General features: G+C 42.3%; 5 protein-coding genes, 4 long non-coding RNA genes and 2 pseudogenes across 13 annotated transcripts; 5 read left to right on the top strand and 6 right to left on the bottom strand.

The window, feature by feature from the left end:
* Positions 1-19,038: 19,038 nt before the first annotated feature.
* Positions 19,039-28,986, bottom strand: RPP40 (ribonuclease P/MRP subunit p40). Its single transcript, XM_019710864.2, has 8 exons — positions 28,797-28,986; positions 27,036-27,180; positions 25,886-25,954; positions 24,351-24,446; positions 23,514-23,639; positions 20,983-21,178; positions 20,724-20,858; positions 19,039-19,590 (listed from the first exon to the last, which is right to left on the bottom strand). The coding sequence occupies exons 1-8, from the start codon at positions 28,917-28,919 to the stop codon at positions 19,392-19,394; spliced, it is 1,089 nt and encodes a 362-aa protein (XP_019566423.1). The 5' UTR covers positions 28,920-28,986; the 3' UTR covers positions 19,039-19,391.
* A 3,281-nt stretch (positions 28,987-32,267) lies between these two features.
* LOC141572158 (uncharacterized) lies at positions 32,268-116,990 on the bottom strand. The gene is made up of 5 exons (XR_012497338.1): positions 116,796-116,990; positions 110,065-110,115; positions 85,948-86,027; positions 61,248-61,360; positions 32,268-35,694 (listed from the first exon to the last, which is right to left on the bottom strand). It is a non-coding gene; the product is annotated as an uncharacterized LOC141572158 (long non-coding RNA).
* A 31-nt stretch (positions 116,991-117,021) lies between these two features.
* On the top strand, positions 117,022-119,267 carry PPP1R3G (protein phosphatase 1 regulatory subunit 3G). Its single transcript, XM_019710854.2, has one exon. It carries the CDS (start codon positions 117,557-117,559, stop codon positions 118,613-118,615), a length of 1,059 nt encoding a protein of 352 aa, XP_019566413.2. The 5' UTR covers positions 117,022-117,556; the 3' UTR covers positions 118,616-119,267.
* A 30,854-nt stretch (positions 119,268-150,121) lies between these two features.
* Positions 150,122-297,899, bottom strand: LYRM4 (LYR motif containing 4). The gene is made up of 3 exons (XM_019710853.2): positions 297,610-297,899; positions 262,189-262,309; positions 150,122-150,543 (listed from the first exon to the last, which is right to left on the bottom strand). The coding sequence occupies exons 1-3, from the start codon at positions 297,753-297,755 to the stop codon at positions 150,475-150,477; spliced, it is 336 nt and encodes a 111-aa protein (XP_019566412.1). The 5' UTR covers positions 297,756-297,899; the 3' UTR covers positions 150,122-150,474.
* Positions 297,900-298,126: 227 nt separating this feature from the next.
* Positions 298,127-839,148, top strand: FARS2 (phenylalanyl-tRNA synthetase 2, mitochondrial). Of its 5 annotated transcripts, XM_074335273.1 has the most exons (8): positions 298,127-298,729; positions 305,819-305,939; positions 410,908-411,521; positions 440,625-440,784; positions 459,541-459,672; positions 577,125-577,285; positions 643,338-643,489; positions 768,510-768,656. In XM_074335273.1, the coding sequence occupies exons 3-8, from the start codon at positions 410,931-410,933 to the stop codon at positions 768,652-768,654; spliced, it is 1,341 nt and encodes a 446-aa protein (XP_074191374.1). In that variant the 5' UTR covers positions 298,127-298,729; positions 305,819-305,939; positions 410,908-410,930; the 3' UTR covers positions 768,655-768,656. The 5 variants fall into 5 exon arrangements, with proteins under 5 accessions (XP_074191374.1, XP_074191373.1, XP_019566419.1 ...); XM_074335272.1 differs by lacking the exon at positions 305,819-305,939 and having other exon boundaries at positions 298,363-298,729; XM_019710860.2 differs by lacking the exons at positions 305,819-305,939; positions 768,510-768,656 and adding an exon at positions 811,946-812,226 and having other exon boundaries at positions 298,374-298,729.
* Positions 435,512-436,769, bottom strand: LOC141572157 (N-acetyllactosaminide alpha-1,3-galactosyltransferase pseudogene; annotated as a pseudogene).
* On the bottom strand, positions 470,069-514,066 carry LOC109434128 (pre-mRNA-splicing regulator WTAP; annotated as a pseudogene).
* A 19,754-nt stretch (positions 839,149-858,902) lies between the features above and the next one.
* On the top strand, positions 858,903-860,671 carry LOC141572410 (uncharacterized). The gene is made up of 2 exons (XR_012497773.1): positions 858,903-859,332; positions 859,952-860,671. It is a non-coding gene; the product is annotated as an uncharacterized LOC141572410 (long non-coding RNA).
* A 7,772-nt stretch (positions 860,672-868,443) lies between these two features.
* LOC141572409 (uncharacterized) lies at positions 868,444-888,635 on the top strand. The gene is made up of 3 exons (XR_012497772.1): positions 868,444-868,738; positions 885,685-885,796; positions 888,508-888,635. It is a non-coding gene; the product is annotated as an uncharacterized LOC141572409 (long non-coding RNA).
* A 120,053-nt stretch (positions 888,636-1,008,688) lies between these two features.
* On the top strand, positions 1,008,689-1,010,536 carry LOC141572156 (uncharacterized). Its single transcript, XR_012497337.1, has 2 exons — positions 1,008,689-1,008,928; positions 1,010,263-1,010,536. It is a non-coding gene; the product is annotated as an uncharacterized LOC141572156 (long non-coding RNA).
* NRN1 (neuritin 1) lies at positions 1,010,446-1,019,472 on the bottom strand. Its single transcript, XM_019710858.2, has 3 exons — positions 1,019,186-1,019,472; positions 1,014,801-1,014,945; positions 1,010,446-1,011,623 (listed from the first exon to the last, which is right to left on the bottom strand). Exons 1-3 carry the CDS (start codon positions 1,019,238-1,019,240, stop codon positions 1,011,395-1,011,397), a joined length of 429 nt encoding a protein of 142 aa, XP_019566417.1. The 5' UTR covers positions 1,019,241-1,019,472; the 3' UTR covers positions 1,010,446-1,011,394.
* Between the last annotated feature and the right edge of the window lie 44,573 nt (positions 1,019,473-1,064,045).

Raw genomic sequence — 1,064,045 nt, 5'->3', positions numbered from 1 at the left:
ATCACCATTCAAAATTTCAAAACTTATCTGTGAAGGGTTCTAAATGCAATTTGAAATTCTAATTGTTGAGCTTTGTTATTAGCCTGAGAGGAAAAAAAATGATGCTTGTCAGACCAACAATCGTCACATAATGCCTGTTACTGTTAATTTGGTGGCCCCCCACACCTCCCAAAGATTCAGGCCCACATATAGTCTCCCACATTGACTTAGGGCTTGGCCATGAGACCTAGTTTGGCCAGTGGGCCATTAGCAAGTATACTAAAATTCAGGGCTTGATAAGCACTTTCACACTGGGGCTTATCTTCCTGGAATGTTCCTTCTTCGAGTCCAGTCACCATGCTGTGAGGAGTTCCAAGCTGCCACACAGAGAGGACCCCGTAAGCAAGGCCCAGGTCATCTCCAAGTCAATCCCCAGTGTGGATACTGGATATATTCTCCAAGTCAGTGCCAGCTGTGGGAGTGAGGCCATTTTGAATCTTCTAGCCAAGCCACCATTATGCAAAACAAAAGTGTCTCACTTGGCAGTGGCAATTGGCAGTGTCATGAGAAATAATAGATTGTTATTTAAATAATAAATTGTTAAGCCAATAGACTTTGGGTGTGATTGGTTAATAAACAATGATATCTGAAAGAATTCCTTTCCATCTTCCCAATCTCATTTTGGTAGCCAAGCATGAATAAGGGAATTTGAGAGTGAATAACATAACTTAATGTTTAAAATCTCCAGCTATGGAATCAAACAATGTGTAATTTTTGTGCCACTGTTTGCTTAGTTATATAGTCTTGAGAAGATTACTTAATTTCTCTAACCTTATCTGCAAAATGACACATGCTTCAAGTGTTTCTAGTGGGCATTCATTGATAGAATGTATATAAAATGGTAGCCTGCATGACCACCACAGTAAGTGCTCAGTAAACGCCAGCTATTATCATGAAATCAAATATACTGGCTGGTACTATTATTCTGAGAACTTTAGAATGGATTAAAATGAAACAGGGGCCAAGTTTACCAGTTGAGGAAGGGAGGCAAGCTTTGGCATTTCAGAAGGCATTTTACACTCACAACTTTCTGTCACACAGGGACTCACGCGAGGTCTCTGGTCCCGCTCCCCACATAAGAACGCCACACATGGTGAGGCCAAAAAGGAACACCCACGGAGCCATAGGTAGGGGAGTCATACCACTATAGTCTCGCTGGCAGCTGGGTTGGAGACACAGGAAGCAGGAGCCACACTGTTCGCAACCTCACTGCGCCGCTTGCTAGATCAGCCACCATCTTCTTGCTAGGCCCCCATTTGCTGCTAGCGTAGCCATAGCAGTTATATTAGTGGCCAATGGCTCACTGGTCACAGCTGACGGCCATCCAATCATAGTTGATGGCCATTTACTACCCGAGCCAACACCTTTCCACGTGAGGCCGAGAGCCTGGAAACTGCACTCCTGGCTCTGTCCCCACACTCCACCCCTACAGGGTCTCACCTCACAATCTACGTGACAAGCGTCTTCCGCAAGGGGCCCTGTGCGAGGAGCCTGGAGGTGAATGCAATATCCCGGACACAGCCAGCGTTTCTCAGGGTACCACCAGTGCTTCTGGGTACAGCCAGACTTCCTGGGCTTCTTAGGGTACCACCAGTCTGCCCGGGCACAGCCAGGGCCTCTCAGGGCACTGCCACTCTCTCTGGGCACAGCCCGACTTCCTGGACACAGCCAGGGCCTCTCAGGGCACTGCCACTCTCTCTGGGCACAGCCAGACTTCTTGGGCACAGCCAGGGCATCTCACATTCTCCATGGCGGCCAGTCAAGACCCAAAAGCAAACATCCGCCAGTTCCACTACATGGTGGTATGTTCCCAAGCAAACAGTCAAGCGGTCCATTAAATTAGGGATGGAGCCCATTCACTATAGTCCATAGTCATTTGCCAGGGCTGTCCTGGGGGTGAGGGACGACTCTGGCCTCACCCGCATCTCCCACGGAGGACTCAGCAAGCGTTTCCTCCTGGGACTACAAGTCCTGCATCTGGGCTACCTCAGCAAGTACTTCCCAGCCCACAGGGCCGCAATGACCTTTGCTTTCTCTGGCCTCTGCTGGTTGGGGAACTGTCCACGTCTTCCCACCCCTTCATGAGGGTCCAGCTCTAGGTACTGAGTGCTCATAAGCACTAACTGCTCCACTGCCCTTTGGAGAGTTTTGGCTGGCACCGTACCCTGCTCGCTGTGTCACGCAGGGACTCATGTGGGGTCTCAGCTCCTGCTCCCCACATAAGAACATAGCACATGGTGAGGCCAAAAAGGAACACCCACGGAGCCATAGACAGGGGAGTCATACCACTATACTCTTGCTGGCGGCTGGGTTGGAGACACAGGAAGCAGGAGCCACACTGTTCGCAACCCATCTGACGGCCAACTAGACACAGCTGATGGCCATCCAATCACAGTTGATGGCCATTTACTACCCGAGTGAGCACCTTTCCACGTGAGGCCGAGAGCCTGGAAACTGCACTCCTGGCTCTGTCCCCACACTTTCCTTCAGGAACAAAGAGTTTGAGGCCTGTTAGAGGCCTAAGAGAAGCATGGCAAATTCTGGCTGCTGCTGGACCCGAGAGCCTGCCCTGCATTCTCAAGCCTCCAAATCTTACCTGCGTCTCTCACCCGGAAGACTGTGTCAGGCAGTGTGGCCTTAAAGCCAGGAAAGTCACTGGGATTTTACGGAATGCATTGCCTTGAGGCTGCCAATTGTTATTAGAAATAAGAGCCAGATGTGAGCTCTTCACAAATGAAAGGAAAGGGATTCAACTTACCTCATTTATTGAGGGAAACAAAGAAAATCTGCAGGAGTATAGTTTGTGTGTGTGTGTGTGTGTGTTTTCTGTGCCTATTTTTTTCTCAGAAAGAGCTCACAGATGCTAACAGAGTGAAAGCCCAGGTTCTGAGTCCCTGAAGTCCTTTCCATTTCCACCATTTCTCACTGAGGCTTTCCCTGTGAAGGGTGCTCAAGTGATTGTGCTCAATTTCAGCAGTTCCTTCACACTCATCTGGCTGCTGCTAATTCCTACTCTCGTCTCCCCTAGTCATATGGATATGAAGAGAAAGAAAAAAAAAATCAGTCCTCTGCCAAGTCCAAACACCTTTTTCCGTGAGTCCTAAAATAGAGACACTCACTCTATAAGAGCAACACACAAACAGCTATTCCATAAATGGGGCACAGGGCTATAATTAAGAAACACGTTATTTCTGTCAAGCACACTTGACCCCTGAACAATGAGGAGGGGTTAGGGGCAACAACCCCCCTGCACAGTCAGAAATCATGTATAACTTTTGACTCCACCCAAACTTAACTACTAACAGCCTACTGTTAGCCGGAAGCCTTACTGATAACATAAAAAGTCAACATATATTTTGTATACTATATGTATTATATATATTATTCTTACACTAAAGTAAGCCAGAAAAAAAGAAAATGTTATTAAGAAAATCATAAGAAAGAGAAAATACATTTATAGTACTGTACTGTATAGATACTGTAAGTTTAGGTCATCTGTTTACAAGATGAATCATCTGTCAATACTGACATTAATATTGTCTTATATGATACAAAACACTGTAGACATTATACATATTACTAACATTAGACATCAAAAATGAAAAGATAATGTGAAAAAATACATATTATAGGTACAACAAATCACACACTGATAACTGAGAAACAGCAATCTGCTACAGGTAGTCTAGCCTATACACTAGTGAATGAATTACTACAAAATTTTTATGGCATATAGTATTACAGTCATATTCATAATAGAGTATTAGAAACATTGTTACATTAAAAAACAAAACAAAACAAAAAAAACTTACCTATAATGATAGGCTGATACAAGTATCTCTAATTACCAGAGAGTGAGACATTCCTTTTGATAACGTAATCCTTTGAAAGCAGATTTATAAAACAGTAAGAAAACTAACACCTTATTAATTTTATGTTAAACATCACTCACCTTATACCTATGTAAAGATAGACTATCCACTTCTATACAAGTCTTATACACAATGTTGTATGCAATGAATGCTCTGTGATGAATACACAATGAATCTTTAGGCAATGATGCTGATGACACAGAAATGTGTCACACAGTCCTGGCTGTACACTTATTAGATTTTCACATGATGACACTCACACACCTATACAACAGGTAAATTTATTAACTCTACGGCATGATGATTATTTACTATTCATTAAGTGGAAATGGATCATCATAAGAGTTTTCTTCCTTGTTGTCTTTACATTGATTAGGCTGAGAAAGAGGAGGGTTTGGCCTTGCTGTCTCACGGGTGGCAGAAGCAGAAGGGGTGGAGGAGGTGGGACTTGACGGAAATTCATCATCATTTCTGACTTTTTTGCTTTCTCAGTTCTCTAAAAATGTGTCTATAAGGTACCAATCTTTCTTCCAGCATTTGCTTTAGTTTCAGTGTCTGTATCATAAAAGGGTCCATGTTGTAAAAGAAGTCAAAACCAGTCTTGAATAATGGGAACCCTTCTGCCAGATTGTCTAAATCAATCTGTTGTCTGGCAATGCTTCCTCTACGTCTCCTTCCTCATTGTCTGCCACTGGTTTGGAAGCACGTATCTCCATCAAGTCATCTTCCGTTAATTCCTCTGATGTGGTGTCTATATTAGCTCTTGAATTTCTCCAAGATCTGTAGCTTGAAACCCTTCATCCCCTACCCCCGGCCCCGGTTTTGCCATACGCACAATCTCTTTCATGATTTCCTGCGTGGTTTTCTCATAAATCCTGTGACATCATGCACCACATCTGAACACAGCGATTTATTTTTGGGGGTTTGATGGCATATACGGATTTGTCTATAATAATGACGGCATGTCCAATGAAGTAACCTTTCCATGATGTCCTCACTATTGGGGTTCTCTTCCATAGCACTGACAACTCTTTCCATGGGGTACCATGTGTCGGAAAGGTGCTTATGACCCCATGATATAGAGGCTGAATCAGAGATGTCGTGTTTGGGGGCAAGTAGACCACTTTGATGTCTTCGGTATTGAACTCATGGGGTTCTGGGCACTGTCCAAAACCCAAAGAACTTTCAAAGGCAGTCCCTTACTGGCAAGGTACTTCCTGACGTCAGGGACAGAGCATCTATGGAACCAATCCAGAAAAAGTGTTCTCATTATCCAGGCCTCCTTGTTATACAACCGAAAGACTGGCAGCTAGTGTTTATCTTTTCCTTCCCAGGCTCAGGGGTTAGAAGCTTTGTAGATAAGGGCAGTCCTGATTATAAGCCCGACTGCATTTGCACAAAGCAGTAGACTTACCCTGTCCCTTCCTGCCCTAAATCCCGGTGCTCACTTCTCCTCCTTACTAGTAAACGTCTTCTGTGGCATTTTTTTTTTTCCAGAACAGGGCATTTTATCTGCACTAAAAACCTATTTAAGCAGCTATCCTTTCTGCTCAATGATTTTCTTTATGGCATCTAGGAATTTATCTGCTGTCTCTTGGTTGGCAAATGCTGCTTCTTCTGTTATCATCACATCTTTTAAGCCAAATCTAGTACTAACTTTATCAAACCATTCTTTGCTGGAATCACATTTTCCAGCTTTAGATCCTTCCCCTTTCTTTCACTTTAAGTTATCATATAACGACTTTGTTTTTCTCAAATCACATTAGAGCCTATAGGTATGCCTTTCTTACAGCAATCCTGCACCTACATAAAAGTTGCATTTTCAATATGAAATTAAAAAGGTATTTCACAAAAAGTACAAGGTTTTCACACCTGCCGGTGTAACAGCTTCACAGATTCTTTCCTTTTTTTTTTTTTTCACAGTGGTCTCTATGCTAGATTTATCTTATTTTGAAATGATGGGCAACCACAGCTGCAGACCTCAATCTATAGTACATATCAAGAAATTCAACTTTTTCTTATAATGTCATGACTTTTCTCTGCTTCTTGGGAGCACTTTCAGCATCACTAGTGGCACTTCATATGAGTCCCATGGTGTTATACAAGGTTTATGGCATTGCACTGAGCATGACAAAAAATATGGGAGAACCATGAGAGATCACTTTTTACTGTGATACGCAATTTACTGGAGAGACCAGCAGCTTACACAGAGGTGATTAGTTAATTTCATGCAGTAATGATTTAATACTGCATCTTTACTTTTGTTCACCTTTGTCTCAATTGTGAATGGTACCATGTATGATTCGTGTTTGTGTGCATAAGTTTTGATACATTTTAACTTTTTATAATAGATTTGTGCATATTTTATGGTAGTAAATTATAAAATAGGCTAATACCTATTCATATTTTATGCATTCATGAATATGCATACCTAACTTTTTCAATATTTCTAGGCTATGCAGTTTATTTGCAAGTTTTTTCAAATTGTCACAAATCTCCAAAAACTTTTCCAATATATTTATTTTTTAAAAATCTGTGTATAAGTGGACCTGTGCAGTTCAGATCCATGTTATTCAAGGGTAAACTGTAATGTATTCTCCTAAGAAAAATTTCCACTCATCACTAGAGGAAAATGGCTTTTATCAAGCACTAACCAGAGAGTTGGTTTCTGCTGAGCAATGGCTTCCCAAACTGATAAGTGCAGCCCAGGGGATGAGAGTGTGGGGCTGAGAGATAGTAGCTCCAAGACCACACAGTTCCCAAGTGGCTTTCCTCCCCAGGGACAGAGTCCTAGCTGACCCGAGACTCCATTCCGTCCAGTATATTTATTCAGAATGGTCTACCATGTCAGCTTGAGCCAAAAGCTAACAAGGTCAAGCTAAAGACAGCAGTCCTTCTCAAATGTCTTTTCCTGAAAAGGAGAAGTTGTGTCATCAATTTGTTCTGTTCTCAGAGACCCCACGAATAACTACTGAGTGTAAACCAGATGTTCAATAAACATTGCAACAGACTAAAGTAACTTATGAGAGAGTGTGATGGTTCATTTTATGTTAACATGACTTGATCATGGGGTATCCAGATATTTGGCTAAATATTTATTTCTGGGTGTGTCTGGAAGGAGGTTTCTGGGTAGGATTAGCATTTGAATTGGGGGACTCAGGAAAGTGGATGGCCTTCCTTTCTGTGGAGGCCTCTTCCAATTTCATGCCACTGAGGGCATGAACAGAACAAAAAGGCAGAGAAAGGGAGGATTTGCACTCTCTTTGCCTAACTGTCAAGCTAGGATATTAGTCTTCTGCCATAGGACTGGGACTTACTGCATTGACTCTCCTCGTCCTCAGCTCTTCGGACTTGGACCAAACGATACCCCCAGTTCTCCTGCCAGCTTGCAGATGGCAGGTATTGTGGACTTCTCAGCCTCCATAATTGTGTGAACCAATCCACTCTAATAAATATTTATAATATATATCATAAATATATGTATTATATATAAAATAAAAAATATATTTATACATTATATATTAACATGTGTGTTCATTTTATATAAATATGTAAATATGTTCATTATGTATAATATATGTGTGTGTATGTATATCGGTAGATAGATCTAGATCTAGATAGATCTAGATATAGATATATGCGATTTGACAATTAAGTTCACAAACTCATCCTAGAAAAAGTGCTACATACCTCATTGCTGAATATCACTACAGTCACCTTCGAAGTACTCCCCTTGGGAAGCTATGCACCGATGCCAGCGCCTAGTCCACCCTTCAAAGCAATTTTGGAACTCTTTTTCTGGAGTGGCCATCAGAGCTGTCGTCATATTACCCTTGATGTCCTGAATGTCATCAAAATGTCTTCCTTTCAATATTTCCTTTGTCTTCGGGTAAAGAAAGAAGTTGTTGGGGGCCAGATCAGGTGAGTAGGGAGGGTGTTCCAATACAGTATTTGTTTACTGGCTAAAAACTCCCTCACAGACAGTGCTGTGTGACCTGGTGCATTGTCATGATGCAAGAGCCATGAGTTGTTGGCAAAAAGTTTAGGTCATCTAACTTTTTCACACAGCCTTTTCAGCACTTCCAAATAGTAAACCTGGTTAATTGTTTGTCCAGTTGGTACAAATTCATAATGAATAATCCCTCTGGTATAAAAAAAGGTTAGCAACATCGTTGCAACAAGTTTGTGAACTTAATTGTCCGACCTCGTGTATGATATATATAGATATAGATATATAGATATATAGAGATTATATATAGATACAGATATATAGATATAGATACAATCGACCGTTGAGTAACATGGGATTGAACTGCACAGTTCAATTGATCTGTACAGTCAAACCCAAGTTGTCCAAGGGTAAACTCCATGGCCTGAAATCTTGGGAATCCTTGTATTCGCAGGGCCGACTATAGTTATATGCAGATTTTCAACTGCTCGGGAGGTCAGCGCCCCTAACCGCCAAACTGTTCAAGGGTCAAATACTCGTACACATTCATATTTCCTATTGGTTCTGTCTCTTCGGAAAATCCAGGTAGCTTTGTGGTGGAAATGACACACAGGTTTGGAAGCAACACACCAAATGGTAGCAGAAAACCCCAACTTCAGGCAACAGGAAAACAAAACAATTTTTTTTTCAATTTTATAAGACATGAAAATAATCACATTTGACCTCTGGTCATTTCCTCAGAAATGGGTGGGTCACACTTTGCTTCTTGCTAAATAATTTAATTTGATCTATTTGTAAGATAAATAAAACAGTAACTTTGCACTCGAAAGATAAAACTTTGGGTGCAAATTTCTCCTAATCTTGATTCTGAAGCATATGTCTTGCAGTGGTCCTTCTGGTCTCCAAGTCCCAACAAATTACATGAAAAGAATTTGAGCACAATCTTAGCTCCTTAAAAGGGGTGCTTCTGGCATAGCTTTTTTGGTCCATTGCTGTGCTACCTACCATTTCCCCTGCTCCAAACTTAAGAAAACCACATTGATAATTTGCAGGGTTTTTTTCCCCTCTGTTTTCTGGAAATGTATTGACATCCATTCTTTGAATCTGTAAGTCTATTTTCCTGTTTATATAAATTCCTCAACTCAGTCTTTTAAAATCTCTTTATATCAGGTTCTTATTTTAATTTTATGTGGAAAATAGTTGAACATGGTATTAACTGGCAGATATGTATAGTCTAAAAAAACTAGTCAGCCCCAGATTATTCTAAAGAATTAACGACAATAAATCTTACTTCCAACTTCAACTGACACCTCCTAAGTTAAGTTCCTTATTACAACACTTCCTGTTAGTTGGCATGTACACTTACAGATTATAAGAACAACATACTGAAACAAAAACACCTCCTGACTTCCTGCTTGGGCTGGTGCTTTACATCGTGTTGGTGGAGAAAGAATGAAACAGCTGGAAGCTTTTGGTGATATATTGTCAAGTTCTAAAACAGCCCTGGAGGCCATTCTAGGTCCTTTGCAGTTCTACAACAATTTTTTAGAGAGAGAGAGAAAGAGAGCCTGCTGGGATTTTGATTGGAATTATAGTGCATTTATAGAATCTGTATTTTGGGAGTATGATATGTTAACAATACTGAGTCTTCTGACAAGGTATATATACCCCCATTTTTTAGGTCTTTATCATAGCAATATTTTATAGTTTTCAGTGTGGAGGTCTTTCACATTCTTTGTCAGATATATTCCTAAGCACTTTATATTTTTTATGTTATTGTAAATGTTGATTTTTAATTTCAGTTTCTAATTGTTGATTGCTAGCATATAGAAATACAATTAACTTTGTACATTGCTTTGTATCCCGCAAACTTGATAAATTCAATTAGTTCTAATACCTTGTTTGCAGATTCCATTGAATTTTCTACATAGACAATCACGTCATCTGTGAAAAAAAGATAATTTTATTTACTTTTGATTTCCAATCTGGAGATCCTTTATTTCTGTTTCTTGCCTAATTGCACAGTCTAGAATCTTCAGTACAATATTAAATAGACACATCCTTGATTTGTTTCTGATGTTAGGGGGAAATATTAGATATGATGTTCGCTATAGGGGTTTTGTAGATGCCTTTTATCACACTGGGGAAGTTTCCTTTATTCCTAGTTTGCCTTAGTTTTTATCAGAAATAGGTGGTGGATTTTTTCAAATGCTTGCTCTATATTGATTGAAATGATTACGTAAATGTTAAATCAGCCCTGCATTCCTAGGATAAAACCTATGACTATATAGATTGCTTTTTATTATACCAGCATTCCATTTACTACATTTTGCTTAGAATTTTTGCACTGATGTTCACAAGGAATATTGTTTAGTAATTTTCTTTTGGAATATGTTTGTCTGGCCAAGGTACCAGGATAATTTTGGCACCAGGATAATGTTGACCTCATAGAATCAGTTGGAAAATATTCCCTCCTCTTTGAGTTTTTGGAAGAGTTTGTGTAGAATTGGTGTTATTTCTCAAATGTTTGGTAAAACTTACCACTGAAGCCATCTGGACCTAGATTTTCATTATAGGAAGGTTTTATCTATTTCTTTTTGAGTAAGCTCTGGCAATTTGTTCTTTCAAGGGATTTTTCAATTTCATTTTTATCATTGAATTTCTTAGCATAAAGGTGTTCCTAATATTCCCTTATTATTCTTTTTAGTATATGTAGGATCTTTAGTGATCTCTCATTCCTTATATTCTTTTCCCCCCTCATAAATCTGGCTGGAGATTTATCAATCTTATTGACTTTCCCAAAGAACCAGCTTTGGGATTCATTGATTTTTTTCCTATGGTTTTTGTTTTTTATTTCATTGATTGCCACATCGGTTTTATTATTCCTTTTCTTCTTCATACTTTGATTGTAATTTGCTCTTATTTTTTTAGTTTCTTTTTTTTGCAAGAGGCATTCATTGAAGCACTTTATTTTTCAATTGCATTTTTTTAAAAAAATAAATGTTCATTTATTTTTGAATAGCTAAAATATACACATGGTTGAAAATACAAATGGGGTATATGGTGAAAATTTTCCTTCCCATCTCAGTCCCAGTACACAGTCCCTTCCACAGAGGCAAGAGATGTTATCAGTTTTGTGTGTTCTTTGTAGAGATATTTTGCACATATACAACCAAAAATCAAATGCACATATTCTCCTTTCTCTGTGTCTGTCTCTCCTCTGTCTCTCTGTCTCTCTGTCTGTCTCTCTATCTCTCTGTCTCTCTGTCTCTCTCTGTCTCTCTCTCTCTCTCTCTCTGTCTCTCTCTCTCTCTCTCTCTCTCTCTCTCTCTCTCTCTCTCTCTCTCTCTCTCTCTCCTTTAAAGAAGGTGCACACATTTACTTGGAAATGGCTACTTCAAGAAGTCAACTTTACCCCAGGATTTGGTATTTTACACTTTTCATCAACATGGGACACACTTGCAAAGCAATCTCTCTATTCTTTATTTCAATCACTTCAAGTTTTCCACAGTCATTTCAGTTTGGTCTGTGTGCTACCGGTGGCAATTTCTCCCATTTAAAAATATTTTTTCAAAATATAAAAACTGTCATCAAAGTCAGAGTTCTTTTTTTAATGCTATTATGTGGGTTTTTTTATGAAAAGTAAACTTTATATAAAGACTAACTCTAGTTCATTTTTAACTGTGCCTTCATTTCTATAAGAACTTCCTTTAGCATTAGGTAGAAAAGATTTGGTATTTTGAAACAAAGTTCTAATGTCTTCATGCCAGCTACATAGCTGGTTACTCATGTTTTACCATTTTACAATATCTGTTCATATGGGAGGGAAAGGTATTTTTGTTTAAAAGTCAAAATTTGCAAGGAAACAAATTTTCTCTGATATCTTACATTAATCTGTATATTAATCAATTTTCTCATACATTCAGCACTAAAGACCACATCTGTATAAACTTAGTAAAGATGCCAATGATTTCTGGAGATGAGATAGCCCACCTATCATTTTATGTATGAGAAAACCTTAGAAGCAGAGGTAGACTAAGGTCAGGTAAACAAGAAATACATGCTGAATTGGCTAGATATTCTCAGTCCTGTATTATGACTTCTGTAGCTAACCAAAACAAGTAACCTTTTTATCTCTGTCCATTGCATCCTAAAGTGGTTGCAACTATCTTTAAAAAGAAATTTTTATTTTTCAGTTACACTTCACATTCAATATATTAGCTTCAGGTGTACAGCATAGTGGTTAGACATTTATATACGGTGATCCCCTGATAAGTCTGGGACCATACATAGTTATTACAATATTTTTGACTATATTCCCTATTCTGTACTTGACATCCACATGACTGTTTTGTAACTGACAATTTGTACTTCTCAGTCCCTTCACTTTATTCACCCCTCACATCTGGCAACCATCAGTTTGTTCTCTGCATCTATGAGTTTGTTTATTCTGTTCTTTAGATTCCACATGTAAGTGAAATCATATGGTATTTGTCTTTCTCTGTCGGACTTATTTCACTTAGCATAAGACCCTCTAGCCTATCCGTGTTGTTGCAAATGGTAATATGCCACTCTATGTTATGGCTGAGTAGTTCATTGTATAAATGTACCACTTATTCTTTATTCAATTATCTATTGATAGACGCTTAGGTTGCTTCCATATCTTGGCCATTGTACAAGTATATGAAATGTCCTTCTTTCTCTCTTTTTATAGCCTTTGTTTTAAAATCTATTTTGTCTGATATAAGTTTTGCTACCTCAGCTTTTTTCATTTTCATTTCCATGAAATACCTATTTTCAATCCCTTTACTTTCAGTCTGTTACTTTTGATATGAAGTGAGTCTCTTGTAGGCAGCATATGTATAAGTCTTATTTTCTTCTCCATTTAGCTACCCTGTCTTTTGACTGGAGCATTTAATCCATTTACATTAAAAGTAATTTTTGATAGGTATGTAGTTATTGCCATTTTATTATTCATATTTTTTATCTTTTGTTCTTCTTCTTATAAATAAGTCCCTTTAATATTTTTTTGTAACACTGGTTTGGTGGTAATGAACTCATTTAGCTATTTCTTGTCTGGGAAGTTCTTTTTCTGTTCTTTGATTCTGAATGATAGCTTTGCTGGGTAGTCTTGTTTATAGATCCTTGTTTTCCATGACTTTGAATATTTTGTGCCAATCCCTTCTGGACTGCAAAGTGTCTGTTGAGAAATCAGCTGACAATCTTATAGGAGCTCCCTTGTATAAGGTTGGTGCAAAAGTAATTGCAGTTTAAAAGGTTAAAAATAACTGCAAAAAACTCAATTACTTTTGCACCAACCTAATAGGTAACTAACTTCTTTTCTCTCTTTTGTCTTCAACCTTTGACATTTTCAATATAATGTGTCTTGGTGTGGGCCTCTTTGGGTTCATCTTGTTTGGGACTCTGTGTTTCCTGGACTTGTATGTCTGTTTCCTTCACCAGGTTAGGGAAGTTTTACATTCTTTCTTCAAATACTTGCATGCTCTTCTCCTTCTAGTACCTCTGTGATGTGTTTTTATGCTTGATGTTATCCCAGAAGGGCCCTTAAGCTATCCTTTTTTTCTTTCTTTTGCTGTTCTTATTGGGTGTTTTCCATCACGTTGTCTGCTAAATTGCTTATTCAATTCTCTGCTTCATCTAATCTGCTTTTGATTCCCTCTAATGGATTCTTCATTTCAGTTACTGTATTTTTCATTTCTGACTGGTTCATTTTTATGGTTTCTATCTCTTTGTGTAAATTGTCACTGAGTTCATCTATTCTTCCAGTGTTTTGAACTCTTTATCTAGTAAATTACTTGTCTCCATTGTTTAGTTCTTTTTCTGGAGCTTTGTTCTGTTCTTTTGAGACATGTTTGTTTGTCTCCCCACTTTGGCTGCCTCTCTGTGTTTGTTTCTATGTACTAGGTAGGGATGTTATGCCTCCTGGTTGTAGTAGAGTGCTCTTATGTAGTAGGTGTCCTGTGGGGCTCAGTGGGACAGTCTGTCATCACCTGAACTGGGTGTTCCAGGAGTGTCTCTTCTGTGGGTTGTGTGTGCCCTACTGTTGTAGTTGAACCTTGACTCCTGTTGGTGCATCAGTGGGTGTGATTGACCCTTCAGTTGACTGGCTGAAAGGACTGGCCATGACTACAGTGGATGAGCTGTAATGTGGGGGCTGACCCCAAAGAGTGGGACTTGCTGTACCAGGGCTCTGGTGCCTGTCATATGTACACTTTGGGTATGTCATTTGTGGAGCTAATGGGTGGTGCTCTGGTGTGATCTGAAGCCGGTCACTGGGCGTGTTAGTTCTAGGGCCTCTTTAGAGGGGCTCTGGTGCAGGCCCAAGTCAGCCACTGCCTGTGCCCAGCCAAGGGCCACTTGGTAGTAGCTACAAAGTGATCTGTGGTAGGAAGCTGCTTGTGTTGGACTTAAGAGGCACCTAGGAGTGGCTATGCTATGAGCTGAGGCCTACTGCCATTAGTGCAGGGGACTGATTAGCAAGAGGCACAGGGCACACTGAGGCCAGACACTGCTTATTTGGGGTCTGTGGGCCTTTGAGACATTTTAGGAAAGTCCACAGCATGGGCTGAGGCTGGCAGCTTATGAGGAACAGCCGCTGAAAGAGGTTTGGGCTGGTCGTGGGTTGGGTAGGGCAGGTTCTCATGGAATCACCAAGGTGGGGCGAGTTGATGGAGACTCAGATTTGGTGCCCACCTGCACCTGCAGGCAGAGTGGGTGGAGGGCTCAGTAAAGAAATAGTGGCTCCCACCAGCAGTTTATTCTGGAGAGAGCTGCCCCTCCAGCCCTTGTCCTGAAGCCAGACAATTAAGTTCCTCCCCATATGTCCCTGGTGCTTTTCGAGCTGCTGCCACAGGGCTGGAGCTCAGAGTGAGTCAATCAGCAAGTAAGTCGATGCATGGGTCTTTTAAGAGGATGCCTGGGACTTCAGTAGCCCTCTGTCTCACCCAGACAGAACCCCTGATTTTCACAGCCAGATGTTGTGGAAAACCCTCTTCCCAGCACTGGTGGTCTGGGCTGGAGAGCCCAGTATGGGTCTGGGACACCTCACTCCTCAGGGGGACTTCTGCAGCTGAGATAGTCCTCCTGGTTCTTAACCACCACATGTGGCTGTGGAACCAGCCTGCTTTGCATTTCTGCCCCTGCTGCCAGTCTCATGTGGCTTCTTCTTTATATCCGTAGGTATAGTTCTGTTCAGCTCATCTTCAGTTGGTTCTCAAGGGTAGTTGTTCTGTAATTTCCTTGTAATTTTGATAGGAGGAGGCAAGCCCAGCATTTACCTACTCCGCCATCTTGATCGGAAGTGGAATCTGAAGTCACTGATTTGAGACCTTTCTTCCTAATAGATATTTACTGCTAGAAATTTACCCGAGTACTGCTTTAAAAGCAACCCCCAACTTCTGGTTTTTAAAAATTTATCTCAAATTACTTAAATATAGTTGGTATACAATATTATTAGTTATATTAGCTTCGGGTGTACAATATAGTGATTTAACATTTTTATACCTTATAGTGTGATCACCTAATTCTAGTAATCATCTGTCACCATGTAAACTTTTCACAATATTATTGACTATATTCCCCTTCACTTTTTCACCTACCCCTCACTCCCTCCCCTCTGGTAACCAGCCCTTTGGCTTTGTCTCTATGAGCGTTTTTTTTTTTTTCAGATTCCACTTATATGACACCATACGGTATTTGTCTTTGTGTAACTTATTCCACTAAGCACAACCACCTCTACATCCATCCATGTTGCTGCACATGTCGATTTCATTCTTTTTATGGCTGTGTAATATTCCATTGTGTGTGTGTTGCATCATCTTTACCCATTCATCTACGAAAAGATACCCAGGTTGCTTCCTTATCTTGGCTATTGCAAATAATGCTGTAATGAACATAGGGGTCAATATAGCTTTTTGAATTAGATTTTCTGTTTTCTTTGAATACCAAGAAGCAGAATTGCTGGGTCATAATAGCTCTTTTAATTTTTGCAGGAACCTCCATACTGTTTCCCACAGAGGCTGCACCAATTTGCAGTCCCACCAACAGTGTACAGTGGTTCCCTTTTCTCCACATCCTAGCCAACACATTATTTGTTGGTTAATAATAGCCATCCTGACTGGTGTGAGGTGGTATCTCATTGAGGTTTTGATTTGCATTTCCCTAATTAGTGATGATCAAATGATTTTCTAATTTCCCTTTGTTTTGAGTTGTGAGTTAGTTTCCAAATATTTGGAGATTTTCAAGGATTTTTTCTGTTATTGATTTCTAATTCAATTCCATTGTGGCTAAAAACATATTTTGTATGATGAATACTTTCGAATTTATTGAGATATTTTAATGGGCCATAGTGTTTATCTTCATAAATGTCCCAAGTACACTTGAGAAAAATTTGTATTCTGCTGTGGTAGGGTGGAATGTTCTGTAAGTATCAATCAGGTCAAATTGATTGATACTGTTGTACAAGTTGACTGTCCAGTTTTGCACATTTTCTACAAGTTGTTCTATCAATTATAGACAGGTACTGAAATCTCTGATAATTGTTTGTCTATTTCTCCTTGCAGTTCTATTAGCTTTTTGCTTCACGTTTTGAAGCTTTGTTATTAGGTGCAAAAACATTTAGGATTATGTCACTTAGATTTATTAATATACCCCATTATCAGTAAGAAGTAACCTTCTTTAATCCCTGTTAATATTCTTTGCTCTGGAATCTATTTTGATATTAATATAGCCACTCTAGCTTTCTTTTGTTAGCATGGTATATATCTTTTTCCATCCTTTTAACTTATTTGTATCTTTAAAGTACATTTTTTGAAGGCATAATATAATTGGGTTGCCTTTTTTTTAATTCAATCTGACAATCTGCCTTTTAATTGGAGCGTTTACACTATTTATATTTAATGTGATTAGTGATATGGTTAGGTTTGAGTCTATCATCTTACTTTTTGTTTTCTATTTATCCCATCTGTTTTCTATTCTCTTTTACTTCTTTTTCAGTCTTTTTTTGATTAATCAAATTTTTATGATTCCATTTTATCTTAGTTTAATAACTACAATTATTTGGTTTGTTATTTTAGTGGCTGTGTTAGGGTTTATAATATACATCTTTACTGTCTACGTTCAAATAATAGTACATCATTTCACGTATAGTACAAGAAATTTAAAATAGTATGCTTATATTTTTTCCCTTCTGGTCTTTAAGCTATTAGTGTCATTCGTTTTACTTTTACAGATATTATAAAGTCCACAACATATTATTATGCTTGCTTAAACAATAACCTTTTAAAGAGGTTTGAATAATAAATCATACAATCACCCATATTGTTACTATTTCCAGTGCTCCAGTGCTCCAGATCCCTTTGTGTAGATCCAGATTTCCATCTAGTATCCTTTTCCTTGTAATGCATGGTCTGCTGATGATAAAGTCTTTCAGCTTTTCCAAGTCTGAAAACATCTTTATTTCCTCATATCTATTATTTTGTTTTCAGCGGTATTTAGTCTACCATTAAGCCAATCCATTAAACTTTCAATTGCAATATTTTTCATTCCTAGACTCTCATACTTTTCCAAATTTGCTTGGTTATTTTTACACTCATGCTCTTTAATCCCCTTTATTTCTTTAAATATAAAATATACTTCATATTGTGTTTGGTAACTAATAAAAGTCATTGTAAGCCTGTTCCTTCTGTCCATTATTTCTGCTTGACTATTTTACCTGTTTGTGATTTTTTATTGTGAACTTATATTTCTTGAAACTATCTCTGAGTTCCTCTGGGGACAATCTGTTTTGCTTCTGCCCGTCACCTGGAAGGAACTAAAAACTTGGCATCACTTAAATTTCCAGCTTGAGGTACAAACCAAACACAAGGCCCTAGAAAAGACTGACTTTAAGATCATTGATGTCACCTCCAAGTTTGGCCAAAGCCACTTCCAGACTGTGGAGAAGAAAGCACTCATGGGACAAAATTAAGAAAGACAAAATTGCAAAGGAAAAAGAAGTTTAATATCAGGAACAGATTGTGCAGCAGGTGCTATCTCAATAAAAATTATTTTCTAGTGGGGAGGAGAGAGGAGAGAGGGTAGAAGGTAGAGGGAAGAGAGAAAGAAAAAAAAAGAAAAAAGAAACAAAGAAAGAGTGAAAGAGAAAGAAAGGGAGAAAAGAAATGAAAAGAAAAATTACCAGCTTGAGACTTTAGACTACCCAGGTTGTGTGAACAAACCTGGAGATCTACCAGTGGTGCCAAAAAAAATGTATACACATGACTTGTATTCATCTTTTGTTACCAGTACATATTTAGTATTACAATTTTAATACAATTTTTTCCTTTCTTAAAATGTGTATACCTTTTCTTGGCACCCTCTGGGAGTGTGTGTGTCTGTGTGTGTGTATGTGTGTGTGTGTATTCTCTAAGGGGAGGTATTTTTCCTCAGGACAAGCAATCTTCCTTGCTGTCCTGGGGGACAAGGAAGGTGACAGGGAGGTTTATTCATGGTTGATCCTTACTCTATCTTTTTGGGGTCTCAACTTTATGAGGTCTCCTATTAGCCCTTTACCTTGGGTGGGCCCTCATCTTTGTCTGCTATTCTACTGCCCCTAGCCCGACCCCAGGCTGTAAAAAGCTAAGTTCGATTTGACGTGTGGCAAAGATCCTAAGTGTAAAAAGTGGCATCAGTGCCCTAGTTACACCTTTGGGTTTCTATTACCATTAAATTTTTTTTATTTATTGAGTCTTTGAGAATTTTTTATTTGCAGCTCATTGATACATTTTAAATAATGGTTTTTGATATGTATTCCAGGAGTGTTAGTTGTTTTAAGCTAGTCCTTATCAGACATACAGCTGGAAAAACAATTCTTTCAACTTGTTCTTTAACAATATATATTAGGTTGGTGCAAAAGTAATTGTGGTTTAAAAATAATTGCAAAAATTGCAATTACTTTTGCACCAATCTAATAGTATTCAGCTATCCCTTCTGATCCAGAGGCAGGAGAGTAGAACACACACTTAGGAACCAGCTGACCTGAGATCAAGTCTCAGATACACAAACAGTGTGACCTCGATAGCTTATTTATACTCTGTGCCTGTTTCCTCATAGGATTCATGTGAGAAATAAATGAGGTAATATATGAACAACACTAAAGCAGAGACGAGCTCTGGTAAATATGATATGAGGATATCTTTTTATTATGTGAAAAAGTTGTAATCAAGTGCCTGAGTAACAGCATACATCTTACTCAATGGTCCCATAATCCCTGTTCCCTGGCCCACTCTACCATGCAGTAACCCATACCCCTGTGTTTATATTGACAGCGAGAAATCAACTGTGAGCTATTCACTGGGTGACAGGCCTAGCAGCAGTCACAGGATGGGCCCCAAGTCCAGAGCGTAATGCTAATAGATGCTAACCTAAGACATGACACCATAATACAAGCGTGAGTGAACACACAGTCCTTTTACCATTCAGAAATCTTAAAAGCATATACATAAATAAACATGACTATAAATTTTGCATTTTTATGGTGGACAGTCGTCATTTGCCCCAACAGCCATCTGAAGCCAATAGTCCTGATTATTAAAAATCACAAAGTTGTATAAATGTTCTCCTCCTTTTCGAAAACCATGTTCATTTTCTCTCCATGAAACAGGGCTGTCTGCAAAGCCTTGAACTGACAACGTAACCCAAGGAGCTAACTTTGGTTCATCAAAGTAGTGACTGAAAAAGAAAGATAATTCTTAACAAACAGGGAGAGTTAAGAATGTTCAGATTTTTTTTTTACTTATTTAGGATAAGTGATATTTCTGATGTTCCAATGAAGCTTGGACCTTAGCTTTTATTTATAAAAAAAAATAGGACATGCAAATTAAATTCCTGATGTTATATTGTGAATTCAATAAAGGTTAACCAATATACAATACACAAAACAAACTTTAGCTTTTCCTGCCCTCATTGTGGAAGATCATGTAGGATTCAAAAAGCAAAAAAGTATATAATATTTTCCCCCCCTTTCACAGTGCTGTTTTCAGAGTCTCTGTTAACTGAAACACTGCAGAATAATTTATCAGGTTTTTAAAAATTCAACGTTCTTATTGAAGAAAATCAAAGCATAAACTAATAAATATGAAAAAGAATGCTGGGTTTAAACAGGAAAACCCTCAAGACATCAATCTCAGACATTTTCAAAGTAAAGTCTGAGAAAACACTATTCTTACTTTGCAGTTTTTTCAATATGGGATTTGAGTTTCCTGACATTAGATACAACTTAGCATTTTATTTCCACATAAAAATTAATTTAGGAAATTATTTTATTTTATTTCCTATTTTATTTTATTTCCACATAAAAATTAATACTATGTTATACAATCCTGAGCATATTACTGATGCCAGTGATTCACAGGATGTTAGAGCTAGAACAGATCCTAGATATGATGTCGATTCAGAGATGGTTAACTCCTTTTTTGCACCGTTTCAAAATGAAACATTTTGCAGAACTCCAATATTTGAGAGACCATAATGTCTTCCACAGAGTATTGCTAGTTTCTTAGGTGGCATTGGAACTTCAATTGCACCAATATGGTCCGGGAGAACAAGAAAAATGAGCATATTGCTTTCAAGAAGCAGTTAAGCCCTGCTCTTTGTCTTTTCATAAGGCCAAGTACATGGCGATAACATTTTCCTATCACCACGGATAATTATGTCATTTAAGATGATAATGTTACTACACTGTGAGCCCCAGCAAGAAAAAAAGGGAAATGTGAGAGGACCCTGAAATTCAGAGCAGTAGCACTGTCCCTAAAATGTCACACTGGCACAGACAAGCAAGATAGAAAAGGCAAACGTGTTCTTACCACAGCTGTTCCAACAGGAGACATATCTTCTCTGGAAGTATGAAACCAGTGATTGTACACAAATAAGCTTTTGCCACCACTGTGCTTGGCTGAGGACAACAATAGGTTGATATGAAACTATTAGGCTCATTATTTCTGTCACAAAAAAAGAAGAGAAAACATTTATATCAGGCACATAATCACTTTCAAAGTACTAAGCCCCTATGAAAAACAAGAAGCCAGCCAGAGCCCTGCGAGGCGCAGGAGCTCTCATACGCACAGTTTAGCGTTACAGAAGACGGCACCCAGCCAATCGAGGAGCTCCCCAGCACTGCATGACACCTCCGGCTCTCCCCTGAGCTCACTGCTCTGCAGTACTGGGCACTGCAGATCTGTCACCGTGCTCACTGCTATTTTTGGCTGATGTTCATGAATTTGGTAATTGCAAAAGTATGACATCATCGATTCTTCTACACCTTAAAACAAACCATATAAGACCATTTGAATATTGTAAACAAGTTCCGTGAATCCCTAAAACTACCCCATCCCATCAGATTCAACCCATACTAGTATCATCATTTGTTGTAATAAGATAATTTCGACTTAATAAATAAAGCCAAAAGAAGTACTTATGTACAAATAAAATTAGTGAATTCTACAGAGGAGCATATTTGCACAATCTCTATAAAGGAAATGGAAAAGAAACAAAGAGGACAGAATCTCATTCAGGCTTGTTTTTGTAATCCCAGTAATCCAGTGTATCTTCAAGGACTCTCCAATAGCCCTGGAAGACAGAAACAGCGGTCCCCTCTGGATCAAAGGGCAGGCTTGCTTACTGTCTAGTCTAATGGAAGTAATGTCTCTTTCCCTCCCTCCAGGGCAAAGGTATAAAAGATTTGAGTTCCTTAAGCTCCAGGTTCCTCTCCTGTAACATAACCTATTGTGTGTGCGGCATCACCTGGCCCACCCTGTAGGAATTGGGACTCGGTGAACTGGTGCAAATACTGAGACTCTGGCCACTGAAACCAATGTGAAAAATTATGAGGTGTGATCAAAAGATATGGTGAATGTTTAAATTAAAAAATAATTATTATAGTAAAAGACACATTGCCATTACTCCCCCTCAAAATACTCCCCCTTGCTTCGAACACACATCCCATCATTCTTGCCACTTTCTGAAGCAGCTCTGGAAGTCCTCTTTCATGAGTGTCTTTACTTCATCCTCCATCATGACAACGCGATTTGTCACACATCACTTCTGGTATGGCAATTTCTGTCAAATAGAAACATTACAGTGTGTCCTCATCCACCTTATTACCAGATCTGGCACCGTGTGACTTCTGGCTTTTCCCCAAAGTCAAAATGACCATAAAAGGAAAATGTTTTGAATCGATTCAGGACATCAAGGCAGCCATGACAGTGCAACTAAAGACACTCATGAAAGAGGACTTCCAGAACTGCTTCAGAAAGTGGCAAGAACGACGGGATATTTTGAGGAGGATTAATGACAATGTGTCCTTTGCTGTAATAAATGTGGTTTGTTTTTCCAATTTAAACATTCACCGCATTTTTTGATCACAACTCATAAGTCTTTTGTCTCCAACTCAGGAGTTTCATGTCTTCTGTCAGCATCCACGAGACTGTGCAGGCTAACTTCTTACCCTGCAACGAGGGTAAAATCTCAGACCTTTCATAGTTCCTGACAAGCTCTTAAAATAATTAGGAATCTTAGGAACACACAGCCTTCCAGAACCCAATGCACAGATGGTTCTCAATGACGACTCCATGTGACTGAAGCGTCAGTCCACCTCTCTGCCTTCTTGGATCTCTACCGTAAGTAGAAGGAGAAGCACTGAAGTATTACATACCCAGGACTCATGCAAGCAACCTGGAGCACCCAGTAACCAGAAACTTCCCATTAGGGGTAGACAGATTGGCATATCTCTAAAATGGACCTATATGCTTCCCTGTCTCCAAAAGAGAATACTATGCCATCAGAATTGTGATGATCAGATTCATTATAATTTTACGATGGGCCAAAAGCACTTTTACAAGGAGCAAGGCACATGGCAATTGTAAGTAGATTAACATGTTTGGTGACCATGAAACTCTGAATTAAATTTAGTGTTCTAATCAATTAAAAACTGCAACAAATTTAATGTAACCTTTAAAATGGTATGGCTGCTTTTACTATGTAATAATGAATAAGAAGTATGTATATATAACTATCGTTGGTATTATTTGAAAACATTACAGCCAAGGCTGTTTGAGATAAGCTTGAGGAAGGAAGGGGAGAAACAGATAAACATTAGCTGCTCTGTAGCCACTCTCAAGATCTTTGGATCTACACATAACCCAAGGAGACGGAGGCAGATGGCTGCACCCATAGATTATTCTAAACTACCGTGTTTCCCCGAAAATAAGACCTAGCCGGCCCATCAGCTCTAATGTGTCTTTTGGAGCAAAAATTATATAAGACCCGGTATATATTGTTATGTTATATTTGTTATGTTTTGTTATATACCCACTCTTATAGTAAAATAACACTGGGTCTTATACTAATTTTTGCTCCAAAAGACGCATTAGGGCTGATGGTCCAGCTAGGTCTTATTTTCAGGGAAACACAGTATGGTTCTTGGGCTGTCAGACAGGCCAAAGCAGCTTCCTAAATAATGTTTACATGTATATATACATACTATCCCTGACCATAGGGATGAATCACTATTCAATTCTCCATTAATTAACAATTCTCCTTTAATTAACAATTAGATTTCAAAATCACTATATTATTTCATAACTTATTCTCCATACCTGTATGATGCAAAGCCAAAAGAAAATCAAATTTCAATGGTTTCTTTTCTTTGAAGGACCACAATATTCTTTCATACTTCTTAGAATCCGGCTTCAAAGATAAGTCCATCAAATCAATGGAAACAACTTAAAAAATGGAAAGAGGAATAAATATTTCATTCATATATAAACAATTTGCACTGAGGAAAAAGTGTTACATTAAAAAAAAATCAGAATTTTTGGAATCTTTATGGATAGTAAATATTACTTTGTTCTGTACTCTCTTTGGATTACCAAATCAAAACTTTGCCTTCAATGGGCATTTCTAGCATTGAGAACTAATAAAAGATGTTTTTAATTTATATTTTCCTAGGTCAAAGACCTAGGGCAGAGGTCCTTGGGAAGTCAACTCTAAGTAAGGAGGTGGTAGCCTTAACCAATGATGCTCAAGCCAGACACTGCCAGCAGAACCACATCTCCTCACTCGTAAGTACATTTCTACTTGTGATCAGGGACTTAGGAAAATCAAAGGAAATTCTTTATTGAGAACAAGTTATAGACTCTTACCTTGGGTTCATTACTTTGAATTTTTGACCCAAAACATAAATATCTAATGGAGCATTCCAATTCTATAACCTTTATAAGATGCAGCCTACAGCTTAAGAGAAATAGATACAACAGCTTTATCTTATCCTCTCTGAGGTCCAACCGAGAGCCGCTTGAGTCAGAAGCTTTAAAGACAAGAAGAACCCATACTTTTTCTGAACAATGAAAACAGAGGCAATTCAAACATTTAAATTTAAATTGCTACAAGATTACTACCTTGTTAGAAACTGATAAAGCAAGCATAATACTTACTAAATTTCATTATTTTTCTGCCAAAATACTGAGATGGATGACCTTGAAGTCCAGTTTCTTCATAAGTGTCTTTATCCAGTGATAAAATTAATTTCCCTATAAATTAAATAATAATTCTCATAAAAGAGATGTCAAATATATGACTTATGTTTACTGACTAAAAGAAAGCAAGGCACCCCCGCAACTAAGATTGAACACGGCACGATGAGCTGAGCTGCCGAGAGGCAGCCGGATGGCTCAGTTGGTTAGAGCGCATGCTCTTAACAAGGTTGTCGGCTAGACTCCCGCATGGGATGGTAGGCTGCGCCCCCTGCAACTAGATTGAAAAACAGTGACCGGACTTGGAGCTGAGCTGCGCCCTCCACAACTAAGATTGAAGGATAACAACTTGACTTGGAGCTGATGGGTCCTGGGAAAAACACACCGTTCCCCAATAAAGTCCTGGAAATACACACTGTTCTCCTTCCCCAGTAAAAATCTTTAAAAAAAAAAAAAAAAACAAAGAAAGGCAAATTGAGCAGTTAGGTGTCAGTGCAATAAATTGCATACAAAGATCTTATTTATAATATAAGGATTGTGGGGAGCCATGGTTGCAGTTAACTTGAAAGCCTTAACAGAATGGCTCAGTTTATACTTAACCTATTTCCTCCCACTGAGGCAATTGTCTCTGTCTGCATCTGGAGAGAGCTTGCATGCTGCTCAGGAATGTGGTGGGAGTGGCCAGTTCCCAAAACAGAAGGCTGATGCCTATCAGGGCTATTGATAAGATAATTACATTTGGGAGTTTCAGTAAATTTTGTGTCTCCTGTGTTAAAGTTAAAGTTTTACTGTTAACTAGGTAATGCATTTTTGTACTTGTTAAACTGCACGTCCACAGAAGGTATAAATTCTGGGGACAGAATAAACTCAGCGTCTCCAGGAACACTGGGGTCCGCGATCGCCATCATCAAAGTGTGAGTGCCTTTTTTCATTCCCACTCCCCTTGTCAGGAACCGTTCGACTCGTGGCGGCAGGCCCGCTGCAAGGATATTACTTATATACACAAATATCTTATTTATAATTGAAGGGTATTGTTTATACATTATACATACAAAGATATTATTTATAATAGTGAAACTAGAAATTTATTTAAGTTTTACTGAAGAAGGAATAAATAAGCCATTGTATACCTCTTCTTTGGCATACCTTCAAGGCATTAAAAATAGTAAATTAGAACTATATGCACTGATATGGAAAGATGTCTATGATATATAGCTTGGGGGAAAAGCAAATTGAGAAACAACATAATATGATGTAATTTGTTAAAAAAAGAAAAGCACCTTTACGTGTGTGTATAAATTCATAGACAATGTCTAGAAAAATGAACATTTACCTATTAACAACAGTTCCTTCTGAGAAAGGGAATGAGTTTGGAAGAAATAAGGATGAAAGGGGGATCCTTCACTTTATATACATCTGTATGATTTGCCTTCTTTTTTTTACAGTATGTATTTCTTCTATAATTAAACAAAAAAGAAAAAACTGAGTGTTGTTACCATTTGGCAGCAGGGCAACAGTATTATCTTCATCAATATTTGTATTGTATGTTAGTGCATAGCATGAACCTGTAAGAGAAAGCCCAGAGAAAAAATTAAGGCAAGGAAAAAAAACAACAATCAGACCTGCAAAAGTCAGATTATTTCTACGTGATAATAAATCATCCAGATCACTGCTCCAGCTCACTCAGTAAACCTAAAACCTGCCAATGCTAACCTGGAGAACATGAAAGGCCAAGCAGTTAGTTCAACCCCCGCCCAAGACCTGTTTGTATAAGCTGACTACCACCAAGCAGGAAATGGACTCAGGATGGCGTGTGTGCCTTGGGGATGCTGGCAGAAAGGCACAAAGTGGAATACTAGGTAAGTGTGCACACCTGAGAGGCACAGTTCCAGGTTAAAAATCAAAATGAGCCAGGAACTTGTGTAAAGAAAACTACTTAATCTCTCCCAGCCTCAATTTCCTCACCTGTAAAATGGGGATCATAGGCCTATTTCATAGAGTTGTGGCAAGGGTTTAAATTGGGTAAGATATGTAAAAGTGCCTACTATAGCCAGTGTCCACACTATTAATAATAAAAATGTAGCATCAAACTTCAAAACAGCTGCTATCCGAAACCAACCTTTCAGATATCTGTTGTAGGAACTACTGTGCTGCCCCGAAAATAAGACCTAACTAAAAAATGAGCCCGAGCATGATTTTTTGGGATGACATCCCCCGAACATAAGCCCTAATGCATCTTCTGGAGCAAAAATAAATGTAAGACCCGGTCTTATTTTTCAGGGAAACACGGAACTGGGAGCACACTGTTCTTTGCAGGCACACACCCAACAGCACCGAATTTCAATATACAGATCAAAAGGTTTCCTCTTCACTAATCTTTATTTTAAGATGAGGGATGCCTTCATGTTACAACACCCCCAAGCAACACCTGTGGACAAACGTCATCAGAAACCACCACCTAATGAAAGCATGTGGAAGAGCAGGGCGAGAATACTGAGGAATGGGGAGAGTAATGCATGTACTTGACCACACGGACTATTTCCGTAGGCCCGATTTAACACAAGAGAAAAATCCTTGTGTTGTGATGTGATCTAACCCTACTTCCTCATCTTGCCACGTTCATAGACACTGCATGGTTTTTCTTACCTTTCTTTACAAAGGTATTGATGAATTCATGTGTAATTAACTCATGAACAGGTAAATTCTTCACAAAGTAATAGGGTCCAGTTTCCGTGACCAGGTTTTTCAGTTCTTTTGACAGTATACCACATTCAGGAATCAGAAATGAAACCTATTGGAATGTGTAATATAAACAAGTTTTATTTTCACACAGGTCAACACCGAGGATTTTAGGGATGATATACATCATGAAGGCTGCTAACTATTCCCCCATAGAGTTCTACAAAACTCTTATTAATTAACTTACCAATCTCAGGAAAAGAAACACCTGACAATTCAAGTTTTCATTTCTGTATTCAAATATCGTATAGGAAAGAGAATGAGCCAAAAAAAAAAATTAATGGAAACGTCGTGATAATATATATATATATATTTTTTTTTATAAAGAAGCATTATAAATATGTCCTGTTACTTTTACTAATTTTTAGGCAAAATAGGACAACTGAATATCCCTAAATTTGTTTATCCTGGTACCGGGTTTGAATCACAGGAACTGTCTCTTAGAGCATAAGGAATTTACCCCTTCAGAACCAATTATTAGGAGGGTACATGGAAGCAGAAGTGCTCCTGGATGTTTCTATTTTATAGACAGAAAAATTCTACAGATCAGACCTGGCGAGTTAAGGCATACGTTCCTGACTACTATCTGTGAGGAGCTTTCCATCCAAAGCAGAGATACTAAACCTAACGGGTTTCACACGCTGCCCAAGGCTCCGCACATTGAAAATCGCTCTGTCAAAGCTGCCAACACACCAGTCTGTCCCTGAAGGGCCAGAGTCAGCACTTGTGTCTCTGAGAAACCGGCCAGTCGGGCCTGAGTGGAGATCAGGCTGATCAATTTAACGTGCTAAGGGCTTAAACCATTATCATCTTGAGATTGATTTTTTGGAGGTCTCACCACTTAAATGGGTTGGTGAAAACAGCCCAATAGACACCTGACTGGGAATTTGGGTTGTTCTCCTCCACTCACAAGAGATCCTGGATAAACCAATAATTAACCTCACTGAGATGCCTCGACTTTCACATCTGAGGAAAAGGCACCCCCGAGGGTGACATTTTCACGAAGCAACAACAGCCATTGTTAGCACCCTCGTAAAACTCTTGGTTGTGCTCGCTAGCAGGGCCACCACAGCGAACTTCTCCCCAAAGCTGGCGAAATGGCACAGTGTGTCTTGAGTACACATAGGGCAGCGGGCAGGCAAAGTGGAAAGTTTCTCAGATATCAATCCAGTTTCCATAAGTAGTTTAGAAAAGTAAGTCTTTATCTGGGCGTAGACTCCGCACGATGCTCTGAAAAATCCACAGGCACACGGGTGGGAGAAGGAATTAGGCGGTGGGGAAGAGGCGAGTCTGGTTTCCATGTGGGGAAAAAGCGAGTTGTACGAGGCCGGCCGGCGGCTGCACTTCGCAACAGTCGCGGCCCTGCCCCTCACATCCCTCCCCGGGAGGCTCTGAAAACGGGCCGGGGAAGGGACAGGAGTAACCTGCTCGCGGCGCGCACCGCCCAGGTCTCCCCCAGGGCCGATACCGCGCCCCTCGCGGCGCATCCTGGGAGTTGTAATCCGGCTGAGGCGCCAGCAACCAGCGCCGACCCGTTTAGACACTACAGCTCCCAGCTCTCCCGGCGAAGGCCCCGCCCCCAGCGCCGAGGGCGGGCCCGCCGCGCAGAGCGGAGTGCGGAGCTTCACCAGCCTCTCCAGCTCGCGAGCGCAGGGCGGCCCGACTCACCCTGTAATTATGGTAGTGCGTCTCCACAAGATGCCTGTGGCGCGACTTGTCGTGGCCGAAGTTGGATTTCTCGCAGACCAGCAAGTGCCGGGGTACCTCTCTCAGCCCCCGCAGGGTGGCCATGCTTCCCTGCCACAGAACCTCCGGGAGCCTGGCGCGCCGCCCCTTCCCTCCGCCCCGCCCCTGAGCCATGCGCAGTGCGGCCCGGCGGCGCTCTTTGAGGCCCACCCCCAGGTGGGAGTGGAGCTGGCGGTGCCGGCTGACCTAGGCTTCTTTCGGATCCAAGTAGAAACTCACTAACGGGTACCTGACACCGTAAGTTCGCTGAGTCAAATGGAATTACCTGGTACCTGGGAACGTGGAACTTGTCATTCCAAAGCCACCTTTCTCTCCAAACCCTCCATCCCTCCCAACTTCTGTCTCGCCATAAATCCTCCCTAGGAGCGCACCCCCACCTTGCTCTTCCCTAAAATGTTAAGGAAGTTTGTTTTGGAAAGTAATACCCAATTTCTGTTTTCCGCACTACAATAAGACGCCTTGGGAACCACTTTTAAGATCCCTTTTTAATTATCCTTCCGGAACCTCTTAGTAATTTGTTGCTGTTGGGGGTTACAGTAATAATTTATTTTCCATTTAATTTTTCTGATAAACTTCAAGTACTACCTTACTAGCTGCTTCTCAGACTGAAGTATGCACAGCCCCAATTCTGTGCAGAGAGGATGCCAAACAGCAGAATATGTGGTACAACTTTCTGGAGCATTAATTTTACTATAAAATTTGGAAGAACCCAAGTTAAGTAATTTACAAGGTAAGTATTAAAAGTTTAAGACAAAGTTGGAAAATCCCTTGCCAGTTGTGAGTAACCTGTGCCTGAAATATCAGGCTGTCTCTGAAAAAAATAAGGAAAACCTATTTTCAATGGAAAAAATTATAAGAAATAGCAAGTCAATTGAAAAAATCTACCAATTTCCTAAATCACAATACGGCACCTAGACATAAGCTACAAATATGATATTTGGATGTAAAATGCCTAAAACATTGCTTCTTGGTCACAACTGAGTATCAGTGGCCTCTCCGAAAGCAGCCACATCAGATAAGTTCATCTCTTTTGTTGATACTCCAAAGCTTTGCAAAGTGATAGTGTGATTCTGTATTTGGGAGCAAGATGAAGCTTTTCTAGCAAGCCACTAAACTAAGTTTTATTAAATTTTGAAGACTCAATATAAATTTTATATAGGTATATATAAATATCAGCTGAAAAATGTATTGAGCAATAAATACCTGCTGTGCAGTTTGGGTATTCAAAACACAGGGGTGTCTTTCCAGGGATACATTATTTGAGGATTTGTTCTGTGGTGGGGTGTGCCTGTATTATGAAACAGAAGGCAAAAGTCCATTTATTTTATAGATTAAAGCTGTAGCTTCAAGTAAATTTGGGCCTGAGGAGTCCTTTCAGCCTACCTTCCCAGAGTTCTGTGCCTGTAATGATCCCTGGGTACATTTCAAAATATTCCTTCTTGAAACACTTTCCTCTGGATTTTTGACACCCCCCCCATCTCTTGGATCCCCCCACACCTTACTCTGCTCCTGCTCCTCTACCAGATCTCTAGTGATTCTCAGCCCCCTTCTCTTCCCTGCGTGACCTTTCAGAATGATCCCGCAGTCTCACAGCTTTCAATACATCTATCTGCTGAAAACTGCCTGGATTCTCTTCCCTGTGGGGAACACTCAGGAGTTATGTCTGACTCTTCCCTTCACACCCTACATGCAATCCTCTGTTGGCTCTGCCTGCAACATGCATCCTGATTGCAACCTCTTTTGACTCTCTCCATTCCTACTACCAGTTTCAGCCACCTTCCTCTCTTCCTGGTCTGCTGCGAGGCACACCCTCCTGACCCTGCTTGCTGTCTTGCCCTCCTACAGTCTACCCTCCACTCAGCATCCAGCGTGATCTCTTGAACACATGAAAAACATGATCTATGCCACCTCCCTCCACCCCCCATTTAAATCTGGGGCTGGCTTCTCATTGCAGTAGAATAAAAACTTAGATAACCTGGTCCCTGCCCACCTCTGTGGCCGCCTACCATAGCCTTGTTCATACTATTGTGTGTCAGATTTCCTGGTTTCTAGAACTGAAAGCAACCTTAACTGATAAACAGGTATTAGATCTAGAGCATAGGGCATAGAAAGAAAACTCTGAGAGAGAATGAAGGGCCAGAAAAAAAAAAGGCTAAAAAAGGAAAAAAGCACAGGAAACAAAAACATAATAGATACAACACTATATAGTAACAAAATGATTTTGTTTTTAAAAACTAAGTCAACAGACTTGCAAAGAAATAAAAATACCTTTGTATTCTTAAAAAACATAAAAATATACTTAGTAAATCTAAAAGGGCAAAAATTTTACATACCACATTTTGGGGTTACAGTGCAATAAAATTAGAAATAACCAGAATTGAAAGATGCTCGACTCCTTGAAAATGTTGAAATACTCTTTTAAATAAATTAATTCCTGAGTCAGGGTGCAAATCCAAAACACAATTGCAGTCCTATAAATATATATGGAAATATAGCTAGCAATATGCAGTGGTGGAAGGAGAGAGCTCTTCAGCTCAGAAGCTCCTGGAGTGACCAAGTGCTGTTTTTCGGTGCCCAGCATCGCCCTGGAGACACTTAACATCGCCTCCTTACAAGTCGGAGTAACAGTGATGTCAGTGCTGGGAACTGACTTGCAGATGCCTGTAATAAATCAGAGGCTTCCGTCCTGCCGAACCTGAACTTGACCTCAGCACTCTTTCCAGTGCAGGGCTCCAGGCAGCCACCACAAATGGACCCTTATTAGTGTACAAAACCAAAACTGCCCTCTGATGGCACGCAGAGTGGAAACCGGATCTAGCAGCTGCAAGGGAAAAAACGAATGGCCCCCAACGATACTCCATGGTCCACCCCATGAGAGGACTTGAATCTCAGAAATTCTGCTCAAGGTGCAAAGTCAGACGGCATTTCCTCTCTCCTCAGCTGTCCTCCCTCTGACTGGTTAGAAATCGGTGAAGCACACAAACATTAAAAATGGCAACTCTGTAGGCTGTGTCAGTACATGGAAGTGTACAAATGAAGGAGTATTTTAAAAGCAGAACACTAACAATGTTATATATCAACTATATCTCAATATAGAGAAAAAGCAGAACACAAAGGGGTTGTATTGGGAAGGACACGCACGTGGCTTCAAAACCAGTGAAGTTGTATTTATGAGGCAGGTGACAGGTACAGGATATATATATATATATATATATATATATATATATATATATATGTATATATATATATATATATATAAAATATAATTTTGAATGTATGAAATAGTTCATAACTTTAAAATTTTAAAACAGTTTTATTGAGAAACAATTCTATACTGTACAGTTCACTCATTTATAGTGTACAATTTAATGGTTTTTAGTATATTCACAGATATATGCAACCAACACCACAGTCAATTTTAGGACATTTCATCACCTCAAAAAGGAACACCCTTAGCTACCACTCTCCTATCCTCCCCACTGTCCTCTCCAGGCCCTAGCAACCACTAATCTGCTTTCTATCTCTGTAGATTTCTCTTTGCTGGACAGTTCGTATAAATGGAATCATAATAAATAAACGTTGGTGACTGATTTCCTTCACTTGGCAGAATGTTTTCAAGGTTCATCTGTATGACAACATAATCAGTACTTCATTCCTTTTCTTGCTGGCACAATAATTTTTAAAACTGTTTATTTTCAATGCTGGTACTTGAGGAAAAAAAGCTTGACTAGAAGGAAATGGGAAAGATTAAGATTTCTCTGGAGGTTCTAAAGGATCTTAAACTACTTTCAAGATCTCTGGAGGTGGATGGCACTGGTGCTTATTCCAGAGTGTGACTGACTTATTCCAAAAGTGGAATACTAAGCTGTGGGGTGAATTTCTGATTCCCAAATGGATGCCAATGAGGTAGAAAGTGGTAGAAGAGTTATTTTACAAGGGAAGGAGACAAAAACTGATGAAAGAAAGCGATACAGCAGCAGGGATGAGGGAGGGAAGAAAGGCAGGAGGAGAGCTGCCTGAGGTAGAATGACTGGAGCTTTGAGCAATGGAACAATTAAAGTGGAAGAGTAGCTTGGGTGCAGACTTTGAGGGGAAGAAAGAAGGTGAGCTAAGAGCATGGGATGAGATAAGTCCCCTAGTTCTCCAACAGCTGGAGTCATTGCCCTGGGCTGCAGGGAGGGAGTGGTGTGCTGCAAGTGTAATTCTCAGGAGTGGGGGTCCAGGCCGTGTCCGTGTGTACATGGCCATCGGCAGTGCCAGGTGTGGGCGGGGCTTCCTGCCCATTGGAAGTACCCTATTCATTCATTCATGCAGTCATCAACCTCTGCAGTGCCTGCAGTGTGCCTGACACTGCTAAGGACCAGAGAGACCATCTTCTGTTCTTGCCTTCAAGGGACTTACCATCTCATAGGAACAATATTTATTTCTTTTCCACATCCCCACAGTTCCTGGAAGTGTATTCTGCAGAGAACGGGCAAATTGCAATTATTGTTAATAATTGAGGGAATGAAGCTTATTACATTCAGTTTTTACAAAAATGCAATATCTGAGATGTAGAACTGTATATCTTTGCCTCTTTAACAATACAGACAAAATAGAAAATGAAAAAACTAATTGTCCAATATTAAATGTTTACATTGATATCAATGGGAGTTTCTTTTTTTCTCATAAAGAGTATCTATGTACTTAGGAACTTTAGATGTTAACATGAAGAGGGGACAGGAGAAAAAGAAACCTATAAGTGACACATGCTTTATCATTTCCTTGCATTTCAAATTACTGTGATGATTAATAGATACATGCACTTACGGATCTGAAATGTTTTCACTGACGCATTTGTTTACAATTAAAGTGTGGGTTTCATCTCCTTTATTCCTCTTGTACTCAGTGCTGAGCAGCCCTCAAAACATTCCTACATGGAGTCTGGGCTTCTAACCCTAAAAATGTTTATTGGGAAAGAAAAAGAATGAAGTTGCCTTGAGTCAACTAACCTTGGTCAAAGTGCTTGCTTTACCTGAAGTGTGACTTCGTGTTTCTGTGATGCGTGGCTCCCTTCACAGCACACAGCCTTGTCTGCCCTGGATTCAGCATCCGTAGTCACATTTCAACACCATTGGCGGCACAGGGCACTGTCAGTCTAATGCTTGGTGTGGACTAAGTCTTGGAAACTTAAGGGATTTTTGGAAGTTATGGCCCTTTTTAGCAGTGCACGTGCCTGTGCAGATTAGGTGCAATGTGACTCTCAATTCCTCATGGTCTTTTTTCCTGGCTGCGACCTGCAATTGGTATTTCTGATAATAGAAACTAAAAATGCTGGCAAGCCACAGCACAGAAAGACAAATCCTCTGGTTTCTGAGGGCTGCAAACTTAATTTTGGCCTTGTTCTTTAATCACACTGGGGGAAGAAAGTCTAAGAAACCTGAACACAAGGGGTCCTGCAGCCAATCCTTGAGCTCTCCAAATAGTAAAGGCTTAAGGATGAGGACAGTGTCTCCACATGGCTGCAGCGCCCTGCGAAACAGTGGCGGGTCCTAGCACGATGTTGAAACGAGTGTAGGATAGGTATTTTAATATTAAACCTTCAACTTTAGGTTACATGAGCGAAAAAAGCTTTATTAAATCCTTTATTCACAAATGGAAACGATAAAACGACAAATGATTCAAAAATTTCAGATTTCATCATCTTCTTGCCCTCTGGTCTTCTGAGGAGGCAGCCTGAGGTTTGAAAAGGGAGGCAATCGTCTAGTAATCACATTAAAGAAAATAAAAAGAAACAAGTGAAATTGATTGTAATATTATAATTTAACCCAATATATCCAAAATATTATTTTAATGTGAAATCAATATAAAATTATTAATGAAATAGTTTACATTTTTTTGTGTAAAAAATCTTGAAATTCACTCTATTCTATACACCTAGTACATAATAATTCAGACCAGCCACATCTCAAGTGCTCAGTACGTGTGGTAAGTGGCTGCCACATTGGAAGTGCAGGTCTAAGGGCTGTCACTCCCCATGACTTCAGAGAGGTAGAGTTCCTGAACCCCCATCTCAGCCAGAGGTGAGGGAATAATTCCTCAGACCCAAGATGGAGAGAGACAGTGCCCTGAGAGGGAGCAGAGGGGTGCAAGCAGGAAGTTTCCAACGGATGACCACTGCTTCTTGGCGTGATTCCATTCCCCCTTTATGAGATCAGACAGCAGTGAAAGGAAGATGAGGCCCCAAGAGAAGGGAACCCCATGTAGTCAGATCTGTCCATGGCCTTGACCTCCAGAGTTCAGATTTGGAGGGAATAATTAAAGGTAAATTTCTTATTATGCAATCTGACCTTGAGCTCTAGAAATCGGACTCTTGTCTATTTCCTCCTGTGGCATGGGGTACTGTGAGAATTTAATTACATGCATACATGTTTACATGTATTTATGTATAACTCAAGAGATCCAACTTTAAATAAGGGGAAAAGGAAATCAGCATCTATAGGTGCCTGCTGTTAGCCAAGTAACTTGTAATTAACACATCGTTGAATCCTGGCATCCTGTCTGCAGTGGGTGTGTGTATTAGCTATGGCTGCATCACAAACCACCCAGTACTTAACTCGTTCATGACTGCGCGGGTCAGCAGTCAGGCTGGGTTCAGCTGGACCATTTTTTCTGCTCCCAGCTGAGCTACTTCATGCGTGTGTGGCAGCTGCTGGTATACTGGGGGGCTCTGCTTCTGGGGGTGAGCTGGCTGTCGACCAGGCACCACGGTTCTACTCCCAGTGGTGGCTCATCCTCCAGCAGGCTAACATGGGTTTATTCTCATGCAGATGGCTGGGTTCTGAAAGAGAAAGCAGAAGCATCTAAGACCTTTTCAGCCTAGTTAATCCAATGCTGGCACGCTGGCATAGCCCCTGCATTCTACTGGCCAGAGCTGATAAGGGCAGCCCTGATGCAAAGTGTGGGGGGACAGATTCTGTCTCTCACGGGGGTGGCTGTAAAGTCACATTGCAACAGGCATGAGTACAGGGAGGGACAAGCACAACTGTTGTCTTTGTAATCACTATCATTATTCCTTTTCTTGCAGACAAGGTGTGGGGGCGGAGCCCCAGAGAGTAGTTTCCAGGCTCTCGGCCTCACATAGACAGGTGCTGGCTCAGGTAGTAAATGGCCAACTGTGATTGCATGGCCATCAGCTGTGGCTAGTTGGCCGTCAGCTGTAACCAGTGAGCCATTGGCCACAATATAACTGCTGTGGCTACGCTAGCAGAGAGAAGGAAAGAGAAAGAATGGGGGCTAGCAAGAAGATGGCGGCTGGGCTGGCAAGTGTGGATGGCGGTTTGCGGACAGTGTGGATCCAGCCTCCAGTGAGAGTATAGTGCCGCCAGAGAGAATATAGTGGTATGACTCCCCTACCTATGGCTCCGTGGGTGTTCCTTTTTGGCCTCACCATATCCTGCGTTCTTGTATGGGGAGCGGGACCAGAGACCCCGCAGGCCTCCCTGCACGACAAATGGCGCAGCGAGCAGGGTCTCCCGCATGACACATGGCGCAGCGAGCAGGGTCCCCAGCATGACACATGGCGCAGCGAGCAGGGTACGGTGCCGGCCAAAGCTCTCCAAAGGACGGTGGAGCAGTTTGTGTGTATGAACACTCAGTCTGAGGAAGACCAGGAGGAGCAGCTGCCGGAGAGCTGGACCCCCGTGGAGGGGTGGGAGGACGTGGACGTTTCTCCCACCAGCACAGGAAAAGCCATGCAGCTGCTGCAGAGATGGAGCCCCGTGGAGAGGTGGAAAGATGTGGACGGTTCCCCAACCAGCACAGGCCGGAGAAAGCGAAGGTCGTTGCAGCCCTGTGGGCCGGGAGGTTCCTGCTCAGGCAGCCCGGATGCAGGACTTGTAGTCCCAGGAGGTAACGCTTGCTGAGTCCTCCGTGGGAGATGAGGGTGAGGTCAAGGTCGTCCTTCACCCCAGGACAGCCCTGGTGAATGACTATGGACTATGGGGAATTGCCTTCCATCCCTAATTTAATGGACCGCTTGACTGTTTGTTTGGGAACTGTTGTTAGTGGAACTGGGGGATATTTGCTTTTGTCTTTTGACTGGCCGCCATTGAGAATATGTAAGCACCTTGATTGTGAGTCGCTGTTGTTCCAGCAGGGTACCCTGAGAGGCACAGAGAGAGTGGCAGTGCCCTGAGAGCCCTGGCTGAGTCCAGGAAGTCTGGCTGAGCCCTGAAGATACCCTGGCTGTGCCCAGGAAGTCGGGCTGTTCCCAGAGAGAGTAGAGCCCTGGCTGAGTCCAGGAAGTTTGGCTGAGCCCTGAAGATACCCTGGCTGTGCCCAGGAAGTCGGGCTATTCCCAGAGAGAGTGGCAGTGCCCTGAGAGCCCTGGCTGAGTCCAGGAAGTCTGGCTGAGCCCTGAAGTTACCCTGGCTGTGCCCAGGAAGTCGGGCTGTTCCCAGAGAAAGTGGCAGTGCCCTGAGAGCCCTGGCTGTGTCCAGGAAGTGTGGCTGTTCCCAGAGAAAGTGGCAGTGCCCTGAGAAATCCTAGCTGTGCCCGGGGAAACTAGTGGTACCCTAAGAAGTCCAGGAAGTCTGGCTGTGCCCAGGAGTACTGGTGGTGCCCTGAGAAACCCTGGCTGTGTCCGGGAAGACAGGTGGTACCCTAAGAAGTCCAGGAAGTCTGGCAGTGCCCAGGAGTACTGGTGGTGCCCTGAGAAACCCTGGCTGTGTCCGGGAAGACAGGTGGTACCCTAAGAAGTCCAGGAAGTCTGGCAGTGCCCAGGAGTACTGGTGGTGCCCTGAGAAACCCTGGCTGTGTCCGGGAAGACAGGTGGTACCCTAAGAAGTCCAGGAAGTCTGGCTGTGCCCAGGCGTACTGGTGGTGCCCTGAGAAACCCTGGCTGTGTCCGGGAAGACAGGTGGTACCCTAAGAAGTCCAGGAAGTCTGGCTGTGCCCAGGAGTACTGGTGGTGCCCTGAGAAACCCTGGCTGTGTCCGGGAAGACAGGTGGTACCCTAAGAAGTCCAGGAAGTCTGGCAGTGCCCAGGAGTACTGGTGGTGCCCTGAGAAACCCTGGCTGTGTCCGGGAAGACAGGTGGTACCCTAAGAAGTCCAGGAAGTCTGGCCGTGCCCAGAAGCACTGGTGGTGCCCTGAGAAACCCTGGCTGTGCCCAGAGAGCCTGGCTGTGTCCAGGATATTGCATTCACCCCAGGCTCCTCGCACAGGTCCCTCATGGAAGACGCTTGTCGCGTAGATTGTGAGGCGAGAGCCTGTAGGGGTGGAGTGTGGGGGCGGAGCCCCAGAGAGTAGTTTCCAGGCTCTCGGCCTCACATAGACAGGTGCTGGCTCAGGTAGTAAATGGCCAACTGTGATTGCATGGCCATCAGCTGTGGCTAGTTGGCCGTCAGCTGTAACCAGTGAGCCATTGGCCACAATATAACTGCTGTGGCTACGCTAGGAGAGGAGAAGGAAAGAGAAAGAATGGGGGCTAGCAAGAAGATGGCGGCTGGGCTGGCAAGTGTGGATGGCGGTTTGCGGACAGTGTGGATCCAGCCTCCAGTGAGAGTATAGTGCCGCCAGAGAGAATATAGTGGTATGACTCCCCTACCTATGGCTCCGTGGGTGTTCCTTTTTGGCCTCACCATATCCTGCGTTCTTGTATGGGGAGCGGGACCAGAGACCCTGCAGGTCTCCCTGCACGACAAATGGCGCAGCGAGCAGGGTCTCCCGCATGACACAAGGTTTATACAACTGTTCCAAGTCAAGAAACTTGTCCAAAGCCCCAGAGGTAATAAGTGATTGGGCTGGGACTCAGGGTCAACTCCACCTGACTCCAGAGCCCATGCACCCCCACTAGACCATTTTCCTCCTGCAGCCTCCGTAATCATTTGGGGTTCTGAAGAAAGATGCTTCTGCAGTAGAAGCAGGATTCCTCTGAGATTTCAGTCCATCTAGTACCTGGCAGCACTGGGAGTAATCCCCTCGAGATACTGTTAGAATGATTGGAGAGAATTGGAACAGCTGATGACTGACTAGGAAACCAAGGCCTCAGCAATATAGTTTTCATTTCTAATCACAGGAGAAATGTGAAAACGTGTATCATGCACTCAACAAGTTTGCAAATTATTTTCATCCCTTTTTGGTATTTGTAGACTATTTATGATTTTCAACACAGACTAAATCAAACAACTAACTGTTCCTGAAACAACCTCTTACTCTGAAAGCAAATGACATAAAGATAGATCAACTGGCAGACATTTCCTCCTGCTACAATTTAGCCAAATGGCTGAGTAATCTTGAAGTAATCTTGAGTAATCTGTTCATTTTAACAGGACATAGCTGTTTTCTAAGACCCCCCATAGCACACATGGACATCACTTGCAGCTAATGCATTCCTACCCTGGATCTGCCGTTCTCAACCCTGGCTGCACATTAGAGTCATCTGGGGTGGCGGCTTTTAAAATTCCCCAAATCCAAGTTGCAACAGACGAGTTAAGTCTGAATCCCTGAAGTGGGGCGTGGGCATCAGTATTATCTATAGCTCTCCAGGTGGTTACAATGTGCGGCTGAGGCTGAAAACCACTGCTTTAACCAACATCTTTTGGTGAACTACTCGCAAATTGTTTATCAAGTAAATGTAAAAACATTTGCTGCTGACTTGTAGCCTTTCAGCCTCACCTGCATTACCTATGTACTATCCTTGCCAGGGCAACCTCTGCTACTTCAACACAGTTCAACCTGATTCAACCCAGTTCCACAGGTAGAGTGTACACTATGTGAAAGGCACTGAGTTAGGGGTTATGGCCTTGGTGGGCATCACTGGGGGGGGCGGGGGGGGAGAAGAGGCAGGACTTTTCTGGAAAAAAAAAATTGCCTCATAAAAAAATCAAAACCATTACACTTACCAAACTGAGGCAAAAATTGAGAGACCCTAGGGTGTCACCCAAGGGTTAGGACATTAATAAATACTTTGGAAATTTAAAATCCACCTGATGATGCTATGAGTGAACATGCTCCACTTTAAAATGAAACAGAACAACATGCTGCTGTTATTCTGAGATACTGAGTTAGGATTTTTGTGCAAATAGTATGTAATATTTAAATTTTTATTGATGTATAACATGCATAATGAAATATATGCAGAAATTATTCATGTAAAGCTCGATGAATTGTTACAGATCGAATACACTAGTGTAACCAAGACACATAGACCAATGGAATAGAATTGAGAACCCAGAAATAAAACCACATAAATATGGACAGATAATGTTTGACAAAGAAGCTAAAAACATACAATGGAGGAAAGGCAGCCTCTTCAATAAATGGTGCTGGGAGAATTGGATAGCCACGTGCAAAAGAATGAACGTGGACTGCTATCTGTCACCATGTACCAAAGTTAATTCAAAATGGATCAAAGACTTAAGCATAAGACCTGACACAATAAACTGCATAGAAGAAAACATAGGTACTAAACTTATGGACCTTGGGTTCAAAGAGCATTTTATGAATTTGACTCCAAAGGCAATAGAAGTAAAAGCTAAAATAAACGAATGGGACTATATGAAACTTAAAAGCTTCTGTACAGCAAAAGAAACCATCGACAAAATAAAGAGGCCACCAACTGAATGGGAGAAGATTTTTGCAAACAGTGCCTCCGATAAGGGCCTAATATCCAGAATATACAAGGAACTCATGCAACTCAACAACAAAAAAACAAACAACCCAATTGAAAAATGGGCAGAGGACTTGAAGAGACATTTCTCCAAAGAGGACATACAAATGGCAAATAGACATATGAAAAAATGCTCAACATCACTAATCATCAGAGAAATGCAAATCAAAACCACAATGAGATATCACCTCACCCCAGTCAGAATGGCTCTCATCAACAAGACAAATAGTAACAAATGTTGGAGAGGCTGTGGAGAAAAAGGAACCCTCATACACTGTTGGTGGGAATGCAGACTGGTGCAGCCGTTATGGAAGGCAGTGTGGAGGTTCCTCAAAAAATTACGAATAGAATTGCCATATGACCCAGCAATCCTTCTCCTGGGTATCTACCAAAAAAATCTGAAAACATTTATGGATAAAGACACGTGTGCTCCAATGTTCATTGCAGCTTTGTTTACGGTGGCCAAGACATGAAAACAGCCAAAATGTCCTTCGATAGATGAATGGATAAAGAAGTTGTGGTATACATACACAATGGAATACTATTCGGCGGTAAGAAAAGATGATATAGGAACATTTGTGACAACATGGATGGATCTTGAGAGTGTAATGCTGAGCGAAATAAGTCAGACAGAAAAAGCAGAGAACCATGTGATTTCACTGATATGTGGTATATAAACCAAAAACAGCAAAAGAACAAGACAAACAAATGAGAAACAGAAACTCATAGACACAGACAATAGTTTAGTGGTTACCAGAGGGTAAGGGGGGTGGGGGGTGGGAGATGAGGGTAAGGGGGATCAAACATATGGTGATGGAAGGAGAATTGACTCTGGGTGGTGAACACACAATGAGATTTATAGATGATGTAATACAGAATTGTACACCTGAAATCTATGTAATTTTACTAACAATTGTCACCCCAATAAATTAAAAAAAAAAAAAAGAGGAGCAACCTCTGATGTCATTTAGGTGTCAACCCAGTTCTTTGAAGTATTAAAATGTCTGTTATTTTATTTTATTTTATTTTTGTAATTTATTCCATAAATTAAATCATTTGTAGAAGTATCTCTTGGATATTCACAAGGATATAAAGTAGTCATCCACAGAAGAACTCCCTCATAGTCTATAACTCTCTAACACAATAAAAGAAAATAAGGCCAGGTAAAAATTCACTCATGTGTGTTTCCTTAGGGAATTGCAACTGTCATTTTTTTTTTTGAATTGTTGAATATAGCATTCAATCTTAACTAAAAACAAATGTAGTATTTAGAGATAAATTCTCAATTTGACATGTTAAATGGATTCCGAAGTGTTGACGTTTGTTTCCAGTCTGTCAGCAACCATTATTGAGTGCCTGCTGTGCATGGAACACCACCCTGGGATTGGTGAATGAGAGTATCTATCACACAATTTCATGACAAAGAATGTTAGAGTATAAATGTTTCCCGTGTGCTTTTACAGTTCTTTCTTTTTTATTTATTTATGTTTTATTAGTTTCAGGTGTACAAAACAACATGATTAGACATTTATGCCCCTCACAAAGTGATTACCCCACCAAGTCTACTACTCCTCTGACACTGTACATAGCTATTACAATACCATTGACTATGTTCTGTACTTTATATGCCATGACCATATATATATATATAATAGTAAGGCTGTCCTTATTTTAAAAGGGGAGTGTAATTTGGAATCTGACTTGTCAAAGACAGATATAAATTGTAAATGCCTCCAGGGCAAAATTTGGATCAAATGGTTCTTTTATCAACCAGTGAGTTTTTCTCATGGCTAAAATGTGTTTGTGTCTGTCTGTGTATCTCTATATGTGTGTGCTGTAAATGTGAGATAATTTTCTACCTCCAGATGGTATTGGTAGAATTAATTTAAAGGCAAGCACTTGTAAGTATTGGATATTTTTTAATTCTCAGAAATATAGAAATTAACTTAAATGTTATTCAAGTTCACATGCTCTAAGATTAATCTTTAATAAATAAAAGTTACTTAAGTTTGTTAGTTTAAGTAGAACAGACATATCTTTTGAGTTATTGATATTAAGTATAATATTTATATTTTCCTGGGTTTATAAAAAGAAGTTCATGTTAATAATTGACCTTGATGTCTATGAAATATGTTTCTAGAGGTTATAAAATGTCTTCATAAATTTGCAAAGCTAAAGAATGCTGATTGCTTACTTCTCAGTTTTCATTACAAATTGTGGTTTTGAGGGTTAAAAATATCTCAATATACGTAAGAATAACTTTGTGGTGTTCCAGAAGGACCCCTGGAACACCTCAAGAGACTTGGTTTTATGTTAAATTGGAAGTATGGGAAGCATTATAAAGTAAATGATAAAAAAATTTCCTGATGTATAATATATGGGTACACAATGGTTGTAAATTAAACAAACAGTTGAGGCTACGGGAAACCCAAGAGGACCACTTGGCTTTTCATGGCTCCCTGGCAAACCCCATTTTTTGGTTTTTACATTCCTTCATTCATCATAGTTCATTTAAGCAGGAATTAAATTAGATGAAGGAACTTATGAGTTGACATTATTGGAAGAACACAAAAACTTTAAGGATCATTGACTGCCACCTAGAGATTTTGTTTATTGGATTTTGTTTACATCAAGTAAAAGGCACTTTCCAACCTTGTTGGACCTTATCAGGCACCTAACCAAAAAAAGGACATCTACCCCTGTCTCTGACACTCGCCTCCACCCTACAACGGACATCAAAGACTCCTCTAAGATGAGAAGCCACTAATATCAGAGATAGACAGCTATCCCAAGACATTGACCAGACCTGTATATCTAGATTGATGTTTAACTCTAAAACCAATTGTTTGATTGTCTCTACCTGTCTACTAATGACATTAGTTAAAAGAAGAGTTGCACATGTTCTTTAGGCTTTCCTATGTAGTACATCTGTTTATGATTATTGAACATCTATAAGATAACTGTTAATTCTGTTTTTATGGCTTATGTAAATGTTACACTAGATGCAAAATACAAAAATAGTGAGACAGCAAAACTTGAATCATGATAGTTCACAGAATAGAAATGATCCAGTGTGATTCTTGCAATAAAGGATGCAAGACTTGACTGACTTCCATTTACCCATCCTTATTTTGGGAAAATCTGTCTTCAGTTCACTTCCCATGGTTACAGTATTGCCCCATCTCCAATGGCACACCATTTCACCAAGACGATGTTGACACTGGGTCTTCTAAGGAATGAGCCTCCATAGCACTGTGCGACCGCACTATCTGACCAAAAGATTGGTCATCAATGCAGCTTTCAAACTGGCTTGTAACCAAACGAGAGAATTGTAGAAGAAAAAAAGTGCTGTAATAAATCATAAATTCCTAACTGGCAGGTCATAGGGGTGATACGCCCCAGCCTATAACTTCTTTAGTGAAAGGTTTTTAAGTCTCGTCCATTGTTCATTTGGGTTAACACATCTTTGAGAGGCCGGAAAGAACATCCCTCAAAAGTGTAACCACGATCGGAGATCCGGATCAAAATGGCGGCATGAGGTGAGCCTCTGTAAAGCTCCCCTGGAATTTACAACTAATCGAACAACAATAACTCCACAAAGGACTCCCTGCACAGCAGACAGGCAAGACGAAGAGGCCCACTACGGAATTCACCTAAAGGTGGGTGAATCCCACGAACGGGGAAGGAGGGAAGGGAGAAGTGCAGAGATGGAGCCACGCGGGCGCAGGACCCAGACCCAGCTCAGTGCTCCGAGCTCGCTGCTTCCTGGAACTACCGCAGCTGCGGGAGAGGGAAGAACTCGGATTGTTAGGGCTCCGCTTATGGCCCACAGGGCTGAGGGGGCAGCATATAACACGGCTGAACCCAATGCTCACGGCAGAGACCTCGGAGCAAAGACTGAGGGAAGAAGGCTGAAAACGGTGGTTTAAGCCCTCACTGCCGAGCAGAGAACGGAAGCTTTAGGCACTGAGATAAGCCGCCCCCTCCCTCCCAGAACTCGCCCCACCCCCACCTGCCCGGTGCTAGAAGCGGAACAGTAGCAGTGTCAGATCAAAAGAACAGAATATTTGCTGTTCTGAAAACTGTGGATGGAGGACACAGATTCGTAGCCCGACTAGTTCCGGCAAAGGGGAGGGAGCTGTGGAAGCAGGACCGGCTGTGGTGGTGGTCACCGCCATTGCTCTGGGCCACCTCTCACAACTCATGCCGCCCCTGGCCCCACCTATCTGGGCAGATCCCTGCAGGAGTAAACAGAACCGATAAAACATATGGGCTCTGAATCTGGTGCAGGAAGAGTTTTGGAACTTCAAAAGCTCTCCACATACCCACACAGACACTGCACCCTGTGACCCATGCGAACTATTAACAGAGGAGAAGCCTGTCTCCCAGGGAATCCCCCCATTGTGTGAGAAGCTGGAATAGTGCAGAGAAAACAGAGCACTACCATGTGAGAGAGAGAAAAAAGGCTGCAGTTGGAGAGAAAATAAAACATTCTACCAACAAGTACTGGAAAACAAAAGAAAGACCTCCTCCTATCAACCTGTTGCAGAAGCCAATTCTATAGATGTCTAGGAAGAGCAATAATAAATCAGTAATTGCCATGAATAACCAAGGCAACAAGACAGCTCAGAAAGAAAGTGAAAAGTCTCCAGAAAAGGAACTTAAAGATATGGAAATATGTGACTTAAATGACAGATAATTGAAGATTGCAGTTCTGAAAAAACTCAACGAGATGCAAGAAAACACAGAAAGGCAGTTTAATGAACACAGAAACACAATCAAAGAACAACACGAGCATTTTACGAAAGAGATTGAAATTTTAAAAAAAAGAACCAAATAGAATTTCTGGAGATCAAGAACTCAATAGAAGAAATTAAAAATGAAATAACTAGCTTAGGTAGTTGAATTGACCAGATGGAGGAAAGAATCAGTGACATCGAGGACAGAAATCTAGGAATTACAAAGATGGAAGAAGAGAGAGATTTGAGACTTAAAATAAATGAAAGAACTCTACAAGAACTTTCTGACTCCATCAGAAAGAGCAATATAAGAATAATGGGCATACCAGAAGGAGAAGAAAGAGAGAAGGGAACAGAGAATATATTCAAACAAATTGTTGATGAGAATTTCCCAAACTTGTGGACAGTACTGGATCCTCGAATCCAAGAAGCAAACAGAACACCTAATGACCTCAATCCCAACAGACCTTCTCCAAGGCACATTATATTGAAGCTGTCTAAAATCAACGACAAAGAAAGAATCCTCAATACAGCCAGGGAAAAGAAGACGGTAACCTAAAATGGAAAGCCCGTTAGATTATCATCAGATTTTTCAGCAGAAACTCTACAAACCAGGAGGGAGTAGAACGAAATATTCACCCTATTGAAAGAGAGAAATTACGAGCCAAGAATAATATATCCAGCAAAGATATCCTTTAGATATGAAGGAGGAATAAAGACCTTTCCAGATATACAGAAGCTGAGGGAATTCTCTAATACACGACCTGCACTACAAGAAATACTAAAGGAGGCTATCCGACCACCATCAACAGGGACAATTTGTGGCAACTAAAACATAAAAATGGGGAGATAAAGGCCTGAACCGGAATATGGGAATGGAGAAAGAAAACGTGCTGAAGAAAACGGAATACTCTAAATATCAAACTTTCTTTTACATAAACTTAAGGGTAACCACTCAAAAAAAATCCGGAGCTGAAATACATACTGTAATAAAAGAAGAAACAGAGGGAAACATCATAGAATACCACCACACAGAAATAATAGACAACAACAAAAAGGCAAAGAAACAATGGAGACACAGCCTTACCAGAAAACTAAAGATAGAATGACAGGAAATCCTCACATATCAATAATCACCCTAAATGTAAATGGACTGAACTCACCAATAAAAAGGCACAGAGTAGCAGATTGGATCAAAAAACTAAACCCAACCATATGCTGTCTCCAAGAGACACATCTCAGCTACAAGGACAAGCATAGACTCAAAGTGAAAGGGTGGAAATTGACACTCCAAGCAAATGGTACCCAGAGAAAATCAGGTGTAGCCATAATGATATCAGATGAAACAGACTTCAGGTAGAAAAAGATAACAAGAGACAAAGATGGACATTTCATGATGGTAAAGGGAACTATACAAAAAGAAGACATAACAGTCATCAATATTTATGCCCCCAATCAGGGAGCACTGAAATATACCAAGCAACTACTAACAGAACTAAAGGGAGAAATTGACCAAAACACAATTATACTAGGGGACTTAAATACATCATTGACAGCTATGGATAGATCATCCAAACAGAAAATAAATAACGAAATAGCAGCCCTAAATGACACATTAGATGAAATGGACATAATTGACATTTATAGAGCACTTCATCCTAAAACATCAGACTATACATTCTTTTCTAGTGTACACGGAACATTCTCAAGGATAGACCATATATTGGGACATAAAATCAGCCTCAGCAAATTTAAGAAGATTGAAATCATACCAAGCATATTCTCTGATCACAAGGCTTTGAAATTGGATATCAACTGCAAAAAGAAAGCAGGAAAAATCACAAATACATGGAGATTAAACAACATACTTTTAAAGAACGGCTGGGTCAAAAGAGAAATTACAGGAGAGATCAAAAGATACATAGAAACAAATGACAATGAAAATACATCCTACCAAAATTTTTGGGATGCAGCGAAAGCAGTTTTAAGAGGGAAATTTATATCATTACAGGCCTATCTCAAGAAACAAGAAAAATCCCAAATAAATAACCTCATGTTACACCTTAAAATACTAGAAAAAGAAGAACATGTGAAACCCCAGTTCAGCAGAAGAAAGGAAATAACAAAAATCCGAGCAGAACTAAATGAAATAGAGAACAAAAAGACAATAGAAAAAATTAATATGACAAAGAGCTGGTTCTTTGAAAAGATTAACAAAATTGACAAACCCTTGGCTAGACTCACTAAGATAAAAAGAGAGAAGACACTAATTAACAAAATCAGAAATGAAAAAGGGGAAGTTATCACCACAGAAAGACAAAGGATCATCCAAGAATACTATGAAGGACTATATGCCACCAAATTCAATAACCTAGAAGAAATGGACACGTTCTTAGAAACATATAGCCTTCCAAGGCTGAACCATGAAGAACTGGGAAATCTAAACAGACCCATCACCAGTAACGAAATTGAATCAGTCATCCAAAACCTTCCCAAAAGCAAAAGTCCGGGCCCAGATATCTTCACTAGTGAATTCTACAAAACCTTCAAAGAGGGTCTAATATCGATCCTGCTCAACTCTTCCAAAAAATTGAAGAAGAGATAGTACTCCCTAATTCATTTTATGAGGCCAACATTACCCTGATACCAAAACCTGGTAAGGACAGCATAAAAAAAGAAAACTACAAACCAATATCTCTGATGAATACAGCGGCAAAAATCCTAGACAAAATTCTAGCAAATCGAATACAACAATGCATTAAAAAGATTATTCATCACGACCAAGTGGGGTTCATCCCCGGGCCACAAGGATGGTTCAACATCCGCAAATCCATCAATGTGATACATCACATAAACAAAATAAAGGACAAAAATCATATGATTATATCAATTGATGCAGAAAAAGCATTTGACAAGCTACAACATCCATTTATGATTAAAACACTTAATAAAATAGGTATAGAAGGAAAATACCTTAACATAATAAAGGCCATATATGACAAGCCCTCAGCTAATCTCATAATTAATGGTTAAAAACTGAAGCCCTTTGCTCTACGTTCAGGAACACGACAGGGCTCTCCCCTATCACCACTGCTTTTCAACATAGTGTTGGAAGTCCTTGCCAGAGCAATCAGGCAAGAGAAAGAAATAAAAGGCACCCAAACTGGGAATGAAGAAGTTAAATTATCACTCTTCGCAGATGACATGATGCTATATATAGAAAACCCTAAGAACTCCACCAAAAATCTATTAGAAACAATCAACGAATACAGTAAAGTTGCTGGCTACAAAGTCAACATACAAAAGTCCAATGCATTCTTATATACTAACAATGAAATCTCAGAAAAAGAAATACAAAAAACAATTCCTTTTGCAATTGCAGCAAAAAGAATAAAATACCTAGGAATAAACTTAACCAAGGATGTGAAAGACCTATATGCTGAAAACTATAAGACATTTTTGAAAGAAATTGAAGAAGACACAGAGAAATGGAAAGACATTCCGTGCTCATGGATTGGAAGAATCAATGTAGTTAAAATGGCCATATTACCCAAAGCAATATATAGATTTAATGCAATCCCCATCAAAATCCCAATGGCATTTTTTAAAGAAACAGAACAAAAAATCATCAGATTTGTTTGGAAACACAAAAGACCCCAAATAGCCAAAGCAATCTTAAGAAAAAAGAACACTACTGGAGGTATCATACTCCCTGACTTTAGCTTGTTCTACAGGGCTACAATAATCAAAACAGCATGGTATTGGCAGAAAAACAGACACATAGACCAATGGAATAGAATTGAGAACCCAGAAATAAAACCACACAAATATGGACAGATAGTTTTTGACAAAGAAGCTAAAAACATACAATGGAGGAAAGACAGCCTCTTCAATAAATGGCACTGGCAGAATTGGATAGCCACGTGCAAAAGAATGAAACTGGACTGCTATCTGTCACCATGTACCAAAATTAATTCAAAATGGATCAAAGACTTAAGCAAAAGACCTGACACAATAAACTGTATAGGAGAAAACATAGGTACTAAACTTATGGACCTTGGGTTCAAAGAGCATTTTATGAATTTGACTCCAAAGGCAATGGAAGTAAAAGCTAAAATAAACGAATGGGACTATATGAAACTTAAAAGCTTCTGCACAGCAAAAGAAACCATCGACAAAATAAAGAGGCAACCAACTGAATGGGAGAAGATTTTTGCAAACAGTGCCTCCGATAAGGGGCTAATATCCAAAATATACAAGGAACTCATGCAACTCAACAACAAAAAAACAAACAACCCAATTGAAAAATGGGCAGAGGACCTGAAGAGACATTTCTCCAAAGAGGACATACAAATGGCAAATAGACATATGAAAAAATGCTCAACATCACTAATCATCAGAGAAATGCAAATCAAAACCACAATGAGATATCACCTCACCCCAGTCAGAATGGCTATCATCAACAAGACAAATAGTAACAAATGTTGGAGAGGCTGTGGAGAAAAAGGAACCCTCATACACTGTTGGTGGGAATGCAGACTGGTGCAGCCATTATGGAAGGCAGTGTGGAGGTTCCTCTAAAAATTACGAATAGAATTACCATATGACCCTGCAATCCCTCCCCTGGGTATCTACCCAAAAAATCTGAACACATTTATACATAAAGACATGTGTGCGCCAATGTTCATTGCAGCCTTGTTTACGGTGGCCAAGACATGGAAACAACCAAAATGTCCTTCGATAGATGAATGGATAAAGAAGTTGTGGTATATATACACAATGGAATACTATTCGGTGGTAAGAAAAGATGATATAGGAACATTTGTGACAACATGGATGGATCTTGAGAGTATAATGCTAAGCAAAATAAGTCAGACAGAAAAAGCAGAGAACCATATGATTTCACTGATATGTGGCATATAAACCAAAAACAGCAAAAGAACAAGACAAACAAATGAGAAACAAAAACTCATAGACACAGACAACAGTTTAGTGGTTACCAGAGGGTAAGGGGGGTGGGGGGGTGGGAGTTGAGGGTAAGGGGGATCGAATATATGGTTATGGAAGGAGAACTGACTCTGGGTGGTGAACACACAATGGGATTTATAGATGATGTAATACAGAATTGTACACCTGAAATCTATATAATTTCACTAACAGTTGTCACCCCAATAAATTAAAAAGAAAAAAGTGTAACCACCCTCAAGAGAGCATATAATCTTAGCTATCCTGTAATCCAATGCTTTCTTACACTTTTATGTAATCTTCCTTACTTTCCCTTCATATTTTGAAATGCATAAAAGAAACTGTAAAATTGTTATTGTTCAGAATTTTTGAGATTTACTTCCTGGCAATTGTTATCAGTTTGGCTCAAATAAACTCATAATTTAAAAAAAAAATTTTTATCACAAAGAAATAAATGGTTGCAGCTTCCTAAACAAGTGGACATTTTTTTTCTCGGTGGTTAGCCTGGAAATGTATATAAAATAGTTCTACCTCATACTTGTTTTCTAAGAAACTTGATTGAGCTATCAGAAGATTGTTTGCCCTACAACAAACCACCAGAAATGCTTGTGGCTCCTGCTCCTCAGCAGCTGAGTGACCCTTGTACTCCTGGGGCCTGAAGGGACACAGGTGGAACCAGCCCCTGCACAGAGAGGCAGCCAAAGCAGCTGGGACCATCCAGTCCCTGCCCGCCCCTGGATGGCAGAAGGGACAGCGTTTAGCGGACCCATTAGGTGCACTTAGCATCAGGGAGCAAAAACTTAATACTGCATCACTCTGGCAATTTCCTCAGCTGAGCGATTCAAGCTGGAGACGGATCTGCTTGAAGTGCTCTGGCACGTAGTGTGGCAGCAGCTCCTCTTCCCTCTGACAGAGGGGGAAAAACAGAGTTTAAAGCATCTACAAAAGCCGAATGAGATATCCAAGAGGATGAATATGCCAAGCAACATAGAAACATTCTTTTTTAACCTAAAAAGACTAACCAAATGTAAAAGGAACATTTTAAAAAGTAAAAGGCATATTTGATCAACTCTCAGATTTCTCGAGATCTGCACCTGTGAGCTCCATCGGAAGTACAAGGAACGAGATGTTGGCCAGAGCTCGCTAACAAACTCCTTCCTACTGCAAGATGACATGTCTCTCCACATGACAATCTAGGGAGGCAGGGAAGTGACAAAGGAACCATGTGATCTATTCTCCATGGAGAGCCTGTCTGTCTCCCGCAACTGAACTCGGCGCCCGTAGTGGACATCTTTCTAAAAGGGACTACATCTCAGGGGCTGCAAGTCAAGCCCGGAAAGGCGGAGGAAAGGCGAGATTTCATCGCAGAATTGTCTGGGTAAAACAGCTAAATTTTCTCAAACACTGTACAAGTTTATCATATACTAGGTGTGACAATTAAGTTCGTGAACTTGTTGCAACGATGTTGCTAACCTTTTTTGAGATCAGAGGGATTATTCATTATGAATTTGTACCAACTGGACAAACACTTAACCAAGTTTACTATTTGGAAGTGCTGAAAAGGCTGTGTGAAAAAGTTAGATGACCTGAACTTTTCGCCAACAATTCATGGCTGTTGCATCACGACAATGCGCCAGCTCACACGGCACTGTGTGTGAGGGAGTTTTTAGCCAGTAAACAAATAACTGTATTAACACACCCTCCCTACTCATCTGATCTGGCCCCCAATTACTTCTTTCTTTACCCAGAGATAAAAGAAATGTTGAAAGGAAGACATTTTGATGACATTCAGGACATGAAGGGAATATGACAACAGTTCTGATGGCCATTCCAGAAAAAGAGTTCCAAAATTGCTTTGAAGGGTGGACTAGGCACTGGCATCGGTGCATAGCTTCCTAAGGGGAGTACTTCAAAGGTGACTATAGTGATATTTAGCAATGAGGGATGTAGCACTTTTTCTAGGGTGAGTTCGCGAACTTAATTGTCACACCTCATTCCTCCTTTGAGTCCTTGAATGTCTATTCTTCATACATTGGTAACTAGAAATTCATTTCAACAAAATGGCTCAACTGCACCTTCATCAACATGTTCAAAAAACTTACAAGAAGCAGAAGAACTAAGAAAGGGAAGGGAAGATGGTTGAGAAGTAGGAGGACCCACAGTTTCACATAACAGCACAAAAGAATTGTTAACAAACGCTTTGGGAGAAAATCATAGTCTCTTCCCTGCAATTATCCCTGAAAAGAGCAGTGATTGGCACATAAGGGGAGAGAAAGTGGAATAAATTCTAAATTAATTGGTGAAGAAAATAAATCCCAGAAGTAAATTGCCAACCAGTTTTAAGCAGGAAACATGTATATGCATTATCTTTACCTTTTTGAATAATTTTACAGCCCTGCACAATAGGAGCTGCTGTCACTGCAGAAGCAGGGTCAGCCATGAAAAGTCCTTGGCAAAGCCAGTTTCCTGCCAGCTCTTCCCTAAGGCCCAGCAGTAATGAGCTCTCCCCTCACTGGGTTAATCTATTGTGTACTATCAGGTGACTGGCAAGAAACCATGGTTAAAATTCTGGACGACGCTGTTTTCCAGCCTAGATGTTTCTATTTTAACAGAAACTCATGATAAAAAGTCTTCAAGAATTAAAAGTGTAAGTCTCTAATATGTGATTTGGGATATAAAAAAAGCAGCAAGAGGTCTTTCAAGCATCTCTTAAATCATGGTGTAAAAATAACCCTGTCTTTATAAGGTCAAGCCTTGGTATGTTATTGTGCAGAGCAGGGTAAATCCAAGATGGCGTGAAAGACGGGTTATATGCAACACAATCCTGTCCATCACAACTGTCAGCTTAAATAACTCAGTGGGTCTTTAAAATAAGTTGTGAAACAAAGAAAAGCTTTCTTGGGGGGGGGGGGGCGATGTTACTGATCAGAAGGAAAACTTCTAGAATTTTCAAAGCTTATAACAAATTATATGCCCTATTCTATCCTTATGTTATATCAGTTCCTCAATAAGTCTTTTAATTTTCAGCTTAAAAATACCTAACTGCTTAAAAAAAAAACACCCAGAATTCGGACACATAGAATTATTATTGTTTTAACGCAGATAAAAGTAATGACACACCAATGTCTTCCAAGTGAAAAGCTTTCAAACAAGACAATCATTTTTGGTCGTGATGGTGGTGATACGGGAGAACCCCCAACTATAGAAATTTTAAGTCTCCTTTTTCCTAGTTACTTAGCTTCTTAGCCCCTGGCCTTAATCACTGCTTAATTCAGTTTCTTAATCTTAAAGACTGCTCCTAGCCTAGATGATAGAATATCTCTCACCCCTGCTTCAGATAACTGCCCAGAAGCCTGTGATTAAGCCTGTTGACTGTAATCATTGTAGCCCAGCATTCTCTCCTGGCCTTTCCAGACCAAACTCCTGGGTAAACAACACCACCTGAGTAACTAGTTAAAGCCTCATGAAGCTAAAATGGACTTCACCTGGTGTCAGGAGCTCTGAGTCCTGCTCCTTGGGCCAGCGCTTTTAATCTATTAACCAAAATCTCTCTCTCTTCATCAAGGGGCCATTGGGATAAAAATGATGCCCCAGCAAGGCTTCCCGTGCACCCAGACCAACGAGGCCAACACGGTCTTCCAGGCGGCTCATGAGATCCCTTCCCCTCATCTAAGATCAGAGAGGGGAGAGTCCTGGGTATCCCTGATAGGCAGGGACAATGACCACATTCAGCAGGAAGCAGATACAGAAAAAGAGATCTCCTGTCCCTCAACTTGCCATAGAGGTTTATGGGGACCATGCTTCTCAAGGGACATAAGGCAGGCAGTCAGAGATAGGAATGGGGTCTCCAGACATTCCTGCACGTTCGACATGGCCTATGGAGAGCGACCGCCCAGAGACTTCCCAGAAACCTCCCCTCTATACCCAAATTTTCCCCTTATCTGCCATAACCATTAACCACTGTGAGGACACTAGAAAGCACAAATTACCTAACTAGACTAGACTGGTCACTCACACCTTCGCAGTAAAGGCTGTAACAACCATCATCTCACCTTAGCCTCATTATATGATCATTACATTAGGTTGATGCAAAAATAATTGCAGTTTTTGCAATTTTTAACCTTTTAAAACACAATTACTTTTGCACTAACCTACTAATGTCATGCATATGCCTGATATGAATATTAATATCATTATAACAGACAGAATTCTGGGAAGGAACATGTGCAGTCTAAAAAGATGAGGTAATAGCTTCTTGTCAATCACAGGTGCCAATCCAGTGGTCCCACACCAGGAGCGGAGTAGCCCACTCTAGAGAACAGAAAATAAAACCACCAAGCTCTCGCTAGCAGAGGGACCTTGAGCCATTTCTTTGTGCTCGGGCCCGCTCCTATCTCTCTGGAGTGTACTTTCACTTCTAATAAACTGTTCTTTCACCACTGTATTTCTGCGTCTCATTCAATTCTTTGTTAGAAACGCCAAAAAGCTGGACACTGCGCCAAGAAGGGTCTGTTCTCCAGTAACAGTAGAAGATGGGAGCTATCTCAGTGAACTACTCCAGAACAATCCAAATACTGATGAGTAACAAAGGAATTGAATCAGATGGCCACTTGGAAATCAAACTCCCATATCATCCCTGGAAGCATTTCTGGAACTTTCCCTTTGGACACAAGTTTTTGTCTTCAAAAATAGCAGACAGAACCCAAAACAAACCGCAGAGAGAGGAAGCTGAACCCTGCATGGACACACGGAGGGACTCAGTGCCAGAAGTCACATCTCCAGGAGCCCACAGGAGGAGGGCTTTCGTCAGGACCGCCCTTGTCCCACTCAGCAAGCAGAGTCCTCGGTGACATTCGGCTTACTGCTCCCCCCATTAAAAACAAAATGGAACTGCTAAGAAAGAATACGTTAAAACTTAAGTTCCTCATTAAAGCATGCAAAGCATCTCACTGTAAGTTCCACAATAGGCAAACAAATCTACTTGCCACCTGGCAAAACCAGGACTATTTAGTGAGAACGAGCTCTGTGTGTGCGTCACCCCATCACCAAGGAGTTTATGTTCAATGTGCCAAATAACCGACTTTCCTATGCATTGGCAAACATGCATTTGTTTTTATAAAACAGATTACACTCTATACTTTTATAACCCCCTTTTAAATACGCAGTGTTACTGCAATTATTTTACAATTCTTTGAAACAAGTTCGATGACTACTTTATATCAAATCAAAAGAACATGTTATAATTTATTTCACCACATTCCCATTAGACATTTAGGTCACTTTCCATGTCAATTTATGCTTATTTACATGAGTATTTGATGAACATCTGTCTGGCTCACCAGATTGCAACCACTGGTGTTTGTTTTTTGTCACTATTCTCATTCTGTAGCAGTACCTGAACCAAACCACACGGTCTGCAGCATCTGGTGAAAGAATGAATGAACCTATCCTTCAATTCTTGGCTCAAATCAACCTCATCCACAAAACATTTCTAATCCATCTCAGTTGTACACAGTGGTTTCTCTTCTGAAATTTTCCTGTAGTTCTTTTTTTGTAAATTCTTTGCAGGGAAAAAAGAAAAGAAAAGAAAACAGAACAAAACAAAATGCTATTTCTTAAGCACAGTTATGTGCCAGGATTCTGACTCTGGTAAAAGCTCAGGTTCTACTCTAAATGACCTCTCTGTCTCCTATGCCCGGGGACAGTCTAAGAGGACAGAAGCCTAAAGCACACTGAAGCTCACTGAATCTGCCTCTTCACTCTCTTCATGATATGATAAAATAGGTTTCAAGAAAATTGCTTTTTTATACATGGCTATCCAAATGATCTAGAACCATTAATTTGTTTTAATGTATTTTTATCACTAATCTACAGTACTTCCTCTGTCATAGGTCACATGTCCACATATGTGTGGGTCAGCTTGGGAGCTCTGATTTTTTTCCATTTGGTCTATTTTTTATTCTTGTTTCAATATTACTGCCCTAATTTCCATAGCTTCATATTAAGTCTTTATATCTATGGAGTAGTTTCTCTTCTCAGTTCTTCTTTAACAGTGTCTTGGCTTTTCTTGGCCCTGAGCATCTCATATAAATTTTAGAATCAGATAATCAATTTCCAATGTTAAAACCCTGCTGGGATTTTAATTTATTTAGTATTAATCTTTAATTGGATTTTATTTATTTTCACAATGGTCCTTTTCTCTGTGTCTGAGTTTTTCTATTATAATTATGATGTTTTGTAGGTGACGAGAGGAGGATTTCTAATTATCAAAAGCAGGCACAGTATTTTATGTAATTTTTTAAGTGTTAAACATGTGGTGCAAAAAGAAAGCCCTTTTAATTAAAGTTTATAGCTGGTCATTTGTTAACATAACAATCAAATCAAGATTGGTGGGTCTGTCTGGCATTTTATGGGAATATCCAAATCCTCGAAGGGAGGGACAGATGGAAGTCTTGATTGTTTCCACAGAAACAAACTATGGCAGGGTTCTCAAAACTCCTAGGAGTCCATGAGCATATTCTCAATGAGCCCAGATTTCTCAAAAGTATTTTTAAATGTCTCATTTTCGATGATACTTTATTTAAAAAATGAAGATAAACATATTCTAGATCTTCTAGATGACCTTTATTTTTATAAGCAACTTGCGTAACTTCTGTGCCCAAAATTACAATAAGGAAAGCCAGAGAACAACATGTAACATTCCTGATGTTTCCTTATTAAGAGTCACATATTCACCAAAAACCTGTAAGCCTCACTTCACCTCTGTTAATGAATGAAAATTCAACCCAGTAAATTTCAAGATCTAACTGGTTTTATTGAACAATTCATGAATTGGGCAGCATTCCATCTAGTGAACAGAGAAGTGCTCTGAGAAGTTGTGCAAAATGGAAGATTTTTATAGGCAGAAACTGGGTGGGACAAGAAAGTTATTAGCAAAAGAAAAGAAAGGATAAGTTCAGGCAAGGCCATCAACAGACATTGGTCTGCCAGTGACTATATCGAATGGGGTGAGTTTATGTGTCCCCAAGAGGGTACCGCAAACTGTGAGCAAGACCAAAGGCAGTGCCTTAGCCCAGGGGAAGTTTAGAAATTTTAAGTTGGAGGATCCCATTAACTCTCTCCATCTTGCCTGATGATTGAGGGTGATAGGGACAGTGATAATTCTGATAGCCCCTAGATTGCAAAGCTTTTGTTAAGCCTTGTATGATTTGCCCAGTGAAATGACGCCTGGATCACTGGAGACTGTGGAAGGTATACCCCAAGTGAGAAACATTTTCTAACCATTACTTTGCCACTGTGAGGCATAAACCTTGTGGCAGGGGACGGCTTCAACCCATCTGGGAAACATAACACAACAAGAAGAACAGACTGATAACCCACGCTAAGTAGCAGTGGAATGAAGCCCAGCTGCAAGTGTTCAAAGGCTCTAGGGGAGGAAGTTGGAGGCCTCTGGGGACAAAAATAGTTTTTCCAGGATTATGGAGCTGGCAGGTCAGACGTTGCTGGTAGACTGATTGTTTGCACAATTTTATAGAAACCACCCCACCAATGTCTGTCTATAATTTGAATCATCTTGAAGGCACTATGGTGGGTGAAAGAATGCAAAAACAAAAAAGCGAGTTTTTTCCCAGGAAGCCTAGAAGAACCAAGTGACAGCCTTGGGCTTCATTTAATTTGCAGTTATTGTTTACCCATTTTAATTTCTCTGATTCAGCGGCAGACTGTTGCTATGTTATAAGGACATCAGGATGGCAAAGCCTGGCAATGAGGGGCTATTCTCTGCAGAAGCAGAATGGACTTCATCCACGTGTGCTACAATCTGTATGGATTCGATTGCTTCTGCCTTCGCATGAAAGTCAGCCTAGGGCATCTCCCTGAAACTCAGGTTCAATCCTTTTTGTGTGAGTCTCAATTTTGATAACAGCAATTTCAGAAGGTGAACAGAATAGCAGTAAGAAGATCATTTATTGTTGTCCGTTTTTGGTTGGGGTCCCAGAGGATGCAAGAAAACCCCTTTGTTTTCATAACATCCCCAAATCATGGGCATATTGGCTATCAGTATTAATACTAACAGTTTGCCCTTCTGATAACTGGCATGCTCAGGTAAGGGCATGGGGCAAATAGATCTTGGCTGTCGGGATCTATAGGGATGCTGAAAAAGGCTGAACAAAGTTCTACAACAGTGAACCATTCTGAATCTGGCGGAACTTGTGGCAAAAGGGTGTTCAGGTCTGAAACAACTGGTAAATGGGGAATAACTATCTTATCAACAGCTCTCAAATCCTGGACAAATTGCCATCCTTGTCCATTAGATTTCCGAACTGGCAAGATTTGTGAGTTGCAGGGGCTAGTACAGGACGATTAGCACCTCAGGGAACAATTCTTCTACTATGGGTGTGAGCCCTTGTATCACCTCAGACTTGAATGGATACTGAGGTAATTTAGGGACAGGTTTAGTTATAGCTGAATCTTTCTAGATTCTGTACTTCTTATTCTTCCAGTGTCATTATTAGCAGTAGCCCATAGATTTTCAGGCTTGATTAAAATAGGGGACTTTTATTTGGGAGACCACCTCAGGGATAATGTAGATGCCTGATCTCTGCACTGTACACCTGAAGCTGAACAATAATGAATGCCAACTATAATTTTATACAAATATATATATATATATATATATATATATATATATATATATATATATGTGTGTGTGTGTGTGTTTGTGTGTGTATTTGTATGTATATGGTTACAAGAAGCGGAGTACAGCATTAGGAATAGAGACAGTGGAAATATAATGGCTCTGTGCGATGTCAGAGGGATAGTGGATGGGGGGAGAGGGGTTCACACAGTGTGAGGGATATAAATGGTAAACGTCTAAGTTTTGCTTTGTCTTGTGCACCTGAAACTAATAAAATTATATTAAAAAAATAATAAAATAGGGGACTTTTGTTGACATTCTTTGTTAATGATAAACTGTATGGGACATAAAAGATCAGGTTCTGGTTGGTCAGGAAATTCTAAGGTGAGATCTCCATTAGAGGCAAAATGTATTAGCCCTTTAAATTTAGAAAGATTTGAGAGTGTAATACTGAACGAAATAAGTCAGAAAAAGCAGAGAACCATGTGATTTCACTGATATATGGTATATAAACAAAAACAACAAAAGAACAAGACAAACAAATGAGAAACAGAAACTCATAGACACAGACAATGGTTTGGTGGTTGCCAGAGGGTAAGGGGGGTGGGGGGTGGGGGGTGGGAGATGAGGGTAAGGGGGATCAAATATATGGTGATGGAAGGAGAACTGACTCTGGGTGGTGAACACACAATGGGATTTATAGCTGATGTAATACAGAATTGTACACCTGAAATCTATGTAATTTTACTAACAATTGTCACCTCAATAAACTTAAAAAATAAATTTAAAAAAATTTTAGAAAGATCTCTACCTAATTGATTGATTGCAGCTGTATCACATGGCAAAAAAGAATATTTTTCAGTGAAAGGTCCCAGAGTCATTTGTACTGGTTGAGATAAAATTTCTCTCTGAACTTTATTAGATACCCCCACTATAGAAACCTCCTTTTTACTCTGAGGGATTTGTTGTCCTATGAGGGTGAGGTTAAAAGTAGAAATCAGGGCTCCAGTATCAACTAGAATTTGGCAAGATTTCCCATTAGCTTTCACTGTAGTTTCACAATGGCTGTTTAAGGGAATTACTGGTAATAGTTTACTGAAGAACTTACCAGAGTGCCATCAACTGTAGAAGGGCCCTCACGGGGGTCCTCCTTCCAAGGTAGATCTGAGGGCATTAGAGATGTATTTGCATAGGACCTTTGAGGGCAATCTCTTTTCCAGTGTCCCAGTTTACTACAGTGATCTTTAGACCAGTGTTTTGATGGTGGACCCTTAGTGGGGTTCCATTGCGGAGTCACTTCCATCTTATCATCTTTAGGTACTTCTTGTGCCTTCTATTTTTCATTAGCCTTTTGTAATGAGTCTTTTAATGAAGCTGTTTTGGAATCTTGAGGACTGTTGGATGCGTCTGCCTACCAATTAAAATCCCATTCTGTTTGTTCCACTTGGGAGCCCTTACTTTTAAATGTACTTCTTAAATGATCTTATTTATCTGGAACATTCCCCGTAATGGCCATTGTAATTCTAGGTTATTGTTAGTAAAATTTAGCTATCTTTCTATGATAGATATCTGCAGCTTCCGAGACTATATAGCTCTTCAACGTAAAATAAGCTGTTGTGCCGGAAGGTGGTGTGCACAAATCTTTGGATATAAAGAATCCCGGTTTTTTTTAGCTAGGCCTTTGGATCTCTCAGCGCCAGACTAATACCTAAGCTTTTTCCCCCCAAGATTCCCACTAACAACAGGCCTTTAATATAACAAAATTTTATTCATTTGACGCCTCCCACTGGACACTCTCCAGCTCAAATCCAACCCAGTCTGATTGCAGATACAATCCAATTTTTAAGTTAGACCCAGTCCAACTCCAACCAGTAACCACAAACCATTTCCTACATAGAATCTGGTGAAAGGGTAAAGGACTGAACCAGCAGACCCCAAAGAATGGGACTGAATGCCCACAATGGGCATTGCGGACTGATTCCAAAGAAATGGTAAGCTACAGCCACCACCAGCGTTCCCAACATGGAATCTGGGGAAGGATTCTAAACAATGGGGAGCTGCAGACTAAACCATCAGCAGTTTCCAGCATGAATCCAGGAGCAAACTCAAAGGCTGGGTTTAGACGTTACTACAGACTGGCCAGTAGAAGGCCCTGGGCACACCACTGCAATTTGCAGTGGGGACTAAAACAGCAGACTCCAGTAAGTGGGGACTGCAGACTGGAACTTGGGACAGGGATTCCAAACTGGGGAACTGCTCTGGGGACTGAACCAAGAGCTAGGGATTTGGAACCACCTGCCTACTAAGTCCTGGACTGGAAAGCCAACTAGATTGGGAGCCCGACACAAAGACTGCAGAATTCAGAACCAAAAGAAACTCACCAATGGCCCTCAGGAACAGCAGGAAAGACAGAAAACACAAAGGGGTTGTGGGTATCACGTCTGTGTTTCTCATTGCCCAGGAGTCTACTTGGGTCCCACCACTGCCATCAAATCTGTGAATGACAAAAATTCAACCAAATAAATTTCAAGATATAATTGGCTTTGTTGAACAATTCATGAATTGGATAGCATCTCATCTAATAAACAGAGAAGAGCTCTGAGAAATTATACAAAGTGGAAGTTTTTTATAGGCTGAAACTGGTATGACAAGAAAGTTATTAGCAAAAGAAAAGAAACAATTATTTTAGGCAAGGGTACATTTCTTGAAGGGAAGGGTGGCAGGGGGTTTTACCAGACAGATGACCTCACTAGTGTTGATCAGGGATTTCCAGACTGATTGGTTTAAGGTCACATAACTGGGAGGGGCTGACCCTGCAGTTAAATCTTGGTTTGTTGTCTTTGGGGAAAGTGACTCCACTTGGGCCTGTTGTTTCTTTTTTCAATACCTGACTGACTTGAAATAGCTACCAAATGAGGGCTTTAAGTTGTTAAATGTTTGTTTTCATGTATCAGTAAGCTGTAGAATCACTTACCAAACTTTAATAATAATTAACATTATTATTTTTATTGTGGTATAATTGATATATAACATTATATTCATTTTAGGTGTACAACATAATATTTGAATATATTGTGTAGTGATCCCCACAATAAGTCTAGTTAAAATTTGTCACCATGCATAGTTATAAAAAAATTTTTTTTCTTGTGATGAAACTTTTAAAATTTACCCTTAGGAACTTTCAAATATGGAATACAGTATTAACTATAGTCACCATGTTATACATCATATTCCATTACACTATTTTTTTTAAATATGAGGATAGATTACCACAATTAAAGTAAAATATATGTTTTGGACAATCTATTTGAGTCTTACAAAATTCACTAGTATGGCAAATATTTTAATTTCTTTCATAATAAATGTTAAACTTGTTATCCTGTGACTGATTGCAACAACCCTTTCCCAGGGCAGGCATGAAGCTGCCCAGATACAGCACTCTACCATGAGTCAGTCAGTGTCCAAGATTGAAATGGCCATTGGGCAATTGAATATAAGAGTGGCTTCCAGGTGAGTCTGACCACTAGCTCATTGCTTGGGGGTACAGGAGGTAGCTGTCTGGATTTTTCCCCCAGTGAAACTGCCCTGTGGTTCAATTACCTGGATGCTTACCTGGGCTGTTGCGGATTACACTACTAAGTTGGAAGCAATTAGGATGGGAGTGAGAATGGGGGCGGGGGGCATGTCTACTAATTACACAGAGAAATAGTCAGGGGGTCAAGGATGGGGAGACACTTTCGCTGTGGAAGCAGAGTACACAAACTGTCAAATACAGAAGCAGATTTGAGCAGGTGATAGCTCAAAGGGATAAATCCATGTCCGTTGTAAATAAAGTGATATTGAATATGAGTGGAAACTGTTCAGGCACATGCCAAGGATTGACTTTTGGGCTCAGTGTCCCTTGGTGTGGAAATGATGAGGTTATCATCTGTTGGACCTGATCTGAGGTTCAGTGCTCTGTGTAACAGGATTCCCCCCACCCAAGGAGTCTAGACCATTTCCAGTTTGAGGGATGAGCAGTAAATGTCAAATTATATTTGACATGATTTCCACAAGTGCACTGCTGAGACTGCTGCCAACAGGGTGCCCTCTCTGGTGCTGAGAGTAACAACAGGGAAGAGTGTCCTATTCATGGACTTTGGAGGTTTTAATGGAACTCTTTTAAAGGAACTGCTTTGTGAGCAGTGATGAATTTGCTGCAGAAAAAGTAAATTAGAACTGGAAGTAGGACAGGCTCTTTCACACTGGCCTGGGGCTGAGGAACTCAGGTGGATGCTGGCTGAGGCAATAATGAGTCTTGTGATGGAAACTGGTAACTACTCAGGGCTGTAGGGCCTGAGGTGTCATCATACATCGCTAGGTTTATGAAAGTCTAAAATCAATCTGATAATTAAAATGTCTACTGCTAATTATTTATAGTTGAGGGTTTTTTATTCCTTTAGTCAGAGGAAATGAGAGCAGGAGAGAAAGAAAAGGAAGGAAACTTAATGGACAACAAGACCATTAACTAGTAAAATTATCATCATGGAATTATTCTGAATCACAGCTTGCTTAAAGTTGGAGTTAAATTGCCATTTTTAATTTTCAAAGTGCTAATTTAGTTGCTTAAGTCCTTTCACTTATACTTAAATTAGAAAACATTAATGTAGGACTCTAGGACTTACTTTTGACCCTCACTCCACCCCTTTCCCCTACTCTTCATTGTTCTAAGAAAAAAACACAATAACATGTTGACTGAATATATACTATTTAAGTTCCAGGAAGCAGGGAACATGTCCGTCATGTTAACTGCCATATTCCCAAGCTTAGTACAATGTCTGGCACATAGTTGGTCCTCAAAAATAGTGATTGAACAAATACTGTTACTTTCCATAGTGCCTTGCTTCAAACTTCTAAAACAAAACAATACTAACAGCTTCGAAGTAACAGCAACCTCAGGTGAGCTTCATACTGAGACAGCATAGGGACTTGGGCCTGGGGCGGAAGGAAGAATGCTGGATAAGCTGACCATCACCCCATCACCCCCCTACACAAAAATGCAGAAGTAGCTGATTATTATTGCCCTTCTAACCGCTTGCTTCCACACAGATGTCGAAACCACTGTTCCAGTTGATCAATGTATATGACCTTCCAACCTTGGCGATAACGAGCAGTCCGCCATCTTTCCCCCACAGGGCAGATGCGAACATGGCCCCAGGCAACGTAGGCAGCCGCCTTTTTCAGAAAGCCCCCCACTTCAAAAAGCCCCCCACTTCAAAAAGCCCGCCTTTTTGCAAGCCCGCTTGTCCCCAGCCTACAAAAGCAGCCAAGCAGAGCCAGCCCCCTGCCAGTTCGGAGGACCCTCCTTTCCTCTGTGCTGCCTCCCTTGTGCCCGAGAATAAGCCTAGTAAGATCTGTCAGGAAATTTTTCTGGGGTTTCCTCTCGATTTCCATCCTGGGGAACCCAAGAACGGGTAACAATACCAGTTTCCCTAGTAGTGTTCCATATTTATTTTTAAAGTGGAAATTCATTTATTTAGATTAAGAAAAACAAATTAAAAATAAACAATGCTGTGGGCCCACTGATTCCATGTTCCAGGTATATCAGACATCCTTCAGTTTCAACCACCAGCATTCTGACAAAAGACACAGTGGCAATCTGTTTAGACATTCCATAAAGATAAGAGTCTGTTAATCCTTGCAGGCTTAGCCCAAACATTTAGAGTAGGTCAAAAGAAACAGCTAAATAGGCAAATCTTCTCAAAACTGGGGAGACGATGTACTTTGGAAACCTAGATCATAATGGGCTTTGAAAGGACCCTCCTTCAAATGATCCACCTAACTGTCTAGGCTTTAGTGTCTGTCTCTATTGAATCAGAGAGAAGCTCCCAGTGGTGTGACTTGAGTGTATCCCACACCCATAGGCTGTCTGAGAAAGTGGCTGTGCTTTCTCACCTTCCTGGCCCAAGGAGGAGGTGCTGGCCCCAAGGGCAGCTAATTTATAGGGTGGCCTCTGTCTTACGAGGAGGCCTGGTATGAGATCTCTGCCCAGCAGGAAGGAAAGTAACTATCTGAAACCGTCAGATCCTTTCTTTGTGGAGATTTGAATTTGAGACCTGTAGAGACTGTCAGCACTTGTTAGTCTGGGCAGGAGCATAGGAGTGATAGAAGTGGTGAGTCAGGACAAAGCACGTCCAACTCTTGTCTGCAGTCTCCATAACAGCAGCTCCAGGTCCAGGAGTAGCAAACATCTGGTCTGGAGGAGACAGAGCTGGTTGCTGGATCACAGAGCTGCTGCGAGATGGTCGGACCCAAAGCTGTCCTCAAATGAATGACCTTCCTTTCAGGCCCCATACAGCCTGGTGAGAGATGTTCCTGCTTTTTCCGTCCCTCGTATCTCCTAAGCTAACCTGGAAGAGCCTAATTATAATAACACATGTGTAAATTAAGGTCTCTTTGGTTCTAAAATTCTAGAATTATACTGAGCACAGTAAAAACTCCTTAATTCAGACCACTTGTTCCAAGTTTCTAATTATTTCATTTGGATTAAGCTAAAGTTCATTTTGCTTCAGCAAAATTTTATTATGTATAGCTCAAATTAAAAAGGAGCAGAGGAATTATTTAAAACAAGGTATTAATTTAATGTGTTAATCTAAAATTATTTTATCTATTTATTAAAAATGTATGACCCAGGGAACTTCACTTAGATAGAATGAATAAGCTTTATACTCTTTTTCCAACAAATTATTTACTAATCTTATCCATGGGTCAGGCTTTGTGCTAAGTAACCAGAACATAGAAACTTAGAATAAATCAAATATGGTATGGTACTGTATGTTAATTTAAAAAATAAAAATGCAATGTAAGAAATACCTTGGAGTGTTGGATTTTTGCCACCCCCATATGTATGTGTGTGTATATATAATATAAAACAATAAATATAATATATTCACATTCACATAATGGGCTTTTCCCTCAAGCAGCATAGAGACTGGTGGGGGAGTGAGACAAGTATATGAATGATTACACTGCTGAGATAGAGGTGTATGCATGGTGTGTTACCAAGCATAGAAGAGGAGTATCTCAGTCACTCTAAGGATGGGGTCCAGTAAGACTTCCTGGGAATAACAGGGGTTGAGGTTTAAGGATGAATCTAGGTGACTAGTTGGAGAGGAGACAGCACCCCAGGCAACAATAAATAATTCAGTGGGACTGGAGCCCACGTGGCAGAAATAATGGGAAGTACAGTCATTTCTCATTATCATAGTAGTTATGTTCTATGAACTTATTGCCAATACTGAATTAGTGAACACCAAAATATTCCTCCTTAGGCTGAGGTTCCTGGGAGCCTCTGGTCACAACATGTTTGTCAAAACCCTGTTGGTGTGATATAGGTTCATTTGCCAACATCTTTGTAAAAGAAGGCAGTCCCAATCAGCATTGAACACCTGCTCTTCCACATAACCTTTTCCTGTATGACACCCAGCAGGTGTTTTAAAAATTCTTCCACAGTTGCCAAATTTGAAGAGGCTGCCTCACCTGCAAGTTTAAAGCTTTTCACACCATATCACCTTTTGAAATGTGTGAGCCAGCCAGCACTAGTGGAGAAGGGTTTAATATTTTCCTGGCCATAAATTTCTTTGGCTTTCCTCACAATAACACTGCTCATTATGCTTTTTCAAATCAGTTGTCATTTCATGAATCCACAAATTTAGCCATTTTTCCGTTTTTTCCATAGCTTCATCACACGCTATGCAGTAGTTCCTGCTTACACACAGGGAATAGGTTCCAAGACCCCAGTGGATGCCTGCAACAGCAGGTAATACTGAACCCTATATATACTGTTTTTTCCTACACATACATAGCTATGATGAGGTTTAATTTATAAATTAGACACAGTAAGAGGTTAATAACAATAGCTAATAATAAAATAAAACAATTATAAAAATACACTGTGATAAAACATATGTGAGTGTGTTCACGTGTTTCAGGGGATCCCTTGCTAAAGTCTTCATACAGGCTAAATGCTTTCTGGAACAACACGTTGCTATCAACCGGAACGCGTTTTCCATTCAAGTCTTCCACCCACAAATTTAATGCTTCTTCCATCTTAACTAAGCGCTTACTATACAACGTGGCCATGACTTTTGCAGTTTGAGGTGGAACAAAAAAATTAGCATGAATTTCTTTTCCCTTCTTTACAATTTCACAGATAGAAGATTAGTTCTTACTGTAGATCTTAGCAACCTCAGCATGTGATTTTTTTTTTTCTTTCCTTATTAAGCATCACTACGCTTGTGCTTTGGGGCCATTAGCAAGTAAAATAAGTATCACATGAACATAAGCACTGTGTTACCATGACAGGCGACCTGATAACTGAGCTGGCTCTTAAGTGACTAACAGGCAGAGAGTGTCTACAGCGTGGAGATGCTGGACAAAAGGATGAATCATATCCTGGGAGGGATAAAGCAGAACGGCGAGAAATTTCATCACGCTACTCACAGCAGCCCATGATTTACCACTTGTGAATTGTTTATATCTGGAAATTTAATGTTTTTGGACCTTGGTTGCAGCAGAATTGGTGGAAACAGCAGAAAGCGAAACTTCGGATAAGGGGTGACGACAGTAGATGTTACTTTAGCGCTTTCTGGAGTGGCTTCATCTACAGATGAGTGAATTTCCTCTTCCTTTTCCCAGATGTACTATATTGTTCATTAACACTGAATCACAACCAACAGTACTGTAGCTCAGAGGTGTCCAAACTGCGGCCCGCGGGCTAACTGTGGCCCGCAATCCATTTTTTATTGGCCCGCAGCAAATTCCCAAAATATATTTAGTTTACTTAAATAAACCAGGTGAGGCAATACATACTTCACCTTGAGTGAGTGGCCTGGCTGTTTGTGTATTTTACCGCATATGGCCCTTGGTAAAAAACGTTGAAAAAAGTTTGGACACCCCTGCGTGTAGCTGATGTGAGACAAGCTGAATGAAGCTCATTGAACACGCGTCTGTTCTCCATAAGGCACGTCACAGCCTTCTTACATTTAGGAACGCTAGGCAGCACTTCAGCACTATGTTTGGGGGCCATTTTAAACAGTGAAGCCACCAACACAAAGTACACAAATATGAAAAATGTGGCACTAAGTAGACCATGAAAAGAACACATGTTTACAGTGTGAGCTGAAATGATAGCAGAGCGTGACCTTGTTGGATTGTTCTCATTGGATGAGTCAATTTTCCCCCCTCTCTGCACATGTCTGTGAATAACTGCAAAAGCACCAAGAGTATTGATTTGGGGGTTACAAACTAATGTTAGCAAGTCTGTAAATTCACAGATAAGGGATCTGCAAGTAATGAAGACCAACTGTAACACTAGAAAAGCAGATAGAGGCTTGTTACTAAGTGGGAAAGCTTGCTCTTGTCCCCAGAGTGATGCATTGCCACTGAAGGGTTTTTAACAAGAGGGCGATATGATCTGTGGACTTTTTCTAAATGTAAAGCTTGGTTTGAAGAGAGGAAGAGTGGAGCTGGGCTAGAAGATGGCTGTCTCCAAGTGAGGGGAAGGAGAATGAAGTAAGCCAGGGGCAGAGATTTGAGGGGAAGCTGAACTGCATGCCACTTGAGTCCACATCCGGTTGGATTGGGTTGCACATGAGTGGTGAGGGAGGAAGTGAAGATAACTGCCAGGTTTCTGGCTTCTGCAAAAGAGTGATGCAGGGTGGTGGGTGACAGCTACAGCCTTGGAGTCTGAGATGCTTGAGTTTAAATCCAAACCACTGCTCATTGGCAATGTAGCCTTAGACATGTTCCTTACCCTCTCTAAGCTTCAGTTTTTTTACCTCCAGTATACAGATTCTATATAATGGAAAAATAACACTTCTCAGAGTTACTTTGAGATTTAAATAAGTGTTGCTGCCTTTCACTTAAATAAGGAAAATAGGAAAAGAAGCAGCATCGGGGGTTGGAGGGAGAAGGAGCAGAGTCTGTTGGACACGATAAGTTGGACGTGCCTGTGGACATCCACGAACAGTATCCAGTCGCCATCTGATATGCTCCCAGAAGGCCGGGAGCAGAGCAGTGTGGGTGGAGACACACAGATGTGGACATTATCAGCAGGCAGGTGGCTGCTACAACCATGAAGAGTGGGTGGTGCCAGCAGCAAAGGTGAAAGGCGTTGTTGCCTGAGGAATTCCAACATTTAAGAGGCTGGGTACCTGAAACTAATTTAAAAAAAAAGAGAGGGTCTGGCATGGAGACCAAGAAAGCAAGAGGAGGAGGAAAACCAGGAGAGTGTGGGACGAGAATTCCCAGAGAGAAAGGGCTGAATTGGTGTTCTGAAAGCACCAGCTGAAAGTCAGAACTATTGAACTGAAATGGAACCAAGAGATCTTTTAATCTAATCCCCTTGTCTATCTCGACTGAGATTCAGACTGAGGTGAAGTGAGTTGCTGAGGCCACACGGTGATTTCATAGCAGGCTACCCTAATTCCTAAGGAGTAACAATGTACATTTCTCTAGCAAATATTCTAAACTTAAAATTTTTCCTTTTAAGTCACATAGGACTTTTTCCCAATTTGACAAAATTAGTGAGTTATTATTGAGGTGTGAGAACACCTACTAACTAACCTTTTCATGTACTAAGATGCTATATAGTCAACAAAACTGGGCCTCTTAGATCTATCTATAGAGTACACTTAATAAACCATGCTCTAAAATCTTTTAAAACAACTGGAGTCATAACTCATGTTAAAAATAAGACAACAGACCCAAATGGAGTCACTTATACTAAACTCCACATCACCAGATTGAGACTGAATTAGTTTCGGCTCTCCCAGAAATGGAATCTTAAACCAGTCAATCAGGGATCTCCTGGTCAGCACTGGTTAGGTAAGCTGCCTGACAGACCCTGAAGGATAGTAACCTTGCAATAACCCAGCAGAGTTTCTGCCTGGTATAACTCCCTTGTTCCCGCTCCCTTCTGCCTATAAAGTTTCTCATTTTGTACAGCTCCTCTGAGCTCCTTTTTATCTGCTACACTGGATGTTGCCTGATTCATGAATTCCTAAATAAAGCCAATAAGATCTTTAAATTTACTCAGTTGAATTTTATTTTTTAACACTCATCAAACTATATATTTCAATTTTAATGTATGTAAATTATACCTCAATAAAAGTTCGTTTTAAAACAGAGCAAATGAAAAGTTTAGCTGTTTCAACTAAAAAGTAATTACTTTCTAAGTTATTTTGTATACGAAGACCTAAGGGATAGAAATATTTGCATATTTGGAACTTGATCCTTCTTATAGCTTTGAGGAAACCACTTATGCCTGCCTCATTCTGTCTTGTTTTCCGTCACTATGAGACAGGAATAATGTTGCCTTGTAAGACTGCTCATGGATTATTAATATATGCAAAATTCTTGGATGAAAGTATTAAATACTTGATAAATATTGTCTGGTAAATATTATTTAACTACAGTTATAAATAATGACATTTTTAGAGCCAAGATGGAATTATAAATTATAGCCCATTGGAAAAATATACAAATATACGCATATAGATACCAGTAGGAAAAGAAAACCACAATTATCAATGAACAAAGAGATAAAATATCACTTTTACATAAAATTATTTTGATTAATCAATATAATAAAAATTGTATGACTGATCTTTTTTCACTTAATTGTGTAATGTCATTTGGTCTCTACCCAACTCAGATAAAATTGAACTGATGTAAATAGCCGGAAACTATAACAACCGCTGGTTTTTTTCTAATGAATAAAGAAAATAAATGATGAAATTATCCTGAAGTTCAGCCATTTTATTTATTCAAAATTAACTTCTGCTTCAGGAATCCAGGAGTATGCAGTGATAGAGCTTTGCATTTCTAGAGGAAACATTGCTATAAATCAAATTTGTCAGTCTCAGCATGATTGATACTTGGGGCAGCTGGATAATTCTTTGTACATTGTAGGGTGTGTAGCAGCATCCCCGGACTCTGCCCACTAGGTGCTAATAGCAGCCCTTACCCCAGTTTGTGACAACCAAAAAGTATCTCTAGACATTGCCAAATGTCCCCTGGCGGGCAAAATTGCCCCCACTTGAGAACCACCCCTACAGTAGCATTTCTGTGCATGAGTGGGCCCACCTTTACATGTCCTGGGGGCACAGGTCCATGGATGGCAGTGAGACTGAGTTCCAAACGGGCATTTCCTCAATGTTGGGCTGATGCAGCAGACTCCAGATGCTTGGACACCCCCTCTCCCCCAGCCAGGAAGAAGTAGAGGTGCAGTAGGGGCTGTTTGCATGGCACCTTGGATAGTTGGGGTTATAGGCAAGTCTTGTTTGCTCACGGCCCTGCCCAGGCCCACAGGACCCAGGACTCATCTCCCTACACTCTGCGGCTAGGACAGCCTTTTGTTTTTTCCTCAGTTCTCCAAAATAATTATCTAAAAAGTTTTCTTTATCATTAATTATGTTATAAACATGTTGACATTTTGCCAAACAAAACCTAATAAAAGATCTTTGAGTTTTCTATTTTCATACATAAAAACTTGAAAGCTACAGACTAGAGGAAAGAATGTATAGAGAAACATAAAGAAAGGGACATCATAAAGGAGGAAGGGATCTTAGAGCTGAGCTTCTAGCACTGTCACACTAGCCACATTTCAAGATCTCAGTCACTGCATGTGGCCAGTGACCGCCATATTGAACTGCACAGCCATGGAACACTTCTGTCACCACAGGAAGTTCTACCAGACAGTGTTGTCTCAGAGAACACCTAAGTCACAGGCCTTATTTTATAGATGAGTAACTAAGTCATAGGAGATGTATAAAATAACCTAGCTAACAAGAGACTCTGAGCTCGTGGCAGAACCAACTGGAAACCAGACCAGTTAAATTCACCTCCTGTGTTGTTTCTCCCATACGCTGCCTCACACTGTAGGCCCGAACTTCGAATACCACATGAGGTTTTGGCCACTGTAGCTTAAAAATGGGATCAGAGGTGGGGAAAGCAATTCCAAATAATTAGGAGGATGAATCAACTCTAAATAAAATTTTAATCCAGTTCAATAACCATATGTTACACACTTGCCGTGTACTAGGAACTTGACTTTAGATACAAAGTTTAGAAAAGAAAAGAAAACAAAAAACAATCCTGTCCTAGTGAGTGATACAGAATGAAAGCCACTCATTTTCAATACCAGGTAGTCATAGCAAAGATAAGGGTGAGCACAGGACCCAGCCTGGGGTGGGAGGGGTGGGGAAGGTGTGGTTTAGGGCACTCTTGCTAGAGGAGATAGCATCAGAATAAAGACTGGGGAAGGTACTCTGGAAGGAAGGAGCCGCTTGCCCAAGACACAAATGAGCAAACAAGGTGGTGGTCTGGGTGAGTTCCATGATTCTTTGACTTCAGTTCCACTCACCTGCTAACAGAACCCACATCTACATCTGAGGACAGACTACTGCCTCTGCCCACTGCCCACTCCCACGTGGCAGTCCTCCTGAAGTGGCATGTCTGGTGGGCCTTCCCTGCACATGCACCCACTCCCACCCCACAGCTTCCCCTCAGTGGCTTTTCATCCTCTATGTCTACTTTGCTCAACGGTGCTCCTACCCATGCAGGCAAAGCTTCTCTGGGGGACTGAGAACCGGCCTCCATCCCTCTCTCTCACACATGCACTCTACTATCATTAAGCTCTATTCCTTTTCTTCAAAAGTTCTAGAACCTGCTCCATCCCCCTTACCATCTTTGTTCCAGCTCCCACCATCTCTCTCTCTTTTTAAAAAAGTGAGACTTAATTCTCATACCAAAATATTCATCCTTCTAAAGTATGCAATTCATTAGTTTTTAGCATATTCACAAGGTTGTACAATCATCACCACTATCTAATTCCAGAACATTTCCATCACCCCCAAAAAAGTCCCATAGCCATTGTCAACACAAGAATGTCTAAACCTGTAGAAAAATTTTATAAGAGTTTGTTAGACTTTATTTAAGTCAAACAAAGGATGCAAGATCTCAACAGACTGTGAAAAAATGCTTCCCAGAATAAGAGTTATCACTTTCTTTTATACATGTGGAATTAAGGAAGGAATGCAGGGAAGATTACACGAACTGGAAGACAGCAAGGCAAGGAAATCTCTAAGCCTGGGTTATAGGATCATTCACAGAGTCATGTGCTCTTTGAGGGCAGTTACAGTTCCCAGGGGTCTGAAAAGTAGACATTTCAAGTGTGTGTTAGCCCAGATGCACAAAAATAATGGACAGGGCTTGCTTAAGATAAACTTCTTATTGTCCTGGGGCACGACTACCCACCGTGACCTGCCCAGTTAGGAATTTATGGTCGGATCACCCTGTGAGGTGACTTTGTGTTAGATTTATTACAGAGCCCTTTTTTGTCCACACCATTAGCTGTCACTCCCCATTCCCCCTCCTTGCCCCATTCCTCCTCCCTAATCTACTTGATGTCTCTGTAGATTTCCCTATTCTGGGCATTTTGTATAATGGAGTCATATAATAATACATGACCTTTTGTGACTGGCTTCTGTCACTCAGCATAATTCTTCCAAAGTTCATCCATCGTGTAGCACGTATCACTATCAGTACTTCACTCCTTTTCATGGCCGAATAATATTCCACTGTACGGCTATCCCACATTTTGCATATCCGTTTACCAGTTGATGGGCATTAGAGTTCTTTCTACTTTCTGGCTACTATGAATAGTGCTGCTGTGCACATCCCTGTACAAGTTTTTGCGTGGACATAAGATTTCTGTTCTATTGGGTATCCCATCATCTCTCAATCAGACAGTGAATGAACTTGGCAGTTTTCCCTGCCTCTAGGCTTATCTTCTCAATCCACTCTCGAATCTAAAATTAGAGTCTTTTAAACATGCAAATCTTCTAAGTGAGTCCATCAGATCATGCTGAGCGTGTACTTAAATCTTTCAATAACTTTCCACGGCACTGGAAAAAAATGCAAAATCACAAAATGCCTAATCTCTTTAACCTCATCTCGCAAGCTGGGCTGGGGGCAATTGGAAACAGCCTATTGTCTCACCCCACTTGCTTTTAGGTAAAGTGAGGTTACAGGGCCACCATGCATGAGCAGTTGCCATTGGTAATAATAACGTTTGTTTCTATCTTGTCCCCCAGCCATCTGCCTGAGGCACAACCTGGAGGGACAGGCTGCCCTGCTGCAGATGCTCATTCCTCTCCTAGGCCCATTTAAAGACTCCAGTCACGAGATCCAGACTGTTAGAGCTTACAGGGACCTTGGGGAGCATCCAGTCCGGTGATTTCCGAGCTGCGATGTGGGAGCCCCAGGCTGGGGAATGAAGGTCTTGAACTGAGTGGGCAGGGCTCAGTAGGATGTGTTTCCTGCTGCTTTTCATCCAAACACAACTTTTATCTGCTCAAAGGAGAAACACGGATTTCAAAACGAATTGATGTAATCCAACCCTCGTCACTTATAGATGCTGAAACCGAGGCTAAAGCAAGCAGAGCTCGTACTCCTCCAAGCTGGAGTCAGGAAGCTGCTCCCACCCCACAAGTGTCCCAGTGGCCCTGCTTCCCCATGATGTGTGGAGAGACAAGCAGTGCCGTCAGCCTACTTAAGGAACTCTCAAGTAGGAAATGGAACAGTTAAAGAGCAGGACAAATGCTACAGAGACAACAAGATGGCAAGCATTAAATCAAAGGTAAAAATAGAACAGGGCTGCCTCTTGGGGCCTGGGGGCAGAGGTGCAGGAAGAGAAATCATCCCACTAATGACTTGCCAGGCCCAGCAGGATCAGGCAGGAACTGCTGCCTCCAGAAATGTCATCACCGATGGAGAAGACGTTAAGTCATGTGACCAGGCTTTAAAGAAAGTTTGGGGTAGGGGGTCCCAGAAACAAACTTAAAGGGGAAGGAAAAGAAAGATGGTGCATGAATGTAACTGGAGGAGATTGGAAGGCGAGAGGTTGAGCTGTCATCCTCTGTTCCCATCCCTCTCAGCTCCGGACCCGGCCTGAGAGCAGCAGCTGTTGGAATCCAGCCGCAATTTTTCAAACCAATTAGGGAGACGTGTTGCTATCCCAGGAGGGAGTGTTGTCTGACTCTCCTGAGTCAGCAGGCTCAGACCAGGGCTTTGGGGGATGAGATCTGAAGGCTGTAATTGATCACTCCAGAGTTAAACATAAAAAGTAGCAGCTACTCTTTTGGCTTTAAACTGCTGTGAGGGGTGGGGTGTCTCTTTTCAACAGAAGTTTTCCATCAGAGGTGCCGGAGAGTGGCTTCCCTGCTGGTTTATCTATTTAGACACGCAGCATATTTTCCTTTTCATTTACACTGTCTCCTGCACAGTCCTCCTGTCCTGAATGCATCAATTAGCCGTCCCATTTGACAGAAGTAAGTTACATCTGGCAGGACAATATTGCTATTCAAAACAAAGAAGCCCAAATCTTTCTGGCTGAGAAACGTCGCAAGGACTGTGTGCTCTCTTTTAAACTTGAAACAGTCGCTCAGTGAAGACAATTGAGTGAAAAGATAGTAGTGAAATAAAGCAGAGAAAATGAGCCAAACTATCCCTTTTGGTCATTCTACAATCTTTAGACCAAAGGCTGGCTGGCTGTTCACTGTTTAATTTTCCTCCAGTTTGTCTGGCATTATGTAGATGTTTCCGGTGGGGAGGGGGAAGCCCTGATTTAACTTTGAACTTGAGATTCGAATAGGAAGGTCTGGGCTTGCACGGTTGGGAAGGAAAATGAAGTCAGAGCATCCACTGTCCTTAGGAGTCATCACCAGACTGCTCTCTCTTATAAAATATAGAAGCCAAAACTAATTTTTCTGCTTTTTTATAAAACTAGGATAGTAACAAAATCATCACTGACTATAATTTATGAAAACACATAGCTCAAAACAATGTAACCCATATAAACATGGGACTTCAATATGGCCCAGTCCTTGCATGGTGTCACCTTCCAAGAAATAGCTTGATATAAAAGTAAGGTTGAAAATAGTCCAAATCTGTATTTAGTCTCTTGAAGGAACTTTAAAGAAGAAACATTTTTTTCATAAGACACAGTAAGACATCTATAAAATGTTGTATTTCTTCATCTCTCTCTTTTCCCCCTCATCCCTCACAGTTTCCACCACAGCTCCCCAAGACCCTACTTCTGACACCCTCACATGTCTGATGCCAAGACCACATGTCTCCTCTTGCTCCTTCCTTCATCTCTTCTTAGCTCTTTATTTGATCCATAAATTTATTGTTTCTGGATTCTATGGTTTTCTTATTTTATTTTCTTATCACAGAAGTTCTGCACAAAGTAGATCCCAGGAGCCAGGAAATGATCTAACAAGACGGTGTGAGGTGGGAGGAAGAGAGGGGAGGAAGAAGGGTTCAAAGGTGTATGCGTACAATTTTGCGTTTCTCCCTTGTTTGATCTTTGTGGGCCTCTGCCAGGAGGGGAAACATTTTTATTGTGCCTCCCAGAGGGGCTTTGCCTCAGTCCTAACCCCACTTCTGTCTTTTCTCCTTCCAACTAATCAGGATTCCCCTAAAACCTCTGAAGACACACCCTATGGAGTTCTAACAATGTCTCACTTTGCAGACCAGGGAGCAAAGACACTTTATCATACAGACTTAATTTCTCCTTCCTCCGGGGTCTCTGTGTCTAGCAAGATGGCAGAAAACTGCACTCATGTCATTTCCTTCACAGGGGCCTTCAGCCACTAAGTGAACAATGCTGTCATAACTGGAGCTAAAGTGAGGGCATCTCCAATCCCTGAAAACCTGGAGGGGTCACTGGATTGGGGCCATCCATTCTGGGACTTGTCTCGCCCATTCTTTCCCACATAAACCACAATAAAGGCTCTTGCCAACAGTTCCTCCCTCTCCTGCCCCTGACCAACACTGGCACTTCTTCATGTGGCCCTCCATTGCATAGCATGCCCTCTCCTCATGGGAACTGTGAGTAATAAACTATCTTTTCAATGGTCATTATGTCCTGATCTGTTGCTCTAAGTATACCTCAGCTTTTTTTATTAATACATTTTTTTTTTAATAGCTGGGAAATCTCTCACCCCAATACCAGTGTCAGGAGGTGAACTTCACGAGGGTGGAGCTTGCTTGGCTCACTCCAGGATCTCTAAGTACACCCTGGTGCCTAGATCTGACCTTTGTTTGTTGGACTTGTTCCAGGAAGGTGGCCAGAGTTTCTTCCTTTTCTCCCTCAGCCCTGATTAGCTTAGACAAGAGTAAGAATTAAGCCTTTCTGGTTTATGATCAAATATAAGATTGATTAGGCATTTTTGGTTCTCAACTCTCCTACACTGACCTGACCTAATCACTTCTGATTTTGCAAACTTGGCTCTAGTATCACCCTGATGGAGGGAACATTTTAGCAGCCTGCCAATCTGAATACAAACACAAAGTAGTCTTTCCTTTTTATTGACACATAATTATGAATCCGATTTATAAGCTGCTGCTACTCTGCAATATGTTTTATCCTCTCTCCTAGGCAACGAGGAAGTGAGAGTTTCCACCTCCAAAGCAGGAATTTTAGTGACAGTAAGTCAGCAAATAATCCCTAAAGATGAACCTCATGTACTCATACAGGCAATGAATCTCTCTTCTTCAACGATCATCATCCTTGCCCCATTTCAGCGGTGTGCTCTCATCGTGACTCAACAGGCTGGTTGTATACTGCTATGTAAAGATGAATGGAATGTGTTCCATGTGAAAGAACAAGGTAAAAACCTCAGTAATCTGACTGATAAGGACTTCAAAGTAGTCGTTAAGATGCTCACTGAACTCAGAAGAATGGATGAACATAGTGAGAACTTTAACAAAAAGATAGAAAATATAAGAAAGCACCAAACATAAGTTACAGAATGAAAGAGTACAATAGCTGAACTGAACAATACACTAGAGGGGTTCAACATCAGACCAGATGAAGTAGAAGAATGGATCAGTAACCTGAAAGACAGGGCAGTGGAGATCACGCAAACAGAGAAGCAAAAATAAAAAGATTTTTAAAAATTAAAGTTAGCTTAAGGGACCTATGGGAAAACATCAATGTATAACATCTACATTATAGGGATTTCCGGAGAAGAGGTAGAAAACTTATTTGAAGAAATAATGACTGAAAACTTCCCTAACCTAGGGAAGGAAATAGACATCCAGCTCCAGGAAGCAGAGTTCCAAACAAGATGAACCCAAAGAAATCCACACAGAGACAAATTGTAATTAAAATGTCAAAAGTTAATGATAAAAAGACAATCTTAGAGGCAGCAAGAGAAAAACAACTAGTTATATACAAGGGAACCTGCATAAGACTATCAGCTGATTTTTCAGCAGAACATTTTCAGGCCAGAATATAGACAAAGTGCGGAAAGGAAAAAAACTTCCAATCAAGAACACTCTGCTTGGCAAGATTATCATTCAGAATTGAAGCAGATAGTTTTCCAGACAAGCAAATGTTAAAAGAATCCATCATCATTAAACTGGTCTGACAAGAAATGTTAAAAGGACTTAAGCTGAAAAGAAAAGGTAATAACTAGTAACAAGAAAATATATGAAAGTAAAAACCTCACTGATAAAAGCAAATATATAATAATAATAATAATAATAATAATAATAATATATATGTGGGTTAACCACATATAAAGCCAATTTGAAGGTTAAAAGACAAAAGCAGTAAGATTAACTATAACTATAATAATTACTTAAGAGATACACAAAAGAAAACACCCAAAATGTGACATCAAAAACAGAACATGTGGAGTAGAGGAGTAAAAATGAAGTTTTTAGAACACGTTCAAACTTAAGATGCTATCAACTGAAAATAGACTGATATATATATATATTCACCAAAAAAGTGTATACACATTCTAAGAAAGGAAAAAAATTTATTAAAATTGTAATAAAATGAATGACGTTAGCATTCATTTGATTAACACCATCTTTTGAGCAAACATCGTACTACACATTGCTACTGTAATTCAATTCAACTTCGAAAAGTAATACATAGATAACATCTCTTAAAATGTGTATATATTTTTTGGCACCCTGGTGTGTGTGTGTGTGTGTGTGTGTGTGTGTGTGTGTGTGTGCTATGCTGATGGTAACCATTTTGAGCAAGTGGTTATGTTACCATCAGCATAATTTTTTTTTTTTTTTTTTTTTTTGTGGCAACCAAAACTCAAAAAGGGAGAGAGTAGAGGCCTGAACCGGAATATGGGAATGGAGAAAGTAAGCGTGCTGAAGAAAATGGAATACTCTAAATATCAAACTTTCCTTTAGCATAATTTTAATACAGTTTTTTCCTTTCTTAAAATGTGTATACATTTTTTGGCACCCTCTGTATATACAATGGGTGTGCAAAAAATGTGTACACATTTTAAGAGATGTTATCTATGCTCAAGTAGTAGTTTGCCATAATCAGAAGTGTCTGCACGCTAATGCACCTCTTATAATTGCAGAAGTCAAACATGACTTGTATTCATCTTTTGTTATTGGTATATATTGAGTGTTACAATTTTAATACAGTTTGTTTCCTTTCTTAAGATGTGTATACATATTTTTGGCATCGTGTGTGTGTGTGCGCGCGTGCGTGTATTAGGTGAACCTCAGATAGCCTTAAAGCAAAATCGAAAATAAATACACAAAATACAACAAGAAAAGGATTTAAACATAATACTAAAAAAACAACTCTCCAAATCACAAAGAAACAGAAGAAAGAAACAGACAGGAACTATAAAAACAGCCAGAAATCAACCAACAAAATGGCAGTAATTTTATCAATAATTGCTTTAAATATAAATGGTCTAAATTCTCCAATCAAAAGACAAAAAATGGCCAAATGGATTTAAAAAAAAAAAAAAAGAGAGACCCAGCTATATGTTACCTACAAGAGACTCACTTTAAATCTAAGGACACACACAGACTGAAAGTAAAAGAACAGAAAAAGGTATTCCATAGAAATGAAAATGAAAAGAAAGCTTGTGTAGCTATACTTATATCAGACAAAATAGACTTTAAAACAAAGACTGTAATAAAAGATAAAGAAGGGCATTACCAATCCCCATCAAAATCCCAATGGCATATTTTAAAGAAATAGAACAAAAAATCAGATTTGTTTGGAACCACAAAAGACCCCGAATAGCCAAAGCAATCTTAAGGAAAAAGAACAATAATGGAGGTATCACACTTCCTGACTTTGGCTTGTACTACAGGGCTACAATAATCAAAACAGCATGGTATAGGCAGAAAAACAGACACATAGACCAATGGAATAGAATTGAGAACCCAGAAATAAAACCACATAAATATGGACAGATAATTTTTGACAAAGAAGCTAAAAACATACAATGGAGCAAAGACAGCCTCTTCAATAAATGGTGCTGGGAGAATTGGATAGCCACGTGCAAAAGAATGAAACTGGACTGCTATTTGTCACCGTGTACCAAAGTTAATTCAAAATGGATCAAAGACTTAAGCATAAGACCTGACACAATAAACTGCATAGAAGAAAACATAGGTACTAAACTTATGGACCTTGGGTTCAAAGAGCATTTTATGAACTTGACTCCAAAGGCAATGGAAGTAAAAGCTAAAATAAACGAATGGGACTATATGAAACTTAAAAGCTTCTGCACAGCAAAAGAAACCATTGACAAAATAAAGGGGTCAATCCTACAAGAGGATATAACATTTGTAAATATTTATGCACCCAACATAGGAGCACCAAAGTATATAACGCAAATATTAACAGAACTAAAAGAGAAATTGACAGCAATACAATGGGAGTAGAGAACTTTAATTAATACCCCATTTACATCAATAGATAGACCATCCAGGCAGAAAATCAATAAGGAAACATTGGATTTAAATGACATGTTAGACCAGATGGATTCAATTAATATATACAGACAGTCCATCCAAAATAAAAAGAATATACATTCTTCTCTAATACACTGAAGAGGTTTCTACACATTCCTTTGTCTTTCTGGTGTTTGTCCCAATCCATAATTGTTTGTATCTGATCTACTTGTCTCTGGAGCTCTATAAAGCTAATAATATGGCAGTGAAGATGCATTCTTGGATTGGACCTAGAGTGCTTATTTTAATCCAAGATATAGCTGAGCACCATATTTTAGATCGTAAACCTCACGTGGTTTACGCCTTAAAATGTTACCCACATAAATCTGAAAGTCACATGACCCTGTCTTGGTAAAGATGTCATAGTCAAAGCATCAACAATTTGACTGGCAAATATAACAAAAAAGCAATTTAAATTTTATTTGGGTTGTGAGTACATGTTTATCATTTTTTTCTTATTATATAGTATCAAATATCACAAAGTAGAAAGAGTTCTGGGTACACTGGAGTCTTGTTGAGTGGCTCTGTGCTCTGGAGAAAGTAGTGAAAGTACTCTGCTCCCTCCACCAAGAGATCCCCATTAGAGTCAGAAGGTTCCTAAAAACTCAGTCAGCATTAATCTCCTTAGATAATTTTCTACAATGTATGCGCTTAATAAATTCTGGGTGATAGAATGCCCTTGATAAGCTCAATATCTCTTAGTCTCAATGTCTATTAACGTATTTCATATTCCGTTGAGGTTATGAGTATCTGTATTTAAGATTGGTGTGGAATATAGATTATAGACTAAAATTTTAGTGACGAATTTTGATGATTCTGCAAGAACTTTTCCACATGATCACTCTTTTCCATGGCAATCTTGGCTCAGCAGAAAGACAGGCTGTATTTTGTATTTCCACTTTGTATTTGTATTGACCCTTTGTATTTCCAGTAATGTATTCCGTGTTGTCCATCATGGACCCCTACTTTACCTCATTCTATTTTACTTTACATTATATTTTACTAATCATTCCCACATGGACAATGATTCAAGGAGGCAGGTAGCAGCCCACAGGAGGGCAGGTGTATGCGAGTAATATGTATCTCAAGGGAGGAGAGCAATTGCTTAAAAGACGGTAAATAATAGCCTGAATGGGACAATAAGAAGGGAAAGATAGCCAATAGTCCTTTTGAGCTCATGGAATGTAGGAATAAGTGTGAGAGAATTAGCAGGACTTGCTACAGAGGACTGCAAGGGAAGCCACACCCTCATGGGGAGCAAGGAGGTAGAGCATCCTACAGGCAGAAAATTAGAAATGGAGTGAAGAAAAGGGGTTTCAATTATAATGTAAGGAATATTTGAGAGGGCTTGCTGCAAAGAAAGGTTTAAAGAGAAGACAGCATTGGGAGGAAGAGCAGTGGAGCAGTGAAGATCTCATGGGTATCACCCTTGTTAGGCAGGCCTGATATTTGTCTGGACACCAGACCTTCACCTCCATCTCTGGCTTCAAGGGCAGTGTTTTTCTGAAGTGAGAACCTACATCTTCCTCTCCAGAAACAACATGGAGCCCCTACCATTGCCCAAAATGAGAATTTGAGGATAGGATCCCCCTTCAGGCCTAAAGAAAAGTGAGGCACTTGCCCTCAGAGACCCAATCCCCAGGAGCACAAACTTGGCACCTAGGTAGGCTAATGTACACGATGTGCTGTGACTGAGAGTCCCTTGCATCCTGCTGACCCCACAAAACCATCCCCTGTCAACAGAGCACAAGAGCTGAGATTGTAGTCTTTACAATACATAGAACCTGACTCCTAGTAGCCATAGAACCTTCAACAGGTAAATTATTGGTGATTCTTGCACTCAGTTTCTTCATCTGTAACATGGGAAAAATACTAGCTTATTATAATAGTACAAAGTGTTTTTGAATAAGAACCTAATTTGGATCTCTTTTCCAAAAAGAAAAATTTGGGCAGTGGCAATCTTCTAGAATGTGGAAGTGTTGGCCTTCCAGCCATGGACATCCAAACTCTGCATTAATAAGCACTCTGAGGTTGGATGTCAAGGAAGATGGCAAAGAGAAACACAAGGAATTCGTATCCCCTCATAGACAACAATTGCACTGACAGAATCTCTGTAACTGTGTTGGAACTCTGACATCTACTAAAGGCTTGCAACATCTTGAATGTAAATTGTGATTGAGTTTGATCAATTTTAGTTCTCCATATAGTAGCATTCTACACCCACCAGCCCTGTGGCAAGTGCACAAGTGCCAGAAGCAGGTTGCACAAAGATTGCAGGAGCCAGGATAGGCAAGAAGAACCCAATTCTCTAAATAAAGGGGATCTGTGCTATGGTCACTGATGGTGGCTTCTGATTACAAAGGTGCAGGCAGACATGGTCAGCATTGTTGCAACCTTTATTGCCACTGTTACAAACCCTGCCTTCTCCAGCTGAAGCAACTTCCAAGGGATTTAAAAAACTGGCATTTGTTTTTGGATCCTGTTTTTCACCCTTCATATTTTCTTTTTTCTCCTTTTGGGAGCCAGACATTTAAGGACTAGGACATTCAAAAGCAACCACACATACAGAGGAATCTAGACAGGCACAGAACATGCCCAGAGAAAGATGCAGACTCAGAAACACCTGAGAAGACCTTAAGTTTACACTTCAGGTTGATCTCCAGCACAGAGGTACTGTACAATAATAATTTTAAAACAAAAATCAGCTAGGGGGATAAAATATATGGTGATGGAAGGAGAACTGACTCTGGGTGGTGAACACACAATGGGATTTATAGATGATGTAATACAGAATTGTACACCTGAAATCTATGTAATTTCACTAACAATTGTCACCCCAATAAATTAAAAAAAAAATCAGCTAGGGGGATAATCTGAGTTCTAGAGTTAACACATTATAAGATTCAAATGTCCAGTTTTCAACAACAACAAAAAAATCACAAGGCATATAAAGAAACAGGAAAGAATGGCACACTCAAAGTAAAAAAAAAAAAAAAAAAAAAATCAATAGAAACTGTCCCTGAGAAAGACCAAATAGCACACTTATTAGACAGATACTTTAAAATAACTCTCTTGAAGATGTTCAAAAAGCTAAAAGAAGATGTAGACAGAATCAAGAAAATTATGTATGAACAAAACGGAAATACCAGTGAAGAGATAGAAAACATATAAAGGAACAAAAAAGAAATTCTGGAGCTGAAAAGTATAACTAAAACGAAAAATTCATTGAAGTGATTTAAAATCAGATTTGAACAAGCAGAAGAAAGAATCAGTGACCTTGAAAATAGGACAATAGAAATTCTTGAGTCTGAGGAAAAACAACAACAAAAAGATTGAAGAAAAGTGAATAGAACCTAAAGGACCTGTGGGACACGATCAAGTGGACCAATATATACATTGTAGGCATCCCAGAAGAAGATAAAAACAGAGAGAGAGAGAGAGAGAGAGAGAGAGAGAGAGAGAGAAAGAAAGAGAGAGAGGCAAAGAGATTATTCGAAGAAATAATGGTTGAAAATTCCCCAAATTTGGTAAAGACATGAAAGTAAACTTCTAAGAAGCTTAATGAACTCCAAGCTAGAAAAACTCAAAGAGACCCACACCAAGACATATCAGAATCAAACTATCAAAAGCCAAAGAACATAGATAGGATATTGAAAACTGCAAGAAGGAAGTGACTCATCACATGCAAGGGATTACCAATAAGATTGCCAATAGATTTTTTATTAGAAAACATGGGGGCCAGAAGGCAGTGCGTTGACATATTCAGGATACTGAAGGAAAAAAAAGCTGTAAAACCAAGCGTCCTATAGCCAACAAAATTGTCCTTTATAAATGAGGGAGAAATTAAAGACATTCTCAGATAAACAAAGCTGAGGGATATTGCTACCACTAGACCTGACCTGCAAGAAATACTAAAGGGAGTCCTTCGGGTTGAAATGTAAGGTCACTAGACAGCCACTCAAAGCCATATGAAAAAATAAAGATCTCTAGAAAAGGTAAATACATGGAACCCTAATTCATTAACAGTTCCACAGAACACAGAACTAAGGAAAGAGGAATGGCTGACTACAGGGTAAAGCTTCTGGTTTCAGCCTCAGGGCCAATGATGCAGAGGAGAGGCATGAGGAGAGAGGGATAGGGGAACAGAGGAGGAAGAGAAGGGGAAAGAAAGCAAGAGAGGAGAGAGAGAGAAAGAGAGAAGGAAGGAGAGAGAAGACAGAGATAAGAAGGGTTGGGGAGAGGACACTCACTGGGGAATAAGTAGCAACAGAACTTTGGGAGAGATAGAAGTAGCAGATTTTTAGAATACTGTGGGGAGGACGCTGCTCTTAAATTTGGGGCAGTCATCTAAGCAGAGAAGGGCGCTTACTACAAATAGTATTAAATGCTCTAACATAATAAAGCAACATTCATTAAGAAATTAGACATTGAGCCAGAATCCCTGGGAAATTATGTATAACACTTTTAGTACTGGTCCCAAGTTAACTGTAGCGACATTTAATGCATATAGTTTCTCTTCTGTTTGAAGGAATTTCAGCCATTTTCAATGAATCCCTTTGTTGTCTTCATGAGTTCCAAGGGTAGGACCCTATTTTCAGTGGATACCTCTGACTTACTATTACAATAATAATAATAAAAAATCTAGAACCCAATATGGGCACAAATAGGTAAACAACTCTGCTGTCTGAATATGCCTTCACCAGAGCTTATATGTTCTGGTAATCCTTCCTCAAATTCTAGTAACAATGCCTGTGAGCTCACTAACTTGCAACTAACAGAAAATCATTGAAATGGCTTATTTCACATATTGTGTTTTTTAAAAAAAAATTATTATTATTTTGTTTTTATTGGGGAACATTGTGTTTCTCCAGGGCCCATCATCTCCAAGTCATTGTTCTTCAATCTAGTTTTGGAGGGTGCAGCTCAGCTCCAAGTCCAGTTGCTGTTTTCAATCTTAGTTGCAGGGGGTGCAGCCCACCATCCCATGTGGGAATTGAACCAGCAATCTTTATTGTTGAGAGCTCACGCTCTAACCAACTGAGCCATCCAGCTGCCCCTCCCCACAACTCAGCTGCAGCTCTTTGTCTTCAATCTAGCTGTGGAGGGTGCAGCTCACTGGCCCATATGGGTATCGAACCAGCAACCCTGTTGTTCAAAGCTCACATTCTAACTAGTTGAGCCATCTGGCTGCCCCATCAAATATTGAGCTTTTGAATCTAGTTAATGTCTTACCTTCACTCAAGAACTAAAGCCAAGATCACTCTGTCCTCTTGGATGTCATCTGGTCATGACTAGACTCCTAGTCTCTGTCTCTGCAGGGGTGGAGGGAGGAAGGAAAGAAATCAATACTCATTGCAGCATGCCTTGTCCCAGGCACTATGCTTCCACATATGTTTATGATTAATTGTTTCAACAACTCTGAGAGGTTTGCATTACAATGTCCACTTTCCATATGGGAAAACTGAGGCTTAAAGTGTTTGAGTAATTTGCTCAAGATCCCAGAGTAAAGAGATGGGAAAACCAAAATTCCAATTCAGTTCTGTCCTACTCCAGCGACTATGATGTTTTCACAGGAGGTTTGTGCTAACATCACCAAATCTTAAGCCCTTACTCTCAGCCTCAAATCATGCAGAGTATGTCTAAAGAAAATTCTGATAACAGCCTTATTCTAAGGCATGCCAAAGAGTTTTAGGAATGATACTTGGCTATGAGAAGAGAGGTAGTGATGGAAAGAAGAGCAGGCAAAATAAGACAAGAACTGATATGCTTTTACCCTGATAAAGTCAGTGTACCTAAGATTGTTTCAAATCTGTGTATGTTGCATTGTCAGGCCAAATACAAGATTTGGCTCAAATGCTAACTGACCTCTGTGCTGTCTCCACTTCCTACCCACCCCCAAACCCCCTTGGCTCAACTAAAAGGGTGTCATATGCCTAACTGCCATCTCAGGACCTTGTCTCCCTCCACCCCCATCTCACCCAGACAGAGATCTTCTAAAGTTAGAAAGGATCCTGAGCCAAGTAAGTTTCTGGCCAGCATGACAGAATCTATTCAGAGTTTAGATGGTGGCTTCATTTCAGGGGGCTGGAGGGGCAGAGCTAAAGGAGACCTACTAAAAGGTAACCTCGGAACAGTTGAAAGCCATGTGCATCCTGCCAGATGGACCTACTAGTATTACTCCCAGACCAGTGGTTCTTAATTGTTTTGGTCTTAGGGCCTCTTTATTATAACAATTGTTTTTGTTTTTGAAGACCCCCCCCAAGGAGCTTTTGTTCATGTGGGTTATATCTATTGATATTTACCATAATAGAAAATAAAACAGAAAAATATAAAATATTTATGTATTCAATTATTAATTGATTAAAAAACAATCCGATGTTAACATAAAAAAACCTTCCTTTATGGAAAAACCCTATATTTTCCAAAGCAAAGAAAATTAGTCAGAAAGGTAGCAGTGATTTATGTATTTTGCACATCTTTTTAATAATGAGCTTAAAAGAAGATAGCCATTTCTCACATCTACTTGTTCATCCAATCAGTTGTAATGTGTGCTGAAGGATATGAAGAAAATCCAGCCTCACACAGATACACAGTTGAAAAAGGGAGCAGTGTCTTTAATAGCCTCTTCAGATGACTGTAGACATTCTTCTTTGATACTACACCAAAACTCAATTAGATGTAGTTTCAGGTAGATATAATCTGGAATCTGAAACCCTGTCAATAAACTTTTCATACTTTGTTATACTACAACTGGTATATCTTGCAGTTTGCATGGATCTTTTACCTACACATGATTTTATAACACCATACATTGGTTGTTTGGAAAATATGAGTTCACGAGTCATGCAGATCTTTCAAGTGTCATACTTTTCATTATCCATTTTCAAGAATTACATTTGTATTTCTGATCAAGATGATGGAGTAGGTACATGCTGTGCTTACTGCCTCTCATGACCACATCAAAACTACAACTAAACTACAGAACATCTATCAATTGAGAATCATCTGAAGTCTAACTGAACTAAAGCCCCACAACTAAGAATATACAGACGACACTACCTTGAGACTCATAAGAGGGGCACAGATGTGGAATTGGCCAGTCCCACACTTGCGTGTGATCATTAAAAACCAAGATACATATCTCGGTTCCCCCCAGAAGAGCAAGGGATCCCAGGTTCGCCAGCCCAGGGTTCCAGTGCTGGGGAGAGAGGTCTCCATAACTTCTGGGTGTGAAAACCAGCAAAGATTCTAGAAGAATGAGACATGGGTGGCTGCAGTCACAGGCATTCCTTTTAAAAGGACCATATGTGGACTTACTTGCTGACTGACTCACTTGCTCTGACCTCAAGTGCTGTGGCAGTAGCTTGAAAGGTGCCAGGGACATAAGGGGAGTAATTGAATTGTCTGGATTCAGGGGAAGGGCTGGAGGTGCAGCTTTCTCCCGAACAGAGGAGCTGGTGAAAGACATTTTTTCTTTGTTGAGCCCTCTGCCCACTCGACAGCCAGATGCAGGTGATTGCCATATCTGAGTTTCCATCAACCTGGCTAGCACCATTTTTCCACCCTGCCCTAGGATTCCTTGAGATACCGCCCCACCCAACTTGCACTCCCACCCAAGCCACTTCCAGTGGCTTTTCCATACAAATGGTCTGTCTTGGCTCATGCTGCAAACTTTCCTAAAACTGTTCAAAGGTTCACAACACCCAAACAAGTAGCATCTAGATTTGACATGCCTAATACCTTTTGCAGAGCAGACCCAAGCCCAAAACTAGTAGCAGCTGGCCTTGGTTCATGGCTTGGCCTCTCAAGGCCCCTCCAAGCCCAGCATGGTGGTGATCACCTCTGGATTGCTCGGTGGTTCATGCCAGTTAGCCCCAGGAAGGGCAGAGGTTTCTGCTGAACTTGGCCTGTGGTGGGTCTCCTCCCAGGAGGCCCTGGGGTTGAAACACCTAATGGCCAGTTTTGGAATAAGCTGGAGCATCACCCAGCTACTTCCAAGAACGACACACCGAAAGGCAGACCAGACTGGGCAGACACCAGAGCCTGCTAAAGCAAATCATGTTCCCTAGAGTCAGCCCCTACAGCACAGCTCCTCCACTGTAGTCACAGGTAGGCCTCACAATGAATCAGCCCAAGAGTCAATCCTTCCCACTGATATGTAAACAGCAACCAAGACTCAACTACAACCGGAAGGCACACACAATCCACACAGGAGACATACATGAAGCACCCAGCTCAGCTGACCAAAAAGACTGCACCACCAGAGAAAATCAGGTGTAGCCATAATGATATCAGATGAAACAGACTTCAAGGTGAAAAAGATAACAAGAGACAAAGATGGACATTTCATAATGGTGAAGGGGACTGTACAACAAGAAGACATAACAGTCATCAATATTTATGCCCCCAATCAGGGAGCACCGAAATACACCAAGCAACTACTAACAGAACTAAAGGGAGAAATTGACCAAAATACAATTATACTAGGGGACTTAAATACATCATTGACAGCTATGGATAGATCATCCAAACAGAAAATAAATAACGAAATAGTAGCCCTAAATGACACATTAGATGAAATGGACATAATTGACATTTATAGAGCACTTCATCCTAAAACATCAGACTATACATTCTTTTCTAGTGTACATGGAACATTCTCAAGGATAGACCATATATTGGGACATAAAATCAGTCTCAACAAATTTAAGAAGATTGAAATCATACCATGCATATTCTCTGATCACAAGGCTTTGAAATTGATATCAACTGTAAAAAGAAAGCGGAAAAACACAAATACATGGAGATTAAACAACATACTTTTAAAGAAGGACTGGGTCAAAGAAGAAATTAGAGGAGAGATCAAAAGATACATAGAAACAAATGACAATGAAAATACATCCTACCAAAATTTTTGGGATGCAGCGAAAGCAGTTTTAAGAGGGAAATTTATCTCATTACAGGCCTATCTCAAGAAACAAGAAAACTCCCAAATAAATAACCTCATGTTACACCTTAAAGAACTAGAAAAAGAAGAACAAGTAAAACCCAAGGTCAGCAGAAGAAAGGAAATAACAAAAATTAGAGCAGAACTAAATGAAATAGAGAACAAAAAGACAATAGAAAAAATTAATATGACAAAGAGCTGGTTCTTTGAAAAGATTAACAAAATTGACAAACCCTTGGCTAGACTTACTAAGATAAAAGAGAAGACACTGATTAACAAAATCAGAAACGTAAAAGGGGAAGTTATCACGGACACCACAGAAATACAAAGGATCATCCAAGAATACTATGAAGGACTATATGCCACCAAATTCAACAACCTAGAAGAAATGGACAAGTTCTTAGAAACATATAGCCTTCCAAGGCTGAACCATGAAGAACTGGAAAATCTAAACAGACCGATCACCAGTAACTAAATTGAATCAGTCATCCAAAACCTTCCCAAAAGCAAAAGTCCGGGACCAGATGGCTTCACTAGTGAATTCTACCAAACCTTCAAAGAGGATCTAATACCAATTCTGCACAAACTCTTCCAAAAATTGAAGAAGAGACAGTACTCCCTAACTCATTTTATGAGGCCAACATTACCCTGATACCAAAACCTGGTAAGGACAGCACAAAAAAGAAAACTACAGACCAATATCTCTAATGAATACCGATGCAAAAATCCTAAATAAAATTCTAGCAAATCGAATACAACAATGCATTAAAAAGATTATTCATCACGACCAAGTGGGGTTCATCCCGGGGCACAAGGATGGTTCAACATACGAATCCATCAATGTGATACATCACATAAACAAAATAAAGGACAAAAATCATATGATTATATCAATTGATGCAGAAAAAGCATTTGACAAGATACAACATCCATTTATGATTAAAACACTTAATAAAATGGGTATAGAAGGAAAATACCTTAACATAATAAAGGCCATATATGACAAACCCTCTGCTAATCTCATAATTAATGGAGAAAAACTGAAGCCCTTTGCTCTACGTTCAGGAACACGACAGGGATGTCCCCTATCACCTCTGCTTTTCAACATAGTGTTGGAAGTCCTTGCCAGAGCAATCAGGCAAGAGAAAGAAATAAAAGGCATCCAAATTGGGAATGAAGAAGTTAAATTATCACTCTTTGCAGATGACATGATGCTATATATAGAAAACCCTAAAGACTCCACCAAAAAGCTATTAGAAACAATCAACGAATACAGTAAAGTTGCCGGCTACAAAATCAACGCACAAAAGTCCATTGCCTTCCTATATACTAACAATGAAATCTCAGAAAAAAAATACAAAAAACAATTCCTTTTGCAATTGCAGCAAAAAGAATAAAATACCTAGGAATAAACTTAACCAAGGATGTGAAAGACCTATATGCTGAAAACTATAAGACATTTTTGAAAGAAATTGAAGAAGACACAAAGAAATGGAAAGACATTCCGTGCTCATGGATTGGAAGAATCAACATAGTTAAAATGGCCATATTACCCAAAGCAATATACAGATTCAATGCAATCCCCATCAAAATCCCAATGGCATATTTTAAAGAAATAGAACAAAAAATCATCAGATTTGTTTGGAACCACAAAAGACCCTGAATAGCCAAAGCAATCTTAAGGAAAAAGAACAATAATGGAGGTATCACACTTCCTGACTTTGGCTTGTACTACAGGGCTACAATAATCAAAACAGCATGGTATTGGCAGAAAAACAGACACATAGACCAATGGAATAGAATTGAGAACCCAGAAATAAAACCACATAAATATGGACAGATAATTTTTGACAAAGAAGCTAAAACATACAATGGAGCAAAGACAGCCTCTTCAATAAATGGTGCTGGGAGAATTGGATAGCCACGTGCAAAAGAATGAAACTGGACTGCTATTTGTCACCATGTACCAAAGTTAATTCAAAATGGATCAAAGACTTAAGCATAAGACCTGACACAATAAACTGCATAGAAGAAAACATAGGTACTAAACTTATGGACCTTGGGTTCAAAGAGCATTTTATGAACTTGACTCCAAAGGCAATGGAAGTAAAAGCTAAAATAAACGAATGGGACTATATGAAACTTAAAAGCTTCTGCACAGCAAAAGAAACCATTGACAAAATAAAGAGGCCACCAACTGAATGGGAGAAGATTTTTGCAAACAGTGCCTCCGATAAGGGGCTAGTATCCAGAATATACAAGGAACTCATGCAACTCAACAACAAAAAAACAAACAACCCAATTGAAAAATGGGCAGAGGACTTGAAGAGACATTTCTCCAAAGAGGACATACAAATGGCAAATAGACATATGAAAAAATGCTCAACATCACTAGTCATCAGAGAAATGCAAATCAAAACCACAATGAGATATCACCTCACCCCAGTCAGAATGGCGATCATCAACAAGACAAATAATAACAAATGTTGGAGAGGCTGTGGAGAAAAAGGAACCCTCATACACTGTTGGTGGGAATGCAGACTGGTGTAGCCGTTATGGAAGGCAGTGTGGAGGTTCCTCAAAATATTACAAATAGAATTGCCATATGACCCAGCAATCCCTCTTCTGGGTATCTACCCAAAATATCTGAAAACATTTAGAGATAAAGACACGTGTGCTCCAATGTTCATTGCAGCTTTGTTTACTGTGGCCAAGACATGGAAACAACCAAAATGTCCTTCGATAGATGAATGGATAAAGAAGTTGTGGTATATATACACAATGGAATACTATTCGGCAGTAAGAAAAGATGATATAGGTACATTTGTGACAACATGGATGGATCTTGAGAGAGTAATGCTGAGCGAAACAAGTCAGACAGAAAAAGCAGAGAACCATGTGATTTCACTGATATGTGGTATATAAACCAAAAACAACAAAAGAACAAGACAAACAAATGAGAAACAGAAACTCATAGACACAGACAATAGTTTAGTGGTTGCCAGAGGGTAACGGGGGGGGGGGTGAGGGGTGGGAGATGAGGGTAAGGGGGATCGAATATATGGTGATGGAAGGAGAACTGACTCTGGGTGATGAACACACAATGGGATTTATAGATGATGTAATACAGAATTGTACACCTGAAATCTATGTAATTTTACTAACAATTGTCACCCCAATAAATTTAATAAAAAAAAAAAAAAAAAAAGTGCACCACTAGGTTACACAGGACATCTAATACATAAGGCCACTGTACTAAGACTAGGAGGCATAGCATCCCTATGTAATATATAGAACAAACACCGGGAGGCAGCCAAAATGATGAGTCAAAGAAACATGTTGCAAGTAAAAGAACAGAACAAAGCTCCAGAAAAAGAATAAAACAAAATGGAGACAAGCAATCTACTAGATACAGAGTTCAAAGCGCTGATTATAAAAATGCTCAGCAATCTTAGGGAGAACTTCAAGAACAAGATAGGAAACATTAAGATGAAGATAGAAAACATAAAATAGAAAGTCCAAAATAAAGACTATGAAGACTACATTAGAGAGAATCAACAGTAGATTAGATGAAGCAGAGGTTTGAATCAGCAATTTGGAAGATAAGGTAGCAGAAAGCACCCAATCAGAATAGCAAAAAAAGAAAAAAATCCAAGAAAATGAAGATAGTTTAAGTGGCCTCTGGGACAACATCAAGCATACCAACATTTGCATCTTAAAGGCACCAGGAGAAGAGAGACAGCAAGAAATTGAAAATCTATTTGAAGAAATAATGATGGAAAACTTCTTAACCTGGCATAGAAAATAGACATACAAGCCCAGGAAGTGCAGAGAGGCTCAAACAAGATGAACCCAAAGAGGCCCACATCAAGACACATCATAATTAAAATGCCAAAAGTTAAAGAAAAACATAAAATCTTAAAGGCTGCAAGAGAAAAGAGTTAGTTACCTACAAGGGAGCTCCCATAAGACTGTCAGCTGATTTCTCAACAGAATCTTTGCAGACAAGAAGGGATTGGCAGGAAATATTCAAAGTGATGTAAAGCAAGGATCTACAACCAAGATTACTCTACCCAGCAAGGCTAGCATTTAAAATTGAAGGATAGATAAAGAGCTTCCCAGACAGGAAAAAGGTAAAGGAGTTCATCACCACCAAACCATGTTAGAAGGAATCTTAGAGGGACTTATTTAGGATCAAGAAAAACATAAAGATAAAAAATATGAATAAATAAAATGGCACTAGCTATGTATCTTTCAATAATTACTTTAATTGTAAATGGATTAAATGCGCCAATCAAAAGATAGGGGAGCTGAATGTATAAGAAAACAAGACCTTTACTTATGTTACCTACAAAAGACTCACTTCAGATTGAAAGACCCACACAGACTGAAAGTAAAGGGATGGGAAAAGATATTTCATGAAAATGGAACTCAAACAAACAAATGAAGCTGGGGTAGCAATATTTATACCAGACAAAGTAGACTTTAAAACAAAGGCTATAACAAGAGACAAAGAAGGACCCAGTAATCCCACTTCTGGGTATTTATCCGAAGAAACCCAAAATGCTATTTCGAGGTGACATGTGCATCCATATATTCATTGCAGCATTGTTTACAATGGCCAAGATGTGGAAGCAGCCTGGGTGTCTGTTGATGGAAGAATGGATAAAGAGGAGGTGGTATATATATATACAGTGAAATACTGCTTTGCTGTGGAAGGGAATGAATTCTTGCCATCTGCGGTGACATGAATGGACCTGGAGAGTGTTGTGCTGAGTGGAGTATGTCAGACAGAGAAAGACAGGTGCAATGTGATTTCGCTTACATGTGGAATCTAAAGAACAAAATAAACAAACAAAGCAGAAACAAAGCAGGAACACTTTGGTGGTTGACAGATGGGAGAGGGTTTGGGAGTGGATGAAAAGAGGGAAGGGATTAAGAAGTACAAATTGGTTGTTACAAAGTAGTCGTGGAGATGTAGGGTGTAGCATAAGGAATACAGTCAATAAAATGGCGATAACTATGTATGGTGTCAGATGGGTACTAGATTTATCTGGATGATAGATGGGAAGGGGGTTGATGGGCAAGGTGAAAAAGGTAAAGGGATTAAAAAGTACAAACTGGTAGTTACAAAATAGTCATGAGATGTAAAGCACAAGGAATATAGTCAATAATATGATAATAATAGGGACTATAGTCAATAACATGATAGTCTAGTGCCAGGTGGGTACTAGACTAGTCTTGGGGATCACTTCTTAAGTTATATAAATGTCTAAGCACTATGCTATACACCTGAAATTAATATAAAGTAATACTGACTATTAACTGCAGTCGAAAAATTAAAAAAGAGGGAGAAGTGAGCGGGTATAAAAAGTTCAAATAAAACAAGTAAGTCATAGGTATGTAATATACAGCATAGGGAATATAGTCAATAATATTGGGATAGTGTGGTACAGTGTCAGATGGTTGCTAGACTGATTTATAGGTATATAAATGTTGAATAACTATTGTGTACCCCTGAAACAAATATAATATTGTTTATTAGCTATCTTTTAATAAGTCTTAAAAAATTAAATTAAAAAAATGAATTACATGCTCTCACTGCTGATCTCATCAGAAAATTTTTTAGGCACCGAGAAGTTGTCAAATATTCCTAAATTACAATGTTTCCTGCAGAGTGCAGATTTAAAAACTGATAACACATTCTTCCCAATGTTTTCCTTGAAATCAGAGACTCACTGATTTTCAAGAAAATGCCTAAATGCCGAAGTGTGAATGCTCATAGATTATCAGCCATTCTTTTGAAATGGCGTTTCATGGGAAAAGCAGCGAGTTTAACTCACAACTCAGCAACCACTGGAGTGCTTTTCCTTACGGCAGAAATCATACTTCGGTAGTAAAAGCACTTTAGGCGTGCTTCCCAGTTTGTCACACAGAATATTAAAAGTCATGTACTCGAGACTTGTGCAAGTTCTCACAAAGTGAAAAAGGGAAATAATGACTTAATATTGTTGTGAAAGTAGTCTTGACGTCATGAATCCACGTCCCCTTCCCCAGACTCTTAGAATCCCTCAGGCTTACACTGAGCACTGCTGTCCTACCCGGTAACGATTGCCAAGCACGGTGCGTGCTTTAACCTAAAGGGGGTGCTCAAGGCCTTCCTGATCTCTTGAACTCTCTCCTCCCTTGTCCACCCTCCATCCAGACGGAGGAACCCAAGAAGCCAGTAGAGAAGACCCAAAGGGACCCTGGCTTTAGAGCTTAAAGTTCTGTCACTGGACGATACCCTCACTTTTCTTCATTCAGTTATTGTATAACTCACTCATCTACATTAGGTTCCAAATACAGTAAATCTGTTTTACTCACTAAGGTTCCAAGATCCAGTATCTCATTCTTAAGTGTTCTCCCTCCAGGAAGGGTCCGAATGGGACTCTCTGTGCTTGGAAAGAGGAGAGCGCTGGAGCCCAATGAGAAAACGGGCGACTGCTGTGTTACGTGGGGTCACTATTGTAAGCAGGCGCTGCCCAGTGTGACAGAGGATGCTCCCTGGATGCTGCCAGCTCTCTGCCCAGACCCAGAGCCCAAACACCGCGTCCAAGCCCACTTTCTCCATGGGAACAAGGTGCTTTAGGGACATAGTGTTTAATTTACACCCCCATACTCAGCGGTCGATCTCCAAACCACAGCCTTGGTTCCAGAGGGAGTTGACCTGGAGGAGTTGCCACCTCTGCCACACACTGGTCCTGCTGCCAGCCTGGACACTCTCTGTCCTCATTGCTCTTTCAGTTTCTGGGCCTCATATGCATTGTGTGTCACTCAACAGAGGCATTCTTGGCTGGCACTCAGTGGGCACCCCCTTTCCAACCTATGACTCCACAGGCGACTCAGCTAAGTCTGCCTCCAGCTGTTATCTTTTCCTTTCCTCTTTCTTAGTCCCCTGCTATTTTTCCTGTTTTTTTTTTTTTCAATGTCATATTTGGTTTTACAGCTCTGTATCTCCACACTCTTCAAGCATATCAAAAATTTTTAATGGCTGCTGTTTGTTTTCCATTTTATGTTTCTACTTTAATTTCTTTTATGTTCCTTTAAGGTTAAAATTTCCTGCTTGTTTTCCTTAATGTTTTATTACCTGTTCTTAATCGCAAAAGTAATAAAAGTATATAATGAAAATGGAAAATGATAAAAGCAATGAAAAGCAAGCCAAACGTCTGGCCTCCTAATCCCTGTCTCCAGAGGCAACGGCATTAGCAGCATCTCATGTTTCCTTCTAGAAATTATCTATAGCATAACAAGTATACCCCTCTTTTAATGAACCCATAGAAGCATATTACATGCACAGTTCTGGACCTCTGTGTTTTCTTGTGAGCCCTCTCACTTGGAAATTGTTTTATATCAGCACGCAAAGAACTACCCTAATATTTGTAAGGGCTACACAAATAACATGAATTATGGATGTACATAATGTATTGACTCTGTCCTTTTTTTATGGAACAGGTCAGTTATTTCTGATCTCTTCCGATTACAAACAGTACTTCAATGAAATATGTACGTATACATGAGAGTGTGGGATCAAGTTCTAGAAGTATAATTGTTAGGTCAAAACAATTTGCTTTGAAAATGTTGGTAGATATTGTCACATTGCAGTGGACCAAGAAAATACAACATGCACTTTCCACGTTGTCCACTAACACCCAGAAACCACCTGTCATGTATGGCAACTCACGTCTCCCACGTGGAGCCGGACTGTTAGTCAATAGCTCAGTTCCAGCTGAACTGCCACCTCTGCCTGTAGAGCAGTGATTTCACAATTATTTGAATATTTTGTTGTATTTTTGCCCTTTTATAACATAAAGAATGAACAACTTTATAATAAAGAGGGTTGGTTCTATTTACAACACAAATGAGACAAATATAGAAATATGAGTTATGTCCCAAACTTGTGACTTACTAGGCTTAAGCAGGTCAAATGTGTGTTCATTAACAATAGCTAAAGAATAAGGGTTTGGAGGGGGGGTTTAAGTGATGAAAATATTCTGAAACCAACTATGATGATGGTTGCACATATCTGTGAATATACTAAAAAACATTAAATTGTACATTTTTTAATGGGTGAATAGTATGGTATGTGAATTATACCCAATAAAGATGTCTGCCTTACAATTACGTTTTTTTTTGTGCTTGGCTTCTTTCATTTAGCATATAATATTTTCAATGTTCATTCAAGTTGTAGCATGTAGCAGAACTTAATTTTTTTTTTTTGGCCAAATAATAATCCATTGTATGGATACAACATATTTTGTTTATCCATCATCTGTTGATGGACACTTGGGTTGCTTCCACCTTCAGCTATTGAGAATAATGCTGCTATGATATGGGTGCACAAGTTTCTGTGTGGACATATGTTTTTATTTCTCTTGGGTACCTATATAACTAGGGATGGAATTTCTGAGTCATTGGTAACTCTATGTTTAATCATTTGAGGAACCGCCAAACTGTTTTCAAAGCAGTTTCACCAGGTAAAAATCACCTGTTTAAAAACTTTTGTTCTCTTAAATGACTTTAGTGATAATCACAGCTATTGTTTATTTTGCCCTTACCGACTTGTCTGCCACTCGGGAGCGTAACCAGCCGTCTGATTGCTTGAGTCCGAGAAGATTCTCAGGACTCAGGACTTCCAGTTCTAAAACCAGGGAAGTCTCAGTCAAACCTGCAGGGACAAGTTGGTCCCCTGCTTTAGTGCTGTGCATATGTGACCCCATGAATCTTCATTTCAACCCTGCGAAGCTGGGTCTGCTCTCTTATTCATATTACAGAGGAGGAAAACTGGAGTCACAGTGTTTGCTTTGAAACTTCCAGCAGCATGGCAGATGAGAATGATGCAGACAGCCCCTCCTCTGCTACAACACATAGATTAATCCTCTATAAAATCCCCAGTAAATTATACTTCATAAAGTTGATTTTTTTAAGTTGGAGATAAAAGTATATAATTCCTCTTCTTTTTAATATATAACCAAGTTTGAATGAATGAAGCATAAACCTTTTTGTGTCAGAAATAGAGAAAACAGAACTCAGGTGGTGAGAAGCCCTGAGGCAGGAGTTTGCACTGCATACCAGCTTGAGGGGCTGAGGGCTGCAGCCAACACCAGGGTTTAAGAGACATGGTCCCTGGTCTGTGGCCCATCTATTGGAAGTGCTGGTGATGTAGGAATATTTCTGTGAGTGCCAGGATCGTGTCTTGTGAAACCGAAGAATGGAAGTGAGGACCAAGGAGAGGCAAGGAGTTGTAAAAGAGAATAGTTTATTAAAAAGCAAAGAAATGCAGCTCTCAAAATGAGAGGGGTTGCCCAGCATGGGGCAAAGGCTGTTAGTCTCATATCTTCCCTTGCCCGTTTGAAGAAGGGAACTGGCACCGTCTAATGGAATTCGTCTATCAGGCTTGCCCATCCAGAAGGGAATAGCAAAATAACCCACTCCTATCTATCGGATCTGCTCCATTTGTCTGGCCAAAAGAGATTTATGAGATAATTTATTAACCTCAAGTCGCATTAACGAACCCATTCTTATCTATCAGATCTGCTCCGTTTGTCCTGGAGTGAATGAGTTACTTCAGAACCTGGAGTTTTAGGCTATGGCTGTCTTTTGTTTATTCTACCAGGGGGCTTCTTGTCTACCTAACAACATGCTAACTAACCTGTCTCACTGGGGAAGCCTGCCCTTTCTTGGAGCTAGAGGGGGAACAGTGAGGCATCTGGGCCATATGTGGTGACTAGCAGGATGGGGTCTCAATCTAACTACCTACGCGCTCCAAGAATTGAAACGAGATATTAACACAAAAGCAGGTCCATTGCCAGTGAAACCCCCCGGAAGCACTGGCAGGAGGAAACCTTATATCCTTCTGTAATATAGCAACATTTTTACCAGCCACGGCTCACAGAACTCCAACAGAAAATTAAAAAATGAGTTTATACACAAAGAGTTACAAACCTCTTGGAGAAATGAACACTGGAAGAGAGATGCAACACCCAGAAACTAAATATTTACACCAATTGAGGATATCATAATATTTGTAATGCTCTAGAAATGGAAGTCTCATATGTGTGTACTGCTTAACTTTTGTATAATTAACTCTGGTACTTTTGTATGAAAGTTGGATGTTTAATACTAATATTTTACTTTTTTCTTCTTTATAATCCTGGTTTAAACTATTATTGTTTTAATTTCTTAATAGTAATTATTTTTCCTAAATCTCATGACCTCTCTGTATTTTTCTTCTCCCATCACTGTTTTATTTCATTTACCATTTCTTTTTAAGAAAGGCCTGAGGTAAGTGTGGCCAGGGGTATAACAAAGTACCACGACCGGAAGGATGGAATCTTGCTGACTGAGCCGCTGCTGAGCTGCCCATCTTCGCCTCATCCTTTCCCCTACTGAAAGCTCATCCTTTGTAAGGATGGTTCTAAAAAGCCAACAAACAGGAAAACAAAAGCGAAAACACCCTCACTTGCTACTTCCCTAGTTTTAGGTGACTCTCAGGACAATTATTTCTCTGTACAAATGGCACATGAGTGTCCGGCTCCATCAGTTGATTTTTGAAATTGTGTCATCGTGGGAGGAGCTGCATAGTTTTAGAATCTGTAATCTCCAATGAGTGTAACTGCTAGATTTTGGGTAAAATAAAGCCTGCCACAGCCAGGAGGGGAAGAAAAGGAGAAAGTCACGCAGGCAGAGACCTTGGTGGGACCGTGGAGCTGATGTCCTCATGGGCAAGAGAGCACGAAGGAGGGTGGCATGGCCAGCCCACCACCAGGCTTCTGAAACTGCTTGTTTGCAAACCAGCCTCCGATGAGTTCATTTCAATCTCTTGTCTTCCTTCTCAACAGTCACAGGAGGACCCTCTGTGGGCATTTCCCTTTCAATACAAAGTCGTCCTGAATAGGATTTTTGAAATGGGGTGAGGGGCAGCAAGCTGAGATTTTTTAGGGTGGCACCTAAAATGGCACCATCTAAGGAGACAGGAGGCCCCTGAGGCCCATGACCCCTGGCACCATGGGGCATCTCAGTGCAGTGGGAGATGGCTGAAACTGAGCTTTACGGATCTACTGTACCCCCGAGGGAGAACAAGGTGCTATTCTGGGGAGACACTGAACAGACTGATCAGACCCTGAACAGTCTTCTTCATCTCCCTGTTCACTCCAGCACGTTGGTAGCCTGACCCAGGAAGTGTCATGCCCAGTGTCTCAGTAACGGGCTAGACATGCTTTGCCTCCCAGGAAAGGAACTTGACCTGCAGGGCAGTAGTCCAGTGGGAGCTGCCTCTCCGTGGTCTGAAGCTATGCAGGGAGGCCCACGGCCACTTTCTTTCAGACCTGGTGGACTTTCCCCAGCCTGGAACCTCTTGGAACACTATGGCAGTTCATTCTCAATCTTTGTTTGGCCTTGAGGTGCGTGGGGACTGAGGGGACATGTTTTAACAATACATGCCTATAAGGGACCCAAATTTTAGAATATTCTTCATTCCAAAGTCGAGGTTTTGGAACTTTTGTCCTGTCTATTGGCTGGAAAATAACATTGGTAGAAATAAGGCTGACAACTCAATCTTCCCATGTTGCTCAGAGAAGTTGCTATTTCAGCGGGCCTTGATTTGGTTCCCTGGCAAATCAAATATCTCTGTGTTTGTATATTTATCTTTATTCATCTTTTAAAAATTTATTTTATTTTTAAAATAATTAATAAACTTTATTTTTTTAGAGCTGTTTTTAGATTTACAGAAAAACTGAGTGGAATGTGGCGAGTTCCCTGGCCCCTGTCCTGCTTCCTCTGTTATTAACATTTTGATTAATGTAGCACATTTGTTACAATTGAAAGCCAATATTGACACACTATTGTTAACTAAAGGCCATAGTTTAAGTTAGGGTTCATTCTTTGTGTTGTACGCCCAATGAACTTTGACAAATATATAACGCCATGTATCCACCACTACAGTATAAAATCCTCTGTGCACCGCCTGTCCATCCCTCCCCTACCCCCACTTCCAATCTCTGGAAACCACTGGTCTTTTCACTGTCTCCATAGTTCTGCCTTTTCCAGACTGTCATATAGTTTGAGTCATACAGTATGTAGCCTTTCCAAATTGGCTTCTTTCATTGAACAATATGCATTAAAGTCACCTTCATGGTTTTGTTTTGGTTTTTTGTTTGTTTTTGTTTTTGTAGCTTGGTTCATTTTTTAAATTGGTAAATAATATTTCATTGTGTGGACATGCCACAGGTGTCTATCTAGCCATTTACCTACTGAAGGACATCTTGATTGATTTAAAGTCTTGGCTTTAAATTTATTTTTAATTGTATAATTGAAACATAGAGTGTTAATTTCCTTGTTAGTATTCCACCTCCTCTAAGTTTACCACAATTGCTTGTGCATCTTTCTAGATATTTCTTATGCATTAATAGACATTTATGTACATAGAATGCATAAACTGTCTATTGTTGTGTAACAAAATTACCTGAACAATAATAAAAATGTACTGTTTCACAGTTCTGAGTGCTAGGAATTTGGTAGTGGTTTAGTTGGGTGGTCCTGACTCAGTTTCTCAGGAGGCTTGAGTGAAGAATCCTACAGTCATCTGAAGGCTTAGGTCCACTTCCAAGGGGGCTAGCCCCCATGACTGGCAAACAGGCTAGTAGCTCCACAGGCTGCCTGAGTGTTCTCACAACTCTGGCTGCCCCAAAGCAAATGACTCAGGTGAGAGAAGGGGCATCCTCACTGTCTTTTCTGACCTAGCCTCGGAAGTCACAGTCACTTCCACAACCTCCTGTTGGTTACACAGGTTATGGGGAGAGACCTGAATAGCAGGAGACTAATCACTGGGGACTATTTTGCAGGCTGACTACCCTATAGGGCAATTCATGGATTTGTTTTATGGTTCTTGTGGAAATTTTCACATTTGGAAAAAGGAAAAATGATACATTTTAATCAACTTAAGTTTTACCGATACACATAGAGTAACCAGTATGAAATCCAATGCCAGTATGTAGCAAACAATCTGTGTTGAAGAGTTTAATCCTCATAATAATGGAATAATAAAATTATTAAATATGAATATAAATGGTGGTTCCAAAAAAATGTATACAAGTGGACACTTTGGTCAACATTGCCCAAGCAGTATTCGCCTCAATCAGAAGTGTCTGGACACTGATGGTAACCACTTTGAGCATCTCTTGTCATTGCAGAAGTCAAATGTGACTTGTATTCATCTTTTGTTATCGGTATATATTGAGTATTACGATTTTAATCGCTTTTTCCTTTCTTAAAATGTGTATACATTTTTTTGGCACCCTCTGTAGTATGAGAGCTTAACATTTGTGTGAACTAATAAATACGTTAAGCTTGGATATGGGAATATTGCAGCAATAAATTAACTTCCGCATATTTAAATTTTTCTCACAAAACACCCTATATTTATCATAGTGTTGGATATACTCTAAGTTTAATTTTATCCCTTAAAAAAATCCCAATTTCCCACATTCTGATTTACACTAGGCTTAGGCTCATGCATTTGACCCCGGGCCTTGGGTCGTCAGACTATTTACAAACAGACATTTGCATTACAGTAATGTTGTCTGTTGGCCCACACAGGGTGTGAGGGCCAAGATAAAGCTGTATTGGGTTTTGAGATGAACGTCAAGCAGTGTCCAGAGGGAGCAGAGAAAAGGTAAACAGGGGGCAAGGTTCCTGCAGCAGCGCCAGAAACGGCTAGGACAGGAGCCACCCACACTGTCCCGCCAGTGCCTCGCCGACCCCTCCCCCCACACCGTGCCTGCCAGCCGCTGTTTACTGTCCTGACTTCACAGAGCAGCGGTATTGATCACGAGTGAGGGCAAACTTTAGAGTACAACAGCGTGATCATCCGGAAGAAAACTCACGTCAAAACACCTATGGTGTTTCCCATGTCCAGGGACAAATGTCGCATGACCTCTGGGCTTCGTTCTTCCACTGCGACGCTTTCCAATCATACACCCGGATCCTGATGTCTACACTGCCCACCCTGGGAGTTCAGGCCCCGCATACATTGTGTAATCAAATTGGGAAGGGGATCTTGGAACAGAGAGAAAGTGGGGGACGATGGGAGGCTAGAGGAAGAAAACGACTCAATCAACACATCTAACGAGTACCTACTATGTGCAAAGCTTTGTATTTTTCATAGCACGGTTCATTATCAGGTATACTTTTATTTAATAGGTTTTTGTTGTTGTTGTTTGTTTTTTGTTTGTATAGTGTTTGTCTTCCACTCCCAGACAATAGCATGTGAGTTCCCTGAAGGCCGGAATTCATGTCTATCTTGTCTACCTCTGTGTCCCCAGCATCTAGAAGAGTATCTGGCATATAGCACTCGTGCAATAAATCTGTGTCAAATTAGTAAATGAAAGCACTGTACTAACAGGTAGAAATAAGAAACAAGTACGTGCACCCACATATACTGGGCTCTGTGCCAAGCAATGTGCATGGGTTTTCCTCTTTAGGTGGGCACTAACATAATCCCATTTTATGGATGAGGAAACTGCAGCTGGACGGGTCCTGTAACCTGCAGAAATGGTGGCACTGGGCTTTAAACTCAGGTATTCTGTCTCCCGGTTCTTTAGTTCAGACCAAGCCTCCTATCCAACACTTTGGGAAAGTTATAAAGACCCATTATTAGACTATTAGACTCTCAACCACTGGAGAGGACTCTAGATTCTTTCCAGCTCAGAGACAGCACTGGAAGAATCTACATAACAAACCTCACTAAAATAACCCTTATCTTTCAATCAGTTTCCCCTATATACAGAGGGTGCCAAAAAAGAAAAAAAATGCATGCACATTTTAAGAAAGGAAAAAACTGTGTTAAAATTGTAATACTCAATATATACCGATAACAAAAGATGAATACAAGTCACATTTGACATCTTCAATTATAAGAGGTGTACAAAATGGTTACCATCAGCATATTTTTAATACAGTTTTTTCCTTTCTTAAAATGTGTATAATTTTTTTTTTTGGCACCCTCTGTATTTCCCTCCCCCACTATTTGTCATTCTTAAAAGAATAAATCCCTTTTCCTGTGTCTTGTTGCTTCTCCACAAATGTATTCTTCTTTGTTAAGATGGTATATAAGCCCATGTTGTAACTAGCCCTTTGAGTTACTCATCACCAAGTTTCTCCTGTGTGAATGCCATGCTTTATATGTGAATAAACTCTGTTTTCTTTTCTCCTGCTGTCTTTTGTCAACTTAATTTCTAAGGGTAAAAGAATAGGGTTTTTTTCTTTCTCTACAGCATAACTACCAGGAGGTGGGATCTCTGGGAGCCACATAGAAACGTCCTATCACAGTGCCATAGGATACCATCCTTCCTGTCTTGCCTCTGCCTGATGGGAACAGTGGGCCGTGGAAACACCCTGGAAACCATTCTGACACCAAAATAATACGTAGATAGACATGCAAGTAACTGCAAACCACCTAAACATACCCCATTAAACTAAAAGAAAATGGGTCCCCAACTCACCTGCCCCTCATCTGAATCCAAAAAGTGCCACTGGCCACTCCGACTCCACCTCACCTCAAGTGGCCTTAGCTTATTGCAGTTAAAATACCTCACTCTTGCAAATTTTACAAAGGCAGACTATGTGAATACATCAGAAGGGGTCAAAGAATACGTAAGCTCAGTAGTTTCACCATAAATCTGCCTCTGAGCAGAAGTCATCATTATTGACTAGGTTGATCTAGAAAACCGTCACAAAGGAAGTAAATTTGGAAATTGGTTAAAGACCGGGTAATTTCAACAACTGGAGGTGGGAGCAGGACATCACAATGAAAAGAGCATAAGTACTTTTAAGGGAAGACATTTTGGAAGAGTTTTTCTAGGGCCCTGGTTTTAAGACATGATGGTAATGGCAATGATGGTGATGGTGATAATGATGGTGATGATGGTGATGGTGGTGATGGTGATGATGGCAATGATGGTCATCTTGGTGATGGTGATGGTGGTGATGATGGTGATGGTGGTGATGGTGATGATGGCAATGATGGTCATGATGGTGATAATGATGGTGATGGTGGTGATGATGGTGATGATGGTGAGGGTGGTGATGATGGTGATGGTAGTGATGTTGTTTTGCTGTGGACTTCTTTGCTCAAATAAAATGTTGGAGAATCCCAATGTGCCAAACAGAAAAAGTGCAGTTTCTCAGCTAAATTTGGAGCAGAGGGCCTGGGGCCCTGCTGTCTTAGCTCACATCAGCCTGGGGAGCTTTGCAGAATATAACTTCTTAGGGGGAATAGAAGAGAGGCAGATGGAAAAGTGGTTAGAGTCAGCTGACATCAGGGTGAGGTGTCTGGACCATATTTAGTAGATTTATATACTTATTGTCAAAGCAGGGGTCGGGTAAGATTTCTCCATCAGGGTTGTGCCAACGACCTGGAGGAGAATCATGCTAGATGAGTAACAGTGATATGGAAAAGGACAGGATGGACCCTAAAGGCACTACAATAAAAGGAAGAATGGACACAGAAATGAGACCAAGCAGCCAAACATAACCAATAAAAGGAAAGAGTCAAGTGTTGCAATGAATTCAGTTTTTCAGATGCTGAATCCTACAATTGCTTTTTTAGATTTTTAAGATTATGGTAAAATATATATAACATAAAATTTATCTACAATTGTTTTTAGATTTTACTATCTTATAAAATTGAAAGATACTTACATAAGATAAAGAATTCAAACAGTATAAAACAATCCACAATGAAAAGTAAGTTTCCCTCCACCGTATACCCGCCCCCCCATCCCTTAGCTCCACTCCTCCGAGGCAGCCTTTGTTAATAGGATCTTTCCAGAAACACACCATGCATAGACAAGCAGATGTGTTTTGTATACATTAATTTTTTCCACATAAATATCCTGTCCTTTGTTTTATTGTGTGTTCATTGTTTTTCCCCACTGAACAAATCAACCAGGTTTGTTCTTTTGGGGGAAGATGATGAGAAGGAGAAAACTCAAAATTGTAAAGTTCAGAGTAAGCTGCATGTGACTAGAGGAAAAGCAGGCAGGGAGGAAATAGTCAACCTTTGGAGTTAGACCTTGAGCCAAATGCTGGTTCTGGGCATATTCTTTGACCTAAATCATAAAGTGGCATTTTTTTTTTTTTTTAATCTCACATGGTGTCATGGTTCTCAGTGCAAGAGAAGTCATATCACCACCCAAACAGGGGTGTTTGGAAATAGGGGTATGGATTTTTTGATTGTCACAATTACTGGGGCTGCTAGTGGCAGTATGAGGGTAGGGGCCATAGATGTTAAAGGTTTTAGTGTGTTTGCAGCAGACGGTCACAACAAAGAATTATTCTGCTCAAATGCCAATAATCCTCACATTGGAAACATCAATTTAGCAGCTCCATCACACAATTGCTTCAGGGACCTTCCATTTCCATGCTCCCTAGTTGGCTCACCTCTGATGGTAGCAAGGTGGCTGTGAAGGTTGTGGGTGCTACAGCAGTGTCCAGGGGAATAAGTAAGACCACATTTTCTCTTGCTCTCTTTTGGGAAAATGGAAACTTTCCTCAGAAGCTTCCTGCTCACATCTCACTGTTTGGGTTGCTTGCTCATTCCTGAACCAGTCATGGGCAGGGAGAGTGGTTCCCCTTAGATCACATGCTGTTCTGGAGAATAATGGGATGGGCTTCCCCTGAGATAGGGGCTGTGTACCTGTTAGAAAGGAAAAAGGGGCGATGCAGGCCACTACTTCACCAGCCGCCATAATAATCCTACAAGGAGATGCAGTTTCTTCATTGTGAGTATACAAGACATGTGGGCTGTCTTCCTTCCACCCTTCAAAGAAAGATGTCAAACCTGGTCATTTCCTGAATGTTTCAGTTCTGTCTCACACAGAAGAAAAAGGGAGCACTTCTGTGGCAAAGAGGTTGGGAAGGCAAATGAAGGGCCTCCCTCCCAGAAGCTGACAGAGGCTCCCTGAAGTCATGCAGACATATAGGCTGTTGTCAGTCCTGCAGGCATAAAGTTTCTTATTGTTACCCAGTTAGAATTATGTCATATACACCAAGAACTTAAATTTTTACACATTTATTTATGTTTGTAATCATCACTGGTATTTACAGTCATCCAAAGTCAGGTCAGAAAAATTACTAAATATAAGTGAAATGACTTAAAGGGGCATAAAATCTATAGGAGAATAAAAAGTTAACATTCTAAAGCTTGAAGTGTTAATAGATACGAAGTCAACTAGATTCTAGCAGTTGCTTTAAAATGTAAGGCTTAAATGACTGTGTTAATTTCAGGAAAAGTTTGATTGGGTCTTAGGCCAATCAGCTCTAGGTTGCTTACAAGTTACACTGAGAAAATATTATGCAAATCATGTTAAAATCCTGATAATTAGAAACATAAGTAAAATTAATTGACATGCAAAAGCCATAGAAATTAAGAATAAAAAAAGACAAATCTGTCTTGAAGGATTTCTTATTAACTCTTTATTTCCTTGTTTGTAAGAAGGTGGGAAGACCCCTTCTGACTTGGTGGCTTTTTTAAAACCACAAGTAACATGACTTGTCTTAAATGGGATTCCAGAGAGGGTTGCAATGGAGCACAGACAGTGGAATGCGCTAGAAACATGGAAGTACAAATTCTGGCTCAGCAAGTTTACTACCTGGGTAAATGGAGCAATTCATTTACCCTCCCTAGGCCTCCAAGACCTAGTATGGAGGCAAACAATAACAACTGTCCCATGGGGCTGTGTGACGATATGAAATGCTATAAGTGATTTTCAGCACACAGTGATCAGCAAGCATTAGCTGTACTAGATGTCGTTTTAGTCCTACCGTGTTTCCCCAAAAATGAGACCTAGCCGGACAATCAGCTCTAATGCGTCTTTTGGAGCAAAAATTTATGTAAGACCAGGTATATAATATTATAATATAATATAATGTAATGTAATGTAATATAATATAATATAATATAATATAATATAATATAATATAATATAATATAATATAATATAATACCAGTTCTTATATTAATTTTTGTTCCAAAAGACGCATTAGAGCTGATAGTTCGGTTTGGTCTTATTTTCGGGGAAATAGTAGATCTTCGGGGTGGCTGAATGGCTTTTGTTAAGCAAATCATTTGAATCTCTCCTGACTTTATTTTCTCTACTTTTGAAGCAAGTTAGTTGTACTAAGACCTCTTAGAGTTCCTTGATTGTATTAGAAGGCACACAAATAAGGAAAAATGAAGTAGACCAGAAGGGTCATGTTTTCTCAAATTCATTGCAAGTTTATTTCATTGCCATATTTCAGTTGTGTTGATAAATGGAGCCTAAGGTGCTATTGAATTTGACCCCCTCAAGTCATCAGGCATTTTTCTTGGAAGTTTCCATTGCTGCCTTTAAGTCCCTGAAAACTCACTGCGACTTCAACTTAAGCAAGGCAATCACTTTCGAAAAGCTAAAGAGCAGTTAGGGAAAATGTTTCTAAATTGTTCCTGCTCTTTTGAAATACTTTAAGATGTTAAGTATTTTTGAAATACTTTAACATATTATATACGGTGTTGGGAAGGAAGGGATTTTCCTCTACCCATTTCAGTTCTGTAACTGGGCCTGAGAATTAAAATGACAAAAGACAGAGTAACAAGAGAAAAACATACACGTTCTATTTCAGGTTAATATATTTACTTGTAATGAAGGTCTTTATATGTAAGAAAGGAAGACCCAAAGAAATATTAGGTTGGTGCAAAAGTAATTGCAGTTTAAAAGGTTAAAAATAATTACAAAAACCGCAATTACTTTTGCACCAACCTAATAGATTGGTCTGAGAGCTTATACATCATTTAAACAAAGAACAATATAACAAAACAAAGGGATGTAACAAAACAAAGGAAAGGGGGTCTGGGCTAAGGGTGGTAAATTGTGGGAAAGTAACTAGGAAATACATGGGGGAAACTAATGGAAAATAAAGGTTATTTTAGTAGGTTTGTTTGTACAGATTCGTCTGTGTAGACTCCTATCTCAGGTGGTAAGACTGTTCTTCTCTTTCTGGTACCAGGAAGACACTCTTCTCACAGAAAATATATGCCCTGCTCTCAGGTAGAAAGGAGAAGGGCAGAGAGCCCTTCCCACATTGGTTGTTTCTAAATTGCCCTCAGCTTAAAATAATCAATATGCCTGCTATGGTCTGAATGTTTGTGTCCCCTCAACATGTATAAGGTATTAGGAGGTGGGGGTTTGGGAGGTGATTAGGTCATGGGGGTACAGCCCTCATGAATGGGATTAGTGCCCTTATAAAAGGGAAACCAGAAAGTTCTTTGCCCCTTCCACCATGTGAGGACACATCGAGAAGGCAGCCATCTAAAAAGCAGTTCTCACCGGATACCAAATCTTCTGCAGCCTTGATCTTGGACTTCTCAGCCTCTGGAACTGTGAAAAATAAGTGTTTGTTGTTTATAAGCCACCCAGTCTATATTTTTCTGTTATAACAGCCTTAATGGACCAAAACAATGCCAAAGTAGCATATTTGGGGTGGCATATTCAGATTCCCTTCCTAGTTTCATGTTATATAAATAATATAATATTATTTATTGACCAGTTTAATCATCAAAAAAGAAAATCAATAGTAATCAAGGAATAATATTATGTACAGAAAGAGAGGTCTTAATCCTGAGGCACAGTCTCAAAGATTAAGATTCAAAAAAAATGTTTTAATTCCAGCTCAAATCTTGCCTTGAGTGAAAAGTTTGAGCAACTCAGTTTTCCTCTTTGAGCCTCAGCTTGCACATCTGAAAAATGTGAGCTTTCGACTAGCTGAGCTCTCTTGGGTCCTTTCTAATTTGTCTTGTTCTATCACAGTTTGGTGGTTTTAAAACACACCTGCGATTCCTTGTACACTCTCCCAACAAAAGGTGGAATCTAATTCTTCTCCCTTTGAATACACTGGCCTTAGTAACTCGTTTGTAAGGAACAGAATGTAACAGGAGGGACAGGGACACCGTGAGACTTCTGAGATTAGGCCATAAAAAGTGGTAGAGCTTCTCTATGTCTCTCACACTAAAGAAACAAGTTACAAGTCTGGCTGCCCAGAAGCCACACAGAAAGATGCCTGAGGAGCACCAGTAGTTCTAATCCCAGCAGGGTGGTTCTTCTCAGCCCAGGCACCAGACCGGGGATCTGATGATCCCAGCCCCAGGCTTCAAACTGCCACAAATGGAAAAGAGACAAGCTGAACCCAAAGGAGCCCTGCCTATCTTGAAGATTCGTTGCAAAATAAATAATTGCAAAATAAATGCTGTTGTTATTTTGAAAGGTGACTACATTTGGGGTGGTTTGTTATGTAGCAGTAGGTAACCAGAACTGATGGTAAAGCTAGGAGTCTCTGAATGTGTGGAGTAAATATTTTATCAGCCTAAGCACATGATATTTGAAATAAGACTAAACACATTTCCATGGTGTGGCCTACACGGGCTAAATTTCAAAGTTATTTTGCATGCTACATCATTTAACAATAGACTTCAAGAATCGGAACTCCAGAGAAGAGAAGACCTGGGCCCTGTCTCAGGTGGAAGTTTGGGGGACCGTGAACTGCAAGAGAAGTTGACGACACTCTATGTTGTGCTAGAGCAGAGCTGTGGGGCGGGCGCCAGACACCACCCATTGTGTGCACACTGTTCAGTAAGCCAGGGAGAGAGTCCCAAGTGCCAGAGTTGCTGAAAGCTCAGTCCTCAGACTCCCTTTTCTTCTGAGCGCTAGACCTGTATATCCCACTGTGGTGTAATAAAAGTATATATTTGGCTCTTGTTCCCAGTCCTGGCACAGAATTCCTAAGACACTTGAAATTTCCTGAGTGATAGGGGTGTCTTTTGTTATTTATAACAAGCCCGTTTTGATCACACCTATTCATGCTAATGAGATAACTTAGGGAAGAGCCTCTATACAGGGTTGGTCACCAGAAAGATCAAATGATTAGACAGTTGAAATTTTCAGCCCCATCTTCCAACCTCCAGGGAGGAGAAGGGAGCTGCAGATTGAGCTCTATGAAAACTCTTGAACAACAAGCTTCAGAGAGTTGCCATGTTGGTGAACACATTGATGTGCTGGGAAGGTGACACACCTGGAGAGAGCACGGGATCTCAGCACTCCTTCCCCCACACCTCGCTCTATGCATCTCTTCCATTTGACTGTTCCTAAGTCGTATCATTTATAATAAACTGGTAAACACAAGTAAAGTGCTTTCCTATGTTAGGGAAGAAAAACTTTTTTTCTGTCCTCTTAATTACAGTGGCTAGGGCCTGAGAGTTAAACTGACAAAAGACAGATTAACAGAAGAAAAGGTTTATTTCCTATGCACATGGGATCATTTGAAAAAAAAAAAAAAAAAAAAAAAGCAGTGAAAACCCAACAAAGCTGTTAGGCCTGGGAGCTTATATACAATTTTAACAAAGGGTGATAAATTGTGGGAAAGTGGCAAGACAAAAGAAAAGAGGTTTGGGCTTCTACAAGCATAGTGTGGGAAAGTAACTATATGGGAGAAACTACTAGAAGATAAGGACTATTTAGTAATGTTTATGGAGGTTATCATGTTCAATACCATTATGCAGACTCAAGTGAGTGTTACCTCCAGTGATAAGAATCATCTATGGTGATTAAGAGAGGAAGAAAAGAAAATAAAATTACAGGTCAATATTCTTGATGGACATAGATGCAAAAGTCCTCAACAAAATTTATTCAAGGGATGCAAGGATGATTCAACATTCACAAATCAATTAATGTGATACACTGCATTAATAGAATGAAGGGTAAAATTATATAATCACCTCAATAGATGCCGAAAGAGCATTTGACAAAATTCAATATCCATTTATGATGAAACTTTCAACAAACTGGGTATAGAGGGAGTGTATCTCAACATAATAAAGGCCATATATGACAAACTCACGGCTAACATCATACTCAACAGTGAAAAGCTGAAAGCTTTTCCTCTAAGAAAAGGAGGACAGTTTTCCTCTTACCACTTTTCCAACATAGTATTGGAAGTCCTAACCATAACAATCAGGAAAGAAAAAGAAACAAAGGCATCTAAATCAGAAAGGAAGAAGTAAAACTGTCACTATTTACAGATGACATGATATTATATATAGAAAACACTAAAAAATCTACAAAAAAACCTGTTAGAACTAATAAATAAATTCAGTAAAGTTTTAGGATACATAATCAATATAGAGAAATTTGTTGTGTTTCTATACACTAACAACAGAAGGAAAAATTAAGAAAACAATCCCATTTACAATTACATCAGAAAGAATAAAATACATTGCAATAAATTTAACCAAGGAGGTGAAAAACCTATATACTAAAAATTATAAGACATTAATTAAAGAAATTGAAGAAAACAAGTAAATGGAAAGATATTCCATGTTCATGGACTGAAAGAATTAATGTTGTTAAAATGTCCACACTGCCCAAAGCAATCTACAGATTTAATGCAATGCCTACCAAAGTTCCAATAGCATTTTTCACAGAAATAAAACAACCCTAAACTATGTGTGCAACCACAAAAGACCCTAACTAGCCAAAGCAATCTTGAGAAAGAAGAACAAAGGCTGAGACATCACACTCCCTGATTTCAAACTATAATACAAAGGTATAATTATTAAAACCATATGGTATTGGCATAAAAACAGGCACATAAATCAATGAAACAGAATACAGAGCCTATCAATAAACCCACTCATATATGGGCAATTACTTTACAACAAAGGAGCCAAGAACATACAATAGAGGAAGGACAGTCTCTTCAACAAATGGTGTTGGGAAAACTGGACAATGACATGCAAAAGAATGAAACTGGACCACTACCTTACACCATACACAAAAAATAACTCAAAATAGATTAAAGACTTGAACTTAAGAACTGAAAATATAAAACTCCTAGAAGAAATCATAGGTGGTGAATTCCTTTACATCTGTCGTGGCAATGATTCTTTTGGATTTTACACCAAAAGCAAAGGAAACAAAAACAAAAATAAACAAATGGGACTACATCAAACTAAAAAGCTGCACAGCAAGGGAAACCATCAATGAAATAAAATGGTAACCTACTGAATAGGAAAAAGTATTTGCAAACAATATATCTGATAAGGGGTTAATATCAAAAATATATACAGAACTCACATAACTCAATAGTACCCAGAACACACGACCAGGGAGACTGTGCCAGGGCCCCACAGGGCACCTACTACATAAGGCCACCTGGCCAAGACTGGGAGACGTAGCATATCTACCTAATACAGAGCAACAAACACAGAGAGGCAGCCAAAATGAAGAAACAAAACAATGTATCCCAAATGAAAGAACGGGAGAAAACGCCAGAAAAAGAACTAAACAAAATGGAGGCAAGCAACTTATCAGATACAGAGTTCAAAACAATGGTTATAAGAATGCTCAAGGATCTTAGTGAGAACTTCAACAAAGAGATAACAAGCATTAAAAAGGACATAGAAACTATGAAAAAAACAAAAAACAAACAAAAAAACCAAAACCAAAACCAAAACGTCAGAAGGGAAGAACACAATAACTGAAATGAAGAACTCACTAGAAGGAATCACTAGCAGACTAGATGAAACAGAGGACTGAATCAGTGATTTGGAAGACAAGATAGCAGAAATCACCCAACCAGAAAAAAGAAAAAAGAATTCAAAAAAAAAAAAAAAATGGGGACAGTTTGAGACCTGTGGGACAACATCAAGCATAACAACATTTGTATCACAGGGGTACCAGAAGGAGAAGATGGAAAGCAAGAGATTGAAAATCTATTTGAAGAAATAATGACTGAAAACTTTCCTAATCTGGCAAAGGAAATAGACATACACGTCCAGGAAATGCAGAGCCCCAAACAGGATGAAACCAAACAGGCCCACACCAAGACACATTATAGTTAGAATGGCAAAGGATAAAGAAAACTAGAGAATCCTAAAAGCAGCAAGAGAAAGGCAACTGGTAACTTATAAAGGAGCTCCCATAAGAATATCAGCTGATTTCTCAACCAGAAACTTTGCAGGCCAGAAGGAATTGGCAGGAAATATTCAACGTGATGAAAAGTCAGGACCTACAACCAAGACTACTCTACCCAGCAAGGCTATCATTTAAAATTGAAGGACAGATAAAGAGCTTCCCAGACAAGAAAAAGCTAAAGGAGTTCATCACCACTAAACCAGTATTCCCAGAAATGTTAAAAGGACTTCTTTAGAAGGAAAAAAGAAAAGATCAAAATTATGAATAATAAAATGGCAATAGCTACATATCTATCAACAATTACTTCCATGTAAATGAATTAAGTGATCCAATCAAAAGCCATAGGGTAGCTGAATGGATAAGAAAATAAGACTCTTACATATGCTGCCTATAAGAGACACAATTCAGATTGAAAGACGCACACAGATGAAAAGTAAATGGATGGAAAAAGATATTTCCTCAAAATGGTAAAAAGAAAAACAGAAAAAGCTGGGGTAGCAATACTTATACCAGACAAAATAGGCTTAAAAACAAACGCTATAACAAAAGACAATACCGCTTCAGGGTATTTATCTGAAGAAACCCAAAACACTACTTCAAGGGGACGTGTGCATCTATATGTTCATTGCAGCATAGTTTACAATGGCCAAGATGTGGAAGCAGCCTGGGTAGAAGCAGCCTGGGTATTCTTCCACTGATAGAAGAATAGATAAAGAGGAGGTGGTACATATATACAATGGAATATTGCTCAGCCAGGGAAGGGAATGGGGTCTTGCCATCTGCAGCAACATGGATGGATCTGGAGGGCATTGTGCTGAGTGGAGTATGTCAGAGAAAGACAGATGCAATGTGATTCCGCTTATGTGTGGAATCTAAAGAATAAAACGAACAAATAAACAAAACAGAAATAAATTCATAGATACAGAAAACATTTTCATGGTTGCCAGATGGGAGGGGGCTTGGGGATGTGGGTAACAAAGGGGAAGGGATTAAGAAGTACAAATTGGTTGTTACTAAACAGTCATGGGGAAGTAAAGTAAATCATAGGGAATATATTCAATATTATGGTAATAACTATGTATAGTGCCAGTTAGGTACTAGACTAGTCAGGAGGATCACTTCTTAAATTATATAAATGTCTATCCACTATGCTGTGCACCTGAAACTAATATAAAATTATACTGAATGTCAACTGTAATTGAAAAATTAAAAAGAGGGAAAGGTGAAGGGGAACATGAAGTTCAGATTTCCAGGTACAAAACCAGTAAGTCATGGGGATGTAATGTACAGCATGGGGAATACAGTCAATAATATTGTGATAGTGTGATACAGTGTCAGATGGCTGCTGGACTTATCATGGTGATCACCTCTTTAGGGGTATAAATGTTGAGTACCTATGGTGTACACCTGAAACTAATATGGTCTGCCAGAGCATAAGCTATTTTAGATATTACGCTTCCGTTAAATGATCTGGGTAGATTGGCTTTGCTTTTTATTTTTTCTGAAATAGTGGATCTATGTTTGTAGAATGTCCAACTTCTTATACAAATAACTGTCCACTGCCCACACACGTTTATTAGTAGTTCCCAAAGGCGGGCCTAGAGCCCAGCATCACCACGCGCCTGGTAGAAACACTGTGAGGCGCCACCCCAGAACTACTGGACCAGAAGTGTAGGGTGGGCCCAGCGATGTGTTTTCACAGGCCTTCCAGTGATGGCGATGCGCGCTAAATTTGGACAACCACCGACTTAGAGCAAAGTAAATCTTAAAATGAAAAACAGAAACAACAACAAAACACTTTGGAAGTCCCTCCGATTCCCAGGTTCCGCATTCCCTAGTAAGGCCCGAGAGGGACTCCCGCAGCCTCAGAGCGGCAGGGCCGCGACCTCGCAGTCCTGTTGCGCGTCAGGCCCCCACTCTCCGGAGCGTCCGTGGGGGCGGTGCGCTCGGAACTCGGAACTCCAAGCCCCGGCGGGAGGGAAAAGGGGAGGAGCGGGGACGTGCTCCCGGGCCCCGCGTGAATGGCCTCGGCAGTTCTCCCTCTTCTCCGCCCGTCCCGCCCCCCCCCGCCCCCCCCGATCCCCTCCACATACTCAGCCCAGGCCCACGCCACACGGCTTTCGGAAGTTCCCGGCGGGGTCTGGCTTCTGAGTAGGATTGGCGCCCAGCGCGCCCTGAGGTTCGCGGATGGACCGAAGAAGACGAGAGGGAGGCGCTCTATGCTCTCCGACCGCTCAGCCCGCCCGCCTCCCAGCTTTCCCGCAGGCAGGTTTCCCTTAATCGCGCCCCTGCCCCGGCGACTTCCTGGGTCGATGTGACTGCTGGGAGGGCACACCGGTCAAGACCTGTGGGCTAACTTTACGAGCCCACACGCCGTAAGACTGCTCACGCCGGTGTCAGCCAAAGCTGATCGCAAGTTCACACAGGAGCTCCGGAGGCAGGACCGCCGCTGGCCCCGCTGGGGTGGGAGGGAGGTGAAAGGGAGACCCCGACTTCCAGAAATCCGTCTCCCACTTTACGCCGGAGTATTCGGGAAACCTGCCTGCGCTGTCGCCCCGCGACACCTCGCTTTCAGGTGTTCTGCGGCCGCGCCTCCCCGCCCCCCGGCCCTCCCTCGTCCGGGGAAGGCTCAATCCCCAGGCTGCCTGGCCGGGAGCTGCCCCTGGCCGTCATCCTCCGCCCACTCCGCCCTGGCAGCCGCCGCTAAAACCCCGAGGCACCCATGTGGAACTGTGTTCTCCTCTGGAGCCCTGGGCGGGCGCTGCGCGCTGTCAACGATCTAAGGTGTTAAGTGTCCAGAGGAGTCTTGAGCAGGGGTTCGCGACCCGGACAGGTCCTGAGGCGAGACTGCTTCATGGAGCCCCAAGGGGCGCAGCCGCTAACTTTGGAGGCGCAGGGACCTGCGCCCATTGGAGACCCCCCGCCAACCGAGGAGCTGCCCGCCAGGAGTGCCCTCTGCATGGAGGGTGGCAGGGACGGCTGTCGCATAGCTGAGTCCGGGAGCCCAGACGCCGAGCCCTTGTCCCCACAGGAAGAGGCTGCCCTCCGGGAACAGGAGGAGCTACTGGAACATCGCCGCCGCCGCCGCGCGCGTTCCTTTTCGCTGCCCGCCGACCCGATCTTGCAGGCGGCCAAGTTCCTGCAGCAGCAACAGCAGTTTGCCCTGGGGCTGGGCGCGGAGGGCGGCGAGAGCGCGGAGGACTCGCCGCACAGCCGGCGTGGCTGCTGCGCCAAGTGCAAGAAGCGGGTGCAGTTCGCCGACACCCTGGGGCTGAGCCTGGCCAGCGTGAGGCACTTCAGCGAGGCGGAGGAGCCGCAGGTGCCGCCAGCTGTGCTCTCCCGCCTCCGCAGCTTCCCCTTGAGCGCGGAGGAGCTGCAGCAGCTCCCAGGCCTGATGGCGGCGGCCGCTGCCGCCGCGCCGCCTGCCGGGCTCCGGCCTGTCTTCGAGCTTCCCGGGCCCAGTGCCGCGGTCGAGCGCCTGCGGCGGCAGCGCGTGTGCCTGGAGCGCGTGCACTGCTCGGCGCCCTGGGGCGCGCAGGTGACGGGCTCTGGCCGGGTGCTGGGCTGCCCCGGGCCGAGGGCCGTGGCGGTGCGCTATACTTTCACCGAGTGGCGCTCCTTCCTGGACGTGCCCGCCGAGCTGCAGCCTGAGTCAGTGGAGCCCCAGCGGCCTGAGGCGCCGTCGGGGGAACCTGGGCCCACGGGTGCCGAGGAGGAGCCGGGCGCCGAACGCTTCCACTTCTCGCTGTGCCTGCCCCCGGGCCTGCAGCCCAAGGAGGGGGAGAAGGTGGACGCTCCGGACGTCGCCGTCCACTTCGCGGTCTGCTACCGCTGCGCACAGGGCGAGTACTGGGACAACAACGCGGGGGCCAACTACACGCTGCGCTACGCGCGTCCAGCGGACACGCTCTGAGCCCTGGGCCCGGCCCTCCGCCCCGCGACACCCCTGAGAGCTTCGAGGGACCATGGGACCCGGTGATTTGCCCGGACGCTTTGCCGAGCGTCGTCCACATGGAGCGCAGCGTGGAAGGAAAGGAAGGAGCCGCTCAGTCGTAAACTCGCACCCAGATAGATCCTGCGATCAAGCATGTGAGCCCTGGAAAAGCACCCAACCTCCCCGCCCCTTTTCCGGTTGCTCCTGCCTTCATAGCCGACCTCTTGAATTCTCCTCGTGTCAGAATGGAAAAGAAATCCTCAAGACTCTGAGCAGTAGTTTTCTCCAAATAAAAGGCACCTGACTCTTGAGCACGACTGTAAGACCTTGGGATATGTTTTTAACTGTAGACATCGTGTTTTCAGCCTTTGCAGCTTGCTGGAGACCCCTCCTCGGAAAGGACGAAGCATCCCGCCACATCACACCAAGGGAAGGCACTGGACTGTGGGTGTACGCTGGAGCCTTTCCCCCCCCCAGGGTCTGTTTCCCAGACACAACCTGATGGGGGCCGTGGCCTGCTGTCCTTTTCTCTTAACTGGGATCTGGGAGATGTCTGTCCAGACTTGACTTTATATTCTTGTGCCTTTGTGTACAAATGTCCTTTAAAAAAGTAAAGGCCACTTGCACATCCTTTTGTGCTGCAATTTATGTTTCAGCTCCTGGGGGGTTTGGGAGGTCTTGGCATATAGGCTCTCTTCTCAGCTGATGATGGGGCGCGGGCAGTTTAACAATAGTTAAACGACGGTATTTCCAAATTTCCTTTCTTCGATGCCTCCTCTCTGATGTGGAAAGGCCCAGATTGCCCAAACTGGGCAAAAATAAAAATGTTCTTTAAAATGTTTTGTCGAAGGGTTCCGTGCCCCGCCAAAATGAGAAGCTGGTGAAATGAAAGGCCCGGCTGGTAATCTGGTAGGGCTTGGCTGTGAGCCCCAGACCCAGACCGGTCCTCAGTCAGCCCCCTTTGTGTAGGCAGGACGCGTTAACAGCTGCTAGATTCCTCGGGGCTATTCGCAGTCAGGGAAGCTGGACTCACTGGCTGGACTCCAAGTGCAGGAGATGGGGAATGAAAAGCTGGCTTTCTGTCCTCCTTGGAGCCACAGTGGGTAGTGGTGACTTAATGGATAATGAAACATGCCCCGCACGTAAATGCTGCTGAAAACTAGATGGGTACCCTGCAAGCGGCAGGACTATGGGCACCGTGTCTGGTCACCCTTCACTCACAGCTGATGGCTGTGGATGCCAAGATGGAGTGGCCATGCAGGTGCAGGGCAGGTGGGGATCCTGGATGAGGACTTGGTTCTTTCACACTGTGGTCATCCCTTGGTAATTTGCCTTTCTTTAGTTCTCATATTTCCTGCATATGACTAGTATAAGCAATTTGCTTTGTGATGGTAATCTTTAAGGAGGGACAGGAGGTTTCACTGTGGTTCTACTGAGCAAGGGTAGGCACACTACCCTTTGGTTCATGGGCCAAAGTCAGCCTGAAACCTGTTCTTGTAGGGCCTGAGAGCTGAAAAAGGGTTTTACATTTTTTAAACAGTTGGGAAAAAATCAAAGAAGAATACTATTTTGCAACATATGAGAATTGTATGAAATTCAAATTTCAGTATCCATAAATAAAGTTTTATTGGAACACAGCCATGGACATTCATTTACATGACTGCTTTTCTGCTACAAGAGCAGAGTTGAGTAGATGTAACAGAGACCATATGGCAAAGTCTAAAATATTTACTCTCTGGACCCTTACAGAAAATTTCCCAATCCCTGCTCTAGAGAAGCAGCATTTTAAAAAACACTAGATGCTGAGAGTTACACCTAATAAAACTGTTACATTTTGGTAAAACTTGCCACTTGAGATATACGTCCTTTGGGTAAAGGTAGAACTGCTTGCATTCCTCTTGGTAATCTTGGTTAGGATGAACACTAAGACACGACACGTACAATTATCACTGTACTGGGGAGGGGAATCTACCTGTTGCCTTCTTTCATCTGTTAACCTGAAAATAAAAAGGCCTTTCAAAGTGAGGGGCAACAAGCATTTATTTGAGATCAAAGACTGGCTATTCAGGAAGCTCTGATTCAGGCAGAAGCCCAAACAGTGTTCCGATTAGGAGACAAAGGCAATGGATATTTATGAGAAAGGGAAGGGGGAACAGTTACATCATTAGAAAGAAGGCATTTCTATTGGTGCAAATAACATAATGATACTACTTCTAAACAATGTTTTTAATTTTCAGTCTAATCGTCATAACAGCTGTTTTCTTATTGTCCTTGCAAACAGGTCTTTGGGGCACAATGTTGCTTTAGGCCCAGTCCACAAGTCGTTTTGCTGTTTTAACATTTCAAAGGTTTGAGGCATAGTACCTGTGTAAGGCAGTGTCTCTGGCATGGCATCTCCTGCTCCATTTTAAAGTGGCTCCATTTATTATTTTTTGACATATCTAAGAAATAATAAATCGATGCCCCTGAAATATAGCACCCATCTGAATTAACATCAAGCTACAAAACTGCCAAATGTTTCCATGCCTCAAATTGGGACATCTTAAGCTATAAGGAATACTTAGTCGGAACTCTAGTTTACAGCATCCTTTGACTAGCAGTGTTTGCCAAAGTAATTGATTGTGGAAAAATTTTTAAATAACAACTTATTAGTGGAAAGCCATCAGAAGTTATGAATTATAATTTACACTTGGAGTAAAGCAGGTTAAAAAATGGTCCCATCGATGAAATAATGAATACTTAATTCACATATGCTTATAAAAACTTTACAATGATAGAAATGAGCAATTATTAGAATTATTTCATTTTTGTTACTAACTACAAAAGCAAGTGTGTCTCTCCATGCAGAGTTTGGTATTGGGTCTGGTCTACCATTTCCTTTTGAATAGTGCATTATTGCATAATAACAACACCTAGATACATTTTAGATGTTTCTTCTGTATTTACGAGTACATTTCAGTTGGAAAGTATTGATGAATACAGCCTATAACTCAGATTGAAATGCTGGTTTATAGGTTAATAATTTTGGATTGTTTTGGATTATTTAAAATAAAATTAGGATAAAATTAGAATCCCAATATAATGTTCAAAATAAAGATCCTCTTGTCTGGTATTTTTTAAAATGATAATTCATTAAATCTAGAATAACATAGATAAGAAATGGGTTTTTAAGAGGCATGTACAACAACTTTCTATTTTCATAAAATCTTGATTTTCAAACGTATATTTTGGAATTCAAACCTTTCATTTTAAAAGTACTTATTTCATAATATAACGAAAGTCTAACATGGCTGTTAGGAAAGGAAACCTAGCTTTGCTTTCCTCCAAATCTTGGAGAAAAGCTCTTTTAAGGTTTGGAATTGTATAAAATATTTTGAACTGCCTAGCCTTTCTGCACATGGTTATAGCCTTATGCCAGAATTGGCAATCTTCTAAATGTCAATTTAGTTCGTAAAGTGCCAACTTTCATTATAGACTGATAGCAAACATTTTGTAAAGAAATCTAAGGAAGTTAAAATAGGTTTTATTTGTTTTTGAAAAGTTAGTTTCAAAGGAAGGGTCAATATTGACCAGAGTAAGGAAATGTGTAAGAATGAATTTCCTGAATGGAATGAAAACACACATTCTAATCCAAAAAGCAAAATTCTCACAATGGCGGGAATTACTGTTGCTTTTTTTTTGGTAATGTTTACCTCAACTTGAATAAATGCAGGTCATTCTGCTTTAAAAATCTAATATCTTAAACATCTTGCCCAGCTCTAGTGATCAAAAACTAAGTTCTCAGCTCATTGAATGACCCTGATCTCCAGCAGACAGATTCCAGTTTCTTCCTTATGGGCAAGTGGGTGCATGGGTCACTGTGTCCACGGACGTTAAATGTGTCGGTATCTAAAGAGTTTATTAAGCAGCGGCTGGACATGTGGCAGTCTGTGTGTGAAACCAGCAGCTAACCGTAAACATGTTTGGATATCAGACCATAGAGTCTTGAGATGTAGATACAGGCTTTAACTGAATGTTTCAGTTGGCTTTGCAACGTAGCTTATTGTCAAAGGTTAAGAAAATATATTAGTCATGTTCTGAAGGCTGCCTGTAAAACAAGTTCCAGGAGAAATGTTTAAAAGTGTACTTTGTGGGTTCTGGAAAAATGGCGGCGTGAGGTGAGCCTCTGTAAAGCCCCCCTGGAATTTACAAAGAATCGAACAACAAAAACTCCACAAAGGACTCCCTGCACAGCAGACAGGCAAGACGAAGAGGCCCACTACCGACTGAAATCACCTACAGGTGGGAGATTCACGTGAGTGGAGGGAGGAGGAAAGGGAGAAGTGCGCAGACACGGAGGCGCGAGGGCGCAGAACGCAGACCTAGCTCAGTGCTCCGAGCTCGCTGCTGCCCGGAACTAACGCAGCTGCGGGACAGGGAAGAACTCGGACTGCTAGGGCTCTACCAGGGCTCCACAGGACTGAGGGAACAGCATATAAATGGCTGAACCCAACGCTCACGGCAGAGACATCGGAGAAAAGACTGAGGAAAAAAGGCTGAAAACGGTGATTTAAGCGCGCACTGCCGAGCAGAGAACGGAGCCTTAAGCAATGAGACTAGCCGCCTCTTCCCTCCCCTCCCAGAGCTCACCCCGCCCGCACCTGCCCGGTGCTAGAAGCGAAACAGTAGCAGTGTCAGATCAAAACAACAGAAAATTTGCTGTTTTGAGAACTGTGGACCACAGACACATTCACAGCCCAACTAGATCCGGCAAAGGGGAGGGAGCTGTGGAAGCAGGAGCAGCTGTGGTGGTGGTCACCGCCATTGCTCTGGGACACCTCTCACAATTCACCACGCCCCTGACCCCACCTATCTGGGCGGATCCCAGCAGGAGTAAACAGAACTGCTGAAACATAGGGGCTCTGAATCAGGAGCTGGAAGAGCTTTGGAACATCAAAAGCTCTCCGCATACCCACCGGGACACTGCGCTCTGTGACCTAGACGAACTATTAACAGAGGAGAAGCCCGTCTCCCAGGGAATCCCCCCATTGTGTGAGAAGTTGGAATAGTGCAGAGAAAACATAGCACTACCGTGTGGGAGAAGAAAAATAAGTTGCAGTTGGAGAAATAATAAAACATTCTACCAACAAGTACTGGAAAACAAAAGAAAGACCTTCTACTATCAACCTGTTGCAGAAGTCACTCCTGTAGATGTCTAGGAAGAGAAATAGTAAACCAGTAATCGCCATGAATAACCAAGGCAACAAGATAGCTCAGAAAGAAAGTGAAAAATCTCCAGAGAAGGCACTTAAAGATACAGAAATATGTGACTTAAATGACAGAGAATTCAAGATTGCAGTTCTGAAAAACTCAACGAGATACAAGAAAACACAGATAGGCAGTTAAATGAACTCAGAAACTCAATCAAAGAACAGCATGAGCATTTTACGAAAGAGATTGAAATTTTAAAAAAGAACCAAATAGAATTTCTGGAGATTAAGAACTCAATAGAAGAAATTAAGAATGAAATAACCAGCTTAGGTAGTAGAGTTGACCAGATGGAGGAAAGAATCAGTGACATCGAAGATAGAAACCTGGAAATGACACAGATAGAAGAAGAAAGACTTGAGACTTAAAAGAAATGAAAGAACTCTACAAGAACTTTCAGACTCCATCAGAAAGAGCAATATAAGAATAATGGGCATACCAGAAGGAGAAGAAAGAGAGAAGGGAACAGAGAATATATTCAAACAAATTATCGATGAGAACTTCCCAAATTTGTGGACAGAACTGGACCCTCGAATCCAAGAAACTAATAGAACACCTAGTTACCTCAATCCCAACAGGCCTTCTCCAAGGCACATTGTATTGAAGCTGTCTAAAATCAACGACAAAGAAAGAATCCTCAAGGCAGCCAGGGAAAAGAAGACGGTAACTTACAAAGGAAAGCCCATTAGATTATCATCAGATTTTTCAGCAGAAACTCTAAAAGCCAGGAGGGAGTGGAACCAAATATTCAAACTATTGAAAGAGAGAAATCATGAGCCAAGAATAATATATACAGCAAAGATATCCTTTAGATATGAAGGAGGAATAAAGACCTTTCCAGACATACAGAAGCTGAGGGAATTTTCTAATACACGACCTGCACTACAAGAAATACTAAAGGAGGCTATTCGACCACCATCAACAGGGACAATTTGTGGCAACCAAAACTCAAAAAGGGGGAGAGTAAAGGCCTGAACCGAAATATGGGAATGGAGAAAGTAAGCGTGCTGAAGAAAATGGAATACTCTAAATATCAAACTTTCTTTTACATAAACTTAAGGGTAACCACTCAAAATAAATCCAGAATTGAAATATATACTGAAATAAAAGAAGAAACAGAGGGAAACATCATAGAATACCACCACACAGAAATAATAGACAACAACAAAAAGGCAAAGAAACAATGGAGACACAGCCTTACCAGAAAACTAAAGATAGAATGACAGGAAATCCTCACATATCAATAATCACCCTAAATGTAAATGGACTGAACTCACCAATAAAAAGGCACAGAGTAGCAGATTGGATCAAAAAACTAAACCCAACCATATGCTGTCTCCAAGAGACACATCTCAGCTACAAGGACAAGCATAGACTCAAAGTGAAAGGGTGGAAATTGACACTCCAAGCAAATGGTACCCAGAGAAAATCAGGTGTAGCCATAATGATATCAGATGAAACAGACTTCAAGGTGAAAAAGATAACAAGAGACAAAGATGGACATTTCATAATGGTGAAGGGGACTGTACAACAAGAAGACATAACAGTCATCAATATTTATGCCCCCAATCAGGGAGCACCGAAATACACCAAGCAACTACTAACAGAACTAAAGGGAGAAATTGACCAAAACACAATTATACTAGGGGACTTAAATACATCATTGACAGCTATGGATAGATCATCCAAACAGAAAATAAATAACGAAATAGTAGCCCTAAATGACACATTAGATGAAATGGACATAATTGACATTTATAGAGCACTTCATCCTAAAACATCAGACTATACATTCTTTTCTAGTGTACATGGAACATTCTCAAGGATAGACCATATATTGGGACATAAAATCAGTCTCAACAAATTTAAGAAGATTGAAATCATACCATGCATATTCTCTGATCACAAGGCTTTGAAATTGGATATCAACTGTAAAAAGAAAGCGGGGAAAAAACACAAATACATGGAGATTAAACAACATACTTTTAAAGAAGGACTGGGTCAAAGAAGAAATTAGAGGAGAGATCAAAAGATACATAGAAACAAATGACAATGAAAATACATCCTACCAAAATTTTTGGGATGCAGCAAAAGCAGTTTTAAGAGGGAAATTTATCTCATTACAGGCCTATCTCAAGAAACAAGAAAACTCCCAAATAAATAACCTCATGTTACACCTTAAAGAACTAGAAAAAGAAGAACAAGTAAAACCCAAGGTCAGCAGAAGAAAGGAAATAACAAAAATTAGAGCAGAACTAAATGAAATAGAGAACAAAAAGACAATAGAAAAAATTAATGTGACAAAGAGCTGGTTCTTTGAAAAGATTAACAAAATTGACAAACCCTTGGCTAGACTTACTAAGATAAAAGAGAGAAGACACTGATTAACAAAATCAGAAACGTAAAAGGGGAAGTTATCACGGACACCACAGAAATACAAAGGATCATCCAAGAATACTATGAAGGACTATATGCCACCAAATTCAACAACCTAGAAGAAATGGACAAGTTCTTAGAAACATATAGCCTTCCAAGGCTGAACCATGAAGAACTGGAAAATCTAAACAGACCGATCACCAGTAACTAAATTGAATCAGTCATCCAAAACCTTCCCAAAAGCAAAAGTCCGGGACCAGATGGCTTCACTAGTGAATTCTACCAAACCTTCAAAGAGGATCTAATACCAATTCTGCACAAACTCTTCCAAAAATTGAAGAAGAGACAGTACTCCCTAACTCATTTTATGAGGCCAACATTACCCTGATACCAAAACCTGGTAAGGACAGCACAAAAAAGAAAACTACAGACCAATATCTCTGATGAATACCGATGCAAAAATCCTAAATAAAATTCTAGCAAATCGAATACAACAATGCATTAAAAAGATTATTCATCACGACCAAGTGGGGTTCATCCCGGGGCACAAGGATGGTTCAACATCCAAATCCATCAATGTGATACATCACATAAACAAAATAAAGGACAAAAATCATATGATTATATCAATTGATGCAGAAAAAGCATTTGACAAGATACAACATCCATTTATGATTAAAACACTTAATAAAATGGGTATAGAAGGAAAATACCTTAACATAATAAAGGCCATATATGACAAGCCCTCTGCTAATCTCATAATTAATGGAGAAAAACTGAAGCCCTTTGCTCTACGTTCAGGAACACGACAGGGATGTCCCCTATCACCTCTGCTTTTCAACATAGTGTTGGAAGTCCTTGCCAGAGCAATCAGGCAAGAGAAAGAAATAAAAGGCATCCAAATTGGGAATGAAGAAGTTAAATTATCACTCTTTGCAGATGACATGATGCTATATAGAGAAAACCCTAAAGACTCCACCAAAAAGCTATTAGAAACAATCAACGAATACAGTAAAGTTGCTGGCTACAAAATCAACGCACAAAAGTCCATTCCCTTCCTATATACTAACAATGAAATCTCAGAAAAAAGAAATACAAAAGCAATCCCTTTTGCAATTGCAGCAAAAAGAACAAAATACCTAGGAATAAACTTAACCAAGGATGTGAAAGACCTATATGCTGAAAACTATAAGACCTTTTTTTGAAAGAAATAGAAGACACGAAGAAATGGAAAGACATTCCGTGCTCATGGATTGGAAGAATCAACATAGTTAAAATGGCCATATTACCCAAAGCAATATACAGATTCAATGCAATCCCCATCAAAATCCCAATGGCATATTTTAAAGAAATAGAACAAAAATCATCAGATTTGTTTGGAACCACAAAAGACCCCGAATAGCCAAAGCAATCTTAAGGAAAAAGAACAATAATGGAGGTATCACACTTCCTGACTTTGGCTTGTACTACAGGGCTACAATAATCAAAACAGCATGGTATTGGCAGAAAAAGAGACACATAGACCAATGGAATAGAATTGAGAACCCAGAAATAAAACCACATAAATATGGACAGATAATTTTTGACAAAGAAGCTAAAACATACAATGGAGCAAAGACAGCCTCTTCAATAAATGGTGCTGGGAGAATTGGATAGCCACGTGCAAAAGAATGAAACTGGACTGCTATTTGTCACCATGTACCAAAGTTAATTCAAAATGGATCAAAGACTTAAGCATAAGACCTGACACAATAAACTGCATAGAAGAAAACATAGGTACTAAACTTATGGACCTTGGGTTCAAAGAGCATTTTATGAACTTGACTCCAAAGGCAATGGAAGTAAAAGCTAAAATAAACGAATGGGACTATATGAAACTTAAAAGCTTCTGCACAGCAAAAGAAACCATTGACAAAATAAAGAGGCCACCAACTGAATGGGAGAAGATTTTTGCAAACAGTGCCTCCGATAAGGGGCTAGTATCCAGAATATACAAGGAACTCATGCAACTCAACAACAAAAAACAAACAACCCAATTGAAAAATGGGCAGAGGACTTGAAGAGACATTTCTCCAAAGAGGACATACAAATGGCAAATAGACATATGAAAAATGCTCAACATCACTAATCATCAGAGAAATGCAAATCAAAACCACAATGAGATATCACCTCACCCCAGTCAGAATGGCTATCATCAACAAGACAAATAGTAACAAATGTTGGAGAGGCTGTGGAGAAAAGGAACCCTCATACACTGTTGGTGGGAATGCAGACTGGTGCAGCCGTTATGGAAGGCAGTGTGGAGGTTCCTCAAAAATTACGAATAGAATTGCCATATGACCCAGCAATCCCTCTCCTGGGTATCTACCCAAAAATCTGAAAACATTTAGAGATAAAGACACGTGTGCTCCAATGTTCATTGCAGCTTTGTTTACGTGGCCAAGACATGGAAACAACCAAAATGTCCTTCGATAGATGAATGGATAAAGAAGTTGTGGTATATATACACAATGGAATACTATTCGCAGTAAGAAAAGATGATATAGGAACATTTGTGACAACATGGATGGATCTTGAGAGAGTAATGCTGAGCGAAACAAGTCAGACAGAAAAAGCAGAGAACCATGTGATTTCACTGATATGTGGTATATAAACCTAAAACAACAAAAGAACAAGACAAACAAATGAGAAACAGAAACTCATAGACACAGACAATAGTTTAGTGGTTGCCAGAGGGTAAGGGGGGGGGTGGGGGTGGAGATGAGGGTAAGGGGATCGAATATATGGTGATGGAAGGAGAACTGACTCTGGGTGATGAACACACAATGGGATTTATAGATGATGTAATACAGAATTGTACACCTGAAATCTATGTAATTTTACTAACAATTGTCACCCCAATAAATTTAATAAAATAAAATTTAAAAAAAACTGTATTTTGTAGAGCGGCTGGTTAGTTCATCTGGTTAGAGCGTGGTGCTCTTAACAAGGTTGCCAGTTCGATCCCCACATGGGCCATTGTGAGCTGCGCCCTCCACCACTAGATTGAAACAACTACTTGACTTGGAGCTAATGGGTCCTGGAAAAACACACTTAAATAAATAAAACATGTTTTTTTTAAGTGTACTTTGCTTGAGATAGTAGAAAAATGTAGCTAGTTAAGCACAAAACAATGATAGCTTAAAAAGTAACAGTGGTCATGAGAAACTAAGTTTCTGCCTTTTGCTTTAAAGACAATGTCACTGATGCAAAAAATCTGAGATATTTTGCAGAATCTTGGTTTTCCTACTGTTATATCACCTGACCAAAGTGACAAAGGCACCAGACAAGATGACATCAGGAACTGAATTAGATAGACTAAGGAACACCACTAAGGCGTACACAGGAACTAACCAATCCACTTCATCTTCTACCCCTAATCCCTAACCCTCAAGCTCTGCTTTTCCAAACACTTGGGGAGTTCTGGCTTGGCACTCCACCAACAAACTGCTTTAATGTCTCCACTGCAAAGCTCGGTTTTCAGTATTTGGCTCTGCTGCGCATCGAGTGGGCGGATCGTCTTCTGTTTGCTGACAAATGGAACGAAGTGTCCCCTCAGAACCCTCAGGCTTATAAGTCAAGGTGACTAGCTGGTTTCAAGTGCTCACTAGGGAGGGCAGGATCCTACTCAGGGAGCCCAGAGAACTCTCCGGACGCGGAGGTGTCGCTGTCCACAGGCAGCGCGGCCACACCCAGGCAGCCTTCCTGCCGCACCTGGGAGTGGGGCAGTTGTCATCCATGAACCTTGGCCTTAGGGGTGGGGGACTTTCTCCTGTCAGATGGGCTGTGGGCTTCCCACCTGACCATGCCCTCACCTGCTCTGTCCTCCCATCTGCCCCAACCAGGGTGAGGGCTTCCTTGGTGAGCTGTGGTTCCTTAGTCTTCCCACAAGAGGTCAGCTCAGAGTGAATCGGAGACTTCTGCTTATTTCTGTTTTGGAGTTTTAGTGTTAGACCTTTTGTACATTATTTCATGAGTTTCCTAGATTTCTGCTTTCTAGCACAACAGTTTTTGCATATGGTAAATTTTTCATTACTTGACTCAGTCACGTGTTTCTCAGGAGTGTGTGGCTTGGAGCCACTTGGGGTGTTGTGATCTGTGTCACGTGTGTTTTGTCAGGAGTTCAAGGAACAGCTTTTAGGAGGAAATGAGATGTTTTGACTTTTTTGTGGCATCATGGAAAACAATCAAATGTACGTTTTGGTTCACGCAATGGGACACAGGTTTGTAGGTGAAAAGAGCACCATGACGTATGGTGACTTATCAAGCAACCTTGACAGTGAGCTGTTTGCAGTCCAGCCTTTGCCCAGCCAATCACCATAATGACAGGGCCTGGACAACCTCCAGGGGTCAGGATGTGCTCTTTGTAGTCACAGAGGCAAGGGGCTGGGAGCAGGGAGGAACCTGACCCACCTTTCCTCCTGCAGAGCAGTCCTGGGTAAATAAGCGGGCCTGTGTCTGGAAGCCCACTGGTAGAGGTTGACCCAGGTTTCTCTCCCGGACTACGTACAGGCACGTTCCACTAGGTGACCTGCTGTCCCGAGGTCTCTGGACCCCTTTAGCTGGCGGGGAGAACACCAGAATACAGCCCTCGGTGGCCCTTTAATCCTCCAAGGACTGTTTGTTGGAATGGTAAATACTAAACTTTAGGCTCACTAGGATTTAACTCCTTTGAATCTTTTAGGTAGACGTTGCATTTGTAGTTTGTGGAGTTTAGTTCTTTGACGTTGGCCATCTGTGAGCAGACAAGCAGACACATTTTGGCAAGAAAAGAATAAAGTCCCATTTCAGTTGAATGTAGATTTTTGAGTTGGCAAAGATCAAGCGTTTACTTTTGAGAGGTGCTAGTGAGATTTGTCTAGAGAATCTAACAGAAGAGACATCTATTTAAGTTGTGAGTTCAGAGGCAGTTCAACTGGGAAATCTACATATACACAAACACCCCTGAAAAGCAAAGTTATTTTAGAGTAATTTACAGACATTTAAAGAAATTGGCTGGTGTAATGTCTCCACGATTGTATTCACTCGTCCCAGTGATATTGTTGGCATTGCTCGGGTCCTCTGAAACTGGTATCTGGAGTCATTTCCCAAGGAGAGTCAAGAGCATCCTAACATTCTTGAAATGGGAAACTCAGCCTGAAAATCAATTGAATAAAGATTGAGAGCAGGTGGATTTTGTGAATGAAGCTCGAAACATTTAATCTCCAAGTTGAAAAATTCATGCACACATCCTGCAGATGGCTTTTCTGCAAATAGCTACACGTGTTGTGTTGAGGAAGAGTCCACTCCAGCAGAAGAGAAGTTCGTGGTCACAGAGAAACTAAGCCCTTCAAGGGCTGGCCTTGTGGTGCTCTCTGGAGGACACCTGGTTTCCACGCCTCCCTTGACGTCTTTGAGTAAAGAAGTCTTGTTATCAGGAGGCTGTTGTGCAGTTGAAGCGGCATCCTTGTGTACCCCAAGCAGGTGAAAGAGGTCATTGTTCCTCAGAGGAAGTTACTTGTTTTCTAATTTTCATACTATTTAAAAAGAAATGTGAGTTTATATTCAAAACTACTTTCAGTAGTCCAGAGCATTCTACTTGTATGTTCCTTTAGGTTTGATTAGGAGTAGTTGTGTTTTTATGCACCGACTTCAGGCATGTTGTTTTTGATATTACATTTTTCAGGCAGAAAACCCCGAAGCCTATGTATTACCCATGTCACAGTCAAGTGCAAACCCCAAGATTAATGGGGCATATTTGTTGCATTAGGATTTTGAATTTATAAATCGAACTGAGTCTGAAGGTCCCTGGGATACCTATAAATTAATATTAAATGGGTAACTGCAGCTATAAATGGATATTAAATTGCAGATAAGTGCTTAACATTGAAATACATAATGGGTTATTTTGGAAAAAAAAAAAAAGCTTAGTACACATTTAGGTCTGTGAGTCCCCACCTCTGCCCCGACCCACCACAGTCTGAACTAGAGGTGCTTCCATTACCAGATCCTGAGTTATTTCAGACTTTGCTGCTTACCAGAAAGTCATTAAAAATGAATTTATGTTTTGGTGGGACATGCCCTGAAAGACTAGCTTTTCTGGCAGAAGAAATAACATCTTCCAAATGGGTTGTACAAGCATTGAGCTCCAAGGCCAGGGGCTGCCCCTCCCCTGCAGGACCCCCACTATCTGGAGCCCTGAGAAGGTGGAGGCCATGGAATGTCTGCTTCCTGGGACGTGTCCTCTCCCAACCCCCGCAGACTCCAGCACCGCAGCAGTATGCTAAAGGCCACTGTGAACTTGAAGGCACAGCTTGCAAGCCTTTGCTTTTGGCACTGCCACATCCAGTTGGTTTGGAAGATCTTACAGACAGAGTCTTTACTATCCAGAGACATTTGTTATAGCCAAGGGTTTCGAAAATGATTCCGCTACATTCTCTGTAGGCACAGGTGTAAGAGGCAATGGTGGACGTGTGTGATAAATGATTCATATGTGACAGCAGAGGTTTGGGATTGCAGGGCAGGGAGGACCACCTTAATGGACAGTGGCTCCCTGGAGCGACAATGGAGTTTGTAGTAGCCCACAGCCCGATGTGGTTAAACTCCACTGCCACTGTAATGTCACTGTAATGCTCAAGTCATTTTCCCAGGGTCTGAACGTGCAGTGGCGCCTAACCAGGTGTGTGTCCTGAATCCCTGAGCTTTCCAGGGACACTGCCTCAGGAGGGCTCTGACTTGCCAAAGGAAGTCGATGTGGCTCCCAGCCCTGTCTGGGGGTGGGGGTGGTTGTCACACTGGAGCCAAGAAGATGGTCAGCATTTGTTGGCACTGTGTCCGCCCCTCCTTAACTGAAACCAGAGGGGGCTGAGGGCTCCTTCATCAGCCATGCAGCAGCGGCAAGAGTGGGCTACTATTTCAGACAGCATATTTTTATGTGATTACATTTACACCCCTCCTTCTAATAATGTGAGAAAATAACCTCATTAACTTCTGTTTTAAGATTTGCTTGAGAAATGTGCCTGGCAGGAAGTTTGGGATGAGTAACACATTTCTGTGACTGTGATTTTTGAAAGTGTTCATTTAATCTGAGAACTTCTGTAGTCAAAACCAGACTCCTGTTTCTCCTTAATTTGTAAAAGGATACTTAGTTATATCTTTGTGGTTTGAAAACGTCTTGTCAATTCTGAGGATTTTTTAAAAAAAGATTTTATTGGGGAAGGGGAACAGGACTTTATTGGGGAACAGTGTGTACTTCCAGAATTTTTTTCCAAGTCAAGTTGTTGTCTTTTCAGTCTTAGTTGTGGCAGGCGCAGCTCAGCTCCAGGTCCAGTTGCCGTTTCTAGTTGCAGGGGGCACAGCCCACCATCCCTTGCAGGAGTCCAACCGGCAACCTTGTGGTTGAGAGGACGCATTCCAACCAACTGAGCCATCCCGGAGCTCAGCTGCAGCTCAGCTCAAGCTGCCGTGTTCAATCTTAGTTGCAGGGGGCGGAGCCCACCATCCCTTGCGGGACTCGAGGAATTGAACCAGCAACCTTGTGGTTGAGAGCCCACTGGCCCATGTGGGAATCGAACCGGCAGCCTTTGGAGTTAGGAGCAGGGAGCTCCAACCGCCTGAGCCACCGGGCTGGCCCAATTCTGAGGATTTAAAAAAAAACTTTCTGTTTACTGCTCTGCTGCATGGTTATTTTTCTGTATGCATTAAACAAACAAACAAAAAGCTGAACCCAAAGTCCCAATTTGAATAAAGAGTGTAAAACAATTCTGTACTTTAAGAGCTATGATTGAATCTGGGAACATTTTTGGTGGTACCCCTGGGGAGGGGGTGCCGCTGGCGTCTAGTGGGGTAGAGGTGGGGGTGATGCTAACGTCCCACAATGCACAGGACAGGCCCCACACAAACACTGTCTGGCCTGACACCCTGAATTCATAGCATTATACCAACAAGGATTTCCTGATTTTGACAATTTAATGAGGTTATGAAGAGATGTTATCATTGGGGAAAGCTGCGTGAAGGATATACAGGAATTCTCTGCACTATTTCTGCAATTTCTTGTGAGTTTCAAAGCATTTCAAAATAAAAAAATTATAATAACAACAAAATTAAATTAAATTTTTTTTTTTTTTTAGGAAACCTACCACTGAGAAGTGTAGAAAGCGCTGTCAGGCACTGTACTAGTCCTCCCTCAAGCACACTGTGCTGCCAGGGCAGGTGACAGGTGTGGGAACAAAGCACAGGCTTCAGGTGAGCCAGGCCTGCACTTGACACCAGCTCCACTCCAGCTAGCTGTGTGCTTTGAGACAAGTACCTTTTCCTAGAGAGCATGAGTTTTCAAATTTACATAAAGGGAGGCAGGAATTCTTGCCTAACTAGATTGTTGTGAGCACAAAGGGAAACGATTTGTGAAGTGCCCGGCATCTTTGGTTCTCCTTTTCTTTTCCCTCTGGCCTCTGCCAGCTAGTTTCTGCTGATTCCATGCTGAGGATAAATGGCGTCTGAGTTCAGCAGAATGTAGGAAGAACAAGTGAATGTTCCATTTTGGGGAACAAATTTCAGTGGCCGCCAATGTGCTAACCAGATAAACTGTTCTTGTTACCTGGACAGAAAACATGCGATTTGTTTCCTGTTCATTTGCTGTGATGTATGTTATGCATACGTGTTGTTATGACATAATATATACAATATGCATATGTTCATCTGACTTATATCTGTTGCATTTCCTCATAATAGCTTCTGCAGAGATTATCTGCCCTCTCTTAAGGAGCTACTTTTGGGGGACCTCCTGTTTGCTGACTACTGTTCAGTATTGTTGAACATCCATTCTCTGCGACCCTGTGGCTTCTGTGACTGTCCTCTCCTGATTTACCTCCTCCCCCCAAGCTGCTCCTTGTCAGCCTCTTTCAAGGCTGATTCTCCTGTCTGCTACCTTGTCCTCCTGAAATCCTTTAACGCTGTTCTCTTGTAAAACTATGTCTAACTCTTTTTATAGGCCCTGCAGTGGCCAGCGTTCCCCTAGTCAGGTCATCAGAAATCTATCCATTCATTCAGCAAGTGTTGATGGAGCTCTTCCCATGAGGCAGGCTCTCACGGAGCTTGCATGTGGGATAGTCGGACCTTCATGTGGACACTCCAAATCTGCCTCTACAAGCACAGTCTCTACATTCACACCTCCACCTGCCTTTCTTCTCCGTACCCCAGCTAGCTCCACACATGAGGAAATGCCGTTTCATCAGTATATCGGACACTCAGAACCCCTGGGTTGGTACTGAGAATGTCTGGTAGGGGAGGGCTGGTAGGCCACGTAGCTCTGCCTGTTTCCCTTGGATGGGTCTCCCCACCCCTCACGGGGGATAGTGGGGGCCGTCACAGCAGAGCCGCGTCTCTGCCAGGAGCCTGGGCTGTCTGTCTACCCCTTTACATCAACCCTGTTCTCACACAAATACGCCTAACAACACCCAAGGACTGGGGCTGTTTGCGAGTTTCTACTGAAGCTGACTACACAAGAAACCCCATGACCAGCAACTCCACGCATGTACAGAAGTGTGTACATGTGGGCATCAAGAGACACAAGAATGTTTATTGCGGTATTGTTTATCACAGTAAGAAACTGGCAAGAAGGCATTGAACAGTGACAGCCAACTCATGGAAGCATTCACATTCCATCTGAGGCAGGGTGGACGGCCGGTAAGGGGGTTATAGATGCACACACGCTATCTCACATCCCCGAGATAGTCACCCCTTAGTGCAATGGTGGACAGAGTCCCTTGTATCCTAACTTGTCAGTTATGTCTCTCTGACTGAGGAGAATGCTGGATTTTTATTTGGTTAGATACCCATAGGATGCGATGCCACTTGCCTGGTTTATTTCCCTTAACCTAACAACTATCGGCTGGGAGCCAGGGTGGGAGACTGCTTGCCTCTCTTCCTCGTTGCTGAGGGGTTTCTCCCACATTGTGGCATCTTGCCCCACTCCTCACTGCTGCCCACAGTGCCCTGCTGGGGTTGGGAGCGAGTCACTGCTTGTGGAGTTCATCTCATAGGTTCTGAGGGTGGGTCGCCTCTCACACCTGTGTGGGGCCGTAACCTGGGCGGTGTGACACTGCCCTCACACTGCCCTGCTGTGAAGTCTCATTGGGAATATGGGCTTCTTTAACCCATTTGACTCTCCTATTTGGCAGCATTGTTCACTGTGGCCTACACCAATGATAAAGGTGGCATTCTGTCTCCACTGACCCTTGTTTTTCTTGTTTCTTAAATGGTGCAACACTTGGGCTGGGAAGAGGTTGGGTGCCATTTATTGGTCCCTCTTACAGACTCCAATACAACCCTGAGATAGGTATTACACTCATTTTATAGCTGAAGAAATTGAGTCTCAGAAAGGTTAGTAATGTGCCCAGTTAGAAAGAGACTGAGCTTGGATGTGAATCCAGAACAGTCTGACCCAGATCCATTGTTCTTTTTTTTCTTCTCTTCTTTTTGTTTATTAATTTCAGGTGCACAAGACAAAGTAATACTTAGACGTTTATCATTTATATCCCTCACACTGTGTCAGCCCCCCTTCCCCCATCCACTATCCCTCTGACATCTCAGAGCCATTACATTTCCACTGTCTCTATTCCTAATGCTGTACTCCGCTTCTTTTAAGTATGTACATACATATATATATATATGTATGTGTGTATGTATATGTATATGTGTATATATATAATTATAGTTGACATTCATTATTGTTCAGCTTCAGGTGTACAGTGCAGTGATCAGGCATCTACATCATCCCTGAGATGGTCTCCCAAATGGGACACGTGTCCATCAGATACCCTACAAAATCCTTACAACATTATTGATTACATTCCCAAAATTAATTTTCAAAACCCTGTGGCCGTCTTGTGGTTACTGACTGTTTTCTAATCCCCTCACCTTCCCCCTTATCCGCACGCCCCCTCCCATCTCGCAACCCTCAGTTTTTCCTCTATGTCTCCAAAACTGTTTCTGATTAGTTCATTCACTTATTCTTTTCTTTAGATTCCACATATAAGTGAGATCGTATGGTATTTGTCTTTCTCTGTCTGACTTATTTCACTTAACATAATGTTCTCTAGGTCCATCCATGTTGTTGCAAATGGTAAGATTTCTTTCTTCTTTATGGCTGCATAATACTCTATTGTATAAATGTACCACTGTTTCTCAATCCAGTCATCTACCGATGGGCATTTCGGTTGTTTCCATGTCTTGGCTCTTGTGTATAATGCTGCAATAAACATAGGAGTGCATAAAGATTTTTGAATTAGAGTTTTGGATTTCTTCGGATAGATACCTAGGAGTGGAATTGCTGGATCATAAGATAGTTCCATTTTCAGATTTTTGAGATACCTCCATACTGTTTTCCATAGTGGCTGCACCAATTTGCATTCCCACCAACAGTGCACAAGTGTTCCCTTTTCTCCACATCCGCCCAGCACTTGATGATAGCCATTTTGACTGGGGTGAGGTGGTATCTCACTGTGGTTTTTATTTGCATTTCTCTGATGCTTAGTGATGTTGAGCATTTTTTCATATGTCTATTTGCCATTTGTATGTCCTCTTTGGAGAAATGTCTCTTCAGGTCTTCTGCCCATTTTTCAATTGGGTTTTTTTGTTGTTGAGTTTCAGGAGTTCCTTGTATGTTTTGGATATTAGCCCTTTATCGGAGGCACTGTTTGCAAAAATCTTCTCCCATTCAGTTGGTTGCCTCTTTATTTTGTCAATGGTTTCTTTTGCTGTGCAGAAGCTTTTAAGTTTGATATAGTCCCATTCATTTACTTTAGCTTTTACTTCCATTGTGTTTGGAGTCAAATTCATAAAATGCTCTTTGAACCCATGGCCCATAAGTTTAGTACCTATGCTTTCTTCTATGCAGTTTATTGTGTCAGGTCTTATGCTTAAGTCTTTAATCCATTTTGAATTAATTTTAGTACATAGTGACAGATTGCAGTCCAGTTTCCTTCTTTTGCACGTGGCTATCCAATTCTCCCCGCACCATCTATTGAAGAGGCTGTCTTTCCTCCATTGTATGTTTTTAGGTTTTTTGTCAAAAAGTATCTGTCCATATTTATGTGGTTTTATTTCTGGGTTCTGAATTCTATTCCATTGGTCTATGTGTCTGTTTTTCTGCCAACCATGCTGTTTTGATTATTGTAGCCCTGTAGTACAAGCTAAAGTCAGGGAGTGTGATACTTCCAGTATTGTTCTTTTTTCTTAAGATTGCTTTGGCTATTCGGGGTCTTTTGTGGTTCCAAACAAATCTGATGATTTTTTGTTCTATTTCTTTAAAAAATGCCATTGGGATTTTGATGGGGATTGCATTAAATCTGTACATTGCTTTGGGTAATATGGCCATTTTAACTATGTTGATTCTTCCAATCCATGAGCACGGAATGTCTTTCCATTTTTTTGTGTATTCTTCAATTTCTTTCAAAAATGTCTTATAGTTTTCAGCATATAGGTCCTTCACATCCTTGGTTAAGTTTATTCCTAGGTATTTTATTCTTTTTGCTGCAATTGCAAAAGGAATTATCTTTTGTGTTTCTTTTTCTGAGATTTCATTGTTAGTATATAAGAATACAATAGACTTTTGTACGTTGATTTTGTAGCCAGCAACTTTACTGTATTCGTTGATTGTTTCTAATAGCTTTTTGGTGGAGTCTTTAGGGTTTTCTATATATAGCATCATGTCATCTGCAAAGAGTGACAATTTAACTTATTCTTTCCCTATTTGGATGCCTTTTATTTCTTTGTTTTGCCTGATTGCTCTGGCAAGGACTTCCAACACTATGTTGAAAAGCAGAGGTGATAGGGGACATCCCTGTCGTGTTCCTGAACGTAGAGCAAAGGGCTTCAGTTTTTCACCATTAATTATGAGATTAGCTGAGGGCTTGTCATATATGGCCTTTATTATGTTAAGGAATTTTCCTTCTATACCTATTTTATTAAGTGTTTTAATCATAAATGGATGTTATATCTTGTCAAATGCTTTTTCTGTATCAATTGATATAATCATATGATTTTTGTCCTTTATTTTGTTTATGTGATGTATCACATTGATGGATTTGCGTATGTTGAACCATCCTTGTGCCTCCGGGATGAATCCCCTTGGTCGTGATGAATAATCTATGTAATGCATTGTTGTAATCGGTTAGCTAGAATTTTGTTTAGGATTTTTGCCTCTGTATTCATCAGAGATACTGGTCTGTAGTTTTCTTTTTTTGTATTGTCCCTACCAGGTTTTGGTATCAGGGTAATGTTGGCCTCATGAATGAGTTAGGGAGTACTGTCTCTTCTTCAATTTTTTTAGAAGAGTTTGAACAGGATTGGTATTAGATCCTCTTTGAAGGTTTGGTAGGATTCACTAGTGAAGCCCTCTGGACCCGGACTTTTGCTTTTGGGAAGGTTTTGGATGACTGATTCAATTTCGTTACTGTTCTTTTGATCTGACACTGCTACTGTTCTGCATCTATCACTGGGCAGGTGGGGACGGGGCGAGCTCTGGGAGGGTGGGGGGGGGCGACTAGTCTCAGTGCCTCAGGCTTCTGTTCTCTGCTTGGCAGTGAGGACTTAAACCACCGTTTTCAGCCTTCTTCCCTCAGTCTTTTCTCCGAGGTCTCTGCCGTGAGCATTGGGTTCAGTCATGTTATATGCTGCCCCCTCAGCCCTGTGGGCCATAAGCGGAGCCCTAGCAGTCCGAGTTCTTCCCTCTCCCGCAGCTGCGGTAGTTCTGGGATGCAGTGAGCTCAGAGCACTGAGCTAGGTCTGCATCCTGCGCCCGCGCAACTCCGTCTCTGCACTTCTCCCTTTCCTCCTCCCCCACTTGTGCTATTCACCCACCTTTAGGTGAATTCAGTAGAGAGCCTCTTCGTCTTGCCTGTCTGCTGTGCAGGGAGTCCTTTGTGGAGTTATTGTTGTTCGATTAGTTGTAAATTCCAGGGGAGCTTTACAGAGGCTCACCTCACACCGCCATTTTGATGAAGCTCCTTAAACATTCTTATCATCAGTGTTCTGAACTCTGTCTCTGATAGGTTGGTTACCTCTGTTTCATTTGGTTCCATTTCTGGAGATTTCTTCTGTTCTTTTATTTGGGACATGTTTCTTTGTTTCCCCATTCTGGCTGACTCTCTGTGTTTGCTTCGATGTATTAGGTAGATCCCCTAGTTCTTAGTTCTTGCTGGGTTATCTTATGTAGTATGTGTCCTTTATATCTGACTTGCACTACTCTGTTCTTCTCCTCTGCGTGTGCTCCAAAGGTGACCCTTGTGTTGTGTATATTGTCCTATTTAAGAAGATCTTTAATTGCTTTTTGCTTGTGAGTAGGTGGGGTTAACTCCTAGGCTGACTAATTGTGAGACTTGGCTCTGCCCACTGCAGGGTGTTCTGCTGCGTGAGGGTTGACCACTTAAATGTGGTTTGGCCTCTATGGGCTCTTGTGCTGTAGAGAATTCCCTCTGGGTGTGTCACTTGTAAGTCAGACCCGGTAGTACTCTGGTTTGGTCTGGAGTTGGCCTCTGGGTGTGTTCAATCTTGTGCCTCTTAAGCTGGGCCCTGGTGTAGGGCAATTTCAGAACAAAGCAAATCACCAAGCACAACAACAACAACAACCACAAAGAAAAAATCAAATACAGTCACATATAAAAACAACCAACAACCCCCACTCAACACAGGCAAAGATATCAAAGATATAAAGACAAAACAAAACAAAACAGAAAGCAGCGCCAGTCTTGGCTTAAGCCCACCGAGTAATCTCCAGGTTGTCCTCTGCTGTACCAAAGAGTCCCCTGCGTATTGTGCAGTCAGAGCCGGTCACCTGGTGCCCAGAGTGACATTGAGACTGTAGATTTAGATGCGTGGGGCTGAGGGGTCTGGATGGTAGTTTCTACAAAGTCAGTGCAGTTTCTGCCCTTGCCTGCACATATGCGCACTGAGAGTAGCACCACCAGCCCTGTGTCCAGTTCTCCTGAGTCTTAGGGCACTTCTTCCGTGTGTGTGTGTGTGTGTGTGTGTGTGTGTGTGTGTGTGGTGGGCAGATTTCTGAGCTGCTGAAAGCCAGAGCTGCATCTGCGGCTACTGCTGACCCCTGGGAGTGCCTCCGCAGTTGTAATTGCCCTGCCCTAGGCAGGCCAGAAAGGGGGGGGGGGCTGGGGATGGAGGGGTCTTCTCTGTCCCAGCCCAGCCATGTCACACTCTTCCCACAGGCCAGAAAAAGTGGTGGCTGGGGGTGGAGGAGTCTCTTCTCTCCTAGCCTAGCAAAAATCACCACACTCTTCCCAGCCTCTTCCCTGGGTCAGAGCTGCACACCAGTCTTCCCAGAGCCTGAGCACTATGGCTCCTCTGTAATCTGACACCACTCCTCAGTTCAGGGGCCAGTTTAAGTTTCTGGAAGAGCGGGGGGAGGGGCCCAGGTATGGAGTTTGTGTCCTTTGTCCGACCTAGGGCTTAACTGGAGGTATCAGCTGAGGTATTGCCTCAAATGCTGTATATGCTGCCCCCTCGGTGGGAGAGATCAGCTGTGGGACGCAGGGAAAGAGCCCACCTCCTGGCTTTTGTGTTCTCTGTTCCATCCTGGGATCCGCTGCATCTCTGCAGCTGCAGATGTCGGCGGTGTTTCCACCACTGCAGATGTGGGTGTGTTTCCACAGCCGCAGATGTGGGCCGAGTCTCCACTCTGCTCCCTTCCCTCTTCCCCTGCTCGCCCAATTTGCCCACATTCAAGTAATCCTTGCACGAGTCTCTTAGCTGTTCTGGGTGATGAGCAGAGAGTCCTTTGATGGGTTATAGATGTCCCGTTTGTGATAAGATCTGGAGGAGAACTCAAAAAGTGCACCCCGCTGCCGCCATTCCTATGATGTCACTCCCAAATCCATTGCTCTTAATGATACACCGATACGACAAATGCAAACACACAGAAGACAGCATCTCTGCAGTTCATCCACTGGAAAGGAGATTTATGTGGTTCCTCACCCTCCTCGATCTCTCATGAGGGTGCAAGACATCTAAACCTCTTAATATCTGCACAAGGGCTCAACCTCCCTCCTTCCTACCTAGGTCCACTCATCAGAGTTCCAGGTCCCTACTTCTTCTGAAGCACTGACACTGGGACCAGGTCCCCTTTAGGGTGGGGAAATTACCTACTGAAAAATGGGAACTTCGTGCAGGCCTCCACCTGGCCCTGTATTTCATAAAATACATCATTGGTCAATGCTCCAAGCTGCAAGTCACAGAAACTCAAGCCAGCTTGAGTAAACAGGAGAATTTGTTTGATGGATACTGTGCTATCATGTGGAATTGAAAGGCAGCTGGGCCCTCTAGGGCCTGGAAGCCAAGAAGTATGAAGCTGTCGGAATCTGGGCCTCATCTCTGCTCTACTCTGCTCCTTCTCTCTCTGCAGCCTGGACCTCCCCTCTTCTCTCTCTGCATGACAGGTGGGAGATCACTACTCTGTACCTCCCAAGTCCATGGCACTTGAGTTCCAGCAAACAGCTCAGAGAGAACTAGAACTCTCACTCCTAGTTCTAAGTTTCTAAGAGAAAAACACGTGGTCCGCTTTGGGTCAGGTGTCCATCCTGTTCCATTAGCTGTGGCTGGAATTGGGGGTAGGATTATGATGTAAAATTGTTGTCCAGAGCTTTCGACTCCTGTTGTGAGGGAGCAAAGGGGGCTCTCACGAGATGGGCAGATAAGATACCCCCGTGTCTCTACTGCAAATTACACACACACACACACACACACACACACACACACACACACACACACACACGCGAATTGCAGACATACAGCGATACAGTGTATGTGGAGGTGCATTTGCATTGAGGGGCGTGTGTTGTTGCCCTAGCCTTATTATTTCAGTGAGGAGCAACCCCATTCACCAGCCTTTCAGGATCAAAATATTCGAGGTATCTTTGCTTCACTGTCACTCTTTATTCTGTGTACCCAATCTCTCATCAAGCCTGTCATTTGGAAATACCTTTTGGATTCAGTCTTTCCTCTACATCCAGTGTACTCCATCACTGTCCTCAGCCAGGCCTTAGTCTCTTTGCATCTGAGTTACTGCTAAAGTGTCCTGGCTGGCTCCTCACTCGTAGGCATTTTGTGTCTCACTACCCAGTTAACCTGCTTCATGCCACCCGTCCCTGGCTTCACAGCCCCCTTTCCCACCAAATAAAACTCAGACTCCTTAGACAAAAATTTATGGCTCAGGCAGAATTTCTCCTTTTGTATGTTTGCCCCATAAGTAAGGGAAGAATCCACATCTGGTCCATTTCTGCATCCCTAGTCTGACCGTGTTTAACTGAAGGATAATGCCCCTCACTGTTACTGCTTGCTTACTATATACCAAACATGGTAGATGATCTCATGTGCATTATGCATTTACAATCCGTCAGGAAGGCAAAGCTGGAAGATGACAGGATGAATGGCTTTCTGGGCTGTCTATAGCTGGGGCTACCTATGGACCTGCCCATACTCCTCAACAGGAAGCTCTAAGGAACCAGGACTCACCCCCTATTCCAGTGCGTGCTCACCTGTGTGCCTGCCTTGCCCAGCCCTCCCATAGGTGTGCTCTCCATCTCCCTGTCCTAACACTTCACTCCCACTCTGAGCTTATTCAAATGCAGGGAGCTCTGTGAGTTCTCTCCAGGCCATGCTGTTCTCTGACTCTCTTGGCCAGTCCAGCACTTGGTCATTTTCTAGTTGTTTTACACGTTACCTTGTCTCCCAACAATGAAGTCACATTCTCAGAGGGAGGGAGCGCCGGCTCACGCTGCACAGCACGCCTCCACCCCAAACCGCTCGCTCTTCCCTGAGGACATTCAGAACTTTTTTTCTTTTTTTTTTTTTAAACCACATGCCTGTTAGGAAGACATACGAAGGAAAGATTACTGATGGATAAGCAAAGATAGATATCCCTTTCTTGTTCAGCTGGGTCCAAATCCTTCTTTAGGAATCCCAGAAACCAGCAGAAACAGGGAGAAAAAGTTTCAGTTCAGAAAAAATTGGAAACACACTTGTTGGGTCAGACACCAGACCGGAGGCTGGTGAGGATTCCCAGGGGCCAAGGGCCCCTCCCGGGGTTCCCTGTACCTTTGCAGAGGGCCCAGAGCTCCACCCACCTAAAACAGCACGAAACCTCCACACAAGGCAAGACCACCAATGTCGGGGACTCGTCCTGAAATTTTCTGCTAATTAGTCCAAAAACTAACATTCAGAGGGCCTCAAGAATGGTTTCCTTTTGATTTAACAGGACTTGCAGGCTTTAGAGCTAGAAAGGTCACCAGGGGTCCTGGGATCTGTCCACCCTACTTTGACCCAGAAGGAGCAAAGGTCCAAGGTGAGGGGACTTAGACAGCATCACAAAGCCAATTTATGGTCCAGCAGGAGTCCCTCGTACCTGACGGCATCCCCGGGGAATTTGTTTACGCCATCCCCATCCCTCCCATCACACCGTATTCCTGTCTTCCAATTAAAAAAAAAAGTTTCCTCTTTTGTAGTCTTAGTTACTGATATATTGTTTTCCCCCTTTGAACAAGCTTCTAGTTACAGAGTCCCTCAAGGAAATGTAAGGCTGTGTTTTTACAGTGAAACATGCTACAATTAGGCAAATTAATGATCCTAAATATGCTCCATGTTTGAAGCAGGAAGGGGAGAGTGTATCTGGCAAATCTTGACAAGACACGTAGCATGATGTAATGTCGTAGTCCTCCATCACATATCCTACATGCGTTGTGTATATTACATACTGCACCTAAATGTAACACTCCTTTAAAAACTTAAAAACAATTATATTGTTATTAAATTGTCTCTGTATTCAAGACAGATAAGTCACATAACTTCACTTAGTAACTGATGAGAAGTTCTAGTGAAATATTTTAGCAATATTAAACTGACAGACGTGATGATACAATCAAAGTAAATAAAGTAACTTTCTGGCTGAAGATAAAAAAAGGTTTCTATTCGGTCCCATTGAACTTCCTAAGAAAGCTCGTCACATTAGTAGGAAAAGGATGCAGGTCATTTACAGGAAGCAGATTTCCGTGTTTTCCTGCTGACCCTTGGCAACAGCTTCTCTGGGACGTCCAGCCAGGATGCTTTCTGGCTGCCACGGCCACACGGGTCAGCAAGGCAGTCTGCTGAGTCTGAGAACACGTGCAGTTCCAGCTCCACTGGTGTCAACAGCTGCTTGTGTCTAATTTCCAGACAAGACACTGACTTTGTTTGCTCCTGCCCTTGTGGTGTCAGTGGTTCCCCAGGTAAAGAACACAGTTCATTCATCCCTGAGAGTTCTCCTTCTGGGTTCTTTTTGGGGTCTTTGGACTCAAAACTTTGCCCTTGGGCAAAAGCAAGAGCATCTATCTTACTCCCCAAATGGAGCCCAACATGAAAAGCAATAACCATGAAAGGATGCCTGAAGTACTAGTAAGGGCCACAGAACGATGGAAAAGCGACGACCCTATTGTTCTCAGAGGCGAGGTGAGCCACTGTCCCAAGATTCTGGGCAAATTGTCAGAGAAAAAGCCTGCTGTCATAAACCACTGCTTTCTCTATCAAGTTCCAGCTTTTTTCCAGGTCCTTCTGTGACAATTGGTAAATACTAGATTGGTGAGGAGGCGTTTGCTGACCTGGGATGCAGGGAGCCCACGTCCTGCTGCTGTTTCCATTTGTTTGTGCGACGAGCATCCTCAGGGGCTTCACTGCCTTTGTCTGCGTAACCTCCCCAGATGTGTCCGTCCCAATGAGCCAGACAATACGACCGCTTCCCGTGGCTTCTGACTCACACAGTGAGTGGGCTACTGTTGTGAAGCCATTGGCACAGTTTAAAAGCTTGGACTTTTAAGAAGTTCTCCAAACAGTCCATGTGGTTGTCTTCAGTGAAGACTTGCTCGTCTGGGTTCAGACCATATTCCTCAAGGAACTTATTACCCATGACTGTGAGTAGGTCCAAAAGTGCTCCCAATTCAAAGAGAATATTATCCTTGGTGTAGGAAATGCATTCACCTGCTTTTTGAGTGTTTATCGTTTCTTCAGCTACTGTTGTACTTATAGCCTGGCCTCAATACCTGAGATAGCCTTTCATCTAGAAGCAAATAACAGTTTACATGAGGTACTTAACCAAAAAACTCATTTTGTTATGAAACGTATTTGTGTACTTTCTACTTGTTAATTTATTAGCATTTTAGTTTCATTCTTAGAAACATGTTCTTAGTGTAACATGTAGACCAACCTTCCTCAGCTTTTAAAAACAATTTCTTGTCACCTTTTGCTAAACACAGCAAAATTTCCTCCTACTATCCCCGTCCCCAGTGATAATACATATCTATAGGCTTTACATATAGAGGGGGAGATTGGTTCTACAGAGAGGTGTGGGTAAAATCTCTCCATAAGGTTTTTTCAAATAGCTTTGCTCCAGTGGATTTATTCTTTTTCAGTAAAATTAATCAACAGAAATATTTTCAACCTTTGGAAGTAAAAGATAACTTTGTAGATACTAGTCTTTCTGCTTGAACTTGAAGTTGTTTGAAACTGGCAGGAGGAGAAAACTACAGTGCCACCTCCAGTGTTGCCTTGGCTGGTGGCCCCGTGTCTGCTGTTACCCCAGCCCCAGGCCTGGACTCCCCTCACACTCCCTGCACAATTCACATGCGCTCAGTCACCTAGTCCTGTTGAGCCTATTTTCTTTTGTCCCGTTTTGTTTTTACTGTACACCCTCATGAAGTCTGGTAGTTAGCAAGCCCTTTTGTCTGTAGGATACACGACACCTGTACTCTGTACTTGGGCTCTGAAGATATTTGTGGAAATGGCCCTACACAGGATACCCAGTTTTGACCCAGCTTGCCTGTGTACTCTTTGGTTTGCTGTGTGGCCCTGGAAAAGTAATCAACTAAGATATCCTAGATCTGAGTATTTCTTCTGCATTGTAACGAGCTACTCCAACACTCGGTGTCTTAACCAATACTTTATCCCACGTCTGAAGGGTGGCTGAAGCTGACTGAGATGAGCTGGACTTGGCTGGCGGCTGTGCTGGACCCTAGGTGTCTGAGGTCAGCTGGGTACTGGCTCATCCGGCCAGGCTCAGCATCTCTGGTCCCCCTTGGAAGAGTAGGCTGCCACAGCAAGTTCTCCTAGGGTGATGCCGACCCTATGTCACAACTGTCACCCTCCCAGGTGAAGCCACGACTATTTCCTGCCTGGATTATAGTGTTCAATCCATCCATCTCCCCACCCTCCCCCCAAAGTTGGTCTTCCTGCATCTCTCTCAATCTATTTCCCTACAATGTCACCTATGTGACCTAAGGAACTATTTTTTACAATGTGACCTTTTAAAAATATAATCATCCTGCTTAAAAACTTTAATAGCTGCTCACAGCCCTTAGGCCAAGGCTTCCAGAGACCTCCAGTGTGGTCCCCACCTTTCTACTCATCCTTACCTGCCGGCCACCCTGGGTTTCCTTTAGTTCCTCGCATCATCTTCTTCCTGATTCAGGGCCTCGCTTACGCTGCTCCTGCTTAGAGCGCTCCTCTCCCTACACTTCCCAACACACTCCTCCTCATTTAATCTTCAATTTGAATCTTCCTTCCTCAGGGAGGCCTTCCCTAGCCTCACTGTCAGGGCCTAGAGGTATTTCACCCTTTGTAACACTCCTTAGGTTTGTCATTTTCTCATTTAATCCCCTGCTGGACTGCAAGCTCTGTGACGGCAGGGGCTGTGTCTTACTGTCTCTGCCTGGCCCCAGCAGCAGCAGGCTGTTGGTCAATACTGAGTCACTTGAAAGACGAGAGCAAGGGGTACAGGGGCAAGAGCCTGGGTCTGCAAAGGTCTGGAGATGCTCAGGTCCTTCGTTTTCCCACCTGCAGATCTCGGGGTCAGACGAGGTGAACTATTGATGTCGGTCAGCTCTGACATTTCTGTCGTTTTTGCAGCCTTCACCCAGCCTGTCCCCTTTGCTCCCGGATGTCAGGTTGCCCTATCGGTTGTATTCAGAGACTTGAGATGCTGGGTGAGGTTATGGACGCAGGGAGTCAACAGTGAGTGTTCCTGGTGGCGGGGCGGTCAATGGAAAGCAAGCTACATCAAGTCCACGGTGACTTTCAGTTCCACCATCTAGGGAGCAGCCACCAGAACAGTTTGGCACCTGGCCATACCGTTTCCTGGGTGTTAAATCATTATAGCCAGACAACCAAGTGTTATCTCTGAAGGTCTAGAAAAGTCATGCTTGCCCAGTGGCTTTTGTCTCAGGAGAAGTTAATAGGAGAGCCAGCGTGGGTCCTTTGGATTGGGGAATCCTCAGTGTAGGGCTCTGCCTGCTGCACCTACACCTGATATTTGAGGATCAAGACCCCCCATTTGCGGCATTTGTCACTGACTTCTCATTCATGCCTTTCCACAGATTCTAAAGTTTTATCTGAGTAACAAAAGTTAGCTCCGTTTACTAAGGTTTCGGGCATGTTCAAACACATTCATGTGCTTTAATTAACATAAAGGCAACCTGCTGTTAGAGGCTGCAGAACAAGCTACGTTTGCTGGGTGCACTGCCTGAGACTACAATCTGGGGGGAAAGTCTCCTGTGGAGTTGTGAACCTGCTAGCAATTTGAGACTTGCAGGGGAGAGGTTTAAATCTAGACTTAGGGGTTTCCAAGTAGCAGCTGCTTTAATTTAGTATAACCAGAAGTGACATCTGTTAGCCAGCACCATTGGTGTTGGTGCTGAATGGCCAGATACCCTACTGATGCAGAATGCAAAGTGACCCAGGGCTGGGAGACTGCCCATGAGGCAGAGGGACGGGGAGGGCACATTTCCCACACTGCGGCATTCGCCCTCACTCACAGGCCGTTCTCGCACCGCAGCCCTGAGACTGCAGACTGTTTGGAGACAATCCGGACCCACCAAGAATTGCTTAGCATCAAGGTGTGTGAGAATTTATCCAAAGGCAAAAGCACCCGCGAGTCACAGGTTGCATGGCCAAATAGTGTGACTGCATGTTTTGTCTATTTTGAACGCACTGTTACAAAAGCTCCAACCCACAGATGCGGTCGGTGGCAGATGTGACCTTTTAACATGAGAGTGAGGATGTGACCCCAGACTTCATGCTCCACGCACATGACTGTGAGAATAAAATGATGGGGGGCGGGAGGCAGTTCAGTGACATGTAGGTGACACTCACAGCCTTTCTAGGACCTGTAAATATTTATGAGTCTGTTCCAAACCTATATACATAAGTAATGAATTTACTTAGTACTGTTTACAAAGGGAAACAAGAAATCACTCAGCGTTTGAGTCTCTCATAAAATCTCCAGAAGTAAGTTATTTAATACCTTTGCCCCATGTATTTCCAAGGATAAATGCATGCCAGTATCTTTCTTACCTGTAACAGACTCAGAGAGCAGAGTTTCTGGAGCTGGCTAAACACTAAAAACACTAGGAGGGCTTTAAAAATGTATAAATTACTGTGCTTCACCTCTCACTGAATCAGAATCCAAGGAGAGCAAAGCACCTAGAAATTGCTTGTAAAAACTCTCAAACCCTCCAGATGCTTCTGCCTCAGTAAGTGGACTTTGGGAAGCAGTGCGGAGAACAGCACTTCTTAAACTTCAGCACGCAGGGGGTCACCCCCAGTGACTGACGATTCTGCGGGGCCGTCCCCAGGTGTGCCCACCTACCTGCTGCCACCCTGTGGCTGCACTGGGCCCAGGTGCCAACCGCAGGGTGCACCCCCTACCTCCTCAGCCCTGCCCTCGAGCCCCCCTGCTGCTCCCTCCACTGTCCTCTACAGGAGCTGCGCCAGCACGAAATGGAAGTGCATTAATCACGCTGAGTGAGTCCAGGGTAGGAGCCTTAGGAAGACGATTCTGTTTATTGTCAAGGACCAAGAAACAACGTCTGGAGATGCTCTATACAAGCGATGAGCTACCACAGAGGGGCGGTTGGAGAGGAGACCCAATAATACGCAGCATTATTTTGAGTGAGCTCCAGCTCTTCATTCTAACACTTGAACCAAGGACAGAGCCACCCTTTCCCACTAAGGCTGCAGGAGAATGGAAACAGCACTGAATGTATCAGTTCCTGCAGGGCAAGCTGATGCAGGAGGCCACTCATGGTCTGTTGGGAGCCCACGTCGCAAGCACAGAATGGATGCTGAAGGTGGTCCACGGTTGCTGGTGGTGACTGGTGGTGTGGTCCTTAAGTTTTGGGCTTCTCTTGATTCTCAATGATAAGCTTGTTAGTAGAATACAGTTGGCCAATGTGAACCTGAAGGCAAAGAAAAGACACACATCAAGAAGCATGGGACTCCATTAGCTGTGAAAGATCAGAAAGAGTGTTTCTAACATTTAAGTGCAAATGTCTGCCCAAACAGGGCTGTTCCCTGCTGGAAACTGCACTGTGGGGCAAAGTGCGGTCACCAGATTTGCCTCTGCTAACTCCCTGCACCATCCCGCCCCCTCTCCCCTCCCGGTGAGAGCGAGTTAGACATCTGCACACTCATTCCTTCCCGCCTCTGCAATGGCAGCAGCAGCTGCTGCCTTGGCTTCAGGGGCTGTCCTGAGCTGGGGGAGACCATCTGCCAGGTTCCCCGCCTGGCGGCTTGTGGGCCAGCCACCAGGTGTGTGCACAGCAACTCCTCAGCTAACAGGATTTCCTTCCTTTAGAACGGTTCCTTCCATAAGGAAGGACTCAGCGAAAGCAGTGATGAGCTTGTCTGTGCTGGGCTAGGAAAGGGACGGCATCAAAGGGCAATGCCGTACTGGGCCACCTCCGGGCGATGCTGAGAGCAGCCTGCGTGTGCCCCGCCACCCGCCGCCTGTCCTGCCCTGCACTTTCCAAGTGTCTTTTTAAATTAAGTGTCTCAGTTAGTGCCCCAATTTTCCCATTGTCCCAGGTGGGTCCTGGAGCCATAACCTGGGGTCACAGCGGGCGACCTGTCCTTCCTTTGAAAGAAAAGGTATTCATAACCACTTTTCTCCAAAATCACTTCCTGAGTGATACCGTCTTAGGAATTAGTAGAACTGGTGAAGAAAGGGCTGAGTGTTAGAAAAGCTATCTGGATTTCAAAGCAGTTGAGCACGATCTGTGGGTGATTTGGGGTGAGTAACTGCTATTTAAGTAAAAGAGGGAAACTCTCAAAGGCAAGTGCAGACTCAAGGCACTCACATGGTTTTCCCCTCTTGCCTTCACATTCTACTTAAAAATGATGGCCCAGGAAGACGGGAGAGTACGTCACTACGAAGGTACAGTGTCGCTTTCACTGACCACGGCCCCAAAAGCTGTAGCTGGGTTTTCCTGTTTTCATGTCATTTGCTACTTTCCCGTCTCCCACATGCACAGGAGCAGTAACAGCTCACAGCACTGCTTTGGTGCTGGGGAAGTGAAGGAAGAGGTGAGGAAACGCCACGTCATCTAAAAAGAGCAAAAGTCCAGAGTGGAGAGTTAGGGGATGAGGCTGATCACGATCACGTAGGAATTCTCAGTTGCAAGAGAATTCCATAACTTAAAAACGGGGGTGGTGGAGAATGAGAACTCGGGCACAGCTCCTACAAAGCCACAGCCATGAGCTTCGCGCACGTGTCATGTCCTGCCTTCCTCTCGTCAATATGAAGGACGCACACGCCTGACGCCAGCGGACGGAGCGGCCTGGGGTCTGGACCACTCTGAACAGTGCAGTTACAAACTGCCCGGGGATGGAGCGTCGCTGGGCGGGGTTGCTCAGGGATCCAGCTACCATGGTGATGAGCGAAGCAGAAGGGCTTGTTTTGCCTCCCCCTTGACAACCTGGAATCGCTGCCGGGTGAGCTGAAGCCGTGTTTACCATGCTGCAGAGCGGAGGGAGGTCAGCAGCCTTCTCCACACTGGACAGCATACGGTTTTATGTTTATATTCTAACCTCAACTGACAAATGGGCCCACTGTCAATGAGTTTTAGAGGACAGGCTAAATTAACAATTATTTTAAAAGAAAAAAATTACTTTTTAGGGATCTCCCCCATAACTAATCTAGGTTAATAAAAACAATTTTATGTAACAGCTCAAATGATTCAGTTACCTGGGAGCTTGTTTCATATTTAACGGATTTCAGAGGATCCGTTAGGAACCCCTTAGAAGCATCTGTAATTCCATGGTCTATGAGTGCTTGACTGAGCTTACCATCATTTTGTCAAGGCTCTAGTGGCAAGCAGAAGTTCTGAGATGGTACAAGGAAAACGCTTTATTAGAGCTGTTCAAAAATGGAAGGGGCTGCCTTGGGAAGCTGTAATTCTGTCACTGTGAGGAGTAGAGAGTGAGCATGGAGAAGGCATATATATGCCAGACAGAGGTGGGACCAGATGGGCTCCTTCCAACTCTCAGCTTCTGTGACTAAAATGAGTGTTGCTAGGACCCAGCTCAGATACTTGTGGTAACGCTGGATGGTCTCTGAATGGCCCAGTGTCAACCCATGTGCTCCGTATGCTCTGACACAGAAAAAGAAAAGGGTGGGGTCCTGGAAAAACCCTGGGCATGGGAGTTAGGACCCCTGGGCTGTAGCCATCGCTCTGCCACTCAGTGACACTTTCTACCTTGTCCCTCTGGTCTCAGCATTCTCATCTGTAAAATGAGAGGCTATTCCTGAGTGATCTTTACAGCCCCTTGCTGCTCCAGTAGGCTTTGGGCCTTACACAAATCTGGCAGATGTCAAAAGAAGGACGCGTGAAGACCTTGGGCAAGTGTGGCACCTCCATAGTACAAGAGCCCTGGACACAGCTGGTGGGAACCTGGCCAAGAGACAGTCACTGCAGACAGGGAGGTGAGAATCAATGTGTTGCAGCAACTGGATGTGTGACTGCTCTCCTGTCGCCTCCTGAAAGGATGGCTTTCTTCCCTCTACCTACAGGCCAGCAATCCAGGAGATGAGTTAGGGAACTGCCCTCCCCACTCTGCAGCCCGTCTGGACCATCTGTACGGTCTGCACATAGGGCCTGTGTGAGGCGATGTGCTCAAGTTTATGTGTGTCCCTTCTCTGTCTGTCCCACTGCTCTGGGAGTCCCTCAGAGGCAGGGCTGGTGAACCACGCACGTCAGTGTCCTGGGGACATCAGGCCCAGCAGGTCAGTGGTGAGTGAATGAGAGGAACTGGAGCCAGATGTACTGGTGAGCTGATGGCCATGCAGGAAGACAGAGGCAGGGCAGGGCTCTTTCTCACAAGTAAAAGGCTGGTCACCTACAGCAGACAACCAGTAAATGCTTGTTGGGTGAAAGACCCAGCTAACCCTGGAGGAGGCCTGGGAGGGCAACTGCAGCCCATGTCATTGGGCAGACAAGGGTGAGCACCTTTTGTGCCGGACCCTGTGCTGGGTGAGATGTGAAGATGGGATTCCTCCCTCAGAAGCTCTGCATTTAGGGGCAGACCTAGCAAGGAGGGGGATAACTGCCCTACGGCTGGTGGGTGCTGGCAGAGGAACTCGGAAGGAGACGGGACTCAGCCTGGGGAAGGCGGGAAGGCTTCTCAGAGATGAATTTTAAGTGACGGCTCAGGAGTACAGTGGGCAGAGAAGTGGGAGCCAGGGGAGGGCGAGAAGCCCATTCCAGATAGAGGGAATGGCCCCCCCACTGAGAGATCCTGTGTGAAGGCACATCACATGGGCTTCTGGAGAATGTCAAAGACCTCACGGGCAGTGAGTGTGGATGGGGTGGGGGTAGAGAAGAGAGTAAAAGGTAGGCCAGGGCAGGTCATGGATGCTAACTCATTCTGAGGACAATTTTAAAATACTAAAAGTGGAAGACAGACCTACTTAGATTTGTTATTAAAGATCACTTTATTTCAGTATGAAGGGAGGAGCCCAGCAAGAGTGCAGGTGGAAGATGATTTTGGCTTGAACTAAGATGACAGAAAGTACCGAGCAGAGCAGGCCAGAGGACACTTGGAGGACATATAAAGGAGGAATCAAACAACAGTAAGGTCAGGAACGACTTGTGTGGGTGTGGTAAGAATATCACTCTCATGGCTGATGGGAGTGGGGGGAAAATGAACTAAGATATTAATGTTAATGATGCTAAGAGGGCATAAAGGTTAGTATCTTTCATCTGCAGGCCCCGTGGCCTGACATTTACTGTCCTCTGATGGCCGCCAGCACCCCTGCGTGCCAGTGCACTTCCCACTAACGGCCATGAGACCTTGGGTCTGGCAGCCGGTGTCATTGCTCAGGCTACTCCACCAGGATGGAAAGACACTCGATGCCCACCAAGCAAAAGCCCACCCACCTGGTGGGGTAGTGGGTGGAGCTTCCCTGGGTCCCCTCTCTCTCCTGGGAACACCCACCTCTGTGATACTCGGGTGGCCTTACGCTGTCACCGCTTGTGTGCTGCCTCAGCTCCTCTGCATGACTAGCGGTGACTGACGGGGAGTAGGAGAAAGGAAGGGCCCCCATTCTACCTGACTTAGCTACCTCACAGCAGAGGTTAGGACTGTGCCAGACACGTGGCGGGTGCTCAGTGAGTACTCGGTAACTAAGAAGACAGCGTCTGCTGTCCCTTGTTATAAGGACCTACGTCCACTCGTTCTAAACCGTGGACCTATAAGCGATTATGAAGTGCTTTGGTGGTGAGCTACTTGTGGGAATATGGAAGTGATAAGGGCAAGTGAATAAAAATAGTGCCAGGGCCGTTTACTGTAACAAGAACGTTCGCTCACTGTTAAGCAAAATCCAATGATTTAAATTTGGCCCAGCAGAAGGTTGAAAGTTACAATCCAAGGCTATAAGGGATTAACCCAGAGCAATTACAGAGGAGGCAAGGGAAATATGCGGTTCCTAAAGGAGGAGATATTAAAATGTTACCTCAGTGAGGATTAGAGATGCGGCAGTGAATGTTTGTGTAACTGTACTGCTGCAGTGATGGGGGCTGTGAGACATGTGAGCACGCAGCAGGGGGCCAGCAGGGACCAGCGCTGCAGTCATCACAGAGCATGCCGCTTCCCAGCTGCAGGTGAGACGAACTGGGCAATGGAAGCCAGGAAGTGCAATTACCAGCTTCAATTCCCGGTCCCTCCAGAGTCCCAGACTGACTTAAACAGCCACATCAGACCATTACCATGCATAAATGGATCATTAAAGCTGATCACACTTCTATAACCTTCAGGAGTTGGCATGAGAGTCCATTAGGAAGATACACAGATTACTCAACTGCAAGTAGATAGGAAGACTCGCATGGCCGTGAAACACTTACAAGCTCTGAGACTCATTAGACAAATAACCTGCTGGGGAGGAAGGAGGAGGATCCAAGAAAATAAAATCCGCAGTGTTTCAGGTTTTCACTGCTTCCTCATCTGAAGCCCTGCGCTGTCTCCCGTGCAGCACGTCTCAATCTGATTCAGACTCAGAGGAGCTGGGTTCAATCGCGTGGGGGGGGTGTGTGTGGGGTGGGGGCGGAGGCTGAAGTGGGGCCTCTGCTACTTCCTGCCATGTCACTGGGTCGTTATAAGAATCAAATGAGATACCAGACTGTAAAAAAATGTACCAGTTGCCCCACATACTTCCTGGGGCCCAGATACATTAAATGTCTTCCTGCTGTTGGGAGCATTAAATAGGAATAGTACCAGGCATGCAGGAAGGGCTTGTTAAATGTCACTTATGCGCGCGGCCCATCGACTGTCAAGTTGAATACCACAGGATCTCAGAGCTTGACCTCAAGGATCTCGAAGACTCACCCTCTGGCTGTAAGAGTCTATGATTTCGTAATTATTGAACCACTCACACTGTGGAGAGAAGGTATCAGTTGTGTCACAGACCACCACCTGGTTTTCAATTTCAGCTTCCTGAGCTGGATTTGAAGATGGACGGCTGAGCCCATTCTTTCCTCGACTCTGCCCAGGAAGGACCCAGGATGCTTTCAGATGCTCAGGGCAGCCTGGTGTGAGAAGGAGGGGCCCTTGACACTGGAAGTTACGGGAGAGACGCTGACGCCTGGCTTTGCTTGTGCAGCCCTGTTCCTGTTCTTTTCCCTTTCTGAGGATGGGAAAACCACCCAGGCAGGGCTGAGTCCTCGTCTGATGGGGGGAAAGTGCCAAATCTTGCCTCTGGTATTGTACTGATTATACTATTACTACTAAAAAATGATGATAATGAAAGTAAGAGAACATTTAATGAGCACTTACTGTATGCTGGGCACCATTCTAAGCATCTAATTAATTAAATTAACTAAAAGTATTTCATTAGTTTAGTCTCACAACTTTATGAGGAAGATACCATTATTATCATCAATTTACAGGCTCTCACAAGCAAAATCCATCTTTGGTGTTTAATCTTCATATTTGGAAAGAGTGTAATTGCTCAGGTGGGCCTGCCCTTCCATTTCCCATATAAGAAGCCAGCATCTAAGTGGATCATACTGAAAATTCATTGAGAAAACACAATAGCAACGGTCACAACAACAACAAAAATAACACACCTAGACATAACCTTCGTAAGAAATGTGTGTGATGTTTAGAAAGAAAACTAACACTTAGAAATATAAAGTAAGTTTGAGTGAAATGAGATATGCAATGTTCACGGAGAAACTGAATCATACAAAAATGTCAATTTTTTGCCAAATTAATTTATGTTTAACACAATAATAAAAATCCTAATGGGATTTTTTTCAGATATTTGAGAAAATGACTTTACAGTTTCTTTGAATGAATAGGAAGCCAAGAATAAGAACGAACACTTTGAAAAGGAAGATATTACAGCATTTTTGAGATACAATTAAAACAGTGTGGCACTAGCCTGAGAAGAAAGGAACAGAACAGGAGAGAGTTAGAAAGCAGACCTTATTACACGGAAGTAGTTAATACACAGAATCATATTTGGGGGTTCGGGGGGCTCCGCGTGAAGAGGCTTTGGTACCTACAACAGCTCTGACGCCTCCTACTGATCTCTGTGTCACTGATGTACTCTGCTCCTAATGCATTTATGCACCGTTTAGTAAGTTGTCCAGTAATTCCGGCCTTTCCAGGTGCCTTTATTTATCCTGTGCCTCTGAGCGCCTCCTTACACCCAGCTTGAGAGGCATATTTATAAGGTATTATTTTCCAGACATAACTACACTTGATAGGGGCTTTGGAAGGTCCCCCCAAACCTTTGAGCCACCAGTATAATGAATCTTTTTGTTTTTTTTCCCTTCTTCCACCCCCCTCCCACTCCAGTTCAAGCCGTTCTTTCTCAGTCTAGTTGTGTAGGACACAGCTCCCTGGGCCATGCTGGTGTTAGGAGCCTTGTGTTCCCCCCTGGCTGAGGCAGTCGGTCACCAGTCGTTGGTCGGCCACTCACAGCAGCTCACAGCAGCTCTCCCCGGCCACTCACTGCAGAACTCAGCAGCTTGTGGCAGCTCACGGCAGCTCAGCTCCAGAGAGAGCTGTTGTTCACAATCTTAGCTGTAGAGGGCACAGCTCACTGGCCCATGTGGGAATCGAACTGGTGACCTTGGTGTTAGGAGCTCGGCGTTCCAACCACCTGAGCAACTGGGCTGGCCACAATCTTTGACAGGAGGATTTCAGATTTTTTGCCTCCTGCCAGAGCACACGTTCTGTCACCTGTCACCTGTCCCGTGGAAGGTGAGCAGGATGTGTGTGCCCCTCCTCTGTCCTCTAACCATGTGGACACTTTCCACGCTGCCTGAGATTCACGCAGCAGTTCTCTCTGGTGACAGACACCCTGAGAGGAGACCTGCCATCACAGTTTGCGACCGTCAGGTTGCCCACAATAACAAACATTTTTCAAATAGACCATTTTATCATACTTTATGTTCCCTAACAATTTTTTTTAACGAAGCAAACTGAAATAGGGATACATGAAATGATGCAGAATTTTTTCAGTCTTTTCCATTTTGCAAGGAGAGGCATTATGAGACCTAATCTTATGACTAGAGGTCACATGGTCTTCCCACTAAAAATAGCTCGAAACACATGCTTTTTTCTTTCTTGAATCCAGTAGCCTAAGTTGTTTTCATAATGTTTACATATAACATTACTACTGTCAATTTTGACATCATTTTATACTATAGAAGAATGTCTGAAGTGTTCAAACTAGATTTTTGAACATCCAGTCAACAATTAAATGTACTAGCAGAGAAGGAAGGCTGGTTCAAAGAAGGCAGGGATGAGTTTCCTGCCCCCACACGTGCTCCACTTCCATTCAACTCTGTAAGCCTTGGATTTTAGATACTGGGTATTCCTAATGTGGGAGAAGTGGTGAGGAGTTGACCTTTTTACTTCCTTTGTGATGTTCCTGGCAGAGTGATGAACAAATTCAGATCTCTTCCCCAAGTCCCACATCACAGTTAATAAGTCATGTGTTTCATCCTTGCTTGTAGAGACACGTGAGAAACCAGATGCAAGAGTGTGTACTCTCATTAGCATGAGCACACATCTGGTTTACACATTGTCCCAGCGTGATTAACAGAGACTTCTTTCTCTCTCAAGGGTCCTGGCTTGGATCATAAATTACATGGCTGCCCTAACTCTTATCCACTGTTGTCAGATTTCTGGGCCATTCCATTGTTTTTCTGCATGTCTGATGTTCAGTTAAAAAAAAAAAGGCCTGCCATGTGGTAGCCTCTTTCTTTTGTATCCCAGGCCATCAGAGTAAAGGAAATCAAACTATTCAATGGGTCTCAGAGAACTGTGACACGAAAGGAGCCTGAAGTTGTGGATAGGCAGCAAGGGTTCCCATTCCAACAAGCATATTGTTTCCTCTCCAGGAACAAATCCTTTTTGAAGAGATACACGTGTAAGGCAGTGGTCCCTAACAAGGACTTAGCCCCAGAACCACAGGGTCAGCTTTCCAGAACACATGTGGCCCAGGCCCCACCCACTCAGGGAGTTTCTCACTGGGGAGGAGAGAGGGTGGGTCCATGCATGTCAATCATTCCCTTGCTTCTGATTGGCACTCTTCAGTGAGAAAGAGCATTTAATCTAAGGGGATTCAGGCTGAGCCTTCATTATTATTATTTAAAATTATTATCAGGTGGTTTTTTTTTTTTTTTTTTTAATGTTGTTTTTTTGCAGCAGGTGAATATTTTTCCAAAAAACCGGGGTAGATATGTACCCATGAGGTGCACTTTGGGTACAGCCCTTCCAGAAGGTAGAGTCATGGACTACAAAACCAGGTGGGGGAGGGAAGTGTCTCTGCACCTTATAATGCCACTTTAAGGTGCCACACTGTGACGATGAAGGCCAGGGATCGCATCTTCCTATCCTCTACAACCTGTTCTTTAGAGGTGCTGGGCACTGGGAATGATTTCTACAGCTGCTCAGGGAGGGCAGACAGTTAGTTATAAAACAGGAGACGGGGCTGGCTGTCCTCCTGCCACACTCACACATCGAGGGATGGGTGCAGAGCTAGCCACGGACCCCTGGGGTCAGCTGCGCAGCGCTGTAGTACTAAGGCCGAAGAGATGAAGGCATCCAGACACAAGCGTGCTGGTGTCAGCACCACAGTAACTGAGTCCCCAAGCCTTTCTGGGAACTGGGCAGAACTGAGGACCCAATCATAACGTCAGATTGAAACCTGGCACTGCTCCGGAACAGTCACAACAAGAGCTCAGGCATACCGCCAGCTGTCCCAGCAAAAGTCATGCTAGTGACTGAACTCAGTGCTTCGGTCACCACGACCACAGCTGCACGGCATGAATCCTGGCGGTGCTGCAAGGTCACACGGGGATGCAAGTGGCCAGGCTGCTATTCCCAGGATGGTCTTCACTATGTTTATCACCGGCTCAGGGGATATCGTTGACTGAGTTTCTGGGACAATCAGGAGGCTCTGTACTACTTTTCCCCTTTCAGGACACCTTCCTTTCTGGAGACATGCAGGACGGCTCTTATTTCATTTGGTTCTGCTTTGTCTCCCGCATCAGAGGACGCCTGACAGCATCACATACGTTGGGCAATGCAAAGTACAGTCACCCACGCGACTCGGTTTGGTTTGACACGTTCCTGACGTTGTGGGCTTGTAGGTTTGGGGAGAGCATTATCTGTCACCACCAGAGACTCATAACTTCCAGAGCAATGAACACAGCAGATCCAAAGTCCAGGTTACAGCACCAAAGAAGTGACACCAAACACTGAAAAGACTTTCCAGAGTATGAACCAGAAGCTACATGTCTAATTTTAAAAAAATTTCCTACTTTTGAAATGTGCTAATTTAGTGGCCTCTTTTATAAACTGGGTGAGGGTGACGATTTTTGTTACAAAGTCAGGAAGGAGCAAGTGGCCTCAGATGAGACAATGAGCATCCCCTCCCCTGCTGTGCTCACCCCTCTCCTAAGCCCAGCGCAGTTTCTCCAGAACAGTCTCTCTCCAGCCGTCCCACACTCAACAGTTTCTGACTGACGCCACGGCTGGTGGCAGGTGCCCTACCTCCAACTCGGGCTGACGTCATCAAGAAATGGTGGGGAACTGAAACAAACAAGAAATCACAGTCCACACATTTTCCGACAACATGCCCCTTTCCAGCTCAACATGTTTGCATGTCAGGACACACAGATCTCTCTTTCTTTCGAACAGTGGCCTTGGATCCCTTTGCTCCAGCCCCGCAAGGACCTGCTATGTGGCATTTGGGACATTAGATCAGACGGGCAGCAACATCCTCATCTTCCCAGGGGCTCGGGGGTCCCGGGAATGGTACTAAACCTTACACAACACTGGGTCTGACACACACCAACACATCTGATTAACCAGGCTGTCTCTGTCTCTCACTCAGAGGTCAGGCTGAAAAGAGCACCAAAATGGACATGAGACAAAAACATCATCGTGAACCAAAACGCCTGGCACGGCCTCAGAGGAAGCAGTGGGTCTAATACACTCAGTGGCTGTGCCTCACCAGCTCCAAGCCAGCACACCCTTCCCCATTCCCCCCAGCCATGAGAAGTCCAACAAGCTGCCGGAAGACCTCTAAAAGAGCCGGCTGAGGACTTCCGTAAAACGATGGCGTGAGGTGAGCCTCTGTACATCTCCCCTGGAATTTACAAACAATCGAACAACAAAAACTCCACAAAGGACTCCCTGCACAGCAGACAGGCAAGACGAAGAGGCCCACTACCGACTGAAATCACCTACAGGTGGGAGATTCGCGCGAGTGGAGGGAGGAGGAAAGGGAGAAGTGCGCAGAGATGGAGCCGCGCGGGTGCAGGACGCAGACCCAGCTCAGTGCGCTGAGCTCGCTGCTTCCCGGAACTACTGCAGCTGCGGGAGATCGGACTGCTAGGGCTCCGCCAGGGCTCCACAGGGCTGAGGGGACAGCATATAACACGGCTGAACCCAACGCTCACGGCAGAGACCTCGGAGAAAAGACTGAGGGAAAAAGGCTGAAAACAGTGGTTTAAGCCCTCACTGCCGAGCAGAGAACGGAGCCTTAGGCACTGAGACTAGCCGCCCCCTCCCTCCCCTCCCAGAGCTCGCCCCGCCCCCACCTGCCCAGTGCTAGAAGCGAAACAGTAGCAGTGTCAGATCAAAACAACAGAAAATTTGCTGTTTTGAGAACTGTGGACCACAGACACAAATTCACAGCCCAACTAGTTGCGGCAAAGGGGAGAGAGCTGTGGAAGCAGGACCGGCTGTAGTGGTGGTCGCCGCCATTGCTCTGGGCCACCTCTCAAAACTCACCCCGCCCCTGACCCCAACTATCTGGGCGGATCCCTGCAGGAGTAAACAGAACTGCTGAAACATACGGGCTCTGAATCAGGAGCTGGAAGAGCTTTGGAACATCAAAAGCTCTCCGCATACCCACCGGGACACTGCGCCCTGTGACCTAGACGAACTATTAACAGAGGAGAAGCCCGTCTCCCAGGGAATCCCCCCATTGTGTGAGAAGTTGGAATAGTGCAGAGAAAACATAGCACTACCGTGTGGGAGAAGAAAAATAAGTTGCAGTTGGAGAAATAATAAAACATTCTACCAACAAGTACTGGAAAACAAAAGAAAGACCTCTTCCTATCAACCTGTTGCAGAAGTCACTCCTGTAGATGTCTAGGAAGAGAAATAGTAAACCAGTAATCGCCATGAATAACCAAGGCAACAAGATAGCTCAGAAAGAAAGTGAAAAATCTCCAGAGAAGGCACTTAAAGATACAGAAATATGTGACTTAAATGACAGAGAATTCAAGATTGCAGTTCTGAAAAAACTCAACGAGATACAAGAAAACACAGATAGGCAGTTAAATGAACTCAGAAACTCAATCAAAGAACAGCATGAGCATTTTACGAAAGAGATTGAAATTTTAAAAAGAACCAAATAGAATTTCTGGAGATTAAGAACTCAATAGAAGAAATTAAGAATGAAATAACCAGCTTAGGTAGTAGAGTTGACCAGATGGAGCAAAGAATCAGTGACATCGAAGATAGAAACCTGGAAATGACACAGATAGAAGAAGAAAGAGACTTGAGACTTAAAAGAAATGAAAGAACTCTACAAGAACTTTCTGACTCCATCAGAAAGAGCAATATAAGAATAATGGGCATACCAGAAGGAGAAGAAAGAGAGAAGGGAACATAGAATATATTCAAACGAATTGTCGAAGAGAACTTCCCAAATTTGTGGACAGAACTGGACCCTCGAATCCAAGAAGCAAATAGAACACCTAGTTACCTCAATCCCAACAGGCCTTCTCCAAGGCACATTGTATTGAAGCTGTCTAAAATCAACGACAAAGAAAGAATCCTCAAGGCAGCCAGGGAAAAGAAGACGGTAACTTACAAAGGAAAGCCCATTAGATTATCATCAGATTTTTCAGCAGAAACTCTACAAGCCAGGAGGGAGTGGAACCAAATATTCAAACTATTGAAAGAGAGAAATCATGAGCCAAGAATAATATATCCAGCAAAGATATCCTTTAGATATGAAGGAGGAATAAAGACCTTTCCAGACATACAGAAGCTGAGGGAATTTTCTAATACACGACCTGCACTACAAGAAATACTAAAGGAGGCTATTCGACCACCATCAACAGGGACAATTTGTGGCACCCACAACTCAAAAAGGGGGAGAGTAAAGGCCTGAACCGGAATATGGGAATGGAGAAAGTAAGCGTGCTGAAGAAAATGGAATACTCTAAATATCAAACTTTCTTTTACATAAACTTAAGGGTAACCACTCAAAATAAATCCAGAATTGAAATATATACTGAAATAAAAGAAGAAACAGAGGAAAACATCATAGAATACCACCACACAGAAATAATAGACAACAACAAAAGGCAAAGAAACAATGGAGACACAGCCTTACCAGAAAACTAAAGATAGAATGACAGGAAATCCTCACATATCAATAATCACCCTAAATGTAAATGGACTGAACTCACCAATAAAAAGGCACAGAGTAGCAGATTGGATCAAAAACTAAACCCAACCATATGCTGTCTCCAAGAGACACATCTCAGCTACAAGGACAAGCATAGACTCAAAGTGAAAGGGTGGAAATTGACACTCCAAGCAAATGGTACCCAGAGAAAATCAGGTGTAGCCATAATGATATCAGATGAAACAGACTTCAAGGTGAAAAAGATAACAAGAGACAAAGATGGACATTTCATAATGGTGAAGGGACTGTACAACAAGAAGACATAACAGTCATCAATATTTATGCCCCCAATCAGGGAGCACCAAATACACCAAGCAACTACTAACAGAACTAAAGGGAGAAATTGACCAAAACACAATTATACTAGGGGACTTAAATACATCATTGACAGCTATGGATAGATCATCCAAACAGAAAATAAATAACGAAATAGTAGCCCTAAATGACACATTAGATGAAATGGACATAATTGACATTTATAGAGCACTTCATCCTAAAACATCAGACTATACATTCTTTTCTAGTGTACATGGAACATTCTCAAGGATAGACCATATATTGGGACATAAAATCAGTCTCAACAAATTTAAGAAGATTGAAATCATACCATGCATATTCTCTGATCACAAGGCTTTGAAATTGGATATCAACTGTAAAAAGAAAGCGGAAAAACACAAATACATGGAGATTAAACAACATACTTTTAAAGAAGGACTGGGTCAAAGAAGAAATTAGAGGAGAGATCAAAAGATACATAGAAACAAATGACAATGAAAATACATCCTACCAAAATTTTTGGGATGCAGCAAAAGCAGTTTTAAGAGGGAAATTTATCTCATTACAGGCCTATCTCAAGAAACAAGAAAACTCCCAAATAAATAACCTCATGTTACACCTTAAAGAACTAGAAAAAGAAGAACAAGTAAAACCCAAGGTCAGCAGAAGAAAGGAAATAACAAAAATTAGAGCAGAACTAAATGAAATAGAGAACAAAAAGACAATAGAAAAAATTAATGTGACAAAGAGCTGGTTCTTTGAAAAGATTAACAAAATTGACAAACCCTTGGCTAGACTTACTAAGATAAAAAGAGAGAAGACACTGATTAACAAAATCAGAAACGTAAAAGGGAAGTTATCACGGACACCACAGAAATACAAAGGATCATCCAAGAATACTATGAAGGACTATATGCCACCATATTCAACAACCTAGAAGAAATGGACAAGTTCTTAGAAACATATAGCCTTCCAAGGCTGAACCATGAAGAACTGGAAAATCTAAACAGACCGATCACCAGTAACGAAATTGAATCAGTCATCCAAAACCTTCCCAAAAGCAAAAGTCCGGGACCAGATGGCTTCACTAGTGAATTCTACCAAACCTTCAAAGAGGATCTAATACCAATTCTGCACAAACTCTTCCAAAAATTGAAGAAGAGACAGTACTCCCTAACTCATTTTATGAGGCCAACATTACCCTGATACCAAAACCTGGTAAGGACAGCACAAAAAAGAAAACTACAGACCAATATCTCTAATGAATACCGATGCAAAAATCCTAAATAAAATTCTAGCAAATCGAATACAACAATGCATTAAAAAGATTATTCATCACGACCAAGTGGGGTTCATCCCGGGGCACAAGGATGGTTCAACATACGAATCCATCAATGTGATACATCACATAAACAAAATAAAGGACAAAAATCATATGATTATATCAATTGATGCAGAAAAAGCATTTGACAAGATACAACATCCATTTATGATTAAAACACTTAATAAAATGGGTATAGAAGGAAAATACCTTAACATAATAAAGGCCATATATGACAAGCCCTCTGCTAATCTCATAATTAATGGAGAAAAACTGAAGCCCTTTGCTCTACGTTCAGGAACACGACAGGGATGTCCCCTATCACCTCTGCTTTTCAACATAGTGTTAGAAGTCCTTGCCAGAGCAATCAGGCAAGAGAAAGAAATAAAAGGCATCCAAATTGGGAATGAAGAAGTTAAATTATCACTCTTTGCAGATGACATGATGCTATATATAGAAAACCCTAAAGACTCCACCAAAAAGCTATTAGAAACAATCAACGAATACAGTAAAGTTGCCGGCTACAAAATCAACGCACAAAAGTCCATTGCCTTCCTATATACTAACAATGAAATCTCAGAAAAAGAAATACAAAAACAATTCCTTTTGCAATTGCAGCAAAAAGAATAAAATACCTAGGAATAAACTTAACCAAGAATGTGAAAGACCTATATGCTGAAAACTATAAGACATTTTTGAAAGAAATTGAAGAAGACACTAAGAAATGGAAAGACATTCCGTGCTCATGGATTGGCAGAATCAACATAGTTAAAATGGCCATATTACCCAAAGCAATATACAGATTCGCTGCAATCCCCATCGAAATCCCAATGGCATATTTTAAAGAAATAGAACAAAAAATCATCAGATTTGTTTGGAACCACAAAAGACCCCGAATAGCCAAAGCAATCTTAAGAAAAAAGAACAATAATGGAGGTATCACACTTCCTGACTTTGGCTTGTACTACAGGGCTACAATAATCAAAACAGCATGGTATTGGCAGAAAAACAGACACATAGACCAATGGAATAGAATTGAGAACCCAAAAATAAAGCTACATAAATATGGACAGATAATTTTTGACAAAGAAGCTAAAAACATACAATGGAGCAAAGACAGCCTCTTCAATAAATGGTGCTGGGAGAATTGGAAAGCTACGTGCAAAAGAATGAAACTGGACTGCTATCTGTCACCATGTACCAAAGTTAATTCAAAATGGATCAAAGACTTAAGCATAAGACCTGACACAATAAACTGCATAGAAGAAAACATAGGTACTAAACTTATGGACCTTGGGTTCAAAGAGCATTTTATGAACTTGACTCCAAAGGCAATGGAAGTAAAAGCTAAAATAAACGAATGGGACTATATGAAACTTAAAAGCTTCTGCACAGCAAAAGAAACCATTGACAAAATAAAGAGGCCACCAACTGAATGGGAGAAGATTTTTGCAAACAGTGCCTCCGATAAGGGGCTAGTATCCAGAATATACAAGGAACTCATGCAACTCAACAACAAAAAAACAAACAACCCAATTGAAAAATGGGCAGAGGACTTGAAGAGACATTTCTCCAAAGAGGACATACAAATGGCAAATAGACATATGAAAAAATGCTCAACATCACTAATCATCAGAGAAATGCAAATCAAAACCACAATGAGATATCACCTCACCCCAGTCAGAATGGCTATCATCAACAAGACAAATAGTAACAAATGTTGGAGAGGCTGTGGAGAAAAAGGAACCCTCATACACTGTTGGTGGGAATGCAGACTGGTGCAGCCGTTATGGAAGGCAGTGTGGAGGTTCCTCAAAGAATTACGAATAGAATTGCCATATGACCCAGCAATCCCTCTCCTGGGTATCTACCCAAAAAATCTGAAAACATTTAGAGATAAAGACACGTGTGCTCCAATGTTCATTGCAGCTTTGTTTACGGTGGCCAAGACATGGAAACAACCAAAATGTCCTTCGATAGATGAATGGATAAAGAAGTTGTGGTATATATACACAATGGAATACTATTCGTCAGTAAGAAAAGATGATATAGGAACATTTGTGACAACATGGATGGATCTTGAGAGAGTAATGCTGAGCGAAACAAGTCAGACAGAAAAAGCAGAGAACCATGTGATTTCACTGATATGTGGTATATAAACCAAAAACAACAAAAGAACAAGACAAACAAATGAGAAACAGAAACTCATAGACACAGACAATAGTTTAGTGGTTGCCAGAGGGTAAGGGGGGCGGGGGGTGGGGGGTGGGAGATGAGGGTAAGGGGGATCGAATATATGGTGATGGAAGGAGAACTGACTCTGGGTGATGAACACACAGTGGGATTTATAGATGATGTAATACAGAATTGTACACCTGAAATCTATGTAATTTTACTAACAATTGTCACCCCAATAAATTTAATAAAATAAAATTAAAAAAAAAAAAAAAAAATGAGCCGGCTGTGGTCATTGACTGTGATGGGCAGCATGTGGAGGGCAGTCACTGGACAGCACCTCTGCTTATCGTGACTCACCCCTACATATCTTAACCTGAACCATTAAGAGAGCCATCACCCTCCACAGGATCCCAAATTGTCAGGGTGTAGGAGACACTTAAGTATACGTGTTAAGGACTCCAGGGGATTCTCAGAAATGCCTGGGGAGGGGGACCACTGGAAAACAAGGTCCCTGCTGGCCAGGGGATAGGGCAAAGCTGATACGCAGCCAATATATGCCAGACTGGTTAAAATTCTGAATGACTTCCACACCATTGGTAAATGGCCACTGCTCAGGGACCCTCCCTTTGTTGTTCCCCCTCCCTCCTCCATGGTGTCTGCTCCTCACACTTGGGGTTCCCCCTCCCCCGCCTCCAGGATGCCTGGACCTCAGTCTAGCTTGGTGGGCTGCCGTCCTGTTCTAGTTTGGCCAGTTTTCATTCTGCCTGTCAATGTCTATGTCACTGGTGGTAAAGCACACTGAACAGCACACACGGGTAGGGACTTTGGGGAGTAAGCTTGGGCTAGTACTGAAAAGGTGTGCAGTTTGTAGTGACAGGCTGCTACGGATCATAATGCTCACATTTAATTCTTTGTTTCTGGCATTCTGCAGGGGGGGGGCGTGAAGACTGCTGAACAGAATGGCCTGTATTTTGCTCCAGGAAGTTATTCTGGATGAGGGAAAGAGGGAAGGCTAGAAGCGAGAGCGTGAAATGACACCACAGGTCTGACGAGGCAGTGGGTGGGCCTTCTTTTGGTGCCAGACCAGTGTGGTGGCTCCTTGGTATTCCTCAGCACTCACGGGTCAAGGAGAGAGCAGGGGAGCTTTGTCTTGCTCCACGTCCAACGCCCTGGTCCCTGGGGCTCTTGTAGGACGTGGGGAATTAGCTGACAGCTTACATGGCCTAGTGAGATCCCCAAAGCCCACGTACTGAACATACCTTCCAATTAACCATCCAGGAAGCAAAGAAAGGATTCCAGAGGGCTCTAACGACCCCCACAGAAGTATCAAAGTCAGTATCAGCACATCTCTCCTTTTACGCAGCAGCTGTGCTCACTACTATACACCATGTAAGTGACAGTGTGGATGAAATAACCAGGCCCTAAATAACCTGCTGAGGGAATCAGCATGCAAGGTCAACTGCCAGCTTGACTCCCTGATGGGGAAGAAGCCGGTCTCTGAATCACAGGCCACATATGCCCGCTGGCCAGCGCAGTGGCCAGGCACGTGGCTGTCCTGCCCCATCCTGCTTTCACTGCCACAGAGCAGGGCAGGGCACCACAGTGCTCAGCCCAGACTGCGGGGTGCCTGGGAGCCACAGCCAGCCTGGTGCAGGACCACCGTCCACGGCCCCATTGCTGGGCCCTCCTGGCTTCCCAGGAAGGAGGCAGCTGAGAGAGGAGCTCCCTGCAGCCGCCTCAGCCTCCTCCCACCCTCCCACCCGAGAAAATGGCCACAGCAGAAGATGCGATGCGACGTACAAATAATGGCTCTTCTCTGAAGGATAGGGGCTGTCTCTTTAAATTTGCTGTCTTCAACTGCTAAGGGGAATTACCAGGAAATTACTCTTCCTGCCCCAACTTTCTGCCATGGCTGATTTTAAAAAGAGCCTGCGACCATTCTATGGTGTTAAGGCACCTTCAGTCTAGTAGATGGGCCTTTACTTCACTTTCGTTTGCTTCAATGAAATCACACTAAAGCCATTTTATTAAGATTATGACCACTTCATAAGGTCATAATCTGTGTATAATAACTTCTGTGTATAATAACTACAGTAATAATTAATATCTAACTTTAAAGATTACAAAGTATTTATACTTTACTGTCTGATCTGATCCTTGTAAGTGAGCTAGAACAGGTATCGCCATCATCTCTACTTTACTCTTAAAAGATCAAGGGTCTAAGAGGCAAAGTCAATTTATCCAACATCACAGGGTTAATACTCAGTAACTTGACTTGAAGCAAATCTCTAAATTCTAACCCTTTAAATGACAGTTAATTCTGTGAGTACAGTATGGATTTTTAAAAACAGTATTAACAGAAATTTAAAAAACAACCATCATAATCCCACCTCCCCAAATCTGTTTTCATTTTTGCATACTAATTTTGTCATGTTTACATATAAACAGCTAAAAGTCATTGTTTATACACTACCATGGATATATACTATTTGGTGTTACTAATCTAGAATTCTAATACCAAATGCATTTTCCCATGTTTCTACATAGTCTTCACAATTATAATGTTAAACAGTGTATTTCAATAGGTCTACTCTGTCTCATTTTCAGTAGCATAGCTGAAAATTTAACAGTTGCAGACAAGGTTCGTTTATTTCTCTCTCCTCACTTTTTAAACATTTTGGAGAAAAGATTTTTTTTTCTAGAAAACACATTAATGAGTTTATGTTCCTTTTGTTTCCTCCTTTCTTTTCTACTCTTTTCTTTTTTTCCCCTTTACTTATGCATCGATTGGGCTAAAAGTATGATTTCAGAAATGCACTTCCCGCATAGATGGATCTCTGAGAAAGACTTTCTTAGTTCAGGAAAATGGGGACACATTTTAAGAAATCAACACAAATGCGTGAAAGCAGCCAGTTAATGCAGAATAAACAGCCTGGCTGACTTGGGCATGAGATCCAGCGCCCCTCCGACTAGGACGTCTCCCCTGACCCACATCCCCGCCTGGCTCCCCCAAAGCAGGCTCACACCCTGCTGGGGCTTCTCAAAGGTTGGTGTGTATTGAGATTTCCTGGGGGGCTCCTTGCCAAGCCCCAGAGGCTACTGAGTTAGCAGGGCTGGGACGAGGCCTTAGACTGTGCTTAGGAAAGCGGCCCTGTGGACTTGTGGCCTCTGGGCCGACGGTCACGCAGCTGGCACACCAGAGCGCCTTTGTATACTATTAGTTTCTCTGTCTCTGACATGAGGCTGTGCGCCTGTGACGTCAGGGGCTGTGCTGTTTCATGTCCCTAGCACCCAGGAGTGTGGAGTTAGCTTTTGTCCCTTTCCCTAATGAAACTGTATCCTTGTAGGACTCTGGACGCCAGGCCTCATCATAGGAGACTGGTGGGATAGCTTTCGTGACCTTGCCGACGCGGCTGGCACAGCCACGGCAAGGAAAGGGGCCTTGTCCCACCTCAGTCCACTCAACAGGTTGCTAGAATCCTCCCCCTGGGATCACACACAAGTTCTTGGCAAAGAAACGTCTGCGGCTTCATTACTCACTCATGTTGAATTACCTGGCTGAGCTCCAGCCCTCCCTTCAAAGCAGCCTGGAGTAGCCAGTCACTTGCTGTTGCTTCAACATGGCAGCTTGGATCTAAGCAGCTTGGGTCTGAGCCTGTGACCCAGTCTGTGAGCAAACACCCCATTAGCCATACCCAGTGCCTAGCATGGAATCTCAGTCAATCTCTGCTGAAGGAATGAGTGAATCCCAGGGGAAGGAGGCGCTTGTGCGAGGTCCCTGGGCCGGCGCTGGCGGAAGGGGGGCAGAACCAGCACGCTGGGCGGTCACCAGACAAACACTGAGCCTGACAGAGGAAAGCTTCTCCCTAGGCAGCCCTCTCAGGAGCATAATGCTGTGTAGGAATAAGACGCTCTAATTATACCCACAAGGTCTATAAAGACTCCCACATCTCAGGACGCAGCTCTTTTCTACAAAGAGAGACACGTGAGGGGTGGCTGGATAGGTCAGTTGGTTAGAGTGCGAGCTCTGAGCAACAGCATCGCCTGTTCGATTCCCACATGGGCCACTGAGCTGCGCCCTCTTCAGACTGAAGACAATGAGCTGCTGCTGAGCTCCCTGGTGGCTGGCTGGCTCAGTTGATTAAGAGTGCGAGCTCTCAACACCAAGGTTGCCGGATCGACTCCTGCAAGAGATGCTGGGCTGTGCCTCCTGCAACTAGACTGAAAACGGCGACTGGACTTGGAGCTGAGGGGTCCTGGGAAAAAACACACCGTTCCCCAATGAAAAAGTCCTGGAAATACACACTGTTCCCCAATAACGTCCTGTTTCCCTTCCTCAATAAAATCTTAAAAAAGAAACAAAAAGAGTGCCAGTTGAAGCCTTTGATGGTGGATCTCAGTGATAAAAGCTGTGCTCTGGGTTTTCGTTTTGACACTTGAGTGCCTAACTGAACGTGTTGTAAGTAGCTTAATGTGGACTGAGTTCTGATTTGCTTTTCAGTGCAAACAAGGTAGATGATCCATTTCTCTCATGATCGAGAGGAAGGGACCCTGACTCTGGGTCTAGTCCTGAGGACATGGCCTGGCCTGTGGGACAACGCGCTCTAGTACTGTTTGCAAAGACCTCACCCTTCTCCTTTCCTTTCCACACAGTTCCTTAATTCGAGTGATGTGATCCTGTCACTTAGCTTTGTAAATCTAGAAAACTGGAGAGTTTACCACAAACTTGAGCCCTTTAGGTATCAAGATCATTTCCTTTATTTGTGACAGAAATATTCCAAACTCTTCCAATGCACAATGAAGGGTCACAGGGAGCTGTGAGAGCACAGGCTTCCTCACCCGTGAAGAAAGTATATGTCCCTGTTGGTGGTGACCTGGACACAGCTGCCACCTCCACCAGCTCATCAGAGTGCCCAGGGGAACGGAAATAAGTCCTCTAAGACCACAGGGAGATTACAGTGCAGCCACTATAAGTGATCAGGTATTTGAAGAATGCAAACCACAGGCAGATACAGACAGCCAAGGGCACCATGTAAAGAATTAATAAAGAGCAAAGCTGCATCCGTGAAGCAGTTCCACTCCTGGGTGTACGCTCAAGAGAAACAAGAACATGTATCCACCCAAAAGGCGGAGAAGAATGTTCACAGCAGCACAGCTCACAACAACAAAAGAGTAGAAACTGTCCATCGATAGATGAATGGGTAAATAAATGTGCCATATCCATACAATGGATCCATGTAATGGAATATTGTTCAGCTGTAAAAAGGAAAGGGGTGATACATGCTACATCAAGGGTGACCCTTGAAAACATTATGCTCAGTGAAAGAAGTCAGACACATAAGGCCACATATGGTAAGATTTCATATCTATGAAGTATCCAGAATAGGGAAATCCATAGAGACAGAGTAGATTAGCAGTTGCCAGGGGCTGGGGGTGTGTGGGTGAGTAGGAGAGAATGTGGAGTGACTCCCAGTGGCTACTGGGTTTCTTTGGGGGTGCTGAAAATGTCCTAAAATTGATTATGATGATGATGGTTGCTTAAGTCTGAATATACTAAAAACCACTGAGTTACACACTTTAAATGGATGACTTGTATGGTATGCAAATCTCAGTAAATATGTCAAAAGATGTTTAGAAAAAGACATTAAAGATTCTGTGTTGACTGTACTTGCATTGTCCTACTGGCCATGTGGCTATTGTAGGACATGAAACAGCCTAGTCCAAACTGAGATGCTCTGCAAGCATAAAGTACATACTGGTTTTCCAAGAAGAGTACTGCGGTGGGTACGTTCACGCCCTGGGAGCGGGGTGCCCACTGCCGCTCTAGTCCCTGTTCCCTGCTGAAAGTGGGGGTAGCCAACTGTGCAATCACTGAGTTGCAAAATAAGGGTACCCGTGGCCTGACATATCCAAGTCTCTTCTTAGCTCACCGATTTAGTAAGGGCTAAATTAAGCTGCCAGGCTTGATAGGGCTGAACACAGCCCTTGAGGAAAGTCAAAGTTACGGGGCTGCCTGGCTGATCCACAGCAGATCAAAAGAAGCCACCTGTATTTTTTCCTACCTTTTCAGGAAAAGAAATCCTACCTGAAGGTTTCTGAGGCCACTTCTAATGAACTGTCACAAATAAGTGGATTTGGAGCTGATGCTCCCCCCGCTCCCACAGTCCTTCTGTGACTTGTCTTCTGGGCCCTCACTACTGCCTTCTGGTCTCCTCTCCTTTGCACACTTCCTGATGCTCTCATACAACTTTGGATGTGAACTGCTATGAGAGGGCTGACCAAGTTCACCAGTCCTGCTTTCACAACATCGCTGAGCGAGGCCCCATCTCACCTGCGTGACAGGTGAAGCTGCCAGAACCACGGCGGGAGGAGATGCTCCCCCAGAGACGGGGCTGGGGGTCCTCTCAGACAGCTCGCGCTCCTTTGAAGGCTTGGCTTTGCCTCCCCAAGGCCTCTGACGTGCAGCTCACATACACACTTGCTCAAAGAGAACCTCATTTCCCACAAAGGACTTCTCTTGTCATGAGTGGAGACATCTCCACGTCAGTGCTTAGAGGAAGGGAGCAGTCTCAGCCCTGCCCACCCCCTACCACACTCCCAAGACATGCAGGGTCACTGCATATGGACGCGGGGTGTCTCAGCACGGTGTCCACTCCACTCCTTCCTGGAGACGAGGGACGCAGGAGACAGTGGCATCGGGCTCATGGGCTCTCCAAAGGATTGTTGCTGTCACCAATTACCACAAACTGGGTGGCTTAAAACAACACAAATTCTCTACAGTTCTGGAGGCCCGAAGTAAAGAAATCAGTTTCTCTGGGCTGGAGTCACAGTGTCAGCAGGACTGCGTCCTCCCGGAGGCTGAGCGACAATCCGCTTCCTTGCCTTCTCCAGCTTACGGGCCACCTATTCCTCGGCTTGTGGCCCCTTCCTCCGTCCACCACCCCAACCTCTGCTGTCATTGCATCTCCTTCTCCACTTCTGCAGTCAAATCTCTCTCTGCCTTCTTCTTACAGGGACACTTATGATTAGTTAGGGCCCACCTAAAAAATCCAGGATAATCTTTAACTCAATTATATCTGCCAAGTCCCTTTAGCCATAGAAGGGCACATTCACGGGTTCCAGGGACTAGGACGTGGACATCTTTGGGGGCCACAATTCAGCCTCCCACACCTCACTGTAGGGTTTTTGTTGAAAACAAGATTCTCAAAACTTAAACATATTTTACTGTAGAAAATGTGGAAATATAGCTCTAGGCCCATCCTTACTTTACCAGCCACACTGAAGGAAGAGAGAAGGCAGAAAGCAACCCCAAAAGGGCAAGTCAAAGAGATTAAGCACCAAGGAGACACCAAAGTGAGGGGCATGGAGAGAGGGGAGGTTGTGCTCTAAAAGGTCTTTATTTCTATGTTGATTAAGCACTTGGAACATGCTTTTCTTATAGATTATGTTCTAAATATTGATTAGCTCTCACTAGAAAACCTAAGAGAATCTGAAATCTCTCTATTCAGAATATTAGAGAGAGGGATTCTGGGAAATTGGAGAGCTGAATATACTACGCTTTCCAGAGAATATACTAGTCTCTGCCTCTGAGACAGGCATGAAGCTGCCAAGGCCGGTAGAGCACCTGGTATGGGGGAGACCTTGGGTTGGGGAGTGAGAGCTGTCTGGGGACCATGCAGGGTCTGGAGACTGGCACTGGGGATTCAGTGTGATAGGAGGAGGTCTGTGGACCCTGAGGTCTGGCTGACACTGGTCTCTCGTAAGTGGGCTTTGGTCAGAGGGCTGGAGAGCAAGGCTGCTGCTCACTGTTCCTGAGGCTGGGAATGCATAAGGGAATCCGGGAGCAGGAAGACGGGCGGCTGCTGCCACTGCTATCCCACTGGTGGCCAGGAGTGGGGAGCCCCCTTTTATCCCTTCGTGGAACAGCAGCCACACAGGCACCGTCACAGCCAGACTCAACCTCCCTGAGAAGACCAGAATAACAGCACATGGAAGGGAACGAGGAGCGGAGGAGAATACTGACCCAAATGGCTCCGATAAAGTAAAGCTGCAGGGAGAGGTGACAACAAGTAGTATGCGACAAGAGCACTCAGAGAGACTCGGGAAGGAACAGCTAGTGGGCAATGAACAAATTATGAAATTCACGTATGTAGGGAAACAGGTTATCTCGATGGGGTATCCTTTCTCAAACAATAGCACCAAATGTACGCTTCTAATTGTAAGCACCCGGCTACAAAAGACAATCATCATGGGCATAGAAAAGCAGAACGGAATCCCCAAACTAATAAAAGAGGGTGAAAAAAATAAATGAATAGCCACTTGATAAAACTACCAAAAATCAAGAAGGGAAGGAGGGAAAACAAACTAAAATAATAGAATGAGATGGAAAGAGTAAAATCTATCAGCCATTATATGAAATGTGAATGGACTAACTGGGACAGATAACAAAACACCTATAACAAAAGTGATAAAGACTGAAAATCAAGAAATAAATTAAGATACCCGAGGCACATTTTGGGGAAAAAATACCAGTTTATATTAACATTAGACAAGGGAGAGTTGAACCCTAACAGCACTAAAGTGAATAATGAGCAACATTTATGAGAAAGATGCAGCAGGCGCAAACGTGTAAGCACTAAATGAGATAGTAGCTAAGTATGTAAAGCCTAAACGATTTGAAATGAAAGGAGAAACTGATAAGAACAAAATTATAGTGGAGAAGTTTGATATTCCTCTTTCAAAACTGAACAAAAGCCAGCACATTTAAAAAGTAATGACACAGACGAACAAGCTAAATACACACATGCACCTCCAGGAATATATTTTTTAGAAACTTGTCTATAAAATATTAACAAACAAGAAACATTTAGAAGAATTGATCAAGGATTTGGCCAAAGAAACCTTAAAAAGTTTTCCATTTCTCAAGTTAATTTACTTTTTATTAGATTTTCAAATTAGCAGCTATAGAGTTGCCCTCAGCTTTCTTTTATAGCATATTCTTAATATGTGATCATTAAAAATGACATTGTAGAAAAATATTTAATGACATGGAAAATAAATGTTGAGCAGGAAAATGAAAGCAAAATATAAATCGTAACTGAGAGGCAATTATTATATATCTTGGTCTCCTAACTTTGTCCCTAACGTGTATCTTTATCTTCAACCAGACAGAGATCCCTAATTGACAGATCAGGATTTATCAGCAGATCTTACATTTTAACCTGGTTTAACCCGAAGCAAGTTTCCACGATTGCACCCCACTCTTGTGGCTTTTAGGACAGCCCCACAGTGAAGAGAGGAGGCATTTTGCACCCTCTTTCTTAACCCTCCTGCCTCTCTGGGATTACATTTGAGGATCACGTGCTTTCCGTACTTAGCAATACATATTTAGGAAAGTACCACTTACTGGGCAGGTGCCAGTCCTAGATGCTTTACTTAGTGTCTCACTTAATTTTTACAAATACCCTATGTAATACTTAATCCTTATAGACATCTTATGGATGAGTAAATAGAAACAGAGAAATTTAGTAACTTGTTTACATTTTCACAGCTGGTAAATGAATTATGGAGCTGATGTATCTCCAAGTCTTCTGACTCCAAAATCTAAAACCCTTAAAAAATATACACATATATGTGTACACACACACACACACACACACACACACACACACACACACACACAGATTTATTCACAGCCAAGCTTTATTACTTTATTAGAGGTAAACAAACCTATCAAGTGTCAGGGCGTGAAAGGAAGGGAATAGCACCAACTCCTGGGTTGGAGATGAACCTGGGAAGATCGTTGGTGAAGGGAGTTTGGGTCTGTAAAAACTACGACCTTTGTACTACAACATACTTTTTAATTAATATTTTAAATAAAACCCTATGTTATTCAAACAGAAGAGTCCTTTGGTCATGTAGGGTGGGTTACAAAAGGCTGAGAAGATGGAGATGGGATTCCCAAGTTTTGTTTGTAGTTGTGCTTCAGGAGCATATCTCAGCCCCAGGCGTTTTCAAAGCTGAAAGCTTAGGATATTAACTGAATTAACATGGAGCAAAGAAAATCATAAGCCATCTGTCTCCTGGATCACAGAAAGAACTTAGCTTTGTGAAGTTCCATGGGGAGCAGCAAGTGAAGCGAAGGAGAAGACCCCACCCCCGCACATTGAACCTATCTGCACCTCTGCCAATGCCCAGAGCCAGCAGCAGTGGTGCTCTGACCCGAGCTCATGGACAGCTGGTCTCGCTGAGGAACCGGCATTTTCCTTCCTGAGGTAGGGAAGCAAGCACTGTTGACATTCGTAGAACCGAAGGCAGCACGACCCATCGTGCCTTGGAGCGTTCAGATATTCTGATGCTTGAACCACACCTAAGAGATTATGATTTACTTGGTCTAGGGTGTGGGCTGCATGTTAGAATTGGTAAAAATAGTGGTAAATATGTAACATAAATCTCACCATTTAAACCACTTTGAAGTGTCATTAATGACATTCACAGTGCGGTATAACCATTACTACTATCGAATTCCGAACGTTTTCATCACCATGAAAGGAAACCTCAGACCCATCTGGCAGTCACTCACCATTCTTTCTCCCTCCAGCCCATGGCATCCACTCATCTACTTCCTGTCTCTGCGGATTTCCCTATTCTGGACAGTTTGTGTGAACTGAACCATACAATATGTGGCCTGTTTCAGACCTCTTTCCCTGAGCATAATGCTTTCGAGGCTCATCCAGGTTGCAGCGTGTGTCAGCACACGCTACATTAATTTTGAGGCTGATTCCATTGCGTGGATACACCAGATTTGTTTATCCACTCTTCAGCCGAAAGACATTTGGGCTGTTTCTGGTTTTTAGTTATTGTGAATATTGCTGCTATGTACTTTTGTGTACAAGTTTTTATTTGAACACCTGTTTCAATTCTTCTGGAGTGGAATTACAGGGTCATATGGTAATTTTATGTTTAACTTACTTAGGAACTGCCAAACTGTTTCCACACATGTCAGGATTTTTTACAGCTCCCAGGTGACTCTAACATCTATCCAAGGTTAAGAATCCTGTTGGGTGAAGACCCAACTATCAATCTTTATAAGTGACAAAACAAAGATGAAATCAGCAAAATCCAGACACAAGAACTTATTTCTTCAGCAAATGAATTATGTTGAAAAACACAAGTGAGGGAAAAAAAAAATTATGGGTGAACCTATAAAGAAATTTAAGAGACATATCATCCAGAACCTTATTTGAATCTTAATTCAAATACACAGACACAAGAAGTTAAAAAAATTGTATTTGCGATATAATGTGAAATGTAAACACCGTATATTTGATATTAGGAATTATTATTAATTTCTTAAGCATGATGTTATCATAATTATGTTTTAAAAAAGAAGCTATGTTTTCAGATATATATTAAAATAATTTCCTACCAAATGTAAATTTTCTGAAAATAATATGGGAGGGAATATAGATAAAATACCATTGGCCATGAGTACATAATTATGAAACACGGGTGATGGGTACATGGAAGTCATTATACTATTCTGTCTACTTTTGTATATGTTTATATTTTTCCATAATAAAAAGTTAAAAAACAAACTGGTGCAGCCACTATGGAAAACAGTATGGAGGTTCCTCAAAAAATTGAAAATAGAACTACCTTATGATCCAGCAATAATTCCACATCTGACACACACACACACACACACACACGGATTTGGAGCTGATGCTCCCCCCGCTCCCACAGTCCTTCTGTGACTTGTCTTCTGGGCCCTCACTACTGCCTTCTGGTCTCCTCTCCTTTGCACACTTCCTGATGCTCTCATACAACTTTGGATGTGAACTGCTATGAGAGGGCTGACCAAGTTCACCAGTCCTGCTTTCACAACATCGCTGAGCGAGGCCCCATCTCACCTGCGTGACAGGTGAAGCTGCCAGAACCACGGCGGGAGGAGATGCTCCCCCAGAGACGGGGCTGGGGATCCTCTCAGACAGCTCGCGCTCCTTTGAAGGCTTGGCTTTGCCTCCCCAAGGCCTCTGACGTGCAGCTCACATACATACTTGCTCAAAGAAATAGTTTTTTTGACAACCAGACAAGGACTTCAAAGTTGGTTGTTACAGATAAAATCTGAGAGAGTTTAATCCCCAAAGATTAACATTAATGTTCACTGAGTGTCTGCTAAGTTCCAGACACCTGTGCTGAGCACTGTATATGAGGCGTGATCGAAAAATACAGTGAATATTTAAATTTAAAAAATTATTACAGGAAAAGACATTAATTCCCCTCAAAATACTCCCCCTCACTTCAAACACACTATCCCATCATTCTTGCCACTTTCTGAAGCAGTTCTGGAAGTCCTCTTTCATGAGTGTCTTTACTTCATTCTCCATCATGACACCATTCCATGTCACACATCGCTTCTGGTATAGAAATTTTTGTCAAATAAAAACATTACGGTGTGTCCTCATCCACCTTATTCACCGCATCTGGCACTGTGCGACTTCTGGCTCTTCCCCAAAGTCAAAATGATTCAGGAAATCGAGGCAGCAACGACAGAATAACTATAAAGACACTCACAAAAGAGGACTTCCAGAACTGCTTCAGAACGTGGCAAGAATGATGGGATAGTGTGTTTGAAGTGAGGGGGAGGGTGTATTTTGAGGGGGTTTAATGGCAATGTGTCTTTTACTGCAATACATTTAAAAAAAATTTAAACATCATATTTTTTGATACTGCCACATACATGTAACTGGGTGTCACCTTGTTAACATTCTTAGGAAACAGGTGTTAAAATCTCTGGTGTGTGGATGGGAAGACAGAGGAGATGGTTAGTAGCCTGTTCTAAATGACAAGAGCTGGAAAACCCCGACTCACCCATGCTGGTAGCTTGACAACTACAGAGTCAAAGTTCAAACCATCTCATCACCACGACTCTATAAACACGGCTAATGCATCGTAACTAGAACTTTGATCAACAATACACTTCAAAGTTAGGCAACAGAATAGCAAGTCCAATTCATGACATAGGTCACACTGGATTTACAGAAATACAAACTGGAGTTAGGAGACTGAGGAATATTATGTAAAAGTAAATGCTTGGTTTTAAAACCATAGCACTTTACTGTTTTTTGACACTTTTGATATAATTGTGTTTAATATCACATAAGATTTAAAAAAAAATAAAGTTTAACTAAAATTAGACTAAAATTAAAAAGCGTTTGGGAGAAGGGGAATTTATATGACGAGTACATCCAAACTACACAGGGCTTTAGCATTGACGGGGACAAACGATGATGTGTTCTAAGTATTTTGCAAAGCAGAGTTACTTCATAATGTTTTAAAGTCATTTCCAGTTTGCAGCTGAGGATCTTCATGGAGCATGGAGCTGGGTTTAGAAAAGTTACCTTGTGCTTCAACTTGAATTGCACTTGTAAACATGAGGCCTAGCATTTCCTTACTTGTCATATCTTAGGTTCTTATTGCCTCATTAAGAGTCTGTTAAAAATGTAACACGTGTACTTACAAATAGTTAACATGGTAAACTTCTCTATGTGTACCTTACCACAGTTAAAAAAAAAAAGAATGCAAATTTAAACCAAAACGTGGGCCCTTTCCTTTCTCCTATACTGTAATGTAGCAGCACAGTTTTCCTTATGCCAACTTCCACCTGCTAAATAATTAATCTAGTAGATTAAAAAGCTGGTTGACTTGCATTTAAAACATTTAGTTCTACATGTATTCAAACACTGCTGCTTTCCACAGATATCATACCAAGAACCTCCATGTGTCATCATGGTTACCTTTGGTTATATAATTAGTTTGGTCTTCCAGTGTTTCCAAATCTTTTTTCATGTCTGAAAAACCTATACTTTTATAAAAACTGAACATTTATCACATCTGTGGAATTAAAAAGAAGACGACACTATCTAGGGTCCAAGCCCTTCCTCGGAATGATGGGGATGGTAGAGATGGGTCCACTCATTTACAGATTTTCTAGTAAAAGGATGGTATCACACCGACAGAAAAATACACTGCCTTAGGTAATAGGATTTTAGCCTGATTTGCCACTGACCTTGCCCTTTGTGACGGTTAATTTAATGTGTCAATTTGAGAGGGCCAAGGGATGCTTAGATTAGACAGTTTCCGGGTGTGTGTGATGGTGTTTCCAGGCAAGATTCGCATTAGAACTGGATGATTCAGGATTAGATGGACCTCCCCAGGGTCGAGAGCCAGGATAGAACAAAAGGCAGAAGAAGGAAGAATTCACCCCCTTTTCCCTGATTGCATGACATCTTATTTCAGCTTCTCCTGCCATTGGCCTGGGATTTATATCATCGGCTCCTCCGGTTCTCAGGCCTTCGGACACAGAATGAATTACACCACAGGCTTTCCTGGGTCTCCATCTTGCAGATCGTGGGACCTTTCAGCCCCCGTGATCTTATAAGCCAATTCCTGTAATAAATCTCCTTTTAGGTCCAATTGGTCTGTTCCCCTGGAGAACCCTGACTAATATACCCTCTGACCTCGGGTAAATCACTGGGCTTCTCTGTGCTTCAGTTTTCTCAGTTGTAAAACGGAGCCTGATGATTTTCAAGGTCCCACCACAAAAACCATTCTATGATTCTATCATCCCACAGAGAGGAAAATATCTCAAATCACCTGGGCAGGAACTTGTAAACACAGGATTTCTTCTGTAGACTCACATATTCATATAGCAAAGCAGAATTAGCGTGCATAAAGGAACCTCACTATGTCCAAAAGAACACTAAAATCAAAACATTTGAAAGCCGAAAAAAGTTTAACTGATAATCTAATAGGTCTTTCATTTTAGAGCAGGAAAACTAAAACCCAAAGGGTCTGAAGAACATGTTCAAGGTCTCAGTGCTCCCGAGATACGGGCTGGAAGGAATTTTAGAGGTTGTTTAACTTAGGATTCTTAAGGTGGGGAGGGGAATTAAAACTTTCAAAGGGGTCTTTTCAAAACTTCTACCATTACCTCCTCATTCAGAATTACTGCCGTAGCAAATTCCACTACCACTGAAGCATGTGTATGAGGGTATTAAAAAAAAAAAAAGCCAATAATCACTGATTTAGAGCTCAGTCTTTTTTTCCTGGAGAGGAAACTGAGAGCCAGAGAGATTAAGACCAGGTCAAACTGCAAGCTGGAGACAGAACAAGAACTGGAGCCGACCCCCTGCACCCCCCCTCATCCATTGCAAACCCGCCCAGCCTACGGCACGCTACATGCTGTTTCTGGACATGAGTGGGGATGGGGTTCCAGACAATGAATTAGGCACGTATGGCAGACGGGTATTTTCCAAATCGCCCTACCACCACACGTGCTCATCTTACAGCATGACTTGACACTTCTCCATTGAGAGGAATTTAAGTTCTCTCTCTTTAAACCTGGCAGGTTCTGGAACTACCTTGACCAACACATCCTGACGGTGGAAGTGACATGGCATGCCTTTTAAGGCGAAGTCATAAAAGCAATAGGATTTCTGCCTGGCTCTGTCTCTTGGAATCCAGCCCCCACGTGTGAGGAAGCCCAGGCAACGTGGCGAGGCCATCTGTACCTGTTCTGGCAGACAGCCGCAGCCAGGCCCCAGCTGAGTCAGCATCAACTGCCAGACAACAGAGTGACTGAGATGACTCCAGCCCCAGCTCTGGTTCTCTAGGCTCAGGCCTAGTCACTGCGGAGCACTCTCCACAAGACATGCCCAGTCTGAAATCCTGCCTCACAGAGGCTGGGAGTGGTTGTAATGAAGATGGTTGTTTTAAGTCACTGTTTTGGGGGGGACTTATTATGCAGCAATAAGTAAACAGTACCCCAACTCCTTGGGTTCCCAGTCTTTGTTGGATTTCTCCATTTTCATTTCTACTATTCTACAATTCCATACTCACTTCTGCAGCTTATGGCTAAAGTGAAAGGACATCTGCTTTAGTTTTTCCCTCTAAACCTGAAACATGATTGTTCCCTCCATGACTTAACCTTTGCATTGGGAGATAATGTTAACTGATAACATTTTGGGGGACTTCCAGCCACACCCAGGTGTAAAGGACCCAGGATGCTTTAGCGACTCTGCTCCTAATTTCAGTGTTTGGAACGCCTTTGCCCAAAAGGAACACCGTCAGCTCGGGCTGCCTACCTACTGCAGATGTTTCACAGATCACCTGTACTGCGGCTGCATCACAGACCGTGTCCCATGGTCCCATCCTGTGTCCCTGGGTCACCAAGTGGCTGCACTCCGGATGTTCTTCATCTAGCCTTTCATGAAACTTCAAGGAGCTGAGATGCCACCTGTGTTGTTTCAGAGCTCCTGAGATGGCATGATGCCACTTCAATTTCAGAATGGCTCATGGGTGATGCTGGCAATGCAGTCTGAGAAGGTGACATCAGTTTGTGCTCCAAGACGCAAGGCCACACTGAAGATCTTCAGTTTGGGTAAGAGTCTGGTGCCTTGTTGGCACACCTGTCATTCAGGATATAACGGCCATTTTGAACTGATGTCAAAAAGTTACCAAATTATTCAACTATGTCTTATATAGGTGACCAAATTTACTGTCCGGTTTTGGTGACTCATGGCAAGTTCCAGAGTAAGGTTTGCCTACTGTAACTCATGTGAACTCAGGCTGATTTATGGGCAGGTTTTAATGCTGATACTAACAACTCTTGCTTCTTTGATGTAATATATATTGGTGACTGTGATATACAGATGTTTTAAGGTTGACAGCTGTGATAATAGGACCCATTCTGAAGACCAACTGAGTGTTGAGTCCTTGGCCTTGAGATGCAAGCTGGCCTGGGGCCTGATTTCAGAGGGCCAACATGTGCACACACCTGGTTAAAAGTCAAGATGAAGAAACTATCCGTCTGTTTGCTCTGTCTTGACAGACTTGTAAATAGTACTAGGGTTCTCCTTTGCAATCCTCAAAAACACAAGGCATTTCAGTTTTGGTGGGGGCAAATTTTACCTTAGAAAAACCTGAGTGCCAAAGGACTAGGAAGAGGCAAAAGGGACCTAAAAATACGAGTGACATTTAACAGCAAAAAAACCATCCTACCAGCAGATGGCAATAGAGGACTTTGTGAGCAGTTCTGGCAGCCAGTTCTGAAATGTTGGAAGGCAGCTTTAACAGCTATTGTATAAGTGATTTATGTATTTGGATTCTGCTCAATGTTATATATGCATTACTGAATAAAACATTCACAGTGTATTTTCCACTAGCAGCTGAGCTCCAATTCCAAGCTTCTGAGCCCCAATTCCCAAGGCTCAAAGGAGCCTCCGACATCAAACTGCTTTCCTCCCAGAATAGCTGCTTCATACCCCAGAAAAACAAATGCTTAGACAGAGAGGGAGAGATCTGATGTGACCGCATCACCGAAATGGCTTACCATGTATGTGTTATGGCAGGAAAAGTACATGTCTGTCAGCGGGATTCTCAAGGCAAAGCTGCCGGGGCTTCCCTGCGCTCCCACTGCCGCCACCGGCTCCCCTCCAGCTCACTGTTCTGCTCAGCACTGCCGCACTGACAGTCTCCGGCGAGCGGGCGGCTAGCTCGGCTGGGACAAGGAGAAGGAACGGCCTATCTGTGAGAATATGTCAAGTATATTCAAGAAAGGAATTCTCATACAGGGTACTGAACCATGGGGTTTTCTTTCTGTCCTGTACAGAGACCCCGAACACTGAGCTAGAACCACACTGAAGTGGCAGGTAGGTGGAGCTTGCTCCCAAGGCTGCCAGGCCACTTCCGGTCAAGCCTCTGCAGCCCCTTCCCACGTGGCTTCTCTGCCAAGGTTGCTCCAGATGACTTCTGAAGCCTCTGGCGTCTGATGGGCTTTGACGTGCCATCGTCAGAAGGGATGAGCCACACTGCCAGCATAAGCCCAAGTGTGATTTGGCTTGATGGGTTGGCCCCCAGAGCAGGAAACTCTCATGGAGAATGTGTTTGAGAAGCAGAATGGCAGGCTTCTTCAGGAGGCTTCTACAGAAAACACAGTGAGACAGGCAATCCCTGTGGTAAATGCCAACCTACCACTTCAAGCACACACCACGTTCGTGTTCTGGCTTTAGTCACTAGTATGTCTCATTAGTGGGAAGTCTGAGGCAAGCGTTTCCTGTTCCTTCTCATGCTTGCCTCCCCATTGGTCTCTATTTGAACAAGGGAAAGGAAATGAAGTTATGATAAGTGGAGATAATATTATCATTTCGCAGGAGAAAAAAATGAGGTTTATAAAGATTAATAAATGTGCTCCATTTACACGGGTAATATATGCGATGGAGCCAGGACCAAAAAGGACCCAGAACTAAAACCCAGAGTTTGACACCAAAGCCAGCGCTCCTCCTCACTGGGATGGTGAGGGCTGTGGGTGTGGCCTTTCTCAGCAACAGCTAAGGCCCACCTGCTCACAAGTGAAAAAAGCTTCACCTAAAGGGAAAGCAATATGACCCCAGTCATTATGAGAATAATAATAATAAAAAAATCACAGGAGAGATGGCTGCCAAGGAGGAAAAAAGAATAAACATTCCATTCCTTCATTCCTCATGCATATTGGTATGAAATTGTCTAAAATGTCAGGAAGGCCACCAATAAATACCTCTTTAATAAACACTCACTACACGTGCTCTCATTTATACCCATGGCTTTACTGCCAATGCCATCACAGTAGTGACTGGTAAATCTATGTTTCTAGACCAGATATATCTCTTGAGCCTCCAAACCAGCACATTCAATCTGTTGTCACCCCTGACCCTCAGCCCTCAAATCATCTCTTACTTGGATTAGATCTTCTACCTGGACAACTGCCTCCATGACCAACACTCTACTATTAATTCTTTTCATTACTTCACTCCACGCTAGCACGTACATTTGATACATGCTTCAAATATCTGAATCTGCCCTCACTGCGTATGGTGCTCAGCACACTGTATTCCTACCTGCCTACCTCACTGGACTGCGAGCTGCTTGAACACAGAGTGGTATCTCATTCACCCATACACTGCTAGCCCTGTAGCTTACTGGCAGTTTAGGGACATTTCCCCCCTATCAGCCCTATAAACCCATCTCTGTGAGATGAATGAATTGTACAAAGCACTGAGGGACCCCTTACTAACATCCCGTCCGTATGGAGATCAGACCTTACTGGGATTGAAGAACAGGCCTGTGCATTATCTTACATCCCACGTTCTCTCTCATGTCGGTATACTTAGTCTCATTTTTATCAGTAAGAAAATGCAGAGAAGTTAAATATGATGATTATCTAAGGTCACAAAGCTGGTAAAGGAAGAACCAGGATTCAAACCCAAGTGCTCGCTTAACTAGTGCTACTAGGCAATACCTGGAGTACGAGTTCAGTGCGGGTTCCGGGGCCCCACGTGAACCTGTTGTGGCTGGAGACTGCTGTTGTCCACTCCCAGCTGCCCCTTCCTTGTCTCCTTTCTTCTCAACAAAGCCCCAGGTCATTCAGCTCCCTGCAAGCCTCAGGGGAGACCGGTCTCTCTCCCGCCCCCTGGTGTGAATCTGTGTTGGCTCAAGCCAACCTACCTGACTACTGAATGGCTTGTGCACAATCATATAACATGACTTTGCTCAATGTGACTAGAAGGGAGGATGGCTAGAGACTTCTGGAAAAGGTATCCTCATTTTTCAAAAAAGACATGAGTCGGGGACTTTCCTGCTTTTTACTGTTGGATGTTACCAAGCTGGGGCCAGGAGGTCTATGGGCCACTGAATTAACCAACCCTAGACTTGTTGTGTCAAGCAGTCCCAACACATGCTCATGTCAGGGATTTGTAGGGAGACAGAGAACAGCAAAGATGGTTGTTTTGGACCAATTTACTGAAAAATGGAGCGGCATGTGAGAAGACAGCATGAAGACTGATGGAATGATCTTGCTACCATTTCTCCTTCCAGAGGCAGTGGCTTCACCTGGATGGGAGACGAACCCCTACAGCTCCCATCCAGGAGAAGCCATAACCATAGGAATTACTAAGTAGGTCTGAGGTTTATGCTTTAATGATGCTCCTGACTGGGCGACAGGTAAGCTTTGCTGTGAGGTTTGTGTTTGAACTATTTTTTTTTTAATTTATTTGCAATTTAAACATATATTTATTTTCTATATGAACTCTGTTCATTACCTGAACCAACTAAGGATGTGTGGGATTTTCTTTTCTTTAACCAGTTAAACTACTTCCAGGAAGTAAACGTGTAGTCAGAGTCTAGCTGATGTCATGACATTCTAACCTGAACTTGGGCACAGATACCTGGTTAGGCTCCTAATGAACAATCACTTCAGGATTTCAACCAAAATGCCAGTGACCACAAGTAGCAGAGTGTCCCCTTTCCCTGAGAACTGGGGATCAATGTGAAGTTACGGTTTAAATCATGGGTTATCAGTATCCAGAAAATACCAGGGGTGCCAAAAAATGTAGACAAGTGGACACTTTGGTCAACGTTGCTCAAGCAGTAGTTCGCTGTAATCAGAAGTGTCTGGACGCTGAAGGTAACCACTTTGAACACCTCTTGTAATTACAGGAGTCAAACGTGACTTGTAGTCGTCTTTTGTTATCGGTATATATTGAGTATTACAATTTTAATACCGTTTTCCTTTCTTAAAATACGTATACATTTTTTGGGCACACTCTGTATATTTCCCCAGGTTAAACAAAAAAAGTCCTTGGGTTACTTAACCAAATTTTATATTTGCTCACATGACTGTTTTATCAATGGATCACTTTTAATCTTTGAAGGAAGACAGGAAACAGGGATACAAAAATTCAGACATAAAATATTTCAATGCAGAGAAGTATGGCTTGCTTACCTTCTTCTCCCCAGTGCCTAATTTCTTGTTAGCAAGTAAAGTTAGGCAATGGTGAGATGGGGGATGAGTTACGCCCTGTCTCCCTGCTCCTGGCGCTTTTATTTTCCCAAAGAAATAGTGTGGAACTTTGTTAAGTAAAATTCTCCTGAAGCCCTGAAGCTCCAGGTCTCATTAATGACCTTCACTGATGAAAGCTGACTGTCTGACTTTTCTTTTGTAAATTAGTTGGCAGCTGAGGTTGTAGTGACTTCCTTCCCATGTGGACAGAGTGGCTGGAAGTGAGGAAGCCAGGACAAGAAGGCTTTTTAGTGACTCTTGGATTAAATGCAGCAACACAAAGGCTTTCTTCCAGTTCCTGGCACGTGCCCAGCTCTTCAGCACTCAGGGTCTCTTCCCTCCAGTACACCTGCCCTTCCCCACTTTCCCCTTCACTCACCTCTACTCATCGCCAGGTCCCAGATTAAATGCCACGTGCTCAGAGAACATATCCTTGGCTGGCGTCTCCTCAGGCAACCCTCCTTAACAGCACTTAATTCTGCTTATTGCGATATATTCACCTGTGTGCTTATCTGTTTAACACCTGTCCTCCCCGACTATGAGTTCCTGAGGGTAGGGACCGACCTGTATTCTTCATTCCTCCATGCCCTGCACTATACTGAGTAGGCAGTTACTGAAAACATGAAAACACGAAGACGCAAAGGCTGTTACAGCCCAAGGCTATCAGATGCTTGCAGTTTACCAGCGGGTGACTTCACAGTGCTGCCGTGGGCTGAGAGTCAGAACTCTGACTGTAGTCCTGACCTGTGTGTGTGCACTCGCACTGTGGCCCTGAGACAGTCACTGTGCCTTCTAAATGTTCTCAAGCAGGAAACATAGATGAAAGGAGAAAAATAACTATGGAAAAGATTTCCTTTTAATGAAAGAAACATTATCAAATTACTGGACAGGTAATAACCTTCACTGAGTGAGGTCCATCTCTCTCTCTCTCACTCTCTCTCTCTCTCTCTCTCTCTCTCAAAATCAAGAAAAATCAACTCTCCCAAACCAAACCAATAATAATTACTGAAAATGACAGCCTCTTATTTGAAATTATTTTCCATTTATATAGAAGATAAATAATGAAATAACTGCTAATTAAAGCTATAAATATACAGGCACCATCTCATTTATAATATACTTCCAAGTATAAAATTAAATGTGAGTTTTGGATTTTTTTTTTTTCAGAACTCAAGTTTCATTTCTTAATTATCTAGAATAGCTCCTTTAACAAAATTTCATTTTTTGGCATGATGTTTATTTGATATGATGAAACTGCACTTTAAACTGAAATTTTGTATTAATTATTACGTTTTTCAGGATTGTAAGACACCATATTCCAGGTTAATGATTGGTGAGTGATATTTAGCCAATTTAGCTTTCTGTTGGATGTACAGTCCTGAATGCTCATTAACAACTCAGTAAAACTTCATTAACCTGTGATATTTTCAGGTTTTCAAAATTATAAGTGAAATAGGTACTAATGTGGTGATACTAAATAATATTTAATAATATGTAGTGAGGATAATAAAAATGGGGACCTGAAAGAAACCGTGCTGTGTGGGGAAAGCCTGTAACAAGGAAGCACCACAACAGGAAGCCTTCCAGGAGAGGACCCACATCGCTCACTAATTCTCCCAGGTGCTGAGGACACAGGTACCACGGACTGGTGTCTGGCTTGTTATCTCAGACACTGACGTGGAGGCTAGGGAGACATTAGGTGGTTTAACCAAGGTCACAGAGCATATCACCACAGCTTTCTTAGATGTCGGGTTTCAAAGTGATAGCTCAAACCTCTGGCTGGGTCCTTACTGCTTATCCAGACATTCTCTAAGTGCTCTTCGTGGGTGCAGGGAAGAAAGAACCAGAAACTTCGAAATAATCCTCAGCAGCCAATTTACCGAATCTATCTGGCTACTAAATATCCCAGGATTATGACATACACGAAGGTTGGTGGAAAAAGTAATCTAAAAATCTTGGTATACCTTATCAAAAAAAATGTAGCCCCGAAATCTTTTATTGCTCTGGGGATTGGGGTATCACAGGGTTTTTCATGTCTTAAGGTAACTTTGGTTGAGTGGTTAGAATTTCAAATAAGCCTTCCCCTGAGTTATGATTGGAATAATAAAACTATGAGATAATCAAAATTTTGGAGCCAATGTTCTCTTAAAATTAAACATAAATATTTAGAAATGTAAAAATCAGGTACACAATTCCATTTAAAATCGTATGTGTGCATCCGCAGTACTAAGTCTGACACTCCTATCAATGGTTTTCTACAAGTAAAACATTCACCCCTTAAAAACAATGCTAAAAACGCTAGGATCAATGTGGAAAAGGGCAAATGTTAACTGTCACCCCCAGAATCAGAGGTGCACAGCAGCCTGCCTCTGCCTTAGTGCTTATTACTGACTTTCAGACACTCGCCCTCCTTTCAGGCCACAGTAATCTGGGGTGCAGAGGCGTCATGTGCCACAGCCCATCGGTCTCATTGTGACATGGGAAATCCTAACACACGTAAAAGCTCGGGATGCGAGCTCTGACCTTTGCTCTCCAAGTTTCTTGTGGCAAACTAAGAAACACTGAATCAACCATTTCTGCTCTCCTTGCAATTCTTTCTGTTGTGGAGTCTGATTTTGCCTGATTACAACACTTCTTTCCTTTCTCTATTTAATCAAGTCTGGGGACCAAAAGGCCATCAGACCTGGGCTCAAGCCCCAACTTGGCCATTTACTAGTTGGTTAAGTTATTTCACTTTGCTTCAGCTCTTTCCTAAGTAAAATGGATAGTGACTTCCACCTCACAGGAATGGGAGAACCCTGAGCACATACAAGCACTTCATTGCTAGCTATAAACATAACTATTCCTTCCCTGCGGTCTCTCCTTTGGCCATTGCAAAAAGCATATGAAGTACCAAATGCATACATGCTTTGAAACAGTAGAGCCCCAAATATTTACTAGTTCACCTCAACTCCCAGCCTCCAGGTTTCCCTCACAAGACAGCAGGACTCCTACCTGTTCAGGCTCTGACAGCTTTCCCCAGTTCTAGAACTACAGCTGAAGAAATCGCGTACATCTCAGGTTCAAAAAAATTGGAGTCCTCAAGTTGTCTCTCAAGCCTGCCCCTGTCCTTGGGTTTGGTTTCCCAGCGAGACCACTCTTATGAGATGCCACAGCTTTCTCTTCAGTGTCTCCACTCTCTTCCACAGTTTTGATCATACACTGAAGCCCCTACCAGCTCATTGCTGCATTATTGCAGCGGCTCCCCAACCAGTCCAGCTGACTCCTATCTTTTTTATCCCTGTCCACGTGAATATTCGCGAGACACGGTTAGACGCGACCTGTCCTTATTTAACTTCCTACTCAGATCTGAGTAGCTGCAAAATGCCTTTTCAATGGCTCTCCAATCTCTGCCTGACGCAGCTAACTTTTTACCTGGTATACCACCACTCTTTTACAGGTGTTGCTCACAGGGCAGAGAGCATATTTCGCGGCTCCTACCTGCCCACTGCTTTCTTTCTCCCACTAGCGTCCTTGCTGGAAATATTCTCCCCAGCTCACACATGCCAATTGCACCCATTTTTTAAGTCCTTGAGCAAATAGCTCTCTGAATAGAAAGTGCTTATCCTGCCCCAGATGATATATCACTTCCTGTTAAAAATTCTCCTAGCATTTTATTAGGAGGTGACATGATCTAACAGAAAAAGCATGGGCTTTGAAATGAGAAAGGCTTGTTTCCAAATGCTGGCTCAATATGCTAGCTGTACAACTAGGGGAAGATTATTTATTCTCTGAATGTTTGATCCCTTTTCTATAAAATGGGGTAATAACACCTAACTCACAGGAGTAGAGTGACAATTTAATTAAATGTAAATAAAGTTTCAAACTGAGTCCCTAGGCACACAGAGCCTTAATACAATGGCGGTGGAGTAAGCAAATAATGTGCTTGTCTTCTCCTGTGACCACATTAAAATTATAACTAAGTTACAGAACAATCAACATGGAGAATCATCTGAAATCTGGCTGAACAGTCTTATAACTAAGGATATAAAGAAGAGGCCATATCGAGACTTGTAGGAGGGGCGGAGATGTGAAACACCCAGCCCCATACCTGCTGTGGAGGATGAAAATCGGGAGGGATATCTCAGTTGAGGGGTTTTCCCCTGGAGAGGGGTCCTGGCCCTATACCAGTTCCCCAGTCCAGAGTACTAGTGCTGGGAAGAGGAGCCCCCACAACATCTGGCTGTGAGAAACATCTGGGTGGGATGGAAGGCTGCAGGAAACCCAGACGTCCTCTTAAAGGGCCCATGCACAGACTCCGTCGCTTGCTCGTAGGTACTCACCCTGGGTTCCAATGGAAGGACGGTGACTTGGCAGGCGTCAGAGACATATGGTGAGAGACTGAGTTGTGCCACTTCAGGGTGAGAACTGGCGGGACAGTGACCATTTTCCCTATGTGGGGTCCTTCTCCAGTACAGCTGGCAGGCAGGTGCCATTTTTCCTGTGTTGAACCATCACCCACACAGCCAAATCTGAATCTCATTGGTCTGGTAAGCTCTGCTCGCTCCACACTGGTGACTTCCTGGGACCCCTTTTCTCCCAACTTGCACAATGCTGGAAGTAATTTCTTGGCAAGCAGCCAGCCCTACCTGCATTGAACTCTTTCTTGGACAACTCTTGGGGGTCCAAGGGCCCCAGGTAGGGGGCGGCTGGCCTCGGTGTGCTGTGAGACATTTGCTTAGTAGCTCCAGGCTCAGGACAGGCACCAAACCAGAGTCTAACTAATGAAAACCATTTGTCCCACTCTGCCTCACCCAAATCGCGTACCACATGAAGCTTTATCAGCAGCTAAGCCTTATAGGAGCTGGCAGGCAGCAGCAGGTCTTGGGGTGTCCTGGGCTTTTGGTAAAGCTATCCTAGGACTGGTACTGTTGGTAGCTGTCCTCGGTTCACAGCATGGCCTCTATCACACGCCTCCAGGTTTAGCACAGGCAGTGAACAACTGCGGATCATTTTGTAGCTCCTTCCAGGTAGTCCCTGACCAGTTACAGGCAGTGGCTGACCTGGGACTGCACGAGAGCCCCTCCCAAGAGGTCTTAGAACCTCAGAGCCAACATACCTTACCTGGAAGTCGGCTTCAGACCACAGCAGAGCACCACACAATTAGCCACACAAATGGCTCACCCAAAAGGCAGTCTCAACAGGCACTGGAACCTGCTGTGGTGAATCCTGCTCCGTGCGGTAAGCACCCCTGCACAGCAGCCAATAAGCTGTGGACGTGGCCAAAGCCCAAAGCCAGTCAGTCTGAGTGTCAATCCCACCCTCTGATGTGCCAAAAGCAATTAAGGCTCAACTATAATAGGAGGGCACACACAACCCACAGAAAGGACACTCTTAGAGCACCTAGTACAGGTGACCAGGGAGACTGTACCACTGGGATACACTACACAAGGCCACCTGGCAAGACTGGCACACATAGTAGATCTACCTAATACATAGAAGCAAACACAGAGAGGCAGCCAAAATGAGGAAACAAAGAAATATGTCCCAAATGAAAGAACAGGAGAAAACTCCAGAAAAATAACTAAAGGAAATGGAAGCAAGCAACCTATCAGATACAGAGTTCAAAACAATGGTTCTAAGTATGCTCAAGGATCTTAGTGAGAACTTCAAGAAAGAGATAGCAAGCACAGGAAAAGGACACAGAAACCATAAAAAATAACCAGTCAGAAATGAAGAATAACTGAAATGAAGAATGCACTAGAAGGAATCACCAGCAGATTAGATGATGCAGAGGATCAAATCAGCAATTTGGAAGATGGGGTAGCAGAAAACAGTCAGAACAAAAAGAGAAAAGAATAAAAAAAATGAGAATAGTTTAAGAGGCCTCAGGGACAACTTCAACAACATTCGCATCATAGGGGTACCAAAAGGAGAAGAGAGAAAGCAAGGGATTAGTAACCTGTTTGAAGAAATAATGAATGAAAACTTTCCTAACCTGGTGAAGCGAATAGACAGACATACAAGTCCAGAAAGCACAGAGTTCCAAACAAGTTGAACCCAACAGGCCCACACCAAGACACATTTATAATTAAAATGGAAAAGTTAAAGACAGAGAGAATCCTAAAAGTAGCAAGAGAAAGGCAACTAGTTACTTACAAGGGAGCTCCCATAAGACTGTCTGCTGATTTCTCAACAGAAACATTGCAGGCCAGAGGGAGTGGCACAAAATATTCAAAGTGATGAAAAGCAAGGAACTGCAACCAAGATTACTCTACTCAGCAAGGCTATTATTTAGAATTGAAGAAGAGCTAAAGAGCTTCCCAGACAAGAAAAAACTGAAGGAGTTCATCGCCACCATACCAGTACTACGAGAAATGTTAAAGAAACTTCTTTAAGAAGAAGAAGAATGGGGGTGGGGGGGAAGAAAGAACATAAAGATGAATAACAAAATGGCAATAACTATGTATCTACCAACAATCACTTTACATGTAAATGGACTAAATGTTACAATCAAAAGATATAGGATAGCTGAATGGATAAGAAGACAAGGTCCATATATATGCTGTCTACAAGAGACCCACTTCAGATCAAAAGACACACATATGCTGAAAGTAAAGGGATGGAATAAGATATTTCATGCAAATGGAAACAACAACAAAAAGCTGGGGTAGCAATACTTACATCACACAAAATAGACTTTAAAACAAAGGCAATAATAAGAGACAAAGAGGGACATTACATACTGATAAAGGGATCAACCCAACAAGAGGATATAATCCTTATAAAAAATTATGCACCCAATATAGGAACACCTAAATATATAAAGCAAATATTGAGCAACACAGAGGGAGAGATCAACTTACATAATCATAGTAGGGGCCTTTAACACCCCTTGACATCCAGGGACAAATCTTCCAGACAGAAAATCAACAACAAAATATCAGCTTTAAGTGACACACTAGGCCACTAGGCCAGATGGATTTAATTGGTATTTTAGAGTATTTCACCCTAAAGTAGCAGAATATACATTCTTTTCAAGCACACATGGAACATTTCTAAGATAGACTGCATGTTAGGCCACAAAACACCTCTCAATAAATTTACGAAGACTGAAATCATATCAAGAGTCTTCTCTGACCACGATGGTATGAAACTAGAAATCAATTATGAGGAAAAAAAACTTAAAACACAAATACACAGAGGCTAAATAAGATGCTAATAAATAATGAATGGGTAAATAACGAGATCAAGAAAGAAATCAAAAGATACCCTGAGACAAATGAAAATGAAGAAACAATGACCCAAAATCTATGGGACACAGTGAAAGCAGTCCTAAGAGGGAAATTCATAGAGGGAAATTCAAGAAACAAGAAAAATATCAAATAAACAATCTAACTTTACATTTGAAGGAACTAGAAGAAGAACAAACAAAGCCCAAAGTAAGCAGAAGGAAGGAAATAATAAAGATCAGAACAGAAATAAACAAAACAGAGTCTGAAAACACAATACAAAAGATCAATAAAGCCAAGAACTGTTTTTTTGAAAAGATAAACAAAATTGATAAACTTTTAGCCAAACTCACTGAGGAAAAAAAAAGAGGACTCAAATATATAAAATCAAAAATGAAAGAGGAGAAGTGACAACTGACACCAAAGAAATAAAAAGGATTATGAGAAAATATTACAAACAATTACGTGCCAACATATTGGACAATCTGGAAGAAATGGATAAAGTCCTGGAAACATACAATTTTCCAAGACTGAATCAAGAAGATACTGAAAATCTGAACCAACTGATAACTACTATTGAAATTGAATCAATAATAAAAAACCTGCCAACAAACACAAGTCCTGGACCAGATGTCTTCACAGGTAAATTTCACCGAACATTCAAATAAGAATTAACACTGATCTTTCTCAAACTATTCCAAAACAATTCAAGAGGAGGGAAAGCTCCCAAGCTTATTTTAAGAGGGCACCATTACCCTGATTCCTAAACCAGACAAAAATGTTACAAAAAAGAAAATTATAAGCCGATATCCTTGATGAAAATAGATGCAAAAACCCTCAACAAAATATTGGTAAACCAAATTCCAAGATGTGAAAAAGATCACACACCATGATCAAGTGGGATTTATTCCTGGAATGCAAGGTTGGTTCCATATCTGCAAATCAATTAACATGATACACCACATAAACAAAATGAGCTAACAAAATATCATATGATCATATCAACATATGCAGAAGAAGCATTTGAGAAGATCCAGCATCCATGTATGATAAAAATTCTCAGCAAAGTGGGAATAGAAGAAACACATCTCAACATAATAAAGGCCACATACGACAAACCCACAGCTCACATCATACTCAAAGGGGAAAAGCTAAAAGTGTCCTCCTTAAGACCAAGAACAAGGCAAGGATTCCACTTTCACCACTTATGTTCAACATAGAAAAAGAAATAAAAGGCATCGAAATTGGAAAAGAAGTAAAATTGTTATTATTTGCAGATGATATAATACTGTAGACAGAAAACTCAAAGATTCCACCAAAAACCTCTTAGAACTGAAGAACGAATTCTAAAAAGCAGCAGGATACAAAATTAGTATTAAGAAATTGGAGACATTTTTATACACCAATAATAAACTGTCAGAAAGAGAAATTAAGAAAACAATCCCATTTACAATTGCATTAATAAATAAATAAATAAATAAACACACACAAAAAACCCAGTAACAAATTTAACCAAGGAAGTAAAAGACCTGTACTCAGAAAACTAAGACACTGAAGAAAAGAAACTGAAGATAAAATTAATGGAAGCATATACCGTGCTCATGGATAGGAAGAATTAAAATCATTCAAATTGATTGATTTGAGTTGTATTCAAATGTCCATACAACCTAAAGCAATCTATATATTCAATGCATTCCCTATCGAAATACCAATGGAATTTTTCACCGAACTAGTACAAATAATCTTAAAATTTACATGGAACTACAAAAGACCCTGAATATACACAGCAATCTTGGAAAAAAAAAAAAAAAAAGAACAAAGTGGGAGGTATCACGCTACCTGATATCAAAGTATACTTACAAGGCCATAGTAATCAAAACAGCATCATACTGGCATAAAAATAGACACATAGATCAATGGTACAGATTAGGGAGCCCAGAAACAAACCCACACTTATATGGTCATTTAGTCTATGACAAAGGAGGCAATAATATACAATGGGGTAAAGACAGTCTGTTCAACAAATTGTGTTGGGAAAACTGGATACATGCAGAAAAAATGAAAACTGGACCACTGTCTTATAGCATATACAAGAATAAACTCAAAATGGATTAAAGACTTAAATGTAACACCTGAAACCATAAAACTCCTAGAAGAAAATACAGGCAGTAAACTCTGACCCTGTTCTTAATAACATTTTTTTCTGATCTATTTCCTCTGGCAAGGGAAACAAAAGAAAAAATAAATAAATGGACTAAAACAAACTAAAACGTTTTTGCATAGGAAATCATCAACAAACTGAAGACAGCCTACTGAATGGCAGAAGATATTCACCAATGACACATCTGATAGGTTAATATCCAAAATTTATAAAGCACTCATCCAACTCAACATCAAAAAAACAACCAATCCAATTAAAGAATGGGCAGTGGACCTAAACAGACATTTCTCCAAAGAGGACATACAGAGATGGCCAAGAGACATATGGAAAGATGCTCAACATCACTAATCATCAGAGAAATGCAAATGAAAAGCACAATGAGCTATCACCTCACACCTGTCAGAATGGCGATCATCAATAAATCAAACCACAAGTGCTGGTGAGGATGTGGAGCAAAGAGAACCTTCGTGCACTGTTGGTGGGATTGCAGATTGGTGCAGCCACTACGGAAAACACTATGGAAGTTCCTCAAAAATTTAAAAACGGAACTACCTTATGACCCAGCAATTCCACTTGGGCGTATTTAACTGAAGAAATCCAAAACACTAATTTGAAAAGATATATGCACCCCTATGTTTACTGCAGCACTATTTACAATAGCGAAGATATGGAAACAACTTTAAGTGCCTGTCAATAGATGACTGGATACAGAAGATGTGGTGCATTTGCACAATGGAATATTACTCGGCCATGAAAAGAACGAAATTTTACTATTTGTGACAACATGGATGAACCTAGAGGGTATTATGCTAAGTGAAATAAGTCAGACAGAGAAAGACAAATACTATATGATCTCACCTATATGTGGAATCTAAAGAACAAAAGAAAAAAAAACACACAAAAAAACCAGAAACACACTCACAGATTCAGAGAACAAACTGATGGTTGCCAGATGGGAGGGGGATTGGGAGACAGGGTGAGAAAGGTGAAGGGAATAAGAAATACAAATTGGTAGTTACAGAATAGTCATGTGGATGTAAAGTACAGGGATTATAGTCAAGAATATAGTAATAACTACGTATGGTGACAGGTGGGTACTAGACTAATTGGGGGGATCACTGCATAAATTATATAAATGTCTAACTGCTATGCTGTACACCTGAAACTAATATAACTGTATGTCAACTGTAACCGAACAAGAAGAAATAATTAAAAAAATAAAAAGCTATGTAAATTAAATAAAAATGTATAAGCTTATTTTTCCATGGCCTTGTCAACTTTCACTTTCTGGGAGAGTTACCTGTGTTGCTATTTTATCCCCCTGGCTGGACCTTAGGCTGCAGGAGGGCAGGTCCCGTGGGACTTGCCGTGGCCCTCTCCAGCATCTGGCATAGCCTGCGAGACACAGAAGGTGATACACATATGCTAAGGAATGCAAGTATAGCTGTAATAGTCTTCCCAACACGAATCACTGTAATCACTGAGGATGAGAATTGGAAGGCACCTTAGAAATAAATCACTAGCAATTTCATTTTATAGATGAGGAAACTAAATCAACAGAAGTTAAATGACTTGCCTATGGTTAGATGCAAGTAAGCAGTGACACTCAGCTTTGTGCTTTTCCTTTTCCACCATGTTGCTTCAGTGATTAACTGGACAGTGCTGGCAGGTAGGTGACGTCAAAAGCATTCCTCAGGAAAATGCTACCGCCCATGTAACTTACGCCGCTGGGAGAAACAGCCACAGGGCATAAGCAATTTGTAATGTGACAACACATGTAGCATCTCAGTGCCTTGGCATGACACACTGGATTAAACGAGGAACCAGAACTGGCTTTTAATAATCTTTGACCCTTGTAATATAAGAAAAGTATATCCCACTGTATCTTCTTTGGTACAAATGTCCATTCTGAAGGCATGATGGTGGAGGTAAATGAAGGAGTAAATGAGGTGTCCCTTGTCTGGCTTGGACAGTTACGCTGCCCGTCCCTCCCTAGCTGCTCACCTCTTGTCTGCACCCTTCCTCCTACAGTCCCACCTTCCAAAAAGTCCTGTTTCCTCAATGCCCGAGTTCACTACTAGCCAATCTCATAACCCAGTTAAAACTAACATGGTAAGGGGAACTGCTCCCAGGCCATGAGATATTAATTGTGTCCTTCTGGAGGAAGCCGTCCTCTTTCAGTCTACTCCCTTAGAGGCTGGGTAGGGTTTTCAGGCCAGGTCACAAGGCGAATGTACTGTGGCTGAGCCAGCACGCTACCCACTGCCTCGTAGTGATGAACTTTCTGGCAGATGTAGAAAGCTATAAAGAGCTGATTACAATCAAGGTATCTGATTTTTCTCCAGATCATAGATGTAACAACTATGGACAATATGTGCTATGTCCTTAGTAGGATACGTAAGACCTGTGGGCTCTCAGGTTCGTTAAGTGAGGAGAGAGCATGACTCCCCTGCTCGGAGGTCCCACGAATGTCACAACATACTATGTTTTTCAGTTTTGTTTCTGTTGGCCCTTTGATAATCTGAAACATGACTAAGACCCCAGGCCACAACACAGTGTGTTGATAGAGATTGGTGGATGAGGTGTTACCATGAGTGTGACCATGGGCAACTCATTTAACCCGAGTGCCTCAGTTTCCTTTTCTGTAAAAGAGGGAATCATCAACAATACCTGTGTTACCTTCCTCACAGTGAGTAAAGGTGAACCAAACCATGTGAAGTACAATCGGACACTCTTGGTAAACCCGTGGTTTTCAACAGGGCTGCTCACCAAAATCATCTCTGTGGTCTTACAATAATATTCTGACGAGCCTAGAATCGGGACCCATTGTTATACGGTACTCCACAAATGTAAGGACGTACTCGTATTTCTAGAGCCATTCATGAACACTTGAATGAAATAAACATATATTCTGTGAATACAGAAAGATACAAGAGGAAAATTCTAATAATTCCAAAAGAGCAAACAGAGAGCTTGTCCCTTAGAAGCAGAACATCCCAGGGAAAAGCACTAAAATTGCAGGAATGAAGCCTGAGCGCACCCCACACAGGGGTACACAGGATGCTGGTTCTAAGTTACTGGTTCTACCCTAAATCCTGCAAAGAACACTACCTGTGACATGTTATCACAAATGCTACAATTTTTACCTAAGTTATAGAAAACCAAGAAAAACCCCGCTTATAAATTAGATGTTCTAAATCTTCAAGCTAATTTTAATCAATATCAATCTGAGTTTTAAATGACTTTCTACTGAACCTTCCTACCCCATCAAGTAATTATCAGAAATATTGATTTCATTCCATACATTCAATCTTACAAATTCATAAAATATTAGGTTATTAAGTTAACATAAAAAATGTAATGCAGTGGAATTAAATAGCAGAGGGAATGCCATATAACACCTGCAAATTGGGTCTAAATAAAGAAGACTTTTAATATACCAGTGACACCCCCTCCGCAGTCCCCAAGCCTTGGTGGGAGTGGGAAGGGAGGTTACGCAGGAGGATAATGTTGTGGGTAGAGTAGCACGTAGGACTTAAGATCATGCTGCACATAGATGAATCATCAGAAAACAAAACCCAACACCTTACTTTACATATTAAAAATATCAGATTCACAAGTATACAGGGATTTAACCCAAATTATATACCTAATGTCGGGGGGGTGGTGGCATCACAATTTGGGTCTCTTCACCCCAGGTCTAGTACTTTTTATGAACAAGGGTTGAATGGACGGAAGAGGAAGATATGGCAACACAGCTTCTTTCCTGTAGAGTCACGGAGCCCCATACACTGCCTACTGCTAGACTGACTGCTAATAACATCGTATAACACAGGACAGATTTCCAGACTTCATGTTTATTAGGCTAATGATTTCTCAGCGACCAAGACTACATACACAGAACGGAAGCTACTGACGCCGGTGAAGTCTGTCATTTTTTAATACTTGCGTATTCATGGCTGTGTGCATGTGTTTGGGGGGCAGCCACGCACACACGCGTCACTGAGTGCTCACAAACTTTTATATCAAGATGTGGTGGAAGCTCCTAGAAAACTGGGATTCTAATACTGGTTCTGCCATCACCTTGCTGTGTAGTGTTAGGTCTGTTTTCTTAGCAGCAAAAGGTAAATAATAGCCCTTCCTGGCTACTTGGAAGGTTAAAATGATAATGTACAGGAAGGAGAGCACTTCGGGAAGTATAAAGCATTAAGCAAGGTGTAACAAAACTCTGTGGTATGTTTAGCTCTCAGATGGTGTGTGTTCCAACGGATCACACACGCCCCCTGTGAGGTATCAGTTGATTACTACGGCTAAAAACATGGGGCACAGAGAAAATCCTTGAGACGTCTTTGGAGGCAGGCTGCACAAACCAGATGTTCTTGCCTCACAGTGAGTTCTCAGTGGCATGCAGATTTATCACCTTGGTCATTCCATAGTGGATTTTTCAACTGGACTGTATGATCTATCGTAGAGTGCTTGCCAAAACAGGAGATAAAGGTAGAGACTAGACAACTCTATCCAATCCAAGACAATGAAGCTACCCTGCTTGCTCTGACGAGGAAGACTATGCCCCCAAAATGCAGCCCGCACCCAGGATGAAAGGCAGCTGCCGTAAGCCACAGCTTGTGGCCCTTTCCCGGCCCTTCTCCGCAGTGGCCCTGTGGCCCTTCTCCACAGTGGCCCTGTGGCCCTTCTCCGCAGTGGCCCTGTGGCCCTTCCTCGCAGTGGCCCTGTGGCCCTTCTCCACAGTGCCCCTGTGGCCCTTCTCCGCAGTGCCCACAGAGCCTTCTCCACAGTGGCCCACGGGCCCTTCTCCGCAGTGGCCCAGCCGGCCCTTCTCTGCAGAGAGGCCCACAGACCTGGGGCAGCTGAATATCACTACGGTGCTTTGACCTGGTGTTGTGGGGGTTGTGAGCAGGAGCTCTGCTCATGGGGACAGAGGTGCTGCAAACTGATGGAATGAGAGCAATTATTTGAAACAGTGGTTTGGCCAGCCCAGTGGTAGCAGGAAGAACGAGCAGGAGGGAAAAGCAAAGATGGGCAGCAAAGGTGACCGTCAGGATCTGCCCCCACATCTTGGAGGACTTCAGTCTCCGGGAGGCAGGATGGGTGAGCTGCTGGGAATCTTTGTGGAGCTGCGGCATTTCTCTTGGGGTCGTTAAAATAAACCCCCATCCTGGATTCGTTCAGAGCAATGCAACCTTCTGAACCTCTTCTTGTCTGTTTCATGCAAACAGAAGACATTCTGGGTCCCCCGAGGGAGACAAATCTCAACTGCTGCCAGGCAGCCCTGACGTCCCAGAAGCAGCTGAACAGCTGCCTGCAAGCCATTACGGGCTTCAAATCACAACAAATGTCAGTAATATCACAAGATTTTCCCCAACCTCCCACTCCAGCCTAACGCCATCTTTTGGAAAGAAAAAGAAAAAACACCCACCCAGGATTTTGAATTTTGTCTTGTGAGTAAGAGTAAAGTGATGCTAAGTCTACCAGCCAGACCTTTCCCCTTTAAACTGAGATAAACAGCATAGAACTGCAAGTTCAGAGTTTGTGATCCTACAAAACAGAAAAAAAGCATTCTTTGTTCTCTTAAAAATCACATGAGAATCTGTTCATTTACAAACAGAGACTGAGTGAAAGCCCACAAACATGGGAAAGCATTTCCTCCTAAAGTATCAAGAAAACCTAGTCTGGCAAAAGTTATCACTTAATACCTACATTTCATTTTATGACTGATAATTTCATTTAAAAACATTTACGTGAATAAGAACTTAGGTATCTGGTAAGGACTATGATGCATTCCTCTGATAATCAGTACTTTATTACCAGGCTCAGGCTGCAATTTAACATGTGAAGGTTAATACACAGCAACTATTTCTCACATGACTAGATACTGAGTCATTATAACGTGTTCTTGTTATGAGCTCGGCAAAGAGGAAGCAACTACATAGTGTATCAAGTTAAAAAATACTGAAATTTTATATTTACAATGGTATCTCTTAACTAAGGGAGAAATCCTGCAGCTTACTTTAAAATAGAAACAACACAGGCAAATTCCCAGAGGTGGCATTTAGCAGTGAGGTTTGGTTTTCATTTCACCTGCTTAATAATGAAAACATGAAGGATGGCTCCCGATTTCTCCAAGATCAACATATTAATCTATTTGAAAAATGCCACAGGAGGCCGTTCCTGCTTTTCTTTTGAAGACAGATTCAGTTTGCTCTTGCTTACAATTGAATGTATCTCTCAATTTTAACAGTGCACGAACCAGAGCAGGGTAACATGAGTTGGATTTAAATGGAGCTTGTGGGAAAGACGGTAGTGAGAGTGCCCCAGCCGGCAGGCCCTGCTGCCATTCGTGACATCTGATGAAGAGAGGATACAGGTCTCTGAAAAAAGGGTCAGCACTGAACTCCATGGAGGCAAAAACACAAAGCATCCCCCACTGTTCGCTACTGAGAAAGAATCAGAGAGAAGGAAAGAAATAAAGGGAGAATAGTCTCCATTTCCCAAAAGCTTTATGTCTACATATACTCATTTATGTATGTGTTTATGTATGTATGTATGCATGTATAGGTATGTGTGTATGCAAACACATGTGTATTTTGTATGTATAGATGTTCCTCGACTTACAATGGGGTTACATCTCAATAAATACATCGTAAGTTGAAAATATCATACAAGGTCTGACAATTAAGTTCACAAACTCATCCTAGAAAAAATGCTACATCACTCATTGCTAAATATCACTACGGTCACCTTTGAAGTACTCCCCTTGGGAAGCTATGCACCAATGCCAGCTCCTAGTCCACCCTTCAAAGCAATTTTGGAACTCTTTTGTGGAATGGCCATCAGAGCTGTCATCACATTACCCTTGATGTCCTGAATGACATCAAAATGCCTTCCTTTCAATAGTTCCTTTATCTTCAGATAAAGAAAGAAGTCATTGGGGGCCAGATCGGGTGAGTAGGGAGGGTGTTCCAATACAGTTATTTGTCTACTGGCTAAAAACTCCCTCACAGACAGTGCTGTGTGAGCTGGTGCATTGTCGTGATGAGTTACTGGTGAAAAGTTCAGGTCGTCTAACTTTTTCATGCTGCCTTTTCGGCACTTACAAATAGTAAACTTGGTTAACTGTTTGTCCAGTTGGTACAAATTCATAATGAATAATCCCTCTGATGTCAAAAAGTCGCTAGCAACATTGTTGCAACAAGTTCGCAAACTTAATTGTCAGACCTGTTAAGTCAAAAATGCATTTAATATACTTTACCTACCAAACGTCAGTCTAGCCTACCTTAAATGTGATCAAAACACCTACATTAGCCTACAGTTGGGCAAAATCACATACCACTATGAATACACACAGAACACCAGCCGTTTACCCTTGTGACTGCATAGCTGTTTACCCTTGTGATTGCATAGCTGACTGGGAGCTGAGGCTCCTTCATGACAGAGGGGCATACTGCATATTGCTAGTCAGGGAAAAGATCAGATTCAAAGTACAGTAAATCCTCACTTAACGTCATCAATAGGTGCTTGGAAACAACAAACAACGAATCCAGTTTTATCATAGATTAATTGACATAAACAAGAGTTAAGTTCCTATGGCATATTTCTGGTCACGAAAACACCACCCAACTTCGAAGTAAAGAACCCAAACACTTCTAATATTAAACATTGAAATAAACATGAGCCACATATGCATTTCAGAAAGATGAATAAGAACAAGATAATCTTTTCCAACCCATTGGTTCCAGCTCAGCATCATGAGTATCTAGAGCCTGTCCTGGTACCTCAGGGTGCACGGTGGGGACCCACCCTGGACAGGACCATTGCAGGGCTCGCGCATGTGGGTGTGCTCGCTCGCTTGCTCGCTTAAACTGGGACACTAAGACTCGCCCAGTCACCTCATGTGTACCTCTTTGGGACACGGCAGGAAACTAGAGTTCCCAGAGAAAACCCACAGAGACAAGGGGAGAATGTGCAAACTCCATACAGTCAGTGGCCCTGGCGGAATTGACTTTTTTTTCCTATAAACATTATAATGAAATATATGACTTTGAATAAAATTATGTTATTTGAGGACGTGCTGTATGGTTTTTACTGAGTATGTTCTTCCTTTTGCATCATCTTAAAGTTGAAAAAAATCTAAGTCAATCAGAAGGTGGGCAGCATCTGTGTGTGTACAGATCGTGTAAGTATGTGCATACTTACATAGGTATGTTTTTATATAGATGCAAAAGTAATTAATCAATATTTCAAAGTATTTCAAGAAGCATAAGCAAATGTGGACAGAAAAACCTTGGGCAGGTACTCTTGGAATGAAAACTCCCCCTGAACATAATGTCACAAGCCAGCAATGATAACGATCTTCTTTTCCAAAGCACCTGCCAGAGTGAGATAAACTGGCTGTATGGAGGGTCTTCCCCTCTGGCCTACAGCTCTGAGGTTACTCCCGTCAAGCAGAAGTCTAAATAATCACTGCCATGCCCTTTGTAAGAGGGTCAAATTGGGAAGAAACAAAGATTTCTAGAGGCAACATGCCCATCAGTTTGAGCAGAGTTTTTTTAAGGTCTGTATTTTTAGTGAAATGTAGGTGGGAAGATGACACTTGCTACCCTCATTGTGTAGGTAGGTTCAGAATGTGACACCCAGCTGGGCCACATCAGGAAGTGGGGAGCACAGAAGTTCTAATGCCACTGCATGGGACAGTCATGGGAGCATTTTCAGCAGGGAGTGACAGGCCCAGCTCTGTGTCGGGGCAAGAGCCAGGTTGGAGAGGGCAAGGCTGACAGCAGGTGCCATGCTCATCCAGGGAAGTGTCACGTAGGAAGGCAGGTCAGTGTGCAGTCTGGAGAGAGGTGTGGATCAGAGACCCGTTCTGGGTGTTGCTACCACTCAAGTCATACCTGAAGAGGAGGAAAGGGAATTTGGGGGGCAGGCTGTGGAATGCTGGGGTGAGGAGATGAGCAAGGGGGTAATGGGGATGGACCAGTGTAACAGGGAGGCTAAGAAGGGGGTTATTCAAAAAAACAGGGCAAGAGTTTTTAAGAGAAATAGGTCAACACGTTGTCAAAAGCCGAGAGAGATCATACAAAGGATGGAAATTACTTATTTTTTTATTATAATTTATTCATGGCTCTTACAACCAAGAGGTCAGTGGTGACCTTGAAGGGCAGCATTTGAACTAAAATACTTTTAATGGTTCTTCACTGCCTACTATCCAAACCCATGTCAAGGTCTCAAAGAAAATCTACCCTTCAGCCGACGGGCGAACATACGTTAGGACATAAGTCTCCCATCTCGACATTTTGCTCGAGTTTTCCTTAAAATTCATACCCATCTTTACATCCCCTCAAATCACACCTGTGCTGTGAAGCTTTATGGGACCGCCTCAGTCCAAAGTTCTTGATGCTTCCTTTAACTCGAAAAGTATTTCTCTTAACATCTGACACTGGGCATATATCAGCATAGCCAGCTTGTTCAGCACGGGTGCCAGGCCTTGGAACTCCCTTTTCCTGGGGCTCACCTATTACCCCACATTCTCATTTCTCCTCTGCGACTTTCTCATTCTAAGTCACCATCTTTTCCTGGAATGTTTTTCTTTCTATTTTTTATCTCCTTCTGAAATCCCCTCTCTGAAACTTCAGCTTTCATGGCTGAACTTGTCAATGAAGAATCAGATTGCGGATGACTCATCCAGAAGTAATCTCCTATTTCTCTCGACTCCTTTAGCTCAGTGATGGCTAGTTTGCAAGTCTCACTAGTAAATGACATTGAATTTCGTGTGCCCACGTGCATGCAATCTTCCCTCCTTCTCAACCGGATTCTCAGCCACTGGAGAAGCAGCGAACTATAGGAATTTCAGTGTCTGACAGGCCTGGGTTTCACGCTCTTGGACTGGTTACCAGCCTCTTTGCATCTCCATTTCCTCAGCTGAAAAATGGAGGCCAGAATCCTGCCTTTGTAGGAGTGTGTTCTCAGCCAAGCTGAGGCATGAAATGACTTCCTGCCTGATGCCCAACTTATGGTGGTAACTGCTATTACACACGTTCCTTCCCTTTTCCCGTTCCTTCTTCTGCCTCCACATGAACTCAGCCATTAGTTTACAGAGATGAGAATGCTCCAAAAACAAATGAGCAAATGATCTAAATGAGAAGAACAGAATTACAGTAATGGTTGTATCCTGTATCTACAATATACAAAATCACAGCCTGACCTCTGTGGACTTCAGCTTTCCTCTTCCCATTAGACAAATAAAGAATATACTACTACTGGTCCTGTCCAACCTGAAAATGTTGAAAACGTGCATGGGATCACATGTATAATATGTCTAAAACTAGAAGAAATGGCTAAATTATGGAGTAAGCAAAATATTCCAAGTTACAGTTAATGGTATATAAATTTAAGTATTTTATTAAATATCAATATTCTGGTCTAGTGAATGAAAAACTATGTTAAGAATAAGAATCACGGTAAGGCTGATTTTAAAATTTTATTTCCTGTTGGGTCTTTGGATGGCAGGAGAGACAGGTAAAGGAACAGAAGAAATATAAGATGTAAAAAAAACAAACAAAAAAACTATTACCTAAATAATAAATCAGGATTTACTTTTAAAAGTTTTCCTTTATTTGCTTTTATTTAGATGTTCCTATTGAATTATCTTTGAACTGTTATATATAACCTTTTTTCTCCCAATATATCCCAACCTTAAATATATTAGATGAGTATAAAATAACCTTAGTGGTCAGCATTTGGACTAACTTATGAAATCAATTAGAGCAGTATAATACAAAATATTAAAATTTAGTATATCAATTATTTTTGGTTACTGAAGAGGAAAGTAAATGCTAGCTAATCACTGAAGAAAGCAGGAACAAAAGGCTGTATAAATTATGTAAAAAATTTTAGTGGTTATTTTCATCACAGTATATCTGTATTCACAATGGCATAAAAAAATAAAAATTAAAATGGCCACTACCACCGTGTTTCTCATTGGATGAAACTTGAACTCATTGGATGCCAGAGCTTTGTGCTCTCACAGTACTGACACACTTGAGTTACACTCATGCATTTTTAATCAGTGCAGTGGACTGAGGAGAAGGAAAGAGGGAGGACAGCGTGGACGCACTAACAATCGAGGCCTTCCTCGTCTGCAACAGCAGTGGGTGTACACTACTGTCAGTGAGGCACTCAGGATAAGTAGGAAGGCGGGAGGTCTTTCTCTTTAGAAAATCTGAGCATTTTCTTGCAAAGACAGTTTCACCACTTCCTGTTAGTCATTCCCAGGACTCAACCCTGGAAAGCAATTGTAAAAAGAATAAATAAATCCCCTTCCTCCCTAGTCAAGCCTAAACACAAATTTTGCAACCCAACAGAGTTGCTCTGTAGGGCAATCTGGGGGTTTGTTTTAAAGGTGCCCTAACTCAGGATTGCCCAGGGTCTCCACTCTGCCTGCGTGTCAGAATCACCCAGGGAGCTTGCAAACGTTCTAGGGTCCAGGCTGCACCCCAGACACAGACCCACAGCATGTTTTTAGAGCTCTCCAGAAGGTCCTAATTAATGACTATGCATTAGAGCGAATGCTTTAACTTGGTCTTGTATCAAGTTCACACCTGTTTCGTTTACCTAAAAAACAAACCAATATTCAGCTTAAAAAAATTTCCAAGCAGAGCACACAACACGCTTCCTTACTACAACTACCCCTGCTACTATGCGTCCCTTCACTATTTCCCTAAAGATGACACTAGTGACCAGCAATAACGAGCCTGATGTGGCTCTGTATCAGGGTGAGATATCCAGAGCTCAAAGATCGGGGAGTGTGTGTGTGTGTGTGTGTGTGTGTGCGCGCGTGTGGAGCAGGCAGTGCGAGTGAACAAGAGGGAGATCTGTTTGCTCACATGTCATGGTAATGGAGAAACTAATCTTTTTTAGGGTTACAAATATGTGTGAAACCATCTGGTGTTTCCTGCTGCTGCATCCGTTAGATTCTGCAGGTTCACATGTCCATGGCATCAAAACATCATGAGCCTGAAAAAGGTAATACTTAACGGACACTGAGTTCTAGTGTAATCACACAGTCCATTGATGTTTCATAAGCATACTGCTTTAGGATGTCAGCAGCAAAGAAGGACTAGTTGAATATGTGAATGACATATATATTCTCAGGCCCTCACCTTTTGTATTCAAATTTTTTATTCATTTTAAAAAACTGGTTTCAGTCTTGAAAAAAATTGATTTGTAGGAGTTCTTTATATATTCTGGATGTGAATATTTTTCAGACATTTTCTCCCATTCTGCTTTTTCATCCTCTTAGTAATGGTGTTCTTGACATAATTTTAATATAGTATTAATACTATATTAAAAGTAGTTTTTTCTTTTATGGTTCATACCTTTTGTGTCCCGTTTCAGAAATATTTGCCTACTCCAAGATGTTTTCTTCTAAAAGTTAATTTTTAAAAATCTTTCCCTCTTAAGTCTCCAATCCATTTTTATGTATGAAATGAGTAAGGGGTCTAGATACTTCTCGCTCCAAATAGCAATTGATTGAACAGCATTTACTGAAAAGGCTGTCCCTCTTCCAGTGCACTGCAGTGTCGCCTCTGCCATAAATTGGGTGACTGCATGTAAGTGGGTCTCTTTCTAAATTCTGTTCTGCTCCGTCATCAGTCAGCCTAGCCTTGCACAAATGCCATACTATCTTAGTTAGCAGAGCTTTAGAACATGTTTGTTTATGATAGCGGAAGCATTCCAGCATTCTTTTAAAGAAATGTGTTGGCTATTTTTGGTCCTTTGTATTTCCATGTTTATTTTTAATGAGCTCAGATACTGTAAAAAAAAATCTGTTCTGAATTTGACTGGGATTGCATTACATCTGTACATTAACTTGGAGAACACTGACAACTTTGTAATATTGGGTATTCCAATCTATAAACAAAATATCCCTCTATATACAAACACATGAAAAGGTGCTCATCTTCATGAGTCATTAGAAAAATTAAAATTAAATTCACCACATGCACTAGAATAGTTAAAATGAAAAAAGAAACTACCATGTGTTGGGAAGGATGTGGAACAACTGCAATACAGATTGTTGATGAAATGCATTTTGATGCATCCACTTTGGAAAATTGCTTGGTGGTTATCTTCTAAAAGCTCAACTCAACAGAGGCAAAACATATGATCTACCATTTCCATTCCTAGAATGACCATTTACTAAAACACAAGTACCAAACATTCATATTGGCACTGGTCAAAATAACTCGAAACTGGAAAGGATAAATACATTTTATGGTATAATTACCCAATGAAAAAAATACAGACGCCCCATCTACACCAGCATGTAATAATAAGGACAAATCTGTAACAGTATTGAGCAAGAGTAGCCAGATTCCATTTAAGGAAAATATAAAAAAGGAACACCAATCTATGCAAGAAGTCAGGATAGCGGTAATCCTTGGTGGGGTACGGTGACTTCAAGGAAATACATGGGGCTTTGGGAGTGATAATGTTTGCTTTCCAGATCTGGGTTCTGAGTACATGATGTCTTCAGTTTATAAAAATACACTGAGCTGTAAATATATGATATTGCACTGTATATATATATGTTTTTTTTAAAGTGTTTTTTAAAGGAATACATAATTGGGTTTTTCATTTTAAAAGTGATTTACTTTTGAACAATTCCCCCTCCCCATTTGTTCCACCCAGAGCATTTATATGACCAATAATCTAAAGGTAATTAAAAAAATACTAGAAAAAAACAGAGCACATTATATGTTCCACAGAAGCTTTCAAAATTAGAAATTAGTTTAAAAGCAGTATTTTTGGATATTTGAGCTTTCAAGCATGTTGAAGTCTTCGTAAGCATCTTATTAGAAACATTTTTCTCTACCTCTTTTTGATGAGAAAATGGAGAAATAAGATATGAGACACTTCCCGTTACAATGAGTTTGTCTTAATTTCCCATTCAAATCATCACTTACTATTGCTACCTGTTATAATGATTTGATAAGAGCTTTAGCACGGACACAAGCGTATGTTTGTGTTTATTTTTCCAAAGAATTGTACTATCATGAAAAATGAACAGCATCTTTAAGTGACCCCTTAGCATATTTTTGCCTATTAGCTATACTATTATTAACACTCAGTTGTTCTAATTTATTTTTCTACAGGTTTTTATTTTTATTTTTAATTTTTTGAATATCAGGGAATATTGGGGAACAGTGTGTTTCTCCAGGGCCCATCAGCTCCAAGTCATTGTCCTTCAATCTAGTTGTGGAGGGCGCAGCTCAGCCCCCCATCCCACGTGGGAATTGAACCGGCAACCTTGTTGTTGAGAGCTCGCACTCTAATCGCACTCTAACCAAATGAGCCATCCGGCCGCCCTGATTTTTCTACAGTTTTATGTCAACACTAAATTAATCAGTGGATGTAATTACAGAATTCTAGAAGATTCATTTTTAGATATGACACAACAAAATTTTCTAAAAACTTGTAACAAATGCTAACTTATTTCGTTTTAGTTTATTTCTAGAAAATATGCTACTGTTATTGAGCCTTATATTTCTATAATCCACTAAATGAAAATTTAAAATGAAACTAGGAATTATGGAAAAAGCTGAGATTGTTTAACAAAACTAGTATAGTAAAAGGATAGATAGACAATTTTAGTTTCTTGAAAAAAAAATAAAATTATAATACAAGTATAATTCAAGTTTCAATAACAAAAATCCTTATAGTGGAAGAAAATAAATTCTCATATTCTAGAATAGCAAGTGCTATGAAAGAACTATCTGAAGAATATTTTGTTCTATTATTATTTACTCCAGCTTTGATAATACACTAAAAAAATAAAAATAGAGTTTTTAACGAATACATTATGATAACCATCACTACACAGAGATTTGTGACAATGTGAAAGCCTTCTGTGGAAAAACTTTTTTTAACCACATTAAATTTACACAGTACAGAAGTTACCCAATATAATCATATCATGATCTAAACAGTGTGAAGCTGAGACAGTGACAGTTGTTTTAAAAAGCCATGTCATGTAATTTTCTGACCCAGTTTTTAAGATGTACAGAGGGTGCCAAAAAAAATGTACACACATTTTAAGAAAGGAAAAAACTGTATTAAAATTGTACTACTCAATATACCAATAACAAAAGATGAATACAAGTCACGTTTGACTTCTGCAATTACAAGAGGTGCTGAAAGTGGGTACCATCAGTGTAATTTTAATATAGTTTTTTCCTTTCTTAAAATGTGTATAGATTTTTTTGGCACCCTCTGTATATATCATGCAGTTAGTTATTCTTCATGTTTTTTTAAAGGTGTTTTATTGCCTCTGTTGTCCTGGGGGGTGCAGTAGGAAGTGGAGAAGAGAATGTTGTTGTCCCTAAGCCATTTCCTATTTGTCCCAATTTTTCCAGGATATCTGTTTGGGAGCAGAAGGGAGAAAAACAAGTTTTTTTACCCTGTAAGTAACCATACTGGGATGTACGTTACCACCACTAGATGAGACTCAAGCACGGACAAAGCAAAATACTGGTCTGAATTTCATATGCTTATTTTCCGACAGAGGAGGAAAAGTGACAAGTAAGGCACTCCTAGAATGAAGGAGGAATGAAATAATCATTTTTAAAAGCTCACTTGGATGAATAAATTATTGAAAACTGAGACCATTTGTACTTGAGTGAATAGAAGCTGAATTTATTTTGAGAGTTTGGTAATTTTTCTTGGGTATAATTTGTTACATTTAAGGGAGGCAAAAACAAACAAACACTCAAAAAACAAAACCCCATTCAAACCAAACCAAGCCAAGCCAAAAACCTCTGTAGCTGGAAACACTTAGCCGTACCGGGAAGAAGGAGAAAGGCCACACATCTATGGGGTGCCTCATACATAAGGGTCCCTTCTCCTTCTTACTGTGCATAAATGATAATAGCCTAAGGAGTAACTGGAATCCATGGTTGAAAGCAGCCAAGTACGCACGTACAAAACTGACTAAACCACAAAAATCACCTTACCACGGCATTCTGTCCCCAAATGCTACACCACTAGAATCTGACAAGAAATATACTGCTTACCCTGGGGAAGTGATTACTTCAAGATGGTGCTGTAAGTAGATACATGGCCACTGGCATTTAAACCTTTGTGGTAATTTTTAAAAAATGATTGGGGAGAAGCCACAGAAGTCAATTTCTGAAGAGTGCAATTTCAGAAATAGTAGACCAAAAAAAATTGTTCACAGAGTATATAAACATATACAGGTATGCCTTCACTCATTCAAAAAACACATCCCAATGACTCCATTTTTACAAATACGTATCAAAGTGCATTTTAAATAAACGAAAAGTGATTATGCTTCATTTAAAAAAGCCATAAAGTGACTCTTTCCTGAATAAAGGAAGAAGCCTTTGGTATGCGTGCAAATGATTTTTCCGCATTAAGTTACTCTTCTTAAGCCTGTCTACTTTTGTCACTACCTTCCCGCAGCCCACTTCTGTCTGAAAGATCACTTCTAATGCGACTCTTACTACTCAACCCAACCCATGCCAGGGCTTGTGGTATTTTATTCAGTTGGCATAGACTACCTTTCCCCATCAATTCTAACATTTTTAATGAGAAAAATCTTAAGTTTGTCTTTTTATTATAACAGTAATATATATAAGAAAGGCGTAACATTGAAAGTTTAAGTTTCCTTCTCTTTTGCCTCTCTGGTACCCACTTCCCAAAGCTATTTACTGTTCACAGCTTCTTCTGTCAGGAAGTGTGTTGTTCTGTGCCTGTGCAAACACACAGACACACAGCTGTCAATTCAAATCCACCTTTTTTGAGCTCCTGCACAGACGAATTCTCTTCCCCTATTAATTCTCCTATTAATAAGTGTACTGTCATGTACTGGCTTGTTTCTATTTGTCAACTAGTTTCCTCGCCTTTGTAACACTGTCTCCTTTTATATCTCTGATAGCACTTAGCATGGTGCTGGGCGCACTGTATAAGCTACAAAACACCTGTCCAATAATGTTCTGACATTCTGAATTATAAGCACAATTCCCTTCCTTTTCCTGCGTCTTCACACACAAACAACGCTGCCTCAGACATCTCTTAATGGCCTAAGAGAATGGAACTGGTTACCGTTGTTATTAGGAGCTGAGCTCTGATCCAGAAATCATTTCTGGAGAAATACCCTGAACTTTATTTGTAGCGCTGAATGACCAATATTACATTTTTGTTTGCTTATTTAAAATAGCTGGGTCTTCTGATAAAATACAGCTATAGATATATTTTAGATTATATATTTATATAGATTATATATTTAAAACAATAATTTTATCTTCTATCATATTATTGGAAAGGAACAAAGAAAATACCTTGTGTCAGAAAGCAAGGAAGTACAAAGGCTAAAGGGGCCACGGAAAGAGACAGAGGAACTGGGTAGAAAGGGTTAGCAGGACAATGTGGGACGATGTGAGCACCAGAGAGAATAATGATGGTAACAGATGACAGAACTTTGAATAAAAAAGCATCCATGGGTCTATAATGATACTCCAAAAACACAGGCGGAGAAGACGGTGGGAAGGAGGGAGCAGGAAAGAATGCCAGCTTCTTTATCGAATGCCAGCTAGTTAGTGAATCACGTTTTGCGACCACCTGTGTCATAATTCCTCCAGGGAAGGTCATCCCCAATACATATTAAAACCTAGATGCAGAGGCACTGCAGAACAGGATACTGACTAGGTCTCAAACATCACTTTCTAATCACAAGGACAGAAGGACATCTCACACAGACGGTCAAACTGAGCACCCCCATCATGGGACCCTCCCATCACTCATGGAGCATTCACGCCAGAAATGTTTTACCTCAACCTACGCATGAGGACAATAAGGCAAGTACAGACTGCGGGACATTATCCAAGACAATTGGCTTACACTCTGTAAAACTGAAATGTCACAAAAGATAAAAGTCAAGGGGGTAGTGGGGACAGGGGTGATGGTGGCCCAGACTTCAGGAGACCAAAGAAACATGACAGCAGTGGGTTGACCTGGATGGGAGCGGGGAGAGGGAGGAGTACGAAGGGGGAATATGGGTTAGTTTGTTGGACTGTATTTTACACCAATGGATCATCACCCATACATGTCGCGGATGGATACTGGTGTTGTGGATATGTAAGAGAATGTGCTTGTTCTTAACAAGACACATGCTGAAAAATTTAGGGGTAAAGTGTCTTTCGTGTGCGACTTATGTTCAAATGGTTCAGGAAAAAATATAGAGAGTGACAGTGACGAAGAAAGAGGGTGTGCAGATGAAGGGATGGAGCAAATGTGGGAAACACCAACAAATGGTCAAGCAGAGTGGAAGGGGTATGGGTTATCATTTTTTCGCTTTTATTTTGTAGTTTTGTCTCTCTCTTACTTGAACACCAAATTTTTTCACTTATACGACAGCAGTCAGATCTGATCACTTTGGGATTCAAAGGAGAGGCAAAAACGGGGCAGTTTTTAATGAGAATACAAGGAACCAACTCACACAAATAGCAAAAGGCATGAGCAAAACTTGTCAGGGCACCTGACAGCATCTGCAAGCAGATATCCCTTTAAAAATGGGGAATTACACTGAGATTTTAATGGTATAGTCAACAGCTTAACGAAGTAAATGGAACTGAATAGATAACTGTACCAGGTGAGTGTCGTGAATACTGAGTAGGTGGATTCACAAATACGAAATCTGAAATACTGAGGATCAAATGCATATGAAACACATAATTATTTCCATACCTACACAGCATACATTTCCCCCCAGTAAATTGCAACCTCTTTTTCAACTCTGAAAGCACTTCCTATGGTTGCAATTCACAATTTATAATTATATGCCAATGTGTAATATTTGCTTGCCTTTTTAGCAATAGTTTCTCTCACTGTCCTGTCAGCCCCACAGGAAAAATTCCAGTTGTGTTTTATCCGTCACCTTGCACTCTGCACCTGCTGTGTGACTTCCATTAGGTTTGGGGGAGAGAGAGATGACCAGAGTGAGACAGTTCCGAGACCAAGAATAACTGGTAGCTTTGAGAGAGAGAAATTTGGAGGAATGGCCAGAAAAGGTGCTGAGGAGGGGCATATACGGGACAAAGGACAAACATGACCACAGCCATGGTCACGGCTGGGAGGAGTGGCCAACAACTAGGCAGATGGAGGGAGCTGAACTTTAAGGGATTCAGTAAGGGTCATAAAGCAGAAGATTTATTTGGTTGCGATGTACGGGGCAGGCAGAAGGGAGAAAGGATTACAGGGTTCCCACCTGGAAGCTCTGAATGGCCAAAGGGCTCTGGATCTGAGAAAGGGGCAAGGTAAAGGCCCACATCCATCCTATTCATTTGAAAGCACGGGTTGCCACTGTTTCTCCAGAAAGCTTAATGGAAATCACAGACTGAGCCACGATAAGGTGGAACAACTGAATCCCACTGTCATCCTGTCTGGTTTTAGTTGGCACTCTACAAACTTGTGGTGGTGGCTACACAAACGGTGTCACACTGTTCAGAGCACTGACCTGGAATCAGTGCAGCTGTACGGGGAGGCCGGGGGCTCTGCATTCACGGTCCCTGGACTGGAATCCTGCCTCTGCTGCCAGACTAGCTGTGCGATCCTCTCTCTCTCTCTCTTGCTCTCTCTCTCCCTCCCTCCCTCCCTGCGTGCTCGTGCACCTCCTGTTGGTTCTGTTTCTGTGGAGACCCCTGATTAATACACTGGGCAAGGGAGGACTCAAGTAGAATCTACAGGTTCAACCACGAGTGACAGCGAGAAGAGGGTACAATTAACAGACGTTTGGAGGCCAGGAGGTAGAGCATGCTTTGAGAGAAAAATTATGAGTTTGGCTTTGGTCACACCAAATGGGACAGTGGGATACTCAATTAGATAAATCCTGCAAGTAGGAAAATGCACGAACAGATGGGGCAAAGTGAAGTATGTGAACATCACATATTCAAAATGTGGTCTCACTCAAAGGGCTCAAATAAATCTTTGGTAATTCACCGCCAAATTTAAGCCTAGAGTAGGAGCGGCATTCTATTGTTTGCAGGTTTATTTTCATTCTCAGTTATAATACTATAACAGTACAATATAAGATAGACTATATATGAAGGAGTATAAAATATTTCCTAGACTGGAACAGAAACAATAAATTAACTTCATTCTTAACTAGTATAAAAATGATAACAACTACAACTAAAACCAATAACAAAAATCTAGGAAGTAGCCGTAAGTCAAAAACTTCACTGGAGGCCATAGATTACATCTAAGAGGTGATGAGCTGCTGGCATTGGATATACACATACATGAATTTTTTGGGAGGAGTATTCAAAGCTTAGATTCACAAGGGATCTGTGACTCCAAAAGTAATTAGGTATAAAACAGCTTTTCTCACTTTATTCCTTTAAAATATGGTTATATGAATAACAAGATTTCATCTACTCTCATAGCATAGGAGTAACACAGTAGTAGAATATTAAAAACAAACACATACCCTCTCCTCCCAATTGGGCAAGTGTACAATCTCCTTACACTGGGAATAAATTTCGGCCTATCAAGTCTTTTTCCTGGAATCTATCCTAAATGAAGAGCTAGATAAGTGAACAAAGATATATTCCTCATGAGGATGTTCATCAGAGCATGGTTTAAAGCAGCAAACACTGGACGCAATCTAAAGGTCCAACAACAGGGGATCGGCAAAATGGGTGATGGGGATGCCTTCTGTGGCACCCTGTGTGCCCATTTAAAAATGACGCATGCATATCTTTACTGCCTTAAAAATGTAAATTCTAATTAGGAAATCATACAGTTAAATTGTAAATGATTAGCAGGATTGCAATAAATGAAAATATACATTCATATGTATCTATTTACAGAAGCAACATTCTGGAAGGAGATACATGAAAATAACAGCATTTCATGACAGAAGAATTATGAATAATTTTTCTTTCTCCCCATGTATTATAACTATGAATTATACATGTGATAAAAAGCAGTACTTATGTTGAACCAACTCTCCCAATGCCCACAAAATCCCTAATCATTCACCAACGTGATATCCATCTCTAGCTCCTATCCTCTCTCTGTCAGGCAAACCCTAAAACACTGCTTCACGAGAGCCCTCCATCTCTTCAGTTCCTGCATTTACAAGTATGAATCACTAAAGCTGTTCAGCATCTAGTACCTGGAAGACTTATTCTAGTTCATAGTTCCTTGTGACTGAGAAAGACACACCAATGTGAAAAATGAATGAAGGGAATGATGGGGGTAAGGGTGTGTGTGACAGTCAATGCTAAAGGAGAGCCAGACTTATTTTTATAATTAGGAATACATCTAGAAGTTTAAACTTCCCGCAGCCATAATATAAGAATCGATATCAGTTATTACCATTTTGCTGATGCTTGTTAACCAACTATAGACATTTTAAGAGTCCATAGTGATGACAAAGCACCTCCTTCTCTGGTAGAAACTCTGATAGAGCAAACTGGTGATTTTATGCCACTGTTGTGGTAGGTAGGTGCTGAGATATCCCCCTGGTTTTATCAAACATGGACATTTATACAGCATGTGTAAATTGTTTATTATTATTATTTTTAGGTTGAAGGGACCAGGAAAGAGTTATGAATGGGGGAAAACCTACGTGGAGGTAACCCATTTCTAGAACAGAACACTGTAAATCACCACTCCACTGGAATAGTCCATAAACCTACAGTGACATCACAGCCATGCAGGGACGCCTACAGGCCTGCAGTCTGTACTTGTAGCTGCAGGTTGTGTACTTCAGAAAAGATACTCCTGGGTCCACACACGATGAGGATCACAGGCTGTGGAAAGGAACTCCTGCCCACACCCAATATGGGCTGTGGAGACCCACTAACTGATTACTTCCTACCTGAAAGCCACAGGCTGGCAGCTGATCTAAAGGGCAGCAAATGAAAACGTGCTGCAAGCCTACGCACTCTCCACGCTGGGATAGCATGCAGAAGCATGGGCTGCTCCTGTGTGTAGAGAACCATCTGAAGAGCAGCAATTTTCAGGAAGTCCAGAAAAAGAAAAGGCTGAGAAAAGAGAATTTCCAAACACTTGGGGCGAGAGGAAGCCCTGTACTGTCTCAGAACAATGTTCCCAGGTCATGAACGTCTCCACTCCTTTTGCTTTGATGCCGAGTTCACACAGCTGCCCCTGATCCTGTTTTGCAATGGTAGAGGCCTCAAGGAGAAAGCCTCTCTTCCCAAGCTCTGATCATCAGGCGATCCCGACATTCTGGACTTGGAGGGCTCTGTGGAGTAGGGACCACACCACGTCACAAAGCACCTGGCTCAAAGGACTCTCCATCACCTCACAGACACTGTGCTGTGTGCCACGCACATAAAATACACACCAAAATCATTCTCATGCTCACAGTCAAAATGCTGACGTCTGTAGTAATTCTAAAGGGTCATGTTAAAGCACTGGGGAAATTGACATTATGCATTCCCACTTCTCACGTTACTTAGTTGTGTATGGCTTTTTAAAAATGGGCTTTTGATGATTTTCAGAAATAATAATTTTACCCCTTGCCCATCTCCCCAGATTATATCAATAAAACAGTATGGTATTATTTCAGCGACCTACAAGGATTGCACCCAATAGTTATGTTTTACTCCTTGGTGTTAGAAGATAAAAACAGTAACTTCCCCAAATGATGTGGAGGCAGGCTACACAGCAGCTCCTTTACTGTCATTAATCTACTTTCTAATTATATAGAAAGACATATTTGCCTTTGGCCCTGATTACATTGAAAATACCAGAAGTATCTTTGCCTTAATGTGCATTCTAGAAACATGAGTCCCCAAGTGAATTTGATCCATTAATAACATCTCTTTAACTACTGTCTAATGGCTTTTTGCTGACATGTAATAGAATATTTTATGGCTGTTTTCAACCATCTGTCCTTCTTTCCTTCAATATGCATTTGCCAGAGATGTAATGAAATTTCTTGTGCTTTGTGCCATTACACATTTGTTAATACCAAACACAGCAATTAAACACGTCAACCGTGTCCCACGCACCGTATAGGGAGCTATGCTCTGGGCACTGCTCAAGGAACTGGGACCTTCGGTCTGCGAGATTCTCTGAGGCTCCTCTGAGCTGGCCACGGTCCTGACCTGGGCCGCAGCGCACTCAGGGGTGTGCCCGAGATGTGCAGGGCCAAGGAGCCATGAGGTGTGATTGGCCCTAGAACAAGACAACTAGAGGCATTAAAGCTGCCATAGAGTTCAGTATAATGTTTAAAACTGCAATCCGTTCCTTTTAAATGAATGATAACTATATTTACATGTTTGAAATTCCACTCAATTTTGTTATTGGAGAGCAGTTGAATGCAAGAGGAATCAGTAATACATCATGTCATATTTTACATGTTTTTTTCACTTACAAATTTACTAGCTAATGAGTGTCTATTATGGGCTAGTCACCTTCTATGGCCAATTTCTCTGAGTTCTAGGGCTCATGTTTAAATACACATGCAAAAAAGAAATTCATCTGAGAAAGAATGTATGTTAAAGTAATGAACCACCTTTCAAATTATGTAACCTGCTTTCAGTAGAAGTTTCCTGGAGCTAATGGGCCAGTTCCTGACAGCACTGGTTGCTATGGAATAAGAGGCCCTGTGACGTGACACTGGAAGCCACAGACTGAAGGATCATTGCAAGGCCTGGCCAAACCGGGGTCCACGGAAGAGGGTCCTGGTGGCCACTGACGCCACTTCCGGCCGGAGCTCCAGGGTTCTGGGAGAAGAGAGCTGCGACCCAGGATGCACACTGAGAAAGCCACCGCCTCTCTTCAGTTCTCTACTGTCAGACCTGATGTTTTCCACGGTAGATTCTTTGGAAATGTTCCTGGCTGCTTCTGCTGTCTCTTTTTTTTTTTGTTAAGTTAGGGTAAAAGAGGAATAAAGTGTCTCCCACTAGCAGCTGCTGTGTTTAGAGCTTACAATGCAACTTTATAGGAAGCAATGAAAGCTCTATATAATACTGAAAAATTATTAAAATTTCATCTCCATTAAGATAAAAGCCACTAATTCCACCTCTCCAGGATATCTACTGTAGTACTAAGGAGTGTCACCTTTAAAAATTAATGACTGCCCTTAAAATGAAGATTACATCCATGTCGCCCCTCATGGCTTCACCCAAAGGTGATAATGAGTAGAACCTCAGGAACATATATCGCACAGGGAAGTTTTCACAAAGACTCAAGTTACAAAACTGAAAACGAAGACCATTCAGTATGTGTCATCCTGTTTGGTGTCCCTGGGACATTTCTTCTCCGAAGGAGGGGGCTACTTAAGCCTAGTTAATGATTAGTTCAAGAATAGTAGGAAGGAAAATAAAGCCTTAGCTTTAAATTAAATCTTTTCTTGGTCTTCCTTCTTCCCTATAATTTTTATTCTGTATTTACAGTTATAATTGGTATTGAAGGGTCCCCAATATTAAATTGAGGGAAATATATAAATATGTATTATCTCCCTCCAATTTTAAACAGATATCATGCTTAGGATAAGTTGAAATTCTAAAAAATATCGAGAAGAGTTGAGAATATAAAATACAAGCCAACCCTTCAATGTTATACAGCTAATTATTAAAGCTCCGCCTCTTAGCCAATTGGGCTTGAGAGACATCAGACACATAATTAATGCACTGAAATGCTGCCATTAATGTGCTCATTACGGCTGGAGGACGGATGCCCCCTATTTATTGAGAACCTAGAGGCTTTGAAATTATTAAGAGAAGCAGTATTTAGAAAAGGGGCATTCCAGACCCCACTGTGGAGATTTCCCAGGAGGATCAGGTGGTCAAAAATTAGCACAGCCAGAAAATGTGTTTGGCTGGCCCACCACATGGTTTTAAAACAACGTGAGCCAACATGTAAAAGTCCAATTTCACATTAAGTTGTGAAGTTCTAGAAATACAAAGACTTCATTCCTACTTTCAGTGGCAACAAACAGCTGTCCCTTAAAATGTACAAAAGCTTTCCGGGTAAACCACAGCTCCTTCCATTTCAATGTTTTATATATGCTTATTCAACCTTCTCTTTCCTGCCTGACCTAGTCTTTAAAAAGTGACGGGATGCAGGTGGTGGTCCTAGGCCCTTCTTCTTGAACAAATGGTGGTGGTGGTGGGGGAAGTAAGAGAATACAATTAGAATATAATAAGAGAATTATAATTCTCCTGAAGATTCCGGGACAAAGGGCTGTTGTAATACTAAGGAGAAGGATCTGTGTTTTTTAAATTAAAAATTTTTTTTTCAATTACAGTTGACATGCAATATTATATTAGTTTCAGTAATTAGACATTTATATAACTTAGGAAGTGATTACCCCCCTAAGTCTAGTGCTCACCTGGCATAGTTATTACATAGTACTACTGACTATATTCCCTGTGTCGTCGTTGTTTTAAAATATGGCCACAAATTTTGTGACACTCCTATCACTGAGAATTGAGGGGGAGGGTCCCACATCCTCATATGTGAAATAGAGCCTGTCACTGCTTTGACCAATAGAATATGGGAGAAATGATGCCATGTGACTTTCAGGGTAGGTCATAAAAGGCCACACACTAGTGCCTTATCCTCTGAACTCTTTGCTCTGTATTTATGACCACAGTGTAAGGAGTCTGAGGCTGCGACCATGTCAGGAAGCCAAGCCCTGTGGACAGGCCACATGCAGATGTTGTGTTCACAGTCACGGCTGGTGCCAGCTGAGGCATCAAAGCTGTGTGAGGAGCGTCCAGGTGATGCCGGCTCCCAGCCAGCTGGGTGACTCCCGCAGCTCAGTCTTCCCAGCCAGGCTAACATCAGGGCTCACAGACAAGCCACTCCCACTGTGCACCTCCAGAATTCCTGACCCACAGAGTTTGTGTAATAAAAATGGTGGTTGTTCCTCACTGTTAAGTGGTAGTGAAAGATTGCTGGAGCAGGGCCTATGAAACACTAAGAAAATATCTGAAATGGCTTCTTTTGTGCTACAAATGCTACACTCTGTTAGTATCTGCTGGGTGCTAAGCCTTACCCAAAGTTTTCAAATTGAATACTCAACAGCCTGCAGCCTGTCCCTCTTCCTCAGGAGCCAATGGGAAGGTTTTCACAGTTTTCACCTGATAAGTAGTATGGTTTATAAATACTTCTTGGCTGTTCTGTGCCTGAGGGGTACGGCAACAAAGAAGTTTGCTCTGACAGATTTGCCTCTGGAAATGAAATTTCCATCTTCATCTGGAATGCAAGGATAATGTCAGCTGATTGCCTATTTCACAGTGGTGACTATGTCAGGTTTCCAAAAGCGGGAGAATGGAATGTTATCTGTACTGGCATATAGGGAGAGAGGCATTACTTCTGAAACCTGCTGTGTATTTCCCCAAGTCGCCCATCACATAATTACGTAGAAGCACTGTTCTACATAGGAATATGCTTCTCCAATGATCTAAATGACCTGTTTCAGAAGCACTCATTTTACTTTGACTTGCTGGCTCCTTGAAAATATCTCTATTTCCCCTACTGTGTAAATGTCTTAAATGTGTGTAAAACACGAGAATGGCAATATAAAGGAAAAATATGGAAAATGGCTACTATGAGGATGGTGCAAAAGTAACTGCGTTTTGCGATTATTTTCAACCTGTTAAACCACAATTACTTTTGCACCAACCTACTACAATTTTGCCTTCAATAACTGAAGAACTATCAAGATCTCCCACTTCTTTGTGTGGTTAAGAGAGCTGTGCTCTTAACAGGTGTGACCGCTACTGAAATGTTTGGTTTGGCAGCAAAAAAAAAAATCACAGGTGATTTTAGAAACTTCTCTACTTTTCTCTGCTGGTTACAGTATCTTCTTCAGGCTGTCCTTAAATGGCATAGTTGATATATTCTTAAGGATCCCAAAAAGACATTTTCCATTACGGCGATAGGAATAACTGTGTCCTTGTTTTGAACTAAATCACCTGACCAGAAACCCTACCTGTGTCGTCAGGATGACTTCTTTCTGAGCATCGCCTGCCTCTTTAAGGGCACAATTCAGTGTCCTACAAGCTCACTGGGGCCAACACAATCATCATTTCAGTGCCAGATACTTGTTTAATTTATCTCTAGACCCAGACCCCCATGTGGTCTTGCTATGACATGTTGTTTCTTTCCTACTGCTCCGGCTTGAGGAAAACTTTAAGTTTTTTCTTCAATCTTTTTTTAGCTATAGCTGTCACATGTGTCCTTATGGCCCGGATTATTTCAATGACTAGCAAAAAATATAATCCAACTAGAGTCTTCATGTGCTCTAACTTATCTTTGAACAGTTTGAGGGGCTAAAAACAAGTTATCACACTGTAGCAGTGTCTGTTTCCTATTATTGCAAATAAGTCAGGCCAAATGCATTTATGGAGAGATGAGAAATAATTATTGGGAAATGAAGACACTTTTCAAGAAACACACTAGACGTCACACCTCCCTTAAGACTGTCATTTTAGGAGAGAATGAGTTCCAGGGACTGTGTCTTTGTTTTAAACACCTCCGGAAACCACTCCTCAACCTCGGCTCCCGCTGTACCCACAGATGCCACCACTTTTCATTAGGTATTTGTTTGTGAGAATGTCTATCTTCCCTTGAGACTGTCAGCAGCTTAACAGTAAGGACTGAAATTGTCCACTCAGCTCCTGTTCCTGGTGTCTGGCAGAACACTTGGCAACACAGTAGGTACTCAGTATTTACTGAATGAATAACTCATATATTCTTTTGCATACTGTCTGTGTTGACAAAGTTTCATTCTTTACCGGTAGATTTACCTTTTGGAAACAGTTAAAAGATTCAGAGACAAGCATAAACAAAGAGGCCATGATACTGCTCCATTTCCTTACGTGCACTGGAAGTTAACGCTGAGGGCGATTCTGTAAAAGAAGTTTATTGGAGTAAACGTCCAGGCCCTCAAGCGAATAATTTGAAGAGCAATATTTGAATGTAGAAATTCTCAGACGGCTCTTAAAAATCATTTTGCACTATTCCTAAGCATAATTTTTTTAAAAAATAAAGCTTTTAAAACTAAACTCTGTTTTCTGCAGAACTCTACGAGTATGGAAATAAACATTCACAAATCATTTATATCACTGTTTCTTAAATGGATATTTAAATATGGCTAGAGTTCATAGTTTGGCAATCTGTGATATTCTAAAAGGGACTGAAAAACAGTTAGCCTTTCCTTCTTGGCTTCCTGTTCCATATCCTCCTGTTTCTCTACATCGCAGCCTGAGGCAAAGCACCAGTCCAGGCAGAACTAGAAAGAGACAACCTTTTCTTTCCCTGGCTCCCATCTTCCTGTGGCAGTCACTTTGTGTGGAGGTGTAAACATTTCTTTCCCTAATGCCTACGGAATTCAGGAGTGTGGAAAAATAGGACAATGAGGACAGCGTAAAAGACAACCTGGACCAACGAAGAAGAGGGCGATGCCAAGGTACCGCTGGAAGTCCGGCACGCTGAGGATAAGTCGTTCTGCAAAGCAGCTCGAAGCAGACGTTACCGCGATTCAGGCCTGAAGCTGGATCTCCCTCTACATCCACCATTGTTTACTGAATACTTAATTAAATGCTAACTTTTAGTCCAAATGAATGTATGGCAAAGCTGATCCATTTAGAATTTCTTTTTAAAAAACTGATGTATAACATACGTATTAAAATGTACACATCATCAGTGAATCCAACTATCTTCATAACAGCTGAAAGCAAGTAATTCTCTTCTCTGATAACTTCCCAAAGGAAAAGTGAGTGAATTCACTTTTAGCATTAATATCAATCACTTCGAGAATGGAAAAAAACCTAAACAAATTTAATCGTCAACATTATTGTCAGTAATGTCTAAAGACATTGAAAATTAGAAAATAAAAGTTTTCGTTGTTTTGGTTTTTTTTTTTTTAAAGATCATGTACAAGAAAGATTTTATGTAGTTCCTGTAAAACGACACGAACAGAAACACCAACACTGGGCACCTCAAAGCAAGCTGCATTCTACCCTTGGTAAAAGTGGTCCTGAAAGTGACCTTCAGAGCCCGCGTGGTCACCTTGTTGGCCGTGGCCTCTTAACCGCCATGACTGTCTGTCACTCGGAGGGCGGTAACGCAACACCACAGACGTGTGGCTTCTAAACTACAGACATTTCTTTCTCTCAGCTGCGGAGGCTGGAAGTCCAAGACCAGGGAGCCGGCATGGCTGGGTTCTGGGGAGGGTCTCTTTTGGGCTGCAGATGGCGGCATTCTCCTTCCTGTGCCCTCACATGGTAGGAAGCACAGAGATAGAGAGAGACAGAGAGAGGAGGCAAACTCTCTGGAGACTCTTACAAGGGCACTAATTCCATTCACAAGGACGCCACCCTTCTGACCTCACTACTAATTAACTCTTAAAGGCCCCAACTTCTAATATCATCACATCAGGGGTTGGCGGTTCCATATATAAATTTTAGGGGGACACACACGTAGTTCATAACAGACATGGAGCACCACGTTTTAACTCCCATTGAGACAGCCGGTCAGTAATCCACTCCAGTGTCTAACAGCAGCCAAGTGGCTATAGACATTACGTATCTGTGCTCAGCTATTTCCATCTAACTTCCTGCCAGAGTCACCTTTTCACCGTTTTACTTTCCAGGGCTCTGCCCGTCTAGTGCTCAGGCAGAACCCTGAAAAGTAAAATGGTGAAATAACATGTCTGTGACCTGCTCTCTAGGCTTCTACTGATGCTTACACAATCCCCTTGGAAACAGAGGCACCAGCACATTCTCAGTTAGATACATGTGTCTATAGGTCCACATGAAAGCCTGTCCTTGTGTCCACATGGGCTCAGTGCTTCTGGAAGCAGGGACTGTGAGGTAATCCTCCCTCTTCTCACACCACACACACACACACACACACACACACACACACACTTCCCAACACTTACTCCTAACATCTGAAAAAAAGAGGTCAGTTAAGAATTTGAGATCTGCTCACAACCCCTATCAATCTCTGGCAGTCACATTTAAGAGAGTCATGGCTTGCCGAGGGTAACACTTCAACAAAGATTTAGCTGAAATTTAAATCAGCAACTACTTCCCTTGATCTCTTTTTTCCTTGGAATGCTGAGTGAAATATAAAATAAAAACACGGATTGCTGTCATCTAGGCAGTGTGGCCAAGACTAACGGAGGACTGGAGAGGATACGGAGGGGACCGGATGTGATCCCAGGCCGGGCTGGGGAATCAAGTAATTATGGCCCATAGAAAGGGGCCCTAGATCAGTCAGCAGGCCCATTACGCTTACTGCCCAGCCCAGAGAGGAAAACGACGGACCCTGAGCTGTGCAAATGTGACGCGGTTGTACTGCTGCCCTATTCTCAGGGTTGGCCTGTTCTCAGGGTGTAGCGCTGACCCAGGCTACAAGGGGAAGCCTAAGGTACAGAGCTGGAAAAAGAGAAAAGATGATGAACGTGATTAAAAGGTGGTATTTCAAATGAAGATTTCCTTGGCAAAGTTTTTTGTTTTTCCTAAATAGGAGAAAGGCTGAGGCAGCTGCCCTGTCCCACCCCTGCTCCGCCTGCCTAGAGGGTATTACCCTTTGGTCCCCGCCGGGGGCTGAAAGACAGTGCTGCCATCATTTTGGTGCCTTACTTTACAGAGAGCACCATGGTTTTGAAAGATTTTTTACATCCATTACCTTTTCTGACCCAGAGGGAAATGAAAGAAATGAATAAAATGGGTAGGGTTGAAAGAGTTTTCTCTGCTTATACTTCCCAGCTACAAATGGTTAAAATACAGTGAGTTCCTTTTAAGGAAGGGATTCACTGGCAGTTCAAATTTGCTGTTTCAAAGCTGAATAAAGCATGTATTTGCATGTGTACACACATGCGTGTGCATGGTTACGCATCCTTGTAAGATTAGAAAATGATAACCTAATTCATGTTCTCACTGATTTTCTTCTCACTGAGAATTAATGCACATACACCCCTCAATAATTCAAAGTCAGGGTATAATCTGTTTTTTTCTTTATTGCGATAAAACGTATAACACAAAATGTATCATTTAAACCACTTATTTAGAAGAATTTATTCATATTTTTTATAAAATTGTGGTTAATCATACATACAGTGATCACTTAACTGTTTTGTAAGTTCACGGTTCTGTGGCCTTAGGCACATTCATACTGTCGGGCAGCCATCACCACCACCCATCGCCAGAACGCTTTCTATTTTATCAAACTGAAACTCTGAACCCATTAATGAAGAACTCTCCGTTCCGTCCTTCTCCATTTTGTGTCTATCAATTTGACTATTCTAGATACCTCACATAAGTGGAATCATATGATGTTTGTCCTTTTGTGACCAGCTTATTTCACTTTGCATAATGTCTCAAAGTTCACCGTGTTGTAGCGTGTCAGAACGTCATTCCCTTAGAGGCTGAACAATATTCCATTGCATGTACATACCACATTTGTTTAGCCATCTATCTAATCAACTGACATTTGGGATGTTTCCGCCTTTCGGCTGTTGGGAATAATGCTGTTACAACCATGGGTACACAAATATCTCTGAGACTGCTCTCAGTGCTTTTGGGTATGTACTCAGAAGTGGAATTGCTGGATCATGTGGTAATTCTATGTTAACATTTTTTGAGAACAGCCATACAAGTTGTGTTTCATAATACCCTGGCCCATGATGCTTACAATACACTTTTGGCTACGGCTCTGCTTACCATTCATTTCTTACTGTGCTTAATCCTAGGCACGTGACTATGTCAGATGGAGCCTTATTATGCCAGCCACACAGGCTAATAAATTTCCTTTACTTCTAGGCACACATCACAGTTTCTCAGGTAGAAACAAACAATCTTAACACAAAACCACAAATGATGAGTCAGCTAAGTAAGATTTGCTTACTGGGCTAAGCTGAGAATACCAGCATCTTCCAGGAGATGGTTACTGATGAAATCTGAAGAGCCGATAACCCTAGAAGCCCCCATAAACCCTCTGGATTCCTCTGAAATTTAGACCACCTGCTGACTCTACCTTCTCTGGGCCACCATGGATGGCAGTGCAGATGTACACTGTGGCAGTCCCGACCCTCTTCCTAAACCTGTAGCTATTAGCTACTGATTTCCTTCCTTTGATGACGTCACAATCTAGCTCAGCTTTCCAGTCCACTCATTCCTCTGCCAGCATTTTAAGGCTTTTCAGCACCAGCACTACTAACCTTCCAAGCATCCTGGCTTACACATATCGCCCTCAAATCTAATGATTCTCATTGCCTCCCTAACGTCACCTACCCCTAGGTATGTTGCAGCTCACATCTCATTGACATGTCCACGCCCCAGGCTTTCATTCTACCTCCCATCCTTCGCTTACTCAGTCTGTCATCCCTGCGTGTGCTTCCTCCTGAGTGTGTCCTGTGGTTCATTGGTCCCTCCCATTCTCACAGCCCGACTGCCCCTCCCAGCCTGGGCCTGGTGACCGGTCACTGCAGTGATGTCTGCGTGGGTAACCCTGCCCCCCAGACTTCTGCTGCTGCATTCTCCCTGCCTATCCCAGGCTGGGGACGATGGCACCAAACTGTCTCCCTACCTGCTCCTGAATGCTGCAAAATGGGGCTGGTTTTGCTGATTCAACTTCAACGCTGTCATCTCCGCGGCACATTCTTAATGGGCTGCACTCATTTTCTCTACATCTACTTTCTACCTTTCTCTTCTCAAGCAACACATCTCAATCCTACAACCCAAACTTATACAGAGAGTTTTGCTCTTTACATGTTTTGAAAGGATTGGGACCATATCTGATGAATGAATTTTCATGTCAAGAAAAACAAAGGTATCAAAATAGAAATTGCTGCAATGTTTGATTACATAGTTACATGTTTTTTAACAGCCCCAAACACAAACCAGGTTGAAAGATGAATAACAAAGCAGGAAAAAGGAAATGTGAGGTTCTTCGGGGTCTCCTTTGCCTCAGTATTGTCCTACACGTCTCTGTATCCATTCTGTCCTCCTTCCCTTCTCTAACAGTATTTGAGACTCCTTTAGGAAACACATTCTCTCTGGATGCTCTTGGACCTGGCTCCATTGAGTTTTCTCTACTCTTTATTGTGTCTTTGATGATTCCTTTTACATTGGCTCCTTCTTCTTACTCAACAAACATAATAAAATCTTTACATCCATAAAAAACAGAAAAAACAAAAACAAACCCAAACCAAAAACAAACAAACCAGACAAACCCTTCGATCCATACCCAGACTCTCAAATAGTTGTTCTGTTCTTTCCCACTCTTTGCTACCAAACTTCCCTTGGCCTTTAATGCCTCTGCCTCAGGACTACTAGTTGGCTCTGTGGATTCTGTTCTCTCCCACTGAAATGGCCTCGGCTGCCTCTTTCCAGAAAGCTTCCGCTGAATGCTCCTTAAGTAATGGACAAGGGCAAACATCATGCCCTGAGGCTCTGGATGCTCTTTGGGGCCTCTCTGCCTGCTCCCTCTAGGCAACACAGCCCGGTCTCAGGGGTTCACCTCTTATCAGATGACTTCCAAACTTGGGTCTCCTGCCCTAACTGGCTTCTCAGCTCTAGGTCTGCATTTTCAGCTGTTTGCTGGATGTACCTAGAAGTTATAATGCTGGCATCTCAACTCGGTATGTTTCCAAGAGAACATTTCCTTTCTTCATGGGTCTTCTTTGTTCCCTGCTGCTAACAGCATTCCCATTGTACGAAGCGCGCACACACATACACACAGGCATGTGCACACACTGGCACTGATGTAACATAGAACTTTACCCATAAAAAGGCAGCTCAGATTGGTGACCACTGCCCTCACTGGGAATCAGGTGGTATCTATTTCAGGTTGCTGTAAACTCAGGTATTGTTTTTCTTTGCTATTAAAACTGAGACAGGTGTTAATTAATGTGACATTTCTGAAATCCTAGGATGTTGTGTAGAAATAACAAAGACTTGAAGTAAACCAAAAGTGTTGATCTTTTAGGTTTAAGTATAGTCATTGGTTTTGTAATGATTATTTTTGCATTGTTTTAGCTACCGTGTTTCCCCGGAAATAAGACCTAACTGGACCATCAGCTCTAATGCGTCTTTTGGAGCAAAAATTAATATAAGACCCGGTCTTATTTTAATATAAGATCGGGTATAATACAATATAACATAATATAATATATGCTATAATAATACAATACTGGGTCTTATATTAATTTTGCTCTAAAAGACTTCCGGCTTGGTCTTATGTTAGGGGAAACACGGTATTGTTTAAGGTGTTTGGAGAGTAAAAGAGGCAGCTATATTAGATTAGTAACTGATGCTTAAATTTATTAAGGAAATATAGCTTAGCTTTTAATCAGTGCTTGTATGTTTAGCAAAGATCCATTTTAAAATTTCAAGTGTTGGGTATCTAAGATTAATAAATAGATAATTAAACTGAGAATAAACTTATCTGTGGCCATAAGCCCCTAGATATGAAAAGGCAACGGATACTTCAGAGGCATGTCACACGTGTCTAGGGGTTCAGAGCCGCCCTCTATCTAGGACAATCCAGGTCTCAGAACCACAAGCCTGAGCATGCGTGTTTTAAAGAGGTGGTTCTGAGATGCAAACCACTGTTCAGACTCTGCCTTTAACCAGCGTGGTAGAACCAGTGTGGCTGTGTAACACTTACATAAGTAGGCAAATCACATTTGCTGGCTATCAGTGGACCCTCTATATTCTTTAGTTGAAATGCATCAATTTTCAAGGAGGCCATAACCTAAGAGTGAGGACTACGCTATAGAGATTTTTTTTGTAAAAAGATTTAGTCTGCATATATGCTTTATTTTTATAATCTTGTTGTTGAGACTATAATGAAAGCATACATCTTAGATGCTGAGAGAGAGTCCCTAGCACATACATGCTATTTTATTACTAAAGGCTTCTCTTCCTCTCTGCTTTTCCTGCCTGGTTTAGACTCTGTGGACAAACGTTAACCCATAGCGAATGTACATTTATTTAGAAACGTATCTAGGAGTTGGGTCTCCAGATGGCTAATTCAGAGCTTAGGGGCCATGGCTACCGGAGAGAGAAAGTAAGACATGCTGCTTTGTAATCTCTGCCCTTTCCTATGATGTGCAAAGGAAAGGTGCCCTGTGAGTCCCACCTTTGCACAGCATTTCCCACCTGCTGCTGGGCGGTAACCTTAAATGCTTAAAGGTGGGATTCTGCAGCTCTGAGTGGCATGTTTAATTCCCTTTTAACCTTAGTAAGTGAAAACAGGTTATAGTGTATCTAGCATATAAGAAACACAATACGTGGTAGCTATTAATAATTGTCATTATTATATTTGAAATTATTATTAAGTGAAACAAAGGTTTCCCTTCCCAAAGGGATCAACACTTACTAACATAGTTATTCTAAGAGATCCCAGTTGTTAAACAATTTCTGGAGAATGAGCCTACTACTGAGTAATTCTACTGAGCTTATACAATCTCCTATTCTGACTTTCACATCAGACCTCGTTTCTCTCTACTCCTACACTCCTTTTTTCCCCCTTCAGATCCACTAAATCAAGTACATAGTATAGAGGTGGTCATTTCTTATCTTTTGGCTATGTAACTTGAAATACACAAAATAGGCAGGAAAAAGAATCTGACAACTAAGTAAGAAATCCTGGATCTTATTTAAAGTTCTGCTTGATTTGTTAAGAATAGTAGAATCAAAAGTCTTATTTTTGGGGGCGGCTGATTAACTCAGTTGGTTAGAGCGCGGTGCTCTTAACAACAAGGTTGCCAGTTCAGTCCCCACATGGGCCACTGTGAGCTGCGCCCTCCACAACTAGATTGTAACAACTACTTGACTTGGAGCTGATGGGTCCTGGAAAAACACACTTAAGTAAATAAAAGCTTTTTTAAAAAAAGGTCTTATTTTCTTTTTTCTTGTGTATCAAAAGCTTTTACGGAAGGGGTTAAGGGGGTAATCTAGTTTATTTTCTTGTCCTCAGACTTGCTCAACTGAAGGCAAATGATTTTTCATATATATTCTTAAATGTCCACACTGTAGGCACTGCATATTAAAATAAACAAACTCCAAAAATCTAAAGCACGACACCAATCGTGAATGGCATGGAATTTCACAATAAATGGGTTCAAAATTATAACTGGATACTCTCTCCTTTCCTTCTTCAGAAGAGCTGTCTCTTTAAAAGAAAAACGTTATACTTTCCTTTTTCCCGTTACAAGGCAATACATATTAAACAACCTGGTGTTCACACTTCTATTAAGGCTTGATATTACTCTGTGGGATGCTGTTAAAAATCCTATGGAAACAAAAAGGAATTGCTTATATTTTATAAAGATCAACCTTATTAACATTTTAATAAAGTAATTTAAGCATCTGGCATTTAGAAAATGGTCTGGTTCTCCAAAGAAAATCAACAAGACATAAATAACTTGAGTTCTTTTTTTTTTTAAGGAAAAGGAGCCCCCTTTGATCATACATGCTACATTGTAGCATTCAATCATTCACCCACCAAACTGTGCCAAGCACCTTCAGTGGATCAGGCACTACTCTAAGGCCTCATGTTAAAGACAGTCTTTGATCTGAAGACGCTTCCAGAGGGCGATGCATGAACAGATGATCTGTGCAGATAACAGCAGAAAAACAGGGAGCTGAAAGTAGGCAAGTCGTACCTCCAATTAAACCTAGAAGGGCCCCTCCCTCAGGATGACACCCGAGTATGAGGTGTAAGGTCCCAGGCGGTCTCTGACCCCTGCCTACCTCTGAGGCTCATCACTGCCTCCTATCTGTCTTCACGAGTGCCCTTGCCTTCCAGCTAACTCCTGCTTGCTCCTTGGCCAGTGCTTCTGGAAGCCTTACCTCAAACTGTTTCTTCCTCCCCACCTCACGCCCTGAACTCCCAATGCCGGGTGAAAGTCTGACACAAAGGATAAATGTGTGTTCAGGAATGAGAGAATGAGTGAGGGAAGCTGTGCGGGTGACTAATCCATGACTGAAGGCTGGCCGTGATCAGGGCTGGGGGGATGGACAGCTTGAGCCTGGGAGGCGGCAGGATGGTAGGAAGAGCACAGGCATTTAAAACAGCTGCACAGGGGACTTTCCGAGGAGAGCACAGCTAGATTTTAGGACAGAGTCTAAGCTTCTGGAGATATACCAACAGATACTGGGAAAGAGATGGGTTTTGGCTTCAAGAGCTCTGGGTTGAAATAAAAAGTGAACACAAATACACACCTACTTTGTCAGAGATGAGCTGTATAAAGTCCACAGTATAATACTTGACACAAAGCAGGCCCTCGATAAGGCAAAACCTAATATAATATAAAATATAACACAACACAATACTATATGGTCTCTGCCCATAAGAAACCCAGGGTCCAGTAGGAGAAACAGACCCACGTGGAGGCTGACAAGACGGTTAAGTGGCTTCCTAAAGATTCCTAACGATCACGTGGCTGGTAAGTCAAGGGGCCAGAATCTAAACGAAGGCTTATGTGGTTTCCATTTCTGTGCTCAGGTGAGCTGTAAGCCTTGAGTGTCATGCTCGAGGGACACTCCTCACGGGGACAGACGTGTCGTGGTGGTGGGTGTGATCACAGGGAAAGAGCGGCTGCTGATGGAACCTGGAGGCATACCTGTGTTTTATGGGGACAGAGTGGGACAGGGCTGGCGGGAGGGGAGGAGAGACAGGCATGAGGAGCAAGCCATCAGCAGCTGCGCGGAGGGCCCGTCAGAGCAGTCAGATGCTGCTGAGATGTCTAACTGTTTGTGGCCATCAGGAACCTGCTTACCTTTGTAAGGCTGTTTCAGTACAGCTAGGACACAGTTCCCATGAAAGTGAGTGAAAGAGACCCTGAAGAAGTGAAAGGGAAAGAGCTGGGCAGGAGCTCGACCCGGAAGCAAAGAAGCCATTTCTGGACGTGGGAGACGGAATGTGCTCCAAGCAGAGTGCAGGGGACCCAGTCGAGAGGGAGAGGCAGAGGGTTCAGGAGAGCTGATGGCTGGAGAAGCAGGATTAGCAGGGTTCCAGAGGAGGAAACTGAGAGTAAAGCAGAACTGGTAACTTTGGTAAAAATAATGGCAGATTCTTTATAAGGTAAAATGGAAGGAACTGAAGATTTTCTGGACTGGTAAGTTTGATTAAGACAAAAACGTGTACTTACTCAGTGAATGGTACTGGAACGAGGGGTTGTCATTTGGGAAAAAGTTAAGCTGAACCCCTACCTCCATCCTTGTACCAAAATACATTCTAAATGCATCAAAAATTAAACATGAGAAAGTATGTATAAAAGCACCAGAAGAAAATACAAGAGAATTTCTGTAATCTTGGAGTGGGAATTTAGCATGATGCAAACTTCTAAGCCAATAAAGTAAAATGTAACTACATAAAAATTAAAATCTTCCATATTAAAAAATATACTAAACAAGGCCAAAAATATAAATGGCAAATGGGGAAAATATATTTGTAATAAATATGACAAAAAAACAAAACTTAATATCGAAAAGAAACACTCATGGCTAATATGCATACACTATCGTAACCTGCCCCATAACTAAAGAGAGACCACCTTTTATAAATTGGATTGAGAGATGAATACATGTGATATTCTCAGGCCTGAAGATTGAGGGTGAAACAGAGTTGCTGGGATGGTGAACTACTGGGCAGTGTGGTAACGTCGGGCTACATTTTCCATGGCTGGACCCTCGCTTCAGCTCTTCTACCTCCAAGCCTTTACCCTCCACAAAGACACAGGTACCAGGATATCTCCTACCGCATTGCTCGTGACAGCAAAAAGCTGAGCTCAACGTAACTGTCCAACAATAAGAGACCTGTTAGTTAAATTACAAAAGATCCATACTTGGAATACTACTCAGCCATTAAAAAGAAAAATGTTGTATGAAGAAGCTATAAAAGAGTACTTATGGTGTAATGCCATGTGTGATAAACAAAAAAGAGTATGTGCGTACGCGCGCGTGCACACACACACACAATCTCTAAATGCACAGGAAATTTCTGGAAGGCTACATGAGAATCTTAATATGTAAAATGAGATTTAGAGTCAGGAGAAGAGGGCGAGAAGAACTTCTTTTTGTTTTTAAAGCTTTTTATCTAGAGAATGTATTACTTAGATAAAACAAATTACAAGTAATTAAATGTAAATTAAAAAAAAAAGATCAAGTTACCCAAATCAAAGGGGCATTGTTGGCTATGTTTTCTGTTCCTCTTCACTTTAACATAGGGTAATGATAATCGTATCAAGTAGTGCTTAAGAGCTTGGGCTCTCTGAGTGTGAGTCCCAGCTCCCCTACTTACTAGAGTGACAGTGGGTATGTTAATTAACCACTACCTTTAGTTTCCTCACCTTATAGTTCTGGTTGGAAGACTAAATGAGAAAGTGCATTATGTAAATCATTTAGCATTGAGCTTGGTACAAAGTAAGTGCTCAATAAAGTGATCTATTATCATTAATAGAACACGTTCCTCTTGCAGTTTTCCAGGACCCTATTACATATAATTATTACTTGACTCTTACTTTTAGAATATAAAACATTATCATCCTATCTCAATTTCACAACAGCCCCATTTCTACTTAGTTTCAGAGAAATACCTGGGATTTGAAAGTAGATCTGACTTAAAGTTTCTCCCTCTCCATCATGGCTGTCTGAGGATCAACAAGCCCACCAGCCCGTATTTTCTGACATGAATTTATGTTGATGGTAAAATCCTAGGCATTAGAGGTCATGAAACTCCATTACTCCATATGGTACCATGTTTCCCTGAAAATAAGACCTAGCCGGACCATCAGCTCTAATGTGTCTTTTGGAGCAAAAATTAATGTAAGACCCGGTCTTATGTTATAGTAAAATAAGACAAGGTCTTATATTAATTTTTGTTTAGTTTACTTATTTTACTATAACATAAGACCGGGTCTTACATTAATTTTTGCTCCAAAGGATGCATTAGAGCTGATGGTCTGGCTAGGTCTTACTTTCACGGAAACATGGTATCTTGGACAGAGCAAAGCACAGTGCTATTTATAACTCAATTCTGTTGATGATCACAACTTTCCTTAAAAAGATTTTAAATTTGTCTACATGGTTAGTGATGATAGTACAAAGAGTTCAAAAAGCAGAAGACAGAAGAAACCCACAAAGATGGTTAAACTACCTGTCTAAGAAGTCAACACATGCTTCATTTAATCTAGTCAGTGTTGCCCCCAAATCTAGGCATTTCCATTAGAGTACTACTGTGGTTCAGTAATTCTTTAAATAACAAAAGTTGATCTGACCCAAAGAATGCTTTTCCTGGGTTAGAAAAGTAGAAAAGGTGATATTGGCATCTTTACCTAGTAAACAAGAGCAAAGAGAATTTACATAATTTTTCTAAGGTCCTTCACAGATCTAACGGCAGAACCAGAACTGAGTTCAGTCGTCTGCTTTCTAATTTACCTCAAATTTCACATAGAAGAATCACATTCTTCCTTGCTTTAATTTTCTTCATAGGACTTTCCTGGAATAAGTTCTGAGTTCGTTTTGGAATAACAAACTATTACACTAAACACAAAGAGTAGATACAGACAGTACTGGAGTCACAGTAAATTCCTTAATAGAGTCAAAGTAATTGATTTCCTTAAGATATTTTTTTTTTAAACAGTTTGGTTCAAACTGAGAATGCTCAACATTTTTAAATAGTTATGACTTCTAAGTGCCTATTTTAGCACAATGTAACTCTGCTCAGGAAAAATCCAATTAGAAGAAAATTCATTTGGTATTTAGCAGCTCCATCTCTGTTCTGAATTATATTAATGAGGAATTAATTGAATGTGATGGCTCTAATAGGCTCTGACATTGGAAATCTAACAGGATGTTATTTATTTAATTAAAACCACCCCAAACATTCACATGCAAATGTACACATGCACACCTGTACAGTATGAATAACTTGACCATCTCTCAAGTGATTGAAAACAACTAATTCCAGACATCGTTTTAAATCAGTCATCCTCCTCTGACATCTTTGGAAGCATTTTGGGTCAGATTTCCCTGGGACATATTGCAGTTAGAAATCTCCGTGCCATGTCTCAGCTGTCCAAAAATGAGTACTTGGAGAAAATGAAGCAGACACTGGAAGCTAAAATCCTATGTTTTAATGGCAAGTTGGAAGGTCAGCTGGTGATTTATGTAAGCTCAAAATCCCAATCTTTTCCTCAGTAAAGGCTGCTGAGAATTCACTGGCAAAATGTCCCATCCTAGCAAAAATAAAGATCAAAAACTTTCGGACTTGCAGTTCCCACTGTGGGGATGATCATGGGTTAGAGTCCCAAACGTCGCAATCTGGGGTCCCTTATCATGGTATACTCAAAGATGTTAAATGAGAAAGATATATCAGTGTTGTGGATTGGTCAGTCTAAGATTTTTAAAAAATCAGTTTTCCAAATTTTAAATAGGTTAAATTAGAACAACTGAATTGATGTAACTCTTATCAGGGAAAATTCAAGCCCTAAGTGCCATTCTAAAAACTGCCACACCCCTACACTGACTAGCATTTTAGTTACGGAGTACAACACGTGAGTTACTGATCATGAGGGGTGAAGCACGCACTGTGTACTGCGGATTACAGAGAGGCCACGGGAACACAAACTATTCCTGCTCCATTAAGAACTGAACATCCAAGATGTGATCACAAATGTTTCTTACCAACAATGGAAAAACTCCTTACAGTCTCACAACTGCAGGCATACCCCATTTGATTGAGCTTCACTTAACTGTGCTCTGCAGATACCATACTTTCATCAACATGGAGGCAAGACCTGCCGCCAGCAAACAGATTGTGGCTCGTGGAAGGCTCAGATGATCGATTAGCATTTTTTATCAATACAGTATTTTTAAATTAAGGTATGTACATTTTTTACACATATGCTATTGCACACTTAGTAGACTACAGTATAGTGTGAATATAACTTTTATGTGCACTGGAAAACCAGAAAATTGGGTGACTCGCTTTATTGTGGTGGTCTGACATGGAACCAGCAATATCTCTGAGGCACGCTTGCACTCATTAGAATTAAAACTCATGTCTGACTCTGTAGAATGGGGGAGTGGCTGAGGTGGATTTGCCGGGAGCAGTGTGGCTTCTGGGTCCACATTCTTAACTGCTCCAACACTGCCTCTCACCAGGTCACAGGGCTGGCCCCATTTCTGCCGTCTGGATGCACAGAAGACAGCGTCTAACCCTCCTTCATGTGAGGGGCTTTCAGGGATTGGAGGACAGACCTCCCAGGCCTTCCACATTAGCCTCCTTTTAAGCTAAACATTCTAAAGCCTTCAACTGCTTAAAAGATGGAGATTCAGTTCCTTGAAACCTAGGTCTCCCTCTCCGTTGGGATTGGTCAAGTTTGTCCCTGAAAGGTAAAGAGTCCGGCCACGGACTCCAACAGCCCTGGGTGTGAGTCCCAGCCTTGCAAAGTCACTGTCTGACCTGTGCTGGTAACTTCAGCTCACAAAGCTTCAGTTTCCTCTTCTAAAGCATGAGTTGATAACAGTTCTTCGTCACAGAAGTCCTCACTGTCTTTCCGTCCAAATTTCTTCGCAGGAAGAGCCTTGGCACAGCACATCACTCTTAGGGGAGAGGTGTTAGCATTCATTTGGATGGCGACGCTGAACTTTATAGGAATGTATTGCACTGGCTTGAGAAATAGCGCTCTTCTATATTCACTGGCATGATCTGACTCTTTAACCTAATCTTACATGGTGACACCCACTCAGTTCCCTGCCTCTTGCTGCAGTTCCACCTTCCTCAGAGGAAACAAATCCTCATAACAACAATTTGTAATACATCAAAATATTGACAGAAACCTCAAGCCCTAATGTCTGAAGATATCTGTGGGCATGATTTATGATAGAAGTTCCAATGTTATAACTTAGCAATTAGGAAATATTGATAAATGCAAACACATTATCGATGTCAATTACAAAAGCACAGGATTGATGAGCTTCCCACAGCGCTCTGACACAGGCAGTTAGAGAGTAATGCCCATCAATACACATCTAACCTCCACAAACGCTAAGGGAAATTAGGCTGTAGGAAACAAAGGGTGCTTTCACTTTAAAGGGAGATTATTTAAACAGATGAGCATCTAGTCCACAGGAATATCTTAACAGAACTTCAAGGAAATTCCTACAGAAAAAATAGCATGCTTAGTAGTGATTCATGAGGTAGGCAAGGAAAGTGTTCTCGAGGAGTCAGAATGTGACGCACTGACTTGTCTAAAGAGTGGGTCAAGTGCCTGAATTGGCTGGACCTGATTATATAAATGAAGAGTGTATGCCAAGCCAGAACCTAAAGAAAAAGGCAGTTTTTAGGGTAGTATCTTAGAATATATTTTTATATTCCCAGGTACCCTATTTGGGAGGACTGGAAAAGAGTCTGAGATTTATTTTAAATGGATGGCATAAGCAATGAAGGCTCCATTCTCTATGTATAGGGGGCAGGGAGGATTTGAGCCTGGGTTACTGAGAGAATGGAGGCACTGAGAACTTGTGAAAGAAAATAAGTTTTTAAAAAAGGAAAGGTAACTAAGTTTTGGCCATGATGGGTTTCAAGTGTTGGTAAAACACCCATGTGCCAAAAAACAACGACAAAAAACAAGCAAAAACACCCATGTGCTAATATCTACTGGACACAGAGGCCAACAGTAAGCATGACAAGAGAGGACCAACACTGATGTTTCAAGGCGTAAACTACATCAGATCTGTAAAGAAGAGCAAGGACATAAAAGAGACAGATTAACTAGTGATAAGGAGGTCTATGCTTTTGAGACAGCAAGTTTGAATTTCTGCAGGGAAAAAGAAAATCAACCAACATCCACTGCATGAAAGAACTCTATTATGAGGACCTGTGACAGGCAAAGCATATTACCCTCGTCCATCTGGGAATCTCCTTCTCCTCAGTCAAAGCTCAGGGAGAGCTACACAGAGCAGTGAAAGAGGGATTCTCATCCAGAGCTTCAGATGGTCTGAATTGGCCCTCAATACTGAGTCCCATTGCCTAATCAGACCCATCTCTTATAAGCACTGTCATCAGCAAGGGCTTGAACTGGTTCTCAATTTACAGAGAATGGAGTTTAGATATAGAGAAGGACTGGACTGAGGTTCATGTGGAGAAAATAAATAAATAAAAATGAAAAAAAGGGGCCGGCCCCATGGCTCAGGCGGTTAGAGCTCCATGCACCTAACTCCGAAGGCTGCTGGTTTGATTCCCACATGGGCCAATGGGCTCTCAACCACAAGGCTGCCAGTTCAATTCCTCAACTCCCGCAAGGGATGGTGGGCTCCGTTCCCTGCAACTAAGATTGAACGCGGCACCTTGAGCTGAGCTGCCACTGAGCTCCCGGATGGCTCAGTTGGTTGAAGCGTGTCCTCTCAACCACAAGGTTGCCGGTTCAACTCCCACAAGGGATGGTGGGCTGTACCTCCTGCAACTAGCAACAGCAACTGGACCTGGAGCTGAGCTGCGCCCTCCACAACTAAGATTGAAAGGACAACAACTTGACTTGGAAAAAAGGCCTGGAAGTACACACACTGTTCCCCAATAAAGTCCTGTTCCCCTTCCCCAATAAAATCTCTAAAAAAAAAATAAAGAAAAAATAAAAAAGAAGAAAAAATAAAAAATATCTTAACCTTCCTTAGAATGTTCCAAGAGCAATTAGGTCAAAGTTATCTTTCCAATCTAGATCTCATTGTTTTTATATATAAGAGGTATACACTGCACCACTTCCCATCCACTGGGAGGGCTATCATAAAAACGACAGATAATCACAAGTATTTTCAAGAAGGCGACAAAATCAGAACCCCTATAAACTGCTTACAGCAATGTACAATGGAGCAGCCACTTTGGAAAACAGTTTGTCAACTCCTCAAAAAGTTAAATACAGAGCTGCCATATGACGCAGCAATTCCACTCGTAGGTATAAGGCTCAAGAGAAATGAAAACATGTCCACACAAAAATTTGTGCCTGAATGTTCACAGCCGCATCATTCATAATAACAAAAATGTAGGAAAAACCCAAGTGTTCATGAACTAATGAGTAGATAAATAAAATGTGGCATATTTATACAATGGAATGTTATTTGTCATTCAAAAGAATGAAGTATTGATACGTGCTACAACATGGACAAACCTTGCAAACATTATGCTAAGTAGAAAAAGCCAGTCACAATAATAATTCGATTTATATGAAATCTCCAGAATAGGTAAATGCATAGAGATAGAAAGTAGACAGGTGGTTGTCAAGGGGTAGGGGAGAGCAGGTTGGGGGTAAGTGGGTTTATTGCTAGTGGGAACGGTGTTTCTTTTTGGGGTGATGAATGCTCCAAAAATGATTGTGGTGATGGTTGCACAGCTCTGAAGTAAAAGCCACCGAGTTCACACTTTACCTGGGTGAATTTTATGGCATGTGAATTCTATCTCAATAAAACTGTTAAAGAAGAAGGGCATACACTGAGTGTTCTAGCAAGCTGAGGAACACGACCTAGTAAAATCTACACAATATTGACCTTTACTGGGGAAGAACAGATTGACCTGCGAGACTGAAACTGTCCGAGTTTCATCAATGGGCTGACCCTTGAGGGGTCCTGGAGCTGAGAAAAATCAGACTAGGAAATTTCCAGAGAACTGCCTGAGAAAAATGTGGTGGACTAGCCTGGCCAACACGCCCAATTTAAGCCCTAACATCCAGTTCCTTTGAGAGCTAGAATATCTGACCAGTGCATAAGCATGTGTCATTGGGCCAGCTTCCAAAAGCTGTTGCCTTGTTATACTTCCATTGGTCTTGCAGCTGTCCCCAAGCTGACCTGAGAGATGGTGAGGACAGCCAGAGCAGCTGAGGGCTGTGGACAGTTGCACAACAGGCAGAGTAGATGCCATACTCTATCAACTATCTGGAAGGGCAGAACAAATTTTACAAGTATCTTTCTTGGTGTACAGCTTTATTAATCTTCTTTTCTTTCCATGTATTCCTCCTGAAAAAGGAGAAGGTGCATGACTTCCTGAATAATTTTACCTGTTCTTACAATGTGACTTGGGAAAAATGCTTGCTGAGAAGATACGAGGTGAGATCAAAAGATAAGGTGAATGTTTAAATTAAAAAAATTTATTATAGTGCGTGTGTGGCACTCTGTGTCTCTGGGGAGGCTGGAAACAAACAAAAATTTATTACAGTAAAAGACACATTGCCATTAATCCCCCTCAAAATACCCCCCTCACTTCGAACACACGTATCCCACTGTTCCTGCCACTTTCTGAAGCAGTTCTGGAAGCACTCTTTCGCGAGTGTCCTTACTTTCATCATGACAATGCTCCATGTCACACATTGCTTCTCGTATATAATAATTTGTCAAATAAAAACATTACGGTGTGTCCTCATCCACCTTACTCACCGGATTTGGCACCATGTGACTTCTGGCTCTTCCCCAAAGTCAAAATGTTTCACGACATCAAAGCAGCCACAATAGCGCAACTAAAGACACTCACGAAAGAGGACTTCCAGAACCACTTCAGAAAGTGGCAAGAATGATGGGATACGTGTGTTTGAAGTGAGGGGGGGTGGGTATTTTGAGGGGGTTTAATGGCAATGTGTCTTTCACTGTAATAATTTTTGTTTATTTAAACATTCCCTGTAGTTTTTTATCACACCTGTAGTTTTGGATCACGCCTCGTATAGGACATTCTTTTTGCCAGGGTTTATGTGACAACCAGAAGACCAGGATGAATGAAATACAATTTACATGAGCAGCAAACCCACAGGCATGCTAAAAAACACCCCCAAAAGAATGTTAAATAACTTCCCCGAGATGAGGCGTGCACTCCTGAGGAGATGCTTTTGCCGTTCTCCTGACACGAAGCCTTGTTATGCTGCTTGCTGTTAAGAATACTGTCTTGCAACATCAGCCCGAGCCAAAGAGCGCCATCGGGAGCACGCACTGTCTTTCTTGATGTGAGTGCGTGGGATTTTCAGTTGTGGTAAGAGCTTCATTGTTTAACCTATAATAGAACTTAGAGTATGAATGTCTGTAAAAGCACACTCAAATACAAATTATCCCCAGAACAAAGGGTTAATTTAGACAGATCTAGAGATCAGTAATCACAGAAGTCAAAGACAACTTGCCCACAGGACCCGCCTCATGGAGAACATGCCCTCTCAGCAGGGTGACGTGTGGGGTGCCCACTCAGGGGCACGCCCTAGTTCAGTACACAGGACGGGTTCCCAGCTGTGGTTGCACACTGCCATCACCTGGGCAGCTCTGAACATACTGGTGCCTGAGTCCCACCCCCGAGACTCTAATTCCATTGGTTGGGAACGGCCTGGTCATGGGGATTTGTGAGAACATCCTGGGTGGTTGGAACGTGCAGTCAAGGCCAAGAACCACCAACATCAGGTGCAAGCCCTGTCTTTGAAGATCCCACCAAGGCCAGGAAGCCTTTGGGCCCCCCAGCAATAGAGTTTAACACAAAAAGTTGGGTCGAACTAAATTCCAAGCATTCTAAAACATATTGGCACAAAACATTTTAAACTTAAGATTAAAAATTTCTTCCTCTTGGGGAATCATATCACAGTTGTTGTAAGATTGGTTATAGTTTTTCTTTCCAAATATTGCAAAGTGCTCGCTCAGACAATGGAAAACTTCCCCGTGTGTGATTTAAAGTATCTGAGGTGAATAAATGAGTAAACATGGGGATATGACATTCAATGCACGTGTCTTCACTTAAGTTTCTTTTTACTACAAGGACTGGGGGTACAAGAATCTGACAAAGCTTGGTACTGTGTGTACATACGTACGCATGGACAGGCATACACCCTCTTCCCATTTCAGCCAAACACGTGAAATCCCTGACAATGGCCTGGAAACACACCGAAGCCTCTAATAGCTATCACCCGGGGGGGCGGAGGATCTTACACTCGTTTTCTCTGAGTGAGTCATTTCACCGGGCAGGTTTACTCCTCCCTTCAGCCTTCTGCTCAGCTCTGGGTCTCCCTCCTCCTGGCTCACCTCCTTGGCTGATGTTTGCTGCCTCAGGAGGAAACACTATCTTTCAGACCCAGACAGCAGTAAAGGGCTAAGAGCTCCACAGGCTGGGGTTGCTGCCCCTCATTTCTCTCTGTGTGCACCAGAGGACCCAGAGCATACGATTCACGAGTCACGGGCTGTGCCTGCCTTCCCCAGAGCCCACTCTGACTTTGGGCACTCTCTGGCTCTCAGTTGAAAGGGGTTTCCAAAGCTACCAAAGTTATCTGAATCAAATTTTTATACAATTCGTTTTATTAAAATGCAACTGAAGGCTCCTACTATCTATCAGGCAACACGGTACAGTGATGGAGACCTCAGCTCAGAGCCTGGCTTCAACCAATACTGGCTATGCAGTACCAAACTCCTTAACCTCTTGGAGCTGGTTTAAATTCTCGGAGCCTGTTTCCTGACCTATAAAATGGGGAAACTTGCAGAGTAGCTGTAAATGAAGTGATCCAGGCCTGCAGCACGTAGCACACAGTAGGAGATAAGGAAATGTTAACCCCTTTAGTCTCCATAGTCAGTGAATAACCACACCAGAATTAGTTTTCACAGGTGTTCAATCTCCAATTACATTTTCTTGGTAATCCGAATTTTTATAATGGATTTGTTTAAACAAAACGGGGGTCAAGAACATTACCACATCTGATCTTCTTCCTATATTTCCAGGCATGTTTGAATCCCAGAAATAGAGATGTCCCACAGGGTAAAGGTGGGTAAGTTACATCACACTGAGCATCACCGAGTTCACAACACCTGTGTCAGCTCTGGGAACTGACAGGCAAGCAGAGCCCGACTCCTTATGCAGTACTTGGTTTCCTGGACTTGACACTGATTCTCCACTGGTCATGGACAGGTTGATTCCCCAACTTCCAACCTCCTCACACACAAACAGGGAGACTGTGAACCTTAGATCATCCCAAGAGGCTGCCAAAGGAAGACACAGGCAACGGAAGGAGTATAGTCTGACGTGGCAAAGGATCTTCTTTGTTCAAATCTTGGTCAAGAATTACTTACTCTAACAGGCCAACTCTCCCAAGAAAATATGAATAGACTGTCACAGTTTATATGAAAGAGGTCTCACAATTAAGTTCGCAAATTTGTTGCAACAATGTTGCTAACCATTTTTTATATCAGAGGGATTATTCATTATGAATTTGTACCAACTGGAGAAACAGTTAACCTAGTTTACTATTTGGAAGTGCTGAAAAGGCTGCGTGAAAAAGTTAGACGACCTGAATTTGTCACCAACAATTCATGGCTCTTGCATCACGACAAGGCACCAGCTCACACGACACTGTCTGTGAGGGAGTTTTTAGCCAGTAAACAAATAACTGTATTGGAACACCCTCCCTACTCACCTGATCTGGCCCCCAATGACTTCTTTCTTTATGCGAAGATAAAGGAAATATTGAAAGGAAGACATTTTGATGACATTCAGGACATCAAGGGTAATACGACAACAGCCCTGGTGGCCATTCCAGAAAAAGAATTCCAAAATGGTTTTGAAAGGTGAACTAGGCACTAGCATCGGTGCATAGCTTCCCAAGGGAGTACTTCGAAGGTGACCGCAATGATATTCATCAATGAGGTGTGTAGCACTTTTTCTAGGAAGAGTTCGCGAACTTAATTGTCAGATCTCGTATGTCAGGGCTATAGTTTGCCCTTAAAGAGAGAACTATTACAATTATGTATAGTTCTAATTATTGTTCCATGTTATGGATAAAATTTTGTTAGCTCAAGTAAGACTTTTTGCTTTGTTGATGAAAGTTATTCTGTAAGTAGAGTGAATGATACTGAGCCTCTACTAAGAAATTCAAGTATATGTAATTCAGCCCGTTAAAATTAAAGTGTAGGTCATTTGGCAACATTTTCTAAGCATTAGCAGCGTGTAAGGCACTGTGGGAAGGGTGGGGGTACACAGTCCCTGTCTTTAAGGAGACAAGGATAAAAAACCCAAATAACCTAAGAAGCCATGTGTGGAAATCTTACTACTTGTCTACCTTTTTGCAGCCACGTGTTTGAATACATACATGTGCGGTCTAACCTTTACCTGTCATTAGAAAACATGTTCTTCAATTACAGACCACTATTAGCCCCTTCTGCCCCTAGTCGGTATGTCATTCCAATGGACACTCCATAATGCTCAGGAATAGATTCTCTGAGGTGGGAAGACTCTAGAAACCTAAGGCGAATCTCACCCAAGCCCTGCCAAGTCACACCTTGTTCACCAGGTACTGCTCTGTGAATGTGAGTGTGGATGAAAGACAACCCTGGAATCACATCTCTCTACCTGTAAAGTCTGCTCAGCTTGCTGGGCCTACTAAGGGACTCCTGTTCTGAACTCCCCACCTCCTGAATCTGAGGGCACTTTTACTTATTCAAGTTAGGCATTCTGCAGTTTTCACTTCTGCAGTATTGTGATTTGTAAGAAATATGTATTTGGTCATTCGGATGACCAAAATCTATTTCTCACATATATTTTGTCTTCATCCACAATTTCTGACTCACAGCTCTGAAAAACACTTGGAATTTCCTAAGCATTGACAGTGATAAAGGTGTTTCCTTTGTTATGTTAATGAGGACTTTTGGAGGCACCTGAGGCTGGGGACTGGTTGCTAAGGGCGCCAACCATGTGATTAGAAGGTTGGAATGTTCAGTCCGACCCACCCCCCTTTCTTCCCACCTCCGGGAAGGGAGGGGCTGGAGACGGAATCAATCCTCAGTGTACAATGATTCCATCAACCATGACCACATGATGAAGCCCCCATAAAAACCCAAAAGGACAGATTCCAGAGCTGCGGGGTTGGTGAACATGTGGGGGTGCAGGGAGAGTGGAGCACCTGGACGGGGCATGGAAGCTTCCAGCCCCTTCCCACATGCCGTACCTTATGCATCTCTTCCATGTTATGAATCACATCCTTTTTAGACAAGTGACTTAGTATGTAACATGTTTCTGAGTTCTGTGAGCTGTTCCAGCAAATTAATCAAATCCAAGAAGGGCACCGTGGGAACTTCTGATTTAAGGCCAGTCAGTAAGAAGCTGACTGACAGGGAACCACCTGGACTCGTGATTGGCATCCTGAGTGGAAGGGGTGGTTGGGACCTCCAATTTGTAACCAGTCGTTCAGAAGCCTGGCTTGCAGCGGGCTTCTGTTGTGTGTGTGTGTGTGTGTGGGGGGAGGGTAGGTGGGGCAGGGTGGGGGGGTGGGGAGCAGCATTGTAGGACTGAATCCTTAACCTACGGAATCTGATTCTATCTCTGGGTACAGTGTCAGAATTGAGTTGAATTCTTTGGACACCCTGCTGGCATCCGAGAATTGCTTGTTGGTGTGGGGACTCCCTACCCCTCATGTTGGAACCGGGTCTGGAACCCCTATTCAATTTCCAAACACCAAATTGCTCTACCTGCTATTTTTATTTTTCTATAGCCTTTCTCTCATTCCATTGCCTAGCAGTCTGCAATATGATGAGAATGTTCAAAATAAGGAAGTAAGATTATGGGGGACTGAAATTCCCTTTTGCCTTCCTAGGTCTACTTGGTGGATACACTTTTATGGGCATGTGATAAATATTCACACAGAAACTGTCATTTGGAATTTAGTTTACACCATTCCACCTAAACCACTGAAAAGCACCTGAGACAGTCTGACCCGTAATACAAGTACCATATGCCAGGAGCCTACAGATTAGCAAAGCCTCCAGAAAGAAGCCAGTGTGGATGAGAACGGAGAACAGAACCGCCTGAAAGAGACACCCGCAGCCATTCCCTTCCCGCCCATTTGGAGGTCTGCAAGCAAACAGTGACACGTCTCCATTACTTGAGCACATACGTGTTTTAAAGACACATGGGGAGAAGGGTGAAGCCGCAGCCAGCTGTCTTTGACTTCTTGAGCATTTAACAGGCCAGGCACTGTGCTGCCTGCTTTACAAACACATTGCTGTCTTCTCACCTCCCTACAGAGTGGGAACACTTACGCCTCTTTTCCACAACAGGAGAATGAATTCCACAGCAAGTCATTTTCTTCAGTCCATAAAGCTAGGGAGTGAAAACTGGCTTTGAAACCATGCTTGTCTGACTCCCTTCATGCCTCCCAGTCCCTTCATGCCTCCCAGTGGGGCAAGAAAATGTGAAGAGTTCAACAGCCTTGCAGTACATTTTCAGAATTCGCTCCATCAGACCACCTTTTGTTTTCAGCTTATTCTGGCAGAGCGGATACACTAATTTCCAGGAGTTCATGGCTTCCTTTCTGGTAAGGGAGATGGCCACTTCCTCTACCAAAGCAGGTTTTTAGTTTGTAGGTTGACTACTCACTGGTGACAGCTTTGCGATTTCAGAGGGCGTTAGTGCGTTACCCCATGCTGTATGCACAAGGACACTAACAAGTACACGGGGCAGGGAGCCACACATGAGACTTCTGGTCAGAGGCCAGGTCTGCTGCTCATGATGAGTCAGAGGCAGAGCCTGGGCCAGGACCAGTCCTTCTGCGTTTCAGTTCAAATCCTTCTGCATCTTCCTACCAAGGTGCCTTGCCTTTATCAAGCATTAATAGCGTGCTTCCTGTATGTAGGAGGCACTGGAAATACCACGCTGAACAAGAAAACAACTGGGTCTCTCCAGAAGGGCAGAGGCTAAGGGCAGAGATGACTTAGTAACATGCCACTGCAAAGCCATGTCATAAATGCTGCAGTCACATGTCACTGCTTTGGTGGCCCAGAGGACAAGACTCAGCATGCAGGAAAGGGGGAGGAAGGACACTGAAGGCCTTCCCTGGGGAGCTGGTGATCGGGAAAGGGGTTCACTGGGTGCCTTGTGCTGGGATGGTCCAACGGACACGAGGGCCCAGGCCTCACAGATCCTGCAGTCCAGCTGCAGGCAGACTCAAGTGCTTGCAGGCAGGAGGCAACTGCAGTGCTGCCAAGGTAGGACGTCCAGTATGACTGCCCGTGGGACCGGCTCGGCAGGGGACAGAACAGATGCGAGCCAGCTGCGTTCCTAACAGTTCCCTAAACCATTGAGGATAGAACAAAAGAGCAGTCAACGTCTTATAGGAGAAAATGAGCTCAGTTTAAATAAATATTTCCAGTAGAAACTACTTTAATACAATATTACGGAAACCACGGACAGCTACAAACAGCTGCAAACTTTAATTAATAGCTGAGAGTTACTGAAAAAAGCAAAACACTAAGTTTGGCACTGTTAAGACAGAACCTCATTCAAAGCAAGAGGAGAATTTATTTCTTCTCTTTCTACAGTCTCCCTTTTCCCACCCCCATTTCTCAGGTTTGTTGAGTCCTAGAGAAGAAACCTCATTAGTAGATGAGGTTTGTACAATCTGTCACCTGTATGAAACGGGCAGCTCCTGTTCCCAGGTCACAGGCCCCTTAAGTCACCATGATTCGTGAAACATTCCTGCCATTACTGGGTGTTAAAAGCTTTTATGAAGTATCACCAAAGGCTTTTCTCGAATTGATTTCCCTGCTAAGGCTGACTTTTCTCGAATTGGTTTCCCTGCTAAGGCTTACATAACTCAGCCTTATGTAACCCAGTTACTCCCCCCACGTTCAACAAAATGTGTTGTCTGTGAGATCTGGGCAATCAAGTTTTCTTTTTAAATTCAATTTAGTAAATAGAGCAGGTCAGTGACATAACTCATCCTTGGTCAAAATCCAACATTCACAGGTATGTTTCTGGGACCTAACAATCATTATCAATTATTCTGAGAATCAGAAAATGTCAGGCATACAAGGGACCTGAGATAGCCATGGCACGACCCTGTCCTTACCTAGCGGAGGAAGCTGGCATGTGAGGGCTGCCTGCCAGCTGCCAGCAGGTTGGGAGCAGAAGCCCTCTCTACTGGCTCCTTGGCCAGCCAGCATTCAGGGACCGAGGATTTGCTGAGCTCTGATGGCACATCTAGACCTATAGGCAATTCCGGAATGCACTCACTTATTAGTGAAATTCAGGAATGACCTGTCAAAGGAACCCCTAGTCCAGTCTCAACAGGCTGTTAAATTTAGGTTTGTTAAATACAGCAGATTCATAAAGAAATTCTTGCCCTATTAGAGATCTTGGAAACCAGCACAGCCAATTTCTTACTTTTTATAGATGAGGCCTAAAGTGCTATGGACTTTCTGGTGATGCAATCGTTAATTTGTGATAGACATTGAAGGAGAATCCATATGACCTTGGATTTGGTGCTATTTTCACTACATTAAGGAGGTGAGATGGATGGGGAGGAAAGTACTTCTTAGGCTCTATAAAGTGGAAATGTTTGAAGAAGAAAATAATTAAAATACTGATTTAATTGTGTACTAGTTTAATAAAACTAAGGTTATTATAGTGCCACATCTTAGAGAATGTTTAAGCTTTTTGATTATTTATAACTGACCAATCCATAAAATGACAGCTTTATTTACCAGACTGAGGAAGACATAAAATTTCTGACACACCATTCGTCCCTGATATTTCAAAAATATAGCAAGTACAAAACTAACATTAACTTAAGAACGGTATTCCTTTGTCTTTAGTAGAAAAATTGAATGATAATAATGTTTTAAGAGAGATTAAATATCATGACTAAGGATAGAGAACTACTGAATAAGTGTTAGGATTTAAATTTAGGTGTATCTTGCTCAAAACGTCTTCTCTTACCAACCACTCTAATTATGTCTCTGAATAAAGCAACTGTTTTATATACTGACAGATGCATGAGGAGAAATCTTTCCAACTGCACCAATGAAACTAGCCTTCATATATATACACAGAGGAAACCCATCAAATTTGAAAAAATCCACCTGCAGTGTTCTCATGAACACACTGGACGGGGGGAGGGGGTCAGTATCTCCCTGCATCTCAGAGGATATGGTGCAGAAAACACAAATTAACATAAACAAGGGTGAGCCCCTTCTAGTACCCTTTTAGGAGATGTGACACTGTTCTTTGTCATCTTGGGAGAAGACGTTCTGCGTAAGCATGAGTGGAATTAACTCTGATTACTTGAAAGGACAAGCCAAGCGGTAAGGCACCAAAAGGTTTCCACTGAAGGGCACTTGGGTGACACTCGTCAGGAAGCGCACAGCTGGGGCAGCAACCTTCGGATCCACAGGGAAATTCTGAGCAAACACTTCTCAAATAAGGTGGCTGAACGCTAACAGTTTCAGATGGTGGTTTTGTATTTTTTCTTTTGAAGGCAGAGAGAGTGGGAGTGTTTTGTGAGACATTATAAAGCAGACCAGCCCCTAGGGATAAACTATTCAGGAGCCTCTAGAAGGGAAGCTGTTTGCTTCTAATAAAGAGTTCTAAATGAACAACTAGAAAACAAAATACACATTCTGCCTTCTCTCATTTCTGAGGTCTTGTTTACCTTCTGTCAAGATAAGGCCACCCAGAGTGTGATCCCTCTTCTAAGAACTAGCTAAAAAGTAAGAATAGATGTGGGCCCACCATTCTTTTAATTGTGCGTCTTTGGGAACAGTATTCAAACACACCAAGTCTAAATATCCTCCTTTAACACAAGGATAATAGCATCTTTCTTAAAAGGCTGCTGTTAGGAAAAACTGAGACAACATATTCAAAGTGCTGAGTACACAGTGTCAGCACACAGAGAAGGCACAAGGAACCCACTGACAACAGCACCCCCCACCCTCGCCACCACCCCCGCCACCACCACCACCAGCACCAGCACCAGCACCACCAGCACCACCTTCATCAATAAAACCAGCTCTTTACAGACGTGGGCAATAAGGCAGAGAAACAACCTGCCCAAGACCATACAGGACCCTGTTATCAGAAATGAGATTCGAAGTTCTGCCTCTTGCCTAGGAGATCAATGTCCTTTCTGCTCCCGTTGATATCTACTTCCACACTAGATGCTTCGGCAACAAAAAGTTCAAGGAATTAAATACTGAACAACTATAGAGGACTAGATGGGAGAAGAATAATACAAATTCCCAAATGAAACTCACGCAAAAGTTTTCTATAAATACATTACTAGTGCTTTCTTCATGAGCTCTTTTGAACATGGAAATATGCAAAAGATCTATTATTAGAGTTGAAAAATGAAGGGGTGAGAAAGGCTTCATTTGGAAAGGAAATGGAATCTTGTTTTGTGCATGTCAACCTTGGAGGAACCAAGCAAATTTAATGGGCAATCTTCAACTGAGAGGTGTTTCTTCCACAGGAATGCTGACTGTGGGATACCACTGCCCCAACTTTGAGGGTTTACTGAGATTCCTAGAAAAAGCAGAGAGCGAGGAAATTCTTATATAAAGAAGTCTTTTTATAGCTGCAGAGGAACTATAAACTGAACAGACTGAAAAAAATGAATGTCATACATAGGCCAAGCTATAAAACTAAACTACCCTTCTCAATGCCCTGCTTTCTTAAACTTTGACAGGAGCTGGAGGAATTTTTCATTTATATTGAAATAATTCATATATTGAAGGATATAGGGTTCACTTAGGGGGCAATCTGATCACCATATATAAATTTATGTTGATATTTTGAGGATTTTTATTAAAGTCTAAGACAGATACTTAAATTTCCTTTGCCTCTGACTGCCTTATTGTTTTTTAAACATGTAGATTGATCTTTTGATGTAGTCTTAGCTGAACTATGTAGATATAGAGGAAAGTACTACTGGGATACACTTTTAAACTCTATATATTTCTGTCCTATTAAATGAGTGAATAACAGATGGGATCCAGAATGGAGAGGAGGACTTTGTCTCCATTCAGTCAAATTTAGAAAAAAACAGGTTCTGATGGACCTCATAATTCCCTTCCAACTTTGCCTCCAGAAAGCTTATAGGGCCAATTCATAATTACATGGCCCAGAGTGGGTGCTCAGTAACTATTTAGGGAAACAAACTGTGCACGAGAACTGGAAGGTATACAGCGCACTTGATTTAGGCAGCAGACTGTGCTTAATGCAGCCGAGAAGCCAGTCGGGACCAGGGGGAAGTCAAATCTGAAGAAATGAGCTTCAGCATGAAGGTGGGGCTTGAGGACAGCATTTTCATCTTCCTTTTGCCTATCACTTAGGACGTTACTGCTTTACAACTGCTATTTCAGTTTCTTTGAAAGAAAATGTTCTGGTCAGAGATAATGTGCCGGTACTAGTGAGGCATCCCCTACCAGGATAATCCTAGTGAGGTATCCCCTACCAGGATAATACCGGTGAGGTATCCCCTACCAGGATAATCCCGGTGAGGTGTCCCCTACCAGGATAATCCTAGTGAGGTATCCCCTACCAGGATAATCCCGGTGAGGTGTCCCCTACCAGGATAATCCTAGTGAGGTATCCCCTACCAGGATAATCCCGGTGAGGTGTCCCCTACCAGGATAATCCTGGTGAGGTGTCCCCTACCAGGATAATACTGGTGAGGTATCCCCTACCAGGATAATACTGGTGAGGTACCCCCTGCCAGGATAATACTGGTGAGGTATCCCCTACCAGGATAATACTGGTGAGGTACCCCCTACCAGGATAATACTGGTGAGGTATCCCCTACCAGGATAATCCTGGTGAGGTACCCCCTGCCAGGATAATACTGGTGAGGTATCCCCTGCCAGGATAATACTGGTGAGGTATCCCCTACCAGGATAATACTGGTGAGGTACCCCCTACCAGGATAATACTGGTGAGGTATCCCCTACCAGGATAATCCTGGTGAGGTACCCCCTGCCAGGATAATACTGGTGAGGTATCCCCTACCAGGATAATACTGGTGAGGTATCCCCTACCAGGATAATACTGGTGAGGTATCCCCTGCCAGGATAATCCTAGTGAGGTATCCCCTACCAGGAAGGAAGAAGGTGAACACAGAGGTGCTAGCAACCTTAATAAAATCAATTTTCCCACTTTCCTTGTAACAGAAAGTTTAAATCAAGAGACGTTTTTAGAATTCGTGATGGTATAAATGCATAGCTGGCTTAAAACTTTGCTCATCTGCAGCCTAAACTATAGAATTCAGATCTTGGTGGAAAATGGTCAAAGAAAGCTGAACACAGAGTAGTTGTTCTAGAATGTATCAGCAAGTTTCTGCAAATGAAGAAGCAAGGGACAGATATGTATAGGAAATGCTGACCCCCAGAAATTCAGCTGTGGAAGTAGCCTTACAAATCACAGTATAATCCTTTCATGTTACCTGTAAGAGACTGAAGGCTCACAGATGCTCTTGCTCAAGCTTCAAATGACTTAAGCCTCCCACTCTCAAACACTAGTGTCTGAAGCATTTCATTGTATTTTTCCCAATTACAGGAAGAAAAAAACAAAAGATGACTAGCTATACAATTTTTTTGGGAGGGGAGGGAGATATTTTGTGTGTATTTGTGTGTGTGTGTGTGAAAAAAATACAGAAACCATCTTAAACATTTTAAGCGTACGGTTTAGTACTAAGTATATTCACATTGTTTTGAAACAAATCTCTAGAACTTTTCAACTTGCAAAACTGAAACTCTGTCCCCATGAAACAACCCCACTCTCCCCTGCTTCCCCCAGCCCCTGACCACCATCATACTGCTTTCTGTCTCTATGAATTTGTCTCCTCTGGGGACCTAATGTTAGTGGAATCACACAGTATTTGTCTTTTTGGGACTGGCTTATTTCACTGATCATAATGTCTTCAAAGGTCATTCATGTTGTAGCATGTGTCACAATTTCCTTCCTTTTTAAGGCTGAATAATACTCCGTTGTAGGTATACAACACATTTTCTTTATCAATTCATCCATCAGTGGAAATCTGGATTGCTTCTACTGCTTGACTATCGTGAATAGTGTATAATTCTCCTTATGTATTTTAAATGCCCCTAATGTAGGATGATTGACTTTCCTTTACTCCATTCAAAACTGCCAAGTAAATTTTAGAGATTCCCCCAAACTATCAAAACAGTACTTAAGCTAAGTGTATATACGAGGAGAGATAACAGGGCACACGATTACTTTCCCCAAAAGGACCTAAGACAATTCTACCTTTTTAAAGGCTATTCCAAAAGATGAGAATTCAGTTCTCGCTAGTCCTTTGGGCATTGGAGAAGATATTGCAGTGACTGACATGAGTGAAGACACTCATTGTTCACCAGCTTCTCATTTCACAACGGCACATTCAGAAGTTATTGGTGGACATTTCTCTTGAATGGTCATTTAAAGACTAAATCATAAAATAGCAAATACAAGTAAAAAATAGTTTCAGGGCCTCTCATCTACCATCACCCAAAATACCAATAAATCAGACACATTACTTTGCTTTTAGTGATCTACAAAAATGAAATTAAGTATAAGCTAAGAAACACTGAAAATGTTTCGCCTCACATATACACACACTCAGGTTAACAACATGCGTGCTGCCTGTAAGTAATATCAACCCTTTCCTACTACCGGTAATGGCTGTAACGTCTGCTCTAATCGCTTACAACCGTAGCTTCATAATTCTGGGTCTGATACATCCACAGTTTGAATTGCCTCACTTGAAAAAAAAACAAACCCACTAGCTTAAGAACAGCCAACATGCTATGAAATTGTCATCACTGAAAAGCTGCTGGCAAAACTGGTATGACTCAAAAACCTTATCACTGTTTAGGATTAGAAAATATCCAGTTTATCTTCTCACTGTACCACTACATACGAAAGTAACAATATATTTCTTCACCCAAATACTTAAGTTACAAATGAATCTAGTGTTTTTGGATTCAGCACTCAACCATACCTGTATAACCCATCACTGGTGGGGTAACCAAACATGATTTGGGCCTAAATTCAGGGCTCACTCCCCCGGCCTAATCAGTAGTTGGGAGGAACCTTTCAATACAGACTAGTTGTTCTTTTCTTCGATGTCATGGTTTTTACCTGGCTAAGTACCTATGAAAATGGTCTATAAAACAACTTTTACACACACACACACACACACACACACACCTTCTGTTTCCCAGGTTTGCTGCTCTGAGAATCTAGAAGAACTGAAGTTGCTGCCTTCAGAGGATGCACGCTAATGAACGCCGACAGCATCACACAGCTGTAAGTAAACCTGAATTTGCACAGATATATTGTCACCAGGTTTCATTAAGTTGCTACACATTCAGGGTCCATGGTTGTTTCCAATTCAAAGAGGCCTGGCAGACTGCAGAGCTGTAATAAGTGGGGCGATTAACTGCCAGTTATTCTGAGTAATGCCTTATAAATAGGAACCAGAAGAAGTATCTTCAGAACAGCAAAGTGGGACAAAGAACAAAGACAAAAGCAAAGTCTGGTTGACTTGCTTCTCTTTCTGACAACAAATCCCCACGGGGCCTGTTTGCCATTTGAGGTAGAAAGTCCGCAGGGACTTCTCTGCTGCCTAGACTGTGAGCGGTCGGCACAGCCCCCACGCAGCCTGGCTTCTGTGCATCCTCTCCCTCCGCGCGTCCTTTCTGGCACCACCAGGCACATACACAAAAGGCCTCGCCAACTTTTCTGATCCAATGGGAAGCAGGTAGGGAAGCCAGGTTTAGTGGCGGCTAGTCCAGAATGTTTTCAGAAGAGAAGAACTCACACAAGCTGCCAGGGTCAATCCGTCTTTACAGAACCACCTTATGTGGAAATAATGGAAGTTTATAGAAAGGTGGAAAAATGTCTTTGCTAGTTATAGGCTATAAGGTGACGTATATCGCTGGAAAGAGATTATAGATTAACAGACTAGATTATAATTTTCAGGGAGAGAGTTGGTACAAGAACATCATAAAAGGAACACGTGTATGTCAGGCTTCTATCCAGTGGGCCGTAGTTATGAAGAATGAACAAAAGGAGTATGACTTGCTCATAACGGAGAAAAACAATCTGTCACTTTACTTCTTGAAATTAGAGTAATCCTTAGGAGCAGTTTGAAAGGCTAGTAAGAAATACTGATGCTATCTAGAATCCCTCAGGGTTGCCACAAACAGGGATTAAGAATATAAAGGAAGAATGACCTCTGAGGAGAGGCTGAGCTAGGCTGATGTGGTCCTTAAACACCTTGGGAACAAAATGGGGGGATGACTTAGGAACACCTTTATCCTTCAGTTTTTACTGACTCAGTAGCTCACATCCTCAAACTTCTGAGTTTGCTCTATGGAATTAGAAGCCCTGAGCTCACATCTGGTCATGCGGCCATGGATAAGACATCCAGCTTTTTGCACCTTTTTTTCTCTACCCCGCAAAAGAAAAGAAAACCTTTGCTCAGAGACTCCTCTAAGAACTGCAAAATCGTACCACGCTTCTAGCTGCATCGTCAGCATCACAGCTGACGGAATTATCTGTAGAGAGCAAGAGCCACTTTGAAGACTGACCAGGAAGTAGGGAAGTAGGGGGCAGTGCTGGGGGGAGTCAGGTGGAGGATCTGAGTTTGGGTATTGCCTTATGAATGTGTGTGTCTGGCAGCTGCACAGGAGCCTGTGGCTTCCTCCTCTGTGGAAAAGTGATGCTCAGATCAATTGCATCCTGCTGATGGTCTCTGGGTCCAAGTACTCAAGTGAAGCAGGGACTTGATATGAAGGATATTACAGCGCATGAGGGTCAAGTTTCAAGATCCTCATTATATTTCCATTTTCCTCTCATGGTTCACTCTGCTTGAAGAAGAGGTTGTGGGTGGCCAGCAAGATACCATGATTTTGGTGGCAAAGACCCCTTGACTGTGGTGTATAATCTCAGGGGCCAAACTCTTCAGATATCCATTTAGTCCACAAATAATTATTAAGAGCCAACTCCATGTGGGGCTGTTCTCGGTACTCTGGATAACAATAATAGCAAGTGATTACTGGGTGCCAGCATCCTTCTAAGGGTTTTATGTTAACTCGTTTGGTCCTCACCATAACCTGTGAAGTTGGGCCTGTTCTCATCTGCATTTTCCACTAGGCACTGAGCGGTGAAGTGTCCGGTTCAGGTTCTGCAGTTAGGAGGCTGAATCAGGATTTGAACGCAGGCAGGCTGGCCTCAGGGCCCACGCCCTTGGGTACCAGGAAGCAGGGACCATCACAGGTGAGATCCCTGTCCTCACAGAAGAGGAGAAAACAGGCAGGGCCACAAGCAACATTATTTTCAGTACTGATGAGTGCTGTGATGAAAACTAAAGCAGGGTAAGGGGACAGAGTGACAGAGGGAAGGGGAAGCCCTCTGTGATAGGTGGAAGCTGAGTGAAAACCTGAGTGGAAATGGAAACTGAGCTATGGGAAGGTCTGGGAGAGCCTATTCCAGGCAGAGGGTGCAAAGGCTCTGAGATGGGAACAAGCTGGGAACATACTGGGGACATGAAGAAGGTAAATGACACAGTGTGAGGGAGACAGAGCCAGGGAGGACTTCACAAGGACCTCTGATTTCATCGTCAGGGTGCTACAAATTGAGCAGGGGTGCAACCTGCTCTGATTTTCCTTGTAAAAAAGGTCACTCTGGCAGTGTGTGACCAGACCACTTTGGGGGGCAATCAGGGAGGCAAGCTGGAAGGCTAGTACAATGGCCAGTGTGAATAAAGTACAGATGCTACTTCAGGTAGGATGTGGAGGCCAAGGTCAACTTACATCCGTTTAGAGTGAGGCGAAGTAAGAAACATTCATCAGAAACAGAGCTGGTGAATGTTATACTTGGATTCATGAACAGTCGTGATGTGAAAGGGAAGTGAACAGAAACTTCCCAGTTGGCCAACCAGCTTTCTGATGGATGAGAATGCTTCATTTGGCAGGGCCTCTGAGCAGGGTCTTCAGGGAAGACGGCATCACCTGCTGTGCGACCAGCTCATACGGATGCCATAGGGATGCCCTGCGCACGGGCCAGGCTGTCCTGGAGAGGGCCCCTGGGCCCCTCCACTGTTTTGTGTCTGCTTCAGTAGATTCCACTGGGGATGTCTGATGACAGCCAGTCTAGTCTTTTTGTCTTTGAGAGGCTAGTTTTAGCATTTCAAATGAAGGCACAGTTATGTAACAGAAGAAACGGTTAAACAGATGACTTACAGGTACTCTTTTCCTAAGCATTTCTACTCTGAACAACTTTACACAAGAAGATAAAACCAGCCAGTTTTGGAGATGCTTGCCAACTTATACATGGTAAAGTGCCAAAGAATTAAATCTTTTTGACTTTATGTAAAATAAGTACTCAGGCTGCTTCTTTATCCAAGTTCCAGTACTGAAGGATCCCATAAAATTCACCCACTGATGCCTGGAAAATGCCATCGTTCCAGAGTTTTCAAAATGGCAACTCATTTATCTGGTACCATCCAAGTATATGCAAATGTGCAGATCAGTTTTTTCTGACTATTCTATTATGTCTTCATGCCCTTAGTTAAAGATTACTTCCTAGGCTTGTCTGAATGGGGCAAAGTTATTCTATGGCTAGATAACTGCAGAACTCACAGAGGGTTATTAGAATCTGAAGTGTTATTCTAGAAGGGATTGTTTCATTATGTAGGCTATAGAACAAGACTTAATTTTGACATAAAAGGAAAACTACAGTTTTTAGTTAATATTGCTTCTTTTTTAATTCTGTTTAGAGTCAAGCATGAAGAAGAATATATGCCAGATATGATATGATAGAATGTCAGTCAAGCTGGCATCTCTTGATGATGTCAGGAAGTCCTCTGCAAAACACGAGCAGAAATTAGGAAAGTGGTAAGGGGCTTCCCCTACACACTTTATAGAGAAATTTACTGCAAGTGAGATAGAAAAACGAATAGAAGCAGAAATGGAGCTGATGGTGTGATTGTTGCTAAATCAAAGAAAATGAGTGAAAAGTATGATTTGTTTTTAGAGACTGAGAAAACCAACTGAAACAGGCTATTTCAGCCTTTGGCTATCTAATTAATTTTGCAGAAAGCTGGACATATCACACTACCCAGGAGCCTACACCGCTGCAGATGCTCTGCTCTGCCTCACAAGAGAAAGGCAAGTGCAAATCAAGGTGATCCCTGGCACCTCTAGGAGGTGACAATAAAACACACCTTCCAGGGTCCTTTACAGAATAAGTCCCAGAGCAGCTGTTTACACCATTTGTACCTGCAGATACACCTTTCATGTTGCAACAAAATTAGGTTCATCACCAGTGACCGTGTCTTCAAGATAGGGGCAACCTTACCTTAAGATTTCAAAATACTAGGAAATGTAGGATATTATTTATATTCTTTTAACATATGTTCATGTATAAATGTGTCATGTAATATATCTTACAAAGAGACAACATTGATTTTTGAAGCTTAAAGCATCAACCTTGAGTTAAATATGAGAACTCAGCTTCGTAAAAGAGTTCCTCATTAGATTTCCATTTTCCCTGCAAATCCTGGAAAGCTGATATGTTCCTTTACGTTTTCCTTGAATTCAATAAAATGATAAGTCATCTTTCTACGTCTACATTAGTCAAAGGAACAGAATTTCATGGTCCTGTGGTATAAATCATAAAAACCAAATGCAGCGATGTCCAATCCAGGGGGATGTGTCAGAATTTTACGCTTTTAATGAAAAACAGTACATCATTGAACCACTTACCTGTCGACGAATCATTCCCAGGTCTCTTTTGGCTTTATTCACTAGAGTCTGAATTTCTACAGGATCTTGTACATTCTTATTTTCTCTGAAGGCATCTCTTATCCTCCTGATAGCGTAAGTTCTGAATGAATTCAGGGAAAAAAAGGAAAGGTATCAGTGTCTTTGAAGCTATGCTTTTAAATGAGTTTAAAAGCTTTTCCTTAGAATTAACTATCTGATATTCTCCTATGGATAATCCACTTTGATCTTGGCGCCTCCATTACTATTCTGGGATGACTAAGCAAACATGTTTAGGGATATAAATCTCCCTGAAATAAGTCACGTATGAATGGCAAACTACTACTGACATGCTCCTCACATTACTGGTTCTTTATAGTCATTCACGTCTGTCTTCCCTCCATTAACACGAATAACTGAACCTTTCACGTACAGAGACAAAGCAAGAGTTAAGAGGTGCAGTGATGCACCCCGTGTGTAGGCACCACAACACTGGTTCACGCCAGACTCGGGTCAGCATTCCACTCCTGTACCCTTTCGGTGGTTTCTTCATCTTGTGTAACATATGTGAGGATTCCCGTCAGGATCCCACCCCAGGCCCAAATGGAGATCACACCAAAATGCTTTTCTCCATCTCTACAGTAAATACATGGACACACATAACACCCCTGACCCCATGTAAACTACATGCAGACAGGACAGCAGTTCAAGAACAAGGCTCTCAAATCAGACAGGCTTGGGTTTCAGTTCCTGCTCCAGCTCCTACCGTTTGTGTGAGTTTGGGCAAGCTTTCTAATATAACCCATGTTTCCTGGTCTGTCAAACAGCCACAATCCTGCCTACCTCTCAGGGCTGCTGGGAGGGATAAGCTTTACAATGGGTGTCTGGAATTTGGCACAGAACCTGCCGCAAAACAAACAAACAAAAAACGCTCAATAAATGAAAACTGTCCCTCTTCTTTTTGCTATTCTTTAATGCAATTAGTATTCGTCTCTCCTACGTCACTGTCACACCACAGTCTGGGCGTGGAGGGTACACTGGTCTGGGTAATCAGCCACAACAGATGAGCCAAGAGTCCTTGACTTGATATAGTCCCCAAATCAGACATGTGAGGTCGGGTAATTAAGTTCGAGAACATGTTGCAATGATGTTGCTGACCTTTTTTTTATATCAGAGGGATTATTCATTATGAATTTGAATCAACTGGAAAAACATTTAACCAAGTTTACTATTAGGAAGTGCTGAAAAGGCTGCATGAAAAAGTTAGACAACCTGAACTTTTCGCCAACAGTTCATGGCTCTTGCATCACGACAATGCAGCAGCTCACATGGCACTGCCTGTGAGAAAGTTTTTAGCCAGTAAACAAATAACTGTATTGGAACACCCTCCCTACTCACCCGGTCTGGCCCCCAATGACTTCTTTCCTTATCCGAAGATAAAGGAAATATTGAAAGGAAGACATTTTGATGACATTCAGGACATCAAGGGTAATATGACGACAGCTCTGATGGCCATTCCAGAAAAAGAGTTCCAAAATTGCTTTGACGGGTGGACTAGGCACTGGCGTCGGTGCATAGCTTCCCACGGGGAGTACTTCAAAGGTGACCGTAGTGATACTCAGCAATGAGGTATGTAGCACTTTTTCTAGAATGAGTTTGTGAACTTATTTGTCTGACCTAATATCAAATACGATTTTCTCTAGTCTTTGTACCATTGCAGATTGCTGTGCTCTTAACTTTAACCACCAGCAAACGAATCCATGTGAAAATATTAGAAATGTTTAGAAAGAGAAGAATGGAAATAGAGGCAAAGACAATGAGAGAAGGGGAATATAATCTCTTTGGGAGGTGGGGGGAGTGAGTGGGTGTCGGGAGATGGATACAATTTACTAGGAAATCTTAAAGAGGATTAATTTTGTTTTAGACAGACTTTTCTAAAATAAAAAGAAATTTGAAATTAAAAATTCAAATATCACATCCCTTTGCATTTAAAAGAAAGAGTAAAATGAAATTTTGTAACACTAAGAACCATAAAGGAGAAAGGACGACAGTACAGGAACTTTCATTTTTAGGATGGAAGCCACTGCCGAGACGTTCATCTTAATCGTCCGTGAACCAACTGGAGTATCTGCAGAGGGAGCTTGTGGGTGTTCGGTATCAGTGTTGGGCGACAATGACCGGAAGTGGACTCCTTGTATGAGATGCTTTATAACAACCAGGCTCATTCATTATAAAGCCACATGGGAGGGGTTTACTAATAGACTATATATTAAATATAAATTTTCCTCACATATAGCTGCTAATCTAATAAGATTTTAAACAGTAGCTAGGTAAGCTAAAAGCAATTTCTGGCATACTTTCTTGCACAGCATAATGGCTATTTATATGACACAATATCACTGTTCTTCCTCACATCCTCACACTCCACCAAAACAGTTTATTTTTGGTGGTGATGGGAGCAGAGAGGGGACAAAATAATTTAAATCTGGTATTTTGTTTAACATGTGGAATTAATTTTATAATAGGAGTTAACCTTGGGGAACATTATTTGTTTTAATTTTGTATTCAGGATGCTGCATGTGGGCTTTTTAGAAAAACAAAATGGGCAACAGTAGTCATTACTAAATTCATTTTTCTAAAAGCTAGTGACTCGCCCAGAATAGCTAGGAAAAAGGGTTATGGCTTAGAATACAAAGACCAAAGTTCTTCCAAAGTTTAAAGCAATTAGAAAATAGCTTAAGACAAGAGTTCATCACCACCAAACCAGTATTACAAGAAATGTTAAAGGGACTTCTTTAAGAAAAAGAAGGAAAAAGGATAAAAAATATGCATAATAAAGTAGCAATAATTACATATTTATTAGTAGTTACTTCCAATGTAAACGGATTAAACACTCCAATCAAAAGACAGGGTGGCTGAATGGATAAGAAAGCAAAACCCATACATATGCTGCCTACAAGAGACTCACAGACGAAAGACACACAGAGACTGAAAGCAAAGGGATGGAAAAAGGTATTTCATACAAATGGAAATGAAAAAAAAAGCTGGGATAGCAATACTTACAGCAGACAAAATAAACTTGAAAACAAAGAACAAGGGACCCAGCAATTCCACTTCTGGATATTTATCCAAAGAAACCCAAACACTGATTTGAAAAGACATATTCACACTTATGTTCACTGCAGCATTATTTACAAGATATGGAAGGAACCTTAGTGTCCATCTATCAATGAATGGATAAAGAAGATGTGGTACATATACATAATGGAATATTACTCAGGCATAAAAACAGTGAAATTTTGCCCTTTGCAATAATGTGGATGAATCAAGAGGGTATTATGCTAAGTGAAATAAGTCAAAGACAAATACCATATGATCTCAGTTATATGTGGGTCTAAAACTGAAATACATGAACAAACAAAACAGAAACAAACTCACAGATAAAGAGAATAAAATGATGGTAGCCAGATGGGAGGGAGGTTGGGGGTCTGGGCGAAAAAGGTGAAGGGATTGAAAAGTACAAATTGATAGCTACAAAATAGTCAGGGGGATGTAAAGTACAGCATAGAGAATATAGGCAATAACATTGTAATAACTATGTATGGTGCCAGGTGGGTACTAGACTTATTGGGGGGATCACTTTGTAAGTTATATACACAGAGTGCCAAAAAATGTATACACACTTTAAGAGAGGAAAAAAAACTGTTAAAATTGTAATACTCAATATATACTGGTAACAAAAGATGAATACAAGTCACGTTTGACTTCTGCAATTCCAATAGGTGCTCAAAGTGGTTACCATCAGTGTCCAGACATTTCTGATTACGGCGAACTACTGCTTGAGCAACGTTGACCAAAGTGTCCACTTGTATACATTTTTTGTCACCCCTGTGGAATCCCTAGTATGCGTAACCACTATGCTATGCACCTGAAACTAATATTATATTGATGTCAATTGTAATTGAAAAAAACAACACACCTACATTATAAGCAACCAATATACACATAAGCTGGGAAAATATATATAATTTTGAAAATCATATCACAAACGTATAATTCTCCCAACATTTAAAGAGCCACAAGAAATTTTAAGGAAATTACCAATAACCCAAGAGAAAATTGAGCAAAGGATACATAAACTAAAAATTGTCAGACAATAATACGCAAATAGTTGAGAAAGATTAGAAAGATGAAAATATATTTAGTTTCACTCCTAACAGAAATACAAATTTAAACTACGGGAAGATAAGGGTAAAAAAAAGGAAAAGCTTAAGACACTCAAAAATTTGTATCAGTAGAGCAGAGCTCAAGGTCCAGTGCTCATTATTCTGCTGTGTCTCCCCAATTTCCCTAAGGCCATACCTAAAGGAATGTAACTCTAGATCTTCAAATTACACGTGTCTAAATCAGTCAAAGTTGTTCACATTTTGGAGGCACCATTGACATGAATAATGTAATGGTTCCCTCCTCTCTTCCTCCTCCCCTTCCTCATCTAAAACACAAGGTGTAGTCCATTGCTTTGGGAACAGACATTGCATTGGGTGTAGGGAAAACAGAGTTTCTAGTCCGGCTGCCTCCCCGGCGCACCGGCAGCAAGGACTCGGTGGCCTGCTGGTCACGTGAGATGGAATGTTGAGCAGGCGCTGTCCATCCTGAAGATGCCGCTGTTTGTATATACGCTTATGTAAGCAGTTGGGCTGTGAGCCACTATTGCCTTAGCATGGTGTAAGAAGAGCTGGGCCGTTACACGAGGCTGGCTGTTTGCTGTGCCCATAGAGCTAGTGAATACAGCATGCCTACTCTGCCTTCGGCTCCACGCATCTTCTTCCAGCTCCCAGAGTCGCGGAAAACTTATGTACGGGGCCACCACCCACTCGGACACTGGGTCAGAACGATAAAACCACCACTCATGGACAATTTTTCAGTTGTATGAATTCTAATTTCAAATGATCATAATTTTGTGAAGGTAGTCATAAATCTGGCGTAATTTTCAAATTTTATAGAGGACAGCCCACCAATTATTTCAATCTTGTCCCTGTCCTGAATCTTATCATTTGCATTTTTTTCACTGCTACTAAGGTAAACCATTTATCCTTGAACACATTCTGATTATCATCCTCTTGACTCTACCACTGAGCTAGAACATTTCAAAGAAAAATGTACCGATTCTGCAATGCAAGTGGCAGTCAGCTGCTACTAAATGCCTACCGCATTGGGATGTCCCAATGTGAGTCAGATGCTGTCTGAAATAGGCGTGAAAAATGAACACGTAAATGCAACAGGACAGCAACAGCTACCAACTCTGAGAAGGCAGACGGCATCCAGACACAGCGAGGCGGTGCTGCTCACGGCCACGGCTCTCCCTCTGCCCTTCTGAGCTCTGCAGAGCTCCTCAGTGCTCTGTGCAGGAGATTCCATTTGCCTTTTCTCCTCCACCCCAACTGTTGCCCTTGGGTCTGCAGTTAGACCTCCAAGCCTCCACAGATTATTCTTATGGCTATCCTTTCACCATTGCAAGGTCAAACTCCTTTACGAGATTCTTTCACCATTCCAATTTCCCAGCCACAAAACAATACAGCAGGTGGTAAGGAAAGCTCTGTATTACCTGAAGCCCTACTTCCCTTTCTCCCAGAACCACTGACAGCCACATGCAAACCATAATACTCAGGGCCTCTGCAGCACATGGAGGCTCACACAGGCTTTAGTGCCCTACCAGCTGATATAATAGCCTTCATTTGTCATCCTTCATCATCACCCCATGCTGGTTTCTTTGCTTATCCATCCTGTAAAACCATCTGTGCCTTCTCCTCCTTCCCCCAACTCCAAGTCAAGCATCCCCGTAACAAAACCACTCAGCCTTTTCTATTGGCCTCTTTGGGGCAAGCTCCTTCAACTGCTTGAAAGGAGGTATTCTCCATCCACTTGCCTTAACTCCCAGGTGCCACGCCCCTGAAGACAGTGCTTCCTTCACAGCCATGAAAAGAAAGCCGCTAGCTTTGCCAGGTCTCCCTGCCACGGGGCTGAGAAGACAGGAGGGACAACGTGTTCTTGGGTCCTGCTGCTGCTTCCAGATTATCTGTTCACCCTTACACACTGTGAGGCCATGCTCCCTAACGAAACCGTGTTGTGTCTCCATGACACTGCTGCATGCTCACTTCTTGAGCTCAACTCTCAAGAAGTGTTTATAGTTGTTTCTTTGAAGGGAGAGTTCCACAGCTAGTTGGCTTCTCCTCTTGTTCTTCAGATCTACTAGCTATTTTGTCCTAGTCTTCTCTGTGGGCTAATCTTATTCTGCTGCCTTTTGTATGTTGTATTCTCTAGGGCTCTGTATTGTACCTCTTTTCTTTTTAATAAAATCTCCTACAATAATTGCATCTGTCTGTGCCCAAGGTTTCAACTATCATGCACTATGTGCCACTGGCTACCCAATCTTTCTCTAGCTTACACCTCCTTTCTGAGTTCCACATTCATATAACCTAACCTACTACATCTACTATAGGTTCTCCCACAGAACACTTTCAAAATGGAAGTCACTGTCTTCCTTTCCCTTTGCCCCCAGTGACTAGTATCTCCTTGCTAGGCAGGAGCATCTGCAAAGAGCCAACTGTGCAAGTCAGACTTTTGAGGATTCATCCCAAATTCCTTCCTTTCCCTTAATCCTCAGTCCAAATCTTGGGGCAGGCTCTAAACTCTCATGCAATACCCTTGGTGTGTGTGTATGTGTGCTGTATAATAAAACAGATAGTTATACCATTAGAGAGAAAGTTCAAGGACAATATGAAGGTCATAATTATTCTGGGCAAATTACAGACTGAGGAATAGTATTTGAAAGCTTCCTTCTTATGATTGTGAATTCCTGCTAGAATTTAAACCCCACATAGTAGGAACTTTTATCTTTCTTGTCTACCACTGGATCTAAAGTGCCTGAGTCAAAGATGGTGCTCAATAAACATTTACTGAATAAACTTATCAAAAGGTCATAGGCAATATAAAAAGCATCGGCAAGAAAAATACCAATAATCAATAAGAACACAACAAAGGATAAGAAACTGGAAAAAAAAAAGAATGAAAAGGGTTTGCAGCACAAAGAATGAAATAACCTCTGCAAGGTAAGGATTACAAAACTTGCCCTGAGAATTCATTAAGAAATAAGTATTGAATGCCTATTATGTAAGCACTATGAGAGGGGGTTGAAATCCACATATAAAGACGTGAAAGAAAAAACAGAAGCCATCCAAAGTGAACACAAAAGCGCTATAGAGACACTTTTTATGGATAACGTTTAACAGTTCTTATTTTGAGTTGGGATGGTGTTTTAGAAGGCCTATGTATGTGTCAAAGCATTAAACTGTATACTTAAAATGGACGCATTTTATTGTATGTAAATTATTCCTTAATAGATTGACTTTTAAAGAAAATTAAAAAAAATAGTATAGGAGTTATATTACATTTGCCCACTTAACAAAAACAAAAGAGAAAAAAAGGGAAAAACACAGAACAAAGACTGCAATGCCAGAGAATAATTATGTATAGCTGAAGGAAGGAAAAACTAACAGTTTTATAGAAACCAGAATAGAGGACAAACTAGAAAATCAAATCTAAAACAGAAAAATTAAATGAGTCGATGAAAAATGTTAAAAAAATTAAACTTCAGAACAAGCAAAGGGATATAACCTATCAATAATAAATGTGAACAAACTGAACAAAGTAGGTAATTAAAGTTAAAATGGAAGAAAATGTCTCAGAAGTGATTATAAAAAATTGAGAGGACTCAGTGAGATGTAACAACTGGAGGATAGTGCCAAGATATTTACTTATAAAACCCTGAACTCCAAGGCCAGAGACAAAAATACTTTAAGAAAGGATAAAGAAGGAACTTTAAGTAGATAACACTGAATGGAATATAGGTAATTATGCCCTCAGATTTCTATTTTCAAAATCCACAAAGAAAAGGGTGGCTTTCCACAGTCATGTGTAGTGCTTTCTTCAGGGTCAGAGGGATAGCAATATCTATGATTTATGGCACAGGTAACATGCACAGGGTGTTGTGCTAAGTATTAGATTTACATTACCTCGTTTAATCCTCACAAACGATGACCCAGAGATATTTAAAACATGTAAGCCAAGACCACATCCAGTAAGTGGCAGAGCTAGCTTCTGAACCCAGCTGACGACAGAGTCTGTGGTTTTTAACTCCAAGCTGTGCCTCTTCCAGAAGTTGATAAACTCTATCCAATCTTTGGTAAGTACTTGGTATAAACCATGTTGTTATTCATTTAAAAAGGCATTAAAAAAGTTGTCTCTGGCATCACAAAGCTTAGAAAGATCACCTTATTCCTGAACACTGCTTCAAGTGTTTCTACAAATAGTTCAGCAGCCAAGCATGTCTTAAGAAAAGACAAGTGGCTGAGAGCTTTATGAGGGAAAGAGCTATTGACATAAGCAGTAGGAGTAAGTGAAACACCTGAGTTTAATTGTTTTAAAAGGAGGACAGTGACCAGTGAGAAGGGTGTGTAGTGAGGAGGTGAAGTTACTCTCAGAAGACCCACTTTGGAGACCAAAGCTTCTCAGCTTGCGGGCAGCTGTAAGTAAAAACTACTACACTAACTTCCCTGTTCAGAACTCCCACATGGTTTTCCATTGCTTTCACAATAGGGCCGGGTGCCTCAGCCCAGTTTCCTCCTGCTTATTACTCCCACTCCATCACGCACCAGTTCCAACACGACCACCCATGCCAGCCATGTGGGAAGACCCGTAGTTCCCTCAGTTCTTTCTTCTTCAGTCCTCCTTCTCCTTCACGCCACGGAGCGACCTGGACTTCCGGGCTAACTCCTACCTATCCTTACAGACCGAACCCACTTAGAAACAAACATGGCAAAAGATACTGTCAACATGTAAACAGCATATATAAATTGAGCAGAAAGACAGCAAGACCACAGTCAGTAAATGGGCAGGAGGCATGAAACAACTCACAAGCGAGCATAAACAGCGACTCAGTTTAGAAAGACGGACAGCTCTAGATATGAGCGGTCAGCCTCAGTCATGATTAAAGAAATGCACATTTAAACAAGGTACAATTTTCTGTCCATAAAATTAGCAGTTTTTTTTTTTAAAGCAAAGGGCATGTTGGTGGAAGTATGAACTGGTACTTCTTTTGGGAAAACAGCATAATAACGGGTAATGGGTAATAATGATCATAACCTTTTATCCAGCAATTTGACTTTTTGTGATTCTACAGAAATAACCTCAACTATGTGCAAAAATATATACAGAAAGATGGTCATTTTGGAATTATTTATAAGCATTAAAAACAACCTAAATGTTCAACAAGGGAGAAGTGGCCACATAGATAATGATGTTATATAGCTTTTAAAATAGATGTTTCAAAACCATTGAGCGTCACAGGAACAAAAGCCGAGTGACAGAGAGCTGTGAGGAGAAAGCATTCCTGTCCCTCAGACACCTCACTCCTGCCCTTTAGTTCTTCTCTCTCGATACAGTCAGTTAGCAGCTTCGAGTGTAGCCTCCCAGAGACATTGGATTCCTATTAAAACCTCTAGGTGTGTATTTTTTACTTCACAAGTGGTACCATTCTAAACACACTGTGCACATTTTTCAACTAAAAAATACCTCAGTGATCATTTCATACTGATACAAATGGGACTCACAAATGGTTGGAGAGTATTCCACTGCACCGAAGAATGGTCAGGCATTTAGTCAGTCCTTTATTAATGAAGATTTACACTGTTTCCAGTCTTGCTATTACTAACAGTGCTGTAATCAATATCCTCGTTTACTACAGCAGGACACGCATGTGTATCAGTGGGATCAGTTCTTAGAAATGGAATTGGTAGGACAAATGCTATGTATATTTATAGTTTGGATAAAATACTCACAAAATTCTTTGTAGGGGTACCAGTGTGTGCGCCCACCAGCAATGTGTAAGGGCTGTTTCCCAACCCCTCTGCCAACACGATGTGTCTTCTACCTTTCTGGTCGTCACTAACCTAACAGGTGAAAAACAGCATCTCATTTTACTTTTAATCACATTTTTCTTATTATCAATGCTACTGACCACCTTTTCACAAGTTTAAAGCCACTTGTATTTCTGTTTGTATCCTCTGTCTTTTCTTAATTCAGCGATTTGTCCTTTGGACTGATTTGTAAGACATGTCTGTAAAAACGTGTCTAAGAAGCTGGCTCTCTTTGAGGAGTTGCAATATTCTCCTGGTTTGTCGTTTGGCTTTATTTATGATGTCTGTGTATTTTTGTCATGTATAAATGTTCAGATTTTATGTAGTCAAGTGTATCAATTTTTATGTTATAGTTCCTGTGTTACACAGCATACATACAAGACGTCTGTACTGTGAGATCACAAAAAACATTCACATATGTATTACTGAGAACTTTTATGGTTTATCTTTTTATGTTTAACTCTTTGATCTTTCTGAAATTTATTTTAGTGAAAGGTGTTTAGTATGACTCAAACCTCACCCTCTAATGTTATAATTTTATATTCAGGATGATCTCAAGTATGGAAAATATATGTACAGAAAATCTCCAAGGAAATGTAACAGCATGTTAACAATATTACTTTTGATTACTGAAGTTTATGCTTTTTAAATTACTGCAATTATCATTATTTCTTAATAATTTCCTAGGGATATAATGAAGTCAGTAATATACCACAATAAAGAAAAATCAGCAAGAGACAAGGTTCAATTTGTGGGAGAAGAGATTAGGGAAGGAAATATACTTTGATAAATACATATAGCCAGGAGAGATATATGATAGGGAATTAAACTTAAGTAGTGCCATGGGAAAGAGGAAGGAAGGATCAAGAAGTTTTTAGTAGATAAAAACAATAGGTTCTAAAAGTTTATTTTTAGACAGGTTATTTTGATGCTACCGATAGGGCAACAAAGTAGATAAGTCCAGTGGGCGACCAGAAATATGGTTTCGAATCTCAGGTGAGAAGGTCCAGGCTGGCAATAAACTTGAAAGTCATTGACAAGGAAGAGTGAGGGACGCCAAGCTGTGGGGAAGCAGCAAAATGAAAGGAGAAGCCAGGCTTGGACAGAGCCCTGGAGAAATAATACCAATATTTAAGAGCAGACAGAGGGGTCAGAGTAGAGGCAGGCAAGACAAGAGACAAGAAGGCAAACTTTATAAGCAGAAGGTGGATAAAATATCACCTGTCCTGGAAAGGGAACACAAGGCTGAAAAGAGCCCCAGTGAATTGAGCAGTTAGGCTGTCACTAGGAACTTAACGCAAGAACAACAGCAGCATATACTATCGACAACAATGTAGTAAATGTATGGAGAAAAAAAACGAACATTGTGGAAATACACTCAAATAATAATTGGGCCCAGGAAAACGTTCACTACATAATAAGAAAATATTTTAAAAATAAAATCTTGGGGATGTAGTTAGTCATACTTAGATGACATACAAAGTCATACTTACATAGCCTTATTAGTAATGAAATAAAAGCAGAGTTTAATAATTGAAGAACTTTTAACATTTTAGAATGGCAAAATAATATCCCATGACATACAGGAAACAAGGTATTTAAAAAATGTGTTGAAAAATTAAAAACGAAAAGATATCAGTGGAATCAGCTAAGGTAACTGAGTTTATTCTTTTATGTTATGGCTTCCGGGTCATGTCAGAAAACAAAATTATGAGGAGAACAAACATGAGGAGGACTGGCTGTTAGAGAAGAGGGCGTAAAACCATCAGCTCAGAAGTGGAGAGCATGAGCAGGCTCGAGATGCCTGGCGATGAGAAGGGTAATATCCACTAGGGTGATAGCAGTTCGCAAAACTGGGCGATTTTTCTCTAGCTGTTGCCTAGGTGCAGTTATGAAAAGTAGTTTACAGAAGTCTGAGTGAATCCACAGTTGCAGTTTTGACAGATGAGTGCAACAGAAGGGAGACAGACAAGCTTTCCAGGCCTCAAAGGCGGCAGTGCCAGGAATTTCTTGTCCTCTGGTAACCGACTTCAGAAACGCTATTCCCCTGCGCAGCCCCCTCTGTGGGCTTCAAGTCCTACGCTAAATGTTCAGTAATAAGCAATCAAAAAAATTATGGTAAATTAATGGACTATCTCTATTAAAATAATATATGAAAATTATGTACAAACAAGAAAAAGTATATTCAAAATACCGTGACCTAAGAAACAATTCTATATAACTGCAGATTTTAGCTAAGGGTCTATGGGGATTTTTTTAAAGTAACAGTCTCATAAAATACACACACACACACACACACACACACACTAACAACAGAAAGAAAGGCACCTGCATACTGTAGAAGATGCTCCCCTCAGGCTCTAGAGGAAAATTCAGGAACACTTCTGTACAGGATTCCTTTCTGGTGCTTAAAAACATTTAAGGTCTTTAACCTATAATTCATCAAAATTAAACTTCTAATTATAACTTGGATCTAGCCTCAGAGCCACTGACATTTTGTTGCAAACAAGATTTTTCAAAGTGTAAACCAATTTATCAAAGTAAAGGCCACGTGTAAAACGTGTCTAGCGCTTCTGCAGTCCGCATACAGATCAGCAGTGGTGAGGCCCTGGCTTCTCGCTCATTTGGTTTTAAACATGGCTATTTAGACAGCACGCAACCCTGCAGGCTGGACTGTGAGGGCGGGTGGCTGTGGCGAAGCTCCATAGTCCCGTCCGCACATATTCCTGGACTGAAAGAGGAACGCGTTCTTCATTTGTGGAGTCCTGCAAACTACTCTTGTGAGGGGAAAACAAAGAGCACACTCAAGTACTAACTGTTCTCATGTCCACACAGCCTCTTCTTAGGGATTGGCCAAATTTCTTTTAAAAGCATCACCGTGACATAAAGGCTCTGTGCACAGTGATGGAATTTCCTGGTTTCTTTCCACCCCCACCCCGCAACCTACCAGAAATGAGCTTTACCTAGTATCAAGAAAACTAGTTCAAGCTTTCATCATGTAATAAGGATTAAAATTAAAAGTTGCATTACAGAATATAATTCTTTAAATTTTATTTTAAAATTATAGTATGAACTGGCCAATGTAAAACGTGACCTTTAAATGATTTAAATTTTATGGAGAATATCTATCTACCTATCAATTAATTCTGGATTTCCTACCTTACGAGAGTAAATAAAGTACGAACAATGGAAATTCCTCTTGGTCATTAAATTCAAATTTCTTCATTAAAATTTCCTATCAGTGCTGCTTAAAAGGAGCCAAATAAAATGCCTTTTGTTTTGTTTCCTGCCATTAGTAACCAGCAAAAATAAACGAGCAGGAAAGGAAAGGACAGGGGACACAGATAAGTCACCTACCTTGTGGTCAACACATTTGGAAGGATAATTCACATAGCAGAAAAAAAAATACAGAGCAATTCTCTTTCCCCCTTCCTAGAATTTATGAATAGCAGAATATTTTTTGGTTATTCAGAAGAAAAAAAAATCTACATAAAAATACTTCAGATACATAGTAACCTCACTCATCCACAGGAAGATTAGAAAACAGCAGGTAAATAAAAAAGGCTGCAGGGTCTGGAACTCACAACTGCAGAGTTTGGTCAAAATCTTGGTGAGCTTCCCTTGAGAATCCTGGCTTGAAAGGACACGGGACAAGCTGGGTCGCTATTTCCTCAACGCCTGAACACTTGATTAATGGGGGGTGGGGGCGGGCCAAGGGAGCCCATGAGCTAACTTACTTTGCCTACTTGGAATGAAAGGATTCTGAACTCTGTCTGTAAATTTATGCAAATAAACACATTAATAAAAATGCTGGACTTATTGACAAAATCTGGTAGCCTCTTTAGAGGGCTTTAATTTTGCCTTTCATAGAGAAGAGGCATCTCTAAAGTTGTCAAATCAAAAATTCTTTGAATTTAAAAATGCAATTAACCTCTGTATCTCTGGGATGTCATAAGCAGCACAAAGCAGGGAATACCAGGCCCTACAATAAACGGAGGGTTGTTTTGCTCTGGATGCTGTATTGCCTTGAAACAAAGTTTGCTTGCTTGGCCATTCATAATACAAATAACTTGTTATTGTGTCTTGCGTCGAAGGTCAAAATGTTTCCATGTATTACATAATTTATTTCCATAACATCTCTATGAATCATCTAGTAGGTGTTCAGGTGTTAAGATTTAATTTCATTTTAAAGAACTTGAAAGGCTGAAGAAAACTGAGCAAACATTTACATTTACAAATTCTGTTACTGTATACCATACTACTTTTCCATATTAACACCGACTAAATAATATTAGAACAACTCTTGCCATTTATCTGCCAAAACAAAAAAGTATACATGGTAGGTCAAATTGAAAATAAAAATGCTGTTTGAAAATCAAATCTGATGATTCATATAAACGTAACTCTCCTCATTCTGCCACAGGCCTGGCAGCAGAAGTCATCACCGTGGGCACAGGACATCTCTGTCTGCACTGAAGGAACCTGGGCATGGGCTGTCCCTGTAATCTTCCCTGTCTGTAGTCACTACACAGGTCTGTGCCGAGGCTGTCTGCTTCACTGGATGGCCTAGCTCTCGCACATTCTCCTGGGAAACAGATGGCTCTCAGAGGTGCTGGAACTTTCTGGATACTTAAGAACATGCCTTGGTTTGAAGACATGGAAAAGACAGGCAACTGAATGTGATTTCATTGGCAGGAACCAGGATACTTACACGAGCATAAAGAAGGGCAGGGACTGGATGCACTCTGTTGCTAATAAAACTCTTCACTGTATCTCACTGGATGTTTGCATTTCAAATTTGATATTCTTCTCACTGATTCGGTCAAGGTCCCAGCAACTGCTGCTCTTTGGAGACTGACCGTAACTGTGTAGATACGGGAGCTAACTGGCAAAATAGGAACGGTTTACTCACCACTACTTGTATTTCAGCACAGAACACCTCAGGGGTCAGAAATCTGCAATACACTTTCATTCTGAGTTGCATGAAACTTATATTGCTTGGCCTAAACCCAAGGCCGACTTTTCAATACACATAAATGCTCAGAGCAAGAGGTATTTGGCTTCAGCACTGCTTGTAATTCCAATAAGCCCTGTCCAGAATCAACAAATGGCATGCTCACCATGGGTACTTAACAATCATTTTAATGTAAAAGAGCAGTGTAACTGAAACGAGTTCCATCTCCTGTAACTACCTAGCAAAATTTAAAAACTGTGCACCTTGCATTAAGAGGCACACAAGTGTGGTCAACTATTTACCAAAAAGAGAAGCCCTTGTCTCTCAGCCCATGTTCCACACACTGAGGTTCAGTCAGAAAGCTCTCCTCACTGCACTCTTCTGCAAACATGTTTCCTAGAAACATGCATATGATCAACAATGGCTGGTAGAAAATGGGTGATCTGGCATACGTGTGGAAAGCCTTCCAATGGCCTAGTGTGCTTTTTAGGAGCCGAAAGCAGGGGAAAATCCAGTATGACACGTGGATCAGTATTTCCGAACACGTGTTATGTGAAAACACTAGTATTCCCTCGGGAAGAGTTACAAAGAGTATTTGCAGTAAAGAACCCTGTAACGTGAGAAGACAAAGTTAGGCACCTACATTCATTCACAGAGCCTCTGCCCACTCCTCATAACACCAGTTACACTTTGGGAAATGCTGGTCTTCTATGTAGGCAGCTCCTTCATGGTGCAGAGGTTGGAGGCTGAAGTGTAGGTCCCAGATTTGTGGCAACAGTTCCCACAGGGAGGTCCTGCTCCTTCATTAAAGGCTATTTACAGAGCAGCATAACCAACCTCAACGCCTCCTCTCACAACCGCTAACAGATACAGAATGCTTACTACACACCAGGCACAGCTTTACTAGTCACTTCAGCTTTACCTCCTTTAACTCTAGCAACACAGCCTGAGAAGTGTCTTGGCTGTTCTTACATGTACCAGCTCCCATGAGTTATGGCAGCATCTTCAACACATTCCCCACCTCGTCCTCCCAAAAGGTCCCCTACCATACAGATCCCTCAGCCAAGTCGAAAGTCAGATCATGGTAATGAAGGGCATCAGAACATCCCACCCCCAAATATGCCACTTTGGCATTTGGTGTTTTGAACTGAGGGCAATCGACAAACAGCAGATGCAGGAAGGGCTCTCTGTCATCTTCCTTTCTGCCTAAAAACAGGGCATAAATTCCCATGAGAAAGGGGTCCTTCCAGTACCAGGAAAAGGAGACCATTCTTGTCACTGGAGATGGAGAGTCTCTGCTGAGATAAGTCTGCACAAATCGATCATACTAAAACAACCCTTATCTTCCATTAATTTCCCCCATACAGTATTTCCTAGTCTGATTCCCACAGTATCCTGCCCCTAGACGCCCAAATCTCTTTCCTTCTCCTAGTCACTTCCCAATTTATCACCCTTTGTTAAAATGATATATAAGTTCCCAAGTCAAATGGAGTTGTCATTTTTATATAAAGCCCCCACCCCCGCCAGCCATACAAAAATATTAACATGATATGAAGTTCACATGCATTTTCTTCTGTTCATCTTTTGACAGTTTAACTCAAAGGCTCCAGGCACAGAACAGAAGGGGGGGGGCAAAGGGACCCCTCCCCTACAGCAGTCTGTGGTATTGCTCAGGGGCTGTGAGAAGACGCTGCCCCCTGGATGGAGCCTGTTCTGACCTGAGAACCCTTTATCAGGCTGGCAATCGACAGCTCTGTTCCCAGCTTCTTCCTTTCACCCCTTCACTGTCATGAACCATGTTACTCTGCTTAAAGAAGAGTGGTCAAAATTTGATTAATTTCAAGTCCTATTTCTTAAAACAGCCTGTACCAAATGTTTTCTATCATGTTTTAAAAAGACCAAACAACAAAATAAAAACTCTGATTGTTATCTAAGAAGACTACATTTAGTACTGCTTTATATTTGAAGTATTAGTTTTTGGGGACTCTTCACCATTATTTAAAAATATTCTTTGTAGTTTGTACCTGATATCCCTGAGATGTGGAGAAAATACTTTTGTGAGATGTACTTATTACTCAAAGAAAAACCACTGGCTCCTTCATTCATTCTTTCATCCATTCAGCCACCAGATACTGTCAGGTACTAAAGATATAAATGGAAACAGGCCAGAGCTTTACAAAGCTCCTCCAGTCGGGGACACAGTACAGATTATTGTACATTACAACAGGAGGATACATGCAGTGCAGAAGAAGGAGGGAGTAACTCAGCCTGGGGTTTGGGAAGTCTTTTGGGGAGGCTGACATCTTTGAAGCAAGAATAGAACTGTACAGAGTGAAGAAGCCATTCTGCAAAGGAAGGCCAATGCTAGCTTTAGAATTCAAACTCCTGTATTTTTGTATGACTGGGAAAATGTCTGGGAAAGGAGTGAGAAAAATAGGGAATAAGGAATACAAAATTTTGGAAGGAGAAAAGAGGGAAAGAAAAAGACTACTTTAAAAAAATAATATGAGGCTTTTGGTATGGGATGTAATTATCTGGTAATATTTAGTTCCTAGATTAAGGGAGAAGGAAAATACTTTCTCAGTCAAGTTGTAGTTTCAGTATTCCAGCTCAGAAGCAAAATTCAGTTCCTAGAAACAGAACACATCCAGCTCCTGTGCCCCACGGCTCCGTGACAGCCCTGCCCCAGGCCACCTTCCGCTCTGCGGGCTGCTGTTGCTGCTGTTTCACAGACGCACCTTGTTTCTAGCATTGCCACTTCCGTCCTTGTACTGTCTACGCCAGGATTTACACACAGGTCTCCCAGGCTCTTCCGCTTTTCAAGACGGGAAGCTGGACCCTGCTCATGTGCACTCCCCTCCAGGCCACACTACAATGTGCACATAGCAGGGACTCTGCAACTACTTTTGAATTGAAAATTTTTATTTAATGAGAAAACAAGGAAACAAAAACTCCCACAAAATTATGTGACCCAATGGTAAATGCAAGATTTCTATTCCAATAGGAATAAAAATTCAACTACATTTAGCCAGAACTATACACATCAATACATTGATAGTCACTTTTTTTAACCTAACAAGCAATTTCAGATATTATTTTTATCTTTCACCTATTAACTACATGTTTGTATCTTTTCTTCACTATTCATGTAATAATATAATCATTACAGCAAATTATTAATATTAGACAGTTCTGGAAATAAGTTGCATATATCTCTAAGTACTAGCACACTACATTTCAACACTTGCTGTATTAGACATATAAGATATTTGAACACACAGTTGATCACCACAATTCTCTCCCGCAACAATATTAAGCTCATGGAGGTAAGGTACTTCTGAATACTTTCCACAGAAAAACAATCTGGTTGTGTTAGTCTTAAGAACGCAGTTCAAAGCCTGTTCTTTTACCTGTGTCTAAGCTTTACTTGGTTACAACGTAGTTTCATCAGAAAAACAGTGTTTACTGACTGACTACAACTGAAAAAGTTTGAAAATATAAAATGTTCTCACTACTTTTCAGATTACAAGCACATATACCGGCTTGGAAAAAGATAAAAACGTTATCAATATGTGAATGCTGGACTCTACCATTCTGAGGGAAAGTATGTCAACAAAACCGGAACCACTTGAGAAGAACAAAATATAGTAGACTATCTCCTGAGCAGAGAGGGAAAACCATTTTCCTATGCAGATATCCAGGTTTTAACAAACAAGAAGAGTGGTCTTGATAGTCAATAATGGCTCCGAGCTCAAGTTATTTAAAAAATTAGCCTTAAAATTTTCTGAAACATGTCTTAATTTTTGACACAGGTGAAGTGGCTCATAGCGCCAACTAACCTTACAGAGTAAACCAATTTCGTTACCTGGGGGTTCCTTTCAAAAAAATTTATTTGAATGTCTCATCTGAAAGCTATGCTGTTTAAAACAGATGGCCTGTCATATGAGCCCCTTAAAAAAATCTCTGAGGTACAGAACTGCAAGCCCTCCAAGTCCTTAGGGGTCTCTAGCTCTTTCCATGGTAAACCCCTCAGCTGAAGGTGAAGCTTTTGTTTTCTCCTCAGTCTAGATCTTATCTGGGAATATAACTTTACATCCAGTTATAGGTTTTTACAAAACCTATCAAAACTTTGACTGAAACAAGTACTATTTATGGAAGATTGAAGAAAAGGCAAGCCTTCTACCTATTCCTCTGGATACCTGAACCCCGTGTGTGGGCTGCACCAGGGGACCTGCAATCTCTGTCTCTTCCAGAACTGCTTTCCTCACTGTGGGCTTATTCTTGCCGTAATTAGCCAACACTGTGAGATGCCAGAGGAAGCTGCCCTGTGAAACTGGTTGCAGTTATGCGGAGGATGTTGCCCTTCATACAAAGAACCACAGGAGAAATTTCTTAGGTTTTAGTACCAGGAAGAGTTATGCCTCTAATCAACTGGCTGCTTTTTGCACAGGCTACTGGCAAGCTCAGAGTCAGACCTGAAGCTGTTCTCCTGACTGCCAAATATCCTATATTCTAAGAACTTGGTTCACTAACCTCATTCCAGGTCTAATTTTGATTTTCCTATCCTTATTTTCCTGATTTTCTCACTTAAAACACAGGCACAATCCTGACTCACTGGTTAAAAACGTATTAAAATGAGTTGAGAACAAAAGCTTGTTTTCAGTTTATTTCAGATAAGATGGGGTTCCAAAATTTCATAAATTGAAAATTTGAAACAATAGCGCTAAAAGATGGTAAGGTTCCCAGGCCAGTTCCAGGAAATGTAATTTAACACAAGTAAAACGATAATGCTAAAGAGAAGTTACTGTCATTCAAGATCAATTCTTAGGGTACTTCTGTATTTATGTTAAAAAAGAAATCTTTCTTAATAGAGGATTTGTGTGTAAAAAGACATATTGATTACTCAAACTCGCGTAGCCGCAAGATACATAAGTTAAGTCAGCTAACAAATTCGTAGGCATTAAATAAGAGAAAGTCCAAGGGCCTTGTAAATAATCCATATTTTATTCAGTCATGTTGGCTGACCTGCTCTTCTTTCCTTTCTTCATATAAACAAATAACTAACCGTAATTTAATTCAGTGAGAGTAGCAAAGTGAATAGATCTTTGATGAACAATAAAATGTTAATTTTATGATCCTATTTCGTAAAGCTTCTACATGATATGAAGCAAATGCAAATTTTCACTCTGGGTCAATTCTTAGTATTTCCAGCAGAAGAAAACAAACCTATTTGAATACCTGAATTTTATAAGTAAATTCAACATTATTTCATATAGATAAACATAATGTCTTGGACATAGTTATTCACAGTCCTAGACTATGGCTTATATTTACTTGGCTCTCATTCAACATTTATTCATTTCAATTCTAACTAGTTAAATTTTCTTGACAATTTTTAGCTTCTAAAGGAAGAACTTGGTTTCTGTTAACCCTCTGAGCTACTTTTCAATGACTGACTTCACATTGGCCCAATCAGATTTAGGCCTCAGAAAACCATTCTGGCCACGTGAAAGATGCTTGGTAGAATGAAGACCTACAGGCAGAGATGTCAGTAGAAGGCTATTATAAAATCCAGACAAACAGTGACAAGGGCTAACCGAGGTGATCACTGTTGGGACACACAATTCCTCCTGGTAAGAGAAGTATGTGAGAGAGAATCTGCTGTGCAAGACGGAATGACTATGGGTAAAGCTGGGAGGAAAAGTGAGGTGATTTCCAGCTTGAGAGCTGAATATCCAACGACAGGGAACACAGGAGGGTCGAGTTTGCTGGGAGGGCTGGAATCGGGTTGGGGTAGATGCAGTGTTAGTTCAGACACACTTAATCTGGTAGCAAACCCAGAAACTGAAGGAAGCCCTTGGAAAGAAGGGTTTGCAGGTGAGGGGAAAGGACAGACCGAGTGGTGCATCATCAGAGCACACAAGGTTGAAGCCCCAATTGCTGAGTGCAACCGGGGAGAATGTGAGGTTGGGCTGTAAAATACGGGGCCTCCCACGCAGAGGAGGGAGCGTGTCAGCACGTGGGGAGGAGACCAGGAGATGTGGTGGCCTCCAGGTCAGGGAGGGAAGGAAGACAACGATCTTGCTGAAAGCTAAAAACATGCCAAATGGGACAAATACAAAAAACGGAACAGAATTTGGCAAGCCAGACTGTAGGAGACAGAGGAGTGAACAGAAGCGGACAAAGTGGAGAGTGGAGAACACATGGGCCGAGAGCAGGCTGTCGGGGTCATACGCCCAACTGCACAAATCACACTAAGGTGCAGGGTCCCAGGCTCTGTCCGAGCAATCATGTCTCCCCACGAATCTGCCTTTCTGTCCTATGAGGTTCCTTCAGCACAGGCCTCCAGCCACTATTCTCGGCACCCCACAGGGAAGAGGGTGCAGCCAGGGGACAGAACAAGCGCATGAGCAGACAGAAGCCCCGGAGGGAGGCCGTGACCACGGCCGGGAGGAGTTCTGCACCACACTTTGGCTTGTGGCTCAGGAACATTTCTCCCTGTGAGGGCCAATGGCCCACGAAGTAGCCTGGGGCCAAACGAGGCTCCGCACCGCAGACCTTCCTTGCGAAGGTCCCCTTCAGGGAACCCACCAGCTCTGCCAACGCTAGCCTTGCCTGTACCCCACTGCCGAAGCCCTCTCCTTGGGCACAGTGACCTTCCCATCTTTCTGCTCATCTGGATTATTTGTTTCCTTCCCTCTGATAAAACCCTGCTTTCTATCATTCCTTTCTTTCCGCTTACTGCTACTCTGCAGACATATTTCTCACAAACACGGCTCCTGCTCCTCCTCTGCTGATTTCTGGACTATGGCATGGACCTGAGATAACTGATCTTCGAGTTACAAAATGGCACCCTTTGTGATGCTGCCTTAGGACACACACACAACACAAAATACTTCTGACACCTAAAACGAAGTATCGGCTAGGAACAACATCTATTAAAATATCAACTATGAAATGACAGTTTTAACCCCTTTCTCCATCTTTAAAAACAGGTGAGCATGCCAAGGGGCTGAAAACGTGGGGAGGTGAGGATTCTACAGCCCAGACATCCTGGGGAAGGATTCGGGGCTCCACTTCTCCACAGGCAGGGCTACGCACTCAGGAGCCGTATTCAACGTGGGCTGTAGCTTTGTGAGCGAGGTCAGACAAGGAAGGAGCGGCCGGAAAAGCAAAATGATGACCAAGGAAGTTAAAACGACAGAGTCCAAAGTCTGACCTGCGCTTTGCAGCCCAGGGGCAGTGAGCACAGAAGAGCCACTGTGACCTGGCACAAGCCCTGGACAGCTTGTATGTGCCTATGAGGCAGGCATGAGACCTCACTCGTCTGTCTCGTGTAAAGAAGCCCCCCAAAGATAAAGAGCTATACCTTCCTGCGGAGCCAGGTGGAAGCAGAGCAGGCTACCTGCCCCAAGTCAACACAGAACACAGAAAGCGTTGGCATAAGATTCAGCTGCCAACCCAGGTGCTACACCAGCTTATGTTTTAGGTTTGCTGCTTTAATTCTATGAGCTGCAGCGTCTTCATCTGCAAAATGAAGAAAATTTAAAGTACCTGCTTCACAGAGCTTTTATGATAATTAAATGAGATAACACAAGGAAAGGCCTAACGTATGTCTGGCCCATGGGAAATGCTGAAGTGAAAAAAGTGAAGTGAAGTGAGCTATTATTATTGTATTTGTAAAATGGAGTAATACTACCTATTTCATAGTGATTCGATATTAAATAATATAATGCATACTAATTCGCATAATGTATAGTTCTTAATAAGCAGCATATGACCAATCAATGTTAATTCATTCCACAGCCTCCCTTCCTTCTTCCCCCCTCAACGCTGGGGGATCCTGGTGAATACGGAACACATGTCCCTAAGGCAGTAAACAGCCACAGTGGCAAAGACAGAGTTTATTAGCATTATGACAGTTGTCAGCAGAATTTGAATGAAACCAATTCTCCCAATGCTTTTGATCCCTGGACTAAAACTGTAATTTAGCCTCAGCAGAGTGCAGAATTGGGTACAACACAGTTAGTGAGACCACTACGTCCAGGGAATTTACTAATCAAAAGTACTGGAAGGCTTTTGTTGTAACACAATCTTAGTAGAATGAAAACTCCACGAATAAAACTCTGATAAATTTTATTCCCTGCTGTACCCTAATACCTAGCACTGTGCCTGGTATGTAGCTCAACAAATATTTGTTAATTGAGTGACTATGGCTCGCAGGCACATGTTGTATATCAACGTCTTTGTCAAAAAGTTACTGTCCACAAGGATCAAAGAAAGGAAAACAGGCTGTGGACACATGTGGCAGTTTATGTGTTGGTGACACACTATAAAGTAACGATGCATGACACTGCTCTGACTCAGGAATACAGGTTTCTCCCACTATTCAAAAGAAGAGCGTTCCTGTGAAACCTCTCCTAAGCCAAAATGGCATAAAGCAAAGAAGCAACTACTACTAACTTATATGGACAATTTTTGGAGTGTTCCCAGTCCCAAAATTCCACGCATGCATGATGTCTTTACTTCATTCACCATGATTGAAAGGCTTAATTCCAGTTGTATGCTAAGTGTAACACCTTACAAGATCTCAGGCTTTTCTGATGCTTTAGGACACATCTTGCTAATGGATGCACAAAATGAATCGAGCTCAGGCAGCTTGAAGCTCTGGAGGCGCCACTGTCACTGCTCAGGGTGTGTGCTGCCTCCAGAATGGCTCACTGCAAAACCAACGCTTAACACTATTTCCGCTTTCCACCTTTGTTTGTAAAAGTGAAAATCCTCTTCGATCTCTTCCATTTAGCAAAAACAGGTTATGTTGTAGGTCTTTAGTAAAAGCAAAGTGCTGTAATTCAAACTTCCGAGAACAGGGGATGCCCGTACTGGAGATTCTAATAGAGCCCTTCATCTTTACCCAAGTCATAAAATAAGGTAATTTCAACCTCAATAAGACAAACTCAAATTTCTAAGTGCTTTATAGATGACTAAGCCTTCACATACAAATTCTCTCATTTAAAAATTTGCTGCCTTGCTTTCACTTTTTATTAGAGCCCCTACTATAGGCAAAGCCAGTGGGAAATTAAAAAAACATGAAGGGACCAGCAAATCTCTCAAGGGCAAATTCTAAGTTCTTCTGTCTGCTCCACCCACTACCCAGGTGTCGCCTCCCCCTCGTGCCTTCTTTCATCCACACTGTCCCATCAATCACTGCGGCAGACCTTCAGGCCTCTGTGTGACCCTGGGTGCAGATACTGGTCTCCAATCCCGCTGTCCATAGCTCCTATGTTTAACCTCTTGTCCATGTTAAAGACTTAAAGAACAGAAGTCAACCAGATTCTCTTTTCTCAGGTTCCAATATTCTGAACCCATTTGTCTTCAGGCTGGCAAATGAAACTACAAAGGAACAGCAAAATGAAAACAGGCTGTGCTGTTTGGAAAAAATGTCTTTTCTCCATTCTTAAAGAAGAAAAAATGGAGGAAACAGTAAAAATAAACACTGTGCCCCTCTTATTTGATAGGGGTTAGAAGGATGCAGGGAAACAATCCCCTGTAGCAGTTACATGCCTGAAATATGAAGGACAGACAATTAAGTTCGCAAACTAATCCTAGAAAAAGTACTACATACCTCATTGCTGAATATCACTAAGGTCACCTTCGAAATACTCCCCTTGGGAAGCTATGCACTGATGCCAGCACCTAGTCCACCATTCAAAGCAATTTTGGAACTCTTTTTCTGGAATGGCCATCAGAGCTGTCATTGTATTACCCTTGATGTCATGAATGTCATCAAAATGTCTTCCTTTCAATATTTCCTTTATCTTCGGGTAAAGAAAGAAGTCATTGGGGGCCAGGTCAGGTGAGTAAGGAGGATGTTCCAATACAGTTGTTTACTGGCTAAAGACTCCCTCACAGACAGTGCTGTGTGACCTGGCGCATTGTCGTGATGCAAGAGACATGAATTGTTGGCAAAAAGTTCAGGTCATCTAACTTTTTCATGCAGCCTTTTCAGCACTTCCAAACAGTAAACTTGGTTAAGTGTTTGTCCAGTTAGTACAATTCATAATGAATAATCCCTCTGATATCGAAAAAGGTTAGCAACATCGTTGCAACAAATTTGTGAACTTAATTGTCAGACCTCGGATATGAAGGTTTTCAGGTGATTGTGAACTAAAGTTAATTGCTAAAGAAATAATATTATTGCTAGTAGATGACTGCATATGTTAGTAGTACAGATTATGAAACAAGTAGCTTTTTGTACTTTGATTATTTTTAATTAAAACAAAGAGGCTATTTTCTTCTATATTAGCTTATATACTGGTTGTTCTGAACTTAGAAAATTCTTCTCAGTAAAACAGATATGTGAAGGGGAAAAAAGGAAAATTATGTGACTGTCTGGGGCCTACACATGGTAACCGCTAGTAGTTCATCAAAATCTTTTCACTTACACTTGTTAAGAAGCAGTTCCCCATACACACTGCATTCACTCATTCAACATTCCTTACGCTTTTGCGGTGTGTTATCCCTGGGGAAATAAAGTTGTCTTAAACATGGTCCCTACTGACTGCGGTGACAGTGTAGTGAAAAAGGTGCAGGGTGATGGGAGAACTATTTAACACGGCAGGATTTCACACGAGGCGTCTGGAAGACAGAGGAGAGGCTACCTAAATGCAATTTATACAGTCACCACAAACTGGTGCGGCCACTAGTGCCTGGTCTGCATGCTGGGGAGTGTGGTGAGCAGACACACACAGCGCTTGACCTGCTGGGCCTGCAGGCAGACTACTCCCATAATGACCAAGTACATGGAAGGGCCTTCCTGGGATGGTGTCGTGGTGAGGTCCACAGGGCTGTGAGAGCTTATGGGCCTGGGTTCAGGAGTGGAGCAGGGAGGGGTGACCTACATGAACGGAGAAGGAAGGCCTTCAGGACAGAGGAACGACAAGGGTGTGAGGTGGAAAAAAGGCCCATGTGGTGAGAGGAGCCCCCAGACTCCTCCAGGGAAGGTGACATGAAGGTTAGTAGAAGGTACTACTAACAAGGCTGGAGAGGCAGGGAACTGACCCTGCAAGAAGGAATGGCAGGTCATCAAAGGATTTGGGGCTTGATTCCAAGAGCAAGGAAGCAGGTAAAGATTTTTCTTTCCTTTATTTTTCTTAAAAAAAAAACCACAAAACTTTTTTTTTTTTTAAATAAGGGAGTAGCATGGGGTTGGGAGCTTTCAGAGAATTTATCAAGAGTTGATCTATTTGCCAAATTTTGAAGATTAGAAATTTGCTGTATAAGGGGAGGAAAGCATGTTTCAAACACAGGAATAAGTATGTGATCCCACGAAGGTAGAAAGCCCTGTGGCATCATTAGGCAAAGAGGAGAAGTTTGATCTGGCTGAAGTGAAAAGTAGATCAGAAGAGAGGAGGCAGAAGACGAGCAATGGCATGGAAGCTAAGAAGGAATTTTATTCCAAAAGCCATGGAGAGCCTTTGGGGCATTTTAATCAAGGGAAGTAGAGCGGCTGGGTGACAGCACACATGTTTTGAAGTCAAAGTCAAGGTTGTGGGTTCCAATCTTGCTCCGCTCCATACAAGGTCTTTAATTGGGATAAACTATTGTACTTCTTCCTCACAGATATTACCCTCCTACCGCGTTTAGCCCGGTGCCCAGCTCAGTAAGTTAGCTACCTGCATTTTAGAAACGTCGTGGTGAGAACACGCATGGCACACAGGGCACTGACAGCAGAATACGCACACAGCCATGTGGGTGAGGAGTAAGGATGGCTGTGCTGAGGCGTGGGAATGTAGAGGGGATGGGCCTGACAGGTATCCAGGCGGAATGTGTGGACCACACGGAGCCAGGTAAAGGAAAAAAGTCACCTTGGATGAATGCGCAGGTCCCAGCTCAGCACTGGCAGGTGCGGATGTGGAAGGAGATGTCCATTCACCACCTCTGAGGGGGACTTGCAGGAGGCAAGTGAGTAATGTGCTTGGGACAGGGGCCTGGGCTGGAAACAGGCTGGGAGTCAACACAGAGGTGAGCAACTGAAACCATGGATTGTTATAGAATTACAGGGAAAGTATGAACAGGAAAAAGAGGAAGGGCCAACCCCAAAAACATGGGGCGTATGGATATACCTTTAGATATAATATAGTTGCAAGTGAAACAAGTCCTTCCGATATGGGGAAGCAGAAGTGCCTAAACCAGGTGCTGCAGTCGGGATGCTGGGGCCCAGAGGGGCAGCGCCTGTGAGCCACGACCCTTTCAGGAGGCTGCCTGAGCAGGGTCTGCTCGAATTGCGTTATACACCCACTATGGAGTTCCTTCCTTTAGAATGTCAAGTTTGTGACTACAGCGTTAAGCTGCCACTATAAGGTGCTTACGACTTCAAGTCTCCACATGTTTCGAGGCCCTCCACAGTGCCGAAGTCTTTCCATCCTTAGTCTAGGAAGGAAAGCAGAACAGGAAACTCTCGTACATAGTGAGTGCGCAACAAAGATTTGTTGAATGAATGAATGAGAGACATTTGGACCAGGATAGAGGACCAACAGCTTTTTCTGACTCTAATGTGGCTGCAATGAACAATTTTCTCAATTTAGTTTTTTGCTTAGTAAACGGCAAAATGGGGTTTTAGATCAATGCTTCTGCCTACAGAAATGATTTCTGGTTAAAACCACATCACTCTCAGAGATCAGATTAGGGGAGTGGTAATCATAAAGGGAAAATACTTGTATTTATTCTCAAAACATGGACAGGATAAAAAGAAATGTATAAAGGCATTAAATGAATAATAATGCTAGAGTAATATTCATAATTATAATGAATTGATCATATGAGTAACTTCAAATAAACTAGGCCAAGAAGGGATACGAAACCCACTTTGAAAATTACCCCAGGCACAAAAGAATAAATATAAGCCTAATAGATACATTAATGACCTTTACTGAGCATAGCAGCCATGTAAAACAAATAATTACTCTGAGAACAGATACAATCAATTAACTGAATCCTGAACATTAACTAGCAAATTAGTAACATTAATATGTGAAAGATGCATAACTGGAGAAAGAAAAGTGAGATTAAGCATATACACAGTGCTGCAGATTAAGTCAACACCTATGGCCAGAGTGCTTCAAAATCCTGCCGGAAATGTTCAGATGCTCGAAGCTACATCACCGCACACAAAAATACTCAGAAAAAGGGGTTCTCTGGAGCTGGGACTGTCCCTGATAAGTGATGTTTCATCTGGAACGGCTTTTTCCCCTCCAGCTATATTCTCCTAACTTAAGTCTGAGTCATTCTCTTCAATCCACCTACTGAACCACTCACTGAGACGAGCTGATTCCTTCTCAGTACATCTCCAAACCAGTCCCTTCTCTCCTTCACTGTCACCACTGCTCCAGTCAGGCTGTCACCACCTTTTAACTGAAAGGAACTAATGCAATTACCTCCTAACTGGCCTCCATGTCTTTAGTCTCTTTCCTAGTTGGGTGATACAGCTATAAAAGGTGTATCTGGGGTCTGCTAAAACACCCGAATGGTTTTCTGTTGCTTAGGAACACATTCCAGCATCATGGCATCGCACCCCAGACTGTCATCTATGGTCCCACCGACATCACCTCTCCACCCTTATCTTCTCCCACTATGTGCCATCAGCACCACCAAACTGCTGGTAGTTCCTTATGCCCAACACCAACTATACTGTTTTTCTTTGTACCTGGTCCCCGCAGCTCCTGCCTTCCTTCATCAGCAAATCCCTACTGGATCTTTACAGCCCAGGTCAGCCCTTGCCACTTCTTTAACCTCAGTCTCCCTCCAGGGCAGGCTATGTTGTCCCTTCTGATGCTCCCATGACCCTCTGTTTGGACACTACCACCACACTGCTGTACAATTCTCAGTGAGTGCAAGCTCGTCTTGTACAAACATCATGTCCTGTTTTATCTATCTCCAGCACGGAGCAAAAAGGGCAGATGACCAACAAATGTCTGCTGAATAAAGGCTCAAAGCAACCTCGTTCTACTGAGACGTATTACAGTAATAGGGTTCTGATAAATACCTAGTACAGAACGTGGTTCGACAAGTTTAACTGAGTTGGTTAAGTGACTGCCAGCCACTGTAAATTTCAAAATTTGGCAGCTGGACTACCGGTATCAGAGATACCGATGTAGTAACCAATTTACTTCAGGCTGCTAAAATACAGACGTGATTTGGGAGTACCTACTGCGTGCCAAACATTCTGCTAGAAAGGTCTGTGACTTCAGCACTGTCAGTTTATAGATGACATACCAGGGATACTTATACCAAGGATACAGAACCAGGAGCTGGTTAACCTCCAATGTGAACCAAGGTCTCTTGATTCAAAGGCCAGAAATCTTTCCAAATCATAAATGCCTTGCTCATGATTCTCGTTCATAATGCTGAAAACAACAATTACAGCAAATTAGTTCAGGAACCACAATATTAGGGAAAGAAATAAAGGGGAAAAGAAAACAAAGGGGACGTTTTAGCATCGAGTCATTGCAACTTTCGTTCTTTTATTTGTCACGAAAGGTCATTTCTGTGAGCTGTTGTTCTTTTAATCTCAAAATATCTGAGTTAAATAAGAAAAACTATTATATTTTCAAATAGAATTCCAACAATGAATGGCTATGACGCCACACAGATAATCAAGATGTCACAACGATAATTATGTTATAACCGGCAATTGCAAATCTGCTCCTTTAAGCAGAGGAGGTCGACATCAGCTGAAGAAACCCTACTCAAGGCATCTTTATTACTAACCCCAAAAAAGCTAGGAGTACCCATCTTAACTTAGCTGATCTTGCTAAATCTAGAAATTCACAGCTCAGTTCATGTAACTTACCTAGTTTTACTACTTAATTTGATTTCTGAAGGTTAAAATTTTCCTAAATTGACAAGGTACCAGTTAATTGAGCAAATAAATGCTAAGCCATGTAAAACTCCACTTACTACCTCATGAAGTAGGATTCATCTCAGTGTCAGGAAAGGAGTCACAGAGAAGTGATAGGATACGAAGTGCTCTTCATCCACAACAAAGGAGGCACATGGCTATTGGTGTGAGGCATTAAGAGCCAGTCAATTTTCTATGATGCTCATGACAGCAGTTTTCAAACAGAATGCTTTGTAAATACACTGTGCATTAAGAAAAGTATTACCCTACTGCAACACAGAATAATTTAAAGATACTTAAGAAAATCTTTTGTACTTATAATTGCATCTTGTACTCTACTCCCCACTTTCTTATATTCGCTACCTTTATTTTCTCTTTGCTCGGATTCTCTCATTTATTATTTTTTAATTATAACAATTATTTCATTTTCCTGTGTTTTATTACATATATTCTTATAAGTTTTTAAAATGCTTTAGGGGCCAAGGTGAAGTATAAATGGAATTAAGTGCAATTTGGAAACTCACAAAAATTAAATTCAATAAATCAGCAATGACACATAGATCAATATTTATCATACCAATTTTTTTAACACTTCCCTCTATTGTCAAGAGTAAAAATGGGGTTATTTTTCCTCTTACAAATTTAGGCTGCTGAATATCTTAAATGTTTTCTTCTCTAAATTAGCTGTACAATTTTAACTTATTTTTCAAAACCATTATCATTTAACATGGCAGAACTTAGCCACCATAAGAGAATTTGTTTGTTTGTTTTTTTGAAATTTCAAGCATATTTATTGATAATGAATAATCCATCTTTCAAAAACGCCTAAGAAACTTTTTCATTAGCACAAATGAATTGCCGCTAGTTGTTGTGGGGCTTTGTACAAGGAAGGGATCAGGTAACAAGAGCTATAAGTAATTATAATTAATAATAATAATTAACACTTATAAAGTGCCACAGGCTATATGAGTTCAACAGTATAAATTCAGAACGAATTTCAGACATAACTTGGTGAGAACTCAGAAAATTAACAGTATTCTTTTTCTCTGTCTTTTCTCCCCCCTTCTCTGTGCTCCTGCATAGCCTGTGATAAAGAAGTTAAAGCAGCCTCCACAGAGAGAGATGATTTGTTCAACATGTCATGGTGAGCAAAATGATTTGGCTGCTTATAACAATTTCAGGGTTTCTTTGATTCCTCATAATATACACATACACTTCAAGACTTAAAAAGAGGGAGAATTTTTTACTGGGGGAAAAAACACCCTAATAAGCTCATTGTTAAGAATACCTAAAAGTAAAATGCAACATTCTATGCTCACGAACCTGACAGCTGTCCCAGGTGATATGTCTGTGTAGCTCTAAATGGAATCAAGGGATAAAAGACGAAAAAGAACAAGAGGATGCAATTTCCTATACATCTGCATCTTCTCGTTAAAGGCAGGTTACAGTTTGAGAACTAAGCAAAGGCTTTCCCATTGGGGAGGCTGCAGTTATGTTTATTAAAATGAAGAACATACTGAAGGATTTTAAGTTTTTAAATGAGAAGGGACGTACATAGTTAAAACTGAAGTGGAAGTTAGGGCTAGAGGATTGAAACAATCACTACAATGTTATATCTGTGCAATATGTGAATATGTAACTGACAACACATCTTTATGACAAGTGTCTCTTTAGTGCCTTATTTGAAAATGTCAATGTCCTCTTGTCACTGATGTTTTTTGGGGGAAGAAAAATGGTTAATCTTCATAAAAATGTTATTTATGTTACTATGTAATGGGTTTATCAATTCATTTAAAAATAATTGTTTTAAAATGTTTCAGCTTTAATTTCTAATACGATAAATATTGATAACTATGCCCCACCTAGACAGAGCTTTTGGGGGAACCCAGTAACATTGAACAATATAAAAGTATCCTGAGACCAGTAAGTCTGAGGACCACATTCTTACACTGTCTTCGCAGCTTCCAGTAGGGGCTCTTCTTTGGCCTTCAATTTTGATGTTCTCTAGAATAGCATCCAAAGCCACTAATTTTATTACCATGAACTAGGGTTTCTCAATCTTGGCATAACTGACGTTTTGGGCCAGATACTGGTTGTTTTGGGTACCGTCCTGTGCTTAGGAACACCCACAGTTTTGGGAACACCCTGGCCAGTAACTACTAGACGACAGAAGGATCCTCTGACCCAAGGTGTGACTACCAAAAATATCTCCTGACACTGTCACAAAAAATTGCCCCATTTGAGAACCAGTGCCCTAAATTGTCTTCCTGGAAATTTCACCTAACATTAAGATTTTAATTCCACCGATCAAAGAAAATTCTACTTGTTTGAGTGTCTATTCTGTGCCAGACACAATTCTGAACACTTCACATGAATTAACTCTTTAAACATCACTATTCTATGAGAGAAACAAATCATTAACTCCATTTTATATATTAAGAAACTGCAAAACAGAGAGGTGGAGTGATCTGCCCTGGGTCACACAGCAAGTGGGTGGGGATGACAACTCCAGCTCTGATTGCTACCCTGAGCTTTAGACTCCTGTGAATAACTACCTACCTCTGGGTATTCCAGGTGACATTCACTCAAGATGCCCCAAAAATTAACTCAAAAGTCTTCCCCTTATAAGACCAGCTATTTCTATATTTTTTAAGTCAATTAATGGCACAACTTTTACAATGAACCTCTCATACCTCACCTTAACTAATAACCTAGATGTCATTCTAAACTCTGCTGAAATCTCTTCTTTATTCCTGAATCCAATCATTCTTTGAGTTCTAACACTTTTACCTTCTAATTATTAATCAAATATATCTTTATCTCTATCTTCCACTATTCCTGCCCTCGTTAGGGCCCCTAATCTTTCCTCCGCACTATTGTAACCATCTCCCATCTGGTGTCCTTGTATCTAGCCTTCAGAATTGTCTTCTACATCGCTGTCAGTCTGATCTACCAAAAATGCAAATCTGGCCATGCCACTTATGGCTTAAAGCTCTTTACTGGCTGCCTGCTAGCTAAGAATAAAATCCAGGTTCCTTAGCATAGGCCCTCAAATATGGGACCCATTCCAACCTCAGTCTCATCTTCTGACTCACACTTTACTCTCCAGCACTATTCTACTGTTTGTCATTATCTGAGCATAATATGCCACTTCATGCCTTTGATCCAGTGTCACCTTCTGGGAAGCATTCTTGATTCTACACCCAATACATCTCTGTTGTAGCACTTAACAGTTTGAGAAAATGATTTCTATAACTGTATCCATAAAGGTCTGTAAAAAAATCCATTAATGGCAGGTGCTTTGCTGAGCCTGAAGCTCTCATCTTTCTACCTCCAGGGGCTGATCCGGCACTGGGTAAACTAGTCTTCAGATAATGGTTTTAGAAGCATTGAAGTAAAAGAACACATAGAAATAGAACCTGTTTAGATGGGGTTAGGAAATGTGGAATGAGAAGAATCAGGAAAACCTTTGTCCCAAGGTCATAACTGAGCCGAATCTTAAAGGAAGAGGAGAAACTCAAGAACAGGGTGAATAAAAGGCACGCCAGATAGAAGAGTACAGGGGAGGCGCTGTCTTTGAAAGCCACAAGACACAGCTTCAACACAAAAGGCCATATTTTATAACAACTAAGTTTATTATCTTAGGAGATACTACTAGCGGGAATCTCAGATTTTAGAAAACAGTATAAAATGATTACCAGATTCCTTTGGATAATACATTTATATACGGACAGTAAATTTAGCTCAAAAGCATTACTCAGTGCATAATTTGAACAATTATTTTCTACATATATATCACCTTATAGTGGCTCATTACTGAAACTCATTTTCAATTTCTGCCAACAGGTACAGCCTTAAATGACTTTCCTGAAGGTCACCCGTTTACTTGGCATTTACTCACTTGAAAAAACTTAGCCTTGTATGTAGATTTCATCACCTGGCTCATACGTCATTTCCAAATAGAATTCTAGAAATGGAAGGCTCCTTAGAGATGACATAGTCCAAAAGGCTCATTTTACAAGCAAGAAAACTGAAACACTTTGGCTGAGTAATTTGTCCAAGGTTCTATATTCTGAGGGCTCCCACTTAGACTTTTCTACACAATGCTGTCAGATCTACTGTCTCTTCAGTGTGTGACCCGTGTGTTGATTCCAGTTCTTGTTTATTCTCAGCAAATTTGAATGACAAAATATCTCCTTCCAAACGTGGTGGAAATGATTGTTTCCACTTATTCACTTGCATATTTGTGGGTTCCTTCAACAGACTTGGACAAGTTCTTGGTGTGAAGTACTTAATTTTTTGTTGAAAATTCCACCAGTATACCTACTATTTACAAACATTTCCTTCCAAAGCAAGTCATTAAGTAAAACCATACACTCCCATCAAATGTTTCTTTTAACTACTTGACCGGGTGGATATTTCCTCACCAGTGGGACCTAGATGTTGTTCTCAGATTTACAGGATGAGTCCTTTTTCTAGGCAGGTGTCTAAAAATTAAGACAATTACTGCTTGAGAGATTTAGTGTTTTATTTGATAACCAAAGCTGTACTGGGTCTACCCATCACAGGGCCTGCCAAAACATACAGAAGGGGTGTGTGTGTGCTCCCTAACCAGGTTTTTTCTAGAGGTAGGCTTTGCTCTTAGGAAACCCAATCCACAGGTTGACCAGTCATCAAAAGTGAGACCTGATGTAATTAAATGAGCTGGTCTTGTCAGATTCTTGTTTTGGGAATATTACTAAACAGAGAGGTAGTTAGAAGTCACCAAATCTAAAAGGATGCAGAGAAAAAGCGTAAAATACATAATGTTGGGTCAGAAGTTATACGGAAGCAGAAAGGAAAACAGAGGCTCTGAAGTTCATAAAAAATATAGCGAGTAAGAAAGAAGGAAGAAGGGGACCCAAGCGCATATAGGAGAATGTGGCAGGCATGGAAAAAGCTGTGCAGTACATTCAGGATGTAAGAGTTTCGACTCTCATTCTTCTCCTGCTAAGATCCTAGAAGTTGGATCTCCATCGGGTGAGATCATAACAAACATTTCAGCTCCTGGAAGTTTGTGACCTTTTTTCCTTTACCGCCTTCTGTGTCTCCTCCTTCCAACCCCCTTCCCCGCCCCCGCCGCCACCAATATCCCAAGTAGAACGGATTTGATTCTTGCAAGCGTAACAGCGAATTAAGACGCCTAGGAAATGGTAGAGACTTCAGCTTGTGTACACGTGCTACTGATTGGTCACTTCTGCCGTTAACTCTTCAATTCTGTGGGAAGTTCTATATATACAACAAACTGGTCCTACAACTTAAGCACTTGCAGCTTTCACGTTCATCCTTCCTATGGCAGAAACACATCACTAACCATGTTCCCAGAGCACGAACCACGGAATCCGACTTGGGGGGAAAACGTCAAAAGACTTATTCCCTCTGCTACAACGAAGGGCAAGCCCCCTGCTCTTCCCCGCGAGATTACAGCGGGCTACGCTTGCCCGCAGGGGGATGCTTTTGGCTCGCGGAGCCCTCCCGCCGCCGTTCTGAGGAAGCTGGCGCCGGACAGACGAACACCGCGCCCCCGGACCTCCCGGCCCCCGCGCCCCTGCAATCACCTGTAGTTGTAGGCGCTGAAATGCTTGCTCTCTCTCAGCATCGCCCGGTAGAGATCTAATACTTGTGCGCGGCTGGAGGCTGCCATTTTGGAAAGAAAAAAATAAGTGGGTCCTTTTCGCGGAGGTCCCGAGTTTAACACAACCATAAAATTTCGGCCTATGCAAAAACCACGAACGAAATAAAATGCAGTGAGGGTCTCTCGCTAGCGGGCTCGGGCCTCAGCCTAAGTGAGCACCCGCCCGCGCCTTGGGCCGCTGCGGACCGCGCCGGGCGTCGCGCGAGGCTACCGAGGCCGGCGCAGGCGGGTTTGGGGCAGCTAAGGGGGCGGTGCCCACGGGGAGGCGTTCCCGCTCGTCGCCCCCGCCTGGGAGTCTGCCTCCTGTGGCCGCGCCGGGAGCGGGCCGAGGGTGGGGAGCGGGAGGGGCCGCCGAAGAGCCTGGGCGGGGCCACGGGGCTGAGACCTAGGGGGCAACTGTGCACCGGTCGAGCCACGCTCCTCGGGAACGGAGGTCGGAAGCTCGAGCACCGAGGGCGTGCAGCCACTCAAGGACGGCCTTCGCGAACCGCCCGGGGTCATGGCGAGGGCACTGAGTCTCCGAGCGCAGCCCCAGGTTGCACCTCCGCGGGGCGCGAGGCTGCGTTACCCGGGTAACCGAGTGTGTGCCTTGGCGACGCCCCGCCCCTGGCTGCAGATGCCCCGCCCCTGGCTGCAGATGCCCCGCCCCTGGCTGCAGATGCCCCCGCCCCTTCCGCTGATGCCGCCCTCGGCGCTGCCTGAGAAGTCGTGCAGAAATCCAGCTTCCTTTAGCTTAGCCTTTGCGTTGGCTGCTCTCTGTCGTGGGCCCCGAGAGTGGGCAACTCATTAAACGCGGCGACGAGGGCGGGGTGGGCGCGCGTAGGCGACGGGTCAGGGCTTTCCTGGCGCTCCGGCTCCTTTCAGGGCTACCGGCGAAGGGGCCTCACGGGCAAGGTCCGCTTTCTTGTTAAAATGGCAGCGCCCGGCATGCTCCGAGTGTACCTGTGAGGTGGGGGTGAGAACTTTCCCTGGGAGAGTAAGCGAGCCTGTCGCATTTTAGAATTTGAAACAGCCCAGGTCTGGGTCTCCCGGGCGAGCGGTGGGTGAGTGCCGGTCTCGCTGCAGCGTGGGGTGCGACGTGGGCGGTTGTAGTGATGGGGAGTTACTTGGCTATGGGTTTTTCTGCTTGTGGGGTATTTGTTGAACTCGGGGGGGGGGGGTTGCTTTAGAATCATGAGCCTCCTAGAGTTTTGTCATTTAATAAATGCGTACAAAAGGTGGGGTGGCCTCGCTGTAGGCGTGGGTGATTAATTGGGGAAATTAGGCATCTAAGCACTCTGTTGGGGTCATTTCAGTCCCAAGGGAAGAAGCTGAGCAAGTTTTCTCTTGAAGCTTTTCGTGACTGAGTTTTCTCCCGTGGCCTTTCTCTGAAGACGTCAACTTTTCTGAATTACCATGTTACAGTGGTGGATAAAGTTGGTCGTTCTGGTCCTTGCACGAGGACTGGGCGCAGGGAAGTCTGATGCAGTTCTAGTCACTGTCTTTGCAAAGCTCTTGCGTTTGGAATCTTCCAGTGTGTTATCAACGTTCGGAGGAGCTACAGTTTTCTGCTCCCAAACACAGCAAGGAGTAACTTCATACGGAAAAAACAAGTTTCCAGTTTTCTCCAAGCACTGAGTTATGGTTTTGTTTGATCTCTTTATCTGGTTTTGAAATGACACTTGCTTTAAAAGCCACCTCGTATTCAAGAGCAGGAAACACTTCTCTGACCTTACCACTTACATATATATATATATATATATATATAATTATATTACTCGTTACAGTGCAATGGCAATTTTTAAAAATGTGGAAGCGAAAACACTTTTATTAAAATCCTTGTAAGTTTCCAATTTGATTTTTGTAAGGTCTCATACATCAGTGAGTCTCAAAATAAGGTTTGGTTTTTTTTCGGGGTAGTCAGATTTCTTTCACTTTCGCAGCTTGATAAGGTCATTGGGCAGGTCTTGCCTTAGGTATTGTTGAAAGGGCTTTTAATATTTTGAGTTTATCCTTTGGCATTACGTAAAGGATTCAAGACCAAGGGAATTACACATTATTATAGAGTAGAATCCACAGCGGTTTTCTCTTAATTTGTATGATACACTGTTGAGTGCTGATGATATAAAATGATGTGCCAGCACCCAGAAAAACTACATAGTGCAAGTTAAAAATAGAAAAAGCTATCAAAGTTAGAAGAAAAAAACATGAAAATTATTTTGCCTTGTTGTAAAATAGTGGGGATTGCATTATTTTATATTTTACTTTCATCTAGGAAATGAAATTGGAATAATTCTTGCTGTATACAATTGTTTATGTGTAATTATCAAGCAATTTAATCATTAATGTGTACAATTAATGTATCTAAATGACTAACGTTTTGTAATCAAATAAAACTTTTCAAATAAATATATAAATTTAGTTTGTTTGGGTACCCTAATCACCTGTTGGTACAAGGTTAGGAAAGGGGTAGCTTCCCAGTTGATTAAAGGTAAGTGCTCACAAAAATACTTTTATTTGACATAATTTACCATATGTTAGATATCATTGCCTTGAAAGACTAAGAAAAAATAATCTCATTCGAAAGCTAAATCTCTACTTTTGTATATCTTCGTTACAGAGATGACTATTTTCAATAATAGTTCTGTTTGAGGTTGAAAGTGGAATCGGGCTAGAAGCTGTGGATGGACATTACTCATATGTCTTTTAATATGCATGTATTCTAGGCTGAGTATTCTCTTAGGTAATGACTATAAACTAGGGGGTACCCATCTGCTACCAGTTAGGCTTCAAAATGTAAATATTTTCTTCATATTCACCTATATATGGCTATGAAATACCTGTAGTTCTTTACGTATCTATGTAAAATGACATGTTACTTTGTATTAAATTTAAGATTGCTAATGACCACTTTATGCTTTTTGAAGAGAAATTTCTCCAAGTATAATAAGCAATATAACAACAACTTACTATCTTTAGGCTTAAATATTAAAATGATGTGAAAAGAAAATCTTGTATAAATCAGCAACTCGATTATGATTTAGAAATCATTTCATTACTAATATGTATCCAAGTCTTTATTATACATAATCATTGTTTGATTTTATTCTTCATTCTAGTAAAGAATGAAGCTTGAAGAGACCTTGGACATCAGCTCAATTATTTTTACAGATGAGCAAGCTGAAGTCTTTTCCTGATTAATTCATTCAACATTTATTAAACATTCCAAGTGCCATACATTATATGAGGTGATGGAGTTCAATGATGGGAGTCTCCCTCACCTCCCAGAAACCAGTAGGGACCTAGATAAGCAAAGTAATAATTTATTTTTGACAGGTGCTATTATAGGGGTAATATTACCAAGCGTTAGGGGAGTATAGAGGAGAGACATTTGACTAGGAGTTTGACCTAAGGGGAGGCTTTCCATCACATTGTGTATATTCACAATGAGTAGTAAGACCCAGATAAAGAATGTGGTACGTTAGAGATTGTAGTGTACATTCAAAGCATGCGCGTATGAGGGAGCGTGATCTGTTCAGAGAACTTGAAGCAGTGGGAAGTGGGGGGAAAAGAGGGAGGAGGAAGGGAAGGGCCATCTGTGAGATCACAGACCTGATTTGCCCTGTATCTGCTTTATTTTAATGATGTTTCCTATGTTTTGCGGATTCATCATCTCTTATACATTGGCTAGTTCACATAAGTCAAGTAGAACTTAACCTCTGAGCTAGTGAAATATACATTAGTTATTCAGGTGTTGGTAGGCTTTTGTTTCAAACCATATTTTTGAATGCTATATTCCAATAAGAGTACTGAAATTCTATTTCTTTACCTCCGCATTCAACAGATAGTTGATCATCCTGCTAGTTCAAGTTGCTGTTCTTGTGGGTACTTGAGCATATAAATACTGTTCCTGTTTTCTAAGAGTGTAATTTAAATACAATTTGTATGTAATTAAAATATGGGGTTGAAAGTATTATACAAAGTCTTGCAAGGGAAGTACTGGTGAAGTGCTATGGGGTCTCAGAGCATGAAGCAGTCACTTCTATAGCTGATTCCTGGGCCACACCTCAGACCAGCAAAACATGGCTGAGGTCCAGGCTTCAAGGGAAGAGAAACACTGATTTGTGGGCATTGGGGGGCTTTATGGAGGAGGCAGAGTTGGTGCTGGGCTTGAGAAGATCTAGGTTTGAAGGAAATTATAGGATTTGGATGTGTGGCTGTGGTGGTAAGATGGCTACTTCAGGAAGAAGGTTTACCCTTGGAAAAGGTGAAGGAGAGAGGGCCTGAGTGAGGTCTAGGGAAAAATAATCTTGGCCTCAGGAAGGAACACTGGGTGGGCCTTGTCTAGAGACCGCATGAGGGTGAGTGCGGAGGTATAGCTGGGAGACACCAGCTGAGTCCTTGTATCAGCTCAGTGAGTACCTGCGTAGAGACCTGCTGGGAAAGCTGTTACCTCCACTGAAGGGAAGCGAAGCTGAGCGGTTCGGTTCTTTAGCCAGTTATACATCTAGGCAGCCGTGGGTGTGGGCCTGGGCCGCAGAGGTGATCTGCTAGCTGTGATGCTACACTACTGCTTCACAGAAGGTCTTCAGTGCCAGCTTTAGGAATCTGAGGTGACTTAGTTTTTCTTGGGTAGCATGGGTAAATTTTAGTCATATTTGAATTTTAATTGGATTCTCACTTATTTGTAAAGCTAACTGGTTTGTATAGGAACTATTAGAAATAGTCAGAGATTCTCAAACGTTGATTATTAGGCTAGCTTTTTAGTCTCAAGATAAATTTACATTTTTAAAAATTATGTCTCTGAAAACATTCAGTGCCTTTTTCAGGTTCTGTGTGTGTGTGTGTGTGTGTGTGTGTGTATGTGAGAGAGAAAGAGAGAGAGAGAGACATGCATTACCTCTTGGGGGGGGTGGCGGCGAGAGAGAGAGAGAGAGAGAGAGAGAGAGAGAGAAGCATTACCTCTTGGGGGATTTTCTGATTTCCATAGAAACTTCAGATCTGCTTAAGAAAAGCTGTTCTCTGAGAAATTTAGAAAGCTCCATTGATTGGAGGCAAAGGGTCCCCTTGTAGGCAGTAACAATAAGATTGACAATTTTTTTTGTAAAGTATCAAATGTCACTTCTAGATAACCTTTTCATTTTTAAAAAAAATAAATTAATTCTTTGCCTTCTAGAGGAAAGAAACCACCTTTTCCTATTACAAACTCCCACCAACATGAGAATTCTTTTACAGTGTATTTTATGGTAATATTCTGTACAGATCCTTCATTCTTCTTTTTCTTACTAGTTAATGAGGGATAAATTTTAGGGATGTTTTCATGTTGTCTGGATATTTTAGAATGATTTGTTAATCAAAGTAGTTATATGTGATGATAATGATAGCTATTATTTAGAGTTTATTTTCTCTTCCAGGAGAAGTGCCAGGTACTTTACAAACATCTGGTTTCAGTAATTCTTCTAAAGACAGATCTGAGGTAGTGATTGACTTCTGTGAATGGGGAGTAATATCTGCCATCTCTTGTTTGTCCAAGTCATTTGGTCATTTACAGAAAACATTTAGGATTTCCAATGCTGACCCTTTGTTTAGGAAAAAAACAGCCTTTGTTTTGCTAATCACAGCAAAACACTATGTCACTGTCTCAAGATAATACAATATTGAGTTTTGTGAAGTTAACTGATCTTTTGGAAGGACAATCTATCTTTGTAAAGGAAATACCTACAGTTCTTCCCTACCATGTGTTTCTTTCCTCTGTGTCGCCTTTGCTACTCACAGAAAACGTCACTTCTGATCACCAAATACGTGTTTTTTTCCCCCTCACACCAAGCACTTCACTGCAGTATGGGCTGAGTGTCCTAATATGTATTCAACTCAGTTCTGGCACTTACCTACCTGGAGGTAGCATCAGATTCCACAGGGTAAGGGCTCAGACAGTCCCCCCATTCAGATGCCAATCACAAGTCATAGGACCCCAGGTTGTGCACAACTGTCTGCTTCGGCTATGAAGTGGAAATTCCCATGACCCCTCTCCTCAGCTTGATTAATTTGCTAGAATGGCTCATAGAACTCAGGAAACACATTTACCGGTTTATTGAAGAATATGATAAAGGACGCACATAAGCAGGCACATGAAGAGATACACAGGCTGAGGTCTGGGAAGCACAGAAGCTTCTGTCCCTTCCCGGGGTGGATGTGGTCACCGACCCGGAAGCTCTCCGAACCCCGTACTGTTGGCATTTTATGGAGGCTTCCTCACGTAGGCATGATCAAGTATCAACTCCATTTCCAGCCCCCCTCCCTTTTCTAGAGAAGTAGGAGGCTAGGTTAAAGATTCCAAGCTTCCAATCATGGCTTGGTCTTTCTGGTGACTAAAAGAAGCCATCCAGGGAGCCACCCAGAGTCATTTCATGAGGACAAAGGATGCTCCTACTGCTCTTACCACTTAGGAATTTCCACGGCTTTTGGAGCCTTGTGTTAGGGATGGGTCAAAGACCAAATATTAGAATGAGCGATCCTCGTGGTATTCTTCTCAGGAAATGGCAAGGGTTGTAGGAGCTGGCCAGGAACCAGGAGCAGAGACCAATGTTTATATATTTAGTATGATCTCACAACCTTGGGTACAGGTACCTGACTCAGTCAGTTTGGATTACTATAACAAAATGCCGCAAACTGGGAGGCTTGGAAGCAACAGAAATTTAGTTCTCACAGTTCCGGAGGCTGGAAGTCTAAGTCTCAGTGTGTGGTGAGAGCTTCCTGATTCATAAGTGGTCTACTTTTCAAGGTGTCCTCGTATGGTGGAAGGGGTGAGGGATCTCCATCTCCCTGGGGCCTCCATTCTCAGGGCACTTAGTCCCATTCCTTAGGAGCCCTCACGATCTCATCACCCCCCAGACGCCATACCTCCTCATTCGGTTATCCTGGTTTGTAACTTAGGATTTTAACATGAATTTGGGGGACATAAGCATTCAGTCCATTGCAGGGCCATATTGAAGAATGTTACTAACAATAGAAACTAAACCAAGAATTCATGGTTTCTTTGCCACCATTATAGTGAATACTTTTATATAATTTAATATAACTTTTTAATATAAAAATTTATTAGCTGAGCACAATTGAAGCAATTCAGCTTGGCAGACCTGTATTCTGCATGGGTAATAGTGAGTTTGAGTTAACTAATAATTAAGAGTAATAAAAGCGCGGCCTCTGTGAAATGGATTACAGTAATATTGGCAGATTGTAATAACAGACTTAGCGTCAGTTAATGAGGATACATTTATTGGGGGAATTATCTTTATAACAGTTCCTGGAATTTTGGAATGCAGAGGAAAGTGAAACGAAGAGAAGTCATGAAGTAGAAAAAAGCTTGTCAGGCGGCATACTTCCTTCCTTCCTTGACGTTTTGAGTTATGGGAATTGTTACCTAATTCAAACCTGCGAGCACCTTGAAACAAGTGCCTGTACCTGAGCATTTATGTTAAGCCCTGTCAGAAATCCCATTCACACCTTGGCTTCCAGGTGCCGTGAGGGCACCTGCAGCCTCCTGAACCTGATGTGACAGTAGTTACAGTACGGCTTCCGTTTGTAGAGCCCCAGTTTTCAAAGAACGGCCTGCACTTCCCACGTTTTAAAGCCTCAGAGCAAACTGTCCTGGATTAATACGTTTTATGACAATGAGTATAGTTTCATCAGAAGTGTCGAAGCTGAGTCAGGGTGCCCCTGTTAGGAGCTTGTAGAAGTGATTCCATCAGTGCCAAGTCAGTGTTTCCTGAAAATCCTTTTCTGTGATCTCCAAAGCTGCTTGAAAATAACATGTTAAGTATAGTCCTGGTCTCCGTAGATTTACATCAATTAATGTCACCACACTATAGACAGTAATTTCCATGTCCCACCTACCCCCCAAACCTGCAACACTTTTGAATGAAGTCTAAACTTAACAGCTTGTAAAACCCAGTGAGTGTGACCCCTGCCCAGTTCTCCAGCCCCATATCATACCTTACTTTTTCTCCCTTGTGTATTTAGTTCTTTAGTTCTTATCTCTCCCTTCTACTCGGGGGCCTTTGCAAATGCTAACCCAGCTGTCTTTTCCGAATTCTTCAGATCTTCCTTTAAGAGAGACTCACTGAAAGGTACTTTCTCTCTCTCTTGTTTTCAAGGAGGGCGCAGCTCACAGTGGCCCATGCGGGAATGGAACCGGCAACCTTGGTGTTACCAGCACCATGTTTTAACCAACTGAACTCACTAGCCACCCCTGAACTAACTAGCTACTCCTGAAAGGTACCTTCTCAAACTTTAAGCAGATCTTCCTTTTTTAAGACGTCTTTTCTGAGCAGCTTTTCAGCCGAGATTGACTATAGTTACAAGTAAGGGAAAACTTAATTCCAATTGATTTAAAGCAACACAATGGCTTTATTGTCTCATGTATCTTGAAAGTTCAGAAGACAGATGGGCTTCAGGGTTAGTTTATTTGAGTGGTATAGCCAAGGATCTGGTTTTGTCCTTTTCGCTGTCTTCTCAATGTCAACTTTATCCTCAGGCCACACCACATGCTCTCTTGGTTGCAGAAGCCCACCAACAATTCTGAGGACGTTTCCAGAACATCAGAAGAGTGAGAGAGCTTCTGGACCAGGAGGGTCCATCCATCCTCTGTCACCTTATTGGCCCTAATTGAGTTGTGTGTTCATCTATCTTTGAACCAATAAATGTGGCCATGGCATAGGATTACAGATAGGCTTGAGCCACATGTCTGGAGGCCAGGATGGGGGTAGCTGCCCCCAAATTATATAGGCTGTGAAAGCTGGGGGATGGGGAGGTGGGCATGAGGGGTACACACAGTGAAACTGAGAAGAGGGACCCATTTTTTTGTAAAAGACAGCAAAGTTCACTACAGCAGTCTTGCCAGTTACACATTTCTTTGTGAGGTTATTTGATTATATTTTTCTCTGATATCAGGCTGTATATTCCATGAGGTCAAAGGCCGCGTCTGTTTTTGATTACAATTGTTTCCCCAACACTTTGCACCTGCTTTGCACATCTTAGATCAGTAAATACCAAAAGGAATCAATCACATAAGCTCTAAATTATTGGGTGTAAAAATTATTGGGTGACGGTAGATAAATGTTAATTGGCTATGAAAACCATACTTCTTCCTGGGCAACGGAACTTTGGTTTTGTTTGGATGGCCATGTGCTTAGTTCTTGACAGTCATTCGTAATGGACTAAAGCGGTACTGGTGATTCCATTCCCTTTTTGCCAGATACTTGGTTTTCCAACCTTTTTTATAGTCAGAGGTAACCGTGAGATATGGATCTGATTAATGAGACAAGGGAAAGTTGGCTGGAAGTTTTCTGGAAAATATTTTGCTTTCTATTCACAAAAGAGGACCTGTTTATATTGTCTCTTTTCTGCTTGGGAGGCTAATATGAGGTCTAATGCTTGAATCTCAGCAGCCATCTTGGAACCCTGAGGAGAAAGGCCTGAGGGAAAGGACAAAAGAATACTGGAGATTCCAACCTGAAGTCCTGACTTTTCTGAGCTGTGGAATGAACCCTGGAACAGGATACCTCCAGACTTAATGCTGAATAAAGAATAAATGTCTTTTTGTCTTAACCCGTGATTATTTGGGCTATCACAGCTCGACACATCTTGATATAGCACCAAAAACAGTTTCATTACTTCAACCTTGCCAAAAGTCTTTATTTAGAACTGGGTACACTTGGTCATTTAAGGTCTTTTCTCTATGCTACTTGTGAAGCTTTGGGATATTTTCATTTATTTTCTTCATAGAAATCTGTTATGTGTATACACAGGCTAAGCTGTTTTTCTACTTCAGGACTTTTGGACATGAAGGTCCCTCTCTGGTATAACCAGTCTTCTCCTATACTCTTCATTTGACTGGTGATTACTCAGCTTAAATGTCCCATCTTCAGCAGTGCGTTTCCTGGCCACAGTTTACATTGTACCTTTCTTTTACTATTCTCTGTTATAGCATTTTATCCTTTACCTTAACTTTTTATAATTTAAAATTATATACCTGCATAATTGTAAGTTTATGGTTGAATGTTGATTTCTTCCACCGGAAGTCAATTCCATGAGGACAAGAACCACGTCTGTTTTGTTCATCTCCGTAGGTGAAGTGCCTTGTGGGTGCTCAGTAAGCATTTGTTGAATGACTGAATGAAACAAATAAGACCAAAATCCTTAGATTTATGCATCTTCTATCTTGTCCCACCACCACCACCAATTTTAGGTAACATAGGATGGTCAGCCACAGCAGAGTTTGTTTCATTTGTTGAGATGACACTATTCCCTGATGGTCAGGGTTTAGGTTTAGGTTTTACAATGGGAGTAGTGTAGTCCTTACCATACTAACTGAGCAAGCATCCTGACAGTTTCTTTGAAGTGTGTGAGTATTTTGGATCCTTTTTCTCTTGTGTTAGGATTCATTCTAGAATTTTGCATTGTCTTGAAACAAACTTTATGTCAGACACTATTTTTCTAATTTGACGTGAATAGCTGCTGGTAGCGAACGTTTTCATGTTTTGGATAACCCTGGAAACATGGAAATGATTCTCGTTTTAGCAGGTTATTGTGCTTGGTTACTAGGCATGTTATTTAAAATAGCATTTAGAATCTCTTTTCTTTCTCAAAGAATAGTCTCAGGAGAGGCCATATGAATTATTGACACAAACTATTGACTTACAGTGGAGATCTTTTTCAATATAATTGTTTAGTTTCAGCAGGCTATAATCCTAGATTGTTGGTAATAGTTTTACTTTTTCTAGGGAGATTTATTGTGCATTTTTAAAGTGATTGTAAATGCTGTATGTATGTGATAGTAAGCAAGAAAACTGGACTAGGATTTTGTTGATTTGGTTACATTTCACAGCTTTCTTACAGCTTTTCTGTATCATTTTAGGTAAGTCATTTAACATTTGGGGGATGATATAATTTATTTCCTAAATCAGACACTTTGAGATGGATCATTGAAAGTGGGTTCTATTAAATAATGATGGTGCTATGATATAATGACGCTGGGCCAACAGGACCTGTCCCGGGGAAACCAGATGTGTGGTCATCCTATTTGGTACAATAGTTTGTGAGGATGTTCATCTGCACACCTGGTGTTTTAGGATGTTCCAGAATTAGGGAGGCCTTCCTCTCGTGACAAGGCCATAGATTGTTTTTTTGTAAAGAGATAGAAATTATAAGAACCAAGAGTCTGAGGCTCATCACAGTCTTTCATTCCCCTTTATTCCCTGCCCAGGATCCCTGCATCCTTGCAGCCCTCTGCCCAGAGGTGGGACTCTGTCCATAGTCTGGGTCACTCCGGATCTCTAATCAGCCCGGCAGCAATCGGAGATTGTGGGGGAGGGTGCGGTGCAACAAAGGTTCTCTGTGCTTTAGGGCTGAATCTCTGTGTGTCCTGCAGCCTCTCTGTAGGCTGTCCTAAGGTGTGGGAGGAAGGGAAGGGTTCTACTTCTTTTATTGCTTCACTTAATAGAGAAACTGTGGGCACATGATTAGATCTAACCACAATTTTATATTGCGTGGGCTTCTAAAAGAAAGCTTACCTGGGTAAGACAGTACCGGTCTGTTAACTCAGTCTGCCTGCGCGAGAAGGGACAGTGACCTCACGTCAGTGTTACGTGGTCCTGGCTCCTGGAACAACACGCTTTCCTGAGCATCGCAGAAGATGCTTCAAGTTCGTCCTTTCCAGCATTTTCTAATCCACTGCTGGGGATTGCAAAGACATCTGACATGCTTTCTTGGTTCTCATACTAATTGAAGTAGGCATCGTTACCCAAATTTTACCAAAAAGGAAACAAAAACTCTTGAGGATTAGAGAATTTAAATAAGTGGCCCTAGTTCACACAGGCAGGTTAGAGATTTGAAGTGAGGACTATTTGTTTTCAAAATGTTTGTTTTGTATTTTCCAGATTATACCTTGCCATATTTAATTTGGTGGTATGAAGCCTGAAAGCAGTCTTGAGAAACTGAAAAATAATTTACATTGAATTCTTATTTCCAGTAATTAGCATCCTCCTAAAGAGTGCCGTGTTTTACCTCTGGGTAAGCATTTATGTTCAAGTCCCAGTTGTCCAAGGGTTGGGTTAGTTTGCATCCTGTTTGGTTCTATTTTGAATTCTGTATACTTGAAAAGTATAATTAGTGTATTAATGCTTAAATAAATATGATTAGAGTGAGTGAACATTACGATGCATACAAAATATATTCAGTGCATATTTACTACTTGATCAGTAATTTGATGAAACTTGTGCTTTGGTTTTGTATTTTGCTAGAATCTCTCTGAACCTTTTTTCCGACTGCAGTATCAGTTTTTTTCCCCTCGCACTGCTATACTGCATGTTCTGCAACTTTAGGGTAAGGAATATGATTTTTAAAAGATTCATGGTCTTGTCAGTTAGCTCAATCAATTAGAACAGTGGTTTCCAGTCTGTGTGCCAGAGAACTATAGGAGCCACAAAAAGAAAAGGTTTGTGAATTCCTATGTTTCTATCATATGCCTGTCCTCCTATTTTTCAAACATATGCAGGTAGCATAGTGATTGGAAAAATATGCAGTGATAAAAACTACTGTGAGTCACTAATGCTTTTAAGTAATTTTGAATTGCACAGCAGACATTAAAAATATATGTCTGATCTTGTGGAGATTGGATAGTCTTTTAAAGTGAAAATTTATTCTCAGACTGAAATAGGTTGAGGACCCCTGGTTAGGTCACAATAATGCCAGGGTGTTTCTGCCATGTTAACAGTTATGTTTCCATCTCTCCATGGTTGCAGAGCACATTCCCACCCTCTCATCACTCAGTGGACATTCATTCTCCTGGGTCAGGTCACCCGTGGTTCCCACCCCTCTTTGTAAATACAAGGAATCAGTGAAGTCCATCTATCCTACCTCTAACTTGCCTCTAATTTTGTCTGTGCCGAGCAATCTATTATTAGCAGATAGATGCTGAAATAAATTATTTGATTGATTGTGCTTTGCATAGAATTCAATAAATATTTATCAATTGACTGGTCAATAATTCAATGGAATGTCCTACCAGTGCTGTAGTTTCATGATTTACTAATGTCCCTTGGTTTCCTTATTTCTTTCCCCTCAGAATTGGATTTTTTTCATGCTGCAGGATTCGTGTATTTGAAGCGACGTAATGTGAATTTTAAAATGTATGGCTCTGTTCTGAAAGCTCAGTTGTTTTTCTCCTTCACCTCTCTGAAGTTCCTGGTCCATAGCTCATCAGCTCCCATCTGCACTGAAGGAACAGTGCTTTGAGTGCGTATTTTGCAGGTTTGGGGCCAGATGCTTTGTGTGTGTCCTTATTTAATACTCACGACAATGGTATAGAATGAGGAGACAATAAATAGTACGCAATAGCTGGGATTTGGAGTTAAACACATTTTATTGACTGAACCTCTTCCAGACTTTCCATCTTAAGCACTTCTGTTACTCTGCTGAGCCTGCCTCTCAGCTGATTCCTGTTGCTACCATTGCTCCAGTGCTTTGTCCCAGCAGGACTTAGAATCCGTTGGCCTTTCTGTCTTTTTATTGTGCCCTGTCCCTCTCAGTGCCTTACTTTCCTCCTTACCTAGCCTAGGTTTTGGGTTCACTGCTTTTTAGAATACCATCCTAATTGGTCAGCTTCAGACTAGTTGTGGGTCCTAATTCTTTCCCTCCTCAGCTTTGTCAATGTGCTTTTATTTAGTAGAATTGGTTCACAGTGTAATGAAGAAGCATTGCGAACATGTATGTACACTGGCTGCCCACTGCATTTCTGCCAGTGATTTACTGGTACTGCGTATATGACTAGTATGTTGAACTAGCATGACCTGTGGGGTGTAAGTCAAACGCTCTGAATGAAAACTTCTTCCCTCACCCACTCCCCCTTCAAAGGATCCTGCACTGGGAAACGGTAGTGGTGTGTGTATGGCTTTTTTTCTTTCTCTACTTACCCTTTTCCCCTGAGCTAGCTTTACTACCACTTAGGCCTCTGCCAGATTTGAAGAGCGGAGCAAAGAGAAGAAAGGAGAATAAAGGGATACAGTGATTCTACCTTAGCTGGGTAGCTTTGCACTCTAGGTTTGACTGAATCATTGGGTATTTTCCTGTGTTCTTCAGAGGACCCGCTACTGGGTCCTTCCAACTTCAGCTTCCCTGAGGCAGGCGATTCTTTGGCTCACTAGGCTCCCGGTCGCCCCGGGTTCTTCTGAGGTTCCTTCCACAGAAGCCACTTTCATTGTTGGTGGTGTTTCACCTGCTAGGTGCTCGTCTGGGCAAATGTACAATGGCTCAGTGCTGGCTCTCCCCCTCCTGCCCTCTTGTGGTCCAGCAACTTCCTCAGCACCCCCTCTTGCTCTCTCGCGTCCCTGGGCCCCGCCTCAGGTGTCTGGCATTCCCCAGGAAGCGCTGATCACATTCACGACACCTCCCTGCGAGGAGTACACCTTAGCCCTCTCTCAACCATTCAGTGAAGTTCTGACTCCTGGAGCTGAGGGGGCAGACACTTCCCTTCCTTGGAGGCAGTGAGGCCAGAGCCTCCACTAAAGCTTTTTCTGAAGGAATCCTTACAAAATCTCTCTCCTTTCTCCACTCTTTTGGAATCTTCGGACTGATTATAGTCCTAGAGTTTTAGGAATAACTTTCACTAATTTCTTTTGTAAATTGTACATTTTGTTATGTATCATTTATTCAATTTTGCCTCATTTAAAACATAAATTTAATATCTTGCCTTGTTTTTCTAGAATTAATACATGCTCATATTGAAAAATCAAAATATGTTAATATTAGGAAAGTAGAGAAAGACATTTAAGCCGCTCAGGTCTTCTAATCTAGAAATAACTGTGGTTAATATTTGGTAATCATCATTGTAAACATGTCTATGAATTTTTATATGGATTGATGGAAGGATGGATGGCTAAAAAGTCCGTTATAAAGATTGGATCATATCACACATGATATGTTTAATTTTTAAAAATATGTTTAATTTTATTTAAATGTAACAGAAGAAAGAGAAATTATAGAACTGAAGGAGTTGTTGAACTTCAAAACAATCACCGAACACTGATGTTTGGGTCATTATGACTTTACTGACAGACTGTTCGATTTTAGCTGTATATACGGTTCCTTTGAAAGATGAAAAAGATGAATGCATTTGCATTTCCTCCTGTCTTTTCTTTGCTCTCCCCTTTCATTTGTTTTATTTTATGCTGTCAAGATAAACTTTCAGTTCTGTTAAGGTAACTCCAGTGGCTGTTTAGCCATACTCTTTGAAATGGTTTCAGTGCTCACCAGCAGTTCTTTCATAACAGTTTTCCCATTTCATGAATATTTACTTTGACCAATCATTTTTTTGTGGGGCCTAGATATTTTTTTTCAGGAAGGCTTTTCAGGAAGGGTCTATCAGTGTTTTGTCCTTGAATTCCTGTGTGTTTGAGACTAAGCTTACCATCATACTGAAAGACACCTTGGCTGGCCTTGAAACATGCCAATCTGACTTTTCTCTCTCCTTAGGTGAGTTGCTTCTTCTGCCTAATAACATGGAACCTGGTTGCAGATTTTATGCCTTTAACCACTCTACTTCCTTTCAGAGCCTGTGTGATGAGTTCGTTTTCTCTCAAGTTTAGTAACTTCACCAAGATATTGGTGTTGATCATTCCATTTTAATTTATCCTGGAGCATGGTCTGCTCTTGATTTGCAGATTCAAGTATATCTTAATTTTAGGAGAATTGTTTTCTCTGATGTGTCTATGAATAGTTTTTTGTTTGTTTTTTGTTCTTCAGGAGCACCAATAATGTAAAGGTAGATCTTTTATGTCTTACATATCTAGCATCTTCTTTCTGGTCATTTTTGTATTTTTATTCGTTTACTTTTCCTTTTGTAGGTGTTCTCGGACCTGTCCTCCCTGCCACTGACTGGGTTTTTTATTCATGTTTATGTGACATCTTGTTACTTCTAACAGGACACACATCTGTACTAGTTTCATTATTATTTTCTATTTCTTTAGCTGTACCAACTCAATTTTTATGTTTTGTTGTCTTAAAAATCTCTCTTTGGATGTTTTGTTTATCTTCTTTTACCTTCCTCAAGATCTTTTTTTCCCCTCTTTACTTTCTTAGATATTGGAGAACAATTTGAACACTTTCCTTGTTTCTTAGGGTAGTTTCTCTCTGATGAATATTTTCTTCATTTTTGCTCGTATTTTAAAGTTTGTTTTTATTTACCAGTTTCTATGGATTGTTCTTTTCTGGTATTTACTCATCTCTGGATCAAAGCAGTTTGTCTCTGCCAAAGAATAGCCGCTCTGCAGCTTCAATTTAGGTTTGGTTATTTCCTTGTCTGGGGGCGCCTATGTTATGGGTGTTCAGGTCAGTGTGGTTTATGCTGAAAGCTCTGTATTTTCTAATGTAGTTAGTGACTGCTGGGGTCCCCCCCGCACCCTGTCATCTTAACCCTAACTCCCTGTGGCAGTGACGCACAGGTAGGTTCCTGATACTACAGATGGCACATCTTTGCTGTTCCTTCTCCTTCAACTCCACCCCACCCTGAGGTCCACGGTGGTGTTTACAACACAGACACCTGTCATTATGTTCTTCCCCTAATTATATGGACTTAAGTTTCCTGTAGGATAAATGGTTGTTAGTTCCTCAGAATGTGGCCCCCACCTCCCTTTCTTTTCCTATCCATTATAACCCCTCACTTGTTCTCCTCTACATTCCGTTCATCCTGAACCACGCGCTCTGTCTCCTTCTTCATGCTCTGGTCGTCTGCACATGTGGTCTCCTCTGCGAAGAACCCTGCCATCAAGGTCGCTGGTGTGCTGGTAGATGTTTAATAAGCAATGTTTATTGGAGGGGTGCCTGACTTACAATGTTTGGCTGTGGTGGGTATAGTTATAGCCAATTTCAGGTGACTACCTATGAAAAACCACTGAATGTAGAATTGCACACAATCTCTGATGGTGTTAGCCATCAGTCACTGAAAATTAACTCTTTGTGAAAGTTTTTCTGCTCTCCCCCATGTTGAGTTAGTCACTTCCTCCCCCATCCTCCAAAAGCTATATTGTCCTGAGTTTCAGATGGAATCTATATATCTCTCACTCTGGCTCCCTGGTAGTCTGTGAGCTTCTTGAGGGGTATGACCAATTCTTCAGTAAGCCTTTAAATGGCCAAGTCAGTATCAGTGATGTTGGTTGTGATGTTTCAGATGGGAGCATGCAGATGGATCTTTGTAGACCTATTTATCCTATTGATAAAATAATGATGTGTATGTTATTTTCTTATATACCTCTTTTTCACTTCTTATTTTGGTCATGATAATATTTGTGTAAAATCATCTGTAATTTGCTAGATTAAAAGTTATATAAATCAGGTGGAAAACTGGCTGAGTTTTTTTCCTGTTAATTAATGACATTTCTAAATTGATGACACAATCTCAGCTTTTATATCATTTAGTTGCAAAAGTATTTGATACAGATTTCGTATGTGAGTCATAATTTAACATGACTTGTTTGCTGCTTAGTAATTGATCTGCACCTCCATTGAGTTCCCCTTTGAGACCTGGTCAGATGATGACAGCCCTAAGATTTTAAAGGATATTACAGTTCATTGTACATGAAAGAGTAAGAAATAAGCCTATGTCATTATTATTCTTACTCTTTTTTCCTTAATATATTTGTAGTAGTTTTGAGGTTTAGACATTGGGAATGTTGCATAGGACTTGAAGTCAGTATTCAGCAGAAATAAATAATCTGTGTCTCAATCTAGTTCTCCCATTTCTAAAAGGAAAATTACCAAAAGATACTTTTTTAGTGTCTTTTTTTTCATTAAGTTTATTTGGGTGGCGTTGGTTACTAACATTATGTAAGTTTCAAGTGTACATTTCTATAATACATCATCTGTGTATTGCATTGTGTGCTCACCGTCCAGTTTAGTCTCCCTCCCTGACCATAAATTTGGCCCCCTTCACCCTCGTCATCCTCCCCCATTCCCTTCCCTCTGGTAACCACCCTTTCATTGTCTGTGTCTATGAGTTTGTTTGTTCATTTGTTGCTTCTGTTTTATATTTCACATTTGAGTGAAATCATGTGGTTCTTGTCCTTTTCCTCTTGACTTATTTTGCTTAGCATATATTCTCAAGATTCATTCATGTTGTTGCAAATGGAAGTATTTCATCTTTTCTTATGGCTGAGTAGTATTCCATTGTTTATATACCATATTTTCTTTATCCAATCACCTAGTGAAGGATACTTAGGTTGTTTCCACATCTTGGCTACTGTGTATAATGGTTTTGTTCTTGTTTCTCAGGATAGCTTTGGCTATTCAGGGTTTTTTGTGGTTCCATACAAATTTGATGATGTTTTTCTTTTATTTCTTTGAAAAATGCCATTGGGATTTTGATGCCATTGGGATTGCATTAAATCTGTGTATTACTTTTGGTAATATGGCCATTTTAACTATATTGATTATTCCAGTTTTTGAACATGGAATATCTTTCCATTTCTTTGTGTTTTCTTCAATTTTGTTCAACCATGTCTTATAGTTTTCAGTGTATAGGTCCTTCACATCCTTTGTTAAGTTTTTTCCTAGTTATTTTATTCTTCTTATTGCAATTGCAAATGGAATTTTTTTTGCATTTGTTTTTCTGATATTTCATTGTTAATATCTAGGAATGCAGTGGATTTTTGTACATTGATTTTGTATTCTGTAACTTTAATTGTTTATTGTTTCTAATAGTTTTTTGGTGGAATATTTAGGGTTTTCTGTATAAAGAATCATGTCATCTGCAAAAAAATGAAATTTTACTTCTTCATTCTCAATTTAGATGCATTTTATTTCTTTCTCTTGCCTGATTGCTTTTGCTAGGACTTCCAGTACTATGTTGAATAACAGTGGTGAGAGGGGGCATCCTTGTCTTGTTTCTGATCTTAGAGGAAAAGCTTTCAGTTTTCACCATTGAGTATGATATTAGCTGAGGGTTTGTCATTTGTGGCCTTTATTATTTTGAGGTACTTTCCTTCTATACCTATTTTATCAAGTGTTTTAATCATAAATGGATGTTGTATCTTGATGGATGCTTTTTCTGCATCTATTGATATGATCCTCTGATTTTTATACTTTGTTTGTTGTAATGTGGTGTATCATATCCATTGATTTGCATATTTTGAACCATCCTTGTGCCCCTGGGATGAACCCCACTTGACCATCTTTTTAATGTATTGTTGTGTTCAATTTGATAGCATTTTGTTTAGGATTTTTGCATCTATGTTCATCAGAGATATTGGTCTGTAATTTTCTTCTTTTGTGTTGTCCTTGCTAGGTTTTGTTTGATATTAGGATATTGTTGGCCTCATAAAGTGAGTTAGAAAGTATTGCCTGTTCTTCAAATGTTGGGAGTTTGAGAAGGATAGGTATTAAATTCTCTTGGAATGTTTGGTAGAATTCACTAGTGAAGCCATCTGGTCCTGGACTTTTACATTTTGGGAGATTTTTCATGACTTTCAATTTCCTTACTGTTTGGTCTATTTAGATTTTCCAGTTCTTCATGATTCAGTCTAGGAAGGTTATATATTTCTAAGAATTTGTCCATTTCTTCTAGGTTATAGAATTTGATGGCATATAGCCTTTCATAGTATTCTTGTATAGTCCTTTGTATTTTTGTCATGTTCTTTGTAGCCTCTCCTCTTTCATTTCTGATTTTGTTTGAGTCTTTTCTCTTTTTTCCTTAGTGAGTCCAGCCAGGGTTTTGTCGATTTTATTAATCTTTTCACAGGACCAGCTCTTTGTTGCATTAATTGTTTTCTGTCATCTTTTTGTTCTCTATTTTGCTTAATTCTGGTCTAATTTTTATTATTTCATTCCTTCTACTGACTTTGAGCTTTGTTTATTCTTCTTTTTGTAGTTCTTTACGGTAAAATGTTAGGTTGTTTTTTTGAGATTTTCTTTTCTTTTTTCTTGAGGTAAGCCTGTAATGCTGTGCTTCCCTCTTATTATGCCTTTTCCTGCATCCCCCAAGTTTTGATATGTCATATTGTCGTCCTCACTTGTTTCTATGTATCTTTTGATCTTTTATTTCTTCTTTGACCCTGATATTGTTTGGTAGAATGCTGTTTAATAGCCACATATTTGTGTTTTTTCCCTATTTATTTTTGCAGTTGATTTCCAATGTCAAAGTATTGTGATTGGAGAATATGCTTAGTATGATTTCAGTCTTTTTAAATTTCTTGAGGCTGGTTTTGTGGCCCAACATATGGTCTATCCTTGAGACTATTTCATGTACTATAGGGAAAAATTTATATTCTGGGGTTCTGGGATGAAAAGCTCTGTAAATATTGATTATGTCCATTTGGTCTAATATGCCATTTAAAGCTGATATTTCCTTACTGATTTTCTGTTTGGATGATCTATCCATTGTGGTGAATGTGGTGGTTAGGTCCCCTACTATAACTGGATTTTTGTCAGTTTGTCCCTTTAGTTCTGTTAGTAGTTACTTTATATATTTTGGTGCTCCCATGTCGGTTGCATATATATTGTTAAGTGTTATGTCTTCTTGATGCATTATAAAATGTCCCTTTATCATTATAAAATGTCCATTTTTGTCTCTTGTTACCTTTTTTTTAAATCTTGAAATCTATTTTGTCTGATATAAGTACACCTACACCTGTTTTTCTCTGGATGTCATTTGCTTGGAATATCCATTTCCACCTCTTCAGTTTGAGTCTGTGTTTGCCTTTTCACCTGAGCTGTGTCTCTGAAGGCAGAATTTAACTGGGTTTTGTTTTTTAATCCATCTCACTATTCTGTGCCTTTTAATTGGTGAGTTCAGTCCATTTATATTTAGGGTGATTATTGATATATGAGGATTTCCTATAGCCATTTTATCTATTGTTTTATGGTAGCTCTGTGTTTCCATTGTTTTTTTTTCCCCCTTGTGTTTCTGTTTGTTATTTTAGTTTGGTAGTATTCTATGATTTTTTTCCCTCTGTTCCTCTTTTTTTTTATGTTATGTGTCTCAGTTCTAGATAGTTTTTGTGGTTACTATTAGGCATATGCAAAAGAAATTTATATATGTTCATAGTCCTTTTTCTTATTTCCATTTATGTTTGCAAGTTAAGTCCTTCCACTCTACCCTTTTACGTTTGTGTTGTCATAAATTATCCCTTTTATACTGTGCATTCATTTCCAAATTGCAGTAGTTATTGTGTTCTTTTTAAAAAAAATGCTTTACCTCTTTTAACCTTTATGTTATATTTAAGTGTTTAATAGCTTATTCTGAACAAAGGTTGCAATTTCCTGCTTTTGTTTTTTAGTCATCTTACATTTTTTTATCCTTTTGTCTTTTTGTTTCAGGTAGAAGAGCATCTTTCAGCATTTCTTGTAATGCAGGTCTTGTGGTGGTAAATTCCCTCAGTTTCTGTATGACTGGGAAAGCCTTTATTTCTCTTTCATATCTCAAGGACAACTTTGCTGGATATATTATTCCTGGTTGGTGGTTTTTCTCTTTCAATACATTGAATATTTGATTATACTCTCTCCTAGCTCGTAAGGTTCCTGCTGAAAAATCCAATGATAATCTAGTAGGGGTTTCCTTTATAGGTCACGATCTTCTGTTACCTGGCTGCCTTGAGAATTCTTTTGTTGTTGTTAATTCTTGACAGGTTTACTATAATGTGCCTTGGAGAAGGCCTTTTTAGGTTGAGATAATTAGGTATTCTGTTAGCTTCTTGGATTCGAGTATCTGGTTTTTTTCCATAGGTTTGGGAGGTTCTCATTGATTATTTGTTTGAATATGCTCTCTGTTTCTCCTGCTCTTTTCCTCTGGCTTACCCATTTTTTTGTTTCTGTTATTTTAATTTTTTTTATTGGGGAATATTGGGGAACAGTGTGTTTTCTCCAGGGCCCATCAACTCCAAGTCGTTGTGTTTCAGTCTAGTTGTGGAGGGTGCAGCTCAGCTCCAAGTCCAGTCATCATTTTCAATCTTAGTTGCAGGGGGCGCAGCCCACCATCCCATGTGGGAATTGAACTGGCAACTTTGTTATTAAGAGCTCACACTCTAACCAACTGAGCCCTTGGCCGCCCCTCTGGAAGCTCAGCGGCAGCTCGTTGTCTTCAATCTAGTTGTGGAGGGTGCAGCTCACTGGCCCATGTGGGAATCTAACCAGCAACCCTGTTGTTCAGACCTCGTGCTCTAACCAACTGAGCCATCCGACCACCCCCTCTACCCCCGTTGTTCTTATATTGCTCTTTCTAAAGGAGTCAGATACTTCTTGTAGAGTTCCTTTATTTTTTTATTTTTACTGTCAGTTGTCTCGTTTTTTCAATGTGAGTCATTTCTAGATTCAATCTTTGATATTACTAATTCTTTCTTCCATCTGGTCTGCTCTATTTCCTAAGCCCTCTGATTGATTCTTCATCTCACTTATTGAATTCCTTAGCTCCAGAATTTCATTTTGGTTCTTTTTTATAATTTCAGTTTCTTTGGTGAAGTACTTCTTTTCTCATCAATTTTATTTCTGAGCTCGTTGAATTGTTTTACTAAGTTTTCTTGTATCTTGTTGAGCTTTTTTTAGAACTGCAGTCTTAAGTTTTCTGTCATTTAAATTGCAAAGTTCTATTATTTTAAATTTTATTTTCTGGATATTTTTCATTTTCTTTACTAATTTCCTTGTTACTACCTTAGTTATTCATTGTGCTTGATGTATGATTTCTACGCCTGGGCATTTATGGGAATGCAATCTTCTTTTTAAGAGTTTGACCCTTCCCTGTTTAGCAGGTTGACAAGTAGAGGTCTTTTGTTTGTTTTCTAGTAGGTGGTGCCAAAGTGCAAGTTTTTGTTTTCTCTGATCTTGCTACTGTGGTTCTGGGGCCTCTGTGGGCAGTGGGGCGTCTGGGTGGTGTAACCTCCACCGTGGAAAATGTCCCATATTCCTTGAGGAGATGGGCTTCCCCTGCTTCCCCTTTATGACTTGGTGGCCGGGGTCTGGGGCGCCGGTCCCGGGTGTTGGAAGTTGTGGGATATGGGTTTCCTAGCCCGTGTGTTCCCGGTGTCACTTGCCTGTAGCCAGAAACAGCTTGCAAAGCTGGTCTGTTTTAGTTGTCCCAGCTGCCTCTACCAGGCTCTGCCATGATGGGTGGAGGAGGTGTGGGCGGCAGGAAGTGGGTTCGTGTGTCTGCAGCTCGGTTCTCTCCAGCGGGTTTAGCTGCAATGAGTACAGACCACTTAGGCTGCAGTTCTTTTCATTCCTTTCCTGGTCTGTGGAGTGAGAATTTCACTGCCAGGCAGGTCACAGGGGGATGGGGTGGGTGGACTTCTGCATCCGGGGAATCCTTTATCCGGTGCTGGTGGGCTGTGGAACTCTGTGCTTCTCTGCCCCGACCTTGGTCCGAGCCTCGTTGTGTGCCAGCCCTCGGGGTTGATTGCTGTCTCTGCCCCTCTGGTTTGCCAGTGGCGGGTGCACCCCAGCCTTCACTGCTGTCGTGTCTGCTGGGGCTGCAGCAAGTGCCAGACTTTGTGCAGCTTCTGTCTCTGTCCTTCCGCTTCCATCCTCCCGCGCTGGCTCTGATATACTCTCTTCCAGATGTCTCAATGCGTGGATCTCAGACGTGTTTGTGTTGACCAGGGATTCCTTTGATGAATTATAGCTCTCCAACTTGTTGTAACTTCCAGGGCAGAGACCTGCAGGTACTCTCAAGCCGCCATGCTGCAACGTCACTCTCCCGAATGTCTTTTTAACGGGTTGTTTGTGAATTTTTGCTCTCTGTGTTTAAGAGTTGTTTCATTCATGAAGAGGAAATACTTCAGAGGCACAATTTTTCAGAAATTGCACAACCAGAAATCAGAACATAGGCAGAGCGAGGGAAATAAAACCGGACTTATTGAACATCCACTTTGTGTTGTGCACTGTACCTTCGTTCCCACTTTTAGTTTTTATGAGAACTTTGAGAAAGATGGCACTAATGCCATCTCACAGATGAATGAGTTAAAGCTTAAAGAGTGTGTGACTTACTAAAATGTTGATGTTGGCATTTCAACTGAAGGCTGACAGCCACAGGGGTGTATTTGTTCTAGGATGTGGGTTCCTTCTTTGCCCCTTGGCTAAGTAGTTGGCCAAGGATCCATTCTTGTCTAGACGCAGGGGTGGGCTCGGGAACTGTTCTCCTTTCCTCTGACATTCAGATGCATCAGTTCTGGTTTGTTTTGTTTTCATTTGTTAGCAATTACTGGCCATTTTGTTTAACAAGTAAGATATAATCTTCTCCATCAGTTGACCATGAGAGATCTTTGTTTTTGGCTTCAGAATAAGATGAAGATTTTACTATAGCTGTGAAACTTTGAGAAATAATTTACTGCATGTGTCCTGTCTCTGCAGAGATGAGCTAAGGGCTGCTCTCTTCTTTATTGCCATGCGGATTGAGATTGCTGAGCAGTTAACCAGCCCCTCTCATGTTTGAATACCTGCCCTACTAGTTGTTTCATTTGTTTTTATTTTTTAAAGAAGTACATCTCTGAAATATTTTAATTATCATCATGTGCATCATTTTAGTCAGGCAAATAAGTAAAGCAACCGAATCAAGTGACATTGCTTGAAAGATAAGTTAAAAATCATGTAGGGAGAAATAGATTTTTTTCAAAAACAATTCTTTTATATGCTGCACAGTGACATAGAGGTGACAAAGAAAATGTCTGAAACTTAAATATGAAATAATTCTTTACAATTAAATCCATCATTTTATACATTTATCTTAATGTCAGTGAAAAATAACCAACTATTATGAAATTGGACAAAGTAAATCACAGAAGAACCAAAAAATCTCTTAAAAATACATCCAAGTGTGAAAAGGATTGTCCTCTTCATGTCTTCACATCCTTTTCTTCTGTGTGCTCACGTACAACATAACCGTTTCCTCTGGTAAGGGCATCCCCTACTTACTCCTCAGTTGTCCACTGACATATCCTTCAGTCTACTCCAAGGCTAGAACCATGTAGCCATCCAGGCAAGCCAGGACCCCTCAGTTATCCACTGCGGAATTTAATTTTACCACAACTGGTCCTCCAGTGACGTGCTCTCAGAAGTCACTGGGGTTTGCCTCCACAGACGGATTTTAACAATACTGATGAGAAATTTGGGAGGCAGGAATGCTGAGTTCTAATCCCAGCTCTGCTACTAGTTAGTTGTGTGTCTTGGATAACTCATCATTTCATCCCTCAAAGCCCCAGGTTCCTTACCTAATGGCTGGCATCTGGAGCCCCCGCTCTAGGTGCCCCACAAGCCTGGCCTCTGCTTGGCAAATAGGACAAAACTGAAACTGTACTATAATGGCTGTTTTACATCCACTCATATTAATCTTAGTAAAACCCTGATGAGATATAACGAGTGCCATTTTACATCTGGGCAAACTGAGGCTAAAAGAACTTTCACGAATGGGCCAAGAATACAGAGGTAGTTAATGGAAGTGGGATTTGAACTCTTACCTGCCTGTAAGCTCATGCTCTTCCTTCTCCTACAAACATCTGTCCCCTCATACTTACGTGTAGTAAAGAGACCAGGATTTGGGTTGTATAAGCAAACTCAGAGATCAGACGTGTCTCTTCTGCACTTGTATCCCTTTAGTTGCTCCCAGATCATACTAGCAGATAGATAGATAAACCTTAGGGTTTCATTAGCCCACGGGTTCCTTGTTCTGGCTTCACAATGCACACCTGAGAACCTTTAAAAACTATCAATATTCCACTTACATCAAGGCAATCATAAACTCTGGGCATGGGGCCCAGCAATAATATTAGTGTCAGGCTGCTTGCTAATGTGCCACCAGGATGGAGGACCTCTGTCGTCAGGCCCATGTCAGATGGCTGACTCATCTATGTTTACTGCGCCTGTGCAGGTAGATGTGCCATCACTGGCAATGCTGTGGACCAGCCCTGACTTTACAGGATGATGTCAATACCGTGAGGAAGAATAATAGTCACCTCACATGCCCACACCCAGGTGCTCCAGGAGGAACTTAGAGGACCGTGGGCTAGGTGTGTTCAGAGTTTCCCCAGGTAAGCCCCTTTTGCAGGAGGGAAAATAAATCCTGTACTAGAATCTTTCCTCCCTTAAGCAGCTCTTAGAATTGGTCCTGCCTATAATCCTGACAGTTAACATTACACCCAGACTTCTTGTTACCTGTTTAACCAGTCTTCTTGGGACATATGTGTCTAATTCTTTCCAACTCTAACAGCAAATCTATAAAGTAAAATCTAATTTTGCATATACAAAGGCCCGAGTTCATATCTTATCAGACTGGTATTAGCAAAACTTTATATAAATGGTGTGTAGATATTTTCAGCAGTCTTTTGAAAATAGCCAGTATTTCTTCTTTCTTTTTTGCAAAATAGTGTTTTTATTAACATTTGAATGATCTCAGTAATTAAAAAATGAAATTTTTATATGAAGAGGTATTTGTAATAAAAGTGATTTTATGGAGAAATCTAGATAATTTTAAAAATGATTATCTAAAGGTGCCATAGCTTTAGGGTTACATCCTAGTTGAAGTTCGGATAATACAAATAATCTTTTGGAACAGAAAGTAAAAAAATTAAAAAAAAAAAAAAGGAAATGGGTGTGATGCCAGATATTTTATGAACTCCTAGGCTGAGCTGAGCAACCCCGGACAGCTTGAGAACCAGTCTGAGAACTCCTAGCTTTGGCAGGGCTGGGGATTTATGAGTTGTCTGGTGGCTCTCCATCTTGGCTGCCCATGAGAATCCCCGGGAGCTTGTGAAACTGCTAGTGTCTGGGTTCCTCCCACGGTGAGAAGTAAAAATCTCTGGCAGGGGTACCTTACACATGTTTTTAAATAGCTTTGCAGGTAATTCTCATGTTCAGCCAAGATCAAGAACCACTGGCACCTAGGGCTGCCATCAAGATGTGTGACTGACAAAGGCATGTCATTGCCTGTAATCTGTAAAGCTGGCCTTTTGAAATCTTTGAGGGCAAAGACTTTTTCTTACTCTTTTCTGTTTCTAGCAGAAAACTCTTCTAAATGCATAGTAAATAACTGCAAATCAGTTTTATTACTTTTAAAGTAGTATTCCAGAATTCAAGCTGCTCTCCAGGTCAAACTGACTTTATTCCCCCAGACACACACAGGCCCATATATACAAATAGTAAAACAACGACTCACCAAAAACCAAACAGGCTGTTTTCAGGAGATTTAAAGCAGGACAAGCAGGCCCAACGTAACGGGAGTGGCTGTTGGAGCTGAAAGGAGCAGGAGATGTTGGTTTGTCCAGACACTCCCATGTGACTGGGGGCCTCTGAGAGGCTCTCTGCTTATCTAGCTGGTCTCTGTAAGTCAGGTAGCACGGGAACAGATACATGGTATTGTACCTTCAAATGAAATCTACCTGTGCTTCTCAAGTGCAGGCTCAGTGTAGTCCTGAGTTAACCTCACTCCGTACTGGGGGGTAAGGAGGAGTCATTTATTCTCTTAGGATGTTTAAGCCTAATTCATACAGAAGCTACTGTGTAATTAACTTTACCTTCCCGTTACTCATGGATGAAATGATGATTGCAGAGCAGGATAAACACATAGTAGTGGATTTGGTTTAATGTTACTCATTAAACCTGGTTGACAGTATTTTCTACAGATTAATTGGTACCTGTCACATGTAGATACTTGACTTTTTGAAAGACTTAAACCAAAACATTAAAGTAGCAGCATAGAATTGCAAAATAGTTTGTTTTCAAAACAAATTATTTTGCAATTCTAAGCTCCCACTTTATTTAATGTTGTTGGTATTTTTCAACTCTTATCGTATGGTCCTGAAATTGGCAGAGTATAGAACACAGCACTAGAAGGACAGAGGTCAGAGGGGCTCTGCCCCAGCTTATTGGGGTCGGTGACCAGATCATCTTTTCTACTTAAGTCCCTTCAGTTCAAAATGGAACTGAAATAATCTGTGCTCCCCTGTTCCCTACAGAGAGTGTAGAGATTAAGAACGTAATCTCATTACTCTGTCATAAACTGAATGGGCCCCAAGCCCCGTGCCCCAGAAACTTGCCTGTGTGGTCCTCACCCCAGTGTGACGGTGTAGGAGGTGGGGCCTTTGGGAGGCGATGAGGTGGAGGGTGGAGCACTCAGGAGTGGGGTCAGTGCCCTATAAAGGGGCCCCAGTGAGCTCTCCCCCCTCTCATCATGTTAGGACAGTGCACAGACTGCTGTCTGTGAACCAGGAAGTGGGCTCTCACCTGGCCCCTTGATCTTGGACTTCCAGCCACCAAGACTGTGGAGATGTGTGTCTCGTTGATAAGCTGCCAGTCTCTGGCATTGTGGTGAGAGCCGCACCAGCTAAAGCAGTCAGCCTTGGCTTCCTGGAAAAGAGAGGTGTGTGGGCACAGCGTGGTGGTGGTGCCGTCAGTGAGCTAAGTCTGACAGGAACATAGGTTTTAGTTTTTGTTAGTTTATTAAATTCACATCAGAAGCTTGTGCTTTCTTCAAAATACAGTAAAATGAAGTGTTTCTATAAGGTCTCTTAGTAAAAATTATAATGTAATGTTAATGGCATACTGTTCAGACTGACTCCTAGTTATTCCAAGATTTGTGCCTGAGAAGCTGCAAGCCAGAAGACCACACCATGTGGCTGAATGCGGACATAGGTCTATGGAGACTTACTGACCAAGGAGAGTCGCCGGTGGCACTGGTGGAGCGGTGGTGACCCGCCCGCAGGCTGGAAAGAAGCAAGGTTATGCAGGCACAGCAAACGGAGCATTCCGTGGGAGAAGTCATCAGGCAGGCCCTGCAGGCCCGCTCCCGTGCACACTGCGTCCCAAGAAGCTGGGAGACCTTGACTGCCGGCCAGCTCATCTGCCTGTGGGCCAGGTCCCTACACGTTCTTTATTTGAAAGAAGCTTAATTTTCATTACTGAAATGTGTTTGGGCAGAAATGTCTCTACCCGAGGGTTGTTACCGTGTTTCCCCGAAAATAAGACCTAGCCGGACAATCAGCTCTAATGCATCTTTTGGAGCAAAAAATAATATAAGACCCGGTATTATATTATGTTATATTATATTGTATTATACCTTGTTTTATATTATAGTAAAATAAGACTGGGTCTTATATTAATTTTTGCTCCAGAAGACGCATTAGAGCTGATTGTCCGGCTAGGTCTTATTTTCAGGCAAACACGGTATGACATGTGGATTTAAAATACATTCCTTAAGATGATAATTATTCAACCTCACTGGGTTTCTTTTTTTAGCTGCATTGGGCTTGTCTTCATTATGGCTAAACATTCAAAACCTGGCATGAGAAGTATAATTTTCACATTTGATCCTTAATTAATTTGGTATGAGAATGCAATGCCAAATACTTTTTTTCAATACCAAACATTTCACCTCTTTCCAGCAAGAGGTTCTATTCTAATCTCTCTGAAAGAGATGGAGCAGGAAGGGAATGGCCTAGATGGTTTGGCTCCCACTACCGTGTTTCCCAAAAAGACCTAACCGGAAAATAAGCCCTAGCATGATTTTTCAGGATGACATCCCCTGAACATAAGCGCTAATGCATCTTTTGGAACAAGAATTAATATAAGACCCAGTCTTATTTTCGGGAAACACTGTTTGTGTGGAGGAAGCTAGATAGCGTCTCCCAGCCACCCTTGGGAGGCCATGCATGTACCAGAGGACCAATGGTTCCAGTGTTAGCTCGGCTCTCCTGCCTCAGCTCTGTTCAGGGTCTTATGGGTGCACCCTGCAGTTACTTTGTGTAGCTCCTTGAAAGGGAAACTGACCTGTAATGAACACAGGCAGACACGTGCTATTAGACAGCGACTTGAGTTGAAAAGGCTGTGTGAAGATGAAAAGACAGTAGAATGACAAAGTGTGTGTAGGCGGGGTGAGTGAGTTGCTGGGAAAAAGCGTCCAAACTCCTGGACCGCAGAGGCACCGAGGGAGTGCTCCGTTTGGAGGTTCCTCTCTGTCCTGTCTGTTGAGGCTTGGGGGTGTTTTCAGCCCCTCACCTGTGAGCTGTCTGGGTGGCGGTGGCTGTGGGCCAGTGGTTCCCACTGCATTTCCTGGGAGAAGGATCGTACCCAGTCATCAGACCAGCGGCTGTATGATGCTGCAGGAAGTCTGCGTGGCTTGTCTGCCCTTGAAATGGACACTGCTCACCTTGTGATGAAAGTACCTTGCTTACCCATGTTAATAGAGGCATATGAGAACACAGCTAGTTGAAATTCACAGTAATTTAGAAACCTCATTTAAGCCCATTTTTCCTCTGCTAAGAAGTAACACAGTTAATTGCTCTTTCTGTACTTGCCCACTCAGAAGTTGGTGCTTCGAGAAATGAAAATGACAAAAAGGCAGGTGATTTAGAAGGAGAAGGTGAATTGCCTAGGATAATACATGGACTGTTGTCTGCCTTCCCACTGGAATAGATTTGGGTGTCAGTTAAATGCTTCGCTTGGTGTTTCAGCTTTAATGAGACAGCTGCGAAATACATTAAAATCACTTTCTAGAGCATGCCAAGCCCTTCCCACTCGAACACTTTGGTACTTTAATTCTCTTTATTTGGAAACCCTGTTTCTGTCCTTTTGAATGGTATATCTTTCTAGTTTTGGCTTAATGATTACTTCCTCAGACAGGCCCTCCCAGGCCACTTACCTGAAAATAAGGTCTTCAGGCCTATGTCTTATGTTTCTTTTTGTCTCCTACTTAAACTGTTAGTTTCACTCCCTGCCACGCCCAGCAGCTAGCACAGTCTTATAGTGGGAGCCCAGCAAAGATCTGTTGAATGGATGAATGAAAACACTGTGATTGCTTCAGAACCAAGGTACTTGGTATACAGGGCAGCTCTGCCCACTGGACTTTCTGTGATGATGGAAGTGTCTTCTGTGCTGTCCAGTGGGGCAGTCACCACCCACATGGGGCTCTAGAGCACTTGAATTGTGGTGAGTGTAGCTGAGGAACTGAAGTTTTGATTTTATTTACTTTTGATTCATTTAAACTTAAGTAGTCACATGTGACCAGTGGCTACTGTATTAGCACAGATCTAGAGGATGTGATTTTATTCATTTCCAGCATTTAAAAATGTTACCATTGAATATTATCCCATGAAACGTAGGGAATTTCTGAAAGGTGAAAGGCCTGAAAACAGCACCACGTGTGCAGTTCGTTTTATCACACACAATAGGTATGTTTCATGGTTTGAGATATATGGGAAGCTCTGCAGTCCTCAGTGAAGTTCTGTGGCTTAGTATTATCACTGCGTTTCCCTGCAATTTTTAATTTTTATTATTTTAATTGTATTATATCCCGTGGCTGCAGCTGTCCTGGGCTTTAGTTGAGGGAGGATTTAATCAAGTAATAAGGGCTGGGTGTATTTTGCATTCAAGCCTCCAGCAGTTTCCTTCCCATGACCTTGCCAGACGGTATATATGCAGCAGTGGCCTTATGACTGCAGAGCGTGGATCTGTCTTGGAGGCTAAAAGCTTTTTAAGTGAAAAGTAAGGTTAAGAAGAAGAAGAAGAGGGGCCGGCCCGGTGGCCCAGGTGTTTGGAACGCGGTGCTCCTAACGGTAGGTCACCGGTTCAATTCCCATATGAGCCAGTGAGCTGCGCCCTCTACAGCTAAGATTGTGTACAACAGCTCTCTTTGGAGCTGGACTGCTGTGAGCAGAGGTTGGTGTAAGCTGCTGTGGGCTAATGTGTGCCACGGTGAGCGGCTGGTGGCCAGCATGAGTGGCCGCTGGCCAGCAGCCATCGTGAGTGGCTGGCAGCTGTGAGAACTGCCATGAGCCGCTGTGAGTGGCCAACTGACCAACTGCCTCAGCCAGGGGAGCACAAGGCTCCTAATGCCAGCAACGGGCCGGGGAGCTGTGTCCTACACAACTAGACTGAGAAACAACGGCTTGAACTGGAGTAGGAGGGGGGGCGGCGGAAGAAGGGGAAAAAAAAAGAAGGATTAGCAGATTGAACTTTAATAATATATACTACTAGTACTTTCCAAGTGAAGGTAGAATTAAAAAATTAATTATTAAAGTTTACCTTGATACTTCATGTAGTAGAGCCATCAGATTTAAACTGCTGATCAGTAAACTAACTGCGGGTGTTTTGTTTCTGTTGTCTTATTCAAGTCTTGAAATTAGAAATGAAAAGAACTGGTAGTTGCATCTTTACTGTATTAAAAATAATGAAAACGTTTAAAAGTTATGTTTCATGATGGATTTTTTAAAATTGTGACAAATACATTTATATGTATAATTTACCATTTTAACCATTTTTACGTGTACACTTTAGTGACATTTGTATATTTACATTGTTGTAAACCATCACACTGTCCATTTTTTGGAACTTTTTCATTTGTCAAACTCTGTACCCATCGAGCAGTAATTCTCCAGTCTCCCCTCCTTCTGGCCCTCGGTAACCACTATTCTACTTTATGTTTATATGAGTTTGATGTTGAATTTTTTGATTCCATGAAATTCCAGTCATTATCTAAACCAATATATAATCCCGATAATCTGTGTGTCTACAGGGATCACCTCTTGTAAAATGACCTTGATCTAACTAAATGCATAATTGCCTCACATTGGGAAATGGTAGACCCTTCCTGCTAAGCACCATTTAGTCAGTGCTCCTAGCCATCACTAACCTTACATGCTCTCCCTGGGAAAGGTCATCTCTCTCGTTTAAAAAAAGTAGTAACTCCAGAAAATTACTTTTAAGTGACAGATGGTAAAATTGACTTTCTTGTGTATGTATGATCATGTGCTTGGTATTCCAAACTTTTTACCAGTCTCCATGAGAAAGGCAAAAGGAATCAGGAGCAGTTGTTTAAAATTTTCAATACCTCCTAACTCATCAGTATGATATCATTATTAATGCTGGGCAACTGTGCATAAATAAGCCATCTAATCTTACGGATTCGGGAGGCTGTTTGAGGCACTGAATGAGTAGCAGGAATTTCGACTGGCTCTTTGTTGCTGTGGGCGCATCACTGTGCTCAGGGGACTCGGGTGGAACCGGAGTGCAGCTCCGAGGGAGCGGCTCACCATTGGCATAGCTGCTTGGAAGAAAGCAGCGGAGGCACGTAAGGGCGGCCCTGAAAGAAACACACTGTTCTGCAGTCACACTGAGTGGACATAAGGGAAAGTTTCCTGAAGGAGCTGGCCTGTAAAACAGTGCGTGTTGAAGGCCTCACAGCATTTTAGCTGGTGCATATGGGGAAGGGAAACTTACATGTAATGGGCAAAACTGATGGGGAAGACCACCAGAGTTTAGGCTTATGGGTGGGGGAAACCGCTGTAGTTTAGTCCTTGGGGGGATTTCAGTTCAGCGGATGTGAGGTGGAGCCCTGGGAGAGAAGAGCCTGTGGGGAGCACTTTGATAGTGCCTTTTGAAGGTTATGAGCCTTTTAAAGGTTAGTAAAGGTGTGCTTTAGAAGGCAATTCTGGGCATGATGCTTATATATAAGGTAAATCAGAGAGGGTAATTATTTAAATAGGAAGTGGTTGAAGGCTGGTTTAATTATCTCGAAGGAAGATACTGAGTGTCTCTAAATTGTCGGTTGTGGTGAGAGTGAAAAAGGGCCAAAACGAATTCGCAGACTTTACAGTTTGAATGTAGGGAATGAAGGTTGGAGGAAGGTCAAGAGTGATGATAGTCACTAGGTTGTAATGCATAGTATATAAAAGGTATAAATGGAAAGTAAGCCTCTCTCCTGTCTCTGTCCCTCAGCGTTTACCACTTACACACTTTCTTATATTTGTGTGTAAATGCATAAGCTGTGTTTATATTCTTGTGAAAAATGCTGGCTACCATGCACAGTAATCAATACTGTGTTTTTATCAGTTAAAAATGTATCTTGGCTCTATCCGATGTCAATACATGTAGAGCTGCCTTAATCTTAATTTAATTAGCTAGTCCCCAATTAATAGAAATGTATTTCCTGTCTTTGGCTGTTACAAATCGTTAGTAAATATTCTTGTTCATGCATTTTGCACACATGCCAACGAGTATATCTATAGGCTTAAGTTACTACAGGTGGCATTGCTTGTTAAAGGAATGTGCATCTTAAATGTTGATAGATATTGACAGATTGTCTTCCATAGAGATTTTACCAGGAAGGCCTGCTTCTAAGACCCTCATAAGAATATAGCAATATGATCTTTCCCAAACTATAGATTAAAAAGTATCTAATTGTCATTTCAATTTCCATTTCTCTGAATGAGACTGAGCATCTTTTCGTAACTTTCAGAGGCATTCGTAATTCCTTTTTGGGGAACTTTCTGTCAGTAGCTGATTCCCATTTCTCTGTTTAGAAGTTGAACCTTCATGGAATGTTTATAGTGGTTTCTCATAACTCATGATTCTGGAGTTTTGGTAGATATATATTGGGATCATATTAAGACAACAGTCATCTATTATTTTATTAAGAGTTTGTTTTAATGATGAGTGAATGTTATATTTTGTCAAATGCCTGTAGAGTGCTGGGGAGCTGATCGGATGATTTTCTCCTTTGATCATTGGGTAAATTAGAGGACTAGATTTCCTGTCTTGATTCACCCTTGCGTCCTGTGCATGCGGCCCCCTACCACCTGCTCTGGCCGTGGCACAGTGTTTCCTTGGTGGTTTCTGGGTTCCGTTTGTTAATGTTTTGTCTGGGACTTTTGTGTATAATTCATAAATATCTTATGCATCACAACTTTTCAAAGATCACCAGTAATCTTTTAGTGATTTAATTACCCCCACACCTCATTTCTGCCTGTAATCCTCTAGTTTAATGTGGTATTTCACACCCTGACCAGTGTTTTCCTCGCACTTTCATGAAATGCTCTCCTTTCTTACCTTCTTGGATACTCTGAGCTGAGCTGTCAGCTCCCTGTTGGCTACTTCTCCTCCCCGTGCCTGCCTGTCTGCCCACAGCCTCCCTCCCCGACCCCCTTCGTTCAGAGTATGACATCATCACTGAGGTGACTGACCTGTCACATCGCTGTACATGTCCTCCTGCACATCCTGCCATCACCGCAGAAACACTGCATCTCAAATAAACCCATTCTTTACCCCCACCCCAACTCAGCTTCTCCTCTTGGCATACCTGCTTCTGTTTATTTTAATACTTCACGTTTTCTTAACGATCTTGCCTCTGGCATGCAGTGAAGGCCTTCTGTATGCCAGGCCCTGAGAAGCCAGGTAGCAAGCAGGGAAACTGGGAACAAGGAGGGCAGGCAGCAAATGTAGATTCCTTTTATAAGATACGTGATGAGATAGAGAAAGAGACATTGTTTGAGGGGTGAAGAGGAAAGAGGTTGCGGGACGCCTGATTGATGTGAGGTGGGGAAGTACTCAAAGGTGAGAGGTATCAGGTACAAGAATCCAAGAGGTTCAGAGGAGCATGGCCTCGGAGGTGACAGATGGGGTCCTTAGTGGGAAGGAAAGGAAGGGAACCTGGAGATTCTCTGAGAGAAAAAACGTGGGGTACAAGGATGGGGGGCATGTGTTAGTGACAAAGGTGGACTTTGGGTTTTGAAGAGAACAGACATTTTATGTCCTCTGAGAAGTTCTTCGTGTGCGCTCTGTGCACATTAGCCAAGTCCTGATCTTAGCTACGTCTGGTGGCCTCTCAGTCTGTAAGGGGGACGGGGACCATCAGAGGCTAATCTTCGCACATCGTGTGTGCTCCTAGTTATTCCTCGAAGTTAAGGCTACATCTGGAAGTACAATTTTTCTTCTGTTCAGGGAACACTTCTTTTCCTGTTGTTCTCTCCGTAGCAGTTTGGTATCAGGAACTTCAGGGCAGGTGGAGAAGGGGATTGGAGCCACAGCCGGCTGGGTAAGCTCATCGCGCAGTGTCACAAACCATTTAGGCCATGTTGGAATAGCTTTCGTAGTGACAGTATCTCTGTGTACTAGTAGTGAGCCATGCACCCCGGGGAGCAGGCCTCCCTCACCCCGTGTCCCCCTGAATTCCTTGCAGTCTCAGGCTGCTGCTGCTTTCCACAGGGCATCTTGACTCCGTTGTTTGCTCTGGTGTGGAGAAAGCTCGCGTATGGGAGTTAATGTTCTTACATTTTTCTCTCTCCTTTCCATTTGCGGTCTCGTCCACCTGCTTAGAGCACATGTGTCTCTCTTTCCACGTGCTAGCATTCCAGATACTGTGATAGCTGTGCCCTTCTATGTCTCTTCTTCCTCAGGCTAAACTGTTTTTTTGTTCCTCTTCCACGAAATACTTGATTTGAAGACACTCTACACTTTCCTAGGTATACTGTAATTTCTGTAGGCTTGCATTTTAAAGAGGACATTGGATTAATTAGTTTTAACGAGGGCACATTACTACCTTTCCTCTTGTTCATAAATAGAATTATAATCTGATTCACTCTCTGTGTTCACTGATAGTAGTTTATAGTGCTTTTTGTAAAGGCATTAAGAAATTTATAGTTCTCTGTAGAATAAAAGGTTCTTTTCTTTACTCATGGTCTGCCCTGTCACTCTGTCTATAGAAAATAAATATACATATATGTGTATCAGTGTGTGTAAGTGTAAGTATATACATCATTATGTGTAATATAATATATGCATAAACATGTATAAGAATATAGTATGTATAATTATGTGTGTGATACATAACATACATATAATATTTTATATACTATGTAATTATGTGTATAGACTATATTATATATGTTTGCTGTGTGTGTGTGTGTGTGTGTGTGTGTGTGTGTGTGTGTGGAGAGAGTGGGAAAGAGACAGAGAGAGAGAGAGAATAGTTTCCACATTTTAAATATTGGGTTGGTGCAAAAGTAATTGTGGTTTAAAAGGTTAAAAATAATTGCAAAAACCGCGATTACTTTTTCACCAACCTAATAACTGCCAAATTAATTTTGGTACTGCTTCAGAATGTTTGGAGTTCTAGACACCTCCTGGGTCCCGTTGCCCTGTCACCTGCGTGGGGAAAGCTGGATCTTGTCTGACCTCACTGGGGAAGAAAAGCTCCTGCTGAGCTCTGGCAAAGGAGATGTTTTTAGGTAAAGAGCCTGACAATGTCTTTTATTACGTGGGGAGATAAATTTGGTTTTGTGTTGATTCTTTCCCAAGCAAAGAAAAACAATTCCTGGGTTTGGTCAAGTCCTGTAACATGTTCTATTTGGTTTTGCACGTTGAGCCTGAGGCACCTTTGCCTAAGGTGGCTTCTCAGATGGCTTCCTGCGGATGTAATCGTGGGCTGTAGACTTGGTGTCAGAGGCAGTAGTGGTTTAAATGAAAAGGAAGTGGGGGAATGGGAAGATAGAGGATTTGAAAGCAGGGGCTTATGCTCATTCTCATCTTTTTCTCGTGTTCAGAACAGCTTCCCAGCGTGTCCTGAAGCCTTCCCTAAGCGGGTTCTTCTGAGCCGCCGTGTTCCCCTCCCTACCCGATTCCCTCCTTGGCGCCTAAGAGGAGCCATTTTCCGTGCCCACCTCTTCCTGCTCTCCCCTGCCCTCTCAGCTAGCCTGCCCCAGGCCTGGTGCGGTCCTACGGAAGGGTCATTCAGCCATCTCTTCCTCCATGCTGTCCCCACCTGCTAGCCATCCTCCCAAAGATTCTTCTAGAGTTGATCTGCTTTCTGTCAATGTCATTTCCTTCCTTAGAGGACCTTATAGTGTGCCACAAATTCTGTGTCAGAAATAGCTCTGTTTGTATGAGGGGTTAAGAGGAAACCTCCTCCTGAAGTGAGGAGGAAATTCTTTAAGGTGAGCTTACCCCAGCCTCCTGTGGCTCCAATACCCCTTCTCAGTAAGTGCTTTGTGGCCACACTTTTGGAGAATGTAAAGCTGTTCACTCTACTGAAGGAAGAGGACGGGTGCATAGAAATGAGACCGGAGAGTCCTCTGCTTATAGGAATATTTGATTTCCCAATTGTGGGTATCTGTCTGGTTCTCCTATAATATTTCCTTTTTCCTACCCTTTCTTGTCTTCTTTCTTCCATCCACCCTGCCTGGTTCCCAGAGCCCTCCTGATATTTATCAGGGAGTGTCACTGTGTCCATGATTTTCTTTCCCACTGTTCACTGGCAATGTCACAGTTATGACTGCGTGACAAACATTTTGTTCTCCGAGTCTTGCTTTTCCATCTTTGCTGAGCCCCGTGATTGTCTGTCGTATGTTGTCCAACCATCTGTCCTGAGTTTTTGCTGTCTTCTTCTTTCGGTTTCTAGTCAGTAGTTTGGAGCAGCTTCTTACGATGCCTCGTTGTTGGCCTGTTGAGAGCCAGGTTGACCGGTTGTTCTCTGAACTCTTCCCACCACTTATGTTTTCTGACATTGTATTATATAATGTGTTGCCAACCATTCCAAGACATAGTCATAACCTGTGGTTTTGCATATATGTAGCTCGAATCGCCCATGTGTGCTGTGTGGGGCACTGTGTTAGGTGTTGGCACTATGGGAGTGTGGTGGGGCAGAGTCCTGGTTCTCACACAGCTTACCTTATCCTCCGTGCAGTTTAACAACATACTTTTAAAAGAGAGGAAGGAAAATGCTGCTCTAGTGGCTCTTTAGTACAAAGAGCTGTCGGTTAGTCTGTGTCGTGACCTGACTGCCTCTGATTTCAAGCAACACAGTTATTGAGTCTGTTTTCTCAGTCATCAAATGGTGCTAATTTTAGGGCTGTTGTGAGACTTATATATACTTATAATTCTCTGAGCTACTTGTAGGAAGAGTTTAGATGGATTCATGGTACTGTTATTGTAGACTTAATAAGCCTCCAGTGTATGTATTTGATCTCTTCCACAGTACCTGAAACTATTTAGTATTTTAAAGTTGTAAACTTTTATTTATCTATATGGTGTCCACATGTAATAATATTGCTTTTCTCTTACATTATAATGAGTAACTTTTTACTAATAGATATAGATATTCTACTTACATTTAAATGTACAAAGATGAATTTTGACAGTTTCATATATAGCCTAAAATGACATAATTGACATTCACATGAAAATCAGCATTTAAAATCCTATAAAAGTAGCAAAAGCATCAAGTTATTTATTCTAGGTTGAACTTATAAGATATTTAACTCTCAGTGTTAATATTGTAAAGAGTATATTTCCCCCATTTGCTACATTTTCTTCATAATTGACATGCACTTAGACTAGGAGAATTTTGTTGGTTCATTCATTTTAACGACGATGACAGAATTATTAAAAATGTAAGAAAATTTTAATAAAATATTTTGATGACACATTTAATATATAACACAAATCAAATTCCAGATTTAAGCCAAAGGAGCAAGGTTTACTTTTGAATGTTAATGTTTAAACATTTGAGTATTCTATAGTTTCTATCATTTCCCTAAAGACTGGAAGTGGTAGACTTGCTGTGCAGTTACTAAATCAGGTACTGTGGTTTGAATTCTTACCGTATTTCGCTGTGTATAATGCATACTTGTTTGCCCAAATTTGTTTGGGAAAATAAGGATGTGTATGATACATGGGTAGTACTAATTCCGTACCTATATAAATGTTTTTAATTCTTTTATTTATGCTTATGAGTTAAAAGTGTAACTCTAGAAATCAATAATGATATCGTATGCAAAATAATACCCTGGAATACGATAATCAGTTTTGTTGAACCTACAATGAACTTGCAACGATGAAGAGTTCTTGGCCTTCTATGATCCGTAAATATCGTAAATTTGTTACCGGTGCATAAAATTTCTTGTACCTTGTATCTCTTCTTGTGTTTTGTAATTATTTGCTACGTAAAATTTCTTGTACCACAATGTTAAAAAAATGAATGTTATAATTCCTTTATAATACAAAAAAACCAAGTACCTAAATGTAAACAAATAAAAATTTGAATTAAAAAATTAAAACGAAAGATTTTTTTCCCTCAGAAAGTTGATGCCAAAAACGTGGGTGCATGTTATACACAGGAGCACATTATACACGGCAAAATACGGTATACAGTAGTACCTCAGTTTATGAACGTCTCCATTGACGAACGTTTCAGTTTATGAACGCTGTAAAATCGGAAGTAAATGCTTTGGTTTTCGAACACGCCTCGGAAGTCGGAACATGTCACGTGGCTTCTGCTGAGTGCAAGATCCTGAGACCTAGCTGTCGGCTGTTTTCCAACGTTTCAGAACTTGAACGGTTTTCTGGAACAGATTAACGTTAGAAAATCGAGGTACCACTGTATCGGGAAATCCAAGAAAGAAGGAATGCAGTTATTTTGTGCTTGGGTCCTTTTTAGAAGCTTGTTAGAAATTATAAGATTTTCAAGATTGCTATTAAATAATGGTGTTTTTATATATGAAATTGTTTTAAAAAAATAGGAAATAGCTTGCTGCATATTATGTTTTCTGAAATTACAGGAAAGTTGACTTTGGGTTTATCTTTATCATACTTAGGAAGGGTCAACAGAAGTCTTAGGGTCAGAGATTTTTTTTTAACCCATGTTTATCTGTACCAGCTTTATACCAACTATTATGACAAATGTATGGATGGAGGAAGGGCAGGCAGAAATACGTGACAACTTACTCTTTCTTCTACAATGGTTTCTCTAGTTACGTAGAAAACTTTCATTACAAAGCTGGCAGGTTCTGTGGATATAAGGTATGATATCTCAGTGATTACCTCTAAGTTACCACTGGGATTGCCGTTTCTACAGAGAAAAAGATCATCAAAGTAATATGGATTACTTTCATTGACAACTTAACATGCACAGTGTTTATTTCTAAACTTTTAAAGTCTGTAAACAAGATAGCCTAATTAAATCATACAGTTTTTCAAGAAGAACGTACTACTCATGGAGAATACGGTTTGGTTTTCCTACTTAAACTGCAAAACTCTAGGTTGATGTACTCCTGTTTGATGACCTGAGATTGGTTGGTGAGATTAAACTTAGTTGGTAATATTCTCCTTTATTCCCCTGGGGTGGGTTTAAACAATTCTGGAATGGAAGCTCTGTGCTAGTCTTAGGTGGAAAATTTCTTTCAAGATGTCTCCTTAACACGTTGCGTACAGTGGGGTTTAAATCCCTCGTAAAGATTCTCGTGATCCGTACGCAACGTGTTAAGAGCGTACACCATATGTAATAAGATCCACCTTCTCGCTTTTATGCACTTCACAGATAGGTGCAGAAACCTTCATGGCATGGTGTGTGTTCACCATTAAGAAAGGGCTTGATTGGTGTTTACTTGCCAAACGCCTAGTTATTTTGGTAAGTTCACTCTTACTGACATGATGTGATACAAGGAACTTGGTTTTATCCAGCATAAGAAGATGCTACTTAACTGAGTCTGTCATTTATCATTGGGATTGTAGTAGGACGCTGCTTTTGAGTAAACTGAGCATCTTTTAATCTTTGTCCCCAAATCTAACGGTGCTTAAAGCACTTCTCTTGAAGTCAAGGTCCCAGAGCGTTGGCTGAGAGGTGGCCGAAGTGGTCTAAGAGGCCAGTGGCAATTCCAACAGCCCAAGCTGTTAAATTTGGGAGAAAAACAAACAAAAAAGAAACTTTGACTTTTATAATGTGTAAGAGAATGAAGCCTGTGGTCTCTCTTATGAAACAACATTTCTTTTCTCTGGTACTGATATTCAGTGAGGGATTTGTCTATCATTTTTATTTTTTGAATTACATATTGAGTACATTGGTGACAAATAAACCTTCCTTGTGAATATCATTGGTTAATTTTGCAAATATGTGGTAGTTGTACACGTAAAGTTTAATAAGGTACTTTTCTATCCCGTGTATTCTAGTGGGAGAGCCCTTTCCGTCAACAACTACAACAAAAAACTGTGATATGGATGATCGTAGATAGGTGCACAGGTGCTGTACTCAGTGCTCCGATAAGCACTCAGCGCTGTGGGAGCAGAATGGAAGGTTCCGTAACCTGGACAAGTCGAGTTGGAGGAGGTTTTCTGGGGGAGGGTGGTGTTGGTGGAGGGGGGCGGTGGATGTCAGGATGAGCGAAGAGAGCGGGAGTGCTTTCCTTGAAAGGCTGAGGGAGCTATTTTGCATGGACGTGAGCTTCTGTATGGTTGATGTTTGTGGGGAGGTGGGTCAGCTATTCAGGAAATACATCATGAAGATAAAAGATTTTAGATTTTTCTGATGTGTTTTAAGCAGAAGAGTGACCTTATAAACCTAGACTAGAATTTGAGGTCATTTTTTTTTTTTTTTTTAAGATTTTTTTATTGGGGAAGGGGAACAGAACTTCATTGGGGCACAGCGTGCACTTCTAGGACTTTTCTCCAAGTCAAGTTGTTGTCCTTTCAATCCCAGTTGTGAAGGGTGCCGTTCGGCTTCAAGTTGCTCTTTCAGTCTTAGTTGTGGAGGGCACAGCTCAGCTCCAGGTCCAGTTGTCTTTGCTAGTTGCAGGGGGCGCAGCCCACCATCCCTTGCGGGAGTCGAACCGGCAACCTTGTGGTTGAGAGGACAGGCTCCAACCAACTGAGCCATCTGGGAGCTCAGCGGCAGCTCAGCTCAAGGTGCCATGTTCAATTTTAGTTGCAGGGGGCGCTGCTCACCATCCCTTGTGGGACTCGAAGAATTGAACTGGCAGCCTTGTGGTTGAGAGCCCATGTGGGAATCGAACCGGCAGCCTTGTGGTTGAGAGCCTGCGCTCCAACCAACTGAGCCATCCGGGAGGCAGCTCAGCTCAAGGTGCCGTGTTCAATCTTAGTTGCAGGGGGCGCAGCCCACCATCCCTTGCGGGACTCGAGGAATTAAACTGGCCACCTTGTGGTTGAGAGCCCACTGGCCCATGCGGGAACCGAACCAGCAGCCCTCGGAGTTAGGAGCACGGAGCTCTAACCACCTGAGCCACCGGGCCGGCCCAATTTGAGATAATTTTGACGGTAGCCTGGGGAGCTGGTCAGAGCCACACATATTGATTGGAGACAGAAAACTGCGTTCGTGGTGTGTGTTGGAAAGCTCGGTGAGAAATATGATCAAGGACTGAACTAGCAGCAGTGGAGGAGATGGAGAGGGAGACACAAGTCCCAGAGATTCGGGATTTAGAAGCAAAAGGGCCTTGGCAACAGATTGAATATAAGGAAGAAGAGAAGGAGGACTAAAGGGTGTGCTCCAGGGTAAGGGACTGAGTAACTGGTGATGGCAGCATTCATGTGTAGTGACTGTATGAGGGAGGCTAATCTGGCTGTGTTGAGTTTAAGATGCCTGAGGGAGACCCAAGTGGGGGAGTCCTGCAGAGGCTGGTGCATGTGTGAACTGCAGCTCGTTAGGGAGACGAGCTGGACAGAGATTTGAAAGGCCGTGGCATATAATTGGTAAGTGAAGGCAAGTATACTCAAAACTAGATGGGGCCACGGGAGGGTGTGTGGTAGAGGGAGAAGAGATCAGGGCCAAAGATGGAACTCGGGGGTCATTGACTCCTACGGCCGACCGGAGGGTGTAGGTCCTTAAAGGAGATTGAGTCGGGATGTTCAGAGAGGTGAGAGGAAGGCCAGGAGGAAGGCCGTGAAAACGAAGGGAAGGCACAGTTTGGAAGAGGATGTGACCAACAATGTCAGGTGCTACAGAGAGTTCAAGTAACATAAGCACTGAAAAGTGGCTAATGGATTGAGTAAATAGGGTGTCACTGGTGACACTATAGAAGATGGTTCCAGGGCTGTGGTACAGCAGAATCTAGAATTCATTGGGAGGAGAAGAGTGGATGAGAAAGTGGAGACAAGTGTTCAATGTTTAAGCCTCAGTGCCTTCTTGAGCAATCGAGAGGTGAGGCAATACAGAGGGGGCTGTATCTGGATAAAGATGTCAAGAGAAGGGGTGCTTTTTGTCTTAGTGGGAGAAATTTGGGCATTTTTATATGCTGAAGTGAATGAGCCATAAGACTTGCCTAGCCCAGAAGAAAGCTCCCTTTTCCATTGAAGTAGGATGCAAGTGGGTAAGATGGATGGAAGGCAGTGAAGATTGAGTGTGCTGCGAGGAGAAGAGGTTGGAAGGGTTATTATTTGGTCATTCTATATTTCTGCATAAAGAATGATAAGTTTATTTATTTTACCTTTGTTGCCTTTTTAAAAGTAATTTTTTATTTTTCAATTCCAGTTGACATACAAAATTATATCAGTTTCAGGTGTAGAACATAGTGATTAGACATTTGTATAACTTCTGAGGTCATCACCCTAATAACCTGAGTACCCATCTGACACCATACTTAGTTGTTGCAACATTATTGACTATATTCCCCATGATATTAATATATTTTATGTCTCCATGACTGTTTTGTAGCTACCAATTTGTGCCTCTTAATCCCTTCGCCACCTTCAGCCGTCTCCCCACCCTCCCTCCCATCTGGTAGCCGTCAGAATGATCTCTGTAAGGAGTGATAAGTTATTTAAAGCCAAAGTGAGCCATGTCATTTTTGTGGTGATGAGACTAGTTTCTAGAGCATAGAAACTTGGATGATTTTTAAGTCTTTAAACCCCAGTGGAGGAAAAGTTATTACTTAATAATATCATAGACATTCACTTTTATTGCAAGAATTTTGGTGGAAGACAAACTAGAAACTCCATGTGTTGCTTTTTCTTCTACAAAGGGTTTGCTCAAGGTATATTCCTGCCATTGTCATTTTGGAGCTTGAGGACAAAGAACTGTTACAGTGTGAATTTTTAGGCCCAATTTTGACCACAGTGAAGTGACTGTGAAGGCCAAAGGTCAAGAGTATGATTGGTTGGATGATTAGAATTCCTTTTAAAACAAATTAGAGGTGGCAGATGTGCCACTGGCAAAATATATTGCAAGGAAGTGAATCTCATAAGCATATAAAGCTTCTTGGATCATCAAAAGGTGTTTAATGTTTAAAATATAAATGGGCGTGCACGTACACACACACACACACACACACACACACACACACACACACACACAGGAATGACCAGCGCAGTTCCTGTCTGTGACATTTTACAATGTAATGTTTAGCTTGATCTTTCTGTTAAATAATATATACGCACTAGATTGGGTATGGTTTTAATTTTTAATTTAGAGACGGGTACCATAAGTGTTAAATGTAGTTATCAGTTCAATTTATCCTCTTCCTATATTTGTTCTTATATTTTGGGTCTTCTAGGTGATTAGATTTGTGATTGGGCATTTGTGTTTGAGATCCCTGGCTTGGAAGGAGACAGAAGGGGCGGGAAGGAAGCAAGGACCAGTGTTTAAGGGAAGGGACAAAGAGTTTAGTAAGGGACAAAGAATGGAGGATATGTGTGTGGGTGTCTGCTGTCTTGGAGAGGAGGGTAAGGCAGTGGTCTGTGGAGAACTAATATTTTTCAGGAATATGCCAGACGCCGAGCTATGCACATTCATGTATATTACATCTTTACAATAACTTTGGCAAGGTAGATTTAGAAATTATTTGTAGTTTCAAGTTAAAAATTGAGAGCAGGTAAGAAGATATAGAAAAAGAACTTCTAAAAGTAAAGAAAAATAGTGCTGATTGTTAGAGATGAACATTACTTCAGTGGTAGCTATTGTGGTGTTTCTATTGTGATTTTTTGAGGGGTAGAAGGTAGAGTCTGAGGTAGAGTCAAAAATGTTAAAGTTGGTTATTAAGTTGGATACATTGAGGCTAGGTGAACTCTACTTTTGTGTATGTTTGGAAATTTTCGTAATAGGTTTCATTTTTTTAAATGATTGAGCAAAGAAGTAGATTAGTCTTGATTGTCATAAAAAGTGAAAGTTATAATTATATGTGAGGTCTGACAATTAAGTTCATGAACTTGCCACCGTGCGCTTACGTTGGCAGCACTGTACAAACAGCTCGGGAAGGTTTCATAATCTTGGTATATCAGTGTCTCACAGCTGTGTTCATGTTGATGAGTGGTGGTGTCTTGCTGTGTGGCGTGTATTATTATTGCTGCATGGTTTTGTGTCCCGTCGCAAGAATGTCTGAGCTTGAATTAGAGCAATGAACAAACATTAAATTTCTTGTTAAACTTGGCAGGAGTGGAAGTGAAATCAAGGACATGTTAGTCCAAGTTTATGGGCATAATGCCATGAAGAAAATGGCAGTGTACAAATGGATTAAATGTTTTTCTGAGGGGAGAGAACACATCACTGATGAAGAGAGGTCAGGGAGGCCAGTAACAAGCAGAACTGATGAAAACAGTGCAAAATTCATCGACTTGTCGGCTGACTGTGAGAAACATAGCGGAACAAATAAACATTGATAGAGAAACAGGAAAATCTTAACTGAAAATCTAGGCATGAGAAAGGTGTGTGCAAAAATGGTCCCAAAGGAGCTCACCGATGAACAAAAGCAAAGAAGAGTCGAAGTTTGCCAAGACCTTTTGGAGAGGCAAGACGATGTTTTGGGCCATGTTATCACTGGTGATGAAACATGGATGTATCAATATGACCCTGAAACAAAGCGTCAAAGTGCACAATGGAAGTCAGCCAATTGTCCACGACCAAAAAAGTTCCGTTAGTCCAAATCAAGAGTCAAAACGATGTTGCTAACCTTTTTTGATATCAGAGGGATTATTCCTTATGAATTTGTACCTAATGGACAAACACTTAACCAAGTTTACTGTTTGGAAGTGCTGAAAAGGCTGCATGAAAAAGTTAGACGACCTGAACTTTTCACCAGCAATTCATGGCTCCTGCATCACAACAATGCACCAGCTCACACAGCACTGTCTGTGAGGGAGTTTTTAGCCAGTAAACAAATACCTGTATTGGAACAACCTCCCTACTCACCTGATCTGGCCCCCAATGACTTCTTTCTTTACCTGAAGATAAAGGAAATATTGAAAGGAAGACATTTTGATGTCATTCAGGACATCAAGGGTAATATGATGAGAGCTCTGATGGCCACTCCAGAAAAAGAGTTCCAAAATTGCTTTGAAGGGTGGACTAGGCGCTGGCATTGGCGCACAGCTTCCCATGGGGTGTACTTTGAAATTGAAAGCTGGATTTAACTTGAGGGAAATTTGGAGGGAATCAGTGGTAAGCATTGAGGACTTTTTTTTTTAATTCAGGGAAAGTGCATTTTCCAGCTTTATAAACAGGAGCAACAGCTAGGAAATGTACCTATTCCTTTAATCTCTGTGTGTATTTTGCTACGAGGATGTGCGTTCTCCTTCAGAGTGGTCACCCGGGGCTCTGTGGCATTCTGAAAATGGTGCCGTCCCAAGCGATGCTAGCTCAGTGGGGCCCACATGTCGTTCTGTTTGCCGCCTGTCTCCAGACTTACCATGCTTCTCTGAAAGGACAGACTGGGGCTCCTTGACCTGCTCATCCGGACAGGCCCCGTGGGTGGGTGAGCTTGTCCTTGCTGCATTGTAAGAAGGGGTCCGGGGTGTATAGGGCCTGCGCCCCTCTCCCAGGGTTGGGGTGAGTGGCTCATCCCAGTATAGCATCAAACAGCGCACCGTTATAGCTAGGTGTTGGTTGTAGACACAGACTCCCTGTCCCAGAGTATGGGGCCCACACTCACGCTAAGAGGAAGTCTCTCATCTGGACAGTAACTTTAGAATAATCTCCAAGTCGGTGGTTCCTAGCCGTGGCTGTGCACTGCAGTTACCCAGGGAACTTGAAAAAACAATGATGCCAGAGACCCAGCTCCAGAGATTTTGATGTGTCTGGTCTGGTGTGTTCTCTGGCCATTGAAAAATTTAAAAGCCTCACAGATGATTCTGATGTGTAGGGTCGAGGTCTAGGATCATGGCACCAGTTTCTCTTGAGTACCTTGTTCTTTGGGCTCTTACTAACATTTTTACTAGCATTTTACAGTCATATGTTTAGTGCTGGTGGCTGTAGCGGACAGGTCCACTTACCTGGAAGAGCCATGAATTTGGGGAATAGAGGAAGGACAGCTATTTGCTTGCCTAGATTTCAGTGCGAGTTCCAGGTCACTTTCTGAGTTCTCATGGCAGTTTCATTTTATAAACTGCAGACTGATGACATTTAAGATGACATTTCTGTAGTTCCCGAAGGCCTCTCCGTCAGACCCTCACTGCCTCTAGCTCGTGCACTGCTGTGCATTTCAACACTCAGCCACATCAGTGCTTTGGGAAATCTGGGCTGAACCACATGGTGAATCTGGAAGTTCTTTGGTTTAGAGGAATGCTTTGTCTTTTCCCCTCCCGAGCCCTGGGAGTTTGTTTAAAAAGACAGTGACGGCTCTGGCATTGTTCTCCCTGTGTTGGACTGTAGCTTTCAGAATATTTGGTTTAGAGTTCATCAAAGTTTAGAGATGAGATTTGGGCTTTGGAGAAACAAGTGCTCTCCTTTTCTTTTTGTTTTATAAATGAGCATTTAGATGTAAAATTTTACAGCTTTGTCCTTGTTTGTAGTATGGGTTTCCCCTGCCATCCTGCTATCTGAGTCTGGTGTCCCAATGAAACGTTTGGTAAGCCAGAATGGTGTAAAACAAAGATGCAGTTATCACTAACTTATATGGAAAAGTTTTGAGTGTTCCCAGATCCAAAAAATGTCCTACCCAGTTATACCAAATATACTTAATTGTGTCCAGATTTATGCTAAGTGTAACACTCTTATGAGCTCTCTTAGGCTTTTCTGATATCTTAGGACACAGCTTGCTAACAGGTGCACAGAATAAATGGGGACAGAGCCCAGATGCTCAGACACTGCTCAGAGCTCTGGGGCTTGATGCTGAGTGTGGTTCCTGGGAAGGAGCTCGGCAGGGCCGCTCTTGCTGCTCGGGAGGTGTGCTGCCTCTATAACATCTCAGACGCTGAGCGCTATTTATACCTACTCAGGTGTACATCACAGTGATTTAGGGTTTAGGTAGGTTAGGAAATGGTCCCCGCAGTGTCTAGTTGCCATCTGTTACCATACAAAGCCATTTCAGTGTTATTGACTATGTTCCCTGTGTCGTACATTACATCCCCATGACTTGTATTTCCTTCGGGTTTCTTTCGGTTAGTGAAAACAGGTACTAATGTACATCTTCCATAAACGCAAAGTAGCATAATGAGAACTTTCGAAAAGTGGGGGACACCCGTATTATACTGATGAGCTCTGTCAGCAGTTACAGTGGAAAGGAGGTGTGATCCGTGGTGCCTCTCCTGCTGTGGGTCTTTAGGGAACTCACGGAAGGGCAGGAAATGATCGGTCACTCAGTAGTTGAGGACAGGACTTCTTACACACGCCGGAACCGCTTCAGACATGGGGACAGCAGAGAAGTGTACATGTGTGTGTACATGTACATGGATGTAGTGTCAGTGTGTGTCAGTGTTATGCCACTTGTATTCATGCACAGCCGCTGACCAACGTGACAGAGAGGAAATTCAAAGAGAGGTTTTTCAAAGAGAGGCACATTTGGGTTTGACATGATATTCACATGTAGACAATTTCATAATAGTTGTGGGGACTGCACCGGGAAGGTAGCTGTCTTTTCATATGTGTGTGATTTCACCCCTTAGTTAATTACCTTGGTGACAGGTGTGTGTGGAGGTGGGAGGTCGAGCAAGCACTGTTTGGAGCTTTGGATTGTGGAGCTAAATGCGAGGGCACCTGGTCATTTCTCGTGTCTTAGAAAATGAAGGACTTGAAGGGGCTCGTGGATCGGTTGGTATGACGTTTCTAGCTCTCCTCTCATTTGTTTTCCCTGTCTCCTTCCCTCTATTCCCTGGTGTTGACCTCCAGCGTCTGATTAGTTACACGTCACTAGGAAAAGGTCAAGGGTTATAGCAAGGGGGCAATTAATTTCCTGTTGCCTTCATGTAGTTTTTAACATGCTGGATATTTGAAATGAAAAAGGCAGCAATGTATCAGCAAATGCTGTTCAAAACCACAGCCCATTGTTTTATGGAGGGAGTCCCGCCAGTTCCTCTTCTGTCCCCACCCCACCTCCTGGGCATTTCAAAGCCAGCATCATTTCTAAGGGAAACAATTCAGAAATGGTTCCTTTCTATCAATAATAGCTTGTGTCATCTTCATATAGGAAGTATAGAATCAAATATATTATGGTAGGATGGGGAAGGGCCACTAAATAACTATCCAACAATTGTGTTTTGTAAAACAACAAATGTCATTGCATTTTAATGGAAAAGGTGGATAACCTTGGCCCTGCCCTCTAAGTGTTTTCCGAGGAGCTGCTCTGCCGTTTATCTCCTTAGCCACACCCTCTCCCATAGTTACAGATCCCGCCTTCTCTCTCCTTGATGCCGTGGTGGCAGTTTCCTCACATCTTAGCGCACTTCCTCTTTGGAGTGCAGTGTTCTCTTCATGGGGCACCAACTGCTGCGAGTGTGGACCTTAGGATAGCGGAGTTTCAGGTCACCCCACACCCCCGAACCCCTGTAACTGGGACTTAAAGAATGTGCATGATGCAGATGCCTTTTCAGTCGGCCTGGGGGCGCCTGAGGACCTGCGTTTCTGATGAGCTCCCACGTCATGTCAGTGCTGGCCTGTGGACCACACTGGGGATAGCAGAGCTCTCCTCCAGAGGGCCGACACTCCAGAGAGGGGCCAAGGTGTTTGGCTTCTGTGCTAATACGGGCATCATAGGTAGCTAAGCAAGCAAGTGCTTCTGGCCTAAATACTCCTGGGGAGTCAGAATTTACAAAAAAGTCCCTGCTTACTATGTGCTAGTCATAGCCCTCGGCTTTAAAAATATACCCGATCCTCACAGTAGTGTTAGGAGGAAGGCACTGTGACTGTCTCTGTTTTACAGATGGGGAGACTGAGGCACAGAGTGGTTATGCAGGTTGAACAAAGTCCCATTAACCAGCAAGTGAAAGGGCGTGGTTTTGAACCCAGGCAGTCTGGCCTCGTCCCCGAGCTTTGAAAGGGTCACTGTGTGCTTCCTCTGTTTACGGTGGTACGCTTGCAGGAACGTGGAGTCAGGTTGTGGTTCCCACATGTGAGTGTGTTGGCCGGGGTGGTGGGGCGGCTGCAGACGGCCAGCTGAGCAGGTGAGATTGTGGTCGGTGCAAGAGGCCCAGCCACGGAGAGGGGCCGTGCTGCTCTGCGGAGCGCTGGCTGGGACAGGCCGCAGGCAGGGGGCAGGCGGCCCGTGGCTGAGGGGCAGAAGGGCACTGTGAACATAGAGCATCAGGTGCTGGGGTTTCCGTTCCTTGTTTCAGTTAAACCTTATAAGGACCTTGTGACACCGGGACACAGTTTACAGGTAAGGAAACTGAGGTGTAGAGAGACGTAGTCATTTTCCGCAGGTCAACAGAATAGCTTAGCATCATGTGAACTTGAAGTCCCTTCTGGCTGATTTCAAACCCTGTTTGTGAAATTTCTTTGCTCTGTTGCCTTCCCGGGCAGGGACTTGGAACAAAGTTAAGGTACAGGAGAGAGCAGGACTTGGCACTGGCACCGCAGTAGAGAGAGGTGCTTGGCCACAGGGATGGCGGTGGGAACCAGAGCAACACGGCAGAGAAGCTGCCACATGCCCTCAGTGCCGGCTGACTCAGTGGACTGCGCTCCGCTCCCTAAGCTCTCCCTTCGTAGGGGGTCCCCGGTGGGCCCCCAGTTTCAGTCAGTTTCCATGTGGCGCTTCCTGTTTGTTACCTAGGACACCTCCTCACCTCCGGCACCGTTCGTCCCCAATCAGCCCGGCAGAGGCCAGCCCTGCCCTCGCTGTCATGCCTGGTTCCTAGACACACGTGGTGGCTGCGCCGCTGCTGCTGCGCTCCATGCTGCACCGGAAGTGAAAGGTGGTTTCTGCTTTGCCCGTCTTTATGATTATTGCGTTTCTTGCCACCAACATTCCTCATGGCTACAAATGTGAAAAGCTGAGCTCATTGACTTTAAATAGATCATCTGATAGCCCCGTGTGACCCACATCCACTTCTGACACAGATAACTAAGCTGACAGCACGTGTGCTGTTTCTGGATAATTCTCTGCCTCAGGATGCGTGTAAAGGAGGGACCCGCCTGGGGTTAGCAGATGGGCACTGCTCGCTTTTGGCAACTGTTGGCAAGTCCGCAGCTCCTCCAGGTGGCTTCCATTCCCCATGGGACGGAGCACCCTTCCTCCCTGGATAGAGAGCTGGCTGTGCTGGCTGAGGGGGCCCCTTTTCTCTTTATCCTTGTGATCAAAGGAAGGTTTGCATTCCATTGTTTAAAAGAGATTATCTTTGAATGGTGGAAGCATGAGAACTGTATTACAAAAAGATAAGAAGTAGGAAGGGAAAAAATACCCCCATTCACCATTCTAAAACAAAGACCAGGTTCTCAGCTTTTCTTCAATGATTTTTACATAGTTGTACCTGTTGTTTTATATCCGCATTTCCGCTTATTGCTACATAATCTCCATCATTATTTTAATGGTTGCATAATATTCTGTCGTGATACTATGCTATTAATTTTTTAACTCTATTGTTGACATACACATTGCCTCCAACTTTTCACAGTTATTAAAAATACTGGGAGGCATAGCTGTGTGCATGTAGGTATTTCCATATCTTGAATTAGTTCCTTAGGATAGCGTCGCAGGTGTGGCATTATGAGGTCAAAGAGCGTGAACAATTTCCTGGCTTTCTAAAACATACTGCCAGATTGCTCGTCAGAGGAATGGCACCAATTGCAATGCTAACACATCTGTGTCCCAGGTGGCCAGCCAGGGCTGGGGGTGCAGCCTGTCACAGAGGAGACGAGGCAGCGGGTGTGCCTGTGTGTGTGTAACTCACTTGTTCATGTGTGTAGTGGTTTAAGCTTCAATGACACTCATATTATTCTTGTAATAGGGATATACTAGGCATCCAATGCCGACATAATCGTCACCCAGCTCAGGGCATTGATACAGCCGTGTGCTAGAGATGGAATACAGCAAGCTCTGTGCATTCTGTTTCCCTGGAATTTGACATCTTTAATGAGTTGGCAAAGGTGAATTGACAGGCGCATCCAGCCATGATGATGGGGCTCTTAGAGGCCCCTGCGTCTCAGGAATAACTAGTGATTTGGAAGGGAGGGCAGCAGGAGGGTGATGGGTGATACGGGTGGGGGCCCTGGAAGAGCCTGGGCATCTCTCTGCTCAGGAGCATGCCTGACCTGGGCAGCACAACTAACCTTGCCTGGTAACTGCAGTCGTTTGATGCTGAATGGCGTGCTTATGTTGAGAAGGATTTTGAGGTCCCATCTAGGCTCAGTAGGAAAAGTACTGTGATTCGTTAGCAATTTATTCCAGATCCTTGTCATTGCAATTTCCATCAATTCTTTGTATTTCCCATTGGATTGTGAACATTAAATGCCTTAGAGTAGGGCTGTACCTTTTAAATGAGTATTTTTTTCACCTGTCCCCTAAAGTGTGTAGCACATTGTTTTGTATATTATGTATGTAAGGGATGGTTTTGGGTCTTCTGATTGAATGAATAACGGAATGAATGAATGAAGGAAAGTAATACTTTATCCTCATGGTCCCAGGAGTTCTACCAAAGCCCTGAGCATAAGGAACGGGATCCCACAGTTCTTGTGCTCATGTGTAAAACCTGCAGCAGGTTTCACAGGGGTAAAGGAAGAGGAAATTTCAGCTGAGAAATTTAGGAAGGTAATGCCAGAGAAGGGCCTTGACTCATATATATCACCTCCCAATCCATGTTCTTGTTTGACAGATGAAGAAGCTGATCCCACGGAGGTCACACAGGTAGTGGCTGGCAATTGGGGACTCACATCTGGGTCTCGGTTCCTGGGCTGGTGTTCTTCCCACTGCGTCACGTTGGGGGAACTTGGGGACTTGTTTTGCTACTCCCATCCCCTGTGTTCTCAACAGATGTGTATTTGGAGTTTTCTCTGACAAATGCCCACATTTTTCCTCTGTTGCAGCTGCACAGAAATGTGTTTAGAGATTGTGACCTTGATGCAGTAGTCAGACTGGGGTCTAGAGCAGGAGAGGCCTTCAGGTTTGTATTGAGCACCGAGAGAGGGTGTGGGATCCAGATTCGAGTCCATACAAAGTCAAAGCTTTGCGTGATCTCTGAGTTTGAGTATCAACTTTGTTTTTAATTTCGAAGGAAGAATGTCAGTGTTATTTGTGGTCCATGGTTTGAGTGTGTGTTTGCCACAACTGTGATCCTAATAAAACTGTCATTATGGTCCAAATGCACAGAGTGGAGACTGAAGGTTGGCGAGGGAGCCTTAACTCTGAGTCTCTTGATTTCTCTTGTGTGACTGAAATCTAAGCCTCAGTGTTCCATGGGCTGTGTGGTGCTGTTTTCTCCTTTCTCCTCATAAACTTTCTCCCTGAATATGAGAAGCACATTAGGTTGTGTAGTTGCAATTCTGAAGCTGAAGGCTTTAACAGTGAGGAAATGCTCACAGTGAATGTCAAGTGAAACAACGGAGGAGACAAAGCAGGCAAGAGAGTTAACAGCCTACTGGTTCTTCTAACAGCCATGTGATGTCTGCCCTGGGATTTGAATGATTTGTAGATGACGGCAGCATGCTCGGTCCATGGTGGCTTGAGGCCCCTTGAAATTGGTGTTAGCCTCCTAAGCTGTCATAGTTACAGCTACTGGGTAATCAGGTTTGGAATTTATGGGCATTTACATTTCCGAGGACTTTTACTACGGTTCTGTAGCTTTGGAGTAGAAATGTTTGTCCTTGGTACGTCTGAATGGCTAATTTAATGCTGTTGGTGCTAGAGTATTTCAAACTGTCCCAGTGTGTAAACTCTGTCTTCCTGGCAGAGCACAAAGCTGGCCTAGTTACTCCTACCTGCGGGCCAGCGGACAGGATGGTTTTCTGTGCATCCCCTCTAAGGTGGCCCCATACTGTCTTCTGTGCCCTAACTGGGAATGTGGTTATACGGTAAAAAGAAGTGATGAGAGTCTTACTGACCTGCTGTTGATCAACAATTTGTTACAGCAGGCTGAGGTAGGCACCGCTTTTTTACTTTGTTTGGTCTCAAAGGGATTAAAATTTTTTCATGTTAGGAACTGTAAGCTTGTTCTTAAAAGTTGAGAAAATAAGGAAAAAATGAAAAGAAAATTTACCTGTTTCCTCTACCTGAATGTAAAGTAGTTATAACATTAAAATTTATTTTCATTTTTTTCTGTACATAATTTTTATGTGGGTAAAATTAGACTGTTTATGAAAAATTTACCTTTTTTTACTTAACACTTATTTTTCCTTGTTATTATATAATTTCCTTCACAGAAGCTTAATGTTTTCATTGAGAATATTTGCTGTTCTGTCAACATCGGCACCAGAGGCTCAGCCCTTTTTCATTTGTGGGATTTTGTCTGCCTGAGTCACGGAGACTGCCCTGGTAGACAGTCTCTTCACCCAGGTGTGGAGCTCCCGCTTGTCTTTGACAGTCATTCGCTTACACTTTTCTGATATCTTCTTAATTGCAGATGATCCTCTAGTGAGCTTTCTGTGAATAAAATTTTGTGTGTATGTAGGACTAAGTCTGTATTTCCCCAGAGTGGAATTACTGGCTCTGAAAAGGATAAACATTTTGATGTTACACACACACACACACACACACACACACACACACACACGTGCATGCAGTTTTATGTTTATTATATTTTATATTTTGTTTTGCACGAGTTAATAACAGTGATGTCAAATGTATGAAATTAACCATACACTACGTGTAATATTGGGTATTGTTGCTATTTAAGCTTTGTTAACTTGATAGGCAAAAAACAGCATTGAGTTTTCCTCTTGTATGAATTACCTCATCTTGGCTTAAAGTGGTAGGTAGGGAGGGGTGGCTCATGTCAGAGTCTTGGTGGGGGGGTGCATGTGATGAAAATCCAAAGCTGCCCTCCAGACTTGATGTTGACAGGACCCTACACGGTACTTTAGCTTTTACGTTGCCTGGTAGTTGGCAAGCACTCACCCTTCCCACATTGCTTCTGGAAATGAGAATCTTTTAGGACTGAAGTACAGGGAAGGTGTGAGATTTTTATTTTCATCAAAAAAATGGGACATGGATGTGAGAATTTTTTTCACTTTTTAAGAAGAGCCTGCAACAAAATTCTTCTTCTTCCATTATTTCTTTCTGCAATTTACTGAGTATGTTCCAGGCCAGGCATTCCCGGCTGAGAAAACCTGTGTAAAGACTTCAAGGCAGTGAGAGAGTGGTGTCCTGGGAAGAGAGGCAGGACGCCAGGATGGTGACGAGAAAGATCTGGGTGAAATCACAGAAGCAGGAGGGAGCCCAGCGATGCAGAGATTTATAGGTCCTGGAGGGCGCTGTGGAAAGCACCAAGGGGTTTGGGCTGCAGGGAGATGGTTCCCTGTAACTTTCTACAGGATCCTCTGGAAGAGGATAGGAGGGGCCAAGAGAGGGAGCAGTGACTCCTGTTGGATGCCTGCTGGGTTAGTTTAGGCTCAAGATTATGGCGGCCTACGTGCCATGCTTCTCAAATCATCTATGGGAAGGGACCACGATTTTTTATTTCTAATCTGTTGATGGATATGTTCATAAATCATGAGAAACACGAATTACCAGAAGAATATGACAGCAATGCCAAGTTGTTCCACAAGTATTTATGTCCTACTCCACTTTGTGTCCTTACCTTTTCGTAGGCTGGCATTAGGCATGCATCTGCGGACCACCCTTGAGCAGCCCCAGTGAGACCACAGCTCAGTACCTGATGCTGCATCGAGCACTTTCTGTGCGTGGAGCCTGGGTGCATTGTTAGCATTCTGTGCCTGGCACTGTGTTCTGCGTGCGATAAGCAGTGGGACCAGGAAGACACAGGGCCTCTCTTTTCTCAGCTTCTGTGGTCTAGTTGAATTAGAGCAGTGGATGATTCTGAGGCCTATTCTGCAGGCAGACTCCGTGGGACTTATTGGTGGATTGGACGTGGAATATTTAAGGGGAAGGAGGACTCCAGGCTGACGGGCAGGGGTGGGGGTCGTCTTTTAGACTTGGCTGGAGTGTGTGAGTTTCTTTCTAGTCTTGAGCTTCTATGTTTTAGAGAGTTGATATACTAATTTCTTAAAGGTAAAATAATTTATGTCCTGATGCAGATTTGATATGAATTTCCAGGGAAGAAATCTGGAGGCTGGGGATCGGGTGGGACCGAACCTTTTTTTTCAATTTATATCCCATTGTACCTTTTGAATTTGTACTATTTCTGTATATTACCTATCCAACAAAATGTGTTTAAAAATAACATTTTTATGACAACCAAAATGATAGAATACCTAGGTATAAGCTGGAAATAAGAAATGTGGAAGACATGTCTGATGAAAACTTTAAAACTATGATAGAAGAGTTACATGGAAAAAGGAAGAGTTTAGAAAAGAAGGCTTAATAGCAAAAGGAGTCAATTCTCTATAAATTAATCTGTAAAATTAATGTCTTCCCTACTCAAAGAACAGTAAGATTTTTGTTTTGTTCAGGGAGGGACTTGGCAAAATGATACAGACTTCACCTGGAAATAAAAATGTGAGAATCACCTGGAAAACTAAAAAGATAAGTAATGAGAGGCAACTAGACTTTCTGGATGTTAAAGTACATTATGAAGCTATAGTCATTTAAACATTGGGGTTGAATAATGTAAACTTCTTGTCACAGAAGAAGAAATAGGCAGACAGATCAATGGAACAAAATAGTGTTCAGAAATAAATCTGAGATGGGCCAGAAATTAGATTTGATAATGATGGTTTTCAAATCACTGTAGACAATAGCTTTGCCCATAATTTAAATATTTAGGGAAATGAGATTAAGCAAAATGCATTATCCCTGTTTCACTCATTACATCCAGGTAAATTCCAAGTTGATCAAAGATTTAAGCATAAAAACATGAAAAAGTAAAACTAAGAAAACATATTAATCAATGGAATGGTGAAGACCTTTACCTAAATGTCAAGTCATAAAGCAATGATTGATTTCATTATATAATTTTTTTTTTTAAAGAAAAAGAGAAACCTACATATAAAGGTAGTCAAAAGATCAACAACAAACTGGTAACATACATAACCAAGAAAGAGCTGCCTGTTACTATCTTAATTTTGAAAGAATTCATAGATAAAAGTAAAGAAAAAAATATCAATCCAATAGTGATTTTGTATGTGTGAATTGATAATTTAAGAAAAAAATACACAAATGCTATAGAAAAAGCAAATGAAAATGTGGAGCGTTGATGATTAATGGAAGTTATGTCAGTGAGGCACTGTTTTTGGCCAGTTTGGCAAAAAAAAGTTCTAAGTGCTCATGAGTGTTGGGGAAACAGAAACTCTCTATTAAAACATAAGATCCACTGACGATACCAAAATAGAATGCATGTGTCCTTTCCCCCAGAAATCCCATTAAAAAGTTACTCTTCGTCTGTACTTACACAGATTTTCTAAGATATGTGAACAAGGATGTATGTTTATTTCAGCATTATTTATCGTAGCAAAAACCTGGGAACAGAGTGCCTTAGTGAGCTACTGGTTAAATAAATCCTGTCACACGCAAATGATAGTATGATTTGTAGTTGTCCAAAGAGTGTGCTGACAAGTAAAGAATTCCAATATATGTTATTAAATGAGAAGCAAGATGTGTTACATGACCCAGTTTGTGGAAAGAATGAAAAAGAATATGTTTTATAGATAAAGTAAATGCAACTGTGTTTCCCTGAAAATAAGACGTAGCTGGACCATCAGCTGTAATGTGTCTTTTGGAGCAAAAATTAATATAAGACCCAGTACAATATATAATATAATATAATATAATATAATATAATATAATATAATATAATGTAATACTATGTCTTATTTTAATATAAGACCCAGTCTATATAATATAATATAATATAATATAATATAATATAATATAATATAATATAATATAATATAATATAATATAATATAATATATAATATAATATAGTATAATAAGACTGGGTCTTATATTAAGTTTGCTCCAAAAGATGCATTAGAGCTGATGGTCCAACTAGATCTTATTTTTGGGGAAACACGGTACAGTGGTTCTCCTCACCCTTCCAAAAAGGACCACAGTCAACTGTTAACTGTTATAGGAAAAGTGACAAAGTGACTAAGGTGGAGATTGAGGAGGGGTCCTGTTTGAAGTGTGTGTGTGTGTGTGTGTGTGTGTGTGTGTGTGTGTTTGTGTATGTATAGTATAGTATACTATTTGTGTAGTCTGTATTTATTATTTTTAATTCAACAGGGGTTGAGTATGAGATTACATGTCTTTCCTTCCTTCCTTCCTCCCTTCCTTCCTTCCTTCCTTCCTTCCTTCCTTCCTTCTTTCTCTTTCTTTCTCTTTCCTTCTTCCTCCCTCCTTCACTCCCTCCCCACTCCTTCCCTCCTTCCATCCTTCCCTTCCTCTTTTCTCTGTGTTAAAACATACAAACATCTATGCAAGCCCAGTAAGTGTTACTTAGAAAAAAATTTCCAGAGTTTTCCACATGAAACTGTTAACTGTCACAGGAACAGTGCCAAAGTGACTAAGAGATTGAGAATCTTGTGTATATATGAGGTGTGATAAGAAAAATACCTTGAATGTTTAAATAAAAAAAATTATTACAATAAAAGACACATTGCCATTAATCCCCCTCAAAATACTCCGCTTCGCTTCAAACCCACTTATCCCATCATTCTTGCCATTTTCTGAAGCAGTTCTGGAAGTCCTCTTTCATGAGTATCTTTAGTTGTGCTGTCATGGCTCAATGTCCTGAGTTGATTCAAAACGTTTACCTTTCATGGTCATTTTGACTTTGGGGAAGAGCCAGAAGTCACACGGTGCCAGATCTGGTGAATAAAGTGGATGAGGACACACCATAATTTTTTTTTATTTGACAGAAATTGCTGTACCAGAAGCGATGTGTGACAGGGACTCAGATTCACATAATTTGTTTATCCTGTCCTCTTTAGATGTATGAAACTCTCTTATGATCGAGACCTTTTCAGTTTGTGGCTTTGGTGGTTTAATTAGCTAAAAAGAGGACCATGAGCTTCTTTTTAAGCGTGGAGTGTAGGTGAGAACCTAAAGGTTTGGAAGTGACGGGAATAAGGGCTCCTGACGGAGCTAGCTGTCAAAAATGAAACAGCCACCCACCCACTGCTTTCTTCTACAGCTGTAATGCATTTCAGATTCATATTGGTACAATACATCCATTGTGGCCCTCAGAAATTGTGGGAGAGGGGAAATTTCCCTCTGCCCTCTTAGTTATTCCCGCTCGTGTAGTCAAAGTGACCTGAGATAGGTTAACAGGAGAAAATAACCAAATTTTGTTATGCATGTACATACAGGGTTCCATAAGAATATGGGACCCAAGGACAAATCTCAGTAGAGGCTTATTTGAGTTAAAGGGAATAAAGGGACACAGTGGTTTCGACTTACTAAGGGAAGCTGTGCAGTTCACAGAAAGAAACAGACATATGGTAAACCAGTTATTGCCCGGCCATCAAGAAGCAGTGGGACACAGGGGAGTCCAACAGACAGACTGTGCTAGGCTCCTCCCGGTCTGCCACACCTGGTTCATATTAAAATACAGCATCTGTGATGATAGCTCCCTTCCTGGAGTTGGTCCTCCATCTAAACGGAGCTGGGGGAAATGAAAGGTTCTTCCTGAGTCTTTTGTTTCTTAGAAATAACCAGCTTTAAATACTCAATATCCCAAAGAGGCATATTTTGGGGTGGCTAACTCCAAACCCCTTATGAATTTACACACTTTAAGTTTGTTTGGGGGGTAAAAGTTAGTTTAAATAACCTTCCATGCATCATAGGCTTTCTGAATGTTTATGGGTTTTATGCAGTGCACGTATATTCATCTACAAACCAAATTTAGGTACATCAAGCTCTTTGACTTCTAATGAGCTTTTTAGATGTACACAGTGTCTGAAACTTGTAGATAATTGAGAAGCAAGCAAATAACTTGGGACCATCATCTGGAAGCAATTCAGATTATGTATGAAGCAGTAATCCTTCTGAATGCTCCTTTAATTCAAAAGGATGGCAGTTTCATTCATAGTATTCCTTTATCTCCAGAAATTAAAGTGTAAAAATTTCAATAAGAATTTCTTCTGGGCTTTGCTTACTATTAATCTATAATAAGTCTCATAGCTTACTTTTGTGTAGTTTTTTTGTGTTTCGGAGGACTTTTTTTTTTTTAAATGCTTTCTCGCTTAGGCTTCATAACAGCGCTGGGAAGTAGACTGGGAATTCTCTTTGTTATCTGAGGACTTATTGTTTGACATTTGAGGACAATATTATCAACCTGGAAAATATGTTCACAATGATATAGAATATTAGAGTAAGACCGCAGGAAGTGCCAGGGGAATATCAAAACTTAAAGATTCAGCTCATTCCCACAGCTGCTGGGAATGTGCTCATTGAGGAGGGTTTTGAAAAGTTGGGTTATTCCCAGGATATGCTGTCAAGTGTGGGGCTTTTTCTTCTTGCCTCTTGTTCTGGGCTGTTACTTCCTAAAGAGCCGGCTGTCAGATTTTCAAGACTACAGTGCTAACTATTGATTGATCAATTTTAAAAGATCTGACCTGGGCTTGAATAAAAAGTCGAGGGGCTAATACGTGCAAGTTGTGAGTGCTGGAGGGAAGTCACAGACCCTTTCCTCGGGAGCTGCCGTCTGGTGCTTCCTCTGGGGGATGTGTGGTCACCAAGGTCGTCATGTCCCTGCTGCCAGAGAACTTGGTGTTTACCGGGGGCTACCATCAAGTCAATAGGCAGACCCAACACCTTGTGTTCAGTGTAGGGGAAGTTAGGCATGGCCTCTAACCCAGATTTTAGGATTCAGGGTGGGGGAGTGTGAATGAGTGAGTGAGTGAGTAAGTGTGTGTGTTTGGAAGGTGGTGGGAGTGCAAAGCAAATTTACCAACAAAATATAAATAGCCAACACCCTAAAAACAAACCTAAGCATTATTAACACAGATAATGGTTTATTAAAGGATTGTCTGAATCCAATGTTGGGAGTTCATCCTCCTCTGGTCTGGGAGGGATATTCCAGACAAATCCCTTGGCTCTTCATCGAGGTCCCAGGTTGCCCGTCTCCTGAAAGCTGCGATCAGGATTCGACCTTTTTAGCTGTGCTGAAAAACAGAGGCTGCCATCAGCTAGTTCTGTTCACCCAGCTACTTCCTGAATTACTGGTAGTGTTACACTCTGCTTTTGTGACTTGATTGGTTTGGGGTGTGCTGGGGCATTGGGAATTGTAAAGCTCCCCAGATTTCTGTGTGTAGCAAAATTTGGGAACCTCCAAGCCAATTCATAAAGGCCTTGTAATTACTGTGTTTCCCCGAAAATAAAACCTAGCCGGACAATCAGCTCTAATGCGTTTTTTGGAGCAAAAGTTAATATAAAGCCCAATCTTATTTTACTGTAGTAGAAGACCGGATCTTATATAATATGATATAATATAATACAATACAATACAAAGAATACAATACAATACAATACAATACATTACCGGGTCTTTTATTAACTTTTGCTCCAAAAGACGCATTAGAGCTGATTGTCTGGCTCGGTCTTATTTTCGGGGAAACAGGGTATGCTGAGGCATATGGATTTTATCCATAGAGACGTTTTTAATATTGAGGAGCCACTGAAGGATTTTAGTGTCTGATCAAGTGATTTACTTGGTCAGACAAGTAAATTTGGAAGATCTTGCTGGTTGTTTTGAGGAAAATGGATTGGGAGGCTAAAACTGCCGGCAGTGAAACCAGTTAAGGGGTCCCCGTAGAGGAAAGTGGCGTAAGGGAGGGAAGGCAGTGGAGAGGAAAAGAGGTGATGTGTCCCTGAGATACTGGTGAGATGGATTTAGCAGAACTTGTGATGGTTGGGATGGGGTGTGTGGGGTAGAGGAGAGTGACCAGTTGGCCTAGGTGGGTGGGAGCAGGGAGAGAAGCAATGGCGTGGGGGAGGGGTGGGTTGTTTCCATTTTTCAGCAGGGATCCCCAGCCCTGAAGGTTTCTCCTTCCAAGAAATAGCTAAGGAGGTTCATTACCTCTTTGTTAAGCACTGACCTCATTTGGTGAACTGCCTGTAGTCTGACTTCTCCTCAGGTAGAGCTCAGGTCTTGTTCCTCCTCATTGATTGGATGTTTTTTTCTTGAAGGATTAATCATCTTCCATACTCATTTGCATAAGAGATTTACTTAAGGGGGATCTCTCCACACTTGTGCTCCATGGATATCCCGGTGGCTGAGGGCTTACCAGTGGCTCAGTGCCATCTAAAGGGCTTTAGCTTCCTTTTGCAAGAAGGAGAGGTAGTTGGGGAAATAGAGATTTCATTACTCAGCGATATACTTGATTGAGAAGTTATGTTTTCTCTGAAAAGTCTCTGGAGAATTTGTGAGGCAAGTTCTGTATAGCAATCTGGCGTTTTTTGAGAAAGAAATACAATCTATATAACAAGATTTCAGTTGTGTTCTATTTTTAAAAAATCCAATATGCAGAAATCTTAAATGACAAGCAGCACATTCTGGGTGGAGGTTATTGGCTGATGATGATTTTGCTAATAGATGCTTGGCTTTGTGAAAAGATGTGCTTTGGGACTTGTTTACAATAAGGTTTCTATGTTCATTTAAATGACTCAGATTTCAGGAATAGTCTTTTGGCATAAGGAATAGTCTACCTGGGTATTATATAATCAACTAGTATTGTTATGAGAATTTTGGACAAGAATAAAGAAGGACTAAGGCCCCCTCGCCCCCACACAGTGCTGGATAATGTGAGATACGGAGAATCTTCCTTCACACACGTGCTATTGGACCTTTCGCTGTGACTGGAGCTTCTGTGTAAAGTTGTTTTGTCTCTTTCATTGCATGCCATGCCGGAGTAGTGAAATCAAACCCTGAGTGTGACATTTTGGTCTGTTGATATGAATGTAATTCTAACATCATAAATTATATGTAATGAAATTCACTACAGATTTATCTACGTAAATGAGTAAGTTTTGAAGCCAAAAATCTTAGAAGTAGATGGAAAATTCATTTGATGTTGAAATAAAGGAGCAAAGAGAAATTATCAAAATGTAATCTGAAAAATAAGAGAGAATCATATGATTTCACTAATATGTGGTAAATAAAACTGAAAACAACAAAAGAACAAGACAAACAAATGAAGAATCAAAAACTCATAGACACAGACAACAGTTTAGTGGTTATCAGAGGATAAGGGGGTGGGGGGTGGTAGATGAGGGTAAAGGGGATCAAATATATGGTGATGGAAAGAGAACTGACTCTGGGTGATGAACACACAATGTGATATATAGATGATGTAATACAGAATTGTACACCTGAAACCTATGTAACTTTATTAACAATTGTCACCCCAATAAACTTTAATTAAAAAAAAACAAACAGCAACAACAACTAACAATCTGAAAAATAGTAAGGCCTTAACATTAAGTATTTGCAGGGAAGTAATATCTCTCCCCACCTTTCAAAGAAAGAATAATGAACCAGCAATAAAACATGTAAGCATTGAGACCTACTGTTGGCAACATGTTAGTTTGAAAAGAATCTGTTTTATTGCTAAAGACTAGATTGATTTTTGGAAAGATAGGAGCAGAGGGCACCAGAATCCCTACCACATTTATGATGGGCTGGTTATAAATACATGGTGAGAGGCAATGACCATGATAAAAGACGATATAGGAAACTGCTTTATTTAAATGAAGTCGTCTCCCACCTGCCACCTTGCATGGCGACAACAAATGAGTCGTGGATGAGCATGTACTGTGGTGCGCACTCTGTCATCTTGTTAGGGCTTCATTATGGAGGGCGATGCTGGTGGCTGACCAGATGCTTAACTGCAGTCATAACCGACTAACAGAGCCATGGTCATGTGGGCTGACATCTGCTCGTAGAAGTTATTTATAAAGAAAAGATCGTTGTAATCAGAGCAGCTAGAGAGACTTAAATACCAGAGGTACTGCTCGGGACTCATGTCGGTGAGCGGCACTGCAGGCGGGATCAGCTGCTCCCCTAAGCGCTCGTCTGTCTGCATGTGTTCTTCCTGCGTGTAAATAGTGCTTTCACAGAGCATGCTATAAGCAAAATACTTGAAATAAACATAGATTTGTGCAGGCTTGAACATTATAACTAGGACTATAAAACTACGAAAACAACACATTAATAAACCAAAACATTTAACAGGACAAAGAGCTTGGAAGGCCATACTCCTGCCTTCTCAATAAGAAAATAAGCTCAACAAACTGAAAACCAACTCTTCTTAGATACATCAGAGAACTGAGGTCACAGAGTAGACAGCTGCCCTGAGAAATGGAGAGAGAAGTGGATACCAAGAATCAGTTTACCAGAAGCAGAAGTCCAGGAGCAGTGCCCCCATCCCCACCCTGACTGGCAGAAATAGTCAAACTGTAATAGGTGACTTAGTGGAGGCTTGTTATACACTAGCTTGAGAGTTAAAAACTACCAGGGCCCAGTATTGGGGTGTGTGTAGGGGTGCTCTATGCTTTCATGAATTTTACTTCTGGGAGTCCCACGAGAGTTTCAGAAAAATCCTATCCTGTTTCTGGAAGTGTGAGGGGAAAAGTAACCTTTTCAAAAATATATCCAGAGCATTCTGTTCTGCTTTCCTTAACAAAAGCTTGCCTTTAAAAGAAACTATTTTACCAAAGCTTAACAGGCTTGGCATTTACCAGAACCTGACTGACTTGGGGGATGGGAAATACCCAATTCCGGCTCCCTTTAGGTCTAGTCTCACCTAAGGGGGAAAAGGAATGCTGAGACACACTAGTGAAAAACGTAGCCCGGGTCACAGGCTCACTGAAAGACTGAGAGCTAATCATAGAATAGAGGGTGTCCCCTCCCCCAACACCTTATCACCACATCATTTAAGCTCCTGGATTATAACAGATTATAGCTAATAGAACTACAAGGCTCAGACCCTGTTTACGGGACAGCCAAAGGTGACAGGGAAAATGTGAACAAGGATACGAGAGGAAATTTTAGCTTCTGACAGCCACAGCTACAGCAGACAGTAAACACAGCCCACCTCCTGGCCAGGGAAACAGAAATCCTCACACTGAAGGCCGATTTACCTCAGTTCCTTGTGCACAGTACATCATGTCTGGCTTTCAACGGAAAATGCTAAGGCACACTCAAAGGCAAAGCACAGTTTGAAGAGGCAAATGAAGCATCAGAATCAGTCAGATATCATAGGGATATTTGAATGATAAGACAGGCTATTTAAAATAAGTATGATTAATATGCTTAAGAACTCTAATGGAAAAGGTGGGCAAAATGCATGAGCAGATGGATTCAAGCAGAGGGATGGAAAGTCTGGAAAGAATCAAAAGTTAATGCTAGAAATGAAAAATACTGTAACAGAAGTGAAAAATGCCTTCTGGCTTATCAGTAGACTGGATTGGGCCAAGGAAGCTGTCAGTGAGCTTGCAGATCTAGATTAAAGAAAGTTCCCAAACGGAAAAGCAAAGGGAAAAAGAGAATGGAAAATACCAGAACAGAATATCTAAGTACTGCCAACTACTAAAGATATAATATATGGGTAATGGGAATACCAAAAGGAGAAGAGACAGAAAAAGGAAAGGAAGAAATATTTGAGGTAATAATGACTGAGAAGTTTGATGACAGACATCAAACTGCAAATCCAGGAAGCTCAGAGTACACTATGTAGGCAAATGCCAAAAAAAATCTAGACATAGACATATCCTATTAAAAGAGGAATTCAGAACATATGGCGTTTCTTTCTTCATGTCTATAGAGAGTGAAAACCTACTTAAGAAATTTATAATCTTTAAACCTAGTGAGAAGAGCATTTTAGAGGAAATCATGAGGGACCCGTGGATAAACATGGGCCCTGAAAACAAGCCGGAACCTTGCGTGTATCTGCTCCCTGACTGTCAGGATCCTCGGCAGACTCAATGCTGTGCATGGGGTACTCGTGGGGAGAGAGCTGTGACTCATGATGAGCCTGAGGCATGACAAGGCAATGACCACCTGGTGGCTTCCGGGCTACAGGCACCCCAGCTGGAGGGCTTCACCGGCACTGTGAGTCCCCACCTAGAACGGATCCTACCAATAACTGCAGTCCTTTCCATCCCGTGAGACAGAGCCTGGGGCCGCTGCCAGCCCAATAGCAGTGCTGCCATTCCTACCTTTGCTTTGTTCCCTAACAGTCAGAGGCAGGGTGTATGGCCAGCACAGCAGCCAGAGAGACTGGAAGTCTTTTACCTGGCCTAGAAACGAAGAATGCACCCAGCCCAGGTCCCCCACCATGGCCCCACGTTCTCCCCATGCACTCACATCCCCAGCAATGGTGGTGGAGCCTCAGGCAGACCAGCTTCCTCCAGCTGTGTGTGCCCGGCCTGGCCAGACCAGAGGACTTGTCCTGTGGAGGATGCACTACACACTCTGTGGGGTCTTGCCATGGGGTTTAAATTAAGACTAGCTGGCACTTCCATGACATTCAGAAACACTGTGGTCAAAATAACCGTGAAGCTTAAGTTTATGGGATTGCCAGGAGACCCTGGGAAATGAGAGGCCAGCTCCTCCACCCACTTGTCAAACTTCAGAGACTGGACTTTTTTCCTGGGGCATTTCTCCCCTCTCCTGTTCATCTCTCTTTTCTTCTGTGTTCATGGGGAGGGGAGATGGTTCTATAGAAATATGGAAACATGATCTCAAAACATTTTTAATGGGTAAGCATTTAATATCTTATTTTCTGAGTTGCTTTTAATGATGGATTGTGGGAGGTGATTATTAATTTGAATAGCTCACAAGTATGCCTGTCTTAGAGAATATAGGATTGTCACTTTCTTGAGCAGATTGTATAGCAATGATATTAACCCCAATGAATAACAGTAGCATTTCCTATTGTCCATAGACTTTCTCTACTGTTCCAATTCATTTGAGCCGCAAATGCCCATTTAGCAGATTGGGAAATGAATGCTGAGGGCAGTTAAGTAGCTTGTTGACATTACGGAGCTAGTCAGTGGCAGAGCTTGTGTCCTAAGCTGTGCTCTCAACCGGTGCTCTGCCAGCTCCCTAGGCTCAGTCTCTGCTCGCTAGTGTCCTATTTTTTGGCATCCTTTTGAGATTGGTTATACTGTGCCTCTTAAAGAGATAATTCAGTTATACGAGAGATAAGATAACCAACCACTTAGTGTACCACTTTGCAGAGCTCCCTGTGCCTTAATTTATCTGCAGTCCCCTAAGTCCTTATCTGCAGAAAGAAGCAGGACACAGTCCCGAGTACAGATGTACCTCGAAAGGGTGGGAGAGCAATAAAACTTTCCAGCGTGCTGGAAGCGCTGCAGTGTGTGGGCTGTTGGTAGCCCGAGGTTGGTGCCTTGTAAGCCCTTCGCTATGCAAGCTGGCCTCCCTGGTGTCACCGCTTTTGAAGCAGCCTAATCTAGATCTAAACCCGAGGGTGGTGGCCTGCAGGGTGGCCCTCTGCTTCTCTCCTGCCTCTTTTCAAAATCCTTGCGAGTTAGAGAACAAATGCAGAAAGATGCTGTCAGGTTGAACTGTTGTTTATTTGAAATTCACTTGTTCAATTGCAAGAGCCCCTTTTCCTACCTGGCTCAACCTTCTCTATTAATGTACAAATGAATTTTTCCACCTAGTTCACTTTTTGACTCCTGAGGTGATATTAGGAGCTGGATGTGTATATAATATATATAGTATTTGTCAAACGAATGTATTTATTGGGTAGCTACTATGTGCCCGAATAGTGCTAGAGCTAGAAAGGTGAGTCAGTATAATGCTTGTCCTCAAGAAGAAAACACTAGTTGGAGATTCAGCCACAAGTATTTATGATGTGCCTGGACCCAAGCAAGTAATGAAGAAGCACCTCTACTCTTAACTGTTGAAGGTGCAGGTAAGTATGGCACTTAGTCCAGCCTGCAGAGGAGGGAGGTTAGGCTGCTGAAAAGTGAGGGAAAGTGAGACTTACTAAAGGAAGTGACGATTGAGTGGGTGAAGGGGTGGGAGTTTGCCATCTGAGGACTGAAGAGGGCAGGTCGGGCCTCAGAGCCCTAGACCTGAGAAGGATAGCAGGAGTCCTTTTCAGGAGTCCATTTCAGGAGTCCTTTTCAGGAGTCCATTTCAGGAGTCCTTTTCAGGAGTCCATTTCAGGAGTCCATTTCAGGAGTCCTTTTCAGGAGTCCTTTTCAGGAGTCCTTTTCAGGAGTCCTTTTCAGGAGTCCATTTCAGGAGTCCTTTTCAGGAGTCCATTTCAGGAGTCCTTTTCAGGAGTCCTTTTCAGGAGTCCTTTTCAGGAGTCCATTTCAGGAGTCCTTTTCAGGAGTCCATTTCAGGAGTCCTTTTCAGGAGTCCTTTTCAGGAGTCCATTTCAGGAGTCCTTTTCAGGAGTCCATTTCAGGAGTCCTTTTTAAGAGTCCTTTTCAGGAGCCCTTTTCAGGAGTCCTTTTCAGGAGTCCATTTCAGGAGTCCTTTTCAGGAGTCCTTTTCAGGAGTCCATTTCAGGAGTCCTTTTCAGGAGTCCATTTCAGGAGTCCTTTTCAGGAGCCCTTTTCAGGAGTCCTTTTCAGGAGCCCTTTTCAGGAGTCCATTTCCGGAGTGCTTTTCAGGAGTCCTTTTCAGGAGTCTTTTTCAGGAGTCCATTTCCGGAGTCCATTTCAGTCCTTTTCAGGAGTGCATTGCAGGAGTCTTTTTCAGGAGTGCATTGCAGGAGTCCTTTTCAGAGTCCTTTTCAGCAGGGGGATGTATGTGTCCTTTCACCGGGAAAGGTAGGGAAGCAGATAAGATCCCTGCTTTGGGGGAGCAGCAGAGGCAGACAGCCTACTTTACCCATGTTCTTGCGTGACCTGGAAAATAGACACTAATTGAGAAGATTTCAGATGCACAAACTCAGTGCTTTCTAGAAGATGTTCTGTAAAACACATGTTATTTGGATATTAATAAGTGTCATGTGATAAAGGGGTCCCAAGGTCAAATTGGTTCAGAAAATATAAATATCCATTGTAAATCTTTAGGGAGGGTGGAGTCCACAGTTTTCCAGAAGTTTTGGGAAGCTTTACTGAACATCTTGAGAGACTAGTGCTCAGAGTACACTCTGGGAAATGTCGTGTCAGCGCCCAAGTAGCATGGATGCCACCTGGCTTGGTTTCATAGGTTGTCTTCTTCCTGAAGGCATGTTTGTTCTTCCCGAGGTCAACAGCTAGGCAGGCTGGAGGAGGGCAGCTGCAGATGCCTTAGTGACGGGAAGATCCACGGATGAGAGGGAAAGCAGTTGGCCAGTTGAGTGACCTTCCATTTAACCCACTGCCCTCTTTTCTGTGCTGTGTATTGTAAGCTCTCAGCCCTCCAAAGGGCCAGTTCTACGCTATGGCTGGAAAGCATTTGCTCCTTCCTTCCCTCACTTCTTTGCATCCTTCTGGCCTCTTAAGGCTGTACAGAGACTGGTATAAATTTTTAAAGTCAAGAGCCACTCTTATGGGTGGAATAATGGTTGGTAGAAAGTTAAAATTCTTGATAGGGATAGGAGAGGTTGGGAAATTGATTTTGGTCCCTTGAAACTTGAGGAAATGGTGCTTTTTAAGAGTTCTGGTTTTCAGTGTCAAAGGAAGCTTGCTAAATTTTTTTGTAGTGAAAGCTACCAGAAGAGTCATCTCTCAGCTGTATTGGAAATGTCAGGGTTATGGGTGAAGGCTGGTCTTCCAGAGAGGATCTGACTTACTCTTGGCCTCCAAAGGGAGGAAAAGTAATAGATTTCTCCTGATTTCATTCCAGTACAAAATGACCATTGCCCCAGTTATTCTTCTGACATCAGTGTTAATTTCAGTAAGCTATGTGATTTATAGTTTTCATGGTGCTCATGTTATTTTAAAATCCCGTGTGAGAAAAGGTCTTAAGGGGTTACATAGGATTGTGCAGTGGCTTGATGTGTTCTTGCAGTTTGTAGAAGTTGCCTTTAGGGTGGGGAGGACTTGGACATGAGAAGGAAGGAAAGTGTGAGGAGAGATGGAGTGCCAGTGTGGGAGTGTTGAAATTTAGCCTTCTGGTGTGTATTTATCTTTCCCTCTTATGGTGGAGCCTGGCCTCTGTGCCCTGAAGGAGACAAGGTCAGGACAGCGCAAGGTTGGTGGGGGGAGAGCTTTGTTATCCACTTCGTGCCCATTAAGTAGGTGTCTTCTCTGTTTACTCTAGAACCACTTTTCATCCGTATGGAAATTCATCATATACTTTGCTTAACATTTGAAAGTTATCCTGTTTCTAAAATAAATCTCATTGGATGTTGGGACCTCCTGCTACCACCTTTCCCCTCTTCTCTTGCCCCCTAAATCCTTCACACACAATGACTTATCCTTAGGAGGTCATTAGAGATGCAGTAGAAAGTGCTGTAACATTTTCCTGGAATCATTACCAAAGTGTAATTAGGTACTTGCTCAGCTGCTGAAAAGTGAATTATGCCGCAGAAAAATAGAGCTACTCAAAATACACGATGTGAAAGAAAGTAAATGTCTTGAATTATTTTTAAATAATTGTTGGTATTGAAGCCTTGTGGTTTTTGTGTTTCTCTTATGGGAAATAAAAAAATCTTAGTAATGCATTAGTTTTAAAAGTGTCATATAAGGTTGAAGAAAATAGAGAGTTTTGTTGACCTGAATGAGTGATAATTCACACCTTTATTTCTGTCTTTTCAATTTGAGGGGTGGCAGTGGTGAAACGATGTTTTTATTGTGGAAAGGTACCTATGAGAATACGTACAGTGTGTTCACAAGGCATGAAAGTCTGAGAATCCTACTTTCTTCTCCCTTTCTCCGGTGTGGGCTAATGACTTGCGTTCATGGATTTCTCCTTTACACTCTCCCTCTCTTTGCAGATGACGTCACTGAGTTCTGCTAACCCCTCTGGTGAAATCAGAGCTCTTTAGATCTCACTTACTGCTCCGCTCCTGAGCTGCTGGCTCACATCTCCCTGCCCGGGATCAGGCACCACCACAGATGCACTGAGCGGCAGTGTCCCCAGGCATAGGGGACAGAGATAGCATTTAGGATGGGATGTGAGCTTTTACCAGAGTCAGACTCCTTGGTGAGGCCACTGTAGAGTCTGGAAGATCCTCTGGTTGCAAAGTTCATGGCAGGATTTTTGGCACGTCGCCTAGGTTGACGTGCAACCCTTTTGCATAGGTTTCTTCTGAACAAGACTAGCGCAGTGCTTGGCACATAACAGTGCTCAAGAAATAGCACTTTTCCTCTTTTCCCGGCAAGGGGGTCACAAAAAAAGAACTGCAGGGAAATTTCCAAAGAGAGACCAGTGTGTACAGCTGAGATGGATTAGGAATGTTCTGTGGTCGACGCTGATTTGAGCCAAGAATCAAAGGATAGATTCATTCATTCATTCATTCATTCATTCATTCAGTGCATGCTCCAGTCTACGTGGTATGTTTCAGGTATTGCTACAGAATGAGAATAGTGACAAAACAAAACAAAACAAACAACAACCCCTTTCCCCCCAAGGTTTGTAATCTATTGAGCCAGGCAAATGTTCATCAAATAATCATGTAAATAAATATAAATTGACATGGAAAGTGACCTAAATGTCTAATGGGAATGTAGTGAAATAAATTATAACATGTTATTTTGAGTTGATATAATGTAGTCATAGAAATTGTTTCAAAGAATCCTAAAATGATTGCTGTAACACTGGGTATTTAAAAATGGGACTATAAAAGTATAGAGTGTAATCCATAAAAACAAATATGTGTTTATCTATGTACAGGAAAGTTGGTTGTATAGCACATTGAACAATAGTTATGCCTGGTGATGAGATTATGAAGCACACAGCGTGTTCTCATTAAATAGTCCTGGTTTTGCCAGGTGGCAAGTAGATTTGTTTGTCTATTGTTGAACTTATAGTGAGATGCTTTGCATGCTTTAAGGAAGAACTTAAGTTTTAACGTATTCTTTCTTAGCAGTTCCATTTTGTTTTTAATGGGGGGAGCAGTAAGCCGAATGTCACCGAGGACTCTGCTTGCTGAGTGGGACAAGGGCGGTCCTGACGAAAGCCCTCCTCCTCTGGGCTCCTGGAGATGTGACTTCTGGCACTGAGTCCCTCCGTGTGTCCATGCAGGGTTCAGCTTCCTCTCTCTGTGGTTTGTTTTGGGTTCTGTCTGCTATTTTTGAAGACAAAAACTGGTGTCCAAAGGGAAGTGCTTCCAGGGATGATATGGGAGTTTGATTGTTAGTCTGCATTTCTCTTCATCTTAATAAGCGCATGCGTTATTAATCAGAATCTGGATTGTTGTGGATTATTTCTACTATGTTATAAGTGTTAGTCCCATCTTCTTTAATCCCTACCAAAAATAATTGTTTTTTTTTTTGAAAGCTTTTCTCTGGGAAGGCACTGCGGCGTTATGACGTCCATCAGCTTAAGACGACAATCATTCTATTTTTAGGTGGCTTTTGTTGTTGTTGTTGTTAATGTTTTGTGTTTTGAAGCAGCTGTGCATTTTCGAGGTGAAAATTAAAAATATTTATTATGAAGGTACTGATGATAAAGCCATAAGAATAGAATATAGCATATAATTTGTCAGAAGATGTGAAAATTCTGGAAGTTTTTTGTCTCATCTGTAATATTTTTTCTCTCAAGAAAGTTTTTTTTCCTTTATGTTCTATTACTTATTTTAAAGACCCAAAAAGTCACGTAAACTGATGTATTTCTAATGGACAAGATCATGTTGCATGCAACCCATCTTCCATTACATCTGAGACGTACCCTGCTTTGCACAATAACATACCAAGGCTTGGCCTCATGAGGACGGGGTGATTCTTCCATTATGATATAAGAGATGCTAAAAAGATTTCCTGAAGTTTTCCTTACACCCCAAATTACGGAAGTAGTGAGTTATGCTTTCCTAATAGACTTTTCATTATGAGTTTCTGTTGTGTTGTGAATGTCTAGGGTTGAAAGCCGTTGTCGTCCAGAATCTTAACCAGAGTTTCCTGCCAGCCATCTGAGGACAGAGCAGATGACCAGGTTGGTCTTATTACTGCTGGGCCTTCGGGAAGAGCTGGCAGGAAGCTGGTCTCACCAAGGACCTTTCATTGGGTGACCCTGGTTCTCCAGTGACAGCAGCTCCTATTGTGCAGGGCTGTGCAATTATTCAGAAAGGAGAGACGATAATGCACATACATTTTACCTGCTTAAAACTGGTTGGCATTTACTTTGGGGGTTTATTCTCTTCACCAATTAATTTATAATTGATTCCACTTTTTCTTCCCTTACCTGCCAATCACTGCCCTTTTCAGGGATAATTACAGGGAAGAGACTATGATTTTTTATACCGAAGTGGTTGTTACAATTCCTTTCTCCTACTTCGTGAAACTGTGGGTCCTCCACCTTCTCAACCATCCTCCCTTCCCTTTCTTAGTTCTTGTTCTGCTTCTTTTTTGAACATGTCAGTGAAGGAGCATTTGAACCATTTTGTTGAAATGAATCTCCATTTACCAGCGCATGAAGAATACACACTCAGGGACTGAAAGCAGGCTTGATAAACTGTGTATGAACAGTGTTTGAGAAATTGTAGCTGTTCACCCCGACAGTGTGAAGAAATGATGAAATCTCGCTTTTCCTCTGCCTTTCCGGGCTTGACTTGCAGCCCCTGAGATGTAGTCCCTTTTAGAAAGATGTCCACTACGGGCGCCGAGTTCAGTTGCGGGAGACAGACAGGCTCTCCATGGAGAATAGATCACATGGTTCCTTTGTCACTTCCCTGCCTCCCTAGATTGTCATGTGGAGAGACATGTCATCTTGCAGTAGGAAGGAGTTTGTTAGCGAGCTCTGGCCAACATCTCGTTCCTTGTACTTCCGATGGAGCTCACAGGTGCAGATCTCGAGAAATCTGAGAGTTGATCAAATATGACTTTTACTTTTTAAAATGTTCCTTTTACATTTGGTTAGTCTTTTTAGGTTAAAAAAGAATGTTTCTATGTCGCTTGGCATATTCATCCTCTTGGATATCTCATTCGGCTTTTGTAGATGCTTTAAACTCTGTTTTTCCCCCTCTGTCAGAGGGAAGAGGAGCTGCTGCCACACTACGTGCCAGAGCACTTCAAGCAGATCTGTCTCCAGCTTGAATAGCTCAGCTGAGGAAATTGCCAGAGTGATGCAGTATTAAGTTTTTGCTCCCTGATGCTAAGTGCACCTAATGGGTCCGCTAAACGCTGTCCCTTCTGCCATCCAGCGGCGGGCAGGGACTGGATGGTCCCAGCTGCTTTGGCTGCCTCCCTGTGCAGGGGCTGGTTCCAGCTGTGTCCCTTCAGGTCCCAGGAGTACAAGGGTCACTCAGCTGCTGAGGAGCAGAGACACAAGTATTTCTGGTGGTTTGTCGTAGGGTGAGCAATCTTCTGATAGCTCAAGCAACAGGTTCCTAAAAAAGATGCAGGAGAAATATTTTCCATGCATTTTCAGTTTAGCCATGAAAAAAATTGTCTGCTTGTTTAGGAGGGTGTCATGATTTTTGCTTTGTGATAAAATTTTTTCAATGATTATTTTTCTCATCAAGCACCGTAAGAAAGGACAAAATGCAAATTAACAAATAATTTTGATGTATGCAATACATGTGATGGGTGAATTAGCTACAAAACAATCATCACTGTAGTAGTAAAACATGAAGAATTGCCAGCTTCAAGAAAAAAAGTACAAAAGTTTAATAATAAAATGAAAACTATTTAAATATCACAAATAAAAAAATGAATATAAAAGCATACATTTTTAAGTATTAATTGGCAGCGATGACAAAAACCTCATAGTACTCAGTGTCAGGGACGTACCGTTGAGGTGACTTCTCACCTGCCGTCAGGAACCTTCATAGCTGCACTGTTTTGTATGGCTGTTTGTCCATACCACTTTACAGTTTAGATTACACATACACATTTTTGTTTTTGTTTTTTTGCCATGACAATCAATCTTCCATCTCATCCTATGTAACTGGAGAAACTCCATAGGAGATTGATACAGGATTGTTCGGTGTGGCTTTATGTCCTGTGACCATCAGGGGAGAGCTGATTGTCCCCCGTCCCTCTAATGTGTAAGACTCTCATTTAGGGTTTGCGCTCAGCCCCAGGGCAAGCTCAGGTTACTGTGCTGGTTACTGAAAGGACATTTGTTCGGGGACAGAACACTGATGGATGCTAGAGCAGGGCCCTGACGTGTTGTCAGAAAGGACACTTTCCATTTCCCTCAAGCAAATCATTAAAATCATGCACAAAGCTTTTGTGGCAGCTCTGCAGATGACACCTTGCCCACATGGCTGCTGTCCCCAGGCTCAAAATGGCAGCTTGGGGATCCTCCTGGAGGTTCTTATCTGAACATGTTGGGTTTGTCTTACCCTGACTGGCACCGGCAGGGACAAGAGATTGGTTGGGCCTGGGGTTGCTGAGGAAATAGCTGGGTTTTCTCCTTTTGCTGACTCCTCTACCCCTTTGTTAAAGCTTTGCATTCAGGGGATAACAGTCTTGTCACACCTCTGCCATTAGAAACCTGGCCTGGAGCATATGGGCCACATAGGGGACCTGAGTGTGCGCTCACAGCCAGCGTGCTCTGTAATCACTAATGTGTCTCCATGTGCAAGTGTCAGCAGATGCTCAGAGAACGGAGTGTGGGGAGCATACAACTGCTGTGGTGTGGATTGTTTTCTTCAAGAAGCAGCGTTTGGCCTCAGTGACCTACTGATAGACCCTTTGTATTAATTTATGTATCAGTCTCTCATAACTAATTCCAAATACTCTTCCATGAATTAAACTAATTAGTGCAGCTAACCACTATTGTAGTCAAATCCCGTATTAAGGGCCTTTGCTTGGAGATGCCCTTTGACTGAGTGATTTATAAAAACATAATCATGATAATGGACAAGCAGCTTAGGCGTCTCCCAAATGCAGCTGCTGCTTAGCCCTGATTCCTGTGCTGGAGTGAGCTCTCAGTGACACTCTCTAGGGAAAGTGTGCCTTTCTGAGTCAGCTGAGTTAACCCCCACCCTGGAAAAACAAAAACAACAACAACAGAAAGGAACTCACTTTTTAAATACTCTTTCATTTAGTAAGCATTATGCTAATGCACATTTTAAAAAGCTATTTAATTCCAAATCTACATATTTTGTGAACTTGGTTGATGAAGAGAAGAGTGCATGCGGAAGTCCCAGTGGCTGTGATCACTGCCCTTAGTGTGCTGTCCAGCCCTGCATCCCTGCCAGCAGCAGCTCTGACGCGAGCTTTCCTCCTTTTCTCCTTTCTTACTCTTTGTCCTGCGAGCCCTGGAAATTCATAATTTTGTTAAAAACCTGATAGGGAGCCTCTTCCCAGTTTCTTTTCTTATGGTTTGCGGGCAGGAGGCCCCTTAGCGCTGGCTCTCCTGGACTCTACTGTGAATGAATGTTGGTGTAACATTAACAAAAGAAAAGGTGTACATTTAGATATTTTAGAATCTAATCAATTCAGTATTTGAAAGTAATCTGCAAAGAGTAGGAATCCTCACGAATTTCAAGGACTCTTCTACTATATAAGAGCAGATCTGTCCCTTGTCTAATCTCTGAATAGGGTGAAGTCTCCACAATTGCTACTAAAAGTCAACTGCTAATGATTTTAAATACAACATTATTTCATTTAGTTTTCACAGAAACTCTGTGAAATGGTATTTTTTTATCCACGTTTTCCAGACCAGAAACTAAAGTCCTGAGAGGTAACGTGATTTCCTCAGGCTAATGGTCAGATTTGGGACGTACTGGATCTGGGATCCAAACCCAGGATGCTGTCATTCTGATGACTTGTGACAGGTGTGGAGCACCCACTACGTAGCAAGCACTGGGCTGGATACTGGAAATGGAAGAAAAATGAAACTGCCCTCACCTCAGGAAAGATGATGCATGATCTTCATTGGAACGCGGAGGAGATTCCAAAATGGCTTAAAGCACGGAATGAATGCCTGGCGTTATATTAGGCTGGCAGTGGTTTCCTGCCAACATGTGAAGTGCCGAGAATCAACAGGAAGAAGTATATGCTTCTAAAAAAGAAATGAGCAGAGCCGTAGAAAGGCTAATTGAAAGCATGGAATGTTAAGAAACTCACAGATTTATTTATGTGAAGTTTGGAAGATGCTACTCTAGCAGCTTCTGGCTGGTTTCGATGATTGATGATATGCCTCAAGTTGCTGAGCTACTCACATGATCTCAAGTTGCTTTATTTAAACCATGCTCTCAGAACACCTTACTTTTAACGCACCTGAATGTATACACCTGTGTTATGTTGGGTATAGGGTGTTTTAGAGTCATAGAGGAAATGAAGAAAGCAAGGGCACTATTACGCAGTTTCAACGCCGTTTATCCATATATTGCCCATGATATTATGCTGAGCAGCTAGTGGTAATGTGTGAAGGGTAAGTAGGGGAAATACATTTGGAGAGATGACTAGAATCAAGACAAGGGATGAGCCATATTAAAAACCTAGTGGCTCAGAATTAAGGCATATAGAAGAGCAGGTATTACTGAATTGCTTTTATTTAACAAAATGAATAATTCTTACAGGATGGACAATTCAGTTTGTGATCTTGTTGCAATGATGTTGCTAACCTTTTTTGATATCAGAGGGATTATTCATTATGAATTTGTACCAACTGGACAAACAGTTAACCAAGTTTACTATTTGGAAGTGCTGAAAAGGCTGCATGAAAAAGTTAGACGATCTGACATTTTCGCCAACAATTCATGCCTCTTGCATCACGACAATGGACCAACTCACGTGGCACTCACTGTCTGTGAGGGAGTTTTCAGCCAGTAAACAAATAACTATTGGAACAGCCTCCCTACTCACCTGATCTGGCCCCCAATGACTTCTTTTTTTACCAGAAGATAAAGGAAATATTGAAAGGAAGTAATTTTGATGACATTCAGGACATCAAAGGTAATATGACAACAGCTCTGATGGCCATTCCAGAAAAAGAGTTCCAAAATTGATTTGAAGGGTGGGCTAGGCACTGGCGTCGGTGCATAGCTTCCCAAGGGGAGTACGTCGAAGGTGACCCTAATGATATTCAGCAGTGACGTATGTAGCACTTTTTCTAGGATGAGTTCGCGAACTTAATTGACTGACCTCGTATGTCTTCCTTTTCTCCCCAGCAGTCTTGTGCATAGCTTTACAACGGTCCTACATTCCTGAGTAGAATCCATCTAGTACTTGCAGGATGTGTTCCCTAGATGCTTCTGCAGCAGTGACTTGCCTTTCCCTCTGCTCCAAAATGACTTTCTTCCCTTCTATCCCCCGCATCCCACATGCCCCATGTCTTGCCTCAGAAGTTCACTTCTTTGATGAGGGGTGTGGAATTGTCTGATCATCTCAGACACTAGATCCTGGAGTCCAGGGCACTTCATGGGTATTTTCTATGATACTTAGCACTCTGTAGCTTTTATTCTGTGTATTTGAGACATGTTTATAGATGTGTTCTGTTGCTAGTTCGTATTTTCGGTCAGTCAAACTGCCTCATTTGTTGAATGAATGAGTGAGAGTCTCCCTGCACTTTGGTGCTTGGTGCTCTGGAACATGCTTTTTTGCAATTTTCCTACATGGATCCAGAATTTACTATTCTTCCCTGTATATGCTGTTTTTCTCAAAAATATTATTTTCATAACGATCATGGTACATGCTTGTTTGCTATTTTCCCCTAAATGTGATTTTATTCTCAAAAATATCATCTTAACAATGATCATGACAAGTGGAATATATTCTTTTTGGGCTTCATATGTTGCTATTATAAACATGAGTTGAATCTAAAGGGATTTTTTGAAATAGTTTTTCCATTAAAATTTTTAAAAAGTTACTTTAAAAATATACCAAAAGGACCAGGGGGAAAAAAATACAAGATGGTAAAAATACAGATGTGGCCAAATCCAGGACTTTGTGACCAGTGGCAGGACTGTACGTCTCTGTCAATATTTTATATCCTCTAGTGAAAAATGTTCTCTAGGTATTGCCAATGTGTAACCCCTTAGGAACTGTCACTTCACTGGGAAAGTTTTATCTCACTGACAAATCATTTAATTTTCCCTATCAAATATTCCTAACCAGCTCAATCAAATATAACTATAATATTTTTCATCATGATTAGTGAGTAATAATAATGTTAATGACAATACTTAATGAGCCCTTATTCTATGCCTTTTGCATTTAATCATCAGGATAATCCATGGTTGTCACTGAGTTAGTTTTGAGGCCACATTTGTGGTAAAGTTTTTTGCCCTGTAAAACTGTCACCTGTATGATGTTTTTTCCATGACCTTGCTTTCTAAGCCTAGGAAGCAGCCTCTGCTACATTACTTGGAGTGAAGGCATGTGTTCCAGGGGTGAATGTATGTATCCTGGATATATTCCAAACTCATTATTTCTTATTAGGTCAAGGAGAAAATCCTAAGTAAGGGCTGCTCTTAGTGAAAGTTTAATCCTATTATACCGATGTGTGTTTTTATTCCTGAAATATCAGAATGCTTTATAGGAATTCCCACTTTCCTCCTCTGATCCCCATGATCCTGTGTAAATAAATGAATCCATTTAGTTTGAAACTATTTCCCTTAAAAATTAAAGTCAGGAATTTGATGTTTTAAAAAATCATTTTGAGCACACATTTCCTAATATTAGAAACCACCAACCATATCCTTAAAAGAGAGATGGAAGTGGGTCTCAGGAGAGGGGCTACATCCAGCCGCTTCTGTGGTGAGCATTGGGGTCATTCCCTGAGAGCCGTCTGTGTTCTCAAGTCACTGCTGAGCCAGCGTCTCTTCTTCCTGTCTGGGGTTGCTGTGGCTGAGATTAATGGCACAGTGGTGGTGGAGGAGCTGTCTGCCTGGGCCTGAGAGGGAACAGAGGACACGGAATGGATGGAGAAATGTTTTTATGGACTGAATTTCGCATGTGCACATCATTTCCCTTTCATTTGCCTGCTGTGTAGCTGTGTAGAGAGATTTTTTTTTTTTTTTTGTCCTGTGAGCGTTGTTTTGAGGGAAGCTTTTCCTGGGAGACAGAAGGTAGATTTTGGCTGTCTGTTAGCATTGTGTTCCTATAGCCCTAGTGGAACTGTGGTGGCAGCACTTTTTATTTTCATATTCCTGCCTTGGGTGTTGTCACTGATATCCAAAAATCCACTTTTATTTTTTGTTGGGTTTTATTACTATCTTCAAATATTCAAATATGTAATCTCAGCATCATATTTTAGGTACTCCAGAGTGAAGGAATTATTTGAATAAAGGCAAACCAAATATTTTATAAAATTCTAAAAATGAATCAGGGCAGTTTGCCCCTCTTATTTTGCATCACATCTCATCTTCAGAATGGTAAAATTGTCTATGCTGGTGTATTTTCTATTTCATTAAAAAAATTGCATGCTTATAACATTAATAGTGCAGTTGTTTATTTAGAGTACACCCATTTAGAATGTACTGAAAATACAATAGAAAAGACAAATGAAAGAGCCCCTAATTCGCTTTTTATTTTCTTTTAGAATTTGGTTTTTACTACTATATGCTATTTGATTGAATGATTTTGCCCCTTTTCTGTTGCCTTGTTTTTTAGGATATCAGATCTTGTGAATTGGTGTAAAGTAGCCTCTAGTTAGACAATCAGGAATTTCAGTTGTATTTGGGAAGCTTGATACATGTACCTTTTATTATTGAATGGGAAAACATTTGCTCAACAGTATTTGTTGAAAATACTGTTGCTACATAATAATTAACATAAACTTAGTGGCTTAATTCAACACCCATTTGTTGTCTCATGGTTTCCATAGCTACAGCTCAGGTGGGATTTTTCTTCAGGATCTTTCAAGGATGAAATCAGGGTGCTAGTTGGGCTACAGTCTCATGTGGAACTTGGGGTCTTCATTCAGACTTATGTCGTTGTTGCAGAATTCAGTTATTTGGACTATAGTATGGAGGTCCTATGCTGCTAGACGCCTCCTGCCACGTGTCCACTGCCACATGGCACCCGCCAGAGATAGTTCACATCTTATCTCTTTGCTTTTTCAAGGCCAGTGGGAAAATCTCTGATGCTTTCAGTCCTGAGCCCAGGGAAAGCCTGTCTTCTTTTAAAGGGCTCCTTTGATTGGGCCAGATCCACACAAGATAATCTCCCTTTTGATGAACTCATAATCAACTGATTAGGGATCTTAATTGCATCTAAAACCCTTTCACCTTTGGCATATAACACAATGTAATCATGGAACTGGTGAGCTTTTCCATCTTCAAGGGGAAATGATTATAGAAGGATGCGATCACTGGGGGTCCTCTCATGTCAGAGAGGAAATTTAGAAGCTGAGGATACAGTAAGTTTTTAAAGGATCACTCTTACAACTGTGTGGAAAGTAGGCTATAGCGGAATAAGGCTAGACCAGGGAGACCAGTGGAAGCAATTGTGGAATTTCAAGTGAGAGACATGGGTGGCTTAGATCAGGGTGGCAGGGGAGACAGGTAAATAACTTGGGATCAAGATTGTTTTGAAGGTAGAGCTAACAAAACTTGCTATGGATTCACTATGCAGTGTGAGCAAAAGAAATGAAGGATGACGTCAGGTTTAGTGATGTGATCCACTAGAAGAGTGAGGTGAGGAAGCGCAAAGTGGAGGGGACAGGAAAACCAGTAACTGAGTGTTGGATGTGTGAGGTTCGAAATGACTGTTAGATATCCAAGAGCAGATGCTGAGGCGGCAGTGGGTTAGTGGGTTTGGAGTGTAGGGAAAGAGGCTTTTGCTAGAGATACAATAATTAGAAAGTTTCTAGTTTGTGGTGATATTTACAGTTAGGAGATGGGTAAGATCACCCGGGCATAAATGTAGCTGTACAAGAGTGGCTTGAGGACTGAGCCTGGGGTTAATTCAATACTCAGAGCTTGGGCAATGAGCAGGGACAGCAAGTGAACCAGTCAGCAAGAGCTAGTGAGATCAGACACGACCAGGTGGGCAGCTGAGTGCTAAGAGAAGGACGTGCTTCAAGGAAAAGAAGGGAGCAACTGTGTCAAATGCTGCTGATTGTTCAAGGAAACAAACGAATGCTGAGATCCTACATTCGGGTTACTGATGTGGAGATTATTGATGAGCTCGGCAGGAGCTATGCTTGTGATAGAATAAACGCCTCATTGGAATGAGTTAGAGAAATGGGGGGTAGGAACTAGAGACATCAGTATATAACACTAGAGGCGTTTTGGGGTGAAAGAGTAGAGATTTATGGGGTAGTCAATTGCAGTGGGGTAGCTGGAGGGGCAGTTGGGATCAAGAGATGGATTTTAAAAAAATTGAAAATATATTAATTTGTATGACTATGTGAATAAAGTCTAAATAGTTCATTAGGAAAAAGTAGGAAAACCTAGCCTCCCAGCCCACCAAAAGACAAGGACGAGGGCGTTGAAAACTTATACTTTTACTTTCCACTTATTAGCCTTGTTAGGACTCTGATAGTACTTTTTTTATTTTATTTACTTAACCAAATCGTTACATCTGAATGGAACCTGCAGACCCAGTAATCCCACGTGTCCTTTCTGGATGAACACGTCCATCTCCCCACTTCTTCTTTGCTTCTCCCTCGTGGTTAGGAACATAAGAGCAAGGCTGACGGTTGCAGTGGTTATTTGTGGTTTGATTTATTTCCTACTTTACCCCATGAACTTTTGCTTATGATTCAAAATCATAATTTCCTTGGATGTACTTTATTTAAAAAGGTAACTGAAAGTGAACATGAACTGCCTTTGACCACGTTTTTCCATGGATTAAGAAGGGAGTAGAACGTCTAACTTACAAGTGTCTTATTTCGCTATGTCCTTATGGATCTTGGAATTCTCTGTCCATAACCATGAGCAACTGACAGTAGCTTGTGAGTAGCTAGAATAGGTGTCACAAGGCCTGTATAGTCTCCTCATAGGAGAGAGGCCTAGCAAGAGAAACGTACACGATATACTCAAGAGACCTAGGTTCTAATCCTTTGTCTGCCATCACAGACTGTTGTCCACTTTCATTCACAGCGTATTCCTGAGAAAGGGTTTAAGACTTTAATGTACACAAGTTAAACACACGGTTTATATATTCCCAGAGAACTAAAAGATAAATGTGTATTTTTATGTCCAACTGTTAAGCAATGTACATGTATTTTTAAAACAACATTAAAAATATGTTAAACTGAAAAGCAGACAGTTTTAGAAAGTAGTAATTTTGCACTTCCTATTTGGCTTTTGTCAGTATAGTACTGCCTATAGTCAGTAAAAAACATTTTCAATACTGTTAGAATTAAGGAGTTGTCCGTGGTGATTTTGGAAGGTGTAGAGCAGAAACACACGATGTAGAGTTTGATTTTTGCTTTTTTTTTTTTTTTTTTTTTAAGGAACTAGCTAACCTCTCTTGATAAATGATTCTGATCATTTATCAGAGTGTTTTGAGGGGGATTAATGGCATTGTGTCTTTTACTGCAGTAAACTTTTTAAATTTGAACATTCACCATATTTTCTGATTACACCTCGGTCGTAAGTAAATGAGACACCGTACTTAAATAATTGCACAAGTAAGCCTTGCTTGGAGTTGTTGGCTACTGTGCTTTACTGTGATGAAGTAGTGGGTTGTGTGTGTTCACCAGCTGAGGCGTGGGTGTCTCAGGCTCAGGCAAGATGGTTGGAATATGTCCCCTTTACACATTTGAAAGTGCTGATGGCGTGAAAGCTATGCTGTAAAGAAGTGGAGTCCCCATAAATGGTGTGATCTCTCTTGAGTCCTTGCTGGGTCTCAGTTTCCTCTTCTGCTGGATGACCAGGTTCTTTCCCAGCGTGATGTGAGTCTGCGTGGGATGTTCAGATCCTTGCACAGGAACTGGGTGTTCTGACTTAGTGTAATTTGAACAAGTTTATTCTAGTTGCATCTTTTTTTTCCCAGCAAGATACAGATTGGAAACTGGAATTTATTATTATTTATTTTTTACCTTTTTCTTTACTCAAATAATTCAAGGCAGCTTACAATAGGGATATAAATTTATAATAAAACATAAAAATAAAGAGGATGAAATAGAGAACTAGAAACAAGTGGAAAAGGAGAGCTATGCAGGACTGTGACGGATACGCTGAGCATTTGGGCCTGCAGGTGCTCGGGTGCAGGCGGGCAGAGCGGATCGGTCACTGACAGGCCAGGCGTGAGCTCTGCGATGGGCCCCGCCCGCCAGGAGATTGTCCCGTGTGCGGGGGAGGGCTTTGTCTCCTTCCTTGTCTAACCTACAGATTCTCATTCCTGTCCTTTTAAGACCATGGTGTTACTTTTACCCCTTAACAGTTTCAAAATGAAATTCACCTCTCCAGTCCCCTTAAAAGAATAAGAAACAGATAGTTAGAGCTCAGCAACGCGTGATGATGGCTACGAGTGAGTGTTGTGCTGTGTGAGGTGCCCCCCACCTCCTTTGCTGTGAGTCTGACAGCCCTGTCCTTCCATGCCTCCCTGTTAGAGGTCTCACTGTTTGTTTCTAGATATATGGTCACCTAAGTGGGTGACTAGGTTCAGTTCACCAAACGTCACACAAGCCTACGTTTCGTGTGTAACTTCAAAGCAAGCAGCCCCCGGGTCCAGTTTACATAAGTGAAATTGTGATTCAGAAAGGCCAGTGCAGCTGCTTCCTGTAGAGAGAGACTGGCATTTACGGTGGGCAAGGGCCTCATTCCCTGTGGGGACTGTTTGCTCCCTGGTCCCATTGCTGCGAAGGAGTGAGATGCGGAGCTGGAAGCAGTAAGCGGTACAAGCGACTTCACAGGCAGGGAGAAGTAAGGATTTCCAACAGCTCAGACCTAGTTGAAGGACGGCCTGAGGTAGACAGCAGGGGTCCTGGTTAGGTCAGGTGGCCACCTGGTCTTCTCCCTGTCCCGATTATCCCGTGCTGACCCTGGATACACTCTCTTTCCCTGTCTTCTGGACTGGAAGGCCAAGTGTTGGCAGCTGAGCCAGAGGTTTGGGAGGAGGCTGTGTCTTGTTAGAGCGAGTGGACAGAGGCACCGCGTCTCCTGGAAGCCTCTGTCTGCACTAAGGGACACACCGCACCAAACACCACATTCTGCTCAGCCCACTGGAAGCTATGCAATGACTGTGAATGATCTTGGTCTGGGTAACTGATCCACTTCAGTGGAGCAGCTGCTTTGAAGCAGATCTGGACTTCTGGGTCTTACCACCAGCACTTGGTTGCTATGGGACTGTAAACCTCGTTTTCCTTTTCTGTAAGGTGATATCAATTTTGAACTGTCACAATGACTAAATGAGATAATATGTATATATGAAGTGCTCAGTTAATGACTCAAGAAATAATAATCATGTCATTGTTGTAAATTATTCATCTGTTCTTCCATCAGACCTTTTGCAAGAGGCGTTAGTAAAAAGATAAGCGGCTTTTAGAGATATGTGTTCTTTTTTGCTCTACTCTAAAGGTGAAAAATCTTGAAGGCAAGCTGCAATTTTGATATTTGACAAATATAAGAAAGACCCAGGACTGCATGCATTGTGAAACTGGTAGCTTACCAGAGTCTGTCTAACAGGGCTCTTACCTCCTGCAGGTAAATTAAACTAAGAGAGGTGTCCTGATTCTACCAAAAGATCAACTCCAGGGTTCCTTGAAATAGCAGTTTACCCACACACACCTTCTCAAGCACGCTTGTATAAAAGAGGTTCATATGCTCTTTGTTCATAAAAGGTAATAGAAATTTCAGGAAGGGCCTCATTTTAGCTTAGTGTTTGAATTTTGTGTTTGACAATAGCAGATAATTAAATGTGCTCAACTGGCACAGGAAAGTGGCTGGAATTTTAAGAATGTTCCCTTCCTCCATTCTCCCACTTCACCCTGAGATTTTCACATTTATAATAATTATCTCCACAGCTTATATTAAGTTGTACAATAGAATCTGAATATTAAAACCCTCAAAATTCGAAAATAGGCCTATAATCTTTCACAAGCAGTTATGAAGAAAATGGACTCTCTGTTTTTGGAGCATTTTGTTGTATGAAGCACAGACCTTATTTTTCAAATACACTGTCACCAAAATAACTAGAAAATCTCATTTAAGACTCTTTGGGGTGCTGGGGATTGTGGCAGAAGGAAGAGTGAGCAGTGGACTGGGGGTACCTGGGTCCAGACCACCTTGCTGAGTTCCGGGGATGACCTTTCCCCTGGAAATGTCTTATAGCTGGACCCATGTTTTTCATCAGTAAAGTCAACATATGAAACCAGTTGGTCTTTCGTATCCTTGCCAGTGTTCTAGTCCCACGAGTTACTCAGCCAGTCCTGAAAAGGACAGGGCTGTCCTGCTACTCGTTGAAGCCCCTGGTACTTGTGTGGATAAAATTTATTATTGCCTCCAGCAGTGGTTTTCTGTTTGTGTGTGTTTCTTTGCATCGTTGGAGCCCTTACCATTATTTTGCCTGAAATGCCAGTTTATAAAAGTAAAACTGCTTTGGTATCATGAGGGCCTGTGCCCTACTTTTCTTATTTAATTTTTACCGCCCCCTCTTCCCTCTTCCCCCACACAGCATTGCCTGAGTCACTTCGATAGAACTCTAGGATTTGAAAATCCTTTTAGATGTACCTTCTATTCTTGATCCAATCATATTTTTACTTTTCTCTCACTTTTTTATTATGAAAATTTTCAAATATACAGTACAATTTGAAATTATTTTTATAGTGAACCTCAAAATAACCTCCACCTGGATTTTTATAATTAACATGTTATTATGCTTTCCTTATGACATATCAATGTGTCTGTCTCTCTGTTCATCCACAAGCTAATCCCTTTTGAGTCTTTTTGAGTAGATTTTAAAGTAACAGACTTTGCTTAAAATCTTTGCCTTTCAATTGTACGTAAATTTTACCTTTAAAAAAATTGTATTATATGCATTTGAGTTCTGACAAGTATATACCTGTGTAATTCAAAGCCCCTATCAAGATACAAAACATGACTACTATTTCAGAAGTCCCTTCATGCCCCTTTTGAAGATCAGTCTTCACTCCCACCTTGCAGAGGAAGACACTGTTTTGATTTTTTCCCCACTGTAGTCAGTTAATCTGTTATGTTATCTGACATAAAGGGAATCATACAGTATATACTCTTCTGTGACTAGCTTCTTTCATCATAATGTTTTTGGGATTCATCCGTGTTACTGTATGTATAGTAGTTTGTGGTGTGTGTGTGTGTGTGTGTGTGTGTGTGTGTGTGTGTGTGTAAAATGGTAGTCCATTGTATGAATATACCATTTGTTTATCCATTCTCCTATTGATGGATAGTTGGGCTATTTCTGGCCTGTTAGGGATTAAGTTATAATGAATGTTCTTATACAAGTCTTTTTGTGGACGTTTTCTCTTAGTTCAATACCTAGGATTGGAATTGTTGGGTCATAGGGTAGGTGTATGTTTAGTTCGGTAAAACATTGCCTGACTTGTTTTCTGAAGAGGTTATACCATTTTACACTGTAATCAACAAATGTTTGAGAGTTTTTGTTGTTCCACATCTTTGCCAATATTTGGTGTTGTCAGTCTTTTTAATTTTAGTTATTCTCCTGGAATAATAATAATAGTGGTATTTCATTGAGTTTAATTTGCATTCCCCTGCTGACTGTCGACGTCAAGAACTTTTATATGTGCTTATCAGCCATTTGTATTTCTTCTCCGAAGTGTTTGTTGAACTTTTTTGTTTGTTTTTAACTGTTTCTCTTTTTATTTGTTTTGTTTGTTTTGTTTATTTTGTTTGTTTTTAACTGTTTCTCTTTTTATTATTGAGTTATAGGAATTCTTTACATATCACAGCTGTCATATTCATGTTTTGCAAATATTTTCTCCCAGTCTTTGGCTTCCCTATTTTCTTAAAGGTGTTGTTGTTTTTGTTTTTTTAAATCTCTCTCTCTTTTTTTTAAATAAATGTTATTGGGGAATATTGGGGGACAGTGTGTTTCTCAAGGAACCATCAGCTCCAAGTCATTGTCCTTCAATCTATTTGTGGAGGGCGCAGCTCAGCTCCAAGTCCAGTCGCTGTGTTCAATCTTCAGTTGCAGGGGGCACAGCCCACCATCCCATGTGGGAACCCAACCGGCAACCTTGTTGTTGAGAGCTCACTCTCTAACCAACTGAGCCATCAGCCCCCACTCTGGAAGCTCAGCAGCAGCTCGCTGACCTCAATCCAGTTGTGGAGGGTGCAGCTCACTGGCCCACATGGGAATCGAACCTGCAACCCTGCTGCTTAGAGCTCGCGCTCCAACCCAGCTGAGCCATCCGGCCGCCCCAAAGGTGTTTTTTGAAGAATATGAAATTTCAATTTTCAAAAAACTTTATCTTATCAATATTTTCTTTAATGATTATTGCTTTCTATGTTCTCAGAAACCTTTGTCAATTCCAAATTATGAAAATATTCTCATACGTTTTCTTCTAAAAGCTGCATGGTCATTGGTTTTATGTTTAAGTCTTTGATGAATCTTGAATTAATTTATGTATACCGTGTGAGGTAGTGGCTCTGCTTTCTGGCCACCCCCCAACATCCTCTCTGCTTCTGCTACCCTGGCTGACTGGTCATTCCCCCAATGCATATAGGCTCATGGCAGTGTACTTGTGCATTCTGTTCTTTCTTCACTCCCTTCCACAAATATTCATTGAGTGCTTATTGTGTGCTAGATGCTAAGTGTGGTACTGGATGTGTAGTGTTGAACAAAATAAATAATCCATGCCACCGTGGAGCTGATAGTCTAGTAAGGAGAAATAGACATTAAGCAAATAAACACAAATGGTTTTATATTTATAGAGGTCTTATTTGTCCTTTAAAACTCACCTTTAGTCAATATTTAAAAACCAGTCACTGTAATCCACCATACCAGTAGGCAAAAGAAAATCATGTGATCATATCAACTGATACAGAAAAAACAACAACATTTGACAAAATCCAATACTTATTCAAGATAAAAATTCTCAGCAAACTAGGAAGAGAGGGGAACATCCTCAACTTGATAATGAACATCTATAAAAATTCTCTAGTTAGCATCGTATTTAATGCTATCAGACACAATGCTTTCTCTCTAAGATTGGGAAGAAGGTGAGGATATCTGTTTTCAATACTGTTATTTAACATTGTATTGGAAGTTCTAGCCACATCAATAAGATAAGAAAAAGAAGTCAAAGGCATTTAGATTGGAAATAAATAAATAAATAAATGTATCCCTATTTGCAGGCGATATGATTGTTTTCACAGAAAATCCCAAAGAGTATACACAAAACAAAACATGAAAAGAACCCTTCCCCAAAAACTAATTAGTGAATTCTGCAATGTCACAGGATATAACGTTAACAAATGAAAATTTATCTCATTTCTATATAACTGTTTTGTCTTTGGCTACTCCTGGTCATTTGCAGAATGTGAAAAAATTCACAAGACTCAAAGGAATAGAAGTTAGAAAGATTTTTCAAGAAGAAAGGCACTGGCAGAGAAGTTGCTGGGGTCACACAACTGCACCTGACTTCAGGTTAGCTTTTTCCTATATAGGAAAGGGTCAGTAAGTTTTCTACAGCTGGAGATGTGATGTAGACTGAGGTCATTTTATTTGACCTATGTTGGTTATATAACTAGTATAACTAGTTTCTTTCTGCACGTTTTTACCCAGAATGCATACAGAAAAACCCATGGGGTGGGGCGGGGAGCGGGGGAACCATAATGTTTATTTTATTTTAATTGTATTATAATGAGGCTAGAGTTCAAATAACGGACAGGCTCTTGCAGTTTAATAAGGCGTCAAAAACTGGATCACTCCTGTTAGGGCCTTATTTTCTCTTTCTAACGGTGTTTGGACAGCTTGATTTAGCTCTAGGGGGCGGTCCCTGGGGAGGGGATGCAGGCCTGGGCAGTCCTCCTTCGGGCACACTTTTATTAACTTTACTTCTGCATCATCATATACTGGTAACGAACATATGGGAACCAAAATCATGAACACAAAACTTACAATCACTCTAAAGATAATGAAATACTTATGAATATATTTAACAAAACATATACAGGATCTGTATGCTGAAGATTATAAAATGCTGATGAAAGAAATCAAAGACGAACTAAATAAATGGAGACACCGTGCTCACAAATTGGAGGACTTAACATAATGAGGATGTCAATTCTCCCTAAATTGCTGTGTACATTTAATGCAGTTACTGTGAAAATCCCAGCAAGGTTTTTGTTTTCACTTAAAAACATCTTTGATGAACCAGTAAAAATTAGTAATCTTATTAATTTTAAATCCTGCAGTACTTGTCTTTTTAGAAATATATATGTGTGTGTATGTTTATATAAACTTTTTATTTGAGAATAGTTTTAGATTTACGGAAAAATTGGGAAGATAATACAGAGTTTCTATGTATCTCACACTGTTTCACCTGTTATTAACATTTTACATTAAGTATCGTATATTTGTAATAATTAATGAACCAATGTTGATACATTATTATTAACTAAAGTCCAGTCTTTATTCAGATGTTTTTTACATAATGTCCTTTTTCTGTTCCAGAGTCCCATCCAGGATACTATATTACATGTAGTCATTTTGTCTTGGGCTGTAACAGTTTGACTTTATTTGTTTTTGATGACCTTGACAGTTTTGAAGAGTACCTGTCAGATATTTTGTAGAATGTCTCTCATGTGGGATATGTGTAGTGTTTTTTTATGACTAGTCTAGGGTGCTGTGTTTTTTTTGAGAACAAGCAGTGGTAAAGAGTCATTTTCATCACATAATGTCGTGGGTACGTGTTATCAGCATAGCTTATTACTGTAGATGTTGACTTTCATCATCTGGCTCAGGTGGTGTTTTTCAGTTTTATCCACTGTAAACTGAATCTTTTTCCCTCTTTTCCTACTGTGCTCTTCAGAACCAGCTTTTTGTATACAGCTTCTTCTAAAATGTACATGTCCTAGAACAGTTAAAGTAATCTCGAAGAAGAATAAAGTCAGTGAGATCACTCTATCTGGTATTAAAGCCTGTTGTAATGACAGTAAACTAGGCAGTATGTTATTGGTGGAGGGATAGGCACAGAATACAGAATCCAGGAAAAGCAATTCAATGGGGGAAGATTAGCCTTTTTAGAAAATGGTGCTGTAGCAATTGGACATCCATTGGCAAGATAATAAACTATGGCCTAACCCTCACTCTTTATATAAAAATTAACTGAAAATAGGTCATGGACTGAAATGAAAACTATAAATCTTTTTTAAAAAAAGTAGAAAATTTTTGGGATCTAGGCCTTGGCAAATAGCCCTTACATTTTACACTCAAAGCATGATCCATAAGAGAAAAAATTGATGAATTGGACCTCATCAAAATTATAGGTTTTTTACTCCGGTAAATATTGCTAGGAGATTGAAAAGATAAGCCACAAGACTGGGAGAAAATATTTGCAAACTACATATGTGATTAAGGACCAGCATTTAGAATATATACAGAACCTTCAAACGCAACAGTAAAACAAATAAACCAACAAAAAATAGTTCAGTTAGAAAATCGGCCAAACACATGCATGGACATTTCACCAAAGATGATCTGCAGGTGGCAAGAAAGCTCATGAAGAGATGTTCACCATCATTGCCCATCAGGAAAAGGCAAATGTAAGCCACAGTCAGGTATCACTACACACCTATCAGAATGGCTAAGATAAAAAGGAGTGACAACCTCAAATGCCAGTGAAGATGTGGAGAATGTACATCACTCATACACGGTTGGCAGAAAGTGAAAGGTACAGTAACTCTGGGAAACAGTGTGGCAGTTTCTTGTAAAACTAAACATGCAACTACCATGCAACCTAGCAGTTGTGTGCTTGGGCATGTATTCCAGAGAAATGCAAACAGGTTCACATAAAAATCTGTATGTAAGTGTTCGTAGCAGCTTTTTATTGATAGCCAAACCCCAGAAACAACCCAGATGTCCGTTAAAGGGTGAATGGTTAAACAAACTGAGGTATACACATTTATACTGTGTATACCCGTCAGCAATGAAATGGAACAAAGTGTATATACACGGCAACCTGCATGAGTCTCCAAAGAATTCAGCTGAGTGAAAAGATCCAATCCTAAGAGGTTCAATCCCGTATGATTCCATTTCTGTAACATTCTTAAAATTCTAGTGCTATGGAAGTGGAGAACAGATTTACTGGTTCCATGGGTGTTGGACGTGCTGGGGGAGGGAGGTGCGTGTGGCTGTGAAAAGGCAGCCTGAGGGCTCCTTGCAGTAATGGGAGCGTTCTGTCCTTTGTGTCAGTGTCAATATCCTGGTTCTGATATTTTATTATAGTTTGGCCAGGTGTTGTCACTGAGGGAAACTGGGTAAAGAGTTCATGGGTTCTCTGTATTATTTGTTACAACTTCATGGAAACATGTACTTATCTCAAAATTTGAATTTTTAATTTTAAAAATCACCTTAAAAGCGAATTCCTTTTTAGAACTGCGTTGTTTTCTAGCCTTTGTATAGTTGACAGTCACTGGCTTACTCAACATTTATGAAGTTCTGCCAAATTCACTGCTAGGTTTTGAAAATACAAAGAGTGAGGACAAGTCTGGATGTAAGTATTTGGGGTTCAGAGGCATGTAAGTGGGGGGCATCAGCCAGGGAAGATAACAGGGTTTCAGGACACCAGGGTCTTCCTTGCTTCACTGTGTTGTGTTGAATTCCATCCACACAGTTGTCTGTGAGGCTGAGAGATCCTGTGTGCGGCCGTCCTTATGCATCTTTGTATCCCAGGTACCTGCGGGCATATAAGAGGCGCGTAGTGCAAATATGCAAGATGCTTGGTTGATTGCAGGAGTATGATGAGGTTTTGGACACTCTACCCCCAAATATGGCTCCTTGGCATATTGAAAATGTTAAGCTGAAGGAATTTGAAAAAATGGCAAAAGCAAGAAGGTCACTCTGACCCCCCCACAACACACACACAAATACACACCCTTCTTCCCTGAAGGCAGGAGATAATTCTCCCTGTACCTGGAGGAAGGAATGCATTCTTATCACCAGCAACAGGGAATTTGGGTTGGAGAAATCTGTACAAACAAACCTTGTTAAACTAACCTTATCTTCCTGGTTACTTCACCACCATTTTCTACCCCTCGCCCAGCCCCTTGTCTTGACAGTTCTTCACAAGTTCATTTTCTTTGTCTAAAAGGTGTACAAGCTTCTGGCGTTTGTCACATCTTCTGGTCTTCATTGTCTTCTGAAGTATCCCATGTACATGTGAAAATTTAATAAAATTTATATGCTTTTCTTCTGTTAATCTGTCTTGGTCAATTTAATTTTCAGACCCAGCCAGGGGCTCTAAGAAGGTCGAGGAAAACTTTTTCTCCTCTGTAAATCTATGCTTGAGTTTAATGAAGGCACTACGCCATATGAACAAACAAAGTAAATGGATAGGGAGACATAAAATTAATGTTTTTAGAATACAAGAACATATCTTTTCACACTGCTATCAAACAGCTACTGGTTGGTGGACTTGAAATTTAGCAAACCCAGAAAAAAACCTATTTCTGGTATAGTCCTTATAATAGCTTATGGAAGATTATCAGAATTACTTTGCCAGAATATCGACAGAGGTTAATGGATTCTCCATAACCAGTTACATTTCTCCTCCTCCCCCAGTAGAAAGGCTCAGAGCATAAAAGCAGGGTGGGAGAAATCAGATGAGATGCCATAACCCCCAAAGCCGCTGTTAGTTTGTCATGTGTTCTTCCAGTAGTTTTTCTAGGATAAGAGACACATACATACATACAAAATACAGTATCATTGTATATGTATAATGTCCTAGCTGCTTCATCTGTCTTGTGACCATTGTCCAATGTCAAAAAGTATTTTCAGTTGCTGTCTTCTCTCACTTCATTGTGCCGTATTTATTTCACAGACCCCTTGGAGTTGGGGGCAAGCTGTTTCCAATGGGAATACTCACTGTTCCTTGTTTGGCTTTATTCGATCATTTCAAGGCCTCACACGTTTGCAATCCCTATAGAAAGACGAGGATACCCTGTCTAACAGACTAGATCTCTAGATCAAATACAAATTTGAAAACAGTTTTTGTTTTGTTTTTTCCATTTCTACGGTAGGTCAACAACTGCCGTGATGATCTTTGAGGGTAACTTAGATTTCTGGAACGGAGCCTTAAAAAAATTAGAGCTCCTCTTTCAGAAGATTAGCACTGATTTTTAAAATCTAAAATAATTAAAGTATGTAATGCCCACTTTGCTCAGATGTTTGCTTGCCTCTGTGTTGGTGCCCTGCTGTCTTACTGTGAAGGCAGACCCAGTGGGACCAAGGGAAGGCACTCGATGACAAGTGAAGGAGCAGAGAAGGCCTGGTCTGCAGTTGGCCTGCTGTGGCAGAGAAGGCCATCTGGCCCTGTTTCCTCCGCTGTTAAATGCCTGGTTGGTCTAGCTCATCTTCAGGTTCCCTCTGATTTTAAATTTTAAGTTTGTTCTGAAATGTAAGTAACTTGCTTAACTAGCCAATGAGAGAGGCAGCCATCCTTTCTGACGTTGGGCAGGCTGTGAAAGAATGGATCCCCAAACAGAAGGGGAAACCAGGCTTTTGAGCTTCTCTTTGCAGCTTTGTATTTTTTGAAAAGTATGTTGTAACAACAGTCACAGACATATATTCTAGTCTAAGTGATAAAATATTTTCCAAATCTCAACGTGTTACCATCTCCATCTTTTCTAGAGATTATTTTTCTACTCAGGGCATCCTTCTGGTGCGCAGGCCAGGTCTGGGAATTCAAAGCCTCTAAAAATTTCTTTAAAAATGGCCATTTCAGTCTTCTTGCACTGAAACCAGGCACTTTATTCCTTAGGTCTCTACCCATCCTCACTGATACTTAATGTTCAAGTCTAATGAATTTAGTGAACTATTTTGCTTCCTTATTAACGTCCAGTGGCGTGAAACCCTTAAACTCAGGGCGGAGGCACAGCTTTTTGTGCTGTTGTGACAAGGGAAAGGCTCTGCTGGGCCAGTGAAATCAAAGCACGAGGGAAGCAAACACTCAGAAGCTGTATGACTGCACAGAGTAACAGTAGCGTTTTCTAAAGGATGACTGTCATATTGATAAAAGTTTAAATTTTGTTTATAGCTTCTATGTAATGGTATACTAACATCGCAAAGTATTTCTGTACCAGTGGTTCTCGAACTTTTGGGGACATCAGAATTACCCCTAAGACTCATTAAGGCACTGACTGCTGTTTAATGTTATTTTCTCTGAGCAAAGTTCATAAAATTTTCAAACAGATGCGTGCGCGCGCGCGCACACACACACACACACACACTCTACAAAATAAAAAAGATGAAAAGGTTGTATGGTACAAGATTAGTCTCTCTCCCACCTCTGTCTCCCAGCCACCCAGTTTTCTTCCTTGGTGGCATCTACTGTTACCAGTGTCCAGGCATAAAACCAATCCTCGTTACTCATGGAGTCTGTGAATTGTCTTAATTGCTAAAATTTATTTGTAACCTCAAAACCAATACATCCGGGGCTTTCAGGGTCATTTGAAGACATGGACGAAGCTTCAAAGATTTTGATTCTCCCCATAGGAAATTCTTACCTGAGACTGAACAATGTGACCCTGGGCTTTCTTGTTTCAGCTTTCGTACTGTAAACAAGGATCCTTTTTGCTGTCCATTTAGTGCCATGTTTTTTGCATTTTTGTGCTTTGTGTTGGTGAATTCGCTGTTTGAAATGGTCCCAAGCGTAGTGCTGACGTGCTGCCTAGCTTTCCTGAGTGTAAGAAGGCTGTGACGTGCTTTACGGAGAACAGACCTGTCAGATAAACTTTGTTCAGGCATGAGCTACAGTGCTGTTGGTTGTGAGTTCAGTTCAGTGTTAATGAATCAGCAGTTTTTATTACATGGAATGTCTTTAAACAGAAACACACACTAAACAAAGTTATGTGCTGACTCGTTGACAAAAAACGTGCCCAGAAAAAACTAACTTTGTGTTTCCCCTCAGATCAATGGTTCAGTAGTTACCCATTCAGTGTTCTCAAAGATGTTATAAATTATAACTACTGCAGATAATGAAAATTGGTGGTGTATGTATTGTTTTCCTTTCCTTTCTATTTTGCAGTTTCATTGAAATGCTTTCAGGTACTAGCCGATCCTTAGAACTTACAAACTTAGAACTTAAAGAGAAGTGTGGAACTCTGCTTTTTACAGGGGAATTTTAATATGATTGGGACTGATTGGGGCTGATCGGAGCTGATGGAATCTTGGTATGTGGGCCTAAATTTTACCCTTCTGCCATCTTGCCAATATGTTAGTATGATATAGCATGCATCTAACAAACATGCTTTTTGAATTAAGAATGTAAGAGTGCTGCATGACTTCCATCCTTGGAAGTCGGTGACTTGCTAAGTGAACTTCAGTGCAATGCTTTGGTTTTTACTACTTTATCATTAGTCTGCTATGGGGAGAGGCTACAGCAGAGTAAATGCCACTGTGGGTTAATGAATGGTGTCTTAGTGAAACAGTAATGTGGAAATATGTACCATAGAGGTTTGTAATGGTGTTTACTCCGTTTGACTTAGAAAAACATTCCTTTTAAGGACAAAACCATTGCCCCTGTCCTCACGTAGCTTAAGTAAGATCTTGTAAACGGACTAGCGTCCTAACCGATGGGTAGGTACAGCTGAGTGTTTTATGTGCATAAGTATGTACGTGTAGGAAGCAGTTGGGAAGAATGAAGAGATGGGTCAGTTCTACCTGAGAAGAGTATGGGAAATAAGACATAGTTTCATAGAGATAAAACATCTCGGGAATTATGAATCATGTCAGTAGGATCATGTGTTTGAAAAGAAAATTTATGAGGAACTTATCAGGACTGTAGCTATTGAAAAAGGAAGGTCGGCCGGTATTAATCAGGACAGGGCAAGCAATGGGAACGGTGGGGGCAAGCTGGGACCAGGCAAGAGTCAGATTGTGTGGGCTGCCTCCCGTGCTTTCAGTCGGTAGGCATGGTGTTGCACGGAGTCGTACGAGGTGTGATCAAAAGGTACGGTGAGTGTTTAAATAAAAAAAATTATTCCAGTAGAGGACACATTGCCATTAATCCCCCTCAAAATACTCCTCCTCACTTCGAGCACACTTATCCCATCGTTCTAGCCACTTTCTGAAGCAGTTCTGGAAGTCCTCCTTCGTGAGTGTCTTTAGTTGTGTTGTCGTGGCTGCCTCCATGTCCTGAGTAATTTTAACTTTGGGGAAGAGCCAGAAGTCGCATGGTGCAAGATCCAGTGAATAAGGTGGATGAGTACGTACCGTCATGTTTTTATTTGGCAGAAATTGCCATAGCAGAAGTGATGTGTGACACGGAGCATTGTCATGATGGAGAATGAAGTAAAGACACTCACAAAAGAGGACTTCCAGAACTGCTTCAGAAAGTGGCAAGAATGATGGGATAAGTGTGTTCAAAGCGAGGGGGAGTATTTTCAGGGAGATTAATGGCAATGTGTCTTCTACTGTGAGAAATTTTTTTATTTAAGCATTCACCGTATTTTGTGATCACAACTCATATATGTCTTTCTTAGTGTTGTCATGAAGACCAAATGAAAGAAACAACAAAAAGAATGAAGAAAAGGCTTCAGAGAGGAGGTGATGTTACATCACCATTTGTAGGAGGGAACTATGTCAGGCTTTTCACCTCCACTTAATAATTGTGGAACCAAGGACTGGCAACGTCTCTGTGTGCTGTAACATGACACTTTCCTCCACGATAGCCATGACCTCAGAATTTTTTATACGGAACTTTATTTGGAGAATCTTAGATAAAATCAGTTTTTTAAAAACATTTAGGAGAAAATAATTTTTAACCTGGAGGCTGTTTCTTCTATTTAACAGTCATATTTCTAATTGCATAAAATAGTTTTTAATGTGGAGCTTAGTGGTTTGATTCAAAACAAGTTTTAATTTTACTTGCCATAGTCATCTGCTTGCTAAATTATTTCTGGGCAAACACTTTATTATTTTTCATTAGCTGAATGTTTTTTATTTTAAGACTATTATGCACATGCACATTAGGAAGATTATTATACAATTTTTTTTTGCTGAATCTAGTGGGTAATTAGTTAATTCTCCAGATATGGAATATGTACAACTATAGTAAATGCCTCTCATTAAAAACAAAAATAAATGATGACTAGTAGGTTGACTTAAGTTGAGATGCAGTTTTGATGTTTTGGTGTTTCACTTGACATTGAGGAGATGCTAAACAGCATAAAGGAAGAATTTGGTATTTGTGTGTGTGTGTGTGGGGGGGGCTGTGTGGGAGTGTGTGTGGCTGTGTGTGTGTGGATGTGTGTGGCTGTGTGTGTGTGTGTGTGTGTGTGTGGGTGGCTGTGTGTGTGTGGATGTGTGTGTGGCTGTGTGTGTGTGTGGGTGTGGGTGGGTGTGTGGCTGTGTATGGCTGTGTGTGTGTGGATGTGTGTGTGTGGCTATGTGTAGGTGTGGGTGTGGGTGTGTGGGTGTGGGTGTGGGTGTGTGGGTGTGTGGGTGGGTGTGTGGCTGTGTGTGTGTGTGGATGTGAGTGTGTGTGTGTGGCTGTGTGTGGCTCTGTGTGTGGCTCTGTGTGTGTGTGTGTGTGTGTGTGTGTGTGTGTGTGTGTGTGTGTTACTTTCACATGCAGTGAGAGGGATTTTTTCCCTTGGCATATTTAGGTAAGTATTCATTGACACTAATGGATGTTGGTAGCATGAACTTAATTTTAACTGATGATACTTTTCTCTAGTGAAAATAGTGAAGGTGGGGTTGGGAGTCCACCTGCAATTCCAAATCTGGTAATATCTTAGACACTTATTAATCAGTGTTCAAATTAATTTTGCAGGGTTTTTGGTCTGCCATCTTTTCCTCATGCATTTATTTAGTTACAGATTTTAACCTTTTGACTTATGACGACAAAACTGATTTCTCTTGGAAATGGGTACCATGATTTGTGTGTGTGTGTGTGTGTGTGTGTGTGTGTGTTTAAATCTTTAAAAAGTGTAATTTTTCCATTTACTTTTGTGTCCATCACAAGATACTTTTCTCTTGAGTACTCCTATATTTTTGATAATTAAGAAGCTCCTAGTATGATAATAATTTCAAATCTTTCATTCTTGAAAATTTGGCGTTTGTTAGCAAAGAGGCTCTGGCAGTCATTTCTCAACTGAATTATATTAGTGATGAAAAGACATCTCTTCTGAATGGAAACACGGTATTGTATATTCAATAATGATTATGTTTAGAATTGCTTTCCCTGCTCTTTTTTCCCCCCTTTGACTTAATTTTAATAAAAGATATTATCTACCCCAAAGGTTAATTATTACAAAAGGAGCCTGAAGTGCCAAGGGGTTTCTCAGGCTCTCAGATCCGTGGACCCTGGCACTGTCTCTCATTGGGCTTGCCCTCTGTGTGCCCCTGCCAAGTTCTTGCATAATTGTCTTGACAAATGGCGTCCTCATTAATATTGCAACTGGGCTTTTGCCAATCCCTGGAAGCCGTGTGCCCCGGGCAAAGTCCAATGCCAATTTCATGCTGGTGGCTTTAAGCCATGCCTTAAATACTTTGCTGAAACCAGTGATGGAGAAACAGTCATTTGAGGTAAACATTTCTTAAATGTATCCATTCAAGACAAGAGCTTTTGAGAGTGATAGGAGCTGCTGGTGTTTCTGAGCTGTAGACCATCCTGTGAACTGGAGCTGGAGCTGGAGCTTCCTGCCTTGGGGCTTTCCTGTGTCACCTAAGTACTCCAGAACCAATCAGAAAAACACATCCTGGCGAATCCTTAGAGAAAAGAATTTATTTATTCTCCTCAATGCTGCTAAAGTGCCCAAGGTAGAAAAGCAAAGTTGTTGTTACCAGTGCCTACGACAATTTCTAGGGGTTAGGTACTCAGGTGCTGTGAAAAGTAATAATTCTGTCTAAGTGGACAAAACTCAAGGAAAGACGATGGGATGCTCTTAGCACAACTGTGTGTTAAATGTTCTCCAGGCATTTCATGTTACTGCACGTTAATGATTTCAAACTAGCAACCATTTGACCCCGTATTAGTTATTCTCGACTGGAAGAGAGATATACATGTCCACAGCTGTTTACTACTAGGTTCATTTGGCATGAAAAGGGTGACTATATCTATTTTAAAATTCTAGGTCATTTATATTGATTTCAACCAAGCCAGCAGGAAATAACTTTCTGGTGCCCAGTTAGTTCCAGAATTTGTAGAAACGGTATCTTCTCTTCTTGTGCACATCCAAACTGGACTCTTAGAGATTTTATTCTTTGTGTATTGCACAAAACTTTCAGAATCACTCCCCCTCCATTGTTCTCCAAGGCAGAGCTCTCTAGCTAATGTGTGGGCTTGTCTGATGCCCGACTTCATGGCATGTGGACTTTTTCATTATAGTCTCGTCTCAGTTGGAAAGAACTCTGGCTCGTGTCACCAGGACCAGGAGCTGGGCTTGTGCATTGTACTTTGTAAGACATGTGCTCTGTTTGACCATGTTTCCCTGTGTTCTTGGCTTCTCTAACTCCTTTCTTTAGGCAATGGAAACCTTCTGCAGCCTAATCTCTCTGTTTCTCTAAAATGTAAAACATGCACTGATGTGGATTTTCTTGAATTCAGAACAGGCTTTTTCTACTAACAACATGATGTATTTTATTTCTCCAGTATTAATTACATTCCATTCTCTTCAGTGTCACTTATGAGGTTAAGAGAGGTGAAACCACTGTAACTGAACCCAATTACTCTTTTGCCATGTAATTAAAATTCTAATAACATGTTAACTTACCTATGTTGATACATCAGAATTAAAGAAAATGTTGTTTATGGAAGGACTCAAAATCATGGGATGGTTCCTTAACACTGGTGCCTGAGAACTGAAACATGGTTATGTCCTGGGAAAGAAGCCAAATGGGGCAGGAAAGCGAGCTTTCCTGGGCTGTGATCTAGACATGACATTGTGGGCTGTTAAGGGTTTTCCAGCAGAGAAGTGACGTGGCACATCTATATTTTGGAGGGGCCTCCTTGAATGCACAGTATGGAATGAAGATAAAGGTAGAGAAGCTGAGGGAAGGGGCCAGATTGGGGCCAGCTGACGTGAAATGGTAGCAGTAGGACCAAGGCAAAGCCGGGCTCACATCTCTTTTGCAATTCCAAAATCTGAAAAAGCTCTGAAAACAAAGTTTTTAATTCAGTTTAATTTTCTTTTTAATAAATGTGACAAAACTCATTTGTCAGTCAAATCTGAATGGGTTTTATGTGTGAATTATTATATTTCAGTGCTGGTATTGGTCATTGCTAATCCCTGTTGATTCCTGGTGTGTGTGTGTGTGTGTGTGTGTGTGTGTGTGTGTGTGTGTCTGAATTTAATTGCACTTTGGAAATGTTAAAAAGGTTAGATACAGCCTTGTGGATAACTGTCATTGGGGAGGGGAAGAATTCTTCCCCCGCTACCTTTCTTAAGTTCTTACAGCTGGACGAATAATAAAATTGACATAAGACTAGATTAACAGGAGAACAACCAATGTAATACACGTGCACAGGAGAATCATGAATGATGCTCCCTGAAATGATGAACCAGCCAACTTTTACACCTTTTAGACAAAGAAACAATATATTTGTGAGGCTTCAACAGGACAAGAAAAAGTACTCATTAGTAAGGAATCTAAGCAAGGTTTGGATTTTCATAGTGAGGAATCTAAGCCAAGTTTGGGCTTGGGTAGTAGATTGGCAAAGAGGGAAAAGTTTGTTTACGCAGGCTCTTTGATCATGAATTCCTTAACTCTAGCGATAAGGGTATCTCTCCCCCTTGGAGCAAGGAGAGCTGCTTTCAAGTGGGAGATTCATTTCCTGTGTTCAAAGGACAAGGGAGGGTCTGTGTGCCCTCTGGCTCCAGCTCCTTGTCAAGTAACATTAATTCAATGTAATCAGTGTACCATTTGGGATCTTTTGGGATGCCTACCCTGGGCCCCACACTGTCAACAGAAGAAATGGAAGCATCTGTTATTGTCATTAGCACCTATCATGGAATTATTATGAAACTGATGGTGGTGTATCTGTGAAGTATTTTATATGTGTGGCAGCCCCACCATGTACAACCTAAAGAAACTGAAAGGTGAGTATGGAATTTTTACAGGAACAGTGATGATCAAGAAGCAGTGACCAATAGGAAAACACTACACAGCCAGAAAAGTGCAAGTGTTGACTGTACATTAATAGAGAGGATTGGACAATGAAGAATTGAAAGTATGATTTACTGGTTATGAAATGACTTAGAAGATACCATAAAAACTGACTGTCAGAGATGAGTATAAATATTCAGAGATTGGCTGCAAAATTTCAAGAAGGTTCATGATGTAAAATAGCTGAAAGCCTGCAGTGAAAAGCTTTGCTTATTAGAAGCTAGTTTAAAAATCATGCGGATGGATTTGCCAAGATTGCATTCACTGAAAACTTTAGTCCAGAGAAGATCTGCACTGTGGATGAAGTAGCATTGTGCTGGACTCGGCTTCTAGAAAACGTTAAGGATGACTGTGGGGACAGAGCCCCCGAGAGTAGTTTACAGGCTCTTGGCCTCACATGGAAAGGTGCTGGCTCGGCTGTGGCCGGTTAGCCGATTGGCCGCTGGTATAACTGCTGCGGCTACGGCTACGGAGGAGAGCCGAGGATTGCCGAGGAGCGGAGCAGAGCCGAGCAGAGCCGAGCAGAGCCGAGCAGAGCCGAGCAGAGCCGAGCAGAGCCGAGCAGAGCCGAGCAGAGCAGAGCCGAGCCCAGGAGAGCCCAGGAGAGCCCAGGAGAGCAGAAGAGAGTGGAGGAACAGAGTCGAGGAGAGTGGAGGAGGAGTCGTCCGTCGGTTGGAGGAAAGGTGGACGGCAGGTCGCGCGTCCGTTGGGCCCAGCCTCCAGTGAGACCATAGTGGTATGACTCCCCTACCTATGGCTCCGTGGGTGTTCCTTTTTGGCCTCACCATATCCTGCGTTCTTATGTGGGGAGCGGGAGCAGAGACCCCGCAGGCCGCCCCGCCTGAAAAATGGCGCGGCGAGCAGGGTCTCCCGCACGACAATGACCAATGGGAAAGCACTGACTGGTGTTAAGGATACGACCCACCGGGCGATTCTTGGTGTGTCTGTGCAGCATGCACACTGCAGATAAAGTTGGCAGAGAATGGGGACAAAACACCTACTGCAGGGTGTGAAAGGTGTGTGCAGCTACGCAGGCGTTAATTATTTATGTAAGAAAAGAGGCAACCAGAGAAATATTTTCTGAGCAGTTCATGACTACTTCGTACCAGTAATACAGGCTCACTAATGGTAAGCTGCACGGGAAGAAAAGTGAACTTTGTTATATTCAACTTCTTATGAAAATTAATGTTTCTGACATTTGCCTACCTGTTTGACATCTGTAATAGAACTTGGTGACCAAGGAATTTTATTGCCGCCTGAAGAGAACCAGTCTACACACATCAAAAAACAGAACAAAACTGAATGTGCTTTAGTTAAAAGATTCCTTAGATTCCAAGACCTTCTGCGAGAACTCATCCTTAAAAATGTTGTTTATATATGACCCAGAAATTCCACTTCTGAGTATTTACCTGAAGAAAACAGAAACACTAATTCGAAAAGGTATATGCTCCCCTATGTTCATAGCAGTACTATTCACAAGAGCCAAGATAGGGAAGCAACGTAGATGTCCCTCGATAGATGAATTGATAAAGATGTCACACACACACACACACACACACACACACACACACACACTGGCATATTAGCAATCCAAAAGGATGAAATCTTGCCATATTCCATCTGGATAGACCTAGAGGATATTATGCTAAGTAAGGTAAGTCAGAGTGAGAAAGACAAATACTGTATGTTTCACTTATATGTGGAATGTAAAAAAAACCAAATGAACAAACAAAACAGAAAGAGACCCACAGATACACAGAACAAGCTGATGGCTGCCAGAGGAGAACGAGGTGGGTGTATGTGTTGGGGAAAAAGAACGTGGCATTAGGAAAATTGAGAAAGCCCTTAGATTTGCAAAGATATTGATTAAGGGCAGTGACTCTTAAGCCAGTTGGGCCAAAAAAACAAAAACAAAAAAAAGAGAGAAAGATTAAAGAGAGTATTTTTGACTCTTGTAAAAACTGCGGATACATTAACTCATTTATCCTCACATTTCCCTTATGAGACAGGAGCTATTCTAGTCCCCATTTTAAGGATGAGGGAACCCAAATGCAGAGGGCTAGGTGACTCCTGTCAGACAGATCAGTGCTGTCTGTCTGCTCAGGGTGTTGATCGCCTGTAGGTTGGGGAACAGTTCTGTTTACTGTGTTTCCTACCCCAACTACCAGCACGTGTGTCTCTCTCTCTCTCTCTCTCTCTCTCTCTCTCTCTCTCTCTCTCTCTCTCTCTCTCTCTCTCTCTCTCTCTCTCTCTCTCTCTCTCTCTCTCTCTCTCTCTCTCTCTCTCTCTCTCTCTCTCTCTCTCTCTCTCTCTCTCTCTCTCTCTCTCTCTCTCTCTCTCTCTCTCTCTCTCTCTCTCTCTCTCTCTCTCTCTCTCTCTCTCTCTCTCTCTCTCTCTCTCTCTCTCTCTCTCTCTCTCTCTCTCTCTCTCTCTCTCTCTCTCTCTCTCTCTCTCTCTCTCTCTCTCTCTCTCCCTCTCTCTCTCTCTCTCTCTCTCTCTCTCTCTCTCTCTCTCTCTCTCTCTCTCTCTCTCTCTCTCTCTCTCTCTCTCTCTCTCTCTCTCTCTCTCTCTCTCTCTCTCTCTCTCTCTCTCTCTCTCTCTCTCTCTCTCTCTCTCTCTCTCTCTCTCTCTCTCTCTCTCTCTCTCTCTCTCTCTCTCTCTCTCTCTCTCTCTCTCTCTCTCTCTCTCTCTCTCTCTCTCTCTCTCTCTCTCTCTCTCTCTCTCTCTCTCTCTCTCTCTCTCTCTCTCTCTCTCTCTCTCTCTCTCTGTCTCTCTCTCTCTCTCTCTCTCTCTCTCTCTCTCTCTCTCTCTCTCTCTCTCTCTCTCTCTCTCTCTCTCTCTCTCTCTCTCTCTCTCTCTCTCTCTCTCTCTCTCTCTCTCTCTCTCTCTCTCTCTCTCTCTTGCTCGCTCGCTCGCTCGCTCTGTTTCTTTCTTTCTCCCTTTGTTCCTCTGTCTCTCTGTGTTTCTGTCTCTCCCTGTCTGAGAGGTTTTTCCAGTTGTGGGGTCATGTTTGGTCTTTGTGTGAATCAGGCTGGGGACTCAGCACTCACAAAAGAAATGCTATTGATGCACTTGCTGATGCTTGAAATGACGTTGATAGATCAACATCAACAAATGCTTGGAACTGACTTTGAATTTTAATAATTTTTGAAAGTGAAACTGCAAAGAAGACATTGAAGGATTTCATGTTACTAATGAAACAATCATGTCACACTTCTTCTCAGCACATAGCTCATTTCTCATTGTAATTGTAACCCTTGTAATTGTAACTTCTAAGGACATCTTTTGTTATATTTAATTTCCAGTTCTGGAAATAACTTGCAGTGCCATCAAGGTGAAATGGGTGTCTTTTGTTATCCTTATAACCAGCCCTTTCCCAGCACACCTAATTAACATAACAAGGTGATGTTTGGCCAGCTCCTAGACAACCTGAGGAGGAGGGCTGGTTGCCAAGGGAACCAGCCAGCCCTCTGTGGAGGGCTAGAGGGAGGGGAAATTGAACTCTGTCACCAGTGGCCAACGATTTAATCAATCATGCCTATGTAATGGAGCGTCTTTTAAAACCCCGAAGAGTGTGGTTCCCAGAGCTTCAGGGTTGGTGAACACGTGAAGGTGCTGGGAGGGTGGTGTGCCCACCCAGGGCATGGAAGCTCCATGCCCCTCCCACATACCTTTCCTTACGTGTGGCTTCTATCTAGCCTTTCTTGCGTTACATCTTTTTGTGTTAAGGTGGTACAAAAGTAATTGCGTTTTAAAAGGTTAAAAATAATTGCAAAAACTGCAATTACTTTTGCACCAACCTAGTAATAAACTGGTAATATAGTAAGTAAAATATTTTCCTGAGTTGTGTGGGCCACTCTAGCAAATTTATTGAACTGGAGGAGAGGGAACCTCTGACTGATGGTCAGTCATCACCTGGACTGGTGACTGGCATCTGAAGTGGAGGAGAGGACCGTCCTGTGGACTGAGCTCTTACCCTGAGAGAGCTAACCTGGCTATCTTCAGGTAGGTAGCACGGATTGAGTTGACTTGCAGGCCACCCATCTGGTGTCTGTAGAGAACTGGAGAATTGCCTGGTGGTATTGGGAAACATGTATCAGAGCAGGTGAAAAATTCCCATAGGAGCACTGTAGTGAAAAATGTGTCCTCAGTTAATTCCTGTCCTTGGACGGTGAGGATGCAGTGATGAGAATAAGCAAGCAGGAGAATCTATTCAGACAGAGAGCATGTTGAAGAGACAGGAGATGGAACAGCGTTTTTCAAGGCCCCGTGTTGTGTTGCCCATCATCTGAGATGGGCATTTCAGGCCCATCGTTAGAGTCCTGAGTGAGGCTGGTGATGAGCAGGATGATATTACTGCGTTCCTTTTCTGAGATTCCCTGGCTTCCCCACACAACGAGCTGCAAATAGAGCATAGGTATTAGCTTAATTTGAACCAAGTTTTAGTGAATATTTTCTTTAGAAGTAAGAAAAAAATTAAAGCTAAAATACAATGTACCATTTCAACTTTAACGTATTGAAGACTTCATTAATGGGTCTAATTGAGAAACATTTACTTGGTATAGGATCTAGTAATATCAGTTTCCTAGAAAATTTGAATGTTTTGGGAAAATACCATGGAGTGTTTGGCACTGTGCTTATGGCAGTTGATTTGTAGCTAGGGAAAGAAAATCGGAAAGGCAGAGATGTTTTTACTATGCCAAGCATTCCACGTGCATCATTATAAAAAATAATCGCTTAGCTAGTCACTGAATGCAATTAATTAAACAGCTTTTGACAATGTTAATATTTATGCTGGCATTTATTCTTGATGTAATTATAAGTGGGTTTAATACGGGCCATTGAAGTGGCTAGAGCTCAACGCGGTAAATACTTTTAAGTAGCTCTTTCTGTAATAATAATTCAATTAAACCTTGAATAGTTCTTCCCAGGGTTTCTAAATATAGTATGCATGTATTTATAATATGCATGTATTTGTAGATATATATTTACATAGTTAAGATTATATCATACATGCAATTTTATGTCCTATTTATCACTTGGTAAGTATACAGTTATATCATTAAATCTCTTTGCAACCATTATACTTTTATGAGTGCATAATATTTCATTGTCTGGCTCCAGTGTAATTTACTTAATCATTCCCTTGTTGGAATGTTTATGTTTGTAATTTCTTTCTATTGTAAATCCTACTGTAATGAAACTTATTCGTGTTTTACTTCTGTCTTCATTTACATTATTCCTTGTGATATTCCCAGAAGGGAATTGCCCTGTCCCAGGGTCTGAGCAGCTTTAAGTCTCTTGGTAGAGCTGAATTGCTTCCTAGAAAGGCTGCGCCGTAACAGCCCCGCCAGTGGCACAGGGAGCTGCCATCACAGAGACACTTTCTTTCTACTCACACTGCTCAGCAGGAGCAAAAACATACTCTTGGCTTCCCCTTTATAAGTAAAAGTTCATGGGAGTTGGCCGTTTCCCCACCAGTGCTTAGTAGAGTAAAATGTGTGAACTGGGTGCAGTGAGTCAAGCTTCGTTTTTCTTCGTAGGAACTGTTCTTGGTCCTGCCTCTGAAGTTAATGGAATGCGCCTGAGCTTTGGTATGTTTGTGACCATCTGGGGGCCATGTTAGCTTGCGTGGCCCTTGGCAGTACGCTGACTGTGCTGAGAGAAATCGCTAGTCCGGTGGAGCTCCTGCACTGCTTAGTTTCTCCTTTACACCCAAGACTGAGGGAGATGGAAAGGGAAGACTGTTTAAACAGTTAGGAAATTAATTATTCTAACAACAAACATTTATTTGGTGTTTTACTAGTTCCCGTCATTGTGCTAGATTTATAGTGGTAGAGAACATTTACAGTGTTCTTCTCAGTATGGCCTTTTGCAGATAAGAACCCAGTGAATTCCATGACCGTATAATAGGATGCCTCAGACAGCTTTTTATTTTTATTAATTATTTTAACTTAATGTTTAAAATAAAAATTGTATGTATTGAAGGTCTACAATATGATGATTTGGTACATACATACATACATAGTGGCGTGATTTGTACAGTCAAGCTAATGAACGTGTCATCTCCTCACGTAGTTAACATTTTTTTTTTTGTCTAATGAGAATACCTGAAATCTACTCTCTCAGCAGATTTCCGGTATTCAATACAATATTACTAAGTAGAGTCACCGTGCTGTACATTGGTCTCTAGACTTACTCATCCTACAAACTACAACTTTGTACCCTTCGACCAGCGTCTCCCCATCCCCCACCTGCTTTCTGCTCTTTGCTTCTATGCATTCAACTTTTTTATATTCCACATGTAAGTGAAATCTTAATTGGACTTAACTTGCAGTAGAAAGAATTGACCTGGGCTCAGGCCACTGGGTTCTCTCATCACCTGTGACTGATTGACTGGCTGCACGTCCTCGGGGACACAGCTAATCTGTAACTTGGTTTCTTTATCTACAAAATGTGAGCTTTGGACTAAACGAACTCTGGGCCTTTCTAGTTTTCTATTTTTTTAAAATTTTGTTCTGCTGAAGATTGAATATCTCTCTTTACTTATGTAAAAGGTGAAATCCACACACTTTTTAGGAGCTACTTTGTATATTAAGGTATAATCACAGGAATAAGTTTTGATTGCTTTGGTTATAGAAATCCCATTTTTCTTATATGAGGGTCTAGGTCTGCCCTGTCCAATATGGTAACCACTAGTCACATGTAGCAATTTAAATTAAAATTAAATAGAATTAAATGCAATTAAAAGTTAAGTCCCTCAATTGGGCAATAAGTTAAGTGCGTTATGAACAGGATCAAATTTAATCCTGGTATTATGAGGTAGATATTATTTTCTGTGTTTTGGGTTGTTTGTTTTTTGGGTTGTTTTTTTTCAATTGGGTTGTATTTTCTGTGTTTTTATATATGAGAAACTTGATGGCCAGAAGCTCAATTAGTGGGTCCAAGGATAATACACAAGGATAATTAGTGCTGGACCTACATGAGTGTTCCTGCAAAGTGGGGTCTTTTATAACCCATTGTGTTGTGTTGATTCTTCTCACATTGGTCTCTGTACTAATGTCAGCACATTTAATATCCACATTTGTACTTTTATTACTTTTAGTGGCTCTGTAATCTATATTTGTGACTAGGAAGATGTGCTTTGTGGTGTGGAAGAAGTTTTTAGAGTTAAGCTAAAACAGGGCTCAGCAAACTTTTTCTGTAAAGGACAAGACAGTAAGTATTTTAGGCGCGTGGGCCATGCAGTCTCTGGGGCAGCTCTGCAGCTCAGCCTTTACAGTAGAAAAGCCACCACAGACAGTATGTAAACAAATGGACAACAAAACTTTATTTACAGAAACAGCACATATGCAGGTTTGGGTCCCAAGTTAGATGGTCTTTCATTTCCACCATCTAGGCTAATGTGTTTTATTTGATCTATTGATTTATTCATTCATGTATTCATTTGTGTATTTAAAATGCATTGCTGTATAAAACACATTGCTCACATAAGATAGAAGTTAAGATAGGTAAGTAAAGAGATGTAATTTGAATTTAACAGTCTTGGGTCTGTTTTGATTGAGAAGTATTTGAATTGCTCAGAGTTCTGAACTTTGTCCATAGGTAGGTGTATGAGTTTTTGCAAGTTACAAGGTCTATTTGTCTATTTGAGTCTTAGTTTGTTTGTCAAATGGTGAGAAGAATACTTACCTCACAGCTGTGGAAAGGATGACATGGAAGACCATTGTGCCAATAGAAGAATGGCTGTTGGTGGTAGTGTTATCTTCCTGGGTCGCTTATACTTTCCAGATGAATTATTTCTGACAGAGAAACTTGACAAAGGCACAACAAAGGAATTTACTTCTCAGATGGAAGTGAGAAAGCTATCACAGTCATTATTCTCTCTGTAAAAGATGATAACAGAAAAGAACCAATTTTTTGGGCAGGGAGGAATGACAGTGGGGAATATATACAGGGGCTGAAGAAACAGATTAACATTCTGAAAATGAGGACAAGAAAATGAAACTTTCTTTAGCAAACAAGGGGTGGAATAAGGAGAACAAGGAAGGGATGTAAGGATAGTGCCCACCTACGGAAACAGAACCTAGAAGTGGATTTGGATGTGTAAGGAGCTGGGAACTGAGAAGGAAAGGGAAATCAGGTGATGTATGAATAAGTGCATCGAAAGCACCTTTTCCAGAAGAATTCTGAACTCTGTGTGATAGCAAGAAATGCTTTTTTGTGTCTTGCCCAGGGCCCTGCGCTGGGTAGCTGACAGCCTATCAGTCCGACTTTGTGCTCAGATGTATAAGGCGGTACATCCATATTTAACATTCTCATCTACTGCAGTGACAAGCCACTGAACACCATGGATGGGAAGACAGATTTCAAGCTGAGCCAAAAACACTTTTGAAACATGTCTGACAAAATAGTGCCGTAAATGAATAAATCCCGAGATTTGTTGATTATTTTTGAAAACTTCTCACACGACGGCAGTCAGGAGCTGTGCACCAGCTTCTCGTACGCCGTCACACACAGCCATGCTGATTTCCTTGGAGCGAGGTGGTCTCAGTTTCCTTTGGGAACTGGGAGCGCTGTGCTACCCGGGTGCATATGGGATCCGTTTTTGTGGCCATCTGGAGAAATACAGTTCTCTCCTAATGCAGCCTAATGTCATGAAGTTATGTATTTTCTTGGTATGGTTTGGAGCCCTGGAAGTAAAATAACCACATAGTTGTATACTTTCAAGTAGCCCAATAGATAAAAGTTCCAAATTGGAGAAGATGGATTTGGGTTCATAGTAAATTTTTTATGAACACAGGGCTATGACATCTAAAGATTTTTATAACTGAAATCCCTGAGTCAATTTAAAACTTGCTTCTGTGACAGTGGGGATGGCACATATTTTCAGTGGTCCCCAACTCCTCAGTCTCTCCCAGTACCGTAGAGTTTGGTCAGCTCTATCTGGGTCTTTGTTACCTCATCTGTGACAGAAACGGCTTATAGTAGATGACTGTTTAGTTGACTTTCAGCTGTGAAATTTCATACTCTTCTTACTAAATTCTAGGCATTTCTGAAAGAAAGGTCTGGTCAGCACTCTATCTTCTGGCTGCTCTGAATCCCTTCTGAAGTAGGTTAGTCCTGCTCCTGGGTTATTATGGGTACATATTGCAACTTGCTGTTTTACAAAACACAAATGTAATTGGTGGGATGCCGCAGTGGTGTTAAGTTTAAATAACGTGGCCAGATGTAAGGATAAAAAAGATTTGGATTTATAAAAATAATTTTAGCTGTCCATTGGTATAGTCTATCCTTTTTTGTGATACTTCCTTAAGTTTTTCATTTTTATTGTTGAATACCAGGGGTACCAAAAAAAGTATATACGAGTGACACTTTGACCAACGTTGCTCAAGCAGTAGTTCGCCATAATCAGAAGTGTCTGGATGCTGATGGTAACCACTTTGAGCACCTCTTGTAATTGCAGAAGTCAAACGTGACTTGTGTTCATCTTTTCTTATCGGTATATATTGCGTATTAAAATTTTTATCGTTTTTTCTTTTCTTAAAATGTGTATCCATTTGTTTTGGCACCCTCTCTATATTAAACAAAAATAACCACCACCTAAAGTGGTGTATTTTGTTTGAAGTGTCAAAAGAACGTTGTTAATGTTACTTTGTATTGTAGCGAGAGAATCCAGAACTCATGCTCTGCCAAGGTAGGCAGAACTTTGTCATTGGAGGAAGGCAGGCAGGAATGGAGGCCGGTGGTTTCAAACGTCACGTCTGTGCTGTACGTCAGACACATGCATGTAGTCGTGCATCCTTTAATTAACCCTGCTAGGGCTCAACCACGTCCTGACGGTTAGCTGATCCCACTGAAGTTTTTTGTTCTAGAGTGTAGTCCAAATGAAAGGACGTTGTGACATTGAAAGTTTTATTCAACATGAGGGCATCAAAACGTGACACTGGAAATTCTCTTTAAACCCAAGGATCTAAATGGCAAGGGGCGGACAACTAGGCTTAGGGATCTGAAATTGACGTTCAGTATTCTTTTGATTTAGGGCAGTGAGTATGAAGCCGCTGTCAGCAGATGTCCTGAATCGGAGCTTCTGTCTGAGCGGAGGAGGTGGCGGGGAAGGACATGTCAGGACCGTGAGGAGCTGGTGGGAGGCGTGAAAAAGACACACATCTGCTTTCCTCAGAGTGAAACTCGTGTTGTGCTTTGCACGTGTGCTTTTTCCAGAACCCGTGAAAGAAGGTTCCACGATGGTGTGTTCGGCTCTCAGGAGAGTTGCCCACGCGCGCGTGTACCTGGTGAGGAAGGCGAGTGGCGCCCCCACGAGCCGCCGGCCCCTGGGCTCGGGGCTCGCCGCCGGAGGGGCGCCGGGGGGCGAGCTGCAGCTGCTGGGTAGGTCGTACCCGCGGGACGACTACAGCAACGTCTCCGGCAGAGTCCTCGCCTGCGTTGGCAGGAACCTGCACAACCTGCAGCATCACCCGCTGTGGCTGCTCAAGGAGAGAGTGAAGCAGCATTTCTACGCGCAGTACGTGGGCCGCTTCGGGACTCCGCTCTTCTCGGTCTACGACGACCTTTCTCCGGTCGTCACCACCTGGCAGAACTTTGACAGCCTGCTCATCCCAGTGGAGCACCCCAGCCGGAAGAAGGGGGACAACTATTACCTGAACCGGACTCACATGCTGCGGGCGCACACGTCCGCGCACCAGTGGGACCTGCTGCGCGCGGGGCTGGACGCCTTCCTGGTGGTGGGCGACGTTTACCGGCGCGACCAGGTGGACTCGCGGCACTACCCGGTCTTCCACCAGCTGGAGGGCGTCCGGCTCTTCTCCAAGCACGAGGTGAGTCCCGAGACTGCGTTGTTGCTGAGGGAAAGCGGGGACGTTTTGTTGAGGTCACTAGAGTTGATCTCGGTGAAAGCAGCACGGTTGCCCTTTGCATTCATGAAAGACCCGTCCTTGATGCCAGCCCTGGTACAGGCCGCGCCTCACTGTCGTTTGACTGACGGGCAGCCTTTTGTTTTCTCCTGTCTGCCCTCATCCTTGCAATACTCACTTGCCTTGCTCTGGTTTCTTCTTAAGAATGAATAGTCAGTGGTTCCAATTTACCCTCAATCCAAGACAGCTCCTGATACAAGACTGAAACCTGGGGTCAGGTTATTCCACTTCTCAGTTAGTAGAAATTACTCATGTGCTCCTGGTGTTAGAGGTGAATACATTGCTTCTACTACAATAGAGTGCGACGGGCCAGCCGTCACGAGTCGATGGGTTCCCGAATGGGGGAGTGGGAATGAATAAAAGACACTCTCACATATGATGGCGAACCTAGTTAACAGTAAAACTTTAACTTTAACACAGGAGACACAAAATTTACTGAAACTCCCAAATGTAATTATCTTATCAATAGCCCTGATAGGCATCAGCCTTCTGTTCTGGGAACTGGCCACTCCCACCACATTCCTGAGCAGCATGCAAGCTCTCTCCAGATGCAGGCAGAGACAATTGCTTCAGTGGGAGGAAATAGGTTAAGTATAAACTGAGCCATTCTGTTAAGGCTTTAAAGTTAACTGCAACCATGGCTCCCCACATCTCCCCCTTTTTTATTTTATATTTTTGAGATCGTGTCTGGCTTAGGTGGTCAGTACAGACATTTTCACTTACCCGTCATTGGATATCAATCATCAAAGCGATCGACTCCTGTCTTAGGTTGTAAAAACGCTTACTGATCATTACCCGTCATTGGCTACCGATCTCCTTTGAGGAAAGCCAGAGACAGCAGAGGCTTTTCCCAGGCAGGGGGAAGGGGAGGCAAGGCCTCTTCCCATATTTTTTTAAGGCAGCTCATTGGGGGTCCCCACTCGGTTTTGCCTGGCTTAGGTTGTATCTCCCTTGAGATATCTTACCCGTCTTTGGCTGCAAACCATCTTTTGGGGACCAGACAGAGAGACATGAGGTGTAAAACATAAAGATAAGCAAAGTCCTAAAAAGCCAGTCTTACAGGCTCTTCTTTCCTTAAGGAAAGACATGGGGGGACAGTCGGCTAGGCTGTTGTGTGACTACATCTCCCCCTTTTTTTTTTTTTTTTTTTAAGCATGAGAAACACAGAACATGTAGTTATTTCATTTACAGCCTGTCGGAGGGCTATTTGTCCACATCTGAGGACTATGTAAAACAAACAGAACAATAAACAGAATAGCAATATCCCCAGCAAACCCTCTACCCAAAGTCTTTATCCATTTAACAGGGTCTGAAGTGGAAAGTCCTTCTGCAGCTGTGGAAAGTGAGAGCTTTTTCACACCCTAGGGGCGTGGATGGGTATCTATAGATGTCTTCTCTTCTGTGGGCTGTCGCTCATGGTATGGTTTAACACCGACCAGGAATTTGCAAAGGTTTTTCTTCCAGACCTGGAGAAATACAAGCAAAGCCTCGTATTTTTTGAGGCACAATGGCCTGAGGCATTAAACAATATCCCAGATAAGAGTAAGGAGGCACTTGTTGAATTTTTTCTGGGGCTAGAACTAGCCCATAATTGTGGAGCTTTTTTTGTAAATGAGCAAAAGCAGCAAGCAACTTTGGTTCACAAGAGTGGGCAAGAAGTATGTCATCCATGTAGTGGATGATGTAAATATCTGAAAATGCCCTTCGGGTAGGTTTTATTGCAGCTGATACAAATTTTTGACATAATGTAGGGCTACTAGCCATACCCTGAGGTAGCACTAGCCAATGATATCTCTTAAAAGGTTTTTGTAAATTAACAGAAGGAACACTGAAAGCAAATCTAGGGCAGTCATCAGGATTTAAAGGTATAGTATAAAAACAATCTTTTAAGTCCAAAACAATTTTATATGTGATTTTGGTGTGGCTGTGGGACAGGGCAAGCCTGGCTGTAAGGCTCCCATTAATTTTATGGTTTCATTAACTTTTTGTAAATCCTAATTGTCTGATTGTCACAGGTGCTAAAACAGGAGCCTCAGGCTGTGGATCCAGCCCTGCAACTACACTTGGAGGAGAATTTAGTTGTAATCTAGGCTTTTATTTTGATTGAGATTTTAATAAAGGCCCAGTCTGTTGAGCCTTTCAAAGATAGGATATATTCCAAAATGCTCTGTGGACTCCCCTTGCTTGTGAGCTTCTTCACAAGCCATTTGAAGAGGGGATCGTACAACAGAGTCCGATCCTGGCTTAACATAACCTGGCGAAGGCTCAGCAGGCATTTCCCAAACCAAAGACTGCAGCGGAGGTCCCCACCTACGGGGCTCCTCAGGAGGTGGTGCAGAGGGATTAACTGTGGGGGGATCTTTACCCCGAGGATTCCATTGATCTCTAAAAGGAATCTGGGGACTCCGAGGACAATTTCCTCTGTCCACAGCAACTTTAAGCTCAATCAGCTGTCCCTGAATCTTTTTTAGCTGATCTGCAAAAGAGAGTGCAGTGCCTGCAGGTTGCTCATCTCCTTGAGCCATAGCCACTAAAGGAGAGTTTTTGTCCCTATCATATTTGACTGCTTTATCTTCTAATTTTTTTTGATCCTGAGGGTTTAAATCTTCCCAAGACTCGACCGGAGCTTCCTGACAAACAGGCTCTTTGTTAACTTTAAGAACTCCCTCTAACAACTTTGCGCCCCCTCCCTCCTTCTCTCTCTCTGCCGGAGAAGCGGCAGAAGCGGCAGATGGGAGAATTTTCTCGTTTTCAGCTTGTTTCACTTTCTCTAGCTTGCAGCCCTTTTGTTTAAGTCCATGGGCAGCATAATAATCTTGTAACTGTTTTTCCACCTTTCTTTTGCAATTTTTATAAAACTTGTCTAACTGTTCTCTGCTCACCCGACTGCCACGGGCGGTAAGCAACTTCTTAAGTCCTCTAACATACAGGTCCTTGCTGCTGGCGTGACCCATCCTTTTTCCCTAACTCGGCCCTTCTTTCAAACAAAGAAAAACACTCAGGTGTCCTTCTGGCCGTGTCCCTTGCGGGGCCAAATCCGTCTTAGCTAGAGGCGCGCCGGTATAATTCCCCGGCCAGGTGGGTTGTAAAGCCCAGTCGCCGTTATGCCGTATGACAGAACCGGAACCGCAGGTTAGGACCCAATCAAGCTCCGTAACACAAAGTCGTGGAGCTATCACTCACTCACACACTCATTCGACCGAGGGGACAGTGCCTTGCTCACCGTGCATCCACTGATTAGCTCCAATGAGCTGGGCCCTTGCCACACGGTGTTCCTCACTATTACCCCTATATTCAGTCCCTGTTCGGGCGCCACTTGCAGCGGGCCAGCCGCCACGAGTCGAACGGTTCCTGACAAGGGGAGTGGGAATGAAAAAAGGCACTCACACTTTGATGATGGCGATCGCGGACCCCAGTGTTCCTGGAGACGCTGAGTTTATTCTGTCCCCAGAATTTATACCTTCTGTGGACGTGCAGTTTAACAAGTACAAAATGCATTACCTAGTTAACAGTAAAACTTTAACTTTAACACAGGAGACACAAAATTTACTGAAACTCCCAAATGTAATTATCTTATCAATAGCCCTGATAGGCATCAGCCTTCTGTTCTGGGAACTGGCCACTCCCACCACATTCCTGAGCAGCATGCAAGCTCTCTTCAGATGCAGGCAGAGACAATTGCCTCAGTGGGAGGAAATAGGTTAAGTATAAACTGAGCCATTCTGTTAAGGCTTTAAAGTTAACTGCAACCATGGCTCCCCACAATAGAGGGGACTGGCCACCTCTTAATTGTTGCTATTGTTGAAGTATATGTTTGGGTGCATAGAGCCTTTCTGATCAGGAAACCTGATATTCTGGCCATTCTCAAGAGACCCAACTCATTTAATCTATTAGCTCATGTCCTAGTGTATTGTGTGCATCTCTCTCTCTCTCTCTCTCTCTCTCTCACTCTCTTTCTCTTTCTTTTTTTTTGCAAAATTTGAAAATCCCTAAAAGCTTGAGTCTATTTCCTAAAAACCTGCAACACCATTTGTCTTTTATTCATATATTTTTAAACTATCTCTGTTGTTATGTAAGAAACAAATGGAATTAAATAAGGCACAAGGAAATACTTTACTGCTGTAGCATTTCTTCCAAGCATGTTCATGGAAACAGGAGGAATAATGATCACAAAAGTCCCTTCTGCAAACACAAGCTAAGCAGATTGTTGGATTGAGAAAGGATAGTGTAGGCTCCTGAGGCTACCCAGTGACCACTGTTTTGTTGTGTTGACTAAGTCATGTTGTAGGAGGCAGCCTTTGTCCCAGGACGTGCTATTTTCCTGTGAATCTATGATGATACTACAATAGGTTACCTTTACACGAAGAGGTTACCGAAGCCTGAGCTCAGACTACTTAGATGAGCATTCTAACTACATGGAATATCTAGTTTCTAAGTCAGGATAATAACTATTAATAAGGATACAGATTTATTAGGAAACGAAAAGGAAATGAACAAAGACAGGTCAAAGTCTGAGAAATATGACCAAGTGATAGAATGTCACCTACAATTAACGTCCAGGAGGAGGAGATGTGATGCCAGTGATATGATGTCTGGGTCACGGCAGCGGGCAGGTGCTCAGCCCAGCTTACCTCATTAAAAAACAATCTGAAAAGGAAAGCGCTCACTGGTTTGTAAGGCTGCATGCCATAAAAGTGGCAGTGGAAGTGGCGAGACCGACACTAACATTTTAATGGAGGAAAAATCAAGGATGCCTTAGAAGGTGGAAAATAGGAAGAGAGGTAAGGAATTAATTCTTGTGTCGTATTTGTTTTGGGTCCAGTCTGATTTAGTGGGTAGCAGGCATGGCTAATCTAATCTAATAATGTGACTGTATATTCTGCTTATAGTTAAAAATAATTACACATGCACATATACATATATGCCTAATGTTATAGTTTGATAAAGTACTTCTGTGTTCATTGTTTCCTTTATTCCTCTTAATAAAAACCCTGTGAGAGGTTATTTCCACTTCACACAAGAGGAAGCTGAGGTCCTGGAAGGATTAGTGACTTGCTCAAGGATACCCAACCCTTTGGTGGCAGAGCCAAAACTTGAAATCAGGTTTTCTTAGTTCATTGACCATTCCACTGTATTCTGTTGCTTTTCATGGAGCTGCTTTGTAGGTGGGACCTGCTTATGACCCAGGTGGAGCTTTAGTTCCAAGAACGGTGTGGGGAGAAGGGGTGGTGTTTATTGAATTCCCAGCCTTAACTAAAGTGTTGGTTGTAAGTCTGACCTAATCTTAACTCTCAAAAGAATGTTTTTCCCTTCTTTCAGTTTATTCCCTTATGAATAGGATTTTTTTCAATAGTTTTAATCATTTAAAAAAATGATGTTTTTATCTTTTAAAATTTCCTGTTATTTAATAATCCTTACAATCATTATTTTAATCACTATAAGGTTATTTCAGCAAGAAGAAAAGTGAATACAGAGGTATGAGGTAAAAGAAGCAATGGTAAGCATCAAAATGGATCAACTATGACAATATATATTTTAGACTTGACCCTTGAACAACACAGGTTTGAATGACATGGTTTTATGTGGATTTTTTGTTTTTTTCAGTAAATACTGTGAATGTATTTTCTCTTCCTTATGATTTTTTAAATGATATTTTCTTTTTTCTAGCCTAAGCTTTATTGTAAGAATACAGTATATAATACATATAGCATCCAAAATATATGTTAATCAACTGTTTATGTTATCTGTAAAGCTCTGGGCAACAGTAAGCTATTAGGTTTTGTGGAGTCAAAAGTTTTACATGGATTTTTGACTGTGCGGGGGTCGGCACCCCTAATCCCCACATTGTTCAACGGTCAACTGTATTTAACTATTAATTGTGAAGAAAACCCTTTTGTGTTTTGAAAAAAGGTAAAATTTATCAGTAGTCACAAATTTAAATAGGTTGAGCTCACCAATTAAATACATACATTATCAGATTGGGCAGTTTTCAGTTACAGAAACGTGAACCAAATCCATGACAGACCTTGAAAATAAAGGGCAGGAAAAAGATATATCAAGCAAATACTTAGAAAGCTGGTACATCAATATTAATATTAGACAAAATAGAATTTATGGGAAGATGATAAATATGAATAAAGAAGGATAATATATCAATCAAGACGCTTTATGAATTAGTGATGTCAGTGTGTACAACATTGTAGCTTTAATATATAAACTAAAACTGAAGAAATAAAAGTTAAGTTTGACAAATTCATAATCGCTGTAGAAGATTTTAAATGACCTCAATCAAAACACCAATGGATTAAACAAACTGAGTAAAGATACAATCTGAAAAACATGATTAACAGCCTTGATTTATGTTTATTTTTAAAATTCTGTAACTATTTGTGTGTAACACACACACACAAATTCTATGACCAAGAGTTGGAGGTGTATCATCACATGGATTACTTAAAATAAATTTGTTTAGTTACAGTCTAAACAAATGTCAAAGGATCTATAAGGTAGATAGGACTATGTCTGAGTACAATGCAGTTCATGTAGAAAGCAGTAAGAAACTTTTCATATCCTCAGACATTTAACAATTCACAGCTGTGGATTCATAGGCTGAAGAGAAATACTACAACAAATTACAGATTATTTATCACTAGCCATCAATGAAAATACTTATTTCGAACTGCTCAGATGTGGGGGAAAATAGTCATTTTATTATGTAGAAACTCAGTAGACCCCATTTAAATAATATGATCACAGTTAGCATTAATAAAGGATAAGATGTAGTTAAAAAGGTACTTGAAGTATATTTAGTTTTAAATATATTTATTTAAAACCCTGAAAATCAATAAATTAAGTGTTCAATTTAAGATGCTAAAAGCAAGCACCATTGTTCTAAAAAAGTAGAAGGAAGTGGGTGTATAGTTTTTTTCCCCCCTTCTTCCCCCGCACTCCGGTTCAAGCCGTTGTTTCTCAATCCAGTTGTGTAGGACACAGCTCCCTGGCCCGTGCTGGTGTTATGAGCCTTGCGCTCCCCCTCGGCTTGAGGCAGTCAGTTGCCGGCAGGCCACTTATGTAAGTACATGGTAGCCCACGGCAGCTCACAGCAGCTCACGCCAACCTCTGGCTGCTCACTACAGCCCAGCTCCGGGGAGAGCTGTTGTTCACAATCTTAGCTGTAGAGGACGCAGCTTACTAGCTCATGTGGTTATCGAACTGGCGACCTCGGCGTTAGGAGCAGGGCGCTCCAACCACCTGAGCCACTGGGCCGTGCCTGTATAGTTTTTATAATGCCAAATCTTACAAAACAGATACAGCAACCAGAATAGCAAAATCCAGAACTATAGACAATATCTGTAAGACAACTGGGTGACAAGGTCTCCCTAAGATCTTCACAAATGGGTGGGAACTCACAACTGACAGAAGGAAGATTTGCACTGTGTCAGAACTGAGGTAACAGGAGGAAAGCAGGGGCCTGGGAAGAGGAGAGCTTCCTTAGGAGTCTCTCAGAGGACAAGCTTTAGACAACCACATTTACTAGAGGGGCTTTGACATTAAGTACTACGGTGTTTTCCCGAAAATAAGACCGGGTCTTATATTAATTCTTGCTCCAAAAGACGCATTAGGGCTTATGTTCAGGGGATGTCATCCTGAAAAATCATGCTAGGGCTTATTTTCTGGTTAGGTCTTATTTTCGGGGAAACACGGTAATAATACTGTTTACCGATGACTACTAATCTCACAGAAAGAGAGGCATTGAACCTGTGTGTCCCCTGATGGAAGAATACAGTGCTGACTAAAGTCTTACCAAGAAATATGGAACTGGATCCAATCAAAATCTAGCTCTAACTACCAAATCAATAGGAAAAAAGAGGACAGAGAAACATGTTAGGCCACACCATGGGGATGCAATAAGCGAAATCCAGCTTGTGGGCAGTTCTGTAGCAATGCTACCCAAGACATAATCTGCATAGTGAAATAAATAGGAGAATCCAAAGTAAGTGTTTGGAAATATTTCAGCAATGTTAAGTGTTTAGAAGTGTTTAAGCCATCATATACAAACATGTTGTCAGTGGGCTGCTTTGTTGAATAGCATACGTGTATGAACTGGTTCAGGTGTTCTTAAGTGCTCTTGGTTAAGTTGCTTGTGCTCAGTCTGTTTAGTAGTTATGTGCACTAGGACCATGTACCGTACTACTGTCTCTTCATCACAGACAGTTTGAGAAGCACTACTCTGCAGGATAGTGATTCCGTTCCTTCAAATAAAAGTGATGGAAATGGCACCTATAGAGTAAAAGAAATACAGATCAACCAATCACAAAGTATAGATCCCATCAAGAGAAAACATCTTTAAAGAAAAAGAAAATCGAGAACACTGAAAATTGAACACTGACTGAATATTTGAACTTAAGGAGTTTATTTTTTAAGGAATAATAATGGTATTATATTTTTATAAGTCATTTTCTTTTGGAGATACATATTGAAATACCTTTGAATGAAATGATTGGATGGTTGGAATTTACTTCAAAATAATATGGGGACAGGTGTTTGGGGATGAATGTAAGAGGATTGATTGGTCATGAAATGTTAATTATTGAAGCTGGGTGTTTGATGGATGAGGAATTATTATCATTTATATTTTTGCATATGTTTGACATTTTCCTAGATAAGGGCTAAAGAAAAAGAGTGAAGGAAAGTCTTGTGATCAGTCAATGGAAAAAAACATTTGCTGAATATGAACTGGATCCAGGAATTTTTGTAAGAAGGTATCAAACAGTCATGAGGTGATCCATGGTTTCTTGGGGAAGATAACTATTAAGATAAAAACAACAACAAAAAAAACCCAGGAGGCAGGAAATTTTAAACATAAGAGTATATATTGCATGCAATAGAAAACTGAAACCAATTAAATCTAGAATTAATAGCCCCTCCTCCATCAGTCTGAGATAATTTTACATGTGAGTTTTTACCATATCTGAAAGACTTGTACAATCCGTTTCAGAGGCTAGAAAAAGGCACTTGTCAAGCTCATGTTATGAGGTTAGACTTGTTAATATACAAACTAGATGAAAAAATTTAGAAGTTTCATCTTTTTGAACTTCAGATTCTTTTTAACGTGCAGATACAGAATTAAATGAAATATTTGCAAAAATTCAATTCCTTGGTATATTGTGTCCTACCATATTATTATTATACATGTATTATACCATATTAACTAATACAAGAAGAAAAAGCATGTGATCACCTCAGTAGATGTAGGAAAATAATTTGATGGCATTTAATGTTTTATGACATTAAAAAAGCATTGATGATATTAGTGATTAATGACAAGAACTTAGCGTACTAGGAATAGAAGGGAACTTCCTTAACATTATAGTTGATGTTTGTCAAGCACTCACAGCAGATATCGTAATTAGAGGTAAATCATTGTAAATATTTCCATCAAATTTAGCAACATTTCAGGATTATTTGCCATCACTGTGTCTATTCTTCATTGTATGGGAAGTTCTAGCTTATGCAGTAAACCAGAAAGAGAAATAGAAGGTATAAGAATTGGAAAACATGAGATAAAGCTGCTTCATTTGTAGATGGTCTACTTAGAAAAAGGAATAGAATATCCAGGTCGATCATTAGAACTAATAAGACACTTCACCAAAGTTGTTGGATACAAAGACAATGTAGATATGTTTTTTAATTACAAGTAATAACCAATTAGAAAATATAATTAGAATAGAATTTTCATTTGTAGTATTAACTAAATCTTTGAAGTATAATTGTTACAGGAGATGTTCAGGATATTTTTGGATAAAATTATTAGGTGATGTTAAAAGACATAAAAGAAGAGAAAAGGGAGAGATATATCATGTCCGTAGATTTGTAGGTAGGAAAACAATAACATGAAGATGGCAGTTCTTCCAAAATCAATCTATAAATTCAGTGTAAATCTAATCAAAATATCCACTGAGTATTCTGTAGAAGTTGAAGGGATTGATCTTCAAATTCATAGGAACAAGTTTAGGAATAGCCAGAACAAATTTTAAGAACAGCAGTGTAAAGGGACCAGGCATCAAGGATATAAAGTTCTAGTTATTAAGATGGTTTAGTGTTAGCATAAGGTTAGTCAATTAGAGGACCTTGAAATAGTTCTACTCGTATTTGGGAATTATCTTACTATAAAATGGAAGTGATGTTAAATAAGTGAATAGGTGATGGAATCCGCATGAATTGCTTTGAGACAATTATCTATATAGAAAAAAAATTTCTATCTACCTCTCACCAAATGCAAAATTCAATTCTGGGTAGCTTCACAATTCATTTGTGAAAAGGAAGTCTTTAAAAGTTAAAGGAAAATGTAAGAGATTATTATTATCACCTTGGGGGTAGAAATAATATTAATGTCTTAATATCTTTATTAATATCTTAAACCGAGAATTCCTAAACAAGAAAAATTCTTAATGGAAAAAGTTGTTCAAGTTGACTGCCTTAAGGTAAAACTTCTTCCTAATAAAAGACTTTATTGATGAAGTTAAGAGACAAACAGCAGGCTGGGTGGAGATACTTGCTGTACATAAAACTAATTGAAGATTAGTGTTGATCAAATAAAAAGGTCTCAGTAGCAAAAAAGAATCCAGTAGGGAAAAGTCTGACAATACCAAGTGTGGTTGAGTATGTGGAGCCACAGGAATGCTTTTGGGGAATGTAAAAACCCACACCTGAAATTCCACTCCTGTGTATATACCTGAGATATGTTCTTTTTTATTTTATTTTTTTTGACTTTTTTTTATTTTTATTGGGGAACAGTGTGTACTTCCAGGCCTTCTCCCCCCCCCGCCCCCAAGTCTAGTTGTCCTTTCAATCTTAGTTGTAGAGGGTGCCATTCAGCTTCAAGTTGTTGTCCTTTCAGTCTTAGTTGTGGAGGGCGCAGCTCAGCTCCAGGTCCAGTTGCTGTTTTCTAGTTGCCGGGGGCACAACGCACCATCCCTTGCGGGAGTTGAGGGATTGAACGGCAACCTTGTGGTTGAGAGGACATATTCCAACCAAATGAGCAGCATCTGGGAGCTCAGCGGCAGCTCAGCTTAAGGTGCCGTGTTCAATCTTAGTTGCAGGGGGCGGAGCCCACCATCCCTTGCGGGACTAGAGGGATTGAACGGCAACCTCTTGTTGAGAGCCCACTGGCTCATGTGGGAATCGAACTGGCAGCTTTTGGAGTTAGGAGCATGGAGCTCTAACCGCCTGAGCCACCGGGCCGGCCCCGAGATACGGTCTTAAGTGCTTATATCAGCAGGTAGATGAGAACGCTCATAGCATTAATCAGTATTAGCCCCAAACTGGAACAATTCTACCAAGAGTAGAAAAGATAAGTAAATTGTGGTATATTTATACAGTGGTATATGAGTGTCATATATCAGTGAAAACGAATAAACCAAAACTATGTACATCTATGTGAACGAATATAGAAAGGTAAAGAAAGTTATTGAAGCTTACATTGTATGATTGCAATTATGTAAAGTTTTAAAAAAGCGCAAGAATAACCAATATATTATTTAGGAGTTCATGCATATGTGGAAAAGTAAAGGAAAGCAAGAGAATAATTTAAAAATTCAGTTTAGTTACTTGCGCGAGGAGCAGCAAGGTGACCAGTCAGGTAGGGGCTGAGTGGGCCGCAGCTTTTGGTAGTGTTTTTTTCTGAAAATGGAAATGGGTGGTGAGCACACTTGTTTTGTTTTTATTATTCTTTAATCATGATATTCTTATACACTTTTTATGAATGATTTTTGTGTATTTTTTTAATGAAAGAGAAATGGGCAAAGAGCATTAACAGCCTATTGGTAGAAGTGACATGTGACTGGCCAATAAACAAGGACCAGCTTTATCAGTGAATAAGAACATGCAAATTAAAGCAGCCAGATACTATTTCAAACCCATTAGATGAGCAAAAATTAATAATCCTGACAATACCAAGTGTCTAGAAGAACCATGAATCTTATATCCTTCTAGTGGAGTGTATATAGTCACCACCTCGTTGTATAGTTATTTGGCAGTTTCCAATTAAAAAAAAATTGTATGCTCTGTGAGCTGGCATTTAAAAAAATATTTTTAAAAAGGTCATGGTTCATTTGTACATTAAGTATTTATAGCACTTAACATAATTAAACTAGAGGTATATATGTCAACATGGATGAGGTTTTAATACAATGTTGAGAAAAAAAGTAAATTGAGTGATATTAAACAATGATCTTTTTAATAGATATTTCAAAATATGCCCAACAACACATGCTGTCATTGTGTACTTGCTCACGGTCTCTGTGTGTCTCTCTGCGTTCCGCTTGCCCTAGCTCTTTCTTTGTGTCTCTCCACACACACAAATACACATACACAGATCACAACCACATGTATTTTTTTGTTAGGGTAAGTATGTAGGTTAGTGTGAAAAAACATGGGAATGATAAACACCAAAATCAAGACTGTGATTACCTGTGAGGTGAAGGGGTGAATGGTATCAGTCATCATCATTGTTTGCCAAAGATGCAAAATGTTATGATGTGTTGGAGTACGGAAGGATTTTTGTGACTAAAACGTTTGAGAACACTGTTCTATAGCTTCAAAACGAATGTGTTACAAAACATTTATTGAGATATTTATTTTGCAAAGAATAGCAGGTTTTGTGTGTTTGACAGACCCACCAGAGGGAGCCCATCATGTATCTATTTAATCTGATTTAAAAATATTGGTTAAAAAGTACATACCTGGACCAGGGCGCAAAGAAGTTGTATTTTTCTTTTGTCCCTGGCGATGCCTTGTCCTGTTTTACTAGCTGTGCCCTCTGCAAGATCCCATGAGCGCACTGCAGGGTGGGCAGGAGGCAGCCATTCTGTAGTGCATTCTTTACTCTTGGCTACAGTCTTTGTTTCTTTAGAGTATGTTCATTTCCCTTTGATGACTTCCTCTGGGTCAGATTTATCCAGGGTCTTTCTCTTACGTACACCCCTATGCAAGCAATATTTCTTCCTGAATTTAAGATTATTGATGATGAGCCTTCCTTTTTTTTTTTTTGCTCAGAAACGAAGGGGAATGTATTTATAGAAGCAATGAGTGAAGGTGTACAGAGAAGTAAGCTTTTGATACAGTTTTGACCACAGCCCATTACCAGAATACTTCATCAAGATGTCTGTGTCAAGTTCATATTCCATCCCACCCTTCCCCCTTTTAAAAAAATAGTCAGTGCCGTCCACCATTTTTTCCTATAGGAGTGTGGTAAGGGTTTCCTTCCATAGGTTGTGCTCCTTGCCTGTAATGGCTTACTTAATCCTGGTTGAGTGGATATCCTTCATTTTGAACAAGCCCTTTGAAATCCTTTGTGATTCATACTTATTAGAAAACCACTTTCATTTATGATTAGAAAATTTCACTTTTGTTCCCTTTGATATTCTCCCCCACTTTCCAGATGGTTCATTAGAACCCTCCTGTTTTTAGGCTTCTTTTTCCAAGCTTCCCCACTGTTATTCTTGCGGTTTTGCCAAGGGTAGTCTCTTTATTCCTGCCTTCTGTCCCGAATCACTTCTCTATCTTTCAGTGAATGACAGGGTTTTATTCTCCACCATGTGGTTATTGGGTTTCCTTAATAGCCTCATGCGGAGGGGCTTTACTGAAGCCGTTTTTATTTGGCCTTGATAGATTATAGTCAACCATGTTTCCCTGATCTCTTCTTTAAAATCTTTTAGGAGGGACTCCCCCGTTGAAGACACACTTAAATTGAAATGGTTTTAATTTTTAGAATTCTTTTCCTCTATCCAAATGTTTACTTAAGCATATCTCTTGACAGTGAAGTGAAAAGCAACTGGTCACAGCCAGGCGTCCACAATATATTGGATTTGAGTAGTACCTCATTATTGGAGGATGATAGGGGGGCTTGGAGAACCACATAAAGAGAGGCTGGTGCCTGTTTTCTGTGGTACAGCGCTTGCAGATAATTCTTCCTTGTGACAAGTTAGAAACTAACAGCCTCGTAACCTGAGACCCCATCACCGACCTATTTATTTATTTCCCATGGCCCTCATTGAACTTGCAGCACTCACTGCCTTGAATTGTTAGTTTGTGTGCGTCTGGTGTCTCCATCCAGTTAGTCAGTCCCTTAACGGGTGCCACTCTGCCTTCTTTGTGCATCCTGTCTCTAACCCAGGGTCCTGCACAGAGCAGCCATTGGGACATGTGGCTCTTGGATGTCTCCCTCGTTCTCGTCTGCCAGCTCCCGCCCTATAAAGATGGCAGCTAGCATTGTTGACTGCATGGCCATCCACCTGTCCGCTTTGCTGGTTGGGCGTTCTTAGCTGTGTCGCACGCTCCAGCCTTCCAGGGAAGCAGATGTAAGAGAAACCACACAGTAACTCCATCAGGGAAAGCTTAACATAAAGACTTATTAAGTACAGCAGAGAGGATTGGGGTAATGAGGGATTGGGTAGGAAGAAGTAAAGAGATCTCTAGACGGTACGGAGCAAGCAGATGAGGGGCCGCTGCTACCCCTAGGACTGACAGTGAGCCCCCCAAGGAAGCGCCCCTTCCCCTTCGTCTCGCTGTGGCTCCCTGAACGACACAGAGGTGATAGAAGTATTAGTGGTGATGGAATTGCTGGACATCCACACTGGCATTTTCTGGAAATCTACTCCCTGAGGTGCCAGGGAAAGCCATTTTGGGGGCGGTGTTTTGCAGGAAGTACTCTCCTGTGAAACTGCCTACGGGGGGACTTGGGGGAAGCATCTGGGTGCTGTGGGAGCCCTTGGGGAGCTGCGCGCTGCTTGCGTGGCTGGGCGTGTGCATCCAGCAGGAATCCCTTTGTGGTGTCTCTCCAGCGACCTCTACTGACAGAGTTTAACGTTGTGCCAGCAGGCAAAGGAAAAATATTTAAAGGGCCCAATTCAGTTTTTGCTGAGCAGTCAATGAAGGATTGATTTGTGGCCCAGAGGCAGTGCATTGATAACTGGCACAGTCAGCTCGCTCCCTTTCATGAATCTCTGTAAGTCTTTAGGGAGGTAGGTTATTAACCCAACAAATGGGTTGCTAGGGAAAGTCACATCTAGGGAGGCAAAAACATTTGTTCGTGATTCTAATTTTAAATTTCTGAATATAATTTAGGTGGTGGGAATGCTCTCTACTTATTGGCTCTTACCATGTAGACTACATAAAGGATAGAGGATGTTTTGAAGAGTCAAAACGTTGTGCTCCTGAACCAAGATAGCACCCAGAGAAAAACAGACAGTTTTCTCTGTATCACATTCCTCCAAGATCTCAGGAAAATTATTACCATTTATATCCAACATTTGCTGTCAGAGGCCAAGAGGGCCTCATTAGGTTTTACTGAATCCACATAATTACAGTAACAATACTTCTTATACTAGCTGAAGTGATGTGTGAAAGTAGCAAAAATATTTTCACAGTGATAAGTATGCTCTTTCCCGGCAGACTTCACACTTTGCTGGAGACCTCATTTGATTGCCTGGTGCACATTACCGAAAGCTACTTGTGTGGATGGTGTGGCAGAATTCACATTTTCAGCTTGGTAGGTGCAGGTGGAGTGGTAATGAGCCAGCCTCAGAACCAGCCAGCAATCTGTGACATACACATCCTATTGAATTGTGTGTGCAGATGCCTGAGTCTGCTCTAACACGTAAAAGATGACACTCTGCCTATTTCACTAATAGTGTGTGTCCTTTCACGGGAGTTTCGGTATCTTCTTTCTGAGGCTTTGTCTTGGAATTTACCGTCTCATGTCATCCTCCTGACTCATCCTGTGGTAGTTCTCTGTGAAACTGTAAACCAGTTAATATGAATGAATTGGAAAGATAAAATAGAGTTTTCTTAAACTAGACACATCATCTAAATACAATGATATTTTTCAGCTATATAGAGACTTTATACAATGTTGATAGCAGCATTTCATCATAGTAATGATTTCTAACCTTTTTTACCATTTGAGAATCCGCTGAGAGATTTGGACACCTTCCCCCTCCACACACACACAGGATTTTGTATGTAGTTAAGGATATTAGATGCTCTTTTATTAGATTAAGAAATTAGAAGTCGTTGTCAAGGAGATAGTTCAGTCTCCATGTCTGTAATTCCCAGCCCAAGTCTGTAGTAAATTGGAAAAGCGATTGTTCTTTATTCTCTTAGCAATTCTCTTTCTTTCCACTTCTGCTGCTGCTTTAGAATACTTCTCTTGGATCATGTTGGGATCCAGACTGGGGTCATGTTTGGTGCTGGGTTACATAAAACACAGCAGAAGTTAGGGTTGAGTGAGCGAGAAGGAGGAAGAAAAGGCGGCCTCATTGGGAATGACGAGGTGTCAGCTACTGGGATGGCCAGAGGATTGGGATCAAAGTCGAGTTCAAGGTCAGAGGCTGTGTAGGAACAGGAGGGTGAGGTGAGTGTGTTTCGGGGGAGCCAAGGGAACAGTTTCTGCCCAAGTCTGAGAGCTTCTGTCCTGGGCCAGGGAACCTTCCTGAGTAGTGACCATTCCAGATCCAAGAAATAGAAATAGTTTTCTGTGTTTAGAAACCTCATAAGGCACAGCGGGGAGAAAAGTTGCCTGGAGATGGGACTCGGGTGCAGAGCTGGGGAGCGTGGGTCTTGTGGGGAGCAGATTTTAACACACATCCATTGGAAAATGACCCTTGGAGGCCTGTTTTAGATCATTTTTTGTATATATTGTTTAAGATTTATGACCCAGGCTTAAATCAAAACAGAAAAGGATTTACCTTGGACAAATGGGAAGAATAACTTCTTCACCGTAAAAATTGTGGGTGAGAGACTGTTTCAGAGGGAATTTGGGTTACCTTTTTCAGGGTGATATTTTTCAGTATTTTTAGGACATGGACTCGTAGACAATGTGAAAGACTCCCCAGTTAAATTGTCCCATCTCTTTCTCCTGTTTAGTGCAAACAACTTGGCGATACCAATGATATGTAATGTCTCAGGGAATTTGGTGGTAGGATCATGGAGAATATGTAAATATCTGCTTTGGCAATAGTGGTATAAATGATTCTTATTTGAACTATAATGTCTTAAGTACAATTTTAAAATCTAGTTGTTAATGTTGATGCTATCGTGCATCAATATATACTATACTGTTTATCAAATAACCCACAAAAATTCATTAATGATGATAAAACTAATATTGATTTATTGTTAAAAGGCTCCACCTGCATTTGAAATCTACAACCAACCTAGAGTACCATTAAAGATCTATTGATAGTTTTCTCTTTGTGAATCGTGGAGATTCTAACTTTTCAAATGTGTTGCAGGGCTACAGGAGCTTTTTGGTGTTGTGCTCTGTTTCTAAAGGATTCTCTAGAAACAGAACAGATAGGGTGTCTGTGTGTGTGTGTGTGTGTGTGTGTGTACACATATATATGATTCATATAAAGAGCTTTATTACAAGGAAGCAGCTCATGTGATTATGGAAGCTGAGAAGTGCAGACCATGGAGAGCCAATGGTATAGTTTCAGTCCGAGTCCCAAGAACTGAGAAGCAGGAAAGCCAGCGGAGTGAGTTCTAGTAGGAACCCAAGTGCGAGCGGAAAACTGGTATCCCAGCTCGAGAGAAATAAAAGATAAAACATAAAGTGAATATAAAGTACAAAATAAATCATAAAGTAATAAATGAAAGGCAGAGGGAAAAAATTCTTCTTACTCAGCCTTTTACTCTATTCGGACGAGGCCCACGCACACTGGAGGGCCATCTGCTTCCCTCCGTCTGCCGATCCAAATGCTGATCTCATCAGGAACACTCTCAGAGACACATCCAGAAATACTGTTTAACCAGATATCTGGGCACCCGTGGTTCCCTCAGGTGGGCACATGAAATTAACCACCACACCATTCGTAGGCAGCCAGACTTCACAGTGGAACACTGAGAATCACTTCTAACGACTCCTTAATTTGTTCTGTGGGTACCACATTTGAGAAATTCCAGTAACCCACTTAGTTACTAATAAATAGCCTTTATTTGTACAAAAAAGTTTTAAAGTAAGGAATTATGCATTTTTTTGCCCTTCAGGATTGAATAAAAGACTTGGACTTTGGGTTATGAGCCCTTGGAGCCTGTCTGTGGGCCTTGGCTCATATGTGGAAAATGTTTTCAGTTACCAGTGCTTGTTGTTCTGGAAATAACACCAGCTTTTGGGCTGGAGAGAGGGGAGTCGAATCCTGGCTCTGCAGCTCACTCTCGGGGAAACTTAGATATGTTATTTATCCACTCTGAGCCTCAGTTTCCTTAACAAAACAGGAATAACTCCTGAGTTATGGTTAAATAACCCAAATGATACCTTGTGAGTGGGAGATGCTCAATAAATGTTAGTTCCCCTACCTATACCATTATATTTACCATGAAAATAGATGTCTGCTCTATTCCGATTACGTATAGATTTACCTGTATATCATCAACATGAATCAGATATCTCGTGGGTCTTACTTTTTAGGTATGATCTACTTTTTTTTTTCTTTTTTTTTAAAGCCACTGTAGTCTTTTCTGTTGATTAGTAATACGTCTTCTGTCATCTTCCTTTAGAGTAGGTGATAGAATTTAGATAGGTCTCTGTCCTGTTATATTTCACCAATTGGCACCGTGAGTGAGCTGTTTAGCCATCTGACTGAAGAAAAAATCGCAATCTCTTTCTCTCTATTTTATCTGTCATCATGGCCTAGGAAGAGGATGACAATAGATCACAATTTTAAAGTCGACAGCAGAATGGATTAAGTTTTCTCCTCCTTTAAATGATGGTTGTAGTGAGAACCAGTTCACACCATGACAGGGTGTTTTTTATAGTTGCCATTGTTGCTTTGTCCCTCAACACATCCAAACTCTGAATCTCTCATGTATTTTGTGTACAGCTTCATGTAACTTCCTAGCTTTGACAGATGGAAGTTTCTGATGTTTTCTCTGTATCGGCTAGAGGTTGGTAGAATATTAATCCACTTCCTTCTCCCATTGGTACCCCCAGGATTACCCCAAGAGAAGAAAAGTGCTGAAAAAATACTTGTCACGACATGTCAGAGTTAATAAAATCAGGCAAAACAACTGACCAGATTTCTAAAATACTCAGAAGCCAGTGGCAGTATCATTGGGGGGTCAGAGGAGGCAGAAGTCACTGATGATACTCTACCGACATTGCTGCTGAGTGCAACCTGGGCCTGCCAGGAAAACAGCCATGTGGAGTCACGTGGGTGCCAGCTTGCTGTCCTGGGGACATTTCTGACCCTGGCTTTCTGAGAATATGGGTTTTTGTCACTAAGCAAGGAACTGAATATATGGTACATTCAACTTGAGGTTTCTCTCATGGAGGCTTAAATGAGGGGAGGTTTGGAAAGACCATGTTGTCCAATGGGGACCTGTGTGAGTTTGGCAGTGAAGGTCTAGTGTAGGGGGTCCCCTGGGAAAACTGTCAGACTAAAACCATCAGAACTTGTCCATGTGAAATTTGAGCTTCTTGTTTTATATCGCATCCTTGACAGCCAGTATTTGGTTCAGCTGCCTGGCAAAAGTTGCCTTTTAACCACCAGTATATTTTTGTAGCATCTTTCACCACTGAACATTGACTGTTTCAAATCTCTTCCCTTACTTCACTGGCACAAAGTCTCATGTCAAGGAGAGGAAATAAGACAAGCAGCGGGGAGAAAACAAAGTCTGCTTTTGCAGCGAAAAGCTTTAATGTATTCCCTCCTCTGTGCTAATCTCTAACTTGATTAATTGGCGTGTGGTGTGTTACAGAAAATCCAGCGAATGACAAAACTGATTCAATATCAATTAGCTAAAACAGGAGCGGACTTCCCACAGAGACCCTAGGACAGAGTTGTATTTAAGTGGGCCCTTCCAAACACAAGTCTTCTCAAATGATGAACAGCAGAAGATCTCACTTAGGGCCCAGTTGTTTCAAGACATTAAAAACTGTGGAAATTAGCAGCTGAAATCCACTTGGATGAGTGTGCTATCCCTTTAATATGTCTGTTGATTCATCTCACTAAGACATCCCAATCCTTCCTCCAAAGTGATTTGAATACTTAATATTTGCTGAAATGCTTTAGTTGGATTTAAATAATGTAATTGAATTTGCTTGCTTTATTCGGGGGAAATGAAGGCTTGGGAATGTCTATGGTAAGATATGTGAATGTGCTTATTTTAGGAAGTGATTCTTACTTATTTCTCTGTCGGTGAATCAAGAATTAATAAGCATTGGGTCTGCCAAATATATGAGGCTGTATTTGTCAGAGGTACAGGCTTTCTCTGTCACTCTCCAGGTGACGGCTGGTCCCTGGGGCTCAGAGGTAATCTGCTTGGTGACAGGTTTTGGTTGAGCAGAATTGGATATAGATTGCCTTTGTATTCAGATACCATGTGTTGTTAGAAACCTCATCTTAAACTGGGGTGTTGTCAAATAACTTCCCGACTAAATGCTGTTCCTTTCGTTTACAGCCTAGTGAGAGAGACAGATAAACTAGAAACCCTGTACAGCAAAATCAGCACAAGGAAAGAGATGTGACCAAGGCACAGAAGAAGGAAACCGTTGTCCCTGGGGGTAATACTAGAAGGCTTATGAAAGCATCTTAAAGGGAAATGTGAGGTCATCCAGGCTGAGAAGGGGCGCTGTGTTCCAGGGAGGGGGAGGGGCAGAACTGAAGGCATGAAGCTACACAAGAATGTCGGGCGTCCTGCAGTGTGTACTGTGGAGTGGGTGGAGTGGGCGGTGGGAGGCAGTGAGGAAATGAAGCTAGGGAGAGAGGTATCAACCGCTTTGTGAAGGGCCTCTAGGCAAACTTATGGATTTGGGCTTTAGTTTAAAAAGAGTGAGAAGTCTTTAATAGTATTTATTTAAGCAATCAGACTGGCATTTTAGAAAAAAATTTTGTAGAGTAGTCTCTGTAAAGGAGCAGCATAGGCAATAATGGAAATGGTGAGACTAGTTAGAAGATTATTTATAATCATCCGAGAGAGAACCAATGCAGGCCAGGACAAAGAAATGGCGGGGATGCCGGGTGGACTTGAGAGTGTTAGGAGGTGGAATTTATTGGATTTGGTGGCTGCATGTGGGAAATGAGGGAAACGGAAAGGCAGCTGAAAATGATTCTTGGGTTGCTTTCTTGGTACCATTCCTGGGGTTGTGGGTCCCAGGAGAAGTGTGTTTTGGGGTAGCGGTCAGGAGAGTATGGTTAGGTGGAGGATTTGCAAATGGAGATGTCCAGTAGGCAGGTGCGTATGTGTACCTGGGCTTGGCACAGTCGGTCGTCTGGGGTGGAGATTTCCCTCAGTGTACATGGCAGTTGCAGCTATGAGTTTAGCTGCTTTCTTCTAGGGGAGAGTAGGCAGAGTTAGAAGTGTACAAAGCTGAAAATGAGGCCTGTGGAATATGAGTTATTTAGCCACAGGAAAGCCAGGAAAGAGAGACTGTGAAGAAGACCAAGAAAGAGTGACCGGCTTAACGGTGAAGAGAAGAGAGGGCAGTCGTAGTTGGAAATGGGATTAGTCTTTAAAGGGAAGAATTGAATATGTTCACTGAGGAGGAGGCCAGAAGAGATGAAAGGTATAGGAGACGTGGATGACTTCTCAGTAAGAACTTGGAGGAGACAGAAGGTGATGGGATTGGGGCATTCAGTTCGCTGGGAGAGGGGGTAGTAATGCCGAGAGCCCGACCAGAGGCTGGTGCCCTGTTTTCCCCCTAAAGTAAGGTAGGCATGAAGAATTGAAGCATGATGCAGAGGCAAGCGCATTTATGAATGGGAATGGAAGGCTAGAAGTCGGGGTTCTTATCTGATGACTTCTCTTTTCTCTGGAAGAAGGCAATACCATTTTTTCCCCTGTGAAAGCAGTGTAGGTGGGATGACCATTTTCAGGAGTGATTAGAATAGTCTGTGCAGTTAATTGGAGGGAACAGCTAATACTTCCTTCTCCAAGATTTTGTTCTCGACTCAGCGCATGCAAATGGGCAGTTCTAAATTAACGAAGTCGTTAAGGAGAAATGTGTGAAGCACCTGCTGTGTTCATAGACTATGATGGTGGGCCTTACTTTTTTTTTCTATACTGAGAAAATAATTTATTCAATGGTAAATCAGTTATATTTTTTAATGGTTAAAATTAATAATGGGAGCTTTAGTTTCTCCACTTGGGATTTAAATTTAAATGAATTAAAAAAAATCAAGATTCCCTCAGAAGTAAACATCAACCCTTTTCTATAGTCTTTCAGTATAGATCTTTGGTTTAGGACTTAAATCATTAACTTCACCTGCTCCACAATGGATCCCAAAATCTTGAGTTAGAGAAGCGAGAGTCCTAACTGACACATGACCTCTTTTCTCTTTTACAAAGCCCACTTCTTCAAGGTTTTTGTTGGTTTGGTTTTGTTTGGCCAGGTTGTGATATATTTTGGCAAGAAGTGAAGAGTTGGAAACACAATGCAACGGTGGAGAAAACGTAGGTTTCATTTTCTCAGAGAAGCCCATTGTGCTGAACATCAAGCCAGTGCAATGGTCCTTCAAATAAATCCCTTAAAACAGAAACAAACCACCTAAACTGGGACACAAGCAAAATATACATGCGCCTGCACATATATGCAAATGCTGCCTCTTAACTTCCTTTACACTGAGTTTCTTAACTTTAAATAATATAGAGGATTTTGTAAGTTCTCTTCGAGAGGGGAATTGAATGTTAAGCTGTTCAGTCATGAGGACTGGGTCTCCCATTGCTACCCCCTGCTTTCGATATAAAAATCAATTAACCATTTCATTAAATTGGTCTGGTTGTTACACCCTCGTAGTGCAGATGAGGCAGGGAAAAATGGGGGTAACTTGAAGGGAGGGCTTTTCCTCCAATCCACCCCTTGATATCAGCCCTCCAAGGGGGGCCTGATAGGCTGAGGGACCCAGAGTGTTGGAGCAGGTGGCAGCGGACTTGCTGATAACTGATTGTCATAAGGCCCAGGGAAATGCCTCTTCAGTCCACTGCAGGCTTTTGTCTTCTCTGACACCATCCACCTCCTCTGGCGAGGATTTGAAGACATAAGTTGCAGAATCTGGCAGACTCTATGCGATGTGGGCAAAACAAGAAGCATCTTCATGACGGCCCCCCCGCCCCGCTCTGGTTGTCGCGGGATTGAGGAGGCTGGACACCATTCGCATTGTCCCCCTGGCATTCAGTGCTTGGATCCATGCTGCATTTAAGCACCAACCTAACGTCCTGCGCTCCTCCCAGGTGGCACTGCTCCCTCTTTCTACTCTCTCTGCTATTTCATGGCAAACTCACTGTGAGGCTATGTTTTCACTTCCTGAGCACCCCCTGGCTCATTCAGATTCCCTGTGACTCCAGACATTCATGATAGCCACTGAGAATCTCCACCAATCTTTCGCACAGAAGCCAAACAACATTCAAAAAGAAAAGGACATGGGCTACAAATGGCCTGAAGCAATCTGCTGTTGAAACCATTTGAGGATTGCCAAGGTAAACTGTGTCCTCACTAAGAGTTCTGCTGCAAAGCAACTCTGTGTTGCTTTAGACTCAGCAAAGACAAGAAAACACTGAAATCGGGGGACTTGCCCACAATTGTATGTTGTTGCAAAACACTTCCCATAGCACCCTTTTCTACATTATCTGGCACATGTAGAGTGTTTTCTGGTTTTCGTCTTCTTTTTTTACGTTCAGCTGATAGTATTCCCCCCAAACCATGAATAGACACGAAATCACTGGGAACGCACGTCTGATTACCATGGGTTCATCCTCCTATATTACAACGCTTAAAGTTACAAGGAGGAATAGCATGTGTTTGCTGGGTTGGTGTTTTGTTAGTTTTTTTTTTTCTTTTTAAGTTAAAATTAAATGTTGCATTTCTGAGAAAGTAGCCACAATAATACTCTCTCAAATTTAGAAACCTACTGGCACAGTTTAAAGTCAGATATTATTTCTAACCAAATTATATTCTTTTATCTGCCAAGATATCTTGACAGTCTTAGTATCTGACGGCTGGCCTATGTGATAACCCCAGCAATATTCTGGGGATAAGATTTTATGGGTTTGTTGAGAAGGAAATACTTGTCCTTTTTCTTGTCCTGGAGGATTCTCTAGAAGACCCCTAGGTGATGTTTAGGAGCTGAATAGGGGCTTCTCCCAAACGCCCACGTGGTGATAAAAATCCCTCGGCCCAATGGAATGTATGCTGCGATGCCTTCCGCTTCCCATAGCTGGACTTGTTAGGGTCTACCTTGTACCACCAGGCTGTAGCTGAGCCACCAACTGGCCCAACGTCTCCACCCCAAAGGTGTCCTGGAAGAGCTGTCCATGCAGAAGAGGAAGTCGACCTCGTGCTGGATGTGGGTCACGCTGTGCTCCCCAACGGTCTTCATGCGCGTCATGCTGATGTCCTGCCCCCTCACCTCAGGCTGGATCTCAAACACTCTGAAGGAACGCAGAGGACCCAGCTGTACCGAGGGCAACCTGGACACGTCGTCCCCCGTGATGTAAAATATGACCTTGTGGCCAGCCATGAAGTGCCTGTTGGCGGATGTCAAGAGCTCCTCCAAATAATGCTCAGTGTACCTTCCGGTAGCAAAACCTGCCTCACCCACGGTAATCTTCTAAGATGGCCCTGTTGTGCGTGCCTTCCCACACAACTGGCGCCTTCCATCCGGTCACTGTCACAGCCCCTGTGGATGAGACCAGTCCGACAGCTGAAGCTCCTGCTCACTGGCTTCCTTCCGTCCTTGTCGTTGTCTGTCCTCTTCTTCCCCTTGGTGATTGTGGGTCCCATTCTTAAACCAGCTTGGAAACCACCAGTCCTTCTGACTGCCAGTTGTCACCGAGTTCTGAGTTTTTTGAGTGATACAGCCACAGGAAAGAGCCTTCTGGGCTGTTGCTATATTCCCGAAGCATAAGTTACATTTGAGACAACCAGCATTGACAATCACTTTTCCTTTGACATTTCATTATTTTCTCCTCATCGTCTCCTTCTCTCCCTGCAGTAAAAGGCAAAACCAGAAAGTTCTATTGAGCTTCGTCCTGCTCAAGGAGGCAGCGCTGGGAGGAAGGGAAGGTGCTGTGGTCCAACTGCTGATCCGCAGACGCAGGGCTCACTCGGGGCTGGACGGCGCCTCCGCTCCGGCCTCAGCGGCGCCCGCGGCTGTCGGAGCAGCGGCCACACGGCCTCCGCCTGAGCCCGGCCGCCGGCTGCAGGGCGCTCCGCCGGCCAGCGGGTGAGCCGGTGCTCCTTACTTTTGAGGTCACATCTGTTACACAGAGTCCTTTCCCATTGCTCCTAAGTTGATTAGACATCATGGTCTTCATTCTCAGTAAGAGTTTGAAATGTTACTGTTTGGGCATTAGTCTCTCTTGAGCGTGCTGACCTCAGTCACAGGGGTATATGACCCTGTATTCAATTTTTAAATAAAGTTTTTGTTATAGCATAGTTCTAGGATAGTTCTGGAAAAATTGCAAAGACAGTACAGAGTTCCTGTCTACCCCACAACCAGTTTCCTGTATCAATGACATCTTACACTACTATGGTATATTTGTCACAATTAGTGAACCAGTTTTTATATATTATTACCTATATTTATATTTATCTGTATTTCCAAAACTTCTTGCTGTGGCCTTTTCAATTATCTTTGGCAGTAAAAGGAGCACTTTACTGATAATTCAGAAACATGAGTTGAATCAGTAATTTGAACAATCTCCCTTACTGTGCCTTTGGAATTGTCTAATCCTAAATCCTGCTTCTTATCTCTTTGAGAAATCATGCAGTTGAGGGGGGGAGGGGGAGTCTGCAGAGAAGAATAAATATCAACTTGAATTTTATCAAGTCAGTATGACTCTGGTGTCAGTTATATGTGTTTTTAATTTAAAATGTATTATTATCTAGTAAATGCAGTTTGTCAGACAAAAGTCTTTTAAAAATGGGTTCTGAGGAATAAATGAACATGAGTGGTTTTTGGTGAAAAGATCGTACCCCATCATCAGCGATAACACAAGTTCCCTGTCCTCGTTGCCTGACTTTATACTGACCTATAATTTTTGAGCTATACAATTTGGACTTAAGTCTTTTCTGGTTAACATTATGTTTGTTTTACTAGTGCACCTTCTGTTTTCATTTCCCACTCAGCAGAACACAGAACTAGGAACCTCTTTTATTTCCTGTAAGAATCCAGTCATAACAAAGTCATTAATGAGTGATGTGGAATTTGCTGATAAGTTTTTTAAGTAAGAAGGAAGAGAGCATTTCTATCATGTAATCTGCAGTGGAATTATTCTGAAAAATGTTTGAATGAGCCTGTCTCTTCTCTCCAAACTTCCTTTCTGTTGTCTGGCACCCACTTTCCAGCCCCAGAAAATTTCAAAATCCTTCAAAAAGAAGCTGTTTAACAACTTTCTTGTATTCTATGGGCACCTTTGGGTTTTTACTTCCCAGCTGTCTTATGGTCCCACCACAAACCCCCCACCCTCTTATGCTCCCAAGTGCCAAGGAGTTCTCTTTCCTTGTTACTCAGAGCCTATTATTAAAATTTTTTTTTCCCGTCGAATTAAGCTGGTAATAATTTGAGTGGAATCCTTTCTAATACAGTCATACAGCTAAATTAAACATTTAAAAAATATCAGTTGCAGAAATGTTTTATGAACGTAGGCATCGCTTCCTTCCAACACAAAGCACATTTGGGTGCCATTACTGAGATTTTGCAGCTCCTCCTCTTCCCCCTTGTCTCCTTCTCTTTCTCCTTCCCCTGCTCCTTCCTCTTCCTTCCTCTTCTTACTAAAATGCTAGTTTGCACAGCCTGAGTTCAAAGCGATGGCCTTAAATATGGCTTTGTCACCACAATATTTTCCATTACCGTTACTGTGGATCGTGTTGTCACTTCTGATGCTACTTGTACTTGCACTGGACGTGGTTTGGAGCAGGTCTGCTGTTAGGGTTGGTCCCATAGGGCTTTAGACTTGAGCTCTGTGCCCTCAGGCCAAGATCCACTTAGGAACCTAAATTTAACTGAATCGGTGATGTTGTAATGGCTTATTGGCTTATGGACTGGTTAAAATTTCAAATGCTGTTGAAGTGACCTTAACGTATTTGTTTTAATGTTATAATGTTGAAATGCTTTGTAACTTGAAAACATGGTATCTGTTTCTGATTTACCTTACTAAATGTTTATTGTATTGACGTGGCTACCAAAATGTTATAGTTCCAGTACTTCCTTAGTTTGTTTAGGTTAGTCACAAAACAAACGTACGTTGTTTTTCCCTGTGAGATTAGGCTAGACCCCAAACCTGTTGCCCAGGCCCAGACACCTCCTCTGGCTGGGAGGTGGAATTATTTCACCGGCATTAAGTTAAAATGCAACAGCCTGGGCTCTTGTGCCTGTCACATGCCTAAAATATTCTTGTTGGGTGCCCTTGAAGGGCGTCGCCTTTTATGAGTCCCTGGCTATCACCGGGACCACTTGAATTAAGGTTTTATCTTGATTATTTTCTGTGCCATGGCCTCTTTTGAATTTTATAAAATGAACAACAATATCACAAAGCCACATCTTTTCCCTCTGGAAGGTTTCTTCTGAACCACTTTTGGATTTGAACCATGTTTCTTCTGTTTTCTCACTTGTATGAAAATTATTTATTTGTTCAACTTTCAAGCATTTCTTTTTTCTTTTTTGCATTTCTACTGCTGTTTTGCTTTGGTTCTCTTCTTTCCTTTAGTTAAGGAGGAAAGGGCTGAGATAACTTGCATTCAGCGCTGGTGTCATAATAGACACCATGGAATATCAGTCAGCCTCCCTCCACCTGATACTGCCTTGGGAAGTGGCTGTATATAGCACACAGAGCCTTCCTGTTAGTGATGGAGAGAGGGCATCATCCTTTAAGGCTGTTTATCTGACGCCCTACTTGGGCAGCCACTGTGGGCTGTTACTTTGGCCTCCTTTGCTGTGGTAAGCTGTCGCAACCAATGTTTGGGTTTTCTGTTGATAGATGTTAGATAGGCAAATATTCTCATTATATTTCTCAGGCTTTGTGCTGGGCTTTCTTCTGGCTTTGTGCTTTCTCTCTATTGTGTTATTTCTTCAGTGCCTTTAAGAATTTTTGTAGATTTATCAGGAGGTTTGGTTCTAATTATCCAGCCTTGTATTACTAGAAACAGCAGTGAATTTGTTCTTTCATTAATGTTTTTTACTTTTTATTTCGTGGACATCAGGTGGAAAGAATGGTAGACTCATTTGCTCAGTTCTCCTCCGAGTCAGTCTCCTAGCAGGTGAAGTCAGCTTTGTTGTCAAAGGTGGGGATGCTTTCTCTTAGTGGTAAAGCAGCTTATGAAGAATAACTGTGATTAATAATTATGGTTGTGATTATAATGTGGAACATGTATTTAGCCATTGCAATGGGCCAGGCACTCTGTGCTTTTAACGCATTATTTTCCTTAATTATTATAAGTGTCGTAATTGAGTGTTATTATTCCTACTTTACAAAGCATTACGTGAGGCTTGGCGGCCGTGTCACTTGCCAGAGTTTACCTGCCTAGTAAGTGACAGAAATGTGCTTCAGGCCCTTTCCGGGCTTGGAGATACAGGGTCAGCAAAGTGCAGCACACTTCCTGCCATCACGGACTTGACAGGATTTAATTCCTCGGTTATCCTTTTCACCTAGTTTCACAACACACTTTCAGGACACTGGGATGGTCAGGGATATACTTTTAGAGTCTGAAAGCCTGATTCACTGGTATATCCACTAACATCGAGGATAATGTGTCTTGTGAGGAAATGACTGTAACTTAGCGCAAAAGTCAAACGGACAGATCCTCAAAGATCAGAACAATCTTTTAATTTCCCAAACACTCCATTCCGTGGAGCAGAGTGCTTTCTTCAAAGTTGGGACTAAATGAATGTTACTGTCAGTACGTTCATCGGCTCGAAGACTCAATGGATTTTATTCCCACATTATGTTTTCTGACATAGACTGGCAAGGATACTATTTTTATGTATTGATATTATTCCTCTTGGTTTACAGTTGTTTGCTGGCATAAAGGATGGAGAAAGCCTGCAGCTCTTTGAACAAAGTTCTCGCTCTGCCCGTAAACAAGAGACACATACCATGGAGGCCGTGAAGCTCGTAGAGTTTCACCTGAAGCAGACACTGACCAGGCTTGTGGCACATCTGTTTGGAGATGGTAGGTACTCAAATGCCTTTGTCTTTGGGGGCTTACCTAGTCAGTAATTACCATCTTCCTGAAATCATTAAGGCTATTTGGATCTAGATTATTTTGGTCTAAGTTGTGGCTTAATGGTTTAGGTCCTCAGCGAGGTAGAATTTACAGATTTCCTGGTTCATACCATGTGAGGAGCAAGAGGATACGAAAATGGAATTAGCTAGAGAAAGAAAAAAACGATGATATCCTGTGATATGAATGATCATGGATTAAGATTAGGGTCATCAGTCAGGGGAAAGGGTCATCAGTCAGGAGAAAGTGTACAGACTGAGTAGTGTTATTATATAACTGTATTATCATTACGTAGGTCAGACTTGAAAAATGGAGCAAGATTCTTTTTTTTCTTTTTCTCATTTATTTATTTAATTAAAAAAAATTTTCAATTACACTTGACATTCAATATTACATTAGTTTCAGGTGTACAGCATGTGGTCAGACATTTATATAACTAAAGTGATGCCCCTGATAAGTCTAGTACCCACCTAGCACTATGCATAGTTATTACAATATTATTGGCTGTATTCCCTATGCTGTACTTTACATCCCCGTGACTATTTCTAACTACCAATTTGTACTTCTCAAGCCCTTTACCATTTTCACCCTGTCCCCCAACCCCCTTCCACCTGGCAGCCATCAGTTTGTTCTCTGTACCTATGAGTTTGCTTCTGTTTTGTTTATTTTGTTTTTTAAATTCCACACGTAAGTGAAATCATATGGTGTTTGTCTTTATCTGTCTGACTTATTTCATTTAGCTTAATACCCTCTGGGTCTATCCATGTGGGGCAAGATTCTTAACCATGTGAGTGCACTCAGAGGAAAATTTCACGTGTTTATATACTGATTACTGCTGTCAACAGCAAAAATATTAACAGTGAATTTCCTGGAGGAAGAAGAATAACATTTTTAAGAGCTGGACTCTCACTTAGTTACTTGCCCTCCATTATCTTTCCAAGAAAATTTTTGTTCGTGATACGTCCCCCTCCAACTATTTCTAACTTATTTGAGATAATATTTTGGTTTGTTTTTAGACAGCTGTAAGGAGAAGGATAGGAGATTTCCCTTAATGGTGACCTACAATTAAAACATGTTTAGAAGATAGAGGCCTAACATGGTTAGAATTCTCTTTTATTCTCTTATTTCTGTGAGCTTTTTAAAAGAACAGCTTTATTGAGGTATAATTGACATAAAATAAACTATACATATTTAAAATTTACAATCTGCTAAGTTGACATACAACAAACTGAATATATTTACACAATTTTATAAGTTTTGACATATGTATACACCTGTGAAACCACCAGCGGAATCAGGATAATAAACATCACCCCCAATAGCTTCCTTCTGTCCCTTGGTAATCTCTTCTCACTGTTCCCTGCATCTCCTCACCCCAGGCAGCCAGTGAACTAGTTTCTGTCACTATTGATTAGTTTGCACCTCTTAGATTTATACAAATGGAATTCTATAATGTACTCTATTCTTTTTTTTGCCTGGTGTATTTCACTTTGCATAATTATTTGGAGATCCAGCCATGTTGTAGTGTAAATCAAGAGCTCATTCCTTTTTATTGCTAAGCATTTCATTCCGTAGTTCCTTTATCCATCCACCCATTGATAGACGTTTGGATTGCTTCCAGTCTTTTACTATTATTACAAGTAAAGCTTCTAGACACATTCACACACAAGTCTTGGATGGACATGTGCCTTCATTTCTCTTCAGTAAATACACACACGTAGGAATGGAATTAATGTTATATGGTAGGTGTATTTTAATTTCCTGGGAAGCCGCTAAACTGTTTTCTGAAGTACTTGTCCATTTTATTATACATTCCTTCTCGTTGTGTATGAAGGTGCCAGTTGCTCTGCATCTTCAACAGCACTTGATATAGTCAGTCATTTTAATTTTAGCTCTTCTACATAATAAGAGTGTGGTGGCATGTCAAATAGCAGTCAACATATATAAAGAACTGTAAATAAACAAGTGGAAATCGACCTAAGAGAGAAGTGGGTGAACATGAAGGTGACAAATGATGTAGCTAGAAGGACTAATGAATACATGAAAAGATGCTAACCCGTATTAGTAATCAGGGGAAAGCAAATGAAAACCACCATGAGCTATCCTTTGTCATTTTTCACGTGTGAAAATACTTTTTAAGATCTAACATTTGTAAGTGTTGACAAAGATACACAAAAGTAGGTGTAGAAAATCGTGGTCCTGTGTAGGAGTCTCAGCTACCATCCCCCAGCTGGAATGTGAGTGCTCACCTATCTTGAGGCACATTTGTTCATACCTCCAGATTTCCCCTACCAACGTGTGAGCTCAAATATGTATTTTAAAGGATTCTTGTTATAATTTAGTAAGCCTCTGATGGATGTCCTGTCTTAGCAAGATTTGTGAGAATATCGAAACTTCCATATTAGCAAACATATAGTTCATGTAATATTTAAGAAACCGTTTAATAATTCTATATATTCTTCACATGTTTACCTTTTAAAAAAGAATACATGAACTTCATCTAGTTTCTTTCTAGGAGGTGGAGAATGGTTTTAGGGAAGAGGTACAAACCAGGCCTCAAGTGTGTTCTTAGTATTTCATTAAAATAAAAAGATATGAAATATGAAAAAATGTTATGGTTTGACAAAACTGAAAAGTGGGTACACGGAAATTTGCTATTTTCTATTTCTGTCTCTAGTTTTGAAATATTTCATATTAAAATTGTATAATGTAATAGTGAAACAGGTTTCAGATGTGACAATCCTTTTATAGCCGGCTTCGCTTTACTTTCATGATAAAAGAATTATGTTATTTTTAGCAGTAATATTGGAATGTAAGGAGATGGGCTGTGTTCAAGCCATTTTGAGGCAGGTTATGGTAGAGTGGATTTCTAGTATTTTAGGGAGATAGGGTTCCGTCTCTCGTAGCTTTACAAAGGAATTCAGGCTTATCTGAAATTGTCAGTCTATGGAGAGAATTATTAGAGTTCTCCTTGTTTATGTTTTGCTACACATTTCTACCATCAAATCATTTGATCTTTGGGAGGCTTAGAAACTACCTTATAGTTAGATAAGTGTTTCTGCATCGACAGGTAGGTAGCCTCCTTTCTCTAATGACTAGTGTTTCTGTTTCTCCTACTTTGTTATTTTCACCCCCACCCCACCCCCGAAACCCATTTAGTACCGTCAGCTCCTTCACCTGAGTTATTCTTTCTTACTCACTGGTGTTGAGTCACCTGTCCTCTACCCAGGACCCTTTCCTCGAGCTCATGCTGAGCCCTGGAGAAGGTGCCTTTGGTGGTCATCGCATCATTCTTTGGGGATGGGCTTTTAATTTCTGAGCAAGAAGCGCCACTGGTTTCCACCATGTTTCTGGCATCACGGTATTGAATAAGCTAGATGTAATCCCTGTATTCAGGGAGCCATGTATCTCAGATCCTCTCACAGGGAAACTAATGTGTCATGGGAGCGTATAGGAGAGGTGCCTCTTCTGGTGTTTGCATGTGCTCCAGGAAAGCATCTTAGTTGGGGATTGTCCGAGCTGACACTAGTCATTGAGAACAAGCAGAAAGCTGTACAGCCTTAAGGAATGAAGAACGGAATGGAAGAAAGTAAAACAAATGGTTAACAGAAAAATCTCATGACCACTGAGATACGGTAGAGTGGAATCAGCAAAATTAAAGTTCTCTTTCATCCGTTTATGCTGAAATCTTGAACAGGTCATGTAGTGCTTTAGGTCTTCATTTTCTAACTTTTAAAAGTCAAGATAGGGCCTGCCTGGTGACTCAGGTGGTTGGAGCGCCGTGCTCTTAAATGCCAAGGTCGCTGGTTCCATTCCCACATGGGCCAGTGAGCTGTGCCCTCTACAGCTAAGATTGTGAACAACAGTTCTCCCTGGAGCTGTGCTGCCATGAGTAGCCGTGGGCTGCTGAGTGCTGCCGTGGGCTGCTGTGAGCAGCCGACCAACCACCAGTGTCCGATTGCCTCAGCCAGGGGGAGCGCAAGGCTCATATTAGCAGCATGGGCCAGGGAGCTGTGTCCTACGTAACTAGACTGAGAAACAATGGCTTGAACAGAGTCGGGGCGGAGAGGCGGAAGAAGGGGGGGAAAGAAAGAAAATGCAAAAAAAAGTTAAGATAATAATCTTTCCCATGAGAATAAAATGAGATAACATGTGAAAGGTACCTTGTAGAAAGAAAATATTAAATAAACGTATAAATATGAAAAAAGTGAAGGAGTAAAGGAGGGAAGGAAAATTATGACTAGGCAATAAAAGCAGGGAGTGTAGGAAGAAACAGCACAATCAAAGTGCAATAGTTAAGGCTGATTTGTGTTAATTTTGTATAATGAAATGAGATGTAACTTTATATCAGACATGGCACAGCAAATTGGCGTTGACGGTGGTCTTCTCTCCGAGCACCAGCAAATATTTAAAAAGAGTATACCACACCTGACCCTGCAGTGATTGTGAAAATGACCCAGGGTCCTTGAAAATATTCAGTCCCTCAATATGGTCCTGGACTTTCTTTGTGTTAATATTTTAAATATTTGTATTTGAATAGATTTCAAAACCGTGGATTGAAGTGAAAGTTTCCAGGGAGCAGTTTTCCTTATAAAAACCATTTCTGCAGTGTGTGATTTTTCTGGCTGTGAAACCCATCACGCCATGGCCAAAAATCAAGAACCTTACCTTTGAAGCGGCAGTGAAGTTGTAGTTTCTCTACTTCAGGCAGACGTTTGCTTTATTTAAAAGGGACTACTGGCCCAGACTTGTGGGTTTCAGATTTCATTACAGATCAGAGTTGCTGTTTTATAAATCTCAAATTTACTTTTTGTTTATAAAACGGAGTGGATTGCTACAGGAGCAGCTGCCGGAGGGGCTGCGGGCGCTAGTTCTCGGGTGCATCCGCGTCTTTGGAACATCCGTTAAGATGCATCTGAGGGCAGACGCTAAGCAGGGCGGGAAGGTGACCCAAACCCAAGCCATTGTGAACTACGAGGGAGTGGGGTACGTGGTACAGACCACAGGCCTGGCAGTGTCTTCGGCACCCTCAAGAGAAGTGACACGTTTTTACTGAAAAAATTCCAGAGGGTCCGTTTAAGTTTTTTCTTTTTTTCTTTTTTTTTTTTTTTTAGTGGGAGTTCCTAGTTTTTGAAAAATGTCTTGGTAAACTTGTCTAGCTGCAAATAATCTGCATGTCATTTAGATGAATAATAGCAATAATAATGATGACAATAATAGTAATAATTAACATTGCCAAACACTGCGCTGAGCACTTTTGTAAGGATTTTTTTGTTTTGGTTTGAACTGTATCTATGATGTAAATATTATTATAATCTCCATTTTTCAGATGAGGGACCCTAGACACAGAAATGAAGTACCATGGGAGGATCACATAGCTGGGAAATATTTGAGGTGCAGTTTTAGCCCAGCCAGTCTGACTGAGCTCTTTTGAAAGGATGGAAAGCAATCATTTTAATGATATTTCTGAAACTGCGAGGCCTACGAAAGCCGTGGTGTTAACAATCGGGCCTCTCCCTCGGTCTCCTTGTGATGCCCCCGTACTCTGCCTCCCTCTCACTGGCTGGGGGGCAAGCCTTCTTTGCTCCCTCACACTCAGTTACATTTGGGGTATGAAAGATCATTTTCAAAATTTCAAATTCAATCTTTAATTAGTTAATGAATAGGAACTGTCTCCGCAGGCCTCAGAATTATTCAACTCTTTTTATATTTGCTTTTATAAATTTGTCTAAGCTTTTCACTTTAAAAAAATATATTATTAGTGTTGTATTCCTTTGTTCTCGAAAAGCAAAATTAAAAATTAGAACACACCATTTCCTTGTGGCAATTTGTTGTTATTACAGCTGTTTTCCTTTTAGGGTGTTTTTCCTCCTGTCTGAAGCAGTTTATTATTTTCTGCTAACATTTCAATTGTACCAGCATACCAAGGCTGATAGAAGAGAGGTTATCAGTGTATTAGAAAGAAATAAAATAACCTTTAGACTATTTTTGTGCTCGTGGAATTTGCTCTCATTTTTATTAACGTTTCTAAACCATTTCCCCTATATTTAGTACCATATTTGGCAGATATTTCTTTCAGAGAACCTAAGGTTGGGGGTTAGGATTCCTGACGTTTTAGTTTCACTTTCCATCCTTCAGGGTTTACAGCCTTCTTTGGCTCAATCTCTTTACTAAACATTGGCCTTTCCCTTTATAGAGCATGGGCCTCATGGCATAGATAACTAGTCTGAAGGAGCAATGTCTTGTGATCTAGGTATTTCGCCAGGGGCAAGTCAGGTCTCTTCCCTTTTGTTTAAAAGCACAAAAGGCTTGTGGTGGTCCTTAGAGGCACCTCCCAGTATCCCCCTGGCTGATGGGCCTGCCCTTAGCCTCAGCCAGGGCAGCCTCCTTGCTGAGGACATGCCCTTCTCAGGGCTGTCCACATCAGAGATTGGTTCTGGCAGGAATATGAAGGCCCAGTATTTGGTCTAACACCCTCCTACCTCACCACCAGCCCAGGGCAATCCTAGTGGGTTGTCTAAGCAGCAGAGTTCCAGTGGGGTGTTTCTGGAGCTTGATTGCAGTTCGTTGTCTTCTCCCTCTGCCCCAACCTGCCGCCACCCTCTTTCTGCCATAGGTGTTGATTCCCACAAAATGACCTGTTTGTCAGCCCAACCGCCACAGGGATTGATATATGGTCCCATTCAACTGAAACATTTCCAGGCTCTGTCCTTTGAATGCTGTTCTGGTCAGGAGTGAGGTCAATTGGTCTTGGTAATGAGGATCCCATATCTTCCATATCTTTTTATATTTTTCTCTATCTATGAATCCCTGTTAATATAAATGAACTGATTATAACTTGTATAAATGTCTAATCACTATGTTGTACAACTGAAGCTAATATGATGTGTGTCAATTGTAATTGAAAATATAAAAAATGTAAAAATGCAGTGAAAGTGGTTAAGAATAATAATTAGGTTAATAGTTGTTAGTTCTACTTTATTCCTAAAGTTGACAAATTAAAAAAATTAAGCATGTCACTTTACTAAGTTTTAAATCAGGTGTTTTGGGCTATCTGGGTCTGCCTTGGAGAGGCCGGTCTTTCTTAGAGCTGTCCTAGAAAACGAAGTAGCAAGCAGTTGTCGTATTCAGGCAGTGTTGGTGCCTCTGCTCACTGGGGCTAGGATGGAGGTCAGGCAGGCTGGTACAAACTGGCTGCATACTCCACCTACCTGAGCCTGGGGACCCCTAGCTATGCAGTGGGGATATGGAGTGCCTTGCACTGTAGAGGTGCTCAGTGGAAATAGATCATCACCTTAGGAATCAGATGGAGAGAGACATAAGACCCCCTTTTCTTTAGATGTCTGGTGAATGGAGAAATACTAGAGTTGACCTTTCTGGTCTAAGAAGTTGGTACAAGGAAACCTTGGGAGAAAGCCTGAGACAGCAATGGTTAAATTGAACTGGAATCCATTTTTTTCTTTCTTTCTTTTGTTTTTTGTAGTTAAAGTTTATTGGGGTGACAGTGGTTAGTAAAGTTACATAGGTTTCAGGTGTACAATTCTGTATTACATCATCTATAAATCACATGTGTGTTCACCACCCAGAGTCAGTTCTCCTTCCATCACCATATATTTGATCCCTTTTACCCTCATCTACCATGGAATACTTTTAAGAGGTGTGAAACCCATGATTCTGTGGATATTGGGAAAAGGATAGCAAATAGGTTCCCTACTCTAAAGAAATGAGAAGTTGAAATTGTTGGGGGTTTCATGTTAAATGAAACAAAATTATCAGGCCTTGAGTTACAGTGAAAAAAAAAGTACTTAAAATTTTAGGAATACTGTAATCAAGATGATTAATGTACCAGGAATGCGCCTATTTCATACTGTTTCTACTTATGTTGATCTTTCGGGTGGCTGGTAGACAGGTAACCCGGAAAACGGTAAGATTTACGGGAGAAGGAAAGTTCCTTCTCTACTCCTCAGGTTCAGAGAAAGCCCTAGAGCTTCATTCATTCCTGTCACTTCTCTTCTGGTCTCGCTTCTACCCTAGCCCATCCAAGGAGAGATAATCAAAGTGAGGTTAGGTATCTAAACTCTGTTATCAATCACTTTAAGTCCTTGGAACCCTTGACTTGCCATACTCGTTAACCACCTAACTTTGAATCGACTTGATAGCCTAATCTACTCTTTCGGCTTTTCCCTGTTGTAATTATGATCAGAGTTTGTAATTATGATCAGCCACCTTAGCTGGGTCACGGTTAGTAGGGATCTTTGTTATTACCTTCGGTCAGTTCACTGTACAAATCCCTGTCTCAGTTACCCCAGACCATGGACACTCTCGTCTGTCGGAGGATAAGGTCACCTGTTTCATTAAGGAAATTTAGGTGACTCGGTATGAACTCAATGCTTATGTGGCCTCTTGATCCCATTCTTCTTCCTTCCCATTCCATTACTTTCTCCGGAACCTGGCTTCATCAATTATCAGCTTAAAATGGGTTTCAGACTACTGTCTTAAGATAAAGCAAACAAATAAATGCCATCATTTAACCTTCCATTCTTCTTTGGAAGCTTATTCTCCTTTTCTTTCTAGCCACACATTCCTTCCTACTTCTGCCCAACCCAGGTTGTGTTGATTTTAGCTGTTTCTGTTGAGGTCACAATGGACTTCCAAATTGTAAAGTCCAAAGATTGAGAGAAGTGCTTATTATGGTGACCCTTTTCGCTTAGTTTTTTTTTTTTTTTAAAGTTTCCTTGAATTATAACTGGCTTCCAATAAACGAAGCATTTTAAAGTGTACAATTTAAGTTTTGACATATTTATACACATATGAAATCATCACCACAATCAAAGGAATGAGCATATCCATCACCCCCCAAGTTTCCTTGTGCCCCTTTGTCATGTCTCCCTACCACCGTTTCTGCTCAGTCTCCCTGCCACACCATGCCTAGGTAAGCAGTGATGTGCTTTCTGTCACTATTAATTCGTACGTATTTTCTAGATTTATGTAAATGGAATCCAAGGAAAAAAGTATTTATTCTTTGTTTGCCTGGCTTTTTTCACTCAGCAGAGTTATGTTGACCCATTTTACATCCCTAGTACAGTGTGTGGAAGTAGAAGTTGCTCGTCATCTTTGCAAATGCGAGGTCTGCTCAGTCATTTTATTTTAGCCATTCTCATAGGTGTGCAGTGGTAGCTGACTGTGGTTTTCACCTGCATTTCTGTGATGACTAATGATGCTGAATATCACGTGCTTACTTGCCATCCATGTTCCTATTCTTTGGTGATGTGCCCAAATCTTTTGCCCATTTGAAAAATCAGTTTTCCTATTATCTATTTTTGAAACTTCTTTATTTATTCTAGATACAAGTCTTTTGTCAGGTATGTGATTTGTCAGATATTTTCTCTGTCTGTGCCTTGTCTTTTCATTCTCTTAGCAGTGTCCCTCGAAGGGCAGAAGTTGTTAATTTGATGAAATGTAATTAACCTGTTTTTTCTTTTGTGGATTATGCTTTGATGTGGTTTCTAAGAACTCTATCCTAATCCAAGGTGATAAAGATTTTTCTGCTGTGTTTTCTTTTAAAAGTTTTATAGTTTTCAGTTCATTCTTAGGTTTGTGATCATTTTGAAAAATTTTGCATATGGTATGAGGTGTGAATTAAAGACTGTTTGCATATGGATATCCAGTTGTTCCAGCACCATTTCTTGAAATGTTCAACCTTTCATCACTTAATTGCCTTCGTACGTTTGTTCAAATCAGTTGACCACGTATGTTTGGGTCTGTTTTTGGACTCTCTATTCTGCTCCATGCATCTGTTATTTGTCTATCTTGATGTAATACTACATTCTCTTCAAAAATAGTAGCTTCATAATATGTCTTTAAAAAATGTTTTTTAATTTTTCAATAACAGTTGACATACAATATTATATTAATTTCAGGTCTACCACATAGGGATTAGATATTTATATAACTTATGAAGGCCTCACCTCAGTAAATCTAGTACCCATCTGAGACTATACGTAGACATTGCAATATTATTGACTATATTCCCTGTGCTATACTTTACATCCCCATGACTATTTTGTAACTACCAATTTGTACCTCTTGATTCCTTCCCCTATCTTCCCACCTCCCTTACCATCTGACAGCCATTAAAATGTTCTCTGTATCTATGAGTATGTTTGTGTTTTGTTTGTTTGTTTATTTTGTTTTTTAGATTCCACATATAATTGAAGTCATAGGGTATTTGTCTTTCTCTGTTTGACTTATTTCACCCAGCATAATGTTCTCTAGGTCTATCCAATTTGTTGCAGATGGCAAGATTTCATTCTTTTTTATGGCTGAGTTATATTCCATTGTATAAATGTACCACTTCTTCTTTATCCATTCATCTATTGATGGACACTTAGCTTGCCTCCTTATCTTGGCTATTGTAAATAATGCTGCAGTGAACGTAGGGGTACATGTAGCTTTTCGAATTAGTGTTTGAGTTCCTTTGCATAAATAACCAGAAGTGGAATTGCTGGGTCCTTCTTTGTCTGTTGTTATACCCTTTGTTTTAAAGTCTATTTTATTTGGTATAAATATTGCTACCCCAGCATTTTTTTGTTGTTTGCATTTTAATGAAATATTGTTTTCCATCCCTTTGGAAGATTTTTGCTTTTATTTTGCTCCCTTTTTCAGTTTTTCTCCCTGTTGTCTTATCCCACTTTGCTTATTTCTCCCCTATGTGGCTTTGCAGTTCATTCCACCTCACTCTCTGGGCTTGAAATCCAGAACAAAGGTTTACAGGGATCTGTCAGATGTTAATCAGTCCTGATTTAGGGCAGATCCAATACCTGTAGTGTTGCTCTCTAAGCCTACAGCTCTTCAGAGCTATAGCCCCAGGCTGTATTTGGTGGTAATTTTTGTCAGCCTTCTTTACCAGGATGGCGCTTATTTCAGCCCTGCATATGACTTCAACCTTTCAGCTTCTGTCAGATCCGCCGCCAGTAGTATATTACCCTGCAGCAGGCAGGCTCCTGGCTCTTCTGGTTGTGGGCTCCGAGCCCAGCAATCCCGTCTTGTAGCCCGTCTCACTCTTGCATTTCTGTTCTGTATTCTGGCCAATGGAGGTATTTCTCTTATAACTCTTTGAACTTAGACTATGCCTTTTTGTTTCTCTCTCTCTCTCTCTCTCTCTCTCTCTCTCTCTCTCTCTCTCTTTTTAAAAATCATGGTCATCATTGTCATGTATTAGAAGAACAAGGAAACTGATGGTACCATGTTGGTCTGGGCACCAAGGGCACTTTGCAATGGAAGCTGAATTAGTGTAGTTTTTCATGGTCTGCTCCAGTGGAGGGCAGCACAGGGCTTTGTGTCTCATCCGCCTGGTGTTGAATTCTGATCTTGGCATTTACCAGCTTTGTCAACTTAGATTAGACGTGTAAACTCTTTCAGCCACAGTTGCTTCATCTGCAGGATAGGAATACTGGTAATTACTGGGCAGTGTTTGTGTCAGCCTCACATCAGTGTAAGGATGGAATTAACCAAGGCATGGATTTTAGCACAGTGCTGTAGTAAATTAACAACAAATGTTGATTACCTTCGGAATGCAAGTTAAAAATGTTCGTTTTTCTTTATACTTTTATAAAAAGGTGAGAGATATTTTAGGTTATGGTCTGATTTTCAGTGATACTCAGTTCAAAAATCACCCAGTGAGTATTATCAGGTGCCAGGAACTATGCTAGGTTTTTACACACTTTTTTCTTGCTGAATTGTCACCAGAACTTGGTGAGGTAAGTATAATTTTTATTTTAAACAAAATTGAGCAGTGAGACGTTAAATCCCGTGCTTGAGGCCACTGGCCTTTGATCCCAGGTCTACACCAGGTTTGTGGAAGGTGGAGTGTTGGCCTCCAGCTTACAAGGCTGCCTCTGTCTTCATCCTCTGAATGGGTTGGGAGGAAGACTGGGAGACTAGAGCCCTGCAGTGTGGCTTCCCCCCAGGCCAGCTTGCTGTTACCTGTCCCCTTCCACTCCTGTGTGCTGGAGAGCGGTCACTTACCTTAGTGCCTCTGACCCTGTACCCAGATTTTGAATGAGGGGATATTGTGCTCCACTCCATTTCTCGCCCCACTGGGAGGTGGAGAAAGGATAGTATCTTCAGAGCCAAGCCCTATTCGAAGGACTCCTGTGTGGAGGAGTCCCCGGGTCACGGTCTGAACGGCACTTCAGCTCCCTGGAGGACTGATCGCTGTGGCATCAGTTACACCGTCACCGAGTGAGACAATTGCTAGCTTCTGTTTTCCCCCAATTACTTTGCATCTCGGCAAAGGGAGTCACTGACTGAAGGGGTGCTAACGTCTTGTGCTGTGGGCTGTGGACGTCCCACACCGGAGGCTTTTGCTATGCTCTTTCCCTGCCTGAGAGGGACAAGCTGGGGTTTGGCATTAGCTTTGTAGTTGCAGTGATTTTATTCCACTTAGCAGTCGGCAGTACCGGACTCCAGGGTGCATGGCTGTGTGGGTGCATGGGATAGACACGGTGCAGTAAATAGTCACGGTGGTGGCATTCGGGCTGCTAAGGCCTCCATAGGGGTGCGTTGTTAGCTGTGAATGACGTCAGGCTGCATGTGAGGTGGACTTTGGGGATGGAATCAACGGTCCCACAGAGGTGCTTCCGGCTTGACATGGCCTCCTCTTCCTCCTTCCTGCCAGCCGCAGTTGCTCAGTGCAGGAGACACTTGTTTCCTCTGCTGGCGGAAGACAAGGGATGGGAAACAGACAGCAGGGGTGAGGAAGGCAGCAGGAGTCTGGGTCTTGTCTGTGGAGCTCGGCAAGTGCATCAGCTGGGGGCGGGGGGGGGGGCGCTGTGGATGGAGGTCAAGCTGGTGGCCTTTTATCAGTACAGCCCTGAATCTTCACCTGGGACCTGAGCTCTCGTGTGACTCTTTCACTCATTAGTTGTGTGGCCTCGGCCCCTTGGTGATGGCAGTGCAAAACCGTACAACTCTTAGGATAATTTGGCAATATTTATTAAAATTATCAAAAAGCATTTACTCTTTGACCCAACAGGGTAGTTTGTTGTAGTGTCTTTTTCCATAGCAAAATACTTGGTGTAGTCCAAATGTGTATCACTGAGGGACTTCTTATGGGCCAGAGCCACTTGGTGGAACACCATGCAGGGTGAGAAAGAGAATGGGGGGTGCTGTATGTTTCCAGCTGGAAAGACCTCCAGAACATGTCATTAGTGAAAAAGCGTGCTGCCCAGTAACGTGCAGAGTGCTGTCTTTTGTATAAGAAAGGAGGGAAAATAGAGCTCCATGTTTGTGTTTGCTTACATCTGGCGATAAAAAGGAAACTCTAGAAGCTTGCCTCTAATGGTCCAGAAGGAGAGGGCTGGGACGGGGCAGGGATGTGAGACTTGTCACTGATGCCCCATTATACAGTGAAATGGATCCTTTCACAGTGTTTTGCTTTTGAACTCTGTGAACATATTACCTATTCAGAATTTTTTTTTTTTTTAAAGAAAGCTAGTAGAAAGATCAATATTGGGAAAGCTGGAAAAATGCCTGTATGTTGCTTGCTACATATTCAGTTTAAAGGGCTGTGGGGTCTTACTTAAACAGTATCAGAAGAGATAGGATTGTCAGGTGCCTTTGGCAGTGGCAGCCAGGTAATTTGCCCAGATTAGCTTGTGGTCATCTAATATGATCTCAGTTTTTAAGGAATTTATTTTCAGCTGGAGCGCACCCTCTGTCCTTTTCCCCTCCACCTTGATTTCCTTCCTACGTAGGGTGCGTGCTGTATTCTGTGTAGAAGCCGTGAGCAGCCCCACTGGATCACGGTGCTACATTCTACCATTTCTCTGATACCTGTGGGGGGAAAACTTACTGAAAACTTAACACGCAGCAGCAGTGATTAATTGTATATTTGTATAGTCTGTTTTAAAAATTATCTGCTCCAGTGAAGAGTAGCCTTGGCAGAATATATAAAATTACTGGTACAGGCTCTAGTTTGGGCCATCAGCTGTTTACAGATTAGATTCCGACACCTCTGGGACACAGTTCTGAGAGCAAAGTCCCATCTTTAAATATAAAGGGTATGGGAAACAGAGGAAGAATCCCTTAATGAGTCAGTAAGTCAGGGAAATGAAGTGTATTATGTTTGTGAGATCTATTATGAAGGTGAGTTGGGGGAAAGGTGGGATGACATCTATTTAATATTTACAATATGTCTGCGTGCTCAGGTACTGCAACGTTGCGTAGGAGTCAGGGATTGGTGGGAAGAGCCCCCGCCCACACACACGCTCACACACACCCCTGCACTATCTCCCTGAGTGGTCTTGGCCAAGTGTCAAGACGTCGAGAGGCTGGTACGTGGAGCAGGTAAGAAGCAGTGCTGCCTGTGACAGGTACGGCAGGTAGTAACCTTCCAGAGTACAGAGAGTTAGTTGTACCTCTTCCATCTGGGCTCACATGATTATCCTGAAGGAATTTTCACTACTCATTTCTGAGGGAATGCTTCTGGTGAGCTCTCCTCATTCTGGAACAGACTCACAATTCTCGTTCAGGAGAGGAAGTGGAGTCAGCTCCCAGAACTCCAAAGGGGATGTCTGTCTCTGAGAAGACCTGGCTCCTGCAGGTTCTTTGCTCAAAACCACTGGCGAAATCGCGGTCACTGGACACAGTAGCGGGGTGAGGCTGCAGGGGCTCAGAGAGGTTAGTTAGCTCGCCCAGGGTTTCACAGGAAAAAAGGTACAAATCTGAGACCTGAATCCAGGTTTGCTTTATTGTAAGGTGTTCTTTCTTCCACTCGGCTCTAGGCTCTTGGCTGTAATCTCACAAAGTTCTAAGGCGATTTTTAAAAAGTTCTGAGCTTCATTTGTAAGTATGCCTTAATAAATTATTATATCCAAACAAACAAAAAAACCAAAAGAAAGAAAACACTTTGGCATGCTTTTCCATTAGCTTTGTATAATACATGTGCATTTAATTTCCTCTATCACCTCAATAAGAGATTAGTTTAATGCATTATGAATCCGTGTGATTTGGAAATGTTTATTAAAAATTCCCCTCTATTAATGCATAACAGAAAATACATAGTTTTTATTGGGTTTTTTCACTGACTCCTGATACTTGGCATGTGAAATAAGCCATACTTAACAAGTTTTGAGCTGATTATTCAGTATCACATCTTTTAATACAAGATGAATGTCAAGATGCTTTTTTCAACCTGATATAATAATTCTTACTATAATTTTGAGGTTATAGGGAGAAAACAAGATGAGAGTGTATTTCTGGGGTAATATAAAAAAAAAAAGTATTCAATAAATAATTTTGTGACCAGTGATTTAAAAACTACTATTGTTAATGTGTCAATGTAACTGAAATTTAAATTGTTAGAATATATAAAATAATATGGTATTTTTGGCAAAAATTACACATTAATATAATTTACTTTGAAATAATAATTGTTTGTGTTTAAAGTAGGTCCACAGGCTTCTCAAAAATGGGGTTTTATAGATTTTGGCTTTTGCCTGTTGTTTATGTGAAGGAAGCAGAATTTAAGAACTGAAGGTATCCTTAAAGCAGTGGAACAAAGAAAATGATGGTCATGGACTTGGCATTCCTTGCAGGGTCGTATAGATTTAAAAAGGAAACTTTTAACAAAGGATCTGAGAAAGTGAAAAGAATTAAAAACTTCCCTGTTTTATTAAACAAAACTTTTGACAACCTGTGTTTTCTGTCTTACTTTCTGTGATATTATTACCAATGAGTTCTTCACAAATCATTAATATTAATCATCTTTGTGGATTCTGAAACCTTTTGACTGACTTTCTTGCTGTTTCCTGCTTTGCTGGGTGTAATTTTCGGTGTGATACAATTAAACTTTCATTGCTACTGAGAGATGCCTGTAAGATGATAGAGGAAGAAGAAACAGAGGGCTGTGGTGGCTGAGGTCTTAACCCAAAGAAAAACAAGAGTTGCTGCAACCAACATGTGGGAATTCAATCTTAAAAATGTATTCAACATCAAATAATTTTAATCCAAAGTTACAATTTTTTCTAGTTTCACAAGTGGTAAAGCAAAAGCCCGTTAGTCACAGAAGGTCCAGGAGAAGGGGAGAGATTGTCACATCGCTTTTCAGTTCAGTCCTTGTTCTGTGATGACAGCATCAGTGTCATCAGCTCAGATGGGTGTGTGTGGAGATTATCTTGTCTCTAGCGAGGCAGCTTACCATAGATGTTACGCAGGAGGGATTTAGTTTGGGCTTAATAAACATTGATAGCAGAATTACTTTAACAGCACTTATGACTATTTTGAGGGCTTATTAATATCTTACAGTTTTTTCTCTCCGAGTAAGGGTAACTTAAGATTTTACAAGTGTGTGATATAAAGCTGCTAAACTACGCGATTTATTTAGACTGTCCAAAGGAATTAAAGGGCATACAAAGAAAATTAATGTGTGTCGACCTCACTTATCTATGTTCCTTCCACGCACTTAGGTGATATTTAACATCGTGTTAGCCCTGACTACTCATCTTGCTTTGGTAAAGTATGAGCCAAGTATAAAAAGCCATGTGCACAAAATTTATTTTCTAAATTGTTTTCAGAAGTTGATTGGTGCTTGCTTACCAACCAGGAGTTATAAAAAAAGAATAAAAATTGTTCTGTCTGCCAGTCCTTCTGCACTCAGTTATATATCCCATTGTATCACACATTTCTGTTTGTCAGCAGGATTGTCTCTAGAGCTTTTTAATAAGAATATTCAAAGGGATAGTTTGTCCTAAAGATGGGCAATCAAACAGGCGTACAGATACTTTCTTCCTAGGACACAATTGCAAATAAACGGTTGCTGTGCACGTAGGAGCTTCTATACGGAAAAGTCTGGACTAGTTGGACACTTGTACGCATTTCCCCAGTGGCTTGTAAAAGGGCCAGCTTTTTCCCCAGTTAGAAAAACATGTCAGCCAAATCTACTCAGTAATAAAAGAGAAAGAACTAGTGATGTGTGCAACAACATGGTGAATCTTAAAATAATTATGCCGAGTGGAAGACGCAAGATTAAAAAAAAAGTAAATTCTGTATGATTTCATTTTTATAAAATTCTAAGAAACGCAAACTCATCTCTAGTGACAAAGGAGATCAGGGGTTGCCTGGGGATAATGAGGGTGAAGAGAAGATAGAGGTAGGGGTGATGGGCTGATAGGCAGGATTATAAAAGGGAATGAGGAAACTTTTGGGAGAGATGGATATGTTCTTTGTATTTACTGTAGTGACAGTTTCATGGATGCATCCACATGTCAACATTAATGAAATTGTACACTGTATGTGCAGCTTAATGTCTGTGTCTTATATCACATGTATAATAAAAGGGGGAATAATGTGTTTCTGTTCTCAACAGAAAATCAGTTATTCACTTGCCATAGAAGCAGGGAACTAGGAACATAAACGCAAAATAAAACAGAACAATGAAAGAAAAATCTACCTTTTGTGTTATTTGGGGCATAGGAAAGGTTCTGTCTCATAAGTTCGTTCCCATCTGAATTTTGATTTTTGAAATTTCTTTTTTGATGGGCAGGGAATTATGTTTTGTCAAGAGTAGGCGTTTTGGAGTCCGGCAGACCTGGGTTTAGGTTAGTCATATGCCAGCTGTGTACCTTTGGGCAAGATGCTTGATCTTTCTAATAGCTTTTTCCCTATCTGTGAAATGGAATGATAGAGGCATAGTAAATGCTCAATAAATGGAAACAGTTTTTGTTATTATTTTTATTTATTTCACAGTCTGATTTCCACTAGGTTTAAAATGCAAAGAGTCTAAGACAAGAAAACATAGAATTTGAAATTGATAGAGGGGCATGTTACCATGGAGAAACCAAATCAGGACTGCTGCCTGAAGGAAGAAGAGAAAGGTCATTACCCAGAGGGTGGAGAGCATGGCTCATTTGCCCATTGATCTCTTTTTTGTGTGTCCCTCACAGGGGGCACAGCTGGCTACCACCGCACTAGGTGACCTTGTCACCTGGTTTCTCTGCTTTTAGTAACCTCTGCTACTTGTAGGCTTGAATTGTGGGGAATTCATTAGTTTTTTCTTTTCTTAATAATATCATTGTTTATAAGTACCATATTTATGATTGCTTATGAGAAATTAATTCTGGTATTTAGCATGTACTTTATTTAGATATAAGTACATTTATCAATCATCTGTAGAAAAAATGTTTTGACTGTTTAAATGATTTGCTTAAATTTAGGTGGTCTTATTTAACTTTTTATTAGCTATAATAAAGTTAATTTAAAAATTAGTATCTACTTATGGAAGTAAAAGTTGATTAGTGTATCCTAAATGTTGTTGATATGTAAGTTTGAAGGACAATATAGTAAAAATATTTTTCTTTAACTGATAAGATGCCATTTTCACTTACAGAAACTAGCAGAAATACCTGCTTTCCCATGATCTTGACCTAATTTTTTCTCTGCCAGCTAGTTCCAAGGATTTGACAGGTGATTGGTTTGTTTTAGAGGGTCCTGGAACTGAACAAAGTGTTTTTCATATTGGAAATGACATACCCAGTTTTTGACAAGTTTTAAGATTTATTGTCTCCTCCAAACATGTTGGAAATTAATTTGTTTGCTATTTATTTTACTCAGAATGTAGTAGTTGGTGTCATTAACTGCAGGACAAATTTGATCACAAGAAAGGGTGGACTGCCTTTTAACAGTTTTCACTTGGCGTCTTTGCAGGACTGGACATTAGATGGATCGACTGCTGCTTTCCTTTTACTCACCCGTCCTTTGAGATGGAGATCAACTTCCATGGAGAATGGCTGGAAGTTCTTGGCTGTGGAGTGATGGAACAACAACTGGTAAATTCAGGTAGAAAAGAATCCATCATTTTACTTACAAGCTCGCGTCTCATTTAGCTTCATTTACATACTCATTTACCTACGCATTCATATCTTCCTGCGGGAAGCCTCACCATCTTTCTGTCCTCATTGCCCTCCAGACTTATCTCTGACACGTAACTTTGGAGGAACTTAATCTCTGCGTCTAATTTTGTGGTGGTTCTTGTTTTTGGAGATCTTTCTTGTCAGTACGTGGTTGTTAGATTTGTGATTCGTGATTTCATATTGGTTGATAGGCTGCTTTCTAATGTCCCCACTGGCAGTTGATGCATATCACATGAGTGCCGTTTGCCTTCCAAACCATTCAAGGACAAAGCCAATGCATAATCCCTTCTTGTTTTACTGAATTTGGAATAGTGTATTTCATCAATACAGTAAAACTCAGTATAAAAATACCCAGGCCTATAGCGCTCAGTTGTTTGCCGCCTGCAGTGTTGGGGCTCTTACCTGGTGCAGGATAAGTTGGAAGACGAGGTCTCTGATTAAATGCTACCTGCGTCTATGGGTACTTAAGAAAGATCTTTCCAGCTCCTCTCTGCAGGACCATTACTTAATGAGGATGATTATTTCTAAACTTAATTTCAGAGCTGTGGGTTTTTTAAGTCAACTATACTTAAATTTTAAAAAGGAGAAAAAAATAAACCCAAATCCTTAAGTCAACCAAGGTGAAAATATAATAAATAAATAAATTAATTAATTAGTTAATTTATTAGTTAGTGGAAATCTTGCAAAAATACCCCATTGGTCTAAATATATACCAATACTCACTTTTGTATTTGGCAGAGTTATGGTCACCTGTTCAAGCTCCCTTTGTAAGAAGTGTCAGTAGGGGCAGGTTTGAAGTCATCTAAAAATAGATAGAGATATGGCGTTTTGTAAGATGGAACAATACCTAGATGCGTGGATATCAAAAATATGAACATGTTTCCAAGTGATAAATCAGTTTTCCACACCAGTAAGTAAAATGGTATTGAAATAAACCATTGTATTTATATTACAAATAAAGAAAATCCCAAAAAAAGTCCCTATCTGAATTTAATTAAAAAAAATATTTTTTCAGAATTTAAGTCCTCCCTGGGAAATGGGTTGAGATTGGGCATTTGAGCAGATTGGGCTCATTGCATAAGCAGTAAGTGGAGCAGGAGAGATGCAAATTGCGAATCGCACTTCTCCCCCCACTCCCCACCCCCACCCAGTGCCCGTAGAAGGACCAGCTCTGTGGCCTTGGAGGGCAGTGGCGGTGGTTCAGGGTTGGTCACAGGGCTTCCTGCAGCAGATTGGAGAAGAGCAGCCCCTCCTGGTGACTAAGAAATGTGGATAGGCCATGGGTAAGGTCATGGGGTCAGAGAGTAAGAGTGCAGTGAGATGGAAGAGCTGCCGTGCAGTGAGGCGCAGGACTTGGTGTCACTTGGGCTGGGAGGTGGGAGACCGGGCCCTCCCCTGTTACTGGTAGGTAACCTCCGTCTGTACGGCCTGGACTCCGCCAGCTCACAGCTTCCTCTCCATTCTGCCGAGGAAGGCTTTGGGGAAAGCCCGGCACACTGCCAAATGCTGCTTGGATAGTTTTCAAATATTTGTAGATCTTTATTAGAGAAAAGGGAGCACAGAGGTCGCAAATTAGGGCCTATGAGTCAAAGTTGTGAGGCCTGGGTTTCGGGTCTGAAACAGCAGGATTTCTGCCAGTTGACAGCTGTGTGCTTCCCGCAGGTTGCTTAACCCTGCAAGCCTGATGTTGTCGTAGTTAAAATGGGTGGAGTGACACCGCCCTCAGAGTCTCCTTATGAGGATTAATGGAGGTGATTCATCTAATGTACGTAGCATAGGGATGGGATTGGCACCTGGTAAACATTCAGTAAAAATTAATTGCTAATTAAAAAAAATTCAAATGGTTAGAGCCATTTATCAACAGAGTCCCCCTAATAGGAAATACTTAAACAGAGGCTGTCCTACATTTCATAAACATGATTTCTAACCAATTGGAACTAGATTACCTTTGATTTTACTAATCTTAGTATCCATGATTCTCGATTGATTGGTTGCTTTTAGAGGGAAAAGGAAAATTAAGAGTACTGCGAAACAGAAAAACCAGCCAATCGATGTACAGACCTCTTAACAGAAAACACAAAATACTGGGAGCAACTATGTAAGATTTAATCTCTTCCTGAGTAGGAGCTCACTTCTGATACATGTGTGGTGTTTTTCTTTTGTTTTGTTTTCGGTTTGAAGGAGTCTGGGTGTCCCCCTCCCAGGAGTGCTCGGTGTCGGGCAGAGCTGGGAAGGCACATGGGGGGGTGATCAGTTTGCACGTCGCTTGGCCTTGCTCTTCCTTGTACATTTCCCAGCAGCCTTGATGGGTTTCCATAAGGCTTATTCTCACCGTACTTGGTTGAATATAGTTATCTGAAACAGGTTTCCAACTGATTACTGCACAGTAATGAGACTGCCGTTCTACAGTTAGAACAGCCATGCCAGGTATTCTTGAAGAAAATAGCAGAGTGAAGAAAAAGAAGACACCTAAGATGCAAATATGTTTGAGAGATTCACAGTGGTGGTAGGATGTGCTTTAAGTTGTTGGGAAATTGTATACATAAAATTTAAATATCTTATAAGAGAGAGAGAGACTAAAGAAAAGGAAGAGATGATTTTAGAAGAGAAATTCTGTGTGGGCTTTGCTGTTTGAGCTTGCATTTATTACGACCAAGTTCTGCTCTGTGTTCTCAGATTTGCATGGGTTTTGACATACTCGTATGTAGTTAACAATTTAAACCGTGTGCCTGGCAGTCACCAACCATAGGCAGTGTTGTAAGTACAGCTTATATTCTTCTTTCTGAGTTTATACGGCATGGGGAAAGGCTGACTATACACACTTTATCCCTCTAGTTCTTCATTTTCTTCCCTTCCTTCCCCTCCCCTGCCTTTTTAAAATGACTTCCAAGGAACAATAAACTTAATGGTTTTAGATTCTCCTTCTTTAAAGTTCTTAGAGGTGCAGAGGTAAGTGATGAAATAACTGGAAACCAAAGCAGCTGATGGAGCAGTGATACCAGCAGACATCAGTTGAGCCCTCACTAAATGTTTCGCATGTTTTCTTTTTCATGGCCTTGATCACAAGGCTCTGAGGTGGAGCTGTCATTATCCCTATTTCACAGAGCCTCGGAAAGGTGGTCGGATCAAATAGCTACATAGTGCCAATGCGACTTGCCAAAGTCTTTCTGACAAGTTAACCATCACGCTGTGCCACGTGAGTAGTAAGTTGCATGATTTTGAAGTGGCTAGAAATTATTTTCAAGTAAATTATTCTAACATAGAATGAAGAACTGCAACCAAATTAAACACACAACAGCAAACAAAATTCTTACTGGTTCTGTAGTTATTTGTTACCCCTAAAGAAGGGCAGCGCCACCATGTATTAAGTTGGTGCAAAAGTAATTGTGGTTTTTGCAATTATTTTTAACCTTTTAAACTGCAATTACTTTTGCACCAACCTAATATGTTATTCCTGTGGTAAAGTGCGTGTAAGTAAAAACATGAGATTCGATTGCTAATTTGAACAATGAAAACACTTCATTGCACATTTAAGCTGACTATGACACATACGTGTTTTTGTGCACAGAATAAGATCAGGCGCTTCCAGGTAGCTTGTAGAATTTTACTTTAATTCTTGTTTAAGTCACAGTGTCTTCACATTGCTTTCAGAGCCGTTGGATTTGGTAATTGGGAGGTGGGTGGAGGTGACTGTTGTCACCATGTGATTGTTTTTTCCTTGAGATGTTTTGAGGACAGTGCTGAGTCATGTGCCCAAATACTGCACAGCTCTCCCCAGTGGCTGACTCAGGCTGCTGATGACGGGTACGATAGTGTGTGGAGCATGAGCATCTCAAACTGCCACTGGGGTGACCGTGTGTCACCGTCATGCCAGGAAGGAATTTGCCATTTATTGAGCCCCTGTGAAATATAGAAGATGGTACTTAGGCCAGGGGGAGAAAATGCTCTATAGGGGAAAATAACTTTTTAAAAACGGAATCATCTTCCTTACCTCTTTGCTAAAATTTAAAAATGGACTTTTTTGGATAAAACTTGTAAAAATCTACATGAAACAGTTTCCAGTTTTAAACAGTCTTTTTTTTTGTTGTTCATTTGTTTGTCAAATATTTTTTTAATTCCCTCTAAGGCTATAGAAAAGCAAATAAGCGTTACCCTTGCCTTTGAAAGTAGCACAGACTCCCAGACATAAAATAAGTGGTTTATAGTACCATGTGGTGAATATTTGTAGAAGTGCAGTGAGCAGAATGGGAGGAAAGAGGGATTGGAGGAGATGTGCTAAGGCCTCGTCCTGGTTACACTCAGGACTGCATACTGTTGACAGAGGTATTTATAGTGTGCATCCCGGAATATGTTAGGTTCCTGTTTGCAAGTGGTTATGTGCTTTGCCTTTGCTCGGATGCTCAGTGGGCATATCTCATGCTTCTTTTCCTCCTATACAAGTATAAATCTGTTTCCAGTTCATTCCTCTCTTTGGTAGTCAGTCTCTACAGCCACACTTAACATCACTCAGTGGTACTGATCTAAGCTGGTGAACTTTTAGATGGTGTGGACCAAGACCGTATCAGCATTGTGTTATACCGGGGGTGCCGAAAAAATGTTTACAAGTGGACACTTTGGTTAACGTTGCTCAAGCAGTAGTTCGCCATAATCAGAAGTGTCTGGATACCGATGGTAACCACTTTGAGCACCTCTTGTAATTGCAGAAGTCAAACGTGACTTGTATTCATCTTTTGTTATCGGTATATATTGAGTATTACAATTTCAATAGTTTTTCTTTCTTAAAATGTGCATACATTTCTTTTTTTTTTTTGGCACCCTCTGTATATAAGCAGACATACCATTCCTATACTTAGCATCCTTTGTATGCGAGGCACTGTAAGGCAGACAAAGAGGACGGCACAAAAATCAAGATGATGTGATTTCTCCCCATAAAACTCTAATGTAGTAGGGAAGGTAAGATGATGTAATTAGAGCATAGGTGTTTACGTGCCATTCTTGAGATGGAGTTTTGGGAGATGTGAAGAGGGAACTCTTGTCTATCAGTTAAATCAGTGGAGGCATTGTGCAGGAGGTGGCATTTGAACTGGGTCTTAAACAGTGGTTGTCAGATGTGTGCCTAGTAATAAACTGGGAGCTTATTTAAAATGTCTGCTTATTGAGTGTCAGATTCTGTAGGTCTGGGGTGCGGACCAAGTTGTGAATTTTAAGCAAATACCTTGGATAATTCTTGTGAATGACCTGTATTCAGACCATGCCTTGAAAACGCTGTCTTTAGGATAGGTAGAATATTTTCCTTAATTTTGGGGTATAATTAAAGTTTTATGAACTACGTATATTTAAAGTGTACAATTTGATCCATTTTTGACATATAAACCTTCAAAATCATCATTATAATCAAGATATTAAACGTTTCCATCGGAACCAATGTCTCTTCGGGCCCTTTTTGTAATCTGTTCCTCTCTCTACCCTATCTCCAGACAATTGACGGGCATTTAGGTTGTTCCCAGTTTGGGGCTATTACAAATAATGCTGTTGTGAATATTTGTATAAAAGCCTTTGTGTGGACATGTTTCTATTTCTCTTGAGAAAAAACGTAGGAGTGGAATGGTCTATGAATAGCAAATAGATCAATGTAATTGAAGAGCGTTCAGCTCTTTTATGTTTACTGATTATTTTGGTCTTAGTATTCTATCAAGTTCTCAGAAAAGACTTAAGATTTTCTACTGTGGTTATGGACTTTTCTGTTTTGCTCTTTTATTCTATCAATTTTTCTTCAAGTTTTTTGAAGCTATATTATTAGGTGTATATACTTATATTACTGTTAGGTCTTCTGCATAAATTTTAGCATTATGAAATATCCATCTTTATCTCTGGTAATTTTCTTTTTCTTGAAGTCTGTTTTATTTACATTAAAATACACATTCTAGCCATACCCATCCCCTTCCTCGGTTACCTTTATGTTGTTTTAGGTACGTGTATTATGTCTACATACATTAAAAACTGTACCATTCAGTGTTAAAACTTTTTTCTTTAAATAATCATGGACTTTAAAGAACTTAATAGGCAAACAGTATTCTTCTATATTTACCTAGTTGTTTACCATTTCTCTTGTTCTTCTTTCATTCTTGAGGATCTGTGTTTTCTTCTGATGTGCTTTCCATTCAGTATGGAATACTTCTCCTAGTGTTTCTTTTCTTTTTCTTTTTTTTAAGATTTTTTTTTGCGGAGGAAAGGAGAACAGAACTTTTTATTATTGAGGAACAATGTGTACTTCCAGGACTTTTTCCAAGTCAAGTTGTTGTCTTTTCAATCTTAGTTGTAGAGGGCGCAGCTCAGCTCCAGGTCTAGTTTCCATTGTTAGTTGCAGGGGGCGCTGCCCACCATCCCTTGCGGGACTCGAGGAGTTGAACCGGCAACCTTGTGGTTGAGAGCCCACTGGCCCATGTGGGAATCGAACCGTCAGCCTTCAGCGTTAGGAGCATGGAGCTCCAACCGCCTGAGTCACCGGGCCGGCCCCTCTTAGTGTTTCTTATAGGACATGTCTGCTGGTGATGAGTTTCTTAGTGTTCCTTTGTCTGAGAATGTCTTTTTACCTTTACCATGAAGGATATTTTTATTGAGTATAGTATAGGATTCGGGATTGATAGATGTGTTTTCTCAACAATTTAAAAATGTTTGTCTTCTGCCTCTGTGGTTTCTATAGAGAAACTCATAATCATTTCATTCATTGTTCTCCTGTGTGTAATGTGTTATTTTTCTGTTTGTTCCTTTCAAGATTTCTTTTGTTATCTTTGTTTTTAGCAGTGTGGTGTTGATGTGTTTAGGTGCAGTTTTCTTTGAGTTTACCTGTTTTCAGATTCACTTACCTTAAATCTGTAAATTTATATATTTCATCAATTTTGGTAAGTTTCTGGTCATTATTTCTTTAGATAACTTTTCTGTTTCAATTTTTTTTTTCTTGTTTTTAAACATCCCGAACAGATTTTATTTGTCACCGTGAAAAGTCTGAATTTTAAACAGATTATTGGATTGGGAGCTCATATCCATCAGCTCATTTAACTTTAGCACCTGTCTCATCCCCAGTAGCTTTTCCAGAACTGCTACCTTCACCATGAAGCTCCATGAGTTTTCCCAGTTTAAACCTGGGCTTCAGTATTTTGACTTTTCTAACAGAGACATCATGGAGTGGATAAACAGATTGGCAAGCCTTTTCTATGTCTTTTCCAATGCTATCTGGAATCAATTTATTGACCACTTCTTTCAAATCATTTGTCTTCACCTCTTGGGTCATGATTTCCATCATCTTCTTCTGGATTTGGCAGCCCTGCTGATGCTGAGCATAAGAGGTTTTCCAAGTCTGATTGTTGCGTCTTTTTACTGAAACCAACATAGAAGAGATGGAGCAAATAAACATCGGTAGTCTTGACATCAACATAAGCTTCTATCATGATCGGCCATATTTTGACCATGGAGCACATTTTGTCACGGGTAAGATCCAGGCCATAGAAATTAGGCAGTTTTTGCCCTGAACATCCTCAGTAATTAACTTGAATTTCCTAAATGCAACGTCATCATTCTGTAGATCAGCTGGGCTCACATAAAAGACATGACCCTTGAGACCATCAGATGCGATTTTGGTTCCTTAAGTTTTTGTGACGAGTGTTTTCCCAAAATTTCTTACACTGAGCATAGCTGGAGCTTTCATATCACATTAATCTTTCTTAGAAAATGGGTCAACACTTTTTTCTTGGCTCCCTTCTTGGCACCTTTCATAAGGCACTTATTCTTGCTGACCGCCATGGTGCTGCTCCGAGAGCCAAAAGACTTTGTTTCAGTTTCTTCCTCCTGCGCTTCTGGAACTCAATTTGCACCCATAATTAGGTTTTTTATTTTTATTTTTATCCCAGAAGATTCCAAGACTGCTCATTTTTTTCTATCTTTTCTGTTTTTCATATTGGATAATTTCTATTGATCCATCTCCATGTTCATTGATTCTTTCCTCTATCATTTCCAACTTTGCTGGCCTAGTCATCAAATACATTTCTTTTAATTTTAGATTTTTTTTTTTTAGTTTTAAAAATTACTTAAAAATTTTAAAAAGTACTTAAAAAACTAATTATTTAAAAGTTTAGTTTTAAAAATTGGTTATTTTTCTTGTGTCTAATTCTCTGCTAAGAATTTCTGTTTTTTAATTCTCTGAAATGTAGTTTTCTTTACCTCGTTTAGTATAGTTAAAATAGTTGCTTCAAAAATCTCTGTCTGATAGTTCCAACATCAGGGTAATCTCAAGATAGACTTCTAATAAGAATTGGTAACCTTTTCCTTATTTTTTGTAAAATCATTTTGGATTGTATGCTGGACTTGCCAGTGGTAAATTGTATATGCCCTGTATTCTGTTATAATCCTGTGGTGACTGTTGGTATTTTGTTTTAGTAGATGATCAGCCTGCTGAGGTTTAGGCCTTGTTCTGACTTGCTTCCTGTGGATGGCGATTCAGATCTCAGTGGAAATCTTTGTGGTTCTGATCTGTGTGTGTCCTGCACAGGTGCATTGCAGGGGTTAGTCTGAAACTTGTTTGAATGGTACACATACATGTCTGTTCAGCTTTTCAGCTGTTACTGTGCTGGTCTGAGCCTGTGCTGTGTGTGTGTAGCTAAGGGATTACGTTACTTGTGTGGGTTGTATAAGGGCATCCTCTTTTGGGGTTCTCTCTGCTCCAGCTCACAGAAGTCCTTTACGTGTGTACTGAAAAACAGGTTTCTCTTTGAGTCTTAGCTGCCCTTGATGTTGTGCAGCCCTGAAACTAGGGCCCATCTTTGAAAACAAGCAAACAAAAACCCCCCATGAAATTAATCCTGTATAGGTTACTTCTCCAAGTTTTGACACTCAATCAAAATTTGTCCATTTGTTTACTTTTCAGAATACTCTGTTAGTTGTTTTGTGTACTTGTGCAGGGATTTGAGCTGTGATCAGAGTGAGGGATAGTGGTCTTATGCCCCTTAGTGGAGCTGAACAAACACTAGGTTGGGTTGTGAGGACACTCCAGGGAAAAGGATAATTGCATGACAACTGTGTGGCACCAGAAAAGTGTGGCTGTATTGGATCTACTGTGTATTTAATCCATCGACTTTATGAATCAGAAATAAGCACTGTGAATTTTTGAGGTAAAACAGCCAGATGAGACTATTAAGATCTGGCCAACTCTAGCTCTTTCTCTTCCTTCCTCTCTCCCTTCCCTTTTCTCTCTTCCTCTCTCCTTTCCTTTCTTTTATCCTAACTTTCTCCCTTTTTGAAGTCAGTCTTTCAGAGAAGCAAACAAATATGTATCAGCCCCGTGTGTAGGTTTTGCCTTGTAGTTGCTCCAGGAGGCATATTTTCAAGCTGTCAGAATAGAGATGTCTGTTCGAATAATACTTAGACTTTGTTCGTTTTCTCTTTTCAAAATGGATAAGATGGCGAGATTTTTTTCTAATATGAAAGCAATCTATAGTCACTGAAAAATTAAGAAAATAAAATGTAAAAGGAAAAAAGTAATTCCATTGTCACTTAGATAAAACTTTAAAATACACATATACAGAATGATCAGATATACCTAATAATATATATGTAAAATATGCATTTTACAAAAATAGAATTACACTTTGAATTTTTTTTTTTGCGTTACAATAAAAATCTTTATTTAGGTTTGGTTTAGCACAGGTTAAGATATACTGGAGTCACAGAGCAATATGCATTAATAGGGTACAACAGTTCATAAAAACTGAGTAACTAGGTACACAAATTTTTTAAACATTCAGTCACCTAAAGAGAAAATGCACAAATGTATGGTGGAAAAAACTGCATCTCACACTGAAACTACTATAGGACTCCATCAACAAGTCCAGCTTTTAGCGATGCAGTACTCTGCTGGGCAAACTTGGCAGTCTCAAACCCACATCTGCGCTAACAGGTCTCAATGGCGCAGAGGTCTACGGACAGCGTGCGTGAGATGCTCTCACACCACTCAGGTTCCAGATAGCCACAGGTTTATACAGACATCATTATGTTATACTTGAAGGAAAGATTTTCATTTACAACTTCACATTAACTCGTATAAAAATAACCTGACCCTATACAAAATGTCCTGTTAGCAACAGAGTAATTAACTGTTACCATATCCAAAGTGGCAGAGGTATTGAAGCAAAGGGGAAAAAACGAACAAACAAACATAAAACAACAAAAACACACCCACGAAAAATAAATTTTTTGTGACAAAAGTATGCGTTAATTTTCTGGACAGTATCCTCTTCCAAATTAAATGACACTGTATAAAAATTTGCTGGAAAAAATATTACAAAACTGAACCCTGTGCATTGACACTTGAGTCCAAGCCATTCTGAACATGGCGGGAACCCACAGTTTGGTGACCTTTCCCACTCCCTGTTTTCTCCTCTTGAGGGTCATGATAGAAGTGGTGTGTGAGCGTTTTCACTGCCCGTGGGAGAGTCTACACTTTCATAGCCTGCATTGAGTTGGTTTACTTAACTACTACCTCCTCTGCCAGTTCTCTCCTCCGAGCTGTTGGCGGCCTTATTACCATTTCCTGGAGAAAAAAGGCCAGTCATCTTCAACTGTGTCCCCCTCCCTGTGAAACCCAGACCCAGGTGACCGCTGCCAGGAGGACCTGCCATTACTTGGCCTGTGGGCCAGCCGAGTGAGTCTTTACCTGTGGTCTCTGCCTGTTCTACAGGCCCAGAAGCTGTAGTCCTGCTGGCACTTGGGGCTGGGGCTTGAGTCGGCTGTTGGTGTGTCTGCTTCAGTTGTTGCTGAAGAAGTAGAATTGTACTCTGCATACCCTCTACTTCGTCAAGTTGATGATGAAGTCATTCAGTTCATCCTGACTGCTTTTAAGCTCCTCACTATATTTCTTCTGTAAAGCCAACTCCGCTTCAAGCTGTGCAGTACAACCCTGGGACAGCTGCCTTCCAAGCCCTTGGTTCTCCTGGATAAGCATTCGACACTTCGCCGTTAACTTTATGCCTGTTTGGCTGTCAGGCATAAACTTCCAGGCACGCAGTTCATTTTGGGCTTGTTCCAGTTTGTCTTCAGTCTGTTCCAATTCACCTTTCATTTTTAGGAAAAACAAGTTGATCGCTGGGTCTACCATTGTTGATCTCAGCTGGGCCACATTAGGCTGCTGGATTTGAGGGGTACCCTCTTGCATCTCTTGCTCCTTGGTTGATAGTCGTATTACAAGGATGTTTTCCCTGCATGCAGACTCTGCTGTTGTTGCTTTAGTTTTTCTTCTCCCTTAAGCCAGTTACATCATTTGAGTGAAGATCTGTGTACTTGCCCTCCAAAGCTTGTACATATGCTTCATACTGTTCCCATCTTAGAATTAATTCATCTCGTGTAGTCTAATTTATCTCTTCTTTTTTTCTCTTGCACCTCTTTTGGTGTCATATCTACGTCTAATGCCCAATCTATGGTCAAGAAGATTTATCCCTATATTTTTTCCTAGGAGTTTTGTGATTTTAGCTCCTACATTTAGGACATTGATCCATTTTGTGGTGATTTTTGTATATGGTGTGAGTAGAGCTTCATTCTTTTGCATGTGGAAATCCAGTTGTTCCAGCACCATTTGTTAAAGAAGCTATTCTTTCCTCATTGAAAGATCTTGGCACCCCTGTTGAAAATCAATTGACTGTATCAGTTATAACAGATGTATGAGTTATAACAGATGTAGCAGTTTATTTCTGGACTTGCGATTGTGTTCCATTGTTCTGTATTTCTGTCCTCACATTTAGTACCGCACTGTTTTGATTCCTGTAGCTTTGTAGTCAGTTTTGAAATTAGGAAGTGTGAGTCCTCCAACTTTGTTTTTCTATCCGTTTTTTACTCTTTGCCATAAACATGCTCATGTCTCCCTATTTTTAAAAATTATTTTTCCTTAACTTTTTTGTTGAAATACTTTATCCTTATATTTTTCTCCACTTATCTATCTATCTATCTTCCTATCTTCCAATCCTTTATTGTAGCTATCAATCCAGTGTCTACCAACTTGTTTAAGAAATACAACATTATACAGTTGAAGGCCCCTATGTATCCCTCCTTGTTAGTATCTTCCTCTTTCCCTCCTTCCTGTGAGCAATTACTAATCTGAATTTTGCTTTACTATCTTGATTTTTATTATAGTTTTATTATAGTTTTAATATGTATTTTGTATTTTGTAAAACAAGTTAACTTTTGCTGGGTTTTAAACTTTAACAGATGGGATCCTTTCATGACTTTAGTTTTTCATGCAATATTGGGAAGTTCATCTATGTTACATGTAGAGTTTTAGTACATTCATTTTTCAGTGCTTAAATTCTGTTGGATAAATATACCAGTTTATTCATCCATTTATTAATGGACACTTCATTGTTGCCAATTTTTTTTACTATTACAAATGCTACTGCCAAACTTGTACATCTTGTACATATAGGTGTAGGGATTTCTCTAAGGTATATTTTATTTAGCAGTGAAATTGCTAAATCAGTACTTATGAGCATCTTTCATTTCATTGGATAGCACTGGATTCTTTCCTAAAACAATTGGCCCCTTTCTACTGACTTGAGCCTGTGTGAAAGTTCTTGTTGCTCTGCATTCTCATCACCACTTGACTTGCACAAAGTGAGTTGCACTTTGCCAGGCTGCTGAGTTTAAAATCGTATCTCACTGTGGTTTAATTTGCATTTGCCTAATTACTATTAAGGTTGAACACATTTTTATATATTTATCTGACACTTAATAGTTTTTCTTTTGTTCATTTTTGGGTGGCGGCTTACTTTTCTGTTTGCCTTTTTTTTTAATTGATTGGAAGAAATTCATCATTTTTTCTGAATACAGTGGTTTGTGTCTCTTCCTTTACACATGGGGGATACCTTCCAGGACCCCAGTGGATAAAACCACAGGTAGGACTGAACCCTATATATGAGGTCTGACAATTAATTTCGAGAACTCGTCCTAGAAAAAGTGCTACATACCTCATTGCTGAATATCACTACAGTCACCTTTGAAGTACTCCCCTTGGGAAGCTATGCACCAACACCAGTGCCTAGTCCACCCTTCAAAGCAATTTTGGAACTCTTTTTCTGGAATGGCCATCAGAGCTGTTGTCATATTACCTTTGATGTCCGGAATGTCAGCAAAATGTCTTCCTTTTAATATTTCCTTTATCTTCAGATAAAGAAATAAATCATGGGGGCCAGATCAGGTGTGTAGGGAGGGTGTTCCAATACAGTTATTTGTTTACTGGCTAAAAACTCCCTCGCAGACAGTGCCGTGTGAGCTGGTGCATTGTCGTGATGCAAGAGCCATGAATTGTTGGCAAGAAGTTCAGGTTGTCTAACTTTTTCAGGCAACCTTTTCAGTACTTCCAAATAGTAAACTTGGTTTGTCCAGTTGGTACAAATTCATAATGAATAATCTCTCTGATATCAAAACAGGTTAGCAACAGCATTGCAACAAGTTCGCGAACTTAATTGTCTGACCTTGTATACTACTTTTTTTCTTATACAAACATAGTTATGGTAAAGTTTAATTTATATATTAGGCACAGTAAGAGATTAACAACAATAACGAATAATAAAATAGAACATTTATAACAGTGTACTCCAATAAAGTTATGTGGTCTCTCACTCTCTCAAAATATTTTACTCACCGTTCTGATGATGATGATGTAAGATGATAAAATGCTATATTAAGTCAAAAAGTTTTACCTTTTCACTTCAAGGAAGGACTTATGGCTTTTTTTGGCATGTCCAAATTGCTAGTATGACTCCTCTTGTACTTTGGGGCCATCATTAAGTAAAATAAGTGTTACCGGAACACAAGCACTGTGATACCACGACAGCTGATCTGATAACTGCGATGCTATTCAGTGACTAATGGGCAGGTCATATATACAGTGTGGATACGCTGGACAAAGGGATGGTTCACGTCCTGGTGGGATGGAGAGGGACGCCCAAGCTTCCATCACGCTGCTCAGAATGGCGCACAATTTAAACTTAGGAATTGTTTATTTCTGGAATTTTCCAGTTAATATCTTTGGACTGAAGTTGACCATGGTAACTGAAACCATGGAAAGCAAAACCATGGATGGTGTGGGAGGAACTATTATACTAATCATTTGTCATTTTTATACATTACAATTGTATTCTCCAGGTTTGTGGCTTTTCTTTTTTTTTCTAAGTTGCTCTTTCATAAATGGAATATACATATTTCTTTCTTGAGTAGCTTTAGGTTTCTTTATATAACATCATTCTCCAAAATGTCACCTTGTCAGGGAATGTGAGTGGGTGTAAGTTGACAAGTTCGGCAACGATAACCCTTCTGCTTGTCATGCTTGATTCTGGTAGTTTGAGTCTCTGATGGTATTGCTATATCATTCATATTTTCAGCATGGGGATTCTGAAGATTTAATGGCTTTCAAACCTCTACCCTTTCTCTCCTAACGCTGTCAGTTTTGGTCCCACTGTGTTCCCCTTTTAGTTGGGAAGGTGTGCTCCAGACTGCGCTTGTTTGACTGAAAATGAAGCTTGGGGTTTGCTTGGTGACTGCAGCTGTACTGTTTGCACAGAATTTGATTTATTTCCTGGAATATTTTTTACTTCTTTCTAATCCTGCTCAGTATTTCTTTTATTGCAATGAAAGTAAAGGTGTTGGTAGCTTGATTCAAGTCGTGGTATGTGTATCCATTTCTGATATTTTTGCAGCTGTTATCATATGTGTTGCATACTATCTGAGGCATAATTGTTATGCATAGAATTCTGGAAAGCAGAGACTCTGTTCTGTGTATTATTTTCAATGTCTGAGGTCTTGTGTATTTGACAAATATAAGGCAATTGTCATTTAATTCCTCAGTCTTTCCCCCTTCAATGTAAACGGAATTTTCCATTGTTTTTCCAGCTGCTTTCCTTTTTCCTATTTTCTCCCCCATTCATGAGACAGTAACCCCAAGGATACAATCCAACTATTAGCTTTTGACACTTTAAAGCTGATGGAGAAGTTTGTGAGTTTCCAAATAAGAAGTTCGGAGTGGAAAGAAATGGACATTTGGCAATTTTGGATTGTTACAAATGGTCATTTCTTTCATCAGACTCCATTGTTGCTTCCAGTTCTCGCCCTACTCCTTGCGCTCTGCCTGTGACTTAAGCACTTTCCACTGTGGGAAGATTATACTTCCTCTGCTGTGCTGTTGTTTGGTTCGGCCACCTGACTACTTTGGCTAAAGGGACTTGAGCAGATGTAATACAAACAGAGACTTGAAATATACTTGGCAGTTGGTTTTGTCCTCTTCTGTTTCCACCTTTGTTCCAAGATGAACATGCGTCGCCTGCTGGTTCTAGAACAGTCAGAAGCATGTGGAGTGGACCTGAACCACCCCGGAGCCCGAAGCCCGTCTCAGTCTGGACCAGCTGAGCCCCAGCCCACTACACGTGGCTGTTACACACCACTGACATTTGTAGTGGTTTGTCTGTCGCAGTAGCTGTCTGATAAAATGTACCTTGCGGTTGTCCTGCATATTTTTTCTCAGCTTACCCATGGCTTAAGGTGTGCTGAAGAGTCTCTCTTCCAGTACAATTACACAGAATCCATTTATTTCTTTCGAGCTTTGTCCTTACTGCCTCCCTTTCTAGCATCGTGAGAAAGATGGTTTGACAAGAGCTTGACTTTTTCTCTTTTCCTCCCTCCCCGAGAAGCCATTGAAATAGATTCCCAGTATTTTAATTTGTGTAGTGGTTGTTCCCTAAGCTAGACTGAGATTGGGGGCGGGATTTATCTAGAAGGCCCTTCCCATTGGAGTTTTTTCAAATGCTGCTGACATGGAATATTGTGTGTGCATGTGTGTGCGCCTGCTTTCTCAGTATAACCTTTTTAGTGCTAGGTGTCTGACCTTAATGAGTCTCAGGTAGAAAACTCGAGAATCACTAGAATGAATGTAAGCTTCATGAGAACAGGGAATTTTTTGATTTTGATCACTGTTGTATTCCTGGTTCCTAGAGCAATGCCTGTCAACGCCATAGACACTCAGTATACATATTACAAAATGAATGATGGGCACATGAGTGGGTGTCTGCCCCTGCCTCACTCATCCTGATGTTTGCTATTCTTTCTCCAGGTTCATTGAAACAGTCAAATGTGGAGGGAAACTGTCCTGTTTCCCGGGCTGGCCGTTGGCCTCTCTGCCCTCAGCTGCTCAGTGCGTTCCTGAGTTAGCAGGAAGATGCCGAGGGAAGCACAAGGGCTTCCAAGAGAAGATGTGCCCATAGCCAACTGGAAGTCCTGGCCAAGTCCCGGGCTTCTCAGTGTCTTCATCTGTGAAATCAACCACCTAGGTGATACAGCCTCTAGGTTTCCTTTTAGCTTTTACATACCATAATTCGGCCTCCTAAACAAACCAGAGATGTTTTTAAGACTAGTAAAAACCACAGGAGAAGTTTTATTTTATAGCATCATATGGAAAACTGCATCCCAGCAGGACCGTGGTGTATGTGGTGGGTTAATCAGGTTTCTTCCTCACACCTCCTTAAAGAAATTCTCAGAGACTTAAAAAAGAAAAAAAAGGTGCTCATATAATTGAATTTTATTTAAACTATTTATGAAACTTACTTCATGGGATCATTGCAGCAGCTTTGCAGGCAGGTAGTGATGTGCTTTCAATGGCTCAATTTTATTTTCTTGCTTGCAAAAAAGCAATTTGGAAGTTTAGGAATTATTTATGGTACTGTGGGGATAAACACAATCTGCTAAGTTATTTTTCTGGTGTCATGATTTTTAAGATCTGTTTCTGTACGTTGGGCTAGAAGCAGTGGCTTCATGAAATGGCTATTTTGTTATGTCCATCGGCAAAATGAAGTAATGTCATTAGGCAAAATTTATGCCAGATTTTCAAATTGTGTTTTTCAGTTGGGGTAATTCAGGAGTTGGTCAAGTGTAGCAGTTCTCACAGTACATGAAGCAGAATACTGGATATTATTAGGTGTTTAACAGAAAACAAGATTTGATATCCAACTAAACGTGGAAAAGAGTAACAAGTTGAAAAAGTTCTATTGCTCTCTTTCAGGAAAGCATCTCTGAGCTAAGGAAGAAATAACTATGCTAAGAGATGGAGCGAGCAGCATTTCCTAAGCTTAGTTGACCCCAGAATCCCTTTATGAAAGGTCCTTTCTGTGGAGTGTATCTTAGGAAGGACACTGGGGAAATGCTTGTCCATTGCTGCAGGGTTGACAGTAAACTAGGAGGCGAATAGAAGTGTATTTGGCGGAAGTAACACCAAAGTATAGTAAATCTTCTTTTTTCATTTTACCTTGGTCAGTACCTTCAGTATGAGGGGAAGCAGCTGATATTAACATACAGAATCTAGAACACTCATTTGGTATTTTAGACTATTTGTCTGTGGAACCCTGGAAATTAAGGGTTGTGGGCTTTGAAGTCATTAGGAAGGAAATGCTCTCAAAATCCATTATTCAGTACTTCCATTTATTAGAATCAGCCTTAGCTGTCTTTGTCCACACCTTCAGCAAACGTTTTGTAAGTCTGATGTGGCAGGCCCCATGTTCGGCCTGCAGATACAGAGGTGGTTTCTGCCTGGGAGGGACTTCTGGTCCAGTGGTGGAGACTGACAGGTCATCTTCTGTGGCCCTGGTGCCGTGGTCATCTGTAAGGAGTAAAGGGTTCCCGGAGGGACTAGGTACGGCTTCACCGAGGTTATAATGCTTGAACTGAGCAAAAAAGATTGAGTAAACCTACCTAGTGATGGGCGTAGAGTGAAGAGGAAATCTCTCGGCCAAGAGCGTAGCTAGTGCAGAGACACGAAGAGTGGGAGGTAGTGCTCCTTCTTCTGGGACGACCAATTAGTCTTAGAAAAACCAGGGCACATGCGAGTCACGTGGAGAAAACTGAAGTCTCCTGGGTAGTGGTCAGCTCTAGAAGGGCTTGGAAGGCAAAATAAAAGACCCGAAACCTCATCCTTCCGGTAGTAGCACACGGTTAAAAGATTTTAAGTCGGAAAGAGACGTGGTCAGGTTTGTGTTTTAGAGACTAGTGTTACTGTGGACAGTGAGTGGAAGAAATGTCAGTTGAAAGGCAGGGAGACCAGGTGGGCAGTGCAGACTGTAAACGAGAGTGGGAGCTGACCAGGGGCAGGAGGGAGAGGGGGACCAGACTGGAGTGACTCAGGAGTTACCGCCAGGCCATGTGCACAGGGCCCCACTGTTGGCACGACGAAGAGGTCGTGGACGTGGCAGTCATAGTTGTGGCTGCAGCGGTCCCAGGTAGAACTGCCGCTCGGAACCTTTGGGTGTACCTCACCGCCATACGCCCTCCAGAGAATTAGAGGGGAATTTCATAGCCCCCCACCCCACCTTCTTTACCTTCAGAGGCCTGAACCATAAATAACTAGTGTAATTTCTTTCTCCTCATGGAGGCATTTTTTAAGAGAGAGGAGGCAGATCTCCTCTGAAGTTCAAGTAGCATTTCTGTTTTAAAAAGAGCCCTTCTGAATTGTGTAGGCTTCGAGCCCTACAAAACCTGGATGCGTTCCTGGATGAAATGCGTGTGCTGAAGATGGTTCTTACCTCTTGTACACCATTGTTCTGGCCGTCCTGGAACAGGCTTGCTCTGATCCTAGGCCAGGTGTGACTGCCCCTGGGAAAACAGCTGGTTGAGGAGTTGGCTACATTGGTTGTATGTCCCAGAGACATGCCTCTCACGGAGCACACCTGAGTGGTCTCTGTGTAGCTCCCTTTCTTTGGGTGTGGGACTTTGTAGTTGAGTCATTTGATTGAAGCCATTCTTCCTTGTCTGTGGCTGGTTATTTCTCTGTTAGCCCTTGAAGGTGCTGTGTGTTGGAGCTGCTCATTAGTTGCACTTAAATTCTTTGTCACTGGGGAAAAGGTGGGGAACAGAAAGGACGGGGTCTCATGGGACTTGCTTATTCTGCTCCTTACTGGCTACTGCTGCCTGGTTTCCGTGACCACTGTGAGGTAGATGTGCGTGTCTGTACAGAAAATATCAGCAGCTTTTGGCCAGAAAGACAGACCTGCACTGACAAATCTCAGTACCTAATCTATGAAACGAGAATAATAATATGTACCGCCTTGGTTTGTGATGAAGAGAAATGAATTCATGCATATAATGTGCTTAGCATGGCGTCTGGTGTATAGTAAGTGATCAAAAAGTATTAGATCCTTTCTCCCCTCACTTTAACCCTTCCATCCTCCATGGAATGTTAAAGTGGGACATCATACTGTGAATACCCTGAAGTTACTTGTCAACTTTTTTCACCATTTGTGTAGGGACATTTGGGGTGGGAGGACGGTGGGGCAAGGGAGAGTAATTACATTTTTCATTAGATTCTCAAAGAGTCCTGTGGCTTAAAAAAGTTAAGAACCATGATCTGGTCTAATACCCTTATTTTGTATATGAGGAGTTAATGTTGTCTAATGAGGCAATTTTAGTTGTGTGTGATGGGGAACCAGTGCAGATCTGATTTGAGAGGCACAGAATGATTCCTGACTAATAATGCCGTCTGCCTCAAGGTCCTTATTGAGACAAGTGCAGTTTGTTAGGTGAAAGCACCTGTTACCCAGGAGGGCGGAATATTCATCAAATGTTTATTGAGGGAAGGGTGAGGTAGGCAGGTAGCCGTTGTTGGAAAGGTGGATGCTTGGTTAGTGAGGATGAGTGAGGCAGAGCTCCTGTCTTCAAGGAGCTAAGGGTCTGATGCAGGAGATAGCACACAGAGCACACGGCGCCCCGGAAACGTGTTATCACACCACATGGAGAGCAGGTAGGAGTCAGCGAAGTTGCCCCGGAAGAGTTTACCTAAAAAGGTGTTACTTCACCTTGATCAGGCAGAATGCTTAGGACATTGCCGGGATAAGAAAAGATATGGGGCCTTTTTTGCAGAAAGGGCAGCATATTCAGAGATACAAACTTCTGAAAGATCTGGAATGTTTGAGGACAGGGAATTTCCATGTGATTGGGCAGTATGTGTGTGGGGCGAATCCAGAGGGGCCTGGAGTGTGATGGACGTTGTTTGCAAAGTTTAGGAGCATGGGCTTGATTATTGCAGCCAATAGGTATTTCTTTTGGAGGGTGAGGGATGGGCAAAGTAGAAGGCAGCCTGTCCGTGTACTATGTAAATTTATTTTCTAGGTAACTCATGCACTTAGGGGCTGGCGGGCAGATATGTGTGTGCACTCTTCCTTCCTCTGCTTTTGCTTCTGTCTCTCTCTCTCTCTTTCTCTCTCTCTCTCTCTTTCTCCTTCAGGTTTTTAATGAAAATACAAATGTATGCTCTGTTTCTTCCTTCCTAAGGAAAGTAGTATACTATGTTATTTTACAATTTTCTCTTTCACTTACTGTGTATTTTAGAGATCTTTGTAGGTTGGAGAGCATACTCATTCATATCCATAGATGCCTGCTTTGCCATTCAGCATATGAGCCATAATGTATTGAACCAATGCAGAGTTGGTGGCATTTTGTGTGGTGTCCAATCTTTTGCTATTAAAATAGTGTTTCAGTGAGTAGATGTGTGCACATGTCACATTTCATATGCAGGTATCTCTGTGAGATTCGTTTCTTGAAGTGGAATTGCTAGGTCAAAGGTTATATGAGTTTATAATTTTTATAGACATCATGCCTATCACGTGGCTCTGACAGATAACCACGTCAGGCTGCCTGTTTCCATTCCTCCCTGTGGTGTGCGAGTGCTTGTTTCCTCACACCCCACCAGCCTGTGTGTGAGCAGGCATTTGGGTGTTTGCCAATCTGACAGATAAAAACTATATCTAAAGGTCATTTTAATTTGTGTTTCTTGTATTTTCTTTTGTCATTATTTATTATTTACTTATTATTTTTATAATTCTGATATTTTATTTCTATTTGCATTTTCTTTTTATGTGTTTAAGAAGCGTTTCATTTTCTCTTCTATGAATAATCCTCATTTTTTTTCCCAGTAGAGATTTTTAAGTAGGGAAGTGATATGATCAGATTTAGTTTTTTTTTTTCCAAGAGAATTCCAGAACAGTGAAGAAGTGGTAATAGGAAGATAGCTGTTAATCCAGATCAGAAAATGCTGTCGTGATTTTTAGCAGCGACAGTAGAGACTGAGAAGAGAAGGTGGATTGCAAGGATATTTCTGGGGTGCACCAGCTGTATCTGTGTGTGGATTGGATGGAAGGAGGGTGAGCAAAAGGGAGATGCTGAGGGTAGTGCTGAGGTTGTCTCAGGGATTCATGGTGCTGTTTTACAGCTGGAGAGAGAAGGGTATGGAGGTTCTTTGCAGCTCTTAAGTTTGAAGTGCCTCTGAGACATCCAGGTAGACATATCTAGGAGATAGTTGGACATAAAAGATTGGAAAGTATAAGAGAGCTTTGTAAGAGATTTTGGCATTGTCAATGTTAAAATTAAATTAAGATAATGTAAGAGAATCACCATAGAGAGAGAAGAGAAAGGCCAAGGGATATAAGGTTTCAGAAAAACAAATATTCTCTGGGTTCCTTTATCCTTTGAAATCAGTCGAGTTCATTGGCATAAAGGGAGAATTTCCACGTGGTTCAGGTCTTCGTTCATTCATTCACTATTTACTGAACACCTGGTACTACCAAGTAGTGATAGAAATGTAAAGCTGGAGATGGTGCCTGCCTTCATGGATCTTACAGTGAGATGGAGAACGTGGACAGGTAATCCGCAGTTAAGGTGTAACAGACACTTGCTCTGAAGAAGGGCGTGCATCGTGCTGTGGGAACAGGGAGGTGGCATCTAGTGTGCCTCGGGGAGTCTTCAGAAAGGCCTCCTACTCTGAGACGTGAAGAATAAATGAGAGTTAGTGGTGAAGGGTCTGGGGAAGGGGAAGCAGGTTCTGGGTCAGGAGCGGCAAACTTGTTTCGTGAGGTAATGTTTTAGGTTTGGCCGTCTGTCTGGTCTCCGTTGCAGAGTCAGTTCTGCCATTTTGGTGTCAGAACAGCCATAGACACAGGTGAGTAGGTGTGTCCAGCTGTGTCCCAATAGAGCATTACTAGGGACACTGAAAATTTCATCGAGTTTTCACATGTCATGAAACAGTATTCTCCTTTTGATATTCTCAACCATTTAAACATGCAAAATTCATTCTTGGCCTGTAGTATGCTGGCTCCTGTTCCAGGCAAGAGAAACATGTTCAAAGGTCGAGGACAAGAGAAAGCACACGGGGGCTTCTTAGCTGGTCTGCCTGCCTCCGGGTCTCCAGTCTGTCCTGCATGCAGTCACTAGTTAGATCTAGGCCACCTCTCACTAGTTCTGTGCTCTCTGAATGACTTTCAGTGATTCTCCAGGAAGGTAATTGAGATCCCCCCTCATGGTCTGCTTTGGTTGCCTCAACTTCTTTCAGGAAAAAATTCTACTCCACTGATAGGAACATAGTATTTTAGATGACAGTCGGAGGTGCTGTAAACGCTGAGGGCTTCCTAGGTCACTGCTGCTTCCTATATATGCATACGGAGTTAGCTTTCATTCTGAGCTTTGTGTATGTTTCCTGGAAAAGTTGCTTTTGGATTAATTTACACATAAAAGTCCTATATTTTCATCTCATTTTTATCCTGCCACTTCAGGTAGAGGGAAATAAATGAAAAAGTCTTCATATGTTGGCTTCTGAGACTTTATTACCTTAGACAGCTTCATTATGTTTGTGGAAATCTAGTGTGCTTTGGAGGAATTAATCTAGCCTTACTCCAATCTGTGTATGTTTACACAGAGTGAACAAACATTGCATTACGTTCCATGAAAATTCAATTATTAGTCTCTTCAGGAAACATATTCTGCTTAGTATTTAATTCTCAAATAAGTCAGTATGATGGTTCTTGAACCGTCATAAGAATTTGGGATTTTGAGCTCACTGTTTACTCTTTTATAATCCCTGGAGATGTGGCTCGTTGAGACTTTTCATCACCACAGCCCTGGCCCTTTATTTGAGGTCATGGCAACATCTGTGTCAGTGGTATGGACTAATATATGCTATTATTCCTGCTAGATTTTTCTTGGAATTAAGAGAAGTAAAGTTAAGGCTAATTCTCTACACAATTAATATTTTATCTTGGAATCTACTGTGTGTGGAATCTATCTGGACTCTGTATGATGCTCACCTTACTGTTTCTTCCACAAGATTGTAACCTTCTTGAGGGTAGGAACCATACTTAATTCATATGTGTTAGTGGTTGCAATATTTAAGACTCCTGAAGAAATGCTAAGTAGGGTTTTCAGCAGGCAGCAATGGGGTGGGGTGTTCCGTGGCCAGGGGAAGAGCTGAGTCAGGCTGTGTGCCTCATAGCTTGCAGTGTTTGAGGAGCGAGGTGTAGTTGGTGTAGCACAGGATGGGAGTTGAGAATGGATCAGAAAGGTAGATTGGGGCCTAAACACAAGGCACACAAGGCACACAAGGCCATATTTAAGGGTTGGGAATGGGGAACCACTGGAAGTTTCTAAACAGAAATCATGTGTTGAGATCAGCGTGTCATATCTGGTGCTTCCCAGCGTGGCCTTTCACTGCCCCTCTAGCTTTCCCTCCCACTCTTATCTGTAGGTACTCCATGCTCTGAGGAGCTCTGGAATGTGCCTTGTGCGCTGTTCAGTGTTTCCCGACAGGACACTAGGTATTCCCAGCACTGCTTGTCAGAGTGTGCTGTAATTTGTTTATTGCTCTGCCTCCCCACTGTTCGTGAGCTGTTGAAGAGAGATCAGGCGTCTTGATTTCTGTGTCCTCAGTGCTTCATACACGCCTAATCTGTAGTAGAGACTCAGTAGATATTTATCGAGTGTGTGGATGGGTGAATGCATTTTGGCACAAGACTTCCACTTTGTACTGCAAGATAGATTGGATGGAGCGAGATGAGGCAGTGAGATTGGCTAGGGGCATCATACAGTAGCCTAGGAGAGAGATGGTGAATTGTATCTGTGGCAATAGAAATTCAAGGGCGGAAATGGATTCCGGAGACCTGAGGAAGCAGAGCTGACAGCAAGCAAACGGATCAAATGGGGGTCCTGAAGAAGCCCAGAAAAGCAGGAAGTAAAGATGGGGCCCCTGAAATGCACCCCATCCTGTCGTATTTTGTTGGGGAATGGGGAAGCCTCTCTGTATATATCTGATAATTCGCTTAACTGAGGATTAACTGCTTTGGTTTGAAAAACTCTATTACTGAAGGTTGCACAGCAGAGTAAATAGTGGAGTACTAAAGCATCCTTTGTTTAATTATTCAGTTTACTTAGCTCTAATCATAACACAGTTCTACAAAGACTATGTCTGTAAATATAGATATGTCTGGATAAAACAAAAATCGCAGGGCAAAAGGTAAAAGAAAAATAAAATTAGGAAAATAATAAAGGGTTAAGGTGGCACTAAAGAAGTACACATTTATGTCAGTTGCTATAAGGAGACACAGATTTGGCTCTAGATGCCTAATGGTAAAAGGAAAGTGGGAAACATAATTAATACTGTCTGCAGTGTCTGCAGGGTGAAAACATGCCCTTTTTTTTTCAGGGAAAGCACAAAATTCATGCCCATTGTATCATGGAAAGCTGAGAGAAAATCCCCCCTCATCTATGAAGCAGAGTATCTTTAAAACAATTGAATTCCATAACGTTCTTTATATCCCTTAGTCTTTTCTTACTAGTGTGATAGATTTTGATCTGCTCTGTTAACCATTACATGATTAACATGTAATGAAGTTAATCATGAAAGATCTGTAGAACCCAAATGCACAGATGATTTCCAAAACCCATTTTCTGTCTTTGACTAACTGCTCGTGTGATGAGTCAATACTTGCAAGCTCCCGTGTATATGGCATGTTGCCATGTTTTGATGGTACAGAAGTATGTAGGAATTTCTTTAGGAACTCACAGTCCCAGTGGGCAGTCTAGGTGTAAACACATGGCAAGTGTGTTACGTGCAAGAGTTGAATGAAATAACCACCCAGGAGAGCGAGCAAAGCAGTACTCGGTCCACTGCTATGTACATGCTGAGGCAGTAGATGAATTCCGAAGATGGAGAGACCAATGGCCAAAGGAGGTCTGAGAAGGGGGGATGAGCTTTCTAATGATAATCTCAATACTTGTATTATTGAGTTTATGCACTAAATTGGAAGTTGAATTACTATTTGCTTCTTCTAATAAATTTTGAATTTTAGTACAGCTTTTAGAAACATCATGTTCTTTTTGTTTTGTTTTGCAGAGAAGCGTGCCTAGTAGTTTATCAGTACCTTTGGGGTCACTAAATATGTCCTCCATTCCATTGGTGCGAGGACCCTGCTTTCTGCTGTCACTCCTAAATGCTGAACCAATAATCTTTTTGTCCTAATTTACATTCTTTTATTTCCAGTGGTTTGTACTGTTCTGAAAATATAAACATTTGTTTTTCAAGGGATAATCTTTTGACAGTCAAGTCTTTGTCATTCTATCTGTAATCTTTGGGTTTTCAGTGCTCTCAGGGCAAAGCCCAGCACCGTAGTGGCTGTGCCCTCCTGGTAGTGCCTGCTCTGGCTCTGGTCCTGACCCCTCTCTAGCAGCGCCAAGCCCTCCTGCCCCTGGCACTTGGATTCCTGCCACACAGGCCTTTCAGTTCTTCCTTGCTGCTCAGGCCTTGAAATAACATTCCTTCTGCCGGGACTGCCCTGGTCGGGCAGAGGACCCGACGAGGCCCCGTCATAGCACCGGCACTGCCGTGAGGTGATGGTGACTGTGCCTTCATTCCGTGGCCCCGATTCTTCCCCCTCCCAAGACCGTAAATGCCAATGGTCACCACCGACCCCGAGCCTCTCGCAGTGCCTGCTGAGCACTGATGATCACACTTGTTTTCCAAACAGTAGTGTCATTGTGAGGTTTCTGTCTCTGATCTCCATTCAAAACTCTCGTGATTATCGTTCATTTGTTATTTGTTTCTTAGCCTGCACATGGTTACCAAGCACCTTTTTGATTTTAAATCTTTGCAGAAGACTGCAAAAAGCCACTTCAAAGATGACACAAGTCTCTATTTGTTGCCTTTAAAAATATCTACACTTTTAGTGCCAAGGGAAGATTTTTGAAGCTTGGGTACATGTTAGTCCCCAGGGAGCCAGTGGGGAAGGCCAGACAGTGGGAGTGTTCATCAAGTGAGGTCTGATGCAGTGTCCTGAGCGATTGCAAAGGAGAGTCATGGCAGTACTCTCCGAAACCCGAAGCAGCGGCATTGTGAAAGCACTTTGTTGCTTTCCTTTCATTGACCTCAAATCAGGATGTTTCCCCCATTCTGCTCCCTGTTGGGTTTTGTTACCTTCATATTCTGTGTCATGGAGGTTCTTCACATTTTCAAAATGAAATTCTTTGGAGATCTATAAACTGCTGCTTTCTAATTCCATTGCTCTTAATGAGAGGGCACAGAAAATGCAAGAAGCTGTGGTCATGAGGGAGAGCAGAAAGCGCTTTATACCCGGTGTCAGGAGACCTGGATAATAGAGGGGATCCTTTGACAGCTCCAAGCCCTCCTTTCCTCGTCCATAAGAGGAAGAGATTGAAGATGCTGTTTAAGGTTGTTTATAGTCCCAGTTTATACTTGCCTACAGTACATCAAGTTTTCCTTGTTCATGTAACAAATTTTTTTTTGCTCGCCTACTGTGTGCCAGCTGCTCTCTAGGTGCTTGAGATAAGCAGAGTGTAAGCAGATCAACCTGCTCACATGGCTGGAGCTTGCGTCCTAGGGGCATTTGACGGTTTTGATGTTTACTCAGTACCAGCTTCATACAGTTCTGTGTGATTAAAGGGGTGTGGCTAGAGAATATGGTCAGTAAAGAGAGGGCATTTCTCATAGTGCCTGAAGGGCCAGCAGGGAGGAGGAAATATTCCTCATCCCTGTCGCTGTCCTTAAGTGTCCCCGCTTCCTGGAAGGTACACTGTCTCACAGCAGGGAGCACAGGGAGCCGAGGGGAGTGCCCTGCGTTGGCATTGTGTTACAAACTCTCCCAGGGACCAGAGACCAGAGACCAAACGAAGAGGCTGACAACTCCAGCATTAAACTAAGAATTTTTAAGGGAACTTCTATACAGGGCACATCTTGGGCAGAGGGAGGCCTAAAGAGTTATATAGTATAGGGTGGGATGGGTAGGGGTACTGGGGTGTGACCTGCCCCAGATAAGGGGAAAATGCCTAGTGTGCTTGTCTGGGGCCGGGCAGTGGCCTGTGCTGGAACCCGCCTGGGCATGGGGCGGGGTGAGGGAGGCCTTGATGAGACAGCCTCTGAGGGATGTTCAGAGAACAGTCTCTGTTCTGGACTGGATCCAACTGGCGGGTGTGGAGGGGTCAGGCAGTGGTCAGGCCAGGTCCCTCCTCCACACCTGGGGGAGTGTTTCCAGCTATTTGATTTAGTTTCCATAGTGGCACTCACTAGTGATCCTTTACGGTCTGCAAGACAAACACCTCCTTTGCAGCGAAGCTTTGAGCCACTCTCCTGCCCTTTCCCACTGTATCCTTGGCAGTGGTCAGGCGGGCGCTCGGTGTCCTCCAGCTCTCGGTGTCCTACTCTCCATCCATTCATATACATGTTCTCTTGTCTCCAGGCCATCGTGTGGTTACTCAGCTCATTGTGCTGTCTCAGCTCTCTGCTGGCAGCGTCACCCCCACCGTCAGGCACGCTGTGGAATAGCAGCGCTGTCACAGGCTGCTGCACGCCTCTCACTGGACACTTGACCACTAGGATCAGAGACTGCTTCTCCCTCCCTGAAGCCCCAGTCCTCGCTGTACTGTCCACACCTTGAGGGGAAGGCCTGGCTGACTTCTCTCCATCTCAGCCCCAGTGCCGGGTACAATGCCCAGCTTGGACCAGCTCCACAGAAATTGTTGAGCAGACTGTGGACTTGTTCTTCTGCGATATTTATTGTAGTTTCCCTCATAGTATGATTATTTGAGTGTTTTTTTAACCTGCTAGATCTGAGCTCCTTGACAGCAGGGCCTTTATTTCATGTATTTATTTATTAATCCCCGGAAGCACCTGGAGCCTGGGCTCAGTGAATATTTAATGACCTGAAATAAACACAGAATTGGATTCTTGGATAGTTACATTTGAGAGGTGGAAATAAGCATATGGTTTTCATTCCCTTTTCTCTGGGGGAAACTCAGTCAAAGAAAAAATAATTCATGAGTTGATGTCTCAGCCAAGGCTAAAATTTGGGGGGCGTAGAGGAGAGGTCAGAAATTAAGCAATGAAAGAGTACGATAATTTTGAAAAGCTTCCAAATCTCTCCCTTTATTTAGAAGTTGTTCCTACCGTTCACTCTCAGATTTGTTAATACAAATTATGCTTTGTTTGCTGAGAAGCCTCCTGACTCTGAACAGGTTTGCTTTGGCCTCAGCAAAGCCCCTGATTTAAGGTGGAGGTGAGACCCAGATCTCTCAGGCGTGGCTTCCCCGTGGCTGTCGTGGGTCCTCTGCCCATCACTCTGTGTGGGCCGCCATCAGCTCCAGGGCACAGCTTGTGCGTCTGTTCCTGCCGCCAGTGCCCTTGGCTCCCTGCCCTTTGGCGCCAGTTTGGCCTGACTCTGCTTGTCTGGGTTTAATCCTTTGTAGTCATTCAGAGCGAGGGCTGCTCATGGCTAGAAATGCCGCCCTGGCGTGGTTGGAAAGGGGTTTGGGCAAGAACTGGAAGGACTGTGTCTGAAACACCCGAGGCCCTGCCCTGGCTATGCAAGAAGCCCGGGCTGGCAAAGGTGGCCTCGCTGCCCGGCCCGCGGAGCTCTGCTCTCCAGGAGGGGAGCACTCGCCAGCTCCTTGGCCAGCCAGCCCAATGCCCTCTCTAGTCTAGAACGGCACGTGAATTCACAAGTGGAGAGGGCTACAGGCGATCTGGATCTCCCCCCTCTTCCAAATAACTACTGATCATAATGAGTTATTAATGGCATAAAGTCAGGAGCTTGTTGTCCATGGAGATCAGACCCATCTGCCCTGGACAGTTATCTAACCCATGGATGTTGGAGGCTGGCACTTCCAACCAGAAGCCTGCTAAGTGAGGACAGTTTTATTGTTTCTTCCACCTAGTCACAATGTCTGTTGTTTCTCATTCCTAAGAATGGCAGGGAATAAAGGATTATTTATTTCCCTTGATATTTTTCATTTCAAGAATCAACATGGGCAGATTTATAGTGTTCACAAACATGCTGGCAGCAATTTAATTGCGGTAAGAATAAAATTTCAGTCAGGCAAGTACAAATGTATCTGCTGTGCTGAGAAGGGCCGTCCTGTTAAAGGGTACAGTTCTACCCTGAAGACAAATTTTATCAGAGGTGGTGGTAGTGGTGTTTCTTGTTTTGTTCTCACAGATGCCTTAGACTAAAACATAAAGAATGAAATATATTATTTTGACTAAATGGAATCTTTCAGCTGGATGTGTTGCTTTGTAAAACTTTTGCATTTGTTTAACCTGTCATGTTTAACGGAACTGGTGAAACGACTGTCCCTGTGGACAGCAGGGAGGGAAGTAGGATTGGCTGAGAGCCAATGGATCAGTTTCTTAGACCACACTGCTTCCTGGAAAAACAACTAGTTCTATGTATTTTTTGAACTCCTGACTCTTGGATACTCCAGAAGCAAATTTGAATTTAGGCTATCTGTTTAACCTTTAGCTCAACATGTTGGTGTGTGTTTTCACACCAGCTGTTTTAAGTAGAGACAGTTGTTAGTGGCTACCTCAGGCTTATTTCAGGTCCTTTGTTTATCCCTGAAAACGAATTTATGATTTTTTTATTTGACCCCCAGTATATTGAAGTGTTGCTTTTATATCTGATCTTCTTCTGTCACTTTCGCTGCAGTTTTATTGGCATTTTTCTCCTCTTCTGTGCCCCTGGCATACAGTGACCGGCCAGCTCTGCAGATGAGAGTGGGGGCCCCCTCCGGTGCTGCCCTGCTGGCTCTGCCCAGAGCAGGAGGACATCCGTCTGTACCGAGAGGGCCTCGGCCTCGGAGCGAGAGGAAGAATCCATGCCATCTCCTTTTCTTCCTTCTTTACTCTTTTTATTTTTGAAGAATTTTATTCTTTTTATTAAAGTTTATTCACAGTTTAAGGAGTCAGATGGTTCTGTAAGGTTTTGTACAAATCGGAGCAATCCCCCGTGTGCCTTCCCCCTCCTCCACTCCCCCGCATGCCATTTCCTTCTCTCTGGAGGCGACCGGACCCGTTTCAGCTCCCACTGCTGATTCTTGGACATTATATCGCTAAGTAACATGCTCATACTGCTGCTTCTTGATTTCTTTCCATTTAAAACATTCTCTTTTAACCCTGCAATGTGAATTTACCATTTCCTGTGCATCCTAACACCAAAACGGGTGTCCTTCTCATCTCCCAAACTTGTCTACAGTTAGAGTATAATCTGGGATAGATCAGTACTTTGCATTAAGTTTTGTGACTACCTAAATGCTCTCTAGAGGTGAAATATTTAGTAAACTATGGTTATCTTTTCTCTCCTACACAGCCTTGTATTAGCTGTATTTTGTTTGCTTACTTTTTGTATACTTTTCGCTAATTCAGAACCACATTCTGCGAGTGGTCTGAACCTACTCTCCATCCATTCATATACATCAGGTTTTCCACCATTTCACCTTCCGGGCAGGTTGATTTCTACACTTAACGGGCACTCAATGGTCGTCTTGCTATCTCTCTTTGCCATAAACTTGGAAATGCCCTTTATGTCTCTTTTGTATGGAATACACTGCTTCGTGTGTCTTCCTGTGTATTACAATTAGTTAGGGGTTCAGTTGGAGGAGATTAAAACCACACTAGCTATTTTAAACAGAAAGGAATTTAAAATAGAAATTAGGTGCCGTCCAAATTACTGGAAGTCCTGGAGGAGGGGGCTTGAGGCTGGGCCTCCAGGGATGCCCAGAGCCACACAGCCGGCCTGACCTGTCCAGGGCGATGCGTCCTGTGCCCCGTTGGGATGGGAAGGAGTCAGGAGGCATCACTGGGACTGCTCCCTGCAAGAACCTTCTGCTGTAGCTGTAGTGTAAGGAGCAGCACATGCTGCAGCGATGGTCTCTTCATACCCGTGAAGCAGGTGACAGCTGGACACTGAACACTGGTAAGGAACCCACAATTCCTCATGCCGTGCTGACTAACAGAGAGAACCCAAGCTGCAGAAGGGTGGCCTCCACTCCCAGACCCCAGTCTTCCTTGAGTGTATCTAGTTGGAGGAACCTAATTTACTCAAAGCACCCAGTTGGAAGGGAGGCCAGGAAGTGTAGTATTGAGCTTTCTAGCCTCTGCCATACAGAAGGGGCCACAGAAGTGGATATGAATGCTGAGTGCCCTCTGCCACATGCACCACACTCGGCTGTTGGGGGGGGGGGGTGTTTCCTGTCTTGTTGCCACGCGCCTTCTCCTCCAGGGCCTTTCTGAGGAAGGGGACACTGGGAGCTGTTCCTGAGGCCTCGTCATGTACCCTGTCCTCACATCTGTCCAGTGATTTGTCAGGGTATTACGTTTCTGTGGAAAATCTTTTTCTTTTAGAATGTTGAACGTTGTCTTATAGAAATGTTCCTGTTTAGAATTCTGAAGACATTTTAATTTCTGATCATTTATTTCTGACCATTTTTTCCTCCCTGGGACTTAAATTTTTAAAAAAATTTATTGAGGAATAATATACATAACATAAAATTACCCACAGCAAATATATAATTCAAGCATTGGTTAGTAAATTTGCAGAGTTTTGCCGTTATCGATCACTACTATCCACTTTTAGCACATTTCCATTATCCCAGCAAGTGTCCTCCTGCCCGTTTGCAGCCATTCATGCCTCCCACCCCGCTTCCCCACCCCAGGGAACCTCCGCTCTGCTTCCTGTCTCTATAGATTTGTCTTTTCTAGACATTTATGGGCATGGAATCATACACTATATAGTCCTTTGCCCGTGGCTTCTTCCACTCAGCATAATGTTTTGCAGTTCATCCTGTTAGCATGTCACAGTAGTTTGTTCCTTGCTGTTGCCTAGTGTTGTATACATTTTGTTTGTCCATTCACCAGTGGATGGGCATTTAGATTACTTTCAGTTTGGGGCTGCTTTGAATAATGCTGCTGTGAACTTGCTTTTCATAGGCAAGTTTTTGTGTGGACATGATTTTATTTCTCTTCGGTAGACACCCAGGAGAAGAATTTCTGGGTTATACAAGCTTACGATTAACTTTCAAAGAAACTGCCAAACTGTTTTCCAAAGTGACTGTACCATTCTCCATCCCCACCTGCAATATATGAGGAGTCTAGTTTTCCTACATCCTCACCGGTACTTTGTATTGTCTGCCTTTTCGACAGACATTTCAGTGGGTGTGTCCAGGTATCTCATTAAAGTTTTAATTTCTATGTTTCTCATGAATAATGATGCTTAGCATCTTTTAATGTGCTTATTAGCCATTTGTGTATCATCTCTGGTGAAATGTTTATTCAGATATTTTGCCCATTTTTAATTGGGTTGTTTGTCATACTATTTAGTTGCAAAATTCTCTACGTAGTCTAGATATAAGATCTTTATCATAGAGATGATTTGCATATATTTTCTCCTAGTGTGTGGCTTGTCTTTTTGTTTCCTTAGTGGTGTCTTCCAACATGAAATAGTTTTCAATTGTGATGAAATCCAGCTTATCAAATGTTTTTCTTTTGTGGATTATGCTTTTGGTGTTGTACCTAAGAACTCTGTGACTAACCCAAGTCATGAAGATTTTTCTCTTATATTTTCTTCTTGAAGTTTATTGTTTTATTTCTTGCATTTAGGTGTATGACCCATTTTGATTTAAATTTTGTGTATGATGTAAATAAATATTCTAAATTCATCTCTTTGAACGTGGTATCTATTTGTCCAGAACTACTTGTTGAGAAGACTTGTTCTTCCTCATTGAATTGCTTTGGTAGCTCTATTGAAAATATATATACAGAACCACACAGCCTCGACATTTGAAATTGGGTAGTGTTCTTTTTTCCAAAATTCTCTGGGCTGCATTAGCTCCTTTGTATTTCAATATAAATTTTAGAATTGGCTTGTCAATTTTACAAGAAAAGCCTGTTGGGATTTTGATAGTAATTATATTGAATCTGAAGATCATTTTGAGGAAAATTGCCATCTTAAAAGTATTGCGTTAACACGGAATGTCTCTCCATTTATTTAGATCAGAGATTGTCAAACACTTTCTTAAAGGGCCTGGTAGTAAACATTTTTGTCTTGTGGCCCCTACAGTCTCAGTCATATCTACTTAACTCTGCCATTTAGTGGGAAAGTACTATGGACAATGAGCCGAGGGTATATTCCAATAGCATTTTACTTACAAAAATAGGAGGCTGGATGATGGGCCACAGCTCATGGATCTCTGACTTGATCATCTTTAATTTGTCTCAGCAGCATTTCATAGTAGTCAATATGTAATAATCTTGTACTTATTTTGTAAAAGTTATTTCTAAGTATTTTATTCTTTTTGATGGTGTTGTGAATGGAATTGCTTTCTTAATTTCATTTTCAGATTATTCATTGGTAGTAAATAGAACTATGATTGATTTTTATGTATTGATCTAGTATTCTTTTCCCTTGCCAAACTTGCGTATTGGTTCTAGAACGTTTTGTGGATTCCTGGGACATTTTAGGAACCTGTTTTCTTTTTGTCCCTTTGTTCTGAAACTTCACATTTATATACCTTGGCGTGGAACCACTTAAATCCATTATTTTGAGCTGACTTTCCTGTCATCTGTAAGAAAACTAACAGAGGAATTCCTTCCTTGAGTTTAGAGGGTTTCTGTTGTTGCTTGTCTTTGTAAGGAAAACTAAAAGAGCACAGTTATGTTATTATGACTCTGCTGAAAATATCATAGGAAAAATTACAACAGTAATAGATGTGATAAAACTTTAATGATACAGATTATATGTGGATTCATTTCTTGTTCCTGTGGCATAAATACATAAACAGCATTTGCAAAGCATGGTTGCTTAGGTATATGCTATTTATGAGCAGATGTGTTTTCTAAGAAAATGCCGGATTAACACACATCACACGTGCCATTTTTCTGTTGCGTCTGTGCACAAAAACTGCTTTTCTGATTCTGCACGGTAGAGTCCCTTACCAGCATGTTTCAGCCCTAGATTGCTTTCATTTTTCTTTTGGTTTATACTACTGATTTACTTGTCCCACTCCACGCAGTAATATCAAATTGGGAAAGGCCTTGTTAAAGGGAGGCGGATAGAAGAGTCTTTAATAAAGTTTTAATAAGGTAATGCAGTCATGTTCATACACTAAAGGTAAAGGAGGTCTTGTAAGGTGCAGGGAATTCATGCCAGACACTGGCGTGCTCCAAGATCCCGCCTCTGACCTTCAGCACACACACCTGGGGGTTACTCTCCATCTTTCTGTGAAGGCATGTGATAGTAAACCAGGTTGAATATGTTCTTTGGGGTCTAATTTTAGTGATTGTTGTTCACTCCTTAATTTGTTAACCAATTAATTAATTTATTCAGCAACAATTATTGAGCACCTGCTATGTGCTAGTTTCTAGAAATGCAAAGAAAAGTTAGCCCTGTTAAGAGGTAAGGGTTCCATTTGGGATGAGATAGAAATAGTTTCTCACGCTGCCACCCTGCCGAGCTTGCGAAATGGACCCTGACTCAGCAGAGCAGCTGGGTTGGCAGCAGCTGGCTCCACCATATGTGCGGGTCCCTCACTCCCATGGATGGACACTCATGACCTTGACCGGTCTCACGCCCGTCTTCAAGTCCGTCAGGGCAGTCTGGTGCGGTCATCGGGAGCCCTGGACTGTCTTCCAGCTTACCCCAAATCTTGCTCATTATTGAAGATGTATTGGGGTAGAAGGAGACATATTGGGAATATATTTGAGCCGAAAGAGCCTCTTCTGTCAGGCTTTGCTGAATCTACCAGATTGCTTTGTCCCTTTGTTCCTTCTCTGTTTCGAATAACCCCCACCCCTCACCTTATATCATTGTCATTGATGAGAAAATTCATTAATACTGCTCAACATTTTGTCAACCTATTAGATATCTGTTTTCCTCATCGATTGAGAAGCTCGTATAATACTGGGACGGTATATAGTAATTTCATGTAACTGCGACTTTACAGCAGTACCATCATCCCTCTTTGCTCTTTACAACGCTTAAAAGTTTTCAAAATGCACAGCAACCCCAAGCCAGAGAAAAAGACCTCTTCTGTAGATTAAGAAAAACAACAAAATACAAAACAAAAAACATAACTTTGTTTCAGAGAGCTCAGTGATTCAATCATGTATTTGCATTATTTAGCTTGAACAAACTGAAAATAACAAAATGGCCGTTTTTCTATAAAGAAGATGACAGCTCTTTTCTAGAGTCTTTGAAGGTGCAAACAGGAATAGTGCAAATTGCCGTATTGAGGCCTTTCGATTAAATATAAGGAAAGTTCTAGCCTGTGGAGGTTGGTAAAGACTGAACTGACTTACTGAGAGCTTGTGGAATTTTTTAGTTTAGTGACTAGATTTTCTTTTCCTGATATCAATTTAAATATAGCGCTCCTGAAACGAATAGATTTTTGGAACATCCTCTGACAAGACAATTTTAACCCCCACTGTCTCTCAAATCTGTTTATTGAGAAGCAAAAAGAAGGGGAGGAAATCTAGATTTTTAACTACTTAATTTTTTTGCAGTTGTGTAAAGGTGGCAATTGAATATTATTCTTTATCTTCAGAGACTATCTCAATTAAGCCTCTGTCAATTGAAAACGTAGATGATTGAGAGGAATTCTGACAAGAGAATTAGAAGGTGATTGTTGGGTGTGTGTGTGCATGTTTTGTTTGTTTATTTCTTCATTTTATGTTAACTGTCATTCATTTAAAGTTAACTTAGCCTGGATAACCTTTCAGGCTCATCTGCAGATTATATAGCTCATTTAAAATTTTGCTCATTGACTTCTTTTTTTATTTTTTAACTGAAGTTTATTGGGGTGACAATTGTTAGTAAAGTTACATAGATTTCAGGTGTGCAATTCTATACTACATCATCTATATCTCACATTGTGTGTTCACCACCCAGAGTCTGTTCTCTTTTCATCACCATATATTCGATCCCCCTTACCCTCATCTCCCACCCCCCTCACCCCCCTTACCCTCTGGTAACCACTAAACTATTGTCTGTGTCTATGAGTTTTTGTTTCTTCATTTGTTTGTCTTGTTCCTTTGTTGTTTTCAGTTTTATATACCACATATGAGTGAAATCATATGATTCTCTACTTTTTCTGTTTGACTTATTTTGCTTAGCATGTAATCTCAAGATCCATTCATGTTGTTGCAAATGGCACTATTTCATCTTTTCTTATGGCAGAATAATATTCCATTGTGTGTATATACCACACCTTCTTTATCCAATCATCTATCAAAGGAGCTCATTGACTTCTAACCACAACCAGACCAGCTCAGCACCTTGCGTTTGTAGGACAGCTATTGTATTAGCTTCAGACTACATCCCCGATTGATGTTCTGTTCTTATTTATGACTTTTTAAAGACCCTGCTAAGTCTTACCGTTTATCTATTTTATTCCCATTAACTCTGCACAGATGGACGCACCTCTTATTCTCAATTCATTGGTAACTTCTATAGCCATTTCAGCATAAGTGCTTCTATGGAAACCAATCCTTTAGTCTTTTATATTTGTTGGAAATTATTTGACAAGTACTAGGAGATACCTTTCTTCTCTCATATTAGAAGTTTTTTAGTGTAAGCATCCTTAGCATTTTTATTTTTTCAATTTTGACCTAAATGTCCTAAAGACCTTTTCACAGCCATATTCTTTTTAAAAAAGACGTTATTGATTCCTGTCAGAATTCTTTCCAGGTTTATAATGCTTCCCTTGTAGAGGAGTCAATCTTATCTTTAACATATCTCTTTACGCCCGTGGTTGGTAACCCTTAGTGGGATGTACCTGCCTCACTTTTCTGTTCCCTGCCTACTTCAAAAGCCTCACTTCTTACACCCACTCTCATACAGTTCTTTCCTTTCAGAGATGATGGATCTTGTCTAGCTCCCTGACTGCTCCTTCTCTCATTGCCTCTGTGACTTTACACATGCCATTCCTTCTGCCTATAGCCCTTTCCCTTTTCCACTTTCTCCCTTTCATTTCTGTTCATCCTTAAAGATTTAACCTGAACCCTCCTTTACCCCTCATTTGCAGAGTCTTCACACATCCTGTATCTGCCCACCTCCATTTCTGTTCCTGTTCCCATCGCAGGCCAGGATGGGCCTTTGTACGCTGACCCTTGAATGACACGGGTTTGAATGGTGTGCGTCCACCTGCATGCAGATTTTTCAGTAAATATGCACAGTACTGTAAATGTATTTTCTCTTGATGATTTTCTTAGTAACATTTTCTTTCTCCAGCTTACATTATTGTAAGAATACAGTATATGTTAGGTTGGTGCAAAAGTAATTGCAGTCTTTGCAATTATTTTGCACCTTTTAAACCGCAGTTACTTTTGTACCAACCTAATAATACATATAACATACAAAATAGGTGTTAATCGACAGTTTATGTTATTGGTAAGCCCTCTTTCCGGTCAGCAGTAGGTTATTAGTAAAGTTTTTGGGTAGTCAAAAGTTATACCCAGATATTTGACTGTGTGGGGGTTGCTGACCCTGAGCTCCACGCTGTTCAAGGGCCAACTGTATTTCTGCAATGCTCTTCCATACTTCTGTGATTTCTGAGTTTCTTTCCTATTTCCCCGACTAGATTTTGAGCTCCTTACAGGCAAAAACTGTGTGTTAATCAACTCTGTCCCCCCAAGCTTAACTCTGAAAATGTAATCTACAAATGTTTGGTGCAAGAAGGTAAGGTGTTGTTTATTTCAGTTTTAGATCAATACAGAGGATAGGTGCCTTCATAATGCCCTGATGATACCCTCCCATCCAGCAAGAAATTTTTCTCAGGCCTGCTCGCAAAGCGACTCATCCCTAACACAGCGATTCCCCAATCAGGGAGCTTGATACAAATGCAGGTCCCTCCGAACCTGACAGTCAGGCTGTGTGTTAGGTGTGTGGGGACAGAGTCCCAGAGAGCAGTTTCCAGGCTCTCGGTCTCAGGTGGAAAGGTGCTGGCTCGGTTATTAGATGGCCATGAGCTATAATCAGATGGCCATCCACTGTGGCTGGGTGGCCATCAGCTGTTACCAGTTAGCCATTGGCCACTAATATAACTGCCGTGGCTACGCTAGGGGGTTGGTTGGTGGGTTGGCAGAGAAGCGCATTGTGTGGCTCCTTGTGGGGACAGAGCCAGGAGTGCAGTTTCCAGGCTCTCAGCCTCACATAGAAAGGTGCTGGCTCAGGTAGTAAATGGCCATCAGCTGTGGCTAGTTGGCCGTCAGCTATAACCAGTGAGCCATTGGCCACTAATATAACTGCTGTGGCTACACTAGCAGAAAAAGGGGGCTTGCAAGAAGATGGCGGCTGGCAAGCACGGGCTGCAGTTAGCACGGCGGAGTGTGGGTTGCAGAGAAGCGGACGACAGGTTGCGAATAGTGTGGCTCCTGCTTCCTGTGTCTCCAACCCAGCTGCCAGCAAGAGTATAGTGGTGTGACTCCCCTATCTATGGCTCTGTTGGTGTTCCTTTTTGGCCTCACCAAATCCTGTGTTCTTGTGCAGGAAGCGGGACAGAGACCCCGCATGACAGGGTGTCAGGGACCTGCAGTCTGAAGGAGCAGCCCTGGTGACCCCAGTGCCGGGAGAACAGCCCTGGTGACCCCAGTGCTGGGAGTTGTCCGAGAGCCTTCTTCTGAGGAGTGCTGGGTCTAGGAATGGCTGTGCTGGCTCCTGTCTGGGGTCTGCGCTGCCTGTGAGGACAGGGACACTTCAGTCATACGCTGCAGTGGCCTCTTTCTCCACTAACAGGTCGGTGACCTTCATTGCAGGAATGGCAAGGGGTCAGTTCATGAACAGACGTGTCCCTGAAAAAGTGAATACAATTAAAAGTGTCATGAAAGGAAAACAGGATATTGGTAGTGAGTTCTTTTATACGTTGAATAGACTCCCTAATTTATTGCTTGTTAAGATGTCAATTTTTAAAAATTAGTTTGTTTAAATTATGTGAAATGTTTCTGTATGTGGTTTAACTTTTTTGAATTTAATAAATCTTTCCCCCAGGTGGCCACCTACTATTAACTAATGCTTAAATGGATATTTTAAGCTTTAAGTAAACACATTTTACTGCAGTTGAAGAATTACGATTGAAGCATCAGAAGCCCTAATTCAGGGCCATTTCATTTCTGAGAAGTTCTTCCCGATCATCGCCCAGGTGGTTTTTCACTGTAATACCGGAGAGTCTTTGAAACCATCCCTACCTGCTTGAGAGCTAATCACATTTGTTCATGAGGAATTTTTAGATGCTGAAATAAGGTACTGTAGATCTGAAATGTTAATAAAATATTCTTCAGTGAGTATTTGCCAAATATTTTATTTGCCAACTCTTCAAAACTTAGGTTTCCAATATTGACAGTCTTATTTTTCCCCACATGCTACATACCCCCACCAATAATCCCTAGCCGGACTACCAGTTCTAATGTGTCTTTTGGAGCAAAAATTAATATAAGTCCTGGTCTTATTTTAATATAAGATCAGGTATAATATAATATAATACTGGGTCTCATTAGTTTTTGCTCCAAAAGACGCATTAGAGCTAATGGTCTGGCTAGGTCTTATTTTCAGGGAAACACGGTAGTGTGCTTGAGCAATCTAAATTTTTCTAGTAGCTTCCACTTTCCCCTATAGAGGCATCTGGCATATCAATTAACCACCACATGGCCAGCTTTTCTCATCATAACATGAGAGTAAGAATTGCTATCTACGTTTATTTTGGAGGCTGTGAGTAGTCACGTGGTGTTCTGATCTCTTTCCATGAGATCGAATATCAGAAGAAAAGAACCTTCATTGTGTATAAGATAGTAACTATCAAATGAATATTAGTTTCACCTTTTCTCCTTCCTGTCTAAGCACACACCACCAGACGGCCCACAGGTGAGTCGCTTTTTAAGTTGGGGAGCTGTTGAGGCCCAGAAGTTCATGGGCAGTCCTGCTTTCAAAGATTGTCGGTTTTGAGAGTGTGCTTCTCAGTTTGGAGTTCATATCCATACTTGTTGCACTCACTGTCTGCATCTTTCTCTGGACTCTCATATCCTTGGGCGGCTCAACTTAGCTCCTTATTCAGAGGGCAGTGTTTTCATCCTTAAAATACCTCTAACACCTGGTATAGAGAAGGTCCTAAAAATATGGCCATTTTTTTCAGCGATAATCCTGACATATAGTTAGTCTTACCTTAGTTAATTCGATGAGTGCAGCTCTAAGAACTTGGTGAATTTATTTGGCAAGGTGTGGTTTCTCGTGGATTCATATAGTAGTTTTAAGAGCAAGGCTCTGGGCAAACTGCTCGGTCCTAATCTTCGCTCTGCATTTGCCATCTGGAAAAACTTAGACTGCCCTTCGTCCCTCAGTTTCCTTATTTGTTAAAATGGGGCTGATAATGCTAATGTTTATCTCTTACGGGTCTTAACAAGATTAAAAAAGATTACATATGGAAAACACTTTAGATTTTGGCGCACAATTAACTTTTGGTAAATGTTAGTTTGAAAATGATATTATTATTGTTGTTGTTATTGTTATTATTAATATAGTTCTCCAGACATCTCTGTTTCTTTATCAGTAAAATCAATGGGGTTGCACTGAAAGATTATTTCTAAGATTCCTTATGTCTTTGCCATTTTATAGTTCTGTGATTTTAGATATGCCTTGTCATGGTCGCTTTAAGGAAGTCACCAGAGGAAATGATAAGCCAGTTTTCAAAACATTTGATTTCTTAATGTGATTTACTTCAGAATTCCATTAAATACAACATACACTGTACAATGTTTATCACCCATTTTTCTTATTGAGAGATTGAGGCCGGTAGTAAAAACCAGCAGTCTCCAAATATCACAGCTGCAAGGGACCTGAGGCTCTACCATCTGCATAAAGTCTGTGACATTCTCAATCCAGGGTTTCTGGTGACATGTTACACACATCGAGATGAACTCTTTTCAAGAGCTACAATGTCGTGGAAACCCTGAGTGTCAGCAACATCCACATCAGTGATTTTCCTGGTGTTTCTCGTCCTGCAATGCACTGCAGAATAAGGCTCTCAAGCTGTGAGAGACTGCACATCTGTGCTATCAAAGCTGTCTTACTGTTTTAGAGCATGCCAGTTTCCCTGGCTTGTAGTAGGGAGAAACAAAAAACAAAAAACAAAAAAAACTTATCCATATAATGAAAGGAAAATTTGTGTGATGGTAATGTTTTATCTTATTACAATAACCAAATACCTTTTTTACATTCTCATCTAGTGTTTCATATTTAGAAAGAGAACTATTTAAGGATGATCTATAATATATAGAAAGAATACTCATTTTCTAAAACATAGTTTGACCAGAAATCTTTAAATCTGTTTCAAAGGGGGCCATTTCATTCATGAAATTTAATGTCATTTTGAATGCCACTATTTGATTTTAGCTTTCATTTTTTTCCTGTGTCTTCAGAATTGGTTAAAGATTCCCTACAGAATCACGAACCATTTTATTTCCTAACAGTTAGGAAATTCTTCAGAAAGGGATGCTGCAGTCTGTTCCTGTTGTTATACAAACTGATTGGAAAATAATAGTGAGAAAAGAATGAAAAGATAATATCATTTGTCTTTATGGGGTAATGTGTGAGAGATGTATTTGTGTAGTTCATATTCTCTTCAGAATAATGAAAGCGAAGGATTTCTGTATCTGGAATTTGTATCTGTAGATACGAGTCTAGATTTGCATTTGACTTAATGTCCTATAACTCCCTTATCCAGCTATTGTGCGACAGGAAAAATTTGAAAATATGTCTTCCTGACAATCTCGGTTTGTTGGATTCTAGTCATTTCAAGTCTCATGGGATTTGGGTCCTTGAAAAGCACCAGAGACTGACGTGAACCCCTTATACAAACGTCTTGCCAGAAACCTGTCTGTAGCCATTACTTCTTTCACTCAGACTGTTTCTTGGGGGCGCTCAGTGGCAGCCCCTCAGCCAGCTGCCCACATGGCAGCTATATGGCTCTCCCACGAGCGCCGTCACCGCCTGCCGCCCACTGCGGCCCCTTCCTGTGCAGAGCTGTGCTCCCTCTGCACCCCCTGTGCCCACAGCTCAGCACAGCTGCTCCTCTCTCCCATCTCTCGAAGCCCATGCACACTTCTGACTCCTCTGCTCTCTGTCCCTCCTGATGTCGGTTGAAAAGACTCAGTGATGGAGGTGACAAGTATCTAGTCCTGCCACTGGATCCTTTATTGTCCTTCTCCCAGACAACTGCGCAGGGCTGAGAAACCCCTTCTCCCCACTCCAGCAAGTCAGAATCCAGGAGCTCACTGTTAATTGGCGCCGCAGCAACTCACAGACCATCTGCGGGCTCTGGAATCTGGGCATGGAGGGTATTCTGCACCCTGCCCTGGTGCAGTAGGGTTTCTGTCAGTGCCCCTGACTCAGTACAAGGGTATACTGATGGTGTTCCATAAGAAACTGACAGGTGATGGATAAATATGTGGTCTTTTCTTCTAACAATAGAAGGTGTCGGTTTGGAGGAGAAAATTTATAAGATAAACAGAGTTCATAATTTTGGTTTTTCTTTCAGGAACTATTCATAGATTCCTTGATCAACAGCTGTGTTGAGTTCATTCTCCTCACAATGTGATTCTACTCAGTGTTCTTAATGGTTAACATAGCTTAATGCTTAACTCGATGGCTTTAGAAGATTTCAATGGCCTGGATTTGAATCCTCATTTTGTCACTTGTCTGCAGTGGGACCGCCCCACGATACTTATTCTCTCTGTGTCTCGTTCTCCTCGACCCCAAGTGGGAATAATATTGGTACTGATCTTATGAGTTATAAAAATTAAATAACGTTGCATGCAGGACACTTAGAACAGGTTCTGACTCAGAAAATTCACTAATTATTAGACTTTATTATTATTATTTAGTGTATTGTTATTGTTACTACTATGATTGCCAACGCCGTTCCAAAAGGAGTTAATTTTTAATCAGGAAGCAGAATTTCTTCAATATGCTGTCCAATTTCAGCTCCAAGCTGAACTTGTATTTGCAGTTGTTTAAATGTTGTTTAAGGGTCATCATTTATGTAATGAAGAAAAGGATTAAAGGGATGTTAAAATTGTTTTTTCATCTGTGCAATCTTTCGTTTATCACGATAAACTTCTAAGTGCATACAGGCACACACGTGGGTTTCTTCTGTAGTGTTACGCAATGTAGGTCTGGGTTTGTTCACACTAAACTCAGAAATGAAGTTGGGAACCAACTAGTGCTGCGAATTGTAAAACTTCCAAGAAAAAGAGGCTTTCTTTTTTGCCTGGCTCTTCTAGAAAACAGACCAATCAATAAGATCCTTTGATATCCTGCCTTTTCCCCTCCTTGTGCTAGGAGAAGGTGAGCAGGAAGTAAAAGGCTCCTTTTTTAAAATCCTTTTAATGTTCATTCACGATGCAAACTTGAGCACTTTGAATTTTCCAAGACCTTTTTACTCTTCTAAATAACTGTAGGTACCTTTGAACAGTCTTGGTGAAAGGCTATTCCACTGTAACAGCTCGCCTACCTGTTTTCTCTTCCTCTTTCCTTGCACCTTTCTTTCTGCACTTACTTACGATAAATGCCTGCTAAGCCAGAGTACAAGAATACTTGTTAGCACTGGGTGACCCCTCCACTGCACCCCTGTGAAAGGATTTCAGACACTGAGAGACTGACCTAGAAGCAGCAGTAGAGGGCGCTCGGCCCCTCATTTCATAATAATGGAGCCTGCACCAAGCATCTTTCATTTGAGGAGCTAAAAATGAATTGCACATATTAATTAAGTCTTGCCGAGACCTTGTTCAGTGTTATGTGCCTAAAATGAGTAGATCTTATTTTAATCTTGGGGAAACTGGGTATAAGGGGGAATTTCCCAAGACTCCAAAGGAGAGTCAGAATTTCAGTAATAACCCAGGAATCCTTCTTTTGCCTTTGCCTACTCTGACCAATATCCCAAATGTTCCTTCATTTAGGAAGAACCACAGGGAAAACCCAGGAGTTTTAATTTCCTCTTGAGCAGTTCCTTTAATGCAAAGTATATGAGACCTATGCTTTAAAAAAGTCAGTTACCCACAACACTGTATGACCTATTTTAAAATTAATCTTTTTTTTGTCAGATAGTTAATCTAGTGGCTCTTTGCTTGTAACCAACACAGACCCTTAAAAAAGGAAAATGAAAAATAAATAAATAGCGTCCCTGTAATCTGTGCAGGCAGATCATATTTTGTGTGATCTTGTTCTCTCCCATTATGTGGTGATTAGAGCAGGGCTTCAGTCGGCTGGAGGATTCCCCAAGGCAAGGTCTGGTCCCACCAGTGCACATGGCGTGCCCGTCTGACACCAGGGCGACTTGAGAATTGAGCCCTGGAAGCTGCAGTGCAGTGCAGCAGATGAGCACCAATGGTTGCCATGGAGATCGCTAATGCTGCTGCAACTCAAAGAAAGGGCACTTGCCGCAGCTCAGAAGCCGCCCGAAAACGAATGAGAAACAAGTGGGATTGAGAATAGGCCTCAGCTCCTTGTCCCACATGGAGTTTTAATTTCCTTTTCTTTCCTCTTCCTTTTTCGGAGAATAGATTGAAAACAAGGCTATGTTATAAAGCATACTCCGCACCCTCTGACCTCATGGCAGCCTGACATCCTTGCAATAGATGTATATTCATGACGATGCATGACTAATAGGACTGGGGGTGGGGGCCGGACGAGGCGCGTGCTGGCCCTTCTGGAGCCTGTGTGCCGCCTGTCACTGGGGTTTAGTAGGTACCTCGGGATTTGTCTGCAGCATATGCGCTGCTGTTAATGATTGAAAAATTACCACAACAATTAGTCACGGGTGGCTACAGGCAGGGCCCCCAAACGTGATGGACAATGTGATTAAATCCATGTATGTGACAATTAACTCTCCTGCAGGCTTATCCACCAAGGAGGGTGCCCGAGGGGTGAGAGCAAAGGGGAAGGAGAAGGAGGAAGAAAGGGATAACAAAAAGGCGCAGAGAGAATGATGCTGCAGAATGGATCAGATACAGCTGGCACGATTGGTCTTAATCTGATCCTGAATTAATCACAGTTTGATTAATCCTGGTTTTATTGCACCTTTCTACTGCCCATTTATTTATATCTCCCTTAATTTTATGGAGGCATGACTGATTAAATTCTGTCCATTCCATGTTTTTAAAAATTTTAAATCATGTCTCTCGATTGAAAGTAATGTTCTAGGTGGTCCAAGGTGCAATTATCACATAAAAGCTAAGCAGGCACCAGACACAGCATGTCATGAATCCCCTTATGTTTCACAGCTGAGTAACCCAGAATAAATATTTGTTTGCTCAATATTCTGCCTAAGCAGAAAAGAAGCTGTGTGATGTCATTCAGCTTGTTTATTTGGATGGAGGAAATAAGAGTACACACACACACACACACACACACACACACACACCTTGTTAAGTAAGAGGAACACAAATACAGTGTATGTCACATACAAAATTTTGTGCACAAGAAAAAACTGTTAATATTTGGATGAACTGTTTGCAAATATATATTTATAGCATAAAACGGTCATGTTATCCATAGATATGTTTATACTATTGTTTAAAATAAGAATAGTATGTACTGTTCTTATTTTGTTCTTGTTTTAGATGTTATTTTTGGTATTATTCATTTTTGTGGAAAAGACACTGCGTTTAAATAATGCCAAAGAGGTGGTAACACAAACCAGCATAAGCAAGGCCTCATGCTTTGTAATTCATGGACCTTGTGTGCACATGTGATTTCAGAATACCCCACTCTTAATTCCTAAGTGGGTATCTGAAGCTTTAGAAAACACTGAACTATATATACATATGGCTTTTCTTCTTTCTGTGTTCCTTAGGATTATTCCATTGCTCTTGTTTACTGAGTCATAGAAGACTCAGTTTTATTTTGTTTTGGTTTTTAACTTGCAGAGTAAAGTAGATGGGTTATCTGTGTTACTTGTATTTGAGCTCCATCTACCCAGGCATGTAAGGATAGAGAATCTGTTTGTGATGTGTGCAGCAGTGTCTCTCAACAAAGCAGTGAAAGAGAATAAGCAGACAACCCAGTATTTTACTGCTTTGGTGGCACGACACAGATGTTGTCCTGTTAGATACCCCTAGAAACTTGCGTCCCAAACTGCTGGTATCACCACCTTTTAGAGCACCAAGCAAGAAACCAAGTCTAGCTGTGGACGATTTGAGAACCGCAGGATTCCCTCGTTGCCAAATTTGTGCTCACCATGTCCGCCTCCCAATAACTAGGCCTTCAGTTCTGCCAGGAATTAACATGAAGGTAGGAAAACACTTCATTTATGAAATATCTTTTATACCTACCAGACCTAGGTAATAGCAGACTTCTTGAGCCACTGTCGCATTATTCTCTAATGGTACATGCTGCTGTCTATCTGTGTTTATTTCTTCTGGCGCTTTCATGATCAGGACCAGCCAGAGCTGTTGGTTCGTTTGTTTGTTCATTCATCGACTCATGTATTTATTACTTACTGAACAGGTGACATAACCCGGGCAATGTGCTCGGTACTTGAAGTGGAGATGAAGGTAGAAGATGGAGAGACTCAAACACATACCGAGGCTGCCAAAAAAATGTATACACATGACTTGTACTCATCTTTTGTTATTGGTGTATATTGAGTATTACAATTTTAATAGTTGTTTTCCTTTCTTATAATGTGTATACACTTTTTTTTGTCACTCTCTGTATTTTATGCGGAAGATGTGCTGTAAAGATAAGATATACACCAAAAGAACCATATGCAAGGTAGAAATTGGCAAGTGTTACAAGAGGAAAATTAGACACAGTGATGTGATTGTTTGCAGATGGGAGAAATTGCCTCTCCGTGGGTGCTGGAAGGTTTTGTGGCACTTGACTTGGTCTTTCAAGAGATTCACTCATAACCAGTGGTCAAAAGACTAGATTTCTTAGACAATTCTCAGAAAGTGTTGAATCGGATGTGTAGCCTTGAAAATAAGTATATTCTAGTTATGTGCAAGAAGGTGTGTGTAGTACTATTTAGAACATAACGACTTCAGTCCACAGCCTTCGAGGCCCTGCCTATCTTGCCCCTGCCTATTGCTCTGACAAAATCAGGCATTCGCTCCTTCCTTCAGATGTGAACCCTTATCTCACACCATATACAAAAATCAACTCACAATGGATTCCAGACTTAACCATAAGACTTGAAACCGTAAAACTGTTAGAAGAAGAAAACATAAGGGAAAAGCTTTTTGATGTTGGTCTCAGCAATTGTTTTTTTTTTTTTTGGATGACACCAAAAGCACAGGCAGCAAAAGCTAAAACAGACAAGTGGGGCTACATCAAAATAAAAAGCTTCTGCACAGCAAGGGAAACAGCAGAGTGAAAAGGCAACTCCCACATGAAGTGGGAGAAAATATTTTCAAGTCACTTATCTGATGGGGTAAATATCCAAAGTGCATAAGGAGCTCATACAACTCAATGGCAAAGCAAACAAATAACCTGATTAAAAAATGGGCAGAGGATCTGAATAGACATTTCTCAGAAGACTTACAGTGGCCAACAGGTACGTGAAAATGTGCTCAACATCACTAATCGTCAGGAAAATGCAAATCAAAACCTCAATGAAATCTTACCTCACACCTGTTAAAATGGCTACAAAAAAAAAAAAGGTAAGTGTTGGCAAGGATGTGGAGAAAAGGAAACCCTTGTACATTGTTGGTGGGAATGTAAATTGGTGCAGCCACTATGGAAAACAGTATGGAAGTTATTCAAAAAATTAAGAATAGAATTACCTGGTGACCCAGCAATTCCACTTCTGCGTATCCATCCAAAGGAAGTGAAATCAGGAAAAGAGATCCCTGCATTCCCATGTTAATTGCAGCATTATTTGCAATAGCCCAAATATGGAAACAACCTAAATTTCCATTGGCAAATTAATTGATAAAGAAAATGTGGTGTGTGTGTGTGTGTGTGTGTGTGTGTGTGTGTGGACAATGGACTAGTATTCAGCCTTAAAAAGAAATAAATCCTGACATTTGGAACAAGAATGAAATGAACCTGGAGGACATTATGCTAAGTGAAATAAGCCAGACACAGAAAGACAAATATTTCGCATTTTTACTTATATGTAGAATTTAAAATAGTCAAACTCTCAGAAGCAGAGAGTAGAAATGATAGTTGCCAGGGACTGAGAGGCGAGGGGGTGCGGGGAGATGCGGGTCAAGGGGTGCAGTGTCGTTTATGCCAGATGAGTAAGTTCAGGGTACAGCATGGTACTATAAAGTACTTGAACTTTGCCAAGAATGTAGATCTTAAGTCTTCTCACCACAATAAAAAACAAAATAGTAACTACATGAGGTGATGGATATGTTAATTAGCTTAATTGTGGTGATCATTTCACAATGCATATATGTATCAAAATATCAGGTACACCTTAAATAGTATATACAGTTTTTATTTGTCAATAATACCACATTAAAGATGGGGAAAATGGGAAAGGAAAAAAATAAGTAAAAAGAAAAAACATGACAAAAATAAGTATGGAATTTATTGTAAGAACACTGATTGTTATGGCAGCAACAGAGGCTTCAGGTAATTTCATTAGTCTGTTCTGGGACCAGATACTATCTAACCTGTCTGTCTACTCGTAGCTTTTTTCTGTTTTAAATAAAATTCTAAGATACTAGAGATAGAAATAATTTTCTAGATGATAATATAGCTTTCACATGTATGGTGCTTTTATAGATTATTTTCTCGGCCTGTTTTGGTAATAGTCAGGGACTGTCAATCCCATTTCATGAAATAAGAAGGCTAGAGATAGGGCAGTTAAGTGTCCTAATAATTAGTAACTGATGCACGTGTAGAACTTGAGCCTCCTATTTTCTAGTCCCTGGTGGGACCTGTTCATCTGTTAATCCCTGTCTGTGCTTCCAACACCAAGTAAAATAAACATCCAGAAGCGTAGGCAAGAAAAAAATGTTCAGACTGCCATAGTTCCCTCATGTTGACTGAGGGCACCCAGCTTGCAAGCGGAAGACAACAGCTGTCACCACTAAAATGGCTGATTCGGGTAGTAAGCTTGTTCATTCAGGGCAGCTTTCCCATCCGACCCCCAAGTGGGTGCTGGTTTGGCCTGTCTCATGACCTATTCTGAGAGACTGAATGGCCAAGTGATTGGAGTTTGGTCGTTGACGTCCGGTGGCCATATGCGTCCCAGGGCTCCCTGTTCTCAGCTATGACAGGGTGCACAGGCCCAGGGGGGAGAAAGCCTCATCCCAAATGCTCGTTGTACATGCAAATGTCTGTAGAAGCCTCCTGTCTTTTCTTGACTACAAAAATACGCCAATTATTGATACTATCACCTATTCATGTTTATTTTAATATGTGAAAGAAGTTTATATTATTTGTCATAGTAAAATGGTGACTTTCAAAGATTCGTTGTGGTAAGCTGAGTCTGCGTTTGCTGGACCTTGTGGGCGAACCTCTCACCACACTAAAGAAGGCTGGGCTTTCAGGGTGTGCTTGGTTCTCTGTATGTGATCCCTTTGTTCCGAAGTCCTCACTGGGGCCGCTATATTCAGCGTGTTGCCTACACAATACGATAGGTTTGTCTCTTTTCCTTGTTGGATAGTCATATGCTACTCATTCCATTCAAAATCTGTCATCTTCTATTCTGGTAGATGCCGTCATGAAAGAGGCTCCGTGACAGAATATGTCTTAGGGGTCTCACCAGGGATCCGGTTCTACTCGGCAGTCGTGTCCTTATGTGTCACCACTGGGCAGTCTCTTCCTGAAAACCCCGGGACAGGAAGGTCTCCAGCTACTCATCCAGTTCTGTCTCCCAGCAGGATCAAGCCATTTCTGTTATGTAGTTGTTTCTCTTTTCAATGTTATTGACCTTTCAGGTTCCCAATGTCTACTTTTCATAGTATATCTACAAAAGTTATAGCCTCGTATAACGATTGCTGTTACCGCTGAAATATGCATAATGAAACAGTTGCCAAAGCGCTGTGCCATGCTCGAGTTCAGCTGATACAGAACATATGAAATTCCAGAGTAATGTTAAAAAGCCTCTGGTTTGAACTAATAGTACTGACTACCTTACAGCTTAGTTGTAAAGGTGAACTGAGAACTTCAAAGCAGTTAAGTCTAACCCTGCACAGCCATGCCTACATATCCAGTCCCAGGTGGACACCAGCTGACCATGCGATTGCACCCTGTTCTCGTGTAGCCCTCTGCAGCCGAGGAACCGGAGGGAAGGGTGATGGGGAGAGCTAGGGACCAGTAGGCTGTTCTCTCAGATCTGTGGGTGTGGCTCCTCCACCTGCCCACTGTAGCCAGCAGGCGTCCAGCAACCCAGGATACACACACCTGCATGGTGTGTATCACGCACGCACACACACACACACGCACACGCACACCCCTGAGGCGGACTAGGCTGAGAAGGGCAAGTAATGGTTTGTGTACAATTGAAGAGGGCGGGTAGCTGGGAGACTCCCGGGGCAGTTAGCTCATCTGTTTACAGATAAAGTGACTAAAGTACCTGTAAGACCAAGACATGACGGGGATGTAGAGCGTCTGTGGCAGCTCTAGGGTCATATCTCCTGAGGCCAGGTCAGTGCGGCTTCCACTGAGTCCTGCCAAGGGCTCGGTGCTAAAGACCTTGCTGGGGCCCCTGGTTTATGCTGGTACTGTTGGAGGCAGATGCTTTTTCAAAGTTAATTTCAGGCTTTGCATTTAATTTGTTATAGTTGTCGTGATGAAATCTTGGGTTTTCAACATGCCAGTACACAAACCTCTGGTAAATGGAGTATATGAGCCATTAGGTCTCATTCTCTGACGTAGAAAGGTATAAGTTCTGGGTACAGAGCAGGTCATGAGTACTACTTCTTCCTTGGGCCTGGGGGACACCTGAGCAGCTGTGGCTGGGCTGTAAGGACCATGGTGCTGCTGGACCTGCCTGCAAGCTGCTGTCTCCCTGCTCCCTTCCCACCCAGCGTGGTGGCTACATTTATCAAACTGCAGAGAGAGACCCCATAATCTGTTGCGTATCTGGATATGCTCAAGGCGTTTGGTAGAAGAGTCCCAGAGGCCCTGTGAGTGACACAGAAATGTGGGCTGGGCGGAATAATGCATTTACTGAGATTTGTGTTTATTTGCACAGATATTCCAGAGTCTGGATTATCAGTTTCGTGTTAATCTGCAGGCATGTTTATTGGAGCAAGGCAGAGCTTGCCTTCAGACTTGTCTTGCTTCCGATGTCTATCACTGACTTTGATGAAGACACGTTTATCAAGTTGGCAGTTGACATTTGCCTGGGAGGGACAGCTGATATGATTAGTGATTTGATTTCGAGTCAAGAAACCTCGATAATCTGAAATGTGCCAGAAATAGCAGGGTGAAAAACAGTAAAGATAAATGTAAAGTCTTTAAATTTGTTTTAAAAAATTAATTGCACAACTCCAGGGTGGGAAGAACTGGAGGATGTAATTTGTCAAAAATTCAACATGAGTGAAGTTCATACAAGGCAGTGGAGAACAGGAGATGATATCACAGAGGCAACGTGCAGTTCAAGGGAAGTCTTAACGCTTAGCAGACCACATCTGGATGGTTGTACGGAAAAATCCCTCCGTCGCCTCAGATACACTAGAATTCAAAGATTGCTAAATGGTATGTCTAGTTGAATGTACTAAGTGAAAATATTTCATTGCAAGATGACATACATAACTTGTGGATAAACTATTTGAAACAGAGAAATGACTATTTCAAAACATGTCTTGGGAAATTGTTAAAAATTTAGAGAAAGCCCTGCCCTTTGCTCTCTGCTTCCTGTCTCTCTGCTACCCCCTACCAACCCTGACATGGAAACCTCCGCTACCACTGTTACTGAGAACAAGGCTACCAAATAGGTGTCGCCTTGATTTCTTTATTGACAAAAATTTTTATCCTCCTCGCCCCCTGCACCCTCATGTTTAACTGTAGGGTGAATGTAAAGTGTTTTAATGATTCCCTCTAAAGTAGGCTTCTCTCGGCTCTATAGAGAACTGTAAAAATGAAAACAAAAGCGTGTCTAGTTGAATTCATTCTACAAAATTAAAAATGAAAGCACTGTAAAAAAATTCTCTTTTGCAGTTAGCCTGCAGCTTAGTGTTTCCTGGCAGCAGGAAAGGGCGGTCAGTCCTTTTTGCCTGTCGTACACCTCCCTTTCAATTCCATCTCTCCCTCCTGGAAAGAAAAATATTCTGGCACGAGCATCTTTTCGTCGTTTCTGTTTAGAACGTGTGCCACCTGCCTCCAGGCCCAGGGGAGCCCTCCGTGTGTCCCTGCCCATGCACACCACATGGTGACATGCACACCACATGGTGACATGCACACTGTGCCAGGCTGACTTGCTAATTGCCTGGGGACAAGGGGAGAGTCGGCATCGGGAGGGGAGGGGCACCACAAAGCGTTTAGCCGCAGTCACCTACTTGTTTATTAGCTCGTTCAGGCGCCTGTGCTGTCAAGAAGGAGAAGAAAAGGCCTGGGCACATTGCAAGCTGTCAGTTGGACACAGAGTGTGAGTTATAATTACCGCCACAGTTTCTTTTCCTTCTTCTTCTTCTTTGGGTCCCCTGGGTTCATTATCCTTTGGCTTGGGGAGTGGGGAAAGTGACTCTAACCATTTATAGTCAGTAGTCCAGGATCTGTACCCATGTAGTTGACTCTTCAAAAGAAAAGAAAACTATGACATAATCTCTTATACCAGTGCCATTGTTTTTCAGAATCATGATCTTGGTTATTAACTGCTTTAGTCATGCACAGCTTTGCAAGAATTTTCTTTAAAATTTTTTGCTCATTATTTCAGCATATGCAGCCATTTTCTCCTAGGAATCTGGAGTGTCTGTGTGAGTGCATCTTCTCACAGGGATGCCTGGGCGGGTTGGAACGGCAGGCTCAGTGGAAAATATCCCCCTGCTTCCAAACACACGCTCCCAGTCTGCTTCATGATGCCTGAATTTCCCACTTCGAAAGGTGGCCCTCATGGCTTCTTGCTCCTCTGTTCCAAGTGTAAGAAGTGCAAGGATCCATGGCTAGCCCTGGCAGACTATCCGTGTAAGCTCCTTCTTGGCATGAATGAGTTCGTAAGACTTTTCTGAGTGGACATCTGGCCAGTGTGGGTGAGCCTCTTGAAATGCAGAGGGAGGAATGCCAAGGAGATACAGTCTTCTTTGAAATTCTCAAGTTTTTTATTGGTAAAATGTAAATAATAATGTCTGTCTCACAGGATTGTCAACTTAAATCTTTTTTGGAATCAGATGGGAAATAAATATCACATTTTAAAAATTCTAGGAAGTAAAGTGTTTTCCCCACATTTTTGTATTTCAGAAGTCAGTATTTGTCTTAACAATCTGTATCATCCTTCAATTATTTTGGCAGTATTATTTTCTTTCCTAATGGTAAATAAATAATAATACTGCAGCATCTTCTAATCAGCGACGTCTCAGGTTTGATGGAACAGGTTTACCTGATCGGGGCTGTTACTGGATTCAGTGCAACGACATGAGTAGTGCAGAGCTTTGCAAATGGCCATTCCATTCGGCTGGAACTGGGCCCTTGATCCTGCGCCTCGTTAGTGGAGGCATGAACATGCACAGAGGTTTGGAATCCTTCCTTGTGATCGATGTCTGGTGTGCCATCTCCTCCTTCCTGCCTGCCTTTCACTGGCTTACAGATGGTGAGCACCGGTGCCCCTGGGGGTGTGCTGGGAACAGGATTCCTAGAGGTGAAGGGCAGTCTTTGCCCTGAGGGAGTTCAGAGTCTAGTGGAGAGAGACAGACTGGTGAATACACACTTGAAAGTCATTGTGAGGGGTGTTGAGGCTGCTGGGGGAGCACAGAGAAAAACCATCCAGCTCTGTTGTGGGTGGGGAGAGCAGGACAAGCTTCAACAAAGACACCACTCAGGCTGAGGCCTAAAGGATGGTGCAGGGCCAGCCAGGGAAATTCACTGTTGGCACTTTGAAGAAATTAGGATAGGGGAAATAATGCTTGTTCTTGTGGGCAGAGAAGCCTGCCTTGGTTCACTGCCTTACCACCTCAGCCCAGCTCTGAGTTCAGCCATAGCTGTGCTGGGAAGAATAATGCAAGCGCAGACTCACCTCTGCTGCCACGGGTGCTGAGCAGGCCCCATGTGCAAGAGCTTCCGTGACGCGCAGGCCTCAGCTGAAGGAGCGGGAACTGATGGATAGGTGCCCCCAGCTGACAGTTCCTGCAGGTCTTCTGTGTGGTGGCTTTGAGCTCCTACTGCTCGCGGTAGCAACCTTACAGCACACCTTTGTTTTAGCTTTTCTTTTATCACTCTCCCTGCATCCTCATTCCATCTTTCAGGAGTTTCCTCCCCCCAAAACCTGCCTGCAGCAAAGTCTTTGTCTCAGGCTCTGCTTTGGGAGCAACCCAAACTAATTCACTACCGTGTTTCCCCGAAAATAAGACCTAGCCAGACTATCAGCTCTAAGGCATCTTTTGGAGCAAAAATTTACCTTATATTAAAATAAGACTGGGTCTTATGTAATATAATATAATATAATATAATATAATATAATATAATGTAATGTAATATAATATAATATAATATAATATAATATAATATAATATAATTAATATAATATATAATACTGGGTGTTATATTAATTTTTGCTCCAAAAGACACATTAGAGTTGATGGTCCGGCTAGGTCTTATTTTCAGGGAAATACGGTACTGAAATGATTTCCGCAGCAATTACTTGAAGCCTGTATGGAAAAGATTGAGAATATGCTATAAAACTGCCTGACCAAGTGGGTCTAAATGATGAAGAAGAAGAGTAAGTCAAGGAAGGCCGTTAGACAAAGACAGCCAGAGCTAACTAGATAGAAGGTAAATATACACATGCATTTCTGCGAGGTGTCATCAAAAAATATGGTGAATGTTTATATTTAAAAAAATTTATTACAGTAAAAGACACATTGCCATTAATCCCCTCAAAATACTCTCCCTCTCTTCGAACACACCTATCCCATCGTTCTTGCCATTTTCTGAAGCAGTTCTGGAAGTCCTCTTTCGTGAGTGTCTTTAGTTGCACTGTCACGGCTGCCTTGATGTCCTGAATCGATTCAAACCATTTTCCTTTCAAAGTCATTTTGACTTTGGGGAAGATCCAGAAGTCGCTTGGTGCCACATCTGGTGAATAAGGTGGATGAGGACACATGGTAATATTTTTGTTTGACAGAAATGGCTGTATCAGAAGCGATGTGTGACAGGGAGCGTTGTTATGATGGAGAATGAAGTAAAGACACTCACAAAGAAGGACTTCCAGAATCTTCCAGAATGGCTTTAGAAAGTGGCAAGAGTGATGGGATAAGTGTGTTCAAAACAAGCGGGAGTATTTTGAGAAGGATTAATGGCAATGTGTCTTTTACTGTAATAAATTTTTTTATTTAAACATTCAACTTATTTTTTGATCATACCATATAAGTCTTTATGTATTTCTGTATAATTTGTGTATTTATACAGAAACACGCAATTTCATTAGGTTTAATCCAAACCATCAAGGCCAGAATACTCCAGGTGAAACAGGAGATTTGGAAATTTAAATTGCCAAGTAAAAGTTCCAGGCAAACACATAAATAAGTGATTCAATTGTCAGATGGGCTAATGGGAGCATATGGAAGAAAGTGTTCACAAAATAACCACGAGTGAGTTTAATTTATGGTACCATGCAGGAATTTTATTAGTAATTAATAGAAATAACTTGGTAATGGTTTTATGACATTGGTGTATCACCAATGAGAAGTTAGAACAAAGTATGATCTCCCTCCTTCATGTATTTGAGTCTAGTAATCAGAACTGTGTGAGTGTACTAGAACTTTCGGTGATGATGGACATGTGCTGTCTGCCATCCCTGTGATAGCCACTAACCACATGTGACTGTTGAGCTTGAGTTGCACATGAATGCAATTGAGGAACTAGATTTTTAAATATTATTTGGTTTTGATTGGCTTGACTGGAAATAGCCACATGCAGTCACACTGGCTACCTTGTTGTACAATACAGTAAGTATAGAGCATAAGAGAAGGGTACAAAATACCAATGGCTCATATGTAACCTATAGAAAAATCTGAGGTAAAGCAATGGGCCCAGAGCAAAAGAGTTTAGTTTGCCAGACACTTCAGTCCCAGAGGCCCCTGCGGTCCCCACAGTCACAGGAGAGGTGTGAAGGACATCAGAGAGGAGACCCGGTAGCTGCTCATAGGCCGCAGTGAGTTTCCAAAGGATCTCAGTGGTTGCTTGGAGAGTGGTGTCCTCCTTCATGCATGCACCCGCCGGAGGCAGGTATCGGGGAACAAAGCTGCTCATACTTTTGAGGGGGCCTGGACTCCTAGGAGCTGTGTTCTCTTGATTTTCAGGGCCTCCTGCGAAAAGCCACCCTACCCTTCAGAGACTGCTCATGTTCCAGAAGCTGCAGACAACCCTGAAGGAGCACTGGCCCCACCTCCCCCTCTGCACCCACTTAACTTGCTGGAAAAAGAGAAGCTTTCTCCCAACGAGGGAGGAAACGCATGGCCTTAGCTATTCTGCTTGAATCAGTCAAGCTTAGGTGGTGCTCATACTTGTACCATTTGGTTTTTCTTCACTACATTTTTCTTCAGCTTCTATAGAATCTGTCTCATAGGTAAATCACTGGGCTTGAGTTGCCACTTCTTTGATGTAGCACTGAGCCCTATTGTGTCTCAGTTTTCTCCTTTGTACAATGGGCATCCTTGCTCATGCAGCTGCTTTAAGTAAAACATGAGGTAGTGAATGCAGAAGCAGTCTGTCAATGGGAGGTGTTGTTTTGGTGGCTGACTGCACGGACCTTGATTAGGACATATTTTGGTCAGCATTTTTTGCCTTTGCGCAGACTTGGATCACTTAAATACTGTATTGATAAATGCGAAAATGCTCACATGATGTGATTTTGAATGTCATGCTCATACTTTTAAGATGAAAACTGCAAACAGCCTGGGTGTGAACGCAGTGATTGTGGTGGTGAAAAGGGTAGCTCTAGGCCAGGGGTCTGTAGACGTTTTCCGTAAAGGGCCAGATAGTAACTATTTTAGGCTTTGTGGGCCATATCCTGTCTTAGTTGCTTCTTCTTTTCTAAAAGCCTTTTAAAATATAAAGCATATTATTAGCTCTTGGTCATACAGAAACAGACCCTAGAAACAGGCCTGTGCCCGAGAGATTGATGACCATGGTCTGTCCAGTCCAAAATGGTGGCCACCAGCCACATGTGGCTAGGAAAGTGTAAATTTATTACCATTGAAAATTTAATCAGTCACATTAGCCACATTGCAGTGCCTAGAAGCTACACGTGGCTGGTGGCTCCTGAATCGGACAGCACAGATACGGACACCAAGATATGGAAACAACCGAAATGCCCATCAATAGATGATTGGATAAAGAAACTGTGCTACATTGATACAATAGAGTATTACTCAGCCATAAAAAAAATGAAATCTTACCATTTGCAACAACATGGATGGACCTAGAGAATGTTATGCTAAGTGAAATAAGTCAGACTGAGAAAGACATATACTATATGATCTCACTTATATGTGGAATCTAAAGAACAGAATAAATGAGCAAACAAAACAGAATATACATCCTTTTTAAGTGCACATGGAACATTTTCCAAGACAGACCACGTGTTAGGTGACAAAACAAGTGTCAATAAATTGAAGAATATTGAAATCATATCAAGGGTCTTCTCTGATCACAATGGTATGAAACTAGAAATCAATTACAGGGGAAAAAACCCTGAAAATCATATGAGCACATGGAGGCTAAATAACATACTACTAAATAATGAACGGGTCAGCAGTGAGATTAAAAAAAAGAAGTCAAAAGATGCTTTGAGACAAATGAAAATGACCCCAAATCTATGGTACACAGTGAAAGCATTTCTCATACGGAAATTCATAGCAATACAGACATTTCTCAATGAGCAAGAAAAATCTCAGCTAAAACAATGAAACCTTACACCTAAAGGAACTAGAAATAGAAGAACAAGCAAAGCCAAAAGTGATCAGAAGAAAGGAAATAATAAAGATCAGAGCAGAAACAAACAAAATGGAGTCTAAGAAAACAGTACAGAAATCAATGAAACCATGAACTGGTTCTTTGAGAAAATAAACAAAATTGAAACATTTTTAATCAGAATCATCAAGAAAAAAAGAGAGAGGGCTCAAATAAATAAAATCAGAAATGAAAGAGATGTGACAATGGACACCACAGAAATACAAAGGATTACAAGCAAGTATTACAAATCATTATATGCTAACAAATTGTACAACTTGGAAGAAATGGATAAATTCCTAGAAACATACAATCTTTCAAGAAAGAATCAAAAAGAAACAAAATGTGAATCAAATTAGTACTAACGAAATTGAATCAGTAATCAAAAAACTCCCCACAAACAAAAGTTCTAGACTGGATGACTTCACAGATAAATTTTATCAAACATTCGAAGAAGAATTTACACTGATCCTTCTGAAACTATTCCAAAAAAAAAAAAAAAAACTCAAGAGGAGGCAAAACTTCCAAGTTCATTTTATGAGGCTACCATTACCCTGATTCCAAAACTAGACAAATGTCTTTACATTATAAAAAAGAACATTATAGGCCGATATCCCTGATGAACATAGGTGCAAAAATCCTCAACAAAATATTAGCAAACAGAATTCAGCTATACATTAAAAAGGTGATACACCATGATCAAGTGGGATTCATTCCTGGGATGTAAGTTTGGTTTAATATCTGCAAATCAATTAATGTGATACACCACATAAACACAATGAAAGATAAAAATCATATGATTGTATCAATACATGAAGAAAAAGCGTTGAAAAAATCCAGCATCTCAGGAAAGTGCGAAGAGAGGGAACACACCTCAAAATAATAAAGGCCATATATGATAAACCCACACTCAACAGGGAAAAGGAAAAAACATTCTTTAAGATCAGAAACAAGGATGTCCACTTTCACCACTTTTATTCAACTTAGTATTGGAAATCCTAGCCACGGCAATCAGACAAGAAAAAGAAATAAAAGGCATCCAGATTGGAAAGGAAGAAGTAAAGCTGTCATTATTTGAAGATGACATGATACTATATATAGAAAACCCAAAATATTCCACCACAAAACTATTAGAACTGATGAATGAATTCAATAAAGTTGCAGGATACAAAACTAATATTCAGAAATCCATTGCATTTTTATACACCAATGAAGAACTGTCAGGAACAGAGAGTATAAAAACAATCCCATTTATAATTGCATCAAAAAATAAAATACCTAGGAATAAATTCAATAAAGAAGGTAAAAGACCTGTACTTGGAAAATAATAAGACATTGAAAGAAGTTGAAGAAGATAAAAATAAATGGAAGCATATGCCATGATCATGGACAGGAAGAATTAACATCGTTAAAATGTCCATACTATCCAAAGCAATCTACAGATTAGTACAATCCCTGTCAAAATACCAATGGCATTTTGCACAGAACTGGAACAAATAATCTTAAAATTTATGTGGAACCACATAAGATGCTGAATAGCCACAGTAATCTTAAGAAAAAAGAATAAAATTGGAGGTATCATGCTACCTGGTATCAAACTATACTACAGGGTATAATAATCAAAACAGCATGGTATTGACATAAAAATAGACACATAAATCAGTGAAACAGAATGGAGAACGCTGAAATAAATCCATGGCTATATGGTTATTTATTCTCTGAGAAAGGAGGCAAGAACATACGGTGGCTAAAGACAGTGTATTCAATAAATGGTGTTTGAGAAACTGGACAGATACATATAAAACATGAAACTGGACCAGCAGCTTACACCATGTACAAGAATAGACTTAAAGTGGATTAAAGACTAAAATGTAAGACCCGAAACCATATAACTCCCAGAATAAAACATAGGCAGTAATCTCTGACATTGCTCTTGATAATACTCATATTTTTGTCTGATGTATCTTCTCAGGAAAAGAAAGCAAAAGAAAAAATAAACAAATGGGGTTACATCAAAGTGAAAATTATTTGCATAACGAAACCATCTACAAAATGAAAAGACTGCCTACTGAATGGAAGAAGGTATTCTCAAATGATACATCTGATCAGGGTGTAGTAATACCCAAAATTTATAAAGAATTCATACAACTCAACACCATAAAAACGAACAATCCAATTAAAAAATGGACCACAACCTGAATAGACATTTGTCCAAAAACAATATGCAGATGGCCAATAGACATATGAAGAGATGCTCAACGTCACTAAACATCAGAGAAATGCAAATTAAAACCACAATTAGGTATTACACATGTCAATATGGCTATCAATAAATCAACAAACAGCAAATGTTGGTGAGGATGCAGAAAAAGGAACCCTCACACATTGTTGGTGAGATTGCAAATTGGTGCAGCCACTATGGAAACGGTTTGGAGATTCCTCAAAAAATTAAAAGTAGAACTACCTTATGACCCAACAATTCCATTTCTGGGTGTTTACCCAAAGAAATCCAAAACACTAATGCGGAAAGATATATGCCCCCCTGTGTTCATTGTAGCATTATTTACAATAACCAAAATATGGATAATAATATTTTTTAGTAGCATTTTGACTGTATTTGGCCCTAACTTCTCATTCTCTTTTCCTGGAGTGGCACCGAGTTAACAATAATCAGGTACTACAGAAGCTGATTCTGTAGCCATCATTCAGTCTTTTCCTTATCATTGGTCATTTTTTGTCTCTTGCCAATTACGTGGCATAAACGTGGTAGTTTTTTCGTATTGCATGATTCTTTCTCTGCCCTTAAAATTTTCTCTCCTAGTATCTGCTTCATTCCACACACACATGCATTTTGTTTCCTGATTCATAATTTACAATCATCCCTAATTTTTGTTTCTGTCATGATATTACCTTCTTTCTCACTAGTTCCTTTTACACTCACTGCTTTTGTATTTTCCAGATGTCATGAGACTAATATTATTCTCCTAACACCTCAAAATGAAGTACTTGTAACAGGCAATTCTAGTACAGTGGTCTTCAGTCCGATTAGCAGAATTCTCATGAGGTTGTTGTAAAGATTTAATAAGTTAGTGTGTATGTCTTGGCTTTCCTAGCTTAAGAGATGAATTAAAGGATAGAGTCTGAAAAAGTAAAATGTATTATGCAAACATTAATATATTACCATTTAGTGCTGGTCTTATTTAAATGAGTATTTCCTCACAGATTTATGCTAAGCACAGATTTTAAATTCACTAGCAATAGACTCATATCAGCAAATATTTATTATCTGCTGGCTGTTGAGCATCGTACCACGTCTGCAAATGTCAAATGGCCGCTGGCATATTTTCATGATTTGCAATCTATTTTCTGTTCAAGTATTTATCAAGCTCATGTTCTGGGCACAGTGTTAGGCAGTAAATCTATGAAAATGAGTAAGCCAGGAGTCTTCCAGCCCGGAAGATCCCCGCTAGAGAGGCAGACATGGAGGCTGCAAACCCCCAGGTGGCATTGTTGAATGCAGCAGGAAATGTCCATGCCGAGCCAGAGGCGGCCTCCAGCTACGCGAGGTCAGGTCTGCCTCAGTATGCCAGAAAAGACCTCCTGAGGAGTAAAGTGGGAGAGAGTTCTGAAGGGCTAGGAGTTCACCCCATGGCCAGGGGAAGGAGAGCACATTCCAGAGTACGCAGGTAGGACCGTACACAGTGGAGTCTGTAACTAAAGTACACACAGTTTCTGTGTGCTTGTCTGTTGTTACTGGTGGGTGGCTGCTGTAAGAATAAAAAATGGCAGATTTTAGAGGGAGAGGATGGTATCTGATACTGTTCTATTTTGTTTTTGTAACTTGTGACTCTTTTCTTTATCTCAGCATTGACCCAGCATATTTATGTTAACTTTATTAGTGCATTTGCTTCTTCTTTTTTAGTGAGTATCAAGTGCATCTAGGACTATAGTAATTTCATTGTTTCACTGCCTGTGTTATGTAATTGGAGCCTAAATTAATGTAGCCTAGGAAGATACTTTATTCTAACTTGATAAATTCTGTGTTGCTAAACCAATTTGTTGTTTGTCCCTGCAACCTTCTGCCTATGTGATTTGCTTAGCGACTACAGCCCGGTGGCACTGCGCTGCCTTCCGCAACCCACACTCCTGTGCTGTCACCACCACTGTAAGGGTTTCAACTGTAACCGTGTGCCTGTGTGGAAGGTCCAGTGCTTGTGTCTCTTCTCCTGTCAGTGTGGTCTCAGTGGTCCACAGACCCACCTACAGCTTCCTCTCCATGGTCTTTTTCTCCTCCGGGCCCGCATGCTGTCATTTAGGGGTGAGCCACGTAGCACTCTCTTGTTATTTAGCTATTAGATAGTTGCTTTCATTCCCATTTGTTCCTCATCTCTTCAGTAAGATTTTAGTATTCTTGAAAGCAGGGATCACCGTACCTTTTAGCATAGTGCTCAGTACAGAACAATGTTTAAATACTACTTTTTTAAATGAATGAAGGCTCTGACAAAATCTTGATAGAATAACCACTTTTTGTTGTGTGGCTAGAGCAGGACTGCGGTAGAGTGACCTGTGAGAGGACAGCCAGTTAAACTCATCGTCCCTCTTAGTGACTTTATGTCTCCACCAGGACTCCCAAGCCCGGACTCAGGGGGTCTGACCCTTAGCTGTATTGCTAACTCGCTCTGCAAACTTGGATAGGTCACTTAATGTCTCTTAGCCTCAGTTTCCTCATCTGTATAGTGTGCGCAATAATATTACATATTTATAGTGTTGTTTTGAGGATTAAAAGACATAGTGAACAGAAAGCACTTAGGATGAGTATCTCTCACATTGAAAAAATTACTAACATTTTTGTTATATAGTACTAGAGATGTAATGATAATGAAATTACTTTATAAAGTAGAAAATGTTATACAAATATTTTGCTGTTACTTGCTTTTACTTTGTGGCATAAATGACTTATCTCTCTATATTATGAAAACTCTATTTTAATTTGAAGATACAGTGGACAGTGCCATCTGTAATGATGACAGTAAGAGTGTCGAGAATACCTAGGCATGGGCAGCCATTAATTGCAACCCACGTCAGAAGTTGAGCTTGGTCCATTGTTGGAGGCACTTCACTACTTCTTGCATTGCTTGTTTTTCTCCTTGTATTGCTTGTTTTGCTACTTTTTGAGTCAGATTTGGTTTTAGAACCTAGATTTTAGAATCTTAACATTTTTAAACGACAGAAGAAACCTTGGTGATCATACAGTCCAGCTATTGTTAACATTACAGATGAGGGTCAGAAAGTTCAAAAAGCCTGCCTGAGGTTCCTGTGTGTGTTCTCTGGCTCTCCACACTGCCTCGCTTCTAAGCCAACTTCACACGTTGACACCTCTGCTGCATTTCTTTGTCCTTGGCCTGATCTCATTCCCTTTGTGTCCTCTCATTCCTAATAAGAGCAAAGTCGTTTGGTTTGCCCTGTAGAGATGTGGGGACAGAGCCCCAAAAAGCAGTTTCCAGGCTCTCGGCCTCACATAGAAAGCTGCTGGCTCAGGTAGTAAATGGCCATCAACTGTGATTGCATGGCCATCAGCTGTGGCTAGTTGGCCGTCAGCTATAACCAGTGAGCCATTGGCCACTAATATAACTGCTGTGGCTACGCTAGCAGAGAGAGGAGAAAAATGGGGGCTAACAAGAAGATGGCAGCTGGGCAGGCAAGCGGAGCAATGAGGGTTGAGAATTGTATGGCTCCTGTTTCCTGTGTCTCCAACCCAGCCGCCAGCGAGACTATAGTGGTATGACTCCCCTGTCTATGGCTCCGTGGGTGTTCCTTTTTGGCCTCACCATGTCCTGCGTTCTTATGTGGGGAGCGGGAGCAGAGACCCCGCAGGCCTCCCGGCACAACAAGAGACTTCTTTCATGTTTGGGAGGGTGGTCCTCCAGGGGATGGGCAAACCACTGATTAGGTTCATGCCTGCTAATCCTCTTCTCTCTCTTCCCACTACCTTCCTTTTGACTTCAGGTTCCCCCTCTGTGGTACCTGTTGCATTTTGTCTTTCTTTACTTTCCCAGTGTCTCCTTTGCCATATTGCCTGCCTGAGTTCCCACGTTTGATAAATGAAATTTCAAATATAGTCTATACTGAGAGGTTATATTGTTTTCCTTTTTCTGTCCCTTTTCCCCATTCCCCCTAAAGCTAAAGTATTCATGGTACCTTAATGGTCTAAAAGGTCAAAAGAAAATTAGGTGAGGAAACAGCAATGGAGAATAACTCTATTACATGCCTTCTTATAATTCAAGTTAATCTTTCCCTTCTTTTTGACCCCTTTAAATGAACATGTTGAGCCATTTAAGGGGTAATTGCTCTTCTCTTCAGAACATATTTCTTAAAATGACTAGCTGTGAGAGGTTATGCATTCTGGTGACAAAGGTTGGCAGGGGTGGAGAACCTTGTTTTCCCTGCCTCTCTCTCATCACCTTCATTTGCTGCCCTCTCAAGTAATAAAATCTTTTGTCAACTATAGAAACTTCAAAGGTCAAAATTGTGACTCAGGTTAAGCACGGTGAAAATTGCAGCCACCTTAAATTAGAAAGCACATTTTTAGCTTTCGATTCAAGGTAGTATGCCAGCTGGAAGATGTTAATTTGTCATCATTTTCTGTCTGTGTTTCATCTTTTCTTTCCTTTTCTGCATTGTCATAGTTCTCTAACTTTATTATTTTTCTCTGTTATTCCCTCTCTTGGTAAGTCTGGGTTCCAGTGGAACCAGAAGAAATTGTACATGGGGCTTTGATATTTTGCCAACTGTTTTCTATAATTAAAAGTGAATTGGAAATGTGAACACTGCCTCTGTTCTGCCGATGCTTCTGGGGTCGAGTCTAATAGAAACAGGAAAAGGTGCAAAAAAAGAAACTGGAGGTAGAAAGAGGAAATGGAAGCCTTCTCGTCAGAGTAAAGGGTTCCTAATGGAACATAAACCCTTAAGCCTTTCGGCTAGCTATTCCAAATTTGTTTGTTTTGTTTTGTTTTGTTTTTTTATTTGGGTCAGAAGATCACCTGTTAAGTTTTATCCAAAATTAAGCCAGTAACACTGAGGTAGTAGTTCATGCCGCTCATGATTGGCTCTGTCCACACGAATTATCTTCCCTGGTAAAGTTATCAAGAGCAGAAACTTACACAGAACGCTTTAGCACCTGAGAGAGATTTTTATTTAAATTCTCATGCTCTAAGCAGGAATAATAAATAGATTACAACTCGTGTATCAGCCCTTACTGACGGGCTGCTCTGAGTACAGAGCTGACAAAGATTGCAAGGACTAGACTGGTGATTCTGTTGCTGTGTTACAGCAGTCTTAGTTACCCTGTTTCCCCGAAAATAAGACGTAGCCAGACAATCAGCTCTATTGTGTCTTTTGGAGCAAAAATTAATAGAAGACTTGGTATTATATTGTATTGTATTGTATAATATTGTATTATACCCAGTCTTATATTATAGTAAAATAAAACCAGGTCTTATATTAATTTTTGCTCCAAAAGACGCGTTAGAGCTGATTGTCTGACTAGGTCTTATTTTTGGGGAAACACGGTAGGCCTTATCTGAGCTGGCAGCCCTAACCTTCAAGAATACTTTTTCTTTTTTTATTTCCTGTGTTTTTGTGTGTGTGTGTTTTTTTTGTTTGTTTGTTTTTAATTCAAGTTTATTGGGGTGACAACTGTTAGTAAAGTTACATAGATTTCAGGTGTACAATTCTGTATTACATCATCTATAAATCCCATTGTGTGTTCACCACCCAGAGTCAGTTCTCCTTCCATCACCATATATTTGATCCCCTTTACCCTCATCTACCACCCTCTTCCCCACTTACCCTCTGGTAACCACTGAACTATTGTCTATGTCTATGAGTTTTTGTTTCTCATTTGTTTATCTTGTTCTTTTGTTGTTTTTGGTTTATATACCACATATCAGTGAAATCGTGTGGTTCTCTGCTTTTTCTGTCTGACTCATTTCGCTTAGCATTATAATCTCAAGATCCATCCATGTTGTCACAAATGGTCCTATTTCATCTTTTCTTACTGCCGAATAGTATTCCATTGTGTATATATACCACAACTTCTTTATCCATTCATCTATCGAAGGACATTTTGGTTGTTTCCATGTCTTGGCCACCGTAAATAAAGCTGCAATGAACATTGGAGCACACGTGTCTTTATGTATAAATGTTCTCAGATTTTTGGGGTAGATACCCAGGAGAGGGATTGCTGGGTCATATGGTAATTCTATTCGTAATTTTTTGAGGAACCTCCACACTACCTTCCATAGCGGCTGCACCAGTCTGCGTTCCCAACAACAGTGTATGAGGGTTCCTTTTTCTCCACAGCCTCTCCAACACTTGCTACTATTTGTCTTGTTGATGATAGCCATTCTGACTGGGGTGAGGTGATATCTCATTGTGGTTTTTATTTGCATTTCTCTGATCATTAGTGATGTTGAGCATTTTTTCATAATGTCTATTTGCCATTTGTATGTCCTGTTTGGAGAAATGTCTCTTCAAGTCCTCTGCCCATTTTTCAATTGGGTTGTTTGTTTTTTTGTTGCTGAGTTGCATGAGTTCCTTGTATATTTTGGATATTAGCCCCTTATCGGAGGCACTATTTGCAAAAATCTTCTCCCATTCAGTTGGTGGCCTCTTTATTTTGTTGATGGTTTCTTTTGCTATGAAGAAGTTTTTAAGTTTCATATAGTCCCATTCGTTTATTTTAGCTTTTACTTCCATTGCCTTTGGAGTCAAATTCATAAAATGCTCTTTGGACCCAAGGTCCATAAGTTTAGTACCTATGTTTTCTTCTATGCAGTTTATTGTTTCAGGTCTTATGCTTAAGTCTTTGATCCATTTTGAATTAATTTTGGTACATGGTGACAGATAGCAGTCCAGTTTCATTCTTTTGCACATGGCTTTCCAATTCTGCCAGCACCATTTATTGAAGAGGCTGTCTTTCCTCCATTGTATGTTTTTTTGCTTCTTTGTCAAAAATTACCTGTCCATATTTATGTGGTTTTATTTCTGGGTTCTCAATTCTATTCCATTGGTCTATGTGTCTGTTTTTCTGCCAATACCATGCTGTTTTGATTATTGTTGCCCTGTAGTACAAGCTAAAGTCAGGGAGTGTGATACCTCCAGCATTGAAGAACACTTTTTCTTAAACTCTCACACTACTGTTTTTCAGAAATTTGACTTTAAGCTCTGCAAAGGCAGGGGATATGTCTTTCTTTTCATCATTGCATCTTTAGCGCCTCAATCTGTGCCTGGCACATTTAAAACACTCAGTGAGTGTTTCATAAATGAATGAAATGATGAATGAATGAAATGAGAACCTTTTAAACATTCAGATTGTGCGTATTATTTTGACTTTAATCAGTGCATTCTAAAGTTAGGCTCTTGTTATACCTCCGTGTCGGGATAGGCTGGGCATAGGATTGATTCAATCCTGAAACCACTGGCCACTTCCATGTGGGAGGAGGAGTCCGGGCTCGCTCGGATAAGCGACATAAGCAGATCTGTAGCCACTGCCTCATGCTCATTCTCGAGTAGCTTTTTAAAATCACAAGAATTGCTAGTAGATTTTCAGATAAACAGTTGTAAGAGATGACCTCTAGAGTCTCTTCTAACTTTCTGGTTTTGTCTATAATTTCAACCTTTTGATTTCCTGTCTACTTTTAAGTACATACTATAGGGCAGTAAAATAGCCTCAAAAATACAGAAAAGGAGGAAAGAACGAGAAACAGTTTTCTCGTTTAATGAAATATCAACTGGAATCATGTGAAAATACATGTAAAGAAGGAATTTATTCATTGGACTTCCTTTTCCATATTTGGAAGCTACCAGAAGAGCTCTTTCATTGACAGTATGTCCTGTATTTATTTGTTTATTTACTTAACTTAGCACAATGATACGTATATATAGCATGAAGACTTCTGTGTTTCGGGTCATGACTTTACTGCAAGTACAAAGGTTTTGTTCTTAAATTTGGCAAAACATTTTTTTTTGCCTAATGTTCAGTTCTTTACATTCCTTTCTACAAATGGGAGAGAAAACTCATTTTGTTAAATCGTCAGTGACCTCTCCTCTCAAATTACTATGACCTGGTTTTCCACTATGATGTCACTCCCTCACCAGCTTATTCCTCTGCTGATGTTTTTCCAATTACTTTGGCCACACCACATCAAACTATATATTTCTTTTCCTTCTTTTTTTCTCTTTTTTTTTTCTTTGGTTGAGGTGGTGTTGTTAATTTCACTCTGCTTAATGTTCAGTTTCTGAATCTGTTGCATGTATTCCTGGTTGTTCTGTAGCAGAGCATGTTGCTCAAGTGGGTCATGTGTCGCTGAGATGTTTTTAGATAACTCGGGTGTTGGTCTTACAGGCGTCAGTCTAAGATTGTTAATAGTGAGACCTTATGAGATGTTTGGCGTTCAGAATTACTTTTTCAGCAAAGTTAGAAGTGTTTTGGGACGTTAGTGAATTTGCTCCATCTAAAAGTTGGAGATCTGTGTACCACATACAGGAGCTAGGGGGTGTATTAGTCTGCTAGGGCTGCTGTAACTGAGTCCCACAGACTGGGTGGCTTAAATAGCAGATTTGTTCCCTCACTGTTCTGGAAGCTGGAAGTCCAAGATCAAGTTGCTGGCAGGGTTTGTTTTCCCGGAGGCCTCTCTCCTGGGCTTGTAGAGGGCTTGTGTCTTTACATAGTCTTCCCACTGAGTCCTAAGCTCATTTTATAAGATCACTGGATCTGTGATTTGGGTCTCCCTCACTGGCCTCAGTTTATCACATTAGCTCTTTCAAGACCCTCTTTCCAAATACAGTCACATTTTGAGGTACCGAGGGTTAGGACTTCAACAGATGAATGGTGGGGTGCCTGATTTAGTCAATAACAAGAGTGAATAAACTAATCCCGTGACTGAACAGTGTTTGATGGAAATATGAGACTAAGAATAGCTCCCTTATAGGATGGTACTGAGTTGAGTATTTAAGTGAATTGTTGTGTGTGAAAATTTTGAAAACTTCCAAATTCCTGTAATAAGAATGGTAGTGTCATTATCATTCTTATATAACATAACAGTAAATATAATGGTTATTTTAATATAAAAATGATAGTGTTATTTGAAATGGCCGAATCCATGTGAGAAATGACAAAGTCTAAATGTATGATACCTTTTCCCGGAGTCCCAGAGAAACTGGTGTATGCAGACGAAGTCAGAATGTTGGGATGGGCTAGCAGTCAGCGTCATTGCAGCCATGCTGAGTTTTGAGCAGTTCTAAATAGTGGGTCCTTTTGCCAGTCCCGTTGAGACTGAAATTCTTAATGCAAAATGAAGGACCAACTAAGCAGTATTTTAAATGATTGTCATGGATTAAATATCAGAAAAGTGACTCAAAGGAACATTGTGTTCCTTTCCTAATAATAGAAATCAAAATGTTTCATTAAACTTGATTTCACACCTTTAGTAAAAAGCCTATATTAACTGTTAGCGTGGTAAGGAAGGCATTAACACTGAAAATGAATGGCAGTTGTGTCATTCAAGGTTTTTACAGTTTCCTAAATATATTTTAAATGTTTTCCTCGCCGTTATTCTGCTCAAGAGCTATAGATGTGGGTAGTTTTATTAGTCTTGGTTTCATTTTAAGTAGAATTTTAGAAAAATGTCTGCTTTAAAAATGTAATCCCTTAATTCATTCTCCTCTAGCCCAAATAAGTAATTCATTAACCTTTCATTGTAATGGGAACAAGAGCATCTGAAGACAATTAAGTGTTTTACATTATAGTTCATTGTGAATAAACAGAGTTTTCAGTCTCCTTTCCCCAAACTGCTCTAATGTAGGGATCGTGTGGCTAATTATAAAGCTCTAGAGCCAGTTTTGAGAGGGATGAAAATCTCTTTCAAACACATCTGCTTTAGCTACTGTGCTGGGGACCCCAGGGCATACGGGGGTCTCTCTGGAAGTGTTTAGGACTTAAATATTTGTTGAGTTAGGCAATTTGATATTTCTTGTAGTTTCACTGCATGGGGTTGAGGACAAATCTTAAAGGATAAGAAATGATTCTTATTTTTCTTGTTCACATTTTAGAGTTCTAAATTGGGACTACAACCTCCTCTGATAATAAAATAGTTGGTTCTGGTTGTCTTAGAAGACCTGTTTGTTTGGGTGGCAGAGTTTTTAGGCTCTTTCTTTCTTTCCTCTTGTCCTTGTCATCAGGCTTTGGGCTATTTCATTTTTCAGTCCTTGCTCGAGAGGGCCAACAGGGAGAAGAAACACCAAGGTGGAAGTCAGACCCGCCAAGTAAAACTGATTGACAGCAGGACTTCTGACCGAGCTTATTTTATAATACGTCTGAGAAAGCTAAGGGTGTTGAGATCTTTTGACTTTTGTGTTTCTTCTTTAGATTTTAGATTTTTAATGGAGGAATCTGTTTAGCTCTGTGTCCCTGAGCAGTGACACACCCACACCATTAGACATTGTCCAGTTTGATGGTTGGATTAGATTTATGAGCCTGTATTTTTCATTTTCAGTTTCCACAAAAGTAAAACTAGCTTGTCTTGCCTGCAGCTCACTCCTCAAAGCAGCTCTCACTCTGCCACCTTGCTCTTCGTCACTTTTCAGGTCGAATCTCTGTCTTTTCACAGTAGGATTACAGATGATGATAAGGTTAAGATTGTTTAGTTAGGTAGAGGAACTTCTCAATTAAATTGCGAGAACCTGGAACATAAATGTACCAGGCTGCTAGAAATTTAAATGCGGCAGTGGTGTTTCCACTGAAGCAAGCGGTGCCTTTTTTTTATTAAAGGAGTTTTGGGGGAGGCATGCATTGATGATGGCTGCTCCCAACTTTTCACCAGCAGTCCACCACCCTGGTTCTGGCCGAGGTGAACCCCAAGTGACCTGAGAGGTTGAAGCAAACACCTTTCTTCACACTGAAGCATCTTGGGAATAGAAAAGGTGAAACAAGTCAGACAGCACAGTACTTCCCTGGTGGTTTTTATTAGGGAAGTACAGGCACGTCTTGACTTCATGAGAGTCAGACTGCACTTGAGAGTCCTTCAGTCCTAACCCATGTAAACCAGGGCAACGCGGTGACAGCAAAGTGGTTAAGCCTGTGATTAGAAGGCTTGATTTCTAATGTCAGATCCACCACTAACTGGGTCTGTGACCTTGGAGCAAGTCGTTTCATCTCTCTGGGCCTCTACATGCTCATCCATAGATGAATGAATGACCCAATGGACTACAGCTAAGGATTGCTGCTTTTCAATTCTATGCGTTTAGAAAATTCACAGCTCCCCTAAGCTCCCCATAGAGTTCTCAGTAGTTTGCTGTAGTTTAAACTGCAGGAGATTTTCTCACAGTTTGCTTTCCTTTGGCTTTGGTGATGTTATTGCATGCAGAAATAGAAAACTGGTACCAAGCCATTTGTCCAGTTCAGTGTGCCAGAATATCTTTGATGAAATCATATGTTGCTCTTGTACTTTTAAAAACGAAGTCTGACTCAAACAGTAGTCACCAACTACTTAAACTTTGGATGTAGCAATGGCTGCATTTCCTATTAGTTTCATGTTGGCTTTCAGCTTTCTCTGTGTGATTGCTTCCTTCTTTATCAGGGCCTTCTGTGTCCCCTCTGCATAAGTGATTATAAGGGGCATCCGGAATTTTGGCAGAAGCGAATGGCAGTTGATCCAAGCTGCGGTCGCAATTCTAGGGCAGTGTCCTTTGCAAATGTGTTGTTTCATGAAGACACAGTTTTTACGTGATTCTTCACATCAGCAGTTTTGCCACTTGACATCGTGTGAAAAGCCTAATGGGTACGTGATCCAATTCTCTGTTATTCAGCTGTGCCGCCCTTCGCTCCCTCCTTTCCTCTAGGAAACTTTACTTTTTCCTGCTTGGAAAAGTATGTGTGGTACAGTGAGAAATTCTGGCCACTTGGGAACTGCATTTTTTTCAGCATCTTTGAGAAAGAGGCTGACGAGGAGGCTGAGAAAGTATTCATAGAAATGCTGCTTTTCTCGAGGCTGCTTTTAGCGGCCTGTGATTTTGTTGAAGCAGAATACAGACTAAATAAGATCTGAGGAGGAAGATCACACATTGAAAAGTGTCTCTCCTGGACAACCCAAGGAAAACCAAGGCTGGCTGAACCTCGAGAATGGGGCCCAGCCACGTGCTTCAGCTGGAGGCATCCTGAGGCGAATCTGTGACGTGTCCTTCCTGTGTGCCCATCACGGCAGCGCCCAGTGCAGGCCTGCCTGGCACCAGGTGGTGCCTCAGGGCAAGACCAGCTACTGTGGGTACGAGCACAGTCTCTGGAGAGGACAGGCCTGGATTTCGTTTCTGAGGGAGTCAGGGTGATTTGATTGTAAGCCATAGACACCAGTTCTGGCTAACTTAAATTTAAGTGGGGAAGGGTTCCAATGTGTTAAAAGGACACTTGAGTAATTCGTAGAACTGGCGTGGACTCAAACAGTGAGCCCTCAAGGTAGGAACCAGGGCAGCTCCAGTATCTAGGACAGCCTCTCTAAGGTGGTACCACTGGAGTGACCTAAAATAAAGCACTTTCTGTCCCGGTGACATTCATTCAAGATCCAAATCCCTGAGAGAGAGATGACTGGTCTTGCTTTGCACTTTTTTTGGGGTCATGGTAATTAACATAGACAAGGTGAGTTCACCCAAAGAAAATCGGGCTCCTTTATCAGAAGAAGGGGTTCAGATTGTTAGGCAGGCTAAACCAGCACGTGTGTGTGGTGTCAGTTAATCCTGCCACCCTGCTCCTTGGTATCTGAATCTTGGGTAAAACCTCAAAGACTTGGGTGATGCCACAAGTACCTCAGGAGAAAATGAGTCTGCTGAAGAAATAACAAACACCCATTCCGTATATGCTCACTGGAGCGTTAAAGAGGTAATTCCTGCAAAGCTCTTAGCATATATATGCCTTATAGTTATTAGGTTGGTGCAAAAGTAATTGCGGTTTAAAAAGAAATAATTGCAAAAACCGCAATTACTTTTGCACCAACCTAATAGTAAGTACTCAGTGATTTTCAGCTGTGTTAATTATGTTTTCTTAGCAGTCATTAACTGATGGGGTGACCCACACACAATTTGCTTAGATTAGGACTGTTCCATTTCATACCTTCTAAATGAACATTGTCTTGACTTCTCATTTTGAAAATAAAGTACCCTCATTACTGGTTGCATTAATATCAGCCCGGATGGGCTTGGGGAACCTCCGTGTGGGGGCAGAGCCCCAGAAAGTAGTTTCCAGGCTCTCGGCCTCACATAGACAGGTGCTGGCTCAGGTAGTAAATGGCCAACTGTGATTGCATGGCCATCAGCTGTGGCTAGTTGGCCGTCAGCTGTAGCCATTGAGCCATTGGCCACTAATATAACTGCTGTGGCTACGCTAGCAGAGAGAGAGAGAGAGGAGAGGAGAGGAAGAATGGGGGCTAGCAAGAAGATGGCAGCTGGGCTGGCAAGCGTGGATGGCGGTTTGCGGACAGTGTGGATCCAGCCTCCAGTGAGAGTATAGTGCCGCCAGAGAGAATATAGTGGTATGACTCCCCTACCTATGGCTCCGTGGGTTTTCCTTTTGGCCTCACCATATCCTGCATTCTTATGTGGGGAGCGGGAGCAGAGACCCCGCCGGACGCCCTGCACGACAAATGGCGCAGCGAGCAGGGTCTCCCGCATGACAAATGGCGCAGCGAGCAGGGTCCCCTGCATGACACTCTGCTTTGTACTTCTGGCTCTGCACTGGGGCCTCCAGCCGTATGTGAGGTGCATGTGCAGTGAACAGAGTTCTCGGTGAAAGCTGCATCTGACTGGCAATAACCTACCTGTCTGTTCTCAAGCCTTTCAAGATGCAGCTTATCCAACTCCGCCTTTTAAGGATGGCATGCAGGGTGGTCTCAGTGAAAGAGACTGCTCTGAGACGAGTGGCTGGGCAGTCAGCTCCTCCCAGCCCAGCGTGGGTACTGCTACCTGTGCCAGCCGGCCGTGCCCGGGCCCATTCCACAGCTTCCAGGACCTGTGAGTCACTGACCTTCCGCCAGCTTGAACAGTGAGAACTGGAACAGGTTACACAGGTGAAGTATGTGTAGCAAAGAGGCCGAGCAGCTCTGCAGTGAAGCCCATAGATACACAGAGGAGTGTTACCTACGTACGCCCTTGCTACAGCGGTTTGGCACCTGGTGTAGTGCATAAGTTTGAAGCTATTTTACTTTTCAGTAATTTAAAAAAATTTTCAGTAAACCCTTTGATAACAATTACGCTTCCTCCTCAAAAAAGTGCCGTTTTAAGGGAAAATGAATTGCCAGGTTTCCATTTTTCAAGGACCTTGATATTGAATGTGTAACCTGTCAATGTTGACCATTTCCATGAGGCCATCACAAGATCACTGACCCTAAGAAAACCCAACGAAAAATCTGGAAGCATTAGAAACTGTCCTAAAAATTCCAAATATGAGTGTTTCACACATGTACCATTTTTACATATTGTTTTTTGAAGAATGGCTTTTCATTTAGATCCAATAACTATTCTAAGTTAATTTCACTCATTTTGGAGTTCAAGTTTTCTTTATACACATGTAAAAACTATAGTTGTGGCTGTTAATAGCTTGGCTTCATTAGCAAGAGAACTTTACAAACAGTTATGTAAGCATGCCAATTTTATGTCAGTGTCATCTCAGATACTTCAAGTAGTAAAATAATTCCAATAGTTTTTAGTTGTCTTTTTTTCCCCTCATCCAATTTATGAGATCAAAGGAAAGCTTTTGGAGGTTCATTCTGTCAAAGGAAGCACATCTGACATTATTGTACTTGTGGTTGTAAATCCAATCCAAAATTCAACATTTGTGGACCAATTATTTAGTTTTGCTACAATAATATATTAAAATTTTTGTGGAGTACAGCGTTTTTAAAAAAGAACACTCTTAACTATATTTAGAAAATCGTTGATTATATTACTTTTAAAGGTTTATAAAATTAATATTAAAGAAGTTTTTCTATTTTGCTGTAATATACACGAACTTTTTTTTTTAGAAAGAATTTTGTTTTTGGAAATAGTTTCTGAATAAAGTGATTGTATATGTCCTTTAAAATAAGAAGATAGGTTTGTCAATAAGTGAATATTTCAAAAAATAATTATTTGTCACACCTGTTTTCACTCTCAAAATTATCTTGGTTTGAATGATAAATTATATGGATATTTTATTCATTAATAGCTGTGGTGAATCTTTAGGATTGAAAAATGGTGGAATTCAAAATGGCCAGGTGAGGTTGTAAAGGGTTTGATATCTGAGAAACTCATTCCCTCAGGAGTCCCTTCACCCGTCCTGCTTGCTGCTCAGTCATGTTGGGCCTCAGCTATTTCGCCCCCACACACCCCCTTCCACAACTGATTAGATCCACTGCATCCTAGACAGTTGGCAGGTGTGGTTCCCTGACCCAGGCTGAGGCAGTAACACATTTTGCCCAAGAATTTTGGATTTAAGACAACAAATAGTGCAGTTTCTTTTCAGTGCTTGAAGCTGTAGGATGTGAAGCTAGGGAGCATTTGGTAGCCATGCGTCTCGTGCTTTGGACTTGAGAGTCAGCAGACATTAAAAGAAGAAAGCAGATGCAGAATGAGAGGCAGGATAATATTTAATTTCTTGGGTGGAGTTTTTCCTGAGGTGCTCCTTAGGTTCCACAGTCACCTGAACATTTTTATGGTAAATTGCCCTTTTCCTATTGTAAATTCAAGTTTAATTGTTATCAATTGCAACCAGAAGAGTCATGTCTTATCGTCCTGAGTTTAAAGCAAGTTAAGAATAAGACATCAAAGAAGACAGAGGAAACAGAATGTCAACTTGATTTTTCCTAAGCTGATTGGACAATCTGGCTTTACATCTCTGCCCGAGAGGACCGTCAGTCACTTCCTTCCTACCACCTCTGGCCCTCTTCTCCAGCCCACCGAAGGGATAGGTGGGGAAGGCCTAACAGGCATAGTCTTTCATCTGGCTCTGGTGGAAGCTTAGGAAAAAAACAGATTCCTGCTGTTTGAAGTCTTTGAATAGATTAGCTGCATCCCATCCAGAAATATGGACCAGTCAGGAAACTTACTCCTTCAACAGGTGTTCAGTGATGGGCAGTGTGAGAGTTCAGAAGAGTTGCTCTACTAGGAATTTCTCTGCAGGTGGAAACACAAGGCCAGCAGAAAGGAGGGCACCCCACCACAAGTCTGAACTAAAACCTGAACCTAAACTCTCAAGAGTAATGCGTCCCAGTCTTCAGATGGTCAGGTAGGGCACGTGGGCCTGGGAAAGCCGGAGGGGCAGCCAATCCAGCCGTCCCCAATGTGCCACCTGTCTTAACAGCCATGCTGTGTTTTGTCTATGATTCTGCGAGCACCCTCCTCGTGTTTCGGTTGGGATCAGTAAATACACTTCCCTGATTTGTCTCTAGCACCTCCCACCACTGCCTGAACACTTCTAAGGTATCAGGCTGCTGAAGACGAGCATTTCCAAACGCAGGCTAAAACGACTCATACCTGTTGAGAACATTACTAACGATGTTTTGGAAATGGGAAGGATCTGCTTTTGGGGGTGGGGGGTGCAGATCAGATTTAGCTGATAGATGTGGCTACAGGTGAGAAAAGCCATCTGTTGTAGTGGTTGGTCATTTAGGCATCTATGAAAACAGCTAGATGAAAAAATCACTCTGAAAGTTCATGAACAATAAGAAAGGGGAAATCTGATTATAATGATAAATCTTTGGTGTTTCTTTGGTGTTGCTCTTGGCAACCCAGAGTTTTCCACAGAGAGAGGCTACAAAGCTGTGTATTTAAAGACTGCCCCTCTTTCCTGGATGTGTGTCTAGAGTAAATGGCTGTGATTTTTTAGGCCAGAATTACTTTTTTCCAGTTTTGCACACGCACTGCTGTTTATAGTTTCAGATCTTTCTAAAAACTGATTCGCACAGACACCTGACCTCTCCAACCATTTTCTGCCACCTACCGTCTCTGTGAATGCAGCACTCTCAACGTTTCGAAGACAGAGGTTTCAGAACTCGGCAGCCAAGAATCAAAGGCCCCTATCCCCTGTCAGTGTGGTTGGCAATAGTGGCTACTGGCCTCTGCCATGCCAGACCGTCTTTCCTGATGTCAAGGGTGGTCATGTTGGCTCCACTGACTTAGGAACTGGACACACAACTGCAGTGTTTACGTTCAGTCTCATTTGAGGTTTAAGGTATCATTTCCTACATAGTATGTTGTACCAATTCATAAAAAAGAAGCTCTGTTCCTTTTTTCCAGGCTGATGTTTAGCTCCTGTTGACTTACGTGGCTGAAAATGAGTTAGAAGCATCTTCCTTTTTATCTCTTCTTTCAGTTATTAATTTTTGGTACTTTCATTTATGTTTGAAAAAGCAGTTTGAAGTGAAAGTTCCCAGGCAAGAGGGAGTAATTGGTGGGCTGGGGTAGAAGACTGGGGGCTCACAAAGGTTTTAAGAAAATATCAGTACCTTTCAAGAGAGGCAGAAATTATAACTGGAGCTTACTTTTACAATTGCGGTCATATTCCAGTGGCTCAGCCTGGCAGCCAGTGACCTCTGCCACAATAGGTCAGATAATGGGCGATGCTGGCACATCATGGTGGCACATAGATAGAAAGAAGGCCAAGCAGAGAGCAGAGGAACGAAGAACAAGCAGAAAGCAGGGAGATCATTTTCTAGCCTTTCTCTCTTAGGGTTTTACAGCAAGGTTTTGTTATTGTGTGGACAACGCGGTAGTTCCCAGAACAGAGCATTTATAAACGTTCGTCCTCTTAGAGACCCGAGCATCCAGATGGGTGTCTGAGGTGGGACAGACTATGCCCCTTTGAAGGAACTGCCTTTGTGTTCCCAAATTCACAGCAACTGAGTAAGAGCTCTCTCTGGTTTTTCATATGCAGATATGGAAAGTGAAGAAGTCATTAGGTTTTATTAAAGCAGGGTATACTTCTGCATCTCACAATCAGGTATTTTTTTTAATTCTATTTATTACCTAGCACTGCAATATATATATATATCTCAAATGGGGACTTTATAAACTGAGGAGATAAAGGGCAAAAATGTGAAAACATTGAAAATAGTTCAGCACATGCTCTAAACCATAATTGCATTGTGCACTGAGACAGACTCTGCCTCCAGTTCACGTGGCCCACACGTGGAGATCTGGGATTGTTTTGGAAACCACAGCTAAGAGGCTCATCCTCCAAATACTTCTTCTCAGCAGAATCTCTCTTGTAGTCTTTGTCTTAATTTGCTTTTTGTCACCATTGAAATCTATAAGGTGAGCAGGTAACTCAGCAATAGAGGACCTGGGAGGGAGTGAGAACTTGGCGGCACGAATTGAATAAAAGGGCAGAATGTGGAGTAGCCACTGGGGAGTCTGTGGAGCAGGAGCACGTCCCACGGAGGAAATGGGCGCAGAGCTGGGGCAGCTTGTGGGCCGGGGGGACGGCTTGGGGTGTGAGCAGTGCTGAGTGGGCATGGGCAGGAGGGAGACAGACTTCTGTGTGACCTGGGGCCTGAAAGGCAAAATCAGGAAGGCGGCGTTAGTGGCATTTAAGAGCACGTTAGTCTTTGGATGTAGGATTGAGAGGATTCAACAGGCCATCAGAGGTGACAGCAGGAGCGATGTGCAGGAAGGTAGGAGAGGGAAAAATCTCCCAAAGCAGGAAGTGCAGCGAGGTTGAATCAATGCTGTCATTGAAAATTTGGGGATGAGGTGGGGTGGCGGGGGAGGGGCGTGTTATTAACTTGTGAAGCTTTTGGAGGAACAGGTGGCAGTATTTAGTGATAAATATAAGGTCAGAATCAGCAAACTTTTTCTTCTGTAAAGGGCCAGGCAGTAAACATTTTCAGCATTGTGGGCTGGGCTCCAGCTGGTCCTTGTCACTATTCAGCGCCGCCGTTGTAGTGGGAAAGCAACCAGATGACACCCAGGTGAATGGGCATGGCTAGACTGGGCCCAGGGAACATGGTTTCCGATCCCTGAGATGAGGGGTGAAAAAACCTTGTTAGCCCTGGGACATTACGTCTAGACTGGTAACCCTGTGACCAAGATCTCATTTAACTCCACCAAAATCTTTCTGAACACTTTCTTCCTGAGGCACCAAACATCCAGCATTGCCCAGTCCTTCCTACTTCAGCCTTCCTTATGTGGGACTCCGGGAGGACCCACTGCTCAGCTGCACCTCTGATAGATGGTTCCTAGCTTATGTTATGGAGCTGATGAAAATGTCATGAAGAAATTTCAGTGAGCACATTGGCAAAACGAGCTGATTGTGGCAGGTTTTTACAACTTGGATGGAGCTCAGAAAATGAGGGACCGACTTGTATTATGCAGGTGCAGGGAAAGTGGGTTCTTAAGGATAGTGCCAGGGGTCCTTATAACACCTGAGTGACTGGCGTTTGCAGGGGGCAGATGAGGAGCGAGAAAGGGATGTCGGGAGGGTAATACATCAGCCTGATTTGGGGCTTGAGGGCCATAAGGAGGGTAGGCAGGGCATCGGGACTGTTCTCGCAAAGTGGGCGGTTTCTTTATGTGGGTACCTGCTGTGGTGTACTGTTTTTTTTAAAAAACAGGTTACTGGGAAGAGCGTTATCCACAATACAATATCTATATATACCAACACATAACATATGTATATTCCTCTATGTGTTTATATATATACATAGTTCCTGGTTTATATTCCTTTCACTCAAAATACATCATGTTTCCCAATTTTGTTATTTAACGTGGCGCTCAGTCTGGTGGTGTTCCTGGTAATTTTAGTTTTTTGTGAGGCTTGCCAGTGTTGGGTTGGGGAGTACAGAGATTATCTTCTGATAGACGACCAGGATAGGCAGGAACCACAAGTGCTTTACAGGGGAGCAAAGTATAGGCTGGTTGGGTTTTTCTCCCCTCCCCCTTTTTTTAAAACAAAGATTGTGCCTCATTTTGTTATTTTTTTTTTTTAATTCAGTGATTCTATGCTTATCTAATGAGGGAAACGTTGCTGCTCTGTTTGCAAGCGTGGCAGATGTGTCCCAGGATCACTTAGGGTGAGTCCACTTGGCCCCTTTGCCTTCTCCTGGCGTGATGCTACCCTGTCCCGCTTCCTGCTCTGAAACCCTCTCAGCCATGGAGCTAAAGCAGTGTCTCCTTGTTTAGATTTCAAAGAGCACTTTCTCTGAACCTTTCCATCACCGTAGGACAGCCTGTCTTCCTTCGTCGTCTTTTAGTTCCTGAAGTCCCCCAAAGCAAAGCGTGTGGGCCTCGTACTTTGTAGACATGTAACGTTGGTTGAATGAACAGAAGGGCTTTTAGCTGTTTGAGGGCAGAGCCTGCGTCTCACTCATCGTCTTAATCCCTATGCCTGGTGGAGAGCCTAGCACATTAATCAGGATTTGCTGAAAGAGTAAATGAATGTATGGATGGTGAGACAAAGCCGTGAACTTGACCACACGTGGAGTGGAATGGGTTGTGAGCTTCTTTCTGGAGTCCTGCCACCATCCTCAGGTTCTTTTGGAGATTCACTGCCAAGGGAGCTGAACTCACAGGAATAATATCCAGATGAAAAGTGAGCTACTCTTTATTAACGGCCGGACACATGTCCAGGAGCCCCTCCACCTGTGATAGCTTTTCTTACAGGCGTGTTTGGGGCTGGAATCCAGTATGAGTCCCGCTCCCTCGCCTCACCTGGGCTGGTGTGGGCATGAGGATCGAGCGTTGTCGTTCCTTGTACCCTCCCGAGTCCAGAGAGGACGGAAGGTCCCTTTCCTTCTGAAGACACAGCGTCCAGGGGCTGCAGGTAAAGGCGTCCCCCATGGCCGCCCAGACGGCTGGGCAAAGCCAATAGATAGGAGGAACAGCAGAGGATGGAGGTGCTAACAGGAAAGACGATCAGAAGTCTTCATGGTGAAGACTTTCCACATAGGAAGAGATTTAAGAAATCCTAAGATTTTCTTGTAGATGAAAGTGAGGAGAATAAAAGCGTTGTGCTGCAGACAAATAACCTATAAATTATACTTAAATAACTTTCCAAATAAATATAAATCATGAAATTACAGAAAATCATTTTGATTTCATTATGTTACCATTAATAAATTTTAATTTTCAGGTGCATATGCCTAAAGGCCTCAAGGCTCTTAAACACACAATAATCAAAATGCTAATTAATCACAAGTGGGCGACTTTCTCAAATAACTAAGAAATTAAGTTATTAAGAAATAATACCCTATCTACAAAATAGAATAAAAGTGCTCACATAGACAAGAAACTTAATTATAAGCCATAAAAGCTAAAGGAAAAACAGAAGCGCCTCATTTCCTCGGCTAGGTTTTATCTCCAAATGTATTTCGGGGGAAGCTGAAGATCAGGGTCGTTTCAGAGGCCTGTGTCCCTAAGTAGGTCTTTCTCTGTCTTCCTTATTAAACTCACCCTCTCGGGCCTCTTCAGGCGGTTGAATCCTGACTAGTACATCTATTATATTAACTATTTCTTCCAGCTGTGAGAGGCCTAGAAGTCCGCTAAGCGTGCCTTTCATGCCTCCACGTGCCTGCTGAGAACCTTAAATAGGACAAGGGCAGTTCAGCGCTCGCTCGTGAAATGACACGAGAGACCTCTTTCCATGCATATCCGTTAATCAGAACATTTTGCATATATTCATTCAACAAGTTTCAGATTCATCTAAGTGAACAATTGAGCCCTCTTTTCTCTTTCACGAGGATATCTTAAGAGACTTAAGCCAAGTGCTTTGCCATAATCTAAATATGTTTATCCATGGATTTTTTTTTTTTTTTTGGTTTACCCACACATTCAACCACAAGAGACAATAAGAATGGGATATTAGTCAGCACTCCTAGTTTCAAGAGTCAGAAACCCAGCTAAAGCAGAAAAAGGGATTCCAGTTGCTTACACATATAGGAGGTCCGTGGGGTGGGCTGGCTTCCGATACAGCTGGATCCAGGTCACACAGCTAATTAGAGGTAAAGTCGGTGCTAGAATTTACTTCAGGTCCTCTGCCTCCCAGGGCAATTCTGTTTCCATTATGTGGTGCCACCTTTACAGTACCTCAATCAATAGCTGGTGAATTAAAAGCAAAATGAGACAAGAAGTTTACGTCTCCTCCCCAGGGCTGTTCTAAGAGGTTATTGTGATTTCACCTCTCCAGACCTACATAGTGCATGTTCCTGAAGGAAACCAGCAAAGGCTTTTGGGATTCCTCATGAAAGATAAAATTACTGCTCTCTGCCTGTATTCCACTTTGTGTCCTACGCAAAGGGAGATGATTTGTCCAGCAATGAAATGTCCCTCCATTTACTCTGCAGACATCATTTAGCATTTCCCAGGCTACAGATGCTGTGCTAGGCATTTGGGATACAAATGGGATGAAGACATTGACAACTGGAGGTAAAGGACAATTCAAGGAGAAGGCTAGTAAGCGTACAAATGTGATACCTTCATCTGTTCATTCTTTTAATCACATATGTATTAATCATGTCATAGGTGCCAGGAACCATGATAAGTGTCATTGGCATAACACATATGTGGGGAACTGCAAATAGTTGAGTATAGCAGGAATTCAGGATGCATGTGGGACAATATAGGAACCAAGGGAAACCTCCAGCATCGAATCACAGACACGTGGGGAAACCCTAGACACGTTTGACATGAGAACATCATGATCCGATTTCCCTTCTAGGAGCTCCAGTTGGAGGTGTGTAGGTTGGAGACAGTTGGGATTGGAGGCTGTGGGAATAGTTCCCAGGGAGAGGACAGACAGCTGTGCTAGGCAGTGGTGGTGGGGATGGAGAAAAGCTAATTCAAGAGAGAATCCAGAGGTCAAAATCAGCAAGGCTAGTGACTCAATGTGAAGACTGTGGGAGGGAACAATCACCTAGCTTCTGGGTTGCTGGCTGAAGGGGAGCTCATTAACCGAGATCGGAACTCTGAGGAAAGTAGCAGGGTTTTGTTCACGTTGTAGTCAGATTACCTAGAGTAGTGCCTGGCACATAGAAAAGGCTCACTAAATATTTTTGAGTGAATGCCTGCATATAACAAAGGGGATTATACACAGTTTTGTGGAAGTGTTACAAAGGGAATTCATCCTAATCCAATAAGGTCACAGACGGAGGACCTCCTGAGGAAGTCTGTTTAGCCTAAGGTTGAAGAATGAATGGGAGTTCGCTAGGGAGATGGAGTAGAACTTGGTAATGTGTTTGTATGTGACTCTGAAATTCCTTCTCGGAAAGTCCTTCTCAGGATCACCTGTCTTTTTGTTCTGGGTGCTGCCTCAACCCCCTCTCTTCTCCTGGCTTTGCCTCTTGAACTTCTGTTCCAGGAGCCTCTTCTGTCTGTCTAGGGAGACAGTGGGTTGGCCAGGGTGATAAGAATGGTAATGATTGTCATAGTAACTATCATTTATATAAGCAGTTTTGTTGCACTAGGCTATTTCAGCAGTCCTCAACCATAAAAGAAAAAAAAAAAACAAACAAGACTGCTGGGTCCTGAAGGCTTGGTTGCTTGCTGTCTGAGTTGTCACTTAGGCTCTAGTCAGGGTCCCTCCAGGGCCCCAGGATGGGGAAGGCTTTAGAAATCATTACCAATTCAAAGAGTCAAGAAGAAATGATTCTATGAGGTCCATTTTGTTTTTTTATTTTTCAGTTACAGTTGACATTCAATATTAGTTTCAGGTGTACAGCAGAGTGGTTAGACATTTATATAACTTATAAAATGATCCCCCTGATGACTCTAGTACCCACCTGGCACTATACAAAGTTATTACCATATTATTGACTATGTTCCCTCTGCTGTACTTTACATCCCCATGACTGTTTTGTGACTGCCAATTTGTACTTCTTAATCCCTTCACCTTTCTCACCCTGTGAGGTACATTTTAGCATTTTAAAAATCTATTTGTAGATCAGATGTGATATTTTCTCTTTATTCAGTTATCTGTGGTCTCCCTAGTTACACAGGTGCTAGGATGCTTACAGGAAAACACACAATACAGTACAATGGGAAAAAAATTAAAATAAGAAATAGGGAAATATATAAAATAAAATGAATCTAGAAATGTCCTAGCTGTGTTTTGAGTTTTAGAAAATTCTGTGTTGCAAATTCACAGATATTCAGCCAAATTCTTAAATGAAGCATAAGTTATCTGACAACCGTCTACTTAAAACAAGTTGTGTGAATTATAATGAAATTCTTTACAACTAAATGCACATTTTTAATGGATGGAAAAGTACGTCAGAGGAACATTAAAGAGACGAGAATCTTAATCGCAGAGATGTGAGCGGTCTTGCCTTGCGCAGTTACTCTGTCATTGGGAATGACCTAGTTTCATCCATTGTTTCGAAAGGCATGGCAGCATTTAAAAGTCTAAACATCTATGAAAATCTGTTGTAAATGTCTAATAAAAGTTTTTCAGTATGAACTTAAAATTACACATTCAGGAAATCCACCCCACAATTGGCTGCAACCATTCTGGCTGAAACACAATGTAATCATGCTTTCAGTTTGCAAAATAGCTACTGCTGTGAGCGGTTCTGCCGTGGTGAAGATGATTTTTTTTCTAAAATTGATGCTAATGCTAATTCTTTCCAAATGTTCCGGTACAATATTATACTGGCATCCCTATATATACAGTCAGGAGATTCAAAGTGTACCTCAATAATCATCCCCAAAATGGCATCTGTGGCTTTTAATTGAAAGATCTGTTATATGTATAGATAGGGAAATAATTGCAGCCAGTAGAATTTAAAGAGGTAACTTCTGACAGTAATAATGAAGACGCTTGTAGTTTTGGGGTAGGATGGTGCACTGATGCTACTGCTCATGGACGACGCATGAAGCCTGCTTGAAGCTCATGATAATTTGTCAACAGGAATTCCTCGTGGAGTCGTATCCCATGTGAAAAGAAAGCTAAGTCCTGGACTCAGACTGGTATAGCCATTTCACGAGGATATTGCCAATTTTAGGAAAAGTAATAGGTACTAAAATCCTGATTCAGCATTTGATTTTGTCTGTGCATTTTCTACATTGACAATGTTATGTCTTTAACCAGATTGTACACCTGATATATCTGTAATTTAATGTATATTTTATTATGTCATTAAAAAAAGTAGCATAAAATATTTTAAAGTAGATTTATATTTAGTAATTTAGAGTAATGTTAATTGTATTTGCCACAGTATTCAATTTCAAATTACATCTCCTTAGATATATAACTTAGTTTTCTGTTGGTTATTACTTAGAGTAATTGAGCATGAACTGCTGCCAGTGAAAAACAACCTGAAAATCTCGGTGACTTAGCACAACCCACGTTTATTTCTTGCCCTTATAGGGGCCTACCCTTTGTTTGGTGACTCAGCATAGCAGGTCCCTACCAGCCTCTCACGGTGCCATCCCAGTACTGGCGCCAGGGTTGGGGAGGGGAGTATGGAGGTGGCACACCCCAGAAGTCACATGTGCCACTGTTGCATGTGTCATTGGCTAGAACTTGTTACATGGCCCCATGAAACCATAGCATGACCAGGAGAAGCCCAAGGACTATTTGTTGAGCGGTCCATTCTCTGCAATATCGTCTTGAAAGGAATTGACAGCAATAATAACAAACAACTAGATTTTCAGTTATACAGGTTTTCTCTAATTTAAGTGGATTTTTACTACAAATTTGATTTGATCAATGTGAATTGCTGACACAACCACACAAGCAGAGCGGCATGACGGAACACTAAGGCCCTGGGCGTGTGGATATGGTGCTAGCTCTGCCTTAGCTAGTTTTGTAAATTTGTATTTATCATTTGAACTCTTTCTCCTATTTGCTCTTCATTTGTAAAATAACTAGGTCATAGCTAAGATCCCTTATAACTTCAAAATTTAAATTTCTTTATTCTACTCAAGCTATAAGATAGATACAATGTTTTCCTAAGTAGACTCTCCGTTGAAAGACAGCCAAAAACTGGATTGTGTATGTTTGCAATACATCTTTGCATTTTGTTGTCATCGTTGTTAGCCAAGTGTGTAAAATGTTCCTTCAGGAACCTGGAATGGAAATGTACAACTCCAATTTCAGTGGTACACACGCTACTGTGGTTCTTTCTTAATTCAACGAAGATTTAATTGTCTGTACAATGTCCAAGCATTTTGCAAGATGCTTGGGATATAAAAATGAGATCTGGTAGGACTTTGCTCCAGAGGAACTAGTATTCTAGGCATGGAGACAGACGTGTAGATGGCTGAGTTCGGTGCTTTGGGAAGTGTGAGGGTGCTGGACACGGGCTATGAGCCTGTCCTTGGTACAGCTTGGGAGGTAGGAAGGGCTGTCTGATCTCAGTCTCATAATACAAATATTAGGAAGTTTGGAGAAATAGAACAAAGGCATAAAAGAGCATGATACATATATGGGGAAATTAGCAAGACTCTTGTCAGGGCTCGAGCTATTCTGTCTAACCACGGGAGCCACTGGCCACATGTGGCCATTGGGTACTTGAAATGTGGCTAGTTCAAACTGAGATTTACTTTAAGTGTAAAACATATACGAGGCTACAAAAACTTAGTTTAAAATAGGAATGTAAATTATCTCATTAATACTTATTTATATTATTTACATGGCGAAATGAATATTTTAGATATATTACATTAAGTGTAATAAAATATGTTAATATAATTAATTTCACCTGTTGTTTTTTTCTTTTTCAATGTGGCCACTAGAAAATTTGAAATTACGTGTATGGCTTGTGTAATATTTCTGTTGGATGGAGCTGTTCTAGGGCATCCTTGTAAAGAAAGATGTGGCAGGAGCTGAAGATGTAGAAGGTGGCAGGAGTCAGCGTGTGCAGAGTCTTGGGTGCTCTCCTCTGAGCAGCTTAGTCTTTAACTAGTGAAATGGAGAACTTTATAGTAGAGTCACAGGGTCATGTGTGCATCTCGGTTTGCTCTGGGCTGTGTGGATGATGGTGCGCCAGGCTCTACAATGGAGACTGGCATACTGGCCAGAGGCTGTTGCAGGGAGTGCAATGTGAGGGTTACATAACGGCAGTGACAGTAACTGTGGAGACTGGGAGTTGGAGTCTTGGAATAAGGAGTCAAGGGTGTCTCGGATTTCCGTCTTGGGTGACTAGTTGGTGGAGATTTTGCATTTTGGAGAAGTGAGCTATGCATTGGGGAGGGTAACAGTGAGTTCAGTTTTGGAACTGTTAGTAGGTCTTCCTTGTGGCATAGTCAAAAGATGCTTGCGTATGTGAATGTGGAGCTCTGGAAGCTCAGGGCTGCAGAAGTCGTTTGGGAGTGAGCGAGTGGTGGAGAAAACAGTGGGATTCCGTGGGATTCCCCAGAGAGAACGGAGTGAGAAGCCTGGCAGGCAGAAGTGGTTGCCTGAGGAACATAGCGTTGCAGGACGGGCCAGAGAAAAATATATGAACAGCTATGACTGTAATTAATTCCATAATATATAAAAATATACAGTAAGTCCTCAGTGTGATTGATGGTTTTGGGAAACTATGACTGTGAAGAAAAAACTGCATAACAAAACCAGTTTTGCCATAAGCTGACTGATATATACGAGAGTTAAATTCCTACAGCCTATTTCTGGTCACAAAAACATCACCAAATTTATAAATAAAGACCTCAAAAAGACTTCTAATAATAAACATTGAAATAACCGTGAGCTATGCATACATTTAAGAAAGATGAGTAAGAACAAGTAAGATCATTTTTTTCCAATCCATTTATTCCAGGTCAAAGTTGTGGGTGTCCAGAACCTATCCTGGCAGCTCAGGGTGCAAGGTGGGTCCCACTCTGGACAGGACCATTGCAGGGTACTCGCCCGCCCGCCCGCGCACACACATACACGCTCACTCACACTCAGACTGGGGCATGGACACACGCCAGGTGACCTCACATGTACCTCTTTGGGATGTGGTTGGAAATCGAAGTACCCAGAGAAAAATCCATGCAGACATGGGGAGAACATGCAAGCAGTTCCACACAGACTGTGGCCCTGCATGGAAATCGATTTTTTTTTTCTCATCAACATTAGATGAAACGACATTATTCGAGGTCCTGCTATATCGCCATAATTGATTCCATAAAGGATCACTAATTTTTATCATAATTAATATTTTGATAATATTTGATATTTTTAACAATTATATAATGTTTATAACTTATAATTCCTATTAAAATTAGTTTCTAATTTGTTAATACTAGTAACAAAACTAATTCCTAATAAAATCTAATAGTTTGTAGCAGTTGCAATATCAGCACTTGCAATTTTGCAGGTTGACAAAACTTTCAAATTAATGGAAACTGATATAACATTTACAATGTATTAAGGAACCATTTTTGTACAAAACAAGAATGATTATTTAAAGGTAAAATTTTACTAATATGTTGATATAATAACATTGATATAATGCATAACGTGCACAATTCTATATCACATGAAAAGCATCATGGCAAAATTTTTCCAGAAGCTATGAATAGATGGTGACGAGGCTGTAGCCCCGAATAAGCAAGTAGTTGGCTGTCACATCCACACTGGGTTGTATGAACTGCGACGTGTCTAAGCAAAAGCTCAGAAAGCACCCATTGTAAGGGATGAATGTGTAGCGCTTCAGAAAGAAGGGTGCTATCCTCACGGTCAGAGCAGCAAATTAGCTGTAAGATCTGTGTTGTGGACTGAATGTCTGTAGCCCCCCAAATTCATACGTTGAAATCCTGATCTCTAATGTGATGGTATTAGGAAGTGGGGGCCTTTGGAAAGTGATTAGACTCCGCCTTCATGAATGGCATCAGGGCTCTGATAAAAGACACCCAGAGAATTCCCTTGCCCCTTCTGTTATGTGAGGACACATTGAAAAAAAAAAAGGCAGTCTATAAATCAGAAAGCAAGCCCTCAACAGACACTGAAATTGCCGGTGCCTTGATCTTGGACTTCTTAGTTTACAGAACTGTGAAGAATACATTTTTGTTGTTTAGAAACCACTGAATTTATGGTATTTTGTTACAGCAGCCTGAACTAAGATAGCTGGCTCTAGGAGGCAGCTTTGGATTTAGCATGAAGAGGCTCTTGTCAATGTTTGGGAAAGTGATCTTAGTGGAATGGTGTGGCAGAAGCCAGACTGCAGTTAACTGCACTGAGGGGTAAATGGGAGCTGAGGAAGTGAAAACGAGTGTAGACCACCCTTTTAAGAAGCTTTTCCAGGAGGGAAGAAGTAAAATGAAGAAGTAGAATAAGCTAGAAGCCGGTTAAGAAGGAGTACAACAGGAGAGCTTTAAACATGCTGACCCGCTAAAGAAGGGGTCATGGTTTGGACACTGTTTGCTGGGTGAGGCTTTGGCATGGAACAAAAATAGTAGTTCCCTCTTTATCCGCGGTTTCGCTTTCCGTGGTTTCAGTCACCCTCAGTGAACCACAGTACAAACAGATTGTACTGTGGACAATTTCAAAAGTAATTCACATTTTAAATGGGGCACCGTTCTGAGTCGTGTGATGAAATCTTGCCCATCCGCTCCATCCCACCCAGGACGTGCCTGACTCATCCCTCTCCAGTGTGTCCACGCCATAGACGCATGCGACCCATTAGTCACTGAGTAGCACCTCAGTTATCGGTTCAACTGTCACGGTATCACCGTGCTTGTGTTTGAATGACCCTCATTTTACTTAATAATGTCTGTTCACTACACTTCATCTTACCACAGAGGCATTTTATCATCACAAGAAGAAGGGTGAGCACAGTACAATAACATTTTGAGAGAGAGAAACCACATTTACTTAACTTTTATTACAATATATTGTGATAATTGTTATATTTTCTTATTAGTTGTTATTAGTCTTTTACTGTACCTAATTTATAAATTAAACTTTATCATAGGCATGTAGGTATAGGAAAAAACAGTATTTTTAGGGTTTATTACTATCCACGCTTTCAGGCATCCACTGGGGTTCGTGGAACATACCCCACAAATGAGGGAGGACTGCTCTAATGCTGTAACTTCTCCATCAGTCCTGAATGTTCCACAAGGTCAAGGAAGGGCACATATATAATAAAGAGCCACTCTGTGTTCCAAATATCCTTTTTCCCCCACTATATTCTTAAGGACAGTATGACTCTTTGAGCACAATCTTCTATGTAATTCAAAAAATAATGAAATATAATAAGGGTCCCATTGTTTTACCAAATTTAGTTGTCTGGTTGTTGATCCCATCACAGTGTTTATTATGTCTCACTGGATGCATCCAGGTGTAGCCTTAATGTTGAGCTACATTGAAAAAGTGAGTGATTTGTTCATTCATAACTTTATTGTGTTTCTTTGAGTAGGCAAATGTGATTAAAAGAGATTATTCGAGCTCGGAAGTATGAAGGTTAGCTATACCTTAGAATTCAGTTGTGCTTCCTGTCAAATACCATGGCTGACATTGGGGTTTGCCTGCCGAACAGCCCTGGCCAGTTCCCCACAGTGCCAGGCCGTTAGCAGTGTCCAGGGGAGGTGGGCAACAAAACCAGAAATGTGTCCGAGGATCCCTCAGGGCCCTGGGCGAGCAAAACCTGAGCATCATAAATTTAGGTCAAACACAAAGCATCCCGTTGATTGATTGTTGTGTTTTTTTAAAGAGTATTTTTATTTTGGGGTTTGTCAAGGCCCGAATACAGGCATTTAAGAAGAGATTGTGGTCCACGTAGTTTCTTGTGTTAGTCCTGGATTTTGCTGGGAATAACCATTCCTAGTTCAAAGCCGCCCAGTTAGAAAAGTACTTATGTCTCCTGCTTCCTTAGACTAAATGTGCGTAGTTATTTCTTTATATTTGGGAGTGTGTGAAGGAAGTGACCTGTTCTGTCCCTACCCATGCAGGGCACATTTTTTAAATTATTAAGAAAAATTTCAAGCATTCCACAATGTATAGAGAATAATATAATCGATGCTCTATTCAAATCATCAGCTTGTGAAAAAAGACATCACCAATACCACTGAAACCCACTGTGTCTCTCCTCACCCCTGGCAGCACTGCAGGAGTGTCCTGTGTGTCCACCTTCGTGCCAACATTTTTCATCATCTGACTAAAATGTTTGCCAGTTTGATGGGTGAAAAATGATGGAACTATAGTTTTCAAGTTACCCTTGGAGTTCCTAAGAATAGGTAACACGAGGATACGTTCTCAGAGAAATACAGCCCCAACAGGAAGTAAAGTATTGATTAAAAATTCATGATAAATTTACTAAGGTTGAAAATGAGAAAATATCGACATGTACGGATGTTAGTGAATCAGAGTATTTTGAATGTGCTGTTGGATTTTGATTGGTTACTGCGAGATGGATTTGGCTACTACCCCCACAGGATCAGGGTAGGCTTTCATTTGACAGATATCACTTAACAATAAGAGTGATAGCCATGGGTCTGCTGCTTTCCTGATAAAATCACACTAAAGATGAGCCCTGGCTCTTAGAAGCATTTTTAAACATACTCTTAGGAATTCTTAGAAATCCTTTCTTTCCTTTTGTAATTATTTCTGGTTTTCTATTTTGTTTGCTTCTCTCCTTTTTTTTTTTAACTTTTAAAATAAAATTTTTTGAAATGACTGGGTCCTAGAAGCTTGAACATCCTGCTGATTCTTCAGCTTTTCTCTAAGATTTGGGTTTTGCTGATGACAAGCAGTGGACAGGCAGTGGGAAATGGTCTGTGCATTGACGTTTAGTGTTGTAACATTCGGAGTTCAGAGTAACAGTGGACAATCGACGCTGAAGTTGAGAAGCAATATTCAACATATGATGTTGCTCTTGTACTAGCCAAAATATGTGGGGATAACTAATACAGCCACTGATGATGACTTTATGAGGGGAGAGGCAGGGTCTCGTCCACCCCCATCTGCCCCTTGTGGTCCATGCAGTACATAGGGTGTCCTCACTAAATAGCCATTGGGTGAATGCACTCCAGAGTTCCCTTTATTTTCTTCCTATAACAGAAAGCCCCTGCTTGAACTAAGAATTATAAGGCTGGAAAGGCTCTTCTAAGTATGCTGACCAAGACTTGACTCTAGCAAGGCAAGGAACTGACTGAATTCTGACATAGGCAAGGCTGGTGATGGTGAGTGTTCAGTATGGAGATTTCCATACCTCGTGACTGCACAGCCTCTCTCAGTTACGTGTTTTATGCTTAGGCATTCAAGGATTTAAAAAAAAAAATTATTTAAGCCAAATTCTTGCTTACTGAGCCTTTGCTCAGTAGAGGAACACCATTTTCTTCATAGCAATTTATAATTGGTTTACTCTCCACAAATCTTCTCCTTCAGAGCTTATGTGAAATGTTTATAATGAGTTAGCAAACTTATGTTTTTAGGACAATGAAGAGTGACACTGATCCCAAGAATTTGGTACTAATCAGAGGTTATGTAACGCTTTAGGAAGTCCAGCTTCCCCTAGCGTATCAGATGTGAGGGCTGATTAATAGTTAGCATAAGCTAGGCCATGCTGTGCTAACAGAGACAGCCCCTGAAATCTCAGTGGCTTAATCCACTGAAAGGTCGTTTCTCAGTCAGACAGACAGCAGTGTGGAGTCCTCCATCCACAGTTACGACATTTGGAACGTGTAGCTGCCGAGGTCCCTGCAGCAGGGAAGAGACAGCAGGGGAGTCTCTAAGGGTCAGACCTGGGGGCACATTCTCTCTGCTCAGATTCCAGTAGCGAGCAGTCATGTGACCCCAGTCTCTGCAGGGAGAATAGGGACACATACTTGTCTTGGTCACCTGGAAGATGACAGTGAAGCAGCATTTGGTTTTCACATAGCACTCTCCCACATAGATTACTCTTACTGGCCTAGATGTGAACTGGCAAGTTTGTGGATGAAATAGACAATCTGTATCATTTTCCAAGAAAAACTCGGCCAGTTTGGTCTGTCTGATTATCACATTATGTTAGAGAAGTTTCGTGTGCTTAGACCCAAGGAGTTGTTAGCTGTGCCAGCCGATACCTTATTTTTATCCAACCCTGTTCCAATGTCCTTTTAAGCTCCTCTCCATCTGTTGTACCTCTTACATTCTAGAGCCCTGGCTAAAAAATGCATTGGATTTGCTGGGGAAGAGTGAGCTATTTTCTTGGCTAAATGGATGAATTTTGGACAGGATTTAACAATGGAAATAAAGGGAACAAGAATGGAAAAATTGATCACATGTAATCTATATTCTTCTATTGCCTTTTTCTATTCCCCATTTTTTTCTGCTCAGTTTCACATTCCATGCTACTCTAACTTGGGTCAGGAGTAAAATACTTAAATACTTCAAGTATTTGCTACGCAGAGGCATAAGGAGGAGGCAAGAACAGGTGTGGCAACTGGGAAGCACAAAGAAGAGACAACTGAAGGAGGCCATTCGGGATGAAGGGAGAGAGAAGGTTCAAGTAAAACATATTTATAATACTGAGTTTGATGAGCTGGGCTCAGTGGAGGTGAACTTCTAAAATCGTTTTATTTTTCATGCCACTGCCTTCAACAAGTTCTGTCTAATCATTCTGCTTCATCCAGACTGAAGCTGCAAGGAGATCCCATAGCTGTCCAGGTCATTTTCAAGTGCAGCCTAGTCATGGCAAAGCTGCCATATTCCATCCAGCTGAAAGCTCTTTCCCTCTGTCTGCCCGGAAGAGGGACACAGGTTTGGAGTGTGGTGATGGTGGAGCAGGGAGCAAGCAGTCATGAAGGTTGGACAGGAGGCGAGGCGAGCAGGGGGCAGCAGTGACTTCTTCTCTCACTGTTAGAGTCGTACCTGCCGTTGGTGACATCTGGGTGTGACCGATGTCCAGGCGCTAACTTTTCTTCTCGTGGGGGCACTTTTGTGGTTTCCTTAGAGATTCCCCACTAATGACATCGACTGCAGGCCCCAGGAGTGGGTGCATCTTACCTGATGCTTGGGTCCCACCCCAGCATCTCAGTGTTCTGGGGTGACCTGTCGGCTCTGTGTGCCGAGGTCAGCTCATCACTATGTCACACCCGCGATGGGTGCTCTCAGGGTGGCCCACAGCCGGCTGCTTCCTGCGAGGGCCCATCTTGGCGACAGGAAGCTCATAGTCCTCCCTCTGATCCAGCACAGACCTGTTTTCTCCACGACGACACCCTGTTCCATGTGGTCTTCAGCCATTAGAGGTTTTCAGGTCAGGTGAGGGGTTTCCTCTATGTCCTCCAAATCCAAGAAGACACGAACTAAGTGTCTAGGTGGTCTCCTAAATCCCCCCACTTCCTTGATGGGGTCACTCCCTGTCTTCCCCAGGAGGGAAGGAAAGGCAGCCATCCAGTAAGTGTCCAAAGAGGCCATTTCTCCAAGAACACAGTGAATTCTTAGCTATTACGAACACAGCATGGAGGGGCTGATGAGCAAGTTCGTTTCACTGTCAGGGTGTCCAGTGTCCATCTTTCTTCGCCTCTGATCCTGACAATGGGAAACAGGCCATCTGACACTCTACTCCATATTCACTTCTGTTGCACCAACAGTGATGCCTGTGTGAACGTGAGGGGATTTGTTAGCATCCGATAGGAACCATTGGTTCCCAGTGAAGGTTCAGTGGCCAATCACAAGTTCAGAACGGGCACGTCCATTGCTCCTCTCCGTGTTCATATGTCCCCGGAACGGGGTGGTGATCGTTACAAGCTCTCATGGAGCCCGTCCACTGTTCCTGGCCGACTTCTGACCTTTACCTGTAATAATGTATATAAGCCTCACACTGGCTCCATGAGGCAGGTACAGTTAATTGTCTCCACTTTACAGATAGGGAAGTTGAGTCAGAGAGAGGTTAAATAACTTGCCCAAGGTCGCCTGGCTAGTGGCTAGTAAATTGTGCAGCCAGGATAGTCTGGATCCATAGTCAGTGCATTTCCCCTACCTGTTCCTCAGAATAGTAGTGTGTGATTGAGCTAAGTGCATAGGAAAAGGCTGCAGCTTCCTCAGAGCCCAGTTTTTCTCTGAGGAGACGCATGAGCCATGTCAACAGGACGTCACCCATTCCCGCCCAGGGAGGGATAAAGACCCCTGATCGTGACTTCCTTGGAGCGACTTGCTTTCTGAGTTTGACAGCACTTTTTTCTCAAGTGTGTACTTTTGTTTTCAATAAATCTCTTTCGCTTTCCTACATCTGTCTCGCTCTTGAATTCTTTCTTGCACAGAGATAGGAGCCCTGTCACCGTTGCTCTGGGTTGACATCCCCGTGAGCCTCCGGCGACAGTGGGAAACCAACAGGTGACATTTTGTAGTGTTACCAGCTGTATACAGTACATCTCCTACAGAGTGAACAAACAGTGCCGTTTAGGACTGTATTATAGGACATGGTCTGTGCTTTCTCAGGTTTTGTTATCAGTAGATGCACGTAACTGAGAGGCTCAGGCCCTGAAGAATTGTAGGGTGGACGGTGAGCTCATACCTCCAATCAACCCCTCGTTACTTCAGCTTCTCCAGGAATGTGCCCTCTACCTGTAAACACTCTGCTAGAGAGTTAAGTGCTGTACAGAAAACTGCGGGAGAGCCAGGGACAGGGACAGAGAACAGGGCTTAAGTTTTAAAATAAGGAAGAAAATGGGTTCAAAGAGCTTGCCAAGAAAGTCTTGGTTAATTTGTCCTTAAGCTATTTGGGAATAGATTGGATCAAGCTGTTTAGGTTTTGCTTAGAAATTCTCTTTCGTGTATTGATACTTGCCTTTGGCCAAGATTCTATAGGCCACTGAGTTGTGTGTTTTGACTAACAGTAATGGATGCCTCTTCTCTCTGGCAGGTAGTTAGTTGCTAAAGGGGATGGTGTAAAACAGCAAAGACCACAAATACCTATGTGACAGTCAAATTTTGACTCGGAGCAAACTGAGGAAGAAAACAGAAGTCTTTACAAGATACTACTATAGATCTGTCTTCTTTTTGGAAAGGTCAAAAAATACTTCCACAGCAGTGACACAGGCCAATTCACATCTATCCAATAATACTCAAAAATTTGTGTATTGACAAGTGAGAGTGACAGATGCAGCACAAAAGCTGGAAGTTGCAGATAGGAATTTATCTGGGAGTCTCTCAGCTCTCAGTAGAGGCAAAGAGTTGCTTCTCAGCTGCTTTTCCTTTGGGGGTGGGATGCACTTTGGTTTTTTGTTTGTTTTACATGTCATCTTTTAATTATGTTTTGGATAATGATGAAGAGAAATGCAATTTGGTTGTGAGAGTAAATCTTAGAAGGCTCAGTGGGTACTTTATCTATTTCTTAACACAACTCCCACCAGTAAAGACTGTTTCATTAATTGTCATTATTTGGGAATTATGGAATTAAAACAGCTGACATTTCTTTTATCATTCATATATTTAAGCGACAGTGGCATTACTTATTCTAAATTAAGTGCCATTCATGGTTAAAATAATTATAACTGTGACAAGAAATAGAGCACTATTAACTTTTATTGGGGAAAGCAATTTTTCTCATTGAGATACGAAAGCACACTTTTTTCAGGCTACCAGGTGGCAAGTATTCCTTGGTTTTGTAACAGAAAGAAACAAGTACATCTAACTTAGTACTTCAGGAATTTTAGCTATGGGTAAGCTGTTTAAAAGCCGCATCAGTGGGTTTTCATGTTCTCCACACTCAGAAAGAAAGTGGGCATCTTCCAAGGTGCTCATCCTGGTGCTGTACTGACGGACCTCCTCCCCCACCCCCCCTCTACCCCCCCACAGAGGGGCTGGCCCAGGGGGCTCTCAGCTGGAGCTGACCCTGAAGTCTGTGTTTCCCGGTCAGTGGCGCAGAGTAATAAAGGGCCCCTGGTAACTGTGGGAAGGACTGAGACCCTGCCATCTGAAGGCGTGGCCTCTGGGGCCACAGCAATCCTGTCACTGGGGCTCAGAGAATTTAGGAGTCCCTTTCCATTTCTGCTCCTTTCTTCCTGAAAGACATCAATTCTACTTCGTTGGTTTGCTTGTGGCCCAGTTTTGATAACTTGTTAATAAGGAAACTTAATGATACATTTCAACACTAACACCTCTGTATCATTTGACAGTTTCCTCAAGTAGCTATTATGGACGTGACTCATTTTATGAAAACAGTGTATGAAGATTCCACATTTATTTGAAAGTGATTATTGAGTTAATGACCATCATAGTGCACTTAAAATGCAATTTGGTGTTTTAAAAAGTCTCACCTGCAAATTTGGAGAATATATTGTTATCTGAAGCTCTGTATGCAGTTCAAGCAGTTAAAAACAAAATGCAACAAATAATCAAAAAAAGCAGTTTCTACCTCAAAAATGAAAAGTGACTGAAGCGAATAAACTGTTAGCAAGTCTAATTTTTGCTGAATGAAAACTTTGACTTTCAGTGTACTGCATAACAGTACTTAATTGTCTCAGTTCTAGGATCTTAGCTTGAAATGTGAGAGAAAGGGGTGAAAAATAGAAATACTGTATTTGGGGGCTAGTCAAAGGGAGATAAGAGGTGGGATATGAGTCCTTGGCTGATTATATTTAAGTCAGTATATTTAGATTTCAACTCTTCTTAAATGCTAAGCAAGAGATGACTTAATTCGCTTTACATTTTGAAAAGGTTCTGAATCACCTGTACTATTGCCAGTTTGGTCAATTTAACTCATTGCCTGTTTCTGCCTCCATGTGTTTGTGTTTGCTTTTACTCCCTCCCCCCCTTACCTTTTTAAACCCTACATGTCCTTTAAGACAACTCACCTCACCCTTCCAAAACATTCTTGTTCAGCCCACCTTAAAGTGACATCCCCATCTCTGAGGTTCCATAGAACCTAGTTTCTGTCACTCCTGGGACCTATCACATATGGATTTATAGGGATTCTCTCTCTCCTTTCAAAGTATGCATTCCTTGAGAGCATGCACTATGGAGCCACACGTGCCTGGCTTCAAGTTCCAAATCTAGCATTTGCTAGTTACTGGTTGACTAACCCAAGCCATTCCCAGCCCTGTTTTCCTTGGACATGTCCTAGTTTATAGTGTAAGATACCAGGCAGTTTTCCTTGCATGTAGGAGCAGCCAAGTGACAGTTCCGGGCAGTGAAATATAAGGAGAAGTTTAGGGGCCTCTGGGAGAGTTTTTGTTTCCCTATGAAAGCAACAGGCAAGAGAGTGATGCTCCCTCTGTCCTTCCTCTCGCCTGGAATATGGTGACTACAGGTGGACAAGCCACTTTGCGGTCATGAAATCACTACCATCAGGATGAAAACTAAACTAAGGAGGGGGGCGCACGAAGACAGGAAACGAGGCTCCTCGGTGCCATCCTTTAGCTGCTGTACCGAGCCTGGCAATAAATGCCCACCTCTAGAAAGCTTGTTATAGAACTGAAATGTCTATTATTCCGGCCACTCTTACTAGGATTGTCTGTGGCTTTCAGCCAGAGCTTTTCCAGTTAGCTATGTAATCTTGGGCAAGTTGGTTAAACTCTCTAAACCTTGGTTTTCTCATCTAGGAGCTAATAATAGTGACCTAACAGTATTGATGTGCGGATTAAATGAGATATTTTCTGATGCATAGTGAGCTGATAATTGTTTTTTCCAGCTGCTTCCTTCATACAATATGGTTTATCTGAAAGCATATACTGAAGGGTTTTGCACAAATATAAACACAATGAATATCTGTTGAGTGAAATAAATGATTATTAGAATAAACTAGTCAAGCAGACTTTGAAGATAAGTTATTATAATGGCTTCCCATAGACTTATTAGTGCTGAGTAGACAGTGGATAATCAGGGATAGCTAAGAGAGAGTGTTTTAAAAGTAGCTCTGAGCAATAAAACCAGACCCTTCCATAACAGTAGTAGGTTTAAAAATAGCAACAAATTCTAACCTAACCATTAATTCTTTCTCTACTCCTTAAGTTTAACTTGGCTTTGTGATTGGCTTTGGCTAATAGGTATAATGGTAAATTTGATGCAATCAGAAGTTTGAAAACTTCGCACATTGGAACTTGCCCTCTTACTGCAATTAGATCCCTACAGCCACCATGTACATGAGCCTGAGCTAGCTTGTTGGATGAGGAAAGGGAACCAAAGTATCCCAGCCGACAGGCAGCCAACACCAGACTTGTGAATGCCGGCTGAGCACATCTGCGTGAGTAAATCCAGTTGAAAACAGGAAAATCTTCCTCCGGAGCCCAGAATGCCAACCAATATTGAGCAAAATGAATAGTTGTCTTAAACCACCGAGTTTTGGAGTGGTGTGGTAGGCAGCAAGAAATAAGTGACATAAGGGTGGTTTGGGGACCCTTGGTACAGGGGGTAGATAGATGGGCATCATGTGTCTCCTGATGTGACGCCTAGAGGAGAGGAGGACACTGTATCACTTTTGCCATACTGCTTTTCCAGCTGGTTTCTAGAACCTGAATTAATCATGAAGAAACAGTAGACAATGTCAAATTGAGGAACATTCATAAAATAATTGGTCAGAATTCTCCAGAATGTCAATGTCTTATAAGACCAAGAAAGGCTAAGGAGCTGTTCCAGATTAAAGGAGAGGAGTGGTATCTAAAAGCAATATGTAATCCTAGACTGGATTCTGTACTGCAGGGAAAAAAATGCTACAAAGGCATTGTTGGGACAATTGCAAAAAATTAAAATATTAACTACAGATTAGGTATGAGTATTACTGATGTGAAATTTCCTAAGTTTGATAACTATGCTATGGGTACATAGAGAGTATCTTTATTCTTAAGAAATATACATGGAAGTATTAAGGGATAAAGGAGCAAGATATAAGCAATCTATTCTCAAATGGATTATTTGAGTAAGTTATTATAATATATAATTATAAATATACAAATAAATATAATAAAAATAACTGGTATAATCACTGCTACACTCTTTTGACTGGGGAACGCTTTTACAAGTGTCTTTAAGATTTTATGGAGTGTGCGCAGTCTTCTGTAGATTGTACCTTCCGGTGTGCTCAGGTAAAGTATTACACGTGGGCCCCTTGGAGCTTCTAAGAGTGAAACAAAAATCAGTGTTGCTGATCCTCAGCCCGTCCATGTCAACATACGGACCTCGTGTGCTGCCGTTTTCTCCTGTAGGGTGATTCCCACTGGGAGTTGAGAGTTCTTCTACTCTGACTTTTGATTGGTGGCCTGTGGTGCCCATCACAGGCCTCCAACTTGTTCATACTGTTGGTGTCTTGTGCCCTCATATTGGAGCACTTGGACAGAGACATACGTGGTCTGGAAATTAAGTTCAAGAACTGGTTGCAACAATGTTGCTAACTTTTTATATCAGAGGGATTATTCATTATGAGTTTGTACCAACTGGACAAACAGTTAATCAGGTTTACTATTTGGAAATGCTGAAAAGGCTGCATGAAAAAGTGAGACAACCTGAACTTTTCAACAACAATTCATGGCTCTCACATCACAACAATGCACCAGCTCACATGGCACTGTCTGTGAGGGAGTTTTTAGCCAGTAAACAAATAACTGTATTGGAACACCCTCCCTGCTCACCTGATCTGGCCCCCAATGACTTCTTTCTTTACTGAAAGATAAAGGACATATTGAAAGGAAGACATTTTGATGACATTCAGGACATCAAGGGTAATACGACGACAGCTCTGATGGCCATTCCAGAAAAAGAGTTCCAAAATTGCTTTGAAGGGTGGACTAGGCACTGGGGTGGGTGCATAGCTTCCCAAGGGGAGAACTTCAAAGGTGACCATAGTGATATTCAGCAATGAGGTATGTAGCACTTTTTCTAGGATGAGTTCGCGAACTGAATTGTCTGACCTCATGTACTGGTCAGTTCCCTTCCTGAAGGAAGTTAGTCACTAGGCACAGCTGCGTTCCTGTCCTTCCTGACTCCACCTGGGAGATGTGACATCGCTGCATATGGGCCTGACCATTGCATTTCCTACGTGGTCGTCTTTCTGAAGGAATAATTGACGTGTGTTGCATGCTGCCTTGTCAGGGTTATTTTTCTTCTCTGATGAGAGATGAAGTCGTCCTTCCCCCTCAGTAGTGCCAGGGTAATACATGTTAGTCTTTCTATGCTTTTGGGATGAATCTGTGTAGCGTCCTTTGCTTTAGTTTTCCTGGAATTTCCCATATGGTAATTGACACTTTCACTGGTTATTTAGGGTATTTATAAGTTTATGAAGATCCTGATTTCCATGTCTGGTGCTATCAAGACTTAGACTTTAGAGGAGGCAACTTGAGACCAAGATAAAAGCTTAAATTTGTCATTTGGAGTTCTGAGAGAAGGTTGTAAGAAGACCAGATTTCATGCAATAAGTTACCCATGTCTCCCCAGCATGGCCTGTCTTACAAATAGCTCTACGTGTTCTTCTCCCTGTCCTTTCGGTTTTGTGCATCTGGCGGTGAGAAGCAGAAACCATAGATGGCAGTGGTTTAAGTCATGCAGACTTCAGTTCATTTCAAAGACTGAGAAGTCCTAATGCGTAGGGTGCAGGGCTAGTTTGAAGAGGTCCAGGCTCTTTAAACTCACCCACCCCTCTCTCTGCAGCACATTGGCTTTCCTCGGCCAGCTCAGGAACTCTTGGGCACATACTGGCTGCTACAGCTCCAGGCATCACATTCTGTGTGATAGTGTCTAATGCACGAAGGAGGGTGGGCAGGGTTCCAGAGGCCCTTTACCTGAGAAGACACTCTCACCTAGGAGCATCCAAGCAGTTTCCTCTTGCCTCTCACTAGCCATGCCCTCCCTTAGACCAGTCCTTGGCAAATCGGGGAGCCCTCCATTGGGAGTACATTGCTGCCCAGACTGCAAAGGAGGTTGAATGGCTTCTAGGAAGGCGACCAACACGTCTACAACGCCCAGATTAAAGCTCACGGAGCAGAGCATGCAGACTCTTACGACGTAGATCCCTAGGGGAAACGAGACATCGACATGGAAGATCTCAGTGAACAAGACCCCTGGGAATTGCTTTAGGTACTATTGATTAGGATATGCACCGGAGACTGCTGTCTCCTTTACTTAATTGCAGAAAGCTGAAGAGGGGTGGTCCAAAGTGAGTTTTTTAAGATGGGCATTAAAGGGTTTGTGGTGGTTGTTGCAAGTGGATTAGAATGCAGTCTAACTCAGACTGTATTAAGGACCACTGTTTTCATGGTTTGTAGAATCTGATCCACAGTCTGCTCCATACCATGGAAAGTTTCTTTTAAAAGAGGTCTGCCTGTGGATCGTGTGAAGGACTTATTGACAGAAGAGTGTGGTCCAAGGATACATACAACTAGAAAAATGTGTCAGGCAGGAGATCGATCTTCGGGCACAGCTTGAAAAGTCAATCATGCAGTGGCAAGTCTCTGAGGAAACAGTACAAGAATTGTAGCTGGAAAGCAAGGGGTCAAGGACTAAGTCAATGGTGGAAAGAGAAGTTGGAGTTCATGTAGCTATGCTGGCCTGGCTGGGCCTGCCTCTGGATGTGCAGTGTCACCGCAGATACTGTGTGTGGGGCTCTTATTCCTGTGTGACTGTCATCATGATGAATGATCACGGAGGTGGAAGTGTTTGTTCAATACCACCACTAAATACAAGGCCCCCGGTTCACTCTAGGTCTGTGTGTTACTAGTCAGCTCCCGTTTGACAGGCATGTTTGCAGTGATAAAACCCCACATACACAAAAGTGTGAGCACCTACGTATGCAAGCCATTTTACGAGCTTTCACGGAGCAATGATCAAGTTGGTCAGGAAATTGGCAATCATGAAGTAGAAAGCACACAGGTGTACGTGGATCTTTCTGATGTTTTGAAATACTTTGAATACAGCCTCTCTAAGATAATGTCTGAACATGCAACATTCACTGGATATATATGAAGTCGGGGAAAAAAAGAACAACAACATAGATTTGAGTCCCAGTATCTGTGTGATCTGCTTAAATGACGTTTATTTTTCAAACATAGATGATGATACCAGCCCGCCATTCCCTTAGGATCACTGGGAGGATCAAAGTCTGGAGGAAATGGGAGAAATGCTTTGTAATTGGTACAGTTCTGGAGTACAGATGGTGCCAAAAGAATGTAGGCACATTTTAAGAAAGAAAAGCTATTAAAATTGTACTATTCAATATATACCGATAACAAAAAATGAATACAAGTCATGCATATACATTTTTTGGCACCCTGTATTATGAATGTTATAGCTCCAGACATCACAGATCATTCTTTAACTTAATGAACTGACATTTTCCCAAAATAACTACTACAAGTGATACTGAAAAACCTACTGTGTTTCCCCAAAAATAAGACCTAGCTGGACCATCAGCTCTAATGCGTCTTTTGGAGCAAAAATTAATATAAGACCCGGTCTTATTTTACTATAATATAAGACCAGGTATAATATATAATATATAATTAATATAATATAATATAATATAATATAATATAATATAATATAATATAATACTGGGTCTTATATTAATTTTTGCTCCAAAAGACACTTTAGAGCTGATTGTCCAGCTAGGTCTTAATTTTGGAGAAACATGGTAGGTTGTTTCAGTATTACTTGTAGCAGTTATTTCGGGAAAATGTCAGTTCATTAAGTTAAAGAAGTCCTAGAAATTAGCCCCTATTGACAGGGAAGGAAAAACATAATATAACAGAGAAATCTTTTTTCAATATGTAATAATTTAAAGTTTTAATTCGACCATTGGCTTTGCAACAAAACAACCTATGAGCAGAAACCTCAGGATGCAGGAGCTATTTGCATTTTAAGAGTTCAGTCATCGGAAGGAAAATGAAATAGAAAGATGGAATATTGAAGCAGAAGCAGTGATAGGATCCTAGGTCTCACGGAGCTTGCGACCGTGTGCCTGCTGTTCCCCTGTACAGAGTAAGCGCAGTGAACCGGGATGCAGGTAGATGAGTGAATTGAATATTCTTTTTCTCCCCGTTGTTCCTTTTTTGTGTTCCATTCTCTCTTTCCTGAGATGTCTTTTCAGAAATGCCGTCTCTAATAGCACTACTGTTACAATATCACCTTATAATATGATGAAATATTTCGCATATACAAAATTAAAGGGTCACTGCCTGTATTGAAAACTTTATTGTAAGTATGAAATTCTTCATAATACTCCCCATGTAAATGAAGCAAGTAAATTAAAAAGTGGAAAAATCTGTAAACCTAGCCTTCCATACCATTCACTCATGTTCTCGCAAATAATCTGAGCACTTACTTACATGCCAGACACTGTTTTTAAGCCTCGAGATGTAATAGTGATGAAAACCAGCAAAGATCCTGACTTCATGAATTATAGGCTGGCAGCAGAGTCTGACAGTAAACGACATAACTAAAATAAGTACAGAAACTTATAGTATCCTACAAGGTAACATTCTCTGAAAAAACAGGGCAGAGTAAGGGGCTTGTAAGGGCAGCCTCATGGAGAAGGTGACATTGGAGCGGAGATCTGATGCAGGTGGAGCCGGTGGAGGAAAGACCACTCCCAGGGGGCGTTACGTCGGAGCAGGGGTGCAGAGTTGGGTGTACCTGTGTGTCTGAAGGATCAAAGAGACCAGGTGGCCAGAGGAGAGAGCAGTTGGTGAAGTTGTTAAATATTAAACAAAATTATTTTGCAGTAGCTCGTATTTCATTGAAAGTTTATTTAAACTGGAACCTTAGTTAACTATTTATAAACCGAGCCAAGTCCTAGACTGTGAAGAGCTGGAAGGAACTTGAAATGCTCTAGTATTGCTATTCTTTCATTTTATGGGGCAAGAAGCTGAGGTCCACTGAAGTAATTGGCTGCATAATGGCTCAGTTTGGGGATCTCAGTGTTTTCAGAGATGGATGTGGTAATGAGGAAAAAAAAATGTTTTCCTTTTAAAAAGAAAATTTACACAGAAATTTTCTTCAAACTTTGTAAATGTTTAGCCTCTGTGAAATTTTGTTTTTATGTAGTAAAATGTGTAAAATTTTCCGTTTTAACCAAATTTAAATATACAATTCAGTAGCATTAATTGCATTCACAATGTTGTGCAACCATCACCACTATTTCCAAAATGTGTTCATCACCTCAAACAGAAACTATGTATTCCTTAAGCTGTAACTCCCCATCTCCCCCTCCAGCCCCTAGTAACCTCTAATACTGCTGTCTCCATGAATTTGCCTGCTCTTGATATTTCACATAAGTGAAATGAATACAACATGTATCCTTTTGTGTCTGGCTTCCTTCACTGAACATATCTTTTTCAAGGTTCATCCATGCTGTAGCATGTGTCAGAACCCCATCCCTTTTTAGGGCTGATAACAAGGCATTGTATGTATACACCACATTTTGTTTATCCATTCATCTCTTGTTAACGGACACTTGAGCTGTTCCCACCTTTTGGCTATTGTAAATAATGCTGCTATGAACATTGGCATACCGCTGTCTCGAGTTCCTTTGTTCAGTTCTTCTTGGACATACGTATATGTGTATCTATGTATCTATAAATATCTATTTATGTGTGTGTCTATATACAATATATAGATCTGTTGGTCAAGACAGAGAGAGAATTGCTGGGTCATATGGTAATTTTATGTTTAACTTTTTGAAGAACCACCAAACTGTTTTCCATAACAGCTGCACCGTTTTACATTCCCACCAGCAGTGCACTTGGGTTCCACTACGCCACGTCCTTGGCAGCATTTGTTTTCTGACTTGTTCGTTTTGTATTGTAGCCATCCCAGTAGGTGTGAAGTGGTATCTCGTTGTGGTTTGGGTTTGCATTTCCCTAATGACTTACGATTTTAAGCATCTTTTCATGTGATTGTTGGCCATTTGTATGTCTGTCTGCTTTGGAGAAATATCTATTCAAGTCATCTTCCAATTTTAAAATTGGATTGTTTGTTTTGTTTATTGAGCTGTAGGAGTTCTTTATATATCCCGCATATTTATTTATTTTTACGGCAGGTTTAGTTTCACAGCAAAATTGAGAGTAAGGTACGGAGGTGCCTCATATATCCCTGTCCAGCCTCCCCCATTATCAACATTCCCCATGAGAGTACAACATTTGTTACAATTGATGAACCTAAATTGACACGTCATAATCATCTAAAGTCTGTAGTTTACCTTAGGGTTCCCTGTTGATGTTGTATATTCTGTGAGGTTGGACAGATGTACAGTGAATGACATGTATGCATCATTCCAGTAACACAGAGTATTTTCAGTGCCCTAAAAATCCTCTGCGCTCTGCCTACTCATCCTGACTCCACCCTAACCCTGGACAACCACTGATCTTTTTACTGTCTCCAGAATGTCACATACTTGGAATCATGCAGTAGGTGGCCTTCTCAGATGGGCTTCTTTCACTTGGTAATACGCATTTAAGTTTCCTCCATGTCTTCATAGCTTGATAGCTCATTTCTTTTTTTTTTTTTTTTTTTTAAGATTTTTATTGGGGAAGGGGAACAGGGCTTTATTGGGGAACAGTGTGTACTTCCAGGACTTTTTTCCAAGTCAAGTTGTTGTCCTTTCAATCTTAGTTGTGGAGGGCGCAGCTCAGCTCCAGGTCCAGTTGCCATTGCTAGTTGCAGGGAGCGCTTCCCACCATCCCTTGCGGGAGTCGAGGAATCGAACTGGCAACCTTGTGGTTGAGAGGATGCGCTCCAACCAACTGAGCCATCTGGGAGCTCAGCGGCAGCTAAGCTCAAGGTGCTGTGTTCAATTTTAGTTGCAGGGGGCGCAGCCCACCGTCTCTTGCGGAAGTTGAGGAATTGAACTGGCAACCTTGTGGCTGAGAGCCCGTGGTCCAATCAACTGAGCCATCCAGGAGGCAGCTCAGCTCAAGGTGCCGTGTTCCATCTTAGTTGCGGGGGGCGCTGCCCACCATCCCTTGCGGGACTTGAGGAATTGCACTGGCAACCTTGCGGTTGAGAGCCCACTGGCCCATGTGGGAATCGAACCGGCAGCCCTCAGAGCTAGGAGCATGGAGCTCTAACTGCCTGAGCCACTGGGCTGGCCCTACTTCTTTTTGGTTTTGATGTCCTTTATTTTTCTTGCATAATTTCTCTGGCTAGAACTTCTCGTGCTGTGTTAAATAGAAGTGGTGATAGTAGGTATTGTTGTCTTACTCCTGATCTTAGGGAAAAATATTTCATTCTTTTACCATTGTGTATGATGTTAGCTGTGGGTGTGTTTTTTCCCATTACATAGCCTTTATTATTATTGAGGAAGTACACTTATATTCCTATTTTACTGAGCATTTTTATCATGAAAGACTGTTGGATTTTGTCAGATACTTTTACTGCATCAATTGGGATGACCACAGGTTTTTTTCCTTCATTCTATTAACATGGTATACTACTTTGAATTTTGAACTGCCCTTGCATTCCTGGGATAAATCCCGCGTGGTCATGGTGTATAATTCTTTTAATTTTCTAACGAATTTGAATTATTAGAAATTAATTGAGAATTTTCGTATCTGTATTCTTAAGGGCTATTGCTCTGTAGTTTTCTTTCAGTGAGCCCCTCTGAAAGTATATTTTATTATCCTTCATTTTAATTCGTCTTTCTCCATTCTTATGTTCAGACATTCCTGAACAAATAGGAATGTCTATTGGGAATTCCATTGCTTTGAGTAAGCGGCCAAGTATATGTTCTACCTGTCATTAATATAGTAAAGATTAGGAAGCAGGTGCATAAGGAGGCTAGGAAAGCAGAATATCAATTTGTTGATACTCGAACACCTTTATATTCTCATATATAGCACCAATCACAGGAAAAATTAAACATTGTGTATTGCATCTGAAAAATTGATGTGTTTTGGCTTCTACATGCAGTCTGCTTTAAATTATGTTTGAAGCAAGGATTTTTTTCCTCATAGTGTCCAAAAGTTAAATAAGTCATCGATCAAAAATTTTACATAAAGTAAATCTCCTTTTGCGGCTTCAGATGGAAGACTGAGAGTGATCTTCTCATTGTAGCAGCTTCTTTTAACTGGAAGTTAAGTCTGAGTCCATTTTAACGCCACGTGCTTTCTAGCCTTCAGAAAGGATTGGTATGAGAAGGTACATTTTCTTAGCAGTTGAGGGATTATCACTTACACATAACATACCGTTTGTAATTTTTAAAGTATTCTCCAATTCCTCACTTTCTTTCATTGCCGGACAGAAATATCACTGTATAATGTAACCTTTTCTCTATGGCTCAAGGTACCCACACTTGATCTGAAGGCGTGTAGGCTTCACTTGCCTTGGTTCAGCTCAGACACTCGTTTTTTTATAAAGACCTGTTTCACAGTCAACAACTGCCCATCCTCAAACCTTTCTCATGTGTGGTGATGTGACCTGTTCCGCACAGCACAGTAACTTTTCTAAGGACCTTTGGGGTGGAGGTTTGAGACATATCTCCACGTCGCCCTACCCCCATTGCCTTCCACAGACAGCACAGAGGTCCTGCACCTTCACAGATATGGTGTTGAGCTGTAACAACCGTTTCAGTTGTTCCCCAATGCTATTTACTGCCCATTGCAACCCACACCCACCGCAGCCATTCTCACTCTGAGATGCCCATCCCCGTGGGTCTCTGCTTTGGAGATGCAGACCAGAGGCCGTATGCATAGTCTTGAGCAGTGCTTTGGTCTCGTGTTTGCTAGTGCTTCTCTTTCTGCAGCTGTTGAGGCGGAGCCTGGCGGGCTATCTGCTGTACAAGGAACAACTCATGGGATTAGATGGTTTCAGGCTCTAAGATCAACTTGGTTTCTCCACTTTCAGACTGATGGTTCCTTACTGTTGTCCTCTTTTCTATTGCTACCCACCCCCTCTCTCCTCTTCTGCTTTTTAGACTTACCCATCCATTTACTGTTAGCTCACAATTAGTTTGCTTCCCTATATGGCCTGACCCTCTTAGAAAGATTTTCAGCGACAACAACAAAAACGAAAGTTTTTCCTACATGGGATGCTGAATTACATGTATCAGAACACCTAATTGCTACCCACCCTGAATATTCTGTTTAATTAAGGATTTTTTTCACAGTTTTCTCCTCTGTGGACTCCAGTTTACTGGAACCCTCCGAAATTGGAATGGGGAAAAAGAATTGCCTAAACCCCTGTCAGTCCTTGAGCACCTGGCAACAAATTACAGCTGAGGAGTGCCAACGATCTGAAAATTAGACTTGTCCTGGCTGACAGTATCTTTAAGTGTCTGGTTATTTATGGTTCACTTTCTTCCATAAAGAATTTGAAGTGCCGTATAAAAGTATGTACCAGAGGATAAAATAAATAGTAGAGATAATCAGGACAAAGAGGAAATAAGGATAAAATAAATAAAAGTGGGACAAAAGGCACACAGAGACATGTATCCTGAACCCTTGTACAGTTGTAGAGGGGACCAGCGTGGTTGGCTGTAAGCTTCCATGAGGCCAAAGTAAAGAGTGAGTTATGATCGATTATCTAACTTGGGGTATCCCTAAAATGAAAAACAATCCAGTTGTTCAGGAGAAATAAGCTTTTTGTGTTCCCATTTTCTTAGATCTGAATTCAATTTATTTCATAAGGTCTCACAGAAAAACTTGGTGATATAGCTATCAGCACCCTTTGACAAGGGGTTTCCTGCAAAAGCAGGGGTGCAATTCAGAAGCAAATCTAGATGGGACCAAACCAAAGTGTTTCAAAGGTAAAATTTGGTACAGCTCAGCAAATAGGTGTCATATCTTTTCTTGCACACTCCCATGGTACTTGATTGCCACAGGTACACTTTGTAATACAAATGATTGTTGAGAATCAGAGGTTGTGAACTGTGGCAGGAAGCTGCGGTCCAACTGCTCCCTGCTCCCAATGAAAGTCTAGTCTTTAATCTTTGACACACAGGGGGTTAGGCCTTCAGGTGGTTGATGGTCCCCTTGCTGGTCTTAGCATTGCATCCTCTCAGACAGAACCAGTCTCCTGTCTTCAGAAAAGGCCCTGGGCCCATCCTTCCTGACAGCCAGGTGGGACTGAGGCCCATGAGCCATGCACACGAGGTCTAACAATTAAGTTTGCGAACTGGTTGCAACGATGTTGCTAACCTTTTTTGGTATCAGAGGGATTATTCATTATGAATTTGTACCAACTGGGCAAACAGTTAACCAAGTTTACTATTTGGAAGTGCTGAAAAGTCTGCGTGAAAAAGTTAGATGACCTGAACTTTTTGCCAACAACTCATGGCTCTTGCATCATGACAATGCACCAGCTCACACGGCACTGTCTGTGAGGGTTTTTAGCCAGTAAACAAACACCTGCATTGGAACACCCTCCCTACTCACCTGATCTGGCCCCCAATGCCGTCTTTCTTTACCAGAAGATAAAGGAAATATTGAAAGGAAGACATTTTGATGACACTCAGGACATCAAGTGTAATACGATGACAGCTCTGATGGCCATCCAGAAAAAGAGTTCCAAAATTGCTTTGGAGGGTGGACTGGGTGCTGGCTTCGGTGCACAGCTTCCCAAGGGGAGAACTTCGAAGGTGACCCTAGTGATATTCAGCAATGAGGTATGTAGTACTTTTTCTAGGATGAGTTCGCGAACTTAATTGTCTGACTTCGTACAATGGATTTTTGTATATTGTGATCTTCCTAAACTCACCTATTAGTTACCTTAGGAATTTTCATATAGACAACCATGCCATCTACAAATAAAGATAGTTTTACTTTTTCCTTTCCATTCTGTTATTCTGTTTTGTTTTTTCTTTTGCTTTACCCTTTTTTCAACATCTTAGAACTCAGGTTAATAGACATAGAAATAGTGAGAGTGGACATTTTTGTCTTTAACTTGACACTGAGAGCAAAGCAACCAGTCTTTTCACATTGAGTATAATATTATTAGCTGTTGGTTTTTTATTATATCTTTTATCAGATTGGAGATGTTCCTTATGTTCCTCATTTTCTGAGTTTTTGTAATGAATGGATGTTGAATTTCATCAGTTGCTTTTTCTGTATCGTGTGTTTTCTTTTTTAATCTGCCTATATAATGAATTACATTGACTGATTTTTTTCATATGTGGAGCTTACCTTGCATTCCTGGGATAAATCCAGTTATGATGTAGCGTCCTGTCATGTATTGCTGGATTCAATTTGTTAATATTTTGTTAAAGATTTTTTTTTGTTTTTGTCTTCCATGTTCATGACATATTGGTTTGAAGTTTTCTTGTAATGTCTTTGTTTGGTTTTGGTATAAGGGTAATCCTGGCCTTAGAATTTTTATTTTCTTTCTGGAAGAATTTTGTCAAATTAGTACTATTTCTTTCTTGTGATAGAATTCATTAGTAAAACCATCTGGAACTCTAGTTTTCTTTGTGGAAAGGTTTTTAACTACATATTCAATATCTTTAATTAATATAGGGTATCTGTTTCTTCTTAATGATCTTTGGTAGTTTGTTTCTTTTGAGGAATTTGTCCATTTCATGTAGGTTGTTGAATAGTTGTTGATATAGTTAGCATAAGGTTATTCATAATATCCCCTTATTATCTTTCTAATGTCTCTAGGATCTGTTTTTTAATGAGGTTCTATCTTTTATTCCTGACATTGGCAGTTGTGTTTTCTGTCTCTCTTTTTCTTATTAATCTGACTAGCAGTTTATCCATTTTATTGATCTTTACAAAAAACTTGTTTTTGTTTTCATCATTTTTCTCTATTTTTCTGTTTCTATTTTATCACTTATCCTGTATCTCCCCCTTTGTTCTGCGTAGTTTGTTCTTAATTTTCTTTTGTTTCTCTAGTTTCTACAGGTAAGCTTAAATCATTGATTTCAGACCTTTCTTCTTCTCTAATATAAGCACTTAACACTAAAGGTTTCTTTTGAATCACAGCTTTAGATGCATTTCATGTATATTTATGTGTTGTATCTTAATTTTTATTCATTTCATGTATTTTCTAATTTTTCTTGTGATTTCTTCTTTGATTTGTGGGTTATTTAAAAATATGCTGTTTAATGTCCCAATATTTGGGGGATTTTTTTCATATATTTTTATACTGTTGGTTTCTGATTTATTTTCACTTCATACATAGGGCATTCCTTGTGAATTTCAATCCTTTAAAATATTTTGAGATTTGTTTTGTGTCTGAGAATATGTTCTATGTTAGCAAATGGTCCGTCTGCACTTGAAAATAATGTGAATTCTATTGTTGAGTAGTGTCATGTGCATAAGTTTATTTATGACAAAGGTAACAGGCAGTGATGTGTTGGAATTTTTTTTTGTAAGTTCTTCACTATAAACCAGTGCTCCCAATTTATCTGTAGTTTATAGTTGAATACTATGTTTCTATTATCTTTATTATTTTCTTGATGCTAAGTAATAACCAAAGTGCTAGTATTTAACTTGTAATGAAGCATATTTCCAACTGGACTTTGTACATCTAATTTTCTGGTTCCCTGAGTGTTCAAGTTCAACTAGAGTGAATGTGGATATGTGAAATAATTTTAAGTATTTTTTATGTTTTAGAAAAAAATAGTAACTGCAAAATAAAAACAACAAAATGTCAAATATGGCTCTTTGAGATAAGTCATACATTGTCTTACATATCTGCTGGTGACAGTGTTCAGATTTATGTTTTAGAAAGAAAATTGGTGGCACTATCACCAAAGGACTGGATAGGGAGACAGACTTGGGTGTGTCTCCAGGTGAGAGATGTTTGTTGAAGACGCAAGTCTGCAGTTACAGGGGGACTAGAATGAAGGGGTAGTTTTGAGAGAAATTCTGAGATATAAAGGTCTCTATCTGAAATGAGGTAGTGTTTGGAGTTAAAATTCACTGAGTAACTAAATGGATGACGATCCTATTCACCAAGATGGAGAAATAAGATGAAAAGCAGTACTTGGAGAAGGGGTGTTAGGGAGCCTTGGCGTAGGACAGTTTTGTCTGTAGAATGGCCAGGATAGTCAGTGACATGAAGTGGCGTGGCCTTTGGCATTATGACAGTTGATGTTACGGCATATATGAGGTGCTGCAATATAGAGGATTCACTCTGTTTTAAACTCTTAACTTCTGATCTCTTCTATCTGGAACCCTGCTTAGTCTTTATTTGCATCATTTTTATATCTTGAATATATGAACTTGTAGCAGCAGGTTAGTTAGCCTTAGTTTTACCATAATGGGAAATGTTTGTAATAGAAAGCAAACCCCAGAATGATTTAGCAAGGGAAATGTTCTAGTTACCGCTTGTTGAATAATAAAAAAAACTCCAAACTTAATGGCATAAGAGAGCTACCATTTTATTATCTGTGGCCACATATTCGGCCAGGACCCAGTGGTGAGGATTTGTCTCTCATCCGTAATACCTGAGGCCTCAGCTGGGAAGACTTCCGTAAGTGAAGTGATTCAGAGAGCTGGGGCTGGGAATCCTCATGGGTCTGCCTCACTCAAATGCCTCCCGTTAAAGCTAGGACAGCCTCTCTATATTAGAGCATGGCAGCTTTACCTTCTGAGAACATGGCAGCTGGTCCCAAAAGAATGTTCTAGAAGGTGAATCCTGAGAAGAAGTGTCTGGAGAGCAAGTCTTCCAAGAAAAACAGATGTTAGTTGTGTGGCTTTTTCTCATAATTTCAGAAGTCACATAGCATCACGTCCCCGCACTGAGATTCAAGGGGAACGGTGTTAAGGAATTTGAGGTTATTTTTTGAAACCCCTACAGGTATTGACATTGATTTTCTGGGTTTAGAAATGTATTGGCTCTTACAGAAAGAAAGAGACTTGATTCAGGCTGTAATGGGAACATGCAGATCCATTGTTACTAATCATGTGATTTTCCTGAAAGTTTGGCATCAGTGTGACAGAAGAGGAATAGTTTATTTTTCTTATAACCTCTTAAAAATAAACAGAAAACTTTGCTATATTTCATCTAGCCTTAAACGTTTCTATTATCTGAAATATTTCTTGTCGCTCTTTGTATAAACAGGCATATAGTATAAAGTCTCCCCATTGCCCTCCATTGCTAAGTTCTCTCCCATCCACCCCTAAATTAGAAAAAAAAAGCAAAAAAAAAGCTGTTGCTTTTAGTTTTTGAAACCTCTCACAAACTTTCATATTCCGTTGTATAGACATAACATAGTTCCCTATTGATGGACATTTGGGTTGTATACAGTCTTTTGCTATTATAAACAATACTACAGTAAATAGCCTTATATAGTCATAATTTCCCATAAGTAGGATACATTCTAGTAGTAGATAAAGTAACCAGATGGCATATGCATCTGTAATTTTGATGGCTACCCATATATTGCACTCCTTAGGCCAATAGGTGAAAACACACATAGGAACCTACCAGCAATGTATGAGTGCTTGTTTCCCTTGGCTTTGCTCTCAGTTGTTTTATCATCAAATGTTTTTAGCTACTGTGCCAAACTAGTAAGTAAAAAATGGTAACTTGGTGCATTTTTATCTTGCATTTTTCTTCAGTAAGCTTTTCATTTGCTTAAGGGTCATTTTTCTTTTGTTTTCTGTGAATGTCTTTATAGTCTTTTTGCCCTATTAAAAATTAGATTGTTGCTCTCTTCCTTACCTACTTTTAGGGGCTCTGTTATTTTTGTTCTTTCGTTAGAAATAGTTTTGGGGGATGAGAAAGCAAATGAGGTAAGTGATGAAAGGAGCAAAAGCTAAGATACTAAAAAAAATTGCTAGATGTTAAATAAAAATCAAATACCCTAAATCTGCTGCTCATTCAGTTACAGATATTGAGCTCTAGTTGTTTGCTTTTATCTAAAAATTATATTAATATCTTGAATATTTAATAATTGAGGGAAAAGTCTTCCTTACAAAGTAATGTTAACATTACCACCTATCTTTATTATTTTTTATTTGAAAAGACTGACATTTATAGAAAAAATGTTTTAAAAGTTATTTTAAAACTATTACCCATTATAATCCTTGAACACATTTTGTTCTTTTTGTTTTTTACATTACAATCTTAATTTGTACCTATATTACATAGCAGTATCATAGTACATATTCATTCTGTGATAGATATTTTTCATAATTTCTTGTAGTCTGTCATTTAATAAATATTCATATAACTATGATTTTTAGTAACTACATTAAAATGTACTGTAATTTTTAAGGCAGTCCCTAATTTGGGTTACTTAGGTTGCTTCCATGTTTTTGCTCTTATGAGTAATACTGCTCTGAGCATCTTCCTTCACTTATCTTTTTCATTTTGTTGAATTATTTCCTTGGATCAATTCCTGAGTGGCATCATTAGGATAAAGAGTATGAGCATTTTTATAGATCATTATATGTGTTACCATGTTATTTTTCCAAATTGTTATCAAAATACATAGTGTGACCAGCAATGAATGATGGTACTGGAGCCACACAATACCTGATGTGCTGGAACCGGGCCTCGGCAATGTCATTTAGAGAAAAAATTATTCTTCTAGTGGATAAAAAACCAGTATATCATGGTTATGTTAATTTTCATGTCTTTAATTAGCCACGAGCTTTTTAAAAAAGATTTCCATTCATCAATATAAATTACTCTCACGTATTTTGCCTCGCTCCTCACCTCTGTCTCAGGCAGCTGATCACTTGGTCAGGAGACGTGCACACATTGTCACGACCCCGTTGTTGGGTGGTGACACGGGTCCCTTTCCTCCTCCTCGCCTGCGTGTTCATTCTTACTCTGGGACGCAGGTGTGCTCTGCACTTAGCCAGACACTTTCCTTTCAGGCATTTTCCCTCCCACGACTGAGCCATCCTCCCCCTCTGCATCTTTCTTTTTGTGATCTCATGTATATTTTTATTCATTCATCTTTTAAAGAAATCATTCGATGAGGCTCACACTTCCCCGTGGCTTCTATTAACATACGTTTGTCCCTGTTATTCGTAAGTGGTAAATGTATAAGGTGGCATCACCTGGCCAGAGACAGGTCCTCCCCCGCGGTGTCTTACCTGGCCCAGCTGTGCACCATCTCTTTCCAGAGTCAACTCCAAACCTTCCTCTGCTGCGTCTCCATACCTCACTACTGAAGGGGTTCCTTCAGTCTGGAACATCCTTTTCCTTTTCTCCACATTTTGGACCCATACAGTTTTCTTTTTCTGGGTAACAAATTGATCTTATATTCGGTGGCTTAAAACATCACAGGTGTAATACGTCACAGTTTCCTTGCATCAGGAGTCTGGGTATGGTTCGACTGGGTCCCCAGCTCAGTGTCTCAACAGGTGGAAACAAAGGTGTCAGCAGGGCTATGTTCTCATGTGGAAACTCGGGGTCCTCTTCTGAGCTTCAGGCTGTTGGGAGAATTCATTGCCTCATGATTGTGGGAGTGAGGTTCCCGCTTTCTTGCTGACTGCGGGGGTCCGCTCAGCCCCTTGTGCTAGCCACGTCGGCTCACTTCTCCTAGGCAGCAGGGGAAGCTCTCTAGTTTGCTGAGATGGACTCTTACACAAAGTAACCTAATCACAGGAGTGAAATCCCACGTATGAGGGAGAGGCTTACACAGGGCACAGGGCTAGGAATCTGGAGGCTGTCTCAGGATCCTGCCCGTTCTTTAGTGTCGGGTTGAAATTATGTTCCTTCCATGAGTCTTTCCATAAGCTTTTCCAGCAGTATGAACTGCTGTCTCATCTCTCATACAGAGGTTTGTCTTCTGTCTTACTCTGCCTCAGGTAAGTGAGATAAGCACTCTGTGTTCACGGCCTTGCCGCAATCTGAACAGCCCTTCGGAGTGAGTGTTGTTAGACACGCACTTCACCTCGGCCTGCTCACTCTGTGTGGCAGAGGTAGCTCTTCTGAGTAAGACTTGTATTTGATTGTAACGGGCAGTTCTCGAAGCCTGACTTGCATTTTCTGAATGTTAACGGTTCACCATGGCATGTTTTCAACACATCTGCCTACTTAGTGAGCCACTTAGGGATTTTTTAACCTGAATGTGGTAGGCTAAATGTTTGAATCGGGGCAGACAAGGATCACAGAAAAATCATATCTCACAGGTAGGAACCAGGGCTTAAAAGAGCCTCGTATTTAATCAGAAATGAAAGACAGTATTAGAGACAGTCGCTCCAGAGTGGCTCACCGAGGGGAGGAGGGGCTGTGGGAAGCAAAGAAACCCTGAGATTAGACGAGGCCTCCCTGATGCCTGCACAGCCCCTCCCCTGTGTCTGGCCGCTGGTAGGCGCTCCCCTGATGTTGGCTAGTTACCAGGAAGTGGGAGGCGCCTGTGAAGTCTTGATGATTTTAAACCCATTGTTTTGCTTTGTTTCCTTATTGTAGCTGGTGCCCAGGATAGGATCGGTTGGGCCTTTGGCCTGGGATTGGAAAGACTCGCCATGATTCTCTATGACATCCCCGATATCCGTCTCTTCTGGAGCGAGGATGAGCGCTTCCTGAAGCAGTTCCGCTTGTCCGACATCAACCAGAAGGTGACATTTCAGGTACGATGACACTCAAGAATCAAGCCAATCATGATGCAATTGGTTATCAAGAACTGAGGGGGGAGTGTACTTGAAAAGAAATTTATTGAATTTAAAAATAATATGAATTTGAAGAGAGAAGTCTATAAACACACAAGAGTTCATAAACCTTCAGAAATTGTATGTGAGAAAAAGACATTCATCAAGCTCATTAGTCTAAGCAGAGAACCAGTTTGGGGCTTTGTTGATGACCATTTTATTATAATGAAATATCGATCTTCATATCTGATGATATTTTTTAAGTTTAGTTTTTCTGGTACTAATATAGACTCATTGGCTTTCCTAGGATTAGTGTTTGTAATTCATATCTTTTTTATCACTTCACTATTATTGCGTGTCTTTATATTAAAAGTGTGTCTCTTACAAACAGTATTGAGTTGGATCTTCTTTTAAATCCAGATTTAATTGAAGTGTTGACTATATCTTACATTTAATATAATGATGTGGGATATTCTTGGGTTTAAGTCTATCATCCTTTATTTCCCCCCATTTCCCCCTTTTTTATTTGGAAATTGAGGTTTTGTGGGGTTTTTTTTTTGTTTATCTGTTTGTTTGTATATTCCATTTCATTACCCTTACTGCTATTTAGTTTCACCATTCTGTATTACTTTTAAGTGGTTATTCTAGATTACAGTATGCATAATTAATTCATCACACTTCACCATGGGTACCTATTACACAACTTCATGAAACAGCTAATCTTACAATAGTGTAATTCTATTTACTCCTGCTTTTTCTATTGTCATATTTTACTTTTCCATATATTCTAATCCCACAGTACAGAGGGTGCAAAAAAAATGTATACGTATTTTAAGAAAGGAAAAAAACTATACTAAAATTGTTTTATACTGATAAAACAATTTATACCAATAACAAAAGATGAATACAGGTGATGTGTATGCATTTTTTTGGCACCCCGGTATATTGCTCTGTTTGCTTCATGTAGCTAATTTATCTTTTAAAGAAATTTAAAACGATATTGTTTTATATGTCCCTTGATATTTACCCCACATTAATTATTCCTTTCTGCTGATCTTGATTTTTTTCTGTGATTATTTCCTTTAAGCCTGAAGAACTTTTAATATTTCTTATAGTGCTGGATCAGTTTTCTCAGCTTTGGGTTTGTCTGGAAATACTTTTGTTTTACGTTTATTTTTTAGGAATGTTTTCAAAGGGTATAGGTGTCTCAGTTGTGAGATTTTATGTGTTTTTTTTTCTTTTCAGCTCTTAAAACATGTTATTTCACTGCCTTTATCTTTTTACTTTTGTTTCCAGCAGTTTGACCTACGTAGGATTTTCTGTCTATTATCCTGCTTGGGGTTTCATTGTGTTGGATTAATGTCTTTCAACTGTCTTTAAAAATTGTCATCTAACATTCCTTCCAACAATTCTACTCCACTCTTACTCTGTTTTTCCTATTCAGGCTGCAAATGCATGTATATCAGACCATTTGGAATTCTGCCATAGAGTTCTATGGCTCGGGGTTTGTTTTTTATTATTGATTTCTTTTTCTACTCTGTGCTTTATTTTGGATGGTTTTTATTGTCCTATCTCTGGGTTTACTAATATTTTATATTGTGTCTAGTTAACCATTAAGACCCTCCACTGTACTCACCAGTTTTACTACAATTTCTGCTTGCTGCCTTTTTAGAGTTTTTATTACTCTGATGAAATTCTCCATCTTTTCACCCGTTTTGTACATTTTCCCTTAAACTTTGTAGCATATTCATAACAGGTATTTTTAAATCCTTGTCTGTTAATTCCAACCATTAATTATCTATTATGATCTTTTTCTTCTTATGAGTCATATTTTTCCTGCTTTTTCGATTGTCTTAATTTTTTTTTAATTTTTATTGGGGAATATTGGGGAACATTGTGTTTCTCCAGGGCCCATTAGCTCCAAGTCGTTGTCCTTCAATCTAGTTGTGGAGGCCGCAGCTCAGCTCCAAGTCCAGTCACAGTTTTCAATCTTAGTTGCAGGGGGCACAGCCCACCATCCCATATAGGAATTGAACCGGCAACCTTGTTGTTAAGAGCTTGCGCTGAGCTGTCCGACTGCCCCTCCAGCAGTTCAGAGGCAGCTCACTGTTTTCAATCTAGTTGTGGAAGGCGCAGCCCACCATCCCATGTGGGAATTGAACCAGCAACCTTGTTCAGAGCTCGCACTCTAACCAACTGAGCCATCCTGCCGCCCCTCGAATGTCTTAATTTTTAAGTGTATTTAAAAGAACGCAGAAGCTGAAGGTGACTCGGAAAGCCTTACTCTTTTTCCTGTCAGGCAGCTAAGCTGACTACACCAGATATCTGTTCTAATCAGGAGTAGGATCTCCTATTTGATTTCCTCTGGATGGTGAGATCTGGCCCAGCAGTAGTTTGGGATCTGTGCATGTGAGATGGCAACATCTCTCCCTGCGTCCCACCTGGGTGCTATCTTCTTTCACACCAGTGCTTGCTACGCAAAAATATTATGGAGGAGAGTTGGCTGGCAGTGAGGGTGAGCTGTTTCTCTGTTTGCCAGCCTGCTACACCAGCCAGTGATTGGCTGATAAAAGTTTGGCTCATTTCTCTGGCAACGTTTCTTTACCAAGAGCAGGCTAGCTCTTCTGACAGCTCCTGCCGCTGTGGTGAAAGCCCTTTACCCTAGAGGGGCTCATCTCTCTGGAATTTCATTCATTTATACTTATGTCTAGATTGCTTCAATAGCTTTTATGACAGATAAGATTTTTAAATTTATTGTTTTCTCAGAGTTACAGTGGGACTGATTTTTAAATTTTTTTGCAACCTTTTGCATCCTAACCAAAAGTGGAGCCTCCTATTACTAATTTAATATATTTTTTTTATTAAATTTATTGGGGTGACAATTGTTAGTAAAATTACATAGATTTCAGGTGTACAATTCTGTATTACATCATCTATATATCCCATTGTGTGTTCATCACCCAGAGTCAGTTCTCCTTCCATCACCATATATTCGATCCCCCTTACCCTCATCTCTTGGCCTTTTAAAAGTTTCTCATCCCCCGCCCCCACCCTTTGGTAACCATCAGCTTATTCTCTATTTGTCTGTTTCTATTTTGTTTTGCTTTTTTTTATATTCCATATATAAGTGACATCATATGGTATTTGTCTTCCTCTGTCTGACTTGTTTCAAAACTGGAACCTCCTATCATTCATCTTTAATGGCCTTAAGTCCCTTTAAAAAAAAAAAAAAAAAAGTAAGCTGTTTATTTTTAAACGAGGGCCTTCTCAGTTAATCTGGAATAAAGCCCCAGCTAAATAATCAAAAGTAAAACCTGGCGAAGGATCTGCTTTTCTCACTCACTTTTTCATTAATTCAGCCATTTATTTAATTGGCAAACACGGATGTAAAACCAGCAGCGTGGTCCAGAGCGAGTGCTGTGCTCTGTGCTGGGCACACACACAAGTAAAACAATTGCAATCAAGTTAGTGGCTTGTGTACAATTTTAAGTGTACTCACAACTTTCTTCCCTTAGCACATGCAGAGATACCCCAGGAGAGACTATAGGCCTTTTGTATTGTGACATCTTAAAATTCTTTTCTGCCTTCCATGTTGAAAATCAGTGTATATGTACCTGCACTATTATATAATTAATATAGTTGCCTTTGTGTAATCAACTTAAAAAGTTCTGATTGGGCTGTAGCATCAAGGGGCTACGTTTTAAGTGGCCATAGAATTTGGGTGTTGAATACGCATTCACCATGCACACTGAGATGGAGTAGAGGCAGCAAAACACTACTTATTAAATGAGGCAATAAGTAAGATAGACAGAATACAGCAAAGTAAGGCAAAGAGTAACAGTGAGTTCTCACCACTTGAAGAGTGTTTCCAAGGCGCTGGGGAACCGAGACAGCGTCTTGGCTTCAGGTGTGTCCGGCGAGCGTCCCCGTTGGAGAGTTCCGACCAGGGCTCCCCCAGAACACTAATTATATAGGGTTTTTTCCAATAGATTACCAGTCAGGAAAGAGTGCTAGGCCATAACAATTACAATCAGGAAGGATGGGACAATGAATGACAAGTTTCAGGGTCATTATCTAGGGTAGAAGGCGGGGGGACATGATTCCGGCAGTTTCACAATGTACATGAGGTTACTACGGCCACAGGACAACCTACGTGATCCTCTTCATGCTTTCCACCTGTGGGTCAGCTATTGTTCAACCAGGGGGGCTGGCGAGGCCTTCCCGAGTGTACTCCTGCTGACTGGGGAGTCAGTGTCCGGGTGCCACCCAGATGGAGCGTTCCCCTGACGCAACAAGTGGAAGGCACAAAGGGGCACCTAACTCACATTATATTTACTTTACTGGGGCAGTTAGTATTTGGTTGCTGAAAAAGTATATGTCTGTAAATTCCTTTGTAATTTGTACATCACAGGGAGCTATTTCCTTATTATTCACTTATAATTGATATCTGTTAATTATGTTTGTGGTTAATTTCCTATTGCTGATATGTTACTACTAACCTAGTAGCTTAAAACAATGTGTCTGTATTACTTTAGTTGTGGAGGTCAGAATTTCAAAATCAGTGTGACTGGGCTAAAGTCAAGGTGTCGGCGGGGCTGGTCCTTCTGGAGATGCCAAAGGGGAGTCCATCCCCTGGCCCCTGCCAGCTCCTAGGGCTGTCTTCCTTCCTCGCTCATGGGTCTGTATTGCATTTTTCCCTCTCCTTTCCTCTGTAGTCACATCACCTTCTCTGAATTTTCATCTCCCTCTTACGAGGACGCTTGTGATTACATGGAGCCCACCAAGATAATTCAAGATAATCTCTACATCTCAAGATCCTTTCAAATCACATCTGTAAAGCTCTTTTTGAGTGTAACATGGTCACATATTTACAGGTTCCAGGGATTAGGACACGGACATCTTTGGGGAAGGGCCACTATCCAGCCTATAACATATACCTTTGTACAAAGTCGGACAATTCAGTTCGCGAACTCATCCTAGAAAAAGTGCTACACACCTCATTGCTGAATATCACTACGGTCACCTTCAAAGCACTCCCCTTGGGAAGCTATGCACGGATGCCAGCACCTAATCCACCCTTCAAAGCAATTTTGGAACTCTTTTTCTGGAATAGCCATCAGAGCTACCAGTCGTATTACCCTTGATGTCCTGAATGTCATCAAAATGTCTTCCTTTCAATATTTCCTTTATCTTTGGGTAAAGAAAGAAGTCACTGGGGGCCAGATCAGGTGAGTAGGGAGGGTGTTCCAATACAGTTATTTGTTTACTGGCTAAAAATTCTCTCACAGACAGTGCTGTGTGAGCTGGTGCATTTTGGTGATGCAGGAGCCATGAACTGTTGGTGAAAACTTCAGGTCGTCTAACTTTCATGCAGCCTTTGCAGCACTTCCAAATAGTAAACTTGGTTAACTGTCCAGTTGGTACAAATTCATAATGAATAATCCCTCTGATATCAAAAAAGGTTAGCAACATCATTGCAGCAAGTTCACGAACTTGATTATCAGACCTCGTATATTCCATTTTCTTCATGGCAGATTGCTTGCCTTCAGGTATAATACAGCAGAATTCGTTGTTAGGTATACGTAATACAGACAGTATGAAAATGTTTACAAATTTTCAACTCTTTGTATAGAGTGCTCATGGTTATTTATTTATGAGAAGAATAAGAGACTCAGTTTGTCACTTACTGTTACTGGCCTATCTTAAGAAGAATATTTAACGTGACTATAATACTATGCAAGACTCTTCCCCAGAGAGGGGGAGGAAACATGGGGTAAAAGGCCTGCTGGCAGTCGTGAACTTGTGGCTTCTCTGGCCAGGAAACTCTGGGAGCCACTGGGGACTCCTCTTGTGTAGGGCTGGCAGGAGGCAGACATTTCTCTTCTCTCAGCTCCCTCAGGCCCTCCTAGATTATGCTTCAGGCTCTGTTGGCTTCTCTGGCATCTTTCTCTGCATAGACTCCATGGTCTTGTAAATCCATCGAGCTGTGACGGCAGTCTTCCAGGTGCTAGCAAACTGTCTGATTTATATCACCCCCGAGGCCTCATCTCTGCCACTCTTTCTTGAAAACTATTGTTTAAGTCTAATAAGTAGAAAACTCAAGTTATTGAGTGGTTCTTAATTCTTGGGTTTTTATTTTATTTGTTTTGAGTTAAGTGCTTCTGTTTTGTGGCTCTCTTTACCCAACCTACATTGGTGCTTGACGTAAGTGGATGAGCAAGCAGGTGGTTTTTATCATGTAAGTGTGTCTTCTTCTGTACAAAAGATCTTGGTCCCCTACGCCAGCTCCCCATGCTGGGCTCATTCCGAATGTTTGGGCCCTTGTTGTATGTATTCCTGCCACCGCTCTTCAAGTAAAACTCGCTGTTTCCGTACATTCAATGGAATATTCAATAATCCAATTTTTAACAGATTATTTGTTTTTTCAGTTACAGTTCACATTGAATACTTTACATTAGTTTCAGGTGTACAGCATAGTGGTTAGACATTTGTATAAATCATGAAGTGATCCTCCTTGTAGTCTAGTACCCACATGACACCATACGTAGTTATTACCATTTTATTGACTATGTTCTCTATGCTGTACTTTACATCCCTGTGACTATTTTGTAACTACCAATTTTTATGTCCTAATCCTTTCACTTTTTTCACCCAGCTGCCCAACATCCCTCCCCTCTGGCAACCGTCAAACTTGTTATCTACATGAGTCTGTTTCTGGTTTGTTTCTTTATTTTGTTCTTTAGATTCCACATATAAGTGAGATCATATGGTGTTTGTCTTTCTCTGTCTGACTTATTTCACGTAGCATAATACCCTGTAGGTCCATCCATGTTGTCGCAAATGGCAAGATTTTATTCTTTTTTATGGCGAAGTAATATTCCACTATATATATATATGTACCACCTCTTCTTTATCCAATTGTCTATTGATAGGCACTTGGGTTGCTTCCATATCTTGGCTATTGTAAGTAACACTGCAGTGAACATAGGGGTGCATATATCTTTTTAAATTAGTGTTTTGGATGTCTTTGGGTAAATACCCAGAAGTGAAATTGTTGGGTCGTAAAGTAATTCTATATTTAATTTTTTGAGGAAATTCCAAAACATTTTCCATACTGGCTGTACCAATTTGCAATTCCACCAACACTACACAGCGTTCCTATTTTTCTGCATCCTCGCCAACACTTGTTGTTTGTTGATTTATTGATGATGGCCATTCTGACAGGTATGAGGTGATATCTCATTATGGTTTTCATCTGCATTTCTCTGGTGATTAGTGACATTGAGCATCTTTTCATATGTATATGGGCCATCTGTACATCCTCTTTGGAGAAATGTTTATTTAGGTCCTCTGCCCATTTTTAAATTGAGTTATTTGTTTGTTTTTCTGGTCTTGAGTTGCATGAATTCTTCATAAATTTTGGTTATTAAGCCTTTATCAGAGGGGCATTATGAATATCTTCTTCGATTCAGTAGGTTGTCTTTTCGTTTTATTGATGGTTTCCTTTGCAGTGCAAAAACTGTTTTCTTTTCTTTTTTCTCTCTCTTTTTTTTTTTTTTTTTTTTTAAGTAGTCCCATTTGTTTATTTTTCTTTTTTCCCCTTGCCCGAGGACAGCTATCAGAAAAAAATATAACTAACAGCAGTGTCAGAGAGTTTACTGCCTATGTTTTCTTCTAGGAGTTTTATGGTTTCAGGTCTTACATTTAAGTTTTTAATCCATTTTGAGTTTATTCTTGTATGTGATTTAAGAAGGTAGTACAGTTTCATTTTTTTGCATGTATCTGTCCAATTGTCCCAGCACCATTTATTGAATAGACTGTCTTCACCTCACTGTATATTCTAGCCTCCTTTCTCATTGATTAAATGACCATATAAGCGTGGGTTTATTTCTGGGCTCTATATTTTGTTCTATTGGTCTATGTGTCTGTTTTTATGCTGTTTTGATTACTATATCTGTGTAGTATAGTTTGATATCAGGTAGCATGATACCTCCAATTTTGTTGTTTATTCTCAAGATTGCTGTGACTATTCGGGGTCTTTAGTATTTCCATGTAAATTTTAAGATAATTTGTTCTAGTTCTGTGAAAAATGCCATTGCTATTTTTGATAGGGATTGCATTGAATCTATATATTGCTTTGGGTAGTATGGACATTTTAACAATATTAATTCTTCCTGTCTATGAGCAGAGTATATGCTTCCATTTATTTGTATCTTCTTCAATTTCTTTCTTCAGTGTCTTAGTTTTCCAAGTGTAGGTCTTTTATCTCCTTGGTTAAATTTATTCCTAGGTATTTTATTTTTGGATGCAATTGTAAATGTGATTTTTTTGTGTGATTTCTCTTTCTGACAGTTCATTATTGGTATATAAAAATGCAACTGATTTCTGAACATTAATTTTGTATCCTGTTATTTTACTGAATTCATTTATCAGTTCTAAGAGTTTTTTGGTGGACTCTTGGGTTTTCTTTCTATATAGTATCATGTCATCAGCAAATAATGACAATTTTACTTCTTCCTTTCACATTTGGGTGCCTTTTATTCTTTTCCTTGTCTGATTGCTATGGCTAGGACTTCCAATTCTATATTGAAAAAAAAGTGGTGAAGGTGGACATCCTTGTCTTGTTCCTCCTCTTTTTTTTTAATTAAAGTTTATTGGGGTGATAATTGTTAGTAAAGTTACATAGATTTCAGGCATACAATTCTGTAATACATCGTCTATATATATCACATTGTGTGTTCACCACCCAGAGTCAGTTCTCCTTCCCTCACCATATATTTGATCCCCTTTACCCTCATCTACCACCCTGTTACCCTCCTTATCCTCTGGTAACCACTGAACTATTGTCCGTGTGTATGAGTTTTTGTTTCTTCATTTGTTTGTCTTGTTCTTTTGTTGTTTTCAGTTTTATATACCACATATCAGTGAAATCATATGGTTCTTTACTTTTTCCGTCTCTTAAGGAGAGTGCTTTTTGCTTTTACCCATTGAGTATGATGTTATCTGTGGGTTTGTCATATATGGCCTTTATTATGTTGAGATACATTCTTTCTGTTCCCAATTTGCTGAGAGTTTATATCATCAATGGATGCTGGATTTTCTCAAACACATTTTCTGCATGTATTGATATGATCATATGATTTTTATCTTTCATTTTTATATGTGATGTATCACGTTAATTGATTTGTGGATATTGAACCAACCATGCATGCCAGGAATAAATCCCCCTTGATCGTGGTTTTTAATGTATTGCTGAATTTGGTTTGCTTATATTTTCTTGAGTATTTTTGCATCTATGTTCATTAGGGATATTGGCCTATAATTTTATTTTCTTGTAACGTATTTGTCTGGTTTTGGACATGGTAATGGTGGCTTCATAAAATGAGCTGCAGCTTTCCTTCCTCTTGAATTTTTTGAAATAGTTTCAGAAGGATAGGTGTTAATTCTTTTTTGAATATTATGTAAAATTCAGCTGTGAAGCAATCTGGTACAGGAGTTTTGTTTGTTGGGAATTTTTTTGATTACTGATTCAATTTAATTTGTAGTATTCTGTTGGCTCACATTTTCTGGCTCAAATACATCTGTCTTAGAAGATGATATGTTTCTAGGAATTTATTCATTTCTTCCAGATTGTCCAACTTATTGACATATAATTGTTCATAATATTTTCTTATAATCCTTTGTATTTGTGTGCTATCCATTGTCACTTATCCTCTGTCATTACTGATTTTATTTATTTGGGTACTTTCTTTTTTTCTAGATGAGTCTGGGTAAAGATTTATTAATTTTGTTTATCTTTTCAAAGAACTGTCTCTTGGTATCATTGATCTTTTGTATTTTTTTAAGCCTCTATTTCATTTATTTCTACTCTGATCTTTATTAATTCCTTCTTTGTATTCAGTTTGGGATTTTTGTTTTTTTCTGTTCTTATTCCAGTTCCCTTAGGTGTAAAGTTAGATTGTTTATTTGAAATTTTTATTGTTTTTTGAGGTAGGCCTGAATTACTATGAATTTCCTTTAAAACTACTTTGGCTGTGTCCCATAGATTTTCTGTCTAGATTAGTGTTTAGTGTTTAGTGTTTAAGTCATAGATTGTGTTTTCAATTTAGTTTGTTTCAAGATATCTTTTGATTTCTTCCTTGATCTCATTGTTAACCCATTCATTGTTTAGTAGCATATTATGTAGCATCTATGTGTTGGAGTGTTTTTCTTTTTTTGTAATTGATTTTTAGTTTCATACCATTTGTGTTCAGAGAAGATGCTTGATATGATTTTAGTCTCTTCAATATACTGAAACTTGTTTTCTGGCCTAACATGTGGTCTGTCTTGGAAAAAGTTTTATGTACACTTGAAAAGAGTGTATATTCTGCTGCTTTGGGGTGAAATGCTCTAAAAATATCAATTAAATTCATCTGGCCTTGTTTATTATTTTAAATCGCTCTATCCATTTTGATAGTCTGCCAAATCTGTCCATTTGTGTCAGTGGGGTGTTAAAGTCCCCTACTATGACTGTGGTACTGTCGATCTCTTCCTTTATGTTGTTCAATATTTGTTTTATGTATTTAGAAGCTCTTACGTTGGGTATACAGATGTTTACTAGGGTTATGTCCTCTTGTTGGATTGATTTCTTTGTCATTATGTCATGTCCTTTGTCTCTTATTATAGTCTTTGTTTTAAAGTCTATTTTGTCTAATATAAGTATTGCTACCTCAGCTTTTTTTCTTCCCATTTGTGTGAAATATCTTTTTCTATCCCTTTACTTTAAGTTTGTGTATTTCTTTTTATCTGTGGTGCGTCTCTTGTAGACAGCATGTATAGGGGTCTTGTTTTCTCTCTTTTTTTTTTAACAGGACCTTATTGGGGACAGTGTGTACTTCCAGGACTTTTTTTCCAAGTCAAGTTGTTGTCCTTTCAATCTTAGTTGTGGAGGGTGCCGTTCAGCTTCAAGTTGTTGTCCTTTCAGTCTTAGCCTTGAGGGCGCAGCTCAGCTCCAGGTCCAGTTGCCATTTTCTAGTTGCAGGGGGCACAGCCCACCATCCCTTGCAGGAGTGGAACCAGCAACCTTGTGGTTGAGAGGACGCGCTCCAACCAACTGAGCCATTCGGGAACTCAGTGGCAGCTCAGCTCAAGGTGCCATGTTCAATTTTAGTTGCAGGGGGCGCTGCCCACCATCCCTTGCAGGAGTTGAGGAGTTAAACTGGCAACCTTGTGGTTGAGAGCCCACTGACCCACGTGGGAATCGAACTGGCAGCCTTTGGAGTTAGGTGCATGGAGCTCTAACTGTCTGAGCCACTGGACTGGCGTCTTGTTTTCTTATCCGTTTAGCTACCCTGTGTCTTTTGATTGGAGCATTTAGTCCATTTACATTTAAAGTGATTATTGATAGATATGTCAATAGATATATAGTTATTGCCATTTCATTTTTTATATTTGTGTTCTTTTTCCCCCCTTCTTCTTAAAGTGCCTTTAACATTTTTTGTAATATTGGTTTGATGGTGATGAACTCTCTTAGCTTTTTCTTGTCTGGGAAGCTCTTTATCTCTCCTTAAGTTTTAAATGATAACCTTCCTGGGTAGAGTAATCTTGGTTGTAGGTCCTTGCTTTTCATCACCTTGAATATTTTGTGCCAACCGCTTCTAGTCTGCAACATGTCTGCTGAGAAGACAATCTTATGGAAGCTCCCTTATAAGTAATTAGTTGCTCTTTTTTTGTTGCTTTTAAGATTCTCTCTTTGTCTTTAACCTTTGCCATTTTAATTATGATGTGTCTTGGTGGGAGCCTTTTTGGGTTCATCTTGTTTGTGACCCTCTGTGCTTCTTGGACTTGTATATCTATGTCCTTCACCAGGTTAGGAAAGTTTTCAGTTATCATTTTTTCGAATAGGTTTTGAATTTCTTGCTTTCTCTCTTCTCTTTCTGGTACCGCTATGATACGAATGTTATTACCCTTGATATTTTCCCAGAGGTCTCTTAAACTATCCTCCTTTTTTTTTTTTTTTCACTGTTCCAATTAAGTGTTTTCTGCTATCTTGTCTTCCAAATCATTGAATCGATCCTCTGCTTCATCTAGTGTGCTTGTGATTTTTTTCTAGTGCATTCTTTATTTCAGTTATTGCAGTCTTCATTTTAGGCTGGTTCTTTTTTATGATTACTATTTCTTTTTTCTTTTCTTTTTTTTATTAAATTTATTGGGGTGACAATTGTTAATAAAATTACATAGATTTCAGGTGTACAATTCTGTATTACATCATCTATAAATCCCATTGTGTGTTCATCACCCAGAGTCAGTTCTCCTTCCAATGATTACTATTTCTTATTTGAAATTCTCGTTGAGTTCATCTATTCTTCCCCTAAGTTCAGTAAGCATCCTTATAACCACTGTTTTGAACTCTGTATCTGATAGGTTGCTTGCCTCTATTTTGTTTAGTTCTTTTTCTGGAGTTTACTTTATTTCTTTCATTTGGTTCATATTTCTTTGTTTCCTCATTTTGGCTACCTCTCTGTGTTTGTTTCTATGTATTAGGTTGGTCTGGTACGTCTCCCAGTCTTTCCTGGGTGGCCTTATGTAGTAGGTGTCCTTTGGGGCCCAGTGTCGCAGTCTCCTTTATCACCTGTGCCTGGAGCTCCAGGAGTGTCCCTTGTGTGGGTTGTATGTGCCTTCCTGTTATAGTTGAGCCTTGATTGCTATTGTCACATAAGTGGGTGGGATTAACTTTAAATGTGACTGCCTGTGAGGTTTTACCATGTCCACAGCTTACTAGTTGCTACATAGCAGGGGACTTCCCGCACCATCTGGCTCTGGTGCCCACTGATATTGCCCTTTGTGTGTGCTACTTGTGGAGCTATTTGGGTGGTACTCTGCTGTGGTCTGAAGTCAACCTCCAGGTGTTTTGGTTCTGGAACTTCTTCAGAAGGGCTCATGTGGAGGCCCAGGTCAGCCACTGACTATGACTGAATGGGGACAACCTGGTAGGACCTACGAAGCAATCCATGCTTGTTCCCTCCCCATGCTGGATCTGGAGGCATATGAGAGAGACCACACTGAGAAACAGGGGCAGCTGCCCCCATAACTGGGCCTGGGATAGCTCTGCAAAAAGCGTAGGGCATCCCATGGCCTGCTGCCACCTGCCAGCTCCTGTAAGACTCAGTCGCTGATACATCCTCCTGCGGTACGCGAGTTGGGTGAGGTGGGGTAGCAGAGTCACCAAAGTGGGATGAGTGGTGATCACCAGGTTAATGTAGATTCTGGTTTGGTCCCAGCAGTGAGCCTGGAGTTACTCAGTAAAAGTCTCAGAGCACACCGAAGCCAGCTGCCATCTGCCTGAGGCCCACAGACTTCTGAGTGTTTTCCAAGAAAGAGAACAATGTGGATAGTGCTGGCTGCTGGCCAAAAGAGCCTTCTGCATTGCTCAAGGTGCATTGAGCATGGTCCCAGGGATTCACTAGGGTGGACTGAGCCAAGTTCACGAGGCCATTGTAGATTCAGATTTGGTCATGTGGGGGAGGGCTCAAAACCAGAAAGATGGCACCCGCCTGCCAGCTGCATGGAAGGAGGATTCTAAACAGGTAAAATGGCAACTGTCCCTCCAATCCTTGCCCTGCAGCCACACAACTCAGTTGTTCCCCGTATGTACCTCCGCTGCAGCCCAGAGTGAGTGCCTGTGAGCGAGTAAGTCTGTGTTTGGGCCCTTTAAGAGGACATCTGGGTTTCCCACAGCCTTCTATCTTACCCAGAGGGCTGGAATCCCTACTGTTTTCACAGTAGACGTTGTTGATGCTCCTCTTCCCAGCACCGGTTCTCCAGGCTGGACCCTCTGGTGTAGTGCTCAGGTCCCTCACCCCTTCATGGGTGCGACCTCTTCAGCCAAGATTCTCCTCAGGATTCTAAACCTCCACATACAGGTGTGGGGCCAGCCTGTTTTGCATCTCTGCCCTTCCTACCAGTCTTGATACGGCATCTTTATATCACCCATTATAGGTCTTCTGTTCAGCAAGCCTTCAGATAGTTCTCCAGGTTGATTGTTCCATAGTTTAGTTGTAATTTTAATGTGGTCACGGGAGGAGGCAAGCACAGCATTTATTTACTATGCCATCTTGGATCTTACTCAATAATCCAACCTTTGTTCATTCTTTAAATGTTGTTTAAACAATCCTGAATTATGAATTCAATATTTGATTCTACACTGAGTAATACTTGTTATTGAAAATTATTCATTAATCAACATTGTAATTTTATTCACATATTTTACTTAACTGTTATTAATTTTATATGTGTCCATAGTTGCTCACAAGGTCAGTCCCTATTTGATAAAGTAATTCAGCAATGTTGATTGCTACCTTTCTTTCCAGTTAAGGAGGTTTATTGGCTGTCTTATGTGTGCACAAACTATATTTCTAATCCTAGATAATATCTCAAATACTTGTTACTGCAACAGGAATAGGTGAGCGTGGAAAGGTAGAAACATGCAAACTTATCATATCAAACCCTATTTAAGATCATAATAATCATAGTTAATGGTTAACACTCACTTAAGCCTTACTCTATGTTCAGCATTATTTTATAAGCTTTATATGTCATAATTTAGTCCCCTTAATATCCCTCTGAGTTTAGTTATTATTCTACAGATGAGGAAATGGTAGTTGTGTGGTCACTGTTGTGAGCACAGTGTTTTGTTCATTCAGGGCTTCAAAGAGCCATTTCCTAAAGTGTTTTCCTGAGTATAAAATTCATAGGTTGATTATTTAGAGCCAAAGGATTTAAATTTTTTAACAGACTCAAAGATAAGTATATAACTTATAGAAAAATAAGGCATTGAGTTTAATTATCTAATTTATGAATTTACTGTAACAAGCTACCTATATAAAGGCTTGTCAGTCTTTAATGTACAAATGAATCTTGTTAAAATCCAGATTTTGATTCGGTATGCTCAACATGGAGATTCTGCATTTCTGTCTAACTCCCAGCTGATACTGTTGCTGTTGGTCTCTATAAACCACACTTCGAATCTACATAATGGACAAAATTTTCATACATGTCAAAGCTCAGCTACCTCTCTGTGAAATCAGATGATAAAATGAAATAGTCTGACGAGGTGATTAAATTCACTTCCTCCTGTGTTGCACTCTAAATTTCAGTTTAATATAACTGTCACAATAAACAGATCTGTAATTTATGATACCTTTTGCACTCATCTCAAAAGTCTTTTCTTCTTGTCCTACATTTTGTTACCATGAATTTCAGAGTTGCTGTTCTGTTATACTTTTATTTTTATGAACTACCTAATGATTTCCTTCCTTTCTTTTTTTCCTTTTCTTTCTTAATTTTTTTTCTTTTTCGCTTACTCTCATTCATTCGTTCATTCATTTCTGTTTCTATTTGTCAGTGTGAGGGGACTGTGGGAATAAACTCATACATTTTAAATGCATATTTAAAAAATATGCTTAAGTCACAGATGTGTTTGTGTACTTTAAGTAATTTGTAAAGAGAAAGTGTTAGTATTGGAAATAGAAAAAAATAGATCTAGAGATGATGAAAGATAAGACTAAAAGTCCGGAGAATTTGGGCGGTATCAGCAGGACAGTAACTCTGATAGGGTCTTACATCAACTCGGATATCTCTGAGGTCAATCATTGATCGACTCCCCTGGGAAAACTGTGTCACAGTTTGTCCTCGCTCTTTCTCTAACGCCCAGCATCAGCAGTGAGTACTGTGTTATGTGAGAACTGGGAGTTTTTTAAGACCATGTTTGGCCATTTTCCATTATTTATGTCTCCTGGCAATCATAGTTCAGTGCATCATACTTTTATACATTAATTGCTTAGTAACTTATAATACTTGCCTTTGGTTGAGTCGTATGTGCAAGCCACTGAACTAAATACTTTGACTATATTGTAGTTTTCACTCAGCACAATCCAATGGGGTGGGCACTATAAACCCATTTTACAGATGATGAAACTGAGGCTTGGAACCACCAAGTAATTCAACCATAATAACTCTAAATTACAGAACTAGGATTTTGTCCAAGGCTGGTTCCAGAGAGCTCCTAATATTGAACTAGTAAACTATTGTTGCCTAGACCACAGCACTGTTCTGGAATCAGTAACATGAAATTGACAGTTCCTGACTTTAAGTTGTTTCCTTCCAATCTAGATTTATGAAGAGATAATTATAAAATACTAGGGAAATATAATGATGGAGCTAGATAGGTGAATGTAGAATGTTGCTGATACTGACCAGTGCATGTGGAGGTCAAATTTTTCTTTTTAAATCCTTTTTTTAGTAGTTAATTCTCTAAATCCTCCATGTTTCTCCAAAATTGTATTAGGACTTAAGTCTGTCACTTGTCAGTGTCCATTGCTTGGAATAGCTCCTAGAACTGGTTTTGCTGTCATTATCATAAACATTGTCTGATAGAGACTTAATGCAGGATTATGGAGTGTTTCCTCATTCTATTCCCAAATAAAACCAGTGGTGAGAATCCCCATCAGCTTCCTTGTGTTGCAATGAAATTAATGGAACTCAGACTTCTTCAGTGTTTCCATGTGCATTGTTCCCGTCTCATATAGACAAAAAGCACATCCATATTTTTCTTTCACTGGAAGAGGGATGCTTATCCCAGAAGAAACTAACAGAAAGAGGTAGAGGAAGGAGGGGGGAAGATGACCAGCCATAAAACCTTTTATATGTGCTCTGTAATCTTCATTGACTGCCAAATGAGGAGAGATGTAATGAGCAAGAGAATGGCCAAGTTTGTACTGGGAATCATTATAGAGCTTACGTGTGAAGCATTCATAACAAAGCCTACCACCTACTAAGCATTTCATCCGTGTTAACTGGTTTTCATATTTTCCCCAGCACCACTGTTGCTATCACCGCCATCACCATAACTACCTCAAAACATATACTGTGTGAGCACAGCAGCCACGGTCCTCGTTTCCTGGTCCTGTGTGCCCACAGTCTCCATCTTCAGTGTGCTTTGCCAGCATTGGTGGTACATGATCCCAGCTTTATGATGGTGGGGCACTTCATTTACCCACAGTCTATTGAGTTCTGTGGATTGTGCATTTATGGTGGCATTTTGCATGTATTATCTTGTGATCCTGGAAATGAAGAATGGTTACAGTAAGCAGTAATTTATATAGTGGATAGCTTAATTATTCTATCACTTGGCTGAATAATGAATCAGAGGTTTTCTTTCAATATGAGGGAAGAATTTATTTTCTGAAGGGCCTCCCTATGAGATTTATAAATTACATTTATAGGCTATAATTCACTACAAGGATAGTGAATTATAAATAGATAACCCTCCTAGACTCCATTTGGCAAAGTTTGAATTCCAGGTTCACTGCTGTTTGAGTATAAAATATCTATTTTGTATTTATTTTTATTCATTTTTAAAATGATGAAATATTCTAAACATACATATATTTCTTGATTTGATTTACTAATAAACAGGACTGTGTACCCTGCACCAGCTATCTACCTCTATCAAATATGCCAGGATTTTACCACAGATTCTTTTAAAGAGTAAAAGCATTAGAAATGCAGTTGACAAACCTGTGCCCAGCTGACATTCTCCTTCCTGCTTTCCTCCCCACTGGTGACCATTTACTTCAGTTTGATCTTTTGTGTGTATCTAAAAGCATTTTGTAGGATTGCTTCAAAATGTACATTACATAGCCAGAGTAGTTTAAAAATAGATATTCAGAGAAGTTTTATGAGGAATTTGATGAGTATATTCTAAAATTTATATGGAAATGCAGAGTGCTAGGAATAGGCAAATAACCAAGTTGAAGGATTTGTTTCATCTAATGTCATCTTTTTAAAAAGGTATAATCATTGTGGAAATGTGGAACTGATGCGAGACAGACGTATAAGCCCACGGAATATAGTAAAGGAGCCCAGATACACACCTCTGTATTGAGCTGCACTTGTGGTAACACCTGCACTAGGGAACAGAGGAGGGGGAAACCTTTTGTGCAAGTGAAGCAGGGATAATTGAGTATCCATCTGGAAAAACTGAAACGACCCCATATTCCTAATTATTCAAAAGTGAATTCAGGGGGTTTGTAGATCTAAATGTGAAAGGCAATTAATTAGCTACTGACTTCGAAAATGTTATTTTACCATGAGTGATTCTTTGATTCTTATTGGCGTAAATTGAATTGAGATTGAACTAAACGAACTGTGGTAATGTAAAATTAAAACCTAATTAAATGTCTGGTTTTGAAAGTTTTGAAATCAGTTTTTGGTTTTTTTTAAGTGGTTACTATAAGTTTTTGTAGAGCCTTTTATCAAATTAGAGATGTTTCCTTCTGTTTCTGGTTTCCTAAGAGTTTTTATCATAAATGACCTAACATTTATCAAACCTTTCCATATATTTTGAGGTGTTCTTGTGATTTTTTGGCTTTATTTTGTTAATGTTGTGACATAGTAATTGTTTTTGCATTAAACATAACTTGTTTGGAAATATATTATCTTTTTAATATATTTCTAGATTTGATTTGCAAATATTTAGGATTTTAAAATCTGTTCAGGAGTGAGATACGTCTGTAATCTTCTGTGCTGCTTGTGCTCTTACCAGTTTTTGATGTTAAGAGTATGCTATCCTCATGAAACAAATTTGGAAGTATTTCCTTTTTCTATTTTCTGGGAATATCTTGAAGGTTAATATTTGTTTCTTACGTGTTTGATCAAATTTACCAGAGAAAGTCATCTGGGCCTAGAGTTTTTTTCTGGGAAGTTTTTAACCACAGAATAAATGTTTTAATAGTTATTAGGCTATACAGATTTTGTTTTGTGTCAGTTTTGATTTTTTTTAGAAATGTGTCCATGTCATCTAATTTACAAATGTATCGGCATGAAGTTGTTTGTAATATTCTCTTATTATGGGACATTTTTTAAAAATATGTTTATTTTCTTTAGTCAGTGGTTAAGCACATTTACTAACATTTTATTAAATTTTGTGCTCCCTTTTTCTTAATACTAAACTGTCTCTTAGAATTTGCTTTTGTTCTTAATGAAGTACATTATATCCTTTGAACATTTTTTCTGTGAAGGATTGTAAATGGTAAACTCTTTATTCATCCCACTTAGTACTCGAAGGGCACTTTTGTTTAACTCTAGAAAGTCTGGTTTATTAGCTCTCTTTGAATAGTGCTTCTCCTCCATTCTCTCCACTACCTTTTTCTGAATCTCCTCTTAATATATTGGAGCTTCTTAGTTATAAGCCATGTATCTTAACTATTCTTTGATACTTTGTTTTTCTGTCCTCCTGTGCTGGTGAGTTTCTCAGTACTTTCTACCAATTTAATAATTTTCTCCAAGTTTTTTTGAACCTAAGAACTATTACCATGTTTCCCAGAAAAATAAGACCTAGCCGGACAATCAGCTCTAATGCATCTTTTGGAGCAAAAATTAATATTAGACTGGTATTATATTATATCATTTCATATCATATCATCTCATATCATATATCATATATCATGTATCATATATCATGTATCATATATCATATATCATATATCATATATCATATATCATATATCATATATCATATATCATATATCATATATCATATCATGGACCTGGTTTTATATTATAGGAAAATAAGACCGGGTCTTATATTAATTTTTGCTCCAAAAGACACATTAGAACTGATGGTCCGGCTAGATCTTATTTTCATGGAAACATGGTACTTTTTATTTCTAAGATCACTGCTTATTTCCTTTTGTGCTCCACCTTCTTATTTCATTGCTGCCTGGTTTTGTTTCCTAATCCCTTGCTTTTTAAAATGGTTGTATTTTGTTTAGCAATTTGAATATCTTTAATATCTGTATTATGTTATTCGAAAGTTTTTAGGTATTCTATAGTATTATATAGAATGAGTTCTGGTTGTTGATATAGTTGGTTGTGTTTCTGCTTATTACAATTTTTCAGTGTTTCAAAAATGTAGTTTTTCCAGCTCATTTTGAACATGTGGTCACTTTTTCCCATTTTTAAAATCACAAACACTCTGCTCATCCTTCCTTGTCTACCAGCCTTGTGTGGCCTCCTCCATGTGGCCCCAGCGTGCCCCAGTTGACAACTGGTTTTTTAATGGCATTTTAAAATGTCCCCCCTCTTGATTATATAGTCACCAAGTTAATGGGAGTTTGTTTCAAGAGACTGTATCTGCTTCTTTCTTTTTCTCTGGGCTTCTTTCTTTTTTCTATAAAAGAGGAGGTGATTCAAAGCATAAACTCATAGCAGCATCATGACAGGAAGTTGAAATGAGACCATGAGGCAATAAATTCCTTAACAGTTAGGGTTTTGGATGAGTCTGTCATTGTTCATCAGAAACCAAATTACATGGCATGTGTCTTGTTTGTTACAGTCCGCCTTTTTCCTGTCCTGACATTCATTGGCACAGCCCATTTCCCCAGATGTACCCAGCCTTCTGAACTACTGGTCACTCTGCTCTTTCTTCCCCATGCAACCAAAGCAGGCTTTTATGCAAATAAGTCAATCTGATATTCTTAAAGTAATAACCTTGACTCCACTCTAATTTGTATATGCATAGAAATGTATACGTATATGTTATGAAATAATATATAAAATATATGTGTACAATTGTGGTAAAATATACATAACATAAAATTTATGAATCATTTTAAAGTATACAGTTTGGTGGCAGTAAGTACATTCACATTATTGTGCAACCATCACTGCTATTTATTTCCAGAACTTTTTCATCATCCCAAACTAAACTCTGTAACCATTGAATAATTCTTTCCCAACCCCCTATCCCTCAGCCCCGGCAACCACCACTTCACTCTCCGTCTCTATGAATTTGACCACTGCAGGCACCTCATATACATACATCTTTTTTGACTCATTCTGTTTATCCATTCATCTGTCTATACACACTTAGATTGCTTCCACATCTTGGCTTTTCTGAATAATGCCCTGGTGAACATCAGTATATAAGGATCTCTTTGAGACGCTGCTTCCAGTTCTCTTGGGTAGATACCCAGAAGTGCAATTGCTGGATCACAGGGTAGTTCTGCTTTTAACTTTTTGATTAACTGTCACACTGTGTCCCACGGTGGCTGCACATCTTACCTTCCCACCGGCAGTGCACACATCCTTGCTAAAGTTACTTTCTGCTGTATTTTTACAGTAGCCATCTTAGGGGGTATGAAGTTGTATTTCCCTGGGATTTTGATTTGTATTTCCCTAGTGCTTAGTGATGTTGAGTATATTTTCATGTGTTTGTTGGCCATTTGTGTATCTTCCTTGGAGAAATGTCTATTCAGGTCGTTTGTTCATTTTTCAATAGGGTTGTTTGGGATTTTTTGTTGTTCTTTTTATATATTTTGAAAAGTAAATCACTTGTAAATTTTGCCATTGTCGTGCTAGCAAGAAATTACTGGCAATGCAAATCATAAGTGTCATGTATCATGTTTGAAAACTCTTCATATAACACACTTAGGCCATTACTGCCTACGAGATCATTGGTCTTATTTGCATGTGACTTTTGTCTATTCTTTATTATCTTATTTTTCTAGATATATATCTATTTTTGAGTATCACTTAGTGTTAACACTTTAGCTCTTGTATGTTAAGGTTCCCGAGGTTCAGACAGTAGAGTTGATTCTAGCAGTCTCTGCAAATTATTCACATAATTAGTTTATGACATACCAGTGTATCAGCCCCAACACCATTTTGGAGTATGTGCTGGGGAAGAATGGAGCTGGGAGTTAGAAGCCTGCGGTCTTACAACTGTTAATTAGTCATAGCTGTTTGTTTTGGGCCACTCACCAAACCACCCCATCATTAAATGTCTGCACTGGTGACCTGAGTCCAGTAGGATCCTCCCCGAGGCCGTTCCATAATCTGTGATGCTATGAAAGGGAGTAGGATTTCTTCATTTCCTCTGCTGCCCGCCTCAGATTACATTGCTACTCCTGATATTCATTTTGACTTAATTTTGCCAATTTAAAAAAAAAAAAAAATTGTTGTTATGAAAAGAGGTTATGACTGTTCCTGGGCCCTTATCCTTCAGAAAAGCCCTGCCAGATGGTATAAATGCCTCAAAATTGACTTTGAATTCTAGAGTCAAGAAGAGCAAAGAAAAGATGGTAATATGGCAGTGAAGGAGAACCAAACTTTAGTTTTTAAAGTCATTTCCCTTAGAACTGCCCCACGAGCAGTTTTCCGTCAGCTCCCTTCCGCAGGTATAAAAGTAGAGAGGTTTTCACCCTGGGCGTTTGCACTGCTTGCTGCCTCCGCCGTGGCCTAACTGGCAGTCTGTAAATACTACGGGTATTGAAGGATTCCTCCTCTGCTGGCTTGTGATTATTTGTGCTAACAGTGCGAACATAGCCTCTCTCTGCTTCTGTCTTATGTCTCTCTCTGTCTCTCTTACTGTCTTTTTCTATGCCATTTTCTCTTACTCTGTCTCTGTGTGGTTCTGAGCCAAGCTGGGCTGTCAACATAGCAAAGAGGAAATGGTCCAAGGCTGCATGGAATCCATAAAGGGAGTTATTTCCCTGCTGTTTGTTGAGGTGATGTATGTGAAATGTGACAGGAATTATCCCTGACACCAGAACATTATCCATGATTCATTCAGAAAACTTTCTGAGTGGCGGGTCCTGTTCTGGGCACTGGGGACGCAGAGAGAGTGAGTGCCTTGCCCGCAGGTAGCTCATGCCTTAGTGGAGGGGACATTCACGTGCATGAGGGCTTTGAAAACGGTAGTCCACGCAAGTCTGTACTGAGTGGGAGGCAGGGGGGAGGGAAGCGGGGGCAAAGGCCTGGACATGATACTGCCGTCATCTGGGGTCCGGTTTAGGGGACTTACAGGGGAGTGTTCTGATAGAGGGGAAGTGTGAACAAATTGTGGGATGTGAAGGCTGGGTTTGGATGTGCTCTGGAAGGCAGTTAGCAAGACCACAAACGTCACGAGCAGATTTCCACTGTAGACGGAGCCCACTTGTGATAATGGGAGGGACGGTGGGGGCCATGAGGCTAGGAGTGGAGTCTACTCTAGGCCGAGCAGTGTCTCGGGAAGAAGTGAAGTGAGACTGAAGAAGGCCGTAGTGGAGAGGCTAGAAGATAGGGTTTGGGCTCCAGACATGTAGGGGACAGTACTGAAACGTCTTGGAGCCGGGTATGAGCAGAGGTACAGACACCATGCAGGTTGTCGTCTAAGTGGAGATGCGACTCCCTTTGACAGTTAAAGGGTCCTCTGCTAATAACGGTGCTGCCGCTACATGTGCAAACCTGGGCAAACTGGGTGTTAAACATGTTAACATGTTAGGTGAAGGCAAGTGTGAAAGAGTCATTCCCAGGTCTCTGACTTTCAGGGCTGGGTGGATGGGAAACAAGTGACACACAGATTTGGAGAATTCTTAGGATTCGTCCCTATCACCATTGCACTCTGTTTTCGTCGTTGTCTTCGTCATTGTGCTGTTTGTTTTAATTGGCACAGTAGAGCGTATGGTTGCACATGTGGCCATGCCCAAGTGACCTCACGCCAGGCAGAATTAGAAGTCGGAATGGGGGTGTTTGTTGCGGGGGACGAGTCAAGGCTGCGTTCTGTGAGGGAAGTCCGGGGCAGGCTAAGACTGGGTGTGCGTGTCACCACCAAGCGCCATGTTGTGCTGAGGCAGTGCCAGGGTGGGTGCGGGGGCGCTGCTACGAAGAGGACAGAGTGGGAAGGTGAGCACATGAGATAGGGTGGAGCTTCCTGCAGGCGAGAGGCCCACATGACGAGGTGGAGGCAGATAGAAGAGAGCCGTTGGGGTCAGACGTCCAGTCTTTCTGTGGTGCCTGCTCAGTGTGGGGCTCTGGCTGATGCGACCTCTTGAAGGTGCTGTATGTAGATTCGTGAACTTGCTGAAATGGATGGTTACATAATTCCTAATCAGCATTAAAGGCTAATGTCAAATTATTACAAAAAAAGAAAGAAAAAAATCACAGTTGTTTTAAGCTTTCGGTGATCTCTTCTTTCGGAATATTTCCGTATGTTAGGCAGAAAATATTTTTATGTGACCAAAGACTGAAAATTGAAAGGAAAAATAATTAGAATCAAATATTTTAGTAAATACTATCCATATTTTGAATATTTGGAAGATCTTCCTTATGTGTTTATTTTGTTAGAAATGTAAAGAAAGAAGAGAGGGTGATACTGAAAGTTGGCTTGCATTACTGTTTAAAGCTTCAACACTCTTGAAGGTTATGGTATGCGTCTGTATTCTGGTAGGATGATTAAAACCATAACATCCTCTCCTTTTCTCACTTTTATGGATGTCAGTGTGCATCGTTAGCCTTGTATTACCATAACTTCTGTATCTTCTGAAGGTAATTCAGTTGCCTTCTTCCCAGATGCTGCAGATTTCTAGTTTTATAGGATTTTTTCCCTTCTCTCAGTTTCCCAATTATCACCTTGTTAGCTACACATTTGCTGCATAGAAAAATGTATCATGCCATTTAACCTTTCAAAAGAAAAAGGAGAAAATGGAAAGCACGTTTTGTTAATGGGCTTGTTCGTCCTCAGAGGAAGTGATGTCTCTGGTTCTGGAGCCTCAGTGTGATTGCTGACGTGGGGGAACCTGATTATTTAATAAATTCTAGAAGTGGAGCAAGGAAGCTTATTGACAGGCCCCTGGAGTCAGGGAGGACATGTGCTCGGGCATTGCCAGTGCCCGTTTCCAGTCCCAACCAGAGATCAAGCCCGATGAGTGAACGCTTCTTTCCATCAGTTGCTGCACGTTTCCCTCATCACTGTGCCGCTCCGCAATAATTCACATTTATCATCTCATCCTGTGATTACCTTTGTTTCCTAGTATAAGAGAAATAAAGAGATTTACCGACTGTTTCGTTTTCAGATTTCTCATGAAGACATGGTGACTTTACACTTAAATGATTATTCATTTATGTTATTTAGTTTCACATACTGCATCTATGAAAGGCAAATATGCAATCATTAGTATATAAATTGAAGTTGGGTACTGAACAAGTGAGGTAGAACCTGAAACATTATTTTTTGGCTAATTAGTTTTACGCAATCAGGGGAGAGCCTATAGGAATGTGTAAAACTGGGCGCTGGGCCTGTACTAACACAAGCACGTGTCAGTTTCATTTTCTGACTTAATTCATGCCTCCTTGTGACACACGGGTGCAGTGCCTTCATTTCAAAGTGATTTAGATGCTTACATAGCTGTCAGGTAATAATGGATAATTTAACGGAAAAGATTGTTGAATCATACAAGAAAGCGATTCTCACAGAAGCGCATAGAGCCTCCTGCCCTCCAAAGCCACAGAAGTTGAAAAGAAGACACTGTGAGACCTTGACTAGGAATCCCCAAGCTTGTCATTTCAGGGATGACTTTGAATCCCAAGCCCTCAGGTTATAACACCCTGCCCTCTCCCAGGCCATCTGATCACCCTCCTACTTGTCTAGGGGCTCTGGCTTGAGTTTCTCTGCCCAAGGGCACAGTTGCTCACCTTCCATAAATCAGACGAAAAGCATTTCCGTTGGACGTCACACATTTACTTCACAGCCACACCTGATGGCCCCACCGCTGTCCTTTGGCTGCAAGTCCCGCCTCTCAGCACCGTCCTGTTGTCCCCTCCGACCCCCACACGCCCGCCGGGCGCTCTCTCCGGCCCCCTGTACCCAGTCCCTTGCCCAGGCTTCACTTCGTGCTCCATCAGGCCCGGAGTGAGCCCTTGGTCTGCTGCTCTCAGTCCCTCATCCTTTTATTTCCGCCGGCTACACAGTCAAACCCCTCTCCAGTGTTAACCCCCAACTCCCTTTTTAATGTTGAACTTGCCTAATAGAATGATCGTGGCAGAGCTGCCTGACCCTTCTGCACATGTGTGATTTCCTGTGGGGAGTTCTAGCTTTGCGCCACAGCCTCTCCCATCCCCACCCTTGAACAGATAACCTCGTTGTATCACTGGAGAAAACTAAGGCCATCTACCCTGAAACCCCTCATTTCCCCTCTTCTTCACTTTGGACTTTATTCAGTTCTCTCTCCATCCTAGACCTACGCAGTCAGAATCGTTGGGGATGGGATCCAGAGATCTGCTCCTTCCCAAGTGCCCGGGGATGCTTATGTGGCCTAAGATGCGAGAAGCTCTAGCCAATACTGTTACAACAACAACCTGACTCCCTGACTCCGGGTTCTTCCCTTTCCAGCCATCATCCACATATCATGATGCTATTACCTTGTCTGAACATTTCCAGTAGTTCCCAGTGGCGTACTGAATGGATCTTGAACTGCTTAGTATGATATTCAAGCTTTCTGTTCGCTAATTACCCATTCCTGTCCTGTCTCCTGCCCCTGCCTCCCTCTGACAGACATGTAGGACTGTGTTCTCTGAAGTCAATTATTTATTGGTTCATTCGTTCCACAACTTTTTGTTGAGTTTGTTGTGACCCAGGCTGTATGCTCAGCCTTTGTGTTTGTGATGAAGACATAGTCCCCGCCCTCACTGAGATTTCAGTCATGCCTCTGCCCCATTGCTCCTTTTCAAAGGGCCCCTGCCCTCCCCGTTTCTCTCGTTGGAAACAGTGGCTATCTTTTACTGACTACCTGCCATGGCCAAGCAATGTGCTCCAGCCAGCCCTCCCTCCCCCCTCTGTCTCACATATGTGTTTGTGTGTCCACACGTGCATGTGAGTGTACATATATGTATGCATACATGTATGCATATGTGTATATAAATGTCTGCCAGTTTCTGTAATCCCAGCCACATGGCAGAGGTGCTGTTACGATGGAGACACTTGCAGTTTAGAGTCTTGGAGCTGATAAAAGTGGGCTCTGCATTTGGAACTGTGTCCTTCGACCCTGGAGCTTACACTTCTCTTCCCCATGTCCCATGCTCCTCGCTAGGCCATGGTCAGACATTACATCCACTCTGCTGTCCTCCCGTCCCTATACCCTCTCACCCCCCTTTATTTCAGTTTTTCCCCTAAACACTTTGTTTATTCAACAAATTCAACAAAATTCAAGTGCCTTTTCCGTCTTAGGCTTAATCATAGCACTTTCCAGGCTGTACCGTGGTTGGTCTTATTGTCTGTCTGCCTCTGGGCAAAGGCAACCCTTAAGTGCACTGGGTCAAGTTTCATTCCCTTTACCTTCAGTGCCCAGTGCTGGTTTTCCATGTCACGTTAATACAGTGCGTGGGGCACAGCCCAGTCAGAATGATACAAGGAAGCACAACTTTAATTTTCAGTTAAAGTGTACTTTCTACAGTCTGTGATGAAACATATTTGCTAACAAAGATCATGGTGAAAGTAGGAGAATGTTGAGCCTGCTACACAGTAAACCTGACACACTTTGTCCAGGGCTCTTCAACATCAGCATTTGTGTTTAAATGGTGAATATGCTAATTGCGTGTGCTACTCAGCTACTTTATTACAATCCTTCAGAGAGTGTCGTCAGACAAATAGGTCTAATGTGTGGAGCAATAATATTTGCAGTAGTAGAAGGTTGAGAACAACCTAGAACTCTGTCTAGAAGAGAGTGATTAAATAAGTTATGGGCCACTTGTAAAGGAAAGGCTGTATTTCAGTGAAAAGGAATAAGGTAGTTCTGTGTGTAAAATGAAACACAGAAATGATAGCATGCTCCCACTTGGATTCAGAAAAAAGTGAAAAATGTATACCATCTGAATTGTATTCACAGACAACCCCTAGAGGAATACATAAGAAACTCTTAACAGTCGTTGAATTTGGGGAGGCGAGTGGCTAGAGGTCCAGGTTAGGAGGGAGACATTTTTATTCCGTCCCCTTTTATAACATTTCCTTTATTTGCTGTGTGCATGTATTACATTTTTGGCTGTTTGTTTTATACTTGTGACTTTTTGTAACTTTTAACTTTCATGTAAATTCAAACTTAGAAGAGTTACAAGAATAATGCCAGGAATAATCAAATACCCTTCACACAGACTGTGTGTGTGCCTGTGCGCGTGTACCTACTGTTGATTCTCATTATTTGTAGTACTTACGTTCTATGTACTCACCCTGAACGCTGATTATCCAACTGAAGCTCTTGGGGGGAAATACAGGATTAGGTTCCTGCCAGCATCTGTCAAAACATTTTCGTCAACCAAGCAGTGCTTATCCTTGTTTTATGTGTATTTCTGTGTAAGGCACCTTATAGAACATGTGCTGGATTCATTAACATTAAGCTCATGACCAACAGCACTGTAACGGATACCTAACCAAAGCTCATCGAAGACGCGTCTGTTCTCCATAAGGCGTGTCACAGCCTTCTTACTCTTAGGAACCCTAAACAGCACGTGAGCACTATGTTTGGGACCATTTCAAGCAGCGAAGCCACCAACACAAAGCACAAAAACAGGAAAAATGAGGCACTTAGCAGACTTCGAAAAGGACACTTATTTGTAGTGTGAGAGCTGAAACGAGAAGGCAGAGCGTCGCCTTGTTCAGCCTCTGCTGAGAATGTGGGAGTCGGGACCCTCAGAGATTTCACCACTCTGCTCATGTCTGCCAATGACAGTGAAAATGCCGAGTATTGATTTTGGGGTTACAAGTACTTCTTAGGGAGTAGGCAAATTGCCAAATACAGACTCTGTGAATAATGATTTACACACATATATATACACACAATCTTTTATGAGATACATAATTATTATATGTAATATATATGTGTTTGGGTATATATACATACCCACTCCAAACATTTGAGATCAAGTAGCACACACATGCCCTTTTCTCCTAAATGCATTAACATATATTTTCTAAGAAAAAGAACTTTCCCTTACATAATCACAGTACAGTAATGAAGTCAGGAAATTTCATGTTGAATCAACATCTAATCCACAGCTTCTACTCACATTTTGTCAGCCTTCCTAGTCATGTCCTTTATTGCTATTTTCTTCCTGGCCCAGGATCCAAACAATTTTATATTTGCATTTAGTTGTTATATCTCTTTGGTCTCCTTTAATCTGGATTAATTTCTCAACATCTGTTTCCATTCTTTGAAAAGCACAAACAAGTTGTATAGTAGAGTGGGCTTCAATTTGAATTGTCTGCAGTTTCCTCATGATTAGATTCGGATTGTGTAGTTTTTGCAGGAATACCACAGAAATTATATTTTTTTCCCTTTTCAATGCATTTATCAGGACAAGCGTGGTGTCAGTTTGCCCCTATGTTGGTGGTGATAGCTTTGACCACTAGGTTAAGTTAATGCCTGCCAAATTTCTCTACCAAAAAGGTTCTTTTTTCCCCTTGTTTATAATAAGTAATTTATTTATAGGGTGATACTCCTAATTTCACTCACAGGTTTTAATGTTCATTAATGAATTGATACTGATATTGATAATTGAAATTCTCCTACAAGAACTTTCCCTTCTCCCTCATTTATATATTTATTCATTCAGTTATTCATATAAGAAGGATTTAAAGCTTCTTATTTTAGTCAGTGAGTTGAAATCCATTACTATCTTCTTTTTTTTGGAAACTTTTGTTTTCCCAGATTTGGCCAGGGGGAGCCCCTTCCGGCTGCCTCCTGTGTGCTTTTGATGTGTTTCTATGATTCTTAGACAACTGTTGTATTATCTGGAAGATTGGAAGTATTCTTGATAGCTGGATTCCAAGAATGGACACATGTGAAAACTCATGAAAATATACATTTACAATTTATGCATTTCACTGCATGTAGATTTTACAAAAGAAAAAGATTACACAAAATATTGAATTCCAGTCAGTAGGGTCTTTTTTTAAACAATGGTGTGGGTAATTCTGAAGCTATCTTCTATTTATTCTAGCTTGAGCAAAGGAGTAAATAATACTGAGGATAATGGGAATCAAGTTTTTCACTGTTGAAGAAAGGAATTATAGATACGGGAAAAGGAAAGAATAAATCCTAGTTGCTAGATTAGAATTCTAGGTGTTAATATAAATCATGAATTTTCAGATGGAAAATAAAGTGTGTGTGTGTGTGTGTGTGTGTGTGTGTGTGTGTGTGTGTTTCCCTCGCCCTAGCTCTGCCCACTTTGAGGGCCTACAAACAATCACACAACAGTAGCATGAGCACACTTAGTGCTCGGATCTGGGTTTCTAAATACCATTCTCCAGTAGAAGGAAGCAGGGCTTCTTAGAGAAAAGACTGAACTCATGGCTAGAGCAGGGAAAATGTAAGGTGAGCCTGGAATATGCCATTGAACTTGATGTGGTTTTGTCGTATTTGTTTTTCTCTTTGCTATAATTTCTGAAGGATTGAATTACTTTCACTTTTCCTGCTAAACTGCAGACTAAGTCTATAGGGAAACAAGACCGTGGAGCCTTTGCTAAGCATGGATCCAGAAAATAGGCTACAATAATATCTGTCAGTAGCTTTGGAAGAACAAATACATGTACTGTCATTGTATCTTTTGAAGTGTCCTCTTGCAGCTTTAATTTTAGTTGCTGTTTCCTGAAAGCTGATAGAACTTCCGTTCCATTTAGATAAGAATAGGTAGTGGTTAGGTCCCCTAGTGGCTGCCCAGCACCTTCTTCCTCAGCAGATTTGGTGCTGGTGTCCCAGAGCAAGTTGTCAGCTAGGACCCTAGCACCCCTACTCTCTAAGCAGCTGGGGAGGGAATTGGGGTGGACTGTGCTCAAACAGCCCCTTCCCAGGAAGTGCAAATGGCCGTAAAGAAACCAGTGTGCACGGGGTGGGAGGGTGCACAGTCAGGGGAAGTGGGCTTTGTTACCTTCGTAATTGAAAAAGTTATTTAAAAGGGACATACAAGGATAAGATAGTGGTAGGACAGGACCTCTGGAAACAGACTGCCTGAACTAAGTCCCAACTCTACTACTTACTTACTATGTGTAAGATTTCTCTGGGCTTGTTTTCTCGCCTGTGAAGCAGTGATAATATTAATTTCTACCTATAGGACAATTTTGTAAGGATCAGTCAGTTTAAACACATGTAAAATCCTTAGCACAGTGCCTGACATACAGTAAATGTTATATAAATCTGAACTATTAATATTATAGCTGTAATGTCCATGTGACTTTATTTAATAATGTATCTAGATGAGTATATTAAGTGCTTGTATATAAAACCTTCTCCTGCCTTGTTAGGAGTTATTAGGTTGTTTGCAAAAATAATTGCAGTTTTTACAATTTTTAACCTTTTTACCGCAATTACTTTTGCACCAACCTAATACTATATCTCCTTTAAGGTAAGAGTAAATGTACCAAAAACAAGTTTTTGACGGTTCTCACTTTTTACCAGAATGACTTTGCCCACCAAAAGGAAAACTGATGAGATTTTAATGCCTTTTCTCTGGATTCAGCAGGACCCAGTCGGTTTTCCCCCAAGCCAATGTTTTTCTTTTGCCTATTTGAGCATTCTTTCCATCCTGTGGGAAGAATAGGTGTGTGCCTGACCATCCGAATGCACCGTGTGTCTCAGTGTGTCCCTGATGATTTCTCTTTGCTTCCTTCTTTTCTGTATCCAGATAAATAATCACCAGGGCAACACTGTCACTCATTGATAATGCGAGGAAGACACACATACCCACAAGTCTACTTAAAAATAAAAGAGCATTTTTTAAAAAAATATTGCCCTCCCATTTGAGATCAAGTGATCATCTTTCTTTCTTTATCTTCTTTTTTTCCCCTGCCCTTGGTTTCATCTACTTTTTATTTGTCAGAATATTGGGCCCATAGAAAGAAAGGGTAGTTTTTTTATTGTGTTGCCCCCATTTTTCGTTTGAAGAGACTGAGGCTCCAAGGTATCCCTATGTCAACCAGAAAGACAACTATACAGTAACAGAGCAGCTAATGGCTTTCCCCAGCTGCAACCCAGATGCCCACATGGCCAGCTGCGTTGTCCACCATGCGGCTCTGCAGCCAGATGCTTAATCTTTCTACACCTCGGTGTCTTTATCTGTAAAATGGGCATATACCCCCCTTACTTACATGACAGGAGTAACTGAGTCCTTACCTGTGAAGTCACTTGTGTGCAGGGATGGGCTGGACAGTGCCATCCAGATATAAGTCATTACTGTGCTTCCGGAGACCGTTAGTCATGATGTGAACGCTGAGAAAGTCATTCTCAGGGCAAGAACTTCACCTTCCGGGTGCCAGGGAGCCCTCTTCACTTCCAAACAGAGTACTCATGTCTGTCTCTGTTGAGAGTCGTGGGTATATTAAGTGTCTGTCAAAATTTGCAGTGAGTGGAGAGCATAGGTTGCCAGTGCCCAGATTTGTTTAGTATAAAGGGTAAGTAGAACCATTGGGAAAATTGTATATTCATTGGTTCTGGAAAGTTATCCCTCAGTGTGCATAAAATTAGTAAGTCAAGTAGTTGGAATCACAGCAGCATGACAGAGTGGATAAGAAAACAAAAAACCGTCCTTGGTTGTTGTTTTGAAGGTGTGCAGCCTCACCGTGTGCGCAGTGACAGAGGGAAGCCATTCTCACAGCGCATTTGCAGCGTCCATTACTCCCCATCTGTTTATTGAGAGGCTGGTGTGTGCCCTGCCCTGGGTACTGTTCCTGCCTTAGAGAGTCCTGGTGCAGCTGTGGAGGGAAAGCCAGGGCTCGGGACGGTTTCAAACCATGTGACTGCACTTGACCAGGAGTGCAAGAGGGACTTAAGACAAACCATAACCAAGAAAAGGAAAAAAGAAAGAAAGGATGGTAGACCATAGTGGGCAGAACAATGAATTTCAAAAAGTGTTTATATGGGTTATATTTTGGGTTTTATTGAACAACAACAACAGATCAGTTTAAAAAAATGAAAAAGGAAAAAGAAAAAGCCCCGCCTTCCTGCGCAGCTGCTGAAGCAGCGGCCAGTTTTGTTGCTGAACCGTGTCCCACAGGGGGCCTTCTGGGCATCACGCGAGCGCAGGCAGTTCCCAGCCAGGTGTGTGCGTGATGCTGGGCGAGGCGGTCGGCTCTGCCGCTGGTACCGTTCTCCAGCGGACAGCTGCTCTGGGAGGACCGCTGCTAACGCCGAAGTGGCTTGCCAGGTGTCATGCCTGTGCCCACTGTGCCCACTGTGGGAGGGTGGCTTCTTCTGAAGGACCAGGCTCTTCTTTCCAGCGCACTTTACCAGGGTCACAGTGAGGTGCTTCCTGGTCAGCTTCCTACAGATGCTAACATTATTACTATGAATGATGAGTAACCTTATTAGGCACTAAGGTACCCACAGTGACTATGCTAAGTACTTTTCATAGAGTTTCTATAATCTTTATGATAATACCATAAAGAAAGTACTGAGTATTCCCGTTTTATAGATGAGGAAACTGAGATTTAGAGAATTTGGAAATTTTTCCTAAGTTACACAGCAATCAAGTTGAACTATGTGAAATTGCTTTAGGGGCAGATCAGCGCACTCAGTTGTTAGCAGTCCCATGTAATTCACTCTGATCGTTTGTAGCAGAGCCTTTGCTACCAGGTAGCCCTAAGCTTGTATCTGTATATTGATGTAAAACCTCTGTGGCTGGGCTAACTCATAATCAGATTTTATCCATCGACAAACATGACCTTTATCAAAGTTAAAATAATTTTTTTTTTTTTTTTTTGTATTTTGTACTATCTTTCAGCAAAGTAGCATAGTCCTTTATGTTAAAAGTGTGAGACATAGAATAATGAAGTTTGTGGTGTCACTGCTGACAAAAGAGTGCTCAGCCTGGCTGCTTCTGTGATGTAATATATTGGTTTCCTTTGGTGGCTTGAGTTTTTTCAGGGCAACCAGTGAAGCACACTTGAAGATGTTTGAGGCATATTAAAGGAGCGCTTAGCCAATGCCTAATGGGCTGTGAGAAATAAATGTGCCGCAGTGTCTGGTGTTTTCCAGCCCTCATTCATTCATCATTAGACCAGTGACACTGTTTAAACAAACATCTTACCGATGAATGAGTGTTCCCCGTGCCCAAAGCATACTTCCCATGCTTAAAAAAAAAGTCATTGTAAAAATGAATGGTTCAGGATGTCAACTGTATCACTGTTCTTCCTTAACAATTAGAGTCTAAAAGGAATGAAATTAGAGTAAAGAATATTTCTCCCTCGGTTACGTTCCCAGTTAGGTCTCAGACATCAGGAAATTCAGTTCAGGCCAACAGCGTCCATTTGAGCACCTGCTGGGGTGCATCCAGGTGAGAAACACTAGGCAGAACCTGCAGAAGAATTGCACATGCTTAAGTATGCCCCTTGGTGCCTCAGTTTCCCCATTTGTAAAAGGAATGAAGACAGCTCTCCTTGCAAGGGATTTCATCTGTATGTATGACCATTTAAACCTCCAGTGAAACATGGACGCCATTTAAATTATTAAGAAACAAAATTGGTCAGAAACAGAAACCAACTCGCTCACTCTCTCCTGTGTTTACAATTAGAGTAACTTGTTTAACAGATCCTCATATCACGCTTCCAGGAACTGTTCCAGCACTTTACATAAAAACCTATTACATAGGTGCTGTTAATATCCCCATGGTACAGGTGAGGAAACCGAGACCCACCCAGGAAGGTCCCACAACAGACCCACAGACACATGCTCTGAGTCAGGGGTGGGCAGTCTGGTTCATACTCGTACCGAGTGCACGTGGTGACCTCACAGGCTGCTGTGTCCTCAGCACAAGCACGGGGCTGTTTTCACTCTCGGGAAGCCTGTGTGGCATAGGTTCTCTTTTGTGCCCCTCAATGTGAGGCGTTTTGCACTTATTTCCTGAGGAAATTACTCTGGCTGCCTGAGAGTTAAATGGCTTTTACATCTAATCTGTGGTGGAATTAAAAAGTACAAAGATGGGGTTTTTTCAGGAGACATGTCTTTTCTGTTTGGAAGTCATGCTCCCCCACCTCGCCCCCCTTGCCCCGCCAAGTGTGCAGATGAGGGCACCAGCAGGCTGGAGTTTCTGCTGTCCAACTAAGAAGTTCCAGACAGTGTCAGCTCCCCTGTCCCAGGCTGTTGGTGCCACCCTCTTATCAGAAGTCTATGTTCCCAGCTTTCTTTTACTTTGATAACCCTATTCATCTAAGCTGTAAGACAGAAATAGCAGAGTTCACCAGACAGAAATTGGGCAATTTTTGCAACATCATCATCTCCCCCCACCCTTCACCCTCCACCCTCCACTATCAAAACAAACAAGCAGTCATCCATTTTCCAGCCATACTTCCAAGTGTTTATTACTCTCTGCATAGGAATTTCATACAGTTCAGCTGTGAGAGTGTGTGTGTGTGTGTGTGTGTGTGTGTGTGTGCGTCTGAATTTTAAATGTGTCCTTTGGAGAAAGACCATCTTAGGTTCTGTCAGTAGCACATTTCGTTGATGGTTATTTTTTCAGGATGTTTTTCTGTTAACCTTCCATAGATATGTACATGCTCCCAAATAGCATTTAATGAAGAAGTCTTGGAAATAAATCTCTGAAAACAAAAGCTACTTTATTTATCATCTGCATGGACAGCAGCCAGGGAAGCTCATCTGTAAAATGCACGATTAGTGACCAGAGGGCTATTTTTGTGCGTGTGCCTGAGCGGGGTAGGTATTGACGGTGTTAATAAAACCCTGGTTTTCAGTTCCCTCCTCTCTGATCAGAATAAGAATTAGGTTACATGGAAACTAAATGACAAGAGGTGGCAGAGGGAAGAAAAATACATTATTTTTATTACTGTAATATCCTTCTTCCCGTATTCTTTTCATACCAAAACAGGGTGCTAGAGATCTGTAGGAATAACTATATATAAAAAGAAAGCAGAGCCTTTTTTTAAAGCAGAGTTTTGTGGAGAAAATAAATATTTTTTTGTAGAATAAAAATAAAAACCCTCCATATTTCTTTTTTAAAGGCTACTGGTCCTTAGGATTGGTTCCTTGCTGTATTAAAGTCCTAGTAACCACAATATGACTAAGCCACGGTATTTATTTAGAAGCTTTGTTATAATACAGTCTCTGTAAACCACCACGGTGAAGGCATGGGGCTCAGCAACACGGGTGACTAAGTGGGAGCTAGATGACTAATCTTCAAAATATTGATCAATAAGAAAATAAAATGCGTTTAATATATAAACTGTATGGAACATAGTGTTTAATTTGCATATTAACATCTGGCAGGGCTTGGGGCGTGTTTCAATGAAAAGAGTGGGCTACCGTTCTGAACTGACTTGATAACTCCTTGACTTTTGTCAATTCATTTAATCTCTTTGGGCTTTGTTTTCTTCATCTGTAAAATGGGGATGCAACGATTTCTGTTTTACAAAGGTAGTATTGAAGAATATTTAAAACATTAAATGTCAAAATATCCTGTACACGTAAGAGTCTTTTTGATTACCTTAGTAGTATAGATGGATTACAGTGGTAGTTAATAGAACTTTAGATTAATAGAATCATAGCAACAAGATTTATTTTAGTTGAGACACTGCCTTCTCCCTCCCCTACCATCTTTCCTACCTTTTAGTTTTGCTCTGACTTCTGCCATTTCCCTTTCTAAGAGGAAGGAAACTCGTTTTTTCAGTGAAACTAATGGGTTCCCTTGGTGCTTCCTGCCAGTTCCTTCTCCGTGTTGCAGGGCTCTTTCCTCCAAGTCCTCCCTGCCCAGTAGTCACCAGTCGCCCACTAGGCGCCAGGATCTGTAGGTCCATTTACAAGGAATTCCATGTGGGGAACCAGCTGCCTGGCTGTGGTCCCTGCACAACCTGGTGGGGCCCTCACACATCTGAGTCACGGCTTCGTCTTAAGGCCACGTTTCCATATTCATGCCATCACCGTGGCTGACCAGCTCCTTAAGGAACCATTTCCAGAAATTAATATCCCATCAGATTTAACCTTTCTTGAGAGTTTCTCTTGACAATTTTAGGTTAGTCTTTACTGTGTTCTCTCTAAACTTACATGGAAAACTGGCCCTCGCTGCCCTATTCCTGTCGTGATGGGTGTGTTTCTCTATTTCCTAAGGAGCGGTATCTTATTTGTCTTTAGAATTGCTGTGTCTGTCACAGGGCCTAAGACATAGAGAAAGGGTGGTACAGAGCCTAGTGACCAGAGCCAGCCTGCCTGGGTCCCTCCCCAGCTCTGCTGCTCGCCGACTGAAATGATCTAGTTCTCTACAGTATGGAATGATATGCTAATTACATAACTACAATCCCGGCAAGTTCCTCAGCCTGTCTGTGCTTCAGGCTTCTCATGCACAGCGAGGGTTAACATGAGGACTGACAGAAGCTCTGGGCGGCTGGGCAGGCGAGCAGGCAGTATCTGGCGCGCAGAGCTCTCAGTCGTGGTAGGATGAGTGATATGGCAGCAGGGTAATGCGTGCGGATCGGGGGAGTAAGCTCAGGACCCTCACTTGTCTTTGGCAGTCGTCTTCTCTAGAACGATACAAGAAACTTCTTTTCGCTTGAATACAGTGAAAACCCTGTAGCTTTGCTTAGCTGTGTTGTGTTTTTCGGAGCCTCCCGATTTGTACACAGGCTGAATGAGGTCACCTCTGCAGACGCTGGACTGCAGCACTCTGCTGCAATGGCTCCTGAGTGTCAGGGGCAGCACATGGGAACATGTCGTCTCTGGGTGCACTAGTGTTTTCCTGGTACGATTCCATACACTGAGACTGGATGCACAGAGTCAGCAAAAGGTTTCATGAACATAGATGCTGGATATATATCCTTTTGGTAAATCACTTCCAAGTAGATGTTTTGTTTTTCTCCATTTTGTGGATGAGTATGTGTCACACAGCATTTGTGCCTAGATGCAGAATATACTTTTAAAATGGACATACATACAAATAAGGTGGTATATCTTAGTGGTTAGAAGCACACATTTTGGTGTTGAGCAGGCAGGGTTCACATCTTAGCTCTTTCCTAAATAGCACGTGACTTTGAGTGAGTCACTTCTGTAAGTTACAGTTTCTCCAGCTGTAAACTGGGACACCGACAGTACTTACCTCCTAAGGTTGTTTTTGGAGATTAAATGTCAAAATGTCTGAAAGGTCTTCCACTTCATTCCTATAAGTGCATGGTGAACGCTCAGTAAATGTTGGATAATATATTTACAATCAGCAGAGCTACCAAATTGGGTCCTAGTGTGGGCCAGTGCGACAGTGAGGAGCATGTATGTGTGAGTACTGTCCTTGTACAGTGACAGAAACAGCACGTTACACTAGAACGTGGCTCCCAATACGCTGTGCACATTGGAGTCTCTGGGGAGCTCTCAGAAGAGACCCAGGCCAGGCTTTACTCTGAGAGCTGGAGGTCAGGGGCTGGGGCACCAGCTGGCTGGATCAAGAACCTCTGGGCCGCAGCCTGAGCTCTGTGGGTAATGAGGTCACGGCCAACACCCACCTGAGAGCCCCTCACTGCAGGTGACATCTTGGTGTCACCTCGCACAGAGATCACAGACGTGCACTGGTTGATGGGGGCCAGGCTGGGAGTGCCAGTATTCACTCAGCTCTGTGCCCACGCCTGAGCAAACATTCCCAACAGCTAATCTGCTGATAGGGATTTCGGTAGGAGAGGAGATGACCACAGCAGATCCATTCCTCTCTTACCACTAAGTCCATGGATGTACTGCTGCCGGTCCCTCAGGTTTTACGTTAGCCAGTGAGAGTGCTGTTTGTAAACTCCTGACCTGTCAACACCTTGCTGTTTTTTGAGGGGGAAAACAGGTTTTGCTTCATTTTGCACTACAATGTCTTGTGTTACGAGCATCTCTAGACCCTTCTGTTTCACTAAATTTTAAGCTCCTTTTGAAGAGTGTCTATGTGTTACTCTTTTTAAATTTCTTAATAGTTGCTTTGCACATTGCAGGCACAGAGTGAAATACCTAGAGATTTGGATTCTCCGTGAGCAACCAGTAACCAGTCATTAAGATCAGCTTTGAAATGTATTCTGAGGTCATTAAATTATTCAGATCTGCCACATATAAAATATATGGAAATCTGAGGGAACAAATACAAACGTAAGATTACACTTTCACAGTAAACCCGGACTTCCGTTTACTGAAACTTTGGGAATGGATGCAGGAACACTCTGGTATTAATGCCACTGAAACTCAGATAAAGAAAACCTCACCCTTCCATCTTTTTAAACAAAAATATAAATTAATTTCCTGAACTTGGGGAAAAACACCATCCTTCAATCCAATTTAGTCATCTAGAGGTCACACTGAGACCTCAGGCCGAATAGCAGCAGGCGGGAGGCGACCCCGGAACTGAGTGATCCTGGACTTGGGTGATCAGTTTCTTGTATTAGAGAGTTGAGTGAATGCGACAGAACATCTTATGTTACCTCTACGAGTTACATTAACTTCTCTGAGCAATCGCTTTATTAGATCCTGTGGGGAAGACCACAGAGTCACGAGACGTGCCTTCTACTCTCACGAGGCCCCTACCTTCCCTCCTGCCGGGCCATCCCGTTGCCTGCCAGCCACGGCCAGCGGGTGTCCTGATTACATTATAGTTCGGATTCAACATACTAAACATAGTTCCTCTAGTCTTAGCATGTGGACCTTAAGCAACTTCAGCTACTATCTCCTGGATCTTGCTGATAAAATATCTTTGCTGAAGACATTTTTTCTTGCCCCAGGACCCCTCCCCTCCCATTCAGGCCATTGTACAATCATTAGTTTCAGATAGGCCCTCTTTTCATTCCTTAAACTAAGTTAGCTGATATTTAAATTAAATATTTAAATTAGCCCATTCTTACCTCCCTATCAACTTGTAAATTACTCAGGGAAAAGAATATTGTACTAATCTTGATGTCTGTTGTGTACCTTTCATGTTTCTTTGCCCATGGAGTTCAATAAATATTCGTTGAATGAATGAAGAACACAGAAAGATTGACGAGGATGGGTTGAGTGATGCCAAAATGTTATCAGACCATTTTTTTTTTGTAGACATTTGTATTTTTATATCCCTTCTCTAGCTTTTCTATAATGTGCCATTTTTGCTTTGATTGGCTTGAATCTTTAAGAGATCCAACCTCTACTATCTATCGCTTGTAATGTTTTTAAGACAGTTGAAAACAGTGGTGAGAGCTAACGGTGGAAAATTCACCATCCTGCCAGCCCTAAAATAGACTCACCCACCCACAGCCTCTTTCTCTGTTTATTGGATTTATCTTGTGCCTTTGCTTTGGAGCTGAGAGAGCATTTGCCAGTCACCTGAAGGGATCCCATATTTCAACCACCTATAGTCAATAGACAATAAGAGTGTCTCTGATGGTGACATATCCTGCTTTGGTTCTCTTCTCCCTTCCCTATTCCACCCCAGTCAGCATTCGCTGCCAGCCGCAGCAGACTCGACAGTGGGAGAAGCCCAGAAAGCAGGACGTGGCAGGTACATAGGCCTCGTACAGGTAATGGCTGACAGGGACCATCAATGCCTCTGGGCCAGCATAGCGCCTGCTCACTGCACTGCTCACAGCCTCTTCAGGTCACGGCAAGCTCTTCTGTCTCCTGCCTCAGCAGTCAGATCCTCCATCTAGCCTGGCCTGCCTCCCATCTCTGCTTCCTGCCTTCCCTTCTTGTCACAGTCTGAGAAAGCAGTGAGCCCAGCAAAGCCTTCCTGAGTGCTGCCACGGTTCTGGTTCATTAGCAGCACACAGAACAAGTGAGGAGGGCCCGACCGCCCTGCAGAATCCCGCCTGACAGTGAACCAGTAACAAGTGGATCGGTTCAAGGGAAGTTCACGGTTTTACACTCACTCTTCTGCCGTTTCTCCAGGAAGGTTCACCACTACAGCAACTCCTGCCCTCCCCAGCCTCCGCAGACTCTTTCCAAGCACAGGGACTCATGCCCAGTAACACAGTTAGTCAGCATCGTTATTCAGGGCCCAGGTGATACAGATAGGAGAAGAGATGCAGCGAAGAAATGCACCCCTCCAACTGAAACGAAAAGCCAGCGTTCTTCCGTATCCCCATCCTTTTAAGCCTCCCTCTCCAAAAAATAAACAATTAAATAAAAGAAATTCAGAACCTTGGTAAACTCTGCCAAAAGGAAATCACATCCTATCTGGTTTATCAAATTCAGGTTCTTCACACCTTCTGTCGGAAAAAAGATGGTCTCCATATCACCCGTCAAGTGAGGGTAACAGGAAGGCATTGCAAACCACTCAAATCCTCGGGTTATTTAGGGAGGAAGTTATTGAAAAATAGCCACTAGGAAAGTGTTTGCTTCCATTTCACTCAGGCTCAGGCTAAACCTCTTAGGATGCTGCAGGCAGAGGTGAGGCACTGGGGGCCGGAGGAGAGTGCAAGAACCCCATGCTGATGAGAACACGGGCTGTTTGCTGACTCAGTGCTATTTATCAAACACAATGATAGCCCCTCAGGGTCGCAGGTGGCTGGACACGCAGGGCTGAGACCCCAGGGAAGGACCTGCCCTGCGGCAGGACTGCGTGGCCCGGGCCTCCAGCCCTGGAAGAATGAAGCCCTCCCGATGTCATTCCCACGCCCCTCATCTTGCCTGGGTCTTGTCTTCTGACACCACTGAGGTTCATTTGGTAAAGGGATGGAAAGAAACTTGAGGGATCGTAGGTCTGGCATCTTTCTTTGCACTGATGGAGGTCCATTGGTCCAGGGCACAGTCCTTGGAGAGTGTTTCTTTGTTGGGTAGGACTTTGATGTTTCCCTAAATGAGCAGAGGATCTGTGTTTGACGCAACTTCGTTGTTTTCTGAGCAACGTATCAACACCCTTTGTCTTCATTTCTTTGTTTAGATTTATATTGTGAATTGATTATTCTGGAACTTATTTTTGCAGTTTATGAGAATTTGACACCATATTAGGGATAAGGGACCTCAAACTCTTGATAAATCTTTCTCCCTTCCTTCCTAGTATGTCATATTAGTCAGGGTCCAGGCAGGAGACAGAAACCACACCAGTTTTTTGTTTTTGTTTTTTTAATAAAGAAAAATTAATCTAAAGAAATGTTACCCTTTCATGGAGGTGAATGAAGAGTCAAAAGGAAATCACTAAGGTTTCATGGATATAGCAACTGCAGGACACAGCTGCCCCCTCTACGGCTGCGGGAACAGAGAAAGAGGTTGGAATTCATGAAACATAAAAACTTGGTGGAGGGGTCTCCAGCGGTAACACCCGAACCTCTGAGCAGGTCTCTGAGCTCAGAGTAGGAGTGCCAGCTGTGCTGGGGTGTCTGGGGAGGGTTCTGCAGGTGTTGCAAAAACTTCAGCGTGAATTCAGCTACTGCTACTGGTCATACTGGCATTACTGGGGTGCAGAAGCAGTATTGCTGGGGCCCCGGACAGCAGGGAGCCCGCAAGGAAGAGCCATTCCTTCTCCGTCCCCCGCCGGCAGCCTCCCTCCAGGGAGCCCCTGGCAGAGCAGAAATTCGGTTAGCAGAGGCCAGCACAGCCTCCCACAGCCAAGTGCAGGGAGTGGGTTTGGATCTGGGAGGCACATGCTGGGTAACGGACCTGGGAATTAAGTGCTTCCTTAGCCTTGGAGGAAATCGGAGGTCTCTCTCTAGTCACTCTTAGCTTTGAACATCCTGTTCTGTTTTCCTTCCTTTCCAGCTCCACACTTGACCCTTTAGCTCTCCAGAACAGAAGTCTATAAAAAGGCCCTCAGCAGTTCCACGTTTCCAGTTTGTAATCCCTTCTTCCCCTCTGCCAAGAGGGCTCTACCCCCGAGTCCTTTAATGTCTGTACCTACTGGAGAATGATGTCTCAGCCCTCCCTGCTAGTCACTTGTTCTTCACTGAAGCTTTTCTCTTCTCTCAGCATTTCCCTGGTGGTCCATCTCGCCCCTTCCCGCCTCATTGACCTGAGAACCCATGTCCCTGGTATTACAGGCAGAGGGAGGCTGTGGAAACCAGCAACCATGAAAAAGCCACAGTCTTTCTAATTCAATTCCACAAGCGCTGGTCATTTCCCTTCTGTGCCAGGAACCACTCTCATATAAAGGAGAAAACGTAGTCCCTACCTTGGAGACATTTTAAATCAGGTGACACAAGGAGATATGTCAACTCTTCCAAACTCTCCCCAGATTCCAGACCATAGTGATAGGCGCCCAGCATGAGGAGGTAGTCGAATTAGCTGGACCTGAGTTCAGATTGGGTGTGGCCACGCAGGGGCAAGAAATGCAGGAGAAAACACTTGGGTGTTTACTGTTCGCTTTACATACACTCATGGCTTTCCTCACAGCCCCACGAGGGGCTGCGAGCAGGATCCCTCTATCGAGTGGGAGGCTGGGAGAGAAGGGAGCAGCCCAAGGGCACAACTGGTAAGGGGCAGAGCTGAGTTGTACCAGCTGAGTGCCCTCCCCATGGGCTTCGTTTGAAGATGAAATGTGGCAATAGTGCCTGGCACATGGTAAGCACTAACTAAATGGTAAGCATTATTACGTCGTTAATTGGATGAGTTTTTTAGAAAAGCTTGTAAAACAAGAAGAAAGGGATAATTAATCCTACCTTCCCTTGTATGGTGTTTTGTAATTTATAAGGGTTTTTAATATATGTTATCGCATTTAATCTTCATGATAACTCAGTGAAGTAAGGATGTCCTTCCCGTGTACAGAGGAGTCTGCAGAGGCTCAGGGACCTGCCGCAGCTCAGGTAGGGACAGAGGGGCCCTAAGAGGCCTTGGGCGGCAGCTCGGCCATGGGGGCTTTCCATGTTTGGGGGGCCTTCAAGAAGGGGGCCCGTTGCTGGCTGTGGTGCGGTGCAGAGGATGAGACAGATATGGGGGCTCACGCACCTGTATTCACACCCCACCGCTACCATCGCCTGTGTACTTACTGTAAGCACTCAGCGTCTGCCCTTCCATTTCCCACCCACACAGTCTGCACAAGGCTGTCTGCCTCCCCACGCTGTGAGGGAGGCTGAATGGAAGTGAAAGACCCCGTGTCACGCACATGTAACCAGCACGAATCGTCGTTTGGGGAGAAAAGAAGAAATCTCAACAGTTGGTTTCATGGCCAATCCTATCCACAGAAGCAGTCTGATTCCCTTTGCATAAGGGAAATTCATCCTCAATGATTAGCTTGGAATATTACCTCTTGAGTGATAAGTGTTGCCAGCTCACAGCCTCAGCAGCATTGCCGAAGGTTTATTTGATAGAACTCTGAAAATCTTGTTTTTCCAACTCAAGTTAAACTTTTAAACTGGCAAGAAACTCAGGGTCCTTTTGAATGGGAGGAATTGTGATTTGAGTGGGGGTGACACCCGAGCCACCCTGGACGCCAGGACATGGATGTGTTCAGTGCAGATCTCTGCCTGTCCTCTTCGGGCCTCTAGGAGGCAGGGTGGCATGACTCGGGAAACCAGCAGAATCGAAAAGTTGGGTTGCACTCGGTCCTTTGGTTGAAATTTTCGGAAGGGCAAACCCCACTAATAATCTTTCTCAGGTTCCCCCTGCCCAACTTGGTTAAACCCAGCATTTCTCAGGTGTACTTGACAATGGCCCAGGTTTCTCAGGGCACCAGTCGTGACATGCTCAGGGACCGTGTTAATCAGACAATGGTGTGTGAGTTGCAAACTGCCGTCTCTTGCTGATGCAGAAGCTTGGCTCAGAGACTTGGCAGTTTATCCACAGTTAGAGAGAAGCAGAATCCTGGAACTCCTCCCTCTCCTTATGACAGCGTTTTCTCCAGAAAGTAATCAGTCACTATCTTTCTCTCTGTCACATTTGATATTTGGCCAGACAGCCAAAAACTTCTTAATATGCTCTCCCTGTTTTATTATTTTAATAAACTCATCTTACTGAGACTTTTACCTAACGGATGGGAGGTGTGTTTCTCCCTGGAAAGGGGAAGGTGATCTAATGGCCCCATTCGGGCTTTTAGCCATATTTCCAAAGATGGCTGCATCTGCTCACATCCCACAAGGAGCCTTCCCTCTGTGGCAGGGCCTTACCACGGTGTATGGATCACTTCTTATGGTCTCCTTCCCCTCTGGTCTGTGAGCCCTTTGGTGGCAGGGATGGTGTCTGAGTAGCCAGAGTGCCAGGATTGGCAAGACACATAGGAGGTGCCCGGTGAATGCTAGTTGTCTGCTCTGTTCTGCTGGCTGTCAGGAGAGTGGATTTCTCCATCAGAACTCTGTGTTCACATTCCATTTCCTTTGAACTAAGGCATCACCTCTGCTCAGTGAGCTTTATGCTGGGCTTTGTTGGACACTTTTGCATTCGGTGCAGAAGAAAAGAGTGCTTCACATCCCCCCAACATGGGACGTTGAACTCATTGTTTTTTTTGTTGAATACAAACAAACAGCTGGATTTTAACTTAAATTAAGAAAAAACAATTGCTTTTTAAAATGTGAGTGCATAAACTGGAGCCAGTATTTCCCTGCATTGCATAATTTCTCTAAGTAAATGACTAAGCATTGATATCCTTTTGCTTTAATTTTCTTTTTATCTAATTTCTGATGTTTAGAAAATAATGTGTTTAAGTAATAAACTATAGTATAGTGGATATCCATGAAACCACCACCCAATTACAATGACTGTCACCAGTACCTTACTTCTCATGTATTTCCTTCCCATCCCACCCCACCCCACCCCACCCCACCCTATCCTATCTCATTCCACCCCCCTGCCTCCTTTTTCCTTTCTCAGAGCAGCTACAATATTTTCTCTAAAAAATTTAGGTGGTTGCAGTTAGCTTTTTCGTTTGTTTATTTGTTTGTTTTGGGGGGTTTTTTTGTGTTTTTTTTTTAACTTTATTGGGGAACAGTGTGTAATTCCAGGCCTTTTTTTCAAGTCAAGTTGTTATCCTTTCAATCTCAGTTGTGGAGGGTGCTGTTCAGCTTCAAGTTGTTGTTCTTCAGTCTTAGTTGTGGAGGGCGCCGCTCAGCTCCAGGTCCAGTTGCCGTTGCTAGTTGCAGGGGGCACAGCCCACCATCCCTTGCGGGAGTTGAACCGGCAACCTGGTGGCTGAGAGGACGCACTCCAACCAACTGAGCCATCTGGGAGCTCAGCGGCAGCTCAGCTCAAGGTGCCATGTTCAATTTTAGTTGCAGGGGGCGCTGCCCACCCTCCCTTGCAGGAGTCGAGGAGTTGAACCGGCAGCCTTGTGGTTAAGATGCCCACTGGCCCATGTGGGAATCGAACCGGCAGCCTTCGGAGTTAGGAGCATGGAGCTCCAACTGCCTGAACCACCAGGCAGGCCCTGCAGTTAGCTTTTTGTTCCCTATCTATTTCCACCCTATGGCCAAAAGTTGATGTTGGACTGTTTTCTAGTAAAACCAAATCAATAAATGTTTGCAGAAGTAATTAGTCTAACCCACCTCCCTGGGCACTTCTGTCTCCAAACAGGATGGAGAACAGAGCTTTAGACACAGACACCGGGCAGGTGTCTGTCCACTAGGATGTTTTGCAGAGAAGCAACTGGAACAATGTTGATTCTTTGGCATTATGGGGTCAGGAAGAGATATTAGAACATGTAAGGTAAGGGTTCTGGCCTAAAAGGACCAGTAGATGGGTATGCGGGAAGAGGATGGGGTGAGGAAGAAAGGAAGAAGGTCAAATCCAAAGGTTTACTCTATGAAAGGCTTCCTGTGTGTAAGAGTCCAACGTTTTATCTTTACTCCAGTTTTGAACAAGCCATTAGAAACCAGATGTCGTAAGTTCTTCAGGTTAATTTTTGTTTTGCTCATTTTCTTCTGAACACTGGAATAGTCAGAAGGCCTGCTCTGTATGAACTCAGGCAAGTTCAAGTTCCTTTCTCTAGCTGGCCCTCAGTTTTACCTCCCAGCACATCCCCACCCTAACTGAATGGAGACGTGTACGGTTTGTGGTTAACATGAACTGGAAAAGAAATTGTGAGCCAGATCACGGAGTTCATGCCGTAAACATACACCATTTCGAGGTGAAATTTGTGGTTGAGGATTAAGAGACCTAGTTTCTCATTATGTAATTTTAAATCTAGGGCCTCCATTCACTTACCTGACACATATAGAAAGGAAATATCTGTTGTCTAGTAAACATGATTAACTGGGGGAAAAAATGTAATCGTAAAACTACATGTGATCTCACAAAATACAGTGGTTGCATAAGGCTGTGAAGATACAGACAGGAAGTTTGAATGACTGGGCAAAACGTCTACAAGTATTTCACTTCTAAGAGGGAAAACAAGAGTACAGAAATGATGTTTGCTGGCTCTAGAAAGGCTCAATTATTGAACCTGAAAAAATGAATTTAAGAGGTGAAGTATTTGATAAATTCTGAAGAGGTGATAGAGACTTGAATAGAAGATAGCAGTGCTCCATTTCTAGAGATGCTTATTTGATCAGTAAGTTTATTTATTCATTTATTATTTTCATTACTTGTTGAGACATAATCCACATACTATACAATTTATCCATTTAAATTGTGTGATTCAGCAGTCTTTAGTATATTCATAGAGATGTGCAACCATCTCCACAGTCAATTTTAGAACATTTTCATCACCCCAAAAACGTCTTCTTTTATTCTTATCAATTGTATTCTGTGTCCGATGCTCCGCCAGTGCTCTCAAGTAGGGGTCTGGGCTGCAAGTCCCTGCCCTCTCTGCAATTCCTTCTTTAACCAGAGGCACCTGTGATATTTTATTCGAACAAAGATTTGTAAGGCTTCCTTTTTTCTTTTATTTCTTAAGTTCAAAACTATTACATTCAGGCATGGCCTTGAATCCTGACTTCCATCCCTGAGGTCCCGTGGAGAATGAATGGCCTCAGCCAGGGGGGGAGCCCCCCACACCCACCCTGCTTACTGACTGGCAGAGTGCTCCTTTATTTGTCACATGCGTGGTGGTATGTGATTGGTTTCAGTAAAAGTTCTGGAGCTTTAAAGAAAATTGGAGATGATTCAAAAAGACTTGAAATTCTGTTTCTGCTCTTAGAATAGTTGTGGGGACCATGGTATAGAAACATGGGAAGTTAGTTCAACATACAGTTTCCAAAATGATTGTTCAACACTATTTTATTATGGGAATGCTTTGTTTTCTGTGTCTCTTCAAACGGAACTGAAATTCTATCAAAAGTTGAGAATTGTGGGGCACTTTTTAAAGTTTAGAATAATGCCTAGAATGGGTCTCCTGTGGTTTCTCGGTGAGGCACCAGGACAGTTGCTTGAGTCGGAGCTGTGCCCGCCTCTGACCAGTACAGCGTGTTCCTGGCCCTCAGTGACACTACGGAAGAATAAAAACAAAATACTGGAACAAAGTGAGGAAAACCTGTATCGTCAAGGCAGTGTGGAATCATGAGTTAGAACAACCTGAACTCGCAGAATACAAGCTGCCGGCCAGGTTTCATAAGCGGTTTTTGTTGTAAAATGAATAGATGGTGTTAAAATCAGGGCTATGAGACATTTGAGTGTAGAGCAAAGTAACTGATCAAGCATACTATTTTTACAGACAAAACTGATGTTTAAGTTAATTTACGTAAGAACACAATCACGTGGAATGTAAATAGCCTGGAAGTGCTTTTAAATCAAGATCATCCCAAAACTGAAGGAATCGTTTGAAAAGGAAATCTCATAGAAGGCACCAGAGGGATAAATGTTAGATTTGGTCTTATTTACACAATTATTAATTAGGCTGAATAGACGGCTTCTGGAAATAGTACTAGAAACTGAGCCATTTCCTATGAGCCCTTGGTTTTAAATGGGAGGCCTTAAAGCATAAGGGTTAAGAGTACAACCTGGCCCTGCATTTGTTCATGGCTCTGCCACTTGCTAGCTGTTTGACCTTGGGCTGTGACCCAGTTTCCTCATGGATACTGTGGGAACAGTCAGAGTGGCCGTCTCTTATTAGTACCGTGCTGTGTGTTCATGAGATGGTGCATGGACAGTGCCGAGCAGTCCCGGGCACACAGCTAGCACCCCATGCTTGGTAACTGGTAGCAATATAATCACAGTAAAATCCAGGGGGACATGTTCTGGTACAAAAAGAGAAGCAGTGCCCTGAGGCGCTGCAGAATAATCCTTTGCCTAAATTTGGTCATGGTTAAAAGTCACCTTGACAGTCTCAGAACTCTGTGGGGAACTTGTTGAGGAAGGATACCCTCCTGTTAGAGTGGCTGTCAAAATACTTTCTAAACCCAAAAAAATCTAAAACGTGTGTGTGTGTGTTTATGCATAGTGTGTATGTACATATATGTGTGTGTGTATACGTATATATATGAAATACACATATGTACATACACGCTATGCATAAACACACACACACACACACACACATATGAAATAACTTTGCCTAAAGGAAGGAAGACAGAGACTGAATAAACTTGACTAATACAGAAAGCCTGCATTATGGAGGGTGGTAATCTGTTATCCTGTGTCAGTAACATCAAAAAGAGAAGAGCATTTAAGTTAAGGGAAGATTTTGATGTAGAAACAAAGTTCATTGGACTAAAAGTACTATTATATTGCGTTGTGTTACCAACTGGCAGTGTAAGAGTCTCTTCCTTGAAAATATGAGCAGGTACAGGGGCCTGAAAAGTTTTGATTTTGTAATGGAAGGATAAGACGATTTTAACTTGGGAAGGTACGTGACATTTGTATTTTAAATATTGGGCGGGGGCGCGGCATGAGCCTGGAGCAGGAGGCCGGTTAGGATGGAATAACATTGGTAAACCAAACTCTCACTTTCTAGACGCCCCCTCCCCACAGTCACGTTGGCAAGCTTATGAGCTATAACTGGGCGTGGACAACTGTCAAAATCATGTATCAGTGGAACTGTCCAAATCAGTGTCTGTTTAGAAAATGATTGTGTGCTTTATGAACGGTATTTCGTGTCGTCTTCACTGCAGTTCGCTGAAGTAGGTGCTATCTCCACTTTATAGACTCAGAAGCTTAAGGTGAGTGAACATAGGCGAGTGAACATACCCGGCAAGGCCAGGGCCCAGGCCTGACTGATTCGGCTGGTAAAATACAGTGACCCACCTTTAGATGTAGACAGCTTGTCATTTACATAGACTGTGGAGAGAGGAGTAGCCAAAGGTGCCAGCTCCCACGGTCCTTGTCCCACATACCAGGAAAGGACAAGCGGAAACAAAGGCGCCATGCTGGTTTCCTAGCGCTGCTGTAACAAGACACCACCGGCTGGGGGCTTAAGCCACAGACATCTGTTGTCTCCGTCCTGGAGGAGGGAAGTCTGAGGTCAGGGTGCTGGCAGCTTAATTCTGTCTGAAGGGTGTGAGGAAGGATCTGGTCAGGCCTCCCCCAAACCTTCTGGTGGTTCTCCTGGAAATCGTCAGCATCCCTTGTCTGTACAAGCATCACTCAGTTCTCTGGCTGCATCCTCACATGGCTTTCTCCCTGTGTGTGTGTGTCTGTATTCAGATTTCCCCTTTCTATAAGGACACGTCATTGTGAATTAGGGCCCACTCTAATGACCTCATTTTAATTTGAGTACTTTTGTAAACACCTTTCTGCAAGTAAGGTTACATTCTGAGTTATTGGGGGTTAGGACTCCAACATAGTTTGTACAGGGCCACAATTCCATCTGTAACAGAGTGGACAATCAACACCAATTGTGAAATAACCTCTTGCTGAGGGGCCAGTTCTAGATTGCAGCTAACAGGATCTAGATCCGATGACTATTCTGAGGAGACTGAGGCAGGAGGCCTCAGGCCTCTTCAGAACCTTGGCGGCCATGACAGACCGCCTCATGGCAGCCTCCAGCAGACATCAGGAGGCGAGTAGGAGATGGCCTTTTGGCAGCAGCTCACAGGCCACGCATCCTTTCCAGGAGGATCACAAGGCATCCTGCCAAGACGGAGGGGAGCTGTGGTTCAAGGCTTTGCCTGTGTGGCCCATGTGGCTAATGCACACGATTGCCAGGGCGCCATGGTGGAGCCATTCCTCTCTATCATATACCTGGCAAAAGGGACCCAAGTTCTAGTGCAGCTCTGCCTCCCTCCACATGGGAGCTCCTTGATGCTCACTACCCCCTACACACACCGAATTGTTTGGTCAACTGGTTGCTGACAGTTTGTTGATGTCTAGGAGTCACAGGTCAAGTTCTCCCAGAGAGCAGAGTCTAAGGTGGAGGTGAAGATGTGGAAGGTCATCATCGGGTGCGGAAGGGAAGTGGAGGAAGCAGGGTGGACAGAGGGAGAGGGGCTATGATGCATTTACACCAAAGGCCTCAGCCAGCCCACAGGCTGCTCGGGAACGAGGGTGGCCATTCAGCGTTGTCTCTGCTGCAGTAGGCGTTTCTTAGTCCAGCCCATAAAAAGCAGACTTTTAAAAAATTTGTATAAATATGACTGCATTTCAAGTAGCTACCACAGACAAGCAATGATGCCTTCACATATGGTTTTATTATCATAAAGTGTACATTCCTTGTATATATCATAAGTTAGTAAAGAAAGATTTGGGTACTTTCTAACCCCTTAGTACAGTGATCTTGGTTGTGTGTATTTGAACTCATGACAGTTTTGAATGTGGATCAAAGATGAGGGTCCTTATTCTGACTCCTTGAATGACTTATACTGGGTTTGCGAATCCTAGAACTTCTATGCAAAAATCTGTGTGGAAATATGTACTTTTCTGTAACAAGTATTTGAATCTTTCATCATATTCTCAGAGAGGTCTATGTCCCCTTCCCCACGAAGTTAAGAACCATCGTGTAAGGAAATATGAAGAGTCAGTTGGTGTTGCTTTGTAAGCTGTTCTTTACCTTCTCCAAACACACAGCAGTGATAGATAAAAATCTAAAAAGAGAATGTGAAAAAAGTCAGAACCACGCCTTTCCCTCCTCTCCCTAAAGAAAGGTTTATACTATGGACAAGAGACAAACACTGACACCAAGCAGAAGGCGAGACTGAAGAGAGACCCCTGGGCTCAGGTCATGAGTAGGGAGGGGACCCCAGTGCTGTAGCTCGGGCAGAGTCTGGACTAAACGGCTCCGCCAATGTGCTGGGCCAGAGCACGCACTCTGCTTGGAAACGGGGCAGGTGGTGGGCGTGCTTCCCTGCTCTAGAAAGGAGGCGCTAGTCACTGCTGTGAATTGCTGCCAGCCGTGACCTCTAGCTTGTATGAAGCTCGGATCCTAGGGAGCGAGCAGGACAGAGGCAGGCCCTCTGTTTCGGGAACTGAGAGAAATCACCCACTTTGCATCATCATCAGTATCACCATGGGCAGGAAGCCAGACAGCACGACCAACTTGATTCTGGGCGAGGAGGAACTGCCAAATACCCAGCCAAGGAGGGCGATTAGTGAGGGAACATCAGCAGTTGTGTCCCATACAAGCTGGGCCTGGGTACACGTATTCCAAAGCACGTGAAGAACTCTGAGCTAAGAGTGTCAGCCAACCAAATCAAAAGTCAGAATCTGAATTCATTGGAGGTTAAAACAAAATCAGAAGGCATTCTTTAAAAAAAGAAAATACCTAATGTCCTCACCGAGATCAATGTAGGAATAATAACCATAGAAGAAGGAGAAGGGAGAGAAGAGGAAGAGGAAGAAGTGGAAGGAGGAGGAGGAGGGGGGAGGATAAGAAGATCTGAAAAAGGGGTGAAAGCAGGCAAGAGCGAAATGGAAGTAGATGTGGAAGAAAACAGAAATATCAGAAAGGGGTAATAGGTTCACTGAAATGAAGAAGAAAAAAACTAGATGACACCAGATTCAGTTGAAGGGAGAATTAGTAAATAAGAAGCTATTACTGAAGAATTCACCTAGAATACAAAACCTAAAACAGATCAATTAAGAAAAAGGGAAGACAAATCAAGAAGTTCCACAATATACGTTATTGCAGTTTAAAGGCAATGAAAAGAATGGCAGAGAAGTAATTGCTGGAATTTTTTGGAATTGGTGCAAGACGTGAACTTCTGATCGAAAGCACACTGAGTACTGAGCAGAATAAAGAGAGATAAATGCAGGCCTGACCTAATCACAATCAAAGTGCAGAGTCTCAGGATGAAGGTAAAACTTTAAAATGGCTCGGAACAAAAGACAGATTCCCTATGAAGAAACAGCACTGACTGACAACAGAATTGTCGTCGTTACTAATAGGTGCAGAAAAATATCTTCAAAGTGCTGAAGACAGACCACTGTTTTGTGCCCTGCCCAATGTAAGTGTGAGGGCTTTCAGACATATAAATATTGACAGAGGTTCGCCTCCCACATACTTTCACTGAAAAAGCTATTAAAGAATGTTCATCTGCAAGAACGAAAGTGAGAAAGAAAGCTGTCAGAAACTGTGAAAGGCCTAAGATTTCACCATGCTTGCAAGTTAACAAAGTAGGCTGCCACACAGAATGACATGAGACTCCTGGGTCAGAGACAAAGGACTGTATTACTCACAGCATAGAGGCAGCATGAGTTTCATGTGTGCGGTGGTTCTCCTAACCTCCCAAATCCCGAGGGCGTGATGCAGCCGGACCAGCTGAGATGGATGCCGGCTCACACGGCGGGCTTAGTGCACAGCTGAAAACTCTTGAATGTAGGAACCCTTCAATCTTTCGTTTGTTCATTTGTGTTGGTTTGCTTGTTTTCCTTCCAATCTTTTAAAGAAACAGAAAACCTCACAATCTTTCCTCCTGAGAAGGATGTTATCTTTATTATCCTGGTGGAGAAACAAATCTGCTCTCTTCCCGCATGGGAGAGACTACCTCTGTATTCCAAGGCTGTTTGTGATACAAGTGGTTACAAATTGTATGGAAATTCCACAGGGAATTGTCTCCCAATAAAGAGGTAGAATGCAAAAAAAACAAATATAGAATTAAAAAACAATTTTTAACTTAAAATTAACTGTTGCTTTAAATGACATTATGTTATGTGTGCTTTTTAAAAGATAAAACTAGTAGTTTGGGAGAGTTGCTGTTAAAAGAAACTAAGGTTCTTGTCTTATTTAAGAGGCGAATAGAAAAACTAAATAAATTTAGGCTTTAGAAAAATTTATTAAAGGATATTGGTGTGTGTTAGTATTAAAGCATAGAAATACAATTTACAGCTTTTTAAACCAAAGAGGGAAAATATATTAGCATATTTTTAAAAATGGATCAATCCAATAGAATATAGGAAAAGAGAAAATTTATAGAAAGAATAGGCTTGTGGGATATATCTAAAGAGGTATACAGAGGAACATTTATAGCCTTAAATGTTTTTATTTAAAAGTAAGAAGACCCCAAACATATGAATTATTATTTCACCGAGATTAGATGGAGAAAAGAAACAGAATAAAACCAGTTAAATAAGAAACTGTTAAGTAACTGGACTCTGGCACTTCAGCTGCCAACTTTCTTACCTGCAAGTCTGGACACAGATCTGAAGGGATGTGTGAGCCTTTTAAAGGGCAGGAGGGGGAGATAGTGCAGAGTAAAGAGACATGGAAGTAAAGCTTAGTGAGCAAAGCTATTTCAGATAAAAGAAAAAGGGAAGAATAACAACGTCTTTGAAAATCAAATTCATGTGACCCAGATACATGGAGAATTGTCCTTTTTGGAACCATAATTGTTATTTTAAAAAATCCAGAGTATCCTGGAAAACTTGGTAAATGTGGACACAGACCCCGCAGTGTGGTTAGTTCAATAAGATTTCAGCAAGTGTTTACTACACAGACACTGTGCTGCTGATGGGCTACGCGAATGAGCCAGACAGTGGTGCAGAGTAAATACATAGCGAACATAGCGGCAGAGAAATGAATCGAAGAAGGAGGGGCACTGAGCACAGTGGGGGGCCAGGGCTAGGACTGAGGGCAGGGAAGCCTGTAACTCCACAATTGCCCCACGCCGTCAACCCCCAACAGGGAAGAAAACAGTTCTTGTGTTGGACGTGTCAATAATTGGCAGAGATAGGCAGTATTGAAAAGGGCAAACTGAAAATGTTTATAGATTCCTAAGATTAGCCCAACCTAGTAAAATAAGTATATTATTCCAAGACCATTAGAGGTAGTCACAATGCAATCAATGTGTGGATAATGTAGGGAAGGGGGAAAAAATCCCTTCTAGTTTCTGCTGGGGCTTTGAAACAAAAGACAGATTAAGAGCAAAACAAGTTTATTAACATGTGCATTCCTCATGTAACACATAGGAATATCCAGAATTGAGTAACTGAAAGATTTGGTTAGAACTTGGGCTTACGTAGCAGTTTAGGAAAAGAACGATACATTTATAGAGAAGTGATAGGACAAAGGAGAGTCTCTAAGGGAAGCCGATTATGGAAAGGTAAATATATAGGAAACTAATTGAAGATAAGAACTAGTTAGTCAAGTTTCTTATCTCTGCGCTGATAAGATCGAGCATTGTCTCCAGTGATTAACTTCTGTCCTTCCTACTAGTAGAAACGGGAGGTAGGACACCTTAGCAAATGTATGCCCTGCTCTTAGGTAAGTCAGGGGAAGGCTGAGAGATTTTCTTGTACCAGCTTCTCATTTGCCTTCAGCTCAAAATAATCTTTATCCCAAAGCAGCATATTTCGGGGTAGCATGTTTTGCTACCCTCCAATAAGAAGAGAGAGTTACAAGGATGTTTACCATCAGTCTGCATGAAGGGAATAAAGTATAAGTTGGGCTGCCCTTCTGGGGTGTACCAACCACCTCTACCCCAACCCAACCAACACCTGTAGCATGCACAAGTCCTTCAGTGCGTTTGCCACACAAATCAAGATTGAACCTGTGAACTCTTTTGCATCTTAAAGTTGAAATCCTTTTTATACCTTTCTTGAATACTTGACCCTCTTCTCCCAGAGGTAGTCATTGTTCAAACATCCAGTATATAAGCCTTCCCACATTGGTTTTTAATACAATTTACACATATATATTATTGTTATCCTGTTTTTTAACTTCATATAAATATCATACTGCATACATCTTAAAAAAAGAAACTTTCTTTAAAAACAAACTTACTTAAAAAAGCATGTTTTTGAATTTTAGCCGTAAGTAATGATACATGTATCTCCATTTCATTCACTTTAAATCTTATGTATTATGTGTATAACAATAGATATGAAATAGTAGTTATCCTATGAGGTAGATACTAACAATACCTCAATTTTTCAGATAAAACTGAAAATAGATAAAGCAGTTTTCCAAGTTATATAGCTAATAAGAAGGATTCAAATTTAGGGTCACAAATTTTGCCTATTTCATTCCAATTAATTTAGTTCATAGCTTTTCCTGTTTATTGTCTTGGTTAGGATTTAGAATGTGACAGAGCAAGGATGAGAGTGGGTATCCTTATCTTTTGACTTTATTAGGAATGCTTTTTAAAAAAATCAGCATTAAATATGTTTGCTGTAGGTTTTCAGTAAATATCTGGTTAAAGATGTCTTCTATTTATAGTTTGCCAATTGTTTTTCTTATAATGAATAAAGGTTACATTTATCAAGGGCTTGTCTATGAAAAAAATCACATGATTTTTTTTTTTTTATACTGTATGTCAATTAGTAGATTATTTTTGGTTTTAAATCATTCCCATTATTTTGGAAAAAATCTTACTTGCGCATGTTGTAATATTATGTTAATATGCTGTTGAATTGTGTTTGTTGACATTACATTTAGGATTTTTCATGTAGGTTGTAAGGTAAAATTGGCCTACAGTTTTTTTATGAATTATTCTGTGCTTGTCTAGCTTTCGCTTAAAGTTTATAGTAGCCTCAGAAAGTTAGCTGGTTTTTCCTCCTTTTCTTGTTTTCATGAGACAGTTTATGTACTAAAGGGATTCCCTTCACCTTAAATGTTTAATTAAGTGATACTCTGAACCGTCTGAGTCTAACATTTCTGCTGTAAGAGTTGACTGCTAATTCGATTTGGTACAGAGTCATTGGTTTTAAATTTTCTGTCTTGAGTGAAAATTACTCATTTAAGCCAAATTTTCAAATGTATTGTCATTAAATAGCTCATAATATTCACTTGTGACTTTGAAAGTCTCCACTATATCTGTACTTTAGATCCACTTTTCAGTTCTTTAAAAACAAGCAAGAATTATAGAGAGGTTCTCAAAAGAACTAATCAGTAGGCGGTTATTTGATAAAACTACAACAATGTTGGGAAAAACAGAAGGCAGGAGGAAGTGAGAAAGACCAGATATGAGATGGACGGAGTCCATGAAGAAGCCACAGGCATGAGTCTGCAGGAGCCGGAAGGGCTGTGAGCACAGGACGTTGTGGATGTCACTCATTCAGAGTCAACAGGGATCAGCCCACCTAGCAGTGCATAACACACAATAAAATAGACATGCCTTTGTCTAGATTAAGAAAAGAAATGAGAAAACACAAATATTAGATGCTGTTTAAGGTCTGTGAAAGGATTTCAATCTAAAATGGAACAGGAAAATATGAAATCGAGACTCTTGGGCATGTGCCCTCAGAACTTAAGAACTAAGACACTGATTTCCGGTAAATGTCTGATTTACGAAAGACCTAGACTTATTATCTACCAATGAACATCCACAAAGACTCTCCACATCCATAAGCCATTGAACTTACTGCGTGGATTCTGATTGGTCTTCCCCTCTTTGCACTTCTTTTTTTGTTTGTTTGTTTGTTTTTTGTTTTTTATAAAAATTTATTGGGGTGACAATTGTTAGTGAAATTATATAGATTTCAGGTATACAATTCTGTAATTGATCATCTATAAATCCCATTGTGTGTTCACCACCCAGAGTCAGTTCTCCTTCCATCACCATATATTTGATCCCCTTTACCCTCATCTCCAACCCCTTACCCCCCTTACCCTCTGGTAACCACTAAACTATTGTCTGTGTCTATGAGTTTTTGTTTCTCATTTGTTTGTCTTGTTCTTTTGTTGTTTTTGGTTTATATACCACATATCAGTGAAATCATATGGTTCTCTGCTTTTTCTGTCTGACTTATTTCTCTTAGCATTATACTCTCAAGATCCATCCATGTTGTCACAAATGTTCCTATATCATCTTTTCTTACCGCCGAATAGTATTCCAATGTGTATATATACCACAACTTCTTTATCCATTCATTTTTGGAAGGACATTTTGGTTGTTTCCATGTCTTTGCCACCGTAAACAAAGCTGCAGTGAACATTGGAACACACGTGTCTTTATGGATAAATGTTTTCAGATTTTTGAGGTAGATACCCAGGAGAGGGATTGCTGGGTCATATGGCAATTCTATTCGTAATTTTTTGAGGATCTCCACACTGTCTTTCATAATGGCTGCACCAGTCTGCATTCCCACCAACAGTGTATGAGGGTTCCTTTTTCTCCACAGCCTCTCCAACACTTGTTACTATTTGTCTTGTTGATGATAGCCATTCTGACTGGGGTGAGGTGATATCTCATTGTGGTTTTGATTTTCATTTCTCTGATGATTAGTGATGTTGAGCATTTTTTCATATGTCTATTTGCCATTTGTATGTCCTCTTTGGAGAAATGTCTCTTCAAGTCCTCTGCCCATTTTTCAATTGGGTTGTTTGTTTGTTGTTGAGTTGCATGAGTTCCTTGTATATTTTGGATATTAGCCCCTTATCGGAGGCACTGTTTGCAAAAATCTTCTCCCATTCAGTTGGTTGCCTCTTTATTTTGTTAATGGTTTCTTTTGCTGTGCAGAAGCTTCTAAGTTTCAGGTAGTCACATTCGTTTATTTTAGCTTTTACTTCCATTGCGTTTGGAGTCAAATTCATAAAATGCTCTTTGAACCCAAGATCCATAAGTTTAGTACCTATATTTTCTTCTATACAGTTTATTATGTCAGGTCTTATGCTTAAATCTTTGATCCATTTTGAATTAATTTTGGTACATGGTGACAGATAGCAGTCCAGTTTCATTCTTTTGCACGTGGCTATCCAATTCTCCCAGCACCATGTATTGAAGAGGCTGTCTTTCCTCCATTGTATGTTTTTAGCTTCTTTGTCAAAAATTATTTGTCCATATTTATGTGGTTTTTATTTCTGGGTTCTCAATTCTATCCCATTGGTCTATGTGTCTGTTTTTCTGCCAATACCATGCTGTTTTGATTATTGTAGCCCTGTAGTACAAGCTAAAGTCAGGGAGTGTGATACCTCCAGTATTGTTCTTTTTTCTTAATGTTGCTTTGGCTATTTGGGGTATTTTGTAGTTCCAAACAAATCTGATGATTTTTTGTTCTAATTCTTTTTAAAAATGCCATTGAGAATTTGATGGGCATTGCATTAAATCTGTGTATTGCTTTGGGTAATATGGCCATTTAAACTATGTTGATTCTTCCAATCCATGAGCACGAATGTCTTTCCATTTCTTTGTGTCTTCTTCAATTTCTTTCAAAAATGTCTTATAGTTTTCAGCATATAGGTCCTTCACCTCCTTGGTTAAGTTTTTCCGAGGTATTTTATTCTTTTTGCTGCAATTGCACAAGGAATTGTTTTTTGTATTTCTTTTTCTGAGATTTCATTGTTAGTATATAGGAATACAATGAACTTTTGTACGTTGATTTTGTAGCCAGCAACTTTACTGTATTTGTTGATTGTTTCTAATAGCTTTTTGGTGGAGTCTTTAGGGTTTTCTATATATAGCATCATGGAATCTGCAAAGAGTGATACTTTAACTTCTTCATTCCCAATTTGGATGCCTTTTATTTCTTTCTCTTGCCTGATTGCTCTGGCAAGGACTTCCAACACTGTGTTGAAAAGCAGAGGTGATAGAGGACATCCCTGTCGTGTTCCTGAACGTAGAGCAAAGGGCTTCAGTTTTTCACCGTTAATTATGAGATTAGCTGAGGGTTTCTCATATATGGCCTTTATTATGTATGTTAAGGTATTTTCCTTCTATACCTATCTTATTAAGTAGTTTAATCATAAATGGATGTTGTATCTTGTCAAATGCTTTTTCTGCATCAATTGATATAATCATATGATTTTTGTCCTTTATTTTGTTTATGTGATGTATGACATTGATGGATTTTCGTATGTTGACTCATCCTTGTGCCCCGGGGATGAACCCCACTCGGTCGTGATGAATAATCTTTTTAATGCATTGTTGTATTTGATTTGCTAGAATTTTATTTAGGATTTTTGCATCGGTATTCATCATAGATATTGGTCTGTAGTTTCTTTTTTTGTGCTGTCCTTACCAGGTTTTGGTATCAGGGTAATGTTGGCCTCATAAAATGAGTTAGGGAGTACTGTCTCTTCTTCAATTTTTTGGAAGAGTTTGTGCAGGATTGGTATTAGATCCTCTTTGAAGGTTTGGTAGAATTCACTAGGAAACCATCTGGTCCCGGACTTTTGCTTTTGGGAAGGTTTTGGATGACTGATTCAATTTCGTTACTGGTGATCGGTCTGTTTAGATTTTCCAGTTCTTCATGGTTCAACCTTGGCAGGCTATATGTTTCTAAGAACTTGTCCATTTCTTCTAGGTTATTGAATTTGGTGGCATATAGTCCTTCATAGTATTCTTGGATGATCCTTTGTATTTCTGTGGTGTCCGTGATAACTTCCCCTTTTACGTTTCTGATTTTGTTAATTAGTGTCTTCTCTTTTTATCTTAGTGAGTCTAGCCAAGGGTTTGTCAATTTTGTTAATCTTTTCAAAGAACCAGTTGTCACATTAATTTTTTCTATTGTCTTTTTGTTCTCTATTTCATTTAGTTCTGCTCTGATTTTTATTTCCTTTCTTCTGCTGACCTTGGGTTTCACTTGTTCTTCTTTTTCTAGTTCTTTAAGGTGTAACATGAGGTTATTTATTTGGGATTTTTCTCTTGGTTGGGTTTAGTTTTTTGATCCAGTCTGCTACTCTGTGCCTTTTTATTGGTGAGTTCAGTCCATTTACATTTAGGGTGATTATTGATATGTGAGGATTTCCTGTCATTCTATCTTTAGTTTTCTGGTAAGGCTGTGTCTCCATTGTTTCTTTTCCTTTTTGTTGTTGTCTGTTATTTCTGTGTGGTGGTATTCTATGATGCTTTCCTCTGTTTCTTCTTTTATTACAGTATATATTTCAGTTCTTGATTTTTTTTGAGTGGGTACCCTTAAGTTTATGTAAAAGAAAGTTTGATATTTAGAGTATTCCATTTTCTTCAGCACACTTACTTTCTCCATTCCCGTATTCCGGTTCAGGCCTTTACTCTCCCCCTTTTGGAGTTTTGGTTGCCCAAAATTGTCCCTGTTGATGGTGGTCGAATAGCCTCCTTTAGTATTTCTTGTAGTGCAGGTTGTGTATTAGAAAATTCCCTCAGCTTCTGTATGTGTGGAAAGGTCTTTATTCCTCCTTCATATCTAAGCGATATCTTTGCTCGGTATATTATTCTTGGCTCATAATTTCTCTCTTTCAATAGTTTGAATATTTGGTTCCACTCCCTCCTGGCTTGTAGAGTTTCTGCTGAATAATCTGATGATAATCTAATGGGCTTTCCTTTGTAGGTTACCGTCTTCTTTTCCCTCTCTGTCTTGAGGATTCTTTCTTTGTCGTTGATTTTAGACAGCTTCAATACAATGTGCCTTGTTGAAGGCCTGTTGGGATTGAGGTAATTAGGTGTTCTATTTGCTTCTTGGATTCGAGGATCCAGTTGTGTCCAGAAGTTTGGGACGTTCTCATCGATAATTTGTTTGACTGTATTCTCTGTTCCCTTCTCTCTTTCTTCTCCTTCTGGTCTGCCCATTATTCTTATATTGCTCTTTCTGATGGAATCAGAAAGTTCTTGTAGAGTTCTTTCATTTCTTTTAAGTCTCAAGTCTCTTTCTTCTTCCATCTGTGTCATTTCCAGGTTTCTAGCTTTGAGGTCACTGATTCTTTCCTCCATCTGGTCAACTCTACTACCTAAGCTGGTTATTTTATTCTTAATTTCTTCTATTGTGTTCTTAATCTCCAGAAATTCTATTTGGTTCTTTTTTAAAATTTCCATCTCTTTCATAAAATGCTCATGTTGTTCTTTGATTGTGATTCTGAGGTCATTAAACTGCCTTTCTGTGTTTTCTTGCATCTCGTTGGCGTTTCTTCAGAACTGCAATCTTGAATTCTCTGTCATTTAAGTCACATATTTCCATATCTTTAAGTTCCTTTTCTGGAGACTTTTCACTTTCTTTCTGAGCTGTGTTGTTGCCTTTGTTATTCATGGCAATTACTGATTTATTATTTCTCTTCCTAGACATCTACAGGAGTGGCTTCTGCAACAGGTTGACAGGAAGAGGTCTTTCTTTTGTTTTCCAGTACTTGTTGGTAGAATGTTTTATTTTCTCTCCGACTGCAGCCTTTTTTTTCTCTCTCACATGGTAGTGCTATGTTTTTTCTGCACTATTCCAACTTCTCACACAATGGGGGGATTCCCTGGGAGACAGGCTTCTCCTCTGTTAATAGTTTGTCTAGGTCACAGGGCGCAGTGTCCCGGTGGGTATGCGGAGAGCTTTTGATGTTCCAAAGCTCTTCCAGCTCCTGATTCAGAGCCCGTATGTTTCAGCAGTTCTGTTTACTCCTGCAGGGATCCGCCCAGATAGGTGGGGTCAGGGGCGGGGTGAGCTGTGAGAGGTGGCCCAGAGCAATGGCGGCGACCACCACCACAGCCAGTCCTGCTTCCACAGCTCCCTCCCCTTTGCCAGAACTAGTTGGGCTGTGAATCTGTCTGCGGTCCACAGTTCTCAGAACAGCAAATATTCTGTTCTTTTGATCTGACACTGCTACTGTTTCGCTTCTAGCACCGGGCAGGTGGGGGCGGGGCGAGCTCTGGGAGGGGAGGGAGGGGGCGGCTAGTCTCAGTGCCTAAGGCTCCGTTCTCTGCTCGGCAGTGAGGGCTTAAACCACCGTTTTCGGCCTTTTTCCCTCAGTCTTTTCTCCGAGGTCTCTGCCGTGAGCGTTGGGTTCAGCCGTGGTATATGCTGTCCCCTCAGCCCTGTGGAGCCCTGGCGGAGCCCTAGCAGTCCGAGTTCTTCCCTCTCCCGCAGCTGCGGTAGCTCCGGGAAGCAGCGAGCTCGGCGCACTGAGCGAGGTCTGTGTCCTGCGCCCTCGCGGCTCCATCTCTGCGCACTTCTCCCTTTCCTCCTCCCCCCCCCCCCACTCACGCAAATCTCCCACCTGTAGGTGATTTCAGTTGGTAGTGGGCCTCTTCGTCTTGCCTGTCTGCTGTGCAGGGAGTCCTTTGTGGAGTTTTTGTTGTTCGATTCGTTGTAAATTCCAGGGGAGCTTTACAGAAGCTCACCTCACGCCGCCATTTTGATCCTGATCCCTCTTTGCACTTCTTACCCATGAATACAGCCTGCCCAGACCCTCAGTGGACTTGCCTGTAGCTTACAATAGCATGTGTTTCATGAATTGCATTTCCTCTGTTATACTCAATTTCTGGTAATCTGAGCTTGCCTGAGTTTACCTCTTTGTTTAGGTTGAGAGTTCCTTTCCAATTTTAAAATTCCTAGCTCTGTGATTGAGGATGATCACATCCCTACCGGGTCACTTTGTCCACCTCTAGCCTCTTTGTCATTCCACATGGTCACTGTCTCCCCGTCACTGCATACTCAGGGGTGGAGGCAAGTCTCCATACCTTATTTCCTTGGTATGTCCATTCGCTGGTCCAGTTAGAGAAGAAAGAACAGCTGAATTCACTGTAGTGTAGCCATTGCTCACTCAAGGCGGCTCTGTAAAGCACTCTTAGTGAATCCCTACAATGTCTGCTGGACCCTGCAAAATGATAGCGATTTGGTGGTGAAAAAAGATACACATCCCACCCTCAAGAATTGTAACATACTGGGAAGACATTCCTTAAGTAAGTAATTACAGTGATTTAAAGGACTACAGAAGAGAAGTATAAGGTGAGATAATAAGGGACTACCGTGTTTCCCCAAAAATAAGACCGGGTCTTATATTAATTTTTGCTCCAAAAGACACATTAGAGCTGATTGTCCGGCTAGGTCTTATTTTCTGGGAAAGACAGTAACAGTCTGGAAGCGTAAATGTGCATTGTAGCTAAAGACCAGAAGTAGGGTAGGGAGAGCAGGAAATGATACAGGGAGGAAGTAGATTAGTGTGTTCAGGAAACAAGTAAAGTGGGCTGGCCTGAGCCCGGAGAACAGCAGAAAGACAGAGCCTTTTAAGAACTGGGGACTTGACCCTAAGAGCAATGGGAAACCGCTGGATGGCTTTCAACACTGCCTCTGGTTAAGCACCAGAAAGCCTAAATTTCAGTAACCATACAACTGCAGTTATCTTCTTATTTGGAAAAGAAAATTTTATTGTCCCCCTCAAAAAAGCAAGAGTCACTAATAGGTATCCTACATCTGACCCATACTGATTAGTATAGTGAATGATTCCCTTAGGTAAACCATTTCTTTAAGCTTGTTATGATTTGTGTCTTGAACTAAGTTTGCAATAGTCTAGATTTTCTCCATGGTTTTAAAAACTGTATTTACTGTAGTATATTTTTAATGTTTTGGGGTCTGTATTCAGGCCGGCTGCATTATCGTGTTGACTGTTGTCAGTGGGTTGCTGGCACAGATACCCAGCTGGGCACCTTCTCCCATTTCTGTCATCTCGTCTCATACCCAAGCTCAACAAGTGTGCTGCTCAGCTGGGATCAGCTGAAGAGGAGGTTTCCTGCCAATTCTTGGCAGTCCCAGCCTCTCATCTGATCTCTCTCAACTTCCATATTGCTTAAGGGGGCAAGGGACATTGTCAGAGGAGAAGCAACTTGTCTAACCACAAGACTCCTGTCATCATGGATATTGATCACAGCGTCTGGACTTAGGAGAGAGACCATGGATGTGTTTCAGGAGCTGTGGTATTTTGTCCAGAGCATGGAGATAGTAGCTTTATTATGTTGCTCTGAAATGTGTGTTCTACAATGATGCATTTGTGTGACAACTTTATTGTTATTTCATGTTGAATGATCATTTATGTTTGAGTGTTTAATTTTTCAAAGGTTTTGCCATTTTAAAAGTTTTACACTTTTTCTGATCAGTGATTTACCAAAGGGCTTATAGTGATATCAGGCTTGATGTAAATCAATTTATAAGTTTGCCCTTCTGACAAATTCATAGTTTTAGCAGATATTCCCTTAGGACTTCATAGTTATATAATAAAACATTTAATGAAACATTTTTTTTTTTTTTTTAATTAAATTTATTGCGGTGACAATTGTCAGTAAAATTACATAGATTTCAGGTGCACAATTCTACATCACATCATCTATAAATCCCATTGTGTGTTCTTCACCCAGATTCAGTTCTCCTTCCATCACCATATATTCGATCCCCCCCACCCTCATCTCCCACCCCCCACCCCCCACCCCCGTTACCCTCTGGCAACCACCAAACTATTGTCCGTGTCCACGAGTTTCTGTTTCCCATTTGTTTGTCCTGTTCCCTTGCTGCCTTTGGTTTATATACCACCTATCAGTGAAATCACACGGTTCTCTGCTTTTTCTGTCTGACTTGTTTCGCTCAGCATTACTCTCTCAAGATCCATCCATGTTGTCACAAATGTTCCTATATCATCTTTTCTTACCGCTGAATAGTATTCCATTGTGTATATATACCACAACTTCTTCATCCATTCATCTATCGAAGGACATTTTGGTTGTAATGAAACATTTTTTATTGTGGTGGTAACTTACAGACCTAAAGCATGTTCATATGTGTTTGCCATGTAAACAAATGCAGTAACTCCTAAAAGTATCAAATGTTAAATGTCCAGTAGAATGATGAACTAGTGAGCACTAATAAACTGAAAGAAAATGGAGGAAATGGCTACGTTGTGTTTAATCACATCCTTAGAGGCAGAATTTGAAAAATAACTCCCTAAATGACTACTTATCTGTCCAGTTCTTTATTTTAATTAGAAATACTAACAAATAATGATATTACTAATAGAAATATCAATATCGACAAGCCCTTACTTATTTCTCCATTAAAATAGCTTCCTGAAAATATCTCAAGAAGTTAATGAATTGCTGTTAATTAAATTTGAACTTTTCTCCTCTAGTATTCAAATGGAAAAAATTTAAATATGATGAATTCAAATGGCTTTATATCAAATTGAACATTAATGGTGATATAAATATAATATATGGTAATGTTACATGTGAATGTGATAAGAATCTATAATATTTAAAATGGAATTTGCTAATTTTCAATATTGACTTACCTTTTAAGTTCATTTTGTTCCTGAAAATTAAAGTGCTGAAATAATGTTTTATCAGCATTTTCTAATTAGCCAAGTGTAACTTTCCTTGAAAAATTTAAAGATTCTCAGCCAATTAATAAATCAATCTATCTTTTTTCTTTTGTTTCTTTAGCCTCTCAGCAAATATCCTGCTGTGATAAATGACATTTCATTCTGGTTGCCCTCTGAAAATTACACAGAAAACGATTTCTATGACTTGGTCCGAACAATTGGAGGAGACCTGGTGGAAAAAATTGATCTTATAGACAAGTTTGAACATCCAAAGTAAGTAAAAGAACTTTCTGATTTTATGCATTTTTTTCTCTATGCGATAAATGGCATATGGAAACATACAATAAAATGTTGTTGAAACTCTGTGCATATGAGACAAAATGTCTTCTGAATTTATAGTGAATGTATAGCTTATCAGAAAAGGCTTTTATATCAATCCTTTGTGAAAATCTTTCTAACATGCATTTTCAGTCTCTTCTGCCATAGTAAAGAAAGTCTATGAAACAGAATGTTTTTAAGATCTTGGAGTTTTTCAGTATTGCTTTCGGAAATGATTTCGTACCATATCACATCCCAGGAACAGAAGACAGATAAGGCAGAAAAAGGAGTTTGTGGAAAAAAAGGTGTTTGATTAGTATCTCAGTGAATATTTATTAAGCATATACCACAAGAGAAAATCTATATTGGGTCCTAGGATGAAGTTGAATAACTTTGTCAGGATCCATCTCAGTGTTGACCCGTTCTCCGTGTGTGTGTGTGTGTGTGTGTGTGTGTGTGTGTGTGTGTGTGTATTGTCTCTCACTAATCGGGTTTGACTCTGCTTTGGTTTTAGAAACGTTTTCTTGAATTATATCTTTAAGGATTTGTTCTGATCCATTGTTCTGTTCCCAGCTGTGCATGAGGAGGTTCTCCTGTATCTGATTTCTTACCTATGATTTTCTCTCCAGTGTTTTAAAACTCTTTCTTTCCACTTCATTTTGAATGCTTTGCTCATTGTTACCTTCTCTGTCCCTTGCTGTGTTTTCTGCAGTCTCCTTCCTTGCACACATTCCATTGCCATCTTCAGTTACTTTGTTTTACACCCTTTCTGAACTCTGCAAGCTCACATTTCAGTTCCTCCTGTTTTCTTTCTATCTCTTCTCTGAGTTATTTCTGCTTTGTGATTTTCCTTCATAGAGAAATTGCTTGATTTGATTTTTCAAATTCACTGTAAAATATTTGTCTAGAAACTTCATATGATCCATTGGCAGCATTTTCCTATGACTTCCCTGTTAATACCTTTTTTTTCCATTCTCCTTTTTTCCCTAACTTTTTAATTGATGTGCCAGTGGCATGCCTATGGTTGCCTTTTGTCACTCGTATTTGAATGTGTTGGATTTTCTGAACCAGCTGATTGTACAAGGTTGAGGGTTGACTTGGCAGGGAGGGGCTAGTAGTCTTTGTGGCTAGTTGTTTTCAGAACCATAAGGCTGCCTTTGTTTCCGCTGCTCAGAAACCAACTCTTTCTTTAAATATGGTTCATTTGTCTCTGAGTCTTTGTGTAGCCTGCCTCCCACCCGAAACCTGCCCTTGTCACAAAGAGGAGATTGACCATGCTAACTACAGTTTTAACACTTATTGGTGGTACAGACTTTGCCCTTCCAATTGTAACTCTCAGCTCTGAGAAATGTATTTTTGCTGGTGTTCGGGGATATGTATTTGGAGATATACCACTCTGTGATGGTTCTTCTTTTTACTTCCTCCCATTTGGCTTCTACTTGATTTCAGCTGTTTTTGGAAGCCTTTAAATATATTTTGGAGCTTGCAGATGGTATCTGTCTCCTAACTTTACAGAAAATAGAATATATGGGATAGATAGCCTGGGTCCCTGACACATTGGAGTACACGTTCAGCCCTGGACTTGTTTATGAGGAAGAACTTTCCAAGAGTTTACATGTTGATGCTGAAAGTCTGGTTTATTACTTTTGAAGAGGAGGAAATATATGTTAACAGGACTGATTGCTAAGTGTTAACCGATATGCCAAAAGCATGTGACTTGTCACTTTTTTCCATTCTTGTTTAATCTTCAGATAATCGTCTAGATTCAGAATCCATTCTTAATTTTTTACTTCTCAAGCGCTTGCTTCCTGGTATTGCCTTAGATCCACCTCTACCGCTCATGTCACCAGCGGTAAAGGTGAGATGAGTAGCCTTTCTTGGTTGAAGATGATCAGAACCTAAGGTTACTGTGAGATGTCATTGCCCTGGATGTAGGGGTAGGTATGGTTTGAGGGAGGGGTAAATATGGAGTCTTTCTGACTTGTAAGTGATTGGTAGTGATGAGGGTAAATGGAATGGCATGTTAATTGGAGAGATTGCAGTGACAGTGGGGTAGTATCAGTGTCCTGTGGACCCAAGGACAGTCCACGCAAGCAGACAGTACATTAAAAAAAAGAAAAAATCACTGGGCTGTATAGGAGCACCTATTAACTCAGGTCTACACACACAACCCCATACTAACTGATGAAAGGAGAATTTGTTCAATTCCTTCAGAAGGAGACAATACTTTCGATTGGAAATTTGAAAACAGACAACCAACCAAAAAATACTTCTCACTGGCACTGATCTTACCATCTCTTCAGTAAATGTGAAGCAAACATTTAAGGCCTGTGGTTTTGGAGCTTTGCCAAAGGATTACCCTGCCCAGAGCATGTACTTACCTTAACAAGGGACATGGCGAGTGGAGTAGGTTCCTTTGGCAGAGATTGCTAATTATCCCTCAGTATCCAAACATCTGTTTTAAATAAATAAATAAATAAAATAACCTTGATTTTTTTATTTAAGCAACTTGCCAGCCAAGTAAAAGTCTACATTCCGAGCTTCCACTACACCTAGGTGTATCTATGTGGCCAAGTATAATCAATGATTTTAAAGACGTGTTTAGTGGTATTTCCAAAAGTTTCCTGAAAAGTTGGGCCGAGGCTGTCCATTTTCCTTCCTGCTACCTAGACATGAGTGTAATGGCTGGTACTTTGGCAACCATTTCGGGGGACTGTGAGACCTTGGTAGTGAAAGCTCTGTGGAGTATAGCCTGGGCCTCTGACACAAATATCCGTTCAGCCCTGGACTTCTATGTGAGAGAGAAGTGTCTGGTTTAAGCCACTATTTTTTAAATCTTTGTTTCTGACAACCAAAATAACAACAAACAAACCTTGGTCTTGGAGCACTGAGGAGAAGAACACATTATTTAGTAATGGTGGCTCACTGTGTAATGATTCTTGGAATATCTAGGGCAGGGGATGGAGCACTTTTTCTGTTAAAGGCCAGATAGCAAATGTTTTTCACTTTGTGGGCCGTATGGTCTCTGTCACATCTACTCAACTCTGCCATTCCGAAAGCAGCCATAGACAAAACAAAATCAAATGAGCCTGGCTATGTTCAATAAAGCTTTAATTACAAAAACAGGTTGTAGATTTGGCCCATAATTTGCTGACCCCTGGTAGAGGGGAGGGAGACCCGTCATTTTTTAAAAGATTCCCCACTCACAAATTCTAAAATCATCCCCTAGGAAGCCATTTTCCCTTGAGCACCCTGCACCCTCCCAGGCTCCTCCCTTTAAGAGTCCCTGCCTTGGGAGGCGACAAGGGAGGGTTACCTGACCATGTAGTCATCAGTGCATACCTTGACCCCAAGATTTATTTTATTCTCTAAACACATCAATGAAATGTTACCAGATAATCTAAAAGAGTTCTGACCCTGTCTTTGCCAAATAGCAAAAACAGAGAAATGCTGGTCCTGAGTGAAAGACAAAGGACGCTCTCTGAAATAAACAAGGATTGAACAAACTGAGTATTATTTTTTGAACAACAGCAGATCCCCAGATATTTCAGGGGGACATAAAGTACTGCATATGAACCTAATTCCATCATGTTAGACAATTGGGCACATTTTTTCTTGGTTATAGATAACAGTTTGTGCCCCAAAGGATGATAGTTGTTCAGGTTAGAAGAGGATGACATTTTGTTCGTCTGTCATTCATAACTTTCTCCCCGAGCTCCTTTGCCACTTAATTTATAGGCCACGTAATGTGCAGAAGAGTCCTTGTTGTTCCAAATTTCATGTAACGAAGGTATAGCAGTGACCACCTCCGGAGAGGAGAGCTGGGGTCGCTGTGTGTGCTTTGATACCTTTGGCTTATTATCCTATATGCATGTACTGAGTAAGGAGGAACCGCAGGTTTCAAAATATTTCTTAGGCTGGGGTTGGAGAAAGCAAAGAGGAGCCAAAGGAAACCTAACCATTGTCTTAACTGCTAACGCCTCATATGGGGAAGCGAGCGGCCTTTTGTGAATTGTAAAGACGGACTGTCAAGTAAATTGGACTTGAACAGGACAGATTTGGGTTGAATTTCAGGCAGAACTTTACGAAAGTTAGACATGGGGAATTTAAAATACTTGCTTTGACTACAAGAAAGGGGTGGGTGTAAACAATGTCCCAGGTGTCTGCCGCAGGGGCTGGCTGGAGGTGTTCCCAAAGCAGTTCTGCTCCTACACTTACACCTTGTTCCTGGGGCCGCTGCTGGCTTGGCCACAGCCTGCTCGTACAGTCGAGGGCATGTTTCCTGAATCCACGCACCGTTTGTTGGTCAGGGTCTGTTCCAAGCTGCGATGCTAGAGGTGACACGCTGACCTGCGGACACCAGAGGTGAGTCTCAGGTCTTCTCAGCCCGTCCTGATCTTCCTCACGGTTACCTTCTTTGTAACTGAGCACTTGCAGTTTTTAAAAATTTGACGTACCTCGTTTTATTGCATTTCACTTTATTGTGCTTTGCAAATATTGCATTTTCATCTACATGGAGGCGAGACCCTCCACAAGCCAAAGGATTCCGACTCTCTGAAGACCCAGGGGAGGGTTAGCATTTTTTAGCAATAAAGTAGTTTTAATTAAGGATACACATTATTTTTTAGGCACATGCTATTGCACACTTACTAGACCACAGTGTAGTGTAAATATAACTTTTATAGGCAGTGGGAAACCAAAAAAATGTGTGTCACTCACTTTATTCCAATGGCCTAGAACCGAACCCACAGTATCCCCGGGGTAAGCCATGGGCATACTGGAACACTTGTCATAACTTCTAATGGGATTCGGTAGCTGGACCCCAGAAGAGGCACCTTCTCAGTGTGGCTGGCTCCTCTGCCGAGCGGGTGTGCGTCGTGGGCATAACTCTTCATGGAGTGGTGTGGGAGCAGCTGTGGATAAGACAGTTCAAATCACTTCTCCTTCCTCCAGTCTTGCCCTCTCTTCTTTCTTTTTTGGTGTGTTTACTCATTTGTTCTTTGTCAAATAGCACCCAATAAAAATGCCAACACAAAAAACTTTGAAAATAAAGAGGGTAGAGATTCACCCGTCACCTGAACGCCTACCACCCTTAACATTTTTACATTTTCCCAGCCTTGATTTTTTCCATGTGTGCATCAAAGGACATTTGACCCTTGAATATAGAAGATGGTCTATGCTTTGTATTATCACCTCCTAGGTTTTTATGGAGCCAAACAACACATTAATAAACTAGCAATAAAAAGCACAAGGTGGCAATAAGGCTGATGAAGCCTAATAAATGGCCTGCAAAGTTTCTTGCACATAACTTATGCTCAGTAAACTTTCACTGACTTAAAATAAGAGTCATGTGTCTAGGGCTAGCGATTCAGAGGAAAGGGGCCGCTGGTCTGGGGAGGTTTCCCAAGGAGACAGGGTAGCAAACCTCTGTGTCTGCCTCGCTGCTGATACCTTGTGAGTGAGGTGGACTCCATCCTGATTGTAATTAATGTGAGTAAATGCTCTTTAGTAGGAAACTTGAGTTGCTGTAAAAAAAAAAACAACAAAAAAAACAACTCTGGGGTTTTAGGTTCTTCTGTTGCCAGGAGAGATTCCCTCATGATGGCCGTTTTAAGACAAAGGGGACTTATTTAAGGACATGTCTGAATCAGAGCCGGAAAGGTTTGGAGCTGCAGCAGATTTCAGAGCCAGCGACCTGCTGCACGCGGCGCCTCTGGCTTTGCCCTCTCCTTGCTCCTCCCGGCCAGCGTCTGTCCTCCACCCACCTGTCTCCTCTTACCTGCACCTTCACATCTCCACCTCCTTCTCCATTGGCCAGTCTTTTCTGGCCAGTCCTCTGCATGGTCCCAGTACAGATTCTGGGAGGAACTAACCTAATTGAGCAAACTGTCATCATCCCTTTTGGGCAGAGCCCTACACAGGCTGCCTCCTGGGGGTCTGGGCAGGCTGTGGATGGAACACTATTGGGTCAAGACCCTATTGTTGACCTGGTCAGGGACCATTAGGAAAACAGCCGCGCGCCGCTTTCCACAGCAAGAAGCCATAGGCAGAGCGTTTTCAACCAGGAGGATTCACTGGACAGGTTTTCAGAACCAGTACCCAAGACTGCCTGCCTCTTGCCCCATCCCCCACCAGTCTGCTCTATGTATAGAACTGTCCGTAGCTGCTCCCAAAGGTTGGCTCGTTCATATCTTTTATTCTTTACTTGCATTTAAACTTTTCTAGGCTTTTCCACTTGATAGAAACTCCTTAGGTGGAACTGTGGTGTAGTAGCTCATTTTCATCTTCCAGCAATGTTTATGTTCGTGGAGGAAGGCTCCCTGCACCATTCTTCTTCATTCCTTAAAAGCTTTTTTAATGACCGGAAGTACTTTATGACAGAAGAAGTAGAGGCAATGCTGTCCAGTGGAAAGAGCTCAGAATTCAAGAGTCAAAAACCATGAATTCCACATCCTACGTATCTTGACTTTCCACATCCTACATATCTCATTTGGGGACTGCCCGAGCCTCAGTTTCCTCATTTACCATCAAGAGCACCAAAATCACCCTTAAATGGTAGCTGTAAAAAGTACATGAGTCTACATATGTGAAATGCTTTGAAAGCTGCAGAGAGTTCTAAAGAAATTGAAATATTAGAGCAAAACCCAATAGCATTCACAATCAACCTATTTTGTTTATTAAAACAGAATAACCTCCGTACAGCTTGGAATCTTGGATTTGGCAGCCAAATTCATGTGACTGGGACATTCTGGTCATAAAGGGAAGTAGAATGAGACTTCATAGAAAACTGTCATTCTGATATGGTGCATGTTCTTTCTGCAATTTAAGGAGTACAGTTTTAATCAGAAAAAAGAGAAATTCTTTGTAAAGTGGCACAGATGCTGGTCAGCAGAGCTGTGCAGTCGATATGACTGCTCTCTGCTCGTGTGGTGGGAGTGACAGGTGGGCTGACAGCTCTGGTTTGCAGATCACTTCCCGGCCTTGGTCCTTCTGACAGAGCTGAATAAATGCGGTTATCTGAACTTAAAGACTGCTCAGCACTGCAAAGCCAAACCACAGCAATCGTGGCTGGCTTGTCAGTACCTGTGTCCCCTTGAAATTGACAGCATGCAGTACCAAAGGGATGGCTAGAGGAGGCCGCCTGCTTTAGAACTCTGCTGGCTTCTTGCCCTTTCTTGATTTTTCTTGCAATGCTGGTGGTGTGAGTATAAGGACATATATTGTTGTGATTCAGACAGCCCACAAAGCAGTTCTAAGAAAACCATTTTTAGTCTGGATATTTGTTTCTCCCTACCTTCCTCCCTTTCCTCTTTTCCAAAGCCTTCTCGTTAAAGCCGTCCCCAAGGGGTGCATTTCATCGCTGTCACATAGCAGCCCTGTTTGCCACTGGTGTCAGACAAATTAAAGCACAATTAGTTCAGTTCCTGAACACCTTGTTCCTCCTCATCCCCCAGCGTGGTACCATTTGCTGGAGGATTCTTTGGGATTCCCCTCAGTGCTGACCTGGCAGGAGGAGAGCATCTCAGCACAGAGCAGGAAGGAGCAGAGACTGCTCGATGACAGTCAGACAGGGAGAGAGGCCGGGCGCTGAATGAGCTGCTGCGTTATGGCACATTTTCCTGAAAAGTATGATGAAGCCACTCTTTCCTCTAACTTTCAGTTAGCAGTTTTCAGGGGGTTCTTTGGATACGTTCCTTGGCATCCCATGTACCTGTTTGCAGGGTGGGGACTGAATACTCTCTTTCTAAGATGCAAAGTAAGAGTAACTCATGACCCTTGACGTTTCCCAGTCCTACCCCTAACAGTACTGATCAGAGTGAAGCAAAATAAAATGCACACCAAGGGCAACCCAGGGGGGGAAAGCAAGTCTCAGAATTGCTAGCAGATGGGGCAGTCCCACCGCATCATTTTGGGCAATTATGAGTAAGGCTCTAAATTGTTTTGGTTGTTTAAATTTGGTATCCCAGTTCACCTGGCTACCATCCAGATTTGAGGCCCAGAGCTAGCGACGGGAGTCTGCCCTCCCGTCACCCCCGTCCACTGTCTGTTTCTGTCACCTCGTTCCTCACACCCCACAGAGGCGTGGCCTTGAACGGACCACGACTATTACAGCTAATGCTGTGTCTTTGTACCTAAGAGATTTATGAATCCAAATACAGCCCAACACTGCACAGAATTGTTCATAGGGTAAGAAAACAGTTATCTTAATTATAGATTTTGCAGTTGAGTCTCTAAAGATGGGCCTATGATTTGTACGGAGGTCTCAGGCATATCCAGGGGAGGCCTCTTTGACTCACTCTTCAAAAACTGGAATTCCTGAACAGCAGAGATGGCCCTGGCAAACTTTGCTGGTCTCCTCCTGAGCAAGAAACAAGTCCTTCCCTGCTGCCAGTCCTTCTGGGCTCCAGCCTCACACACAAGGCCACGGCCACAGCTCATCCACAGTATCCAGGCTGGGCCAGTGCCGTGCAGCAGCCCCGCATGTCTCTCGGGTTAGTTATTTCCTTAACTCGGTATAACTTCGACTCAAGCAGCAGCCAGGAGGGTGTACAAATGGAGGCAAGGACAGGCACATACAGGGATGAAAGCTCAGCTCCAGGGGGAGGGACCAGGCGTGTGCACAGATGATCCAGGCAGCACCTGAGATCTAGGATGTCTTTTAGGGACATTGGTAGAAGGCCATGCTGTCAGTGAGCACAGTTGGAGGGGGGCGGTGGCACAGACAGGCTGTCACAGAGAAGCCGCCTCAGGGGCAGCAGTGCCGTTACTGGTGGAAGGGAGTCCTAGTTAGAGCTAGTGATGGAAGAATGTGGAGGCTACTCTTCTGGGATGGGAAGCCCTGAGGCTGCAGCGGAGTCTCCCGGGATGGGAAGCCCCGAGGCTGCAGCAGAGTCATCAGCAGGGTTGCCTGGGTGTTGCTCTGGTGAGTTCCTGGCCAGCGCTCCTGACCATCTCCACCTTAAGAGCTGGGGTGGGGCTCCTTTTCCAATATGAGGCTGAATCTGAGATGTGGGGAGTGGAGGTTGGAGGGACAACCAGGTAAAAAAATCTAGACCAAGTCTTTGAGGAGCTTCAACTTTTTTTTTGATTGTCTGTTTTGTTTTGTTTTGTTTTAATAATCTAGGGCTTCACTGTGATCCACTATTCAAGTGCAGTTTGGAGTGAGGAAAGGTGTTATCATGATGGGAGCTTAATCAGGTGTCTAGTGAGGAAAGAGCAAGGTGGAATGTCCCCTAAGGTTTCCATGAAGGAGAGAAGACACCTCGAGACAATGCAGTGCAAGGAGGGAGCCCTGTCCCGGTGGGAGAGCGAGAGGACTGACTCATCAGACGCTTAGGAAATGAGTTAGTGAACTTGCATTCAGATATCCCCGCGTGTCACCGCTCACCTGTTCACACGTCTCAATCTCCTGCACAGTTCTCCTCATGTGTTTGTGGCAGTCCCAAACGCGTCTCGTATGTGCTTACAAACAAGCTGACTTCTCCTGGGCCCCCTGGGGCTTCGCGCTGGCATCGCTGGCCTCGTTGTTGCCCCCCTGCTGTCCCCCAGCACACGTTGTTGAGACTTGTGGTCTTCGTGGTATCCTACGGTATTTCAGGTTTGTGCAGAGCTGTGTCTTCCCCCACTGGTGTAATACTGTCATCTGAGCTCCGCTTTGAGCCACACCTTCCTGCACATGTTACAAGGCCCTTCCTTAGTCTTTCCCCTCAGGTAAACACATGTAAAGAAAGGCTTGGCGGTTTCAGTTCAGACCTGACGAAATCTCTGTTTAGACTAAAAATATTTTCCATGGGAGCACAATTTAGATGAAGACAAAATAAACAAAATGCCTGTTGTCTTATAATCTCTTGTGAACATCACCATTTTGTGAGATGTCTTACGTGTATGATTTTCTCAAAGGAGAAAGAATACCCCATACAAGTTTTTAGATTCTGTTTGACGGATACGGCTACTTTTCTTCACTTCCACTTCCTTCTGAAGGAAAGTGACAATAGTAAGATGAGAGAGGAGACTCGTAGTGGAAATTAAGCAGGTAAAGTATTTGTACAAGACATGACAGCTGTGGTCTAGACAATAAACAGAATTTACTGGAATAATTGCTTATCCCAGCACTCATTAAATATGGAATTTCTCTAGCAGATTATCTGTCCCTCTGTGTACATGGTATAAAACTTTTGAAATTCTGTAGTAATGATGGACTAAGCATTTCTAGCACGTTCTTCTGTTTTAGGAATTGCTGCATTGTGTTGTATTTATTCATTTATACCATTGCACTGTGAGTTACTATCAAGTATGGGATGTTGAACTTTCTACTATGTTTGGGATTTAGAACACAGTAAGTACTCAGTAAACATTTTTGATGAGTATATTATAAAGAGAAAAAAGAAAAGATCAGCAACAATATAATTTATGTCATATTTTCCCAGGACAAAACTGACAGCACTTTCTATGTAGGCCAAATAGATACCCGACCTGGTAACATTTCCAGCTGGGTGACCAGCACTCTTTAGTCTCAATTATGGTGTTTTCAGGAAAGAAGAGAAACTGAGTAGGGTGGGGACTGCTCCTTACGGACAGGAATTGATTTGTAGTAAGTTGGTTCTGAGTAAACTGCTGGTTTAAAAGTAATGTGTTTGGACCAAATGTTCCGATAGAGAAAAGGAATAAAGAAGTGGGAAAAAGAAAAGTGCTTTTAAGCAGGCTAGTCATATTCTATATAAAATACATTGTAAAGCTGGTGGCTGCCAGGACGGGGAAAAGTGGTGTGTTGGAAGTGTGCAGATTATTCATGGTTGCTTAAGGAAACCTTTTCTCATTGGAAGAGACAGAATCACGGGGTTGGATAGAAAATCACGGAGTCAGATCAGAACGTGTATATGTATTACTTTGTCACATACTTGCTCCTCATCCACAAGATGAGGAGCAAGGACAATTTTTGAAAGAAGGTAACACAAAAGGAAGTAAAAAGCCGTCTATACGGGGAAGACAGAGACACTTTAGATCTCCTGAATGTGGAGTTTCCAAACCACTATGTGCCTAAGCCATCCTGTTCAGAGTAATAGGAGTCGCGGACGCCTGCCATGAGCTGTGGGCACCTTTTTCTAGAAGCAGCTTCTTCCCTATATGCTTGGTTAGTAGGGGACCTTCCTCGTTGGTACAGTGGCACTCTGCCCCTTCACATACTTGATTGGTCCAGGGGTAGGCACCTAACAAAGCTGGTCAAATAATGCCTTTTCTGTGTGATGTTTGGATGGAAAATCAAAGAGAACTTAAAGCCGTGAGCTATCGAGCTATAAACCATCTGTGGCTACATGTTCCTACAGTGAGGAGAATGTGGTGAGCAGAGAGAGAGAAGGAAGCAGCAGAGCCGAGCGGTGGGAAGGAAAGGAAGTGCTGACCCGGCGAGTGTCCGGCTGCTTCCTGTTCTGAGACCCGGCTACACCCTCCTGTGCCCATAGCTCAGCTGCCCACTCTGTCCTCAGACTCCTTAAGCGAGTGTAAGTTCCCTGAGGGTTTAAGGTGGGTTTCCATTACCTGAGACCACATGAGTTTTGAGTCACATGTAATTGCAGACTTTGGGCACAACAGGAGGGCAAGAAGGAAGGGGTAGCAGGCTAAAGCCATCAGCTTCCTTGTCAGAGAACTCAAGCACCACAGAGATGAGGTGTGGCCTGCAGGCTCCTGACGTTTCTTTTCAGTATGAATTTTAAATGTCTTTTTCCTCCTAGCTGGAGTAGCTAAAAATGAATGCTCTGTCAAGTTGTGACTCATTCATTTCAGTGAACATTATTGAACACTTACCATGGGTAAGACATGCTATCTGTGACATTTGTGGTCAGGAGATATAAAAGTCACTTTTAAAAATGAGCTCTTGGGGCAGCTGATTAGCCCAGTTGGTTAGAGCGCGGTGCTCTTAACAACAAGGTTGCCGGTTTGATCCCCACATGGGCCACTGTGAGCTGCGCCCTCCACAACTAGATTGAAACAACTACTTGACTTGGAGCTGATGGGTCCTGGATAAACACAGTTAAATAAATAAAGTTTTAAAAAAATGAGCTCTTGTCCTCCAGGAACTTACAGTCTGATAGGTCGGTGTGCATAGATATTTGAAATTCAATGTAAAAAGTGTCTTAGATGAGAGATGCACCATCATTATTTCAAAGAAGGGTAACACCTCACTTTGCCTTAAATGCTCAGAAAACTTTTACAGACCATGGTGTAGCTAAATCTTGAAAGACAAATAGGAATTGGATATGGAAGGGAACAAGAAATTCCAGGTAGAATGGGCAGCTTGCACAAAGACAGGAAGACAGATATGAGCAATTTAGTGTGACCAACATGTATAGGAAGAACAGGGACAAATGAAGCAGAAGCATTTGGAAGGGGTCAGATCTTAAAGGCCCGTATTCCCTTATAAAAATGTGGACTTATGTGACAGAACGTGGGGAGCCATTGAGCTAATTCATCTGTTTGCAGTTTATAAATAATTGTCTTGAGACTGTTGGCCAGGGGTAGGTTGGTGGTAGGGAAGGATGCAGAAGCTCATCTGAGGAATCTGCGCAAGAGGAGGTGAGAGTCTGAGCTGAGACAAATGGCAGGGGGCTTGTGGGAAGAAGCTGACTAATGGAGAAGATATTTGGGAGTTAAAATCCATAAGAAAGGCGGGCCCATTTGAAGGAGAGAACATGGAGATGGAGGAATGAAATGTAGCTCCGAATCCTGACTTGTGTGATAATGAGGATGGTGGTTGACACTGAGATAGGGGTTAAGTGGGGGGAGCAGTGCTTTCTGGGATTTATCTGAATGCTTTTGGACTTGTTGAGTTTTTGGTGGGGCACAGCTCATGAAGGATCAGCCAGGATGGCAATACACACTTGCCAGTGGGAGCTCTGGGCATGACTGAGATGCCCAGGATGTGTCTAGAACAGGAGAAGAGTTAGACGAAGAGAGAACCCAGGGAAGGTTTAAGGGATGGGAGTGAGTGAAGGAACTCAGAGAGTCAGCCCAGAGTCAAGGCAGGGGAGCTTTGGCTGGGGGACGAAAGCCATGGAAGGTGCAGTCTTGCAGAAGTGGGATTAGAGTGCAGTCGAGTGACGTGCCCAGACCACATGGATTTGGCCGTGAGGAAGTCTTCAGCAGTAAGTTTAACGGATGATCACGTTTCTTCACATTCCCCTTCTGTTGTTCCTCCACCTACATTTATTCCACAAATGTTACTAATCAGAGAATATTTTATTTCATGGATATATACAGAGGGTTGATATGTTACGAAGCAAACAAAATGTCCTGACTCTGGTAACTGGACCTGCCTTTCATAGCTATGTGTCTGGTGATTTTCATTGGGAGTAATGCTGTAGGGAAGTTTCACTTCCTGTCACCTGTTTTTATTTTCCCTCCCTGAGAAGAAGAAATTATACAGATGTGATGATTAGACATCATTTCCCCTCCCCCCACTGGGGTGGCCCACTTAAGACAAATTCATTAAATTCATTTCATAGGGGACAGCCAATGTATTTAACTTAAGAAAGCAGATGGCATGCAAATTAAGACCTGAAGTATGAATGGAATTTGGAATTTGAGCAATACTTAGATCAGTATCTCTTAAAATGGTACATGGGGGGAAAACTTATTACAGTTGCATATACTTCTCTTTTGTTTCGCATGGCAGGGGAACCTTATCACCTGTGGTGTGGCATTGCCCCCGCAAAGGACGCGTCCACCCCTGTGGAATTGAAGTGCAGTACAGGGCCAAGTACACACAGTTCTTGAAATTAGACCTCCTCTCACCTCTCAAGCCAAGAACAGCCTCCCCAAAACAACAAAAAGAAAGCTAGGAAAGGAAGGTGTGAGGAAGACATTGCAAGGGAAACAGAGAAGAGTCGATTATATTTAGAGTGTTATTTTTTTAAACCTAGATTGAATCAGCGAATACCTATACACTGAACTTCTTCATTTCAGGGTTCCTCCTGCAAGAGAATTCATTTAGATATGAATCCCAAATACTGTTATATCATGTCTGATACAGGAATATAGCTGGCAATATTAAACAGATCAAATTCTCGAGAAGACTAGTCTGAATAGAAGCTATTCTTAGCACAGTTTAAGTAAAAGAGATCAATATAGATATTCAAAATGGAAAAATCCCAATAGTTAATAGAAAACTAAAATTCAAGGTCCTTCCAACCTTCAGAGCGGAGCTGTTTTAAGTGCTTCTCAGAAAACAAGTGTGTCTTAGAGGTTTTAGTGGCCCCTCAAGGCAGTGGTCATGGCCCGCTCCTCCCTTTCTATCTCCATGTCCTTTCTGCCGGGTCCTCCCTCCCTTCCTGGGAACTATCTGAGGTCTTGGTTACAGCACTGCCTGCCCTTCAGGCATCTTCTCTGTGCTAATGGCTGAACCGAGTGGACACCTGAAGTTGGACTCTATAACTTGTGACCAGATTTATACATTCATATAATTATATTGATTAACTATTTAAAATAATACTTTTACTTAGGTTTCCTGCTGGCAATACAAGGAGAATATTTTTTTCTTCTAGTTCATGCTGTAATGTAAAAATGGCCCAGCAGTTGTATTCATAATTGCAAATTTTTTAAATTTTAATTAAAAATACATATATGGTCACGGGATGTAAAGTACAACATAGGGAACATAGTCAATGGTATTGTAATGGCGATGTACAGTGTCCGAGGGGTAGCGGACTTGTTGGGGTTACCACTTTGTGAGGTTTGTAAGGGTCTAATCATTATGTTGTTTTGTACACCTGAAACTAATATAAAAAAGTACATTCAATTGTTCTGACACACTTTTAAGCAACTGTGAAAAATGGCTATTATGATCTGTTGGTATGCTGTCTTAAGTGGCTAATAATTTTAGATGAGTGGTGGTTTTAGTTCTTTATCATCAGTAAATATGAAAAATAAAGAATAAAACAGTATCAATAATTTCAAAATTTTATATTTGTTTATCATTTGGGCTTTTGCATTACGTTTTTAAAACCAGTTTCTCACCTGAATCCCCAATAAAAATAAACAAATTGTGTCTGTTAAAATACCACATGGGCATATTCTGTGGAAAAATAGATCCAAACAATCCATGGCAGATGGAAGGAGGCTGTCTGCACAGGTGTTACTTGTTCTACTGCATTCTACTTCTGCATCCAAAGTCTCTGGGATTCAGGGACTCAAGTCTATTTAAAATTGGTCTCTATTTAAATGGTGTCCCCATAGAAGGGCTGCTCTAAACTTTTCTTTTTCTTAATGAGGTGGAATTCACACGACAAAATCAACCGTTTTCCAGTGAGCAATTCAGTGGTGTTGGGTCCATTCACAGCACTGTGCAGCCACCACCTCTATCTGGTTATCTGGTGGCAGGACATTTTCATAACTAAACAAACCCATACCCAGTACACAGCTGCTTCCCAGTCTCCACCCACCCCACCACCCCAGACAACCACCCACCTGCATTCTGTCTCTGGATTTCCATGTTCTGGGTACGTCATATTAAATTGAATCATACAATATGTGACCTTTGTGTCTGGCTTCTTTCTCTTAGCATATTGTTTTTGAGGTTCATCTAAATTTCAGCATGTATCACTACTTCATTCTTTTTTTTATGGCTGAATAATTTTCCATGGTATGGATATACTATAATTTGTTTATCCGTTCATCTCTCAGTGGGCATTTGGGTGTTTCCACTGTTTGGCTACTGGAATAATGCTGCTATAAATGGGTGTAAAAGTATTTATTTGAGTCCCTATTGTCAATTCTGTAGGGTATATACCTAGGAATAGAATTGCTGAGTCATTTGGTATTTCTATGTTTAACTTTCTTTTTTTTAGTTTCAGGTGTAAAAGGCAACGTAATAGTTAGACATTTAACGACTCATAAAGTGATAACCCACCCCCCAAGATACTATCTCTCTGACATCTTACATAGCTGTTTCAATACCATCGACTATCTTCCCTATGTTCTATTCCACATCCTGTGACTATATATATACTTATATATTTAGTTATAGTTGACGGTCAGTATTATTCTACTTCAGCTTCAGGTGTACAGCGCAGCGGTCAGGCATCTACACAGTCTATGACGTGATCCCCCTGATAAGTTCATTGCCCATCTGACACTTTACATGATCTTTACAACATCATTGATTGTATTCCCCACACTGTATTAATTATCAATTTGTATTTCTTAATGCCTTCACCTTTTTCACCCTGCCCCCAACCCCATTCCCTTTTATCACCCTTATAGATCTAGTACCTATCTGGAAGCATATATAGCTGTTACAATATTATTGACTATATTCCTTATGCTGTACCTACATCCCCATGACTACTGTGTAACAACCAATTTGTACTTTTTAATCCCTTCCCTTTTCACCCATCCTTAACCCCCTCCCATCTAAAAGAAGTCCCTCTAAGAGTCCTTGTAATACTGGTTTGGTGGTGATGAACTCCTTCAGCTTTTTCTTGTCTGGGAAGCTCCTTATCTGTCCTTCAATTCTAAATGACAGACTTGCTGGGTAGAGCAATCTTGGTTGTACGTTGTTGCTTTTCATCACTTGGAATATTTCCTGCCAGTCCCTTGTAGCCTGCAAAGTTTCTGTTGACAAATCAGCTGCCAGTCTTATGGGGGCTCCCTTGTAGGTAACTACCTACTTTTCTCTTGGCGCTTTTAAGATTCTCTCTTTGTATTTAAACTTTGGCATTTTAATTATGATGTGTCCTAGTGTGGGCTTCTTTGGGTTCATCTTGTTTGGGAACCTCTGTGCTTCCTGGACTTGTATGTCTGTTTCCTTCACCATGTTAGGGAAGTTTTCTGTCATTATTTCTTCAAGTAGGTTTTCAGTTCCTTGCGCTCTCTCTTCTCGTTCTGGTACCCCTATAATGCAAATGTTGGTAAGTTAGATATTGTCCCAGAGGCCCCTTAAACTCGCCTCAATTTTTTGGATTCTTTTTTCTTTTTGCTGTTCTGGTTGGGTGTTTTCTGCTACCTTATCTTCTACATCACTGGTTGGATCCTCTGCTTCATCTAATCTACTGTTGATTCCCTGTAATATGTTCTTCATTTCCATTATTGTATCCTTTATTTCTGACTGCTTCTTTTTCATGGTTTCCATCTCCATTTTTATGAGATCATTGAGTATTCTTATAACCAGTGTTTGGAACTCTGCATCTAATAGATCGCTTATCTCTGTTTCGTTTCTTTCTTTTTCTGGAGCTTTGTTCTGTTCTTTTCATTTGGGACATGATTCTTTGTCTCCCCATTTTGGCTGCCTCCCTGTGTTTGTTTCTATGTATTAGCTGCTATGTCTTCAGTTTTAGTAGAGTGACCTTATGTAATAGGTGTGCTGTGGGGCTCAGTGGCGCAGTCTTTGTGGTCACCTGAGCCACGTGCTCCAGGTGTGTCCCTTGTGTGGGTTGTGTGTACCCTCCTCTTGTAGTTGAGCCTTGGTTGATAATTGCACATCAGTGTGAGGGACTGACCCTTGGGCTCACTAGTTGTGAGGACTGGCCTTGACTACAGTGGAAGAGTTGTTGTGCAGGGGCTGATTCTACAGAGCAGCATCTGCCTCAGCAGGACTCAGGTGCCTGCTCAATCTGCCCCTTGGGTGTGTGGTACTTGGAGACAGCTGGGTGATACTCCAGCTTGTTTGAAGCTGGCCATGGGGGGCGCCAGCCCCAGGACCACCTTGGAGGGGATCCGTTGTAGGTCTACGTCAGCCATAGCCCGTGCCCTACCCAGGGCCATCTAGAGGGAGCCAGAAAGAAATCTGCAGATGGTTGCCACCCGTGCTGTGCTTGGAATCACCTTTGGGAGGCCAAGCCACAAACCAAGGCTGGCTGCTGCTCGTGCCAGCTTAGGGCTGCTCAGCCAGAGATACAGGACATGCTCAAACCAGATGCTGATTGTCTGGGTTCCACGAACCTTTGAGAGACCAGAGGAAAGTATATGTTTAACTTTTTGAGGAACCGCCAAACTGTTTTCTATGGTAGCTAAATCATTTTACATTCCCACCAGCAAAGTACAAGGCTTCAGTTTCTCTATATCTTCTCCAACACTCCTTTTTCCCTACCTCCCTTCCTTGTTTCCTTCCTTCCTTCCTTCCTTCCTTCCTTCCTTCCTTCCTTCCTTCCTTCCTTCCTTCCTTCCTTCCTTCCTTCCCTCCCTCCCTCCCTCAGGGCTACCTGCAGGTATTGATTTGCGTTTCCTTGGTGACTAAATGATCTTTTCAAGTGCTTATTGGCCATCTGAATGCGTTCGTAAAAGAAATATCTATTTAAGTTTTTTGGAAACTTTTAAGTTGTTTGTCCTTTTTTTATTATTATTAAGCAGTAAGAGTGCTTTATATATTCTGGATACTAGATCCTTATTACTCAAAACTTTTTATTGCCCCTTAACCTCTTGGAGGTTAAGAATTACTTCCTTCTTTCCTTTCTTTTTTCCTCCTTTCTTCCTTCTTTCTTACATACTAAAAGTATTAGATTTTTATATTAGAAATAATGGATCTTTATTTTAGAAAAGAAAGATATAAGGAAGAAAATTTAAATTCTTCATAATTCTATTACTCAGAGATAGGCACTATTTTCATTTCTACATCCTTTATCTATTTTAATTTTTTAACACTTGACATGGTGAAGTTATATTTATTTACATATATTTTTCAGAGCATTTTGTTGTTATTTTAATGACTAGGGAAATAGAGTCTTTCCATGTGTTTTTTAATCATTTGAATTCCTCTCTTAGTTTTTCAAGTACTCTGCCCACTTTTTCTTTGGGGGTTTTGTAAATGATAAAACATCTCATACGGACTTTATACATGTGTTGATGGTAGAAAAGTACAACAGGAAGGATACCTTGTGTTAAGACAGAACTGAAGTTTGCAGCCGGCCCCTCAGGGTGCCAATTTGCCTGGTGCTAATTGGATGAAACTTCCGTTCTGGACACACCCTGCATCTTTGTTTCTCAAGGTTTCAACTCAGACCCAAAGTCTGCTTCATAGAGTCTAAACACCAGAGGGATCCGCAAGAGGCAGACGGCACTTGGTATTCTGCTTTGGAACTCAGTGAGCAGTTGATTTGATGATGTCAGTGCATACCCAGTAGTTGCTGTCAGTGTTTCTGAAACAAGGGATGTCAGTCATTTTTTTGGAGATGACACTATTTTGCTATTATCTACTGTTGTTTTAAAATCTGTTTCCTGGTTAAAAATTATTCCCAAAGCACATCAACTATTAGTCATCTAATTTAAAATAGCATTATTTCACTAATTTACAAAGAGCAATTGTGTTTCCTTTTGAGTTCTAAAGAAGTGTGACAGGTTTGAGGTGTTTTTTTTCCCCTTTTAATCAGCATTTCAAAATTCAAAATCATATATAAAATTATTCTGATGTAGGACATTTCTGTGTGTATGCTCCAGGATCGTGGTCTAGCGAAACCGAAGAATGGGAGCACGGACCAGAGAGGCGAGGAGTTACAAAAGAGGATAGTTTATTAAAGCAATGAGTTGCAGCTGTCAGGCGAGAGGGGGCACCCGACTGCGATGCCTGATGGCTAAGGCAAAAGGCCCTTACTCTTACACCTTCCCTTGCCTGCTTGGAGAAGGGAGCTGGCGCCTTCTAATGGAATTTGTCTATCAGATTTGGTCTGTCCATCCTGAAGGGATTAACGAAATAACCCATTGTGGGGACAGAGCCCCAAAAAGCAGTTTCCAGGCTCTCGGCCTCACATAGAAAGCTGCTGGTTCAGGTAGTAAATGGCCATCAACTGTGATGGGATGGCCATCAGCTGTGGCTAGTTGGCCGTCAGCTGTAACCAGTGAGCCATTGGCCACTAATATAACTGCTGTGGCTATGCTAGCAGAAAATGGGGGCTAGCAAGAAGATGGTGGCTGGGCTGGCACTGGCAAGCGCAGATTGCAGTTAGGATGGTGGATTGCGGATGGTGTGGATTCAGCCTCCAGTGAGACTATAGTGCCGCCAGAGAGAATATAGTGGTATGACTCCCCTACCTATGGCTCCGTGGGTGGTCCTTTTTGGCCTCACCATGTCCTGCGTTCTTGTGTGGGGAGCGGGAGCAGAGACCCTGCCTGGCACCCTGCACGACAAATGGTGCAGCGAGCAGGGTCTCCCGCACGACACCCATTTCTGCCTATCAGATCTGCTCTGTTTGTCCGGCCCACAGGGATTTACGAGATAACTTATTAACCTCAGGGAGTAGTTATGTTTTTGTCCTCCAGAGAATGAGTTATTTTAGAACCTGGAGTTTCAGGATATGACTGCCTTTGTTTATTCCACCAGGAGCTTTCCTGTCTATCTAACAACATGCTAATTAACCTGTCTCAATTACACTGGATGTAGCTAAGAAAATGGCAGCACTTATGAGGGACTAACAGTAAAAATCTCTGTGAGGAAGTGTACAGTCCATGTGATAGTAAGTCAGAGTTTGACTGTAGATCCCCGAACTTTTGCAGCTAAAGTTTGAGGGCGTAGTGGTTACCTTTTGGGAGTATCTTCTAGGCTCACAGTGATTTTCCATTCTCTGTGAACTGCTCCTCTCTCCCAGCCAAGAGCAGAGCAGTGGGCCATTGCAACCACTCAGTGCGGTGAGGCTTCCTCTCTACAGCCACCCTTCCCCCCAACCCTCTACTCCCAGGCTCACCTGGTTGGACCCGGACAGACACTTGAACCATGAAGAGAATTTATAATTGGGGATGACAGAGAGTCAGTCTTTCTTTTCACAGAGGTACCTTTCACATCGTGTAATTGCCTTGAGCAGAGAGGCAAAGCGTGGCCGTCCACAGAGAAGAGAACCAAGCAGATGTACAGAGGGAAGTAGTGACAGGAGGCCAAGATGCAGGACAAGATGCAGGCCAAGGGCAGTCAAGTCCCTTATTCCTGTGCTTTCCTGGGGCTGGAAGGCATACCTCGCCCCTGGCCCCCTGAAACAGATTTCCCTCCCCATCAAGCCAGCAGGAGTAGATTTCTGTTACTTGCCCCCAGGAGTGCAGCAGTGGCCTGAAGGTAGAACGGTGTCCCCCTGAGAGCCTCTTCATGAACCTAAGTGCCTAAGTCCTTTCTTCGGAACTTTCTTTGTTAGCCTGAGTATCTATTCCAGTCAGTGAGTTATTCTTCCCAAACTTCAGCACTGGCACAAGCAGCTCAGTGTTGAGCGAGCCCAGGTAGTGAGCAGAGAGTGCTGCTCCAGGCACCAGATGGCGAGGATTCCACAGAACATGCTGATTAGAAGCAAAGCCTCTTCATCAGATCTTTCCAGAAACATTCTCACAGGGAGCTTCAGGCAGGTGCAGAGGGAGACAAACTGGCACATACACCCATGGCCTGACACCCAGTGAAGCAAGATACTCCTGAGTGTGACAAACTCATGAGGGAGAAGAAGAAGAGGGATCCAGAGCAGGATGAGGAGCAGGTCAGATGGACGTGCTTCAGCCATCCCAGGCGAGGAGGACTTGGATGTCAGTATTCCCGCCTCCATCTATTACATGCGGTTGGTTCTATCGGACAGCGTCTGAATTAACTGCCTGAGAATGGCAGTGAGACTTCCTTGAGGGAAGTGTTCACTGAGCTCCAGCTCTACACTAAATCTTTATTCGCCAATCTCATCGCACCTTCACCACCTGCCTCCAAGACGTGCAGTGTTCTGGGCTCCCTTGTGGACACCAGGCAGCTGAGGCAAAGCATCTCTCCCAGGGAGACTCAGCCTGTGAGTGGCAGAGCCAGCATTGAACCCCAGGGCGCGTCCCTACCGAATCACTATATTGCTTCCAGCGTATGGCTTTAATCACTTGCGGTCTTTTTGGTGTCTTTATAGAGACCAAACTTGAAGGCTTCTGGTGTCGTTTGCTAGGACTGCCATAATACATACCACAGACTGAGTGGCTTAACACAGAGAATGTTATCGTCTCAAGTTCTGGAGTCTGGAAGGCTGAGATCAGAGTATCAGCACGTTTGGTTTCTTCTGAGGCCTCTCGCCTTAGCTTGTAGACGCCATCTCCTCCCAGTATCTTCATATGGTCTTTCCTTTGTATTGTATCCCAGTCTCCTCCTCTTATGACACCAGTAATACGGGATTAGGGCCACCCTTATGACTTCTTAATCACCTCTGTAAAGACTCTGTCTCCAATTACAGCCACATTCTGAGGTACTGGGGCCTAGGACTCAGCATATGAATTGGTGGGGAGGGGGCACATTCATCCCACAACAGCTCCCTCCAGGAATCTTAATGGATAGCTCTCAATATCAGTCTCAGTCTGATGTCCAAGGGGGCCACCCTTAGACACCCTTTTGAAAGGATGACTTCTGCCTGCAGATGCTGTGCCGTAACAGGGAGATGGGTTTGGTCAGTCTCCCAGTCTATATTCCCATAGAGGACTTTAAAATAATCATATACTTTGCTCTTTGGGGTTAGAATGAAAAGGGTTTCATCAGGGACCAGTAGCCTGTTACCCATCTTTGTGTTTCACATCCTGTCGTGGGAGTTCTCGTTTAACTGGAAGCCATGTTGGTCTCAGTGATTATGTAACATTTGCATGGGAAATGTTTTAATGTTTATACCCTGCACTTAAAGAACTCCTGAAGACCTGAGCTCATCTGGGAAGCATGTCGGACATATTCAGAATGTTTTGAGGGATTTTCGGGAATGAGAAGCAGATGCTCCTTGCTTAGTAGAGGAGCATCAGGCCGTTGCATAAGTGCCCTGTGGGAAGCTGTGGTTCCTGGAAAGGCCACATTTGTTGTTAATTGAGGCATCTGACCTACCTTCCTCTTTTTAGTCAGCATTTGGTTATTTAGTTGCAAGTGGGTGAGTGAGTGTAGTGCCTGTGAGGGCTCTGGAGCTGTAGGGCCTCAAAAGCTCTGGGTTATACTCGCAGCATTTCACTGACTGACGCAGGTCCTCCCTCAGAACCAGGCTGTCACTCACCTTTAAAGAGGGGGGTCCGGGCCCCTGCATCCAGGTGTCTGTGCTGCCTGCCTGCCGCTTCAGGCCCTGGGCATCTGGCTAGAACAAGGAGAGCTTGGAAGGGTCAACTGCTTTCTTCCCCTTGCCTCAAAGCTTTAGTGCCCAAGGGTCACATACATACCCTACGATAGGTTGTCTCTTTCATCAGCTTTCATCTAAACAATTCTTTTTTTAAAAAAATCATGCTCCATTTTGCTAATATCTGTTTCACTATTGGACTAAGTTTTTAAAGGTTGTATCCTCAAGATACTGTTTAACTTTTTCATGAGTATGTGTCTTTCAAGTCTCTTTTTCCTGTAATCCTCTGTGGGCACACTTCTTAGGGTGTGTGTGTGTGTGTGTGTGTGTGTGTGCAGACACGTGCTGTTGTATACCTGTTCTGTGTGAGGTACTGTATTATGGACTGGTACTGGGGGAGGATTGAGGCTCAGAGAGAGTAACTTACTGGCCTAATATCACACAGCTCTTTAGTAGTTGTGACACGACATAAAGGAGAACAGCTGCTCTACTTTGCTTCATATCATTTGGAACAACCAAATTACACCTGGTAGTTGGCCAGCCCCCTTAGTTGAAGCATCAGGATTTTAGTTTTCCAGGTCAGTGTAATAGGCATGAGGCCTGGGTTGCTCACATAGCTAACTGCCGGCTGGAGACAGGCCAGCTTCTCTTCCTGTTGGGAAAGGTACTGCAAGGAGAATAAACAGCTACTTTGGAAGATTGTCCTTATTTCCAGAACACCATTCATGTCCCTTGGTGCTTCTTACTCACGGTGATGTGTCATCACAGACTCACAGAGGGAGGCGCACCGACTGACTCGTTCAACAGGCAGCTCTGGACTTGCACACCGGGCTGCCCAGTGTAGTTTGTACGTCAGCAGTTCTAAGGACAGCACACTCCCAGGCCGCACTACCTATGCCAGGTGCAGGCAATGGATTAATTTTAGCCCAGGGAACTAATACAGAAGACGCTTGCTTACCAAAAATGGTTGCCTATGAGTTACCACACATACCAAACATGGGTTGCCAGGTACCAAAGCGTTCAAATGCAGAGGCCAGCAGGCAGCCTTCCAATGGCAAGTCAAGGCTCACTTCCCGCAGGAAGCCGTATGTGGTGCCCCTGCCCTCCGAGGACAGTGCTCATCTTTGGGGTTCACTATGCCCACATCATCAAAAAGCCACCAACATTTTATTGCACTTGGTGTTTTCCTGTCTCTCCCACTAGGCTGTAAGCGCAGGGGTAGGAATTTCCTCTTGCTTAACTATTTTCTTCAGTGCTTACCATAGGGATTGGACAGTTAGTAAATATTTACTGAATGAAATCCCATCAGCCAGACTAATACTACAGACATACATTTGTGTATGTATATATGGATTATAATATATACACACATATATACGCATACATATATATATATAATACATATTTTAGACACCTGTACCTTATCATCTTGGGGGGACAAGGTTATTGCTATGGAAGACAATAAATAGTGCTGTTCCGAAAACTCTGCGAATAAATTCTCGATGTGTTTTTTTTTTAAGTTACTTCTCCATTGTTTAAGCTTTCTGATTGTTTATATTAAGGGTTAATGATCATTTACTCCAAGATAAAAGTATTGCTCTGAAAAAAATGTTTTCAATTTCAAAAGCTTTTGGAGTATTTTGGAAGTTATTTTCCCCCCTTTAAAACAGTAATTGGGAGTTGACATTATAGCATACCCTAGCTTTGCCCATGCTTCTGGAATCTAACCCAGCACCTCAGGAAGAAGAATGTAAGTGGGGTTTTTTAGTATAAAAAACCAAATCTTCCTTCCGCACATCTCACTTTAGCTTCTATCCACATGTTGGAGGTCTGCTTTCCAGGATAGACGAGCGTCATTTGCACAGCTGTAAACAACTTAAGGACAAATTTGAAATGCATTTGATTGTGCTGTTCCATGCTGAACCTTTCAGAGTCCAGTGTGCTTGTAGGGTGGTGTGGGGGCAGAGCCCCAGAAAGTAGTTTCCAGACTCTCGGCCTCACATAGACAGGTGCTAGCTCAGGTAGTAAATGGCCATCAACTATGATGGGATGGCCATCAGCTGTGGCTAGTTGGCCGTCAGCTGTAACCAGTGAGCCATTGGCCACTAATATAACTGCTGTGGCTACGCTAGAGAAGGAAAAGAGAAAGAATGGGGCTAGCAAGAAGATGGCGGCTGGGCTGGCAAGTGTGGATGGCGGTTTGCGGACAGTATGGATCCAGCCTCCAGTGAGAGTATAGTGCCGCCAGAGAGAATACAGTGGTATGACTCCCCTGACTATGGCTCCGTGGGTGTTCCTTTTTGGCTTCACCATATCCTGCGTTCTTATGTGGGGAGCGGGAGCAGAGACCCCGCAGGCGTCCCTGCATGACAAATGGCGCAGCGAGCAGGGTCTCCCACACGACAGTGGGCTCAGAAAGATGGGACCTGTGAGTAGGCTTGCTGGGTGCCTCAGACCCTCTGCAGCCCAGTTTGTCTTCAAAGACCCCTCTACATCCTCGTGAGGACACTCCAGCGCTCAGCGGCCTCCATGAGTGTGTTCACTCTGGCTCGAATGCTGTCCCTGCAGTGCGGCCATGGCTTCGTCCCAGAGAAGCGGGACTGAAGGAAATGACATTAAGGGCTTGAAACTTGAGCTTCAGGAAAAAGCTTGATTGGTAGCTTTTTAAAGAAATACTGGGCCGGCCCGGTGGCTCAGGCGGTTGGAGCTCCGTGCTCCTAACTCCGAAGGCTGCCGGTTCGATTCCCACATGGGCCAGTGGGCTCTCAACTACAAGGTTGCCAGTTCAATTCCTCGAGTCCCGCAAGGGATGGTGGGCTCTGCCCCCTGCAACTAAGATTGAACACGGCACCTTGAGCTGAGCTGCCGCTGAGCTCCCGGATGGCTCAGTTGGTTGGAGCGTGTCCTCTCAACCACAAGGTTGCCGGTTGGACTCCCGCAAGGGATGGTGGGCTGTGCCCCCTGCAACTAGCGACGGCAACTGGACCTGGAGCTGAGCTGCGCCCTCCACAACTAAGACTGAAAGGACAACAACTTGACTTGGAGAAAAGTCCTGGAAGTGCACACTGTTCCCCAATAAAGTCCTGTTCCCCTTCCCCAATAAAAATAAATAAAATAAAAACCAAAAAGACAAAATGACCTTTATAAAAAAAAAAATAAAGAAAGAAATACTTATTTTCCATTAATTAAGGAAATCAATAGCTCCACTCTAAGAAAGATTCTTAACTCCCTTATGATCTGTCTTCACAAACACAATTTTTTTTTGCTCCGGGAGGAGGCATCAAATAAACATGTGTGGGTGAGACAAAGAACTGAAATAATAACCCAGCTTTGATAAAACTCCTTGTTGTAGTGTTCCCTCTGAAAATGATTCCTAATTAATGAGCACGACCACAGCGCACCGAGGAGTAATTACCTTACATATGTTCAACTCTGAGCTGTGATTAAAAACAAGATGTGAGAAGAGAGGGGCTTAAAACAAATATAGGAAGGAAAAATCTCAGATGGCAGCTGAAGTGCCTGGGCTGTGGGATGGTTAGTACATATGGAGGCTTGCTCTGGGTAGCGATGTCGACATTCGTTCATTCACTCCTAAAATTTTGCCCGCTATTCTGGGCAGGGCTGACGATAGCAGCAACATGTTACATGCTTATATACAAAGGTAAGGCCACCAGCTGGCTCTCGTTAAAGCTCGAGCTTGAGTTCACAGGTGTTCTGGTAGCAGAGAGGGATTTGGGCTACAAACCCCTTCTCAGAAGGTTTCCCTGGGTTGGGCCCAGTTTTCAGCATGGACCTCTCTGTACACAATCTTCAGCCTGAGCAGTAGTGGAGCCTGGGCTTTCCCAGTCCAAGATGAGACACAGATGCCTGGAAAAGGGAATCAAAGACTTGGAATAATTCTCCCAGTGGAAGAAAAACTTAAGAAGAGGCTAGGGTCAAGTGTGTGATGGGATTATCGAGAGTGGGGAGACCACTTGGTCTCTGTTAAGGAGAGGAGGACCCCGGCCAAGTGCTTGCTAGGGCATTTACTGAACCCATGAGAAAGAGTTTCCGAAGTCTTAAGAATACACAGTGAACACAGAATGAAAATACCTGCACACCAAGAAGCAGAACTGTTCATTGGGCCTCCATCTCACTGTGGGGCAGTGCTCAGACAGAAGGGTACTTTCCTTAGTAAGACACAGGGTCCCCCACATGCGATCACCATTTAGCCTCAGCACAGCCACCCTTGGGCCTGCTCCTTCCTTCCTTGAGAGCTGGCGGTCATGTGTATTGGTTCCTTTAACCCTTGTCTTCAAACAGATGAAAGAATGTCAGCATTTCTTTGCATGTGACCTTAGAAAGCCACTCAGCCCATTCAGCCACATGACTCCCTTGAAAGCTTTCTAGTGAGGTGATGCTCTCCCCAGAGAAACCTCGGAGGCTCCAAAGCTTGATCTACCAGTTTTAAACTCAGTGTCAGTGGCTTGCTCGTCTTCCGATGTTCCTAAGGCTTCAATCTGCATTCCTATTCCCAGTAGGTAATAATATAGTTCTTTAAATTCTCCCTCTGCAAAAGGATTGAGAGAAGCTAAAACGAGTGGCAGGTTTATTATGTTGGTCGTTCTCTGAATATGTTTACAAATGGGAATAGATACGAACTCAGGATCATTGAGGATTCACTTTAATGTAACTTAGAAAACTGACTAAATAAATTCCCAGAGGTGACTCAGATCTTACAATTCTGAAGAAGTAATATTTAAGCACAAAATAGTACCTTACTGAACATCTTTGAATTAAAAAATGACTACCTGACTTGGATAAGATATCCTCCCCACATTCAAGGATGCTTAAATTCTTCCTAGATTATCCAGTAATATTAGCAACCTCTGTAACAGCAAAGGACGGCCATTTTGCCTCTGGTGTAAAATCAGGGGCTGACAAGAAAGGCAAATAACATATGAGGACGGAAAAGGGGCCACAGATTAAAGCTGACTAGGTCAGGAGATTAAAAATAACCACATAAAATGGAGTGAACATAAAAAAAAATTCCTAACTAAGGTGGTCCATAGCAGGAAGTCACATCTTTAGCCTGAAGCTTCCTTCATAAAGTCAATCTTCACCTTAAGTGAGCCTGTCTGTTGTCTTTTTGCACCTAAGATGACATCCTTGGAATGTCAATAATCCCTTTTTCCAGACCACAGCAGGAAAGAATCTCTCACTATTATGCTTGTCCCTTGATTAACATCTCTATGAACTATTAACTATCCTGTACCCACCAACGTAAAAGAAGTACCTGTCTCTCCAACTTACTTTTATCCAATCCCAGAGATTTCCCTGCTTTGTTTTCTCTCACCCCTTTAATTTACCACCAGTGAATTTCATATAACCCTCCTCCTTTGATTCTACCGTGTTTCCCCGAAAATAAGACCGGGTCTTATATTAATTTTTGCTCCAAAAGATGCATTAGGGCATATTTTCAGGGGATGTCTTATTTTTTCATGTACAACAATCTACATTTATTCAAATGCAGTCATGTCATCTGGAACATGCACCCATCTGTCTGGCTGACGATCTTAACTGGGGCTTATTTTCAGGGTAGGTCTTATTTTCGGGGAAACACGGTATGTATAAAATAAGCTGCAAACTGCCGTTTTTTAGAGCATTTTCTCAATCCATTGAGATTTTGCTTCCTGGCAATTGTCGTCAGTTTGGCTCTAATAAACTCTTACAAGCTTTCTCTTAGGCTGGATGTTTTTCGTTGACACACATGACTTCACTTATATGTAGAATCTAAAAAACAAAATAAATAAACAAAACAAACAAACTCATAGCTACAGATAACAGACTGATGGTTGCCAGATGGGAGGGACCATTGGGGGAGCTGGGTGAAAACGGGGGAAGGGAGTAAGAAGTACAAATTGGTCATTACAAAATAGTCATGGGGATGTAAAGTACAGCATAGGGAATATAGTCAATAATGTTGTAATAACTATGTATGGTGCCAGGTGGGTACTAGACTTAGCGGGGGGATCATTTTATAAGTTATATAAATGTCTAACCACTATGCTGTACACCTGAAACTAATATAATATTGTATGTCAGCTATAATTAAAAATTTTAAAAATAATAAAATAAAATCAGGAACTGAACCAGGGAGCCTTTACCTGCTTGCAGGGAGTATTAACAAAGGAGGAGTTTGGCCAAAGGCCTGGGCCAATGAGTCTGTTGTTATTTTAGATTTATTCAATCAGACTCACAAGCAAAATAAATTCAGCTGTGTGGCTGATTTGACTATTCTGTTGGCAGACAGGAAAGATGAACAAACCCTGAGGGACTAGGGAAGGGGCGTGCCAGCTCCTCCCTGTCCCCACACTCAGGCCGGGCTTTATAGACCCCTTAGGAAGGACAAGACCAAAGCACAAGAGCCAGACGCACCTTCTGTGTGGTGCCACATAGTCGTTTTTCTAGTTTACCATCCTCTGAAATTTCCTTCGTGTGTGTGAACTGCAACAAAAGTAAAGCTGATGTGTGCAGAAGATTTCAAGTTGACCTAAACCTGAGCATAGGGGCGGGGGCCGGGGGTGGGGTTGGGATTTGGTCCAGTGGAGTTGTGCCTTTGTCTTGGCAGTTGTGCTGTCTGGCAGTCTGCTCCATTAAATTGTCCTGGTGATTCAAATAATTGGCACATGTGAAATATTAAAATTAATTGCACAGGCCTCATGTGTTTCCTTAGGCTGTAGGATAAATACAAGCAGTTCAACAAAGAAGCTTTTCAGCTCTATCATTTTAAGTGCCTCGTGGTGATTGGTTGTTTCACACTTCATTCAAAGAGTGAGGCATTTTAACGGGTTTTTTATTCAGGGTTTAATGGAGATACCGGAATAGGATGATGTAAGGAGGCCCTATTTTCAGCCTCCAGTTGATGTTTCTAAAGGTAAGTCTTTCATGGTGTGGCACATTGAGATGATCAGGGTGAGTGTTTGAGTAGAGCTGGAAGCCAGAACTGAGGACAGAGGGAGCAGTAGGCAAACACACAATGAGGAGAGGAAGATTTTTCTTGGGGGTTACTTTTTGCCCTTAATTATGACTTTTTAATATCTTTTTTTTCAAGTTGAAGAACCCCTTTATTTTTAGCAATATTTTACAAAACACCACAGCCATAAAACTTTATTTTTTTTACATCCCTGTGACTGTTTTTATAATTACCAATTTGTACTTCTTAATGTCCTTTTTTACACATCCCTCTAATACCTCTCCCATCTGACAACTTTCAAAACGTTCTCTGTGTCTATGAGTGTGTTTGTTTTGTGTGCTGACTGATTTTGTTTTTTCAATTCCACATTATGAGTGAATTCATATGATATTTGTCTTTCTCTGACTTATTTCACTTAGCATAATACCCTCTAGGGCCATGTTGTCACAAATGGCAAGATTTTGTTCTATGGCCAAGTAATATTCTACTGTATATATGTACCACTTCTTTATACACTTGTCTGTCAGTGGACATCTAGGTTGCTTCCATAATTTAGCTATTGTAAATAATGCTGCAGTGAACATAGGGGTGCATATACCTTTTCAAATTAGTGTTTTGGATCTCTTCAGCTAAATACCCGGAGTGGAATTCCTGGGTCATAAGGTAGCTCTATTTTCAATTTTCTGATGAACCTCCATACTGTTTTCCATAGTGGCTGCACCAATTTACAATCCCACCAATAGTACATGAGGGTTCCCTTTTCTCACCATCCGCGCCAACACTTGTTGTTTGTTGATTTATTGATGATAGCCATCCTGACAGGTGTGAGGTGATATTGTGGCTTTAATTTGCATTTCCTTTATGATTAGCGATGTTGAACATCTTTTCATCGGATTGTTTGTTTTTTCTTTTTGGTGTTAAGTTGTATGAGTTTCTGATATATTATGGGTATTAACCCCATATCAGATCTATCATTGGTGATATTGTTTCCGATTCAGTAGGCTATCTTTTCATTTTGTTGATGGTTTCCTTCACTGTGCAAAAAAATCTTTAGTTTGATGTGGTCCCATTTTTTTTTTCTTTTGTCTCCCTTGCCTGAGGAGATATATCCACCCAGAAAAAAACATTGCTGAGAGTAATATGTCAAAGAATTTACTGCTTATATTTTCTTCCAGCAGTTTTTTTATTTGGGGCCTTATTTAAGTCTTTAATCAATTTTGAATTTGTTCTTATATATGGAGTAAGAACATGATCCAGTTTCATTCATTTGCATGTGTCTATCCAGTTTTCCCAACACCACTTATTGAAGAAACTGTCATTACTGCACTGTATATTTTTGCCTCCTTTCTCATAAATTGAATGACCATATAGGTGTGGACTTATTTCTGGGCTCTCTATTCTGTTCCATTGATCTATGTGTCTGTTTTTATGCCAATACCATGCTGTTTTGATTGCTATGGCTTTGTAGTATACTTTTATATCAGATAGCATGATACCTCCAGCTTTGTTCTTCTTTCTCAAGATTGCTGTGGCTACTTGGGGTCTTTTGTTGTTCCATATAAATGTTAGGATTATTTGTTCTAGTTCTGTGAAAAATGCCATTGGTATTTTGGTAGAGATTACATTGAATCTATAGGTTGCTTTGGACAGTGTGGACATTTTAAAAATGTTAATTCTTCCTATCCATGATCATGGTTCCCCCAGCTTTTTTTCATTAGTATTTGCATGAAATATCTTTTTCTATTCCCTGTGTGTATCTTTCAATCTGAAGTGGGACTTACATATGTATGGGTCTTGTTGTTTTATCCATTCAGGCACTTTATGTCTTTTGATGGGAGCATTTAGTCCATTTACATTTAAAGTAGTTAATGGTAGTTATTGCCATTTTGTTAATATTTTTTAATTGTTTTTGTAGTTTTTCCCTCTTCCTTTCTCATTCTCTTGCTCTCCTCTCTTGTATGTTGATGATTTTCTATCGTTGTGGTTGGGTTTCTTTCTCTTTATGTCTTTCATATCTCTTCTAGATTTTTGGTTTGTAGTTACCATGTGCTTCCTATATATCAAGCTTTTTCTAACATTCTGTTTTAAGTTAATGGTCACTTAAGTTTAAATCACTAAAATTTTTACTTACCCTTCCACTTTTATTTTTGTCATCATTTTTAACTTATTTCGTGTGTGTCTGTGTGCTTGTATGTACCTTTATTTATTGTTGTAATTACATGTGATCTTCCTACTTTTGCCTTTTGACCTTTGTACTAGCTTTTATAGTTAGTTGATCCACTGCTTTTATTACGTGTGTTCCTTTGCCAATGAGAATGTTTTCTTTCCTATATTTTCTTATTCATTTTTTTAAAATCTTTTCTTCTTAAAAAAATCCCTTTAACATTTTTTGTAATACAGGTTTAGTGGTGATAAACTCCTATAGTTTTTTCTTTTGTGGGAAACTCTATCTCTCCTTTGATTCTAAGTGATAGCTCTCTTGGGGATAGTTATCTTGGTTGTAGGTCTTTGCTTTTCAGCTCTTTGAAAATTTTGTGCCAGTCCCTCTGGCCTGCAAAGTTTCTGTTGAGAAATCAGCTGATAGTCTTTTGGAAGCTCCCTTGTATGTAATTAACCACTTTTCTCTTGCTCCTTTTAAGATTCCCTCTTTGTCTTTAACCTTTGGCATTTTAATTATGACGTGTCTTTATGTGGCCTCTTTAGGTTCATCTTGTTTGGAACTCTCTGTGTTTCCTGGGCCTGTATGTCTATTTCCTTTTCCAGATTAAGGAAGGTTTCCATCATTATTTCTTCGAATAGGGTTTCAATTCCTTGCTCTCTCTCTTCTCCTTCTGTTACTCCTATGATGTAAATGTTGGTACACTTGATGTTGTCCCAGATGTCCCTTAAACTAACCTCATTTTTTTCTAATTCTTTTTTCTTTTCTCTGTTCTAGTTGGATGTTTTCTTCTACCTTGTGTTTCAGATCACTGATTCAGCCCTCTACTTCATCTAACCTACAGTTGTTTCCCTCTACTGTATTCTTATTGTATTATTCATTTCTGACTGGTTCTTTTTTATGTGTACTATTTTATTTCTATGTTTCCTATCTCTTTGTTGATGTTCTCAGTGTGTTAATCTATTCTTCCCCCAAGTTTATTGAACATTCTTATAACCAGTGTTTTGAACTCTGCGGCTGGCAGATTGCTTGTCTCCATTTTGTTTAGTTGGTGTGTTTTTAATTTGTTTTGTTTCTTTTGTTTGTTTTGTTTATTTTTTTAGTTTTGCCCTGTTCTTTCATTTAGGACATGTTTCTTTGTCTCCTCATTTTGGCTGCTTCCCTATGTTTGTTTCTGTGTGTTAGATTTATCTCCTATGTCTCCCAGTCTTGGCAGAGCAGTAGGTGTCCTGTGGAGCCCAATGACAGTCTCCTTGTTCACCTGAGCTGGGTGCTCCACTGGTGTCCCTTGTGTGGGTTGTGTGTGACCTCCTATTGTGGTTGAGCCTTGATTGTTGTTGGCATGTCAGTTTGGGAAATTGAACCTCAGGCTGACTGGCTGTGAAGAATGGCCATATCTACAGTGGGTGAGTTTTTGTGTGCGGGCTGACCACGCAGAGGCAGGAGTCACTTTAGTGGGACTCTGGTGCCTCTCAAATTGACCCTTTGGGTGTTGTCATTTGTGGAGCTAATTACATGGTTCTCTAGTGTGTTCTCAAACCAGCCCCCATATATGTTGGTTCTGGAGCCTCTTGGGATGAGCTCCAGTGGAGTCCCGATCAGCTGCTGCCTGTGCCTGGCCCAGAGCCACTTGGTACGAGTTACAAAGTGCTGGGCTTGTAAGTTTCTGGGAGAGGCTAGGTTGCCAACTGAGGATGACTGCCACTAGTGTCATGCTTAGGACCTTTTATCAAAGGGTTGGGGCACACTGAGGCCAGCCATTGCTTATTTGGGGTTTATGGACTTTTGAGAGATTTTAGGAAAGTCTACAGCATGAACCAAGAGAGGCCATCTATGTGAAAAAGCTGCTGAAAGAGGCTTGGTTCTGATGCACAAGTTGGATGGGGCAGAGTCTCAGGGAATCACTAGGGTGGGACAAATGGTGTTAGCGAGGTTAATGGAGAGCTCAGATTTGGTGCCCGCCTGCACCTGTTGGCTGGGTGGGAGGACTGCTCAACAAAGGAACAATGGTATCTGCCAGCATTTCTATCCCCAGAGAGAACTGCCCTGCCCCCTGCCGCTCCAGCCCTCACCCTAAAGCCAGTCAGTTCACCTCCTTCCTGTACATTACTGGTGCTTTTCAAGCTGCTGCCCCAGTGCTGGAGCTCAGAACAAGTGACTTTGTGAGCAGGTAAGTCTGTGCGCAGGCCCTTTAAGACCTGCAGTGCCTAGGTCTCCAGCAGCCCTCATCTCACTCAGCACAATTCCCAATGGTTTTCACAGTGAGAGGTTGTAAGGACTCCTTTTTCTGGCACTGGAACCCTGGACTGGGAGCACAGTGTCGGACTGGGACCCCTCACTCCTCAAGGGGGACCTCCACAGTCAAGATATCCCTTCTGTTTCTTAACCACTATACTGTGGGTGTGGGGTCCACTCATTCCTCATCTCCGCCCTTCCTATCAGTCTCCATGTGGTTTCTTTTTTATATCCTTAGTTATAGAAATTCTGTTCAGCTAATCTTCAGGTGGTTCTCAATGATGGTTGTTCTGTAATTTAGTTGTAATTTTGATGTCTTAGGAAGAGGCAAGCACAGCATTTACTTTGTCCGCCATTTTGACCGGAAGTCTAATGTCATGCTTATTCCCATGATCTCCTCTGTTTTCAGAGTATGTCTAATGCTACCCTTAATATCAAGGCTACAGTACTGCAATGAGAATTGGATTAGGGAAGGACATATCAAGGCTCTAATGGCTCTGGCACTACGTACTGTGTCACCTTGAACAAATTCCTTATTTCTAAGAACCAACTTCCTACCTGTGAAATGAGGGAGTGGGGTTATATGGTCTCCCCGTCCACTCCAGCATTGCACATTGGTGGTTTGTGTCTCGTGGCCAGTGCCTCCATTGGCTCCTTTGCTGTAGAAAAGAGGAAGGGTTTTTAAAGAAGGCCTACGTAGATTTGGATTATCAATCTGTTTACTAGAACTACAATGGTTTTCCTAGGTCCTCATAAATATTTTCATTAGAGAATATGTAGGAAGGGGAGATATGAAACCCTCCATGTCTTTTTTGCTTATTGTTCCCCTTGACGAGTTTGAGATTTCAGGGCAGGAGAAATGAAGACAATGACCCAGATGTATTTCTGGTTTTGTTTTGTTTGTTCTCTTCCTCACCCAAAGTCAGTAAGTGCAGAGTTTGTCTCTTTTACTAGGAGGTTCTTCATTTTTATCCCATTCCAAGAAGGGAGGGTGACTTTAGGCCTACCTGCCTTTTCCTGCCTCCTCTTTCCCTTTCTTCCTAGTAGGGACCAATACAGGTAACCCCCATATGACACGGCACTTCTATAACACGGTTTTGCTCTAACACCGTTCGAGAGTTGGGGAAAACCCTCATATAACACGGCATCCTAGAACACGGTTTCACTCTAACATGGTTTGAGAATTAGAGAAATCCCCGAACAACACGGAGTGTAATAAGAGCTTTTAAGAGCAAAAGATATCTCATTCGAAATTAGGGAAATCCTTGAACAACATGGAACATAATAAAAGCTGAGTAGTGATGATGAAGAAAACATTATTTAATATATATTAATACGTTATACTTTTGGTGAAAATTGCTTTAATAAAGATATTTGTCTTAATTGTAAAAACATACATGTTTTCTTAATTTTTGGAACCTAACCCCCTTTTTTGTACTAGTTCTTTGTTTCATATAACACAGATTCTCATAACATGGCGTTTTTTAGGAACCTAACAACCATGTTATACGGGGGTTACCTGTATCTTATTCATCTTTGTACCCTTAGCATAGCAGCAGAAAATCAAAATATATTTGTCAACTGTCTTGTATCTAAAAGTAGACCAAGAAGATGAGAAGAAAAACTTAGAATTAAAACTGGAATTTAACATAATCAACTATGTCCTCAAAATAAAATGGAATTGACATTACAAGCTGGGAAAAATAGAGCATGAGCACATTTACCAGCCTAGATGTGAATAAATGTTGACTAGCGTGATTTAAAAAGTTTTGGAAATGGATTGATCATCTCTGATTTCTGTATCATCTTGGAAAATGTATGACTTACTCTATCAAGCCACCTAAATCGTTGCTTTTTTCATTCAGATAATTAGAGAAGCTTGTCTCTTATATGTCAAGCACCACACTTTGAATACAGTAGAACAAAAATAGGTTCAAGGTGAGGCACAATGTCTCCTATGGAAGGGACAACTGGTGAAATAACCAGAATTAAACGCACGTAAAATACAGACTTGTGCTGTAACTTCCACAGAATAGTCATCGATACCACAACAGTCCAGTGATCCACACAACCTCCTAGAGTCCCTCTCCTTTTACAACTTCTGCAATTACCTTGTAACCCAGTGGTTAAGAGTATGACATCTGGAGCCAGACTGTCTGGGTTTGAATTACAGCTCTGCATTCACTTGCTGTTATTGTAATCTCGCTGTGCCTCAGTTTCCTGATCTGTAAAATGGAGGTAGTAATAGTTCCTGCTACATTCAGACTGTTGTAAGAATTAAATGAATTAATATATGTAAAATGCCAGGCACGCTGCCTTCTGATCTCAATGACCGTTGTGTTTCTCACTGTAAACAAATAGACTATTGTTTGGTTTATCAGTAGTCTAAGAGACACAGGGTAATTTCAGAGCAATTCCCCTTGATAAAGTCATGTATCATGAACCAGGGTGATTTACCAACTTAAATGCCAAACCTGACACCTCTCAGCCGCCAACCAGCCTCATCTGCCAACTCACTAATGTCAGCGCCTCATGGTAACTTCAGAAACAAGACTGGCTTCCTGAGTCCTCGTCCCTGCTCTCACTTGCTGGCCAGAATACGAGACATCTCCAAGTCTCCGTGCCATGCCATCTGGTGCCAGTCTGAGCTTCTAAATCCACAGTCCCCTGATGCTCTCCTGTAGCAGCTTATTCCTCTCTCTACCTGGGTGCTGTACGTCAGGGCGCTGTGTGCTTGGAGTGGGAGCCAGACGTGGCCTCCCTCTCCTTGGGTGTAGGGACCCATTTACAGTAGGTTGAGGGGAGGGTGGGAAGAAATGAGGGTGTCTTGGACTCAGGATCTCTAGGTGAGTGTCCTTCCTTGGTTTCTATCTTTCGAGCACCAGAACTCCCTCACCTCCTTTCTGATGCTTTCCTTTTTTTTTTTTTTATGCTTTCCTTTTTAACCCTTCTCTCTCTCCCTCCCTTCAAAGAATTTAAATCTGAAATGCTAGATTTTTTTTAACCCAACTCTCTTTATTTGAAGTATATAATTCAAACCCACTACTCTTTTTTATTTTCTTTAGAGCATTTTTAGATCTATAAAAATATTACCAGCAAACACACTCCATGAAAACAAGAACTTTTATTGTTCATGCTGTATCCCCAGGGACCAGACAATCCCTGGCACTTAGTAGGTACTCAGCCAGTCACTGTTGAGTGAATAAATGCTATATAAAACAGCATTGCCCTGTATATTTATAAGGTCTGTGGGCCAGTCGTCCAGGCTGGGGTATGGAGTGCCTCATTATTCTGTTTAATAGTCTTACTACAAAATGTTTTTAACTCACCAGAGCACACCATGCTCCAATTTGTCAGAGGGTTAATTTCTGTAATTACTATAGTGGTTGGTAAATATTCTTGAGTTATGGCTGATGTGAAAAGGTAGCGTCTGTTTGATACGTGCATATATCTCTCATTCACGCTATACATATATTTTAAGGAACATTTCTTTGGGTGCAGTGTTTTTTTCTATTTATGTCTTCACCATAAAAATATAAATGGATTGTTTATGTCCAATATCGTTTAAGTAGCTTGCATCATTTCACAGTTTTAAACTCTCACATAACCAGACTTTCTATCCCCACTATACCTTGTGTGGAAGATCTGAGTGGTTGGGAGCACCCTGGAAATACTGAAGCCAGCTTTTAGTGACCCCAAGGCTTGATGCCGGGCCAGGGGCTGTGCATGCTGGCTGCTGGGTAACCCATCCTGGTGACGCCACACTGGGTACCTGTCAGGTTTGCCCTGCCTTGCGTCAGGCTGGTTTTTGTTCGTTTTTGTATCCTGCACAAAGTAGAACACAACTCTCTGGACATAGTAGATATTTTAATAAATCTTCAGTGAATTTGAAACAAACATTTTATTGAGGTATAATTGACATATAACATTAGTTTCAGGTGTACAAGTAATGATTTGATATTTGTATATATTGCAAAATGATCACTGCTGTAAGTCTAGTTATTATCCGTCACCATACGTAATTGCAATTTTTTTTCTTGTGCATAAATATTTCTTGAATGTGGTAATAACAAGAAAAAATATCAGCTAGCATTTATTAACTGTACTGCTAGGTATTATTCTTAAGGCTTAATATACAATATCTCATGTACACTGATAGCAACTGTATAAAATGAATGCTATGACTATTACCATTTCATGGATGAGAAAATCATGGCATAGAGAACTTATGTAACTTGTCCAAAGTCCACACAAGTAGTAGTTGACAAAGCTGGGATTTGAACCCGAGCCTGTGTAATTCTACAGCCTATGCTCTCATACAGAATAGATTGACCCTGTTGGGGATCCACAGGATAAATTTGCCATACGGGGTCTAAGGTTGATCATGAGATGAAAGCAATGGCTGTTAGTGAGGCCTGAAAGTGTCTCTCTCATTGCCTTTTTGGTCAAAAGACCCCAGACATTTTCTGAAAAGGGTTTTTTTTTTATTTCTCACAGTATTGTAATCATGGGTGACCATTGGCATTCATATGATTGGGCAAGGACCCCACTGTTGGAACCATTTCCTTCCCTGTTAGGAAACCTTTCAAACTAAGGTCAGAGGGCTGAGCCTCGGCTTTTGGTAGGATTCATGGAGCCCAAGTCAGGGACATTCAGGACAACGTGTGGAAGGGATGTGGTGGCAGCAGCAGGCAGGAGGTCTCATGGTATTTGTCTTGGTACTGATTTCACAGTGGACCCTACCTCTCCTGGACGGCTCCTGTTGGAAGAGGCCCTGCACTCTGCGGGAGGAGCGTGTGCTCTCATGCAAGAGCTTGGCTTTACCATCAGGCAGACCTGAGTTCTGATTTATTTCTTCCTGGTTTGGTGAACTTCAACAAATTACTTACCCTCTCCTGGTACCTCAGTTACCTTACCTAAGCAGCAAGGCTAATAGACTTGTGATTAAAGATGACAGATTGAACATAAACATTAACCTCAGTTACCTCTCAAATGCTAGTACAGTAACAACCAAGTTTTTCCTGAGGCATAAATTAAAGTAAAACTAAGTCAACAGGAGAGGAGACATTAGCTGCATCATTTTAGAAGCTGAAAAGCAGCTAGAGACGTGGAAGCTACTTTACACAGACCCCAAAAAGCTGAAATCTAAGTTGGCAGGAGGGTAAAGCCAAGAAGCAACCCGACTTAAACTATAGTAGTACCAGGAATTAGTAGAGGGATTAGTACCAGGTACCTTGGAAGTGGGGGGGAAGATGGGGCTAATACAGGGCCGAAAGTATGCTTGAGAAGCAGAACCCCAGATTTCCTCCCCAGTTCTGTGTTGCATACCTGCTGGAGCCAGTAACCGACAAGCCTTCACCTTGGTAGACGTCTGAAGATACATCTCTGGAGAGGACAAAGCAGAGGATCCCTGGTTTGGGAGCTGAAGAGAAAGTTTATTCGCTGGACGTTGGGGCACGCCACCTTCTTCTCCGGCTTCCTCCCTGGACCCTGGCCGCTGTGGTTATCACCCTCACTGTCACCAGTGGGACTGGGACGCCACTCTGGGATCTTACTGGCCTGTGAGAAAACAGCTTACTATGCTAACATCAGGGATTTCCCCAGAACCAGAGCACACAGATTGCTTTCCAGGGAACCCCACATTCAGTAAGCCTTCCCCTTCCCCGTGGGTTTGCAGTGTACATGCACAAACACACAGGAACCCAGCAGCTCACTCTGAAATACGACACACCTCCAAGGAACGCCAGGCATTTACAAGTAGGACCAAAGCAAAAGCAAAAATTAATGCAGCGTGAAGAAACCACGGACGGTGGAGGGAGAAGAAAACACGAAAAAGAACTGTCTTTAACATTCTCAGAGAAGTAAAAGATGTTACTGTGTTTAGTATAAACAACAACAGGAGACTCATTAAAAATGGAACATTCCAAGAACTGAAAGGACTCTTGAAAATTAGCAATGTGATAGCAGAAATATAAACGTGAGTGGAAGGGTCGAAAACTAAAATTGAGTTCTCCTAAAAAGAAAAAGAAAATTTTAGAGAAAACATAAGAAAATTAGATTACAGTACAGAAAGCCCAACTTCCAAATAAGATGAGTTCCAGAAAGAGAGGGCAAGGGAAAGGTAGAGAGGAACGTCTCACAGAAATAATGGAGGAAAATTTCCCAGAACCAGAGGACATGTGCTTCTACATTGAAAGGACTCATTGAGTACCCAGTGCAATGAACAAGACTAGAACCACAGCAAGACTTGGCTTGACAAAAGTGATGGGGACAAAAGAGAAGACCCTAAGTGCTGAGACACGGATGTGAATCGGGTTAGAATAACATCATGAATAGTTAGAATAATTGTCTCACTGTGCAAACGAGGGAATCAAGACACTCAGTGCTTAAATAGTTTGTCCAAAGTTACATAGCTCGTAAGTGACAGCACTGAGATTTGAACCCAGGCAGTGCACACTCGTAACCGCTACACCATGCCTTCTACTTCCCTCACAGGAAGAAAAGCGCATGGCAGAGTACACACTGTACAAACAACTCTGATGAAGAGGCAGCCCAGTTATTAACGCTACGGAGAACAGAAAGGAAAAGTAATCCTAGGGTACGTGTTCACACAGCACAGTGTGAACACAGAATGGTGAGCTAACAATCTGAACATACCTTACTGGGAAGATGGTGGGACATGTGTATGCAAAGATGGTGGTGTGAGGCGTGAAAGAGATTAGGTGCTTTTCTTCTGCAATGGAAACAATATATACTGCCTAAAATGAAAACAACAAGACCCAAAGAAGTAGCAATAAAAGTATTTTATGTAAAGATATAGAGATAAATACCAAAGGAATCATCTAGAAAAGTTGAAAACAGTTGCCTCTGGGGAGCTGACAGAGACACGATTGGGACCGGGGGCTGCTGTCCTTCAGAATAAGCCCTTAGAATTATTTGGCTCTTCAAATATGTGCACATATAACTCTGATAAAAATAAAAAAATAAATTTTAGAAAGGAATACCTTGCAGCACTGTTATGAAGATAAATTTATCTTCCTAAGAACTCAGTAACTGTTCAAGTTTTCCTTCTTGCTTTTCCTTTCAGGCACCAAGTTCCTATTCCGTGCAAAAATCAAAGCTTGGCATGTGGCTATGTTGACTGACCACTTTCCTCTCAAAATACCCAGCTACCCTTCCTCCCTTTCATTTTCAGTCACTAATGTCCAGAGAAGAAGAAAAAAGTGGGGAATTCTGTTGACAGAGACTTTTAATTACTCCTTGTTCGTATCTGTGGCCTTTACTAGGCAACTGGATCGAGGCAGAGCAAATGGCCAGATCTAAGGTGTCGCTAATGTGGTTAGAGCAAGTCCAGCTCTGACAGGAAGGGCATTGAAAGCATCTCATGCGTTCTGAGGAATGGCACCCAGTGCATTTCCTGACTGGTAGTAATAAGGAAGCTTCCCCGTTAGACGGTCTGTAAGGAAACGATGGCATCAAAGACACTAAAGCTTTCTGTTCAGACACCTCAAACTGGAGCAAGGGGGCGGTATGGTGAGAGGCAGAGGTCAGGGTTCAGGTGTGTGAGGGAAAGAGAGACAAAGCCTGAGTGTTCATAAATCATGCCATGTGTCATTTGCTCAGTGCAATATGCGTTTTATTTTTATCTCTTTGTACTTAAAAGATAGGGAAAGCCTGTTCATTAGTAAATCTAGTTATATACATATATGTATTGCACATATATCTATATTAATATCAAGGTTTTTGTATTCATGAATAGACTTTAAAATGCTTTTCACTGTGGCAAAGCTTTGGATTGATAAATCTGGTTCCTCTTATTGGCGGATCATTTATTTTACAGCAGTTCCTTCCTATTTTGGGTAATTATGAGTTTTTTAAAAAGTGTATTGAATTACTGTGATCTTCTACTCAGTAATCCAGGAGACCTATGGATGTAAATGCTGTCGCTCAACAACAACAAGAAAAAAATGGAAAAAAGAGCTTTACTTTTCAAATCTGCTGCTATTTATTGAGCGCCTACTACATGGAAGGCGTGGGGCTGGCTGCCGTGGATACAAAGATGGATAAGGCTCAGCCCTTAGCCTTTTATGATTGACTTTGGAGAGCAAATTCGTGAGAACTAAGGGACAGCAACGCTCTGAGAAGGCTAGGCGATGAGAGGGATTAAACAGGCCATCTCCTGGGGCTCAAAGGGGGAAGGGTCTCATTTCAGGGATCAGGAAGAGTTAGAAGACGAGCTGAGCCTTAGGGATTTGCGTGTTGTAATTATAAAACAAACACATCTTCATCCTCCTTTTATTCATTCATCTACTCAACCCACAAACGTCAGCGCCTGCTGTGGGTCTGCTGCCCCTTGGGCACGGAGGTGCATCAGTGAGCAGAACGAGCCTCTTGGAGAGCACAGCCCCACTGGGTCCCCTTCATCACAGCGACTGCTTAGACAGAAGTTGGAAAAGGACTGGTTGCGTCTCCTCTGTCCTGACTCTGACTAGCACTCCATGCCCCAGCAGAAGTGTCCTGTGTGATGCACGTGACATTCACCTTCAGCAAGGCTGGGCAGTTCTTGTAGTCTCGGGGTTTGCCTGACGTGGGTGCTGTGGGCAGGTATGGTATAGCGGTGCCCTGGTTCTCGGCAGCCCCCACGGCATCACTCCTGGAATGAGCAACGCCCATCAAATGGCAGAAACTCCTGCCCTGACCCTTTGGGATCAGAGTCCAGGTAGAGCCCTCAGACCTTCCGGACAGGCAGAGGCAGGCCAGCGTGAAGGCCAGGGCCACCCAGCCGGGCTGTTCCACAGGAGGGGAAGGGTCTGCTTTGATGGGCCCTGGCCTCCTTGCCTGAACCTCCTCCCTGCCATGTCTGTGTTTCCTCCTGGAAGGTCATGGGTCAGCCAGCTCTTTCCCAATCCCTCTCTTCAGTGTTAGCTGATTAACTTCAGAGAGATTAAATCAGAATTTTAAAATGCTTTTCTCGAGTTATCCTTCAAACAAAGATGTTGTCAGACTGATACATCCTTTGTGAACAATTGTTTGGACTGCATTAGTTGTCCCTGGGGTTGGGACACTGCCTTTCCCCTTAGGATTAACTGAAGGTTTGATAAGGAGTTTCATAAGACAAGAAGCTTTTAAGCCATAAACACCTGAAACTGTGAGGGTGGGATTCCAGCCATTGTAAAGACTGCAGAAGGTATCTACATGTTCCCTGTACGGCCCAGTATACTGGAAGCCCTCCCCTCCCCTGCACTTGAGACCAGTCCATGGGTACATTTTGCCATCTCTCCTTCTAATTGCGGTATATGCTTTTCCCAGTGTCTTTCTAGCCAAATTTTGTCTTTCTTCAACCCCACAGAGCCTGAGTTCCCAGTAGGTCATCTACCATGTTTCCCTGAAAATAAGACCTAGCCGGACCATCAACTCTAATGTGTCTTTTGGAACAAAAATTAATATAAGACCTGGTCTTATTTTACTATAATATGAGACCCGGTCTTATATAACATAACATAACATAACATAACATAACATAACATAACATAGACCGAGTCTTATATTAATTTTTGCTCCAAAAGACGCATTAGAGCTGATGGTCTGGCTAGGTCTTATTTTCGGGGAAACAAGGTAAGAAAGCCATCGTTCCTTACCATTGGAGTTATATTTCTTTTCAACTGGATTTTTCTTCATTCATTTTTGTGCCCAGCATCCCACCTTTCACTATATAGTAGCTATATTAGTTTCCTATTTATGCAGTAATACCACAAACTTAGTGGCTTAAAACAGTACAGGTTTATTACCTTACAACTGTGCAGGTCAGAAATCTGAAATCAGTTTCACTGGTCTAAAGTCAGGGTGTCCACAGGGCGGGTTCCTTCTGGGGGCTCTAGGAGAGATGCATTCACTTAGTTTTTTCAGCTCCTACAGGCCGCCTGCATTCCTCGTCTTGTGGCCTCTTCTTCACATCCCTCTCCTTCTCCTTCTCACCTCATATCTTGTCTTCTGACTGTGACCCTCCTGCGTGCCTCTTACTAGGAGTCTTGTGATCAAATTGGGCCCCCCCCAAATAACCCGCATCTCCCGCTCCCAAGGTCCTTAACTTAATCACAGTTAGGAAGTCCCTTTGCCACGTAAAGTAGCATACTCACAGATTTCAGAGATTAAGAGGTAGACATTTGGGGGGGACTATAATTTTGCCTTCCACAGAAGCTAATTTAAAAAACTTAAATCACCTGGCTGATTTTTCCCCCCTTCTCTGTCCCTATATATTTATGAACCAGGTTTTCAAAATGTGGAACTTACTTTCCATCCTAAATTAAGATGTTTTAGGTAATTTCTATTAGTTCCTTAAAATAGTTAAGAGGCAAAAAAGTAATCCTTGCAGTGACTGTGAGATGTCACTCTGAAAACTTGGCTTGAACTCCAGGTATATTGGATATAATCCTAGGGAGTCATTGACACTCTAGAAAAAACGGCACTCTATTTTTCTGGAAACTCTCCTTTCATCTCCCAATAAAGTGGAAGGAAGGAAGAGGACAGGCCCTTGGTTGTTGCTGTTACGTTGCTATGGATTCTTGCCATTGGCGTAGCCCAGTCTGGAGCTCATTCGTGTTAATGACCTCACTGCTCTTCCCTGTTTCCAGGCTTCTCACCTGCCCACTATGATGACCAGGTAGCCTACCTCGTGGGAGGTGTTTGTGATAATAGGAAATAAGCTCGGTGAATAAACCAGGCTTGATCTTAAGTGTACAGTCCACTTTTTCTTTCATCCTCATTCTTGCCCACCTTCCAGAGCAGTGACACTTTTAAACAGACCCTAGACTAGTAATAGCACGTCTCTCCTTAACCTTGTTCTCTGATACAGCTGTTTTAGGTGTCCATGTGGTGTGTCCCAATGAGGGTGAGAAACCTGTGCATGACCAACCATATTGTATGCATGTTGGTAATCTAGCAAATGTCACCTGATTGGCTTTTGACAGAGGCTTTAAGATTATAAGATACATAACAGATACTAAAACATTACATATTTTACATATTACTGTGTAATATATACATACATATTATGTTTATGTATTTTATGTGCATTATGTATGTATATGTGTATATACATATTACTTATGTGTTTGTACATACGCATATAGTGTAATAATATGTAAAAATATATAATAATATGTAATTGAAAATTCTTTTCACTTGTTATCCCCTAATCCTCTTTTTATAGGGTATATAATTTTAAAAAATAATAGTAGGAAGTGTCCTCTGTTATTGTTCAGCTACCAGCTCCCCCTCAGCCTAGGCTGGTCCCTGTATCTTTGTAGGTGGCAGCCTTCATCTGAATGAGGGCCTCTGAGCTCAAATCCTCCGGCTGAACACAAATCAAGGACCACTTGGGGACATGAAGACACCTTTTCCACCTTACTGCCCTGATCAGATTGCCCAGTCAAGCTTAGAACAGGAAATGGCATGGAAGATAAGATTGGGAAATCATTTAAATATTTGGCCTCCTGTTAGAAGATCACTGAAGTCCACTTAATATGGGACCCAGCGGTTTCCACCATTAAGATGTGAGAGAGTGGCAGCAGTCACACTGGTCCTGAGTTGTGTTGTTCTAGAGTTTTCTCTCCTTGTAAGTGAGATTCTGGCTTCAGATGGGCTTTGGCTTATGAGTGCTCCACTGGGGTTTACATGCATTTAGCTACATGAAGTCTGACGGTCTTTAGAGGCATTAACAGTTTTTAAAAGCGGAGACAACTGAAAGGGAACAGAGAGAGTCATTTTCAAAAATTGATGTTCAGAATTGTAACTCTCAGTTTTTAATAACAGTTTATGTTATGGTCAGCAATTTAGAAAGGTGCAGTATTGCGTCGTGGCTGAGGATGTGGGCTTGGAGGCAGGCCACCTGGCTGCAAGTCTTAGCTTCACCAGTTACTATCCATGTTGCTTCAGCCAAGTTATCTCACTTCTGTGTGCCTCAGTTTCCACATCTGTGAGACGGGGAATAATAGTAAATAGTACCTTCCTCAGAGTTAATATAAAGATTATATAAGTAAACACATAAAAGCACTTAGGGCGGTGCCTGGCACAAAGGAAGTACTTGATAAACTTTGGTGGTTATTACTGGTACTAACTTATTATAGTTCTTACTCTGCAGAGATTAGAAGCATTAACACATTTCTCAAGGATTTTCATCTCCAATAGTTAAAGCCAAAAAATCATGTAGATGCTTCAAAGGAGTGAACATCGAGCTATGCAAATGTATCTTCCCGAGGCCTGAGATGGTCATTTAACTACATTTAAGTATAGTAGTTATCTACTTGTACACTTACTTCTTTAAGCAATATATATTGTGCAGCATTTTATTGTCATAGCCGTGGTGGCGTCTACATTGTATAAACTGGAGGGAAAATGCCAAGAACTTTCCATTAAAGTGTTAAATTTTTTCAGAATGAGATAGATATATCGTTAGCAAAATAACGACTGGACTTTTTGTCAAAAATTTTCAAGGAGATGAATTTTAGGAGAAATTGTTTCTCCTCCAAGATAAAACCAAGTTATTAGATAATTTTAAAATCATGTCAAATTGCTTGATCATCCTTTCCATAGAGGCTGATTGTAAACGTTTTATTATATAGTCTCATATGCAATTTCAGATTTGGGTTGCTTTTTATTTGAGTTAGTGCCTCCTGAGCTGCCAGGTTACTCAGCACTGACATTCACCCATTTTTATAATTGTCCTCTATAATGTTTTGCAATATGTTGGAGACTCCTGTGCAAATTTCCCATCCTGGACTGCACTTGTTCCGTGGCGGATGGTCCTCGTCAGCAATGCCTGATGTGATTAGCAATATGGAGAGTTCTTTAAAGTCACATGTGACTTACTGTGATGCATACAATTGCGTAGGCCCCAGCTGTCCCGAAGTTTTCTCTGCTTTTGCAGATGGTTAATTATGGAATCCTCAAGTGTCAGAGCTGAGAGGACGATCTTGACAATCATGTGGTCCTACTATGTCATTTTACTGTTGGGATTATTAAACCCAGAGAGACAAGACTTTTCCAGCGAAGACTAACCCTGCAAGTTACTTCGAGAGCTAGGACTAGACTTCAGTTCTTTCAGTAACTAAATTAAGGGGGTTGAGAAGAGAACTCATATTTACTCTGCACGAATGAAATGGCTTGCCATCCCTTGAGGAACTCACAGTTCAGCGAGCGAGATGACAGTGAGGTGAGTAGGTAACGACAGAATTCTCTTCAGATTCCCAGCCCATTGCTCATTCCCTGCACCCTGACCAAGGTGATAGAATTACCTGGTGAAAACTGCTTACATCCATCTATACAGTTGTAAAGTAGGCAGCTTTGTTTTTGATGCTTAGCTCTCTGTTTACCAATCATTTATGTTTCTTTCTATGAGTCATTCATCAGGAACACTCCTCAGTGCCTGAGCTATGCTGGACACCAGCCACTTTAATGCTGCAAACCAGGGAAACAAAATGACCGTCCTTGCTTCAAGTAATTTATAGTCTAGTTGAAGAAGACAAGCACATAAAGAATGAAGCACAGAGGTGTGTTAAAGGAACTGTGATGTAAATATGATGGGGTGCATTGAACACACAGTTTTAGTCCTGCTAAATCCTCTCACGGTTTTCACACATATCTCATGTGTTGTTAGTTCATGGAATGAACTTTAAAATATTCCTTCTCAAGAGCATTTACATTTTAAAGTAGGTTGGAAATCGTGCTTTTCTATCTTCTCTCCTCTCCCTCTTTTCCTTTCCTTTCTCTTAGGTTGGGAAACATGTCCAGAATGCGTCATTTCTGAGAGGTTCTGCTGGCAGTCCAAGAGTGCTCTGTGCTCCAGAATGCAGCAGCCACCTTCCATCTTTACCCCGTTCTAGAAGGAGAATGCCATTCGCCAATCCGGCACTCTCTGGTTCACAGTCCAGTTACTCCCTTCATTCGTTAGTTCACTCACTCATTTACTTATTCCACTGAATGTCTGTTGTGTGCCAAGCACTGCAGATCAGATGGGAAGTAGACAGACGCAGCTAATGTTCTCCAAGAGCTTGTTGTCTAGCCTTGATGGAGAAACTAACTTTTGTCCAATAATCACACAGACAAATGTAAAATGACAACTGGGATAAGTGTCATCAACATGGTGCTTTGAGAACAGTTGGACACGAATCAAGGTTGAGTGTGAGGTGGGGAGGAAGAGGAGAGTAAGCAGTCAGACTGAGCCCCCTCAGTGAGCTGTGTGCAGGGCGTGCCCCTGAATGAGGGCGAGAATGGCCACCTGTGGTTTCCTTCCTGTACATCTCACCGTGCTCATGCATCTCAGCCTTCTTCCTGCCTTGGGAAACCTTTTATGCATCTTATCTCTTGAGATGCTGGTATGTTCAACTGGACGAAAAGATACTTTACACTGAATGAAAAAGAACAGGAAAACTATTTTTTGTTGTGTTAACTTAGATTTCCTACTTGGGCTTATCTTTGCCATGGATCTAGGCCACTGTACTTTTTATTGACTTAACGCGGCTTTCTCTGCCTCAACACGTTTTTAAATTTCATAACTTTTGTTTTCAATCTGTTTTCTTCTTTGTCAGCTCTTTCATTAGACTGTACTTTTCATGTTGTGTTTTCCCTACCCTTACCGCGTGGCTTACAGTGATATCACCACTGTTCTGTATGCATATTGTCACTGTAGTTGTGCAAGCACTTCCTGCGATAGCAGCATGTCACTGATGACATATGACAGGCATTCTCGTAAAAGCCTATGCTATGTGTTAAACTCAAACAGATGAGAAACAGAAACTCATAGACACAGACAGTAGTTTAGTAGTTACCAGAGGGTAAGGGGGGTGGGGGGTGGGAGATGAAGGTAAAGGGGATCAAATATATGGTGATGGAAGGAGAACTGACTCTGGGTGATGAACACACAATGGGATTTATAGATGATGTAATACAGAATTGTACACCTGAAATCTATGTACTTTTACTAACAATTGTCACTACAATAAATTTAATAAAATAAAAAATAATAATTACAAACAAACAAACAAACAAAAACTCAAACAGCGAGGTAGTAGCAGCTCCGCACCGCCGGCTCCAGCGGCCTCCGGGTGCCTGTGGGTGGGAGGGGCTTCCCCGATGCTTCGCTGGATGCAGCCAACGGGGGAAGTGCTGCCTGCTCAGGCCACACCCCTTTCTGGCATTTCCCATTTCAGCTAACTTAGGAACAGGTGTCTAGAATAATGCAACTGTGTGTAAAGACACAGAATTCTACTTTCGGTTTTTAATTAAAAGTGTAATTATCTGAGAAAGTGATGCCAAGTCGTCGCTTGTCAGTCACGAGAAGCTAGCGACAGCTGACTGGCGTGTGTAGTGGGCGCAGGGCGGTTGCCGGGCCCGACTGCGCGTGTGGGGGTGCCGGCCGGACACGCCGTTGCTGTCCACCTGCAACCTTGGGCAGTTGTAGCTTCTTTGTGGTCCCGCTTACTTCTCTGTAAGTCACAGCTGATACTACACACCTCAGACAATTATTACACGGTTTGAAAGAGCTCGTTCACATGAAGCTCTTAGAGCAATGCCTGGCACATAATAAATTCTATTATTTTAGATACTATAATGGTGCTTCAGAAGTTTGTTATCTTCTACTGCCTCCACTTGTTGGCGATTTCATTTAGAGAACATTTAGCTTTCGTCACATACAGCTGTAAAAGTAGGTTATTGTATGTCTAATTTTTCACAATCTAAGTTAATACGATCCACAGTAATGCTTTTTTTTAAATTAAATGTATTAGTGTGACAATGGTTAGTAAAATTACATAGGTTTCAAATGTACAATTCTGTAATACGTCATCTATGTATCGCATTGTGTGCTCTCATGTTCTATGAATGTTATTTACCATCTCCCATGTATGTAATATGCAATGTTTATTCCCTTTGCATTAAGAACAGCCTCCCCCAGCCCCCCCCCCCGGGGGGCACTGTATGACTCTCAGTACAGAGAATATCTTCAGCTAGCTTAGTACAGATAAAAACTTTTTTTTTCAGCTCTTTTAAATCATGTAGCAGAAGAATCAAGAACATACTCTCCCTAAGTCTGTGTGGACGGCATTCATTGCTGTGAAGGTCCAGTATTCTTCAGAGCCACTTTTGGTTCCCTTAATTGAAAAGCCCTGACATTGACAGTGAAAAGGGATTGCCTTTGGGGCCACCTGCAGACAGCTTTCTTTAGCATCTTGTATTGTCAATGACTCAGAGAATGTTTTCTGATGAGATCAGAAGCAAGCCACTAAAGAAAAAGTGGAGACAATTTGAGAGCTGAAAAGAGCGAAGAGGAGGGATGTGAGAAAACCTAAAAAAAGACAAAAGTTGGTGCAGAGGAAGCGGTAGGGCTAGCTCCCTGGCAGATTCGTTATTCATCCCAGCCCAGCGACTCAGAATCTTTTTTCCAATGGGGAGAGAGATGAGGAGAAATGCTGTCCTAAGGAACATGAGGATGTCTTTGAAATGAGGTGAGGAAAGCCAGAGGCACACATGGAGTGAAGGGGACCAGATCCCGCCCAATATTCTCAAGGAAAGATTAACGTAGCACAGTTTTTCGCTCCTGGGCTGTGTCACAGTGTGTACTGGAGGTGCAGAGGATGGGTTATCTGCGCGCTGCCCAGGCCAGGCCCTGTGCTACGTAGATGTCGCCTCGGCCGACAGTCTGTTCACAGCCCGTAGCTGCTGTCTTCCTCTGCCCCCTGCACCCTTCAGCACTGCCCCACTGTGGACAGCTCAGTAGTGGACGTGCAGTCGGAACACAAATAAGTGGCAGTCTTGGGGTTTTAAAGAAAAAGGAAACTTTTTTTTAGAAACGAAAAACGTAATGTCTCCTGTGTCAATTCACTGTATGCCCCATGAAATGGTTTCATCTCTATGTTAATTTTATGCCAAACATAGGAACTCTTCTGCACTGGAAGAAGAGAGAGAGTGCTGGAAATCAGACTATCTGAGTGGCTGAGAGCCACGTGAACCCCCTCAACTCAATCCCACTTAGGAAATGTATTCTGGAATGACCTGACCCTCAAGACAGCCAGCCTTGTGCTGAGGACCATGTCAGGGGAGCCACGGACCTCACCTCCCACCCCAAAAGCTGACCCCCAAGCCTTGGACGTGGACTCATGACCCAGGGAGTCTGCATGTTTCTCCTTGGTTTTGCACCAGGCATTTCCCTGGTACATCCGGTCCCAAAATTGACTTCCCCTGGGTTCCTCCACTTCTGCTTTAAATGAATAATTTTTAACAGGTCTCACAAGGACACTTCGCTTTATCAGTTTGAGCCTGCCAGTTCTTTTCACCCAGTTTTCAGTATCCTTCCATATACAATGATGCTGGCTTTTTGTTTGATTTATGTTGTTTTAGAGACAATTCAAGATGAAAAGGGAGACTATTTCTTGTTTCAGGGGCAGGACTAAGACCAGTGAGAGAAAATTATGAAAGGTTGATTTCAGCTCCACACCAAGAGCTTTTTCTACCTACGGGGGCTGTTTGCGATGGAGCAAGTCACTGTCACTGTATGTGTTTAAGCAGAAGCTGGGTGGTCACCGTAAAGCTGTTGTCCTGAGCATGCCTGCCCGAGACTCAGCTGGCCAAGGCACTGACCAGTGGCTTACCTGAGGGACCCTCTCAGCCCAAATCTGGAGCCTCAGCTGACAAACAGGAACAGAGGAGATGTAGCGCGTGAATATGGGTTCATGGTTCCATAGGCCGTGTCTGGGGACAGGCTGGGGCTGGCAGTTCACCATGTTCCTTGAACCTATAGGGCACAGCTGTGAGAAGCACAGAGAATGCTGACTGTGCTGGCATGCTGGGACTGTACTGTACCTTATCTTCAAGTCAGAAAGAATTTCTTGGAGATTTAGTACTTGCACATTCCTGGGGGATTTGAGATGAGAATGTCAAGGAGACACAGAGGCGTGGGTGTGTGCAGTTTCTATCTGCTTGATAATAAGGCTGTAAGCTTCGTGTTTCTATTGTATTCATATTTCCCTCACAATAGGATGTCTGGGCCCAAAACAGGTAGCCCTGGGCAGGCATTTTAGTGACCTGGAATACACAAAAGTACATTATACATTTTCTGGAAACATAAAGGGCTGAAATACATTTAACCATTTGGAATGATAATGAAAATTGTGTGCTTCTTTCTTTCTTTTAACTATTTCCCTTGAGGTTTAACTGTATAGTATTGCCCTTTTTAATTCTTTCACAGAACAGATCCTGGCAGAACTCAAATGGGTAAATGAAAAGCTAGTCACCAGCCAGCTACTGGGTGACATCTGCTACTAGGTGGCAGAAGATAAGAGCTTTCTGCTTTCTTTCTGTGGCAATTCCACTCTTGGGAATGGAAGGAGTTGGTGATGCAGCAAAGTGCCATGAGGGATTTGGAAAAGAGGTGGCTGTAGTTGTAGAGGCATTGGCATTGAAGGGACCCAGAAAGGTGAGGGGCATCTCGCGGAAGGGATCCAGACGGAAAAAAGGGGGGCTTCACAGCCAAAGCAGGTCTAGGGTGCTGTACTCAAAAAGGCTATGGTGTTTATTGGTTCACTGAACTCAATTTACCCCCAAAATAGTGGGTACCTCCTGTGCGCAATGCCCTGTAATAGTGGTGAGCTATACAAGGAAGAATCCAGGACTTCCTCAACTAACTGAGAAATTTAGTTCTTATCGTAAAGGAACACAGCTCAGAGCCACCCTTTTTATTTTAACACAGAGTGAGGCACATGAATGTGCTCATTAGACACTGAGGATCCCAGAATGTGCTTTGAGTTGGAGGAGGTACCACCTAGATGCCCTATGAGTGACTCTTCAGGACGGGAGGGCAGCCGGCCTAACTGTAAGAACAGTATTGAGTCTTCTCTTGTGTGATGCCAGGAGCTCCAGGAGACTTGCAGGTGAAAGGAGAGAAAAAAATTTAACCAGTATTTAGCGCGCAATGCAGATTTGCCGTGTACCAGGCATATGCAGTGCTAGACCCTGCAGAATGAAAAATAGACAATTAAAATGTGATTAAAGTCATCACCAACGAAACCAAAATCTGGGGAGAAAAGAAGAGGTATCATTCAACATTAAAGATAGCCTTATAAAAAAAAATCAATACCAATTGTAGAGCCAGCGGTGAATCCATAGAATTCTAGAATGTCGGAGCTAGGTGAGCCCTTAGAACGATCTGTCCCAATGTGTTACTTTGCAGATGGGGGAATGGAAATGCAGCAAGGAGAGGTAAAGATTTCAGCCACATTTCTTTTACATTTCTTTCCGGCTGCACTTGGTGGGTAAATACACCTTTACTTTAGTGGGTGGATGAAGACAGATGCCATCTCTTCTGAAAATATTTTGGCTGCTGGTGACCAACTCTTAGAGCAGGAGAAGCACTTTCTGTCGTTGGTGATGAATTACATCTGTGCTGTGTGAGTTTCCCGAGCTGCTGAGCTTTTTCAGAATCCTCTGCTTTCTTGTTTCATAACATACATTCCTTTAATGCCCAACCTCAGGGAATTTCCTCTATGGTTCCTTGGCTTGACTTCTTCAGAAGTGTCTGCACACTAACAATAAATAGTAGGTCTGAAAACGGATGAGGTTTTTAAATTTGACTTTTCCCCCCAGGGATAATGTAGAGTTTAGTAGCTTATGTTGAATTTTACTTATAAATGGTGATGACTTGTATGTAATGTGAGTCTCATTTCCTGTTTTACATGTATTTTATATGCAGCCTCATAAGCAAATATTTAATTTACTTTCACTCTTGTGCTGTGGATAGCAACAGCTAGTGTAAGTGAGGTGGTACCAATTCCAGCATGGTGCTAACCGCCTCTGAGAACGCTGGGGAGATGCCCAGCACACTGTTCGGATTTTCCAAATATGTACATGGTTCTGAAAGAGCTGGCCCATCGGTCATTTCAATTGGACAATCAGAGAAACCAGTAGGGAAAGCATCCCTACAACTTAACTAAATTGACTTTTAGTTGGTTTTTATTGCTGATGCATGCAAAACCTTAATCTGTTGTTCTTCATGTAGAAACAGCCGAAGCAAAAACATACAGCTTTGAAGACATATCTAAATTTGAATCTGGTTTTACCTATTAGTTGCTGAGTACCTTGAGCAAGTTACGTAATGTTTCTGGGCTTCAGTGTTTTCACTTGTAAAAATGGGGATGGTAATACTGCATAGTGTTTTCAAGAGCATTATATTTTAGTAATAAATATAAGGTACTTAGCGCAGTACCTAAAAAAATAAGCAAATGTTAATTCCTGTCCTCCTAAGAAATAATCTGGATTAGAGGCACGGGAGTCGTTTCACAGCATCGCATAGACGGTGTCCTGACCTCCCGTGCCACCGCCTTCGCTGATAGGTCCTTGAGCATCCTTCACTGGATCCTGTAAGAAACAACCACGTGAAATAGGTTACTCAGGTATGCTAGAAGAATTGTTCAGGATCTTATTCATTATATCACTCATTGCCCCCTTTATAAAACCTTTTGTGAGAAATAGCTTAAATTTTACTACCGAGGGAACTTAGCTTGCCTCAAGGTACACATGAATTTAATCTTAAGAATGGTGTACCTCACCATTTTCCCGTTTACTCTGGCTGGGCAGAGGCTCAGAGCCAAATCGGAAGCTCAGCTGGTTTATGCAGAAGCCTGCACAGCCCACTACCTGCCCTGCCCTTTTCCTGATCTCAGTGGTTCTACTCTTAATACCGCCCCTCCCCATATTGTTCTCTTTGGAGAGAGGTTTTGATGCTGTTTGATGGTATTTCAGCCACAACTCGAGCGTTGTCAAATCCTGCCTTGCAAGCCACCCCTGCCCATCATGGGCTCCTGAAAGTGTGAAGTAGAGAATACAATGTAGCAGAGGGTTCCCAGGGTAGCATTTTATGAGCTTCAGGAGCAGCCTCACTGCAGCCCAGCACTGGTGAAGGAGCAGAGGACTGGGTGGGCTGAAGCACAATTCCACCTCCTTCTAAACCCACCCTTCCAAGTCCTTTATGCCCACTTGCAGGGCTCCTGGCCTTTGAAGGGGATTGGGGAACAATTAGGCAGAAGCAAGTCTGACTTCAGAACGTTATCAGTGACATCCCACCCTGCGTACTGATTCTTCATTTTTATACATATTCAAGCATTATTTTATTGTATATTGTTTGTAAGCCTTTTTAAATGCTTTGCGGAACGAGACAGGATGTAAGAACACAAAGCTTGCAGATTATTCATATATAAACTAAATGTAGCTTGTTAATGATATATACACCTAAAGATGGGTGATTATTCCCCAAATGCACTTGTAAACAACGGGCATTCAGTGGGCGGGGCCAAGCATAGGCAGGCTGGTCATTGGTCAAGTCATAGTTCAGTTTCTCCACTCAAATCGCGTAACTCAGTACTGACCAATTAATAAGAGGCAGCGCACCTCGCTAGCCATCGCAGCTGTAGGAAATCATTATGGGCTGCGCTGTGTCTTCCCCTCAACTTTTAGCTTCCAGAGAGCAGAGTCCTTCGTACTTAGAGTACGTGGCCCACAACTGATGCATGATAAACGCATAAAACATGAGTGGACAAGTGAGAATTTTTTAAATGGGGAGATTATTCAGAATAAATAAAATGTAGAATATCAGAATATTTGCCAAGGAATGGCATTTTGGACAAGTTGTTATTACTTGTAGGTACTTTCAGAAACACAAACTGTTCCTCTAACCAAGTGGTACTAAGATCCTGCTTTAATGCATGGATAAACATGATTTCTCATTAGCATGCACAGCGCTGAAGCCCAATTACACATTTTTAAATAAACACACTTTTTAAGTGTGCCCATGCAGCTTATTCTCTCAAAAAGCTTATCATCTGATTTACATTGTTCATTTTCTTAGCAGGCCCTGTCCTACTGCCAGAGTAAAGTTACAACTGGGACTCTTCACAATTACTACTAATTCTTAAGGAAGACTGAAATCAGGTGGCTTTACTGAATTTATATTTATATTTACTGAAACGTTTTCATTTTTAGTGTCCTTGTTGTGATCACCCCAGACTATACATTCAGCAGCCTGCAGTGTATGCCTGACTGTGTAAAAGATTTGGACATTCACACAGTATAATAAATAATGAGTGTCAGTGAACTCATTATGGTAAATCCTGAGGTAATTACTGTCTGCCTTAGTTAGGGGACTTACGGTAGCATAAGCTAAAATTATTCTGTCTGAAGACAAACCCTGAGGTGGCTGTTATAGTTAAATATAATTCATTTGCAGCATGTTTATTATGGTTAAATGTAACTAATTTAGAGCCTGTTGCTGGCCGACAGCTGAGGAGGAGGAAGCCGCAGCGCCCATGAGTTCCTCAGAAGGAAAAGTGAGGCTCCACAGCCCAGCCTTCAGAACATGACGTAAGAGCTGCTCCCACACGGTCTTCGTGCTTCCTGTTCCCAGAGTTGGACGTGATTGTTGCTGAAAGTGAGCTAGCTGGGCATTGGATCACTGTGGTGTAACAAGAGGAAATCTCAGCGTTCAAGTTGGGTTCTGCTCAGTTCTGTTTCAATTCGGAACTTCCGGAAGTTACAGAAAGAACCTTTATATCCAGTCATTGTGAGAGAAAGCGATTTCTCTATAAATTGTTGGGCTCCCTCCTTTCATACCTCCCTTCCTGTCAAAATCATAGGGCCAGTTTGGGTGGAGAGGAAGCAAAATTCTGATCATCATGAGGAACGAGGATTTGAGGAAAACACTGTCCTACTTTTCCATAAATATATCATGTATGTACTTTGGAAATATACGTGCTGTTCTAATAGCTGAAGAGAAGGTAGCAGTTGGAAAAAGTCCAGAGAAGGATGAGTGAGTGCAGATAGGAGTCAGCAGGTGACTGAAAGTGAGCAAAAAGCAGCGCCCCTTCAGTGGGAAGACAAGAATGAGACGATGGCATTGAACTACGCGTATGTGGAATCTAATTCTGGTTCACTGGGGTGGGTGCTGCTTCCTCCACCAGCCCAAGTGCACTGCTAGCAGGGTAGGCAGGCCCACCTGTGCCCAGAGGCCCACCCTGAGACCCCGTGGCGTCCCGACGGCCCAGCCTCACTCGCCCTGGGCACATGCTGGCCATTCAGTCCCAGGTGACTTCTTACAAAGGCGAAGCTTTTTGACTCTCAAACTACTGTTCCTTCCACTGCACCACAGTTGCTTTCCTCGAGCTCAGACTCTTCTGAAAACTCCCCTTTTCCATTTTGATCAAACGCATTTTGGCCATGAGAATGGTTTGTGATATTAATGGGCAAGCTGCAATATAAAAAGTAAACTGTACAGGTTACATTATTTCAGAGGCAGGTTCATTTTTCCAGAATTTTGGTGTCAAAGTGAAGATTCAATTTAGGCTAGTAAAGTCCAGGAAAAAATAATAAAACCTCTCTGTAATTCTGTCCTCTCCCTACCTCCCCCCTTAAAAATAGCATCTGAAGTCTAATCATTGAGTCACTGATTGGTATAATCCAGGGCTAGGCTGTAACTGGAACTGTCAGAATGAGCACAGTGATTCATGATGGACACTCAGTTTGGTTGCCACTGACAACACGTGTTCCTTTCTGTTCTTTCCCTGGAGCTGGGGCACCATGTTTTGCCTTTGGAGTAGGAACAGCTGTGCATGGTGGTAGTAAAGGGATGAGATGGGCCACTGCAATGATTCTACCTCTGGGCCCTCCTGCCACCGATGCACAGAATACCTAGCCATTTACTAGGGGGAAGTATGTGTAATTAGCATATCCAAAGACCTACGGAGACTATATGTGTGCGAGAAATGTATCTCCTCTATCACTGCAGCCTAATAGCAAGTCGGTCTTCCAGCAAGTGCCCTGCACCTCCCGTGTGGCCCATACAGTACTGTGCTGCTCACCAAGGAGAGGCAAGAGGTTGGATAGGTGCGGTCCCCATGCTAAAGGAACTCGGGCAAACACAGCCAATGAAAGTAGCAGCCTGTACTTCCCATGTTGATTCTCATCATATACGTGTCTGTTTCAAGCAAGCTTTGCCTGGAGGGCAAGAGCCACATCTTGTGTATGATGCCTGGCACATATTTGGGGCGTCAGTCATGTATTTGGAACAGAAATGAACTGGTGTTGCCTGCAGCACTCGCTGGCCTCCTTCCGTAATCAGAGGACTCGATCAGTACCATCCCTCATTCCCTTCCAAGGATTCACACTTGCACAAGGATTCATCCTGGTGCAAGAGTCCAGTGAAGGGAGAGGAGATGTGTGTCAGCAAAGATAGAATTACACTGGTTTTATTTTAGCAGTGGGACATGGCAGTAAAGAATTCTGTGCTCCCTGCATTTCTGTGGAATTTGGCAGAACTTGTGCTAGTTGGACTCGTGCCAGCTCCTTGGCAGTGAGGGGCAGATAGGAGAAACACAGGGCCTTTCCAAGAAGCGAAGCTACTTCACTGCAATGCCAATGATGCTTGTTTCCGATAAACTCGAGCTCACGGGAAATGTGGAGCAGAGCATCTCAGATGGAGTGTCTCTGTAAACAGATGTACACACACAGGTGTGCCAACGTAATGATCTCCTGAGCTCTTTGGACATCTAGATATCCCTGCAGTATGGGGTGGATTTTATACAGATGGTCCCCAATTACAGGGATTTGACTTAATGATTTTTTGACTTTATGATGGTGAAAAAGACATCCATTCAGTAGAAAGCAGCTAGGCTAAGCAATGATGTTTGGTAGGTTAGGTGTATTAAATGCACTTTCAACTTATGATATTTTCAACTCACATGGGTTTATCCAGACATACCCCATTGTAAGGCGAGTATCATCTGTCTGTGGATATATAGATATGTAGTGTATATACATCCCACAAGACTAGAAGCATATGCACCAAGATGATAACTGCTTCTCTCTGCATGGTAGGACTATGCTATCCTTTAATATTTTTTACTTATTTTTATTTTAAAATCATCTATATCAATTAATAATGTGATTTTTTAAGCCAGTAAATACTAACCAAAATGTTGAAGTAAGACTTACCAAGGTCTGATGGTCCAGCCAAAGACTTATGTATATATTATATTCCAACACTAACTTAGAAACCATTTGTTCTGAGTATATGTCCTTTTTTTTGGTCAGTTTTAAATGACTGTTTTCAGTCAATGCATACTGTTCAAAAAAAAGAGGAAAGCAGATGTCACAAATCAGATAAATTGCTGCATATTGATAGAGTCACACTGTTTTTTGCATCTAAACCTAGTATTGGGTTAACAGCCCAAACTCTCTCCGTTTCTAGATATTCTCATAAAGTTAACTTCCTGTTAAGGGTATGTTTGGTAGGAATATTAAGAGAAAAACCTATTGGTCAGATGTAGTTCTAATTGTCCAAACTGCAGAGGTCACTGATAATTGACCCTTGGATGGTATGGAAACCCGCCTGTGCAATAGACTAGAAATTGGGAAATCTGGTTTCCCATTGTCCACTTATCCAGTACCTGTAGACAAGGAGTGATGATTTGACAGCTATATTTTATAGCATGTTACATTTGCAAACTGTTTATGGTCATTCAAATTAGTTTTCTTCACAATAGTTCTGTGAATGCCTAATTTCTTTTTGCCTGGGGTCAGATTCTTAACACATTGCGTTAGGCGGGGTTTAAATCCTCACACCCCTCTGTTCCGGCAGATTTTTAAAAGAAACTACTTTAAAATGCACTCTTCTCTTTAAAGCGTAAATGCTTCTATGTCATTTATTATTTTTCTATGGAATTTTTTAGGATTTACTCACCTATGATGTTAGTAATCCCTCCTGGTGTGATACTGCAGAAAGCAGCTTCTTTTGTTATTAACGAAACACAAATAATTCAATAAAATGTGCAAAGTAAAAAGAGTCAACAGTAAAAACGAGAATTCTCGTTATCCGTCCTTAACACATGGCTCAGAAAAAAACGAAGATTCTCGTGATCCGTACGCAATGTGTTAAGCAGGGGTTAGAGGGCATGACATTTGCCTCCTCAGTCAGAATGCCTGTCACCTGAACGACATCAATATCATTAAGTTCTTCGGGGAGAAGCACTATTTTTGCCGTTATGAAATACTCCCTTATTTGGAGCTGTGGCGTTTCATGCTGCAAGGGATTTTTAAAAGAGACTGTCTGGTCCAGTTCCTTCATTATCTAAATGAAACAGTTGAGATGAATGCAGTCAAACGGAAATGCCCAGAAGCCCCCAGAAGTAGTTAGAGGCAGGGCTGAGGCCAGAGCCCCATTCTCTTTTTACTGTTTAACATTCTGTACCTTTTACTTAAGATTTCCCAGTTATTATGAGGAATTTCTATTATTAGAAAGCAATGTTTTCTAATCTGCATTTTTTAGGGGGAAAAGAAATTGAAGAAAAAATAAATACACAGTGCTTGGCACAACATAAGTAGTCAATAAATATTTGGTCATAAGGGTATTTGATAAACTTGCATATATTCTCCTTAAGTAAATAAAAATATCTAGCAGATTTGCATACACACACAAAAATTGGTTGTTTGGTAGGTGCTGTATTTTGCCGTGTATAATGTGTACCCATGTTTTTCAGCCCAAACTTTCAGGGGGAAAAATCTTTTGTTTTAACATTTTAATTCAAATTTTTATTTGTCTACATTTAGGTACTTGCTTTTTGTATTATTAAGGAATTTTTGCATTTATTTATTTATTTATTGTACTTTTAACTCATAAGCATAAATAAAAGAATTAAAAACATTATATAGATAGGAATTAGTACTACCCATGTATAATGCACATCTTTATTTTTCTCTCACAAATTTGGGGAAAAAATGTATGCATTATACATGGCAAAATACGGTAGGTAGGTAGGTAGGTAGGTAGGTAGGCAGGCAGGCAGTCAGGCGATGGATGGACCAACTGATGGATAGGTAGGTGATAGGTACGGGGTAACATGTGGCTGGTAATGGCATGAGTGCTCACAGCACAGGGATTTAGTTATTATGTATCTCCAGTCTACACGTCTGTCTTCAAAGGAAGAAGCTCTGGAGAGGATGACACAGAATAGTAGGACACAGAGTAAAAATCCTCCTTTTCAGAGAAAACCTAGCAGAATGGCTGAGAAACCCTGTATGTTTGTGTTTTGATATCACTATAGTATAGTCTATAATACTGCAGTAATTCTTCGTTTAGTGATGACATATGTCACTCGCCATTCCACATGTACCAAATACAGTATGAAGGAGACCTGTTAAATTAGGATAAATCATAGAACAAATGTAGTAAGAACATTACCCAGTAATCATACAGTATATCTTTGTTTTGAATTTTACTTTCCAAGTTTCTCATTATTTCATTTTAAAAGAATAACTTAGAAAACATTAAACAAAGAGCTAATCTTCACCAAAACAGAGTGAAAAATTCAGAGATAAATAAAATAAACCTGGATTCATTCATAACCTTACAGAGGGTACGTTGCTGTCATCATATTTTCCATTAGTTAGCATGTCCAGCAAGACGTTAAATTTCACTTTCCATATTACAGAATGTGTTTTCTTAATTACCTTTTCCACATATTGAACAACATCTTGGTCATAATCGTGGCATATGCTACATTGAAACTATGGTGAAAATCATTCTTTTTCTCCCATCTAAGGGAAATTTCACTTTTTTATTGAATGAAGGAGGCACTTAAAGTACAAATTAAAATAAAGATAACTACTGTTGTAGTTCAGCTCATATAAAAAAATAATAAAATAGCAGTCAAAACAATCTGACTAAGTTTGCTACAGAAAAATTTAATTTAACACACTCCATTTAAGTATGCAAGAAGATTTTCTTAACAGTACTTAACGATGTCAGCTTTGGTTATCAAGGAAACTCACTTGAATGGAACATTAGAGGAATGAGGGGTTTCCGTATTTGTCTATTATTGATGATTTCATGTATTTGATTCTTTTCCTCTCTTCCATTCTCATATTAGGCTCTTATGCCTTCAATTGGATTTTGCATTCATTAAATGCAAATAATATCACACATATTAGACTGGATATATATTTAGAAATATGCATTTATGTAATCTTCCATTTTTAAATCATGAGACTAACAGTATATTTTATTGCACATGCCTCTGGTGTCCTAGTTTAGGATCTACTTAAATCCTCAATAGCATCCTAATAAAACTAGTGCAGATAGCAGCTGACCATAGGACATTCACGGTGCCACATTAAGGAAAGCGTGTGCCATGAGCCTTGTAATGATATGTTCAATGATTGCAAATAAGATTTTATATAGAAAAGGCTCAAAGCACTTAAAAAATTCTGTATGGAGCCATCTTTCTGAGTGTGAAAGTCTCATTATGTTTAATCATCTATTAAGTGCTCCCAGACTGAAGAGGGCGTAGTCTTTGCTTTTATGCTGTTAGTAAGCGGAAATCCTATAGTCAATCTGAAATCCATGCCCCACTTCACCTGCCTTGGTGGTAATGACTACAAGTTCCCTCCCTTACCTTGTTTTGTCCCATGATATTTGCTGCTTCCAGAAGTCAATATAGACAAACTTGAGCCAACTTAAATGTTGTCTCAATATTTAACTAGTACAAAGAAAATTCCATTTGAGAAAACCACTGAGTAGAGTCATTCCTGGAACAACCGAGAGATGGTTGTTACTGTTGGGAAGAATTCTTTTGCCCTGCTTTACTTTAAGAGAGACCAAAATAATTCTTTAAAAAACTATCTCAAATTCAGAGGCATATGTATATTTAAAGTGCCCACACATCTAAGATTGTTCTGTTAGTTTCCAGAACTGCTATTCTTTTTATTAAAAATATTTGAAATGCATAACCAAAGATAATTTCTACATCTTTGTAAAAGTTTTATATAAATTTGTGAATCAAAACAAATTTTGTATCCAAACAAGTGTCTGGCTTTCTTCTTATATGTGCGTGATATAAATGCTAAGAATCAAAGCTTCCATAAGTAGAAAGGACTAACCATAAGTAGCTCATGTTCGTGTTCTCCTTTCTCCCACCCGCTCCTCCTAGCTCCCTTTCAACAACTCTTTTCTTCCCATGTTACTCTGCCCTGCCCCTTCCCAACATAATATCTGTTAAGAGCATGGCAATGACCAACATAGTAAAATTCTGTTAGCCAGGCTTCTGATGACCGAATATTTAAGAGGTCTGTTCCAGACACTTTCTAATAATGGGAACATGGCACAAAGACACAGGCAGCTGCCTTCCATAATCAGCCCACCTGTGTGAAAGGGCATCCTACAGGTGCTGAGTAAATTTCTGTTAGTGACAGTGGCCTTGCAACACTGCTTTGGAAATTAACCTGGCTTCAGGGAGTAGGACAGAGAGGAGTAGGCAATCATCCCAGACAGACAGACAAGCAAGGGGCTATTGCCGAGGTCCGGAGTTATTGTTCTTCTCCCGTGTGCTTGTACAATAGTGTGTGTACACGCCTAACACTTCTAGTTCAGCCATGCACTTGTTTGAAGCCATGCACGTGATTGTAAAATTCCTGATGGCAGGAATTATATCTTATGCCTGGCACCAAGGAGGCACACAGCAAATGGGTATAGAATGAATGACTGAATGAATCAGTCTGTCAGGCAATCAGTGAATACAGATGGCAACAATGAGAGTGTGGATTCAAATGGTGAGATTGAAAATGGCAAAAAATGAATGGATGTGAAATTCAGAAGTAGAACTAGATAAACATAGGAGAGGTATCAAGGAGTCGATGCCTCCAAGGTTTTGAGCTGAGCAAAAGGGAGAATGTGGGTGGCAGTGGTAGAAATGGGGAGCTCAATGAGAGAAATTTCATGAAGGAAGTTGACAAATGTACTGTTAGACAAGCTGAATGAAGGTGAGAAACTGTGTGTCAAAAATCTTTTTCTCAATAAAACAGTCTAAAATGTGCCTCCATTTCTTGTCTTTGATATCTGTGTCCCTACTATGCCCCACTCAATTTCCTGGAGATCTTTTTTCAGGTAAATTACTGTCTAGCGGGGAAAAAAAACACACCTATTTTATAGACCTAGGAGATGCACATATTTTAAAGAACATTTCCCTCAATTCTTGAAGGCCACCTCCTTTGCAGACATAGGAGGAAATAAGGTGGAGGATCTAGAAAGCCTGAGACTGGTGTCTTGAGGAGAAGGCTTTCCCAGCCCAATGGAGGCCCATCCTGTCGAAGGGTAATTGCCAGCAAGGTCAACCCTTCAGGCCTTGGCATTTTCAGTGATACTAAGTTCACAACAGAAAAGATACACTTTTATTTCCAATCTATGTTATAAATTCTGTGTCCTAAGCCACTAGTGTAGATAACATCTTAATATCTAATAAATTCTGAGGGAGGAGATTCACCTCATCTCACACCCAGCCACCCTTTGTAACATGAGGGCTGCTTGCACACAGTTTTCCCTGTCCTAGGCCTCTGAAATGCCAAAGAAAGAGCTGTTTGGCTGAGTGATACGTAAGCTACAAGGAAAAGAACCTGATATGTGCTCATTAAAGTCTGTGAGTTATAAAGGGAATATGATAATTCATTTTCACTTTTCAGCACCTCGTTCTTCAAATTTTTGGAACTACCTGTCTTGTCTTGATTTCTCAAGGACTTCTCTAAAAGTTCTATCAGGTCACAGATTACAGGATACCTGCCATGTGTTTTCTTCTCAGGTTTTTTCAGTTGTCTTTCTGATATGCCTATGATTAAGCTGCAGTCTTGTCTTGACCCAGAAGTGGTGCCCCTTGGATTAGAAGGAATGTCTGAAACACACTGATTTGTGGTTAGAATAGTAGCTAAACTGTAGTTACATCCTGCCAGAGGCCTTAGGAAATAGTCTCACAGATTTTTTGCTGGTGAAGAGATGACAGGCTGCAACTGACCTCTTGAAAGCCAGAAACAAGAGGTGACAAAGCAAGCCTTTTCCTTTTTAATATTTCCTTCAGGCTATGCTTTTTTAGGGGTGACACCCTCTATATTCTTAGAGACTATATCTGCAAAGCATTAAAACTGGGTCCTCAAAACAAGTTATCACTTGCCTCTGGAATATAATTGTTACCAAATATACTCTCAAGTCATGAGCCTTCTCTCACCCTTTTCCATAAAATCCAAATAAAAATATTAAGCCCTACTTAACCAGCATGCCCTGCTGAGTCTTTTTACAGATTGTGGGGGTATTTATATCCTGCTGTTTCCTCTATTTGTAAATTTTGTTTCTGGATACTTCCTCCATCACCCCTACAATCTGTCAACACTCTGCAGGTTGTTGATCTCTCCACAGCACTGATCACCTCACCCCCTTTTATTCCCCAGCATACCCTAAACAATGCCACGACTTGCAAAAGATTGGAATCATATGATCATCTCATTAGATGCAGAAAAAGCATTTGAGAAAATTCAACAATAATTTATGATAAAAACTGTCCACACAGTAGGTGTAAAGAGAATGCACCTCAACATAGAAAAGGTCATATATGACATTTCCTACAGCTAACATTATACTCAACAGTGAAAAACTGAAAGCTTTTCCTCTAAAATCAGGAACAAGACAAGGATGCCAATAATTGCCACTTCTATTCAATGTAGTATTGGAAGTCCAGCCTGCACAACTGGCAAGACAAAGAAATGAAAGGCACTCAAATTGGAAAGGAAGAGGAAAACTATCACTATTTGCTGATTACATGATACTATATATGGAAAAACCTAAAGACTCCATCCAAAAACTGTTAGAACTAATAAACAAATTCAGTAAAGTTGCAAGGTACAAAATCAGTACACAAAAATCAGTTGCATTTCTATAGACTAATAATGAACTATCAGAAAAAGAAATGAAGAAAACAATCCCATTTACAGTTGTATCATGAAGAATACAATAACTAGGAATCAACTTAACCAAGGAGGTGAAAGTCCTATATATTGAAGACTACAAGACATTAATAAAAGAAATTGAAGAAGACACAAATAAATGGAAAGATATTCTATGCTTAGGATTAAAAGAATCAATATTTTTAAAATGTCCATACTACACAAAGCAATCTATAGATTCAATGCAATACCTAGCAAAGATCCAGTAGCATTTTTCACAGAAAGAAATAGAACAAACAATGTAATCTCTATTGAAATTCCAATGTCATTTTTCAAACAAATAGAACAAATAAACCTAAAATTTGTATAGGACCACAAAAAACCATATAGCCAAAGCAATCTTGAGAAAGAACAAAGCTGGAGGCATCATGCTTCCTGATTTCAAACTATATTACAAAAATATGGTAATTAAAACAGTATGACATTGGCATCAAAACAGACACATAGATCAATTGAACAGAATTAAAAGCCCAAAAATAAACCCATGCATATATGTTTAATTAATTTACGAAAAAAGAGCCAAGAATACACAATGGGGAAAGGACAGTCTCTTAGGGGAATAATAGATAAACTCAGTGAGAACTTCAGCAAAGAGATATTAACCATAAAAAAAGGACAGAGACAGCATAAAAAAAGAACTAGTTAGAAATGAAGAATACAATAACTGAAATAAAAAATGCACTAGGAGAAATAACCAATACACTAGATGAAGCACAGGATCAAATTAGTGATTTGGAAGACAAGGTAGAAGGAAAAAACCAATCATAACAGCAAAAATTCAAAAGAATCCAAAAAAAGTGAGGATAGCTTAAGAAACCTCTGGGACAACATCAAGCATAACAACATTCACATCATAGGAATACCAGAAGGAAAAGAGAGAGAGCAAGGGATTGAGAGCCTATTTGAAGAAATAATGACTGAAAGCTTTCCTAACCTGGTGAAGGAAATAGACATAAAAGTCCAGGAAGCACACAGAGTCCAAACAAGATGAACCCAATCAGGCCCACACCTAGACACATTATAATTAAAATGGCAAAGGTTAAAGACAAAAGGCGAATCCTAAAAGCAGCAAGAGAAAGGCAACTAGTTACTTATAAGGGAACTCCCATAAGATTGTCAGCTGATTTCTCATCAGTAAAATTGCAGGCAAGAAGGGACTGGCACAAAATATTCAACATAATGAAAAGCAAGGACCTACAACCAAGACTACTCTACACAGCAAGGCTATCATTTAAAATTGAAGGACAGAGAAACAGCTTCCCAGTCAAGGAAAAGCTAAAAGAGTTCATTACCACCAAACCAGTATTACAAAAAATGTTAAAGGGACTTCTTCAAGAAGAGGAAGGGGGATGGAGGATAAAAGTATAACAATAAAATGGCACTATGTATTTATCAATAACCACTTTAAAGATAAATGGATTACATGTTCCAATCAAAAGACATAGGGTAGCAGAATGGATATAAGAAAACAAGACCCATACATATGCTGTCTACAAGAAACCCACTTTAGATCGAATGACACACACAGACTGAAAGTAAAGGAATGAACAAAGATACTTCGTGTGAATTGAAATGAAAAAAAAAAAAATGCTGATGAGGTAGCAATACTTATATTAGACAAAATGACTTAAAACAAAGGCAATAATAAGAGAAAAAGAAGGACATTACATAATGATGAAGGGATCCAATCCAACAAGAGGATATAACCCTTTTAAACAGTTATGCACCCAACATAGGAGCAACTAAATATGTAAAACATATGTTGACTGACATAAAGTGAGAGAAGGACAATAATACAGTCACATTAGGGGACTTTAACACCCCATTGGCACCAATGGACAGATCTTCCAGACAGAAAATCAACAAGAAACAGCAGCCTTAAATGACATATGAGAACAGATGGGTTTAATTGATATTTTTAGAGCATTTCACTACCACGCAGCAGAAGATACAAGCTTTTCAAATGCACTGGAACAATTTTCAAGGTAGGCCACATGTTAAGCCAGAAAACAAGTCTCAATAAATTGAAGAAAATTGAAATCATATCAAGCATCTTTTCTGACCACAGTGGTATGAAATTAGAAATCAATTACAAGAAAAAAAACCTGAAGAAACACACAAACATGTAGAGGCTAAATAACATGCTATTAAATAATGAATGGGGCAACGACAAGATCAAGGAAGAAATCAAAAGCTATCTAGAGACAAATGAAAATGAAAACACAATGGCCCAAAATCTATAGGACACAGTGAAAGCAGTCCTAAGAGGGAAATTTATAGCAATTTAGAACTACCTCAAGAAACAAGAAAAAATATCAAATAAACAATCTAACCCTAAACTTAAAGGAACTAGGAAAAGAACAGGAAAGAAAGCCCAAAATGAGTACAAGGAAGGAAATAAATCAGAGAAGGAATAAAAGAAATACAGTCTGAAAAGAAATTACAAAAGGTCAATGAAATCAAGAGCTGGTTCTTTGAAAAGACAAAATTGATAAACCTTTAACTAGACTCACCAAGAAAAACAGAGAGAGGATCCAAATAAATAAAATCAGAAATGAAAGAGAAGTGACAGCAGACATCACAGACATACAAAGGATTATAAGAAAATGTTATGAACAATTCTATGCCAACAAATTGGTCAATCTGGGAGAAATGGATAAATTCTTAGAAATATCGAAATACACGACTGAAAGAAGAAAAACAGAAAATCGGAACAGACTGATTACTACTAATGAAATCAAATCAGTAATCAGAAAACTTCCAACAAACAAAACTCCTGTACGGGTGGCTTCATGGGTGAATTTTATCAAACAATCAAAGAAGAATTAGCACCTATCCCTTCTCAAACTATTTCAAAAAATTCAAGATGAGGGAAAGCTCCCAAACTGATTTTATGAGCTCAGCGTTACCCTGATTTCAAAACTAAACAAACATAATAAAAAATAAAATTATAGGCTAATATCCCCAATGAACATAGATGTAAAAACCCTCAACAAAATATTAGCAAATCAATTCAGCAATACATTAAAAAGGTCATACTCCATGATCAACAGGGATTTATTCCTGTAATGCAAGGTTGGTTCAATATCTGCAAATCAATTAATGTGGTTCATCACGTAAAATGAAAACTAAAAATCATGTTATCATTACAATAGATGCACAAAAAGCATTTGACAAAATCTAGCATCCATTTATGATAAAAAAAAAAAACTCTCAGAAAAGAGGGAATATACCTAAACATAATAAGGACCATAAACAACAAACCCCTAGTTAACATCTTACTCAATGAGGAGAAGCTAAAAGTGGTTCCCATAAGATCAGGAACAAGATAAGGATGACCACTTTCACCACTTTTATTCAACATAGTGTTGGAAATCATAGCCACAGCAATCAGACAAGAAAAAGGAATAAAAAGCATCCAAATTGGAATGGAAGAAGTAAAGCTGTCATTATTTGCTGATGACCTGATATTATATAAAGAGAATCCTAAAGATTCCACTGAAAAGACATTAGAAATTGTAAATGAATTCAGTAAAGTAGGGTACAAAATTACTATTCAGAAGTCAGTTGCATTTTTATACACCAATAAATGAGCTATCAGGAAGAGAAATTAAGAAAACAATCCCATTTATGATTGCATTAAAAAAAAAAAAAAAAGAGGTAAAATACCTAGGAATAGATTTAACCAAGGAGGTAAAAGACCTGTACTCAGAAAGCTATAAGACACTGAAGAAAGAAACAGAAGAAGATACAAATAAATGGAAGCATGTATTGTGCTCATGGATAAGAAGAGTTAACATTGTTAAAATGTCCATACTACCCGAAGAAATCTACAGATCAGTGCAATCCCTATTAAAATACCAATGGCATTTTTCACAGAACTAAAACAAATCTTAAAATTTATATGGAACCACAAAAGACCTTGAATAGTCACAGCAATCTTAGGAAAGAAGAACAAAATTGGAGGTATCATCATACCTGATATCAAACTATACTACAAGTCTCTAGTAATCAAAACAGTATGGTACTGGCATAAAAACAAACACATAGATCAATGGAACAGAATAGAGTGCTGAAAAATAAATCCATGCCTATATGATCAATTAATCTATGACCAAGGAGGCAAAAACATACAATGGGGTAAAGACAGTTTATTCAATAAATGGTGTTGGGCAAACTGGACTGATACGTGCAAAAGAAAAAATGAAACTGGACCACCTTCTTACACCATATGCAAGAATAAACTCAAAATGGATTAAAGACTTAAATGTCAGACCTGAAACCATAAGACTCCTGGAAGAAAAGGTAGGCATTAGACTTTCAGACATTGCCCTTAGTGATATTGTTCCTGATCTATCTTTTTAGGCAGGGGAAACAAAAGAAAAAAATAAACAAATGGGACTACATCAAATTAAAAGGTTTTTGCACAGCAAAGAAAACCATCTACAAAATGAAAAGACAACCTACTGAACTGGAGAAGATATTCACCAATGATACATCCAATAAGGGCTTAATATACAAAATTTATGAAGAACTCATACAACTCAACACCAAAAAACAAACAAACAATCCAATTAAAAAATGGGCAGAGGATCTGAAGAGGTATTTCTCTAAAGAAGACATACAAATGGCCAATAGACATATGAAAAGATGCTCAACATCACTAATCATCAGAGAAATGCAAATTAAAACTATAGTGAGATACAACCTCACACCTGTCAGAATGGCTATCATCAATAAATCAACAAACAACAAGTGCTGGCGAAGATGTGGAGAAAAGGGCACCCTGTGCACTGTCGGTATGATTGCAAATTGGTGCAGTCACTATGGAAAACGTTTTGTAGGTTTCTCAAAACAAAACAAAAAATTTAAAATAGAACTACCTTGTGACCCTGCAATTCCACTTCTGGATATTTTTCCAAAGAAATCCAAAGCACTAATTTGAAAAGATATATGCACCCTTGTGTTCATTGCAGTATTATTTACAATTGCCGAAATATGGAAGCAACTCACGTGCCCATCAATAGACGAGTGGATAAAGAAGAAGTGGTACATCTATACAATGGAATATTACTAGGCCATAAAAATGAATGAAATCTTAACCATTTGTGACAACATGGATGGACCTAGAGTGTATTATGCTAAGTGAGATAAGTCAGAGAAAGACAAATACCATATGATCTCACTTATATGTGGAATCTGAAGAGCAAAATAAATGAACAAACAAAACAGAAACAAACTCACAAATACAGAGAACAAACTGATGGTTATCAGAGGGAAAGGGGAGTTGGTGAGCTGGGTGAAAAAGGTGAAGGGATTAAGAAATACAAACTGGCAGTTACAAAATAATCATGGGGGTGTAAAGTACAGCATAGAGAATATAGTCAATAATGTCGCAACAACTGTGTATGGTGCCAGGTGGGTACTAGACTAATTGGGGGATCACTGCATAAATTATATAAATGTCTAACCACTATGCTGTACACCTTAAACTAATATAAAATAATATTGAATGTCAACTATAACTGAAAAAATATATAAATTTTAAAAACTTACAAAGACTAGATTGCAATATCAAAAGTGTTATAAAAGAAAAACAAAACAAACTAATATTTATATAAGGTTGCAACAATGTGAAAATATATACTTGTATTGAGAGAAAATAGAAAGCATGGAAAAATGAAAATTGTTAATTTGATAGCAGATGATAGAAATATTTCTTTAAACTCAGCAATAAATGTTTATTGAACATTCAGGATATGCCAGACACTGTCAAACCTATTCATTCATTCAACGTAGTTGTATAATATACTGAATTCATCTTCAAAGGTGTGGTGGAATTCATCTTCAAAGGTGTTACCATTGGAAGTGTTGACTACAGGGAACCTTAATATACCATCTTTTCCTATAGTAAAGCTATGTAAAATTTACACTACTGTCCTCTAATATGCCTATTTAATTCTCAATGAACCAGATGTAGCATTTCCCCCTCCATGGCATGTTAATCTTTCACGCATGCACTACACAGAGACCTCATGGAGTCTCCAGGCTATTGGGAAGGACAGACACTTATCAAGTTCATTGGCAGTATGATTTCAAGTAGTGATACTGCAGTGAAGAAAAGTCGAGTACAGAGATAGAGAGTAGTGGAAAGCAGTAACTTATTTTAAGAAGAGTCAGGGAAGATGCCATTGGAAAGCAGAAAAGTGAAGGAGCAACCATGCAAAGTCTGGGGGAGGTAGTGGGACAGAGTTTGCAAAGGCACTGAGACAAGTACAAGTTTGGTATGTTTGTGATACGAAATGAGTTCAGAGAAGTGGGGGGGGGCACGGAATGGAGGGCATGTGGGCTGTAATAAGGGGAGTATTGTAAGTGTGATGGCAAGTTTTAAGAAGTGTGAGCATATTTACTACCTAGTTATCGGTAGAGAATGGACATTCAGAGAGGAGGAGAAAAAGGACCATCTAGAGGTTCAACCGTTTAGATGAAAGGTGAGGGTGGCTTGGCCGGGACAGGTAGGCGGAGGTATGAATTCAGTCTACTGAAAGCGGAGCACATAGGATGGGCTCACGTGGGGCATGAGGGGGAGTCAGGGGGCAAGAATAGTTCCTAGGTTTTGGGCTGAATCACCACATGAGTGGGGATAACATTTTCCAGGAGGGAGAGGAGATAGGTTTTATTATTTATTGGTGAAAAAGTCACCTAGATATGACCTGAGTGTGTGACTTCAGTCTGGAAACCACTGCTGATTTCCAGAATTTCGTGATTGGAGCTTTCGGGCAGGAAAGGGGTTTCACAGGACAATAGAGAGACCTCCAGCCTAGGAGCTGGGAAACTTGAGTCTAGTCCACGTCTGCTGCAAAAGAGCAGTTTAATCTAGGGCACCTCATTGTGCCCTTGTGCCATCCGAGTTGCAGTTTCCTGTGTGTCTGCCTAGCCTGCCTTTCAGAGCTTTATAAACCACTGAAAGTTGAATCCAGACACAGATGGTGTCATCACTATTACGTCCACTCCTGTACAGCGAGCATTCCTTTTTAGAATCATGACCTAGAGGATACGTGAAAGGCCAGGTCCTCAGAGGACCACCCTGGATGTGCTGGCTCTATTAATCAGCCCACCGATTTACCCCCAGCCCGCACCCATCACTTGCCACACACCCATCACGTACCCAGCTAGCACTGTCCACCAGCACTCAAAACAAATGGCTTCACCAGAGCCGCTTCAAGAGGGAAACAAAGGCATATTCTGATGATTCCCTGACTATCCAACAAATTAAATTTGAATTTCATTCTCTAAAGATTCTTGCCAATTGAGGTGATTGGTTGGTTTTCATTATCACTGCCCTCTTGTGTTGGCACGTGCTGTGCATTGTTTCCCGGGGACGTCTGCATCAGCCTTACCCTAGATTAAGTCAGCCATACAAATGAGAAGCTAAGCAAGATGCTAACTTCTCCCCTCCAAGCACCACCTAATCCGTCTAGTCAGAGAACTTCTTTCCTTTCTCCCTCTTAAGTGCCATCTAGAAAAGTCCCAGCACCTATCACCGAAAGCAGACATCTTATACATCGAATGGAGAGGTAGAAGGGATTTTGAAAGGACAATTTCAGGAGCTGATCTAAGCCATTAAATGTTTTTCTTGCTAACAGGAGCCTAATTCCATTATATCTGTGAGAAGACTATTAAGACAGGTTTCTTTGACTCGTAAGTACTCTATTTAAACTTCTAAAGACATTCAGATTGGCAGCTCACCAGCTAGGGGAAAAATTAAGTGGAGCCACAGAACAGTTTTCTTGTATAATTTCTTGGAGAAACTCACAATCCTTCACTGAAAACACTACGGAATTCATGGGGGCTCGTGACAGGGAGAAGCAGCTCCCCCCCTCCCCCGCAAAGACATGAGTGTGCACTTCCAGAGCGTGGCCTGGTCACACAGACGTTGGGACCAGGCTAGCTCAGGAGGCACTCACTCAGGAGCCAGCCCTAAAATGCAGGCTGAAAGCAAAAAGGCGTGGGCCTGTGCTTAGGGGACAAAATCAGTCAATAGTTTTGTAATTTCTGCCATTTCAGGAAAAGATTTTTTTCCTCATATATATAATTGTTTTTGCAAAAAAGATTCATTATTCATGAGCCATGAGATTTACCCCTTGACTTCCTGTGTCCCTCTCCCGCTCTTTTTCCCAGACTGAAGTATTGAACCAGTTTGGGTTAATAGATCCAATGGCTGGCTTCAAAACTGTTCTGCCCAACCCTTCCAACAAGCTCAAATAGTAGCAATTGAGGTAAATGGGACTTTTTGTGACATCCTGCAAGTCACTATTATAATGGGGTAGCTTTAATCCAAACGTAACTGACCTTGATGTGTGAGTGCTGTGTAAAGAATGACAGTTCTGCTAGCCTCTCTGATTGCTGTGCAGAAAATGGGAAGGCCTTCTGCTGGGGGAACATTTAAGCTGGAGAGACCGCCTGGACTGGAGAAGGCACTTAACATTCACCTGTAGTGAGTCAAGTCAGCCGCAGGGGCTGGGCATGAGGGTAAGGGGAGTGTGCCTCACCCTCCCTTGGACTGGACTCCACAGCTGTGCCTAAGACCAATCTGAGGTCACGTTCAGACTCTTCCTGGAAGAGGCTCTCAGTGGGTCTCTTACTTCCTGTTCACGTCTAGTTGCCTTGCCAGAATTTTCCAGTATTTTCAAGTGAGAAAAAAACCTTCTTAACCTAGCCAGAAGAATGAGGACTGTAATTTTAAAAGGATATTTAGATTGAAGAACTTTAAAATACAATTCTCACCGTGCCCCTTGGTAGCTATTCAGATCACTTTTTACTACCCCAGGATTCCCTTGTAAAATGGTGACAGCGATCCCTGGGCTGAATTTATAGCACCCGGAAGCAAACCTAAGGAGGACTGTGTCAGCTGAGGAGATGAATCTGTTTCTCCTGTGGCCCCGAGCACATGCTCAGTGGGTGTCTGCAGGAGCCATGCACGTTTGGTATTATCTGTGATAACGGTCTTTCTTTCCATGAGCCTTTTATACTGTTTAAAATTCATCTCGACTCCAGCTTTTAAAATAATAACGAGCCATTGGTGTATCCTTTGGCAAGCCATGTAAGCTCCTGTGGCCTCTTTCCTACCTGTTAGAAGTTATTGGCTGAGCACTAACGCGGCACAGCACCTTGAGCCGGCATCGGGAAGTCATGGTCAGAGTTTACTTCGATAATGAGATTTTTGAAAACCTAGATGGAAGTAAGATATACATGCAGAAGCTAACAGGCTTAAATAATTGAATGCTTAATGTCTAGAAAGTTGAATTTATTTACTGCTAACCAACATCAGGCAGAAGAATGCTAAATTATTTTTATAATGTACCCAAGAAAACCTACTGTAATTGATGCTGGCATGGAAATATTATAATGATAAACTGAAATTGTGCAGTGAACATGTGAGACATGGTATGTGTGGCTATTTTACATCCGTACCTTGTGTGTTGGTCATAAAGACACCCCCGATTGCTGCCAGCTGTCCCACGCTTTCAGGGTAATCCTCTAGCTCGCTATCCGCCCCCCCTTTGCCAACAGAAATGTGGATCCTCCTTACCCTCATCTCCTGGTGATGGAAGGAGAACTGACTCTGGGTGATGAACACACAATGGGATTTATAGATGATGTAATACAGAATTGTACACCTGAAATCTATGTAATTTTACTAACAATTGTCACCCCAATAAATTTAATAAAATAAAACAAACAAACAAAAAAAGAAATGTGGATCCTTATAGATTCAAGTTAATACTCTATTTTCTGTTTTCCATCTAGAGTTGTATGTTAGAGCCTACATCAGAGCATTTGTATTTCACCTGTTTTACAAAATTAAGTTTAACAATAATAATGTTGTTCTATTTGGACACAGGAACAGCCTATGAGTTTACTTTTACACATATCAAACCCAGCCTGGCATTAAATTTCATGTTCTCAGGATAAATGGTTTTAAGCTTAAACAGCCACAGAGACAACTGTCAAACATTGTCAGCTAGAACCGATGAAAGAGAAAAATGTGGCATCTGAAGAGCAACTTGCAAGATGATGTAAATATTTTATTTTCTCCTTGGAAAACCCTCACCAGATTTACCCCCTCATCGCTAATGTTTGAGCAGCCTGATAATTTATGGGGAATCCATCGCTGGGCTTTTACACGAGGGAGTAAGATGAATGACTGCTCCCCCCCTGTGGCTGTTTAGCAGGATATTAATGGGCAGGGTGGCTAATTTGTTCACATTGTTCCTACAAAAGTTTTGCAGTGCTTTGGGGAACCATTTATCCTTATCTGTTGCAACATAGCCTGTTTTCAAATAAACCTAGAGCAAACATCTAGTTATCTATTCCTGTGTAACAAACTGCTCCCAAATTCTGTGACCTAACGCCCTGACTGTTACGCTCGGGCACCCTTGTCTCTGTTCTGCCATGTCGGGTCCTTGTCCGGGAAGTGGGTGATGGCGGGGCTCAGTGAGGCATCTTCACTCCTGCGTCTGCCAAGGGACACAGCTGGTCCTTGAACAGTCTTAAGAGCCGATCTGTTTGCAAGGTGAGAGGACACAGTCCGTACCTCTCAAAGAGAACTGTCAAGGTCATATCAGAGGGAGAGCATATAGGGTAATACATCACCGCTGCCATATTTGAGAAAGCAATTGTGCCATGCTCCGTGAGGGGAGTCCATAGTTCATGAATGAGTGGGGCCCTCTGGCTAAAACACACCTGAAAATGTGTTTATAGGAAGATGGCTGCCGTTGTTTTTCTTGAGGCACTACGATCAGTGTATGCCAGGCCTGGTACCTGAACGGTAGACTCAAGTGCTAAATTGACAATGGATAACCAATATGAGTATTTTCTAGGTACTTAAAACATAACCAAAAGAGCTTCTACCATTCTGAACAATTACATCATGACACCTTAGATCTAGGCTACCTCTTTTCTTGAGTAATGGTCATGTTACTGTGATTAGAACATATGGGAAAAATAGATTCCTTCATCTAAAAATTGGTTAAGATTTGACTCCATGCTCTATGTTACAGTAAGATGGTGTGTTTTTTAAATAAATGAGTTCTTTGAAGAAATTATTTTTCAGTTTCTTGATCTATCTAGCCATGATAAATAAAGCCAGATAAGAGACTGATGTAAATATGCAGCATAGACCTTCAATTAGATGTACACAGACGTTTCTCTTCTCATTGTAAAGGCGATTACCAGCATGTATAGTGCTATGAATTCTTACTGAGCAGAGGGGGACTATGTGAAAAGCCATCAAAGTTTTTACACTTTTAATTTCTTGCTTCAATTCTGTTCTTTACTCTGGAGCAATTGCTTCTTTTCATTTTCTCAAAATTAAGGTAAAGACATTGCCCTGACCCAAAAGCTGTGTGTCCTTGGATCTGTCACTGGCACTTGCCCAGAGCCTTCTTGGGGAGCTCTTATCCCAAAAGGATAAAAAGTCTCTTAGATCCCAAAGTCTTCTAAGAACAGTGCTAAGAATCGATCCTGCTTCATGGGACATTAAACAGCCTCTAAGTGTGTGTGGCAGTACCTCAGCTAGACAGGTCCTGGGCCCAGGGGCTGTGATTCCCAGTCCTAGTTCTGGTACCCGGGGAACGTGAATTCACCACAGGTCTGTTCTACTCCTTCGCTGGAGCTAATAAGTGGTGATGATGTCTAAACTGTAGGAGAAGCAAAGCTACCATTTATTGATCACTTCCCATGTGCTGTGCACTGAGTCATAACTGCATTATTTTATCTGTCTTCACAATAATCTTTGGAGGTAGCTTTTATTATCCCAATTTTACAGATGAGGATATTGAAATTCTGGGAGAATGAGTAACTTGTAGAAAGTCATAGAATATGTAAGTAATGCAGCCGGCCTCTCCGACTACTTTCAGCAATTTATAGAGATTAAATTGGAAGTAGTTCCTCCTTTCTTGGAAAAGTAAACCTAATAGGATACTCAGAACTCATAAAGGAGAGAGTGATAAATTTATCCACATAAAAATTTAAAGCTTCTGCTCAACAAAATGTACCCCAAAATTGGATCAAGGACATTTAACAAACTCTAGGGGAGTGGGGAGGAAGAATTTCCTTGCCATGATAAAAGACCTATTTTCTTAGTACAACAGATTTTATCAGTCAGTGAGAGTGAGAAATATAGACTGCTAGTAAACAGAGGAGAGGGTGCTCAGCCTTTCATTTTTAGAGAAGTACAAATTAATAACTGCAAGTTATATTTTTCAACTGTTGGATTGGCCAAGATTTTAAAAGTTGCTAATGTTCAGTGCTAATCCTCAAATGTATGGGATAACAGGTGCTGTCTATCTACATTATTTTGGACCTGCAAATCAGTACGATTCTTCAGGAAGACTGTTTCACAATATATATCAAAATCTAAAATACACGTACTCTTTGACCCAAATTTTACTTATCCCACAAATATTTCAGTGCAGGTATTCAAAGATGTGTGTACCAGTATGTTCACTGCAGTGTTTCATATTATGCCAGAAGCTGTGTTTCAGTAGAAGACTAATTACATAAATTATAGAATGTTCATACTATGGAATACTAGCAGTCATTATAAAGAATTACATCCCCCAATAAGAAAAGATGACCAAGATATATTGAAAGAACCAAACTGTGCAACATTCTGTACATTATTACCCCATTTTCCATTTTTATAAACATGTAGACTTTTGTGCATAGAAAATATTGAAAAAGACATAAAGGAAATTGTTAATAATTGTTATCTCTGTAACAGCAGACTGAAATTGGGGATATCCTGTACTCCTCAGTTCATACCCCATTCTGTACAATTTAAAATTTTATTATGAGCATACATTTTCTAATAAAACAGTTTTTAGAGTTCAGTGTGGAATACATTCATTAATTAGGCCCCTGTTTGCAAGAAGCAACTTATGTAAATAGATCGTGCCATACTGGTAGAACTTACCCAACCCTAGAGAACAGATATCAACAACTTAATAAACAATAAAGGTAATAAAAATTGTAGCAAAACCAACTAGAATCTCCTGGGAATGAATCTCTCTGGCTAAATGAGTTTTTCAGCCTACCAGAAATGGGTGGGAGGAAGGATACTTTCTGAGACGTTATCCAATTCCAATGTATTTTAATACCTTTTTTTCCTATTTACCAAAGGGATATAGTCATTGTCATATTTGGAAAATACCAATAAGCTCAAATAAAAAAATTAGTCTCACATAGGCTTCATTTTTAATGGGTTGTACATTTAGACACCAGTAACAATTACAAGATTATGTCTAAGCAAAGAACAAATTAATAGCTGAACTGATGATTCATTAGGATGAATTTTAATTTTTTTTTAATTGAGTTAAATTAGAGGTAAAGGAAACAGACTGGTGGTTGGAGAATTGGAGGGTGTTTAAGAGTCTGAGAGTAGAACTAAAAGCATTCTTTGAGAAGTACTCAAATTTCCAGCCAAGTTAGGTTGGCATTGCTCCCTGATGGGAGTCCTGAGCCAGCACTGCATTAAACTTTGGGGATGAGCAGATATCTAACTCTATTTTATAAATGAGAGGTTTGGGTCCAGCCTATTCACTAATTTAATTGTAAAAAGATTCATCAGTACTCTTTTCACTTTCTGATACTGTGATACGAAAGAATGTCTTCCTAGGACATTGCTCTTATTCACTTGGGAAATAGGGCTTGCTTTCAATAAACAAAATCATGAGCTACAACTAAAATTGATAATTTGCCTTTGAAGTAGTTTCAGGTCATTATTTTAATACTGTGTTACACAGAACCTGTTTTATATTCATTTGCAGACTTCAAATATCTAATTTCAGGGTGAAGTTTAGCTGAGTGACATTAGATCCTTCTGAACTGGCTTCGGTTTGGTGTGAAGTGCGGTCTGAAAAGAATATCAAGCTAAATCTTCAACTTAAAAGCAACACTTATTTTTTTAATTAAAAAATCCAATATTATTTTAATCTTCCTAACAATAGATTTGTGTCCTGCTCTTTAGTTAGAACTCTGAATGTAGAAAACTGGCTTTGAGGAAGTCTGGATTGAAATAGAGAGCAGAAGTGAAAGCCAAATAGTAATGTCTGATTCTCTCTAGCAATGATATGAGGAACAAGGGAAGAAAGATGAAACCCCATGGCCAAGAATACTTATTTCAGAAATATCTTCCTTACCAGGAAAGCTTCAGGAACTTAGGAAAGAAGCCCTTCTGAGATGGGGGGACTTGTGGCATTTCCCCAGTGGTCCATGCCTTGTGAGTCACTGGGGCCATGGCCTTTAAGCATCATTCCCATCCTCCATGGAATGTGGGCCGCAGGTTTACCATTGGGAGCCTCAGGTCATCTCTGCCAGGTTCCTGGGACTGGCCCCCGGGAGTGAAGGTGCTTGTGTCAGTCGGGATTGACCAGGCTAAGGCTGCAGTAACAAATAACCTGAAAATCGCTGCCACTTAACCCAACAAAGTGTATTTCTTATTCCGTCTACCTGTCAGTGGGCACTGTCCGTGTCATTCTTCCATGGGGTGCCGGGCTCTGCCCCTCAGTTTTTGCTGGGGCAGCCTGGTGGCAGGGAGCACTGGAGAGTGCAGGCTGGGCCCACACCACCTGCTCAGAACCAGTAATGGGGCACTTCCTACTGTAAGGGGGCACACACAGGCAGTCCCCCCATGTGTCTGGAAGGAGAGGAGAAGTGACATGGGTAACAAAGTCTTTTCCACCAGGAGAAAGCAAAGGAACTGGCATCCGTACCCCCTCTCTGCTATTCCGTTAGGACTCCAGGGCAGGACCACATGCCGAAGTGGACTATAGTTTTATATGATCTTTTAGACCTTAGTAGGGCTTTTTACAAGTCCACTCCATTGCAACAGCCCCTTGTGTGGGAGCATTGGGTATCATTGGGTTGCTTGTCCTTAGTGATCCTGCTGCCAAGTTCATTCAGACTTCTCTGTCAGACTGCCCATCTCCATCTCCTTCAGTAGCTTCCTTACTCATCTGCTACTTCATTCCTTCCCCTTTAAACCTGCTATGCTAAGGGATGCTTGATTCATCTGTAGGAAGCTCACCTTTGATTACATCACCCCACACAGAAGCTTCTGGTGGTTTCCACTGTCTATAGTTTTGCTATTAAACTAGTCCCTGGGCCTGCAGCCGCGCGTCACCTGGGGTCTTGTTAAAGGAGCCCCTGGCCCCACCCCAGGCCCCCTGCATCAGCCCCAGCATCTTACCAAGATCCAGGGGACTCGTGTGCACATTCAAATTTGAGAAGCTTATTCCTGGGTATTTTATTCTTTTTGTTGCAATTACAAAGGGATTTATTTTTTCATTTCTTTTTCTGAAATTTTAATGTTGGTATATAGGAATGCAATGGATTTTTGTACACTGGTTTTGTATCCTGCAATTTTAATATATTTGTTTATTGTTTCTAATAGCTTTTTGGTGGAGTCTTTAGGGTTTTCTATATATAGCACCATGTCATCTGCAAAAAGGGACAATTTGACTTCTTCATGCCCAGTTTGGATGACTATTATTTCTTTCTCTTGCCTGATTGCTCTGGCAAGGACTTCCAACACTATGTTGAAAAGCAGAGGTGATAGGGGACATCCCTGTCGTGTTCCTGAACGTAGAGCAAAGGGCTTCAGTTTTTCACTGTTAATTATGATATTAGCTGAGGGTTTGTCATATATGGCCTTTATTATGTTAAGGTATTTTCCTTCTATACCTATTTTATTAAGTGTTTTAATCATAAATGGATGTTTTAGCTTGTCAAATGTTTGTTCTGCGTCTACTGATATGATCATATGATTTTTATCCTTTATTTTATGTGGTGTATGCTGATAATTGATTTGCGTACATTGAACCATCCTTGTGCCCCTGGGATAAACTCACTTGATCGTGATGTACAATCTTTTAAATGTATTATTGTGTTCAATTTGCTAGTATTTAGGATTTTTGCATCCGTATTCATCAGAGATATTAGTATGTAGTTTTTCTTTTCTTTTTTTCTTTTTTTGTGGTATCCTTACCGGGTTTTGGTATCAGGGTAATGTTTGCCTCATAAATGAGCTAGGAAGTATTTTGCCTCTTCTTCATCTTCTTCAATATTTTGGAAAAGTTTGAGAAGGACAGGTTTCAAATCATCTTTGAATGTTTGGTAGAATTCACTAGTGAAGCCATCTGGTCCTGGACTTGTGCTTTGGAGAGGTTTGGGATGATTGTTTCAATTTCCTTACTGTTGATTGGTCTATTTAGATTTTCTAGTTCTTTGTAATTCAGTCTAGGAAGTTTATATATTTCTAAGAACTTGTCCATTTCTTCTAGGTTATTGAATTTTGTGGCATATAGTTTTTCATAATATTCTTACGTGATCCTTTGTATTTCTGCAGTATCCAGTGTAACTTCTCCTCTTTCATTTCTGATCTTGTTTATTTGTTTTTTCTCTTTTTTCCTTAGTGAATCTAGGCAAGGGGTTGTCAATTTTATTAATCTTTTCAAAGAACAGGCTCTTTGTTGCATTAATTTTTTCTGTTGAGTTTTTATTCTCTATTTCATTTTAATTCTGCTCTAATTGTTATTATTTCCTTCCTTCTGCTGACTTTGGGTTTCACTTGTTCTTTTTTTTTTTTTCCCCTAGTTCTTGAAGATGTAATGTTAGGTTGTTTATTTGGGATTTTTCTTGTTTCTTGAAATAGGCCTGTAATGATACTGCCTTTGCAGCATCACAATAATTTTGATATGTTGTATTTTCATTCTCATTTGTTTCTATGTATCTTTTGATCCCTCCTTTTATTTCTTCTTTGACCCGGTCATTCTTTAGTAGCATGTTGTTTAATCTCATATTTGTGGTTTTTCTTGCTTTGTTTTTGCATTTTATCTCCAATTTCAAAGCACTGTGGTCAGAGAATACACTTCCTATGATGTTTAATCTTCTTAAATTTGTTGAGGTTAGGTTTTTGTCCCAATATATGGTCTACCCTTGACAATGTTCCACATGCACTAGAAAAGAATATGTAGTCTGGTGTTCTGGGAAGAAAGGCTCTGTAAATATCGATTATGTCCATTTGGTCTAATGTGTCATTTAAGGCTGATATTTCCTTATTGATTTTCTGTTTAGATAATCTATTCATAGCTGTCACTGGGGTATTTACACTGAAAACTATAAGACATTATTAAAAGAAATTAAAGATGACACAAAGAAATGAAAGAATATTCCATGTTCATGGATTAGAAGAATCAACATAGTTAAAATGGCCATGTTGCCCAAAGCAATATACAGATATAATGCAATTCTCATCAAAATTCCAATGGCAATTTTTCAAGAAATAGAACCAAAAAATCATCAGATTTGTATGTACACTTGAAACCTATATAATTTTACTAACCAATGTCACCCCAATAAATTTAATAAACAAATAAAAAGTAGAAAAATAAAACAATGTTTTGAAAAGCACTTATCCATAGCACTGGTTCTCAAATTTGGCCACATATTCGAATTACCTGGATAGCTTTTAAAAATTGCTGACACCCAGTTTCCAGGTCTGGAGTGAGGCCTGGCACCAAGCTATTTAAAGCTCGCAGATAAGTCTGTCATGCAGCAGTTTGAGAACCACTGCTGTGCAAGAACCCAAGTGACAGTCACAGCTACCTTCCGTGAGCCTCACCAAAATCTTCCTGGTGCCATTTTCTGATGATGTCAGCCTGATCCCCAAATGCACTGTATGCTTTTATACAAAGTGCAGTTTTAGTCTATTACCAGAAATCACCAGATGGCATATGTCTCCTATAATGACTGGAGAGGTCTTAGGACCACCGCATCTAAATTTTTTCTTTAATGCTATGACCACCAGTTATGCAGATCCAAACACATTCATTTACTAAATTGTACATTTATTTTCCTGACTAATAGATTTTAAAACTTGAATACCCCAGATGACAGCATAAGGATAACTTACTATGTTATCATGCTTTTTATTTTGTGTTATTCTTTATTGAACCGTAAAAAGGTGGTAGATAACAGGGAGAATGTGCTTGATTGCATTTTGTTAACTTTGAGCATTATAAACCAACAGGCCTTTTAAAATATACACATGTATACAGCAATAGCTGTGGTAAGCTGCTTTTCATTATTCTCCCTGGTTCAACTCACTTAACTTTTGATTGGTGGCGCATATTGGTGGCTTTGGAGACAGAATTAAATAAATATCCTTGATGTCCCCGATACCTTTCCTAATGAAGTGAGAATATCACACAAACATCTACAAGGGCTCTGCTTGCCAGGCAGGTGGCTCACAGAACAGAGCCCGGCCTTTCCGGGGAGCACGCCCCTGTCACCGCGTCTGTCACAGAACCTTGCTCATGAGTATATCGTTTTCCTTCCCACATGGCCTCACACGAGAATAAATACTTTTCCTTCTGCTTTTATTTGAGCAGGGTATTCGTTTTCAACAAGACATGTGTGGGCTCAGCCAGCAGCAGTTGCTTTTTCATATGAACATTAAATAAGGTTCAGGGTCTGCAAAGCCTGCTGGGAGGGAGGCCCAGCGGATCAGTGGGGTTCGGCGGGCTGTGGCAGACAAATGGACTGCGGTTCCTTGAGAGTCTGCAGTGGCTGTGGGCGCGACGGTGGGAGGAGGGATACTGTAATTCCGGGGATTACCTGGGCTCTGCCGCTAGCAGCCCTGCGAGAGATGGAGCCCCGCGTGTGCCATCTCTGCAAAGACCTGGGATTAGTGCTGTCGCCCGAGCCACCGTAAGTCACCTGTCGTCAGGGCTGCCGCAGCAGGCTGCCCCAGAACTGCTCTGCGTGCCGGGAGGCGTGGGCCCGTGTCAGTGGCGGAAGCACGCAGGTGACAGTTCGTATGATTTCAGTGTGAAGACAAAGTAGGGCTGAATAGGGACACCTGCGCCGGGCCTTTGTACTGGGCTCCTGCTGGGACCCGGGACTTCACACAGCAGCCTCTTCGGACAGGTGCAGCTCGCAGGACTCTCACGACATCTCAGGAACCACAGTGACCGGTGCTCTCTCACAGTCATTGTAAGCGACATACCAAGAACTCTCAATTATCATGCTGGCTATCCTTTTGCTTTCCACTTCCTCTGGCTTCATCCCTAAAAAAAAAATAATAGAAATAATCATTAAATAAAATAGATTGAAAGTAGGGAACAGTTAGCTTTCTGTCAACTTTAAGATCATATTAGTAAATAAAAAGGCTAATTGAAATTCTCAGTGGGTTCTAATAAGAACTTTTTATTAGTAAGTTATTTTGTGCTTTCATGGGTTACTCATGGCTTGTGGTTGTGTGCAGTTCTCTTTATTGCTCTTTTATTAACATATATGATAAATATTAAAATAGATCTTGGGAGCAGTAATGTAGCTGGAAAATAGATGGGTGACTTGTCAAATACTAAATATGGCCGTATGTGTGTATGTGTGTTTTCACCCCATTTTCACAATCATATTGACTAGTTTTTGATCTAGTGTAGCTTTTCACTCATTTCTGTTTTATTGTACTTTTTGCTGTTCTTGACATCCTCCAAAATTAGAGTTTTCATATAACTTATAAAGTGTATCCAATAATCTGGGACTTTTGAAAACCAATGGATACATACATATACATATATGTATGTGTGTGTGTGTATATATATATGTGTGTGTATGTATAATATGTGTGTATATGTAATATATATTACATATATATACATTATATATAATATATACATTATATATAATATATATATATCCTTTTTAAATGTTCCATTCAGAGTAAGTAAATGAGCAACATGAAAAAAAAACTTTAATATTTTCCTCCCTTTTGGAAATTGTGTTTTATGTTTTCTAATTGTTATACCGGTGAAATATTTTTAAATGTTCTTTTAGCAAAGTATACCCTCAACCAGACTTCTAGTAGCATTTTTCTTCAATACTGAAAAAATAATAATAAACTTAGGGGGCGGGGCATTGCCTATAGAAATAATGGCATCTATTTTGATCAGCATCAATTACTTAAAATGTTCTATGAGGTGTATGTTCTGATTAGTTCAGTATTTTTATGATCAGGAAGCCCTTTTTGTTTCTATTTCTACTCTTTATCTTTCTATAGTGGTTTGTACTTTCCGCCTTAGTAGGTAGAGTAGATATAATTTAGCTTTAATCTCTCTTTGGTAATTGAAATGTTTTTCTAGTGGGCGATGATGACAAATGTTTCTAGAACTTGGTGGAAAGGCCATTCACCAATTTAATGAATTTGTGTAGGTCAATTCTTCATGTAAAACTCTAGAAGGTGTAGGAGTTCTAGGCTAAAGTCGGACTGTCCCTAGGCCATATCTAGGAAGTTTACGTTTTATTTGTTTAACAACAAATGTGCGGTCTAACGTCTTCTAAAAGTGAAATAAGATAGCAAACTGAAGTTTGAGTATTCTGCTTTCTTGGATTTTAGTTCATTAAGATTTTTGGTGAATTGGTTTTGGTTTTCCCTTCTTTTCTACGCGTTGCCATGCCCCCAGACATGGGGCCAAAATAACGAGGGCAGGAGGCCTAACAGGGAGACTCCTGTGGAGGCTTCTGGCAATGGACTGGCTGAAGGGCCGGGAGGCTCCTTTCTGCTGTGCCCTCTGGCATGTCACTGTCTTCAGTCACGCCGTGGGGACACCAGAAACTTTCACATGGAGGGACTTTGGCAGAACCTGGTACGTGTCCAGGTTTGGTTTTATGGAAGTCAGCTTTTCAATGTTTATGAGCTTCTCCTGTTTCAAAGTGTAGTGAGGCCTTCTCAAGCTTGAAAACTTCCACAGGCAACATTTTTTTAAAAGGGGGAGGGGAGGGAGGGGAGGGTGGGAGGCAGAAAGAAAGAAGTTATAGTACAAACTAAAATACAAGTTATTTTCATTTAAATTCTCATTTTATGTCATTCACACAATGTCAAGAGCAAATACATATCACTGTCAAGTCTTATGGATTATATGTTATGGGTCCAAAGAACGATGAACCTCTGGTATCCCCTGGGATGGAGATTTTCATGGTGTGTTATGATTCTGAAGGCATATGCTTAACTGTAATCAAACAACATCAGTTCAGTTTAGCCCATTGTTGTTGTTTGCTTACAATCTGATAGGTGCTGAGAGATCCCTGCCCTCATGTTGCTTAAGATCAAACACATTATTCTATGAAATAAGGCTCATGCACCCCTTGTGGTCTCTGGTGGGAAAACTAGTCTATTGGCAGTTGTTAATTTTAGAGGAAATGTTAAATATAAGATCAGTTGAGATTTTTGCAGATATTCTATTGTATTCTTAATAATAGGTTTATAGCAGGCGCACATTTTATCCCACAACTCTGGGTATGAGAAATGGCACCTTCCTTAATTGTCTAAATGTGATTGAATCTGTCTCACACAACCCCCTACCCCCCAGCACCACCACACCAGGTTGGGTGAAGATCTTGAGAATTTGGGAAAGAGCACTCTCAGCCTGATCGCACCGCTCATATCTGGGATATGCTTTGTGCCCAAGCCTGGGAGTCCCTGAAAGGCAGACCGGCCCTCTGCTTCTGGGCAAAGCTGGGCACAGGGGTCTTTCACCAGGGCTCCCGAAGCTTCAGTCTTGGTGTTTCCCAGCCGGTAGCTCTGTGTTCTCCCAGCGAGGTCCTGCCACCCCTAGGAGACGCTGTGCAGGCTCGGCCTACTGGCTTCCCTTCTCTTGGGATCCTCCGGACCGGACCCCTGGTGCCTTCTGGGTTTGTGCTTCCTAATATGCCATAAGCCAGCACCGCCCCTCCCCCCTCGTCTTCTTCCTTCCCTGTCAATCCTGTGTCACCGCCCTTAAGTGGGCTTTAGAAACACAGTGCTGGGCTCTCCTCCCTGCGGGTGGGTGGTGGTGGGTGGTGGGGATGATCAGAGTTGAAGAAAATGTGTTAACACTGGTCAGATTTTTTTCTTGATAAGGCATGGTGGGAAAGGGTATTAAATATTGAACATATGCTCCAAGGAATGTCTTGGTTACTGCTCAGCTAACATTCAATTCAAAGGGCGTAATTATCTGCAAATGTATTTTTTCTCATTTACATGTTAATGTTTACATATGCTAAATTTGCCTTTTCATCAGTGGTTATCAGTGGTTCAGAATGGCTCACTGAAATCCAAAAAAGGGAAAATAATACGGAAATCCTAGAACTCAAATCAACATGCAAATGATAATACTTAACAGGCTTCTAACGTGGCTGTGGATTGTTGATCTATAAACATGATGATTTTTCAAAAGCAGCCGAAAAAGAAACATACAAATAGGAATTATGATAATGAATATCTGAAACATTGAATTCATTTGGGGAGCCATTCAACTCTAGTCCTGGTAATTGTTGGTTATGGAATCTTGTTAAATACTTTCCTCCTATAAATGGAAATAATAACAGAACTTACCTCAGAGTTGTTGGGAGGAATAAATGAGTTAATATTTATAAAATTATGTACACACTTACATGCTGTTTGTTATTGGCATTATAATTATTATTAATAACATTATTAACATAAAGCAGAGTGATCTCTATAAAGTTACTGATTTTTTCCAGAACAGGTGAAAATAATAGTGCTCAGTACAGAAGTGATAAATTATCTTATTAAAGGTGGAGAAGTGACCAGAATTGTAGCTTTATCACACTCATAGTCACAAAAGTTGGTGCAAGTTACAGTCTGGCCAAATAAACCATAAAGCAAATACTTTAAAAACAGGAAATTTTCACTTTTTAAGTCCAAAATGTTAAATGTTAGGAAATCCATGTTTCACATGAACATGATCAGAGAAAAAGCAGAGTGAGCTACTGGCAAAGTTCCTCTGACAAGTGACAGTCGGGAGGCCACACCATCTGGGTTTGGTACCCAGTGAAGGGCAATTCTGCTCCAGGAGCCCGTTAGCAGACACTCCACTTTGCATTCTGCTGAGGCCACCAAGCAGACCTCTTCCCTTGCGTGGGGGACGTAGCGGAAGTACTGGGTAACTTGCTGTTGTATGTATCCCCCAAACCCAAGCCACGGAGGGACTTCCCTTGTTTACGCAGTGATTATTCTCGGCATGCCATGGATTGGAAAGAGTGCGTTGGGATCGTTACTGACAGCACCGCTACCTGGCCAGAAGGAAGGGGCTTCTGTGAGAAGAAGGGGACTGCATCCGCATGCCAGCCTGCACACTGGCAGTCCCTAGAGGCGGGTCGGCCAGATGCTTCCTTCCTGCTCCAGGGCTGAAGAAAGGGCAGCAGGGGAGCAGGCACGCGTCAGGACCTGCCTTCCCCGTGCTCAGTGCAGGGGGCTGGGGGGCGCCACGCTTCCCTGTCCTGTACAGAGGCTCTTGGCTGTTGAGGAAAAGGGTGCTTGCACAGAAAGAGGTTTTATCAAGAAGTAATTTATATCCTATAAAATGCACCAGTCTCAACTGTGAACGTCTATGACTATCAACAATTGTATGTACCATGTAGCAACCATCCAAAATGAGATACAGGACACTCACATCACCCCAGAAACTTCCCTCACACCCCTTTCCACTCAGTCCTACTCTTTACCCCCTCCCACAGGCCACTCTTTGACTTCTGTCACCATAGATTAATTTGGCCCATTTTTGGACTTCATCTAAATGGAATTTTATTTATTTGCTCCTATGGGTGTTGGAATGAGGTGGAAGTATTTCCCTGTGGTAGTGACCATACCAGCAGAGAGCGTCTCCCTGATCTCAAGTACTTACTTAACCAATCATGGACATGTAGTCAGCATCTTAAATCGCCTGAACCTGTTACTGAAATATAATTTAACACTTTATAACTCTGAGGGTAGGATGACAGAACTTTATACAAAACAAAACTGAACTGCACTGCAGTAGCAAAAGGCTTGATTTCTGGAAGTTTGCATCTTTCCCCGTGTTTCTCTTCACTCATGTGAGAAGGACATTGGGAAGTCTTAAAGGTCGGAGTCCTAACTACATCCAAATGCTGTAGAGAATATGAAGAAATACTCTGCAAACACAGACAGTCAGAGAGGAGACTAGGAATTCACTCACTGCTTTCTTCCTCCCAAATGACACAGATTTATCCTTTCGCTCGTGAGTGTTTTCTGCTCATGGACTTCCGATCTGACTAATTCCAGTGGTAGTTTCTAGTGAGCTGTGGATTGACCCCCACACCTACCACTGTCTAACAAAGGAAATGAACACTCGTCCTTGGGCTAGGTGACAGTAATTGCCTTTTAAGATTTTTATTCTAGTAGAAATGGAGAGTAGCACTAGCAGTGTGGGTAGTAATCATAGTTAATGTTTTGGAGGCTCACTCTGTCGCAGGTACCCTTCTCAAAGCATCACTCCTGTCACCTCCCATGGGTCTGATTGCTGTCTCCAGTGTACGTTGAGGGAATGGAGGCAAGGAGAGCTTAGTGACCTGCCCTGCCCAGGGTGACAGCCGTGATGTCCATGGCACCAGGGCCTCCAGGACCAGTGTCATGCCCCACCCCCACCCCCTCTGAGGTGCGAGCTCACCATCCCTGAACCACGCACATACCTTGCTGAAAGAGTTCTTGCTGATAGCGGCCAGAAGTAATATTCAGTTTTTAAATGGTTTCATTTTTGTTATTCAGTGTTTCTTCAACTTTTTAAAAATCTCCAAGTAATATCAGTCCATGTGTGTGACAAATATCCTTAAAATGGTCCGTGGATACCAAGAAATACTGGCTTGGCCTAAGAAGTTTAGAACTGATTTACCTGGGCCTGGCGAGTAGTAAGAGTGGGAGGTATTTGCCTCCTCTTAAAATTGAACTGCCAAGAGCCTCTGTCTTGCAATACTGGGAAATGCCTTACCCCTCCTCTGCTCCACTTGCTGCCTCCCCTCCCCACCACCATTTTTACATAATCACACTGCACATTGGCCAAAAGAATCACGTGGAAAGAGAACGTGGACCTGTCTTTTAGGGCACTTCTTTCAGTAGCGCCTCTCCTCCCTGGTTAGGTGTGCTGGCCAGACTCCCAGAGCTCTCTGCTGGTCCGCTGCCTTTCCAGTTTCTGTTTCTCTTACTCTATCCCCTAAATGTGAGGTTCCCCTCTCTCCTGGTTTCCCACTCTTGTATCATCAGAGCCACCCTCTTCTGATGGCTCCTGACTCTGCTTCTACAACCGGCTTTTCTCTAGAACCTCAGGCCCACATGCCAGCTGCCTTCTGGATACATAGGCCTTGATAACCTGCCTGCCTCATGAGTTACATATGGATAAAAAGGGGCTCATTTTGTCTTTCTGACTTTTTATCTCTCTGAATGGCTTCGCCCTTCTCTAGACCACTTGGGCATGGGACCTCAGCATCTCCTCACAGCTCCCTCCTCCTGTCTCCCATCCTTCCCTGCTCACTTTCATCCTCACCTGTTTCTCCTTCCACCTGGATTGTCAACCTAGGACAAGTTGTTATTACTTTCTGTTTAAGATGCTACTTCCTCAATCTCAATTACTTTGCCTTTGCCTATCTCCTTACCTTAATTCATCCTAAATGTTGCCGTCCGACTAATCTTCCTAGCGGACCGCCCAGAAATCTTCCTGCTGAAAAATGCACAGTGGCTGTGCGTTCTCCCTCCTAAATCCCATGTGGCTGAGTCTAACCTTCTGAGTAAGACCCTTCTGATCCCATCTATCTGAATCACCTTGGGCTGCTGTAACAACCACAGATGGAGGCTTACACAACACATGTTTATGTCTTGCACTTCTGGAGTCTGGAAGTCTTTGGATGGATGCCCAGCATGTAAGGCTCTGATAAGAGACTCTCCCTGGTTTCCTCACACGATAGAGAGTGAGAGCTCTGGTCCCTTTATTACCTGATAAGGGCACTAATCCTATCCTGAGGGCTCCACCCTCATGACCTCCTCTAAATCTAATTATCTCCCAAAGATTCCACCTTTAGATACCATCACATTGGGGAGGAGGGTTCCAACACAGGAATTTGGGAGACAGACAATCAGTCCCTAACACCATCAACACGTTTTCCTACTTATGTGGTCTCTGCTCAAACCATTTGGAATGCTTTCATTTCGTAAGCTCCACGCTTCGTACCAGAGCCTTTGCTCAAGCTTGTCCCTCTGCACCCCCTTCTCTGCTTCTTCACCTCTTGCTTATCTTCAGTGGCCCATCCCTAACGACACTGCCTATTTCCCTCTCTGTGTTCGCTCCCTCCTCTGAACCTCCGTCACACTTTGCAGTTTATGCCTCGTTGAGGACAGTCATCGTAATCTTCTCTGTGCAACAGTGACATATCTGTCTTTCTGCCTCCATGAGATGGCAAGCTCTCGGAGGCAGGGGCTGTGTCCCCATCATATCCCTCACACATAGGGATCAATCCTTTTTGAATTAATCTTGGCCGGTGCTGTCTCCACTTGAGATCGTCACCCTACCCCAGAGTGATGATGGTGACTTCTTAGAGACTTGCGGGTCACTGGGCGTGGCTGGCCACCCATGCTGCTTACCTGCGGTGACCACTGACAGTATCCAGAGGAGATTCTTTCAAACCCAAGGCTACATCAACTGTTGGGTTTCCAGCAAGGAAGACTCCATTCAGCTTGCCTTCAAATGAGCTTTGGCTACTGAACTGAGCAAGCCCGTTGCTACTATCTGGCCACCTTTTACCTTTCTCTGTTGTTTCCCATTGTTTATGACAGAGAAATGCACTCAGCATACTCTCCCATTACCCTCTTCCGTTGGTTCTGTTACTACTTCTCCATCCTTGAGATCTGCCAAGTGCGGCGGGATGAAGGCATCGGAATAGCAGCGCGATGAAGCTTTGGTCAGATCCTAACGCAGTACGCGAAATTGCAGCCTTTGTCTGTGTACACAGCTCCCGTTGCTTCCATCTCACAGTCGGCAACACTGTCATAAAGACCGAGCAGAGATAGCTTAGCTTTCTCCAAAGTGCCTTGATGAACCGAAATGGTTTGTTTTCATGTTAACAAAGGCACGACCAGCCCAGAACCTGTAAGGGCTTGCTTGTTCTTACTTTGATTCCTCCGTATGTCCTTTTCTCCACTTTCTTTTATTACGGACCTGCTTGATATCATCACCTCGCTGCCGTATTTGCTGAAAGAAACAAATGTGTGCGTGCGGTCTCCTGCGGATCCTGTCTGCAGTTAGCAGCACGGGCCTACCCCAAGCAGTGCTGGCAATGCGGGTTTCACTCGTGAAAGTAGCCTCTCATGGCGATTGGGAAGCAGCCATTATTCCAGTAGCACATGGATTTGAAAAGCAAATTCAGCACCTGAAAATGAAGTGAATGCAGCAGTGAGCTTTGAAATGGCACCAGGATCTCTAATAACCCTCTCAGCCTCAGAAAACCTGATGCTAGTTCAAGCTTCCCCACTTACAGGCATATGCCCTTAGGAGTGGCTCACAACTGGATTAGAGACAATGTAGATAATTTCTCCCAGGCCAGGCCCACAGACTTGCTCAGGTCTCCCAGAATACTTTGCAGGACAGCCGTAAACGGAGCCCAGGTCTCTTTAGGTCTAGTCCGGTACTTGGCTCAGCATCAGAGGCCTGCTCATTCCACCTTTCCAAACCCGTCTTTTCCTTAGGAGCAGACCACGAATACCAGGACCTTTCCCACCGCCTGAGGTAGGGGACGGCAAGTAAGAGCGCACATGTAAATCTGCTTTGGGAATCCCGAAGCTCTTACTGTCCGAGCAGCTTCCTGTCCTGCCTTTCATATGTCCATCTGTGTCCACCCCCACAGTGCGCATCTCACAGAGCCCCGCCACGTCCTGGGTACTTTGTTAAGCTCGGGGGTCCCAGAGGTGAAGGAAGCCCAGCCCCAGCCCTCAGGCGCCCCCTATTCCACAACCAAAGACAAACACTGAACAGGTGATTGGGGTGTAGAGGGGTACCTGCTCTAATTAAGGGGTGCAGGTCATCGCTGTGGGAGCACAGGGAAGGAAGGCACTGGTTATTAATTCCTCATTGTCAGGATATTGGGGTGTGCTTCGCCGGGAAGGCGACCTTTGAATTGAACCTTAAAGAAAGAGCAAGAATCTCAGGTGGAGCAGGTGGGGAGGACGCTGTGGGTAGAATGAAAACAGACAGGAGTTCATGGTGTGTTTATAGAGCAGTGAACAGTCTGGTGTGGTGGCAAAATGCCTGAGCAGAAGGCTTTGTACATTGGCCTCTAAGTAACGAGCAGTCATTGTAGAAAATAATATCACATTTCTGTTAGAAACTTCCATCCCTTAGATTTGCCCCAGATATATAGGATTTTCTTATGGTTCGAGCCTAAATCTACATGTGGACTGAATTTACTTATTTATTTATTTATGTCTAATTTCACTCTCTGTCAGGATGTGAGATCAAAGGGTCTCTGCCACTGGCCAGCTTTGTCATTCATCAGTAGGTCTCTACATGGTCAGTTGGCTTCAGCTTCTCCTGTGGTCTCCTAGGATGTGGGAATTCACAGCTCTGACCCCAGGTAGTGATCCTGAAGGGAATGGGATGAAGTGAGGTGGACGGGGAGGGTCAGTCATTGGAAGGACTTCAGTTTAATTTAGCAGAAATCTGTTGAGTGCCCACTAAATACAAAACTAGGCAACAACTGTGGAAGCTAAGCTCATAACAACCCTTTTCCTTCCTTCTTCATCCTGTACAGACCTACCCTTTTGAAGACAAGCATAACAATTCACTCTAAAACCAGGGTGCTACCCCCATCTTAATGGGACACTTCCAAACTTGCTGTGCGTGACAGTAAACAAGTCTTGAGGAAACGCCATGTCTGAAGCAAGGAATGCCATGGTCACTTATGGTCCCTTCACTAATGAGAAGTCTCCTACTCTTTTATGAGGATACACATCTTCGTGTCTCTCGGTGCCTATTTGCTTTGGGTGGGATGGAAAGTGTGGGTGATGGGAGGTGTGGAGTGGGACAGAAGATGGACATAAAGCCGGAGACTCCGTGAGCAGACCCCATGTCAGGACATGTCGGAGGCCAGGCGTTTGGTTCTGGTAGAGCAGGGAAGGTGGCTGCTCCTTGGCTGCTTTTCCACCCAGGTGCAACGACCCCGCCTCTGGTTGAAGGAGGACAGAAATTGTGTTAGCATTCACTGGCTTGGAGATATCGCCATGGTCCTGTATCGCAGACAGATCTACCATTTGGGGGACACTGATATGCACAATGAGCTACCTGAGAAAATTCCCTTTGCAGTATTGCTGATTTACAGTGATTGAGGCACTCACATCCAAAACTGTTGTTTCCTTTGATGTAAGGTTCCTAGACTAAAAAAAAAAAAGAAAAAAAAAAATGTTTGCAAATCATTAAAGCCTACATCACTGTTTTGGGAATAAGATTTCTAAGACCTGAAGACAATGTAATTGAGAGCTCCAGAAGAAAATGATGGTTCCCTGTTTATGTTCCAGAAGGGTGTGTGTGTGTATGTGTGTGTGTTTGTTGGAGTTGAGATGTAGGGAAGGCTCCGAGGAAGGAAGCCCAGGGGGGCACTTTCAGCCATGATTTCCTACCTTCTGCCCTTGTTAACTGAGTGAGTTTTCTAGCTGTTGGGGAGCACTCCTATTAAGCAGCACTTCTCAGCTTGCCCAGGCTGAGGGAATATCCTTTGAAGCCAATCATTCTCCTGTGGGTTTTTAAGGTGGCTTCAGCGTGCACTCATCACTCATGTGGGCTGTTCTCATTTAAAATCCTGGTCGCTACTGGCCAGCGCAGGCCCTGTCTCCTGAGAAGGGCAGGTGCCCTGGTGAGGCACCCTCCCCCACGCAGCTTTCTGACCATCCTGGGCACACACAGGGAAGCGCTTGCCTTTCATAGCCTCCTGATTTAATCCGTTTATATTTCACGCCCCCAGCAACCTCACATGTGGTTAGACAGAGTGACCCTGCTCCATTATTTGAGCCATGTCATGCTGTGTGGCCAAAGCTGAGCCCTCGCTTGTCTAGGAAATGATTCACTGCATATCACTGGCCATGACAAGACTATTTATGTCCCAGGAAATCGATCACATTTCTAAATGAGGCCCTTTGTGTAGTGAATTTCAGATCTTCAACTCAGGCCAAGATAAATAAGGGGCTGAATGTACCTTTCCACCTTAGACAACGAAAACCCTAAACAAACGATATGAGATAGTGGTTTTCAGACATCGACACACAGTAGCACAGGACGGACATCCCTGAGGCGACCCACCCGGTCCAGTCCTGCTGTTCTCCCTGCTTGCTGCCTTGCGGGGGTTCCCAGGCCACGCACCGCTCCCGGGGACCTGAACAGAGCCAGGAGTCTCTACGTTGAGAAGACAAAGTTGGGGACTCGAGAGGTCGAGGCAGCTGGAATTCGCAAGGCCGAGTACCAGAGAGGGCCGAGCTGCCCAGAGAGCAGGCTCTGGAGACCAGCGGAGGATTCACAAATCTCGTCTTCAGCGCTTCGGGTGAGGACGCCCCCAGCGGCTGAAGACAGAAGCGCCAGAAGGGAATAAGCAGAACAATGTCTGACATCATCCAGGGCAAGAAGTAGTTCACGTTCCCACTAGCCGAAGTAGCAAGGCCGTGGGTACCGCGGTCAAAGGGGCGATGCCCCAGTGCTGGGGAAGAGCAGCCCTGGACGAAAGGCTGCCCTCGCCCCGAACAGCAGAGCTTAGACGCAAGTCTGCAAGGATCCTCGGAGAAACGGCTGGTCCTAGGACAGGGCAGGAAATACGTAAGAAGGCTCTGACAGTGCCAGAAAAGAAGGAAGTGCTTTAAAAAGCCACAGTATTGGAGGGGGAGGGGGATGCGACTGAAAGAACGCGCAAGGCCAAAGCTGGAACAATTTGAACAACAAAATCAATAAAATAGTGTTGGATTATAACCTGAAGTGTAAAATAAATATCAGTGAGTCTATGTTAATATAAGTAATTGGATTTAAAAGAAATACAAAAACGGAGGGAAAAAAAATCCCGTACCACAGAATTCCAGATAATATATGTAGCTACTTCACCCGCGAGGAGGTGGAACCGAACCCCTCACTCCCTTACGTGTGTAATGTGCATAGTGCCTTCCTTCCAAAGAGGACAGTGTGGGAAGGAGAGGAGAGACGGAACTTCGTGGAGAAGCCCGACAGACACTGCCTCAGCCAGGAGATCAAGGTCAACATGGGCAGTGCTGTCATAGCATGCACCCTGGGGATGGAATGTGTTGCGAACCTCCGTGGTCCTCCTCCCCAAAGCTGTGTCCCCAGCCTCATCATGAGGGAAAAGAAATCAGACATATCCCAACTAACAGACATTGTGCAATACACTTAGCCAGTACCACTCGAAACAGTCAAGGTCATGGAAAACAAGGAAAGTCTAAGACATAGGCACAGCCGGAAGGAGCCTAAGGAGAGATGACGGCTAAATGCAATGTGTGCTGGGTGGGATCCTGGGACAACCAAAGGAGAAGAGGGGAAAGCTGAGGCAGTTCAAATCAAGTGTGGCTTCCGTTAATACCAGTGTATTATTACTGGTCCATTAGTCGTGACAAATATGTCAGGTGAGTGTAAGGTGTTAATAGGGGAGCTGGGGGTACAGGACACATGGCAACTCTGCACTATCTTTGCAATTTTTCTGTATATTTACAACACTTCTAAAATAAAAATGTTTATGAAAACATAATTACATAAACTTACCGCTAAATAACGTTTAAAATAAAGGCAATAAATATTCACAAAAAGTTAAATATTCACTTCACATGGTTGATTTGAATATTAACAAGGCATCCAAATAAAATGTCCAGTGCAGTGAAAAATAGCTCTCCTTTTCTCTTTTTTCCTATGTTCACTATGAAAGCCATTCCTGACATTGCAAGAGATGTCAGTGGTTCCACAGAGTTCAAATAGTATAAAAAATTAAGGTTTAAAAACATGAATCACTTATAAAAGCAAATCAGGTCAACCAGTGCTTTTAGCTTGAGTTGTCCCTTGAGGTAAACAATCTCTCAGGGACCCTTCTGGCTTGCAAGCCGCTAGTCCCGTGTGACAGGGTGGAGGTGACAGTATCTAGGAGGAGAGTGGGGCTGGGTGTCTGGCTGCTGAGTTATCCCTCAGAACTTGCTCAGGCCCCTCTGCAACACCCTGGCTCCCGCTGCCACCCCTCTTCAGAACATGGCTGCCCCTACTGAGTGCCTGCTCTTCACTTTCCATCTCCCAACAGCCCTGAAATCTGGATGATTCCTGTTTCTCACATGAGACACTTGAGGCTCAGAGAAGTGAATTCGCACCCCCAATCACACAGCTAGAAAGCGGCAGTGCCACGGTTCAAACTAAGGCATCTCTGCTATAGAGGCCCTTCTCTGCTGCAGTGCCCGCGGCTCCCCAGCTCCTTGCCATGAGTCCCATCCATGCCTTGTCATCCAGAACCAGTTGACAGGACTGGGGAGAGCTGTTCTCCTCCTCAATGGCAGCTCTGCAGCTGCCGTGGTCACACAGGCACTGCCAGGCATGCACGAAGGAAGCTGTGACTAATCTCGCTTGGTCCCGAAGCTCATGCTATAGATCCGCCTGCCTGGACAGTTCCTGGACCTCTCCCGAAACTGGGGCGTGTAGAAAGTGTACCTACTGAGCTCTCACTGTCACCACTGTGGTACTTCCATTCCAATAAGCTTTCGGGAAGGAAAACAAAGCCAAGTTATAGCATATAACCTGCTCCCTATTTTATCCTAACCTTTAGTGAGCGACCACAAAACTTTAATGCTTGTGGCAATTTGGCATTATAGTAGAGCTGCCTCGTTGTGAGTTTTTATTTTTTTATTTTTTATTCTTTCCCTTTACCTGGGAATGGACACATTTTGACAAAGAAGGCAAGTTAGATACACTGTAGGTGAGGATACACAGTGTTCCCAGAGGTGGCAGCATTTTGTTTACAAAGCATCAACATCAGTGTTGTATCTAAGTAAATAGCTCAATACACATTTCTGTTTCAATTAGAAAACTAGAGGATGCAAAGAGCTTACGCAGGTAAATTGGAAGAACACCCTTCATTTCAGCAAATATTAAAGATTTCTAAATTCTAGATACTGTAACAGTAAAATAAAGTTTATTTTTGTTTCATTCTTTTGTATTGCTCACCTTACAAATGGAAAAATCGACACTTAGGAAAATGATTACATTTGCTTTTCACAGTAATGACAGTCTCGCGTACTCATGGCCTCAAATGCACGCACCCACAGACATTCTGCACTGCTGATGGTCTCATGATCCTGGGTGTGTCCATGGAGATGGTCTTGCATGTAAATTAGCATTTTTCAAGGTGGAGAGAATGCTAAGTAGCGCTGCTCTGAGACACAGCTTCACCAGAACCTTTGAGTGTTAGAATAGGTCATTGCAGAGATGGGAATGGCACAGTGACCTGGTGCCCCCAGGGTGAATTTGGTCTGAGTGTGGCATAGCACCTGCCCAGGCAAGGGGCAGTCGCAGGGAACAGAGCAGAATTCCGAACATATTGCTGTCTTGCTACCATGTTTTTCAAAGCCATGAAATTTAGTCCATAAGTTTAAATCTCTCCTTGGCTGATTGCCTTGTGTAGTTGATATGTACAGTACAGCAAAAACATTTTTTTAAATCTGTTTTGAAACAAACGTGGATGGAGGAAAATGCTGCAGTTCTGTGTGGTGAGCATATGTGAGCACATAAATCCCATTGTGTGTGTGTGTCGGTCTGAGCGTTGCTTTCAGAGTGCCATTTATAAAATATTTATCGTCGTTTTGCTGATCCAGGTTCATGTAGCGCCTTTGTTATTGAAAAGGAGCCAAAGCACTTTGCTAATTCCGGAGGCCATCGTTGGGGTATAAGAGTGGAACCAGCGCAGAATCCAGAGGGAAGCTGGCAGGTTCATTAATGTCAGCAGTGAAATGCGGCCACCTCTGGGGCTGAGTCTCATGCCAAAGTCAGCACCAAAGGAAAAGGGTCTGGAAGGATCCTCTGTGGGCTTTGGCCTCGGCTGTTCCAGCATTTGTGGCCGCTGGTGGGGGGAGAGGGGGGACAGGGGCACACCTGGCACAGAGTTGATTGATGTGGCTCCAGTGGGTCTCCTAGCTCTTGGTGCCGCCCCTAAATCCTCATCTTTAGCTTGAAACTAAAAGAAAAGGAACTCACAAAAAATGGACCATTTTGATGGATAATACCTTGTTAAAGAGAGTCATGAAAATTAAAAAGAACAAAGCCAACAAACATGAGGAAAAATCAGGAAGACATCTGCTGGATGTCCACAGGCACTGTGGTTACTGAGGGACATGCTGGAGACAGGATGTTCCTGAAAGAGCTGATATGAGAGAAAAAGCTGAGAATAATAATAGTTGCTGTTTATCAAGCGTTTTATATGTTCCAGACACTGTTGCACGTGCTTTATATGCAATAACCTCATTTAACTTATACAAACCTCTATTACTCCCATTTTACATGTAAGGAAACTGAGGTTCAAAGAAGTTAAATGCCTTGCCCAAGGTCATACAGCTAGTAATTGGCAGACCCAGGAATTGCCCCAGAGGGTCTGCAAATAGACCCTACACATTTAAAAAACTTTACAACACATGGGCTATTATATTTCACCTGTATCCTTACCCACTCCTTTCCAACACTGATTCTTTTATTAAGTGTGCAGTTCAATGGCTTTTAGCTATTCACAGAGTTGTGCATCTGTCACCACAATTTTAGAATATTTTCATTACCCCATAAAGAAACCCAGGAACTCTTAGCCATCACCGCCCAATATCATCTTTCTCCCCTTTCTCCAGCCCTAGGCAAGCACTGGTCTGCTTCTTATTCCTGTAGATTAGCCTGTTCTGGACATTGCATGTGCATGGAGCCGTAGCATACGTGGTCCCTTGTGCCAGGCTTCTTTCACCGAGCAGAATGCCTTCAAGGTTCATCCCTGTTGCAGCAGGTGTCAGCACTTCGCGTCTTTTTATTGCTGACTAATAGTAACGCTAACAATGTCAAACATCTTTTTATGTACTTGTCATCTCTTCTATTCTTTTGAAGTGAATCCCATTTCATCCTTAAATACTCACGTATGTACCTACAACTGAAGAAAAGTACTTTTCATAAAACATAACCACAATACTTTTATCACTACTTAAAAAAGTATTTAATATTCAAATATGCAGTCAGTGCTCAAATGTTCCTGTTTTCCCTATTTGTTTCATGCTTTCTCTTTTCAATAGTTGGTTGAATCCAGATCCAAACAAGACCCACACTTGCATTTGGTTGATAGGTCTTTAGGTCCCTTTTATCTGTTTCCTCTCCATCTTTTTGTTTTGTTTTGTTTTGTTTATTTTTTCTTTGGTAATTTTTGTTGTTGAAGAAATTGGGTTGTTTGTCCAGTACAGTTTCCCACATTCTAAAATTTTGCACTTGCATCCCTGTGTTGTCATTTAACATGTTCTCCTGTCCTCTGCATTTCCTGTAACCTGGTAATTGAATCTAAGGGCTTGATCAGATTTAGGTTTGACTTGGGGGAGGAGGCAAAACTCCTTCATGGGTGGTGTGCTGTATTTTCAAATGCCTCTGTCTTGGTTCTCTTGAGATGAGTCAGCAGATTCAGGGATTGTCAGCTTAATATATCAATGATATGGTCCCCCCATCTGCTCTTTACCTAACGGTTTTCGCAGCCTTTGGTGAACAGTGCCTAGATCCGTTATTCATCAAGGGGAACTTACTTTCCTAATCACTCTAGTCAAATGCCTCCCCAAAAGTGTCAACAGTACTCTTTCTTCCATACCCTATTTCCCTTATGCTGCAAAAGCATGAAAATGAGGAGGTTTTAGTAAGAAAGGGATATTTTATTTTATATGAATTATGGAATAGTTTACTCAACTCATTTGTGCTACACTGAAAACTTCCCGAGGGCAGGAACTAGGTCTGTCTGATTTACGGCTGGGTCCCCAGTGCCCTCCCACCCCAAGCCTGGCCCCTGGGAGGAGCTTGCTAAGTAGCTGTTGAGTGAGTGAGTGAATACCATGTGCTCATTACTCTACACCCGCTTCTCAAGATTTCCTGTGACGCTGTGTTGGCCCCGGTTATGCTGACAGGTTTTAGTGATGTCCCTGATTTCAGATAATGCCGCTATTGAACAGAGAATCAGGCCAAACAGGCTGTAGCGTATAGATTGCCAATGGGACACATTTAGTGTATCAAATTCAAGGGGGACGATTCAGAATGCAAGCTGCATTTTATTTTTTAACCAAAACCTCTTTTATCTAATTGAACCAAAAAAAATTATGTTGTCTTTTTCTCCCCCCAGTTTGTGCCCCAGTGCTCCTCCCAACTGAATAGTTCATGAAGGGTGAGCCTGTGCCTGCTCAGCCTGTGAAACAAGACTCGCAGCCTCTTTGTTGGATTTGAAAATAAAGTGTTTGTATTAAATTCTGGTTTATTAGACCTAGGTTCTGTGTGTTGCAAGAACAGGGAGACTTCATGTAGAATCTTCCTTTTAACATTGAATCTTTGGTTCTTCTAAACCAATATATGTCTCCCTCACCTTCCTACGGAAGATCGAAAGAATGGAGCCTCACCTCTTGCCACTTGTGCAGACTGCATCGTTTACCACATAGTTAGGGTCTAAGATGTGTCTCCCGCCTCCCCCATCACCGACTGTTTCAGTGGTACTTGTCTGAAGAAAAAGGCTCCCTGTGGCTGAAGGAGACTTAGGTGCTAATGTAGGATGGTGAGAGCCAAAGACCATGTTTTGAAACACTCAGGCAAGGCAGGTGTGAGAGTACAGTCAGTAAGTGGAGTACCCTCGTAAGCGGACATTCTGTCAGGCTTCACCACTACGGACAGCTCCCTGTGACTGTAGTAGAGGTTCTGGGTTATACGGTCGCTCGTTCACAGTGGTCTGCACTAGGTACACAGCTGCAGGAGGAAGACATCAGAAACCAAAGTGCCAGGCATGCTGTAACCAACATAAAGCAGGGCAGTGTGACAGATGGTCATGGAAGCCCTCTCGGGGAAGACAACCTTTAAGCTGAAACCATAGAGCAGGTAGAGTGGGACAGCTGACTTAGGTTCCAAGGCAAGAATGTTGCAAGAGCAGAAAGAGGACCGTGTTGCTGAGCATAGTGAGTGAGGGGAGAGGGAAGGTCAGGAAGACAGTGAAGGGCCACACCAGACTGGGCCTTAAAAACCAGCAGGAGCTGGATTTTACTCTAAGTCAATGCGGACCGGGAGGATTGAGCCGAAATGAAAGGTGATGGTGTCAGAGCCACGGGTCATGACTCACCCAAGTGTGTGCACCTGGGGGTTAATATAAAGAGAAAATAAAAGTGGAGAAGAAACAAATCTAATACTTCTTTCATTTCTTCACAAACCAAAAGGCAACGTCAGCTCATTTTGACCATAGCTGTGCACATATCAGCTGTAGCATCTGGATAAGAACCTGGGTCCTGGGGTCAGACTGCTTGGATCCAAACCTGCAGCTTGTGCACTCACTACCAGCTGCAACCTCGGGTACATTCCTCCAGGTCTGTGTGTCTTCACCTGTAATGTGGGATAACAGCAGAATCCCTCTCCTAGGGCTGTTGAGAAGACAATAGGATAATGCCTGTAAAGTGCTTGTTACAAGGTTTCTCATTCACGTTTACAGGTCAGGTGAAAATGCTCTTTCCTGAAAACACTCCCCGTTTCCTTCCTTTTTTTCTTTCCTTATCTAATGGCGACATCAAGAATGAAGCAGATTTGTTTTTTGTTTTGTTTGTGAAAGAAATGTTGTTGAATCTATTCTTAGGAATGTTTGAATTAAATTCTCTTTCCCTGAGGATATTTTTATCTTATATGATTGTTCTTGGAACAAGCAGTTAAAAAAAAAAAAGAAGAAAAGAATTGGGGGAGGCTTCATGCATTCTTCCTGAAAAGAGGCTGCAGGGCTTTGGGCCAAAATGTGGCTTGAAATGAATTGTAGAAGCAGCCACAGCGGGCGGTCTCAGTTGTGAGGGGCCCTGCTGGTGACTGGCAAGTCCCCCCCAGGATGGCGGAAGTGCCCGCAGAGCACACGCTGCACTGCCCACCGTGCAGGGGCCTGCCGAGGAAGAGCAGACTCAGTGGGACAGGAAGGGCCACCCGGTGGGTTACACGAGGCCGCACCAGGCACACGCTTTAAATTCCAGTGCACTTTCCCCGCACTGCATGATCTCAGCTCTCTCACAGAGGTTTGCAACCTGCCAGTTAGGCAGCTTCCACCACTTAGTCTCTTTCCTAAGGGAGAGGCTGGCACAGGGCTGTCAGCCCTTACAGACCTGAGGTGACGGCCACCAGTGCCCCTCCTCCACAGGTTCAAGAGTTGCGAGTGATTCTGGGTTCCATGACGCGGAGGTGCTGCCTAGACCCGGCATATGCCCAGGGACAAGGGGCAAAGGAAACGAGGACATGCAGAAGTGATGCGGCAACGCTGCTGCCGTAGCATCACTTCCCTTTGAGATCCCCCAAAAGTACGTGAGCACCATGTGGTCACACCTTCACGGGGAGAGTCGGCAGCCTGGCTGCCCAGGTGAAGAGCCACTAGCTGTGGGAAAGTAAGTGCCTCAGTTTCCACATCTGTAAAACAGGGATCATAGTAGTGCATACTTGTAAAGATTGAATGGGTTGGTTTATATGAAATTTTGGGAATAGTATCTGGCATGAGAAAAAGTGCTATGAAAGTGTTCTTGTAGTGTAATCATCATCAGTAATTTAGGACCATTAATTGGGAGGAAGGGGGGTGACCTTGAGCAGTTAAGTGGCTGTCACAGTGGGCGCACCAGCCTTTCCAGGACTGACTTTAAAAGGCTGGCTGTGCCACCAGCCTCCCCACCCCCCACATGGGCCTGCTCCGGGTTCTCGCCTCTTCCTTCAACCCTGCAGTTGAAACATAGTAGTAGAAACTTTGGTCTTTTTTCCTTTTTGAAATCATTTTTTGATCCTCACCTGGTTTAATCACATTCCAGAACCCCTTCATTGGGGCGTGTAATGGATGTGTGCACACTCAGGGCTCTGCCTCCCACTTGCAGCTTTGGGGAAGGGATTCCAAGTGCCTGCCTCCCAAGCCAGCAGACCCCTGTCCTGCCGATGCGTATGTGTAATCATTGTAACTGTACAAGAAAGGTGGCTACATGTGAGCACGGAGTGTAAAGAACTGCAGACACATGACAACATTTGTGTTAAGATGGGGAGACTATGAGCGCATTAATGGTTTCTCCTTTAATGTTTCTACAGTCGGTTTTTTCCTGCTATTTAAATTTTATTTTGACTGAAATAATACAGTTTAAAAAGTCAGGTAGTACTAAAGCCTGGTAAGTCTCCCGCCACAGGACACGTCTACTCTCTACTGTCCCCAAAAAAGCTTCCCCCCAGAGATAATTGTTTTCCATTCTCTTAGAGTCTCTTGACATCTCCACATTCCTAAAGAATGTACAGATTGTCATCTATTGGCTCAGTAGATGAGGAATTAGTTCTCTGACCCTGCCCCTCCTCCTCCACTTCCCCTCTTCCACCCTCCCAATGGCGTGCTAGTATAGTTTTGTTGTTAAATTGGCAGTGTTTATATTATTATACCTATGCAAATAGTCACAGCTGAGCATTGTAGTGTTTTATGACTATTTCCATTTCTTACTTTCTACTATTTGCCATATTTCCCACTATTTTAGTTTGCTTTGTAACTGTCACTGCTTCTTCTCGACCTTCCCATACCCTCTCACAATTCCCCACAAGGTCAGCCCTGTCAGGAGGTCTACCATTCTCATCTCTTATTCAGAGACTTCCTTTCTGGAGGTCCTTTCCTAGTTTCTGTTTCTCACATCTTCTCCTTTCTGGCTTCCTCCTGTGTTTCGCTAGGGTGTACCTTCCAGTATTTTTTTCAGGCTGAAGACAATGCAGTCCTCAACGTGAGTCCTTTCAGGTCCTACTATTCTGACGTGGAAGGCTTGCTTCTCTGCCTGGTGCCCGAGGCCTTCCTTCATCTTCACCCAGAATAGTCCCTTTACTTCTCCTGTGTTGGAGCTCCAGTTTTTGTGTCATGTCTTCCCATCTCAGGTCTCATCTTTCATGTTTGTGAGTTGCAGGAACATCTTGTCCTCACTTTTGCACCTCTGCTTGGCTCTGGCCCCGTTTCTTTACCTTTCTGAGCTCCTCTCTGTCTTACTCTTGGCAGTCCTTCTCTGCTGCCTTCCAGGGCCCAGGGCCCTCATATTGCCCTGTGGCATTTCGACCCCCTACGAAGTAACACATGCTTTTCTGCTTTTATTAGAACAATCCCTAAAAACATGAGGGGAACAGTTACATCTGGAACAGCCCTGACCTAGAGCTCTGGAGAATGGGCATCTCTTATTCTTTTTTGTTAATGATCCTTTTTTTTTTAATTTTAAGATTTTTTATTAAATATACCTAATATACAATATTATGTTAGTGTCAGGTGTACACCATAGTTATTCAACGTTTATACACCTAAAGAAGTGATCACCATGATAAGTTCAGCAACCATTTGACACCATATCATGCTATCATAATATTTTTGACTACATTTCCTGTGCTGTACATTACATCCCCATGGCTTATTTGTTTTATACCTGGAAATTTGAACCTCTTATTCCCCTTTACCTTTTACCCCCTTTTCAAATTTTTCAATTTCAGTTGATATTCAATATTGTTTTATGTTAATTTCAGTTGTACAGCATAGTACTTAGATATTTATATAATTTAAAAAATGATCCCCCTGACTAGCTAGTCTAGTACTTACCTGGCACTATGCATAGTTATTACCATATTATTGACTATATTCCCTGTGCTTTACTTTATATCCCCATGACTATTTTATAATTACCAGTTTGTACTTCTGAATCCCTTCACTTTTTTTACCCTTCCCCCCAATCCCTCCCATTTATCACCCCAACAAATCTAGTACCCATCCAACACCATACATAGTTATTATAATATTATTGATTATATTCCTTATGCTACATCTCCATGATTACTGTGTAACAATCAACTTGTGCTTCTTCATTCCTTCTCCTTTTTCACCCATTGCCAACCCCCTCCCATCTGGCATCATCAAAATGTTCTCTGAATCTATGAGTTTGTTTCTGTTTTGTTTGTTTATTTTGTTCTTTAAATTCCACATATCGTGAAATCACATTGCATCTGTCTTTCTCTGTCTGACATACTCCACTCAGCACAATACCCTCCAGGTCCATCCATGTTGCTGCAGATGGCAAGACCCCATTATGTTCCCTGGTTGAGCAATATCCCATTGTATATATGTACCACCTCCTCTTTATCCATTATTTAATCAAAAGACATCCAGGCCACCTCCACATCTTGGCCATTGTAAAGAATGCTGCAATGAACATATGGATGCATACATCCCCTCTAAGTAGCGTATGGGTTTCTTTAGATGAATACCCTGAAGTGGGATTACTAGATCCTTCTTTGTCTCTTGTTATAGCCTCTGTTTAAAATCTATTTTGTCTGTAAGTATTGCTATACCAACTTTTCTTTTTGTTTTGTTTTTTTCATTTCCATTTTCATGAAATGTCTTTCTTCATCTCTTTATTTTACTTTTTGTCTTTCAATCTGAAGTGACTCTCTTGTAGGCAGCATATGTAAGGGTTTTGTTTTCTTATCCATTCAGCCCTCCTATGTCTTATGAGTGGAGCATTTAATCCATTTTCATTGAAAGTAGTTATTGATAGACATGTAGGTATTTTGATTTTTTTTTTTCCCATCTTAAAGAAGTCCCTCTAACATTCCTTATACTACTGGTTTGGTGGTGATGAACTCCTTCAGCTTTTCCTTGTCTGGAAAGCTCTTTGCCTGTCCTTCAATTCTAAATGATAGCTTTGCTGTGTAAAGTAGTCTTCGTTGTAGGTCCTTGGTTTTCATCATGTTGAATATTTCCTGCCAATCACTTCTGGCCTGCAAAGTTTCTGTTGAGACATAAGCTGATAATTTCATGGGCGTTTCCTTATAAGTTACTAATTGCCTTTCTCTTGCTGTTTTTAGGATTCTCTCTTTTTATTTAACCTTTGCCATTTTAATTATAATGTCTAGATGTGGGCCTGTTTGAGTTCATCCTGTTTGGGATTCTCTGCAGTTCCTGAAATTGTATGTCTATTTCCTTCACCAGGTTAGGAAAGTTTTCAGTCATTATTTCTTCAAATAGGCTATCAATCCCTTGCTTTCTGTCTTCTCCTTCTGGTACCCCTATGATACAAATGTTGTTACTCTTGATGTTATCCCAGAGGTCTCTTAAACTATCCTCATTTTTTTTTTGCATTTTTTCTTTCTGCTGTTCTGATTGGGTGTTTTCTGCTACCTCATCTTCCAAATTGCTGATTTGATCCTATGCTTCATCTAATCTGCTGTTGATTCCTTCTAATGTATTCTTCATTTCACTTATTGTATTCTTCACTTCTGACTGGTTCTTTTTTTATGGTTTCTATGTCCTGTATTATGCTTGCTATCTCTCTGTTGAAGTTCTCACTAAGTTTCTTGAGCATCCTTATAACCATTGTTTTGAACTCTGTATCTGCTGGTTGCTTGCCCCAATTTTATTTAGTTCTTTTTCCAGAGTTTTCTCCTGCCCTTTCATTTGGGATGTATTTCTTTGTTTCCTCATTTTGGCTACCCCTCTGTGTTTGTTTCTATGTGTTAGGTAGAGCTGTTATGTCTCTCAGTCTTGGCCAGGTGGCCTTATGTAGTAGGTACCCTGTGAGGCCCTGGCACAGTCTCCCTAGTCACCTACTCTAGTTGCTCCAGGAGTGTCCCTTGTGTGGGTTGTGTGTGCCCTCCTAGTAGAGTTGAGACTTGATTGCTATCAGCATGTCAGTGGGTAGGATTGACCCTCAGGATGATTGCCTGTGGGGTTTGGCCACATCCACAGTTTATAGGCTGTTGTGTGGGGGGTTTACTCCACTGAATGGGATTTGCCCCAGTGGGCTCCGGTCCTTGTTGAGACCACCCTTTCAGTGTGCCACTTGTGGGGCTAATTGGGTGGTGCTCTGCTGTGGTTTGAAGCCACCTCCAAGTATGTTGGTTGTGGGGCCTCTTGGGAGGGGCTCTGGTGCAGGCCCATGGCACCCACTTCCTGTGACCACCTGGGGACTACATGCTGGAGCCACAAAGTGATCCGCAGTTGTTCATCTCCTGTGCTAAAGTTGGAAGCATATGAGAGAGGCCACACTACAAACTGTGGATGACTGCCACCGGTACAAAGGCCTGGGATAGCTCTACAAAAAGCCAGGACACTCCGAGGCCTGCTGCCACCTGCCAACTCCCTTAAGAGTCAGTCCCTGATAAAGCCTCATGGAGTACACATGATTTGGGTGAGGCAGGATCTCAGGGAGTCACTAGAGTTGGAAAAATTGTTGTCAACAGGTTAATGTGGACTCTGGTTTGGTGCCAATGCTGAGCCTGGAGTGACTCAGCAGCAGTCTCAGAGCACACCATGGCCAGCTGCCATTTGCCTGGGTCCTTCAGATTCTGATAGTTTTTCAAGAAAGAGTGTAATGTGGGAGTGCCTGGCTGATCATGGAGAAAGTGCATCAGGTGTTTGGTGGGTTGGGTCGCGTGGGGTCCCAGTGAGTCATCAGGGTGGAGCCCCAGAACTCACCAGGCCAATCAGAATCAGATTTGGCCTGTGGGGGTGGGCTCAACACAGGAAAGATGGCATCTGCCTGCCAACTGCAGGGGAGGAGGCCTCCTCACAAGGCAAATGGCAACCTCCCACCTCCCACCCTCACTCTGAAGCCATACACCTCAGTATGCCCCTCATATGCCTCCAATGCCCTACATGTCACCGTTCCTCTGACTGCAAGGTGAGTGCCTGCAAGTGCACTTGTATGTGGGCCCTTTAAGAGGATGTCTATATTTCCCGCAGCCTGCTGTCCCTCCTGGATGGTTAGAAGCCCCAGTTTTTTACATCCAGATGTTTGGGGGCTCCTCTTTCCAGCACCAGTACTCTGGGCTGGGGAGGCTGGTGTAGGCCTGGGGTCTCTTGCTCCTCTGAGGGGAACCTCTAAGGCCAAGATATCCCTCCCGGTTCTCAAATGCCATATGGAGGTGTGGGACCAGTCTGTTTTGCATTTCTGCCCCTTCTACTAGTCTCATTGTGGCTTCTTCTTTATATCCTTAGTTATAAAACTTCTGTTCAGCCAGACTTCAGATGGTTCTCCAGTTTGATTATTCTATAATTTAGTTGTAATTTTAATGTGATCATAGAAGGAAGTAGGCACAGTGTTTATGTACTCTGACATCTTGGATCTCTCTTGCAATCGTTTTTTAACAATATGTAAAAAGTAGAAAAAACAAAGGGGGGAGCACGAGGCTCCCTGTGCCTCAGAGACTTCTAATGCAGAACAGCCATTGTTTCAGCAGAATTTAGAGGCTATGGAGGCATGGAGGTCATCAGTAGTTAAAGAACTAGCTCACAGTCCCCAGAGCCGAGGTCCTTTTTGTCCCCTAACTGCCCCGGAATACATGTCCTCTCTACTATTGGAAATTCCTAGCCAATGGCTCCTGAATCAGCTCTCAGAACAGAGGGCCCCTACCTTCTGCCTAGAAAACACTCCCCAGGGGCTCGGGGCCCTTCCAGAGTAATCTTCCTGGGCATCTGGATGTGGGATGAACATACAGTGTCCTTAGGCTGTCTCAGTGATAGTTTCAGTTAAACCCTATTCACATTCCAGCATTGCCACTATCATGTGCAAATTGTGTGACCTTGGGTAAGACACAGCCTCCTGAAGCCTCACTTTTACCATTTTTCAGTGGACTGTTAGTAGTAGGAAAAACAGCACTTGGCACCCGGGAAATTGCTCAGGAAACAGTAGTAGCTGCTGTCATGGTGGGGCTATGGGATTGTTATTAATCATTGTTAATTTTACTGGAGAGAACCATCATTCATTGGCCAGCTCAAATGCCACTGCCTCCATGAATCAGACCCCATTCCTCTGCCAAGAGATATCTCTCTCTCCCCTGGTCTCCTGGAACATTTCATAGCATCTGCTACTTTCTCTGTGGTAGTGGTGTCATTTGTATTGTTATCACTTGCAGAGGTGCTGAGTTACCAGAATGAAGGAAAGGCCAGGTCAGAGACTTTCTGTTTAAGTAAAGACCAGAAATGCTACCTCAGTGGGTTTCAAATATTTGTGAAGAAAGCGCATTTGGGGGACCTTCTGGAGTCAATCTTTGTGACTCAGGATGCATTGGAGTCCATAACAGGCAGTGAAGGGAGCAGAGTATGAAACGAGGAAGTCCTTTCTGTACCGTCCAGGGCTCCTTCCTCTGTGGTCCCTACTCCACTTACGGGAAGGTGCGTTCAGAACCTGCTCAGCCCTCCACTGTGGCTGCGGCTACACTGCATTATTCTTATCTGCTAATGTCTGCCACCCCGCCCCCAACACAGTGCTGGGAACACTGTAGACATTCAGTAAATATGAAATGGCTGGATTAATTAATTAAGTCCAGTTAAACTGGGTCTGAAGAATTCACAGACTGGGGTACCACAAGGCTCTCATATTCACGTACATTTCCTTCCAGTGCACTGAGACAGCCTGGAAAAGGTCCTGGAGCTTCTATCACATCATGGTCACTGCCATGTATCCTTAGCACTTGAAAATGTAATGCAAGGGATGCCCATACGGAATGATTTCTGAATGAGCTTCCTGCCTTAAGGCAAAGGTCAATTGGCCAGTGCAGTGAGAAGGACCACCAGGTGAATGAAACTGTCAGAGGGGAAATAATGTGGGGGAAAGGTTGCTTGGAGCATCGCTTACTGTGGGCGCTTAATGGATGCTAAATAATTGAAAGAATAAAGTGAGAGATGGGTGAGTGCTGCATTGACAAGCCCGTGGTGAATCAAGGGGGTCCTAGAGCATTTGCAAATTGGTCATTAATGTTTCATCAACAGTGTCTGCATCCTTTGTTAATTTTGAATGGTAGCAGGACTTTCCAATCACAGGGACATAGCTTCATGAGAAAGTTAAATAGAGGAATTATGCCTGCAGACAATTCTACCCAATAGTTTGTTTGTTTCAAAATAGTGTAATAGCTGGGGATGGCCTAGCATTGCTTCTTAATGTGCTTAGAAGGGACGTGAGTGCTTTCACGTTGTGACATTTCAAGGGGAATTATGGATTTTAGAGCATTACAGCTTTATTGGTTTTTTGTTTTTGCTTTGCCTATTTTTGAAGTGAAGTTTTCTAAAGCTGAAATGATTGTTTATTCATGACCGGGAGGGGACGAGGAGACATAGGGAATCATAATTCGACTCATCTAGAAAGAATGCCTTCTTCAACATGATTTTTGCTATTGGCACAGCTGAGAACACACTCATATGATTCTCCCCCCTGCAGTAAGTGACAGGAAAAACACATCCCGCATTGTGGATAGCTTATAACTGGCAACAAATTGGTTTAAATCATAAAGAAAACTTCAGAATACACAGCTCACTGTACTTCCAGAAAACGTAGCTTGAGGAATGCAATGGATGCTCAGTTGATAGTAGGAATGTCAGGCCCAGTCGTGAGCCTCCAGAGGTTGGGTTTCCTCAGAAAATAACCAGCTACTTGCCCAGTGTGAGCTGTTTTTTGGTAAAATTTTCCACTCTCTGCTGCTGCCCCGCCCTCCATCTGGGGACGCTGCATCGTATGGGTTGCTGAGCCTGCTGTGTTTAAGCTGTCCCACCCGCAACCCTGCCTGAGCCCACCAGTGCTTTTTTCATTGACTTTTGAAGGTAGTGCAAGAGGGGCATGTCCCTTGTGTGGAAATGTCCCCACACTTATGACAGTGGCCCATCCTGCAGCCCTACCCAGGAAGCTGGAAGTGAATTGCGCTGGCTCTCGCATCTGCGCTGCTCGCTCACACCGCAGATGGCTATTATTTCTATTTTTCACAGCTTAACTGAAAAGGGCACTTAAGCGAAGCAGGCATTTAGTCCCAGGCAGAATCAATCTTCCTGCTGGAGGAAAGAGCCAGGCCCTCTGCAGCTGGTGTTTGGAGTTGCTTTGAGTGTATGTTGACTCAACTTCCTCTCAAGGTAACGGAAATGAATAGCTTGTGCTAACGATGAGGTGTACCCAGAGCCCCCTCAGTCTCTGGCGATGCCCCATTAGGGCCTGTTGACTGGGCCAGGCACCCTGAGCCCGGGTCAGGTGGAAGCTCCAGCCTGGCCACAGGGTCTCCAAGCCTGCCTGGGACCTGGGGGCGGGCATAGCCTTGGCAGAGAGCGCAGGGATGAGCAGATTGAGCAGGATCAGCAAAGAAAAGGGGGTAAGGAAGCAGGGACCAGGCACCCAGTTTTAGAGCAGACAAGGTTGTTCAGAAAAGGCAGAGAACCCAACTGTACGTATTTTTCAAAGATGAGGTATGTGCTCATTTTATTTTCCTCTTTGTAAGTGTTTCTGGTGTATCACAATACTTTGTAGTCCTCTGAGTACTGAGCTCTGTTTCTGTCCTCAGCGCTCTTTCTTTCCCCTTGAGAGATGAGCGTATCAGTCAGTCATTCACAGGGGCCTGTGCCCTCATTCTTTAAGCACAAGGCTTCCCTGCTTTGGTTTTGTTTTCTGTTTGCTTTTTTGCAACACAGGTTTGCAAGTATAAAATTACTATATCCCGTCACTTACCCTCAAAAAAATAAACAAACAAAAAACAAACCTGCCTGTTTCCCACGGGATTGACTTAAATGACTCTAAAGCAGAGTTTCTCCCCCTCTGCAGTATTGACATTTTGGGCCAGATCAATCTTATTGTGGGGTCTGTCCTGTACTTTGTAGGATGTTTATAGCATCCCTGGCCTCTGCTCGCTAGGTGCCAGGAGCTATGTGCAACTCCCCCCCCCCCCATTGTGGCAGTCAGAAATGTGCCCAGACATGGTCAAGTGTCCCCCAAGGAGCAAAATTCTCCTAGTTAACCACTGCTCTAGAGGAATCATGCTAAGGCTGCCCACCCATGTTAAACATATGCCTGTCCATATGGTGGGATGGGTCATTCTTAGTATTAAACTGTTTGTTATTTGTTCATTTATTCACCTATTTATCCATTGATCCGTCCATCTGTTCACCCAGCTAAGCAGCCAGTAATGCATCCATCCAGTCAGTGGAACAACAGTGCCTTCGGAGCTGGACGTACTCAGTGTAAGGCTGGCTCTACTCATTACTGACTGCACGGCCTGAGACTTAACTGCCCTGAGCCACACGCTCCTCGTCTGTAGAAGAGAAAGCAGTATCCCTCTATGAGAAACAGCAGGACTGGGATTAGACCAGGCTTTCGGAGAAGACGGTGGGTTGGAAGAGGGGAAACACTGGTGCAGAGATTCAGAACAGAAGGGTGAGGTGGTGGGAAGAGAGCCGATTCAGAGCCCAGGAAGAAGCCGTCAGAAGCTTATGAAGACTTCCAGAAGCGCAGTGCAGTGGGAGCCTGAGAGAAAGGACCACCGAAGGGGAAGATGGAGTTGACGGTGACATGCTCAGCAAGGTCTCGATGGGTAAATGTGGAGTAACAGGTGACAAAAATATTGTTCACAAAGAACAGATTATACAAGAGTTGGCAATCTTTCAAAGGTCATGAGCTAAGTTTTTACTTAATCATACTTATTAAATGGTTCTCTTGTTAGTAATTTTTCCTCCCCTATAAATTGTGAATTAGTAATTTTATTATGTGATTATGTTGTAAGAGCTCCACATAGATAGTTTAAAGACGAGGAAAGTGATGCACAGCAAGGTTAAGTGACTGGTCCCAAGTCACACAGCTCCGAGGTGGCAGAGCTGGGCTACAGACCCAGCTCTGGCCCTGGAAGCACAGGCCCCAGGACATGGGCTCATTGTCTGAAGAAAACACTGAGGCCTGGGGCGCGTCAGTGTGACCATCACACCACCCAGATGAGCAAATGATTCTCAAGGTGACAAACTTTGGGCATTTAAGAGAATCGGGAAATTGGATTCTTTAGAGGCTGAGGAATGAGACTGCGTTGGTTTGACAGACCCTGGGGACCAGCACCCAGAGGAAGAGAACTGCCTTCCTGTTTTCCTTTCCTTCTTCTTCCTGCTCCTTCTCCTCTTTCCTCCCTCCTCCCCTTTGCCCTTCCTTTTTCTTTGTGGTTCCTCCTCTCTCCCTACAGCCTCAAAACTCGCGCCTCTGCTGAGCTGTATCCCGGCTCCCACAGGGCGCGGGATCCAAGACCCTCCAACTCCCGCTCCCACATCCTCCCGACACCCTCCCCTTTGCACTCATGCCATGGGCTCCTGCCCCTGGATTTGAAGCCACACGTACAGCATTTCCACACATAGGAGTGTGGTTGTTAAATGAACAGTTCTCCTCTATCCTGCCCTTGGCTCTCCTGCACATTCCGTGGGTGGTGTGGTGCTGTGTCATGGGGGCAGGGTTGGGCCAAACGGTTACCTGGAGCTCAAAGCCCCATTTGCACTGAAATGGCCCTGAAGCCTACGAGCTTTCAGTTTGGGGCACACTATTTGATGTCTGCCTTTTCCGAGAGCCTTTCCCGTTGAAATGGGAGCTTACAACAATAGGGCCCCTTGGTCCCGCTCTGGGCCCCGGTATTGTTAGCCATGGCTGGGAATCTTTCCCTTTTCAATGTCCTCATGTGAATTGTGACGTCGTGTGTCATCTGGGCTGTACTGTGGCCAGGTGGTATCAGACCTTCATGTAGCCCATGCTGGTGAACCTCCGCATGGAGTTCAGGCCTGTCCCCCACCCTCTGCCTCCCCTTCCCCTGCTCTCCTCCTCTGCGCTCCTGCTAACCCAACCCCATCTCTGAGACAGGATTTCAAGGCTGCCCCTCCACCCTCGGGGTGCCAGCGTGGCTCACCGGTTCCGGCCCCCGCTAGCACTCTGCCCCTCTGGAGCTCCTTATACGTGGTTTGCATGGCTTCTTAATGTGCGTCCTTTCTCTCTGGATCGGAAGTCACTATGCAGCAAACATTGCTCAGCACCTGTCATACGCTGGCCACGGTGCTAGGTGTTGGGGATGGGCAATGAATGAACAGCCCTTGGAAATGACAGCCGTGTCCACAAATGGCTCTAGTCACAGGGCACAGTGTAATGAGAGGTGCGTCTCGGTGCTGTGGTGATAATGCCCCAAGCCCCCCTCGGAGGGCAGGGCCTACGCGGTGTTCAGCCGCAGGAGTGCAGTGAGGCGGCGGCGCGTTCACATGTGGAAATGCGTGCGGTTGGTTGTACCCGGCACACAGCACCCAGCTGTCATCATTCTCAGCTTTGTGGCTCCGCTCCCTTCCAGCCCATTCCCCCAAGTTCCAGTATCGGGCCATGCATATGGGGTTCAGAAATGCTTCCTAATTAAAACAAAACAAATGAACACGTAAATCTTGAGCCCATCAGGACAGAATTAGAGAAGCTGGAGAGAAGCTGACGTTGGTGCAATGGGCAGGGACAGTCTGAGGAGAGGTTAGATCCCGGCACGTCAGACTTCCCTCCCAAGGGTCAGCCACGCTCCGCAAGCCCGTCGCTTAGCCCCGATGGCCTGCAGTGACTCTCCCCTTGCTCCCCTTTCTTTTTATTCTCCAGAAACAGGACCTTTCCATACACTTTACTTTTTTGTTTTTTAATCAGGAATACTTCCAAGCCTAGTCCTGTATTCACTCTCCTTCAATTCAGATCACCTCTGTACACATTTATCAAGTTCTTCCTGGGTGCCATGCCGGACGGGGCTCTAACAATACGGCCGGGATGAGACAGCCCTGCCCGCCGCGGGGCTCTGTCTGGCAGGACAGACAAGGAGCTCCGCAGGGTTGCGTGCTGGGCCCACCTTGCCTTCCGCAGACTAACGCGGAGACAGGTACCGGGACCGTCGTGCTTGGGTCCCCTTTTCCCAGACTGAGGTTTTGTGTGATTGTAACTTATTTGCAGATAATTAACCCTAGAGTCAAAAAATCATACCCTTCTGCCTCTGCAGAGATTGAAATCAGATTTTTGAAGAGAAGCAATCATTGTATAGAATTAAAAGCTTCTTGATGAATAATGCTGTCGTTACACAGGGAGGAAATTACAGTAGCACTTTCTGCTATGTAATTAAAAAACCAAAAAAAGCAAAGATGAATGAAATACCCACAAGTGAAAATGGAATTTGGTTTTCAACAGAGGAAATTGAAACTCTGTCAGTCCCATGGTTTTCATTTCCCAGTCTAAGTGAAGTGTGTCCTGAATCATTTCAAATTATAACAGGGGATCTCATGGCACATTTTCTTTAACCTTTGTAGTAACGTGACTTAAAAAAGGAGATTTTTACCCTAAAAAGATGAGGGGTTTTTTTTTTTCCATCCTAACCCTTTTTAAAATACCAAAATCATTTTATGGGCCCAGGTGGGGTCACAGTCTATTTTATTTTCTCAACTGTCCCTCCTCTCAACTGTCACACATTGATTATAGTAGTTCATCGGTTTTCCCATCTTTAATCGCACCAACTTTGCCCAAGAACATACAAAGATTAGTAACCCAGAGCTGGACTTGTAGGCAAAACCGTGGAGTCCGCCCATACTCCCCGATCTGGTTTTTCCTCATTATCTGAAATCAAGCCAGAGCATCCGTAGGTCCACACTGAGGGCCCTGCAGCATGGAGGACACTGACTCTGGACACTGGCGTCAGGCCTGGGGTCTGGTCCCAGCCCATCGTGTGTCCCCGAAAATAAGACCTGGCTGGACCACCAGCTCTAATGCGTCTTGGAGCAAAAATTAATATAAGACCCAGTCTTATTTTAATATAATATAAACCAGGTGTAACATAACATGACCCCGGGTATGATATATGATATGATATGATATGATATGATATGATATGATATGATATGATATGATATACCTGGTCTTATATTAATTTTTGCTCCAAAAGTCGCTTTAGAGCTGATGGTCCAGCTAGGTCTTATTTTGGGGGAAACACATACTTGCCTGCTGTGAAACCCTGTGAAATCCATAACTTTTCTGAGCTTCTTTGTCTACATGTACAGACTAGGAATTGTAATATCCTCTTCATTAAAGTTGTAAGAATTCAGTGAATTGATATATGAATGTCTGGTGCATATTAAGTCCACAAGAAACACCAGCTTTTATAATCATTTGTTGCCACTGTTAAAAATAATCATGGATTCAAGAGTACTAAATTAGCATTATAGCCAATGGATTTGGGATTACCAAAACCTGTTGTGCAAGTTCCAGTGGCAGATTTAAACATTAGGAGCAATGGAAAACATAGTCCGACATCATTCTCCTTGGAATTCTGGAAAGCTGGGCTGGAGCAGGTGTCCTGTCCCAGGGGCCTTAGAGACCTTACCCCCAAACCAGATCTCGGAGTTGTACCCCTGGAGGACAAGAGACCAAAGGTCCCGAATACACCGTCTCCCAGGAGAAGGAGCTATGAGGAGGCAGGAGGAAGCGGGAAAAGAGCTGATCTCCTTTAGGACTCCAGGTACTTGGAAGGAGGAGGCAGGCCTTGGGCCTTTTATCGTCTTTGCACTGAGATCAAGGCCAGGGGTCATTGGGGGAGCCCTACCTCTTTGGGGGCCATCGTAACACGCCGCAGTCTTGTCCACTCAGGCTGTGTCCTGGAACCTGACCATCAGACCAGAAGCCCTCTCCGTAGAGGGAGAGCAAGATGATGACGACGGCAGCAGTGAACACTTACACAGAACTTAATGTGGCCAAATAGTATTTCAAATGCTTTACAGAAATTGTCTCATTTTATCTTCATAGTAACCCTTTAAGATAGGTATTTATAAAGTGCTCACCTTATGTTTAGGGAAATTGACACAAAATTAGTACAAATAATTAGAGCCTGCAGAGTTCCTCTATAAATAAAAAGGACAGATGGATAGATGGAATAGTATATCTATCTGCAGTATCGTACACTGTATCTATCCATAGATAGGTAAGTCTTCTCCTTCTCCTCCTCACACTGTTGCCTCTAAAATGACCATCACCATAAGATAAGCAGCCTTTCAGAAGATTAAATCCACATTTATTCCAAGACATGCTACCTGGTTGTTTTGCAGATTATATTAAAATGCAAAAAGCCCAACTGACAGTATTGAAGCAAAAGCGAGAAACATTTTTCATTTAACCTCAGCGGATCCTTCTTTTTACTATACATATCCCTGTCTATTTATTATAGAGATGGCTACAGAACCTTAAATACAGACCAGCATGAATTCAACTCTTATAAATTTAAAACCATCATAGGTGCTAGAACAGTCCTTTTTCAATCCAGAGGGGAGAGTTATCTAAGAGGTGCTTAAATACATAGCAAACCAATTTACTGCTTCAGCATCTGTAACGTAGAATCATTTTCATTCCATCTCCCTCATCTCTTTTCTGTCTCTACAATTTCCATTAGTACCTGAGGCTGTATCCTCCTTGCCTCCACATTAAACCGGATTACTTTGGTTGAAGACATTGATTTTAACTTACTTTCCTTTTCCTTTGCCCTGTCAGTTACTGTAAGGAAATGGAGTCCAACTTCATGGGTAGCATAGATTAGCAACCCTCTCAAACAGGATGATCACACACTTTATTCTTATAAAGGTAAAACTGAGCAACACAAGCCTCATCTGTGCACACTGAGAACCACTCACAGGAGCCCTAAGAGATAGTGGGGGGAGCAAGAAGTGGACTAAGGCCCTATGTGAAGACCAGCTCCTCCCTTTCTGTACAGTGTGAGCAGTGGAGGTGTTGGTTGGCTGACCTAACCCTCCTCCACAGCTCTTTTATGCCTTGCTCAGAAACAACTATGTGACGCAGTTCTGGCCAAAGAAGCAGCAGAAGTTTCTGGATGAGGTTTCCTACAGGCTTTCTGCCTGGCACCCCCTTTGGCCTTTTCCCCTGCATTCCTTCTTCCATCTATGTGTCTGCAGTGCTAACATGAGGCTTGGAGAGGGACAGCCGTCTCGCAACCATTAGCAAGTGCATGTGAAGATAGCAGCCTACTTGCTGAGGATGGTGGGACAGGAGGAGTGCAGACCTCTCAAGCCGTCACGGGCAGCTGCTTTGGTCCGCACACCTTCAGAAGTTTCTTAACGCGTTGGAGCCAGGGCAGCTTTTTCTGTTGCATGCAGCTGTACTCACCAGCACTGACACACAGTGTGGCTCAGAGCCCTGAAGACATAGAATAGGTTGTTCTGTTGCAAACAGTTAAAGGAAGTGGGATCCTGAAGAATACATGAGTAAACCGGATCCTTGGATGTACATTTCTGCAACCTAAAGAGAGGTCAATGCATAAGAATTCAGCAAACGAGTAAGGATGCATGCCACAGTGCAGTGCATCGTTTTTATTTAGAGTCAAGTGAAAAGGCCAGCAGTGTTTCCTGCTTACCAGATACAAAGTCATCTACATAATTATAGGGAGTGTTTTTATTGCCAGAAACATCTAACTTTTATAAAAGCTTAAAGTAATTTTTATTATTTCTGTAAAATGTTTTTATTAAAGGAAACACCATATGGTAACAGCAAGAAGACTTAGTTACAAGTCACGAAGCTAGTCACAGATTTCTTTCCAACAGTTAAATTCAAAATACTTATCACAGACCCTACATTTAGGAAAAAAAATAAATTGCAGGTTTCAAGACTCCTGAAAGTATAAAATTTTCACCAAAATAGTTGTGCATTTGTTTTGTTTTTTGTTTTCATTCTCTAGAATACACAGTCTTAGAAGACCTAGGACTTACATTCAAAATATTTACCAGCCAGTACAGCCCGGGCACTGACAGAACAGATGTCAGCCACAGCCGCAGGTGTGGTTGTGCTTGGTGCAAAGTCGTGGACATCAGCCCGTGGGAAACCTCAGGGCAGGGTCACATCACGTATGTGATGCTGAAATGTATATCCATCATACATATCCTGATCATTTGCCATCCAGTCACCACAGTACTGGCAGAATGCTAGTGTACCAGGAGGTGGGTTGGATTGTGTGGTTTCTACCTCTGCCCTGGTTTGCTTTGGCTTGGTTTTGAAAACACTGTAATGCCTTGATTTTAGATACAATGAAAGATGGCCTCATCTCATCCCACCCACAAAAAGCAACAGCAATAAAAACAAGAATCCTAACCTCCAGCTCAGTAATTTCCAACTTTGAAGATGTTAACACTGGCCTGTTGTTTGAGTGATGATTGTGTAACTGCCTGAGAGCAAAGCGGGGGTTGGTTGGTGTGCGTGTGGGTGTAGGTGTGCGTGTGTAGATGAGTGTGACTGTGCCGCCATCTGATGCAGCGTCACCATAAAACCATCTCCCCTTACAGTCACCCACTTGCTCCCCTTACAGTCACCCACACTCCTACCACCCCCAGCCTCTAGCAACCACTAATCTGTTTTCCATCTCTGTAATTTTGTCATTTTAAGAATATTATATAAATAGAGTCATACAGTATGTGACCTTTAGAGATTAGCTTTTTTTTCACTCAGCATCGTGTAGAGATCCATGCAAATTGTTACATGTATCAAAAAACACAAGAATCCTAACTTCTGACACAGCCATTTCCAGCTTTGGCAAAATTGGGACCCTGGCTGTTGTGTGATTGATTCCTCCCTGGGAGGCAATTCTTAAAACCAAAGCAGAAGGTTGTTTTCTTACATTTAGACTAAATTAAAAATTGCTCAGGAGGAAGAACTGTGACCTCAGTCATCAGGATCGCTGAGCCCGTGTGTAGGATGTGGAACTAGCTCCGTGCAAAACATCTACAGACAGACAGACGTTTCTGGGCTATCGCTGACCACTTCGTGTCGCAGAGCAAACTTCTGGAGTATTAGTCCAAGAGGACCTCCCTTCCAGATCTTCTCCTGTGACCCTTGCTTTGGATCCGGGAGGGCAGGGCCCGAGCTCCCCACAGACGGTGGGTCATGGCAGGAGGCCCCCGCACTGCCACAGGCTCACACAGCATCTTAAAGGCCAGGGAAAGGAGCTTGATCTAGACCTAGCTCTCTCCACTCTCAGGGCTTCTGCTCGCCCAGCCACTCTGCTAAATGCGTTACAAGCATATTTTATATAATCCTCCCAACAACTGACTGGCCCCACTTTACGGGGGAAGCAATTGAGGGTTAGAAAAATTAAATAACTCCCCAAAGTCACATAGCAAACCCAGAACTTGAACTATGGTTTAAGTGAACCCCCGAATTCCTGCTCTTAACCACCAAATTATTTCAGTCTAGAGTGACAAGCAGGCAGCCGCTCCGACACCAGCATGAGCCACCTGTGTACTGGTAGAGAACACAATGGGTGGCGCTAGAAGTCTTGAGATCCCCCCAAGCCATGGGCTAGAGCCTTTCAAAGCCTTTCATCGAAGGCATGATAAAATACACATGCTAAGGTTTAAGCTGTCCCTTAAAAATAAGGAACCTGGGAGACCTAAGATTGGGGGGAGGTTCATTGCCTTGGGGACCTCCTTGGTGGTTTTGAAACACCTGGGAACTTTGAGTCCATTTTAGTTTTTCTCAATGAAGTAAGTAAGCGGTGGCGATCTCTTAAGTCTGTGAAAGCAGAAGCTAGTGCCAGCGCTGTCTCTACTCAAAACTAAGTCCCAAGTGAGTTGGTCTCTGCCTTTAAAAATTAGTGGCTCCAGTATGAAGCAAAACATTACTTTTTTTTTAATCTTTCTTCTTTATTCTCTATCACTTGATTTTTTTGAAAAAGCAAAATCCTTCAGCTTGGTTTAAGCAGCCACACTGACGATACTGACAGATCCCCACCCCCATGGTCAGGGTGCCACACAGGACCCACATTCCAGGCGCCGTTGTCCAGCCTCTTGCGCTCACCTGCAGTGGGAAAGGGCAGCTTCCCAGCTTCACCTGGGCAGAGAAGCCCTCTTGGAGACTCGCCTTTTAGTCCCACTAAGCAAATAGGGAAATGAAAGTAAGGCAGACAGCATCTTAGTTTCTAGCTGCGGCGCCAGCACTGCTGAAGACGGGTGCTCCGGGATTTGTGTTGTTTCTGCCCACGGGTTCCATCTTTTGTAGGCAGCGCTTTTGAGAAAATAAGTGTGCCCTCTGCCCTGTGTGCCCTGTTCTCCTTGCCAGGAGCCCCACTCAGGCAGAATATGTGCAACAACCTGCTGGATTAACTAAAGATAAAGTGGACTAGCTTCTGACCATCATCCTTTTCAGTCATGTCGATGCTGGGCACTGCAGGGCCGCCAGGCTCCTCAGGGTGGCTGCCGTCCTCTCCACACCAGCCCCCACACGGCTTCCACAGCAGCAGCCCACAAGCACTGGCACGCTAATTGCTCACACTCTGATGATAGAAGGTCACGTTCTGTTTGAAGAGGAAGAGGTGAACCAAACTCTAAGAAATCCATATCCTCATTTTCAACTACTGCGCTTCCAGCTGTCTCTGTACACGGGCCCACCGCTGTACAGGCGGCTGCCACAGGCGGACCCCGCTGTGGGCTCTGTAACACTGGAGAGGAGTGGTGGCATAGCACCCTCAGCTGTGACACCGTTTCCCCACCCTTTGTCAGATTCTGCCCCTGTTCCCAGGTCTGCTGTGATTCTTCAATACTATGCAAGCAGTTAGAATGCCAAGCAAGTGGGGGCATTTCTCCAGGATCTCGGGGGTACAGCATAGTTTAGCTGACACCATCCAGCTGATGTGGGCAGTCACCCCGTTCTTGCACCTACATTTCACCTTCAGGCCGTCGGTTTACAACCCCATGGCCAGTCCCATTGAGCAGCTTTCTGGCCGGGCCCAGCTGAGCTGCCCTCTTTGGTTACAGGTGCCTCCGTGTTCAATAGCCCCCTGTGCTGTCTCCGGGGTATGTGTGTCATGCAGGGTCTCTGGTCCCACTCCCTTGCTAGCTGCAATCTGCCCTTGCTAGCTTAGCCATGGCAATTATATCAATGGCCAATGGCTAACTGGTTACAGCTGATGGCCATCTACTACCCGAGCCAGCACCTTTCCACATGAGGCCGAGAGCCTGGAAACTGTTCTCCTGACTCTGTCCCCACAATGTGAACTCAGCCTTGGCCACTATTTTTTTTTTTTTTTTTCTGCTTGAGACAGAGTGTTTCTATGTAGATTTGGGGAAAGACAGACCCAACTCTTCCAGTTCTAAGATTAATAATTATCTCGGAGCCAGGTTTTTTCCCCAAAGTTTACTTGAGTCTCCAGGTTTGCTTGCTCCCAAATTGTCTCCTATTATTTGTTACCAACATTCTCACCATGCAGCGGGGCTCATGGGGTGTCGCTGGTACCTCGTTTCCCACAGATCTAATTTGGGTTACATACAAGTTTTTACCCTCCCACAATTTTGCTTTTAATCATCACCCCAAATCTTATTTTGTCTCTTCTTCCTGCATTGCTTCTCTTCCCAGATGTCTTATTCCTTTGATTCTAAACATAGTTTCTACAAAAGAACCAAGTCAATTAGTGTAAGGGATGAGGACGGGGAGAAGAATGACAGTTTTCAAAACTTCTAGAAGGTTGTTTTTTACGGAGTATGTTTTATTTTTTCCCATTGTATGTAGTACCTTCTAAGCATTAACTTCAATGAGAACTTTGCCTTTAGAAGAGTTGGAGATTTTTTTTACCTGTACAAAGTTTCCTCTTATTTTCTTATCTGGCAGAATTTTTCTTCTGTTGTTTTGTTTTGTCTCATTTTTTGCCTCATTTGGTTGGCTGGTTGCTTTTTCTGACCCTCCCATGACCCCCACCACCACCACTTCTGCTTTCCTACTTGCCTCATACTTTCTGAGTGTCTGCAAAGAAAAAGATATGGTTCACTGATTTGAAAATAAGGAAAAGGAATCTGGTAATATTATTCTAAATAGGTAACCTTCCTATTCCATAGGATTTCTTTAAACAGGAAAAAAAATGTCAGAGTCTTTGAAGGAATTCTTGAATATAGAAGGAAAGAAGCAGATGCCCCCATGCCTGCTGAGAACTGCGGTCACAGTTCTCTTGAGAGAAATTGCTTTTCGCCTGATGGCCAGTGAGCTGCCTGCAGGTGCATTTGTGTTTATGTGTGGGTGAGGTGGGAGGGTATCTAAGGGTTATGCAGCAAGAGCTGGATAGATGCATGCTCCAGTAGGTCAACAACATTATCGGTTTAGGCGATGTCTCGTTATTAGAGCTCTGCGAATTCTCCTGGCTATAACCCAGCCCTCTTGAAAACTTTCAGGAAAGCCCTTTAGGGATTTCAGTCTTTTTTTTTTTTTTTTTTTTTTTTTTTTTTAATGGGATGACAGTGGTCAACAAAACAACATAGTTTTCATGTGTACAATTCTGTAATACATCATCTGTATCTCACACTGTGTGCTCACCACCCAGTCAGTTCTCCTTCCATCACCATATATTTGATCCCCTTTACCATCTTCTACCACCCCCCTCCCCTCTTACCCTCAGGTAACCACTAAACTGTTGTCTGTGTCTATGAGTTGTTGTTTCTTTATTTGTCTTGTTCCTTTGTCGCCTTCAGTTTTATATCCCACATATGAGGGAAGTCATATGGTTCTCGACTTTTTCTATCTGACTTATTTCACTTAGCATAATAATATCTTATTAATGGCAACTTATGCTCTCTTTTGAAACTTTGACTTTTCTCACCTCTAAAATTCCCATGATGGGACCGCCTTAAACTGATGACTTTCATCTTTCAAACTGATCTGTCACGTTGGAAACCATGGAGACCTTCTTTTGTCCACCCCCAACCCTAAGACTGGAATCCACGGCAACAATCCCTGATGTGGGGACGCTGACCACAAGCTCTAGAGGGCAACACATGAGGCCAAGATCATACAGGACCTTCCTGACAGCAGCTGAAAGGCTACAGTATTTGTATTGATCTACAGAAGCATTCAATCAGTGCTCCTTATTTTTTTGTCTCTTTGCAGCTGCACAAAACAACTTGAATATTAGAAGGCAAAAGCCATGCTCTATAATAACCTCATGAAAATTTTATGGCAGCATTTGATCAGTAACAAGCCTGGCTTAAAACCATGTTTCTAATGCTGATGTTGAAGGCTCGTACTTGCACTGAAATTATTTTCTTGTTCAGGTGGCTACGTAAGGAGGTACTTGTTTATATGTACCCTGGTCGGGAGGAGTCGGGCGAGTGGGTGAGGCAAGGAGAACATATTCACTGAAAACATGCTTCAGAGTGAGTTGTTTCAGTCTCCTTTGAGGAAGTAAAGAAACAAATGTGTTCTATCAACAGGAATTTAATAAATGCCTGTTATTTACACAACTTCTACAATAATAGTTTTCCTTTCATTGACGACTAGTTACATGCTAGGCACATTTTATGTTTGTAACAGTCGCTGTGCATTTCTCCTCAGCACCTTTCCACCCTTACAGATTACATAGCAGCCCTGCAGTTTGGGGCATTGACCCCAGCTCCAGGGAGACCCCTAACTAACCTCAGCTAATGGCGGTCATTTCATTTCTCCCACCCAGTTCTAAGCTAATCAGTGCAGGCTACTTCGCCTGTGATGGTGATTGGCAGAGGACTGGGTGATAACCCATTGGGGACCAGTGATTTGTTAGTGGAAGATGTGAGATATCTGAGGGCTTCTGGGAGTGTTTCTTCATTCTTAAGGGTGAAACTCAGGGGGGATGTTTTCCTGTGTGGATGCGAGGCCTAGAGCTGTTGGCACAGGTCTGGGGATGATGCTGGCATATGCAGGAGAGGAGAGCTGAGACAGAGGCAGAGAAACCCAGCCAGGGCCCCTCTGTGGGACGGGGCTCTCACCTGCCCTATTCTAAATGACACAATTTGATCCAACTCGTTTCTGAATTATTTGAGCCTATTCGTATTGGGAATTCTGTTACCCACAGACAACTCCATCTGACTGAATCGGTATCTTAGCAAATTGCCCATTACAACTCTCTGAGCTTGGTACTATTATAGTATCTTTTTCTAGATGAAGAAGCAGAGGCTTTTGGGGTTTAAGTGACTTCCCCAGGTCACATGACCAGTAAACAGCTGGGCTGGGATGCAAAGCCAGTTCTAGCTGATTCCTAAGCCTGTGCTCTCCGGCCATGGTCTCCATCCATTCCCACATCCTCACCAGCTTTTCATCGGGAAGGCATTCACTTTGGGGTGGGGGGAAGGGGGCAGGAGGAAACCCACCATTTCTCTGCCTTTGAACCAAAGTAAATAAAGGCCAGAGGCTAAGGCAGGTGCTCAAGGATTTCTGCAGTACCCCCGAGCGCCGCGCGGTCCTGTGACTTTAGCACAGGAAGTACCGTTAGGACACAGAAATGTCTTGGCAGGCAGCATAGTAAATCACTCTACCTTTTTATTGCCATATACGACACATGTGCAGAAAAGTGCATAAATCATAAATATACAGTATAATGAACAATCATCAAGAGAATATCCCAGTCAAGAACTATTTGGATTTGACAATTACATGTCGTTGGCAGAGGGAATGAATGTGGTTATCTTGGTCATCGTTACCCACCCCTCCCGTCACATCACTAACTTTATCTGTAGCACTTGGCACGCTTTAGGAACATGCCATACTCTGTTACATTTATGCCAAAATTCACATCCACAGATATACCCACAAAATGATATCCTAGAAAAGAGCCATTAACAAAATAAAACTTAGTCTCTTAATTAGGACTAGAGCAGCAATAAAGTTGTTAGCCCTTTTCTAGTTTCTGGCTCTTGTGGTGCCAAATTCTCAGGCAAAAATGGCCTCTGCAGAGATTTCCTGGAAATCCAAAGTTATGGAGCGGTTTCCAGGGTGCTTGGGGAGAGGTGATAACTGTCCCTGCCCCCGTGGCCTCCCCGTTGCGCCTTTTCCTTCTGTCCCTGAGGGCTGAGCCTGGCACTTGAGAGTGCCACTCCCACTTGTGGTGGGTGTTCTGAAGTAGACACAGTTCCCTGTGTGTGCCTGTGTTTTAATGATCTTTTGATTTTTCAGCAGAGATCCCGCACAGGTAAATACCAGTTTCTGTTTGTGTATAGCTCTTATAATTGATTCTTTATTACCTCTTCTCAAAGACAGTAGAATAAAAAGGTCTGTTTGAAGAAAGCACAGCATGTCCATTGCTGCAAATAAGAGAGTAAATAAATCAATGGCCTTTGCAGCTACCTTTTACACCACAGTGAGCCCTCTGACCCTGCGTGGTACATTGTCAGAGGAGAACGCTTGGAAAAGCTCACCACTGAAAGGAACCCCCAAAGCCTGTGATGTGGAGACAAGCCTCCAGCTGGCGTCCCTCTGATTATAAGACAGGTTAATCAGGACATTCCTCTCCAACTCATATCTTACCCCTTACTTAGAGTCTTATAGAGACAAACAGTGTGTCTTCCAGCCCTGATGACTCCTTTCTGATTTTAATTACTAAAGTAATCTATTTGATAATACCTTACATTCCCAGGCAGCCAGCAGATAATTATCTTTTTACACTGCCGAGACCAGCCCAACACCTGGCAGGCTTTCTTCTAGGAGAAGCCAGAGCCTGTCCTGTGAACAAAGACAATGGACCTTAGATGGTGCATGGAAGAGGAGGTACACACACACGCACAGGCACACACACATGCACGCACACACGTGCACTTTCACACATGCGAGGCCACACGCACACACGTGCACTTTCACACATGCGAGGCCACACACACATGCACGCACACGTGCACTTTCACACATGCAAGTCCACATGCACACGCACACACACACTCACACATGCAAGTCCACACGCACATGCACACACACGCACTTTCACACATGCAAGTCCACATGCACACACACACACGTACACATGCATGCACATGCACACATGCACACACATGTGCACTTTCACAATGGAAGTCCACACACACGCACACACACACTATCACACATGCAAGTCCACACGCACACGCACACACTTTCATACATGCAAGTCCACACGCACACACACACACACATGCACGCACACATGCACGCACACACATGCACTTTCACACATGCAAGTCCACACACACACGGGCACGCACACACGTACACATGCACACACACATGCACACACGTGCACTTTCAAACATGCAAGTTCACGCACACATGCACACACACTTTCACACATGCAAGTCCACACACACATGCACACACACGTACACATGCACACACATGCATGCACACATGCACTTTCACACATGCAACACCACATGCACACACATGCATGCACCCGCACACATGCACGCACACACGTGCACTTTCACACATGTGAGGCCACATGCACACACACATGCACACATGCATGCACACATGCACGCACACGCGCATGCACTTTCACACATGCAAGTCCACACACACATGCATGCACGCTCACTGCACACTCACGCATGCACGCACACGGTCACACACACATGCTCATACACACACATGTGCTCACACACACGCTCACACATGACTGCTCCATACCAATGTACCCAGTTTCTGTGTCTGGCAGTGGCAGGTCCTTGTCTGCCTGCTGCATGTTGATTTGCGCGTTGAGTATAATCCAGACAATGGCTGCCTTGCGCCCCTCGTCACTCAGTTCCTGCCACTCAGCGCTCCCACAGCCAAGTAGGGTGGCAGCGTGCTCTTAGTTTTTTCAGATAGAAGTGCTTAGCACACAGCACCTACTCAGGCAGCAGCTGGTAGGCAGCAGCCAGATTTGTCTGGTGAGACTGGGGCCTCGGTCAGGAGGAAGGCAGCCAAATAACTGGTGTGGGGAGTAGCGAGGGGAGCGTGTCCTCAGGACAAGGTCCAGTCTCACTCATTGTCATCCCCTTGGCGACTGTACAGTACTCAGTATCAGTGTCTGTTAATACAGGCACGCTTTGTTTGCTTGTGCTTTGCTTCATCGTGCTAGATACTGCATTTTTTACAAATTGGAGGTTTGTGGCAACCCAGCATCGAGCAGGTCTGTCAGCGTCATTTTTCTAACAGGCTCAGATGACGGTTAGCATTTTTACCAATAAGTTAATTTTTAATTAAGGTATGTACATTTTTTTTCTTGTAATAGTGTTTATTAATAGTGCTGCTCAGTGACTGTTTAAAATTGTAACTGCTATAGTCTCTCCCGTGGATGAAATATTTTGTTTCATTTTTTTTCCCCATTTTTTTTATTTTATTAGTTTCAGGTGTACAAGACAAAGCAATACTTAGACGTTAATCATTTATATCCCTCACACTGTGTGAACCCCCTCCCCCCATCCACTACCCCTCTGACATTGCTCACAGCCATTACATTTCCACTGTCTCTATTCCTAATGCTGTACTCCGCTTCCTGTAACCATATACATACATATATGTATATATAAAATTATAGTTGGCATTCATTATTGTTCAGCTTTAGGTGTACAGTGCACAGATCAGGCATCTACATCATCCCTGAGGTGGTCTCCCAAATGGGACACATGTCCATCGGATACCCTACAAAATCTTTACATTATTGATTATGTTCCCCAAATTAATTTTCGAAACCCCATACCATCTTGTGCATACCGACTATTTTCTAATCCCTTCACCTTCCCCCTTATCCACACCCCACTCCGCCCATCTAGCAACCCTCAGTTTTTCCTCTAGGTCTCCAAAACTGTTTCTGATTAGTTCATTCACTTATTCTTTTCTTTAGATTCTGCATATAAGTGAGATCATATGGTATTTATCTTTCTCTGTCTGACTTATTTCACTTAACATAATGTTCTCTAGGTCCATCCATGTTGTTGCAAATGGTAAGATTTCTTTCTTCTTTATGGCTGCGTAATACTCCATTGTATAAATGTACCACAGTTTCTTAATCCAGTCATCTACTGATGGGCATTTCGGTTGTTTCCAGGTCTTGCTATTGTGTATAGTGCTGCAATAAACATAGGAGTGGATAAAGATTTTTGAATTGGAGTTTTGGATTTCTCCGGATAGATACCTAGGAGTGGGATTGCTGGATCATAAGGTAGTTCCATTTTCAGATTTTTGAGATACCTCCATATTGTTTTCCATAGTGGCTGCACCAATCTGCATTCCCACCAATAGTGCACAAGCGTTCCCTTTTCTCCACATCCGCCCCAACACTTGTTGTTTGTTGATTTATTGATGATAGCCATTTTGACTGGGGTAAGGTGGTATCTCATTGTGGTTTTAATTTGCATTTCTCTGATGGTTAGTGAGATTGAGCATTTCTTCATATGTCTGTTTGCCATCTGTATGTCCTTTTTAGAAAAATGTCTCTTCATGTCCTATGCCCATTTTTCAATTGGGTTGTTTGTTTTTTTGGAGTTCAGTTGAGTGAGTTTTATATAAATTTGTGATATTAACCCCTTGTCAGATATATCATTGGCAAATATCTTTTCCCATTCAGTAGGATTCCTTTTTGTTTTATTGATGGTTTCCTTTGCTGTGAAAAAACTTTTTAGTTTTATGTAATCCCACATGTTTATTTTTTCTCTTACTTCCCTTGCACGAGGGGATATATCAGTAAAAATCTTGCTCCAGGTAATGTCTGTAAAGTTTCTTCCTATATTTTCTTCTAGGAATTTTATGGTTTCAGATCTTACATTTAAGTCTTTAAGCCATTTTGAATTTATTTTTGTATATGGTGTAAGGAGGTGGTCCAGCTTCTTTTTTTTTTTTTTTTTTTTGCATGTGTCTGTCCAGGTTTCCCAGCACCATTTATTGAATAGACTGTCTTTACCCCACCGTACATTCTTGCTTCCATTGTCTTAGATTAAATGGCCATATAGGCAGGGATTTATTTCTGGACTCTCTGTTCTGTTCCATTGATCTATGTGTCTGTTTTTATGCCAGTACCATGCTGTTTTGATTACTGTAGCCTTGTAGTATAATTTGATGTCAGGTATTGTTATACCACCCACTTTGTTCTTGTTTCTCAAGATTGCTGAGGCTATCCGGGGTCTTTTATGATCCCATATAAATTTTAGGATTGTATATTCTATTTCTGTGAAAAATGTCATTGGTAGTTTGATAGGAATTGCGTTGAATATGTATATTGCCTTAGGCAGTATGGACATTTTAACTATATTAATTCTTCCTATCCATGAACATGGTATGTGTTTCCATCTATTTGCATCTTCTTTCATCTTTCTTCAGTGTCTTATAATTTTCTGAGTACAGATCTTTTACTTCTTTGATTAAATTTATTCCCAGGTATTTTATAGTCTTTGGAGCAATTGTAAATGGGATTGCTTTTTAAATTTCTCCTTCTGATGTTTTATTATTGGTATATACAAATGCAACTGATTTCTGAATATTAATTTTGTATCCTGCTACTTTACTAAATTCATCTATCAGCTCTAATAGTTTCTTGGTGGAGTCTTTAGGGTTCTCTATATATAGTATCATATCATCTACATATAATGACAATTTTACTTCCTCCTTACCAATTTGGATGCCTTTTATTTCTTTTTCTTGTCTGATTGCTGTGGCTAGAACTTCCAGCACTATGTTGAATAGAAGTGGAGAAAGTGGGCAACCTTGCCTTGTTCCTGATTTTAAGGAGAATGGTTTTAGCTTTTCCCCATTGAGTATGATGTTAGTTGTGGGTTTATCATATATGGCCTTTATTATGTTGAGATATGGTCCCTCTATTCCCACTTTCTTAAAGGTTTTTATTTTAAATGGCTGCTGGATTTTGTCAAATGCTTTTTCTGCATCTATTGATATGATCATGTGATTTTTATTTTTCATTTTGTTAATGTGGTGTGTCATATTAATTGATTTGCAGATGTTGAACCACCCTTGCATACCAGGGATGAATCCCACTTGATCATGGTGTATGATCTTTTTAATGTATTGCTGAATTCTGTTCGCTAATATTTTGTTGAGGATTTTTGCATCTATGTTCATTAGAGATATTGGCCTGTAGTTTTCTTTTTTTGTGTGGTGTCTTTGTCTGATTTGGGGATCATAGTGATAGTGGCTTCGTAAAAAGTGTTTGGGAGCCTTCCCTCCTTCTGGATTTTTTGGAAGAGCTTGAGGAGAATAGGTGATAATTCTTTTTTGAATGTTTTGTAAAATTCACCTGTAAAGCCATCTGGTCCAGGGCTTTTGTTTGTGGGGAGATTGTTGATTACTGATTCAGTTTCCCTGGTGGTAAACAGTCTATTCAGGTTTTCTGTTTCTTCTTGAGTAAGCTTTGGAAGGTTGTACGCCTCTAGAAAATTGTCCATTTCTTCCAGATTGTCAAATTTGTTGGCATATAGTTGCTCATAGTAATTTCTTAAAATTTTTTGTATTTCTGCGGTGTCTGTTGTCACTTCTCCTCTTTCATTTCTGATTTTATTAATTTGGGTCCTCTCTCTCTTTTTTTAATGAATCTAGCTAAAGGTTTGTCGATTTTGTTTATCTTCTCTAAGAACCAACTCTTGGATTCATTGATCTTTTGTGTTGTTTTTCTGGTTTCTATGTCATTTATTTCTGCTCTGATCTTTATCTGTCTCCTTCCTTGTACTTCCTTTGGGCTTATTTTGCTGTTCTTTTTCCAGATTCCTTAAGTGTGAAGATTAACTGTTGATTAGTGATTTTTCTTGTTTCTTTAGGTAGGCCTGCAATGCTATGAATTGCCCTCTTAGGACTGCTTTCGCAGCATCCCATAGATTTGGGGTCATCATTGTTTTCATTTTTGTTTGTCTCGAGATATCTTTTGATTTCTTCTTTGATCTCCTGGTTGACCCATTCATTATTTAGTAACATGTTATTCAGCCTCCATGAATTGGTGTGTCTTCCAGTTTTTTTTCCTGTAGTTGATTTCTAATTTCATAGCACTCTGGTCAGAGAAGACAATTGGTATGATTTCAATTTTCTTAAATTTATCAAGACTTGTTTTGTGGCCTAACATATGGTCTATCTTGGAAAATGTTCCATGTGTGCTTGAGAAGAACGTGTATTCTGCAGCTTTGGGGTGAAATGCTCTGAAAATATCGATTAAATCCAAGTGGTCCAATGTGTCATTTAAGGCTGTTGTTTCCATATTGATTTTCTGTCTGGAAGACCTGTCCCTTGTTGTCAGAGGTGTGTTGAAGTCCCCTACTATGATAGTGTTACTGTTGATCTCTGTCTTTATGTCAGTCAATATCTGTTTTATATATTTAGGTGCTCCTATGTTGGGTGCATAGATGTTTACTAGGGTTATGTCCTCTTGTCGGATCAATCCCTTTATTATTATATAGTGCCCATCTTTGTCTTTTAATATGTTCTTCATTTTAAAGTCTATTTTGTCAGATATAAGTATTGCAACTCTACTTTTTTCTCATTCCATTTGCATGAAATATCTTACTCCAACCCTTCACTTTCAGCCTGTGTGTGTCTTTTGATCTGAGGTGAGTCTCTTGTATACAGCATATATAAGGGTCTTGCTTTCTTACCCTCTCAGCCACCCTATGTCTCTTGATTGGAGCATTTAATCCGTTTACATTTAAAGTGATTATTGATAGGTACATTTGCCATTTTTAAATTTGTAGTTAGATTGTTTTCATCTTTCTTCTATTTACAGAAGTCCTTTTAGTATTTCTTGCAATGCTGGCTTGGTGGTAATAAATTCCTTTAGCTTATTCTTTTCTGGGAAGCTCTTTATTTCTCCATCAACTTTAAATGATAGCCTTGCTGGATAAAGCAATCTAGGTTGTAGGCCTTTGTTTTCCATCACTTTGAGTATCTCCTGCCACTCCCTCCTGGCCTTCAATGTTTCTGTAGAAAAGTCATTTGATAGTCTTATGGGAGTTCCCTTGTATGTAACCCTCTGTCTTTCTCTTGCTGCTTTTAGGATTCTCTCTTTGTCTTTAACCTTTGCCATTTTAACTATAATGTGTCTTGGTGTGGACCTGTTTGGGTTTATCCTGGTTGGAACTCTCTGCACTTCCTGGGCTTGTATGTTGGTTTCCTTCATCAGGTTAGGGAAGTTTTCAGACATTATTACTTCAAATATGTTCTCAATCCCTTGCTTCCTCTCTTCACCTTCTGGTATTCCTATGATGCGCATGTTGTTGCGCTTGATGTTATCCCAGAGGTCTCTTAAACCATCTTCATTGTTTTTTATTCTTTTTTCTTTCTGTTGTTCTGTTTGGGTGATCTCTGCTAACTTGTCTTCTAAGTTGCTAATTCAATCCTCTGCTTCATCTAACCTGCTGTTAATTCCTTCAAGTGAATTCTTTATTTCAGTAATTGTGTTCTTTAGTTCTAACTGGTTGTTCATTATGATTTCTCTATCCTTCTTTATGTCGTCTCTAAGCTCCTTAAACATTCTTATCATCAGTGTTCTGAACTCTGTCTCTAATAGGTTGGTTACCTCTGATAGGTTGGTTCCATTTCTGGAGGTTTCTTCTGTTCTTTTATTTGGGACATGTTTCTTTGTTTCCCCATTCTGGCTGACTCTCTGTGTTTGCTCCGATGTATTAGGTAGATCCCCTAGTTCTTAGTTCTTGCTGGGTTATCTTATGTAGTGTGTGTCCTTTATATTTGACTTGCACTACTTCGTCCTTCTCCTCTGCGTGTGCTCCAAAGGTGACTCTTGTGTGTTGTGTATATTGTCCTGTTAAAGAAGATCTTGAATTGCTTTTCACTTGTGAGTCGGTGGGGTTAACTCCTAGGCTGACTAGTTGTGAGACTTGGCTCTGCCCACCGCAGGGTGTTCTGCTGCATGAGGGTTGACCGCTTAAATGTGGTTTGGCCTCTATGGGCTCTTGTGCCTGTAGAGAATTCCCTCTGGGTGTGTCACTTGTAGGTCAAACCTGGTAGTACTCTGCTTTGGTCTGGAGTTGGCCTCTGGGTGTGTTGAATCTTGTGCCTCTTAAGCTGGGCCCTGGTAGGGCAATTTCAGAACAAAGCAAATCACCAAGCACAACAACAACAACAACAAAGAAAAAAATCAAATACATTCACATGTAAAAACAACCGACAACCCACACTCAACACAGGCAAAGATATCAAAGATATAAAGACAAAACAAAACAAAAAGCAACGCCAGTTTTGGCTTAAGCCCACCAAGTAATCTCCAGGTTGTCCTCTGCTGTACCAAAGAGTCCCTTGCGTATTGTGCAGTCAGAGCCGGTCACCTGGTGCCCAGAGTGATGTTGGGACTACAGGTTTAGATGCGTGGGGCTGAGGGGTCTGGATGGTAGTTTCTACAAAGCCAGTGCAGTTTCTGCCCTTGCCTGCACATATGCACACTGAGAGTAGCACCACCAGCCCTGTGTCCAGTTCTCCTGAGTCTTAGGGCACTTCTTCCACGTGTGTGTGGGGGGGGGGGGGGGCAGGCAGGAGATTTCTGAGCTGCTGAAAGCTCAGAGCTGCATCTGCCCCTTACTGCTGACCCCTGGGAGTGCCTCCGCAGTTGTAATTGCCCTGCCCTAGGCAGGTCAGAAAGGGTGGGGGCTGGGGATGGAGGGGTCTTCTCTGTCCCAGCCCAGCCATGTCACACTCTTCCCACAGGCCAGAAAAGGTGGTGGCTGAGGGTGGAGGAGTCTCTTCTCTCCTAGCCCATCAAAAACCACACTCCTCCCAGCCTCCTCCCTGGGTCAGAGCCCTCCGTCAGTCTTCCCAGAGCCCGAGCACCGAGGCTCCTCTGCAATCTGACACCACTCCTCAGTTCAGGGGCCAGTTCAAGTCTCTGGAAGCGCGGGGGTAAGATGGGGGGGGGGGCAGGTATGGAGTTTGTGTCCTTTGTCCGTCCTAAGGCTTAACTGGAGGTATCAGTTGAGGTTATTGCCTCAAATGCTGTATATGCTGCCCCCTCAGCGGGAGAGATCAGCTGTGGGATGCAGGGAAAGAGCCCACCTCCTGGCTTTTATGTTCTCTGTTCTGTCCTGGGATCCCCTGCGTCTCTGCAGCCGCAGATGTGGGCCGGGTCTCCACTCCGCTCCCTTCCCTCTTCCCCTGCTCGCCCAATTTTCCCACCTGCAAGTAATCCTTGCACGAGTCTCTTAGCTGTTCTACGTGATGAGCAGAGTCCTTTGATGGGTTATAGATGTCCCGTTACTGATAAGATCCGGAGGAGAACTCAAAAAGTGCGCCCACTGCCGCCATTCTTATGACGTCAGGTTATGTACATTTTTTAAGACATATGCTATTGCACACTTAATAGACTACAGTAAAGTGCAAATGGAATTTTTACATGTACTGGGAAACAGAAAAGCTTGTGTGACTGCTTTATTGCAGTAATCACTTTATTGTGGTTGTCGGGAACCGATCCCACAACGTCTCCAAGGTACGCCTGTGTGTGTTAGTCTCTGCTACTCGCCAGACTCAGAGAACACAGCAGCGAACAAAATGAAAGGAAAAGCACTGTCCACAAACAGCTTATATTCTAGTGGGGAGAGACACATAATTAAATGAATAACACATGTAATATTTTCAGGCTGTGGTAAGTGCTGTGGAGACAAAGCAAGGAAGTGAGATGGATTCTAAGGCAGGAGCATGTCCCAAGTTTGAGGAATAGGTGGTACAATCGGTGCCACCAAGAGAGGCCACAATAATTGGAGCAGCATGAGTGATGGGGGTTGTAGGAGATTAAATCAGAAATAACAGCTGGGGTCCCGATCACGCAGGGCCTTACCAACCATTGAAAGGACACTGGCTTTTACTCTGAATGCAGTGGGCAGATTTTAGAAGATTATGAGCAGAGGTAACATGATGTGACTTCTGTTTTGACAACATTATTTGAGCTACTCTAGGGAGGCAAGTGTGGAAGCAGGAGACCAGTTAGACTTTTGCAGTAATTCAGGCAAGAGAGGGTGGCAGTTTAGACGGTAGCAATGGAGGTGTTGAGAAGTGGTCAGATTCTGGATACATTTTGAAGTAAGCACCTGTAGTATTTGCTCATGGGTTAGACGTGGGCTATGAAGGTAAGGGACACATTGCCATGTCTGCCATACTCTGTTGGTCACACAGGATAACTGTGCTGTGATGTGGGAGGGAATTACACAGGGCACGAGCACAGGCCGCAGGGGTCACTGTGGAGCATCCCAGGGGCTGGAGCACAGTGTGGGAGGGTAGCAACCACCAGTGTCCCCTACAATGAGGCCCAAGCAGCTGAGTCACTTGCTGAAACTGCACTCACGACCTTAAGAGTGAAAAGGACAGAGTTGGCCTACCCATCAGATTGTTGCTGACAATCTTTTCTCATAGATTACTGAAATATATTGGGTTATTATTCCATTTTAGATTCCTAAGATGCCACTCTTTTTTCAGTTGTTGAATTTAGAGATAGATTGTTCTTAAAATCTCTATCTAAAGCCTCTGTTTTTCCCAATTCTAACCTCATTCCTTTCTTTAATAGTCTGTACTTTATCCTGGACCGTTTCTTAACAAGAGTTTATCTGAAATGGCTTTAACAAATAGTTTCATTCAAAATATGCCCCCAAGCCAGCTCCCTCCCCACCCAAGAAAACTCGCACTGCAGCCCTGCTCTCCCTCCCTCCCTCTCCTCCCTGCCCCCACCCCTGCCTTCTGTGTTCCCATCCTCATTCCTAGTGTGGGAGCGGGAGTCTGTGCCTCCCAGAGCTTCCCTTCTTCCCCTCAAACCAATACCGTTGACATTCTAGAGCCTCTTTTTTCATGGTTCACTGAGGGGAGAAATAATACCTCCCATTTTGAGCAAAAGAAAGAAGGAAGTGTGTCTCAGGGACTCGTTTCTAGCAAAAAGGCTGGTATGTTTGGTACAGAGGGCACAGCCAGCTTCACTGCGGAAGACGGAAAGAGAAGATGAACCTGAGACTTTGGGGAATCACAGTCCTCATGGCTACTGTGCTGTGAGAACCTTACCCTCGTCCTCCCCACGAATGGCGAGGGCCAGGAGGGGTTCTGGCACCAGCCATTGTGGGCACGGGGAAGAATCAGGGGTCAGAGTAAAACTGAAAATAGGAAGAACTGACCTCTGTTACTGTGAGCCACACGGGTTGTTAAGCGCTTTGCATGCAACATATCATTTTGTGTTAATAACACGACTGAGGCTCCGAAAGGTTGAGTAACTGGTTCCAAGACACTCTACTAGTCATTGACAGAGCCTGGAATGGTAACCCAAAAATAAGTTCGTTCCACTATTGCCTGCCAGTGCTGAGGACTTCTCATTTGCCCACTCAGCAAACACAAGTTCACCTACAGGCCGACAGTGTTTGCTTTCCAACTGCCGTGTTGTTCGCCTGAAACTGGACAGATGGGTTTGTTAATGTTTTGAGGAGGACCATTAAATGGCATCCCTCTTCTTCACTGAATTCAGATGTAATTGAGAAATAAGGGAATCGGACAGGTGAAGATCAGAATATAGTTTTATTATCGATATGGTGAAAGGAGAGGCTATGGCTCCATTAATAGGCACAGTCAGGCTCCCTTCCTTACCCGCCTGGAAGCAGCTCTGTTCCCTCCCTAGTGGATGGGCGTACACCTGCAGGGCAGGCGGGTGCAAAGGGGGAGCCCTGAGGGGCCAAGCCCCCCAGCCCTGCTCCTCCTCCTCACCTCCCCTTCAGACTAACCCCTCTGGAAGCATCCCAGGCAGGGGCGTGTGCGACACTAGAAGGTGTGTGACTCCAACTGCAGGAGCCAGGGGAGGGCTGAGAGGAGGGTGCAGTGCGCCTGGCCGGGCCTGCAGGGACTTCATCTGCATGGCCAGAGTGGTGGCAGGCCGATTAAGCCGTAAGCAGGCTGTGACATTATCGGATGTGTACATTTAGAGGAGCACCCGGACTCGGATGGGGAGGATGGGGTGCAGGGCGAGCACCGGCATAGGGAGACAGTACAGAAAGGCACTGGTAGGGGTGAGGCCAGCAGGGTCCTCTGCCTTTGCCTGCTGCCGGCGGTCTCCTGCTCGGGGCTGGTGCTGACCTCAGCGGGGCGCCTGCAGCTGACAGTGGGCAGCAGGAGGACACGGGCTCCATCAGAGCCCCGAGAAGGCCAACGGTGCTGTGTGTGGCCCTCAGACCACGCAATAAGCATTGTGAGCCGAAGGCACCTGTGAAGGTGTTTTCTCTGCAAGCTTCATTCCCAGCATGAAAGCTCCTGCCTCCGGCATTTTTACAGTTTATGAAACAAAAAAACCGTAAAGAGGTTTAGCCTCCCACCTCACAGCCATACCCTGGGTGCAGCTGTTGGCGGGCTGCAGGCTGAATGCTTCCCCTGCACTGGGGAAGACGTGATTGTTGCTGACGGGAGACCAGGACACACAGGGCCCACGTCTGCATGTGGACTCCCCTCCATGCCGCCATAGACGTGGTCTGGTCTGAGGGTATTGGGTGTGTGGGGACTTTTTGCTGTGAGCCCAGTACTGCTCTCTGACCCTCCATGGGCATTCCACTAGTCAGGAACTTTGTTCTTTTACCATTTGACAAATATCTGTAGAGCCCTCCGATGGGCCATGCATCGTGCTAGGTGCTGGGGATCCAGCAGTGAGGAGGAGAGACATGGACCCTGCCCTCTCAGGGTTGGTGGGGACTGGGCTTGGGGCCAGCAGCTCAGCGATGCCAGGGAACCAGGGAGTAACTTCTCAGCAGAAACCTGAGGACTGAGTAGGACTTAGTGAAACGAGAGGACAGGTGGGAGGCGGTACGTGGAAGGGAGGAGAAGGGCATTCTCAGCAGCCCCTAAGGTGCCCTCATAGCGCTTGGTAGCCAGGCGCCCCGCTGTCTCCCCGGACGCAGACCCAGCCCTGCTCACGCTCTTGACCAGACAAGGTTGCAGTGGGTGGGGAAGGGAGGCCAGAGGACATGGAGGAGCGAGACACATTTTCAGACGTTGGCCGTGAAGGACCTACAAGAGATAAGATGAAACCCAGAGATGAGGCCGAGTTGAGAGAGTTTCTTTAAGAAGGACTAGACTAGGGAGAGCAGGGGAGGCCCCAGAGAGAGGGTGGTTGCAGATACAGGATAGAGAAAGCATCGTTCCAATGGTGCAGAGCACATCAGCTTGCGGAGGCGGGCCGGAAGAGACAGAGAACAGGATCGGTGGGGATACTAGAGGGTGGTGGGTTTGGTGGCAGGAAATTGAAGGGATTTCCTGGTGACTTCTCATTTCTGCTGGGAAGGAAGTCAAGAACATTTACAAGATGACTGCTAAGAGGCTCTTTCAACCTGACAATAAACATCTCTCTTGGTCAGCCCATTCTTACAGGATTTCTAAATCTCTCTTCACCATGTGCACATTGCTTTGCTCCACACCCTATAACAACCTATGAACTCAACCTAGAACTCGTGCTTCATTCTTCCATGCTAAGGTCAACTTCACACACATAATCGGCAGACTCTGAGAGGCTGGGCTGGAATCCTGTCACCACACACAACGTCACTTCCAGGTTAGAGCATGCGTTCTAGGTGCAAGCTCACGGTCTTACAAATGACACTTTGGAACATAACTCTCCGTAAAGGACACTCCCTCTGTGATTTTAAATTATTTCAGGAAATTGTGGAAGACGTTTGACCACCTTGGTCTGTCAATCTAGTGAAGAAAGCCAAGAGTAAGCAAGGAAGTGACTTTCAGTCCTATTAGGGAAATGGCATCTTCCAGCCTGGGGTGGGACAGCTGCCACTGTCTGAGACACTTGGTGGTTGGTACATAATAAAAATGCAGCAAGTAACACGCAACGTTTTCCTGTCAAGCAAGGCAAGCTTAAGAATGATCCATTTTGTGAACTCCCTTCAGCTGCCTCACAGCATTCATTCTACTGAGAAATCCCTTAAAATAGAGTCAGTAAATCCAGTTTCATTATGGATCCTTAGGAAGCTTCTAAAGGGGAGTATTTCCCCCCATATCTAACTCCAAAAACAGGGCAGATGAATAAATGCTTCCCCCTGCCTGTTTCTGGCTCTAAGGGTGAGCCTGGTGGAAACCTGAGCGGCCTGGACCACCACCCAGGCTGCGCCCAGGAAGACAGCTTGTACCCCAGGGACCCTCACTCCCCGAGCCCTTGTCCCATGGCCCTGATTCCACACAGGGACCTTGGATGTGCCAAGCACTGAGTTACAGCTCATTTGTGATAAGCCATTGGGATCACAGAAAAGGACTGCCTGCATTTCTTCCATTGAAAAATTATTTCTCCCACGCCGTTTGTGCCAGAGTGCCCTATCAGACATTTATTTTTTATGGCATAAAGATACTTTTCTCCCACTTGTCACCCTACCAATGCTGGAAAATAAAAATAAAATCTTTAAAGTCCTCCCACCAGCTGTGCCCCAACTCCTCTTTTCAGGGCTCCCCTGAACCCTTTGTGTGCCCAGAAGTAGTTTGGGAAAGGTCCAGGCTCACTTAATGTCTCTGTTGTGATGTGAGAAGATCTCAAGAAGGGAAAGACCGGTGATGTATTCGTCATACTTGAGTGTCTTCTCTCCACCATCCTCCTCCAAGACGTCATAACCAATACTCTCTGTGTTTCTGTCTGTTTCTCCCCGTCCCCATCAGAAATCTGTGTAGAGTTAAAGCTAAATCATGGGACGTAATTAATTAAAAGACAAATGGCAAAATAAGGTTGCGGTGGATGCTTTCTAATTGTGGTCTGTTAGATTTTAATTACTCATCGTAAATCGTGAAAGCTAATCCACAACACATCTTCACACACTCCTGTTCTTTTTAATCACAAAGAACATGTTTTCAGCTGCTGACAGGATGGGCCCCATCATCTGTGCAGAGCAACTTGATCTTACCCTACAGTGACTCAGCAACGTGTGGAATCCAATTAGCAACTTTGTAGCTACTTACTCAGAACTGCCCTAGCAGAGCCTGTCATCTGACAGCCAGATCTCCCAGCCCGGGATCTACTTGTTATCAGCAATTATAGCCAGCGTAGAACGGAACAGAGTTGGGTGCCAAGGTGAGTTAGGAACATGCTTTCCCCTGGGTCCCAGCTTTTAGTTTGTCCTCACTTGTGAGTGGCATGGAAGCATCTGGAGCCCCATAGAATGGAGGAGCCCGTGATCTGAACAACGCTGTCGTCCACATGAAGGAACAGAGGCCCAGAGGTGCTATGGTAGGCGATTCCCCAGGCGGTTGGGGGAAGGCTAACATCAGGGAACTGAACCTCCTGGCCTCCCACGGGGCGCTCCTTCCCCACACCCCCACGTCTCTCACCCAGAGCCACACCTTAGGGAGGGGTGGCGGGGTGTCCTGCAGGCTTGGCCCCAACCAGCAGGGCAGGTGAGGTAGGCAAGTCACACAACCTCTCTGCTCTCAGTTTCCTTATCGTTACCATGGGAATAACACCAGGTAAGAGAGGTTTGAGAAGTATATAAGATAGTTTAATGAAAGGGCCCAAAACAGTGAAAACTCAGCACCTAAAAGTCCACTCAATCTTGATCTGGGGGCAGAGGGAGAGAAAGGGAGACAGAGAGAACACATGTTGTGTGGAAACATTGTGAATTGAAGAAGTCACTTCCACAAACACTGAAAAAAAAAGGTGACCAGACGGGGCCCTGCCGTGGACATCAATTGATTCGGCTGATAACAAAGAGAAAGGGTGCCCTTTGTGGCATTTTTGCTTGAGCGCCGGGAATCTATACTTATCCTCTCTTCCAACTGTAGAACTCTGCTCAGTATCTGCCAAGAAGATATTATGTCCCTCTGCAGCTTTGCTCCTTGGACACTTGCCTGTGTTTTGTGAGTTGCTGTTTTTGTCATTGGAATAGACCTATGTGAATACACAGAGGCTAAGGTGAATGAGTCTTTTATTGAATTGTGGAGACGATCAACTATGGTATAGAGCCGTCAGTAATCCAGCTCTTTCTGTGACCACCCATCACCTGCCCATGTTAACATGCATACATTTTGTGGTTTTGTCCGATCTGTTGTAAAGGGAGCAGCACATCTGTCTTTTCTCTCTGCTCTATTTTGATTTTTCCTGTGGCCACAGGTAAGTACACAGAGCGATTTACAAAAAACAAAACCAACAAGGATTTATCTTCAATCAAGTATAGTCAGCACAGTTTCAGAGACCAACTCAGCAGCCACCCCCTATAGTTTTAATGAAAACCAGCAGTCCAGATTGCCGCAGCACCAAGGCGGTGCTGACAGAGGACCTGCTTCGTTAGACGTGTGCATGCAGGTGCTCACAGACCAGGGGTAGTGTTAAGAGAGTGTGCAGGGCTCAGCGTCCAGCTCCCGTACATTTTCCGTTAATATAATGCTCTTGGTTCTTTTTAAGTAAATCTGGGGACACATAACTTTTTGTTTATCTAAATAAATATATGCACTGCTTATTAAACAAATTAATAAGCAAAGCTTATAATGCTAATACTAATTATAGTAACTGCTAGGTAACTTTTATTGCGTCTTTATTTCATGCCAGGCATTGTATTTTCTCTATATTCTTCTTATACACATATAGCTATGAAGTGTGTTTTCTTAGCCCCACTTAAAGGTGTCAAAAATAAGCTTAGAGAAAGTAACTTGCCAGAAAGAAATCACACCTAGTAGGTGCTGAGAGCAGCAGGTCTGTGTGACCCAGGGCCTGGGCTGTCAGCCCTTCTGCTGTATTGCCTCACAGGGTGTTTCAGCGAGTAGTCAGCTTCCATGGGAAGCCTGGGACTGATGGTCACGGCCAGCACAGGAGAGCAGCTTTCCTGAGCTATGTACTCCAATTTAGTGCAGTTCTGGGAATACCATCTAAGATGGAGACTGTCTCTGGAAAACTGGGACATCTGAAACCGGAGCTTTAAAACGCTTCTCGTGGAGAGTAAACCTAGCTTTCACGGGGTTGTGAGCTAAGCCATCATATTATTCTTGCTGGCGTCTTACATCCACTCCTTTCTGAGTTGTTTCTTTCTTGAGATCAACCTTTCAAAAGGTGTTGAGTGTTAAACTTTCTCATTTTGTCTGAAAATGTTTTTATTTTGCTATTATTCTAGAATAACAGCTTAGCTGAGTATAATTACTATAGGTTGACGTTTTCTTGGTATTATTCCATTGCCTCCTAACCTATAGATATTGAGAAGTCACCTATTTCTTTCATTGTCCCTTTGTAAGTTCTCTATTTTTCCTTTCTGGTAGTTTTCAGGGTCATCTGTTTGTCTTAGGTGTTCTGCAATTTCATTACAATGTGTCTAGTGCACATTTTTGTTTTTATTTTATCCTGTTTGGAAGTTATTGTGCTTTCTTGAGTCTGAGGATTTCATTAATTCTGGAAATTTCTCAGCCATTATATTTTCAGATATTGTCTCTCTTAGTTTTCTCTATATTCTTCTGGTACTCACAGTCTATCCTAATGTTTCTTACCCTTTCTCGTGTTTTCCATTTCTGTATTTCTCTGTATTCTAAACAGTTCCTCAGATCTGTCTTTCAGTTTACTAATTCTCCACTATATTTAAGTATAACAGCTATATTTAATCGGCTATTTTCAAATTATACTGTGTTTATTTCTATACTTTTTTATGTAGGTCTTTTTCAGATCTGCTATTTTTTCATATTGTTCTTTCACATGTTTCTTTTATGTATTTTAAACATTTTTGAATGTTTAAATTAATATTTAATCATTTAAAACACTTTTTAGGTTATTCTTGTGTTCTTGGAATACTAATTTTTCTGTCTTTTATATCTAATAACTATGGCATATAATGGATTGTTTCCTGATGTGTTCTGGAATTTTTCACTGCAAGGTTATGTTCATTGGAGCCTTTCCTGAGGTGATCCCATGTGGCCAGCCTTCTCTCCAGGGCTGTTCTGCATTTCCTTCTGCGAGGTGTCCTCGGTATCCTAGGATAAGCACTATTCCAGAATCAGTTTTACCTGATGCCTCAGCTTGAGGGTCTGAGGAACTGTATATTTGGAATCCAGATCTACTTGCAACAAGACCTGGGGTTTTGATTCTCAGGGTAGATCCCTTTTCAGTGTTCTCAGAATCAGGCAGAAATAAGATTTCTTCTCTGTGTGAGATATATTTTTTCAGTCTATTGTTACATGAAGGCTGCAGCCCTTTAGGGTACCAGTTTTGTACAGGAATCTCAGTCCCAACTCCTTGCTTCCTGTGACCAAAGCCTTCATCTTCTATTCTCAAGTGAACACTAAAACCTAAACTCTAGGTCACAGTAGGCTTGTACTGCTCTCTACTCTAGGCAGCTGAAGCATTCGGCGCTTACTATTACAGTTTTTTCCTTTATTTTTTGCACTTGGAGATTTCCCCTTGCTCTCACATTATCTACTCAGCTACCTACTATTTTTAAAAAAACCACTGTTTCTATGTTATTCAGCACATCTGGGAGTATGTAGCAGTAGGATCTTCACTTTATCTTATTCTGCCATCATTCTGGAACCTTCTTAGCTCACTACCATCTCATCCTGAGCTAATTGTCACGCATAGAACAAATTGTGGTGGGGAAAGAGACAGACATAATCTTTGATCACCTGGTCCAGCAATCTGTCCAAAGCACACTGCCCAACCCTGCAGCCATTCCTTTGCCCAGTAAAAAATTCAGCATGATGTGAGGGAGTCTAAAAATGTTGGATCACACCCACAGTTTCTTCAAGGAATGACAGTGTGTCACATTGCCCCTCATGCCAGCGATTGAGATCGCTTGACACTTTGCCTTTGAAATTAATCCGTGGGCAGGCAGTCTTATTGAATCTTGCCTAAGCATGTATAATGGACAGAATTTAACTTCAGAAAATTGATTGTGTTTCTCCAGTACACCAGAAATATAAGCTTGATATCTTTTTTCTTCTTTTTTTAAAGTAGGAAAATACCAAAAGGAGAACACTTCTTTTCACTGAGTTTGAAAATGGACAACTGCAACTCAGTAATATTTGAAATGAGTTACTGACTTTGACTTTGACTTTACTCATATTTTCTTCCAAGGTGCTGACAATGCTTCACTCACTTGACTTTATATTTTTCCTAACTGAGGAACTAGTTAGGCCCAAATAGCATTACTTCTGTTTTATTGAGAACTGGAGAGGTCAACAGATTGATCCAAGTAACAGAGGTAGCCAGACCAGCAAAGAAGCTGTGTACTTGAACCTATCCACCCTCCTGGACCCAAGCAAAATTGCTTTTTCATGGAAGTATATTTTAGGGCTATTCCTTCAGGTTTCACCAAGGGAACAGCCTTATGAAACCCACAACTGCCTTGAAACAGTGATACGGTTGAGACGTTGACCACTAATATCAGACAGTGTCCCCAAGCCCAGGATTAAGTGTAGCTTTGGAAGTAGTTGGGCACCTAAATTGCAATTCCACCTCTGTTACTTGCTACTCGAGTGACCTGAGCATGTTACTTTTAACCTCTCTGAGCTATACTTTTCTCAGAGAAAACCTGCAAAATATGGACATAATTCTCATTATGATAGGATTGCAATAAGAATTAAATGAGCTAATGCATGTAGATTTAGCTCGGTGACTCAGTGACATAGTAAGTGAGCCATAAATCATAGTCATTATTCATCTAAAGTTCCCTGTATGAAGTCCCACCTGAGAAATTTCTTTTAGATTATTATATTGGGGTACATTTGACTTCCTTAAGGAACTATGGGTGTGTTTTTTTCCCTCTTCTCAGGCAATGCAAACCATAAAATTGATCAGGCTTTCTTTTCACTTCGGTTACGACTTCTAAATCAAGTTTCTATTCCCACTAGTTCAACGCACAACCTGCAGATCTACGTTCTGTGTTTTCCAGGTCTGTCTTCATCAACTTTTCCCTCATTCTGGATTCTTTTCATATTTTCTTTTAATGATGAGGATAAAATGAGATACAGTAAAGTGCCAGCACTTAATACATAATCGATCATTCTTTCCTTTAAATATTTTTTCTTCTTTCACTTTTTCTTTTGTTATACTTCTTACACTTTCTCTGCCAAGTAATATTTACTAGTGAATTTATTTTTTTCTTTTTGTGATAAAGTCCTAGTCATATTGCCAAAAGCATCCTGTAATTGGATTGGTAAATAGTAGTAGTTGTTTATTGTGATGTCCCAGTTTAAAAGCGTCTAGTAGTGACTACACTCGACATTGATAAGTTGAACAGAGTGTGCCTGGGATAAAAAGATGAGCAGAGGAAAGAAAAGGAAGCAGGTGATGTCCCAGCCAGGTCATAGTCTAGCTGTGGCCTTCAGTAAGTAAGTCGCTTCATCTCTCTGGGACGGTTCCTTACTCTGCAAAAGGAGGTGACAGTGTCTGCCTTTCAGGGCTGCTGTGTGGATCACAGCCAATGAGATCATGTGAGTTCAGTGTTCTGGAAGCTGCATAACTCTGTCATTGTTAATTTTCCTTATTGTTGCTACTGTTAGTAACAACATCTCTTCAATTTTACAAAGACTATATGATGTCAAGGCCCAGGGCTTTCTTCAATTTTATCAATATTTGGAATTTAAAAGTTATTTTCATGTCTAAGTTTCACAAGGTTCTGGGACAAGTTTCTCAGTGTGGCTTCCTTGTGTTAGCTCTTCAGGGATTGAATAGGCAGGGGGTCTGGGATAGTCATGTCCTTTTCTAGATGGTAAAAGCAAATTCATTAGGAATGAGCCATAACTCTGGTGTGACTATAAAGCGGTGAGTGCAGTCATTCCAGCAACTTCTGAATTGAAGGCGATGTGATGCTGTTTTGTTCTCAAAAGCTGTTTGGGCCTCTTTTCTTTAAGACTTTTTATAAGACCAACAATAAGCCGTATCAGAAAATGTATTGTTGTATCCTGTGCTTCCTTTTTGTTTTTTCCAGTACTTTTTAAATTTTTTAATTATAGTTGACATATAATATTATATTAGTTTCAGGTGTACAACATACTGATTAGACATTTATGTAACTTACAAAGTGATCACCCTGATAAATCTAGTATCCATCTGACACCATACATAGTTATTGCAATATTATTGACTGTATTCCCCATCCTATACTCTACATCCCCAGGACTATTTTGTAACTACCAATTTCTACCTCTTAATCGCATCTCCCTCTTCACTGATCCTCCTAACCTTCCCCCATCCAGCAACCATCAAAATGTTCTCTGTATCTATGAGCTTTTTTGTGTTTTGATTGTTCTTTTATCCTGTTCTCTAGATTTCACATATAAGTGAAATCGAATGACATTTGTCTTTCTCTGTCTGATATACTCCATCAGCACAATACCCTCTGGTTCCATCCATGTTGTTGCAGATGGCAAGATTTCATTCTCTTTTTTATGGCTGAGTAATATTCCATTGTATATATGTACCACCTACTCTTTATCCATTCATCCATTCAGGGACACCCAGGCAGCCTCCACATCTTGGCCACTGCAAACAATGCTGCAATGAACATGTGGATGTACATGTCCCCTCAAAGTAGGATTTTGGGTTTCTTCAGGTAAATATCCAGAAGTGGGATTACTGGGTCTTTGGGTCCTTCTTTGTCTCTTGTTACAGCTTTTGCTTTAATGTTTGTTTTGTCTGGTACAGTGGTACCCCGATTTTCGAACATAATCCATTCCGGAAGACCGAGTTCTGAAACGTTTGAAAACCGACGCACGATTTCCCCATAGAAAGTAATGCAAAATGGATTAAATCCATTCCAGACCTTTAAAATCAACCCCTAAAACTGCAAATTTAGCGTGAATTTTACTATCTAATGATACCATAGGTCCATAAAATTTACAGCATTCATAAACCAAAATATTCGTCAATGGAGACGTTCGAAAACCTGTATAAGTATTGCTACCGCAGCTTTTTGTTTTTCATTTCCATTTTCATGAAATATCTTTTTCCATCCTTTCAGTCTGTGTGTGTCTTTCAATCTGAAGTAAGTATCTTGTAGGCAGCATATGTAAGGGTTTTGTTTTCTTATCCATTAAGTCCTCCCTATATCTTTTGATTGGATTACTTAATCCATTTACATTGAAAGTAATTGTTGATATATATGTAGTTATTCTCATTTTATTATTCATATTTTTTATCTTTTTCTTCTTCTTCTTAAAGAAGTCCCTTTAATTATCCTTGTAATACTGGTTTGGTGGTGATGAATTGCTTTAGCTTTTTCGTGTCTGTGAAGCTCTTTATCCGTCGTTTGATTCTAAATGATAGCTTTGCTGGGTAGAGTAATCTTGGTTGTAAGTCCTTGCTATTCATTACTTTGAATATTTCCAGTCACTCCCTTCTTGCCTGAAAAGTTTCTGTTGAGAAATCAGCTGACAGTCATCTCGGAGCTCCTTTGTAGGTAACTGGTAACTAACTGCTTTTCTTTTGTTGTTTTTAAGATTTTTCTCTTTCACTTTAAGCTTTGGCATTTTAATTTGGCATGATGTGTCTTAGTGTTGGCCTCTTTGGGTTTATCTTGTTTGGGACTCTCTGCACTTACTGGACTTGTATGTCTATTTCCTTTACCAGGTTAGGGATGTTTTCTGTCATTCTTTCTTCAAATAGGTTCTCAATTCCTTTCTCTCTCTCTTCTCCTTCTGGTACCCCTATGATGTGAATGTTGTCATGCTTGATGTTGTCCCAGAGGCCTCTGAAACTATCCTCATTTTGGGGGGATTTTTGTTGTTGTTCCAATTGGGTGTTTTCTGCTACCTTAACTCCTAAGTCACTGATTCAATCCTCTTCTTCATCTAGTCTACTGATGATTCCCTCTGTGATGTATTCTTTAATTCAGTTATTGTAGTCTTCATTTCTGACTGGTTATGTTTTATGTTTTTATCTCCATTTTTATGTTTCTTACATCTTTCTTGAAGTTCTTATTGAGCATCCTTATAACCAGTGTTTTGAACTCTACTTCTGGTAGATTATGCATCTCCATTTTGCTTAGTTCTTTTTCTGGAGCTTTGTTCTGTTCTTTCATTTGAGACATGTTTCTTTGTCTCCCCATTTTGGGTGCCTCCCTGTGTTTGTTTCTATGTATTAGGTAGAGCTGTTTTGTCTCCTTGTCTTGGTAGAGTGGCCTTATGTAGTAGGTGTCCTGTGGGGCCCAGTAGCACAGTCTCCTTGGTTACTTGAGCAGGTTGCTCCAATTGTGTCCCTTGTGTAGGTTCTGTGTGCCCTCCTGTTGTAGTTGAACCTTGGGTGCTGTTGGCATGTCAGGTTCATGTCAGGGAGGGTTTGAGCCTATGGCTTATTGGTTGTGAGGACTTCCCACGACTACAGTGGATGAGCTGTTGCCAGGGGCTGACTTTACGGAACAGGAGCAGGATTCACTTTAGCAGGGCTCTGGGGCCTACCCAGTCTGCCCTTTGTGTGTGTCTTTTTGTGGAGGTGGTTGGCTGGTACTCTGGTGTGGTCTAAAGCTGGCCACCAGGTGTGTTGGTTCTGGGGCCTTTTGGGAGGGGCTCTGTTGCAGGCCAAGGTCAGCTGCTGCCTGTGCCCTGCCTGGGGCCACTTGGTATGATCTAAAAAGTGATCTGCAAAAGATTGCCATGTGTGCTGTGCTTGGAAGTGCCTGGGAAAACTAAGTTGCAAACCAAGCCCAGCTGCCGCTAGTGCTGGGTTTGGGGCTGCTTAGCAAGAGGTTTGGGGCATGCTGAGGCCAGATGCTGCTTGTTTGCGGTTTTTGAACCTTTGAAAGATTTTAGAAAAGTCTGCAGCATGAACTATCACAGGCCACAGATATGGAAAAGACTGGAGGATACTTGGGAGAGCCCTCAACTTGGGTGTGGTGGGGTCTCAGGGAATCACCAGGGCAGGGCGAATGGTGTTATGTTATCTAAGTTGATGGAGACTCAAATATGGTGACTGCCTGCGTCTGTCTGCTGAGTGTGGGGAGGGCTCAACAAAGGAAATGGCTTCTGTCAGCACTTCTGTCTGGGAGAAACCTGCCCCTCGTGCCCTCACCCTGCAGTCAGACAATTCAGTTACTCCCCATATGTCCCTGGAACCTTTCAGGCTGATGCGCCAGAGCTGGAGCTCAGAGCGTGTGAGTCCATCAGCAAGTAAGTTCGTGCACAGGCCCTTTAAGAGGAGCATGTGGGACTACAGCCACCCTCCATCTCACCCAGCCACAATCTCCACTGGTTTTCAGAGCATAAGTTGTGGGGACTTCTCTCCAGTGGAACTGGAAGCCTGGACTCAGGAGCCTGGTGTGGGTCTTGGACCCCTCATTCCTCATAGGGGACCTCCACAGAAGAATTATCCCTCCCAATTTTTAACTACAAATGTGGGTTTGGGGACCAGCCTGTTCTACATCTCTGCCTCTCCTACCTGTCTCAATGTGACCCCTTTTGTGTATCCTTAGTTGAGGACTTCAGTTCAGCTAGACTTCAGGTGATTCTCAGCGATGGCTGTTTTGTAGTTTAGTTGTAATTTTGATGTGATCATGAGAGGAAGCGAGCACAGCATTTACCTACTCCATCATCTTGACTGGCACTCTATGCTGTGCTTTCTTGTAACACATAAGTAATATTATTCATGTAAATTATCTTCTCACCAATTTCAGCCCTAAATGTTGTTTGGCCATTTGCAAAATTAAAATCTCTCTTTTTATCGTGATAAATTTAGTACTTTGTAATTACAAAGTGCTTTAAAAACCTATTATTTTTCAATAACAATGAGGCAATTATAATCCCTTCTAAAACAGGGAAGCTGAGGCTCAGAGCTGTTAAGGGACTTGTGCTAAGTCACTTGCCTTATAAAGGGGAGTTCTAGGATAAGAGGCTTCTAATATCCCGGTCCGGTCTGCTTTCTGCTGTGTCTTGGTGCCTTTACACTCCATGGGACCAAGGGTTTCTTTTTATTTAGAAGAACGTGTTCCCCAAAATGAGCTCCAATCATATTTGAAGCAAGTTTCACTTGGATTTGTAAATTTTGAGATGAATTCAGGCAAACCATTGCCTCTCCAGGCTTTGCTTTCTTCTATTGCAGAATGAGGTGGTTTTTAATTGCCTTCCTCAGAGGCATGAGGGTCCGCCAAACTACTCAGGGAGGGGGCTGCCATGGTCAGGAGGTAGAGATCGAGTGGGTGAGATCCTCATGCCCTCTTCTACTAAAGCAGCTTTGCTTTGAGCTATGCGGTATATACTGTGTAGTTTAAAGGGAAAAAAATTGAAGGGTGTCATATGGGAGAGAGATTGAAGTTCTGTTGCTTTAAAAAAATAAAAAGACCTAAACCATGAGAACCTCAGGTGATGGTGCTTATCGTAACTAATTTGGGCTCACAAAGGCTTCATCTGTGTGACAGGCAGAATTGAGAAAACTGACACCTAGAGAAGTTAAGCAATCTGACCAAGATTATGTAGCTCAGAGGAGGACAAATTAGGATTTGAACTCAGATCACAAGGTCTTTATCCATGCCATTCCTTCTACCAGGAATTCTGCCCACCACCACCCCCTCACCTTCTTTGACCTCGCTAATTCCTACCCTCTGGATCTCAACTCACTGACACCTGCACAGGGAACCTTGTGTGACTGACCTACCCATCTAAGTTAATTGCCCTTTCATGTAGCCTCATGGCTCCTTGTACCTCTTCCTTGAACCTTTTAGCGTACCTGCGTTACGTTTCTTGGTAATTCTTTTATTAATGCCAGTCTCTTATGTTAGACTGTGAGCTTCATGAAGTCAGGCCTTTTTGCTTTGCTTTGCTTTGTTTGGTTTTGTTTTGCTTTGCTTTCTTTGCTCTGCTTTGCTTTGCTTTGCTTTGCTTTGTTTTGTTTTGTTTTGTTTTGTTTTGTTTTGTTTTGTTTTGTTTTGTTTTGCTCCACCATTATGTTTTCAGTACCTAACAGAATACATGGCATGTAGTGGATGTTCACTTCATTTGTTGAATGAATGAATGATGGACAGACAGATGGCTATCTAACCTCAGAGGCAGTGATGTTAAACATTACATACATGTGCTGCCTCACAAGGCCTTCCCATTCTGACCACCAGTGGTCTTGGGAGTCCCCAGCCAGGGTCATCATACTATTTTGCTCCTGATAGTGAGTTGAGGAATTTGAAGGGCTGTCTGGGGGAGAAGAACTGGGGTGAACCCACGACCAAAGAGGAGAGACACAGGAAGCACTGGTCAACTCAATGTAAAGAGGAGCTCCCTCTCAGCCTGCACCGTGGAAGCCTGGAATGGCCCCAAAAGTAATCCAACATAAGGCTGTGTAGAAAGAACTCAAGCATGGACCAGAAAATCTTTAGGGTTCCTAATCTTGGATTCTGTGATGACATAAAACATATTGCTTGTATGATGAGTACTTAAGATATCACTGCTGTATTGCAGCCTAGAATATTATGGACAGCGGAAGCTCATCCTACCAACCAATTTCCTATTTTGTCACTCAGTCTCTCACTATTTGTCAAGAGATGCTGCTATTAATTAGACCCAGAGAGTCCCTCCTGAAAAACATTTCCAGGGGGCGGTCGGATGGCTCAGTTGGTCAGAGTGCGAGCTCTCGACAACAAGGTTGCCGGTTCAATTCCAGCATAGGATGGTGGGCTGCACCCCCTGCAACTAAAGATTGAAAACAGCAACTGGATGTGGAGCTGAGCTGCGCCCTCCATAACTAGATTGAAGGACGACTTGGAGCTGATGGGCCCTGGAGAAACACACTGCTCCCAATATTCCCCAATAAAATTTAAAAAATAAAAATAAAATAATAATAAAAAATAAAAACATTTCCAAAATAATGATGCCATTGGAAATGTATATAAATTTCTTTTTTCTAATATGTAATTCCTATATAATTAATTGGATACCATTTCATCCGTTACTCACTAAAGAAATAAAAGCTACACAACATAACGCAGTCATGGATAATTCTAGTCATGAACAATGGGGTTGAGGATGGACAGAGCATACTCCTTGGTTGAGTGGCTATTAGTACCAGATACCATAATATTTCAGGGAGGAATGAGATTTTAAGTTAACTGAGGTATCCTCTAGATGCAGTGAAACTATCCAGAGCAAGGTCCTACCAACCTTTCATAGGATTCTGTAGGGCCCTGATCCTCAATTCTGTTACTTTGGCTGATTGCTTAATGATGGATTTTCAGTTGAAGCTCCTTGGCCAGGTATATAAGGCCCTCCTCTGTGAACCCAACCTGCCCACCATTTCTGTATTCTATCCTCTATACACCCAGACCAGCCACTCTGAACTACTCACCTCTCCTTCAACCTGTCCATGGGGGCTCACGATTCTATCTGTGCCTTTGCAGAAATGGCTTTTTCCCCTTTAACACATAGCTATGGGCCAAATGTATATCTCATACTTCTAGCCCCAGGTCTGTTGGCATCAGTCTGTGAGACTGTTATGGTCTCTCCTGGGCAGGTCAGTCACTTTCTGTGTCTGCTATGACCAAAGCCAGCTTTGGGCTGTAATTGTACACAACCCTCTCTGGCAGATCAGGCATCCTCTGGACAGGTCTTCATTGGACCACTTGTATCTGGAAGATACACTCAGCAACTCTTTGTTGAAATGGAAGAGGAAAGAAAATACAATGAATACCGCCCCACCACCACCAATACCACTTGTGTCATTTTGCCAGCTAGAGTGCACTCCATGCCTTTTACCTGCCAAAATCCTACTCATACTTTAAGATCTAGATCGAATCTCATCTCCCTTACCAGTCTTCTCTGACTGATAAGTTATTTACAGTCTTTGTCATTTAATATTTAGCATTAATAGCTTTGTCCTATTAGCTATCTTTTGTCTTATCCTCCAAATAGGTGGTAATCTAGCCTACTCCTTCTTTGTATCATTTTGGGGTTCTTCCTCCCAGTCATACGGACCCTGTTGTGCACAGAACAGCCACTTCATGAATATTTATGTATTGATCAAGCAATCCGTATCCCTATTTTGCATCCCCCACAAAGTCTGCCTCAGCACAGAATAAATAATTGCTGATGAATTGATGGAGTTGGAAATGCAGCAGTTCACCTACCACAAATCTTCTGTTTGTAACCTGACTCATCCACCAAAGTGTCAACGTGCTGGGGAAGCTGCCGTGGAACAGCAGAGATAAAGTTAGCTCTGTTGACTTTGGCTCGGCACCCGAAGCCAGGGAGGAAAATCAAATCTCTTCCAAATTTCCTGCACAACCAAAAGGCATAGAGCTTTGAAAATCTGTGCAAAATGAGACATTATCTCATATTTGTTAGAAATGTAAGAGGATGGTTGGGAAGATAATGGAATAGTTGCAAAGAATGTTTCTAATGTGGTCAAACCCTGTTATAGCTTTCTGAGCAACGGGTCTTAAACCATTGTTTGTATGAAACGCAGGGCAGCTTAGTTGCTAAGTTAGTGAAATTGAGGAGATGAGCCATCTGGGGAGGATGGAAACCAATCACATTAGGCCCTTGTAGGCATCCTGCATCGTGCATGTCAGTGACCTGGTGGGGTTTTGTTGATGGTGGTAGTTGGTTTATTTTTAACATAAATGTGAGTTTCCAGCTTTCATTTCTAGTAATCATCAACTATGTTATTTGGGTCAATTCTCCTCAAATTTTTTTGTGATAAAAAAAATAAAATTTACCAAAATATTTTTCTTTAAAGATTTTATTGGGGAAGGGGAACAGTGTGTATTTCTAGGACTTTATTGGGAAACTGTGTTTTTCCCAGGACCCACCGGCTACAAGTCAAGTCGTTCTCCTTCAATTTAGTTGTGGAGGGCGCAGCTCAACTCTAAGTCCAGTTGCAGTTTTCAATCTTAGTTGCAGGGGGCACAGCCCACCATCCCATGCGGGAGTTGAACTGGCAACCTTGTTAAGAGCTCGCACTCTCACCAACTGAGCCATCCGGCCACCCCTTGGCAGCTCGGCGGCAGCTCAGCTCAAGTTGTTGTCTTCAATCTAGTCACAAAGGGTGCAGCTCACTGGCCCATGTGGGAATTGAACCGGCAACCCTGTTGTTTAGAACTCGCGCTCTAACCAACTGAGCCATCTGGCTGCCCCAAAATATTAACCATTTTTAAGTGTATGATTCAGTGGTATTAAGTACATTCACACTGTTGTGCAACCATTGCCACCATCCATCTATAGAACTTACTCATCTTCCCACTGAAACTCTGGACCCATTAAACAACTCCCAATCCCCCTCCCCTGCAACCACCATTCTACTTTCTGTGTCTATGAATTTGACTACTCTAGGAACCTCATATAAGTGGAATGATATAATATTTGACCTTTTGTATCTGGCCTATTTCACTTAATATAATGTCTTCAAGGTCCCTCCATGTTGTAGCATGTGTCGTATTAGTGATCTGTTTTTACGGATGAGGAAGTTAAAGGTCAGATAATTTGTCCAAGGTCATTCTCGTTTTTCTGTGTGGCCCAAAGGAGAGGCTCCATAATCTTTAGCAACATATAATAACATCCATTGTTAACTGTAAGCCTGAACTATGCTAAACACTTTACATATATATATTTTTTTTACTTCAGTCCTTTCACAAACACTGTGAGTTCATTTTCTGTATCTTAGAATGAGAACCTGGATCAGAGAATAAGAACTGGCCCAGTACCTGTAGCTGGGAAGTGGCAGCATGACACGAGGCCATACCCCGTTCTCTCCATGAGAGATTCTATTAGCAGACTTCCCCAGAACAGCTGTTCTCATGCAGGTGTGCATGTAGGGACCAGGAACATCGGCCCCGCTCTCCAGGAGCGGGAGCATGAACTCCTTCCTCCCGGGCCGCATGGCGTGAGGCACTCGAAGTACCTGGAAATTTATGGGGATTGGTGGGAATAAAATTCAGGGTGTTTGAAACTTCCCTGAGGACTTGGCAAGTGTTTGATGTGAAAAAGCATTTCTTGCCTGCAAAATGTGTGTCTCTAAGGAGCTATTAAGCTGCCAGTGTTCGGATGACTGAGGAGCAGGACTGAAAGCAGGAATGTTTGAGCTGCACCCAGCAAGGTTCTCTTCCCCAGCACAGGCTCTCCCTCATCAAGGCCTGCACTGGAGTTGTGTCTCCCAAGGCAGTGACTGTCAGGGAGCCATCCGGTTTCTTTCTTGTGACTGACTCCAAGGCACAGAAATCCCTCTGGGAAGAAATCGCAGCTGCAGCAGCAACAGTGAGAGGCAGCTCGAGTGTTCACTAGCTGTGAAGTAGGAGGAGGCAGGCGCAGGGTGGCCATGGGCAGCGTCAGGCCTAGGGCAGGCCATTCTGAGAATGACAGGCAGACGTCTTAGTTCCAGAGTCTGTGTGCATGGGCGGGGTGGGGGTGGGCAAAGGTGGCTGATGGAGAGGGCCGAAGGTGTCCAGTGTTAGAACTAGACAGCCCCCCCACTGAGGCTTCCTAGTGGGCCTACCAGCTCTAGTTCACCCGCATTAAGCCCCCTCCCTTCCGCCTTGCTTTCATCACTAATGCCTCTTGTATCTGTACTGTAGCCTGTCTGAAAATCCCCCCATATCAGGGCCCTTTCTCCTTCATCCTGTGCAGACTCTGCAAATAATGGCTGACTGGCTGGCTCGTTTACCCTAGAATCTCTTCTGTCCCCTCAACTGAGTCTTGGGATGTTAGAGCCTAAAGGACGTGGGGGCCCAGTTGGTCCAGCTCTCTCATTGGTGAGGTTAAATGACCTGCCCAAAGTCACACAGACACTGCCAGGGCTTGGACTGGGACTGAGGCTCCTGCCTCCCAGGCCTGTTATTTCCTTACATTAAACCAATGAGGCCCTCTGTCATAGAAAAACCTCAGGGCCGTTCATTAGGAAAAGGCTATAGAGTCTTTGGAGCCTAGGTCTTAATTATCAGAATTTCATTCTCTCATTTTTTTAATACAAAGAAGGTAAAGGAGAAGAAATGATTTAGTTTCCAGGCCACTTGTTTAAATCCTGCCCAAGTCTGGGCAATAATTCATCACTCTCCCTGACTTCCATTCCTCATGTAACTTTCCCAGCCAAAGCTAACTGTGTTTATGCTTTTAAAAGGGGGACACGCGCCCTGCTCTTTGCCCCAGGCCAGGTGTCAAGCCCATGAAGGGAGGTTAAAAGAAACTCATAGGTATACAAGTACCCCCTCCCCGAAGTGGCATTCCTCTCCCAATAAGCCCCATGAGTAAAGGAGGAAGATGGAACAAACTTTAGGTATTGAAGACCCATTCTGGGCAGCCGGGCTCTATATCAGCATTCTGCTTACGTCCTTCACTCAATCAGTACACACCCTAGGAAGCAAGTGTCATTACCCTCACTTCACAAGGCGTTAAACTTCCCCAGATCAAACAGATGGTAAAGGGCAGAGTTGGGATTGGAACTCAGGTCTCCCTAGCTGTAAAGTCTGGGTTCCTCTCCATGCCACTGTGCCCCATTCTGTTCTGTATTTTCTGGGATGGCGTGAACAAAGTTTCCATCCCTCACCCATTTCCCATCATGCTATTCCTCTTGTCTGAGTGAAACCCTGCCTGGGAGAGCAGCGCAGGTCTCCCCCTACCCCAGTGGTCCCCTGTGAGGCTGCAGTCTGAGCTTCTGCGTCACACCAGCAGGAGACAAATCAAGAGTGAGTCGGGGCATCCCGTCTTCATTATTCTGGAAATGGACCCTACCCCGTGACAGCACTTTCTCTCCTGTTGAGTAATCCCTGCACGGATAGGTGACATCTGCAGTGATTGCTGGTCATTAACAGTCTATTCTGGGAGGAGTCCCCTGCACCATCCAAGGACGTAAAGTAACTGGACTTGTCACAGACGGAAAAGCACACCGTTGTGGCTGCTGCTGGGTTTGGGCTGCATCCCATGGAAGGTTTCATTTCGACTTGGAACCAGTGTGCTTGCCGGGGAAAGCAAGTGGTTGTGTAACAGGAGTATTCCAACCCTCGCTAGCACTCTGACCCGTGTTCCCATCCTTCCAATGACACTTGACAGTCCCGAGTTCTTTCAGAAAGCTTCTCACTGGCACACATGACTGGAGAGCCACATACTCTCATCCGTACTTTTGATACTTGTTAAGTTTATCACTTAGTTGGTCAGGAAAAGCAGACAGACCGGGGACAGGGTCCCTCTTAAACATCTGTAATGTTGACAATCTTTTACCAATCTAGACCTGACGATTCGCAGCACCTAAGTATCCTTTTCCTTCCGTCTAAGATTAGGGTTTTGGGAGGAGGAGGCATTAAAATACAGAGCCCTGGCCTGCTGGTGTGTCCACCCGCCAGCCCAGCTCTCCCTTCTGCCCAGTGGGGCTGCCGCTCTGCCCCGCTCCACCCTGGCCTCCCTTACTGCGTGAGCAGCTGGACAGGCACCGGGGGACAGAGTTACGTGGACCGTGGCCAACACACCGGCACAGGGAACAGGATCCAAGTAGAAGTAAGTTTCAGAAGAAGTCAGAGTTATGTTTCTAGGTCGAATCAGAGCTAGGTCGAATCTCTCAAAATGGGAGCTGATGTGAGGGAGGCCAGGTGTGAATGCAGAAGAGGTGGGGTGGGGGAGGCAGAGCAGTGCTCTGTGGCATCGCTCATACCCAGCCACTTACGACGGACGGGGGCCGTCTCATCCTGCTCTTCTCACTAGAGGTGAGCTGCTGATGGACAGGGGACTCTGAAACCCTTGGTGGGCTCTGCAGTGCCCAGCACTGTGCTGGACAAATGACACCAAGTAAATGCGTGCTCATGGGGAATACCAAGGGAAAACTCATCTGCGAAGGAGCAGTCTCGGGAGGCACTGAGGTTGGAGAGGGCGTGGCTGACTTCTCTGCGAGCGGCCGGCCGTGTGTGTGCGTGTGCGTGAGTGTGAGCGTGTGCATGAGCGTGAGGTTGCTGCAGGACCTTGGCAGCGCACCAGCCCGGGTGTGAGCGGGTGGCTTTGGCTTTCCTTCATGTGCTTGTCTCTGTCCAGCCCCGCCTGGAGCGTGCTGTTTGTTGAATGACTAAAAACTAGTGATACTTAAAGCTCAAACATTTTAAGATTCTCACACTAAAATCTCTTCAAACTTCAGGCTCTTGCCTGTGCCCGACTCATTTTAGCCAATGTCCCAATGTAATGAAATTCCAACACCAAAAAGCAAAACAAAGAAGTTTAGACTCTCTCTTCAAACTCATAATGAAATGTGACTTCTCACACTAAGTATGGCTGTTCGCATTTGCTTTGCCTATGAGCAGAAGCTGTGAAGGACGTACAAGAGAACTTTTATTTGCCTTTAAAATCCAGACTGTCAACGCAGACTGGTGTCTCCTTCAGGGAAGGTTTCTGGTCCTGAAGGTTGTGCCGGAGCTGCTCAGCCCCCTGGGGGAGGACAGGAGCTGTGGCTGCAGCCCGGCCCAGCCCCCATTCTCTCCCTGCACCCCTCTAATGTTCCCTCCAGCCACCTTTTAATGGCTGTGAACAGGAAAGACCTTTATTCACGCACCCCGGTTCCAAGTGCTTCCCACTCCGTGTCACAGTTATGCCTCGACCGAGCTGTGCTGTCTCCATTAGTGAAGGGGCGGAGCTAGAGAGGAACACGGACTCGGTTCATCCCTTTCTTGAACAGAACGATTCAAAGAAGTTACATCCTTCTCAATGGTCTGCACGCCTTGTCACTTCCGGGGGCGGGTGGGGTAGAAGGAGGAGCTTGGCGACGTGAAAGGGAAGCGGCGGGCGTGCAGCAGAGCAGTCCGGAGCGGTAGTTGATAGCTGGGCTCTGAAACCAAATTGCCTCGTTTTTCTTAATTGAGGTGAAATTCACGTAACTTAAAATGAACCGTTTTTAAAGTACAATTCAGTGGCATTTAGTACATTCACAATGTTGCGCAACCACTGCCTCTGTCTAGTTCCAAAACATTTCCGTCATCCCCAAAAGAAAACCCCGTACCCACTGAGCAGTTTCTCCCTGTTCTCCCTTCCCCCCACTGCTGGCAGCCACCAGTCTCCTCTCTGGCTCTCTGGATTTCCCTGTTCTGGAGATTTCATCTAAGTGGATACTGCCACAGTGCGAGATCTGCTGTGTCTGGCTTCTCTCACTTAGCATGCTTTTTGAGGTCCGTCTGCGCTGTAGCAGGTCCTTCATTCATTCCTTTTAATGACTGAAGAATGTTCCATTGTGTAGACCCGTTGTATGGATGTGCCATGTTTTGTTTATCCATTCATCCCAATGGACATTTCCACCTTTGGGATGTGGTGAATAACATTGCTATGAAAATTCTTGTACAAGTCTTTGTTTGAACGCCTGCTTTCAATTCTTTTGGGTATATAACTAGGAGTAGAATTTCTAGGTCATGTGGTAATTCTATGTTGTTTAACTTTTTAAGGAACCACTAAACTGTTTCCCACAGTGGCTGCATTATTTTACATTCCCACCAGATTGCTTTGTTTCGAATCCAGCCCTGCCACTTATTGGCTGTGCGAACTTAGACAGGTTATTTGTGCTCTCTGTGCCTCAGTTTCCTCACCTGTTTAACAGGGACAAAATGCTGTCTATCCACGTGGTAGTGAAGCTCAAATGAGTTAATGTATGTAAAGGGCTCTGGACAGATAGTGCCTGGTCTGTAATAAGCTACACAAATGTTTGCTGCTGCCGCTGTTACTGAAGGACAATGGGGGTCATGGCTTGAAAGATTGAGAAGCTTTTGGGCTAAAACAGGCTGCACTGGGTGGGTGATATATAAGAATCAAAAGAGCTCTAATCCAGACACTTGGGGTTGGGCGTTGAGGGCATCCCTCCCTTTGAGGAATCCATCTTGTTACCTACGCAGGGGTAAGCCATGATCCGTCAGCCCTGTGGCCCTGTGGTTTTCATAGGCAGACCACTGGTCAAGAGCAAGGAGACCTGGCTCTTCCACTCACGACCAGTTGCTAGCTCCACTCCTTTCAGTTCTCCTACAAGCAAAAGGAGGAGAGGAGTATGTCCTATCATATGAAAGCTCCACAAGGAAGTTTCTAGAAGACAAAAGAAAGTATCTACTGTGTTTCCCCGAAAATGAGACATAGCCGGACAGTCAGCTCCAATGCATCTTTTGGAGCAAAAATTAATATAAGACCTGGTATTATATTATATTATATTATATTATATTATATTATATTATACATGGTCTTATATTTTATTATACTATACTAGTATGTTATATTATATTATATTATATTATATTATATTATATTATATTATATTATATTATACTATATTATACTATACTATACTGTACTAATATATTATATATTATACTATATTAAACTATATTATGTTATACTATATTATACTATACTGTATTAGACTATATTATGCTATACTATATCATATTATACTATATTATACTATACTATACTAATATATTACATTACATTATATTATATTATACTATACTAAACTATATTATATTATATTATGCTATACTATATCATATCATATCATATCATATCATATTATATTATACCAGGTCTTATAGTAAAATAAGTCTGGGTCTTATATTAATTTTTGCTCCAAAAGATGCATTAGAGCTGATTGTCTGGCTAGGTCTTATTTTCGGGGAAACACGGTTATCTATCTATCTATCTCTCTCTCTCTCCAGTGTTGTTTGGAAAAGGCAAACCTGGTTGATTTTCAGTTGAATCTACTGAATTATTGCGAAATATTCTGCCAAATATTATTTCTCTCAATTTATGAAATTAATCCATATGTTTATGATTCATTTACACCTAACTCATCAAAATGTTTTGTAAAAGCTGTTTGAATCCCAAGAATCCTTACAGGGGCCTTCTTTGCAGCACATACCTAGAAACAAGGCGATACATTTTTTCCCATTCATCTTTGGTTGGAAATCTCAACTTGTAGCGTGGCCATATTATCAACTCTTCAGCTAAGAGTGAACTGGTGAAAAAGTGTAGCAGTTGCCCCAATGATGCCTCACACTCATATAGCACATTATAATCTGCCCTGTCACTTTCTGAACAGGTCTCTGCAACAGTTTGGGAAGGCTGAGGGGCGAGTGCTGTTGTCTCTGTCAGCAGAGAACACACTGAGACTCGGGACAGGCGTGTCGTAGCCCAGGAATGGAGGAGCCAGGACTAGAGCTCTGGGCTGCTGAGAACTCCCGCCGGCCTCTCTGTGGGTCCCAGGAAGGCTCCCAGGGACAGGATTAGGCGGAAATGCTCCTGCCCAGGCCGGTGGAGGCAGTCTACTGCAGTGTGCCAGCTTGGCGTGGCAGTGCCCTCCCCTGTGGGAAAGCAGCTTCACACTTTGCACGGTCACTGGGTTGCTGACAGCCTGGGCTCCCAGATCCTGTTTCCACACTCAGTCTAGTAAATGTTTGCGTCATCATCAAGCAGCCCACAGTTCTCCCTTTTCCTCACTCCGTAACTAATTTCTCCTTTTTAGAATCTTCCATCTTTCGGAACCTCAGGATTGTGCAGCATCCCTCCTTGATGAGGTCAGGATGAGAGGAAGGCCCTGTCTGTGCACCTGGGTGAGGGGAGGCGGGACCTCCCGGCTGCCAGCAGAGTCCCGTGTGCCTGGGCAGAGTTGGGCAGCACCTGTCCCGTGGACACTGTTTCTAAAGGACCCCAGCAGGGCAGGCCTAGCCGTTCCAGCAACACCGTCAGGCCTGCTGATTGGCTCACCTGGCAGGGAATCACCTTGAAGCTTCCCTGACGTACGCAGAGCATCTGCACCAGGGGCTGTGGTTTCAAGTGTCTCTGTCTGGACCAAGTTCTACGAAAGGCGTTAATACCTGGAGCTCAGAAGGCTGTGAGGACCCGCCTGGCCCATGCTGCCAACTCACTGCAGTGCTTGTAGCATCACTGCTCACCATATTTGAAAATCATAAAAAGAGGTCCCATTTACTGAGCTCATATAATGGGCCAGGTACTAAGCCAAGCATTTTGTGACCTTTGTCTTTTGTTTCTCCTTTGAGTAGTCCTCTGTGGTAGACACGACTCCTGAACGCATTTTAGAGATGAGAGAAGTGAGGCCCAATGAAATAACTAGGCAAAGTTGCACAGGAAGGAAATGGCAGAGCTGGGCATGCACCAGGCAGCCTGGCTCCAGGGCCTGCCCTGGCGTGCCTATCCTGAAAAGTGAGATGAGGCGCAGCTAGGTTGGAAGAGCCTGGGGCAGTTCCCAGAGTTATGCGTTGCTGCTCTGGTACCTCTGTTGCTGATGGGCCTTTGCCTGCATCACTGTTAGAAGAGGAGGAAGAGAAGACCATGGCTCCTCTCCAGACTCAGTACAAGTCTGTGCCAGGCTCTGCTCAGTCCTTAGAGCAGATTCCCACCCGAGTTTTCCAGCGACTGCATAGCATCCATTCAGCAGTTTTTATCCAGCACCTACTGTATGCAAGACATTGCTCTGGGCACCAGGGGAGCAGTGTGGAATAAGACGGGGCACTGGCCCCCAGGAGAGCCCTGTCGGGGAGGTGGCACAGTGACACATAGGGCAGCCTGAGGACACCAGCCTTCTGGGCGCTTGCTGAGGAGCTACAGAAGCACAGACCCGCCCAGGGCTTGGCAGGGAGTCTCTTCTTTTTAATACAACAGTTTTACTGAGGTATAATTCACATATCATACACCCATTTAGAGTGGTTTTTAGAATATCCGCAAGGTTGTGGAATCATCACCACAAACCACTTCCAGACATTTTCATTACCTCCAAAAGAAACGTAGTAGCCATCGGCAGTCTCTCTCCATTTCCCACCCGTCTCCCAGCCCATGGCCGTCACTAGTCTCTTTCTATCTGTGTGGATTGGCCTGTTCTGGGATTTCCTATAAATGGAGTCATGCAATGTGTCGTCTTTGTGTCTGGCTTCTCTCGCTCAACATGATGTTTCAAGGTCCATCGTGTTACAGCATCAGAAGTTCATTGCTTTGCATGGCTGATAGGATTCCATTGTACACATACACCGTGTCATGTTCATCCACTTCTCAGATGGGAGGCACTTGGATTGTTTTCCCTTTTTGACTGTCATGAAGAATGCTGCAGTGAGCACTCTTACACGTTTTTGTGTGGAGGTACGTTTTTCTCTCTCTGAAGTTTAGGAGTGGAATTGCTGGATCCTGTGATGACTCTGGTTAAATGCTTAAACGCCAAACTGTTTTCCAAAGTGGCTGCATCATTTGACATTCATTCTCACCAGCCATTCTTCTCACCAAGAATCCATGTATAAGGATTCTTATTTCTCCACATCTTCTCCAACACTGGATATTTTCCTTTTTTAAAAAATTATGCCACCTTAGTGGGTGTGAAAAAAATTATGCCACCTTAGTGGGTGTGAAGTAGCATCTCATCATGGCTGTAAACTGCATTTTCTCTGATGGGTGATAATACTAAGCGTCTTTCGTGTGCTTGTCCCTCCCCACACACACACACTTGTATATGCTCTCTGAAGAAATCTGTTCAAATCCTTTGCACATTTTTATTGGGTTATTTGTCTTTTTATTGCTGAGTTGTAAGAGTTCTTTATATGTGCTAGATATGTGTCCCTTATCAGATATATGATTTTCAAATACCTTCTCTGATTCTGTAGGTTGTCTTTTCACTTTCTTGAGGGTGAAGCACAAACATTTCTAATTTAAATGAAGTCCAAATTATCTTTTTTTTTCTTTTGTAACCTGTACTTTTGGTGTCATATCTAAGGAGGCTTTGCCTAATCCAGAGCCATAAAGATTTGCTCGTACGTTTTCTTTAACAATGTTATAGTTTTGGCTTTTACATTTAGATGTATGACGTATTTTCAGTTAGTTTTGTGTATGGTGTGAGTGCGGGGCCGGCTCCATCCTTTCGCACGTGCACACGTGGTCCCGGCACCATGTGTTGAGGAGACGGTCCCCATTGGATGGCACGAGTCAGCTCTTGGCTGCAACAGGATGTCTTGTCTCCTCAGCTCCCACTCACGAAGGGCCTCTCAGCTTCCCTCCCTGAGCCCAGTTCCTCTGTCTTGCTCCCATTTTGGTATCTGGAGGGCTCGGGTGTGTGTGGTGCCCTCATGTCAGAGCGGTGGAATGAGGAGAAAAGGTTGCTCTGCTCCACTGGCGGCCCTCAGGGTTTTCAGGATATTCACAAGGTTGTGGAACCATCACCAGGGACAGTTTGGGCTGCATAGCTGCCCCAGGAAAGTCCCCTGATACAGCCATTGGCCTGGCTGGACTGAAAAAGACAAAGGGAGGGGGGAAGGTTTATTTTCTCCCTTCCTCTAGAGCAGGCAGGTGCTATGTCAGGAGAGGGGTGGAGCAGGTACTGTGACGTCAGGACCCCCTAAGGAAAGGCTGCCCTCCCCGCGCAGGCGTGGTTATTGTAGGGCCTCAGTGGTACCTTCTTCCTTTGCCTTGATCCAAACAGGGCTCTGTCCCAGGCTGAAGCGAATAACCCTGTGAGGCCCAGTGTCGTAAGTCTTAGGGTTTGTTCCTTCCCAAAGGCCGGGACACGGAAGACACGAGGACAGAGAGAGCAGCCTGGGTGGAGCAGGGAGCGGAGGAGGCGCTGGGAGAGGAGGTCACGGAGGAGATGAGGCAGGTTCTTCACTGATCAGGTGTATTCTACTGAGCCATGGGGTCGGGCACTAAAACAGACGCTGGGAAAGAGGGAAGATGAGACAAACCCACTCACTGACAGCAAGTCCATGAAGTATCGGGAGCCCCCCAGAAGCGAAGGCTCTGGGCCCAGGTGGCAACGGTGGGGACCAGTGGGTCGCCTGTGGGGTGCGGGCGTGGCCTGGGGAGCAGTCCCAGCAGAAGGCCATTTGTTCAGGGTCGGGCAGGACTGAAGGCCCAGCACCGCGTCCTGTGCTGGAGAGAACGTGGCCTCTCCCTGGTCCGGCTGAGAACTGGCTGGTGTCATCCAGACGCATCTGCCCAGAGCCACTGGTTTGCTTCCCCTTCCTTATCTGTGCTGAGGAGGGCCATGGCCTGACTCTCCTGTGGCAGCGGGCTCGGAAGAAGAGACAGAAAAGCGCCCAGAGAGGGAAGTGTCAGACCCCCTGCCACAGCTGGCGAGAGGGCGGGCTCTGCCGGCTCCTGGCCCTGAGTTGTTTTTATTGAGGTCTTGCTTACTGGTTGTCCTAATAATTGTTAGTGCAGACAGAAGATATTACTGCTGTCATGTCCTCCTCTTCCAGAATCACCAGGCTGTTCCATGAAAGCCAAGTCAGCACCCACCCCCCCCAGTAAAAGCAGAGGATTAAAATCATTGTTTACGTGGCACAGAGATGGCATATAAGGTCTATATGGCACAATTGTCTAAATGCTTCCCGCAGCCTAGGAAAAGCCCAGAAGCCCAGGGCCCACCTCCCACCGGCTGAGTCACAATCTCCAGGACTTGGCTCAGGAAGTCAGATTTTTAAGAAGCTTCCTTCCCAGGGGACTTGGCTGCATCTGTTCCAAAGGGAGCCAGCGGTCTCCATTATCCAAGCCAGCAATCCCCTAGCCACCACCTCCCTGGACGTCTATAGAAGATGCAGGCTGTTAGCGGGAGTCCCAGCTCTGCCAGGCGGTGCTGGCAGTCCTGGGGCTCATCCTGAGTCCTCCACCCAGGCTGGGGGTCCAGTCAGAGCCGCGGGGACTTCTCCCACAGGCACAGGCACAGGTGCCCCTCACTCACCTGCCATTCTCTTTCGTTCTCTAGGACACACAGGACCAGCCACTGCTACCGAATCACCTACCGCCACATGGAGCGGACACTGTCCCAGAGGGAGGTGAGGCGCGTCCACGAGGCCGTGCAGCAGGCCGCAGTGCGGCTGCTGGCCGTGGAGGGCCGGTTTTGATGGCACCTATGCCACGGCCCTCTCAGCGCTTCTGGATTTGCTGGTGGGGAAAGACATTGTTTGTAGACTGGGCCATCGATCACCTTTTGATAAATGGATTAGTTTTAGGACTTTCAGAAAATAAAGGATCGTCCTTGAGAAACTGTTGACATCACAAATGTCTTTTGTTTGGGAAAGAGCAATCATATGAGAGTCCCCTCCTTTTCTTTTAGAACTGCTTTGCCCGATGTCGCTGTGTGGTTAATTGGTCTCTGAGTCCCACTGAAGTATAAACACCAGGCATTGACTCCTCCCCTGACAGGCTCTTTCACACTTGTAATAAGTGAAGCCACACAAAGGACATCGGAAACTCCAGATCCTGGCAGCTTTTTTGAATCAGTTTCTATTCCTTTCTTCCTTCTCTTCTTTTTCTGTTTTGCAAAGGGCAGGCTTCAAACAGGGCACTAATGAAATGCCAGGGCTCCCCTCATAAGGGACGGAGTCACATCTCTGAGCTGGGTGAGGTACTATTTGCTTTTCATCAAACCAGGGCTTGGAGTCCGGCCCCAGCCCCAGGCCTTGAGCTTAGCCACCTTCTGCCCCACTAGAGAAGAAAGGAAGGCGAGCGAGCTGCCCCAGGGGCTCGGAGGCACACAGAGGGGCCAGTCCTTGAACCTCTGGGAGTGTCGTTTCCACTTCCAGAGGCGACCTTTAAGGAAGAATGTGGGGCTTTGATGTCTCCCCTTGTAGCCCAAGCACTTTGTAGCCTGCCTGCTTCACTCCTGACCAGTTTTCATAATCAGATCCCTGGCGTGCTGCTGGAGGCTGATGGAGCACTCCAGTGCTGGGATAAATATTTGATGAGGGGTGGCCATTATCAGCCAGCAGCATGGGGGGTGAGCAGCTGCTTCCAAAGGGAAGGAATGGGTTTTCATGTCATTTTAGCCTCTTCTTCATTTGGGCATTTCCCTTGAAGTTTCAAGGGAATTAAAAACGCCGTACCCCACGTCCCATACCCAAGTCTGGATCTAAACCGCTGTCGGGCTTTGGGGTCCCCTGGGCACAATTCCTCAAGTGGGAAGATCTGAGTGGGAGCACATAACGTGTTCTTCAGCAGCATTTGCTAGCACAGCAGACCATTTCTGATCAGCCTTGGGCTGCTTTTCCAGAGCCCCCTTTGTCCACAAGCCCAGTTACGCTTTCATTAATATTCTCTAACAAAACAAGCAAGGTGGGTAACACCCAGTACCCCTGGCACCACCCCACGGCCCACAGCCTGAGCACACGTTTGTCAAACTCAATGTTTGTGCCAAGCCATGTGTCCTAGGGCCTGGGGCGGGGCTGGCATTCGGAGGGTTCACACGGGCTGTCAGCACTCCGTGAGGTATAGCGCACTGCTATCTGAACTTTACAAATGAGGCAGCTGAGCCTGAAGAAGTGGGGGGACTTGACTAGGAACGTCCTGAGAAGGTAGCAGACCTCACACTCAAGCCGCTACCTCCAAGAAGAGCTTCATCTCAAAGGGCCTTGGCTGGTTATAGGGTCTGTAGCTCCGTCCTGCTCCTGGGCCTTTGTTCTGTTTCCATAAGAACTCTAGCTTCAGGGGCCTGTGCAGATACCCCCAGCCCTGGTCTACTCTGGCCGGCTGGCACTCATGCTAGAAGAGGGCCTGCCCTGGCAGGGAGCCCAGGGAACATCCAGACTTTTTCATGTGGTTCCCACAGGACAAAATGAGAAAGGGAATTTCACCCATAAGATGAACAGCCCTCGCAGTTCAAGAACATATAATTCCATCTAAAGTGGGGGGTGGTGACTTAGCAGCAGCATTGCTGTGGCCCCCCAGGGTGCTCATGCCAGAAGAGGGCCTCCTTTGTAAAGTGGGAAGAAGAATAACGGCTGCTCCGGGGTGGGTTGTAAGGACAGGATGAGCACCTCGTGCTCCCCTTGGCGGAGAACCCATGACTAAGAAACCAGCAGGAAATGACGCCTGCTCTGATTACTGCTCAGCTGGGAAAAGGTGGAACCACAAAATATTAGTTCTAGAACATCTCCTGGAGAGCAGCCACAGCTGCCCTAGTCTGTACATAAGGACGCTGCAGTCCAGAGGGCCAACAGGACTTACGGAGGACGCAGCTAACGACTGCAGCGCCATTTTCCTATAGCTAGACGCCCGAGCATGGCTTTTGGTGTCAGGCCCACTGAGAGCCTGGCCTCTCACAGGGCTCGGGAAGGTTTGGCTGTGGCTGCAGCCACATCCTGCAGCGGACGACCAAGGAGCCTTCCAGCACGTATATCACCTCCCTGTGGTCAGGCCTCGAGACTCCAGCCAGACTGAGGTCAGCGGGCACTGGCCACTCTGACTGTCCTAGCAATAAATGCTGTGACCGGCTCTAGTCTCGGGTGGGCTGCTCAGCCATCCGTGCCTCTGCCCCCTCCCTGTCTCTCCTCCTGCTGGGGGGGGGGGGGGACCCTGGTGGACTGACTCCTATGCTGTGCCCTCCATGCTGTCGGTCCTGGCGCCGGTCAGCACAGCTCACCACTGGCCCAGGGCTCCCAGTGGCGGCTGGTGGTCCCGCAGCCAAGACATGACAAAAGAAACCCTTCAACACTAGAGGTTCTGTTTTCTTTTGTTTTCTCACATGTAAAAGGAAACGAGTGATCTCAAAGAATGCATAGCAGCCTCCAAATGCACACACACACACGCTTTCCCTACCCAGAAGCCTCAGTGGGCAGGCACATTGTGTCCTCTGTTTCCACACCAGGAGTTTTCAAGTCTCCACACCAACCATCATCACTCCGGTAGCAGCTCCCAGCCGGGGCCATCTGCCCACTCCCCTCTCCCAGATCACATACAGGCAGGCCTCAGAGGCATTGCACGTTCAGTTCCAGACCCCATAGAAAGCAAATATCATAATAAAGCGAATATTGCAATAAAGTGATTCACACGAATGTTTTAATTTCCTAGTGCATATAAAATTATGTTTACACTATACTGTAGTCTATTAAGTGTGCAATAGCATGTCAAAAAAAAAGTACGTACCTAATTAAAAATACTTTATTGCTAAACAGGCTAATGACCATCTGAGCCTTCAGCATGTCACAGTCGTGCTGGGGAGGGTCTTGCCTCCCATTGATGAAAAGTCAGTGTCTGCACAGCGCAGGGAGGTGAAGCGCAACAGAACCAGAACGAGGAATGTGGGCAAGCGCGTAACGGATGGTGGAGCTAATGCTTACCGTGTCCCAGGCACAGCGCTCTGCCATTGCGGTCATTTAGACTGGGGGCCACTGTTCTACATGCTAAAGATGGAGCCATGAAAAGGCGGCTCAGGTCAGACCTCGTGGAGTTACAAGCATCCCTCATTCATCCCTCACACCCTCTGGGGCTGCTACCATTATCTCCATTCTCCAGGGGTGAGATTAAGGAGATGCTGCCAAGTCAGAACTGGAGGATATTTCCTCACGCCAAGCCTGTGCTCCTCCCGTTGCCTCCCACCCCTGCCCAGGCACTAGGCCTACTATTGTCACAGCTGGGAACTCATCCTGGACCATGGTAAAGGCAGTGGGCCACCACTATGGTGGCAACAGCACCAGCATGGGCTCCACCCTCCAGAACAGACAAGCCACAGGACCCTCTCAGTCAGGTGCGAAGGCATGTGACGTGGGCCCCTGGGACCAGCTATGGGTCCTGTGTCAAAACCATCAGAAGCTCTTTTTCATCCTCTGATGCTCAGTCATCAGTAGATTTCCACTTGCAACCATAGCAGCTTCAGAAAGGCAAAGGAGACTCAGGGCCATGGTCAGAGCTGAAAAAGTCAGCCCCTGAATGACAGGAAGTCAAAAACTGAACAATCTAGGACCCTGAAAGGACAGTCCATGTTCCCAGGAAGTGTGTCCTAGCACCTGGGAAAGTGAGACGGTAGGTCAACAAGATGGAAAAAATGGGGTTATTCCTGATCTCAGCAATTATTCAAGATAGTGTTGGCTTTGAGTTTTCTAGGTGTCTTCTGTACCAGAAATACATCATTGCTTTAAAAGCAAACGATAATAATAATAATAAGCCAGTGCCCTGTTCAAAGGCGGGGCGACAAGTGGATTGGCAGCAATGTGGATGAGACTGCCCTGCTCTGGTCCTTGTTCTTGCCCGTTCCTGAGCTCAGGGGCTGTTCTCAGGAGGAGAGCAGAGCAAGGTGCCCTCCCCTACCCCAGAGCACTAAGAACCAAGCCTGAGGCTGAGCTGAGGTCGAGTCTAAGCCTGGTTCTGCCACAGGGGTCATTTAACATCCTTGAGGTTTAATTTCCTCCCCTCTAAAGTGGAGGTGATAATCCTACCTCTGAGTGTGAATGGCTCAGCAAAGAGAAAAAAGATCGTATGTCAGATTCTCAAGCATCGCATGCCAGCCTCACAAAACTATGAAAGCTAACCACATGATATCTCCTCAGGAGTTAAGAGCATGAGCCCGGGCACCAGGCCCAAGGTCCTGTAGTCAATGGGTAGCCGAGCTAGGATTTAAGACCACCTCTCTGTAAGACTAAAGGTTCTGGTGTCCCCACCGTGCCTTGCGTCTGCCACTAATGGAGGATGGATGAGGAAACAATGACAGTGTGCTGTCCTCTGCAGCCTCAGGTATGAAACGGGGGGTGCCCTCCCTAGCCTCATCCAAGATGAAGGCCAGCCTGTGTGTGTGTCTTTGTCTGCTCTGCTGTGAGCGTGAAAGAGGGATAGGGCTTGGCATCCTCACACCTCAAAACAACGGAGGGGATGCCAGGCCACACTGAGTTACACAGGAGACATCAAGGAGGGCTCTTGAGACTGGTTAAACTACAGGATTGCTCTGAAAAGGAAATCGGTGTAACTAACTAAAGCAGCACTGCCCAGCCCATGTGCCCTGCCATACCCAGGCAGGAAGTGCACTCGCTTGACCCAGGCACACCCACGGCCGTGTGCACACTGTGTGACCCAGGCACACCCACGGCCGCGTGCACACCTACCTTGGGACCCAGGCACACCCATGGCCGCGTGCACACCACGGTACTCAGGCACACCCACGGCTGCATGCACACCGCGGGACCCAGGCACACCCACAGCTGCGTGCACACCCACGTCTGCATGCACACACGGGACCCAGGCACACCCACGGCCGCGTGCACACCGCAGGACCCAGGCACACCCACATCTGCGTGCACACGCGGGACCCAGGCAAACCCATGGCCACATGCACACGCGGGACCCAGGCAAACCCATGGCCACATGCACACGCGGGACCCAGGCACACCCACGGCCGCGTGCAAATGCAGCCTGCAGGCTCCGTAGTGTTGCACCTTCTCTCCCAGTGAAGAAAGGGTTTCATGGTGTAGGGAGTAAGCTTGGCATAATTTTAGAGGAAACTTTGAAGTCTATTTTTAACAGCTTCTAATCTATCAAGAGTGATCATTTGAAGTCATCTGTATTATTAATAAGAAATTACTAGGACACCAAAGCAATTCCATGGAGACAGGAAAGTCTCTTCAACAAACGGTGCTGGAACAACCAGCTATCCATATAAGAAACAGGAAAAGAATCTAAACCCCTACTTTACACTTCACAAAAATTAATTCAAGATGAGCATAGACCTCAATATAAAAGCCAAAACATAAGCCTTAAAGAAGAAAACATAAGGGACTATCTTTGCAACCAAAGGGAGGCAAAGATTTCTTAGGACACAGGAAGGGCCAGCAAAGAAAAAAATCATAAATTGGACTTTTTCAAGACTTAAAACTCTACTCTTTGAAACACATCATTAAGAAGATGAATAGGCAAACCACAGATTGGAAGAAAATAATTGTGACATATATATTTGACAAAAGACTTCTATCCAGAATACACAAAGAATTCCTACAGTTCAATAATATTTTTTTAAAAAAAAACTTTTGAAAAAAATGGGCAAAGACTTGAACAAACACTTCACACAAAAAAAGATTTATAAATGACCAATAAGATAAAAAGATGCTCAACATTATTAGCCATCAGGGAAATGCATTTATGAAGCTGTAGAGCCAATGAAATTAATCTCTAATGGCAAAAAAAAAAGCAGATTGGAGGTTGCCTGGGCCTGGGAAGAGCTTGGCTGAAAGGGTTGCATGGGAATCTTTAGGGGATGGGAACGTTTACTATCTTGATAAGAGTGTAGGTTACATGAATGAATATATTTGTCAGAACTCATCAAACTGTGCTTTAAGATCTGTGCCTTTCTCTGTATGTAATTTATACCCCAATAAAAAAGAGAGAAACTATGCGTGCTGCACCTCACAACGAAACGAGTGCTGCAGCTGCAAAGTGGAGCCACTCAGCACCGAGGAAGTGGGTTCCAGAAGAGAGGGGCAGAGAGTGGGTCTAGAGGGACTCTGGGGGCAAGGTCACCTGTGAGTTAATGGTGCACTTGGGTGGCAGCTCTCTCCAGGCGCATGGCAGCATGTGGAAGGGACACAGAGAGCCTGGGGGAGGCCAGCAGAGGACACAAGCGGGGAAACCATGGGGCCCTGCCGACCCATGTTTGCGTCCTTCCGTTGTGTCCTTGGAGCTGGGGCGCTGCTCACTTTGCCCAGGAGGGTAGCATGCTGTGGGGACCAGCTGCAGTGGACTCAACAGCACAGACAAAAGAGGGCAAAGGCAGGACCCCAGGGCTACTGATGGAGCGTTGTTAGTCCATACAGCTTATTCCCAAAGCCCTCAAATCCCCCTGAGCTGGAACAGCACGTGGATGTGAGACATGCTGCTCCCCTGCTCCAGCTGCGGGTGTCCAGCTAATTACAAAGCAGGGCCTGTGTCCATCTCCCAGCCAGGGGGAATCCCACAGTAAATGTGGCTTCCTGGCTCAACAGAACAGCTCTCCCACCGAGGGGACGTTAGAAGTGTGGCCTGGTGGAGAAGTCAGACTCCATGACCCTCTCCCTCCTGCTGTCAGGCCACCCGCCCTGCCGCCAGCCTTCTTCCACTTGGGTGGGGGGAGGAGACCAGCACCCACTCTTGAACCAGGGCCTGACCACCCCCAGCAGTGCCCCTCACTCCCTGTGTATCACATGTCTGAACTGAGCGGGCTGGTGACCAGCCACCCACTGCTGGGTGGAGCTGAAGGCCCTGCTGACTGTGAAAGATGCCTCAGCATCAGATGTGAGCTGTGGTCGTGCCACTTGCTAGCTGGGTGACCGGAGGAGTTCCTGACTCAGTTTCCCACCTGCTCAGTGAGGACACCAATCATATCATACTCAGGGACAGTGACAAGCGTTAGGTGAGCTAAAGCATGGGCCGCTCTGAGTTCTTAGCACAACACAGTGTTACGGGGAAATTAGTATTTTTCTTAAAAGCCCATGCTGGGAAAATGTTCTGGAATTAGTGGTGATGGTTGCTTGGCTATGTGAATATGCTGAAATCCACGCAACTGTATGCTTTCAAAGAGTGAATTTTATAGTTTGTGAATTATATTTCAATAAAGGTGTTATAAAAAATGTTAAACATGCATTTACTGTATGATCCAGCAATCTCATTTCTAAGGTATTTCCCAAGAGAAATAAAAACATAGGGTTTTATTGAGTTGGAGCTAACATGGAAACAGGCAGAAGCGACGTGCCGCCTCCGGAACCAGTCACTCGGCCTGTTGTCCACTCCTCCCCAAGACTCAGCCACCGAGAAGGCAGCGGGAGCTGCAACAGGAGGCGTGGAGCAGGTCTGACCCTCCGTTTGCAACAGGGACTGTTTTGGGGGGTCTCTTCAGCTAGAGCCTCCTGGCTGCTCCCTCTCGCACAGAAACTTGGCAGCTCTGGCCTCTGCCCAGGGCAGGAGGGATTGGTACTTGGCCTCCTCAAAGCTCAATAGACCAGCTCCTTGCAAGGCAATGTGGGGCTCCTTGACCAGAAGCACAAGCGTCACTCAGGAGCTCGTTAGAAATGCAGAGTCCCAGGCCCCGTCCCCGACCTGCCAGATCAGAATCTGCATTGAACAAGGTCCACATTAGAGCAAGAGAAGCTCCGGGCTAGAACGTGCTCCTTTCAGAGCATGGAGAATTGAACTGCTCATCATTAAAGCCTACCCGAGATGCAGACAGCATGAGAGAGAAGGTTCTGCTTCTCAGTCCTTGAGGGCCCTGTTATGAGTTGAATTGTGTTCACCCCGAAAAGAGATGTTGAGGTCCTAACCCTCAGCACCTCAGAGTGTGACCTTATTGGTGAGAGGGTCAGTGGAGGTGAATTTGGTTAAGGTGAGGTCGTACTGAGAGGGGTGGGTCCTGACCCAATATGCTTGGTGTCCTTATCAGGAAACAGCCACAGGGAGACAGACACAAAGCGAGAGCGCATGACGACAGAGGCAGAGATTAGAGGGATACAGCCAGAAGCCAAGGATACCAAAGGTTGTTGACAAACCACCAGAAGCCGGAAGAGTTGCCTACAGGCTTCAGCAGGAGTATGGCCTCTCTGACACCTCAATCTTGGACTTCCAGCCTCCCGAACTGGAAGAGAATAAACGTCTCTTGTTTAAGCCACCAGTTTGTGATATTTTACAATAGTAGCCTTAGGAAATCAATACAGACCCCAAGACAGAGGGACTCCCCACCTCATTAGGCTTCTGAAACAAGGGTCACCTCACAGATGGCCCCACTTCTATCAAGTGAGTGACCACAACTAGTAAACTGGGTGGATGGTGTGGTGTAGGTCTAGCTTTCCCAGGAGACACTCGGTTTCTCTCGGCCTTGATGCACCCATGTGTCCCGGAAGTCTCTTACACGGAATACTGGGAGAGCAGCTGAGTTGAGAGCCAGTAGGTGGGTCTCAGGACCCAGAACCCATGGCCGAGACTCAGGGGTTGTCCCAGCCAACCAGCTGAGGAGGACCTGTCCACAGGGAGAGGGCCAAGACCACCGGTTCCTCCAGCCAGTGCCCTTAATGCCTAAGGGAGGGCATGAGAAACAGGGGCTGAGGACTGCCCATGACACCCATGGCAAGTGGGAGACTCAGATCCCCTCCGCACTCTCCATGACTTCCCCACGGGTACGCCCGTGGGTAAGAAGTGGAGCAGAAGCCTCTGGCTGAGCCAGTGACGGCAGTGGACAGCCAGGCCTGAGTTCCAGCCCTGTCGGCAGGCGTTCGGACATGGTTTCACTGTGCCCAGTCACATCATCGCTTGCCCAGATCTGCCCCGGGAATTGTTACAAGGGAATTTGGGGTAACTCAAGAAGCATCTTGAGTCCTTTCCTCTTTTGCCCTACCCTGCAAGGCCTTGGCCTCAGGCAGCTGGATGAAACTCCTTCCTTCCCTCTCTCCTTCCTTCGCCCCATCCACTTGCCCCTGCCCAGCCAACCTGGAGAAGGCCCCTCTGGTCTGGATTCCTTCAGACCTAGATGATGAGAATGAAGTCATAGCCCCACCAGAGGGAAAGACACTGGGCTTACTCACCTGCTTACCCTCTGAAGAGGGAAGCAGTGCCTGCAAATTAGCGCCCCACAGAGAGGGCAGCAGCCAGTCCTCTTGTTGCTGTGCCTTAGTCCCTCATGCCCAGCCTGGGTACACAGCAGGACCTTTAGCAGCATGAGGAGAATCAGCTCACTCAGCTTCTCTGGCCCCACACAGACGGCCCCCACAGAATCCCAGCCAAGGAAAAGCAAAACCATGCTGGTCTCTCTGCATCGCATCTCAGGTTTCTTCCAGCCTGGGCCCAGGCACCCAGGTGACAGGCCTTTTCTGTGCCATCCCCTTCAACAGGCTTTCAATGGTGTTTGTGGGTGACTCGACCCAGGCCAGAACAGTCCCTGAACTCTAGAAGTTTGTGCTGTGTGTGGACCTCAGAGCTTGAAAAATACTGTTTAGTGGAGTTGCCTAACACACGTTTTCAAGATAACACAGTCAGTTTGAAAAAGGGGTTAAGAAGTTGGACTTTGGAGTCAGGCAAATGTAAGTTGAAATGTGGGGTCCTTGAGTTCGTAACCTCTTAACCTCACTGAGCCACCTCTGCAGGCTGGGACACTTGATTCTTATAAGTATTAAGTGACACAGCTAATGGGAAAACTGCCAGATTTGGGCCTGGTACGTAGACAATGAAAGGGAGAAATGAAATCTAGTTGTGGGTTCACAAAGGGCCACCATCCCAATTGATGGGATTGTGAGGTCTGGGAATCTTCTGGAAAATGTGGCACTTAGGGGTATCCCAGAAAGTCTAAGGAAGGTTCAAAGGAACCTAGAGACCATGTGTCCAGTGGCCCTATTTTAGAGATGATTTAGTGAGGCCCAGAGAAGTAAAAGGACTTGCTGTGTTATTGAAATGATTTCAACTGTTAACACAAATAGCAGAACACCCAATTTAGACTGGCTTAAACAGTTACCTAAGAGAATGAGAAACCTGGAGGATGCAGGGCTTGTTCAGTGGTCCACTGGTCACCAAGACCCCAGGCTCTTCTCATCTTTTCACTCTGCCGACTGCAGTGTGGGTGATGTCTTCCCCTCATGGCTGCAACATGGCTGCGAAAGTATCAACCAGTGAGTGAGTCTCCACACAACCCTCAAAAGCAGGAAGGGGAAGGTGGGGTATTAGTTTCTCGTCACAATTTTCCTTTTATCATAGAGAAGACATTTCTCAGCCTTCCCTCAAGTCTCCTTGGCTGGGATTGACTGGTTCCCAGGCCCACACACCAGTTTCAAGAGCAACTAGGAAATGGAGTGTTAATCTAGCATTTCCAGCCTCTGTTATAGGAAGAAGCCTCTCCCATAAAGAGTAAGGGGAGTGGGCAATGCAATTTTATAGCTAACTAACAATACTCTAAGACTTGCCCCCAAATCATTCACCTACTTGGCAACCAGGAACTGTAGGGACCATGCTTCTGATCACGCTGAGATCCTGGGTGAGGCTGGGCCTGGTGTCTGGCTTCCCGGGGAGGCCAGCCTGGGCTGTAGCCATCGAGGACAAATGAATTCTCGTGCTCTTCATCACCTCCTTTCCTTGTCAGTGGTTCAGAGTCACAGGACCCCACAGTAAGTCACCCTTTGTGACAGCAAGGAGATGGAGGCCTTTACACAGTTGCTTGCACGAGGTCCGAGCTGTCAGCGGCAGGACCAAGACCAGACCCAGAGCTCCAGACGCCCAGCCGAGGATGTTCTCCTACCAGGCCAATGCGTTCTGATTTTTTTTTTTTAACCACCAAGAAACTCATTTGCAATTTTTCTCCTCAAGGACCTCATGTTTTAAGAGATTTTTCATCTCCTAAACAACTGCATTTATCAAATAATAATTTATTCATTTTCCCATTTTTTAAATTAATCAAAGATATATATAACTACCAGCCAGAGTCTCTGATCAGCGGGAGATAACCCTTATTACCACCCTGGGTTGACTTAATTCACGCCAAAAGCAAAGAAACTTGACATTTTAGATAGCCCGAGCAGCCTCGTTATGGGAAAGTGGAGGTTTTCCATTAAGCTTTGTGAAATATTTAAAAGAGCTCCTAGACCCCTGTCACTAATTCATGGAGACCTTGGCCTCCAGGGAACCCTATTGGGAACTGCTGCACTATATCATGCAGGAAGTGAGGCGTAAAGGGACTCTCACTGGCCCAGAGCCCTGCCACCACACTGCTCAAGGATTCGTAGCGGGGATCAAGCTCCTACCAGCCAGGGCCTTGGACAAACCACTCAATCTCCCTGGGCTTCAGGTTTCCCATCAGTAAGATGGGAATGAGATATTAGTCAGCATTCTCATTGCAAGTAACAGAAACTACCTCTGCCCACTTAAAGCAGAAAAGACTGTATTAAAAGGATGGGGGTGGGGGGCACAGTTTGGTTGCTCCTCAATAAGTGAGACGTCGAATTGCCACATGACCCAGCAATTCCACTCCCAGGAATATACCCCAAATAATTTAAAACAGATACTCAAACAAAAACTTGTACACAAATATTGACAATAATTCTATTCACAATAGCCAAAATTTGGAAACAGCCCAAATGTCCATTAACAGATGAATGGATAAACAAAATGGCGTATATACATATGGTGAACTATGATTCAGTCTGATAATATGCTGCAATATGTATAAACCTTGAAAACATGATGCCGAGTGAAAGAAGCCAAACACAAAAGACCACATACTATATGATTCTATTCATACGAAGTAGCCAAAATAGGCAAATCCATAGACAGAATGCAGATTAGTGGTTGCCAGGAGTGGGCATGGGGGTGAGCAGAAGTGTGGACAGTGGCTGCTTATTGGGTCTGCGTTTCCATTTAAGGTGATGAAAAAGTTTTAGAACTAGACAATGGTGATAGTTGCACAACCTTGAGAAAGTGCTTAATGTCACTGAATTGTACACTTTAAATGTTTAAAATAGTAAATTTTATATTATGTACATTTTATCACAATAAAAAATGTACATACAATGAAATGAAATGAAATGGTGCTTGGTAATTTGCAGGGTGTGTGGGTGTACGGGCTACAGCCACAATGCCACTAGGACGACCTGGCCCCCACAGCCACACAGACACTGCCACCTGCCTTGCTGGCCCAGGGTCCCCATCTCCTGCAGCCAATTGCATCTCGTTGGGGCAGGCTGGGTCAGAGCCGTGGCAGGCAGCTGAGGAGGAGAGCCCTGGCATCTGTACGTTCCACTGCGGGCGTCAGGCCCACCCGGACACACGAGGGGATATTCTCCCAAGCGTGGGAAGACGGGAGAGATGGTTCAGAAATGACAGTGCAGGGAGCCAGGGCCTACTTCAGAGACAGAGGAGAACACACAGAAAGAGCCTGGCACATGGTGGGCGTGCAAGGAAGGCCGGAGCTCAGGTTCTTCCTCCTGTGACATCAAGACAGAAGTCAGTCACAAAGTCAGCACTCTCTTTAAAGTGTTCAGGTATAAGGCAACCTTTCCCTGCCCCCTTTATCCTCTTCTGAACACACTCATCACTCCACCCCCCACAGATTCATCATTCAGAGACAGTTGCTCTCTCACCTTCCCTATCTAACATGACAACAGCAGCTGGCCATTTACCTAGTGGATGCTAAGCCTTGCATTTCTGTGTTCCCTTTGCAGTTTCACACACGGGCTCGGCCACTTTGAAGCCAAATAACAGTGAGATGGTGCCCAGGGGTAGGACAACAGCTGGGGGAACCAGGTCTGCCTCCCTGCTGGGGGACAAAACCCCTTTCTGGGCACAGTCACTACTCTGTGGTGGGGAAGAAACAGTGCGTGTTATGGAAAGTCTCTCATACAGACCATTCAAGGTGGAAATGGACAGGATCAGAGCTCGGCTTTTAAAAATATTTTTATTTTATATAATCTGAAACTTTCAGAAAAGTTGTGAAAATAGTATAAGGAATTCCCATGTAGCTTTACTCAGAGTCACCACTTGTTCCCGTTCCTCCTTCTGGTTTATCATCCTCTCTCCCTCTGCCCCTTTCTCCCTTTCTCGCTCAGACTGCTCCATTTTACCTGTAAATACTCCAGTGTATGTTTTCTCAGAACAAAGACAATCTTTTGCAGAATCACATATAATTATCAAAATCTGGAAATTTTATATTGGTCAATATTATTGCCTAAGCCTCAGTCCACATTCAAAGTTCATCCATTGTCCCAATATTGTCAGTTAGAGCTACTTGGGGTTTTCAGGATGTGGATTTCTAATTTAATTGCTCTGTGGTCAGAAAACATGCTCCCCAGGAGTTCAACTTTTTGAAATTTCCTGTGTCCCTCCCCTCAGGATCCTGCTGCCTCCTCCTCACAGGGTCCCTGGACTCTCTCCCGTTAATGTGCAGTTCAGAGGTCAGCCATGGATGGAGGGATTAATATGAACATTTCAGGGCTCCCCTCCTTGGTTCCCTCCTATCTGGCATTTCCCCTTTATTTTCCAGCCATTCAGGCAGCTCCTCTCCATCCTTTGACTGCACTTTCTGCTTCAGCGTCAGCTGTCCCAGCTGCCAGCCAGGGAGTGTCCAGGCGAAAACCAGACCACTGCCCGTTCCACAGAGTCCATACCCTTCCAGTTTCTGCCTGTTCATAGTCATGCTCCAGTGCCTTCAAATACAAATAGTTGTTTAAGGAAAAAAATGCCCGAGTTTGCACACCCACACACATAAAATCAGGAAGTGTTTGTGCAGGCCCCGTTCCACGGTGCGGACCATCACTCTGAACAGAACACACTTGATCCCAACACGACGACTTCAGTTTCAGTTGGCGCCATCTGATGGAATTATTTATTTATCTGATGGAATTATTTAATAATCTTTCCTTAACATTACATGAAGAAGTATTTTTGGAATTTAATATAAATAACAAGAGAATTCAGCCAGACAAAACTAAACACATATTAAATAAACCAGATACCATATGCTTAAATCTATGAATACATCGACCAGTAATTCACTTATGCATAAATGTGAAAAGGAGGAAACAGTGCTGAAACATTTCAGCTTGTATTTTATGAAACAGTTTTTAAATATTTGACATAGTTTAGTAATAGTCAAGAAAAACAGTTCACCTAGTTTGGATGGTTTATTAGTTTTCTAGTGCTGCCATGACACAGTACCACACACTGGGGGGCTTACACAACAGAATTGTGTCTCTCACAGTACCAGAGGTTGGAAGTTCAAGGTCAAGGTGTTGGCAGGGTTGTTTCCTTCTGAGGCCTCGCTCCTTGGCTTATAGAGGGCTGCCTTCTCTCTGTGTCCTCACATGGTCTTTCCTCTGTGTGTGTCTGTGTCCTAATCTCTTCTTTTTTAAAGGACACCAGCCACACTGGATTAAGGTCCACCCTAATGACATCATCTTACCTTAATTACCTCTTTAAAGTTCCCTATCTCCAAATAGAGTCACAATTGGAGGTACTAGGGGTCAGGACTCAACTATGAACGGGGGGCAGGGTACAGTTCAACTTATAATGAATGGACAGTCTCCTCAGCCTTCCTACCTTTGGTATGTTAACACATACGAGGTATGAAAATTCAGTTTATGAACTTATTGCAACGATGTTGCTAACCTTTTTTGATATCAGAGGGATTATTCATTATGAATTTGTTCCAACTGGGCAAACAGTTAACCAAGTTTACTATTTGGAAGTGCTGAAAACGTTGCATGAAAAAGTTAGACGACCTGAACTTTTCACCAACAATTCATGGCTCTTGTATCACAACAATGCACCAGCTCACATGGCACTGTCTGTGAGGGAGTTTTTAGCCAGGAAACAAATAACTGTATTGGAACACCCTCCCTATTCACCTGATCTGGCCCCCAATGACTTCTTTCTTTACCAGAAGATAAAGGAAATATTGAAAGGAAGACATTTTGATGACATTCAGTACATCATGGGTAATACGACGACAGCTCTGATGGCCATTCCAGAAAGAGAGTTCCAAATTGCTTTGAAGGGTGGATTAGGCACTGGCATCAGTGCATAGCTTCCCAAGGGCAGTACTTGGAAGGTGACCATAGTGATATTCAGCAGTGAGGTATGTAGCACTTTTTCTAGGATGAGTTTGTGAACATAATTGTCTGACCTCATATGTTACTTATAAAGAATGGATTAGCGTGGACTTCATCTTAAGAAGAGAGGGAGCCAGGCCCTAGAGAGCTAGACACACTCTGACAAGAAAATCCGTCAGAGGCCCTGGGACTCCAGGCTGGGCTCCTCCGTCCCCATGTTCCGGTGATGCCCACACCCCAGGAGCAGTACCTGACAGGTTGGGGGATGGACTTGTAATTGCTTTAATACCTATCTCTTTGGATTGATTCATTCTTAATCTGACCATCTACTTTACTCTCTTTTCTAATGAAAAATATTAGCAGTTATGGAGATAGTAACCAATCAAATGACACCAAATAAATAAATAAATAAATAAATAAATAAATAAATAAATAAAAACTTACGATAAAAAAACCCTACATCGTATAATTTGAATCAGACCCTGGCAAGCATTTGTAACTTGATTGCCCACCCTGTCTTCATTTTGATTGCCTGGCAAAAACCCTCCTTGGTTGTCTGCATCTCTCTACCTGCTCTGCAGGGGCGACCTCCTGTTCCCGGAGGAAAAGGCCAACCCACGCTGACCGGGGTCACTACATTTGTGACCACAAACTCCATGACCCCTCAACACTGCCAAACAATCCTACTGTGCTTTGTCGGTCAGCATGTTTCTGCTCTCCTAGACAACCATCTTACAGCTTCTCTCTCCTTAAACCTCCAGCACCACTTTCTCCTACTCTCGCAGCAGGAGCTGACCTTGATTCTCCATTTATCTGGAACATGGAAGCAACTAGAAAAGAGCTTATTCGAGCTCCCACTGGCCTGTGCAGCCCCCACGCATGTTGGTGCCTGCACCACACTGCCTTACTCCCTGTTTCGTAGGCCAGTCCCCCACATCTACATAAATCAGCCTGTGCTCCCTCTCGCCTCATCAAGGACTTCATTTGACCCTGGTCCCTTCTGTCCTATAATCAGTCTAATAGGCCTGATGTGTCCACATCTCAAAACTGTTTAACCTAAAGAGGGTGAGGCCATGCTTTGAAGCCACAGAGTTGCCTAAGGATCCCCTCCCCACTTCTGGTGGGGTCCGCCAGAGAGACTGTGCAGGAGACCCAGAGATCAGGTATACATAAAACAACCACTTTCAGCAAAAAGCCATTGCCTAACTAAAAAGCCTAGTTATAAGCAGAAGGAAAGATCCTCCTTTTCATGCTTAATTTTATTCCTAGTGACCTTTTTCAATGGAAATATACTGAACAGGTTCTAGTCTCCCCACCTTAGAGGGAGCAAAACCCCGTCCTTCTCCTCCCTTAGTCTTGGGGTCCTTATCACTTGAAGAGTTGGAGACTTAATAAGGACTGGCCCTTCATAAAGAAAGAAACTTCTCAAGCTCCCCCAGTGTTGACTGAAATTATTTCCATTGTCATGATACTTAAAGATATATAATTATAAAACTAAGCATAAATGCCTTAGGCTTAAAGCTATTGCACAATGATCAAATCAAAGTAAACTGAAGAATAAGTGACAGCAAAGCCCTGTGCCATCCCCCCACACCACACGCCTGACGCCAGTTTGGGAAACACTGAGGGACAGCTCTGACTTCCTTTCTGGTCCTAACGGGCAATGGTTTTCTGAACCTGAAGTGATCAGAGAGGGGCCATAACTGACGCCAACGATAAGAGGGTCAACTGGAAAACAGTGACAGCATTAAACCAAATAAATAGATAATAAAAAGTCAGCATTTTACCTAAAGAAACAAAAATAAAATGGGGGTAGAAAGAAAAGCAGTTTTACGTCTCTAGTGAAAAGAGGTTTTCTTCCAGATTTGAAAAAGCTCAGGTTTTAGTCTTTCTTGACTCACTTGGTCCCATACTTAATAGGTTTCGTTAAAATTAAAAAAAAAAAAAACTGGCAAGAGACCTTTCTAAGTAATTATGATGTTGGTTTGTATTTGAAGTTACAGATGCTATTCTTTTTATTAATTACAAAAGCAGGTGGGAAATCATGCTTAAAGCTACTCACCTAACACAATGACTAATATTTTGTGCATTCCCTTCTCTCCTTTGTTTTGTGCATATATTTTACCTATTATATGTATAATGTATCCTTTCAAAACTTAAGACTGTAAAATGTGTTTTTCTCTTTTGGCACATAGTGTTATTATAATTTTGTTGACTGCATAATCACATATTTCTTGTAAATAGTACAAGTTACATAATCATCCTTCTACTATTTATATGTAAGTTGTTGTCTATTTCTCTCCAGTGTAAAAACTGCTGCAGTGAACATCTTCAGGGATATAGCTTTTTCTATCTTGTGGATTAGTTTGTTTGGTTGGCTAGATTCCCTGGTGGGAATTTCTGGGTCAAAGCGTAATAATTTATTTAAAAAAAAAAAAAAATTTCTGGTGAGCTACACAGAGGCTTGAGGACACAATGGGGGTGGAAAGCAGATTTGCAATAGACGTGCAGAGCAAATTTAAAAACCCTGATGGAGAAGCAGGGGTTGTGTCACCAGGTGTAGCCAATCCTCTGATGGGTGTTGGTGCTATTGTTTCTCCACTTCTCTCGATGGCCCCTGACGAAGCCACCAGAGCAAGTCAGAAATGCGCTGCTCTGATCCAGCGGAGGCGGCGGGCTGTCAGGCCACACAGAGATGCTAGTTACCAAGGCGACCTTCACGTTTCCCCTCTTTTCCAGGTTAACAGTTCTGAATCTGTGCTGGATGCTTGGATAGAATTAGTTCAAAAAAGGGAGAAAAAAGAAAACGTCTTTAAAAGACAATTTAACAGTTAACCTGAGCAACGCGCGCCGAGCACAATGCAGAGAACCTTGTGGTCTGTTCCTTTTTCTGTATGACTTCATAGTTTGATCTTTTCTCTGAAGTGCATTTATTTCCATTTTTCTTTAATAAAGCAGAAGCACCAGCATGTCCCATTGCATTAATTACATACAGCCTGTGGAGTGTCAAACGTCCCCGCCACACAAGCGCCCCGGGGCCTCAGTGGGACACGCAGAGGCATAATAGGATGGTGATTATGGTCAGGGAGAAGCTAGGAGCAAGGGGTCTCAAACACCCATGTCCAATCTCCACCAAGACCCCTTTGCTGCCACACTTGTCGTTGTGGGGATTCTCAGGACCTGGGCACATATGGCTTACGGAAAGCTGTCCTCCCCACTGGCTTGACACAGCCTCCTGGAGTCTGAGAGCTAGCTCCCTCCGTGGGTCGCTGCCCGTCACCAGGAATGAGCTTGTGAGACCAGAATTCAGTATGCTGCTGCTTCTTCCCGAGCGCCTCCTCTGCAGTCTGCAGCCACACACCACAACCAGCCTTAGCTACAGCTCAGCTGAGTGAGACACAGGGCAGAAATCCCCCTAACAAGGAGTGGCACGTGTGACTCGTAGCCCAAAGACCGAGTGTGCAGAAACATACACCCTGTCACATTTTCTGTGACATTTTTTCTAACTCTGAGCTTCCACTTGTTCCCAGAGCTCCTCTCTTCCCAGCTCTGGGCGTTAACAAAGTGCTGATGGCCAGGGGGCATCCATCTGGTCCTCGGGCGTCTGCACAGCAGTCTGCTGCTGAGAGGCCCATGGAGAGTATCTGGTGCTGCCACCCCGGGCCCCCAGGGGTGCGGGAACCCAGGGCAGCTGCCTGTGGGCCTGTCAGGAGAGACACCCCCGTGGTTCCTACCTCTCTGGACTTTATGCTCCTCTCTGAGAGGCATGCCGGGTTTGCAGGATGGCAGAAGTGGCAGGGATGCTTCTTTCAGGCTTGTGACTCTTTCTTCCTTTATGTTTCTTCAAGGTGTTCTGAATTCCCTTTACCCAAGTATTTAGGGTTTCCTACAAAATTAAAAAAAGCCAGAAGTGAGTCACTCACTTTGGTGTAGACCCTACCACATGCTTTCCCTGGAGCATTAAGAGCAACAGCTGCTGACTTGCTGAAAGGCAGGGATCGTAAGGAGGCAGATCCTGGAAGACCACTCCCCTAGTCAGTCAGTCAGTCTCTCTCTCTCTCTCTCTCTCTCTCTCTCTCTCTGTCTCTGTCTCTCTCTCTCTCTATGTGTGTGTATGTGTGTGTCTCTCTCTGTCTCTCTCTCTGTCTCTCTCTGTCTCTCTGTCTCTCTCTGTCTCTGTCTCTCTCTGTCTCTCTCGCTCTCGATGTGTGTGTATGTGTGTGTCTCTCTCTGTCTCTCTCTCTGTCTCTCTCTCTGTCTCTCTGTCTCTCTCTCTTTCTCTGTCTCTCTCTCAGTCTCTCTCCCCCCAATATCTCAAAATAGTACTCTACCGAATTATCCTCCTTGCAAGTCCTTGTGTCCGCATAAAGAAAATGTACTTCTCATCCAAGTGTCCCCTCATCTCTCAGTAAGATGGGTCCTGTGTCTCCCAAATTGAGTGCTCCAGTATTAACACCCTTCACTTGCAAAGCACCCGACTGTGCAACTGATACTTCCCCCATTGCCCTAGGCATGATGAGGGGAGTGTGGGTGGAGGATGTCTCTGAGGAAGAGGGGAGCCGGAGGGGAGGTTTGGGTTGAGGGCCTGAAACTGAGGAGGGAGTTGGTTATGCTGCTCACCCCTAAATTACACAAGGCCTTCTGCGGATTAGCCTGACTCTGGGGATGGCCACCTGCCACCTACAACTGAAGACGTCGATGTTAGAGTTTCAAATGAAATCCAGTAATATATGAATACAAAACTACAGCACAAGCAAGTTGGGTTTATCCTTGGAATCCAAAGATGGTTTAAACAGTAGAATACCTGTTAAGATAATGCACCACAATATGAAAGGAGACCTGTCTTAGAATGTTCATAGCAGCGTTCTTTGAATTACAAAAAAAAAGAAAGAAAGAAAGAAAAAAAACTGGAATCATTTAAAATTTCATCAGTAGAAAAATGAATACATGAATTGTGATCTCTTCATAGAAGGGAGTATATGAAGCAGTGACAGTGCATGAGCCCGTGTTGTATCTATTAACATGCATGAAACTCGAAAACGTAATGTTGACTAAGAAAAGCATGTTGCAGAAGAATACATGTATCGAAATTCATTTATAATAAATACAACACATGAATAGCAATATGATAGGCGATGCACAATGCATTCATACATAGTAACAATGTAAAGAAAAGCATAGTGATTATAAAGTCTGGTTTCACAATAATGTTTACCTGTTTGTAGGGAGATACAACGTGCAGCCAGGGGCTGGTACCCCAAGAGTTTCAAATGTATGGGCAATATTTTATTTTTCTAATTGGATACTCAGTAGTTCATTGAATTATTCTATATACATTGTATATATCATAAATATTTCACAATGTTTTCAAATAAACTTTGAATTAGCTATAAAATGAAAAAACAAACACAAGAAGTAATAAGGGGAACTACTATCTGGATTAACTTTTGATCTATGAGGAAAAATTAGTAAGAATCTTGGTGAAAAGGAAAATGTCATTTTAAGATGTGGAGTGCTGAGCGTATACATCTATAAGTGAAAAGATTTTAAAAACAAAGAATATAAAAATTACATTGATAGAGAATCAAATTTAAATTCTGAATATTCAACTCCAAGGGTAGTAAAAGCCCACACACAGCCCCTCCCAAGGCCACTGAAGTGGAGGGTCTGTCACCCGAGACGTCCTGATTTACCCCGGGGGCTGTGGGTTGAGCTCAGCTTCGACAAGGCCGTTTCCAGAAGATGGAGGCAGGAGCATCATCCAAAGAAGACAAAGAGAGGTGGGAACCTATAGGGTGAGAGTCAAGAAGGCTGAACCCCAATGGAAGCTGATACTTGTGAAATGCTGGAAACCCAGACGTGGCTTCAGGCTCCTGTTCATAGAGGCCAAGGGGTCACCTTGTTTCCTGGGCGCTGGAGACCAATTCAGCCGGACAGGGAGCAGAGAGCTTGGTAGGCCCTCACCGTCCAGCCTGAGAGAGCTCGGGCCAGCGAGCAGCTCACTGCTTTCAGCGGATTCAGACCTCAGGAGGATGACTGAGCTAGGGGGTGCAGATTCCAGACTGGTGTCATCGCCATAACGGGGGCCAGGAGGTGGCTAGGAAGCTGTCATTGTGTTTCAAAACAGGGAACAAGGGATTCAGAAACTTGACTTCAATTCCCTGCAGAACCCTTACTCACTCCTTCTTTTCCTTTCCTTCTTTCTTTTTTCAATAGGCTTAATTTTTTTAAGAGCAGTTTTTCACAGGGAAGGTATAGCAATTTCTCACAGGCCCCCTGCCCCCACACCTGCACAGCTTCCCCCACCATCAACAGGACATTTGTTACAATTGATGAACCTACACTGACACATCATTATCACCCAGAGGGTTCACTCTTGGTCTGGTACATCCTGTGGGTTCGGACAAATGATAATGACATGTATCCACCATCACAGATCACATAGAATATTTTTACTGCCTTAAATCCCCTGGTCTCTGCCTATTCATCCCTCCTTTCTAACTCCTGGCAACCACTGATCTTTTTACTGTCTCCATAGTTTTGTCTTTTCCAGTATGTTATGCATTTGGAATCATACAGTATGCAGTCTTTCAGAATGTCTTTTTCACTTAGTAATAGGCATTTAAAGTTCCTCCATGTCTTTTCGTGGCTTGATAGCTCATTTCTTTTCAGCGCTGAATAGTATCCCATTGTCTGCGTGGCCCACCGTTTATTTATCCTTCAGCTACTGAAGGACATCTTGGTGGCTTTGACAATTATGAAGAAAGCTGCTCTAACTATCCTTGTGCAGGTCTTTGTGTGGATGTAAATTTCTAACTCTTTTGGGTAAATGCCAAGGGTTTCCTTCCTCCCCCTACCCCCCCCCAGCCTCACCCCCTTCCTCTGCCTTCTTTCCCTTCTTTCTGTCTCCCACTCTCCCTCCTTTTATTAGCACTTCCTGTATCTGGAAAACGAGAGGGACCGGCTAAGGCCCGCTGCGCTGTCCTCTTATTGCCTTACATTATCAGCGGGATTTCCATACAGCACATCTTGGCTCCCTAATTATAGAGCAAGTGTGATCTGTCTTCATATCTCCAGTGTCCAGCACAGAACTAGTCATGAAATACTGTTTCAGAATATGTTTGTTGAATGAATGAATCAAAGAATGAATGAACTACCCTTCAGGGCATAGCGTTGCCCATGCTCCCTGAGGTTCATGATGAAGAGAACTATGAGTGGGACTGACTGTCAGCCCGCAGAGCCTGTGGCGGTGACTGGGTATGGGCTTGAGGCTGCGTCTTGGGTAAAATGTTTGCCATCCAGAAGTATATGCCACATCATAGGTCAGATCCACTACGGGCGGCCCCTGTGCCATCGATGCGCGTGGTCTCGTGGTGCTCTACGGTTATGTGTACAGGTGTGTGTAATGACACCTGTGCGATAGTATGAAGGTGGCAGTATTTGAAAGGGGGTGAAAGTGGGGGAAGAACGAACAGTCATAGTGTGTGTGACTCTAAGCATTTTGGTGGGACTGGAGTCAGAAGGGGTGGCAGAGGGAGGGGAAGGAAGGTGAGCACAGAGGGGAGAAAAGGGTAGAGGTGCTCGGGACTCAGATGGCTCCTGTGGCTGCAGCCAGGTGTGTGGAGCAGAAGTGAGATGAGCCTGGAGGGGCCGGTCAGAGCTCCACCAGGCAAGGCCTCCATGACAGGCCCGGGAGTGGGAATTTCATCCTGAGAGGAGACCACAAACAGACTTTACGCCAAGGGCAAAGAATTGATGAAAGACAGAAAAGGTGGCAATGTGGAAAAGAAGGCTGAAAGGAGGAAATGCTGGAGTCCTGAGACCACACAGGGAGTGACTGAAACTCAGGCGAGGGCTGAGGTCCAAAGTGCGGGAGATGCTATGGGGATGAGAGGTGGGAGTGTGTGTGGAGACGTTGCAGGCGGTGGGCTCTGCAGGGCCATAGGGCTGAGTCATGTGGGTGAAGAATAAGAGCTGTGGCACAGCAGTGCTGGCTCGGGAGACGGCTGGGTGGTGGCAGTGGGAGGGGGCAAGAAAGTACTGAGGTCAGCTGTGGACATTTTAAGCTTTAGGCGTCTGTGGGACATTCAGATAGTGTTACAGTTACTTTGTGTGCCGGGTCAACTTGACTGGGCCACGGGGTGCCCAGATATTTGGTCAAACATTATTCTGGATGTGTCTGTGAGGGTGTTTCTGGATGAGGTTAACACTTCAAACAGTGGACTGAGGAGAGCAGATGGTCCCCCCAGTGTGGGTGGCCTCGTCCAATGAAGCGAATAGAACAAAGAGTAAGAGGGAACCTTGCCTGCCCGACTGGTTGAGCTGAACACTGGTCTCCTCCTGCCCTCAGATTGGCACGTACACCACTGGCTCTTCTGGGTGTCCAGCTGGCCAACCGCACATCTTGAGATTTATCAGCCTTGATAAGTATGTGAGCCAATTCATTATTTTGTATGTGTGTCTCCGCCTCAGAGAACCTTGATGACTAATACAGATAGAAAGAGTCAGTAGGATTTCTGCACCAGAGCAGAGAAATCCAGTTTATAAGACTGAAAGAGTAACTGTGTGAGGGAGGTGTCGAGTCGCCAGGGGTACCCACGTTCAGAGTCTGGGGGTCAAGGAAAGATGGTCTGATTTTAGGCTGAAAATTGAAGAGTAAGAGTTGCCCTGGCAAGATGGAACAGTGGGCAGGCAGAGGGCACACGAGGCACAAGACAGGCATCCATCCAGCAGGACTCTAGGTCTGGGCCATGTCTCCTCTCTTCTCAAACCCTCTCAGAGCTTAACACGGGGTTGGGTGCATAGTAAGAGCTCAGTACACAAGGCTGAGTGAGCTCTCTGGTTCTGTCACAAGGCCTTCCTCTTGGGTCCGTGCCTTCGGGCAATCTGCGTGTCCATCTGTGATGTGGCGTGCCAGCAGCAGTGGCAGGAGCAAACCCCTCAACTGCTGTCTCCGTCAGAGGCAGCCTCGGGGCTGTGCTTGCGCAGGGTGAGGACAAGGCACAGAAGAAGAAGGAGGAGAGCCAGGAAGGGGGCGGGGGGGCTGCTTGAGGAGCAAGCAGGTGGCGGTGTGTCTAGGTTCCATCCTGCCAACTGCTCCTGAAGTGATACCTTCCACCTGGTGGGAGGGGGAGGATTCAGGGCCAGCTGGGCCCAGTGGGAGGCTGGGTGGGCAGATACACCGGCCTCCGCTCCCCCACCTCCCTCTGTCTCATTCATGACAGCCATGAAGTGAATCTTGCTGGGGCAAGATGCAGCCAGAGCCACAAGTCCACCTCTTCTGCATGGGGGTGGTGAATGGTGAATGACCAAATGCACACAGCCCCTTTTTGACCAGCAACACCCCTATGGATGTTGCAAAGTCTAAAACATCTCTATTCTGGCTATGCACCCTCGTAGTGCTGGGGTTCAGGCATGAATGCTGCAGGAGAGAAAGGAGGTCCTTCTGCTTCTACCACCCATGAGTCCGAGGCCATGCCTCTCACCTGGAAACCCTGGCTGCCATCTGGGCAAAACTGCCGGGGCCCCTACATTTGTCACACAGACCCGGACTCCTCATTTTAGTTACGCTCTCTGCCTGTCTTCAGACAGAGGGAGACACTCATATATTGATCAACAGATGGGAAAACAGAGACTCATTCATTCATTCATTCACTCATCCATTCAATATATTTATTCATTAATCATTATAACAGAGCCAAGGGAAAATGCACAGGGCTCTGCTGCTTTTGCTACCTCAGGAAGTTTCCTTAACTTTCTAGCTTTTTCCACTCATCTGCTTACAAATATATTAACACCCACAAGACGATGTGTATAAACTGCTTGACGTTTTTAATATTGGTACTCATGTGCCAGACCTGGGAATACATGGATGGATTAACCTTAAACCCGTTCTCAGGAAACTTACATTTTATTAAGTCTTATACTTCTTTCAAGTAGACATGGTAGGAACAGACATGTGTTGGACAGAGGCACAGCAGGTTCTGTCCAGGGTCCAGTCCCAGAACTGCCAGTGCTTCTCGCTGCTGTGCAGGGACTTGCTCTCCAAAGCACCCAAGTTCTGAAAGCGCTTGGTCCAGGGTGGGGTGGGTGAGCCCTGCCTCTGGTGTGGCTGCCTTCGCCTTCTCCCTGGGCGAGCTCACCCAGTCAGGCACCCGTGCTTCCTGGCAATACCCCAGCTCTTCCCAGCAATACCCCAGCTCTTCCCACCCTGATGAGACACTGGCTGGCATGAAAGGTGGGCCAAGAGCAATGAGTTTGGTCATTGGTTTCACAGGCACACAGGTGGCTGGTGCCTGCAGAAAAGAAACTAAGGACTGTCGGGGAGATGATTGAACCATGTCTGGAAGCCAGTGGAACTGAGATAGAAGGAAATAGAGGCATCGCTGCTTCCAGAGCTCTAAATGAGCAAATGTTTAGGAAGGAGGGTGCCAGAACAAAGCAGCCTGCGCTGCTGCCCCAGTCCCTTTTCAGCTCAAGTCACACATGTGCTAAGAGGCTTCTGGCTCCAGGCAGTTGGTAGACATTGGCTGACAGATTTGGGATCTGAATAGAGTCTGTTGATTTCATTCATGTGTGCAACTTCAGAGATGAATTTTAACAGTTAAAATGGGGAAAGGGGAAAAAAAAAAGCCCCAGAACGTTGCCAGGATTGCAACACTGGCTGTTTCTTCTAACGGATTTCTTGAAACTGTTAACTCTCCGAGTTGGAGGAGACTGTTTATAAAGGGGCACTGTTGTCACATACCTTCTGGGGGAGCCAAGTGCTACGTGTGGAGCAGAAGCAAAGGGAACTGTCCAGAGGGGTGGCTGGTCCTTAGGAACTGTGAGGACAACCCCCTCTGGGCCCCTCTTTTCTCTTGTGCAGGCAGTCTGTCTCCTGGGCAGGCCAGAAGCTGTCAAGGGGGCGGGGCTCCGTCCTGAGGGCAGCAGCTTCAGGCAACTCCTTGGACCCTGCAACACCAGGCATCCCAGCACAATGGGTCTAACCATAGAAACAGGCTTTTCTTTTTTTTTTAGTATTATTATTGTTATTGTTATTATTATTATACCTCTGCAAAAAGAGACACCAAAACAAACAAATAAACAAATAAAAAACAAAAACTCCCTTTCCTGGATTAGGGAACTCTGATGATAAATTTAATATCAAAGGATTAGTTGTTTTGGAAGCCACTAAGGTATGCATCACACAACCCAAAAGACTTATTTCATCTATGACAGGGATGGCACAGGTGGCCTTTATAACCAACGCCCTGAATCTTGACTTCGCTGAAAGTTGCATTAGTTGACCCCTGATCCCATTCTCCACACCCCACCTCAAAGGGCCAGTAGCAGAACAAGCTGATAATGACCTCTTATACCTAGAAAGCTCTATACAGCTTCAAGGGGGTTCTACCTCATCTAATCCTTACACCTCTCTAGGATGGTAAGCAGTTGTGCTAGCTTAGAAATGAAAAAATTGAGCTCTAAGGAAACAAACCATACATAGAGTTGTAAATGGAAGGTCTCTTAACTCTAAAACTGAAGCTCTTTCCCCGCCACATTTCAAGGTTGTCCTCCCAGCAAAAAGCAGCCCAGGTGTCCTCTTCAGGATGACTGTCACTTCCGGTACAAGCTGCAGCCTGCATCCCAGCCACCTGCTGATGTCTCAAAGGATGCAGGTGAGAGCTCGACTGGGGCACATCTCAGAGCTTGTCCCCCTGTGCTGTGACATGGAGGCCTTGGATTTCCATGTGCCACACATAGGATTTCCATGTGCCACACATAGGATTTCCATGTGCCACGCATAGGATTTCCATGTGCCATGCGTAGGATTTCCATGTGCCATGCGTAGGACTTCCATGTGTCATGTGTAGGATTTCCATGTGCCATGCGTAGGATTTCCATGTGTCATGCATAGGATTTCCATGTGCCATGCGTAGGATTTCCATGTGCCATGCGTAGGATTTCCATGTGCCATGCGTAGGATTTCCATGTGCCATACGTAGGATTTCCATGTGCCATGCGTAGGATTTCCATGTGCCATGCCTAGGAGTTACATGTGCCATGCGTAGGATTTCCATGTGCCATGCGTAGGATTTACATGTGCCATGCGTAGGATTTACATGTGTCATGCGTAGGATTTACATGTGTCATGCGTAGGATTTCCATGTGCCATGCGTAGGATTTCCATGTGCCATGCGTAGGATTTCCATGTGCCATGCGTAGGATTTCCATGTGCCATGCGTAGGATTTCCATGTGCCATGCGTAGGATTTCCATGTGCCATGCGTAGGATTTCCATGTGCCATGCGTAGGATTTCCATGTGCCATGCGTAGGATTTCCATGTGCCATGCGTAGGATTTCCATGTGTCATGTGTAGGATTTCCATGTGCCATGCGTAGGATTTCCATGTGCCATGCGTAGGATTTCCATGTGTCATGCGTAGGATTTCCATGTGCCATGCGTAGGATTTCCATGTGCCATACCTAGGATTTCCATGTGCCATGCCTAGGAGTGACATGTGCCATGCATAGGTTAGCACCCTGCAGGCAATCAGTCCTCCTCCTCTGGGCACACCACTTCCTTTTTGTCACTGTCATGAGACAGGCAATGAGACCCTGTTAGGACTGGTTCCAACCTGAGAAGTAACAGCCCAGTTCATAAGTGACACATGAAAGGTCTGGCGAGCAGGCCCAAAGGCATAGTTTCTTCAAGAACTAAGGATACAAATCGGTTTTGAGGAGTGACGGATAGAGACCAAGGTCTTAGTGCGGATTCTACATGGGCTCTTTTCCTTTCTCTTAGGAAGTGTGGGCTCCCTAGGAGGTGGCTCTATGTCCACAAGAACTCTTACTAACACACTCAGAGATGGGCACTGGCTTTGGTTTGGCCATAACAGAAAGGACCTACTAAGCGTCCTGCATACTGGCTGAGAGCTCGGTAGCTGGAGACCACTAGCCATCCCCCTACAGCAAGACTCACCCGCAGAGCTGCCCCTGGAAACAATCATGCAAGGGGGAAGGAGGATGGGGCACCCCTCTTCTCGGCCCTGCACTCTTCACCCTCCCCTCTGCCCTGCTCTCTCCTAGCAAAATGTGCTCCCAGGCGAAGTTATGATGGGTGCCTAAGACTCACAGTTTGTACACGGCACTCCCAGAAGCACCAGCCATGTAACTCCTGGGTGCAGAGGGCAGGGTCGCTCAGTGCAGAATTCTAGGTAACACTGAGCTGCAGTGGCTCCTTTGATCAGGGGATTCTCAATGTCTGCAGAGCCCTGTGCTTCTCAGAAATCCCTGCTGAAGGCTGGTCATGCGCCTGGTTTTGAGGATTAGCTGGGGAAACGCTTACCTCTGTGCTTCCCTCATCACGGGGACCGGTTGCCACATCAACCAGTGGCAGACATCTCACATTCCTGATTAGAATCTTTACAAATACATCACTTCTGCTTTATTAATGGAAAGTTCACGACAGTGAATCACATGAGAAGACTCTTGTCCATGTTAAGTTGTGCAACTGTTTTTTAAAAGACTTATTTTAGTGCAGTTTTGTGTTCCCAGTTGTGTCAAAAGTACAGAGATTCCCGATATATGCCCTGTGTACACACCTGCACAGCCTCCCCCATTATCAACACCCCCATGAGAGGAGGACATTTGTGATAATGGATAAAGCTACACTGGCATTATTATCACCAGAGTCCATGGTTCACATTAGGGTTCACTGATGGTCATGTACATTTTATGGGTCTGGACAAATGTATAAAGACACGTATCCAGTATGGTATCACACAGAACACTGTCACTGACCTAAACCTCCTCTGGGCTCTGCCTATTCACCTCCCCCAACTCCTGGCAACCACTGCTCTTTTTACTGTCTCCATAGTTTTGCCTTTTACAGAATGTCATACAGTTGGAATCACATGGTATGTAGTCTTTTAAGACTGGCTGTTATCATTTAACAATATGAATTTAATGTTCCTCCATGTATTTTCATGGCCTGATAGCTCATTTCTTTTTGCACTGAACAATATTTCATCGTGCGTTTATCTGTTCACCTCCTAAAGGACATCTTAATTGGTTCTAAGATTTGGCAACTATGAATAAAGCTGCTATACACATCCATGTGCAGGTTTTGGTGAGGAAATAAGGTTTCACGTTCCTTGGGTGAGCACCAAGGAGTGAGAGTGCTGGAAGTTATGCACCTTTAGTTCAGGATCAGGGTCAGTGGATCCCAGCCCTGGATGCTCACTGCTCATCTGGTGAGCACGGGAAAGATCCCTCTGCCCACCTCCGCCCCAGGCCTCTAAGTCACTCAGTGAGTACGGGGCTGGAACAGCAGAGATGAACCTAGGGGTGACCACAATGGGCGGCCCAGGCGGAGAATCACTAATGCAGACACTGATACCACATTGATGACTTTGTGTGGATTTCTAGTCGCCTTTCCAGCCAGAGAGAAACACATAGCTTTGAGAGTAACAGGGAAATGGTTAAGTGACCAACTATTGGTTATTTTTTGTGAAATATTTCCATCAGTGGTCTCCATTTAACCAAAAGTAAATTTCTTTTTTCTAGAAAAATCTCACTTGTGAAGTTAACAGCTGCCACCTTTCACTCCCTTTGACTGACACCACACCCCAGAAGGTCTCATTTTATTGAATTCCAGCATCCCTGGCATTCCCAGGTCACCTTGGACTCTGCCAACCAACTCCAACTTTTCCCAAGGACAGCAGTTTTTGGTGTGACAAGCACAGACTTGTCCTGTCCTGCCAGGGGATATAGGCCTCCTTGCAACTACCTGACAGCTGGACAGCCCCTCGTGACTCGTAGGGATCCTGGGCACCTGTCACTCACACTCTGCCTGTGGCAGTGTGGGAAGCACAGGGAATGGGAGGGTCCTCAGGGGGGCTGCAGGCCAGTAAATTGACACGCTTATGTTTAAGCAGTGGAACTTCCTTCTAATACATGTAGAACAGGTAAAAGCTGAGGAACTCTCCTTGGATAGTGGACTGGGAGGTCAGCCCGCCCACACAGCACCCCCTTTCTCCAAAGGCCACACATTGAGCCCTTATTTTCCCCAGATGAGATGGGGGTGGGGATGGGTGGGGGGCAACCCAAGAGAAGGGTGTTGCTGCTGTAGAAAACCCCCATTTCAAAGAGTTGGTGGGACCAGCCTTAGCTACTAATGTGATGTGCATTCTTGAAGCATGTTTTATAAATTAAAGTTGGGCGCTGTGCTAGCTGCTCTTTAGACAGCATGGGTATGGGGTGTTTATGAATGCCTTCTCCTCTCCCTCTCCTCCCACCCACCTTCCAGTGTTTCTCCCCACCCCTCTCTTCCCTCGCCTTGTCCCCCACTCCTCACTCCCTCTCTACTGTCGGCTTGTTCTGAAACATAGATGTCCTGCCCTGAAAGCCAACTCTTCTCAGATGGCAAAGCTAACCTACAAATACAGCAAAGTTCCTCAGTGTTACGGGGAAACATCACCCTTGAAAGCCAGCCAGACTGTGAGCACTGGGGCTCACCCAGGTTTTCCTCTGCCTTAGTGTAGCTCGCATCTGCCAACAGACCCGTGAGAGAAGCAGGCCAGCTTCTCAGCAATCCAGTGTGGGGACAGGGCTCCTCCCCTGGTGGGAGCAGAGGACAGAGGGAAGGTCAGTGCAAAGGAGCTGATGCTTCATCCTCTCATTTCTTCCTACCCTTTCCTGTCTTCCTATTCTCTCCTTGCTTTCTCTTCCTCTGTTGTGCTGCCCCACCTGGGGAGCTGGATAATGGAAACCTCCCCAGAATGAGCTGGAGTCTGTCAGGGGAGGCCTCTGGGGACCAGCATGGGCAGCTCATAGCAGACACTCAACAGATGCTCCTGCACCGACCACAGGGCCCTCCGGATGGTGAGCGCTTAAGCGTTGCTCATGGTGGTAATAATGACGTGAAAGAACAGGCTGGTGCACACGTCCGGTCTGCTTGCCCCTGACGCTTCCCTGAAGTCCCTGTGCAGAATCTTTGAAGCGGTAATTACAAGAGGTTTAGCTCTGAGCTCTCTGCTCTGACCCAGGAAATGGCAATGGAGGAACTCTGTGAAGGCTCCCAGGAGTCATCCATGGAGAGTGTGCTGGGATCCAAGGCCAGCATAGCCTGGGCACCAACAGCGATGGGGGGGGGGGGTCACAAAAATAGTGTCACACATGCTGCTAAGGGAAGCCACTGGGAGCCCAAACCTGAAAATGCTGCCTGTGCTCTTCCTCCTGTGACTACAAAGAAAGAGACCCAGACATGGTTCCCATGAGGGCAGTTAAGTCATCCCGATTAAAGAAACATGATTGTGGAGACTGGATTCAAAAGGGACTCTTAAAGGCCTGTAGCTCAAGGTCACTAGAACTCATTTATAGCACAGGTGCCTGCCACAAAGGGCTCCAGAAGAGGTTGAACTCCTACAACTGAGAAACAAAAGTACAAGCATCTTAATTAAAAAATGGGCAAAGGACTTAGACATTTCTCCAAAGAAGATATAAAAATAGCCATTAAGCACCCGAAAAGAGGCTCAACATTCCTAATCATTAGGGCAGTGAGAATTCAACCACAATGAGATACCATTTCATACCCATTAAAATGGCTATTATTAAAACAACAAAAACAACAAAGAAAACAGATACTAAGTGTTGGTGAAGATGTGGAAAAATTGGAACCCTGTGCACAGTTGGTAAAATTGTAAAACAGCTCAGCCACTGTGGAAAACAGCGTGGTGGTTCCTCAAAAAACTAAACATAAAATTATCATATGATTCAGCAAATTCCACCCAAGAGAAGTGAAAGCAGGGACTCAAACACATATTTGCTCTCCCATGTTCATAATAGCATTATTCCCAATAGCCAAAAAGGTGGAAGCAACCCAAGTGTCCACTGAAGGACACATGGATAAACAAAATGTGGTGTGTACAATGGAGTATGATTCAGTCTTAACAAGGAAGTAAATTCTGACACGTGGAACAATATGGAGGCATCATGAAGACATTATGCAAGTAACATAAGCCTCACCCCAAAGGGTCTGTGATTCCACTTACATGAGGTCTTTAGAGCAGTCAAATTCATAGAAACAGAAAGTAGAATAATGGTTGCCAGGGGCTGGGGTGAGGGGGAGTGAGAGTTGTTTAATGGGGACAGAGTTTCAGTTTGGGAAGATGAGTAAGTTCTACAGATGGATGGTGGTAATGGTTGCAGAACAATGTGAATGTACTTAATGCCACTGAACTGTACACTTCAAAATGGTTAACATGGTAAATCTTATGTTTATGTGTATTTTACCACAAAAAGGTAGGCAGGGAAGATGGTAAGCAGTGTAGGTGGGGACGTTAAATTTGTTTCCCAGAGTTTGGAGCAGAGTAGGAGGCGAGCAGAGAGAGCCTGCAGAAGGCGGCGGCCGCAAGGGCCCTGCAGAGTGTCCTCCCACCAGGACCTGGCTTAGGCGTGGAGGGTCCAGGCTCCTGGCGGCTGGCATGAACTCACATGGAAGGTGGGGTCGGGCAGGATCAGAGCAGTCTCGGGTTCCAGCAAATGTCCCAGGAGCAAGAGAATGAGGCTGCACTCTCGGTCCCTGGCCTCATCAGTCAAGAGACTTGCAGAGGAATGTTAGATAAGGCCAGGACATCTGGGCTTCCAGAGAGAGCCCTGAGGCTTGGGCCAGCTTCCCCCTCACACTGAGAAGGAGGCTAAAAGTTCTGTCAAAGACCATCCTAAACTCATGGAGGCAGCTTGGGGAATTTAGGGGGAGGGGAGAGTGTCGCTATGGGTAGCCTGCTGTCTACACTGGCATGACTGGAAGTCCTGGGGGAGGAGCTCTGGGACTGAGCAGCACCCATCAAGCCAGCAGGTATGACTAGGGCAGGGTTTGGAGGTGTTCAAGGCATGCAATCACATAGCTGACATTCTCTCACGGTCACACGTTGGGCCCTACAGTGGAGAGCACATCAGCGAGGCTTCTGGGACTCTCCTGTGCGGGGTCCCACCTGGCTCTCTGTTTCCAGTTCCCTGTTTCATGCAGAAGTCCTACTATTTCTAACCCTCTTGGCCTGTCTTCTGTCTTCTTCTCTGAGCTCTTTCCTGGGACTTCATGTCAGGATTTGATTGCCCCAGTTTTAACACTGCTAGGTCTTCCTGGCCTTGGCCCCACCTCCCTGGCTCTGGACCCTGGGCTGCCATGTGCATCTGCCTAGTCCCTGTGCCCTGTGAAGGAGGCAGGGAGGAAAGCAGGTCATGGGGGGACAGGTGTTCAGGACTGCCTGCAACAAGTGGCTTCACAGGATCTGTAGTCTGGGGAGGGCTTGCAAAGGGGATGCCACCCTGACCCAGAGCAGGCTGGGTGTGGAGGCGTCGTCCTAGAGGATGCACAAGCTCTTATCAAGGTCCCCCCTTCCCCCAAGGCTGTGCAGGATGGGCTGGTGATGAGGGACAGGGCCGTGCTTATATTCCTGCAGGAGGCAGGAGGGAAACAAGATGCAAGCCTGTGGGGAATTTCCCGTCACCCCCAGGACAGTGCTCAGTATCCAGTAGACCCTGGGCATCAGAGCCTCCAGCATCCTCTCCCGACACTGCTGCCTGAACAGGAGGAGTAGTTTCACCCACACCAGTGGTGGCTATTCTTAGAACAAGGCTCATAGAGCCCTGAACAAACTTTCACTAACTGAGCTTTAAAACACGCATAGGAAATGCAAGAGGTGAGCCTTAGGCTAGTTTCTGCACCTAAACTAGACTGGATCCTGCTGCTCCCTCCAGCTGCTGACCCCTCCCTGTCGCCTTTAGACAGCAGTGGTCCACAGGGTTGGGGGAGGGCTGCCTCCCTCCAGTGTTCTGTGACGGGCCCGCCCTGGAACCATCTTTGCCAGAGTTCAAACATGCTGTCCAGAAGCAGTTCCTTAGCCAGGACAGCCAGGAGGAACAAGCTCTTCTTTTAAAGTTAAAAAAAACAAACAAACAAAAAAAACACAAATGTGGATGTTATTTCATCTAGATTAAACACCGGAAATCTGAGAACAAACCAGCACTGGTCACCACGGGCGCCAGCAGCATCTGAGCTCACCCATGGGGCCAGCAGGGCTGGGTGCTGTACAGGATTGTGTCTCATTTCACCCTCTCTCCAACCCTGCAGAGCAGGCAGTAAGTATTCCATTTACCAACAAGGGAACCGAAGCCCGGCCAGCGCATTGCAGAACCAGTGTCCTCCCAGAACTCCATCAAAGGGAATACAATGGGGCCGCGGGCCCTGAGCTGGACCCTGGCCTCTGGGGGAGGGGGGGCAGCCTGACCTTTAGAAAAGCGGACAAGGGACAGCAAATACATGTCAGGATCTGAAAACAAAGCCACAGTGAAAGCCTCCCATCTAGGTTTGGGAATGCAAAGAGCTTCAAACCAGGGAAATGGCAACTGCAGAAGGAAGATGGATAAATGAAAGGTGTGCTCTGATAGGACAACAGGAATTTGGCAGGGAGTGGATTAGGCTGAGCATTATCCATGCCGATGAAACGCAGCAGCCGGTGGTAATGAAATATTTATGAATGGGGAGAGGATGCTGCATTCTGCAGTGCAGCACAGGGGAAAGCGAAGTTTCAAGAATACTGTAATAGCAAAACCCTCCATTAATTATCAGAAGCAAGCTGTAATGCCAGTTCCTATGGCAACGGGGTCCCCAATGGATTGTGTGCCTTTTTTTTTTTAAAGCTACTCCCATTTACTGTGGTACATTGCATTTGTTTTCCACCAGAGGTTTGTGCTTGTCCTTTGCAAATGAATTCATCCTGTCCTTACAGTGACTGGAGATGGGACCAGCAGGCTGGGCCCAGGGAAAGTTAAAGATTTTGCAATTTTGTGCTAAGTGCTCAGTAAGGACTGTGGGGGGGGGTACCAGGAACACTCCACTTTGAGGAGGAAGGCAAAGAAGGCGGGGCAAAGGCACTGAAGGTAACTAGTAGGGAGCGTGGGTAATGAGGAGGAATCTGTCCCAGCCCCGCCCCTTAGTCTCAGCAGCCCTGCCCCCTCCCCTCTGCAGCCCCGCCCTCCACCGGAGCCCCGCCCCCTCTCCTCCGCCCCATCCTTGAAGCCCAGCTGGGCTTGTTCCACGGATGCTGCAGCCACAGTAGAACATAATACTTGCACATAAAGCTCAGACGTGGGGCGGGATATTTGAGAGAACACTGCTTTGGGTTCCCGGGGAGTGAGAGCAGCCGCTATGAGAAGAAGCAGTGCAGTCCTTTCCGCCTGTGGCCAATTCTCCCTGTATTGTACCCTCCCCTTCTGAAATGCGAGTTTAATTTGGTGGCGGTTTGAAAGCACTTCTTCTAGGGCAGACAGTCCTGTGGTTGCTTGGCTCTGGGCTGCTGTTCCCTGAAGCGCTCTGTCCCCAGCGGTAGGAGCGCCTCAGAGCCCAGCGGTCAGCAGTGGCTTTGTGTGCCCTGTGATCCAGCTGATTGAGGGCTCTGATAACTTCGTGGAAAGAGCCTGCTGCTCATTCGGGAGGAGACCCGCTGCCTCCTGGGAGGCAGCGCGCATGCATTTCCCACTCAGGCCTGCGGCTTGTGGCCAAGGCGGTGTCCCAGCTCTTTGGTGGCCTCATGAGAGTGGTATGGGCCATGCTAAATGGCATGGGGGGGGGGGGAGCTGCCTGGACTCAGAGAGAGCACAGCTCTCACGCCTAGGAGGCTATTCCACGCCAAAAATAGATTTCCAGGGCTCTAGAATTATTTTTCTGGCTCTACTCTGCTTTCTAAGTTGCCAAAGGGACCTACAAGCACTTGTGAGTAAAACTGGGAAGATGCCAAATGCAGGATTAAACAAAAATTCTGTGTGTGTGTTTCTTTTTGTGGAATTCTGCCTGAAGTGATGTTAGCATGCTTCCCGGTGGGAGTTCTGCCCCAGAGCCCCAGGGGCCTTGGGGACTTTTCTCCTGGGACGTCAGGCCTCTCCACTTAGACTTCATCCTCAGGACTGACCTTTGGATACCCAGGCCACTTACATACCTCCCAGTGCTGGTAGGGACAGAGAGCCCGTTAACACCTACTGTGTGCCACGCACACACATGCTATGCCATGTGGTCATTGTCTCATCAGCTCTGCATGGAAGGGTGGTCTCCCTTATTTTAGGGTGGTCTCCCTCCGTGGGGAAACAGAAGCTCTGAGAAGGGCAGTCACCCCTTAGGCCACAGGTCTCCTCAGAGGCAGAGCTGGGCTCAGAATCTATTTCTGTCTGAGCCCAAATTCTGTGCTCCCAAAAGCCTCACTCCAGGCCTCTTGTAGCCTAGGACGTCCCACAGGACCCCGCAGGCTCTTCATCAAGGTCCAAAAGCAGTGGTCTCCCACCCAGAAGGGCCCACAGGGATCTTTTGGGTGTGCAGGAAGAAAACATCAGAAATTCTAGTTCAAGTTCTCCCCTTAAAATGTCATCATTCATGTCTGCTTTATGAGGCTTTCATTAGCTCAGTAGCACATTTATAGAATTTATAAATCAATAAACATTCAAATATTGAGTGCATGGCCAAAATTATTTTACTGATATTGGAAGTGTGCAAAAAGATGGGGTCTAATATGGGAGGTGATGACCAGGTCCAGCCTGGGGCCGCCCAGGGCCAGAGAGGGCAGCTCACCATGGCAGCCTCGGCCTTCCCCTGCCGTTCTGTTTGTTCCTCGGGAGCCTTGTAGACACCACTCAACACCCCTCTTCTCAGTAGCTCTGTGCATTTCTGTACAAGGAAGATTGCTTCTACCAGACCTAGAGTGCAGGAAACTCCTTCCCACCGGAGATGGGATGCACAGTCTGCAGTGTTTCCTGCCCCTGGTGGCATTTGCTCCCTCCCCCTGCAGGCATTACTGGGGCACTGGAGGGGATCTGGAGAAAGGTGAGTGAAGAACACACATTTAGAGCCTACAGCCGCCCACAAAAGTCCTGAACGGATAGTTCTTTCCAAATCAATGCCCCTGTGGACCTGTGAGATTGGGGTTTGAGGGGAGAGGTCGTGCACCCTGGCAGAGCTCACCTCCTCCTTGTCTCCAGGCGGGAACCAGAGTCGTCACACATTGCTTAAAAGTAGAGAGGGATTCTCTCCTTCTTTGTGAACAGGCTTCAGAGTCTAATGAAATGTTATGGGCCTCAGTTTTCTTGTCTGTAAAATAAGATACTGTAATATGTAATTAGATCTTTACAGGGCAGTTATGAGAAGTCGATGAAATCCCAACATTGACTGAAACTACCAGGCAGATTATGTGACAGCAAGAGCTTGAAGTGAGCACAGCACCAGGCATAGAGAAGGTACTCCCAAGTGCTGGCTTTCTTCCACTCTGCCACTTGCTAGCTGTGTATGCCTTAACCTTCCAATGCCTCTCTTCTCTCATTTTGAAAAGGAAAAATGATGCTTCTCCTATTTCATGGTTTATGTACAGATGAAATGTGCTATAGACATGAGAATGGCCAGAGGACTTTGAAACAACAGGCACATTCATTCAGTTAGAATAACAACCACCAACTGAGCGAGTGGGTGGGAAGGACAGGAGAGAAGAGTGGTTAGCCCATGCTTCCTCTTCTCATTGCCTACTCTGCATACCCTTGTGCAGTGGTTCTGGGCAACCTAATTGTCTTTTTTGAGCCGCAGTTTTCTCATCTGTAAAATGGGGCCAGTGATAATACTGACCTAATTCCATTTTTAGGATGACTAAATGGAACAAGTAATACGAAATGCCCAACACAGAGCTCAGTCTACACTCAGTGCTCAGCAAATGTCAGTCATTGGTAGTAGCAGAGCTGCCACAATTATGATACATTTTCAGGCTCCTATTATGATTCTCATTTAATTGTCACACTAGCCTTGCAAAGTTGACACTTTGCCCCATTGTGCAGGTGAAGTAACTGAGGCTTAGAGAGGCTGAGTAACTTTCCTCAGGGTTGTGCAGAGCACAGCGATGGAGCCAGGTGTCTCTGCTTCCCCAGCCTTTGTTTGCTTTCCTACACCAGTTACCCGGATGCCCATTGCCCGGCCCTGGGCTGGCCACAGGATGTTGCTGTGTTATCTTCTTCAAGAGCATACAGCGCTGGCAACAGGAGGCCATGGAAAGCATAAAACTGGTTCTCCAAAAAGTGTGTTTCTCTGGCTGTCACAGGGTGCCTAGGATCCCTTAGATCACAGAACTTAATCGCTCTTTCTTGCTACTCCGCTAGCGAGGCTGGCATTAGTGGACCAGGAGCAGGAAGGGAGGAAGCCATCACTTCTTGCCAGACACATTACCTCACTGTAAAAGCCAGTCCTCCAAACACCCTGCCAGAAGTTAACCTCAGGAACTCGAGGGAGGAAAAAGACAGCTGACAGCCTTCGTGGGTTTTTCTTAAGTGTGCTTTGAATTTCTGCTCTGTAGGAAAGATTAGACATGGGCCAGGAGGCTCTGCCTGACCCCAGACACATGAGCAGATGTGTGGGCCGGTCTGAGCAGCAGAGCTGGTCCTGGAGTGAAAGGCTGCCTTTCTATGTGTATGTGGCTTAAGAAACCAGGCTGGCTGAGTTGAGCCACAGTCTGTGTGCAGTGGCCCCGCCCTGGGCAGTGTCCACCTTCTCATGTGGCCTTCTGCAGATGTGACCAAGTGAACCACTATGGTGGTTTCTCTCACTATGTCACACCCCAGTGCTGGGATAGACTGTGTCACAGCATTCATGTGTCTGAGTTCACACTTGTATAAAACCTGACCCAGGAGCTTGACTGCACTGAAGCCCAAAAAGAGCATTTCAGGAAGCCTCAAAGAACAGGGTGGAAGGGAATAACCGCATTAACACCTATGCATCATCTAGTGGCAAGGAAGTGACCTTAAAGCTGTGTGACCTTGTCATTTGATTCAACCTCTCTGAGCCTCAGCTTCTCATCCTCAAAGTGGGAATAAGTTTGTTCTGACACCCATAAAGAATGTATGCAAAGCTGGTGGTTCCTGCTCATTGTCTCTCTCTCTGACTCCCTCCCTCTCTCTCTTTTCCAGCTTTTTTGAGATATAATTGACAAATAAAATTTGTATATATTCAAGATATACAACTTGGTGTTTTCATATACATATACATTGTGAAATCATCACCACAAACTAATTAACAAATCCATCATCTCACTTAATTATTATGCCTTCTTTCCTTCCTTCTTTCCTTCCTTCCTTTCTTTCTTTCTTCTTTTTCTTGTGGTGAAAACACTTAAGATCTACCCTTTTAGCAAATTTCAAGTATACGATACAGTACTGTTAACTGTAGTCACCATTACACCCCCAGAACTCATTCATCTTGCATAACTGAGCTTTGTACTCCTGACGAGCTTCCCATTTCCCCCACTCTCCCAACCTTTACAGCCTCCATTCTGCTCTGTTTCTATGACTTTGATTCTTTTAGATTCCGTATATCTAAAAGTATCATGCAGTATTTGTGTTCCTGTGTCTGGCTTACTTCACTTAGTATAATGTCCTCCAGGTTCATTTATATTGTTGTAAAGGGCAAAATTTCCTTCCTTTTGAAGGCTGAATTGTTTCATTGTATGTATACACCACATTTCTTTATCCATTCGTCCATCAATGGACATTTATGTTGTTTCCATGTCTTGACTACTGTGAATAACTCTGCAGTGAACTTGGGAGTGCAGAAATCTCTTTGAGAGACTGATTTCGTTTCCTTTGGAGATACCCAGAAGTGGGGTTGCTGGATGATTTGGTAGTTCTATTATAACTTTTTTGAGGACCCTCCATACTGTTTTCTGTAGTGGCTATAGGTTCCTGGTCTCTCATATTTAGGGTGAAGTAGCCGTAGGTGGCGGCAGCTGTGGGACCATACAAAGGTCCGCTGTCCCAGAGAGTTCCTCACCGCCACGCCAGGGCTCAAGCTTCCTCCCTCGAGATGAATTTCCTTGAGTCTGCAGTCTAGATGGACAGGACAGCCTTAAGATCAAGCGCTCAGGCCCTAGAACCAGGAGGAGCTGTGTCCTCAGAGCTCGGCTGAACGACCTTAGGGGATATGATGGAAGTTTTCTGGCCCCAGCTCTTCCTCTGCAAACTGGGAGTGGTGCTACCTGCACACATATGGTCACAGAAAGGAGTAGATGGAATTGAGCCTGTGGATGTCTGTCACATACGAAAGGGCTCTCTTACAGTCACCTGTTATTTTCAATAATAATAATTGGAATGCCTGTGAATGAGCAAACAGCCCTGGGGGAGCATATGGTGAATATTTGTTGAAGAAGACCAGGTGACAGCTGACAGTGAAGCCCTGCAGGAGAGCCTGTGGCTGGAAGACAAGTGAGGGGTGGGGGCCAGGGGCATGGGGAATGCGAGGGAGATGGCGGGAATACTGATAATGCCTTTCTCTAGCCTCTAGCTTTGCAGGCCCTGGACCTTCGGCAGGAGAGGAAGGCAGCCAGCGAGGACTTCTCTCAACTGGAGCGACAGATGCACAGGTTTCATATCAACCATGTCTGTCAAGCTCCGACCCACCGGAGCCCTGAGAAGGACCTTGGAAGGTATGTTCTCTTTGGTGCCTTTGTCTTCCCACCAGCTCCTCTTGTTATGAAGGGAAGACCTCAGAGGGCAGCCTGCCCGTCCGGTGTGCCTGTGGGTCCCCAGCACCCAGAATGGAGTGTTTGAGAAACTAACGCGATTAACCACCTGTTCTGTGCTCTCAAGAAGACACCCGTCTGCTGGAAAAGCCATTCCAGTGTGATTTCCACAGAGTAAGTTGCCTGTTGGGCATTTGCTGTCTAGAGGCTATTTATTAGCCAGACGGAGTCATTTATCAACCCAGGGTGTAATTTTGGGGCAGGAATGAAAATAATGTGCAGGTTATAATGAGCTGTTGGAGAAGGGGAAGGGGGTTGGGGCACCACAGAGGAGGGAGTAGGGGGAGGAAGGGAGGAGAATCACCTGAGGTTTCAGTTCTGCAGAGTTTAATGGGAAAATGAGATGTTTTCCAGGCAATTGCTTTTAAGTGACTATTGAAATTAATGCCTCATTCCAGTATTATCACATCTTCTTTAGAACATTTGCCTCTCAGAGGGAACAAAAAAAGTAAAAAAAAAAAAGGAGAAAAATTAAAAACCTGAAATGAGCACAGCATAGCTGCTGCAGGGGCTGAAAACAGTGGGCTTGGGGCTGCAGGCACTCGGTGCTGAAGTGACTCTCAGGTGATAGAAAGTGTCTGAGCATCAAGGACTCGCCAGGAGGGACCATGGCCAGTGCCCATCTTGCCTGCTGTCCCCAAGCGTTGATAGCGAGCTGAGTGACAGGGCAATTGGGGACACACAGATGGGGCCTGGGCTGTCATCTCACTGGGGCCGGTTAGAACCCTGTCCTTCAAGGGTAGCAGTGAGGCTCTGGGCCCCACTGTGGCCTCTCACTGGCTTTGTGGCCACAGTCACTGTTCCTCGACTTCCCTACCTTGGAGGTTCACTGGGACATCAGGGGCCCTGTGGGAATAATAACAGCTACGATTCATGAGGGTGTCCTCCTTTGGGGGCATCAGGCACAGTCCTGTGGCGGGGGTGGGGTGCCTGTTATGGTTGGAGGCACTGGAACTGGAATTGATACGGCAGAGTTTTCTGAGCCTCAGTTTGAAGTTGATAACTGGATTCCCGAGTTTACTGTGGGAATTCCTCTGAATTGAGACACATACCATTCTTCACTTGAAGGCTGAAAATATTTGCGTTTGTTTCCTCAAAACTGGAGGTGGACCCTAAATCCCCTCAGCATTGTCAAAAGCAAGGCCCACCACCCCTTCTTGACCAGCCTTGAAGTTTCTCCTGAGGAAAACCCTGTCATAGTTTGCTGCCTGCTGGCCTCCCTCCCCTCTGGGGCCCAGACACGAGAGTGAGCACTCCAGACTGGGTTGAATGAAGGTGAACTTCAAATACCTGCGACATGACCTCCATTCCCTGCCTGAAGCTGCTCCTTCAGGAGCTGTGCTCTGTGACATCTATTCAACTGGAAGCTTAGAACAAACACTCTGTCCTGCCCTTCCAACCCTGGTGCCACAGGTGGGGGATGAAGTCAGCACAGCTGACAGTGGCAGGTGAGGGGAGTGGCTGTGGTTCTGGCCCTGTCGGGACCACAGGGGAAGGCCGGGCTTTGCTCGCTGCACAACGACTTCTTGGGTTCACCCTCCCTGTGGTTTGGATGATCCCTTGCTGGTCTGTGTGCCACCCCAGATGAGCTGAGTCCCTGGTCCCACCTGCTCTGCTCATGGCCCTCTCTGGGGCTTCTTCCTTACCCCAGGCCTATCGGGTGGAGTTGACCAACAGGCCTGTTTCGCCCGAGCAGAGGAATAGCCACGTGACAACCAGAGCAGTGTGTACAATAGGGTCAAAGCATGACCAGGAGGAGTCTGGGTCAGGCAAAGCTCGGGAGGGGCTTCTTGCTCCCAGAGGGTCCTGGACGGCAAGGCCCTGAGCCCCGTCCTCAGGATGTGTGAGTGAGCAAGCCAGGCACAGTCTAGACTACATCAAACCCTGAGTCATAAGAACAGACTCAGGGCACACAAACGGAAGGTGGCGAGAACAGGCTGTGTGACTCCAGGTATAGCCCTTAACCTCTCTGGGCCCTAACTTCCTCACCTATAACTAAATTATTAGAGCAAACTCTGAGAAATGTCAGACACACAGGTTTTTTTCTGGGTTCTTGCAAGCAGTCGGGGCTATGTGAGTGATGAGAACGCCTCGCTCTGCATTTTCCAAACCCACCAAGAAGATTGAAAGACAATACATTCACAACAGGGACGTGGAGGAGGTGGCTCTGGGAGGCCTCCACAGTTCCTGTTTTGGTATGGCCTATCCCCCCTCTGACTCTTGACAAGTCACTTCTCAGCCTTCCATTTATGTGTATTTCATTTTGATGCTAGCACATGCCCTCCCTGCTTCACAGGGTGATGACGAGATGTGAATGTTTGTTACACTTCTTGAGGTGACTCAGGGGTAACACAGGGCCAAGCAGGGCTGAGCACTTCCTATATGTCATCTCACTCAATCCCTCAAACAACCTGTGAGACTGATGTCGTTATTGACCCCACAATACTCGTACAGATGGGCACACTGAGGATTAGAGCACAGGTGGTAAGGACGGAGCAATGCCAGGCTCAGTTCTGTTCTGTCTGAATTCAGAATACAGGTGTATTAAGGCAAGAACATTTTTTTAAAAAAGTAATAGCAGTAAACTCATGGGAGGCCTGGTGGCTCTTGTTTGAAAAGACCTGGAGCTTCAGAAGTGGAAACGGGCCCAGAGAGGCAGGGAGCCGGGCCAGAACTTGGCACACTGGTGTATGCTTTGGGGGTTATCTGAGAATTAGCAAACTATGAAAATCACCAGCGACCATTATCAGCCTTATATATTGGCCCAGTTCCCCAGCCAGTTACCTCATAGGCAGGTCCTTGAGAAAGTAGGACAGAGACCTGGAAAGTCTGGATGGGGCAGGAGAGAGAGGAGGAAAAGCTGAGGCCCAAGGCAGGGCCCTGACTTGGGGACAGGATGTTAATAGAGGCCCCCCCCGGGCAGGTAGGGGCAGGTAGGTGAGCACCCTGAAGGGAGATGCGAGCAGGTGGCTAAGAGAGCAACTGAGGCCTGCTGCACCGGAGAACACAACCTCCTGGCTTCCCCTGCAGTCCCCTTCCCTCCTGCAGCCTCATGTGAAAGCCCCAGACGCGAAGGTACTACTTCCTTCAGACCCAGCCTGACATTGTACGGGGGCGGGGTGGGGGGGGGAGAACCTGTGTTCTGCCCCGAAGAGACTCTTTATAGTAAAGAAACTCTAAAAAACGACAGGAAGACAGGAAGGAAGGAACTGAAGCAGATATCAGCTTGGGGTTGGCCATCCAGCCAGTGTGTGACCCTACCCTGGCCACAGAGGCGCATGTGGCTGTTCACTGACCTGATGGCCTCACTTGTCTACGTGCCAAGCCTCCAGGAGGGGCGATGGAGTTCCAGTTTCAAGTGATGCATTGAACAGAGCAGAGGAATGATGGGCCATCACTGCCCAGGGTCACTGTCGCCACAGGAAGCCAGCAGGCGCAGGCGGCCCCTTCCTACAAGAACCTTGGGCACCCTGATACCTGAGGGCAGCCAGCCACCGACTTCGGTGCAGCTCACCAGGCTATTACTATAAAGGTGTTCCCCTCACCTGTTTCCTACTGCTGCCCAAACACAGGCTGACCTTCAGCCTGCTTTTCTGAGAGCAACCTGAGCACTATGCATACTGTCCCTTAATGTCCTTGTCCTTGGTGGATCCCTTGGGAAATCTCTCAAGCCTCCCCAGTGGGAAGAGATCAACTGCGGACACTCTTGAAACTGCAACCTAAAACCATTCAGGGCTTAGCAGAGTCCTTTAAACCAGCCTTGAATGTGTGTGTGTGGAGGGGTGGGGATGATCTTCAAATCAAGAGGCCTGGATTCTCTTCATACCTCTTCCACCTGCGCAGCTGTGTGGCCTTGAGAAAGTCACTTAACTTCTCTGACCATGTTTCCTCATTGGTAAAATTAACACCAGATGGCCTCTAAGGTTCTGGCCAAACTGAGACTCTGTGACCGTTGCTGAGATCACGCAATAGTTTTTCTCCCAAGGGTGAGGGAGGCATGAAGTACAGAAAGTGGTCACTGGAGGCTGGCCAAAGGCTGGGGACCCTAGACACAGATCATGGGTGTGCACACTCTCACCCAAGATGTGCCAGTTTAGAGTCTGTGAGCCTGCCTTTACTGATTTCCATTGGAGCACCGGAGAGAGGGCAGCAGGCCTGGGGAAATTCCACCTTGGGGTTGAAGAAATGCTGCTGGGCTGAGTTTAGAACAGCAGCTCATTTCCCAAAGCGGAACTATAATCACATCACTAGGTAGCACTGTGCCTTCCCAGCATATTACAGAACAGCTCTGTGTGTGTAGCGGTGAGCTGGTGTGATCATTATAGACAGAAAGTTCTGTGATGCGAAACAGGCAGTCAGGCTGCCTGGGGGAATACGGGGCGGGGGGGGGCAGCCGTTGTCTGTAAACAGGGCAGCCCTGACAGCATCTGCAGGGCCTGCGCCCGGAGCAAAGCATCCCAGGTACTGATCAGGCATGTCATTTGCTGGATCAGGAAGCCAGCAAAGCTCTGGGGCCTCCTCTCCTGCAGAGAAAGAACAGGCAGGTCCAGAGTCTGGTGACACTGTCCTGGACCCCCTGGAATCTGGGGACAGCCACAGCCTCTAGCTGGTGAGTCCTGATAGGTTTTTCCCAGGCCCTGGGATGGAGGAAGGGCCGTCAGAATCTCCCGGTGACCGGTGGCAGTCAGCACAGGTCGTTACTTGCAGAAAGAAGGTAATGCTCAGGGAAACTAGAATCGAAGAGCGAGGCTTCTCTAGGAAACACCAGGCAGTACCGTGTGGTGATGGAGGCAGGCTGGGTCTGGGGCCAGCTCATCACTTCCCAGGGACGTGGCCCTTCAGGTGATGTTCCTCTGTAACATGGGCATGCTTTAGGGAGAGTGTGTGGGTGAGCTGAGGTGATTCCAGGCACATGCTAAATGCCCCTTCATTAAGGACAGGCACCCTGCCTCAGAGCTTGTCAATGACTGAATTAGAGGAATAAGGAGTCTCTCCAGCCCAGCCCTGTGTCCTCTGAAGGTTGCTCTAATCAGCTGGGCATTGAGGAAGATGTGGTGTGGAGAGGAAGGAGACTGGAAAGTGATCCCTGTCCTCTAGTCTCAACTGGAGTGCCTGGGAGTGGAGCAATTAGAGAATAATGCCAAAAACACGTGACCTGGTGCCATATACACAGACGCTGCATGCTGAATCCTAACGCAATCCCCTATCTGTACATAATTAGTAAACTAGTGAAGATAGGGTGGGAGGGAAAAATACTCAACCCAATTGAACATAGGTGGTGCATTTCACTCTGGACAGCAAATATGTTACTTGAAAGTTGCATGTGGCATGGAAATTTTGTAAATTGAATCATGCTCTTTTTAAAAAAAATCATTTTTATTGAAGTATCATACGCTACTGAAAAATGCACATGTCACAAACTGAACACACCTATGTAACCAGTACCCAGATCAAGAAATAGAACATTATCAAAACTCTAGAAGTTCCTCTCCCTGTTCCCCTCCAGTCACTTACCCCCTTGGGATAACCACTGTCCTGACATGTAAGAGCATAGTTTAATTTTGCCAGGTTTTACTTTATTTAAAGGGATTTATATAGTTTATCCTCATTTGTGTCTATCTCTTTTGTTTAATATTGTATTTGTGAATCTCACCCATGTTGATATGTGTAGTTATGGATTCATTCTCATTGCTGTAGATTTCATTGTGTGAATGTATCACAATTTATTGGTACCATTCTACCTTCAATTGGCATTTGTATAATAACCAGATTTATTCTACAACAAATAGTGCTGATGTGCACATTCTAGTACACGTGTATTGGTGGACATACATGTGTGTTTTGTTGGATATATATATCTAAGAGTGGAATCTTTGAGTCTGAGGCTGTGTGTATATTCAGTTTTATAAATACTGTCAAACAGATTTCTATAGTGGTTGCACCGATTCCCCCTCTCACCAGCTAAATATGGGAGTCCTACTTGCTCCACAACCTTGGCAACACTTACTGTTTTCTGTTTGCTTTTTCGTTTTATTTTAGCCATGCTGATGGTGTCTCTTGGTATTAGATTATTGTTTTGATTTGCATTTGCCTCATGACTAACAAAACTGAGCAAGTTTTCTATGTTATGGGCTATTTAGACAAACTTTCGAAGGAAATGCTTGTTCAAACATTTTGTTCATTTTTCAATTTGGTTATCTGTCTTATTGATTTGTAGGTGTTCGAAGAGGATAATTCCTTTGAAAATGGAAGAACTCTTTTGTGGTATGAATAAGTGTTTGTGTCTATATTTAGAAATCTGAATATTGGGTTTTCTTAGAAGTAAGTCACACAAGTACTTACAAATTTCAACAGGGAGGTCAATCTATGCATGGGGAAATTCAGCCTCAGACTTTCCCATTCACAAGTCTCCTCTTGAAAAATTAAGAAGATGGTGACTTTTTCCTCTAGTGTATTTAATGCTGGTTTGGCAAGTGGAGATGGGCTAGGACATTCCTGAGGGGGGTTGGAACGAGGAGGACAGTGAGTAAAGTGGCTGGTGGGTGATGGGCATGGACGCACATGGGGCAGCCAAGCCAGATTCATAGTCCTCCAGTTGGACTTGTTGTATTACTGGGCCCATCAACATGTTCAACGAGAACTCATGAGATGAAATTTCCTTTGATGGGTCTTTTTGAAAAATGGAAAATGAGTGGTGGGGGGCTTATGAATTAGTAGGGCAGGTCTCTGGAGAATCAGTGTCCACTCAGCTAAGAAAAATGCTTTTGCTTAATTTGGAGACAGTCTGAACAGCCAAACATGGAACCAAAGTCCTTCTGGGAGTCCCCGAGATGGGCACAGATGAGCCATCATGCATGCTTTATGACTGTCCCTATATTCCTAGGTATGAAACACAAGGACCGGCACTCGTCCCAAATCCACGTTTCAGAGAATGGACCAACCATCAGCTGTGTCCCACCAGCCACCCTGCCACACACAGCAAGCCTGTGATACTGCTACAAAAGACTTTCCCTTTAAATATTCATTGACACAGTGCAATATGGACAATATTTGTCCTTTGTTAAATTAAAATGAAACCTAGGAAAAATCTTCTTGGCTTTCATTTATTCAGTAAACTTATACTGATCACCTACTGTTTGCCAGGTATCCTGCTAGAAGATAAAGAAATAATAACACCAGGTTTTGCCCTCAAGAAGCTCAGAATATTATGGGGGAAATGAACAAAGTAAACAATGTCAAGATAATGTAGCGGTTGTGAGACTGAGGTTTACAGAGTGCTAACAGGAAGGGGACATAACCAGTGGCCAAGGAAGGGCACACACGGGTGGAATCCCGGGAAAGCCTTCCTGAAGCAGTTAATGCTTTTAAGTCTATTTCTTCCTGTTAACTAACTGCAAAGAGGATATGTTTGAGAAAAGTTAGGAATTCACGGAACCCCACCATACATCAAAGCAGAAGAAAAAGATGTCCAATTTTCTATCCTGTTTAAACACCCCATGCTGTTATACCCACAGTCCTCATGACTTGGTTTAATGAATCTTTTTTTTTCCCCCATTTTGAACATGAATTCAATGAAAGTTAATTAAAATGATGTAAAATGTGACCTTGTGTGAATTAATTAATGTTAGAAAAATGAGCTTATTTTCTTTACCGTCCTATGGTTCACCTATGGAAACCCAAGAAACATTTGTCACCCTTTACAAAGCACCATCAGGACTCATGGTTTTCAGCTTCTTCTCCTGCTTGCAACCATAAGAATGGACAGCTGAGCAACCAGGTGGGAAGGCTGAGGATTTGTTGGGTGGTAATTCAGGGGAAACTCACTGTAACAGGCAGGGGCTGAGATGAGTGGGACCATGAGTAAGAGAAGTGGGAAAGGGTTCATTATAAATCAGGGGCGTAAGGCAAGAATTACCTAGAGAGCCAACTGAGTCACTAAGTAAGGGGCAGTGGGAGTGAGAAGCACTTTTCTGTGCTCTTCTTGGTAGAGCATATAACCAAATACCAGCTAAATCAGTTGGAAGGCATTTGGTTGCAAATAATAGCAACCCTAATTCATCGTGATTTGAACAATTAAGCACTTTATTATCTCACTTAATATGTCTAGAGGGATGTCAGCCCCAGGGTTGGTTAGTTCACGAGCTCACCAAAGTCTCAAAGACCCAGGTTATTTCCATCTTACTACTCTGCCATCCTAAATGTTTTGGCTTATCCTCATAGATTGCTCTCCTAATGGACCCAAGATGGCTGCTTTGGTTTCAGGAACAGTACACAAGACCCCAAGGCCAAAGGAAACATTCTTCCCCTTTTTTTTGCAAGGAGGGCCTTCCCAGAAGCCTCAATCAGTAGATTTCCCTGCTTTGGTCTATTGGCCAAAATTACGTCCCCTGCCCATGCCTAAACTAATCATTTGGCAGGGAAATCATCCCGTCACATTCTGCTTAGGCCAGGGGTGTCCAAACTTTTTTCATTTTTCACCAAGGGCCATATGCAGTAAAATACACAAACAGCTGGGCCACTCACTCGAGGTGAAGTACATATTGCCTCACCTGGTTTATTTAAGTAAACTAAATATATTTTTGGAATTTGCTGCGGGCTAATAAAAAATGGATTGCGGGCCGCAGTTGGCCCACGGGCCGCAGTTTGGACACCCCTGGCTTAGACCATGAACTCTCACCCTGGCTGAGGGGTGGGGGTGGCTAGACTTCCCTGAAGGACTTAGGAGCTTGGATGAGGATGAACAGAATCAGATGCTATTAACAAGGAAACGGGTGGAGGGCAAAGCGGAAGGCCGCCAAGATGTCCATGCTGAACAAGAGGTTCTCTGCTTGGAGTTGAGGGGCACAGCTTGGGGAGTCAGGGTTTGCCCTTATAATCACCTCATCTCTTCTCTTCAGTAGTAAGTAGTCATTAGGATCGCATGAGGCAAAGGAGCATAATGTAGGGAAAAAGCCTCTTTATTACAGTGAGAATATTGGGGCACAGACCATATGTGAGCAGGTGGGGAAGCCCTAGCAGAACTGGGGAGTGCCCAAAGCTTGACCTCTGATGTTGGAGCCTTTCCTTTCTGTGCCCTTCCTCCCCACTCCATCGCCCACCCATGGGGCCCAGCGGTTCCATATTCTCCTGCCTACATATAGGAAAGGATCAAACATTATCACACTAAGCTTTTCATGACAATGAGCACAGGCCAGGGATTAAAAAATAGACTTTGAATCTCAGCTCTGCCATTTGCTAGCTTTTTAACCATTTTCAGCCTCAATTTCCCCACCTACAAAATGAAAATAATGACGCTACCCAACAGGATGCTGCTGTAGTGGTTATTACTGTTGACGGGAATAGAGCAGCCTGTTAACAACTTGAAAATCTCCGTGGCTTAATAAAAGTTTATTTCTCAATAACACAGAGTCCAGCATTGATGATTCTGGTCAGGGGGCTCTCCTGTGACCCAAGGATGAAGGATCCTACCCTCCCGTTTTGGGGCACCACGTCTTCAATGTGTGGTCTTCAAGGTTTTTGAAGGAAAGTCGCAGCTGCTTTAACCTCCTTGACCTGGAAGCAGCTTCATTATTGAGGACTGGGACCTACTTAGATCCAAGGGAGCTGGAATCGAAAGCTTTGCTGTGTGCCAGGAAGGGAATCATCGACGTGGTGAGCATCAGGCTGGTCTCACCGAGGGTTATTATGTTGTGGCTGTTAGGACTATTAGTACAGTGCGTTAGAAGCACAGTCATGCTCCAGACGTAACTATGGCCCCTCACAGTTCATCAATGTTCACTGCCATGATCTTGGGAAGCCATCTCTGGGAGATGACAAAATGTAATGCCTGGTTTGAGGTGTCAAGAGAACAGACGTTCATGACTGATGAAAGCGATGGTCTGGTGACTTCTGCCTTCTCCACAGCACCCAACACACTTGATACAGTGGGAGCTGACTCGGTCACCGTGGCGCTGACTCCTGGCAGGTACCGTACGTGCTCACTCTGTCTCCTCACGTCCCTGTCCCATCTTCATGCCCTCAGCTCCCAGTTTGCCTTTAGTCCCAGTACTAGACTCTCTTCCTCTTTGTCAGAGGGCTGCCCTCGTGCCTCCGGAAGCTGCTTTGCCTGTGAGCACAGAGAGCGGGAAGAGCCTGGAAATGTTCACCCCTCTGAGACAGCCCTTACCTGACGACAGATGTGTAGGGGGCTCGTGCTCCCCAGACCCCCCAGGTGGATAAGCCAGTCACCCTGCAAGCATGGGGCCTTGTTGGCTTTGCACCTTTGCTTGGCTTTCTCCTCCCTATCCTGGGAACACTGCCCAATAAATCACTTTTACAGGAATCCTCATCTCAGGGTCAGCTTCTAGGGAACCAACCTGAAATAGTATGTAAATTGAAGAATCAGAATTTCAAAACTCCCAGGCCCTGTTAAACCAAATAGCTGAGAGGGGTCCTCAGTACATCATTATTTGCCTTCCACCTCAGTTTTCACATTCATACATCAAAATATCACAGAGGCCAACTTCGGTATGATATGGTGCCCCGAGTAGAGTGAGGACTCAAATTGTCCTAAGGCAGTTCATCAGTCCACGTGGAGGCCTTTCGAGGGTTTGGAGAGACGGGGCTCAGCCCAGTGTCAGTCAGGCGACTTGAAAACAGAATCTAAATCAGTCTCTATCGGTTGAATTATGCCTTCCTTCTCTCAACAGGACATTATACTGTGAACTGGTAGACTCTGGATTGCAGAATATAAATTCCCCAAGATTCATGCTCACATATACAGTCTGCCACAGGAGACGCGCTTTCAGCTTTATGTCGAGCGTGTATAAAGCTGTTCCTTTCTCTTCCACCCCAATAGGTGGTCTCTTTGGCTTTGGTTAGGCCTGCCCTCGCCTCTGAACTTCGGATTTCCCCTAGATTTGGAGCTGTGTTCAGTCACGACCTCAGAGCAGGTACATACCAAGTACAGTGAAGTACAGACAAGGTTGCACCTCAAGCCACTTGAGGGGCTTCTGTGGCCATAGTCACCGTGTTGAATATTGTAAAGTGCCACCAAGAACTTGCCGTCCCACCAGTGGGGGATGATGCCTGACTCTTAACGACTGAGGGCTAGAGACACATAAGGGTCTGGTCATCTCAGCCCAACTTGGAATAACTGAAGAGCCATGGGGTCGACCCAGGCTGACCTTGGGCTTGGCTCAGTTTCTTTCTCTGCCTGCTTCTCCTTCCTGCTCCCTCTTGCACAGGCATTGACTCCTTAATCAGCACTGCACACAAAACATCTCAGAGCTTCCTTTCAAAGACACCCAGCCTACAATAGTCACATTCCTATCTCTCCACAGCCAGGAGTCTCCCCGGGGGCACAGGGGTACCAAACATAATGGCCACATTCAGTGCTGGACTCAGCTCTCCCCTTGTTTTCAAGCCCTCTGGGTCACGGACAAGGAGAAGAGACAGCCTCAGAAGGTACAGTCCAAGGACTGCAAAACGGCCACGGCCACCTCGTGTTGCTGAGCGCAGAGGGTAAGGAGGCTATGCCGTGGGCAGCGGATGACAATCTCTGAGCACTCTTTACCCAGAGCAATTTTGTGTTTCGTGCAGACATCATCCCTGAGTGCTCTCTCTCCTCCATCCTCACATGCAAACCTGTAGCAAGGGAGAAGGTCCTGCAGACTCTTCATTCGAAGTATACTTTGAATCCATTTGCTCCTCTTCTTCTCTGCCTCCACCCCAACCAAAACCACGATCACCTCTTACCTGGATTATATGCATCTTTCATCCTTGCAATTTATTCTCCAAACTATAGTCAGAGTGATTTCCAGAATTTCTCATTGGTTCTTTTCATAACTGCCAGCTCTGGATTCATAACCATCACTTCACATTGATATAGAGATACCTTCCCTTATCTCTTTGAAGATATTAAACATATGGAATTTAAATTTTCTGTTCTGATTATACTAGTATTTCAATTTCCTCAGTTATAAGTTCTTTCTTTTGTTAAATTTGTTAATGCTCTTTTGTGGGGTTGGTCATCTTCCTCGTGTGTGTGTGTGTGTGTGTGTGTGTGTGTGTGTGTGTGTGTGCATTCTTTATTTGCCAGTTTCTGTGAAGGAGGAATGGTTTTGCTTTTGCTTTTCTCTCTTTCTTCTTAATTGAAGTAACATTGGTTAATAAAATCATGTAAGATTAAGATATACAACATTATAATTTGATATATATACCCACTATAGTGTGCTCACCACCAAAAGTCTAGTTTTCATCCATCACCATATATTTGATTCCTTTTACCTAGTTTTCCCTCCTTCCACACCCCTTCCCCTCTAGTAACTACTAATCTGTTTATTTGTTTATTGTGTGTTTGTTTTATATTCCACATATGAGTGAAATCATATGGTTGTTTTTTTTGTCCTTTTCCAGCTGACTTATTTCATTTAGCATAATACCTTTAGGATCCATCCACGTTGTCATAAATGGCAGTATTTCATCTTTTTTTACGTTTGAGTAGTATTCAATTGTGTGTGTGTGTGTGTGTGTGTGTGTGTGCGTGCACCCACCACATCTCCCCAATCCACTCATCTGCAGTTGCTACATCTTACTAAACTACACTTGGTTTTTGGCAGGCAGGTCACGGGGGGCATGGGTGGGGCTGTTACCTACCTAGGCTTGCACTGTGGGGAAGGTAAGCACCTGCCACTAGACAGGGGCCTCGCTGTCCCATCTACATGTGGGGGCTGCTTGTTCCCAGCCCCTGACGGCTCTCCCTGGCCTGTCCCTAGCTTTCATACCGACAGATCCCAGCTAGCTGCAGGAGCATCCCTTCTCAGGAAATCCTTCCTGACAACTCAACCTAAAGGCATCTTCACGACCCTCTCCTTCATTGAATTGATCACAGGAGTTCATTAAGTATTTATTTGTTAATGGCCGGCCTCACCCACTAAACCAAGCTCGATGAAGGCAGAGAGCAAGTCTGGGCCACTGTTGTGGACCCAGTTCTCAGCACTGCACTTAACACAGACTTATTTCGAGAATGATTATTGAATAACGTATTGTTTATACTTCCATGTAAGACTGCATTTAAAGAAAGGATTCTTAGCTGCACACAGTTTGAAACAACAGTGAGAGAGGGCACCGTATCATATGATGAGCAAGGAACGATCCTTGTGCTTCGGTTTGGATTCAGTGGGGCGGAGGAACAAGTGAGCTTTGCTCTGCGCAGGCCCCATGTCCAGAGGAAACTGCAGGTCTGCCACTGTCCTGGGATGACTCTGGAGCCTGACTTCACCTTCCCCAGAGCTGGGAGCTCGCTTTCCCTCTGAACGCATAGCTTGCTGTCAGCAGAGAGAGGTGGAGCCTGTAGAAGCTGCTGCAGGACCATTATGGGGCAATCGAGGAGACTGCTACATTAGTCACTGGGTCCTGGGGGGTTCAGCAAGCGGGAGGTGGAGAGGAAGAGGGAGGCAGGGCCGTGTGCTGCACCACTTTTGAGTGAGCCCGGGGTGCCAGCACCCCCACTCTATTGTACCTGTCTGCCTCTTCCTGTGCATAGTGGCAACAACCCCAGTTGGTAAGGGATCTTCCAGAAAAGGGAATGCTGAATGCTATGACCCTTGAGGAAAAGGGGTGTTTTAGAGATGCAGTTCTCCCCACCACCATTTATGGATGAGGGAACTGGTCCAGAACAGAGATGATCAGCCCAAGGTCACCAGGCAGTAAGGAGGGGAGCTGGGCTGGAACGCAGAGCTCCGAATCCCAGTCTCTGGCACTGCACCCAGCGCTCTCTCTCTTTGTCCACTTCTCTCTCCCCCTTTTCCCTTGTTCCTGCTCCATCACATCCCCAGCCTCTTCTTACCACTTCAGCCCTGTGCCACAGCTATAAGGACACACACCGCACCACCAACCCCAGACACCTGTCCCCCCACCATGCAATTTAGTTCACCCTGCTTGGGGCTCAGAGGCTTGCTGGTTTCTGCTCATGTGGCAGCAGCGCCTGACCGAAGCTCGCTCTGCAGCATCTGGCAGCATTCAGGAGCTGCAACAGGATGACCAGGAACGGGCTGTGGCCAGGGCATGCACCAGGGTGGGCTCGCAGCCCCTCCCCACAGGCCCTGGGCATTCATTTCAGCCCCAATGCACCGGCCAGCGTGGCCCTTGTCCCATGAGAATGAGAACCGGGTTTTCAGATTTCAGACCTGGTTCCCTGGGACGAGAACACTTTTGAGGCTGCTGGACTGTGTGTGGGTTTCATTGGACAAACCCGAGCATGGACCTCTGTCTTTAGCATCTCCTGTCCCTTTCTTCTTAGTGCCACACCTTCTCCCATCTTCCCCTCCTAAGCAAAGTGACCCTTCCTTCTTTCGAGCCATCACCATACCTGGCGTGACTTCCACCCTTGGACCCAGCACACTGTACTGCAGTGACTTGCTTAGTTCTGTCTCTTGGTCCTTCCAGGCATCAGCTTCAGGGCAGAATCTGTCTCCAGTTCCCAAGGACGCTGGTGCTGAGAAGGGCTTCAGTTATTGGCTGGATGGGATCCTGACCTCCTGGGATCCAAACCTGGCTGCAAAGGGGACGATGGAAGGCAGAGCAAGCATTCCTCGACTCCAAAATTCTCACCTCCACCTCCCACCTCCCAGTCGCAGTTGGGGCCATGGCTGATCAGGAGCAGCTGTCATGCCTTTTATGTCACAGCCCTCAAGGTAACCAGAGCCTGGTAAGAGCAGACCCCAACGTGGGTGTGAAGGGAGGGTAACAGCTGAGCGAGGAGGCCCTTGGAGCATGGCTGACACTGGGGATTCTGGAAAGACCTGTCCCTTATAAGAACATTTCTAGAGTGTGTTCTGTGGTCCACTGGACACTTGATGTGCTCTGGGAATAAAATGTTCTGCGACCATCCAGGTCTGGGAAGTGCTCCTTACTTATAGACATACCCCTGTTGGAGTCTCACAATGTAGTCTGGTGTTTTGAAGGCTTCGAGTGGCCCTACAGTAATAAACATGAATTGTAAAAGTGTAAAGACAAAAAATAAATAACGGGGGAAATCCCTCCGCCGACCCTAGAGTTAAGCATATGCCTGGGCAGGAGAGCCCGGCCTCCCCAGGGCCTATGCAGGGCTTGGGAAGCTGTCACCACTTTGTCCCCAGGGCAACACTGCACTTCAAGAGTGTGTTCTCCCACCCATCTAGGCTCAGGCATTCAGTCCCTCTCCTCTGTATTTTGTTTATGTTTAATTGCAATGTCTTAAAAAATAAATAAATAGTTTGTGCCCAGAAAGAGCGCTGGCCAATGAAATGCTGTGCTGGAGCATTACAGCATCAGCGAGGCCACCCATTGGCTGATTTGCCCTGAGGAGATGGCTGCAAGTCCACGCCTCCTCCTGGCTTCAGAGAAGACCTGACGGTGCTGGAGCGGTTGCGATGCCCTTGGCTGTGGGCCCGTTAGCCTGTCAGCCTGACCATCCTTAGCTGGCAGCTGCTGCCCGCCTGTTGCAAAACGAACCTGCTTTCCAGCACAGCCTCACGCTGCCGGATCCTGGACTGAGACTGCCCGTCCTGCGGTTGTCACAGTGGTGTTTATGCTCAGCCTGGGGCAAGTGTGCAGGGATGCTCACCTGCCTGAGAGTGTTAACCCTTCCTTCAAAGTTAGCCCGGGTTCTCTTTCCACTATGGAACCCACTCTGCCTGCCCCCACCAACGTGAGTCTCTTAATTTCTAAATAACTCATTCCTTGTTGGCGCTCATCTTTGTTACTTGCAGCAACTGTTGTATTGTGGTGCAGTGCCATCTGCGTTCTCCTTTCTGCCATTATATAGAACCTCCTGATTCTAGCTGGGCACATGTAGTCTGGAATAAGACCACATTCCCAGTTCCCTTGTGATAAGATGTGACTAAGTTCTGGTGAACAGGATGTCCATGTTCACCTTCCAGAAAGTGTCCCTAAACAAACGTAGGAGACGTGCCCCTTATGTCTCTTCCTCTCTCCTTCCGGCGGGAGTGGAGACGTGATAGCTGAAGCTCCCCCAGCCAGCTTCTACCAGGAGGTAGCCCAGAAAGGATTGTGGAGTGGCAAGATGGAAGCAGCCTGGGTCCCTGATGATTGGGAGACACCATACCAGCCCAGGACCGCCTACTTCGGGACATACATACATATGTATTATCTGGTATCTTTTGGGGTATATGGCTGTATTAATTAGGGTTCGCCAGACCCAATGTGATGTATGAGTACACATAGAGAGAGATTCGTTTTAAGAAATGGGCTGGTGTGATTGTGGGGTTGGCAGTTCTGAAATCTGTAGACCCAGAGGAGAGCTGAAGTTGCAGCTCGAGGCTAAAGGCATCTGGAAGCAGGATTCCCTCTTTCTCAGGGGACCGCAGTCTTTTCTCTTAAGGCCCTCATTAGGTGAGTCCCACCCACATTATGGAGGATACTCTGCTTTACTCACAGTCTGCTGATTTAAATGTTAATCACACCTAAAAAATGCCATCACAGCAACATCTAGATTTGTGTTTGACCCAAAATGGGTGCTATTGATTTATGGGCTGAATTGTGCCCCCAACCATTCATATTTTGAAGTCTTCACCCCCCCCCCAAGTCATTTGGAATGTGGCTGTATTTAAAGATAGAATCTTTCAAGCAGTAATTCAGTTAAAATGAGCCTGTCAGTGCAGGCCCCAATCCAGTCTGATGGGTGTCCTTATCAGAAGAGGAGATGAAGACAAACAGAGACATTGGGGTGCACGTGCACAGAGGGGTGACTGTGTGACGACACAGTGAACAGGTGGCCATCTATAAACCAAAGGGGCCTCAGGAGAAACCAGCTCTGCTGGTACCTTGGTGTTGGACTTCCAGCCTCTACAACTGCAAGGAAACAGAGTTCTGTTGTTAAAGCTACTCAGTGTGTGACGTTGTCTGTGGTAGCCCAGCACACTAAAATACCCAATCTAGCCAAGTAGACATATAAAATGATAAGACTCACAGGTGCTTATCCACCCAGACTGCGAGTACCTGGGAGACAGGCGCAGTTCATTCATCTTTGGGGACAGTGCAAGTTTTCCTATCATGCTAAGGAGCTTGGGCTCTAGATTCAATCCTGGTGGGCAATGGAAAGTGGTAGGGAGGGGAGTGCCTTTGTCTCATTGGATTTGAGAGGGGTCTCTCCAGAACCACCGATGGATAGCGCGGGACTGCAATGAGAGAGACTGGTTCAGAAGCCTGCAAGTCTGTATAGAGAATGTAGGTGATTTCCTCCCTTGTGGTGATGGGCCTGGGTGGGTGCAGCAGCCAACACCCATTTGATTTTAGGCATGTTGAGCTGTATAGATGCTGTGGGACATCCACATAGGGATTTCAGGTGGCAATTTCGCTCATCTGGAGCTCAAGGGGAAGTCTAGTTGGAAATCCAGATTTCTATGTTGGTTTCCATGCAGCAATTAAATTTCCAGTACCAGTGACTCTTCCTACCATATTTGCATGTCTCAGTCCCATGTTTCCCAAACATACATGGCTACCTGTTTTTCTCTTCTTTTTTTCACTGTCATTAAAATAAAATGAATTTCAGAAAGGAAGCAGGCACTATTGAGGACCCCTGCCACAAGACAAAAGCCCAATTTCATAGCAGACATAACTCACATTTTACTGGCCTGGGATATTCTCTCTCTCTCTCTCTCTCTCTCTCTCTCTCTCTCACTCAGAATCCTTGAGTCTCCCCCCAAATATCTGAGATTACCTTAAGTGATCAGAGGGATGTGTATGGAGAAGTCTGGCTGCTCTTCTAAAGGCTGATTCCCCTGGAAACTTCCTGGAACTTTCTTCCAGGAACCAAACCCCTTGAAGGCCCTCCTAGTTTTCTGCCCTGAGTAAATAGGTATGGAGAGAACAAAGTGGGGTCAGGTGTGGCCTGGACCTTCAGAATCTGCATTTGAATCTCTCCTTCGGACTGTGACCCTGGACAAGTCAATGTCGTTCTCCCATTACTGAGTGCTCTGTGCCAGGCCCCAGCTTTCTGCTTATACCTGGGCCTCAGCATCTTCATTTGACAAAGGGGTAAAATGTATGCCAGGCAGGGTTATTGTGACACATAAAATGAACTAGTAGATGTGGATGGCCTTTCATAATGTCCACCTCAGAGTAAAAATTCAATTAATACGAGGGCGTTCTGCCTCTGAAAACCTGGCCTCTAGTTACTCTCTTTCCCTTCCCAATTAAGCAAAATAGCAACAGCAGCCACAAAATGCACTGCAAGGTAATACTTCCAACCATTTGCTGCTGGAGGAATGTTTGCATGCTTGGTTACTTAAACATTACGTACCCTTCCCGTGTCTGAAGCTCCTGGATCTTGTTGAAAGCCTGTACCGCTTGGTTAGTCTGTCTCTCTGTATCCAGGTCTGCAGGGCTTTGATGCTGCCTCCAGCTCAGGGGATTCATAAGCTAATGCAGTGGTGTCTCCTCTCCAACTTATTAGGTATGCTGGTCAGAGCAAGAAATAGAGTTGTGTTAACTCTTCGTTGCCCGGCTGGGACCTCTAGCACCCAAAGGGGAACAGCCCACAGTCCATGAAGCTGTGCACTCCCCTACAAGTGAGTGGGACGTTCTGTACAGAGGGCTTAGTTTTCTCTGGCTTCCCAGTGGATGGAAATGAAGAGATCCCAGGGAGCTACTGCTGGAGCCCTTTTGCCCTGCTTTTGGGACCAGGTGTGCTTAAGGGATCTCTTTCAACTTGATGTTCGGCTGTAAAACAGAGCAAACCTCCTTAGGCAGGTCTACTTGCAGATGACCTTCCTGAGGCCAGGTGCCAGGTTTCTGATGAGGACACTACAGATTGGATATTTCTTTTTGCAAACATTGGTGACGTCCAAGGAGCATCTCTGCTTAGTTAACCTTCATGAACTAGTGGCCAATCTTCTCATCCAGTCTGGGTAGAACCATAAGGGCCAGTTCCTCTCCCAGCAGCAGAGTCCCACGCGATCCTCAGGATGACAGTGGTAATGATGATGGTGCTAATGGTGATTGTAAAATCCACATCAGCTCCCATTTACTGTCTGATTTGGCTTGTAAGATTTGGCAGATCACCAGCTCCTCTCACTCTTTTACTTACCATGGGCTAGAGCGGGCTAAGTGCCTAGTGAGCATTGTAACACTTCCCAACAGTTCTGAAGGCAGGCACTATTATCTTCCTGCTTTAGAAATAAGGAAACTGTGGTTCAAAGAGGTAAAGTACTCCCCAAAAGCCATACAGCCCAAAGGGGCAAAGCCAGACCTTGTACCCTGGACTGTCTGCTCAAAGCAGGTGCTTCTAACCCACACACTGGACTGTCTTCCTGGTGGGTTACAGCCCCTCAGCAGTGGGACCATCCTTGTCAATGGCTCTGTGCCACATCCAGCCTGACCCTGCTGCCTGGGTTTCCTCAGTACCAGGATGCCAGCAAGCCCTGGAGACAGGAGGGAGGCCAGCTCTCAGCTCTGCAGGCTGGGAGGACAGAGCCGGGAGGCGGGGTGTCTATTGATTGACTGAAATTGGATTTGTTGACACAAACTGCTAGCATTTCACAGTGATGAAAGGATTGCCCACCGGCCTCATAACAAGCAGAGATTTCCCTGAGGGCCACCAGAGCTGCTGGTGTGGTTCTTTGTGAGGAGAAGAAAGCAATTAGGAGGACGGGTGAGGTTATTAGGGCTTATTGCTTCCCTTAGCTCCTGCGCAGTGCGTGCAGCGGGCGTGGGATTTGGGCTCCCTAGCCTACATGCATGTATTGTTTCTGCCGCTGCCAGTGCAGAAAGTCAGCTGGGAGACCAATGCGGCTCCTGTGTGCTGACTCCAAAGCTTATGGAGAAATGCACCCACATATTTGGTTCGCCAAAGAAACCAGCAGGTGGAACCAGCTTTAGCAGACTTTGAAAATAACACTATCAGGTAAATAAGCACAAATCCATGAATGAAAAACACACACTCCTCTCTCTGCCTTGCTTTTCCATCCCTTCTCACGTTTTGTCACATTGAAACTATTCAGATTTCTATGGTTGAAAAGACATATTCAGGTGAGATGGTGAGCTGTACCTGTCTGCAGGACGGGCAGGGAAGGAAGAGGAGAGAAGCATGTCTTTCCTTGGGGGCTCACTGCATCGCCTTAGCAACTATTTATTGGGACATGGAACATGCACAGGTTACTGGATGAGGGGGAGAGGTAATGGAATATCAGGAATGTCACCTTATATTTGCGTAAATGTTATAACTAACAAAACACTTTTACTTACATTGCTTTATTTTTGTTGTTGTACAATATACATAATATAAAAGTTACCATCTTACCTATTGTTAGGTGTACAGTCCTGTGACATTAAGTACATTCACATTGTTGTGCAACCATCACCACCTTCATCCACAGAAATTTCCCAGCTTCCCAAACTAACTCTGCACCCATTAAACATTAACTCCTCTTTCCCCCTCCTCAGCCCTTGGCAACCACTTTTCTGTCTTTATGAACTTGACTACTCTAGGAAACTCATATGTGAAATCATTCACTATTTGTCCTTTTGTGACTGGCTTATTTCATTTAGCATAATATCTTCAAGGTTCATCCACTTTGGAGCGTATAACAAAATTTCCTTCCTTGTTATGACTAAATAATATTCCATTGTATGGATCCCCCACATGTTGTTTACCCATCACCTGTCTGTCGATGGTCACTTGGCTCTTGTGAGTAATTCTGCTATGAACATGGGTGGGTAAATATCTGTTCAAGTCCCTGCTTTTACTTCTTTGGGGTGTTTACCCAGAAGTGGAATTGCTAGATCATATGGTAATTCTATGTTTCATTTTTTGAAGAACTGCCATACCGTTTTTACAGGGGCTGCACCACTTTGCATCCCCACCAGCAGTGCACAAGGGTTCCAACCTCTCCACATCCTTGTCAACAATTATTATTTTCTGTCTTTTTGATAATAGCCATCCTAATGGGTGTGAAGTGCTATTGTGATTTTGATTTGCATTTTCTTAATGATTAGTGATGTTGAGCATCTTTTCATGTGCTTGTTGGCCATTTGTATGTCTTCTTTAGAAATATGTCTATTCAAATCCCTTACACACTTTTTAAATTGAGTTATTTGTTTTGCATTGCTTTATTTTGATTTTCACAATGGCTGGGGCTAGAATTATGAATAAACTCTACTTTACAGAAAGAAAAATGAATCGCTTCTCGGCCTTTTGGCTAAGATCAAGTGTAGAAAGAAAAATGAGAGTAGTAGATGTTCAGGAACTTGCCCAAGGTTTCCCAGTTGGTGGGTGGCATGGAAATGAGGCCTTTTGGCTCCCAGTTCCATGTCTTCTCCCAAGGAGATGAGATGTGGGTCGCTTTTTTCTAGACTTTACATTTCACTTAGGGAACAGTATGTGATGATGCAAAAGACATGCAAAATGAAGGCTACGGATGACAAATTTTATGGACATTCAGGAAAGGAGCCAGAGTTCTGGGTCATTTCGGGAAGACTCAAATGGCAGAAGGGAGACCAGAACTGAACATTAAAGAATAGTGTGGCAGGCAGACTAGTGCTCCCCAGAGATATCCATGCTCTGAGGCCTGGAACTGTGACTAGGCAAGAGAGGATTAGGTCACAGGTAGAATTAAGATTGCTAATGAGCTGACTTGACCTGGGGAGGTTAGCCTCGATTATCCAGGTGGGCTTGGTGAATCACAAGGGCAGAGGCAGGCAGGAAAGCCAGAGGAGATACGACAGGGGACTCAGAGAGTCAGACTGATGTGAATTGAGAAAGACTTAACCATTCATTGCGGCTTTGTAGATGGTGGAAAGGGCCACAAGCCAAGGAACGTAGGCAGACATTAGAAGCTGGAAAAGGCAAGGAAATGAATTCTCCTCCAGCATCTCCAGAAGAAACACAGCCCTGCTGACATCTTGATTTTAGTCCAGTAAGAGCACTTTTGGACTTCTGACCCCCAAAACTGTAAGATAATAAATTTGTGTTGTTTAAGCCACTTATACTTGAGTCTGTCATAATTTGTTACAGTAACAATAGGAAACTAATACAAATAGCCAGAACTTGGTTAAGTGGGGAATGAAGACACAGGATTTGAATCAAGGATATGCACAGGCAGGAGCTAAGTCTCCCGAGAATGGAGGGTTCCCTTGGGAAAAAGTAATTGCTAACATGCATGGAATGCTTTCCTTGTTCTGGCCTAGGTTAAGCACTTATGCACATATTTTCAAGAATCCTATGAGGCTGGAACTAGTAGCGTACCCATTTACAGGTGAGAGGAGTCACTGTGCTGGTACCTGAGCGGGCAGTAGGAGGGGGAATACAATATAGATGTGTGTGACCACAATGCAAAGCAGAGGACCCTTGAGGGCTGTTGTGGCCCCTTCCCCAGCTGATGAGAGGCTCACCCATGTTGCCAGGTTAACCTAGCGGCAAGATGCAGAAAGAATTAGTGGGTTATACATGAATGTTCATACAGCACCATTCATGACAGCCAACAGGTGGAAGCAACCCAAATGAGCATCATCTGATGCATGGGGCTATCATTCCATTGGAATATTAGTCAGCAATAAAAAGGAATGGAGTGCGGATACAAGCTACAACACGAGAGCCTTGGCAGCATTATGCTAAGTAAAAGAAGCCAGTCACAAAAGACCACATATTGCATAATTCCATCCATATGAAGTGTCCAGAACAGGGAAATCTATAGAGACAGAGAATGGATTAGTGGTTACCTGAGGCTTCAGGGGAGGGGAGAGGGGGTGTATTAACTAAAGGGTATGGGGTTTCTTTTACAGGGATGAAAAATGTTCTAAAATGGACTGTGGTGATGTTTGCACATACCTGTAATGTAGCAAAATCCACTGAATTGTACTCTTGGAAGGGGTAAATTGTGTGGTATGTGAATTATATCTCAATAAAGCTTTCAACAGAAAAATAACTGGTAGAGAGAAACTGAAAGGCAGCAAACAACTCTGTGCCACACAAAGATGTGCCGTCCAGGGATGAGAGGACCGGAACTGTCAGCCAAGGCGAGAGCCAGGGCAGCAGGCTGGCTCCCAGCTGTCGCAGCAGCAGCAGGCAGCTGAGGAGGCAGGGGCCCTTGGGGAGCAGGGGGCCAGCCATCCAGGTGGGCACAAGTCCAGACCAGACAGTCCTCTGACCCTGGGTTTCCTCACTTATAAAACATGACGTCACATGTCGCTGTTCCCACCCTAATTACACTGAAGACCTTGACAAGTCCCTGAGGAGACTCCACCCTGAGGCTCGGGATTAAGGGTGAGGGGCTGGGAGTCACTGCAGCTGAGAAGGAAAGAGGTTGTTAGTAGGCGCCTGTTGCTTGGGCCACAAGCCCAGGTGTATTCCAAAGCTTTCCCAGCTCTGGTGTTGCAGTTTCTGGTGGCAGGCAGACACAACACCCAGGGCTGCTCCCTCAGAGTCTTTTTCTGGTGGTCTCTAAAATTAGTGACAAGGATAGAGTATCCCCGGCTGAAAAACAGTAGCAACTGGCCACACCTACAAGTGCTGACAGGTAGGAGGCTCCGGCCACACTCAAGGTGAGGAGGAGCAGGTATGAGAGGGAGAGAATCAAAAGCAAAGAGACCAAAAAATGTAGAGTATCTCATTAATACTTTTTTCATATGGGTTACATGTAGAAATAATAATAGATTAGATATCTTGGGCTAAATAAAATACACTATTGAAATTCATTTCACCTGTTTCTTTCTCCCTTTTTACATGTGGCTGCTATAAAATGTAAAGTTACATCCTTGATGAATGTTCTATTTCTATTGGACAGCACAGTTCCAGTGAGAGGTAGAGACAACAGTATTAAGTAGATACTCATTCTTCCAGTTCAGGTCATGACACTTGCTATGGAAAGAATAGAGCAAGCTTAAGAGATGGAAGGGCTGATGGAAGCTGCTATGTTTGCCCGGGTAGTCCCTTTGAGAAGATGGTATCTGATCAGAGACTTGAATGTAGGGGAGAGGACAGGTGCTGTTGGGGGAGCAGACGTGTGGCAGGGCTGGGGTGGGGCGAGCATGAGGAAGGGCAAGGGGAAGGGGCGTTGAGAGGCAGCCTCGCAGGCTGTGAATCCCCAGGCATTGGTGATGGACACAAGACACAGGAAATGAGTCAGAGAGAGGGACAGTCACCATGAGGTGCAGAGCCAGCGAGACTGGGTGGCCATTAGGGCTGCCAGTTTGCCTAGGTTGGGATGGAGAGAGGCCCCTGATGAGTTCAGAATTCTTGTCTGCTCCAGCTGAGCCTGAGTTGGTGCCACAAAATTCAAATGGAGATGTGCGGTTCACATTTGAAGATAAAGGCCTGGAGCTTACAAGCAAGGCTGAGGTTGAAAAATACACAATTAGAGGTCATCTTGGAAGACATTCCTCAAATCCATGCATGTAGACGTGTTCCTGGGATCCTGAGGGTAATGAATAGCCGGAAGCGAGTGATAAGTGGTTGGGGTGAGATCTGGTTTGAGTCCTAGCTATGTCATTTCCTACCATCCTGTACTTCTTCACCTATGCAATGAATTACAGATGGCGGCAGGTCTTTTGATGCCCCTCTTCATCCCTCTCTCCAAATGTGGGCGGGCCCTATGACTCCTGAACAAAGGAGAGCAGACGAAGTGATGCTCTCTTAGGCCCAGGTCTAGACCTAAGAGGAGTGGCAGCATCTGCCTTACTCTTTTGGAGATTTGATTCTCCTATCCTGAGGACGCCATGTTGTGAGGAAACGCGCAGGTGTACGAGACTGCATGGAGAGACAGAGGGAGATGCCTGAAAAGCCCCCAGCCATTCAAGATATTCCAGCTGAGGCCCCAGACATCATGGAGTGGAGCCCAGCTGTCCTGTCTAAATTCCTGACCCATAGAATGGTGCCATATAAGAATAATAAATTGTTGTTTTAAGCTACTAAGTTTTGTAGTAGCCTGTTGTTCAACAATAGACGAACAGAACAATACGTAAAATGGGATGATAATATCTTATTTGATTGTTGGTAGGATGATATGTTTCTGGCACTGGATAGATACTAAATAAATATTCCTTTGTTTCTCCTTATAGAGCTTATACTATAAAGTAGAATTGTTCTACCATGTTTCCCCGAAAGTAACACCTAGCCAGACAATCTGCTCTAATGCGTTTTTTTGAGCAAAAATTAATATAGGACCCAGTTTATATTATATTATATTATATTATATTATATTATATTATATTATATTATATTATATTATACAAACCTGGTCTTAATAGTAAAATATTTTCTAATTTTCGGGGAAATACAGTAGTTGAGCCTTATGGAATGGTATCTGATGGGGGAATAAAAGCATAAGGGCCTCTGTAACGAGAAGGGATTGTAAGAATGAAAAACAAAGCGGGCAACTCCATAGAATGTAACAGAATTTTTAGAAGGTAATTTACTTATGGGAAGATTGGGTCAGAGCAGAAAAGAAGACCCAGCAGTCCTCGCAAATCATTCTTTGCTAACAGATCCCTGTTACAGCACCTTTTTAAATAGTGTAACTTGGGTACTATGATTAGCAAGGCAAAGGGACGATGACTACAGCAGCACCAGGGGCCGAACCTCCTGGTGGCCTTGTGATAGATGATTGGTTGCTTATAACCGATATTATCTCCAGTTTGATATTTATCTCAGTTGTCGCCATTCTGGCTGATACTAACAAAAATATTTATGTTGCATTTTAAGGAACCCAGTTAATCATCAACGAGAAAGCTTTGATATGCTTGCTAAGGACAGTGAAGTTGGTCAAAGGTCACAGCATGAAACCTAGAAATGAAATCCGGAACACAGACTTAGAGTTGGTTTTGTTCACATCTACATCTATATAAATGGCACAGAATACGTTGAAATCCTATTTTATTTCATACATAATCTTTTAAATGTGTGAAAATGGCTATCATGAAAGCATAGTTACACTGGTTTCAAGTCACATTATCCTGGTCACTCTTCCTAGACTCTGCTCTATTTTAAAATTCACCTTTGGATGTGTTGCTCTAGAAGGACGCCCACAGGTGCGGTAAGCACAGCACTGGGCATGACGAGCGCATCCCTCCCTTGTCCGGACACAGCTCACCACGCACCAGATTGGAGCTGGCAGCTCAGAGCCACCCTGCAGGCTTTTAGGATTCCGGTTCTGTTATTCAGCATATTTACCATCACGTCTAGTTTTATGATGGCATAGATTTTAATAATCATACTATCCCTCGTCTTAGCCAAATCATTTATAAAAAACGTTGGACAAGACTGGGATGAGGATGAGCCAATAGAGATCTCACTATGTGCTGACATTTGTTCATTAATCTGCCCCACTGGGGATGTTTGTTCAACCAGTTATGTGTGAATCACCCAACACTCTGTCATCCAGCCCACATTTTTTCCCATCTGTTTGTGGGAATATTCAGTCCAGTTCTTTAGCATATATTATCAACTTTCGCTCTGTTAAAATAACTGGTGTCGTGTGCCAGACTGTGTCAGGTGCCACTGCGGGCAGGGGCCACAACCTGCCAGCGACCCCTATGCTGAACATATGAGAAGTACTCATGAACTCCTGTACGACTGACTGACTTTTTCAGCCACAACACTCAATCAATATGCGTGTTTTCTTACTTATGCCTGTTTTGACCCAATAACATATTTTTTGTTCATAATTATTTGATACGTAGGGTGTTTAAAAAAAAACTCAATTTGATTTAAATTCTTGTTTTAAGTGAATCAACTACATTTAGCCCAGGTTGAATCCATAAGAGAGGGATTATCGAGAATTATCCAAGGCAGGGAAGAGTTAGACTCCTTGGGGAGATGGGAGATATGAGGCAGCTCCAACTCGTAAAGCTGCTCACTCAAGATGGGCTGGAGCCAAGGAGAGGCTGTCTGTGCTCAGAAGCAGCAGATAACCAGATCAGGTGAGCCTCACGTGATCACAGTGAAACTGGAGGCCAAACAAGTCACTCCAGGGCTCGCGCTGCCTGTGCCACTCAGCCAACAGACCAACACGGGAGCTGTGACCAACAGAATAAGCATTTATTCTCAGAGCACCAGTGGTCTGAGAAGGCAGGAGGGATACACCTCCAAAAACTGCATTAACATCCTCAGACCAGCCTGGGATATTTAAAGGAAAATCTGGACATTCCTCCAGAGGCCACATGATAGTTCTGGGGGTCTGCATGGAGCCTTCTCTCAGGCATTGTGGCTCTCCAATGTGGTCATCAACCCAGGAGCAGTGATGACAGTAACCTGGAAAGAATGCTAGGCCTAGAGGCTGTGATCAGTAAGCAAGGGGTATTGTGCTCATAAGTAAGCACAAATTTCAGGGTAATTATTTAAAGCAAGGAACTGGACAGGGGACTTTTGAAGCTCAAACCACAAGGTGGGGGTTTTTCAATTGTTAAGCTCTAGGGCAGGGAGAGGCGAGGGCAGGGAGAGGTGAGGCCAGGGACATTGCAAGGCCTCTTTTCTGGGGGTCCCAACTGGGTCCTATTTCAACAGGGACTTAGTGAGGTAGAAAACTTTTGTTAACATACTGTTTAGTCACTGAGAGTAAGGCAGGCAAAGCAGATTTAGCAAGGCCAAATTAAGAAGAGATCATTTCAGTGGTTCTAAATCTTTATTTTGCTCTCGTTTTATTGTTTGATTTATTCATGACCAATAAGTGAATTTTTTAAATTTATGTTTTGCTTTAATGAAATCAACATTTACTGAGGCAGTATTTAATCGTGGTTGAGACTCTGGAGCAAATTACCTAGATTTAAGTTCCCTCCTACTCCATTCACTAGCTTGGTTGAATTATTTAATATCCTGACACCTCAATTTCATCATCTGTAAAGTGGAGGGACTGATTCATGGGGTTTGTTGGAAGGATTAAATTAGGTAAGACATGCAGAAGGCTTAGAACAATACCTGGCATATAGGCATTGCTGATTAAGGGACAACTATTATTGCTTATTTGAAATACACAGGTAACATTTCCTTGGGGTCCTAAGTATTCAAATCCCAAAGTTATTCATTCTTAAATTGAAATAACTGCTATGTACCTTCAAGAAATGCATAGAGACAAATTGGTAAGGACACAATTAGGAAGAAAAGGATTTTGGAATCCTGTTAGGACATATCCCAACCTTCAAAAGGAAAGTTACAGAAAGAGTAAGTCAATTCATGGACTTGCATTATTTATGCCAGTAATTCTCAAATTTTAAAATAGCACCTGACCCACAGGTTAAATAAATGGAAGATTTCTGTTGAGCACCCCTCACCCAACTTCAGAAATTTAGATTCAGAAGTCTTAGGTGGAAGTTCAGAAGACAGAATTTTTAACAAGCATTACATATAACTTTTAACCTTCCTTCCCTTTTCCTTCACTCCTTTCCTTTCTTGCTCCTTCCTTCTTCCCTTCCCTTCTAGTCATTCATTCATTCACTCACTCATTCATTCATTTGTGGTGCCCAGCATTTGTGTTCCTTTCCTAAGTTTATGGAATCCACAAGTCAAACAGAACCGACATTTGTTCCCCCGAACCCTGGCAATAAAGGCATCGATGTGTGGCTTAAACCTGGCCACTGGATCCTCCTAGCAGGGACCTGGAATCTGGAGTTAGAGGGAAAGGACACAGGTGATTTAGGATGTACTCATACGTATAGCTACTTATGATGCAAGTGATATAGCTATACTTGATGCAAGTGGTGGCAGAAGCAGATCAGTGTCCTAAGAGGCGATTCCTGGGACATGACCTTCACAAGCTTCAATTAGTCCTGTCTAGTTTCTGAACCTGGCTCTCCAGTCTCCCTCACCCCCAGTCCCATGAGTTACTTCACAGCCTTCTGAAAAATCCTTTTCCTCTTGTCTACAATCAAGCATACTGAGTAGTTCATATGCAGCCCACACATAAAATGAGTACTGCCTGATGGCATATTCTCAACATTATTGATCTCAACTATTTTGCGAATAATTCCTCAACTTGACTATTAGTTAATAATAGTAATACCACTGTGGTGCTACTATCTAGATTCCACCTGAGATCTTTCTAGACCTTACAATATTATTAAAAATATGAGAGATAACATCTTTCTAAATAATCTCCTGAAAACAGTTCTTAGTTTCTTCTGCAATTCACTCTGTTTCCTCTTCAACCCCAACACGGGCTCATGGTCTTTTGGCACGTCTGTGGGTGGGATTGACTCCCAGGCCGACAGGCTGTGAGGATTGGCTACCTCCTGGCATGGCAGTAATAACCACTTGCAAATCTACCTCTCAGGGAGAGAAACACATGTTGTATCTCTGTAAGCTGCGACCTGCTATACAAATGCTGGACTCTGCTGTCAGAGTGAGTGTGTTTTTTGCAAATAAGAGAATATTGTCAAAATAACAAAATCCAACTCAATTGTGTACTGCCTTTACGTTCTTAAATTTCTTCCAATGTTTCCCCAAATTTTTAGATGCAGAATGTTCTAGAGGCCATTAAGACTCTCAGAACAACCTATTGAACATTGTCTTACTTCTCACTCTTCACCAAGTATAATTACCTTTTGGCCTGCCTGGAGCATATACCTGATTTCCTATTTGGAAAGGGACATCGTTTTCATGAATGACACCATTATTTGCTCATCCCCCAACTTGCGACCTTTCTTCTTATACATGAGAGAACTTCTGACACTACAGGCCGGCAGAACCTCCCTGCAACCCGTGTTCTGCTCCTGAGGTCCCAGTTCCTGCTTTGATCCCTTGTGCCTATTGCCTCCAACTATGACATTCTTGGCCTCAACCCATTTTAGCTCTGACTGCACAGGAAGAATAAAGGTACATATATAACCAAGGAAATTATAATTTACTAGTGTGGGCCAATCCAAAAAGGGCTCTAAAAGGAACATCCTAGCCTTTTGAGGGTTATAAATAATAAAGATAATTTCCCCATGTTTTATGAAAGTATAATTTTTTGATGGTAAACAGTAAGATGATACATATGTATATTTTCTGTCCAAAACTGTATGCAATTGGCATCTGGAAGATTGTAATTGCAGCCCAATTGGACTTTTTGTAGGTGCTAAAATTGATTTCTTGGCTGAAGTATTTTGCAATAGACTTAAAGCACTAATTGTACACCTAAACAAAATTGAATGTGAATAAATTGAATAACTTTTATTTTACCTTGGATAATAATTTATTGATGCAAATAAAACTCCTTAATTAAATGTGGCATATCCAGGCCTATAGAGGTCCACATAAAGACATTCAGTCACTGAGTTTTAGTGATTATTTTAATTTTAGAATAATACTCTGCTATTCTTAGAGAAAATTGTGTATCTATTAAGGACTGTGAAGGTAGTAAGTTGTTTGAGTTCAATACTTCTTTGAATCCCAGATGGATTAAAGAAAGATCTTCTGGAAAGAAGTGCTACTCGTTTATAATTTATAATTAAATACATCCAAAATTGAAACTTGCATTACTATTCCTGAAAATAGTCTCTTAATTCAAAAGCTTCCAAAGTCTCTCAAAAAGGGAGGAAATGGGTGAAATGTGGAGATACATTTTCATCCTGATCAATACTTGTTAGATAGTTGATCAAACAGAAACCATTTAAATATGCATCTAGATTCCTATGGCTGCTATAACAAAATACCACAAACTGCGTGTCTTAAAGTAACAGAAATGTATTGTCTTCGAGTTCTGGAAGCTAGAAGTCCAAAATCAAGGTGTCAGCAGGGCCCTGCTCCTTCTGGAAACTGTAGGGGACTCGTCCCTTGCCTCTTCCAGCTTCTAGTGGTTTGTGGACAATCTTTGGTGTCCTGGGCTTGCAGGTGCTTCATCAGTTTCGGCTTCCATCACCCTATGTGCATCTTTGTATCACACGGCCATCGTTTTATGAGGACACCAGTCATACTGCGTTAGGGCCCGTGCTACTCTAGTATGACCTTATTTTAGCTAATCACATCTGCAATGACCCGATTTCCAAATAAAGTCACATTCTGAGGGATTGGGGATTAAGATGTCAACATAAAGTTTGGGGGGGGGACACAATTCAACTCATAACAATAAGAAAAAATTACTGTAGCCTAGTTCTATACATCTACCAGGGGAGGCAAACACAAATTAAGTGAACAACTCACTACAAATAAGAATTGCTTTATATGTTTTCAGCATCCTTCGATTCCCATCAATCATGGGCCCAATCCAATGTAAAAACTGTTAACTACTTTGAGGTATGGAAAAGAATATTATAAAATGATGACAACTTCTTACAGTTTGCACCGAGATTAGGACAAGAAGAATGAGGATTCATTTGCAGTGGGAAAACATTAAGACAATATTCATTTGTGTCAAAATGGTGTAGCACTGCAATATCTTCACAAGGAGTTCTGCACCGATCCCTTTCTCTGGATGTTTTAGCGAAGTGGAGGGCTCCTTTCTAGAAGAAAAGGGATGGATGAGCTCAGATTTTCATTCTGTTTCACAGAACCCTTGAGCCACACAAAGATATATGTGGTTCTTGAAAGAGTTTCCAGCAGCTGACATGATTAATATTTGCAAATCCCTTCACTCTATACATGAAAAAGGACTTATGCTGCCCTGTGTTTCTGCAGTTGCCATGTATTTGGGTTCATCAGGCTATTTATTCACTCCAGAAGTTTTTTTTTTCCTCTTGAGTCTTTGGCTTGTAAATAGGTTATCTCCCACTAGTGACGTCTTTTTTTGTGGTCCAAAGAGTCAGGTTCCCCTATGTGGATATAAAGATTTTTCTTATAGTCCTGTTTGTGTGTGCGTGTGTGTGTGTGTGTGTGTGTGTGTGTGTACACACCCATACAATGTAATCATATGTTCTCAAAGCACAGGAGAAAGAAGACAGGTGGCTCCTCACGCCTTTCTTAGCATTTACTCATATACTACGAGGTGTGATGGAAAAATACAGTGAATGTTTAAATAAAAATATTTATTACAGTAAAAGACACATTGTCATTAATCCCTCACAAAATACTCCCCCTTGCTTCGAACACACTTATCCCATCATTCTTGCCACTTTCTGAAGCGGTTCTGGAAGTCCTCTTACATGAGTGTCTTTACTTCATCCTGCATCATGACAATGTTCCATGTCACACATCCCTTCTGGTACGGCAATTTCTGTCAAACAAAAACATTATGATGTGTCTTCATCCATCTTATTCATCAGATCTGGCACCATGAGACTTCTGGCTCTTCCCCAAAGTCAAAATGACCATGAAAAGTAAACATTTTGAATCAATTCAGGACATTGAGGTAGCCATGACAGCGCAACTAAAGACACACATGAAAGAGGACTTCCAGAACTGCTTCAGAAAGTGGCAAGAACAATGAAATAAGTGTGTTCTAGTGAGGGAAAGTATTTTGAGGGGAATTAACGTCAATGTGTCTTTTACTGTGATAAAAAAATTTTAAATTTAATCATTCACCGTATTTTTTTGATCACACTTCATATATCTCACCTTGTCAGCTCTAACTGGCTTATTGAATGAACTGGACCTGGTAGGTGTGGAATTATAAAATAGCTATCTTCCCTCCCACACACATACCCACACCAAAATTACTCTTCTGGATGATTCTGGAGAGAATCTTACTTTTCTGGCTCATATCAGGTACTAATAAATCATCTCTTTTGCAGATGCAGCTATTGCCTTAGTTTGGGAATCTCTGAAAGCAGAGCCTGAGACAAGGGTTTGGGAGCAGTCATTTTACATGGGAGGTGAACCAGGAGGCAGGAGTGAGAATGAAAGGTGGGTGATACAGAGAAGGAGGAGATGGTAAAATAATGGCATGTTATTGAGATTGTGGCTATAAGCAACAAAGGGTTGATTCTGATGGGACCTCTGGGAAGTGTACAGGATGACTTTCAGTGTTGTCCTCTGAGGGATGGGAGGTGAGAGTATCTATTCACTGTTTTCTGTTTCCCACTGTTTGAGGATTGCCTCTCGTGTTGTAACACCTCTCCATTCTGGGCTGTGTTGTGCATAGACTAAACGGGCTCAGCCGTCTTCTGAGAAGACCCTGAAGCAGAAAGTCAAATCAAAGTATGTCTTTGCATGGAACTATTCACTGCAGCTGTGGCTGAAACCAGAGGTAGGTCAAAGAGATGTGGTGCAGGGCATCAAGGACACCTCTGCAGTCCACCCCTTGCACTGCTTAGATCCATCCAGGTCCTACAGTAGGTTCACTCTATAATTATGTCTTCAAGGTGATGGCAGGCTACGCTCTTTTAAAATTATATGTCTCAAGCTAAAGTACTAATAGGTACATCTTGTTCTGAGGCCATAATTATATTCCTTATGTCCCTTCTCCATTACCCATTCTAGATTTTTCTTACCCTTAGTGGTACCCAATGCCCAATATTGTATTAGTTTCAGGTGATTTAGGCTGTTTACCTGGTAGAGTGATCCAGGAACCTGGTGAAATTCAAGCTTGTTGATGTGTTGCCATTGCTGGTCCGTGGTTGTACAACCAACCTAAATGTGAACCAGAAACAAACTGTGTTTTCCTTCCTTCATCAGTCAATCACAGAGGCCTCACCCATAGGTACCGTGTTTCCCCGAAAATAAGACCTAACTGGAAAATAAGCCCTAGCATGATTTGTCAGGATGACATCCCCTGAACATAAGCCCTAATGTGTCTTTTGGAGCAAAAGTTAATATAAGACCTGTTCTTACATTCAGGGAAACATGGTATAGATATAAGCTAACGGAAGTATCAGGACAACAGAGCTAAGTAACATGGAAACCTGGCCACCTTGCCTCTGGACTTGCTCAGACCTAATCCTAAATGCACAGTTTCCATTATTTGCCTGACTGACTTGGTGGATCTGACAATGTCCAGCTCATGATTAGCAGCTCCAGTCACATAATCACTTGATGCTCCATTTTTAGCCTGGCCTCTACTAACCCATTATCACATCAGGTGCTGTTTTTTAAATGGCAAATGCTTATAATAAATAGTCCCTCGAATGGCGTGTGTATGACTTTGCTCCTAGGTGTTCTGCACTGCAAATCTCCTATCAGAGCTCATCTAAGATTCCCCACAGCATTCTTTTCTACTAAGGATACCCCTAGTACTAATGGATCTGCTGAAGTATATGCTATCGATAGCAGGGTAGGTTGCACTGAAGCCTAGAATTTCTGTACAGCTCTCTTATATTTTGGGCTTCACTCAACACTGGCACCCAAGAAATGGGTCAAAGACATAATCTCAAGTGCAATATAGGCTGCCTCCAAAAATCCAAAGTGGTCTACCAAAATCATGTACCTTTTTATACAGGGTTAGTCTTTTACCTTAGAGAGTGTGCCCCAGACCACTGAATGCAGAATCTTCATCAATATGGCAGGACTTTGAAACTTGAAAGAGTTTATGTTCCACCCTTGACACACATGTGTTTCTTTCTGCCATCCAAAGCACTTGCCACTTCTTGTTCACCACGTCCAATTAGTATAATATCAATAATATAGTAGACCAGCTTATGCTCTGGGGATTTTCAGGATGACAGGGAACAAGAGAATGAATGTAGCCCTGGGTAAATTTACTTCTGTACATTTAAAATCTGTACTTCTATCTTTTCAATGTAAAACAGAACTGCTTTTTAAAAAAGTTTTTTATTAAAACATAGCTAACAAACAATATTGTATTAGTTTCAGAGGTATACCATAGTTATTCAACATTTATATATCTAAAGAAGTAGTCACCATAAGTCTAACAACCATCTGACACTGTACCATGCTATCACAATATGATTATATTCCCTATGCTGTACATTCCATCCCCATGACTTATTTGTTGTTTTTAACTTTATATTAGTTTCAGGTGTATAGCATAGTGGTTAGGCATTTATATAATCTATGAAATGATTCCCCCAATAAGTCCAGCACCCATCTGACCCCCTACATTATCTTTACAACATTATTTATTATATCCCCCATACTGTATTTCACATCCCCATGACTATTTTGTGACTACAAATTTATATTTCTTAATCCCTTCACCTTTCTCACCCAACCCCCACCCCCTCTTATCTACCAACCATCAGTTTGTTCTCTATATCTATCTGTCTGTTTCTAAAACAGAACTGCCTCTGATCACCTTTCCTGAAGAAGTTTGACAAGAACTCATTGGCCAGATGGATAGTCATAACCCAAGTACCAAAGGCTGTGTTGATCTGTTCCAGTAAAGATGCCACATCTAATTCAGCAGCTACAACTGGGATTACTATTGGAATGAGTTTTTGGTAGTCTACCATCATTCATGAAAATTCATCTGGCTTTTGCAGAGACCATATAGATAAATTGAATAGGTATATGATGGAGACCCCCACCCCTCCGTTCATTAAGTTTCTGAGTGGCATCGATCTCAGCCATTCCACCTGGATTTGCAATTTTATCTGGGGGAGGGCACTTTCTAGAGTTTCCACGTGTTCCTTCCTGTCTTCTTGGTTCTTGCTCTTCAGGTCAAGAAACCAATGTGAGGATTCGCTCAGCTTCTAAGTCTATACATTCCAATTGTGCATCCTGGGACAGAGGCCATAACCACAGGGTGGGACCTCAAGCCCTCAGAATCCCTTTTGAGGTGGTCTTGGTAAGTACTCCATTTACTACCAGTCCTCCATAATCCCCATGCTAGCTAGCAGGCATCCAGACATTTGAGGTGTCACTGAGATCAATGTCGGCTTAGGCTTTGTATACCCGGACAAGTCTGAATATTCCCCTTTTCCTAGTGTACAGGTCCCTTTGGGGAAGGTTTATGGTATTGTAGCATCTTTTTTCAAGGGGACCCAGTTCCCAGGTCTGAGAACTGGCTCAAACCTTGTAACAGGGTGAGGGATTATCATTTTCCCCTTTGTTAACTGACATCAGTTTTCTGCTTACCTGCCCAATACTTTTTTCTGATTATCCAAATAAAGAAATATCCTTATTGTCTGCTTATCTGTGTTGCCCCTAGAAACACCATGGCCTATCAGCCTCTGCCACGAGTCCCTGTGGATGAGGGCCCTGGTTGTTACTTTGGCCTTGCTAATTATGGTGGTAATCATTTTCATCTTGCCTGTGATGCTTAAATGCTACATTCTGGCCTCTGCTACTTCAAAATACTTTCATCTTCATTAATAATAGGGAGCTCACTTCCATGGTAACATTTCTTCTAAGCACCATGAACTATGGAAGACAACTACCACTGAGATTCCTGACAATGCTGCTGACCCCCCTCACCAGCGAATTTAGCATTTTCTTACTAAGGGTGTGTCCTCTGGGCCTGCCAGGGAACAGAGTCGGGGTCTCTGATCTTGCATAGTAAATCTGCCCTGGAACTCCTGACTCTTTCTGACCCCTTCCTCAATACCATGCCAACCTTTTTCTTATTCACTGTAGGTCACCATTGTATCCAAGCTTTAAGGGCCCTCCCTCCAGCATGTTAGAATGGGCACAATTATCCTTCTGAGAGAACTAAGTCACAGGAGAGTATCAATAAACTTTCCCATATTTACTCTTATGTACCATTCTGTCTGGCCTAACACTCTAGATTCACTCCCCTGTGTTTCTCTGTTTCTGCTGCTTCAACTCTTTTGGTGACTAAGTATTCCTCCCAGAATATGGCCTGCATTTCCCTCTCTGAGGCTCTGCTGAGAAATGACCTTAGTTAGTGGTCTGGAGGTGATAAAGGGAGGTGATGATGGATCTCGTGAAGGACAGGCAATATGTTGTAAGCGGCCCTCTCAGGTGAGGACTTCCTATGGTATCCAGGTAATGGGACACTGCTTTGTTCTAGCAAGGAGAGGGGGCAGCTTCTACTGCCCCGGAGGGATCACGGGAATCTGAGGGTTCAAGGTTCTCAGACTCATCTCAGTGGGAGCCTTGATGACAGTTAACTGTTAACTGAAGCATTTAGTGTCTATGTATACGAGGTATGACAATTAAGTTTGAGAACTTGTTGCGACAATGCTGCTAACCTTTTTTTGATATCAGAGGGATTATTCCTTATGAATTTGTACCAACTGGACAAACAGTTGACCAAGTTTACTATTTGGAAGTGCTGAAAAGGCTGCGTGAAAAAGTTAGACAACCTGAAATTTTCACCAACACTTAATGGCCTTTGCATGACAACAATGCACCAGCTCACACGGCACTGTCTGTGAGGGAGTTTTTAGCCAGGAAACAAATAACTGTATCGAACACCCTCCCTACTCACCTGATCTGGCCCCCAATGACTTCTTTCTTTACCAGAAGATAAAAGAAATCTTGAAAGGAAGACATTTTGATGACATTCAGGACATCGAGGTTAATACGATGATAGTTCTAATGGCCATTCCAGAAAAAGAGTTCCAAAATTGCTTTGAAGGGTGGACTAGGCGCTGGCATCAGTGCATAGCTTCCCAAGGGGAGTACTTTGAAGGTGACCGTAGTGATATTCAGCAATGAAGTATGTAGCACTTTTTCCAAGATGAGTTCGTGAACTTAATTATTAGATCTCTTAGATTATATAGGTTTCTGCCAGAATGTCTTCCGCGGTACTAGACAGAGGGGAGTGGCATTCAAACCTCCTTTGGTGGGAAGAGTCAATTTCTCCTGGCAGCAATAGCTCAGGATGGAATTATTTTACTTCAGATATGTAGTAAATTTACTAAAAGCATTCATTTAAAGCCAAGAGAAATGAAGCTATGTGATGGTTAAAATTAGACCATAGTGGCTTAGGTGGTTACTGGTCAGAGTGGAAAAGGTGGTCAGCATAGCCAGAGTTAGGAAGAAAAGTGGAAAAAAGGTGATTGTAAGGTTACATGACTATATAAAAGACTGTGAAAAGGAGCCTCCTCTTCAGAGTAATGAAATATTCAAAGTACAAATGCAAACATGACCATGTTATTGAAGAAGGTGAAAAAGAAGCAAGATTTCTGCTTCCAGCTATAATAGTCTAACTTATATCAGAATAGCAGTTTAGCCCTCCTTCTGAAAATAACTAGAAAAGTGGAATAAGATAAAAAAGAGTGCTTGAAGGCACAGATAGATACAAGGGCAGCCAGGACGGAGGGTCCAAGATCCCAGAGAGAAGAGAAATCGCTGGTGTGAGCCAAACATTCTTCACGGCTTTTCCTCTGGAGGCATTTGATGATTCCTAAAACGATGCCAGACTGAGAGGTGAGAAGCTAAGCAGAAAGCCTCCACTGAGAGGCAGAGAAGCTGAACAAAGCTAGCCAGAATTTCACAGAACTGTGGAGAAGAAAGCTGGGTTTTAAGTCCACCAAGGCAATTAAAACTTTTGGAGCCAAGGTCTTGGAACAGAGGAAACACAGAGACAAGCCTGGCGTACTCTGTTGTTTTTCTCTTGACATAGTTGTCAATTTATTTGCAGCAGCAAAGCTGAGAAGACAAGCAGAAAGTGGCAGCTACGAGCCTGAGAAGCTAAACAGAGACATCAATAGTCCAATGAATTGGGAAGGCACGACTTTGGATTCAGGGGCTGCCAATGAGGAGGGAGCCTGGAAACATCCCACTTCCTCCCACACCCCGGCTGTCAGCTGGAGCCCCAGTTAATGGTAAGGGGGAATGAACAACAGCCAACCCTCTGAGGTCAGAACCATGTTCCCAGTCAGCTCCACTGCAGATTAGATTCAGGGTTTCGGCCCCAATTCTGTTTGCCAGAAGCATAAATAAATCCTTTTGGGGGGAGGAAGCACCATTCAGAGCTTTTATAGTTTTTCATATAGAATGCCAGCATTCACCCCAGGAAAAAAAACAAGCATTAGGAAAACACTGTTAACAGATATGGGAGTTTATCAGGTACAGATTTTAAAGAACTGTGATTAAAAATAAAGAAAATAGAGTAAATGGTGGACAAAATGTCTGGGAATTTGACGAAACAAACCAACTATTGCTATACTCTGTGTCATGTGGGGTGGCCTGCGGGGTCTCAGCTCCCGCTCCCCACATTAGAACGCAGGATATGGTGAGGCCAAAAAGGAACACCCACGGAGCCATAAGTAGGGGAATCATATCACTATATTCTCGCTGGCGGCATCCGCCTCTCTGCAATCCGCTCTTGCTAGCTCAGCCCCCACCTTCTTGCTAGCTCCCATTTTGCTGTTAGCGTAGCCACAGCAGTTATATTAGTGGCCAATGGCTCACTGGTTACAGCTGACGGCCAACTAGCCACAGCTGATGGCCATCCAATCACAGTCGATGGCTATTTACTACCTGAGCCAGCACCTTTCTATGTGAGGCTGAGAGCCTGGAAACTGCTTTCTGGGGCTCTGTCCCCACACTCTGTGATGCCATTAAAAAAAAAAAAAAAAAAAAAAAAAAGCCAGGCACAAGAGTTTCTGTGTAGTGGTGACTAGGAGGAAACAAGCGAGCTTCCGAGGTTCTCATTTGGGTGGTAAGTGTTCATTTTATGAATATTTATCAAGCTGCACATGTAGCATTTATGCACTTTTCAATAAAAGTTAAAAGGAGAGAGGCAGAGAAGCAGCAGTCGGGGCTGCAGGGCTGCAGGGAGAAATAATTGGGAGGTTGACAAACAGAGTGTGGATGACTTTGTCCACTTCCCCTGCTGCCCCTCTGTTTCAAGCCACCGTCTTCCCTGGTCGCCTTCTACGTCGTCTCCCTGCTATCACCTCTGCCCCCTGAAGTCTATTTTTAGCACAATCACCAGAGGATTCTTTTGAGATTAATGTTAATCATGTCACCGCTTTTCCTGAAACCCCCAATGGCTTCCCATCTGTCCCAGAATAAAGGCAAAGAAAATCCTTCCCTGCAGCATCTGGCCCTGTTACCTTCCTGTCTGTTTCCCACTCCTGTCCCCTTGGTCACCGCATTGCAGCCGCACTGGCCTCCTGCTGTTTTCAAACTTGCCAGGCACGCTTCCGCCTTAGGCCTTTGTCGTGGCAGTTCCCTCTGCCTGGCTCCTTCTTGCACGTCCTTCAAGGCTTGGTTGACATCTCGTTCTCCATATACTTTTTCGGGTACTCTTGGCTCCCCTTACCCTGTGCAGCATCTCCCCAACCCTACTTCCATATATTATGTCACTTTAGGACATAATATATAATGTATGTATTTATAGCTTATTATCTCTCTCCACTGAAAGATTATAAGCTACATGAGGATGGGATTTTTTGTTTTGTTTACTGATGTATCTACGTGTAGAACAGTGCTTGACACATAATAGATGCTCAATAAATAGTTTTAAATACATTGCGATAATGCAGAAACAATCTGAGGATGAATGGATAACTATAAAAGAGTCTAAGCCTCTAGTGTTTACAAGCTGTCATTAAACGTACATGTACATATCAACAAATCTAAGCATTCTCAATGGATCTGTTTCAACTTCCATGTTAAACAATCCTGGTCAGTCTAGCACAATTATAAGATCTTTGGCATTAAATAGAATTGTTTGCATTGTTTCTCCACCATTAACCACTCACATGACCCTGAGCAAGATGCTGAATCCCTTTGTATCTCAGTTTACTTGTCTGTCAAATGGAAATAATAATGAGAATCATGTAGGAAATGACAGAATGTGTAAGCCCACGAATCCCCTCATGCACTCAGAAACCATTTACTGCATACCTGTGTGTTCTGCTAGGCACTGGGGGACAAGTCACTCATTTTTCACTAGCTATTTTTGAGTTCCCCGCCCTGTACTAGTAACGGGGGAACTGCACTGTATGAACTAGTCATGGAGACTGCATTGTGGAGGAGGGGCATGCATTAAGCAGGATACAATAAGTAAATATTCCGTTAGCTAGATGATGATAGGTGCATTGGAAAGAAATCCAGAAGAGGGAATGGGCTAGAGAAGAGCATGTGTGTGGGGAAGGGGAATGTTGCCACTGTCCCACCTTGGGACTCTTGACCTTGGTGACTGACTCTCGGAGCATGCCCTCCAGGAGCTCACAGCAGAGCACACGTCTCCAGTACACGGCAGACATTGCACTCCGTGGATTGTGTCTGCTGTGATGACTGATGATGCTGTTTCTACTGAGGGAAAAACATCTGAACTCAATGCCACATGAGCCTGAGTCACACGTGCCAGGTCACTGGTCACCGACTCAGACTTGTGAAGGTGCCAGGTCTCCCGGTCTCACGCCAGCAGTTATTTCCCTTCTACAGTGAAGGCAGTGACAAAGGCTGGACATTGACGAAATGGCAGATGATTGGCTTCATGCCTATTTCTAAATTTGCGCAATTTGACAACTTGGGTAGACCCAGGTCCAGAGCGTATAAATGCTCATTTTATGACTGTTATGGGAGCACGGACTTTCTAGAAAAGGAAAGAAAGCCATTATCTCCCATAATGGATGTTATAGAAAGTTTCTACTAAATATTGCATAAAATTAACTCAAAACAATTCTCTGTGCTGAGTTTATGATGCAGTCTATGGCTCCCATAAGAGAATAAATGATAATGGAGAGAGAAATATTTACCAAAACCAAAAGTGGGAGTCATTTATTTAGTCATTAACTGTGAGACTGGCAATGTTAAAATTATTGTGCTAAAGAAATTCATTTCCTAAATACATAAATATCATTAAGCACATAATTTCAAGGTTTCAGTTTTAACTGCTCATTTTTTTAAAAAATGAAACCATTAGTTAAATAATCCTAACTCTAACAGAGCTTAATTTTTGGGAGACAGGACATTTTCATAGACAAAGAGACTGAATGAGCAGGTACCTGAAGTAATAGGGCCTCAGATGAAGAGGAGACTTGAACTTTGCCACGGGGATCCCTCCAGAGAAGCTGTCATTTACCGAATAGCTGTAGAAATAACAAACCCTGATCTCAATCTGGAACGTTCTCCTCTCTTCTTCGCCTATGCTCATTGTTCCCTTCTTCCCTTAGGGCTGAGGTTCACTTCCACAAACCCCAGGCAGCAGGCCGGGACACCCCACCAGTCTTCCCGTCTTTTCTCCACCCACCTGTAATGCTCCTAGTCTGAGCTACACCATGTATTTCCTTGTTTTTTCACACAGGCAGGTCTTGCCTCTCCTAACAAAACACAAAACAGATCCTCAACAGCAAGGTAGAGCCACACTTCCAGTGGGTATCCCCAGTCATTCTGGGTACTTTATTTATGTTAAATAATTTTATATAAACTTAAAATTCCAATATTAGTGTACCTTTTTTGCCTCGAAAACTTTTCCAAACACCTTCTTACTCTAAGTTCATGAGGCACAGACCCTCTTTTATCTGAGGTATCCTCTGGGAAATAAGACAAGGATTTCTAAATATTTACTGTCTTCTCTCTTCAGAGCTATGATGTTTTAAGTAGGTATAACTCCCACCAGAAGACAGAGAAAACCATGAGTGACCTAGAGGAGAGTCCTGTATTAACAGAACCAGCATTAGGAGGATCAAATTTAAATGCTTTCTTTTACTTTTCTTAGTTAAAAAGCAATGTGTATTTATGTTGGGAAAAGTAGAAATTAAAAGTAGGCAAAAAAGAAAATAAAAATTATTAGTAATTCTGCTTCAGAGGCAACCACGGCTTATAGGTCAGTCGATAGCTTTCAAGCCTATTCTGTGTGTATACACATGTATATACTTTCCTTTCCAAAAATAGAATCACTTTGAACACACTGTTTTATAACATGTTTTTTTCACTTAGAAATCTATTCTGAATATTTTCTCACGTCATTGCACTTCCTCCTGCACATGATTCAGAATGACTGATTTTTCTGGACTTCTGTCTGTTTGTCGCACTCTGTACCCAATGTGGCAGCAAACCCTGTTGAACGTACCTTCACAACAGATCCAGACTTTGCCACTGCTTCAACCCTGGTCCAAGGCTCCCTCAGAATAGTGCAGTATCTTTCTAACAGATCTCCCCTTTCTGCTGTTCCCTTGTCTGTCATCAATACACCAGCAGAGCGATCGTTTGAAAACTTGTGTCAGATCATGTTGTTCCTCTGGCCAAGCCCTTCATGGGCTCCTTTCTCCACAGAGCACACTTCCAAGTTCTTGCTGTGCTCAGTAAGGTCTTCCTCAATCAGTGTCCCCTTACCTGCCTGCCTCTCTTTTCCTCTCACTCACTCTACTTCAGCTGCAGTGGTTTCCTCACTGTTCCTTGAATGTGCTCCAGCTGTAGGGCCATGGATTTGCTGCTACATCTTTCTAGAACATTCTTTTCCCCTATATCTGCAGAGCTTGCTCCCTTGCCTCCTTCAAGTTCTCACTTAAATGTCATCTCCTCAATGAGACCTTCCCTGACTACCTTATTGAATACTTTCTAGCTATTCCCCAAATCCTTTTCCCCCACACACATTTTTCATCTTCCTGTCCTGCTCTATTTTTCTCCACAGCCCAATATCACCGCCTAATAGACCACATTCTGTGCTTATGTAAAGCATATGTTGTGCTGGTAGCCTTTATCCCCTCCTACAACCCAGCACGCGGGCTCCACAAGGCTATGCGTTCTGTCTGTGTGGCTCACTGCATTTCTCTCACCTTTGGAGAAGACACTTGGTAAACATTTGCTGGATGAAGGAATAGCACATCATATGTGACTAGATCGTGGCATGATTAACCAGCCTCTGTTGTTGGCATCTGGTTGTATCTGCTTTTCCTTGACGCCCCAGCCACAAAACCAAGCCCTTTTGCTCACATGCAACTGATTTCTTTAAAACAAATTCTCAGAATCTGGTATACACCTTTTAAGGCTTTCGATACTTGGTGCCAATTTACTTTCCAAAATGTTCACATCAAAGAACTGTCATCCCAGCAGCCATCTAAGTCAGTGACCATTTGCCCACACCCACATCAACGGAGTGAAACTGGGAATGTCCATGTGTGTGGTCCAAACAACAGCTCATCAGGAAATACAATCAGGGGTTTCAGTACTTTTGGCACTGAGGTGGAAGGAACTCATTGCACCAAAATCTTCCAAAGAGACTGGAATACAGGAGAGGAATGAGATGTGTAATAGAAGAGGAGCATTGTCAGGTGAGGGGTGTGTTAGGCCAACCGCATGAGGATGGAGCAGTACCACCCCACCCCCACTTGCCCCCAGAGGTTATTGGCAGCACCAGCCAATAAGATTGCTTCTTTGTCTGCACTATTTTTCTTATTCAACAGATCCTTGTAGAACTCCTACTCTGCGCAAAGCTCCACGCTCAGGGCTGTTGGAACTCCACTTGTTGGTCCCTGCCTTGAAGTCAGCAACGACCAGTCAGGAAAAGAAAACACACTTAAATGACTCGAGTCATCCGTGGGGAGAGATGAGCTGTGCCAGATGAGAGCATGACTGAGAAGAGCGATCCCTGTGGGCGCGTGTGGTGAGAGAAGGCTTTGGAATGAAGCAGCTGACATGGACATTTATGGGGGATGGGGGTGGGGCTTTTACTGGGTGCCAGGCAGTGTTCTAAGTACTTTTAAAGTCACTGAATGCTCACAGTAATCCTCTTGGGGTAGGTACTAATAGCATCTACACTTTGACATTTTGCAGAAGAGAAAACTGAGACACAAAGAGATAAAAGATCTCGTACAATGTCACAGAGGTGGTAAGTGGCGGAGTCACACAGTTACGTTCTGGAATGCCTTACTAATCACTGCTCCATGCAGCCTTCATGTTTAAGTTATTGTTATGTAACAAACCACTCCAAAATCAAACACAGAGCAACTATTTTATTATGATGCTCATGAACTCTGTGGGTCAGGAATTTGGGCAGCACACAACAGGGACAGCCTGTCTCTGCTCCACCATGCCTGGGGCCACACCTGGGGGGGAGGGGAACTCCCATGGCTGGAGATGAATCATCTAGAGGCATCTACGGTCACATGTATAGTGATTGGTGCTGCTTGTCAGCTGGGACCTCAGCTTGGGCTGCAGCTGAAACATGCACATCTGGCCTCTGGGTGGCCTGGACTTCTACATAGCATGGTGGCCTCTGTGCAGTCGGACTTCTTACATGGCTATTTAAGGCTCTAAAGACGAGTGACCAGCAAACAAAGTGTGAGTGGCATCCGCTTTTCTGACCTAGCCCTGGATGTCAAGCAGAGTCCAAGCCCACCTATATTTAATGTGAGGAAATATAAACACCCTCCCTCTCAACAAGAGGAGTGTCAAGATATTTGTAGCTTTTTTTTTATCAGTAGACTTTATTTTTCAGAGCAGTTTTAGGTTGAAAGCAAAATTGAGTGGAAGGTACGAAGAGTTTTCTATATACTCCCAGTCCCACAGCTGCACGGCCTCCCCCATTATCCACCTCCCCACCAGAGCGCCACATTTGTTACAAGTGATGAACCTACACTGACACATCATTATCACCCAGAGTCCATAGTTTCCATTAGCGTTCACTCATGGTGTTGTGCATTCTATGGGTTTTATAAATATATAATGACGTGTACCCATAGAGAGTATTTTCACTGCCTTAAAAATCCTCTGCGCTCTACTTATTCATCCTTCTCTTCCCTTTCATCCCTGGCAACCACTGATCTTTTTACTGTCTCCACAGTTTTGCCTTTTCCAGAATGTCATAGAGTTGGAGTCATATAGTATGCAGCCTTTTCAGATTTGCTTCTTTCACTTAGTAATAGGCATTTAAGTTTCCTTCATGTTTTTCCATGACTTGATAGTTTATTTCTTGTCAGCACTGAATCATGTCCATTGTCTGGATAGAACACAATGTGGTCATCCACTCCCTGCTGAAGGACATCTTGGTTGCCTCCAAGTTTTGGCAGTTATGAATAAAGCTGCTGTAAACAAACACCTGTGTGCAGGTTTTTGTGTGGACATAAGTTTTCAGTTCCTTTGGGTATTTACCAAGGAGTACAGTGGCTGGATTGTATGGCTAGAGTATTTCTACTTTTGTAAGAAAATGCTAAGCTGTCTTCCAAAGTGGCTGTACCATTTTGCATCCCCACCAGCAATGAACGAGAGTTCCTGTTGCAGCCATTTTTCAAAATGGTCACACTTCACAAAGAACGTGAAGTTTGAAAAGGATCTTGAGCTACGGATAAGTGAGATTTGTAAGTGGACAGAAGAGAGGAGATTTTAAGTTTGGAGTTATTGTCTGGGAAACTATGAAGTCTATGGAGGACTTCGGCATGTGGAGCGATTAGCAGTCCACTGACTTGTCCCGGGGCGACATGCTTTCTCCTCAGACTTCCGGATGCAGCCGCGTAGGTCCCTCTGTCCCCAGCAAATTTCCCAAATAAAGCCATTGGGGTTCTCTTTCTACCAATCCTTTGGACGTGCCTAGTAAGGAAACCGACCTCACCCATACAGAGAGCTGTCCTTTGCCCCTGGCTCTTTGGAGATAACCTCTCCCTGGGAATTCCCTGAGTGATAAGAGAGTCAGTTATTCCTGGTGAGACCTCTGGACCACACCTGGAAGTTTATGGTAACAAGGTAACTCATGATAGGCCCCTTGGCCATGTGATAGCCCAAATTCCATGGAGTGGGTAGTTGGAACTGAGTTCAGTCCTCTGGTCAATCCATCAGTCAATCAATCAATCAATCAATCAATCATAGCTATGTATGTAAGGAAGCCCAATAAGTCTGGACACCTAAGCTTGGTTGAGTCGCCCTGGTTGGCGATACTCCATGCATATTGTCACACATTGATGATGAGAGGGAGATGCATCCTGAGGTCAATGGAAGCTTTGTGTTTGGATACCAGCCCCTCACCCCGATTCTGCCCCCCGCATGTCTTCCTTTGGCTGGTTCTAATCCTTCCCTGTAATAAATAAATAAAATAGCTGCAAGTATAATACCTTTCAGTGCGTTCTGTGAGTCCTTAGGGGGAACGATTGAAACTGGGGCTAGTTTCAGAAATCCCCTGAGCTTGTAGGTGGTGTCAGACACAAGGGCAGCCTCCAGGACTGTCCCTCAGACTTTGCAGCTTGACTAGGTCAAGATAAATCCCCCCACTATACCTCCTCTAGATAACAGATAACTTGCATTGTTCTGTGTTTCCGTTGTTCCATAGTAATGCCAAGAAATAGCCACGTGTTGTTGTTGCTTGTTGCAGATGTCCAAGATATTCCTTAGAGGAAATGACAAAGTTCTGTCTTTAACCATCACCCAACAGTTCACACATTATTGGAATGAAAGCCAGCTACATTAATTAACTGGCTATGTGCATGCAGGTGTGTCACCTGCATTCTGTAAGGTATGAAAACGGCACTTTTTTCGTTTTGTAGGAAGATATTTCACCTCATGTTTTCCACATTGCAAGGTCATTTTTGTTTGGCATCAGATGGGATATTTATCAAATAAAACCAGTCTTTCATGTGTGCTTACTCTGGCCTTTCAGATTAAAAAAAATCCTTACTTTTGGCAAAGGGCCTGACAAGCATTTAGTATTAATTAATTCTTGGAAGTCTCTGGGGAGAAGGTCAGTATTCTTGGGAATTGACACAATGGATTGTTTCATTAAGCAGGTAAACCATTCCCCTAAGCCCTGAGCTGTATCTACCTCACACGTTTTCTCTGCCCTGGGCTGGCTTAGAGGCCTTGTGGTACCCCAAGTCTTGAAGGTAGGGCTGGACTAAGGCACAACATGCCACGTGTGTTTGTCTCTTTTCTTTCCCTTTCACTGACAGCCTCATTCTGGGCTTTTCAAATTCCAGGTTTTCCCCTATTTAGGAAATGCATTTGACTAAGAATCCCCCCTGCCCCAAGTTATATTTGGATGTTCTAAAGGAGAACCCACTGGTATCTGTTGCTGACATAGTGTAAGATTTGCTAGGGCTAAACATCTGTCCTTTGTAACCTACAGTGTCCCAGGTAAGTATTTAATTATTTTTAAGATTTACATTATGACTCTTGCCTTCTAGAAGGCTTTATTTGCTTTCTCCTGTTCAGCTCCCTCTCCTTCATCCTCCATTGGCCCACATTCCTCAATCTGGACAGAGGCTGGAGGCACTGATGCCGAGGGAGAATCCTTTGCTAGACTACAGGTTATTTGAATTTGCGCTGCCCACTGAATGTGAAAACACTGAGAACACTCATCCTGATACCCTCGTCATGTGTTGTGTTTTTATCGGGCATAGACTTGATTACAGAGTTTGTGGCTGAGTTTGTAGAATCATTGTCAGGCCTGAACTCTTGGTGCGGGAATATCTGTCTCATCTACTCTCAGAGACAGGCCTCATTTGAGTCACTTTCTTCTCCCAAATAGGGCTTTGCACATCATGAACACTCAGTGTGGTAGATAGTACTAGGACTCACCAACATTCAGTTCTCTAATTTCAGATTACAATTTCCTACACCCTGGAATTTAGGCATGGCCAAGTGATGAGTTTTGGACCAAGGCATGAAAGTGGACATGATGTGTGTCCCTTCTGGGCTAAGACAGTTATTTGTCAGAGCCTGACTCGTTGGCTGCTGCTGTCCTGCGTGGGGGACACTGAAAGCCCACAGAGAGGTGGTGGTGTTCAATGGTGTAGAGTCACTTCGTGGAGCAAAGTCCCCCTCTGCACCACCCACCCATGTTGGTCGTAGAGCATGAGCGGAAAATAACCTTTCCATGTGCTTGAGCTCTGAGTTTTGGGTGGTGTTTTTTACTTTAGCTTAGCCTATCCTAGGGGTTGACAAACTACTGTCCATGGTCCAAATCTGGCCCCCTACTTATATTTGTAAATAAAGTTTTTTGGGAACACAGCTAAACCTATTCACCCACATCCATTACATGTACATTCAGCTGCATTCACGCTGGAGTGACAATGATAAATTATTGTGACAGAGACCACCTGGCCTGGAAAGCAGAAAATATTTACTATTTGCTTATTGGAAAGATTAGCTCACACTTGCCTATGCTGACTGATACACTCAGTGAAAACTTCTTGAATTATTAAATTGATAATATAAAAGGTAGAAGCCCAAAACTAATTCTAAAATAATGTTAGATTATTTTGCATGGTAATCATTGCAGCTGAACCAGCCAGCATTATTAAATGTCATTAGATGTCAGACTTGGGGAGAATACTTTCTTTTCAGGGCCTTCTGGTTTCAGGACTAGGAGAAGATACCTCCCTTCCTTCCTTTGTAAATTTTGGAAAATAAGGACTCAGGGTGGAAAGGAGGCTGTGATAAGAGAATAAAACCCCCAGGACTCTGCATGGACTGAGGGATTTTTCACCGCTATGCAATAAAATCCAGGCACTAATTCATTCATCATACAGGTTGTGAGCTGCCATTTACTAACTCCATAGACAAATACATGGCCCAGAGAAATTGTTAGGTGGTTACAATAGAGTGTGATAGGTGTTAGCACAGGAGCGGTACCAGCTTCCTGGGGACGGTTCTTCCTTATATCTATCCCACCGTTGATGTGACCACAATGGTAACTGGTGCAATTCCCTGAGACGGAAGCCAGGCAATTAGTGATTCACTGACGGGCATACCTGGGAATGTTCTTCCCTCTAGAATAATCTCTTCACACCCCGACACACAGCAATTCCTAGATTCTTTCTTCAGGTAGAAGCCCAGCGCTAGGGCTTGTAACACATACGAGCTTCGCCCACGCACAGCTGCCTTGGGCTCTGTCCGTCTGATCCTCGCCAGACAGCATGGAGAGAGCATCCTGTTGCTCATAACAGCACAATTGGAACTTGCGATTTTCTTCTTTGGAGGGAGGGTCTCTACGGAGGGCTCTGGTTAAGCTGGTGGGAGGTGAATGAGCCCAATGGTAGTACACCTGAGCTCTGCAGTCTGCGGTCTTATGTGCAGTTTCCTTCTCCACATTCATATCTCCAACAAATTGATTTGGTACCCAGTTCCAGCCATCATCTTATTTCAAGTTCAGTTACCTAGGAAACAGAGGGCACACTGCTGGGACAGTCTGCCCGTGTCCTGTGAAGACTGAAGCTATTAAAACCCATCAACTCGGCCTCTGAGAAGCACTGAACACAGACGGTTTCAACTTCCAGCCAGGTACTTATTTATTTATTTTACTGCCTCAGCAGTAAAATGAGTTATCGAACCGTTCAGTGTATTGACTGGGGCTGCTTTCCCCCTGCATCCCTCAGATGCCCAAAGCCCCCAGGGGCCTTTTGTTGATGATGCATCCTCGCTAGGGAAGCCAGGCAGCTTCCATCCTTCATCCTGAGGGGCCAGGGGCCAGGCTGTGGTGGTTCTCAGTCTTTGAACACGTGAAGAAAGCTGTGCGTGGGCCCTCTCACAGCAAGACTCACCTGCACACAGAACTTCGCATGCAATTTAATGGAGGAAGTAGGCACCTCGGTGAAATATTTCTGATCAAAGTTTATTCTTCTGGGGATGAACTTCTTGGTTTTGAAAAAAAAGTAAGTAAACTTTTGATGTGTCCAGATTCAACAATCCACTGTCCTAGAAACTATCTGACCCAAAGGAAAACTGTATTTCACTTCTACCTCCCGAGGATGCCACAGTCCACTTGGGCCTGTTGTAAAAATGGTGAACTTGATGGAGACCATACTACAGTGTCTCTTGCCTTCTGTCTGTTTTTGTACAGCCTGAAAACTAAGAATGGCTTTTATATTTTTAAGTGTAAAATGTAAAGAAGACTATTAAAATTTGGGGGGAACATTTGCTCAAAGAGTTGAGGATATTGCTTCTTCGCCTGAAAAACCTAAAACGTTCATTCCTAGACTGTGGTAGAAAAAGTTTGCCAGACTCTTTACTTGCTTGGCTGGGGGAGGGGCACCACTTGGCTTTTCCTACTGTGATAGCTCTTTCCTCACAGACTGAGGACTAAGTGTGGATGCTGGGCCCAATTCCACGTATGTCTACCCCAATTAGACATTTAGGAACCAGGAAATGACCACGTGGGAGAGGGGGATACGTGGACCCAGCGGGCTGGCTGTGACTGGGGCCTCAGACTGGACTCCATTTATCACCCAGCTCTTTCATGGTCCTAATTATGGTGGGTGGGAATGACATTGCTTTGACAATGTCAACTTGGACCCTGGGTCCAATAATTCTGAGAATGCTTGGGTGTTTGCCTTTCTCCAGTGTACAGCTATCTAAGTAAATGACCACAGGTCCCTTTGCAGAAGACTTGAGAAATCATTACCGTGTATACTTACCAGAGTGTTGCAAGGCTGGCCTCCATCCCTCCCTCCCTGCCTCCTGGGGACCCAGATTCTCCTTCAGTCAATGGGCTCTGGATCCCAAATTTGGAAACTGAGCAACACTGACGCGTTGTCCTCAGCCTCCCGCTCATCCATCCTTGTTTCTTTGATTGCGCAGATGGGGTGACATCCTAATTAGCTGCCCACCTATTTGGCTCTAGGGGCTCTGTGTTCTCTTAACTATTTCCCTAACTCCCCATGGGTCAGGCCCCCTGGCTGCCCCTCTGACCCGGACACTCACTGTGATAATTGCCTCCACGTGGCTTCTGACCGTGACACGTCCAGAAGTGGCCTCTGTTGTTTTGGAATCCTCTCATCCCATTTCCTGCTGGCGAGCCCAGTTCTATAGCAGCATCTCCTGCAGAGCCCCCACTGACCACCCTGAGTGCCGCTGGAGCCCTTTCACCAGTGCCTCCATTGGTGCTTTGGGGCAAGGGAATCCCCTGGACCTTCCCTTGGAGCACATTTCCCAGTCAAGTTTTCCAGCCTCGTGAAGTATATCCACTTGGGCATGTGCAGTCCTCTGAGCAGTTTAGTCTCTTCTTTCTCCATATGCCACCAAAATGCTGGCACTTCTACCTCTCTCCGTGCACCTGTCACTTTTTCTGTTACTAGAGCCCATGCTAGTAGCATCCACACCGTCTCCTGGGGCCCTTACCTGGCTGTTCCATCATGAAGCCCAGGAAAGTGCTCCCAAACCAGGAACATTTCCTTTATGAAGCTTCCTGTTCTGGCGCCCTTGCTCCAGCACCCTCAGTAACCCCCGCCGCCTTCCTTTGGGGTATCGTCCCTCTCTTCCTTCCCAGACCCAGCATATGCCTGGCTGGGTTATGTTAGGACTTAACCCTCATTACAGCAATTGTGGTTGGAAACAGAGGTGAGTCAGACTCTGAGAGGAGCATGTTTCATTGGGAAGGGGCCTCTGCATCATCTTTAAGCAAGGCGCCAGGGAGGAGGGGACAATTCCGTAGGCCCAGAGGGGTCAGCAGAATCTGGGTTTCCAAGATTCTCAGCAGCATCTATCCAGATGTCCTCATCCCATGTGCCAACAGCAGAACTAACAACCACCAGCCTTGAGTGACTACACGAATGTCCCCCACCATGTCCCACATGTGAAGAACCTAACTATGCAAATCCAAAATAAGAAAGGAAAGCTGTGTCAGGGTCCATTCTTTCCCAACAAGAACGCTGGCCTTGGCACACGCAGGCCTGCCTTTTTAGGAAGTGAGTTAGTGTTTAATGGGGACAGAGTTTGTGGGAACAGAGCCAAGAGAGTAGTTTCCAGGCTCTCGGCCTCACGTGGAAAGGTGCTGGCTGGGGTAGTAGATGGCCGTCAGCTGTAACCAGTTAGCCATTAACCACTAATATAACTGCTGTGGCTACGCTAGGGGGTTGGTTGGTTGGCAGAGAAGTGGCAGCGGATTATGGATTGTGTGGCTCCTGCTTCCTGTGTCTCCGACCCAGTCGCCAGTGAGAATATAGTGGTATGAACCCTCTACCATGGCTCCGTGGGTGCTCCTTTTTTGGCCTCACCATGTCCTGTGTTCTTGTGCAGGGAGCGGGACCAGAGACACTGCATGACAGAGTTTCGGTTTTGCAAGATGTAAAGAGCTCTGGAGGTGATGGTGGTGATGGCTGCACAACAATGCCACTGAACTGTATGCTTAAAAATAGTTAAGATGATAAATGTTATGTTCTGTGTATTCTACAACAATAGAAACATTTTTTTAAAAAATGTAACCATCTCTGAAACTCTACTGCTCTGGAGATGAAGTTCTTTGTCTTATCTTTAGTCTTATCTGCCCTCCTACCATAGGAGATGAAAGCCTCTTTATCTACTTCCAAGAAGGCCCTCTGGCTTTCAAACCACATTTAATTGCTGATTAATCACCCACAGCTTTTAATTATCTTGTTCTAGAAGTCAACCAACTTCAGCAGTAGCCACTCAATTCTGTTGTCCTTATAGCAATGATTTTCCTTGCATTTTCTCACACGCCCGATGCATCCTTGCCACTGCTATGGCATCCCATTGCACCACTGGTGAAAGTTCTAATAATCTTGTGCTGGGGTGTCTGAACTCCAGCTCCTGCCGGTGATGGGGTTTTCATTGGTCTGGTGGCAGGTGATCCAGCTCCAATATTTCATCTTAGTATCTGCTTCCTCGGACTACTCCTGATACCAACTGTCAGATGTTGGGTCCCTGAGAAGCTAACTCTGAGATGGAGAGGCAAAGGGCTGTGTGTGATGTTTATTAGGGAGAGCTCTGAGGAGCCCCACTCGTGGAAGAGAGAGGAAGGAAGTGGAACTGGGCAGAGGAAGACGTCACGCTGGCACATGGCTCCCCAAAGGGAGCTGGAGTGACCCTGTAGGCTCGTCCCAACTGGCCTCCTTTGTAACCTTCCATCACTGGGTGTGAGCCGTCCGCAAAAGGGGGTGTGGTCTTGGGCAAGGGGGCTCTTTCAGCTTAGGCACTTGGGCATCTGAGGTGGTGGTGCCTCCAGCAGCTGGGAAACACGTTGTTCCTGCGGGAGCTGGCAGCACCCGCTGTGTCTGCTGCTGCCTAGTCAGACTACCTGGCCTCCCATCCCAGCTGAGAGCTAAGGCCTTAATTTCTCTGATCGTTAAGTTTCCCTAAATTAAAAAAAAAAAAGTTTAAAATTAACACATGCCCATTTTAGAAGAGCATGGAGAATATAGTAAAGTAGAAAGAAGAGAGTCACCTGCAGGCTCCCCACCCAGAGATAGACATCTTTGCCCTTAAGTGTGTTTCCTATCTTTTTGTTCCTTATTTTTAACATAGTTGTAACTGTGTGCAATGTTCAATTTTTTATTCTCATTTTCACTTAACATTATAAAATGTGCATTACCACAGATTCTGTGTAAACATTAATTTTAAAGGTAAATTGTTTCTGGTTGTAAACATAACTATTCATAAAAGAAACTCCCTTTAGAAGCAACCATAGTTAAATTTTTGTTGCCGAGACCTCTGGTTTCTCTCTCTCTCTCTCTCTCTCTTTCTCTCTCTCTGTAAATAAAATTGGGGAATGTTTTCTAAATGTTACAATTTGGGGAATGTTTTCCAACACTAACAACCAAGTCTCTGGATACCAACTGGGCACCCTACAATTCAACACAATTCCGACCCTACCCTGAGTCAGCATCAGACTCCACAGGTTTAAAGGCTCAGTCCCACAGGACTGTCCCCACTGCAAATGCCGGTTGCAAGTCTTGAGGGAGGCCACCCATACTACTTCTGACCAATCAGGCGTTCCCAGGACTCCTTCCTCAGGTTGCGTAATTGGTTAAAATGGCTCACAGAACTCAGGAAGACACTGTACTTATCTTCACCAGTTTATTTTAAAGGATACAAATGAACAGCTAGGTGAGGAGGTATACAGGGTGACGTCTGGATGGGTCCTGAGTGCTGAGCTTTCGTCCTGGTAGATGTGGGCTGCACCACTCTCCCAGCACAGGTATGTGTTCACCAGTTTGGAGGTTTATCAAATCTTGTTATAGAGCTTGATCTCCAGCCCCCTCTCCTCTTCCCATAAACTCAAGTGTGATCAAAGGGGGTCCTTATGAGTAACAAAAGACATCTTACCACTGAGGAAATTCCGAGGGTTTTAGGAGCTCTGTGCCAGGAACTGGGGACAAAACCAGATATATTTCTTATTGTACCATAATTTTAAATCTATTTTTCTCACTTTACATCCTGAAAATCCCTTCTACCCATTACATATTTGTTTACACCATCATTTTTAATAACTGCATAATATTCTACTACATCTATATATAGCATAGCTTAATTTATGTCCTTTTGAATATTTCTTCTTATATAAACAATCCCTGATGAAGATCCTTACATGTGTTCATCTCTCATTGTTTCCTTGGTATAAAAATCTTAGAAGCAGCATTATTGGGCACTCTATGAACATTAAACTATTTGATATATATTGCCAAATTACCCTTTTGAAAAATTGGACTGATTTACTCCTTATTAGAGTGTATGCAGACACGATGTGGGCAGTTTTCATGCTTTCATACATCAAGTTTGTACTAAAAATGTCAGCTATGATGTCTGCCTATGCCTAGAATCCCTGAGAAGGGAAATTGCTCACCCCTAGTTTCTGTTGAAGAGGCAGCCTCTGTAGCCATGCTTTTATGACGTAATAACCCCACTTTTCCTGGAGACAACTCAGCCAAAGCAGGCAGACCACAGGCTTAGCAGTATCCTGTGAGAAGGCCTGGCACCTAGGGGTGCAGCCCTCCTGGGTGACTGCTGTTCACTGGACTGGTCAACTCCTCTCTCTGAGAACCTCATCCCCAATGACAGTTAAAGTTTAAATGAAAGATGTAATAGCATCATGATGTGTCATAGAAGGTTAGAGTCCTAAGGAATCAAAAACTATGAATAGCATAAATAAATTGAAACCATGAAGAAATCATGAGATAGAGAGAAGAGTGCCCAGGTGGCAGATGAGGAAACCAGTTTTGCTGAGCTAGTTGGGAAAGGAGCAGAGCAGGGGGCGTAACTGAAACCAATGATTGATAGATGAGGACCTCAACCCTCTACAGCCCTGGAACTGCCTTGGATCTGGTTGTCGTTCTCATAGGGGCTGGTCAAACCCCAGCTCCTGTTCTTTCTTGTCGTGTCACCCCTGTCACTCCAAGGAATTTTAATATGTTTCTCCTATCCTCACTGATTTGCGTTATCAATAGCACCAAAAAAGCTTAAAATAGCATCATAATTTTCTTAGCTATAATTACTGGGGAAAATTGTTTACTTTTACTCAGGTTGCTTCCTTTCTTTCATTGTTCTTGGCCATTATAAATAGGCTATGGTGAACATCTTTGTGTGGTGAACCGTGTGTGTGTGTGTGTGTGTGTGTGTGTGTGTGTGTGTGTGTAGTGTCCTCCTGTTACAGTATCAAAGCCCAAAACACTGATTTTTCTTTCATTAAAACAAAAGTTAACGGGAAATATAGAGAGAGTTGAAGATGTTAGTCTCTAAGGCCTCTTTCTCAAAGATCTCATCTCTCCAGTGCTCTTCCAGATGCTTTCAGATCCCAGGAGCACCAATTCTGTCTTCTATTGAGCCAAGAAAGAGAAGCAGGAACCCCATCTTACACCCAGCGTTGTTCTGTACTATGATTGCAATGTGATTTCCCTATCCCAGCCCACAAGCTATGTTTTCCTATCATCAAACAGCTCCTAAACTTTCACCAATGAAATAACTTCTCCAGTTGGAGTGGACAGAGGTGGGCAGAAGACTTTACTGTAGGTATATGTACATGTCTGTCTATGTCTGTATCTTCAATACATCTATGTCTATATCTGTGAACGTGTGTGCATTTAAAGAAGTGGATACTTCATATTTGAAAAAAGGGACAGAAAGAGAAAGAGAGAGAGAATAGGAGAGAGAGAAAGATGAGGGCGGGGAGGCGGGAGGAAGAGTATAAAGAGTCCAGGTCTGTTGGTTGTTGGCATCTTGATGACCATCCTTGGAAGCCCCCTCTAAATTGTAACTATTAATTTCAGTGAGGTGTCACATCTCTGAAAAGCATTAACAGTGCTCAGTTTGTGCCAGGGCAGTGAATAAACTGCTCCTGGAAAGTTTGTTTGCATGACGGTCCCCAGGATTTGCATATAACGTGTTCCTATTTTCCTACGAGAATCTAACAATTGTAGAATGATGCTCCTTTCCCAGAGATAAAAAAATTATAAACTCTCCAACACTTTATTTTTACACATTCTTTTAATAATATTCTCCAATACTGTTCTTTCACTTCAAAATTGAACAGAGAGCCAACCAGATTAAGTATCATGCTGATAGAATATTAGGATTCACGACTTTTGTGTCATGCAACAATTTCCATTTTTGCCTTAAATATGTTAAGTTTGGCAAGCTACTAGCAATGATAACTTTTCCATATTCCACTAGGTTTAGAACAGAATAGGGTCCAAGTGCAATAAAGTTCTCCCCTGCTGAAGCTCACCACTACATACCTAAGATGGCAACACTCCAGAAATTGAGCTTGCAGGCAGAACCATAGGATACAACATCTCAGAGCGTCTCTTCACTAGCTGACGTGAAGAAATTAAAAGCGAGTCCAAAGAGCTGTTTAGAGTGTTGGCGTATGTGTAGTTTGTATGAAATTAGGTCCTGTGCCGGCTAGGGACAGAGAGCAATGACTGCTTGGTCAACCCATACCTGTGTTCAGTGTGTTTTGGAGTTAGGTGTTTTAGATTTTTATGAAAAAAAGTCTTAGGGAGCTAGGAAATTAATATAATAGTTATTTATCTTTGCTTTTCAAAAAACAAATAAACAAACAAAAAACAGTCTTTATAAGAAAATAAATCCCTCTCACAATAATCCTTGTTAAAAGACATACAAGTCCAAATGAAACACTCTTGCCGCACTGCTTAACTTACAAATCAGTTGTTCAGTTCTCTTATTCATGCACAGCATCTACTCTGGGACATTTTCACAGTCTCTAGCCCCCAGTGTTTGAGGCTCGTTGTCATTTCTCAGAGAAGAGGCATCTGCTCCCTGGGAGAACTGTCTGCCTTACTTCCTTTGCTCAGAGCCTTCGGGGCCTCTCACGCAGAGGGCCCCGTCCTACTGCACCATTTCTCGGCTAAATGGTCCTCGTGGTTTCTGGAAAACAGACACAAATTTCTCTGTGGCTGCAACTCGTTCCTCTCGGTTACTTCCTCCTGGTATGGGACCCCTCAAAAACAAGCATTCCTTTTTATAAGACTTAGAACATTTTCCCTGAGGCACTTTTGAGAGCCACCAAGGAAAACGATAATCTGGGTTTCTTCAAGCTGCTGTCTCACATGAGTTAGGAGGCAGGCAGTGGTGCAGGGAGTAGGTGCAGAGGGCAGCTCAAATGGTTCCCTCATTGGCCGATCGACAGTAGCCAGAGGGGCTTCATGTCCTAACCTGGTGACTTCCACAGGCATATTTTGTCACTGTGGTATTTGCACTTACTCCCACGCCCCAGGGGACAGGTTAAACTTAGTGGAGAATCATGAGCCATTCTTAGTAAAAGCTCCATGTGAGAGAATTCTGTTCTGTTTGTGTGACTGAGGCAAAGAGCGAGAATCACTATTGATGGATGACAACGAGTACAATAAAAGAAAGATGTGATTTGTGAATGATGAATAAAGATGGATTCTGGCAAGACGGAGTTCTCTGAAATATGCTGCTTATCTGATCCCTTGCTCCTTACAAATACTACCACATCGGCATCTTCAGTATGAATGGTGCAGCAGGTGGTATGGACGGCATCTCCAGCATCCAGGCCCTTTCTCGTGTGTTCCTCTGCACTGCAGAACTGGAAGGCCAAAGACTGCAGTTAGTACTCCCTGCCACTGGGGTTTGGGAGGTGAAGTAAGTCCAGTTAGATTTTGTAGTACTTGTCTATTGCTCAGTAACAAATGACACCACAACCTAGCTGCTAACACAGCAAACGTTTATTCTCTCTCTGGTCCTGAAGGTCAGGAGTCTGGGAGCAGCTGAATTGAGTAGTTCTGGCTCAGGGGCTCTCACAGGTCCTGGATGCCCACTGGGGTTCTTGTCTCTGCAGCTGGAGAAGCTGCTTCCATGCTCACTCACACAATTGGGAGAAGCCCTCAGTTCCTTACCACGTGGGCCTCTCCACAGGGCCAGTGGATGTCCCCAAGACAAGGAAACTCGTTTCTCCTGCAGCGAGGGATCTGAGAGACAAAGAGAACAAGTGAGAATGATGATGATAGAATTCAGTGTCTTTTACAACCCAGTCTCAGAAGTGACACAACATCACTTGTGCTGTGTTCTAGTGGTCACACAGACCAGCCCCGGTACAGTGGTGGAGGGACTACACCAGGATGTGAACACCAGAAGGTAGGGATCACTGAGGGCCATCTCGGGGGCTGGTGACCACAGACACGGGCCCAAAAGTTTCAATAGGCAGCAATGAGGTGGGAGCCTCTTTCCTGCTTTCGTGTAGGGTAACGACGAGGGATTTGCTGCAGCATGTCCAGCCTTGTCTTCAGACCCATTGAAAGGCATTTGGTGGCTGTGGTGGCTCAGTTCAGCACTGTCCAGTCACCAGCTTCCTGGTGGTGGCAGCAAAGCTTCCTGCTGTGCGTCTCAGCTCAGGTGTTTGTATGCTCTCGAACTCAGCAGTTACAGAGGCTACTCCCGGGGATGGGCTGAGAGCCATTCCTTGGCCCTTCCTAAGTTCTGTTTCCTTTAAAATAGCTTCAGTCAATTCCTAGTCCTGAAATTGGACCATGACTGAGGGCTCACTCCTCCAGGTAGAAACGACAAGTGTGATTGTGCCAGGGACTATTCTAAGAATGTTACTTTCATCCATCAGGTTTTACAGACAAGGAAACTGAGATGCTGAGAGAGTGAGTGAATGTCCCACACTCACACAGGTGATGACCGTGGAGCTGGGTTTCAGAGCCCGTGCTGTGAACCCTGTGCCGTGCTGGGGCCGTTCAGAAGGCTGCATCTTGCACAGTCCTCTTGTAGAAGGATGGCAGTGGCTAAAAGGATTTTGGTGCCTGCTCACAAGGCTGAAAGTGTCTTGGGTTTCTTCACATAATCATTTTTTATTTTTATGAGACACCTGACAGGTAATAATTCACTGTTAAGAATCTCAAGCTCTGGGCCAAAAACAGCACCAAGCTAATAGCCCAGACCAGTGAGTAGAGGCCAGTAAAGCCATCCTCTCTAATTTATCCTATGCACACCTGAATAAGAGCCCCAATGTTAGGAAGCAAGCTTTTAATATGTAAATGTATTAAAATTTTAACTAAGCAAATCAAATAATTAATAAAATAAATAAAATTGATTAAAATTTAATAATTTCTTGAAATTATTATTTTTTTAAAAAAATTTATTGGGGAATATTGGGGAACAGTGTGTTTCTCCAGGACCCATTAGCTCCAAGTCGTTGTCGTTCAATCTAGTTGTGGAGGGTGCAGCTCAGCTCCAAGTCCAGTTGCCATTTTCAATCTTTAGTTGCAGGGGGCGCAGCCCACCATCCCATGGAGGGAATTGAACCAGCAACCTTGTTGTTGAGAGCTTGCGCTCTAACTGAGCCACCCGGCTACCCTTAAAATTATTAAAATATTGAAAAAAATCTTCCCCAAGACTCAGTGTTGTTCAGACATTACAGTGACAAAACTGACACCTACTCTATGCTAAATATTACCATCTGTCTACAGAGTGAGGACAATGAAGTCCCAATGACACCGACTTGCTCACGTAGCTTTCATTATGAGAAGCACAGGGCTTCTGTTGAATCCTAGCTGGCATACAGTATTACGTCATTCTCGGAATACAAGGTTCTACCCATGAATTCATTCAACACATTTTTTTTTTTTTTTTTAGCAGATACTACGCTCTATACACTGGATATGTAAGTAGAGGGCAAAAACAGTGACGAGTGAGGTGTCTGAGGCACCAAAAGCCGGTCATGGGCTCTGCACAGCTGCAGAGGTGTAAACAGCCAAGCCACCTGCTTCACGCAGTTATGAGTGAGCTGTTGGATCAAGCCCCAAGTTCAAGGGTCTGCTCTCAGGAATAATGGAATATGAGTGATCCAGGAAACCCCGATGAATAGAGGGGAAAGGCCTAACATTGGCTTTTTTTTTGTACAAGCAAAGCTGAGTAGGTTTTAGACAAGGAAGAGAATTAAGACAATAACAGTGATAATCAAACTGACGATTTGTTGAGTGCTTCCTGCATGCCAGGAATAAATGCTTTGCAGACATTCTCACACTTAATCCTCACAACCACCTTCATGAAATAGGTTCTACTATTATCCTCGTCCCACAGCTAGTAGAGAAACAGAGGCCGAAAGGGTCAATTATTTGCTTAAAGTTACACAACTGGTTGGTCATGAAGCCAGAACTGAATTCAGGTGGTCCGATTCTACACGTTCTTGATTCCCAAATCCTGGCTGGTTGGCTTGGATCATCCAAGTACATTGTTTATGCCAATTGATGTCATCTCTGTGCTTGTTTTGACCCCAACTGAAAAATGCATTTGCCATTACCCCCGCCCCAGTCTTTGCTTTGAGGAGGTTGCGTCGTGCAGGAGACCCTGCTCGCTGCGCCATTTGTCATGCAGGGAGGCCTGCGGGTTCTCTGTTCCCGCTCTCCACATAAGAACGCAGGACATGGTGAGGCCAAAAAGTAACACCCATGGAGCCATAAGTAGGGGAGTCATACTACTATATTCTCGCTGTCGGCACTATAGTCTCACTGGAGGCTGGATCCACACTGTCCGCAACCCGCCTTCCTAACTGCAATCCGCGCTTGCCAGCCCAGCCACCATCTTCTTGCTAGCCCCCGTTTTTTCTCTTTCTGCTAGCGTAACCACAGCAGTTATATTAGTGGCCAATGGCTCACTGGTTACAGCTGACGGCCAACTAGCCACAGCTGATGGCCATGCAATCACAGTTGATGGTCATTTACTACCTGAGCCAGCACCTGTCTATGTGAGGCCGAGAGTCTGGAAACTACTTTCTGGGGCTCTGTCCCCACAGGTTGGAAAACCAATATTTATTTGAGTGTCTTTTGGTAAATACTAGGTAGATAAAGGATATTGTGACCATTTTTCCTATTTGGCTTTCTCCATAATAATGCCAGTTAATTAAACCTGCCGCCCACAATGCTGCTCAGCTGAGACTGTTATGATGATATAAATTGATCTTTCTGGCTTTAGATTTTTCAGTCAAGTTTACATGCCCATCTCTAAGGTGCTCTTTCCATGTGTACAGCTGAGTTCCAAAGAGACAATTTTCACTCTATTCATTGAGCAAGTCAGGGATTCTCAAACTATAATGTACCTCTGAACCTTCAAGGCAGGTTCCTGGGCTCCATTTCAGATCTATGGAATCGACATCTGAAGGAGAGTGGCCCAGCAATCTGCATTTTATGCAGCACGCCAGCTGGGTCACACAGCATCCAGTGGAGTGGAATCCTGAGCCAAAGAGGCTGCCACTGGCACCTGGCTGGATTGCCCAACCATACCTGAGTCAGGGAAGTCACACTGGAGCACAGCTCTGGGCTCACATTCTACCTGTACCACTTACCAGCTGGGTGACTTTGGTTAAGTCTGATCCTCTTTTAGCTTCTGTTTTCTTATCTATAGATTGGGCTTAATGAAACTACCTTCCTTAAGATAAAATTATTGTCGCTCAAATGGTAAATTACACACAAAACATTTAGCACAACTCCTGACTGACAAATCTTGTTGTTGTTGTTGCTGTGTTTGTTGTTGGAGCACTGCCATGATGCTTAACACAACTGGCCTGTATTTTAATCCTATTAACCCTGTTATATTATGTGCTTTGTGGAACACCTTGAAGTTAGGTGCACGTGTGCTGAGTGTGGTTTTGTATAGCACAACGGCACAAAATCTTGGGGTCCTAATGGATCTGAAGCTAGGCACTTATGTATTCATTCATTCATTCATTCATTGACTGCAAAGTGTTCACCTCTGTATGTTGCACTCTGCCATATTGTGAGGACAGCAAGAGGGTATGACACAAGGACCTTGGAGTCTAAAAGAGGAGACACACCTACACAATCACCTTCAATAGGCTATTACTGAATAGGAAAGAATAATTTAGTTGGGTTGTTAGTACACATTTTTTATATTTGTTAACATAAAAAGTATAACATTAATAAAAATTTAACATTTCGAAACTGACAAAATGCACCTACTACATACAACTCTTCATACCTTAATTGTAGGATTGTTCCGGTCCTGGCTGTTGAAGCTTAATGGCACAAATATGGCCTTTGAGAAGAGTTAAAAGTCACCGCTGACCTGGCAAATGGGACACACAAGGCTGGGATTGTTTTCCTTGAAATTGCACCTTTGTTCAGGTCATTTCCATTGCCTAAAATGTCCCTCTCTCTTTTTCTTCCTTTATCCACATCTTAAAAATTCTTTGGCTCTCACTTCACCCACATACCCTACCTGACTACCATTAACGCTCATTGATCTCCCTCTCCGCTGAACTCCACTCTGTCATGTAGCCATCAGTTGTTCATGAAATGCCTTATTAGGGGAGCAGGAGGTAGAATGACTGAGGATGAAATCATAGAGGCATCCCCGACCAGATGATGTACAGCCTTAATGCCCCAGTAGTGACTCTGGAATTTGCATGGAGTGTTAAGAAAAGCCATTGGAGTTTTCAACAAGGAGCTGTGATGTGACTTACACTTAAAAAAGATTCCTCTGGTTACTCTTGTGGGAAGCTGCTAATTTTGACAGAAAGATTGAAACAATATTTCTGAAGTGGTATTCAAACAATGATCCCATAAGAAGGAATGAGCCATGCAAATATCTGGGAGAAGAGCTTTTGGTGGAAGGATACTGAGGTGGAAACAAACCTGATAGAACCCAAAGGCTGGTGAGATTTATAGGATAAGAAATGGGCAAGGACAGGAGCTGAAGAAAAAGATTAAAGGGGCAGATCAGAGATGGTGAGGAAGTTGGATTTTAAGGAAAATGCTGCAAAAAGCAGTGCTTGGGTTAGCAGTCAACAAAAGGTAGTTTTCTTTTTGTTTTGCAGTTTTCTAAGAATAATGGGAAGCCATGAGAGGGAAGTGACATGAGGTGGTTCATAGAGCCCCCTGGGCTGATGGGACAGGTTTAAGAAGAAAAATAAGGCTGGTGTATCAGTCAGAGTTCAGTCTGGAGACAGAAATCACACCAATTATTTGAACAGAGAAAGTTTAAAGAAACTTAAGAATAAGAAAAATAATCTCTTATATTTACCCACATTTTCCATTTTTGGCACTCTTCTCTTCTTTGTGTAGCTCCAACTTTCCATCTGTTGTCATTTGTCTTCACCCTGAAAAACTTCCTTTTTTTGTAATGAAACATCCTCTAACATTTCTTGTAGAGTAAGTGTGCTAAAGACATTCTCTCAGATTTTTCGTTTGCTTGAAAAATCTTTACTCAGTCCTTTTGTTAAAAATATTTTCACTAGATACAGAATTCTAGTTTGATAGATTTTTGTTTCAGAATGTTAAAGATGCCATTCCATTGTCTTCTGATTTGCATGGGCTCTGACAAAAAAGTCTGTTTTATTTTTTATCTTTTTTACTGTATATATAAAGTATGTCATTTTTTTCTTTGGCTACATTTAAAATTGTCTCTTTTTCACTGTTTTTCAGATATTTGATTTCAATCTGCTTCAGTGTGGTTTTCTTTATGCTTCCCTGGTTGGAGAATATTGTGCTTTTTGGGTCTGTGTGTTTAATAGTGTTCATCAAATTTACAAAAATTTCAGGCATTATTTCTTCAGATATTTTTTCTGCCCCCTCTTCTATCTCCTATTCTTCTGGGACTCCAATTATACATGTATTATATCACTTGATATTATCTCATTGGTCACAGAGACTTTGTTCACAGTTTTTGTTTTTCTCTCTTTCCTTCACTCAGAGTCAGACTTCATTGTGTTTTGACAGCTCTCCCAGTCTTATCTGGCCCCTTTCTCATTTTCTTGCACAGATATTTCCCCTAATAAAATCCTTGCACATTTAATTTGATTTTTCTATTAGCTTCTTGGAGAATCTAGAGTAATATCATTTCTATTGACTAATTTGTCTCCCAATATGTGGTCTTCCTTTTTTTTTTTTTTTTTAAATGTAAAAATGTTTTTATTCACAATCCTTGTGAAGTTGTCTTCTTTTAAAGAGTGCTAAAGTTTGTTCTGGCAAGCAGTTATTTGCTGTTCAGCTTGATTATTTAAGGCTGTTTTCAAATTTCATTAGGGTATATCTAGAGTAATCTTTACTTACTTCAGGGACAATTTAAATTATTATTAAAGTGTGACCCTTCTTGGGTCTCTATTGAATGGCTCACGTATTCAACCAGTTCTCTCCACTCAGGCTGTTTGGAACTCCAACATCTCCCAGCCCTGAGAATTGTTTATCCTTCAGCTTCCTGACAGTTGTTCATTGCCTGGCCTCACAGAGTTTCACCCTGTGCATGCCCAGATTAATATATAGCCAGAGACTAAAGGGGGCTCTTATGAAGATTTGTAGAGTCTTTTCTCCACGTAACTCCCACCTCTCTTGCACTCTGCTCTGCAAATTCCAGCTGCTTCTGGATCTCCAAGCATGTGTCTCTCCACTCAATGAGGGCACGAGACTCTGCTTGGAGGCGTCCTCTCTGTGCCATGGAGTGTAACTTACATACTGGCAGGAAGCTGGGGCAATGACAGAGCTCCCTTTGCTTCTTTCTCTTCTCTCAGGGACCACAGCTCTGTGGCTGTTTCTTGTCTAATAAGCAACTCCCAAACAAGTTACTCCTTCATATAGTGGCAGTCCAAAAAGAAAGAATTTAATATATAAAATGAACTACTTGTTATATGGGTAACTGGAAGAGTGTAAAGCAAACACTAAAGTGCTATGGAGGAAACGACTACAGGAAGTAGCTACCACCCTGTAGCATAAAGGGAAGAAACTGGCATTACTAAATCTTAGAAACTTAGAGGAGGCGCCCTGTGGAGCTAAATCTTAGACATCTGAGGAGGTGCTGCCTGCTTGGTATTGGTGTTTCTGAGCTCAGAGGAGTGCCCTGTGGTCCTGGGTCCCAGATACCTGAGGGCAGGTGCCAGCAGGTTGGTGCTGGTGTCTTGGCTGGGAGGTAAATAAAACTGTTTCTGCAAATATTTTTAAAACTGAAAACTAGATTTAATGGCTGGCATACAAAGGAACTGCTGCCACTGGGGTGCTGAAGCATCGCTAGGGTGATGCCCACAAAACCACAAGCAGTCATGAAGCCCACAGGAAACCTGTCGTGTCCAGCGCAACACGGGCAGTGAGGGTGCGAGAAGGGGCGGTTTGGGTTAAGCTTTTTAGAAAGAAACAAACAAAGACTTAATGCAGTTAAATCTCTCCGAAGGCCAGGGGTCTCTCAGTCCCAGAGGACTGGAGCCCAGAATATGGCCGACTGGCGGTTTTTATTGAATAGATATGCAAAAACAAGAGAAAGCAACATTGTTTCGTACATGGTCTCTGAAACTCACACATCATAGCAGAAAAATATTTATCTCAATTACCCTTTGTCAGTCAACAGCTGAAGTACAGGGTCCCACAATGTCCTAATCAAGGTATGTATCTTCTCAGGGTCAGAAGGGTCAAGTCTCTTATTTGTAACAGTTCCGTTGAGCTAAGTGGAGAGAACTGATCTTTATTGTTTTTGTAACTTCTCTCACAAACAGGTGCCAGGGAAAAGGCAGAGCCTGCAACAGCTTTTGCCAGGCAGGGGGGAGGGGAGGCAAGGCCCCTTCCCATATTTTTCTAAGGCAGCTCATTGGGGGTCCCCACTTGGTTCCGCCTGGCTTAGGTCATATCTCCCGTGAGATATCTTACCTGTCTTTGGCTGCAAACCATCTTTTGGGGACCAGACAGAGAGACATAAGGTGTAAACATAAGGATGGAACAAAGACTCAGAAAGGCACAGTCTCACAGACTCTTCTGTCCTTAAGGAAAGACACGGGGGGACAGTTGCCTAGGCTGTTGTGTGACTACAGAAACCAACTGGGCAGAGGGGTGGGGGGCAAGTCCTTTTTCCTCCCTCAGTTTTTCAGTCTCCCTCTCACACCGACTGACAGAACACAACATAGAGCAGCTGCAAAGGAGAAATGTGATTTTCAGAGCAGAGTAGAAAATGGTGAGTTTGAGGATGAGAGTTACTAGCTTAATAACTAGCACAGACACCTCCTAGTTTTTGGTCTGTGCAACCAGGAGAAATGTGCTGCTGTGAACTGAGTTAGGGACGATTGGAGGAAGGGCAGCTTCCAGCTTTACCCCAAGCCTACTGGATCAGAGTCACCAGGGAAGATATCTGAGAATCCCGTTTTACAAGCACTAGAGGCGATTCTGACCAGGTAATCTAGATCAAATTGCTCATTTAAAGGTAAAAAAAAAAAAAAAAAGAGAGAGAATAGAATTGAGAGTCCAGAAATAAAAATTTATATTTATGGTTAATCAATTTTTGGCAAAGGAACCAAGACAATTTAATCAGGAAAGCATAGTGTGTGTTTTTTTGTTGTTGTTTTTTCTTTCAATAAGTGGTACAGGGGCAACTGGATATCCATACCACATGCAAAAATTAGGTTGAAATGGATCATAGACCTAACTGTGAGGGATGAAACATGTGGAAGAAAACTCAGGAGTAAATCTTCATGATTTGGGATTAGGCAGTGATCTCTTAACTATGACACCAAAAGCACCCAAGTAATAAAATAAAATTAAAAAGATAAATTGGACTTTATCAGAATTAAAAATTTTATCCATCAATGGGTGGTAAGCAAACCATGATATGTGTATGCAATGGTATGTTACTCATCCTGAAAAAGGAAGGAAATGCTGACACATGTTACAACATGGATGAAACTGGAAGGCATAATGCTAAATGAAATAGACCAGTGACAAAAGAGCAAATACTGTATTATTCCACTCATATGAGGTACCTAGAGTAGTTAAATTCATAGAGGAAGAAAGTAGAATGATGGTTGCCAGGGACTGGGAGGAGGGTAGAATGAGGAGTTATTAACAGGTTCAGAGTTGCAGTGTTGAAAGACGAAACGTTCTGTGGACGGATGGTGGTGATGGTTGTACAACCTTGTGAATGTACTTAATGCCATTGAACTGTACACTTAAATTTACACTTTATTTACTATACAAGACACTAGAATAGTAGCTTTTTTTCCATATACACTCCAAGACAGCTATTTTATTTGCCATTTTTATAGGACATTGAGTCTCAGAGAGGCTAAGGGAAACTCATCCATGGTCACATGACTAGTAACTGCTCTTTAGTGTAGTAATAAATCAACTAGCAGAGTTCTGTCATCTTAACAACACTTAGGCTCTCAACCACTAGTATCCCCTTCCCTCGCAGTATCTCCTGTATTGTGCTCAAACCGACTCACTGGTTTCAATTGCTTTAAAACTACGTATCAAAAAATAGCACAATGCTTCCTGTGTAACAATTGGTTTAGTCTATATTGCTGCAAGCCAATACTCTTTGGACTTAACAAAGTAAATGAATGTTTCAACCAAGACTTTCTTCAAGCTCTGATTTGTTTTTAAGAAATCCCATTTTGGGACTGACTCTTCTATCTGATTCTGGAATATCATCATAGTGTGAGGCTGACTGAGCTCTTGCCTATAAGTAAGGTGATATGCCTCCACGTGAGTAGAATATATTGATTTCTATTGCTTCTCTCTTCTAATACAGTACAGGTTTTCACCTTCCGTGCCTGTTTCAATTGGTACCAAAAGATTCTTAAGCCAAGCTGATTTTCAACATTCTAAAAGTTCTTATTACTGTTTGTTGCTTTTCATTATTAAAACAATTAAACTGGCATAATTGTTATTATAAATCTTCAAAATATGGTGTAGCTTCTGTTTCCCCTTGTTCACTTAACATTATAAATCAAAGTATATCGTATTTTTATAATTATTTCTTTAAATTACATATTTCTTTGTTGTATCACATATTAGTAACCCAATAGTTTTCTTCAGAATCAGAAGAAAAATAAATAAATAATAATATAAATAAATAAATAAAATATCTGGTTTACTGAACTTTGGATTTTATTTTATTGTTTGAATGTTTAAATTAAAAAAAAACTTTATTACAGGAAAAGAAACATTGCTATTAATCCTCCTCAATATATTCTCCCTCGCTTTGAGCACACTTCTCCCATCATTCTTGCCACTTTCTGAAGCATTTCTGGAAGTCCTCTTCCATGAGTGTCTTTAGTTGCATTGTCGTGGCTGCCTCGATGTCCTGAATCGATTCAAAACATTTACCTTTTATGGTCATTGTACACCTGAAACTAATAAAAAAATAAACTAAAAAAATTAAAAAAAAAAACCATCAGTGATCTTTGGATTTTAATTTTAATTATTTGAAATTGTAATATTTTGTTAGCTAAAATAGAAATGTGCATAGATGTAAAATAATTTAAGGATATAGTATGTAGTCATTGAAATTAAGTAATCAGGCTTTTTAAGACTTGTTATGTCAAAAATAATTAGATTATTAAACAAAAGTTTTCTTTGGCTTTGATTTTTACAGTACTCAATTTTCCTTTCCACTAAGAATTCAGCTAGAATCCTAAGTAAAGATTGAAATTAATGTCTAGCAGATATACAATGAATCTAAAAAGAACACCCATTTTGCCCATCCCTATGAATGATACAATTATTTGAAAAACAGATACAGTGATAAAAATGACACAGACTCTCATAGTGTCCAGAAGTGTTTGGCGTCTTGGTAAGCATGCTACCTCTCTGTCCGCTGTAATCGCCAGCACCACCACCACCACCACCATCATCACTATCATCATCATCTTTCCAAAGTCTAAATTAGTAATTCAGCCTTTGCTTAAAAGAACAAGCCACCATGTTGAAAGTTATTTTATTAAAGTCTTCAGTCTCTATTAACTGAGAAAAGAAAATCTCTATCAGTAAGAACTAACGTGTATTCACAGTGAATGAGTGTGTCCTAGAGACTGGAATTTTTCTAAAATGAAGTACATAGATTGATAAAAATGGAAATGCCATGTACATGGGAATATGAATTTCACAGATCCTTTGGAAATTTCGCTAATATTATCCTTAGAGACAGGAAGGAAAGTGTAAGTCAACTAATATTACAGTTGGAGGGTTTGTCTCCAGTGACATAGAGTTTTGTCCTGTTCAATTTCTTTTTCTCAAGCTTTGAACGAAGGAAGCTTTAATACACATGATTATAAAATGTACAAATAAAATGAAGTCAGGAAAGAGACTCAATATGTTGGATGAGAAAAATTATATATTAAAGATCTTAAGACATGGAATATTGGGATCAAATTTACAAAATAATATTTGAGAAAGATAAATATTATATTTTGCATTTGGGCCCCCAAACAAAAATGCACAAGCATAAGCGCACACACACATAAATCACTTTATGGTTTCAGACTGGGGCACACTAGCTTTACTGCAGATCTTGATCAAAAGTAAGTGAAAACCATACAGTTCTGGTCCTTTTCTGTCAGACTTACTTCACTTAGCATGATAATCTTGAGATCCATCCGTGTTGTCGCAAATGGCAATATTTCATTATTTTTAAGGCTGAGTAGTACTGTATGATTTCATTTGTATGTGGAATAGAAAATAAAAAGCAACAAACAAGCAAAGGGTAGGGGGAAGATGAAGAGGGTAAATGGGGTCAAATATATGGTGATGTAAGAAGACTGGACTTTGGGTGGTGAGCACACAACAGAGTATACAGGTATTGAATTATAATGTTGTGCACCTGAAACTTATATACTGTTATTAATCAATGTCACCGATAAATTTAATCAAAAATACAAAAAAATTGAAATATATGTTTAAAAAGTTCACTTGGAAATTAAACATGCAACTACTATGCAACCCACATTTGCACTCCTGGGCATTTATCCTAGAAAAATGTAGAATTATGTTCACACACAAGCCTCTACATGAGTGTTTATAGCAATTTTATTATTAACAGCCCAAAACTGGAAACAACCCACATGACCTTCCATAAGTGAATGGTTAAACCACTATGGTACATCACACCAGAATACTACTCAGTGATGAAAACAAACACACTATTAATGCACACAGCAGCCTGAGTGAGTCTCCAGAGAATTATGCTGAATGAGAAAAAACAATCCCAAAGTTTACCTACCCTATGATTTCATTTATATAATATTCTCAAAATGACAAAATTATAGAAATGGAGAAAAGATTAGTGGTTACCAGGGATTGAGGAGAGGGGAGGGGCTGGAGGGAAATAGGTGTGGCTATAAAAGAGCAAATGAGGGATCTCTGTGGCGATGGAAATGTTCTGTATCCTGAGTGTATCAGTACATTAGTCAATATCCTGGCTGTGATGTTGTACTATAGTTGTGCAAAAAATTACCACTGGAGGAAACTAGGTAAAGGTTACATGGGATCTCTCTATAGTGCTTCTTACACATGCATGCAAATCTACAATTATCTCAAAATAAAAAAAGCTGAATTCCAATTTAAAAAACCAAAAACACAGAGAAAAGTGGGTGCAGTTCTTAGCTGACTTGCTGCCATTCCTGAGTCATGTGGATTTAAGCTGCCTTAATTGGACCAATCGAGAGAAGAGCAGTTGTCCTCTACTCTTACTGGTCAGACTATATCTGAATATCATGTTTAGTTCTGAGAATCGTATTTTCATACAGACATCAAGAAATGGAGTGAATCTACAAAAGCCTTGCTAGTAAGAAAAAGGCCAGAAAATTCTATCAAATGAGGAAGGGAAGAAAAAGTTTTGAATATTTAGCTTGGAGAAGAAACAACTTAGGAGGTATATAAGAGTTGGTTGCAAAAAATCTGAAAGACTCATCCTGATGAGAGATTAAACTTTGTTACTCTCTAGGTGATAGGAGAAATAAAGCATGGAAGTTGTCCCAAAATAGAAAAAGTGGCTTCACTCAAGACTGACAGGACACGACACAGATTCCAGTTACTGAAAAGATGAACCACTCCTTAAGAACAAATAATTATTTTAGCTTATATGTTGGTTTTTCCTAAGTTTGGCTAATGTGACTTAGGCTCCTTTAGTCCATTCAACTCAAATAGAGTCACCAGATTGAAATTAGAGACCTGTTGATTGGGAGTCAGTTCTTGAGCCATGAAGAGTTCACCATTTCATTGACACCTTATGAAGTCTGTCTTGGTCACTTGTATCTCATTTCATAAACATTATCCAGACCCTACCCGTTAGTTTTCCCAGGACTAGAGAGTTTGGTTGAATGGCATACATTTTAAATCCAATAACATTACACTCTCACTGTTTATTTTTCTAATCCCTTTGAATTCTACTAGTTTAAGTTAATATGAGGATTTTTCTATAATACTTTATATGTAAACTGTTAGATCATAAAACTGTCATCTTTAATCTTCATGTTTTAGGAGAATTCCAGATTTTGGATAAGACTGGTGGTGAGGAAGTCCATCAAGAAACACTATTAATAAATAATCAGTATGGTTAGAGATGTGGTCTAGATGTGGGATCACTCAGAAATTTTCTTGATAAATACAGAATTAAAAGAAAGGGGGGCGGCCGGATGGCTCAGTTGGTTAGAGCGCGAGCTCTGAACAACAAAGTTGCTGGTTCAATTCCCACATGGGATGGTGGGCTGCGCCCCCTGCAACTAAAGATTGAAAATGGCAACTGGACCTGGAGCTGAGCTGCGCCCTCCACTACTAGATTGAAGGACAACAACTTGGAGCTAATGGGCCCTGGAGAAACACACTGTTCCCCAATATTCCCCAATAAAATTTTTTAAAAAAAGAAAGGGAAGTGGGTTGTCGAGGAGGGTTTTGGGGGAAGCAGAGGGTTAGGCAGTTCCTTTCATTCAAGCCCTGCCAAAATCTAAGGGGCTTTCCTTGTCTCTTAACAAAGACCACTTTTGCAGCCATGGTATCCCAATCTGAAAGATGCAGTCCTCCTGTCCCCAGGCCTGGAGGCATGAGAACTACCATATGCATAGTCATCCGATTCTCTTTTTTAGACTCTATGCAGACCATCTCCTTTGGTTAAGACTGTCTTCAGATATATTAATTGAATTGATTAGGCTATAGCTTTCCTTTTCCTCAGTTCCATTCCACAAAGAAGATATCCCTTGTTCTTCCAGTTAGGTTTAAATGTTTCCTAGGCCTCCTCAATCACACATTTTATAATAATGTTTTAGAATGTGTTTTTCCTACAGATGACACATCCGTTTTCACTAATCTCACTGTGAAGCTTGGGAGCTCACCAGTCCGAGTCCCTACGCACTGACTTCAGCAACCAGAGTCATCTCTATAAAATCGTGTTTTCCCGGTTCTTTGGTGGGGCAGGAGGATTTTTTGAGGCAGTAAAAGTGAGCTTTCTAAAAATAAATATTCCTGAATTCCTTACAATCTTGGCTTCTAACAAGCTTAATGTTTATTATCTGCTCCTCTCTCATCCTTTCGCATTGTAAGGAGAACAGATCTTCCTTACACACAGGGCATCAACAACCCTGCCAGTAACAATATTCTCCTGAGACAAAGGATGGAGCACTCTGAGGTAATTCAAGCAGGAAGGAAGCACGGCCTTTTTCTTCTTTGTGACCCAGAGATGGGAGCTGCTGAGAATGCTGGGAAAGTTCCGTTTCTACTCTGCAGCTAATTAGTGTTAACTAGGCAGAGTTCATCATGGGTAGTGTGATGGTCTGCCCAGAATGGCCCCAGTTTATATCTGTTGTCCTGGAGTAATTATTATTCATGCTCCTTTTCACTCTCTAAAGTGTCCCACTTTCAGTAATAAATTATATGGTCACTCTAATTATGTGTCAACTCTAAGAGGGGGCCAGGTTTTCAGATGAGGGAATGAAAACAGGGCATTGAGTAATGTGATGGGAGCAAGGGCGAGAGGACCTGTTAAGCCTTAGCTTCAGAGGACTTGGGCTTGATTTTCCAAAACTCATCAAAGAAGAAATCTGAGTTGTTAGAAACCATGCTAAGACTCAACTACCTTCAATAAAAGGAAGGAGGCTAACATGTTCCTAAGCAAAGCTTCTTATGAGATGTCTAAGCTAAGTCTGTCTGTCTCTCTAGCCTCTTCCCATCTCGCTGTATATGAGCTGAACCACCCACATTTCCTCTTCAAGACCTTGGTACACAGACCCTGAGGTGGCCCCATGATTCCCACCCACGATGTCCATGGTCTTTATAATCCACTCTTTTGGAGTGCGGGCGTGCCCTGTGACTTGCTTCTAGCCCGCAGAATATAGCAAAAGTAAAGGGATTCTGAGATATAATTAAGGCCCCAGATCAGTTGATTTGGGCTTAATCAAAAGGGTAAGCTTGAGTTAATAAGGTGAGTACCCTTGAAAAAGACACTGGCCCACTCTGAAGTGACAGACTCGTCTATGGGCATTAGGAAGTCATCAGCTATGTTGAACAAGCCCATGGCAAGGAAAATGGATGACCTCTAGGAACTGTGGGTGACCCCTAGCACCTGAGTGTGAGCCCCAGGCAACAACCAGCAAGAAGCCAGGCACATAGTCACACAGCCACAAGGAAATGAGTTCTGTCTCCAATCAACCCAAATGATCTTGGAAGTAGATTTTTCCCCACTGGGGCTGCTGATAAAAACACAATCTAATCAATCTTGATTGTGGCCTTAGGGCTCTGACCAGAGGACCCAGTTAAACCAGGCCCAGCCTCCCGACCCATGGAAGCTGTGAGATAATAAATGTGTGTTGTTTTAAGATGCTAAGTTAGTGGTCATTTGTTACTCAGCCACAGATAACTACCAAGGACTGAGGTTCTCATCCCCCAGCTCCTGTGGTGCAGGAGGCTTCATTCCTCTCCGGGGACTATCCCTAACCAAAGAGTGCCACCTCTCTGGTGGCCATATTCCCTCCTCCTCAGGGGCAGCCAGAGCCAATGACTGGTCAGCGACTGGCCGATGGGGTAGGAGGGCAGGAAGATGTGAGGGCACGGCCTGCTTGCCTCAAGCTGGGACCCCTCTGAAGGACCACACAGGAGATCTCCTCTCCGTTGGACTAGTGGAGGCCTTTGTTGTGACTGCAAGGCAGTTCAACTCCTCTGTTCTCTACTCCTGCCTTGGGGGTAGATCCTGAGAACACTCAACAAAACACTTCCTACAGGCAAATGTCTCCCTCAGATCTGTTCCCAGGGAAGCTGAACTAAAATAGAACTGTTTTTTCTAATATATCACCTATTGTCATGTGTGTCCCCAAAAGTCTGAAAACTAAAGGAAAAGCCAACTGAGAGAGGGATAAGTGCTGGTGACCTTGTTTTAGTTTGCTTTTGTCTTGTAGACACTGATTTCCCTATTGTTTTCAAATAAGCTTTTCTCTGAAATATTATTGATCCTTTTTTTAAATTTATTGGGGTGACAATTGTTAGTAAAATTACATAGATTTTAGGTGTACAATTCTGTATTACATCATCTATAAATCCCATTGTGTGTTCACCACCCAGAGTCAGTTCTTCCATCACCATATATTTGATCCCCCTTACCCTCACCTCCCACCCCCCAGCCCCTATTTTAAAAAATATAGTAAGAAGGCACTGAAATACTCTCCAGAAATTATTGAAGTTCATTCTTTTTATTTTGCATAATCAGTGTGTGTGTGTGTGAGTGTGTGAGTGTGTGTGTGTGTGTGTGTGTGTGTGTGTGTGTGTGTGAGACTCCCAGCTCACTCATTCAGTCGACAGATATTTATCAGGGCTGGAGCCAGTCTCCTTGCAGGCTGTGCAGAATGTGCTGGCAGAGGCATGGAGAGTCACACCACACTGTGTGGCTGCCTGATGTGATTTCACTAGTGCTTGATCTGGGCTGCTCAGTGAGGCTCTGTGGATGGATGGCCACATGCTGCCTCTAACACTGGTCCTGCCCCACCTCTATGAGCGCTCAACTGACTTAGCTCAGGCTGGGAAGCTGTGTAAACTCTACATGGACCCAGCACATCACTCCTTCCACTCTGCGGTGTCATGTTTGCATCAGTGCCCTAGCTAAGGCGGTTTACTGTGATTTAACAACAATGGTCAGTGACACCTACTCAGAGCTTACCATGTGTGTGGCACCATTTGAACACTTTGCAGATATGTACTAATTTGGTTAAACTTCCAACAGACCCATATAACTGCCAGCATTAAAGTTCTGAGCAAATACCTGCCCAAAAGTGTGTTCGAGCTGCATATTGCTTTCACTTACATGGGCTCACGAAATAATGCTTGAGAAAGATAAGTGAAATTTTGTCAAGTTTTCATGAAACCCTGAATTTGCTAATAATGTTTTCTCCCTTTGGAAAATAATCTCTTTTACATGTGAGTATTATATAAAATGCATGCTATTCTTGACCATTCTGGTACCAATTACCAAAGTTTTAAAATAGCCCAAGCTCATCACCTTTTTCCCTTTCCCTCCCTGCCCATCTTCTGATAGTCCTCTATTCATTGACATGTCCCCTGCACACAGAAGAAGAGAGGAACAAAAAGAATCACATCTGTCAGGCACAGTTCCCCATTACCAGGTCAGCTAAGGACCAGGAGAGCGAAGAGCTGAAAGCTAATAGGATGCCCTTTCCTATTAGTCAGGGGCGTTCCGCCTCAGCTTGAGCCTCTTGCCATGGACGTCTGGGTGCTTCCTCCAAGATCTAGTGACCTCAAACCACTAGGCAACAGGAGAGCATCATTTATGTTATTAATGTATTTTGAATCAATAAATTAGGTTTCTCATTATCACCAAAAATTAAGTTTCTCATTATCACCAAAAAGTTCCTGAAAAAACACTAATTTAGTTCAGCTTCAATGAATAATTGAACATGTTTGCTATCTACTGTGTATTTTTAACCTATCACTGTTCACTGGCCACCTTCTATTGTGTGGATAACTCTGTGCTGAATCCTGAAAAAGCCTGTCCTCATCTCTCCAATGAGAAATGGTTAGAGAGAAAAAATAAACACAGTGAACAAAATGAGAAAAATAAATGCTTTTATTTTATTTTATTTTTTGGATAAATTGTAAAAGGCTTCTGCACCTATTCTGTCTATTTTGTTGAGAACCCCTAGTGTATTAGTTTCCTATTGCTGCTGTAACAAATTATCACAAAGACAAGACAAATTTATTATCTTACAGTTCTGGGGTTCCAAATTCCAAAATGGGTCTCAGTGAGCTAAAATCAGGATGTTGCAGAGCTGTATTCCTTCTGGAGTTTCTAGGAGAGAATCTGTTTTATTTCCTTTTCCAGTTTATAGCGACTGCCCACGATCCATGACACATGGCCCCATTCTATCTGCAATGCTAACAGTGGCCAGTTGAGCCTTTCTCACGTTGCATCACTGTGACACTGACTCCTGACTCTTCTGCTTCCCTCCTCCACATTTAAAGGACCCTTTTGATTACTTTGGATCACCTGGATAACCCAGGACACTCTCCTATATTTTCAAGTCAGCTGATTAGCAATGTTAATACCATCTTCAACCTCAATTCCCCCTTGCCGTATGACATAACTTATTTGGGCATTAGGAAGTCATCAGGATCTTGGGATTAGTTTATGGACATCTTTGGAGGAGGGTGACTTATTCTACTTATCATACCCAGAGTGCCATATAAACCAAATGTCATGCAGACCAATGGATACTGATATTTGAAAAACTAAAAGAGAAAGACAATGAAAAGCTTATCATACCTTAGTGCTCATTAATGCAAGAACACAACGATCCACTTTATTTTTTTGTATGGAGGCCACTGCGAACACTGTCATTTGTGGTTATTGTTTTCCCCAAATAAGTCAGTTGAGTTAGAAGTGTCATCAAAGTGACATAGAAATAAATGCTGCTGATTCTGTCTACTGTAAAAATGAGCATTAAACGCATTAGTTGCTAAATTCTGTGATATAGACAATGTGTGTTTTGAGAAGAATGAATCTCTCCTCCATGCCAGTCTTTTTGATGATTCACAGTTGCTTGAGATGGGTGAAGGACCCAAAATTCATTTATTCATTCGAAGCCATCAATTCATTCAGCACATATATTTTTTAAGTGTCTGACAATTGCCAGGTACAGTGCTAGATGCTGGGGAATTATGAACAAAACCAAATGTGTTCTTTGTGCTCCCAGAAGTTTTAACCTACTCAAGGTCCATGTGGGAAATTCTGTAAGTTTTATAAAGGAATTAATGAAGCAGACCTTGAAGCATTAGGAGGAGTTAGAGAGGCTGAGAAGGAGAGAAAGCTGAGTAAAGTCGCTGGCGTGGAAATTCATTGAAAACGGGCCTCTGTGTTTTCATTCTTTATGATTTCTAATTCCTTTGTTGGTCTCCATGACATCACTCTCAAGTCTCCAAAGTCAAACTCAGAGTCTAAGTGGTGAGGGAAATACATTGTCTGTGCTCAGAGGAAGAGAATCAGAAATCTGACTTTAGGAAACTCACTTTTGTGTTACAGTGAACAAAGGCAAAGCCTTTTTGTGCCAAGTTTGGGAAATGCTGAATGTCAAAGGGCAGCTCATGACATTTCCTCAGGAAAGAGCACATGGGACACATATTCTAAGGAGTTTGATACACAATGTTGGACAGTTCAAGAACTGAAAACAGACTCAGAAGAGACTACAAAATGTACTTCTACCCCTTCCCAAAATGTTAGATGGTCTTTTGAAGCAAATCTCCGTAATTTTACTTGAGTGGCACATCAGACCCTGAATATCCAATTTTTCATGTTGAGTGATTAATTACCAAATCGTTACATTGGTTTGGGCTTTTAAAAATTGATTTCCCATTAACAATTGTTTTGATAAAATACTTTACCCTTGACAAATCAATAAAACTAAAAAACAACAAACAGAAAACCAACCCTGCTGTTGGTAAAGCTGTTAACTTCAGGAGGTGAAGAAGGAGACTTACTGCAAAGACCATGACCCTGGACTGACTGTGAAATTGTATCAGTTAAGGGATGTAATGTTAACTGCTATAACAGATTGACATCAAAATTTCAGTGTTTTGGCACAATGAAAGTTTATTTCTTGCTTTTGTCACAGTTAAGTGTGGTCAGTGGGTTCAGCTCCACACAGTCATTCAGGGACCCAAGATCCTTCCATGCTGAGGTACAGCCATCTGCAACAACCTCATGGAAACCCTGACATCAGCCAGGAGACAAGGGCCAATGCAGAGAGAGATGGAGAACACATGCCAGCTCTCAACTACCTCAGCCTGGCAGAACATATAACTTCTGCTCACTTTCCATTGGCAAAAATACGTCTATGGTTCCATATAACTCTGAGGGGGCTGGGAAGTATAGTATAATTGTGCACCCAAAAAGAGAAAGTCAGTTTGGTAATCTTTAACCAGTCTGTATTTTGGTGTTCTCCTCAGATTTTTGAATCAGCAAAATGGAAAACCAATTGTGACCTTTTGGTTGTAGCTCTATCTACTGGGTCAGCAGCTGCTTTACTTCATTTACATTTATTGGTGTTTATATCTAGATTTGTTGGAAGGAGAGGGGTGAGGAGAATCACTTGAAATGTATATTTCCCAGGACACTTTTCCTAGGACACTTTTCAGGTGATTCCCACCTCTATTTTATTCTATACCCTCATTCCCACCTAGAAAGTTTCCTCCAAAAGGGCCTATATTGAACGTGGACACAAGAATCTCTGCATGTGCCACAGTTTGCAACATCAGCCCCCTTCATTATGTGGTGTCAAGGTGCCACACTACAAACCTATGTTTTGGAGATTAGCAGCACCTTTGCCCACTTACAGAACTAAGTTTACCTGTCACGGATGCTATCTTTGAGAGTCAAGATGACATGGCCAATAATGATTGTCAAGCAACAAGTAACATGGTAAAGCAACCACCTTGTCATTCCTCTCTGCCCCACGCAGCAGCCAAAGCTCTTACCTGTTCTGCCTCAGAAGCAGCCTCATGGATCACAACCATTCACCTCTCACACTCTGCTACCCTGTCTGGTGGGCTAGAGAGTCAGGAGTTATTACCCTTGCACTAATTTTAGGGACATTTGTTAGTCATTAATTTCCAGACTATTTAACACAAGGCAGCACCTCTTCCAGGTAACGGAGATGGATGGTCACAGCTCATTGGTGCCTTCAGTAAGCCCTTCCTCCCCATACTCTACCCAAGGACACCTTAATGAGAATTATGAGGTCCCCAGTTATTCTGAAGGAATCTGGGCCACATTGGATTGTAGTTTCCTAATGAGCTGAGAGGAGATAACAAGTGTGGCAGAGAAATAAATAGGATTGTCTCCACTAACTCCTTCAAATGTTCCCATTAAAATACATCCACTGGAGGAGACTTCCCACTTGTAACTGCCACCAATAAATCTATCATGCCACAGATACTTCTATTAAAGTCTAACTCACCAATATCATTAAACAAAGAAAAAGGAACAAATTTATTCATCAGGGTCATGTTTAGACTTCTGTTGTCAACTATTACCATCTTTCCATCTTTTTTCCACACTGAAAGATTTCTTTTTTGCTATAACTATTTTATTTCAGAGATCACATGCTTGCATTTCATAAGCACATGTGAGCTTCCTCTGAGGGACTGCCCCTTGAAAAATATTTTTCAAGTAGATAGATATAAGTTGGAGATTTGGCTCTATACACAGTATACTATCTGTGTGTTTTTACTCAAATTATTTAACCTCTCTGAGCCTTTAAAATGGGGGTAGTGATATTCATTTGCACCATTTTGCAAGGAGTAGACAAATATAAGAAACAGTACCTTGTAGGTGCTCAATAAACATTGGCCTTTCTTTTTCTCCTTCGATCTCTCCATTTTACTCTCTCTCTCTCTCCTTTCTCTCTTCTTGGGGCCACTCAATAGTTTCACAGGACTCCAATTTATGAACATGCTGAGAGCTGGGCTAAAGTTGCCCAAACGGAGAGGTTATGAGTAGGTGTATATTCTACATAAAGGAAAATGAAATCGAGCTTATCAGAAGTGAAATACCTTATAAAGGAGGCAAATGTTGAAGACACCTGGGGAATATGAAGGAAGCCAGCTCTGCAGAGAGGCATGTGGGTGCCAGGTTCTGAAGAACCAGTAGAGGTGACATCCCAGCCAGTGCTGGTTCCTTGGCCTCTGTGATACACTCTCCTGGATTCTCTTCTTCTAGCTGCTTCTTTCTGGTTCCTTTGACAGCTTACCCATCTCCACCCAACTTCAAAGTTTGCAGTTCTGTAAGATGCACTCCTGGGCCTTTTTCATGTCTCACTTCCCATTCTCTCCCTAAGCAATCACGTCCATGCACATCACGTCAGTTACCAGGTACATTCTGATGACACCAACAATTACTTCTCCAGCCTGGCCATCCAGCTTGTGAGCTGTAGACCCATACATCCTGCTGCCTACCTGCCATCTCCATTTGGATGTCTCAGAGACACCTCAGATTAACTAGTGTTATTCCCACCCTCAAACCTGGTCCTGCTGCAGTGTTTGTGAGTGGTGTCTGCTTCTAGCAAGTTCCCTAAAACTCATCCTTAACTCTGCCCTCCGTTTCGCTCACCACCTTCCATCCACTCAATCATGAAGCCAGCCACAAGTTCTAATTACAAAGGCACCACACTCTTTCATGGGATTATAGCCATGGCCTATGCTTGACTTTTCACATCCACTCAGATCCCACCCAGTCCATTCTCTGGACTCTAAATAAAAATATTTTTTAAATATTTCCTTTAATGCATCTACCTCACACCCTCCTGTATCCACTTTCTGCCAAAATATTTCAAATTCTTCCCATTGTTCTCTCAGGGTGAAATTCCATGTCCCTAACAAAAGTTCAAGGACTTTATAGGTAGAGACAAGCCTACCTGTTGGTTAACTTCATCCTTGTTGCCTGTCCTTTGCCCTGGGCATCAGTCACATCGACATCTTTAATTTCTTGCAACACGCCACACTTTTCCCACCTCTGAGCCTTCACATGTGCTCTCTCTCTCTTTCTTCAGGAAAACTCCATTCTTTGCTTAGCTACTTCTTGTGCATCCATAAGATCTCATCTGAGAAACTACCACATTTCATTGATTTTAAATGTTCCACATTTAACGTCTCTGAAATTGGGGTGCATCCGCTGTCAGCTGACAGCACTTGGGACATGGTTGTTCATTGCCTGTCTGTAGGTGCATATAAATAGCACCAGCATCAAAACTTGCAGAATGGAGTCAGCGGCTTGGCAGCAAATCCTGGACACAATATGGAGCGCTCCTTTAACCCCTCGAAATGAAATGGTTGTGGGGTGGGAGTGGGAAAATGGTGGACCAGTTCTGTTTAGCAGTATTCCCCAAGCAGGAGTCAAAAATATGTGAGCTTTACATTATTGCAAATTTGGCTTAAGAGTACAGCAACAATAGCTTTTAGTTCTTTTATAGAAGAAAGATCATATCACCAATGCTCTTAATGGCACAGAGAATGATAGTGTGTGAAAAAGCATAGATATCAACTCTAAGTGGAAGATGACTAGGAAGAGATGCACTCTGAATACAAAGAATTTTAGGAATCCTTTAGGAATCTGTTTTGTTTATATTTTCTCTCTTAGTTATGCACAAAATTATATGTAATAAAAGTCTATGTCAAATTATAAATAAGTGTCCTAAATGGTAAGAAAATCTATGTCATATTTAATTGGAAGCATAATTTTTCTTTCTTAGTGTGCATAGAATAATGGTGTGTATTATAGCTGATGACATCTTAAATTTAACAAAATACAGTAGTTCCTAAGAACAGCCTTCACTGACACGCCAAATTAGGCCATCCTTTTATATGCTGTCTTGTAGTCTGGTACCTCCTCATATCACTAATAATAACTGTAATAAATAGTAAATTATCTAATTAGTCATTTTAAGTCTGCAGAAGTGGAAGCTCAATATGAAAAAGAACTGTATCACTCGTATTCACTGCTTTTCCCCAGAAGCTAGCATGCAGAGGTTGCTCAAGAGATATGCGTTGGAATGAGTCTGATTAAAACGGTTCTCCCTCCTTTGGTGGCCTAGAAAAAGACAGCTGTCCCAAAATGCTTTGAGACAATGCCCAGGCCACAGACCTTGGAAGTAGACCTGGGTGAGCGAGGCCGTTAGCCCCACTGAGAAGCAATTAAAACTCCTGAGGGTGGGGGGAGCCTCTGCAGCACCAGTGTACCCGCACCCAACGGCAGGTGACATCATCTCTTCCTGTGGTCCTCACAGCTCTCTGGTCTGCTTGCATCTCAGGGCACATTCACAATTTATCTGGAAATGACACAATTCCTGCCTTTGGGAATTACAGCCTGGGAGTGGCAGGAGACAGTGCAACAACACAAACACAAACAAAGTGCACACACACAGGCACACCGTAACTAGCCTCTTCCCTTTAGACAATCTTTCCAAAAAGGCCCGTTTTGAAAAGGAGGGAAAGCCATAGGCAGGATTTCCCGCATGGTGGCTCCTGGACAAAAGCCCTGTACCATGCCCCTGAACAGCTTCATGCTGGTTACTGGCAGGACTTGGGGACGCTTCCAGCCTCTGGTCAGCTCTGAGGCTCCCGGAAGAAGGGAGGTTACCAACAAGCCCACAGCTCAGAATCTTCCCTTCATGATGCCCCCAGGCAAGTGGAGCAGCAATTCTGTCTGCTTTTCATTTTTGCATTTGAGAAGAAGAGAAGTTATTTATAACCGTGCCTGGTCAGCAGTGTCTTAGTCTGAAAACTAAGTCCATGGAAGGAGCAGGATAGCAGGCATGTGGGTGGTATCCTAGATTGCGGGTGAGATGTCCGCCCTGAGATTCAAATGGCTGGGCCCACCACCTGGGGGGGCGGGGGGGGCGGGGTGTGGTTGTCTGTGTCCTTCCCAAGCTCTCCTGGTAGAGGGGGATCACATTTTCCTCACCACCTTGACCCCTGCTCCTGCTCCCCTGAATTAGTTCCATTTATGGATTGCCCTCGGCCTGTGAGAGCAGCGCCTACACTCCTCTATAAGGACCCAGACAGCCAGAGGCTCTCGGCTCCTTGACTTCCCATAACCCCCCTCCCACTCACATAAAGCCTTTCCTACAGTGGGGAGCTGGAAGAAAGGCACTCCAAAACCCAAACAAAGGAGAGTGAATATCGGGCACTCCTTTTGTTAAAAACCTCAACCATTTCTAGGCTCTCCGCCTCCCTTTACATACAAGTACCAAATGGGCCCCAAGCTTTAAAACCCCCATTTTCTCCCCTCACCAGTCTCTACAGGGGAATAAAGGAGCAAAGAGATTCATCATCCTCTGATACACCCTTTGCTCACCTTAGAAGGCAAATTCAGCTCACATTCATTAGGGTTTTAAGTACTGATTTCCCTCCTGGTTATATACAGGTGTATGGACCATAACTGTCAGAGCTAGGAAGGACCTCACAGATTTTTTTATACAACATCATCATTAGACAGGTGACAAAACAGAGGCAAGGCTTTGTCAGGGTGCCTTGCTCACGCTTACAGCGGAGTAGGTGGCTCGGCCAGGATTAGATGCAGGTGGGTTGACTTGCCATCCGATCCTCTTTCGATCTCTCCATGGTGAAAAGCAGAGGTCTCATTCCAAAATGCTTGCTTGGAGCGGGCAGGCAACAGGTCTGACTGCAGGGGGCTGGCATCACGCACTGCCCTGCGTGTCAGCTGGGCGGAGTCCAACCGAGAGCAGACACCTTGCAATGGGGTAGTCTCTGCAGCTTCTTGCCATGTGGGAATGCCTACCTAGGGTTGCAACATCTCCCCTTTTTTTTCAAGAAAAACTAGAAATCTGGATTTAAAAAAATTGTACAATGTCCTTACCAGCTCAAATTTAAAACAAACATTGTGCAGGCCAGCTATGATACATCTGTAGAGCAAGTTCTGGGATGGTCAGGGTCCCTTACCTGACTGCTTCTGTGCTTTTCTCCTTGAGGTCTTTCACTACTTCTTGCTCCCCTCCCCCTGCCTCCCCGCCACTTCTGAGACAACTCCTCACATTCCTCTCTGCAGCCTTCTAGATCCTGCCTCAGTCCATGGGAAAGGAGACCCCAGAATTCCGACCTAAAGGTCCCAATGGTCCTGCCTGGCTTCTCCTCCCCCCCAACCAACTCTCATTCACATTGCTAGTGAGGTTGAAAATGAGTCATTAAATTCTGTTCTGATATTCACTGGGACCACACTGGAGCCAACCACAAGTTAGCCAAATGCCTTGGCACAGAGGTGATGTCTTAAATGGAATCATATAGAAATGATGTTTGACTTTTGTAGAAGTTGCCTAGATGGTCATCAGAAATAAACAAAGTATTAGGTTGGTGCAAATGTAATTGTGGTTTAAAAGGTTAAAAATAATGGCAAAAACCACAATTACTTTTGCACCAACCTAATAAAACTTACAGCTAAAGAACAGCTCGTGTTGCATTAGGAAAGCCGTGAGTATATCTGGCATGCTTTGCTAAAAGACTAGGAGAGTAGTTCCTAGAAATAGCCACCTCCCTCACAGAATTCCACTTGAACTGCTGAAGCTACAGGTGGATTTCACTAGTGTGGCCCACATCTCTCAGTGGATGACAGAGCCCCCGTTGGGCCCTTGTCTAAACCAGGGGTCACATACTCAGAGCTTACAGGGACCAGGCAGGGAAGTTACATCAGGGCAGCAGGCCGGGAGGACACCAGGCCTGCCTCCTAGGGGCAGCCAGTACTTGTCTCTAGCTGACAGGGGATTGCAGGCCCTTCGTAGCCATGGCTTCTGGTTTCTCATGAGAAGTTGGAAGTCTGGGTGTTTGTGTGAACTTTAGCTAATTTGACAGCTAATTTAAATAAAAGCCAAACATTTTTCCAACCACGTAAGAGCTCTCTGGGCTGAAGGATAGGGCCAAGGAACACTCAGAAGTTCTCCAGACAATGGAGGGTGTGGTTCCCATCATCCAGGCTCTTAGATCCTCACATGGTCCCAGCAGCCCCACTGTGTGATGCCTCGTTCTCCTAAACCTCATTCTGAACAGGTATGCCACGTGCCACCTGCATCCTTTTGTAATATGTGCACAGGAAACCGACAAGCTCCATTAATGTCCCTGGGCCCCATCACACTTGGTCCCAAATGCACACTAGAGATTGCGAACAGCACTCAAATCACCTTCCCTCCCCTTCTAGTTTACCACCATTCACTTGCTTACAACTAGATTCTTTTCAAGGATGAAGTCCTTGACGTAGGTAGCCACGTCATGCAACAGAACTACCCTCTGCCTACACATGACCACTGGGCACACCCAGTAAAGGTGGAGGTGGGCGTACTTTGTCATTTGTGTTATTTTGTATGATGATGTGGTTGTCATGCTGTCAGACACATGAAGACAAGGCTGGTCCTTGTCCAGGAAACCAGAATGGAGAAGACAAGTCTCTGGTAGCAGGAAAAGGGACTTTTCTCTCTAAAACAAATTTGGTTTAATGCAACCATATTTATTGAGTGCCTACCATGTGTCAGGGACTATGTCGCATTGGCCATCACATTCTTGAACGTAGACTTGGGGGTAGACTTGTCTTCAGGCTGCTCCTGAATGAAGGACAGAGGGATGGCCTTCACAGGAGAAGAAAGAAGGAAAACTAAGTAGGCCTCAATGGAAGATGAATAAACAATAGATTATAGGCCAGATTATCCACTTCTTGTGACTACCGATACTTCTTCCATTTTGTTAAGCAAAAGCCTTTAGTAAAATTCCAGCTCTATCTCAGCCATGCTGTTGGGTGTTAATAGGAATGTCATGTTTCCTGATTTGATTGAAGGATTTATTTCCAGTTGAGCAGGGTCCTTCCCCAAGCTTATCATGATGGAGTGTGCAGTAATATGGAGAGGCCCACGGGGAAAGGAATTTTAGGGGAATAGAACCAAGTCTTCAGAATCCAGATTTCAGCCTGTGGGTAAATTTGTGCTCTAGTTAATGGCTTTAGGGGACATAAGGTTTGTTTTAAGTCAGTTGGAGAGTTCCTATGCACAGATGAATCACTCTTGTAGGAAATATCAAAGAACCATTCTCCTTTTCAGCATCTCTGTTTCAATGCCCCCAAATGAGTTTCTCATGTTTAACTCCAAGTCTGCTACTCCTCTCATGTTCCTCTCTCAGTCTTGATGTCCTCATCCAGTTAATGACGCAGAATAAAAACTTTAGAGTTGTGCTCAACATCTTCCTCTCTCTCCCTCACCCTTCTCCGTAACTCTTTACTACTGTATTCAAATGTTGGCAGTTTTGTTTTGATAAATTTCTCCAAATATTGCTCCATGAATCACAGAAGATGTTATTGGAGGCATTATGAGAACAAGATTCTTTGGTCAATAAGTTTGGAAGCACTACACATTATAATCCCCTTTTAGAGATTTTCAGAGCACATTAACATATGAAAGGCTCTAAGAAGTCCTGCAGTTTAGAAATGTGTTTTAATTTCATCACATGCAGAATGTTCCACACTTTTTAACCACACCATATTTCTCAGCACTCTTGTTAGTATTCTGCATAACAGTGGCTCATTACTAATTTGGAAAATACTGAGGTGTGTACCCCTAGTATATGTCTCCCAGGGGTGCCTATTGCTTGTTTCCTCTGATTTCCCGCTTACCTAGAGCATTGTACCAGCCTCTTACTATTATCCCTGCACTCAATTTCTACCAATTTTAGCCCATTCTTTTCTCTGCATTCAGAGTTATATTCTCGCAAACTACGGTTGTGATTAAGTTTTTCTGCTACTCAAAGAACATACAGGGCTCCTATACTGCCACAAAAATAAAGTTCTAGCTAGTTAGCATGTATCTACATCCTTTTTAAGGGGTCAGGTCAATGCAGATTGAAAACTGGCTGCATTTGCCAAATATTGAAAGTGGGTTAGGTAGCAAATTACCAAGAACAGCTTGAGCCAGAGATAGCCCAATATAATAAACATGGAGAGAAACCAAGTTCATCCTGAAGTCCAATTAATTAAATTGTTTATCCTGAACAATTCCTGAATTCCAAATCCTGTTTATCCTGAAATCCAAATAATTAAAATTATTATGAATAATTACCAATATTTTTGCAATAATAATGACAGATATTAACACCAAACTACAGATCCATAAAGCTCAGAAAACACCCCTACACCGAGCAATATCATATTCAAGCTACTGAAAACAAAATATGAAGAGAAAATCTTGAGGACAGACAGAAACAGAAAAGACATGTTGCCTAGAGAGGAACAAACATGAGTGTTACAGCGGACTTTTTGACAGAAACAATGAAAACCAGAAGCAATCAAATGACACCAGAATTCTATAACCAGTGAAAATATCTTGCACAAATGTAAGAAAAATAATGATTGTCTCAAACAAACGAAAACTGAAACACTCCATTGCCAGGAGATAGTAGCTACAATCCATGTTAAAGGAAGCTCTTGAAGCAGAAAGAACATGGTATTAGACAGAAATTTAGATCTACACAAAGAAATACAGAGTGCTGTCAATAGAATAAATTAAAGTAAAAGAAATCCATTTTCCCATTATTTTTAATTGCTTTAAAATATAACTCTCCAAAAATGTTTCGGAGAAAACAGGAAAAGAGCATGTGGCTTTTATTCTTGGATAAAAATAGGGAAATAAAATAACATCTGAAAAAGATATCTCACCAAGAAGATTTTTGTAGCCCTCCCGATTAGGGTGGATTTCTCCCACCCCTTTGACCCATGACAATTGCATTATATCTATATTAATCTGACATATATTGTACTTAGCTCTTGATGTGATTTCCTTAAGCTCATTGAATAATCCACAAAAGCAGACAACACAATTCAGTCATTTTCGAATCCCCCTCTTTCATCCATTCCCCACCCACCCTATGTTTAATTACTATTGATGGATGAATTCTGACATATACAGGCTCAGCAAAAATTTGTTGAATAAATTTCAGACTGAGGACTTCAGTTTCTTTGATGCCTATGTTATTTGAAGTAAGGTAAAGAATAAAACAAACATGAATGCAGATACAAAGGCATTTTTTCTCTGGGGTCTGACTTAAGCAGGGTCTGCTCTCCAAAGTTCTTTTAGAACTGATCACGGTGTCATGACCATTCTAGCAAGGGACTGGGGTGCTAGTCAGGACCCCTGTAATGAGGCCTGAACCCCTCCCATATGGTGAAGGCTAGAGAAGGCCGTGGATAGGCCATTGCCTCTAGACCCCCAGTTCTGGGCTCATAGCCATGGTGGACATGAGGTTCCTTGTGTGTGTTTCCCTGGACAGCATGAGCTCAGTCACTGGGCAAGGCCAGGCCTTGTTGGGGTGGCTCATATTCAGCACATGTTCATTCCACAGCAGATGCAAGGTGAAGCAATAGTTAACAGGAAGGTGGAACCTCAGGACTAAAGTTGGAGCAGGAAAGCCTTGAGGACAGAGAACGAGCTCAGTCTTCAAGAACCAAACTGACTCCATATTGGCAGAGAGCTCAAGTATTCCAGGGGCTTGAACAAAGTGAGCCTGGTGTGTGGACAAGTGAGGAAACCAATATGACAGGAGCAGCCTTCCTAGAGTGGAAAAGTCATAAAAAAAATAGTACTGGGAGTCAATGCCTTTTGGCATGAAAGCATTAGTGCTTGGGGCTAATTGGATCAGAGTTGCCACAGGGTGGGGGGCTAAAAGAACTCCAGTCCTAAATGAGCTTCATCCTGTGGCTTGAACACTGACTGACACCTGGGAAAAGTTATGAGCACACACACCCTTATTAATATGGCCCAGCAACACCACTATGATCAAAGGGTACTTCCTAGCCCATTGGGCTGCTATGACCGTATACCACAGACTGGGTATCTTATAAACAACAGAAATTTATTACTCACTGTGCTGGAAGTTGGAAGTCTGAGATGGGGATAACAACAGGGTCAGGTGAGGGCTCTCTGGATCTCAGACTTCTCTCTACATCTTCATGTGGAGGAAAGGGCTAGGGATCTCAGTGGGGCCCGCATTTATAGGGCACTAATCCCATTCCCAGGGGCTCCACTCTCCTGACTTAAGCCCCCCCCCCCGAAGGCCCCACCTCCTAATATCATCACCTTTGGGGGTTAGGATCTCAACGCATGAATTTTGTGGGGGCACAAATATTCCAACCATAGCAGGGCAAGCCCTCATTGCTAGAATCTTCAGCAACTTGATGCTGAAAGTAATACACATCTTAGTTGTAGAAAAGAATCACAAATTATTTTCTACCCTAATTGTCCTAGCTTGGCTTTTAAAGTAAGCAGACTCTAAATGCTTCCATCAGTATCACTCCCCCTTTCTGATAAGAATATGGTTCAAATGATCCCTGTGTTAAAGAGAATTTCTATCACAATCTTGGGAGTATATGCCCCACTAATCCCTTTCTTTGTTTCTTTGGCAAGATGCTCAGTTACCACTGTTTGAGTTCAGTTCAGCGTGGAAACTTCTAACCAAGGTTTGGACCCTGGAGGGCAGAGTCTTAATGGGAACTGCCTTTTCCACATCCTGCAAGCATAGTAAAATTCCAGTTAGAGAACTTTTACACAACGCTTGGAGATCCGAAATGTCTATTGGGGTTCTAAATGTGCCAAGGAAAAATCCTCAGTTGTTCATTATTAGCGTGGTCACTCAAAGTACACCCTCTTTTCTACCTTATACCTTATTAAAAAGTTAGAAAATCTCTATCAGGGTGAGCAAGACAACTTTTACTTGTTCAGTGGGTGGTTTTTAAAAGCCTTAGAGATTCATTCCTAACACATCTCTATTCGAAAGTGTCAAAGGCACTTACCATTCACCCACACACACAGGGAAGGCAGGAGACAAAATATAGAAGAAATTAGAGCTGCCCGGGTCAAAGGAGGAATGCTTCTCTTTCGGCAGTAAGGAGCCCTTCACACACTGCTGGGGGTGATGGCAAAAGAGCTGTTGCAACCTATCTCTCTATACCCACACAGTGGGGAGGAGTAAGATACGGCCCTGGATATTTCAAACACTCAAGTTCTCAACAAAAACCTTTCTTAATTCAAAGCACTTACCATGGCTTATATGGGAAAATCACAGGTACTATTTTTTTTGTCATCCAATAACAAAAAATATAAAAATTCAATAACTAAGCAATTATGCAGAACACCGCCTGTCTCCAAACATCCACTCTGAGTTTTGACTCATGGCACAGACAAGATGTCCAGGTCCCATCAATGACGGGGATGTCCAGGCATTTGCATTTCTCAGTTAACATGGTGGGGTCATGGAAACTGGCCCCTGAAATCAGTGGCCTAGTTTTTCATTCTCTCCACATTGCTGGTGACCCTTCTGGAAAGCATCATCAAATGCTACATCTCTGGGCAAAACAGCTCCTCCCACATAATCAACAACTTACCAATTTAAGTGTAGTTCCAGTTTCATTCCCAGTACATTTCAGACTCCCGACCTTGATCCTGGAGTTGCTATTTGAACTAGGACTTTTTTCCTACACACTTTTGCTTAGCTAGCCCTTCAACACTCAGCAACCCTTGCTACCCGTAAAGGTAGAGGGTTCTCTGCTTTAACTCTGACACCACAGAAAACAACCTTTAACCTTAGCTGCCTGACCTCAGCCCTCATGAGGGGAGAAGTTCAGTGACTAAGTATATTCCAGGGTAACAGAGGCAGACCCTCTCTTTCTTTCTCCTCTTTTTGACACCTCTTTCTTCTAAGTAACTACTGCACTGATAATAAAATTGACAATGAGACTGAAAATACTAAGACCAGCCAAACATGTGGTCTTACCTTGACCCTGGCAATGAGTGCCCCCGAGATTCTAACGTAAGTCATTGTTCCTTTCCTTTACACTGGTACTGCATCCCACCAAAAGGAAAACAGGACCTGGATTTTGTTAAGCTCTCCCTACCAATTTACCTTTATGCTGAGGAGACATTTCATCCCAAAGGGTAATTTATTCAAAAAACTGCAAGAGTCTGGGAAGAGGGACTTCTAATGAAAGTGCCTTTTAAACCATGTCCTGACATTTATAATGAAGCCTAGAGCCAGAAATAGATTATTCAGGAACATGGGATATGTCTAAACAGCTAGATTACGTCTCTTCTGCTTTAAATCGTGCCTCTGCCTGAAAGGAATCTGGGGGTTCCCATGTTAGTGTGATGAGGTGGGTTTCTGGAATTGCCCTTGGTGTGCCCATGGGGCTCCCTTGAGGGGTGCAGTGGTGGGCAAGCTGAGACTACATACGCGTGCGTTTCTTCACAGGCAACGCAGACAAAAAGTAATTGCCTCCATTTCTAAGCAAGGCAGAATGCTAACCTTTCACTATCTGTTTCATTCTCCCTTATAATTGTATTGATTTGGTCTTTTACTTTGTAATTAAGAGAGAATTTAGTTAGCAGTTGAGATGTGCTGCTCTTATATTTATCTTGTTCTTGAACCCACCTTGAAATCTGGGGTGGAGAGTTGAAACGTTTTGGAAAATTAATTAAGACTTAAAAGTGTTAAGAAACCATGAAGGGTCACAAAGGGGGATCACAGGCCTTTCTTTATTCAGTAGGGAACTCTTTAGACACTTTCAGAGAGGGAGGGAAAGCTTGTGAAGTTGGTGTGAAAAATTGTTACATAAGTTTGCTTAAAAACTGTGGTTTTTCTAAATGTCTTCTAAAGAAAACATGGCATTTAAGAAACCATTTAATGTAAATTGGAAGCACCAGGGTAGCGACTAGTCTTTAGAAACTTGGGTGTTCTATGCAAAATAATTCAAAACAAACTGAGGTTTAGAGGCCACCAAAAAGGGTGGGTAGTAACATGGTGGGTGATGGCCAGGGAGGTATCGTTCTGATTGAAAAGCAGCCACCACCAGTTTTCATGCGGATGCAGGAGAGCAGCCTCTCACCTAGGAGGATGTATGGGCTGAGTTGCAGAAAACAACCTTTAACCTTAGCTGCCTGACCTCAGCCCTCATGAGGGGAGAAGTTCAGTGACTAAGTATATTCCAGGGTAACAGAGGCAGACCCTCTCTTTCTTTCTCCTCTTTTTGACACCTCTTTCTTTTAAGTAACTACTGCACTGATAATAAAATTGACAATGAGACTGAAAATACTAAGACCAGCCAAACATGTGGTCTTACCTTGACTCTGGCAATGAGTGCCCCCGAGACAAATCAATTTCACTTCTCTTGGCAGAGAGGAAGCTTTGTACAGAGAAAAATTACACGAATTAGAGAGAGGCCATCATTCATGCAAAGATGGTACCCATCTTGGGAGGTGGGGTGAAAAACTGAAGTGCTCCCAGGGGACCAACCAGCGATGGGAATACAAGTGCAGAGGCCCAGCTGGAGAGTGAAATCCCAGCCTGCAGGGGGCAGTACTGCTCAGCCCCAGCCAGTTCTCGCAACCAACAAATGCAGGCAGGAAGTAGAGATAGTTCAAGAAAAGCCAGAAAACTGGATTTTGATGGGAAATCTCAAAATCCTACTTTAAAAGGTCAGCAACACACCTGAAACCTGACTAAAACATTGTTCCAAGGACTTTTCTGAGACTGGCACTTTGAAGTCACATATAAAAAGCATTCATTAAAGCAATGGAACAAGGGAACAGTGTTATTAGGACAGAAAACGGGAGGAAATTGCAAATTGCAAGTCCTGGCAAGGGTTTTTCTGAGAAAACTTCTCTAGAGCCTCAATGTTGGAGTCAAACACTGAAAATAACGCATACATTTCAGAAGGCTTCTAACGTCAAGTCTGGAAGTTAAAGCCAGAGTTACATTAAATAGTGACTAATAACAGTGAATCTGAATATGAAATCACTTCTACACAGCAGGAGGTTAAATATTTATGCTGTCATTTGAATCAGAAGTTATACTATGGTAGAAAATTTATGAATGACTGAATTATGTGTTTTATGTCTGGTCTCTCCGTGATTTGCTTGCTTAACCATTTGGTCCACATTATCATAAATCAGGTACCACTGCTCACCTGGTAGCAGCTATTGAAGTGTTGAACATAACACCTAGAGAGAAATAACAAGCTCTTTTAGGGCAAGGCTTGCAACCTCTAACTTATAAAATCATGGGAATTTTCAGTGGGATTGGAATTTCTTTCCACACTCTATTGAGTTTGAATATTGCTTCATCTCACAGCACTCTTGCTTGAGGTAGAGCGTTCATTCCCCTACCAAGCTTCACAAGCTATAATGATGTCCCCCGTAGAGTTAAACAGAGGAGCAAACACTTCCATTATATCCTTGTGGTGGATCAGATTACTGGCCAGAAATATTCATTGCCATCCTTTAATCCTTCACCTTCATGGGCACAGTATACTTCCCTGACCTTTGATTTTGGATTTGACCTAGGGATTTGCTCTAATCAATAGGTTAGCAAATATGATGTGATCAAAGGCTTGAAAAGCACTTGTGTGATTGGCCTTGTTCTCTTAGTTTTGCCATATCTGTGAAACATGCTTTCACAAGGTAACTACTGACCCCTCAGCCCAGAATGAATACATATGGAATATAACCATCCCAACCAGAGATCCATAGTTAAAAAAATATGCCCAAGGGAGCCCAGCCTAGATGAGCTGCCCCAGCCAATTCCAGATCCAGGAGAGTAAATGAATGTTCTTTTAAGGAACTGAGGTTTGGGAGGGGTTTTTTATCCAGTGTTATTCTATTACTAGCTAATTAATTGGTCCCTACAATGGGTTTGCTTAGCTGGGGTGTAAGCATTCCACTTGGGATGTGGGTTGTAGCTATTTTAAGGACTAGAAGAACTGAACAATATTCAGAGGGTCTAAGTTCAGAAACAGGTCTACTTTGAAGCGGGATACTGAAGGTGCACCTGCCACCATCAATTAAAGATCAGGTAAACTAGGACCTGGGTATCACCCTCTTCTTAGCCCTCTATTCCCTCTCTCTTACTATCCACCATCAAAACATTCACTGTTTATAATCCTGTTAATTCTACTCTTACACACATCTCAAGTGTTTCCAGTGCTCTTGGTTCTCATTGCCAACAATCCTGGGCAAGTTTGTCATCATCTCTTGCTTGGATTAGTACAACAGCCGCCTCCCGATCTATGTCTCATCTTGCTTCCCCTCCCCACCAGCTTTAAAACACTTCCACGACTTCCCAGTTTCTCTAGGCTAATGGTGACTTCCTAATTATGGCTTCCAAGGTCCTTTAGAATCTGGTTCCCCCTTACTTTGCTAACAACCCTCACACCCATCCAGCCCCTAATGTGCCCCAATCCTCACACCTCACCTCTAAGTTTCAGTCAGCCCTAGTGGAGCTTCTTTCTGCCCCTTAAAGGTTCCACACTCTCTCTGGACTGTCACACTTCCACTCACATGACATCCTTTTCGGTTTCTGTGATTTCAGTGCTCAGACTCACAATGGGTTTATGAAGCAGTCTGAACTCAGAAAAGTGAAAACATGAACGAATTTCCCTCCATTGCTTCCCCAGTTAAGATAAACTAAGTTTCTCTTTCTTATTCCATATTGAAAAATTGGGCATTTTCCATTACTACTTAAAACATTCTGTTATCAGAAACTTTATGTAGTTTAAACTTCCAATCTCAAATATAATTTCAGTTCCCCTCCCCTCAGCCACAGCAGGGTTTCCACATAAAGGTCTTGTGGTGTGGGAGAGCCTGTGGTCTCATCTTAGAATAGAGGAGTCTGACTCTGGGACACCTTTCCTACCCCTCCCAGAGTAGTGGGCTGGAGACGATAGAGATAAGGAAAGGGACAAGTGTCTCTTCATTAAGTGATATTAAAGCAAATGCCCATCAGTATAACAGACATCAAAATGCTGATTGCTTGGGGGAGCATATTGAGACTTTATTGGAGGCGCCTGTAGGGGAAACATTGAATATATTTCCTTGATGCGGTCTGCCTGTAGACCTCTCTTCTAAGTTCCTCAGTTGACCTCCCCCAGCAGAATACCCCACTGCTTCTGGGGTAGTTGATGGGGTATTTCCCCAGTGGACTGTCCTCCTGGATGAAGCACCCAAAATTTTAGCCAAATATTTAAGCAACTCTACTGAAGTTCTACATAAAAGAAAACGAGACAGTATCTTTTTTAAAAAATTAATGGGTAAATTTTGTTAAAAAAAAAGTTTGTTGGCAAACTTTGTTTCCTGTCTAAACTGGTTTATAATAGCAATAATCAAATGATTAGTAAAACATTTTCCCTAATAACAGTTTTTTAAAAAAGAAAGCAATTCTAGGATAATTTGGTTATTCATTTTTTCCCTGCCCACGGTGTTTTAAGTTTTCCTGATTTCAGTTAAGAGGGATGAGCATTTTGGATTGTTTGTCCTGTTAGCAAACATTCTGTCAAAGGCCTAAAGTGGATGGGTCCTAATTCTAGAAGACTCTTTAATCTCCAAGTCCCCATGAGGGTAGGACATGGTTTTCAAGCAGCCTTATGAGTAGCCTCCTAAGTAATAAGATCCCTGACTGTGGAAATAATGGCTGGCTCTTCTGGCTCTTCACCTCTCAGATGCTGGCAGATGAAACAAGATATAGAGACTTTCTGGTGTTTGGTTCCATGCACAATTGGAATTACACCACTTGTGTAATTACCAGATGACGAGGTCAGGTCCCTCACCTGCAAGTTGAAGATCAGGTTCATGTAAACCTGTAAGGAAGACTGTGCTTTAATCCATCTGTCTGCCAACCCACCCTCTTTTCTTCGTCCTACCAAGGGCACCCACCTCCTACTTGCCCACGTGATAATGAGATGGGTTCCCAACCCAAGCAGGTGGCACATCAGATGTTTTTCAGACCTATGATATTTTGTCTTTGTCCTTTGGTCCTTTTGGTCCTCTCAGAGAGGTAGACTCTGAAGTCAAACTTGCTCTGCCACTCACTACTTTGAGCAATCTTGTTGAGCCTCAGTTTTGTCATCTGTGAAAGGAGGATAAAAATAGTACCTGTCTTTTAGTGTTGTTATGAGGATTAAATGGTTAACACGTAAAGCTCTTGGATCAGTGCCTAGCTCATAGAACGCATCACACACATGTTAGCTGTTGCTATTATTTCTGGTATCTCTCTGGACTTAGGCACTTTCTGTGCTTGCTACTGATCTATTTTCTCCTGGCTTTTGGCTATCAGTCTAAGTCTGACACCTGACTGTCAGATAAGCCAGCCTCCTATTGGCTAACGCCCACTGAGAGCCAGAGGGCAGAGGAACACATTGATGTGTTTGTTCCCAGGTTAGACTAAGACTTGTCCAAAGTTATATCACTAATTATTTGCAGAGCTGGGGTTGGCTTGGGTTGGCTTCTGTGGAACATTCATCAGAGATGCCTCAGTGGGGTTAATGAAATCCAAAGTGGTCATGACATCTGTTCCCCTCCTCCTATTTTTTTAAAAAATAAATATTAATTATTTAAATATATCTAGACTTTAAAATTGATCTATGTCTCTGGTTGACGTCTAAATTTGTACAATCTCTAAATGAAGGCAATTTAGTGATATTTACCAAAAGTCAAAGCATGAATAAAAAACGTCAAAAGATTTTTTTATTTTTTTTTTAATTAAATTTATTGGGGTGACAATTGTTAGTAAAATTACATAGATTTCAGGTGTACAATTCTGTATTACATCATCTATAAATCCCATTGTATGTTCATCACCCAGAGTCAGTTCTTCTATCACCATATATTCGATCCCCCTTACCCTCACCTCCCCCCCCACCCCACCCCACCCCCCTTACCCTCTGGCAACCACTAAACTATTGTCCGTGTCTATGAGTTTCTGTTTCTCATTTGTTTGTCTTGTTCTTTTGTTGTTTTTGGTTTATATACCACATATCAGTGAAATCACATGGTTCTCTGCTTTTTCTGTCTGACTTGTTTCGCTCAGCATTACTCTCTCAAGATCCATCCATGTTGTCACAAATGTTCCTATATCATCTTTTCTCACTGCCGAATAGTATTCCATTGTGTATATGTACCACAACTTCTTTATCCATTCATCTATCGAAGGACATTTTGGTTGTTTCCATGTCTTGGCCACTGTAAACAAAGCTGCAATGAACATTGAGCACACGTGTCTTTATCTCTAAATGTTTTCAGATTTTTTGGGTAGATACCCAGGAGAGGGATTGCTGGGTCATACGGCAATTCTATTCGTAATTCTTTGAGGAACCTCCACACTGCCTTCCATAACGGCTGCACCAGTCTGCATTCCCACCAACAGTGTATGAGGGTTCCTTTTTCTCCACAACCTCTCCAACATTTGTTACTATTTGTCTTGTTGATGATAGCCATTCTGACTGGGGTGAGGTGATATCTCATTGTGGTTTTGATTTGCATTTCTCTGATGATTAGTGATGTTGAGCACTTTTTCATATGTTTATTTGCCATTTGTATGTCCTTTTTGGAGAAATGTCTCTTCAAGTCCTCTGCCCATTTTTCAATTGGGTTGTTTGTTTTTCTGTTGTTGAGTTGCATGAGTTCCTTGTATATTCTGGATACTAGCCCTTATCGGAGGCACTGTTAGCAAAAATCTTCTCCCATTCAGTTGGTGGCCTCTTTATTTTGTCAATGGTTTCTTTTGCTGTGCAGAAGCTTTTAAGTTTCATATAGTCCCATTCGTTTATTTTAGCTTTTACTTCCATTGCCTTTGGAGTCAAGTTCATAAAATGCTCTTTGAACCCAAGGTCCATAAGTTTAGTACCTATGTTTTCTTCTATGCAGTTTATTGTGTCAGGTCTTATGCTTAAGTCTTTGATCCATTTTGAATTAACTTTGGTACATGGTGACAAATAGCAGTCCAGTTTCATTCTTTTGCACGTGGCTATCCAATTCTCCCAGCACCATTTATTGAAGAGGCTGTCTTTGCTCCATTGTATGTTTTTAGCTTCTTTGTCAAAAATTATCTGTCCATATTTATGTGGTTTTATTTCTGGGTTCTCAATTCTATTCCATTGGTCTATGTGTCTGTTTTTCTGCCAATACCATGCTGTTTTGATTATTGTGGCCCTGTAGTACAGGCCAAAGTCAGGAAGTGTGATACCTCCATTATAGTTCTTTTTCTTAAGATTGCTTTGGCTATTCGGGGTCTTTTGTGGTTCCAAACAAATCTGATGATTTTTGTTCTATTTCTTTAAAATATGCCATTGGGATTTTGATGGGGATTGCATTGAATCTGTATATTGCTTTGGGTAATATGGCCATTTTAACTATGTTGATTCTTCCAATCCATGAGCATGGAATGTCTTTCCATTTCTTTGTGTCTTCTTCAATTTCTTTCAAAAATGTCTTATAGTTTTCAGCATATAGGTCTTTCACATCCTTGGTTAAGTTTATTCCTAGGTATTTTATTCTTTTTGCTGCAATTGCAAAAGGAATTGTTTTTGTATTTCTTTTTCTGAGATTTCATTGTTAGTATATAGGAAGGCAATGGACTTTTGTGCGTTGATTTTGTAGCCGGCAACTTTACTGTATTCGTTGATTGTTTCTAATAGCTTTTTGGTGGAGTCTTTAGGGTTTTCTATATATAGCATCATGTCATCTGCAAAGAGTGATAATTTAACTTCTTCATTCCCAATTTGGATGCCTTTTATTTCTTTCTCTTGCCTGATTGCTCTGGCAAGGACTTCCAACACTATGTTGAAAAGCAGAGGTGATAGGGGACATCCCTGTCGTGTTCCTGAACGGAGAGCAAAGGGCTTCAGCTTTTCTCCATTAATTATGAGATTAGCAGAGGGCTTGTCATATATGGCCTTTATTATGTTAAGGTATTTTCCTTCTATACCCATTTTATTAAGTGTTTTAATCATAAATGGATGTTGTATCTTGTCAAATGCTTTTTCTGCATCAATTGATATAATCATATGATTTTTGTCCTTTATTTTGTTTATGTGATGTATCACATTGATGGATTTATGGATGTTGAACCATCCTTGTGCCCCGGGATGAACCCCACTTGGTCGTGATGAATAATCTTTTTAATGCATTGTTGTATTCGATTTGCTAGAATTTTATTTAGGATTTTTGCATCGGTATTCATTAGAGATATTGGTCTGTAGTTTTCTTTTGTTGTGCTGTCCTTACCAGGTTTTGGTATCAGGGTAATGTTGGCCTCATAAAATGAGTTAGGGAGTACTGTCTCTTCTTCAATTTTTGGAGAGAGTTTGTGCAGAATTGGTATTAGATCCTCTTTGAAGGTTTGGTAGAATTCACTAGTGAAGCCATCTGGTCCCGGACTTTTGCTTTTGGGAAGGTTTTGGATGACTGATTCAATTTCGTTACTGGTGATCGGTCTGTTTAGATTTTCCAGTTCTTCATGGTTCAGCCTTGGAAGGCTATATGTTTCTAAGAACTTGTCCATTTCTTCCAGGTTGTTGAATTTGGTGGCATATAGTCCTTCATAGTATTCTTGGATGATCCTTTGTATTTCTGTGGTGTCCGTGATAACTTCCCCTTTTACGTTTCTGATTTTGTTAATCAGTGTCTTCTCTCTTTTTATCTTAGTAAGTCTAGCCAAGGGTTTGTCAATTTTGTTAATCTTTTCAAAGAACCAGCTCTTTGTCACATTAATTTTTTCTATTGTCTTTTTGTTCTCTATTTCATTTAGTTCTGCTCTAATTTTTGTTATTTCCTTTCTTCTGCTGACCTTGGGTTTTACTTGTTCTTCTTTTTCTAGTTCTTTAAGGTGTAACATGAGGTTATTTATTTGGGAGTTTTCTTGTTTCTTGAGATAGGCCTATAATGAGATAAATTTCCTCTTAAAACTGCTTTCGCTGCATCCCAAAAATTTTGGTAGGATGTATTTTCATTGTCATTTGTTTCTATGTATCTTTTGATCTCTCCTCTAATTTCTTCTTTGACCCAGTCCTTCTTTAAAAGTATGTTGTTTAATCTCCATGTATTTGTGTTTTTCCGCTTTCTTTTTACAGTTGATATCCAATTTCAAAGCCTTGTGATCAGAGAATATGCATGGTATGATTTCAATCTTCTTAAATTTGTTGAGACTGATTTTATGTCCCAATATATGGTCTATCCTTGAGAATGTTCCATGTACACTAGAAAAGAATGTATAGTCTGATGTTTTAGGATGAAGTGCTCTATAAATGTCAATTATGTCCATTTCATCTAATGTGTCATTTAGGGCTACTATTTCGTTATTTATTTTCTGTTTGGATGATCTATCCATAGCTGTCAATGATGTATTTAAGTCCCCTAGTATAATTGTGTTTTGGTCAATTTCTCCCTTTAGTTCTGTTAGTAGTTGCTTGGTGTATTTCAGTGCTCCTGATTGGGGGCATAAATATTGATGACTGTTATGTCTTCTTGTTGTACAGTCCCCTTCACCATTATGAAATGTCCATCTTTATCTCTTGTTATCTTTTTCACCTTGAAGTCTGTTTCATCTGATATCATTATGGCTACACCTGATTTTCTCTGGGTACCATTTGCTTGGAGTGTCAATTTCCACCCTTTCACTTTGAGTCTATGCTTGTCCTTGTAGCTGAGATGTGTCTCTTGGAGACAGCATATGGTTGGGTTTAGTTTTTGATCCAATCTGCTACTCTGTGCCTTTTTATTGGTGAGTTCAGTCCATTTACATTTAGGGTGATTATTGATATGTGAGGATTTCCTGTCATTCTATCTTTAGTTTTCTGGTAAGGCTGTGTCTCCATTGTTTCTTTGCCTTTTGTTGTTGTCTATTATTTCTGTGTGGTGGTATTCTATGATGTTTCCTCTGTTTCTTCTTTTATTTCAGTATATATTTCAGTTCTGGATTTATTTTGAGTGGTTACCCTTAAGTTTATGTAAAAGAAAGTTTGATATTTAGAGTATTCCATTTTCTTCAGCACGCTTACTCTCTCCATTCCCATATTCCGTTCAGGCCTTTACTCTCCCCTTTTGAGTTTTGGTTGCCACAAATTGTCCCTGTTGATGGTGGTCGAATAGCCTCCTTTAGTATTTCTTGTAGTGCAGGTCGTGTATTAGAAAATTCCCTCAGCTTCTGTATGTCTGGAAAGGTCTTTATTCCTCCTTCATATCTAAAGGATATCTTTGCTGGATATATTATTCTTGGCTCATGATTTCTCTCTTTCAATAGTTTGAATATTTGGTTCCACTCCTCCTGGCTTGTAGAGTTTCTGCTGAAAAATCTGATGATAATCTAATGGGCTTTCCTTTGTAAGTTACCGTCTTCTTTTCCCTGGCTGCCTTGAGGATTCTTTCTTTGTCGTTGATTTTAGACAGCTTCAATACAATGTGCCTTGGAGAAGGCCTGTTGGGATTGAGGTAACTAGGTGTTCTATTTGCTTCTTGGATTCGAGGGTCCAGTTCTGTCCACAAATTTGGGAAGTTCTCATCGACAATTTGTTTGAATATATTCTCTGTTCCCTTCTCTCTTTCTTCTCCTTCTGGTATGCCCATTATTCTTATATTGCTCTTTCTGATGGAGTCAGAAAGTTCTTGTAGAGTTCTTTCATTTCTTTTAAGTCTCAAGTCTCTTTCTTCTTCTATCTGTGTCATTTCCAGGTTTCTATCTTCGATGTCACTGATTCTTTCCTCCATCTGGTCAACTCTACTACCTAAGCTGGTTATTTCATTCTTAATTTCTTCTATTGAGTTCTTAATCTCCAGAAATTCTATTTGGTTCTTTTTAAAAATTTCAATCTCTTTCATGAAATGCTCATGCTGTTCTTTGATTGAGTTTCTGAGTTCCTTTAACTGCCTATCTGTGTTTTCTTGTATCTCGTTGAGTTTTTCAGAACTGCAATCTTGAATTCTCTGTCATTTAAGTCACATATTTCTGTATCTTTAAGTGCCTTCTCTGGAGATTTTTCACTTTCTTTCTGAGCTATCTTGTTGCCTTGGTTATTCATGGCGATTACTGGTTTACTATTTCTCTTCCTAGACATCTACAGGAGTGGCTTCTGCAACAGGTTGATAGAAAGCGGTCTTTCTTTTGTTTGCCAGTACTTGTTGGTAGAATGTTTTATTATTTCTCCAACTGCAACTTATTTTCTTCTCCCACACAGTAGTGCTATGTTTTCTCTGCACTATTCCAACTTCTCACACAATGGGGGATTCCCTGGGAGACGGGCTTCTCCTCTGTTAATAGTTTGTCTAGGTCACAGGGCGCAGTGTCCCGGTGGGTATGCGGAGAGCTTTTGATGTTCCAAAGCTCTTCCAGCTCCTGATTCAGAGCCCGTAGGTTTCAGCAGTTCTGTTTACTCCTGCAGGGATCCGCCCAGATAGGTGGGGTCAGAGGCGGGTGAGTTGTGAGAGGTGGCCCAGAGCAATGGCGGCAACCACCACCACAGCCCGTCCTGCTTCCACAGCTCTCTCCCTTTGCTGGAACTAGTTGGGCTGTGAAATTGTGTTTGCAGTCCACAGTTCTCAAAACAGCAAATTTTCTGTTGTTTTGATCTGACACTGCTACTGTTTCGCTTTTAGCACCGGGCAGGTGGGGGCGGGCGAGCTCTGGGAGGGAGGGGGCGGCTAGTCTCAGTGCCTAAGGCTCCGTTCTCTGCTCGGCAGTGCGGGCTTAAACCACCGTTTTCAGCCTTTTTCCCTCAGTCTTTTCTCCGAGGTCTCTGCCGTGAGCGTTGGGTTCAGCCGTGTTATATGCTGTCCCCTCAGCCCTGTGGAGCCCTGGCGGAGCCCTAGCAGTCCGAGTTCTTCCCTCTCCCGCAGCTGCGGTAGTTCCGGGAAGCAGCGAGCTCGGCGCACTGAGCTAGGTCTGCGTCCTCCGCCCGCGCGTCTCCGTCTCCGCACTTCTCCCTTTCCTCCTCCTCCCTCCACTCGCGCGAATCTCCCACCTGTAGGTGATTTCAGTCGGTAGTGGGCCTCTTCGTGTTGCCTGTGTGCTGTGCAGGGAATCCTTTGTGGAGTTTTTGTTGTTCGATTCGTTGTAAATTCCAGGGGAGCTTTACAGAGGCTCACCTCACGCCGCCATTTTTCCGGAAGTCAAAAGATTTTTTAAAAAGTCAAATGCATGAACTCTTGTGAGCCAGCAATTCCCAGTTCTAGGAATTTATCATAGATAGATATGCTAGATAGATAGATAGATAGATAGATAGATAGATAGATAGATAGACAGATAGATATGAAATGATCAATGTACAAGGTTATTCATTATTAGAGTATTGCTTGTAATAGCAAGAGCTCAGAAACAACCTAAATATCCATCAAGAGGAAAAAAATTTAAACAAATTATGGGATATCTGTACTATCGAATTGAATTGTAGACATTAAGGAGAATGAGGCATCGCTTTTTGTAGTAATATAGGCTAATCTTCAAGATGTATTGTTAAGCAAAATGAATAAATAATATATAATTCATATTTATATCTATGTCTATGACTATGTCTACATCTGTATATATAGAAAGCTATATTTGCCTATATATGCATAATATATTTCTGACAGGAGACCAAGAAATTAGAGGTTGTCCATGGGGAGGGGAAATGGGCTGTAGGGTCAGAAGGAAAGTTTTTACAAGATGATTTTTGCTTTGCAACGTTGGAACATATGAAATGTATTTCTTTTTCAAAATTAAGTAAATATGTACATTTTTAATGGAACCATGTGAGAACCTAAGCCCATATCAAGAGAACATGTGTGGTGGTTGGTAAAGATCAGAGGAGACTGCTCATGACGCTGGCACCTGGTTTATTGCTTAGCTGAAATGTCTAGCTGCCCTGAGATTTTTGACCATGGTATGGTTTCATTTATTTGTAATCTTCATCAAATATTGTTCAATTATTCACAAAGTAGATGACTGACTAGACAGAAAACGTAAGAAACTAATGGAGAAATACAACTTAATGAGGAGCATAAAGATGATATTAATTGTGCAAATTTGCCTCAAGAGACTACACCAGGTCTGAAGTTGTAGTCATCCGATCAAAATTCTTCACAATACATCAAGATGTCTCTAAGAACTTCAAATGCCAATATTAAACAGATGATTTCTAAGCAATGATCTTGTCCAATTTAGCTTTTCTTTTATTGAGGCCTGGCTGAGCTTACCATTTTTTACAGAATAATCTGTACAAGAATTAGTTCTACAAGAATCTGTAGAAGAATTAGTCATGAAATAAATAAATCCCTGCTACTGATCACCCAAGAGCAGCAGCACTTGGTTCCCCAGGTGAGAAGTAGCTCTATTGTCAATTAAATTTGGCAATTGGGTCCATCTGTTCTATTGATTTTTAATTTGGGGCTCATTGCTGAAATCACTGTTTTCTGTTTCTCCAGTTCAATTCATCCTAATATACAGAAGATGTCATTTCTGAGTGGTGATCACAGGGTCCTCTAACCTGACCTATTTCTGCTAATTAGAAGAACATCTGCCTCTTTGCATCAGTTTTCCTTGGGTGCTAAGTGGAATTTTGTCTATGCCATAATCCTATATTTTAAGTCATGTTATCCCCAAAACACCCTTTACACTTGGTAAAAATCTATCCCGTTATTTTTATATGTAATAGCAGACAAACCAAAAAGCACAATCTTCATTTACATAGATATCTACTATTTACCATGCAATGAATTATTTGTGGTAAAGGGCTTATAAATAGCAATCCATAACTCTTTCTCATTTCTTATCCTTCAAACACAAAGCTAAACATTACACAAATAAACTTATTTTGTCTACTTTAATATTATAATACAGAGTTAAATTTCAATGTATGCTAACATACATACAGTTCAAAAAAATATAATGCAGATAATTTTGTAGTTTATTTAACAAATAATTGCATAGTTTATTTAAACAATAAAGCACAGAAGGTAATTTATTAAATGCAAAAAGACAGTATTTTAAAGGTTGTAGTTAAATCACATGATTCACTCTTATTTTCAAAAATAGTTTTTAGTCTAAAACAACTTTTTCTTATTCTGAAGAAATATATGACAAAATCATGTAAAAAAAATACAAAAAAACAACCCTAAGGGAAGAGAATTCAGCTGAAGATGGTGGAGTAGGTAAATGCTATGCTTGCCTCCTTTCATGACCACATGAAAATTACAACTAAACTACAGAACAACCATCATTGAGAATCACCTGAAGTCTAGCTGAACAGAAGCCCTGCAACTAAGGACATACAGAAGCAACCTTGAGACTGATAGGAGGGGTGGAGAGTTGGAATGGGCTGGTCCCACACTTGCATGTAACCATTAAAACTCAGGAGGGATATCTTGGTTGCAGAGGTACCCTCTGGAGGAACAAGGAGTCCAGGCCCACACCAAACTCCTCAGCCCAGCATTCCAATACTGGGGAGACAAGTCCCCACAACTTCTGACTGTGAAAACCAGCACAGATTGTGGCTGAGTGAGACATGGGTGACTGCAGTCTCAGGCACTCCTCTTGAAGGTCCCACACATGGACTTACTCACTAACAGACTCACTTACTCTGAGCTCCAGCACTGGCACCAGGGACATATGTGGAGGAACTGAATTGTCTGGCTTTAGGATGAGGGCTGTAGGGGCAGCTTTCTCCCAGACAGATGTGCTAGCAGAGTTCATTATTTATTTGTTGAGCCCTACCCCCTCCTGGTGTGCAGACACAGGGGTGCTGACATATCTGAGTCTCCATCAACCTGGCTAATACTATTTGCCATGCCCTGGTGATTCCCTGACACCCTATTGCACACAGCTTAAGGGCCCACCCAAGCCACTTCCAGTGGTTTTCCCATAAAAATGGCCTGTCTTGGCTCATAAGGAAGACTTTCCTAGAATCTCTCAAATGTTCACAAAACTCAAAGAAGAATCTGGCTTTGGTGTATTCCATACTTCTTGCAGAATAGTCCCAAGCCTAGCACTAGCAGCAGCAGACCTCGATTCACAGCTTGGTCTTGCATGGCACTTCCAAGCCCAGTGCAGATGGTGGCCAACTGCAAATTGCTTTGTGGCTCATGCCAGGAGGCCCTGGGCAGGGCACAAAGGCTGTGGAGCTTGGTCTGCAGTGGGGTCCCTCACAGGAGGCCCTGGGGCTGGCATGCCCAGTGTCCAGCTTTACACCAAGCTAGAGAATCACCTGGCCTACTCTAAGAATAATACACCAAAAGGGCAGACTAGGTAGGCACCAGAGTCCTGCTAAAGTGAATCCTGCTCCATAGGATCAGCCCCTGCAAAACAGCTCCTCCACTGTAGTCACAGCCAGTACTCACAACCAATCAGCCCGAGGGTCAATCCCTCCCACTGATGTGCAAACAGCAACCAAGGCTCAACTACAAAGGAGAGCACATACAATCCACACAAGGACACACCTGGAGCACCTGGTTCAGGTGACCAGGGAGACTGTGCCACTGGGCCCCACAGCACACCTACTACATAAGGCTACTCTACTAAGACTGGGAGACACAACAACTCTACCTAATACATAGAGACAAACACAGGAAGACGGCCCAAATGCAGAGACAAACATGTCCTACATAAAAGAACAGAACAAATCTTCAGAAAAAGAACTAAACAAAATGGAGACGAGGAATCTATTAAATGCAGAGTTCAAAACACTGGTTATAAAGATGCTTAATGATCTCAGGGAGAACTTCAACAAAGAGAGAGGAAAGATAAAAATGAAGACAGAAAACATAAAAAAGAACCAGTCAGAAATAAGGAATACAATCACTGAAATGAAGAATACATCAGAGGGAATCAACAGTAGATTAGATGAAGCAGAGGATAGAATCAGTGATTTAGAGGATAAGGTAGCAGAAAACACCCAACCAGAACAGCAAAAAGAAAAAAGAATCCAAAACAATGAGGAGAGTTTAAGGGACCTCTGGGACAACACCAAGCATACCTACATTCACGTCAGGGGTTCCAGAAGGAGAAGTGAGAAAGCAAGGAATTGAAAATCTATTTGAAGAAATAATGACTAAAATCTTTCCTAACCTGGTGAAGGAAATAAATATACAAGCCCAGGAGAGTCCCAAGCAAAATGAACTGAAACAGGCCCACACCAAGGCATATCATAATTAAAACATCAAAGGTTAAAGACAAAGAAAAAATCTTAAAAGCAGCAAGAGAAAAGCAGCTCCCCACAAGGGAGCTCCCATAAGACTGCCAGCTGCCTTCTCAACAGAAACTTTGCAGGCCAGAAGGGATTGGCAGGAAATATTCAAAGTGACGAAAAGCAAGGACCTACAACTAAGACTACTCTACCCAGCAAAGTTATCATTTAAAATTGAAGGACAGATAAAGAGCTTCCCAGACAAGAAAAAGCTAAAGAAGTTCATCACCACCAAACCAATATTACAAGGAATGTTCAAGGCACTTCTTTAACAACAAAAAAAAAAAAAAGAAAAAGAAAAAAATCAAAAATATGAATAATAAAAAGGCAATAACTACACACCTATCAACAATAACTTAAAAAATGTAAATGATATAAATGTCCCAATCAAAAGACAGTGTGGTTGCATGGATAAGAAAACAAGACCCTTACATATGCTGCCTACAAGAGACTCACTTCAGATAGAAAGACACAAACAGACTGAAAGTACAGGAATGGAAAAATATATTTCATGAAAATGAAAACAAACAAACAAAAAACTGGGATAGCAATATTTAGATTAGACAAAATAACTTTAAAACAAAAGGCATAACAAGAGACAAAGAATGACCTAGTAATTCCACTTCTGGGTATTTATTCGAAGAAACATGAAAGGACCCAGAATGCTACTTCGAGGAGATGTATGCATCTGTATGTTCATTGCAGCATTATTCATAATGGCCAAAATGTGGAGGCAGCCTGAGTGTCCACCAATAGAAGAATGGATACAGAGGAGGTGGTATCTATATACAATGGAATATTGCTTGGCCATGGAAGGGAATGGGTTCTTGCCATCTGCGGTGGCACGGATGGACCTGGATGGTATTGTGCTGCATGGAGTACATCAGCTAGAGAAAGACTGATGCAATGTGATTTCACTTATATATGGAATCTAAACAAAAAAACAACAAACAAAATAGAAGCAAATTCATAGATACAGAGAACATTTTGATGGTTGCCAGATGGGAGGGTGTTTGGGGGTAGGAATGAAAAAGAAGAAGGGATTAAGAAGTAGAAACTGATAGTTGCAAAATAGTCATGGGGATGTAAGTAAAGCATAGGGAATATAATTAATAATATGGTAATAACTATGTATCATGCCAGGTGGGTACTAGACTAGTCGGGGAGATCATTTCTTAATTTCATAAATGTTAACCACTAGACTGTACAGCTGAAATTAACACAAAATAATATTGAATGTCAACTGTAACTGAAAAATTTTTTAAAGGAGTAAAAAGGTGAAGGGGAAGAAGAGGCCCAAATTTCCAGGTATACCACAAGTAAGTCATGGGGATGTAATGTACAGCATAGGGAATATAGTCAATAATATTATGACTATATGCTATGGTGTCAGATGGTTGCTGGACTTACGGTGATAACTTCTGTAGGTATATAAATGTGGAATAACTATGGTGTATGCCTGAAACTAATATAATATTATATGTTAGCTATATTTTAATAAAAATGTTTTTTCCTATATTTTAATAAAAATGTTTTTTAAATCTTAAAGGAAGTTTTCCTGAGATTATAGTATTTTTGGAAAATAATTTATGAATCAGAAACAAAAGTGTGCAGGGGAAAGTGCTTGCTTCCTGCAGGGGAGGAAGAAATGTATCCAGATTCTGGTCGTCTAGAAACCTCCATGTGAAGTGAATGTCCTCCTTCTCTGCGCCTTTTCCATGCCATCCTCACAGCCCACAAGATACAGAACGTTCTCCAAAGGAGCTCTTTCAAGGTTAAGTTTTCATTCATCCTGGCCATTTACCAATTAAATAGCAAATGTCGCTACGCACATATTCTGTGTCAAAACAAGGAATACTTGAGCAATAATATGAATGACAACTGTCAATACTGATAGGGTAGGTAGATGGATAGAAATGAGCAGGAGAAGGAGAGACCTAGCCCCGGATAGAAAGCCCCTTGCTGCAGCTCCTACTTGGGTCCGGACCCCTTACAGCTGCCCTCACTTAGGACATCAGTGCCTCCCTACCCCAGCAGGACTCCAGGCTCACACATACCCCTAAACCAAAGGGATGCATTCTTAGAAGCCAGAGAAGGGAGGAAGACATCCCGCTTATTAGAATATACATCCTGCTTATCAGGGCGATTTTAGTGAGCTTCTCAAACAAATCCTAAAAAGAACATTGACAGAAACTGCCTTGAGAACCAAAAGGGAGGGCTGGGCACCTCAGCAGGAGAGAGAGTTAAAGAGAAGGGAGAGGCGGAGGCAATTCCACCCATAGAAATCAAAGCCTTCCCACAAAGTAAGGAGAAGCCCTTCCCCCTCCTGGGATCGGGTTGCTCCACATCTTACAGTGTATCTGCCTTTACTAATAAACTTCTTACTACCCTGTACCTGCACAAAACGCTGTCTCTCGGCTGAATTCTTTCCCTTGAAAAGACAAAGAGCTGAGGAGTGTTATCACAACCCGGTAACACTACCATCACCCTTAAAAACCTCCCCTCTGTTAAATAGATAAATAAGCAAACATGTTAGTTAACGAGGGAAAAGCAGAATTCGTGGCAAAAATGAGTAAGATAGAGCATAATCTTATGGGGATAAGCATATTTCATCAGAAGAGAAGTGACAGCTATGTGAGCGTTTCCTCCCTGACCTGCTTTAAGGAAGTGTCTGTCAGGTGCCCCAGATCCCTAGGCACACAAACGTGGGGTCCCCCCAAAATGCCCATTTCTGAATTTGAATGTAGAACTTCACTTCTGACTACCCCACCCCAGAGCCTCTTCACGCAAGGTGCTACACAAATGCTAACACCTTGTAGGGGTGTGCCTGCGAGCTCTTCACTGGGAATCTGGCTTATCTTCAGCCCTGTAACCTTGGTGTGAATTTTTTGGAGGCCATATTTCTTCCACGTGTCAGAGGACAGAGACTGCCACCATGCCTCTCAGGAAAAATGAACCCTTCTCCTCCCGGGACACAAGGAACTCCAGGAGTTCTGACCCTGGGGGAAATCTCTGCGTATCTACCAACACAAGTTTGTTGCTGCTGTTTCTGGGCAAATGGGAACCAGGAGTAGAAATGCACTTGGCAAAAAAAAAAATTAATCTTCTTTTTGAAATGACTGTTTGCTAATTATTTAGGCTGCATGTACAGACACAGGACAAAGGAGAAAGGTGGGCTGGTCCTTTGGAATCAGCAGTCCTGATTCTAAACATGAGCAATGGCCGTGTTCACTTTCAGTCATTTTCTCAAAGGGTGAACGGGCCTCAAAACAAAATTCTGCTGAATGCAGTATAGCATCCTGGAGAAGATCCTGGAACAGAAAAGGGGCCTGGTTGGTGGGAACAGTAGGCACATCCAAATAAAGTCTGGAGTTGAGTTAATCGCAATGTACCAACATACTATGGTGATGTAAGATGTTAACACCAGGGAAACTGGGGAAGGGATATATAGAAACTATCGGTATTATCTTTGCAACTTTTCTGAAAATCTAAACTTATTCCAAAATAAAAGGTTTACTTAAAAAAAAGTTCTGGCAGTTCCTTTCCCATTTGAAGTGTCCAGTGAGATGACCCACTCACTCTTGGAAGGAATGGGAATGAGGTGTCTGGAGGCACCCACAGCAAAAAGGAGGTGACAGGCCGGCCACTACCTGGAGAGGTTGATTGAGGGGGACGCCAGTCAGTTTGCTCAGAGTTGGCATTTTGGAAGCATTGGCTTTTTAGATTCCCTTTCCCCTCAATTATAGGATTTCAGATCGGGGGCAGCGACCCTAGTTCAGTTAGGCATAGTAGTGGGCACAGTGCTGGCAACATAGAAAATAAGTGTTAGTGGAATACGTGCGTGCAGAGCACATGAGCTGATGGATTTTTCCTAGAGTGACATTTGGAGTGTGCTCTTTCTTACTCCTCTGTACACACCTCTCTAACCTCGCTTTGCCTTTATATTCTCCATCTTTTCTTCCCTCTCGTTTTTTTTTCTCACGGAGAGTATTGTTTGTTAGCAATCCCACGGTGGACGGCAGAGGGGTTGTTTGTGGGTTGTGTAAGATGGCTCTGCAGTGCCGAGGACCAGGCTACAGCATAAGCCTATGAAAGTCAAGGTTCCCCTCAGTTACTGAAGCCACGTCGTGAAGGAGCTGGGCCACCAAAGCAGAGAGCCAAACCCACACAGGGACGAGACGAAATAGAGAGACAAATTCTGTTACAGTGGAAAAGGCAAATCGGGGTCACCATAAGCAAGTGACAATGTCTACCTGTGACTGGGTGGTAAGAGGTAAGCTTCATTCCTACAAGCCACGCGCACATCACAGGTGGATAGCTTGGGACTAGATGGTGGCTCTAGGAACTTGTCTTACTCCTTGGGAGGGTGGTCTGCTTGCAGGGATCCTTCCTTAACACTGGGCTAGCGGAAGATGTAGCACACAGGTGTTCAATAAATATGAGACCGCTGAGTCTGGGCAGGAGGCTGGAAAGGTCTTATACAGTCATAATCCTCAGGATGCATCCCTAGTAAATGCTTTGGAGCGGGTCCTATGAGCAGGGGGCAGCAATCCTTGCAGGACAACTCTCCCCCACTCCCACCTCTCTAAGTTTCTATATAATGACACTCCATAAATGAATATGGTGCCACTTACAAGGAGCACGTGAGCTGCTTTTCCTGCTGTGACGAGAAGGGAGTGGGTGTAGTTAATTAGATGAACCCTACAAAGAGTTCTCAACTCAAGTTCTGCCTCTGTCATTGGTAACTTTAAGACTTTATGCCCTCATTTAACTTCTTAAAGGATCTCAATTTCCTCAGCTATAAAATGAGACTCCCAAGGTGGCTTAGCTTGTATTTCTAACATTTTAAAAAATGAATTTGTTAAGTAGGAGTGGAAATTAGATATCTTATGTTCGTATCTAAGTTTTCCCATTAACTTGAGCAAAACATTTCACTTTTCTGGCTTCACTTTTTCCTCCCATAAAAATAGCAGTTGAGTTTTTAATCTAAAAAACTTTTTTTTCTAGGTTAATTTAACTTTGACCATCATCTATGGTAGCAAAAAAGGTTAATCTTGAAGAAAGGGGTAATTTTGGTGTGTTTTTTTTTCTGTTCTTTTTTCCCTCTGATGTTATGTAACATTGGGGCAACTGACTGGTTTTACAGGTGTGTCTTGAGGATACTATATAGAGGAATAATTTGGAAAAGTTCCCTTAACATATTATTCTAGTATTTAAAGTACTTCACTATTTGGGCCCTACCAGCCTTTTAAATATCATTCCTTCTTCATACCCTACATTCCAGTCACTCCAGAGAATCTACTGGAGTCTGCCATTCCTGTTCTCTCAGGCCCCAGACTTCCTCATGCTTTTCTTTCTGGTTAAAAAATAATATCCTATCTCCCATCCCCACCCTGCTCATTTTTTTCTCCATGTGAGCAATTCTTTCCAGAACCTTCTCAAGTGTCAGTTCCTGGGTAATCTTTTCTCGACCTCCCTTCCCTATCCACTTTCCCCCACACTCCTGACCATTAGAAAGAACCAGGCAGTTCTTAGGCTGCTCTCCCTTTTTCCCATTGTATGGTTGCCACCATGATACTTATCATGCCCCATTACTGCTAGTCTTTTCCTGCTACTTCCTCCAACAGACTGTCAGTCCCTTCAGGCCAGGGCTTTTTGCCCTAACATTTATCATAATATCTTGCTAAGCCACTTTGAATTAAGGGGCAAGTAAGCACCACTTATACAATCCAGTTTGAAAGAGTGAAGATAAGGGTCAGAGAAGGTCAAAGCCTGTCTTCCAAAGCTGAGCAGGGCTTGTGTGGTGAGATTCCCCAAACCAGGCATTAAGAGATTTGTCCATTCACCGCATGACTTGGTGTTCCTTCAGTGCTTTTTAAACAGAACTGGGAAGCCTCAAAACCGTGCATTTTGGAGTACAGTATAGAGCAGACGCATCTCTTCCAAATCCTAATGTCAGGAGCTCAGAAAGGAGAGGCAGATGCTGAATACAGCAAAGCAATGAGAGGTGGGTTGTTGCGGGTGCTTTCCATGTGGTGCATTCCAGAGAAGGGTCACTGCTTGGCTCACGGACAACATGGCCCTACCTGTCACACGGTCGACCCAAATGGCATGTACCCAATGATAGATGTAGGTGTCAAACCACAACAGATAGCAGCCTGGAGGAGTGTGGGGCTATGTTTGCAGAACTGAAATGAGCTCTCAGAATTAGCCCTGTAAGCTGGGGATGCTGTCTTGCCTCACCATTCTGTGCCTCCAGCAATCAGCTGGGCTGGCACCACAGGAACCTTTGCTGGTGCTCGCTCCATCCACCACGTTGGTCCTGACAGAGGGGGAGTCTTCAGGGCTGTGACCTGCTAGGACTAACAAGTACGAAAAGTGTCCTCTGGAGCCTGATGAGGGGGTCAGGATGCCAAATGCCACATCCTCAAATAACTAGCCGTCTTATTTGCAGCTTCTGCGGGCTGATGTAAAGGTGGGGTGGTGGAAGAGTACCTATCTGCTTTGCTATCACTGTGCTCACAGCCCCATCTGTCTAGGAGGGGTCCTACTTCAAGGCACCTTCCCTTCATGAGAGTAGTAATTGTCATTTATCTGATAGAAGCTAACATTAACTGAGAATGTACTGTGCTCGGCCCTTTATAGGTTTATCTGATTTAATTCTCACAACTGTCTTATAGGGTGGCTGCTATTATTGTCTCCACTTAACAGATGAAATGAGTAAGGTCTAAATTCATTAAGTAACTTGCCCATGTTCACTCAGCTAATAAGGCAGGACTGAGGCAGGGACTCAGACACAGGTTGTCCTGTGATTTTAGCCACACTATACTCTGTCCACCCATCACCTGAAGAGAAAATGAGAAGCAGGGCCAAGCAGAGTCAGGCCAGGCCAGGTGACACAGAAGTACCTGAAGAAGCCAATTCAGAGGTACCTCTTGTTCATCCTTGACCCACGCAGTAAGAAACTGACTGGAGAACTTCTGCAACCCAGATTAAGTGTTTGGAGTACAAGGCTCCCATAAACAGTGTTCTTTTGGCTGCCATAGGAAACTATCCAAACTCAAGGGAGGAACTGTAACCATAGCAACCATGATACACCCTAATCTCTGCTCCATAGAAAGAAGAGAGTTTTATCTTTAAAAAAAAGACTGCCAGGATAATTTACCATTGACATTCAACTTGGGTAGCAAAAAGCCAGTGGAGAAATCTGGTGACAGAAACAGTGCTTTTTGACCACCCAGAGTAAGTAAAGGGGAAGTGGGGGGTAGGGGGCAGACAGTTCAGGTCTCCTGCCTGGAGCCATCAGTGCTGGGGTCAGTAGGTTCAGCACCACTCTGTTCACTAAAACGCTGGAAGGCTCGCTTTGCCATATCCTATTGAAAGCTACAATTTCCTTCCTCTTGCACTGGCTCACTTACAATGTTAGTAAGCAATTTAAGAAGTGAATTACACTAATGTTGCTTATCTCTGAAGTGTGAAGTTTTAGAATATGGTGCCAAATGAACGATCATGTATATTTTTCAGTTTGTTCGTGTCTTTTACTTTAGTTTGTACATTTTTGACACTTCTCTGCTTTGTAAATTTCACTAAGCAAACTAGAAGATGAAAACAATTATAAATGTATCTTTAAAAATACAGGTTTCTGGGGCGGCTGGATGGCTCAGTTGGTTAGAGCGTGAGCTCTGAACCACAGGGTTGCTGGTTCGATTCCTACATGGGCCAGTGAGCTGCACCCTCCACAACTAGATTGAAGACAACGAGCTGCCTGTGAGCTGCCAGAGGGGCGGCCAGATGGCGTTGAGCTCTCAACAACAAGGTTGCTCTTTCAATTCCCACATGGGATGGTGGGCTGTGCCCCCTGAAACTGAAGGTTCAAAACGGCGACTGGACTTGGAGTTGAGCTGCGCCCTCCACAACTAAATTGAAGGACAATGACTTGGAGCTGATGGGCCCTGGAAAAACACACTGTTCCCCAATATTCCCCAATAAAAATTAAAAAAAAAATTTATTTAAAAAGTACAGGTTTCTGCAAAACTCATAGATACAGACAATAGTTTGGTGGTTACCAGAAGGGGAAGGGGAAAGGGGAGTGGTAGACGAGGGGTGAAGGGGATCAAATATATGGTGATGGAAAGAGAACTGACTCTGTGTGGTGAACACACAATGTGAGATATAGATGGTGTATTGTACACCTGAAATCTATGTAACTTTACTAACAGTTGTCACTCCAATAAACTTAAAAAGAAATACAGGTTTCTAGTGCTGATAAACAGAAACAGATTTCTATGAATCAGTAAATGCAGAATTTTTTTTGTGTCTGCCAAATTCGAGACCTATTTATTGTGTAAAGACACCAACTAGGATATCAGCTCCACCAAACTGGCACAACTTTTACTTATGAAACACATTTGTAGGGTGGAATCTCATCTTGCACATGAATTTGAGTCTAAAGTCAATGCATTGATTGTGGAAATTGAATGTGGTCAAATTATCCTTGAAAATTCGTTAATTATTCCATAGAGAATAGTATGTATAATATAATGTAAGCAACCTACATCAGGTAGCTATTGCCACAAATTCACTGCATAACAAACAACCCCACAATCTCATGGAAAACAACAGGAAGCACCTATTTATCACTCATGTGTCTGTGGGCCTGTTGCAGCCTCTGTGCTCCATGGGCCTCATTTTGAGGCCCAGGCTGGAGAGCTCTCTAGGGAACATTCCTCCCATGGTAGTTGCAGAAGCACAAGAGAATGGGCCCAAACACTAACCGCTTTTTAAGACTCTCTGCATCAACATTTGCTAACACTCCATTGGCCAAAGCATGTCACATGACCAGGCCCAAATCAAGGGGCAAGAAAGCACTGTGAAGCAGTGGCCAAATGTGTCTGTCTAGCTCTACTACCTAGGAGTAAATAAACAGGACGTGTAATTCAAATCACCACACATCCTTAAACTATAGTATTTTCAATTACATAAAAGATAAGGCTTCCACTCAGACAGAGCAAGTTCAATCTGTGCATGATGCTGTTCATAAAGACAACATATTTTTTCAGTTTTTGAGTCTGTTTCTTTGTTATACCATGTTTCCCTGAAAATAAGACCTAGCAGGACAATCAGCTCTAATGCGTCTTTTGGAGCAAAAATTAATATAAGACCCGGTATTATATTATATTATATTATGCTATGTTATATTATATTATATTATGCTATATTATATTATATTATATTATATTATATTATATTATACCCGGTCTTATAGTAAAATGAGACTGGGTCTTATATTAATTTTTGCTCCAAAAGACGCATTAGAGCTGATTGTCCGGCTAGGTCTTATTTTCGGGGAAACACGGTACATGACCTTTTTTTTTTTTTTTTTTTTTTTGTGACATATAAACTATATTTTATTTTATTTTATTTTATTATTATTTTTTTTTTAATTAAATTTATTGGGGTGACAATTGTTAGTAAAATTACATAGATTTCAGGTGTACAATTCTGTATTACATCATCTATAAATCCCATTGTGTGTTCACCACCCAGAGTCAGTTCTCTTTCCATCACCATATATTCGATCCCCTTACCTCATCTCCCACCCCCACCCCCGCCCCCGTTACCCTCTGGCAACCACTAAACTATTGTCTGTGTCTATGAGTTTCTGTTTCTCATTTGTTTGTCTTGTTCTTTTGTTGTTCTTGGTTTATATACCACATATCAGTGAAATCACATGGTTCTCTGCTTTTTCTGTCTGACTTGTTTCGCTCAGCATTACTCTCTCAAGATCCATCCATGTTGTCACAAATGTTCCTATATCATCTTTTCTTACGGCCGAATAGTATTCCATTGTGTATATATACCACAACTTCTTTATCCATTCATCTATCAAAGGACATTTTGGTTGTTTCCATGTCTTGGCCACCGTAAACAAAGCTGCAATGAACATTGAGCACGTGTCTTTATCTCTAAATGTTTTCAGATTTTTTGGGTAGATACCCAGAAGAGGGATTGCTGGGTCATATGGCAATTCTATTCGTAATTCTTTGAGAAACCTCCACACTGCCTTCCATAACGGCTGCACCAGTCTGCATTCCCACCAACAGTGTATGAGGGTTCCTTTTTCTCCACAGCCTCTCCAACATTTGTTATTGTTTGTCTTGTTGATGATAGCCATTCTGACTGGGGTGAGGTGATATCTCATTGTGGTTTTGATTTGCATTTCTCTGATGATTAGTGATGTTGAGCATTTTTTCATATGTCTATTTGCCATTTGTATGTCCTCTTTGGAGAAATGTCTCTTCAAGTCCTCTGCCCATTTTTCAATTGGGTTGTTTGTTTTTTTGTTGTTGAGTTGCAGGTACATGACCTTTAATGGCCAGAAAAATGTGTCTGTGAAGCTGACCCAGCAGCCCCAACAGCCAGCCTTCCCACCCAGAGACTCTTTCTCCCCACTACCCATCATTCCTGATGGACTTCCTGGGCTGTGCCTCTACACCCCACCCCTGCTCTTTGCTGCCAACCCAACTGTCTGGTCTCATTCCTGCTCTCCCCCTACTGTCTAGGACCCCCTGTTTTGGGACTCCTTGGGTGAGACTCTGTTAAACCATAAGAGCTAGACAGCTCCTTCCCACCCCTGCCCCAATCTGAGACCGCTAGAACCCTGGGCCTCAGGGTCACCTGGAGGTGAGGTTGGACAATGCAGACCCGAAAATCCCACTTTTCCCTAAAATGTCCAGAAAGGCGAAATGGTCTAATAGCTAGGATTCATTCAGGAAAAAAGTAGACACTATTTCAAGTAGAGAGAGATTTAATTCAAAGAAGTACATGACATTTCAGTAGGGCTGGGGAAGTCTGCTTCAGGAAATCTGGAGGAGCAAGAATCCCATGGAGGCTGCCACCTAGACTCCAGCTGCCTGAAGCACCAAAGCGGGTGGTTCGCAAGAGGGTGTCTCAAAGCCAAGGGCAGCTGCTAACAATGATTTCAGCTGCCTGCCTGCAATACATGGCTCTTGGGGAGACCTTCCCTTCCCCTAAAACGATAGCAAATCATCTCAGCTGCCTGACAGAGTTCTTTTCTTATGCTTGTCATTGGAAAACCTTAACTCTGAACCACACAGGGGAAGAAATTGCAGACCTTCCTCCAACAATGAGAAAATAACACAGACAGGGCAGAGATGATGCTGGATTCACACAGACAGTGCAGAAAATCCATCACACTGTTTTCCCATATTTAAACTTCTAAACACAACAACCACCACACCATGCTTCTGCCCAATTCTTCTCTTAATCTTACAGTTTAATACTTTATGGAGGATTTACGCATGGAAACTTTGGTTTTTTTGCATTTTTATAAATTACATATGTATTTTTCCAGTTATAGTTGAAATTCAATATTATTTTACATTAGTTTAAGGTGTACAAAATAGTGGTTAGATATTTATATAATTTATGCAGTGATCTCCCCAATTAGTTTAGTACCCACTTGGCCCTATGCATAGTTGTTGCAACATTATTGACTATATTCTCTATGTTGTAGACTATTTTGTAGTCACAACCCCATGACTATTTTGTAAGTACCCATTTGTATTTCTTGATCCCTTCACCGTTTTCACCCAGTTCCCCAGCCCCCCTCCCCTTGGCAACCATCAGTTTGTTCTCTATATCTATGAGTCTGTTTCTGTTTTGTTTGTTCGTTTATTTTGTCCTTTAGATTCCACATATAAGTGAGATCATATATTTGTCTTTCTCATTCTGACTTATTTCACTTAGCATAATACCCTCTAGGTCCACCCATGTTGTTGCAAATGGTAAGATTTCATTCTTTTTATAGCAGAGTAATATTCCATTGTATATATGTACCACCTCTTCTTCATTCAGTTGTCTATTGATGGTCACTTGGGTTGCTTCCATATCTTGGCTATTGTAAATAGTGCTGCAATGAACATAGGGGTACATGTAACTTTTCGAATTAGTGTTTTGTATTTCTTCAGATAAATATCCAGATGTGGAATTGCTCGGTAGTTCTATATTTAATTTTTTAGGGAACCTCCAAACCATTTTCCATGATGGCCGCAACAACTTGCAATCCCACCAACAGTGCATGAGGGTTCCCTTTTCTCTGCATCCTGGCCAACACTTGTTTATTGATTTATTGATGACAGCCATTCTGACAGGTGTGAGGTGATATCTCATTGTGGTTTTAATTGGCATTTCTCTGGATGATTAGTGACATTGAGCATCTTCTCATATGTCTATTGGCCACGTGTATGTCTTCTTTAGAGAAATGTTTATTCAGATCCTCTGCCCATTTTTTAATTGGATCATTCCTTTTTTGGTGTTGAGTTGTATGAGTTCTTTAAAATTTTGTATATTAATCCCTTATCAGATGTGTCATTGGCACATATCTCCTCCCATTTAGTAGGTTGTCTTTTTGCTTTGTTGATGGTTTCCTTTGCTGTGCAAAACTTTTTAATTTGATGTAATCCCTTTTGTTTATTATCTTTTATTTCCCTTGCCTGAAGAGAGATATCAGAAAAATTACTACTAAGAGCAATGTCAGATACTATATATATTTTAAAATTTACTGGAGTTTTCTATTATTTCAACTGAACTCAATAGACTGTCACACTGAAATTTCTACAAGACTCTTCTTTATGGTCAAACTTGAAAAAAACTCTTCCTTCAATTCTATCCAAATGAAAAAGGACAATTCTTCTGGCATTTATTTTTCTTCTATATGGTTTCTTGCCTTCGTTTACATATTATTTTATACTAAAGAAAGTCATCACTCTAATAATAACTACAACAGGAAAATCTTAACAATGTTTCTCATTCCATCCTCTTCACTGTTGGAAGAATGAATAAAATATATAGAATATGTTTGTAATATAAAGGAGATAATTACATATAGCCCCCAAGGAAATTCAGTGATTCTTAAAAAGTAAAGTTAAGAAATTAGAATTCAAAGCCCCCTTGGATCCTGGAATGTAACCATTCATTCATCTCCTCACTCATTCAACAAGCACACATTCAGTGTTAACTCTGTGCCAGGTGAAATTGTGTATGGTTCTTACCCTCAGGAGATCCCAGTCTGGTAGAGGAACTCAACCACCGTAACATCTAGCTCGTAAAAATTTCCATCTCCAAACTAAGTTAAATGAAATTACCCATATCACCAAATATTTCTTAATTTTCCCAAAAGAATCACCAAAGAGCTCTTTCAAACTGGTGATGAGATTGTAATTACCAAAACTGAAGTTTCACTCGTTTGTGGAGAAAGCAGTACTGCCAGCAGGTGGCCCCAGCAAAGCCATTTGGTGAACCAAAGGACTGAATGCCCTTGGTCGTGACTGAATGCACTGGGTGCCGCTCCAAGTTGCCTGGCTTTTCAGGGGACTGGTGGGCAGGTGACCGGATTCCCTGCTTTTCAGAGGATGTAAATATCTGATTTTTGATTATGTTCTCTTTTTTCAGAAACATCTTATTAGATCAACTGTTTAACAAGAGGTTGATGTTAATAAATGCCATAGGCTGAGTCTGCAAAATATACAGAGGGTGCCAAAAAAATGTATACACATTTTAAGAAAGGAAAAAACTATTAAAATTGTAATACTCAATATATACCCATAACAAAAGATGAATACAAGTCACAATTGACTTTTGCAATGACAAGAGGTGCTCAAAGTGGTTACCACCAGCGTCCAGACACTTCTGATTATGGCAAACTACTGATTGAGCAACGTTGACCAAAGCGTCCACTTGTATACCTTTTGGGCACTCCCAGTAGATAGGTTCCTGTTTTAAAAAGAGGATAATATTATATCTAACAATAAAACTGTAAAATCATAGAGGCTTCCAAGGAGTCGCTAATATACTGCCAGCAGCTATCCAGAGAGAACCACAGAAGACTGGAGCTGCAAGACCCCTTATATTTTAGAGCAGGAATCTGAGACCAGAAGAAGAAAACACTTGCCCTACGTTCCCCACTGAGATGAAGGCTGAGTGGACCCCTTGTTGCAGTCTGACTGACATCCCTACAGCCCCACATGGCAAGGAGAGACACAGGCAGCTCTCAAAGATCTTGAGAAGAAACGATTCCCCAATTGTTACTCCTTTGCTTATTAACCATCACTGACTACAAATCTATTTGAAACACACTGGTGATGTCATTTTACAAATGACAGAGTTAATGGAAATACTGCAACATGATATATAGGAAAAATCACCCCAATATACAAGTTTTCAAAACAAATCTCAGAGACAATTATTGCTAATATATATATGTAATGTGTAAAGTGCATAAATACACAAATTAGGCTATAATTTTTTTAATATTGAGGGTCTTAACAATATGGTTATGAGCAAGCATATTGTTCAAGTTAGAGAGGTCTAGTTTCAAACACAGTTTCTATTACACACCAACTTGGAAACTTGTACAAGTTACTTAACCTCTCTGAGCCTCAGTTTTCTCATCAGTAAAACAGTGATGTCATAATGAAAGATAATCTATGTAATACTTAGCCCAGTATTGCTATATAATATGTACTCACTAAATGTTAGCCACAAAATATGTAACATGTATTAAGGTATTAAGTAAATGGTCATATTTGCAACTCACAAAGCCTTACGAGGTTAGTTCCAATTGTGTGGCCATCGTTCCAGGTAGCATTTCCAACAGTGTTGACATAGAAATTCTTACAGTGCAAGCCCCCTGCCTCCTAGATTTGTCCAAGTGTACTGGGAACCTGACCCAGTCTTACATAGGAACTTCTGACTGTTCACAAATGTTAGGTTCATTACCAATATTATTTTCTAAAAAAAAAGAAAGAAATTATGGGGCTTCAGCACTTTAGCATGTGGAAAACTTAAGGGACCAGGGGATACTTTTAGTTCTGAGGAAGAACAAGTGGAAATAATATAAATTAGGATGATTTAAGGAGGTTGGCCAATCTAGCTGATGTAACCACAAGTTGGCTTCTCCCGTGTGTGTGGCACCAAGATTCCAAGGCTGAGCTGGGCAGGAATAACCGAGATGGAAATCAGATGAAGCCTGTGGGTGATACCAGCTCTGAAACAATTCAGAAAGAGATGGCTTCAGCCAGGGGTTGGGCCCTCGAGTACAATGGGTGGGATGAGGGAGACCAGGGTCGTTTGAAAGGTTAAGTCGGAACCTGCACTTACCCAGCTCCACTTCTTACTGGTTATGTGTCCTTAACCTTAACCTTCTAAGCCTCAGTTTTGTCAGTGGTAAAGTGAGACATATTTAGCCACATGCCTAGACCAAAGCAAAAGCATAATAAATGTGGGTTGTTATTGTGATTAGAGATGACTCAGGGAAGACACTGAAGCCTGCATGCAAAAGCACCAACAAACCAAGAGTGGCTCTGCATAGAAAGGCCAGGAGTCCTGCGCCAGCACCCACAGCAGGAGGTGAAGACCCTCCTTCTTGGTCTCCACGCCCTTCCCACCTGCTTTCGCTCCTGCCTTGTTCTGGGCTCTCATCATCTCACACCTCCAACCATCCCCACTCCCCTTCATTCTCCCAACGCTACCAGACAATATTTCCCATAATGAAAACCTGACCAAGTTGCCAGTCTGCTAAAAATCTCTTCGACAAGGATTTTAACAACAACCACCCCAGACTCCTTGACATGGTCCATAAGCCTTCCATGACTCAGCAAGTCCTTCCTTCCATCTCTTGCCTCACCGCACATGGGGGAGGGGAAGCCTGAGAAAGACAAGTGTTACTTTTGTGGCTCCCCAGCTGGTAAGATACCTGTTTGGAGGCAGAGCAACTGCATTTGCCTAGGCATTTACCTTATATCTGTTCTCACCTTTCACTGCACTGTCCTCTGGGGAGTTTATAAAATACTCCAACACCCAGGTCACATCCCAGACCAGTTATATCCATCCCTGGGGTGGGGCCCAGGCATCAGTATTGTTAAGCTCCTCTGGTCATTCTGACATGCAGCCAAAGATGTGGGTCACGATACACTCATTCTTGTCTTTAAAAAAGGAGTCCTATCACTTGTTTGAAGTCCAAATACATCAGCCTCAGATTCTATGATGAACCATCTGCTAATCACTGCTTACTGTGGGAGAAACACTGATCAATTTCAGAAGCGGATGTCAGGGGAGTGAAGATGCATGGTCAATTCAGGAAGTGGGAGGTCAGCCCAGGCTCCCGCAAGGCTCGTGGTTTTACAAACACCTTCCTGAATGTCAACGAGCATGAGTCCTTGTGGCCTGGGCAGCTCTCTGTGAACAGCCTGGTCCCATCCAACTTGGCACAGCAGGCCCAGCATGGGGAGGGAGGAAGTGACTCAGGGCTGTCCTCTCCCCCACGACAGGACCAGGCTGTAACCTTTCGTGAAAGGACAGGTAAAAATAGCAGCAGCACTTTAGGAAGAACTCGTAATTTTTAGATTCTGAACCATCTGATTATGTAACTGAAGGTAAGTGAGCCAAGGAAAGGCAGGTAATACATATTTATCATCTTTTGCATGTCCTGGGTTAAGTGCGCTACATGACTCTTCTCTCTTAATTTTCACAAGCACCCTGTGAGGTTGGTGTTTTCATCTCCTTTTTAGAAATAAGGAGCTGGTAAGGAGAGATGAGATGTTGGAATCACCCAGTTGGCAAACAGTGGAGATGGGACGAGTACTGGCACCGGCGTGCAGAGAGCACACTGTGTACCTCTGAGAGCTGGCTGCTCACGTTGCCTGTCCGACGACTCATGCTCTGGCTTGCCTCCTGGCTCAGCCCCAGTGCAGACACTGAGGTGGGGATGGGCATGGCATTCCCCAGGAGCCAGCATGATGGTCTAGTGTCCCTGTGAAGGTGTGGTGAAAGGTGAAAGCAGGGCCCGATAGAGGAGGCCCTGAGTTCCAGGCTAACGTGAATCGCTTGTACCCTGTTGGCAGTAAAAGTTCACTGAAAGGTATTTAACAGAGGGAGGATTTATGCCATCCAGGTTTCAGGAAGATGCATCTGGCAAAAATACCTACTGTGGATCTATGAAGGAAACAAATTGGAAGGCTCTACAAGTGCTCAGATTGTGGTCTCAAAATACTTTTCACTACCGAAAGGTACTAGGGCTTCTCAGAAAAGTGGCCATTTCCAGGTCTGGGGCAAGAAATTCAGATAGAAAGAAAAGAAACAATCAAAGTCTAGAAGACCACTGAGGTTATGTCAAAGGACGCAGGCATTAACTTAAAAGTCTCCCACTGGCTGGCGAGGGGACAATTTGTATAAATAGGAATAATGACAGAAATGGATTGAAACATGTCAAATATATAAAATCCATGAGTTCATAATAACATACCATCCTACCGGCCCAGCGTGCCCGTGTGGGTGCATGCACATGCATGCACACGCATGCACACACACACACACACACACACACACATAAACAAACAAACAAAACAGAAAATACAGCTCATTGGTTAACTGCTTTTGGAAGTTGCTGGGGCACCAGCCATCCTTCCTCTCTGAGACCCCTTCTCTGGGCCTCCAGGACTCCATTATTCCCAAGATTGCTTCTTCCTTTCAAAGGAGGCTCCTTCTCAGCCTCCTTTGCTGATTCCTTCTCTCTCTCCAACGTCTTCATGTCAGGATGCACTGGGCTCGGTCCTCAGTCCTTGTCTTGGTTTAGGCATTTTTTATTTTAAATCCACCCATATATGGATCCTCCCAACTTTAAATCTCAGCCCAGATCTCTTGAACCCAGGCTTGCATTCTGCCCACTCACCATCTGCCTTGGTATCTAATAAACCTCCCAAACTCTCCATGTGGAAAGCTGAAGTCTGGATCTCTCCTCTAAACCTTTTCCACCTGCAACTTTCCCAACTTCGTTGATGGCAGTTCCATTCTTTCAGCTGCTCTTGTTCAGCAGCGTGGACTCCTCTTTCTTTCACAATCCACATCCAGTTTTTCAAGAAATTCTCTTGCCTCTACCATCAAAATATATCCAGAATTTGACAACTTCTTAAAACTTCCATTATTAACACTCTGCTTCTTCCCATCATCAATTCATGCCTAGATCACTGCAAGGCTTTTGTGGCAGAGACCAGACAGCTGTTCACAGAATCTGTTTTCTTTTCTTCCTGGGCACACATCCAGACCACATTCTCCAGCCACCATTGCAGCAGGCGTGGCCATTTGACTGAGTCCTAACCAACAGACTCTGAGCAGGAGTGAGATGTACCACCTCCAAGCCTGGCAGTAAAAACCTCTCACCAGTTTAATGCACGCTGGTCTACCTGCTTCTGCCCTAATCTCAATATAGCAGGCAGAGTGACCCTTTTAAAACGTGTCAGATCATGTCACTTTTAAACACTTTCCTATGCTCTCCATTTCCCCCCCAGAGTTTCTCCATTCCCCCCCCCCCGAAAAGCCAGAGTCTCACCAATGGCTGCAAGTGCCTCTGTTGTGCGCTGCTCTGACCTTACCCCCACTCTCTCCACTCATGCTCTCTGTAGTCCCAACACAGCAGGCACTGGGCATTCTCCCGCTCAGGCTTAACCTGGATGATTCCCTGCTTGAAATCCTCTCCAGACTAGCTTCCTCACCTCCTTCAAGTATTTGTTCAGGTATCATCTTTTTAATGAGATCTACCTTAATTAGCCTATCAAAATTCACAGCCCCCTTGATCCAATATGCCCAATTCTCTTTTTCCTGCTCTATTTTTTGTTTTCATGGCACAGAATTTACCACCTTCTAACACACTATACAATTTATTTGTTTATTATCTTTCTTCCCACTGTTCTACGAGTCCTTCTAGAATGCAGACTCCATGGAGCTCAGAAGAGCTGTATCTCTTTTGTTCAATGATGTATCCATCCCAACTACTTAGAAGAGTGTGTGGTACATAGTAAATATTTAATAAGTATTTGTGGACTAAATTAATTAATCCTGTAAGTATTATTTACAGGATTATTTCTACTTTATAGAACTCTGTATAGTATTTATATAATTGTTTTTGTAAGATAATTACTTAACACCGACTCTGTGTTTAGCATCCTGTGTGAAAGCACGTAGCACATCCTGGGGATACAATAAAAGACACACTCATATTCACTGCCTCTATTTCCTAACTTCCAGTTCATTCCCTGATCCATTCCAATCTAACTTCTTCCCCATCACGAGCATAAATGGTTCTGATCAAAGTCACCAGTGACCTTCAGTGTTGCTAGATCTAATAAGCATTTCCAAGTTGTCATCCTAATTAGACATTTTAGCAATCCTTGACTAAATACTCAATCTCATCCTTAGAAGTACTAGACCTCTTTAATAGTGTGTGCCATTGAGGAACCCTCTCTCAGGGAAACACTCTTGCCCTTGGCTTTGGAAACACCATACTTCCCCGGTTTTCCTGCTACATTCTGCTGCTTCACCTCAGTCTCCTTTGCATCCTGCACTTTCCTCTACCCAGCCCTCAAAGGATGGTTTTTCCCAAGGACCATTTTGAAGTGCTTTACACTTTTCAGTTGATTTAATCTGTGTTTACGGCTTGAACTGGCATTGTCTGCTTATGATCCTCAGACATACCTTCTCCGGCTTGGGGCTCATATCCAGCTGTCCCTGTTATCATTTCCACTTGAATGTCTCACCTTGACCTCTCATCTTCTTTTCCACACCATCCATTCAACGCCCAGATCAGAAACCTGGGAAGGAGTCTTGACGTTTGTCCCTCTCTCATACTGCACTTCCTCTATCTAACTGGCCACCATTTCTCATCTAATCCATTCTTGCCTGCCCTATTCTGCCTTAATCTACTTTCCGCACCCATAAAGATCTTGTAAAAACTAAAAACAAATATGACTATCTTTCTCTATGTAAAATTCTTCAGTGTCTTTCCTTTGCTGTTTTGGGATAAAGATTGAAATCTTTGACACAACCTGCACAGTCTGTAGACGTGGACCTGGCTCACTCACCTTCTGCCTTCACTCCAGACCCTCCTTCCCTCACACCCTGCTAACCAGGACTCTCCTAGGTCCTCAAATGCTCTCCTACTCAGGACCCACTGAAGCTGTTCTCTCTGAGCTGGCCCCCACTCATCCTCATAGTGTGGCTAAAGCATTACTTCCTTAGAGAGCTTTCTCTAACCCTCCAGAGCAGTTCTAAGCTCCTGTCTTAGTTGAGGCTGCTTTAACAGAGTCCCATACATGGGGTGGCTTAAATAACAGACATTCGTTACTCACAATTGTAGAGGCTAGAAGCCCAGGATTAAGGCACTGACAGATCTGGTGTCTGGTGAGACTAGGTTTGCAAATGACTGTCTTATTGTGTCCTCACATGGCTGAGAGGGGGCAGTTATCTCTGTTTTTGTTTTTGTTTTCTAATTAGGGCACTGATCCCATTCATGGGGGCTCCAACCTCATGACCTAATTTCCTCCCAAAGGCCTCACCTCATAATATTTTCCCACTAGGGGTTAGAATTTTAACATGTGAATTTGTGGGGGATACAAACATTTAGTCTGTAACAGTCTCTACTATGTACTCCCCTTAAACACTTTTATTTCAGTGTTTTTATATATGTGGGGGCTGTTAGTTAATATTCTGAATGACTTCTTCATTCTAAGCTGCATTAATACAGGAGCCATACATGTTTTGCTAATCACTGAATTTCTAGCACTAACATAATACGTATGAGGTCTGACAATTAAGTTCAGGAACTTGTTAATGATGTTGCTAACTTTTTTGCTATCAGAGGGATTATTCATTATGAATTTGTAACAACTGGACAGTTAACCAAGCTTACTATTTGGAAATGCTCAAAAGGCTGCATGAAAAAGTCAAACAACCTGAAATTCTCGCCAACAATTCATGGCTCCTGCATCACAACAATGCACCAGCTCACAGGGCACTGCCTGTGAGGGAGTTTTTAGCCAGTAAACAAATAACTGTATTGGAACTCCCTCCCTACTCACCTGATCTGGCCCCCAGTGACTTCTTTCTTTACCCAAAGATAAAGGAAATATTGAAAGGAAGACATTTTGATGACATTCAGGACATCAAGGGTAATACGACGACAGCTCTGATGGCCATTCCAGAAAAAGAGTTCCAAAATTGCTTTGAAGGGTGGACTAGGTGCTGACATCGATGCATAGCTTCCCAAGGGGAGTACTTCGAAGGTGACTGTAGTGATATTCAGCAAGAAAGCACGTAGCACATTTTCTAGGATGATTTCTCGAACTTAATTGTCAGACCTCACAACATCGTGGGGACTCAATAAATATTTGATGAATAAAAGAAAGGAAAAAAGGAGTAAGGAGTAAGCTAATCATCTCAACCACACTTGTTTACCATGGTGAGTTTTGTGGGACATGGAAGTATTTTGTTATACCAAATTTTTCATTGTGTACTTGACTATGATCCTAAATCTGAGTTGCCACAATGCTCAATTAACCAGTGTCTATAGAATGTGATCTGCACACACAGCATGGGTATAATTTAAGCATAGATTTGTTTTTATAAATTGAAATATTAAATTCAGAAGTTGGGCTGATCCAGAAAACATCTAACAAATTTGTTCATCAAAATATTTAGAAATGTAGCTACTAACTGCTGAAATTAGATAATTTAATATCTCCTAGTTTGGGCCAGGCAAAACACTCAAGTACATGAGAAAATATCAAATGAAATTATGTTTTTTAAAATCTGTGTTCTTTCTTTCATCCAACAAAAGGCACAAAAGGGTTATTCATTTTCCCCTGACAGAGTGTGGAGTGGCACTCAGGGAGTGTCGTGGCATCCAAGCTTCAGACCAAATTGGATTCTTTTTCTGCAGAGCTTCCATTTAAAAATTTAGTCTTCCCACAAAAAAGGAGTGGAACGTAACCTCTGAGTGGGCAGACATCACAATGTGGAGACATCTGAAGCAGGAACATTCAAATACAAGATTGCTCAGGACCCCACGCACAGAAGGAAGTCCTTGTTTATGACCCGGTCAGAGGCAAATGCAGGGCTGCCATCACCCTTAAATTCTTCAGCCTTTGAATCATGACTCTTAGAACAGTGCAACAGCATCCACTGACCCACGATTGCATTTCTTCAGTTTTAAGCGATGCTTTTTATTATGCAATGCTTTTTATTATGCGATGCTTTTTATTATGCAAAAGTAATTGGGGCTTGAAAGGTTAAAAATCATTGCAAAAATAGCAATTACTTTTGCACCAACCTAATACTTCAAGGCATCCACATTTACATGTAAAATCTCCAAGTTTCAAATATTTTATTTTATGTGGGCCTACTTGGTAGAGAATATCTGATAGAAGTTGTATTCATTTGCTATTGCTGCCATAGCAAATGACCACAATGAAATTTGTTATCTCCTGGTTCCATAGGTCAGAAGACCACCATGGGTCTCACTGGGCTAAAACCAAGGTGTCGGAAGACTGCATTTCCTCCTGGAGGCTCTAGGGGAGAATCCATTTCCTATTCATCTGCACTGTTGGCAGAATTTAGTTCCTGTGATTGTAAAACCAAGTCCTGGTTTCCTGGCTGGCTGTCAGCTGAGGGCGATTCCCAGCTTTTAGAGGCTACTGCATTCCTTGGCTCATGGCCTCCTTTCTCCATCTTTAAAGCCTGCAATGGGGGGTTGAGTCCCTCTTCTGCTTTGAGTCTTTCCTCCTTTTCCCCCCTCTCATCTCTTTGACAGCAGCTGGGAAATATTCTTCATTTTTAAGGACTCCCATGATTAGATTGGGACTAACCTGCATAATCCAGGGTACTCTCCTTACCTCCAGGTCCTTAACCTTATCTACAAAGCAAGGTATCACATTCTAGGGAGGTACACTTTTTTTTGGTGGGGGGGGGTGCTTTATTTTGCCTATCTCAAAAGTGTTCCTTTGATTTAGGTGTGGTGGGTGCTGGAGAGATTCTTTAGAACTTTGAGAGAGCCGCTCTGCAAACCAAAAGGATATCCTTGTAAAGTCTCTAGACTTATACTTCTGATACTTAAGAGATTCACTATTCCCATTTCTTGGGGAACGCCTTTATATTTTAGTGAACTCTCAAAGAACATTATTACCTTGCCCACTGAGCTTTACACAGAACCTCAATACCATTGTTTTATTCCTTGAACTCACTGTTTTTCCTTAGTCAACTATAATGTGAGTTGCTTTTCTTTGTTATATATGTTTATTTTCTTTCTGTTAGGTCTTTTGGAGAGGACTCAGTGCATAAATTTTCCCTATTTCTCCAGAGGATAAAAAGAGGTCTCCAAGAGAGAGGACTTTTCTCACTCACCCTCCATTTAGTTTCTGTAGACTTTTGAATTTTTATATAGTCATTGCATCCTGATTTTTCCATAAGAACATTTTAAAAACAGAACTGTTTGTACGATTTCCTTGCATCTTCACTTCATGTTCTAAGTATAACCATAGATTAAAAAAACACACAAAGAATATATGTTTCCCTTTATATTCACTGAATTCTTGCATAGTCAATACAATTAGCTATTAAGATACTGAAATAACTGGACTTCAAAACAGCTGAGTTAATAAATACATTGATAATCTGATCAATATTTTGGTGGTGTGATATCCAAATGTTTTCAGATGTGACATTAAAGAAAAAAAGCAATATATCTCATGTTTACCAGTTTAATTAATTAAATGACTCTGACTTTTAGTTTCCATTTCTGGTCATATGATAAATTTACCCATGTTATTGTTTTTCTTTTACATTTGAGAAAAAGTCAATGGAGTTTTTCTATAGGGAAGTGTTTAAAGTATTGTGCCAAGTCAAAAAGAGACTACAAAATAACTCATACAATGTGATTTTTAAAATATATATATTTCACAATGTAATTTTTCTATGTATATAACAATTAAAAATATAAAACAGGTGTGAATATGCATGTCCACATACACACAAGACTGATATTGTATCAAGATGACAAACTGAACTAAATTTTTCACCTTCCCTCCAGTGCTGAACCTATTGAATTTAAAAAGCTCATTTTAAAAATCATTAATTTACAACAACCAAGGAAAACACGAAATGAAGCCATCATCAAAAGATTAGAAATGTTGAGACATTCCTGGGAAAAAAGGACTGACAATAGATGAAATCAGGATGGTAACAGGTGTGACCAGAAAACCACAGCCCAAAACACCCCTAAGAGAAGAACCAATCCAGAGAAAGTCCAAGCTCAGAGAGGACAAATGGAAGGAGAAGGAAGGAGCCATGGGGCTGTCCTTGCGGTGAGTAATGAATAACTGCAATAGAACACAGAGGACTGTACAGCATCCACCTTCTCCTGGTTATGTAGCCAAAACATATGTTTAAGTCTAGGTTGAAAGCTGAGAACCACACTCCAAAGAAAGTAAAATTCCTTCTGAGGACAGGTGTACTGGTATAGGGAGCTGAGGAGATAGAAAGCAGAGCTTGACATAGCTCCAGACCTCCACAGCGACCAAGGAGGAAAATCAGAAAGACAACTCCGTCCAGGAAGGAAATATATTAAAGGGCGTCACCACCACCATGGTGGAAATACTGCTACCTTGTAGCATCCATGTTACCATGTAAAATGTGGTGACAATTTGTTTCTCTTTTCACGTAGTTGGATAACCGGCTTTCTTTTTTGGAGAAGTCACTGGAACGGTTCTTTCGATCTGACATCTCATGCTTTTCTTCCACTAGGTAAACTTTCTCCTCCTATATCTTCAATGATTTCCCCTTGTTTTCTCTGTTCTCTCCTTCTGGAGCTCTCGTTAGATAAATATGTGAGCTCCCGAATGAAGACTCTATGTCTTTTAACTTTTCTGTCATATTTTTCTTTAGACTGATTTTTTTGCTCTCCCTTCCTGGATCTTTGCAGGGATGAGTTTTTAATGTTGCCACCTTTGTGAGAAAATGCATTTTAATGATGCCAGAACTTTTTGAGAAACTGTGTAGGGTGTATCTCAGAATTGTCCACCCAAGGAAGTGAAGAGGGGAGTATTTAGCTCACCAGCTTTCCATCTTCCACTCATAGAGAGTTACTTTTCTCACCCTTCCAGACTGTATACATGTGAGTACTGGGTGGGGTTCTCCCAAACATCCCTCACTTCAAGGGCAGAGAAGCCCTGGAGCAGAAAGAAATATGTGGTGCTTCCCAGATACACCTACATGAAGGAGACTGCTGCAGCACTGCTGGAAGAAAAGGCAGACTGAGAGGATGTGGGGTGGGGCACGAAAGGAGTGGACTACATCACGTGAACGTGTTGCTGGGGCCTCCCACCTAGCTCCCAGCTAGTGCCCAGCGAGGGTTCTAGCCTAAACTTTCTTAGCTTCACAGTAAACCCACCTCTAGAGAGACACACTATAAATGCACAACAATTAGCTATAAGCTCCGTCTTAACCAAAATCTGTTATTTGGCTTTGGCCTTGGCCTTTAGAAGCCAAATAATTGAATGCCAATCTTTGTATCATTTCTGACAGCCCTGTCATTGTGCATGATCAATAACCATGTGAGTATCTAGATTATTACATGTGTTCAGCATAACAACACAAGTAAGATGGATTAGACTCAATTCGGTTATACTGTCAGTAGCTGAACAGTCAAATAGGCAAGCATTTTGAATACAACTCAAGGTGAAAAGTCTTTTGTGTGCTTTATATATTGAAATTCCATTGTCAGTTGGTGTATAAATAAATATTTCAAGAGTAAAATACTGCATTACTAATGATTCCTTTGGAAGCTCTTGATTTTATGTATAAAAACAATTATTAAAAGCTTTCCAATGAACCAAACTGATGTACCTTGACAGTACAACTACAGTAAATCCTCACTTAACGTCCATAGGTTCTGTGACCTTAAACAAAATGGTGTGCTGTGTAACAAAACCAGTTTTTCCACAGGCCAATGGCTATAACCAGAGTTAAGTTCCTACAGCATTCATCAGCGTTAAATGAAACATTACTGAATGAAGCGATGTTATTCAAGGTCCTGCTGTATTTGAGATTAGAGGAGACAAAACAGATGTGACCACCAGGTGCAATGTGTGATCCTGTGTTGTATTCCGGCTTCAGAAAAAAAATGCTATGAGAGACATTATTGGGACAACTTGCAAAATGTGCTTCTCTCTAGATTTAGTCTCCTTATCTGATGCTTTTGACTTTTACTTTTCTGGAACCTCCAAGGTGATCATAATTCTTAACTAGAGACTTGTTAATCATGCAAAGGTTTCTCACAGAGAAAAAAATATGGCTGAATTACTGCTCACAGGAGAGGAATTTGGGAACTACAGGATGATAATAATACTTGATACTGATCCAGCACTCTGGAAAGGAAGTTTATAAGGTCTTAACTGCTCTTAAAATCAACATGTTATCCATAGAAAAGAAAAGATTGGGACGCAAAGCTGTTTTTTCTTTTCTTTTTTCTTTTTCCCCTGCCTACTCAGAGAAACTTGAATCATCAGATTCCCCGTATTACAAACTTATACCACACTAGGCATTCATCCTTTGGTGGCAGAAAGCCAAAACATTCTTAGAAAGTGCTTTGGAAGGGAGAGGAGTGATCACTTCCTCGGCCTGGTTGGGGCTTGGAGTTCTGCTAAGAACCAGTGTCTCTAGCACTCAGTCTACACTCTTCACTTGACTCTGAGAGAAAGTTCTAATGAGGAGAATCTGGAACGTGGAGCAGCAAACTCACCATGTGTTTGCAAATATCCTCTAAAGTAGCATGAATGTTCATTCATTTTTCACTGCAGGATGCAGAGATAGATTAATACTGTGCCCATTCATTCATTCATTCATTCACATTCATTCATTCATTCATGCACTCAGCAATCAGTACTGAGTCTCTTCTATATGCAAAGATCTGGGCCAGGGGCTGTAAGTGTGGAAACATGTGAGAGGTGACCTTTGCTTACAAGAATATCCATGTAGTCACCAACGGTCTGAATTCATTAATTCAGCAAATATCAGTTGTGTACTCTAGATCAGGCATTGTTCTAGTAGCATATGTCCTAGCTGGGGCAGATAGTCAGCAATTAAACAAACATATTGAAAAGGTTGTTCCACTTCATGAAGAAAATGAACCTGCTATGTGTGAGCCATGTAATATCTGTTATTTGGTCAAGTGGAACTTAAAATACATTATATTGTGGAGATTCTTTTAGCAAGACATTAAAGTCAACCTAAAAAACATATTTGAGCCACCATGCCTGAATTATTAAACCAAATTATAAAATTCCAATCAAATAACTGAATACATCTCTGGTCTACAGCTGAGTTTCTCCACCTTGGCACTGGTATTTCAGGATGGATAATTCTTTGAGGGTTGTCCTGTGTGTTGCAGGATAGTTAGCAGCATCCCTGGCATCTCTGCACTAGATTTCAGTAGCACTCCTTCCCCAGATGTGACAATCAAAAATAACTCCAGAAATTGCCAAATATCTCCTGGGAGCACAACTGCCCCTGGTTGAGAAGCAGTGATCTCTGGGGAAAAGTGTTTCAAATTGCAACTAGTCTAGAAACACATATCCTCTCCTTCCCCAATGCCCTCACCCAGTAGCCTCAGAAAATTATTTTCTTCTCTGTTCTCACTTTTTCTCTAATGTCTGCCCTTATCAGGGACTTCATTTTCCTCTTCCCTTCAGCTCCTTCTGGGAAGAGGACAGGAAGGGAACTCAGGAGAAGGTGCTTTCCAAAGGGGCTAGGCATCTCTTAGGTGGGAGGAGAATGGAAGTGAGAGGCATTTCCTTAGAGAAGGGCTTTGCCACCTGCTCCATTTTGCCAACAATCTGGACAACCCTCAGTCGCACTCCTTGCAGCCATGGGCAGGTGAGCTGATGACAGGCCATGAAGAAGGCAGTTTTTATTGGCCTAATTCCTGCTTTTCTAGATAAACAATTTGCTGCATCGATTTCATATTTTAAGACAAAAACCTTGTTGCTGTATGTGCATATCTTTTACAGAGAGTTGAGTTTTATTTTATTGAATACTAAAATGGGAGGAGACGTCATCAAAATGGCGGCATGAGGAATTTACAATAAATTGAACAAATGTAACTCCACAAAGGACTCCCTGCGCAGCAGACAGGCAAGACTAAGAGGCACACTACAGAAATAACCTATGGTGGGCAAATTGCCCGAACAGGGGAGGAGGGAAGGGAGAAGTGCAGAGATGGAGCTGCGAGGGCGCAGGACACAGACCTAGCTCAGTGCTCCCAGCTAGCTGCATCCTGGAACTACTGTAGCTGTGGGAGAGGGAAGAACTCGGACTGCTAGGGCTCTGTTTATGGCCCACAGGGCTGAGGGGACAGCATATAACAAGGCTGAACCCAACGCTCACGGCAGAGACCTCGGAGCAAAGGCTGAGGGAAGAAGGCTGAAAACGGTGGTTTAAGCCCTCACTGCCCAGTGGAGAATGGAAACCTGAGGCACTGCGACTAGCTGCCCCTCCCTACCCTCCCAGAGCTCGCCCTGCCCTCACCTGCCTGGTGCTAAAAGTGGAACAGTAGCAGTGTCAGATTGAAAGAACAGAATATTTGCTGCTTTGAGAACTGTGGACCACAGACACAGATTCACAGCCCAACTAGTTCCAGCAAAAGGGAAGGGAGCTGTGGAAGCAGGACCAGCTGTGGTAGTGGTCGCCACCATTGCTCTGGGCCATCTCTCACAACTCACCCTGCCCCTGGCCCCAGCTATCTGGGCGGATCCCTGCAGGAGTAAACAGAACTGCTGAAACATACGGGCTCTGAATCTGGTGCAGGAAGAGCTTTGGAACTTCAAAAGCTCTCTGCATGCCCACACGGACACTGCGCCCTGTGACCCAGGCGAACTATTAAGAGAGGAGAAGCCTGTCTCCCAGGGAATCCCCCCATTGTGTGAGAAGCTGGAATAGTGCAGAGAAAACATAGCACTACCGTGTAAGAGAGAAAAAAAAAGCTGCAGTCGGAGAGGAAATAAAACATTCTACCAACACCTACTGGAAAACAAAAGAAAGACCTCTTCCTATCAACCTGTTGCAGAAGCCACTCCTGTACATGTCTAGGAAGATAAATAATAAATCATTAATTGCTATGAATAACGAAGGCAACAAGACAGCTCAGAAAGAAAGTGAAAAGTCTCCAGAAAAGGAACTTAAAGATATGGAAATATGTAACTTAAATGACAGAGAATTCAAGATTGCAGTTCTGAAAAAACTCAATGAGATGCAAGAAAACACAGAAAGGCAGTTTAATGAACTCAGAAACACAATTAAAGAACAACATGAGCATTTTAGGAAAGAGATTGAAATTTTTAAAAAGAACCAAATAGAATTTCTGGAGATTAAGAACTCAATAGAAGAAATTAAGAATGAAATAGCCAGTTTAGGTAGTAGAATTGACCAGATGGAGGAAAGAATCAGTGCCATCGAAGATAGAAACCTGGAAATGATACGGATGGAAAAAGAAAGAGACTTGAGACTTAAAAGAAATGAAAGAACTCTACAAGAACTTTCTGACTCCATCAGAAAGAGCAGTATAAGAATAATGGGCCGACCAGAAGGAGAAGAAAGAGAGAAGGGAACAGAGAATATATTCAAACATATTGTCGATGAGAACTTCCCAAACTTGTGGACAGAACTGGATCCTCGAATCCAAGAAGCAAATAGAACACCTAATTACCTCAATCCCAACAGGCCTTCTCCAAGGCACATTGTATTGAAGCTGTCTAAAATCAACGACAAAGAAAGAATCCTCAAGGCAGCCAGGGAAAAGAAGACGGTAACCTACAAAGGAAAGCCCATTAGATTATCATCAGATTTTTCAGCAGAAACTCTACAAGCCAGGAGGCAGTGGAACCAAATATTCAAACTATTGAAAGAGAGAAATTATGAGCCAAGAATAATATATCCAGCAAAGATATCCTTTAGATATGAAGGAGGAATAAAGACCTTTCCAGACATACAGAAGCTGAGGGAATTTTCTAATACACGACCTGCACTACAAGAAATAGTAAATGAGGCTATTTGACCACCATCAACAGGGACAATTTGTAGCAACCGAAACATAAAAAGGGGGAGAGTAAAGGCCTGAACTGGAATATGGAAATGGAGAAAGTAAGCGTGATGAAGAAAATAGAATACTCTAAATATCAAACTTTCTTTTACATAAACTTAAGGGTTACCACACAACAAAAATCCAGAACTGAAATGTATACCATAATGAAAAAAGAAACAGAGGGAAACATCATAGAATACCACCACACAGAAATAATAGACAACAACAAAAAGGCAAGGAAACAATGGAGACACAGCTTTAGCAGAAAACTAAATATAGAATTACAGGAAATCCTCACATATCAATAATCAACCTAAATGTAAATGGACTGAACTCAACAATAAAAAGGCACAGAGTAGCAGATTGGATCAAAAAACTGAACCCAACCATATGCTGTCTCCAAGAGACGCATCACAGCTACAAGAACAAGCATAGACTCAAAGTGAAAGTGTGGAAATTGACACTCCAAGCAAATGGTGTACAGATAAAATCAGGTGTAGCCATAATGATATCAGATGAAACAGACTTCAGGGTGAAAAAGGTAACAAGAGACAAAGATGGACATTTCATAATGGTAAAGGGGACTATACAACAAGAAGACATAACAGTCATCAATATTTATGCCCCCAATCAGGGAGCACCAAAATATACCAAGCAACTACTAAGAGAACTAAAGAAAGAAATTGACCAAAACGCAATTATACCAGGGGACCTAAATACATCATTGACAACTATGGATAGATCATTCAAACAGAAAATAAATAACGAAATAGCAGCCCTAAATGACACATTAGATGAAATGGACATAATTGACATATATAGAGCACTTCATCCTAAAACATCAGACTATACATTTTTTTCTAGTGTACATGCAACATTCTCAAGGATAGACCATATATTGGGACATAAAAGTAACCTCAGCAAATTTAAGAAGATTGAAATCATGCCAAGCATATTTTCTGATCACAAGGCTTTGAAATTGGATATCAACAGCAAAAAGAAAGCAGGAAAAACCACAAATACATGGACATTAAACAACATACTTTTTTAAAAATTTATTGGGACGACAATTGTTAGTAAAATTACATAGATTTCAGGTGTACAATTCTGTATTACATCATCTATAAATCCCATTGTGTGTTTACCACCCAGAGTCAATTCTCCTTCCATCACCAAATATTTGATAACAACATACTTTTAAAGAGTGACTGGGTCTAAAAAGAAATTAGAGGAGAGATCAAAAGATACATAGAAACAAATGACAATGAAAATACATCCTACCAAAATTTTTGGGATGCAGCAAAAGCAGTTTTAAGAGGGAAATTTATATCATTACAGGCCTATCTCAAGAGACAAGAAAAATCCCAAATAAATAACCTCATGTTACACCTTAAAGAACTAGAAAAAGAAGAATAAATGAAAACCAAGGCCAGCAGAAGAAAGGAAATAATAAAAATCAGAGCAGAACTAAGTAAAATAGAGAACAAAAAGACAATAGAAAAAATTAATGTGACAAAGAGCTGGTTCTTTGGAAAGATTAACAAAATTGACAAACCCTTGGCTAGGCTCACTAAGATAAAAAGAGAGAAGACACTAATAAACAAAATCAGAAATGAAAAAGGGGAAGTTATCACTAATGTCTCAGAAATACAAAGGATCATCCAAGAATACTATGAAGGACTATATGCCACCAAATTCAATAACCTAGAAGAAATGGACAAGTTCTTAGAAACATATAGCCTTCCTAGGCTAAACCATGAAGAACTGGAAAATCTAAACAAACCGATCACCTGTAATGAAATTGAATCAGTCATCCAAAACCTTCCCAAAAGCAAAAGTCCGGGACCAGATGGCTTCATTAGGGAATTCTACCCAACCTTCAAAGAGGATCTAATACCAATCCTGCTCAAACTCTTCCAAAAATTTGAAGGAGAGACAGTACTCCCTAACTCATTTTATGAGGCCAACATTATCCTGATACTAAAACCTGGAAGGACAACACACAAAACAGAGAATGACAGACCAGTATCTCTGATGACTATAGATGCAAAAATCTTAAACAAAATTCTAGCAAATCGAATACAACAATGCATTAAAAAGATTATTCATCACGACCAAGTGGGGTTCATCCCCAGGGCACAAGGATGGTTCAACATCCGCAAATCCATCAATGTGATACATCACATAAACAAAATAAAGGACAAAAATCATATGATTATATCAATTGATGCAGAAAAAGCATTTGACAAGATGCAACATCCATTTATGATTAAAACACTTAATAAAATAGGTATAGAAGGAAAATACCTTAACATAAAAACGGCCATATATGACAAACCCTCAGCTAATCTCATAATTAACGGTGAAAAACTGAAGCTCTTTGCTCTGCGTTCAGGAAAACGACAGGGATATCCCCTATCACCTCTGCTTTTCAACATCATGTTGGAAGTCCTTGCCAGAGCAATCAGGCAAGAGAAAGAAATAAAAGGCATCCATATTGGGAATGAAGAAGTTAAATTGTCACTCTTTGCAGATGACATAATGTTGTACATAGAAAACCCTAAAGACTCCTCCAAAAAGCTATTAGAAACAATCAACAAATACAGTAAAGTTGTTGGCTACAAAATCAACGTACAAAAGTCCATTGCATTCCTATATACTAACAATGAAATCTCAAAAAAAGAAATAAAAAAAACACAATTCCTTTTGCAATTGCAGCAAAAGAATAAAATACCAAGGAGTGAACTTAACCAAGGATGTGAAAGACCTATATGCTGAAAACTATAAGGCATTTTTAAAAGAAATTGAAGAAGACACAAAGAAATGGAAAGGCATTCCATGCTCATGGATCGGAAGAATCAACATAGTTAAAATGGCCATATTACCCAAAGCAATATACAGATTTAATGCAATCCCCATCAAAATCCCAATGGCATTATTTAAAGAAATAGAACAAAACATCATCAGATTTGTTTGGAACCACTAAAGACCCCGAATAGCCAAAGCAATCTTAATGAAAAAGAACAATACTGGAGGTATCACACTCCCTGACTTTAGCTTGTACTACAGGGCTACAATAATCAAAACAGCATGGTATTGGCAGAAAAACAGACACATAGACCAATGGAATAGAATTGAGAACCCAGAAATAAAACCACATAAATATGGACAGATAATTTTTGACAAAGAAGCAAAAAACATACAATGGAGAAAAGACAGCCTCTTCAATAAATGGTGCTGGGAGAATTGGAAAGCCATGTGCAAAAGAATGAAACTGGACTGCTATCTGTCACCATGTACCAAAATTAATTCAAAATGGATCAAAGACTTAAGCATAAGACCTGACACAATAAACTGCATAGAAGAAAACATAGGTACTAAACTTATGGACCTTGGGTTCAAAGAGCATTTTATGAATTTGTCTCAAATGGTAAGGGAAGTAAAAGCTAAAATAAATGAATGGGACTATATGAAACTTAAAAGCTTCTGCACAGCAAAAGAAACCATCGGCAAACTAAAGAGACAACCAAGTGAATGGGAAGAAGATTTTTGCAAATAGTGCCTCCGATAAGGGGCTAATATCCAAAATATACAAGGTACTCATGCAACTCAACAACAAAAAACAAACAACCCAATTGAAAAATGGGCAGAGAACCTGAAGAGACATTTCTCCAAAGAGGACCTACAAATGGCAAACAGACATATGAAAAAATGCTCAACATCACTAATCATCAGAGAAATGCAAATAAAAACCACAATGAGATATCACCTCACCCCAGTCAGAATGGCTATCATCAACAAGACAAATAGTAGCAAGTGTTGGAGAGGCTGTGGAGAAAAAGGAACTGTCTGTCATACACTGTTGGTGGGAATGCAGACTGGTGCAGCCGTTATGGAAGGCAGTGTGGAGGTTCCTCAAAGAATTACAAATAGAATTACCGTATGACCCAGCAATCCCTCTCCTGGGTATCTACCCAAAAAATCTGAAAACATTTATACATAAAGACACGTGTGCTCCACTGTTCATTGCAGCTTTATTTACGGTGGGCAAGACATGGAAATAACCAAAATGTCCTTCGATAGATGAATGGATAAAGAAGTTGTGGTATATATACACATAGGAATACTATTTGGCGGTAAGAAAAGATGAAATAGGACCATTTGTGACAACATGGATTGATCTTGAGAATATAATGCTAAGTGAAATAAGTCAGACAGAAAAAGCAGAGAACCATATGATTTCACTGATATGTGGTATATAAACCAAAAACAACAAAACAACAAGACAAACAAATGAGAAACAAAAACTCATAGACACAGACAATAGTTTAGTGGTTACCAGAGGGTAAGGGGGGTGGGGCATGGGAGATGAGGGTAAGGGGTTCAAATATATGATGATGGAAGGAGAACTGACTCTGGGTGGTGAACACACAATGGGATTTATAATGATGTAATACAGAATTGTACACCTGAAATCTATGTAATTTTACTAACAATTGTCACACCAATAAACTTAATTAAAAATAAATGAATTATAAAATGGTGTCCTGTGGTGTGGGCCTGGCTTTAGGGTGGGTTTTCTCAAAAGAGAATGATCAGCCCAAAGAGAAGAAGACTCCTTAGGCAACAGAAAGTCTAGCGGGGTCAGTGGGGCGGTGGGGGCGACCGAGTTACTCCCTGAGCCTTGGTTGTGGGCTTTGACTCTAGAAGTGCTTCACATCTCAGGTTGCAGGGGCTCAGCAGTGGCATCCAGTTAGGAAACTACAGGTTCATCAAATCCAATGGATTAAAGACTTCAAACTGCAATGCCTGTGGTAATTGTCAAGACTGGGAGCAAGGAAGCAGAGTGTTCCAATCTTATTTGACTATGGAAACTTCTCTGGTGTCTTAATTTTAACAGGGCTTCTTTCTAAATGGCTGTCCTTTCCAACTGTTGCTGTAGGGGACCCCGGAGCAGAAAGGTGAAATCTTGACCATCTGTTTGGATATCGCTCTCTGTGTTCCTTTTCCTCTCCCCAGATCTTTCATAACATCTTTCTTAAATGATCGTGTTTGGTCCGTGCTGTTCAATGGAAACTAAGGGATGAGTTAAAGGGCCATATCTCCACATTTTAGCGAGCAACGAGTCTGGCTCTGGCCCAAATCGTTTGCTAAAGTCCATGACCAGCACTGGATTCAGTAGCACTGGGATAGAGCCTGGGCCAGGTTGACCTATTTTGAAAAATTCAAATAAAACATCCTCTAGGAGACTGAGAGGCATAGGCAAGGTTTAGAACTCCCCAGGGACCAAGTTGTCAGAGAGGAGGTAGCAGCACCACCACCACCCCCACCCCTGGTCCAGACCAGCCTACTTGTGGCTGAAACATTTTCCCAGAGACCCTCACAGGAGTAATGAATGTCCAAGAACAGAAGCCAAGTAGACAAGGTCTCCCTCACGTGGAAATTCTCCCTCCACCGCCAACTCTAAGGGGGCAGATTTTGATTTTACTTAAGGAAAGTGGCAGTTTGTTTTATACATATTATATCATATTAAAAAGAGATCCGTCATTGGAATGGCATTTGTTAAAAAGTAACCATTTGAGTTATTTCTAAGACAGTACGGTTTTCTGTAAAGTGATAACTGATAAATAAATACCACCTTATCCTCGACACCCCTGTGTTTGCGTGGATGACAGCTGGATAGCGGCTCCAGGCCCATGGTAAGTCTGGGCTGAACACAATCTGGACTATTCTACTATAATCAGACATGCTTTATGGGGGTGTTGACTATGGCTGGGGTGCAGTCAGCTGACACCCGTGGTGGTCAGACACCCACGTTTACCCCCAGCACTAAGCTCACCCGGGAGAGACCAGGCCAGCCGACCATTGCCAGTCAATTATTACCTGTGCGGTTGCCAAGGAGGCCGCGCCTGGCTCTTGGAGAGTGCCACTCCGTGTATTATTGAGATCTGCCTTCTGTTAAAACCAAGAGATACTGAGCTGTGAGCTGAGCGGCACATATACCGTCTAGAGGTTGATCTGTAGAGGTACAAATGCAGGGCAGGGAGCAGAGGGGAGGCCCGGAGGTGAAGTGCAGGATGCTTAAGAGGGAGAGAACTACGCAGTGTCTGCCTGCCCAAGGCCTAGGGCACAGAGCATCAAAGCTGAGAGGACACAGCAGTGTTACTAAGAGTTTATTACATTGTGCACGTGTTAAGTGTTATAAATAAACCACAACCTGGCAATGTAATGGTGCCTGTTTGTTGGGGAGGATTTCAAGAGAGGGTGGCTATCACTTTGCAGTGCAAGGTCAGAGAGGGTATCTCTGAAGAGGTGGGGTTGAAGTTGAAACTAAATGACAGGAAGGAACCTTCCATGCAAAGATTTTGGGAGAGACAGAGGAAATTATGAGTACAAAGACATTAAGTCTGATAAGCTTGGGGCATCGGGGCAGAGCAAGTTCTGATAGGAAGTGAGGTCAGAAAATAAAGCAGATGTTGGGTCAAATAGGCACATGCATTTTATAGACATAGTGAACGAAGATCCAAAGCCTGACGGGTCCTCCCAGGTTTTTGCTTTTCTTCTCTGTAGCAGATATGCATCTGTGACTTGATATTTTCCCCATTTCATAAACCACTGTCTGTATTAGTGCACTCTTGGAGCTCACAGGCCTGGTGCCAACTTCTTCTTTTTTTTTTTTTTTTTTTTTTGCATGTTGACAGCTGTATAATAAAAAGACCCTAAAGGGAGAGTGACAAAACTGAAAAGGGCTACTCTGGGGTATGTTAAGTGTGGGCTTTAGAGTTACCACCTCCCTGAGTTGGATGTTAGGAAGGAAGAGTTTACACGTTGCCTGTCCTTTGAGTGAGCAAAGATGGCTCATTCCTGCTGGGGTGCAAGGCAGCAGGCAGCAGTAAATGTGGTGGGGACAGAGCTAGGAGTGTAGTTTCCAGGCTCTCGGCCTCACGTGGAAAGGTGCTGGCTCAGGTAGTAAATGGGCATCAACTGTGATTGGATGGCCATCAGCTGTGGCTAGTTGGCCGTCAGCTGTAACCGGTGGGCCATTGGCCACTAATATAACTGCTGTGGCTACGCTAGCAGAAGATGGGGGCTAGCACAAGGGCGAAGGGCGGGGTGCGGATTGCAGAGAAGTGGATGGCAGGTTGCAGATAGTGTGGCTCCTGCTTCCTGTGTCTCCAACCCACCGCCAGTGAGACTATAGTGGTATGACTCCCCTACCTATGGCTCCGTGGGTGTTCCTTTTTGGCCTCACCATGTCGTGCGTTCTTATGTGGGGAGTGGGAGCTGAGACCCCGCATGATACCCGCATGACACCAACACACAGGGACTCTCTGCAGGGCCTGGTGACAGCTCCTGGGTCAAGTGGAGCCTTCACAGGACATTTGCATTAGTTCAGAAGTATTGGTGCCCCTGCTATTATACTCAGCAGGACTCAGGGACTGAGTATGGATTCTGTTCGAGAATCCATACACGCCACTACAATCCTTTTGCTCCTTTTGAAAGCAGTCGTTCCTAAAAGGACCGTGTGGTCTCCAAGAAAGAAAGAGCATCTTCAGAAAATAGGGGTAGTTGGTAGAAGGGCCCGATGCTATTACATGATGTGTTCCACCCCACACTCCACCCCCAGGTCTCCTCTCTCTCTAGCCTAGACTCTCTCAGGTTATGATGAGCATGTCACTGGTTATTTCAAACTCGTACAAGTCACCAGCTGTTCAGAAACAAGATAAATCCCCGAAACATGAAAAAATAAAGTTGTCATAGATGCTGGAGTGAAATTTCTGAAGAACCAATCTCTTCCTCGTCTCTGCCTTTCTGTCAAAAGGAAAGAACTGGGGAAAGCTTGTTGAAATGAGCAGCTTCAGGTTTTGGCGTGGGTACAGACTGGCAGGAAACAGAACCCCAGTTTTAGTGTTCTGCATGGACGTTCATCACTGCCCTAGCACATGGCTGTCCCATTCATAGGCCCCACCTGGGTACTACTCATTAACCCTTGGGGGTCCATGCTTGGGTTGAATATTTCCAGACAAAGGTCTTTCGGAGACTCAGAACAAGAGCCCTAGATAATTCAATAACTGTGGCCTTTCTAGTTCTAAAAGAATTAATGCGTTGCACTATAAAAGAGGCAACATTTGGACAAGCTGAGTCAAAAGTTAGCCCCAAAGCTCAGGGGCTAGCTTACCGACTTTGTCCTTTGTTCCTTTGAATATTATTAATCTCCTGGAATACTTTTGGCATAGGCACAACCAGCCATGAGTAGCTCGCACATTTCAGGCAAGGTGATGAAAGCCCGAGAGGCAACATGATGGAATGGTTAAGCATGTGACCTGTGAAGCTAGGCGACCATGACGGGACCCGGACTCCTTTGGTCTAGGTGACTTAATTCTTCTGGGATTGAGTTTGCTCACATGTGGAATGGATCACCGTAGGTCTAACTTCACGGAGATGTGGCCGGGGCGGGTTGGAGGTAGTGGTGAGTAGATAAGTTAACAACTGAGAAGCCGCCTGGCGGCATTGTGTGTTCCGTGTGTTAGCTCTTATTAGATGTGCTCTTCTACAGTTAATAAAAGAGGCTTTCGTGTGGCAGCTCTTTTGAAGAATTTAGAGTTTTGAAGCTAACAGTATTGAAATATGTCTTGAAAGATGAATGTGGGAGCATCTGCATTTCTCTGACTTTCTCTAATCACAAACGACTACCATATGTTGGATATTTTATTTTTGAGTAGAGCCTAATCAAACATGTACATCTTTATTTCCATTATTTCTGTTATTGTTCCCAGTGACAAATAATGTCTATTGGCTCTCAGTTTCTCAGTTGCCCTATATCTTTTTCCTATTGCCAGGGTAGGAAGCTTGCAAACTACATTTCCCAGACTCCTTTACCTACAGCTTCTGTGAGTTTCTGCCAATGGGAGGCTTTGGCAGGAGATTGGAAGGTGGGAGGAAAGTTCAAACAAGCTTTCTCCCTCCGACTTCTGGGGTGTATCTAGGTGCCCAATAGCAGCCTCGGTGTCACAGTGGTCATGGGCTCTGCGTAATGCCATTCTCCTTTTTGCTCTTTCAAACCTAAGCATTGCAGTGGTTTCCTACTAATCTCTGGGTACATTACTTCTTGTGACCTCCCAGCCTTTTCAACACATTTGAAACAATTCCTTGTATTAAGTTACTTCTGTTTGAAACACCTGGACTATTTTCTGTTTTCCTGTTTGGACACTTATTGATATATTCCCAAACTGCTTCATGGTACCTGATTCACAGTAGACAGAATCATAGTGTAAAATATTCAGATACTCAAAACCACCCTTGAAGTATTTTGCTATTCACAAAGCAATCATTAAATAAAGTCCTTTCTTGTTTGTGTCTCACCAACAAAACCTATCAAAATTCATGTAGACATATGGAAAAATGAACAAGCATTGAAGAATAAAATAAAAGAAAATACCAGATGCATTTTATTAGCTATCTATTGCTGCATAACAGATCCTCCTTAAATGACAGTTGCCGTGTATTAGCTCTCCTGGTTTCTGTGGATAAGGAATTTGAGGGCAGCGTGGTGGGTGGTCCTGGCTCGGATGCCCATGAAATTGCAGTCAGATATCAGCTGGGGCTGCAATCTGCAGTCTGGGGCTAGAGGGTTTGGTTTTCAATGTGGCTCGCTCGTCAGTGCTGTTTGTTAGCAGGAAGACATGGTTCCTTTCCAGCTTGGCTTCTCTAGGGCTGCTTACGTGTCTTCATGCTATGGCAACTGGCTTCCCCCAAAGAAAGCCATCCAAGAGACCAAAGAGGAAGCCATGATCCCTTTGTGACCTAGCCTTGGAAGTCGCACATCATTATCACTTCATTTGTATTCTATTGGTTACACAGCGCCAGCTCTGGTTCCTCGTGCAAAGTGCCTACACACGGGCATCTAGGCCCGTGTCAGGGGTTACGGGAGGCCAACGTGGAGGCTGGCTACCACACGCACAGTCACTGTGTATGCATGAGGTGGTGAGTGCATAACCTGAATGAAGAAGAGGAGTGGAAAATTCTCTTCTTCAGAGAGGGAGCAAGAAAGTTCTTATAACTTTCAAGTGTTCCTAGAACAAGAAGGCGAAAATAAGGGGAGGAATATGGATCTTCTAGTTTTCCCTGTAGCTTATGAAAAAATATAACAAGCTAATGAAATGTTGAGTAAGTTGTTGAGAGGCATGGAAAGGATATAGCAAGGATAATTGCTTTTTTCCTCTTCCCACCCTCTTGTTTTAGCTATCATTCAGTCATTCCCTTTTATTGTCATTGCTATGGGTATACCTATTTCTTTGCTTCTAACCACTAGAAGGTACTCCACAGCATGCATCCAATGATTTTATGCTTCCAGTCCCCTAGGGATAAACACCCAGGCTGCCAGGGAGAAAAGGCATTAGCAAGAAGCAGCCTAAAGAAGGTTTGGCATCAGCAATACCTTTCTTCATCCTTTCAAAATTAGAACAGACGACCACATCTGTGTGAAGTAGGAGGGGCTGGAAACGTTCTTTATTCCATAAGCATCTGCGCCAGGCACAGTGGGAGACATTGTGGGAGATTCAAAGATTAATAAGACATAGTCCCTAACCTCAAGGAGCTTGTGGATTACAGATAAAGCAGATCAGCAGACAGCTAACCCTAATAAAAAATTAAGAACAACAAAGATCAATAGAGGCACAACCCAATAATTATGATTAAAGGGACAGAGAAGGATTCAGGAAAGATTGAGCCTGAACAGGTCTCTAAGAAAAAGTTAGATCTCCACAGATGGAGGGAAGTGAGTGGATGGAAGTACAATGTATTTTAGCCTGGAAAAATCTAGGTGAGCAAAAGTGTGAGACAGGGGAGAAGGTTGCCAGTTCAAGGAGGGGCAAGGGCTTCCACAGCGCTGCAGTGGATGGGCGGGGTTGTGGACGGGAAGGAGCCTGGCAAGGTGAGATGGGACCACATCCTGGCGAGGCTTCAGTGCTGTGCAGGAAGCCTGAATCACACACAATGATTCACACCCATGTAGAAAGGAGCGAATTAATACAAGGGATTAATACAAGGGACAAAATGCATACTGCTGGCTGAAGAAATTATGGCTATTTTAATTTCTCCTTTTGGGTCACTTGCAGTTACTAACTTTCCGATGGTGAGTGTATGTTCTTGGTAAATTTTAAAATAGATACATAAAATCATTTGTATAGGGTAAAATATACAAAGGGGGGGAAGGAGGAGGCCATTCAGAGTGGACTGTCTGCAGCTGGTAGAGCAGAAGCTGGGCCTCCAGTGTCAGGGCTGGGGCAGTGACAGGGAAGATGGCAGAGAAGGGAAGGAAAAAACTTCATTTGTGTGTTGTTCAATATTCACTGTGTCTCTGCTGGGCTGGGCACTGTCCCAGAAGCTCAATGGAGAAATGGATCAGTAGTGAGGGGACAGTAGGATGGACAAAGGAAGGGTATTGTCTTTTAGGCTGTAAGAAATTTGAGTGTGTTTGTAAACTGAGGGGACGCAGCATTTGGAGGGTGAAACACAAAATGGCAAAGACAATTCAGTAGATAAGAGGTAAGATCCAAGAGCAAATCAGAGTAAGGTCAAGGTTCCAAGTATAGTGTGTGTGTGTGTGTGTGTGTGTGTGTGTGTGATAGAGAGAATATATATGAATTGGAGAATGTGTAATTATTAATATCTGCTGAAGAGCGTATACACAAATACGTTTTGGATTTGAATTTATAGCAATTCCTGAAAATAAAGATTTGGGCAGAGCCATTTTTCTCTGTTAATTGTAAAACTGCCAAGGGCTCTTCAGAAAGAGGAAAAAATAGACAACAAATCCTATTACCAAAGCAATTGAGGATATGCAGTTTTCCCCCTCATTATTTCAAAAGAGAAGTATAAAAAGGAGGGCGTAAGAACGGCTACACAAGAAAACGTATTGCCCAGAGGCTGCTCTGTGACAGGTAGTAGGTGTGCATGACACAAACCCGATGACCCCCTCTCCTGCACTTACAACTTGAAAGCCTCCCAGAGGCCTGCCAGCACACAGGCCACACTGTCACAGTGCTGGACTTGGCCTTGATGGATATGCCTCCCACATGCCCTGATGTTCTTTATCCCATTCACAGTGGCCTATTTTGAAGAATTTGTGTTTGGCCAGAGTTAAATGAACCACTTGGTTTGGGATTTCTCTTCCTGCCTAACCCAATTCAACATACTTCAGGCGAGAGCCTGAGGAAGCAACCAGAGAACTATGAGTGTCCCAGAACCATTATTCAAGGCCCTCCCCAAGCCTCAGCAGACCCCTCTGAGGAAAGGGAAAGCCCAGGCAGTGCAGGTGCAGGGATCTATGTCGCCTTGGACTGTCAGTCAGGCTGAAGCTAATTCCCCCGCCAGCCATCACCCACTAGCTTGCTTGCTTAGTCTTCCTTCTTTCTTAATCAATTAGAGACTCCTGCAGTGGTCTCTCAATGTAAACAAAGCAATTTGTGAGTTGATGAACCCAGATGGACAAGTGTGTCCTTTTCTCCTTCTCCTCTTTATCAGGTTTGGACTATTTTAAGGAATTTCTCTCCTTGTAGAAGGCTGTGCTTGTCTGTGTCCCGTTTGGCTTGGCTTTTTCCTGTGTTTCTCTTACCTCCCTCCCTCCTTTGGATGCTCATAGCAAGTGAGTTTTTCCAGACATTCTGTGGAGATTGAACCTACTTCCTTCTGTGTTCTGGGTAACGTGCAAGTTGCAAATGCCACCACCATTAAAAATCAATCCAGCATATGATTTGTCCAGGTGATAAGGTATGTAGCTAATATTAGTTGCTGTGATTTATCAAGAGAATAACTACCTGGTGATACATTTCAAGAATGTGCCATCAAACCATCTATCACTTTAGCAATGAACTTTTCATATCTAAGCGGGCCCATCGCTGGAACCGAATCAAGGGACTTGCTTGAGTGTCTGTTAAACTACTGGAGGGAAGGGAAGCAAATAAGAGACCCTTGCAGCACACAAAGGGGGAGAAAATAATAAAAAAGGTGTGATATACAAGATGTGATCAAAACATACAGTAAATGTTTAAGAAAAATTTATTACAGTAAAAGATACATTGTCATTAATCTCCCTCAAAATACTCCCCCCTCACTTCAAACACACATATATCATTGTTCTTGCCACTTTCTGAAGCAGTCCTGGAAGTCCTCTTTCGTGAGTGTCTTTAGTTGCGCTGTCATGGCTGCCTCAATGTCCTGAATTGATTCCAAAAGTTTACTTTCATGGTCATTTTGACTTTGGGGAAGAGCCAGGAGTTGTGTGGTGCCAGTTCCTGTGAATAAGTTGGATGAGGACACACTATAATGTTTTTATTTGACAGAAATTGCTGTACTAGAGCGACATGTGACATGGAGCCTTTCCATTGTGATCACAAAATATATTGTATGCTATTGCCGAATACCATCCAACGGAAAGGCAGGAATCTTCAATATGGGAAGTAGTGTGTCGAACTTTAATAACAGTGTGAGACAAGTTTTAACTTGTGCAGTGCAGTCAGTCAGGTGTGAGCTACAGCTGAGAGAAGGTGTGTTTTAAAGTGTGCCATAAATCATCCTCCATCATGACAATGCTCCGTGTCACACATCACTTCTGGTACAGCAATTTCTGTCAAGTAAAAACATTATGGTGTGTCCTCACCCACCTTATTCACAGGATCTGGCACCACACAACTTCTGGCTCTTCCCCGAAGTTAAAATAATTCAGGACATTGAGGCAGCCATAATAACCAACACGGTGTAAAACATCAACACAATTTTTGGTTTGCTTGTCCTTTGAAATGTATTCCCTAACATCTTCTTTCTCTCACATATACTGCTAAGATGAAGCTACCACCTGCCCCCAAAACATTCAATAAAGGGCCTCGAGCAGACCCAGCAGATATATATCCTAAACACCCCTATTTTAAGGTCAGCATTAGCAACTCAATTCCACCTGCAGCGTTCACTCTCCTTTGCCTTGTAACTAACATTTAAGGTTCCAGGGATTAGGACATGACATTTTTGTGAGGACCTCATTCTGCCTATCATAGGATTTGCTTTCTTATTTATTTTTTTTTAACTTGTGCTCTCTCTCTTAGGGCTCAAAATAGTAACAGAACAAGCAAAGTGAAGTCTTAAAACAGGTTCCTGAAACAGATTAATTCTCAAATTTCAGCCCTGCTTCTTAGTACCTGCCAACGGGGCAAGTTACTAACTGTCTAGACCAGTTTCTCATCTGTAAAATGGGGATAATATAATCTCCTACAGAAATGAGTATAGGAAATGGGATGGTGTTCACAAAGCTTTAGCACAATACCTAACATGTAGTAAGTGCTCAATAAAAGTAAGTTAATTTTTTAAAAAAAGTTAGGCAGAGTAAAGGGGGGTGAGAGAAGAGCGAGTATAATCCGCATCTCCCCGCTCATGGAATCCCCACATGTCTGGCCCTCCTCGCAGCTCGCTTGCTCGCTCAGAGTTGGTCCCTGATGCAGAAGCCTGTTGGTCTTACTGGGTGAGGAAAAGTTCAGCTGTCATCTTTGCTGCCCGGCCGCCTCGGGAGCTGCGATTTTCTTTCCTTTTGCGGCCTCCTTCCTTTGCTCACTCTCCACTGCAGACAGGCCAGGGGATCGATCGCAGCCTTGGTACTGACCCAGGGAACCATTGCAGCCGCGAGGAAAGCGCCCCAGTGGAAGCGGCGGAGAGGTGAGGGGGGACCCCCGGCTGAGCCCCATCTCCGCCCAGCCACAATCACTGGCCCAGCACCCAAGCCCTCTGCTCAGAGGCGTGTGGATTAGATCAGCAAACTAGAGCCAGGGTTTTCCGGGACCAATTTCGCCTGACTTTACATAAAAGTCGAAGCTTGCGCGGCCCATTACGCTGCTCTGGAGAAGGGAACTCAAAGTCTAGCTGGACCTTCTCCTCCATCCTGGGGACGCTGTGGTGGCGATCATGGCCCGAGAGGGGCTCAGAGAACAAAGACAGGTGCCCGGAAAGGATGGCCTTCCAGAAAGCCGCCAGATTATCTCCTGGGCTGACAAAGCCAAAAGTAACACAGTGTTGAAGAGGACGCGGGGAAACGAGCACTCTACACTCTTGGGGAAAGGAATTCAGCAACAATGTTTTTCCAAATTAAAAGCACACCTACACTACTACATTGTTTTGTACACCTAAAACTAATAAAAAAACACAAACAAAAGAGCACACCTACATTTGAAAAATAAACACACATACCTTTCTGTCAAACAATCCAACTTTGAGGAATCTATCCTTTGAAGAAATAAAAATGCTAGTAGATAACGTTGTTTGAAAGAATATTTATTACGACCATATTTGTAGGACACCAAAAACCTGGGAAAGTGTAAATGTCCATCAATAGATGGAAAATTAAATAAATTGTAGTATGCCATCTGATAAATGTTGTTTAACTATTTAAAAAACACAGTTATTTGTTTAGCTATTGATCTTGAAGGATTTGGTAGAAGAGAAATATTATGTCATAATTTTGTAAAACGAAAAAAATATTCTCTGAACGAGTATTTGTTTTTTATGAGCATGGGGAAAGGTGTGAAAGGAGGAAGGTGGGTCTGTCAACATTAGCTAATGCAGGGTGGGTTAATTTTTTTTCCATGTTATGTATCATTGTGTTGCTTCACTGGTTACAATAAATACATTACTTTTTTTTTTTAAATTTGGGAGAGGAAGTTAATATAAATGGCAGGTAGGAGGGGGAAGAGAAGCTGTGGAGGAAGCTGCAGGAGGAATCCAGTTAGGGCTGGGAGAACCCAGCCGCTCCAGAATGAGAGAGCACAGACAGGAAAAGCCAGGGGCCTGGTGGGATGGGGGAGTATGTGGGGTGCAGTCACGGTCCTACTGCTGACTTAATTCAAGGAGTTTATCTAGAGCATCCTCTGAGAAGGCCAGAGCGGGGTGAAGCTCTGAGTAGCCTGTGGCAAGAGGAATGTAAGCTGCTGGACTATAAAGAAAAACTGTCCTAAAGTATTCAAGGTCATAATGAGTTGAAGTAAACGCCTTGAAGTTATTTTGAAGACTTCAGTGAGACCCATGGGACTAAGCCTGTATGGAGGCAGGAGGAAACAACAATAGTAATAGCTAATATCAGGTAAGTGGCATGTAGTGTGAAAGTGCTTTACCTATGTTATTTCATTTGATACAAGTATACTCCGATGAGTGAGGTATGGTCACCCCATTTTACAGAGCAGGAAACTGAGGTACAGAGGGGTAGAGTAACCTACCCATAGTTAGGCAGCTGGTAACAGAGCTCATTTGGCCCCTGATGTCCCTCCAGGGTGAGGATCTGGACGGGAACGTTACACTCCTTGCCCCGTGGGGCTGGAGTGGGAAAATTGCCCGAGTGGGACTGGGCAGTTTCTTTATTCCGGACGTTCGTGTTTGGAGCCGAGGCTGCTCCCCCCCAACATCGAGGAAAGGCTCCTGTTGCTTCCCCCCCCCCCCCCCCGTGGGATTAAAACACAAACTGCGGCGTTACAAAGTTTCCTGAAGCCCCAGCGTAGGGAGATGCAGTGACTCGAGCGGGATAGTGAATGGAGGGCAGCGAACCCAGAGTCGTGCTGGAGCCGCAGAGCTGGCATCCTCACTGCTCCCCCACACACCCACGCCCCACCATTTCATTTTAACATTTGGGGCAAGCTGGGTGGTGGGGAGGGGGAGGAGAAGCAACGCTTTGATTTCCTTTGGTGGGTGTCCGGGAGGGGAGGAAGTAGCAATGGGGTAGTGAACCTTCCCTCCCGTCCCACGGGACAGGGCCGTAGGCTGTTCCAGAGAGTGGACCCCTCTGGAACCACCAGCGCTCAGCCTGGCCCTGCCAGGGTGCAGAGCCTTGTGTGTACTGCGCAGTGGGAAACGGAGAGACTGGTTGAAGGCCTTCCTAGAAGCAGCTCTGCTGGGACTTGAGGGAGTTTCAGGAGAACAGGGGAAAGTCTCCATTTTTGCCCCATCCATCTGGTTTGTCTCCCTTCAGCTAGCTCTGCTCAGCCCCAAGGTGCCGAGACTCCTGTGACCCCAGCCCTTGAGGCTCAGGCTGGAATGAAAGGCTCTGTGGACCCACAGAAAGAGAATCTATGTGGTGGTCCTATGTTCATTTGCTTCTCTGAGCGTCCTGAATAAAAATAAGTCCCAATTTCATCTCTATCCTCCATCTCTTGTTCACAGCTCTATCATCTCCAGCTCTCGGTTTCTCCATCATCTGCTTCTGTGTTTAAGATGGTCGCCTCCCTTTCTCCCCTCCGCTAATTCTACTTCTGGATCTGTTCCCCCCCCCCATTTCTCTGCATCCCCCATTTTCTACACCTGTTTCCTCCTTCCCTGTCAGTTCCCCTCTCAAGGAGTTCTTTGGCTGAGCCAGGAGCTCTGGAGCTGGCCTCTGGCAATTTCGTGAAGATAACCAATCACCACGCTTACGTGAATTTCTGTGTCTCTAATCTACTCAGGTCGGGTATGGAGAAAATGAGGGCCCTTTTGCCCAATAGGAACTCAGGGGGCTGAAGCCGGCGCGAGTGGGCCACGTGGAAAGCGTTGGGCAGAGCTGGAGACTGCTCTGACACCGGGCGGAGGTAGGTTTGCTGATCTCCCTGGTGCCTGACACCTGCCCCCCTACCCCCACCTCAGTGATGGGACATGCTCACCCTGGTTAATATCTTCCCGACCTGGAAACAGGGCTTACAGTGTTGCTGCTTAAAAACAATAACATCAACTAACATATGGAGATGTCATCATGATTAAACAGCAAATTAGAGTCGAAGACGACGCGATAATAATCTAAACAATCACCACAACGAGAAGAAATGTTCTCTAACGAGCCAGAAGCGGCAGCCTGCTTTTCCTGACACTGCCTGCCCTGCGTTCCAGGGGCTCTCTCCAAGCGCACGTGAGCGTGGTCTCCCGCCTAGGACAGGGCAAGGGAGCCCCAAACACAGCGCCAAGCTTTCTCGAGGCTCCCCCGGGCGATCTGGGACTGGGTGGAGTGGGGGCGTGGGAGGACCCGGAGGCGGGGTGCCTTTTCTCTGGGGCTTCCTTCCGGCAGGCGGTGGGGGCCGCAGGAGGATGGGGTTCCCAGAGAAAGAGCCAGTAGGGAGAGCAAACAAGCGGGAGCTCCCAATCCCCGCCCCCTCGTCGCCTCAGCACCTTGGCTCCGCCTCGCTTCCTCCCAGATCTGGAAAGAGATTCAGGTCTAGGTGGGAAGCCCACGCAGCGAGGGACTAGGCGTCCTCGGTGATTCGCGGCGGTCTTTCCCCCCCTGCCCCCCGCAGAGCCTGGAGGAACCACGCGAGCGTTTTCTTTCCTCGAGCAAGGCGCCCAGTTAAGCGCACTGTTTCGCGGGGTTTGCGGAGGGAAGGATATCGATCGGAGGCGGTGCGCTATTCAGGCAAAAAAGACCCTCCCTCTCGCTCCTCTATCTCCGCCCCCTCATTAGATAGATTCGTATTTAAAATAGGCTGAGATATTTTAATTTGAATTCCAGGGGTTGAGCTCGGATTAGAACCATCCTATTTATACTTAGAAAATAATATTTGAGACAAAATGGGCAAAACCAAACTCTATTTTCTCTAGCAACTAAGCGTTCCCCGGTGGGTGACCACTCCACGCAGGCACCGAGAATGTCGCTTGGCTTTGACTGAGAATCGGGGATCCACGGAGGAAGGGGGTAGTGAGTGAAGCTATTCCCGGGAGTGGCGGGGCGCAGCGCGTGCGTGAACTGGCCGCGGTAATATATGCTGCCATTAAGAATCTGGGCAGCTCCTAGCGCTCCGGGCGCAGGGACGCATGTGTTGCTGGAATTTAATCCGAGGGGGGAATGCAGATTGGGCAGCGACCTACCGGGTTTGATTTATGAACTGTTACTCTAACGATTGTTTACACATTGCATTTCAGGGCCCCCGCGCACCCTTCTAGGCAGCGCCCGGCGGGCTCCGCGGCTTGGGAAACCCCTGAAGGCTTCTCAGCCTCCCTTTATCCGTCCCCACCCCCAGCCCGGGGGCCTCCGCAGCTCCTTCCCACCCGCAGCTTCTCCAAGAAATCAGATTTCGATTTCTTTAAACCCAGAAACCTACATTCAGCTCTCCCTCCTCCAGCCTGCTCGAGTCCTGCGGCCCTGGACGCTGGTCTCCTCTGGTGGTGTTTACTCTCAAATGTTTACTTCTCCGTAAGGCCATGCGGGGCCTATAAATAAGACAGGTGGAAGCAGCTCGACTGCCAGATCAATAGGGCCCCGTCTCCTCGCCATTTCGGCTGAGCTGTCTTATTAATTATGAAAGGATTCACCTGATCCCTGCCAGGGACCACAGCCTCTCGGCCCCTCTGCTAGAGCCCTTAATGGCGGTTCCTTCGCAAGCTGCCTCCGGCCACCGCAGAGGAAGAGGCGAGTCGTGGTTAGGGCTCGGTCTGCAGGGACGGTGGTTAGGGCTCTGACCCGCCTGGGGCAGGGGTCGCGGGCCGGCTACTGGCAATCGTGTGCTTCCTCAGCTGAGCACAAGCCCAGTTCCCCTAAACCTCACCTAGAAAGGACCTCTGCTTTTTAGTTTATTAAACACACACACACACACACACACACACACACACACACACCACCACCACCACAACCAACAACAACAACAACGACAACAACTTCCTCTTTCTTTTCTTTCAGGAAACAGAATTTCAGGGAAATGGCTAAGTGTCCTAGTTGAGGAGAGTCGGCTTGAAGATGAGTAGGTTATCAAGTGGCGTGTGAGCAGGTGAATTTGTCACCTGGCATCATGTGTCCCTTCAGGTACCCCTGAGAACTCGGCCAAGAAAGCAGGCTTGGGGCAGGAAACAGACGACACCCCCATTTCAAACAATAACTTTTATTTTATACTTCTCTATACTTTGTAGCAAATCGTTTTTTGCTGAGTTTAATTTATAATAAACTTTTTAAATTACATCTCTCTCTTTTTTAAAATCAAGGCTGTTTATGTCAAAATCTTTTTTTAACTATATTTTAGATTAACATTTAACATTGCCCCCCTTGTGATCTATTCCGTTGGATATTCAGGTATTACCGTATGTGTAACAGCTAAAACAAGAGAGGAGGGAAAAGAAAGGCAGTGGACTTGGAAAGATGCATCAATAACAGTAGGTAAAGCTGAACCTCTCAGTGACTTTAGCAGCATTTCTCGCAGCCTTTACCTCTAACCCGAGATTTCCCCAACCTTTCCCTCTCTCCCGCCTATCCTTAAAACACAAAGCCAACAATCTGTCCTTTCATTTTTCTTGAGGAGAAATGTGCAGTGGAAATGATCAAAACAAGATACTGTGGAAGAAAGACGTGAGCGTGAATTATTCACCATATGCTTCCCTCGTGGACATCTCTCTTGAATTCATTCCCCTGGCCTTCTCCTCTCCTCTTTCCTTTAGGAGGAGCACATCATTTGTCATGTATTAACATGATTAGTATATTAGGTGGCCCAGGGCCGTTCCTGAGATTCTTTTGCCAAAAAAAAAATTAAAAAAAAAATGGGGTGGATTTGCCGTTTTCTTATTTTTATGTGCAGACAGACTAAAGCTGAGGTCCGATTTTGGCTGTGCTTGCTTGCTCACTGACTGGTAACATTTGGCAAATAAAACACAAGAAATCAAACGAAATAAAAAAGAGAATCAGGATTTCCCACAATCCTATATGAGTGTTTTCAGCATCACAGAGAATCACAACGTCCCCAAAGAACGAATGGATCATCCTCTCGATTTCCGGGAGCATGGAGTGAGTGTGGGTGGGCGCGCGGGGGGAGCCGGCCCTGCGCTCAGAAAGAAAGCCAGGTCGCTAAAGCTGCCGAGAGAGACGCCAGGAGCACTGGGAGCGCCGGGAGCAGGGACCCTGCCGCCCCGTTGCCGCTGCCGCAGAGTTCGAATAAGCTGCCTTGGATGTTGAGGTTTTTGGATTCTTTTCTCAGTTTATCCCACATATCTTTCGCCCCTTCCTGGCAATCCGTAAGGGCTGTGACCGTGCAGCTGTGGAAATCCTCCCAGTATCTGGCGAGGAACAGAACAAACAGAAGAAGCAGGTTCATTTTGGGCGCGCGAGGACCCTGGGCCTGCGTCGGTGAGCCTCGGCCCTCGCGGCCTCGCCAGCCTCCGCGGGCGACCCCTCCCTACTTCTTCTCCACCACCCTGTCGCGGGGGACCGGCCAGGTCGGCTTTCTCCGGACCTCGGACCACCCTAGAAGTAGCTGTCGGAGGAGAGGCTGCCCCCGCCCGGGTCTGATCTCTCTCCCCTGGCGGCCCGCGGGGGCCCAGCAGCCGGGAGCCGGGCCGCACCCGCTGCGCTGGCACCTCGGCCTGCGCAAACAGATTGCTCGCCCTCCTTGGGGAAAGCTAGGAAAACTGTGCTAAGCCATGCAAGCTGCCGCCCATTAATGCCTCTTAGCTCGCAAGATGGGTACTTGCTCCGAGCGCGGCCCTCCCCTCTGGGCTTCTCACTTTCTCCTCCTCCTCGCCCCTTCTGTCGCCCTCCCTCTCGGCGCTGCGGTGCTTTTTCGCCCGCCTTCGCCCTCTTTCTCCCCCCACTTCCCTTTGTTTCCCGTTTCCCTCTTTTCCCTTTCTTTCTTCTACCCTTCTTTGTCCTCCTCCTTCCTCTCCTCTCGTTTTTCCTCTGTTCAGTTCCTCACTTCTTGCCCATCCTCGCTTGCTTCGGTCTTCCGTGGCCCCTCGCCTTGCTCTCCACAGTCCCCTAGCTCAGATTCCGTCAGGAGGCTCCTGCTTGCCTGTCGCCTCCCCAGGGTGGTGAGTGTTAGTCCCCAAGCCACTGGGACCAGCTTTGTAAACCTGCATTTACAAACCTCTACGCACCCCGCCTTGCGTGATTGGTCCCTCCTCTTCTCCCCCGCGCCCCCAGTCTTCTTCGTGGGCTTGGACCCCATGAGGCCTCGTCCCCCGAGCCTTAGGGGTGTAGTGCCCAGCGCCCCAGGCCGGACTCCATGGCTGGCGCAGTGCCCACCGAGGCCAACCTTCCAGGCACCCGGCTCCCTGTCCTTCCTTCCTGTCTCTTCCGGAGCCCCACACCTCCCTCAGTCGCTTCCTCCTCCTGGACTTAGCTCCTAGCCCCGCCCCCACAACCTTCATCCAACCTGTCCTTTTTATTGTCCCCCTTTCTTCTGAACACCCAAAATAGATCCCAAGACTAAATATAATTTCAACCCGTGATCGATTCCTGGGGCGCTGTCTCCTTTCAGTGCCGGGTCGATCTGTGTGTCTCGGTAACTCCGGCTGGCTTCCACCTTACAGGGCCCAGAGCCCCAGGTCAAAAGCGACCGCTCTCCAGGCAATTTGATTGTACCGTCTCGGATCTCTCCCTTCTGCTCGCTAGCCTGGACTGTAAGCGCGTTGAAGGCAGGACCACGTTTGATATATCCTTATTTCCACTCTCACCCCCTCTTCTGGCTAATAATAAAATTATAAATGCTTGTTGGATTGCCTTGAGCTCTGGCTGTTTTCTAATGACCTTTTGAGTCTCTGATTTATGAGACTGGGGGTCCTGGGGTGTAGGGCTTCCAGGTTCCTCAATTGAAGATAAACAGCAAGATTTAAAGAAAAGAGGACAGCACGCTGCTTAATTGCAGCTCCCAAAGGATGTCTTAATCTCTCCTTTCTTTATCCATGGCCAGATGGGAGCGGGGTCCTCCTGGGAGAGAGACAAGGTGGAAAAGGACAGACATCCACGTGGGACTGGGAGGAGGTGGGCTTCAGCAAGGTGTCCCAAAAACCAGCGCCACCAACCAGGTGGGAGCCCCAGCCCAGCTGTGGCCTGCGACCTCTGGGAGGGGCCCTCTTCATTTCCATTCTTCAGGACCAAAGTCCTGCTAAAAAGTTAAAATGACTTGGAATAACCAAGTTCTGGTAAATAATGGAGGATTTGGGAGCTGATCTGTATTTAACATTTTGTTGTGCTTTATACATACATTCTTACCTACCATAAGACATTTGGAATTACAGTAGGTAGGTATCCGGTACAGTAGTACCGGATAGGAAGGTACTAGCTACTTGGCTTCTGTGGCTCCTGGTGGGTACCAGAGTATTTAGGAACATGTGCAGCAAATTGACCCCTGTTTAATTACTCATAATTTAAACAAATAAACACCTACCCCAACCGACTCCCAAGAATTAGAGAGAGAGGAAGGGCTTCACTTTAAAAAAGGTAGTGCAGTAAAAAGTCACTCCACCTTCTGGGGAACAAGAAACACCTCTTGCCTTGATTTTATTGGAAGGGCTATTATGCGGGTGGGGGTGGGGGAGGCTGTCACAGCTGTTTTTGAAAAATAGAGTAAAAGTGTGTATTGCAGAGGATAGGGGTATTTCTAAGGTCTGCAGCAGCTAAAATATCGCTGGTCCACGACAGTCAAGCTCTGCTGGTCACCTCATCTATGACTGGGAGGAGCGCTTTCCAGCCAACCTGTGGGAAAATGCCACTGGGCTTGGTCATGAACTTCCTGGCTCTCCTTGGGCCTTTAGCTGTGCTGGCCTGGGGATGGTCCTGATGCAGGAAGAAAGGAAAACAAAAAAGCAAGGAGGGTGACTACCCTAGATCTCAGAAATGATTACAAACTCAGCAGTCACTGGATGCCCAGGACACACTTTTCTTGGGCAAAGTCATTGGCACCAAACAAAATATTCTTTCAGCCTCTCTCCTAGAAAGAGGAAGGGGGACCTGTGCTCTTGCCTGCAGCCAACTTTCTAGGTGAACTGGGTGGGGGGGGGGGAGTTTGAATCAGGAGAAATGAACAAAATAGGCCAGAGACCTTCCTTTTAGGCAAACTTAGTATTACCTAAAACACTCCTCAAACCAAAATCAACTCTTTTTCAGAGAGTACTGGGCCGACCTCTCATTCACGAAGAATGAATGAAGACTGCCTCCAAGCAGAGCGAGGAACTGGTAGCAGTTCTCCCTGTGCCTCGCCCTGGCTTCCAGCGCGTTGAATGCACGCGCCACTGTGCCTGCGGGGGAGGCCTCGGAGCGCTGGGATTGGGCCCCCAGTGGAACAAGCCTCCTCTGCGCATCCCACACTATAGCGTCTCCTTGGGCAGTGCTTGCCGGGCTAGGGTCTGAGGGTGGGAGCCAGAAGGCGAGAACATGCGGATTCGCGTCTGCGTGGATCTCCGACTTCAGCAGCGCCCCCCAGAACAGGAACCTAACAGGCCCTAGAGGACACTTACGTGCACACGGTCTTGATGTTCGTTTTGTCGTCCAGGCCCTGCGGGTAGTTGGCCATGTTGTCGCCCAGCTTGAGCAAACAGTCCGAAAAGCCCTTAAAGACCGCATCGCACTTGCCTGCTGCTCTCACGGCCTGCACCAGGTACGCTATGAGGAGGAGGGGACACCAGTCAGCAGCCGCGAGGTCCTACCCTGCAGCCTCACAGCCCGTCAGCCCCCCAACCAGCGCGGCTTCTCCCCATCGAGGGAGCAGTGTCCACTAGCGCCCAGCCTCGGGGCGCGACATTGTTACAGGTGAATAAAAGTTGTGGCCTCAGAATGACTGACCTGCACTCACCTACGCGTCTTCCACTGACTGTCGGTGTCTCAGCAGGGGTGGCTCGTGGAGGGTGGGTGGTGGGTGGGCGGGCCTAGGTAGTGAGTCCACTCCGGTCCTGCAGCTTCCTCCCGAATCTCGCTCTATATCTTTTTCTGTTTCTACCATCCCCTCTTCTCACCTTCCTTTCCTCCTTTATTTGTCTCTTTCTACTCACTCCCTCCTTCGTTCCCCAGCACCTCCCCAGCAAGCCTGGGCACGCCTCTCCAAGTGCAATCTTCCAGTTCTGAGGTGATGGGGTGGGGTCACAGCAGAGTGCGGGGGTGAAGAAGGGGTAGGGAGGCGACAAAGCATGGGGCCACGCAGCTGAACCTAAGGCTACATCGTGCGAAAAAGCCTCCACTTGGCGCCCAGTCCTTGGTGGGCGCTCAGCAAACACTGCTGAATGAATAAATTAGTAAAGTCTCTGGAAGCCACCAGCAGCCACCCGAACGGATTGGTTCATTATAAAACTGATTGCCTATCGTTCAGTGTGTGTTCCGAGTGAAATCCTCCATGCACCCTCTCCGCCCCACTGGAGAGAGAGAAGCTTGGGCATCTGGGGACTGGGCAGGGGTGACGCGTGGTCTAGGGCAGTCAGGGTCCGGCAGGGTCACGGATGTGTTTGCGCAGGTGACCCCGGGTCAACCCCGCAGAGGCCAAATCCGTGAGCCTTGGGCCTCCTGCTGCCTCTTCCCCTCAGTCCGAGGCTCAGCTCCCCAGGCCACATTCTTAACGCCCCCCTTCTCCCCAAACTGGCCACCACTCTAGCCAGTCGCGGGTGAGACCTTTCCTTTCCAGGCCCAGCCCAGAGACAGAGGGCCCAGATTGCTGTTGCCTGGGGCTCTTGGCCTCTAGCTCGGGGCTCCCTCCAGGGAGGGGTGGTGGGGGGCGGTGGGGTGGTGGGAGGAGGTGATCGTGGAGGAGTAGGAGGGGACTAGACCCAGGCCGCATAGAGGTCCACGCTCCGGGCCTCAGGTCGGTCAAACCCTGAGGCCCGGGACCGGGGAGAGACAGGCTCCAGACCGCGGATGCGCTGCGGTGGCCATTTCTCTTCGTTCCAAAGCCAAAGAACCGGGCTAAACGTTTGATGGCAAGAGGCCAAAAGCACCCCGGGTACAAGGAGGGCGCGCACAAAGCGCAGACCTGCGCTGTTGGGGTGAGGGGAGGGGAAAGATTGTGAGAATCTTCACAGAATCGACATTGGCCTTCAATGCCCATGACCCTAAGCGCCGGCCGCTTCCTGGGCAGTGTTCTTGCCGCTGCAGCTAGTGTGTGAATGTCTCCCGGGAGGACCGTACCGCTCATCGCACCCCACCCCCCGCGCCGCCCGTCCCCGACGCAGACAAGGGGGAAAGGTGACCGAACCTGCAGCAGTCTTCAAGAGCGCACCGTTTGCAAATTGCTGCAGGGAGAGCGAGGCGGGCCTTAAGCTTTCTAATCCGGAACGGGAAGCTCTGGGGAAGCGACTGAGGTTAACTTCGACCTCGGCTCAGGCTGATAGGTAAACCCTCATAAATCTCCCGCCCCCCGTCCCCCCACCACGCGAAATATTAAAAGCCCTTGAGACTGCAATATCAAATAGAACACTGGGATAGAACAAACGAATGTTTGTTCTAACAGGAACTTGGTCACAATGAAACAAATCCTACCCGTCGTTCTCTATAATGCATGCCAGAAATGCAGCTTCGCAGCGAAGAAACGAAATAAAATACAGTCCATCCATCCCCCACCCCCTAGATTCCTGTCTCTCCTAACCCCTTACCTCCACCCCCAAAACTCGGTGGTGAAAAAGTAGCCCCTAAGATGTACTGACAAAATGTTTAAAGGGGAAGCGGGGCTTGCTGCGTGGCGGTAAGCGCTCCTGTCACGTTATCTTTCTAGGCGCTGTTGGAGAAGACCCTCCATATCGCGCATGTGTGAGTGTTTGCGTGTGTAAAATAAGTCGTAAAATTTTCTGTTTTTTTTTTTTTTTTTTTTTTTTGCAACTATGACTCCTTGGTCTCTAGTTGGCTAAGGGAGGCCAGGAGCTCGCGCTAGGGACATATTTTGCAGGCTCACATATCGCGCAAATCGCAGTCCGAGCGACCCTCACTGTTGTTCCTGAACCCGGCTCCAGCGAGGCTCGGGCGGGCGAGCCAGGCTCCTTCCCGGTCCTCTCCGGCGTCCTTATCTTGTGCCATTTCCACCCGTTTGTTCATTCATTCGTTCGACCTCTCATTCACTCCAAACTTCCTCCCACCGCGTCTTCATTTGCGTTCATCGCCCTCTCCACCTCCCGGTCCCTCCCCAGCCCCCACTTTTCTTCCCAAATGTCAATGATTTGGGACAGCTCCCAGACATGAATTAATAAAGACAGAGGTTTTGGTTGGGAAAGGGCAGACATTCAGGGGCAAATTTGCTCAATTTCAATTCCACAGCCAACAAAGGGTCGTTTTGGGGCTGAGGTTAGTGTGTTCCAATCGTATCCCCCATGCACAATCTCTGTTTTTTTTTAACCTCCTCCCTAAAGTAATGTTAGTTCTCACCGGGAAAACAGAGCCCCAAATCTCCGATTAAAATCTCCATATCAAAATAAGTACTGTCTTCTGCTCTCTAAAAATTTGCAGGCAAAATGCCACATTTACTTATTTCCAACATTTAAGAGATTTGCTGCAATTAGACACGTTCTTTATTGCAGCTCTTTGCACTAATGTCGAAGATTCAAAACAACCAGATTCAAAACATCAAGTCATTTCTCAGAATTAAAGGAAAACGCCAACATCCTGCACCCACACAATCTAAAACCCTATAATGTTCATGCAAAAAAATCAGATACTCAAAATCATGTCAAATGCATTAAAAAAACTCACTGCAAAGAATCCATTTTATTGTATAGATAACTCCAAACGCAGTTTCCTCCACATTTCTCATGAAGAAAAATGTTATGCATTTCATCTCTTGCCCTAAACCCATTCCCTAAAGCCCCCCCCCCCCCAACCCAAATACTGCAAGGATTTGTCTGCAAAGAATGCTACAGCCTGAAGTGATAGGAGGCAACAATTCCCTCGGTCTCCAGAAAACCCATTTGAAGAGTTTCTATTTTTTCTCTTGTCCATTCTATTAATAATCTGCTTCACTTTCACTTTTAGGCCACGTTAATTAATGCTCTGACCGGCATGAGAGAAGGGGGTTTTCTAGTTCTCCCTTTCGTAACCTTTTCATTCTGGATGGAAAATGTGAACTTTTGAAAACCCCACGACAGTGTAACTAGGACTCAACATTCCTTAACATAAAATAGGGACTACATAAATCCGTCCGTAATCAACCCCAAACAAACAAAAATAATACACAGCTGATATGACATATTGCAAACACTTTTTAACCCTTTCCTACATATAAAATACAGATGCCTATGTGGAAAGAAACAGGCAAACGTTCATAGAAAACTATATGCACGTACATTTGGCTGAATTCAACCTCCTCGATAAGCACATTAAAATATGGATACTGGGATTCCCTATCATTTTTGATTTGCCCCCCAACCGGTCTGCGGTGTCCGGTGCAAACGCTGCGGCTAGGAAATGAGGGGTGGGGGTGGCGGGAGAATGACAAAGTTCTAAATGCAGCAGTCTAAGCCCCGAATATCTTTGCTTTCTGCACATAAACTTTCCAGTTCTAGTACTAGCTGCCTAGCCATCTTGTTCCTGCATTCACCTTTCGACCCTTCAAATTAATACCTTGCAGTATCGCAGGGGCCAATGCATTGCCCCAGATAGCACCAAACCTGGTCTAACCCGAGAAAAGGAAGCAAAAAATGGACGTGCGCTTTGGGAAAAAAAGGGGGGGAAATCCCCTCCTGAAACGGCTGGCCGCTCACATTTCCTGGTGAATGTTTGGAGTCTCTTAGAAAAACCAACCCGGGACGCGCTGGTCCCTAGGAACCGATGTCCCCACCCTTGGGGGTTTGCGGGCTTCTCCGCACCCCGGGGCGGCTGCGGGCCAGTCGGACCCCTCAGCGCATCCGCCCGGGTTGGCCCGGCGGCCACTTACCTATTTGCACCGCGAGGATCAGTGAAATATATCTGCCGTTCAACTTAAGTCCCATCCTACGTTTAGTCAAACCATTTGCGACCGCAGACCTTTAAATAGTTAGTTTAGAGAACGCGGGGGAAAGCTGAAAAATAGGCATTGCCAACAAGTTCCAGGAGCGACGAAGACTTTCTGCACCAGGAAGGCAGAGGGAGGAGAGAAAGAGAGGGAGCGAACAAGAGAGGAGAGAGAGAGAGAGAGAGAGAGAGAGAGAGAGAGAGAGAGAGAGAGAGAGGCAGGCTGAGGGAGAGAGGGGGAAGAGCTGGGAATGGTTCACTCCATTAGGAGGGGGCGGAGGAAGTACAGCCTCACGCCCACGAGCAGGCCTGACGTGGGGGATGACACGGAATGATTTTTTTTTAAAATAAAGACACCTTGGTAGAGAATCGCCATTTATAGTCATCAGAAGCTGGAATTAATCAGATATCTTCAATTAATATGCGGATCCGAACGAAGTCTTGCCTCTGGGGGTGATCACTTCCCCACCCCTGCGGTCACCCCCTCCTCCTCGCTGTTCCCGGTCCCCCAACCCCGCCCCCTCCCTGCGCAGAACCGGGGCTCCCCTCCCTTCCCCGCCTGAAGCCGGGGAGTCCTGGCGCGCCCACTCGATTGTTTCAATCTGCTCCCCCTCCTCCATAAGCTCCACAGAGAATCCAACCCCCTCCCTACGATGCAGTAAGGTTTAAAGGAGCGGGAGAGGGAAAAACAGCTAAACCAGCTCTATTAATTCGAAACTCCATGCGGGTCTTCTGCAGCCTGGCCCCTGCACTTGCCTACCCTCTTTTTCTCAAACCCAGCGGCTGAGCTCTGGGCGCAGCCTGGAGCGCGTGAGCACACATTCACGCACGTACACCCGCACGCCCGCAATAGCAGCCAAGCTTCCCTGTGCCCGCCCTCACACACTGAACGCAATCGTGCGCGCAAATCCAGGCCTTGAGGGTTTGGTCTATACCTGTGGGGCCCTGAAATATACACAGTGTGCCCTCTGAATTTCACCAGCTCCGAAGGCCAGAGCCGGCCAGAGGCGGCTTCACGAGATACAGCGACACCTGTTTTTGGGGCGAGGAAAGCGCGGAGGAAGGAGCCTTTGCAAAGACAATTACCGGATACTAGAGATTTACTAATTCTCAGAGCGTTAGGAAATTTCCGAAGTAATGGCTAGTGTGCGTGCTTCCTTATGATCCTGATGCACCGCTTGGGGTTGTTGGGTGCATACACACGTACACACGCGCACACACGGACATCACGTACGCAGACGCACACTCAGACACACACACACACACACACACACACACACACACACACTGCACTGCCGTTTTGATGTTAGGGCACAAACCGGGTGTAGCCGCAGCCTACTCTGCAACGAAGTGCTTCTGCAGCTGCGTCTGTGCTCTGTGCAAAGTGCTATCCACAACAGCTTGAGTTGAGAATGAAGAAATAAACAGGGCTATTCTCTTTCTAAACACTGTTAGGCTTTCCTTTTCAGCACCCAAAGAAGCCTAAAGCCTAGCTTCTTTAATCAAATGCTAAAGAAGGCATAGGCCAACTTTAAGCCAGTGAAGAGAAAGAAAAAGAAAAAAGAAAACGACCCCGGCCCAATCTTCCAAGAATACATCAAGACGTGAAATAAGCAATAGAAATGCAAACGGATTAAGGAGTTATCAAATCGAATTTACTTATCCAGGCAGCGTGCCACCTGCGTGCCCAACTCCGGGTGGACACAGTCACTCATTCAGCCATTTGGAGATGTACGGACAATGAAAAGAAGAGAAAGTGCAAAATAAGGGGGGGTGGGACAGGCTGTGGATGTTAAGCGCTAAGGGGGAGCGCTGGGGTACAGACTGCACCACTTTGTGACGTGGAGCTTGTGCACAGAGGGGCCGCGTTCCCCAAGTCCCGCGGGAGCCACGGACCTGGAGGTGGGGGCTAAAGCCCTGGGCCAGGGGGCGGAACCACGTAGCCCCGCCTCTGGTGACGTCACTGGGCCGGTGGGTGAGGCGGCAGGAGGGCTCGCCTTTCCAGCGTCCAGGGGCTCGGTGGCAGCCCTGGGTGTTTCCTTTCCCTGCTGTTCAGAAGTTCCTGGAAGAGCCGAAACGTGGGCGGGCAGGGGGCGAGGCAGGGGCCGGTGGCGAGAGGGGGGGCGTCCCTCAGACCCGCCCTCGACTCCCTCCAATGGCAAGGCAGGAGGTTGGTCCGAGGGGCGGGGCTTAGAGGGAGTAGCAGAAGGCCCCGCCCTCATGTTGGACCCGCCCCACAACTCGGCCCTCACTCCTCCCGGTGTCTTTAGCTAGGCGAGCCCATCTTTCCACTCTCCAGCCTGAGCTGAGGTGCGGGCTCCACACTCTGACTCTTGCAGATTCGGGTGCTCGGGCCAGTTTAAAATTTTTTACCCTGAACTCCTTACCTTCCGCCGGCTCACCCACCCACCCTTGATCTTCCAAAACGTCGTTTTCTGAGAACGCCTTGGAATTTCCCCGCCTCCCATTCCCTGTCATCCCGAACTTGGGGCGTTAAGAGTGGGAGAAGGCAGCACTAAATGGCTAAATAAAGCAGAGTGAAGCGGGGTGCTGGAGAGCAACCGCCCCCAGACCCGCGCGCATGCGCAGAGCGCCCGCCTTCGGGCTCCCGGGCTTGTCCCGGGGAGTCTCTCCCCAGCGCTGCCACGCAGCGCCACCCTTGGAACGCCCGCTGGCCTTTCTTCTCCATTTTTCTCCCCTTTACATCCCAGCCTCCCTTTGATGGTCTGGGTTGTTTTGAAAGCGAAGATGTGAGAGAACAGTTAGTACTGTACATGAGTGATACTGGGGTGAATGGTTGAAAGCAGATGCTAATGGTGTTTTTAAAAAAATATTCTTATTTTTAAAATTGCAGGTCTTTCTGCAGTCGCGGCTCCATGTGAGTTCGGTTCTTTCTAGTTTCTTAATTACAGGCTAATGAAATCCATGGTTGCCAACGCATGCTAACTGTTTGGGAACACGGTAGGGGGAGTGGGCTGGGGGAGGGGTGCAATATCCATGGTTGAAGGTGGCCTTGAAGAACCTTTCCTCTTTTCTTTTTTTTAATTTGACAAGTCCACCCCAGATCATATTTGAGGTGAAAGAGCAGTGAAGGAGAGTATAAAAACCCAGGTACTCGGCCTTGAGTTGTCAGTATTGTAATGACCTTGGTTTGTCCCCACACTGGGTTGCAGTTTCATGATCTGAAAAACAGAGGAGCTCTGACTACGAAGTTATGTCCAAAGCAGGTTTCACCTTTGAAATTCTGTGAACTAGTGATTTTCTAGAATACTGTGGTGGGTTGGGGAGTGGGGATGTGCCGCCCAAAGAATAGAGAAAAGTCCATGCAAGAATGCCTGTTACAGGTCAACTTCTTGCAAAGGACACATTTCCTTTTGATAAACAATTACATTTAAAGTTCAAGAAATACAGTTCATAATAGAAAAAAATGCCATTGGCACTGTTTGGGTCTGAATATCAACCTGAGCCAAAGGTACCCCTGAAAGTAGGTCTGCATAATTAAGGCATATAAATATGCCGAACTTCCTATCTCTAAAACTTCCAGAAAGAGACCATGCCTAATTTTAAGCCTGGTTGGCACCAGCTTCCTTTCTCAGTTCACACTGCTGCAGCCCCAGTCTCAACAAGTGGGCATGCATATATTTCTCACACAAACGTGCACCTGGTGTGTGCCACGCCCCATGCTCCATGTTGTTGCGTTGGCAACAGGGTAAAGCATTGAGCCAGCTGATTCTCCAACTCTCTCTACCAATCCATCATCCCAGACACTGCTATTTCCAAAAACATTGCTTTGAACTTATTTGTAAGAGCAGCTGCCATGGCCTCTGGGAAATTCCACTGCTGTCTTGGTCAGAAAAAAATCCACTGCTATGTTAGAATAGATAGGTCTAGCAATACATCGTTCTCATACATTTAGTCTGTCATTTTTTTGTACCTTCAATTAAACTTTTAATTAAAATAGGAATGTAAGTGTATACAGCTTTTTGAAAAATCAAAGATGATTACAACTATACCATATTTGAGCAATGATATAAATTAGGAGGGGAATGAAATTTTTGTGGACCTATGTTGATAGGAATCCCAGTAAAAATCCACTTTGAGAGCCCTGGGTTTTCCTTAGCAATCTGCTACTTGGTAGGGTGATTTTTCACTCTTTCATCACTGCTTCAAAATTAGTTGAAACTTCTAGGCCTTAAATATATGGCTGGCTCAAGAAACTTGATTTTAGCGCAGAAATTTGAATTCTGGGAGCAAATGCTATCTTTGAAATGTATGAATGTAATTAACTTTCTATTTAAAAATAAATATTATTATTTAGAAATTAGCATTTTATTATGAAATATACACAGAGAACAATGCACAAAACAAAGATGCACAGTTTATTGATTTATCACACAGTGAATATCTATGTGGTCCCCACCCACATTGAAACAGTAAGAACAGACATGACAACTAAATGCAACCTGTATTCCTAGATAAGATCCTAAACCAAAAAGCCAGAGAGATTGTTGGGACAGTTAGCAAAATTTGAATAGGGTATGTAAATTAGACATTAGTTTGTACCAATGTTGATTTCCTGATTGGAGAGAGTTGTTATATTATAGAGGAGGATGTTCTTGATTTGGGGGCAAACACACTAAATAAAGTGTTTAGGGGTAATGACACAACATATCTGCAGCTTGTTCGCAAAAGGTTCAGAAACGTTATAGAAATAATGGGAATAGATAGACAGAATGGAACAAACAGTAAAATGTTAATAATTGGGGAATCTCTGGGTGAAGGCGTATGGGAATTCTTTGCACTGTTCTGGCAATTTTTCATTAAGTTTGAAGTTATTTCAAAATAATTATTAAAAAAAAAAAACTGCTCCAGATGGGTTAAAGACTTAAAAGTTCCACACGAAGCTTTAAAATACGAAGTGAAATACATAGATGGTTATTCCTAAATCTTAAGTAAATATAAAAAGCATGAACTGGAAAAAATTGATAAATTTGACCATAATAAGTGAAAAACTTTTGTTCATAAAGTAATAAAGCTTAAAGAAAATGAAAGAGCAAATTATAAACTCACAAAAAATCGGTATCAGGAACTAAGGAACTCCTCAAACCAATTTTTAAAAAATTGTATGCACATGTGTACACACACACACACACACACACATACACACACACACTAAAATAAGAATGGCAAAAAGACATGAAGAGGCATTTCATAACAGAGAAAGCATATGTGGTTTATTCCAGGAATCCAAACAAATCTGCCTAACATTCAGAACTCTCAGTGTCTCCATGACTTTCATGTCCTGGAGTGTTTTAAAGATTACAGGCCTTTCATTTTAGGATGACCTCACCCTGGTCTACCGAATGTTGTCTCATGACTAAACTCACACCATGCCATCATCATGGGACTACTGCAGAAATGAAGTTCTGTTCTTCTCAGTGCTTCTTGTTAAGAGTAGCACCATGTTGACCTGTTCCATCACTGGTGATGTTAAACTGGATTACCTGGTCATGTTGGTGGTGTCTGGGAGGTTTCTCTTCCTTAAATCCATCATTTCCCCCTTTGTAACTGATTGTATTTTGTGGGGAATAATCCTGAGATTACACCAAATTCCTCCTAGTCCTCATCATGCTTCTGCAAAATGACCTTGGCATTCATTGACCACTCATTCTGAATCAACCACTTCTATGGCAGTTGCTAAATGGTGATTCTCTATTTTTCTTTATTTCTTCTAAATTTGTTATTTGGCATTCTACTGTAAGGAGGAGCTAGCTTTCTTTTCCTCTGTCCCTCTCTTCTTCTCTCCCTCCTTCCCTCCCTCCCTCCCTCCCTCCCTCCCTCCCTCCCTCCCTCCCTTTGTTTATATCAATATGAACACATGGATTCCAATTGTATTTTACGCGCTGTAATCCCTTATCATTATTTTAATGCTCAAGTTGTCTCCTTTTTAGCTAATGGAAGCCCCTTCAAGTTGATTTTTATGTTCTTTCAGTTCATCCTGATCACTCATTGAGAATTCTTATTTCCTCACACAGAAGATACTTTGGGCTCATCTTGTCTTGACCCACCCCTGGAATCAGTCATTTCTCCAAAAGCTCTGTTTCCTTTTAGTTTCAAAACCAAGATCTAGGTCCTGGTAAGTTAGTGCTCATGGCTGCTGGTATGTCATTGCTTCTAGGCCCTCTCAGAAGATAGAGGTGGGAAATGTGTGTGTGCGTGTGTGGATGTGTATGCACACATGCATGCATGTGTACATGTGTATATGTATGTGCATGCCACCTATACACATGTACACATACATACACACTTACATATCCACACATGAATATATCTCTATATCTGTAGAGTCTGTATAAATATGTTATAAAACAGTTTATACTGATACTTCCAATATCAGTCCAATAACTCAGGGGACTTTATAGCCTCCGCCCCTTTTCAGATATGTAAATATACCTACTGAGAGTCCTGACTCTCATTATCCTCAGCATATTATTTAGTTGCTCAAACAATTTCCTTCTTTGTTCAGTGTACCCACAATTTAACCACACTGGCTATCTCCCTTCCCCGGGCGCCCTATGTCCTTGTGGCTCCCTACTGCTCTTCACTGTCCTGTCTTCTCAGCAGCAAGGCCTGTCAGTACACACCCCAGGCCCCTGCTTCCCCGCAGCCCCCCAGGTCCACATCCTTGTCCTCTGAACCATGGGCCTGCAACGCCTGTGCCTCCTCAGCTCCCTCCTATTGCCTCATGTTTTTGGCCACTGTGTGATTCCTCCATGCTGGGAAGGGAAGAGGAAATGGGTAAGAAGAGAACATGGGGAAAAAAAGGAAAGCAAGATGGGCTGGGTTGATTTTAATGTACCTTGAGGAAGGGATCCAATTCCAACTTCTTCCATATGGTGATTCATTCCCCCCCTCCAACCCCAGCTTCACTTACTGACTAGTCCCTCCTTCTTTCAGTGAAATTATAAATGGTCTCTGTGCATACCTGAGTTCCACACATGGTAGGATCTGGTTCTGTACTCTTCCATTGGTCAATATGTTTATCCCTTGGGTCAGTACCACACTATTTAATCACTATTCCTTCATAATAAGTCCTGATATTAGATAGGGCAAGCATTCCTTTTCTACTCTTGTTTATCAAAAGTATCCTGTTTATACATGACCACTTTAGAGCATTTTATTAAGTGGATACTTGTTTAGAATTATTATTTCTTTTTGGTGAATTGAATATTTTTATCATTAAGTAATAACAGTCCTCTCCATATCTAATCATGTTTTTGCTTAGACTCTTTTATATGATATTAATATAATTAGGCCAGGTTTTCTTTGATCTTTAGATGTCTGATATATCTTGTTTTCTCCATGTTTACCTTTAATCTCAGCCTGTTTTTATGCTTTAGATGTATCCCTTGTAAGTGGCATATAAATAGATTTCTAAAAGCCCAATTTGACAATATTTATTTATCTTTTAAATGGTGTGTTTAATACATTTACATTCATTATAATTAGTGACATATTTAGACTTGTTCCTAGTATCTTTATATTTCACTTTATCTTGTTTTCAAGTTATATTTCTTTCAAATTATTTATTTAATATTTTAATTGATATAGACATATTCTTCCAAATAAAACAAGACATTTAGTCCATTCTTCTTTTCATTGGTTTCCTCCTACTTCTGACACTATCATATTGATATTGTATAGGCTTTAAAAAATGTTTTCATTTTGAAATAATTTTATATGCACAAGAAGTTGCAAAAATAGTACAGAGAGCTCTAGTTCTCACATACCCATCATCCAGCTTCCCCTAATGGTGACATCTTATACAGGGTCTGACAATTAAGTTTGTGAACTCATCCTCTACAAAGTACTACACACTTCATTGCTGAATATCACTACAGTCATCTTGGAAGCACTCCCCTAGAGAAGCTATGCACTGACACCATCACCTAGTCCACCCTTCAAAGCAATTTTGGTACTCTTTTTCTGGAGTGGCCATCAGAAATGTCGTCATATTACCCTTGATGTCCTGAATGTCTTCCTTTCAATATTTCCTTTATCTTCAGGTAAAGAAAGAAGTCATTGGGGACCAAATCAGGTGAGTAGGGAGGGTGTTCCAATAGTTATTTGTTTGCTGGCTAAAAACGCCCTCACAGACAGTGCCGTGTGAGCTGGTGCATTGTCGTGATGCAAGAGCCATGAATTGTTGGTGAAAAGTTCAGGTCATCTAACTTTTTCACGCAGCCTTTTCAGCACTTCCAAATAGTAAACTTGGTTAACTGTCTAGTTAGTACTAATTCATAATGAATAATCCCTCTGATGTCAAAAAAAGGTTAGCAACATTGTTGCAATAAGTTTGCAAACTTATCGTATAATCATAGTACATTATCAAAACCAGGTTATTAATTGACATGATACAATTAGCGAGACTAAAGATCTTACTCAGATTTTGTCAATGTTTTGTATGCTTTGTAGGCCCTTTCATCTTATTTAGCAAGGAAATATATAAAAATATATGTGTATATGCATGTATCTATAAATATTCTGCTGTGTAAACATGTGTGTCCATAGTAAATCAAACATGAGTTCATACTAATGTCTCCAACTATAATCCATTACCATATGGATCATTCTAGACTCCGTCTCTTGCCTCTCTGTAATCTCCCACTCCAACAGTAATAAATCCAAGTCCCACCATCTGCCATCTATTTTCTTAATTGTTCATTTCTAGTATACATGCACAGTGGTTTCAGAATTGTTAACATGTTATCTCATGGGAAGCAACTTTATCCCCCCAAGTACAGTGCTTATGTACAACTTCTTTTGCTTTCAGTCTCACAGACTCCATTCAGTTCAAAGTTACTTAGGCCAACATCATTTTCCTCCTACTCCCTTCAGTGAGGTTGTTTTATAGATTTGTAATACAATTAGACTCTCTTGTCAGTTCTTCATGCTATCCTTGATTCCTCAGCCTCTTAAATGATTTGTTAAAATTGGTACACATTAATCTTCACTCTTTGTATTGTAAAGTTCTATGTGTTTTGACAAATGCAAATTGAAACTGACTGACTTTTGTGCAGCTTTAGAATCCTTGAGAAAAGAAAACAGCGAGCTCTACTTAGCCAACTCTTAACTCGAAACACGCTGTGAAAGCCTGAGAGGCCCCACGGCAGCATTTAAAGCAGTGCTGCCCCATGGAAATGTAATGTGAACCACATATGTAATTTTACATTTTCTAATAGTCACAAATTAAAAAATAAAGAGGTGAAATGAATTTCAATAATATATTTTATTTAACTCAATATACCCAAAATATTATAATTTCAACTGATAGCAAATATAAAAGCTTATTAAAATCAGCTATTTTATGTTTTTGTACTAAGTTTTCACAATCCAGTATGCATTGTATACTTCTAGCATATCTTACTTTGTAACAGCTGCATTTCAAATCCTCATTAGACACATGTGACTGGTGGCTCCCATGTTGGGGGCTTTAATATTTAAAGAGACCCTTATTTTCAGCAGCCTTATTTTAGAACGAGGCCCAGGATTTACTTCTAAGGCTATCAGAGCTAGCAGAATGAATGCATAAGCTGGACCAGTCTCCTGTGTTAAATTTAGGACCTTGATAGAGAAATAGTGGTACCCTGATACCTAAGGTGAGGCATTTGGTGGATGAGCCTGATAATATTGAATCTGAACTTACCCTGCATCCACCAGTTCAGCAGAAGCATCTCCCTTCCCAATGCAGGAAGCGAGCAGCCTCCCTCAAAACCTCATCCAAGGCAGGTGTATTATGCTCAGCCTTCAGACCTGTCTTGCCTTGTTGTCTTCAGAACATTTAATCTAGGGTCAAGGTGCAGCACAGCTTCACTGGGGAATATAGTTTTTGCTCTAGGAAAAGAATCCCACACCCAAGGAATTAGGAGACCAGGCGAATACATAACCATGTGAACTGCCAGTACATAGGTGGAACGGACCCTGAAAGTGGTGGGTGAGGGAAGGTGGAACATAAAGCTGGTGAGGGGTAAATTTACTGCCATGTGACTCCCGTGATGGGATTTAAGGTCCTAGCAAAGAGTCCTAGAGCTGGTGCTGACATGTCACATGGCTGGCTCTCCAAGGCTTCCACACAATACAGGTCTATTGGGTCGAGTTGGAGATGCCAGAACTGCCTTGGCAGAGGAGTGAGGAAGGAATCAGACGGCTCAAGAAGGTGTGCATATTAGAAGGGATGTATTATGCAGGACCAGAGACCCCACCGCCTGACCATTTCTCCAGGAAAGCCTACTACACCTGCTCTTCACTAAGGCAAGTGCACTTTCAATAGAAACTGTGTTTTCTGTACATATTTCTATGCATATTTCAGATAGTTTCCCATATCTATTTTCTTTTTAAACTTTGACTATAATGTCTTCTGCTATAAGGAAGTTAAAAAAATTTTTAAGTACTTAAATTTGTCCATATCTTCACATTTGACTTCTGGATTTTGTACTGTTTATAAATAACTTCCCCACCAAAGCTTATAAAATGATTACATTTTTTTAGAGTTGACAATGAATTTGTATCTGATATGGCAACTAATAACAGCTATGCTTACTTAGGACCTCTTTATCCTGCCTTTTAAGTATTCAAAAGTTAAGAATTACCCTCTTGGTTCTCTTTTCTAAAGCTGATATAATTCCATTAATGACTAGGCATCTCTCTCTTTTTGCTACTTTGCATTTTGGTGACTCATACATTCAGTATGTCCTAATAAAAACCTCTATGGCTATATTACACTTTTCTCCATCTTTGCTTGACCCTCTGGTGGTTTCCCCCAATAATTCTGATCATGTTTTAACAATGAAGATGACAGAGCATGCTCAGTCTGGGTACAGGCCCCATAGGGGCAGGATTTTGTTTTGGGATCCATTCCAGGAACACATTGTACCTAAAAATGTGGACTTTTTGAGCATATTTTCATATTCTAATATTTTAATTTTTGTGTCCTTGGAATCTTTGATGCTGTGTTGGGAGTGACTTTATCCAGATTGTACATGTGTTGTTTCTCCCAGTTGGTTTGGGCAAAACCAGCCTGAGTCCCCTTAAATAAATTGTGCGTGAGAGTTTCTGGATGTCACAGGGAGTGTGGATTCTGACTGCGAGATTACTTGCAGTCTGGCTTGAGTACTTAAATTCTCTGGGGACAGTATTTTCTGTCCCATCCAATCTTCCTTGTATTGAAGAAACAAGTATATGCCTACATTGTACAAAATTATAATCAACATATTTCAGTGATCAAAGAGAGATGTGACATTTATGTTGCTGCAATAGCATGGGTTCACAGGGCACAGCAGCAGGGGTTGCATGTTCTCCTCAGACGACATGGATCTGCCAGTGGGTTTGCCTTCAGCGATCATGCTCTTTACACATGAAATATGGTTGCGCTCATGGTACAATCTTTCAACTAGGGTTTTTCTTAAATTGAAAGAAAGCATTACTCTAATAAAGTAAATATTCACTAAATGAGAATGATCTATTTTTGCATATTTGGAATAAGATTTTTTTAAAAAAGCATTTGGAATAAAATTTAAAGAAAAAAATAACAAGGCAACTGAGTGGATTCTTAAACTCAGATCCAAATATCTTCTCAGACATCTCCTCCCCAACACTGCATGTGGACTGCTGAAAGAATGCTCAGTTTCTTTTATATATATTTAGAATTAGAGAGAGGCTCTCTTTTTGCTTTCAACTAATTGTTTGCAAAGATTTCTGAAATATTCAGGAAACATTGAGTTATGAAACTTTAAGCTGCTACTGTAATTTTTCATTTTTGCTTTATATTTATGGGACTCTGGTCCATCACGTCCTGTGCTGTTTTTCAGGTGGGTAGTTGGTGTTTAACTTTGTAAATCATCAGTGTGGCTAGCTCAGCTCAGCATCTCACACCATCTCACTGCAGGCTGCTGAGGCCACACCGCGCAGGCAGCCCCTTCATTTGTAGAGATGAGAGCCTGAGGTGTCAACATTCATCTTTCCTGGTTATTTTACCTGCATGACCTGATTAGCTGTTTGGTGTGTGTGTGCATGTGCGTGTGTGTGTGTGTGTGTGTGTGTGTGTGTGTGTGTGTGTGAGCCTTACTATATTTGGCAGCTCTTCCTTATTTATTTCAATGGAATATGGTTTGCTTCCATCATTTTCTTTTATACCTAGGAGAAGGTTTAAAGGTGGTATTTATAAAGTGGCTCTTTGTCACCAGAGTGAAACCTTTACCTACCCATCGGGATCCTGTGTCAGCAAAGCTAATAGCAGCCACGTCTCCCACAGAGACTGCTGGGTGTCATCTTTCCTGGTCTGCTGTGATTTTTAAAATAAGTTTAACTGATTCATCTGTTTGAAGTGTCATTTTATCAGATATATGTTTTTTCTAACTATAATTTTGAAAAATGTGATTATATTTCAAGAACATATGCTGCTCAAATGCTGAGACAGTCCTGATATGGAGGCCAGGCTGGACACAAATGCCATCAATTATTTTGTGAAGACACAGGGAAGCGAGCTTGGCTGGCAGCACGGCAGCCACCACACGGCTGTCCTCTCTCCCATCTCCGTCCTGGTGTGAGGCTGGGCTCCAGGACAATTTAATGACAATTTTTGGATAGACTTCCTTTCCGTTTGTGGGTATAAAGAAGCTCCTGGTAATAAACTTTTGGAAGTCAATCTGTCTCGCCCTGGCAAAACAGTAAATCCAGCCTCACCAATTACAACGAGTAAATTCCTGATCAACATGAATCATTTATTAACACAGAATGGAAATGATCACACTCCAGGTCACAGCTTGGAGTCAGACAGACCGGCGTGGGATTTGAGTTTTGGCTTCCTCCCTAAACGTATTGGCTGCACAAACACAGTCAGATTATTTACTTCTCTAAGCTTCACTTTTCTTATCTCTAAAATAGGTATAAAGATATTTACCATATGCGAGTTGTTGAGAAGAGAAAGCGTGGTGTTGTATTCGAAAAGCTCACTGTAGGGCATGGAATTGGGAAGACAGGAAACCTGTCTTCTAGGTTTCAGTTTTCAGATCACAGAGGGTTCTCACCCTCCTCACTCAGGGCGCGTTCGTGCAACACTTTTGTTCTCTCTGCCACTCAGTTCCTTCCTAGTTCCTTGGAGCCTGCTTGTTTGTTTGTTTGTTTGTTTGTTTGTTTGTTTTTAAGTCACCTCTCCCAAGCAAATCAGATCACTCTTCTATTGGTCAATTCTTATGCTGGGTGACTGTCCTTTTCTGTGTTTCCAGAAGCCAATGCGGTTGGCCTGTAGTCCATCTGGGAACAACTTGTTATGTACATGAACTTGGAATCCACTCTGCAGCCGGCTTCTCTCTCTCTCTCCTACAAGGCAGGTGGGTGTGGTACATGGTCCTAAGATCTAAATTTGGAGTGGGAAGTGGGAGGTCCACCTATGCCTGAAGATTAAGCCATCTTTTCTATTCCAGTTTCTGTCAGAGGTTTGCTATGAGGTGCTGAGTGTTCAGATTGACAATTTTCTGTGTTTCCCATCATTTTTGTGTCAATTGTGTACTCTTTTTAGAACCTTAGTCAAAGGGAGGAATGAGCAGCACCCCAAACCCCTGATGTACAATATACAGTCACTATTTACTGCATTGTACGTGTGTGTGTGTGTGTGTGTGTGTGTAAAATGTATAACCATGGGTGAACCTGGACCCTGAGGTTTTTTTGAGGGAAAGTTGAATAAAGGATCTAAATGAGCTTGAAGCAATCAAATCTGCATTGGGGGCATTGATGAGACACTACTTCAAAATGAGTGACTCAGGTACTGAGAAACAGACTGATGTGAAACCATGGTGTGATCCTCTTGTTGGGGTTATAGGGTATTATGGGCTGAATTGTGTCCCTGTAAAAAGATATGTTGAAGTCCTAACCCCAGTACCTCAAAAGCGGACTTCAGAAGCATACCGGCTGCTTATCTAAGAGGTAATAAGTTAAAATGAGATCATCAGAGTAGGTCCTAATGCAATATTACCCATGTCCTTATAAGAAGGGAAATTTGGACACTGGGACAGAGGAAGAGAGGGAAGGTGATTTGAAGATGGCCAATAATGACAGATCAGGAAAAATAAAATCTGTCAAAGAGACAAGCAGTGGGAAGGAGCTTGCATGTGTGAGAGTCTAGAAAAGCCTGGCCAGTGAAAGATAAATACAGTGAAGGGGCTAGGGGTACAAGATGAGTTTGCACAGAGCAGGGGTCAGATCAGGCAGGGCCGTGCAATCCACCATAAGGAGTTTGGATTTTATTCTAAAACCTATTAAAGGGTTTCAAAGGACAGTGTCACATGAGGGTAGAGACATGATCTGACCTGGTCAGGACACAGAAATGAATAGCTCTGTGGCATATGGACTGAGTGGGGCCAGGGAGTCCATACAGGATGCTGTTGAGGTGGGAGGGAAGGAAGGATGTTGGGGACCATGGATATGCAAAGAAGTGGATGGATTCCTGTGACATTAATAGACTGAATCAACAGGACTGATTTGGGTTGATTGATTTCTAATACAGGTTTTGGTCCAGAGGTACAAGATGAATTTTTAGGGACTTGCCCATAGCTTAATTCAACTCATCAGTTTAACTTTTCTGAATTAAGTAGTATCCACATAAGATCTTGAGTCCATGGCTTTCACTAGATGAAAGATGGCCCTCAGGTCACATTTTACCTGAGACAACTTTTGTGCGTTCTGCATAGTCATATAAAAATCTAGGTTGCTTGTTGCCCTTGCACAGTCAGGACAGCTGGTGACAACGGGGTCTGCAGCCTTGCTTAGCCCAATGAACTGGAGTTGAGTAACAGCGTCCCCCTCTAAACAGATAGTTGTTACTATATGCGATGGTGTTTTGTTCTACATCCAACGTAAGTCCTTTATTTAACTTTACCTAACTGGCCCCTGTGGGGCTTGAGTGTGCTCGTCTGCCTGATTATGACAAACAGACTGGGCTGCTTTGTGTGGGCCTCTGCATATTTCTCCTATGAACTTGTGTGGCAAAGGGGGAATCCTTGAGCATTTGGGATTCAGACTAAATGTCTTTCTCTCCAGAGGCTTCATAAACTTGAACCAGAAGGAGTATGACAAATCCACACATGGTCTGAGTGATTCCCCCATAAAGGTTCAAGTGTGGAATTCAATTTAGTCCTTCCCCTAGAACTATCTGGCATCAGTCATGGCTGCCTTTCAAATAACTGTGGACAGTAGTTTAAGCACATCATATTTTGTTTAAGAAAACAAGCAAATATATGATACATTTTGGGGGGCACTTTCACAAACTTGATGAAATCCTAAAAAATAAAGCTTGTATTCAGCTCCAGTTAAAGGATATTAATCTTTTCAAAATATGATGTTTTCTAGTATTGTTGGAAAGACAAGGCATTTCAGTAATTGTGAGTACCTTAGAAAATTGATTTAGATATGTTCCCCATGAACTTATCTCTAAATTATGAAACCATGAGGCACTGTAAATTGCATAAAACTTTAGCTATGGGAACAATGTTTTCTTACCAAAGGCTATGCAAAGTCTAATATTTATTTCTTTAAATATATAACAAAAGCTAAAGTGAAATAATCTCATACCCAGTCTTTTAGAAGCATACCGGCTGCTTATCTAAGTGACGTTTTATTCACAGGCAAGCAGTGAAAGGAAATTCTTATTTCCTTCTGTGAAGAAGTAACTACCACTTCTAGAATAGTCAGAGACAGGAAATTGATGTTTTCACTTACATATTTTCCAAACAACACTAAAATATTTATTAGCAGCAAAATAAAAGGACAGATTACTCTTTAGATTCCTAGAACTTTATTGAACTTTAACTCCCTGTACACTTTGGTCTAATTATTTGGTATTTTGTCACAAAACAGGATAAAATGTACCAAAAACTTGTGACAGATTGTTCCTAGTTATAATCTGCTTTGAATTGAGCCTGAAGTTGAGGTGGCATCTATAGTCTCCGTTAACTGATGGTGATGATGGCATTGTAGTGGAAACGTAGAAAGGTAGTTTTATTAATTTATGTATTTCATTTCGGGTTTAAAGTAGAACTCCTTAATCATGTTGTTGTTGGAAAATGGGATCTACGTTGTTGGAGTCCCTTATGTTTCTTAGGGAACTAAGTGGAGAGAAGGCAGGGATGACACAATTTGTCCAGCAGTCTATCCAAGTTTCTGTCATTCTGTGGAATCTAATGAGTTGTTGATGATGCCTCTCAGCCTGACCTTGGTCATCAGGAAACGTCTTTCCTTCCTCCCTTTAATACAGTGCTTGAGCTTTGTTATATTAAATACAGCACAGAAGAATAAATACCAGCTATCAGAAAAACTGGTTGTGTCTTAGAAATAATTCTTAAAAATATGTTGTGAAAAGGAGAGCCCAAGAAACAATTTCATATGGTGCTGACCAGTCAGTGGAAGTGCCACCTCCACATTAGGCAGGTGAGAGAATGTTCTTGTTCTCATGAGCACAAGTCAATGTTAACTTGATATTTCAATCAAAAAACCCACGTTGGATCACCGCAGCTTTCCTCTCTGCCTGTGACAGGCATTCTCTACCACACTCCACTGGTCTTTTCCAACCTTCGCCATTCCATGTGTGCTCTGGAGGACCCAAAGAGATGATTTTGCAGCAAAGTGCTCCCTTCTGCCAGAAATCTGCCCCTGTCCCACCCGAGCCACAAAGGCAGTGATTGCAGCCTGGATTACCTGCTGTCTTAAGTTCTGCACCACATTGAATTTAACTGAACGAGAGATATCATCCATTTCTCTTGGACCCTGCCCAGTGGTCAGAGAATAGCATTTGAAATTCTTTACTCAAGCCAACTAGAGCAATGTCGGAGCAGCAGATTGAGGGTGGAGGCAGGAAAGTGGTTGTGAGCATTTTTCTTTTTCACAGCTGAAGACAAATAGTGTTTACCTCCACTTGGCAATGTAGGTGTACTGGTAAGTGACGTTTGGGGATGTTGGGGAAGCCTGCTAAACGAGTCTCTATTCCCCTCTACTGTCCATTAATCAAAAATAGAAATGTTTGCCTGCTTGTCTGAAAGTATTGACGTTACACTATTGCCCCACTACTGAGCATCTGCTCAAAGGCCATTGTAAAATAGTTGAAAAATGGGTGCACCTCCCCTGGTCTAGCAGAATAAGATTGTTCAAACAACACGCATTTATTATGCTCCTCCTCCTTCTCTTCTTCGTTGTTTTGTGGTGCCTCTCATACTGCCCAGCATTATGAGGGATGTAGAAGATTGATGTTTTCTTTTTTCCTTTTGATGATATAAAAGATTGATGTTTTCCTTTTTTTTTTTACTCTTTGTGAACACTAGAAGAAAAAAAACAACTAACATGATATTGGATGTATTTTAGTTCTTAACAGGTGACATAGGCTGTTTAATTTAGAAATGAGAAAGTTCACTATAGGTCCATGTAATTGGAAAGACTTTCTCCTCTCTCTTGCCACTCCCTGGATAGGATGCTCATCCTCTGGGCCCATTGATATTCTGAGCCCATCTCATCCCTTTACTTGCCACATTTTATAATGACTATAATGAGGGTGATTGAAATCCCAGTGTGCCCAACACAATCCTGGTTTATGTGTGTTATTACAGAATAATTATTAATAATTCTCCCATTTGCTCCCCAAAGTGTCCCAATATAGATTATAAATATAATTATAACTCAAATATAAACTGAGAACCACATAGCCCAGGCTTTTTTATGCTGTTGCATTCAAATAAGTGATCTAGTAACTAAACAAGCAATCTAGTAGAGCTAAGAGTCATTAAAAATGTTTCTTGTGTCTTAAGAAACATGAAAGGTGATCTAAATTATAACCTACAGCGACACTCTTCAGAAGTCTAGCTTCTGTCTCCCTACATGTTCCTAGAATCAGTGGCTTCTTCAAAGCCTTTCAAACATAACACCCATAAATTTCCTGACATCCATTCCAAACCTTTTATTTTGTCTTACTTCTCAGCTCTTTTTGCCTATGTGGCTTTTCTTTTCTTTATTCATTCTCTTAGTTCTGCTTTACAAAGCCCCTGAAGCCAGTCTGGCAAAGATAACTCTTTTTACAGAGCGAGGGAGGAAAAGCATCTGAACTGGTCAGACTAACTTGTCTTGAGAGTGCTGGCAGGGGAAGAGGAAAGACTAGTAAGTCCCATTGATGACTAAATCTTGTCTGTGTCACAAGTTACCCGAGAGCTGGGCTGTGAGCTCTGTATCAGTAGGCAGCACAGTGCTTGGCTCAAAGAGTTACTCAAAACTATTAGTTAAGTGAGTGAATTAAGGAGAACTTTTACCTGGCTTTGAAAAAAAACCATACCGTGTTTCCCCGAAAACAAGACCTAGCCGGACAATCAGCTCTAATGGGTCTTTTGGAGCAAAAATTAATATAAGACCTGGTCTTATTTTACTATAAGACCCAGTCATATAATATAATATGATTAATATAATATAATATAATATAATATAATATAATATAATATAATATAATATAATATAATAAACACTGGGTCTTATATTAGTTTTTGCTCCAAAAGACACACTAGAGCTGATTGTCTGGCTAACTCTTCTTTTCAGGGAAACACGGTATTTGAGTCAGTGTAGAGGCAGTAGGAGGGAATTCCAAGGAAAGAAAAATAAGGGTGTGTGCCATTGTGGTTTTATTTGTATGTGGTGGGATGTGAAGAGACTGGGGAGTGGCACTGGAGCCTCTCATAGGGGGAAAGTGGAGAACTATATTGGCTTCTAAAAGTGGAGACAGCTCAAGAAGAGCTCTGAAAACCTTGGAGAGGATTGCTCAGTAGAAAGCCAGGGTAAGTTCATAAAGTAGGGAGTGACATGGTGGAAATGATATTTAGATAAATTAATCTGCTGCTAACTTTGTTTGGTGTAGTGTGCTTGGTACATTGGATTGCATTGTAACAGGTATACAGCATATAGCACATAGAAGTAACTCAGCAAATGATAGCTAACATCATCATCACCACACCTGGCATCACCTTCTCTGCCATCATCATCACCACCACCACCATCATAATCATCATCTTCACCCCCATCATCTTTTTGATGGTCGAGAAAATGTTAAAGCAGAGAGAGAAACTGGTAGGTTGCTTAAGGGAGGTATTGTGGAAGGAAATAGAGAAGATTCTCTGGGAAGAAAGGAGGCTCCAAACATTGGAAGGGCTGTGTGGTAGAAGAAGGAGGGGACGCTGTATATAGAGCTCCCTTGAGTAAATTCAGATGAAAGGAGGAATCACAGGGAAGCTGATTTCGGCTCAGCGTTAATGAGTGTTCTCATATTCAAAATGCCTAACCATCAAATTCTAATGAAAAAGCGAGCGCCCTCACATTAGGAGAGTCAAGGAGACTCTGGATGATTGCCCACCAGTTATGTTACAGATGCTTTAATAAACACGTGGAAGAGAGGATTTACTTCCTCTGAGATCCCTTCCAGCTGAATGATGCAACTATGCGTAGACCTTCTGGGCACGGGCCAAGTTGGTAGCAGATGGAATGGCAAAAGAGGGCCATGGTCTCTAACAGAGGTTCTCAACTGGGGGTGATTTTGCCCCCTAGGAACACTGGAAAGATTTTTGATTGCCAAAACTGGGGTAAGGTGCTAATGGCATCTAGTGGATAAAAGCCAAGGATGCTAATAAACACCCTATAATGCACAGGTCAGCCCCACAACAAAGAATCATCCTGTCCCAAAGGTTGAGAGTGGCAAGGTGGAGAAATGCTGGCTTATAGTTTACCAACTCCATTGTTGAAGCGTGAACACAGTTGCTGGATGGATAAATGTTGACTCACGTTCATCAGACAGTATTTTTCTAAGCAATGAGCCAAACACATTGCTAAATATGCCCTGTAAGCTGTGGTTTTCACACATATCTTAAAGGTTCTTTTTTTTCTTCTTCAAATCTCCTTTGAAGTCGGTAAAACTGGTTAAGAAATGCAGTAGACAATAAGGATAAACTCTTCGAACTTGTTTGAAACCTAATTCTGGCTGCTGTCCAGGAGGCTCTGCAGAATGCAGTCTTGTATCTATTGTTACTTCCTGGAGATTAACTGACTTCCTTGAAGGCTGATAATGAATAAAGAGGATTCAGATTACACAGATTTTTCTTCATAATCTGGCCATTTCCTCATTTTGTACATGGCTGATGAGTAGATAGGGTGACCATCTGTCCACGTTTGCCTGAAACAGTCATGGATGCCCATATTATCCTGGCATGATTATTAACAGTTCCTTCCTTTACCATCAAAAGTGTCTTGGATTAGACAATAATTTATATGCCCACTGTCGTGCGCGGAGGCCTTCTCGCCGTGCCATCTTTCAGGCGGGGCGGCCTGCGGGGTCTCTGCTCCCGCTCCCCACACAAGAACGCAGGATATGGTGAGGCCGAAAAGGAACACCCACGGAGCAGTTTAAAAATAACACCCCAGTAATAGTTAATTTGATTCATCATCATAACAGCTAATGTGAATAACTTGTCAAAGTACTGATCATCTCTGTGCCTCAGGCCACGCTTTGGCTCATTTCCTCTTGTGACCCACAACCCACATTTGTGATTTGCCTGTGTAGACCATGCAGATTGAGTCTGTGGCCACAGATAAAGGTAAATAAATCACAGAGGGTCACGGAGCCCTTACTCTTGATGCATTGCCCAACCAAGAAACACATTTCTTAAGAAAAAGCCCTTCTCTAACCTTTCATGTAAATTCTTTGTAAATCATGACCGATTCTGTTAATGTTTACACCCCATTTTGTCTTTTCTATCCTCTCGTCAACTTCATTCCCTAAACCACTGTCCTTTTTTCCACTTTAATACCCAAAGAGCTCATTTTGAAACACATAAATCAATCAAGTTTCATTGATTTCCTGAAGCACATAAAACGATAGACCTGATAAGGCAAATTCATAATTTACAAATATAGTGTATAGAGTCCGATCATTGAATACAGACATACGTATCTCAGAGACATAGTGAATACGGTTCCAGGCCACCGCAATAAAGTGAGTATCGCAATAAAGCAAGTTGTAATCTTTTTGGTGGTGGAGGGTCTTGCCTTCAATTTGTACAAAACGCAGCATTTGTGTGAAGTGCAATAAAATGAAGCACTATGAAAGGGGGGTATGCCTGTTTAATATTAAACTTTAAACGGGAAATAATGTCTGTTCTATGAAGTTTTCTGTTGGTAAAGACCACAGACTACTTTCTATTTGTCTAGATTATGTTTATCATGTGTTGTATTCTTCCATATTGTACTCTTCTCAGCTCTTTGGGGGAGGGAGTTGTTTGTTCAGCAGGTGCTATGTATAGTAAATTGCCGCATGCATTTCTGTTTCTATATAAATAATGAACATTTCTGCATTCACAGACACTTTGATAGCAACAGTGATAATATATCTCCCTTATTTTAGAGAAAAAAATGTGCATAAGCATTTTACCTTGCTTCAGCAGGTAAGACATATCAGGTTGACATATGACCTTATTTTTCTTCTTCAAAACCATAGTATAGCAGTTCAGGGAATTGCTCATAAAGTATATCAACTGTTTAGATTACAAACAAAACAAAGCAAAAAACACAGGATGTTCACTGTACTCAACCTCAGAAATCATCCCGTTCTGTCTTCCCAGTTGCTCCTCAAATTTGGGGTTTGTAGGTTAAACAATTAGGGATTCTTTTCTTGCTCTTCCTCTCTGCCTGCCCAGCTTCATATGTGATGATAGCATGTGTGCAGTCAGAAGCAGGGGTTGGGGAATCCATCATGAATTAGAAAAATCAGACCAGCTATGTGACATTGGGCAAGTTACTGAACCTCTGTATATGCTGTAGGGGGATAAAAAAGGTCATCTGCCAGGGTTGTTATGGCAATTAAATGAGATAGTGTATATACATCTCTAGCATCTGGTATATAGTAACACCTAATCAGGCAGCAACTCTTCTTTGTAGTTTCTCCCTTGTCTCTACCGTTACACATCCTATAACTCAACTGTCATTATCTGTTCAGATGCCCATCCTCCTCACGAAATGGTCAGCTACTTCAGGGCAGGGGTGAGGTTTATTTATCTATATAGCTTCACAGTCTAGCTTAGCAACGGTTAGCCACTCAGTACATATCTTCTGAATCAGTAAACCAGTGGACAAATTTGACAGTTTCCAAGGGTGGCAATTTATTGTTACTCTCTCTCTTTACATTCAATAACTTCCCTCTATTTCAAACTATGAATTGTTCAGACTTTCCTATGTTCTGACTACAATGTTTGATTTGGCTTTGGGGATGAATGTCCCTTTCTTCCCCTAGCACCCCAGGTACCCATTGGCTACATCTGTGGAGAGATGCTGTTGGTGCTCTGCTCATGTCATCTTTACTGGGTGGGGGCCTCCAACCTGTCTTGTCTGCTAACAATGCACAGCTGCAGCTTTTTCTGGAACTTTCCCCTCCATTAATAGGAGTCCCTTGTCCACAGATGTTGGGAAGTTATGCCCACCCTCCCTGCCAGGTAACCTGTTGAAGCCAATGACTAACTGATACAGGGATACACAAGCCTGGCTCCTTTGGGACCATACTTATACCAAAACCAATCAGACTGATCGTATTGTGGTTCTGGTCAGTTATGAGCCTGTAAACATTGGGACTGTATGACTCAGCCTTCGATTAACACACATATGGGACAAAATCAAGGCCTTTCTGCAGTTTTTCTTACAAGGCTCCAACCGACTGGAGTCTTCAAACCCCTTGTAACCATTGGCAGGTTCCCCGACCTGCTCTTTGTACTTTGTTCACATTTGGAAAAGATATGTCGTGTTTTAATATTTAAGATTTGAAGGTTTTAGACTTATCAAGGCTAACCAGTTTATAGCAAAGGATCAAAATGTGTTTCTTATGAATGTTTAATAATTCTTGACATTTGACTAAGGAAAAGAATATTAACAAAAAGTAATCTTAAAAACATAAGTCCAGAATGCCAGAATGTTCTAATTGCATCACTGACAGAAGTACAGGTTAACTTATTTGTGGTAAACTATACCTGTTTCCCAGCATGTTTACACCATAACATTCTGGTAAGATAGGCAGAGAGATAACAACTGATTTTTTAAAGACTGTATTCAAGTCTATAAAATCTAAACTGAGTGTATTTTCCCTCTGACAATATCAAGATTTTGTAGTGCTTCAAGTTGGAAATTATAAACATCTATTAACCTAGCATTAGAGATATGCAGTAAAAAATCTAATACTAGAGATTATGAATGACAAAACATTATAGCAAAGAGCTTGGAGTCAATATATAAATCGAGTTGATTGGATCAGTTTCCACGATGGCCCATAGGTTTCCAGAAATGGATCCTGTCACCACACACAGTATCTCCAACCAGAAACTTTCTGTATGGTTGGTGCTGGAAATGATATTAAAGACCATTTATTCTAATTTCCCTGTTTAATTTTGCTGATGAAGAAACTGAGGAATGGGAAATGGAGTGGTCAAAACCATGCATTTTAAAAATCATGTAATAGTTCCTTTCACTGTGCCCTTGAGCTGGAAAAGCAACAAGTGGCCCTTGCTGAGTCATCCTGCACTGGTCAGGATATGAATGAGCCAGAATGGGCAGCATATGCAGGAGGGAAGTGAAGGGTATGTTATCTTTTATCCTATGTAGTTTAAGGGAACATGTTTTCTGCATTGCCAGGGCCAAATTGATGAGAGTGGAAGTGAGTTGTGACTTGATTCACTAGCAGAGTGGCATTCCCACCTGCATTCTGTACTTTGGGCTTCTAGCTATTGCAGGAGCTAGAATAATTATCATATCATATCATCATATCATATCATATCATATCATATCATATCATATCATATCATATCATCATATCATATCATATCATATGTAATATAATGCAATATAGATAATATAATATCTAATAATAATAATAATATCAGGACCTGTGGTAACCCCGGGCTGATAATAGTCCATATGGCCCATACCAGGCTGAACGCAGTTTGGAGTAGAGGGAAGATTTGTAATTTGGCTTTTGTCATGAACACCTCTGGGAGGGTGTGTTGATTTTAGACTCTCCCTTCCTTTAGTCCCTGGGGAGCCTATCATTCAGAGATAATGGAATGTGGAAGACGTTCAGAATTAGACTTTTAAGGGTCCATGTGCAAGGAGATTGGTATCTCGTGTGGCTCCATGTGGATATCAAAACAGACTGCCTTGAAGATGTGGAGATTGGAGCTGGTTGGCGGTCATGAGAGCCACTGTGGGTGAATCCTAAACAGTGCGTGGGTGGGGACGGGGCGGGGCACTGCTGCACTAGCAATAGACCACCAGATGCTGCCTTGGACCAGCCCACATCAATGACCAAAATGTTTTGGAGCGTCCAGAGATCACTGAAAGAGGCCTGAGCCAAGCAGGGCTTGGCTGACGTGAAGTGAAGTCTTCCAAGTGAAGACTGAGGAAGATAAAAATGAAGTCAGCAGGGTTCTGTCGGTAGGCCAATTCCCTTATTTGAATTTGATATCAGGGTGATGCTGAATGGCGTCCACATGTCAGTAAATAAGAGATAGCTACAGAGGACTAACTATTCATACAAGCAACACGTGTGTTACGGGGGAGCTAAGAGAAAGGGCAGAAGAATACCCAATAAATAAGTAACCCCCAAGCAAACAAAATCCCCCATCATCACTACTTGAAATGGCCTCATTTTTAAAAACAAAAAAACAGAAGTAAAAAACAAAATAAAATATATTCTCCCTGTGCCATTCTCTCTCAGGAATTATAAGCAGCTGGAGGAGGTGGAAAATAGATTGTGTTGGTAACAAAACAATTGCCCATGATATTTTTCATCAGGAATGGAATATTAGCTGAGAAATAATACAGACAGCTGGGAGAAAAAGTGCTTAACATTTAAGTTTATTTCATAAACTTATTTTTAATACTAGCAAGCAGAGATTTAAAAAAATGACTCTGTGCCCTTCCTAAGCTCTGAAATCACATTTTGTAAGATCGGTGATACTTAGCAATCAGGACACTCACTGTCATCACTGGGTATTCAGACAGGTGGACAAGTGGGATCAGAATTGGAGTGTGAAATTTCTATAGTGCCTTTCCCGCAATATCCGTGGGAAGCTCCTCTGTCACCAGGCTCCTGACAAAGGTCAGATCCAGGGCCCCTCTCTGGGTCCGACCTCCTATCTCTCTGTAGGTAACTATCTGACATGAGGGTCTTTGAAGTAAGTGCTTCAATGTAGCAATGTTGGCATTATTAACCATATTTTGATGGAGAGAAAGGAGCTGTAGATTTTGGCTTTCTAGAAGTCAGCAGTGAAATGGGTACTAAGGCCAAGATGCCAAATGTACAGCTCTGACCTCTGCGTGTTAGGCGAGCAGCAGTTCTAAACCTCTTTCCCTCTCTTCCTTGTGTACACATGATGGCTGCTATTCTCTGGACCACACACTGTTATGCATAGAAGTAAAGCAGAGAAGTACAGCAAATGACATTGCAACTTTTATGACATTCATAAAATATATTGTATAAGCATGTGAATAATGAATCTGTCTTTTAGAGATCTCAAGACTTGTCCTTTTACAAAGAACATATACATTATATAATTTTGAAAAAAACAATTGAACTTCTTAAAAGAGGCTTGATGCTTTTAGGTTGTCAATCCGTAAGTAATATTGACAAGCTAGAAAGTATGTGCTGTTAAAGAATAAGAACAAATAAAACTTATTTCATACAAAATTTACAACATGTAGATTTATCACTTTCAACATACTTATTACTATGAATGAAATTATTGCTAATTTCATTTGTACAATCATTTTGTCTATCTCTGATTTTGAACTAACAGTTGGCATGTGACTAACCAGCAAGTTCATAGCATCCTTCTCACTCATGTGCGTGGAAGATATGGGTGTACTTATCCATCGTGTTTCTTTACCTGTCGTTGCATTCTTCCTTACATCAACAGAAAAATCAAACAGAAAATGCATAATCCCAAAATAAAGTTTTAAGTGGAATTAAATGTTTTGGTGTTTTTATTATAAAAAGCAGTACATAGGTATTCATAGTCAAAGTATAAAATGAAGAAAGTTGACTTTTTCCCTGCATAAGCATACCCTACAAATAAAACATTATGTATGTACACACTAAGTCTGACAATTAAGTTTGCAAACTTGTTGCAACGATGCTGCTTTTTTTCATATCAGAGGGATTATTCATTATGAATTTGTGCCAACTGGACAGTTAACCAAATTTACTATTTGGAAGTGCTGAAAAGGCTGCGTGAAAAAGACGACCTGAATTTTTCACCAATTCATGGCTCTTGCATCACGACAATGCACCAGTTCACATGGCACTGTCTGTGAGGGCGTTTTTAGCCACTAAACAAATAACTGTATTAGAACACTGTAATGATGAACGGGGAAAAGGGGGCGGGGAACACATGCTAGAGTGGAGCTAATCAATTTATTTAGCAATATGCAATAGCAAAAGACAAAGGCAATTAATAGAATGTGCTAATGACAGAAAGTAAAGGTGGTTAAGACTAAACTATATATATTGATAACAATGTCATGTCAGAGGAGTACACATACATATAAGTTTAAGAGATCCCAACACATGTTTACAATGGATCTAAATCACTTGGCTAAATACACAAACAACATCAGTAAGGAGTATTTAAAAATAGTAATAAGCTTTATAGGATAGTAACTATTATAGTTGATGCCAAAAGCTCACCAAACCTGGGCAGGGGGAGGGGGAACAGCACTGGAAAAGTCATAAATCGAAACCTTGCCAGGTCTGTAGCTGAGAGAAACTCAGGCGTCTCCCACACCGCTGCTTGCTAGTTCCCAAGATGCTGCTGCTGTTGGCGTTGTTGTAGTTGTTGGAAGATAGGACATCTTCTGATACTGCAAGCTGCAAGCTGCATACAAGTTGCCAAAGATGCTAGAATGATGGCAATTCACCAACAAAAGAAGTCTCTACTGTCCATTGAGGCAAGTTCCGATCTCTTACTCTGAAACAATCCAATCCTGAAGAGCAGTCCTGAAACTGCAAATCTTCTTAATAGCAACCTCTTGAAACAGCAATCAATCAATCAATCAATCCACCTGATGTCTATCTTATAAATCTCTTTAGATGCACCCCAGAGTCAAGTTTTGTATTCCTGCCTCCCCTCTCAAGGAATCCCCAGTTCCGGGAGGGTCCAGCAGTCAATGATAAAAAAAAAGAGAATATATTACTTATTCAGCTGAAGGACTAGTTCATCTGGACAAGCCATATCTACTGTTCTTGCTTGGGACCATCAGCCCAAGGGCTTCCAAAACCTGGCAACGTGCCTGTCACGTCGTCCTGATATAACTTAGTTACTTCTTTACTTCATCTGCTGGTGTGGGCGAAACAGACAGAATAAAGAGGGAATTCTCTCAACCCCTGATCAAGAATTTCTTTAATCCTAAACTAACCATCACCTCACAGCACGGATAGAACAACAAACATCATCTCATATCTTCCCTGCTCGGGAGAATGAGACCAAAGAGGGAGTTTACTCAATCCTTGATCACAGCAAAGAAATCACCTCACATGCAGGAACAGATAAAAGCTAATAGACAAAAGCTCACATCAACCAATGAAGGCAAATTTCTTCAACATCTTCCCTACAAACACCCTCCCTACTCACCTGATCTGGCCCCCAATGACTTCCTTCTTTACCCGAAGATAAAGGAAATATTGAAAGGAAGACATTTTGTTGACATTCAGGACATTAAGGGTAATATGATGACAGCTCTGATGGTGTTTCCAGGAAAAGAGTTCCAAAATTGCTCTGAAGGGTGGACTAGGCGCTGGCATCGGTGCATAGCTTCCCAAGGGGAGTGCTTCCAAGGTGACTGTAGTGATATTCAGCAATGAGGTATGCAGCAGTTTTTCTAGGATGAGTTCACGAACATAATTGCCTGACCTCATATGCATATTTATATATATTTATATGTATTTAAATATAAATCTTTTTCTTAAAAGTGGGATCATCCTATACCCTACTTCTAAAACTTAACAACACAGCAAATTTCTTCAACATGTGAATACTTACAGAGCTACCACATCCGTTTAATTGCTACCAAGTAGAGTAGTTTTAGAGGAGTCCACTGAAGCAGGCAGGGGCCAGCTAGTGCAGAGCCGGGTAATAAACCTGGATTTTATCCTAAGAGCAATGAGAATCCACCTGAGGCGCTTAATCAGAGGAGCCACACGATCAAATCTGCATTGCAAAAGACCATTTTGGTTGCAGTGTGAAGAATGGGTGGAGAGAGGATAAGAACGAATTTGGAGGCACGAATGAGGCTACTGTCATTTCCATACTGGAGATGATGGTGCCTTAGACCAGCGTGGTGTTGGTGGAGGTAGAGAGAAGCAATGGATTCAAGATCTGTTTAAAAGGTGGAATAGAAACAACCTGATTCTTGATTGGCCATGGGTCTGAGGAAGAGGCAGGTGTGGAGAACTTCTTGGAGGTTTCTGGCAGGCCCAGTTGGCTAAAGGGAGTTCTATTTGTTGAGCGAGGGACTACTGGAAGATTGTGTTAGACAAGGCAGTAAAATCATGAGTTCATTTTGACTGTTGAATTTGCAGTGCCTGGGGAACACCCGAGTAAATTCTTACCAATCTGGAGTACAGAGAAGTGGTTTGAGTATTAGGTTTAATTGGTGCTGGAGATTAAGGCAGTAGACCCCTTAACAGAGACACTGAATGAGAGAAGGATTAAGCCTGCAGGAACTCTACGACTTACACTCTGGGTGGAGGCAGATGAGGGAAGCTGAGAGGAGAAGCCAGAGAGAGGAGAAAACCTACAGGTAGCTCCTTCTGGTAAGGGACTAGGTGTGTTTTTGGTCACTCTTGTATATGTAGAGTTTAGCACAATTCTTGGAATGTATAAATATTTTTAATGAATAAAAGAGTGGAAATATGGTGTCATGTAAGCTAAAGGCAGGAAGTTATGGCAAGAAGGACACCTATTGAAAATTCGTCCTGAATTTAGTGACGTGGGAGTCAGCAACTTTCGCAGGAGCAGCTTAAGTAGAGAGAGTGGGGTCAAACACAGGTCAGAGTGAATCATAGCAATTTATATCACCACCACCAACTGTGTGAGGTATTATTTTAGTCACCTTCTCGCCAATGTTACGTGTTACCAATCTCACTGAATCTAAAGGCAAAAAGATCTGTTATTTGACTTGGAATTTCTCTATGGCTTTGAAAATTTTTTGGGTTGCTTTTTGGGGGAGTAAATTATTTATTTATATCTTTTGTTTGCTTTTTCTATTTAGATGTTTGGTTTCTCCCTTCTTTAGAGTAAATAGCTTTATGTATATTAAAACATTTAACATTTAACTCTGTCATCCAGATGACGAACATTTCCTCCTCTGTCTTTTGTCTATTCAATTTGTTTATAATGTTAGAAAATATTTTAATTTTTAATTATATTTATCTAACTTTTGAAATGAGTGATATATTCACATAATTCAACAATTTAAAATAAATAAAACAAAGTTGCAGAGTGAAAAATCTTTTCCTACCCAGTGCCCCTCATTCAGTTCCTATACTCCCCAACTGTGACAGGTGCTACTATTATTCGTGCCATATGTATTTTTTCAGAGTTTATTTATATAATTCCAGACAAATATAGATATCCATTTTCCCTGTTTTTATACACAAAAAGTAGAAAATTATACACACCATTCTGTACCATGATTTTTGAAAAAAGATTTGACAGTAACTTTTGGAGCTGTTTCTGTTTCAGTTCATCACAGAGCGATTTCTCACTCTCTTAAAGCTGTGAATATCTTGATTATCTTTTAAAATTATAAACATAATTTCTCATATTTCTTGTATTTTGATAGTGTTAATTTTTACATTTATATCCATGTCTGGAAATTATTTTTGATTGAATTTAACATTATTTCTTTTTCCAAAGTAGATCCAGTTGTTCCAACAGTGCTTACTGAATAATCCATCTTTTTTCCCCACAGATTTGAAATACTATCTTTCCTTATAACAAATTCTTATACATGCCTGTGTCTGTTTCCAAAATGTCTATTTTGTTTCACTGATTGATTTGTCTGGGCCGGAACAGCACTGCACTATTTTAATTTCTCCACTATTGCAATGTATTTTGTTAACTGGTAAGGCAAATATCCTTTTGTCTTAACTCTTTAAAAAAAATTTCCTCATTATTTTTTTATCCTTTATGGGTGAACTTTATAACTAATTAGTCAAGTTCAAAACATCTTGTTAAAAGATTGATTGGAGTAGCATTAAATTTATAGACAAATTTGTGAAAAAATGACATCTTTGAATGTCGTCTTTCCACTTGGAGGATAAAATGTCTTTTTTATTGATTAAGCTCTTCCATGTCTTTCCGTGAAGTTTTGTAACTTGTTTTTTTCTCATAAGTCTTTTATATTTCTTAAGTTAATTTCTAAATATTTTATGTAGTTTTTATTGCTATTTAGACGGGTGCCTCACGATTTCCAGATGAGATGGAGGAGTAGGTAAACACTGCACTTGAATCCTCTCATGACTACATCAAAATTACAACTAAACTACAGAAAAACCATCACTGGGAATTGCCTGAGGTCTAGCTGGACAGAGGCCCTACAACAAAGGACATACAGAAGAAGTAATCTCAAGACTGATGCAGGCAGCTGCCATATCTGAGTCTCCATAACCTGGCTGACACCATTGGTTTGCCCTGCCCTGGTGATTCTGACAGCCCACCCCACCCAACTTTCAAGCACACCCAAGTCACTTCCAGTAGCTTTTCCATATGAACAACCTGCTTTGGCTCATGGTGCAGACTTTCCTAAAATCTCTCAAAGATTCACAAACCCAAGCAAGCAGCATCTGGCTTCAGCATGTTCTGTACCTCCAACTGAGCATCCCTAAGCCCAGTGCTAGCAATAGTTCACCTTGGTTTTTGGCTTGGCTTATTGAGGCACCTCCTAGCACAGCCTGGATGGTGGCCATCTGAGGATTGCTTTGTGGCTTATTCCAGGTTGCCCTAAGTTGGGCACAGGCTGCTGCTGAACTTTGCCTGTGGTAGTTCCCCTCCCAGGAGGCACTGGAGCTGGCATATCCAGTGCCCAGCTCTGGAATGAGCTGGAGCATCACTTGGCCACCTTCAAGGATGACACACTCAAAGGGAAGAATGGGCAGGGACCAGAGGCCTACTAAAGTGAATCCTGCTCTGTGGGGTCAACCCCTGCACCACAACTCCACTGTAGTCACAGCCAGTCCTCACAACCAGTGAGCCTGAGGGTCAATTTCTCCCATTGACATAAAAAAAAAGCAATCAGGGCTCAACTACTATAGGAGTACACACACCATACACACCAGGGACATACCTGGAGCACCTGGCTCTGGTGACCAGGAAGACTATGTCACTGGGCCCTGTAGAACACCTACTACATTAGGCCACTCTACTAAAACCAAGAGACATAACAGTCCAACCTAATTCATTGAAACAAACACAGGGAAGCAGCTAAAATGGGGAGACAAAGAAACATGTCCTAAATAAAAGAACAAAGCTCCAGAAAAAGAATTAAACAAAATAGAAGCAAGCAATCTATCAGATGCAGAGTTAAAAACACTGGCTATAAGGATGTTCAGTAAGCTCAGGGAGAACTTCAACAAAGAGATAGGAAATATAACAATGGAGATAGAAAAAACAAATAAATAACAGTCAGAAATAATGAATACAATAATTGAAATGAAGAATACATTAGAAGACATCAACGGTAGATTAGATGAAGCAGAGGATCAAATCAGTGATTTAAAAGATAAGGTAGCAGAAAACACCCAATCAGAACAGCAAAAAGAAAAAAGAATCCAAAAACAGGAGGAGAGTTTAAGGGGCCTCTAGGACAACATCAAGCCTATCAATATTCACATGATAGGAGTACCAGAAGGAGAAGAGAGAGACCAAGGAATTGAAAATCTATTTGAAGAAATAATGATGGAAAACTTCCCTAACCTGGTGAAAAAAAATGTATATTCAAGCCCAGGAAGCCCAGAGAGTCTAAAACAAGATGAACCTAAAGGGCCCACACCAGGACATCATAATAAATATGCCACAAGTTAAAGACAAAGAGAGAATCTTAGAAGCAGCAAGAGGAAAGCAGTTAGTTACCTACAAGGGAGTTCCCATAAGAATGTCAACTATTCTATCAACAGAAACCTTGTAGTCCAGAAGGGACTGGCAGGAAATACTCAAAGTGTTCTACAAGGATCTACAGCCAAGATTATTCTACCCAGCAAAGCTATCATCGAGAATTGAAGGATAGATAAAGAGTTTCCCAGACAAGAAAAACCTAAAGGAGTTCATCACCACCAAACCAGTATTACAAAGAATCTTAGTGTGTCTTCTTTAAGATGGAAAAAAAAAGATAAAAATATGAATAGTAAAATGATAATAACTACATATATATCAACATTTACTTTAAATGTAAATGGATTAATGCTTCAATCAAAAGAAATAAGGCAGCTGAATGGATAAGAAAACAATATCCTTACATATGCTGCCTACAAGAGACTCACTTCAGATCAAAAGATACAAACAGACTTAAAGTAAAGGGATGGAAAATATATTTCATGAAAATGGAAACAAACAAACAACTGGGGTAGCAATACTTATATCAGACCACATACACTTTTAAGAAAAAAGGCTATAGCAAGAGACAAAGAAGGACCTAGTAATCCAACTTCTGGGTATTTATCCAAAGAAACCCAAAACACTGTATCGAGGGGACATGTACATCCATATGTTCATTGAAACATTATTTGCAATAGCCAAGGTATGAAGTCAACCTAGGTGTCCCTGATTGGCTGAATGGATAAATAAGAGGTGATACATATATATAATGGAATATTACTCAGCCATTAAAAAGAATGAAATTTTACCATCTGCAACAACATGGATGGACCTAGACAGTATTGTACTGAGTGTAGCAAGTCAGACAGAGAAAGACAAATGTCATATGATTTCACTTATATGTGGAATCTAAAGCACAAAATAAACAAAGCAGAAACAAACTCATAGATACAGAGAACATATTGGTGGTTGCCAGATGGGAAGGGAGTTGGGAGTGGGTGAGAAAGGAGAATAGATTAAGAAGTACAAATTATTAATAATTGTTACACAGTAGTCATGGGGATGTAGGGTATAGCATAAGGAACATAGTCACAAATATTGTAATGATTATGTGTTGTGTCAGTTGGGTACTAGATTTCTTGGGGGTGACAGATGAGAAAGGAGTTGGGTGGCAGGATGAAAAAAGGATTAACAAATACAAATTGCTGGTTGCAAAATAGTCATGAAGATGTAAAGCGTAGGGAATGTAGTCAATAATATGGTAATAACTATGTATAGTGCCAGGTGGGTGCTAGACTAGTCAGCGGGGTCACTTCTTAAATTATATAAATGTCTAACTACTATGCTGTACACCTGAAATGAATATAAAATAATAATGAAAGTCAACTACAATTGAAAAATTGATAAAGAGGGAGGGAGAAGGTGAAGGGGAACAAGAGGTTCAAATTTCCAGGTATAAAACAAGTAAGTCTTGGGGATGTAATGTACAGTGTAAAAAATATAATCAATAATATTGTGATAGCGTGGTACAATGTCAGATGGTTGCTGGACTAACCATGGTGATCACTTCTTTAGGTCTATAAATGTTGAATAACTATTGTGTACACCTGAAATTAACATTATATTGTATGTTATCTATATTTTAATAAAAATCTTTTTTAAAGGGGTGCCTCCCTCATTATATTATCTAACTGGTTATTTGTGGGTTAGAGATTGACACTGATTTTTATAGTTATCTATTTTTCTTTTAGCTTTTATTATGGGAAAAAAATTTATCAATTTTTCTTTTAGTTTTTATTATGAAGCTCTCATCACCCAGCCCCAACAGTCATCATCCCACAGCCAATCACATTCCATGTGCAAGATTCCTACCAACTCCAGGTTATTTTGAAGCAATTGCCAGGTATCACATTTCATTATACAGTTCTAAAAGATTTGTACTCTTTATTAAAAAATACTATAATCACAATACCATTATCACACACTTAAATAATAACACCGATCCTTTAACATCATTAAATATCCAGCGTTTACATTTTCTCATTTTCCTTAAATTTTTTTAAAGTTTGTTTGAATTAGGATAAATAAGTTCCAACACACTGTAATTATTTAACATGTTACATAAATGTCTTTTAATCTATAAGTTCACCCCCTTTTTTTGTTTGCTCCCCAAATAACCACATTTTGATTTTTTTTGTTTGTTTGAATCCAATTGTGTCATTTTCCATGTTCCTGTGTCACCCGTATTCCTTCTAATCCTATCATCAAGTCTCTTGAGTCATTTTGTTTGATTGTAACTTATTCTGGGGATTTCCAGGAAGGGCTCATGGGAACCCATTCTTGAGTTCCTGTATGTCCATAACAGCTTCTCTGTAGACTTTATGTTTGAAGGTCAGTTTGGTTGATATAAAATTCTTGGTGAGTGTGGGGTTCTTCTGTTCCGAGACTGACAGACGCTCTGCTGTCTCCTTCCACTTCCTCCTTCAGTCGCTAATACCACATGGGTCTCGCGGTGCTACTTGTTCTGACCTGCTCCTGTTTGAGGTTCTTAGGAATATCACATCATCTAGTTTTCTTCTAGATGTTATCAGTGGCTTTTTGGTTTTGTGATTCTGTTTTCTGGCAGGGAGATTTTAAAAAAATCTATAATTAACTCAACAATTTACCAAAACATATGGCTTTAAAAGGTTTTTCAGCTAGCCCTTATGGATTTTTCTAGGTGAAAATATCATGTCATCTATTTTTTATTTTGTATTCCCAAGAATTCTTTCTTGTTCTCATATTGTTCCTCTGTTGATCTTGTTTTGTCTTCCAAAACTTCTCAAATCTCACTGAGGGTTCAATCTGGAATATTTTAGAAATTCTATCCTTTTCTGCTTTAATTCAATTTTGGTGGGAACCAATAGTTTCAGTGATTCAGATATTTTATGTTTTTTTTTTTTGTTTGTTTGTTTTTTTTTAAGTGGTGAGAGGAAAGTTTGTTAGAAAAGGTAGTACATTCCGAAGAATTAGGAGCAGGACAAGCACTAAGAAAATTGGCTCAAGGCCTATGTTTGTATTTTTAAAATTAAAATCTAGGTTGGTGAGTTTTAGAGGATAGCATGGTGTCTGTCAATAGTTATGTGAATGATTGTCTGGCTTCCTGGTGGGCTTCCTTCCCTTCTATCTGCTCAGCAGTGGCAGGTGGCTTCCGGAGCCCAGAGTCTGACTCTCCTCAGATATGGTGGGCTATGAGAGCAGCTCCACAGCTGGGTCTCCTTTGGAGCATCAGCTAGGAACAAAGTGGTGGGAAATCCCCTCATGAATGAAGTGGGGAATTAGAGGAGCCCATTTAAGCATACTTACTGATGGCACTGACAATGGTTACTTACTATTGGTTATATTCAGTTTTGACTGAATATATAGTTATTGCTCCAATATCACCTCTTTCTTTCTTGAACAATTCAGAAGGAGTATGAATGGGAATAATGGCATATTAGGGATAATTTTGAATCTGCTTTAACACACACACACACAGCCATTTATAAATGTGGCAAATATAAAAGGCAAAGTATTTTTAAAAAACCCAAGTGCTTTAATAATTAAATGTGACAAATTATTTGTGATGCACCTCAGAATTAATATTGACAGGTCAGGTATCTCAAAATCACAACATCTTTGGTGAAAATCAATTAATTCATAAATCACCATGCACTTCACATATTTTGTATTTTGTGTCATAATGACATAAATGCCATCAATTAAAGAATCTTTCAGATTCTTTTGTTGAACCGGGATCTAGTCAACATTAATTAAAAATTGTAAGTTGTATAACTTATAATTGACTCTTCTAACAAAACTCATTAGTTGGTTTACTTTGAGTTTGATCAAATACAATATTTATCAGGTCCTCCTCTTTATTCATGCTATGTACCCCAAACTGAACTATGAGAAAACATCTCCATATGCCTCATTTAATGACTTTGGTGGTGAGCAACTTTTAAGGATAGAGCTCATTTTAAAAAATGAATATGTTACAGTTGATGATAACAAACTTGGTTCACTGTTGAATTAGGAAAGCCCTCTTTAGGGCTATTGGCTGTGAAAATTCTCACAGCTTTAATGTGGTATTATATCTTTAAATTATGATCCACAATTTTTAGAGTAGTTAGATGCCATGGTAAAATTGGGATCTAAAAATATATTAGTAGATGTTCTCAAAGCAAAGTAGGAAATTATTTCATAAGTAAAGATGGAAGAGAGGAGTGTCTGGTGGTCCTTCTAGGGCACAAACTGACGTTCAAGTGGTTCAGGAGAAGAACACATTTTGACCATTATCCTTCTCTTGAGTTTTTCAAATTCTCCTTCTCTGGAAAGGCTGATGAAATGAGGACATTTTATTTGTCTTTAAACCAGACAGCACGCCAAGTGTCATTAAAGATGGCTCTGCTCCTGAATCATTAAAGGGCACTGGAGAAGCTGCAATGAAATACGCTGTTTTCTGACATTCCATAACATCGCCCTTCACTGTGGCTGCCAAAAGTGAGTAGCTGCTTCTTACATTCCCCTGCCATTTCCTAGCTTTGCTGAAAGAGGTCGGCTCTGTTTTCTCATTACTGATCTTTCCATTGGCTGGACATCTGGATTCATAGCCCTCTTGTATCCTAATTCAATACTGTCTTTATTTTGTAAATGACATGGTAGACAGATTGGGCAACCTATGACAACAAGCGTTTTCAGTTTGGCCCTAGTGACTCAGCCCCAGTGGTTTAACCCCAGAAATCCAGCCCACGTGATGGAAGAAACATTGTACTTTTCCATTCAGCTAAGACAGGAATGCTCTTTAGGACACAGAATAGAGCGAGGAAACAGAGGTTTGCCATTTCTTCCTGCTGCCCAATTTGCATATATTTGACAAAAGTAATGCACCAGAGATGAAGAATAAATAGAGGGCTCTTCTTGCAGTCATAGCAAAATCTGACATTCTAGAGCAGTTAGAAGATTTCACTTAGAGGGGTTTTCTAACTTCACTCATTGCCGCTCTAAATATAAGTAAACAAATTTGAGATTAAGAATTCCCATTTACATCAATTGAGTGTTTGAGGCTGTGGTGGCCCAAAGCCAGCTTTTAGGACCACTCTGGGGATAGAAGCTTCTACTGGGGTAGGTATGAGAGATACTAGGCCACAGAAGGGTCTAGAAGTAGACTTAAGCATGCTGGGATGAACTTTCAGGTCAGCCCCAGACCACTGTTGGAAAGGCCTTAACACTCCCAAGTGTTTTCTCACCTCTGGATGGTGTTTGGAATTCTGCCACCAGCTAGTCATTCTTTTAGCTTAGGTTAGCACCTCATTAAGCTGTTGTTATTTACATGTGGATGGGTTAGTCAGATTTTCCTCTTGAAAGAATGTTTTTGTGGGGAGGGAAACTAGGGAACAAAGTTGAGAAGTACTAGATTCAGATGAAGGTGGAGGGTGGGAGGTGGGGTTGGGGGGAAGGGATGATGAAGAGGAAGGAGGATAGGTCCTATGAAATGAGAAAGCACACAGAATACGAGCAGTACAATGCTAAAACGAGCCCCCTTTGTTATCGGTGTGCTTATGAGTAGTTTTGGTGAGGATCCAAAATAAGATTTGCCTGAACAATTGTGCAAGAAGTTGTGATGATCTGTAACCCACCCATGGTTCTAAGACATTGGTGCAAAAAGAGATAACCACACATGTCAGAGTTTCTGGAATGAGTCAACATCTTAACTTTTCGGGCTTGATGTCTATCTATATCAGCTCTGAAATTTCTCAGAAACCCTGCTGTTTCCGAGTATGTCCTAGACACTTGGTACCCAAAGTGTGGTCTGTGGCTCTGCAGCATAGGTATCACCTGCAAACTTGTTAGCAATACAGAAGGTCAGGTCCCACCCCAGACCTAGTGAATGCAAATTCACAAGAGCCCCCCCGTGTGTGTATCACTGTCCTAGAGCACCGCATAATCGGTTGCACAAAAATTATTTGTCAGAGCAGGACCAGGTGACCTTTGCAGAGAAATCCAGAGGAGGTTGTGTTTTCTCATTACCAGAGCTGAAGTCCTTCCTCCTTGCAACAGCCCTGCGTGGGATCTGACTAATGTGGGGCATTTAGTATATGGCTGGCCTCAACGTCTGCTACTGAGACTCTTTAGTCCTCCAATAAAGATATTTCATTCTAAATCTTGGAGCAGTACCAAACACTTGTTTAATTTGTGATTTTTGCTGTTGTTGTTCCTGAGCAGAAGAATGACTGAGCTCACGTGGCAGTTGGATGGTCCTATGGGCAGTCATTCCTGCCCAAGCATGACAGCCCCTGCAGCCTCGCCAGCAGGTCTAGGAACTGCCTCTCATTGGCTCTCACAGTGATACTGATAATATTAGGTGAGCACTGGTAGAACCCTGAGATAGTATATTGCAGACCCTTTGATTTATGTCAAATGCAGAACCTTTCCAAAAACAAACAAGGAATTCCTTGCACTTAAGAAATCATGTACCTTGTGTCTTTAAGATTTTGTACTAACTCAATTTTCATTATTTATGATTGAAGAATTGGAAAAAAAAGGATTGATTAAGCAAGTCACCATGTGGTCAGTTATCAACAATATATTGAAAAATTCCATTCTTCCTTTCAAGAAGCTACTATTTTTTAAATCATGGAAATGCCTAGGAGAACTTTTCTTTGTGAAGAGAAAAGAACTTGAAGACAGCAATACATCTGGGTTGTGCCTTAAGTAGTGGTGTTTAGATGTCAAGTGGGTTAAGCCCATATGATGAAGAGTTTCTCACCAAGGGAAGAAACGAGTCAAGGGACTTTATAACCGATGCCAGGACACCTTCTGCTTATAGTGGCCATAGGGGTTGGCCCAGACAGCCCAGGTTTATGCCTGCTGTCCTAGTATAATAATTACTAAGCCTGCTTCTTTCTTCCCGCCCCCTCTTGGTTTGGACCTTAAATTATTATATTTATAAATTGCCAACTTCATCTGTTACAAAAGTCATTATGTGGTCATTTGCACATAGTTTATCAGATAAACTCCCACTGAAAGTGACCCCTGTGTCCTTTCCTGAGCTGACCCCACATACCATTCCAGTTTGCTTTCCAGAATTCTCTAATTTCCAACACTCTCCCTGTGTTCCAGCTCTCCTGAACTACTGGGTTCTCAGAATATGACATATTTTATTTCTCTGTGGCTCCGTATGGGGCTGTTCTCTCTGCTGAAGGGAATTTATTTTCCCCACAATCTGCCTGGTCAATGCTTCTTTCTTCCAGGCTCTTCTCATGTTAGTCCTCCGCGAGGCCTCACTTAGAAACCTCCATTCCTTGGTGCTTTCTTAGCACTTTGGTGCGTTTGTTGAGTTATGTGTGGATTGTGTCATCAAGTCCAGAGTGGGCACACAATACACATGGTGGACAGTCAATACACATTTGTACAGGAAGAGAGAGAAGGGAGGAAGAAGAAAGAAAGAAAAGAATGAATATGTGAAAGAAAGAAAGAAAGAAAAAAGAAAGAAAGAAAAAGACACAGGAGAAAAATAATAAAAACAGGTATTATCATAGAGTCTAAACAGCTGCTAAAAAGAAAAACTGAATTTTGGGGGTACTTTTTATATGAGACTGTGAGATTTCTCTCCAGTTCTATGTTCATATTTATTTTCCCCTGTCTTTCTCTCATTGTTGCTTGTAATAAATCTTCCGTGAAAACCTGAAACATCTTGTGCCCTTTTAAAGAGACAGGATAGGTGGGGAAAGCAACGTGATTGCTTACTCTGCAGTGCTGCAGGGAGAAGACTCGGGTAAGAAAGAATTGGTGAAGACAGTTTTAAGAAAGGAGTAGGAAACCCATTCCTGAAGCTGGGGCATTAAATAAAAAGCATGGCAGGGAGCTAGCCTGGGACCAAGAGGTGTCTCAGGGTGTCTGCTCTGTCATGTAGACTGTTCATGGGTTTGAATCTCAAAGTGATAGCTCCATTTATTATAACACTCTTTATGTAAGGACAGAAATGGGCACCAGGAAGTTCTTGTTCCAGGAGAATCTCATTAAAAATGGGAGCTCATAAAGACTAGGTCTTCAGATGTCAGTGCATTTGGCGAAATACACGTTCTGCACGCCTTCAGACAGTGTTTCGAAGGTGTGGTGCAAGGACCACCTACACCAACGTCACCTGCGCTGCTTGCTAAGGTGCAGATTCATGGGACGTTCTCCAGACCCACTGAACCAGTCTCTGAGAGCAGCCATGGACTCCAGATTTTCCACAGGCCCACCAGGGGTCCCTATAACCACTGTAGGATGAGAATAACTGCCCAGGTAGGGGTCCCTGGGCTTTCCTCAACATGTTTGACCTTGGACAGGAGCGACCTTCTTAGGAGAGTCCAATACTCTCATGTGATGGTTGACTTGTAAAGCTAAAATACCCCATACAGCTGACTGAGCCTCTCTGGGAAACGTGAGCAGGGGGCAAACCTCACCTCCAGCCACGGTTCTTCTTCAGGGGTCAGTCCACAAGGTTCTCCGTGTTACTGATAGGGACGGCTGAGAGGCTCTAGAAAATTTCTATCCCGTGTTGTTTTGCAGCAGAGGTTGGGATGAGATTGCAATCAGTCTGACATTTTTCTAAATTTCCTGTATCAAGCAGACAGGCATCTGATTTTCCAGCTGGCTTATTTTGGCTGGATTGTGAACTTCCAGAACAAGCTCTGTCTAGCTTCTGACAAGTCTGTGGAAGGTTAACTTTGTGGATCTTTGCCCTTGGTAGCCAGGAGATGCGATCCAGGTTGGGACAGGGTCCCCTCAAGCAAAGGAAACATTGACACTTTGAATATCATGATGAGAAGACTCTTCCAGGTAGTCCCGACATTTTAAGAACCACTTTCCTTTCCAGCTGTCTCTCAGTGTCACATACATGTTAAATTGTAGTGTGTGTTGTTTTTGAAACTATTCTTATTTTAAAATAACCTTTTCTGCCATTTTTGATCATTTCCTGTGAATCCCTAAATCCATTATTCCCAATTTTCAAGAATCCACATAAGAGATTTTATCAGTGTTTTTGGGAGCAGATGTATGCTTTCCATGGGGTCTCTGTATCACTCACAACGAATTATTCAGAATCATGATTCCTATATTATTTAAGTTGTCTATATAATGTTGATTTTAAACCAATACTTATGCATGATGTCTTGAATTGTCAAGCTTTTTGAAACTGTACTTCAACCCATATCTGTCTAGTTCTTAAAATTATATCTGATTAGTTCAAGTAGCACACAATAAGGAAAGTTTATTTTTTGTTAGGGAATTACTGGATTGTTTAGATAGTCCAAATAAATTAATCAGTAAAATTTTTCCTTACTTTGTGTTGTGTACTGGCTTCCAAACACCACAGTCCGTAACACAAGTTCACTTGTAGAGTAAATTTGAATAATCCTTTTGAACATGGAGGATTGGAACAAGGCGTGCTAAGCTAGCGTGATCAAGACAAACGGCATGTGCAAGGGTGTTCTGCTTGTTGCTAGTGTGAGCCAGAGAGCAAGCACCTGACATGTGTGATCACCTAACATTAAGGTTTATATGCCAGTTGTTGATAGTCACTTGAAGGGACATTAAATTAACTATTGCAAGGGAGGGGTTAATCAAGTTGAATTGGATCCAGTAGAGGGCACTGTATTTCTGTCCTTATTATATATTTATGTGCATATTATATACTATTAAACATGCCTTATAACAAACTATACTACTATAAAAGAACATAGAACATATATGTATATTTAACATTCCTTTAAAAATTTATCTTTTCTCCTTCCCAATGCATGAGAGATTGCTTATATATGGAAAGGTGGCTGGCAGACGAAACATACATGGTAAAGCATTTAAATGCAAAGCAAATACTGTATTGTTGTATATTTACCCGTCCACTGTGAAGTAGGACAAATAGGGGTTTTTCTTTTCCTTTTTTGTGTTATCTTTTAAGAAACATTGTTCTTCTTGATTCTGGCTTTTAAGGGAAGGGATTACTGCATTTTTTCTCTCCAGGGAAAAGAATGCTAATTTCTTGAAAACGACTTTGATTGGATTCTTAAAATACCGGAATAAAGGGTGCTGTTCTTTTTTTTTCATTTGTTTGCTTTGTGTGTTTTTTTTTGTGTTTGTTTTTGGTGGTGGTGGTGTTGTTTTCAGTTGTGCCAGACCAAAAGCCCCGAGCTGGAGTCCACCCGGAAGGTCAGGCTGCCGAGCCAGGGCAGGCGGGCGCTTCCTGGGGCGCCCGTCTGTGCGCAGTGCGGTGAAACCTGTTCGCAAAGGTCCTGCTTAAGTTTTCCCACGTATTCCGTTTATTTCAAACGGCCCCTTGGAAAACATCATAATAAGATGTTGCGGTGGGAAGAACACTTCTCGCTCTTGCTCATTCATTGTCTTGGTGATTCTTGCTCACTGTTCCCAGTTTCCAATCATTCATGTTCAAATGTGCCGGCGGACTAGCAAATTGGAGCAACCAGAGTATTAAACACAGCAAAGCAGGTTGTTAGAATTGAGAGCTTCGGCTTGTAGAGGGAACACAGCAAGGAGGCTTTGCAATGCAGGGGTAATTTAGCTGCAGTGACTCCGAAGGGAAACATCCTTTCTCTCCAGTTAACCTGGAACAGGCGTTCATTCCTCTCCTCACGGTACACATCCTGACTTCTAGAGAAAGGGATTTAATTATTGAAGTCTGAATTTCAGCCCAACTGGAAATGAATGTGTCTTTCTTGGTCTTTGTTAAAGGAGAACTTGCTCTTTAATTCTTCTGGAAGAGTTTACTAATATGTTATAGAGAATCTACTGCTGCAAAAACAAACAAAACAAACAAACAAACAAACAAACAAAAATCCCCTTAAACCATGACACTTTCTGAAAGTGTAACAAGATAAAGGAAAATGTTGGATTGTCATTGGTCTGGACAAACTGCTAACTTTTAATTATTTATCTATTTTTAGTTTCAGGTGTACAAAACGTTGTAATAGTTAGACATTTACACCCCTCACAAAGTGATAACCCTGCTCCCCCAATCTACCACCCCTCTGACATCGTATATAGCTGTTACAATTCCACTGACTCTATTCCCTATGCTGTATTCTACATCCCGTGACCATATATATATATATATATATATAGCAATTACAGTTGACATTCAATATTATTCAGCTTCAGGTGTACAACTGCTAACTTTTAGAAAGAAGCATTTCCCTTCACTTCTTTTATCATGAATAAAGGTTCAATTAGCTACTAATATATATTTAACAGCTTGTAGCATTAATATCCATTTAAATACTGAGGCTCTGGGTGAATAAATATTTACTAAATTAGTGAATTCTAGTAACACAGAACTAAAGAAATCAGGTTGTTTCCCACCTCTGTGCCTTTGCTGAGGCTGTTTCTGCCATCTTAAATGTTTCTTCCCCCTTGACTGGGCTAAGTTAAATCCCATTTATCTTTCTACATTGCACTTATATGAAGTTAAAAACAAAACAAAGCAAAATAACAACCCAGTGTTGGCAAGGCTGTGTGAAAAGACACCCTTCCCATTACAGATGGAATATAACTGGTTTTATCTTTCTGAAACACAATCAATATGACCCAGGGATTACCATTCAATAAACGTATCATAATAAGAAATGTGAGCAAAGACTTAGGTACAAGTGAGATTACTGAAATGCTATTTTTGTAATGGGTCTTGCCTGAGTTCAATCTAGACAAGGAAATGAATGGAGGTTGAACTGGGTAAGCAAGCTGTGTCCTGGCATCTATTTAACATCTGATTAAATGGAAACTGACACAATTTCTGAAGAAGCAGTGGGGATGGAAATAAAGAAAATTGTGAAAAATTTCAAACACAAAAGTAGAGTAATAGAATTAGCTTCAATATACTTATCATTCAGATTTAATAAGTATCAAACTTTTTATTTTCTTTGCTGAGATAGCTTCAAGAAAATCCAGTTTATCATGCCATTTCATCCATACATACTTCAGTATGCAGCTCTAAAAATATTAACTTTCTTATATTTTCTTATATTTATAATAATATAAACTCCTATTTCTTGATACAACTTAATACTCAGTTCTTAAACCAAAACATTATTTGGGAGGGAGAGGTCAAGATCCAAACAAGATCCATCCATTACAATTTGGTTGATAGTGGATGAAAGTTTTAATGATATTTTCATTTGGCGTTCAGACACATAGAAACTTTTCAGCTACACAAAGTGGGTAGAGGGCAATGGAAATGAGATTCAAAGAAGGATGGCCACAGAACTGAGAGAATCTAGTGGTCTATGGGTATGCTGTGGGGATGAATGAGGCTACCTGTGAGAAGTAAAAAGCTTGCTTGCTTTTCAAACAATTTGGGACTTAAATAAATCTGATATGGGATAATCCCCACTTCCCTCCCCCTCCGTTTCCCAATTAAGCCTAGAAGGGGAGAATGTTCTCTGGCTTATTTGACAACAGGCTGTGGAGTTGTGGCACCAGTAAACCCTAGTCTATTGATGGAGGGAGCATCACGTGGGGGTGGTCAAAGGTGGCAGCTGGGCGAAGGTCAGAGAGGACAGAATCAGGGAAGCAGGTGAGGCCAATGGGTTTGTT

This window comes from Rhinolophus sinicus, linkage group LG06, assembly GCF_036562045.2.
Source record: "Rhinolophus sinicus isolate RSC01 linkage group LG06, ASM3656204v1, whole genome shotgun sequence".
Classification (NCBI taxonomy): Eukaryota; Metazoa; Chordata; class Mammalia; order Chiroptera; family Rhinolophidae; genus Rhinolophus; species Rhinolophus sinicus.
This window is presented reverse-complemented; position numbering and strand designations above follow the sequence as displayed.

Coding starts and splice junctions, on each gene's coding strand:
- RPP40 (XM_019710864.2), bottom strand. CDS start 28,919: ATGGCCACCCTGCGGGGGCTGAGAGAGGTACCCCGGCACTTGCTGGTC. Junction 25,955..27,035: donor CAATACCTTTGTAAAGAAAG/GTAAGAAAAACC, acceptor TTTCTCTTACAG/GTTCATGCTATGCACTAACA. Junction 24,447..25,885: donor TGTTGCCCTGCTGCCAAATG/GTAACAACACTC, acceptor TTTAATTTATAG/GGAAATTAATTTTATCACTG.
- PPP1R3G (XM_019710854.2), top strand. CDS start 117,557: ATGGAGCCCCAAGGGGCGCAGCCGCTAACTTTGGAGGCGCAGGGACCT.
- LYRM4 (XM_019710853.2), bottom strand. CDS start 297,755: ATGGTTGTGTTAAACTCGGGACCTCCGCGAAAAGGACCCACTTATTTT. Junction 262,310..297,609: donor TTCAGCGCCTACAACTACAG/GTGATTGCAGGG, acceptor GAATTCATTCAG/AACTTACGCTATCAGGAGGA. Junction 150,544..262,188: donor TGGGAATGATTCGTCGACAG/GTAAGTGGTTCA, acceptor CTTTGCCTTCAG/GTTCACATTGGCCAACTGTA.
- FARS2 (XM_074335273.1), top strand. CDS start 410,931: ATGGTGTGTTCGGCTCTCAGGAGAGTTGCCCACGCGCGCGTGTACCTG. Junction 411,522..440,624: donor GGCTCTTCTCCAAGCACGAG/GTGAGTCCCGAG, acceptor CTTGGTTTACAG/TTGTTTGCTGGCATAAAGGA. Junction 577,286..643,337: donor ACCAGAAGGTGACATTTCAG/GTACGATGACAC, acceptor TTGTTTCTTTAG/CCTCTCAGCAAATATCCTGC.
- NRN1 (XM_019710858.2), bottom strand. CDS start 1,019,240: ATGGGACTTAAGTTGAACGGCAGATATATTTCACTGATCCTCGCGGTG. Junction 1,014,946..1,019,185: donor GATCCTCGCGGTGCAAATAG/GTAAGTGGCCGC, acceptor TCCTCCTCATAG/CGTACCTGGTGCAGGCCGTG. Junction 1,011,624..1,014,800: donor AACATCAAGACCGTGTGCAC/GTAAGTGTCCTC, acceptor GTTCCTCGCCAG/ATACTGGGAGGATTTCCACA.